The following is a 1,153,433-nucleotide window of genomic DNA, read 5'->3' on the forward strand; positions in this document are numbered from 1 at the left end:
GTTAAAACTCACAAGTGAACTGCAGCACACATTGTGCCATCACCTACAGTGACACTGTAATCATGGCTTCAAGACTACCATAGTAGCCCAACTGTGGCATTTTAAACAATGTAATTTAATCTAAAAAAAAGAAACTCTTTTTACCGGGCAAACCTCCTTTTTATGTATTAATAAGTCACCCCTATATATAAAAGTAGGACAAGTAGACATTTAGTGCCTCATTACGACCCTGGTGGTGGGTGATAAAGTGGCAGTAGTACCGCCAACAGGCTGGCGGTACTTACCGCCATAATATGACATAGGCTGAAGCCATACCGCCAATTTACCACACTGACCACCACAGCACTAACAGCCTCCTCGCTGGAGATATATATCTTCAGCCAGGCGGCTGTCACTGTACCGCCGGCGGTATCATGACCCCACATACCACCATGGTTTTCGTCGGTCTTTTACCGCCACAAAAACCATGGTGGTAGGCACAATCAGTGCAAGGGAATTCCTTCCCTGGCACTGATAGGAGTCTCCCCCCGCTCCCCAGAGTCCTCCCCAGTCCTCCCCCCTCCTGCCCCCCATATATACACACATACATACACACTCATACACGCAAGCATACCCACATTCACCCATGCATGCATACATTCATACACACACACAGCAACACTCACTAACATACATCCAGGCACACACGCAATCACACAACACAACATATACGCGCACAAACACCCATTCCTGCACACACACATTATACACACCTCACACCCGCGTGCACGCACATAAACACAGTCACACCCACCCACACACACACACACAACACCCGTCACCCCTTCCCCTGTCGGAGCACCCAGTTACCTGCTTACAGGGGGGCCTCCGGCAGGAGACAGGCTGCAGCGCTGCTGCCAGCAGCAGCGTCCGCCAGCGGAACTCTGCCAGGCAGCATTATGAATCATAATGCAGCCACCTTACCACCGTGCGCCACCATGACCGTCACCAGAATTCCGCCAGCCTTCTGGTGGAATTCCGGCTACGGTCATAATGGCATGGACGGTCATTAGCCACGGCGACGGTATGTTGGTGGCCGTCGCGGTAGGAGGGATTTACCGCCAGGGTCTTAATGACCCCCTTATTGTTCACATGTCCTTACAGTGACATGAACCCACAAGTTATTTTCACTGTGGCAGGCCTAGGTGTCCTATACCAGAGTACAGATTAAGGCCCTTATTACTACATTGGCGGTAACTGCATCCTACCGCCATGGCGACGGCCGCTGACAAACCATTGCCGTGGCTACCAGCCGCCCACCCGCATTATGACCCACAACGGAATTCCACCAGAAGGCTGGTGGAATTCTGGTGACGTCATGGTGGCGGACGGCGGTAAGGTGGCACTGCTGTCAGCAGCAGCGCCACTCCAGCAAAACACTGCTGACTGTATCATGAGCAATGATACAGCCTGGCGGTGTGTTGCTGGTGGACGCTGTTACTGGCAGCAGCACCACGTCCCGTCTCCAGCTGAAGGACCCCCTGCAAGCAGGTAAGTCGGTTTCTCCGACAAGAGAGGGGAGTGTTGTGTGTGTGGGGGGGGGGTGTCTGGTTATGACTGCCTAAAGACTTGAGAGGGACTACATATTCCAAGCTGCTTTGAGGCCCCAGGAGGTGGCCATTTTCACGAGCACCTGCACCCACTTGACACCAACGAGTGCTATAAAGCGTGTGGGGGCACTTTGCGGCGCGGGCCGCGCTAATGACTTGAGAGGGACTACATATCCCAAGCTGCCTTGAGGCCCCAGGAGGTGGCCATTTTCAAAAGTACCATCACCCACTTGACACCAATGAGCGCTATAAAGCGCGTGGGGGCACTTGGCGAAGCAGGACATGCTAAAGAATTGAGAGGGACTACATATCCCAAGCTGCTTTGAGGCCCCAGGAGGCGGCCATTTTCACGAGCACCTGCACCCACTCGACACCAACGAGCGCTATAAAGCGCGTGGGGGCACTTTGCGGCGTGGGATGCGCTAAAGACTTGAGAGGGACTACATATCCCAAGCTGCTTTAAGGCACCAGGAGGCGGCCATTGTTTATGAGCATCTGCGCCCACTTCACACCAATGAGCGCTATAAAGCGCATGGGGGCACTTTGTGGCAGGGGACGCGCGCACTCGAAGCCCGGGCCAAAGGCAGGCCCGTCCCCGCCCGTCGGAGCCTGGAAGAGGCTGGACTGGGCCAAACTCCTAACATTGACCTTTCAAGTAGGCATCACTGACCCTCCCTTTATATATTATTTTATTACTGTGCCACACTGTAGGTTGCATCGTTATATTAATACTTTACAGAATATTTTATCACCAACCACAGTCCCAGATGGGTAAAAGGAAAACAATAGAGGCTGGGGCAGGGGCAGCGCTAAAAACTAAGCAGAAAAGGCACAAGCATGCAGCTAGTAACTGCGTTAAGGACAGAATTGACACTCTTCTTGGTGAATGCGAAGGAATTGTAACCGCTTCTCAAGGAAATGACTCTAACGGAATTGGTGGAGAGTGCTCCCCAACCAAGAGGAGGGCAGGCCCAAAGAAAATTGCTGAAATATTTTTAAAACGTGGACAACAGGACACAGCCACTACAGGGCAGGGAAAGGGCAGGAATGTCATCACCCACGCTGTCCTATCTTCAGTGAATGAGCCACTATTGGGCTCTAACGACTCCATCCAGTGCAGCAAACGATTTAGTCCTTTAATTAATGCCCCAGACCCACATGATGACCCCGACCCAGGTACCAGGGTGGGTGGGCTAGTAGCCGCAAACACACACTTAACTCACATAAACACACAGTACATTCAATGCATACAAGAACTAAAAAGGGAAGTATCAGAACTCAAGCTCATGGTTAACTCCTTAACTGCAATAGTAAAGCAGCTAATTCCTCCAGATGCCATGGCCACTCATGAACTACACCCGGAGCCCAATTACAACCCTATCAGGCATTTCAATGAAGTTGCCTAAATTACAAGCACCCAGTTGTGATTGCCTCCTCTCAGCCGGCGCCAAGGCCAATAAGTTCTACCAGCCTCCTTCACACACCACCTTAGGTGCAGGAAATGCATTAGACGACTATCACAAAATCCCCAAACCCATGAGCGACGCTGAACCAAAATACCATGTTCAGCCTGCCATTGATCGGTTTCAATCAGGAAATTTAGTTCTAATGGTCAACGTTCCCATGTTAAACTCACCAACACAAAGGGAAGGGGCAGGCTCTATCAGAAACAAGGCAATACACTGGATCCGCCACATAAGAGGCCGTCGCTCTGTAATACGTGAGGATATAATTAATGTAGCAAGAAGGCCTGACCCGGGGACACATTTTGACATCTTAAAACTGACACTTAGGGATTGGACCATGGTGGACAATATCGTGGCCCTAGATGCAAGAACAAGTCCTCCAGGACACTTGCGCATCCAGTTCAAATACCCTAGGCTATCCGCATACTACGGGGTTTGCCCCAGGCACTGCCTAGCAAACAATTTATCTGCCCTCAGTGAGAACGATTGACATAAAGCTCCATCTGGAATCTATGCTGAAATACCGTGCAACTCACATATATCAACTGTCTCTGGGTCGGCTGCAGTCTCCAACACTGTCATTGCAAGTACTCATGTTCCCCCTCATGACATATCCCCCCAGACCTCTGACGACTTACTGTGCAAACACGACAACATTGCATCTCTCACCTTGCAGGAATACTATCCACCAAATCAAGAACCGATAGCTAAGTGTGAAAACACTTCCCCCATCAGGGCCAGGCCAGCTCTACCAGAGGCACATCGCCACTTACCCCAGGTCTCACTGGGCAGCAGCGGCATTGATCCCCCTCCTCCCACTCAACTTCACCTGCTAATCCAACCCCTCGTAGCCAATCCTGTAAATACTAGGCCATTGGACAGGACAGCTCCTCCACTCATTGGGGTACGACTTGTCTCATGGAATGTGGCATGTTTGAAATCTATCCTCCCTCTTCCATCCTTCTCCTCTTTTATCAAAGAACACAACATATGCCTTCTTCAGGAGACATGGTCAATTGATCCACTTTTCCGAACAGGCTATTCAAATTTCTATATCCCTGCCTTGCCCAGCGCCAGGGGCAGACCTTCTGGGGGCCTGACCAACTGGGTTAGAACATCACTTAATGGTCGTATATCACAGTTACCCACTGATTCCTCCGACCTGCTAGGTCTTTGCCTATCATCCGGGCCTGACACAGTTGTGAACATTTTTTACATCTATACTCAAGGGCTTGGGGGGGCCAAGTCTCTAAAACATTTTGTGTCCTGGCAGCCTTTCAGCAAAACTGTCCCTGCCATCATAAAACCATTGTGGCAGGTGACCTTACTGTCACATTCGAACCTCTAGACTGGATGATCTCAGGTCCACAGATGAGGAGGATCGAGCTTGGTCTATCCCTGCCCTGACTATCCCACCCAACAAGAGATGGACGCAGGCCTCTGTCCAAGTAAAATCGCTGACCATGGAATTTGGGCTCAGCGCATTAAATAGCAGAACCTAATCAGATGCCAAAGGCCGTCAGACATTCAACAAAACCAACCACACCAGTAGAATTTACTACTGTGTAGTCGACATAAGATTATGGCCCCTAGTCATCGACATGACGATCATTGAGAGAACTGAAAGTGACCACAATCCTATCTCTGTCCATGTCCTAGCTCTGGGTAGCTGCCCGCCCATGATTAACTCCTCAGCAACAACACCAGAGGGCATTAGTCTGGTTAACGACAAACGTCACCTAAAGTGGGACACGGTTGTGGCTCGGCCCAGACTCATTAATGCAGCTAATAACACTTTAAAGACTGCATTAATGGACCAAGAGGTGGGTCCTGCAATCCCCAACGAGGAAATAAGTTTAACTCACATCTCATGCTTCAGGGATATCGCGGCCCAATTCTCAGTATTCACAGCCCATGATGGCAAGAGACCTAAGGGTAGGCATCACTGGTTTAATAAAATGTGCTGGTTCTCAAACAAGCATTTAATCCAAGCCATCAAATCCAAGGATGCCAACGCTATCCGCTTAGCTAGGAAGTCCTACGAGCTAGCCATACGCAAAGCCACGCGTGACCAAGATGAAAAGTGGTGGAAAGCACTGAGCGACACTGCGCACAAGAGGAATTGTAGTCTGTTCTGGTCCCTGGCAGTGCGAGGCCCAGAAAGCAGTGGATTGAACATAACAACTAACATCGCCCCAAAAGACTGGGTAGACCATTTCAGTGAGCTGTACTCCTACGAACACACACCTCACTGGCAGAGACCTCCACAACATCCATGCACACGTCCCCTGTGTCCTCTCCCACCGTGTCTGTCCCCCCCCCAAAGTATACAAACGCAAGCACCCCAGACACCCAACAGCCATTCACCTCACAACAGGATACAACCCATGCACCTGCACCCAAATCCAACAGACAAACACCTCCAACAACCACTCCCTCATCCTCCACTCCAATTACTTCTCATTCTTCCCAGCCCAATGTCCCTAAAAAGCTTTTCTTTTCCCAGATTGACCTCTTCCCTAACCCTCCCCCATCCTGCACGTGTGGCCAGGGTATCAAGGATCCAGCCAGGCACCTCAGCCAAACAGTCCACGGGCCCAGTTTCAGCACCACCTACTTGTGGTGATAAGGATTCCAGGACACAAATACTGAAGGGGAAGGAGCCTGCACCAGCCACCAAGAAGGGGAAGGAGCCTGCACCAGCCACCAGGAAGGGGAAGGAGCCTGCACCAGCCACACGAAGGGGAAGGAGCCTGTACCAGCCACCAAGAAGAGGAATGAGTCTGCACTGGCCGCCAGAAAGGGGAAGGAGCCTGCACCAGCCACCAGGAAGGGGAAGGAGCCTGCACCAGCAGCTGTCACAGAGCCCCCACCGCCAGCCATGGTTGTGCAGCCATCAGAGAATGCAGCGGCTGAGCAGGAGCCTCTCACAACCACCACCACAGTGCAGCCATGTGAGGGTGCAGGGGCTGGGCAAGAGCCTCCCAAAACCACCACCACAGTGCAGCCATCAGAGGGTGCAGGGTCTGAGCAGGAGCCTCCCACAACCACCACCACAGTCCAGCTTCCATGGGCTGCTGTGTTCCCTGCCCCCACCAGAACCACTGGGCAATTCACCCACCTGAGAAACTGTGGCCTTGCACTCCCCAGGACAAAACAATGGGCATGTTGCCCCCACCAGAACCACTGGGCAAGTCACCCACCTGAGAAACTGTGGTCTTGCACTCCCCAGGACAAAGCAATGGGCATGTTGCCCCCTCCAGAACCAATAGGGTATTCACCCACTCAAGAGACTGTGGCCTTGCACTCCCCAGGACAAAGCAATGGGCATGTTGCCCCCTCCCGAACCAGTGGGCAAGTCACCCACTCCAGAGACTGTGGCCTTACACTCCCCAGGACAAAGCAATGGGCATGTTGCCTCCTCCAGAACCAGTGGTCTTGTTTCCACATCCAGCTGAAGGTACCCCTCCCACTGAGGTGCTTGCCTATTTGCCAACTGATGCCCCTGCAGTGTTCTCTCCGTATTGGTGCAGGAAACGAGTGGGGCCTTGAACTTTGCCCTGTGGCTATGTGGCCCCTGTAAACTATGAAATGGGTAGTGTCCCTTTTTTGTACATGTGTAGCATTGCCACATCGACTTATGATTTTTGATGTTGATCTTATAACAATCAATGTAGTGAATTCCTGTTGTCCTTGCATTAATTTGCCGATTATCGTGGCCAAATTGATTATCTTGTGCAGCTGGTTGTGTGTATGGTGTGTGTGTGTGGGGTGCGTGTTGTGTGTTTGTGTATCACTCTCATTTTCCTCCCCCCTCCCTTGTGTGCTAGGTGGCTGTACTCACCCTTGTCATTTTCACCGGCGTTGCTGTTCGTGGCGGAGCATGACGCAGAAGAACATCAGGAAAACATGCAGTTCGGGTTCCATGGCAGTATGGTTCTTCCCTGTGTCTCCAATCGTGAGACCTTTGTGCTCTGTTTCTGCCAGGCTTTTGATGGCATTGGTACCACCCCAGAAAAAATGGCAGTTTCCTGTGTCATAATATGGTGGGCGGTACTTTGTCTTCCTCCTGGCTATTGGCGACTACCGCCATGGTGACTGTTGCTTCAGCCCTGGCGGTCGGTGTGGTACATTGGCTGACTTTCGGAGATATCACAGCCATCGTCATAATTTGGCGGTAGTTACCGCCAACCTGTTGGAGGTATTACTGCCGCTTTTTCACCCACCGCCAGTGTCATAATGGGGTCTAAGGGCTTGACTTAATTCTTGGTAGTAGAGACACTCAATCGCAACAACTAATGGACTGTCTTTATCACCATGAATGAGGTCTACCCACCAAATTTCAATGCAGACAGACCTTAGTTTAATCACAGCAGAGACTACTCTGTCCCTCCATAAAAAAAGTGCTCAGATTGCCCAATGAAGTAAGGGCCATCAGAGGCAGACCTGTAATTCTGCCCACCTAATTTAGATGGGCAAAATTTTAGGCCAGTTTTCACTGTTTGTTACTGCCAGGAAGGGGCAGTGAAAACTGCTAAATCGTTCCCTTACCATGGGAGAGGACTCCCATGCAATAAAAAAAGCATTGACAGGAACTGCTGTCAAGACAGTTCCTGAAATGCTTTAGACAGGAGTCATCACCATCAGGGTGATGTACTAATTTACTCTGTCACCTTGGAAAAATAATGTGCCTCCCACCCATATAGAAATCGGTCACCTAAGTCAGAAGGTAAACTCTTTGAGCAGGTTGAACTTGGTTGCTGTACCCGAACATCGTTCTGTAAAAGTCAATGTCAAAATTAGGCTTACATCCAGCTGTAGATAGACCATTGACTTTCATTGGCAATTTCCACTTCATGGCATTATTTCTACTTACAACTTTAAAAATTAATACATCTGTCTCCCCTTATTGAACTTTTGCCATTTTGGCAACATGTTGTTTATTAAAAGCTACTCTATTTTTCTAATTCATTTTGGGATTTTCATTTTGAATTTAGTATTGTTTTGGTACAGCATAAATTCTTTACACTTTGCCCTAATGTAAGCCCATCTGCTCGCTCTGTGCCGTACCTACTAGGAGGTTGAGGTTAGGTTATTCAGTGACTTTGAGGGTTTACACAGCTAATAGTTGTGATTATGTTTTGAGTGGGGTCAATCCTATTTCCTACGTTGCAATTTCTCACAGTTGTACTCAAAATGTGGGACTCCTAGACCATGAGGTAACTTAATTAGTTTAAGAGAAACCAGTCATGCTTCAGCAGCCTGAACTAGGTCTGACAATAGTTCTCTGACTGTTTTGAAAAAATTCTAAAGTCAACACTAATAGAGGAGTAGCAAAGAAATAGAGCTTTCATAGACACATACCCCTCTTAGACACAGCCAACCAGCCAATCAGAAAGAGTGCAGGGTGTGACACAAAAAGACAGAGACCCCTGTAAAAGTTCCTAGGAGTTTAAATTTGAAAGTGCCTCCCTCGGAGTGATAGACTTTGGTCCCTAAATACCTAAACATGGTTGGGAACAGGTATGATTTGCTCCAGTTCATGCTAAGATCAGATATGTCACCAAATCTATTTGTTGGGATGGAAAAGTCCTCTGCATGGTGAGAAACGTGTACCCTTCCTCTGAGTGCCAAACTGTATTGTTGTCTGGATCCCTAGTGCTGATTTTTTGTCATAAGTGAAAACAGATCTTGTGTGTGCCATGACATAGGCCTGTCTCATGGACTGCAGTCTTGTTGGACCAGGAAGAGTTCCTAAAGCGCTATCTTCTTAGTGGTGGAAAGCCACTGCCTTCACCAGGAGCAAAATAGCATAAGTGCAGTGGTGACAGCATACTACACAATGATCAGTTATAGTGAACAGAACCATTGTCCCTGTGTTACTGGAGTGAGGCCTACAGTGTAAGACCTGGCATCCTTGATGTGGTTTCACCTAACCTTTTGGTTTCAGACCCCCTGTTTTTGCTTACTTTGTTTTTGCTAGTTTTACGATTCTGTAGGGCTTGGATTCTATCCCTGAAGCGTGGTAACATTGGCATATCTGCAATTGCTGAATTTAAATTCCTTAAATAGTAGCGTGCACTACATGTGCCCCGGGCCTGAAAATTAAATGCTACTAGTTGATACACAGCACTGACTGTGCCACCCACTTAAGTAACCCTATAAACCTGTCCACCACTGCAGAGTCTGTATGTGTAGTCTTAAACTGCCATGTAGACCTGGCAAGGTAAATCTTTTGCTAGGCTCAAACAATCCTTTTTAATGCATAAACATCACCCCTAAGGTAGGCCCTAGGCAGCCCCAAGGGCAGGGTGCAGTGTATTTAAAAAGTTGGACATTTGCATTTAAGTTTTACATGTCCTGATAGTGAAAATCACTTACGTTCTTTTTTCACTACAGCCAGGCCTATTTCTCTCATAGGTTAACAATGGGAATTACTTATTACATTTTATAAGTGTAATTCATAATCTGGAGGGGAAAAACTTTTTTGAGTTTGCTGTCTCTAGAATCATAATTTAAAATCACATCTTATGGTGAGGCCTGATTTTAAATTACAATTCTAAAAATGCCATTTTCTAACTTTAGCCATTTGGTGCCTACTGTCTGTCTCTGATCACATGTCATGGTTGGGGTGACTGCTGGGCTTTGTGTATTTCTCCTAGACAGCCACACACAATGGGAGCTTAGGTGTGACATCATGGGCCTTAATAGGCCACCCTGGGCAGGATGGGACGGAGGAGCTGGGCACAGACTCATTCCTGTCCACACATAGAGGGCTGTTAGGCCCTTATAGTGAGTCTGGAGCCCCAGTACAAGAAGGGCAGAGACTTTGTGTACTTCAAAGGCAAGTCTTTTAAATCTCCCACCCTTCATAGGCCCAACTGGGCATACGTACTAGACCTCTGACACCACCACTTCAGCACACTTCTGGATCTGTGGATCCTCTGCCAGGAAGAAGGACTGCTGTGCTGCTGAAGGCCTGTCACTCTGTTGGACTGCTGTTTGTTGAACTCCTGTTTTGCTGTGCTGACCTGTGCCTGCTGCCCTCTTGACTGAGAGGAAAAAGGACTGGACCTACATCTCTCCAACCCAGAACCCAGGGTGACTCCAAGGGCTAATCAGCTAGCCTCTTGATTTGAAGTCTCAGAGATATAATAGACTTCCAACCACCAGGCTCCTGCACCTGGACGCTCCCATCCATGAGACTGTCCTGCTGAGTGGTGCCACCCCAGTCCTGGAACCTTGGAAGTGGGCCTATGTTGCTTGCTCCAGACGGACCGGCACAAACAGGATAGCATTGCAGCTGTACTTCACATCTCATCACCATTGCATAGAACCAGCACTGCAGTGCTTTTCTCGGAGCAAGGTCCTTGCATCCCCATCTTTGGGAGCTTCATCAACAACACTGAAACTACACTTCACAGCTTTTGCTCTCATCGGAACCAACACATTGCTTCAACTGCAACTTGGCTCCTCGATTTCAACACAGTAGGAACTTGCACAGCAGCATCACTGCATCTCTGGACTGAAGCAATACTGCTGTTGCATGGGAAAAAGTGACTCAATCTCTCTACTGCATGGTTCAGAACTTGCTCATCGATCTGCAAACCAGATTCAAGGTACCTTTTGTTCAGCGGGCCCAACGGGGTCCCTGTAGATGGCCCACATTCCTTTGCGCTCAGCCTGAACTTTTGATTTTATCCCAGTCCTGTGCGACCAAATTACCATGTTTGGCACTTTTACCTTCTAAGCGCTAATTTTACAGTTTATTCTTTCAAAATTCATATCTCGAGCTCGACCTATTGGATTTTTGTCATTTCATTTATCAAATTAGGTTCCATTTTTCCAACCTGGTGTGGGATCCTTTTTGTGTAGTCTTTCACTGTTTTACTGTTTGAAGTGTTGCACAATACTTTACATATTACCTTCAAATTAAGCCTGACTTCTCTGTGCCCAGATACCAGAGGGTGAGCACAGGCTTACCCTTACAAGAAGTGTGGTTGCTTTTTCCCCTTGCTCACAGCCCAGTCAACCAATAATCCAATTTCCCATATACAGACTCACTCACTTTTATAAAAGTTCCACTGTTGCATGTTTAACTCACCTTTGGCCTACATCAGGTTCATCTGGAAGTGGATGTGTGATGAAAACATGTGCAAGTTTGCTCACAAGAGATATATTACACAGAAGGTGGAGTGTGGTACAGTGTGCACATGTTAAATGTGTGTGTGCTGGCAGGGGGGCTTTTAAAATGAAACACTGGTACAGTGCAGAGAGACTGCAGTACTGAACATTGTGCGCAGAGTTAGTGTGTGTGCTGCATGCTGGTGGTAGCATGGTACATGAGGATAACAGTATTAGACAAGGGTGTGTGCTGTGAATGCACTTTGAGTACAGAAGTACCTGTACTGGTACATAACATTGAGGATTCTGGGTTCCATTTTGAAAAGCCCAGACTTGCCCGGTGAAAGCATGAGGAGCAGAGGAGCACCCGTAGACAGATTGTTGTATTGCTGCATTCCTGTAAACTGGTTGGGACAAGCACTGGATGAGGGAAGACCCTGTCCTCCCTGTGCATTGAAAGGTCTCTTTGCTTCAGTGACAGATCACAAGGAAAGGGCCTGGACAAATCTCAGGAAGAGGAATATGGAGCTGATATGGGAATCATAAAGAGGAGGGTTGAAGGACCAGGATTAACCTTTTTCAGGCACATATCACTGTGGCTGACATCCAGGTGTGAACTTCGAACACTCCCATGAATCCTGTTGTGGGTTAATCAGCTTCAGAGTCCTGCTTCCTGTGACAGACATCCTTCAGGAGGAAGAAGAAAGGGAAGAGATGTCCATTTCAAACAAGCAGAACTCTAACATAAAACTTAAAAGACTCAGGCACTAAATTACATTTTGTGTCGGGAAAAGAACAATAAGTAGGGGATTTGGAGATCGCAAACTTTGTCATCTATTGAGCAGCCAGCCATGCTGCATGAGAAGGGGAAGCTCTGCAAGACTTCTGTCTGTGGCTAGACCTAGGGGCCCAGCCTACTACTCTCCTTGCTGGGTGACATCACCCAGGGGAACCTGGAGCAAAAGTGCCAACCTGCTCACCAAGACCGGTATGCCCTTCAGGGAGAGGAGAGCGTTGTAGGAAGTGAGATATACAGGGGAGTGCAAATATGAGGGCATCCTGAGCAATGTGTGAGGAATTGTGCTGCACCAATCAGACTGTTTCCTATGTGCAGCACACGGAATCAGGTGACCCCATATGCCACGAGGCAGATCTGTGAACTGTGACAAGGAGCGAAGGGAGAAACCCACTCTTGCACTGATTGGGCCATCACCCATGTGCAGAGGACTAAACTGGCAACCCCATATGCCAGGAGGGGCTGCTTTAAACTAAGTTATGGAGCAGTGGGAGAATCCTGCAGTTTTACAAATCGTCCCGTTGCCTGTGTGCTGTATGGTTCCAGCAACTCCAGATGTCAGGAGGGGCTGTGGAGGAAGCCAGCTTGAGGCCAGCATGACGTGACTGGTGGAGTCTGTTGGAAACCTATCATGACAGGAGGGGCTGCTGATGATGCTGAAGCTGGAGGTCGAGGTCACTGCCCATGACCCGGGGAAACTGCTGCTGCAAACGAGACACAATTGGTCCATATGTGGGGTATTGCACCTATGGAGGCCTAAGAACAAAGAAGATGCCTTACTGCTCGTTCTCGATAGCCAGAGCAACTCCAATCATCAGAACCTCCGGTAAGCGCAGCTCAGGAGAAAGATTGCCAACACCTTCCAAGAGCTGTGCGTGTGACAGCCTGCAGGTTGACTTTGCTGATCCAGTCCAAGAATAGGCTGCACTGCTGACAGGTTTTGAATGGCTGGAATAGGTAAGCTAAGAGCTGGGCCTTTGGGGCTCCAGGGGATATATCACCTTTGGTTCTGCAACTCCATTGACTCCAAGTGACTACAACTATGAGCAGAGTTCGAAAGGGGAGAACTCTTGAGTATGGCCTAATAGTTTACATTCCCTGGATGCTGTCATAAATGAATGGGGAATAACAGTGCACCAATTACACAAGAGTTAGTAATACAGGGAGTGGCTTCACAACTGCTAAAGTCCCTAACTCAACGCGGTGTTATTGCTTTTTGAATGTCGCTTTCCTATGCATATGCAGAGTTAGACTTCAAATACTTTGTTTTATGCAAAATTGAGTATTTGACTGGACATTGATTTATTGCATGTGCCGGTTGCATATTGATTCACGAGTCATGTTCACTGATCTGCGCCTGAACTTCCCCTAAAGGAGCCTTTACTCCTCTAGCTATGCTACTCAACTGAGAGGCAGATGCAGTAGTGGGTGCTTGGCCCAGTTGAGCAGGATCCATAGTAGGGCGGGCTAACCACTTCAGTTGGGCCCAGTAGCCCCCGTGTGGCCCGTGGCCCCCTGAACAGGGCTGTGACACTATTGAATAGCTGGATCGTTGCAGCCAAGCCATACATTGAATTGCATATATCAAGAGAACATCTTCAGTATACAACTAATTATTGTGAAACATGCCATGCAACTTCATGGCCCCAAGGCTCATTCTCCCATCACACACAGAGGCTTCATGGCCAATGTGAACAGCAAAGATGATAATGGACAGCCCTGCAAACTGCCTCACTGAAGCAGCCAGAGAGGAGACTCTCCCAGCGCAGTCTGAACCTATGGCATTAACCTGTATATAGCAGCTTGACCAATTTCATCATCTGTGGCCCACAGTGCACAGCTGACAGGTCTGGATATAGGTTGTCCTAGTCCAGAACATTAATAGCATTCTCTGTGTCTAGCAATGTCACTCAGTGCACTCATTCTCCACTGGGGCACCATCTTAGGTTCAGTGACATGCTATATTCAAGGATATGGATGCTCTGATCTGGATGAATCAGTGGCAACAAAATAAATCAGAATCCTAGTTCCCAGGATCTTTTCCAGCAGCTTGTAAGTTAAACTCAACATCGATTGAGGATGACAAGCAACCTGTCCAATGGCTCTCATTTATGCTTAGGAACCATGATATTCAGTGCTTCTCTAGTTGTCAGGGACAAAGCGCCTGAGATAGGCAAGTATATAATTCCAACAAGCAATGAGCAAGATGGGATTCAAACATTTTGTAAAATTCCATGATATAATTGTTAAAGATTGCCCTCCTTTGTATGGCATTCCCTCAAGATTTCTACCTACTTTTGCTGAAACCATTTTTTAGTGGCCATAAGACACTGCATACTTTATTCCTGTAAGCCAGTTTTCAAGTATTGTTCTCTCTTTTTAAAACATAGTAAAATTGGCATTTACCTAATTGACACGTCATTTACTTGTAAATCCCTAGCACATGATATGGACCAATGACACAATAATGTGGTAACAAATATAGTTGACAAAAATATTGTGTCTAATTATCATTTACCACAATACGGTGAGCCTATAGTATAATATCAGAAAAAATATGGTTGACATTAATGTTGGTAAAAAATACAGATATAATTTCCTACTATATTTATTTTGATATATAACATTAATATAAAGACAAATAAATGAATTCTATTTTTTAATACTATAATATATATATATATATATATATATATATATATATATATATATATATATATATATATATATATAAAACCTAGTGGCAGTCACCTCTAGGTAGTTATAGTAGGACATAGTTTCTATTGAAAAATAGTTTTTTGTTTTGCTAATAATTTTTATGAATCCTTTGCTAAGTTCAGCTTCAGTCTTGAAAGTTTCGGGGTGATCTATCAAGTGGGGGCCGAGAAAAAGGGGGGATCCCAAAACATGTTTTCCCCATTCATTTTTACATAGGAACTTTAGACATGTTTACAACCTGAACCACTGAACGGAATTACACCAAATTTGGAAGAAAGGTAGATTCTGTTGCGCAGATCACGCTTTTTGTGATTTAGTGTAAATCCAGTCAGTAGTTTCAGAGTAATTTGAGACCAAAAAATATAGATATATATCGGGATAGGGATCCTCCACAGATCCAGCTGTCCCAGAGCTGATACGTGATCGGCTGGCAACACTTCAACAAGGAAGTGTTGGCAGCCATCTTGGAACTTGGCTTCAGCCGAGTCCCAGAAAAAAAGACAAAAAAGGAAAGGGGCCAGAGTGGAGTCACCCTCACCCCTTAGCCCTGGTGCTGGGGTCCCTGAGGAATCCTGGCAGGACTGAAAAGCATTTTCTAACAAAAAATAAGAAAAATCCATGGATCGATCCACTGATTTTTCTGATATTTCTTTTTTTTTTAAATGCGATCGTCTGCACTTTTTAAAACATTTTCCCCAGTGGGTCAGGTCCCAGGGACATTTGGGGTTAATAAGGGAGGGGTGCCCTTTAATAAGCCCCGGGTACCACCACCTCCCTGGGGCAATTAGGAAATGTGAGCAGGGGGCCGCATTCCCCCTTCCCACAGGAACCAAGCAAAATGCTTTTTTAGGGTGGGGGAAGCCCTAAAGCCTCTTCCACAGCCCCAGGGACCATCACCTTCCCGGGGCAAATTTACAAATATGAGCTGGAGGACCACCACGCCCTCGGACAAATATTTAAAATAAAAGGGGGTTGCTTTGGGACCCCCACGCCTTGGGGACCACCACCGACAGGCTATTTTTGTTGGAGAGGAGCCACGTGCCTCCCCTAATGATGACACTGTTGGCCCTGGGAACCACCACCCCCAAGGGCCAGCTCCTGCTATGTCCCAGTGTGCCCACCCCCGGGACATAGCTGTTTGCTGTGGCTTGACTGCAGCTCTGCAATTACAGCAAAGCCACAGTAAACAAATCAGGTTTTGTCAGCAGGACCTGTAAAGCAGGTCCCACTGTCAAAATCTGAAACTTTCATCTCTGTCCCCTAAAACACATGCAGGGGACAGAGATGAAATACGTCAACAATCACGAAGCTGTTATCAAAGTATCTCCATGATTGCTGAAGCAATGGCACTGCAGTGCAGGTAGCCCGTAAGGACTTTGTATGAAGAAAAAGAATAACAAAAATAAAAAATAAATATACAAAACTGTAGGGACCGCGGGGGGCTCCCTCGTGGTCCCAGGAAGCCCATAAAGTGCTAAAAAGTATAAAGAAAAGTCCATAGCACAGTGTGGAGGTCGCAGCTTTGGGGTTTTGAGTCCAACTGGACTCATTACCATTAAAAAAAAAAAAAAAAAAATTAGTTTGTTTAACGTAATAAATACATTTTTTTTAAATTGTACGCAATATCTCATTCGAAGTATATGAGACATCAAAGCCTAAAAAAATCTATCTCACTCACTCTCACTTTCTTTCTCTATTTCAATCAATTTCTCCCAATCACACACCCACTCAGACGCTTATGCACCCACTCACATACCCACTCAGACACTCATGCATCCACTCACAGCCCCACGCATACAGTCATGCACACACTCACAGCCCCAGTCAGAATCCTGACACACCCACTCACAGACACATACACTCACAGACACACTTAGTTATTCACCCACTCACACACCCACTCAGACTGTCACACACCTACTCACAGACTTGCACACACACTGACACACTGAATAAAACACTAATGTATGCACCCTCACACCCAGAGAGACAATCTAATAGCCACTCTCACATCCAGATAGACTCTCACTTCTATTCACAAACCCAGAGAGACTGTGGATAACTCCTGCCGCATACGACCAAAGGACAATGCGCAAAATGGAGTTGGCTGGTTAAGGAGGTTGGCCACAGAGTCTGGCTGCAGGCCATGTCATGTAGGCAACCTCCGGTGCACATGAGTAAAGGCTGTGCACACCTGTGCTCGGTGGTGGTTGGATTAACATATGGTAATGAAAATTACTATACGTTAAAAAACATAGAAATTCACTGAAAAAAATACAATAGTTATAGGGACATTATAGTTAGGAAATTGAATTTAAAATAACATAGAAATTCACTGAAAAAAACTAAGGTTACAGGGACGTTATAGGTAGGTACGCATTTTAAACGTACAAAACCATAGAAATTCACCAGTTATAGTTAGCGTTATCTCAACTAACTTTAACTCATGTCCTAAGGTAACTATAACTCACACCATCACCATGCACTGGTAATTAGCCACAAATTATGGCACTGATAACGTCTTTGCTAACATCATTGATATCAATGCAATATTTGAGGTAACATTTTTGATGAAAAACTGGGCATGGCTAGGGCAGGAGTTACAGCTACCTTAGGTTTTTTTCAGTGACGATATATATGCATATTATATGCATATAAACACACATTATATGTGTGTGTTAGTAACTATATATATTCGCTCAATCCCACATGTGCTAAGTTAGCCAACCTAGAGGGAGTTGAATCTTATTTATCTGATAGGTAATTAGTAGCAGGAAGTAAATGCTGGTGAATGCATCCGACAGTTGAGTAATTGTAGGTTTGTAGTTTTAGGATCAGAGAACAGGTGCCAGTAGGCAGAATCAAAACGGGGAAGTGAGAGAAATACATGGATCAGGTCATTGTGTGTGACAGTGGGTGGGAGATGTTGAAATATTTTAGTTAAACTTTGATGTAATGCTGAGTGACGTTTGCAATTTTAGGAAGAGCCGTTATCTTCGGGACTAGAAGGACTGATGAGAGGGATGCAAGATTTAATGAGGCAGCCTCAGGCAAGTATAATTTGAAACAATGTGGAAGATTGGTAAGAGCCACTTGTCAGAGAAACAACGGATGTGATCAGAGGAGGCACAGAGCATGGTATTTAGACAGTGTGGGCTATATTTACAAGCAATTTGTGCCACCGGTGCATCACTTTTTTTGACAGACTGACAGTGTAGGCTGCAGGACCATATCTACAAGGCCACACAAAGCCACCTTGCGTGGCTTTACATGGCCTTGTCGATATGGAGTAAGGCAACACAGCGCACAATACTGTGTTGCCTTACTCTGCATCAAAGAGGCATTACATTGGTGTTGCGGTGGGTGTTCCACGCAACATTCATGGATTATGATGCATTCCCAGATTTACAAGGATTTGCAAACCTGGAAAGGCATCAAAAGCCTATGCCTCCCTAGTGGAGGCGTAAGGAAGGCAATGCAAAATTCCTTTATTTATACTAGTTTTTTTTTTTTTTTCTATGTGTGCTGCATCATAAACGTACAAAACCATAGAAATTCACCAACGGCCATTTTGGGTGTGGGAGCATTTTGCAGCACACATAGAAAGATAAAAACACCTCTTGTGATTGTTTTGTGTAGGAAGGTCATCCTTCCTGCACAGAAAAAATCATCCACGCAAGGCAGACACCCTTGCACCATGGTGCAAAGGTGCCTGTGTTAGTGCTTAGCAGCCCATTTTACGCTAGCGCATGGGACAAGGACAGGAGTGCTCAGTATGCTCCGTATGCCCTTTTCTTTTGATGCACGGCAGCTCATCAGTAAGGCTTGCGACGCTGCACTGCATCAAATGATTGCAAAGAAGAACCTAGGTTTGATTTGGATATTTATAGGATACAAAGTGAAAGCAGAACTTAGTGAGCTGACGGCAGACATGGAAATCGAGTGGTAAAGCATTTTTATTGTGCCTGATACGCAGACATATAAAGTAAAATGTCAATTCAGAAGTTTAATTCAGGAGATGGCAACAGAGTGGTGAGGGGAGAAGTGTGTGGTGGAGTCTAACTGTAGGGCTTCACTTCCGTAGAAATGACAAAGAACTGAATAGCAAAGGAGAATAGAATGAAGAGACGGTTCAGAAATACGTGACGTCCATAGAAATTTGGAGAGCTGGAATGGTCAGATGCACTCTGCACTCCTGCTTGCTGCTGTCTAGGAGGTGAAAAGGCTTGTCAGAGCCCTCCCCGTTTCCTGGCAGTGGCCATTTTGGGTGTGGGAGGGCATGGTGGGGTAGCAGTCTAGCTTTCTGCAGGCATTCTGACTCCATATGGAGCGACCATCGGTATTTAAACCGATCGGGCCACGGGCGCGCAACGGATCCAAGAGTGAGCACTAATTGTGGTGGGGCTTTATGTTACCTTTTATCATGCTTTTTATCTACATTTTTCACCTTTTTTTACTATATATTGCCTTGGTTAAAATAAAATAACCTAAAACAAAGAGAAATATTTAAAAAAATCTGTTGAAACTTCTAGCCTCTTTTTTACTCTTTTTTTACCTCATGGGATGTGTGCTGCACCTGCACTCTGCTCACCACTGGCTGAGGGGCGAAAGGGCCTGTCAGAGCCCTCCCAGTTTCTTGGCAGCTGCCATTTTGGATTTGGGAGACCAGGGTGAGGTAGTGGTCTGGCTTTTTGGAGTCCTGCTGACGCTGTATGGAGTGACCCGTCTAAAATGTGGTTTAATTAATGCTCACTCACTGGTTAAACACAGTGGCTAATTTTGATTGGGACCTTAAGGTTATGTCTGCTACCCATCGGGCGCGGCATACCTTGGACGGCATTTTCTCACGTCATGATAGTTGCACCTTAATGGAGAATGAATCCCTTTGTTGACGCGTCCCTTTATGTCAATTTTATACACATCAGGACTCGTTTTAGGCCGACAAATGTTTTGACCCAGTGGTGAGACACCGTAGAACGAGATAACTAATCAATATGTCAAGCAAAATATAAATAAGGTCGCTGATATTTATCACCACAATACACTTTACTTTGGATAAAGACATTAATCAAATTGTCGACGCAACCATGACCTTTCAGCCATGAATAACCACGCCTTGTGATAGCATTGATGAGTTTTATTCCCTATTGATTACTATCTACTAGCAAAGTGTCAGTCTCAAAACAAAGAAGCATATAAGCATAGTCACAATATGGCAACTGTAATAAGACTTCAATAATGCAAAGATCACAAATAGGAGAGCATAACATAAGGTAAACATAGATTGGAACACGTAGAATATCATGCAGGTATTAGTTCAGCACGGCATAATGTCAGTCATGTCAGTATGTGTCAGTCAGGGTGATTTACCTAACCTAGCCTCTAATTAGCATTGGCATGTTGGACTTCATGCAAAATAATTTAGAACACCAATTTGGAAAACATCTAAACTATGGTCTCTAATAAAAAATACAGCAGTTGGTACCTAGAAAGGAAAAGCAATAGACAAAATACAATAGCATTGTCATAATTACCCTCCAAGGATTTAGTCAGCACACAGGGTCAGTCCTCGTCTGCAGGACATCAGTCGTATCGCCATCAATCTAACTCTGTTCTAGTGGAGAGGGGACACTTCCCTCTTAAGGAGGAGAAGCATAAAGACAATAACGGGTGAGGATAATTTATTAAGTCTCAAAGTCACCAAACTGAGTGACAGAGTTTCTGGATAAAATCAATAGCATTCCCTACCTAATTCCCTCGACTCTTCTGTGTCATGAGTTTTTATCCCTTTTTCGCAATACCTTCCCCCAAAATTCTATTGGATATTCGCTATACCCCACTATCTTTAACCTATCAAATTATACATTAGGTAATCCAAATTGTCACCCCACGATAATTTATAACACTTTGATTGGTCTTCGTAATTGACGTCTTCGTAGGTGGCACATCCGGGTGTCGTGTCATCATCTTGGCACGTTTCGCGGGTCATGAGCTTCTTTATCCATGGTCAAATGGCCTTGCGCATTCCTTTGGTATATTTTTGTTTCAAATTCTGTATAAAACATACTAAGGCAGCTAGCAAGCGGATGGGAACAGGATGAATTTGCAACATAAAACAAAGAAAAGGAACAAACGCTGGGTCATGGCCTTTTACGAGTCAGCACACTAAAAAACAGAAAATATGCTTTCGTGGGAGAGCTACACAGCTAAATCAATTCAATTTACTCTTCAACTCACGCTAACTAAAGGTTTATGGGTTTTAATACAAATGCAATATTCGTAAGCGTTAATATATTAAATTAATCATAGTGCAAGCAATTATTTCTTGTATTCAACATTAGTTTATGTGCACAATAGTAACTTCACACTTATATTCATATTGAGAATACACACTAAGTAACTAATATTTTTGGTTGTTTTTCATATGCAACATTGTTAGGCATTTATATAAGCATTTCACATTTAATATATGTAATATTTAAGGTACGCTCTCTCAGTCCCTCCTCTGATGACGCTCGTCATCACACAGACCTTTCCCTTTGACCTTTGACTTTTAATTTTTCACCTTGCGCATAATACGCATTTCAACATCTTGCCCTTTATGTGAACTCTCCCAAATTTCATTGAACATTTTCTCTCTTTCACTTTCTTCGTTCCTCCTGGTTCTTTTATTCCAATTTCTCTTTATTTTGTCATTAATTTTGCATGCCCCCCATAATCCTAATAGACAGACCAAAACAATTAATAGACCCATCAAGATTTTGGCAAGTACCCCATTCCAAATGTTGGTAAACCAGCTCCCAACTCTGGCAATTCCCTTTCCAAATTTCTCCCATACACCTATTTCTTTCAAATTCTTCAAATCTGTACTATCTCTAGTAAGTTTAGTAAGCATACTTCTAATCTTTTTACTGTTATCTGGAATGAATTGAGCATCTTGCAGACTCCTCCACTCTTAGCTAAAAGAATTTCTAAGGCAAGCCGATTTTGAAGAGTCATAGCTCTTTCTGCAGCAAGTTCAGTATCCATCAGGAGTATAGCCCCTGTAAAATTTGTCAGCACGTTGTCCACTATAGTAGACAACTTTTGAATCTTCATAGAATTCAAGATAACCCCTACTGATGGGATTATAGCTCCAAATATATCACCAATGACAGCCGCCACTGATTCTCGTTTTTGTCTAGAATGTTGTAGTTCAGACGTCTTAGGTATCTGTTTTAAGTCATCAATTTGGTAAATATTTGGGAATACTATTCCCAAGTAACATGTCCCATACCATCCCCTAGGGAGACGGTAATAAGCATTTAGCCCACAGATATAATAGATCCCAGGAATCGCTGGATCTTGTCCATTTAGCATAAAGGTCCATTTACTCTGAAACAAAAACACATGTCTGCATTCACTCGTTCCCACAAACAAATGATCCTGTTCAGATTTTGGCCTATATATGCAAAGCCTACCTGCATGTAATGCATCTATAGCTAATTTGCCTTGTGTCTTGATTGCAGTGTAAGCATAATCATTTGCAAATGTGCGTTTCTCTAATCCTTTCTCTAATCTTTCTTTTAATGCTTTGCGTCTATCATCTGTGTGATCTAAAAAACTTTTCTCTACAGGCGATAGTAAGCAAGTTAAATTATTACGATGTGCATAAGCAGTCCCAAGTGTAAGCGTCGGCTCAAAGAATCCCCTAACTATTTTTATATGATGTTCCTTAGCTAACTTGTTTAAAAATTCAATCACAGGCACAAAAGAAAACACAACATCCAAGTTTGAATAGAAATATTGCACATGTTCTTGATTATAGAATCTTGTTAATAGCAAGCTACAACTAATTCCATAAGTAAGAGGGAGGCTATGATATGTAACTCCTTCCTGCACAGATGAAGGAATTTTTGTACATACATAACAATCTTTCGCATCCATAGTTTCTACATATTCATTTAGTAAGCGATAGAAGACATTAGTAGATAGTTCCCCATTTGCATTAGTTCCCTCATGCATATGTCTTGCATCCTGCTCAAATCTTTCCCATGGTGTTAGTGTGGTAGTTTCAGGTTTTGAAGTAGCGTTAATAGTTTCTTTCTCTATCCATGGCATTCCTATAATCACTCCCACAACTATCACTGCGCACACAACACCTATTACAAGTCCTAGCCAACCACACACTTTACTTCCCTTGCTACTACCTCTATTATAAGCCATGTTTGTATAGAATCAGACAGTAGAGCAACAATCAACTAGAGGATAGTTCAAACTCTCTGGCTTTCTGCGTTTATTTACAGCGTCTTCACTCACTCCAGGACCTTTTCTTGTCAAATCTGGTTAGCAGCTTGTCGTAATCAAGATTTTCAATAGTCAAATCCGGTTCTAGTGTCCCTTTAGGTAATTCTTAAAGTCTCCTTTTCTTTTCGATTTTCAGTTTCAGATTTCATTCAAGATTTTCTTCAGATTTGCTCAAGTTCCGTAGTATTGACCTGGTACTTCTCGGTCAAAGCAAAATGCTAGGAATTCGTGTTGCCATTCCGATGTTGTAGCATACGCCCATTCAGGACCTGTATATATTCTGTTTGCAACTCTTTTCCGTTTCAGCCTTCGTTCCCCCTGTTGTTCTCCTTCACTTAGGGCCAGATGTAGGTACAAAGCAAATTGCGACTTGCAATGGGGTCGCAAAGACCCACCTCATTAATATTAATGAGGTGGGTCGCAAATTGCGGCCCCATAGCGACTATGGGAACTCACTGACATGGAGGCCTGCTGTAGTCAGCAGACCTCCATGTCCGTGACTGCTTGCTAATAAAGCAGTTTTTTCTTTAAAGGAAAACGAGCTGCACTTAAAAAAAAATCCGAAACCTTTTGTTTCTGTATTTTTTCAGGGCAGGTAGTGGTCCCTTGGACCACTACCTGCCCTGAAAAAATATTTTGGGGTCCATTCACAAAGGGGAAGGGGTCCCATGGGGACCCCTTCCAATTTGCGAGTGGGTTACCATCCACTTCAAGTGGATGGTAACTGCGACTCCATTTGCGACCGCATACGCGGTTGCAAATGGAATTGCATACCACTGCGAGTCGCAAATAGGAAGGGAACACCCCTTCCTATTTGTGAGTCGGAAATGCATTTTGCGAGTCGGTCCCGACTAGCAAAATGCATTTCTGCATAGGAAACTCCGGTTTGCGACTCGCAAACGGCAATTTTTGCCGTTTGCGAGTCGCAAACTGGTTCCTACATCTGGCCCTATGTTCATCCACTCGAGAGGTATCCTTCTCTTCTATTACTGTGTCGCTTGATACGTCTCTTATTTTGAACAGTGGTTTATCTGGCCAATTGTCACCTTTATGTGTTTTCTCTTGATGTGTTCGTTCAGGACCCTGGACAGCACCCTCCTCTTGTGATATGGTGTTTTCTCTTGATGGACATGCAGCTGGTTCACGAGACTCTGATGCATTCTGTTCCTTCTCTACAATTTCTCCTCCTTCTCCTTCTTCTTCTTCTTCTGTGCCAGGTTTGAGTTCTAATCCATACTTATCTACTTCTGGGAGAACTTCTTCTTGATTTAATTCTCCTGCCGCCTCTTCTGAGATAGGCACTCTGTCATCTCTCTCGACCTCATTGACTGTTAGAGGGACAAGGCTGTTCTCAGTGGGCTCTCCGGTAGTCTCAGTTCCTTCTTGACTGTTTTCTAGCCCTGAGACTTCTCTTTCTGAAGTTGTTGTGCCGGAAACTTCAAGTTCCTCTTCAACAGGACACGTTACCCTTTTTGTGTGACTAGCATGTATCCAGTTGGGAACTCCAGCACACTTTACAGCAGCAGTAGTCGTCAAGATTACTTGATATGGCCCTTTCCAACGTGGTTCTAGACACGATTTTCTTACGTGCTTCTTGACAACCACCCAGTCACCAGCTTGTAGAGAATGGCCTGGATCACCAATCGGTGGCAATGTGTTAGCTTCCAGCTGGTGAGAGAAAGAGCGAATCACATCAGCCAAACCTTTGCAGTATTCCAACACCATATCATCTGTAATATTTACTAGCGCATTTGCAGGTACTGCTGGTAATCTCATAGCTCTACCCATGAGGATTTCATGGAGGGATAGTCCAGTTTTCTTGTCTGGGGTGTTTCTCATTGACATCAGCACTAGAGGCAAGGCGCCAGGCCACTTCATGTTAGTTGCTGCGCACATTTTTGCTATTCTCGATTTCAAAGTACCATTCATTTGTTCTACTAGTCCTGATGCTTGGGGGCGGTAGCTACAATGCAACTTTTGCTCGATGTCAAGTGCAGCACACAAGAGTTTGATCACCTCATTGTCGAAGTGTCTACCCCTATCCGATTCTATAGAAACAGGAAACCCAAATCTTGGTATCAGTTCCCTAAGTAGTAGTTTTGCGACTGTAAGACTGTCGTTTCTACGTGTGGGATATGCCTCGATCCAATGACTGAAAACACACACAATCACCAACACATATTTCAGTCCTCCACAAACAGGCATTTCAATTAAATCCATTTGCATCTTGTTAAATGGACCTCCATCTCTCCCAATGTGGCTCAAAGTTACCACGGTTCCTTTTCCTGCATTCATCTGTTGACAAATGAGGCATCTGTGACAAGTAATTTCTACGGCATGTCTGAATTTCGGGTTAAACCAATCAATTTTGAATGATCTAATCATGGCATCTCTTCCCAGGTGAGGCTGTCCATGATAGTGCCTGGCAAATTGGGATAAAAGGCTGTTTGGCAAAACTAGTTTCCCTTCTTCTGAGACCCATAGATCATCTGCTCTTTGTACACATTGCATTCTTTGCTAAGAGCGTTTTTCTTCCTTGCTTGCACGGCTCTGTAATGTCTTTAATTCATCTAATGTGTCAACCACCCGCAATGCAAAGTTCAAACATGTGTCATTTTCAGTTTGTGGTAACAATTCCCATTGTTCCTTGAACGATATACAGTTCACTGCGCAAAATCTTGCGACTTGATCTGCATAACCATTTCCCATGGACACAAAATCTTATGATCTAGTATGAGCACTGCATTTCACCACGGCAATTTCAAGAGGTAATTGAATCGCATGTAACAAATCCTTTATTTGTTCACCATTTTTCACAGGAGAACCAGATGAGGTCATAAAACCTCTCTGTGACCAAAGTTGGCCAAAATCGTGTACAATTCTAAATCCGTATCTGCTGTCAGTAAAGATAGTGACTTTCAAATTTACAGCTGCGTGGCATGCCTTAGTAAGGGCAATCAATTCTGCCACTTGTGCAGAAAACACCTTTTCGAGCCAGGATGCTCCAACGATACCAGTTATGGTACATACCGCATAACCAGCTCTCAGTGTTCCAGTAGAATCTCTTAGACAGGACCCATCAACAAACATGATACAATCATTTTCTTTTAACTGGGTGTCCTGTATGTCTGGACGGGGTTTGGTACACAGCTCTGTTACCTTAAGACAATCATGTTCAAATTCTTCCTCATTTTTGGTTTCAATATTTTCATTCGAAAGTAAAGTTGCCGGGTTCAATACACTGCACCTTTTAGGTGTTACGTTTGGTGACCCCAGTATGATCGTCTCATACCTAGTGAGATGTGCATTTGTCATGTGCTGAGTCTTAGTTCGAGTCAACAGAATTTCGACTGAATGTGGAACCATTACTGTTAGAGGGTATCCCATGACTATGCCTTCACATTGTGTAAGGCTCTGACCAACTGCTGTGACTGCACGCAAACAGCCCGGTAAGGCTGCTGCAACAGTATCCAAGGTAGCTGAAAAATATGCTACAGGGCGATTTGCATCTCCGTGGAACAAGTATCACGTTCATTACAAAACAACAGAAAAGGTTTCCTGTAATCTGGCATCCCTAGTGCTGGTACCCTGCACATGCATTCTCTCAATTCCATAAATGACTCAAGCTCTTCTTTTGACAAGGTTATAGTATATGGCTCATCCTTGATTTCTTTTCCTGTCAGCTTTGTTAATGGCTTTGAAATGATCGAGAAGTTGGATATCCACTGGCGACAGTAGCCCACCATTCCCAAAAACATCCTGACATCTCTTTTTGTTGTTGGGGGGTTCATTTGCAAGACAGCTGTTATTCTTTCTTTTGATATTCTCCTGGAACCCTTCTCTATCAAATGTCCTAAGTATTTTACCTCCTTCTCACAGTATTGTAGCTTTCTGGGTGACACCTTGTGTCCATTCTTTCCCAGATGATTCAGTAATGCAATGGTATCATATTTACAACTGTCCCTTGTTTTGGATGCAATTAGCAATTCATCAATGTACTGCACAAGAGTTGAATTAAAAGGCAGCACCAGTGGCTCCAAATCCTTCTTCAATATCTGATTGAAGATGGACGGTGACTCAGAAAATCCCTGAGGAATTCTGCACCAACTGTACACCTTATCCAGGAATTTGAAACTGAACAAAAATTGGCTATCCTCATGAAGAGGTACTGAAAAGAAAGCTTGTGATAGGTCTACTACGGTAAACCATTCAGCATCACAGGGGACCTGGAACATGATTACTGCTAGGTTGGGCACCACAGGGCAACATTTTATCACAATTTCATTTATTTTTCTCAAATCCTGTACAATTTGAACTTTTCCACAGGGCTTCTTTAATCCCATTATTGGAGAGTTACATGGACTGCTCAAGACCTCTTTCAGAACTCCCTGTCTGAGAAAGTCTGCAATTATTTGTGACACCTCGATAAGAACATCTTGGGTCATGTGGTATTGTGGCACTTGAGGGAACACTGCATTTGATTTTATCTGAACTCTAACCGGTTCCACTCCTTTTATTAATCCTACTTCTTTCCCGGTCAAGTCCCACACTTTCTCTGTTACTGTCCCTTGTAGTTCGACAGGTAAGTCGATCAAGGTATGTATTGGGAATAAAGTAATCAGAGGGTAGTCTTCATTTGTTCCCATTTATTCCTCTAAAAACTGACTTTCGTCTCCTTCATCGTCACTATTTGTCTGTACTTCAATTCCGTCATTGGAACAGGTAATCGAACATTTTGTTTTACACAACAAATCTCTTCCCAGTAGGGATACTGGACTCGAGTCACAGACTACGAACCTATGTAATCCCTGGAAGTTGCCGATCTCAACCTGCACTGGATCTGTAATCGGGTTAGTCAAATACTGATTTGCTACTCCAACCACTCTTATGGTACGCCCTGACAGAGGCAATCTTGGAACTTCTGCACTCCTGACTGTGGAGCGTGTGGCTCCTGTATCAACCAGAAATTAAACCTTATACCCCATCACCTTTCCCTTGACATATGGGCCTCTCTGATCCACCTCTAAGGATGCTGCTAGCCTACACTCTTCACTGTCTGAGCTATCATCTGACCAATCTTCATTCATGCCATTTTCGCCCCGTAATGGGAATTGTTGTACAGCAGTGGTTCCCAAACTGTGCGCCGCGGCACCCCGGTGCGCCATTAGAAGTTGCCAGGGGCGCCACGTGCATTTTGGAAGCATGATAGGAACAATTTAAAAGATTTATGTGCAGTTTATAAATTATCTCTTAGTACGAGGTAAACAGTCTTTTGCGGCGAGTAACTCATTTGGCATTTCATGTGGGGGAATTACACAAGCCCCACCTGATAACGTCTTGCATCTGGAGCATGGTTTCACTTAGCGTGATTACGTTATCAGAGCCTTCTCTTCTAAGGAGTGCAGCAATTGCGAAGACAGCAGTGTGATCAGGCCATGCTCATTGAAGTGCGCACATCCAACAGTGCGCACATCCGACGTGTTTCCCTGAAGTTCCTTGTCGAATTTAGGAAAATCAGGTAAGTATTATTATAATAATTAGGAGAATCTAGAGTGAGAGATAGGGCACGACAGGACCGGAGATTTCAGGAATGTTCAGAAAATTCTCCTAACCAGCACTGGTGTGGTAATTAAATGGGGCTCCTCTTATCCTGCACTGCATCTAGGCGGCTTTGATAACAGTGTTTACAGAGTCTTATAAACAACAGAATTATTTACAATGATCCAGTTTCTGCTTCACAAAACCATTCCCCTGGGAGCCCCCGTCCAAAAAACAGGAAAATAGTTTATTTGGAATGAACTGAGTTAATTTGCTAGGAGAAGTCAGGGTCAAGTTATGTGCACTCCACGGCCTTGCAGGGGAGATTTATGATGCACCATTGATGTTAAAGAAAATTCTTAATTTTTGTAGCATGTGCTAAATACAATCACATTTACATATTTACATTTTTATTACTGAACGGTTTGCGCCCAAAAAAGAGACAGTAGTATGAACTTTTATGTAACGGGGCTATTTTTACTGATTTTAAGTTAACTACTGGAGCACATGATCTGTTTCCATGCCTCTGCATTTATTTTGTTGAACTACAAAAAACAGAAATGAGTTATTTCAGTGTCGGACAATCTGGTTGGTCATGACGCCCTTTTCTCATTATAAAGCACACCTTTCCTTTTTTCCCCATTTGTGTTTAAAAAAATGCTATTTAAATTGTCCAAAATAAATTATAGGCCAACAGTCCTCCCTCACTTGCATACCCAAATCAGATTATTTACTGAGTCTTGCTGCCAAGGAAAGGCAATTTTTGTTGGGAGGCCAGAAAAACGGCTATGGGAGGTACAGACCGAGTGGAACTTGGAAAGCACAGTTTTCAAAAGCTGAAGGCTTTGAAATAATTTAGAAACTGCAGAGTGTGAGTGTGAACGACAGTGCTTAATTTGTAAATAAAAATGTGCTGGTGCCCAAAGCCCTCCTCTTAAACATGTGGCTGCTGCAATTAAATGTGGGAAAATGGAATACTGAGGCAGTGTAATCCTTAAACCATCTCAAGACTCTTCAATGATTTTAAAGCCACTCCCTGCCCCTTCAGCTCACTCTTGCAGCTTTCTGTTTTCTCCCATTGTGACATTATTTTGTTTCTCTCTTTTCCTCAGTCTTTCCCATATGTGTCTTATGTGTCGTTTGCTCGCAGTAAATGCTTGAGGCAGAAAAATAATTGCCGGCCCTCAAAAATAAGTGCTGGTGCTGTGCACCGGAAACAAGCACAAATTAAGCACTGATGAATGATCAAGTACTGTTGCTAATTCATGGAAACATTTTTGGCCCTTAATATTGTATTGTTTCTGACTTAACTGAATTGAAAAAAATTCTTAAAGTAAACAACTTATATTTTTCTTTTGTTACCAATACCTTCATCGCCCTCATCCCAGTTATTTGGAGGGAGAAAAATTGAAGTACTCCCGAGGCTGGGCTTACATCGCCTACCCGAATAAAAGTGACATAATGGGGAGCCGCGGGCAATGGCCAATATAGGTGAAGGGAGCCGCGGGTCGAAAAAGTTTGGGAACCACTGTTGTACAGTATTGTTTTGATTTGTTACCTGGCCTGTGACCTGCTGAGGAAGCATCACCTGTTGCTGTCCCATCGGAGCCATTGGTAATTGCATTTGCTGTCTAGGCACCAAGGAATTTGCTGCTGTACTGGCTGTAATTGTATTGACTGAAAACGCGGCATTTGCATCTGCTGCATGGGCTGTACCCCTTGCATTTGCACCAGATTGTTCTGAAAGTTCGGGTTCTGATGTCTTATTTTCGGACCTCATGAATTTTGTAATGCACCAACATTAGTACCTTGCTGAACAACACCATCCTTCACCATCTTCGGGCACTCCCGTTTCCAGTGCCCCACGCCCCCGCACGCGTGACATGGTGACATCTTTTTCGCCCCTTGCATATCATTTTGAATTACAACCGTATTCAAGTCTGAACTGTGATTCACAAACCCTCGACATCAACCCCTCGGTTGGGTCTGAAACACACCGTTCATTTGTGGTTGCTGCTGTATCATCGGTTGAACTCCATTTCCCTGTATTCCTGCCTGTGCAGCCCTTATCTGCATTACCATCACCTTTTCTTTCAGCTTTTTCTGCTTCAACTCAATCTCGTCACTGCAGTATTATGCATACTGCAGCACCTCATCAATCGGCCTAGCTTGCCAACCGATCAAATGATTCTTAATCATCTGGCTAACCTCTGGTCGCAACCCTTCAACAAATCTAAACACGAGATGGTTCATATACTTTGGTTCTATTGTCTCAGTACCACTGTAATGCTTAAACGCCTTTAGCAGTCTCTCGTAATAGGCATGTATTGACTCTTTAACCTCTTGAGAGGTCCGGTCGATTTTCTGCCAATCAGTCACTTTCGGCGGCACCTTTTGTTTCAAAAACGTAATCACTTTATGATAATACTTCATCACCTCTTCTGAAGGTGCCCCAGTCACTTTATCCCTTGCTGGTTCCTTTGTCGGCCAATCAACACTTCTCTTACACTCAAGCCATAAATCAGGCGGAACAATCATCTCAAACAAAGTATTCAAGTCTTCCCAGAGACATTTCACGAGATTCACAAACCTATCTGTCTGTTGATACCACTCGATCGGTTTCTCTCTCAGCCTGGGGTAGTCGTTAGTAAAGGATAGAATGTCCCCTCTGGTCCATGGCACATGAATTAGGACACCACCAGCTGTTTCTCTCATAGGCAATATTTTTACAGATTCCAAATCGGGTGAAGCCTTGGCTTGATTAGATCCTGGGCTATCTCCCTTTCCCGTATCTCTTTTCTTTGCCCATCTGCCTTCCCATTTTTTCAGTGCCCCCCAAATTTATGCGCTTTGCAGCAACTCTCTCAAATGTGCTTTCATTCCTGCAGACCTCATGTGTTCAAAGTCTTTTGAATCGAAATCTAATCTATAACTTCTTTTCAAATGTTTGGTGTTTCCGATATCGATATTGTATTTGTCTGCCAAGTTCGCTAATCTCTGATGTACTTTGCCTACTTCTTTGGTAATCTAAGGACATAAATATCTTAATTGTGCTTCCGTGTATGACTCCAATCTATTTATCCCATTGTACCTTCCACTAACTCAGCAGCTTCTGCCCCTAGTCTCACAAAGTTCAGGTATTCATCCTGCTTTTCCTTCTCTGGTTCCATGATCACCGCTGCAGTCTTTTGTAAGGTATAAGTTTTTTCTAACCATTCATTTAACTGTTGGACTGTAAAACCCTGCAACGAAATGTTCCCTGAATGTATCATTGGGGAGTGTGAGGTGTTCGTACTCATTGTTTGTGGAGTTAAAACTCCTAATCCTGCTTGACGCATGGCTTCGAGGGGTGCTCCTACCGGACTAAGGTCCATTAAAGGCCTTGTCTGTTCAAATGTTTGCTCTCCTGGGGCCATAATCTGGGGTGTTCCCGTCGACCATCCTCTTATCACATCTTGAATCATTACTCCCTGATCACGCATGCCTGTCTTGTCTTGTGCATACAATGGTACTGGTGGACCAACAGTAATTGCTAGTGATATGGCAGCAGGTGTCTGACCCGGACCCAAACTCCGTGGAGCAGTAACTCCATATGTCTGTTCTAAGGTACCCGGGACAGGTACTAATGGTGGTCCAGCCACTGGGTTATACCCTGGTATCAGCTGTGGCTGTGGTTGCGAAAGCAACTTCGGAGTTGGTTCAATCTGTATTAGCTTTGGCTTTGTATATATCGGGTCTGGCGGCACTATCAAATTTGTAGTCGTTTCAAGTACTGGGACATCTGGGTAGATTCTCTGTATCTGCAGTGGAGGCTGCAACTGTATCGGCACGTCTGGTGCAGTGGGTACTTTGACACCATTCTGTATCGAGACAGTATCATTAGTCTATACCGTACCAGTAACTCCCTTTTCCTGCGTCTGGTTCCCAGGGTCTGTGCTAGAACTTGGAGCATTGTCGCTCACTGCATAAGGTGGCGGACAATCATGTAATAATCTGTCCATGAATTCCTCATCATCTGAATCATCTTCCTCTTCCCAAGATCTTTTATTCTCTTTAGATTTGTTTGAGTCTTTATCTGTTTTGAAAGAAGCCTTCTTTCCTGGCGTCTCCTCTCCCTGTGCAATTGCTGGGAACAGTTTTAACCCATCAACAATTCCCCGTCTCCACATTTTGTTCTCATTGTCCCACCTAGCCTCTGCATAGGAATTTTCTGCCCTTCGCAATCTTCTCTGAAACCTTTCTTGTCTATGTTTAAGTGCCATCAGATCCCAGATTGCTAACGCCTCATACTGAGCTGGTCTTGGAGGTGGTTTCTGTGTACTTAGCATCCACCTCAAATTCTCGAGTACCTTTGGATTGAATGTTCCATGTTCTGGGAACGCTAGACACCCTTCTTTCTCTGTTAATTTACGCCACTGTTTCATCCATAAACAAGGTGCGACACCCTTCTCTTCCATAACTATATAAGCTGGAGTACCCTCGGGTGGTGTAGGTTCCCCATCGGTTACAACAATATACACATCTCCTTTCAGAGTGCTCTTAAACGCTTTAACAAAATACATTTTGCGATTCTCTGTTAGTTTTATATTTAATCAGAAACAACTTAATTCCCAGGACACTCTTCACCCACCTTTCTCAGCCTATTGCCTCTCACGGATGGCAGCCAATCCGTGCGTGACCCCTCTCGACAACCGACCTATCTCAGCGCGGCACCACTGACGTCACACTCACACACTGCAGCTGACAAAGTCTTGCGGCTCGTCCGCTCCTCACCGAACCCATACAAACCCACACAAACTAATGCAAATTATTGCAAGCAACTTAAATGACAACACAAATCTGGCGATTTACTACAGGAAGGGTAACACATTCGCTTCAGAATTTTACAGAGATTTCACTTAAAGCCTCGGCCGCTACTCTCTCCTTATCAATTCCCGCATACGCAAGCAGAATTCGACCCGCAAATTCTACTCTCGACTTGTCAATGACTCCTTCTAGTGCACTTTAGAATTTGTCAAATCTCCATCGAAGGTTTCATACACACATTATGACTCGTACTTGACTTGTCAACCACGCACGATTGACCTATTAAACCGCACAGATTACAACATAAACCACATTTGTCTTCATACTCTGGAGTCTTAGACCTCAACAGGTCCGTACATAAACAACCAACCACGTGGATAATTTTGAACACCAGGCGCCACACTCATATGAAGTACGCCGACTTCCCTACTCTCATACTGTGGAGTACGCCCACTCCTACTAACAACACATATTTTGGCCTAATTACACACAAACCTTCACAATCACCTGCAAAATGCATAAGCTAAGCAAGCGCAAAAAAACCCTAACCACATATACTATGGCGCCGAGAACATTCCCAACTCACTTAGGCAGGCTCCGAGATCCCGGGAAAGTCATGGTGAACTTAGAAACCCATCATACCTCCAATTTGCATTATCATAGAAAAACAAATTAAACAATGAATCTCCGTCCTAGGGCCCCCAAGGGCCAAACCGTCGTTCTGCTACCAGAACTGTTGACGCGTCCCTTTATGTCAATTTTATACACATCAGGACTCGTTTTAGGCAAACGAATCTTTTGACCCAGTGGTGAGACACCGTAGAACGAGATAACTTATCAATATGTCAAGCAAAATATCAATAAGGTCACTGATATTTATCACCACAATACACTTTGCTTTGGATAAAGACATTAATCAAATTGTCAACGCAACCATGACCTTTCAGCCATGAATAACCACACCTTGTGATCGCATTTATGAGTTTTATTCACTATTGATTACAATCTACTAGCAAAGTGTCAATCTCAAAACCAAGAAGCATATAAGCATAGTCACAATATGGGAACTGTAATAAGACTTCAATAATGCAAAGATCACAAATAGGAGAGCATAACATAAGGTAAACATAGATTGGAACACATAGAATATCATGCAGGTCTTAGTTCAGCATGGCATAATGTCAGTCATGTCAGTACGTGTCAGTCAGGGTGATTTACCTAACCTAGCCTCTAATTAGCATTGGCATGTTGGACTTCATGCAAAATAATTTAGAACACCAATTTGGAAAACATCTAAACTATGGTCTCTAATAAAAAATACAGCAGTTGGTACCTAGAAAGGAAAAACAATAGACAAATTACAATAGCATTGTCATAATTACCCTCCAAGGATTTAGTCAGCACACAGGGTCAGTCTTCATCTGCAGGACATCAGTCGTATTGCCATCAATCTAACTCGGTTCTAGTGGAGAGGGGACACTTCCCTCTTAACGAGGAGAAGCATAAAGACAATAACGGGTGAGGATAATTTATTAAGTCCCAAAGTCACCAAACTGAGTGACAGAGTTTCTGGATAAAATCGCTCCCTACCTAATTCCCTCGACTCTTCTGTGTCATGAGTTTTTATCCCTTTTTCGCAATACCTTCCCCCAAAATTCTATTGGATATTCGCTATACCCCACTATCTTTAACCTATCAAATTATACATTAGGTAATCCAAATTGTCACCCCACGATAATTTATAACGGTTTGATTGGTCTTCGTAATTGACGTCTTCGTAGGTGGCACATCCGGGTGTTGTGTCATCATCTTGGCACGTTTCGCGGGTCATGAGCTTCTTTATCCATGGCCAAATGGCCTTGCGCATTCCTTTGGTATATTTTTGTTTCAAATTCTGTATAAAACTTATACTAAGGCAGCTAGCAAGCGGATGGGAACAGGATGAATTTGCAACATAAAACAAGAAAAGGAACAAACGCTGGGTCATGGACTTTTACGAGTCAGCACACTAAAAAACAGGAAATATGCTTTCAAGCCCGTCTGCGCCTGGACCTCGCCCAGCGCCACACCCCCTGTCCCTCGCGCCCCCCGCATCCGCTACTCGATCAACGAACTCCGCGCCTTCAACCCCGGCCCCTCCACTGAATGCTGCCGGGTGTCCCCGAAGCACACTAAAGGACCTTTTTCCTGCCGTACCTGCAACTTCTCCTGCATCAGAACGACCAATCCAACTACCGAAACATTCAACCCCAACCACCTGAACTGCATCCTCATCAACACCCGCTCCGCACGAAAACACGCCATCGAGCTCTGGGATTTGCTCGACACCACTGCTCCTGACGTGGCTTTCCTGACCGAAACCTGGTGGAACGACTCCTCGTCTCCGGACATCGCCATCGCCATACCGGACGGCTACAAAATCACCAGAAGAGATCGAACCAACGGAATCGGCGGCGGAATAGCCATCGCTCACAAAGCTACCCTCAAAATCCACACCCACTCGGACGACACCCTCAGGACAGCCGAACACCTCCACTTCCAGATCCACACGGACCCCAACACGACCCTCAGAGGAACCCTCATATACCGCCCTCCAGGACCAAGAGCCCCCTTCAGCGACACCATCGCCGACCTCGCAAGCACCCACGCCCTCGCTTCCCCGGATTACATCCTCCTGGGAGATCTGAACTACCATCTGGAAAACGCCAACGACGTCAACACCGCATCACTGACCTCCAACCTCCTCAACCTCGGACTCCGCCAGCTAGTCAACACGCCCACCCACATCGCCGGACACACCCTCGACCCCCTCTTCACCTCAAGCAACCACATTTCCTTCAGCCACACCTCCGAACTCCACTGGACCGACCATCACTGCGTCCATTTCACCTATAAGAAAACCACAGAGCAACACCGCATCCAGCTACCTCCCCACCGCCGCTGGGGCAAAGTCACCCAAGACCAACTGACCAGCACCCTCATCAACAACCTTCCACCCGACGCAACCGACCCGAGCACAGCCGCCATCAACCTCCATCAATGGATCCTCGACTGCGCCAACACCCTTGCCCCACTCAAGAAACCCACCGCCATCCAAGGAAAGAAAAAAACCAGCCTGGTTCACAGACGATCTAACCACCTCCAAAAGCATCTGCCAGAAGCTCAAAAAGAAATGGATCCAAGAACGCACACCCGACAACCTCGCCGCCCTCAAAAACGCCAACCGCGAACACCACCAACGGATCCGCATCGCCAAGCGCGCCCACTTCACCGAACGCATCAACAACAACGCCCACGACTGCAAGGAACTCTTCGGCATCGTGAAGGAACTCTCCAACCCAAAAGCCAACTCCAACGACATCCCGCCCTCCCAGAAACTCTGCGACGACCTCTCCACCTTCTTCCACCAGAAAATCGCTACCATCCACGACAGCTTCAACACCGGTCCACCGCCAGACCCCACCCCCGACATCTCCTCCCGCGACTGCCGCCTCACCGCCTGGACCCACGTGGACGAGGCAGAAACCATAACAACCATGAACACCATCCACTCAGGCTCCCCCACGGACCCCTGCCCCCATCATGTTTTCAACTCAGCCAACGCCACCATCGCCCCCGAACTCCGCAAGATCATCAACCTCTCCTTCACTTCTGCCACCTTCCCGGACAGCTGGAAACACGCAGAAATCCAACCCCTCCTCAAAAAACCCAAGGCCGACCCCAACGATCTCAAAAACTTCCGCCCGATCTCTCTCCTCCCTTTTCCAGCGAAAGTCATCAAGAAGATCGTCAACACCCAGCTCACCCACTTCCTCGAAGACAATTCCATCCTGGACCCCTCACAATCCGGATTCAGACGAAACCACAGCACTGAGACTGCTCTCCTCGCCGCCACAGATGACATCAGACACCAAATGGACAACGGCGAAACCTCAGCCCTCATCCTCCTCGACCTATCAGCCGCCTTTGACACCGTCTGCCACCGCACCCTACTGACCCGCCTCCAGGAAGCCGGCATCCAAGATAAAGCCCTCCACTGGATCTCATCCTTCCTCTCCGATAGAACGCAGAGAGTCCGTCTCTCCCCTTTCTGCTCCAAAGCCACCAACCTCATCTGCGGCGTCCCCCAAGGATCCTCCCTCAGCCCTACGTTGTTCAACATCTACATGGCCCCCCTCGCTCAACTGGCCCGCCAACATCATCTCAGCATCATCTCCTACTCCGACGACACCCAGCTCGTCCTCTCCCTGACCAAAGACCCGCTCACCGCCAAAACAAACCTCCACGAGGGACTAAAATCCATCGCCGATTGGATGAACAACAGTCGCCTGAAACTCAACTCTGACAAGACGGAAGTCCTCATCCTCGGGCGCACTCCCTCGGCCTGGAACGACTCATGGTGGCCCTCCGTCCTCGGACCCCCGCCCACCCCTGCCAGCCACGCAAGAAACCTCGGCTTCATCCTGGACTCCGCCCTCACCATGTCCAAACAGGTCAGCGCCGTCTCCTCCTCCTGTTTCAACACCCTTCGAATGCTCCGCAGAATCTTCAAGTGGATTCCAACAGAAACCAGAAAGACGGTGACCCAGGCCCTCGTCAGCAGCAGACTTGACTACGGCAACGCACTCTACACAGGCATCCCAACCAAAGACATCAAACGACTCCAACGTATCCAAAATGCCTCCGCCCGACTGATCCTCGACATACCCCGCCGAAGTCACATCTCCCCTCACCTAAAGGAACTCCACTGGCTCCCAGTAGACAAGAGGATCACCTTTAAACTCCTGACCCACGCTCACAAGGCACTTCACAACACCGGACCCTCCTACCTCAACACCAGACTTAACTTCTACACTCCAACACGTCAACTCCGATCCGCCAACCTCGCCCTCGCCATCGTACCCCGAATCCAGCGCAAGACATCCGGCGGCAGATCCTTCTCCTTCCTCGCCGCCAAGACCTGGAACTCTCTCCCCACATCCCTTCGCCAGACCCAGGACCTCCTCGCATTCAGAAGGCTCCTCAAGACCTGGCTCTTCGACCGCTAAATCAGCAGCGCTCCCCCCCCATCCCCCCCCTCAGCGCCTCGAAACCCTGACGGGTACATAGCGCGCTTTATAAATACTATGATTGATTGATTGATTGATAGGAGAGCTACACAGCTAAAATCTTCAACTCACGCTAACTTAAGGCTTATGGGTTTTAATACAAATGCAATATTCGTAAGCGTTAATATATTCAATTAATCATAGTGCAAGCAATTATTTCTTATATTCGACATTAGTTTATGTGCACAATAGTAACTTCACACTTATAATCATATTGAGAATACACACTAAGCAACTAATATTTGTGGTCGTTTTTCATATGCAACATTGTTAGGCATTTATATAAGCATTTCACATTTAATATATGTAATATTTAAGGTACGCTCTCTCACCTCAATTGGTCCGGTCATCATATGTTATCTTTTAGTGTGGCTGGAAAGGGGGGACTCACTTATATCCATCCAGCCACCAAGTTGGATAGACATTGGTGTAGAATTGGGGAGCAGAAGTTTGCACATGCCTTAAAGGATGGCTGGGAACAGGATAGGGGGTTGTTTAGCTCCCTGGTGGAAAGGTACGATTGGGGGGTAAGGGCAGCAATTGACCTGCTGGCCCCCCTGAGAAAGACTAGACCCTTAGTCAGTAGGAAAGGCTCTTCCCCTTGGTATACCAAGGAACTAAAGGACCTTCAAAGATTATATAGACGGCAGGAGCACAGATGGAAACTAGATCAAAACTCAACTGAGAGAGACAAGCTTAGGATTCCTCTTGGGGACTATAAACAGGCGATTAGGAAAGCCAAATCTGATTATTTCACTCTTAAAATTCAGGAAGCAGCCAATACACCTAGGGAACTCTTTAGGGTGGTCCGCTCCCTTACTTCCCCGGCCACCTCCCCAGAAGTAGAGAATTCCCAAGCCTTCTGCGACAAGGTAGTATTTTTTTTCAAAACAAAGTTTTACAGATCCAAGCCAATTTTGCCCAGCATCCTTTGGATCCGAACCTTGAAGCCTCAAGGGCTGGTACTGAGTCTCACAACAGTGCCCTACTCACCAATTTCCACCTGCTGTTAGCAAACAGAATTAAAGTGCTGCTGTCAGGAGTTAGGTCAGGGTCCTCAAACAATCCCTGACCCCCTAGAGTTCTGAGGCTCACCCCGGTCCTGGTGTCTGAGGCACTGGAACTGACTTACCAGGAGGTTTTGAACATCAGGGTTTCCACCCCTCCTGGAAAGAAGCAATTGTAATCCCTCTCAAAAAGAAACCAGGAGGCGATCCTAATGGTCTTAAGAACCTTCGACCTATCTCATTACTACCTACCCCGTCTAAAATTCTAGCAAATCATCTCAATATCGAATGAGCCAGTTTCCTCCAGGAAAGTGGCTGCTTAGACCCCTCCCAGCATGGGTTTCGGAAAGCGCACAATCCTGAATCCACCCTTATTGGCACATCTGATTCGATCGATCATGGTGGGGGAGCCATTCTTGTATTATTAGGCCTTTTGGCTACGTTCGATACCATCTTTCCGCAACTGATGATGCCTCGCCTTTACCAGGCTGTGGTAAGAAATGTCACCCTGGCTATTCTGGAGAAATTTTTGTGTGAAAGATCCACTATTGTGAGCTCTGGGGATTTTAGAGCTGCCCCGTTCCAACTTCCTTGTGGGGTCCCCCATGGATCATCATTTAGCCCCACCTTGTTAAATCTGTATGTGGCACCACTGGTGAAGTTGGTCAGCTCATTTGGTTTTCAGGTCTCCTCATACACTGATGATACCCAGCTCATCATCTTGGTTAATAGGAACTGGTTGGAGGTAGCAGATAGGTTTCACAACTGTATGATTGAGGTCCAGTATTATATGGCTTTGAGGTGGGCCATATTGGTGTTTTTACTGTTACAGCCCTGATGAAGCGGCAGAGGCCGTGAATCATATGTTGACTGTGCTTAAGCAGATGTTTTAATTAGAAATGTATTAATGAATGTTTACGTATTTTGAATAATGGCTTATGTAAAAAAATGAATAACGTAGAAAATTAATGTGCACGTTTGAAAATGTGACCTGGAAGAATGGCCACAAGTGTTCACGAAATGTACTAATTTATAATTAATACTTACGAAATATTCAAAATGTATTAGATTAATGTAGTAATATGTCATATTAAGGGTTATGAATTTAGTTCCTGCTTATTAATTGTAGGCCTCAACTTAGCAAGTGTCTTGGAATAGTTTTGCCAGGCCTCATGCAGAAGCTGTATTTCTTAGCGGTTAATGAATAATGCTGACAGAGTGAACAAACTGCAAAATGTTCATTGTTTTATTAAAATGCTTAGCAGAAACTTTCTATGGAAACCGACGAACAAGAGATGAGTTCTCTCGTAAAGTAACAAAATGTGTGTAAAATGTGCAAAGGGTTCTTTCCCAGGACGCAAACAATGAAGACACTGACTTGAGAGGATGCAACAAATTCGATACCTGACGAGCTGGATGATGAGAACATTGTAAAGCAGACCAATCAACGACATGTGAAGTGTGAAATATCAGAATTCATAGATTTGGTATATGGACAGTATTGGACAGAGTAATTACGCACGATTAATTGACCAATTGGAAATTAGGGGATAGTTTGAGTGACTTTGTTATAACAATGTGACAGAGGGAAAATATCTCAGACGTTATTCTGATTTGTGAGGCGATATTTGGGTGAAGAAGAGACTCAATATTCTGTCATTGGGCTCATACTCTCTGACTGAGAGCCTGATGTTTGCTGATCGTTTGATGACCTGAGGACGAAGACTGATTCTGCCTGCTGACCCATACCGTGGATAGGTAGATATGACAACGACTGAATTGCATTTATGCGCCTTTTCTTTCTAGGTACAAATTGCAATGTCTTAATATTTTCCTTTAGTTAGATGTTTCCATATTTGTGTTCTAAATTGTTTTGCATGAAGCCCCACATGCTGATGCTAATCTGGGTTAGTTGAGGCTATTCACATGGCGACTGACAAATTGCAGAGACAAATGGTTGACAAACTATTTTGCTAAACTCTATGAATATTGTAGGCTTGCTGAAATTTGTTTTACTAATGATTTGTGTTGATGCTTTGGAATACCTTTTGATTCAAGCTTTGATTAGATCATGTTTCATGCGACTTGTTGGTTAACAAATATTATTAATTTTGTTTAATTTGACTTGGTGATTAAGCTACATGACTTTAGTATTGTTAATAATAGGGAAATAAACTTACTAAACGTTCAAACAAGGTGTGATTATTCATGACCTTCCAGTCATGGTGTGTAACTTTTACTGACTCCATTAATTATTGAATTGACTAATGATTATTGATTATTTGGCATTGATCAGTGTGTTTCCTGCTCTGGAACCATGGTAAGAACATCCTAAACGAGTCAAAAGGTTCATCGACCTATAAGCGTCCACTTGTAAGTTTACTTATTAAGGACCGACACGCTAACAGCTGTATATGTTTTAATCTTACAAATAAAGAAAAACGCTTGAATTTAAAGCCCACAGCAAATGTGTGATTTATAATTTGAGTTCATCATTGTGAGACGCTTAAGGAAATTATATGGTTACCAAAGTCTCAGATTTTACATATGTTATATGGCTCCGGTAGGTATCCAGAGAATGAGAGTGCACCTGGCCCTGGCGTGAAACCTTATTACCATTTTCTCTGTCTACCTCTCTCTCTCTCTCTCTTTCTCTCTCTCTCTCTCTATATATATATATATATATATATAGAGAGAGAGAGAGAGAGAGAATGAGAGAGAGAGAGAGAGAGAGACACTTAAAAAAAACAAAGGTTACTGGGATCTTATATTTATGCTCACATTTGAAACATACCAAATCATAGAAATGCACCTGGTATAGTTAGAGTTATCTCAAGTAACTAAAACTTGTGACATAAGGTAACTATAACTCGCACCCCCGCCATGCACAGTTTTTTCGTAAAAAATGTTACTGCAAATATTACAGTGATATTATCACTGATGTTATCAAAGACGTCATGAGGGCCATAATTTCTTCAGGTCATTAGCAGTGCATGGTGGGGAAGTGAGTTAGAGTTACCCTAGGGCACACAAGTTATAGTTACTTTAGATAACTCCAAACATAACAGGTGAATTTCTATGTTTTGGCACGTTTAAAATGTGAGCCTAACTATAACGTCCCTGTAACCTTTGGTTATTTAAGTGAATTTCTATGTTTTTTAATTCTATTTCCTAACTGTAACGTCCCTTTTCTATGTTTTTTTAATGTAAAGTAATTTTCATTACTAGACGTTAATCGAACCAACACCGTGATTAGATTGCGGTAGTGGCTTGCCGCAGGGCCTGGCCTATGGCCAGGCCCTGCGGCCAGCCCCCTACCCACCCAACCCCACGCTGTGCACAGCTTTTTTGTCAATGTGCGGTGCGAGTTGACTGCAGCTTGTCTCGCTGGGGGTGAGAGTGTCTGTCTTGGTGTGAGAGTGGATGCATCAGAATCTTAGTAGGTGTGTCATTTTCTGTGTGCGTCTGTGAGTGGGTGCATGAGGGTTTTAGTGGCTCTGTTAGTGGGTGTGTAAGTCTGAGTAGGTCTATGAGTATGTGTGTAAGTGTCTGAGTGGGTCTGTGAGTGGGTGCATGAGGATCTGAGTGGGGCTGTGAGTGGGTGCATGTAAGAAAACACAGCTGATTGCAGAGATCCCTATCTTTTTTGCCCCATTTTTTACTTTTTGCTGGTGTATTCCTAACTCTGATGGTGCCCTGGGTACTGCTAGCCAGTCCCAGGGCCTGTGCTCTGTAGAAAATGAGTATGCAAATTAGACTAATTATAATTGGCTATGTCAACCTACCTATAATTCCCTAGTATATGGTAGGGCACATAGGTTTAGGGACCCCAGCATAGGTAGTGCACGCATAGGTGCCCTACTGCGGCGAGCAGTGTCATTTTAAATGAAGGCCTGACTTGCTGCCTGCTTTTAAACTAAAGTTATACGCAAATTCGACTTTGGAATTAAAAGCACCTCCAAAGTCTTAAACTACCTTATTTTTTATATATGTCACCCCTAAGGTGTGCCCTATTGCCCCTATGTTTGGGTGCCATGTAACCTTAAGCAGGCCATTATAAAAATTGTTTTATAAGCCCTGGTGAGGTAATCTAGCAAAATTTGTTTTTCCCTCACTGTAGTGAATGGCCTCCATAAGCTAAAATGGGGAGGCTTTATTTTAATTAACAAGTCCCCTTCAGCTCCCGTAAGCGCCAGATACCCTGAGTTTGGTATCACATTCATTGTTATAAGAAGTCCCACAAGTTGCCATTGTTGGATTTAATATAACTAGTTCAGGTAAAGAGTTTTAAAACGTTTCTGGAAAGTTGCCAACTTCAGCTCTGTAGTGCCCTTCTCTGATTGGCCAACCTCTGGCAGCCTGCCCATGCTGCCTTGATGAGGTGTGAAGTGGCCTGGAAACGTCTTACTTTGAGACGGAGTACTCCCCTCCACCAAGGTTGTAATCAGGCCCAATGTCTCCTAAGTTAAGCTTTGTCTCTCATTGCCAAGCTACCAAGGCTTGAGCTGGGGTTAATTTATCGAGACCTAACTAAACCTAGTGAGGGTTAGTGGCCTATTGCTAAGCCTAAGTACTTACCTGCCCTTAACAATAATCCACTTTCCAACATTTTTGGTGGCAGCGGTGGGATCCAGTACTTCTGTTTAATATCACACTACAGTTTTAAGTGAAATAAGTTAAAAATCCTCTAAATTGACCTAGAGCAAAAGTATTTTAGATGTTTTCAAATCTGGACTAAGTTTTCAATTACTTCATTTTTGATTTTTCTAAATTGTTCTGATCAATTGGTGCCAATTGTTTTTTAAGTGACACAAAACTTAAGGGAGACCATGGAGCTTGATCTTTCTAGCCTACCCATACTCACTGCAGGAAAGTTTAGGGTGTTGTGCAGAAAGAGGGGATTACCTTCTGCTAATTACCTTAGGAAGGATGTGATGGTCAAGTTCCTTGAACCCTGGGTAGTGCAGATGGAGGCAGGGAAAGCTTCAGGGGTAGGAAGGGAGAGGGAAGATGTCCTCCCCAACCTCCAAGAGGAGGAGGATGATTCCCTAAGTGTGATTTCAGCATCTAGGGCCCCATCCAGAGCTAGTTTGAGGGGAGGGTCCTTGGCATCAGACCAAGAGGAAGCAGAACTGGACCTCAGGGAAAGGGAACTTGAGGCCCAGGTAGCCTTCATAGTTTTGGAGGCAGAGAAGTTGGCCCTAGAGAAGAAGTGGACAAAGATTGAACAGAGAGATGGTGGCAGCGACAGAGAAGTGGAGGTGAACATGGGTGGGGTTCTGCCCCAGGTTACCCAAATCAGTTGTTCCTGCTTATGTAGAGGGGGATGACATAGACAAGTGGTTGGGGGCCTTTGAGAGGCCACTCCAAATGAGCAGGGTTAAACTCCAGTATTGGGGTTCACTCCTATGGGAGTTGGTCCCAATATCTGCGAGGGATAGGCTCCTCACCCTAGGGGGAGAGGAAGCAGATTCCTATCCCAGCATGAAGAGGTACTTAACCAAGAAGTTGGTCTGACCCCAGAGCAGTAGAGGATAAAGTTCAGGGACACCCAGAAGGTCAATACCCAGCCTTGGGTTGACTTTGTAGACACCTCACTTAAGGCGCTAGAGGGCAGGATACATGGTAACAAAGTAAATACTTATGAGGGGTTATGCAATTTGATCATGAAAGAGCACATCTTGACTTATTGTATTCAAGAGAGGTTACACCAGCATCTAGTGGACTCTAAGCTGACCAACTCCAGAGAGCTGGGGAGGCAACTGATGAGAGGTTGAGATCCAGGGTGATAGTCAAGTCCCAGGGGGAAGAATCAAAGAAAGGTGGGGTCAGGTCCCCAAAAACCTGAGGAGGGAGGTGGTAAACTCATCACTGAGACTCCCTCTGTAACCCAGAACACTAAGAAGGAGGGGAGTAAATCCCACTCTCACTCTGACAAGCAGAGGAAGGGTTACAAAAGCTCTTGGACAGTAAGGCTTGCTTTGCCTGTCAGCAGACAGGTCATTTCAGAGGAGATGTAGGCTGTCCAAGGAAGGTGGTTAGCACTGTGCTGTCTATCGTTGCCATAGAGGAGGACTCCTCCGATGATGAAGTCCTCATCGCATTGGGCTGGGGGACAGGACTAGATGGTAAGCTGATGATCCCTGAGGGTGGGAGTAGGCACTTTCACCCCCTTCAGGTGAATGGGATCCCTACCACTGAGAGACACCTGTGCCAGTCATACCATTGTGAGTGACCGGTTGGTGACCCCCAGACATGTATGTCCCAGGGGAGATCAGGAAAGTCAGGATAGCTACAGGTGAGGTCATCTCCAAACCTGCAGCCATAGTGCTCCTAGAGAAGTAGGATATCCTGGACTGGTTTAGGATGGTGGTCAGTGCTGATCTCCTCCTAGATTTTATTCTGGGCAATAACCTCCCAGAGGTGAATCTGGTCCTAGATGTGGCAGTTGCCCAGGGCACCTCCCCAACCCAAAGTCCTGGGGAGCTAGTCCCTACAGTTAGGAGACATGGGTCCCCAAGAAAAGGAACGAAGAAAGGGTAGGCCACTTTTAAAGAGAGTTCCAGAGAGCCAAAAGCCTTCTGCCCCAGTAGGGAGGGAGCCCTGAGTTGGCACTGGTGAGGCCTCACCTGACCCCAAGGACGTCCTGAGTAGTTAGGCAGCTGTCCAGATGCAGGGTGTTGCCTCTGCACTGACAGAAGGGAGAGTGGAAGGAGGTTGTCTGCCACAGGAGGTGGTAGCCCCCCCACTCTAAACAGCCAGAGGGGTGCCAGGACCCCACAGTTGGCAGCTCACCCATCTGTCAGTGGAGAGCTTAGGGTGTGGTTCTGGGTGTTGACAGCTGTCAGTAGCCTCTGCTAGGTGCTGGTCTTCATGGCAGTTGTTAACTTGACCTGGGAGGCAGACCCAATGGCTAAAAGCAATGTAGTCTCCTGACCCCATTGGTCATGGTGGGGCAGCTCAAGTGTTGCGTGACCTCTTTAGGTAAGCTAGGTGTTGCCCTAGCAAAGTTAGGGATTGTGGAGGTGGGTGCCTACCTACCCAAGTTGGCAGGGAGAGAAGATGAAGACCCCCTTAGAGGAAAGTTTCAATTTAAGATGGGTCCTTCACTGTTGGGATGGGTTCACTACCCAGAGGGAGTGACCATGACAGGAGGATGTAAGGTGGAGTAGGCCACGCAAAGGGATAGCCAGTTTTCTTCATTGTCTTCCTCACCTGACATGCCAGGAAGACTCTCCTGGGATTGGGCTGAGTCTCCTGGGCGTGTGTGCTAAGAAGGGGCTTGTGTGAGAAAACTGGGCTAATTGCACAGGTCCCCTACATTTTTGACCCAATTTTTCACTTTTTGCTGGTAAATTCCTAACTCTGATGGTACCCTGGGTACTGCTAACCAGTCCCATGGCCTGTGCTCTGTATAAAATGAGTATGCAAATTAGGTTAATTATAATTGGCTATGTCAACCTACCTATAAGTCCCTAGTATATGTTAGGGCACGCACGTTTTGGGACTCCAGCATAGGTAGTGCACCCACAGGTGCAATACTGAGGTGCACTGTGTCATTTTAAACCCAGGCCTGCCCTGCTGGCTGCTTTTAAACTAAAGTTATATGCAAATTCGACTTTGGAATTAAAAGTACTTCCAAAGTCTTAAACTACCTTATTTTTAAATAGGTCACTCCTAAGGTGTGCCCCATGTGCCCCTAAGGTTGGGTGCCATGTACGTATAAGCAGGGCCCTTATAAACATTGTTTTCTAAGCGCTGGTGAAGTAAAATGGTGAAATGTGTTTTTCCCTCACTGTAGTGAATGGCCTCCATAGGCTAAAATGGGGAGACTTTATTTTAATTAACAAAGTCCCCTTAAGTGCCAAATATCTTGAGTTTGGTATCAAACTAATTGTTATATCCCACAACTTGCAATTGTTGGATTTAATGTAACTAGTTCAGGTAAAGAGTTTTAAACTCTACCTGAAAGTTGCCATCTTCAGCTCTGTAGTGCCATTCTCTGATTGGCCAACCTCTGGCAGCCTGGCCAGGCTGTCTTGATGAGGCGTGAAGTGGCCTGGGCTGAACACAAAGGATGTGTCTGGGGAGGAGATCTGCCTCAGCAGATGGTGAAGCAGGATGGGGAAGAGCAGCCAAACTGGTCTTGAAAGGCAGGGATGGACATTTGGAGCAGCTCAGGACCTCCCTCACATCCTGCAACGCCAGACAATTAGGTCCCCTCTTGATTAGATTAGGAGAGGACAAGAGAGGGGTGTGTTTAGAATTTTTAGCCACGCCAGTGAGTAGCCAGCTCTAACCTACAAAAATCACTTTCAGTCATGTTTGATTTTTGAAGATTTTGAAGGATTGATTTTTGCCACACTTCACAGGAAGTGGTCATCACAGTGGGAAGGAGCCTGCCCGTGATTGGATAACTAGAGCCCCCCTGCCTTCCATTCAGGAGCAAGGATAAATATGGCAGAGCAGCACCCACACGTCAGATCCCTACAAGGAACATGACAAAGAAGAAGAAGGACTGACCTGCTGGGCCCCTGACCTGCACCTGGACACTGCACTCTGAAGGACTGCGCCAACTGCACACTTGGGCTTCACCACTAAAAGAACTTTGCCTGTCTTATACTGTTTCAAGAAGTAACTCCCTGTTTACTACAGATACATAGGAGCTTCCCAGAGTCCCCTGCATCAAGTCCTGCAAGCAGAGCTCAGCTGACCAGCATCCAGTGGCCATTTGAGGATTATGACCAGGTGCATTCTGGGAATTGTAGTCCCAACTCCTAAGGAGCAACTCAGAGCTTCTGGAACCTTGGATCAAGTTGTGGACACTTCAAGGACCCACGAAAGACCTCTGGAAGAAGATCCAAAAATTTGGAGATGTTTGGAGCAACTCCATAAGTTGACGAGGAACATTTTGGGAGTTATAGTCCCAGGCCCTAAGAGGCAAACAAGAGCCTCTGAACTTTTGGCTGGTGCTCTGGACCACTTTCCTGAATCAAGAAACACTTCTGAAAGTAAGTGTAACAGTGTTACCTCGTGGGTGGCCTGAACACTGGACTTTGTCCCTTTCCAGTGTGATCTTTTTTAATCTCTTTTGGTGCTAGTTTCTTCTATGCGCTAGGAAACATACATTTTTTTAATGTCTCTGGTTCCCCTTTTCCGATATGATTCATTTTGGTGTCAAATTAAAGAAAAAATATTTCCTATTTTCAGAAATTGTTTTGAATTTTTAAACTGTTTCCTGTGTTTTATTTAATTACTAATTGAATGTTTTACACACTTTGTCGCTAAGATAAGCCTTGTCGCTCGTTGCCAAGCTACCAAGGGTTGAGCAGGGGTTAATTTATTGAGACCTAACTGAATCTACATGTAGTGGGGGTTAGTGCCTATTGCTAAGTGTAGGTACTTACCTGCCCTTATCAATAATACACTTTCCAACAGTGTACAAGGGTCTGCGTGGGTATGTGAGAGGGTGTATGAGTGTCTGAGTGGGTCTGTGAGTGGGTGCATAAGGGTCTTAGTGGGTGTGTGAGTGGATGAAAGAGATTGAAAAAGAGAAATTGAGAGAGAGAGAGAGATAGACAGATAGACAGAGTGAAAAGGAGAGAGATAGAGAGATTTAGGCTTTGGTGAATGACATACTTAGAATGAGATATTTCTGGACAAATTTAAAAGAAAAATGTATTTGTCAATTAAGATGAGTGAGATCACCTTTCATTATGAACGTTTAACTTCTGAAGTTGAAAACAAACTAAAGTAAGAAGATGACCTCAAAAGCACCTGGACTAGAACCCTCAACTTTGAGCATGAGAGTCTGTGACCTTAACCATTGCACCACAGGTGACTCATTACTTGGTGTTTTCCACACATTCTTATAACATTGATCCCACACATCTGAAAGGAAAGAAATGTGAATGTTCCATCACTAGGAAGGTTTAGGTGTCAAAACACTAGTAAAATAACAAACACACTGCTGAGCAATACTAGCGTTTGACCTTTCAGCCTCCGAAGTGACAGCACAAGACGTTGACCATTAGGTCAGTAGTGACTCTGTTCCGCTCTGCATCCGAAAGTAAGTAATACATTCATCCCAAATATCTTGCTAGTCTTATTCTTTAAAGTCATTGCATGGAAAGGTCATTGTAATGACTATGCCTCTCTCTCTTTTATCCAATTATGGGATAGAAGAGAGAAAGAGAGTGTGACAGGAATGTGGGGGGAGGGAGCCCGAAGGCTCTCACGGTCTTAGCTGTCTCCCGCAAGTAGGGAACTGCTTTAAATATCAGCTCCCTGCTTGTAGGAGCAAGGTTTTCATCTGTTTCCCTGCACGCATATTTGAATGAAGGGAAACAGATGAAAACTCTGCTTTCTGACTGCGGGAGCTGGTAGACAACTTTCGCTTTCAGAAACTGGACTTGGGTTGCTTTTGCTTGATGGTGCCTATAAGCTCCCACCAAGCAAAAGCAAACATCTGTGTCCTAGGGGTGAGCTCCCTGGGACATAGTAGTAGATGACCCTTGTCTCTCGTGGTCTCCAGTGCCATCATTGGGCCCTTGAGGAGATCCGCGTGGCCCTCCTCCAACAATTCAAATAGCCGCGCGGAGGTGGTGGTCCCTGAGGCTGCTGGGGGTCGCGTACCCCCTGCATTGAATTTGAATTAGGTCCCAGGGAGGTGGTGGTCCTCAGGGCTGTGGGGCAGCACCCCCCACATTGAATTTCAATTAAGCCTCAAGGAGGTGGCGGTCCCCGTGGCTGCAGGGGGGCTTGGCACCCCCATTACAGTTGTTTAAAGCTGTGGGAAGGTGGCAGTCCCCAGGACTGTGGGGGGCCAGGCACCTGCCCATTTGGTTTGACAAAAGCCACAGGGGGGTTGTCTCCGCCTTAAAATGGCAATGCCCCCTTGACTTGGCCCACCTGGGGGTCGAAGAATTATCCAGAACTGGAACATGTGTTTTAAAAAAAAAAAAATGCCACTGGATCCACCATGACTTGCAGTGAAAAAAAGAGCTTTTTAGCTCTTGGGGGGAGGGGGCTCTGGAACCCCAGCACCAGAGCTCAGAGGTCCCAACGCCGGCCGCTTTTATTTTTATTAACATTTTGTTCTGGGACTCGGCTGAAGCCGAGTCCCAGGATGGCTACCAACACTTCCTTCTTGAAGTATTGGCAGCCAATCAGATCTCAGCACAAGATCGGGAGGGTCTGCATCTCTATACATACACATTTAGATTTTCTTTCATTTCTCAAAAACTACTGAACAGATTTACATCAAATAACACATAATTTCTCTTTCTGGACCAAGGGCTACCTTTCTGTCAAATTTGGTGTAATTCCTTCCAGTGGTTTGGGTGCTATCGCTGTTCAAAATCCCTATTGTAAAATGAATAGGGTAAAAGCGTTTCAGAACCCCCCTTTTTCTTAGCCACTGTTTCACAGATTACCCTGAAACTTTCCAGACAGCAGTCTGGAGCCAAAGATATAGGCAAGTAAAAAAACGCTTTTTCTATAGAAGCTAGCCCCTAACTATAACTACCTATATTCTATCCATAAACACACAGATATATATATATATATATATCAAAGGAAAGAACAGACGTCGCACTCCCGGAGTCTGCAGATCATATCTTCATTTATTTCTCATAACAGCATCAGACACCACGACGCGTTTCGATATGAAATCTTCTTCAAGTGGTTTTGCCTGTATAACTGATTTCTTTCTGTCGTCCAGATTTATATACGATGTTTCAAAAGGGGTGTGAAGCAAAGTCTCCACACCTGCTGATAATGTAGATTTTCCTAGTAATTTATGATGGAAAGTCTTAATTATATTAAAGACACGAAGGTGAATATTATGCGTTCTTTTCTTACTTTATTTTAAATAGCAGCAGTCAAGAAACTACAGCTCCCAAAAGGCTTAGCAACAGACTAGCCAATGGGAGCAAAACAGAAGCTAAAGCTGGACCAATCAGCAGAAGCCATCAACCATAGAGTGTACCCTTGACTGCAAACAGCCCTCTTTTCTTGAAAGAGCAAGCCAGATAGAATCGTAAAACAATGGGTAAATAAGTCCAACAATTGCCAAAGCCAAGGAAACGGAACAAAATTCTTGAACCACAGCAATAAACCGGGAGTACGATGAAGTAGGGAGATGATCCTAATGAGGTTGTGATGGCAGGTCCGGAGGTTTCTTCTCGAAGGAGGAGAGGATGGAGCCAGTGGTGTTATCCGGAAGCTGGAGGCAATGCAGGAGTCGCTGGGAGGGAGAAAGAAAGTACATATTAATAGAAGTACTGAGGTGGGATTATATTCGCCTCCATGTCTTTAATAAAATTAAGACTTTCCGTCATAAATTACTAGGAAAATCTACATTTTATTGCAAGACCGTAGGCTCTATTATGCGAGCTTAAAGCTTGGCAATAACTACTGAAGAAGCAGTTCTAACAGGTTTACAATAGAAGGTTTTGAAAACATTGTCATTAGACCAATCTACTGACCTGAGAATGTCCTCCAAACTGGACCCCAGGGCGAAAGCCTTAGAGGCCATGGCCCCCTGGAAGAATGGGCTCCGAAAACGGAGATGTCAATCCCCGCTAGGGACATAATCCATTTAATCCAGCGAGCCAGAGTTGCAGAAGTCACCGGCTTGTGGGGTTTGCGAAAGGAAATCAACAGTTGGTTGGAAGAGGACGTTCTCGGGTTACCAGTTCTTTTTTCATATTCCTTTAAACAAAGACCCACACATAGTTTTGGTTTATCAGGGAAGAACGGATAAAATACCGAATGTAAATTAGTTTTGGTGCGTTTGGAAATGTGGAATAAAACACCTGAGGGTAAGAACTGACGAGCAGACACATCTGAAGACTTAACATCTGAAACCCTTTTGATGGAAATTAGGCATAGCAACATAGTAAGTTTGGCAGAAAGCATTTTCAAGGAAAGACCTGGATTATCTGGCCAAGAAAGGAGTAGGTTCAGGACTAGGGAAATGTCCCAGACATAGGAATATTTGGCGGTAGGGGGTCTCGAAAGTTTCACGCCTTTTAAAAGGCGACAAATTAAGGGATGGATCCCGATAGGATTACCATCAATATTCGAGTGGTTCATAGAAATAGCGGATCTGTAAAGATTTATTGTCCGATATGACTTACCCCAACCCGCCTGGGCAGCTAGAAAATTGATAATTAGATTTAAATCTTCTGAAAAGGGATTGGCACATTTTCCCACACACCAGCTTGACCAAAGAGTCCAGGCTGATCTGTAGGCTCACCTTGTGCCAGGTGCCCATGCATTATTGATGAACTCTGAAGCTTCTGACGAAATAGGGAAGGACTGTTGGGAAGACCGGAAATGAGCCAGGCTGAAAGGGTTAATGACTTGTTGAGAATCAGATTGTGGGGACCCCCGAAAGGGTCTAGAAGGAGAGACGGAAACGAGGGGAGTAAGATTGGAAAGTCTACCGTAAGTTCGAGGAGGGGTGGAAACCAAACCTGAGATTGCCTGAAGGGGACTAACAGGACAAGGGACGCCTTTTGATGTCCGACCTGATTTAATACTCTGTTGATTAGAAGAAATGGAGGGAAAGCATAATTGAGGGTTCTGGACCAATCTTAGAGAAAGGCGTCTGTAGCTATGGCCAGAGGATCTGGGCGCCAACTGAAGAAATGAGGAAGTTGAGAGTTGAGTCTGGACGCAAAGAGATCTACCTGGAAAGGGCCCCATTTTCTTTCTAATTGGTCAAATACTGAGTGGTGTAATTTCCAATCGCTGGAGTCCGAGATATGACGAGAATGCCAGTCTGCATTGGAATTCAAGGAGCCTGGGAGATACTCGGCTAGGAGGGAAAAATTGTGGGACAGACAAAATTCCCAAAGGCTCTTGGCCAGAAGAGCAAGTGGCCTGGACCTGGTGCCTCCGAGATGGTTGATGTAACGGACCGCGGATATATTGTCCATGCGGAGTAGAATGAAGCATCGTGCTCTGTTTTTCGTAAAGCTTCTGATCGTAAAGGAGCCTGCAAGAAGCTCTAAACAATTTATGTGCAATCTGGACTCCTCTGCGGACCATGTGCCGCCAGTCGATATCGAACCACAGCGGGCGCTCCAACCCGTGAGACTTGCATCTGATTCTAACACAAGATCGGGCACAGAGGGGAAGATGGATCTGCTGTTCCAAGCCTCTAAATGGGATATCCACCATTGAATTTCCATTTGGGATTCTTGGTCTAGTGACACAAGGTCGGAGAAGGCTAAACCTCGACGGAGATGCAGAATTTTGAGACGCTGAAGAGCACGGTAATGAAGGGGTCCTGGAAAGATGGCCTGGATGGAAGAAGAAAGAAGACCGACGACACTTGCTAGAGCTCTGAGGGAAATAGAGTCTTTTTGAAGAGTTAGAACCAACTCTTTTTTGATTGCAGAAAGCTTGGAACGGGGAAGGAGCAGGGAGGCCGAAACCGAATCTATATGGAAGCCCAGAAATTCTATTTGCTGCGAGGGAACCATCACAGATTTTTCGTGATTTATGAGGAAACCGAGTTCTGCAAGGAGTGTGGATGTTATCTGTAGATGAGCCAGTAGGGAAGATTTGCTCTGGTGCATAATTAGTATATCGTCGAGATAGATAATAAGTCTGATGCCCAGTGACCGAAGATAGGTTACGACCGGTTTCAATAGTTTTGTGAAGCACCACGGTGCCGATGATAGGCCGAACGGAAGTGAGGAAAAATGATAAGTTTTTGAATTCCAATGAAATTGTAAGATTTTTTTGTGAGAAGGATGAATAGGAATGGTCAGATATGTGTCCTGCAGATCCACTCTGACAAGCCAATCGCCTTGGAGTAAAATATCCCTGAGATGGATGAAAGTCTCCATCTTGAAGTGTCAATAGACGACGAATTGGTTGAAGGATTTTAGGTTGATTACTGGTCTTAGTTTTTTGTTCTTTTTGTGGAAGAGGAAGATAGAGCTGATGAAGCCGGAAGAATCTGGGGTGCAATTTTGAATGGCATCTTTTTCTAAAAGCGATTGAATTTCCAAAGAAATTAGACACGACATTTGGAGAGAGAACCTTGGAAGAGGAGGGAGATAGGATTGGTACGGAGGAGAGAGGAGTTCGATACGGTAACCCTGAATAGTGGAAAGATCCCATGGGTCTGCAGAAATTGATTTCCATTTTTGGAGGAAGAAGCGAAGACGACCTCCCACGGGAGGGCCAGAAAGTTGGTTTACCTTGGTTATTGGATGATCTGGAGAAGCGCTGACCACGATTGCGGAAGCCCCTTGCTCTTTGTGTGTAAAAGTGGTGTTTAAATTCTTGGTGGTAGGAACTGAGGGAGTTGGCATATCCTCTTGAGCCTTGATTCCTATATGAGCGGCCGGTAAAGCGGCTCCTACCTCTAATGGCCCGGGTAAAAACACGTTGGTTAAAGACCTTCTTCAGGGATTGTTGAGCCTTGTCTAAAGACGAAAATGTGGAGACGAAACGGCTACGATCTTTGATGAATGAATCGCCAAAGAGTTTTCCATCGGCCTGGATGCCGGGATCCCGAGTAGCCAGGTTAGCCAGCTTGGGGTCCATTCTGAGGAGGAGACCCTTGCGTCTCTCGTGGATGATAGCTGAATTTGCATTGCCCAAAAGGCAAAAGGCTCTTTGGGTCCAAAGGGAAAGATCTAAGGGATCGATTGGGGAGTCCTCTAGTCTGGCTGATTCGGCTAAATCAAATATTCTTGCTAGAGGGCCGACCACGTCCAGGAGTTTATCCTGGCACGTGGTCCAGGCTTTGTCTACCCCTTTACGGGGGTCTTTACCGAATTTGGTAAAGAACGTGATGAGAGACTCGTCTATAGTTGGAGTTACAGTAATGTTGGAATCCAACGATGGTCTAGGACATTCAGATTTTAGTTTGGAATGTGTCTGTTTGTCCAAAGTTAGGCATAGACGAGAAGAAATATATTCACCCACGTGGTCCAACGGAAGCCACTCAGTTGAGTTAAGATGGTGAATGAGGGACGGATCGAACATGGGAACACCCTCAGAATCAACCACGCTGGTCGAGGGGCTCCCTGGCCAAAATTTGATACGTTTGGGGGGAGGAGAGTCAGGGGAAAATGTATCATCAGGATTATCTGACTGAGATAAATCGTCCATGTCCTCATCATCTGTGTCCAATATTTCTGAAATAACAATCTTTTTAGGTGCGAGGATATGTTTCGTTTTTGATTTCCATTTCAGAAGAGACGCCGGTTTTTTGGCGGAATTCCCCTCCTTAGAAGGAGGCCTGGGAGGAATCAAGTCCTCGGTCTGGTGTGAGGCAAGCTCACTCTCAGTCAGTGCGCCTTTACTTGATTTAAAAGAAGTTCTTTTTCGTTTTCTGCTTTCCCCCGCAGAATGGGCCATAGAATTGGACACCATGGACATTACTGAGCTTTCAATGTTTTTTTACATTTTATCCATTGATGCTTTCAGAGCATTTTTTACAGAGGATTGAATAAATTTGTTTAAATCCTGTTTAAAGGAATCCTCATCCTCCTCAGAGTCAGGCCTTAAAGGTGAACTGCAAGGCTCCATAATAAAATTTGTTGAATACAGTAATAATAGAGTAAAAACCCCAAAGTATAGACAGGAGTACTTTAGCCCCAGCCAGTTCCTGGAAAGCTAGGGGTTAATGAGAGCAACACGCTCTCCTGTGTAGAAAATAGCTCCTCCCCGAGGGCGGGGACAAAAGGAAGAGCCGGAGCTGCTAAGAGGCACATCGGTATAGGGAGGCTGAGCCGGGAATCCAAAGTGTTGTCCGTGTCCCGAAAAACCGCTTCGGGACGAGCCACGAAGCACAAAACAGGTATGGGCGGCTCCGTCTGACAGACGCGCTGAAGTCTCAGAGCGCGCTGACAGAACGCGGCGAAAGGGGGCCAAATGGAACGCGGTGAAGCGCGCGAGCAAAACAAACGGCTGCACGAAGGGGGGGGAAGGGGTTACGAATATGCCGCGAAGCGGTAAAGTAATAGGCAGCTCAAAATGCAGAATATAAAAGCTTAGAGAAACATTACTACATAATAAAACGTTTAAATAAACATATAAATCGACGGAAGACCAAAAGAGTGTACTTATCTTGACTGCGAGCAGCAAGAAAAGAGGGCTGTTTGCAGTCAAGGGTACACTCTATGGTTGATGGCTTCTGCTGATTGGTCCAGCTTTAGTTTCTGTTTTGCTCCCATTGGCTAGTCTGTTGCTAAGCCTTTTTGGAGCTGTAGTTTCTTGACTGCTGCTATTTAAAATAAAGTAAGAAAAGAACGCATATTAGAGCCTCTGGTCTTGCCATAAAATACAGCATTCCTCCATGACTAGTACCGAACCATGCCAGATAATATCCTCCAAAATATCAGCATACATATGCAATGAACACTAAAAGGGGATTGATCCATATAACTTCGATTTAAACCCAAGTGCAGCATTCTGGGAATGGAAGTCAGTTGTCAGCTGCAACTCATTTCCCCTCATAAGTCTGTTCATTTCACCTCCGATATTGTGGTGTTATGCTTCTTCACGTAATCCTACTAACATATACATATTGGACAGTACTGCATCATTAAGGTTAAATGTTCCGATGTTTTTGGCCGAGTCATGGGTTTCAGGCACATTCATTCAAACCAAGTTACATAAACCGTGCCAAAACAGTTTCGATATTCATCAATCTGTAAGTGATTCATAGACTCCGCCCTTTTTTCCTTTTTTCTCCAGATGCTCATAATGAAACAAACGTAAATAAAACCAAACAGTCTCCGGACCCTATTCATTCAGGGCCGCATCGGCAAAATTAAATTTTCAAGGGCAACTACTTACAACTTTCAGATGAGACAGTGCCCAATGTTCTGGGGAGACGCCAGTCGTATTAGAAGTCAGAGCACATCTGACTACATATATATACATAAAGATATATATAATCAACATAAAAATATACAAACAAATCAATAGCAAAATATATTAATTCTTTTAACTATTATTCAAAATATTAAAATATTAAAACCCCAAAAAACACACATGTAGTAAAAATAGTATATGCATTAACAATAAATAAAAAACTAACAATATTAAATATGAAATGAACAAATAATAATATGCATTTTATTTAAAAAATATAACATATATCATTCCCACTCCCATTTAACTATCAGTAGGGAAAGTGAGGACTTCGGAGGGGTACATTTACTATTTCCACTCGAGGGTATGCAACAGTAAGGAAAATGTAGGACTTTGGAGGGTTGAAATGTATTATTCCTCTTCCAGCCTAAGCAACAGAAAGGAAAGTGTTGGATTTCATAGGGGGATAGATTTACTGTTCTCACCCTAGTCTAAGCAATAGTACGGAAAGTGTTGGCCTTTGAAGAGGTTATGTTTACTATTACCACTCCAATCTAAACAACAGTAGGGAAAGTGTTGGACTTTTGAAGGGGTTAGATTAACTATGCCAACTCTACTCTAAGCAGCAATAGGGAAAGTGTTGAACTTAGGAGAGGTCAGATTTACTAGTCCTGCTTCAGTCTAAACAACAGTAGAGAAAGTGTTGGACTTTGAAGAGTTTAGATTTACTATTCCCACTCCACTCCAGTCTAAGCAACATTAGGGAGAGTGTTGGACTTCAGAGGCATTAGTTTTTCTATCCCCACTCCTGTTTAATCAACATATGGGAAAATACTTCAAAAACATTACGTATATGATTAACCTTATTATTGTAGAAAAATATAAAAATCTTAGTATAAAATTATTAATTACATTAAATAAAAATAAATATATACAATTATTTAAAAATACAAATAATTTAATATACAGATTCAAATGAAAGACAGTAAAAAATCAAAATAGATATTTATTGAAATCAACGTCCTTAACTACCAAGAAAAGATAAAATCATTAGTAATGAATTTAATCTAAATTCAAACATAAAACATGAAATAACAAATATTATAGAACAAATAAACTTTCACAAATATATACCATTTAATAAATTAGAAAAGTTAGATCATAATGTTAACAAATGCATAATTATTTACCAATTAATAAAATTCATCTAAAAATTTTTTTTTTAAATAGTATGTAAATATTATAAACATATATGTTCATTTTCTTCCCAAACAAATCACAGAAAGAAATAAAATGCAACATTGAAAAATAGAAGTACAACACACATATAAATCCTAAAATACATATAAAAACACATTAACCTTATCCATGAGTGTCGGCCAATCACACGCATGACCATTGCCGACACCAGAGAGAGATTCTAAAAATCCTCTGGTGCTGGAGTATCACCCCTTTCAATTGAGGCCTTCCTGAAAGGGTTTCCTTGCCGTGGATTGCAGCCGTGCTGAGATCCACACCAGGAGACCCCACTAGCTGCCAGGGATTACATTGGGTGAAGGGGTTGGCCCTCGTGGACATGCCCCCAGGGGTGAAAAGTTAAAAAAAAAAAAAAAATTAAAAAGAAATTGACAGGCCCATGAGCAGAGCTGACACCCTGTGGGGGCAATTTATTTTTATAGATATGTGGTTTCCCTGGGGGCCACGATTGCACCTCAGGGAAATCACACATCTATAAAAATAAAAAAATAAAATATATATATATAGATATATATATATACAGAGAGAGAGAGAGGGAGACTCTATAGAGGGAGAGAAATCTTCCTCTCATATATATATATATATATATATATATATATATATATATATATATATATATATAGAGAGAGAGAGAGAGAGATATTTCACTATTTTCATTGTATGTGTGGCTTCCCTGGGAGCTGTGATCGGCCCCCAGGGAAACCACACACACATGTAAGAGTGATCTCTTTGCTTGCTCCCTACATATATGTAGAAGGAACAAGCAAAGGTAAGGTAAGGTGAATGACATTTACTTTTGCATGCACACACTCCCTAGCAATTGTGTGACCATATCTGCAACATACATAGGTTAGTGTTTTAGAGGGACAGTCTAGCCAGTAGCAGAGATAGTGTCTTGTTGAATGACTGCTGCTGAAGCCGTAGCTCAGGTTATGGCGGACAGCTCTAAGGCATGATTAGAGATTGAGACAGTAGATACTGAGACAGCATCTGAGGGAGAGGACAATGGAGCAGAATCTGGGACTGATTTTTCGGTTGGCGAAGTCCCATCTGATGACACCTCTTCTAGTGATTCTGAGGGCGACGATGAGGACAGTCATGCTGTCCCTCAGCAAGCACAGTCTGTGCAGCGGGAAAACAGTGGGTTAACCCAACCCAGAGAGCAGGTGTGTGCAGTGGGAAGCACAGAGTGCTCTCTTGGCAGCCCCCCAATTTAGTTCAGTCCCAAATTCCACCTTTTATTGGTGACAGTGGATATAAAGTCGATATGGGCAACTTTTTGCCAGTCAACTAAGTCCTTCTCTTTTTGGATGTTGACTTCCTTCAGCAAATTGTGCAGCAACATTTTTTGCATGGAGGCACTCTAGGGCCCATTTCAGGGCCCACACTGGACTGCCAATTTGTTGGCGAATTTGAAGTTATTTTTGGGCCGTACTCTCAAAATGGGTTAGTACAAAAACCCACCTTACAGTCCTACTGGATAACTCGCACGATTTGGGTAACCTGCATCTTCTCACCATCATGATCAAAGATCATTTTTTGCTATTGCAGCACATGCTGCATTTCAATGACAATTCGGCTACATTGCCCTGCCACCATCCAGACTATGACAGGTTGTTCTAAATTCGGCCTGTCATGGAACATGTGTGTGCCACATTTTCAGAGATCTATAATACTGGAAAGAATATAGCAGTTAATGAGTCCTTGATCCTGTACAAAGGGCAGGTGTTGTTCAGGCAGTACATTGCGAGCGAAAGAGCTCACTATGACATCAAGCTGTACACGCTGTGTGAGAGCTCTACTGGCTATGTGTATTGCTTGACAGTGTATACAGGGAAGGACTCCATGCCAAACCCTGCAGGTTGCCCTCCCACGTGAAGGGTCATAGGGAAGATTGTTTGGGAGCTTGTCTAGCCACTCCTTCACAAAGTTTATAACCTTTATGTAGACAATTTCTACACAAAAGGAGAGCTGTTCAGTGAGCTCTACAAAGCTGGCGCTGTGGCCTGCAATACAATTTGTTGTAAATGCAAAGGATTTCCACAGAAACTTGTTTGCAAGAAGCTCCAGAAATCCCATAGTACTGTGTTGCGTTCCAACGAACTGCTCACTGTCAAGTTCTCGGATATGTGTGATGTGTATGTGCTTACAACAATTCATTATGAGAGCACTTTCCCCCATCATGGTTTGGGGTCAGATGGGTGAAGTCCACAAGCCCACCTGTATACTTGATTACAATAGGTGCATGGGCAGAGTTGACAAGAACAACCAGGTTCTACAACCATACAATGTGTGTCATAAAACTAACACTTGGTACAAGAAACTGTTTACCCACCTGAGCCAGATGGCAACATACAACACTTATGTTGTTTATTGTCAGACAACAAGAGGAAGACTCATGTCTTTCCTTGACTTCCAGTTGTCTTTGATTGAAAGCCTCACTGCTGCTACAGAAGCAACAGCCTCCACTTCATATATTCAGGAGGATGTGGCAAGGCTGCAGAAGCGAAATTTTGCTGATCGCATTCCTGAAACAACCAAAAAGGATCATCCATGTCATCACTGTAAAGTGTGCTATAAGCATGGAAAGCAGCAGGAGAATCATTATTACTGTCCACGGTGCCCATCTCAGCCAGTCCGCTGTTTCCCTACTTACTTTATGTTGTATCATTCTAAATCAAAGTTCTGGGAAATCAACTGAGGTGGAACTGCTCTTGGGTAAATCTTTCAGTGTATGTGCATGGATACTGAAGTCCTCATTATGGGTTTGGTGGGCAGCAGAGGCCGTCCACCAATCTCTTTGGGTCTGAAGACTGCCACTTCGGTCTTCTGCTCGCTGGCCCTATTACGAGTTTCCCACTGGCCCAGCGGGAAACTCACAACAACATTGACGCTGGCTCGTAATAGAGCCAGCGGCAATGTTGCAGTGCATTGGGTACGACAGCACCTGTCGCACTATGGGGGCCCCTGTTCTGCCCATGCCAATGCATGCCATGCACCCTATCTCTGCCAGCCTTTGGATGGCAGTGGAACCAGCATACAAAAGCTGGCGGACACAGGAGTTGTAATCCCCAGGGCAGCGCTGCCCTGGTGGATTAAGACCACTGGCACCGCCAGGCCATCGGCTGGCCTAAAAGTAACAGTGCCTGCTGATCGACAGTGGCACGTTTACCACGGTCATAATGTGTAAGTCGGACCGCCACTTTGGCGGCGGTCCGACTGCCACAGCGAGTGTGGTGGTCCTAAGACTGCCACACTCATAATCAGGGCCTGAATGTCCAAGGGCCACTGCTTCATTAAGGAAGCAGCCAGAGAATTTTAGTTAATCTACTCTAGGAAATCATGGACTTCCTTATATACTGCTCAACACCTTTATCAGCCGTCAGAACATGGTAGGTGTTCTGTTCAATTAATGTGCATTATAGTCCCCACACTGCACATACTAATGGACAGAACATATGCCACATTGTCACAGAGAACTCTGTGTGGCAAAATGTTAAAGGCATGACTAAATTTGAAGTGCTTGTTAGGGAACTCATGTATGCTACATAAGGACCACCCTGATTGCCAACGAGAAGCAGAGTAAGTGTAATAAGTCAAACAAATGTCTTGTGGGACATATTCACCAACAATTCTACTTGTTTCAAGGTGTGCAAACTCAATTTGTAGCTTCACTTTCAAAACAAAAGTAGAAGTGTTGGTGCATGAGTTGGTGAATGAGCCCCACATGATATTTGTTTGGCTTTAACTTTAGAGACTTTAGGTAGTATTCAACATCATGTCTGTTTTAGTTCGAATAGTAGATATGCTCGCTCAGTTTAAGGGTTGGCAAGTGACCGCAACAGGGAAGGGCCCAAAACGTATTGTGGAGTCATCAACATTACCTATCACAAAACAGCCTGGCTTTGTAAGATGGTCACCTGTGTCTTTGGTCCTGGGCTTTGCAGCCATATAGGGAAACCTACAAACCCAGACATTTCTGAAAACTAGACACCCAGATTAGTCCACAGAGGTGTAGCATGTATGGATTGCACAAAGTGTTCTCATCCAGAATACCCTGCAAAGGTGAAATATTGATTAAAAATACTATTTTTCCTTGCTTTTCTGTCACGTAAACTACAGGACTGAGCAGGGATCAACAACATTTCTACAACCCAGTGTTTCCCCTCTTGTCCTTATAAAAACACAACCCCACTTGTGTGCCTGTGCCTAGTGCCCCCATCAGGAATAGATCATTCCATGGTCAACAGTAGCCCTGATGCAGGCGTACCAGTGAGGTAGCATTTTTATTGGGACAATTTGGGGAACACTAGGTGATGAGATGTTTGTGGATACATGCATATTCCTGTGTCTTACTTAAAGGAAATACAAGGGAAAATAGTGTTTTTATTCAATGTTTCACTTTTGCAAGGTATTCTGGGGAAAAAAACTTTAGGGGATGGAGACAAGCTACACCTCCGTGGACTCCCCTGGGTGTCTAGTTTTCAGAAATGTCTGTGTTTGATAGGTTTACTGTAATGGGTTCTTTATCCCTGAAGCAATAAAAGGGATATTGGAATAAGATAACAGGCGCAGAAGGTAGGGTTTAGTTAGTTTATTCGTGTTTTGGTTTTAAGGATGGCTTTTTATCCCTTGTTTTGTTCACACGGATAACGCACTTGCAATCCAGAAATAATTAACAAAAAGTTCCCCTTTTTTCTCTTTCAGGGTTTTGGTGGTAGTTCGTGAGTAACGCGGTCCAGCCTTGGGAAGGTCTCCGGTCTTCCTCTTCGTCAGGGGGCCAGGCTCTCCAAAGAAATAGAAAGGAGGATAACAAAATAGGTAAGTGGGATATATATATATATATATAAGGTAAGTATATAGGGTTAGTAGGGCGGTGAGGGGGGGGGTAGGTATAAGTGAAGGGAAGTGAGGGTTTAACTGTCCTTTGGTTTGTGGTTCCCCCCCCTATGGGTGTTCTCAGACCTTCTCCTCCTTGTAGAAATCCTCTGGTGGTTGGTTTTTGTGAGGTTAGGTTTTATTTTAGGGGTCTTTGTTATATGGCCTCCCCTTCCCGGCAGGACCTCCCTTCCTTTCCCTTGGCACCCCTTTTTCCTAACAACCACCCTCTAGCAAACCCCCAGCTGCGGTACGAACGTACCTGAGGTGGCCACGCCCCTCCTGGGACGTGGCCGGCACTTTGGCAGCCTCCCAGCTTCTCTCCGACGGGGGCGGGAGAGCCCCGGGGCTCTCCTCTCTCCCTCGGGGTCTCGGTTCCTTCGGCGGGTTCCTTCTTCTCTGTCGTCGGCGTCCCGGTCTCCTTCTCCTCCGGCCGCGCACGTCGAGATCCCACTTCCGTCTCCTCTCTCTCTTCGTCCTCTTTTGGTCCGTCTTTTCTTTCGGTTGTCGTCCAGACGCCGAAGGCGTCTGACGTCACAGGCTCGCGTCCGTCCCGCACAATGTCCTGGAAACCGGCATCCGGAGACGTCCGGTTACACATCCCCTCCCTTGAATGGGGCTGTTCGAGGCCCAAAGGTCCCGGGAACCGGGATAAATAGTCAGCCTGTCCCATAAGATCACCAGGGAGATGGCAAACCTGGAAGGAGAAAGGTTGAAGCTCCATAAACCATCTCAATATGCGACTGTTAGTATCTTTATACCTCGATAGCCAGGTGAGGGGAGCGTGGTCCGTATATAATAGAAAGGATCTTCCCAGGAGGTAATATTGGAGGCTCTCAAGTGCCCACTTGATGGCAAGACATTCCCGCTCAATAATGGGATAGTTTCGCTCCCTAGGAAACAGTTTACGGCTAATAAAGACCACGGGGTGACTAATACCTTTTCCATCTTTCTGAAAAAGCACGGCCCCCAGACCCACGTCTGAGGCATCCGTTTGGAGGTGAAAGGGGATAGTGAAGTCAGGACATTTTAAAATCGGTTGGGTAGTGAGGTATCTTTGTAGGGTACGGTAACTATGGGATTGTACGGGGTTTAAATTCGTGACATTTTTTTTCTGTCCTTTCCTCAGGAGATCGGTTAGGGGAGCGGCCACGGTGGAATAATGGGGTATAAATCTTCGGTAGTAGCCTACTAAGCCTAAGAATGAGCGGACCTCCTTTTTTGTTGTGGGTGCCTCTATCCGTAGGATGGCTTCAACTTTACTCATTTGTGGTCTAAGTATACCTTTCCCTATATGATATCCTAGATTAGAGATCTCATTGAACGCCAACCGGCTTTTGGAGGCATTGGCTGTTAACCCAGCCCCTCGTTACGCTGTAAAGATTTTGGTTAAATGTGTCAAGTGGTCCTTCCAAGTCTCGCTGTGGATAACGATATCATCCAGATACGCGGCAGCGTATCTGGTATGAGGTCGTAGAATGGTGTCGATGAGACGCTGGAAGGTGGCGGGTGCCCCATGTAACCCGAAAGGGAGAACCTTAAAATGGTATAACCCAGAGGGGGTAGAGAAGGCCGTTTTCTCTTTATCTTCTGGCGTCAAAGGAATCTGCCAATAGCCTTTGGTCAAGTCGAGTGTAGACATGTACCTAGCTTTTCCCAACTTCTCTAAGAGTTCGTCTACCCTTGGAAGGGGATAGGTGTCAAACTGGGATATAGAATTGACTTGTCTAAAGTCAATACAGAAACGTATGGACCCATCTGGCTTTGGCACTAATACCACCGGTGAACACCAGGGACTCTGGGAAGGCTCTATAACGCCTAGGTCTAACATCTTTTCTATTCCGTTTTCTACCAGGATCTTTCTAGCTTCTGGGATACGATATGGCCGTAAGCGTATGACCTTGCCAGGTGGGGTTATGATTTGATGATGCACCAGCTTGGTCTTGCCTGGTATCGAGGAGAACACATGGGCATGAACATGGAGGAGCTGATTTAATTGCTCACTCTGTTGGATCGAGATTTCGCTATTTATGGGAGGCACCTCGTTTCCGCTAGGATGCTCAGTGGGACACCACCCTATCTCCAACTCCTTAACGGTGTTAACTAGGCATCCCCTGGTTGGTTCTCCCTGTGGCTCTTCCCACTTTTTCAATAGATTGACATGAAAGATCTGTGACCGGTTGGAACTATCTGTGAGCTGGACCTTATAGGTCACAGGGGTTATTACCCCTATCACTTTATAAGGTCCCTGCCACTTTGCCAGCAACTTGTTGTCTGAGCTAGGGAGAAGCACTAACACCTTATCACCTATGGTAAAGGTCCTTAATTGGGTATTCCTGTCGTAATATCTTTTCTGCTTTTCTTGAGCCTTCTCCATATGTTCCCTTACATTTTCCCACACATTTTGGATGTTGGTTTTTAACTCCTGGGTATATTCTAAGAGGGATTTTTCTCCGTCCTCCTCCTTCCATAACTCGGCAGCCATATCTAACAAGGTCCTGGGCTGTCGTCCGAACAATAATTCAAATGGACTATGGCCCGTGGATGCTTGTTCATGGGTCCTGATAGCGTATAACACTAAGGGGAGTTTTCTATCCCAGTCCTTACCTGTCTCTGAAATAGATTTCTTTAGTAGAGTTTTCAGGGTGCGGTTATACCTTTCTACCAAACCATCCGTTTGAGGATGATAAACCGCTGTCCGTAACTGTTTGATCCCCAGAAGTTGACATATTTGTGACATCAAGTTGGACATGAACTGGGTACCTTGGTCTGTTAAAATTTCTCGGGGAAAACCTATTCGGGAGAAGAACCCTATCATGGCATGAGCTACGCTCTTGGAGTTAATACTGCTGAGTGGGATGGCTTCTGGGTATCTGGTGGCATAATCCACCAATACCAGTATATAGCTATGGGCTAGGTGTAGGACTTGTGGTCTATAAGGTTCGGGGACTAATAGCTGCTTCTTTTCTTCTCGGTTATTACCAGTGACACGGTACAACAGGTTTCTGATTATGGTAAAAGAGGGGTTTTTGTCTTGGGGTTCCCGGGGTCGGGCATTTTTCCAGGCATGGATCAAACTCGGATCTTCCCTTTGACAACTACGGAATGGGGGAAGGTCAGTAAGAGTAAGGACCTTTGTAATTACCCTATCTGGACTCATGTTTCCTTGGGCAAAGACTCTTCGGGTTTCTCTCTTTTCTTTTCGGGAGGGTCGGTATTTAACCACCGGTGGTGTTATTGGTGTACTAGAAAAAGGAGCTCTTTTCCACCATGTGCTCATGTTTTCAGAGTCTTTTGTACTGTCAAGAAGTTCCGAAAAGTCAGGGAAGTCGGTTCCTATGATAGCTTCTTCGACTAATCGTTCCACCACCCCCATCCTTATGGGGACTTCTTTTCCATCCCAGGACAAGGTTGTCCAGATTAGGGGGTATTCTCTTGTATCTCCATGAATACAACATATGGATACTGTAAGCCCTGAAGCAAAAAGGGGGTTTTCCAATAAATCAGCACGAATTACAGATTGGCTGCACCCTGAGTTGATGAGCGCTACGGTGGTTCTTCCATTGATAACAAGTCTCTTCTTGTATCGGGTTTCCTTTCCCCCTGTATAGAAGACTCTCCCCCTGGTGACTCCTATTTCCATCGGCTCTGACTTTTCTGATTTCAGTGGGCAAACCCGGGCGATATGTCCCCACTCTCCACAGCTAAAACACTGTGGTTGTTGCATATAGGGTCTTTCTGGACCTCGTAATTTTCCCGGATCCTCGGTTGGTTTTCGCCCTAGGGATGGGGAGGGTCCGAGGTTCTGTCGGAGGGGGTTAAGTGTTGGCCGTACGGGAGGGATTTTGAACTCGAGGGAGCGGTGAAAGGCACAGGCTAATTCAATAGTGGTGTTAGTATCTGGACTTGGGTGTTGCTTGATCCAATTACGGGTATTGGTAGGTAGGGCATCTAGATATTGTTCTAGGAGAACAACCTCAATGATATCCTCCCTATTGGTCCCAATGGGACCTAGCCATTTGAGTCCTAAGTCCTTAATTCGAAAATATAGGGCCCGGGGATTCTCGGAGGGTCCCCACTTGGCTTTCCTAAACCGGACCCTATAATGTTCTGTATCAAACCCCACCCGCTCCAGGATACTCTTCTTAATATCCTGATAGGGTGTCGTTCCGCCGGGGTTTACCGCTTGATAAGCCGCTTGGAGAGTTCCTGTCAATAACGGGGCGATGTATTGGCCCCACCTATCCGGGGGCCAGGTGGCGGAAGTAGCCACCCGCTCAAAATTCGTGAAAAAGGCATCCGGGTCTTCGCCTTCCTGATATCGCTGCAGGACCGAACTGGGTACGTTCGGATGTACCCGGGTAGCGGCAATAGTGTCCGTGAGGTTTTTGATTGCAGTCTCATGGACCAACTGATTGTTGGCCATGATAGTGGCCTGACTTTTCAGAGCGCTTTGTAGGGCCTCCCTTTCCACTTTAGCCTCCTTCTGTTGCTCTTCCCATACTACTTGCAGATGCCTCTGCCCTGCGGCTAGCTGCTGCATCATCTCCGATAGGCTGGGTGTGCCCTCCATCGTCTTTGTTTACCTGTAGTTATTCCAATATCCCACTTCTGACACCACTGTAATGGGTTCTTTATCCCTGAAGCAATAAAAGGGATATTGGAATAAGATAACAGGCGCAGAAGGTAGGGTTTAGTTAGTTTATTCGTGTTTTGGTTTTAAGGATGGCTTTTTATCCCTTGTTTTGTTCACACGGATAACGCACTTGCAATCCAGAAATAATTAACAAAAAGTTCCCCTTTTTTCTCTTTCAGGGTTTTGGTGGTAGTTCGTGAGTAACGCGGTCCAGCCTTGGGAAGGTCTCCGGTCTTCCTCTTCGTCAGGGGGCCAGGCTCTCCAAAGAAATAGAAAGGAGGATAACAAAATAGGTAAGTGGGATATATATATATATATAAGGTAAGTATATAGGGTTAGTAGGGCGGTGAGGGGGGGGGTAGGTATAAGTGAAGGGAAGTGAGGGTTTAACTGTCCTTTGGTTTGTGGTTCCCCCCCCTATGGGTGTTCTCAGACCTTCTCCTCCTTGTAGAAATCCTCTGGTGGTTGGTTTTTGTGAGGTTAGGTTTTATTTTAGGGGTCTTTGTTATATGGCCTCCCCTTCCCGGCAGGACCTCCCTTCCTTTCCCTTGGCACCCCTTTTTCCTAACAACCACCCTCTAGCAAACCCCCAGCTGCGGTACGAACGTACCTGAGGTGGCCACGCCCCTCCTGGGACGTGGCCGGCACTTTGGCAGCCTCCCGGCTTCTCTCCGACGGGGGCGGGAGAGCCCCGGGGCTCTCCTCTCTCCCTCGGGGTCTCGGTTCCTTCGGCGGGTTCCTTCTTCTCTGTCGTCGGCGTCCCGGTCTCCTTCTCCTCCGGCCGCGCACGTCGAGATCCCACTTCCGTCTCCTCTCTCTCTTCATCCTCTTTTGGTCCGTCTTTTCTTTCGGTTGTCGTCCAGACGCCGAAGGCGTCTGACGTCACAGGCTCGCGTCCGTCCCGCACAATGTCCTGGAAACCGGCGTCCGGAGACGTCCGGTTACATTTACCTAAATGGTTCCAGATCCCAGGACTAATTAGTACACTCAACTCAGTTATCATTATAGCCACAGTAGGTTTGGGCCCTTCCCTATTGCAGACACTTGCCCTATCCACACAAGCGAGGTATCATTTTTTTCAGGAGACTGGGGGTAATGCTGGGTGGAAGGAAGAGTCCAGAACTTTGTATTGATGAAATGTGAGGAATATGTACTTTTTTAGCCAAATTCAGAGGTTTGCAAAGGATTCTGGGTGACCGAACCTGGTGAGAGCCCACAAGTCACCCCATTGTGGATTTCCTTAGGTGTCTTGTTTTCAAAAATGGCTGGTTTGCTAGGTTTCCCTAGGTGTCCGCTGAACTGGGGGACACAATCCACAGCTGGGCACTTTGCAAGAAACACGCCCATTTTCATTAAAAAAATGTGATGTCTCCACGTTGTGTTTTGGGTCAATTCCTGTCACAGGCACTAGGTCTACCCACACAAGTGAGGTACCATTTTTATCTGGTGACTTGGGGAAATGCTAGGTGGAAGGAAGTTTGTGGCTCCCCTCAGATTCCAGAACTGTGCATCACTGAAATTTGGGGAGAGTGTTTTTTATTTATTTAGCCACATTTTGAGGTTTGCAAAGGATTCTAAGTGACAGAACTTGGTAAGAGCCCCAGAAGTCACCCCATTCTGGATTCCCCTTAGGTGTCTAGGTTTCAAACGTTTATAGGTTTGCTAGGTTTCCCTCTATGCCAGCTGAGCTAGAAGCCATAATCCACAGGTAGGCAATTTGCAAGAAACATGTTTGTTTTCATTGGAAAAATGTGATGTCTCCTTGTTGTGTTTTGAGGCATTTCCTACCACAGGCACTAGGTCTACCCACACAAGTGAGGTACCATTTTTATTGGGAGACTTGGGGGACTGCTGGGTGGAAGGACGTTTGTGGATCCCATCTGATTCCAAAACTTTGCATTGCTGAAATGTGAGGAAATTGTTTATTTATTTTTTTACACATTTTGAGGTTTCCAAAGAATTCTAGGTGACAGAGCCTGGTGAGCGCCCCACAAGTCACCGCATTCTGCATTTCCTTAGGTGTCTAGTTTTAAAAAATGTACAGGTTTGGTAGGTTTATCTATGTGCCAGCTGAGCTGAAGGACAAAATCCACAGCTAGGCACTTTGCAAAAAACACATCCGTTTTCTTTGGAAAAATGTGTGTCCATGTTGTATTTTGGGGCATTTTCTGTCGCTGGCACTAGGTATACCCACACAAGTGAGGTACCAGTTTTATCGGGAGGGTTAGGGGAATGCTGGGGGGAAGGACGTTTGTGACTCCCCTCAGATTCCAGAACTTTGCATCGGTGAAATGTGCGGAAAATGTGTTCTTTAGATACATTTTGAGATTGTGCAAAGGATTTTGGTTGACAGAACCTGGTGAGATCCCCACAAGTCACCCCATTCTGGATTCCCCCAGGCACCTAGTTTTAAAAAAGGAGTAGGGTTTCTAGGTTTCCCTGAGTGCCAGCTGAGCTAGAGTCCAAAATCCACAGCCAGTCACTTGGCAAAAAATGCATCTGTTTTCATTGGCAAAAATATGATGTGTACACATTGTGTTGTGGGGTGTTTCCTGTCACAGGCACTAGGCCTACTCACACAAGTGAGATCAGGAGACTTGGGGGAATGCTAGGTGGAAGGAAGTCTGTGGCTCCCCTCCGATTCCAGAACATTGCATTGCTGAAATGTGTGGAAAATGTGTTTTTTAGCCAAATGTTGAAGTTTGCAAAGGATTCTGGGTTACAGAACCTGGTGAGATCCCCACACATCACACCAATCTAGCATTCCCTAGGTGTCTAGGTACCCTAGGTGCTAGGGTTCCCTAGGTGCAGACTGAGCTAGAGGCCAAATTCCACAGCTAGGCACTTTGGAAAAACGCATCTGTTTTCATTGGAATAATGTGATGTGTCCATGTTGTGCTTTGGGCACTTCCTGTCTCAGGCATTAGGCTTCCCCACACAAGTGAGGTTCCATTTTTATCAAGAGACTTGGGGAAATGCTGAGTCAAAGGAAGTTTGTGGCTCCCCTCAGATTCCAAAACTTTGCATTGTTGAAATTTGAGTAAAATGTGTTTTTTTAGACAAATTTTGAAGTTTGCAAACAATTCTGGGTGACAGATTCTGGTGACAGCCCCACAAGTCACCCTATTCTGGATTCCCCTTGGTGGCTAGGTTTAATAAATATATAGATTTGCTAGGTTTCCCTAGGTGCCGGCTGAGCTAGAGGCCAAAATCCACAGCTAGACACTTCAAGTCAGTTTTCAGTGGAAAAATGTAATGTGTCCATGTTGAGGTTTGGGGCGTTTCCTGTCGCGGGCACTAGGCCTACCCACCCAAGTGAGGTACTATTTTTTCAGGAGACTCAGAGGAACACAGAATAGAAGAGCAAGTGTTATTGCCAATTGTCTTTCTCTACATTTGTGCCTTCCAAGTGTAAGACAGTATGTAAGAAATAAGTCATTTTGAGAAATGCCCTGTAATTCCTTTGCTAGTTCGGGTATCCCTGAATTCAGAGATGTACAAATAGCCACTGCTTCTAAACTTCATTTCTTGTGCCCATTTTGGAAATACATAGGTTTCCTTGCTACCTATTTTTCACTCTTTATAATTTACCAAATGAATTGCTGTATTCCCGATATACAATGAAAACACATTGCAAGACGCAGCTCATTTATTGGCTCTGGGTACCTTGGGTTCTTGATGAACATACAGGCCCTATATATCCCCACAGCCAGAAGGGTCCAGAAGACATAATAAGTAATAATAAGCTTTCAAAAATATGACATAGATGGAAAAGGTTACAGAAGAAAACTTAGACAGAAATGGCTGTTTTTTTAACTCAATTTCAATTTTTTTCATTTCAACTTTTACATTCTAAGGAAACCCTGAAGGAGCTACACAAATTATTCTTTGCTGAATTCAAAATTTTGTCTACCTTTCAGTAATGTTTAGCTGTTGGGGATCCACCATTGGTATCACATCCATTTCTGTCACTAACTGGAAGGAGGCTGAAAGCACACAAAATCGTAAATATGGGGTATGTCCCATTAAAATTCCAAAACTGTGTTGAAAAATGTGGTATTCTGATTCAAGCCAGTCTTTTCCTGAAAGTTGGGGAGATGGTAATTTTAGCACCACAAATCCTTTGTTGATCCCATTTGCAGGGATAAACCGATGTTTTCTTTTATAGCACTTTTTCTCATTTTTCCCAATAAACCCAAATTTTAGCTTTATTTTGGCTAATTTCTCAGTTTCCTCCAGGGGATCCCACAAACTCTAGGTACCTTAGAATCCCTAGGATGTTGGAAAAAAAGGTGCATATTTGGCATGGATAGCTTATGTGGACAAAAAGTTATGGGGGCCCAAGCCGAACTACCCTAAATAGCCAAAAAAGGGATCAACACTGGAGGAAAAGGCCCAGCAGCTAAGGGGTTTTACTAATCAAACAATAAATAATTTTCAAAAATCAGCATCAATATACACTACATTTCATATTTTTTACTTCCAACCTTATGCACCTAAAAACAAAACAATCCACACCTAAAATATAACATAAATGAATTAATAATAAAAATATTTAATAATAATCAATGAACTAATTATATAGCAATTAGGGATTCATTTTAATTAATTAATGATTTATTAACTTACCACCCCACAGCAATACAAAGTCAACAACCAACACCTAAAATATAAGTTAAATAAATCATTACTAAACAATTTACACAGCTAATAATCAATTAAATTATTACCAATTAAGAATGTATTTTGAATAATTACTTAACTAACTGCCACCATATACCCCAACACACCCCAAAACCCCCTACTAAAATATAACAGGCTATTACCAATAATTAACAATACAAAACACATTTCTAATAAAATATATGTATTTCTAATTTAAATAACTTCCCACCCTATCCCTCTACAAACTGCTACAACAAAATAATTAGTAATACAAATTAAATAAAAAATACTAAATCACTTAAAATTAAAAAAAATGTTTTAAAGATTAATAACAATGCCCCCCAATGCCTCTCTAGTCAGAATGGCACCAAGCCCAGCGAAGGTAGAAGACTGACCAGAATCGGTTTTTGGGGTGGACAAAGAATTGCCTTCTGTCAAGAAGCTGGCACTGGGTTTAAAAGTGAAATCCGGATGTCTCTCCTCTGAACACTCCTGGACTTGTGAAGATCAGAAGAAGGACATATGTGCTCTCCAGAACCTGCATCTCTGCCGAGCTTTTCATGGCGGGGTATCCACCATGAAAAGCTTGGCGGGAAGGTAGGGAAGGGGCCCCAAACAAGGCCACAGGCGATTTAGCCCATTGGGAAGTGTGGCTGGGGGTACATGTTGTGCCCCATGCCTTCACTGTAGGTGCATACTGTTTTCCATGCACAACATTGTGAATCGCAACAGTGCACCTGACATGCATCTGGCACTGCACTGTGGTGGCATGTGCTTCAGGACTACTTTATGAGCTGAAGCATGCCACTGCTGCAGGCACACCGCCAGCCCAGCGGTAGTGTCGTAATATGGCAGTCAGGATGGTGCCAGCTGGGTACCTTTCTTTCGACCACCACAAGAGTGGTCCAGAAGTCAGACCGCCAAACTCATAATCACATCCTTTGAAACTTTTTTTCCAACTTTCTGCCTGGAAAACCGACGGAGGCCAGGTTTGTCATTGAAGCTGTCACCATTGACATCAAATCGCTGGTTGGTCTCAGCTTGCTGGTTTGCCTCACTGAAGATGATCTGACTTCCAGAAAAGTTTCTAGGTCTGAATGTAGAAGGTTCCACTAAGACATATGGTGACCTAAACCAATTAATGTTGAGGCCTTCCTTGGCAGGCTGTGGATTCACCTGCTTGGAGATTTCCCACCTTTGCTGACAACTGCACCAGGTCCCCACTCTTCGGCAACCCACTTTTGTTGCACCCCGCTTCAGATCAAGTTTGCACCACCGATGACTCGTCGCCAATCACTTTTTCTACATACAAGCATCTAAGCCAGAAAGTAAGCTTTTCCCCTGGGACAAACCTGGTCCCTGTATCCGGCCCGCACTCCACCACAATTGGTTTTAATACTTGACTTTGACAGAGTATAGTGCGACCAGATAGCCAGTGCTTTGTGCTTTTTTCATGATATTTTTATTTTAAACTTTTACAATTCATATCTTTGATTATACTTATTGAACATTTGACATTTCAGTATAATTTTATTTACTAAAATATCCTCTATTTTTCTAAATTGTTTTGGGGTTTTTCTTGTGTATTTTTCACTTTATTACTGTTAAGTACTGCAATAGCACTTTATACACTACCTCTAAATTAAGCCTGACTGCTTTTTCCCAAGCTACCAGAGGGTTAAATACAGGATTACTTAGTGACTTTAGTGATTGACCCAGACAGGGATTGTGATTATTATTTGAGATGGGTTCACACACCCTTCAAAGTATACTCTCATTTCTTACATTGATGCTCATGCTCATCATCGGAATCCAAAACAGATGGGCAATGCTTTCTTTTTCCTAATTGTCACTCCTATCCTTATATTTTTCACCTGTGATTTTTTGTATAAACAGAGGTGCATGTCAGCAACATTATATGTGCCACTGTGGCAGAGCTGAAAAAGTTGTGTAAAGAAAGGTGGCTGAAACTAGCAAGTGCCTAAAGAAGAGCCCTCAGAGCCTGGGAAGAGGTCCACATGTTGCAGTCTTCTTCCCAGTAGGATGACAGTGTAGAAGAGGAGGATGAAATAGAAGATGATGAAGAGAATATCCAGAGAATGTCCCCAGAGCCATAGGAGGGACAATAGGAATAAGGTCCCTTGTCAGGTCCAGGGCTGTCAGCAGTGTGTCCTCCCACAACTTGACCAATGAGGAAATGGAGGTCAAGCAAGCTGCAAAACAGCTGAGGCTGCCACTAGCCACTGTAGCCATGGAAGAAAATACTGTCCATGGAGGAGAAACTACTGGCCATTGAGGAGAGGAAAGGTGAAGCAGCGCTGGATGAGAAAAGGGCAGAAGCTGAGAGAACCCTAGAGAAAAAAATATTAGCTCTGGAGAAGAAAATTTTGCTACACATAACATGAGCAATTAAGAACTGGACCAGAAATCCAGGATGGTCACTGAGCCCTGAAAAGCTGATGGCAGCGACACAGATGTGCCTAGAGAAGGCAAAAGTGTTCACACCCCAAACATCCACCACCTACCTTTGTGGTGGTGGTTGACACTGAGAAGTGGTTTGAGGCCTATGAGGTTGCTTTGTGCATGCACAGAGTCCCAGAAGAGGACTGGGGGCTTGGGGGGAGGTTAGTCTCTGAAAGCAAAGGCCAGTCACTGGGAGGGATACCCAACTGACCCTAGAGGAAGCTGACCCGATAAGGTATGCCACCACGAAAGAAGACCTTGCTGTCAAGTTTGTTCTAACCTCTGAAAGATACCTCTTGAAGTTTAAGGACAGCTAGAAACTGTCAGACCTGGTTGGATTTTGTGATTACTCTAGTAAGGCACTAGATGGTTGGGTGAAGGACAGCAAAGTGAGTGACTATGATGGGCTTTACAATCTATTCATGAAAGAACAAATGTTCAGTGATTGCTTTGCAAAGCTGTACTGATACACCTGATTGATTCAAAGCTCACTGTCCCCAGAGAGCTTGCAAAGGAGGATGACCTCTGGGGTATACCAGATTGTCAAAGAAGGAACCTGGAGGGGACCCCTATAAAGCTGGACAGGATTCCCACCAGGTTGAGGGGGTCACAGGGGAAACAAAAACAAGTTCTCTAAAGCCCCCAAAAGAGTTTTCAGGGGAAGGAAAACCAGTCTCGTGCTGAGCAGAAGAAGGGTGAGTTAAATGGGAAGAAGACCCTGGGATAGTTCTGGGTCAAGCACCACAAATGTTACCCATATGGGCATCCTAAGGTGGATGCCATCTGTCCCTGCAGGGAGCAGCTACCCCCTGGTTGGCCTGCCCCAGGAACAGCCAGTGTAGCACTGGGGAGGAAGTTGCCCCAGTTAGTTTTAGGGAAAGCGTAGCAGTTATCTTTGTGTCCCTGAGTTGAATACAGATGATTCCCAAGGCTCAGAAGCTTGACAATACTAAAACGTAGAGGAGATGGTTCACCATCAGTGGGAAGATAGTGGAGGCTTTGAGAGACACAGGAGCCAGAATGTCTATTGTTATGTGTCAACAGGTGTCCTCAGAGCAGGTAGTTCCTGATGTAGCCTCCAGGATGTGACAGCAGACAGTCAGGTGAGTCACTACCCATGGCTCCTGTCCCATTTGAATGGGGAGGGAGGTTTCAGGTTCCTTAAAGGTAGTTGTGAGTCCAACCATGTCTGTTAACTGTCTGTTAGAAAATTACATGGAGCACACCAAGTGGGAAAAGGTGGAGCTCAGGTCCCACTTGGAGATGTTGGTATTGCTTGAATGTATGTGCCTAACCATACAGCCAGATGGAAGCCCATCAGGGGTGTCAGAAGGACCTGGAGCCTGAAAAAGTGACCCAGGTGACTGTCAGAAAAAGGAGGGTCATGTGGCAAGGGAAACCTGCTACAGATATTTCCATATCCTGGGAGAAGGCTGATCCTGAGAGGGATTCCTGGGAACCTACGGAGGTAGACATTGCTACCCTGGGGAACCTGCTTGAGTGAACTGGGTAGCAAACTGAAGAAGGGCTATCAAAGCCAGAATTCTGAAAGGCACAGAGGGGGGGGGGGGTGGTGCCTCACTCTGGAGGGCCTACAGTAGTAGTCTGAGGCTTAGGCAGCTGGTGATTACTTCAGTTATTGAGAAAATGGTCTCTTGTATAGTGAGCCTAAGATACCTGAGCCTGGATCAATCCATGTGTTTGTAATCCCTCTGTGCCACTGAACCTTCCTACAGTAGTTAACTCATGACATCCTCCTTGCAGGACATCTGGGGCAGGCCCAATCCTTTGCTCAGCTGGTCTCTCACTGCTATTGGCCCTGGATAAGGGTGGAGTCAGATAGATTCTGCAAATCCTACATAACCTGCCCATCCAGTGGGAAGTCAAGGGTAAAGCAAAAGGCCCCTTGCTGCCATTCCATGTAGTGGGATCACTCTTTGAGAGGGTGGGTATTGAAATTGTTGGGCCTCTCTATCCCAAGTCTAGCTTAGGCAACAGGTGTAGCCTGGTCTTGGTGAACCATGCCACCTGGTACCCTGAGAACATTTCTCTGAGATTGGTTACTATGCCTGTGCTAGCCAGGGCACTGATTGATATATTTACCCAAGTGGCCTTCCTCAAGGAGGTTGTGTCTGGCAGAGGCATCAATTTCATGTCTACATCCACGAAGTTCATGTGGCATGAGTATGGATAACCTACAAATTCTCCATACCATACCATCCCCAGACCAATGGGCTTATTGAAAGATTCAACAAGGCCCTAAAGACATGATCATGTACCTATCAGAGCCATAGAGATTTAAGTTGGATGTCGTCTTGCCATGGCTACTGTTTCCCATGTCTGCTGTCTGCATACAAGGAAGTGCATCACAAGGCAGTGGGGTTCATTAACTTTGAACTTCTGTTTGGCCACCCTATGCATGGATGTTAGACTTGGCATCATTGGCATGGTCTCCCCTAACATTTTTCTTCTACTTCCCAGGTTGCTTCTGTGTGTTGGACTCTGTTTTTGCTGTTTTGTTTGCTCTGGACCCTTTATCACTGCTGACCAGTGCTAAAGTTTAAGTGTTCCCTGTATAAATTATATGTGTACATTGGCTATCCATGATTGGAATATTTGATTTACTAGTAAGTCCCTAGTAAAGTGTACAAGAGGTGCCCAGGGCATGTAAATAAAATGCTACAAGTGGGTCTGCAGCACTGGTTGTGCCACCCACAGTAGTAGCCCTGTAAGCATGGCTCAGACCTGCCACTGCAGTGTCTGTGAGTGAAGTTTAAAACTGCCAATTCGACTTGGCAAGTGTACCCACTTGCCAGGCCTAAACCTTCCCTTTTTATGCATGTAAGGACCCCAAAATTAGGCCCTAGGTAGCCCCATGAGCAGGGTGCAGTGTATGTTAAAGGTGGGACATGTATTTATGTGTTTTACATGTCCTGACATTGAAATACTGCCAAATTTGTTTTTCACTGTTGCAAGGCATATCTCTCTGATAGGTTAACATGGGGGCTGCCTTTAAATAGTATTAAAGCACAGATTTCCTTTGGAAGCAAAAAGACATGTGGAGTTTGGGGTCTCTAAACTCACAATTTAAAAATACATCTTTTAGTGAAGTTAGTTTTTAGATTGTGTGTTTGAAAATGCCACTTTAGGAAGTAGGCATTTTCTTACATAAACCATTCTGTGACTCTGCTTGTTTGTGGATTCCCTGTCTGGGCCAGTTTGACAGTTGGGCTGTTTGTACCTTTCCTTTAGACAGTGACTCAAAGGGAGCTGGGGTGTAGCCTGCATATCCTGATGGGCCATCTGGGCTGAGGGGAGGGGAGGAGTGGTCTCTTACACCTGAAAGGGCTGTGCCTGCCCTCACACAATGCAGTCTCCCACCCCATGGTGTGTGTTTGGGGCCTGGCCTTGGGCAAGGCATGATCTTGAAAACAACAGAGACTTCTCTTTGAAGTAGGCCTACTTCAAAGGCAGTACGGGGTATAAGAAGAGCACCCAAAACCCCTGAAAATCCGATTACTTCTGGAACCAGGAGGAACCTCTGCTAAGGAAAAGAGCTGGAGAAGCTGGATGAGGAGTACTGCCTCTTTGTCTGTAACTGTGCTTTGCTGGGTTGGCCTGCAGCAGCTGCTTATACTGAGAGAGGACAAGGCTGACTTTTGTGTGACTTCCCACTGGTGAAGAATCTCCAAGGGCTTGAACTGAGCTTGCCTCCTGTTGTTGAAGTCTCAGGGACAACAAAGACTTCTCTCTGTCAGCACTTGGGCTTTCTGCTGAAAGTCCTCCTGCCTGACAAGTGGTGCCCTAACCTGTCTCTGGGCCCTTGAAAGGTGCAGTTGGTGGAAAAGGACAGAAATCCATGCAAAGATCGCCGTGCGGGGAAACGTTTGATGCACCACCCACCTCGCAGCTGAAAAACGATGCTCTGCCAGCCTCACGGCTAAGAACGACGCTCCTCCTGCATCATGGCTGGGAGATCAATGCAACATTGCTGGAGAAACAATGTGTTAATGGCGCAAGTCCCCATGAAGCACGGTTTCCTGACACCATACGACCGGATTGCGACGGAACGTCGCTGGGCAAAGGAAAATCAACACAAAGCCTGCCCGGCCCCGAGGTGCCCATTCGGATCGATGCGCGCTCTCTTGCGGGAGGGAAGAAACAACACATGCCAACCTGTCAAGAGGAGGAACGACGCACGTTCTCGCTTGTGAGTGAGAAATTGATGCATCGCTGGCCCGTGCGCCTTTATTTTGATGCTGCCCAGGTACTTTCGAATGCTAACAGCGTTCTCACTGTTTCCTAAAGCATTAAGACGCTCATTTCAACCCTGGCGGTAAATCCCGCATTCCGCTGTGCAGTTGACCGCCAACATACTGCTGCGGCCGCGGAATTCCGCTACAGGTATTACGACCCACAGCTCGGAATCCACCACAATACAGACACCCACACAAGTCCGCCACACCAAACGTCAGTGATAAACTGGCGATACCAAAACCGACACCGTCATGCCAACAGGAATACGCCCACACTATCACGACCCATGAATCAACGCGGCGGTCTTTCAAGCGCAGTGATCCATTGGCGGTACACACTGCCGCGCTCAAAATACACACACACTTGCAAAACGCAACCACATTGGACAATTCAAAATACACACACTTGATACACATACACACACCCCACCCACACACCCAATCCAATATAAAGCACACACCCACAAACCCTTACAACCAAACATTTGAAAGAAGGCCAGAAAGAGAGACTACCTAAAACAACACCAGCATCCACAGACACACAACACAACCACTTACACAACATCCATGCACCTCAAACAACACACACCAACACATCCCCTCACACATCACAACAGACACCACCTCACACATCACCCATACCACATTATGGCACCTCAAAGACACCCTAGAGCCTCTGAGGAGGAGCTCAGGGTCATGGTGGAGGAAATCGTCCGGGTAGAGCCACAGCTATTCGGATCACAGGTGTAGCAGACGTCCTATGCAAGGAAGATGGAGCTATGGCGCAGAATTGTCGACAGAGTTAATGCAGTGGGACATTATCCAAGATCACAGGATGACATCAGGAAGAGGTGAACGACCTACGGGGGAAGGTACGTTCCGTGGTATCCAGACATCAGATTGCTGTACAGAGGACTGGCGGTGGACCCCCACCTCCTCCCCCACAACTAACAACATGGGAGGAGCAAGTCTTGGCAATACTGCATCCTGAGGGCCTCTCAAGAGTAGCAGGAGGACTGGACTCTGGTAAGACATATCTTTACTACTTTATTTCCCACACCCCACCTGCATGCCATCACATACCACCACCCTTACCCTCACACCCATCCCCCCAACAACCCACAGATACCCCACTAACACAACCCACACATCCCAAAACAAAGTCCTGCATGTAACACCAAAGCATGGACACCCATCACCAAAGCATGTCCAGTACAGAGACTCACTCATGCCCCAAAATCACCAATCACACAAGGACCAAGCCAATAATGCAAGCACAGGAGTAGAGGGTCACACACCCATTGCACAAGATGGCACACACAGATACAATAACTATGCATTTACACCCCAACAGGAACCCTACCCAACGTCACGAGACAGGAGGTGCCAGACATATCCAGTCCCCCCACAGAAGAGACCCACAGTGATGACAGCAGCTCTGCTCGCCTGGATCAAGATGACCAGCCCTGCCCATCAGGGACTTCGGCACAGTCGGTTTCCCTGACACAGTCACAAACCACCACTGAACCTCCCCCCTCAGGAAACACCAGCACAGCACCCACCCAGCGGGCCCATCCCTCTGTCCCCTAAGACACGTCAATCAGCAGTGTGTCCACCACTACAGGGAACCCAGGCCCCACTAACACAGGACGATCAGGGACCTGGGGGCAGTGGCAGTGGGCACATGGTTCATGGGACAGAGGCACAGGATAACAGGGAAGCTGGGAGGACTGCTGTGTGACAGGGGGAGGACAGGCGCATGGAACCCACTCTCCACGAGGCACTCTCCAACATCATGGGAGCTTACCGCCATTCCCAGGAGACCATGGGCACGGTACTGGCCAAGTTTCAGGAGACCCAGCGGCTGCAGGAGGAACACTACCTGGGGATCAGGGAGAACTTGAAGCCCATCAACACCACCCTGGTCACCATTGCAGGGGTGCTGGCAGACCTTCTCAACACCAGGAGGGACACAGTGGCACACCAATGGGCCCCTGACACTAGCCTGGACGATGAACAGCCCTCCACCTCCGCCGGCGCTAGTGGACAGGAGGCACCACCACAGGAACAACAGGCCACCAGCATCCTACCCCCTGCAGATGGAGAACCACCCCGCAAACGGTCCATGAGATCCAGGAACAATACAGAGAACATTGCCAAGTCCCCGCCAGGAAATAAGACCCCCCTGAATGTCACTCTTCTGTCCCACTTTGACACCCTGTTTACCTTAAACTGCCATTGCTCCACTTCCTATGCCCTATTGGACAATGCACCTGTGAAACAAATAGACTGGACTCTGCCATGGACATTCCTCCACCATCACCCCAATCCATTTTACAACCCCCTCAACTTATTTGCACAGAAATAAACTCACTTGAATCACAAAACAATATGGAGTCAGTCTTGTGCTTTCACAATGTGTAATTGCAATATCTATGGAATATAGCAATGTCAATTTACTTGTTCACATACCAATGTAACACAGCTGTAGGCCAGGAGTAAACATAGCAGAGAGCACAAAGTGGGACCCAGATCGGTGAAATGGAAAGTCAAAGTGACAAGTCAGTGTCCATACACTGAGTGAAAATGACAGACTCATGCTAGCTCCAACAATATTATGAGATGTGGGAAGCAGTGACATCTTCTTACCTGTGTCTCTCTGGAAGTATTGCATGATGATGTTGTTTCGGTTGTCGATATCCTCTTCTTCTGCCTCCTCTTCTTCACTGTCCACAGGCTCCACAGCTGCCACAAGACCACCATCTGGCCCATCCTCCTGCAGAAATGGCACCTGGCGACACAAAGCCAGGTTGTGCACCATACAGCAGGCCACGATCATCTGGCACCCCTTCTTCGGTGAGTAGTATAGGGAACCACCTGTCAGATGGAGGCACCGGAATCTGGCCTTCAGGAGGCCGAAGGTGCATTCTATTTCCTCCTTGTTCACCCATGTGCCTCATTGTAACGTTCCTCTGCCCTTGTCCTGGCATTCCTCACAGGGGTCAGTAGGCATGAGAGGTTTGGGTAACCAGAGTCACCTGCAAATGTCGAGGGACAACTGTTAGACACACACTAACCCTTAGAGACAACCCCATACCCAGACACCTATGTCAACTGTATTGGGACCTTGGCCTCACCTATTAGCCACACACAGTGCTTCAGGAGTTGGCCCATCACATAAGGGATGCTGCTATTCCTCAAAATGTAAGCGTCATGCACAGAGCCAGGATACTTGGCATTCACATGGGAGATGTACTGGTCTGCCAAACACACCATCTGCACATTCATCGAATGGTAGATTTTCCAGTTTCTGTACACCTGTTCATTCCTGCGGGCGGGGGGACAAATGCCACATGTGTACCATCAATGGCACCAATGATGTTGGGGATATGTCCCACGGCATAGAAGTCACCTTTCACTGTGGGCAAATCCTCCACCTGAGGGAAAACGATGTAGCTGCGCATGTGTTTCAGCAGGGCAGACAACACTCTGGACAACAGATTAGAGAACATTGGCTGGGACATCCCTGATGCCATAGCCACTGTTGTTTGAAAAGACCCACTGGCCAGGAAATGGAGTACAGACAGGACCTGCACTAGAGGGGGTATCCCTGTGGGATGGCGGATAGCTGACATCAGGTCTTGCTCCAACTGGGCACAAAGTTCCTGGATTGTTGCACGATCAAGTCTGTATGTGATTATGATGTGTCTCTCTCCAATTGTCGACAGGTCCACCAGGGGTCTGTACACCGATGGATGCCGCCATCTCATCACCTGCCCCAGCAGACGTGCCCTATGGAGGAGAACAGCGAGCAGAGAGTCATCCAATACTGAGGTATTTTTATTGCAGAAACGTTAAGAATGTGCTGGTATCTGTCTGTGTTCCTGGCCTAGATAAGTGTGACACAGTTTTCATCCATCCCATGTGGCCCCATGAAATGGCGGCTGCCTGACCTGTAAGGTGGAACAAGGGGATATGAGGTAACTGCGCTGGGGTTGGATAACGTTGCGGTGGGCGGTCGAAGACCGCAGTGCAATTCTGCATTGGTAACATTGGGCCCTATGGGTCCCAGGAGCCAATGATGATGTATGCCAGCGGTGACGGTACGCACCGCCACAGACATGACTGCCATTTTCTGTCTGTTCACTCACTTGATACCTGACCTTCAACAGGAGAGGATCTACACTGCAAGTGCTGCTGTGACCTGTGTCTGGAAGCGACAATAGCTACAGTGTCTGGGGAAAGGGCCCCTGCCTTCACTTGGGAGGAGTTGGAGAAACTAGTGGATGGGGTCCTCCCCCGGTACACGCAACTTTACGGTCTTCCAGACAAACAGGTGAGTACACTGTGAGCATGCTGCATGGGCAATGCCTGCTTTGAGTGGTGTGGATGGAAGATACATGGGGGGCTGAGGCCTGCATGTGCGGATGGTGAGTGTATGTGTGTCAGGGCATGGGTGGGAACTGGTGGGCAATGAGTATGACTGTCCAGACGGGTGAGTGATTACCTTTCCCCCTGTACCATTCCTCTAGGTCAGCGCCCACCAGAAGTAGGGTATTTGGCGTGCCATTGCCAAGGACGTCCGGACCCTCGGGTCTACCACAGACGGAGCACCCACTGCCATAAAAGATGGGAGGACCTGCGCTGCTGGAGCAAGAAGACGGCGAAGGCCCAGCTGGGGATGCCTCCCAATGTGGAAGGGGTGCCCGTCGCACCATGACCACCCTGATGTCCCGGATCCTGGCGGTGGCCTATCCGGAGTTGGATGGGCGCTTGAGGGCATCACAGCAGCCACAAGGGGGTGAGTACACTCTCATTCAGCTGACTCTGCGCGCATTATGAGGTGTCTGGGAGGGGGAGGTGGTCAGTGGGTTCCCTAGGCCAGGGCAAACTTGGTAGGCAAGGTCCCTTGTGAAGCAGGCTACGTGGCACCCCAACCCCACTAGTGGTAGGAGCCATCTACACCTAGTCAGCCTCCTGTGACTTCCAGGTGTGCAGCAGTTGGGCTTAGGCCTCGTACCCCATGGTCAGGTGAATTTTCTAGGAACTGTTAGTGCATGGCGTAGTGCTGAGGGCTGCTCCCTGTATGTTGTGTCCGCCAACGGTAGTGGTGTTGCATGCACTGAACATGTTTTTCTTCTGTCTCCCCCCCCTTTTTGTGGTCTCCCTGTTCTTGTGTGCAATAGCATCATCAGGCGGAGGAGCAGTGGCACCGGAGGAGGAGGGAGCCTCAACCCACTTGGTCCTGGAGGGAGAAGCAACAGAGTCTGAAGCCACCAGTGGGACAGAGGGCAAAGGGAGCTCCACGGCAGGGACAGGAGCATACACGAGTGACAGCAACTCCTCCTCTGATGGGAGCTCCGTTGAGGTGGCGGGCACCTCTGTGTCCACCGCATCAACAGGTATAGCCGCCACCCCCCTACCAGCACCACCCTCCCAACAGCCCCTCAGCGTTTCTCCCGTGCCCTCTCACCCAGGAGGGTGGGCATCTCCATCGCCCCAGGCACCTCAGGCCCTGCCCCAGTCAGCCCTGTTGCCCTCAGTGAGGAGGCTGTAGAGCTACTGAGATCCCTCTCTGTTGAGCAATATACCATTTTGAATGCCATCCAGGGTGTTGAGAGGCATTTGCGACAAACAAATGCATATCTGGAGAGCATTCATTCTGGGCAGGCGGCCCAACAGAGAGCATTTCAGGCTCTGGCCTCAGCCCTGATGGCAGCCATTGTTCCTGTGTCCAGCTTTGCCCCTCCAACTTCCTCCACCCAGACCCAATCCCCTGTACCTCATCTTATCCCAAGCACACCATCAGACCAGCATGCACACTCATCAACACACAAGAGTGTACATGGCAAACATAAGCACCACATATCCCACAGGCACTCACACAAGCACTCCACTTTGTCCCCCTCCTCCACATCCTCCTCCTCCCTCCCTGTCTCCACTCACACCTGCATCCACTACATCCTCAGCCACTACCTCCATCACCAGCACACCCATCACCACACACCGCTCACGTGCAATCACCACCCCCACAACCATTCACACATCCCCAGTGTCCTCTCCCAGTGTGTCTGTGAGCCCTCCTCCCAAAGTACAAAAATGCAGGCACATACCCACCCAAACAGCCATCCACCTCACAACAGCCTCCGGCCCATGCACCTTCACCCAAATTCAGCAGACGTACACCTCCTACAACCACTACCTCATCCTCCACTCCCAAACCCCCTCCATCTTCCCATCCCAGTGTGTCTAAAAAACTCTTCCTGGCTAACATTGACCTCTTCCCTACACCTCCTCCCCCGTCCTTCCCCTAGGGCCAGAGTTTCCAGGTCCCAGCCCAGCACCTCAGCCACCAAATCCCCAGACTCAGTGGTGCCAGAAACTGCGGGGTCATTGAGTGCGCCACCCATCAGGGCTGCCAGTGTGCCACGTAGCGAGGCTAAGGACATTCCGCCACCTGCCAAGGTAAAAAAGGTGCCCACATCCCGGAGGGAGAAGCCGCACCTACCAGCCACCAAGGTCTCAGCAAAAACAAAAGGGGATAGTGGCAAGACAACTGCGGCATCATCACAGGTCGGGAAGGGACAAAAGCACAAGAGCAGGTCAGGAGAAGGCACGGTGGCACCGACTGAGGGACCAGTGTCACACCTTCCGTCCACGACCACACCAAACTGTATGGCGACGAACACCGCAGGCTGCCCCGCCACCTGCACCGCCACACTGCCACACCGCCACCTGCACAGCCACCGGCATGTCTACAGCCTCAGCAACAGTCCCCAGCCTCTTCCCCAGTGGGCAGCCATCTGAGGCTGCAGGGGACGTCCTGCTGTGTCCCTCAGCAAGTGGTGACCCATGCACCACCTCCAGCACTGCCGCCACAGACACTGCCGCAATCACAGCCACCAGGCCAGCGATGTGCTCGGACAGTGGCACCACCGCTGACATGGCTAACATCCCCAGTGGTCAGTTGTCCGAAGCTGGAGGAGACTTCCTGGACCCTGTCCAGCTTCCATGAGGCATGACTTCCATCACTGTTTGCACCTGCAGGTGGAATGCGAAGCTGCAGCAGTGTGGGGTATGTCGCTGCCTCCATGGCGTATCATGCTACCTGTACCTCGGCAATCTCGTGGCACACACACCCAGGTGATGGAATTGTACCGGCCACACTGCACGTGGAGCACTCTGGGGACCATACCCCCTCCAGAACCAGTGGTTAACCTGGAGTGGCTTGAGAGACTGTGGTTTTGCACTCCCCAGGATAAAGCAGTGGGCAAACCACCCACTGGAGAGACTTGAGAGACTATGGCTTTGCACTCCCCAGGACACAGCAATGGGCATGGAGCCCCCTCGTGCAGCAGTGGTGTCGTGCGTTCATCTGGCTGAGGTGCCCTCCTCCCCCTGAGGTGCCTGTATATTTTTTATCTGATGCCCCAGCAGTGTTCTCTCTGTTTCCAGTCAGGGATCTTGTGTGGGCTTTGCCCATGCATTTTGGGTCCAGTGGTCCACCGACAATGATTGGTACACTATCCGGACTTGTGTATTTGGTGTACTTATTTGTATATAATGAATTTTGATTTTTGACTTTCAGATTTTTCATGATTACAATCGTTACAATCATTTCCTTTTATCCTTGCGTTCTTCCGGGGGTGAGGAGGTGTATATGTAATGTTGCTGCATGGAATTGTGTGTATGGTGTTGTGGGTGAGGGTGGGAATATTGCATGTTGCGTGTGTGTGTCACTCTCTTTTCCCTCCCCTGTGTTGTAGGTGCAGTACTCACTGTGGTTGTTGACGGCGTCTGTCCTGCTCCTGATAGAGCAGGAAGAATAGCAGCATTGATAACACATGTAGTTCGGGCTCCAAGGCGTCCTGGTTCCTCATTGGGTGTTGAGAGGTGAGTGGTTTCCCTTCTGTGTACTGTTTCTGCCGTGCTTTTGATAGCGTTGGTTCCACCCCGGAAAAGGTGGCGGATAGGCGTGTTGAAATACAGTGGGCAGTACTTTGTCCTTCCCCTGTCTGTTGGCGGTTACTGCTGCTGTGTTTGTTTCTACCGCTGTGGTGGTCGGAGTGTTAAAGTGGCTGTCTATGTTGGTGGTTTCCGCCATGGTCGTGATTCAATTTTATTTTCTGCCGGCCTGTTGGCGGTATTACCGCCGCTTTAACACCGACCACCAGGGTTGTAATGAGGGCCTAAGGAAAAGCTTCTTAGGGATGTTCGGGCGGGATGTGGGAGGAGGGATGGGAGTAGAGGCAGAGGTAATGGTTGTAGGGTGTGTACGTTTGCTGGATTTGGGTGAGGTGGATGGCTGTTGGGTGTCTGAGTGTGAGTGTTTGTGTTTCTTAGGAGGGGAGGGGGCAGACAGGGAGGGAGAGGACAAAGAGGATGTGTGGATGGATGTTGTGGAGGTGTCTGCAAGTGAGGTGGGTGTGCTGCATGATGTGGTGATGGTGGTGGTGGCTGTTGATTCAGTGCATGCAGGTGAGAGTTCGGATGTAACTGTGAGGGAGGAGGAGGAGTAGGAGGAGGAGACAGTAGAGGCAGTGGATGTTGTTGTGTGTGCAACTGTCTGTTGTTTGTGTGAGTGCTTGTGGCTTGAAGTTTGCTGCCTGTGTTTGTCTGTGCCACTCTTGGGTGATGTTTTGTGTGCATGCTTGTCTGTATGTGTGCATGGGATGGGCTGGAGTTGAGGAGACTGGGAATGGGAACTGGTATTTGGAGGGAGATGGTAGGACCAGAGACATTACCTGCCATCAGAGAGGAGGCCAGAGCCTGAAACGATTTTTGTAGGGCCACCAACCCACTGTGGATGCCCTCCAGGTAGGCATTGTATTGCTGCATCTGGGATGCCAGCCCCTTGATAGCATTCACTATGGTTGACTGCCCTACAGAGATGGATCTCAGAAGGACAATAGCCTACTCACTGAGGGCAGCAGGTCTTGCTGTGGCAGGGCCTGAGGTGCCTGGGGCGAAGTAGATGACCACCCTCCTGGATGAGTGGGCACGGGCAACTCGGTGGGGGGCTACTGGGAGGGGGGTGCTGGTACTGGGATGGCAGTTGCACCTGTAGCTGGGGTGGTTCAAGAGGTGTCCGCCACCACCAGGGAGCTCCCTTCAGAGGTGGATTCAGAGTCCGTGTTGTCACCTCCTGTCCCTGCCGTGGTGCTACCCTCGCTCTCCAGCCCACTGGTCCCGTTGGCGTCGATAAACTCTGCTTCCTGGGTCCCATGGGCTGCAGCTCCCTCACTCACCGGTGCCCCTGCTCCTCCACCAGATGATGCTAATGAACACATGGACAGGAAGACAGAAGAAAATAGGGGGAGAGAGAGAAAGGGAGTACTGGGTCAATTACAACACCAACACCACAGATGGCATTCACATCACCATTACACACAGGGTCCAAGATTGAGCAGTATGCACCCCACTGACATTCCATTGGCTATGTACCACAGCAGGATGAGAGCCAACCACCGCCATCTGAACCCCTCCTGGGACCTACTAAGCCCTGTCTGACATGAAATGCCACCTAGCAAGCTAACATGATTTTACTATTCACCCAGTTGGACCACGCAGCAATGTATGAGCTGGCATTAAGGGGCACCCACTGACTGAAACCCACCACCAGGATCCTATGCCAGCCAACAAAGATGGGTGTTATACACACTGTACTCACCCCCTTCTGAATGTAGTGATGCCCTCAAGCACCCATCCAGCTCTGGGTAGGCCACCACCAGTATGCGGGCCATCAGGGGGGTCAGGTTCCGATGGCACCACTCGCTCATTGGGAGGCCATCCCAGCTGGGCCTCCACGGTCTTCGGGCCCAGCATCTCAGGTCCTCACACAATTTCCTGCTGTGGGTGCTGTGCCTGCTATAGACCCCCAGGGTCCGCACGTCCTTGGTGATAGCATGCCACAATCCCTTCTTCCGATGGGCGCTGACCTGCAGAGGAAACACAGACAGGAGGACACCATTAACCCTACAATTCAGCCTGTCACACATATGACTCACAAAAAGCATTTCCCCTCATCAGGTACACACATCAACCGGAGACCTGCATGCACACTACCACCAGCCATATCCCCCACCCAAATAACACACTGCCAGCACACACATACATCTCCATGCAACCTTGTTGCAGGCATCGTCCTCATGGGATACTCACCTGTTGGTCTGGAGGCCCATACAGCTGTCCATACAGGGGTAGAAACCCAACCACCAGGCGCTCCAACTCCTCCAAAGTGAAGGCAGAGGCCCTTTCCCCTGACACACAGGCCATGGCAGCTTCCAGACAGAGGCCAATGCAGCACACGCAGTGGAGGTGTTGTCCTGTGGAAAGTCAGGAATCAAGTGAGGTTATAGTCAGAAAATGGCGGTCACGTCCACGGCAGTGTACACTGTCACCGCCACTGGTGAGCCTCATCAGACACTCTACTCCATAGATCCCCATTTTGGCCAATAAGCAATAGCACAGCGGTGCAAGACCGCCTTCTGCATGATGCCCAACGCCAGCGGAGTTACATCACATCCCCCTGTCCCTACATACAGGACAGGCGGTCGCCATTTTATGGTGCTGGTACACATTCTTAAAAAGTAAACTGCATCATTGTTGTCAATTATACATACATTGCCATTTACAAAGTCCTGTAACATACATGGTCAATGAACACTGAGGTGGTGGTTCCATTGTTTAGTTTGTACCTCCCTTCTCACTCTTGTGTCCCTTTGGTACCTACCACTGCGGAGGAATAGGAGGAGGAGGCAAGCCCCCGGGTACACACCCCTTGTGGACTTAGCTGCACCTGAGGACAGGCACATAATACTAGCCTATAGACTGGACAGGGCCATAATCACAGAGCTGTGTACACAGTTGGAGCCTGATCTGATATCTCCTATCCGTCAACCCACTGGGATTTCCCCTTTTGTGCAGGTCCTATCAGTGCTCCATTTTCTGGCACCTGTCTCTTTCCAAGTGACAGTGGACTTGGCAGCAGGAATGTCACAGCCAATGTTCTCAATAGTGACTGCAAGGGTTTTGTCTGCCTTGCTCAAACACATGCGCATCTACATTGTTTTCCCCCAAGTGGATGATTTGGCCAATGTGAAGGCTGGTGTCTATGCAATGGGACATATTCCAAATGTTATTGGGGCCATTGATGGAACACATATAGCAGTTGTCCCCCCAGGCCAATGAACAGGTGTTCAGGAATCTGAAGAGTTTCCACTCACTCAATGTGCAAATGGTGTGCCTGGCTGACCAGTACATCTTCCACGTCACTGCCAAGTATCCTGGGTCAGTGCATGACGCCTTCGTCTTGAGGAATAGCAACATCCCACATATGATGGCACAACTACAGAGGCACAGGATGTGGCTTTTAGGTGAGCCTGAGTCCCCACCCAATGCATGTCAGTGTGTGCCTTCAAGAGTCATCCCACATGCCATTGTGCAAGGCTAATGTTTGTCCCTCACTTCTTGCAGGTGACTCTGGCTACCCAAACCTGTCCTGGCTCCTGACCCCTGTAAGGAATCTAAGGACACAGGCTGAGAATAGGTATAATGATTCCCACGGGTGAACCAGTAGAATAATTGAGAGGACCTTCGGTCTCCTGAAGGCCAGGTTCAGATGCCTCCATCTGATAGGTGGATCCCTCCGCTACACCCCTGAGAAGGTCTGCCAGACAGTTGTTGTATGCTGCATGTTGCACAACCTGGCCATCAGACAACATGTGCCCTATCTGCAGGTGGAGGAGGGTGAAAATACTCCTGTGCCAGCAGTGGACCCTGAGGTCAGTGACGATGAGGAGGCAGAGGATGAGGATGTGGACAACAGGACATCAGTTAAACAAAAGGACTTTCAATGACACACAGGTAAGATTGTGGAACTGACCATTCCTCTAATTAATTATTTTTCTGTGTGGCTGTAGCATGATGGCAGTCACTTCCTTAGCATCCCAACTGACTGTCACCTATGCCTTCCCATTTTGCAGATGTTGGTGTGATTACAACTGTGTACTGAAGTGAGGACTACACACTGCTGCAGGCCATTTTGTGGATGGTATCACAAAGTTATGGACAATTGCACAAGATGAAACAGTTCAACACATTGCATATTTATGTCAGATAAAGCACTATCACTCAAGTTGTGTTAAAGGGTGTCTATTGAAGTGAACAATTTGAAGGAATAGTGCAATGGAATGGGATGATGGTAGAGGAAAGTCCAGGATATTGGTCAAGTCTGTTTGTAGCACAGGTCCAGTGTCCAAGGGGCCATAGGAAGGGGAGCAATAGCAGTTAAAAGTGGACAAGGTAACAGAGTGGAACATAAGGAGGCCATTCAGGATGGTTTCATTTCCTGGTGGTGGTCTTGGTCTTGGCAAGTGTCTCTGGTGTATGTCTGGTTCGCAGGGAATGTTTGTGGGGTGGTTCACCTTCTACAGAGGGAGAGGTGATGGTGGCCTCTGGGTCCTGTGGCAGGGCCTCCTGTCCACTGGCTGAAGCAGATGTGGAGGGCTGTTCAGTTGACTGGCTAGCAGTAGGGGCCCACTGGTGTGGTGTGTAGTCCCTCATGATGTTGGCCATATCACCCAGCACCCCTGCTATAGAGACCATGGTAGTGTTGAGGCCCTGCAATTCTTTTGTGATCTCCTGGTGGTGTTCCTCCTGCAGCCGCTGGTTCTACTGCATGATGTTCAACATCTGACCCCTCTTCTCCTGGGATTGTTGGTAAGCCCCCAGGACATTTGTGAGTGCCTCCTGGGCAGTCGGTTCCCTGGGCCTGTCCTCCCCCAGGTGCACCACAGCTGTCCTTCGTGTGTCCCTGTCCCCCTGTGCCTGTGTCCCCTGAACGGTGTGCCCACTGCAACAGACCCCAGGACCCTGATGGTCTTGGCTGTGAGGTGTGGCCTGGAGTCACTGTACGGGTGGGCACACTGCTGATTGACGTGTCCTGAGGACAGAGGTGTGGGGACGTTAGGTGGCTGCTGTGGTGTTGGATACTGATGGGGGAGGCTTTGTGGTAGACTGGGTGTGGGATGGGGTATTCAACTGACCAGTGGTCCCTAATGAGCCAGGCAGTTCATCCAGATCCAGTAGTCCAGAGTTGCTGTCATCACTGGAGGCATCTTCTGGTGGGGGACTGGGTATCCGTGGCACCTCCTCGCTGCTGAGATTGGCTGGAGCACCTGTGGGGATGTAAGTGGTGTACTATACTACATGCCTGTGACATAGTCTGCATCCCTAACTTCCCCTATATTGTTGCTGTTGCCCTGCCACCTTTGTTTGTGTATGGTGATGTATTGTTGAATTGTTAGCTCTCCATGCTGCGCATGTATTGGTGGTGGGTGTACATGCAGGGCTGGAAGGGATGTACATGCAGTGGGCATGGCATGCAGGGCTTGGCATTTAGGGGGTCATTCCAACCTCGGCGGTAAAAGGCGCTTACCGCCGTGCAGAAGACCACCATAACACCGCCGCGGCCGCGGTAAACCGCCACGGTCATTCTGACCCACAACAGGCAAACCGCCAAAATACAGACATCCACAAAAGTCCGCCACACCAAAGAGCAGCGAGAAACTGGCGATGACCAAACCTCCACCGTCACGCCAACAGAAATACACCCACACTATCACGACACACGAATCCACGCGGCGGTCTTCAAACCGCGGTATTCCATTGGCGGTACACACCGCCGCGCTCAAAATACACACACTGTTACAAAACACAGCCACATTGGATAATTCGAAATACACACACCTAATACACATACAAACAATACTCCCACACACCCAACACAATATAAAACACACACCCACATCACCCACAAACCCCTACTCCTAAAGATTCGTGAACACGCACAGAGATAAGAGACCCGAGCACCCAGACGCGCAATTCACTGTCACCCAGCAATATTACCACGCACTTCAAACTACACACCAATACACATCACCACACTTAGCACCACACAATCCACCCCACACATCACCCAAACCACCCCATGGCACCGCAAAGACACCCCAGGTTTTCTGACGCTGAACTCAGGGTCATGGTGGAGGAAATTGTACGGGTAGAGCCACAGCTCTTCGGGACACAGGTGCAGCACACCACCATTGCCAGGAAGATGGAGCTATGGAGCAGAATAGTGGACAGGGTCAACGCTGTGGGACAGCACCCAAGAAATCGGGACGACATCAGGAAGCGGTGGAACGACCTACGGGGGAAGGTGCGTTCCATGGTATCCAGGCACAACATCGCGGTGCAGGGGACTGGCGGCGGACCCCCACCTCCTCCCCCAGAATTTACAACATGGGAGGAGCAGGTCTTGGCGATCCTGCATTCTGAGGGCCTCGCAGGAGTAGGCGGAGGAATGGACTCTGGTAAGTCATATCTTAACTACTTCATCCCCCCAACCCCACCAGCATGCCAACTCATACCCCCACCCTCACCCCCACCCCATCACACCTACTCCTTGCAAATGTCTCACCCTCACAACCCACCCATCCCAACACCAAGCCCTGCATGCGACCACAAAGCATGGACACCCATCACCTAAGCATGCCCACTGCACATACCCATCCCCCCCCAAACCACTGTCACAAAAGCCCCCACACAGGAATGCAAGCACAGGGGTACACGGGCACCCACCCATTGCACGCTATGGCACACACAGAAGCAATAATCATACTTTTATACCCCTGCAGGACCCGAACGCCACGTCACCGCGCAGGAGGGTCCACAAATGTCCACTCCACCCCCAGAAGAGGCCCACAGTGATGACAGCACCTCTGTCTCCCTGGATCTAGATGGCCAGCCCGGCTCATCGGGGACCTCTGGACAGTTGGTTCCCCTCTGACAGCCACAGGCCACAGCAGACCTTCCCCCCTCTGGGAACACCAGCACAGCACCCACCCAGCGGGCCCATATCTCTGTCCCCAGAACACGTCAATCAGCGGTGTGTCCACCACTACAGGGCACCCAGGTTAACCCACCACCCCAACAACAACAGGGACCTGGGGGCAGTGGTAGTGGGCACACGGTCCAGGGGACAGAGGCACAGGGAAACAGGGGAACTGGGAGGGCTGCTGTGCGACGGGGGGGACAGGCCCAGGGACCCCACCCTCCACGAGGCCCTCTCCTCCATCACAGGAGCATACCACCACTCCCAGGAGACGATGGCGACGGTCCTGGACAGGTTTCAGGAGATCCAGCTTCTGCAGGAGCAACAGTATATGGGGTTCAGGGAAGAACTAAGAAACATCAGTACCGCCATGGGCACCATCGTAGTGGCTCTGAATCAGGTAGTCACCACATTGCGGGACACTGTTGCACCACAAAGGGCCCCTGACACTAGCATGGACCAAGAACTGCCTACCACCTCCGCCGGCGCTAGTGGACAGGAGGCCCTGACACAAGACCAACAGGCTACCAGAACCAAACTCCCTGCAGAAGGAGAACCACCCTGCAAGCGGGCCCTGAGATCCAGGAAGAAGACAGAGTAAGATGCCAAGACTCCCGCCAGCAAAGGATACCTCCCTGATTGTCATCCCACTGTCCCACATTGACACCCTGTCCAACCTTACACTGCCCCTGCTCCACTTTCCACAGGCATCTGGACAATGCACCTGTGATACTGATAGTCTGGACTCTGCCATGGACAATCCTACACCATCACACCTCAACGATTTGCAACCACCCACCAATTTAGAGCACTGTAATAAACACACTTATTGCATAAAACAATCTGGAGTCTGGCTGTGATTTTGTACAAATGTATTAGACATTACCTTGCCAAATGGCATATTCACATTGTGATGCCAACATACCAATGTCACACAGCTGTAGTCCATGGGGAAATAAAGCAGATGTCACGCAGTGGGGCCCACATCTCTGAAATCGGAAGGGAAAGTCACAACTCAGTTACCATACATTGGGGGAAAAGGACAGACAGTAGAGAGGTAGTAGGGGTTAAGTATATGTAATATGCCGGTGTGTATTCTTAACTGTGTGTCATTGAAAATACTGCTGTATTACAGTGTTCCTGTTCTCTATGTCGTACTCTTCGCCTTCCTCCTCTTCACTCTCCACAGGCTCCACAGCTGCTACAACACCACCATCTGGACCATCCTCCTGCAGAAAAGGCACCTGGCATCGCAAAGCCAGGTTGTGAAGCATACAGCAGGCCACGATGATCTGGCACACCTTCTTTGGTGAGTACATTAGGGATCCACCAGTCATATGGAGGCACCTAAACCTGGCCTTCAGGAGGCCGAAGGTCCGCTCGATCACCCTCCTAGTTCTCCCATGGGCCTCATTGTACCGTTCCTCTGCCCTTGTCCTCGGATTCCTCACTGGGGTCAGTAGCCATGACAGGTTGGGGTAACCAGAGTCTCCTAATAGCCACACACGGTGCCTCTGGAGTTGACCCATCACGTAAGGGATGCTGCTATTCCGCATGATGTACGCGTCATGCACTGACCCAGGGAACTTGGCATTAACATGGGAGATGTACTGGTCAGCCAAACAGAACATCTGGACATTCATGGAATGATAACTCTTCCTGTTCCTGTACACCTGTTCACTTCTGCTGTGGGGGACCAAAGCAAAATGTGTCCCATCAATGGCACCAATGATGTTGGGTATATGTCCAAGGGCATAGAAATCAGCCTTCACTGTAGCCAAATCCCCCACCTCAGGGAAGACGATGTAGCTCCGCATGTGTTTGAGCAGGGCAGACAACACTCTGGACAACACCTTGGAAAACATGGGCTGGGACATCCCTGATGATATGGCCACTGTTGTTTGAAATGACCCACTTGCTAGGAAATGGAGTACTGACAGCACCTGCACTAGAGGGGGGATCCCTGTGGGTTGGTGGATTGGTGACATCAGGTCTGGCTCCAACTGGGTACATAGTTCCTGTATAATGGCTCGGTCAAGCCTGTATGTCAGTATGACATGTCTTTCCTCCATTGTCGACAGGTCCACCAGCGGTCTGTACACGGGAAGATTTCTCCATCTCCTCGCATGTCCCAGCGGACGGTGCCTATGGAGGACAACAGCGAGCACAGAGTCAATCAACCCACAGGTACGTAACCACAGCTTGCACAGAACACGATTCCCAATGCATTGAATGGCTTGTATGAGTGTCGATGCAAGGCCTAGGTATGTGTGACGCAGTAGAAAATAAGGCATGTGGGCCCTTGAAATGGCGGCTGCCTGACCTGTGAAGTGCGACAATGGGATGTGAGGTCAATGCGCTGGCGTGGGACACCGTGGCTGTAGGCGGTCGAAGACCGCGGCGCAAAGCTGCATTGGTTAACATTGAACCCTATGGGTCTCAGAAGCCAATGACGATGTGCGCCGGCGGTCGCGGTACGCACCGCCGCGCTACGCACCGCCGAGGGCGTGACCGCCATTTTCTATCTGCTTAATCACTCGATACCTGATCTTCCACAGGAGAGGACCTACACTGCAAGTGCTGCTGTGACCACGGTCTGGAAGAGACAATGGCTCATGCGACTGGGGAAAGGGCCCCTGCCTTCACTGCTCAGGAGTTGGAGAAACGCGTGGATGGGGTCCTCCCCCAGTATGCGCTACTCTACGGTCCTCCAGACCAACAGGTAAGTACACTGGGACCATGCTTTGTGGCCAATGCCTGTGTTGAGTCGGGTGGATGAAAGATGGTGGTGAGGGGAGCGATTGAGGCATGCATCAAACGACAGATAAGAGCATGTGCCACATGGCAAGGGTGGGGATGGGGGGGCCACTAACATCGAGCATGCAGAAGGTGATGATTATTCTTCTCTCCCTGTACATGTCACATAGGTCAGCGCCCACCAGAAAATCGGTATTTGGCGTGCCATCGCCAAGGACGTCCGTACCCTGGGGGTCCACCAGAGACGGGGCACCCACTGCAGGAAGAGATGGGAGGACATCCGACGCTGGAGCAGGAAGACGGCGGAGGCTCAGCTGGGGATGGCCTCCCAACGTGGGAGGGGTGCCAGTCGTACTTTGACCCCCCTGATGTCCCGGATCCTGGCGGTGGCCTACCCCGATTTGGATGGGCGCGTGAGGACATCACAGCAGACACAATGGGGTGAGTACACTCAAATCCTGGTGACTTTGCGCGCAGTGGAGGTGTCTGGGTGGGGGAGGAGGGCTGTGGGTATCCCTAGGCCAGGGCGATATCTGTAGGCTAGGCCCCTCCGTAAGGCATGGCCCTGTGCCCCCGCCCCCCACCTCTGTAGTGTGCCAAGTACAGCTATTCATTGCCCTGTGTCATGTATGTGAGCAGAGGTCGCCCATAGGCTTGTAGGCCATGTCCCACGGATTGTGTAGTCGACCCCAAGTGCGCGGCGTAGTGCAGGGGGCTTCTGTGTCTGTCCTGTCCGCCAACGGTGTCGCCAATGCATGCACTCAACATTTCTTTATTTTTACCCACCCCCCTGTTTTGTTGTCTTCCTGTTCATTTGTGCATTAGCATCATCAGGTGGAGGAGAAGTGGCATCGGAGCACGAGGGAGCTGCATCTCACATGGCCATGGCGGGCCATGCAACTGACTCGGATTTCACCAGTGAGACAGAGGGCGAGGGGAGCTAAACAGCGGGGACTCGTTCGGATGTCAGTGACAGCGACTCGTCCTCTGAAGGGAGCTCCCTTGTGGTGGCGGCAACATCCGTGCCCCCCGCTACAACAGTAACAGCCACCACCCAGCGCACCAGCACCGCCCTCCCAGCAGCCCCTCAGCGTTTGCCCCGTGCCCGCTCACCCAGGAAGGTGGGCATCTCCTTCGCCCCAGGCACCTCAGGCCCCGCCCCTGTCACCCCTGCTGCCCTCAGTGAGGAGGTCATTGACCTCCTGAGGACACTCATTGTTGGGCAGTCTACCCTTTTGAAAGCCATCCAGGGTGTTGAAAGGGAGATGCACCAGAGTAATGCATACCTGGAGGGCATTCATTCGGGTCAGGCTGCCCATCAGCGATCGTTCAACACTCTGGCCTCAGCACTGATGGCAGCAATTGTCCCTGTCTCTAGCCTCCCCCCTCCAACTTCCTCCACCCATACCCAATCCCCTGTAGTTCTGCCTATCCCAGACACACCATCAGACCAGCCTGCACACACCTCAACACCCAAGGGAAGCTCATCCAGACATAAGCACCACACATCACACAGGCATTCACACAAGCAACATCCACATGCAGACATACCAACACCCACTGCCTCCACTGTGTCCCCCTCCTCCTTGTCTCCCTCCTCCCTCCCTGTCACATCTCCACTCACACCTGCATGCACAACATCTTCAGCCACTACGTCCATCACCAGCACACCCACCAGAACCCCCCGCACACGTGCAGTCACCACCCCCACTACCATTCATACGTCCCCTGTGTCCTCTCCCAGTGTGTCTGTCACCCAAGATACACAAACGCAGGCAGCCACCCACCCAACAGCCATCCACCTCACAACAGCCTCCAGCCCAAGCACCTGCACCCAAAGACACCAGACTTCAAACTCCAACAACCACAACCTCTTCCTCCACTCCCATACCTACTACACATACCCGTCCCTCTCTTCCTAAACTTATTTTCCTTTCCAAACTTGACCTCTTCCCAACAACTCCACCACCCCGTCCATCTAAAAAGACTCCAGTCAGCACCTCAGCCACCACAACAGCGGGCCCTGTGAAGACAGTCTGCCATGGACTGTGGAGTCCCCCACCCTCAAGGGCAGCCAGCTCAGTAGGGAGCCAAGGCACGGGCAGCCCACCGCCGCAAAAACATGCCAAGATTATCAGTGCCCGGCGCGAGAGGCCTAAAACACCTGGGACCAAAATCTCTACCATGGCTCCGGCAGGGAGTGTGGTGCCACCAGGCACACTGCCAAGGGTGGGGAAGGGCCACAGGCGACCAGGGAAGGCTGGGAAGGGCAGCACGCCCGACAAGACCGATAGCAGCCCAGCTGTGCAGGAGGGCCCCGCATGCCCCATCCCAGGTGGGCAGGAGGACACCAACAGGCCCGGTACTGCAGCCCAGGAGGGCCCCACCAGGCCCATCCCAGGTAGGCAGGAATGCGCAGCCAGCCACAGGTCAGGTGGCAAATGACCTCCACGCCATGGGCTGATCCGCTGAACTGGGCACTCATCCGAAGCACCGCTGAACTGGGCCCTTCATCTCAAGCACTGCTGAACTGGGCCCTTCATCTCAAGCACCACTCCGCTGGGCACCGCCGTCTCAAGCATAACTGAACTGGGCCCTTCATCTCAAGCACGGCTCCGCTGGGCACTGCCGTCTCAAGCACCGCTGCGCTGGGCCCTTCATCTCAAGCACTGCTCCGCTGGGCCCTTCATCTCAAGCACTGCTCCGCTGGGCCCTTCATCTCAAGCACCGCTCCGCTGGGCCCTTCATCTCAAGCACCGCTCTGCTGGGCACCCCCGTCTCAAGCACCGCTGAACTGAGCCCTTCATCTCAAGCACCGCTCCGCTGGGCTCCGCCGTCTCAAGCACCGCTGCGCTGGGCCCTTCATCTCAAGCACCGCTGAACTGGGCCCTTCATCTCAAGCACCGCTCCGTTGGGCACCGCCGTCTCAAGCACCACTGAACTGGGTCCTTCATCTCAAGCACCGCTCCACTGGGCACCACCGTCTCAAGCACCGCTGAACTGGGCCCTTTATCTCAAGCACCGCTCCGCTGGGCACCGCCGTCTCAAGCACCGCTGCGCTGGGCCCATCTCAAGCACTACTCCGCTGGGCCCTTCATCTCAAGCAGTGCTCCACTGGGCCCTTCATCTCAAGCACTGCTCCGCTGGGCCCTTCATCTCAAGCACCGCTCCGCTGGGCACCGCCGTCTCAAGCACCGCTGCACTGGGCCCTTCATCTCAAGCACCGCTCCGCTGGGCACCGCCGTCTCAAGCACCGATGAACTGGGCCCTTCATCTCAAGCACTGCTCCGCTGGGCCCTTCATCTCAAGCACTGCTTTGCTGGGCCCTTCATCTCAAGCACCGCTCCGCTGGGCACCGCCGTCTCAAGCACCGCTGCGCTGGGCCCTTCATCTCAAGCACTGCTCTGCTGGGCACCGCCATCTGAAGCACCGCTGAACTGGGCCCTTCATCTCAAGCACTGCTCCGCTGGGCCCTTCATCTCAAGCACTGCTCCGCTGGGCCCTTCATCTCAAGCACTGCTCCGCTGGGCCCTTCATCTCAAGCACCGCTCCGCTGGGCACCGCCATCTCAAGCACCGCTCCGCTGGGCCCTTCATCTCAAGCACCGCTGCGCTGGGCCCTTCATCTCAAGCACTGCTCCACTGGGCCCTTCATCACAAGCACTGCTCCGCTGGGCCCTTCATCTCAAGCACCGCTCCGCTGGGCACCGCCGTCTCAAGAACGGGTGGGCCCTTCATCTCAAGCACCGCTCCGCTGGGCACCGCCGTCTCAAGCACCGCTCCGCTGGGCCCTTCATCTCAAGCACCGCTGCGCTGGGCCCTTCATCTCAAGCACCGCTCCACTGGGCAACGCCGTCTCAAGCCCCGCTGAACTGGGCCCTTCATCTCAAGCACCGCTGGCCCATTGGCGGAAGGGGCAGGCCCGCATCTGTGTCGGGCAGGGCTGCACGAAGCACTCTGGGCACTAGTCCCCCTCCAGTACCAGTGGAGACTGATATTGACTTGAGAGACTGTGGCTTTACACTCCCCAGGATGGCACAGTGGGCAAGCCACCCACTGTAGAGACTTGAGAGACTGTGTCTTTGCACTCCCCAGGATGGCACAGTGGGCAACCCACCCACTGTAGAGACTTGAGAGACTGTGGCTTTGCACTCCCCAGGATGGCACAGTGGGCAAGCCACCCACTGTAGAGACTTGAGAGACTGTGGCTTTGCACTCCCCAGGATTGCACAGTGGGCAAGCCACCCACTGTAGAGACTTAAGAGACTGTGGCTTTGCACTCCCCAGGATGGAACAGTGGCCATGGAGGCCCCTCGTGGATCTGGCGTCGTGGACTCATCTGGCTGAGGTGCCCCCACTTCCCTTCCCCCTGAGGTGCCTGTAGTTTTCCTATCTGATGCCCCTGCAGTGTTCTCTCCATTGGAGTCAGGTATCCTGTGTGGGCTTTGCCCATGTGATTTGGGCCCAGTGGCCCAAAAACAATGCCTGATACACATATCGGACTGGACAATTTATGTATATAAAGCTGTAGATGTGTGATATATTTTATAATCAGTCATACAATATATTCCAAAGTTTATAATCATTTCCTTTTGTCTTTGCATTCTTCCGGGGGGGTTGAGGGGGTAACTGTGATGTGTTGCTATGCATTGATGTGTGTGTTGTAGTGAGTGAGGGTGAGGGTGGGTGTGTCGCATATGTGTGTCCCCGTAATTTTTTGCCTCCCCCCTCCCCTGTGTCGTAGGTGCAGTACTCACCGTTGTCTTCTGCGCTGGCGTTCGTGCTCCTGGTAGAGGAGCAGGAAGACAATCGCTGGGATGATGTGGAGTTCGGGTTCCATGCTGTCCAGATTCCTCGTGGGGTGTATGGAGGTGAGCGTTTTCCATTTGAAATGGCTGTTTCCGCCGTGTTTTTATCGGCGGAGCTACTGCCCCGGAAAAGGTGGCGGATTGGTGGGTTGTGATAGGGTGGGCGGTACATTGTCTCCCGCCTGTCTGTTGGCGGTGACCGCCGCACTGTTTGTTTGTCCCACCGTGGCGGGAGGTGTGTTGAAGTGGCGGTCTCTGTTGGCGGTTTCCGCCAGGGTCGGAATTGCATTTTGTTTACCGACAGCCTGTTCGTGGTTTTGCCGCAGCTTTAACACCGACCGCCAGGGTTGGAATGACCCCCTAAGTATTGTTGTTTGTGTTGATGCACTGTGTGGGATGGAGTGGAATGATGGATGTCAGGGTGAGGGGTGGTGGTGGCATGCAGGTATGGGGAGATAGGTAGTAAATATTGACTCACCAGTGTCCAGTCCTCCGGCAACTCTAATGAGTCCCTCAGGATGCAGTATTGCCATGAGTTGCTCCTCCCATGCCGTTAGCTGTGGGGGAGGATATTGGAGTCCACTGCCAGTCCTCTGGATAGAGAGCTGGTGGCTTGCTGTCATGGAGCATAACATCCCCGGTAGCTCGTTCCATCTCTTCCTGATGTCGTCCCTAGTTCGTGAATGCTGTTCCATGGCGTTCACCCGGTCCACGATTCTCCGTTATGGCTCCATCTTCCTTGCAATGGAGATTTGTTGTACCTGTGTTCCAAACAGCTGTGGCTCTACCCTGACTATTGCTTCCACCATGACCCGCAACTCCTCATCAGACAAACTGGGGTGCCTTTGTGGGGACATGGGTGTTGTGTGGTGTGTGTTGTAAAGTGGGTGTTGAGTAATGTGGTGGGGTGTGGGGTGCGTGATGGATAAATGGGTATTTGTGGTGTGTGTAGTTGTGTCTATGATTTACGTGGCTATCTATTGGTTATTTTTCGTGTTAGAAAAAGGGTTGTGGGTAATGTGGGTGTGTGTTTTATAGTGCTGTGGGGGGGTGGTGTGTGTATCAGTGTCAGGTGTGTGTTTTTAGTATTGACCATGGTTGTGTGGTTTTATATTTGGGTGGCCATTCTGACCACGCTAGTGTATACCGTCAATGGTTTACCGCCATTGAATGTCTGCAGTGGTGATTTGTGGGTCATAATGTGGAAGGCGTGGTTTTGTTGGCGTAACGGTATGGGTGTTGGTACTGACACTTTAACACTGGCCTTTGGTCTGGCAGATATGTGTTTGTGGCAGTATTCTGTTGGTTTAGTGAGTGTGTGTCATAATACGGCAAGCGGGTGTTCGCCTCCGCGACGGTATGTTGGCAGCCATCACTGTGGCGGTAAGCGGGATTTACTGCCAATGTCATAATGAGGGCCATATTCTTTTTAAAATTAATAACTTGACTTGTTTATGTTGGATTTTGTCATGTTGGTCTTGTTTTGTTTTGATAAATATTCCTTATTTTTCTTATCCTATGTTGCGTCATTTTGTAGTGTTTGCACTGAGTTACTGTGTGTGCTGGTACAAATAATTTGCACCTTGCTTCTGAAGTTAAGCATGTCTTCTCATGCCAAGCTACCAGTGGGGTGAGCAGGGGTTAACTGAGGGTGATTCTCCTTTACCCTGACTAGAGAGAGGGTCCTTGCTTGGACAGGGGGTAACCTGACTTCTAACCAAAGACCACACTTCTAACATTGGTTTTCAGTGGTTGGGATTGGACTTGTATTTGTATTTGACATACAGTGATTAAGTGTACACTACTGTTTTCAGGGCAGACCATTACGTGACCACATACTACTTGTCTTTGTGATTTTTGTTTTTGTCTCTTTTTTGGATTTTTTTCCCACTTCCTTTTGGTGGTAATCCTTTATTGACTTTTGAACTTCATTTGGGAACTCATTTTTCTGCCTTTGGAACTTTGCACTTTTAACACTTCATCATGTCTCAATCTGGAGATGCATCGGCTAGAGCGGCTTTTGATTTAGGGAAACTGGAGAGCTATGCAATTGCCCATTTGAGGCCATTCTGCAAAAACCTTGCTTGTCCCATTAAGAGCTCCGCCAGGAAGGAGGAGCTGCAGAAGGCACTGAGGGCCTGGGTAACAGCCAAGGAAGCTGAGGAGCACACAGAGGGAGAGGAGGATGATGAGAATAAGGAAGAGCAATCCATTTCAATGGTGTAGTGGGTGGGGGCCTGTTATGTCCAGGGAGTGGGTCTCTAGGGAAGGTAGCAGTGTGTCATCCAAGGGTCTGATTCCTGAAGAGTTGCAGGACAGACAGGCAGAGAGGGCTCAACAGTTGGAGCTGGAGGAAATGAGGAAGAGAAAATGTTATTGTTAGCTCATAAGCTCAGCTTGAGGGAGCTGGATCAGAAGAGCCAGTCTAGTAGGGATGGTGGCAGCAATAACACAGTGCAGCCTGAGAGGATGGTGCACAATCCTGAGGACCTTGTGAAGGATTACAAAAGGGAGGATGGACATACTGTTGTGGTTTAAGGGGTATGAGTCTGCTCCTCATATGAATCTGGTCCCTGAAGCCCATTGGGGGTGGGTCTGTGGAAGCACTTCTAGGTAGAGGGGAGGGACACCCTAAAATCATTAGGGGGATCACCTACCTTATCATGAAGGACGCCCTGATCACATGGTATGGTCTCAACCCTGATCAGTATATGGACAAGCTTAGGTCCTATATGAAGAAGGAATCCCAAACATGGTTTGAAAGTGTTGATTCTTTTTGCAGGTAACTGGATGGTTGGGTGAAGGGCAGTAAGGTAACAACACATGTGGGGCTTTACAATTTGATTGCTTGGGAGCGCTTGTACAGTTTATGTTTGCCATAGCTGTACCAGCACCTAATTGACAGTAAGCTGACTGACCCCAGGAAGTTTGTGCAGGAAGTGGACTGTTGGGAGAGTACCAGGGTCCAAAAGAGGTATGGGGTAGACCATGCCAGGAGTGGGCAGGGTCTCCATCAGAAGAAGTGGGGGGGGTAAGGATAAACAGGGGTAGTTCTCTAAAGGGCCTCAACCTAGGTCCCAGGGTAAAGAATCCCAGGCACCAGTAGAAAAGAAATCATGAGTCTCTACACTGAAACCTGCAGAGAACGGTCCCCTCAAGTGCTTTGCATGTGATCAGAATGGTCACATAAGGGGGGACCCCAAATGTCCCAAGTGGACACTGGCACCCACTGGTGCTCAGTCACAGGATTTGGCCAGTGTGGCACTTGGGGAGGAGTTGGTTCCTGGTGGGTGGGAGCCAGCTGAGATGACCCTTGTCTCACTAGGGGACAGTGAGATGGTCCAGAAGACCCTTGTGTCAGGTAACACTATGAAGTACATGGGGTGGGTGACCATCATTGGACAAAGGGTAGAGGCTCTGAGAGACACAGGAGCCAGTGTGACTATAGTGAAGAGTCACCTGGTGTCTGAAGGGCAGATAGATCCCATGAACTTCACCAAGTAGTTGCAGTGGACAGCTCAGAGCGCCTGTGCAGAGTAGAGCAGGTTCCCTTTGAATGGGGGGGTGTCTCAGGTTCCTTGAAGGTAGCTCTGAGCCCAACCATGCCTGTAGATTGTTTGCTTGGCAATGACCTGGAGGATTCCCCTTAAACGCATGTCACACTTGGAAATGTTGGGTCTGCATGCGTGGGCCTGTGTGTCTAACTGGTCTATGGCAGCCCGTCAGGGTGATCAGGGAACACTGTAGCCTGAAAGAGTGGCCAAGGTGTCTGCCAGAAGGATGAAGGGAAAGGGACATGGGAAACCGGCCCCAGAATTTCCCATGGTCCAGGAGGAGGCTGAACCTGAAGGGGAGGCCCTAGAGCCTCCAGGGGAACAGGTGGCTGAACTGGGTGAGGTCCCTGAGATGTCACAGTGGCAGCAAGAAGGGGGGACCACCAGGGAAGCATTCTGTGTGGCACAGAAAACATGCCCTACTCTGGAGGGTTTGCAGTGGCAGGCTGCAGACCAGCTGTCTCGCAAGGAGCCTGGATCACATTTGATTTACTGGGTAGATGGCCTCCTATATAACGAGCCTAAGGTTCCTGAGCCTTGGTCAGCCCATGTGCTGGTGGTACCCCAGTGCTTCAGAGCCTTCCTACTAGGTCTGGCTCATGATGTGCCTATAGCAGGACAAGAACTTTGAACGGCTTGTCACCCACTTTTACTGGCCCCTAATGCACAGGCAGTCGGATGCTCATTGTAAGTCTTGTCCAACTTGTCAGGTAAGTGGCAAGAGTGGGGGGAAATGCAAGGCCCACCTACAACCTTTCCCTGTGGGTAGTACCCCCTTTGAAAGGGTTGGCATTGACATTGTGGGGCCTCTGAATCCCAATACATCCATGGGCAACAGGTTTACCCTGGTCTTTGTAGACCATGCCACCCAATACCCTGAAGCCATTCTTCTGAGATTGATCACTGCCCCTGTAGAGGGCCATGCATTGATAGGGGTCTTTACCCACATGGGGTTCCCCAAGGAGGTGGTATCCGATAGGGGTACCACCTTCATATCAACCTATATGAAGTCTCTATGGGAAGTGTGTAGGGTAACATACAAGTTCACCACACCTTACCACCCCCAAGGGAATGGTCTGGTTGAGAAATTCAACCATATCTTAAAAGGCATGAACATGGGCCTGTCAGAGCCCTTGAGGCATAAGTGGAAAGTCCTCTTGTCATGCCTTCTGTTCGCTTACAGGGAGGTGCCTCAAAAAGGGCTTGGCTTTAGTCCTTTTGAACTGTTGTATAACCACCCTGTGATGGGACCTTTGAGTCTGGTAAAGAAGGCTTTGGAGAAATCCCCTAGTAAACCCCCCCAGGATGTATTCAGTTATATGCTGGCTTTTAGAAACCAGACTGCCCGCTTCAGAGCTCTCACACAAGAGAACCTGGATGTAAGCCAGGAAGACATGAAACACTGGTAAGACCAGAATACCACTCTGGTTAAGTTTCAGCCTGGTCAGAATGTGTGGGTGATGGCACCGGTGGAGCCTAAGGCTTTCCAGGACAAGTGAACTGGGCCATTTGAGGTGGGTCTGGGCACTGAAGAAGTTAAGACCATACGTGTTTGGGACTCACTTTTGGGTTCAGACAGACCACAGACCCCTCAGATGGTTAATGCAGATGAGGGGTAAGAATCCCAAATTGTTGAGGTGGTCCATCTCCCTACAGGGACTGGACTTTATGGTGGAACACCGCCCTGGCACGGACCACGCCAATGCTGATGATCTGTCCAGATTCTTCTGTCTTGGTGATGAGAACTCCCATGAGGTTGGGTAGTTGCTCCCCTGTTTCAGCTGGGGGGACATGTGGTAGACTTGGCATCATTGGTTTGGTCTCCACTAACTTTTTGCCTCTCCTTCCCAGGTTGCTTCTGTGTGCTGGACTTTTTTTCTGTTTTGTTTGCTCTGGACCCTTTACCACTGCTGACCAGTGTTAACGTGTAGGTGTTTCCTGTATGAATTATATGTGTACATTGGCTATCTATGATTGACATATTTGATTTACTATTAAGTCCCTAGTAAAGTGCACTAGAGGTGCCCAGGGCCTGTAAATCAAATGCTACTAGTGGGCCTGCAGCACTGGTTGTGCTGCCCATTATAGTAGCGCTGTAAACATGGCTCAGACCTGCTACTGCAGTATCTGTGAGTGCAGTTTTAAACTGCCAACAGGACTAAAAGATCCCATTTTATACATGTAAGGCACCCCTAAGGTAGGCCCTAGGTAGCCCGATGGGCAGGGTGCAGTGTATGTTAAAGGTGGGACATGTACTTATGTGTCTTAAATGTCCTGACAGTGAAATACTGCCAAACTTGGTTTTCATTGTTCCACGGCCTATCTCTCTCATAGGTTAACATTGGGGCTGCCTTTAAATAGTAATAAAGCGCAGATTTATTTTAGGAGCAGATAGACATGTAGCGTTTGGTGTCTCTGAACTCACAATTTAAAAATACATATTTTAGGGAAGTTGGTCTTCAGATGGTGTGTTTGGAAATTCCACTTTTAAAAAGTAGGCATTTTCTTGCACAAACCATTCTGTGACTCTGCTTGTTTGTGAATTCCCTGTCTGGGCCAGTTTGACAGTTGGGCTGTTTGTACCTCTCCTCTACACAGTGACACAAACGGAGCTGGGGTGCAGCCTGCATATTGTGATGGGCCATCTGGGCTGGGGGGAGTGGTCACTTACACCTGTGCCTGCCCTCAAACAATGCAGTCTCCAAACCCCTGGTGTGTGTCTGGCCTGGACAAGGCAGGATCTTGAAAACAACATAGACTTCTCTTTGAAGTAGGCCTACTTCAAAGGCAGAAAGGGGTGTAAGAAGAGCACCCAAAACCCCTGAAAATCAGACTAGTTCTGGAACCCAGAGGAACCTCTGCCAAGGAGAAGAGCTGGAGAAGCTGGAGGAGGAATATTGCCCCTTTGCCTGTGACTGTGCTTTGCTGGGTTGGCCTGCAGCAGCTGCTTTTACCTGAGAGAGGACAAAGACTGACTTTGTGTAACTTCCTACTGGTGATGAATCTCCAAAGGCTTGAACTGAACTTGCCTCCTGTTGTTGAAGTCTCAGGAACAACAAAGACTTCTCTCTGCCAGCACTGGGGCTTTCTGCTGAGAGTCCTGCCTGCCAAGTGGTGCCCTAACCTATCTCTGTGCCCTTGAAAGGTGCAAAAGTACAGAAATCCACCAAAAGACCATTGTGTGGGAAACTTTCGATGCACCACCCTCCTCGCAGCTGAAAAACGATGCACTGCCAACTTCACAGCTATGTTCGACGCCCCACTTGCATCGTGGCTGGGAGATTGATGCAACGCGGCTGGAGAAACGACGCACAATTCCAGCAGCAGCTGCTGTTAATGCCACAAGCCCAGACCTGAGGTGCCCATCCAGATCGACACATCCCTCTTTTGCGGAAGAGAAGAAATGACGCATGCTGACCCGCCTGGAGAAGGAACGACACATGGTCTCGCTTGCAAGTGAGAAATCGACACATCGTTGGCCTTTTCCGATGCACACTCACCCATGCAACTTTATTTTGACGATACCCAGGTACGTTTGAATGCTAACAGCGTTCTCAATTTTATCTAAAGGATTAAGGGCCACATGTAGGCAATTGCAACGCTGTTTGCGACTTTCAAAAAGCACATCGCGATGCACAAACCCAGTTTTGCGATTCGGTAACCTGGTTACCGAATCGCCAAAAGGGTTTGCAACTCATAATTAGGAAGGGGTGTAACCTTCCTAATTGCGACTCGCTGTGCAATCTAGGATTGTTTTGTGACCGCGAACACGGTCGCAAACCAATAGCAGTTTGCACCCATTTCAAATGGGTGCTACCACATTCGCAAAAGGGAAGGGGTCCCCATGGGATCCCTTCCCCGTTGTGAATGTCACTGTAAAAAAAAATTAAAGCAGGCAGTGGTCCTACGGACCACTGCCTGCTCTGAAAAAATGAAACGAAAACGTTTCATTTTTTGTTTTTGTAATGCATCTTGTTTTTCTTTAAGGAAAACGGGCTGCATTACAAAAAAAATATGCTTTATTGAAAAGCAATCACAGACATGGTGGTCTGCTGTCTGCAGCAGGCCACCATCCCTGTGAGGGCCGCCATTTGCAAGGGGGTCGCAAATTGCGACCCACCTAATGTTTTTTCATGAGGTGGGCATTTGCAACCCCCTTGCGAATCGCCGATGGTGTCAGGGACACCATCCTACATTCGGATTTGTGACTCGCAAATTGTAAGTTGCTCTGACTCGCAATTTGCGGGTCCAAATCTGAACCTACCTACATGTGGCCCTAAGACTTTTATTCTTTTTAAAATTCATAACTTGACTTGGGTATTTTGGATTTTTGTTGTTTTGGTCTTGTTTTGTTTAGATAAATATTACCTATTTTTCTAAACCTGTGTTGTGTCATTTTGTAGTGTTACTGTGTGTGTTGGTACAAATACTTTGCACCTTTCTTCTGAAGTAAAGCCTGCCTGCTCGTGCCAAGCTACCAAGGGGGTGAGCTGGAGTTAACTGAGGGTGATTCTTCTTTACTCTGACTAGATTGAGAGTCCTTGCTTAGACAGGGGGTAACCTGACTGCCAACCAAAGACCCACTTTCTAACAGTGGACCTCTCAGTCTTGTGAAGGAGGGGTGGGAGTAAGCTCCCAGAATTCCCCCCATGGTATAGTGAGCTATATGTTAGCCCTCTGGTCTCAGATGAAGTACTTTTGGAAAGATGCCACTTGGAACGTGGCGTTCAGCCAGGAAGGCATGAAAGCATTGGTATGACCAGAGGCCACTCTGGTGGAGTATCAGCCTGGCCAAACTGTGTAAGTGATAGAGACTTTGGAGCCCTGAGTCTTGAAGAACTGGTGGAACGGGCCCTATGAGATGAGGTGCTGAAAGAGGAGGTGGACCTCAAGACTTCCAAGAACTCCTTAGGCTTCTTTCATGTATACCACCAGTAGCTCCATTTTGAGAGGTGTGAAGTCACTAGGCTTTTGGTGACAGATAATGGTTAAGAAGAGGAGACCTCTTGCCTTCCAATGAGTAAGGTTGGTCAGTGGAAGGAGGTTTGCTCCCCAACACCTCAATAACCATCCTCAACACCTGCCGGCTGATTTAGTCTCTTCCAAGGTTGTAAAGTCTGTGGGGGCAAGGGTCAGTGGGTGCTCCTGAGTGGATGGCATTCATGAGAGAAGTTGTGTATGGTGTGCTGAGTTGTTCCATATGGTGAGCGGGTGATTGGTGGTGGTGTTTGATGGGATGCTGAGGAGGTTATAGGGTTGCAGATCAAAGTTTCTGAAGATGGTTGCAATCTTGTTGTGGTAGTGGTTGGTGAGGACGTTGCAATGTTCTTGTGAGGAGGGGATTGAGTTTTCTGTGGCCGGTGGGTTGGTGAATTCTCTGACAATGGTGAAGAGTTCCTTGGCCTGGTTGGTGCTGGTCTTGATCCAGTGGGTCCAGGCCTCTTTTTTTGTGGCTTTGACCTGGCAGTAGTAGTCGGTGAGGGCTGATTTGTAGGTAGCTCTCTTGGTGTAGTTCCAGCTGGTGTGCCATCTTTTGTCCAGTTACTTGCATCTGCGTTTTGATGTGCTAAGTTCCGGGGTGTAACAGCTGGGGTGTTTGGAGGGTCTGTGGGTTTTGGCTGGTTTGATTGGAGCGACTCGGTCAGTGGCACTGGTGATCCCGTCATTGAAGTTTTGTACCACCTTCTCCAAGTTGGTGGACCTATTAGGCTGTGTGATACTGAGAGGGTCGGCCCGTTGTTGCTAAGTGACAATGGTCTAGCCATGGAAGGGAGCAATGTGATGGTTCGAGGTGGTGTGGGAGCATCCATAGAGGGTGAAGTGTACGATGGAGTGGTCTGACCAGGTGAGTTCTGAGGTGTGGATGTATCAGATTCTGTTGCTGGACATGAAGATGGGGTCCAGCGTGTGTCCTGCTTTGTGCGTGGGATCTGTGACCAGCTGCTTGAGGCTGATGTTGTCCAATCTTTCTAGGAGGTTGGTGAAGTTGGTGTCAATAGAGTTGTCCAGATGGAAGTTCCGCTCTCCCAGGACGATGTTGTGTTTGGATTCAATGGCTAGCGGTGTGATGAATTCGGTAATGGCATCATTGAGGCTGAGTTGGTGGTCCAAATGGTCTGTATGCGAGGATTCCTTTCATGGTTGTGTTATTATAGGTATGGAGCTAGAAGTTTATGTGTTCAATGATCGGTGTGGTTTCATCATCAGTGATGGTGCATGTGATTGCTTCCTTGTGTATGATAATGACGCCGCCTCCATATCTGTTGGTGCAGTTATGGTATTTCATCTTGCAGCCGATGGATGTTGCTGTGGTGATATCTGGGGTTGATGCAGGAGTGAGCAAGGTCTCTGCAATTAAAATCATGTTGGGGCGAGGGTGGAGGTGGTGTCCTGGACTTATGTGGTGTGTTTGCACAGAGATCTGGCATTGATCAGGAGGCAGCTGAGCTGTTCCAGGGGTGTCTCGGCTTTTGGGGTAGGTGTGTCATTAGTTGCTGCTATGGTCGTCTGTGCTAGGGTGAAGGTGAAAAAGTAGGGCATGCTTAATTTATATGTTACATTCCTGGCAGTAAAAAACATACAAAGCCATTTTTAAATTTGACAAGACTGGATCTCCCATAGGTTGACACTGGTTTACGCTATTACCTTTAATAAATGTGAAATTCAGTTTGATAGTAGTTAGGAAAATGGGTCAAGGACTAATTTTAAGTGTGATTTACAATTCAACTTAATGGTCAACTTGAATATTATATTACTATTTTTGGAAATGCCTCCTTTTTAAGGTTCTCATTTTCCTGACAAAAATGAAAATGTCTTCCTGCCAGTGTACAGCTGTCAAATGACCCTTGATGTCTGACCTGTGATGAGGTTTACATTGCCCCCAGATAGTTGGCAAATGACCCTAGGAGTGGGGAGGGGGACTCTACTCTTGACAGGATAGCCAGGGTGGCAGTGTCCAGCCCCTTCTTGAGATTCAAAGGATGCCACCTTTGAAGGAAGCAAATGAAGCTCACACCTGGTCATGTCTCCTCATTGTCTCTCTGTTCAGGCTGGTACCAAACCTAGTTTGGGTATACAAATTGACCAGATCTGGTATAAGGGTGGACAAAGGCTTGCCCTCTCCCCACAGGCTGGTACTCATCAGAACACTTCTGGATCTGTGAAGATCAAGAGAAGTACTGCCCTGCTGTCTGGAACCTGAAGAAAGTCTGGGTCTGCTTGGCTCACACCCATGACCCCAGAAGTGACTCCAAGGGTCAATTTTCTGACCTCCTGCTTGAGCTACAGGAACACAATAGGCTTCCAGAGGCCTTTCCCTTTAACTGTTCCTCTGAGCAGTACCAACTAGATCTACTCTTGACCCTGCTGCTAGCCTCTGTTGAAGTGAGTACAAATCCACAAGTGGTGCCCCACTGGATCTGGACCCTTGGCTGGTGTTAAAGTGTACTCCTCCTGTCCCCACACTATGAGAGTTGTGACTTAGACACTTTTTTCCAACTTTCTACCTGAAGAACTGTTTGACTACTGCATAAAAACTTTACACATTGCCTCAAAGTTAAGCCTGACTGGATCATCAGAACCCATGTGCTACATGTGCCAAATAGCATTTGTGACATAATCTTGCCCGGTGTATAGTGTGTCTTCCAGATTAATAGTAGGAGCCAAGAGAGGTGCGCACTAGACAGAAGACACGGTCTGAGAGTTATGGCAGAGAGTGTGATGGATATAAGCAGAAGTAACATTCTTGAAAGATCACATTAACCTCATGCTATCCATTTATAAGAACCACATTTAGAGGGCCACAAGGCAGGCAGGACTTGCTGGGCCAAACCAAAGGGGGTGAATCCTTTTAATCGTGATGTCCTGGGGCCTAACCCACCATGGGCTCTGAGCAACTCAGCCAAAAAACCCTTCAGGCTTGACCCTCAGTGGTAGTGCAGTGAGCAGCCCATGACTTATCAAGGGGTAGGTAGATGTAGGGATTGAGCATAGGTTTACAACTCAAAAGGCATTCAATAGCAGAGGTAAATAATTGTCCAGTCAAATACTTTCTTTTAATGAAAAAATAAGCCATTATATATGAACACAAAGTGAAATACAGCGTAGATAAATATACAGATTTCTTGAGGTCAATACTATATTGTTAGAGAGGCAGGTGAATAAGTCCCATTTTCCTCTGCACTTTCTAGTAGTAGAGGTTATTCTCCATTCATGATAGGTGACTTTCAGGTTAGGCCCCCAATAGAAGTATAAGTCTTAGGGGTCCCACTTTGACTCCATCAAAGTCAATAGTGCTCCAGCACATACAGCACTTAGGCCCTACAATCAGTCTTTCCCACTTTTACCAGGCTTGAGGTACCGGAGCCTCAAGGAGAATTCCACACTTGGATGTTGCAGAGGTCTGTAGTGGCTGCTGGTGGTGAGTAGCACTCTCAGCTTTACAGGGGTGGCGGCTGGTTATTTGTGGTGCTCCCTCTGGTGTTGCGGTAGGTTTCTCTTATCCCTCTCGCAGGTAAGCGGCGTTTGTACCGATTACAATGCTTCAGTCACAGTTATGGATAATTGAAGATCACCAAGGTGGCCTTCCCTCTCCAAACCAACGGAACTAGGTCACAATCCTTGCTCTTCACATCACCTCTTGAGGCATACAAGGTCACCAACATTGCCCTGTACATGGGCTATGGTCCGATCTGCATGTCAGTAATTCATTTTTACAGATGGCCCCCTCTGGCATACCAAGTCACTGAGTTTACTCTGAACACGGACTACCACCCAATCGGCACAGCAGTAATGCATTCTTCACAGCAGCCCCCTTTGGTATAGGGGATTGCAGACTTTACTCCTCACATAGAGTTTGACCCAATTAGCAGAGCAGTAATGCTCTCTTCACAGTGGCCACCTCTGGCATATGGGGTCGTCAACTTGAATCTGCACAAGGGCAACGGCCCGAATGGTGCAGCAGCCATTTTTTCACACCTTGCTAAGAGGATCAACTCACCAGCATCCCCCACTGGACCTCGCTCCTTCTAAGGACTCTCATTTTCCTCAAGTACACATTGGTTTTGGACAGCAGACATGCACTGGTGCTCCAAGTTAGGAGGTGTTGGATTTCCTTGGATGATGTCCCCTCACCCAGCAGTGAGACTGGTAGACTTTAGCTCCCAATCCTGGTCACAGGTAGAAGTCTTGCAGAGTTTCTCCTCCTCAACATGCAGCCCAATTGCCTGCTTGATACTTCAGAAGTTTAGGGGCCTAAAGCTCCCCTTCTTACAGTCCCTTCTCAGTCACCAAATGTGATGTAGGGCCTGAGCCTTTGAAGTTTGATGTGCAGGGAATGCTTCCTTTTTAAGTGCTCACACTTCTGTCCTGTCTTCCTCTGAAAACAGTTTTCAAAGCAAGAGCGACTCCAAATCTGGTAGCCCTACAACACTGGGTCCCAGCCCTGCTCTTTATGATTCTCTTCTCAGCCCCATCTCTTTCATAGAATGTGCTAAGGCCCCTTTCTAGTGACTTCTCTCAGAATCAAAAAGCACCATTTGAAGTGACCTGAAGAGCCTGGCTATTCCTTCCTTCAGTGTGTGTCACAACCACCTCTCAGAAATGCAGTGATCCACAAATATGTCTGGGGAGGGACTTTCCTACCTCCTCATGCTCCTCCAGCCAGCCCCTGGTCCTCCTAAAATGGAACCTAGAGTCTTCCATATATTGTACCACTCACAGGAAAACACACAGAGGACACTCATGCAACTGCCAACTCTTTGCACAGTGCCACATACTTGATGTTTAGGTTAGTCAAGCACAGAGTAGCAGAACTTCACATGGGTGGGGCTGTATACCTCACACCAGTGACAATAGTAAAAATACCTGTACTCTCCTACTGATCATTACACAATATGCTGCCCCAGCGAGCTTGCGCTACTTAACGGCTGGGAAGTGCAGTAGCCTTTCATGACCATGAGGGTAGCGCTTTGGGTATCCCTCCAGGTCTAGCAAGACCACAGTTCATGAGATAGGCCTATGTATTGGCACAACACGCATGATCTCAGTTCGGCTATAACTAAAGAGCCAGCACCAGAGTTCTAGATATCATTGCAGAAGAGGCACTCAGGGTGGGGTGCACATCTGTCACCAAGCAAGGGATTTTTCATCCTAACAGAATAACACACCCTACCATTTGCATCACTTAGTGCCACCAATGTCTGACTATGTCCATTGGCTCTAATTAATTGGGTGAGCATGTGGTCATATCTGTCTCCAGCATTATGAATCTATGTACTATATTCTTTATGGTATAAATATAGTAAATTTAGCAGAAATACAGCATAGTGTTATGTACTGAACAACAGTACAGATGCTAAAGCTCAGTTGTGAACTCTCCCCTGCACAATTTCCTTCGCTGCTGTGGAAGCAAAACTGTACCCCAAATTTGAACCACCCCTAAAATTTGACCTCATACTGTTCTTCCACCTTTTGAATTGTGAGTCACGGTGCCTCCCCAAACATCAATTAGCACAGTAAAACAGTTCTATTAAGTAATGGTGCCCACTAAATAATAGAGTTCTTGATCAATAAAAGTGAGAGTTTTATTACAAAATGTAAAGATAAGCAGTACACAGTCAATTGATATCAAGGTTCTTATATGGAAAGTTATTCAGAGCAAATTACAAATTAAAAACAGAAAAACATTTTCAGTCCCAATTAGGAGCATTATCATAAGGAAAGTGGCTCCCATTCCTGGAGGCATAGGAAGGTCTTCTCAAAATCTTTCTCACCCCTATATTCAAGTAGTACTTATACAAATTTCTTACATAGCAAATTACAGAAATTGCAAAATCACATGATGTGAGCAAAAGTATAATTTCTTTAACAAATCAGAACACAAGATTAACACACCTCCTTTCCTTAACACATAGGCACCATCGTAGTTCTCAGAAATAAATATTCAACACCCGCTATGCTAATATCTGTGACGCCGTGCTTAACCGCAGCGTCTCTTCTTTCAGCCGCAGTAGAACGGTGACTCCGAGTATCGGAGCGCCGTCCTCCAAGTTTTTGCACCACATTAACGGCGCGTTTCAGGAAGTGCATTTCGTGCTCTTGGTTGTGTCGTAAATAACCAATTTCCATGACATTTCTTCTTGCTTGTCGGTGGTGGACTCCTCTTGTCTTTTTCCTTCTTTTCTTCTGGTTTCTGTGCACTTCGTCTTTTCTTTCTCCTGGTTTCCATGTTGTCTTCTTGCTGGTATCCAAGTTGTTTTCTTTCTGTTCCTTTTTCCCAGCATGCCTTTTTTTTTATAGTGTTACCTTTTTCCTATTCTTTTCTATGGCCTTTCCCAATCCAAGATGGTGTTGTTTTCTCTTTCCTATGTTGTCACTTCCTGTCTTCCAGTATATAAGTCACTCAGTCCTGATCTGCTTTGTGTTGCAAACACTTCCTTCTGGTGGTGATCCTCACTCCTGTTCGTCGTGTTTTCTCCAGTTCCTGTTGCTCTGATTGAGATTTTTTCCTTATTTTTGTCTTTTTTTTACTCTTGCTTTTTTCTCTTTCAGGAGTTCCTGTTTTGAGGTTTTTTCCCACGTTAATTGGGGTTTTTCTCTCTTGGACTCCTTCTGGAGGGTACGGTCTGCTTAGGTGTTTCCTGTCAAGCAGCACCGTGGCTACTAGAAAGGGTCGCCCTTATCTTGGTCAGTCCAGAACCAGCAGAAGACCAGCAGCTCTTTCAAATCCGTCAGGCAAAGGTGAGAAGCATCATGAAGATCGTGACAATGTCATCCGGGGATGTTCCAACTATTATAAAACATTGCACAATAAAAACTTTTAGTGAATCAATAGATTAGTGCTCAGAGCAGAAGGCAGTGGAAGAGACATTGACAAACATTATAAGTCATTGAGAACAGGGAAAAGTTCATTGAAAGCAATGTAATCATAACCGTGGAAGTAAACTTGTGCAATTCATCTTGACTGTGCAATGTGAATTTAATGTCTCATAGTTTTTACTATGCTCTTATTACATTCTTTAATATATGCATGCTATTCTTCACTCTAATCATGCACATAGACCCATTTATTAGTTTTAGTCTAATTCTTAATTTGAGCAATAATTTTCAGAAATGTACCATACGTAACACCATTATTAGAGACCACAACCTCCAGTGTAGGCAAATCTTCCAACATCACATTGAAGTCCAACGAATAAGGAGACAAATTCTTAGTGGTATTAAATATACTAACAAACACTGAACACAACAAACTGTATGAAATGGGAAGTTGCATGTATTTGAAATCCGTACATGCAGAAGAAAGAAGCAAATCATAAATAAAACAAATCCTGAACTTCATGATATCAGAATGCTAGTGTATCATTTTAGTATAAAAAATATCTTGAAATGCACCTAAGAAACTTTCATTGTGATTTAAAGCATTATATTTCACTTTATTATGTACTGAAGTTAATTCAACTGTTGTGGAAACATGTCCCATGGGCGACAGTAAGTACAAGAAGAGGCTAGCTAAGGGACATATTTAGAGTTTGGCAGCCAGGCAATTATGTCACAAATGTGACAGATAACCAGAAATCAAGTCCACATTTTTATGATTTCCATAGGATATAATGAAATCGTAATACAGTCGACGGGATATCCGTCATATTGGTGATGGAGTAACCCCATCCGCCAAACTCTAAATCAGGCCCTAGGTTTATTAATATTATTAATAAAACAATTAAACCACATTTTTACAGCATTTCCTGTACTCCATCTTCTATTAAGACAAAAATTTTATTCTGAGACTCAAAATTCAAAATTAACAAAAACTGTCTTAAAAATATCTATCTTTTCCTATTATTTTTCTTAAAACAGTAATCAAAAGCAAACATTTTCAAAACAATCAGTTTTTCAAGCATCATTCAGTTCATGCTCTCAGCAGGTTTCTTTCATTTTACTCACTAGAACAAAATCAATCTCATTAGACCTTCACACTTTAACACTTTTCAAGTTGGTTGTTCTCCAAATTCACTTTCAAAGCTGTACCAGCAATGATTTAATAGATTGTAGATCTATGTCTCCTGACACTATACCTAGATATACCCATTCAGGTGATACATACTTTCTATTTGAGTTTCCCCTTTCTTTTAGCAACCAGTGATTCACTTTCAATATATTTTTAATCTAGTTGAATTACTTCAGAACTTTCATTGATTGGCTTTAGTTTTTTCTTGTTTCTCTGGTTAACGGTGCTTTCATTTGAGAGTTATTTTCAACAATTTGTTTCCCTTCTGTTCCCACTGTTCTCCCTTTTCTATTTGTTTCTCTACTCATTGATGTATTTGAACCCTGTTCAATCCCATCTGTATGAATCACTGTGAACTGTTTTATTTCTCTGTGGGTTCTTGTAACTGAGATCTTCAACAGCAGCCTTACATTGTTTGGATCAAAGACTACTACTTCTTGTTGTCACTCATGCCTTTGACTTTGCCGTTGCATCAGCTCCTCTCTCTATTCCCTGCTTTGAAACTGGAAAGCAGCACTACTGGCAAAGGTACTAGGTTGTTCACCAGAATTTGTAAATTCCATGATTTGGATTTTTATAACTTCATTATCTTCACCTGTTTCAAATTTTGTACCACACACACACATACACACACACACACCATTTGGATCCACACTGTGAACATGAGGTTGACTTTGTAAACCAGTGGTTGTTTTCAAAACTTCTATAATTGCTGCCTTCACTTTTTTTGTGTGTGAGCAGTGTTGATTCACAGTTGGATTCTTGCACATTACACTGCAGTGTTTGTGTCAAAATCACCTGATGAAGCCCACACCAGCACTCCACCAGGCAACTGTCCTTGGTGTGTTTTTGGATCATTATCCAGGGTTTAATCCATGGAAAAGTATGTCTTTTGTTGCTTCAGTTGCCACAATCACCTGATGAAAAACATGTTTCACTATATCAGCCAGAACTTTGCAGTAATCTAGCACATTGTCATCAGTTACTGACACTAATGCAGCTGAAGAAATGTAAGTCAGTCTATTTGTTCTGCCCATGGGCACCTCATGAGGTGACAGACCAGTCTGTTTGTCAGGGATATAACTACTCCTGCTGGTCCACCACCACCACCAACACAGTCAGTGATAGCAGCCCGGCTGCAGGGGCAGAGGATGGAGACTGCCTGGGCAGAGTACCAATGGCTGGAGGAGGGTGAGGCACATGCCCCTGCCCAGGGCCTCAGTTCCTCCAGTCAGCTGCCTGCATCTCAATCCTCAAGGCCAAATCAATGGCAGCAATACCAGCAGTTGGCAACTGCCCTCACTTGTACCACCATTGCTGCCCCCCGACCCCCTGTTCTAACACTGGATTATGCATGAGCTTGTACAATTGGGCCTTCGGATGGCACGCCTTGAGGCACAGAAACAAAAACTGCAGACCCTCACAGAGAATGTCCTTTTCTAAGCCCTTTTTGTTTATTGTTTTGGTGGGAGGGACTTTTGTTGTCGGTGAATTTAGGGGACTTGCGAAGGGACTCAGGTATTTTTGTTGGACTTTTTAGACATTTGCTGGGGATGGGGTGATTTGTTTGAGTAGAGAAGTAGGCCCCTTCTATGTAGAGAGGGTGGGTTTTCTTAAAACTGAAATTTATAAGGGTTACTCTTATACCTTATGCCTGAAATAGTTTTTGTGTTTTACTTTTACTTTGCACTGCTGCTGCAGCATGTTTTCCAAATATCAAAGTGCATACCAATTAGTTATAGCTAGTTATACCCTTTTCCTACTACCCTGTGTAACTATATTGACCATTAGGGGATATGCTGCCATTTGCTTTTTTTAGACGCAGCATTCTTGACTTGGTTTCCCAAAACTTATTGGCTTCTGAACTCCAGTTTTTCTGACTCATTTTGCTGTCTTTTAGGTTTCTATGCACTATACCACAGCTGATCAGTGGTAAAGTGCAGGTGCTTTGTGCTCTTGGTAACATTGGCTTATCCCCAATTTGCCTTCTGAATTTACTCTTAAGTCCCTAGTAAAGTGCACTATATGCGCCCAGGACCTGTAAATTAAAAGCTATTAGTGGGCTTATAGCACAGATTGTACCACTCACTATGGTAGCCTTCAAACATGTCTTCCCCCGCCACTACAGAGCCTGCATGTGCAGTTTTTAACTGCCATTTTGAATTGGCAAGTGTCCACACTTACCAGGCCCTTACCTTCCCTTTTATTTCATATGTCACCCCTAAGGTAGGCCAGTGTATTTAAAAAAGTTGTACTGTTTAGTTCAACCTGTCCAGGTACTGAAAACATCTTAAATTCATTTTTCACTGCTGCACACCCTATTGCACCCATAGCTTTCCAATTGGGAAGAGACAGAAATATGGAGTTAGATGTCTCTGGACTGACAGAATTTAAAAGCACAACTTAAGGTGAAGTCGGATTTTAAATTCTAAGTCTGAAAATGCCACTTTTAAAAAGTAGCCATTTTTTTACTTTAACCATTTTGCCTTAGTCAATATCTGAATACACGTCTGGGGTAGATGACGTTGGGCTTCCTGCATTCCCTCTAGAAAGTCACACACAAAGGGGATTTGGGTGTGACTTTGGCATCCTGATAGCCCATCATCTGGCTGATGGGTCTTCCTGGACTAGTTGGGAGGGAGGAGCTGACATCTGCACCTGTAAGGGGCTGGGCCTCCCCTCATACAAAGAGCTACATATCCCCCTGTAGAGTGTCCCGAGCCAGGGAGGAAGGGAAAGGACCTTATGCTCTTCAAAGGCCTCTTTTTTAGTCTCCCCCACTTCATAGAAACATTTTGTTATAAGTACTGGCCAACAAGCCCCACCAAATCAGTTCACTTTTGGGGCACAAGGAGACTGCCAAGAAGAGGATCCTCTGCTGCCAGGTGGGACTGCCATTTTGGTAACTGCTCTATTCTGTTGGCCTGCTGCGTACTGGACACTATGCTGCTAGGTGGGACTGCTACTTTGTAACTTGCTCTGCTGTGTTGGCCCACTGCCTCTTGCAGCGAGGACTACTCCTACTCTACAAACTCAAGGGACATTTCAAGTGACTCCAAGGGCTTGTTGGCTGGCCCCCCCATTGAAAATCTCAGGGCCATCAAAATATTTAACTACCCACCACTGCTGCGGGATCCTGCCTATTGTGATTCTGGCAGCTGTGCGTTTCGACCAGGAACTGTGTGTCTGACTGCTCTGTGTGTGTGACACGTTACACCCACTCAGTGCATGTGAGCATATCCTCATTGTACGCCCAGCGTATGTTGAGCGATTTCCAGAATTTCACAAGTAAGCACAGGTGAGTGTTCTTCGCCTACCCGCCCAGTGTCTGCTGAGCACTTTCCTACATTTAACAAATCAGCATGGGTGAGTGCGCCTTCGCTTACCCACTCAGTGTCTGGCTCGGCCTCAGCCACTGAAACTGAGGGCACCTTCATGTAGCCGTCCAGACACCAACAAGATACACTGAGTGGGGGGGCAGTGCAGACTGCATACCCTCCGTGTGCATATTTACTCCACGCGACCCCACACTGCAGCTCTGGGCTGTGTTTTGTATTCTCTAGTTCCGCATCAACTTTCCAATCCCGGGAGGCCGTTACCCAGTTTTGAATCTGGGAAACTGAGGTCCCCTGTAAATCTAAATCATTTAATTCAGGAGACCTCATTAGAACTATAACTGCAAATGCTTTTCTAGCACTTCCCTGAAGGGACATTACTGTAACTCCCGTAAAGGGAGTGCCCGCATCTTTTTGAGCACTGTGATTTTCAATACTACGCTTGAAGCATGATAACTTATGCAAATGTAAATGGAGTTTTGCCATTTTGTTTTTATTTTAAACAGATAAATAATCTCTATTTTCAACACTAGTGTGGAGTCATTTTGTGGTATATTCACTGTGTTACTGTACTTTGTGCGCACAAATACTTTACACATTGCCTCATAAGTTACGCCTGACTACTCTGTGCTAAGAGGGTAAGCAAAGGTTAACTTAGGGTGTGCATCTGACTTACCCTGACTAGGATTGTGGTCCCTACTTGGACAGCGTGTACATCTCTGCCAATTAGAGACCCAGCTGCTAACAGCTATATATTGTCCACAACAACCTAGAAAAACAAGAATGTACTTATCTGCAGGAGACGTTAATTGATTACTAACTAAACAAGTTCACTTCGCTCCATGGTTCTCTTACCTGAATAGATGAAGTGATGGGTACTACCTCTATCTCTTCCGTGCTGCAGGGTTTCCCAAGGTGCCTACTTAATGGTAGTGGTAGTGCACTAACAGTCAAGGGACTACAAGAGAGGTCCCGCTCCCGCCTAGGTGAGCTCCAACTTTAGGATTAACCAAAAGGATTATCCATCACAGGCAACTAAATTGAAAGAAAAACACAGAGTTAGTGGGTTATACATTTACTTCATAGCTTTAGGAAGACTGAGACCAGACTTCTATCACCATGACACAACAAAAAATACCAGATATTGTACCAAAAAACTAACAATAGTAAATTACTCTGAGCAATGGGGAGCACAGAATTTAATAAGAACGAAAGGTACAAAATCCTCAAGTCAGGAAAAGTATACTCAAAGAGTGGAGTGGACAAGGTTAAGTGTTTACGCAACACCAGGCATGAATGATGATCCAAACTTTAACAAATGATGTTCTTCTACAGTATATCTAAAATATATGGATCCCTTTTATGCATGGCTGGGTAAGTGGGGTTATTGTGGGTCATTACTCAGGTAATAGAAGATCCCACAGTGAGTTGGTCTTGCATCACCACATCCCCTTCCAATTGTATAATTAATTTGATGTAAATTAAGTCACACCTCAATAAATCACAAATCCCGGGGCAAGAGCATTAGTGGTTTGATAAATGGATGGGAAAGAGGATTTGGGAAAAGGTGTGAGTTAGACAAACACTATACAACATAACAATATTCATCTAGGTGATGAGCAGCACATCATCATTAATCTGTCGTGGAAGGAACGGAAGAAATATGTATGACACAGTTCAGTTAAATGTATTGCAAATAGGCCTTCAGCCCCAGTAACCCAAGTTTGAAAAATACAAATTATGGAGGAGTGAAATGAACCCACCCAGTTCTAAAAATTATGATTGTTTAAAGTAAAATAATACTGTATTTTTAAATTGGGTGGTCCGTCTGCATTCTTCTTGGAAATGAATGTCTATCACCCTTCGGTGCCTGGCTGAACCAGTCCGGTAGGTAAACAGGAGCACTGAGCTTTCGCCGTATGTCGTGCAGGAGCGGAGAAGGCCTGTGGATTGTAAGACAGAAACTGTATTGTAGAGTCAAGGAGAAAGACAGAGGGAAGGTAAGCTTCATGAGGAGTGTCACAAGGAGACTCAGAGGCAGAGCAAGAACATAAAAGTAGTTTCACATGTGCGAGAAGTGCAGCACGCACACTCAGCAGCATTTCTCAAATCAATGAACCTCTCCAGTCCACAGAGCTGAGTATTAGGACTCAGAGTCATTATCCTCATGGTTTCCCTTTAAAGTTGATAACTTCCTTCTTCTGGCTAGTCCCACCCTGAGGCCTTCTATCCTTCTCCTGACTCCAAGAAACTCTGTCCCACTGGCACCCAAGAGAGGTAAACCTATAGTGCACTGCTGTTGAAGTTGAGAAACAGAATTGGAGCATTTTGTGTTAATATGTGTTTGTTAATCAAAGTGACTGGTCTGGTCTCTGAGGAACCAGAAAAAAAGGAATGGATACTGCAGGTAAATTTTGCTAAGTTTGAAAGGACCAATCACCTTCAGGTAAAATGATCACCTATCAAGTCCCAAACATAGCAAATCATCGAAATCAAGTTTCCAAATTATTTGAACAGCTTCCCTCACTGATTTCCACCATGTACATCATCAATCATCACTCACAATAACTCAATAACATATCATCACTCATTGGTGCAATAGTTTGTCAACTTCTCTAATCCAAGCGTGGTGGTAGGTACACAATTGTATGTTCTCTTTGCAGCAAGCAACACATTGGAATTTGACAGTCTTGTAAATCAATGATCTTTTGAGGCAGCCCTGCTAGGTGATGGAAAAAAGGATAGGCATGACAGGGAGGCAGGCATTGTCTCCAATGTCCTAAAGGGATTGGGAAGGCTTCTCTGCTGCACACTGTTCCATCTCCAATCCGGCCATACATGTGTCTAAAAATGGTGGGGCAGCATAAGTCAGACACAATCATAATGCTTCACTAACAATGTCCTTTAATTTGGCAAAGATATACGTTTGACAACAAACAATTACAAAGCATTATGGTGGCATACCTAGTCAGGAAAGTAGAGATGGTCTTCAAAATCAGGTGGTTCACCCAGAAGATGATCAGCTAACACACATGAGGCTGACCAATCATCCTCGTCATCCTCCTGTGCTGCTTCAGGAACAGTGTAATGATGTGGTATGAAGTGTTGGTACCTTGTGATCATGGTCAATCTCTTCACGTTTTGAGGAGGAAAACTGGTCCTTCTAACTTTGACAACTGCACCAGCTGCACCAAACATATGCTCAGCAGACATACTGGCTATAGGGCAAGCCAGATACTTTATTGTCAGCTTGCTAAGCACAAGACATTGACGCATCATCTCATACCAATACACCAATGGGTTTTGATCCACATAGAACTCTTTTGGGCCCTCCAGATACTCCTCTAATATCCTATCAAGTGTCACTGGTACTGACACGTTCTCTTTACCATCTCTTCTGCGCTGAATTTAAGACCTGCCACTTCAGACTAAGCCAATGGAGAGGTTGGGGCAAATCCCTCTGTTCCTGTAGTTGTTGCCAGTATTATTGTTTCTGGTTTTGGCTGCTGTGGGACAAGATTGCCCTCCCTGGAATTTGAAGGTGGTAGCCCAGAACTTCTGCCCGAGAGTGGGACTCTAGTAATTTCCAGCCATTATTCTTCCAGGTCTCTTGCTTGCTCACCAATCCCAATCCACCTCTTGTATTTTGAAACATCCCCTTCAGAAAAAGGAATGAAAGTGGCCAGATTGTTTTTGTACCATGGATCAAGTGGCATGGTACAGATGTACGCTCATGTGATATCCTTTTGCAGCCTGGTATTAACAGCCAAACGAATAATTAAAGTCTCAGCCAAGGCATGAGCTTCTTCATTTTCATTCAACAGCAGATGCACTAACAGGATAGCTTGGCCCATTGTACTGTCCTCCTTGCTGACATCCTGTGTGGGAACCCCAAAAGGAAGTCACATCTGTCAGGCATTTGACTAGGCCCCATTTGTCTATATCTATGGTCATAGTTTTTCCAATTGCATCCCCTCTTTTTTTAATGATATAGTCATTGATCTGTCTGTACTGCTCAAACAGACATTGCTACATGTAATAGGTCAAGTTCCAACATGTTGGCACCTCCTGCATGAGGGCTTTTACTGGTACTCTATTAGCACACTGAATAATCCTCAACTTCTTCTAGGCTTTAAAAGAATGGCTGAAATGAGTGCAGATTCCTCTGAAGGTGGTCATTTTGTTGCTGGCTACATCTTTTATTTTTAGAAAGTCCTGCACAACTAAGTTGATTCAAGGCACCAAACACAGGACCCTGAAATAGCCATCCTCTGACATGGCCTTGACTAGATTACTATCATTATCTGTGGCAAGGAATCCAATTCTGAGAACTATGGGTGACAGCTATTCACACACCTTGCTTCTAAAGTCTTCCAAGATGTTTACAGCTATATGGGATTTCTCCACGCTGAACATGGCTACTGTTGCATGCTGTTGAATGCCCTTAAAAGTATCTCCAGCACTGAGACCTGTAGATAACTGTTGCCTAATCCCTGCGAAAGATGTTCAGTGTGTAGTGATATACATGTAATCAGTTGCTTAAAAACTGGTCCATATGTCTTTCATCAGATGGATAGTGTGAATACCGCTTTGCTGCAAAGCTTGTCCAACAAATTGCAGCACATCATGATGGAGTCCTGGAACAGCAACTCTGGCAAAATAGGTCTGACTGGAAACCTTCAATTTTGGGCCCATGGCCACCACAAATTCTAAAAATCCCATTCCTTCCACAAAAGAAAAAGGAAGAAGGTCCTGCACTAACATTTTAGCCATCTTCCCATTGTACAAACGTGTTTTTGGGTGGTTGTGGCCGTAGGGCCCTCCTGCTTAAACAATCTCATAACAGTAGACTGAATTTTCTTCTTTTCTGGGCCCACTAATGCTGGTTACTTCTGAATAGTAGGAGGTGATAGCCTCAAAGTGCATCTTGGGACAGTCACTGTGTGCCATGGTGCCATATTTAGGTCACTGAGGAGGGTGATACTGATGGTGACAGGGCTGCTTTGCATACAGATGTCACCCTCTTCTTCCTCACCTCCCACAATGTTTGAAGCAGAGGATTCCCTGTTCTCCTCAATTTCTTCACCACCACTTGCAGCAATTTTTCAAGGTGATCCTCCTACTGGAATATGTAATGTTTTTCATATGGATAGTTTGGCCTCCAGTACCATAGTGTGAACCACACTTACCTCAACAAATGTTCATGTGGCAATTGGAACATATTGCAATCTCACCCTCCTGTTTGCTAATCATAAAAAACTCTCAAACTAGTGAGGAGAACGTTCTTAGTGTGCCACTGACAATGCCTGAAGACAAACTGGAGGTAGGTGGGTGTGTCGTTGATTGCCTCGCTGCACTGCATACTTCTGTGGTAGGAGATGATGCATGTCTCAGCAGGGGCCTTACAAATATGGGAGCGGGCGCTGATGGTGCTACCTGTGCCACATCCCTCGAGGCAGGTTGAAAAACTGGGGTATTTTCAGCCTCTTCTGGGCCATCTTCCATAACAATAACTGGCTCTTCCTCCTCCTCCTGAACCTCTTCCTCTCCTGAAATTCTAAGGCTTTCAGGAACGTTTCTTTTCCTTTGCTTCTCATGGCATGTATTGGACTCTGCCGGAGTCCAATCCTTGCCCAGATCATCATCAGAAGGGGTGCTTGGAGAGGATGGTGGAGTGTCCTTCCTTTTTCTTGCAGGAGATCTGGGAGCCAATGATTCTAAAAGTGGAGGCTCTTGCTCTGCAGGAAGCTCAACCTCCTGTTCTGCTCCACCATCAGGAAGATCTACTGTTGCTGGCTGTGGCTGCTGCAGACAAAGACAATATAATTTAGTATGGTTGGTTACTTAGGTTTTTATCATAACTAATTACCAAAAACATATCCAACCATTTTTAAGTTAAATCACACCACCATTACATACAATTTCATTTCCAGTAAGGATAACAACATTGCTTTAGGTTCATCTATTCTAAGGGAGACACCTGTGGCAGTCAGGGAGGTGCATGGGGAAATCAAATAATGAAATGGAATAATCCTTAACAAATGAAGGCTGGTGTGTGCCTATGGCAGGCAGGAGGCCATAGGGGGACTAATACCTAAAAAAATCAATGCTGTTGTGTGGCTGTGTTCCTATGGAAGTCAGGGGTAGATGGATGAAGGCAAAATGCACAACAAAAAAAAGAAATAAAATTAAAAAGAAAATAAAAAAATATGATTGCAAAATTCAAATTAAAAGTCAAAATAAAAAATAAAAAATAAAATAAATTAAAAAATAAAAATAATTGCTGATGTTTGTACTATGTCAGTATGAAAAATCCATTAGGAGGCATAGAGGTGCGGGTGAAAAATACAATAAAATACATGTAATATATAGCACTGTTCATCATAATCATATTCATAATATACATATACTACAGTGATCGTCAGGCATATCATTAAACTGATATCAGGGGAAAGTGTAAAAATAAACAAAAGCAAAAAGCCATAGCCCTCTCCTATAAATCTCCATAGAAAAGGGCTTTGAAAACTGGAATTAAGGGTGCTGCACAAAAAGGCCACTGACCACATGGTCAGCCAACAACAGCAAGCAAGGAGGCATGGAGAACAAAGAACACATGTAAGCCTATGGCAAAAGCACACTGACTGGCTGCACAAAATTGCCGCAGGCCATATGGTCCAACAACAACAGCGAGCAAGGAAGCATAGAGAACAAAGAACACATGCAAGCCTACGGCAAACACACTTGCTGGCTACACAAAGACCACCAGAAATGTGGTCAACCAACAAGCAAGGGGGCATGGAAAACAAAGTACACATTCAGGCCTATGGACACCGACTACACAAACTGGCCCCTGGTCACCTGGCATGGAGAACAATGACAAATGGTGGCCTGTCGAAAACGCACTCACACACCCAGGCTGGGCAAATGAGGCATGGTAACTTTGAAGGAAATACTACCATTAATTCAGCAATGCCAAACATGATAATTAACTGATTTTTTTTTTACAACAATACACATCCTCTTATGGCATCAAGTATTATCCCACATATACACTTTTTGCAGAAAAGCTTTTGAAATACAAACAATAACCCACATTTTTAATTAAATCCAATGCCCTAAATGATAATTTAATTAAAAAAACATATAAGACAAAAACACTTCTTTCATGCACTGATGACTAGTATTGGGCCAACTGGCTGGATGGCCCAATGGCAGACTAGACCACATAGTAAAATAAATGAATATTGCTATTGTAACAAAAATGGAGAAAAGGTACTAAACTGTCCAATATTTTTCCTTTGCGAAAGATGAAAAATGAAATGCAAAAAATAACTAGGCCTCAGCCGAAACTCCAGGACAGCCAGCATTAAGAAATTTAAAAATTAATTAAAAGTATAACGAAATACTAGTGCATGACCTATGAAACAAACAACATTCTTATACATTCGTTTTTTAACTTACTTGTGATAGTACAAAAACAAAGGGCCTAATTTGGACTTCAGTGGACTGGTTACTCCATCACAACGGTGATGGATATCCCATCCACCAAAATCTAAATCCCATTGTTTCCTGTAGGATTTAGATTTTGTCGGATGGGATATCCGTCACCATTGTGAAGGATATTCTCTCTGCCAAAATCTAAATAAGGCCCTATATCCTTAAATCCAATGGTAGATATGCAGCAGACAAAGAGAGTGACCCTTTCACCTCAAAATCCATGTTAAGGGTGACCAGGAGATGGCCAAAGCACTGGGAGGAGCCTGCCGGTCAGGATCAGGAATTCAGAGTCTCTGGGGCACTTCTATCCTGTTGAAAAAAAAGTTTAAAAAAGACAAAAACAACTTAAACGTTCCATTGGAGTAGAATATCCACTTGAGAGCATATTTTCGAGTAGATGTAGCTGCTTCTCATGTAGAGAATCTGCTCAAGGTGCAGCCGTGGTTGCTTGCAGTCATCAGCAGCACGATAAAGGCACCGGAAGCCGCACTAACGGGTGCAAAATCTCACACCCACTCCCAAGCAGCCTGAAAGTACTGTAGCGCCAAGTTTCTGAATTTCGCCAACTCCGCAACCAGAATAATTTTTTCCGTCCACCCCTTATTCCTTTATCTCCACCTCTGGAGAATTGTTTTTAATAACTGGTTTGATCCCTTCCAGTGCTTTTCTTGGACGTTTATATTACTTAATTCTAGGGAAAATGGCATCAGGTTTTATTTTAATTTTAAATGGTGCTGAACGTTCTATCGGTCCTAGCTTTTTATTAGAGAAATCCCACACTTCTTTGACAATGGCCCTCATTACAACCCTGATGGTCGGTGTTAAAGCGGCGGTAATACTGCCAACAGGCCGGCGGTAACAAAAATTTAATCACAACCACGGCGGAAACCGTCAACACATACAGCCACTTTAATACTCCAATCGCCACGGTGTTAGCAACAAACACCGCAGTGGTAACCGCCAACAGCCTGGCGGAAGACAATGTACCGCCAACCCCATTACAACCCGCCCATCATCCAGCTTTTCCGAGGTGGTACCAACTCCATCAAAAGCACAGTGGAAACAGTACTTTGAAGGGAAACCGCTCACCTCTCGACCCTCAAGGAAGAACCAGGACGCCATGGAGGAACCAGGACACCCGAACTACAGGTGTTACCCATGCTGGTGTATTTTCTCATCTACCAGCAGTACCAATGGCGGTGGGGACGACAACCGTGAGTACTGCACCTAGTACACAGGGTAGGGGGGAGGAAAAAGAGAGTGTCAAACACACGCAACATGCAACACGCAACACCCCCACCCTCATCCAAAACACCATACACACAAACACATACCACATTACATATACACCCCGTAACCCTCTGGAATAACGCAAGGACAAAAGGAATGGAGTCAAATGAGTGTAATATTTGAAATTTAGAGAAAAACTTTCATAAATAAATAAACAGTATGTACAATATATACACTATATACGAAATGAGGCACAATGTCCACACAAACATAGTCTGTGGCCCACTGGGCTATAACACATAGAACAAGCCCACGCTTGACTCCTTCCTCAAAACGGAGAGAACACTGCAGGGGCATCAGGTCGAAAAAACACAGGCACCTCAGGGGGAAGAGGAATGGGGGACACCTCATCCGGAAGATGGTACTACGCCAATGCTCCTGGATGGGGCTCCATGCCCATATTTTTGCCCTGGGGGTGCAAAGCCACAGTCTCTCAAGTCTCTCAAGTGGGTGGTTTGCCCACTGTTTGGTTCTTGGGAGTGCAAAGCCACAGTCTCTCAAGTCTCGCAAGTGGGTGGTTTGCCCACTGTTTGGTCCTGGGGAGTGCAAAGCCACAGTCTCTCAAGTCTCCCAAGTGGGTGGTTTGCCCACAGTTTGGTCCTGGGGAGTGCAAAGCCACAGTCTCTCAAGTGGGTGACATGTACCACTGGTTCTGGAGGGGGCTTTGTGCCCAGTGTGCTTCATCCTGCCAAGGATAGGGTGAGAGGATGCCTTTCTCCACTGGTTCTGGAGGGGGCTTGGTGCCCAGTGTGCTTCATCCTGCCAAGGATAGGATGAGTGGATGCCTTTCTCCACTGGTTCAAGAGGGGGCTTGGTGACCAGTGATGCTGCACATGGGGGGTGCCAGGTCACAGTCCCTCACCTGGGTGTCAGAGCCACGAGATTTGCAGAGGCCAGGATGCATGATAGTCCATGGAGGGAGGGTTACAGTCCATCCGCCGGTGGCTACAGCTGCACAGTGTTGGTAGTGCCAGTGCTGGTGCTGCCAGTATTGGGGGGAGGCTCCAGCCCTTCTCCTGCAGCCTCGTACGTCTGCCCACTGAGGCTGCTGCTGCTGACAGTAGTGGTGCAGGTGGCGGTGCTTGCGGCGGTGCAGATGGTGGGGCTGGCTGCGGTGCAGGTGCCGGTGCTGCCAGTGGTGGGGGGAGGCTCCAGCCCTTCTCCTGCAGCCTCGGATGGCTGCCCACTGGGCCTGCTGCTGCTGACAGTTGCAGTGCAGGTGGCGGTGACTGCAGCGGTGCAGGTGGCAGTGCTGGCTGTGGTGCAGGTGCCGGTGCTGGTGGTTGTGCGGGTAGCCACCAGGCCTTCTGCGGCAGACTTGGATGACTGACGTGGCTTGGCTGGTGTTTTGTGCCCCTTCCTGCCCTTGGCAGATGGTGGTGTCGCCTTAGGTCTGGCAGCTGGAGTCTTTGAGGTGGCCTTGATTGGTGGTTGTGGCTCCTTCCCCTTGCTGGATGCTGTCCCCTTCCTCACCTTACCAGGTGGCGGAATGTTCTTGCCCTTGGCAGTGGTTGGTGGCACACTGGCTGGGCTGACGGGTGCCCCCTTTGAGCCTTTGACAGCTACAGACACCACAGTGAACGTGGATTTGGTGGCTGAGGTGCTGGTCTGGGTTTTGGCCACACTGACCCGAGGTGAAGGACAGGGGGGAGGGGTAGGGAAGAGGTCAATGTTTGCTTGGAAGAGCTTCTTAGGGACAGTGGGACAGGAAGAGGGTGAAAGTTTGGGAGTGGAGGAAGAGGGAAAGGTTGTAGGAGGTGTCAGTCTGGAGTGTTTGGGTGCAGGTGCACGAGCTAGATGCTGTTGTGAGGTGGATGGCTGTTGGGTGGGTGTGTGCTTTTGTTAGTGTACTTTGGGAGGAGGGGACACAGACACAGTGGGAGAGGACACAGGGGACGTGTGCATGGATGTGGGGGTGGTGACTGCCAGTCAGGGGTGTACAGTGATGGGCGTGCTGGTGATGGAGGTAGTGGATGGGGATGTAGTGCATGCAGGTGTGAGTGGAGATGCTACTGGGAGGGAGGTGGACGAGGAGGAGGAGGGGGGGTACACAGTGGAGGCAATGGATGTTGGTGTGTGTGCATGGAGATGGTACTTGTATGAGTGCCTGTGAGATAAAGTGTGGTGCTTGTGTTTGCCTGAGTCACTTCTGTGTGTTGATTTGGGTGAATGCTCGTCTGAAGGTGTGCTTGGGATAGGCTGGGGTTGAAGGGATTGGGACTGGGTAGAGGAAGTTAGAGGGGGGAGGTTGGATACAGGGACAATGGCTGCCATGACTGTGGAGGCCATAGCCTGAAATGCTCTCTGTTGGGCCACCACGCCGGAGTGAATGCACTCCAAGTATGCATTTGTTTGTTGCAAATGCCTCTCAACACCCTGGATGGCATTCAGTATGGTTGACTGCCCAACAGTGAGGGATCACAGGAGGTCAATAGCCTCCTCACTGAAGGTAGCAGGGCTGACTGGCGCTGGGCCTGAGGTGCCTGGGGCGAAGGAGATGCCCACCCTCCTGGGTGAGCGGGCACGGGAAACACGCTGAGGGGCTGCTGAGAGGGCGGTGCTGGTAGGGTGGTGGAGGCTGTACCCATTGTTGGGGTGGGCAGAGGGGTGTCTGCCACCATCAGGGAGCTTCCATCGGAGGAGGATTTGCTGTCTCCTCCTGTCTCCGTTGTGGTGCTCCCTTTGTCCTCCGTCCCACAGGTGCCCTCACCTTCGGTGGATTCGGCCTCCAGGTCCTTGTAAGATGCAGCTCCCTCCGTCGCCAGCGCCTCTGCTCCTCCGCCAGATGATGCTAATGCACACAAGAACAGGGTGACAAAACAAAAAGGGGGGGAGAGACAGAGGATACACTTGGTCAATGCCAGCAACAACACTGCTGTACACAAAACACGGGGAGCAGCCCTATGCACTAGGCCATGCACTACCAGTTACAAAGATAGTCACCAGCCCATGCAGTACCTAGCATAAGACCATCAGCTGCACACCTGAAACAAACAGGGCCCTGACCAGTAGGAGATGCCCACTAACACCACTGGGGTTGGAGTGCTTCAGACCCTGCCCAAAAAGGGACCTATCCTGCCATGTTTTTCCTGGCCTAGGGGCACCTAAAGTCCACATCCCCACCCAGGTAATACCTTAACGCACGCAAAGTCATGATTCTGAATTTGTATTCACCCCTTGTGGCTGCTGTGATGCCCTCAAGCGCCCATCCAACTCTGGATAGGCCACCGCCAGGATGGGGACCATCAGGGGGGTCAGGGTACGATGGGCACCCCTTCCTTGTTGGGAGGTTAGCCCCAGCTGGGCCTCTGCCGTCTTCCTTGCCCAGCGGCGCAGGTCCTCCCACTGTTTGCAGCAGTGCGGCAGTGGGTGCTCCACCTGTCAAAGACCCCCAGGGTCCGCACCTCCATGGCGATGGCACGCCAAATACCCTTTTTCAGATGGGCGCTGACCTGCAGGAAAAAAACAGCAGAAAAGGGATTAGTCATACCGTCTGGACTGTCATACACGTGGACCACCATATCCCTCCCATCCCCTTCCGCACATACATTGACCACCATACATGCAGTACTCTGCCCAGGACACCTCAGCCCCCCCATACATGTAGCTTACACACACAGCACTCCATACATTCATGGCTCACTCATCATGCTCACAGTGTACTCACCTGTTTGTCTGGGGGACCATAGAGTAAAGTGTACTTTGGTAGGACCCCATCCACCAGTCTCTAACTCCTCTGAAGTGAAGGCAGGGGCTCTTTCCCCAGACACATGAGCCATTGTCACTTCCAGACACTTCCCGCCATTTCAGGGGGGCACAGGCCATGGCACATAACTGCTCCTGCTGTGTTTACTGCAGCCCACTACAGGTCATACCAATGTGTATATATAGCTGTACATATGAATTGCAATGCTTACAGATTGTTCAACTAATACATATTTCAATCAATTGACTCCAGACTTGTATTTGCTCCAAGGGTGTTTATTTAAGTGCTAATAGGTTGAGGAGATGTGCAATGTGCTTGGGTGATGGTGTAGGAATGTCCAGTTAAAGTCCAGTCTCTTTGTATCACAGGTGCATTGCCCAATGGGGCATAGGAAGGGGAGCAATGGCAGTTCAAGGTGGACAGGGTAACAGAGTGGGACACAAGGGTGACAATCAGGAGAGTCTTATTTCCTGGCGGGGGTCTTGGCAATGTTCTCTGGCTTCTGCCTGGATCGCAGGGAATGTTTGTGGGGTGGTTCTCCTTCTATAGGTGGTGGGGTGCTGGTGGCCTGTTGTTCCAGTGGTGGGGTCTCCTGTCCACTATCACTGGCGGAGGCGGAGGGCTGTTCTTCGGTGTGGCTAGTGTCAGGAGCCTCATGGTGTTGGCCATGTCATCCAGCACCCCTGCAATGGTGACCATGATGGTGTGGATCTACTTCAGGTCCTCCGTGATCCCCAGGTACCGTCCCTCCTGCAGCCGCTGGGTGTCCTGCAACTTGGTCAGTATCTGTCCCAAGGTCTCCTGGGAATGTTGGTATGCTCCCAAGATCCCTGCAAGTGCCTCGTGGAGAGTGGGTTTCCTGGGCATGTCCTCCCCCTGTCACATAGCAGTCCTCCCAGCTTCCCTGTTGTCCTGTGCCTCTGTCCCCTGAACTGTGTGCCCACTGCCACTGACCCCAGGTCCCTGATTGTCTTGGGTTTGTGGGGTGGCCTGGGGTCCCTGTAGTGGTGGACACACTGCTGATTGACGTGTCCTGGGGACAGTTGTATGGGCCCACTGGGTGTGTTTCCTGAAGGGGAAGGGTCTGTGTAGTATGGGACTGTGCCTGGGTACCAGCTGTCCAGAGGTCCCTGATGGGCCAGGTTTGTCATTGTGATCCAGACGTGCAGAGCTGATGTCATCACTGTGGGCCTCCTCTGGGGGGGACTGGATATTGGTGGCACCTCCTCCCCGGTGACATTGAGTGTGGGTCCTGTGGGAATGTAAATGCAGTATTATTGTATCTGTGTGTGCTACCTTGTGCATGGGTGTGTTTCCCTGAATGGTTGTGATAGCCCTGTCAGCTTTGGCTTGTGTGTGTGGTGATTTTGTAGGCTAGATGATTCTCTCTAATGGGCATGCTTTAGTGATGGGTGTCCCTGCAGGTCTGTGATGGGTGTCCATACATAGGTGTTGCATGCAGGGCTTGGTATTGGGGTGGGTGGGTTGTGATAGTCGGGTATTTGTGAGTTGGTGGAGTGATGGGGGTGAGGGTAGGGGTAGGAGTTTGTGATGGCATGCAGGTAGGGTGGGGGATATAGTAGTAAAAATTTGGCTTACCAGAGTACAGTCCTCCTGCTACTCCTGCGAGGCCCTCAGGATGCATTATTGCCAAGACTTGCTCTTCCCATGTTGTTAGTTGTGGGAGAGGAGGTGGGGGTCCACCGCCAGTCCTCTGTACAGCTACCTGGTGTCTTGCATCCACGGAATGCACCTTCCCCAGTAGGTCATTCCACCTCTTCCCGATGTCATCCCTTGTTCTGGGGTGCTGTCCCACGGCATTGCCCCTGTCCACGATTCTCCACGCTGGCTCCATCTTCCTAGCAATAGACGTCTGCTGCGCCTGTGATCCGAATAGCTGTGGCTCTACCCGGATGATTTCCTCCACCATGACCCTTAGCTCCTCCTCTGAAAACCTGGGGTGTCTTTGGGGTGGCATGGATGTGGAGTGAGTGGTATGTGTGGGGTGTGTGCTATGAGGTGCATGGATGGTGTATGGGTTATGGTGTTTTGTGGTTCAGATTGAGTGGGCACTCCTGGCTTGTCACTCTCTGTTAGCTATCTTTTTTTCGTTGAAAGGGTTATGGTTAATGTAGGGGTGTGTTTTATAGTGGTGTGGGTGTGTGGGTGTAGTGGGTGTATGCGTGTCAGGTGTGTGTAGTTTGAATTGTCCAATGTGGGGGAGTTTTGTAAGTGTGTGTGTGTATTATGAGCGCAGCGGTGTGTACCGCCAATGGTTTACTGCGGTTGAAAGACCGCTGCAGTGATTAGTGGGTCCTGATAGTGTGGGCGTATTCCTGTTGGCGTAACGGTGTGGGTTTTGGTACCGCCAGTTTATCACTGACTTTTGGTCTGGCGGACTTGTGTGGGTGTCTGTATAGTGGCGGATTTCTCTGTGTGGGTCATAATACCCGTAGCGGTATACCGTCGCTGTCACGGTATGTTGGCAGCCGTCAGCACGGTGGTAAGCAGCATTTACCGCCAATGTTGTAATGAGGGCCAATACGTCTTAAATCAACAGGTAATCTCTTAATAAAGCTGGAAACAATTGAAATGTTGAATCTTGTGATTTATTTTGAACATTGAATCCTCATCATGCATTACAGTCCAACAGCATCCGATGTCTAGTAAATCACACAATTCATTTTGTAAAGCACGTCTGTTCCCAGCAAACTCACAGGACTTGAACCAAACAAAATGAACTTATGTTTGTTCTCCATTTGTCCTATTTCAATGGGGGCATCTGCTGTAACCTGATTAAAATTCTGTTTATCACTGCTTCCTACAACTTGGACTTCTGTGGCCAAGAGGGGTGGATTTGGAACTTCGACAGAATGAATGGTAGAATGGGCAGCTAATGTATCAATTAAAAATTAAACAGAGTTGCCATTCACTTCACTAGCAATGTATAGGCCACTTTGGTCTACCTCTAGGACTATTCTAAGTTTGCAATCCTCCTCCCTTCTCAGGCACAGTCATTGTGAATTCACAAGGGCTAAAGGCACTGTCCCTCAAAACTGTTTCTCATCATGTATTTTCTGCATAGACCTCAATTGGGTTGGGATTGTGCACAATGTACTTTTATCCACCTGAAGAACAAATTCATTCTGGATTCCATCTCAATTTTGTCCACATTCTTGCTCCCAGGGCTCAACCTTAGCACAGATATGAAAAGCATTGTTCTTCTACATATATTACATTGATTACGGGATTGTTAATCATCCCCTTTCTATCTACTTGCATTTGCATTTGCCCATTCTCACACCTTGCATCTGAGTCATTCAATTCAGTCCAGCATATCCAGACTGAACATATTCCATGTCTGAACACATCAGCTAATTTCAGGCATTCCTCTCTAATTTCTTTGCTTGAACAACCATCAGCTTCTCGTTGATCATCTTATGTTTAACATTAAACCAATTACTACTGTATCTAGTCAGTTTCAAGATCTCATCAATAGTCATTTGTCTTCTAACATATTTCACTTTATTGTATATGACTTCTTCATTCTGGACACAAAATCATGATGAAAACAGAAACAAAAGCCACTGACACCATCTTTCTTGGGATCATCAACTCCATTTTGCCTTTTTAAAACTCTACTTGAGCCTCTTATAATAAGCATACATTGACTATTCCAGCTGCTTTGAAGTTCTCAAGATCTTTTCTCAATTAATATCCTTTTCTGGCATCTTCATTTTCAAATGTTCCATCAACTGCCTGTATTGAGTAACTACTGACTCGACTCAGTTAGGAGCAACTCTAGCTGGTTCTTTAGTTGGCCAAGCAAAAGCAACCTTACTTTTGGACTACAGAATCAGTAGGCACTTCAATCTCAAATTCTCAAATAATGAATTCAAGTCAGTCCACAGCATGTGTGAAATTGTTGCCAGCCTCTGAACCTTCTTGTACCGCCTCTCTGGCTCTTCTGTTTTGGGAAATTTATAATAAAGACCGAAACATCAGCCCTTGTCTAAGCCACATGTACTAAATTTCCCCATAGACTCCTCTCAATAGAACTTCCAAAAAAGTTTCTGATCTCATGTCTGACTCGCTAGCTGATCCCTTCACCTTGCTCTCTTTCCTTTAATTTCTTTGTACTTATTCATCCCCTTCCATCTTTCCCTGTAGCCTTCAAATAACTCCTGTCCCTTGTTTTTTCAATTAAATCTTTAATGTAAGTTCTTAAAATCATCAAACTCAATTCCTTCATTTCATTTTGAGTCAAGTCCATTTTCTAGTTCTTTCCAAAATTTTTCATTTTTGTAATGTCAGCTTCATATTCGTCTGCTAATTGCTTTAATTTAACATGTGCTTCATTTGCACATATAGCTGCTTATTTAATCAAATACCTTGTTTAATCAACAGTGTATGTCAATAGTCTATTTAAATCAATTGTAAGTTTTAATATTTCTCCAAATTCAAGTTTCAAAAGGCCAACATTAATAATCCTCTCTTTTCAAATCCCTTTAACCACAAGTGTAGTAAGAGGTGGATCAATTTGTGTTTAAGAAACAACTAGGGTCTCTCTACTAGTTCTCAGGAATGGAGTCACTGCAATTTCAGATAGGACACTCACAGTGTATTAACAATCAAAGCTGTAGGGGCACTCTTGATTGGTACAACCGCACTATCGCCAGAGGCAACTATGGGCCTGATTCCAACTTTGGAGGACGGTGTTAAACCGTCCCAAAAGTGGCGGATATACCACCTACCGTATTACGAGTTCCATAGGATATAATGGACTCGTAATACGGTAGGTGGTATATCCGCCACTTTTGGGACGGTTTAACACCATCCTCCAAAGTTGGAATCAGGCCCTATATCTGGTTTACCGCACAAGTTCCTTTTGTTCATTGGTAAATGGAGGAGGTCTGGAATTCAAAAGATCCTTAAGAAAAGTATCTTCCTCTTCTGTGTCATGGTTCTGTTCCTTTCCCTCCTTTTTTTCTTTTTGTCATCAGTTTATTTAATTATTGAAGGAAAAACTCTTAAATATTCCTTGATGTCCTCCTTCAAATATTTCTCTTATTTACCTTGCTTATTCTCTAACCACTGTCTAAACAAACCTTTTATTTGTTTTGCCATTTTCTTTCATTTCTTCTCTATAGCTACTCAATCCCATTTGCTTAATGTTTCAAATGGTGTAAGTATAGGCAACAGGTTTTTCTCACTCATTAATTGTCCAGGAATCTAGATTTTTAATGTTAAAGGTACCATCTAAAGTGAACTGTAAATCTCTATCAAAAGCAGCATTGTCATGTCATTCAGAAATCCAAACACACAAATAGAACCAATGCTCATCATCATTTCCTAAGTAGGAGTTCGTGGCAGGTAATTGCTGATCCTTATCAGAAGGTACAACAAAAACTGTAGTCTTTTTTCAAATACTGCACCCATTATATTTGCTCAAATCAATAGCAAAATCACACATAACAAACTATTGATCAATAACCAATCTCTGTCAGCAACCAAACAATGACACTGCAGCTTTGTTGTGATGTCTCATCAATCCCAATGCAACTCCCTGGCTAACTGACCAATCACAGCAAATAAAGAAAAAAAATAATAAATTTTTCACTTAATTTTACACAAAATAAGTCTTGTCTGCTCACCTTAACTAGGAAGAAAATTAGTAAATTAAGGTCAGGCAAATTTCACAATCTATAGACACAAACAAAAACAGCACCCTTAGTGCTATCGTTTTAACCACAATTCAAACTAGATAGACTCCCATTCGATGATAACTCACCCTGGCTAATGTGTCTACTCAAGTGCACTTAGGAGCAAACCTTCCTCAACCCAAGTTAAGCACACAACCTTGAAAGGGAAATCTTGTTAATTCATAAATCCCTATCTTTGTGCCATCGGCGCCTCACACTACACACTGCCTTATAGAAACAAGTTAACAAAAATATCCTAACCTCTTACCTGCTAGGCCTTTCCCCCACCCAGTGCTGAGCCCTTTATTGGCTATTTGGGGTGGTTTGCGCTTAGGCCTTCATAACTTTTTGTCCACATAAGCTATCCACGCCAAATTTGCATCCTTTTTTCCCAACATCCTAGGGATTCTAATGGTACCCAGAGTTTGTGGATTCCCCTGGAGGAGACCAAGAAATTTCCAAAACACAGTGAATTTTTTTCTTTTTTTCTTTTTTTAAATGGGAAAAAATTGCTGCCAAAGAAGGCTTGTGTTTTTTTTCCCTGAAAATGGCATCAACAAAGGGGTTCTGGTGCTAAAATCACCATCTTCCCACCTTTCAGGAACGGGCAGACTTGAATCCGAAAACCACATTTTTCAACACAAATTTGGCATTTTACTGGGACATACCCCATTTTTACTATTTTTGGTGCTTTCAGCCTCCTTCCAGTTAGTGACAGGAATGAGTGTGAAACCAATGCTGGATCCCGGACAGCTAAACATTTCTGAAAAGTAGACAAAATTCGGAATTCAGCAAGGGGTCATTTGTGTAGATCCTACAAGGTTTTCCTACAGAAAATAACAGCTGAAATAAAAAAATATTGAAATTGAGCTGAAAACAACAGCCATTTTTCTTTATGTTTTACTCTGTAACTTTTTCCTGCGATGTCAGAGTTTTGAAAGCAATATACCGTTACGTCTGCTGGAATCTTCTGGTTGTGGGGATATATAGGGCTTGTAGGTTCATCAAGAACCCTAGGTACCCAGAGCCAATAAATGAGCTGCACCCTGCATTTGGTTTTCATTCTATACTGGGTATACAGCAATTAATTTGCTGAAATATGAAGAGTGAAAAATAGGTATCAAGAAAACCTTTGCATTTTCAAAATGGGCACAAGATAAGGTTTTGAGGAACAGTGGTTATTTGCACATCTCTGAATTCCGGGGTGCCCATACTAGCATGTGAATTGCAGGGCATTTCTCAAATAGATGTCTTTTTTACACACTCTCTTATATTTGGAAGGAAAAAATGTAGAGAAAGATAAGGGGCAATAACACTTGTTTTGCTATTCTATGTTCCCCCAAGTCTCCCGATAAAAATGATACCTCACTTTTGTGGGTAGGCCTAGCGCCAGCGACAGGAAATGCCCCAAAACACAACGTGGACACATCCCATTTTTTGACAAAAAACAGAGCTGTTTTTTGCAAAGTGCCTACCTGTAGATTTTGGCCTATAGCTCAGCCGGCACCTAGGGAAACCTACCAAACCTGTGCAGTTTTGAAAACTAGAGGCCTGGTAGAATCCAGGATGGGGTGACTTGTGGGGCTCTGACCAGGTTCTGTTACCCAAAATCCTTTGCAAACCTCAAAATGTGGCTAAAAAAACACATTTTCCTCACATTTCAGTGACAGAAACTTCTGGAATCTGAGAGGAGCCACAAATTTCCTTCCACCCAGCGTTCCCCTAAGTCTCCCGATAAAAATGATACCTCACTTGTGTGGGTAGGCCTAGCGCCCGCGACAGGAAATGCCCCAAAACACAACGTGGACACATCCCATTTTTTGACAGAAAACAGAGGTGTTTTTTGCAAAGTGCCTACCTGTAGATTTTGGCCTCTAGCTCAGCCGGCACCTAGGGAAACCTACCAAACCTGTGCATTTTTGAAAACTAGAGACCTAGGGGAACCCAAGATGGGGTGACTTTTGGGGCTCTGACCAGGTTCTGTTACCCAGAATCCTTTGCAAACCTCAAAATGTGGCTAAAAAAACACATTTTCCTCACATTTCGGTGACAGAAAGTTCTGCAATCTGAGGGGAGCCACAAATTTCCTTCCACCCAGCGTTCCCCCAAGTCTCCCGATAAAAATGATACCTCACTTGTGTGGGTAGGCCTAGCGCCCGTGACAGGAAATGCCCCAAAACACAACGTGGACACATCACATTTTTTCATAGAAAACAGTGCCTACCTGTGGATTTTGGCCTCTAGCTCAGCCAGCACCTGGGGAAACCTAGCAAACCAGCGCATTTGTGAAAACTAGGAACCCGGGGGAATCCAAGATGGGGTGACTTGTGGGGCTCTGACCAGGTTCTGTTACCCAGAATCCTTTGCAAACATCAAGATTTGGCCAAAAAAACACTTTTTCCTCTCATTTCGGTGACAGAAAATTCTGGAATCTGAGAGGAGCCACAAATTTCCTTCCACCCAGCATTCCCCCAAGTCTCCCGATAAAAATGGTACCTCACTTGTGTGGGTAGGCCTGGTGCCCGCGACAGGAATAGATCACACAACGGTCAATATTGGTCCTTACATGAGGCAGCTGTTGACCCTGGGGTGATCCATTCCTGACGCAGGCACTAGGTGTAGGCACTCAGGTGGGGTAGTGTTTTTATCAGGACAGGTGAGGAATCACTGGGTGGTAGGAATATTGTGGATCCCAGCATATTCCTGTAGTTTGTGTGACAGAAATGCGAGAAAAATAGAGTTTTTATTCAACATTTCAGCTTTGCAGGGTATTCTGGGTAAGAAAACTTTGGGGAATCCACACAAGTCACACCTCAGTGGACTCCCCCGAATGTCTAGTTTCCAGAAATGTTTGGTTTTAGTGTGTTTCTCTATGTGGCCGCCGAACCCAGGACCAAATACACAGGTGCCTGCCTTACAAAACCAGTTTGTTTTACGATAGATAATTTTGATGTCTCCACAATACGATTTGGGCGGTGGAATTTGGGGCTGAACTAAATTGGGGAGCTCCCAAGAGAGCACTCTCTCTCGCTCTCTGATTGCCGCCGCATTCACCTGCTCTCTGGGGTGGGCTAACCCACTAATACTCAGTTGCACAGACTGCTTGCGAAGGGACAGCAGGACTGTCCTCATCACCTCTCACATAATGTACTGGAAGAGGAGTTATCGAATGGGACTCCTCCGACTGAAAAATCACTCCCAGAGTCTGCGCCATTGTCCTATCCCTCAGATGCTGTCTCAGTATCTGATGTCTCAGTCTCTGATCCTATGTCAGAGCTGTCCTCTATAACCCCAGTGACGGCAGCAGTCATCCATCAAGATGCCATCTCTGCTATTGGCTTAACTGTTGCTCTAAAACACTAGCCTACGTAGACTGTCACAAAATCGATGGTGTGTGTAAGATATGTGCAACAGTAGAGGCCACCTTACCTGCGCTTCTTCCCTCAATCAACACGTTCTTTCAAGACACTCAAAAAACACCTTGTCACATACCATTTGTCACAGTCTTTTAGCACCTCCTGCGCCCAGTCCAACAATCATTATTGGTGCTCCCACTCCCTCTTCCTCGGATTCCCTCATTACCACCCAGCAAAAGTGCCCTTCATCTCTCCATAGCCGCCCTCCACCCCGCACATACATTTCATTTGTATTATAGCGCAGGTAATGGCTGACTTTACTAATGTACTCAGCTATTTACATAAAATACAGATTTGCTCTTTGCAGAAGGCATATAAACCTTCTGCGCTTCTTTATGGCACTAAAACTGCCACTAGACAAGTCTGACCCTTTTGTAGCAGACACATAATCACAATACTTACTTGACTTTTTTATTGCTGCCTAAAAGCTACAGTTGAAAAGCGTCAGTTGAAGTATGTGCATTGCTTTGAAGACGCAAGCTGCAACTGCATGACAACTGGTGGCAAATCTATATATATATATATATATATATATATATATATATATATATATATATATATATATATATATATGAAAGAAAAGATGCCCTGATCTGCGTGTTACGGCGCACTTAATTCTCCGGTGGTGCTGGTTTGAGGCAGGACAACCATATTTTCAAAAAACAAGATTCTCTTTCTGTTTTAGCAAGAAAATACCTTAACTTTTAATACATTAGTGAGATCATAAACAAACAAACAGTGATCTCACTAATGTATTAAAAGTTAAGGTATTTTTGGCACAACGACAGAGTGCGGTTTTCTCTTGCTAAAACAGAAAGAGAATCTTGTTTTTTGAATATATATATATATATATATGTATATATATATATATATCACTTTTATATGTGGGTCTGGTTTTCCTGGGGGCCGATCGCAGCCCCCAGGGAAACCACACACGTATTGACAAAAGTGATATATATATATATATATATATATATATATATATATATATATATATATATATACACATGTATATATATATATATATATATAGATCTATCTCTATATATATCTATCTACATAGATATAGCTATAGATAGATCTATATATATATATATATACATATATCTATAGATCTATCTATAGATATACCTACATAGATATATCTATATAGATCTATATATCTATATAGATCTATATATTTTTTTTTAGTTGTTGTATGGTTTCTTTGGGGTCCAAAATGGACCCCAGGGAAACCGTATAACAACTAAAAATAAATATTGCCCCCACAGGGGGTCGCCCTGCCCACAGGCTACCCCCTGTCCATTTATTTTCTTTTTGTTTGCTGCGATCGGGGGCCAGGAAACACTTTCAGAAGGCCTCATAAGAAAGGGGAGACTCTCCCCTTTCTTACGAGGCCTTCTGAAACTGTTTCCTGGCCCCCGATCGCAGCACAGCTGCGATCGGGGGCCAGGAAACACTTTCAGAAGGCCTCATAAGAAAGGGGAGACTCTCCCCTTTGTTACGAGGCCTTCCCGAACGTGGGGAAGGACTTTTTCCCCATCGGAGCAGGAAGCGGCCGCAAGGGTGCTTCCTGCTCCGATGGAGAAATCAACATTGTTACGTCAGCGCACCTCGCGGCGCGCTGACGTCACAAAGGGGCGGGTGGGGGACAGGGGGAGACACGGAAGAGCTTCCGTGTCTCCCTGGAACCAAAAATAAATAAATAATAATCCTCAGTGCGAAATACATACACATACACAATACATACACATACACATATATATATACATCTCTTTATACATATATAAAAAATATGATAATATATATAAACATATATACATATATATTTGTATTCTTCACCAAATGGCAAGAAGTCACACATGGCACTCACAGGAATCCTTTAGTTTCTTCTTTATTCAACTCGATCTTTGCTTACGAATAAAGAAGAAACTAAAGGATTCCTGTGAGTGCCATGTGTGACTTCTTGTCATTTGGTGAAGAATTATTTACAGGGCTGGCCCGTCCCTGACCTGACATGGGCACCGACTTAATGGAGCACGCCGAGAAGGGGCCATTTGGAGAAAAATATATGTTTGTATGTATATGTATATGTAATAATGAATTGACATAATTGCAAGTTTGCAAGTGAAAGAAAATTCATATGGAGTGTAGAAGCATGTTTATTAATGTGTTTTATATATATATATATATATATATATATATATATATATATATATATATCCTCAATACTTTCGGCAGTCAGCTGTGTATATATATATATATATATTTATTTATATATACACACACACATATATTAACTGAAAAAAGCAAAGGTTACAGTGATGTGATCGTTAGGTTCTGAATTTCCTCGCACAAAACCATAAAAATTCAGCAGTTATAGTTATGGTCGCTAAGGGACTGCTCTATGTGTCCTATAGGGTCAGGATACCTGTATGTTGACCCCTTATGTTTTTTGCACTCTTTGTTTCCCACCCTCGAGCCAATGCAACAAACAAAATGGTGGCCACAACCTTTCTGTTAGGTTGTGGCCAGCTAATCAGGGCCCTGCTTTTCCCCTAGATCCCCTTGATCTGGACGGTGATCCGTTGGTCCGTATCCACGGAGGATCCGGGTCCCTATATATCTATGCTTTTTAAACTATAATATCTCAGAAACTACTGGACAGATTTACAACCAAAGTGTACTTTTTGGACCAAGAGCTAGCTGTCTGCCAAATTTGGTGAATCTCCATTCTGTGGTTCAGGCTGTAGTTTTGTTCAAAAATTTGAAAAATCCAATTGGTGTAGAATGGGGAAAAAGTGATTTGAGACTCCCCCTTTTTCTCTGCCCTCGCTTGATGGATCACCATAAAAGTTTCAAGACACCAGCTGAACTGACCAAAGTATACGTTTTGAAATTTCGTGAAGAGTCATCAAACGGATCCAACGTTATTGGCAAGACAAAATCATCTCTGTCTATGGGAAAAAGGTCCTAACTATTCACCAGTAGGTAGATATAGTTGGGAAAACATTTTTTGTTTTGCCATAACTTTGGCAATGTTTGATGAATCCTGTCAAAAGTTTCAAAACGAATTTGCCACTCACTTCACCTGATGTCTGGAAAAGTTTGGGGTGATTTGTCAAGGGGGGGCAAGAAAAAGGTGGGGTCCCGAAACGCTTTCCCCCATGCAGTTTTCATAGGAACTTTTAGACATGACTACAGCATGAACTGCTGGATGGAATTACACCAAATTTGGCAGAAACATAGCTTTTGGTCTAGAAAGCGTGCTTTTTGTTATTTGTTGTAAATCTGTTCTGCGGTTTTTGAGATATTAAAGAAAATAAATGTGTATATCTGTGGGAGCCTAAGCACAGATCTCATGGCGAGATGTGATTGGCTGCCAGCACTGCAACCAGGAAGTCCTGGCAGACATTTTTGGACCATTGTACATGAAAGCACCCTATTGAAATTCATTCCAGTTAACGTCATGTTTTGAGGGTCACGAAAAGGTTTTAGTTACAAGATAAATCATTTGTTGATGGTACCATACTAATTTTAGGAATTGTTGTGTGTTCTAAGCTGATTTTACACTGTGAAAAAGCCTCCCATTGGGAATTTATTGAATCCTGTTTGAGAGAAAACAGTTTTCTCACGCTTTTCCCATAGAGGTTATGAAAGGTGCTCCAGAAGCTAAAATGAGAACTTATTTCTGTAAGTTCACATTATCTTTCTTAGCCATATGAGAATGAAGTCTGACATTCTCAGCAGAACTAAGGCTGGACAGAGCTCACAGAGTTTCACTCCATGGAATTCTGTGGAGTAATTAAAAAACACGGAGTTCGGCAGGCAGAGTTGTTACCCACCCCTGCATTAAAAGCCATGCCACGGTCCCGTACCCTACAGAGCACCCTCCTTACCTGTCACCTGGACAGGCAGGGGCAACTGACTAGAACGGCTACTCAATGCTGGTCACCAGATGAGTCTCATATAGCCCTCCATGTAGGCCCTGACTAACCACATGCCGAGACTCCTTCCTGATCTCTTCAGATTACATTTATACAAGGATAACTGAAATCCAGTGGATCCCATCAGATCTATGATCCTCTCCCACTCATGCCTATGCAGGCTTGTAAGATCCCAGAGTGGACATCTACAGTGACCATCCTTGCATGCACAATAACAGAGTGTCCTGCACAGTCAGAAGAAGATGCTAACATATTACAAATTATAAGCTGCAGGTCTGTCTCTTATATTTCTTCATTCATCAAGCTTCTAAGCGCTGCCAGCAAAGCATGGAACTCAAGTGAAACTTACGGAATGGAAGGGAAGAAAATGAATATACAGAGAAGGTTTGCTTGGGAGAAAAGCATTTGGTATCAGTGAATGGGAAGGAGGTTTTGCCTAATTAAAATGAGTAATGTAAAGACAAGTGAAAGTTATGGTAAATGGAGACTGTAAAAGAAAAAGATGTACAAGCAATGACATTGAAGGTTTCCATCCAAACATTTAAATGCTTTGTGCATGTTCGCAAATAAAAGGAGCCAGGATGGGGAGAGGAAACATAAAAGAAAAGATAATGGACTGGAGTGCAGAGCTCAAGAAAGAAAGTAGCATTTAAGATGTGGCAGCTATAAACTGAGGTGAAAATGCAGGATAAAAAGTGAAAATGGGAGAGACGCCAAAAAGTTAGTTACAGAGTGAACAAAACATTGATACTTGCTCTCCTGCATCCTGTGATACCCATTCCTTGCAGAGTGTTACCACCTTCTCAGACTGTCCTGCAGCAGCATGGAGTGCCCGGGGTGGCTGCTTTTAAACTAAAGTAATATGCAAATTCGACTTTGGAATTAAAAGCACTTCCAAAGGCTTAAACTACCTTATTTTTACACATAAGTCACCCATAAGATGTGCCCTACGTGCCCTTAGGGTTGGGTGCTATGTAACTATAAGCAGGGACCTTATATAAATTGTTGTATAAGCCCTGTTCAGGTAAAATAGCCAATTCATTTTTCCCTTACTTTAGTGAATGGCCTCCATAGGTTAAAATGTGGAGACTTTATTTTAATTAATAAAGTCCCCTTAAGTTTCAGATACCTTGAGGTTGGTATCAAAGTAATTGCTATAATAAATCCCACAACTTACAATTGTTGGATTTAATATAACTAGTTCAGTTAAAGAGTTTTAAAACTCGACCTGAAAGCTGCCAACTTCAGCTCTGTAGTGCCCATCTCTGATTGGCCAGCCTCTGGCAGCCTGGCCAGGCTGCCTTGATGAGGTGTGAAGTGGCCTGGACTGAACACAAAGGATGTGCTTTGAGGAGGATATCTACCTCAGCAGATGGGGAAGCAGGAAGCGGGGAGGGCGGCCAAACTGGTCTTCAAAGGCAAGGAAGGACATTTGGAGTAGCCCAACACCTCCCTCACATCCTGCAACCCCAGGCAATTAGCTGCCATCTTGATTAGATTAGGAGAGGGCAGGAGAGGGGTGTGTTTCTGATTTTTAGCCACACCAGTGGGTGGGCTCAGCCAGATCTAACCTCCAAAAATCACTTCCAGCCATGTTGGATTTTTGAGGAATGTTGCTCTGTGGGATTGATTTTTGCTACACTTGCCAGGAAGTGGTCATCAAAGGGGTAAGGAGCCTGCCTATGATTGGATACCCAGGACCCCCCTGTTTTTCACCCAGGAGCGGGTATAAATATGGCAGAGTTGCACCCACACTTCAGATCCCTACAAGGAAGAAAATCAGAAGAAGAAAGACTGCCCCCCTGCACCCCCGACCTGTACCTGGACACTGCACTCTTTTAAGGACTGCACCAGCTGCACACTTGGGCTACATCACAAGAAGGACTTTGCCTGGCTTCAACCGGTTCAAGGAGGGACTCCCTGTTTGCTACAGGTGAAAAATAGCTAACCAGAGTTCCCTGCATCAAATCCTGAAGAAACTGTCTAGCTGACCACTAACCAGTGGCCACTTCGGTGTTTGAGACAGGTGCATTCTGGGAGTTTGGGTCCGCACCCTAAAGGAGCAACTCAGAGCTTCTGGAACCTTGGGGTAAGCTGTGGATTCCTAAAGGACCTTCAATGACCTTCTGGAAGAAGATCCAGAAGTTTGGTGAACTTTTTTGAAAAAAGTCCATTGAGGGACCGACCAGCCATTTGCTTGCCTCAACCGCGACCAAACCTGACTTGCAGGTTCGTCCCGCTGAAGAAAATCTCAAATAAGTCTCAGTGTAGAAAATAGACCGGGACCCCCCATGCAGTGTATCGGAAGAGGGCTCCAGGGATGTCAGATCAAGATTCAAGTGGTAGGTGTTTCGGTCCTGAAGAACCGCTTCAGATCATTTTTTGACTAATCAGCGGGAAACATGTTGACCAAAATGTATAAGTAGTACAGGGGACCCAGTGTTTACTTTCACTATACTCCAAATTGAGAGTTTTAGTGACTACTATGAACATTTTTTGTTTTTTTGGGGGAGTTTAGATATTGTTCTATTCTCTCCCCAACTCCTGTTTTTAATCATGTCAGAGATCAGACATCTAATTAAAATACGTTTTACCTCTAGTCATTTTTATCTGCCTTTTTTTCATACCAATCCTAGATCAGCACTCGTTTTGACCGCCTTGTTATCATTTGGAAAAGATCTCTGGCAAACAGCCCCCTCGTGGGCCTGTCAGTCATTGCAGTGCCGGCCTGACGAGCAGCATAGCCCTATGATGAAGCATGTCACTGAACGGTGAGTGAGGGCTCTTACTCCAAATATTTTGATTCCCAGAGACCTGCGACTTATAGGTACATATCTTATTGCAATGGAACTGTGTATATCTTTTTGATTAATATGTTTATCGGGAGCAGTATACACAGGATCAGGACGCTGTTTCCGAACCTCCTGCTATTTGTTTAGTCCCCCCTTCCTTTGCTATTGTTTGATGTATTAGGAGATACACCAACATGGGGAGGACCTGTAGTTCAGACTCCATGGCATCCTGGTTCTCTGTGGAGTGTCGGAAGGTGAGTGGTTCCCCTTCAGTGTACTGTTTCCTCCATCCTTTTGATGTTGTTGGTACCGCCCCAGAAAGGTTGGTGAATTGGCCTGTCATAATAGGGTGGGTAGTACATTGTCTTCCGCCTGTCTGTTGGCAGTGACCGCCACAGTGTTTGTTGCTACTGCAGTGGCGGTCAGAATGTTAAAGTGGCAGTCTATATTGGAGGTTTCCGCCATGATCGTAATCCCTTCTTTTTTTACTGCCGGCCTGTTGGCGGTGTTAGTGCCGCTTTAACACCGACCGCCAGGGCTGTAATGAGGGCCTAATTCTTTAAAAATTCAGATCACTAGTTACCCTTATCCGATTTTATTCGTTTTGCTGTCAAGTTAAAGATAAAATATTTCATATTTTTATAAATTGGTTTTGGATTTTTAAACAGTATCCTGTGTTTTATTTAATTACTGTTTTGTGACACGTTAATGCTTTACACACTTTGGCCGTAATTCTAACATTGGCAGTAAGTGTCGCATAGCGCCGTGGTGATGGCCGCCTTAAGACCGTCGCCACGGCTAACATCCGTCCGCCATAATATGACCACAGCTGGATTTCCGCCACAAGAATGCCGGAAATCCAACTGTGGCCATGCTGGCGGACGGTGTTAAGGTGGCACTGCTACCACCAGCAGCACCACGCCAGTAGAAAGCCGCCAGCTGTATTCTGAAAAAAATGCATCCTGGTTGTGTTCTGCTGGCGGGTGCTGCTGGCGGGAGCAGCGCCCCGTCCAGTCCCATGCCAGAAGACTCCCTGGATGCAGGTAAGTTGGGTTTCGGACAGGGGCGTGATGTGGGGGAGTTGTGTGTGTGTGTGCATGAATGTGTGAGTGTGTGCGGAAATACGAATGTGTATGTAGTGTTGTTTGGGTGTGTGTGTGCATGTGTGAGAATGTGTGTATGAATGGAAATGTGAATGAGTGTCTGCGTGTCATTATGAATGTGTGTACGGATGCGTGTGTGAATGAATGGATGTATGCATGTATGAATGTGTGTATGCCTGTGTGAGTGAGTGTGTGAATGCGTGGTGTGTGCCTGCGAGTGTGCATGTATGGGGGGGATTGGAAGGGCGGAGCGTGGATGGAGGAGGATGGGTGATATCTGGGGAGTGTAAGGGGAGGTGGGTGGGACTCCTACCACGAAAACCATGGCGGTATGCATGGTTGAAATGTCGCTGGTGGTACAGTAGCGGCCGCCGGGTTGGAGATTTTAATCTCCAGCCCGGCGCCTGCTACCGCCATGGCGGTCGGAGTGGTATATTGGCGGGTTGGCCACATTTACACCAACCGCTGGGGTCATAATGATCCCCTACGTCTCCTAAGTTAAGCCTTATCGCTCGTTGCCAAGCTACTAAGGGTTGAGCTGGGGTTCATTTATTGAGACCTAACTGAACCTAGTGGGGGTTAGTGGCCTATTAATAAGTCTAGTTACTTACCTACCCTTGCCAATAATCCACTTTCCAACAATGCTCTCTTTTTGTTTCCCCGATAGCCTCAGGCTGCAGCCAGGATTGGAAAAGCTCTCAGTGACTGGCCCACTCCCCAGCCCTTCTGTCTTCTCTCCTGCCGTGATCATAGATTCCCTCCCACACACTGGATTCAGCATTGGCAACAGCCCAGGGTCACACTGGGAAGCGGCGGTCTCACGCTGGCACACTCAGAGCCCTCCCCCAGTGGGAGCAAGCAGCAGCACCGCTTTCTCTGTCTGCCATCACTGCACTCAAAGAAAGTAGTGAGCAAGTGCTACAGTATTCCCCACCCCTTCCCCCATGTCAGGCGATGTAACAACTGTACTCTGCTCCTGCACAGCATACTCAGAAGTGTTGTCACCAGGTTGCCGCCCACTGCAGTTGGAAAACTAGGGGTGAGCTTGAGCGCACCAAACTCCATTGCGCTGACAGTTGGTGGAGTGTTTTTGAGAAACTTCATGCTCCAAGCAGAGCACGGAGAAACAAAAACTCTGAGAACTCCACCAGGGAGTGGAGTTTGCTGTCCACTAATAAGTAAAACATGTACTTCCAACAGGAGTAGCCTGTCAGTTGATTACCTTGTGTTCCACTGCAGCTCCCCAGAGTGTTCTAAAGAACAACTAGAGCACTAACAGTCTTACTTATGACAAAAGTGTGGCACACCTGAAGCCATTTTAATTAAAACAAACTGGTAAAGCTTAAAACATTTAGGGGCAGATTTAAGAGCCCCTAGCGCCTCCTTGCATCACATTAGCATAAATATTTTTCTTAAGCTAATGTGGCCCAACGAGGTCAAATTTCCATAGTGCAGCAACGCCATGCATAATGTATGCAAAGGGGGCGTTCCCCCATTAGGGGTACAACCATACATGCAACAAACTCAATTCATGCAGGAGACTCCCGATCTTTTTGTTTTATTTGTCTCCTCACTAAAATCTCCTCTTTTTCAATGGAAGTAAATGGGCAAAATTAATATCCAATTTTTTTTTTTCAAAATCTCCCTCTTACCTAATTGACATTTGTTGGCAAGTATTGTACATTGGATCATGGAGGGCAGGAGGAATGGGATAGGGACCTGGACTTGGATAACAGAGGGCAGGACGGAAATGGGCAGGGGCACCAAACTGACCTTACAGGGAAGGCATCAGGGATTGCAGCACCACAATACACCACAAGGGGCAAGTGTGGTGGCAATGCAGCACAACGGATACTGAAAACAACTCGGGGAGGGACAGGGCCATGCATGTGGACAACAGAGGACATAGGAGAAAGAGGCAAGAGCAGCAAGCTAACCATACGGGACAGACAGGAGGGGCAGTTGCAGCACAGCAGACCATGGAGGGCAGGAGGGACAGGAAAAGACAATGGACCAGACAAGGCAGGAGGGAGGGAGTAGGGGCCTGCACATGGGAAACAGAGGGCAGGAGGAAGGGGGCAGGGCAGAAGCAGCAAGCTGACCATGGAGGGTAGGAGGGATGGGCACTGGAAGCACAACACACCATGGAGGGCAACTGTAAGACTATAATGGCATACACTCAGACAATGAAGGGAAGGTGGGAGAGGGAGTGTCAGGAGCAGCAAGATGACCACACAGGGCAGGTGAGAGGGGTTGTGGCACTATAGAAGACCATGCAAGGAAAGTGGTAGGGTTAGTGTCAGCATAACAGCCATGGTGGGCAAGAAGGAGGGGGCAGGGACATGCACAAAGGACCATGGAGGGCAGACGGGAGGGGTAGGGGCAGGACACAGACAAGAGTGGGCAGGACAAGGTGGCTTCACAATAGAGCATGCAGGGCAGGTAGGAGGAACAGTTGCAGCACAACGCATGGACAGCGGAAGGGAGTAGAAGCAAAATGTACCATGGAGGACAGGAGAGAGGAGATATGGGTATAGAACCAAGACAAGCAGGGTGGAGGTGGTAGGGAGAGTACAATTATTGTTAAGAAAACTGTGTATGGCAAGGTCATGAGTTAAAGTTACATTAGGTCTGTAGGAAAGTACCATCTTGCCTGGCATGTTACCCCCATTTTTCACTGTATATATGTTGTTTTAGTTGTATGTGTCACTGGGACCCTGTTCACCAGGGCCCCAGTGCTCATAAGTGTGCCTGAATGTGTTACCTGTGTAGTGACTAACTGTCTCACTGAGGCTCTGCTAATCAGAACCTCAGTGGTTATGCTCTCTCATTTCTTTCAAATTGTCACTAACAGGCTAGTGACCAATTTTACCAATTTACATTGGCTTACTGGAACACCCTTATAATTACCTAGTATATGGTACTGAGGTACCCAGGGTATTGGGGTTCCAGGAGATCCCTATGGGCTGCAGCATTTCTTTTGCCACCCATAGGGAGCTCTGACAATTCTTACACAGGCCTGCCACTGCAGCCTGAGTGAAATAATGTCCACGTTATTTCACAGCCATTTTACACTGCACTTAAGTAACTTATAAGTCACCTATATGTCTAAGCTTTACCTGGTAAAGGTTAGGTGCAAAGTTACTTAGTGTGAGGGCACCCTGGCACTAGCCAAGGTGCCCCCACATTGTTCAGGGCCAATTCCCCGGACTTTGTGAGTGCGGGACACCATTACACGCGTGCACTACATATAGGTCACTACCTATATGTAGCTTCACAATGGTAACTCCGAATATGGCCATGTAACATGTCTATGATCATGGAATTGCCCCCTCTATACCATCCTGGCATAGTTGGCACAATCCCATGATCCCAGTGGTCTGTAGCACAGACCCTGGTACTGCCAAAATGCCCTTCCTGGGGTTTCACTGCAGCTGCTGCTGCTGTCAACCCCTCAGACAGGCATCTGCCCTCCTGGGGTCCAGCCAGGCCTGGCCCAGGATGGCAGAACAAAGGACTTCCTCTGAGAGAGGGTGTTACACCCTCTCCCTTTGGAAAATGGTGTGAAGGCAGGGGAGGAGTAGCCTCCCCCAGCCTCTGGAAATGCTTTCTTGGGCACAGATGTACCCAATTCTGCATAAGCCAGTCTACACAGGTTCAGGGGACCCCTTAGCTCTGCTCTGGCGTGAAACTGGACAAAGGAAAGGGGAGTGACCACTCCCCTAACCTGCACCTCCCCTGGGAGGTGTCCAGAGCTCCTCCAGTGTGCTCCAGACCTCTGCCATCTAGGAAACAGAGGTGCTGCTGGCACACTGGACTGCTCTGAGTGGCCAGTGCCACCAGGTGACGTCAGAGACTCCTTCTGATAGGCTCCTTCAGGTGTTAGTAGCCTATCCTCTCTCCTAAGTAGCCAAACCCTCTTTTCTGGCTATTTAGGGTCTCTGTCTCTGGGGAAACTTTAGATAACGAATGCAAGAGCTCATCCGAGTTCCTCTGCATCTCTCTCTTCACCTTCTGCCAAGGAATCGACTGCTGACCGCGCTGGAAGCCTGCAAACCTGCAACATAGTAGCAAAGACGACTACTGCAACTCTGTAACGCTGATCCTGCCGCCTTCTCGACTGTTTTCCTGGTGGTGCATGCTGTGGGGGTAGTCTGCCTCCTCTCTGCACTAGAAGCTCCGAAGAAATCTCCTGTGGGTCGACGGAATCTTCCCCCTGCAACCACAGGCACCAAAAAGCTGCATTACCGGTCCCTTGGGTCTCCTCTCAGCACGACGAGCGAGGTCCCTCGAATACAGCAACTCTGTCCAAGTGACCCCCACAGTCCAGTGACTCTTCAGTCCAAGTTTGGTGGAGGTAAGTCCTTGCCTCACCTCGCTAGACTGCATTGCTGGGAACCGCGACTTTTGGAGCTACTCTGGCCCCTGTGCACTTCCGGCGGAAATCCCTTTTGTACAGCCAAGCCTGGGTCCACGGCACTCTAACCTGCATTGCACGACTTTCTAAGTTGGTCTCTGGCGACGTGGGACTCCTTTGTGCGACTTCGGGTGAGCACCGTTTCACGCATCCTCGTAGTGCCTGTTTCTGGCACTTCTCCGGGTGCTACCTGCTGATAAGAGGGCTCCTTGTCTTGCTCGATGTCCCCTCTACCTCCTGGTCCAATTTGCGACCTCCTGGTCCCTCCTGGGCCACAGCAGCATCCAAAAACGCTAACCACATGATTTGCAGCTAGCAAGGCTTGTTGGCGTTTTGTCGGCGGGAAAACACCTTTGCACGACTCTACAAGGCAAGTTGGATCCGTCCTCCAAAGGGGAAGTCTCTATCCCTTTGCGTTCTTGCAGAAACCGCAGCTTCTTCTGTCCAGTAGAAGCTTCTTTGCACCCGCAGCTGGCATTTCCTGGGCATCTGCCCATCTCTGACTTGCTTGTGACTTTTGGACTTGGTCCCCTTGTTCCACAGGTACCCCAGATTGGAAATCCAGCATTGTTGCATTGTTGGTTTGTGTCTTTCCTGCATTATTCCTCTAACACAACTTCTTTGTCCTTAGGGGAACTTTAGTGCACTTTGCACTCACTTTTCAGGGTCCTGGGGAGGGTTATTTTTCTAACTCTCACTATTTTCTAATAGTCCCAGCGACCCTCTACAAGGTCACATAGGTTTGGGGTCCATTCGTGGTTCGCATTCCACTTTTGGAGTATATCGTTTGTGTTGCCCCTATCCCTATGTTTCCCCTTTGCATCCTATTGTAACTATACATTGTTTGCACTGTTTTCTAAGACTATACTGAATATTTTTGGTATTGTGTACATATATCTTGTGTATATTTCCTATCCTCTCACTGAGGGTACACTCTAAGATACTTTGGCATATTGTCATAAAAATAAAGTACCTTTATTTTTAGTATAACTGTGTATTGTGTTTTCTTATGATATTGTGCAAGTGACACTTGTGGTACTGTAGTAGCTTCACACGTCTCCTAGTTCAGCCTAAGCTGCTCTGCTAAGCTACCATTATCTATCAGCCTAAGCTGCTAGACACCCTATACACTAATAAGGGATAACTGGGCCTGGTGCAAGGTGCAAGTACCCCTTGGTGCTCACTACAAGCCAGTCCAGCCTCCTACTTTGGTTGTGCAGCGGTGGGATAAGTGCTTTGAGACTACTTACCACTCTTGTCATTGTACTTTTCATAAGAGAAAAATATACAAAACAAGGTCAGTGTGTGTACACAGTGCTAAAAAGTTTTGCATTTCCTCTTTTCACTCTTTTCTAAAGTGCTGAAAAGTACTTCTAAACTTTCAAAAAGTTCTAAAAAGTTTTAAAAGTTTTTTTTCTCTGTCTTTCTAAAAGCTCTGACAAACTTTTTATCTTTTACTATCACTTTAACTCTCTCTAAAAATGTCTGGCACAGGCCAAAATGTTGATCTGTCCAAACTAGCATATGACCACCTTAGCTGGAAAGGAGCAAGGAGTCTCTGTATAGAGAGAGGTTTGAGTGTAGGGAAGAATCCTTCCTTGGAACTGTTACTCAACATGCATTAGAGAACAGGATAAGGCTAAAAGTGCCCCATCTGTAGAAAAAGCAGCTAATGGTTCCCAATCTGATCCAGGGACTCCCCCAGGAAAAGATTCAGGAAAGAAACTCCCTAGCCTGCCCATTACTAGACAGTCTAGCATAGTTGGTAATGATGGAGAGCCACACCATACAAATAGTGTTGTCTCACATCATAGCAAAAGCATTTATTCTCACCACAGTGGTACTGATGTTTCTGTTAGCCAAGCTGTTAGGGTGCCCTCTGTAAGGGACAGGTCTCCTTCTGTCCATTCTCACCATACTTCTGTTTCAAGACATGTCCCTCCCACCCACCCTGATAACAGATTGTTAGAAAGGGAGCTCAATAGATTGAGAGTGGAACAAACCAGACTGAAGCTCAAGAAGCAACAGCTGGATTTGGATAGACAGACTTTAGAAGTAGAGAAGGAGAGACAGAAGCTGGGTTTAGAAACCCAGGGTGGCAGCAGCAGTATTCCCCATAGTCATCCTGCCAAAGAGCATGATTCCAGGAATCTGCACAAGATAGTTCCCCCTTATAAGGAGGGGGATGACATTAACAAGTGGTTTGCTGCACTTGAGAGGGCCTTTGTTGTACAGGATGTCCCTCAAAGGCAGTGGGCTGCTATCCTATGGCTATCATTTAGTGGAAAAGGTAGGGATAGGCTCCTTACTGTCAAAGAAAATGAAGCTAATGATTACAAAGTTCTTAAGAATGCACTCCTGGATGGTTATGGCTTAACCACTGAACAATACAGGATAAAGTTCAGAGAGACCAAAAAGGAGTCTTCACAAGACTGGGTTGATTTCATTGACCATTCAGTGAAGGCCTTGGAGGGGTGGTTACATGGCAGTAAAGTTACTGATTATGACAGCCTGTATAACTTGATCCTGAGAGAGCATATTCTTAATAATTGTGTGTCTGATTTGTTGCACCAGTACTTGGTGGACTCTGATCTGACCTCTCCCCAAGAATTGGGAAAGAAGGCAGACAAATGGGTCAGAACAAGGGTGAACAGAAAAGTTCATACAGGGGGTGACAAAGATGGCAACAAGAAGAAGGATGGTAAGTCTTCTGACAAGGGTGGGGACAAATCTAAAAATGAGTCTTCATCAGGCCCACAAATACACTCTGGTGGGGGTGGTGGGCCCAAATCCTCTTCTAATCAAAACAAGGAAAAGAAACCATGGTGCTATTTATGTAAAATAAAAGGCCATTGGACAACAGATCCCAGTTGTCCAAAGAAAAGCACCAAGCCTCCTACCACTACAACCCCTACTGCTACACCTAGTGTCCCTACTAAAAGCAGTGGTGGTGGGAGCAAACCTACTAATAGCCAATCCAAGGGAGTAGCTGGGCTCACTATTGGTAACTTAGTTGGGGTTGGCCTTATTAGGGAGGCCACAGAGGCTGTGTTAGTCTCTAAGGGGGCTATTGATTTAGCCACCTTAGTTGCTTGTCCCCTTAATATGGATAAGTACAAGCAGCTACCCCTAATAAATGGTGTTGAGGTTCAGGCCTACAGGGACACTGGTGCCAGTGTGACTATGGTCATAGAGAAACTGGTCCACCCTGAACAACACCTACTTGGTCACCAGTACCAAGTAACCGATGCTCACAACAACACACTTAGCCACCCTATGGCTGTTGTTAATCTCAACTGGGGGGGGGGGTACTGGTCCAAAGAAAGTTGTGGTAGCCACAGATTTACCTGTAGACTGTCTACTAGGAAATGATTTGGAGACATCAGCTTGGTCAGATGTGGAGTTGGAGGCCCATGCAGCAATGCTGGGCATCCCAGGGCATATTTTTGCTTTGACAAGGGCTCAGGCCAAAAAGCAAAAAGGACAGGGAAGCTTGGATCCTGGAACAATGGACCAAGTGCTCCCTAAAGCTAGGGCTAGTAGAAGCAAACCACTTCCTACTATCCCTCCCTCTACAGTGGATTCAACTTCTGAGGAAGAAGAATTCCCTCCCTGTGCAGAACCTACACCAGAGGAGCTGGAAGCAGACACTGCTGAGCTTTTGGGTGAAGGGGGGCCTGCCAGAGAGGAGCTGAGTGTGGCACAGGAAACCTGTCCCACATTAGAGGGTCTAAGACAGAAAGCTGTCAAACAGGCTAATGGGGATGTCAGTGACTCTCACAGAGTTTACTGGGAGGACAACCTCTTGTACACTGAGCATAGGGATCCTAAACCTGGAGCTGCCAGGAGATTAGTGATTCCTCAGGAATACAGAAAGTTCCTCCTAACTCTAGCCCACGACATTCCCCTAGCTGGGCATCTAGGACAAATGAAAACTTGGGACAGGCTTGTCCCCTTGTTTCATTGGCCTAGGATGTTTGAGGACACAAAATAATTTTGTAAGTCCTGTGAAACCTGTCAAGCCAGTGGCAAGACAGGTGGCACCCCAAAGGCACCCCTTATTCCACTGCCTGTGGTTGGGGTTCCCTTTGAAAGGGTAGGGGTTGACATAGTTGGCCCCCTTGACCCTCCTACTGCTTCAGGCAATAGATTCATCTTGGTGGTAGTGGACCATGCCACAAGATATCCTGAAGCTATTCCTTTAAGGACCACTACAGCACCTGCAGTAGCAAAGGCCCTCCTGGGAATATTTTCCAGGGTGGGCTTCCCAAATGAAGTAGTATCAGACAGGGGAAGCAATTTCATGTCTGCATACTTAAAGGCCATGTGGAAGGAGTGTGGTGTAACTTACAAGTTCACAACACCCTATCATCCACAAACAAATGGACTGGTGGAGAGATTTTATAAAACTCTCAAAGGCATGATTATGGGTCTCCCTGAAAAACTCCGCAGGAGATGGGATATCCTTCTACCATGCCTCATTCTTGCCTACAGGGAGGTACCCCAGAAAGGAGTGGGCTTCAGCCCCTTTGAACTTCTTTTTGGACACCCTGTTAGGGGTCCACTCACACTTGTAAAGGAGGGTTGGGAACAACCTTTAAAAGCTCCTAAACAGGATATTGTGGATTATGTACTTGGCCTCAGATCAAGGATGGCTGAGTACATGAAAAAGGCCAGCAAAAACCTTCAGGCCAGCCAAGAGCTCCAGAAGCAATGGCATGATCAGAAGGCTGTTTTGGTTCAGTACCAACCAGGGCAGAAAGTGTGGGTCTTAGAGCCTGTGGCCCCAAGAGCACTCCAAGATAAATGGAGTGGGCCCCACACAATTGTTGAGAAAAAGGGTGAAGTCACCTATTTAGTTGACTTAGGCACTGCAAGGAGTCCCCTTAGGGTACTCCATGTAAACCGCCTGAAACCCTACTATGACAGGGCTGATCTCACCCTGCTCATGGCAACTGATGAGGGACAGGAAGAAGACAGTGATCCTCTACCTGATCTCTTCTCTTCCACAGAACAAGATGCTCTTGTGGAAGGTGTAGTTTTGGCTGATTGTCTTATTGCTGAGCAGAAAGACCATTGCATAAATCTCCTGGGTCAGTTTTCTGAACTCTTCTCTACTGTGCCAGGCACCACTTCTTGGTGTGAGCACACTATAGATACTGGAAACAGTTTACCTGTCAAAAGTAAGATCTATAGGCAGCCTGACCATGTCAGGGACTGCATAAAGCAAGAAGTGCAGAAAATGTTAGAACTAGGAGTGGTTGAGCACTCTGAAAGTATATGGGCTTCTCCTGTGGTACTTGTACCAAAACCCCATTCCAAAGATGGAAAGAAGGAAATACGGTTTTGTGTAGACTATAGAGGTCTCAACCTGGTAACCAAAACTGATGCTCACCCTATACCCAGGGCAGATGAGCTCATAGATACACTGGCATCTGCCAAGTATCTAAGCACTTTTGATTTGACTGCAGGGTATTGGCAGATCAAATTGTCAGAAGATGCTAAACCTAAAACTGCATTTTCAACCATTGGAGGCCATTACCAGTTTACTGTAATGCCTTTTGGTTTGAAAAATGCACCTGCCACTTTTCAAAGGTTGGTGAACACAGTCCTGCAAGGGCTGGAGGCTTTCAGTGCAGCATATTTGGACGATATAGCTGTCTTTAGCTCCAGCTGGGATGATCACCTGGTCCACCTATGGAAAGTTTTGGAGGCCCTGCAAAAGGCAGGCCTCACTATCAATGCTTCAAAGTGCCAGATAGGGCAGGGGAAGGTGGTTTATCTGGGACACCTTGTTGGTGGGGAACAGATTGCACCACTTCAGGGGAAAATCCAAACAATTATTGATTTGGTTCCCCCTACTACTCAGACTCAGGTGAGAGCCTTCCTAGGCCTCACTGGGTATTACAGGAGGTTCATTAAGAACTATGGCTCCATTGCAGCCCCTCTTAATGACCTCACATCCAAGAAAATGCCTAAAAAGGTATTATGGACAGCAAACTGTCAGAAAGCTTTTGAGGAGCTGAAGCAGGCAATGTGCTCTGCACCTGTCCTGAAAAGCCCTTGTTACTCTAAAAAATTCTATGTCCAGACTGATGCATCTGAATTAGGAGTAGGGGCAGTCCTATCACAACTTAATTCTGAGGGCCAGGATCAACCTGTTGCTTTTATTAGTAGGAGGTTGACCCCTAGAGAAAAGCGTTGGTCTGCCATTGAGAGGGAGGCCTTTGCTGTGGTCTGGGCACTGAAGAAGTTGAGGCCATACCTGTTTGGCACTCACTTCATTGTTCAGACAGACCACAAACCTCTACTTTGGCTAAAACAAATGAAAGGTGAAAATCCTAAATTGTTGAGGTGGTCCATATCCCTACAGGGAATGGACTATACAGTGGAACATAGACCTGGGAGTAGCCACTCCAATGCAGATGGACTCTCCAGATATTTCCACTTAGACAAAGAAGACTCATCAGGTCATGGCTAGTCTTATTGTCCTTCGTTTGGGGGGGGGGTTGTGTAGGAAAGTACCATCTTGCCTGGCATGTTACCCCCATTTTTCACTGTATATATGTTGTTTTAGTTGTATGTGTCACTGGGACCCTGTTCACCAGGGCCCCAGTGCTCATAAGTGTGCCTGAATGTGTTACCTGTGTAGTGACTAACTGTCTCACTGAGGCTCTGCTAATCAGAACCTCAGTGGTTATGCTCTCTCATTTCTTTCAAATTGTCACTAACAGGCTAGTGACCAATTTTACCAATTTACATTGGCTTACTGGAACACCCTTATAATTACCTAGTATATGGTACTGAGGTACCCAGGGTATTGGGGTTCCAGGAGATCCCTATGGGCTGCAGCATTTCTTTTGCCACCCATAGGGAGCTCTGACAATTCTTACACAGGCCTGCCACTGCAGCCTGAGTGAAATAACGTCCACGTTATTTCACAGCCATTTTACACTGCACTTAAGTAACTTATAAGTCACCTATATGTCTAACCTTTACCTGGTAAAGGTTAGGTGCAAAGTTACTTAGTGTGAGGGCACCCTGGCACTAGCCAAGGTGCCCCCACATTGTTCAGGGCCAATTCCCCGGACTTTGTGAGTGCGGGGACACCATTACACGCGTGCACTACATATAGGTCACTACCTATATGTAGCTTCACAATGGTAACTCCGAATATGGCCATGTAACATGTCTATGATCATGGAATTGCCCCCTCTATACCATCCTGGCATAGTTGGCACAATCCCATGATCCCAGTGGTCTGTAGCACAGACCCTGGTACTGCCAAAATGCCCTTCCTGGGGTTTCACTGCAGCTGCTGCTGCTGTCAACCCCTCAGACAGGCATCTGCCCTCCTGGGGTCCAGCCAGGCCTGGCCCAGGATGGCAGAACAAAGGACTTCCTCTGAGAGAGGGTGTTACACCCTCTCCCTTTGGAAAATGGTGTGAAGGCAGGGGAGGAGTAGCCTCCCCCAGCCTCTGGAAATGCTTTCTTGGGCACAGATGTGCCCAATTCTGCATAAGCCAGTCTACACCGGTTCAGGGGACCCCTTAGCCCTGCTCTGGCGCGAAACTGGACAAAGGAAAGGGGAGTGACCACTCCCCTAACCTGCACCTCCCCTGGGAGGTGTCCAGAGCTCCTCCAGTGTGCTCCAGACCTCTGCCATCTAGGAAACAGAGGTGCTGCTGGCACACTGGACTGCTCTGAGTGGCCAGTGCCACCAGGTGACGTCAGAGACTCCTTCTGATAGGCTCCTTCAGGTGTTAGTAGCCTATCCTCTCTCCTAAGTAGCCAAACCCTCTTTTCTGGCTATTTAGGGTCTCTGTCTCTGGGGAAACTTTAGATAACGAATGCAAGAGCTCATCCGAGTTCCTCTGCATCTCTCTCTTCACCTTCTGCCAAGGAATCGACTGCTGACCGCGCTGGAAGCCTGCAAACCTGCAACATAGTAGCAAAGACGACTACTGCAACTCTGTAACGCTGATCCTGCCGCCTTCTCGACTGTTTTCCTGGTGGTGCATGCTGTGGGGGTAGTCTGCCTCCTCTCTGCACTAGAAGCTCCGAAGAAATCTCCTGTGGGTCGACGGAATCTTCCCCCTGCAACCGCAGGCACCAAAAAGCTGCATTACCGGTCCCTTGGGTCTCCTCTCAGCACGACGAGCGAGGTCCCTCGAATACAGCAACTCTGTCCAAGTGACCCCCACAGTCCAGTGACTCTTCAGTCCAAGTTTGGTGGAGGTAAGTCCTTGCCTCACCTCGCTAGACTGCATTGCTGGGAACCGTGACTTTTGCAGCTACTCCGGCCCCTGTGCACTTCCGGCGGAAATCCCTTGTGCACAGCCAAGCCTGGGTCCACGGCACTCTAACCTGCATTGCACGACTTTCTAAGTTGGTCTCCGGCGACGTGGGACTCCTTTGTGCAACTTCGGGTGAGCACTGTTTCACGCATCCTCGTAGTGCCTGTTTCTGGCACTTCTCCGGGTGCTACCTGCTGATAAGAGGGCTCCTTGTCTTGCTCAATGTCCCCTCTACCTCCTGGTCCAATTTGCGACCTCCTGGTCCCTCCTGGGCCACAGCAGCATCCAAAAACGCTAACCACATGATTTGCAGCTAGCAAGGCTTGTTGGCGTTCTTTCGGCGGGAAAACACCTTTGCACGACTCTACAAGGCGAGCTGGATCCGTCCTCTAAAGGGGAAGTCTCTAGCCCTTTGTGTTCTTGCAGAAACTGCAGCTTCTTCTGTCCAGTAGAAGCTTCTTTGCACCCGCAGCTGGCATTTCCTGGGCATCTGCCCATCTCCGACTTGCTTGTGACTTTTGGACTTGGTCCCCTTGTTCCACAGGTACCCCAGATTGGAAATCCAGCGTTGTTGCATTGTTGGTTTGTGTCTTTCCTGCATTATTCCTCTAACACAACTTCTTTGTCCTTAGGGGAACTTTAGTGCACTTTGCACTCACTTTTCAGGGTCCTGGGGAGGGTTATTTTTCTAACTCTCACTATTTTCTAATAGTCCCAGCGACCCTCTACAAGGTCACATAGGTTTGGGGTCCATTCGTGGTTCGCATTCCACTTTTGGAGTATATGGTTTGTGTTGCCCCTATCCCTATGTTTCCCCATTGCATCCTATTGTAACTATACATTGTTTGCACTGTTTTCTAAGACTATACTGCATATTTTTGGTATTGTGTACATATATCTTGTGTATATTTCCTATCCTCTCACTGAGGGTACACTCTAAGATACTTTGGCATATTGTCATAAAAATAAAGTACCTTTATTTTTAGTATAACTGTGTATTGTGTTTTCTTATGATATTGTGCAAGTGACACTTGTGGTACTGTAGTAGCTTCACACGTCTCCTAGTTCAGCCTAAGCTGCTCTGCTAAGCTACCATTATCTATCAGCCTAAGCTGCTAGACACCCTATACACTAATAAGGGATAACTGGGCCTGGTGCAAGGTGCAAGGTGCAAGTACCCCTTGGTACTCACTACAAGCCAGTCCAGCCTCCTACTTTGGTTGTGCAGCGGTGGGATAAGTGCTTTGAGACTACTTACCACTCTTGTCATTGTACTTTTCATAAGAGAAAAATATACAAAACAAGGTCAGTGTGTGTACACAGTGCTAAAAAGTTTTGCATTTCCTCTTTTCACTCTTTTCTAAAGTGCTGAAAAGTACTTCTAAACTTTCAAAAAGTTCTAAAAAGTTTTAAAAGTTTTTTTTCTCTGTCTTTCTAAAAGCTCTGACAAACTTTTTATCTTTTACTATCACTTTAACTCTCTCTAAAAATGTCTGGCACAGGCCAAAATGTTGATCTGTCCAAACTTGCATATGACCACCTTAGCTGGAAAGGAGCAAGGAGTCTCTGTATAGAGAGAGGTTTGAGTGTAGGGAAGAATCCTTCCTTGGAACTGTTACTCAACATGCTTAGAGAACAGGATAAGGCTAAAAGTGCCCCATCTGTAGAAAAAGCAGCTAATGGTTCCCAATCTGATCCAGGGACTCCCCCAGGAAAAGATTCAGGAAAGAAACTCCCTAGCCTGCCCATTACTAGACAGTCTAGCATAGTTGGTAATGATGGAGAGCCACACCATACAAATAGTGTTGTCTCACATCATAGCAAAAGCATTTATTCTCACCACAGTGGTACTGATGTTTCTGTTAGCCAAGCTGTTAGGGTGCCCTCTGTAAGGGACAGGTCTCCTTCTGTCCATTCTCACCATACTTCTGTTTCAAGACATGTCCCTCCCACCCACCCTGATAACAGATTGTTAGAAAGGGAGCTCAATAGATTGAGAGTGGAACAAACCAGACTGAAGCTCAAGAAGCAACAGCTGGATTTGGATAGACAGACTTTAGAAGTAGAGAAGGAGAGACAGAAGCTGGGTTTAGAAACCCAGGGTGGCAGCAGCAGTATTCCCCATAGTCATCCTGCCAAAGAGCATGATTCCAGGAATCTGCACAAGATAGTTCCCCCTTATAAGGAGGGGGATGACATTAACAAGTGGTTTGCTGCACTTGAGAGGGCCTTTGTTGTACAGGATGTCCCTCAAAGGCAGTGGGCTGGTATCCTATGGCTATCATTTAGTGGAAAAGGTAGGGATAGGCTCCTTACTGTCAAAGAAAATGAAGCTAATGATTACAAAGTTCTTAAGAATGCACTCCTGGATGGTTATGGCTTAACCACTGAACAATACAGGATAAAGTTCAGAGAGACCAAAAAGGAGTCTTCACAAGACTGGGTTGATTTCATTGACCATTCAGTGAAGGCCTTGGAGGGGTGGTTACATGGCAGTAAAGTTACTGATTATGACAGCCTGTATAACTTGATCCTGAGAGAGCATATTCTTAATAATTGTGTGTCTGATTTGTTGCACCAGTACTTGGTGGACTCTGATCTGACCTCTCCCCAAGAATTGGGAAAGAAGGCAGACAAATGGGTCAGAACAAGGGTGAACAGAAAAGTTCATACAGGGGGTGACAAAGATGGCAACAAGAAGAAGGATGGTAAGTCTTCTGACAAGGGTGGGGACAAATCTAAAAATGAGTCTTCATCAGGCCCACAAAAACACTCTGGTGGGGGTGGTGGGCCCAAATCCTCTTCTAATCAAAACAAGGAAAAGAAACCATGGTGCTATTTATGTAAAATAAAAGGCCATTGGACAACAGATCCCAGTTGTCCAAAGAAAAGCACCAAGCCTCCTACCACTACAACCCCTACTGCTACACCTAGTGTCCCTACTAAAAGCAGTGGTGGTGGGAGCAAACCTACTAATAGCCAATCCAAGGGAGTAGCTGGGCTCACTATTGGTAACTTAGTTGGGGTTGGCCTTATTAGGGAGGCCACAGAGGCTGTGTTAGTCTCTGAGGGGGCTCTTGATTTAGCCACCTTAGTTGCTTGTCCCCTTAATATGGATAAGTACAAGCAGCTACCCCTAATAAATGGTGTTGAGGTTCAGGCCTACAGGGACACTGGTGCCAGTGTGACTATGGTCATAGAGAAACTGGTCCACCCTGAACAACACCTACTTGGTCACCAGTACCAAGTAACCGATGCTCACAACAACACACTTAGCCACCCCATGGCTGTTGTTAATCTCAACTGGGGGGGGTTACTGGTCCAAAGAAAGTTGTGGTAGCCACAGATTTACCTGTAGACTGTCTACTAGGAAATGATTTGGAGACATCAGCTTGGTCAGAAGTGGAGTTGGAGGCCCATGCAGCAATGCTGGGCATCCCAGGGCATATTTTTGCTTTGACAAGGGCTCAGGCCAAAAAGCAAAAAGGACAGGGAAGCTTGGATCCTGGAACAATGGACCAAGTGCTCCCTAAAGCTAGGGCTAGTAGAAGCAAACCACTTCCTACTATCCCTCCCTCTACAGTGGATTCAACTTCTGAGGAAGAAGAATTCCCTCCCTGTGCAGAACCTACACCAGTGGAGCTGGAAGCAGACACTGCTGAGCTTTTGGGTGAAGGGGGGCCTGCCAGAGAGGAGCTGAGTGTGGCACAGGAAACCTGTCCCACATTAGAGGGTCTAAGACAGAAAGCTGTCAAACAGGCTAATGGGGATGTCAGTGACTCTCACAGAGTTTACTGGGAGGACAACCTCTTGTACACTGAGCATAGGGATCCTAAACCTGGAGCTGCCAGGAGATTAGTGATTCCTCAGGAATACAGAAAGATCCTCCTAACTCTAGCCCACGACATTCCCCTAGCTGGGCATCTAGGACAAATGAAAACTTGGGACAGGCTTGTCCCCTTGTTTCATTGGCCTAGGATGTCTGAGGACACAAAATAATTTTGTAAGTCCTGTGAAACCTGTCAAGCCAGTGGCAAGACAGGTGGCACCCCAAAGGCACCCCTTATTCCACTGCCTGTGGTTGGGGTTCCCTTTGAAAGGGTAGGGGTTGACATAGTTGGCCCCCTTGACCCTCCTACTGCTTCAGGCAATAGATTCATCTTGGTGGTAGTGGACCATGCCACAAGATATCCTGAAGCTATTCCTTTAAGGACCACTACAGCACCTGCAGTGGCAAAGGCCCTCCTGGGAATATTTTCCAGGGTGGGCTTCCCAAAGGAAGTAGTATCAGACAGGGGAAGCAATTTCATGTCTGCATACTTAAAGGCCATGTGGAAGGAGTGTGGTGTAACTTACAAGTTCACAACACCCTATCATCCACAAACAAATGGACTGGTGGAGAGATTTTATAAAACTCTCAAAGGCATGATTATGGGTCTCCCTGAAAAACTCCGCAGGAGATGGGATATCCTTCTACCATGCCTCATTCTTGCCTACAGGGAGGTACCCCAGAAAGGAGTGGGCTTCAGCCCCTTTGAACTTCTTTTTGGACACCCTGTTAGGGGTCCACTCACACTTGTAAAGGAGGGTTGGGAACAACCTTTAAAAGCTCCTAAGCAGGATATTGTGGATTATGTACTTGGCCTCAGATCAAGGATGGCTGAGTACATGAAAAAGGCCAGCAAAAACCTTCAGGCCAGCCAAGAGCTCCAGAAGCAATGGCATGATCAGAAGGCTGTTTTGGTTCAGTACCAACCAGGGCAGAAAGTGTGGGTCTTAGAGCCTGTGGCCCCAAGAGCACTCCAAGATAAATGGAGTGGGCCCCACACAATTGTTGAGAAAAAGGGTGAAGTAACCTATTTAGTTGACTTAGGCACTGCAAGGAGTCCCCTTAGGGTACTCCATGTAAACCGCCTGAAACCCTACTATGACAGGGCTGATCTCACCCTGCTCATGGCAACTGATGAGGGACAGGAAGAAGACAGTGATCCTCTACCTGATCTCTTCTCTTCCACAGAACAAGATGCTCTTGTGGAAGGTGTAGTTTTGGCTGATTGTCTTACTGCTGAGCAGAAAGACCATTGCATAAATCTCCTGGGTCAGTTTTCTGAACTCTTCTCTACTGTGCCAGGCACCACTTCTTGGTGTGAGCACACTATAGATACTGGAAACAGTTTACCTGTCAAAAGTAAGATCTATAGGCAGCCTGACCATGTCAGGGACTGCATAAAGCAAGAAGTGCAGAAAATGTTAGAACTAGGAGTGGTTGAGCACTCTGAAAGTATATGGGCTTCTCCTGTGGTACTTGTACCAAAACCCCATTCCAAAGATGGAAAGAAGGAAATACGGTTTTGTGTAGACTATAGAGGTCTCAACCTGGTAACCAAAACTGATGCTCACCCTATACCCAGGGCAGATGAGCTCATAGATACACTGGCATCTGCCAAGTATCTAAGCACTTTTGATTTGACTGCAGGGTATTGGCAGATCAAATTGTCAGAAGATGCTAAACCTAAAACTGCATTTTCAACCATTGGAGGCCATTACCAGTTTACTGTAATGCCTTTTGGTTTGAAAAATGCACCTGCCACTTTTCAAAGGTTGGTGAACACAGTCCTGCAAGGGCTGGAGGCTTTCAGTGCAGCATATTTGGACGATATAGCTGTCTTTAGCTCCAGCTGGGATGATCACCTGGTCCACCTATGGAAAGTTTTGGAGGCCCTGCAAAAGGCAGGCCTCACTATCAATGCTTCAAAGTGCCAGATAGGGCAGGGGAAGGTGGTTTATCTGGGACACCTTGTTGGTGGGGAACAGATTGCACCACTTCAGGGGAAAATCCAAACAATTATTGATTGGGTTCCCCCTACTACTCAGACTCAGGTGAGAGCCTTCCTAGGCCTCACTGGGTATTACAGGAGGTTCATTAAGAACTATGGCTCCATTGCAGCCCCTCTTAATGACCTCACATCCAAGAAAATGCCTAAAAAGGTATTATGGACAGCAAACTGTCAGAAAGCTTTTGAGGAGCTGAAGCAGGCAATGTGCTCTGCACCTGTCCTGAAAAGCCCTTGTTACTCTAAAAAATTCTATGTCCAGACTGATGCATCTGAATTAGGAGTAGGGGCAGTCCTATCACAACTTAATTCTGAGGGCCAGGATCAACCTGTTGCTTTTATTAGTAGGAGGTTGACCCCTAGAGAAAAGCGTTGGTCTGCCATTGAGAGGGAGGCCTTTGCTGTGGTCTGGGCACTGAAGAAGTTGAGGCCATACCTGTTTGGCACTCACTTCATTGTTCAGACAGACCACAAACCTCTACTTTGGCTAAAACAAATGAAAGGTGAAAATCCTAAATTGTTGAGGTGGTCCATATCCCTACAGGGAATGGACTATACAGTGGAACATAGACCTGGGAGTAGCCACTCCAATGCAGATGGACTCTCCAGATATTTCCACTTAGACAAAGAAGACTCATCAGGTCATGGCTAGTCTTATTGTCCTTCGTTTGGGGGGGGGGGGTTGTGTAGGAAAGTACCATCTTGCCTGGCATGTTACCCCCATTTTTCACTGTATATATGTTGTTTTAGTTGTATGTGTCACTGGGACCCTGTTCACCAGGGCCCCAGTGCTCATAAGTGTGCCTGAATGTGTTACCTGTGTAGTGACTAACTGTCTCACTGAGGCTCTGCTAATCAGAACCTCAGTGGTTATGCTCTCTCATTTCTTTCAAATTGTCACTAACAGGCTAGTGACCAATTTTACCAATTTACATTGGCTTACTGGAACACCCTTATAATTACCTAGTATATGGTACTGAGGTACCCAGGGTATTGGGGTTCCAGGAGATCCCTATGGGCTGCAGCATTTCTTTTGCCACCCATAGGGAGCTCTGACAATTCTTACACAGGCCTGCCACTGCAGCCTGAGTGAAATAACGTCCACGTTATTTCACAGCCATTTTACACTGCACTTAAGTAACTTATAAGTCACCTATATGTCTAACCTTTACCTGGTAAAGGTTAGGTGCAAAGTTACTTAGTGTGAGGGCACCCTGGCACTAGCCAAGGTGCCCCCACATTGTTCAGGGCCAATTCCCCGGACTTTGTGAGTGCGGGGACACCATTACACGCGTGCACTACATATAGGTCACTACCTATATGTAGCTTCACAATGGTAACTCCGAATATGGCCATGTAACATGTCTATGATCATGGAATTGCCCCCTCTATACCATCCTGGCATAGTTGGCACAATCCCATGATCCCAGTGGTCTGTAGCACAGACCCTGGTACTGCCAAAATGCCCTTCCTGGGGTTTCACTGCAGCTGCTGCTGCTGTCAACCCCTCAGACAGGCATCTGCCCTCCTGGGGTCCAGCCAGGCCTGGCCCAGGATGGCAGAACAAAGGACTTCCTCTGAGAGAGGGTGTTACACCCTCTCCCTTTGGAAAATGGTGTGAAGGCAGGGGAGGAGTAGCCTCCCCCAGCCTCTGGAAATGCTTTCTTGGGCACAGATGTGCCCAATTCTGCATAAGCCAGTCTACACCGGTTCAGGGGACCCCTTAGCCCTGCTCTGGCGCGAAACTGGACAAAGGAAAGGGGAGTGACCACTCCCCTAACCTGCACCTCCCCTGGGAGGTGTCCAGAGCTCCTCCAGTGTGCTCCAGACCTCTGCCATCTAGGAAACAGAGGTGCTGCTGGCACACTGGACTGCTCTGAGTGGCCAGTGCCACCAGGTGACGTCAGAGACTCCTTCTGATAGGCTCCTTCAGGTGTTAGTAGCCTATCCTCTCTCCTAAGTAGCCAAACCCTCTTTTCTGGCTATTTAGGGTCTCTGTCTCTGGGGAAACTTTAGATAACGAATGCAAGAGCTCATCCGAGTTCCTCTGCATCTCTCTCTTCACCTTCTGCCAAGGAATCGACTGCTGACCGCGCTGGAAGCCTGCAAACCTGCAACATAGTAGCAAAGACGACTACTGCAACTCTGTAACGCTGATCCTGCCGCCTTCTCGACTGTTTTCCTGGTGGTGCATGCTGTGGGGGTAGTCTGCCTCCTCTCTGCACTAGAAGCTCCGAAGAAATCTCCTGTGGGTCGACGGAATCTTCCCCCTGCAACCGCAGGCACCAAAAAGCTGCATTACCGGTCCCTTGGGTCTCCTCTCAGCACGACGAGCGAGGTCCCTTGAATACAGCAACTCTGTCCAAGTGACCCCCACAGTCCAGTGACTCTTCAGTCCAAGTTTGGTGGAGGTAAGTCCTTGCCTCACCTCGCTAGACTGCATTGCTGGGAACCGCGACTTTTGCAGCTACTCCGGCCCCTGTGCACTTCCGGCGGAAATCCCTTGTGCACAGCCAAGCCTGGGTCCACGGCACTCTAACCTGCATTGCACGACTTTCTAAGTTGGTCTCCGGCGACGTGGGACTCCTTTGTGCGACTTCGGGTGAGCACCGTTTCACGCATCCTCGTAGTGCCTGTTTCTGGCACTTCTCCGGGTGCTACCTGCTGATAAGAGGGCTCCTTGTCTTGCTCAATGTTCCCTCTACCTCCTGGTCCAATTTGCGACCTCCTGGTCCCTCCTGGGCCACAGCAGCATCCAAAAATGCTAACCACATGATTTGCAGCTAGCAAGGCTTGTTGGCGTTCTTTCGGCGGGAAAACACCTTTGCACGACTCTACAAGGCGAGCTGGATCCGTCCTCTAAAGGGGAAGTCTCTAGCCCTTTGTGTTCTTGCAGAAACTGCAGCTTCTTCTGTCCAGTAGAAGCTTCTTTGCACCCGCAGCTGGCATTTCCTGGGCATCTGCCCATCTCCGACTTGCTTGTGACTTTTGGACTTGGTCCCCTTGTTCCACAGGTACCCCAGATTGGAAATCCAGTGTTGTTGCATTGTTGGTTTGTGTCTTTCCTGCATTATTCCTCTAACACAACTTCTTTGTCCTTAGGGGAACTTTAGTGCACTTTGCACTCACTTTTCAGGGTCCTGGGAGGGTTATTTTTCTAACTCTCACTATTTTCTAATAGTCCCAGCGACCCTCTACAAGGTCACATAGGTTTGGGGTCCATTCGTGGTTCGCATTCCACTTTTGGAGTATATGGTTTGTGTTGCCCCTATCCCTATGTTTCCCCATTGCATCCTATTGTAACTATACATTGTTTGCACTGTTTTCTAAGACTATACTGCATATTTTTGGTATTGTGTACATATATCTTGTGTATATTTCCTATCCTCTCACTGAGGGTACACTCTAAGATACTTTGGCATATTGTCATAAAAATAAAGTACCTTTATTTTTAGTATAACTGTGTATTGTGTTTTCTTATGATATTGTGCAAGTGACACTTGTGGTACTGTAGTAGCTTCACACGTCTCCTAGTTCAGCCTAAGCTGCTCTGCTAAGCTACCATTATCTATCAGCCTAAGCTGCTAGACACCCTATACACTAATAAGGGATAACTGGGCCTGGTGCAAGGTGCAAGTACCCCTTGGTACTCACTACAAGCCAGTCCAGCCTCCTACTTTGGTTGTGCAGCGGTGGGATAAGTGCTTTGAGACTACTTACCACTCTTGTCATTGTACTTTTCATAAGAGAAAAATATACAAAACAAGGTCAGTGTGTGTACACAGTGCTAAAAAGTTTTGCATTTCCTCTTTTCACTCTTTTCTAAAGTGCTGAAAAGTACTTCTAAACTTTCAAAAAGTTCTAAAAAGTTTTAAAAGTTTTTTTTCTCTGTCTTTCTAAAAGCTCTGACAAACTTTTTATCTTTTACTATCACTTTAACTCTCTCTAAAAATGTCTGGCACAGGCCAAAATGTTGATCTGTCCAAACTTGCATATGACCACCTTAGCTGGAAAGGAGCAAGGAGTCTCTGTATAGAGAGAGGTTTGAGTGTAGGGAAGAATCCTTCCTTGGAACTGTTACTCAACATGCTTAGAGAACAGGATAAGGCTAAAAGTGCCCCATCTGTAGAAAAAGCAGCTAATGGTTCCCAATCTGATCCAGGGACTCCCCCAGGAAAAGATTCAGGAAAGAAACTCCCTAGCCTGCCCATTACTAGACAGTCTAGCATAGTTGGTAATGATGGAGAGCCACACCATACAAATAGTGTTGTCTCACATCATAGCAAAAGCATTTATTCTCACCACAGTGGTACTGATGTTTCTGTTAGCCAAGCTGTTAGGGTGCCCTCTGTAAGGGACAGGTCTCCTTCTGTCCATTCTCACCATACTTCTGTTTCAAGACATGTCCCTCCCACCCACCCTGATAACAGATTGTTAGAAAGGGAGCTCAATAGATTGAGAGTGGAACAAACCAGACTGAAGCTCAAGAAGCAACAGCTGGATTTGGATAGACAGACTTTAGAAGTAGAGAAGGAGAGACAGAAGCTGGGTTTAGAAACCCAGGGTGGCAGCAGCAGTATTCCCCATAGTCATCCTGCCAAAGAGCATGATTCCAGGAATCTGCACAAGATAGTTCCCCCTTATAAGGAGGGGGATGACATTAACAAGTGGTTTGCTGCACTTGAGAGGGCCTTTGTTGTACAGGATGTCCCTCAAAGGCAGTGGGCTGGTATCCTATGGCTATCATTTAGTGGAAAAGGTAGGGATAGGCTCCTTACTGTCAAAGAAAATGAAGCTAATGATTACAAAGTTCTTAAGAATGCACTCCTGGATGGTTATGGCTTAACCACTGAACAATACAGGATAAAGTTCAGAGAGACCAAAAAGGAGTCTTCACAAGACTGGGTTGATTTCATTGACCATTCAGTGAAGGCCTTGGAGGGGTGGTTACATGGCAGTAAAGTTACTGATTATGACAGCCTGTATAACTTGATCCTGAGAGAGCATATTCTTAATAATTGTGTGTCTGATTTGTTGCACCAGTACTTGGTGGACTCTGATCTGACCTCTCCCCAAGAATTGGGAAAGAAGGCAGACAAATGGGTCAGAACAAGGGTGAACAGAAAAGTTCATACAGGGGGTGACAAAGATGGCAACAAGAAGAAGGATGGTAAGTCTTCTGACAAGGGTGGGGACAAATCTAAAAATGAGTCTTCATCAGGCCCACAAAAACACTCTGGTGGGGGTGGTGGGCCCAAATCCTCTTCTAATCAAAACAAGGAAAAGAAACCATGGTGCTATTTATGTAAAATAAAAGGCCATTGGACAACAGATCCCAGTTGTCCAAAGAAAAGCACCAAGCCTCCTACCACTACAACCCCTACTGCTACACCTAGTGTCCCTACTAAAAGCAGTGGTGGTGGGAGCAAACCTACTAATAGCCAATCCAAGGGAGTAGCTGGGCTCACTATTGGTAACTTAGTTGGGGTTGGCCTTATTAGGGAGGCCACAGAGGCTGTGTTAGTCTCTGAGGGGGCTCTTGATTTAGCCACCTTAGTTGCTTGTCCCCTTAATATGGATAAGTACAAGCAGCTACCCCTAATAAATGGTGTTGAGGTTCAGGCCTACAGGGACACTGGTGCCAGTGTGACTATGGTCATAGAGAAACTGGTCCACCCTGAACAACACCTACTTGGTCACCAGTACCAAGTAACCGATGCTCACAACAACACACTTAGCCACCCCATGGCTGTTGTTAATCTCAACTGGGGGGGGTTACTGGTCCAAAGAAAGTTGTGGTAGCCACAGATTTACCTGTAGACTGTCTACTAGGAAATGATTTGGAGACATCAGCTTGGTCAGAAGTGGAGTTGGAGGCCCATGCAGCAATGCTGGGCATCCCAGGGCATATTTTTGCTTTGACAAGGGCTCAGGCCAAAAAGCAAAAAGGACAGGGAAGCTTGGATCCTGGAACAATGGACCAAGTGCTCCCTAAAGCTAGGGCTAGTAGAAGCAAACCACTTCCTACTATCCCTCCCTCTACAGTGGATTCAACTTCTGAGGAAGAAGAATTCCCTCCCTGTGCAGAACCTACACCAGTGGAGCTGGAAGCAGACACTGCTGAGCTTTTGGGTGAAGGGGGGCCTGCCAGAGAGGAGCTGAGTGTGGCACAGGAAACCTGTCCCACATTAGAGGGTCTAAGACAGAAAGCTGTCAAACAGGCTAATGGGGATGTCAGTGACTCTCACAGAGTTTACTGGGAGGACAACCTCTTGTACACTGAGCATAGGGATCCTAAACCTGGAGCTGCCAGGAGATTAGTGATTCCTCAGGAATACAGAAAGATCCTCCTAACTCTAGCCCACGACATTCCCCTAGCTGGGCATCTAGGACAAATGAAAACTTGGGACAGGCTTGTCCCCTTGTTTCATTGGCCTAGGATGTCTGAGGACACAAAATAATTTTGTAAGTCCTGTGAAACCTGTCAAGCCAGTGGCAAGACAGGTGGCACCCCAAAGGCACCCCTTATTCCACTGCCTGTGGTTGGGGTTCCCTTTGAAAGGGTAGGGGTTGACATAGTTGGCCCCCTTGACCCTCCTACTGCTTCAGGCAATAGATTCATCTTGGTGGTAGTGGACCATGCCACAAGATATCCTGAAGCTATTCCTTTAAGGACCACTACAGCACCTGCAGTGGCAAAGGCCCTCCTGGGAATATTTTCCAGGGTGGGCTTCCCAAAGGAAGTAGTATCAGACAGGGGAAGCAATTTCATGTCTGCATACTTAAAGGCCATGTGGAAGGAGTGTGGTGTAACTTACAAGTTCACAACACCCTATCATCCACAAACAAATGGACTGGTGGAGAGATTTTATAAAACTCTCAAAGGCATGATTATGGGTCTCCCTGAAAAACTCCGCAGGAGATGGGATATCCTTCTACCATGCCTCATTCTTGCCTACAGGGAGGTACCCCAGAAAGGAGTGGGCTTCAGCCCCTTTGAACTTCTTTTTGGACACCCTGTTAGGGGTCCACTCACACTTGTAAAGGAGGGTTGGGAACAACCTTTAAAAGCTCCTAAGCAGGATATTGTGGATTATGTACTTGGCCTCAGATCAAGGATGGCTGAGTACATGAAAAAGGCCAGCAAAAACCTTCAGGCCAGCCAAGAGCTCCAGAAGCAATGGCATGATCAGAAGGCTGTTTTGGTTCAGTACCAACCAGGGCAGAAAGTGTGGGTCTTAGAGCCTGTGGCCCCAAGAGCACTCCAAGATAAATGGAGTGGGCCCCACACAATTGTTGAGAAAAAGGGTGAAGTCACCTATTTAGTTGACTTAGGCACTGCAAGGAGTCCCCTTAGGGTACTCCATGTAAACCGCCTGAAACCCTACTATGACAGGGCTGATCTCACCCTGCTCATGGCAACTGATGAGGGACAGGAAGAAGACAGTGATCCTCTACCTGATCTCTTCTCTTCCACAGAACAAGATGCTCTTGTGGAAGGTGTAGTTTTGGCTGATTGTCTTACTGCTGAGCAGAAAGACCATTGCATAAATCTCCTGGGTCAGTTTTCTGAACTCTTCTCTACTGTGCCAGGCACCACTTCTTGGTGTGAGCACACTATAGATACTGGAAACAGTTTACCTGTCAAAAGTAAGATCTATAGGCAGCCTGACCATGTCAGGGACTGCATAAAGCAAGAAGTGCAGAAAATGTTAGAACTAGGAGTGGTTGAGCACTCTGAAAGTATATGGGCTTCTCCTGTGGTACTTGTACCAAAACCCCATTCCAAAGATGGAAAGAAGGAAATACGGTTTTGTGTAGACTATAGAGGTCTCAACCTGGTAACCAAAACTGATGCTCACCCTATACCCAGGGCAGATGAGCTCATAGATACACTGGCATCTGCCAAGTATCTAAGCACTTTTGATTTGACTGCAGGGTATTGGCAGATCAAATTGTCAGAAGATGCTAAACCTAAAACTGCATTTTCAACCATTGGAGGCCATTACCAGTTTACTGTAATGCCTTTTGGTTTGAAAAATGCACCTGCCACTTTTCAAAGGTTGGTGAACACAGTCCTGCAAGGGCTGGAGGCTTTCAGTGCAGCATATTTGGACGATATAGCTGTCTTTAGCTCCAGCTGGGATGATCACCTGGTCCACCTATGGAAAGTTTTGGAGGCCCTGCAAAAGGCAGGCCTCACTATCAAGGCTTCAAAGTGCCAGATAGGGCAGGGGAAGGTGGTTTATCTGGGACACCTTGTTGGTGGGGAACAGATTGCACCACTTCAGGGGAAAATCCAAACAATTATTGATTGGGTTCCCCCTTCTACTCAGACTCAGGTGAGAGCCTTCCTAGGCCTCACTGGGTATTACAGGAGGTTCATTAAGAACTATGGCTCCATTGCAGCCCCTCTTAATGACCTCACATCCAAGAAAATGCCTAAAAAGGTATTATGGACAGCAAACTGTCAGAAAGCTTTTGAGGAGCTGAAGCAGGCAATGTGCTCTGCACCTGTCCTGAAAAGCCCTTGTTACTCTAAAAAATTCTATGTCCAGACTGATGCATCTGAATTAGGAGTAGGGGCAGTCCTATCACAACTTAATTCTGAGGGCCAGGATCAACCTGTTGCTTTTATTAGTAGGAGGTTGACCCCTAGAGAAAAGTGTTGGTCTGCCATTGAGAGGGAGGCCTTTGCTGTGGTCTGGGCACTGAAGAAGTTGAGGCCATACCTGTTTGGCACTCACTTCATTGTTCAGACAGACCACAAACCTCTACTTTGGCTAAAACAAATGAAAGGTGAAAATCCTAAATTGTTGAGGTGGTCCATATCCCTACAGGGAATGGACTATACAGTGGAACATAGACCTGGGAGTAGCCACTCCAATGCAGATGGACTCTCCAGATATTTCCACTTAGACAAAGAAGACTCATCAGGTCATGGCTAGTCTTATTGTCCTACGTTTGGGGGGGGGGGGTTTGTGTAGGAAAATACCATCTTGCCTGGCATGTTACCCCCATTTTTCACTGTATATATGTTGTTTTAGTTGTATGTGTCACTGGGACCCTGTTCACCAGGGCCCCAGTGCTCATAAGTGTGCCTGAATGTGTTACCTGTGTAGTGACTAACTGTCTCACTGAGGCTCTGCTAATCAGAACCTCAGTGGTTATGCTCTCTCATTTCTTTCAAATTGTCACTAACAGGCTAGTGACCAATTTTACCAATTTACATTGGCTTACTGGAACACCCTTATAATTACCTAGTATATGGTACTGAGGTACCCAGGGTATTGGGGTTCCAGGAGATCCCTATGGGCTGCAGCATTTCTTTTGCCACCCATAGGGAGCTCTGACAATTCTTACACAGGCCTGCCACTGCAGCCTGAGTGAAATAACGTCCACGTTATTTCACAGCCATTTTACACTGCACTTAAGTAACTTATAAGTCACCTATATGTCTAACCTTTACCTGGTAAAGGTTAGGTGCAAAGTTACTTAGTGTGAGGGCACCCTGGCACTAGCCAAGGTGCCCCCACATTGTTCAGGGCCAATTCCCCGGACTTTGTGAGTGCGGGGACACCATTACACGCGTGCACTACATATAGGTCACTACCTATATGTAGCTTCACAATGGTAACTCCGAATATGGCCATGTAACATGTCTATGATCATGGAATTGCCCCCTCTATACCATCCTGGCATAGTTGGCACAATCCCATGATCCCAGTGGTCTGTAGCACAGACCCTGGTACTGCCAAAATGCCCTTCCTGGGGTTTCACTGCAGCTGCTGCTGCTGTCAACCCCTCAGACAGGCATCTGCCCTCCTGGGGTCCAGCCAGGCCTGGCCCAGGATGGCAGAACAAAGGACTTCCTCTGAGAGAGGGTGTTACACCCTCTCCCTTTGGAAAATGGTGTGAAGGCAGGGGAGGAGTAGCCTCCCCCAGCCTCTGGAAATGCTTTCTTGGGCACAGATGTGCCCAATTCTGCATAAGCCAGTCTACACCGGTTCAGGGGACCCCTTAGCCCTGCTCTGGCGCGAAACTGGACAAAGGAAAGGGGAGTGACCACTCCCCTAACCTGCACCTCCCCTGGGAGGTGTCCAGAGCTCCTCCAGTGTGCTCCAGACCTCTGCCATCTAGGAAACAGAGGTGCTGCTGGCACACTGGACTGCTCTGAGTGGCCAGTGCCACCAGGTGACGTCAGAGACTCCTTCTGATAGGCTCCTTCAGGTGTTAGTAGCCTATCCTCTCTCCTAAGTAGCCAAACCCTCTTTTCTGGCTATTTAGGGTCTCTGTCTCTGGGGAAACTTTAGATAACGAATGCAAGAGCTCATCCGAGTTCCTCTGCATCTCTCTCTTCACCTTCTGCCAAGGAATCGACTGCTGACCGCGCTGGAAGCCTGCAAACCTGCAACATAGTAGCAAAGACGACTACTGCAACTCTGTAACGCTGATCCTGCCGCCTTCTCGACTGTTTTCCTGGTGGTGCATGCTGTGGGGGTAGTCTGCCTCCTCTCTGCACTAGAAGCTCCGAAGAAATCTCCTGTGGGTCGACAGAATCTTCCCCCTGCAACCGCAGGCACCAAAAAGCTGCATTACCGGTCCCTTGGGTCTCCTCTCAGCACGACGAGCGAGGTCCCTCGAATACAGCAACTCTGTCCAAGTGACCCCCACAGTCCAGTGACTCTTCAGTCCAAGTTTGGTGGAGGTAAGTCCTTGCCTCACCTCGCTAGACTGCATTGCTGGGAACCGCGACTTTTGCAGCTACTCCGGCCCCTGTGCACTTCCGGCGGAAATCCCTTGTGCACAGCCAAGCCTGGGTCCACGCACTCTAACCTGCATTGCACGACTTTCTAAGTTGGTCTCCGGCGACGTGGGACTCCTTTGTGCGACTTCGGGTGAGCACCATTTCACGCATCCTTGTAGTGCCTGTTTCTGGCACTTCTCCGGGTGCTACCTGCTGCTAAGAGGGCTCCTTTTCTTGCTCGATGTCCCCTCTACCTCCTGGTCCAATTTGCGACCTCCTGGTCCCTCCTGGGCCACAGCAGCATCCAAAAACGCTAACCACATGATTTGCAGCTAGCAAGGCTTGTTGGCGTTCTTTCGGCGGGAAAACACCTTTGCACGACTCTACAAGGCGAGATGGATACGTCCTCTAAAGGGGACGTCTCTAGCCCTTTGTGTTCTTGCAGAAACCGCAGCTTCTTCTGTCCAGTAGAAGCTTCTTTGCACCCGCAGCTGGCATTTCCTGGGCATCTGCCCATCTCCGACTTGCTTGTGACTTTTGGACTTGGTCCCCTTGTTCCACAGGTACCCCAGATTGGAAATCCAGCGTTGTTGCATTGTTGGTTTGTGTCTTTCCTGCATTATTCCTCTAACACAACTTCTTTGTCCTTAGGGGAACTTTAGTGCACTTTGCACTCACTTTTCAGGGTCCTGGGGAGGGTTATTTTTCTAACTCTCACTATTTTCTAATAGTCCCAGCGACCCTCTACAAGGTCACATAGGTTTGGGGTCCATTCGTGGTTCGCATTCCACTTTTGGAGTATATGGTTTGTGTTGCCCCTATCCCTATGTTTCCCCATTGCATCCTATTGTAACTATACATTGTTTGCACTGTTTTCTAAGACTATACTGCATATTTTTGGTATTGTGTACATATATCTTGTGTATATTTCCTATCCTCTCACTGAGGGTACACTCTAAGATACTTTGGCATATTGTCATAAAAATAAAGTACCTTTATTTTTAGTATAACTGTGTATTGTGTTTTCTTATGATATTGTGCAAGTGACACTTGTGGTACTGTAGTAGCTTCACACGTCTCCTAGTTCAGCCTAAGCTGCTCTGCTAAGCTACCATTATCTATCAGCCTAAGCTGCTAGACACCCTATACACTAATAAGGGATAACTGGGCCTGGTGCAAGGTGCAAGTACCCCTTGGTACTCACTACAAGCCAGTCCAGCCTCCTACAAGGTCACAAGTTATAGTAACTTGAAATAACTATAACAGCTGAATTTCTATGGTTGTGTACAAGTAAATTCTGAACCTAACTATAACATCCCTGTAGTCTGTTTTTGTAAGTATATATATATATATATATATATATATATATATATATATATATATATATATATATATATTATTTCTTCAACAGATGGACTGATAGCCATCTGACGGCTGCACCGATCCCATCACGTATCTCCCAAGTGTCGAAGTCAAATGAGTCCAAGGCGCTCGTATTTAGTTCATAAATTTATTTAGCTTATACAGGTAATTCAGAGTCCCGAATGAGATGTCTGTCAACGCGTTTCGGCAAAACGCCTTCTACTGGACAGTTTGGCTAGTCAGCCGACATCATTTACATATAGCTATTACGTCCTACATTTATTTCTATAACACTGTGATGTACTACAAACGCGGCGGCCATTTTGAAGTGTGTAATTATTATTATTATAGATACAACAATTAATAGAGGAATAAACCTACATTGATGCCAATATTTACAGATAAGATCAAAGTTGAGATTCGACAGTCCTAAGGAATAAATATTGAATAATAAATATAATAGGAAAAAGGGACAATTGCTTCCAATAATTCATAATATTTGATCATATAAAAACATTAATTAAATAACAAGAACAGTAATAGTGTAAATATAAACGAAGAAACGGTAATATCAATTTTTCAATTTTACAATATTTAAATTGTCATTCGTTATATATACATATAATTATTAATAATTAGTTAGTATCTTGTATTAAAATCATGTTTAGGTAGTGTCAATAGTTATGTTTTAATACTATAGTTTTTATCTGATGCCCGTATAATCAAATCTAGTTCCTCACTGTCCTTATCTGTATACTAGGTAATTCCATAAACATACATATAAATATGTTGTATTAAAATGAGGCCTTGGCATAAAGTGCAATGTGCTGAAAAACTAAGCTAATAATAAGTGCAAAAGAGCATATAAAGTGCATAGAAGTGTTACAAAAACTCCAATTAAAACAGTCAGATCTATTGATCTTTTGGTCCATGTTATACTCTAGATGTACATATATACCTCTATATATGATATTTAATATTTTGCAGTCGCCAAGTTATAGAAGAATACAATGGAATCAAACATCATCATCAATGGTACAGTACAAATCTGTATACGAACTTATTCCATCTATATTTCATCAGTTTGTGATATGAATTCAAACTAGGGAAAGTTATTAAGTCATGTCCATTTTACAGATTACATCATGGCACGATCATTTAAGTTAATTAAGATCTTATCACCCATCTTCCTAAAAAGGAAATATAGATAACATACTACCAAATTAGCACTACTATTTTTAAGAATTGAAACACAGGGGGAGTCTCTATCTAAAAAGCAATGAACAGTGTATTTTCATCTAAGATGGACATAGAGCTCAGCATCAAGATTGTGCCCCAATGGGGACTCAGACCCCAATAATAAAATCATCTTGGATTCCATTTGTCTGAGCTCGAGTGTTCTATTGCCACCTCTGGAGTTGTTTTTAATGTGTTTGATGCCATAGAAAGCTAAAGTGCCACATTCTCCTTTGTGTACTTCCCAAAAATGTTTAGCCAGAGGATAGGTTTTGTCCTGATTTTTTATGGCTCTAAAATGCTGTAAGAACCTAACTTTTAATTTATGAATGGTACTTCCAATATATTTTTTCTGGCATCCACATTCGATGACATAAATCACAAATTCAGTGTCACATGTAATCCGATCTTTGATCTCGCACTGTTGACCATCAAAAGTTTGGTATTTATATGTGTTTTGGGCATACTTGCAGGCCTTGCAATGGCCACATTTCCAAAATCCCAAACTTTTTTGGCTCAACCAAGATGTATTGGTTTTTACTGAAAAATAACTTCTGGTTAGATAGTCTCCCAAAGAACGTGCTTTACGAAATGTTATGGACGGATGGGTTTCTATGTGATCATTAATAATGGGATCGTTCTGTAAAACATGCCAATTTTTTTGGAGTATAGTTCTGAGTGACTCATGTTGTTGATTGTACTGGAGAAATATTCTAGGTGCTGAATGTTGGAAATCATTACTAGTTACTGTGTTATTAAAAAGTAACTCATCTCTGCTTTTATTCCGTACTCTGTGTAATGCATCATTTAAGATTTTTGGAGGATAGCCTCTACTTAGAAACCTGTTCACCATAGCCTTAGATTCCAACTCATATTGGTTTTCATCAGAGCATATTCTGCGGGCCCGCAGTAGCTGGCTATATGATATGCTCCATTTCAGTGAGTGGGGATGTCCACTATTGGCATGTAATATAGAATTACAAGCCGTGGGCTTTCGATATATGGATGTCTTTAAATGATTGTTTTCTACTTGTAGTAGGACATCCAAAAAAGAGATGGTATCTCTATTGTAGATGGCATCTAGATAAATGTTGAATTGATTATTATTTAATACATTTATGTATTCCAACAGTAGTTGTTCTGTGCCATCCCAGATAATGAACAGATCGTCGATATATCGCACCCACAATATCACTCTATCCATATAGATGTTATTGCTTTCTGACCATGCCACCTCCTTCTCCCACCAGCCCATATATAGATTGGCATAGGTGGGAGCAAAGGATGCTCCCATAGCTGTCCCTTGTTTTTGTAAAAAACTTTCATTATCAAAGAGGAACAGGTTATGTGTCAGGCAGAATTGTAGCATCGATAGGAGCATGTTAGTATGTTCCAAAAATTCAATGGATCGTGTTTGTAAAAAATACCTACAGGCCTGTAATCCATATTGATGTTAAATGGATGTATATAGTGATGCTACATCCATGGTGACCAATAAATAGTCTTTATGCCATGGGATGTCATGTATCTTGGCCAAAAAATCATTGGTGTCACGCAAGTATGAAGGTAATTCTGTGACAAAGGTGCATAAAAACAGGTCCAAATATCGTGAGGTATTCTCAAGTAGTGATTGATTCATACTAACTATTGGTCTACCTGGAGGATGGGTTTTGTTCTTATGAATTTTAGGTAGGAAGTAAATACAAGGAATTTTAGGATGGTCAATTTTCAAATACATAAACTCATCATAATCCATCAATTGCTTTGTATACCATTCATTTAGCATATCATGATATGTTCCTTGGCATTGAGATAGGGGGCTGATCTTCAACTTCTCATAATGCTCTCTATTCGTCAATTGCCAATATGCTTCCTTAGTGTAATCAGTTGTGTCCATGACAACAATGTTGCCACCCTTATCTGAGGGCTTGATGATGATAGAAGAGTTCGACCTCAGTGTGTTTAGATCATGCCAATCTTGTTGTGTAAAATTAGGTCTCATCTTTCTCGATATCTTTAAAGAGCTCTTATTGCGAAATTTGTCAATATCGTTGATCACTAGCTCATGAAATATATCTATCATGTTACCACTGGGTAGTGGAGGATTAAATCTACTCAACAATTTTAGATTACTTTTTTCATAGAGGTTAGTTGTAAATCCCATCTGATTAAGCATATCAGTGCTCTTGTTTGTATCATCATGTATAGAACATCTAGCTTCATCGCTGTCATGATCCAACTCATGGATGGCTATCAATTCTGAGCTATCAGAAATGTTGAATCCCGAGAGTCCAGCCCTCTGGTTGATGTTGTCTGTCAGTCGATTTATATATTTATTTGAAAAGTGTTTGATGAGACGTAGTTTACGAACAAATTTGTACAGTTCAATACGGGTATTAACATAATCCCATTGTGTATTGGGGCAGAAGCTTAATCCTAAATCAAGCATGTAAAGCTGATTGTCTGTCAAGGTGCTGTGGGAAATATTCACCACTGTACTCAAGTCATTCAATTTATTGACTGATCCAGGATTAGGTTCTAATTTGATAGTTGATTGCTTCTTCTTCTTGCCCCTCCTCGTCTTCCGCTTCCTCGGCCACGCCTGCGATTTTGCCCAGGAGGTGGCGTGATCATTTGCATAAGGCGCATTTCCCCCTGAAAATCCAGCTTATTGCGCGGTATCTCATCAGCAGAAGACTCTACTTCTGAACTGTCATCTGCAGATATCTGCTGTACAGCACATTCAGCCCCAATCTTGGACATATCTTTGGTTCTTACAGTGTCATATTTTCGAGCAAATGTGTAGATTCTTCCATGTTCGTAATCTATCTTGTCTCTGTTGAATTTATGTGCTTTACGTGATTTGATTTCATCTTCCTTGTGTTTAATCCGTTCTTCCATTTTTGCTAATTGAATAGAAATTTCTTGTTGGTTAGGCATCTTTTCTAATTCTTTTGTAAGTTGTTCAATTTTAGTGATTTGATCCTCCATGCGTCTCTTGGCTTGAGTTATTAAGGTTCCCATAAGTTTAGTTGAGCAATCTGTTGTTTGCATTCGCTATTCCTCCAGTAAATCAGAGTCCATGTCTCCTAAGGTGGGTAGAATTAGAATACGTAGACCTCTAGGAATTCTACCACTCTCAATGTATTTAGTTAATGAGGTCATTTCCCACCATTTTTTGAGTTCCAAAATGCGTGCTTTTTCTAGTTGATGTATGATGTTTGAGGTAGTTTGTATTTGAACCCCCATGGGTCCACTGCTGGTTTTCGAGTTGTCAAACAACTCGGCTGCTGCTTGTTCCCACATTTTTCTCCGTTCAGCCATTTCACATAGAGTTTAACAATGTCTCGTAGTTTATTCAAATCTCCGATTTGTAACTCTTAACGAAGAAAGCAAAAAAAAAGTTAAAAGGTAACGGACCAAAGTTCTGTAAACCGGGACTCTGTGTGAGTATATACCTATCAGTGCTGGTTACCGTGTAACTTGTAAATAATTTCAGATTCTAAGTTAGTCTGCTTTTGTAGGACAGGAAAGCCGTATATCAGAAGGCAAAGTAAATTCTTCCCTGCCGTTGATTTTTCATTTGTTATCCGGGCCGTGTGCCAATTGGTGATATAAACGATAAGACGCTAATATCAGACTTACAAGACTGCTCAGAGGACCGCGTTCATTATCCCACGGGCGTTCTCCAACCCCCCCGGGGAACGATAGCAATACTACCGTGTCAGTCCGGCTGCGTTTTCGTTCGATTGTCAGAGGCACGGTGCTGCGTGAGCTGCAATATTCGGATTCCTCCAGTGGTACAAACACGCGCACTCAACCGGCGTGCCAGCCGTTTCGCGTACCGGAGACCACGTTTAAATTATTTCTTCAACAGATGGACTGATAGCCATCTGACGGCTGCACCGATCCCATCACGTCTCTCCCAAGTGTCGAAGTCAAATGGGTCCAAGGCGCTCGTATTTAGTTCATAAATTTATTTAGCTTATACAAGTAATTCAGAGTCCCGAATGAGATGTCTGTCAACGCGTTTCAGCAAAACGCCTTCTACTGGACAGTTTGGCTAGTCAGCCGACATCATTTACATATAGCTATTACGTCCTACATTTATTTCTATAACACTGTGATGTACTACAAACGCGGCGGCCATTTTGAAGTGTGTAATTATTATTATTATAGATACAACAATTAATAGAGGAATAAACCTACATTGATGCCAATATTTACAGATAAGATCAAAGTTGAGATTCGACAGTCCTAAGGAATAAATATTGAATAATAAATATAATAGGAAAAAGGGACAATTGCTTCCAATAATTCATAATATTTGATCATATAAAAACATTAATTAAATAACAAGAACAGTAATAGTGTAAATATAAACGAAGAAACGGTAATATAAATTTTTCAATTTTACAATATTTAAATTATCATTCGTTATATATACATATAATTATTAATAATTAGTTAGTATCTTGTATTAAAATCATGTTTAGGTAGTGACAATAGTTATGTTTTAATACTATAGTTTTTATCGGATGCCCGTATAATCAAATCTAGTTCCTCACTGTCCTTATCTGTATACTAGGTAATTCCATAAACATACATATAAATATGTTGTATTAAAATGAGGCCTTGGCATAAAGTGCAATGTGCTGAAAAACTAAGCTAATAATAAGTGCAAAAGAGCATATAAAGTGCATAGAAGTGTTACAAAAACTCCAATTAAAACAGTCAGATCTATTGATCTTTTGGTCCATGTTATACTCTAGATGTACATATATACCTCTATATATGATATTTAATATTTTGCAGTCACCAAGTTATAGAAGAATACAATGGAATCAAACATCATCATCAATGGTACAGTACAAATCTGTATACGAACTTATTCCATCTATATTTCATCACTTTGTGATATGAATTCAAACTAGGGAAAGTTATTAAGTCATGTCCATTTTACAGATTACATCATGGCACGATCATTTAAGTTAATTAAGATCTTATCACCCATCTTCCTAAAAAGGAAATATAGATAACATACTACCAAATTAGCACTACTATTTTTAAGAATTGAAACACAGGGGGAGTCTCTATCTAAAAAGCAATGAACAGTGTATTTTCATCTAAGATGGACATAGAGCTCAGCATCAAGATTGTGCCCCAATGGGGACTCAGACCCCAATAATAAAATCATCTTGGATTCCATTTGTCTGAGCTCGAGTGTTCTATTGCCACCTCTGGAGTTGTTTTTAATGTGTTTGATGCCATAGAAAGCTAAAGTGCCACATTCTCCTTTGTGTACTTCCCAAAAATGTTTAGCCAGAGGATAGGTTTTGTCCTGATTTTTTATGGCTCTAAAATGCTGTAAGAACCTAACTTTTAATTTATGAATGGTACTTCCAATATATTTTTTCTGGCATCCACATTCGATGACATAAATCACAAATTCAGTGTCACATGTAATCCGATCTTTGATCTCACACTGTCGACCATCAAAAGTTTGGTATTTATATGTGTTTTGAGCATACTTGCAGGCCTTGCAATGGCCACATTTCCAAAATCCCAAACTTTTTTGGCTCAACCAAGATGTATTGGTTTTTACTGAAAAATAACTTCTGGTTAGATAGTCTCCCAAAGAACGTGTACATATAAAACCCTGTGTTGCGTATCTAGACTTTTTTTTTTTAGGAATCTTTTTATTATCATTTCAATTATATCATAACAGTTTTATTCTATTGTAATATTGACACAGTGGACAAGTACAGCTGTTATACATTGCACAGACTTGTGAGTATTTCCAACAATGATTAGTATATATACAGCGATCACAAAGAGGACAATGAGTTATTTATCCGAATTCGTACATCGCAGCGTACAGTCAATGAAATCTATCTAAGCCTGCATATAAGCATTTCACATGTAAATTAGATGGACCTCTGGGTCGAAACACAGGGCATCAGTCGTCTTATCGCTCCTTTGCCTGTCCGTTTAACTGTACAGGCAATTATGCATTTGTATATAAATGCTGGTCCTGGAATAATAACGAATAAAGAACAGTAACAGTGTTAAACAATGGAGTACCTTATCTTTCAATATGCAATGGTAGTATTGCTGTGCCTACGCGTGTGTGGATCTCCCTCAATGTTGTGGGGGTGCATTTGTGTGCTTTGAGTCATGTTTGAAATCATGGTGCTTAGTGTCTTCCTTGTCCCAATTTAATTGTATGGCATTAGGGGGCAATAAATGATAAACGTGTCAGCAACCCTTTCATGGTGACCCCAGTGTTCAATAGTCGCTAGGCCACCTTAAATGCTAGGCTATCCCCGCCAAGTCGGGATCAGTTTCTGGGGTTTGTAAGAGTTACAACATCACTTCCCAGCTATTTGAAAGGGGATATTTGCGCAGACCAAGTGCATCCACTCGCCTCAGCACCACTCCCTCGGCTCCCGCCCAGGTCAAAAATGATTGTTTCCAGGCCGATACAATTGGTGCCTCTGCAGCCCTCCATCTGCAGATTATCAGCCTTTTGGCTATTATAAATCCCAGATCCAAGAATTGTGCGATAGCTCTGTGACGCGGTCCTCTAGGAAATAAACCCAGCACGCAGGTTTCCCATGTGGGTGATAGTGTGCGCGCTGTGCATGCTGATAAACAAGCGACTACAGCTAGTTATGCAAGGAAGGGCAGGACCATAGCATGTGTAAGATATCTGCGTCTAACTGCTTACAACAGGGACAGTCTGCATCACAGCGAAGGAAGTATCTGTTAATACAAGCTGGTGTACGGTATGCCCTATGAATAATGTAGAATTGTATGAGTCTAAATCTGGCATTGAGGGAATAGTGGTATGGCTGGAGAGGACAGACCTTCATTGCAGATCCGTGAAGGACGTGTCCGACTCTCTCTCCCAGGCAGAACGCAATGTACCATGCTCCTGCATCAGGTGAGTTCGGAGTGCTTCCGTGAACCACCTGATCAGATGCCTGCCCCGTCCCATAACCTGTATACATTGTATTAATAAATGAATTGGGGGGCAGTCGTTAGGTCACCCCACCTGCTCGATAAAGATCGCAATAGTGAATTATATAGCAGAAACTGTCCCACCGGGAGGCTAGGGTGGAAAACATAATCAACTTACCATCACTGTACAGATCGCCCAGTGTGTGCAAATCTGTAGCGTGCCACGCCCAGAGCCACGAGGTGTGCCCAATAGCGCCAAGGCTGGGGCAAACGGGACTGTCCCCTTAGTGAGCTGCAGGGACCTGCAGTAACAGCGGTGGGCCACATTGAGGAGGAGCTCCTCCGGGGGTGCCAAGAGCGTGAGTGGGTGGAACAGGTGCATTAATCGCATAAGAGAACAGGGCCCTGTGGTAGTTGCTGTGTCAGAGAGATATAGTCCCGTCAACCATCTGGACACCCACTGGAGCTGGGAGGCCAAGTAATAATGCTCAAGGTTAGGTGCTGAAAGACCGCCCTGCTCTAAAGGCAAATAAAGTTTCTTAAGCGCAACTCTGCAGCGCCCCTTATTCCAGATGAATTTGCATAGTTGAGGTTCCAGTTCCCTAAAGAAACTGACCGGTATGTAGCTTGGCAGGTTGGAGAAAAGATATAATAGTCGTGGTAACACAATCATCTTCAAGAGGGCAATTCTACCTGCTACAGAGAGCGGCAGAGTTCGCCAAAAGGACATCGGGGATCTAATAGATGTCACCGCCTTACCAAGATTTCCATCAAACAAATCCTCTTTTTGCTGATAGATGCAAATGCGTAAATATCGGAATGTATGTGGCTGCCAGGGAACATCCACACCAGAGAGGTGCAACCTTGGGTTGGGAGGTTGGGGTCAAAGGGAAAGAGGCATGACTTTGCCCAGTTAATCCATAATCCGGAGAGCGTGGAAAAATGTTGCAGTATTGTCCCGACTTCTGAGGGGACATGCGTGATATCCCTGAAATACAGTAAGAGGTCATCTACATACAATGATATAGTGTGCAGGCTGCCTCCCAGCGCAACGCTCCAGTGTGGACCTCAGCCACGTAGCACCGCCGCCAGGGGCTCTACGGCAAGGGAAAACAGCAAGGGAGAGAGGGGGCAGCCCTGTCTCGTGCCCCTGCGCACCTCACCCGGTTCCAAGATACTCCCACCTGTCCTGACCCGGACCTTGGGTTTAGTGTATAGCAGCCTAACCATACGGGGGAGAAGAGGTCCCAGGCCAAACCGCCGCAAGATTTAAAAAAGATGTGGCCATTACAAGGAATCAAAGGCCTTTTCCAGGTCAAGGACCAGGCATCCTGCCAACGGCCAGTCCTGTTTCGAATAGTGCATGACCCAGAACAGCTGCCTAATATTAAGGGAGGTATCGCATGCAGGCACAAATCCGGTCTGGTCGGCATGCACAAGACCCGGCAGCATGGGCGCCAACCGCATCGCCAATGTCTTGGCCAGTACTTTATAATCTGTGTTAAGCATTGCTAATGGTCGATAGGAGCCAAGCTCCAGTGGGTCTTTGCCCGCTTTGAGGAGTGACACCAATAGTGCCTCATTCTGCGATGCCAACAGAGACCCCCTCTGCACCGACTCCTCATATATGCGGAGGAGATGAGGCGCAAGAATAGAGGAAAAGGTCTTATAAAAATTGGCTGGAAGACCATCTGGGCCAGGAGTTTTACCTGCAGATAGATCATGTATACTCGCCTGGATTTCGGAAAGCTCTAAAGGTTCCTCCAGTGTGTCCAGCTGGGCCTCTATCAGGCGGGGCATTGTAATTGATGAGAGGAATTCTGCACAGGTGTGCTGACTCAGCGAGACAGCCGAGCCATAGAGGGCCCTATAGTCCTGTGTAAATGCAGAGTGTATCTCTGAGGGTGTATGGAGCACGGCGTAATTTAAACACTGCGTTCCCATACAGTGACCTCTAATAAAGACCTTGAAGGCATCCCATTCCACCAGACCGGAAGACGCAGTACCCCTGTTATGTGTGAAGTATTCAGGAATTGCCCCACCCAATGATGCTTTAAGTGCTGCGTCTTCCAGAAGCTCGGGTCGGAGCCTCCAGACAGGGATAGTAGGGGGAGAGGTATCCCAGCCTAGCTGTACAAGTTGTGGATCTGAGTGTGTGAGGCCTAAATAATCAGTATCCAGTACTGCAGAATATAATTTATGAGTGCACAGTATTCTGTTGAGGCGCACATGTAGGGAATGAGGGGGGAGTAATATGAGTAGATTCTGTCAGTGGGGTTGCGGTGACACCATGGGGGTCATTTTGACCTCAGTGGTCTTTTTTAAAGACCGCCGAGGGACGGCCGTGCGGAAGACCGCCACTGCAGGCGGTTTGCCGCTCAGCCTATTATGACCGTTGGCAGCTCTCCGTCCCTTTACTGATGGAGAACCGGCAACAGCCATACTGGTGGGCAGGGGGGAAGTGGAGGTTGCTCCACCTCCACCGCCACGCCAACAGAACATCGCCCAGCGAATCACATCCTGTGATTCGCTGTGGCAGTGTTCTGTTGGCGGTGTGGTGTCGGCGGAGCTGCCCCCATGGCTCCCGTCCCCTCCCGGAGGATCGACGGACCAGGTAAGTCGATCGTCCATTAGGGGAGGCGGGTAGGGGGATTTTGTGTGTTGTGTGCGTGCATGGGGGTGTGCGTCTGAGTATGTAGAGGGGGTGTGTGAGTGCGTGTATGCTTGTGGGGGTGATGCGTGTTTGGGAATGAGTGCATGTATGTCTGTGGGTATGTCTGTATGGATGTATGCGTGTATGTTTGAATGTGGGTGTGCGTGTCTGACTGTGTGTGTGGATGTTGGCATGTATGTCGGGGTGTGTGTGTGTGTGTGTTGGTGGTGCCTGCATGCGTGTCGGGTGTGTGTGTGAGTTATGTGACGTTGGGGGTCGGGTGGGGTAGGGGACCCTGCCACCTTTGGGGGGTGGCAGGGGTGGTGGGGGGTGTAAGGGAGGGAGTCGGGTGGGGGTGAGGGGTGGGGGAGACCCCAATCAGTGCAGGGAAGGAATTCCCTGGCACTGATAGTGCTTACCGCCATTGATTTCATGGCAGTTCAAACCACTGGAAATCCATGGCGGTAAGCTGGGTCCAAATACCGCCAGCGGTATAGTGACAGCCGCCGGGCTGGAGACCCAGGTCTCCAGCCCGGCGGTCGTCTCCACCCTGGCGGGCAGAACAGAGAACCGGCGAATGACCATGGCGGACCGCCATGGTCATAATTCCACAAGGTAAGACCGCCTTCTGCCAGGGTCGTAATGACCCCCCATATGTCTAGCAGCTGCCAGTCTTGAGTCCAACGTGTTTAACACACGTGCGGCAGTCATGGTGGGTGCCATGGGCAATGGGGGAAAGGATTGGTCCAAATCGAGGTCCTGTATACTGTTAAAGTCTCCCCCAGTAGCAAGGGGTAGTCGCTCCACCCCGATAATTGGTTGGATAAGGAGTCGAGAAAGGAGGCCTGATCTAGATTCTGTGCATAAATGGAACCTAATACCAAGGCCGGGGCCCGCAAGTCATCCCCACACCAATGCATAGCACCCTTGATCATCAATTATTTGATCTTCTGCTACAAAGGGAATGCCCGACCTAATCCAAACCAGAGCGCCCATAGCGTAAGTGGAGTGACCTGATCGCAAATAACTGACCTCTCCATCATCGCTGCAAACGAGATACCTCTGGGAGCGCCAAATGGGTCTCTTGTAAAAAGGCTATATGTACCGAGTGTCTTTTAAGGTAGGAGTATATAGAGTACCGTCGCTTTGGCGTATGTATGCTGGGCACATTCCATGTGAGAGCAGTATAGGTATTCATGGTGGTTTTTGGTAGTGAGAGGAACGAACTAACTGTGCGGCCCGTGTAGGAAGGGTCATGTGTGAAGTAGTGGGGTTCCAACACTGCAACAGGCTAATAAGATATGGCCTCCATATCAACACTAACAAACAAAATACCATCAGAGCAGAGAGACAACCGGTATCTGCCCAAACCAAATAACCCATAAGGTCAACAAAACAACAATGTATAATAAGTCTCCACTAGTAGGAGAGTGGGGTAGGCCGAGTGACTTGAAGGTGAGCGTGCAGCGAGTCATATACTCCGGTATGTGTGGGTAATGGAGTGAGGGTGGGGCCAATGGAAACTGGTACCTGTGGACAGCAAGGGTGGTTTATGCACCCCATTGGGAGAGTCCCCTGTATTTTCCCAGATGTGTCCCCAGCCTATCAATTCAGCAGTGCATGACATGTCTGTAAGCAAGGTACGCGGAGACCACCGAAGAAACATGGCATTATGAAGTACACACTTGTAAGGCTGCCAGAAGGTCAAAATTGGTGCGGGAAGGTGTTAGAAAAGTTTATCTGCTGTATGAGGGGTCACCACCATGCACGCCGGCGAGCTCGTCTCGTAAAGGTGGTCTGGCGTAGCGAGTCCTTCGCTAATGGGCTGTGAAATTTCAGTTTCTGGATCCGATGCCGCCGAGGAAGTGGTAATGGCCGCTGCCGACTGCAGTGCATCGCAACGTTCCTGGATGATTTGTTCCAAATCAGGAACATGTTTTGCCCTCTCCGGGGTAGTGACATGAGCTCTGCGGCTGCGTCTCATGGGGGTGCGTCCATCCCGCAGCGCCAGCGGATTCCCCTCTGTGCCTCGACCACTAATATGGCCTGTAGACTCCAATCATTCCCATGCCGCTTCTGGTGTAGTGAAAAAGTGGGATTTGTTCTCAATTATTATGCGAAGCTTGGCCGGAAATAAAAGGGAGTGCTCAAGGTTCAGGGCCCGAGCTTGCGTTTTAAGGGTAGGTAAGAGGCACGGTCTCTCTGCACAGCCAACGTGTAGTCAGGGAACAACATGACCTGGGCGTAATGCACTCAAGGCGGGGGAGACGACCTGACTGATCGAAGAACAATATGCCTGTCCGCGTAATGGAGCAAGCGAAGAATGAAGGGACAAGGGCCGCTTCCCGGTGGTCGTGGCCTAACAGGGATCCGATGTGCACGCTCCATGGAGAAGAAAGGTGTTAGGGTTCCCTCCGGTACCAGCCCCCGGAGCCAAGCCTCGGAATAGGCAACTGCGTCACGGCCCTCCGCACCCTCTGGAAGGCCAATGACCCATATGTTGTTCCTTCGGGTGCGGCCCTCTGCGTTCTCAACACGACGCTCCAATTCACCTATGCGGGCCAGTGCGTCTCCCATTGTAGTCTCCAGTCGGGATGCCGTGGGCGCCAGTTCGTCAATTTGTGCCTCAAGCGTACCTCACTTTTCCAATAATATGCGGTGATCCGCATATAACAAGACAAGGTCACTAGTCACCTTGTCAATTTTGTCCTTCAGGGAGGTGCAGGCCCGCTCCAGCGAGTCGCCTATATGTTCCACCGCCGCCAGTACAGCATCTAGTTTTTTACTATCTTGAGTTGCAGCCTCCTGCATGTTCTTAGCACCAGTTTCAGAGCGGAGGCGGCCAGCCCCCGCCATATCTACAGTCTGTAAGGATATTGCAATATTTTAGATCGTTGCTCTGCTTCATGGGATATGCCCCAAAAATTATAGTCCAGAGAGACCCACTAGCACACCACGCAGGCCCAGCGGATTTAACAGCACTGGTTGTCTCGGCCTGTCTCACATCCATGCAGCAGGGCAAGCCTATTTAGGCATACGTTTGTCCCACTCTGTCAAATTGGCTAATGTAACTTGTCCTCCCCTTGTATTGTCAAGTTGGGGTGTGCTGTCCACTCCCTAGACCATAAAACTATGACAGGCGGCCTAAAAAACAGGGATGAGGCCCACCTAGATTCCTCAACCAGCAGGGTACAGCATTGTTGTAGCAATGGAGATGTGGCCGGGCCCGCTTGCATGCGTGTCAGGAAAGTCGTTGCGCAGCAGCATGAGTGGCCCAACCACATAAATCCATGCTGTCTTTCCAGGTACTTGGTCCTCAGGGCTGTCAAAGGGGTCCCATGGACGTGCGTGCTGATAGCCTTGGGGCGCCCGCGGCGCGCAGGAGCAGGCCCACCTCACCTCCGCAGCTTCCTCAGTGCCGCGGTAGGGTCCCGCACTTTCCCCGGTCACTGGGCGCCCAGGCGCAGCAGCGGGTACAGCAACACACTCGGTGCGGGCTCCGTTCTGGCTCCAGCGTTGTTGCGAGCCCTGCTGCCACCACAGGTCAGACGTGATGGCGGCGCTCACAACCGGCGCGGCCCGTCCTCCATGCTTCCCTTGTACGGGTTGCTGCCTGCAGCCGTATATGCTCCGCCGTGATTTTCTGCCTCGTATGCGGTGTCGTAGTGCCGCAATCAGGACCCCTAGAGCCCAGGGAGGTTTAGCGCAGAGGAGCACCCGCTGTTTAGTGGTCACTGGCCCCACATGTATGTTTCGGTGCCTGATAAACCGGAGTCGGGACGCGGAGCTCGATCAGCTCGTGTCTGCCATCTTGACCGGATAGCCATGCCCCCGCGTATCTAGACTTTGATGATTGATATATTTTGAATGAGATATTTTAGGACAAAATTAAAAGAAAAATGTATTTGTCAAGTAAAAAGAGTGTGATTACATTTCGGTATATATCTTAAATATTTGAATGGTAATTAGAGAAGGAATGTGACTACTGATAAAACCTAGACTGGAAATCTCAACCTTCAAGGCAAGGGCCTGAGACCTTAACCTCTAGGCCACACTTTTTATTTTAAACTATGCAGTTTCCAGACATACATATGACGTTTAATCCAAAGATTTTTATGGAAAAAAGACGTAAATGTTCCATTACTATGATTCTTTTTAACAGTCAAAACACTAGTAAATAAAAAGACACACTGCATGAGATACCAGGTTTTGAACCTTCAACCTACTGAGCAGTAGCCCAATAGCTTTACCAGTAGGCCAGAAGTGATTCAGCCTTTTTTGTGAAAAACATAACTATGACGTTTGATCCAAACATCTTGCTAGCTTTACATTTTGAAGTTACTGTATGCAGAGACTATTGCAATAACAATCTCTCTCTCTCTCTCTTCCGTCCCAATAATGAATGGAAGAGAGAAAGAGGGAGAGAGAGTGACAGGACCACAGGGGAGATTAAAGGGCAGAAATAGATCAAAATGTTGCTCCAGCCCAGAGGGAGTAGCAATAGTAGCGGCACCCTCTGGGCGCGAGCAATTGCAATTTATGTTGCATGCGGGAAACCTGCGGGGCTATGGGGCCCCCAACAAGTATTTGGTGTGTGCCCTGGATGGGCACAGATTGATGGATGGCAGATGGGAATGCTTTAGGTATATCGGCAGGCACATCACTTTGGAGAAGTAAATGGGGCTGGGGGCCGGCTCACATCATACTGTATCTAACTAACAGAGAACATAGAGTGTTCACAAGACCCTGTTTAGGCACAGTATGATAACTCAAAGATTAGATTTATCACAATAGTATGAGTACAGCGTTGCCATGCAGTGCTGCCAGCCACACTGAAGGATGCCACCACTCCCAAAAAAACGGCAAGAGCCTCTTATTCAAAATAAATGAAAGTACAAATTGATTCCCTTGGATATTTTTATTTCTCATAATGAGGCTCTAAGTCTTTTATACAGAGTGTGGACAGGTGAGTAGAACACGCATTGCCTGCTGAAAGGGTGAGTATACTTCCAAAGTCTCTTAAGCTCAGTTGTTAATCTATTCATTAGGATCCAAACCCACCTTAGCAGTGGCTGCCTCCAGTAGTATTGGCAATGACCTCTTCAAGTTAGCATGAAGGACACAGTTAAAGTTGCCCCACCATTATGCAGGCATGTGTGTGTAGAGAGCGAGTCAGATAGAGCCAGTCACACAAAACCTCCAGAGGAGGCAGAAGCTCATCTGCATATCATACTTAAGGGAGTGAGTTGACCTTTGGAGTTAACTTTTATTAAGGTCTCTCCCATCGTCCATCCAGACCAGGAAAACCTGGAACCTGGATCACCGTCCTATATTCAGACCTTCGGGATCCTTCCAGGCACCACCAGGAACAACTGTCCAAGCACTGCTCAGGCCCAGTACTGCACTTCATTCCCATTAGCCGCTAGGCACCCTCGACGAGGACTTGAATACATAGCCTAGTGGTACAAGATGGCTACATACCATCTGCAGCGGAGAACAGTGTTAAGGAATGGACTCTGCTCTCCTCATCCCCAGACATAACAGGTGGAAGCTCTGCAGTATGGATCAGTGACACCAGCAAGGAAAGGTAAGGGGCTCGCTGAAGGTAGGGTAACAGACGGGATTCAGGCCAAGTGAGAAATGGTCACATAAACACAGCTTCATACCAGATGGCCAACTCCGCTCCCTGGTTCATAAAAAACACAGAACACCAGACTATGGCAGTGGGATCAGCTAGACAAATCACATATAAATAAATACAAGTAACCATGTAAAACAGCACTTCCTATGTTTTCACCAAATACATTTCACTAGCAAACACATGCAGAAGCGTACAAGTGGAAATTCAATTATTACAATGGCAATTGGGTGGCATTGATTTGCCCATGAAAAATCCACATTCCTCAAGAAAACTCTCATAGCACCTCAGTTTTATCAATCCCCTTAGCACTGGTAATGCTGGTAAAGGAATATCCCAGTGTGTTCCCCCTACTCTTAGAATGACAGCAGCATCTGGAAATAGTTCACTGGACAATGTAAATCTGGCTCTTTACTGAATTTAGGGCCAGATGTAGGAAGCACTTTGCGAGTCGCAAACGGCAAAATTTGCCGTTTGCGACTCGCAAATGCGTGTTTCCTATGCAGAAATGCATTTTGCGAGTCGGGACCGACTCGCAAAATGCATTTCCGAATCGCAAATAGGAAGGGGTGTTCCCTTCCTATTTGCGATTCGCAATGGTATGCAATTCCATTTGCGACCGCATATGCGGTCGCAAATGGAGTCGCAGTTACCATCCACTTGAAGTGGATGGTAACCCATTCGCAAACGGGAAGGGGTCCCCATGGGACCCCTTCCCCTTTGTGAATGGACCCCATATTATTTTTTCAGGGCAGCAAGGGACCACTCCCTACCCTGAAAATTCCGAAACTAAAAGTTTCGGATGTTTTTGAAATGCAGCTCGTTTTCCTGTGAGGAAAACGGGCTGCACTTAAAAAAAAAAAAAAAAACTTTATTTAAAAGGCAGGTCGCTAACATGGAGGCCTGCTGACGTCAGCAGGCCTCCATGTTAGCGAGTGCCTATACTCGCAATGGGGTCGCAAACTGCAACCCACCTCATAAATATTTATGAGGTGGGTCTTTGCGACCCCATTGCGAGTTGCAGAAGGTGTCTGAGACACCTTTCTGCATGTCAAATTGCGACTTGCAATTTGCGAGTCGCACAGACTCGCAAATTGCAAGTCGCAATTTGATTTTTTCCTACATCTGGCCCCTGATGTGTTGTAGATTTTTCCATATGTTACTGGTAGTTGCTCGTTTCCATCAGAAAGTTGGAATTTTCCAATGAAAGACATAAAGCTTATCCCTTGTGGAGGGTACAACTCTCTTTGGAACCCTCTGCAAATATGCCATCATTTTAAGCTTTTAATGTTGGAGATTTCGAAATAAACAATTGAGGGACTGTCGTATCCCCATTGACGCTTATTGAGGCAGAGGCAATTTTAGGTAGGAGATAGCTGAAATAAAGCCATTTTTGTGCTTTAAAAATCAGGAGTTCAAGTGGGCTATGCTTTGAGCCCAGACCCAAGAATCTTGATTTTGGGCCTTCGTCCTGTGGGATATGACGTTATGATGAAGGGTTATTGGCTGGTAATGTTTAATATGCTTCTGAGAGCTCAGAAATGGAAATCAACCATGATCCCCATGACACATGAATGGGCTGGAAAGTTATGGCCATTATTGGCACTAGAGAAATTCATGTGGTGGCTTCACTATATGGAGTACAAATTTGATGCTCAATGGCAACTCCTGGTTGATTATCTTGGAGCAGCTGAGACGGGTCTGAGGTCAAGGGTGGCAGGTGGGGAGAATTGGACTGTCGGCGAGGTACATTTTTATTTTAAACTTCCCTGCCTGCCGGCCCCCTCTATGATGCTCCTCTCTTACTGGCACTGGGGCTCAAAGCACAGGCTTTCAAGACAGATGCTGTTCTCATGCTATACCAAGAATAAGAGCAGCACTGGGATTGGCCTGAGTGGGCTGGTTTGATGCTCACTCGTGGCCAGAGAGCCTGTCCCTTTTTTCCAACCCAGCTGTGTAAAACAACTAGGTTGGAGAAATATAAGTGCACATGTCAGTTTGGCTGACCTAAGACTGTTGCGCCGCTGCGCGCGGCACGAGCCAAACATTCGGCTCGGGCCGCAGCACGCGGTCTTAAGACGCGATGCGCCCCCAGCCTGCTCTGTACCTTACGAGGCCCCAAATTGGGCATGGGGCCTCGTTCTTTTTTAGTGCACCGCATGTCTAGGCAGGTCTGTCCCCCCACTCACCTGTTCTTTTCTTTTCTTCTTTTTTCTGGACATCTGGTTGTGCCTTCCTTTATTTTTTTCCCCCTTCCCATATTACCCTTCTCTTCCCAGCATTCCTTGTTCCCCACTCTCTATGGTTGCTAGTCCATTCTGTTCTATGTGCTTTTCCCCATCTAAGATGGTGTCCTTTTACTTCCTGTTGGTCGTTTCCGGTTTGTTGATATTTAAGGGCTGTGATTCTTTCTCTCCTTGCGCTGCAACACTTTCTGTTTGGATGGTGTCTTCGCTCCTGCTTCCTTGTTTTACTGTGCTGGTTCTCGTCGGTTCCAGTGTATTTTCCTGTATTTGCTCTTGCTGTTACCTATTCTTTTTGTTCCTGTTGCAGGAACCTATCTTTTGGAGGTTTTTTCCCCTTTCAGGGATTTTTTCCCTCTGGCATTACTTCTGAGGGACACGGCCTACTCTTGGCGTACCCATTGTCTGCAACACCGTGGCTACCAGAAAGAGTCGCCCCTACTTAGGCCAAGGCCGAACATTCAAGAACAGGATCCACGCCACTCGCTCTGCGGCCTCCAGGGTAAAGCAGCACGTAAGTCGTGACAGATTGCAGCGCCAAATACTCCCGACGTCGTCTAACATCATAGATGATACAGTGGCGGCTGCTGCAGATCCTGATCAATTTCTTCTGGAAACCATTCAGTAACAGGCTCAGGAACTGCAACAATTACGCAATGAGAATGCTGCTTTACGACAAGCTTTGGCCTTTCGCAGTGCGGATGTTCCGGCTGTCTCCACCTCTACTCCTCATTTCTTTGGTGAACCAACTAAGCTGCGAGAGTTCCTCGATGCATTAACTGAGTATTTCGCCTTCCGACCTACCCAATTGTCCCACGACAAGACAAAGGTGGGATATCTTATCAGTGCATTATCCAGTCCTGCCTTGGCCTGGGCAACCCCGATGGTATCCTCCAATGACCCAGTATTATCGGACCATCCCACCTTCGTGAATCGGTTTAAACCGATGTTAAGTCGTCCAGGATTGGAGGCCTCTGCGGAAAAAGCCTTATGTGACATCCAACAAGGCTCACAAGATGTCCTCCAGTATATTACCCGCTTTCGACAGCTAGCGGCTGACACCACTTGGGTGGAACGAACTCTGGTGACTTTATTCCGTAGAGGACTGAAAGAGGAGATTAAAGATGCATTAGTACACCCCACCCGAGTTGAAGATCTTCGTGGTCTAATGGATCAGGCTCTTTCCATCGAATACCGTCTCCAAGAACGACGTATGGAGAAGAGAAAGAGTAGAGGATCTACTCAGCCAAGCACTTCACGTGTCTTTATGCATCGTCCCGAGGAATCTCGTCCTCCCGCCAGAGACACCGAAGGTGAACCTGTGCAGGTGGATACCACTCGAGGCCCACTCTCCATTAGTGAGTGGGAAGACAGACGTAGGAGAGGATTGTGCCTGTATTGTGGTGCTGCCGGCCACATGCTTCATACCTGTCCCGTTCGTCCTCAAAGACCATCGGGAAACGCCACATCCCGTCCTCTGTAAGAAGGGAGGGGACGGGATCATCAGCTATACCTTCCATCAGTTCCTTCAAGGACAATGCCACGAATTTGTTTATGTTACCTGTGACATTGCATTTACTGGACGGCCGTCAAGAGAGAACAATGGCTTTACTTGATTGTGGTGCTAGTGGCATATGTATGGATAAGACTTGGGCCACGACTCAACAAATACCAACACGACCCAAAGAAATCCCAGAACAAGTTCACACAGTGGATGGGTCCTTAATATCCTCTGGTCCAGTTGATACCACCACCATGACACTGAGTTTACAATTCGGAAACCACCAAGAACACATCTCATTTGATCTAATATCATCCCCCAATCATACTCTCATTTTGGGAATTCCGTGGTTCATAAGATATAAACCTTATGTAAATTGGGAAACCCGGACTATTTCTTGTCCTCACAGTTTTGTCATGAGAACTGCTTTGCTTCAGACACTTATTGGTCACTCAAGAGGTTGATGCCTACTGAAATTATTACCGGATGTTCCATCAATACAGTTCAAGGAGTCCCCGATCACTATCTAGAATTTCAAGATGTGTTCCAAAAACCAACCAGACCTGTGTTACCCCCACATCGAGATTACGATTGTGCTCTTCCCTTGGAACCCGGAGCTATCATTCCCTTTGGGAGGATGTATTCACTCACAGAACCTGAAAGAGAAGTTCTAAAGGAATATCTGCAAGAAAACTTACATAGCGGTCTTATTGTACCATTGTCCTCTCCGGCAGGGGCTCCTCTCTTTTTTGTACCCAAGAAGACGAAGGATCTTCGTCCCTGCCTGGATTTTCGAGGTCTAAATAAAATAACTATAAAAGACCGTTATCTTTTGCCCCTCATCAAGGATATACTAGAGGCAGTCAGAGGGGCTCAACGATTTATCAAACTGGATCTTCGTGGAGCCTACCACCTTTTGCGTATTAAAGAAGGAGACGAGTGGAAGACTGCTTTCCGGACCCCATTTGGTCATTATGAGTACAGAGTTATACCTTTTGGTCTCACTAATGCCCCCTCCATTTTCCAAAGATTTATGGACTCTGTGTTCTCTGATCTCTTGAACCATACGGTCGTCATCTATTTAGACGATATCCTTATTTATTCTAGACGTCCTGAACTTCATTCCTCTCACGTTAAACAAGTCCTCCAAAGACTCCGGGAACATCAACTGTCCTGTAAACCGGAAAAGTGTGAGTTTGACAAGACCAAAGTCAAATATTTGGGATATCACCTTAGTCCCACTGGAATAGCAATGGACCAGGAAAATGTACAAGCCATCCTAGACTGGCCTTCCCCTTCCTCTATTAAGGAAACGCAATGTTTTCTAGGATTGGCTAATTTTTATCGCCAGTTCATTTTAGACTTTGCAGAACAAACCAACCACATAACTCAAACATTAAAAAAGGAAAATTTAAAGAAAGGCTTTGTCTGGACTAGGGTGGCTGAAAAAGCTTTTCAGAGTCTAAAAAAGGCCTTCACTCAAGCACTGATATTGAGACACCCAGATACCAACAAACAATTTATTGTTGCTACTGATGCTTCCGAAAGAGCCATCGGAGCTGCCTCACTCCAACAACAAGAAGATGACAGTCTTGAACATCCTGTGTTCTATTTTTCCCATGTACTCTCTGCGTCAGAACAACATTACTCAGTACTTGAAAGGGAGTTGTTAGCCCTGAAAACAGCCTGCCTAGAGTGGAAACAGTTTCTTATGGGTTCCAAAGAGCCCTTCGAGGTGAGAACAGACCATCGTAATCTACAATGTTTACGTAATTGTTTATGCCAGAACAGTCGTCAGGCTCGTTGGGCCTTTTTCTTCAGTCAGTATGGCTTTTATGTCACCTATATTCCTGGATCCCAAAACATTCTGGCTGATGCTCTGTCTCGCCGTTATCCAGATTGTACTTCTACCCCATCACAGTATCTACTTGAGCCCAGTAAAATCATCGGAGTAGCTCAGTCTTTCCTGGATGAGGTACAACTGGAATATTCCAACCTGACTGATCAAGAAGTAAAGAAACTGAACATATGTAAAATGCAAGGGTATTATTATTATAAGAACTTGTTGTTTCTCCCTACTAATGGAGTCAGAGAAAAAGCACTACAAATGTGCCATGATTCTCCTGTCGCTGGTCATAGAGGCATTAAGGCCACACAAGAACTACTCATGCAATCTTTCTGTTGGCCTACCTGGATATCAGATGTCGAAAGATACGTTCAGGCTTGTCCCATATGTGCTCAAGTAAAGATCCCCAGTACCAGACCTGCAGGGTTACTACAAACATTACCTGTTCTACTGGCTCCCTGGCACACCATTTCTACTGATTTTATGTGTTCATTACCTCCATCAGCAGGAAACCGGGTTATCATGGTCACCATAGATTCCTTTACTAAGATGGCTCACTTCACTGCCCTGAAAAATCTACCTAATTCCCAAGAACTAAGTCAGATATTTATCCATCATATTTTCCGTCTCCATGGACTTCCACACAGCATTGTATCTGACAGGGGACCTCAGTACATCTCCCGGTTTTGGAAACAGTTTTTGTAGGACACTGAATATCAACATAGCACTATCATCGGGTTTCCATCCTCAAACCAATGGACAGACTGAGTGTCTCAACCAAGGATTGGAGCAGTACCTTTGCTGCTTTTGTAATTCTACAAAGAGCAACTGGAACACTTACCTCCCTATCACTGAATTCTCTTACAATAACATTGTCCATAGTGCCTCCAAGGTCACTCCTTTTTTCTGTTCTTATGGCTATCATTCTACCTCTTTTCCTACTACTCCTCAGTCTACCTCTTCTCTTCTTGCTTATACTTCATTCTCCAGACAACTTTACAGATCCATAGATTAATTCGAGCTAACTTGTTGAACACCAAGAGATACATGAAGAGAATAGCAGACAAGAAGTGGAGGGATGCTCCAGAATATCACCTTCAGGATAAAGTCTGGCTTTCGTCAATTTTTTTCCTTTACGCCTTTCTCAGAATAAGTTCACACCTCGTCACTATGGTCCTTTCCATATCCTTCAGCTGATTAATCCTGTCACTGTCCGTCTTCACTTGCCTCGTACCTGGAGGATTCACCCTGTCTTTAATGTTTCTCAGCTCAAACCCTATGTACCTGATCCTTACTCTCATCAGTTTCCCTGTCCTCCTCCTGTGTTAGTGGATGATATACCTGAATATGAGGTACAGGAGATTTGTGACTCTCGTATCTTTCACAAACATCTTCAGTATTTGATTCATTGGAAGGGTTACCCTCTCAGTGAATGCTCTTGGGAAGATGCATCTTCTGTTCACGCACCTCTTCTGATTCGCCATTTTCACCGCTTGTTTCTGCACAATCCTGGGCCTTTGGGGGGGGAACCTAGTGTCGCGCCACTGCGCGTGGCACGAGCCGAACATTCAGCTCGGGCCGCAGCATGGGGTCTTAAGATGCGCCGTGCCCCCAGCCTGCTCTGTACCTTACGAGGCCTCAAATTGGGCATGGGGCCTCGTTCTTTTTTAGCGCACCGCATGTCTAGGCAGGTCTGACCCCCCACTCACCTGTTCTTTTCTTCTTTTTTCTGGACATCTGGTTGTGCCTTCTTTTATGTTTTTTCCCCATCCCATATCACCCTTCTCTTCCCAGCATTCCTTGTTCCCTACTCTCTATTATTCCTAGTCCATTCTGTTCTATGTGCTTTTCCCTATCTAAGATGGTGTCCTTTTACTTCCTGTTGGTCGTTTCCTGTTTGTTGGTATTTAAGGGCTGTGATTCTTTCTCTCCTTGCGCTGCAACACTTTCTGTTTGGATGGTGTCTTCGCTCCTGCTTCCTTGTATTCCTGTGCTTGTTCTCGTCGGTTCCAGTGTATTTTCCTGTATTTGCTCCTTCTGTTACCTATTCTTTTTGTTCCTGTTGCAGGAACCTATCTTTTGGAGGTTTTTTCACCTTTCAGGGTTTTTTTCCCTCTGGCACTACTTCTGAGGGACACAGCCTGCTCTTGGCGTACCCATTGCCTGCAGCACCGTGGCTACCAGAAAGAGTCACCCCTACTTGGGCCAAGGCCGAACATTCAAGAACAGGATTGATGCCACTCGCTCTGCGGCCTGCAGGGTAAAGCAGCACGTAAGTCGTGACAAAGACGGGTGGCCAAACTGACATGTGCACTTACAAGTGGTCACCTCTCATACTTCCTTCCATGGCCCCACCCGACTCCGATGGCTCAGTCAGACAGTGACAAATAATTATTTTTCACTGCCTGAGCATGGGGGCAATGCTACTCCGCTATTATGGAGAAGCCTCCCCTGGGTCTGGGGTGTCCTAGGTCATTGCGCTCCCTTAGGCTCATGGTTTAAGGAGAGTCTCAGGGTACTGTGGAGGCCTGATGAGAGCAGTGTTTTGGCTTAGGGCAGTGGCATAACAAAGGCCCCCACAGCCCCAGCGGTGTGGGGTCCACTGAGCTCTAGGGTGTCCCATCAGCACAGTACACTGTGCATGGGTGGCAGGCCTCTCTCAGAGTCCGGGGGGGAGGGGCCCCTCCAGGGACTTCGCAGGAGGGCCCCCTCAAATTTCATTATGCCACTGGCTAGGGTATGGATTAGTGGGTGATGTAAGTTTATTCTGTGATTTCTGTGCGAGGAGAACCGGTGAGGCTACTGTGGATTCATTATGTGGGACTAAACAGAGAATGGAGGGTGCTGGGGGGAGGTTCTTTGTGTTTCATTATAAAATGTGAAATGCCTTGTTCTAAATGCCGGTTTGCTTAAATGTCAGGTTTATATGTTTATATGTGGACTGGGCCTTGTTTTGGTTGCAATGACTTGAGATATTTCTGCATTATAAAAAAAACTGCAGTATTTTTGGGAAGCCGTTCATATCAAAATTATAGGAAGCCGTTCATGTCAAAATCACAGCTCCCCATATAGGACACCTCCTGAAATGCATAGAGTGCATAGAGTGCTTTAAAATGAATATGACACACACCAGAATTAATGTACCATGTGTCAAAATAATTATGATACCTGGCAGAGTCAATCTGCATTGAACCAAAACAAATATGAAACGTGGCAGGGCGAATATGCCAATTAGTGATTAATACAAGTAACTCACACTCTAAATTGAATAAGAAATATACTAAAATATATTTCAATCATAATGAAATTAATATGGCCCTCACTGTAAACAATAAAGCAGTCACTGAAATGAATAAAATAGTCATCAAATAGAATGGGACATTTCTTGAAATGACTGACATGCCAGGAGGAAGGTATCATACATTGAACTGAACATGACAAATTGAAATTAATAAAATGTATTGAAATTAATATATTGTACACTGAAAAGAAAATAATGCACAGTGAAAATAATATAATATACACTGAAATTACCATTAAACATTTTGCAATGAATTTGAATTGCATTGAAATTAATATTACTCAGATGACAATGAATATGAGACATATAGAAATGAATAGGAGATTATTAAAAAATGAATATGGCCTGTGTTAAAATTAATGTAACCCCATTTAACTGAAGTTGACATGCCTTCAAATGAGGGTGATCGAAGCTTAAATTCTCATGACGTGTGTTAAAATGAATATGGCATACCTTGAAATGAATATGTCACATATTCAAATTAATATGATATATGTTAAAATGGATAAGTTGTATCTTAAAAATTAATATGACAAGCATTAATATGAATATGTCATCCATTGAAATAAATATAGCATTGACTCCAAGGAATGCAAGCCCATGTTAAAATGAATGTGACATGAGTTGAAATGAATGTGACATGAGTTGAAATGAATATGACCTTCACTAAAATAAATTTGACATGTTTTAAAATGAATAAGAGTAACGTTTAAATGAACATGACATCTATCACAATTAATTTGGCTTGCATTGAAAGTAATACGATAAACATTGACATGATAATGATATGTGTTGCAATGGATATGATTCATGTTAAAATTAAGATGTGTTAATGTAAATAGGCATCCATTGAAAGTAATATGACACATGTTAAGATGGATATGACAATCATTGAGACTAATGTTAGCTCAACTGAAATGAATTCAACATGTTTTAATCTGAACATGACTAATGCTAACATTAAAATGAAACTTGTCAAAATGAATATGTAATGCTTTGAAATTGATATGATACACAACAAAATTAATATTGCATATATTGACATGAATATGACATGTTGCAATAGATATGGCCCATGTTAAAATAATTATGACAGGTGTTGAGGTGAATATGACATCCATTGAAATTAATGACATTCACTGAAAGGAATATGACACATGCTAAAATAAATATGAGCCACTTTGAAATTAATATGACATATGGTGAAATTAATATGGTCCATATGAAATTTAATATGACATTCTGAAACATGAATATGACACTTTTTTAATTAATATGAACCTATGTGAGATTAATGTAGCATGCTTTGAAATGAATTGAACACATATCGAAATGAACACAAGCCATTTTTAAATTAATATGACCCCTGTTTAAATTAATATGACTTGCACCAAACTTACGTTGATTTGCTGTAAAACTAACATTACGTTTTGAAAGTAATATTACATATTCTGAAAGGGTTTGATATGGACTAAAATGAATTAGCTAAAATTAATATACCACACATTTAACAGAATAAAAAACAAGAACCAGCCTTTACTGAGCATCCATTACATGCATCCGTTTACAACTCAGGTAAGTATTTCTGCATTTGTCACACAGTACTTTATCATGCAGGCAAGTATTTTTGTAAATACCATGGCGGTCATTACAACATTGGCGGTAAAAGCCGCATACCGCCATGCAGAAGACCGCCAACACACCGCCACGGCCGCGGAATTCCGCCACAGCTATTATGACCCACATCTCGGAATCCGCCAAAATCTAGACACCCACACAAGTCCGCCACACCAAAGGTCAGTGATAAACTGGCGAAAAAAAATCCTCCACCGTCACGCCAACAGAAATATGCCCACACTATCACGACACACGAATCCACATGGCGGTCTTTCAACTGCGGTATTCCATTGGCGGTACACACCGCTGCGCTCAAAATACACACACCCTTACAAAACACAGCCGCATTGGACAATTCAAAATACACACACCTGATACACATACCAACACCACTCCCACACACCCAATACAATATAAAACACAAACCCACATCACCCACAAACCCCTACGACAAAAAATTCAGAAAGAAGCCCAGAGAGAGACACCACCAGCAAGAACAACAACATCCACAGGCACACAACACCATCACCCACACAACTTCCACACACCTCACACAACACACCACTACATATCACCAAACTTATCACCACACCCTCCACCCCACACATCACCTACACCACCCCCTGGCACGGCAAAGACACCCCAGGTTCTCGGAGGAGGAGCTCATGGTCATGGTGGAGGAAATCGTCCAGGTAGAACCACAGCTATTCGGATCACAGGTGCAGCACACCTCCATAGCTGGGAAGATGGAGCTATGGCGCAGAATAGTGGACAGGGTCAACGCTGTGGGACAACACCCAAGAAATAGGGAGGACATCAGGAAGAGGTGGAATGACCTACGGGGGAAGGTGCGTTCCGTGGTCTCAAGACACCACCTGGCGGTTCAGCAGACTGGCGGCGGACCCCCACCTCCTCCCCCACAACTAACAACATGGGAGGAGCAGGTCTTGGCGATTCTGCATCCTGAGGGCCTCGCAGGAGTAGGTGGAGGAATGGACTCTGGTAAGTCAAAGCTTTCACTACTTCATTCCCCACCCTACCAGCATGCTATCACATACCCCCACCCTCACCCTCACCCCCAGCACCCCAACTCCTCACATATGTCCCAACATCACTAACCACACATCCCAACACCAAGCCCTGCATGCAACGACAAAGCATGGACACCCATCACCAAAGCATGCCAACTGCACATACCCATACACCCCCCTAAACCATCATCACACAAGGCCCTACACAGGAATGCAAGCACTGGGGTACACAGTCACCCACCCATTGCACACCATGGCACACACAGATTTAATAAACATCCTTTTATACCCCTGTAGGACCCCTACCCAATGTCACCGGACAGGAGGGTCCACACATGTCCACATCACCAACAGAAGAGGCCCACAGTGATGACAGCACCTCTGTCCAACTGGATCGAGATGACCAGCCCGGACCATCGGGGACCTCGGGACAGTTGGTTCCCCTCACACAGGCACAGGCCACCACAGACCTTCCCCCCTCTGGAAACACCAGCACAGCACCCACCCAGCGGGCCCATACCTCGGTTCCCAGGACACGTCAATCAGCTGTGTGTCCACCACTACAGGGAACCCACGATAACCTACCACCCCAACAACAACAGGGACCTGGGGGCAGTGGTAGTGGGCACACGGTCCAGGGGACGGAGGCCCAGGAACACAGGGGAACTGGGAGGGCTGCTGTGCGACAGGGGGCGGACAGGCCAAGGGAATCCACTCTCCACGAGGCCCTCTCCTCCATCATGGGAGCCTACCACCACTCCCAGGAGACAATGGCAACGGTACTGGCCAAGTTTCAGGAGACCCAGCGCATGCAGGAGGAACAGTATATGGGCTTCAGGGAGGAACTCAGAACCATCAGCTCCACCCTGGGCACCATCTTAGGGGTGCTGAAGGAACTACTCAACACCAGGAGGGACACTGTGGCACTACAAGGGGCCCCTGACAATAGCATGGACGATGAGCTGCCCACCACCTCCGCCGGCGCTAGTGGACAGGAGGCAACGCAACAGGACCACCACACCAGCACCCCACCCCCTGCAGAGGGAGAACCACCCCGAAAACAGTCCCTGAGATCCAGGACAAAGAAGGAGCACAGTGCCAAGACCCCCGCCAAGAAATGAGACCACCCTGATTGTCATCCTACTGTCCCACTTTGTCACCCTGTCCATGAGTAAACTGCCCCAGCTCCACTTCCTATGCCCATATGGGCAATGCACCTGTGAGACTAATAGACTGGACTCTGCCATGGACACTCCTCCGCCATCACCCCTCACCATTTCACTACCCCCTCCAATATTGAGCATTTAAATAAACACACCTAAAGCGCAAAATGATCTGGAGTCTGTCTGTGATTTCGAAATAGTGTATTAGCAATTACAGTGACAACATTTTTTTAAAATAGTAAAGTCAACATACCTATGTCACACAGCTCTAGTCCATGAGGAATCTAAGCAGATGTCACACAGTGGGACCCACTTCTGTCAAATCGTAAGGGAAAGTGACAACTCAGTGACGATACACTGGGTGAAAACAACAGACAGGAGAGAGGTAGTAGTTTCAAAGTACATGTAGTAGGCAGGTTTGTATTCCTACCTGTGTCTCACTGGAAATATTGCAGGATCACTGAGTCCCTGTTGTGCATGTCTTCTTCCTCTGCTTCCTCCTCATCACTGTCCACAGGCTCCACAGCTGCAACAGCACCGCCATCTGGACCTTCCTCTTTCAGAAAAGGCACCTGTCGTCGCAAAGCCAAGTTGTGAAGCATACAACAGGCCACGATGATCTGGCACACCTTCTTTGGTGAGTAGAATAGGGATCCACCTGTCATATGGAGGCACCTGAACTTGGCCTTCAGGAGGCCGAAGGTCCGCTCGATCACCCTCCTTGTACGCCCATGGGCCTCATTGTAGCGTTCCTCTGCCCTTGTCCTGGGATCCCTCACTGGGGTCAGTAGCCATGACAGGTTGGGGTAACCAGAGTCACCTGCAAATGGCGAGGGACAACTGTTAGACACACACTAACCTGTAGGGATATCCCCAGACCCAGACAACCATTCCCACTGTCTTGCTTCCAGGTGCTCACTTAATAGCCACACACAGTGCCTCTGGAGTTGACCCATCACATAAGGGATGCTGCTATTCCGCAGGATGTAGGCGTCATGCACTGAGCCAGGGACCTTGGCATTCACATGGGAGATGTACTGGTCTGCCAAACATACCATCTGTACGTTCATAGAATGATAACTCTTCCAGTTTCGGAACACCTGTTCACTCCTGTGGGGGGGGGACCAAAGCCACATGGGTCCCATCAATGGCACCTATGATGTTGGGGATATGTCCCAGGGCATAGAAATCACCTTTCACTGTAGGCAAATCCTACACCTGAGGGAAAATGATGTAGCTCCGCATGTGTTTCAGAATGGCAGACAACACTCTGGACAATAAGTTGGAAAACATAGGCTGGGACATCCCTGATGCCATGGCCACAGTTGTTTGAAATGACCCACTTGCAAGGAAATGGAGCACTGACAGCACCTGCACTTGAGGGGGATTCCTGTGGGATGGCGGATTGCTGACATCAGGTCTAGGCTCCAACTGGGTACACAGTTCCTGGATCGTGGCACGGTCAAGCCTGTAGGTGATTATCAAATGTCGCTCCTCCATTGTCGACAGGTCCACCAACGATCGGTACACCGGAGGATGCCGCCATCTCCTCACATGTCCCAGCAGATGGTGCCTATGAAGGACAACAGCCAGCACAGAGTCAAACAACTCAGATGTACTTACCCACAGTTTACACAGAACACCAATCATACACAAAAGGTGGCCTGAATGTGTGTTGAATCTAGGCCTAGGTATGTGTGACGCAGTTGAAAATTAAGCCATGTGGGCCATTGACATGGCGGCTGCCTGACCTGTAAAGTGGGTCAATGGAATGTGAGGTAACTGCGCTGGCATTGTACACCGTCGTGGTAGGCGGTCGAAGACCGCGGCGCAATGCTGCATTGGTTAACATTGGACCCTATAGGTCCCTGGAGCCAATGACAATGTACGCCGGTGGTGACGGTATGCACCGCCGCGGACGTGACTGCCATTTTCTATCTCTTCAATCACTCGATACCTGATCTTTGACAGGAGAGGACCTACACTGCAAGTGCTGCTGTGACCTCGGTCTGGAAGAGACAATGGCTCGTGCGTCTGGGGAAAGGGCCCCTGCCTTCACATCGGAGGAGTTGGAGACGCTTGTGGATGGGGTCCTCCCCCAATACACGCTACTCTACGGTCCTCCAGACAAACAGGTAAGTACACAGGGAGCATGTTGTATGGGCTATGCCTGTGTGGAGAGGGCTGGATGTAAGAAGGAAGAGGGCAGAGTGCTGAGTGCATGAAAGATGGTGAATGCATGTGCCACATGGCAAGGGTAGGGATGGGGGCCAATCACCTAGACGGTGCAGTTGGTAATGACTTCTCTTCTTTCCCTGTACATTTCATGTAGGTCAGCGCCCACCAGAAGAAAGATATTTGGCATGCCATCGCCAAGGACGTCCGGACCCTGGGGGTCTACCACAGACGGAGCACCCACTGCCGTAAAAGATGGGAGGACATTCGCCGCTGGAGCAAGAAGACGGCGGAGGCTCAGCTGGGGATGGCCTCCCAACGTGGGAGGGGTGCCCGTCACACCATGACCCCCCTGATGTTCAGGATCCTGGCGGTGGCCTACCCGGAGTTGGATGGGCGCTTGAGGGCATCACAGCAGACACAAGGGGGTGAGTACACTCTCATTCTGCTGACTTTGCACGCAATGGAGGGGTCTGGGTGGGGGAGGAGGCCGGTGGGTTTCCCTAGGCCAGGGCGAGTTCCGTAGGCAAGGCCCCTCCGTAAGGCAGGCCATGTGGCACCCCACCCCACCTCTGTAGAGTGCCAAGTACACCTAGTCATGCCCCTGTGTCATCTATGTTTGCAGATGTTGTCCATAGCCTTGTAGGCCATTTCCCAGGAATTGAACAGTGGAGCCCAAGAGTGCGGCGTAGTGCAGGGGGCTTCTGTGTCTGTCTTGTCCGCCAACAGTAGCGGTAATCCATGCACTCATCATGTCTGTCTTCTGTCATCCCTCACCTTTTTGTGGTCTCCCTGTTCTTGTGTGCATGAGCATCATCAGGCAGAGGAGCAGTGGCACCGGAGCACGAGGGAGCTGCATCCCACATGGCCCTGAAGGGCGAGACTATGGACTCGGAATTCACCGGTGGGACGGAGGGCGAGGGGAGCGTCACGCCGGGGACAGGAGCTGACACCAGCGACACGGACTCGTCCTCTGATGGGAGCACCCTTGTGGTGGTGGCAAAATCTGTGCCCCCTGCATCTACAGGTACAGCCGCCACCCCTCCTACCAGCACCGCCCTCCCAGTAGCCCCTCAGCCTTCGCCCCGTGCCTGCTCACCCAGGAGGGTGGGCATCACCTTCTCCCCAGGCACCTCAGGCCTTGCCCCAGTCACCCCTGCTGCCCTCAGTGAGGGTGCCATTGACCTCCTCAGGTCCCTCACTGTTGGGCAGTCTACCATTTTGAATGCCATCCAGGGTGTAGAAAGGCAGTTGCAACAAACAAATGCATTCCTGGAGGGCATTCATTCTGGTCAGGCGGCCCTTCAGCGAGCTTTTCAGACTCTGGCCTCAGCACTGATGGCAGCCATTGTCCCCGTCTCTAGCCTCCCCCCTCCAACTTCCTCCACCCAGACCCAATCCCCTGTACCTCTGCCTATCCCAAGCACACCATCAGACCAGCCTGCACACACCTCAACACACAAGGGAAGCTCAGGCAAACATAAGCACCACATATCCCACAGGCACTCACACAAGCAACACACACATGCAGACACACCAACATCCACTGCCTCCACTGTGTCCCCCTCCTCCTCGCCTCCCTCCTCCCTCCTCCCTCCCAGTCTCGTCTACACTCACACCTGCATGCACTACCTCTACAGCCACTACGTCACTCTCCAGCACACCCACCACCACACCCCACTCACGTGCAGTCACCACCCCCACTACCATTCACACGTCCCCTGTGTCCTCTCCCAGTGTGTCTGTGACACCCCCTCCCACGATACACAAACGTAGACACACAACCACCCAACAGCCATCCACCTCACGACAGCTTCCAGCGAATGCACCTTCATTCAAAGTAAGCAAACAAACACCTCCTACAACCACCACCTCTTCCTCCACTCCCAAACCCCCTCCAGCTACCCATCCCAGTGTGTCCAAAAAACATTTCCTGTCCACCTTGACCTTTTTCCCACACCTTCCCCACCCCATCCATCTCATAGGCCCCAAAGTAGCACCTCAGCCAAAACATCTCCGGGACCAGTGGTGCCTGTAGTCACCGATATGTGGAGTGCACCGGCCACCAGGACAGCCAGTATGGCACGGAGCCACAGCACAGACAGTCCCCCACCTGTGAAGCATCAGAAGTTGGCCAGTGCCCGGCGGGAGAGGGGGAAGACTCCAGCCACCAAAGCCGCTCCCAGGGGTCCCATTGGGAGTGTGGAGTCAGCTGTGACATCTTCCAAGGTGGGGAAGGGCCACAAGAAACCCGGCAAGTCTGGGAAGAGCTGCACGGCGGAGAAGACTGCCATCATCCCTGCTGGCCAGGAGGCCACCGCCAGCCCAGCTTCCCAGGAGGCCACCGCCAGCCCCAGCCCAGCTGCCCAGGAGGCCACCGCCAGCCCCAGCCCAGCTGCCCAGAAGGCCACTGCCAGCACCAGCACAGTTGCCCAGGAGGCCCCCGCCAGCACCAGCACAGCTGCCCAGGAGGCCACCGCCAGCACCAGTCCCGCTGGGCCATGAAGGTCCGCCAGCAAAAGCCCCGCTGGGCCATGAAGGACCACCAGCAAAAGCCCCCCTGGGCCATGAAGGACTGCCAGCAAAAGCCCCACTGGGCCATGAAGGACCACCAGCCAAAGCCCCGCTGGGCCATGAAGGACCGCCGTCTCAAGCACCGCTGAACAGGGCACAACCAACTCAAGCACCGCTGAACAGGGCACCACCAACTCAAGCACCCATGACCCAGCAAAAGCCCCGCTGGACCATGAAGGACCGCCGTCTCAAGCACCGCTGAACAGGGCACCGCCAACTCAAGCACCGCTCAACAGGGCACCGCCAACTCAAGCACCGCTCAACAGGGCACCGCCAACTCAAGTACTGCTGAACAGGGCACCGCCAACTCAAGCACCGCTCAACAGGGCACTGCCAACTCAAGCACAGCTGAACAGGGCACCGCCAACTCAAACACTGCTCAACAGGGCACCGCCAAGTCAAGCACTGCTAGCCCATGAGCGGCAGGGGCACTGACGCAACTGGGTCCGTCACAAGGTGAGTGATGCACTCTGGGCACCAGTCCCCCTCCAGAACCAGTGGAGAGATCCATCCACTACCTCTGTCCTTCACAGGATGAAGCACTCCGGGCACCAGTCCCCCTCCAGAACCAGTGGAGACTGTTATCCACTTGAGAGACTGTGGCTTTGCACTCCCCAGGATGGAACAGTGGGCAACCCACCCACTGTAGAGATATGAGAGACTGTGGCTTTGCACTCCCCAGGATGGAACAGTGGGCAACCAACCCACTGTAGAGACTTGAGAGACTGTGGCTTTGCACTCCCCAGGATGGAACAGTGGGCAACCCACCCACTGTAGAGACTTAAGAGACTGTGGCTTTGCACTCCCCAGGATGGAACAGTGGGCAATCCACCCACTGTGGAGACCTGAGAGACTGTGGCTTTGCACTCCCCAGGATGTAACAGTGGGCATGTGGCCCCCTCGTGGATTTGGCGTCGTGCACTCAAGCGGCTGAGGTGCCCCTGCAGTGTTCTCTCCATCATGGTCGGGGATCTTGTGTGGGCCTCGCCCATACCGTGTGGTCCCAGTGTTCCACGGACTTTCTTTGTGCAGTACCTGGACTACTATGCCTGGTATATATTTTGTACATGGTGTATATATATATATATATATATATATATATATATATATATATATATATATATATATATATATATATATATATATATATTTCTGCCTACTTGTTTATAATATATTCCGATGGTTACACTCATTTTCTTTGGTCTTTGCATTCTTCCGGGAGGGGTTTGGGGGGTGTAACTGTGATGTATTGATATGCATTAGTGTGTTTGTTGTAGTGGGTGAGGGTGGGGGTGTTGCGTGTGTGTGTCCCTGTTTTGTCCCTCCCCCTCCCATGTGTCGTAGGTGCAGTACTCACCGTGGTCTTCGCCGCCGGCGCTCGTGCTCCTGGTAGAGGAGCAGGAAGACTATTGCAGGTAGGAGTTGGAGTTCCGGTTCCATGGTGTCCTCATTCCTCGTGGAGTGTGTAGAGGTGAGCGTTTTCCCTTCGAAATTCCTGTTTCCGCCGTATTTTTATCTGCGGTGAATCCGCCCCGGAAAAGGTGGCGGATTGGCCTGTCATAATAGTGTGGGCGGTACTTTGTCCTCCGCTTGTCTGTTGGTGGTGTCCGCCGCGCTGTTTGTTTGTACCGCCGTGGCAGTCTGAGTGTTAAAGTGGCTGTATTTGTTGGCGGTTTCCGCCACGGTCGTAATTGCAATTTTTTTACTGCTGGCCTGTTGGCGGTCTTACCGCCACTTTAACACCGTCCGCCAGGGTTGTAATGACCACCCATATTTTTTTATGCACGCGTAGGGATAAACAGAGGTGTTCGAAATTGGGTCTCTAGCTGGCAGTGGTTTGCGCCCTGTCCAAGTAGGGGCCCTCACTCTAGTCAGGGTGAGGGAGTCATCCAGCTATGATAATCCCTGATAATCCCTGCTCACCCCCTTGGTAGCTTGGTATGAGCGGTCAGGCTTATTTTAGAGGCAATGTGTAAAGCATTTGTATACAAGCACACAGTAACACAGTGAAAACACACAAAAGTACTCCATACCAGGGCAGAAAAATAGACAATATTTATCTGAGTAAAACAAGACCAAAATGACGAAAAATCCAACATACAAAAGCAAAGACATGAATTTTCAAAGATGTAGGGCCTTGTTACGAGTTTGGCAGTCCATGCACTGTCACGGCGGCCGTCCGATTGCCATTGGCTTGGCGGTCAGACCACCGTATTACGATGCTGGCACTCCCATAGAGGTGCCTGGGGCGAAGGAGATGCCCATCCACTTGGGTGTTTGGGCCTCGCTAGCTGGCTGGGGAACAAGAGGGAGGGCAGCAATAGAACTGGAGGTGGCGGACAAGGATGGCACAGGAGCAGGTCATGATGGGACCGCCACAACTTGGGTGTGTCCACTGGAGGTAGAATCTGAAGATGACGAGGTTGATCCTGTGTCCTCTGTGGCACTATCTCCACCCTCCTGGCCACTGTTCTCTCTGTGTCGGTAGTATCATGACTGGAGGTACCGTGGCCAGATGCTTCCCCATTTGGTGGCACCCTGTCTCCTTCGCTTGCCTGGGATGCAAATTCAAGGGGAAAAGGGTCACCACATGTTCCTGATCAAACTTGAACAACAGCTGTGATTAACAAACATTACCATGATGTCAAGTAGGACACTGCAACAAGCTACATCAAAGTGGCTCCTGCATGTACCATACCATATGCATGCATGCCACAAGAACTGTCAGGGTTTGCCCACAGGAAAATCAGAATCACACACAACTCCAAATGCATGGTTGAAGTTGTGCAATCACAGTAACCACTGAACAATTAGGAGACCATATCACCTTCAATGCTTTGCCTCATGGAACATACCTCAGTAACCTGTTGTCAAACAATAGTCGGGTGATGCTAAATTCATTCCCACAGATCTTACACAAAGTCATGCAGACATCTGTGTGTCACATACACAATCACACAACAATAAGAAATGATTCTCCAAAATCCTGCAATGTTGCTGACAGCAGTACAGTATCCTGACGAAGGTGACATGAAAATACTCATGTCACACTGGAAACATCAACAATGAACACTTCACCATGTATAAATTATCCTAATGGAGTCATGGAGGTAGTACTAATGCTGTTCAGATATACTGCACGTTTGGCATGAAAATGTACACTCTAGACAAAATATGCAAATTGTCAGGGAGATATGTCTCTAACATCCACACCACAATTAATCAGCCAGCCCCAGGGAAATCACCACTACTGGATAGCACCCCTTATAATGAAATACTCTGATTGCATCAGTACAAGCCATTAGTCCTTTGTATGTTGGAGAGGCAAATAGATTTGCAAGGACTTGTAGAATGCCCTCAACATGTTACCAAGTGGGAAGCTACATCGCTGTCTCCATTTTGGTTCTGCAAACCCAGATGTCGTGGGTGAATGGTTGTATGCAACCAGATGCGATTCCATCATAACTGCAAGTCACTCCATGGTGCATGCCAACAGTCAGGTAACAGATCTTCCCCATTTCACATGTGCAGTGCTCTTTGCCACGTGATGCCACATCAATGGCATTTTGTGTAAAAACTCTAGTCTTACCTCTCATGTCCCTCATTGCTACTGAAGTTGTACATGCCAAATGACATGCAATGACGGATGAGGGTATTTGTGAGCCAACAATCAATGGTGCCACCCTCCTGTCTGTGGCACCATATGAAATTTAGCCCCATTGCATATGTCCAAATCCAAAGACAGGTGGGCATGCAAATATATGTGAAGAAATTCAGAAATCATCCCATGAACACAGGTAGACAATGCATGAAACAGCAGTGTAGCTTGTCATAAGAGAATGGGGCGCATGCTAGCATGTCAGCACAAAGAATGGTGGCAACAGTGATGGGCCACAAATCATGTCAAGGGACATTCCCAACTTACCCAGGGGATGTTTTGATCTGTAGCTGTACCCAAAGAACAATGTATGCTTTGTCTCATGTATGATGACCACCTTCACATGACAGACAGTGGTGAGGCACCAGCACTCGTGACACATTGAAGACAAGTAGCATCTCGGGAGCAGATGACAATTTACTCATTTGACCAGACACATGGCTGTGGACAGCAATCCATCACTTCTTTTTCTTTGGGCTGTAACACTGAGGAATGGTGGTCTGTTGCTCAGAATTTAGTCCCACAACAACAAATATTACTTGATTGATCAATGTACGTAGCCATATGTTGTGCCTGGAGAGCAATTGTTTTGTGGATTGTACTCAATTATGTCCTAGGTGCCTAGGCTAATGGGCAAGACGCATCAGTATGTACAACATTACGTATCTACACAAACAGTTACTCATCTTGTGTATCACACATTGCCCATCACCAGTCGTCATGAGGAGATGCCAGAACTAACACATCAACCTGGCTTTGTGACAGGCAGAAAAATGCCCTGTACTTACCCCATTGTGGTTGTTGTGCTCCCCTCAAATGCCCATAGAGGTATGGGTTTGCCACTGCCGTAATGTGGGCCATTAGGGGGGGTCATGCTCCAATGTGCTCCCACGTTGTGAGGACAGCCCCAGCTGGACCTCTGCGTTCTGAACCTAGCATGTCAGGTTCTCCAACCTCTTGCGACAGTGGTCGCTCCACTGACTATGGACCCCCAGGGTCTGCGCCTTCCTGCCAATGGCTCTCCAAATCTGCTTCTTCTGATGGGTGTGTACCTGTATGGATGCAAGAGACAAATCAAGTGATTACAAACACAAGTATTTGCCCACATGGTTGTGGCACACACATGTCAGAAACACCAAGCACCAAATGGATAGTTTGTCAACATACACAAGTGTGAAGCACTCATGCCAATAAGTATAGGGACCAGTCCACACACTGTTGGATTCATCTGTAGACTAACCCACTACCCTGCTCGAGGCTTTCAATGACTAAGCAAACCTACTAACATTAGGTAGCCCATGCTCCAGCAACATGTACTGTGCAGTTTACGAAGGGTAAACTCCTTGGGCATGACTGAACAAACACATTTACACTCTACAACATTGACTCAATGCATACAGTCCTTACAGGCAACTACCATAGTACAGACTTCACCCTTACACTTGTGTGACAAAGAAAGGGTTGGCATGGTGGCTATGGAAAGTGTCTTCCCTGTACATGTGTGGACATGTAGCCTACCAACTGCAGACTCATGTCACTTTAGGGTGTGTTTCGGTCGTATGTACCTGTACCACAGAATACTCCTTTGAACATATGTTTCTAACCTATAGAGATGGCATCCAACATACAAAGGTACACACTGTACAGTTTCTGCTATGTAACCAAGCTACTGAGCCACATGTCATGGCCTCCCAGAAATCTACACACTGTCTGCACTGTCGGTCTGTCTTTTGTGCAAAAAGCCTGTACAGGACAAATATGACTTCTGTAAAGGTGACATAAGAGCTGTGGGGGTAAGGGGCCTGTCATGGGTCAAAAACACATATTGACAATGATGCAAAATGCACATATGGGATAGTGCAGGGGTTTACCTCAGTACCAATTCCTGATCTATTCAATTAACTGAGGCATTCATGGCACGTTTTGACTCTAGAGACTCATATTGGCCACCTGACAGGATCTGCAGGTCTACAGGGAGTGAGCATAGTGCCACAGTTGCATAGCCAGAGTGACCCTCCCACAGCCTCGATTATGTCCCATATTTGGAGATACATTCGACAGGCCCTGATCTCTGCAGGCTCAGCGTACAGAACCTGCATGACACTCACATTTCCAGCACTTCCGTGAATGACAGTACATCATGTGGCCAGCAGCAATGTGGCCTGTGGGGCAACCTGAAGGGCATAATGAGTACTGGTATGCCTTCCAGACAACAGTTTGTCAAGGCCAGATGTGCGGTGAAAGATCTGTGGCACAATACACATTGCTGACAAGATCCTCAGTGACTCAGACAAGATGCATAAACAGCTCATGCAGTCATGCACATACATATTGTCTAACAATTACAACCATCATCAACAAAGAAATATCATTGGATGGCAGTAAAGCTTCCTTGCCTAGTTATGTGCATCCAACACAAGGAGGATCTAGGGCCCCATAAAACCGAGGTGTCCACCGTGGTTAAACCACCTACTGCATGGACAACCTCCACCGGTGGCCATGGCCAGTTCCTTATGTCCAGTGGAGTAGGTCAGGCACCTGCCATTTTAAGGACTTGAAAGACTGAATATGGCCCTGTTATGTGCATCACAAAAACAATATCATCACAAACATCCTCAATCTGCCTTGTTGTGCAGGTCCAACTATGCAACCATCAGTGTAGTGGGTTGTAGGGCACAGAAGATATTAAATGACGGTGGTGCATTGGCCACCACCACTGATTGTACTTTTGGCAGTAGGAAAATACAGTCACAGTTTGAGAGGCAACTGTGTAGCAGATAGTTGGGTGTCACCCAAATCCATGTTGTGGACACTTGTTCACAACCATGAGGGTCACATTTGACCATTGTGTGGTTGCCAGTTGTGATGTGTACTGGGTGTCATGTATGTCCAGTCGGAGATGCATTGTCACACAATACTGTTGGCATGGACCATGTATGTTGAGGTGGTCATAGTGCCTAATATTTCAAACACATTGTTTCACAAATAGGTACCCTTGGAGAGGGGGGATGCAACAACCTCCTGTCTACCGTCCATTGCCAGACCTTCAGACCATGGAGGCATGCCACGTCGTCCATCTCTACCGACTAAATAGGCAAACAATAGTGGATTTATGCCATCAGTTGGAGCCAGATCTGATGCCAGCTAGCAGTAATCCACACTACATGCCTTCTTGTGTACAAGTCATGTCAATATTGTACTTCCTGGCCACAGGTTACTTCCAACAAACAGTGGCCCTATCTGGTGGTGTTGAAAAACATTGACAGCTAGGTCAGGTTCCCCCGATGTGAGGATTTAGCCAATGTGAAGGCTGACTTCTATGGTCTTGTCTGCATCGCACATGAGGTGGGGGCCATTGATGGCAGACATGTTGGCTTGATGCCACCACAGGCTTCTGAATAAGTCAGTCAGTCAGTCAGTCAAAATAACTTTATTCGTCGATAAGCCACAAATGTAAACATGCATACATAAAGATCATCATAAAATGCAGTACTTATAACGTTCATTAAAATGAGTCTATTAAATCTAAATTTGCCACCCAAACTTACTAAAACAGTAAAAATATAAGTGCTTATAAAAACATATATAACAATAAGACAATATAGTAAAAAGGACAATGCCTAATTTCTCTTAATAAATGATCACGTTACCAATTCATATCGATTTCTAATAGTAATAGCGGATTTGATAAAACTAAGAATAGAAATACAAAGAGGCTTTGGATGCCAATCAGTCCTTCTTTGTAGGAAGAAGTGTGCAAATTACGCAAAATGGGTAATAAAAAGGATTTCCTAGGAGCCGAGTAAAGTTTACAAAATAAAATAAAGTGGCAAGTACTTTGTTTTGAAAAGTTATCACAAGGGCATGGAGGTAGTGTTTTTTCCCACACACATTTTATCGGAAACGCCACTCTAAAATGGATCAGATTAAATCTAAAAGATACAAGTAAAGAATATAAAGAAGGGGTCGGGAACCAAACAAAATAAGGTTCTAACGAGTCTGATGATAAAATTTGTGTATATGAATTAAAAGAGCTCAATTTCTCTGCCATTTGGTATCTAAGATTCATGACATACTCTTTATGTCGAAGTTTAACAATTTATTTCGCATTAACTGGCATAAGCTCTGGTTTAAAATACATGAACTCCAAATCCAAGTTTCGGAAGCCTTTGTGAACAAAGTTTAGCCATGGAATTTTGTTACAGTTTGATAATGAAAGACAGTCTTTTACACAATCATGTGTTAAGGTAGCCACCGGATTTGACCATACTTTTATCCATAGCAAGAGTGGGGCAATATCTATCAGATCTGTAATATAGCGGATTCCTAATTCCTCATGGCATAAAATGTTCGCTATGTTCTTAGGTACCATAAGTAGCCGATGAAGGAATTTATTCTCTGCAATTTGCAAAATATTTGGACCAGTATATCCCCAAAGGTCACCCCCATAGATCGCCGCAGAAACACATTTAAAATTGTAGAGCGTGAGGATCTGGTGGACCGGTCTATGCCCTAATCTATGGGCAAAGCGAAAGATTGCCTCAACATTTCTTATCAATTGTTGAAGCTTAAAATTCAGATGGAATTTCCAAGACAGAGTGGAACTTAAATACAGACCTAGATAACAAAAGTCTTTTACCTTTGTCAGGGTATTCCCCCCCATTCTAAAACATCTGGTACGAGTATTTTTAGGGCCGCAAATCATGACATGTGATTTTTTAAAATTAACTTCCAAATCCAGCTCTCGTGTGTGTGTTAAAAAAAGATCCAAGAGAGTCTGTAGACCATTGGCTGTGCGGGCGATTAAAACAGCATCATCTGCATATAATAAAATTGGCAATTGTCTACAACTCATCCTTGGGAAATCCTTACCATTTTTAACCAAACAATTGTGCAAGCTATTTATGTACAATAAAAACAGGAAAGGTGCCAGTGTACATCCCTGTCTGACACCTCGAGTAGAAGCAAGAGGATGCGACCTTTCACCATGTTGACCAAACTGGATTAAAATATGGAGGTCGGAGTATAAACGTTTGATCAAAGTTAGCAAATCTTGCTCAATCCCCATTTTATCCATTATAACCCACAATTTTGCTCTGTTTACCATATCAAATGCACTAGACAGGTCTATGAATGCTAAATGGATAGATTCCCTTTTGGCAATTACATATTTACTGAGGATGAGATGCAAATTTAGGGCCTGGTCCACTGTACCTAATCCAGGCCTAAACCCATATTGAGTTGGCGATAAAATGTTTGACCTTACAACCCAATCCTCAAGCCGGGTCAGGATGACACTCCCCAGAATCTTTGCAGTAGAGTCTATTAAAGAAATGGGTCTATAACAAAAGGGGTCAAGCCTGTTACCCTTTTTGAAAATTGGAACAATAATTGCCGTTAACCATGAAGAGGGAATAGCGCTTTGAATAGCACTGTTCAGAACATTTGTGATTAGTGGAACCCACAGATCAGGTAGAGATTTAAATAGATCAACCGGTATCCCATCAGGGCCAGGGGCTTTCCTTAGTTTCATTTTAGTTATTGCTGCACTAATCTCGTGTGTCTCAAGTAGGATGGCGCTCTTAACTGGATTTGGAGTAGCCAATCGTGGGAGGCCACATCCCTCCTCTCCATCATTGGGATTATCTGCAGATTGAAATACGGATCAAAAGTGGTCTACCCAAACCCCCTCTGGTATCAAACAGTCATCTTCCCTGTTTTCCTTTCCTAAGAAATATGGGTGATTAACCACCTTCCAAAATTGAGAGGGATCCCGTAGTTCTGTCGCTGCCATAAGATCTTCCCAAGCACTAGTGCGTACTTCATTCTTTCTTTCTTCTAGGACTGATTTATATCGGCCCCTGGCCTGCTTAATTAAATCCTGATTACGTGGAATGGTTTTGATCGCTAACTTTAGGTCTCTATGGGCAGCCGTACAAGCAGAATTAAACCACCGTTGAGGTTTTGCGCCTTTAGGATGTTGGGCACACAACAATGCCTGGGAAATGGCACAACTTAAAGATTCAAAGGCATTCATAAGATGGAGTGGGGTGGGTTGCAGGGACAAGCAAGTGTTTATGTCTCTGTCTCTTTATGTTTCCGAATAAGTCTATTGCAACAGAAAAAATGTCCATTCCATCAACGTGCAAGTTGTGTGTTTGGCAGATCCCTACATTTCGAACATCTGTGCCCATTTTCCTGGATCAGCCCATGATTCCTTTGTAACGTAGAACAACAACATAAATACCTCAGCAACTGCAACCAGGGAGGGCCTGGTTGGTTGATAAGTCATATCTGTACTGATTGTGTATGAGCAATGTCAGGTGCTACAATCATGAAGTGAGTGACTAATTTTTGCACTTATGTCCCATTCCTTAACAGAAAACTCAGATGATCCAATCTTTCTTTGGTTATTGATGCTGCTGAGGAATCCAACTATGCCAGGGGAAGTCTGCTTCATTGAGGAGCATAGAAGAACAGTGAAGTGGGCTTTTGGGCTCCTGAAGGGCAGATTCTGCTGTCTGGAAAGGACTGGTGGACCCCTCCTCTACTGACCCAGGAAAGTGTGTCAGATAACTATGGCATGTACATGCTACACAACATCGCCCTGTGCAGAAATAACCTGTACATCCCAGAGGGAGGGGAGCCTGCAGTGCCACCAAGTGAGAAACCTGAAATGCCAAATGAAGATGACAGTGGTAAAGAGGAAGGAGCTGACTCGTGAGAGGATCTCATCCACGGATACTTCTGATGAGTGTAAGTATGTCATGTGATGTCTTGACTGTGACTGTGACTGTACAATGAACTGTAGTTGTGAAAATATATGGAATATAGTGTTTTTGAAATAGTTATGGAGCTGATACTCTGCACAACTAAGCCAAAGGCAGATTGATAAGATAGCTTTTGACACGTCCCCATCTTGAGGATGTTGCTTTATTTGTGTCAGTTTCTTCGTAATGTAACATGGTTTCCGGATGCTTGCTATATGACTTGTGTTATATGTATAATTTAAGCCTATACTCCTTGTTTTGTTCTTTGTACAGGTACCGTTCTATGACGTCTTCATGTGGGCATTTCAGAGTTGTGACATTGGCAGGTATATGAAGCTATTCTGACATGTAAAGTGGGCATGGATTGTTCCAGGTAATGCAGGTTGCAGAGTTTGGGGTTATGAGACCTGTAGCAAGTCAGTTTGGATAGTGTTTGGGTAGAGGTTCAGAAATGCCCATTGAATTTGTTTTGTGCTCTGCAGTGGGTATGGTGCACCATGTATGTCATTATTTGGTCATCTTATATGTAGTCCTAGCTTACAACAAAGTCATTGTTCCTTCACATTGACAAAGCACTATTTGTATAACCTGCATGTAGCTGTAGATGTGTTCATCATTGTAGGCCATATGCCTGTGCCAAAGCACTGACATATGTTTGTATCATATCACCTGATGCATGAGCATTGGATTATAGGGGCCCTGTGATCAGGAACTGTTGTACTTCCATCCGTCTGAATCTTAGATTGTGTGATGTTGGATCACTTTGGTGTGGAATGTGATAAGGCTCAAGCTGGTAACATCAACCGTGTATATGATTGCCTATCGTCAGGACAATGTCTGACAAATCCCTTACTTCTGTGGTCTGGAGGTCCGTAAATGTAAATATGTTCATTTACTCAGTATGAGTCAATCATTTATGATTTCCAATAGTTAAGACATATTAACAGCCTATGTGCTAAATACTGTAATATTATTTTTTAGTTTGACCAAACACTTGTATGTATGTGTTTGTGTGGGATGGTTGTAATCTTGAGCTTGAAACTGTGTACATGCAACATATCCAATCTTTAACAAGTACCTTGGATCATCATTGTATGGTTCACATGGTCTGACATATCTACATGGGTAAATGTGAAAGCAAAATCAGCAGACAATGAGTCAGTGATGGGTGGATTTATTGTGAAGTTACAACTAACAGAAAATATACGTGACATGAATCAAACAAAAACTAAGACACTTGAAGGGATCAGTCATGGTGAATGAAATCAGTGGAGTGGATGCCACACCACTGGAAGTCCAGAGTACTCCTCCCATTGGAAATGGAATGTGGTTCTAGATCAGTCCACAAAGTAAATGTGTAACACACAAATAAGGACCTTAAGGAAGAGGGTTATTGATGGCAGTGATGGGTGTCTTGCAATCTGCACCTCTTGGATTCTTTGTTGGACATCCCTGCTTGCAGGTGGTGGGGGGATAATCTGCTACAGAGGCAGGGGTGTCTGTGGCTGCCTGTTCCTCTGGCATGGCCTCCCTTCCTGTGGCTATCACAGATGTTGATGGTCCTGCTGTTGATGAACCAGAGGAAGGAGAAGATTGGTTTTGAAAAGCCCTGTTCAAGGTTGTGTGTATGCCCCTCAGCACCCTTGTTAGGGAGGCCATTTTGGAATTGTGGGCCCCGGTCTGTTCATGCATGCCCCTATGCATGTCCCTCTGCAGCTGCTTGATTGAGTTTGGGCAAAACCTGGCCCATCACAACCTGGGGCTCCTGTTAAACCGCCAAGATGTAGCTGAAAGTGCCCTGGCCAAGACCAGCCCCTGTGCCCTCATCCCATTGGCCCACAGCATCCTTCCCACGTACCCTACCCCCACAGCCCTGAGCTGTTGCCACAGGGTGCCCTCTCCAGCTTGTTCATGGACCCTCATTGTCTAAAGTTTTGCGCTGCAACTCAGGATCCAGGACTGAGGGGCAGAAGATGGTGACAACTATGCTGGGTACACAGGCTAGGGGGGGGCAAATGGTTTCCTGTGATGTTGAAGGAACAGGGCTAGGACGTGATGTTGTGGGCAGTCAGACTCACTGTTGCCGTCTGCCCAGGTTGCTCAGATGGGCCAGAACCATTCTACATCTCTACAAGTTCAGGAGTATTGTCATCACTGAGGGCTTCATCCAGGGGGGTAGTGGTAGTCTGTTCTGTGGCCTCTGTGTGCCCAGCAGCAGATCCACCTGTTGATGAAAAAACATACATTGTTACTTATTGAATTGTGTCATTTACCTCCAAAGGTTTTGTGTTACAGTAAGCAGAGAACTTGGACAAAGTTAAGTTGAAGGTAATCCATTTATGTCAATTAACCATGGTATTGGGTGGTCTGACATGACACGTGTGAAGCGTGCCAACGCAATTTGACTCAAGTAGCTGATGAGATGGGCAGATCAGTTACACTTTTGAAGATGGACTGAAAATTACATTTTACCACCAGTGCAGCCAAAACAGTGGAGAGGCAAGATATAGCTTTGACCATATGGAGGCCTAGTTGAGTGGGTTGCAAGCAAATACAGGACTTTGTGTATATGTGACTGAAGTCATCATGAACACAGTGCTGGGTCAATGTGTCTGCTTCCAGTACCAATCTGGTGATGCATCTTGAGGCCTAAGGAATACTTGTTGTACACACTGGGTAAAGTGTCATTCCTGTCCTCAATAGTTTCATCTTGGGTTAACAAGTCAAGATGGAACTAGGTAGACAGACACATCTCTGTTTTAAACATGAGCTGTATCTTGATCACTCCCAGGTGAGTAAACTTCAATTGAGAGTTCACAAACAAGGGTATTTGAACAAGTGACCACATGGGCTGGGGTTTGGAGTTACTGAAACAGGACCAATTGTGCTTTGCAGTCAGATCACTCTCTAGACTACACACACTTAAAAAATGGTATCCTCCCAGGTGAGTACACTTCAATTGAGAGTTCACAAACAGGCATATTTGGACAAGTGACCACTGGGCTGGTGTTTGGAGTTACTGAAACAGTGCCTCCTGCAAGTTGCAGTCAGGTCACTCCCTCTACTGCACACACTTGACAAATGGTATCCCTCCAGGAGAGTAAACTTCGATGTTGAGTTCACAAACAAGGGTATTTGGACAAGTGACCTATGGGCTGGTGTTTGCAGTTATTACAGTTAAAGTTAGACTTGTGGTCTAAGTTTAGACTTTTAGTCTAAAGATAGACCAAAAGTGTAAGCTTAGACCAAAAGCCTAACTTTAGTCCTAGTAAAGTTAGACTTTAGGTCTAAACATACACTTTTGGTCTAAAGTTTACCTTTGTGAATCAAGCCCGCTGTGTTTGTAATAGGCTTTCTGTTTGGCTGTTGTGGTGATGCAACTGGAGGTCGGACAGCCTAAATCCAAGCTGCTGCGCCTTTGGTGGTCTGCCGTTTTTGCTTGTTGGACATTGGTCATGCCTGTTTGAATTGTAATATGGTGGCCCGAGGACTGCAAGTGCAGTGGTCTCTTTGGGACCACCACATGGCGGTCTGGTGGTCGGACTGCCAAACTCGCAATCAGGCCCTAAATGTTAGTATAGCACTTAGAAACACAATAGCTCCAACTGGGGCTATCACAATGCCTTGACAGAGTCATTCCCAAAAATCTGACACCACTCAAGAGTGATTGTGGGCTGGTCATGGAGTCGCATGGACTCCAGGTACAGTACCTTGGAAAACAAGGAAACAAAAATAGTGCATTGAGTCAGGGAGGTGAGGCATCACTGGAGCCAGTGCGGTGTTGGTTCCTTACTGTTACTGGGGAAGGGAGGTGTTGGTTCCTTACTGCTAGGCAGGGGATGTGAGGTATTGTTTTCCTATGGTTGCCAAGGAGGTGATACGGCATCGGTGACGAGGCGTCAGTTCCGTTCGACAAGTTGGGGTCGATGAATCCAGCAGGTCAACACATGAAGTGTCGACCTTATGGTATCCTGATCACACCATTGGGCCACAGGTGCAGCGGTGGAATCAGAGTTGGTTGTCAGTGACACTGCACTCAGGACTCACGCTGCAGCGGGACTTTGCAGGTGCTGTGGAGGTGTTTGGCCTGTGGCTTCTATCACGGTCATTGTACTTAGTGGGGACCACGGATCGGGTCTAGGCAGCTGCGCGAAGTCGAACAGCGGCCCGGTCCAAAGTCACTCTGGAGTCATTGCTCATGGTTTCTTCTTGGTTGCAGCAGAACTCACTCTCAAGGGCCCAGGAACTGGATTTGGCACCACTTGGCAACTCAGGACTCTTAGCAAGAGAGCCCAGGTGCTGGCAGATGAGTCTTTTATGTCCCTGGGACTTCTTAACAGGAGGCAAAATCAGTCTAAGCCCTTAGAGAACCTTTGGAAGCAGGATGTAGAAAGCAAAGTCCAGCTCTTTCACTCCGATGACAGAAGCAGCAAGCAGCAGACCAGCACAGCAAAACAGCAGGCATAGTGGCAGTCCCACCTACAGCATCCAGCACTTCTTCTTGGCAGAATGTCCTCAGTCCAAAAGGATTCTAACTTTGTGAGGTCAGAGGTCCAGTATGTATACCCATTTCTGTCTTTGAAGTAAGGAAACTTCAAAGAGAAGTCTTTGTAGTGCACAAGAACCTGCCTTTTCTGCATGGGCCAGTCACACACAATGGGTTTGGAGGCTGCTTTGTCTGAGGACAGGCACAGCCCTATTCAGGTGTAAGTGTCAGCTCCTCCCAACACTCTAGCTGCGGAAGGCCCATCAGGACATGCCAGGGACACCAAAGATCCCTTTATGTGACTGTCTACAGTGAAATCACAAACAGCTCACTGTCATCCTGACCCAGACATGTATTCCACAGGCAGACAGAGGAACAAAATGGCTAAGCAATAAAATGCCCAATTTCTAAAAGTGGCATTTCCAAACTTACAACTTAAAAACCAACTTCACCAAAAGATGTATTTTTAAATTGTGAGTTCAGAGACCCCCAAACTCCATCTCTATCTGCCCCCAATGGGAAATTACACCTAAAAGAGATTTTAAGGCAATCCCTATGTTACTCAAAGGGAGAGAGGCCTTGCAATAGTGAAAACTGAATGTAGCAGTATTTAACTACCAGGACATGTAAAACACACCAGTACATGGCCTACCTTTTCATAATACTGTACCCTGTCCATGGGGCTGCCATGGGCCTACCTTAGGGGTGACTAACATGTAGTAAAAGAGAATGTTTGAGCCTGGCAAGTAGGTGCACTTGCCAGGTCAAAATGGCAGTGCAAAACTGCCCACACAGACACTGCAGTGGCAGGTCTGGGACATGTTACAGGGCTACTCATGTGAGTAGCGCAATCAATGCTGCAGGCCCACTAGTAGCATTTGATTTAGCACTCCTTGGGCACACATTGTGCACCATATGAGGGACTTACTGGTAAATTAAATATGCCAATCATGGATAATCCAAACATCAATACAATTTAGACAGAAAGCACTTGCACTTTAGCACTGGTGAGCAGTGGTAAAGTGCCCAGAGTCTTAAAGCCAGAAAAAATTAAATGCGGCACACAGTTAAAAACATATATTAATTTTAGTTGATTCATTTCTGTTCATACCACGTCCTTTCAGAATATGCAATATTAATGTTAATATGTAAAATTAATTTTAAAGCAAAGCAACATCAGTTCATTTAAACATGGCTTGTGTTAATTTCGATATGTGCTTTATTAATTTCAAAGCATGCTCCATTTATCTCACATAGTTTCCTTGTCATTTTAAAAAGTGTCATAGTCACATTAATGAATGTCACATTATTTTTGGTGTGGGTCATATTAACTTCACAGATGTCATACACATTTCAAAGTGGTTCATATTCATCTTAACATGTGTCATATTGCTTTCAATGAATGTCATATTCATTTCAATGGGTGTCATATTCACCTTAACATCTAACATAATAATTTTAACTTGGGTCATATCCATTTTAACATAGGTTATATTCTTTGCAATATATGCAATATTCATTTTGATGTGTAGCATATTAATTTCAAAGCAGAACATATTCATTTTGACAAGTTTCATTTTATTTTCAGCATTGGTCATATTCAATTTAAGGCCTTTTGAATTAACTTCAAAGGGGCTCATATTCATTTCAACGCCTGTCATATTCATCTTAGCATGTTTCATATTCCTTTCAATAGATGTCACATCCATATTAACACACCATAATGATATTAACATGAGTCATACCCATTGCAACATATATCATAATCATATCAATGTGTATCATATTACTTTCAATGCAAACCATAGTTATTTTGATAAATAAATGTGATGTTCATTGCACATTATATTCTTTTCAGAATAATAAATTTTCATTTCAGTACCTTATATACATTTCAATCCGTCATATTCATTTCAATGTATGTCATATTCCTCTTGGCATATGTCAGTCATTTCAACTAATGTCCCATTCTTTTAGATGAATATTTTGTTTCATTCAATGCTTTACTGTTTACAATGAGGCCCATATTTATTTCAGTATGATTGATATATACTTCAGTATAGCTCGTATTCAATTCAGAGTGTGAGTTATTCATATTTATCACTAAGCAGTATATTTACTCTGCCAGGTTTCATTTTTGTTTTGGTTCAAGTTAGAATCTTTTGACCCAGTTGAGAGACACCTTAGGACGAGATAGCTAATCAATATATCAATCATTACATCAATAATGTCATCAATATTAATCACGAAAATGCATTTCACTTGAGTCAAAGTCATTAATCAATTCAAAGACGCTACCATGGCCTTTCAGTCATGAATGACCACACCTTGTTTAGTAGAATTTTTATAAGTTTTATTCCCTATTAATTACAGTCTAATAGCAAATGCGTTAGTCTTAACACCAAGAAACATAATAACATAGTCACGAAATGGCAACTTTGATAAGCTTTCATTAAAGCGAAAATCATAAACATCAGAACATAACACGGCGTGAACATAGATCAATTTAGCAGAGTGTCAATAGCGCGTCAGTTCAACAAAGCAAAATCTAGGTCGTTTGTCTATTTGTGTCAGTTTGATGAACACCTGTCCTAACCACTGATTAGCATTCGCATGTTGGGCTTCATGCAAAACAATTTAGAACACCAATTTGGAAAACATCTAGCTAAGGCCTCTGTCAAAACCAGCAGTTGGTACCTAGAACGGAAAAGCAAACAGACAAATTACAATTGCATTGTCATGATTACCCTCCAAAGTTTAGGTCAGCGCAAAGGTTCAGTCTTCGTCCTCAGGACTTCAGTCAAATCGCCATCAGTCAGGACTCAGTTCCGGGGCAAAAGGGCACTTCCCTCATAAGGAGGAAAAGTGTAAATGGACAAAACTAAGGGAGAGGATGGTTTAATAAAATATCAAGTCACCAAACAGTGTGACAGAGTTTCCGGATAAAATCAATAGCATTCCCTACCTAATTCTAAATGACTCCCCGTGACATGAGTTTTTATCCCTTTTTCGTTGTACATTCCCCCAAAATTCTATTGGATATTTGCTATACCCCACTATGTTTAACCTATCATAGAACACATTAGGTAATCCTACTTTTCACCCCATATTATTTTACAAGTCTTTGATTGGTCTTCGTAATTGACATCTTCAGAGGTGGTACGTCCGGTATGATTTCATCCTTTTGTAATTCTTTGCACATCTTTTGGTCAGCAGTTCCATTGTCTTCACTGGTTTGAATGACCTTGTACATTACATTAATCTACATTGTTTCAATTCACTTTTAACATTTATTTTGCAAAAGCGGTGGGAAACGGATCTAACATGGTTACATTAATCTTCCAAGTTGAAGAAAAAGAATAAGCAGGGTCATGGCCCCTTGTGAGTCAGCACACTGGAAAATAGAAAAATGCATTTAATATGAGAGCTAGGGCAGCTAAGCTTCAGCTCATGCTAACTTAAGGCCTATGAGGATTTCAATACAGATTTAATAAGCGAATATTAGTATAAACTTATTTAAACATAATATAAAAACATTTTGGTCATTATTATTAGTCTGTGTATACATTGGTGGCCACTCATCGTGGTCACTATTCAAAAGTACGTCTAAGCAAAATTACTATTATTATAGTTTCTATGCGGCATCATCACACTGATTCATAAACATTTCATGTTAATATAAATTATATAAGCTACGCTCTCTCACTACCATGCATCATGTTTATTTCACACATAGTATATTCATTCTGGTGTGTGTTATATTCATGAACTGCTTCCCATAACAAATATGTGGAGCTGTAATTTTGACATCAACAGCTTCCCATTAGTATCCCGCCTGAATAGGGTCCGTTGGCATGTTTGCCAAGACCGAGAACGCTTGAGGGGATACTAGACCATTCATTCTCGTGCCCAAATGCCCACCAAGTCGAAGTCAATGCGTGGATAAACGCACTGAAAACCCTTCGAGAAAAAAAAAATGCAGAAAAACTCAGGGCATATGAAGTATCCGCGATTATAACTGCAGCAGGCATGCAAGTCGGCTTTCTTGCCCTCGCTTGCAAACATTTTCTAACCACAAGAAGATAAGACGATATTTAAGGAGATTTGGGAGATGTGCAAAAACTGTCAAAGCTCCTATGGCAGATTCCTTTTTTCTCCCACTGATTGAAACATTGCATGCTTTACCGCTTATCACAACTCACACCTGCAGTGTAGCCGAACCGCATGTTCACACCCCACTCCTCCTCCACCACTTCCTGTTTTTAAAGGGTCTGAGCGGGAAATCAACGAGGCAATGGAACATGCCACCACGTCTGTGCGGTTTAATTGCAGCTGAACGTGCGTTTGAAGCATTTGTTGGTCTCTTTTCTTCCTTTGCTTCAATCACGTTTGGCTTGCTTCGCTAGAGGAACACTTTGCTGGGGTTATGAGCCCTGCTTTTCATCATTTGTTTTTGCAGTATGATTGTCACTCGGTGCTTTGATCCGCAAGCATCCGTTTTGCAGGGTGCCGTCATATTGTCTAAATTGAAGCAAAACGTTTCAGTGAGTAAGCATAGGAGTTTTTATTTGCAGTTTGCTGCCTACTGAAGTGTTTCTTCTGTTAATCTTTCTTTTTCTAAAATGCACCAATAAATTCAATCTTCGCACCCTGTGATATATATGCATATCCGTATTTACTTTTCAATCCATTCAGCCTATTTACCAGAGAGGAGGAAGGAGCTAGCTGAATGAAGGCAGGGAGGCGTGTATTCCATTTAGACTGCGATTAGAATGGCGCAGCTATTATAAGTGAGATGAGCTAGGGATGGCTGCTGATTTGAATGCGATCCCAAGGAAATATGAATTATCGCACACTAAAACAAAACCCTGTGGTTTGGGGCTAGAGCCGGCGTTTGTGCTTTTACTAAAGCACTGTGGATTAAAATTTTAAACAATGTGTTTATTTATTCGTGAGCCTTTTACTACAATGGCATCATGCCAATTTGAGTGTAATGCATGCTGTGTATCTGAACTAACTTCGTGGCAAGGGTAGGTCTCACTACAGGCAGTGTCAGTTGCGTAGGAGAACTAATGTTACCAATACGTTAAAACAAGCATTGCCAAAACCAACACTTCTAGCTTGCGCTGTTTGAAGTGGTTCCCAGGACAGCTTCTTTCAGCTCAAGGCATCTGAGAAAATGCTGGTACGAGAACCTGGTGCAAGGTCTTGCCAGGTTAGGAGGATTAACCAGGAACAGCTTGTGGTGCTTAACAGGGTGGGGTGGCACACAGGGTTGGGATTAATTTAAAAGAAACCTCTATCATCGCCAACACCGCTGCCATCGCTATCGCGCCGCTCCTCTGCTGCAGGCAGGCTGCAGGCACAGGCTCCCAATCCTGACGCTTCTCAGAGCGCCCAGCCAGGGTGCTTCCAGGCAGACTGGGAGTCTGTGCCTGCTCTCTCCAGCCCGGCAACACAGTGACAGGCTGGAGAGAGCCTACTGCACATGTGTGTTGGGCTGGCCCAAGACGGCCGGCCAAACATACATGCTCAATGAGGGGGAGTGTTGTGCACTCCACCACAGTATTCGTCACAGCCTGTAGCCCCACCCCTTTTACTAAAAAACGATAATAGACGTAGTTTATTATTGGTTTTTAGTAAAAGGTTTGTAGCTGGCTTGCAGGGGGGCGACACTCCTTCGCCCTAACGCAGGACATGTGCCTGGGAACAACTTCTACTGCGATATCTGTGTTAGCTGCATGTGCAATAAGGAATTAGTTTGCCACATCGAGCAAAATGTCAAGCCAGTTGCACACTGAAACCATTAATGAAATACTGTATGGATCATGGGAAGGTTAATTTGTACCATTAATATTCCAATTACATGTTGGCGATGGAACCTCAAGGAGTAGTCCTACACATCTGCGCTCCCGATCCTCTCAGTCATTGTTCTGGAGTCTGCTTCCCATGCCTTCGGTTTTTCTAATGCCTTTCTCAAACCATGTACTCAAATTTTCCCTCGCCTGCTTTCCCCTGCTAACTGACTTTGTAATCCCCATAGCTCCCCGTGCTTTCCCTCTCTGTCACTGCCCCACCACAGCCCTATACTACTTCAGTGATCATTGCTGCGAGGAGTGCATACTCACTTGTTTTTACTTTTGCCTTTCTTCAGTTCACATGGTTCCATTTCCATCACTCGCTCCAAGTTGTTCCCTCTCCTTTCCCTCCTACTCGGTCATCCCTCATGATGTCCTCATTTCCTTTCATGTCCACCTTTCTTTTCACACCCTACTACCTTGTTGTTTCTTCTGCCACTCTCCCCCATATCTCTCATACCCAGTGCCTAATTCGAGGTGGTGGATGACAGTGAGGACCACCAGCACATAGTTCCGGGGACCAACACTTATTTTCCACATCAGAGTGAAAGAGAAGGAAAAACATACAGATCAGAAAGACAAAGGAAGAGAAATACGGTAAAACTGTCACTAAAGGAGAAAGCAGGAACCTGCAAGGGTGAGTAAAAGGGTCAGGGAGTGGCCCAGCCTTGGGATTTGTCATGCTGAAGCTTAATTGCACCAGTCACAGGCTTCTGAGCAAAGCTTCAGGCACTGGCACTCTTTTTTTCACAAATTAAGCACAGATTCTACGTGCCTATTCACCCAGTCATCCTTTTACTGTGACTTGCTCCAATCCCATCTACTGTCCACCCCACTGATCCCACTTATTTCTTGATTAATGTAATGGTGGAAGCTCTGCTGAGAGGTCCCTTATACAAATACAACACTTAAAAGCACCATTGCCAAAACAGCAAAGAGCTGCTATATGTAGATTCATAACACAGCTAGTTTCACCATGCAAATCCCTGGTAATACCTATACATTTTTTGGTGATTTCTTTCAGGACACACAAGAGTTGCACCCAGAGCCTTGACAATGGCTATGATCACCGTAATCCCGCAGTGTCATATTTATTTAGGACACAGAAACCAAGAAAAAAGTGATTGTTGGAAATGGCCCTTTCTGGAGGTTCATCCCCAGACATTTTGCCTTTTCTCTCCACTCTCTGCTGAATTTGTTTTTGTTGGCTCTAAGACGCTGAGCACCTCAACACTGCTATCCAGTCCTAAAGAGCATGTGCTCTCTGCTTGAAAAACAGTAACATTGGCTTTGCCACAATTGGCATACTTAACATACCTGTAAATACCTAGTAAAGAGGACTATATGTGCACAGGGCCTGCAAATTAAATGCTACTAGTGGGCCTGCAGCACTGAATGTGCCACCCAATACAGTAGCCTGTCAAACATGTCTCAGGCCTGCCACTGCCGGGCCTGTGTGTACAGTTCGAACTGTCATTTCGACATGGCAACTGCACTCACTTGCCAGGCCCAAACCTTCCCTTTTATTACCTGTGAGCCACCCCTAAGGGCAGGGTGAAATCTATTAAAAAAGTTAGACTTGCAGTTTTTAGTTTCACATGTCCTGATAGTGAAAAACTCTTAAATTCGTTTTTCACTATGGCAAGGTCTATCTCTCCCATAGGATAACATTGAGATTACCTTAAAACTTCTTGTGAGCGTAATTTCCAATTGGAAATATAAAGGCATATGGAGTTTGGTGTCTATGGACTCACAATTTAAATTCACAACTTATGGTGAAGATAGATTTTAAAATGTAAGTCTGAAAATGCTACTTTTAGAAAGCTAGCATGTTCTTACTTTAAGCCATTCTGTGCCTTAGCCTGTCTCTGAATATACATCTGGGTTGGGCTGGATGACATCTACACCTTGTAAATCTCCTCCAGACAACCACAAACAGAGGGCATTCAGCTTCATCTGCATAATGATGGGTCTTCCTAGGCAGAGGAAAAGGGAGGGCTTCACACTTATACATCAATAATAATGTGTCTTTGCTCCACACAAAGGACTGACTACACCCCACAGATAGCCTAGCAGACAGGGCTAGGATAAAAGGGACCCTTGTGCACTTCAGAGAAACCCTTTAAAGTCTCCCCTACATCAAAGGCCTTTTTGGTATAAGTACTGGACCTTAAACCCCTTCAAATCAGTTCATTTTGGGCTCCTGATGAGCCTGTGCAACTAAGAGGAGCTACGCTGCCTGGAGGGACTGCCACTTTGTCACTGGCTTTGTTCTGGTGGCCTGCTGCCTACTGATCCCTCTGCTGCGAGGTGGGGCTGTCACTTTGCCCTGTGCTCTGCTGTGTTAATCTAATGCCTGCTACCTCTGCAGTGGGGGAGGATTCAGCCTGACCCCTACATCCTTTACTGCACCCGCAAACTCCAAAGGATGGTTGGTTTGCCCCCGGTGTTTCTCTGAGGCCCCAGACCTTGTGTTTTACTGCTTTGTAATTGTGCGCTCCAAGCTACAGGAGTATAGCTGGACGCTGTCAAACGGACTCAAGTATGGTGCTTCATTGGAGTCCTGCACTGTACTCACTGTATCAGGACTGCCTCAGTTTTTTGGCTGTGGCTCTTCATGTCCCCGCTTTAACTTTCATCAGGGGGAAGTGTCGAGGACTGCTGGTTCCTGCCTCCAATCTGTGCACCGTACCTCAGCGGAACTCCCGGGACCTCTGCTCTCACCATGGGCCCTGTTTGTAAGGCTGCTGACTCTGTGGGAGCAAGCCATGCCTGCACTAGCAAGAGCCACACATCGGCACAACTTGCATCGTTCACACGCAGGCCCCATGTGCAAGGCCATGAGCGTTAAAGCAACTGGTTACCTGCCCCATCTGCAGCACAAAGGGCCGATTCCAGTGATACACCTGACACAGGCATCACCGATTCCCAGCCCACCTAACACTTGACGATCATGCCCGAGGCCGCCATCACAAGCTGCTTCTTGCCCCCAGAGGTACTGTGGTTGCTGCGACCAGTCGATCTACTCCTGTCTCTCCAGTCTCTTCGAGGACTGTTGGTGGGACAACTGCTCTTGCTACATTCTGGTTCCCGCAAGGCTCAACACAAACCACCCTGAATTCAAGTCAGGTAAAAGTACAGTATAAAGCTCTAAATGGATCCCTTTGTGGAAGCACTGATTATTGTTTTAAAGATTAACTTACAAAATGAATAACACAGGGTGTATAGTTTGGATTTTTGTTATTTTAGTCTTGTTGAATTCTGATAGAAGTATTTTTCTAAAATGGTGTTGAGTCTTTTAGTGGTGTCTTTCACTGTGCTACTGTAGTTAAGTAGTACACAAATACTTTTCACATTGCTTTCTAAGTTAAGGCTGCCTGCTCGGTGCCAAGCTACCAGAGGGTAAGCACAGGTTAACTTAGTTGGTGTAGCTGACTTACCCCGACAAGGACTGTGTGATTGTGGGATTGTGGGATTGTGGTCCTTACTTGCACAAGGTGCATATCCCTGCCAACTAGAGACCCCATTTCTAACAGTGATTATGCACATTCATGTTCAATCCACAAACCAAGAGCCTTGTCATTTTTGCCATTCCTTCTTTCCACTTTCATCAAAGGATACACTCAAGGGCATCTGTTCCGCTACCCTGAGATTGAGTGTGTTGTGGTAGATGATTGTGGGAACTACTGCAATGGTCTTAAGTACTTCAGCCTGGTTAAACAAGGTCTTGTGTCTTACTCAAGGGACTTCTAGGAGAAGCTTGTGGTACTGCAGCTTGCTACAGGGATTGTTTTTGATTCCAGCAATCTTAACTAATGACCAAATATAATGCAAGTGGCCACAGCAAGGACTTGCTTCTGAATCCAGGAGCCTATTGTACTAGGTTGTTGTACTCAATCCTGTATCAAAAAAGTACTGATTGTAGCTTTTAAAAACTGTGGAGGCATGTGAATGTCACATTTGGCTGAGGGTTCATCTTTTGTATTTTCTGTTTATTTAAATCTCATATCTTTGGCAGGTGCAGAGAACTAAAATAGTAGTTAGTGGGACAGAACATGGAAACATTGTTAAAGCTGATAGGTATGGCTTGTATTTCCAATTACAAACCAGACCTAATGATTTTTGTAGTTCTTGTTTAAAATGTCTGCTGTTTGCTAGCCCTGTTGACTGTTTGGTAAGCCCTGCATTTTCACCAATCCATTGTCTGAGCATTTAGTATCAAGTTTGCTTAGGTCTTGCTTTAGTAGTGATTTGTCTGACTTGCTTTTGGGCACAGTATTTAAACATGTTACAGCTGCTTGTTTCCAATGAATTACCATGACCCTTCATCAAAGCTGTAGTATTATCACTTCATGTTATTTCATGGAATGACAAAGTGAGGTAGTGAATTTTTCATTATGCCTGACTGGCATAGCAAATTCGAAATATGTTGTCCTTTGTAAATTCGACCAACATTTTCTGATTTCAACTGACTACACACTGCATGATGAAATTATATTGTGTTGAATACCATATGATAATTTCCGGCACCAGGATTTCCCATAGGTAATATGAGTGTCTAATGCACATGCTTCAATATGATAGATAAACCATAAAGCTTCCTTCGCAGGGTGCAAAATGGAAGCTCCAGCTCAACAAGTGAAAAGACAAATGGTGTCCTTAAGCCACGTAGGCACCCAGGCAGTGGGCTTTCACTACCCCTCCATTCCCATGTCCACACACATCAATCAATCAAGGAATTTGTAAAGTGCACTACTCACCCGTGGGGGTCTCAAGGCGCTGAGGGAGGAAGGGGGAATGAGGGGGCGCTGCTACTGCTCAAACAACCAAGTCTTGAGAAGTCTCCTGAAGGTAAGTAGGTCCTTGGTCTGACGCAGGTGGGTGGGAAGAGTGTTCCACGTCTTGGCGGCGAGGTGCGAGAATGATCTGCCACGGATGCAGTTCTGCGGATGCGTGGGATGGTTGTGAGAGCGAGATCGGTGGAGCGGAGCTGTTGGGTCGGGGTGTAGAAGGAGAGCAGTCTGTTGAGGTATTCTGGTCCGTTGTTGTGCAGTGCTTTGTGAGCGTGGGTGAGGCGTTTGAAGGGGATTCTCATGTTGATGGGGAGCCAGTGCAGATCTCTCAGGTGGCCTGTTCTGTGGCAGTGGCGGGGGATGTCCAGGATGAGGCGTGCAGGAATTCTGGATGTGTTGCAGCCTTTTTGGAGTTTGGTTGTTGTTCCTGTGTAGAGGGCATTGCCGTAGTTCAGTTTGCTGCTTACGGGGGCTTGGGTGACTGTTCTTCTGATTTCCATGGGGATCCATTTGTAGATCTTTCAGAGCATGCAGGGGATGTTGAATGAGGAGGAGGAGATGCCGTTGACTTGCTAGGTCATTGTTAGTGAGGAGTCCAGGATGAATCCTAGGTTGCGTGTGTGGTCGGTGGGAGTTGGGTGGATCTGAGAGTGGCAGGCCACCAGGAGTCATCTCATGCGGAGGAGGTGGAGCCGAAGATGAGGACCTAAAGCTTGTTGGAATTGAGTTTGAGGCAGCTGTTGTTCATCCATTCAGTGATGGCCTTCATTCGTTTGTGGAGGTCGGTCTTGGCGGAGTCCTTGGTGAGGGACAGGATCCGCAGGGTATCGTAGGCATATGATATGATGTTGAGGTTGTGAGATCAGGTGATGTTAGCGAGTGGAGCCATGTAGATGTTGAAGAGGGTCAGGATGAGGGATGAACCCTGGGGTACGCTGCAAATGATTTTGGTGGCTTCAGAGCGGAATGGAGGGAGGCGGACTCTCTGAGTTCTGCCGGTGAGAAAGGAGGTGACCCAGTCCAGGGTTGTGTCACAGATTCCTGCATTGCTGAGGCATATGCGTAGGGTGTGGTGGCTGACAGAGTTGAACGCAGCTGAGAGGTCCAGGAGGATGAGGGCCGCAGTTTTGCCATTGTCCAGTATGGTTCTGATGTCGTCGGCGGCGATGAGAGCAGTTTCAGTGCTGTCGTTGCTGCGGAATCCAGATTGGGAAGGGTCCAGAGTGCTGTCCTCTTCGATGAAGCAGGTCAGTTGTCTGTTGACAGCCTTCTCAATGACTTTTGCCAGGAAGGGGAGCAAGGAGATAGGCCGGACGTTCTTCAGGTCCCTTGGGTCTACCTTGGGTTTTTTGAGGAGGGCGTTGATATCAGCATGTTTCCAGCTCTCCAAAGAGCTGTTGATGATCTTCTGGAGTTGGGGTGCAATGACAGAGCTTGCTTTGTTGAGGATGTGGTGAGGGCAGGGGTCGGATAGTGAGCCGGAGTGGATGGTGTTCATGATTTTGATGGTGTTGTTGTCTTTGACAGGGGTCCAGGAGAGCAGGAGGCTGGTTGGTGGTGAGTCTGTGGTGTTGGTGGAAGCCCGGGGGGTCTGAGTGCTGAAACTGGCATGGCTGTCTGCGATCTTGTGGTGGAAGTAAGAGGCTAGGGAGTTGCAGAGGTCTTGGGATGGCAGGATGTCATTGGCGTTGGAGCTGGGGTTGGAGATTTCCTTCACGATGTTGAAGAGCTCATTGTGGCTGTGCGCGTTGTTGTTGATGCGTTCTTTGAAGGCAGTTCTCTTGGCAGTTCAGATGAGTTGGTAGGGATGAGTTGATGGTGTCTGCAGATGGCGTTTTTGAAGGCTGTGTGGTTGTCCAGTGTCTGATTATGGTGCCGCTTCTTTTTTAGTCTTCGTCATGTCTGCTTAGATTCATGGAGGTCGGCGGTAAACCAGAAGGCCTTTCTGCCAGTGCGTCTGTTGGAATGATTTTTGATCAGGGCGAAAGTGTTGGCACAGGTGTCGATCCATTGACTAAAGTTGGGGGCAGCCGTGTCAGTGTCTGTGGTGTCGATGAGTGGGATCCGGGAGAGGGTAGTCATAGGTTGATCTTCGGTGACCTTGTTCCATCTGTGGTGGGGAATCCGTTGTGGGTGATGGTGTGTTGCGGGTTTCTTGAAGAAGAAGTAGATGCAGCAGTGAACTCTCCAGTGAAGTTCGGTGGTGTGGCCAAAGGAGACGTGTTTGCTGGTGGAGAAAATAGGGTCAAGCGTGTGTCCTGTGGAGTGGGTCGGTGTTGTGGCGAGCTGTTTGAGGCCTAGGTTGGATTGGTTGTCGAGCAAGGTGGTGGTGTTGTAGTTGTTGGTGTTCTTGAGGTGGAAGTTTAAGTCCCCAGGGAATATGTAGTCAGTCACTGCAAGAGCGTGCGTGCTGATGACATCAGTGATGGAGTCACTGAATTGCTGTCGGGGCCGAGGGCCTGTAGATGAGGGTCCTTCAGAGGGTGGTGTTTGGGTCGGTGTGGATCTGGAAGTGCTGGTGTTCGGCAGTGGTAAGGGTGTTCCTGTGGACGATTGTGATGCCTCCTCCTGGTTTGTTGGAACAGTCTCTGCGGGTGATCTTGTAGACGTCCGGGATGGCTATGGTGATGTCAGGTGCTGAGGAGGGGTTCTTCCTGATATCAGTCAAGAAGGTGACGCCTGGGGAAGATGAGTCGATAAGATTCCATAGTTCTACTGCATGTTTGTGGATGGAGCGGGTGTTGAAAAGGATACATCTGAGAGGGTTGCGTCCTGCTTTGGTGGGTGGGTCGTTGGTGTGGAGGCTAGTGAAGGTGCAGTTCCGGCAGGAGAAGGGTCCGTGGGTGATCTGCAGGGATGCTTGAAGGCAGAGGGGAGAGCAGCCGGTGTTGAGGGTGAGGAGGGTGGCGGCAGCATAATGAAGACGTGCATGAAGGCGGTGGGGGGGACGAGAGCCAGGGGTTGCGACACTGGGCACGATCCAGGAGCAGATGGGCACAAATGGGCTTGCGTTTGGTGTGGCTTTGCACACCAGCACCATTAAGTAGGAAGGGGGAGCAGAGGATAGCTGGGAGGCGGGAGCAGGGGGGAAAACTGTACAAAAAAAGGGGGTGGTGTCATGGGGCAGCAGCCGCGGGAGAGCAGCATGAGGAAGCGGAGGGGGACAGGGCCGCAGGGGCAGCAGTGATGGGGGAGAGAGAGAGGTGGAAAGGTGAGAGTGAGCGAGAGAGAGTGGAGGGAAAGGTAGAAGTGAAGCAAAAGTGCAGAAAAACGCAAAAGTGAAAGCAAGTCAAAAAGGACACACAGGAGAGCGAACGGCAGGAGGGCACGGGGGGCAGACAGAGAGAGAGAGCACAAGGAGAGAGGAGTGGTGAAAAAGGAGGAGAGAGGCAGCCTAGCAGGAAAGCAGAGCTCTCCCACTAGACACCAGGGATGAGGCGCAGGCAGAAGCCTGCGGGTGGATGAGGGCCTTGTACTCCTGACAGGGGTCAGAAGCTCAGAGGAGCGAGGGATGAGGGCATACTAGGTGGAGCCACGGGAGGCAGAGCAGGTTACTGACCAGGACACATAGGTAAAAAGATATAAAAAATAGCAAAGAGGGACATGGTGCACTAGTGAGTGGGACTTGGTCTTCACATGTATGCAAATCTGTCTCCCACTCTCTATATGGGGAGGCAAGTTAGAAAAAATTGGTCATGGGGCAAATAGTAGGTCAAGGTCTATTGTGAGTTCTTAAGCCATTTTTACTGGTTTTATACATTTTGGTCCCATCCTTGCACCACATGTTGTGTAGACAGACAGGCACTGGTCTGCCACTATAAAGCAGCTTTCAGAATTGCCCCCACTCTCAGAAATGCTGAAATGCTGTCAGTCAGCCACCGTAGCTGCTGAAAGAAGGCCCAGAGAGACAAACAGAAGAAAACAGACTTCTCTGCGAGAGCAGCGTGGAGCCAGTTGTGATAGGGGAGTGCTGGACACAGATCACCAGGTAAGACTGATCCACCACTAGCAACCTGGAACACGCTGACTGTGTCCTTGCAACACATCCTCCCCTTCCTCAACCTTGATGTCCTTCCTGTTAGGCCAGCCCAAGATGACATGACTGTCCAATACATACTTTGATTCCAGTAGATTGGAAAGGGCTGTTTATACAATCGCATATTTACAAAGATATGTTTCCATACAAATATCTCCATGTATGGAGATATCACCCTTGATGGATTTCACAAAATGTGGGTGGAAGTCTCTTTTTAAAAGTCATTGTTTGAGTCCCCCACCTCCTCTATTGATGGGGTGGAAACTCTTACAACTGGATTTACATCTATAAAGGTACTATTAGTTATCAACAAATGTACGCTTGTATTTCTGCTATCCACCTATTTGGGGAGATCTCTGCTCTTGGGGCTGATATCTCCATCACTGGGATGGATGTCTGCAAACTGAAAAGAATAGGGAAGTAGACTATACCTGAACTAAATCACACGCACCAGACAAACATTTACACAACGAAGCACATAAATACAGCCCACACCTTAAGCTCTGCCTGCTTTCCCTAAAAATGCCTCACTACCAGAACCACACACTCAACAATGCAACCAGCTCCACTCAAGAGGAAGGGAAACTTTTGCTTATGAGGAAACAAGCCTTATAGTTAATTTTGTGGTAAATCCTTACAGGCAACTGAATGATCTACCTCATAAAAACTGAGTGGTATGAAGAAGGTAGCCATGTTGCAGTAAGTTACAGACTCAGTTATTGTATTGTATATGTATTGGGTGAGTGGCATACACTGTTGGAGATGTTAAAAAGAAATGGCAGGATGAGAGAGAAGGAGACGTCTCTAAGATTTAGGTGGTAAAAGCTATTTGTGCCGATGGATCTGTGCCAGGCATAATGTATGTAAGTGGGAAGTTCCCCCGTCAGTGGGGGGCAAAAATATGGCACAAATAATTTTATATATGGATCAACTATTACCTTAATATATTTAGAAATCTGTTGTGAAACAAATCTGAAGTATTTAGCACACCTTTATGATGTGACTTATTACATTTTTGCATCTTCCTCTTGCAATTTTTGGGGACACTGACTCTGCCAGTGATGCTGCACCATCCAATAGTGGAGGGTGGTGAGCAATCTCAAGAGAGTCCTATTCTCCTCATAGCAGCAATCTTGGCAACCACCAATGCAGGAGAAGAAGAGGAGGAGGAAAACACTGATCCCTGTATGCAGGACCCCCTCTGCATAGCCCTTAACCTAAGGGCATCTTAGTTGAATGCCTGACATGCTGTTTTATGCAGGTGGAACTGTGATCTTCTCTTGATTATTTGAGGGAGAGGACACCTAGGTGAGGTGGAGCTCCCTGCCAACCTCCCATATACTAAACGTTTATATGCTGGATAATCTATTAGCCACGCCAGAAGGCCATGCATGCATGAAGAAGGAAGAAGAGGGTTGGAATGGCCAGATATGTAATGTGGGACGCTCAGTTTTTCAGACAGCAGTCATCATTGTGGTGGATATTTGTGACACGGATGCAGCCCTGTGTAAGGTTGCAGAAAACCTTAAAGAAATCCTGCAGATGTTTAAGACATGGCAAATGTACACTGTGTTTAAAGAAGAAGAGAGCAAGAAACATGTCTTGCCCTTGAAGCTGTTAAGGGCAGTTGCAAAGAAGTGCTTTTGTCTATCTGCAGGGCCAGGTCATGCACAGCATTCACCTAAGGTACCACAACTAACTATCACACCAACACCACCCACAAACCTTGATATTATGCCACAGCTGTGACCCCAATCCTACCAGCTCCACCTTCACCACTTGTTCACAACCTCAAACACAACTACAAGCTCCTATACAACCAAATGTGCAGAGTCTGAAATGGATACAACCTCTCTCCCTGCCCCACGCACTTCTCTCGGGACGTAAACACTTCTCATAAAACGTCACTCTCTGGGACTCATATTGTCTAGTAATGTTGTGAGCATCATTCACGAGTCATTTTCCAACACTCTGTGAACATTGTGACTGCATTTGTAAGTAAAGTTCCAAAGCACCTAACTTACAGTTGTGTGCTGCTATTAAAAGTGCTAGAATAAAATATACATATGAAGCTGTTCTATACCAACAGCTGTATGCACACCCACCTACTCATAAAAGAAAATCTACACATCCAATGTACATATATACACATGAAAATTTGACTCTTGCGGACAGCCCTTGGTAATGGTTAAAAAAAATGTAAATAATATATTCCTTCACGTGGGAAAATTTAATTTGGAGGGTGAGAAAATCATTAAAATGCATTGAAAATGTTGGGAAAAAAGTCTATTTACAAGAGGAAAAGAGGGTAAACATTATTAAAAATATAAGCTCAACCCAAGGAGTCTTATTACAATATACAAAAATAGCCCAAAACAAAGTCAACTGTGTAAATCAGATGTGTAAAACAAAGACAATTGTCAAATTAATTATGAACTCCAGTCCCTCAACCCAGATAGAATGTCTGACTTTGTTTCCTCGGTTGGGGCAAAAGGCTCCTGACAATACCCTGATTCCAGTTTCACAACAACAATTAACTTCTCTGTAGACTCCATGTAGCTGGCCGAAACATGATGGACCACATCATGAGGAACATGTTTTAGTGGGGTAGTGAAGGCAACAAGTTGTATGGACAAACCCGGAGATGTGACAATAGTATGTGGAAGGGGTTGTGGAGGGCAGATGAAACATACCACCTACATTCAGGGCAGTCATGAGGAAACCTGGTCCCTTATTATTTTGTGAGAGCATCTGTAGATTTACCTAAAGGTCCTGAGTGGCTTCTTGAAGAGTTCACAAGAAGGTTTTCGTGCAGATATGTGGAGGGTTAATTCACAGGCACATTTTTTACCTTTAGCAATTGTAACAGATAACTAAGGGCCTGATGTACAAAGTAACGTTATGATTTCAAAGCTTGTGATTCACAAACTGCAAGGTTTATGACTGCAAATTGGCTTTTTTAATGTACGAAACCCATTTTGCTATTTGGTAACAGGTTTCCAAATTGTAAATGGGTTTAGAAAAGCATAACAATTTGTTATTTGAAAGGGAAATCTTTTGAGCACCCCTTCAAAAGAGCAATTCGTTCTGGCATGTATCAATATTTTGCAATCAAACTCTGGTTGCAAAACATTGAAATTTTACTGACTCTCAAGTGGGGATGGCAAACCATCTGCAAAAGGGAAAGGATCTGTTAGACCTGACAGCCTTAGGGTGGTCACCCCTAACTTTTTTCCTGCCTTCCTCCACTTTTTGACACTGTTCTTGCTGGTTTTAGGATTCTGCGCACTTTAAAACTGCTAACCAGTGCTAAAGTGCATATGCTCTCTCCCTTAAAACATGGTGACATTGGTTAATACCCAATTGGCTTATTTAATCTCCTTGTAAGTCCCCAGTAAAGTGCACTACATGTGCCCAGGGCCTGTTGATTAAATCCTACTAGTGGGCCTGCAACACTGATTGTGTCACCCACCTAAATAGCCCCTTAACCATGCATCAGGCCTGCCATTGCAAGGTCTTTGTGTGCAGTTTCACTGCCACTTCGACTTGGCATTTAAAAGTACTTGCCAAGCCTTAAGTTCCCCTTTTTCTACATATAGGCCACCCCTAAGGTAGGCCCTAGGTAACCCATAGGGCACAGTGCTATATACATAAAAGGCAGGACTTATACCTGTGTAGTTTATATGTTGTAGTAGTGTAAAACTCCTAAATTCGTTTTCCACTACTGTGAGGCCTACTCCTTTCATAGGCTAACATTGGGGCTACCCTCCTATACTGTTTGAGTAGTAGGTTCTGATCTGAAAGGAGTAACAAGGTCATATTTAGTATGGCCAGAATGGTAATATGAAATCCTGCTGACTGGTGAAGTTGGATTTAATATTACTGTTTAAGAAATGCCACTTTTAGAGAGTGAGCATTTCTCTGCACTTAAATCCTTCTGTGCCTTACAATCCGAATCTGGCTGGGTTACTTGACAGCTCCCTTGTGCATTTCAATCAAACAACCCCAAACACAGGATGCTCAGTCACACCTGCACACATCTGCATTCTGAATGGGTCTTCCTGGGCTGGGAGGGTGGAGGGCCTGACACTTACATGTCAAAGGACAGTGGCCTGCCCTCACACAATGAACTTCCAAAACCCTTACTGGGACGCTGGTAGACAGGATGGAACTGAAAGGGGACCTTGTGGACTTCTAAGCCACTCTTCGAAGTCTCCCCCACTTCAAAGGCACATTTGGGTATTTAAACAGGGCCTCTGACCCTACCAACTCAGACACTTCTGGACAAGATACCACTGGTGAAGAAACTATGAACCAGACCCTGCAACCTGCCAAAAGGAGCTGCCTTGCTGCCCAAAGGACTCACCTGACTACTTTTCTGCAAAGGACTGCTGCCCTGTTGTTGCCCTGCTGCCTTGCTGCCCTCTGGCTCTGCTGAGAAGTGCTCTCCAAGGGCTTGGATAGAGCTTGGCTCCTATTCCTTGAAGTCTCAGGACCAAAACGACTTCCTCCTGCAAAGAACTCCTTGTGCAGTGAAAATTCGACGCACAGCCTGCCAGAAATGACACACTGCCTGCATCGTGGTGAGAAAATCACTGCACGCTGAACCGGACCAAGGCAGTGCCAGTGTTGCAACTGGAACTTCGACACACAGCCCACTGGATCGACACATAACCGAGCCAGAATGACGCAGCCCGGCTTCCTGCAAGAAGAATCAACGCAGCACCTGCCATGAAACAGAAATTTCCTCGCATTGCCCAATGGATCGACGCACCTCCTGTGACTCAGTCCTGCGTGCCAAGGACTTCTCTGCATCGTCCCCGGGGCGTCCAAAAACCCCACAACCCGAAGAAGTTCCAAGTCCTCGCGCCAGAAATCGATGCAAAGCCTTACATGCGTTTGAAAATTATTGACGCATCGTCTGTGTGCACCTGGAGAAACTGAAGCACACCTCCCCATTTTCCACGCATCTCCTCCTCTGCGGTCCCTTGCGGAGAATTTGAACAGAAGCCATGTACTTTGTGCTTGCTAGAGACACTTGTTGCTTTTTAAGAACTAAAGACTCTTCTTATCATTTTCAAAGTGATATTTCAACATGTACTTTTTCAAATCTTGATGGTTTTGGCCTGCATTTAACCAAATAAATATTCTATATTTTTCTAAACACTGTGTGGTGTAATTTTGTGGTGTTGTACTGTGTTATTGCATGATTTATTGCACAAATATTTTACACATTGCATTCTAAGTTAAGCCTGACTGCTTAGTGCTAAGCTACCAGAGGGTGGACACAGAATAATTTGGATTGTGTGTGACTTACCCTAACTAGAGTGAGGGTCCTGGCTTGGACAGGGGGTAACCTGACTGGCAACCAAAGACCCCATTTCTAACAGGGTCCCACTGTAAAAAAAAAGTTTGTTTGGGAGTACACAGTAATTCAGAGGACCACCGCAAACTAAACTCTCAAACAAACTTAAAAATCACCAACTTTTTTTTAGAAGGCAGCACATTTCCTCTAAAGAAAATGGGCTGCATTTAAAACAAGCATTTGCAATGCAATGGGTCTCGCATTTGCTTACGTTAGAGCTATTGGCATCGTAAATTCATAGCTGGACTTTTCCTGCCACATAAATTGGTCAACCCTACCTCATAATTTTGTCTTTTCCTACTATATAATTCAAGTGGCCCAGAATAAAACTAAAGCACTTCCACTTACCTTCTTCTTCTATCTTAAAACATAGAAAACTATGAAGTACACCTTTATCGGAAATAAACTTTCGGCATTAGATTGTAATGCTCAAAACACCATAACAAAAACAGAATTTAGGAAGGACTGGAGGATGAAGTGTTGTCGTTACGGTGTCATGGGCCCTGGAGTAAGAAATGAAAAAGGTTGACTGGAATTTTCGAAGGAAAATAGAGCAGTAATTAGAGTTGAGTGACATTTGAGGCCTCTGGGGCCCTGGTGTCACTGCACCTGTTGCTCCATTGATAACTAGGCCTCAGGAGAGAAAGCAGATGGGGCAGAAAAAGAGAAGCGAAAGGAATACAACAGACAGAAGGAAGACAGAGAAGGGGTCGCAAAGGAATAAAAGAAAGAAGCAAAATAAAGTATGAACACACAGCTAAGAGAAGAAATAGAGCAAATGTGTGAGACAAAAGAAAAAAGGGAAGGAAGCTAGCAAACAAAAGAAAAAGAGGAAAAAATAATGAAAGAAGTGTGAAATAGAAAATGAACATTACAGAACAAAGAGAGATGGTGAGAGAAACAAGCATTGAAAGAGCCAGAACATTTCTGTACTGACACATTTCCCACAGATACACAATGGGAAAACCACTTTGACACTTCAGGTCCCGACAAGTACTTGTGGCTTCCACACACAGATGGGAAAAAGAGGGATTTAAAGTAAAGTATGAATTGACACATAAAGATACGAAAAACACCAGAGGAAGGAAGAAAGATTTTTTTTTAAAAGGTGTAAAGACGCATACCGAATCAAAGGAAAGAGCATATAAAAAAGACAAAGAAAGAATGAAGGGAAGAGAAAAAAATAGTGAAAGAATGAATGCCTGATGAATAAAAAAAGGCACAATTGACACAATGAAAGAAGTAACCACGTTTTTGCAAGTTTGAAAGAGGAGGTAGCAAGAGGAAGAGGGAAATAAAAAAAGGAGAGGAGTAGAAATAAACAGTTGAAAGAAAGAGCAAAGCTGTTAACCTGTATTTTAAGAGCTGTAAAGAGAAAATTGGGGGAGAAAGAAGACATTGAGAGTAAACAGAGTAAAGGAAAGAATGGAGTGAAACAGACCCTCCCAAATAAAGATGGCAGCTAAGAATAGATTTAATTGGCTCCCACACATCCTCAAACAGATGTCAGAGTAGAACAGTAGGGGGCACTGCAAAACAGCATGAGGTGCATTAGCAGAGTTGTATGTGAACTCCAATACAGCAATATTGGGGTGCTTCAGGATTGGGGATATAGACAGAGCTGTGTCCCGTTCCAGTGCCGGAATAACAGAAAGGCAGCAGGTGAGGAATGAGAAACAGAGCACCGTGTGATTCCTGTTATTGGAATAATTGGGCACTGCTGGTTAGGGTTGAGGTCCACTGACAGAGTTGTATGTGGGCTGCAGTACTAGAATAGTAACGTGCACTCAAATTCAGAAGTGAGGTATGTTATTCGAGCAATGTGTGGAACTTAGTATTGGTGTGCCAGTGTTGCCGAGTGTTAGCCTGGAGGTGCCCTTGTGAAGCTGCGAGTAGGGGCCAGCATGGGAGTGGCATTGCCTCTGAACCACAGAAGTGAGCAATCCTGAAAGCCATGTGTGTGAGCCTTAGTACTGAGAAGAAATGTGCACTGAATGTTAGAATTTATGGATTCTGGTGGAGCTGTGGTGGTTCCCATCTATAGTGGCATTGGATATAAGACTTAAGATGCACTGGCTGAGCTATGTTTTGCTCTTTTGGGTCCAGTATTGCCTTGGCAGTGGGACTGAATATTAGAAGTGAACAGCTGTAATGGAACTGTATGTGAGCGGGTCCCAGTATAGGAAAGGAGGTGACCTCACCGTGGTAGAACTGAGGTGCACTGATGGCGCTGCACCTGAGCTCCCAGTGCTGGAGCAGCAGAGTGTACCCACTGCAAGACCTGAGGTGCTCTGGCAGACAGCTTGCATGAGGTTCCAGCAGTGGCATGGCTGAGGACTTGGAGCATGTGAACCGAGGTGCACTGATGGCACTGTACCTGAGGTCCCAGTACTAGAGCAGCAGAATGTACTGACTGTAAGAACTGAGGGGCTCTGGCAGGCAGCGTTTGTGGGGTTCCTGGCACTGGCATGGCTGAAGGATTGGAGGATGCGAACGAAGGTACACTGATGGCGCTGCGCCCAAGGTCCCAGTACAGGAGCAGCAGACTGCGTGTGTTGGATTCCTGGCACTTGCATGGCTTAGGCCTTGGACCGTGTGAACGGAGGTGCACTGATGAAGCAGCGCCTGGGGTCCCAGTACTGGAGCAGCAGAGTATACTGACACTGGCACAGCTGAGGGCTTGGAGCATGTAAACAGAGGTGCACTGATGGAGCTTCACCGAGGTCCCAGTAGTGGAGCAGCAGAGTGTACTGACTGCAAGAATTGAGGTGCTCTGGCAGACAGTATACGTGGGGTTCCTGACACTGGCAGGGCTGAGAGCTTGGAGCGTGTGAACAGAGGTGCACTGATGAAGCAGCGCCTGGGGTCCCAGTACTGGAGCAGCAGAGTATACTGACACTGGCACGGCTGAGGGCTTGGAGCATGTAAACAGAGGTGCACTGATGGAGCTGTGCCTGAGGTCCCAGTAGTGGAGCAGCAGAGTGTACTGACTGGAAGAACTGAAGTGCTGTGGCAAACAGTGTGCGTGGTGTTCCTCTGGCACCTGGATGCCCTCTGCCAAGGGCTGCCATGCCACGCCATGCCCCAACCCTTGTGTTCCATTTCATGATCTCTTTGCTTTTCTGCCACCTGTCCCAAGCAACGATAAAGGTCTTCAGCCACACTCACAAACCAGTAAAGCCTACCCCCACATTTAATAATACAAAATAAAAGGGAGGGAGTCAGGGGGCAAAAAAGTGATGTAAACTAACATGCCAACAGGACCACAGCGTACATAGCTGGGTTCTAAAACTGGATTAAACCAGCCTAGCCGCTCACTAAGCTCCTCCTCAGGACCACCAGCCAATGCAAGGCCAACTAAGACCTGGACCGCATCACTCACCCGAGGCAGCCCAGGGGTGGATGTCCTTTAGAACGCCACACCATGAACCCACATTCCAGTGAAAATATGGATATTTGGCAGCTCTCCTCAAACTGAATTGATGCCTCTCCGGCCATTATTCCTTTGCATCTAAAATGATTCAAGTAGCTGTAGTCGTTGTAATTCCACGTGCCTCTAGGCCCACTTTCCTACACGCACGTTTAAATGTTCGCATACTTGAGTGTACACTTCATACACAACTGTGGGACAGCAGCAGGTGCTTTATTGAGGTGAGAAGAAGCTAGTCCACATTTTTTACGTTAGCGGAAGACTGTTTATCTTCCAGGTGGAAATTATGAAAAAAGCAGTGAAAATGCAACATATTCTCGACTGAGTGACAACTTGTTTTATCGGCTGACAGGTTAGGGACTGGTGCCTGTGTGTGTGGCATTTCTTGATGTCGGACTGGGATGCCTAAAGCTGGTCTCAGAGGACAGCAGTGCTGAACTGTGCTGCCGCCTAGCAGCCTTGCTTGCCACTGCAGCCCTCTTAAGCCTGGCTTGGGTGAGAGGGACCTAACAAGACCCCATACTGAAGGAACACGATCAGTCTGGGCCCACAGACAGAACTGGCATATTTGATTGAATATAAAGCAGAAACACCATTTTTTTTTCATAAGATCTGGAAATCAACACCGTAACTTTTTACAGCAGTAAATGTGTGTTCTTCAGACTATGGAGTGCACTCCCTTCACGAATGGGCACTTTGAAATTGGACAGGCTGCTTGAGGATCAGATGAATGACAGAGTAAGAGAAAGTAGAATGCCAAGTAATGGTGAGGTTGGAGAAACAGCCCTGTAGGGAGTTTGTGTTGTACCAATAACACTGTTGGCCAATCCAGGCGCTGTCTATGCAGGCCTCCAAGATTTCCAGGTAGGGCTAACTAGACTCTAGTCAGTTTTACTTGTCAGTTTCATGTTCTGGCATTAGGCTGTTACAGCTAGGTATGCAGGGTCTTGAAATGACCTCGCTGCAGACATGAAAATTAGCAAAGATCATGGACCATATCCCAGCTTCCATGAAAACTCTGGGCCCAGCCTCAGTCGCACTGCACCAAGAGGCCAGTAGTACTGGACCAGTACCTGGCTCACCCCTCAGATCAAAGATTGGACCAACCACGAAGGGAAGGTGCCATTGCTTTGTCCCAGGAAAAAGCACTGCCCTGTGCCTTGCAACATAGACATGCTAATACTCCTCCAGTAGTCCTGGTAAGCATTTTGGAAAAAAATCCTGTAGTGCAGAATCACACTTGCTGCGACCCTGAGGCTGTACTCTACCATTCTATTTCCAGGAAAGTGTTGTCTTACCTACAAGTCTCAATTAAAAACATCTCATGCAGTGTAGATGGCTGTGCTCTATCGATCTATCAAAAGCACCTTTTAAAAATTTTCTGCTCCTACTAAGGTTTTTTTTCATCCGGTCTTTTTGTTGTAAGTTGTAATGTAGGCTGCCAATCGGCAACTTTGACATAGGAATAAAGAAAAAAAGGCGAACATAAAGATACTAAATGCCCCCTAAATCACCCAACTCGCTACCCCCTCACACCTGCCCCCACCGTTCTTCTGCTTTGTTACTTGTGTCGTACCCAACCCCCACCCATCTCTGGTTGATTCTCCTTAGAGCCGTCCTCACTCTCTGCTGAAAGTTCACAAGAGCCGGCAAGAATTCTTGAACTTTTATGAGCTTGACAATTTTAGAAGATTTCAAATCTGTGAAATTTGCCCATTTTCTTTTAATACGTTTGCTAACACGAAGGGACCCGAACAAACAAAAACGGAATCTCTTTTCATATGATCATTAATCTCCAGAGAACCGACTTTTAAGGGGACAACATTGGTCTATTGAGTAAATTCTTCGCCAGACGTAGTTGAGAATTTGCTTGGGGGTAAAGAGGTTGGTGGAAAGTGCATTATTATTCTATTTAAACACATGCATCGATGAAAAGTGATTGGATCCCGCTTTGTTCTGTTTGTGGGCATACTTAAACCATCAGTGCTGCTTTCAGGGTAAGAGTAAGGGCACGTGGTCTAGGGTATTTGATCGTTTACCCCTCACTCCTAAAAATAAAATGCAATTGGTCTCGCTTTGCTCGAGTGAGAGCTATTAGCGTAATAAACTCCTAATCAGATATTTCTTGCTACATAAACTGAAAATGAAAAGTAATACAATTTCACATAAAGGAGCTGATTTAAAGCGCCATGCCATGGGGGTGAAGGTCACTAATAGGGCCAGTTTCACCTTTACATAGTAATAAAGAAAAACAAGCGCAATTGAGTTTTGTAATACCTTGAATTCGCGAAGGAGCACTAGAATAAACAATAGAATTAAACTGGTAGTCATGAAAAGTGCTCGATTACTGCTCAGCGAAATTGCGCTGCATGTGAAATAAAGAGCAAAAGTAGTCTGGAAACCATACGAAAAACAAGGCGCCTCATATATTTTCAATAGTTGATCGATGCGCTCAAGGAGGGCTGAACACTGGAAAAGGCATGACGTATCCATGACTTTCACTAATGAAATGAAGCTAATTTTAAAAGGCAAGCCCACAAACCAATAAAAGTGATGGGCATGGTTAAAAGCCCACAGAGAGATTACAACAGGGACAGAGCACTTGCGCGCTTGATCCTAAAAAGAGTTGACTTCATTTAAAGAATAATCACAGCATGATTGTCTGCTGTCCCCAGGACCCCATCATTCCTGTGCTGGTGTCCAGCAACCACCTTTTTCTGAATGAAATATTATACATCAGGCCTTTAGTCTCCTATCAAAATCTCCTAATAATGAACCAACAACAACTAATCCCGGGTGAGGAACAAACCCAATGATTAAGACTGTCACTATGGTGTGTGAGAGTCCAGCGTCTTTGATAAGGAATTCCTTCCACAGCCTAAATAGGTGGTTGTTACAACTCTGTCGTCCCATTTCTAGGGGGCACTGTAAAGGGACTGTCGGTAGCCTGGGAATCACCTTGAACACTTATCTAGAGTACCTTGCTGACTCACGTTTGTTTCTCTTTTCGCTATAGCGTGCTTTAGTAGAATTACATTTTCTTCCTGGGACTGCAAATCCCATAATACACAGCCTGGTAGTCAGGAAAGCCTGGATTCTGTTATACATTGTTTTCTATGGGAGAAGTCCAGTTGCTCCTTTTCACCGGATCCTCTCCTCCAGGACTTGCGAGTGTCTGAAACTACACACACCTCAGACCTCTCCTGTGCAGCACAGTCATGTGATCCCACCTGGGTTTTGCTGCAGATTGGAACTGCTTGTAAGCAGCCATTTTCTCAAGATCCTAGTCGTGGATTGGAGTTCGATTTATTTGTGTTACAGACCCCTTATCGGATGGTGTTCCAGTCTTGTGACTGTTCTGTTTCAGCTTGAACCTGTTACCTGTTTCTCTGCCCTGTTCCTGATTTTTCCAGCCAGAGTCTGCTCCCTATCTCTTAGCCTTGTACCTGTTTGTTTCTTCCAGAGCCTACTCCCTGTTTCTCAGTCCTGTTCCTGCCTTGTTTCAGCCTGAACCTGCTCTCTGTTTTCCAGTCCTGTTTACTGCTTATTCCTTCTCCCTGTATTGTAGCCCTGTCCTTGCTTGTTCCAGTAAGTGCCTGCTCCCTCTTTCCCATTCCTGTTTCTGTTTGATCCAGCCAGAAGCTTGGGCTCTGTTTTCCAGTCCTATCCCTGCCTTTGCTTCAGCCTGAGCCTGTTCCCCAGTTCCTGCCCCTGCCTCCTAGTTTGTTCCTTCCATTTCCTCTTGGGTATCTGCGTCTGGAAAGTGTTCTATCAGTCTTCACCAGTGTATAAGTGTTTTCCTTTGTACTGGGGGTTGGCTCCTGGTTTCCAGGAGGCAGTTCCAGCCCCCATCCTTTTTCTAGTGTTATACGTTGTCTTTAGTGCCTAAGAGTGACAGTGTGCTATTGCTGTTTTTCCAGGAATTGCCACTGTGTTTCCAGCTGGACCCACAAGAGCTTGTCTTGTATATGTAAGGGTCTAGAGACAGACTCACTTCTGCTGCCTCCTTTCTATGGGGCTTGCGTGGTGACTATCTGTAAGAGCAAACTGCACAGAGGTATTGACATTCCCTGTTGCCGTGGGAGGTTCTGAGCCCTACACTGTGTACAACCTTAGTGGTAACCCCAGTGTGTTTGTCCATTAGTAATCCGTTTCCCCTGTTTGTTCACACTAAAGTTGCTCTGCTTTTAATTTCCTGTTTCCTGTGCCTGTCCATAGCTGCCTTTCCTGTGTATGCCTTTAGCTGCTCTTCTGCCCCAGTACACTACCTCTTTAGGATATTCGGTGACCTCAAGAGGTGTCCCAACCAGAGTCCTGATCAGACCCACCTGAAACCGTGACCGTGGTATCCACATCAGCGCAGGAATAATTAATGAGGGATCTCTGGTATCTCTTAGTCTGATTGTTCTGATGGAGGACCGCCTCATACAGGACTTCAGCAGGATAGAGAGACTTGTGCCCTTGGTAACCAACAGCATCTAGAGAAAAAACTGTTGGGTGACAACCAAAAAGAGCACTTACCTAGAATGGAGAGAGAAGCATACCCAGCATCACTTGCAACAAAATAATGTATATTTGTTTTGATGTAATTCTGTTGTAATGTACTACATTATCTATACATACATATAGTAACTGTTAGAAGTATGTGGTTCTGTTGTGATGTAGTGAGATAATGAATGACTATGTGACTCCTAGACGCCATCCCCAAGATGCAGATTCAGCCCTAGTGTGAGTTATTACAACTAAGCTCTTAGCCACTTGTCATCAAAATCTAGAGCAACCATCTGAATTTCAAGAGGTGACTTTCGGAAGATACATCTGTTGTGTGTGCTTCCAGGAGAGTCACCCTATAAAGTTAAGCAGTCCTATTATCTGTTACAAAAAATGTGTCCACTGTAGTGGGGTAGTTGAGGTGCAGCATGGGTTCAATCGATGGGCCCTAATACTTGAGGAAAGTGGGCAATGATATAGAATTTCCTTGCCACGTGGCATGCCAATAAATTGCTACCATCTGATGGTGATGCATCTCAGTATCTGTTACTAACATCTAGATTGCCTGATCTATGATATCCCCACTGATCCTCTGGAAAGACAGTGAGACCATGAAATATAGGTCAGTCAGCCTTTTATATGCATGGGGGGTGGTGTATAGATGAATCAAGCTCCTGCTCCCAGACTTCAACCATGTCAAGGATAGCTTCAGGAGAGAATCAGGTTCTGACAATGTTTATCATATAAACGTACTCTCTCCTCCTCAATTATTGTACCTTAAAAAGGGTTGCAAAGCTGCAAAACATGTTCACTTACATAGTGAACCAAAATTTGTTTGCTGTATGACTTCATTTCTTATTTGATGAGCCTGCATCTGATTGGCTGCCATTGTAATGAGTTACACCTGTAGAGGAGAGATGGAGTCTGTTAGAAATGGGGTTTTTGGTTGCAGTCCGGTTGCCCCCTGTCCAAGCAAGGACCCTCACTCTAGTCAGGGTAAGTCACACACAATCCAAATTATCCTGTGCCCACCCTCTGATAGCTTGGCACTGAGCAGTCAGACTTAACTTAGAAGACAATGTGTAAAGTATTTGTGCAATAAATCATGTAATAAAACAGTATAGCACCACAAACATACACCACACAGTGTTTAGAAAAATATATAATATTTAACTGGTTAAATGTGGGTCAAAACTATCAAGATTCAAATATCACTTCAGAGAATGATAAAAAGAGTCTTTAGTCTTTAAAATGCAACAAGTGTCTCCTGTGAGCACAGAGTACCTGGTTTGCATTCAAAACCCCCACAAGGGGCTGCAGAGGAAGAGATGCGTGGAAAACGGGGAGGTGTACGTTAATTTCTCTGGCGCACATGGGCGATGCGTTGATAAGTTTTCACACAGGAAAGGCTTTGCATCGATTTCTGGCGCGCTGACTTGGATCCTCCTTGGGTTGTGGGGTTTTCAGACGCACCGGGGACGATGTGGAGAAATACTGGGCGTGCAGGGCGAAGTCACAGGAATTGCGTCGATCCGGTGGGTGATTGCAGGGAAATTTCTGTAGCACTGCAGGTGCTGCGCTGATTCTTCTTACAGAAAGTCGGGCTGTGTCATTCCAGCTCAGCTATGCGTCAAGCCAGTGGGACGTGCGTCAATGTTCCGGTCGCAACGATGGGCTACGTCGATCTCCTCTTAGGGAGCCGTGCTGCATCGTTCCGGTTCGGCGTGCGGTGATTTTCTCACCACGATGCAGGCTGTGCGTCATTTCTGGCAGGCTCTGCATCAAATTTTCACCGCACACGGAGTTCTTTGCAGGATGAGGTATTTTTGGTCCTCAGGCTTCAGGGAACAGGTGGCAAGCTCTATCCAAGCCCTTGGAGAGCACTTCTCAGCAGAGCCAGAGGGCAGCCAGGCAGCAGGGCAACAGCAGGGCAGCAATCCTTTGCAGAAAAGCAGTCAGGTGTGTCCTTTGGGCAGCCAGGCAGTTTCTCTTGGCAGGCTGCAGGGTCTGGTTCAGAGTTTCTTCACCAGTGGTATCTTGGCCACAAGTGTCTGAGTTAGTAGGGTCAGAGGCCCTGTTTAAATACCCAAATGTGCATTTGAAGTGGGGGAGACTTCAAAGAGTGGCTTAGAAGTGCACAAGGTTCTCTTTCAGTTCCATCCTGTCCGCCAGCGTCCCAGTAGGGGGGCTGGCAGTCCATTGTGTGAGGGCAGGCCACTGTCCTTTCAAATGTAAGAGTCAGGCCCACCACCCTCCCAGCACAGGAAGACCCATTCAGTATGCAGATGTTTGCAGGTGTGACTGAGCATCCTGTCTTTGGGGTTGTCTGAGTGAAATGTGCAAGGGAGCTGTCAAGTAACCTAGCCAGGCGTGGTTTGTAAGGCACAGAAGGATTTAAGTGCAGAGAAATGCTTACTTTCTAAAAGTGGCATTTCTAAAATATTAATATTAAATCCAATTTCACTATTAAGCAGGATCTATCAACATTCTGGCCATACTAAATATGACCTTGTTGCTCCTTTCGGATCAGAATCTACCACTAAAACAGTATATGAGTGTAGCCCTAATGCTATCCTATGAAAGGAGCAGGCATCACAGCAGTGTAAAACGAATTTAGGAGTTTTACACTACCAAGACATATAGAACACACATGTTCATGTCCTGCCTTTTACCTAAATAGCACCCTGTCCTATGGGCTACCTAGGGCCTTTCATAGGGGTGACATATATGTAGAAAAAGGGGAGTTTATGGCTTGGCAATTACTTTTAAATGTCATGTCGAAGTGGCAGTGAAACTGCACTCACAGGCCCTACCATGAGAGGCCAGAGACATGGTTAGGGGGCTACTTTTGTGGGTGGTACAACCAGTACTGCAGCCCAATAGTAGCATTTAATTCACAGGTCATGGGCACTTGACTAGGGACGTACAAGTAAATTAAATAAGCCAATTGGGTATGAGCCAATGTCACCATCTTTTAGGGAGAGAGCATATGCACGTTAGCACTGATTAGCAGTGGTAAAGTGCGCAGAGTCCTAAAGCCAGCATAAATGAGGTCAGAAAAAGAGGAGGAAGAAGGCAGAAAAGTTTTGGGGTGACCCTGCAGAAAGGCCATTTCCAACAGAGTCCCAGCTTTTCATTGCCCCCCTTGCATTAGGACGTATGGTGCATGTCAGGCGAGCCTGTTGCAATTTGTTTCTAAGAAAGCTCATTGAAAATTAAGGCCCTCATTTTGACCCTGCCGGTCTTTTGACCGTGAGGGTTAATGTGGCAGTATCACCGCCAACAAGCTGGTGGTGTATACCGCCACCTTATGAGTGTGACGGGTTGGCCGAAGCCACACCACATCTCCACTCATACCGCCATGGCATCTCCGACCTGGCCTACTGTCATGCTTTCCGCTGCACTGACACCACCACGAAAACCGTAGCAGTAGGGCTACCAGTGACAGTGAATTTCTTTCCTGTCACTGGTAGGAGGCTCCTCAACCCCCCCAGCAATCACCTAACCCTCCAACAACCCCAACCTCCTACAATCAAAGCACCCCCCAGCTCCCCACCCCCCCAGAATCACAGTGCCTCCCCAACCCCCTACCCTCCTAGATTCACAGCACCCCAACTCCCCAACCCGCCCCATCTCCGCAATCATGCACACACACCCACATGCACCACGCATACACCCATGCACCACCACTTCCATACAGGCATTCACTCACACTCATCCATACATGCATTCACTCACACTCATCCATACACCCATTCACTGACACTCATCCAGACACGCATTCACACACACGCATACGCACTGACGTGCAGACAGACACTCACTGTAACATTCATACATGCATTCACTTACATGCATACAACCACGCACACACTCACACACAACACCCCCACCCCGTTCCCTGTAGGATGTCTGACTTACCTTATCTGGCAAAGAGATTGTACGGCAGGGAAGCGGAAGGAGTACTGCTACCGCCAGGAGGACACGCCAGGCCGTCTGTATAGTCAAAATCTGTCTGGCGGCATCCTACTGGCAGGGTGGTGCAGGTGGTAGCACCGCCAAGGCACCTCGTCCACCAGCATGGCTACTGCAGGATTTCCATCCTAAATGTGTGGAAATCTGGCAGTATCCATATTATGGTTGGTGGTTTTCTGGCACCTGTGTCTTAGGTGGTCTCGCTTTGAGACCGATAAAGTCATAATGAGGGCCTAAATGTGTTATTAGTTATACCTAAAATTGAAAATTACAGATATATCACAAACATAAAGGGGTAATGCCATTTGAACATATTTTCCTTTTTTCCTATTTTGTTGTTAATATTATTCCTGCCTCCATTGATCGCCCATACGTGCTGTTAAGCATTCCTCAAGACTGTTTTTGACAGTAGGAGAGCTGTCTAGACATGAAAATATTTTCAGAATAGCCATTTTCTTGCTCTTTTATAGTGTGTTTTTGTATGTGTATGTGCTTTTCTAAACTTCTCTGTAGCTTTCCATAAACTCCTTGTGACAGGGAAAACAAAACACATGTGACTTCTGACCAATTTGAGATGGCTGCTGGAAATCCTGTAGTCAAAACTGAATACAGCAGGACAGAACAGGTGCAGTCGCTGGCACAAGCCATAAAGACTGAGAATGTAATTTCTGGGCCACGCTGAATAAAAAGAGCCAGTAACAAGGTCATGGCTGTTGGGGTGAGTAGGAGGAGAGGGGCACAATGATGCAATGACAGAACAGGAGTGGACAGAAGAATACTCAACAGGAAGTCCAGAAAAGGACTGCACAGGTGTAGACCGGTGGGAGGAGGCCCAGATGTACCGAGCCCAAGTGGGAGCAGAGCAATACAGAGAAAGTCAAATACAGAAGAGGAGAAAGATAGAGACAGCAGCTTCACACCGCAGCACTCAGGTTCCCTAGCAAAACAGGAGCTGTCTTCCTATATTCCACGATCCATTGAAGGGACCACTACATACAAGTGCTCCAGTCTCTTAAAATGGCATAATTGGTAGCACCCAGAGAGGAAATATTAGTAAGGCACTTGTAATTTGTGAGATTGCAGTAGTTCATTAGGCTAGGTGACAGCCTAAGACTCAGGTGTTTGGATCACTCTAAGGTGATTGGTGTGTGGCATTGTTGATTCAGCTGATTCAGTAATAGGCAGTTATATATCTGTATTTCTTATGAGGGAAATCCTAATGAAAGGCTCAGCAGCTGATGGCCTTCAGAGAGCCAGGAGAAAGGATGAACAATGGCATCAAGAACTTTGAAGCCCAATACCCAGAGACTTTACTGGAGGGACTGAAGGGACGATTATGAAGAAACTTGTGTGATTTTGACTAACTGTATAGCTGAGAAAATGACACAAAAATTATTTTCTTTAAACCCTAACTTGTTGGTGTTTCACATTACTCACCCTGGCACAACTCACACATTTTGTACTAATTATTCCTCTTTTCCCACCACTCCCTATTATCCCTCCCCAATTACAAATAAAACCCATATCTGCATCTGTAGATATCTTTGCCAAAGGGGCGGAGATCTCCATACATAAAAGATAGAAGGGGCAGAGCTGGAGGTCTGTTTGTGAACTGCATTTTGGAGTACATCAAGTTGTACTACTCTACATACTCAAAAATAGCATTTTTGAATAGGCCCCTTAGTATGTTGTTAATGTTCGATCCACTCCCTGGCCTGTTGACACTGGTGCTAGCTGATCTGCTCTGGAACCTCTAATTCCCCTTTGCTTCCATCTTCAGGCTAAGCAGTTGGCATCACAAACAAAAGAATACTGCATTATGTTAGTAACCCGGTTTTAGTGTGCCTGGGTCCTCACATTGCCCAACATGCTTTTTCTTTGAGTCTTATCATCTCTAACAATCTGTTGGGGAGATACCTTTATGTGTAACTTAAATTGTGCAGTGAATTGCACTACTGCTGGTGTTTTTAGCAACCCCATTTACAATGAAAAGATTTTTTTAATCCACTGAATGAATATTCTCCACTCGTGATAATATTTAAGTTGCCATCTCCTCTCAGAAGTTGTTAGATGTATGAGGATTTTGATTGAGGGTAGTGAAGACCCTTCTAAAGCACAATCCCTGCCAGGGTCAACGCAAAAGTTTCTAATTTCACCTGTGCTTAACGCTCCGGTAGCTTGGCACAAAAGCAGTTAGGCTTAACTTAGAGGCAATGTGCAAAGTATTTATGCAGCACTCAAACACAACAAAAGAAAAAGTCCCACAACAACTTAGAGGGAGAAAATTGTAATACATAAAACCCCAAAGGCAAAATAAATCCATTCAGTAGAACTAGCATTATGATTTTTTAAATGATTTAGTGAAAAATGTTACCTAAAAGATCAAAACGCCAGCTGCTGAAATCCAGTCGTTAAAGACAGTGGCCGACCTCAATGGAGCACGGTTCGGATAAACAAGGTGTTTTGGGCCCAGTCTCAGGTTACCTTCGTAAGAAATTTTGATGTAAAATGTCTGAGTACGTAAAGTTCATAGATGGAAGGCAGCAAGTGAACTTTGAAGAGGAGGTGTCCTCGTCAGGGAGCTGCTGGACTAAGTCACAGTGAAGATTTTTACATTCAGACTTAGGGCCTGATTACGAGTGTGGCAGTCTCTAGACCGTGACATGCATGGTGGTGGTCTGGTCTGCCACCAATGTGGTGGTCCGACCGCCACATTACAACCCTGACGCTGTGGCCGCCAGGGAAATGCCAGCTCTGCCAGGATCTCAGATTTCAGCAGTTTGGAGGTTGGTGGTGGTCCTAATTCGCCAGGGCAGTGCTGCAAGCAGCGCTGCCTTGAGGCTTACGACCCCGTTCTCTGCCAGCGGTTTCATGGTGGTAGCATCCCCATGAAAAGGCTGTCAGAGAATGGGTGCAGGGGGCCCCAGTGGCCAGCACCATTGCAATGTTCACTGTTGGCTTTGTAAACACTGACCATTGCAAGGGTTCTGGTGCACCCTGCAGTCTAAAGCATTTCCAACGGCTCGATTACAAGCCAAAGACAATGTTGTAGTCTGTTTCCTGCTAGGCCAGCGGGTGGAAACTCAGTATTCTGCCCACAGACCTAGCAGGAAACTCTCAATAACACCAGTGGGATGGTCACCATGTAGGTGGCAGCCACCCTGTTGGGAGAGTGGCGGGCAGGCTTTTCCGTCCGCCAGGCTCAAAATAGGGCCTTTAGTCCCTTTGTTGGAAGACGCAAATCTCCAGTGGGGCAAAGCTGCAGGCAGGAGCCAATAAGAACTCCAAAAAGTCAGATTCCCTTCCGAAGAGAAGTCACTGAACAGAGAGTTAGCTGTTGTGGAGATGAATGTAGTGGAGCTACCATGGAGTCAGGCTGACCGGCGATGCACCTTGGGTGGATCAGCAAGCAGGTAGATCCCCTTCTTCTGTCGATTCTCAGGCCACTTTTTGGTGGAAAATGGTTTATGTCCCAGGTTTTGATTTTTGGTTGTTTGTACATCTTCAGCACCACTTCCAAGGGTCCAGAACTGAGTGGACATCACCTGAAAGGTAGGACTCACTCCAGGCAGGTTCCAAGTACTGGGTTCTAGTTGTTCAGATGTTTTTGGGTCCCTGTAGTTCGGAGCAGGAGGCCAACCAACTAGCCATTGTAGTCACTCTGGTATTCATGGGATTAAGCAGCAAGGCAGGCCTCAAGCAGCAGGGCAGTCCTCTGAGGGTACAAGGCAGCCTTCAACCAGCAGGGTAGCACTCTGGTAACAAAAGGCAGTTCTCTGAGGTACAAATAAGGCCTCAAGCAGCAGCATAGTCCTCTGTAGTACAAGACATTTGTTTTGGGGCTCTCCGCAGGTCCAGGAGTGAAATGAAAAGTTGATCTGAAAGTCCAAAACGTATATCAGGTGCCAGCTTTTGAAGTCGGAAAAACTTCTAGACCTCCAGCCACATCGGGTTCTGGAATTTTCCTTCCTCCCCTGCCCAAGCTCCATGAGGTCTAGGGTGACAAAGGTCTGGTGTCAAGTTCTTAGTATGTGTGCTGAGGTACAGATGCACCCCTCCGATCCTGGTGGGACTGCCTATTCTGCCAGGACCTACTCTCTTTTTGTCTCTGTCAGAGAGGAACACACAAAGGCCTACTGTCAAATACCCACAGTCATGTGACCCAGGACACAAGCAGCAGGCACCAAATGGTTAGTAGAAGAGAATCCCAACTTTTCAAAAGTGCCATTTTCAGAATTGTGACTTAAATTCCAACTTTACCATTAGAGAGGGTTTTGAACTATTAAAAAAGAGAAACAAATGGATGGCGGAACTCGGAATGAGAACACCCCTCTTAGGTTCTCCATAAACAGCATGTGACGCAGGATGCAAAAAAACTTTAAATATGTGTGCTATTTTTGGACAATTTGATTGAGTTTTTGTATTATTTAATATATTGATAAGTATATCTTATACCTTTGTATTCTCATTTTATATGGATTCAATTTGTCATGCGATGTGTTGAGGAGTCATCAACTCAATACTATAAAGTACTCTATACACATTTACTCACCCCCTTGAATATGGATTCAAGTTATTTTATAATCTACGGCTAGTTGGGGCCTCCCTTTGGTGCACTCACTTTTATTAAAGAGACGCACCCTGCTACAAACATGTCTAATAAGAACTTCCAACTCTTGCTAGATTCAAGATGATGGTCACCATACCTGGCCACCCCTTGTATCCTATATCCCCTCATCCTGAATGTCAAGGAACCAAGCTATTCACACAACACCGAAGGATCCTCAGGCCACAAATGAATGTGTGTTTCCCCCCCCAGCAGCGCAAGTTGACAAAGTACAGGTTGGGGACTACACACCAACTAGTTTGTGCTGGATTACGGGAGGGTCCTTGGATGGCTCCCCAATTTAATCTTTTCCCCACCCCTTGGTTTGTGAGGGAAATTAAGGTGAAGTAACTTTTCAGCACCTAGCATCTGTATATGGGCTGCTGGTTTCATGATTGTCTTCTGGAGAACTTTATACTGTTTACCACTTTGAATAGAATTGAAAGATCCAAGCACTGAAAATGTTACCTTAGGATGTGCTTTCACATAGCAGATGGTAGCTGTGATCTAACGTCCTCTGGCCCAAGCATCTCACTTGCTGAGAATGGTCCATTGTAACAGGGTTTAACTATTTTAATCCTTTGAAGGTTAGCTAACATGTCAACTGCCATACTCAGTCCCCAGGCCTTTAATCAGAGGTATCCAGACTGTGTTTATCCACCTGTTTCTTGACGGCTATTTGCACCTTTTGCAAGTTATATTGTGTGCACCACCATTTGCAATGAATGGCATTGCAACATTCAGGTGTTTGTGAACAAGACTGGTTCGCAGGTAAAAGTGCAAGTAGACTTTGTGGGTGACACCTATATAGGTCAAAGAGCAGTGAAAACGCAAATGAGTGTGTTGGAAAATAGGTTATTGGTAAGGGCAGGTAAGTACCTACACTTAGGAATAGGCCACTAACCTCCACTTAGGTCCAGTTAGGTCTCAATAAATTAAACCCAGCTCAACCCATGGTAGCTTGGCAATGAGCGACAAAGCTTAACTTGGGAGACAAATATGTAAAGCATTTAAAAATCATGAAACAGTAAATTAGTAAAACACAATAAAAATACAACACCAATTTATAAGAGTAGATTATATTTGTATCTTCAAAATGACACCAAAACTATTAAAATCGGATAAGGGGAACCGGAGATATGAATTGAACCAGTTGAAGCCAGTCAAATACCTTCTTGTGATGAAGCTCAAGTGTGCAACTGGTGCAGTCCTCCACACTGCAATGTCTAGGTACAGGTCAGGGGTCCAGCCGGGCAGTCCTTCTTCTCCTGTAGTTCTTCCTTGTAGGGAACTGGTAGGGAGCTGAGATGTGGGTGCAGCTCTGCCATATTTATCCTTGCTCCTGGGTGAAAAACAGGGGGGGCAAGTTTCTCCAGTCAGGTGCAGGGTCCTTCCTCCTGTGATGACCACTTCCTGGGAAGTGTGGCAAAAATCAATCCCATTCCTCAAAACCCCATCATGGCTGAAACTGTTTTTTAGAGGTTACATCTGACTGAGCCCACCCACAGGTGTGGCTAAAAATCTTAAACACACCCTTCTCCTGCCCTATCCTAATCTAATCAGGGGGTACCTAATTGTCTGGGTTTGCAGGATGTAAGGGAGATGCTGGGTTGCTTCAAATGTCCATCCTTGCCTTTGAAGACCAGTTTAGCAGCCCTCCCCCTTCCTGCTTCTCCATCTGCTGAGGGAAGATCTCCTCCCACAGGCACATTCCTTTGTGTTGTTCAGCCCAGGCTACTTCACACCTCATCAAGGCAGCCTGGCCAGGCTGCCCGAGGCTGGCCAATCGGAGCAAAGCACTACAGGGCTGAAGTTGGCAACTTTTTAGGTAGAGTTTACAACTCTTCACCTAAACAAGTTATATTAAATCCAACACTTGTAAGTTGTGGGATTTATTATAACAATTAATTTTCCACCAAACGTGAGGTATCTGTCACTTAAGGGGACTTTATACATTAAAATAAAGTCTCCTATTCTAGCCTATGGAGGCCATTCCCTAAGATGAGGGAAAAATGATTTTGGCTGTTTTACCTCACCAGGGCCTATAAAACTATTTTATAAGGTTCCTGCTTATAGTTACATGGCACCAAACCCTAAGGGCACATAGGGCACACCTTAGGGTTGACTTATATGTAGAAATAAGGTAGTTTAAGACTTAGGAAGTACTTTTAATTCCAAAGTCGTATTTGCATGTAACTTTAATTTAAAAGCAGCCAGCAAGGCAGGCCTGCCTTTAAAATGACACTGTGCACCTCAGCAGTGCACCTATGGGTGCACTCTCTATGCTGGGGTCCCTAAACCTACATGCCCTACCATATACTAGGGACTTTTAGGTAGGTTGACAGAGCACAGGCCCTGGGACTGGTTAGCAGTACTCAGGGAACCATCAAAGTCAGGAAAACACCAGCATAAAGTGAAATATGGGGGCAAAAAGATAGGGGGCTCTGCAATCAGCCCTGCTTTTTCACGGAGTGTTTAGTATTACTATACCAAAGTTCCACTATGCTAATTCTTTCCATCCAGGAACCTCTGAATTGTAGTAAACTGCCATTTATTTATATTGCTGCAAGGAAATATTAATGTGTTTCGAGTGTCTGCGGGTCTGCATATGACAATTATTGGGTAGTTTGACATGGATTCCTAATAAGTCACAAAAGGCCCACCAGAATTTGAAAATGAATTGTGACTCCATAGCCAAGTCACACTATCTGGAAGACTGTGCGCGTGCACCACATTATTCAAGAACAAGGCTGCCAACTGAGAAGAAGATGGGACCCGATTACAAGAGATGAAATTAGAATTTTTGGTAAAATATTCGGCTACTAGTAGGAGGGTGTTAAAACACTGAACCTGGGGAAAATTGACCAAGAAATCCATTAAAACCTGTTCCAAGCTTTGTGTGGAATTGACATAAGCACTAAAGGGCCCGGAGACGTCTGATGCAAATATTTTCCTTGTGTACAAATATTGCATTTGGAAATAAATCTTGGCCACTAAAAATGTCTTGTCACGTATTCTTTGGTCGTGGCCACACCAGAGTGTCCTGCAATCAGGTTTTATGGCACTTATTTAGAGGAGTTTGCTGCGTAACCATAGTTGGAGGATAAATCTGAATTCCCTTAAAAGGAATTCCATTCTTGAGTTTCCAAGTTCACTTTGCTTGCACCAAAGATTGCACATCACTCTCAAAAGAAAGTTGTTTTATGGATCAATTCTGTTTATTGGCATTTAAACATGAAGAACAATACAAAGCACTGTAATGATCCCCCAATCATTTCAATAGTGACATGCCCCATAGCCCTGAACATGCATTTATCACCACACAGCCATCCCAATCTTCAATTAGGGGGACATCTCCCCAACCTCGTTTGGCTCATATTAGCCTCAGGACCGGAGGGCACACCAAACCGGACATCACAGTGCTCACACCCAAACGAACATGAAAAAGAAGGAAAAAGAACATTCATGCTTCTTCGCCTACATGCTCCGCCTCCCTCTCGTCTGAACCCTTCACCGCTCCAATCGTATGGTCATCTCTGCCACCCTCATAGCCCCAACCCTTGTCATCCTACTAAACCTCTCGGGTCAGCCCCAGAACTCTTAGGTATGTTGGGCACGTCAGTTCGGTAAATTCTGTAGACAAGATCTGAAGGAACGGTCTCCACAACTCACAAATGTCGCCTACTCTCTGCTTGGATGCCAAAGTCAGCTTTTCCATCACCAGAATAAACCATAACTTCTGGAGCCAGGACCCATACGTCGGCAACCTATCTGTGCCCCATAGGGCAAGAATTGTCTGCAGGGCAGCATTAAGAACCAGTGCCATCTGTCGTCCTTTCAACGAGCGAAGGGTAACCGTAATAGGATTGGGTAGGCCCAGCAAGACATATGAGGGGAATCTAGGGATCTCTGTTTGAAACACCATATCAATGTCATCTAATATACTCGTCCAATATCGCTATAGTTTGGGGCAATGCCAAAGAAAATGTACCAACGTGCCTGTGTTACCGCACCCCCTCCAGCAAAGGCCATACTTAGCCGGGTCCCATGCATTTATTCTTGCTGGAGTAAGGTACCAGTAGGAAGTTATCTTATAGGCCGTCTCTGTCCCCGCAGCACTATGGGCCGTTTGAGGAGTTCTGTAATATATATTGTCCCATTCCTCTTCCATGAATTCTCTCTCCAGCTCTTTCTCCCACCTCCATTGACCCCTCGTCTTAGGCGGTCACCCCCCACCCTGCAGGAACCGATAAAGCTCCGATATCACCCGTTTATCATCCTTCTTTGTGAATATCCACCTCTCAAACGGGGTTAGTGGTCTATCTATCAAGGCCCTATTCGCAGGCATAAGGGCCCAATGTCGTACTTGATAATACAATAGTCTATCCGCCTCAGTCAACTGATACGTCTCCTGCATCTGATCAAAAGGGATCACTCCATTCTCATCAAAAAGACTCCCCACCCTCTTACAGCCCCCATCATACCATCGGCGGAAGCTCTCTACCTGTAGGCCTGGTGGGAAGTCAGGGTTCTCACCGATTGGTGACATAGGGGATGGAAACGTTGTGAGCCCCTGCCGGCTCGCCACCGCATCCCACACACACATCGTCACACCCGTGATCGGGGAGGAATACAGTCCGCGTGCCCTGTGCCGACGTCAGAGCCAGGGCTCCTTCCAAATATGAGTCCCCGCCACCGCCTGGTCCATAAAACACCAATGTTTCTCAGAAAGCGGCCTGCTCCACTCTAAAAGAAAGCGCAGCTGGACTGCCTGAAAATACCGCAACAGACAGGGAACAGCCAATCCGCCCTCCCCCTAGGGCGGTATAGAACGTTCCACGGAATCCGCGCCGGCTGACCATCCCAGATGAATTTCAAAATCGCGGCCTGTAGGGTCGCTATCGTACGAGGCAGTGGAGTCAGAGGGAGTGCTTGAAAGACATAGAGTATGCGCGGAAGCACGTCATTTTCACCGCCACAACCCTGCCAAGCCAAGAGAGGTTATGCTTGCCCCAGCTCCCAAGGTCTCGCAGAACTTCCCGAGTTAAAGTAGCGCAGTTCACGCTCACCGTCTTTACCGCTGAGGTCGCCAGATCAATACCCAAATAGGGTACCTGCGATGTCGACCATATCAAGGGGTGTCGGGCCCTCAGACCTTCAGCATGGTCAGGAGATATGGACAAGCCAAGTACTTGCGACTTCTGCATATTCACACGGAATCCAGAGACCTGCCCAAACTCCTCCAGAGCAACCATCAGAGCCGGAAGCGATACCATGGACTCCGCGAGGGTGAGGATCACATCATCCGCATAGAGACTAATAAGGTGATGTTCGCCCCCAAATTTGAAGCCATTGACTAGGGGATTATCACAGAGGCACTGCGCAAAGGGTTCCATATACAGCGCAAATAGCAGCGGGGAGAGTGGACATCCCTGCCGTGTTCCACGTTCAACCGAGAATGGCAGGGTTCCATTGACTCGTACCGCAGCCTTGGGCGAGCGATAGATGCACTGAATCCAGGTCCTGAACCCCAGTCCCAACCCATAGCGCTCCAACACTTGAAAGAGATAGGGCCAATGGACTCTATCAAACGCCTTCTCTGCATCGATAGAAAGGAGGAGCGCCTCTCTGCGCGATCTGCCAGTTTTGTCTATTAAATTCAGAAGGCGCTTTGTATTATCTCCACACTGTCGGTGGGGTATAAATCCCACCTGAGCCGGATCGATAAGGCCCGGCATATAGGGATTGAGGCGGTGAGCTAGGATACCCGTAAACAACTAAGCGTCAATATTCAGAAGCGAAATAGGCCTACATGAGGCACAGTCTTCCAGATCTTTCCCAGGTTTATGAATGACCGTAATGGTAGCCTCCAGCATGCTGGGCGTGAGAGCCCCGGATAGCCGAAAGGAGTTGAAGAGCCTCGCCAAGACCGGAGCCAACTCTGGACAGAACGTTTTATAAAAGAGTGCCGTAAAGCCATCAGGCCAGGCGACTTCCCGTTCTTTAGACATGCTATCGCAGAAATAACCTCATCTATTCTTATAGGCTGATCCAACGAGGACACCTCGTGCTTTCCAAGCGGAGTGATTGTACTATCCGCCAGAAAGGCAGCCGGATCCGCATCACACCTCTCGTCCACGGAAAATAACCCCTTATAGTACTCAGCAAACACCTCTGCCATTTGGTCGTCAGTGTGCACTTCCCCCTTAGAGGGGGAGCGTATAGCTTTTATGGCCACTGCGGAGCGCTGCGCCCTAAGCCGGTGTGCTAGAAGCTTCCTACACCTATTACTTCCAATGTAATACTTATGTTTGAGCCTTGCTATCGCAAATTCGGCTCTATCCCAGTTCAGCTGTTTCAGCTGCTGACGCTCTCTCTCCAGCTCCCGCCATACTCTAGGTGCACCAGTACATTTATGTGAACGCTCCAGAGCCGCCACTTTTTGTTCGAGCACTGCTCTCTGTTCCTTCCGTGCTTTATTATCTTTAGCCACTAGGGCCATCACCTCCCCCCGCACCACCGCCTTCAGGGCCTCCCATACGGTCTCTATGCTAACTCCTCCATCATCATTAATGCTAAGGTAATCCACTATCACGTGTCTCAGCGTCTCCTCCGCTACTCTCCTCCGCAAAATGGTGTCTCTATAGCGCCAGCTGGGGCTTCCCACACGCCTCATATCCAGACTCGCCTCCAGGTTGATAGGTGCATGATCTGTCAAGGCCTGGGGCTCGATTGAGGTCTCCCGGATCCGAGAGATGAACGCCGCGGAGGCCAGGAAAAAATCAATACGTGTATGCGTTTTTGAGGCCACAGAATAGAAGGAATAGTCCCTAAGCTTGGGATGCTCCCTTCTCCAAACATCCTCCAGACCACACTCAGTCAGCCACTGCCTCCCGCCTGCCATCAGCGCACCAGTCTGCCCATAACGATGTCCAGACCTATCCATCTCATTGTCCATTACCAGGTTAAAGTCTCCCCCCCCGAGAATAGCACTGTCAGGGGTGGTGAGCACCGGTGAAATGGCCTGCCTCATAAAGGTTTCTTGTTGCGTGTTAGGTGCATATATTGTTGCAATAGTGAAGTGGAAGGTCCCCACCTGCACCCTGAGCGCCAGGAACCTGCCCTGCACCTCAGGAAGCCTACCAATCACCTCATCAGGGAAGGACTTCGACAGAAGTATTGCCACCCCCGCATGTTTCATAGGGGCTGAGGACCAGAATTGCCTAGGAAACCACTTTGAACGCATTCTATACGTTTCCTTGGCCACCAAGTGTGTTTCCTGTAGGAGACAGACATGACTCCCGGACTGCTCAAGACCAGACAATATCGCCAATCTCTTTGCTGGACTATTGAGTCCCCGGACATTCAGACTTAAACACTTAAAGGACATAGGATGTTAGACCAGTTACATTCTTCTGCAAGCACAACTACCATCGGACCCATACCAGGTTCACTATTGGAGCGGTCTTCCACACAGTGATAGCAAGCAAAGACGGAAGCTGTAGAAATTCCAGTAGAAGCACTCCTACACACAACCTTAACGCACAACAGGTGCTTAGAACAAATAAGTCCTCTAATACACAAGTCTAAAGAGGTAAAGTCTTGTTGGGCCAGTAGAACCATCCGTATTCGTCACCATGGATCCAGCGAATCCGCGATTCCCCCGCCAGGGCCCCTCCAGAATGGTCAAAGACCCCATTCAAAACTTACACGACCCCAAATCTCAGCAGCATTTCCCAGCGGCCCATCAGCTAGGCGTTAGTCCCGGCGGCCAAGCTACTCAGTACTGATTGTCTTTCCAGCACCTGCTCTGTCCTGGTAGGCCGTCGTTGCCTTCTCTTCCTCTCCTTCCGCCGCCAACGCGGGAGACCGTCGCCATCCTCCTCCACAGCCACCCTGGGCTCTCTGCCATTCTCCTCCAGCCGCAGGATCCTTCTCGCCTCCGGCACCGACTTCACCTGATACCACTGGTCCTCCCATCGGAACATAAGACGGAAGGGGTGACCCCAGGAATAGGACGTTGCATGAGCCCGCAAATGTTCTGTTATAGATCTAAAGTCTCTCCGCCTTTGCAATGTCCGCAGTGAGAGATCCTGAAATAGCTGCAGCTTATGCTCATGGATGTACATGTGACAGGTTGCGGGTTCTCTGTAGGATGGTTTCTTTTAGTCCATAGTTGTGGACACACGCCAAAATCTCAGGCGGCCGACCTCCAGGCTCCCCAGAGCGACCCACCTGATGAACGCGGTCCAGCATAATCTCTCTTGCTTCGTCAGAACCCAAGATTGAGCGGAACAACTCCGTGACGAACTCCCCAATATCCTCCTTCTCCGCTCCCATTGGGGCCTCTCTAATGTGTATGTTATGCCGCCTCGACCGGTTCTCCAAGTCTTCCACTGTGATCTGAAGAAGGTCCTGCTGCTCGCGAATACGCAGTATCTCCTGTTGCATGCGTTCAACCTCCTCCCCTCGAGAGATCTCACCATCCTCTACGTTCACCACTCTATCCCCTAGGGACGTGATCTCTGTGCGTAGTTCCTTCATCTCCTGGGAGATGTAGCTCCAAAGCTCCTGGAGATCGCTCCGAAGTGAATCAAACAGGGAAGAGAGAAAGCCATTGGTGACTGGGGCCTCACCGTCATTGTCCACCTCCTCTCGGTCATCACAGCCCCTTGTAGCCACTGCTCCTTCAGTAGGACCGCTTTTTGCCGGCTGTGATCTAGTCAGCATGTCCCTCATCGATTGCTCCCACCGGATTTTAGAGGACGCCATGATACTGCCTCTCCTGTACCGGCCGTCAGCCTCAGGCCCCAACCACTCCGTCACAAGCCCGTCCAGGCGCCCGGCACGTCTCTTGCGCCAGTGACCTCCTCAGACTATTCGCCCCCAATCAAGTCAGATAAGTGAAGCGTCTTATGTCACCTTCCACTTTAGGCTGCAGGCTCACATTGCTGCCTTCTTGCCCGTACACCGGGCCGACTGGGCCTCTTCCTTCTCTTCCATCCCCGAGGAGTTAATTGCAGGCCGATTATGCCACCGACCGGGGCCCACTTCAACCAAGCCAGGTCCCCCCACCGGGGCCAGGGACAGGTCGTCCTCTCTGCTCCACCTCCTCAATCCGGGCTCCACCACAGGCCCAGGCCCAGCTCGGACCATCTAGGCCCTAGAAGCGGAGCCCGCCAAGGCCTCCCGGCCCGCAGTCTCTGGGTCCCCGCGCCACTTCGCTCTCTTACCTGGTCCGCCTGATCTCTTCCGCTGCCTCTAGTGGCCCTGCCGGGCCGCCTCAGGCTCTACGGCCCTCTATGCCTCATTGCGAGGCCAGGCGCGCCTCGCTCTTCACCGCGCACGGCAGCGCTCGCTGGCCCATCCGGGGCCCGGTACTGCCGGCTCCACGCGCCCACAGGCGAGCTCCGGGTCTCCTCTCCTGCACGCCCGCCGGCTCCGCTCGCCCCTCAGCAAGCCGGGGCGCAAAGGAGGCAATGCGCAGGGGTCACAATGCCTTTAATGAGGCCCGGGCGGCGGAGCTCGCGGAAAACGCGTCCGCTCACGCCGCCATCTTGGCCACTCCAAGAAAGTTGTTTTAAGCCTTTCAAGAGTTAAACTGTTAAGACTCGAGTCACAAAGTGCTTGCATAGACTTTTTTGCTGTGGTGTTTAGGACAGGTAGTCCACCTTTCGATTACTGTCTCCTGGGCGAAACTTGATTGTAAACGAATACGAATAAGAGTCGAATGTTTGCATATTTCAAGTACTGTAAATTACCGCAATCTGTGTACACAGTTGTCACATGAGGGTTCCTATCAAATAATGCCTCCAAGTCATAAAAGCATCGCAAATATCCAGAAGCTTCTTATCAGCAGCAAGGTAATCGTTTTCACAAAAGTGATCCTAGTATCAAAGCCTTTAGGATGCAATTATGAAGTATTGTATACTTCAATTAGGAAGTATTTGAATCTCTTTGTGAAAGAATTGCCCCCACCGCTGAATCGGACACATCTGCTTCCACCAGAAATGACAATTCAGGCAAAGGATGGTATGACACGGGTGCTGTCGTGAAGACATATGTTCCCTGTAAAGTGTGCACCCAAACACACCCTACACTTTCACAGTACCCAGCGCCAGTGCTTAATTTGTTAAGAAAAAGGTGCCGGTGCACAAAGCCCTCCTCTTAAACATGCGGCTGCTGCTATTAAACGTGCGAATACGGAATACTGAGGCTACTTAATCCTGAAGCCATCTCGTGCCTCTTTAATCCATTTACAGCCAATCCCTGCCCCTTCAGCTCACTCTTGCAGCTTTCTGATTTCTCCCTTTGTGATGCTTTTTCTTTTTTTTTTTTCCATATGTGTCTTTTACTTGCAGTAAATGATTGAGGCGGAAAAATAAGTGCCGGACCTCAAAAATAAGTGCCAGTGCTCCGCACCGGAAACAACAAGCACAAATTAGGCACTGCCCAGCGCCTCTGCAGGAGCGCACGTCAGATTACATGCATTGAGAGATAGACTGCTCATTTAGAAAGAATGCAGCGGCATCCAAGGAAGCTTTTCTCCATGCCCACGTGCAGAAGGGAAAACATTTTGTAAAGAGATCCTGCTGTGGTCCCATAAGAATTTTGATGGGGCCCCTAAGGTTGGCAATGTGAGGAGACAGCTCTCATATTTATATGCTAATGCACTTAACATCTTTTCAAGCCCTTTTGCTCTATTCATTTGCTTGAAATGATTTGATAAGGTGTTAAGTGCATTAACGTGTCATCAGGCTGCAAGGGAGACACACAGGTTCACTGGGCTATAGGGCAACCAGGCTGGTCTTACAGGCCATTTTTTGGCTGTTTGTAGCCTGTTTTATGCAGTGGTTGACCGTTTTTAGGGTGGAGCATGGGAGTGCATGTGCTAGTGCATATGTCTCGTTTGCAAGACTTTGTTGTGTACAGTAAACGGCTTGGAGTCCACTGTCCCTTACCATTTGTTGGCCTGAATGGCACTCTGCTTTACAGTATCGTAATTAGTCACTGCAGGCCTTGCATAATTTTTGCTCCTCTGTGTGGAGCAGGGACCAAGCACTCATTGATTCACCTTAGTCAGTGCACGTACGCTGCTCTCTACATGATTGAGGTACTAATTTATCCTGCTAACAGAATATGTGTGACTGTCAAAAACGTGCCCAGCAGGACAAACAAACGTGCAAAGTTTTAACTTTTATAGCTAACTTTCTTTTATTTTGCCAAGTTGGTTCTCACTTTATGCTATTTTGCTTGTGGGTGCTGTTCTCAAAAGATTACCTTTATCTTGTTCTAAATATTGCAAAACAACATTGCTTTTTTATGTGTAATTTCTGCAATCCAGTCTGCCCACTCCACTTCAAAACAATCTGCCCCCCTCCAATCTGCATCACTCCAATCTGCCCTTCTTTAATGCAAAACAATCTTCCCCACTTAAATCCACCCCACTCCAATCTGCCCCACTCAAATCCAAAACAATCTGCCCCATCCCACTCTGCCCTACTCCAGTCTTCCCCACTCCAATCCAAAACAATATGTCACACTCCAAACCAATCCACCCATCCATTTCCAATCCACCCACCTCACTGCAATCCAATCCACCCTAGTACAACCTGCCCGCTCCAATCTACTCCAATCCAAATTAATCTGTCCACTCTAGTCTGCCTCACTCCAATCTATTTCAATCTGCCCACTCCAAGCTGCCCCACCCCACTTGAATCCCAAACTATCTGCCCCACTCCAACCTGCCCCACTCCACCCTGCCCCACTCCAATCCCAAGCAACCCACTCCAAACCAAAACAATCTGCCCCACTCTCATCCACCCCATTCCATCTAAATTCACCCCACTCCAATCTACCCCAATCCACCCCACACCATTGCAGTCCACCCTTTTCAGTCAAGACCATTCTACTCCACTCCAATCCAATACACCTCACCCTAATCCAACCCACCCCACCGCACCCCAATCCAGCCCACTCCACTTCAGTTCAACCCACTCCAATCTATCTCACCCACTCCACACCAACCCACCCTGCTCAAATCCAACCAATCCACCCACTCCATTCCACCCCACTCCATTCAAGTGCACTGCTGCTCAATCCACCTCACTCCAATCCAGTCCACCCACACCACCCCAATCCATCCCACTCAATACAATCCACTTTAATTCACCTCAATCCAGTCCACTCAAGTCCACAATGATCCATCCTACTTCAGTCCAATCCACCTACTTCAAACCACCTCAATCTACCCCACTCCAATCCAGCCCACCCTTCTTCAGTTAATCCATCCCACACCAATCCAATCCACCCCACTCTAATCCAATCCACCCCACTCAATCCAATCCACCCCACTCCAATCAAATCCACCCCACTTCAATCCACACTAATCCAGTCTAATCCACCCCACTCCACTCCAATTCACCCCAACCCACTCCCATCAACCCCACCAGACCCCATGCCAATGAACCCTACCCCACCCCAATCCAATCCAGGGCAAGTCCAGGGTGAACTAGTCAGCTAGACCATTTTCAGGTGCAAGTCTTCTTTAGCTTTTATGTCACAGAAGCTTAACAGGAGGCGAGCCAACTAGCCTGTGAAGTCTACTCACTGGTTCTTGGCACGAGTGAAAAGAGGTCAAGTCCTTGGGGTCTCTCTCCATGGGTTCAAAGCAAGAACAGCCCTCTCTTTCTAAAGTATTGTCTTGGCTCAGTAGGTGCAGCAGGTGGAGTCTTCTTTTTATTTATTTAGACTTATATATCATATGACTACTTAACAGAGTGCCCCGGCACACAAGCCAACAGGTCGGGGGGAACCCGGCAATTAACACTGATTAAAGAGCCTTGATTTCAATTGTTTCTTAAATGCCGAATGACAGGACGTGCAGCCATTCTTCTGGAGGTCCACATGTTCAGTAGGTGCAGTCCTTCTGTTTTTCTGAGGCTAGATGCCAAGGGTGGCACTTTCATGCCACTTACTAGTTTGTGGGAGGGAAGGACTCATTAGCCAATTGGGCTACAATTCTCATGGGGTAACCCTTACCACTTTCACATAATTTCCTGTGGGATTGGAACAAAACAAACCCACAGTGCATCTCTCTTCCCTGACTCAAAAGGTTGGGACCCTTCTTTCTCGAGGCAGAACCATGGGCAAGCCCTTGAGATGTGTAGAGCAAAATTAGTTATTCTCCTGGAAAACAGGTTCGACAATGGGTTTTCTTCCTGTGGAAAAGATGCCAGCCTGCCTGTCTACACAAAGGGAAGGGCACGTTGCAGTGTTGATTCACATTTGCCTATCAGAGGCTACCTCTTTGAAGCTGGGCCACCTGTGACCACAGCCCTCTGGCTATCCTGATGGAGGACCTCCTCCTACCAATAGTACTTTTGCTATCTCTTCTGGGGAGTGCTTCACACTTCTTCACAGGTTGGAAACAGACTGTCTTAGGTGACAGCTGCTTTAGTTAATCAGGAACTGCTACTAGAGCTTGGGACAAGAAAGTGGTGACTTTGAAAGTCACCTTTGCATTAAAAGTTACTTGAAATTTGACTTTAGCATTAGGTCTGGTTTAATGAAACAACTAATTTGGTACCTTGAAGTGTTTTGCTTGGTAGTACCAAACAGAAGTTAGCATGTAGTATGTGAGCCAGTGAAATTCCATGTTAGCCAATGGAACTACTGGCCTTACTGCAGTGAAAACAATTTTGAGGTTTCACTGTCCGGACATGTAAGGCACAAAAGAAACATGTTTTTCATTTTTAATATTCAGCCTCTTGTTTGGTGGGCTACCAATACCTAAATTAGGGGTGACTTATAAATATTTAAAAGAAAGGTTTGGACTTGGAAAAGGAATAGGAGTTATTTTGCCATGATTAGATGTAGTTTAAAAAAAATGTACAACTAGGCTGCAACAACAGACCTAGAACCATGTTTTTACATTGTCAATGCAGTGGTGGCAGAGCAAGTGCTGCAGTCCACTGGTGACATTTAACTTACTACCCTGGTGAACATTTTTACCATAAAATAGGAGCGTATAGGCAAGTTAACCATGCCAATCAGGTGTTAGCCAATTGCGCATATCCATTTAGGGGTCAGAGCACATGCACTGGGGCCTGGTCAGCAGGACCCAATGAACTTCAGAGTCAAAAAAAGCATAATTTCAAAAGTTTGGGACTAATCATGCAAAATGATCCATCTCCTTAAAGTCAATATAACTGATGACAAATAGATCAAGATACTGTTACAATGCCTTGCTTACAAAAAATGAAATGCTGCTGGGGCAAAGCGCAGGAAACATGGCATTGCCAAGTTCTCATAAAGACCATGTCAAGGTTTGAGAGATGTCTTCCACCAATTTACTCCCTGTAATAAGCCCAATGTTAGAGTATACACTCTCTGGCCTAATCTGATATGCGAGGAATGGAATGTGCGGAAGAGGGTAGCAGTTCTTTACAGTCACTTTATTCAAGACCCAATGCTGTATGCAAAGGTTCCACTCACTGTTGACCTTGCAAAGAAATGTGGTGATGCTAATGGAGAATAAGTAGATCATATTAACCTGTTAGCAATATTCTCATCTAGATATTTTCTTAGGTATTAATCCTCTGTCTCTGTTGGGGCGTAGAGCCAACTATCAGGAAATTGAACATTCTCCACAAAATCAGTACTACAATCAAATGGACCATGTGAGGGTAAGGTCCCAGTCCTTCATATATTAAATGTATCTGCAAATTCTGCATAGCGTTCTGGTAACCCTTGAATAATGCCTTCTATCCAGCACTGCAGCCAGTGGATTTAGATGGTGGCACCCGCAGCTGCTCTACTCTTTGCCCAATACAATGTTCTTGGAACTACTCAGACTGCAATGTCACTGTTCTCTACCCCCAACTAATATGTGGGCCCTAAAAGATCTTAATCTGTGGAGCATCAATAATATCAATATATATCAGTTCTTTATGATGTGACTCCACATGTGGACCCAAATTCAATCATTAATTCTACACTAACATGTTGATGATTGAAGCCAAGACTACGGACAGACTCAAATGAGGTACTGCCACTTGTAGTGTATTGGCTAGCTTCAGAGGGACTGAATGTAGTTCAACATCTAGGTCATGCCCTCCACTCTCTGTCTGGGCTTCGAGTTTCCCAGCCCAGCCAATTTTGATTTGGTTGGTCACTCTTTAACAAAGTGCATACAGTTCCCATAGCATAAGCACAGGTTACCCTTATGTTTACATTCTTTCTCTTCCTTCAATAAGGGAAGCTTAACATATTATACAGTCAACCTTCACAGTTGAAAATGTAAAGTCTGTGCTACAGATGTTACAGACACAGGGTAATGCAGATCACCACTCTGGTAAGGTGGAGAGTTCCAGAATATTCTAGATGAACCGGGCCATTTCAGAAAAGCCAAACTATTCAAGAAAGAGCTGGAAAGATCCAGAGACGGCAAGGCCAGTGAGAGCATGGAAGATTTAAGCACCAGTCACAGTGTTATACTTGCCCTGGTAACAACTGTTGATATATTCTCTGCTCCGGACACATAGTTCATACTGGGTGTGTCCCTACACCATTTTGTTTTTTCCTTTTTTGTTCCTTGGGTGGTTAGTGAAGCTAAGGTTCACCCTTCCTTCCACAGATGCTGATCTTTCCTTGCTGCCATTCTAGAATTCCATTTCCAGCTTCAATCACTTCTCATCACCCTGGCTTCTGGTGTGAGACTTTTGCATTCTGTTCCCTGGCTGTAGCCTGGTCACCAGGGAGCTAGTTACGGCCTCTCTGCTTCTATTCCCTGGTAAGCCATTCTGTTGATGTACAAAATACATTAGACTCTGCTTTCCATAAGTATATATGGTACCATGTCTTATAGGATTGCAAGTGTTACCATTCAGTCTAGTAAAGATCGACATCTGCTGCTGCACATTTTTCACCAGCCCATGCTCCCGAAGCCAGCGGACCAAGATGCATAGGGTGGTTTCTCTTCTGGCTGCCTCCCTTCCTTTCTTTCCTCCTATAATATCACTTCAGATTCTGGAAAGCATTACATATCTTATTTGTCTGAAAGTGAAAGGAATGAGGTTGGCCTCAGAGTCCCTGCCTGAGTTGCTGTGAAATCCTAGCATATTGACAGGCCCATATTCTCCATGGATTCCATGGATTCCAGTGTTAACCAATTACAGTCCATAGCTCAGGCCACTGGTAAAATACAGGAAGTGCAGAGACAGCCTGACAAGAGAGGGCTTTCCTCCTAAACAGGCTAAATTAGTTGCAGTCTTCCAATCCATCAGGAAGCCCTTACATTACCACAAATTGAATCAAAATACCTTTAGAAAATATATCCACTATCGATCATTTCAACATTGTTAGAGAGGCTAAAAAGTTCCAGGATCTATACAAAGTTTGATCCATGGCATTCATATATTCATATAATTTAGTGTGCTTCCAGGGAGGTGATGAACGGAATACAGCCTTCAACACCCTTTATGATCACTATGAATATCTCATAAATCGCAATGCCATTTGACCTCTGCATTGCCCCCGTTGCTTTCCACCACTTCATTAACAACATATCTAGAGATCTGCTAGACTCCTTTGTTCTAATATATGTGGATGATATTTTAATCTACTCGAGGACTAAAGAAAAACAACAACAGCATGTGAAAGGAGTCTTGCAGAGACTGGGAGACAGCCCCTGGATGCAAAAGTAGAGAAGCGTTTATTTGAGGCAACCATAGTCACTTGATGATTATGGAATACAAATGTATTTCAGTTTTGCTTACTGCCATTCCAGAATTACTCATTCAGCTTTAATCACCTTAAGTTATATTGGTTCTTGTTGTCTCTACTGCTGGAGGCTGACCTTTGTATTCAGGTCCCAGACTGTATTCAGGTCACCTAGGGACTAGCCAAGCCTTTTCACTTCTATGTCCTGGTAAACCATTCTACTGATACACACAAGACATTGTAGACTTTTGAAGACAAGTATATTTAGAGTAATGGTACCTTGTCATAGAGGATTACAATGGTAACCAGTCAGCCCATTGCAGACTGACGATTCTTGTCACACTCATTCCATCAGTCCATGTTCCAGAGGCCACTGGTTTGAGGATCTTGCAAAGTATTGCTTTTGACCCTAACTCCTTTTACCTCCTACCCCATCCCCTAACCCAATCACTTCAGATTCTGGAATTCATAACAAAATATTATTTGACTGAAAGGGGAAGGAGTGAGGTTAGCATAAGAGTCGCTGGACTGAATTCTGGTGATTTACTGACATTAACACAATATCTATCATGGCTGCATACATTTGTGGTTGGGGTGCAGTATGAGCTAATGCATCCTTATGGTTGTCCCAAAAGCATCTTTAGCCAACCAATGCTCTTTTTTTAGGGACGACTGGACTACACAACCAAATGCTTGAAGTGAGTCATATATGACAGAATGCTACAATTCTCCTGCTTTAGATGCATACGTTCCTTATCCACTGTTGGATAACTATTTGATGATCAAAAATCTGCTAAGTTCCTCAATGAAAGATCTCCAATTGTAAAACATAGGATAATTAAAGAATAGGATCATCAACTTGAATTAATGGAATGGCCCAAGAGGATACATCCCTTATCAGTTAGGAAATCGTAAATGCAAAGTGTTTGGGCATCAGAAAATGATAATGGCCAGCAAAGGCAATGAAAATAAATTTGCATAAGGAATTAAATAAATGTCTTTGTCACCATATAATGGTCTAGTGGGGCAAGGGGAACAAGACGAAGACCTACAACTACACGGCTGCCTGATTCAACTGAGCTAAAGCATCGAAATGATCCTTAGGAAATCATAGATCAAGACGACAAGGGTGTGGTACTTGTTTGCAAATCATCAAAGGGTTCTGTGATGTGGTATTCTCTGCATGAGATGCAGGCACTTCCTCCTGAACATTTCCTAGAGTCTTCCCAATAGAAGATAGGGATGCCAGAAATGCCTCTATTTTTCTCAGACATAAAAAGTGTAGTGGGCTTTTCAGTTTGTCAGACTCAACTTCTTATACAAGAGCAGAAAGTAACACCTTGCTACCCACAACTTGTTCTAAGAGCTGCTGGATGATCAGAGGCAAGTAGAGGAGGAGATGGTCAGGGTTGGGGACACTGGAGAAAACATCCTGCAGAGATGACTCAGTCACTGAAGCTTCTTTTCACAGAGAAGAATCAGGGCCTCATTACAAATTTGGATGTCCGTGCACTGCCATGGCGTGTAATTGGGTCGACAGTCAGGCTCATTCATACAGAAGGACACTTTCACAGCCATTAAACACCCCCTTTGGCCAGGTCACTTATACTACACTGTAAACTTCACAAAAACACACATCTGAACATCTAAGTTATAGGGATAGTGAAGTGTACACAACATTGTGTCACACAATACCACCAACACAGCAACATCACATCTACCAATACAACTGACACCCTCACATTGCACACATGCCATGGACTGTCATTAGATTCAAATCAATTATGTAGGGATGTGTCATAGAACACAAACACCACTCCCATGAAACAGCCCTGTAATGGACCCATACATCACCCACATTGCAACACAATGGAAGGACAATGGGATGACAATAGTCAGAGAGACAAATATCCGAAGTTCGCAATGCAAACAATACCTGCACAGTAGGCTCGGGCATCAGGTACACTCAGGGAATGATGCTGTGCTGGGAGACATATCACTTGGCACATGCCCCTAAAACAACATTTGCACAGGAACTGGCCCTACATATATCTCATCAAAAAATAATACTAGAGCCAAGTGACATGTCTATCTGTAGAACATGGAAGTGCAAGTCAAGAAAGCACATACAACTGCAACTGCATGGGACAAACATCTAGATGAAGTAGCTGCAAGGTACACACTGCAAAACGGACACATGCATAGGAAATGCGAAGGAAGCTAGCACAATTGAACACCCTCCATGCTTGCACAAAGAAAACTCAAGCTGCCACACATAAGGCCAATATTCAATCAATATCAGGGGGACAAGTCTAACACTATACATGCTGACACTGGAACACACTAGATGACATACTTACCATACCAAACATAACACACTGCAATAACACCCCAATTGCATTAACAAACACATATCCCTACAGTCAACATCTACCCTTGTCCTGGGATACACCAGCACTTCCCATAAAGTTATAACAACAGCAAAGGTATCAGCAATCAGGCCGAAACACACACAATTGGAGGCATACAACACAATTTACTCAGGAACAATATAAAGGTACAGAAGGAATTGCAGGGCAAATGTGTACCAAAAAAACAACAACTTGGTGTCTTAAAGGTAGAATAATGAGAATCCAAAGCCATTGGCCAGTCCATTGTAACGTCTCTGCACAGTACTATGCCTACACTTGACTCTTATTATTGCCATGGAATCTCCACAGGAAAGGACAGGAAAGGACATTAAGGGGGTCATTCTGACCCTGGCGGTAATTACCGCCATGGCGGAGGTTGGCGGTAGCACCGCCAACAGGCTGGCGGTGCTCCGCCGGGCATTCTGACCGCGGCGGTACAGCCGCGGCCAGAAGCGGAAAGCCGGCGGTGTACCGCCGACTTTCCGCTGCCCATGGGAATCCGCCATGGCGGCGCAGCTTGCTGCGCCGCCATGGGGATTCTGACAGCCCATACCGCCATCCTGTTCCTGGCGGTTCACCCGCCAGGAACAGGATGGCGGTATGGGGTGTCTTGGGGCCCCTGGGGGCCCCTGCAGTGCCCATGCCAATGGCATGGGCACTGCAGGGGCCCCCGTAAGAGGGCCCCACAAAGATTTTCAGTGTCTGCTTTGCAGACACTGAAATTCGCGACAGGTGCAACTGCACCCGTCGCACCTTCCCACTCCGCCGGCTCCATTCTGAGCCGGCTTCCTTGTGGGAAGGGTGTTTCCCGCTGGGCTGGCGGGCGGACTTTCGGCGGTCGCCCGCCAGCCCAGTGGGAAAGCCAGAATGACCGCCGTGGTCTTTTGACCGCGGAGCGGTCTTTCGGCGGGAACCGCTTGGCAGGCGGCGACCGCCGTCCGCCGTCCGCCACGCTCAGAATCACCCCCTAAGTGGGCAGACAGGCACCTCAGGGATCATCTTTCGGGGGGTTGGATTTGGAATGGCTGTGTTTGGGATGCGTGGACTGTTTCTTAGGAGGGGTTGGTTTCTTCTTGTTTGGGGGGAGGGGTATGGGTGCTTACAGGGGGGAAGGTTTGACTGGGAGGACTTGGATGTGGCAGGGATGGGTTGGGATGTAGGTGGAGGCCTCTTGGGTTTGGGAGGGGGTTTGGAGGTCACAGAGGAAAGAGCAAGGTCAAAAAGGAAACTCTCTTTCAGAACACGGGGACAGTCATCAGAAGGGGTTGGGGATTCAGAAGTTGAGGGAGTGGTAGTTTTGTGTGTCAGTGTAGATGTCTTGGGTGTGTGCATGTGTGAGGCATGGTTCTGCGAGGGTGGTGTCTTTTGAGTGTGGGTGTTTGCATGTCTTGGAAGGCTGGGAGGTAGAGGTGCTGGGTGATGGAGTGGTGGATGTGTTTGTGTCTGCTGCAGTGGTGTCTGCAGATATACTGGTAGTGGTGGATGTCTGTGTGTCTTTTGGGGTGGTGTCTACAGATATGATGGATATGTTGGATGTTTATGTGTCTGTTGGGGTGGTGTCTGCGGGTTTGGTGGGTGTAGTGGCTGTTGTGATGGTATCTGTGGGTATGCTGGATGTAGTTTGTGGGTCAGTAGAGGCGGGAGGGGTGTCTGCTGAAGTGGTGGCTGATGTCATGTTTGTGGGTGTATGGTAAGTGCATATTAGAGTACTTGTGGTGTTTGTGTTTATTTGTGCTGCTTGTGTGTGTTGAAGTGGGTGCGTGCAGATGTGTCTGTTTCCTTGGGATAGGCAGGGGAATGGAGAATTTGGATTGGGAAGAGGGAGGTGGTGGGGGAGCGAAATGTGGGTGTGACTGTCTGCTGTCATTGGGGAGGCCAGAGCCTGAAAAGATCTCTGTAGACAAGATGTGGCACTATGAAAGCCTTCCAGAAAAGCAATGTCCTGCTGAAGTTGGCTGGCCAACCCCTGGATGGCACTCATGATGGCAGTCTGATCCACAGAGATGCTGCTTGGGAGGTCAATAGCCTCCTCACTCAAGGCAGAAGGGGTAATAGGAGCTGGGGCAGAGGTACCTGCGGCAAAGTAGAGGCCCACCCTCTTGGATGAGTGGGCCTGGCCAACTGGGTGGGGAGTAACAGGGAGGAAGGCGATAGAACTGAGGTTGGTAGACAAAGAGGGTACAGGAATACATCCTGATGGGTCCGCCACCACTAGGGAGTGGTCACTGGAGGTTGAATCCAATAAAGCGGATGTAGAACCAGTCTCCTCTGTGGCACTCCCTTTATCCTCCGGGCGACATGGTCCCTCCTTGTCAGTGGTGTCTTGACTTGAGGAACCGTGGCCACATGCTTCCCCCCTTGGTTGTGCCCTGTCTCCTTCACATGCCTGTACTGATGCTAAAAATACAATGAGAAAAAGGGTCACCACATTTTCCTGATCACACTTGAACAGCTCTGATTAGCAAACAGTACCATGATGTCAAGTAGGTCCCAGCAATAAACTCCACCTAAGTGGTCCCTACATGTACCATGCCATTTGCATGCATGCCATAGGAACTTTCAACTGTTGCCCACAGGAAAATCTGGATCTCAGACAACTAGTATTGTATGGGTGAAGTTGTGCAATCACAGTAACAAGTGAACAAGTAGGAGACCACATCTCCTTCAATGCTTTGCCTCATGGAGCATATCTCAATTACCTGTTGTCATATAATAGTGGCCCAATGGCAACTTCATTTCTACAGATCCCGCACAAGATCTTGCAGATATTTATTTGTCACATGTACAATAACACAACAATGTGAAATGATGCTCCCAGAACATGTCATGTTGCTGACAACAGTAGAGTAGCCTGGAGAAGTTACACGGAATTACTCATGCCACACTGGAAACCTATCAACAATGCACACTTCAGCAAGTGAAATTTGTCCCAATGGAATAATTGAGGTAGTAGTAATGCTGCTCAGATATGCCACACTTTTGGCTCGGAAATGTACACTGTAGACGTAGGCCCTCATTACAACCCTGGCGGTAAATGCCGCCGACCGCCGTGCTGACGGCCGCCAACATACCGTGACCGCGGCGGTATACCGTTACGGGTATTGTGACCCTCACAGAGAAATCTGCCACTACACAGACACCCTCACAAGTCCGCCAGACCAAAGGTCAGTGATAATCTGGCAGTACCAAAACCCACACCGTTACGCCAACAGAAATACGCCCACAGCATCATGACCCAGGAATCACTGCGGCGGTCATTCAACCGTGGTAAACCATTGACGGTACACACTGCTGCGCTCAAAATACACACACACTAACAAAACTACACCACATTGGACAATTCAAATTATACACACCTGACACACATACACACACCACACCCACACACCCAATCCAATATAAAACACACACCCACATTACCCACAACCACTTACAACGAAAAAGAATATAGCCAACTGAGAGAGAGACAAGCCAGGAGCACCCACTGAATCTGAGCCACATAACACCATCACTCATACACCAACCACGCACCTCACAGCACACACCCCAACACATCACCCCACACACCCTTACACATACCAATCACACTGCACCCATGGCACCATAAATGCACCCCAGGTTCTCAGAGGAGGATCTAAGGGTCATGGTGGAGGAAATCATCCTGGTAGAGCCACAGATATTCGGATCACAGGTGCAGCAGATGTCCATTGCAAGGAAGATGGAGCTATGGCAGAGAGTCGTGGACAGGGTCAACGCTGTGGGACAGCACCCCAGAACAAGGGATAACATCAGGAACAGGTGGAACGACCTACAGGGGTTGGTGCATTCATTGGTTGCAAGACACCAGGTAGCCGTACAGAGGACTGGCGGTGGACCCCCACCTCCTCCCCCACAACTAACAACATGGGAGGAGTAAGTCTTGGCGATCATGCATCGTGAGGGCCTGACAGGAGTAGCAGGAGGACTGGACTCTGGTAAGTCAAATCTTTACTATTATATCCCCCACCCTACCTCCATGCCATCACAAATTCCTATCCCTACCTTCACCCCATCATTCCACCACCTCACATATACCCCACTACCACAACCCACCCATCCCAATACCAAGCCCTGCATGCAACACCAATGCATGGACATCCATCACAGACCTGCATGGACACCCATCATCACAGCAGTGACAATCACTTAGCCAAACCAATAACATCTCACACAACCCAAACATGCCTTGCTAATAACAACCATAGAGGGAAACATATCCATGCACAAGATGGCACACGTAGATACAATAACACTGCATTTACATCCCCACAGGACCCCCACTCAACCTCACCGGAGAGGAGGTGCCACCAACATCCAGTCCCCCCACAGAAGAGGCCCACAGTGATAAGAGCAGCTCTGCACGCCTGGATCACGATGACCAACCTGGCCTATCAGGGACTTCTGGACAGTCGGTTACCCTGCCACAATCCCAACCCACCACAGAGCCTCCACCCTCAGGAAACACCAGCACAGCACCCACCCAGCAGGCCCATCCCTCTGTCCCCAGGACACATCAATCAGCAGTGTGTCCACCACTACAGGGACCCCAGGCAACCCACAAACCCAAGACAATCAGAGACCTGGGGTCAGTCGCAGTGGGTGCACGGTTCAGGGGACAGAGGCACAGGACGACAGGGAACCTGGGAGGACTGCTGTGCAGCAGGGGGAGGACAGGCCCAGGGAACCCACTCTCCACGAGGCACTTGCAGGGATCCTGGGGGCATACCACCATCCCCAGGAGACCTTGGGCCAGATACTGTACAAGTTGCAGGAGACCCAGCAGCTGCAGGAGGGATAGTACCTGGGGACCAGGGAGGACCTCAAACACATCCACACCATCCTGGTCACCATTGAAGAGGTGCTGGCTGACATGGCCAACATCATGAGGGAGGCAGTGGCATACCAACGAACTGAAGAACAGCCCTCCATCTCCGCCAGCACTAGTGGACAGGAGGCCACTCCACAAGACCAACAGGCCACCAGCATCCCACTACTGCAGAAGAAAAAACCCGCAAACGGTCCCTGCGATCCAGGCAGAAGTCAGAGAACATTGCCAAGACCGCCCACCAGGAAATAAGACTCTCCTGAATGTCACCCTTGTGTCCCACTCTGTCACCCTGTCCACCTTGAACTGACATTGTTCCACTTCCTATGCCCCCTTGGACAATGCACATGTGATACAAATAGACTGGACTCTATCCTGGACATTCCTCCACAATCACCTCAGCCCATTGCCCCAGCCCATTGCACATCCCCCTCTACTTATTAGCACTTAAATAAACACCCTTGGAACAAATGCAAGTATGGAGTCTGTCAAATGATTGAAATATGTATTAGTTTAACAAGCTGTAAACATTGCACTTCATATGTACAGTTATATATACATAGGTATGACCTGTAGTGGGCAGCAGTAAACACACCAGGAGTCAGAGTGGAGCACAGAGATCTGAAAATAGAGATGCCAAAGGGTACAGTAAGTGGCCATAGACATAGGGAAAGCAGGCTGCCATGTACAATGTCTAACACAAAACTGCAATAGAAAGTGAAGTTACAGTGTCTTACCTGTGCGCACTGGAAGTACTGTTGAATGAGTGAACTTCTGTTGTCCACATCTTCTTCCTCTGCCTCCTCTTCCTCACTGTCCACAGGCTCCACCACTGCCACAAGACCATCTCCAGGCTCATTCTCCTGCAGAAAAGGCACCTGCGTCTCAAGGCCAGGTTGTGCAACATGCAACATGCAACGATGATCTGGCACACCTTCTTGGGTGAGTAGTACAGGGATCCACCTGTCAGATGGAGGCACCAGAATATGGCCTTCAGGAGGCCAAAGGTTCTTTCAATTATCCTTCTTGTTCGCCCATGTCCCTCATTGTAACGTTTCTCTGCCCTTGCCCTGGCATTCCTCACTGAAGTCAGTAGCCATGAGAGGTTGGGGTAACCAGAGTCACCTGCAAATATCAAGGGATACCTGTTAGACACACACTCACCCTTAGAGACAACTCCATACCCATATATCTGCATCAACTGGGTGGGGATCATGGGCTCACCTATTAGCCACACCCGGTGCCTCTGGAGTTGAGACATCACATATTGAATGCTGCTATTCCTCAAGATAAAGGCATCATGCATAGAGCCAGGATACTTGGCATTCACATGGGAGATGTGCTGGTCCGCCAAACACACCATCTGCACATTCAGAGAGTGAAAGCTTTTTCTATTCCTGAAAACTTGTTCATTTCTCCGGGGGGGGGGGCAAATGCTACATGTGTACAATCAATGGCACTAATGATGTTGGGGTTGTGTCCCAGGACATAAAAGTCAGCCTTCACTGTGGCCTAATCCTCCACCTGGGGAAATACGATGTAGTTGCGAATGTGTTTCAGCAGGGCAGACAGCACTCTGGTCAACACGTTGGAGAACATTGGCTGAGACATCCCTGATGCCATGGCCACTGTTGCTTGGAAGGAACCACTCTCCAGGAAATGGAGCACTGACAGGACCTGCACTAGAGGGGGGATACCTGTGGGCTGGCGGATAGCTGAAATCAGGTCTGGCTCCAATTGGGCACACAGTTTTTGGATTGTGTCCCTATCAAGTCTGTAGGTAAGGATAATGTGCCTGTCCTCCATTGTCGCCAAGTCCACCAGGGGTCTGTACACGGGGGGATGTCTCCATCTCCTATTCATTCTCAGTGGTTGAACTCTAGGGTGGAAAAAAGTGAGTAAAGGGTCATATTCACACATATGTGAAAATAAAAATGCATTTCTTCCTTTACAGAAACAGTATGTGAATACGAACATCAGTTGGTCTGCCAATGTCTGCTGTGACGCAGTTAGGTGCCTTGGCCTGTACCCCCCCTTGAAATGGCGGCTTCCTGACCAGTGAGCAGAGACAAGTGGAAATGAGGTAATTCTGCTGGCGTTGTGTGCCGTTGCGGTCGGTGGCCCGATGGGTTCCAGGAGCCAATAGCGATGTAAGCCGGTAGTGACGGTGCGCACCACCGCGGACGTGACTGCCATTTTCTATCTGTTCACTCACTTGCTACCTGACCTTCAACAGGAGAGGACATACTCTGCAAGTGCTGCTGTGACCTGTGGCTGGAAGTGAAAATGGATCGAGTGTCTGGAGAAAGGGCTCCCGCCTTCACTTCGGAGGAGTTGGAGAGACTGGATGGGGTCCTACCCCAGTATACTTTACTCTATGGTCCTCCAGACAAACAGGTGAGTACACTGTGAGCATGATGCGTGGGTCATGAATGTATGGATTGCTGTGTGTGTAAGCCTCGTGTGGGGGGGGGGCTGTGGGGTCCTGGGCAGAGTGCTGCATGTCTGGTGGTCAATGTCTGTGCGTAAGGGAATGGGAGGGATATTGTGGGCCATGAGTGTAACAGTATTAATAATACCTTTTCTGCTGTATTTTGTTTGCTGGTCAGCGCACATCAGAAAAAGGGTATTTGGAGTGCCATCGCCAAGGAGGTGCAGACCCTGGGGGTCTTTGACAGGCGGAGAACGCACTGCCGCAAACGGTGGGAGGACCTGCGCCGCAGGGCAAGGAAGACGGCGGAGGCCCAGCTGGGGCTGGCCTCCCAAAAAGGAAGTGGTGCCTGTCGTACCCTGACTCCCCTGATGTTCCGCATCCTGGCAGCGGCCTATCCGGAGTTGGATGGGCGCTTGAAGGCATCACAGCAGCCACAAGGTAGTGAGTAAAGATTCTGAATCATTACTTTGTGCGCGTTAAGGTTGTACCTGGGTGGGGGATGTGGCCTGTAGGTGCCCCAGGGCCAGGGCAAACTGGCAGGGTTAGGTCCCTTGTTGGCAAGGCTCTGAAGCACTCCAACCCCTATAGTGTTAGTGGGCATCTACTACTGGGTAGGGTCCTGTTGGTTTCAAGTGTGCAGCTAATGGCATTGGGCAATGTACCCCATGGGCTGGTGAATAGCTTTGTAACCAGTAGTGCATGGCCTAGTGCATAGGGCTGTTCCCTGTGAGTTGTGTACGCCAACGGTAGTGGTACTGCTGGCATTGCCCAGGTGTATCCTCTGTCTCTCCCCTCCTTTTTGTTTTGTCACCCTGTCCTTGTGTGCATTAGCATCATCTGGTGGAAGAGCAGAGGCACCGGCGATGGAGGGAGCTGCATCCCACATGGGCCTGGAGGCCAATCCACAGACGGTGAGGGCACCAGTGGGATGGAGGGCGAGGGGAGCACCACGACGGAGACAGGAGGGGACAGTACTGACAACGACACCTCCTCCGTTGGCAGCTCCCTGGTGGTGGCAAACACCTCTGTGCCCACCCTAACTACAGGTACAGCCGCCACCCCCGTACCAGCGCCGCCCTCCCAGCAGCCCCTCAGCGTGTTTCCCCTGCCTGCTCACCCAGGAGAGTGGGCATCTCCTTCGCCCCAGGCACCTTAGGCCCTGCCACAGTCAGCCCTGCCGCCCTCAGTGAGGAGGCTATTGGCCTCCTGAGATCCCTGGTGACTAGCATTGTAACTGGTAGTTCATGGCCTAGTGCATAAGGCTGATCCTTGTGTGTTGTGTACGCCAACGGTAGTAATGTTGCTGGCATTGACCAAGTGTATCCTCTGTCTCTCCCCCACTTCTTGTTTTGTCACCCTGTCCTTGTGTGCATTAGCATAATCTGGCAGAGGAGCAGAGGCACCGGCGACGGATGGAGCTGCATCCCATATGGGCCTGGAGGCAGAATCCACTGACGGCGAGGGCACCAGTGGGATGGAGGGCAAGGGGAGCACGACGACGGAGACAGGAGGGGACACTGCAGACAGCGACTCCTCCTCCGATGGAAGCTCCCTGGCGGTGGCGCACACCTCTGTGCCCACCCCAAACACAGGTACAGCCGCCACCCCCATACCAGCACCGCCCTCCCAGCAGCCCCTCAGCGTGTTTCCTGTGCCCGCTCATTCAGGAGGGTAGGCATCTCCTTCGCCCCAGGCCCTGCCCCAGTCAGCCCTGCTTTCCCTCAGTGAGGAGGCTATTGACCTCCTGAGATACCTCACTGTTGGGCAGTCAACCATACTGAATGCCATCAAGGGTGTCAAAAGGCATTTGCAACAAACAAATGCATACCTGGAGGGCATTCACTCTGGCTTGGCAGCCCAACAGAGAGTATTTCAGGCTCTGGCCTCCGTACTGATAGCAGCAATTGTCCCTGTATCCGGCCTCCCACCTCCAATTTCTGCTACCCATTCCCAATCCCCTCAACCCCAACCTATCCCAAGCACACCTTCAGACCAGCATTCACCCAAATCAACACACGGAAGTGGCTCAGGCAAACACAAGCACCACACGTAATGTCACAGGCACTCACACCAGCACCCTCCACATGCAGACACACCAACATCCACTGCCTCCACTGTGTCCCCCTCCTCATCTACCTCCCTCCCAGTAGCGTCTCCACTCACACCTGTATGCACTACATCCTCATCCACTACCTACATCACCAGCACGCCTAACACTACACGCCCTTCCCTGGCCGTCACCACCCCCACATACATGCACACGTCCCCTGTGTCCTCTCCCACTGTGTCTGTGACCCCTCCTCCCAAAGTACACAGACGCAAGCACACACCCACCCTGCAGCCATCCACCTCACAACAGCATCCAGCTCATGCACCTGCACCCAAACACAACAGACTGACACCTCCTACAACCACTCCCTCTTTCTCCACTCCCAAACCTTCACCCTCTTCCTGCCCCAATGTCCCTAAGAAGCTTTTCCTAGCCAACATTGACCTCTTCCCTACTCCTCCCTATCCTGTCCTTTACCTGGGGCTAGGGTGGCCAGAACCCAGACCAGCACCTCAGCCACCAAGTCCACGTCCGCTATGGTTTCTGCAGCTCTGAGAGGCTCTAAGGAGGCACCCGTCAGACCAGCAGGTGTGCCACCAACACCTGCCAAGGCCAAGAAGGTTCCGCCACCTAGCAAGGGCAAAAAGGGGACAGCATCCAGCAAGGAGAAGGAGGCACAACCAGCCAGCAAGGCCAAGGCAAAGACTCCAGCTGACAGAAGCAAGGAGGCACCACCATCTGCCAAGGGCAGGAAGGGGCACAGAACACAAGCCAGGGCATTTCAGCCATCGAAGCTGCAGGGGAAGGGCTGGAGCCTCCCCCCACCACTGGCAGCACTGCCCCCTGCACCACGGCCATCACCGCCACCTGCACCGCCGCAAGCACCGCCACCTGCACCGCCTCAAGCACCGCCACAAGCACCGCCACCTGCACCACCACAAGCAGCACCACTGCCAGCAGCATCAGCCCCAGTGGGCAGCTATCCGAGGCTGCAGGGGAAGGGCTGGAGCCTCCCCCCACCACTGGCAGCACTGACACATGCACGGTGGCCAGCACCGCCACCTGCACCGCCGCAAGCAGCACCACTGCCAGCAGCAGCAGCCCCAGTGGTCAGCCGTCCGAGGCTGCAGGGGAAGGACTAGAGCCTCCCCCCACAACTGGCAGCACTGACACCTCCACTGCGGCCAGCACCACCACATGCACCGCCGCAAGCAGCACCACTGCCAGCAGCAGCAGCCCCAGTGGGCAGCAGCCCGAGGCTGCAGGGGACGGGCTGGAACCTCCCCCCACCACTGGCAGTGCCGCCACCTGCACCACGGCCAGCACTGCCACCTGCACCGCTGCAAGCAGCACCACTGAGAAGCAGAAGCAGCCCCAGTGGGCAGCCGTCCAAGGCTGCAGGGGAAGGGCTGGAGCCTACCCCCACCAATGGCAGCACCGACACCTGCACCAGCACTGTAACCACTGTACAGCCGTCCCCGCCGGGCAGATGGACTGTAGCCCTGCCTCCATGGTGTGTCATGCATCCTGCCCACAGAAAAACGTGTGGGTCTGTCACCCAGGTGAGTGACTTTGACCTTGCACTCCCCATGTGCTGCATCACTGGGCACAAAGCCCCCTCCAGAACCAGTGGAAGAAGGCATTCACTCACCTTATCCTTGGCAGGATGAAGCACACTGGGCACAAAGCCCCCTCCAGAACCAGTGGAAAAAGGCATCCACTCAACCTATCTTTGGGAAGATGAAGCACACAGGGCACAAAGCCCCCTCCAGAACCAGTGGAAGAAGGCATCCATTTGAGAGACTGTGGCTTTGCACTCCCCAGGACCAAGCAGTGGGAAACCACCCACTTGAGAAACTGTGGCCTTGCACTCCCCAGGACCAAGCAGTGGGCATGGAGCCCCCACCAGGAGCAGTGGTGTTGTACCATCTTCCAGCTGAGGTGCCCCCCCATTCCCCGTCCCCCTGAGGTGCCTGTGTGTTTTCGACCTGATGCCCCTGCAGTGTTCTTTCCGTATTGAGGCAGGAGTCAAGTGTGGGCTTGGCCTATGTGTTTTGGCCCAGTGGGCCACGAAAATTTTGAGTGGGCATTGTCCCGCCTTTTGTATATATTGTATATACTGTAAATACTGTTTTTGATTTCTGAATGTATTTCTAAGTATTTCTAATATTACACCAATTTGACTTTTGTCCTTGCGTTATTCCAGAGGGTTACGGGGTGTATATGTAATGTTGTTGCATGTGTTTGTGTGTATGGTGTTGGGGGTGAGGGTGGGGGTGGGGGTGTTGCGTGTTGCATGTGTGTGTCACTCTCTTTTTCCTCGCCCTCTCCTGTGTGCTAGGTGCAGTACTCACCGTGGTCGTCGTCACCAGTGTTGGTGCTCCTGGTGTATGAGAAGATACACCAGCATGGGGTAGACTTGCAGCTTGGGCTCTATGGTGTCCTGGTTCTTCCTTTAGTGTCGAGAGGTGAGTTGTTTCCCTTCAGAACACTGTTTCTGCCGTACTTTTGATGGCGTTGGTACCGCCCCGAAAAAGGTGGTGGATAGGCCTCTTGTAATACAGTGGGCAGAGCCTTGTCTTCCGCATGGCTGTTGGCAGATACTGCTGCGGTGTTTGTTGCTACCGCTGTGGCGGTTAGAGTGTTAAAGTGGCTGTCTGTGTTGGCGGTTTCCGCCGCGGTCATGATTACCACCGGCCTGTTGGCGGTGTTACCGCCGCTTTAACACCAACTCCTAGGGTTGTAATGAGGGCCTCTGCCTGCTCTGTGGGACTGTCATGAGTGGGTCTCCTGGTGTAAAAGGAGTGGGCACAGTGTCACAGTTTCATAGCCATGTGACTCTCCCACTGCCTGGACTAGGTCCCATACTGGGAGTCACAACTGACAGGCCCTAGTCTCTGCACGTTGAGCATACAGAACCTACATGGCACTCACATATCCATCACTTCCATGCATGACAGTACATCATGTGGCCATCAGCAATTTGGCATGTAGTTTGTTTGGCAACCTGAAGGACAGAGTGAGCCAGGATGTGAATTCTAGACAACAGTTTGTCAATGCCAGATGTGGTTTGGAAGATCTGTGGTACTATACACACTGCTTCTAAGACCCTCAAATGATTCATACAAGATGCATACATGGCTCATGCTGTCATACACATACATGTTGTCCAATATTTACAACAATCATGCAGAAGGAGATGTCATTGGATGGCAGTAAAGTCTCCTCACCTAGTTATATGCATCCAACGCAAGGAGGATCTAGGACCTCAAAAACCTCACACAACACAATGTGACTGCACTTGCCATATAGTACTGATCACCAATACCTGCAAAATATACATCCCATTGGTGCCACACAGACTGCAACTACAGGCACTCAAGAAGTCTTACTGTCACACAGGGGCACTTTGGTGCCTGTGAGGAGGGAAAGGATGGTGTTGAACAGAATCAATTGTGCTTATGAGAATCTTATCTGCTCCTCTAGTGAGCCATAGAGTTGTTCATACATGGGTAGGACCTCATCAACAAGCCTCTTCAGCTCCTCTGGAGAGAAGGCAGGGGCCTTATCACCTGCTGGATGTGGTTTGATTGCTCCCAGAAATGGCACACAGTAGCTCAGGTAGTAGAGGTGTTGCTGGCAGCAGTGTCAGGTATCAAGTGAGTGAATGTGCAAAGCATGGTGGTGACATCCACCACGTTCCCAGTCATCACCGCCACAATCATTACAGACAACAACATTAGCCTATGGCTGTGTCTTCTGCAATTGGAACCACCTCGCACCCTTATGACTTCCTTCGGTGGTCACTTCTGGACTATGTCAGGCATCTGCTATTTTGGCAGCCTGAAATACTGTAGTTGGCTTTGTAAGCTGACTCACAATTACAATATATGTGTTGTGGCATTGCAAACATCTTTATTCTGTCTAGTAATGTAGCTCCTTCCACACAAACCCCAGTATAGTGTGCTGCAGGGCACAGATGGCATTTGACGGCGCATTGTCCATCACCGCTGACAGTCATTTTGGCAGAAAGAATATACGGTCACATTTCAAGGGCAATTGTAGAGCACATTCTTGAGTTTCATCCATATCCATGTTGTGGACACATGTTGACAACCATGAGGGTCATATGTGAGCCTTGTGCAGTTGCCAGCTGTGATCTGTACTGGGTGTCATTTCTATCCAGTAAGAAATGCTATGTCACATGATAATATTGGCATGGATTATGTATGCTACTGTGGACACACTGACTAATGTTACAAATCATGTTTTGTCACATATAGGTACCTTGGAAGAGGGAGGATGCAACAACCTCCTGTCCACTGTCCACTGCCAGACCTTCCGACCATGGAGCAATGGCATATAATTATGTTGTACCGCCTGGATAGGCAAACAATAGTGGACTTGTGCTGTCAGTTGGAGCCAGATCTGATGCCAGCTATTAGTTATCCAACCTGCATACCACCCATTTACAAGTCATCTCGGTTTCGCACTTCCTGGCCACAGGGTCCTTCTAATATGCAGTGGCCCTATCTGCTGGTATGTCCCAACGTATGTTCAGTTTAGTGTTAAAGGATTTCCTCTCAGAAATGTTGAAACACATTGACCGCTATATCAGGTTCCCCCGACGTGAGGATTTAGCTAATGTGGAGGCTGACTTTTATGGTTTTCACTGTCCCCCACATGTGGTGGGGGGCCATTGATGGCACACATGTTGGCGTGGTACCACGTCAGGCCAATTAACAAGTCTATTGCAACAGAAAGAACTTCCATTCCATCAACCTGCAAGTTGTCTGTTTGACGGATCTCGACATATCACATGTCTGTGGGCATTATCCCGGATCAGCCCATGGTTCCTTCATAATGTGAAATAGCACCTAGCTGGTTGGTATGTCACGTCTGTCCTGATTGTGTGTTTGTGGTGTCAGGTGCTACAATCATGAAGTGAGTGATTCATTGTTGCACGAATGTCCACTTCCTTAACAGGAGACTCTGCCTATCCAATCAGTCCTTGTTTGTTGACGTTGGTGAGGAATCCAACTATGCCAGAGGAAATCCACTTCAATGAGGCCCATGGAAGAACACGGTGGACAGTGAAGAGGGCCTTTGGCCTCCTGAAGGCCAGATTACACTGTCTGGACAGGACTGGGGGAGCCCTCCTCTACTCACCCAACCTGGGAAAGTGTGTAAAATCACTGTGGCATGCCGCATGCTCCACAACATCGCCCTGCGGTGGAATATCCTGCACATCCCAGAGGAGGGGGAGTCTGTAGTGCGACCGGGTGTGTCTCCTGAAATACCAAGTAAGGATGATAGTGGGGAAGAGGAAAGAGCTGACCTGAGTGAATATCTCATCAACAGCTACTTTTCATTAGTGTAAGTATGTCATGTGATGTAATCACTGTGATTATACAATGAACTGTAGTTGTGGGAATGTGTTGAGAGTTTTGGAAATAGGTAAGGAGCTGATACTCTGCAATATTCAGCCCAAAGGATGCTTGATGACATAGCTTCTGACACATCACCACTTTGATGATGTTGCTTTGTTTGTGTCAGTTTCCTTACAATGTACTTTGGTTTCCAGTTGCTTTCTATGTGACTTGTGTCTTAGGCATGGTTTCAAGCCTATCATCCTTGTTTTGTTCTTTGTACAGTACCTTCACCGTGACATCTTCATCTGGGCATTTCAGAGTTGTGAAACTGGCAGCTATCTGATGTTGTTCTGACATACAAAGTGGACATGGAGTGTTCCAGGTAATCTAGGTTGCAGAGTTTGGATGTATGAGACCTGTACCAAGGCAGTTTACATAGTGTTTGGGTGGAGGGACAGACGTGGCCATTGCACTTGTTTGGTGTGTTGTGGTGGGCCTAATGCATCCTGTGTGATGATGTGTGAGACAATATATAGTCCTAGCTTTTGACCAAGTAGTTTTTCTTTCACATTGGCTAAACACTGTTTTCGTATGACCTGTATGAAGTTGTAGAAGTTTTTATTCATTGCAGGCCACAGTGCCTTTGCCACAAATCTGACATATGTTTCTGTCATACCAACAGATTCATGGGAAATGGATTATGATGTCCCTGTGATGAGAGACTGTTGTACTGCCATCTTTCTGTATCTTGGATTGTGTGATGTTGAATTACTTTGGTGTGGTATGTGCTAAGACTCAAGCTGCTGACATCAACCACATTAATGGTTGCCTTTTCTATAGCACAATGTCTGGCAAAGTCCTTCCTTCCATGATCTGGGGGTATGTACCTGTAAATATGTTCATTTACTCAGTATGAGTCACTCATTCTTGATTTCCAATAGTCCAGACATATTGCCAGCCTATGTGCTGAACACTGTAATAAAATGTTTGGTTTGACCAGACACTTGTACTAATGTGTTGGTGTGTAATGGTTGTAATCCTAAGGTGGATACTGTGTACCTGTAACATTTCCCTGCTTCCACAAGTAGCTTGAATCTTCATCATATGGTTCACATGGTCTTACATCTCAACATACCTGAATGAGAAATTTAAGCAAGCAGACAACAAGTGTGTGATAGGTGAATTTATTATAATGCTAATACAGACAATACATTTTGGAGAGAAATAAACTACAATGTAAGGGGTCAGTCTTGGTAAATGAAATCATTGGAGTAGATGCCACACCACTGGGGACCAAAGTCCAGAGCACTCCTCCCATTGGAACTGGTAGGTGGTTCAGGTTCAATTCCCAGAGTGAATGTGTGGCGCACAAAGGATGTCCTTTAGGAAGACCTGACTTGCTGGCAGTGCAGGGTGTCTTGTCATCCGCACCTTCTGGATTCTTTGCTGGATGTCCCCACTTGCAGGGGTGAGGGATCTACTGCTACAGAGGTAAGGGTGTCTGGGGCTGTTTCTTCCTTTTGTAGGGCTTCCCTAATGTTGATGTCCCTGGTGTTGATGAGCCAAAGGAAGGGGAAGACTGTTGTTGTAAAGTCCTGCTCAGGGTAGTATGTATGTCCCTCAGCACCCCTGTCAGGGAAGCTATGTTGTTATTGTGGGCCTCCATCTGTTCCCATCTGTCTCTGTTCATGTCCCACTGTAGCTGCTTGATTTCCCGGAGTTCAGTCAACATCTGGCCCATCACGCCTTGGGACTCTTGATAGACCCTCACAATGTGGCTGATGGTATCCTGACCAAAAGAAGCCCCAGTGACCTCACCCTGCTGGCCAACAGCATTCCTCTCACACACCCTACCCCAACGGGCCTCTCCCCTTGACATAGGGTTCACCAGGGTTCACTCTCCAACTTGTTCCTAGACTCTCTTTGTCAGAAGCATTGCGCTGCAAATCAGGATCCAGGACTGGGGGGCACAAGATGGTAGTTGTTGTGCTAGGTACGTTTTAGGACATGTAGTTGCCTGTGATGTTGAGGTAACTGGGCTGGAACGTGAAGTTTCCCAGATGCATCCAGGAGTGTATTCTTCACTGACTGATTCATCCTGGATTGGGAGTGGCAGTCTGTTCTGTGGCCTCCGTGTGCCCAGCAACAGCTCCACCTGTTGATGTAAAATGAGCAATATTACTGGTTGTATTGTGACATCTACCACCAATGGTTTTGAGTTACAGTAAACAAAGACCTTGTACAAAGTTAGGTTGCAGTTAATTCTATTATGCCAAGTAACCATGGTAGTGGGTGTATTGACATGACATGTGTGAAGCTTACCAATTCATTCTGACTAACGCAGCTGCTGAAATGTACGGATCATTATCACTTTGGGGGATGGCCTGAAAATTACATTTTGCCACCAATGCAGGCAAAGCAGTGTCTAGGCAAGGTATGGCTTTTCCCATTTGGAGGCCTATATGAGTGTGATTCAGGAAAACCCAGGAAGTCGATGTATATGTGACTGGAGTCATCATGTGCACAGTGAAGTATGAATGTGTCTGCTGCCAATACCAATCTGGTGAGGCAACTTGAAGCCTTATGAATACCTGTTATCCTTACTGGATAAGGTGTCATTCCTGTCCTCAAATATTTCATCTTGGGTTAGCAAGTCACGATGGAGCTATGCTGACAGATACGCCTCTGATTTGGGTAATAACTGTGCTTAATCACTTCCAGATGAGTATACTTCATTTGAGAATTTACAAATAAGGGTATTTGGACAAGTGGCCACTATGCTGGTGATTGTAGTAAGAGTAACAGGGCCTCCTGGGAGTTGCAGTCTGGTCACTCCCTCTACCTCCCAACACTTAGCAAATGGTATCCTCTCTAGTGAATACACTTCAATTGAAAGTTAAGGAACAGGGGTCTTTGAGCAAGTGCACATTGGTCTGGTGTTTGTAGTAACAGATACAGGGCCTGCTGGGAATTGCAGTCAGGTCAGTCCCTCTACTTCACACACTTGACAAATAGTATCCTCCCAGGTGAGTACATTTCAATTGGGAGATGCTAAACAGGTGTATTTAGACAAGTGTACCCTGGTCTGATGTTTGGAATTACAGAACCAGAGCCTCCTGGCCTTAGCAGTCATGTCACTCCAAGTACTATGCACACTATAGAAATGTTATACTCCCAGATGAAAACATCTCAATTGAGAGTTGACAAAAAGGGTCTTTAGACAAGTGAACACTGGGCTGGTGTTTGGAGTTACGGAAGCAGTGCCTCCTGGGACTTGCAGTCACTTTACTGCACACACTATACTTGTGATATCCTCTCAGGTGAGTACACTTCAATTGAGAGTTGAGGAACAGGGGTATTTGAACAATTGAACACTGGGCTGGTGTTTGGAATTACAGCAACAGATCCTCCTGCCTTGGCTGTCATGTCACTCCCTGTACTAAACACCCTATACAAACGTTATCCTCCCAGGTGAGAATAGTTCAATTGAGAGTTGAAAGAAATGGTCAGAAACAGAGCCTCCTGACCTTAGCAGTCATATCACTCTTTCTACTACACACACTATACACATGGTATCCTTCCAGGTGAGTACACATAAATTGAGAGTTAAGACGCAGTGGTATTCGGACAAGTAAACACTGGGCAGGTGTTTTGAGTTACAGAAACAGTGCCACCTGGGAGTTGCAGTCAGGTAACTCTGTCTACTACAAACATTATACACATGCTGGGTATTACATACCTGTATGCAGACTGCATTTAGGTTTGGACATACATTTACCTGTTGAGACAAGAAATTAGACCTGTAATTATTATTGTATTTTGACTTACGGGCTCCATTTGGAGCAATAGCATGGGATGGGCCTTAGTAGCTGTTATGTTGGGTCCAACTATACAGATTGACAATGCCAACACACAGATACTATGGGTATTGAATGTTGGTGGGATACATGAACAAGACAGTGGCAAAAAGACATGAGCATGCATGACATTACTTCTTGGTGACATTTTTTGTGTTGTGACTTACCAGACTCAACTCCCACAGGTATTCCCCACACATTCCTGTCAAGCCCTTAGGATGCAGGATAGCCAAGACCTTCTCCTTCCAGGAAAAGGGAAGTAATGGAGCACTGTGAGTGCCACTGCCAATCTTCTTGTCCTGAAGCTGGTGCCTGGAGACCAGGAAACAGACCTTGCCCCTGAGGTCGTTCCCTCTCTTCCTGATGTCCTCCTTTGTGTGCAGTGTGGTACCTTCAGCATTCACTCTGTCAATGATCATGTCCCACATTTCAATTTTCCTACTGAGAGGAATATGCTGGACTTGTGCTTCACACAATTGTAGCTCTATTATTATGATTTCATCCACCACGACTCTTAACTCATCTTCTGAAAAATGAGAATTTTTAGAACGTGACGTGGTGGAAAAAAAGGGTGACAGTGACTTACTAAATGGAGAAGTGCAAAAGGGTGTGAGTGGACAAAAGTATGTGCAGGGTGTTCTATGGGATGGTGAAAAAATAGGGGCGTCTATAATATGGAAAAATGGTTTTCAGTGTTCTTCGTCGTGCAGTGGAAATGCAAAGAATTGTGGTCTGTAAACAGGGGTAACTCATAATAGGGTGCTCTGAAAGACTGCCAGCATGGCAGTCTGGCCGTCCGACAAACAAACTCATAATGACACCCAGTCCTTGCAGCTTTCTTCCACTTGTGCTGCTGTTACAGGTATTAGGACAAAATATTGATTTAAAAATATTGAGGCACACATATATTGACTTTTTAGTATTGTGATACAAAATATCATAATGCAGAAATGTAGTTGGCCAAAAATATCAATTTTCTAAGGTAAGTAATATCAATGTTAAACATATCTATGTTGGTAATATAGTTCACAAAAATATTGTTTACTAGAATATTGTTTTTTTAAATTATCTTTATCAATTTTAGTATACATTTTAATTGTGTATGTTATACATTGTATAATTATTAAAATCAACATCAGACCACAACACTCTATGAGGTGCACAAAGAGTATTGTTAAATGCTCCTAAGTCATAAGGATTTTAAACCAGTTGTTTCTTAAGAAAACAAATTCTTCTTTGTTGTAAACTTGCAGTTTATTCACACCAGGAATAGTCCTTCAAATCGTTTCATTCATTGACAGCCAACACATGTTTCGGCACTATTGTGACTTTTTCAAGGCTGTAAAATACAATAATGGACATATACTCATATTTGGAAATGAGTTTGTAAACACAAGAACACAACATAACCCGATAATCATAACCTTGTGAAAGTAAAGGGATGCCTATACCATGTGTGAAATGAAAATGTACAACAAACACAACTAATGAAGACAATTAACCTATAGGGAAGTACAGTGAATACGAGTTGAGAAAAGAAAATAGTACCTGAAGTGTGTTGAAAGGCCCTGTACCATGCAGAATCGTCATAACAATTCAGTCAGAATCATTAACTCAAGTCGTGTCAACCTACCAAAAACATATGACATGATGCGCCCATTCATAATGTAGGACACTTTTAGATGAGAAAACTGTAATATCATAATTACATCTTTAAGCTTGTAGTACTTCTACTATTTGTCCAGTTAAGAGATGAAAAAAGAGTAGGAAATATACAAAAGACAGACAAAAAGGATCTCACAATCCATAAAACCCAAAGGCTAGTGACCTAAGGAAAGTAACACATTCACTTTGAAATAGTCCAAAAACTGTCTTCTCTAAAGTATAACCAGGACGGATAAGTGTTTCAAAACTTCACAGTTTGAAACAGATGTGGAAGTTCAGGGGCCCATGGTAAGTCCTATGTCTATCAACAGAAGCAAGTCAAGAGAGTGGAACACGATTACAATAATAATAATTGTAAGTTAAATATGCAAAAATTGCAATTGTTCAGCGTTAACCAAATTACCATAGAGCCCAATTTTCCAGCAATGTCTATATGTAGCACTGGTGTGCTCTTTGAGTTAAAACATGCAGCCAGACCGTGTCACCCTTAGGGTCCATCCATAATGGAACGCGTCTCTGAACATGCCCAGACGTACCCTTAGTACGTTAAAAGAATCCAACCCTCCATATGCCGTTACTTTAAAGAAAAGTATTCTACCAAGTCTCAGCATCCTCAGGGTCTACACCAGGGATACATACATTGTGTGTGCATATATAAGCTACTATCTGATAGTAGAAAGAAGACTGGATAGAGTAGAACCGCTGTAACACTAAAAAAGTGTTGGCGGCCATGTTGAAATGATGGTTGAGACATAAACAGTGGATCCATACGGTATCCTTGTACCATCCGAACAGACCAATAAGTACCCTATTTTACCAATGTGCCATGCGGAAAATGTCTTTCCAAATTAAATATCAGGGGATAAAATATGGAACCAAACAAAACCATGTGCCAGTATTAATATTTCATTGTTCGTACTTCAGCTGTTATACTCTAAAATTTATGTTGAATCCATCATTTCACTCATTTTATTGAAGCCCGTTGTCCGCATTGTCACCTATATATATTAAGGCAAGTGCTCAAAAAAATGAAATTAGCAGAGAAGGGACAGAGAGAGTCAAGCCAGCCACCATAAGTTTGAGTATAGCTGCCCTATAACACTGAAAGGTAATGGCGGCCATGTTGGAATGATGGTTGAAAGTAAACTGTGGATCCAAACGGGTATCCTTGTACAATCCGAATGCACAAACATGTATCCTATTGTACCAATGTAGACATTATGGCCCTCATTATGAACACAGCGGTTTTCACCGCCGTGTTCATGCTGGCTGTCTTTCTAGTGACCGCCAGCCCCCCTGTTGCCCTGCTGGCCGTATTATAAACATTCTGCTGGGCCGGTGGGCAGAAACATTGTTTCTACCTGCCGGCCCAGCAGAATGCCTGGCCAGGACATTGCCGACGGCTCCACATGGAGCCGCAGTCAATGCCTCTGTGCGGCGGGTGAAGCTTCACCCGTCGCGCAGATCACTGCCCATAAATCAGGCAGTGACCTGCACAATGGGGCACTGCACAGGGGCCCCTGCACTGCCCATGCCAAGTGCATGGGCAGTGCAGGGGCCCCCAAGGGGGCCCAAGAGCACCACTTCCGCCAGCCTTTCCCTGGCGGGGAAACCCGCCAGGTAAAGGCTGGTGGAAATGGGATAATTATCCAAGAGGCAGCAGCGCTGCTCTGTCGGATAATGATGCCGTCCACTGCCAGGCTGCCTGTCGGAGGCAGCCTGGCGGTGGAGGAGGGCCACCTATGGCGGCCCTTCCTGTCATCATTATGTGGCGGTCTGGGCCACCATGCCGGATGGCGAGATTTCCTGCCACCACCGGCATGGTGGCCCACACCACCATGATCATAATGAGGAGCTATATTTCTGTTATAGATTACTGCACGAAAAATGTCTAGCAAAATTAAGTTTTGGATAATAAATTGTAGACCTAAACGAAACCATTTGCCAGTATTATTACTACATTATTTGTAATTCAGCCCAGTTACACTCAAATATTTATGTTAGATCCGTTGTTTCTTTTGTTTTATTCAAATCTGATGTCCACATTGTCACTGATATATGCTATGACTGCAAGTGCTCGGAGCAGTGAGATTAGCAGAGAAAGAACAGAGGGAGACAAGCCAACCACCGTAAGTTTGAGTATAGCTGCCCCATGTTGGTTCTCATAACATGTTGGACCTTTGTGAAGAATGTGTAATCCCAATAGAAATAGTTGTGAAGTATGCCACAAGACCCCTTGTATCAGTACATGTAGTACAGGTTTTCTTTTGTCCCATACTGGGGTGGCAAAGACATTAATATTTCAACATATCATTTAAAAGTGAATATCAAACCACAGGAAAGCTGATTACACAGAACAAATAGTAATTAAATCACATAAATCTCTCAAATAAACATTTGGCCCTACATAGATAATGGAACAATATGATTCTTGTGAAATAACAGATTGAGTCTAAACCGTATTCACTATAAATGTTATGAATATCTTGCAAGAAGCCAATTACCAGATAAGGACATCCTCATTCCGAAAACACATGTAGTTCTCTATCAGTGTTTAAACCCTTATCGACAGCCCATCATTTGATAATCCATCTGGCTTCACACTTCCTACGTTCCCTGATTCTATTGCCTAATCTTGGGTGGCTGGTGATCTGAGCGATTCCATGAAATCTAATCTTCAAAATTTCTGAATCCTTATGCACAGAGTTATAACGTGCTGCTATCGGATAGTTAATATTGTTCTTCCTGATCGCTCTTATATGCTTCTGAATCTGTTCCTTTAGTGGACGGATGGTACTGCCCACATATATTTGTCCACAAATACACACAATGCATTACACTGTGTACTTGGTGTTACAATTAATAAATTGTTTTACCTGGTACACCTCTTGTGTGTTGTATGAGAACGTCATGGTTTTATCAAGTGCAAAACCGACAGGTAATGCGACCCTCCCATTCGAAAAAACCCATAGGTTTAGTGGGCAGCCACATCTTGGATTTGTCCTGTGTCATTTGACCAACGTAACTGGGACTGAATCTATTTCTCAAGGTAAGTCCCCTACTATGTATAATAGAAGGTCCCTTTCCAAGTACCTTGCCAAGACAGGTGTCCAATAGTAACACATGCCAGTGCCGTTTCAATATGCAGTATACCACTGTGCTTGCTGGACTGAATCTAGTAATCATAGAAAATCGCACATCATTTTTACTAGTGTGTTTTCTACGAATTAGTAGAGTCTTGCGTTCTTTGGATGTAATGTGTTTCCTAGCTTGGGAGATCACCTGATCCGAATACCCCCTATTACGGAAACATTGTTCCAGTAGATTTAACTCTTGAAGAAATATCTCATTTTCACTGCAATCACGTCTAGTTCTAGTCATTTCCCCATAGGGCATTGCATTGATTTGTGCACTCAGATGTGCACTATGTGAATGCAAAATGGAATTACACGCAGTCGGTTTCCTATATATTCTGGAGAGTACCCTGTTATTTACCGTATATAGGATAACATCCAAAAATGTTATTTGATCTTAGCCCACATGGGGCCTGATTCTAACTTTGCAGGACGGTGTTAAACCGTCCCAAAAGTGGCGGATATACCACCTACCGTATTACGACCCCATTATATCCTATGGAACTCGTAATACGGTAGGTGGTATATCCGCCACTTTTGGGACGGTTTACCACCGTCCTCCAAAGTTAGAATCAGGCCCATGGTGTGTAAAGAGAATATTATAGTTCTTGTTATTCAGATGATTAATCAGGATATTCAAATCTGAACTTGTAACAGTCCAAATGACTAATATGTCGTCTATGTATCTTCCCCAATATAGGGTGTGTTGCAAGATAGTTGGTTGACAATCTGTCCAGAGGTATTGTTTTTCAAAGTGTCCCATATACGGATTCCATATGAAGGTGAAAATGTCACTCCCATAGCAATACCCTGGGCCTGGCTATACCAGTTACCATCATGTAAGTACACATTATTCTTTAAGACCAGTTGTATAAGATCTGTTAGCATACTGGTATGTTCATATAGGGTTGCATCTCTGTGGGAAAGTGTGGTAGTCAATGTCTTCAGACCTTTCTCTAGAAGAATGGATGTATACAGTGAACTGACATCTAGACTCACAAACCTGCAATCTTCTGTCCAATCCACATCTTCTAGCTGACAAAGCAAATCCCTTGGGTCTTGGATGTAGGATGGCAGGTTGCGTACCAAAGGTTGCAAGAAAGAGTCAATGTACTGAGAAATATGTTCCGTGGGTGACCCAATTCCAAATATGATGGGTCTGCCTGGAGGAAAAGTACCTGTCTTGTGTACCTTAGGGAGTATGTAAATAGACGGTGCTTGTGGTGCAGGAATATACATGTACTTATATTCGTAATCTGAGATGAGCCAAAGCTCTTTCCAGTATGAGAGTCTGCCCTGTATCATGTGTATGACCTCCACTAATGGATTCCCAGTAAGACGTATTTATGCTTTCTTGTCCCCCAGTTGTCTATTGATTTCTGTAATGCAGTCTAGTCTATTCATCACTACCAATTTTCCTCCTTTGTCCACTTCCCACAATATCTTTGTTTGCAGCTAGTATATTTACAGCTAAATGTTCTGCTGGCCTGAGATTGTTCTTATGAACCTTCCTACATGACCTCTGCATTTCCTCCAACCGGTATAGATATGTAGTAAGTGCTTTGTAAAAAAACATCAATGCGGTTATCCAGAGAAAGGTTTGACGTGAATGAAGATTTAGGTCTAAGTCCACTGTCTATCTCCAAATTGGATTGAATGTCCTGATGTTTTAGGATGTCTTGTATATTGAGTACAGATGAGTCTTTATTGCCAAGAGATAGCAGTACTTGGATATCTTGTATATCCTTACTAGTTCTGTTACATTTAGGAGTCAAAAGCCTGGTCCTATTACTTAGACCAGGTTTGTCCATGAAATATTTTTTCAACTTCAGACGACATACACATTTCAACAAGTCTATATGTATATCCGTATAGTATAGCCTAGAAACAGGAGAAAAATCTAGACCCTTGCTTAGTACATTTATTTTGTCACAAGAAAGTACAACGGTGGAGAGATTAATGACCTGTACAGTATCATTATTACTTTCTGAATTCTCATGGGCAATAGGTAATATCATAGAACTTGCACTCATGTTCTCTGGTTGTGTGAAACAGATCTTGTGGTCATACCTTCCCTTTTGTCTATGTCTGTTGTTCTTTCCCCATCCTGTTTTTTGTGTTTGTGTTTGGTTTGTTATAGTTTTGTCGTATCCCTTTCCTGTATCTTTCCAGTTCTTCTAAAAAAGAAGAACAGGTACCTCCTAGTGTTGGACCCATATTCGAAGTCCCTTCATCTGGTGGATCAATTCCTACACTCAAAATACTAGAGATGTCAGTTACACTATTGGAAGCAGATGTGTTGACATTATTACTTTTGGAAGTCTTGAACTGGACACTATTTTTAACATCATCAAATTTAAGAGAGAAATTAAAAATACGACCATTCCGATAATTATTATCATCCCTCCTAAGCTTTTTTATTTCTTGTCTTTAATGTAAAGTTGGTGTGCATTGAGTACCTCCTTCAAAATATTATAGTTTTTTTCCGTGGCTCCTGGCAAGTTTATATTTTTAATCTCTTGTTCCAGAGCAACAATCGCTAACAGTAACTTATCTCTTTTTATCTCAGCATGTCTGATGGGAATACTCATCATCCCACTCTCCTAGCAGATCTGGATCTAAATCATCAAACGAGGGAAAATGTATTACTCTGAGTCCACAAGGGACTTATTTCAATTCCAAATATCTTTTTAGAGTGGTGGCATTTAACCATCTTGAGAGCTCACATTACAGCGCGATCTGAAGAGAAATGTTTGCATTTCTCTTCCGATCAAGGTGTGGGGGAGGTCAGAGTGACATGAAAGGAAAGGAAAGGCTTTTCCTTTCCTTTCATGTCTTTCTAAGCATTCCTGCAGTCCAATTGCTTAGCGATCGGGCTGCAGGAATGCCTACTAGACACCAGGGACTTTGTTTACATTTAGTAAACAAATACGGGGAGCGGCCATTTGGGCAATGGCCTCTCCGCAATGGGGGCATTTTTTTATTAGGCCTTTTCTGCCCCCCCGGGGGCAGATCAGCCTATTTTAATATGCCATTCTGCCCTCGGGGGGCAGATGCCACTAGGCACCAGGGATCATTTTTTAAATTGTTTTACAGGTGAGAGGGACCCCTTAAGCAAGGGTCGCTCCCCTGGGGGGTGGGGGGGCACATTTATTTTAGGCTATGGGCTGATCACCTATTTTTATTAGGCCATTCTACCCCTTTGGGGGGGGGGGCAGAAACCACTAGACACCAGGGTTTTTTAAATGACCTTTTCACAAAAGGGGATTGAATCCTTAGGCAAGGGTCGCTCCCATGGGGGGCTTTAGGCCATTGTTGCCCCCACTGGGGCCAGACCGGCCTATTTTATTGAGGCTGATCCGTTCCCAAGGGAGCAGAAACCACCAGGCACCAGTTTTTTTTTTTTTTTTTACAGATGGGGTCAACCCCTTAGACAAGGGTCGTTCCACTGGGGTGCAATTTTATTTTAGGCCATTTCTGAGCACCTTGGGGGCAGATCGGCCTTTTTTTAATTAACCCGATCTGCAGAAACCACTAGGGACCAGGGATTTTTTTTTGTTTGTTTTACAGATGGGAAGCAACCCCTTAGGCAAGGGTCTCTCCCCTGGGGGCAAATGTATTTTAGGCCATTAATGTCCCCCTTGGGGGCAGATGGGCCTATTTCTAGTAGGCCGATATGCCCCCATGGGGGGGGCAGAAACCCCTTAGGCACCAGGGATTGGTGTGTGTGTGTTTTGTTTGGGGAGGCAGCCCTTTCGGCAAGGATCGCTCCCCATGGGGGCACATTACTGTTGGCCATTTCTGCCCCTCCTGGGGCAGATCGGCCTATTTTTGTAAGGCCAATCTGCCCCCAAGGGGGGCAGAAAGGCCACCAGACAAGATTATTTTTCACAAAAAGAGGGTGTGGGTAAGGCCGTATCCCCACGCCAAATATATGGGGACAAAGTTGTTCTGCCCACCGGTGGGCAGATGGGGAAATTACCCCGGATCCACTCCCCGAGGTGGAGGAGAAAGCCTACTAGATGCCAAGGAATTAAAAAAAACATAGTGGGGTGGTGGCTACCAACCAGTATGCACATGGTTATGTCCCCCACACCAAATTAGGGGGGTAACAGTCTTTCAGATCTCCCCCCGCACCCTATAAGATCTTATCCCAAGGGCAAACAAGAGGACATTTAGGGGCATATTTATACTCCGTTTGCGCCGGAATTGCGTCGTTTTTTTGACGCAATTCCGACGCAAAACTAACTCCATATTTATACTTTGGCGTTAGACGCGTCTAGCGCCAAAGTCCATGGAGTTAGCGTCATTTTTTAGCGTGGACACCTACTTTGCGTTAATTATATGCAAGGTAGGCGTTCCCGTCTAAAAAATCGACTCCGAGGCATGTGCGTCGGATTTATACTCCCGGGCAAAATTCATGCCCGGGAGTGGGCGGGTCAAAAAAAATGACGTACGGCCGCTTTTGTGCCGTTTTTTAGCGCCTGCAAAAGGCAGGCGTTAAGGGACCTGTGGGCTCTGAAGGAGCCCAGAGGTGCCCTCCCATGCCCCCAGGGACCCCCCCTGTCACCCTTGCCCACCCCAGGAGGACACCCAAGGCTGGAGGGACCCATCCCAGGGACATTAAGGTAAGTTTAAAAAAAAAAAAATTGTGGCATAGGGGGGCCTGATTTGTGCCCCCCTACATGCCACTATGCCCAATGACCATGCCCAGGGGACAGAAGTCCCCTGGGCATGGCCATTGGGCAAGGGGGCATGACTCCTGTCTTTGCTAAGACAGGAGTCATTTCAATGGGGGTTGGGAGTGAAAAACAAATGGCGCGAATCGGGTTGAGGCGAAAAAATTGCCTCAACCTGACTTGCCCCATTTCTTGACGCCCAAGCCCTATATCCCCCTACGCTGGCGCTGCCTGGTGTACGTTGTTTTTTTTAACTCACACCAGACGGCGCCGGCGGCTAACGCCGGCTAACCTCATTCAATAAATACGGCGCCCGCATGGTGCTTCAGCATGGCGTTAGCCGGCGCTAATTTTTTTTACGCAAAACTGCGTTAGCGCAGATTTGCGTCAAAAAGTATAAATATGGGCCTTGATTATTTTGGGTTTTGGTTTTACATTTGGACCATGAGAGCTTAACTCTCAAAATTGTCCCACTTGGAATGGTGAGGACTGCACTTTTTTTACTTTGGGAAGCTGCCATGTAGAAAGATCTATGAGACCTAGGCATATCTGAAAACGAAGGGGCATATTTATACTCCGTTTGCGCCGGAATTGCGTCGTTTTTTTTTACGCAATTCCAACGCAAAACTAACTCCATATTTATACTTTGGCGTTAGACGCGTCTAGCGCCAAAGTCCATGGAGTTAGCGTCATTTTTTAGCGTGGACACCTACTTTGCGTTAATTATATGCAAGGTAGGTGTTCCCGTCTAAAAAATCGACTCCGAGGCATGTGCGTCGGATTTATACTCCCGGGCAAAATTCACGCCCGGGAGTGGGCGGGTCAAAAAAAATGACGTACGGCCGCTTTTGCGCCGTTTTTTAGCGCCTGCAAAAGGCAGGCGTTAAGGGACCTGTGGGCTCTGAAGGAGCCCAGAGGTGCCCTCCCATGCCCCCAGGGACCCCCCCTGTCACCCTTGCCCACCCCAGGAGGACACCCAAGGCTGGAGGGACCATCCCAGGGACATTAAGGTAAGTTCAGGTAAGTTTAAAGAAAAATAAAAATTGTGGCATGGGGGGCCTGATTTGTGCCCCCCTACATGCCACTATGCCCAATGACCATGCCCAGGGGACAGAAGTCCCCTGGGCATGGCCATTGGGCAAGGGGGCATGACTCCTGTCTTTGCTAAGACAGGAGTCATTTCTATGGAGGTTGGGAGTGAAAAAAAAATGGCGCAAATCGGGTTGAGGCGAAAAAATTGCCTCAACCTGACTTGCCCCATTTCTTGACGCCCAAGCCGCATATCCCCCTACGCCGGCGCTGCCTGGTGTACGTCGTTTTTTTTAACGCACACCAGACGGCGCCGGCGGCTAACGCCGGCTAACGTCATTCAATAAATACGGCGCCCGCATGGTGCTTCAGAATGGCGTTAGCCGGCGCTAATTTTTTTGACGCAAAACTGCGTTAGCGCAGTTTTGCGTCAAAAAGTATAAATATGGGCCTAAACATCTGGGTGAGTCCATGGTGGTGTGCTTCACATACACCTGCACCATTTTCTTACCCGCAATGCCCTGCAAATCTCCAACTTTGTTGAAATCACATATTTTTCCCACATTTTTGTGATGGAACCTTCCGGAATCGGCAGGAATCCACAAGATTCCTACCACCCAGCACTGTTGCATCTATACCGATAAAAATTCTGCCCCACTTGCAGCCTAAAAATGTTTTTTTTCAAACTGTCCTTTTGGACCCGCTTTGGTTCCCCCCCTCAATTTAGACATGTTTTCGGCTCTTTCCTGTCACAGGCACTTGGCCCACCTACACAGTGAGGTATCTTTTTTATCGGGAGACTGAGCTGAATGTTGGGTGGTAGGAAATTTGTGCCGGTGTGGTGATTGATTTTTTTAGCCAAATTTGAGTTTTTGCTGATGATTCTGGGTAAGAAAACCCTGGGAGGTCCAAGCAAGTCACACCTCGGGAGGTTTCCCTAGATGGCTATTCTAACACAACACAAGTGCCCCCCCCAAAAAAAAACAGGTAGTGTTTTGGGGCATTTCCTGTTGTGGGCACCAGGCTTACCCACACAAGTGATGTACTATTTTTATCGGGAGGTGTGGGGGAATGCTGGCTAGCAGGAAGTTTGTGACTCTCCTCGGATTCCAGAACTTTACAGCATTGAAATGTGAGGAAAGAGTGTTTTTTTGCCAAATGTTGAGGATTGCTAAGGATTCTGGTGAGAGTGCCACAAGTTACCCCATCCTGGGTTCCTCTAGGTGTCTAGTGTTAAAAAATGTCCAGGTTTGCTAGGTTTTCTTAGGTGCCGGATGAGCTAGAGGCCAAAATCCAGAGTTAGGCACTTTGCAAAAAACAGGTCAGTTTTTTTTGGGAAAATGTGATGTGCCCATGTTGTGTTTTGGGGCATTTCAAGTCACGGGCACTGGGCCTACCCACAAAATTGAGGTACCATTTTTATCAAGAGACTTGGGGGAACGCTGAGTGGAAGGAAATTTGAGGCTCCTTTCAGATTCCAGAACTTTCTATCCCCGAAATGTGAGGAAAAAGTGTTTTTTGCCAAATTTTGACGTTTGCAAAGGATTCTGGGTAACAGAACCTGGTGGGAGCACTACAGGTTACCCCATCCTGGGTTCCCCTAGGTGTCTAGTTTTCAGAAATGCACAATTTTGGTAGGTTTTCCTGGGTGCTGGCTGAGATAGAGATCAAAATCCACAGCCAGGCACTTTCCAAAAAACACATCAGTTGTCAATGTAAAAAGTTGATGTGTCCATATTGTGTTTTGGGAAGTTTTCTGTTGCGGCACTAGGTCTACCAGCACAAGTGAGGTACTACTTTTATTGGGAGACTTGGGGGAATGCTGGGAGGAAGGAAATTTGTGGCTCCTCTCAGATTCCAGAACTTTCGATTACCGAAATGTGAGGAAAAAGTAGTTTTTTTGGGCCAAATTGTGAAGTTTGCAAAATAATTCTGGGTACCAGAAACAGCTGAGAGCCTCACACGTCACCGTATTATGAATTCCCCTAAGTGTCTATTTTTAAAAAAATGCACAGGTTTGCTTGGTTTTCCTAGGTGCCGGCTGAGCTAGAGACCAAAATTCACAGCTAGGCACTTTGCAAAAAACACGTCAAATTTAAATGTAAAAATCTGATGTGTTCATGTTGCTTTTCCTGTTGCGGACACTAGGCCTACCCACCCAAGTGAGGTACCACTTTTATCGGGAGACTTGGGGGAATACAGAATAGAAGAACAAGCGTTATTGCCCCTTGTTTTTCTCTACATTTTTTCACTGCAAATGTAAGTGTGTAAAAAAGACTTCTATTTGAGAAATGCTCTGTAATTCATATGCTAGTATGGGGACCCCGAAATTCAGAGATGTGCAAATAACGACTGCTTCTCAACACCGTATCTTGTGCCCATTTTGAAAATACAAAGGTTTCCTTGATACCTATTTTTCACTTTTTATATTTCACCAAATGAATTGCTGTATACCCGCTATACAATGAAAACCCATTGCAAGGTACAGCTCATTTATTGGCTCTGGGTTCCTAGGGTTCTTGATGAACCTACACGCCCTATATATCCCTGCAAATAGAAGAGTGTGTAGGAGGCTGGACTGGCTTGTAGTGAGTACCAAGGGGTACTTACACCTTGCACCAGGCCCAGGTATCCCTTATTAGTGTAGAGGGGTGTCTAGAAGCTTAGGCTGATAGAAAAGGTAGCTTAGCAGAGCAGCTTAGGCTGAACTAGGAGACGAGTGAAGCTCCTACAGTACCACTAGTGTCACTTGCACAATATCATAAGAAAACACAATACACAGATATACTAAAAATAAAGGTACTTTATTTTTATGACAATATGCCAAAGTATCTCAGTGAGTACCCTCAGTATGAGGATAGCAAATATACACAAGATATATGTACACAATACCAAAAATATGCAGTATAGTATTAGAAAACAGTGCAAACAATGTATAGTTACAATAGGATGCAATGGGGACACATAGGGATAGGGGCAACACAAACCATATACTCCAAAAGTGGAATGCGAACCACGAATGGACCCCAAACCTATGTGACCTTGTAGAGGGTCGCTGGGACTGTAAGAAAACAGTGAGGGTTAGAAAAATAGCCCGCCCCAAGACCCTGAAAAGTGAGTGCAAAGTGCACTAAAGTTCCCCAAAGAGCACAGAAGTCGTGATAGGGGAATTCTGCAGGAAAGACCAAAACCAGCAATGCAACAACGATGGATTTCCAGACGAGGGTACCTGTGGAACAAGGGGACCAAGTCCAAAAGTCACGATCAAGTCGAGACTGGGCAGATGCCCAGGAAATGCCAGCTGTGGGTGCAAAGAAGCTGCTACTGGACAGTAGAAGATGAGGATGCTGCGCACTCGACAAGGGCTAGAAACTTCCCCTTTGGAGAATGGATGTCCCACGTCGTGAAGAGTCGTGCAGAAGTGTTTTCCTGCAGAAAGACCGCAAACAAGCCTTGCTAGCTGCAAAGCTCGCGGTTGGGGTTTTTGGATGCTGCTGTGGCCCAGGAGGGACCAGGATGTCGCCAATTGCGTTAGGGGACAGAGGGGGCGCCCAGCAAGACAAGGAGCCCTCTCAGAAGCAGGCAGCACCCGCAGACGTGCCGGAACAGGCACTACGAAGTGTAGTGAAACGGTGCTCACCCGAAGTTGCACAAGAGAGTCCCACGCCGCCGGAGGACAACTCAGGAGGTCGTGCAATGCAGGTTAGAGTGCCGTGGACCCAGGCTTGGCTGTGCACAAAGGAAATCTTCTTGGAGTGCACAGGAGCCGGAGTAGCTGCAAAACACGCGGTTCCCAGCAATGCAGTCTGGCGTGGGGAGGCAAGGACTTACCTCCACCAAACTTGGACTGTGGGAGTCACTTGGACAGAGTTGCTGAGTTCAAGGGACCTCGCTCGTCGTGCTGAGAGGAGACCCAGAGGACCGGTGATGCAGTTCTTTGGTGCCTGCGGTTGCAGGGGGAAGATTCCGTCGACCCACGGGAGATTTCTTCAGAGCTTCTAGTGCAGAGAGGAGGCAGACTACCCCCACAGCATGCACCACCAGGAAAACAGTCGAGAAGGCGGCAGGATCAGCGTTACAGTGTCGCAGTAGTCGTCTTTGCTACTTTGTTGCAGTTTTGCAGGCTTCCAGCGCAGTCAGCAGTCGATTCCTTGGCAGAAGGTGAAGAGAGAGATGCAGAGGAACTCTGATGAGCTCTTGCATTCGTTATCTAAGGAATTCCCCAAAGCAGAGACCCTAAATAGCCAGATAAGAGGGTTTGGCTACTTAGGAGAGAAGATAGGCTAGCAACACCTGAAGGAGCCTATCAGAAGGAGTCTCTGACGTCACCTGCTGGCCCTGGCCACTCAGAGCAGTCCAGTGTGCCAGCAGCACCTCTGTTTCCAAGATGGCAGAGGTCTGGAGAACACTGGAGGAGCTCTGGGCACCTCCCAGCGGAGGTGCAGGTCAGGGGAGTGGTCACTCCCCTTTCCTTTGTCCAGTTTCGCGCCAGAGCAGGGCTGAGGGGTCCCTGAACCGGTGTAGACTGGCTTATGCAGAAATGGGCACCATCTGTGCCCATGAAAGCATTTCCAGAGGCTGGGGGAGGCTACTCCTCCCCTGCCTTAACACCTTATTCCAAAGGGAGAGGGTGTAACACACTCTCTCTGAGGAAGTCCTTTGTTCTGCCTTCCTGGGCCAAGCCTGGCTGGACCCCAGGAGGGCAGAAACCTGTCTGAGGGGTTGGCAGCAGCAGCAGCTGCAGTGAAACCCCTGAAAAGGCAGTTTGGCAGTGCCCGGGTCTGTGCTAGAGACCCGTGGGATCATGGGATTGTGCCAACAATGCCAGGATGGCATAGAGGGGGCAATTCCATGATCCTAGACATGTTACATGGCCATATTCGGAGTTACCATTGTGAAGCTACACATAGGTAGTGACCTATATGTAGTGCACACGTGTAATGGTGTCCCCGCACTCACAAAGTCAGGGGAATTGGCCCTTAACAATGTGGGGGCACCTTGGCTAGTGCCAGGGTGCCCACACACTAAGTAACTTAGCACCCAACCTTTACCAGGTAAAGGTTAGACATTTAGGTGACTTATAAGTTACTTAAGTGCAGTGTAAAATGGCTGTGAAATAACGTGGACGTTATTTCACTCAGGCTGCAGTGGCAGGCCTGTGTAAGAATTGTCAGAGCTCCCTATGGGTGGCAAAAGAAATGCTGCAGCCCATAGGGATCTCCTGGAACCCCAATACCCTGGGTACCTCAGTACCATATACTAGGAAATTATAAGGGTATTCCAGTATGCCAATGTAAATTGGTAAAATTGGTCACTAGCCTGTTAGTGACAATTTGAAAGAAATGAGAGAGCATAACCACTGAGGTTCTGATTAGCAGAGCCTCAGTGAGACAGTTAGTCATAACACAGGTAACACATATAGGGCACACTTATGAGCACTGGGGCCCTGGCTGGCAGGGTCCCAGTGACACATACAACTAAAACAACATATATACAGTGAAATATGGGGTAACATGCCAGGCAAGATGGTACTTTCCTACACAACCCCCCCCCCCAAACGAAGGACAATAAGACTAGCCATGACCTGATGAGTCTTCATTGTCTAAGTGGAAATATCTGGAGAGTCCATCTGCATTGGAGTGGGTACTCCCAGGTCTATGTTCCACTGTATAGTCCATTCCCTGTAGGGATATGGACCACCTCAACAATTTAGGAGTTTCCCCTTTCATTTGTTTTAGCCAAAGTAGAGGTTTGTGGTCTGTCTGAACAATGAAGTGAGTGCCAAACAGGTATGGCCTCAACTTCTTCAGTGCCCAGACCACAGCAAAGGCCTCCCTCTCTATGGCAGACCAACGCTTTTCTCTAGGGGTCAACCTCCTGCTGATAAAAGCAACAGGTTGATCCTGGCCCTCAGAATTAAGTTGTGAAAGGACTGCCCCTACCCCTAATTCAGATGCATCAGTTTGGACAATTAATTTTTGGGAGTAACAGGGGCTTTTCAGGACAGGTGCAGAGCACATGGCCTGCTTCAGCTCCTCAAAAGATTTCTGACAGTTAGCCGGCCACAATACCTTTTTAGGCATTTTCTTGGAGGTGAGGTCATTAAGAGGGGCTGCAATGGAGCCATAGTTCTTTATGAACCTCCTGTAATACCCAGTGAGGCCTAAGAAGGCTCTCACCTGGGTCTGAGTTGTAGGGGAAACCCAATCTATAATAGTTTGGATTTTCCCCTGAAGTGGTGCAATCTGTTCTCCACCTACCAGGTGTCCCAGATAAACCACCTTCCCCTGCCCTATCTGGCACTTTGAAGCCTTGATAGTGAGGCCTGCCTTTTGCAGGGCCTCCAAAACTTTCCATAGGTGGACCAGGTGATCATCCCAGCTGGAGCTAAAGACAGCTATATCATCTAGATATGCTGCACTAAAAGCTTCCAGCCCTTGCAGGACTGTATTCACCAACCTCTGACAAGTGGCAGGTGCATTTTTCAATCCAAAAGGCATTACTGTGAATTGGTAATGGCCTCCAATGGTTGAAAATGCAGTTTTTGCTTTTGCATCTTCTGATAACTTGATCTGCCAATACCCTGCAGTCAAATCAAAAGTGCTTAGATACTTGGCAGATGCCAGTGTATCTATTAGCTCATCTGCCCTGGGTATAGGGTGAGCATCAGTTTTGGTTACTTGGTTGAGACCTCTATAATCTACACAAAACCGCATTTCCTTCTTTCCATCTTTGGAATGAGGTTTTGGTACAAGTACCACAGGAGAGGCCCATGGACTTTCAGAGTGCTCAACCACTCCTAGTTCAAGCATTTTCTGCACCTCTTGTTTTATGCAGTCTCTGACATGGTCAGGCTGCCTATAGATCTTACTTTTGACAGGCAAGCTGTCTCCAATGTATATAGTGTGCTCACACCAAGAAGTGGTGCCTGGCACAGTAGAGAAGAGTTCAGAAAACTGACCCAGGAGATTTATGCAGTGGTCTTTCTGCTCAGCAGTAAGACAATCTGCCAGTACTACACCTTCCACCAGAGCATCTTGTTCTGTGGAAGAGAAGAGATCAGGGAGAGGGTCACTCTCTTCTTCCTGTCCCTCATCTGTTGCCATGAGCAGGGTGAAATCAGCCCTGTCATAGTAGGGTTTCAGGCGATTGACCTGGAGCACCCTAAGGGGACTCCTGGCAGTGCCTAAGTCAACTAAGTAGGTGACTTCACCCTTCATCTCAACAATTATGTGGGGTCCACTCCATTTATCTTGGAGTGCTCTTGGGGCCACAGGCTCCAAGACCCACACTTTCTGCCCTGGTTGGTACTGAACCAAAACAGCCTTCTGGTCATGCCATTGCTTTTGGAGCTCTTGGCTGGCCTGAAGGTTTTTACTGGCCTTTTTCATGTACTCAGCCATCCTAGATCTAAGGCCAAGTACATAGTCCACTATGTCTTGCTTTGGAGCTTTTAAAGGTTGTTCCCAACCCTCCTTAACAAGTGTTAGAGGACCTCTCACAGGGTGTCCAAATAGGAGTTCAAAGGGGCTGAAGCCCACTCTTTTTTGGGGTACCTCCCTGTAAGCAAAAAGGAGGCAAGGTAACAGGATATCCCATCTCCTGCGGAGTTTTTCAGGGAGTCCCATAATCATGCCTTTGAGAGTTTTGTTAAATCTCTCCACCAGTCCATTTGTTTGTGGATGATAGGGTGTTGTGAACTTGTATGTAACACCACACTCCTTCCACATGGCCTTTAAGTAAGCAGACATGAAATTGCTTCCCCTGTCTGATACCACCTCTTTTGGGAAGCCCACCCTGGAAAAGATTCCCAGGAGGGCCTTTGCCACTGCAGGAGCTGTAGTGGTCCTTATAGGAATTGCTTCAGGATATCTGGTGGCATGGTCCACTACCACCAAGATAAACCTATTGCCTGAAGCAGTAGGAGGGTCAAGGGGGCCAACTATGTCAACCCCTACCCTTTCAAAGGGAACCCCAACCACAGGCAGTGGAATAAGGGGTGCCTTTGGAGTGCCACCTGTCTTGCCACTGGCTTGACAGGTTTCACAGGACTTACAAAATTCCTTTGTGTCCTCTGACATTCTAGGCCAATAAAACAAGGGGACAAGCCTGTCCCAAGTTTTCATTTGCCCTAAATGTCCAGCTAAGGGAATGTCGTGGGCTAGAGTTAGGAGGAACTTTCTGTACTCCTGAGGAATCACCAATCTCCTGGCAGCTCCACGTTTTGGATCCCTTGCTTCAGTGTACAAGAGGTTGTCCTCCCAGTAAACTCTGTGAGAGTCACTGACATCCCCATTTGCTTGTTTGACAGCTTGCTGCCTTAGACCCTCTAGTGTGGGACAGGTCTGCTGTGCCACACTCAGCTCCTCCCTGGCAGGCCCCCCTTCACCCAAAAACTCAGCAGTGTCTGCTTCCAGCTCCTCTGGTGTAGGTTCTGCACAGGGTGGAAATTCTTCTTCCTCAGAAGAAGAATCCACTGTAGAGTGAGGGATAGTAGGTAGTGATTTACTTCTACTAGCCCTAGCTTTAGGGAACACTTGGTCCATTCTTCCAGGATCCAAGTCACCCTGTCCTTTTTGCTTTTTGGCCTGAGCCCTGGTGAAAGCAAAAATATGCCCTGGAATGCCCAGCATTGCTGGATGGGCCTCCAACTCCACATCTGACCAAGCTGATGTCTCTAAATCATTTCCAAGTAGACAGTCTACAGGTAAATCTGAGGCAATCACAACTTTCTTTGGACCAGTAACACCCCCCCCCCCCTGTTGAGATTCACAACAGCCATGGGGTGGCTAAGTGTGTTGTTATGAGCATCGGTTACTTGGTACTGGTGACCAAGTAGGTGTTGTTCAGGGTGGACCAGTTTCTCTATTACCATTGTAACACTGGCACCCGTGTCCCTGTAGGCCTGAACCTCAACACCATTTATTAGGGATAGTTGCTTGTACTTATCCATGTTAAGGGGACAAGCAACTAAGGTGGCTAAATCAATAGCTCCCTCAGAGACTAACACAGCCTCTGTGGTCTCCCTAACAAGACCAACCCCAACTACGTTACCAAAAGTGAGCCCAGCTACTCCCTTGGATTGACTATTAGTAGGTTTGCTCCCACCACCACTGTTATTACTAGGGGCACTAGGTGTAGCAGCAGGGGTTGTAGTGGTAGGAGGCTTGGTGCTTTTCTTTGAACAACTGGGATCTGTTGTCCAATGGCCTTTTATTTTACATAAATAGCACCATGGTTTCTTTTCTTTGTTTTGATTTGAAGAGGATTTGGGCCCACCACCCCCACCAGAGTGTTTTTGTGGGCCTGATGAAGACTCATTTTTAGATTTGTCCCCACCCTTGTCAGAAGACTTACCATCCTTCTTCTTGCCATCTTTGTCACCCCCTGTATGAACTTTTCTGTTCACCCTTGTTCTGACCCATTTGTCTGCCTTCTTTCCCAATTCTTGGGGAGAGAAGTCAGATCAGAGTCCATCAGGTACTGGTGCAACAAATCAGACACACAATTATTAAGAATATGCTCTCTCAGGATTAAGTTATACAGGCTTTGATAATCAGTAACTTTACTGCCATGTAACCACCCCTCCAAGGCCTTCACTGAATGGTCAACAAAGTCTACCCAGTCTTGTGAAGACTCCTTTTTGGTTTCTCTGAACTTCATCCTGTACTGTTCAGTGGTTAAGCCATAACCATCTAGGAGTGCATTAATAAGAACTTAAAAATCATTGGCATCACTTTATTTTACAGTAAGGAGCCTATCCCTTCCCTTTCCACTAAATGATAGCCATAGGATAGCAGCCCACTGCCTTTGAGGGACATCCTGTACAACACAGGCCCTCTCAAGTGCAGCAAACCACTTGTTAATGTCATCCCCCTCCTTATAAGGGGGAACTATCTTGTGCAGATTCCTAGAATCATGCTCTTTTGCAGGATGACTATTGGGAATACTGCTGCTGCCACCATGGGTTTCTAAACCCAATTTCTGTCTTTCTCTTTCTATCTCTAAGGACTGTCTATCTAAATCCAGCTGTTGCTTCTTGAGCTTCAGCCTGGATTGTTCCACTCTCAATCTATTGAGCTCCCTTTCTAACACTCTGTCTTCAGGGTGGGTGGGTGGGACATGCCTTGAAACAGAAGAATGGTGAGAATGAACAGAAGGAGACCTGCCCCTAACAGATGGCACTCTAACAGCCTGGCTAACAGAAACAGCACTTCTACTATGATGAGAAGGAATACTCTTACTGTGATGTGAGACAACACTATTACTGTGATGTGACTCTACATCAGTACCAGCTATGCTAGGTGGTCTGCTAATGGGCAGGCTAGGAAGTTTCCCTTTCTAAATCTTTTGCTAGGGGTGCCCCAGGGTCAGATTGGGAACCATCAGCTAATTTCTCAACAGAAGTGCCAACTCTGGTCTTATCTTGTTCAATGAGCATATTAACCAACAGTTCTCTACAGGGATTCTTCCCTACCCCTAAACCTCTTTCAATGCAGAGACTCCTTGCTCCTTTCTAGCTAAGGTGATCATAAGTAAGTTTGGACAGATCAACAGTTTGGCCTGTGCCAGACATTTTAGAAAGTGTTTAAGGGCTAGAAAAAGTGAGTAAAAGTTTTTCAGAACTTTTGGAAAGACAGAGAAAAAACTTTTTAAACTTTTTAAGAACTTTTTAGAAAGTTTAGAGGTACTTTTCAGCACTTAGAAAAGAAGTGAGAGAAGAAAAGCAAAACTTTTTGGTTAGGTGTACATACACTGAACTTGTTTTGTATATTTTTCTCTTATGAAAAGTACAATGACAAAAGTGGTAAGTAGTTGCAAAGTACTTATCCCACCGCTGCACAACCAATGTAGGAGGCTGGACTGGCTTGTAGTGAGTACCAAGGGGTACTTACACCTTGCACCAGGCCCAGGTATCCCTTATTAGTGTAGAGGGGTGTCTAGCAGCTTAGGCTGATAGAAAAGGTAGCTTAGCAGAGCAGCTTAGGCTGAACTAGGAGACGAGTGAAGCTCCTACAGCACCACTAGTGTCACTTGCACAATATCATAAGAAAATACAATACACAGATATACTAAAAATAAAGGTACTTTATTTGTATGACAATATGCCAAAGTATCTCAGTGAGTACCCTCAGTATGAGGATAGCAAATATACACAAGATATATGTACACAATACCAAAAATATGCAGTATAGTATTAGAAAACAGTGCAAACAATGTATAATTACAATAGGATGCAATGGGGACACAAAGGGATAGGGGCAACACAAACCATATACTCCAAAAGTGGAATGCGAACCACAAATGGACCCCAAACCTATGTGACCTTGTAGAGGGTCGCTGGGACTGTAAGAAAACAGTGAGGGTTAGAAAAATAGCCCACCCCAAGACCCTGAAAAGTGAGTGCAAAGTGCACTAAAGTTCCCCAAAGAGCACAGAAGTCATGATAGGGGACTTCTGCAGGAAAGACCAAAACCAGCAATGCAACAACGATGGATTTCCAGACGAGGGTACCTGTGGAACAAGGGGACCAAGTCCAAAAGTCACGATCAAGTCGAGAGTGGGCAGATGCCCAGGAAATGCCAGCTGTGGGTGCAAAGAAGCTGCTACTGGACAGTAGAAGATGAGGATTCTGTATGAACGACAAGGGCTAGAAACTTCCCCTTTGGAGGATGAATGTCCCAGGTCTTGAAGAGTCGTGCAGAAGTGTTTTCTTGCAGAAAGACCACAAACAAGCCTTGCTAGCTGCAAAGCTTGCGGTTAGGGTTTTTGGATGCTGCTGTGGCCCAGGAGGGACCAGGATGTCGCTAATTGCGTTAGGGGACAGAGGAGGTACCCAGCAAGACAAGGAGTCCTCTCAAAAGCCGGCAGCACCCGCAGAAGTGCTGTAACAGGCACTACGAAGTGGAGTGAAATGGTGCTCACCCGAAGTTGCACAAGAGAGTCCCACGCCGCCGGAGGACAACTCAGGAGGTCGTGCAATGCAGGTTAGAGTGCCGTGGACCCAGGCTTGGCTGTGCACAAAGGAAATCTTCGTGGAGTGCACAGGAGCCGGAGTAGCTGCAAAACACGCGGTTCCCAGCAATGCAGTCTGGCGTGGGGAGGCAAGGACTTACCTCCACCAAACTTGGACTGAAGAGTCACTGGACTGTGGGAGTCACTTGGACAGAGTTGCTGAGTTCAAGGGACCTCGCTCGTTGTGCTGAGAGGAGACCCAGAGGACCAGTGATGCAGTTCTTTGGTGCCTGCGGTTGCAGGGGGAAGATTCCGTCAACCCACGGGAGATTTCTTCGGAGCTTCTAGTGCAGAGAGGAGGCAGACTACCCCCACAGCATGCACCACCAGAAAAACAGTCGAGAAGGCGGCAGGATCAGCGTTACAGTGTCGCAGTAGTCGTCTTTGCTACTTTGTTGCAGTTTTGCAGGCTTCCAGCGCGGTCAGCAGTCAATTCCTTGGCAGAAGGTGAAGAGAGAGATGCAGAGGAACTCTGATGAGCTCTTGCATTCGTTATCTAAGGAATTCCCCAAAGCAGAGACCCTAAATAGCCAGAAAAGAGGGTTTGTCTACTTAGGAGAGAAGATAGGCTAGCAACACCTGAAGGAGCCTATCAGAAGGAGTCTCTGACGTCACCTGCTGGCCCTGGCCATTCAGAGCAGTCCAGTGTGCCAGCAGCACCTCTGTTTCCAAGATGGCAGAGGTCTGGAGCACACTGGAGGAGCTCTGGGCACCTCCCAGGGGAGGTGCAGGTCAGGGGAGTGGTCACTCCCCTTTCCTTTGTCCAGTTTCGCGCCAGAGCAGGGCTGAGGGGTCCCTGAACCGGTGTAGACTGGCTTATGCAGAAATGGGCACCATCTGTGCACATGAAAGCATTTCCAGAGGCTGGGGGAGGCTTCTCCTCCCTTGCCTTAACACCTTATTCCAAAGGGAGAGGGTGTAACACCCTCTCTCTGAGGAAGTCCTTTGTTCTGCCTTCCTGGGCCAAGCCTGGCTGGACCCCAGCAGGGCAGAAACCTGTCTGAGGGGTTGGCAGCAGCAGTAGCTGCAGTGAAACCCCTGAAAAGGCAGTTTGGCAGTACCCGGGTCTGTGCTAGAGACCCGTGGGATCATGGGATTGTGCTAACAATGCCAGGATGGCATAGAGGGGGCAATTCCATGATCCTGGACATGTTACATGGCCATATTCGGAGTTACCATTGTGAAGCTACACATAGGTAGTGACCTATATGTAGTGCACGCGTGTAATGGTGTCCCCGCACTCACAAAGTCAGGGGAATTGGCCCTGAACAATGTGGGGGCACCTTGGCTAGTGCCAGGGTGCCCACACACTAAGTAACTTAGCTTCCAACCTTTACCAGGTAAAGGTTAGACATATAGGTGACTTATAAGTTACTTAAGTGCAGTGTAAAATGGCTGTGAAATAACGTGGATGTTATTTCACTCAGGCTGCAGTGGCAGGCCTGTGTAAGAATTGTCAGAGCTCCCTATGGGTGGCAAAAGAAATGCTGCAGCCCATAGGGATCTCCTGGAACCTCAATACCCTGGGTACCTCTGTACCATATACTAGGGAATTATAAGGGTGTTCCAGTATGCCAAAGTAAATTGGTAAAATTGGTCACTAGCCTGTTAGTGACAATTTGAAAGAAATGAGAGAGCATAACCACTGAGGTTCTGATTAGCAGAGCCTTAGTGAGACAGTTAGTCATAACACAGGTAACACATATAGGGCACACTTATGAGCACTGGGGCCCTGGCTGGCAGGGTCCCAGTGACACATACAACTAAAACAACATATATACAGTGAAATATGGTGGTAACATGCCAGGCAAGATGGTACTTTCCTACAGAGTGCAGCAGAAATATCAGTATATTGCTTTCTGCCATAGCTGGAAAATGTTATAGAAGAAAACGTGGACAGAAATGGCTCTTTTTTCACCTCAATTTCAATATTTCTTCCTTTTAGCTGTTACTTTCCATTGGAAACCTTGAAGGATCAACACTAATGATCCCTTGCTGAATTTAAAAGTTGTTCTACTTTTCAGAAATGTTTAGCTGTCTTGGATCCAGCATTGGTTTCCCACCCAGTTCTGCCACTAACTGGAAGTAGACTGAAAGCACAAAAAGTAGCAAAAATGGAGTATGTCCCAGTAAAATGCCAAAATTGTGTTGAAAAATGTGGTTTCCTGATTCAAGTCTGCCTGATCCTGAAAGCTGGGAAGATAGTGATTTTAGCACCGGAAACCCTTTGTTGCCATTTTCAGGGAAAAAACACATGCCTTCTTCTGCAGCCATTTTTTCCCTTTTTTTAAATTAAATTATAGATGTATTTTTACTAATTTATTGGTCCCCTCCAGGGGAATCCACAAACTCTGGGTACCTCTAGAATCCCTAGGATGTTGGAGAAAAAGATGTAAGCTTGGCATGGGTAGCTTATGTGGACATAAAGTTATGAGGGCCTAAGTGCGAACTACCCCAAGTAGCCAAAAGAAGGCTTGGCACAGGTGGAGGAAAAGGCATGGCAGCGAAGGGGTTAAAGACGATCATGATTATTAGAATGGTCATATCTTTAGTTTCTCTCATAAATTTGATGATGTTGAAAACAGTGTCCTGTCCAAGTCTTCCAAAAGTAACAATGTCAACACATCTGCTTCCAATAGTGTAACTGATGTCGCCAGTATTTCCAGTGTGGGAACTGATCCACCACTTCGGACATGGGTCCAACAGTGGAAGGTACCTGTTCTTCTTTTTTAGAAGAACTGGAAAGATTCAGGAAAAGGATACAACAAAACTACAACAAACCAAACACAAACAGAAAAAAACAGGATGGGGGAAGAAAAACAGACATAGACAAAAGGGAACCTATGACCACAAGATCCGTTTCACGCAACCAGAAAACATGAGCTCAAGTTCTATGATATTACCTATTGCCCATGAGAATTCAGAAAGTACTGTCAATACAGTACAGGTCATTAATCTCTCTATTGTTGTACTTTCTTGTGACAGAATAAATATACTAAGCAAGGGTCTAGATTTTTCTCCTGTTTCTAGGCTATAGTATACGGATATACATATAGACTTGTTGAAATGTGTATGTCGTCTGAAGTTGAAAAAATATTTCATGGACAAACCTGGTCTAAGTAATAGGACCAGGCTTTTGACTCCTAAATTTAACAGAACTAGTAAGGATATACAAGACATTCAAGTACTGCTATCTCTTGACAATATGGACTCGTCTGTACTCAATATACAAGACATCCTAAAACATCAGGATATTCAGTCCAATTTGGAGACAGACAGTGGACTTAGACCTATATCTTCCTTTACTCCAATCGTTTCTCTGGATAACCACATTGATGTTTGTTTTCCAAAGCAGTTACTACAAATCTATACCACTTGGAGGACAAGCAGAGGTCATGTAGGAAGGTTCACAAGAACAATCTCAGGCCAGCAGAACAAGTAGCTGTAAATACACTAGCTGCAAACAAAGATATTGAGAAAGGAAAGTGGACAAAGCAGAAAACATGGTAGTGATGAATAGAGTAGACTGCATTACAGAAATCAGTAGACAACAGGGGGACAAGAAAGCATATGTACGTGTTACTGGTAATCCATTAGTGGAGGCCACACACATGATAGAGGGCAGAATCTCCTACTGGAAAGATATTTGCCTCATCTCAGATTACAGATAAAAGTACATGTATATTCCTGCGCCACGAGCACTGTGTATTTATATACTCCCTAAGGTAAACAAGACAGGTACTTTTCCTCCAGGCAGACCCATCATATCTGGATTTGGGTCACTCAAGTAATATGTTTCTGAGTACATTGACTCTTTCTTACAACCTTTGGTATGCAACCTGCCATCCTACATCCAAGGCATGAGGGATTTGCTGTGACAGCTAGAAGGTGTGGATTTGACAGAAGATTGCACTGAATGGCAATTCACTGTATACATACATTCCTCGAGGGAAAGGTCTAGAGACATTGACTACCACACTTTCCCACAGGTGCAACCCCATATGAACATTCCAATATGCTAATAGATCTTACACAACTGATCTTGGAGAATAATGTTTTCTTACATGATGGTAACTGGCATAGACAGGCCCAGAGTGTTGCTATGGGGCCAAACTTTTCACATTCATATGCAAACCTGTATATTGGACACTTTGAAAAACGACACCACTGAACGGATTGTCCACCAACTATCTTGTAACACATTGGTGGTCATTCCAACCCTGGCGGTCCATGACCGCCGGGTTGGAGGACCGCGGGAGCACCGCCGACAGGCCGGCGGTGCTCCAATGGGCATTCCGACCGCAGCGGTAAAGCCGCGGTCGGACCGGCAACACTGGCGGGCTCCCGCCAGTGTACCGCCGCCCATTGGAATCCTTTCGACCGCGGAACGGTAACCTGACGGCGGGACTTTGGCGGGCGGCCTCCGCCGCCCGCCAAGGTCCGAATGAGGGCCATTGTATATTGGGGAAGATACATAGATGACATATTAGTCATTTGGACTGTTACAAATTCAGATTTGGATATCCTGACCAATCATCTAAATGAGAATATCTATAATCTTTTTACACAACTTGTGGGTTTAGATCAAATTGAATTTTTGGATGTTATCCTATATACAGGAAACAACAGGGTACTCTCCATAATATATAGGAAACCGATTGCATGTAATTCCATTTTGCATGCACATAGTGCACATCCAAGTGCATAAATCAATGCAATCCCCTAAAGGGAAATGACCACAACTAGACATAATTTCAGTGAGAATGAAATATTTCTTCGGGAGTTTAATCTACTAGAACAAAGTTTCCGTAATAGGGGGTATTTGGATCAGGTGATCTCCCAAGCTAGAAAACGCATTACATCCAAAGAACGCAAGACTCTACTAATTTGTAGAAAACACACTAGGAAAAATGGTGTGCAATTTTCTATGATGAAAAGATTCAGTCCAGCAAGCACAGCGGTATACCGTATATTGAAACAACACTGGTACCTGTTACTATTGGACACCTGTCCTGGCAAGGTACTTGGAAAGGGACCTTCTATTACACATAGTAGGGGACTTATCTTGAGAAATAGACTCTGTCCTAGTTACATTGCTCCGATGAGACAGGACAAACCCAAGATGTGGCGGCCCACTAAATCTATGTTTTTTTTCAAATGCGGGGGTTGCATTACCTGTCGGATGGCACTTGATAAAACCATGACTTTCTCATACAACACACGAAAGGTCTATCAGACAAAACAATTTATTAATTGTAACACCAAGTACACAGTGTAATGTATTGTGTGTATTTGTGTACAAATAGGTGTGGGCAGTACATCTGTCCACTAAAGGAACGGATTCAGCAGCATATAAGAGCGATCAGAAATAACAATATTAACTGTCAGATAGCAGCACATTATAACTCTGTGCATAAGGATTCAGAAATTTCAGATCAGATTTCATGGAATCGCTCAGATCACCAACCACCCAAGATTAGGCAATAGAAAAGGGAATTTAGGAAGTCTGAAGCCAGATGGATTGTCAAATTACAGGCTGTTGATAAGTGATTGAACACTGATAGAGAACTACATGTATTTTTGGAATGAGGATGTCCTTATCTTTTAATTTGCATCTTGTAAGACATTCATAACATTACACTGAATATAGTTTAGATCCAATCTGTTATTTCACAAGAATCATATTGTTCCATTATCTATGTATGGCCAAATGTTCATTTGAGAAATTTCAGTGAATTAATTTCAATTTGTTCTGTGTAAGCATCTTTCCTATGGTTTGTTATGCGCTTTTAAATGATATGTTGAAATATCAATATGTCTTTGCCACCCCAGTAGGGGCGAAAAAGAAAAAATCTGTACAACATGTACTGATGCTAGGGGTCTTGTGGCATACTTATGAACTATTTCTATGGGGATTACACATTCTTCACAAAGGTCCAATATGTTATGTGAACCAGCAAGGGGCAGCTATACTCAAACTTACAGTGGTTGGCTTTTCTCCCTCTGTTCTTTCTCTGCTAATCTCATTGCTCTGAGCACATGCAGTCTTAGCATATATCAGTGACACAGTGGACATTGGATTTGAATAAAATGAAAGAAACAACGGATCTAACATAAATATTTGAGTGAAACTGGGTTGAATAACAGATAATGTAGTAATAATACTGGCACATGGTTTTGTTTGGGTCTACAATTTATTACCCGAAATTTAATGTGGCTAGACATTTTCTGTATGGGAATCTATGCTAGGCATATAGGTGGTCATTACAACCCTGGTGGTCGGTGTTAAAGCGGTGGTAAAACAGGCTGGCGGTAAAAAAAATGGAATCACGACCGTGGCGGAAACTGCCAACATAGACAGGCACTTTAACACTCCGACCACCACAGCGTACAAACAAACACTGCGGCGGTAACCGCCAACAGACAGGCGGAGAACAAAGTACCGCCCACTGTATTACAACAGTCCAATCCGCCACCTTTTCCGGGGCGGATTCACCACAAACAAAAACACGGCGGAAACAGGACTTGGAAGGGAAAACGCTCACCTCTACACACCCCACGAGGAACCAGGACGCCATGGAACCGGAACTCCAGATACTCCCTGCCTTTGTCTTCCTGCTCCTCTACCAGGAGCACGAACACCGGCGGCGAAGACCACGGTGAGTACTGCACCTTCGACACAGGGGAGGGGGGAGGTAAAGGAGAGTGACACACACACGCAACATGCAACACCCCCACCCCAACCCTCACCCACGACAACACACACACTAATACATCATGATACATTACAGTTACACCCCCTAACCCCCACTGGAAGAATGCAAAGACAAAAGGAAATGAGGTGAACAATTGTAATCTATTAAAATTCAGTATTCAAAAAATATATATACACTATTAACAAATATATACACCAATAATATAAGTCCAAGGTATTCCACCATTAAAGTCCGTGGACCACTGGGCCCAAAATGCATGGGCGAGGCCCACACAAGATACCCGATCAAAATGGAGAGAACACTGCTGGGGCATCAGTTCGAAATACGACAGGCACCTCAGGGGGAAGGGAAGGGGGGGCACCTCAGCCGGATGAGTGCACGACGCCAGATCCACGAGGGGGCTCCATGCCCATTGATGTATCCTGGGGAGTGCAAAGCCACAGTCTCACAAGTCTCTCAAGTTGGTGGTTTGCCCACTGCTTTATCCTGGGGAGTGCAAAGCCACAGTCTCACAAGTCTCTCAAGTGGGTGGTTTGCCCACTGCTTTATCCTGGGGAGTGCAAAGCCACAGTCTCACAAGTCTCTCAAGTGGGTGGTTTGCCCACTGCTTTATCCTGGAGAGTGCAAAGCCACAGTCTCTCAAGTGGATAACAGTCTCCACTGGTTCTGGAGGGGGCTTTGTGCCCAGAGTGCTTCATCCTGCCAAGGACCGAGGTAGTGGATGGGATACTCCACTGGTTCTGGAGGGGGCTTTGTGCCCAGAGTGCTTCATCCTGCCAAGGACTGAGGTAGTGGATGGAATACTCCACTGGTTCTGGAGGGGGCGATGTGCCCAGAGTGCTTCATCCTGCCAAGGACTGAGATAGTGGATGTATCTCTCCAGTGGTTCTGGAGCGGGCTTGGTGCCCAGAGTGCTTCATCCTGCTCGTGCCGGCCCCAGTAGCGTCGGAGCTTTTGGTGCTCATTGGCCTGCGGTGCTGGTGGCTGCGGTGTCTTATGAAGTGGTGCTTGTGGCGGCGGTGTCCTTGGCAGCGGTGCTTGTGGTGGCGGTGTCCTTGGCAGCGGTGCTTGCGGCGGTGGTGTCCTGTGAAGTGGTGCTTGTGGCGACGGTGTCCTTGGGAGTGGTGCTTGTGGCGGCGGTGTCCTTGGCACCGGTGTTTGTGGCGGCGGTGTCCTTGGCAGCGGTGCTTGTGGCGGCGGTGTCCTGTGAAGTGGTGCTTGTGGCGGTGGTGTCCTTGCTAGCGGTGCTTGTGGCGGCGGTGTCCTTGGAAGCGGTGCCTGTGGCGGCGGTGTCCTGTGAAGTGGTGCTTGTGGCGACGGTGTCCTTGGCAGCGGTGCTTGTGGCAGCGGTGTCCTTGGCAGCGGGGCTTGTGGCGGCGATGTCCTTGGCAGCGGTGATTGTGGCGGCGGTGTCCTGTGAAGTGGTGCTTGTGGCGGCGGTGTCCTTGGCAGCAGTGCTTGTGGCGGCGGTGTCCCTGGCAGCGGTGCTTGTGGCGGCGGTGTCCTTGGCAGCTGTGCTTGTGGCAGCGGTGTCCTTGGCAGCGGTGCTTGTGGCGGCGGTGTCCTTGGCAGCAATGCTGGTGGCGGTCCTGTCCACCGTGCAGGTTTTCGGCGACTTGCCTGTCTTTCTGTGCCCCTTCCCCACCTTGGATGGTGGCGCAGCTGTCTTCCGACTCCCAACTGTACTCCTGGGAGTGGCTTTGGTGGTAGATGCTTTGCCTTTCTCCCGTCAGGCACTGGCCAACCTTTTATGCTTTTGAGCTGGGGGACTGTCCGTGGTCTGTCTCCTTGGCTGCCCTGCTGCTTGGCACACTCCAGAAGCCGGTTACTGCTGGTACCACTGTGCCCGGTGATGTGATGGCTGAGGTGCTGGGTTGGGACCTGGAAAGGCGGGCCCTAGGGGACTGAAGGGGTGGGGGAGGTGAGGGGAAGAGGTCAAGGATGGACAGGAACAGTTTTTTGGACACACTGGGAGGGGTAGATGGAGGGGGTTTGGGAGTGGAGGAAGAGGTAGTGGTTGTAGGAGGTGTACGTTTGCTGACTTTGGGTGAAGGTACATGGGCTGGAGGCTGTCGTGTGGTGGATGGCTGGTGGGTGAGTGTGTGGCTGCGTTTGTGTAGGTGGGCTCACAGACACACTGGGAGAGGACACAGGGGATGTGTGAATGGTAGTGGGGGTGGTGAGTGCAAGTGAGCGGGGGGTGATTGGTGTGCTGGTGATGGACGTAGTGGATGAAGATGTAGTGCATGCAGGTGTGAGTGGAGACAAGCCTGGGAGGGAGGAGGGAGACGTGGAGGAGGGAGACACAGTGGAGGCAGTGGATGTTGGTATGTGTGCATGGGTATGATGCTTGTGTGAGTGCCTGTGGGATGTGTGGTGCTTATGTTTCCCAGAGTTTCCCTTGTCTGTTCAGGTGTGTGCATGCTGGTCTGATTGTGTGCTTGGGATAGGCTGAGGTACAGGGGTTTGGGTCTGGGTGGAGGAAGTTGGGAGGGGGAGGCTGGACACAGGGACAATGGTTGCCATCAGTGCTGAGGCCAGAGTCTGAAAAGGTCGCTGTTGGGCTGTCTGACCAGAATGAATGCCCTCCAGGTATGCATTTGTCTGTTGCAACTGCCTCTCTACACCCTGAATGGCTTTCAAAATGGTAGACTGCCCAACAGTGAGGGACCTGAGGAGGTCAATGGCCTCCTCACTTAGGGCAGCAGGGCTGACTGGGGCAGGGGCTGAGGTGCCTGGGGCGAAGGAGATGCCCACCCTCCTGGGTGAGTGGCCACGGGGCACACGTTGAGGGGCTACTGGGAGGGCGGTGCTGGTAGGGGCGGTGGTGACTGTACCTGTAGATGCGATGGGCACAGAGGGGCCCGCCACCGCAAGGGAGCTCCCATCAGAGGAGGAGTCTGTGTCGCTGGTCTCAGCTCCTGTCCCTGCGGTGGAGCTCCCATCACCCTCCATCCCACTGGTGGCTTCAGACTCCGTTGTCTCACCCTCCAGGGCCATGTGGGATGCAGCTCCCTCTTGCTCCAGTGGCACTGCTCCTCCGCCTGATGATGCTAATGCACACAAGAACAGGGAGACCACAAAAAGGGGGGGAGACAGAAGAAAGACATGTGGAATGCATGCAATACCGCTACCTTTGGCAGACACTACAGACACAGAAGCCCCCTGCACTACGCCGTGCACTTTGAGTTCCCTAATTAATCACAGGGACATGGGTTACAAGGCATATGCCCGATTGCTGCACACATGGAAGTCACAGGAGCCTGACTAGGTGTAGTTGGCTCTGAACACAGGTGGGGTGGGGTGCCACATGGCCTGCCTTACGACGGGACCTTGCCTACTAAACTCGCCCTGGCCTAGGGGAACTCACAGCCCACCTCCCCCACCCAGACACCTCCACTGCGTGCAGAATCAGCTGAATGTGACTGTACTCACCACCTTGTGGCTGCTGTGATGCCCTCAAGCGCCCATCCAACTCCGGATACGCCACCACCGGGATCCGGAACATCAGGGGGGTCATGGTGCGACGGGCACCCCTCCCATGTTGGGAGGCCATCCCCAGCTGGGCCTCGACCGTTTTCTTGCTCCAGCGGCAAATGTCCTTCTATCTTTTACGGCAGTGAGTGCTCCGTCTGTGGTGGACCCCCAGGGCTCAGACTTCCTTGGCGATGGCACGCCAAATATCCTTCTTCTGGTGGGCGCTGACCTAAAGGAATAGTACAGGGGAAAAGGAGAAGATATAACCGTCCGCACCATCACAGCCATTGGCACGCATCCCTACCCTTGCCATGACGCACATGCACTCACCGTTGTTTCATGCACGCCTCATTCCCCCCCCCATCTTCCATCCACACCACTCCACATAGGCATTGCCCATTCAGCATGATCACAGTGTACTTACCTGTTTGTCTGGAGGACCGTAGAGTAGCGTGTACTGGGGGAGGACCCCATCCACTAGTTTCTCTAACTCCTCCATGCTGAAGGCAGGGGCCCTTTCCCCAGACACGAGCCATTGTCTCTTCCAGACTGAGGTCAAAGCAGGACTTGCAGTGTAGGTCCTCTCCTGTCGAAGATCAGGTATCAAGTGATTCAACAGAGAGAAAATGGCGGTCACGTCCGCGGCGGTGCGTACCGTCACCGCCAGGGCGTACATCGTCATTGGCTCCTCAGACACATAGGGTCCAATGTTAACCAATGCAGGATTGCACTGAGGTCTACGACCGCCTACCGCGCCGGTGTATAACGCCAGCGCAGTTACCTCATATCCCCTTGTCCCACATTACAGGTCAGGCAACCGCCATTTCAGGGGGCCACATGGCATTAATTTTAAATGCGTCACACATATCTAGGCCTTGCATACACACTAATACAGGCACATAGCGGTTTAAAAAAAATTAGGAATAAAGTTGTGTTAACGTACATCAGTGTTGGTTGACTCTCTGCTAGCTGTTCTCCTCCATAGAGCACGTCCGCTGGGGCAGATGAGGAGGTGTCCTCCGGTGTACAGACCGCTGCTGGACCTGTCGACAATGGAGGAGCGACATGTAATTGTCACCTACAGACTTGATTGTGCCACAATCCTGGAACTGTGTGTCCAGTTGGAGCCAGACCTGATGTCAGCTATCCGCCATCCCACATGAATCCCCCCTCTAGTGCAGGTGCTGTCAGTATTCCATTTCCTGGCAAGTGGGTCTTTTCAAACGACAGTGGCCATAGCATCAGGGATGTCCCAGCCTATGTTTTCCAACGTGTTGTCCAGAGTGTTGTCTGCCCTGCTGAATCACATGCGCAGCTACATCTCAGGTGGAGGATTTGCCTACAGTGAAAGGTGACTTCTATGCCCTGGGACATATCCCCAACATCATAGGTGCCATTGATGGGACACATGTGGCCTTGGTCCCCCCCGCAGGAGTGAACAGGTGGAGAGAAACCGGAAGAGTACCATTCAATGAATGTGCATATGGTGTGTTTGGCCGACCAGTACATCTCTCATGTGAATGCCAAGTTTCCTGGATCAGTGCATGACGCTTACATTTTGAGGAATAGCAGCATCCCTTATGTGATGGGGCAACTCCAGAGGCACCGTGTGTGGCTATTAGGTGAGGACATGGAGCCTATACAGTGTGACTAGGTGTCTGGATCTGGGGATGTCCCTAAGAGTTAGTGTGTGTCTAACAGATTTCCCTCGACATTTGCAGGTGACTCTGGCTACCCCAACCTGTCATGGCTACTGACACCAGTGAGGAATCCCAGGACAAGGGCAGAGGAACGCTACAATGAGGCCCATGGGCGAACTAGGAGGGTTATAGAGAGGACCTTCGGCCTCCTGAAGGCCAGGTTCAGGTGCCTCCATCTGACAGGTGGTTCCCTATTCTACTCACCGAAGAAGGTGTGCCAGATCATCGTGGCCTACTTGGCTTTGCGACGACAGGTGCCTTTTCTGCAGGAGGATGGTCCAGATGGAGGTGTTGTGGCAGCTGTGGAGCCTGTGGACAGTGAAGGAGAGGAAGCAGAAGAAGAGGACATTGACAACAGAAACACAGTGATTCATCAATATTTCCAGTGAGACACAGGTAAGAAGACATCACTGCCTGCTACATCTGATATAATTGTTCGACCTCTCATCTGTCTGTCACCTTCACCCAGTGTATGGACCCTGAGTTGTCACTTTCCCTTTCAATTTCACAGATGTGGGTCCCACTGTGTGACATCTGCTTTGTTTCCTCATGGACTAGAGCTGTGTGACATAGGTATGTTGACAATATAATGGATCTATCATTTTTACAGTTATTGCAAATACACATTTTCAAAAGCACAGACTGACTCCAGATTGTTTTGTGCTTTAAGGGTGTTTATTTAAGTGCTAAATATTGGAGGGGGTTGTAAAATGGTCAGGGGTGATGGTGGAGGAATGTCCATGGCAGAGTCCAGTCTATTAGTCTCACAGGTGCATTGTCCAAAGGGGCATAGGAAGTGGAGCTAGGGCAGTTTAAGGATGGACAGGGTAACAAAGTGGGACAGAAGGATGACAATCAGGGTGGTCTCATTTCTTGGCGGGGGTCTTGGCATTGTTCTCTGTCTTTGTCCTGGATCTCAGGGACCGCTTGCGGGGTGGTTCTCCATCTGCAGGGGGTGGGGTGCTGGTGTTGTGGTCCTGTGGTGGTGTCTCCTGTCCACTAGCGCCGGCGGAGGTAGTGGGCAGTTCATCGTCCAGGCCAGTGTCAGGGGCCCCTTGTTGTGCCACAGTGTCCCTCCTGGTGTTGACGAGTTCCTTCAGCACCCCTAAAATGGTGCCCAGGGTGGTGTTGATGGATTTGAGTTCCTCCCTGAACCCCAAATACTGTTCCTCCTGCAGCTGCTGGGCATCCTGAAACTTGGCGAGTACCGTTGCCATCGTGTTCTGGGAATGGTGGTAGGCTCTCATGATGTTGGAGAGTGCCTCGTGGACAGTGGTTTCCCTGGGCCTGTCCTCCCCCTGTCGCACAGCAGCCCTCCCAGTTGATCCTGGGCCTCTGTCCCCTGAACCGTGTGCCCACTACCACTGCCCCCAGGTCCCTGGTGTTGTTGGGGTGGTAGGTTAGCCTGGGTTCCCTGTAGTGGTGGACACACTGCTGCTTGACGTGTCCTGGGGACAGAGGTATGGGCCCACTGGGTGGGTGCTGTGCTGGTGTTTCCAGAGGGGGGAGCCTCTGTGGTGGCCTGTGCCAGTTGGAGGGGAACCAACTGTCCCGAGGTCCCAGATGGGCCGGGCTGGTCATCCAGATCTAGTTGGACAGAGCTGCTGTCATCACTGTGGGCCTCTTCTGTGGGTAGAGTGGACATGTCTGGACCCTCCTGTCCGGTGACGTTGGATAGGGGTCCTGCAGGGGTGTAAAGGCATGATTATTGCATCTGTGTGTGGCATGGTGTGCAATGGGTGGGTGACCCTGTACCCCAGTGCTTGCATTCTTGTGTGGGACCTTGTGTGATAATTGTTTAGGGGGGTGTGTGGGTATGTGCAGTGGCCATGCATTGGTGATGGGTGTTAATGCTTTGGTGTTGCATGCAGGGCTTGGTGTTGGGATGGGTGGTTTGTGATAGTGGGACATATGTGATGGGGGTGAGGGCGAGGGTGGGGGTATGTGATGGCATGCAGGTAGGGTGGGGGATGTAATAGTTAGGATTTGACTTACCAGAATCCATTCCTCCAGCTACTCCTGCGTGGCCCTCAGGATGCAGTATAGCCAAGACCTGCTCCTCCCATGTTGTTAGTTGTGGGGGAGGAGGTGGGGGTCCGCCGCCAGTCCTCTGAACCGCAGTGTGGTGTCTGGATACCATGGAACATACCTTCCCCCGTTGGTCGTTCCACCTCTTCCAGATGTCATCCCGTGTTCTTGGGTGCAGTCCCACTGCGTTGACCCTGTCCACGATTCTGCGCCATAGGTCCATCTTCCTAGCTATGGTGGTGTGCTGCACCTGTGATCCGAATAGCTGTGGCTCTACCAGGATAATTTCCTCCACCATGACCCTGAGCTCCTCCTCAGAGAACGTGGGGTGTCTTTGTGGTGCCATGGGGTGGTGTGGGTGATGTGTGGGGTGGTGTGTGTTGTGATGTGTGGGGTGATGTTTAGGGGTGTGTGGTGTTTTGTGCGTGGATGTTGAGTGAGTAATGGTGTTGAGTGCCTGTGGATGCTAGTTTGTAGATGGTGGTGTCTCTCTCTGGCCTTCAGTCGCAATTGTGGTCGTAAGGGTTTGTGGGTGATGTGGGTGTGTGTTTTATATTGTATTGGATGTATGGGAGTGGTGTGTGTATGTGTATCAGGTGTGTGTATTTGGAATTGTCTAATGTGGTAGTGTTTTGTAAATGTGTGTGTATTTTGAGCGCGGCGGTGTGTACCGCCAATGGAATACCGCGGTTGAAAGACTGCCGTGTGGATTCGTGGGTCATGATAGTGTGGGCGTATTCCCGTTGGCGTGAAGGTGGAGGTTTTGTTCTTGCCAGTTTATCACTGACCTTTGGTGTGGCGGACTTGTGTCTAAATTTTGGCGGATTCCGAGCTATGGGTCATAATAGCTGTGGCGGAATTCCGCGGCTGAGGCGGTGTGTTGGCGGTCTTCTGCACGGCAGTAAGCGGCATTTACCGCCAATGTTGTAATGACCCCCATAATTTCTACATTGGTACAATAGGATACATGTTTGTGCATTCAGATTGTACAAGGATACCGTTTGGATCCACAGTTTACGTTTCAAGCATCATTCTAACATGGCCGCCATTACTTTTCAGTGTTATAGGGCAACTATATTCAAACTGATGGTGGCTGGCTTGTCTCCCTCTATCCCTTCTCTGCTAATTAAATTTTTCTGAGCACTTGCAGCCTTAATATACATTAGCGACAATATGAACAATGGGCTTTAATAAAACGAGAGAAATGGTGGATTCAAAATAAATTTCAGAGTATAATGGCTGAAGTACGAACAATGAAATATTAATACTGGCACATGGTTTCGTTTGGGTCCATATTTTATATCCTGATATTCAATTTGGGTAGACATTTTCCAAACGGGAACTCCTGACAGACATACAATGTCAACATTGGTAAAATAGGGTACTTATTGGTGTGTTCGGACAATACAAGGATACCATTTGGATCCACTGCTTACGTCTCAACCATCATTCCAACATGGCCGCTAACACTTTTTTAGTGTTATAGGGGTCCTACCCTATCCAGTCCTACTTCTACTATCAGAGAGGAGCTTATATATGCACACACAATGTACGTATCCCTGATGCAGAACCTGAGGAGACTCAGCAGAATACTTTTCTTTAAGGTAACAGCATATGGCGGGTTGGATTCTTTAAGGGTACGTATAGGCATGTTCGGAGACGCATTCCATTATAGATGGACCCTAAGGGTGACACGGTTGTGCCGCCTGTTTTAACTCAAAGACCACACCAGTACTACAAATAGACATTGCTGGCAAATTGGGCTCTATGGTAATTTGGTTAACGCTAGACAATTGCAATTTTTGCATATTTAACTTGCAGTCACTATTATTATAATTGTGTTCCCCTCTCTTGACTTGCTTCCGTTGATAGACATAGGACTTATCATGGTCCCATGAACTTCCACTTCTGTCTCAAATGTGAAGTTTTGGAATTTATTCCCCTGGTGATACTTTAGAGGAGACACTTTTTGGAATATTTTGAAGTGACTGGAGCCTACATTAAGCGCCGGGCACAGGTACTTACCTGGGAATGTGCTACTTTCCTTCGGTCAGTAGCCTTTGGTTCTTTATGAATTATAGGATCCTTTTGGTCTGTCTTTTGTATATTTCCTACTCTTTTTTTCCAGCTCTAAAGTGGAGAAATAGTAGAAGTACTACAACCTTAATGATGTAATTATTATATTACATCTTTCTCATATAAGATTGACCTACATTATAAATGGGCACACCATATCATATGTTTTTGGTAGGTTGACACGACTTGAGTTAATGATTCTGACTGAATTTTTATGATAATTCTGCATGGTACAGGGCCTTTCAACACACTACAGGCACTATTTTCTTTTCTCAACTCGTATTCACTGCTCTCTTAATAGGGTTATTGCAAATTAATGTATGTTTTCGGTTAACAGAATTGGATTTTAATTGTCTTCATTAGTTGTGTGTGTTGTACATTTTCTTTTCACACACGGTGTAGGCATCCCCTTACTTTCACAAGGTTATGATTATTGGGTTATGTCATGTTATTGTGTTTACAAACTCATTTCCAAATATGAGTATATGTCCATTGTTGTATTTTACAGCCTTGAAAAAGTCACAATAGCGATGAAACATATATTGGCTGTCAATGCATGAATAGATATGAAGGACTATTGCTGACATAAATAAACTGCAAGTTTACAACAAAGAAAAATTAGTTTTCTTAAGAAAAGACTGGCTTAAAATCCTTATGACTTAGGAGCATTTAACAATACTCTTTGTGCTCATAATAGAGTGTTGTGGTCTGACTTTGATATTTGTATGTTGTGTATTCTTGGAATACATGCTGTTGCATTGGGGTAGTAAGGCATTGACGACGTAGCACCATATGTATAATAAATACATGCATAAGTATTTTTCATTTTACTGTTGTACACACGTGAGAAGAGCATCTATTTTACCATTACTACCATGATTCTTGTTTATATTTACATTGTATAATTATTGTTAATGCACTTTAATATATTTTGTGAAATTTTAGTTGTTTTAAAATTAAATTTAATTATTAATTGTACTTTTTAGTGTTGTCATTGGTTGGGGTTTTTAAGTGCACAGGATGACTAGTAAATTAATCATAATTAGTTAATAATTAATTTTTAATTAAGATTGATTATGTAATTGATAATTAATTATGTAAATTATGTAATCAATTTATTTTTTAAGCTTTGTTTCAGGTGCGGGTTGTGGGGTTTGTAGGGGTAAAAGGTGGGAAGCTAATTATACTTGATAATTCATTTTTAATTACTATTAATTATGGAATTAGAAATGAATTATGTCAATTGTGTAATTAATTTATTTTTTAGTTATATTTAGGTGCAGCTTCTGGGGTTTGTAGGGGTAAAGGGTGGGAAGTAAATTAATTATACTCAATTAATAATTATTTTTTAATTATTATATTTGTTATTTAATTGATACATAATTAAGTAAATTGTAAAATTAATATATTTTAAATTATATTTCGGGTGTGGGTTGTTGGGTTTGTAGGAGTATAGGGTGGGAAGTTAATTAAGAAATATTTATCGATATTATGAACTTATTTTTAATACTTTAATTTATAATTATGTTAATTGTGAAATTATCTTACTTGTTAAGTTATATTTTAGGTGTGTTGTTTTGGTTATAGATGAATAGCGTAGGAAATTATTTAAGTAATCATCAAATACAAGTTACTTATTCATTTATTAAATATTGTTTTATATTACTAATATGTTAATTGTGTAATATTTACATAATACTAATACTATTTGTTTTAACTGATAATAATAATTTAGAATTGTAAGAATAATGTAATTTGTTGTATTTTTGTGAAAATGTAGACATAGAGGCCCTCATTACAACTCTGGCAGTCGGTGGCAGTCGGTGATAAAGCGGCGGTAATACCGCCAACAGGCCAGCGGTACAAAAAATTGAATTATGACCATAGCGGAAACCGTCCACACAGACAGCCACTTTAACACACTGACCGCCACGGCGGTAGCAACAAGCACAGCGGCGGTAACCGCCAACAGCCACGTGGAAGACAATGTTCCGCCAGCTTTTCTGGGATGGTACCAATGACATCGAAAGCACGGTGGAAACAGTACACAGAAGGCAAAGGACTCACCTCTGGAGACTCAAGGAAGAAAAATGACGCCATGGAGCCCGAGTTGCATATCTTCCCCATGCTTGTCTACCTCTTCCTGCTTTAAGAGCAGCAACGCCAGTGAAGACGGCCACGGTGAGTACTGCTGCCTAGCACAAAAGGGAGGGGAAGGAAAAAAAGAGGGACACACACACGCAACACGCAACACCCCCACCCCCATCACCATACACAAAAGCAGATGCAGTAACATTACATATTCACCCCCTACCCCTCAGGAATAATGCAAGGACAAAAGGAATTGATGAAAGTGAGTGTAATAAGATAAAATACCAGAAAATCGTGCTTCAAAATCAAAAACAGTATATACATATATACAAATGGAGGGACACTGCCCAGTCCTCAATGTCTGTGGGCCTTAGGGCCACATCACAAAGGCCAAGGCCCCACTTGACTCCTGCAACAACACGGAGACAACACTGCAGGGGCATCAGGTCGAAAATACACAGGTGCCTCAGGGGGATGGGGAACTGGGGGCACCTCAGCCGGAAGATGGTACAATACCAGTGGTCCTGGAGGGGGCTACATGCCATGTGCGATGTCCTGCGGAGTGCAAAGCCACAGTCTCTCTAGTCGGTGGTTTGCCCATTGCTTGGTCTTGGGGAGTGCAAAGTCACAGTCTCTCTAGTAGGTGGTTTGCCCACTGCTTGGTCCTGGGGAGTGCAAAGCTACAGTCTCTCTAGTGGATGGCTTCTCAACTGGTTCTGGAGGGGGCCTTGTGCCTAGTGTGCTTCATCCTGGCAAGGATGCGCTGAGTGGATGGCTTCTTCCAGTGGTTCTGGAGGGGGCCTTGTGCCCAGTGTGCTTCATCCTGGCAAGGATGGGGTGGGTGGATGGCTTCTTCCACTGGTTCTGGAGGGGGCCTTGTGCCCAGTGTGCTTCATCATTGCAAGGATGGGGTGAGTGGATGGCTTCTTCTACTGGTTCTGGCGAGGGCCTTGTGCCCAATGTGCTTCATCCTGGCAAGGATGCAGTGAGTGGATGGCTTCTCCACTGGTTCTGGAGGGGGCCTTGTGCTCAGTGTGCTTCATCCTGGCGGGGATGTGTTGGGTGGATGGCTTTTTCCGCTGGTTCTGGAGGGGGCCTTGTGCCCTGTGATGCAGCTCTTGGGGAGTGCAAGGTCAGAGTCTCTCACCTGGGTGTCACACCTACAGGATTTTCAGGGTCCAGGACGCACATCAGCCCATGGAGGTAGGACTACACACTGCCCACCGGCGGTGACGGCTGCTCAGTAGTGGTAGTGGCGGTGCTGGTGTCAGGGATGCCAGTGGTGGGGTGAGGCTCCGCCCTTTCCCTGCAGCCTCGGACAGCTGCCCACTGGGGCTGCTGCTGCTGGCAGTGGTGCTGGTGCAGGCAGTGGTAGGGAGAGGCTCCAGCCCTTCCCCTGCAGCTTCGGACAGCTGCCTACTGGGGCTGCCTCTGCTGGCAGTGGGGCTGGTAGCGGTGTTGATGTTAGGGATGCCAGTGGTGGGGGGAGGTTCCAGGCCTTCCCCTGCAGCCTCGGACGGCTGCTCCCTGGGGCTGCTGCTGCTGGCAGTGGTGCTGGTGGCGGTGCTGGTGTTGGTGATGCCAGTGGTGGAGGGAGGCTCCAGGCCTTGCCCTGCAGCCTCGGACGGCTGCCCACTGGGGCTGCTGCTGCTGGCAGTGGTGCTGGTGGTGGTACTGGTGGCAGTGCTGGTGGCAGTGATGAAGGTGTTGCTGGTGTCAGGGATGCCAGTGGTGGGGGGAGGCTCCAGCCCTTCCCCTGCAGCCTTGGATGGCTGAACCGCCATGGTTGGTGGTCGGGGCTCAGAATCAGTCCCAGCACCAGGCCTCCTGTCCTTCCAGCCTGCAGGTGCAGGCCCCTTGCCCTTCCCCCTGGCAGCTGGTGGTGCCTCCTTGCCCTTCCCCTTGGCAGCTAGTGGTGCCTCCTTGTCCATCCCCTTGGCAGCTGGTGCAGGCACACTGTCAGTGCTGATGGCTGGTTCCCTGGAGCCTCTCCCACCTGCAGTAGCTGCTGACACTACTGTGGCCATGGACTGGGTGGCTAAGGTGCTCGCCTGGGTTCTGACCACCCTGGCCCGACATGAAGGACGGGAGAGGGGTGAGAAAGAGGTCAACAGCAGAGAGGAAAACCTTCTTAGGGACACTGGGGTGGGAAGCGAGTGAAGGTTTGGGAGTGGAGAAAGAGGGAGTGGTTGGAGGTGTCTGTCTGATGTTTTGGGTGCAGGTGCATGGGCTGGATGCTGTTGTGAGGTGGATGGCTGTTGGGTGTCTGAGTGCTTGCGTTTGTGTACTTTTGGAGGATGGGGCACAGACACAGTGGGAGAGGACACAGGGGACGTGTGCATGGATGTGGGGGTGGTGACTGCCAGTGAGGGATGTGTACTTAAAGGCATGATGGTAATGGCAGTAGTGGATGAGGATGTAGTGCATACAGGTGTGAGTGGAGACGCTACTCAGAGGGTGGGGGACGACGAGGAGTAAGGGGACACAGTGGAGGCAGTGGATGTTGGTATGTCTGCATCTGGATAGTTTTGTGTGAGTGCCTGTGGGATGATGTGTGGTGCTTGTGTTTGCCCGAGCCACTCTTGTGTGTTGTCTTGGGTGCATGCTGGTCTGCCTGTGTGCTTGGGATAGGTTGGGGTGAAGGGGAATGGGACTGGGTAAAGGAAGTTGGAGGAAATATCTAGAGACTGGGACAATGGTTGTCATCAGGGAGGAGGATAGAGCCTGGATTTATCTCTGTTGGGCCCCCATGCCAGAGTGAATGCCCTCCAGGAATGCACTAGTTTGTTGCAAATGGGCTGTCAGCCCCTGGGTGGCATTCACGATGGTTGACTGCCCAACAGAGATGGATCGGCAAAGGTCAATAGCCTCCTCACTCAGGGCAGCAGGGCTAACAGGGGCAGGGCCTGAGGTGCCTGGGACAAAGGAGATGCCCACCCTCTGGGGTGAGCTGGCACAGGAAACTCGCTGAGGGGCTGCTGGGAGGGTGGTGCTGCTACGGGGGTGGGGGCTGTACCTGTAGTTGGGGTGGGCACAGAGGAGTCTGCCACCAGCAGGGAGCTTCCATCTGAGGAGGTATCGCTGTCCGAACTGTCCCCTCCTGTCTCAGCCGTGGTGCTCCCCTTCCCCTCCATCCCACTGGTGCCCTCACTGTCGGTGGATTCGGCCTCCTGGGCCCTGTGGGATGCAGCTCCCTCCGTCACCAGTGCCTCTGCTCCTCTGCCAGATGATGCTAATGCACATAAGTACAGGGTGACAAAACAAAAAAGGGGGGGAAGAGACAAAGGGTGCACTTGGTCAAAAACAGCAACAACACCACTGTTGGCGTACATGAAACACACACACACAGGGAACAGCCCTATGCACTAGGCAAAGCACTACCAGTCACAATGCTAGGGGGTTATTCTAACTTTGGAGGAGTGTTAATCCGTCCCAAAAGTGACGGTAAAGTGACGGATATACCACCAGCCGTATTACGAGTTCCATAGGATATAATGGACTCGTAATACGGCTGGTGGTAAATCCGTCACTTTTCTGTCACTTTTGGGACGGATTAACACCTCCTCCAAAGTTAGAATAACCCCCCTAGTCACCAGCCCATGGATAGGAATACCTAACGCCAATAGCAGCATACCTGACACTCACAGACCCCTGCCCAGTAGTGGATGCCTACTAACTTGGTAGGAGGTGGTGTTCATCAGCCCCTGCCCAACATGGGACCTACCCTGCAATGTCTGGCCTGGCCTAGGGGCACCCACAGGCTCACATCCCCCACCCGGAGACCACCCCACCACGCACAAGTAGTATATTGGGAAACTGTACTCACCCCCTTGTGGCTGCTGTGATGCCCTCAACCGCCTATCTAGCTCCGGATAGGGCACTGCCAGTATGTGGGCCATCAGGGAGGTCAGGGTTCGACGGGCACCCCTTCCTCGTTGGGAGGCCATCCCCAGCTGGGCCTCCGCCATCTTCCTTGCCCATCGCCTCAAGTCCTTCCACCGTTTCCGACAGTGGGTGCTCTGCCTGCTGTAGACGCCCAGGGTCCGCACGTCCTTGGGGATGGCACGCCATATACCCTTTTTCTGATGGGTGCTGACCTGCAGAAAAAGAAACATAGAAAAATGCATCAGTCATACCGTCCGGCCTGTTACACTCATGGCCCACCATAGCCCTCACATCCGCTTACACATAGACATTGCCAACCATAAATGCAGCACGCAGCCCAGAACCCTTCCACCAACCCCCCTACACGCAGTCCCCACACACAGCACTCCATGAATCCATGCCCCTTTCATCATGCTCACAGTGCATTCACCTGTTGGTCTGGAGGCCCATACAACATTCGGTACTGGGGTAGGACCCCATCCACCAGTCTCTCCAACTCTGCAGCGGTGAAGGCAGGGGCCCTTTCCCCAGTGACCCGAGCCATGGTAGGTTCCAGACACAGATCACAGCAGCACTTGCAGTGTAGGTCCTCTCCTTTATGATTTCAGGTAGCAAGTGAGTGAACAGATAGAAAATGGCGGTCACATCCGCGGCGATGAGTACCGTCACTGTTGGCGTACATCACCATTGGCGTACATCACCATTGGCCACTGTAACCCATAGGGCCCAATGACAACCAATGAGGAGTTGCACGGCGGTATTCGACCGCCTCCCGCAAAGGCGCACAACGTCAGCGGCATCACATCATTTCCACATGTCCATCCACACAGGACAGGTGGATGCCATTTCAGGAGGGGGCAGGCCATGGCACCTAACTGTGTCACAGTACACATAGGCATCGTTTGGGCCCATCCAGCAACATACTGTTACAGTCACAACATGCAATGCAGTGTAGTGTTTGGAAATGTGGTATACTGACCAGCTGCTCCCCGTTTTGCCCCCTAGATTACTACCGTTGCGGATGAATAGGAGATGGAGACATCCCCCAAGTACAGACCCCTGGTGGACTTGGCAACAATGGAAGGCAGGCACATCATCCTCACCTATAGAATGGACAGGGCCACAATCACAGAGCTGTGTGCCCAATTGAAGCCTGACCTGATATTTGCTATTTGTCAGCCCAGAGGGATCCCCCCTCTTGTGCAAGTCCTATCTGTGCTCCATTTCTTGGCAACTGGCTGGTTCCAAGTGACAGTGGGCTTGGCAGCAGGAATGTCTCAGCCAATGTTCTCAATAGTACTGACCCGAGTGTTGTCTGCCCTGATTAAACACATGCGCAGCTACATTGTTTTCCCCCAGGTGGAGGATTTGGCCACAGTGAAAGCTGACGTCTATGCAATGAGACATATCCCCAACATTATTGGGGCTATTGATGGTACACATATTGCATATGTCCCTCCCCTGGAGAAATTAACATGTCTTCAGAAATCGAAAGAGCTTTCACTCGATGAATGTGCAGATAGTGTGCCTGGCGGACCAGTACATCTCCCATGTCAATGCAAAGTATCCTGGCTCTGTGCATGATGCCTATATCCTGAGGAATAGCAGCATCCCATATGTGATGGCTCAACTCCAGAGGCACCCGGTGTGGCTAATTGGTGAGCCCTGGTTCCCACCCAGTGGTTGTTTGTGTATGTTGTGGGCCCTAAGGGTTAGTGTATGGCTAACAGTTGTCCCTCGATATTTGCAGGTGACTCTGGTTACCCCAACCTCTCATGGCTACTGACCCCTTTGAAGAATCCCAGGACAAGGGCAGAGGAATGTTACAATAAGGCACATGGGCAAACAAGGAGAATAATAGAGAGCACATTCAGCGTCCTGAAGGCTAGGTTTCGTTGCCTCCATCTAACAGGTGAAACCCCTACTACTCACCCAAGAAGGTGTGCCAGATAATCGTGGCATGCTGCATGTGCATAACCATGCCTTGGGACGCCAGGTGCCCTTTCTGCAGGAGGAGGAGGCTGGAGATGGGTGTGGGGCAGTAGTGGACCCTGTGGGCAGTGAAGATGATGAGGCAGAGGATGAGGATGAGGACAACAGAACAGCTATTATACGACAGTACTTCCAGTGACACACAGGTAAGACACTGTAACTTCACTTTGCATTGACAGTTTTGTATTTGACATTGTACATGGCAGGCAGATTCTCCCACTTTTATGGCCACTTACTGTACCCTTTGGCATCTCTATTTTCAGATATCTGTGCCCCACTCTGGCACATGGTGTGTTGACTGCAGCCAACTACAGTCATTCCTATGTATGCGTTACTGTACAGTTGTATTGCAGTGCTTAAAGCTTGTTAAACGAATACATAGTTAAATCATTTGACATACTCCATACTTGTATTTTTTCAAAGGGTGTTTATTTAAGTGCTAATAAGTAGAGGGGTATGTGCAATGGGCTGGGGTGATGGTGGACGAAAGTCCAGGATAGAGTCCAGTCTATTTGTATCACAGGTGCATTGTCCAAGGGGGCATAGGAAGGTGAGCAATGGCAGTTCAAGGTGCACAGGGTGACAGAGTGGGACACAAGGGTGACAATCAGGAGAGTCTTATTTCCTGGCAGGGGTCTTGGCAATGTTCTCAGGCTTCTGCCTGGATCGCAGGGACCGTTTGCGGGGTGGTTCTCCTTCTGCAGGAGGAGGGGTGCTGGTGGCCTGTTGTTCCTCTGGCAGGGCCTCCTGTCCACTAGTGGAGGTGGAGGGCTGTTCATTGGTGTGGCTAGTGTCAGGGGCTACGGTGGTGAGCCACTGCCTCCCTCATGGTGTTGGCCATGTCTGCCGGCACCCCTAGAATGGTGACCAGGGTGGTGTGGATGTCCTTCAGGTCCTCCCTGACCCCCAGGTACTCCTGCAGCCGCTGGGTCTCCTGCAACTTGTCCAGTATCTAGCCCATTGTCTCCTGGGAATGGTATGCTTCCAGGATGATAGTGAGTGCCTCATGGAGAGTCGGTTCCCTGGGCCTGTCCTCCCCCTGTCGCATAGCAGTCCTCCCAGCTTCCCTGTTGTCCTGTGCCTCTGTTCCTGAACCGTGTGCCCACTGCCACTGACCCCAGGTCCCTGATCGTCCTGTGTTTGTGGGGTCGCCTGGGGTCCCTGCAGTGGTAGACACACTGCTGATTGACGTGTCCTGGGGACAGAGGTATGGGCCTGCTGGGTGGGTGCTGTGGTGGTGTTTCCTGAGGGGGGAGGCTCTGTTGTTGTATGGGACTATGCCTGGGCAACCGACTGTCCTGAGATCCCTGATGGGCCAGGTTGGTCATCCAGATCCAGGTGACTAGAGGTGCTGTCATCACTGTGGACCTCTTCTGTAGGGGGCCTGGATGTTGCTGGCACCTCCTCTCCGGTGACGGTGTGACGGTGTGTGGGGGACCTGTGGGGATGTAAATACAGTGTTATTGTTTCTGCGTGTGATATCTTGTGCATGGTTGTGTTGCCATGTATGGTTGTGATTGCCCTGTCAGCTTTGCCTTGTGTGAGTAGTGATTTTGTGGGCTGGATGACTCTCTCTAATGTGCATGCTTTAGTGAGTGGTGTCCATCCAGGGCTGTGAGTGATGTCCATGCATTGGTGGTTCATGCAGGGCTTGGTATTGGGATGGGTGGGTTGTGATGGTGAGGTGTATGTGAGGTGCTGGAGTGATAGGGGTGAGGGTAGGGTTGGGGGTATGTAATGGCATGCAGGTAGGGGGGTGATAGTAATAGAGATTTGAGATTTGACTTACCAGTGTCCAGTCCTCCTGCTACTCCTGCCAGGCCCTCAGGATGCAGTATTGTGTAGACTTGCTCCTCTCATGTTGTTAGTTGTGGGGGAGTAGGTGGGGGTCCACCGCCAGTCCTCTGTACAACTATCTGGTGTCTTGCTACCACGAAACGCACCTTCCCCGTAGGTTGTTCCACCTCTTCCTGATGTCATCCCTTGTTCTGGGGTGCTGTCCCACAGCATTGACCCTGTCCACGATTCTCTGACATAGCTCCATCTTCCTAGCAATGGATGTCTGCTGCACCTGTGACCCGAATAGCAGTGGCTCTACCCAGATGATTTCTTCCACCATGACCCTTGGCTCCTCCTCTGAGAACCTGGGGTGTCTTCATGGTGCCATGGATATAGTGTGTGAGGGTGTGTGGGGTGATGTGTTGGGGTGTGTGCTGTAAGGTGCGTGGATGGTGTATGGTTGATGGTGTTCTGTGGTTCTGGTTCTGTGGGTGCTCTTGGTGTGTCTCTCTCTCAGTTGTCAATTTTTTTGAGCCGTAAAGGGTTGTGGGTAATGTGTGTGTGTGTTTTATAGTGGTGTGGGTGTGGTGTGTGTATGTGTGTCAGGTGTGTGTAGTTTGAATTGTCCAATGTAGTGTTGTTTTGTTAGTGTGTGTGTATTTTGAGCGCAGCGGTATGTTCCACCAATGGTTTACCGCGGTTGAACGTCCGCCTCAGTGATTTGCGGGTCATTATGAGGTGGGCGTAGTTCTGTTGGTGGAACGGTGTGGGTTTGGATACCGCCAGTTTATCACTGACCTTTGGGCTGGGGGACTTGTGTGTGTCTGTATAGTGATGGATTGATATGTGTGGGTCATAATATGGGTAGCGGTAAACCGCCAAGGTGGAGTTGTGTTGGCAGCAGTCGTCATGGCGGTAAGCGGGACTTACCGCCAATGTCATAATGAGGGCCATAATTTTTATATCTAGAATGTTATATTTTGGGGTATATAAGAGAGTTGCTAAAATACATTATTTGTTTGAAGTGAATTAGTCTCTTTCTACTGTTCCACTGAATGGAATGGGAATAGTACATTTTACCTCTCTTGGGTCCAATGCTTTCTCTACTGTTGTACACACTAGAGTGGGAATAGTATGTTTTACCCCTCCTGAGTCCAACGCTTTCCCTACTGTTGCCCCAACTGGAGTGGGAATAGAACATTTACACCCCCTAAGTACAATGCTTTCCCTACTGTTACACACATTGGAATTGGAAAAGTAAATTTTACCCCTCTGGTGTCCAACTCTTTCTCTACTGTTGCACTGACTCGTATGAATAGTAAACTTTACTCCTCCCAAGTCAAACTCTTTTCCTACTGGGACACACACTGGAGTAGAAATAGTAAGTTGTACCCCTCTGGTGTCCAATGCTTTCCCTACTGTTGCACAGACTGGAGTGGGAATAGCAAATGTGACTCCTTCTGAGCCCAATGCTTTCTGTACTGCTCCACACACTGGAGTGGGAACAGCAAGGGGCAGATTTAAGAACCCCTAGTGCCTCCTTGAGCCACATTAGTATCATTTGTTCATGCTAATTTGGCCCAACGAGGCCAAAATCACTGCCCTAAATTCATGAAGTGGCACAATACATGCATTGCACCACTTTGTAACACTTTGCGCTGCATCATGCATGTGCTAGGCATAATCTATGCCAATGGGGCATTCCCCCGTTCTAAAAGATTTCTTTGCATCATTTGTTTCGGCACTTTTGACGCCTGCTGAGAGCAGGCATTAAAAGGAGGCACACCATTGATTGCAATAGGCCTCAATGGGCTTTAAAGGATTAGCAGCAACATTTTTTACACTAATTCTGCAAAGCTCCGAACTATCGTCAAAAAAATTGACGCTAGTTCCCCTAACTACCGCCATAGTGCACCATATCTTAGATGCGGCGTACACGTACACATGGTGGTGTTAGGTGGGGCACTAATGGGCGCTGGAAAAGTGGCGCTGCACTGGGTGCAGTGCCACTTTTCTTAGTCAGGCCCTAAATTTGACCCATTCTGGGTCCAATGTTTTCCCCACTGTTGCATACCTTGGAGTGGGAATAATAAACTTTACCCCTCTGGTATCCAACGCTTTACCTACTGTTGCATAGAGTGGAGCGGAAATAGTCAATTTTACCCCTCCTGAAACCAATGCTTTCCCTGCACTTGCTCTGACTGAAGTGGGAATACTAAATTTGACCTCTTCTGTGTCCAACTCTTTCCCTCCTGTTGCAGTGGGGATAGCATATTTATTATTTCTACAGTTTATTAGTTTTGTTAATAATGTTTAAATATTTATAATTATTATGTGTTTGTGTATTTAATGTTATATTTTTAAGATATATAACGTTATGTAATTTTTTTACATATGTTTAGTAAAATGTATTTGTATCTATTTTTAACTTTTTATGGAAAATTAGATTGGAAATACTTAATTTTTTTTGCAGTTTATATATATATATGTGTGTGTGTATGTAGGTACTTGTCATATTGGTATATTTAAAAAAAATAGAAACATTTCATATAATATAAATCAAAATTATTGTATTTTTTAATAGTTTTAGATTATTATATATATGTATATAAATATACAAACATACATATATATATATGTGTGTGTGCGTTTGTTTAAATAACCATATATTAATATATATTTTAAAATATTATTTAAACATATGTAATTTATTTTATATTAGTGTTATATGTTAAAATATTTAGGATTTACTGTTATAACTATAGAGATATAAAAAACAAGATGCTTGTAGTTATTTTTCAATATTAGTGTAAGACGATATTTGTTTTTGATATTTTTGTGCTTACCTCTATATGTATAGGATAACATTATTTTTGTGATCAATATTTTTGGCACAGTATTTTTTTATCACAATATCCTTGGTATTGATGTTATGCCAGTGAACTGCATCTCTATTAAATGCAGAAACAGACAAGAGGCAGGGGACAATCCAACAGAATGCCAGAATGAACCAGGAGGTCAGAGAGGAAAAGGAAGAGGCAAACGAGGAGGTGGCAGAAAGAACCATTCTCAACAGAGGACCACTTGGTCATCAACTTGTCCTCAAAAAGACTTGAACAAGAGCATATTGAATTATTGAATACGGGCCTGTCTTTTTGCCCTATTGTTCCGATGGTCCACGCAAATGCCAGAGTAGATCTTTACAAATTCTCCAGGAAGCTTGAACTTAAAAAGTATTTTGCAATGAAAAGCAGGAAGGTTAAAATGGTGGAACAAGAGAGTATTTCCCCCTTACAATAGTGGATATATCATCTTAAAGCATTAACATCTTTGCAAATGGAATCAGAAAGTGTACTGACCTCAGGAGGAATGGAGGAGGTAACTAACTCTGAGTATTGTGAACTAATGGGGATTGCTACTGATGTATCCATCATCAGCAAATGCAAACTGAAATTAATATTCTGCCTTCAGCTACCAGCTGAAAACAAGATTGATATTTTTCAAGAGTTGATGGTTGAAGGATGAAATAGAATATTACATAGACAACTCAGGAAGAAATGGGGAGATAGCTATGGCTATACAAATATGAAAAGGAGGTATCGAATGGGTTTACAAGATTTGCAAGATGGCAATTTGAAAATTAAACCATCAGACAAAGGGGAAATATTGTCATAATGGACCTACCCAAGTATATTAAAGAAGCCAAAAGACAACTAAATGACAATGAGAATGATGAAAATTAAATGAAGATCCAGCTGAGGAGTATGCAGAAATGTTTCACCATAAACTAGATGAATGGCATGAGAGGGTGGCTACTGGACGATGATGAGTCTGGTTATCTAAAGAAGGAGCACCCGATTAAACCCACCATTTTTTTTTTTTTACCTAAGGTGCATAAAGACATCCAGAATCCACCCAGAAAACCCATAGTGAGCTCAATTTTTGTCACTTTTACAAAATACATCCATGTTCATAGACATAGTTCTGTTTCCATATGTGCCGTTTCTGCCGTCCAATCTAAGGGATTCCATGGACTTTTTAATAGGATCAATCACATTCGGTAGGAAGAAGGTTACCTGATGGCCACAGTGGATGCTGTTGCATTATATACATTAATTGAGCATGCAGCTGGCATACAGGCATGCCATTACTTGTTAGGATCCAGATCAATCAGTCTCATGGAACACATGGAAATGCTCTTAGAGATGCTTCACTTCTGCCTAACCCATAATGTATTTCTGTTTAATGACAATTAATATTTACAGAAAAAAAGAACAGCCATGGGTACATCGTTTTCTCTGACCTATGCCAACCTTACAATGGGATGGTGGGAGGCAAAGACCTTCTGGGCGGATTACAACTCAGACACCTTGGAACATATATTACTGTGGTTATGTTACATTGATTATTTACATTTAATTTGGGATGGAGCAGAGACAGATCTTGTGAAATTCATCAAATCTTTGAACAGTAATACTCTCAAATTGAAATTCACCCACTGTATCAGTACCACTGAAACACCTTATCTCGGTATTGCAATTTATGGACAAGATGCCAACAAGTAGCAACAGTTTGTTACACACAAATAGTGGACACACGCAGGCACTTAAGTGGAGCATCCCTTTTGGTGAGCGCTAAGGGCAAAGCATAGTTGCTCAAGGGATGATGAATTTGCAGTACAAGTGAGAGAAATGTGCAAAACATTCAGGTGTTGGGGATATCCACATTCTGTACTTGATGATGCCCTTCAGAGATCCTGGAATAGGAAGTTGGAAGGGTACTCAAAATTGATGAAAATCTGAGCCAAATATTACCAAAACATCTAAGAATTCCCTTCAAAAGAACACATTCACTGGGAGATCATTTGACAACGAGTTTTATGAAACATAGTGATCATGATGGTTCCAACTGATTCACATCCAAACAAAATGGCTTTTGGTGTTGATTTAAATGCAAGGCATTTGCCTTTAGCCAAAACAAGTATTTCAAATTACAGGATGGTACAACTTAAATTATGGTGGTATGAGAAGAATTTGGTAATGTTTTGACACGATCAAACAGGCGAATATGACAGTGGCCATGTCCATTGGTAAATGCAAGAGTTGATACTTTAACATCATGTTTGTGAAAAAAGCTGGTATGTGACCAAAATGTATTTGAAAATTATGTGTGACATCAAATGTCAAATGTGAGCGTAGAAGCCACTGAGATTCATGTTCAGTGGTCATCTGCAAAGAGAGAAACAGTGGTGGACCGTTTGAAGACATTAGGTAATACAATCGCATTCAGCCTAGTCCTTTTAAGGGTGGTGGGAGAGGGACATAGCTCCTTTAAATGCACTGTTTTCACATCATTGACTCTATGGCCAGTTGAGGCTCCAGACAAAATGTGTTGCCTTATTTATCCGTGCAGCACGTTTCTACGTAGTTACGAGTTTACTGATACAGTTACTGATACAGTTTCCTCATATTAAAGACTTACACAATGGATTGTGGCTCTTGGTAAATCTGCGTATTATTGGGTAATTCGGAGATGTGAAGAACCAAGGAGTGAGAGATTCTTGGCTTTTGCACTGTTTTGGGACTTCACAATAAATAGCCCCAATGAAGTCAATGGGATACATCCCAACAGATGAAACACGTGATGGCTAAACTGAGTTGAAGGACTGGAGTTTGAATTGGAATATTGCTGTTACAAGACAAAGGAGCTGGATATTTAACATGAAATAAACATCGTTCTGCATATGGACTACACATAAGAGAAATTAATGTTTCATATTTATGTCAGGGTGTGTGCCTTAAGACAATTTTATTTATATATGTATAGGTCTATATATATATATATATATATATATATATAACCTAGTGGCGGTCGCCTCTAGGTAGTTGTAGTTAGGACCTAGTTTCTATATATACAGGTCCTGCTGACGAACAGCGGAGTGTTTGCTGTGGCTTGGCTGCAGCCAAGTCAAGCCACAGCAAATAGCTATGTCCCAGGGGTTGGCACCCCGGGACTTAGCAGGAGCTGGACCCGGGATGGCGGTCCCCAGGGCTATCAGTGGCTCCACGAGGGGGGCTGGATGGCCCCCCTACAGCATTAAGATAGCTTAGATTGAGGTGGTGGTCCCCCGGGGTAATTGGGGTCTAAAACAGACCCCCTCACATTTTTTCTGCTTTGCCCCAGTGGAGGTGGTCCCCGGAATGCGAGGGGCTGTTGAGTCCTGCATATATTTAAATCAAAGCACTTGGTAGATGGGGTTCCCAGTGGCCATGAGGGCTACGGCCCCCGTATATATTTAAATCAATGCCCCTGGGAGGTGGTGATCAAAGGGGTGGCGGGCCCGCATATATTAGATAGAAAGAGTCAGGGACGTTGTGGTCCCTGGAGCTGTGGGGGGGCCAAGAGGCCCCCAGACACAAAATTAGCAAACAAGCGTTTTTTTTGTTTTTTTAGAAACATATTTAGCAGTAAATTTGTGGTAAAAAATAATTAAAAAACATTTTTTTGCTCTTAGGGGGTCCCTCTTGGACACCCCCACCAGAGCTAAGTGGTCAGGGTGAGTCTACCCTGGCCCCCCTTTTTTTAAAAACTTTTTTACTGGGACTCAGTCCCAAGATGGCTGTTAACACTTCCTGGTTTGAAGTTTTGGCAGCCAGTCAGAGATGTGAATTTCCCTGCACAAGTTCATCTTTGTTTGCAAATACTTCGCGGCCAGAGATATTAAAATTTGAATTTCTCTAAATTTCTCAAACACTACTGAATGGGTTTACACCAAATAAGCAAAAGTGTAACTTGCGTACCGAAAGCTAGCTTTCTGCCAAATTTTGTGTAATACCGTCCAGTTGCTTGGGCTGTAGTTGTGTCTGAAGGTCATAGGAGAATTACCATAGAAAGCTAAACGTTTTTTTACTCCCTTTTTTCTCAGCTCCCACTTGATGGATCACCCCGAAACTTTCTGTGTCCAACAAGAATTATGGTGACACTTTTTTGGGGAAAGTTTTGTGAAGATTTCTCAAACGGTGCCAAAGATATAGGCAAGTCAAAAAATGTTTTTTCTCTGGAAACATGGTCCTAACTAACTACCTAGTGGCGACTGCCACATGGTAACATATGTCTATCTATGTATATACTTCCTCCAACTTCCTTTAAAGTAGAGAGCACGCACTCAAAGACTGGAGGGTAAATTAAATGTAATGCATTGGGCCTCTTCTGACCCTGCATCTCAAAGAAGACACAGAAATTTTTGCTGAACAACAGCCTTTTTCAATCTAAGAAGCGTCATTTTCATGTTATCATTTATCCTTAAAATTATGATAGACATGAACAACATACTACAAAATTGTTTGGTAACAGCATAATCCCTCTGTGGTCTCAGCATATTCAATAGTATTTGCATACATTAGTAAATATTATAAAATGAGACAGCCACTGGAAAAAAAGGTATTTATATTTAAAAACATGCACAAGTGACAGTATTACAGAAGGTGATGTCACACAATATTAGTATCCCGTTCAAAGAGACCCACTCTAAATTAACCACACCTGCGAATAATTTCAACATCTGAACTTTAACACATAAGCTATATATTTCAAAACTGATATATTTTTAGAATGTGATTAGCTTATTAATTGTATTGTTCACCATGGCTGCCATGAACAGTCCCTCCTTAGACAGATGGAATGACCACATTATAATGTGGTTAAGATATATAGATGACATCTTTGTAATTTGGAAAGGAGATATGGCAAGTGCAAGAAATTTGATTGATGATATCAATGACAATGATTTAAAAATGAAATTCACTGGTAACACTCATTCACATGAAATCAAGTTCCTAGATTTTACTAGTAGGATAGAAATGAAAAAGTGGAGACCAGTGCGTACAGAAAGCCGACTGCAGGGAATAGTATTCTACATGCGGCTATTTTTCATCCCCAACCCCTAACAGAAAGTATCCCCTTAGGAGAGTTATTAAGAGCTAAGACAATCTGTAGTACAGAAACTAATTTCAAGTTAGTGCAAAATGATATGATGGCCAGATTAAAAATGAGAGGCTACTCTAATGTAACGTTGGAAGCAGCCAGTAGAAAAGTGAAATCCGGATCTAGAGATTCTCTCCTATTTTCAACACAGGATAATAAAAAGAGAAAGTGGACGAAGGGGGTAGGTAGCCTCAGATTCATAACAACCTATAACACGGCACATATGCAAGTGAGAAAGATATTGCAAAAACATTTGCATATGTTGAAAAGTGACCCAGTGATAGGTGCAGATATGATGAATAGACCACAGTTAACCTAAAGAAAGGCAAAATCTATGAGAGATACACTAGTGAAAAGTAATATCAGAAAAAAACAACTAGTAACACCTGCTTAAATCAAGAAGATGGATTCTATAAATGTTCCAGATGTAAGGCATACAAAAATGGAGAGAACATCAAAACAGTGGTGATGGGACATAAGGTAGTTCATAAGATCAAGGGAAGATATACGTGCAAAGGTGACTTTGTGATATACATTTTGAGGTGTAGTTGCCCTAAAATATATATAGGAAACACGAACTTACAAGTTCATAAACGGATCCTACAACATTTAAGAGCCATCCGAAATAAAGATGATACTTATCCAGTTGCTCGCCACATACATGAAGTACATAGTGGCTGGGTGGATGAGCTAAGGTACAGTGTGATAGATGGCATAGTCAAAGATATCAGAGGTGGAGGCAGAGAAAAGAAATTGCGAACGCTAGAGTCAAGATACGTAATAGCACTAGACACTAAGGCCCTCATTCCAACCCTGGCGGTCTCTGACCGCCAGGGCGGAGGGCAGCGGAAGCACCGCCAACAGGCTGGCAGTGCTTCCAGGGCTATTCTGACCGCGGCGGTAAAGCCGCAGTCAGAAAAGGGGAACCAGCGGTTTCCCGCCGGTTTTCCCCTGGCCCAGGGAATCTTACATGGCGGCGCTGCTTGCAGCGCCGCCATGGGGATTCCGACCCCCTTCCCGCCAGCCTGTTTCTGGCGGTTTTCACCGCCAGAACCAGGATGGCGGGAACGGGTGTCGTGGGGCCCCTGGGGGCCCCTGCTCTGCCCATGCCACTGGCATGGGCAGTGCAGGGGGCACCTAACAGGGCCCCATACAGATTTTCACTGTCTGCTTTGCAGACAGTGAAAATCGCGACGGGTGCCACTGCTCCCGTCGCACCCCTGCAACTCCACCGGCTCCATTCGGAGCCGGCTTCCTCGTTGCAGGGGCTTTCCCGCTGGGCCGGCGGGCGGCCTTTTGGCGGTCGCCCGCCGGCCCAGCGGGAAAGCCAGAATGGCCGCCGCGGTCTTTTGAGCGGCCAAATGGCGGTAACCGCATGGCGGGCGGCTACCGCCGCCCGCCGCGGTCAGAATGACCGCCTGAGTAACCTCATGGACTCAATAGCAGTGAAGAGATGTATATATATTTGGATTAAATTTAATTTTCTTAGAGGGATAATAGGAACATAAAGAATACATAAAGAGTAATTAGGTGAATCATATAAAGCCCGTTTCATGCTCTCAGGGTATTAATGATAATAATATAACAATAAGGTACATGAATAAGATCAGCATTAAAGATATTTATATAGAGGCCACATGATATGAAATGGAATATAATATCTGAATCATTTTTTAGCGTACTTGATACAAGGGTAGTTAGATAGGCAGCTCAATGTCATAAACACCATGCACTTGTGTGCGAATTAGAATATGCACTCAATAAATAGCAGACAGATATTTAGGCATGGGTATAATACATGCGTGGGGGATATGGTACGGTCAATTTTAAGACTATTAACATCGTTATGCTTTTCTTGGGTGTTTTGACAGAAGATATATTTAGGTGCAACAAATGTGAATTATTATTTATGACAAAAGATATGAAGTTGAGATAATTTGACTGAATTTTGAGGAATAATGCGTCAGGCTACTCATTGATTTGGCCTCAAGTATTTGTAACGGCTACTGGTGCTATCATGTAATATATTATGAAGGTCAAAATGGCAACCATTAGGTTGAGAAAGGCGGAAACGCCGAAACGCGTTCCTCTGTAGAATAAATCGTTTTACTTTTAAATGCTTGTGGAGTGCCATACTTCGGAATCAAAGGAGAAAGTGTGGATTTATAGACGCGGTGGGGCGCGTCATGTATTTGGCACCACCGGTGGTTTGGTGCAGGAAGGCCACACTGCATGGGAGTGTTTGTTATACATATATATATATATAAATATATAAATATATATGCACTTCCCATATTAGCGTATTTAAAAAATTGCTAGATATTCTGGAGTGGGGAGCAGCAAAGGAAAAACATATGTGGATAGCACGAAGGGATGAGGGTGTCATAGTTTGGACTCTTGCTCTAGGCAAGACTGCTGGTTTAAGGATGACAGTACTTATGTTTGTAGGCGACTATGCCTATCCTACAACAAGTCGCAGCTGTCGCCCCAACCCTTCCGGCTCACTAGCTGCACCTCACCAAAAACCCAAATAGTAAAAGTTGATTTGTGGCAGCCTTTACGCATGGACTCGAGAGTATGACATCTCAGGGAGTGTTGTGGTTAAACGGAGATTGCCCCTTTCTCACAGTTACATCATGTCTCATCCAAACACAGGCAATGACGAAGATGCAGTAAAGTTTCAATGGTTTTTATTTAACACAACTGCAATCTGTGATTAGTTGCATGGGCTGCAATGATTAGGATAATGAACAGTGCAAGAAACAGAATTGTAAAGACAAGAGTCATTATTAAAAAGACCCCCACCATTTTGCAATAACATGAAAAGACATAAAGGGCCTGATTCTAACTTTGGAGGACGGTGTTAAACCGTCCCAAAAGTGGCGGATTTACCACCTACCGTATTACGAGTTCCATAGGAAATAATGGACTCGTAATACGGTAGGTGGTATATCCGCCACTTTTGGGACGGTTTAACACCGTCCTCCAAAGTTAGAATCAGGCCCAAAGTGTGTAATATGTCCTAATACCCTATCATGATAGGCCTAACCTCCTACCTAAAGGAAAGCCGGGTATGTCAAACCTAATCTGCCAATGCCATGTCCATGAGAGGAGCCCCCAACCCTCGTTACCTTGGAATGTGGTCTCTATCTCAGACTCTGTAGGGACACAAAGACTGGGTCAGCGCCAAGACGACGTGCAGCATCGATATCAGCGATGGTGGCGATGCCTTCTTGTGAGAATCCCTCTGATTATCTGTCACTTGATCTTGACGCCTTAACGCAGTGGCACTGATAATGCAAATCATAACAAGTGTCCTAACTATAAACAAGGCAGCCATCTTAGAAGCATTAAATAATTAAATGGGCTAAGACAGAGCAAGCTAAGTAGGTTAAAAGTCACTAGGTGACGGGGGCACGATTCTGCAAGCCAAAGGCAAAGCTAACTCCTGTTACCCATTAAAACAAACTAGGATTCACTACAAAGGGGTGTAGAAAGATTTGAATGCATGGAGGAACCTATTGGAGCGTGTCACTGTCACAGATGAATAAAGCCATGAGGGGAGTTCAGACACTGATGATTAATTAGTGTGGTTTGCACATGAAATGACATGATAGTGACAATCAACTGTGGTATGTTGAAACCCTGGTACTCATAAATTGTGTATGAATTGGTTTCATAATGGCACTACCATGTGGGGGGGCGACGGAAATCTCTGTTGATTCAGCTAATGTCAACTTGCATTTCTGATTATATGTCATATGGCATCAGAAAAGATATCTGTGTATTTCATATTACTATGCAATGTATTATGTTTGAGGGTTCTGACAATATATACTCAATAAAAGCAGAGTTAAAAAAAATATTCAAGATTTTTCTGTTTTAACTATGTATATAAAAAAAGCGATATTTTTGTAGATATTTTTCAATATTAGTTTAAAATGATTTTTTTCAATATTTTTGTACTTACCTTTATATATATAAGATAACAATATTTTTGTGCTCGACATTTTTGACACAATATTTTTGCATCACCTTATTTTTGGCTTAGATATTCTGGGCCTCATTATGAACCTGGCGGACATCAGACCGACAGGTTCGCGTATGGCGGTCAGACCGCCGCCAATTCTGCAGTCTGAGCGCCATATTTCAACCTTAGCGGTCGGGCTGCAAGGGGACCGCCAGCTCTGCCAGGATCTGGGATCCTAGTGGTCTGGAGGTAGTTGGCAGTCCTAATCCGCCAGTCATTTCATGGTGGTAGCACCAGCATGAAAAGGCTGGCATAGAACGGGTGCCCTGTACTGCCCATGCACTTGGCATGGGCACTGCAGGGGTCCCCCTGACCAGCACCATTGCAATGTTCACTCTCTGCTTTGCAGACAGTGAACATTACAAGGGTGCTGATGTACCCTGCAGTCTACATAATTGCCGCCGGCTTGATTACGAGCTGCAGACAATACTTTAGGCTGTTACCCACTAGGCCAGTGGACAGAATCTCAGGTTTCTGCCTGCTGACCTAGCGGGAAACTCTTAATGGCCCGTCGGGGAGGTGGCCAGTATGGTTGGCAACCTCCCCTTCGGAAGTTCGGCAGACGGTGTAAACCATCCACCGACCTTATCAGGCCCCATGTCTGTGAACTGCTGTTACAACTTCTATATAACATTGGAAATGGTAGGCTTCCTGCCCTCAGTTGAATGTGTGTTGAGCAGCAGCAGAAACTTGATGAAATTAACTCACCTGTCTATTGGGTTTTGGCCATCACTACTGATGATGAGTTTTAAGAAAAAAACTAATTTAGGGGGTTATTATGAAGACGGCGGTTTTCACCGCTGTGTTCACGCTGGCGGTCTTTCCAGTGACCGCCAGCCCCCCTGGAGTCCCTCTGGCCGTATAATAAACATTCTGCTGGGCCGGCGGGCGGAAACATTGTTTCCGCCCACCGGCCCAGCAGAATGCCTGGCCGGGACTTTGCCGGCGGCACCATGCCTCTGTGAGGCGGGTGCAGCTGCAACCGTCATGCAGATCACTGCCCAACCTGCGCGATGGGGCACTACACAGGGGCCCCTGCACTGACCATGGCAAGTGCATGGGCAGTGCAGGGACCCCAGGGGGGCCCCGGAGCACCCCTTCCACCAGCCTTTTCCTGGTGGGGAAACCCGCCAGGGAAAGGCTTGTGGAAATGGGATCATTATCCGAGGGGCAGCAGTGATGCCCTGTCGGATAATGATGCCATCCACCGCCAGGCTGCCTGTAGGAGGCAGCCTGGCGGTGGAAGTGGGCCGTCTATGACGGCCCTCCCTGTCATCATTATGTGGCAGTCTCGGGCGCCATGCCGGATGGCGGGATTTCCCGCCACCGCCGGCATGGAGACCCCGACCGCCAAGTCCATAATGAGGGCCTTAGTCTTCAGCAATTCAGCTTACAAAGGTGATATCTAGAACACCAAATTTACTTGAATGTTGGGCCTGATTTACAAAAAACTGGCGTATCAGTACTGATGCGCCATTTTTCTTGCGTCACCCCTTCCCCACCTAACAACACCATATGTGCACCATATTTATAATACAGCACACAATGGCTCATGTTAGACCATTAGTGTCAGAATCTTTTATGTTATTGTGGTGTTTTGCTCCACCAGAGTCACAAATGTTGACGCTAGTGGAGCAAAGTGCAAGGAGGCCCATAGGTTAATATGGGTGTGTAATTTTAACACCTGCTGTGAGCAGGTGTTAAAAATGACACCAAAAATTGCGCAGTTAAATTTCACTGTGCCATTTTTGCAGGCTTCCTAAAGTCTAAATGCCCCCTCTTGCATACCTTGTGGGTGGCATGCATTGGGCCACTTTGTAAATATGGCATGGCGAATGACACTAGTGTGGTGCAAGGAGGCGCTAGGGCCTTGCAAATCTGGCCTCTTGTATTCACATAAAACTACCTTACTTCAGTCCTGGCTTTTTACCAGTCTCATCCGATGACTAGTTTCATAATAGCTGTTCTCTTTATTGTGTTAATTCTTCTCCACACAAAAAATGACGCTATGATTATGGAAGTTTCTAAATCCCAGTTAGAAAAACTCTCCTTCTAGCGTGATTGGAAATAATCTGCACAACCTTTTTTTTTAACCATTTTCTCGAATTACCTGATTTGAGTACTTGCCCAGTTGAGGGGAAAAGTTGTAACAGACAAGGGGCCAGATGAAGCAACTTAAAAATTTGCGAGGTGCAAAGTGCGAGTCTATGCGACTCGCAATTTGCACCTCGCAAATTGGTATGCAGTACGGTGTCTCAGACACCGACTGCAACTCGCTATGGGGTCGCAATGACCCACCTCATGAATATTCATGAGGTGGGTCGCAAATTGCGGCCCCATAGCGAGTATAGGCACTCGCAAACATGGAGGCCTGCTGTCGTCAGCAGACCTCCATGTTCGTGACTGCTTTCAATAAAGCAGTTTTTTTTCTTTTTTAAGTGTAGCCCGTTTTCCTTAACCCCTTCGCTGCCAGGCCTTTTCCCCCTCCTGTGCCGAGCCTTTTTTTGGCTATTTGGAGCAGTTTGCGCTTAGGCCCTCATAACTTTTTGTTCACATAAGCTACCCATGCCAAATTTGCGTCCTTTTTTTCCAACATCCTAGGGATTCTAGAGGTACCCAGACTTTGTGGGTTACCCAGAAGGAGGCCAATAAATTAGCCAAAAAACAGTGAAAATTTCGTTTTTTTCAAAAAAATGGGAAAAATGGGCTGCAGAAGAAGGCTTGTGGTATTTCCCCCGAAAAGGGCATCAACAAAGGGTTTGTGGTGCTAAAATCACCAGCTTCCCAGCTTTCAGGAACAGGCAGACTTGAATCAGAAAACCCAATTTTTCAACACAATTTTGGCATTTTACTGGGACATACCCCATTTTTATGATTCTTTGTGCTTTCAGCCTCCTTCCAGTCAGTGACAGAAATGGGCATCAAACCAACGCTGGATCCCAGAAACCCCAACATTTCTGAAAAGTAGACAAAATTCTGAATTCAGCAAGGGGTAATTTGTGTAGATCCTACAAGGGTTTCCTACAGAAAATAACAACTGAAAAAGAAAAATATTGAAATTGAGGTGAAAAAAACATCACTTTTTCTCTACGTTTTACTCTGTAACTTTTACCTGCAATGTCAGATGTTTGAAAGCAATATACCGTTACGTCTGCTGGACTCTTCTGGTTGCGGGGATATATAGGGCTTGTAGGTTCATCAAGAACTCTAGGTACCCAGAGCCAATAAATGACCTGCACCCTGCAGTGGGTTTTCATTCTATGCCGGGTATACAGCAATTAATTTGCTGAAATATAAAGAGTAAAAAATAGCTATCAAGAAAACCTTTGTATTTCCAAAATGGGCACAAGATAAGCTGTTGAGAAGCAGTGGTTATTTGCACATCTCTGAATTCCGGGGTGCCCATACTAGCATGTGAATTACAGGTCATTTCTCAAATAGACGTCTTTTTTACACACTGTCTTACATTTGGAAGGGAAAAATGTAGAGAAAGACAAGGGGCAATAACACTTGTTTTGCTATTCTATGTTCCCCCAAGTCTCCCGATAAAAATGATACCTCACTTGTGTGGGTAGGCCTAGCGCCCGCGACAGGATATGCCCCAAAACACAACGTGGACACATCACAGAAAACAGAGCTGTTTTTAGCAAAGTGACTACCTGTAGATTTTGGCCTCTAGCTCAGCCGCCACCTAGGGAAACCTACCAAACCTGTGCATTTCTGAAAACTAGAGACCTAGGGGAATCCAAGATGGGGTGACTTGTGTGGCTCGGACCAGGTTCTGTTACCCAGAATCCTTTGCAAACCTCAAAATGTGGCTAAAAAAACACATGTTCCTCACATTTCTGTGGCAGAAAGTTCTGGAATCTGAGAGGAGCCACAAATTTCCTTCCACCCAGCGTTCCCCCACGTCTCCCGATAAAAATGATACCTCACTTGTGTCGGTAGGCCTAGCGCCCGCAACAGGAAACGCCCCAAAGCGCAACGTGCACACAGCCAAATTTTTGAAGGAAAACAGAGATGTTTTTTGCAAAGTGCCTACCTGTAGATTTTGGCCTGTAGCTCAGCCGCCACCTAGGGAAACCTACCAAACCTGTGCATTTCTGAAAACTAGAGACCTAGGGGAATCCAAGATGGGGTGACTTGTGTTTCTTTCTCGGACCAGGCTCTGTTACCCAGAATCCTTTGCAAAATTTGGCTAAAAAAACACATGTTCCTCACATTTCTGTGGCAGAAAGTTCTGGAATCTGAGAGGAGCCACAAATTTCCTTCCACCCAGCGTTCCCCCACGTCTCCCGATGAAAATGATACCTCACTTGTGTGGGTAGGCCTAGCGCCCGCGACAGGAAACGCCCCAAAGCGCAACGTGGACACAGCCACATTTTTGAAGGAAAACAGAGGTGTTATCTGCAAAGTGCCTACCTGTAGATTTTGGACTGTAGCTCAGCCGCCACCTAGGGAAACCTACCAAACCTGTGCATTTCTGAAAACTAGAGACCTAGGGGAATCCAAGATGGGGTGACTTGTGTGGCTCGGACCAGGTTCTGTTACCCAGAATCCTTTGCAAACCTCAAAATTTGGCTAAAAAAACACATGTTCCTCACATTTCTGTGGCAGAAAGTTCTGGAATCTGAGGGGAGCCACAAATTTCCTTCCACCCAGCGTTCCCCCACGTCTCCCGATAAAAATGATACCTCACTTGTGTGGGTAGGCCTAGCGCCCGCGACAGGAAACGCCCCAAAGCGCAACGTGGACACAGCCAAATTTTTGAAGGAAAACAGAGGTGTTTTTTGCAAAGTGCCTACCTGTTGATTTTGGCCTGTAGCTCAGCCGCCACCTAGGGAAACCTACCAAACCTGTGCATTTCTGAAAACTAGAGACCTAGGGGAATCCAAGATGGGGTGACTTGTGTGGCTCGGACCAGGTTCTGTTACCCAGAATCCTTTGCAAACCTCAAAATTTGGCTAAAAAAACACATGTTCCTCACATTTCTGTGGCAGAAAGTTCTGGAATCTGAGGGGAGCCACAAATTTCCTTCCACCCAGCGTTCCCCCACGTCTCCCGATAAAAATGATACCTCACTTGTGTGGGTAGGCCTAGCGCCCGCGACAGGAAACGCCCCAAAGCGCAACGTGGACACAGCCAAATTTTTTAAGGAAAACAGAGGTGTTTTTTGCAAAGTGCCTACCTGTAGATTTTGGCCTGTAGCTCAGCCGCCACCTAGGGAAACCTACCAAACCTGTGCATTTCTGAAAACTAGAGACCTAGGGGAATCCAAGATGGGGTGACTTGAGTGGCTCGGACCAGGTTCTGTTACCCAGAATCCTTTGCAAACCTCAAAATTTGGCTAAAAAAACACATGTTCCTCACATTTCTGTGGCAGAAAGTTCTGGAATCTGAGGGGAGCCACAAATTTCCTTCCCCCCAGCGTTCCCCCACGTCTCCCGATAAAAATGATACCTCACTTGTGTGGGTAGGCCTAGCGCCCGCGACAGGAAACGCCCCAAAGCGCAACATGGACACAGCCAAATTTTTGAAGGAAAACAGAGGTGTTTTTTGCAAAGTGCCTACCTGTAGATTTTGGCCTGTAGCTCAACCGCCACCTAGGGAAACCTACCAAACCTGTGCATTTCTGAAAACTAGAGACCTAGGGGAATCCAAGATGGGGTGACTTGTGTGGCTCGGACCAGGTTCTGTTATCCAGAATCCTTTGCAAACCTCAAAATTTGGCTAAAAAAACACATGTTCCTCACATTTCTGTGACAGAAAGTTCTGGAATCTGAGAGGAGCCACAAATTTCCTTCCACCCAGCGTTCCCCCACGTCTCCCGATGAAAATGATACCTCACTTGTGTGGGTAGGCCTAGCGCCCGCGACAGGAAACGCCCCAAAGCGCAACGTGGACTCAGCCAAATTTTTGAAGGAAAACAGAGGTGTTTTCTGCAAAGTGCCTACCTGTAGATTTTGGACTGTAGCTCAGCCGCCACCTAGGGAAACCTACCAAACCTGTGCATTTCTGAAAACTAGAGACCTAGGGGTATCCAAGATGGGGTGACTTGTGTGGCTCGGACCAGGTTCTGTTACCCAGAATCCTTTGCAAACCTCAAAATTTAGGCTAAAAAAACACATGTTCCTCACATTTCTGTGGCAGAAAGTTCTGGAATCTGAGGGGAGCCACAAATTTCCTTCCACCCAGCGTTCCCCCATGTCTCCCGATGAAAATGATACCTCACTTGTGTGGGTAGGCCTAGCGCCCGCGACAGGAAACGCCCCAAAGCGCAACGTGGACACAGCCAAATTTTTGAAGGAAAACAGAGGTGTTTTCTGCAAAGTGCCTACCTGTTGATTTTGGCCTGTAGCTCAGCCGCCACCTAGGGAAACCTACCAAACCTGTGCATTTCTGAAAACTAGAGACCTAGGGGAATCCAAGATGGGGTGACTTGTGTGGCTCGGACCAGGTTCTGTTACCCAGAATCCTTTGCAAACCTCACAATTTGGCTAAAAAAACACATGTTCCTCACATTTCTGTGGCAGAAAGTTCTGGAATCTGAGGGGAGCCACAAATTTCCTTCCACCCAGCGTTCCCCCACGTCTCCCGATAAAAATGATACCTCACTTGTGTGGGTAGGCCTAGCGCCCGCGACAGGAAACGCCCCAAAGCACAACGTGGACACAGCCAAATTTTTGAAGGAAAACAGAGGTGTTTTTTGCAAAGTGCCTACCTGTAGATTTTGGCCTGTAGCTCAGCCGCCACCTAGGGAAACCTACCAAACCTGTGCATTTCTGAAAACTAGAGACCTAGGGGAATCCAAGATGGGGTGACTTGTGTGGCTCGGACCAGGTTCTGTTACCCAGAATCCTTTGCAAACCTCAAAATTTGGCTAACAAAACACATGTTCCTCACATTTCTGTGGCAGAAAGTTCTGGAATCTGAGAGGAGCCACAAATTTCCTTCCACCCAGCGTTCCCCCATGTCTCCCGATAAAAATGATACCTCACTTATGTGGGTAGGCCTAGCGCCCGCGACAGGAAACGGCCCAAAACACAACGTGGACACATCAAATTTTTTCATAGAAAACAGTGCCTGTGGATTTTGGCCTCTAGCTCAGCCGGCACCTGGGGAAACCTAGAAACCAGCGCATTTTTGAAAACTAGAGACCTAGGGGAATCCAAGATGGGGTGATTTGCGGGGCTCTGACCAGGTTCTGTTACCCAGAATCCTTTGCAAACATAAAAATTTGGCCCAAAAACACTTTTTCCTCTCATTTCGGTGACAGAAAGTTCTGGAATCTGAGAGGAGCCACAAATTTCCTTCCACCCAGCGTTCCCCTAAGTCTCTCCATAAAAATGGTACCTCACTTGTGTGGGTAGGCCTAGCGCCCACAAAAGGAAATGGCCCAAAACACAACGTGGACACAACATATTTTTTCACAGAAAACAGAGGTGTTTTTTGCAAAGTGCCTACCTGTGGATTTTGACCTCTAGCTCAGCCGGCCCGGGGGGGAAATGCCCTAAAATAAATTTGACCCCCACCCCCCCCAAACCCCCACTGCCTAGAAGCGACCCTTGCCTACGGGGTCGCTCCCCCTGCGTGACATTGGCGCCAAACAACAAATCCCAGGTGCCTAGTGGTTTCTGCCCCCTTGGGGGCAGATTGTCCTAAAATTGACCAATCTGCCCCCAAGGGGGGCAGAAATGGTCTAAACACAGTTTGCCCCCCAGGGGAGCGACCCTTGTCTGATGGGTCGCTCCCCATCTCTAAAAAAACAAACAAACAAACAAAAAAACACAAAAAACAAATTTGCCCTGGCGCCTACAGGTTTCTGCCCCCCCTGGGGGCAGATCGGCCTAATAATAGGCCGATGGGGCAGAAATGGCCTAAAATAAATTTCCCCCCCGAACCTCCACCCCCCCCGGGAGCAACCCTTGCCTATGGGGTCGCTCCCCCTGCGTGACGTTGGCGCCAAAAAACAAATCCCCGGTGCCTAGTGGTTTCTGCCCCCTTGGGGGCAGATTGACCTAAAATCGACCAATCTGCCCCCAAGGGGGGCAGAAATGCTCTAAATACAGTTTGCCCCCCAGGGGAGCGACCCTTGTCTGATGGGTCGCTCCCCATCTCTAAAAAAGCCACACACAAAAAATTTGCCCTGGCGCCTACAGGTTTCTGCCCCCCCTGGGGGCAGATCGGCCTAATAATAGGCCGATCTTCCCCCAGGGAGGGCAGAAATGGCCTAAAATAAATTTGCATCCCTAACCCCCACCCCCTCACCAGGAGCGACCCTTGCCTACGGGGTCGCTCCCCCTGCGTGACATTGGCGCCAAAAAACAAATCCCCGGTGCCTAGTGGTTTCTGCCCCCTTGGGGGCAGATTGACCTAAAATCGACCCATCTGCCCCCAAGGGGGGCAGAAATGCTCTAAATACAGTTTGTCCCCCAGGGGAGCGACCCTTGTCTGATGGGTCGCTCCCCATCTCTAAAAAAACAAACAAACAAAAAACAACAAAAAAATTGCCCTGGCGCCTAGAGGTTTCTGCCACCCCTGAGGGCAGATCGGCCTAATAATAGGCCGATCTTCCCCCAGGGGGGGCAGAAATGGCCTAAAATAAATTTGCATCCCCAACCCCCACCCCCCCACCAGGAGCGACCCTTGCCTATGGGGTCGCTCCCCCTGCGTGACATTGGCGCCAAAAAACAAATCCCCGGTGCCTAGTGGTTTCTGCCCCCTTGGGGGCAGATTGACCTAAAATCGACCCATCTGCCCCCAAAGGGGGCAGCAATGCTCTAAATACAGTTTGCCCCCCAGGGGAGCGACCCTTGTCTGATGGGTCGCTCCCCATCTCTAAAAAAACAAACAAACAAAAAACAAAAAACAAAATTGCCCTGGCGCCTAGAGGTTTGTGCCACACCTGGGGGCAGATCAGTCTAATAATAGGTCGATCTGCCCCTAGGGGGGGCAGAAACGGCCTAAAATAAATTTGCCCCCCCCAACCCCACCCGCCCCCTCGGAGCAACCCTTGCCTACAGGTTCGCTCCCCCTGCGTGACATTGGCGCCAAAAAACAAATCCCCGGTGCCTAGTGGTTTCTGCCCCCTTCGGGCAGATTGACATAAAATCGACCAATCTGCCCCCAAGGGGGGCAGAAATGGTCTAAACACAGTTTGCCCCCCAGGGGAGCGACCCTTGTCTGATGGGTCGCTCCCCATCTCTAAAAAAACAAACAAACAAAAAAAAAAACACACAAAAAAAAAAATTGCCCTGGCAACAAGAGGTTTCTGCCCCCCCTGGGGGCAGATCGGCCTAATAATAGGCCGATCTGCCCCTGGGGGGGCAGAAATGGCCTAAAATAAATTTGCCCCCCCAACCCCCACCCCGCCCCCCCCTCGGAGCGACCCTTGCCTACAGGGTCGCTCCCCCTGCGTGACATTGACACCAAAAAACAAATCCCCGGTGCCTAGTGGTTTCTGCCCCCTTCGGGGCAGATTGACATAAAATCGACCAATCTGCCCCCAAGGGGGGCAGAAATGGTCTAAACACAGTTTGCCCCCCAGGGGAGCGACCCTTGTCTGATGGGTCGCTCCCCATCTCTAAAAAAACAAACAAACAAAAAAAAAACACAAAAAAAAAAATTGCCCTGGCGCCTACAGGTTTCTGCCCCCCCTGGGGGCAGATCGGCCTAATAATAGGCCGATGGGGCAGAAATGTCCTAAAATAAATTTGCCCCCCGAACCCCCACCCCCCCCGAGAGCGACTCTTGCCTACGCGGTCGCTCCCCCTGCGTGACATTGGCGACAAAAAAAAAATCCCTGGTGCCTAGTGGTTTCTGCCCCCTTGGGGCAGATTGACCTAAAATCGACCAATCTGTCCCCAAGGGGGGCAGAAATGGTCTAAATACAATTTGCCCCCCAGGGGAGCGACCCTTGCCTGATGGGTCGCTCCCCATCTCTAAAAAAAAAAAAACAAACAAAAAAAAAAACACAAAAAAAAAAATTGCCCTGGCGCCTAGAGGTTTCTGCCCCCCCTGGGGGTAGATCGGCCTAATACCAATAGGCCGAGATGGACTAAAATAATTTTGCCCCCCCCCTACCCCCCCCCGGGGAGCGACCCTTGCCTACAAGGTCGCTCCCATTGCGTGACGGCGCAAAAAAACGATCCCTGGTGCCTAGTGGTTTCTGCCCCCCTTGGGGGCAGATTGACCTAAAATCGGCTGATCTGCCCCCAAAGCGGGCAGAAATGGCCTAAATACATTTTGCCCCTCCAGGGGAGCGACCCTTGCCTAAGGGGTCGCTCCCCACCTAAAAAAAAAAGAAAACATAACAAAAAGAAAAAATTAAAGAAATGATCCCTGGTGCCTAGAGGTTTCTGCCCCCCCTGGGGGCAGATCGGCCTAATAATAGGCTGATCTGCCCCCAGGGGGGGCAGAAAAGGCCTTCCCAAAAAAATGCCCCCCCTGGGAGCGACCCTTGCCCAAGGGGTCGCTCCCGTTGCGTGACATTTGCGCAAAAAAAAAAACTCCCTGGTGTCTAATGGTTTCTGCCCCCCTTGGGGGCAGATTGGCCTCATCAAAATAGGCCAATCTGCCCCCAAGGGGGGCAGAAATGGCCTAAATATATATTGCCCCGTAGGGGAGCGACCCTTGCCTAAGGGATCGCTCCCCACCTAAAAAAAAAAGAGATCACAAAAAAAAAAAAAGCTCCCTGGTGCCTAGAGGTTTCTGCCCCCCCTGGGGGCAGATCGGCGTAATAATAGGCCAATCTGCTCCCGGGGGGGCAGAAAAGGCCTTCCTAAAAAAATGCCCCCCCTGGGAGCGACCCTTGCCCAAGGGGTCGCACCCTTTTGCCAATTTAATTGAAAAAAAAAAAATCCCTGGTGTCTAGTGGGGTTTCAAAAGCCGGATTGCAACCTGTGAGAGACTTCAAAGGGAAGGAAATACATTTCCTTCCCTTTGAAGCCTCTCTGGGCCTCCCCCATGGCATTGAAAGAGAAATGCAAAAACATTTCTCTTTCAATCGCGCTGGAAGCTCTGCTTCCAGCGCGATGGGGGAGACCCTGTGACTAATCAGCGCACGCTCGCGCGCTGATGTCACAGGGGGGGTTGGGGGGGCCGGGGGTGGGAGGGGAAGGGCTTCCCCTTCCATCCCTGACTTGGGGGGGTGGGGGAGAACCACACAGAGGGAGCGCTAGCGCTCCCTCTGGGCTCTGTGCACAGGACGTAATGGTTACGTCCTGGGCACAGCAGCACTGTGCCTCAGGACGTAATCATTACGTCCTGGGCACAGAAGGGGTTAAAGGAAAACGAGCTGCACTTAAAAAAAAAAAACGAAACCTTTAATTTCGGTATTTTTTCAGAGCAGGGAGTGGTCCCTGGGACCACTCCCTGCCCTGAAAAAATATTTTTGGGTCCATTCACAAAGTGGAAGGGGTCCCATGGGGACCCCTTCCAATTTGCGAGTGGGTTACCATCCACTTGAAGTGGATGGTAACTGCGATACCATTTGCGACAGCGTACGCGGTCGCAAATGGTATTGCATACCATTCAGACTCGCAAATAGGAAGGGAACTCCCCTTCCTATTTGCGATTCTGAAATGCATATTGCGAGTCGGTACCGACTCGCAATATGCATTTCTGCATTGGGAAACGCGTTTAGCGAGTCGCAAACGGCAATTTTTGCCGTTTGCGACTCGCTAAACGTTTCCTACATCTGGCCCAAGGTTCTCAACACATCAAAGAATTCTTGCAATTAACCTTCTTCTAGGCAATTCTGAATCCTCTCCAAGGAAATTTTGAGTTTCTCTCATACGTTTGTTTCCATTCCAGGTTTATCCACAAAAAGATAATTTTGCTTGATTCATTACAATAGAGTTCTTAAAGATGCTTCTTCCAGAAATGTTGGATTTGTGTTACATTGCCGCCTTCCCCAGATAACTATGCTTACCTTGCAACGTCTTCCTTGGCGGGGTCAGAAAGTCAATCACTCCTCTCTGGTCCAGAAACTAGTGGGTGACTTTGCAAGTAATTCGCTTTTACAGAAAAACCACGCCCTGCTACAGTCAAGTCTTGCAAGGACTTCCAACACTTGCGAGATTCGAAAGGGCAGCTGCCACGCCTGGCCACCACATCATCTCCCATGTGGCCTCACTGTAGACAGTGATGAACTGAACTATTCACACAAAGCCTAAAGTTCCTTAGGCCACAAATGGATTTGTTTTTGCCCAACATGCAGCACGAGCTGACAAAGTCCAGACTGGAGCCAACATCCTCAGCCTACCAAGAGGATCCTGATATTTGCCTTTGGGCTGTTAGCACACATCCTGGTGACAAAGAGAAAGCAATTGCTTATAACCACATTACTCCTCTGTTCTGGATTCTGTGGGTGCTTCATTGCCTCATGTTACTTGTTGCCAACATAGTTGAAGTCTCTGAAAACAGTGATTTGGATCACCCCTTTTGGCTGATGTTCCACATTATGTTGTTGCTCTTTTGTTAACTAAAAAAATCAAAGCACCTTTAAATATCAAGATTGTCAGAATATAAAATCCCATTGTTGTTTGCTTCACACAATACACATATAAGATGTCCTGCGTTGAGCCTAGCACCATTTTCCCTACCTTGCAAGATTCTTGCCATGATTCTTTAATATCCACTGCCCAAACCGAATTTGACCATATGATATGCTGTATTTGCTTCATGGATCTTTTGTTAGGAATAATGATGGAAAATTAGAGGCAGGATACACATTATTTGCATATCATGCGGCAGTGGAATGTCGATGTTTACCCCAGGTGTATTCTAATGAGGTTGCTGAACAGCGGAGCGAGTGCCCTAGCAATGGACAAGGATGCCACCATCTTTACCAACTCAAAATATCTATTTGCAGTGACCCAGAATTTTGGGCTCCTTTGGATGCAAAGCGGCTTCTTTACTTTGGCACCTACACCAATAAATAGAAATAAAGATTGGCGCACATGTAGCAGGTTTGCTTGATGCTCTCCAGCTTTCAGGCATGATACTGTGGTGACGTTTGCCATGTGCCAAAGTATCCCGTGAGAATGCTTTTGCTGATTTTGCTGCTAAAAGTGCTACTTTCACGTGATTCTAGCATAGCATTGTACTTGTACCGTTCTCTAATTCACTTATGCTTACCTTACATGAGTTCACTGTACTACAAGAACAAGCACTAGAAAGCAAACAGTTTGGCGAAAGTTTGGGTGCCTCTGGTAAATTGGTTACCGACTAACCTAGCTCTCTGGGACCATTTTAGTGGAGATGAAATGATAAATCCTGCTAATACATATTTGTATGTATTCGCCACTGATGTGTAGTCTGTCACACATATATTGTTAGAAAGAGCTCCAAAACTACCAAAGCAGATAACCCCGTCCCATGGCGTTCATTCATGCACCTTCAAATTTACATCATGCAGATGCATCGCTGTTGTTCTTCCCGTTTAAACGGGTATTGATCTGAATATTGTCAGAGACGATGAAGATTTTCCTGTACATTAAGTCTAATTCCATTGCAGTGACCAAGATACCAATCAGGTAGTTCACAATGACAAATTAAGCCACTTTGTGTCATTAATAGATAAGAATTGTGTAAAGCTCCAGGTATTCACTAACATTAACATTTATTTACCGCCCAAAATCCTCAAGGTAAGTTGAATGGTTCAGCACTGAAACAGGCCTCAAGTGGGCCGATGAGCAGCACAGCCAACAGTCGGGAAGCAGTTTGACTTCGTGTTTGTTTTGTCATGGGCTTTGAAAAAGTTTATTGTTGGGGAAGCTCCTGGACCTTCTCAAATGTGAAAAAAATATATTAGTTAAAAGTAAAAATCACTGTGTATGTCTCAGAAAGCGCCTATTGCCACAGCAGTCCCTGGCACTGAAGCCATTGAAGGGAACTAATTGTCTGTGGACGTGCTCTTTGTGAAAAACAGAATGTCATCACTCACAGTCCTGATAGCTTTTGACTGAAGTGGGCTGACCCACTGCCCCTTTCTAGTCTGCACTGAGTGGAAGAAAAATGTGAATGACATAGTACTAGCAGCCGCCGTCGCAAATCTCAAAGGTAGGCATGGGGGGAGCAGAATGGGGAAGGGGATGGACACGGAGGGGGGAAACTAAGTACATAAAAAGTATCTTACTGCTGGTCTTCGTCTCCTGCCGCCTCGCGCTCCATTTCCTTCCATGTGCTGTCCCAGCATTCACTGGGACACCAGCACAGGCTCCCCAGCAATCCTAGTGCTGCTTACATGCTAAACATAGCATATAAGCAGCGTCAGGATTGGTCTGAGCAGCAATTACTGCCGTTCAGACAGAAGCCTGGGGTTTGTGCAGTTTCTACAGCCTGGCAGTGTATGCAGCTGGGTTGGAGAAACTAAGGTGGTCATTCCAACCTCGGCGATAAAAGGTGCTTACCGCCGTTCAGAAGACCGCCATAACACCGCCGTGGCCGCGGTAAACCGCCATGGCCATTCTGACCCACAACAGGCAAACCGCCAAAATACAGACATCCACAAAAGTCCGCCACACCAAAGGGCAGCGAGAAACTGGCGATGACCAAACCTCTACCGTCACGCCAACAGAAATACGCCCACACTATCACGACACACGAATCCACGCGGCGGTCTTTCAACCGTGGTATTCCATTGGCGGTACACACCGCCGCGCTCAAAATACACACACACTTACAAAATACAACCACATTGGACAATTCAAAATACACACACCTGAGACACATACACACACCACTCCCACACACCCAATTAAATATAAAAAACACACCCACATCACCCACAAACCTCCACTCCTAGAGATTCGTGAACACGCACCGAGAAAAGACATCCGAGCACCCAGACGCCCAATTCACTGTCACCCAGCAATATTTGCACGCACTTCACACAACACAACAACACAACAATACACATCACCACACTTAGCACCACACAATCCACCCTACACATCACCCACACCACCCCATGGCTCCGCAAAGACACCCCAGGTTCTCTGATGATGAACTCAGGGTCATGGTGGAGGAAATTGTACGAGTAGAGCCACAGCTGTTCGGGGCACAGGTGCAGCACACCACCATTGCCAGGAAGATGGAGCTATGGAGCAGAATAGTGGACAGGGTCAACGCTGTGGGACAGCACCCAAGAAATCGGGACGACATCAGGAAGAGGTGGAACGACCTACGGGGGAAGGTGCGTTCCATGGTATCCAGGCACAACATCGCGGTGCAGCGGACTGGCGGCGGACCCCCCACCTCCTCCCCCAGAATTTACAACATGGGAGGAGCAAGTCTTGAACATCCTGCATCCTGAGGGCCTCGCTGGAGTAGGCGGAGGAATGGGCTCTGGTAAGGCAAATCTTAACTACTTCTTCCCCCCACCCCACCTGCATGCCAACTCATACCCCCACCCTCACCCTCACCCCCATCACATCCTACTCCTTGCAACTGTCTCACCATCACAACCCACCCATCTCAACACCTAGCCCTGCATGATTCCACAAAGCATGGACACCCATCACCTAAGCATGCCCACTGCACATACACATACAACCCCCCCCAACACCGTCACAACAGCCCCCACAAAGGAATGCCAGCACTGGGGTACACGGGCACCCACCCATTGCACGCTATGACACACACAGAAGCAATAACCATACTTTTATACCCCTGCAGGACCCGAACGCCACGTCACCGCGCAGGAGGGTCCACAAATGTCCACTCCACCCCCAGAAGAGGCCCACAGTGAGGACAGCAGCTCTGTCTCCCTGGATCTAGATGACCAGCCCGGTCCATCGGGGACCTCGGGACAGTCGGTTCCCCTCACACAGCCACAGGCCACAGTAGACCTTCCCCCCTCTGGGAACACCAGAACAGCACCCACCCAGCGGGCCCATACCTCTGTCCCCAGGACAGATCAATCAGCGGTGTGTCCACCACTACAGGGAACCCAGGCTAACCCACCACCCCAACAACAACAGGGACCTGGGGGCAGTGGTAGTGGGCACACGGTCCAGGGGACAGAGGCCCAGGGAAACAGGGGAACTGGGAGGGCTGCTGTGCGACAGGGGGGGGACAGGCCCAGGGAACCCACTCTCCACGAGGCCCTCTCCTCCATCATGGGAGCATACCACCGCTCCCAGGAGACGATGGTGACGGTCCTGGCCAGGTTTCAGGAGATCCAGCTTGTGCAGGAGCAACAGTATATGGGGTTCAGGGAGGAACTAAGAAACATCAGTTCCGCCATGGGTACCATCGTAGTGGCCCTGAATGAGGTAGTCACGACATTGCGGGACACTGTGGCACCTCAAAGGGCCCCTGACACTAGCATTCACCAAGAACTGCCTACCACCTCCGCCGGCGCTAGTGGACAGGAGGCCCCGACACAAGACCAACAGGCCACCAGAACCCCACCCCCTGCAGAAGGAGAACCACCCCGCAAGCGGGCCCTGAGATCCAGGAAGAAGACAGAGTAAGATGTCAAGACCCCCGCCAGCAAAGGATACCGCCCTGATTGTCATCCCACTGTCCCACATTGTCACCCTGTCCAACCTTAAACTGCCCCTGCTCCACTTCCCACAGGCATTTGGACAATGCACCTGTGAAACTGATAGTCTGGACTCTGCCATGGACAATCCTCCACCATCACCCCTCACCGATTTGCAACCACCCATCCAATTTAGAGCACTTGAATAAAAACACTTATTGCACAAAACAATCTGGAGTCTGGCTGTGATTTAGAACAAATGTATTAGACATGACCGTGCCAAAATGTTCCTTCACATTGTGATGCTAACAAACCACTGTCACACAGCTGTAGTCCATGGGGAAACAAAGCAGATGTCACGCAGTGGGGCCCACATCTCTGAAAACGGAAGGGAAAGTCACAACACAGTTACCATACACTGGGGGAAAAAGTCAGACAGTAGAGAGGTAGGAGTCATTAAGTAAATGTAATATGCCGGTGTCTACTCTTACCTGTGTGTCACTGAAAATACTGCTGTATTACTGTGTTCCTGTTCTCTATGTCGTCCTCTTCGGCTTCCTCCTCTTCACTCTCCACAGCCTCCACAGCTGCTACAACACCACCATCTGGACCATCCTCCTGCAGAAAAGGCACCTGGAGGCGCAAAGCCAGGTTGTGAAGCATACAGCAGGCCACGATGATATGGCACACCTTCTTTGGTGAGTACATTAGGGATCCACCTGTCATATGGAGGCACCTGAACCTGGCCTTCAGGAGGCCAAAGGTTCGCTCGATCACCCTCCTAGTCCGCTCATGTGCCTCATTGTACTGTTCCTCTGCCCTTGTCCTGGGATTCCTCAATGGGGTCAGTAGCCAGGACAGGTTGGGGTAACCAGAGTCCCCTAATAGCCACACCCGGTGCCTCTGGAGTTGACCCATCACATACGGGATGCTGCTATTCCGCAGGATGTAGGTGTCATGCACTGACCCAGGGAACTTGGCATTAACATGGGAGATGTACTGGTCAGCCAAACACACCATCTGTACATTCATGGAATGATAACTCCTCCGGTTCCTGTACACCTGTTCACTCCTGCTGGGGGGGACCAAAGCAACATGTGTCCCATCAATGGCACCTATGATGTTGGGGATATGTCCAAGGGCATAGAAATCACCCTTCACTGTAGGCAAATCCCCCACCTCAGGGAAAACGATGTAGCTCCGCATGTGTTTCAGCAGGGCAGACAACACTCTGGACAACACCTTGGAAAACATAGGCTGGGACATCCCTGATGATATGGCCACTGTTGTTTGAAATGACCCACTTGCTAAGAAATGGAGTACTGACAGCACCTGCACTAGAGGGGGAATCCCTGTGGGTTGGCGGATGGGTGACATCAGGTCTGGCTCCAGCTGGGCACACTGTTCCTGTATAGTGGCTCAGTCAAGCCTTTATGTCAGTATGACATGTTGTTCCTCCATTGTCGACAGGTCCACCAGCGGTCTGTACACGGGAAGATTCCTCCATCTCCTCGCATGTCCCAGCGGACGGTGCCTATGAAGGACAACAGCGAGCACAGAGTCAAGCAACCCACAGGTACGTAACCACAGCTTGCACATAACACGATTCCCAATGCATTGAATGGCTTGTATGAGTGTTGGTGCATGGCCTAGGTATGTGTGACGCAGTTGGTAATTAGGCCATGTGGGCCCTTGAAATGGCGGCTGCCTGACCTGTGAAGTGCGACAGTGGGATGTGAGGTCAATGCGCTGGCGTGGCACACAGCGGCGGTAGGCGGTCGAAGACTGCGGCGCTAAGCCGCATTGGTTAACATTGAACCCTATGGGTTTCAGGAGCCAATGACGATGTGCGCCGGCGGTCGCGGTACGCACCGCCGCGGTACGCACCGCCGCGGGCGTGACCGCCATTTTCTATCTGCTTAATCACTCGATACCTGATCTTCGACAGGAGAGGACCTACACTGCAAGTGCTGCTGTGACCTCGGTCTGGAAGAAACAATGGCTCATGCGACTGGGGAAAGGGCCCCTGCCTTCACTGCGGAGGAGTTGGAGAAACTTGTGGATGGGGTCCTCCCCCAGTATGCGCTACTCTACGGTCCTCCAAACCAACAGGTAAGTACACGGGGACCATGCTTAGTGGGCAATGCCTGGGTTGAGTGGGGTGGATGAAAGATGGTGGGGAGGGGAGCGATTGAGGCATGCATCAAACGACAGATGAGAGCATGTGCCACATGGCAAGGGTGGGGATGGGGGGCCACTCACATCGAGCATGCAGAAGGTGATGACAATTTTTCTCTCCCTGTACATGTCACATAGGTCAGCGCCCACCAGAAAGTCGCGATTTGGCGCGCCATCGCCAAGGACGTCCGGACCCTGGGGGTCCACAACAGACGGGGCACCCACTGCCGGAATAGGTGGGAGGACATCCGACGCTGGAGCAGGAAGACGGCGGAGGCTCAGTTGGGGATGGCCTCCCAACGTAGGAGGGGTGCCAGTCGTCATTTGACCCCCCTGATGTCCCGGATCCTGGTGGTGGCCTACCCCGATTTGGATGGGCGCGTGAGGACATCACAGCAGAAACAAGGGGGTGAGTACAAATACATTCTGCTGACTTTGCGTGCAGTGGAGGTGTCTGGGTGGGGGAGGAGGGCTGTGGGTATCCCTAGGCCAGGGCGATTTCTGTAGGCTAGGCCCCTCCGTAAGGCATGGCCCTGTGCCCCCGCCCCCCACCTCTGCAGGGTGCCAAGTACAGGTATCCATGGCCCTGTGTCATCTATGTGTGCAGTTATCGTCCATAGGCTTGTAGGCCATGTCCCACGGATTGCGTAGTGGACCCCAAGTGCGCGGCGTAGTGCAGGGGGCTTCTGTGTCTGTCTTGTCCGCCAACGGTAGCGGTAATCCATGCACTCAACATGTCTTTATTTCTCCTCCCCCCCTTTTTTGTGGTCTTCCTGTTCATGTGTGCATTAGCATCATCAGGCAGAGGAGAAGTGGCATCGGAGCACGAGGGAGCTGCATCTCACATGGCCATGGCGGGCCATGCAACTGACTCGGATTTCACCAGTGAGACGGAGGGCGAGGGGAGCTCCACAGCGGGGACTCGTACTGGTGACAGCGACTCGTCCTCTGAAGGGAGCTCCCTTGTGGTGGCGACAACATCCGTGCCCCCCGCAACAACAGGTACAGCCGCCACCCAGCGCACCAGCACCGCCCTCCCAGCAGCCCCTCAGTGTTTGCCCTGTGCCCGCTCGCCCAGGAAGGTGGGCATCTCATTCGCCCCAGACACCTGAGGCCCTGCCCCTGTCACCCCTGCTGCCCTCAGTGAGGAGGTCATTGACCTCCTAAGGACCATCATTGTTGGGCAGTCTACCCTTTTGAATGCCATCCAGGGTGTACAAAGAGAGGTGCACCAGAGTAATGCATACCTGGGGGGCATTCATTCGGGTCAGGCTGCCCATCAGCGATCGTTCAACGCTCTGGCCTCAGCACTGATGGCAGCAATTGTCCCTGTCTCTAGCCTCCCCCCTCCAACTTCCTCCACCCAGACCCAATCCCCTGTACCTCTGCCTATCCCAGACACACCTACAGACCAGCCTGCACACACCTCAACACCCAAGGGAAGCTCATCCAGACATAAGCACCACACATCACACAAGCATTCACACAAGCAAGATCCACATGCAGACATACCAACAGCCACTGCCTCCACTGTGTCCCCCTCCTCCTCGTCTCCCTCCCTGTGACGTCTCCACTCACACTTGCATGCACAACATCTTCAGCCACTACGTCCATCACCAGCACACCCACCAGAACACTCCGCACACGTGCAGTCACCACCCCCACTACCATTTACACGTCCCCTGTGTCCTCTCCAAGTGTGTCTGTCAACCCCTCCTCCAAACTACACAAACGCAGGCAGCCACCCACCCAACAGCCATCCACCTCACGACAGCCTCCAGCCCAAGCACCTGCACCCAAAGACACCAGACTTCACACTCCTACAACCACATCCTCTTCCTCCACTCCCATACCCACTACACCTACCCGTCCCTCTCTTTCCAAATTGCTTTTCTTTTCCAAACTTGACCTCTTTCCTACAACTCCCCCACCCCGTCCATCTCATAAGACTCCAATCAGCACCTCAGCCACCACAAAACCGGGACCTGTGAAGACTGTTGTCCATGGACTGTGGAGTCCCCCACCCTCAAGGGCATCCAGTTCAGCTAGGAGCCAAGGCACGGCCAGCCCACCACCGGAAAAGCATCCTAAGATTGCCAGTGCCCGGCGCAAGCGACCAAAGACCCCAGGGACAAAAATCCCTACATTGGCTCCGGCAGGAAGTCGGGTGCCACCTGGCACACCGCCAAAGGTGGGAAAGGGCCACAAGCGTGCAGGGAAGGGTGGGAAGGGCAGCACGCCCGACAAGTCCGGCAGCAGCCCAGCAGGCCAGGAGTGCCCCACCAGCCCCATCCCAGGTGTGCAGGAGGACACACACAGGCCCGGTACTGCAGCCCAGGAGGGCCCCGCAAGCCACGTCCCAGGTGGGCAGGAGGACACCCACAGGCCGAGAACTGCAGCCCAGGAGGGCCCCGCAAGCCACCAGACAGATGGGCAGGAAGGCCCGCCAGCCACATGTCAGGTGGCGAGTGACATCCATGCCTGGGCCGGATCCGCTGACCAGGACACTCATCTCAAGCACCGCTCCGCTGGGCACCGCCGTCTCAAGCACCGCTCCGCTGGGCACCGCCGTCTCAAGAACCGCTGAACTGGGCCCTTCATCTCAAGCACTGCTGAACAGGGCACCGCCGTCTCAGGAACCGCTGAACTGGGCACCGCCGTCTCAAGCACCGCTGAACAGGGCACCGCCATCTCAAGCACCGCTGAACAGGGCACCACCGTCTCAAGCACCGCTGAACAGGGCCCTTCATCTCAAGCACCGCTCCGCTGGGCACCGCCGTCTCAAGAACCGCTGAACTGGGCCCTTCATCTCAAGCACCGCTGAACTGGGCCCTTCATCTCAAGCACCGCTGAACAGGGCACCGCCGTCTCAGGAACCGCTGAACTGGGCATCGCCGTCTCAAGCACCGCTGAACAGGGCACCGCCGTCTCAAGCACCGCTGAACTGGGCACCGCCGTCTCAAGCACCGCTGAACTGGGCCCTTCATCTCAAGCACCGCTGAACAGGGCACCGCCGTCTCAAGCACCGCTGAACAGGGCCCTTCATCTCAAGCACCGCTGAACAGGGCACCGCCGTCTCAAGCACCGCTGAACTGGGCCCTTCATCTCAAGCACCGCTGAACAGGGCACCGCCGTCTCAACCACTGCTGAACTGGGCCCTTCATCTCAAGCACCACTGAACTGGGCCCTTCATCTCAAGCACTGCTCCGCTGGGCACCGCCGTCTCAAGCACAGCTGAACTGGGCCCTTCATCTCAAGCACCGCTGAACAGGGCACCGCCGTCTCAAGCACCGCTGAACAGGGCCCTTCATCTCAAGCACCGCTCCATTGGGCCCTTCATCTCAAGCACTGCTCCGCTGGGCACCGCCGTCTCAAGCACCGCTGAACTGGGCCCTTCATCTCAAGCACCGCTGAACTGGGCCCTTCATCTCAAGCACTGCTCCGCTGGGCACCGCCGTCTCAAGCACCGCTGAACTGGGCCCTTCATCTCAAGCACCGCTGAACAGGGCACCGCCGTCTCAAGCACCGCTGAACAGGGCCCTTCATCTCAAGCACCGCTCCGCTGGGCCCTTCATCTCAAGCACTGCTCCGCTAGGCACCGCCGTCTCAAGCACCGCTGAACTGGGCCCTTCATCTCAAGCACCGCTGGCCCATTGGCGGAAGGGGCAGGCCCGCATCTGTGTCGGGCAGGGCTGCACGAAGCACTCTGGGCACTAGTCCCCCTCCAGTACCAGTGGAGACTGTTATCCACTTGAGAGACTGTGGCTTTGCACTCCCCAGGATGGCACAGTGGGCAACCCACCCACTGTAGAGACTTGAGAGACTGTGGCTTTGCACTCCCCAGGATATGGCAGTGGGCAAGCCACCCACTGTAGAGACTTGAGAGACTGTGGCTTTGCACTCCCCAGGATGGCACAGTGGGCACCCCACCCACTGTAGAGACTTGAGAGACTGTGGCTTTGCACTCCCCAGGATGGCACAGTGGGCAACCCACCCACTGTAGAGACTTGTGAGACTGTGGCTTTGCACTCCCCAGGATGGCACAGTGGCCATGGAGGCCCCTCGTGGATCTGCCGTCGTGGACTCATCTGGCTGAGGTGCCCCCCCTTCCCTTCCCCCTGAGGTGCCTGTAGTTTTCCTATCTGATGCCCCTGCAGTGTTCTCTCCGTTGGAGGCAGGTATCCTGTGTGGGCTTTGCCCATGTGTTTTGGCCCAGTGGCCCACGAACAATGGCTGATAGACATATCGGACTGGACAATTTATGTATATAAAGTTATAGATGTGTGATATATTTTATACTCAGTCTTACAATATAATTCTATATTTATAATCATTTCCTTTTGCCTTTGCATTCTTCCGGGGTGCTTGGGGGTGTAACTGTGATGTGTTGCTATGCATTGATGTGTGTGTTGTAGTGGTTGAGGGTGAGGGAGGGTGTGTCGCATATGTGTGTCCCCGTAATTTTTTGCCTCCCCCTCCCCTGTGTCGTAGGTGCAGTACTCACCGTTGTCTTCTGCGCCGGCGTTCGTGCTCCTGGTAGAGGAGCAGGAAGACAATGGCTGGTAGGATGTGTAGTTCGGGTTCCATGCCGTCCAGATTCCTCGTGGGGTGTATGGAGGTGAACGTTTTCCGTTTGAAATGGCTGTTTCTGCCGTGTTTTTATCGGCGGGGCTACCGCCCCGGAAAAGGTGGCAGATTGGTGGGTTGTGATAGGGTGGGCGGTACATTGTCTCCCGCCTGTCTGTTGGCGATGACCGCCGCGCTGTTTGTTTGTCCCGCCGTGGGGGGCGGTGTGTTAAAGTGGCGGCCTCTGTTGGCGGTTTCCGCCAGGGTCGGAATTGCATTTTTTTTACCGCCAGCCTGTTGGCGGTTTGGCCGCCGCTTTAACACCGACAGCCAGGGTTGGAATGACCCCCTAAGTGTACATGTATGTTTGGCCGGCCTCAGACGGCCTACAAAAAACACACATGTGCACTTATTGCAGTGTCCCCTGATCCCCCCTCCTGTGGCCCAGCCCCACCCCTCCTCTGTATTGCTGGCTGAGCCAGCAGATGAAAAGTGAAACAATAGAAAACTATTTTTCATTTTTCATCTCCTGGCTTTTGGCCAGGGGTCGAAGCTCCTTTGCAATAGCGAAGGAACCACCCCTGCATAGTAGCAGACCAATGAATGAAGACAGCCGGCTAAAAGCCTCTACAAGTAAGTATATCATTTATATAATTTTAGTAAAATCAAAGGTTCATGTTTAACGCCAGAACTGAAATAGTACGTTGAACCAAAATCAACTAATAGAAAGATTCATGATTCTTCCTTGCACTCCAGTGTCTCTAGGTTTGCTAGACATACACCTCTCTGATGATATGACTTTAAATTATTGTGAACAAATGGCCGCCATCCCAAACAAAGCCGGTTATGATCTACAACCCAGTGATTAGCTATATGTAATACATAATCATAGGTCTCAGGTGGAAAGATTCCTATCAAGTTCTTTTCATCACCAACACAGTCGTAAAGTGCAGAGGACTGCCTGCCTCGATCCAAAAATTACAGAGCAAGCAGAACCTAAAGAAAAGTGTCAGCTGACCTCATAGCCCCCATCCTCACAGTCGTACAGAAGAGAGGCAACAATGATGCAGTGCCTCCTCCTGCCAAAGCTATGTGCTGCAACTCTGGAAGTGAGAAGTGTCTAAGCTACCTCATCCCTCAGTGCATCTGCCCTGATATATTTGCTACAAGCCTGTTTGGTCGGTGCAGAGTATTTTTCAGAGTCTCATGGCAGGGGTTGATAGGCTCAGACTGTGACAATCAAAGCCTTTCACCACTGGTACCAGTGCCCTAAGCTTACTATTGAGCCCAACCATGAGCACCAGCTGCACTCCTTTACCACATTACATTTAAGATAGCAAATTTGAGATGTCCAGGGCTTATTCAGGGAGGTGGTTTAGAGTTAAAGACTCAGGCCCATATTTATACTTGGCCTGTAAGCGGTGCAAACGTACAAAATATAACTGTATTTTTTACGTTTGCACAGCTTTTGCGTCAAAAATGACACAAATGCCGTGCAAACAAAGTATAAATACGGGCCTCAGATCTAAATATACCATCTGACATTGATCGAAAAAATCAATGACATCAATGGCCAGATAATGCTTTCCGTTATAAAAGGCAAGAGTACTTTGCTTTCACACATAATCGTATAGGAATACTGTATATAAAACTACAAATACTTTAGAGGTTACACTTGGACCATGACTATGAATCATACTGTAGATGGGGGAAAATCACCTGCTGTCCACTCAGACAGAATTCAGTCAGTAGCTAAGCAAAATGACCGTTGCCCTATTAAAGGAAGGAATCAAGTGAGGAAACTATGGCCCTCATTCTGACCTTGGCGGGCGGCGGAGGCCGCCCGCAAAAGTCCCGCCGTCAGATTACCGTTCCGCGGTCGAAAGACCGCGGCGGTAATTCTGACTTTCCCGCTGGGCTGGCGGGCGGTCGCCTTCAGACCGCCCGCCAGCCCAGCGGGAAAGAGGCTTCCACGATGAAGCCGGCTCGGAATCGAGCCGGCGGAGTGGAAGCTGTGCGTGCACCCGTCGCGTATTTCACTGTCTGCACAGCAGACAGTGAAATACATGTAGGGGCCCTCTTACGGGGGCCCCTGCAATGCCCATGCCAGTGGCATGGGCACTGCAGGGGCCCCCAGGGGCCCCGCGACCCCCCCTACCGCCATCCGGATCCCGGCGGTCGGACCGCCGGGATCTGGATGGCGGTAGGGGGGGTCGGAATCCCCGCGGCGGTGCAGCAAGCTGCGCCGCCGCGGAGGATTCAATGGGGCGGCGGTACACTGGCGGGACCCCGCCAGTGGTGCCGGTCCGACCGCGGCTTTACCGCCGCGGTCGGAATCCCCATTGGAGCACCGCCGGCCTGTCGGCGGTGCTCCCGCGGTCCTCCGCCCTGGCGGTCAAAGACCGCCAGGGTCAGAATGACCACCTATGTCTGATGCGCCCCCCCCCATGACTGTATTGACCCATCTGCCCTAGAGCTGGGCAGATTCAAATTTGATGGAATAAGTACTCTCCCCTTCATCTGAGGACACTGTTTACCATAATGGCTTTTCTGATTCTTGCTAGAGTTTTGCAGTCCAAACCTGCAAGTGTCGGCAGTCAGCAGATCTCACCATTCAAGTGGTGTGCTTGATACATATCCAACTGAGCAGGGATGGTCTGCTCTCCACCATGGCCCAACCAACATTATTTTAGTCTTGAATACGTGTGCTATGTACGCCTAGTCAGATGAGCATAAGCATTGTCAGTAACAGCAGGAGACCAGCTACGTACAGGTCACAATGCTCATAGTCTAATGGGTCTTGTTTCTACGGTTCTTATTCAGGCCCAAACTTAAGCCCTCACACCCAACTAAAGCTAGGAGCCCAGGCCAGTCTCACAGGTGATATTTTGGCATCAATTGATGTCTTTCTAATTACAGGGGCATACCTTCCTCCTGGGCAAAGTTCGGTAAGATTTGACTGACAAATCAGTTAATTCATGGCTCTCACTTGTTAAAGGTGCTAGCTTCTTTCAAAGAGAATACTCCCATGGAATGTTGTCAATCTTCAGAAAGGCTCCTCAGTCATGGGAGAGCTAACAAGGGGCAACTATGGTCATGTATCTACCCACAAAGTTCATGTGCTATCTGGTGAGGCTTAGAAAAGGGCTAAACTGAATCTGAGCAATGTGACCCTCCCAATCCAGTGCCTTCATCTCTTCAAGGTAAACTCTTTCTATTCCCCATTCAGTGTCCATGATAAACCATGGAGGAATGACAAAACTGGCACTTCATACCCAGAATGGTTAGCTTGTATCCTTCTCAACACTTCCTCCAGGTGGTTCAGGTGATCATCCTATGAACTGTTATAGATATCAATATCATCCAGGTAGGCTATGCAGATTTGTTAACGGGCTAGGCAAAACATAGTTTGCCAAGGACAGTATTCTTTAACCTAATGAGCAAAACTTTAAACTGATAAAAGCTCTCTGGGGTACAGAAATCAGGCATATCCTTGTCACAAGGTGCCTGTGCAATCTACCATTAGCTGGACAGATCACAGGTTATGATGTACTTGGCTCTATCTAATCTAATACCACTCACACTACACCCATGGCACCACAAAGACACCCCAGGTTTTCAGAGGAGGAGCTAAGGGTCATAGTGGAGGAAATCATCCAGGTAGAGCCACAGCTATTCAGATCACAGGTGCAGCAGACGTTCATTGCAAGGAAGATGGAGCTCTGGTGGAGAGTGGTGGACAGGGTCAACGGCGTGGGACAGCACCCAAGAACAGGGGATGACATCAGGAAGAGGTGGAACGACCTATGGGGGAAGGTGCATTCCGTGGTTGCAAGACACCAGATAGCTATAAAGAGGACTGGCGGTGGACCCCCACCTCCTCACCCACAACTAACAACATGGGAGGAGCAAGTCTTGGCGGTCATGCATCCTGAGGGCCTGGAAGGAGTGTCAGGAGGACTGGACTCTGGTAAGTCAACTCTTTACTACTTTCACCCCCCACCTGCATGCTATCACAAACCCCCAACCCTACCCTCACCCCCATCACTCCACCACCTCACAAATACCCCCACCATCACAACCCACCCATCCCAATACCAAGCCCTGCATGCAACAACAATGCATGGACACCACTCACAGACCTGCATGGACACCCATCACCACAGCATGCACACTAGTGACAATCACTTAGCCAAACCAATCACAACTCACACAAGCCAAAGCTGCCTTGCTAATAACAACCATGGAGGGAAACAGACCAAGGCACGGTATGGCACACGCAGAAACAATACCACTGCATTTACATCCCCACAGGACCCCCACTCAACGTCATCAGAGAGGTGGTGCCAGCCACATCCAGTCCCCCCCAGAAGAGGCCCACAGTGATGACAGCAGCTCCGCACGCCTGGATCACGATCACCAACCTGGCCCACCAGGGACATCTGGACAATCGGTTACCCAGTCACAGTCCCAACCCACCACAGAGCCTCCCCTCTCAGGAAATACCACTGCAGCACCCACCCAGAGGGCCCATCCTTCTGTCCCCAGGACATGTCAATCAGCAGTGTGTCCACCACTAGATGGACCCCAGGCAACTCCACAAACACAGGACGATCAGGGACCTGGGGTCAGTGGGCACACAGTTCAGGGGACAAAGGCACAGGACAACAGGGAAGCTGGGAGGACTGCTGTGTGACAGGGGGAGGACAGGCCAAAGGAACCGAGGCCAATAGCCATGCCCAGGGGACATCTCAGCCCCACCTTGCCAGGATGAAGCACACTGGGCACAAGGCCCCCTCCAGAACTAGTAGAAGAAGGCATCCCCTAGAGAGACTGTGACTTTTCACTCCCCAAAACCAAGCAGTTTGCAAACCACCCACTTGAAAGACTGTGGCTTTGCACTCCCCAGGACCAAGCAGTGGGCAAACCACCCACTTGAGAGACTGTGGTTTTGCACTCCCCAGGACCACGCAGTGGGCAAACCACCCACTTGAGAGACTGTGACTTTGCACTCCCCAGGACCAAGCAGTGGGCATGGAGCCCCCTCCAGGCCAGTGGCGTTGTACCATCTTCCGGCTGAGGTGCCCCCCCCATTCCCCGTCCCCCTGAGGTGCCAGTGTGTTTTCAACCTGATGCCCCTGCCAGTGTTTTCTCCATATTGAGGCAGGAGTCAAGTGTGGCCTTGGCCTATGTAATATGGCTCAGTGGGCCACAGACATTTTGGAGTGGGCATTGTCCCTCCTTTTGTATATATTGCATGTATTATACACACTGTTTATTGTTTAAAGACGTATTTATCTAAAATGGTACTATTACACTCATTTCAATCCATTCCTTTTGTCCTTGCGTTATTCCTGAGGGTTACTGGGTGTATATGTAATGTTGTTGCATCTGTTTGTGTGTATGGTGTTGGGGTGAGGGTGTTGCGTGTTGTATGTGTGTGTCACTCTCTTTTTCCTCCCCCCTCCCTTGTGTGCTTGGTGCAGTACTCACTGTGGTCGTCTTCACCAGCGTTCTTGTTCCTGGTGTATGAGAAGGTACACCAGCATTGGGAAAAAGTGCAGCTCGAGCTCCTTCAGTGTTCTGTTTCTGGTGTGCTTTTGTTGGTGTTGGTACCGCCCCGGAAAATCTGGTGGATAGGCGTGTTGTATTGCTGTGGGCAGTACATTATCTTCCGCCTGGATGTTGGCGGTTACGGCCGTGGTTTTTGTTGCTACCGCCGTGACGGTCAGTGTATTTGTGGCTGTTTGTGTTCGCGGTTTCCGCCATGGTCATGATTCCATTTTTTTTTACCGCCGGCCTGTTGACAATGTTACAGCCGCTTTATCACCAACCACCAGGGTTGTAATGAGGGCCTAAATCACTCACAGGACCAAAACTCTGGCCTCCTCAGCCTTGAGGCGTTACATGACCCCCCACATCTGACATCTTGTATAGTTTGCTGTTCAGCAGCAGACTATACCCATTATCAATCTCAGGTGCACAGATTGGAATTAATCCAGGAGTGAGTGATAAGAGACCAATAAACAGTCCCAATATCTCTCTGCATTCCATCTGTAGGTTGTCAGGGGAAGGTTTACCTAATCTACTCAACCACCCTTTTCATCACTGTCAGAGGTCTCACCTTCTCAACCTCTGCTGTCACTCCTGAGATGCTATTTCCTGAATTATGGCTTATACCGGTTCTAGTTCACCTTGTTTATCAGCTTGTTCATCAGCATCATGAGGCTCAGAGCATATTTCCCAACATCAGGCATTTGGGATTCAAGGATACCTTCCCATCTCTCTAAACTCCAACACAGGGTTCACTTCTAGGCGCTCACCCTCCTTCCTCTCTGGAGGAGGGATGAGAAGCACCACTGCTGGTATATTCTCTCAGACTCCTAGTGAACACTATAATTTCTACTACAGATCCCCAACAGCAGAAGGGCTTAAAACCCCCTCTAGAATCTGATGTTCTCTCGCCCATTGCTATGTAGGGCTCTGGCATTAGCTCAAATACAATCGGGTTACTGCCAAGCAGGAAACGAGCACTGTGTTTCTCTTGCACCCATAAGTTAATCATGGCCATCATACTATTGAATTCCTTTGTACTGACAGGTGTGTCATCTATGATGTCCCCACTGACTACCAGTCCATTGCTACCAGGGAAAATCTCTTTGTCTGATGGCCATCTTCACATTACAGCCAGAAGTGAGGCACAAGCACCCTTCACATGCTGAAGACAAGTAGCCTCTGGATTGCAGAAGCCAATATACTCATTTGACCAGACACATGACTTCACTTCCTTACCTTTGGCCTGTTAGACTAAGGAGCAGTCTTCTTTTGCATAGAATGTATACCCACTACAACAACACACATCACTTGATTTACCAATTTACACAGCCATGTGTTGTTCTTTGGAGAGCAAATTTTTGGTGCATTGTACCCAGCTGTGTCCTAGGTCCCTAGGCCAATGGACAAGGCACATCAGTATGTAGCACGTGGCACATCTACACAACAGTTGCTCATCTACTGTGTCACACATGGCTCATCCCTAATCATCAGGGTAGATGTCAGAACACCTTAACTTGGCAATGTGACAGGCAAGAATATGCCCTGTACTCACCCCATTATGGCTGTGGTGCTCTCCTCAAATACCCATCAAGGGCTGGGTACACCACTGCCAAGTTGCGTGACATTAGGGGGATCATGGTCCAATGTCTGTCCCACTCATGTTGGTAGGACAGCCCCAGCTGGACTTCCGTAATCTTCCGGGCCAAGCGTCTCTGGTCCTCCCACTTCTGGGTCTTCACATCTGCTTCTTCTGATGGGTGTTGACATGCACGGTTGCAAGAAACAAATCAAGAGATTACAATCACAAGTTTTCATAAAAATCGTCACACACATGTCAGAAATACCAAGCTAGAAATTGACAATTTGGTAGCACACCATAAGTGTAAAGCGCACAAGCCAATAAGTACTGGGACATGACTACAAACATTCATATCCATCTGCAGACTAACACACTACCCGGCGCAGGGTCTGCAATAGCTAAGCAAGCCAACTGACATCAGGTAGTCCATGCCCCAGCAACATTTACTGTGATGTAAGCCACAATGAAACACTACACACATATAGGGTTTCTGAAGGGCAAACTCCTTAGGCCTCAATGGACCAACACATTCACACTCTGCGAGATTGACTCACTGCATTCAGTCCCTACAGGTCACTTCCATAGTACATTATACTTGAGTGACAATGAAGGGGCTTGAATGGTGGGTACAGAACGTATATTCCTTGTGCATGTGTTGACATGTGGCCTACTGTTGGAAGGCACCCAAAAGGGGCCCCAAGGTGGGAATTTAACCAACCTGACAAAATTCAGCGCGGGGAGGGTACAGGCTCCAGAGGGACCTGTCCTCTTATGCTTGTCTTGGAAGGCACCCAAAAAACTCGTGTCCAGCCCAAGGGTACCGTCACCAGCTTGGAGAACCAGGTCATGGGCAACCCCCTAGATCTGGGAGTAGAGACTGCTGTACCCAGCATCCATACTGTTTTGTTCCCTTGGAATTCAACTTCTGAGGGGAAGGGTTTGAGGGAGAGGGAGGACTCTCCCCTAACTCATGTCCAGCCCAAGGGTACCGTCCCTAGGTCAGAGAACCAGGTCCTGGGCAACCCCCTTGACTTGGAGATAGAGACAGCTGTCCCCAGTCTCTCTACCAATACTTCTAGAGGTATCACTCCTGATGGGAGGGTGTGCAGCTCTAGAAGGAGGGGCAGGAGGAGGAAAGGCTCTTTCCTGACCCCGGCTCAGCCAGAGGGGAAGGACCCTGGGTTTGGAGACCAGTTATAGGGGGGCTCCTCTGAACTGGTGGGTGAGCTGACCAGGATGACTGACATCAGCTCCCTGGCAGTTCTGATTCTGGGAGCACCACTCCTCCACGGAGGAGGCGGAACCCTAGAAGGAGGGGCAGGGGGAAGAGATACTGTCCCCTAACCCCCTATTCAGGCTATGGGACCAGTCCCTAGGCTAGAAGGCCAGTGGCAGGGGATAACTTCTGAATTGGTGGGAAGGAGAGTGGAGGGAGGATGCTATGAGCCTGGGGCTCCCGCCCTCCACTCAGAGAGGTTTCAGAGACCAGAGGCCCCGGGATGGCCTGGGACCTGGCTCTGGCCACAGACAACTAGGATGCCTCCATGGGTTAGCTTAGATTGTCTGGGGTGCATAGACAGAGGGATTTAATTGGGTTCAGACTGGCATAGAACTGGATCATGCCCCTGCAGTTGCGGGCCGGGGTCCTGGTTCTATCGCCTCAAGCAGGGAAGTCCATCAAGGTATTGATTGGTCCCCCCTGGCTTTAGGCTGGTAGGGGGTCATGTTGGACCTGGTCTTTTTACAGGGTCATTCCCTAGACGTTTTGCCTTTTTCCTCCTTGTTTTTCTGAACCTTGTTGGCTGACGTTATGCCTCTGGGCACTTTTTCACTCCTAATCAGTGCTAAAGCGCATGTGCACTCCCTTGTTAATTGGTATGATTGGTTTATACCTAACTGTCATATTTAATTTACCTATAAGTCTCTTGTAAAGTGGTATCCCTATACCGAGGGCCTGTAAATTAAATGCTACTAGTGGGCCTGTAGTGCTGCTTGCGCCACCCACTGAAGTAGCCTTTCAAACCTGTCTCAGGCCTACTAGCGCAGGGCCTGTGTGCACAGTTTTCTGCCACCGGGGCCTGGCATTTAAGTTTAGTTGCCAGGCCCAGAACACCCCTTTTACTACATGTAAGTCACCCCTAAGGTACACCCTAGCTAGCTCTATGAGCAGGGTGCCATGTATGTAAAAGGCGGGACATGTGCCAGGTTGCGTGGTCTGTCCTGGTAGTTAGAAACAGGTTTACTTGGTGTCTCCCTGATGTGAGTGCTGCCTCCTCATAGGATTGCATTAGAAATGCCCTGCCTTATGTGTAAGGGGTATTGTCTGATTTATGAGGGGTAGGGGAGTCATGTTTGGTATGGCTGTAATGATGCTAGGAAATGCTGCTTACTGGTGTAGGTGTATTTATTGTTACTATTACAGAAATGCCACTTCTAGGAAGTGAGAATTTCTCTGTGTTTATGACTCTGGTGTTTTGCAGCTTGACTCCAATGCACGTCTAGGCAGACTGACAGTTGGGCTTTGTGCATACGTTTCAGATAGCCTGTTCACAGGGAGGGTGGAGGTGTCACAGAGGTGCACCTACATATTGTATGGTGTTCCTGGGCTGAGAGAAGGGAGAGGCGGGCATACTGGCATTTGTAAAGGCTGTGCCCTGGCCTCGCACAATAGGGTCGTTTACCCCCCACTGATGTTTGGAGCCTGTGCTGGAGGAGAGAAGGGGCACTCCAGGGAACCAGTTGTAACTGGTTGAAACTCCCTCTCCTCCTCATTGTGAAACATACAGAAAACTGAGTATAAGTACAGGGGATTTTTCCCACAATTTAGACATTCTTGGGATTCCAGAAAATGTACTTGGAACTGGACACAGGAAGCTGTTAAATGGACTCACCAGGACCCACCTTGGACTGCTGCTGCTGTGCTCACCTGTGACCTTCCTGGTCACTAGGAGGAACTGCCATCTCCTGCACCCCTTGTGCTGACCTGTTGTTGGGCCCTGATAGACCTGTGTTCTCCCTCTTTCTATCTCTAGGGGCTGGGCGCTCCTTTGCTGCCAATTTCCTTGCCGCAGCCCGGGCTTGAGAAAGGCCCCCCTGCGCTTCTAAAAGCGCACCACTGCTCTGAAGGACTCACTGCTGCAGCCCTGCTTCATCTGCGAGGCACGCCAGAACTGCGCTGTCCCCGGTGCCCCGGGGCACCACAAATCAAAGGAACAGAAGCGAACGCACTCCTACCATGTCCCGGGGCGAGCTCGCTCCCAGGAGTGCATTGGGGGCACAAGCAAGCACCTGCTTTGTTGCCTGCACGCTACAGTCTGCCGGACCGGCTCACTGATGGGATCCAGAGCCGGGCGGGGGTACGGGAAGCCTCATCAGAGGCTTCCCCGCCCCACCGGGCTCTATGTGTCATTTGGAGCCCTGTTGCCCCCCCACTTTTGTGGGTTGAGGCCCAGGGGGGGCCCCAGAGGACACGTGCCCCCAGAAGGGCAATGCCTGATCTGAAGGAGCGGGTGGGGTGAAAGACTCATCGGAGGCTCCCTGCACCATCGGGCTAGTTTTTAGGCATTGTGGTGCCCCCCCCCCCTTGTGGAAGGGCCAGTGAAGGCCTAGGGGGGCCCCCTGGAGATCACGGGCCCCAGGAGGGGCCCATTAGATACAGCGGGAGGGTGCAGACTGCCCCTCTCCCCCAAGAGCCAAATGTGGCCCCTGTTTAGCGCACAGGAGTGCCGGGGGCCCCACCTTCCTCTTCCAGGCACTAGGAGTGCCTTTTTCCCTGCAAACAGGTACTTTTGGGGAAATGTTAGGGCCTTAGGAGCCTAGTATGGACACTGGGAGGGTGATATGCTCCAGGCCTATTTTGCTAATGCTATATATATTTGCTACATTTTCCTCTTATGGGCATGACATGCCGATATATTTTTTTTATGACTTGCTAAAGGTTTTGCAATGTTCCTGATATGGGCAGTCATGCTATTTTTACGACAAGTACCTTTATGTATTTACTGTGATTACTGAATACTGCTTATGTTGCAGAATCATGAGTAATTACGTTTTCTAATGTGACAACTGCTTATTGTTGCAGAGTATTAGTAACCTGTGTAACATTCTGACAACTGTTAAGGTAGCAGGGCATTACTGACATGTAATGTTTGGTCTAATTATGTTTTGTGCAATACAACCAAGACACTAGCAACCAGGAAGAAAGGACATAGTACTTGGGCGCTCACAGTGAATCCACATAGTAACAGATAAACATAGCAGGTAAGGCACGGTGCTCCTGGCAAGAGGATCTTCCCTTGTCCTCTAGAGTTTCTGAAGAAACTTAACACAGATAAGTCGAAAGCCAGGGCACTCATGAGTCAAAATAAAATACGTTAGAGGTGTTAAGAGTCCATATTGTACTAGTAAAGAATTTCGTTGTAAGACCGGGAATCATGAAAACAGGAACCTTCAATTTATTCTTGAAAGATAAGTTACATCACAGTTATAGGAAACACTCCTTAAGGTCAGCACATCTGTGACCATAACAGCCGATAAGTAGTCATGTAGCAACAAACGCCAACACGTGTTTCGTCTTATGAGAGATAAATCTCAAAGACTTCATCAGGGCTGAGCTACAGTCAAGACATCTATCAATATTGTACTCCTGAGCAATCCCAGGGATCTGAAACTTGTGGTATCTGTGATAGAGAGAAATAGTAGGTAGTTGAACAACCTATAATACTGAGTATCCTATTCTATGTGAAGTAGAAAAGAACGGGAAACCGCGTTCAAGTAATTGCGCGGCGTTCCGTAGTGTCCGGACACTATGGGGGTTATTCTAACTTTGGAGGAGGTGTTAATCCGTCCCAAAAGTGACGGAAAAGTGACGGATTTACCACCAGCCGTATTACGAGTCCATTATATCCTATGGAACTCGTAATACGGCTGGTGGTATATCCGTCACTTTACCGTCACTTTTGGGACGGATTAACACTCCTCCAAAGTTAGAATAACCCCCTATGTGTGCTGACCTTAAGGAGTGTTTCCTATAACTGTGATGTAACTTATCTTTCAAGAATAAATTGAAGGTTCCTGTTTTCATGATTCCCGGTCTTACAACGAAATTCTTTACTAGTACAATATGGACTCTAAACACCTCTAACGTATTTTATTTTGACTCATGAGTGCCCTGGCTTTCGACTTATCTATGTTTTGTGCAATACAGTTTATTTTTACACAGCTCAGTGTTGTGTTTACTTTGTGGTGTATATCTTGCGTCACGTGTGTTGCGTGTGTTGTGCAAACGCTTTATACATTGCCTCCGGGTTAGGCCTGACTGCTCATGCCAAGCTACCCAGGGGGTGAGCAGGGGTTCCCTTGGACGTGTAACTCCCTTGCACTGACTAGAGTGGTAAGGTTCTGCCTGGCTTATGTGCATACCCTAGCCAACCAGAAACACCATTTCTAGCACCTACCAAATGCAGACGCATGCCACTTCAGGGGGTGGGTTCTGTGGTATGTACCTGTACCACAGTACACTCCTTTGGACATGCATGTCTATCCTACATAGATGGCATCCAAAATACGAGGGTATTAAATTGTACAATTTCTGTTTGGCGACTAAGGTATTGACTCATATGTCATGGCCTTCCAGGAATCAACACACTGTCTGCACTGTGGGACTGTCTTTAGTGCAATATGCCTGTACTTGACAAATATGTTTTCTGTGAAGGCGACAGTGGAGCTGTGGGAGTAAGGGACCTGTCATGAGTGAAAGCCATACATTGACAATGGGGCCGAATGCACATATGGACTACTTCTGGGATGTACCTCAGTACCCATTCCTAATTTAGTCAATGGACTGAGGCATTGAGGGCACGTTTTGCCACTAGAGCATCATATTGTCCACATGGCAGGACCCAACATGACACTCACATTATCATCACTTCCATGAATGACTGTACATCATGTGGCCATCCGCATTTTGGCATGTGATTTATGTGGCAGCTTAAATGGCACAGTGAATCATGATACGCCCTCCAGACAACAGTTTGGCAAGGCCAGATGTGGTTTGGAAGATTTGTGGTACAGTACACATTGCTTGCAAGACTCTTAAATGACTCGTACAAGATGCACACATGGCTCATGCTGTCATGCATGTAAATGTTGTTCAAAATTTACAACAATCATGAAGAAGGAGATTTCAGTGAATGGCAGCAGTCTCCTTACCTTGTTATATGCATCCAACACAAGGGCGATCTAGGACCTCGAAAACCTCATAACACACAATGTAATTGAACTTAACATATAGTACTGGCCACTAATACCTGCACAATGTACATCCCATTGATGCCACACTGGATAGGCAAACAATACGGGACTTATGCTGTCAATTGGAGCCAGAACTGAAGCCAGCTAGTAGATTTCCGATATCCATACCAACTGTTAGACCTGACAGCCGTGGAGTGGTCACCCATAACTTTTTGCCTGCCTCCCTCCACTTTTTGGACACTGTTTTTGCTGGTTTTAGGACTCTTCACACTTTACCACTGCTAACCAGTGCTAAAGTGCATATGCTCTCTCCCTTTAGACATGGTGACATTGGCTCATACCCAATTGGCTTATTTAATTTACTTTAAAGTCCCTAGTAAAGTGCACTACATGTGCCCAGGGCCTGTGGATTAAATGCTAGCAGTGGGCCTGCAGCAGTGGTTGTGCCAGCCACATAAGTAGCTGTTTAACCGTGTCTCAGGCCTGCCATTGCAAGGCCTTTGTGTGCTTTTTCACTGCCAATTCGACTTTGCATTTAAAATTACTTGCCACGCCTTAAACTCCCCTTTTTCTACATATGTCACCCCTAAGGTAGGCCCTAGGTAACCCATAGGGCAGGGTGCTGTATAAGTAAAAGGCAGGACATGTACCTTTGTAGTTTATATGTCCTGGTAGTGTAAAACTCCTAAATTCCTTTTACACTGCTGTGAGCCTGCCCTTTCATAGGCTAACAATAAGGTTACCCTCATACTGTTTGAGTGTAGATTCTGGTCTGAAAGTAGTAACAAGGTCATAATTAGTATGGTCAGAATGGTGGTACAAAATCCTGCTGACTGGTGAAGTTTGTTTTTATATTACTATTTTAGAAACGTCACTTTTAGAAAGTGAGCATTTCTCTGCACTTAAATCCTTCTGAGCCTTACAATGCACGTCTGCCTGGGTCAGTTGACAGCTCCCTTGTGCATTTCACTCAGACAACCCCAAACACAGGATACTCATGTCCCACCTGCATACATCTGCATACTGAATAGGCCTTCCTGGGCTGGGAGGGTGGAGGTCCTGACACTTACATGTCAAAGGACAGTGGCCTGCCCTCACACAATGAACTACCAAACCCCCTATTGGGACCCTGGCAGAGAGGATCGAACTGAAAGGGGACCTTGTGCACTTCTAAGCCACCCCATGAAATCTCCCCCACTTCAAAGGCACATTTATTTATTTCTACCGGGCTGCCTGGCGGCCCAAAGGACTCACCTGAATGCTTTTCTGCAAAGGACTGTTGCCTTGCTGTTGTCCTGCTGCCTTGCTGCCCTCTGGCTATGCTGCGAAGTGCTCTTCAAGGGCTTGGATTGAAGTTTCCCCCTGTTTTCTGAAGTCTCAAGGCCAAAAAGACTTCATCTCTGCAAAGAGCTACCTGTGCGGTGAAATTTTGACGCACAGCCTGCCAGAGACAACGCACAGCCTGCACTGCGGTGAGAAAATCACTGCACGCCAAACCAGAACAACGCGGCCCGGCTCCCTGAGTGGAGATTGACCCAGTGCCAGCGTAGCGACTGGAACTACGACGCATGGCCCCCTGGATCGACGCATAGCCGAGCCGAAACGACGCAGCCTGACTTCCTGCAAGAGGAATCAAAGCAGTGCCTGCCGTGCAACAGAAATTTCCCTGCATCGCCCACTGGATCGACCTAGCTCATGTGACTTCATCTCACACACCCAGGATTTCTCTGCATCGGCCCCGGGCCCCCAAATACCTTGCACCCCATAGAGGATTCAAGTCCGCACGTCACATGCACCTCCTCGTTTTCCACACATCTCCTCCTCTGTGGTCCATTGCGGGTAATTTAGAGGCAAACCAGGTACTTTGTGCTTGCAAGAGACACATTGCTTTTTAAGAACTAAAGACCCTTTTTATCATTTTCGAAAGTGATATTTCAATGTGTACTTATCAAATCTTGATTGTTTTTACCTACATTTAATCAGATAAATATTCCATATTATTCTAAACCTGTGTGATGTATTTTTGTGGTGTTATACTGTGTTATTGCATGATTTATTGCACAAATACTTTACACATTGCCTTCTAAGTTGAGCCTGACTGCTCAGCACCAAGCTACCAGAGGGTGGGCATAGAAAAATTTGGATTATGTGTGAGTTACCCTGACTAGAGAGAAGGTCCTTGCTTAGACATGGGGTAACCTGACTGCCAACCAAAGACCCCATTTCTTTCATCACCCATTGTACAAGCCATGTCAGTTGTGCACTTCCTGGCCACAGGATCCTTCCAACATACAGTGGCCCTATCTGATGGTATGTCCCAACCATTGTTCAATCTGGTGTTGAAGGATTTCCTCTCAGCAATGTTGAAACACATTGACAGCTATATAAGGGTCCCCGATGTGAGGATTGAGCCAATGTGCAGGCTGACTTTTATGGTTTTGGCTGCCTCCTACATTTGCTGGGACCATTGAAGGCACACTTGTTGACTTGGTGCCACCGCAGCCCAATGAACAAGTTTATTGCAACAGAAAGAACTTCCATTCCATCAACGTACAAGTTGTCTGTTTGTCGGATCTCTACATATCACAAGTCTATGCCCGTTCTTCCGGATCAGCCTATGATTCCTTCATACCCCGGCTGATGTCACCACTGTGCCCAGAGAGGGCTTGACTGTTTGGTAAGTCACATCTGTCCTGATTGTGTGTGTGCAATGTCAGGTGCTACAACCGTGAAGTGTGTGACTCATTGTTGCACTTTTGTCCCATTCCTTATCAGGAGACTCCACCTATCCAAACCTAGGTTGTTGATGCTGGTAAGCATTCCAACTACGCCAGGCAAAGTCTGCCTCATTGACGCCCATGGAAGAACACAGCAGCCTTTGAAGTGGGCTTTTGAGCTCCTGAAGGCCAGATTCTACTGTCTGACAAGGCCGGTGGAGCTCTCCTCTACTCACCCTGGAAAGTGTGTCAGATCACGCAGCGTGCTGCATGCTCCACAACATCGACATGCTGGGGAATATTTCATACATCCCAGAGGACGAGGAGCCTGTAGTGCCACTGGGTGTGACTCCTAAAATGCCAAGTGAGGATGACTGTGGTAAGGAGGAAGAAGCCGACCTGCTGGAAGATCTCATCAACAGCTACTTTTCATGAGTGTATATCATGTGATATAATGAATGTGACCTGTACAGTGAACTGTAGTTTTGAGAATGTGTGGAGTTGAGCATTTTGGAAACAGCCAGGTAGCTGATACTCTGCAATATTCACCCAAAGGCTGCTTCTTGAGATAGCTTTTGACATCCCCAACTTGATGATGTGCTTTGTTTGTGCCAGTTTTCTTGCAATGTACTTTGTTTTCCAGTTACTTGCTATGTGACTTGTGTCATAGGTATCATAGGCATGGTTTCAAGCCTATACTCCTTGTTTTGTTCTTTTTACAGGTACCTTCACCATGATATCTTCATGTTGGCATTTCAGAGTTGTGATATTGGCATGTAACTGATGCTATACGAAGTGGACATGGATTGTTCCAGGTTATGTAGCTCGCAGAGTTTGAATGTACGAGACCTGTACCAGGACAGTATGCACAGTTTTTGGGTGCCTGTACAGAAGTACAGGCACTTGTTTAGTATGCTGTGATGGGCCTGATGCATCATGTGTGTCATCATGTGGCCAGAAAATATGTAGCCATAGCTTTTGACTAAGTCATTTTTACTTCATATTGGCTAAATTCCCTTTTTATATGACCTGTACATAGATGTAGATGTTTTCCATTGTTGCAGGCCACAGTGCCTGTGCCACAAAAATGACTTATGTTTCTGTCATACCACCTGATGCGTGGTCACTGGATGATGTTGTTCCTGTGATCAGAGACTTTTGTACTGCCATCTCTCTGTATCTTGGTTTATGTGATGTTGGATTACTTTGTAGAATGTGATAAGGCTCGGGCTGCTGACATCAACCACTTTAATGTTTGCCTATTCTATAGGACAATGTCTGGCAAATCACTTCTTTCTGTGGTCAGGTGGTCTGTACCCGTAAGTATGCTCATTTACTCAGTATGAGTAACTCATTCATGATTTCCAATAGTCCAGCCAAATTGACAGCCTATGTGATGAACACTGTAATCATTTTGTTAGTTTGACCAGACACTTGCACTGATGTGCTGTTATGTAATGGTTATAATCTTGAGACGGACCCTGTGTACATGTAACATATGCCTACTTGCACAAGTAGCTTGTCTCTTCACCGTAAGGTTCACATGGTTTCACATCTCTACATAGTTAAAGAGAAATTTAAACAAGAAGACAATGAGTTTGTGATGGGTGAATTGATTACAATGCTGATGTAGAAAACAAAGTGTGGACAGATAGAAACAAAAATATAAAGGGAAGGGTTCAGTCATGGTGAATGAACTCATTGGAGTAGATACCACACCATTGGGAGACCAAGGTCCAGAGTACTCCTCCCATTGGAACTGGTAGATGTAACAGGATCAGTCCACAGAGTGAATGAGTGGCACACAAAGGAGTTTCTTTTGGAAGTGGGCACTTGCTGGCAGTGGTGGATCTCGTGTCATCCGCACCTCCTAGATTTTTAGCTGGATTTGCCTGCTTGTTGGGGGGAACTGATGCTACAGAGACAGGGGTGTCTGCAGCTCCTTCTTCTTCTGGCAGGGCCCCTCTACCGTGGTCGGCACCGATGTTGATGTGCCTGGTGTTAATGAGCCCAAGGAAGGGGTAGACTGTTGTTGAAAAGCCCTGCTCAGGGTGGTACGTATGTCCCTCAGCACCCCTGTTGGGGAGGCCATGTTGTTATTGTGGGCCTCTATCTGTTCCTGCAAGTCTCTGTGCATGTCCCTCTGTAGTTGCTTGATTTCCCGTAGTAAAGTCAACACCTGGCCCATCACGCCTTGGGACTACTGACAAACCCCCCTAGACCTGGCTGATTGTGTCCTGGCCAAAAGCAGCACCAGTGGCCTCACCCCACTGGCCCATAGCATCCCTCCCAAGCTCCCAACCCCCACAAGCCTGTGCCCTTGCCACAGGGTTCCCTCTCCAACTTGTTCCTGGACCCTGTTGAGGTGTTGAGCTGCAACTCAGGTTCCAGGACTGGTGGGGGGGGGGGCACAAGATGGTACACACTGTGCTAGGTACAAAGGTTAGGGGGCAAATGGTTGCCTGTGATGTTGAGGCAACCGGGCTGGGAGGTAAAGTTGTGGGCACAGTGACATTCACTGCTGCCATCTGACCAAGTTGCCCAGATGGGCTAGAACCCTCCTCCACGTCCAAACGCTCCAAAGTGTCATTTTCACTGAGGGCTTCATCCAGGGGGGTGGTGGCAGTCTGTTCTGTGGCCTCTGTGTGCCCCGTGGTAGCTCCACTTGTTGATGTAAGATGAACAATGTTACAGGTTTTATGGTGACATCTACAGTCAATGGTTTAGAGTTACAGTAAGCAAAGTCCTTGTACAAAGTTAAGTTACAGTTAATCTTATTATGCCAAGTGCCATGGTATTGGGTGTATCGACATGACATGTGTGAAGCTTGCATTTCATTTTGTCTAAAGCAGCTGCTGAAATGTACAGATCATTATCACTTTGGAGGATGGCCTGAAAATGACATTTTGCCACCGGTGCAAACAAAACAGTGGCTAGGCAAAATATGGCTTTTCCCATTTGGAGACCTATTTGAGTGTGATGCAGGCAAACCGAGGACTTTGTTGTGTATGTGATTGGAGTCATCATGTGTAAAATACATTGTGAATGTGTCTGCTTCCAATACCAATCTGGTAAGGCATCTTGAGGCCTTATGAATATGTTTTTTTCACACTGGTTAAGGTGTCATTCCTGTCCTCAAATATTTCAACTTGGGTTAACAAGTCAAGATGGAGCTAAGATAGCAGATACATCTCTGATTTGGGCATGATCTGTGCTTGATCACTCCTAGGTGAGTATACTTCATTTGAGAGCTGACAAACAAAGGTATTTAGACAAGTGGCCTCTATGCTGGTGGTTGGAGAAAGAGTAACATGGCCTGCTGGGAGTTACAGTCAGGTCACTCCCTCTACTTCCCAACACAGCTAATGTTATCCTCCCAGGTAAATACACTTCAATTGAAAGTTAAGGAACAGACTTCTTTGGGAAAGTATACACTGGTCCGGTGTTTGAAGTAACAGACACAGGGCCTGCTGGAGTTGTAGTCTGGTCAGTCCCTGTACATCATAGACTTGTCAAATAGTATCATCCAAGGTGAGTAAACATCAGTAGGGAGTTGCCAAAAAGGGGTAGTTGGACAAGTGTCCCCTGGTCTGGTGTTTTGAATTACAGAAACAGAGCCTCCTGGTCTTACCAGTCATGTTGCTCCATGTACTACACATACTATACACATGGTATCCTCCCAGGGGAGTACACTTCAATTTAGATTTAAGAAACAGGGGTATCTGGACAATTGAACACTGGGCTGATGGTTGGAATTTCAGAAACTATGCCTCCTCGCAGTTGCAGTTATGTCACTCCCTGTGCTACACACACTACACACATGATATCATCCCAGGTGAGTGCACTTCAATTGAGAGTTAAGACACAGGGGTATTTGGCTAAATAAACACTGGTTTGGTGGTTGGAGTTATTCAATTAGTTCCTCCTGGGAGTTGCAGTCATTTTACTCTCCCTACTACTCACACTATTCGCATGGTATCCTTCCAGGTGAGCACACTTCCATTGAGAGTTGAGGAACAGGGGTATTTGAACAATTGAACACTGGGCTGGTGGTTGGAGGTACAAAAATAGTGACTTCTGGGAGTTGCAGTCATGTTACTCTCTCTACTATGCACACTAAACACATGGTATACTCCCAGGTGAGTGCACTTCAATTGAGAGTTACAACACAGGGGTATTTGGCTAAGTGAACACTGGGGTGGTGGTTGGAGTTAGACAATTAGTGCCTCCTGGGAGTTACAGTCAGGTAACTCTCTCTAATACATACACTATACAACTGTTGGATATTACATATCTGTATGCAGGCTGCATTTAAGGATTGGGCATACATTTTCCTTTTGAGACATACTATGAGTCGTGGGATTATTATTGTATATTGAAAAACTTACATGCCCCACCTGGACATAAGGCATGTGATGGACCTTAGTAGCTGTGATGTTGGGTCCAACAATACAGAATGACAATCTCATCACCCAGGTACTCTGGGTATTGAAAGTTGGTGGGGTCCACGAACAAGACAGTGGCAAAAGGTGAGCTATGAGCATGCGTGGCATTGCATTTTGATGACATTTATTGTGTTGTGAGTTACCACACTCCACTCCCCCAGTTATTCCGGTCAACCCCTCAGAATACAGGATGGCCAATACCTTCTCTTTCTAGGGAAAGAGATGTAATGGGGCACGGGGAGGGCCAGCACCAGTCTTCTAGGCCTGAAGCTTCTACCAGCTCTTCCTGATGTCCTATTTTGTGCACAGAGTGGTGCCTACAGCATTCACTCTGCCACTGATCCTGTCCCACTTTTCAATTTTCCTGCTGAAAGAAGTATGCTGGACTTGTGCTCCAAACAATTGTGGCTCTACTCTTATGATTTCATCCACCATGACTCTTAATTCATTTCTAAAGAACATGGAGAATGTGACAGTGACTTACTAAACAGAGGAAGTGCAAAATAGTGTGAATGGTCAAAAGTGTGTGCAGGGTGTTCTATGGGATGGTGAAAAAAATAGGGGTGTTTATAATATGAAAAAATGGGAAGATGATGGTCCACGTTCTTCGTCCTGCTGTGGAAAAGGAAAGGATTGTGGTCTGTGAAGGGGTGTGTTATATAGTGTCCTTTGCAGGTGTGTCCACTGTGGCAATGTGTGTCAGCTATGTTGTTTTCAAATTCATCCAATGTGCAGTTGTCTGTTACTTATCTCACCGCAAACTACCGTGGTTCGGATCACCACTGGATGACCACCATGAAGAGAACACCACAGCAACTGTGTGCTTGTAATATGCTCGGTGGTTGGTCATGGTGCTGACGGCCCTGGTGGTCAGACCACCTATTTCCAGGCCACCGCACAGCTGGTGGTGTGCCATTTATGCTTGGTGACCAGCAGTCCTGCCTATGTAACTTTTAATAGGGCGGTCTGAAAGACCACCATTATGGTGGTCTTTCCAGGACCACCAACATGGGGGTCTGGCGGTCCAATTTTCAAACTTGTAATGAGGCCCTAAAGCTTTGAGACATTGCCTAAACAGTCAGTAAATACAAACAAATAAATCACACTTACCTTGGCAAGAAATGCAGAGGGTTAGACTCCAAACAGGCAAACTCCCAGGGGAAACTACACAGTGCCAACCATTTGCTTGGACATATGCTCAACTGCAAGCCTAGAAGGCTCTTGCCACGTAATTCTGCATTCTAGCCAGCAGCATTCCATGCCCTCTAAGAGTTATCCAAACAAAAACAGATGCATGCATAGGCATTGTGCACTTATGCAGTCTCTTTATTGGGCCTGTCTCAGTTAGACATTGTGAACTGCATCTTGAAGCCAGCCACCACCAAGCACTGTGTAACGGGAAATGAAGTCCCAGCTGTGCACAAAGATAGGAGGGTTCATTTTAGGACTCTGGGCCCATTTCTTCCAGATTGACCCCTGACTCTTCCTGACTGTAAGCAACTGGCAAAGTCCATTGTAAACCAAGTTCTAAAGCATAAGGTTTGCAGTCCTGTTTCTAAGTCTTAGGATCGGTCACTCAATAAAGGAGACCAGAAAAGTGGTTAGGGTATCGGAAAAAACAGGGAACTCTAGTGCTGATGCTTTTAAAAGAATAAACACTGATTGGAGGTCATGCAGCCAGGAGCTGGAAATGCACTAAATGAGCAGATTCCTAATGGCCTGAGCCGAACTTTGCTGGGCTGAAGAAGTCACATCTCCTGTGGGTGTAACCTCTTCAGCCAGGTAAACGTGCCTGGTGGCCCTCCCCCTCATTATGAGGGGGAGCATCAGTGTTTGCTTCTGACCTTGTCACTTCAGTTGTAAGCCATAAAGTGTCCAGGACCAAGTATAAGTCAGTGACACCTCGTCACAGAATGGGGTGGGACCAGCAGTCTCGATGACCCCATCCAACTCTGTGATGACATTGGGACTGCTGCTGCTTTCAGGTCAGCCACTATGGGGAGGTAGCAGTCGCAACCCTCCTTGGACCTCGAGGCTTCCCTGTCGGAGCTGCTGCTCTTGAGGTAAGCTTTATTTTTTTAATGTTTGGTGCGTGCGTGAGTGCGTGTATGTATTTGTTAGTGAGTGTTGTGAATGGGTGTGTGAGTGCATGTGTGAATGAATGGGTGTGAGTGAGGTGTATATGTAACCTCCCCCCTTCACCCATCTCATGCAAAATTACCAGCCACCACTGGTCTGATGTACTTACACCAGCTGCCCTAAGTTTCTCAGTGTAAGGTTTCCACCAGCAGAACCAGCAGCATTGTCAGCAGATACATGACAGTTTGCCTGATTCTAAATAGAGCAGTGGACAGTTGGTTTGGTGGACAGTGTACTCTGCCACATTTGTGACAGAGTACGGTGTCTGCAAAAGTCTGAATAACTACATCAGTGTTACCCTCATAATCTAGACATCTCCTTAGAAATAGATCAACAAATTGGTTATCCTAGCTGTGTGGCTCCCTTACCTCGAATAGAGTGAGGGTCCCTATTTGGACAGGATGCAAACCACTGCCAACTAGAGAACCCATTTCTAACATCCATTGTAAAAATAAAATAAAAGATTTGCATACTATTGATGATGCTGTGGAACCATGGTAACTCTGGTCTGGAGTGAAAAATGTGTTTGGGTGTTATGCAATTAAACTACTTAAAGTCTTTGTTAAGGTTCTTAATAGTATTCCTTTCATTTTTTATGTTCTTAAAGCCTCAAAAAATGGGTTTATATGGGTCACTTGTATTTGCCCACTATCCCTTTTTGATGATGATAATAAAGATAATTTACAGGGCAGAGTAAAAGATGAAGAGCAGGTATTTTTTGATTTAATGAATTCTGAATTTATTCAGATATGTCGGGTTGTACTGTGTATAGCACCAAACAAGGAGAATGTGGGATAAACACAAATTGCAAAGCATAACCCTTAACGAATGTAACCTGTAAACAATGTTGTCTTGTCATTACTAAACATAACCAGAAGCTCTGATCTCACAGTTGGGTCGAGGATCACTTTTTTACCAGAAGAATGATTTTTGAGTAATTGTTTAACTTGTAGAATATCAGTGTAAGCATTGATAGTTTTGGAGGCTGTCTTCACCCAGTTTTTTCTGTCTCAATTACCTCACCCCTCCACCTGCTCATTACAATAGCAAAACGTTGAGTTACATAGGGCCATATGTATCAAAATCGGATTTTGCGATAACAAAATAGCAAATTTTACCAATTCGCTATTTGGTAATTGCAATTTGCTATGTGTCAGAGGAATTGGTAAAGATATAGGCCCTCATTATGAACACGGCGGTCCGTACCGCACCGCCGGTGGTGGCAGTAGAAACCGCCAACAGAGGAGCGCTCCGGACCGCCAAATAATGAACCAAACGAAACACAGGCATCCAGAAAACCACCCACCGCCAGTAGAGGAGTGCCGCTGACGACGGCAGAGTCGCCCACAGGCCGACGGAAAGGCCCAGCCCGCCCATCAAATTATGAACCACCAGTCCGCTGCCAGTTCCAGGGCAGGAACCACTGCCACGCAAAGCCAGGCGGAAATGAACCAAATCCAATGAAACACTCACCGGAGGCACTCACAACGCGCCGAAGCAGACATGGATAGAGAGCTGCACATCATGCCAGCCCTGCTCCTTGCCATATACCTCCACGACCAAGACCGCCGACGAAGACGACAATGGTAAGTACCGCAACCTACGAAACAAGGGAGGAAAGGGCAAAGTTACAACTCCCACCCACTCCACCCACCCAGCAATGCCCCCCAACCCTTCACAAGAGCAGAAATCATACACCCCACAGCAAGAGGTACTTACCCGACACAAGGCAAATCCAACGTGACCATAGTACATACAAATGCCCCACACCTATAAACAATGAAACGAAAGACCAGGGTTCAACAGTGTGTCGCCAAAACACAGGACACACAGAAATATTTTATTCAAGCTCACAGAGCCAAATCCTCAAACAGGGCCAATGGCCAGTCCGTACGGCTACAAGTGCCATGGGCCACAACGGACCCAACCTGACTCCCAAAAGTGCACAGTAGTCCACCTAATTGGGCAACAAAGGGGCATCCAGGCACCTTCATTGAACGGGGCAGGGGGTGGTGGGGTGGGGATTTGTGTTGGGGGTGGGCCTTGGACTTTCGTTTAAAAGGTGGAGGGGGTGGGCTTGTCCTCTGAAGGTGTGGGGGGGTGTTTTGAGCGGGTGGAGCCAGATCGACTAGGCTCTGCACGGGCCTTTATTTCCTCTGGGGAAGGGGCACAGGAATGTGAAGGGCGGACAGGGGTGGGCTGTGAAGTGGAAGGAGTGGAAAGGGCAAGGAGGTGTGCACGCTTAGGGACAAGATGGGGTGGGCCAGTGGTTTGGAAGAGGTCAGCACAAGAGAGGAAAAGTTTTTTCAGAGCAATTGGGGTGGTCCTGGTTGAGGGTGTGGGAGAAGAGGCAGAGGGAGTGCATGTATGTGGTGTAGGGGTGGGTGTGGTGGGTGCAGGTGACTGGTCAGTATGTTGTGGTGTGGTGGATGTGTGATGGGTGGGTGTCTTGGTGCGTTTGTGTGTTTTTGGAGGAGGGGTGGACACAGTGGGAGAAGACAGGCAGCTAGTGTGGATGTATGTTGTGTGGATGTCTGCAAGTCTTGTGAGTGTGCTGCATGTGCCAACTACAGTAATTGTGGTGAGTGCAGGTGTGGTGTATGGGGTGCATGTATAGCTGTCTGCTATTGTGGTGAGTGCAGTAAGAGCAGCAGCAACAGTGACTGAAGGTTCAGTGCATGAGGGTGTGGATGTAGAGGGGACACATAGAGAGGCGGAAGAGGTAGGCACACTGGGGGAAGTGGATGTTGTTGTGTGTGCATGTGTCTGTTGGCTGTGTGAATGTCTAGTTTTTTTTATGGGCTTATGGATGTGTGTCAGGTGTGTGGGTTGCACGCTTATCCAATGTGTGCACTTCTTGCTGTTGAGTCCACTTGCCCCTCGTGGCGGTCAGAACCGGCAATGGTCGCCCGGCCTCCACTGTCCGCCAAGGTGATTTGTGTATCATTATTTGGAGAGCGGGATGTGGGTGTGCTCGGCGGTAGTGGGGTGGGGAGGTCCAGGATTCCTGCCGACAGGGTCATGGCGGGGAGTGGTGGTCTGGTGATTTTTGGCGGGGTTGGGATTTTCATTCATTATATGGCGGGTTTCCATTCACCGCCAACGGCGGTCTTCTTTTCACCGCCACCACGGTGGTCGGAAGTGTTTCCCGCCGTGTTCATAATGACCGCCATAGTGATTCTCTAAAATTTGCAGTCCCAATTTTCAATTACCAAATAGCGATTACCTAAATAGGAAATATCAATTAGGGAATCGCAAAATTGCAAATGTTGTATTTTAACCCCTTAGCTGCTGGGCCTCCCCCCCACACCCCAGTGCTAAGCCCTTTTTTGGCTATTTGGGCTAGTTTGTACTTAGGCCCCCATAACTTTTTGTGCACATAAGCTATCCACACCAAATTTGCATCCTTTTTTTCCAACAGTCTCAGGATTGTAAAGGTACCCAGAGTTTGTGGGTTCCCCTTGAGGAGACCAATAAATTAGCCAAAATACAGCTAGAATGTATGTTTTTTTTTTAAATGGGAAGAAAATGCTGCAGAAGAAAGCATCTGTTTTTTTCCCTGCAAATGGCATCAACAAAGGGCAGCTTTCAGGAACAGGCAGACTTCAATTAAAAAAACTCATTTTTTCAACACAGTTTTGGCCATTTCCTGGGGCATAGGCCATTTTCACTATTGTTTTGTACTTTCAGCCTCCTTCCAGGTAGTGACAGAAATGGGTGTGAAACCAATGCTGGATCCCAGACAGCTAAACATTTCTTAAAAGTAGACAAAATCTGAATTCAGCAAGGGGTCACTTGTGTAGATCCTTGCAGGTTTTCCTTCAGAAAATAACAGCTGAAATAAAAAAAAAAACAATATGACAAAAAAAGCCATTCCAGTCCGCGTTTTCTTCTGTAACTTTTTCCAGTTATTGCAGAAAGCATTTTATTGTTGCATCTGCTGGACTCTTCAGATTGCGGGAATATATAGGGCTTGTAGGTTCATCAAGAACCCTAGGTACCCAGAGACAATACATGAGCTGTCCCTTGCAACGGGTTTTCATTGTATCCCAGGCATACAGCAATTCATTTGGTAAAATATAAAGAGTGAAAAATAGGTATCAAGGAAGCCTTTGTATTTCCAAAATGTGCACAGGATAAGGTGTTTAGAAACAGTGGTTATTTGCAAATCTCTGAATTTGGGGGTCCCCATATTAGCATGTGAATTACAGGGCATTTCTCAAAATGACTTCTTTCTTATACACTGCCTTACATTTGAAAGGCAAACATTGAGAGAAAAACAATTGGCAATAACACTTGTTCTTCTATTATGTGTTACCCCATGTCTCCCAATAAAAATGGTACCTCACTTGTGTAGATAGGGCTAGTGCCCGTGACAGGAAATGCCCCAAAACGCAACATGGACACATCACATTTTTCCATTGAAAAAAGATGTGTTTTTTGCAAAGTGCCTAGCTGTGGATTTTAGGCTGTAGTTCAGCCGGCACCAAGGGAAACCTATCAAAGCTATACATTTTTGGAAAGTAGATACCTAGAGGAATCCAGTATGGGGTGACTTGTGGGGCTTTCACTGGGTCCTGTCACCCATAATCCTTTATATATATATATATATAGATATAGATGTCTATATGTAGATGTCCATATATACTGTATCTATACATAGATATTTATCTATATATCTACATATACATATATCTATATATAGATATGTATATATCTATGTATAGATCTATATATATAGATCTATATATTTTTTTAATAGCTGTATGGTTTCCCGGGGGGCGATCGCAAATTAATTTTTAACCCCTGGGGGGTGGGGGTGCGATCGCCCCCCACCAACGGGTAAACTAAAATTAAAAAAAAATGCCCCAAGGGTGGGGGACGGCCAACCCCCAGAAGGGTAATCCCTGGTGTTTAGTGGGGTTTCCTGGTAGCGTGGCTGCGACCCACAGGCAGTAAACCATTTCAGGAAGGCCTCATTTGAAAGGGGAGAATCTCCTGTTTCAAACAAGGCCTTCCTGATCAGTGGGGAAGCCCTTATGGGCCTGTTTTCCCCACTGGAGCAAAAAGTGTCCTGAACTGTTGCTTCCTGCTCTGGTGGGGAAAACAAAGTGTGACGTCAGCGTGCATCTCAGCGCGCTGACATCACAGACGGGTGGGTGAGGCGTTGGGGGGAGACACAGAAGCTCTTCCATGTCTCCCGAGGGGGTTTTGAATAATAAAAATCCTAAGGTGCTATGCACCGGAATATTTTCAAACCCCTCCCTAGCGTCGTGACCCGCACCTATGGGGTTAAAGCTGCTTGATGACCTTAGTATTAATGCAGCGCTGTGTCGCCCCATGCAAGTTGATGTAGCAAACGACAAGTAGAAACACCATGTCTGAGAATTTTTTCAATTAATTCTAGCATTGTAAACTGAGACACACAAATAATTTCTTGACCCAAACGATGTCCCATTCATGTCACAGACTGCCACTGTCAGAGTGTGAAAATATCATGCCCCCACCATCCACATCACCTGCACCCACCAGACGCAGGGCAACAGTGGCTCCCCTCTGTGATTTTGATGTAGAGGCAGATGATATTCCAATATACATGCCTACACCACCATCTGAGGATAGACCGTCCCATAGAAGTCAGTCCCTTGTCCAGCACCAATATAATCCCCTCATGAGATGTAGAGTGGCTGTAAAACAGCCATCAGAGAAAGGTAATGGCTCAGCTGTATTCTGAGGTCAATATTGAAGTACCAGCATCTACAATGTAAGCACATGAGGTCAATGCACAAACAGTTGATATCACTCAATACCAACATGTGTGACATCAAAGATGTTATCAGGCAGTTGAATACAACAGTGAAGGAATGGCCACAGACGACAATTTAAAGGAAATTACCAAAAACATCAAGTAACTTTGCACAGTAATGCAGCAGGCCCATGTCACACACTGTAGGAGTCATCACCAACTAATGTGCATATTTGATGGGTTTACCAGATGTGTCCACTGCCTGACAAATGCAACTGCATTGCTTTTGTGTTGCGCTGGGACCATGCAAGTGGAGATGGCACATTGTAGTAGAGACGTTGTGTGCGGTTTGGTGCAAGTCACAAATGCAACGGAGAACATGCAGACCACTAGGATTGCAGGAAACACTGATTTAGGTGTAGGGGCAGGTGAGGAGCTCTCCAGCCTTAGTAATGTCACTGTCCCTATGTTGGGCACTAAACATTACAGTTCGAAACATAGTGCACCTTCAGAGGCCTCATCAAGAAAGATTACAGAGCCCACTGAACATCCCAGCGGAGTGTATGGAAGGAAACAAATGATACAGACATCTATCCATGTGTGTTGTTTGTGGACATAACCTTACAGTTGTATTGTCTGTCATGACACATTTCATTTTGCACAAATTGTGCAGTGTGGCAAAACTTTTATTTTAGTGATGGCATACTTAACTTGAAGTTAAGGTAATAAATATGACAAATAGCAGCAAAATCTGAACCGACTATTGAGCAGACCAAAGATCCTCTCTATGACAGTATGTGTGATTTTATGCACTGCACTGCAATGTAACAGTGCTCGCTTGGAGTTGATGGATTTAAATATGGGGTGAGGATGAATGAGTGCACAGCATATGCACTGTCTCCTACAATGACAAGCGCAAATAATGCATCACTGTCACGAGTTATTGCTTATGTTCTATATGCTACACAATGTAAAAGAGTTTTAGAAAGTAGATATCCTTCTCCAAATTCGCCACCAATTAGCCATGTGTAGATTCCACTATGGTGAAAAATAACAACATCATGTGTGCTACTGGGAAATCTAGCCACTGTATCAATTATGATGTTTGAGGCATTACTTATCACTTGTATTTTTAATGAATGGCTACATTTCCTATTTCTGAACATATACTCATTTATAGTGGGAGGACATATTGCAACATGTGTCCCATCAATGCAGAAAATGATGTGTGGAAAGTGTGCTACCTGATAAAATTTCAATTTAGTGAGCTGCAAGTCCTGTGGTGTGTTAGGGAATCTGATGTATCGAATGATTTTCAGGAGCATTGCATCCAGAAATGCATTAAGAATCAGCTCAGTTTGCAAAACCCCTCCTACTGCAGCTATTACCCCCCCATAGCTTCCTGAGGCTAAGAGATGCAGGGAACATAACACCTGCACATGGCTGGAAATAACATTGGCCCTGCGAGTGTGACACTGAAGTTCAGCTATTAAGTCTAATACCATTGCAGAATTTAATCTGTACTTTTCATAGATTCCCTACTCAGTCTGGTTAAACAATGTTATGCGCATTCTGAAAATGCACTCTTGTCTCCTACTCCTTGGCTGCAAACCTGACAGAATCCTCATTTTCCTCGCCATGATGTAGAGAGCAGCCATTGTGGAAAATACTGATGCACTCTGGGCCTGTTTTTATACATTGCAACTGGTTATCACCTTCTATGAGTTGGTGGTAAATTGGACATGTAAAATCCCCATTTGCGACCATTCACAGTTTGCGAATTGTTCATACATAATTTTGTGATTTCCTAATTGCAACTTGCAATTTGCAAGTCACAAATTGGAATCACAATTTTAGTGAATCACAAATTTTGTGATTCCCTAAAATTAGGCTACAAAAGCCTTTCATACATACGGAAAGACTGTTTTACAATCGCAAACGGTCAAATTGACTGATTTCCACTGTTTGCAAATGCAAAATCGTTTGGTACATATGCCACAAAGCTACTTCTACAGCTTTCTAAAATTGGGTATAAGTGTATGTGCTATATCTACTGAGGGTGCCTGAATCCCTGGCCAATGCTAAAAGACCCCTGCTCCATTTTTCTATTGCCACAATGTTTTAAACAAGCATTGGCAAAGTTGATAGAACTTGCCTTTGGGACCTATTCTAGTTGTTATTTCCTCCTTGTGATGTGTTCGGTGGCCATGCCATTTTGTAGGCATGTGCTTGAATGATGATGTATGTGCTTGCTTGCGTGATGATGCCTGCTTGCATCTTTACATGTGCATGCCTACAAATTTTACTTATCCACCTGAGACCACTAATAAAAAATATCAATTATTGGAGCAAAAACGCTTTTTTTTTAGGCAGATGGCTTGAAGCAATTTGCTGCCTGGTCCCCCTGCTCCTCCCCAAAAATAAAAATAAAAAAAAGACAGTGGGTGTGGGGCAGCTTGGGGGGTCAACTGGGAATGGGCGGAGATAGAGGAAAAGCAGCACATGAGAAAGAGCAACCGGGTGGGGAATAAGGAATAAACACACAAACGAGGTGGCAACAAGGGACACAGGGAGCCAGGCAGATGGAGAAAGCCTCAAGAGAGAGCTTGCAGCATGAGGGTGACATGGCAACATGGAGTGTGGCGGGTAGGGTTTTGATTAGTGGGGAGAAAGCTGGAAAATACATGCACTTTCATGATGTGCATAAACAAAATGGAAAGCAGTAGGTCCATTAAAGTGTGAAAAATTAGCAGTGAAACGATAGAGGCAGCCAATCAGAACAGAGATAAAGAACATATGCTCCACAGGAGGGACAAACACAAAATGAACAAGCTGGGACAAGGAATGCCATTGATTAAGAAGCAATTGAATGAGAGTGACAATAAACCCAACCAATAGTAAGCAATGGGTGGGCTCTAAGCCCATCTAGGTTCTTTGTAAGCCCAAGATATATCCTTTTTAACCAGACAGCTTGCACTGCTTGGTATGTTCAGCCTTATATAGCATCACAGATCCAACTGAAATTCAGATTCTAAAGTTTTCATCAACATATCCACATCCTAAATACACATTAACCTCAAATGCCCCCACCCTTCTTGAACATTGAGTAGAGTCCGGTGGGTAGCCAACTTAAAATGTTTTTTTAAGTATTCGTAAAGGGATACAATGAGCATATTTTAATGTATTTTATTGTTATACTGTACAAAATCCTATTTAAAGATAGACACCACAGTCATGTGCATATCCGTGTCAGCCATTTTTACATGTAGTTGTATTGAAATATATAAAAAAATATTCAAATGTGGATGCCGTAGATGCATGTGCATTCACAGAAGATGTCTAGGAGAAAAAAGCAAGCATTGGCAAAGATAGTAAGCTCACCGGCACTGCCTGTTGGCTTACCCAATGCATGTTCTTTTAAGTAAAAAGTCACTACAGTGGTGGCCATCCTGTCGGTGAGTCTGACAGACAGGTGCTCCCATCCACCAAACTCTTAATAAGGGCCCAAGTGTCATGAAATCATGAAGGTAACCCTCACTTGCAGTGCAGAAGGTGCAGATCTTCTGTCACAGGTGATCCATTTGTCACATTCCTTCGTTGGATGTCCTGCTTCCTTCAAGTTTCTTTTTTTCTGTGCTCTTACCAGCTTGCACTTGTTGAATTGTGCATGGCAGGATTTATGCCAACTAGTTTGATGCTTGATTAAATCTTCAACAGCTATGGTTTCTAGGAAACTAGAGAGTTACAGATAATCTGTTCAATTTCTGAAATTCACTGACTGTGTTTCGAAAATTCTTAAATGGCTGAGATTTATCTGTAGGTCCTATTGCATTCAAGGGACACTTCAGCCCTTCACTAGCTCTTTGCTGGCACAGGCTTCACAGTCTATGGGGGTCCGAGACCGCCAGGGCTAAAATGACGGAAGCACCGGCAACAGTCTGACGGTGCTTCCTGGCCTATCGCAGTCGCACCGCCGGGGCCGGTGGTATTCCGCCACTTTAGCCCCAGCAGTGATATCCGCCTGGGCAGCGCTGCCCAGGGGATTACGAGTCCCCGACCGCCAGGAAAAGGCTGGCGGTATGGGGAGTCATGGGGCCCCTGGGGGCCCCTGCACTGCCCATGCCACTGGCATGGGCAGTTCAGGGGCACCCTGACAGGGCCCCATGCGGCTTTTCACTGTCTGCTATGCAGACAGTGAAAAGCACGACGGGTGCAGCTGCACCCGTCGCACGGCCGCTTGGAGCCGGCCCCCATGTTGCGGCCCACATCCCTGGGGTAGCCACCCGCCAAAGTTGTAATGACCCCCCATGTCTTCATCTATAGAAGGTCAAACCTGAAACATACAGAATATAAAGGTAACTTCAGTTTTCTAGAAAACAACTGAAATTAAATATGAAGCAGAAGTAACAGGGACACACACACACAGGCGAGGACTCGCATGGGGAGTCTGGAGACTCTCTAAGTGGGGCTTTGATCTTACACGTTAAGCCTCCCCTCACTCAGGATGCAACTGGAGGACTGGAGCTGGGCACTGCATAAGCATCTGCTTACTGGTGAGGACTGGAGACTTTACTTTTTGATGAGAGGGTTTTCTCCTGATCTTGCAACTTACTTTGTATGTGCTGCCTTCTTTGGAGTAACAATCTTTTTTATTGAATACATGGAAGAGGGATTCCTGGTGGGTTTGTGATTTTCAGATGTGTAGCTGCAAATACACTGACTAAACACCTCAATGAGGATTTGATAACTGCCAGTGAATCAATATATTTATAGTTGTGTGAAAGGGGCCATGCTGCTCATAATTGGCAGGCGACACATTCTGTAAGATCAGCCAGTTTCTTTAATTGACAAATTCAAATGACAAACATTAGTCATGAACCATGTTAGTGATTCAGGAATGCCACTCCCTTGATAAAGTTGCAATTATGAGTTTCTAAGACTCTCGGAAGCTGGGCTACATTCTGGTACACAGCGTTTAATTGCAACATTAAACCCAACTCCACTGACCTCCTGTCTCCTCCTGCTACAGCTGCTGACTCTGCCTCAGGGAGCAAACTGAGAGTCTGCCTGACTCTCAGTTCAAGGCCCTCCTCCACCCACATGGTTCCTGTCTGCGCCTCATCCCTGGTGGCCTAGTGGCCACCTGCAAGTAAGTATCCTCTGTCTCTCGTTACTCCTGCCTTTTACTCCTGCTTTTCTTTTTTTACTTCATTTTCACTTTTTCTGGCTCTTTTTATTGTTCTGTCTTCCCCCTTCCACCTCCTGAGTTCCCCCTGTGCCACTGCTGCCCCTGTGGCCCTGCCCCCTGCCTCCCCTGCAAAGTGCTTTTCCTGCCCTCCTGCCTCTCAGCTGACCGGACACCTCTGAATGGTGGCCGCTGGCACGCCGGAGGCAAGCCCCTCTGTGCCCGTCTGTGCCTGGACTGCACCTAGTGCCAGAAACCCTGGAACCCTGATGATCCACTCCCTGGCCACCCTCCATTACGACGCCAAGACCCTCCATTGCTTCAACACCAGATGTCTCAGCGCCTGCTGCACCGCATCTCCTAAGGACACCAAACTGACCTTTTTCCTGCCGGAACTGCAACCTCAGTTTCAGCCACAACAGACAACTGGAACACCCCAAACGTAAAACCACTGATGCCTGCCACAACCTCATCAACTGCCTCCTTCTGAAAATACACTCCCTCAACAAGCACACCACCGAACTTTGGGGCCTGACTCCACCCGTTCAGACATCGCCTTCCTAACTGAGACCTACACCAACCCTACCTGACTGATCACCGAGCCCACACATGCTGCAGGACACACACCAGACCCCATTTTTACCTCAAACAATTGGATCACCTTCAAGAATACCTTCACTCCTGAATCACCACACCCAACAGCCGCCTCCGCGTCCCCAGGGCCCCCCACAGGAAATAGAACGGAATCACCAATGAGCAACTCACCACGACCGTCGCCAAATTACCCCAGTCCCCCACCGACGACACCAACGCCGCAGCACGCAACCTCAACTCCTGGATCACCGAATACGCCAACTCCTTAGCCCCCTCCGATCAACTTTGGTCAAGCTCCTCCATAAAAGCCAGCTCGTTCACTGCTGCCAACAGGCAGCAAACCCAGAGAAGGCCTCACCTCTTTCAGAGCCGCCATTGCCACCCATCACCAACGCATCAAGAAAGCAAAAAAAGCCACACTCCCTGAATACATCAACACCTCCCCACACAACACAAGAGAACTCTTCATGGTAATCAGTGAATTCACCAATCCCCTCTCCACAGCCACCAACATCCCCCATCGCAAGACCTTTGTGACAAACTGCCCACTTTCTTCCACCGCAAGATTAAGGACATTTATGACAGCTTCCTCCTGCAGAACCCACCCAGCGTCAGAACCTACGACCAACAAAGCCCCCCAGAACACACCCAAACCATCCACAGCTGGTCCACGCTCACCAGAGAAGAGACTGAAATCATCATGAACAGCATTCACTCCAGAGCTCCAACAGACCCCTGTCCTCCCCACATCTACAACAGAGCCAGTGCATCTATTGCCCCCAAACTCCGCAAGACGCTGAACTGCTCCATCACAACAGCCACCTTCCCTGAGGATTGGAAACACATCAAAGTCCGCCCCCTCCTAAAAAACCCACAGCCGGCCCATCAGAGTTCAAGAACTTCCGACCCATTTTGGTGCTACCCTACCCAGCCAAAATCCGGGATACCTCCCAGTCTGGATTCCCCAGCAACCACAGCACGGAGACAGCTCTTCTTATAGCCACTGATGACATCTGTACACTCCTCGACCATGGACACACCTCAGCAATCATACTCCTTGACCTCTCAGCAGCCTTCGACATGGTCCCCCACAGCACCTTATGCACCAGACTCCATGATGCAGGAATCCGCGGAAAAGCCTTGCAATGGATCCACTCTTTCATCACCGGAAGAACACAGAGAGTCAGGCTCCTACCCTTCATATCCAAACCAACAGAAGTCAGCTGAGGAGCCCCTCAGGGATCCTCCCTGAGCCCAACGCTCTTCAACAAATACAAGGCCCTACTGGCAGCCATCATCAGAGACCACGAAATGAACATCGTGTCATATGTCGATAACACAACTCATCATATCCCTCTCTGAAGACCTGGACAAAGCTAAGAGGAACTCTGAGACCGGAATGAAAGGCGTCGCTGCCTGGATGAGGGAAAGCTACCTCAAGCCCAACTCAGACAAGACCGAGCTCATCATCTTCGGAAAGTCCACCCCAGCCTGGGACGACTCCTGGTGGCCCACATCCCTCAGCACACCACCTACTCCGACTGACCACTTCTGCAACCTAGCAATGATCCTCGACTCCTATCAATGACCCGACAGGTAAACACAGTCACCTCTTCCTGCTGGCACACCCTGCGCCAACTCCACAAAATCTTCAAATGGATCCTGGTTGACTGCCGCAAAATAATCACCCACGCCCTAGTCACTAGCAACCCCGACTATGGCGACGCACTCTACGCCGGCACTACAACAAAATCATCCAAAAATTACAAATCATCCAAAACGCCATTGCAAGACTCATCCTGAACCTCCCCTGCCAAGAACACATCTCCCAAAACCTGAGGACCCTCCATTGGCACACAGTAGAGAAGCGAATCAACTTCAAACTACTCACTCTCACCTACAAGGCCCTGCACAACATCGGACCAGCCTACTTGAGCCATCGCATCTCCTTCCATAACCCTGCCAGACCGCTCTGCTCCACTCAGCAGGCGCTAGCTACTGTGCCATGCATCCGGAAAAGCACCTCCGGAGGAAGGTCTTTCGCATTCCTCGCAGCTAAGAGCTGGAACAACCGGCCCTCCTGCCTCAGACAAAGCCCATCTCTCACTATCTTAAGGAAGAACCTCAAAACATTGCTCTTTGAATGAGTCCTAGACCCACCACCAGTGCCTTGAGACCCTCACAGGTGAGTAGTTGCGCTTTACAAAAACTGATTGATTGATTGAACATTGCATTTTAGTTAAACATATCGCTGATGTATTTGCTGCTGGTGAAGTGAGTTAATATCATCATTGCCGAAAGTGTTTCCTAGCTTGGCATGAATCAGTGGCATGAGGCGAACAATACAATTAATCAGCTAATCACCTCAGCAAAAAATATCAGATGTTGACATGATTCGCAAGTACAGTTATTTTAGAGTGGTTCACTATGAACGGGGTACTAATATTGTGTGACTTCACCTTCTGTAATACCGTCACTTGTGAAATGTTTTTAAATATAAACACCTTTTTTCCACTGGCTGTCATTTTACAACATTTAATAATGTATGCAAATACTATTTTTTATGCTGGGGCCATAGAGGGGATATGCTGTTACCAAACAATTTTGTAGTATGTTGTTCATGTTTATCATAATTTTAAGTATAAATGATGACGTGAAAATGTGAAAATGGCGCTTCTTAGATAGAAAAAGGCAATTTTTCAGCCGAAATGTGTCTGTCTTCATTGAGGTGCAGGGTTGGAAGAGGCCCAATGCATTAAATTGAATGTACTCTCCAATCTTTGAATACGTGCTTTCGACTTTAAACGGAGTTGGAGGAAGCATATATATATAATTATATATACATATATATATATATATATATATATATATATATATATATATATATATATATATATATATATATATGTTACCTAGTGGCAATCGCCACTAGGTAGTTATAGTTACAACCATGTTTCTATAGAAAAAGCATTTTTTTACTTGCCTATATCTTTGGCACCATTTGACAATTCTTCACAAAATCCTCCCAAAAAAGTGTGCCACTGATTCTAGTTGTGCACTGAATGTTTTGGGGTGATCCGTCTAGCGGGGGCAGAGAAAAAGGGGAGGTCGTGTTTCCCATGGTAATTCTGCGAGTTATAGTTACCTTAAGGCACGAGTTATAGTCACTAGAGATAACTCTAACTGTAACAGGTGAATTTCTATGGTTTTGTACCTTTAAAATGTGAGCCTAACTATAATGTCCCTGTAACATTTGTATTTTCAGTGAATTTCTATGTTTTTTAAAATTCTATTTACTAACTAGAATTCCCTGTAGCCTTTGCTTATTTCAGTGATTCTATCTATCTATCTATCTATCTATCTATCTATCTATCTATCTATCTATCTATCTATCTATCTATCTATCGATATCTCGCGCTCTCTCTCTCTCTCTACAGTATATATACATATATACATATATATATCTATATATATATATATATATATTTTTTTATACATTTATATATATATAAATATGTTTGTGTATATACTGTATATATATTACTAGATAAGTATAGTTAAGACCATGTTTCCATACAAAACATTTTTTTTGACTTGCCAATATCTTCTGTGCTGTTGAACACACATTCACAAAATTTTTCCCAAAAAGTGTTGCAGAGATTCTTGTTGCACACTGAAAGTTTCGGGGTGATCTGTGAAGCGGGCACCAAAGAAAAAGGGGGGGTCCAAAAAGTTGTGTTTCCCATGTTAATTCCCACAGGACCTTTAGACACAACTACAGCCCGAACAGATGGACGGAATTACACCAAATTTGCCAGAAAGCCAGCTTTCAGTACGGAGATTGTGGTTTTGCTTATTTGGTGTAAATCTGTTCAGTAGGTTTTGGGAAATGTAGGGAAATCTAAATTTGTATATCTCAGGCCGTGATGATTTTGTGATTATTTTACAAATATTTAGCAGAAATTCACAAATTTTTGTGAATGCATGTACGAAAGGAAGCACTTTAATTAGCTGACTGAAACCTGATTAGAAAGTTGCGGCTGCCATTTTATTACACAGGACACAGTACTTAGGTGTGAAAATCCTAATTGAAAGTGGCGTAAGGAGTTAGGGTGAAGGTACCCCAACTTCAGGGGTTTGAAATAGGTGTGTTCTGGGGGCACATTATGGGGTTAAAATAATTTTGCATCACCATGTGCAATATTGACGAGAATTTGTTAATTTCAGGAAACTATTCACAAAATATTCACAAATGTAAAAAAATTGGAAAGAAAAACTACAAATTCCTTCATACACTAATTCATTCATTGATACATGCACTCAGAGACTCATGCGCCCACTCAGACCCACTCGTAGATTGACACACTCACTTTAAGACCCACTCAGACACTCACGCACCCACTCACAGATCCACTGAAAGAGACATGCCCTGTGGCCAAGTGTGTGGCACGGGGTTGGTGGTTATAAATGCTTGGCTGCAAGGGCTGGCTGCAAGGGCTGGCTGCAGGCCAGGCCATGCGACCAATCCCTGCTGTGCAAGTTTAAAGTATAACTCGTACCCTAAGGTAACTATAACTCGTGTCTTTGCTATACACAGTTAATTACTTCACATATTATATCATTGGTGAGATCTTGTATGGCATCTTTGATATTATCACTGAAACATTTGCAATAAAAATATTGATAAGGATACTGTTCACGGCAAGGGCATGAGTTTTAGTTACTTGAAATAACTCTAACTATAACTGCTGAATTTCTATGGTTTTGTACAAGTAAATTCAGAATCTAACTATAACATCCCTGTGACTTTTGTATTTTTCAGTTTATATATATATATATTTATATATATATATATATATATAAATAAATGTGTGTGTGTGTGTGTATATATATATATATATTCCGTGATCAAGACCTGGAAGGTCGAAACACGTTGGTGTCAGTTTGTTGGGGTTCTTTTCATGGAATAAAAGGAGATTGATGAAATCCTGTGAGTGCCGCATCCTTGACGGAATTGTCAAACTGGTGTGAAGAAAAAAAAAAAAAATATATATATATATATATATATATCCTCTATGATGTACTTTACTTAAATAACACATAAATAACATAAAAGTAGTCTATGGTAATCCAGGTATTATTATTTGTAATACAACTGTACACTCTGTCGCCCAACACTTGCATGTGGAATATTACTCATAACTTTTGATCCATTTTCTTGATCATGTGGATCCTATCAAAGATCTAAAGTGTTAAAAATACAGATCACATGAAAACAATATTACGCTTTTGTCTAACCTGTCCCCTACCTAATAAATTATCAGTCTAACAGACTGTACTAGGTGTGCACAGTCACTGCAAAGTTGTTTTGGTCTTCAAATACAAACTCCCTCTTAAGAGCTTGTTTTTGAAAATCAAATAATAAATGACCATGACACCCTGGGAGTTTTCTCCCAGAGTGTGAGGGGATAATCATTTGTTTTCCTTGTTCAAACTGCCAGGCTTTCCCTAGTGGTCTCAAAAAGGAAAAATGTACCCACTTCATTGCGGACATTCTGAGGTACTTAATACGATGGCCTGATGTCCATTGGGCGGTTGGTCTGAGGTTCCCACCGGCAGAGTCAGTGGAGGCTCTACAAGTCCAAACATGACAGTTCACTTGATTCTGAAAAAAAGTATCTGAACTAACAGTATGGCGGACAATATGCTCCACCATGTTTGTGACGTGATGGAATACCCTGTCCAGCAAGCTCTAAATGAGCACCTAACTCATATTGCTCGATCATGTCTCTATTTTGTGTATTGTATTTTTTAAGTTTTTAAGAGAACACAGAAAATAAACAGAAAAATACAATGAACATAAATAAGTAGAACACATTTTTAGGACATTCTGTGTTCATGACTCTTGCAAATTATTGCTTTTAAAGGATGTCAGACTCATCTTTCCACCAGTTTATTGATTACATTACAGATTTATAATTCATCTGTACAGTTGCGCATGAACCCTAATTTTAGACCGTGATCTTCAGTGAATGAATGTTCTGATTGACTGCCTATTGGTGAGAATCGTGAAGTGTGCCAATAGCAAGAGAATCCCACCTCATGTAGGTTGTTGATTCATCAGCATCTGCCATTGCACCGGTACAGGATGCTCCTACACGTTCACGCATAATCTAAGTGACTATGAGTCAACCACAGAACATCTAAGAATGATGGCAAGTACAGAACAACAGGACCAGAAGGGATAATTGTAGAGTAAAAGTAATAAAGAAAGTCTTCGTACAACACACAACAACATATTCAGTTATTTTAATTTTATTTAATAAAAATTGCAAATAATCTGCAATGTTCTCTGTCATGTCTCATGACCTTTTCAGTACAGCTGTTTATTATTTTCATTATTGGTTAAAAATGTTAAATATTTGTTTCAATGAGGTAATACACTGGATTGAAAAACAAGTTAAAAGTGCCAGACTTGTATTCTCACCAAATGGCTGAAAGGAGCTGGAATAGGCAGGTCCTCTTAATTAACACCAGAATGACCACCATTCGAAACGATTGCTGCAAACAAAACACCTTGGTGAAAACATCAGTCATAACATAACAGTCAATCAAAGTAATCTCATTCAAAATGTAACCTTGTGAGCAGTGCTCACAGTAACAAATACCTTCACGCAACTGCCATCACGTGTACTTGCAAAAAAACAAGCAAATACAAGAATGTTCGAAATTTGTCCTTTGTGCAGAGTCACACAGATTTCATTTTGGCCTTTTTGCTGAACCCTATTTTTGTTGGCTAGAGAACTCTGTGAACTTTAACCCTGCAAGCCATGGGAATACTCCCGAATAGCATATTTAAGGTACCTATAAGTCCATAATATATGATACCCACACTGTTCCTGGGCCTGTAAGTTAAATGCCACCAGTGTGCCATCACTGTGTCAACCACCATAGTAAGAGTGTAAAGCATGTCTCCAGGTGTCCACTGTGCAGTTTTAAACTGCCAATTTGGCATATCAAAATAAACCCTTTTGACAGGCCTAAACCTTCCTTTTAAAACCCATAAAGTTTGGGTTCATGGTATTTACATGTAGGGCATATAAAGATGAATGTTAAATATGTCTTCACAGTGAAAAGGAAGGCTATCTTACTGTAACAGGGTTCGCTGTTCCATTGAAAAGTATTGGGACAATATTATGTTTAATAAATGCTATCTCCACCTAGAAAACAGCTAGAAAAATATTTCAATGACTCTTCAATAGTTAAACATAATCAAATTTAATAGCAAAGGCAAATTTTGTCTATTGAAGGTTCTTTAAAAAGTTACCTTTTACCTGCTTAAAGCTTGTGTGTCCTTTCAGTGTCTTCCAACTGTCATCTGGCAGCTAATGGCTCACCATGGTGAGGTGTGAATTTCTCCCAGAAATAAACAATGGCCTGATCTTAATGGGCAGAGGTGACCCATCTGAACCTGATAGACTATGCATGGGAGGCTGGAAGGATCCTCTTTGACATTAAAGTGCCAAATCCTTCTTGAATGTCACATCCTGCTGCACAGGGCTGCTGGGTTTTTCAAATGACACGTGGGGCACACTTCAAAGAGGCCTCCCTTGTCACAGGCAAATGTTAGGCACTTTTGTTGTCTTCCAGGCCAGTTAGCCCCCAAGCTCAGCGGGCCTAGTGTCACAACCTGTTTGATAGGTCTGCTAGGTTTACATATAACATTTGGGTAACATTTTAGAGAAGGGAAACAGAATGCCCAAAACAATTTGTGTATCTACTATCTGGTTACTGAAAGCTCACCTTTTTTGCATACCATATTTCCGTCTCTGAGGTTGTTTGGGGTACAGAGACGTCATTACATGATATACATCCTGATGAAAGCCTGGGACCTTGTAGGCCATTTGTAGGGGCTGAAACATGTCACCCGCTTAAGTGAGCATGTCGGTAGAGCCCACGCTGGCTTTTAAGGGCTAGGGTAGACCCGATGATGAAACATGCATCAACAAGATTAGGTGAGGGTAATACATAAAGAAAATAATTATCTTCTTCATTAATAATTCTCTGTTCTGGTCTCTGAGAGAAGGACCAGGAGTTCGCTCTTTGGCATAGGAATACTTTGGTTTTGATGTTAGTGTTTCTAGGAAGAGTGTATTCCTTTGACCACTCCCCTGTGTTTATTGGGGCAATTTCTTCCTTACCTTCTGTGTGAGGAGTCCAGTTTTCCGTCCTCAGTTCACTCTTTTTGTGATAAAAATTTGAAAATGCATCTACAAGTTTAATTTGAAATTTATGACCGTAGACACACCCTCTAACCATATACACTCAATAGTCAAAAGACATGACCAGCCTGTTCAAAAAATGTAAATGGAGATGCTGCACCCAATTCACAAAAGTAAACTTAGAAACAAAATCTAAGTGTAGGCTAAAAGTCTAAGTTTAGACCTAAAATCTAACTTTACTCATAGTAAAGTTAGACTTTTGGTCTAAGTCTTCACCAAAAGTCTAAATTTACACTTTTGGTCTAAACTTAGATCAAAAGTCTAAATTTACTCATAGTAAAATTATACTTTTGGTCTAAGTTTAGACTTTTGGTCCAAGTTAACCTTGTGAATCGGGCCCTCTGTGTTTGGACAAAACATGGAGTTCCAAACATTGTGACACCAGAATAACATTGTAAGAGTATTGTGATGTAGAAACTATTGTCTTTGGGTGTATTGCAGGTAAGAATTTTGTTTTTTAGTATTGTTTTTAGTATCATTGTTAAAAAACATTGATAATGACATTGTTATAAGTAATTTTACTTTTTCTACATTTTTGTTGTAGTACAAGTATTACATATTAAAAATGCGTTATGATGGTTAGATGTTTTATAGCTGTTTTTAATTGAGGTTTTAGGTTGCATTTTGTTTATTGAAAATAGGATTCAAGAATATTTCTAGTAATTTGTTGTTGTTTTAGTAATGTATTTTTTACATTTATTTTCTTTTTGTTTTGTGGAGGTCATAGGTCAAAAGGGCAGGGAGATTTTTAAACATATGTAATAGAAATATATATATATTTATATTTTTTAAATTATAATTTTAAAACCTAATCTATTTACATGTCAATATTTCATATTTTTTGTTAATGGAAAATGTAAATGTTTAAATGCTATTAGTTACTTTTTTATAAGATATTGTTATTCATATTTTGTAAATAATTTATCTAAAAGTGCAATGATTATAAATGATTATTTAATATTTTCAAGTTTTGTTAAGTTTTATTTATACTTGTTAATCTAGAAGTTTTTCACATTCATATAATTTAGAAAATAAATCTTGAAAATTATTCATTTATTTTTACATTTTCAAATATTAATTTGATAAATTAAATACAGTGTTATGGTCTTATTATAAGTAACGGAAATTAATATATTTGTATGTAAAATTAGTAAAATAATGATTTTAAATAATAAAATTTAAATGAACATTATATGCCAAAAAACTGTACTTTAAAAAAAAAAAAAGTTTAGTAAATGTTTAAAGTAAATCATGTTCAATGTTTAGTAATTTAAACACCTTCCATAATGTAGTATAGTTTGGCTTGGTAGTAGTAAATGTTGCCCCTTTTTTGTCCAACGCATTCCCTAGTGTAGTTAATTTTGGAGTGGGAATAGTAAATCTTATCCCTTTAATGTTTATGGCCTTCCCCAAACTGGCTTAGGTCAGAGGGAGAGTAGGAAATCTGACACCTTCAACATCCCACACCTTCCCCAAAGATGTTTAGTTCTTGGAGTGGGAATACTAAACCGTACCCTTTATTGTCCAATAACTTCCCTGAAATAGTTTACATTGGAGTGTGACTAGTTGATATTATAATTTCAATGTGTAATCCAATGCAAAAAAAATTGTAGTGTTAATAGGAATAGTGTTTTATATTTATATTATTACAGTTTATTGAATTTTGTGTCATTTATGGTTTGCATTTGTTGACAAATAATGCACACATTTTTACTTATTACAAGAGTTAAGAGAGAATATTTAATTAATACATATGTAAAGCACTTGCAACACAGTTTTATGTAATTTAATTTTTAAACTTAGGGTTGTTTACAAAAAAGGTTAGTACATTGTTTAGCATATTTCTGCACTAAAATACTTTTACATATTTGTTTGCATGTTTTCAAACATGTTTTAATGTAACTTTTGCGGAAAATGCATTGAAATATTCCACATTCTCACACACATTTTCAACATATTTTAAATATATTTTGGAAGATTTTGTGACAATTTTTTTCATAATATACATTTTCTAATCTTATTTTCTATTTTTTTATTTGTTAGTACTCATTGACTTCTATAGGAATATAGGGCCAAATGTATGAAATTCCTATTTTACATTTCCTAAATAGTGAATCCTAAGAAATCTCTATTTAGGAATTACAAAATGTAATAAACAAAAATAGAGTTTTCCTAATGGTGGTTCCTACAGACTAGGAATCGCTATTAGGAAATCGCTGTTTAAGAAATGACACACCATTCGTTCCTAGGGGCCTAAAGGTCCATAGGTACAAATGTTTTTGTATTTCCATGTTTGCGATTTTGTAATAGGAAATAGCAAATAAGGAAATGCAAACCCAAGGGTGCCTAGGGGGTTAAGGCCTGACTTGAGGTGCCCCAAAAATAGTGGTGCACTTGTAAAGCACACAAATGCCCTTGGGGCATTTGCACGCTACACTGCACTTTAAAAATGAATCTTGCACATGGGTACCATTGACTTGGAATCAATAGTAATAGCATTTCCTAAATGCCCATTTTGCATTTAGGAAATGCTTTGTGCATATGCTTAGGAACTTGCAAATAGGAAATCCCTATGTGCGATTTCCTATTTGGGATTTGCAAAATATGGCTTCTAATGGGTATAAATCGCATTTTGTGATTCCCTATTGCCATTTGTACATTTGAAAAGGCAATTTACCAATTCTCAACAGACCTAAATTTTGATTTGGTCTGTTAAGAAATGCTAAATCCTTTCAAACATCTGCCCCATAGTCCTTTTTTTGTTTAAATAAATCGGCCATAGTTTTTCACTGTTGCCTGCATTTGTTACTCTTAGCATCATTGTTAGTCAGTTTTAGTATCTGCTGCTTGCCTATGTTTAAGGTAAGACTACTTTTATTTTATTATTTAGGGTTTGGGGGCATGTGGGGATGGGTAGTAGGTTTAGTGTAGTCTTAGGACCAGCTTCATAATGATCCAGTCGCAGGGCGCAGGCATGTGGAGGTAGGGTGCATGGGAGGGATGGTGTGGGCCAGCAGCGTGAGGCTGCTGGGGATGGGTCTGGCCAGCAGGCCATCACCCAAGTCTTGGAAGCCTACCAACAATCACAAGATGTGATGGGCCAGGAACTTACCGAACTCAGAGAGATCAAGCAGCCGCAGAGGGATAGCCACCATGAAATATTGCTACAGTGGAAGGCACACAATGCAACTTGGCCTCTCTAAAAGTGGTGCTGAGAGACATCAACACAGACCCCTTCCTTAGGTCCTGTAACATCAGCCTCTTCAACCTCTGTGGCAGCCAGTGGAAGGGAGGCCCTGCCAGGGGAAGTTCCTGCCACAGACACCCCTGCCTCTGTAGCTGAAGAATCTCCCACCAGGCAAGTGGGGACGTTCACCCAAACATCCAGGAGGTGTCGATGCCAAGACCTCAACCATTGCCAAGAAGGGACCTCTTCCTGATGGAGCCCCTTTGTGTGCCACAGATTCACTCTTGTGACTGTTCTTCAAACACTAACTATTTCCAGGATAGTAGGACACTGGACTTTGTACTTCAAATGTTGTGGCAGCTACTGTAATGATTATATCCACCATGACTAATTCCTTCATTGTTTGACTTCTCTTTTTGACTAAGCATCCACCTTTATGTTCTGAGCACATGTGAATAAGCACAACTAGCGCACAATCAATGCCTAAATTTGATTACTCTGCACTGTGGGCTGTACGATTTGAAAATCATGTGATGCAAATGAGGTACTACTAAGGTGTAAAGTAAGGACGGATATGTCACAGGCAGTGTCAGGCTGAGGATCACTAGCAACACAACTACACATGTGGTGACTCACCAAAATGTTTATTTACACTGTACTACCCATAGGCAGCAACAGTGTCTGGACTGTTATTGCCAAGATCGAGAAAACATTGTTGCTTATGGCTAGATTTCTCCAAGTACCATTCCCCTTGCCACAGGAGAAAGGGCTAAGGCAGACCATGTCCTGTTGGTGGATGTTGTCACTAGCTTGACCCTTATCACATACCAAATCCAGGCCCATCCAAGTTTACATACCCCCTGACACAGATAGAGGACAACACAACAGTCTCTAGTAAGAAGTCCATCCTATCACAATGGTTAGGCATCTAGTGGCATGTTACACACCTATGTCAGAGTTGTGGGACATGCACTATGGCCTGCAATGAGGAGACACATGGACAGCTACATACAGGGCATACAATGCATGCAGGATCATTATCAACATAATGTGAAGGGAGAATTGGGGGACTGCACAGGACTACATGTTACAAAGCCACATGATCACACACATGAAACCATTGGACCATGTTACAAAGCCACATGATCACACACATGAAACCATTGGACCAGCATACCAGGGCAAACAACTCTAATCTGTAGCTCAGATTACTGTCTTCCCACTGTCCAGACAGCCTGGGGATGGAACCCACACAGCCCAGATTTGCAATAAGCAGTACCTGGATCAATTCCATGTCCCCTTCACATGGCAGACCAGCTACAGCCACCTGCCAATGACACAACTCTGAAATGCCCACATGATGATGGCAGGATGTAAAGATGTGGAAGGAAAAAGTGACATACATGGAGGTTAGGCAGGAATAGGCACACATGAGACACTACACTAATTTTATGCTTCTGTTGTTTCTCTGACAATGCAATGTGAGTGCCCCAAACAAAGGAGATCCTCAAGAGAGTCACACCTTCAAGTCTGATGTAACCAGCAAACCTTGGATGCATGATGCATAGCATGGTATGCCCTGTTTCATGGTGATAGAGATACCCTTCTAAACAAATCCTAACCCCTACAATACCCCATGCAGTCACAGTAATCACAGAACATCACATACTAACACTCCAGGGAAGTACTGATTAATGAGATCTGCCCACACGTCTCTACCTTCATCCTCTTCACTGTCATCCTCACTTGGCATTTCAGGATTCTTACCCGGTGGCACTGCCTGCACCCCTTCATCAGGGATGTATGGATGTTTCTCCTCGGGGCAAGGATGTGGAGCATGCAGCAGTTCACAATGATCTTACAAACTTTTGTGGGTGAATAAAGAAGGGCTCCACCTGATTTGTCTATGCTGCGGTATCTTGCCTTCAGGAGCCTAAACGCCTGCTCCACAACACGGCGTATACTTCCATTGGCCTCGATGAAGCGGACATCCCCCGGCGTAGTTGGGTTCCTCACTGGTGTCAACAACTAGGGACAATTTGGGTAGACAGAATATTGTGTAAGGAAAAGCGACATGTATGCAAACATCAGTCCAGAGCAAAGGCCTCACTAGCAGCAGACATAGTAAACACACACACATCACACATGTGACTTACTAACCAGCCAGGCCCTCTCTGGGTACAATTGTGTCATCAACTGGGGAATGGCACTGTTCTGCATGATGAAGGCATCATGGACTGAACCTGGGTATTAGGCACCTACTTGGGAAATGTAGAGGTCCGCCAAACACACTACTTAGATGTTGATGGAATGTAAGTTCTTCCTGTTCTAACTGACCAGTTCATTGCCATGGGGTGGAAACTGGGCTACATGGGTACCATCAATGGCTCTCATGACATGTGGGATGTGTGCCAAACCATAGAACTCTGTTTTCACATGGGCAAAATCCTCCTGTTGAGGACAACTAATGTAGCTGTCCAAGTGTTTCCAAAGTGCTGAGAGAACATCCTTCATCACCAAACTGAACATAGGCTGGGATATTCCAGCAGCCAGGGCCTCTGTGTTTTGACCCTGGGACCAGGAAGTGCAATACTGACATGACTTGTACCATGGGTGGTATGCTATTTGGAGGACGTATGGCTGGCATCAGATCAGGCTTCAACTGATGACATAGATCCATGATTGTCTGCCTATCCAGGTGATAAATCTGAATGACATGTGCGTTAACCATGCTCTGCAAGTCTGCTAGTGGACGGTCCACAGAAGGGGGTCTGATCCTTCTCCTCCCAGGATGACTATGTGGGCCAAAATAAACAAAGGCAGTCACTCAATGTGACACTGGCAATTTACATTCTACATGCCAATTTTGATATGTGGCGTGTCATGTGAGCCACTGTTAACATGATACACAACACACACCTGGGCGAACACATGCACAATTGTGAAAGGTTAACGCGTTGCTTATCAACACATGTGTACAAAACATCTATCTGGAGAGCAAGCTCATGTCCAATTAACTCCATATACTGCCTGTGAATCAATGAATTTCACATGGGGGAGAGGGTGGTGGTTGTACCCCTAATAATGTTTTCACCTCTGATGGACCACATACCTTCATGAAGGCAAATATAATTGACCTACATGATAAAACAAGGCCAGCCCTCAATAATCGCCAGGACATCATTTGTATTATTGTGGCACATCCAAATATTTAAATTAATAGCATTGTATGCCTCTAAAATGGCTGCTGACACTGGCATAGGATAACATTTCTGCCTGTGGCGGTCTTGGCCCAATGGCAGTGTCCATCGGTGGTAGTGGCCACTTACGTGGAGGACGTGAGCGCCATTTTCTACAAAACTCTCACTTGACTCCTGACATTGCTGCCAGCAAGATATCCAGGACCTGAGCTGTTGTGTACTGCCTCTGGGAGCTGTCATGCTGCATCCTACAGGTGATAGGGCCCCTGCCTTCTCACCTGAAGGGCAGGAGAAGCTGGTAGAGGAGGCCCTAACCCCTTATGGACAGCAATATGGTACATCAGAGGAGTAGGTAAGTGCACCATGTGCACAATCTATTCTGTGCCAGTACTTAGCTTTAGTCATCCTAGGCTTAAACCCAGTTTTTATGGTTCTGTCTGCAAAACCCTGTAGGTGCTGTCAGTGTGCATTAATGGTTGAGTCAATTGGCATTTATCAACATCAAGTGACAGGTCTGTAGCCCTGAGACACTGTGGTGAGGGTACATTACATGTTCCCAGAACCACTTGCGTTTGATGCACATGGATAGGTGAGGTGTTGAATCAGCCACCCCCAGGCTAATCTTGACACTAGATGTTTGTAATGTGTAGTCACACGAGGTCACGTGTGGTTCCATGACAGCAGGAGGTTGAATGCATGTTGTATGTGTTGGTTCGCCACCATTTGAGCGCTTCCTGTGTTTGCACAGTGATCTCTGGCCACTTCTGGCCTTGTTAAACTCTGGTTGTGAAGCCAGGTAATGACTCAATATGCCTCTCAGCTCTGCACATAGGCGGCCACTGTTAATTGGCTGGATGCTACATGATGTACTGTGATGCAATAGATTTTATGGGCATGGTGTATTGTGTAGATATGTCTGCTCAGCCTGCATAGAACGGGGACTGTGTATTGTCACTCACTCCATTACTGGACAACTAGGCTTGTATTGATTCCCTTTTCCATTACATGTATGAAACTGTGCCCACTTCCTGTATCCCTGGACAGCTTGTGATGGTGTCTCATCGTGCCTCACTGTTATTATGCCGCTTCTTGGGACCATGTCCAATGATTACTATGGGAATTGGGACAGGCTTATATTCTGTGACTGATATATTCATATAATCTCTGGCAATATGTATCACAGAGCCTTGACAGATCCCTTGATCCCACAGCCCTGTTGTCTCTTTCATCCAGCTCTGATGTGTCAAATGGAGGAACTTTTTAATTTAGACTATGCACATCTGCAGACAGTGTGCTGTTGAGTGATGTTTCATGAGTTTGGGCTTAGTGTCTATGGTTATGAAGCTGAGCTGAACATGTGCAATGCATGGCCAGGTTTCTCTTTCAGTACTATAGGTTTTGTGAACACACTTGTGTGGATGTGTGTACCCTAATGTTGATGTGACACACAGACCACCTCCACCAGAAGTAGCAGGTACCGCATCTGTATGTGCACCTGTCCACACATGGAAGCTTGCCTCTTTGTGTGATCAACATGTCATTCCCTTCAATGTGGCCGAAGCACAGTGGGTCTGTATGTAGGCTTGCTGTGACATGTCAGGACTGTAGTGAGTGAGTGACATTTAGAGGTGGTGGATGTTTCTGTCCATTGTATGCATTGGGCTGTACCTGTCACCTGCCACTTTGTGAGATGTGTGCCATCATGTTATTGGTTAATGTCATGTGATTAGGTCATTCTCCAACAAAGTCACAGCATTATTTCCTATTGGTTTTTAATGTATGTCCCTACTTCCTTTATTGTGAATGGGACAGTGTTGCAGTACCAGTGGTTGGCCACCTGTAGTGCTTCATTTAGTACACATTTTACATGATGAAAGCATATATTTTAATGTGCATTAAAAGTGAAGTAAATAATTGATAAAATTAACATAATGATTTCAGTCAAATGTATTTTTGCATTATTTGTTAAATTTAAAATAGATTAGTCACATTATTTGTTAAAATTAAACTAGGTTTTTGTTGCTAAAAAATCATGATTGGATCTTGAGCAGGTGATTGAGAGGGGGACAGAATGTTGCCTCTGACAATGTGGCATGTGTCATCTGTCACATATCTTCTGGGATCAAATTGGACAGGCCATGTGTTTCCAAATGTTGAACTTATCCATTTGGAGGTGAGACCTAGGACTAAACTAAGGTGAACCAAATTGGCCAACATGGAGCATAAATGACTGTGTTTAGCATTCACTTTAACTGTTTTAACTGCCCGGGTGGTTGTTGAGTTCTACCAACAGATCACTCTTAGCAAATATTACAGTCCAAAGGTAAGAAGGATGTGGGTTTCTGTCCTCTGTCATGTGTCTGGGGATATGTGTAGGTAGATGTCAGCAAACCACGTGCAAGTTTTCTCCATTGCGTTCTGGGTGCTGGTGCCTCACAGCAGTCTGTGGTGCATGAGTGTCCATCATACATGTGACTTGACTTACATGGCTAAATCTTGGCAGCTGTAGCATTCTACTTTCCTTTGTTAATTTGGAAATGTGCATTGTCATGGGTGACATGTCATCAGTGTAGCGAACATACCTTGTGCTAACTTGTCTGCATGTGGTCCATTATGACTAGGATACATATATGCAGTAGATGTAGACTTGTGCTAGCATACAGATAGGTTGATGGTGAATAACTCTTAGGTATATGTTCATGGGGTCCTGTTGTGGTTATGATACATCTGCAATGGTTGTACAGTTACTGTGATGCCCCAGGTAGGACTGTGTGGCCATCATATGTAGAGAGAAACATTCATGCTTCATAGTATGTCATTAGTTATGTGTAACTGCAGTAGCTATGATGGGTATGATAGGTAGGGACAGGGTGTTGATCCACTTGATGATGATTTGTACCCTTAATGTGGTATGATGGTTGTAGGTTCACAGCACCTGTGTGTTGCTTGGGAATGGTGCCCGACTGCATGAATGCATTGTGGATTGCCTTGCAGTGATGTTTGCATAAAATGCGTTTGGGGTCAGGTATTCATCCACAGACAGATGCCATCCTTGTCATGTCTGAGATGTGTGTGGTGATGTTTTTCTCTGTGTGCCAATTTGGTAACTTTCTCATAGTGATAGCAAGGTGTGTGTCCCTCCTTCCTGCATGGTACAGTTGTCTACTACATCCACACTCTTAAGTAAACATGGAAATGGACATGAGACATTGGTTGGGGATATCCTGTGCCTAACAGGACCTTTCATGTGTGTGATCTGGATACATCTCTCCATGAGGTTTGGGATGTGGCTTCATTGTTGTTCCATGCATAACCACATGTGGTGCACATGTGGGTGACCTTGCTACTACCTCTTTGACTCATTTGGGAAAGGTGTGAGTTGTGGAGCAGTACATTGTTGTGAGGTGTCCATAGTGACATGGATATTCCCATGTCACCTATTCCAGGTATGGCAAGTTTGAACCTGTGTTGTCTGAATTTCCTTACCAACATCACTTGTTTTTGAGACATCATATTGGTGCATGTTAGACATGTGGCTGGGCTTGTATCAGTGTAATTGGTAGGGTGTCTTACTAAGGGATCCGATTGTTTGGTATTAGTTCACTGGGATGTGCTGTATGTGGCATAGTTTTGGGGTAGAGAGGTCACCTAGTTGTGGTAGCCTGAATTCATCCATGCTATTGTGGTTATTTGAAGACATGATTTGCTCATGTGTTACCTTTGTGATTCCAGATGGCATGCATGTTTTTGTATTGGTGCATGATGGTGCCACTTTGCTGTCAGCTCATGTGGTGGGCCACTTGACATGTTGGTATGTTGGGATTCTCAGAGTTGAGATTGAGGTGTCATCATGTACATATTATGACCTTACTCCACTTTATTTTCACAGCATCAGCACCGGCAGGCAAAGGAGATGGGGCCGAGCCAAGTGGGGAAGCATCTGGCTACGGGACCTCAGGTCACAAGACCACCAACAGTGAGGGACCCAGTGGCCATGAGGGCGAGGGGAGTGTCACAGGGGAGACCAGATCTGGCAGCACATCACTGGACTCCTCCTCCAGTGGCCACTTCCTAGTGGTGGTGGACCCTTCGGGGACCCCACAGTACCATCTTGGTCTGCCGTTCCCCATTCTATCACCACCCTCCCTGTTGCTCCCAACCCAGTTAACTTTACCTGCTCATCCAGGAGGGTGGGCATTTCCTTTGCCACAGATACCTCTGCCCCAGCCCCTGTTAGCCCTGCTGCCGTCAGTGAGGAGGCTATTGACCTCCTGAGATCAATCTCTGTGAGTTAGATGGCCATTGTCAATGCCATTCTGGGACTGACTACCCAAGTCCAGCAAAGCAATGCATTCTGAAGGGCGTTCACGGTGCAATCTCTGGCCTACAGAGATCTTTTCAGGCTCTGGCCTCCACACTGACGGCAGCTAGTCATCCCTTGTCTTCCTTCCACCCTCCACCTTTCTCTTCCCAGTCCAAATCCCAACCTTCCCCGACCCACTCAAAGCACACAGACAGACTCACATACATCCACCTCAGCAGACAAAGCTAGAGCACTCAAACATAAGCACCACAAGGCTCCCCACCAGCACGTACACAAACAACATCCACCTGCAGACACAGCAATAGCATGACTTCCCTGACCTCCACTGTGAGTCTGGCAGTCTTCAGACCTCCAGACTCATAATTAAGCCCTAAATATTGTATAATGTATGTATTTGTTGGAAAGTCTGTGTTAATTCCCAATTATTTGGTTTTGTTATGTTGTGGTTTATGATATGTGTCTATGTATGGAGAAAGTTTAAATGAAAATATTTTTATTTATCAGTCATCCTGGATATTGTTCAAACTTGAGGGCCTGATTCACAGATGTCTTACACTATTGCGTACGTTTCCAATTGTGAGTATGCTTACTACCTTTTCATATTCACAAACTCCAAGAGTATTTTACTACAAAAAAATACAGTGAGTCCAGCACTACAAATGATCAACCACTGGTACAGCAACATCATCCAACAGGAAATAATAGAGGTAGGGACTTAAAATTAAACCCAATTAGAAATAATGTTAGATCAACTTTAGATTAAATAAATAGTATCAAATAGTTAAATGAACAAAGTATACATAAATATGAATTAGTGCAAAAAATATAAATATAGAACAAACATTTTTTTTTATAAATATTTCAAAACTTCATTTTGACTTGATGTACTAATACATGTTATTGAATTCTAATCAATAAAGTATGCCACTGTTAAATATGTTTTAATGTACTTTACAAATGTGGAGCAAACATTTAGGAGCCCTAGCTCAGGGCTCTTGCATCCTTAATTACCTTCTGTAGTTAACATCCCTTGCCACAGCAGCATACAGAAGGCTGTTGAGAGACTAATAATATGGCATGGAGTGCAGATTCCAACACTTGCTTCTCCTCTTACCTCACCAATCTCCTAGAGATGCTCAAAGGATGGAGGGAGTTGAAAGGAATAAAAATATCCTCTATGGTCTAGGAAGGCCATCAGAGGATGATGCCAAACGTAGCATGTGCTGCTGTCCTCCTGCCCCCCCCCCTCCAGAGTGAGTAGTATAATACATAGGATGTGTGGTACATGCTTGCCATAACTGGTAACAATCAACACAGCTGATCCATTCCCTATTCCCTTGATGTCCTGGCCCAGGGTTGAGTCCAGAATCAGAGCCTAAAGGTAGGAGGGGCTTAGAGCATGGGTTCACGACGGGGTGGTGTGATAGCATGAGAAAGCAGTAACTACAATGGACATGGGTTATTCATTACAATTTTTGTGTGTACATGCCCTTGTTGATAAGACTGAAAACCGCATAGATATTTTCTTTATCTATCTGTCGTATTAACAAAGAGGCCAGATTTGTAACTGTGTGAAGGGGCCCTCCTGTGGCCCCATGCACTGTGTTTCTTCCAGCCTTTCCATGGCGTGTAAAAGGCTGTCAGAAAAAGGAGTCGTGATCAGCACGGCGGAGATGAGTTCAGATCCGCAGTGGCTGACCACGAGCCCAACCGCTATCAGCCCATCTGGAACCTTGTTCCCAATGGAGACGGCAGTCCTCTGGCAGTCCCACCACCAGGGACATAATGTGGTGGTCAGACTGCCTTGGGCGCGGTGGTCCGACCATCACTGCAGACTCATAATGAGGCCTAGTCTTTGTTTTATATGGTGTTTAGCTTCTGGCTTCAGGGGATAGTGAACTTGTGCTTGGAGCTCACTGCATAAGGGAATAACATGTGGAATAAAATGTTTATCCCACTAAGCTTGGTTTCTGTGCAGAGCTAGGGCTTGTTTTGCAGCCCACTCTTTTGCATAAACGTTTCTGATGTCCTCAGGTACTGTGGAGTAAATGACTACCAGTATCACCTCCTCTCCTTTGGGTGCTTCCCTAAAGAAGACTGAGGGCCAGTCATCATCTGCAAGAACTATGTCTTAATTTCTAGATAAATGCGACCAAAAGGCTGCTTTAATTTTGAGATGTACACCCTCCCCCCAATTTGTATATTCAAATTATAAACCCTGTCAGGATAATTTACATGTTTATCTAGGTCTCAATCTGTTTGAAATTGTCACTTGGACTCACCACTAGAAACTCCTGGAGAGTCTGGTGCACTATTGTTATTTATGTTGTGCTGTCTAGAGTGTTCTCACCAAAGTCCCATTCATTAGAAGCAGCAGTAGCTGGCATGACATGTTTCTTAGAAAGCCCTGCCACATTTTTGTTTTAAATTGAGGGTTAGTGTCAGGGTCTGAACTCTTCTCTTCTTTCTTTACAATAACCTCTGTTTCTTACTGCTTCCTGTATTTCTCTTCTACATTACTCAGTTTGACACCCTTCCTCTTCGTTTACTGTCAAAGATCTGAAAAGAATGGATATCAGAATACTGACTTTTTAATTTTATCGAGGTACACTCCGAATGTATTCCTGCATTAGTGGAAATCCAGTTCACCTTTTCTCTCTCCACCTCTGTTTCTTTTTAACCTCAGTTGCTGCCTTTTTCTTAGTGAAGCTTTCAATCTCGTTTTAAATGAGGTTTAATGGCTTGCATACCCAAAATATCACACAGAGGAATAAACTTCAAATATTATTTTGGGTATTTCCCATTAGCACCCTGACCAGGAACTGCTGCAAGTCTCTGACATATAGCCAGAACTGACAAATCTCCAAGAATGTTGTTTAGGATGACTTTCATGCCTAATTCCAGAGATGGTGCATCCCTATGCTCATTTTGTTCTTGTTTTAAAACTTATGGGAAAACTACTTGTGAAGGTGTGGCACTCATAGGGTGTAATCAGCATACAAACCCCATCACTAGTCATATGAAACTTTTTTCTTCGTCACGGAGAGACCTGCGAGGAGGCATTTACATACATTTCCATGTACAGTGAAGATCAATAGGGCTCCACAGGAAGCGACAAAGAGAATTGAAGTAAGTTAAAAAAGATTTATTAACAATATTAGTTAAATTAAGGTCATTAATGCATTACGTATTAAGATTTAAACATCATTATTACAAGTTTAAATGGTCCAGCAGCTGATATCTCAGAATAAGGAAAAATAGAACATTAACAAGAATTACGCAAATAACACACCTCCAAAAAGTGTGTTCCATAAAGGAATTCCTTATCGAAATTAAACAGGTCTAGATCAGGAAAGGACATTTGGTTAGGCAAAAATGGTAAGGGGTCAGCTTCAGAAAACCAATAAAAGTCTCTGATGAGAGGATGTTTGGGTATAAAGTGTTTGCACTTCGGCAGTTGAGATCAGCAAAGATGAGAAGGATCTTCTCAGTTCAAAGTCAGCAAACATCTCCTCTGAAGTCAAAAGTACACCCACTAATAATATTCAACAAAGCACTAATTTGCAACATGCATCTTTTTCTCACTATATGGAGAAAATGACATTAATCCAGACCCTATAAGCATATAAACTCCCCTCTTAGGGAAACACAGTGGTCAATGCATGGCTATGACTTTTAAATTGTGGACAGACTGTCGGACACATTCAGCTATTCCCACTAATCGCTCTCCCATCCTGGCACTGTCTTCTTTTTTTTTAAAGACAATCTCACTTTTCAGTTGTCTAATACATAACAATAAACTGCTCACTATCTAGGAAAAAGGCATCAGGAAAAACACATGTGCCGTGGAAAAACACATCTGCCGTGGAAAAACACATAAAGTGCAAAAAAAAACGAAAGTGAAATACACAGCCCTCTTAGACTTAAATGTGTGAAATACAGCATTTAATATAGCAACAGAAACGTAGCTAATTTGTTAGCTTGGGTGGTGCTCATAATTGCTAAATATGATTACCTACTAAAAATTATATGATTAATGTACACACATTATTTAACACTGTAAATCACACTTTGCTAATAAATGTGTTTTTTATGCAAACATAGAATTGCACTGCTCCACATTTTAAAGTAGATGCATGCAAATTTACTTCCCTATGTGTTACACTCATCTTCAGGTGCCACTATTTCAAGGGGAGGACACATTTCCAGTATTCTCCGTTTGTTCTGAGGTGTTGTGTGAAAGTAACCTGCTTCTAAATGGTTGTTCTTTTGAGCAATCCACAAGAAAATGTAATCACGCTTTGTGAGCATCTTTCCCATGATAGCGTTTATTGCCTGTGCAATGATTGCCTGAACAGCAACCTGTCCCTGCATTACTGGTCCTGCTAGAGTTTGGATAGTATTGATTGTTCAAAGCACATTTTTTAGGTGTTTTCTGTTTAAAGAGACTGTATAATTTAGGACTTCTACCATGTCAGCAGCTGGTAGGGTCACAGGACATTGAAATGGTTTATATCAAGCTAACATTGCCCATATAGCCCCTTTGCTCTAGTGCTCTTTGTAAGTCACAGAGATGTCCAGGTAGTAGTCTGCCCTATAACATGAAGGTGGTACGGCTGGTTTGTATCACAGCTATTGCAAATGCCACTGCTCCCTGTCCCCTGCTTCGGGGACCCCTCTATTCCTGAGATGTTGTGTAACTGCCTCTTGGCAATTAACACTTCTATAACAGGAGGAGCCACTATTATAATTGAACAGATTCAATAAAACATGGAAGTAAAAAGCACAGAAAACCACAGACAAGGAATAACCTTTTAAGAGTCAAGCTTGACTAACCTGCACTAAGTAAGTGCTCCCTTATTTTGTCTGTAGGAACTAACCATGATTGCTAGTGTGCATTTGTATTGACTGTTCTTGTGAGTGGGCATGCTCAAACACTGCTCAAATTTCCCAAAAATCTAAATGACAACATTTAGGTGCTATGTTGTGTACCCTGGGATTCTGTCCCAGGAATACACGGTTTGGCTTCCCGACCCCTGGGCCGGTGGACTGAGTTCAGTGTACCATTGCTTGAACAGTGGAGCTCAGATTATTGTAGCACCACACAACCCATTGAGCAGACCTGCTGCTGTGGTCTGCACAATTTCTGGGTTACTAACAGCCCTGTAGATGGCTCAAAAACGCAGTGGAAATTCAAACCCAATTTTGTTCTTTAGAATAGGACACTCAAGCACTGCACTAAGAAAATACACTATGTTTAAAAGTGTTGTATTTTAACAGTTTAATCCTGTTGCTTAGCACTTGAGTAATAACAACACAGAATATAATTAAAACAGCACCTATGCCAGTTGTTAGCAGCAAAAATAAAAATAAAAGTTCTAACATAATTAGAATGTTTATAAGCGCCTATCACCCCAAAAGCTACTTCTATTCACTGCAATATGACAGCATGGAGTAGTTAACTTGCCTCTGGAGTTTCTTGGGGCCAGCACACTGCATACCTGCTCACAGCAGATCATCTGTGGCTATCAGATTTCAGCTGGGAGAGAGTGTTCCCACTGAAGGAAAACATGAGATCAGCTGGACTAAGATCCTCTCATCTCTGTATCAACTCTTGGCATACATTGGGCGCTCAGCAGTCTGGCAGGACCTCTCATGATAACCCGGTGTGAAGGCCTCTCAAATACTGAAGTCAGTTCATGGCGTTCATAGCTTGTTGACAACTGACTTTTAGCCTACACTGGGGGCCTTTCCATTACTTCGAGACATAACTGGTGTAAACCAGCATGTTATAAACACATCAACCTGAAATACATGTTTATTCTACATGTCTACTGTCAAGCCTTGAAAAAAAGATAATGTGAAGCTTGTAGCAAACCTGTTTAGCCTTATGTGACAGTAAAGTCATTATTTAGATGAAGTGACACTTTCTTAAGCCCTGTGAAATAGGGTCTTGACATAGAGTGACCTAACACGTTATCCGGAAGAATATACGACCCGTACGGAGATTGAACTAAATGAACGATACAGGCGTCGCATACGGGATATATTTGGAATAATTAACCCTTGAATAAACAAATAGATTCAGTTGGTTGGCAAGTTTAAATTCTGGGAAGAAGGAGGTGTCCATAAGATTTTACAAGATAGGAGACTCCCATCAGTCAGTCCTGAAGAAGACCCGTTGTGGAGCGGTGAATTGGCCCAGGACAGAAAGGGGTCGAAACGTCGACGTGAATATTTCAGCCTGGATTGGTTTTTGCTTAGGATATCAAGGAAGGACACAATAAGTAGATTTATATCTCCAAAAATTTGAGATTGATTCAATGCAGTGAAAGAGTAACCAACCGGGTGCCTTTTTATCTTTATGCAGTTTGTGGGTCATTGGTATATTGATTATTCTTTTTCTTTATTGTTACACACAAGTACTTTTTATTTATTTTTTGCACTGGTTTGTCCTTCCGTTTTTGGTTTTATGATGGGTTGTTCCTACTGAACAATTATATAAATAGGATTTTAATATTAATATGTGAACAAATAAAAGATTACTCTTAGTGCATCTTGAACCTATGCTGCTTATAATATTTGTAAATAATTGTTGTTCTCCTTTGGGGGCATTGTAGTCTTTGATATTCAGATTCCACCAAGCCCCTTTGGGTTTATGGGTAACCCTCTGTGGTTTACAAGTACTGTGAAATAGAATGGCATTCTAAATCAAGGCCAAAAGCAGACAGATTAATTTAACATGTTTCAAATGGAGGCTGGCTTTGAGGCTTTACAACAGTTTACATATTATCTGAAAGCAGGAATGATATCATTCGGTCTACAAATTAAAAAATGCCCCTGTTAACTTTACAGACGACCCTAAGTTGAGAGCAGGTTTCAGTCACTTAGCGAAGACCTGCTCATGCTGGTAGATAGTCCTCGACATGTACATTGCCTTCTAACATAGCAAGAAGTTAGTAGAGGTGATAACTGAATTCGAGAAACAAATTCTTGAGAACCACTCAATTACTGTTGCCAAACTTTTACTTGACAAACTGACAACACTATTGCTACCTTTAACACAACTGAACAGAGCAAGAAAGAAAAATAAAATTCTGAAATGCATAAAAAACTATAGCAAATAAAAAATGTATACAATGCTAAGTGATAGATTTTATATTACACCGGCTTCACAATACCAATCTTGGGGTCGATACAGAAACCAGAATAGAGTAATTTTCCAAATCATCCAATTGCTCCAACGACGACTCAGATTTTGGAGAAGGCATTAATGCATCTGCCCTCTCAGAGCTACAACACAGACAACCAGGTCAGTGAACAAGGATGAAGCAGAGGTTGGTGTAGACAGAATATCTTTTGTTCCAACTGAACAAAATGATTTATTTTCTTTACATGAGGACCTTTTCAAATTCTTTAGGAGATTAAGATTACAATCTTTCTTCTCTGATAAACTAGAAGCCCATAATAATATCAGTATCAAATTCCAACTGGCATCTACTTTTAATTCACCTTCGAATGGCATGCCACTTGAAATTTTGGTGTTTGAAAAAATACTGGTAGAAGAAGTTATGGAACTATGACACTCATTTGAATATGTCCCTTTTAATCACTCACTGGAGGAGAGAAGCTCTCCTAACGCTCTCAAAAATGACCATGAGATCATTATCAAACCAGTTGAAAAGGGGGGTGACATTGTGATCATGAATAAATCAGATTATCATGCTGAAATTATTCACCAATTGTCGAACAGTACCCATTGCTGCCCATTGTTGGTTAACCCCATACAGCAAATCTAATCTGACATCCAATAAAATACCAATTCAGCTAGGGATGCTGACAAAATCAATAAAAAAGAGTTCTTGTTTCTCATCGATAATAATCCCCGCATACCGGTGATTTATAAATTACCTAATATTCATAAAAACATTAACAATCCACCAGGTCAACCAATTGTTTAAGGTTCTGGTTCAATTTTGGAATCACTAGGCAAATACATAGGGGGTCATTACGACCCTAGCGGACGGCAGAGAAGCAGCGGTAAAACCGCCAACAGGCTGGTGGTAAAATATTTGGAATAATGACCATGGCGGTTACCGCCATGGTCATCCGACACTTCTCCGTTCCGCCCGCCAGGGCGGAGACGACCGCTGGGCTGGAGTCCGGCAGTAGTCACTATACCGCTGGCGGTATTTTGACCCAGCTGACCGCCATGGTTTTCATGCGGTTTGGAACCGCCATGAAAACCATGGCGGTGAGCACTATCAGTGCCAGGGAATTCCTTGCCTGGCACTGATAGGGGTGTCCTCCACCCCCCACCCCCACCCCAACTCCTACCCCTACACCCCCCACCACCCCTGCCACCCCCCAAAGGTGGCAGGACCCCCCTCCCCACCCCTACCCCTACCCCCAACATCACACCACACATACACACCAGACACGCACGCAGGCACCCCAACACACATACACGCACACACACCGACATACATGCCAACAGCCACACACACAGTCAGACACGAACAACCACTTTCAAACATACACGCAAACATTAATACAGACATACCCATAGACATACACGCACTCATTCCCAAACACACTACACCCCCGCAAGCATACACGCACTCACACACCCCCTTTACATACACACACACGCACACCCCCATGCACCCACACAACACCCCCCCACCCCTCTCCCCTAACGGACGATCACCTTACCTGTTCTGGTGATCCTCCGGGAGGGGACGGGATCCATGGGGGCTGCTCCGCCACACCACACACAGGACGTGATTCGGTGGGCGGTGTTCTGTTGACGTGGCGGTGGAGGTGGAGCAACCTCCACTTCCCCGCCGACCGCCAGTATGGCTGTTGGCGGCCCTCTGTCCGAAAAAGGACGGAGGGCTGCCAAGAGTCATGATTCCCCGAGCAGAAAACCGCCACCACTGGCGGTCTTCAGTACGGCGGTCCCTCAGCGGTCTTGAGAAAACACCGCCGAGGTCAAAATGACCCCCGTAGACTCTTTACCAAAGACTATGTAGTCAACACCCAGGTTTGACTCAATATCGCATCATTATACACAAACATAACATAAGAAGAAGGTCTATTGTCTTATCTGAGAGGACTGAGGTATGCACTACCATACATACAATTTCATCACATGCATAGAAACTGTAAATGGCACAGAGATTACTTCAGGGGGGTAGCTATGGTCCACAAACAATTATTAGATAAACAACACTGTAAATGCCTAGTTTCCTGTTTCCTGTTTACTCAAGCATGCCTGGTAGTGCCCCAAAAGTGTATTACTAACCCCAATGAGAAAAAAAATCAAAACTACGTATCCCCTTTATCACCATATTCATCTCCTCAGGTAACCAAGTGAGCAAGATCATCAAATGCAACTGGAAACTGCTAAAATGTAATTAACTATTTTGTGAACCACTGATGTTCTCATATAAAAGAGGTCAGAATCTCGAAGACCAGTTGGTTCATACTATGACATAGAATCCTAAGGTCAATGTGACCAATCCCACTATCATTGCTGTCTGGGGCTTACCACCTGTAATTGGACACTTTCAGTACCAGATCAACTCTGTTTGTGGCCAAGCTACTAATATGAAGGAGAGACAGTCTAACACATACAATTTAACAGTCCACCAATTGCAATTACACCAACTTTATGTATGCCATCTCATGCCCTTTCGGTCTCCTGTACATCTGACAGATGTCCCCAAATTGTTAAAACACAGATCATCCAACACAAAACCAGAATACGATGCAAAGCTGAAAATACCCCTCTTGTGCCACACTTTTGTTTTGCATAATCACAGTGAAACATACTTCCCGTGGCAAGTCATAGTACAACTACACCTACCTTCAAAAGTGGTAATATAGATGAACTAGTCTTTATGGGTTCTAACTGATGCTTTTTTCTCATTCTCCATAGCTTAGAATAGGGATTTTCCTTTATGAAACACACTTTATGCCCTTGCTCTGATATTAATGATTTATATTGATTGTGAATTCATTGATTATTTTGCTGCTGAACAATAAAGATTTACTTACTAAAAGATTTTAAATGAAGATTTGAAACTTACACCAACTCATCATTGACTCCCAATGATTGAAATTGAAACTGTGATGTTTAGTTAATTGTAATGTACAGCTTCTGGTCCCTCTCATCTAAAACCAAGGTTGGTCACCCGGGCCCAGATAAGAAAGGATGACTGCTGACTGATGAGTTGGTAAGATTTACACCCCAAACCAAATGTTTAACTAAAGTCCCTGCTCCACCTAAGTTTATCACCAGATTTGTGCATTCCTGTGTAGCAATTTACATTTAGTATGTTTCATTAATAGAAGCACTCAATCATGCCTTAACGTGAAGTGAAAAGTCACTGAAGGGTTCCACATATGCACATTTGTAAAACTGTCTTATTGCGCCAAAACGGCACTACAGTCTTAGGGGCATATTTATACTTGTTTTACGCCGAATTTGTGTCATTTTTTAAACACAAATTTGGTGCAAAACTTACTCCATATTTATACTTTGGCGCTAGTCCCATTTGCGCCAAAGTTATGGAGTTAAAGTCATTTTTGTGGACGTGGAAACCTGCCTTGCGTCAATGAGTCAATGCGTTCCCGTGCAAAAATGACTCCATGGCCTTAACGCCATATTTATCCCCCATGCTAAAATCACTCACAGGGAAGAGGGATCAAATAATTATTTAACGCCTGGGTCAAGGCAGGCGTTAGGAGACCTGTATGTCTATTTCCATGGTAGAACATCATGGAATAAGCCCACAGGTGCCCTCCCCAGGCCCCAGGGACACCCCCACCCACTCCAGAGGGACAGCAGAGAATGGGGGACCCCATCCCAGGTAAGTATAGGTAAATACAGGTAAGTATTTTTTTTAAAGTTCCATTAGGGGCCCTGAAATGGGACCCCCTACATGGCACTGGATGCAAGGCCATGCCCTTTTCTAAGACAGAAGTCATGTGGTATAGATGGTTTTGCATCAGAAAATGACACTAGGCTGGTTGGAGTAATTTTTTTTTACTCTAACTTGCCTAATGTCATTTTTTGGTGTAAAACCCCCTTCTCCCATACCGCCACTCCCACCCACCTAAAGTCATTTTTTTAAAACTCTAGCTTACCTTTTGCGCCGGCTTGCACCATTCCATAAATCTGGTGCACCGCTGGCGCTCAAGAATGGTGCAAGCCGGAGCAAAACGTTTTGATGCAAAACTGCGTTAGTGCAGTTTTGCACCAAAAAGTATAAATATGCCCCATACACTCTTAAATAGGATTATTCATTTCAATTGCTTAAGTGTTGGGGCAGTCACAATGTGGTAACTTTTAGCTTCGCGTGGTCATTGTCAGTTAGGATGCTACAAGGTAAGAAATCAGCTGGTAAGAAATGCCTGCATACTCTCATCGCGATTTCCAAATATACTGGTGTCAGACAATCATTATGACCTGGAGCAACGACTAGTGGCTTTTGCAAAGGGATGCAAGTTTCTCCGTTTATAACATGTACCGAACAGATAAGAAACGATGGTTTGGTTGCTAGTAGTCTAACTTGCGTTATCTTTGTTTAACCAAACCTGCTATAAATAGCTGCGTTGGTGGCATTTGTATTGTTCAGCTGGTGGGCGGTTATTTCCAAGTGGAAATGCTGTTGATGCTGAACCTGTGGCTGGCGTTTTCATCTGGAGATGTCGACGTTTGGTTTTGAAAAACAATCCTGAATTCAGTGCATGTGGCTTCGAAGATAAGATTTTTAAAATGTGAAGTTTGAAAGCAAAGGCAGCAATTACTTAAAATAAATCGACGACTTTCAATTCACCGAAAATAGTAATGCAATCCAGTTTGATACAGACCTTTATGCCACTGGAAGTCAACCATTTAAAAGGGAAAATGTAAAATTATTAACATGCCACCTTTTTCTACTTCTGCTAGTCTGCCTCCAACACATTTGCAAACATGAAAATGTTCACAGTCGAAGGAATAAATCAAAAGAGGCTCTGTTTCCCATAAAAATAAACTAAATGTAATGTGTTGCGTTTTGTTGTTTTCGTTGGAGGGAATGGCTGCCTACCTATAAAACCATCCCAATGTTCACTAACCTATTAGTGTAAGATTTAAAAAAAAAAACCTGCATCACATACAAAATTGCAAAATGGACAGATTTACCATATTTATACTTTTTTAGCGCCGCATTTGCGCCGCTTTTTGACGCAAAAACGGCGCAAACTTACAAAATACAGGGCCGTATTTATACTCCGTTTGCGCCGAATTTGCGTCGTTTTTTTCGACGCAAATTCGACGCTAAACTAACGCCAACTAACGCCATATTTATACTATGGCGTTAGAGGCGTATAGCGCCAAAGTTCCCGGAATGTGCGTCATTTTTTAGCGTGAACCCCTTCCTTGCGTTAATGATATGCAAGGGAGGCGTTCCCGTCTAAAAAATGACTCCCAGGCCTTTACGTGGTATTTATACTCCCGGGCAAAAGAGACGCCCGGGAGTGGGCGTGGCTAAAAACGGCGCATTTGCGCCGCTTTTTAACGCCTGGGTCAGGCATGGCGTTAAGGGACAAGTGGGCTCAAAATGAGCCCAGAGTGCCCTCCCCTGCCCCCAGGGACCCCCCCTGCCACCCTTGCCCACCCCAGGAGGACACCCAAGGACGGAGGGACCCATCCCATGGACATTAAGGTAAGTTCAGGTAAGTATTTTTTTTTTTTTTTGTGGCATAGGGGGGCCTGATTTGTGCCCCCCTACATGCCACTATGCCCAATGACCATGCCCAGGGGACAGAAGTCCCCAGGGCATGGCCATTGGGCAAGGGGGCATGACTCCTATCTTTACAATGATAGGAGTCATGTTGATGGGGGATGGGCGTCGAAAATAAATGGCGCAAGTCGGGTTACGATGATTTTTTCGACGTAACCTGACTTGCCCCATTTTAAGACGCCCATGCGCCATTTTCCCCCTACGCCGGCGCTGCCTGGTGTACGTGGTTTTTCTCGCGCACACCAGGCAGCGCCGGTCTGCTTGCGCCGGCTAACGCCATTCAATAAATACGGCGCCCGCATGGCGCTTCAGAATGGCGTTAGCCGGCGCAAAACTTTTTGACGCTAAACTGCGTTAGCGCAGTTTAGCGTCAAAAAGTATAAATATGGGCCACAATTGTATTTTGCTAGTTTGCGCCGTTTCTGCGTCAAAAAATTACGCAAATGCGGCACTAAAAAAGTATAAATATGGTTAGCCCTTTCTCCTCTCATCTGTCATGTTGGTCAAGGAGACATTTAAACACAACATGGGGTTCGTCTCAAATTTCTTCCTCCCTAGCCTGTCTAATACTAGCAGGGTTGGAACTGAACCCCAATCTGACGCAAGCACCGAGGGCGCAATACTTGAAACCCTTCAGGGCCGAAGAGGAATGTGAAGTTTCCCCTTCCCTACGATGGAGAAAGGCTAAGCAGTGTTATGCGCCCCTCTCCCAAGAAAGGGAAACCACGATGCCCTTACCCAAGAACATTGACCGTTAGGTGCTCTCAACCCCACTTCTGCCAACTGGCCATGCAGCGTCAAACTATCCATTTCCCACTAGTGTTACACAAGTCTGAGGAAAAGGTAAAAGAAAACATCCAGACCTCTTCAATGACCAAGGAAATAATTTGTGGCCCCTCCAACATATCCCTCTCATAAGCCATGTCCAAGGGTTCGGGAGGGCCCTTTTTCCCCCATGGTCCACCAGCTTTTCATGAAGCTGGGAAGCTAACCTCAGAACGCTTTCCTAAGAACCTACTCACAATAAAGTCAGCTGTTTGCTGACCTTGTCATCAATCTTTTGCATATAGATTCTGTAAAAGGAGTACCTCGCAGCTATCAGAGAGTCCATTAATATGAACAAGGCACTTGCACAGCTGTCAGCTGCCTCAGTCCTCTTTCTATATGTTATTTTGGGTGTAAAATCTGAACCTAAATATAATGTCCCTGTAACCGTTGGTTTTTTAGTGTTTTCATGTTTAAAAAAAATTATATTTCCTGACTATAATGTCCATGTAACCTTCGTTTTTTATCCGTGAATTTCTAGGGTTTTTTAAAGTTAAGTAAAATGCACATCTCGATGCACGGTGAGGGGTAGGGGAGTAGGACGCAGGGCCTGACCTGGCATTGTCCTGCCCCCACCCAAGCTTGCTGCTCCTGCCTTCCTCCTCCACCTTGCCATCCATTGTCCAAGTCCATGCCCCTGCTCCCTCATTACAGCCTTGTGTGATCGTTATTCTGCCACTGCCCTTCCCGCCAGCCTTGAACAGTTAGCTTGCTGCCCCATTCACCTCCTCCCTACCCTCTGTTGTCCAAGTACATGCACCAGACCCCTCCCTCCTGCCCTGCATGGTCCGATATGCTGCTACTTCCCTCCATTTAGTTTGATCTCCCTGCCTTCCGTTGCCCAATTCTATGCACCAACATTGCCCTCCTGCTATGCTTCTGTGCTTCCCCCTGCCCTCTGATGTCTGTGTGTTTGCCCCTGCTCCCTTCTTTTTGCCCACCATGTTCCATGGACCTGCCACTGCCCCTCCTAACTACTCTGAGTGTTCTGTTGAGATACCACTGCCCCTCCCATCTGCCCCTCGCATGGTGAGATAACTGCTGACTGTCCCTGCCACCTCCATCCTGCCTGTCTGAGTTCCATGCCCCTATTCCCTCCCTCCTGTCCTCAGTGGTCCATTTTGCTGCCATCCCTTCTGCTCTACATGCTCTGTTATGCTTCAACTGCTCCTCCTGCCTATCTCAAATGCTCTGTTGTGAAGGCCCTTCACCTGCCCTCTCTTGTCTGTGTCCAGCTGTAGGAAGTTGTCTCTGTATGCACTATTTCAAAGTAAGGAATAGTATGCACAAAGTCCAAGGGTTCTCCTTAGAGGTAAGATAGTGGCAAAAAGAGATAATTCTAATGCTCTATTTTGTGGTAGTGTGGTCAAGCAGTAGGCTTATCAAAGGAGTAGCGTTAAGCATTTGTTGTACACACACAGGCAATAAATGAGGAACACACACTCAGAGACAATTCCAGGCCAATAGGTTTTTGTATAGAAAAATATACTTTCTTAGTTTATTTTAAGAACCACAGGTTCAAGATTTACAAGTAATACTTCAAATGAAAGGTATTTCAGGTAGGTACTTTAGGAACTTTGAATTAGCAAAATAGCATATACAGTTTTCACATAAATGACATATAGCTATTTTAAAACTAGACAGTGCAATTTTCAACAGTTCCTGGGGGAGGTAAGTGTTTGTTAGTTTTTGCAGGTAAGTAAACCACCTACGGGGTTCAAGTTTGGGTCCAAGGTAGCCCACCGTTGGGGGTTCAGAGCAACCCCAAAGTTACCACACCAGCAGCTCAGGGCCGGTCAGGTGCAGAGGTCAAAGTGGTGCCCAAAACGCATAGGCTTCAATGGAGAAGGGGGTGCCCCGGTTCCAGTCTGCCAGCAGGTAAGTACCCCCGTCTTCGGAGGGCAGACCAGGGGGGTGTTGTAGGGCACCGGGGGGGACACAAGTCCACACAGAAAGTACACCCTCACCGGCATGGGGTCGGCTGGGTGCAGTGTGCAAACAAGCGTTGGGTTTTCAATAGAAAGCAATGGGAGACCAAGGGGTCTCTTCAGGGATGCAGGCAGGCAAGGGGGGGGGCTCCTCGGGGTAGCCACCACCTGGGCAAGGGAGAGGGCCACCTGGGGGTCGCTCCTGCACTGGAGGTCGGATCCTTCAGGTCCTGATGGCTGCGGATGCAGTGCCTGTACCAGGTGTTGGGTCTTTGAAGCAGGCAGTCGCAGTCAGGGGGAGCCTCGGGATTCCCTCTGCAGGCCTCGCTGTGGGGGCTCAGGGGGGTCAGCTCTGGCTACTCACAGTCTCGCAGTCGCCGGGGAGTCCTCCCTGAAGTGATTGTTCTCCACAAGTCGAGCCGGGGGCATCCGGTGCAGAGTGCCAAGTCTCACGCTTTCCGGCGGGAAACGCGTGTTGTTTCAAAGTTGCTTCTTTGTTGCAAAGTTGCATTCTTTGGTGAACAGAGCCGCTGTCCTCGGGAGTTCTTGGTCCTTCTAGATGCAGGGCAGTCCTCTGAGGCTTCAGAGGTCGCTGGTCCCTGTGGAAAGCGTCGCTGGAGCAGTGTGTTTAGAAGGGGGGAGACAGGCCAGTAGAGCCGGGGCCAAAGCAGTTGGTGTCTCCGTCTTCTCTGCAGGGTTTTTCAGCTCAGCAGTCCTCTTCTTCTTAGGTTGCAGGAATCTGAGTTCCAAGTTTCTGGGGAGCCCCTAAATACTGAATTTAGGGGTGGGTTTAGGTCTGGGGGGGTTAGTAGCCAATGGCTACTAGCTCTGAGGGTGGCTACACCCTCTTGGTGCCTCCTCCCTGAAGGGAGGGGGGCACATCCCTAATCCTATTGGGGGAATCCTCCATCCGCAAGATGGAGGATTTCTAAAAGTTAGAGTCACCTCAGCTCAGGACACCTTAGGGGCTGTCCTGACTGGCCAGTGACTCCTCCTTGTTTTTCTCATTATCTCCTCCGGCCTTGCCGCCAAAAGTGGGGCCGTGGCCGGAGGGGGCGGGCAACTCCACTAGCTGGAGTGCCCTGGGGTGCTGTAACAAAGGGGGTGAGCCTTTGAGGCTCACTGCCAGGTGTTACAGTTCCTGCAGGGGGAGGTGATAAGCATCTCCACCCAGTACAAGATTTGTTACTAGCCACAGAGTGACAAAGGCACTCTCCCCATGTGGCCAGCAACATGTCTGGTGTGTGGCAGGCTGCTAAAACCAGTCAGCCTACATGGGTAGTAGGTTAAGGTTTCAGGGGGCACCTCTAAGGTGCCCTCTGGGGTGTATGTTACAATAAAATGTACACTGGCATCAGTGTGCATTTATTGTGCTGAGAAGTTTGATACCAAACTTCACAGTTTTCTGTGTAGCCATTATGGTGCTGTGGAGTTCGTGCATGACAGACTCCCAGACCATATACTCTTATGGCTACCCTGCACTTACAATGTCTAATGTTTTGCTTAGACACTGTAGGGGTATAGTGCTCATGCACTTATGCCCTCACCTATGGTATAGTGCACCCTGCCTTAGGGCTGTAAGGCCTGCTAGAGGGGTGACTTATCTATACTACATAGGCAGTTTGTGGTTGGCATGGCACCCTGAGGGGAGTGCCATGTCGACTTAGTCGTTTTATCCCCACTAGCACACACAAGCTGGCAAGCAGTGTGTCTGGGCTGAGTGAGGGGTCCCCAGGGTGACATAAGACATGCTGCAGCCCCTAGAGACCTTCCCTGGCATCAGGGCCCTTGGTACCAGGGGTACCAGTTACAAGGGACTTACCTGGATGCCAGGGTGTGCCAATTGTGGAAACAAAAGTAAAGGTTAGGGAAAGAATACTGGTGCTGGGGCCTGATTAGCAGGCCTCAGCACACTTTCAAATCAAAACTTAGCATCAGCAAAGGCAAAAACGCAGGGGGTAACCATGCCAAGGAGGCATTTCCTTACACAACCGCCCCCAAATGAAAGAGGATGAGACTAACCTTTCCCAAGAGAGTCTTCATTTTCTAAGTGGAAGAACCTGGAAAGGCCATCTGCATTGGCATGGGCAGTCCCAGGTCTGTGTTCCACTATATGGACCACCTCAACAGTTTTGGATTTTCACCTTTCATTTGCATCAGCCATCTGAGAGGTCTGTGGTCAGTTTGAACTACAAAGTGAGTACCAAAGAGGTATGGTCTCAGCTTCTTCAGGGACCAAACCACAGCAAAGGCCTCCCTCTCAATGGCACTCCAACGCTGCTCCCTGGGGAGTAACCTCCTGCTAATGAAAGCAACAGGCTGGTCAAGGCCATCATCATTTGTTTGGGACAAAACTGCCCCTATCCCATGTTCAGACGCATCAGTCTGCGCAATGAACTGCTTGGAGTAATCTGGAGCTTTGAGAACTGGTGCTGTGCACATTGCTTTCTTCAGGGTGTCAAAGGCCTGTTGGCATTCTACAGTCCAGTTTACTTTCTTGGGCATTCTCTTGGAGGTAAGTTCTGTGAGGGCTGTCACTATGGATCCATATTCCTTAACAAACCTCCTGTAATACCCAGTCAAGCCAAGGAATGCCCTGACTTGAGTCTGGGTTTTTGGAGCTGCCCAGTCCAGATTAGTCTGGATCTTAGGCTGGAGTGGCTGAACTTGGCCTCCACCTACAAGGTGACCCAAGTAAACCACAGATCCCTGCCCTATCTGGCATTTGGATGCCTTGATAGAGAGGCCTGCTGCTTGCAGAGCCTTCAAAACCTTCTTCAGGTGGACCAGGTGAGCCTGCCAGCTGGAGCTAAAGACAGCAATATCGTCAAGATAAGCTGCACTAAAGGACTCCAAGCCAGCAAGTACTTGATTCACCAACCTTTGGAAGGTGGCAGGGGCATTCTTTAAACCAAAGGGCATAACAGTAAACTGATAATGCCCATCAGGTGTGGAGAATGCTGTCTTTTCTTTTGCTCCTGGTGCCATTTTGATTTGCCAGTACCCTGCTGTTAAGTCAAAGGTACTTAAGAATTTGGCAGCACCTAATTTGTCAATCAGTTCATCTGCCCTTGGAATGGGATGGGCATCTGTCTTGGTGACAGAATTAAGGCGGTCATTCTGACCGCGGCGGGCGGCGGTCGCCGCCCGCTATGCGGTTACCGCCGAATGACCGCCCAGCGGTCAAAAGACCGCAGCGGCCATTCCAACTTTCCTGCTGGGCCGGCGGGCGACCGCCAAAAGGCCGCCCGCCGGCCCAGCGGGAAAGCCCCTGCAACGAGGAAGCCGGCTCCGAATGGAGCCGGCGGAGTTGCAGGGGTGCGACGGGTGCAGTGGCACCCGTCGCAATTTTCACTGTCTGCAAAGCAGACAGTGAAAATCTGTATGGGGCCCTGTTAGGGGGCCCCACGACACCCGTTCCCGCCATCCTGGTTCTGGCGGTGAAAACCGCCAGAAACAGGCTGGCGGGAAGGGGGTCGGAATCCCCATGGCGGCGCTGCAAGCAGCGCCGCCATGGAGGATTCCCTGGGCCAGGGGAAAACTGGCGGGAAACCGCCAGTTCCCCTTTTCTGACCGCGGCTTTACCGCCGCGGTCAGAATAGCCCAGGAAGCACCGCCAGCCTGTTGGCGGTGCTTCCGCTGCCCTCCGCCCTGGCGGTCACAGACCGCCAGGGTTGGAATGAGGGCCTAAGTCCTCTGTAGTCCACACAAAACCTCATCTCTCTCTTTCCATCTTTGGTGTGAGGTTTGGGGACTAAGACCACTGGGCTAGCCCAGGGGCTGTCAGAGTGCTCAATGACTCCCAATTCCAGCATCTTGTGGACTTCCACTTTGATGCTTTCCTTAACTTGGTCAGACTGTCTGAACATTTTGTTTTTGACAGGCATGCTATCTCCTGTGTCCACATCATGGGTACACAGGTGTGTCTGACCAGGGGTTAGGGAAAAGAGCTCAGCAAACTGTTGCAGGACCTTACTACAGTCAGATTGCTGTTGGCCAGAGAGGGTGTCTGAATAGATCACTCCATCTACCGAGCCATCTTTAGGGTCTGTGGAGAGGAGATCAGGGAGAGGTTCACTCTCAGCTTCCTGGTCCTCATCTGTTACCATCAACAGATTCACATCTGCCCTATCATGGAAGAGCTTGAGACGGTTCACATGGATCACCCTCTTGGGGGTCCTGCTAGTGCCTAGGTCTACCAGGTTTTTGACCTGACTCTTCTTTTCTAGCACTGGGTAAGGGCCACTCCATTTGTCCTGAAGTGCCCTGGGAGCCACAGGCTCCAAGACCCAGACTTTCTGCCCTGGCTGAAATTCAACCATAGCATCCTTTTGGTCATACCAAAACTTCTGGAGCTGTTGGCTGGCCTCAAGGTTTTTGCTTGCATTTTCCATGTACTCTGCCATCCTTGAAAGTAGGCCTAGTACATAGTCCACTATATCTTGCTTAGGCTCATGAAGAGGTCTCTTCCAGCCTTCTTTCACAAGAGCTGGTGGTCCCCTTACAGGGTGGCCAAACAGAAGTTCAAAAGGGGAAAACCCTACTCCCTTCTGAGGCACCTCTCTGTAGGCGAAAAGCAGACATGGCAAGAGGACATCCCATCTCCTTTTGAGTTTTTCAGGGAGCCCCATGATCATACCTTTCAATGTCTTGTTAAATCTTTCAACAAAACCATTGGTTTGTGGATGGTATGGTGTGGTGAATTTGTAAGTTACCCCACACTCATTCCACATGTGCTTCAGGTATGCTGACATAAAGTCGGTACCTCTGTCAGACACCAACTCCTTAGGAAAGCCCCTTCTGGTAAAGATACCAATGAGTGCCTTGGCTACTGCAGGGGCAGTAGTCGACCTAAGGGGAATTGCTTCAGGGTATCTAGTAGCATGATCCACTACTACTAGTATGTATTGGTTCCCTGAGGCTGTGAGAGGTTCAAGTGGACCCACTATGTCCACACCCACTCTTTCAAAGGGGACCCCCACCACTGGAAGTGGAATGAGGGGGGCCTTTGGGTGCCCACCTGTCTTACCACTGGCTTGACAGGTGGCACAGGAGACACAAAACCCCTTGACCTTCTGGGACATGTTGGGCCAATAGAAGTGGTTGACTAGTCTCTCCCACGTCTTGGTCTGTCCCAAATGCCCAGCAAGAGGAATATCATGGGCTAAGGTCAGGATGAACTCCCTAAACTCCTGAGGCACTACCACTCTCCTAGTGGCACCAGGTTTGGGATCTCTTGCCTCAGTGTAAAGGAGTCCATCTTCCCAATAGACCCTATGTGTTCCTGTTATCTTTCCATTGGACTCTTCAGCAGCTTGCTGCCTAAGGCCTTCAAGAGAGGGACAGGTTTCTTGCCACTTACACAACTGCTCCCTTGAGGGTCCCCCTGGGTCTAGGAGCTCAACCTGATAAGGTTCTAACTCCAGAGGCTCAGTTCCCTCAGAGGGCAGAACTTCTTCCTGAGAAGAGAGGTTCTCTTTTTCGTGTTGTGTTGGAGCTGGTTCCCCAGCCTTCTTTCCTTTTCTCTTGGTGGTTTGGGCCCTTTTTCCAGGCTCCAACACCACTTGTTCACCCTGAGCCTTGCACTGTGCCCTTGTCTTGACACACACCAGTTCAGGGATACCCAGCATGGCTGCATGGGTTTTCAGTTCTACCTCAGCCCATGCTGAGGACTCCAGGTCATTTCCAAGCAAACAGTCTACAGGGATATTTGAGGAGACCACCACCTGTTTCAGGCCATTGACCCCTTCCCACTCTAAAGTTACCATAGCCATGGGATGTACTTTAGTCTGATTGTCAGCGTTGGTGACTGGATAAGTTTGTCCAGCCAGGTATTGACCAGGGGAAACCAGTTTCTGTCACCATGGTGACACTGGCACCTGTATCCCTCAGGCCTTCTACACGTGTCCCATTAATTAAGAGCTGCTGCCTGTATTTTTGCATGTTAAAGGGCCAGACAGCCAGTGTTGCTAAATCCATCCCACCCTCAGAGACTAATGTAGCTTCAGTGTGACACCTGATTTGCGCTGGGCACACTGTTGATCCCACTTGGAGACTAGCCATTCCAGTGTTAGCTGGAGTAGAGTTAGAAGTGGAACCTTTCTTGGGACAGGCCTTGTCTCCAGTTTGGTGTCCAGGCTGATTACAGCTACGACACCAGGCCTTTTTGGGATCAAAGTTTTTACCCTTGTACCCAAAATTGGATTGTGAAGAGGCTCTGGGCCCACCCTCCTGTGCAGGTTTTTGGGGGCCTGTAGAAGACTCTTTACTATTTTTCCCTTTGGATGTCTCAACACTCTTCCCCTGGGGAGGCTTTGTGACCCTTTTCTTTTTGTCACCCCCTGTGGAAGTCTTGGTCACCCTAGTCTTGACCCAATGGTCGGCCTTCTTTCCCAATTCTTGGGGAGAAATTGGTCCTAGGTCTACCAGATGCTGATGCAGTTTATCATTTGAACAATTACTTAACAGGTGTTCTTTCACAAATAAATTGTACAGCCCATCATAATCATTTACACCACTGCCTTGAATCCAACCATCCAGTGTTTTCACTGAGTAATCAACAAAATCAACCTAGGTCTGGCCTGGAGCATTTTTGAGCCCCCCTGAATTCTATACTCCTCAATGGAGAATCCAAAGCCCTCAATCAGGGTAGCCTTCATGAGGTCATAGGATTCTGCATCTTTTCCAGAGAGTGTGAGGAGTCTATTCCTACACTTTCCAGTGAACATTTCCCAAAGGAGAGCACCCCAGTGAGATCTGTTTACTTTTCTGGTTGCACAAGCCCTCTCAAAAGCTGAGAACCATTTGGTGATGTCATCACCATCTTCATATTTAGTTACAATCCCTTTAGGGATTTTCAACATGTCAGGAGAATCTCTGACCCTATTTATGTTGCTGCCACCATGGATGGGACCAAAACCCATCTCTTGTCTTTCCCTTTCTATGGCTAGGAGCTGTCTCTCTAAAGCCAATCTTTTGACCATCCTGGCTAACAGTAGGTCATCTTCACTGAGGCTATCCTCAGTGATTCCAGAGGTGCTGGACCCTCCTGTGAGAGAAACAGCATCTCTGACTATCACAGTTGGAGTCAGGGCTTGAGAAGCCCTGTTCTCCCTAACTAGGACTGGAGCAGGGGAATTCTCCTCCACATCACTAGCTTCCCCCTCTGGGAGGTTATCCTCAGAGGGGTTGTTTTTGGAAAACTCTGCCAACAGCTCCTGGAGCTGTAATTTGGTAGGGTTTAAACCAGCTTTAATATTTTTTAATTTGCAGAGAGACCTTAACTCTCTCATCCTAAGATGGAGGTAAGGGGTGATGTCGAGTTCCATCACATTCTCTTCTGCATTAGACATTATGTGGGTTATTACAACTTTGGAGGAGGTGTTAATCCGTCCCAAAAGTGACGGTAAATTGACGGATATACCACCAGCCGTATTACGAGTTCCATAGGATATAATGGACTCGTAATACGGCTGGTGGTATATCCGTCACCTTACCGTCACTTTTGGGACGGATTAACACCTCCTCCAAAGTTGTAATAACCCCCTATGTTTCTAAAAGTTGGAATACTTTTTAAGAATTTAAAACTATCTCTAGAACTTAATTCAAACTTTTACAAAACTTTTAAACTCTAAAAGAAATGCTAACAGGGACTAACACAAGGCCCTAGCAGGACTTTTACAAATTTAGAAAAATAGCTCAAATTTCAAAAATCAGTTTCTAATGACAATTTTTGGAATTTAGTCGTGTGATCAGGTATTGGCTGAGTAGTCCAGCAAATTGAAAGTCTTGTACCCCACCGCTGATCCACCAATGTAGGAAGTTGTCTCTGTATGCACTATTTCAAAGTAAGGAATAGTATGCACAGAGTCCAAGGGTTCCCCTTAGAGGTAAGATAGTGGCAAAAAGAGATAATTCTAATGCTCTATTTTGTGGTAGTGTGGTCAAGCAGTAGGTTTTTCAAAGGAGTAGTGTTACGCATTTGTTGTACACACACAGGCAATAAATGAGGAACACACACTCAGAGACAATTCCAGGCCAATAGGTTTTTGTATAGAAAAATATATTTTCTTAGTTTATTTTAAGAACCACAGGTTCAAGATTTACAAGTAATACTTCAAATGAAAGGTATTTCAGGTAGGTACTTTAGGAACTTTGAATTAGCAAAATAGCATATACGGTTTTTACATAAATGACATATAGCTATTTTAAAACTAGACAGTGCAATTTTCAACAGTTCCTAGGGGAGGTAAGTGTTTGTTAGTTTTTACAGGTAAGTAAACCACCTACGGGGTTCAAGTTTGGGTCCAAGGTAGCCCACCGTTAGGGGTTCAGAGCAACCCCAAAGTTAGCACACCAGCAGCTCAGGGCCGGTCAGGTGCAGAGGTCAAAGTGGTGCCCAAAACGCATAGGCTTCAATGGAGAAGGGGGTGCCCCGGTTCCAGTCTGCCAGCAGGTAAGTACCCGCGTCTTTGGAGGGCAGACCAGGGGGGGTTTGTAGGGCACCGGGGGGGACACAAGTCCACACAGAAAGTATACCCTCAGCGGCACGGGGGCGGCTGGGTGCAGTGTGCAAACAAGCGTCGGGTGTTCAATAGAAAGCAATGGGAGACCAAGGGGTCTCTTCAGCGATGCAGGCAGGCAAGGGGGGGGGGCTCCTTGGGATAGCCACCACCTGGGCAAGGGAGAGGGCCACCTGGGGGTCGCTCCTGCACTGGAGGTCGGATCCTTCAGGTCCTGGGGGCTGCGGATGCAGTGCCTGTACCAGGTGTCGGGTCTTTGAAGCAGGCAGTCGCAGTCAGGGGGAGCCTCGGGATTCCCTCTGCAGGCGTCGCTGTGGGGGCTCAGGTGGGTCAGCTCTGGCTACTCACGGTCTCGCAGTCGCCGGGGTGTCCTCCCTGAAGTGGTTGTTCTCCACAAGTCGAGCCGGGGGCGTCGGGTGCAGAGTGCCAAGTCTCACGCTTCCGGCGGGAAACACGTGTTGTTTCAAAGTTGCTTCTTTGTTGCAAAGTTGCAGTCTTTGGTAAACAGAGCCACTGTCCTCGGGAGTTCTTGGTCCTTCTAGATGCAGGGCAGTCCTCTGAGGCTTCAGAGGTCACTGGTCCCTGTGGAAAGCGTCGCTGGAGCAGTGTCTTTAGAAGGGGGGAGACAGGCCGGTAGAGCTGGGGCCAAAGCAGTTGGTGTCTCCGTCTTCTCTGCAGGGTTTTTCAGCTCAGCAGTCCTCTTCTTCTTAGGTTGCAGGAATCTGAGTTCCTAGGTTCTGGGGAGCCCCTAAATACTGAATTTAGGGGTGTGTTTAGATCTGGGGGGTTAGTAGCCAATGGCTACGAGCCATGAGGGTGGCTACACCCTCTTGGTGCCTCCTCCCTGAAGGGAGGGGGGCACATCCCTAATCCTATTGGGGGAATCCTCCATCCGCAAGATGGAGGATTTCTAAAAGTTAGAGTCACCTCAGCTCAGGACACCTTAGGGGCTGTCCTGACTGGCCAGTGACTCCTCCTTGTTTTTCTCATTATCTCCTCCGCCTTGCCGCCAAAAGTGGGGCCGTGGCTGGAGGGGGCGGGCAACTCCACTAGCTGGAGTGCCCTGGGGTGCTGTAACAAAGGGGGTGAGCCTTTGAGGCTCACCGCCAGGTGTTACAGTTCCTGCAGGGGGAGGTGATAAGCATCTCCACCCAGTACAAGCTTTGTTACTAGCCACAGAGTGACAAAGGCACTCTCCCCATGTGGCCAGCAACATGTCTGGTGTGTGGCAGGCTGCTAAAACCAGTCAGCCTACACGGGTAGTCGGTTAAGGTTTCAGGGGGCACCTCTAAGGTGCCCTCTGGGGTGTATGTTACAATAAAATGTACACTGGCATCAGTGTGCATTTATTGTGCTGAGAAGTTTGATACCAAACTTCACAGTTTTCAGTGTAGCCATTATGGTGCTGTGGAGTTCGTGCAGCACAGACTCCCAGACCATATACTCTTATGGCTACCCTGCACTTACAATGTCTAAGGTTTTGCTTAGACACTGTAGGGGTATAGTGCTCATGCACTTATGCCCTCACCTATGGTATAGTGCACCCTGCCTTAGGGCTGTAAGGCCTGATAGAGGGGTGACTTATCTATACTACATAGGCATTGTGAGGTTGGCATGGCACCCTGAGGGGAGTGCCATGTCGACTTAGTCGTTTTATCCCCACTAGCACACACAAGCTGGCAAGCAGTGTGTCTGGGCTAAGTGAGGGGTCCACAGGGTGGCATAAGACATGCTGCAGCCCTTATAGACCTTCCCTGGCATCAGGGCCCTTGGTACCAGGGGTACCAGTTACAAGGGACTTACCTGGATGCCAGGGTGCGCCAATTGTGGAAACAAAAGTACAGGTTAGGAAAAGAACACTGGTGCTGGGGTCTGATTAGCAGGCCTCAGCACACTTTCAAATCAAAACTTAGCATCAGCAAAGGCAAAAACTCAGGGGGTAACCATGCCAAGGAGGCATTTTCTTACACCAGCCCATACCCATCCCTTCTGACCTCCATGGTCCTTTGTGCATGCCCCTGCCCCCTCCCTCTTGCCCGTCATGGCTGTTGTGCAGCCACTAACCTTCCCACTTGCCATGCATGGCCTTCTGTGCTGCCACAGCGCCTCCCCACCTGCCCTGTGTGGCCAGCTTGGCACCCCTGATCCCCTCCCACCTTCCCTCCGTTGTCTGTGTGTATGCCATTATAATCTCTTTGTTGCCCTCCATGGTGTGTTGTGCTTCCAGTGCCCACCCCGCCTGCCTTCGATGGTCAGCTTGCTGCTACAGCCCTGTACACTTGCCCCATGCCCTCTGTTCTCCATGTGCAGGCCTCTGTTCAACACGCTCCTTCCTTGTCTGGTCTCTTGTCATGCACCCGTCCCCACGCTCCTGCCCTAGATGGTCCGTTATGCTGCAAATGTCCCTCCTGTCTGTCCGGTAGGACCTGCTTGCTGCACTTGCCTCTTTCCCCTCTGCTCTCTGTTGTCCATGTGCTTGGCTCGGTCCCCTCCCTATTGCTTTCCATAGCCTTTTATGCTGCACTGCTGTCCAGCATGCCCTCTGTGGTGCATTGTGCTGTCGTAATCCCTGACGCCTGCCATGTAAGGTCAGTTTGGTACCCCTGCCCATCTCCCTCCTGCCCTTTGGTGTCCTAGACCATGTCCCTACCCAATTCCTCCTGCCCTCAGTGATCCAATGTAGAAAACTTACTAAAATGTTTAACTTGGCAAGAGGGATATTTTGAAAAAAAACCTGGGAAATTGATCTTCCCCATTGACTTACATTGAAAAGGAGGAGATTTTAGTCAGGAAACATTAAATAAAGCACTTTTGGGTTCAAAAACATCAGGGATCTCATGTCTGAATCTAGTCTTTTGGCATGTATGGTTGTGCTGCCACTGCCTCTTCCTTCTCCCCTCAGTTGTCTTTTATATTGCAACAGCCTCTCTTGCCTGTTCTGTATAGTTGGTTTGTTGGCCCTGCCCCACTTTCCCCTGCCCTCGATGATCCGTTGTGCTGCAACTGACCTTCCCGCCTGCCCAGCGTTGTCAACTTGTTGCCTCTGCACTGTCCTCCCTGACCTCAATTATTCATCTGTGCCGCTGACATCTGCCTCTCCACAGTATTCTAATGAACAACTAGATTGCTGGCATTCTGTATTTATTACAAAAATTTGACATGCCTGACATTATGTTGATGTAATCAAACCTGTAATACCTAAGGCATTTCCTTTAGAAAATATAAAAATGAGAGGGTCTTGTTTCCATGGAAATTATAGTTAGTGCTCTAAAAAACTAAAATGGGAACATATTTTCTGAGTTCTCAAATAGCCGCAAAGCACTTTAAAATTATTTGATATTTTGATGTTTCTTTATCCACTTGATCACTTGCTTATATGTTACACTTAGGGGAGAGAATGTACGTTACGGCCAGAGCTGCAGACTTTGTTACTGGGGAACCAGGTTTGAGTTTCAGCACCACCTTGACATACTGTAATTTTGGGCAAATCACTAAGGGCCTCATTACGAGTTTTTCGGTCGGGCCGCCAGACCACTATGTTGGCAGTTCCGAAAAGACCACCATGTTGCTGGTCTCCCATACCACCCTATTACAAGTTACACAGGCAGGACCTCCACCCACCAACCAAAAAAGGCAGACAAGCAGCGGTGCATAGGCCTGGAAATAGGGGGTCCTACATCCAGCGCCAACAGCCCCGTGACCAACCACTGACCGTATTAGTCCAAAGTCGCAGTGGCGGACATCCATGGTGGTAAACCGATGGCGGTCCGAGCCACAGCGGTCCGTCGTCACCAAAGTAGTACACAACACCACAGTGGATGGGTTTGAAAACAACACAGCTGACACACACTGCCAAACTCAACACACCTGCATAGCACACTATAAAACACATCCCTTCACACAACACAATCCTTTGCATTTACACAGCAAGACCGAGAGACTCTTTCCCACACTGCACAGATGCTAGGCACCATTTTCTTCACCATCCCATCCAACACTCTGCACACACTTTTGTCCAGTCACACCCTTTTGCACTACCCCACTTAGTAAGTCACTGTCACTACTCTACACCTTTTTTTGCCCACTATGTCACGTTAAAAAAATCCCTGTTTCACAGATTAGGAGTTAAGAATCATGGTGGATGAAATCATAAGGTAGAGCCACAACAGTTTGGAGAACAAGTCCAGCACAGTAGTCTCAGTAGGAAAATAGAAATGTGGAACATGGTAGTCAACAGAGTTAATACTGTAGGCACCACCCTGTGCACAAGGGAGGATATCAGGAAGAGGTGAAACCACCTCAGGGGCATGATCCGTTCCCTGGTCTCCAGACACGATCTGCAGGCCAAGAAGACTGGTGGTGGCCCTCCCAGTACTCTATTACAACTCTTTCCCTGGGAGGAGAAGGTCTTAGCCATCCTGGATCCTGTGGGCCTTACAGGAATACCTCGGGGAGTCGAGTCTGGTAAGTCACAACAAGAAAAATGTCACAGAAATGCTATGTCATGCATGTACACTGCCCACCTTGTGCCACCTTCACTGTCCCTCCACTCAGCCAGCCCTGTGTCCCCTGTCACAAAGACCCCTATTTGTCAACTCCCAATTGAAGTGTACCCCCCTAGGGGAATAACATTTGTACAGTGGGTGTAGTATAGGGACTGACAGGACTGCAACACCCAGCAGACACTGTTCATAGAAAACCAAACACCAACACAGTGTCTCCAATGAGATCTGTGTCTCAACTCTCTGTGGAAGGGTACTCACCTTGGAGGATAATATTTGTACAGTGGGTGTAGTACAGGAACTGACAGGGCTACAACTCACAGCAGGCACTGTTTGTATAACTCTAATAACCAGGCCAGTGGTCACTTGTACAAACATATGTTAGTGAACTCCAAATTAAAGTGTGCTCACTAGGGGAAGAACATTGGTCAAGTTTGTGTACTAGAGTAGGAGACATGATTGCAACTCACAGCAGGCCCTGTTTCTACTGTACACCTACATACACAAGCACAGTATTCTCTTCTCCAAAGACCACTGTTTGTCAATTCCCAAATGAAGGTAACTCACCTGGGGGATAACATTTGTCAAGCAATGGGGAGTAGTGAGAGTGACAGGACTGCAACTCCCAGCAGGCACTGTTCCTCCAACTCCAATCATCAGACCAGTGTTCTCTTTTTAAAAAGCCCCTGTCTTAACTCTTAATTGAACTGTACTCATCTGGGAGGAAAGCATTTGTAAAGTGTGTGAAATACAGGGAGAGACCTGACTGCTAATGCTAGGGGACCCTCTTTCTGGAAAACAAAACAACAACACAGTGTCCTCTTGTCTAAGGACCCCTGTGTCTCAACCCTCAATTGAAATCTACTGACCTGTGAGGATACCATTTGTATAGTGTGTGTAGTACATGGAGTTACATGGCTGTAACCCACAGTTGGGTCTCTTACTGTCACTCGAACCACCAGTCCAGTGTCCTCTTGTCCACAGACTCTTGTTTGGGAAATCCCACATGAAGTGTACTCACCTGGGGGAATTACATTTTTTAAGTGTGTGAAGTAGAGAGAGCGACATGACTGCTAAGGCCAGGAGGCTCTGCACACTTGTCCAACTACCCCTGTCCGTTAACTGACCAAGGACATTTACTCCCCTGGGTGGACAATATATAGCTGGTGTCGGGAACTAGAGGAGTGAACTGAATGTAAAACGCAATGGACCTTGTTTTGCTAACTCCAATCACTAAGCGAGTGTACACTTGCTCAAATGCATCTGTCAGTGAACTGCCAAAAGAAGTTTACTCACCTGGGGGAATGCCAAATGTCAAGTGTTGGAAAGGTAGAGGGAGTGACCTGACTGCAACTACCAGGAGGCACTGTTAAAGTGAATCCAAATAGCAGAACAGTGGTCACACATCCAAACCCTTGCCTGCTAACTCTCAATTGAGGTTTACTCACGTCGTAGGGACCCACATAGAGATCATGCTCAACTTAGAGATGTGGTTGGCCACCTAGCGACCTCTTGAACTGCTAATCCAAGATTAAGGGCAAGATGTATGGCCCATCTAGCCATTTGCGACCGGAGTAATGCTTTTGTCTACGTATCAAAACAAAATGCTACTCGGTAACTTGTTTACCTTTCACATTTTGCGTTTGTGATTTGGTATTAGGAAGGGGTGTGTTTAGAGCATCCCTTCCTAATACCGAATTGCACTGGCATGTAAGAATGTTTTGCCACTGTGAATGCAGTCGCAAAACATTCTCAGTTACCACCAGCTTCAAGTTCTCCAGGGACCCCTTCCCCTTTGTGAATGGGAGCATAAATATTTTTTTAGAGCAGGTAGTGGTTCATTTTCTGTTTGAAATGCATCCTGTTTTCCTGCAAGGAAAACGGGCTGCATTTTTACAAAAAAAACTGCTTCCTTTAAAAGCAGTCACAGACATGGTGGTCTACTGTCCCCAGCAGGCCACCATCCCTGTGAGTGCCGCCATTCCCAATGGGGTTGCAAATTGCTACCTACCTCATGAATACCTTTGAGGAAGGTCTTTGCGACCACATTGGAAATCGTCAAATGTGTCTGAGTCACATTTGTACCTTTCATTTTGTGAGTCTCTAATTGCAACTTGCAAAAGGTTGCAAATAGAGTCTCGCAAAATGAAATGGACATACCTCTGGCCCTACACTATTGAGGACAGAAAGGACACCTTACCCAGTGTGCAAGATAAATGATCAATTATGCCTCAAGATGTATTAGCGAAATGGTATTGGCTGCAGACACGTTCAAAATGCACTGACGACATGATGACTCCAGACAAATATACAGCAAACTCCTGCTTCAGCCTGACTAACATCTAACTAGGCCTCAAAATGGTCAAAGCCACAGCCTGACCAGCCACTGTATTGCTAGCACTGCTGGCAAGATGTAAATATCTGCCTATCCTCCCAACTACTAATGTACATCTAAATTCTGCAGCTGCAGGACTTTTAGTGAATTGGCACGCTTCACAAATGTCAGCTCAATACAACCAATAACATGGGTATTTTTCACAGTAGGATCACCTGCAAATCAACTATGTACACCAGCTGTGCAAAATGTCACTGTTAACTTTTGGAGATAGGTGTCACAATACCACGAGTAACATTGCAACTGTCACATCAACCGGTGGAGATGCTACTGGCCACACAGAGCCGAAAGACAAGACAGCCACCATCTCCCAGGATGAAACCCTCAGTGAACATGACACTCCAGAACGTCTGGACGTGGAGGACGGATCTGCCCATCTGGTCAACCTGGACAGACCCCTGCAGTGAATCTCACTGTGCCAACATCAAGACCTCCCAGCTCGGTTCCCTTGACATCACAGTCAACCATTTGCACCCCCAACCAGTGCCTACAATCTCGTGCCCCCATCCCAGGAGCCAGAGTCGCAGCTCAACATCTCAGACAATGATGGTCCTGGAACCAGTAGGAGGGGTCACTGTAGGAGGCTGGCCTGGTTTGTAGTGGGTACCTAAGGCACTTACACTTTATATCAGGTCCAGTTATCCATTATTAGTGAAATGTAGTCAGTGTCTAGAACCCAGGCTGTCTAGGGTTGGTGTGGATGAGCAGCCAAGGCCTAACTAGGAGACATGCAAAGCTCATGCAATACCACTGTAGTCACACAGTACTCACACACATGAAAGAAAATACTTTGGCCCTCATTACAACCCTGGCGGTCGTTGTTAAAGCAGCGGTAACACCGCCAACAGGCCAGCGGTAAAAAAAATGCAATCATGTCCACGATGGTAACCGCCAACACAGACAGCCACTTTAACACTCCGACCGTCACGGCGGTAGCAACAAACACCGCGGCAGTAACCGCCAACAGCCAGGTGGAAGACAAGGTACTGCCCACTGTATTACAAGAGGCCTATCCGCCACCTTTTCCGGGGTTGTACCAATGCCATCAAAAGTACTGCAGAAACGGTGTTCTGAAGGGAAACGACTCACCTCTCGACACTCAAGGAAGAACCAGGACGCCATGGAGCCCGAGCTGCAGGTCTTCCCCATGCTGGTGTATCTGCTCAGACACCAGGAGCACCAATGCCGGCGACGACGACCACGGTGAGTACTGCACCTAGCACACAGGGGAGGGGGGGAGGAAAAAGAGAGTGACCCACACACGCAACACGCAACACCCCCACCCTCACCCCCAACACCATACACACAAACACATGCAACAACATTACATATACACCCAGTAACCCTCACGAATAATGCAAGGACAAAAGGAATGGATTAAATTGAGTGCAATGTTAGAAATAGTTAGAAAAACGTTCAGAAATTAAAAACAGTATTTACAATATATACAATATATACAAAAGGCAGGGCAATGCCCACTCAAAATGTCAGTGGCCCACTGGGCCAAAACACATAGGCCAAGCCCACACTTTACTCCTGCCTCAATACAGAGAGAACACTGCAGAGGCATCATGTCAAAAACACACAGGCACCTCAGGGGGATAGGGAAGGGTGGGCATTTCAGCTGGAAGATGGTGCAAAACCACTGCTCCTGGAGGGGGCTCCATCGCCACTGCTTGGTCCTGGGGAGTGCAAAGCCACAGTCTCTCAAGTGGGTGATTTGCCGACTGCTTGGTCCTGGGAAGTGCAAAGCCACAGTCTCTCTAGTGGGTGGTTTGCCCACTGCTTGGTCCTGGAGAGTGCAAAGACAGTCTCTCTAGTGGGTGGTTTGCCCACTGCTTGGTCCTGGGGAGTGCAAAGCCACAGTCTCTCAAGTGGATGGCTTCTCCACTGGTTCTGGAGGGGGCTTTGTGCCCAGTGATGCAGCACATAGGGAGTGCAAGGTCACAGTCACTTACCTGGGTGTCAAACCCACACTATTTTCTGTGGGCAGGATGCAGTGGTTGCTGTGCCGGTGCAGTATCGGTGCTGCCAGTGGTTGGGTGACGGCTGCCCACTGGGGCTGCTGCTGCTGGCAGTGGTGTTGCTTACGGCGGTGCAGGTGTTGGTGCTGCCAGTGGTGGGGGCAGGCTCAAGCCCTTCCCCTGCAGCCTCGGACGGCTGCCCCCCCTGGGACTGCTGCTGCTGGCAGTGGTGCTGCTTGCGGCGGTGCAGGTAGCGGTGCTTGCAGCGGTGCAGGTGGTGGTGCTGGCCGCGGTGCAGGTGGTGGTGCTACTAGTGGTGGGGCTGGCTCCAGCCCTTCCCCTGCAGCCTCGGATGGCTAAAGTGCCCTGTCTTGTTTTCTGTGCCCCTTCCTGCCCTTGGCAGATGGTGGTGCCTCCTTTCTTCTGTCAGCTGGAGTCTTTGCCTTGGCCTTGCTGGCTGGTTGTGCATCCTTCTCCTTGCTGGATGCTGTCCCCTTTTTGCCCTTGCCAGGTGGTGGAACCTTCTTGGCCTTGGCAGGTGTTGGTGGCATACTGGCTGGGCTGACGTGGGCCTCCTTACAGCCTCTCAGAGCTGCAGAAACCACAGCGGACGTGGACTTGGTGGCTGAGGTGCTGGGCTGGGTCCTTGCCACCCTAGCCTGAGGTGAAGGACGGGGGGGGGGTAGGGAAGAGGTCAATGTTGGTGAGGAAAAGCTTCTTAGGGACATTGGGGCGGGAAGAGGGTGAAGGTTTGGGAGTGGAGGAAGAGGGAGTGGTTGGAGGTGTCAGTCTGCTGTGTTTGGGTGCAGGTGCCTGAGTTCGATGCTGTTGTGAGGTGGATGGCTCTTGGGTGGGTGTGTGCTTGCGTTTGTGTACTTTGGGAGGAGGGGTCACAGACACAGTGGGAGAAGACACAGGGGACGTGTGCATGGATGTGGGGATGGTGATTGCCAGTGAGGGGCGTGTAGTGATAGGCGTGCTGGTGATGGAGGTAGTGGATGAGGATGTAGTGCATGGAAATGTGAGTGTAGACGCTACTGGGAAGGAGGTGGATGAAGAGGAGGAGGGGGACACAGTGGAGGCAGTGGATGTTGGTGTATCTGCATGGGGATGGTGCTTGTGTTAATGCCTGCGAGATGAAGTGTGGTGCTTGTGTTTGCCTGAGCCACTTCTGTGTTTTGATTTGGTTGAATGCTGGTTTGAAGGTGTGCTTGGGATAGGTTGGGGTTGAGGGGATTGGGACTGGGTAGAGGAAGTTGGAAGGGGAGGCTGGATACAGGGACAATGGCTGCCATCAGTGCGGAGGCCAGAGCCTGAAATGCTCTCTGTTGGGCCGCCACGCCAGAGTGAATGCCCTCCAAGTATGCATCTGTTTGTTGCAAATGCCTTTCAACACCCTGGATGGCATTCAGTATGGTTGACTGCCCAACAGTGAGGGATCTCAGGAGGTCAATAGTCTCCTCACTGAGGTCAGCAGGGCTGACTGGGGCAGGGCCTGAGGTGCCTGGGGCGAAGGAGACAGCGACCCTCCTGGTTGAGCTGGCATGGGAAACACGCTGAGGGGCTGCTGGGCGGGCGATGCTGTTAGGGGGTGGCCGCTGTACCTGTTGTTGGGGTGGGCACAGAGGTGTCCTCTACCGCTAGGGAGCTTCCATCTGAGGAGGAGTCGCTGTCCGTAGTGTCCCCTTCTGTCTCGGTCGTGGTGCTCTCCTCACCCTCCATCCCACTAGTGGCTTCACCCTTGGTGGATTCGGCCTCCAGGCCCATGTGGGATGCAGCTCCCTCCATCGCTGGTGCCTCTGCTCCTCCGCCAGATGATGCTAATGCACACAAGGGCAGGGTGACAAAACAAGAAGGGGGGGAGAGACAGAGGATACACTTGGTCAATGCCAGCAACAACACTACCGTTGGCGTACACAACACACAGGGATCAGCCCTATGCACTAGGCCATGCACTACCAGTTACAAAGCTACACCAGCCCATGGGGTACATTGCCCAACACCATTGGCTGCACACCTGAAACCAAACGGACCCTGCCCAGTAGTAGATGTCCACTAACACTATTGGGGTTGGAGTGCTTCAGAGTCTGCCCAACAAAGGACCTACCCTGCCACCCACAGCCCACTTCCCCCACCCAAGTACAACCTTAACCCGCACAAAGTCATGATTCACAATCTGTACTCACCCCCTAGTGGCTGGGGTGATGCCTTCAAGCACCCATCCAACTCCGGATAGGCCACCGCCAGGATGCAGAACATCAGGGGGGTCAAGATGTGATGGGTGCCCCTTCCTTGTTGGGAGGCCAGCCGCAGCTGGGCCTCCACTGTCTTCCTTGCTCAGCAGCACAGGTCCTCCCACTGTTTGCGGCAGTGGGTGCTTCGCCTGTCAAAGACCCCCAGGGTCCGCACCTCCTTGGCGATGGCACAGCAAATACCCTCTTTCTGATGGGCGCTGACCTGCAGGAACATATGCATAGAAAAAAGGGATTAGCAATACCGTACGGACTGTTACACTCTTGGCCCACAATATCCCTTCCATCCCCTTACAAACAGACATTGACCACCAGACATGCAGCACTCTGCCCAGGACCCCTCAGTCCCCCTACACGAGGCTTACACACACAGCAATCCATACATTCATGGCCCACGCATCATGCTCACAGTGACCTCACCCGTTTGTCTGGAGGACCATAGAGTAAAGTATACTGGGGTAGGACCCCATCCACCAGTCTCTCCAACTCCTCCGAAGTGAAGGCGGGGGCCCTTTCCCCAGACACTCGATCCATTGTCACTTCCAGACACAGGTCACAGCAGAACTTGCATGTAGGTCCTCTCCTGTTAAAGGTCAGGTAGCAAGTGAGTGAACAGATAGAAAATGGCGGTCACGTCCACGGCGGTGCATACCGTCACCTCCGGCGTACATCACCATTGGCTCCTGGAACCCATAGGGCCCAATGACAACCAATGCGAAGTTGCGCGGTAGTCGTCGACCGCCGTCCGCAACGGCGCACAATGCCAGCGGAATTACCTCATTTCCACTTGTCTCTCCTCACAGATCAGGCTGCCGCCATTTCAGGGGGGCACAGGCCATGGCACCTAACTGCGTCACAGCAGACATTGGCACATCAACTGACTTTCGTATTCACATACTGTTTCTGTAAAGGGAAAAATGCATTTTTATTTTCACATATGTGTGAATATGACCCTCTGCTCACCGTTTTCCATCCTAGAATTCAACCTCTGAGGATGAATATGAGATGGAGACATCCCCCCTTGCACAGACCCCTGATGGACTTGGCGACAATGGAGGACAGGCACATTATCCTGACCTACAGACTTGATAGGGCCACAATCCAAGAACTGTGTGCTCAATTGGAGCCAGACCTGATTTCAGCTATCCGCCAGCCCACAGTTATCCCCCCTCTAGTGCAGGTCCTGTCAGTGCAACATTTCCTGGCAAGTTGTTTCTTCCAAGAAACAGTGGCCATGGCATCAGGGATGTCTCAGCCAATGTTCTCCAATGTGTTGACCAGAGTGTTGGCTGCCCTGCTGAAACACATGCGCAGCTACATCGTATTCCCCCAGGTGGAGGATTTGGCCACAGTGAAGGCTGACTTTTATGCCCTAGGACGTATCCCCAACATCATTGGTGCCATTGATGGTACACATATAGCATTTGTTCACCCCCAGAGAAATGAACAAGTGTTCAGGAATAGAAAAAGCTTTCACTCTCTGAATGTGCAGATGGTGTGCTTGGCAGACCAGTACATCTCCCATGTGAATGCCAAGTATCCTGGCTCTGTGCATAATGCCTTTATCTTGAGGAATAGCAGCATTCCATATTTGATGTCTCAACTCCAGAGGCACTGGGTGTGGCTAATAGGTGAGCCCATGGCCCCCAACCAGTTGATGTAGGTATATGGGTGTGGGATTTGTCCCTAAGGGTGTTTAACAGGTAACCCTCAATTTTTGCAGGTGACTCTGGTTACCCCAACCTCTCATGGCTACTGCCCCAGTGAGGAATGCCAGGACAAGGGCAGAGGAAGAAGATGTGGCCAACAGAAGTTCACTCATTCAACAGTACTTCCAGTGACACACAGGTAAGACACTGTAACATCACTTTCCAGTGCAGTTTTGTGTTACACATGGCCATTTACTGTACCCTTTGGCATCTCTATTTTCAGATCTCTGTTCCCCACTCTGGCTCCTGGTGTGTTTACTGCTGCCCACTACAGGTCATATCTATGTATATGTAACTGTACATATGAATTGCAATGTTTACAGCTTGTTAAACTAATACATATTTCAATCATTTGACAGACTCCATGATTGTATTTGTTCCAAGGGTGTTTATTTAAGTGCTAATAAGTAGAGGGGGATGTGCAATGGTCTGGGGTGATGGTGGAGGAATGGCCAGGGTAGAGTCCAGTCTATTTGTATCACGGGTGTATTGTCCAAGGGGGCATAGGAAGTGGAGCAATGGCAGTTCAAGGTGGACAGGGTGACAGAGTGGGGCACAAGGGTAACAATCAGGAGTCTTATTTCCTGGCGGGGGTCTTGGCAATGTTCTCTGGCTTCTGCCTGGATCGCAGGGACCATTTGCGGGGTTGTTCTCCTTCTGCAGAGGGTGGGGAGCTGGTGGTCTGTTGTTCCTGTGGCAGGTCCTCCTGTCCACTTGCGCCGGCAGAGGTGGAGGGCTGTTCTTCGTTGTGGCTAGTTTGATGGGGCCGTTGGTGTGCCACTGCCTCCTTCATTGTGTTGGCCATGTCAGCTAGCACCCCTGCAATGGTGACCAGAATGGTGTGGATGTGTTTGAGGTCCTCCCTGATCCCCAGGTACTGTCCCTCCTGCAGCCGTCTGGGTCTCCTGCAACTTGGCCAGTACTTGGCCCAAGGTCTCCTGGGAATGGTGGTATGCTCCCAGGATCCCTGCGAGTGCCTCGTGGTGAGTGGGTTCCCTGGGCCTGTCCTCCCCCTGTCGCATAGCAGTCCTCCCAGCTTCCCTGTTATCCTGTGCCTCTGTCCCCTGAACCGTGTGCCCACTGCCACTGACCCCAGGTATCTGATTGTCTTGGGTTTGTGGGGTTGCCTTGGACCCCTGTAGTGGTGGACACACTGATGATTGACATGTCCTGGGGACAGAGGTATGGGCCAGCTGGGTGGGTGCTGTGGTGGTGTTTCCTGAGGGGGGAGGTTCTGTGGTGGTTTGGGACTGTGGCAGGGAGACCAACTGTCCAGAGGTCCCTGATGGGCCAGGTTCGTCATCGTGATCCAGGCATGCAGAGCTACTGTCATCACTGTGGGCCTCTTCTGTGGGGGATTGGATGTTGGTGGTACCTCCTCTCCGGTGATGTTGAGAGGTGGTCCGTGGGGATGTATATGCAGTGTTATTGTATCTGCGTGTGCCACCTTGTGCATGGATATGTTTCCCTCTGTGGTTGTTATTAGCAAGGCATGTTTGGGTTGTGTGAGATGTTATTGGTTTGGCTAAGTGATTGTTACTAGTGTGCATACTGTGGTGATGGGTGTCCATGCAGGGCTGTGATGGGTGTCCATGCATTGGTGTTGCATGCAGGGCTTGGTATTGGGATGGGTGGGTTGTGATAGTGGGGTATGTGTGAGGTGATGGAGTGAAGGGGGTGAGGGTAGGGGTAGGAGTTTGTGATGGCATGCAGGTAGAGTTGGGGATATAGTAGAAAAGATTTGACTTACCAGAGTCCAGTCCTCCTGCTACTTCTGCGAGGCCCTCAGGATGCATGATCACCAGGACTTGCTCCTCCCATGTTGTTAGTTGTGGGGGAGGAGGTGGGGGTCCACCGCCAGTCCTCTGTATGGCTACCTGGTGTCTTGCATCCACGGAACGCACCTTCCCCCGTAGGTCGTTCCACCTCTTCCTGATGTCATCTCTTGTTCTGGGGTGCTGTCCCACGGCGTTGACCCTGTCCACGACTCTCCGCCATAGATCCATCTTCCTTGCAATGAACGTCTGCTGCAACTGTGATCCGAATAGCTGTGGCTCTACCTGGATGATTTCCTCCACCATGACCCTTAGCTCTTCCTCTGAGATCCTGGGGTGTCTTTGTGATGTCATGGGTGTAGTGTGAGTTGTATGTGTCAGGGTGTGTGGGGTGATGTGTTGGGGTGTGTGGTGTGAGGTGCGTGGATGGTTTATGGGTGATGGTGTTATGTGGCTCTGATTCAGTGGGTGCTCCTGGCTTGTCTCTCTCTCAGTTGGCAATATTTTCTTTTCGTTGTAAGGGGTTGTGGGTATTCTGGGTGTGTGTTTTATATTGATGTAGGCATGTGGGAGTGGTGTGTGTATGTGTGTCAGGTGTGTATAGTTTGAATTATCCAATGTGGTGTCATTTTGTTAGTGTGTGTGTATTTTGAGCGCGGCGGTGTGTACCGCTAATGGTTTACCGCAGTTGAATGACCGCCACAGTGATTCGGGGATAAGATGCTGTGGATGTTTTTCCATTGGAGTAACGGTGTGGGTTTTGGTACCGCCAGTTTATCACTGACCTTTGGTCTGGCGGAGTTGTGAGGGTGTCTGTATGGTGGCGGATTTCTCTGTGTGGGTCATAATATCCGTAACAGTATACCGCTGTGGTTACGGTATGTTGGCGGCCGTCAGCACGGCGGTTGGCGACATTTACCACCAGGGTTGTAATGAGGGCCTTAGTGTTACAAAAATAAAGGTACTTTATTTTGGTGACACAAATGTCAAAAATATCATAGAGACTATACTCCATTAGGAGGTAAGTACTACACAAATTATATACACTAGAATGCAGAAATAGCTGTTGGAACAGTTAGAAAACAGTGCAAATAGTGAAAATCACAATATTTAGATATGGGCTTAGGGGGAACATAAACCATATACTAAGAAAGAAGAATGTGAATGTATGTTTCCCACCTAGGCAAGGGTAGTGTGTACAGGGACGCTGTGAATATTATAACACACCAAAAGTAAGTAATAAAACCCATTCCAGAGCCCAGGAAAGCAGGAGTAAATCACAGTAACTTTACTAGAACACACAAGAAAGAAGATTATGCAAGAACCAGAAGGGACTGCAAGACACCAACAATGTATTCCTGGACTTGGAGACCTGTGGAAGAAGGGGACCAAGTCCAAGAAGCACTGAAGAGTCCAGGGAGAACAGGAGCCCCTGCTAACCCGGATGAAGTTGCAAAATTAAAACCACTGGTGAAGAACAACAATCCGTACTGCACCCAAGAAGACGGATGCGGGTTCCTGGTTGGTGCAGATGATGTCCCACACCGGATGGATGATTGTAGTCTGGTTTGCATCGCTAGATTCTGCCAGCATGCCTTGGCACATGCAAAGCTAGCGGTTAGTGGAACATGGTGCTGCCCTGGCCCAGGAGGGACCTGGTGGACTCTACCCAGGAGGAGGAGTCAGAGGGGCTCTCAGCAACTCAGAGAGCCCTCAGAAGACCAGGCAGCATGCACAGGAGTCCCATAGCATGGGGACAAAGGAGGTACAAAAGTAGGCCTCACAGCACTACTACAGGGAATCCCACACCGCTGGGGAACCACTCAGGAAGCTGTGCATTGCAGGATAGAGTGATTGGGGCTGGAGCTGTACGGTGCATGAAGAACTTTGTGGAAGGATGCCAAAAAGCCTGGGCAACTGCAAAACACGCAGTGCATGGGGGTTCTGTCTTGCGTGGGGAGCAAGCTCTTACCTCCACCAAAGTTGGACAGTAACACGTCAGGACCATTGGGACCACGTCAGTTCACCACCCGTGATGCTGGATCCATACACTTCGTCAGGAGGGGGGACCCACGCCACCGGCCATTGCTGCAGAGAGGTGCCCGCTGAAGCAAGGGAGTGACTCCTTCAGTCCAAGGGAGATTCCTTCTTCTTCTGGTGCAGGCTGAAGACACAACCTGGAAACAGTTGCAGTTGCTGGCAGGAGCTGAAGATACAATGTTGCAGAAGTCCTCTTTGCTTCTTTATTGCAGTTTGTAGAGTTCCTGGAGGTTTCAGATGCAGTTTCTTTGCTAAGAAGGTGAAGTAAAGAATGCAAAGGATTCCTGCTGGAGTCTTGCTATCTCGATCTAAAGAACCACCCAAGACAGAGACCCTAAATAGCCCTGACAGGGGGATTGGTCAGCAAAACAGGTAAGCACCTATCAGGGGAGGGCTCTGACATCATCTGCTGCACTGGCCACTCAGATGCTCCCAGAGTTCCCTGCCAACTTGGAATCCAAGATGGCAAAATCCAGGGACCCTCTGGAGGACCTCTGAGCACCAGCCCTGGGGTAGTGATAGACTTGGGAGTGGTCACTCCCCTTTCCTTTGTCCAGTTTTGTGCCAGAGTAGGGACTGGGGGTCCCTGAACCAGTGTAGACTGGATTATGCAAGGAGGGCACCAAATGTGCTCTTCAAAGCAGTTCCACTGGGCTGGGGAGGCTACCCCTTCTGAGACTGTAACACCTATTTCCAAAGGGAGAAGGTGTAACACTCCTCTCCCAAAGGCAATGCTTTGTTCTGCCTTCCTGGGCTTGAGCTGCTTGAGCAACAGGAGGGCAGAAACCTGTCTGAAAGGTGACAGCAGCTGGGGCTGCCTGGAAAACCTCAGAAGGCTGTAATGGCAGTACTTGGGGTCCTCTGAGGAGCCCCCAGAGAGCATAGAATCATACAACCAATGCTTGCAAAAGCCTTGGGGTATGATTGCAACATGTTTGATACCAACCATGCCTATGTTCAGAGTTACCGTTATGTAGCTGGACACGTGTCCAGTACACGCGTGAAATGGCGTCCCCGCACTCATGAGATCTAGGAAAATGGTCCTGGAGTTCGTGGGGGGCACCTCTGCTAGTGCAGGGGTGCCCTCACAGACAGGTACTCTGCACCCTGCCCTCGGGGCTGGAGGGCCTGCTATAGGGGTGACGTATAAGTGACCTGGTGCAGAGTAAATGGCAGTGAAAGGCTGCCTGCACCTTTTCACGCAGGCTGCAGTGGCAGTCCTGCAGAACCCTTTGCATGGGCTTCCTATGGGTGGCAAAAGAAATGCTGCAGCCCATAGAGATCCCCTGGAACCCCAATGCCCTGGGTACAGAGGTACCCTAAACAAGGGACTTATAAGGGGGCACCAGTTGGGTAACCAGTATGCAGTGACAAAATTTTGAGGCGAGAGAGCATAATCACTGGGGTCCTGGTTAGCAGGATCCCAGTGAACACAGTTAAACACACTGACATCAGGCAGAAAATGGGGGTAACCATGGCAAAAAGAGGGCTCTTTCCTACAGGCATCCTGTGGCATGGGCACAGGCCTGGGGGTAGGGCACTTGGGAGGAAAGTTGTTGGCCAGGGGTTGCGGGGGCACTGGGGATGCTCCAGGCCAGGACACCATCAGCCAAGTCTCAGGGGTCTATCAAGAGTCTCCAGGTGTGATGGGCCAGGTTCTTACTGAACTCCATGAGATCAGCAGCTACAGAGAGTCACTCATAGGGATATGCTCCAACAGTGGGGGTGACCAGTACCAACTTCCCCTCCCTAGCAGTGGTGTTGAAGGTCATTAACAGTACCCTGATCATGGATTGTCAAAAACACTCTACCCTTCTTTGGCACAGCAACACCAGGCCAGTCATCATCAGTGACACACATTTGAAGAGAGGCCCTGTCAGGGGAAGAACCCACCACAGACACCCCTGCCTCGGTGGCTACAACTCAACCCCCACGTAAGCAGGGATGTCCAGCACAGAATTAAGGAGCTGCAGATGGCCAGATGCCAATCACTGCCAACAAGTGACCTCTTCCTGAAGGAACTCCTTTGTGTAGCACACTTCTTCACTCTGTTGACTGTTATTTAACCACCTCCCATTTCCTATGGGAGGAGTGAACTGAACTTTGGATTTACAATGCTGTGACATTTATTCCAATGCTTTCATCATCTATGATTGAACCCTTCACTTTCCTTTTCCATCATGCCCCAATGTCAGTTTATGCATACATTTTCAATACATTCACCTGCCACAAAGAAGGTGTCTGTCTGCTACAATAGCAATTGTTGCTATGTAGAGATGTGAGAGCATGTGAAGCAAATGATGAGGACACAAGATACTAGTGCAAGGAGGGATGTGTCACAGGTAGAGTGCCCCACTAAGGATTACTACCAACACACACAAACACATTGCTACAAGTGTCTAGTCACACCAAACATTTTATTGCATTATACAGCACATAGGCTGTCCATATGTCTGGACTGTTATATCCAAGACGGGCTGTCTCATATTGATCAGGGTAGATATACGGAGGTACAGTCACCCAGGCCACAGAAAGGAATGGCCTTGTAAGACATTGTCCTATTGAATAGGCACACAGAGAAGTGAATGGTGTCATCAGCTTGAGCCTTCTGACATATAAAAACCAAGTAATCCAACATCACGTAATCCAAGATACAGATAGAGGGCATTACAACAGTCCCCTGATCACAGGTCCCTCATCATCCAATGACCATGCATCTGGTGGTATAATGCAGACATATGTCAGTGTTGTGGCACAGGCAATGTGGCCTGCAATGATGAAACACATCTACGACTACATACAGGTCATGCAAGAATAGTGTTTAGCCTGTGTAAATGGGGAATTCCTGGATTGCACTTGCAGACAACATATTTCATGGCCACAAGTTCACACACATGTAGCAATGGGCTAACTCTTTAAGCACCCATTGCCTCAATATTTCTGAACATCAGCTCCCCAGTGAAATGACAAGACACTCAACTCCACATATTCAGACAGCTACAGTCCTGCATGCAGTCAAAGTCATCACATCACATGACATACTTACACTCATGAAAAGTAATTATTGGTGAGATCCTGCCGCAAGTCTCTCCTTCCTCTCCACCACTGTCATTCTCACTTGGCATTTCAGGAGGCTCATCCGGTGGCACTGCAGGCTCCCCCTCCTCTGGGATGTATGGGATGTTCCTCCTCAGGGCAATGTTGGAGAGCATGCAGCAGGCCACCATGTTCTCACAATATTCCCCGGGTGAGTAGGGGAGGGCTCCACCAGTCCGGTCCTGACACCTAAATCTGGCCTTTACGGGCCCAAAAGCCCACTCAACTACGCGCCTTGTTCTTACATGGGCCTCATTGAAGCAGACGTCCCCTGGTATAGTTGGGTTCCTCAGTGACATCAACAACCAAGGACGGTTTAGTTATACTGAGTCTCCTATTAAGGAATGAGATATATGTGCAACTTTGAGTCCCTCATATCAGTAAATCCTCAGCAGACATTGCACACACACGAACAGTACAGATGTTACTTACCAACCAGCCAGGCCCTCCCTGAATACAGTTGTGACATCAGCTGGTGGATTGTGCTGTTTCGCATACTGAAGGCATCATGGACTGAACCCAGGAACCGGGCAGACATGTGAGATGTAGAGGTCCGCCAAACATACAATCTGGACGTTGATGGAATGGAAATTCTTTTGGTCGTGGTATACTTGCTTATTTGCATGCAACCCAACCAAGCCAACATATGTGCCATCAATAGCCCCCACCACAAGTGGAATGCGTGCAAAACCATAAATGTCAGCCTTCACATAGGCTAAATCCTGACATGGGTGAAACTGGATGTAGCTTTTCAGGTGTTTCAACATTGCTGAGAGGACATCCCTCAAAACTTGACTGAACATAGGTTGGGAGATACCACTAGTTTGGGCCACTGTATGTTAGGCTCTGTGGCTAGGAAGTGCAACACTGATATGACTTGCACAAGGAGTGGTATGCTGTTTGGATGACTAATAGCAGGCATCAGACTGGCTTCAACTGACGACATAGATCACCTACTGTTTGCCGATTCAGATGAACAGGAGTATGACATGTCTTTCTTCCATGGCCTGTAGTTCTGGCAGGGGACGGCAGACCGGTGTTTGTTGCATCCTCCCTCTCCCTTAGTACCTAAATGTGACAGGAAATGAGGTCCGACATTAGTCAATGTGTCCACAGCAACATACATGATGCATGTCCAAGTTAACATGTGACAAGACATATCATTAGGGATGGACATGGCAAACATTACACATCACAGATGTCAATGACCCAAGGTTCACATGTTAGCTCCTCGCTTTGCCACACATGTGTAGACCACATGTAAGTGTACCTAAATCCAAAATATGCATCACATATGTCCCTTGGTATGTGACTGGATGTACTGAGGACTAAAATGACTATTAACGGGGGTAGACGGTGCCCCCAGTGAATTACCATCTGTGCCCTGCAACATGCAACAATGGTGTCTGATTAGTAGGACCTACATGACAAGACAATATGGGCATGTAGTTGTGCCAAACAAATGATTTCCAGGTGTGTGACGCAGTGCTGATATCCTAATCCCGCATTTCAGGCCTCTGAAAGGGCGGCTGCCTGACCCACTCCACTAGACATTAGGAACCTCCCACAACCGCCGGCGGAAGTCTTCATGGCGGTAGGCGGTTGCAACCACAGTGGACACATCCATAGGCTAATGTTGTTGCCGTTGGAGGTCACGGGCCAATGGCTGTGTCTGCCGGCGGTGACGACCGCGTATGTGGTGGACGTGACTGCCATTTTCTGCAAAATCCCTCACTTGACTCCTGACACTGCTGCCAGCAAGACCTCCACTACGGAGCTGCTGTTTACCACCTCTGGAAGCAATCATGCCACCCTCAGCAGGTGATAGGGCACCTGCCTTCTCACCAGTGCAGTTGGAGAAGCTGGTGACTGAAGACCTACCCCTGTATGATCAGCTCTATGGTGCTCCAGAGGAGCAGGTAAGTACACCTGTGAACAGTTTTCAATGTACCTTTCCATCCTTTCCCTCTTCACAGGCTAGAATGTGCCCATGTGTGGTAAGTTGTGTTTACATGTGCATATGGGTGCTGTCTGTGTGCCATTAATGGCAGAGTCAATATGCATGTATTGATGGCCAGTACCTCGTACTGAGTTCATTCACACTGTCGTGTGTGTGTGCATTGTGTTCCACAATCCACCTTGTGTTGGGCGCATATAACTAGTTGAGGTGACATCAGCCATCCACTGACATCTTTCCTCATGAATGTTGCATATGTTAGACTACATGTATGTGCACGACAGCACAAGCTCCGTATGCATCTTATATGTGTCAGTTGTGCGTAATATGATCTATGGGTATGTTGCACAGGGATTTCTTGGCACATCTGTCCTTGCTAGACTGTCATGTCATCACTGTATGTACCCTCCAGGTAGCCACAGACACCAATTGCCAGTTTGCTGGTGCCTACATGATGTACTGTTATGCATGGGGGTGAATGAAATAGGATTTCATGTATGTTCTGGCGGCCAAGCCTGCAGAGACCATGGTCTGTTGTATGGATCTCCCAACATGGGTCATAGACTAAGCTGGGGTGGGGTCTCTGTGGCTATTCAACTGTGGCACTGTGCACACTTACTGTAAACCAGCAGATCCTAAGATATGCAAATACGAGGCTCTGTTGTTAAATGCTTTCCAGAATGCCTCCTTTCTTTGCTCAGAATGGGTCCAGAGGTAGCTTACTGATCTAGTCCACATGTGCACTTGGTATCATTATTAATGTGTATCCGTGACTTCTGACAGATCCCTTACTCCCACAGCCCTGCTGTCACCTTTATATAGGTTACATATGTCCTGTGCAGGCTCATAGAACATATGACAGTCCCACAGTGCAGACAGTGTGTTGAGTCCAGGGAAACCATGATTTGTAATGAAGTAGCTTGGCCGCATAGCAGAAACTAGTCAATGCATGCCTTAGTTCTTTGGATGCCATCTCTGTAGGATGGAGACAGATGTACAAAAGCGTGTTCTTTGGTACAGGTAGATACCACAGAACCTCACCCCCTGAATTATTGCAAATGCCTACACATGGACAAGGTAAACACACTCTGTGCCCACCTTGAGAGCCCTTTCATTGTTTCCCATTTGTGATTCTGGAGTTTGTACTCTGACAGTAGCCTGTAGGGACTGTAAGCAGAGAGTCATCATCACAGGGTGTTAATGTGTTGGTCCATTCATGCCTAAGGAGTCTACCTTGCAGTAGCCACAGAGGTGCAATGTGTCTCATAGTGGCTCACATCTCAGTCACGTTGCTAGGGCACGTCCAACATGATTTCATTAAGCCTGCCTATTCATTGTAGGGCATGAGCAGGTGGTGGGTTGATCTGCAGATTGGGAAATGTATGCCTTGAGTCATGTCCATGTACTTATTGGCTTTTGTGTGTCACAATTGGGGAGTGTTGAAAATGTGGGAAATGAAAATCTTGAGATAACTGACGTGTGTACTGAACCATTTGTGAGGAGACTTGTGATCATGACTTCTTGATTTGTCTTTTACATCTATGCAGGTCAATGCCCAACAAAAGAAAGGGATATGGAGAGCCATCGGCAAAAAGGTGTGGACCCTGGTGGTCCAAAGCCAGTGGAGCACCCACTATAGAAAGAGGTGGGAAGTCCAGAGATGCTGGGCCCGGAAGATCACGGAGGCCCAGATGGGGCTGTCCTCCCAACGTTGGCAGGTTTCCTATTGGACAATTACCCTCCTAATGGCCTGCATTCTGGTGGTGGTCTATCCAGAGCTTGATGGACATTTGAGGGTAGGGCAGCAGTCACAAGGGGGTGAGTACAGGGCATATGTTTGTCTCTACCCTTGCCAAGTGATAAAGTGGGGTTCTGAGTACTCCCCCTGACTGATATGGGTGAACCATGTGTCACAAAGTGGAGGAGAGATTGCTTGTGTTGACATGTCATGCATTTTACACTGCTGTGCCTTGTCTATTGGAGCATGGGCCTAGGAATAATTGTAGGTGGAATCCTCACACCAGTTGCTATGTAAAGACTGCACATGGTTGTGAACACTGATCAATCAAGTACTGATTGTTGTTGTAGTGTATGTAATTTCTAAGCAACAGAATACTACTCCTCAGTGTTCCAGTCCATAGTTAAGTAGGTGATGGATCACTATCCTCGGTCATGTGTTTGTATAAATGTGTAGGTTGGCATCTGCCCCCCCAGAATCTTGTTTTCTCAGTGTATAATGGTTGTTGGTGCCTCACTGCAGTCTGTAATGTGGAGATGTCAAACATACATGTGACATTGTACATTGTTCTTTGGATGCAGCTATGGATCACTACTTTCTGTTGGTAAGTGAGGAATATCCATTGACATGATTTATGTGCAATCACTGTTGCCAACATTCCTTGTTCCTACATGTCAGCATGTGTCCCTTTCTCTTTAGAAAACATTTGTTAGCTGAAGTTTCATAAATTGTCTACCTATGTTGTCGGGGTGATGTCTGTATTTCCTCACCTATCTGTGCATGTCAAACTGTTTCTGTAATAGTACATTTCAATGGGTTGACATTTCATGTTGTTCCACATACAGGAGTGTGTCACTACTTTCATTGGCAGACACATTCCCTCATGCGCCATAGCATGTTATTTGACATGTGCTACTACAGAAGCAATGAGGGACATGACAGGTAGGCCTAGAGTTCAAAACCACAATGTGAATATCTTTGAGCTTGATGTGGCATCATGTTTAATATTGCACTGCAATTGTGGCAGAAATCCGTCAGTGTCCATATTATGGTGGACAGAAGATCGCCAACAATGGCGGTCTTCTGGCACCCATGGTATCGGAGGTTTTGGGAAAAGACAGCCAATGTCATAATGAGGGCCTTTCTATGGAAAATGACATGAAGATTCATCAAATAGCGCCAATGATATAGCCAAGTCAAAAAACAATTTTTCTATGGAAAGTAGGCCCTAACTATAGCTACCTACTGGTGACCGCCAGTAGATTGGTTAAATTTATATATTTGGGATGGGTCCAAACCAGATTTGGATTGATTTCTTGAGTGGATTTCAAACAATTACCTGAATTTATGTTTCACATACAGATCACATCAACTGAAATGGATTTATTTAGATGTGGGGGTAAGGATTAACAACAACACCATTCAGACCAGCTTACGCAGGAAAGAAACATCGGGTAATAGTATTTTACATGCACAGAGTCACCATCCCAAGAAACTGTAAGGGAGCATTCTATTTGGTCAGTTGATCGGAGCAAAACAGATCTGCAGTACACCACAGGCGTTTGGGGAGGAGAAACAGAGGATGATGGAAAGATTTAAGATCAGGGGATATTCCCCCAAAATACTTAGAACAGCTTGTGTGAAAGTGTGTAACTCCCTAAAGAGCACTTACTTGTTTGGAATTAGAAAGGAAAAGTCAGGACAGCAGTGTGAGAATAATCACAACATATAACATTGAGGCCCTCATTTCGACTTCGCCGGTCTTTTCAAAAGACTGCCGAAGCCACGGGCACCAGAAGACCACCAGTGTTGGCTGTCCAAAGACCGCCTTGTCATGAGTCAAGACGGATTTCTGCCCGTTTATGGGCGGAAATCTGACACCGTCGGCCTAGCCAACGGCAGTAGAGAGGCATTTCCACCGCCAACACCATCCTGCGATCAGGACTCTGCCCGCGGTATTACGATGCGTAATATCGTACAGCGGTTTCCCTAATGGCTCGAGTGCTAGCGGTATTCTCAAATGATTACTGCTATTTCATAGGCATCTGCACAACTCACAGACCAACGCATTTTGACTCTCAAAGTCTTGTTCATGGTACATAAGTCTCTTTTCACTTTCTCTTTATATACTCAAGTCCAATGTGCCCATTATGAGGCATTACGGGAGTAATAGTTTGCAACAATCCTAAAAAGGATATTATTAACATATTTAGAAATCCAGAGGCCCATTTGTCAGTGATCTAAATTTGTTGGATATTCGCCCTTTATAAATCTATTGTATCCACATATATGCTGATCATTTGAACATGACTGATTGATTATTATGCTTACTGTAGCACATAGTGAATTGTCGCCATGTGGCATGTTGTCTAAGGGAATAGTGTTAAATGAAATGGTGTACAGTTGAGTAGCACGCATTGGAGTGCCTTACAGTGACATAGGGTAGAGTGGAGTGTTATAGAGTGGAGTAGCGTAGAGTGGAGTGGCGCAGAGTGGCATAGTGTATAGTGGAGTTGCATACAGTGGAGTTGCATGCAATGGAGTGGTGTACACTGTGGTGGCGTACAGTAGAGTAGCGTAGAGGTTATTGGTGTATAGTGTAGAGTATAGTGTAGTACCGTACAGTGTAATGGAGTGTGTATGTACTAGAAATTTTGAAGGACTATATATTATGGTGTGCAGAGTAATACAAATCAGAGACGTGCACTGCATTATGTTTCAGTACATGTACGAAGCAAAGCAGGGTGACTCATGGTGGGTTTGCATTATTTGGTAAATATTACGCAAGTATTGCGTTGCCCTTGCAACACTGTCTGTAACATAGGAGTAACACAGTAGAACCCCAAATTTACAAATGTATCCCTTTATATTGTGCCTCTATATACCACGGTAAGTCCATGGTAAGTTAACGGCATACCATCATACAGAGATGTAACAAGGCTGTGTATAATTGTCTACTTTCTGCCATTACAAATTAATAAGGCAGCCATAATCCTTTTAATGGACGTTTGGATTATTGTGGCCTATTATCACAACAGTGGCTTAAACATAGGTAAGTAGTAGTTTTTTTTGCTTTCCCAACCTATTAAAAATGTTTTTAAGTGGAAATAAGTATGGATTTTTTTGATAATAGTCTATGGCCCTCATTACAACCCTGGCGGTCGGTGATTAAGCGGTGGTAATACCGCCAACAGGCTGGCAGTAAATGCTGCCAGATTATGACCATGGCGGAAAGAGCTCAGACATACAGCCACTTTACCACACTGACCGCCAGTGCGGAATCAACAGCCACCACGGCAGTAGCCGCCAACAGCCAGACGGAAGCCAATGTTCCACCCACTGTATTATGACAGGCCAATCCGCCACCTTTTCTGGGGCGGTACCAATGACATCAAAAGCCTGGCGGAAACACTGCACAGAAGGGAAACGACTCAACGTTGGAGACTCAAGGAAGAACCACGCAGCCATGGAGACAGAACTGCAGATCTTCCTCATTATTTTCTACGTCATGCTCCACCACGAACACCCACGACGGCAAAGACGATCACGGTGAGTACAGCCGTCTAGCAGACAGATGCGGGGGGGAGGACAAAGAGTGTAACACACACATGCAGCACGCACACCCCCAACACCATACACACAAGCAGAAGCAGTAACATAACATATTGGCCCCGTACCCCTCAGGAATAATGCAAGGACAACACCAATAGATGAAAGTGAGTGTAAATATAGTAGAAATATGAAAAATCAATCTAAAAGTATATACATATGTACAAACAAGGGAAACTGCCCAGTCCTCAATCTGCTTGGGCCACAGGGCCATATTACAAAGTCCAAGGCCCCACTTGTCTCCTGCAACAACATGGAGAGAACACTGCAGGTGCATCAATTCTAAAATAGGCAGGCACCTCAGGGGGACGGGAACGGGGTACACCTCAGCTGAAAGATGGAACAAATCCACTGGTCCTGGAGGGGGCAACATGCCCTGTGCTTGGCCCTGGAGAGTGCAAGGCCACAGTCTCTCAAGTGGGTGACTTGCCCACTGGCTCTGGAGGGGGTAACATGCCCTGTGCTTGGTCCTGAGGAGTGCAAAGCCACAGTCTCACAAGTAGGTGACTTGCCCACTGGTTCTGGAGGGGGCAACATGCCCTGTGCTTGGTCCTGGGGAGTACAAGGCCACAGTCTCTCAAGTGGGTGTCTTGCCCACTGGTCCTGGAGTGGACAAGCCGCACAGCAGCCCATGGAGGCAGGATCACTTGCATCTACCGGCGGTGACGGCTGCATTGTGGTGGTGGTGGTGGTGGGAGGCTCTTGCACAGGCCCTGCACCCTCCGGTGACTGCACTGTGGTGGTGGTGGTGGTGGGAGGCTCGTACACAGCCCCTGCACCTTGAAATAGCCGCACAACCAAGGTTGGTGGTGGGGGCTCCGTGACAGCTGCTGGTGCAGGCTCCTTCCCCTTCTTGCCTGCTGGTGCAGGCTCCTTGCCCTTCTTGCCTGCTGGTGCAGGCTCCTTCTGCTTTCAGGTGGCAGGTGCAGTCTCCTTGCCTTTCTTGCCTGCTGGTGCAAGCTCCTTCCACTTTCGGATGGCAGGTGCAGGCTCCTTTCCCTTTTGGCTGGCTGGTGCAGGCTCCTTTCCCTTCAGTATATGTGGCCTCAAATCCTTTCCACAAAGAGTAGGTGTGGATCAAACTGTACCCATGGACTGTGTGGCTGAGGTGCTTGGCTGGGTTCTTGATACCCTGGCCATATGTGCAGGACAGGGGGGTGAGGGGAAGAGGTCAATGGAGGAAAGGAAAAGCTTTTTAGTGACAGTGGAGTGGGAAGAGTGAGAAGTAATGGGAGTGGAGAATGAGGGAGTGGTTGTTGGTGGTATCTGTCTTCTGGATTTGGGGGCAGGTGCATGGGCTGTATGCTGTTGTGAGGTGGCTGGTTGTTGGGTGTCTGAGTGCTTGCGTTTGTGTACTTCAGGAGGGGGGGGACAGGCACAGTGGGAGAGGACACAGGGGATGTGTGCATGGCTGTTGTGGAGGTGTCTGCCAGAGAGGTGTGTCTTCTGCTTGGTGTGGTGATGATGCAGGTAGTGGATGATGATGTTGTGCATTCAGGTGTGAGTTTGGACGTAACTGGGTGGGAGGTGGAGGAGGAGAAAGAGGGGGAGACAGTGGAAATAGTCTATGTTGTTGTGTCTGCAACTGTATGGTATTTGTGTGAGTGCCTGTTGGATGAAGTGTGGTGCTTGTGTTTGCCTGTGACAGTCTTGGATGTTGTCCTGTGTGCATGCTCGTGTGCCTGTGTGCTTGGGATGGGTTGGGGTTGAGGGGAATGGGACTGGGAAGTGGTAGTTAGAGGGGGGACGGTAGAAACAGGGGCAATGGCTGCCATCAGAGATGAGACCAGAGACTGAATCAATCTCTGATGGGGCGCCAATTCACCGTGAATGTCCTCCAGGAATGCATTAGATTGTTGCATCTGGGCTGCCAGCCCCTTGATGGCATTCACAATGGTTGACTGCCCTACAGAGATGGATCTCAGAAGGTCAATAGCCTCTTCACTTAGGGCAGCAGGGCTCACTGGGGCAGGGCCTGAGGTGCTGGGGCGAAGGAGATGCCCACCCTCCCGGGTGAGCGGGTATGGGAAACTCACTGAGGGGCTGCTGGGAGGGCGATGCTGGTACGGTTGGTGGCAGCTGTACCTGTAGCTATCCACTCCATGAATGTTCAGATGGTGTGCTTGGTAGACCAGTACATCTCCAACGTCAATGCTAAGTATCCTGGGTCGGTGCATTATGCCTTTGACCTAATCGTTGCTGTGGTATTGTTTCCTGATGGGGGAGGCTCTGTGGTGGTCTGTGACTGGGCTTGGGTAACCGGCTGTCCAGTGGTCCCTGATGGGCCAGGTAGATCATCCAGATCCTGAAGACCAGAGTTACTGTCATCACTGTGGGCCTCTTCTGTTGGGGGACTGGATAGTGCTGGCACCTCCTCTCTGGTGACATTGGCTGGGATACCAGTGGGGATGTAAATGATGTGTTATGGTTGATGTGTATGACATATTGTACATCCCTGGCTTCCCCTCTATGGTTTGAGTTGCCCTGCGAGCTTTCACTTGTGTATGTTAGTGTATGATGGGATTGTTAGTTCTCTATGCTGTGCATGCTTTAGTGATGAGTGTCCATGCAGGGCTGTGAGGGGTGTCCATGCATTGGTACAGCATGCAGGGCTCGGCATTAGGATAAGTGAGATGTGATGGTGGAGTGTGTGGGATGTAGTGGAGTGATGAGAGTGAGGGTGAGGGTATGTGATGAAATGCAGGTAGTAATAGTAGATAATAGTAGAGAATTGACTTACCAGAGTCCAGTCCTCCTCCGACTCCAGCCAGTCCCTCAGGATGCAGTATTGCCAAGACTTGCTCCTCCCATGTTGTTAGTTGTCAGGTAGGAGGTGGGGGTCCACCACCAGTCCTCTGTACAGCTAGTTGGTGTCTTACTTCAATGCGACACATCTTCCCCAGTAGGTCGTTCCACCTCTTCCTGATGTCATCTCTAGTTCTGGATTGCTGTACCACGGCGTTGACCCTGTCCACAATTCTCCACCATAGCTCCATCTTCCTGGCTATTGATATCTGCTGCACCTGTGCTCGAAATATCTGTGGCTCTACCCTGACAATTTCCTCCATCATGACCCTTAGCTCCTCCTCTGTGAAACGGGGGTGTCTTTGTGGTGCCATGGGTGTTCTGTGAGGTGTGTTGGTGAGGGAGTGTTGGGTAATGTGTTAGGGTGTGTTATGTGGAGTGCATGAGTGGTGTATAGGTGTGAGTGGTGTGTTGCTCTAGTTAGGAAAAACTTTTCCAACACAAGGAGCGTTTTTTTGTTTTGCAAATACCTTTGATGCCGTTTGACAAATCATCCCAAATTTTCAAAACTAGGATGCCAACTAGTTCAGCTGCTGTCTTGAAAGTTTTGGGGTAATTTGTCATGTGGGGGACTGAGAAAAAGGAGGGGTCCCAAAACACTTTTTCTCCATTCTATGTCTACAGAGATTTTGCATTATTTAGACACGTCTACAGCCCAAACCGCTGAATGCAATTACACCAAATTTTGCAGAAAGCTAGATCTTGGTAAATAGATTGTGCTTTTTGTAATTTGGTGTAATTCTGTTCAGTAGTTTTAAAGTTATTGAAGGGAAGAGAAATTTGTATAACTAGAGGCGTGGGACCTCGCAGAAGATTTGCATATTGGGGAGAAGAGCAAGGCCCTGATTGGCTGGCCGCAACCTGACAGAAAAGTTCTGACCGTCATTTTGCTTCTTGCATGGTTAGGGGGTTGAAAAAGCTTTGTAAAAACATATAAGGGGTCAGGATGTAACGCCCATATGTATATTTTTTGCAATTGTATTTTGCAAGTTTGCACCGCTTTTGCGTCACAAAATGACACAAACGCAGCACTAAAAAAGTATAAATATGGGCCTAAGTATCTTCACCCCAAAGGACACATGGAGGTGTCCCTTAGGGACCTCACATGGGGAAAAAATTAACCAATTTTATTTTTCAACAGATTCACAGAACCACCTCAGAGCTCAGCGCTGTCCCCTAGCGTAAATTTATGAAGGATTCTCAGATCCAAAAAATGGAAAAAAATACACCCACTGCATTCAACCCCATGCTGTGCATGGCCAAAGGCCTTGCACAGCATAGGGTGGGATGCATGTGGATTGGTTAGCCGCAGTGCCTGGCCATTGCCAGACCCCACTGCCAACCCCAGCCACACCCAGGCAAAAGCTGCGCATAACGGTGGGTGTATTAACGTGCTGGAATTTGATGTTACTGTAAATTGAAAACAGAAATTCACTGAAAAAAGCAAAGATCACTGGGACATCATAGTTATATCTGAAGAAACTATAACTTGTACTGAAAAGTGACTTTAGGCAATAAGTTATAGATTCTTAACATAGGCATAACTATAATTAAATCTATAACTGCTGAATTTCCATGGTTTTGCATGGGTAAAACATCAACCTAACTATAACGTCCCAGTAATTTTCATTTTTTTCAGTGAAATTCAAATTCAGATATATATTATATATATATATATATATGTATATATATATCTATGTCTATATATATATATATATATATATATATATATATATATATATATATATATATATATATATACATATATGTATATATATATATATATATATATATATATATATATATATATATATATATATATATACACAGATATATATATATAAACATATATATATATATATATATATATATGCAAAAAAGAATAGAGAACTCTGGGTAGTTCCCAAGTTTAGGTGGAGAGCAGCTCTAGTAAGGAGCACCCTGCAACACCAGCAACACTCTAGATTTGCTCACCTCTAATGTCTGTTTTTCTAGCAATGTTTTTAAGCATTGGATCAGCACAGTACCATCCAGGCCGAGCTAGATAGTGACAAAGTCTTTTGCCATTTGTACCGCAAAGTCTTTAAGCAGAGGTTTGACACAGTGTCAACCTTGCTGAGCTGTAAAATGACAAAAGCCATTTACCACTCCAGGCACAGTATTACAGCTTTGGACTGGTAAAGTACCGTCCAAGCCAACCTGGAATAAGTAAAAGCAACCCCTGACACATGTTTTGCTCTCATTAGAGCTCATCAGAGAGGTTTAGCTTTGGCCAGACACAAGGGAGCACCCAGTTTAATTCAAAACAATCTCCAGCCCAGTGGCCGCTATTGTTCCACCAGCAGCATTTTGACCCTCCCCACCACCATGGTTTTAGTGGCGTTCACTGGTAGGAGGCTCACCCACCCCCCCCAACACTCCCCAGATGCCCCCTCTCCATCCACACTCCCCCGTTCCGGTCCCCCTCCCCCCATTTACGCACATCACATTCACGCACCACACATGCACACACTCACTCACATAGACATTCACGCATTCATTCACGCATGCATCCATTCATTCTCACCCACATCCGTACACACATTCCCACTGACATGCAGACATGCATTCACATTGCCATTTGTACACACATTCTCACACATGCACACACCCATGCAAACAACACTACACACACAGTTAGTCACATTCACAGACACACACACATTCATGCACACAACCCCCCACACACACACAACCTCCCACTCCCTCCCCTGTCAGAAGCCCAACTTAACTGCATCCGGGGGTTTTCCTGCAGGAAACGGGATGGGGCTCTGCTACCGCCAGCAGCACCCACCAGCAGAATACCACCAGGCCTTATTATTTGTTATAATATGGCTGGCGGCAGTCTACTGGAATGGCGCTGCTGGTGGCGGAAATCCAGCTGTGGTCATAATTTGGCAGACGGATGTTACCGTGGCGTCTATCTTTTAGCGGCCATCGCCGCTGCAGTAGGCGGCATTTTCCGCTAATGTTGTAATTAGGGCCTACATGATTACAAACCAATTTTTCAAAACAAAAAAAATAGAAATTCAATGAAAAATGAAAAGATTGAATATAAGTTACAGTTAGGAAAACATAATTTATTGTTTTTATATAAAACCAACTTATGCAAAACAAACCTTAGAAACTAAAAAGGTATAATTATAGCTTCAAGTTATAAGTTTTGCACCAACAAAACCTTTCTAAAACTCATTCAACTTTGTGTGCCTTCATATAGACCGTTTGATGAATCTTCACAAATCTTTCAAAAACTCAGCTGCTGTCTGGAAAGTTTTGGGGTGATTTGTAAAGTGGTGGCTAAGAAAAAGGGGGGGTCTCAAAATGCATTTCCCCCCATGCAATTCACCTGCTTCCAAGTCCCTGCAATGCATGGCTGAAGGCGGTGGAGGTTGGCTTAATGTATGGTATTCAATTGACCTATCTCACTGCTTGATAGTGTTGGAAAGATTTTTGCCAAATTGATTCAGTCGCGTCTAGACCAATGGCTAGAGGACGGAGATTTAATATCAACACACCAAGCTGGTTTTAGGAGAGGCCAAAGTACAACAGACCAACTTTTTAAGCTAAACATGATCTGTGCTAAATACGCCACCCTTAAAAACAGTCCATTATACCTGGTCTTTGTGGATCTCCAAACAGCCTTCGACAGCGTAAATCGCCAAACATTATGGCAGCTATTGTCGGACATGGGCATACAGGGAAAAATCTTAAGGCTGCTAATTCTATTGCATACAGGAAACACTGCCAGGGTCAGATATTCTACGAGAAATGATTATACGGCCAAAATTCCAATTGAGCGAGGTGTAAAACAAGGCTGCGTTTTGGCCCCAACCTTATTCAATTGTTATATAAATAAAGTAAGTCAAGTTTTGAAGGAATTAAATCTGGACGTGCCAAAACTAGCCAATGAAAGTATACCTATCTTGCTCTTTGCAGATGACGCCGTATTACTGGCAAGAACAGAGATAGCAATGCATGGTCTACTTAGGGGCTTCGAATCTTTCTGTACCTCAAGGAGCATGGTAATCAATGAGGGGAAAACAAAGTTTATGATTCTCAACCAAAAACAGACGTTGCAATCGACTTTTAGGGTAAATAATAAGCCTTTGGCCCGAGTGGCCTCCTATGATTACCTGGGCTGCAGATTAGATGAAAAACAGACATGGAAACCACAAATCTACAAAAGCAGAATTTCCTTGGCCCAACAAGCTGGAGCAGTACTCAGATTTGCAAAGGCTACAGGCAACCACTCCGTGAGCTCCACGCTGCTTGCATACAAAACAAATGCAAGAGCCGCAGCACTTTACAGCGCAGAGATCTGGGGATTCAGAAAGATTCCATCAATACAAGTAACCGAGAACAAATTCTTACGCCAATTACTTTGTCTAGGTAATGCTACACCAATGAACGCAATAAGAATTGATCTACAGATGAGAAAGGTTGAGGACTACATCGCTCTGGCTACAGTAAGATACTGGATCCGTATTTGGACAAAAGAGGCTCTCAAACCATTCAGAGACGTACTTAAGGATATCATGAAGCTGCAAAACCATCGGAAACTGCCCTGGTTCAAACATATTTCAACTATCCTGGCTGCTATTGGCCAGGATGACTTTTGGCTCCATCCTGAAAAAATCGGAAGGCCTAGTCTTGCTGTCATAAAAAAGGCATATTGGGAGCGAAAGACAGAGATTATGTGCGAGTCATTTAGCCCTTTATTCAAGCGGTATATTTTGTTTAACCAAGAGCTTAAACCAGCAATATTCATAGACAGTATTTATCCAGAGGAAAAAAGGGCTCTCTACTTTAAATTCCGTATGGGCACACTACCAGTGACAGCGGTGGTCAACAGATGGCAATCCGCTCCTCCGGGTAGTTTAGAATGTTGTCCATGTCTTCATGGTGGTCCGGAAACACTTTCCCATTTCCTTTTACTATGTCACTTTACGCTCAGACTCCGTAAATTGTACCTTCGTCCACTTTTCAGAACTTTCGGAGTTAGGAAGTGCAAGGAGGCGGAAGCGCTATGTATGCGTTCAGATGAGAAATACATTGTGACAAAGGTCTCAACTTATATCTTGGAAGCATGGAAATTACGTCTATCAATGCACCTACAGTTGGCACAGGCACAATAGCCTATGTTATCCCGTACCTACTTAGCTTGGGAAATCGGTGCAGGGCAATGTAAACTGGGTTAGGCCTCGGTCTTTTATTAAATGGCTGGAAGGCAATGCAAGGCCCCAAATGACTCGTCCCATAATAAGACATTTTAAATATTAGATTCATAATGTTTTTCTAGAATAAGTTAAGTTTTTATGTAAATTATGGTCAAATCAGGTTTTACGATAATGCATGGTAAATTGGATACATTTTGGCACATGTTAAATCAAAAATTCAAGCATAGTTCCTTTTATTGAGATGTTTTTATCTTAATGTGATTTTTATTGAGTTTGAGGGATTGATATCTATTGTGTGATTATTGTTAAGGCCGGATAGGCTAATAACAATTAAATAAATGGTAAATGGTATTCAATTGTTACTTTAGGTTTGAAAAAACAAATAAATTATCTGAAAAAACCAAAGGTTACAGGGACATTATAGTTAGGAGATAGAATTTAAAAAACCTTAGAAATTCACGGAAAAATAAAGGTTGCAGGGATGTTAGAGTTAGCTTTACATTTTACACACACAAAACCATAGTAATTCAGCAGTTATAGCTATACTTATCTCAAGGAAGTATAAGTTGTGCCCTAATATAATGATAACTCGCTCCCTCGCCATGCACTGCTAATTAGTCTACATATTACATCATTCATGACATCTTGTAGGACATCATTGATAATATCACTGCAACATTTGCAATAAAATTATTGATTACAAAACTGTGAAATCTGTGCATGGCAGGGGCTCTAGTTATACTTTTGTTATTGCACGGGTACTCTATATATATATATATATATATATATATATATATATATCCAAAAACAAACAGCTGCAAGCAACTTCACCACCGCACTACAGGAGGAAATTATTTCTTTTTATTGCAGTCAGGATGAAATCACCATCCTTCACCACTGACGTGTTTCGACCTACTGGTCTTGATCACAGTAACTGTGAGTGCGGTGGTGAAGTTGCTTGCAACTGTTTGTTTTTGGATTTATGAGAGGAAATGGTCCATTCCTCACACCTGCACCAACATGAAAGAGCGCGCCAGAAGCAGGACCAGCTTGTTTTCTCATATATATATATAGTATATATATATATATATATATATATATATATATATATATATATATATATACGAACTATATCAACTTCCTTGCTCACCTATATATACAAATATATCTGTATGTATGTATATGTACATATATATATATAAACAGAGAAAATCAGCTGCTATTGTTAGAGTTATTCAAGTAACTATATCTTGTGCCACACCATGCCCAGTTTTCTCATCAATAATTTTATTGCAAATGCTACAGTAGCAATATCAATGATGCCAGATCCTGTAGCCAACTCCCCCCCTTAGGCATCCAACCCCACACCATAAACAGCTTTGGCCATGCGTGGTAGGGGTTGACTGCAGGGCCTGGCCATAGCATCCAACCCCATGCTACGCATGGCCTTTGGCCATGTGCGGTGGTGGTTGGCCGCAGGGCCTTACCTGCAGCCATTCTTTGTAGCCAACCCAACGTATGCATCCAACCCGGCACCAAGCATGGCCTTTGGCCTTGTGTGGCGAGGTTTGGCCACAGGGCCTGGATGCAGAGCTTCAACTGGGGCACCTGCTTTGTTTATATTTGTTATTGCTTCCCGTTCAGGTTTAATTTTTGTGAAATAAGCATCAGTGCCAGAATACATCCTGACCTTCTTATTTATCCAAGAAGAGGCCACAGTAACAAATTGTTACCCAACTGGAGTACATTCTACTGGCTAATTAGTAAGTGCTACCTTATTGGGTAAATGTATGTTGCCTATTTCACACTACAGTTGCGTAAAGGATCCTGAGACACTGTACACCTTGTGTGTCTGTAATTTTGGCATTGTGAATGTTCATTAACCATCTTCATACAGAAACTGCAATAACATGAATCCTCGTATAGATGAAACTTCCTCTAAATGATATGTAGTAAGTGCTTCTTTGTTTGGTAGAGACCTGCTCATTTTCTTTTGTATTAAGTACATATTCCCCAAATCATTAGGAAACGCACTCTGGAGGGCCTTTTGGTAAGCTGTCCATCATCCTGGAAAAAGGCAGGAAGATAGTGCATAGCACTGACCTATATGTGACAGGACCAAATGGGCGGCGCTTCTAGGACATTTTACATACTCAGAGTAGTTAAAAGGGAGAACAGCAAGCTCTGTTCTCAACAGGAGATGACAGAATGAGGTCCACAGGAGAAGCCTCAAGGTGCGTACAGTCCCTGTGGCCTTCCTGCCCCCAGGGGGAGCCAACATTGCTCCTTTACACAGGGAGCTGCAAAAAATGCTGCTTTCTCATGCGGTAGAAATCCTTTCATCTGTTTTCCTGCCTGCTTGACAGCGGGTAGGAAAATAGATGAAAAGTCAGCCCCCAATGAGCGAGAGCAGTTTGTCTGCTCCCGCCCTCTGGGAGCAGACTTACAGTTTGCTTGGCGGGCACTGTTAAAGCTCCCGTTGAGCAAAAGCAAACTGCTATCTCCTGATGGTGGGCACCTCAGGAGATAGGGAGTCAGCACTGGGGTGCATTTTGGGACCCACCCCTTTTTTTGCAGCCCCTTCTTGACAGATCACTCCAAAACTTTCAAGAGAATACATGAAGTGGGTGGCATACTAGTTTTGAAAATTGTGTGATGATTCATCAAACGGTGCCAAAGTTACTGGCAAATCAAAATACTCTTTTCGTATGAAAACTAGGGTACTAACTATAACTACCTACTGGCAACCGTCAATACATTTTATTTCTCAGTAAGAGCCTTTCTCAGTCTAACATTTGCATTCAATTTTGCTGTACCTTCGATATCACTATCTTATTCAAAACTACTCTTCCTCTAATTAAAAAGAGCTCATATGTGTTCCTATTGAACCAACAGTAATAATTACAATCTCAAAAGAAAAAGAAGACAAGGGCCCTCATTATGAGTTTGGTGGTCATGAGACCACAAAACTTGCGGTGGCAGTCTAACCACCGCAGACCCAGCGCTAAACACTGGCGCATTACGAGTTGTGCGGTTTGGCCGAAGCCAAACCGCCACAACACCGCCAGTCCTGCCGGTCCGGTCGGACCACCTCGCTCGACGGTGAGCTCCTCCAGGTCGGTGGCAGGATTAAGGCCGCTGGTGCTATTAGGAGGCAGCAAACCGACAGGCTTTTTGTGTCGGCCACCCCCCACAAAAACCCTGGCGGTAACGTACTCAGTGACAGTAATCCCCATTCCTGTCACTGGAACATGCACTCCCACGCATCCACACATATGCACACACATACCCAACCGTCCACACGCATGCAAACACCCCCTCACCCACCTGCACATATCCATACAAACACCCCCACCCGCTCTCACACTCACAGACACACCCCCCCACTTGCACTCACACATACGTACCACCCCTTTGCAATCATTCCCACCCCCTCCGCATTCATGCACCCCGCATGCATGCATGTATTCACACATTCCCCTCCACATACTCAGATATGCACACACTCCCCCCTCATCAGCACACTTATACACATCCCCCCTCATCTACGCACTTGCACATACCCCCCTCATCTGCTCACTTGCACACACCCCCCTCATCCGCACTGTCAGAAATAGGGTCTTTGGTTGGCAGTCAATGTTACCCCCTGTCCAAGCAAGGACCCTCACTCCAGTCAGGGTAAAGGAGAATCACCCTCAGTTAACCCCCGCTTAACCCCTTGGTAGCTTGGCACAAGCAGGCAGGCTTAACTTCAGAGTCTAGGTGTAAATTATTTGTACCAACACACACAGTAACCCAGTGAAAACACTACAAAATGACACAGCTTTAGAAAAATAGGAAATATTTATCTAAACAAAAGAAGACCAAAACGACAAAAATCCAACATACACAAGTCAAATTATTAATTTTAAAACTAAAAGAGTCTTAAATCCTTTAGTAAACAGTAAAAACACTGTTAGCTTTGAAAAGTACCTGGGAAGAGTCAAAATAACACGCACGGGCGAGTGTGCATCAAAAAAGGTAAGCGGTGCATCGATTTCTCACCCACAAGCGAGACTGCGCGTCGTTTCTCCGGTGTGGGTTTTCCTCTCCTCAGGGGAGCGATGCGTCGATCCGGGTAGAACTCGGGTCCGGGCAGGCGTTGCATTGTTTTTCCACGCCAGTAAGGTTTGCGTTGAAACTCATGCCTCACGGTATCAGCAAAACCGTGCAGTGTGGGTTGCGACGTTAGCCGCCTCCGTCAGCGGGTGTGCCAGTCGTTCCTCCAGCTCCGTGCGTCAATTTTGCAGCCGCGATGCCGGTGGAGTGTCGATTTCTACCGCGAAGCTAGTGGCGCTTCATTTTTTAGTCACATCTCGGAATGTGCGTCAAATTGTTCCCTGCACGGCAGTCTATGCGCGGATTTTCAGTCTTGGTCTGCCAGCTTCACCTTTCAAGACCCCAGAAACTGGATAGGGCACCACTTGGCAGTGCATGAGTCTCAGCAGAGAGTCCAGGTACTGGCAGGAGAAGTCTTTGATGGCCCTGAGACTTCAACAATAGGAGGCAAGCTCAGGACAAGCCCTTGGAGATTTCTTCACAAGCAGGATGGCACACAAAGTCCAGTCTTTGTCCTCTTGCACAGGCAGAAGCAGCAACTTCAGGATAGCTCCACAAAGCACATTCTCAGGCAGGGCAGCACTTCTGCTCAGCTCTTCGGCTCTTCTCCAGGCAGAGGTTCCTCTTGACGTCCAGAAGTGATCTGATTTTTCAGGGGTTTGGGTGCTCTTCCTATACCCAGTTCTGCCTTTGAAGTAAGCCTACTTCAAAGGAAAGTCTCTCTTGTTTGTGAAATGCTGCCTTGCCCAGGCCAGGCTCCAGACTCACACCAGGGGGTTGGAGACTGCAGTGTGTGAGGGAAGGCACAGACCTTTCAGGTGTAAGTGACCTCTCCTCCCCTCCCTCCTAGCACTGATGGCTCATTAGGAAATGCAGGCTATACCTCCATTTGTGCCACTCTCAAGAGAGAGGTGCAGCAGCCCAACTGTCAAACTAACCCAGACAGGGAATCCACGAACAGAGTCACAGAATGGTTTAAGCAAGAAAGTGCCTACTTTCTAAAAGTGGCATTTTCAGACACAAAATCTCAAAACCAACTTCACTAAAAGATGTATTTTTAAATTGTGAGCTCAGAGACCTCAAACTCCACATGTCTATCTGCTCCTAAAGGGAATCTATGCTTTAATCATTTTTAAAGGCAGCCCCCATGTTAACCTATGAGAGGGATAGGTCTAGCAATAGTGAAAACCGAATTTGGCAGTATTTCACTGTCAGGACATAGAAAACACATTAGTATATGTCCTACCTTAAACATACACTGCACACTGCCCATGGGGCTACCTAGGGCCTACCTTAGGGGTGTCTTACATGTAAGAAAAGGGAAGATTTAGGCCTGGCAAGTGGGTACACTTGCCAAGTCGAAATTGGCAGTTTAAAACTGAACACACAGACACTGCAGTGGCAGGTCTGAGACATGATAATAGGGCTACTCATGTGGGTGGCACAACCAGTGCTGCAAGCCCACTAGTATCATTTGATTTACAGGCCCTGGGCACCTCTAATGCACTGTACTAGGCACTTATCAGTAAATCACATCTGCCAATCATGGATAAACCAATCAACAATACAATTTACACCAAGAGCATATGCACTTTAGCACTGGTTAGCAATGGTAAAGTGCTCAGAGTTCAAAAGCCAACAAATACAGGTCAGAAAAATAGGAGGCAGGAGGCAAAAATATTGGAGATGACACTGCAAAGGAAAAAAGTCCAACACGAACACTTCCACACATCCACACATCCACCCCCACTCACTCGCACACTTGCACACATACACCCCCGCTCCAATGCATCCCAATACACATACCAACTCTGCACACAAAAACACAAGCACTTGCACGCGAAACACCCACTCCCCTCCACATACATGCAGACACTCCCCCAACCACATGCATACATCCAGACACCCCCACTTGCTCGCTCACAAACATACACTTAGACACCCCCATTCGCATACACACACGCACTCGGACACCCCCATTCGCATACATGCACACACTCAGACACCCCCACCACTCTGTATACAAACACACACGCATTCGCAACCCGACACCCCCTTCCGCATACATACAGACACACACACGCTCCACGCACAAATACATAAACACATGCACTCACGCACACCCATATTGCTGCACATACACACATACACCACACACATGCACACAACACCTCACCCCTCTCCCCTCCTTTCGGATGGTCCACCTACCTATCTCAGTAAGGCGGTCGTCCAGGAGGGGATGGGTCTGTGTGTTTTCCACCGCCAGAACCGGACCGTCATTCAGGAAACCGCCATGCCGTATTATGTATCGTAATACAGTGGGCAGAGTCCTGTTGGCATGGCGATGCTGGCAGTTAAAACACCTCTCTTCTGCCGTTGGCTAGGACGACAGTGTCGGATTTCCACCTGTAAACAGGCATAAATCTGTCTTGACTTGTGATATGGCGGTCTTCTGGTGCCCTTAGGCTTCAGCAGTCTTTTGAAAAGACCGCCGAAGTCGGAATGAGGGCCAAGATGTCATAATGAATAGATTTTCCTCCACCATGTGTTTCGCTGAGAGATAGGCCCTCATTACAACCCTGCGGTCGGTGTTAAAGCGGCGGTAACACTGCCAACAGGCCGGTGGTTAAAACAATGGAATCACAACCACGGCGGAAACCACCAACATAGACAGCCATTTTAACACTCCGACCGCCACGGCGGTAGCAACAAACACCTCAGCAGTCACCGCCAACAGATAGGCGGAAGACAATGTACCACCCACACTGCTATGAGAGGCCAATCCACCAGTTTTTCCGGGGGGTACCAATGCCATCAAAAGCACGGCAGAAACAGTACATCGAAGGGGAACCACTCACCTTTCGACACTCAACGAAGAACCAGGACGCCATGGAGCCCGAACTGTAGATCCTACCCAAGTTGATGTATCTTCTCATACACCACGAAGTAGAAAGAGGGCGGCAGCGGCGACAACGGTGAGTACTGCACCTAGCACACAGGGGAGGAGAGGAGGGAAAAGAGGGTGACACACACACATGGCACGCAACACCCCCACCCCCACCCTCACCCACAACAACATACACACAAACACATCCAACAACATTACTGATACACCCGTCACCCCCTGGAAGAAATAAAGGACAAAAGGAAATGAGTCTAACCAGTGTTATATTGGAACATTCAGATATAGCAGTAGAATTTAGATAAACAGTATATACAATATTTACATGATATACACAAGACCGTACACTGTCCCTTGTAAATGTCCAGTGGTCCAAAAAAGCATGGGCGAAGCCCACACATGACACCTGCCTCAAAACGGAGAGAACACTGCAGGGGCATCAGGTCGAAAAAAACACAGGCACCTCAGGGGGAAGGGGAGGGGGGCACGTCAGCCGGAAGATGGTACAATGCCACTGCTCCTGGAGGGGCCTCTATGCCCACTGCTTGGTCCTGGGGAGTGGAAAAACCACAGTCTCTCAAGTCTCTCAAGTGGGTGGTTTGCCCACTGCTTAGTCCTGGGGGGTGCAAGGCCACAGTCTCTCAAGTGGGTGGTTTGCCCACTGCTTGATCCTGGGGAGTGCAAAGCCTCAGTCTCTCAAGTGGGTGGTTTGCCCACTGCTTGGTCCTGGGGGGTACAAGGCCACAGTCTCTAAAGTCGGTGACATGTTCCACAGGTTCTTGAGGGGGCATTGTGCCCAGAGTGCTTGATCCTACCAAGGATTGTGGGAGTGGATGCATCTAACCACTGGTTCTGGAGGGGGCATTGTGCCCAGAGTGCTTGATCCTGCCAAGGATTGTGGGAGTGGATGCATTTATCCACTGGTTCTGGAGGGGGCATTGTGCCCAGAGTGCTTGATCCTGCCAAGGATTGTGGGAGTGGATGCATCTATCCACTGGTACTGGAGGGGACAATGTGCCAAGTGATGCTGCACCTGGGGTGTGGCAATTACCCTCCTGTCACCTGGGTGTCTGAGCCACGAGATGTACATGGAACAGGTAGCATGATACTTCATGGAGGCAGAGCCACACTCCATCCTGCAGCCACTTAGGCTGCCAACTGCTGCTCGTGCCAGTGCTGGTGGTGGTGCCTCAAGTGGCGTGTCCTCAGACGGCTGCCCACTGGTGGTGCTGCTGATCCTTGGGGAGGATGCTGCAAATTGACAATGTGGCAGCGGCAGTGCAGGTGGCGGTGCAGGTGGCGATCGTTGCAGTGGTGGTGACTGTGGTACAGGTCGCTGGCATTCCTGAGGAAATGGTGGTCACCAGCCCCTCACCAGGAGGCATCATGCCCTGAGGTGACTTGCCCTTTGTCTTGTGTCACTTCCCCACCTTGGGAGTTGCTGCTGGGACCTTGGCACTGTCCTCTCTGTGTTTGGCTGTGGCCTTGCTGGGTGGTGGTGCGACTTTCCCCTGCTGGAAGCCGGCCCCTTTTTGACCTTGGCAGGTGGCGGAATCGGGTGGTCCTTCTCATCTGTAGGTGGCACACTGGCAGATCTGACAGGTGCCCCCTTCGATCCACCCGGACTTGCAAGGATCACAGCAGATGCAGATGTGGTGACTGAGGTGCTGGGCTGGGATCTAGACATCCTGGCCCAATGAGACAGGCAGGGGTGGGGGAGGTGTAGGGAAGAGGTTAAAGTTAGCTAGGAAATGGCTTTTAGACACACTGGGATGGGAAGATGGAGGGGGTGTGGGAGTGGAGGGAGAGGTAGTGGTTGTAGGAGGTGTACGTCTGCTGACTTTGGATGCAGGTGCATGGGCTGGAGGCTGTTGTGAGGTGGATGGCTGTTGAGTGGGTATGTGCCCGCGTTTGTGTACTTTGGGAAGAGGGCTCACAGACACACTGGGAGAGGACACAGGGGACGTGTGAATGGTAGTGGGGGTGGTGACTGCAAGTGAGCGGTGTGTTGTGATGGGCGTGCTGGTGATGGAGGCAGTGGCTGATGATGTAGTGCATGCAGGTGTGAGTGGAGATGAGACTGGGAGGGAGGTGGAGGATGTGGAGGAGGGGGACACAGTGGAGGAAGTGGATGTTGGTATGTGTGCATGGGTATGGTGCTTGTGTGAGTGTCTGTGTGATGTGTAGTGCTTATGTTTTCCTGAGCCAATTTTGTGTGTTGATGTGTGTGCATGCTGGTCTGAAGGTGTGCTTGGGATAGGCTGAGGTAGAGGGGATTGGGTCTGGGTAGTGGAAGTTGGAGGGGGGAGGCTGGAAACAGGGACAATGGCTGCCATCAGTGCTGAGGACAGAGCCTGAAATGCTCTCTGTTGGGCCGCCACACCAGAATGAATGCCCTCCAGGTATGCATTTGTTTGCTGCAAATGCCTCTCGACACCCTGGATGGCATTCACAATGGTTGACTGCCCAACAGTGAGGGATCTCAGGAGGTCAATAGCCTCCTCACTGAGGGCAGCAGGGCTGACTGGGGCAGGGCCTGAGGTGCCTGGGGCAAAGTAGATGCCCACACTCCTGGGTGACCAGGCACGGGAAAAACGCTGAGGGGCTGCTGGGAGGGCGGTGCTGGTAGGGTGGGTGGCAGCTGTACCTGTTGTTGGGGTGGGCACAGAGGTGTCCTCTACCGCCAGGGAGCTTCCAACAGAGGAGGAGTCACTGTCGCTGTTATCCCCTCCTGTCCCCGTCGTGGAGCTCCCCTCACCCTCCGTCCCACTGGTTCCTTCACCCTCTGTGGATTCACCCTCACGGGCCATGTGGGATGCAGCTCCCTCCGTCGCCGGTGCCTCTGCTCCTCCGCCAGATGATGCTAATGTACACAAGGACCGGGTGACAAAACAAGAAGTGGGGGAAAGACAGAGGACACACATGGTCAATGCCAGCAACACCACTACCGTTGGCCGACACAACACACACTGAGCTGCCCTATGCACTAGGCCTTGCCCAACCACTCACTATGGTAGTCACCCTTGGGGTACAATGCCTAACGCCAGCACCTGCACACCTGACACCCACAGGACCCTGCACACTAGTAGCTGCCCAATTGTACCATTGGGGTAGGAGTGCTTCTGAGCCTGCAAACAAGGGACATACCCTTGCATGACCACCCTGGCCTAGGGGCACCCACAACCCCCACCCAGATACTTCCTAAACTGTGCAGAGTCAGCTTTATTACACTGTACTCACCCCCTTGTGGCAGCTGTGATGCCCTCAAGCGCCCATCCAACTCCAGATAGGCCACCGCCAGGATGCGGAACATCAGGGGGGTCATGGTGAGACAGGCACCCCTTCCACGTTGGGAGGCCAGCCCCAGCTGGGCCTCCACCGTCTTCTGCTCCAGCGGCGCAGGTCCTCCCATCTCTTGCGGCAGTGGGTGCTCCGTCTGTGATAGACCCCAAGGGTCCGCACTTTCTTGGCGATGGCACGCCAAATATCCTTCTTCTGGTGGGCGCTGACCTAGAGGGAAGGTACAGGAGGAAAGGAAATTACTCAACCGTCCGGACCATCATACTCATTGCCCACCAGTTCCCACCCATGCCCTGACGCATATACACTGACAATCCTCACATGCAGCACTCAGCCCACCCCCTAACATGTGCCTTACATCCACACCACTCCAAACAGGCATTGCCCACGCATCATGCTCACAATGTACTCACCTGTTTGTCTGGAGGACTGTAGAGTAGCGTGTACTGGGGAGGACCCCATCCACCAGTTTATCCAACTCTTTGCAGTGAAGACAGGGGCCCTTTCCACAGACACTGTAGCCATTGTCGCTTCCAGACTCAGGTCACAGCAGCACTTGCAGTGTAGGTCCTCTCCTGTTGATGGTCAGGTATCAAGTGAGTGAACAGATACAAAATGGCAGTCACGTCCACGGCGGTGCTTACCGTCACCCCCGGCATACATTGCCATTGGCTCCTGGAACCCATAGGGCCCAATGATAACCAATGCGGAGTTACGCGGCGGTCTTCGAGCGCCTACCACGATGCTGCACAACGCCAGCGCAGTTACCTAATTTTCCCTTGTCCCTCCTCACAAGTCAGGCAGCCGCCATTTCAGGGGTGCACATGGCATGGCACCTAACTGCATCACAGCACATATTGGCACTTATATGGACTCACAATTTCACACACGAATTCTCTAACATGACTTCTGACACAGTTGTGCTACCTATGTGGTAAATGATCCTCTGCTCACCGTTCTCCTTCATAGGCTACAACGGCTGGGCCAGATGATGAGATGGTGTCATCCTCCGGTGTATAGATCCCTGGTGGACCTGTCGACAATGGAGGACAGACACAATATATTCACATACAGGCTTGATCGTGCCACAATCCAAGAACTCTGTACCCAATTGGAGCCAGACCTGATGTCAGCTATCCGCCAACCCACAGGTATCCCCCCTCTAGTGCAGGTCCTGTCAGTGCTCCATTTCCTGGCAAGTGGCTCCTTCCAAACTACAGTGGCTATGGCATCTGGGATGTCGCAGCCAATGTTTTCTAATGTATTGAGCAGGGTGTTGTCTGCCCTGCTGAAACACATGCGCAGCCACATTGTGTTCTCCAAGGTGGATGATTTGGCCACAGTGAAAGCTCACTTTTATGCCCTGGGACATATCCCCAACATCATTGGTGCCATTGATGGTACACATGTGGCATTTGTTCCCCCCCGCAGAATTGAACAAGTGTACAGAAATAGAAAAAGCTACCATTCGATGAATGTGCAAATGATGTGTTTGGCGGACCAGTGCCTCTCCCATGTGAATGCTAAGTATCCTGACTCTGTGCATGACGCCTATATCTTGAGGAATAGTAATATCCCTTATGTGATGGGCCAACTCCAGAGGCACCGGGTGTGGCTAATAAGTGAGCCCAAGGTCCCCACACAGTATGAGTTGGTGTCTGGGTATGGGGTAGTCCCTAAGGGTTAGTGTGTGTCTAACAGTTATCCCTCGAAATTTGCAGTTGACTCTGGTTACTGCAACCTCTCATGGCTACTGACCCCAGTGAGGAATGCCAGGACAAGGTCAGAGGAACGCTACAATGAGGCACATGGGTGAACTAGGTGTATTATTGAGAGGACATTCGGCCTCCTGAAGGCCAGATTCTGGTGCCTCCATCTAACAAATGGCTCCCTGTACTACTCACCGAAGAAAGTGTGCCAGATCATCGTAGCATGCTGTATGTTGCACAACCTGGCATTGAGACGCCAGGTGCCTTTTCTGCTGGAGGATGAGCCTGGTGATGGTCTTGTGTCAGCGGTGGAGCCTGTGGACAGTGAAGAAAAGGAGGCAGAGGAAGAAGATGTTGACAACAGAACGAACATCATCATGCAGTACTTCCAGTGACACACAGGTAAGAGAGTGTAACTCCACTTCACATTTCAGTATACTTCAGGACATTGTACATGGCAGCCTCGTAACATCTGTCCATGGACTGTTCCCTTTGTATTTCATTTTTTCAGATCTGTGTACCCCATTCTGCCTTCTGCTATGTGTACTGCTGCCCAACACTGTCATACATTGGTATGAGTAAATTAACATTTACATTACAATTTGCTGCTAATGTTGTGATAATTCATTTGTGAAAGACCAGACTGACTCCAGATTGTTTTTTTTATTAAAGGGTGTTTATTTAGGCGCTAATGGGTATAGGGGTATGTGCAAGGGGCTGGGGTGATGATAGAGGAAGGTCCATGGTAGAGTCCAGTCTCTTGGTATTACAGGTGCATTGTCCAAGGGGGCATAAAAAGGGGAGCAATAGCAGTTCAAGGTGGACAGGGTAACAGAGTGGGACAGAAGTGTGACAATCAGGAGAGTCCTATTTCCTGGCGGGGGTCTTGGCAATGTTTTCTGTCTTCTGTCTGGATCGCAGGGACCGTTTGCGGGGTGGTTCTCCTTCTGCAGGGGTGGGGTGCTGGTGGCCTGTTGGTCCTGTGGCGGGGCCTCCTGTCCAGTAGCGCCGGCAGAGGTGGAAGTCTGTTCCTCGGTTTGGCTAGTGTCAGGGGCCCTTTGTTGAGCCACTCCCTTCATCATGGTCTTGCCCATATCAGCCAGCCCCCCTGCTATGGTGACCAGGATTATGTATATTTTGGTGAGGTCATCCCATGTAGTGTCCCTCCTGCAGCCACTGGGCCTCCTGAAACTTGGCCAGTACCGTGGCCATGGTCTCCTGGGAATGGTGGTATGCTCCCATGATGTTGGAGAGTGCCTCGTGGAGAGTGGGTTCCTTGGGCCTGTCCTCCCCCTGTCACACAGCAGTCCTCCCAGCTTCCCTGTTGTCCTGTGCCTCTGTCCCCTGAACCGTGTGCCCACTGCCACTGACCCCAGGTCCCTGATCATCCTGGGTTTGTGGGGTTGCCTGGGGTCCCTGTAGTGGTAGACACACTGCTGATTCACGTGTCCTGGGGATAGTGGCATGGGCCCTCTGGGTGCGTGCTGTGCTGGTGTTTCCTGAGGGGGGAGGGTCTGTAGTGGGTTGGGACTGTGGCAGGGGAACTGACAGTCCAGAGGTCCCTAATAGGCAAGGCTGGTCATCCTGATCCAGGTGTGCAGAGCTGCTGTCACCATTGTGAGCCTCTTCTGTGGGGGGGCTGGATATAGCTGGCACCTCCTGTTCGGTGACGTTGGGTAGGGGTCCTGTTAGGATGAAAATGCATTGTTATTGTATCTGTGTGTGCCATCTTGTGCAATGGGTGTGTTTCCCTGTATAAATGTGCTTGCACTGTCGCCTTGGCCTTGTGTGATTGCTGATTAGGTGGCTGAATGAGTCTATCTAGTGTGCATGTTGTGGTAATGGGTGTCCATGCAGGTCGGTGATGGGTTTCCATGCATTGTTGTTGCCTGCAGGGCTTGGTATTGGGATGGGTGGGTTGTGATAGTGGGGTATATGTGAGGTGATAGGTGTGAGTGTAGGGGTAGGAGTTTGTGATGGCATTCAGGTAGGGTGGGGGGGATTTAGTAGTAAAGATTTGACTTACCAGAGTCCAGTCCTACTGCTACTCCTGCGAGGCCCTCAGGAAGCATGATCGCCAAGACTTGCTCCTCCCATGTTGTTAGTTGTGGGGGAGGAGGTGGGGGGCAACCACCAGTCCTCTGTACAGCAATCTGGTGTCTTGATACCATGGAACGCACCTTCCCCGTAGGTCGTTCCATCTCTTCCTGATGTCATGCCTGGTTCTTGGATGCTGTCCCACTGCGTTGACCCTGTCGACGATTCTCCGCCATAGCTCCATCTTCCTTGCAATGGATGTCTGCTGCACTTGTGACCCGAATAGCTGTGGCTCTACCCGGATGATTTCCTCCACCATGGCCCTTAGCTCTTCCTCAGAAAACCTGGGGTGTCTTTGAGGTGCCATGATGTGGTGTGGGTGATGTGTGAGTGTGATGTATTATGTGATGTGCGTGGATGGTGCATGTGTGATGGTGTTCTGTGCCTCTGGGTGATGGTGTGGACTTTGCTTTTCTCTCTCTGCTTTTTCTAATTTGTTCATTGAAGGGTTTGTGGGTAATGTGGGTGTGCGTTTTATAGTGGTGAGGGTGTGGTGTATGTATGTGTGTCAGGTGTGTGTATTTTGAATTATCCAATGTGGTTGTGTTTTGTAAGTTTGTGTGTATTTTGAGCGCAGCGTGTGTACCGCCAATGGTTTACCATGGTTGAATGGCTGCCGTGGTGATTCGTGGGTTGTGATACTGTGGGTGTATTCCTGTTGGCATGACGGTGTGGGTTTTGCTATCGCCAGTTTATCACTGACATTTGGTATGGCGGACTTGTGTGGGTGTCTGTATTGTGGCGGATTTCTCAGTGTGGGTCATAATACCGTAATGGAATACCGCAGCGGTCACGGCACGTTGGCAGCTGTCGGCAAGGCGGTAAGGGGAATTTACCGCCAGGGTTGTAATGAGGGCCATAGTCTACTTCTTGAGGGCATTTTTCTAACTGCAACATATTGTTGATTATTGCAGTCTTTTCATTAATATTGTTTGTGGGGATGTTAATGATCCGTCTCAATAACTTGACTCTCCTTTTCATGTTTCACTATTAGTATTCCTGGTTAACAGCTTGTATCTCAAAATCGCTTTGTGGAAGCGGAAAAGTGTTGAGGGACTGAATCACCTGTACTATATTCTTGTTGAGTGACCTGAAAGGAAACTACATATGTAGATCTAATTGAGGGAAACTACTCTAGAAGGAGCTGGAGATACAAGGTGTTAACCAGGAACAATGTGTTGCTATTAGAAGAAGAAGCGGCCTATGTTGCAGCAAAACACATGTTGGCTGAAAATCTCTTCAGTGTGGCAAACAACACAACTGCTAATCATGACTTCTTGACTTGTTTGTTTGTACACTTTTGTGGCTGTTTGAGCTTTGCTCTCAGCAAAATCAAAGAAATAAACCTGGAAAACTGTATGTGAAGCAAAGGCATTTATGAAAACCTGACTTTAAAGTAAGAGGTAGCTCCTCTTGGCACAGTGGTCCCAGGGCCCAGAGCACGCCAGAGGGACATCGAAAGCTAGCAGCACAGATTGCATCCATTGTTAGCCTGTAACTAATAGCTATTGCCTCCAACAAGAGCATTCCATCCATGTAGCTAATGTAGGTTACACTTTGATTATGTTTTTGTTGTTATCTGGGTGTTGTTAGACTGTAAGAAAGATTTAAATTTTAACTTTAAATCCCTCCAGGTTTGCCTTCACTTTTTGCAGAAGCCACTATTTCTCTCACTCTCACATAGTGCTCACAGAAGTGTTAATTTCAACAGCAGATTCTCCTTAATCACAAATCTGCTTCAAATGAAAGCTTCAACTTTGCCTTACTCTTATCCATGCATTTTTAAGTTCTCAAGCATAATTCTCATTCATATAGAATCACCCTCTTCTTTCTGATATTCACATGTTAATAGCTCAGTGGAAGCACTTCACTGGATCTACAGTTTTCCTTTCATCTTGTCTCTGCATTAGAGACTACCCCCTCCTTCATGTGATGTGAATTACAACGTGCTTCCCTTGAACAATGGTGTCCCATCAAGCTGCAATGTTCTTCATACAAAAGCTTCCATTTGACATAAATATGAAATGCCCTGTTATAGAAGAAGCTCTTCTCCGAAAATGCAGTTGTCCATTCAAGGTTGACTCCGATATGAGGGTACTACACATGAAGCACTCGCCTGGACATCCAGGCCATCTAAGTTGGACTTTGCTTATTGCAAATACCCCACTTTCCTCTAACACTCACATGGTCGTTTTACAGGAAAAGCACACCCTAGAAAATAAGGTTTCTACTGAACTTAAACAATTTTTAATGCAAAAATCAATTTCTTTTCTGACTCTTTCTGACTCTTTCTTTTCTGACTCTTACAGAATCTCCTCAAACTGGGCAATGTTTGCTGCATTCATAATTCTTAACTTTCACCTCTTTATCAACAGGTGCTTTTACACAGGAAGTGCTTCCCTGGAACTAGTTTCTCATAATGAAACTCAGTTTCATGAAAAAGCCAACTTTCCTCACCTGGTGGTACTGCAGTAGAAATATTTCTCTAGAACTGCTGTTTATCCACAGGTTGGATGCTACTCCAGATGAAAATCACAGTTTCTCTACAAAACAATGTTTCATATTAGGTATCTAAAAAATAGACATGCATGAAAATAAAGGCAAAGAAACTAACCCAGACATTGAAATGACACTGGCAAAAAAAAGATGCTTCTAGATCGAAATCATAATAGTAGAACCTAGTCTATATCAACAAGGCCAAGATTTAAGTATCCTCATCTACTTTTAACACCAGCAACATTTTAAGGCGTTCACTGTATCAGAGCTGTAGTTTTGTCTCTATCTGTGCTTTGTACTTCCAAGAATGCCACAAATGATGGGGTGTCTCTAGAAAGATGTATCGAATTAGCAGACTTTTTAAAATATTGTCTGCGCAGTATGAGAGAATATTTTTAGAGAACATGGTGGTACACCAGGCCGCTTTTCCTCTTCTTTATGACAAATGACATCTAATTTTCTTGATCCATGTGTAGGAGGTGGGTTATCTTAATCTTCATGTGGCATTCTACTGGACAAAGTATTTAAGAGCTAATAGTTATTAATCACCATTGATGTAGGACAATTACCAAAATCTATGAAGGATCAGGCATTGTTCCTCCTCTCTTGAAGCACCAATTTTGGCTCATCTTATAAGGAAATGTTATAACCGAGTCAACAGCATTGGCAGCCGTATTTCTCACCTTCCATACTTCTCAAAGTTTTTTGAAAGGGGAGCTAGCAATAGTCCAGACACATTTGTTGAAGCCAATAAACTGTTCCATTATACACACGTTGTTTTTGACCCATGACTAAACACAGAGACAGTGCTCACCAACAAAGAGCTCCATAGGCAGTCTGACAAAAGTGATCTATAGCTTTGGCCTTATAAGATCCTTGGGCAGCATTTAGCACCCATGACTTTTTACTTCTTTAAAACATATTGGCTTTGTGACAGAGGTCAAGCATGGCTTCAGAACTTTTTTGAGGATCTGACTCATTAGATCTCACTGCATCCATATTTCTGTTTTGCAGTATATATTTCTCAACATAGACCACAACATTATTGCGCTGCATAAATATCGAGTCAAAATATCAACTTTCCATAACTATATTGTAAATGACAACATTATACACTACAAAAACATTTGAAAGTAAAAAATGTAATATGCTGCAAAGTATCTGCCATAGAACTATCCACTACAAAATTATAGTGCAAAAAAATAGCAAACTTAACTTGAACATGTACTATGAAAATACATTGTTGAAAAAAATTGAATAAATGAAGAGGAGAAAATGATAGACGAGTTGAAGTGTGAGTATTTACACATGTTTCTACTATTTTGTAAAGAAATCTACAAATGGAAAACTTGAGAAGTGTGTTTTATACGTTGAAATCTAAATTACATCAGTTATTTCCTAATAAGTATACATAATTATGCAATGTTTACAAAGCACTACATTAACCTGAGTTAATTCATTTAAAATAAAATTATCAACAGTATATAAATATAAAAACCAAAACACATCTTTACTATTTATTTAATCAATGTAAATCATTTAAATAAGAATTTATTAAATATCAAAACTTTTTTTAAGGGGTGAGATAAAGTTTGCCAAATCCAGCCAAAAATTGGGAATGGGCATAAAGAGAGAGGGTGGTATGTAGTATTTTAACTTCAATCAAAATAACATAGGCAAAATGGCTTATATACAGCTGGTGGGATTTACTATTTTAACTTCAGTCAAACAACAAATAGAAGAAGTGCATAAATTAAAGGAGATGTTATTTAGTATTCCAAATGCAGTCTCACAAATACTGGCAAAAGTGCATACATTGTGGGATGATATTAAGTATTCTAAATATAATCCAAATAAACTGGGTAAAGTGCAAAAATAAAAATGGTGAGATTTATTATTCTGCCTCCAGTCCATTGAACATTTGTAAAATGCATAAATGAAAGGGGATGATATTTACCATTGTAACGTGTGCCCCACAAATCTGGTGAAAGTGCACAGCTAGGGAAATAAATAGTATACATGTGAGGAGATTTACTATTTCAACTTAAATCTCACAGAAATTGGAGAAAGTGTACACATTTGAAGAAAGGTGAAAGTAAATATTTCTATTTTAGTGTAACAAACATAATTTACTTTTTAAAAATGAGTTGGTACATTTATTTTTAAAAACATTCAAAGAAAGTACATAAAAAAAAAATCAATGCCCTAATTACATTGTATAGAAAATTAAATGTACTACAAACCGAACTATATAGAATATGAGCATTATAAAAAAGGAAACATTTGAATCTTACACATTATATAAATGACCCCATTTACTATAACTTTATTGAATATAATCAGAAAGACAATATTTTAAAAACAAAAAACAACCCATAAAACTTTACAATTATTGAAAGAAAAAATATCATTAAAACTAGCCTATGGCTCACAAAAACACCATCCATACTTTAAACATAAAAATGAAATGATGAAGCCCACGATACACAAACATCATAATGCATCGTTAAAATATAAAAAGAATTAAAAAATATATATTAATTTATAAATGTAACACTAGTCACACAAAAGTGACCTTAAAAATTGTACCCCAGTTTCTAAAATTCAAAAATAATAAATACCATAATTACCTTTCAACCTTTCTAAAACCACTGTTAACCAGTTAACCCCACAGCCCATGATATAAAAAAAATCTTATTTGCACATTTCAAATAAATAACCCTAAATTTTTAACACATTTAAATATAAAATGACTTTCTCCGAACCCCAGAAACACACATCCCATAAAAGATAGATGAAAAAATGAGAGGTAAAAAACAACATATTAAAAAAAGTAATACATATCAAAACATTGACTAATTAATAGTACATTGCAAAACATTTCAATTACAACATTAAAATGAACTATATTAAGTATCTCTATATTTTAGTATCCAATATTTTAAATATTGTGGGGAGTTGCCTTGAAAGAAGACAGACAGGGTGCTCTAACACTATGACATAAAGCTTCCCAAGCCCCTAATATATTCTGTGTCATTATGTATTTCCCAGTAATAAAAACTGCAAGTAGACAAAGCAAAGAAACAATACTAAACAGATTTAATAATGTGTGAAGTGCACATCCTGTCCAGATGGACATGTGATCTTTAGAGCAGGAGAGTCACATTGATATCTGTGATGGCGCTGTTGATAAACTGACACCAAGTGCCGACACCCTGGAGTCTGCTGAGAGGATATGGACATCCAGGATTAGGTGGCGCACCTGGAGCCTCTCAGAGAGTCTTTGATAAACTGTAGGGCCTAAGCCTCAAGGAAGAAGTGACTTAGCAGGATACTCCGTCTGTGAGCAAAATGGCTGCTGGGATCCTGGGGGCCTTTTCTAGAACTTCAGGTTAGGTGGGGGAGGCTGAGGTTCAGGAACAGTGAGAGAGCACAAGAACAGGAGTGAGATAGAAGCACAGGGCAAGCAATAGTTCTGGGCTTCTTTGTTTTGCAGAAGCAAGAAGGTGGCCTGAAATTGATGCTTGTGGCTGTCAGCCTATGGCAGCACTGGGGAGGAAAGTGGACAATTAAAGAATATTCTGCAATTTTGTGAACCCCTGGAGAGTGGAGGGACTTTGAAGGATAAAGCCACTAAGGTGGTGCATCAGATTAAAATGAATCAGTACATGGCAGCTGTGGCTACTAGACAGTTAGAAACAGAATAATTTCAAAGGAACCATCAACACTGCAGATTCTCTGCCAGTCAAAATTCAAGAAAGGCCCTGGAGAATAAAATTGACTCCATCTCGCTGGCGGTGTATCTTCTAAAGGTGAATTTGCACTGGTTGAATGACATATCTATGGAGACAGAGAAAATGATGGATGATCTACAGCGAGAGATGGCTGATCTGAGGACCGCATTCTAATCCCTTTCTGAGCACAAACATCTCTTGGAGCATAGAGTGGAAGAAGTGGATGGAAGTTTGAGATGGGACAACCTCAGTTGTGAGGACAAATCCACAAAATGAACACACGGAAATTGGATCCCTGATGTGTTAAAGCCACTGCTTGCATTCTACCTGCTTCTCTGTGGAGCGGACTCATAGAATCTTAGTGCTGTCTGCACCACATAGGGCACTGCCTACAGCCATCATCACAAGAATGTTTAATTACTGAGACCACAAAGTCATCCTACAAACAGGAAAAAGGGTGATCCTTATTGTGAAGCACACACTATCAATGTGTTCTCTGATTACAGAAACACCCAGCAACTCTGGAAGTCCTTGAATATGGTCAAACACAAATTAAGAACTACAGATCTGAAATATTTGATGGTGTTTCCAGCAACTCTACATACCTCTCAAAATGGGCAAACTCATGTCCTTACTGTCCCAGGGGAGATGTAGGAATGACCCACCCCTGTGGTGGCCTGGAAATCACAGACAGGATCCCAACAGGAATCAGGAATCACACAAAGCAGTCAAAAGATTGCAGCTGCCTCCGAAAAGTTCATGAAGGATGACGTCAAGATAGGGAACAGTAGAAATGAATGCTATAGAAAATAGAGAGATGATGATGGGTGCTGTGTTGTATGAAGATCCGAGAGTGGGCACTGAACCAGATACCTGAACACAGCAGCAACCTTTGAGACTGAACACCTACACATTTACAGACTCTACATCCTGGGACACTCTTAATGTACTATAATGATAGATTAGCAACCATAAATATAACCCATGGATGAAGAGGTGGATCATGGGATGGGTAACAACACACTGGTCTAGAAAAGGGGAATAATAGGAAGCTACATGGCAATTAAGTCTTGATGGTCTGAGAAAATGACATTGTAGCATGTGGTTACTATGGTGCCTGTTTGTGGGCTATGCATTGTTGGTCAACTCATATTTGGGCTTGCTGCTATGGGACTGAGAAGACTTCCCTCTCTTGATTGCTAAAGATTCCTTGGGAACAACAATTAGTGTTTGAAATGTGGTATGATGGTGTGGCTGAATTCATAGTATCAAAGAAGAGAGGAGTGGAGAGTTGAGTATGGCCAGGGATGTCTTGGCGTGACAGGCAGATAATGATGTTTGTGATTCTACCCCTGAGTTGGATAAAGGAAGTTTAACTTCATGCTATAGTTAATGCTTGTGGTAAAAGGCATGGGGCAGGGATAACACTACTACAGGAGACACACCTAACTGATGTGGAAGCGGGGAAAAAAAAAAAAATGGTAAGCTCTAATATATTCAGCTAAATACTTTCCTTATTCAAGGGGAGTGATTTGTATGGCACTTAGAGTACCTGTATTTATTCTCAGGTACATTATATCAGATGCGGAGTGACACTATGCACTGGTTTATGGCTTTCTTAATGGGAGAGAGGTATGAATTGTTACTATATACAGAGCTAACATGGATGAGTTTGCAGGCCTTGACATTGAAGGACATTTAACACTTTGTGGGTCATTACGATCCCCGGCTTTTCAGACCGCCATGCCGGCGGCGGGGGCAATGACCACCACCGGCACATCGGTCTGAACCGCCATATTATGGAGACAGTTAGGGCCGCCTCCACTGCCAGGCTGCCACCGACAGGCAGCCTGACGGTGGAGGGAATCATTTTCCGACACCCTCGGATAATGATCCCTTTTTCCACTAGCCCTTCCCTGGTGGGTTCCCTCGCCAGGGGAAGGCTGGCGGAAGGGGTGCTCGGGTCCCCCTGGGGGCCCCTGCACTGCCCATGCACCCAGCATGGGCAGTGCAGGGGCCGTTATGCAGTGCCCCGTCACGCAAGTCACTGCCCGATTTACGGGCAGTGACATGCGCAACGGGTGCTGCTGCACCCGCGCACACCAACATTGGCGGCGGCTCCATTTGGAGTCGCTGTCAATGTTACGGCCCTTTTCCCTGCTGGGCCGGTGAGCGGAAACACTGTTTCCACCCGCTGGCCCTTGCGGGGAAAACATCATATGGCCGGTGGGGGGGGGGGGTAGTCGCGATGGCAGTCTTCTTTTGACCACCAGTGCGGATCTCAGCGGTTTTTACCGCCAAGATCATAATGAAGGCATTTAAATGGAATATAGTTTTATGGTGTTGATGGAAATAGAATTTGGTCCCATAAGTAAGAGCTAGATTAAATTGTTATATTGCAAGACAACCACGACGGTGGGATTGGGACTGTTAAAACATCAGACAGGCCGGCAAGTGCCCATTCCTAAAATGTGTTTTGGAAGGGCAAGCACATCCCACTACTGGCCCATTCTTGTTCTATTAATGAAGGGCCTATATCGAGCTTAGGATATTCATTTATTGTCCAAGAGCCCAACTAAGATAAGCAGGTTTGCTGTCCTTTCTACCCTCCATTTGACTTCTTCGGTGGAAGGGGACTTTGTTGCAATTCAAGGTTCCCCTTCCCCCACACCCTGAGAAGGTTTCAAGTAACCCCGACTATCTGGGTCAAAATGTCAATGATAATTGTCTGTACTAAAGCAAAACATTCCCCTGCACTTCTAAGAAATATCTAGATGCCCTTCTGGGTGAGAATTTGTTCATTAAGTTTTGGACAGACAGCTTTCAGGCTGCTTCAGCACTGCTTAGGTTAAACTTTTTTTGTACTTTACATGTACAATCACTTTAGCCTTCATTTGTACACTCTGCCTGAGCACTGATGTCACACTGTTTCCACCTTATGGAGCAAACTTAAGTTTACTGTACATAGATTTTTCGTGTACTTGCCCTAAAACACATACATTGTGCAATAATCATTTTCACTGGTTGTGTTTTTTGTTTCCCCATGTTGCTGTCGGTTAATGCTTCTGTTTGACCTTTAATTCATTTTGGTCTTATGTGTAATTAGCAACTGACAGGATTTTTGTTGTTAATACTTACCACAACGTACACAAAAACAGACACACATTTCAAATACTAGTATGGAACTGCAGGATAAAAGTAAAGTATCGGGGCACTTGCGACAAATTGCATTCGTTCACAGGCACTTTGACGACACTCTTGGTTAAAATAATGCTTATAAAATGAGACATAAATTCATCAATGGGGACCATAATAAAGAAAAACATTCTAAACATAAAAATAAATATTATTTACAAATATAGCAAATGTTATGTAGCTTTTTATTTTTGTGATAACAATATTTTGACCACATTATTGTGGTTAAAGGGCACTTTGGAGTTCATGTTCAGGCTCCAAATCTTTCTGCATGGCTGCTTAGTAGCGGGGTCCTGCAAAGTTAAGTATTGTCACTGATTCTGCTACATTTGACCCATGCATATCGTATCTAGTCATTCAGTCTGCTGATGCCGCTGATTGTTTGAAATATACTAAAAGATGTGTTATCATAAATTTAAAAAATAACTTTAAACAGATACATTGCTTCCATTAAACAAAACACTTCTTTAGGGTCATCAACTAGGGCACAGTGCAATGGACCCCTTGCTGGAACCTTTTAAGGGAGTAAAACAATGTAGGGTAAAAATGGATACTGTTCTAGCCATGACTGCTTTAAATGTATTTGTCATGACATTGAGAGCCTCATTATGAGTTTGGAGGACTTTTGACAAGAACTATATATGAAATATATAGTACTACACTGCTGCCAAGACAGACACGGTATGTATAATATATATTCATCAATAATGTGTATATATGAAGGGATGTGTGTGGCATCTCACTGCACCATGGAAGGTGAGAGACGCATCACTTAAAAGGGACTGACAGACGAAAGAGGAGGTTGGAGGGATGAATGTATCAGGCGTGTTACATGGAATAACATTTTAATTTGACCTCACGTTCTTGCTGCTTTTCGGGCAGATTATTTATCTCTTTTACTATCTATTCTTCCCTAATTTCCAGGGAATATGCTCCTGGCTATGTCAGGGTTTCCAGTGCGTGCTAGCCCAGAAATACCATGCCTGCAATTACTGGACCTCAGTATTCCTGGACCCAAGTCACCGGACTGGTTTGGGGTGTTACACTCCCCTAATAAAATGTATTCTGTAGTAAATAGTTGGATACAAGTGCTTTCAGTTGAGTATGGTGAGGTGTCTGTTGGAATTTAACCTGGGTTTTTACATGCACACACAGACAAAAACACAAGCACCTTCTTGTCTATGTTCTGAAGGAAGTTTGGAAAAAAATATTGCGTTTTAAGTGCCCCTAACAATCCAGGCTCCTCTTTCATTCCACTGCCCCTTAAACCTCTCTCCTCCTCTCATATAATGTGTTTTAACAAGATGTCCCTGTGTGATTGTTTGGAAATATGAAGCTCACACCCTCCAATCATACTGACCAAGTTACGGTCCTGCTGACAGAGGCTGTGAAGTGCTGCTGCTTTCGGCCCCTGAAACATCCTCCTTCTGCAGAATGGCGGCAGCAGTAAATATTCTGACCAGATTTCCTCTCCCCCCGAGTTCTCTACTTCCCCGACACCTGCACCAGGGCAAAAAATAAAAAAGAGCAGGTATATTCTGGAATGGCGAAAAACACACAGAAATCGGCATGGTATTCAAAAGTATTTGTTATTCCCCATCCGTGGGAAATAACTCATACTCGCCATATTTTGGTATGGGATCTGCCTCTCATTCACAATCAATGATTCTGTAGCCCCAGTATCTCCGCACGAAGAAATACGAGGAACTCGTAATAAAAGTCATAGCATTTTAATGACCATTACTATTAGTAGATGTGACTGTATCGTAAAATGTAAATAACGCAGTATGGCATCTAAGTGGCCGCTCTTCACTTTTGACAGGTGCAGCACATAAACAGATCATTGTGGTAATCACTACACGAATGCTCTCCTGTAATGAGGATAGAGAACTTGATTAGCCCTAGAAATACTTGATTAGCAGTTACTTCCCATGTTTAATAATCTTTTCAGATGTAGGGGTAATGGAATGAATCTGTTAAATAACATCTTTAATTGCGACATATTTTCAATATTTGCCCCTCTCCTTAAATCGTTCCAATTGTAATGTCGTACATAAGTGTTTTTCATCAGTCCAGGCACAAGAAGGGATTTTCTATAGCCTGGTGAAATTAATAGAATGCAGTAACACCACATTAGTGGGACTGAACATGATTTAGGCGGCACTCAGGTTTTTTTTTTTTTTTTTCTGGCGAGGTTCAAAGCTCACCGCTCTTATGATAATTATTTGAAATTAAGATAATACTGATAATTATATTACAGATATATAGACTTGTACATGAGGGAGTCTAGCTCTAATTAGGGTTTAGTGGGTGACGGAATATATTGCAGAAAATTTTAAATACAGAGCAGAGCCCACTAGCTGAATAGTCGCTATCATATTGATGTTATGTGGAGGAAATGTAGTCTGTTGCTTCTACTCCCTACATAAAGTTCCAACCAGAAAGTGTAGAATATTTCCTCAATTTAGACAACCCACCAACAGCTCATGCGGCTCCTCTCCCTCTCAACTTCTATCTAAATCCTTTCTTCTTTTAGCGATATTGGTTGGGTTTTTCTGTTTCAATCATGGCCTTGGATAGAGAGCACAGCCATTGTTATACTGCTTGCTTTTAGCATTATGTCAATCTCACCTGTTACTCACAGCATATAGGGGCTGATTACGAGTTTGGCGGTCAGATTGCCAGACCACCATAATGGCTGCTGCCAAAATACCGCCATGTAGGTGGTCATACAGGCCGCTGTTTTAAGAGTTGCACAGGCAGGACTGACGAAAGTCAGCCAAAAACGCAAGACTGCCAGTCCTTTTTGAGGGCGTGAAATAGGCAGTCCAATCACCAGCACCGACCGCCCATCGACCAACCACCAAACCTATTACAAGTCAATAGTCGCAGTATTGGTTCAGCCATGGCGGTCAACCAATGGCGGTCAAACCCCAGCGGTTTGCGGTTAGCACACTAATACAGAACACCACATTGGATGTATTTGAAAAACACACAGCTGACAAACATTGGCACACTTGACAAACCTGCAAAGCACACTATAAAACACAGTCCCTCACACACCACAATCCTTTGCATCTACAATGCCAAACACTGTAGTGAAAGTGCACAACAGAAACATTATAGAATTAGAATAGGGACCCCTGCAATTTTTCTCACATCATATACCTTAACCTTCCCAATTATTTTCAAGGCACATCCATTTGCACTTCCTAAATTCACAAACTCACCATCACCTGTTGATTTCAATCTTTTCCCTTAGCACCTCCAAGTCACCCCAGAAAAATCCCTGTTTTACTAAAGATGAGTTGAGAGTCATGGTGGATGAAATTATAAGACTAGAGCCCCATTTATTTGGAGCACTAGTCCAGCTCACTACTATCACCAGGAGGCTCTGACCCACGCACAAGGTACCTCAAGGGGAATGTCCATTCCATGGCATCCAGGCACCAGCTGCATGTCCAGAAGACTGGCAGGGGGCCCCCCTTCCTCCCTTACAACGCATATCCTGAGAGGAGAAGTTCTTGACCATTCTGCATCCTGAGGGCTTGACAGGAATACCTGGGAGGATGGAGTCAGGTAAGTCACAGCACTAAAATATCACACAAAAATGTATTGTCAAGCATGCTCACTGCTCACCTTTGTCCACCTTCACTGTCACTCCAATCACCAGCCTAGTGTCCATTTGTCCAAAGACCACTGTCTGGCATCTCACATTTGAACTAGAATATCATGGGGGAACAATAGCTGTGTACATTGTGCGTAGTGCAGGGATTAACAGCACTACACTTCCCAGCAGGCACTGTTCTACAATTTAAAAAAAACAAAACAGTGTATCATACTAAAATGTACCTTGTTTGGCAAATCCGAAGTGAAGTGTACCCACCTGAGAGGTTGGCATTTGTATATTGTGTGGATAATACAAGCACTGACAGGACTGCTAAGACAGGAGGCACTGCTACAATCACTCCACTCTACTAACACAGTGTCCTCTGCTCCAATGACCTTGTCCGCACCCAGCACCAGAACCCCTGGAACCCGCACCCCCCGCAACGCCAGACTGCACTACGATGCAAGCACCCTCCACGCACTCAACACCAGACAAAACCACCCCTGCTACCGGGCCACCCCGAAACGCACCCAGGGGCCTTTCACCTGCCGGAACTGCAGATTCACCAGCATCCAACCCTCCACACCACCAGCCAGAGAACCCAACCACCTCCGCTGCATCCTCCTCAACACCCGCTCCGCTCGCAAGCACGCCATCGAACTTTGGGACCTCCTAGACTCCACCGCCCCGACGTCGCCTTCCTGACGGAGACCTGGCTGAACCCCACCTCAGCACCAGACATCGCCACAGCCATCCCACAGGGCTACAAGATCTCCTGCAGAGACCGCACCAACGGAGTGGGAGGAAGAATCGCCATCATCCACAAAGACTCCATCAAAATCTCAACGAACACCGATGACACCCTCACCACCGCCGAGCACATGCACTTCCAGATCCACACCGACCCCAACACCACCCTCAGAGGAACTCTCATCTACAGACCTCCCGGACCCCGCCCACAGTTCAGTGACACCATCGCCGACCTCATTAGCACCCACGCCTTCGCTTCCACGGACTACATCCTCCTCGGGGACCTGAACTTCCACCTCGAGAACAACAACGACGCCAACTCCACCGCCCTGATTGACAACCTTGCCAACCTCGGACTCAAACAGCTCGTAACGACACCCACTCATGCCGCTGGACACACGCTCGACCCCATCTTCTCCGCAAGCCCCCACGTCTCCTTCAACTACACCACCGAACCACACTGGACCGACCACAGATGCGTCCACTTCACCTTCAGAAAACCCACCACACACCACCGCACCCAACAGCTACCACGCCGCTGCTGGGGCAAGGTCACAGAGGACCAACTGACTACCGCCCTCGCCCTGAGACCACCCACCGACCCCACCGACCCCACGACCCAGACACCGCCGCGACCAACCTCACACAGTGGATCAACGACTGCGCCAACACCCTCACCCCTCTCAAGAACTTTACAACCAACCACACCAACAAGAAAGCTGCCTGGTTCACCGAGGACCTCCGGATCTCCAAGCACACCTGTCGGAAGCTGGAGAAGAAATGGCTCCACGACCGAACACCAGACAACCACACAGCCCTCAAGAGCACCACCCGCAGACATCACCAACTCATCAGGACCGCCAAGAAGACCGCCTTCAAGGACCGCCTAGACAATAACGCACACAACACCAAAGAGCTCTTCAGCATCGTGAAAGAACTCTCCAACCCCAGCTCCATCACCAACGACATCCCGCCATTTCAAGACCTGTGCGACTCCCTGGCCACCTTCTTCCACCGCAAGATCGCCGACATCCACGACAGCTTCAACCCCGACCCCCCCGCACCCACCACCGAGTCCGCCACCCCTGCGACTACCACTCGCACCAGTCGCCTGACCTTCTGGTCCAGCGTCAGCGACGAAGACACCATCAAAACCATGAACTCCATCCAATCCGGATCCCCATTGGACCCCTGCCCTCACCACGTCTTCAACAAAGCCAGCGCAGCCATCGCGCCCCACCTCCGGAAAACAATCAACTGTTCCTTCGAGACAGCAACCTTCCCAGAAAGCTGGAAGCACACCGAGATCAACGCCCTTCTGAAGAAGCCCAAGGCGGACCCCAAGGACCTCAAGAACTTCCGGCCCATCTCCCTGCTCCCTTTCCCGGCAAAAGTGACCAAGAAGATTGTCAACAAACAGCTGACCCGCTACCTCGAAGTCAACAACATCCTGAACCCTTCCCAATCCGGTTTTCGCAGCAACCACAGCACCAAGACCGCCCTCATCGCCGCCACTGACGACATCCGGACCCTGATGGACAAAGGAGAAACAGCCGCCCTCATCCTCCTGGACCTATCAGCAGCCTTTGACACGGTCTGCCACCGCACCCTATCAGCACGCCTCCATGACGCCGGTATCCAAGAGAAGGCCCTGGCCTGGACCACATCCTTCCTCTCCGGCAGAACCCAGAGCGTCCGCCTCCCACCCTTCCGCTCCAAAACCACCGAGATCATCTGCGGCGTCCCACAGGGATCCTCCCTCAGCCCGACACTGTTCAATATCTACATGGCCCACCTCGCCCACGTCGCACGACAACACAACCTCAACATCATCTCCTACGCCGACGACACCCAGCTGATCATATCCCTCACCGAAGATCCCCACACCGGCAAAGCTAACCTCCACCGAGGAATGAAGGCCGTAGCCGAATGGATGAAGGACAGCAGACTGAAGCTGAACTCAGACAAGACGGAGGTCCTCATTCTCGGACCCACCCCATCAGCCTGGGACGACTCTTGGTGGCCCACGTCACGAGGCACAGCCCCGGAACCCGGGGGCGGGATGTCCCCTGCCGCAGCCACATCACACTCCACCTGAGAGGCCTGCACTGGCTCCCCGTCAACAAAAGGATCACCTTCAAGCTCCTGATCCACGCACACAAAGCACTGCACAACACCGGACCCACCAACCTCAACAACCGACTCAGCTTCCACACCCCCACCCGAAGCCTCCGCTCAGCCAACCTCGCCCTCGCCACAGTCCCCTGCATCCGAAAAACCACAGCCGGCGGCAGATCCTTCTCCTACCTAGCCGCCAAGACCTGGAACACTCTCCCCACCATCCTACGACAGACCCAGGACCTGCTGGCCTTCAGAAGACTCCTCAAGACCTGGCTCTTCGACCAGTAGCACCCCCCCTCCCCAGCGCCTTGAGACCCTTGGGGTATGTAGCGCGCTTTACAAATGCAGTGATTGATTGATTGATTGACCTTTCGAAGTTGGGGGGCGATGGTAGAGTCGGCTTTGTTGTAGACGTGGTGGGGGCATGGGTCTGAAGGGGATCCTGAGTGGATGGAGTTCATGATCTTGCAAGTTTCAGCGTCGTCTATGTGGGTCCAGGCGGTAAGGCGGTTGGTGCAGGTGGAGTTGTCGGGGGTGGGGTCTGACGGAGGCGTGGTGTTGAGGCTGTTGTGGATGTCGGCGATCTTCTGATAGAAGAAGGTGGACAGGGCGTCGCAGAGTTCTTGGGATGGTGGGATGTCGTTGACGTTGGCGCTGGGGTTGGAGAGCTCTTTCACGATGCAGAAGAGTTCTTTGTTGTCGTATGCGTTGTTGTTCAGGCGTTCTGTGAAGTGGGAAAGTTTGGCGAGTCTGATTAGCTGGTGGTGCTTGCGGGTGGCCTCCTTGTGGGCTGCAAGGCTGTCGGTGTGTGTTCGAGGAGCCATTTCTTCTTTAGTTTCTGGCAGGTGCGTTTGGAGGTGAGGAGTTCGTCAGTGAACCAGGCGGCTTTTTTCTTTCCTTGGTTGTCGGTGGACCTCTTGAATGGTGCAAGGGTGTTGGTGCAGTCGTTGATCCACTGTCGTAGGTTGAGTGCGGCGGTGTCTGGGTCGGTGGAGTCGGTGGGCAGGTTCTGGGCGAGGGTGCTGGTCAGCTGGTCTTCGGTGACTTTGATCCAGCGGCGGTGTGGTGGTAGTTGGGTGCAGTGGTGTTCAATGTGCTTCTTGAATGTGAAGTGGATGCAGTGGTGGTCGGTCCAGTGGAGTTCGGTGGTGTGGTTAAAGGTGACGTGGTTGCTTGCGGAGAAGACCGTGTCAAGTGTGTGGCCGGCGATGTGGGTGGGTGTGTTGATCAGTTGTCTGAGGCCGAGGTTGGAGAGGTTGTCGATCAGAGATGTGGTGTTGGCGTCGTTGTTGTTCTCCAGGTGGAAATTGAGGTCTCCAAGGAGGATGTAGTCCGTAGAGGTGAGTGCGTGGGTGCTCGTGAGGTCGGCGATGGAGTCGCAGAAGGGTGCTCGTGGTCCTGGGGGTCGGTAGATGAGCGTTCCTCTGAGAGTGGTGTTGGGGTCAGTGTGGATCCGGAAGTGTAGGTATTCGGCGGTCTTGAGGGTGTCGTCCATGTGGGTGTGGATTTTGAGGGTGGATTTGTGGGCGATGGCTATTCCTCCTCCGATTCCGTTGGGGCGATCCCTCCTGGTGATCTTGTAGCCGTCCGGGATGGCTATGGCGATGTCCGGTGCTGAGGAGTCGTTCCACCAGGTTTCGGTCAGGAAGGCTACGTCTGGGGCGGTGGTGTCGAGCAGGTCCCAGAGCTCGATGGCGTGCGGAGCGTGTGTTGAGTATGCAGTGGAGGTGGTTTGTTGTGGTTGTTGCAGGTTTCCTTGTTCTGTTGCAGGTGAAGTTGCAGGCGTGGCAGGAGAATGGTCCCTTGGTGTTCTTTGGGGATGACTGGAAACAAGTTGTGGAGCGGCCGAGGTTGAGGGCGATGAGCTGGTTGGCCGAGTAGCGGCTTCTGGTGATGCAAGGGTCGTGCAGACCAGGGGGGGTGGCGCTGGGCGCGGTCCAGGCGCGGACAGGCGCAGAAGGGCTTGCCTCTGGTGCGCCTCAGGCGCGCCAGCGGCGTGGACGCGCAGCGCCAGCCATTAAGAAGGGAGGGGGGAGGGAGGAGCAGCTGGGAGGCGGGAGGGAGCGGCGGATGGGGACGCAGGGAGGCGGGGCCGCAGGGAGGCAGCGGCAGGGGAAAGCGGCAAGGGGGAGCGCACAAGGGGCGAAAAAGCAGAAAAACAATCTAAAAAGGCACACATGGAAGCAAAAGCACAAATGGAAGCAAAATGGAGCAAAAGGCACAATAAAGCAAGGCACAGAATACAGTCACAAATACGGCGAAAACGGCACAATGCACACAAGTCTAGCGACGCTTACCAGAAGCCCACTAGACACCAGGGATGAGGCGCAGGTGGATGCCTGCGGGTGGAGGAGGGCCTCGAACACGCTAGCAGCAGCGTGGGCGAGGGACAGGGACACGGACACAGCAAGGTGGTGCTGCGGACGTGGGGGGGCGAGCTCTTGACCGAAAACAGGTCAGAGGTCGCTCACCCTTGACGCAGCACCAGCCATTAAGAAGGGAGGGGGGAGGGAGGAGCAGCTGGGAGGCGGGAGGGAGCGGCGAATGGGGGCGCGAGGGGGGCGGGCCGCAGGGAGGCAGCGGCAGGGGAAAGCAACAAGGGGCGAAAAAGCGGAAAAACAATCTAAAAAGGCACAAATGGAAGCAAAAGCACAAATGGAAGAAAAATGGAGCAAAAGGCACAATAAAGCAAGGCATAGAATACAGTCACAAATACGGCGAAAACTGCACAATGCACACAAGTCTAGCTACGCTTACCAGAAGCCCACTAGACACCAGGGATGAGGCGCAGGTGGATGCCTGCGGGTGGAGGAGGGCCTCGAACACGCTAGCAGCAGCGTGGGCGGGGGACAGGGACACGGACACAGCAAGGTGGTGCTGCGGACGTGGGGGGGCGAGCTCTTGACCGAAAACAGGCATGTATCTGTCTGTGAACTCACAAATAAACTTTACTCACCTGGGAGGGACCAACAGACAGATCATCGTACACTCTATGATGTGGCTAAACACCTAGTCCATCTTGTGCAGCTAAGACAAGATTGAATTATTCTGGACAGGACGGACAACTCATCCTATGTGCAACAAAAAAACATGAAACAAAGGCCTCAAGATGCATCACTTGAGTGGTATTGGCAGCAGACACATTCACAATGCACTGGACACATGATGCCTACAATCAAATATACAACAATGACCAAGGTCTGCCGGCCAAACAGTCAACTAGGACTTAAAAGGATCAAAGCCACATCCTGCCCAGCCACTGTTTTGCTTGCACTGCTGGCAAGATGTAAGTCTATGACCATCCTCCCAAGTGCTAACAAACTCATATATTCTGCAGCTGGTTGACTGAAATGGAATTGGCATATCTCAGAAATGGCAGGTCTATACAATTTTTTAACAAAATACAACACAGAGGCACCCGTTACTATCAAGTACTTATAAAGAATGCCCAATGCTAGTTGCAATCATTGATAAGTCAATCAACAACATTTCTCTCGAACAGTGTCACATTATACAAATAAATTGAAAGATAATCCAATCATAGAACAGGCGTCAATGGTCTTGTGATCGATGCAACATTTCATGGAATTTTTAATGTCTTTGTCTTTTGCTGCATCCTCTCTTCACAAAGATGCAGTCAAATTTAGATCCAACAAATTAATCCATAATTTTGTTTCCAAATAAATGCTTCATCATTCTGAATCAGCCATCACATTTCTGCTCTACAGTTCCGTATTGACCTTCCAGTCAACAATTATGCGCTCATCAATCCCATATTGACCTCACAGCCAACACGTGTTTCTTCCTTCGACTTCATCAGGGCTGGAAATCACTTGTATTGTGGGACAAACCCCAATAATTACATCCATAAATGGTATTGCCTGCGGGAACCAATCGTCCTCTTCTCTCAAATTATATTCTGAAATACTGTCTGGGCATAACGAGTAACACCCTGTCGAGCCCACGTTTCCTGCTTCCAAAAACGGTCGCGAGTACGCTAATGGTACCGTGACCAGAAGTAACCTATTTACATACTAATTCAAAAATAGAAGAAGGACTATCGAAGCTTCATAGACCTCTATCTACACAGAAGAAGGACTAACACTTACAGGTCCATCTCCAGCAAAGAATAATGCCCAATAAAAAAAACTCCTGATTTTTTTACGATTACTGAAACCTATTATTCTGAATGAATCAAACTTAATCAGCCCACACATGTGTCCAATAATAGTGCCGAATTTAAATCTGTGAATTAGTAAACACAACCAGAGAGGAAACAGGAAAGCGGTAGGAGACAAGAAAAAATAAATAAGATATAACACAATAAATAAAAAATATAAAGATGTGTAGTATAAATAGAAACAATTGTGATTACATATCCGTGCGTGATAATCTTTTGTTATTTGATGATTATATGACCTCATGTTAACTAAAAAGGAATATTCCCCACATTTAACTGTGGCACCAAGATATTTCATAACGTTCTCATAAACCTTAAGGATCCATTGTCGCTTTGAATCAATGTCACAAAAATTAAACACACAATATTATAGAGCAGTAACCCATCAGTGGGTTTGCAGAGATGCATAGAGGTGGGCACATTAAATTTCAACAACATAGTAATAACTATCCATTGTAATTAACAATTTCATTGGATAAACAGTAATGGGAGGTTGAGTATACAGTGGCACACACCCCAGAATAGTCACATTATGGGACTAAGATCTGTGTCCCGTTGAATATTGTATTGCAGCAAGTTAAAACTTCAAAAGACTGAGAAATGTCATCACAACCTGCTAGGTAATTCCATCATTAAACATATTCCCCCTAAAAATTTTCTAATTCACGATCTGTGTTTAGGCCTTCTTCCACCTACGATGACCTTGACACTGGTCTATTAAGTTTGTGGGATAGGGAGCTAACATCTAGCTCCCTGAGATTGATGGAAATTTTGATCACCAACTCGGAAAGGAAGGTTGCCACACTTCAGACAGAAATTGCTACTCTGGAGGGTGAAAATAAAGAGCTGAATCTTCCAGAAGCCACTGAAAAAAACTACAGAATCTTGGATGAAGTTTTACTAAAGTATCAGGAGGAGGTTGCACAGAAAGACCAGGAAATGAAAGTGAGATGAGAGAGATGATCTAACTGGCAGAGTATTCACTTTCGCTAGAAAATATGATAATTTGGTTAAAACCAACCCTACAAGACAGGGGTCACTTGCCCCGATATCTTCCGGTTCCACTTCACTAAGTGTACCGGTTTCTAGTGAAAGTGATAATGAGGGCGGAGTATGTACATCATTACAACCACAATCTGACAGTAGAAGCGTTTTTTACAGGAGCTTTTATGGATGAAACAGAGCAATCTGGATCAAAGCAGAAGAAAGTTAAACACAGGAAGACCAGAAGGGGAAGGAGAGGGGGAAAACTCAATAGAGAAGGTGGGCATGAGAACCAGGTCCAGGGACAAACGAGTGTGAGGTCGGCGAATGAGCAAACTATTAACATTTTTAATTTATCAGACATGGAACTGTTATTCGAAGCAAAGTCACTCCTAGAGAGGGGGTTGAGTTTTTGTCCCACCAGCCGAGGTGATATATGTAGATCAAAGATTGCTTTATTTAAATTTGTCTGGAGGTTGAAACTGAAGAAATATTTCAAATTAAATCCCACAGGAACTCAGGTGACGGGTGGTCCTGTACAGAGTTTGGAATCAAGCACACTATCAATTAAAGACGTATTTGACAGTGCCACATTGTTATCTATTTCAGAACATGAGGAGGTTCCCATTATCTTTTCACAGATCTTGGAGGACTTGGATATCACACACGATACCCATGTAAGCAGTGGTCTAAAAAGAAAATCAAAGTGGGTCCCCAAGTCTATTGACAACAGGAACTTGGATACTTTCTTTGATTTGGTCTGCAGGGACATTGATCTACATGTATCTCGAAATAGATTCAATAAGGACACTACTAATTTAAGTGAGGGGGAACAATGAGCACTTAGAGAGCTTCAGCAGAATGATCATATTATGATCAGGCAGGCTGACAAGGGTGGCAACGTTGTTATTATGAATAGAATAGATTATGAGAATGAAATACAATCGCAGTTGGATGATATTCAATGTTATGAGGAGATTTGGTTTAACCCAGTATTCAAACTATGCAGCACTATACAGAAGATGCTGGAAACCGTGAACCAATCAAGTTAACTAAGTAAGGAAGAGTATTTATATCTCATGGTGGATAGACCTAGGTTTCCATGTTTTTATACCTCACCCAAAATCCACAAGAAATTGCCATTTCCACCGGGCAGACCCATTGTTTCATGCATTGCGGGACCCACGGAGAAATTATCAGAGTTTGTAGACCTATTTTTGCAACCTATTGTTCATAATTTGCCTTCATATATCAAGGACACAACGCATATTCTCAGCATTTTGAGTGATGTCGAGTGGGATACCAATATGTTGTTGGTCACTTTAGATGTGGTGTCCTTGTACACATGCATAGAACATGATGTGGGTCTGGAAGCGATTGGGTGGTTTCTCAACAGAAAATCTGTAAGTTTGTGGGAACATACTAGAATGCTATTGGACATGATTACTCTAATTCTTAACAAGAACTTTTTTCTTTTTAAGCAGGATTGGTACAGACAGAAGCAGGGGGTGGCTATGGGCTCCAGGATTTCCCCTTCTTACGCAGGTCTATTTATGGGCCTGTTTGAGGAGAGGTGGGTCTGGGGTCCTGGTGCCGTCCCCTGGCAGACATACATATTGTATTGGGGACGTTATATTGACAACTGCATTATGATTTGGACAGGCAGTGTCAATCAATTGTTAGGATTCTTTGGATTTTTGAATTCCAATAGTATGAATGTAAAATTCACATATCATTACAGTGAAAAACAGATCGAGGTTTTGGATGTTGAACTATTTATTGAAGACAGCGGAATACAGAGTAGATTGTTTCGCAAATCTACAGCATGTAACTCTGTCTCACATGCAGACAGCGCACATCCCAAATACCAGGTCACGTCAATACCCTACGGCGAGATGATAAGAGCACGACATAACTGCAGTAGGGATGATGAATTCGAGAAATGTATTGAGGAGATCGTCAAACGATTTGAGAGAAGAGGTTATCAGAAGCAAATTATTAATAAAGCACAAGACAGGGCAAGACGTATCCCTAGGTCAAATACACTCAATCGCAGGGAGAATTCTATTCAAAAACAGGATAAGGAAAAGGGGAAGGTGAGACTGGTCACCGACTATACTGATACCTCTCAGACGTTGAGAAAATATGCTTCTAAACATTGGCACGTTCTACAGCAGGATGAGATACTGAGAGATTTTGTCCCTCATAAACCAGATTTTACATATTGTAAGGGTAGATCATTGAAAAGTATTATCAGTCCAAGTTTTCCAACAGTGAATAAGAACATTGATTGTTTGTCAGCCCAGAGGACAGGTTTTTTCAGATGTGGCCACTGTGGACTTTGCAGATGGGCTTGCCACAGTAAAAAAGAATTTTCTAATCAGATGGGTCAAACCTTTACAATCAGATCTATCATTAATTGTAACACGTCTTTTGTGGTCTATATAGTTCTTTGCAAGTGTAAACGTCTTTATATAAGGAGCACAATTCACCCACTTAGGGTGAGGATTGGGGAGCATGCAAGAGCATTGGCACATCGGTATGTCAGATATCCCTTGGTGGCACACATGATGACGTGTGAGCTTCAGGACACACGAAAGAGCTTTGAGTTCTTCGGTTGTGAACATATACGGAGAGACCCGAGAGGGGGCAATAAGGAATTAGCACTGCGTAGGAAGGAGGCAATGTGGATAATGCGCCTCAGAGCGGGGGAAGAAGGCCTAAACACAGATTGTGAATTTGAATATTTTTGGGGGGAATTTGTTTAATGATGGAAATACCTAGGAGGTTGTGATTACATTTTTCAGTCTTTTGAAGTTTAAACTTGCTGCAATATAATATTCAACGGGACACGGATCTTACTCCCATAATGTGACTATTCTGGGGTGTGTGCCACTGTATGCTCAACCTCCCCTTACTGTTTACCCAATGAAATTGTTAATTACAATGGATAGTTATTACTATGTTGTGGAATTTGAATGTGCCCACCTCTATGCATCTCTGAGAACCCACTGATGGGTTACTGCTCTATAGTATTGTGTGTTTCATTTTGTGATATTGATTCAAAGCAAGAATGGATCCTTAAGGTTTATGAGAACGTTATGAAATATCTTGGTGCCATAGTTAAATGTGGGGAGTATTCCTTTTTAGTTAACATGAGGTCATATAATCATCAAATAACAACAGATTATCACGCACGGATATGTAATCACAATTGTTTCTATTTATACTACACATCTTTATATTTTTTATTTATTGTGTTATATCTTATTTATTTTTATTTGTCTCCTACCTCTTTCCTGTTTTCCTCTCTGGTTGTGTTTACTAATTCACAGATTTAAATTCGGCACTATTATTGGACACGTGTGGGCTGATTAAGTTTGATTCATTCAGAATAATCGGTTTCAGTAATCGTAAAAAAATTAGGAGGTTTTTTTATTGGGCATTATTCTTTGTCGGAGATGGACCTGTAACTGTTATTCCTTCTTCTGTGTAGATGGCGGTATATGAAGCTTCGATAGTCCTTCTATTTTTGAATTGGTATTTAAATAGGATACTTCTGGTCACGGTACCGTTAGCGTACTCGCGACTGTTTTTTGAAGCAGGAAACGTGGGCTTGACAGGGTGTTACTCGTTATGCCCAGACAGTATTTCAGCATATAATTTGAGAGGAGAGGACCATTGGTTCCCGCAGGCAATACCATTTACGGATATAATTATTGGGATTTGTCCCACGATGCAAATGATTTCCAGCCCTGATGAAGTCGATGGACGAAACACGTGTTGGCTGTGAGGTCAATATGGGATTGATGAGCACATAATTGTTGACTGGGAGGTCAATACAGACCTGTTGAGTGGATATGTGATGGCTGATTCAGAATGATGAAGCATTTATTTGGAAACAAAATTATGGATTAATTTGTTGGATCTAATTTGACTGCATCTTTATCTTTGTGAAGAGAGTATGCAGCAAAAGACAAAGACATAAAAAATTCCATGAAATGTTGTATAGATCACAAGACCATTGACACCTCTTCTATGATTGGATTATCTTTCAATTTATTTGTATAATGTGACACTGTTCGAGAGAAATGTTGTTGATTGACTTATCATTGATTGCAACTATCATTGGGCATTCTTTATAAGTACTTGATAGTAACGGGTGCCTCTGTGTTGTATTTTGTTCAATTGATTGACCAGTCAATCAGTTTTAGTGGGTTGGAGGGTGTAATCCCCATTGAGTGCACCGTTAAAGATCAATGTGAATATTCAAAATATAACTCAGAACTTGGAGCGCCAATTCTTCCTTAACCAAACACCCACTCTGGAAGCAATCATAATCTATACAATTTTTTAGCATGTGCACCAGTCACATAAGGAAAAGCTTCCTATCCAACATGTACACGGCCTTGGCTTAATGTCGCTGTCAACTATTAGAGGCAGATGTCACAATGCAACCTGTAACATTGTATCTCTCAAATCAACAGGTGGAGCTGCCAAGGGGAACACAACCACTGCTGAAGAGACTGCCAGTACCCCCATGGATGAAGCCCTCAGTGACAACAACACTCCTGGATGTCTGGACATTCAGGATGGTTCTGGCCCATCAGGTCAACCTGGTCAGACAACACCTGTGAGCCTCACCATGACCACATCAGCTCCTCTCAGCCTGGTTGCATCTACATCTCAGACTATTCACCCCCAACCTGTGTCCCAAGGACAGTCACTACCATCTTGTGCCCCCAGTCCAGGATCCTGAGTCACATCCACCCATGACTTCAGAAGGTGCAGATGGCAAAACACTAACCGTTGCTAGCAAGTGACCTCTTCCTGATTTCACAACTTAGTGTGTCAATTATTCACTCTGGTGACTGTTCTCCAACCAAGTTCCATCTTCCATGGTAGTAGGACACTAGAATTTGTATTCCAAATGTTGTGGCATCTACTAATATGATTAAATCCACCATGACTGATCCCTTCACTTTCATCTTCTGAAGCATCAGTTTTTTATGTCCTGCACCTATATAAAGAAACTCACCAATCAGAAAAAACATTGCCTGCTTGCTTCTGTTCCACATGCTGAAATGTTGAGATATAAGCCCTTGTGATGCACATGAGGAAGACACTAGATGGTAATGGAAGGAGGGATGTGTCACAGGTAGTGCCCTGCTGATGATTAATAGCAACATAATGATACAAGTGTCTGGTCACACCAAACATTTTATTGCACTGTACAGCACATAGGCTAAACCAATGCATAGACTGTCAAGGTCAAAAATGTCTGAACCATATTGAATCAGGCTAGATATGCAAAAGTACAATCCCCTGGACCAAAGAAGAAAGGGCTTTGTAAGACCCTGTCCCATAGAATAGGCTAATAGATTAGTGGATGTTGTCACCAGCTTGAGACTTATCAAACCAAACCCAGGTCTGCCAACATGACCTAAGCCCTGTAACAGACACAGGGCAGTACAACAGTTCCTGATCATGGGTCCATAACATTACAATGACAAAGCATTTGTGGGTATGATACCGCCTATTTCAGCATCGTGGCACAGACACTGTGGCCTGCAATGTGGAAACACATCTACAACTAAAAACAGGTGATACAGGATCATTGTCAACACAATGTGAAGGGAGAATGCATGGATTGCACTTGATTAGAGCATATCTCAAGGCCATATGATCGCACACATTTGACAACTGGACCAACAAACCACATCAGATCAGTGTATCCTGCACTTCAGATTTACTCCACACACAATCGAAGCTGCCTTAGCACAGGACTCATACACCGTAAATCTGTCACCAACATTACCTGGATTAATCCATGCCCTCTTCCTATGTCCAAACAACATCATATACCAGCCAATGTCACAACTTTGAAATGCCCGCATGAGAATGGCATGGTGAAGGTACCTGGATTATGAAAAATACAAGGAGTTTAGGTTGGACATTTATATTTATGACCATAAGCTCATATCAAACATCAGTGGATACACTTATATTACATTGAGACTGACACAAACCCTGCAGATAATCAAGGTAGTGGAGTCTTTCTTAGCAAGCCAAGTTTGGATGTATACAGCAAAGTATTACATCTGTAACCTGTAGGAAAAACACCCCAGTCCACACATCCTAACAATTACAGTTCCTCATCCAGTCACAGTGATATCATACCAATACTTACACTCAGGTAAAGTAGTGATTGATGAGATCTGCCTGCATGTCATCACTTTCTTCCTCATCACTGTCATTCACACTTGTATTTTCCTGTTCTCACCCAGTTGCACCGCTGGCTCCCCCTCATCTGGGATGTTTGGAATATTCCTCAGCAGGGCAATATTGTGGAGCATGCAGCAGGCCACAATGATCTTCCACACTTTTTGGGTGAGTAGAGGAGGGCTTCACCTGCCTTGTTCAGACACCTACATCTGGCCTTCAGGAGCCCAAAAACCCGTTTCATGACACGCCATGTCGGGTTCCTCACCAACATCAACAAACATGGATGGTTTGGGTATGCAGAGTCCCCTGTTATGGAATGGGACATATGTGCAACTGAGTCCCTCTCACTAGATTTGTTGCAGCAGACATTGCACACACACAAACAGGACAGAATTGACTTACCAACCAGTCAGGCCCTCTCGGGTACAGTTGTGACATCAGTTGGGGGATTCTGCTGTTCTGCATAAGGAAGGCATCATAGACAGAACTCGGATAACGGGCACAGACTTGTGAAATGTAGAGATCCCCCAAGCAAACCACTTGACCATTGATTGAATGCCACCTCTTTCTGTTGTGATACACTTGTTCATTGCCATGCGGTGGGACCAAGGTAACATGTGTACCATCAATGGCTCCCACCACATGTGGGATGTGTGCCAAACCATAAAAGTCAAACTTTACATGGCTCACAGCCTCCCATTGAGGAAAGCGGATATAGCTGTCCAGGTGTTTCAACTCTGCTGAGAGTACATCCTTCAAAATCAGACTGAACATAGGCTGGGGCATCCCAGCAGATAGGGCCTCTGTATTTTGGAAAAACCCTGTTGCCAGGAAGTGCAAAACTGCCATGATTTGTGCAATGGGTGGTATGCTATTTGGATGATGAATGGCAGGCATCAGATCTGGCTCAAACTGACGACATAGGTCCACAATTGCTAGCAGATTCAGACAGTAGATCTGGATGATGTGCCATTCTTCATGATCTGCAGGTCTGGCAGTGGACAATAGACAGAAGGTTGTCTGATACTTCCTCTCCATGTGTATCTAGGTATAATAAGACATGAGTATTGCCATCATTCAATGTGTTCCCTGTAACATACAGGATGCATGTCAATGTTAACATGTGACAAGGCATGTATTGAGGTTCGGACATGATACACAGTACCCTTCACAACTGATAATCACACAGCAGTCACCCCCTTGCTTTGACAGACATGTGTACACATCATGTAAACGGTCAACAATTGTGCCACAAAAACATGCCTCTTGGTCTGTGACTTGATGTCCCAACCATTAACATGACCTTTGTTGGGGAGGAGGGTGGTGCCCCAATGCAAATCACCATATATGCCTAGTGTTAGAAATGAGTCTCTGGTTGGCAGTCAGTTTGCACTCTGTCCAAGCAGGGACCCTCACTCTAGTCAGGGCAATGGAGATACACACTTAGATAACCCCTGCTCACCCACTTGGTAGCTTAGCACAAGCAGTCAGGCTTATCTCAGAGCCAATGTGGAAAGTATTTGTACCAACACACACAATAATATAGTGAAAACACTACCAACTGTGCACCACACCAGTTTAAAAATATAAGTAAATCAAACAAAACCAAAATGATCAAAATCCAACACACACAAATCAAGATATGAATTTTCAAAGTAGAAAGAGTCATACCCCATAGAAAACAATGGAAAGGTTGATTTTACACAGAGTACCTGGTTTGCGTCAGAAAAGTCTGCGATGCATCAATTCCTTACTTACAAGTGTGGCAGCGTGTTGTTTCTTCTACAGTCGGCGATGCATAATTTTTCTCCCCTTGGATCCAAGCAGGTTCACAATGACTTTGACGCCCAGTGACGATGTGTGAGAAATCTGGTCGCACAGTGTTGGAAAACCACGCTATGTGGGGCTTGCATCGTTATCAGCAGCCACAAGCGGGTGTTGCGTTGTTTCTCCAGCCGTGATGCATCGATCTCCCAGCCATGATGCAGGTGGAGCATCGATTATAGCAGAGAAGCGGGTGACGCGTCGTTTTTCAGCCACGCAGTGGTCTGTGCATGGATTTCAGTCCTTGTTCTGCCAACTTAACCTCTCAAGGGCCCAGGGACTTGATGGGGTGCCACTTGGCAGGGCAGGAGTCTCAGCAGAGAGTCTAGGTGCTGGCAGAGTAAGTCTTTGATGGCCCTGATACTTGAAAACAAGAGGTAAGCTCAATCCAAGCCCTTGGAGATTCTTCGCAAGCAGGAATATAAAACAAAGTCCAGTCTTTGTCCTCTCTCAGGCAGAAGCAACAACTGCAGGCCAACCCAGCAAGTCACAGTCACAGGCAAAGGGGCAGCACTCCTTCTCCAGCTTTTCTCCTTGGCAAAGGTTCCTCCTGATTCTCTTCACCCAGCCATCCAGTGACCTGCGAAAAGAGTCAACGCATTCCAACCAGGTTTGGAAATCCTTCTTTTTGTAGGACCTAAACATATCCCTGTACTGCTCAGGGATGAAACCATATCTTGTGAGTAGGGCATCCTTCATGATGGAGTAGGTGAGTCCCTGAGGATCCCCTAAGGATTTCAGAGTGTCCCTCCACTCTACCTCAAAGTGCTTCCACAGACCTGCCCCCCAATGTACTTCAGGGACCATGTTCATGTGGTGAGCTGACTCATACTCCTTAAACCACAGATAGATGTAATCCTTGCAACAATGAAAAACGAATGTGGTAGTATTTCCCTGTTAGGACATGTAAAACACATCAGTACATGTCCCACCTTTAACATACACTGCGCCCTGCCCATGGGACCACCTAGTGCCTACCTAAGGGGTGCCTTACAAGTATAGTAGCAGTCAGTGTGCATCAATGCGGGAGTCAATTTGCATGTATTTGTGTTCAGTGTCAGATATTGAGTTCTGTGTATTGAGTGTACCCTTATCCACCTTGTGTTGGAGGTGCATAACTAGGTGAGGTGATATAACAGCCATCCCCAGATATCTCTTACCTCATGGATGTTATCAATGTGAGGGCACATGTATTTGAATGACAGCATTGTATGCATGTTCTATGTGTCAGTTGTGTATAATGTGTGCTATGTGCATGCTGTCACTGACATTTCAAACTACATCTGCCCTTGCTAATCTGTTGATTGGAAGGCATATCCTGACTTACTCTGCCCCCAGGTTGGTACGAAAACACCACATGCTAATTGGCTGTTAGCTACAACGTGTACTGTCATGCGTGGAAGTGTTGGGAATGGAGATTTATGTAGGTCTAGCTGCTCAGCTTACAGAGACAGGGGAATGTCAAATGTATCTCACTGTATTTGTCCAAGCGTGGGTTCACGTCAAATTACTTTTGTTATGCAACTGTGGCACTGTGCCCACTCCCTGCATCCCAGTGCAACATGTGATGAGGCCAATTTTTGCCTCAGTGCTAATATGCAGCATATTGAGGTTCTGCTCTGATAAGAATGTACATGGTATTGGGGGAGAGCCGATGATCTGTGACTGATGTGCACTTGGCATCTCTGTCAATGGGTGTATCAGAGCCTTGACATGTCCCTTGATCTCACAGCTCTGTTGTCTCCTTCATACAGATCACATGTGCCCTGTGTAGGCTCACTGCATTTCTGGCATTGTATAAGTGCAAACTGTGTATTGTTTGCTGATAACCCATGATTTGTGACTCAGTTCTCTGGACACATTGTGGAAAATGTACAATGCATGCCTATGTTGTTCTGAAGTTAATCTGTAATATGGACACACATGTCAAAAAGTGTGTTTTGTGTTGATGATGAGATACACAGATCACCTCCCCTGAAGTGACATGAGTCTGCATCTGTATTTGCACATGTCCACAGATGCACAGGCTTGACTCTCTCGGTGCCCACCATGCCAATCCCTTCGTTGTCACCCATGCGTGATGTTGGAGTTTGTACCCTTGCAGTAGCCTATAGGAACTATACACAGAGGATCATTCTCACAGATTTGTGAGTGTTTGGATGCATTCATGGCTGAGGAATTTACTTTCCAGAAGCCACATAGGTGTGATATGTCTAATAGTGTTTATGATCTCTTTCACATTGCTAGATTATGTCCCACAGGATGTCAGTTGACCTACCTAGTCAGTACTTGGTCTGAGCTGGGTGGTGGGCAGGGTTGCATATTGTAGTCCTCTCTCTGTATTCAATGACTGCTATGTGCTACATTTGGGCAGCATGCTAAGACAGGATGTGTTCTCATCTTGGTATACTGATATGTATGAGATTCAGCCATTTTGGATGGGACATGTTGACATAATTTCTTGTCTTGTCATTTGCATCCATGCAGGTCAATGCCCATCAGAAGAAAGGCATTTTGAGAGCCATCACCAAGTAGTTGTGGACGCTGCTGCAAGAGGACCTGAGACGCGGGGCCTAGAAGATCGTGGAGGTCCAGCTGGGGCTGTCCTCCCAACGTGTGCGGGTGCCCACCAGACCATGACCCCACCGAATGGCCCTCATTCTGGCAGTGGCCTACCAGTGGCTGGATGGGCATTTGAGGGCAGCACATCAGCCACAAGGGAGTGAGTACAAAGCAAATTTCTGCCTGCCCCATTTCCAGGTGGTTGCATGAGATACTGACTGCCCCCCTGACAATGAGGGATGAGCCATGTGTCACATAGTAGATGGGAGATTCTTTGTGTTAACACGTCATGTGTACCAAACTGGTGTGCCTTGCCTTTTGGACCTGGGATCTAGGACAAAACTGGGGGAATTCACCAGACCATTTACTCAGCAGAAACCACAAATGGCTGTGTACAGTGATCATTAATTTCCTGATTGTTGTTCTAGTAGGTCTAATTTCTATCCAACAGATCACTCTTCCCATATGTTACAGGCCAAAGGTAAGTAGGTTGTGGATAACTGTATTCTGCCATTTGTCTAGGGTATATGTGTGTGTAGACATCTGCCACCCAGGAGCTAGTTATCTTCAGTGTATGATGGGTGTTAGTGCCTCACTGCAGTCTGTGATGAGTAGGTCTCCATCATACATATGACATGGCTGACGTATATATTTGTTTGCAGCTGTAGCAAACTACTTTCCCTTGGTAAGTTGGGATTGTCTATTGACATGTCTAATGTGTCATCATTGTTGCCAACATTCCTTGTGCCTACATGTCAGGATGTGTCCCTTTCTTTTTAGGAAACATTTATACGCTGAAGTTTCATGTATGTTGATGGGATGATATCTGTATTCCCTCACATATATGTACATGGGAAACTGTTAGTGGTATAGTAAATCTACAATGGGCGTTCATTTCATGTGGTGCCTCAGATAGGAGTGTGTCACCATGGTTCATGGTCTGACATATACCTAATGCGTCATAGTATGTCATTTGACATGTAGAACTGCAGTAGCTTTGAGGTAGATGAAAGGTAGGCCCAGCGTGTGGAACCAATGTGTGTTTATCTAGGACTGTGATGTTGAATCATGTGGAAAAGTGAAATGCATGCACATGTGTAATGATTGAGGATTGACCGCTAACTATACGAATGCATCATGGAGAGTGTTTGGGTACAGGCATTCCTCCACAAACAGACACCAGGTTTGGACTTTCCAAAATGTGGTTAGTGATATTGGTGCTCATTGGTTAACAGGTAGAGGGCCTCCTAATATTCTTTTAACCCCCTTCGCTGCCAGGCCTTTTCCCCCTCAGATGGCAGGCCTTTTTTTTGGCTATTTGGTGCAGGGCGCGCTCAGGCCCTCATAACGTTTTGTCCACATAAGCTACCAATGCCAAATTTGTGTCCTTTTCTTTCCAACATCCTATGGATTCTAGAGGTACCCAGACTTTGTGGGTTTCCCTGAAGGAGGCCAAGAAATTAGGCAAAATACAGTGAAAATTTCAGTTTTAAAAGAAAATGGGAAAAAGGGGCTGCAGAAGAAGGTTAGTGTTTTTCCCTGAAATTGGCATCAACAAAGGGTTTGCAGTTCTAAAATCACCAGCCTCCCAGCTTGCAGGAACAGGCAGACTTGAATCAGAAAAACAAATTTTTCAACAAAATTTTGGCATTTTACTGGGACATACCCCATTTTTACGATTTTTTGTGCTTTCAGCCTCATTCCAGTCAGTGACAGAAATGGGAGTGAAACCAATGCTTGATCCCAGAAACCTAAACATTTCAGAAAAGTAGACAACATTCTGAATTCAGCAATGGGTAATTTGTGTAGATCCTACAAGTTTTTCCCACAGAAAATAACAACTGAAATAAAAAAATATTGAAATTGAGGTGAAAAAAACAACAATTTTTCTCTACGTTTTACTCTGGAACTTTTTCCTGCGCTGTCAGATTTTTGAAAGCAATATACTGTTAAGTCAGCTGGACTCATCTGCTTGCAGAGATATATAGGACTTGTAGGTTCATCAAGAACCCTAGGTACCCAGTGCCAATAAATGAGCTGCACCTTGCATTGGGTTTTCATTCTATTCCGGGTATACAGTAATTCATTTGCTGAAATATAAAGAGTGAAAAATAGGTATCAAGAAAACCTTTGTATTTCCAAAATGGGCACAAGATAAGGTGTTGAGGAGCAGTGGTTGGTTGCACATCTCTGAATTCTGGGGTGCCCATACTAGCATGTGAATTACAGGGCATTTCTCAAATAGACGTCTTTTTTACACACTGTCTTATATTTGGAAGGAAAAAATTTAGAGAAAGCCAATTTGCTATTCTATGTTCCCACAAGTCTCCCGATAAAAATGGTACCTCACTTGTGTGGGTAGGCCTAGGGCCTGTGACAGGAAATGCCCCGAAACACAACGTGGACACATCACATTTTCCCAGAGAAAAAAGAGGTGGTTTTAGCAAAGTGCTTACCTGTGGATTTTGGCCTCTAGCTCAGCCAGCACCTAGGGAAACCTACCAAACCTGTGCATTTTTGAAAACTAGAGACCTAGGGGAATCCAAGACGTGGTGACTTCTGGGGCTCTCACCAGGTTCTGTTACCCAGAATCCTTTGCAAAGCTCAAAAGTTGGCTAAAAAAACACCTTTTCCTCAAATTTCGGTGACAGAAAGTTCTGGAATCTGAGAGGAGCCACAAATTTCTTTCTAATCAGCGTTCCCCCAAGTCTCCTTATAAAAATGATACCTCACTTGTGTGGTTAGGCCTAGTGCCCGCAATAGGAAATGCCCCAAAACACAAAGTGGACACATCACATTTTCACAAAGAAAACAGAGCTGTTTTTTGCAAAGTGCATAGCTGTGGATTTTGGTCTCTAGCTCAGCTGGCACCTAGGGAAACCTACCAAACCTGTGTATTTTTGAAAACTAGAGACCTAGGGGAATCCAAGACAGGGTGACTTGTGGTGCTCTCACCAGGTTCTGTTACCCAGAATCCTTTGAAACCTCAAAGTTGGCTAAAAAACACTTTTTCCTTACATTTCGGTGACAGAAAGTTCTGTAATCTGAGAGGAGCCACAAATTTCCTCCCACCCAGCGTTCCCCCACGTCTCCCAATATAAATGGTACCTCACTTGTGTGGGTAGGCCTAGTGCCCGCAACAGGAAATGCCCCAAAACACAAAGTGGACACATCACATTTTCTCAAAGAAAGCAGAGGTGCTTTTTGCAAAGTGCCTACCTGTGAATTTAGGCCTCTAGCTCATCCGGCACCTTGGGAAACCTACCCAACCTGTGCATTTTTGAAAACTAGAGACCTAGGGGAATACAAGACGGGGTGATTTGTGGGGCTCTCACCAGTTTCTGTTACCCAGAATCCTTTGCAAACCTCAAAATGTGGCTAAAAAACACTTTTTCCTCACATTTCGGTGACAGAGAGTTCTGGAATCTGAGAGGAGCCACAAATTTCCTTCCACCCAGGGTTCCCCCAAGTCTCCCGATAAAAATTATACCTCACTTGTGTAGGTGGGCCAAATGTTTGTGACAGGGAAGAGCCAAAAACACGTCGAAATTGAGGGGGAACCAAAGTGGGTCCAAAAGGGCAGTTTGAAAAAAATCATTTTTAGGTTGATAAGTGCAGCAGAAATCTTATCAGTATAGGTGAGATAATGCTGGGTGGTAGGAATTTTGTGGATTCCTTCAGATTCCGGAAGATTCCATCACAAAAATGTGGGAAAAATGTGTGCTTTCCAGCAAAGTTGCAGGTTTGCAGGGCATTGTGGGTAAGGAAATGGTGCGGGGTGCATGTGAAGCACACCACCCTGGAATCAACTAGATGTTTAGTTTTCAGATGTGTCTAGGTCTTGTGAGATTTTCTACATGGCAGCGTCCCAAAGTAAAAAAAAAGTGCAGCCCTCACCATTCCAAGTGGGACAATTTTGAGAGTTACCAAGCTCTCATGGCCCAAATGTTAAACAAAAACCAAAAATAATCAAATGTCCTCTTGTTTGCCATGGGATAAGATGTTTTAGTGTGCGGGGGAGAGCTGAAAGACTGTTAGCCCCTTCTGATCGGGTGCGGGCACAACCAGGCCCATACTGGTTGGTAGCCACCACCCCACTATTTTCTTTTATTTTTTTTATTCCCTGGCATCTAGTAGACTTTCTGTCCCTCCGGGGTGTGGATCGGGGGTAATTGCTCAATCTGCCCACTGGTGGGCAGAACAACTTTGGCCCCATTTATTTGGGGTGAGGGTATGGCCTCTTTTAAAAAAAAAAAAATCTCCCCTGGTCTCTGGTGTGCTTTCTGCCCCCCTTGGGAGCAGATGGGCCTTCCAAAAATAGGCCGTTATGGGCAACAGTAATGTGCCCTCATAGGGAGTGACCCTTGCACAAGGGGCTGCCCCCCTCAAACAAAACACACACATACAGACACACCAATCCATGGTGTATAGAGGTTTCTGCCCCCTTTGGGGGCAGATTGGCCTAACAAAAATAGGCCGATCTGCCTAAAAATAATTTGCCCCCCTTGCCTAAGGAGTCGCTCCCCAGACACAAAAAATAAAAGTAAATAAACAAAAAATATCCCTGGTGTCTAGTGGTTTTCTGCCCCCCCTGGGAGCAGATCGGCCTAATCATTTTAGGCCGATCTGCCCCCGGGGTGGCAGAAATGGCCTAAAAATCATTTGGCCCGCTGGGGAGCGGCCCTTGCCCAAGGGTCCGCTCCCCTTATGCACAAGTATGAAAAAAAAGAAAAATCCCTGGTGTCTAGTGGTTTCTGCCCCTGGGGGGGGGGCAGAAATGGCCGAATAATAATGTGGCCTTCAGTAGCGACCCTTGCCTAAGGGGTCGCTCCCCAAACACAAAAAAATAAAAGTAAACAAAAAAAATGTATCCCTGGTGTCTAGTGGATTTCTGTCCCTCCTGGGGGCAGAAATGGCCTAGAAATAACGTGCCCCCCCCGAGGAGCGGCACTTGCCCAAGGGGCCGCTCCCCTTATTTGAAATAGCCCCCCCCCCAAAAAAAATCCCTGGTGTCTAGTGGTTTCTGCCCCCCCTGGGGGAAGATCGGTTTAATAATATTAGGCCGATCTGCCCCCAGGGGGGCAGAAATGGTCTCGAAATAAATTCCCCCCCGGGGAGCGGCCCTTGCCCAAGGGGCCGCTCCCCAAACATTAAAAAATAAAAACAAAAAAGAAATAAAATTATCCCTGGTGTTTAGTGGATTTCTGCCCCCCCCGGGGGCAGATCGGTTTAATAATATTAGGCTGATCTGCCCCCAGGGGGGCAGAAATGGCCTAGACATAAATTCCCCCCCTGGGGAGTGGCTCTTGCCCAAGGGGCCGCTCCCCTTATTTCATAAATCCCAAACAAAAAATTCCCTGGTGTATAGTGGGCATTTCTGCTGCCCGATCGCATCGTGATCGGACAGCAGAAAGGCTCACAAAAACATGAAAGGAGAGGAAAGACCTTTCCTCTCCTTTCATGTCTCTCTGCTCCTCCACGTGATCTTTCTCCTTCGATCAGACGCTGGAAGCTGAGCTTCCAGCGCCGGAGGGAAGGCCTCTGATGAGGTCAGCGCGCAAAAGTGCACTGACGTCACCAGACGCCACATGGGGTCAGGGGGTGCGGGGTGGAAGGCGAAGGGATTCCCCTTCCATCTGCGACTTGGGGGTGCGGGGGAAAGCGCTCCCCTCCGTGGGCTGGGTGCAGGACGAGCTGGTCTCGTCCAGGGCACACGAGCACCGTGTGCCTGGACAAGACCAGCTCGTCCAAGGCACCGAGGGGGTGAAAGTTCTGTGTCTCTCCAACATGCAAAGGAGAGATGTTTACTACAGAAACACTCAGAGGATGTCATTGTAATGGTGTCAGACATTAGTGGTGACAATCCAGGGTTTTACAAAATCGTTGTTTTGTTTATTCTGGTGACATCTCTCCCTGACATATTGAACCTGATGTCAACTGTATTCCTTTCTATGCCACATGTGAGACCTATCTGAGTTACATTGATGCTACCTCCTTGAATCTATTGTGACAGATGTCACTTGTTGAAGTGTACACTGTTGAAATATTTCCTGTGTGAAATGGTTATTTCCATGTCACATACTCCAGGATATATAACTTTTGTGATCCACATGGGAGGATTTCAGGGCCACATTTCTAATTGTAGGTTCATTGTGTATGTGCCAAATAGATTTGTGCATGACCTTGTGTGGGATATGTGGGATTAGAATGTACATTGTGATACTGTTGTTTGCCATTAGTTGACTGAGGACTGATGCATGTGGGACAGCTTTGAGGATGAAGAGGACTCCTAGTTGTTGTATGGTTAGTGTGGTTCCAAGACTTCACCCATGCAATTACAGTTGTATGAGGTCCTGGTTTTACTGTAGACCACTGTAGTAAATCCAGATGGCATGCATGCATATGTCATGGCACATGTATGCCCCCCTTAAATGAGTAGTTTTGCTGAGGCCTACTAGAATTTATGGTATTGATAGTCAATCTGAGTTGTGGTTCAGGTGTTATCATGGATATGTGATGAACATGTTGCTCTTTTACTTTGCACCATGAGCACAGACGAGCGGAGGAGATGGGCCGAGCCAGGTAGGGCTGCATCTGGCCACGGGACCTCAGGTCAAGAGACAACTGACACAGAGGGACCAGTGGCCAGGAGGGTGAGGGGAGTGCGACAGAAAAAAAGGATCTGCAACATCATCATCCTCAGATTCTTCCTTTAGTGGTGGTGGACCAATCAGGGCATCCCCAGCACCATCTTTGTCCTCCAAATCCCCTTCTATCACTACTATCCCTGTTGGTCACCACCCAGTTGGCCATTCCCGCTCACCCAAGAGGGTGGGCATCTCCTTCAACACGGGCATCTCCACCCCAGCCCCTGTTACCCGTGCTGCCCTCAGTGTGGAGGCTATTGATCTCCTGAGAAGTATCTGTGTGCGTCATTCAGACATTATGAATGCCATCCAGGGACTGATGACCCAACTGCAGCAAACAAATGCGTTCCTGGAAGGCATTCATGGTGCAATGACTGGCCCTCAGAGATCTTTTCAGCCCTGGCCTCCACTGGCAGCAGTCAGACCCCCCCACTTTCTGTCTCCCCTCCACCTCCCTCTTCCCAATCCAAATCCCCACTTCTCCTTCTTACCTAAGGAACACAAACAGATCTGCAGACATCCACCTCAACAGACAACAGACTGCACACAAACACAATCACCACAAGACACAGTGGCATGGACACAAACAACATCCACCTACAGACACAACAACAGTCACAATTTCTCCTGACACCCCCGCCAACCCCAGCATCACACTCACAACATATTGCATACCTACAGACACCACCATACAGTCACTGACACAGGCACCACAACCATCCTACCTGCAGACACCACCCCAGCAGACCCCTGACATCCACCACAAGTATCACACCCGCAAACACCACAACTGCAGACATACATACATCCACCACATCCACCATACCTGCAGTCACCACTCCAACAGACACTCACCCACCATGGCATCCCCCAGCACCTCCACAGAGCCCAAGACACATAAACGCCCTCACTCACCCACCCAACAGACACCCACCACACACAAGTATACCTCCAATAAGCAGGCATTCAAGACAACTGCACCTACACATTAGACAACAACTACCACAATCTCCAAATCCCAATCCCCTTCTGATGACTGTCCCTGTGTTTCCAAAAAACTGCTGCTCTGTGAGCTTAACCTTACCCCTGTTCTCCCCCTGCTAAACACCCAGAAGGACCCCACCCAGCTCCAAGTCCTTCCCTTCCACCTCCAAGGCACCCTTTCCAAGCATGCATACCCCTCCCCCCGCCATGAAGAAGTCCACCCCTCCCAAGAAAAATCCCACCCCTTCCAAGAAGACCACCCCTCTCAAACAGAACCCCCTTCCTAAATGCGACCCCAACCCCCGAATGATCCGTGAGGTACCTGCCTGCCTTCCCCCTTGATGTCCCTTCCTGTGGAGGTTACATGGCAGTTGAGAGTCAAGTTTATGTACTACACTGTGCTGTATTAGAACTTTTATCGCCTGGCCAATGGCCTTTGGACATGAAGAACTTTATAGGTTAATAAATCCAAACAGTTTTTCTTGGGTACACATTTGTCCTGCAATTCCTTTAACACAATTATGTTGTTCCTGATTAATTTGTGTTGCGTACCTGCAACTGTGTGTTTATGCCTGCTTACTGATCCATGTGCTGTTGTTTGCAGTATGTGAGTTTGTGGGCAGTGCTGTTGTCCCCCAAGAGAAGGGTAAATGTTGTGTGTATAGGTATGTTGTGTAAATGCAATGTTGGTGTCATGGCATTGTTTAGTATTTGGTATGGTAAGTATTTCTTTTTGTGCTGTGCACTGTGGGCATGTATGGTGTTTGACTTGTCCCCCTGATATAGCATCTGTATGTATGTGATGTGTGTCATCATGAGTTTTGTTTGTGCAGACATGGAGTGTGTTCAGTTATGCTTGCTGTTTTTGAATTTGCCTGTGCATGTGTCCATTTAGGAGTGTGTCTCTTGCAGTTAGTTCTTGCATGGGTATGTCCCATGCAGTAGGAGTTGTATGTGCTTTACTGGCTTGCCCTTACCCATTGTGCATATGTGCATGACAGTTGGGTTTAGTATTGTTTGTCCCTGGGCCTCATATAGGGTAATTTCCTGTGCACATGTTGTCTGAGGGGCCTGTTTGAGGTGATATATGTCCCATTGCAGTCCCCTTCCCTGGGTGTCCAAGATCCTCCCCCAATTTGTGCAGGTATAGTTATCATGTGTTCTTTGTCTATTTGTCTCTCTGTGTTTAGTGCATGCCATTGTGCTTCCACTATGCTGTAATGTGTGGGATGTATGTAGCCATTGCAGGGTTGTTTCATGGTGGTTGCCTGTGTTCCATGCCACTTTGACACATATGTGTGTTGTATATGTGAACAGTCCAGTGGTGTGACAATATTGTGTAACCTTCACTGTCCCTGTGCCTGAGCTGTGTGGTCATGTGTATTTGTATAGTGTTGAGGTGCAGTGTGTGTGTGCTACCGAAAGGGTGCATATAGTGATGGTGTGCGTGACCTTGTTGATGTACGTTTATGGGTGTGTGCGGTTTGAGACGTGTACCTACTGCTCGTGACATGCCCCCGACATGTAAGCATGCACAACACGCTGTGTTTAAGGTTAATGATAGAAGTAGGTGTGTGTACTTATGGTTGTTAGCATCCACGGCACCTTGGATTTCGCTTTCTTGGATGAGCAGCAGCATGACGTTTGGGAAGGGCTCCATAGTGACACCGGACATGAATATCTGCCTGCAGGTGAGTTTCTGCCTTCTGATGTGTGGTGGTTAGACTGCCACGGGCACAATGGTGATGTGCAACCTCGTAATGAGTCTGGCAGCAACACAAACTCTGCAGGCCTGTTTGTGCTTCCTCGTGACCATGGTGGTCTGTCCAACCTGGCGGTGCCGGCAAACTGCTGGAGGTCTTTTGTTAATGCTACAACCCTACTCATCATATGGTGGTCCCACTGTAGTCGGACCACCGTCAAGTTGGTCTGCAACCTTCTTATGCAACGGCTTCAATAAGTGGAACTTTGATGCCACCTCCATGATCATTCTTACTAGATTCCTATGGCTGTGCTCCTTGAGCACCACACACCTCCATGTATCAACTATTTGTATTGATATGATTTTATGCTTCACCAAAAATCAATAAAATACTAAGAAAATGTATGCTATTTAGTTAACAGAAATCCCAAGTGAGACCCTAAGCAACAATATGTTCAATCCAGTGCCTCAAAGGGACATCCTATTTACTGAGAGCCAGCTTGAATTCTTTGTCACCTGTTAGAAATAGGGTCCTTGGTTGGCAGTTAGATTACCCCCGGTCCAAGCAAGGACCCTCACTCTAGTTAGGGTAAAGGAGAATCACCTTCAGTTAACCCCCGCTCACCCCCTTGGTAGCTTGGCACGAGGAGGCAGGCTTAACTTCAGAAGCAATGTGTAAAGTATTTGTACCAACACACACAGTAACCCAGTGAAACCACTACAAAATGACACAACACAGGTTTAGAAAAAAAGGTAATATTTATCTAACTACAACAAGACCAAAACAACAAAAATCCACCATATACAAGTCAAGATAAGATTTTAAAAAGAATAAGGTGGTCATTACAACCATGGCGGCCGGTGTTAAAGCAGCGGTAAGACCGCCAACAGGCCGGCAGAAAAAGAAATGGAATCACGACCGTGGCGGAAACCGCCAACATAGACAGCCACTTTAACACTCCGACTGCCACAGCAGTAAAAACAAACAGCATGGCGGTCACCGCCAACAGACAGGCAGAGGATAATGTACCGCCCACAGTATTACAACCTACCAATCCGCCACCTTTTCCGGGGCGGATTCACCGTGAACAAAAACACGGCGGAAACAGGACTTCGAAGGGAAAACGCTCACCTCTACACACCCCACAAGGAATCCGGACGCCATGGAACCCGAGCTCCAGATCCTGCCAGCCCTTATCTTTGTGCTCCTCTACCAGGAGCACGAACGCCGGCAGCGAAGACCATGGTGAGTACTGCACCTACGACACAGGGGAGGGGGGAGGGAAAAACAGGGATACACACACGCAACACCCCCACCCCCACTGTCACCCACTACAACACACACACTAATACAGCATGAGAAATCACAGTTACACCCCCCAAACCCTTCAGAAGAATGCAAAGACAAAAGGTAATGAGTGTAACCATTGTAATATATTAAAATCCAGTACGCAAATATATATATACACTATAAACAAATATATACACCAAGAATAGTAGTCCAGGTAGTGCTCCATTGAAGTCTGTGGAACACTGGGCCCACAAGGCATGGGCGAGGCCCACACTCAATCCCCGAACATGATGGAGAGAACACTGCAGGGGCATCAGATAGCAATAAAACAGGCACCTCAGCGGGAGGGAAAGGGGTGGCACCTCAGCTGGTTAAGTGCACGATGCCAAATCAACGAGGGGGCCACATGCCCACTGCTCAATCCTGGAGAGTGCAAAGCAACAGTCTCTCAAGTCTCTACAGTGGGTGGGTTGCCCACTGTTCCATCCTGGGGAGTGCAAAGCCACAGTCTCTCAAGTCTCTACAGTGGGTGGGTTGCCCACTGTTCAATCCTGGGGAGTGCAAAGCCACAGTCTCTCAAGTCTCTACAGTGGGTGGGTTGCCCACTGTTCAATCCTGGGGAGTGCAAAGCCACAGTCTGTCAAGTGGATAACAGTCTCCACTGGTTCTGGAGGGGGCCTTGTGCCCAGAGTGCTTCATCATGCCAAGGACTGAGGTAGTGGTTGTATCTCTCCACTGGTTCTGGAGGGGGCCTTGTGCCCAGAGTGCTTCATCCTGCCAAGGACAGAGGTAGTGGATGTATCTCTCCACTGGTTCTGGAGTGGGCCTTGTGCCCAGAGTGCGTCATCCTGCCAAGGACAGAGGTAGTGGATGTATCTCTCCACTGGTTCTGGAGGGGGCCTTGTGCCCAGAGTGCTTCATCCTGCCAAGGACTGAGGTAGTGGATGTATCTCTCCACTGGTTCTGGAGTGGGCCTTGTGCCCAGAGTGCGTCATCCTGCCAAGGACAGAGGTAGTGGATGTATCTCTCCACTGGTTCTGGAGGGGGCCTTGTGCCCAGAGTGCTTCATCCTGCTTGTGACGGACTCAGTAGCGTCAGTGCCCTTGGCGCTCATGGGCCAGCGGTGCTTGTTGTGGCGGTGTTCTGTTCAGCGGTGCTTGTGGCTGCGGTGTCCTTGGCAGCGGTACTTGTGGCGCCAGTGTCCTGTTCAGCGGTGCTTGTGGCTGCGGTGTCCTGTTCAGCGGTGCTTGTGGCGGCAGTGTCCTGTTCAGCAGTGCTTGTGGCGGCGGGGTCCTTGGCAGTGACTTAGCTGCTGGCGGTCCTGTCTGGCCCAGCGGGGCTGGTGCTGGCGGTCCTTTATGGCCCAGCGGGGCTGGTGCTGACGATCCTTTGTGGCCCGGCGGGGCTGGTGCTGGCGGTCCTTTATGGCCCAGGGGGGCTGCTTCTGGCGGTCCTTTATGGCCCAGTGGGGCTGGTGCTGGCGGTCCCTTATGGCCCAGTGGGGCTGGTGCTGGCAGTCCTGTCCTGGGCAGCTGGGCTGGTGCTGGCGGTCCTGTCCTGGGCAGCTGGGCTGGTGCTGGCGGTCCTGTCCTGTGCAGCTGGGCTGGTGCTGGCGGTCCTGTCCTGGGCAGCTGGGCTGGTGCTGGCGGTCCTGTCCTGGGAAGCTGGGCTGGTGCTGGCCTCCTGGGCAGCAGGGCTGGTGCTGGCGGTGTCCTCCTGGGCAGCGGGGATGATAGAGGTGGCCTCCTGGGCAGCAGGGCTGGTGCTGGCGGTGGCCTCCTGGGCAGCAGGGATGATGGAGGTGGTCTACTGGGCAGCAGGGATGATGGCGGTGGCCTCCTGGACAGCGGGGATGATGACGGTGGCCTCCTGGGCAGCGGGGATGATGGCGGTCTTCACCGCCGTGCTGCTCTTCCCAGACTTGCTGAGTTTCTTGTGCACCTTCCCCACATAGGAAGGTGTCGCAGCTGACTCCACACTGTACCCCCAGGAGCGGCTTTGGTGGCTGGAGTCTTCCCCCTCTCCCGCCGGGCACTGGCCAACTTTTGATGCTTGTCCGTGCTGTGGCTCCGTGTCACACTGGATGCCCTGCTGCCCGGTGCACTCCAGATTCCGGTGACTACAGGCACCACTGTTCCCGGAGATGTTTTGGCTGAGGTGCTAGGTTGGGACCTGGAGAGTCGGGCTCTAGGAGACTGACGGGGTGGGGGAGTTGAGGGAAAGAGGTCAAGGGTGGACAGGAAAAGTTTCTTGGGAACACTGGGACGGGTAGCTGGAGGGGGTTTGGGAGTAGAGGAAGAGGTTGTAGTTGTAGGAGGTGTTCGTTTGGTGACTTTGGGTGAAGGTGCATGCGCTGTAGGCTGTCGTGAGGTGGATGGCTGTTGGGTGGGTGTGTGGCTGCGTTTGTGTATCTTGGGAGGTGGTGTCACAGACACACTGGTAGAGGACACAGGGGACGTGTGAATGGTAGTGGGGGTGGTGACTGCACGTGAGCGGGGTGTGGTGGTGTGTGTGCTGGTGATGGAAGTAGTGGCTGTAGACGTAGTGCATGCAGGTGTGAGTGGAGACGAGACTGGGAGGGAGGAGGGAGACGAGGAGGAGGGGGACACAGTGGAGGCAGTGGATGTTGGTGTGTCTGCATGTGTGTGATGCTTGCATGAGTGCCTGTGGGATGTGTGGTGCTTATGTTTGCCTGAGCTTCCCTTGTGTGTTGAGGTGTCTGCATGCTGGTCTGAAGGTGTGCTTGAGATAGGCTGAGGTAGAGGGGATTGGGTCTGGGTGGAGGAAGCTCGTAGGGCGGGAAGGCCAGAGACACGGACAATAGCTGCCATCAGTGCTGAGGCCAGGGTCTGAAAAGCTCGGTGAAGGGCCGCCTGACCAGAATGAATGCCCTCCAGGAATGCATTTGTTTGTTGCAACTGCCTTTCTACACCCTGGATGGCATTCAAAATGGTAGACTGGCCAACAGTGAGGGACCTGAGGAGGTCAATGGCCTCCTCACTGAGGGCAGCAGGGGTGATTGTGGCAGGGCCTGAGGTGCCTGGGGCGAAGGTGATGCCCACCCTCCTGGGTGAGCGGCCACGGGCAAAGGCTGAGGGGCTGCTTGGAGGGCGGTGCTGGTAGGGGGCAGTTGCGGCTGTACCTGTAGATGCGGGAGGCACAGATGTGGCCACCACCACAAGGGAGCTCCCATCAGAGGACGAGTCTGTATCACTGGTGTCAGCTCCTGTCCCCGCCGTGGAGCTCCCCTCGCCCTCCGTCCCACTGGTGAATTCAGACTCCGTAGTATTGCCCTCCAGGGCCATGTGGGATGCAACTCCCTCCTGCTCCGGTGCCTCTGCTCCTCCGCCTGATGATGCTAATGCACACAAGAACAGGGAGACCACAAAAAGGGGAGGAACGACAGAAGAAAGACATGTTGAGTGCATGTATTACCGCTACCGTTGGCGGACACGACAGACACAGAAGCCCCCTGCACTACGCCGTGCACTTGGGGTCCACTGTTCAATCCCTGGGACATGGCCTACAAGGCTATGGCCTACATCTGCACACATGGATGTCACAGGAGCCTGACTAGGTGTACTTGGCACTGTACATAGGTGCGGTGGGGTGCCACAGGGTCTGCCAGAACAAGGGGACCTAACTAGCACAGGAGCCCTGGCCTAGGGAAACCCACAGCCCACCTCCCCCAACAAGACACCTCCACTGAGCACAAAATCAGCAGAATGAGAGTGTACTCACCCCCTTGTGGCTGCTGTGGTGCCCTCAAGCGCCCATCCAACTCCGGGTACGCCACTGCCAGGATCCTGAACATCAGGGGGGTCATGATGCGACGGGCACCCCTCCCACGTTGGGCGGCCATCCCCAGCTGGGCCTCCGCCATCTTCTTGCTCCAGCGGCGAATGTTCTCCCATCTCTTACGGCAGTGGGTGCTCCGTCTGTGGTAGACCCCCAGGGTGCGGACGTCCTTAGCGATGGCACGCCAAATATCTTTCTTCTGGTGACCTACATGAATTGTACAGGGGAAAAAGAAAAGTTATTACCAACTGCACCGTCACAGTCATTGTCCCCCATCCCTACCCTTGCCATGTGGCACATGCACTCACCGTTGTTTCATGCACGCCTCAATCTCCCTCCCTATCTTTCATTCACCCCACTCCACACAGGCATAGCCCATACATCATGCTCCCAGTGTACTTACCTGTTTGTCTGGAGGACCGTAGAGTAGCGTGTACTGGGGGAGGACCCCATCCACAAGTTTCTCCAACTCCTCCGATGTGAAGGCAGGGGCCCTTTCCCCAGACACACGAGCCATTGTCTCTTCCAGACCAAGGTCACAGCAGCACTTGCAGTGTAGGTCCTCTCCTGTCGAAGATCAGGTATCGAGTGATTGAACAGATAGAAAATGGCGGTCACGTCCGTGGCGGTGTGTACCGTCCCCGCTGGCGTATTTCGTCATTGGCTCCTGGGACCCATAGGGTCCAATGTTAACCAATGCAGAATTGCGCAGCGGTCTTCGACCGCCTACCGCGACGGTGTACAACGCCAGCACAGTTACCTCACATCCCATTGTCCCACATTACAGGTCAGACAGCCGCTATTTCAGGGGCCCACATGGCTTAATTTTTAACTGTGTCACACATACCTAGGCCTTGCCTCAACACTCATACAGGCCAAATTTCGGATTATGATTCGTGTTCTGTGTAAGCTGTGGGTACGTACCTCTGAGTTGGTTGACTCTGTGCTCGTTGTTGTCCTTCATAGGCACCATCTGCTGGGACATGTGAGGAGATGGCGGCATCCTCCGGTGTACAGACCGCTGGTGGACCTGTCGACAATGGAGGAAAGACATGTGATCATCACCAATAGGCTTGATTGTGCCACAATCCTGGAACTGTGTGCCCAGCTGGAGCCAGACCTGATGTCAGCTATCCGCCATCCCACAGGAATCCCCCCTCTAGTGCAGGTGCTGTCAGTACTCCATTTTCTTGCAAGTGGGTCATTTCAAACAACAGTGGCCATAGCATCAGGGATGTCCCAGCCTATGTTTTCCAACGTGTTGTCCAGAGTATTGTCTGCTTTGCTGAAACACATGCGGAGCTACATCATTTTCCCTCAGGTTGAGGATTTACCTACAGTGAAAGGTGATTTCTATGCCCTAGGACATATCCCCAACATCATAGGTGCCATTGATGGGACACATGTGGCTTTGGTATCCCCCCGCAGGAGTGAACAGGTGTACAGAAACCGTAAGAGTTAACATTCCATGAATGTGCAGATGGTGTGTTTGGCAGACTAGTACATCTCCCATGTGAATGCCAAATTCCCTGGCTCAGTGCATGACGCTTACCTCCTGCGGAATAGCAGCATCCCTTATGTGATGGGTCAACTCCAGAGGCACCATGTGTGGCTATTAGGTGAGCACATGGAAGCAAGTCAGCGGGAATGGTTGTCTGGGGATATCCCTACAGGTTAATGTGTGTCTAACAGTTGCCCTCGCCATTTGCAGGTGACTCTGGTTACCCCAACCTGTCATGGCTACTGACCCCAGTGAGGAATCCCAGGACAAGGGCAGAGGAACGCTACAATGAGACCCATGGGCGAACTAGGAGGATTATAGAGTGGACCTTCAGCCTCCTGAAGGCCAGGTTCCGGTGCCTCCATATGACAGGTGGATCCCTATTCTACTCACCAAAGAAGGTGTGCCAGATCATCGTGGTCTGCTGTATGCTTCACAACTTAGCTTTGCAACAACAGGTGCCTTTTCTGCAGGAGGATGGTCCAGATAGCGGTGTTGTGGCAGCTGTGGAGCCTGTGGACAGTGAAGACGAGGAAGCAGAAGAAGAGGACATCGACAACAGGAACTCGGTGATCCTGCAATACTTCCAGTGAGACACAGGTAAGAATACAAACCTGCCTACTACATGTACTTTAACACTACTACCTCTCTACTGTCTGTCGTTTTCACTCAGTGTATGGTCACTGAGTTGTCACTTTCCCTTACGATTTCACAGATGTGGGTCCAACTGTGTGACATCTGCTTTGTTTCCTCATGGACTAGAGCTGTGTGACATAGGTATGTTGACATTACAATTGAAAGAGCATTTTGTCACTGTAATTGGTAATACACTATTTCAAAATCACAGACAGACTCCAGATTGTTTTGTGCTTTAAGGGTGTTTATTTCAGTGCTCAATATTGGAGGGGGTTGTAAAATGGTGAGGGGTGATGGTGGAGGAATGTCCATGGCAGAGTCCAGTCTATTAGTCTCACAGGTGCATTGCCCAAATGGGCATAGGAAGTGGAGCTGGGGCAGTTTGAGGATGGACAGGGTGACAAGGTGGGACAGAAGGATGACATTTAGGGTGGTCTCATTTCTTGGCGCGGGTCTTGGCATCGTTCTCTGTCTTTGTCATGGATCTCAGGGACCATTTACGGGGTGGTTCTCCCTCTACAGGGGGTGGGGTGCTGGTTTGGTGGTTCTGTGGTGGTGCCTCCTGTCCACTAGCACCGGAAGAGGTGGTGGCCAGTTCATCATCCAGGCTAGTGTCAGGGGCCCCTTGTTGTGCCACAGTGTCCCTCCTGGTGTTGAGGACTTCCTTCAGCAACCCTACGATGGTGCCCAGGGTGGAATTGATGGATCTGAGTTCCTCCCTGTAGCCCAAATACTGTTCCTCCTGCAGGCATTGGGTCTCCTGAAACTTGGCCAGTACCGTTGCCATCGTCTCCTGGGAATGGTGGTAGGCTCCCTTGATGTTGGAGAGGGCCTCGTGGAGAGTGGGTTCCCTTGGCCTGTCCTCCCCCTGTCGCACAGCAGCCCTCCCAGTTCCCCTGTGTTCCCTGGCCTCCATCCCCTGGACCGTGTGCCCACTGCCACTGCCCCAGTTCCCTGTTGTTGTTGGGGTGGTGGGTTAGCCTGGGTTCCCTGTAGTGGTGGACACTCTGCTGCTTGACGTGTCCTGGGGACAGAGGTATGGGCCCGATGGGTGGGTGCAGTGCTGGTGTTTCCAGAGTGGGGAAGCTCTGTGGTGGCCTGTGACTGTGTCAGGGGAACAGACTGTCCAGACGTCCCAGATGGGCCAGGCTGGTCATCTAGATCCAGTTGGACAGAGCTGCTGTCATCAATAAGGGCCTCTTCTGTTGGTGGTGTGGACATGTGTGGACCCTCCTGTCTGGTGACGTTGGGTAGGGGTCCTGCAGGGGTATAAAAGGATGTTTATTACATCTGTGTGTGCCATGGTGTGCAGTGGGTGGGTGACCCTGTACCCCAGTGCTTGCATTCCTGTGTGGGTCCTTCTGTGATGGTGGTTTAGGGGGTTGTATGGTTATGTGCAGTGGCCATGCTTTGGTGATCGGTGTCCATGCTTTGTTGTTGCATGCAGGGTTTGGTGTTAGGATGTGTGGTTTGTGATGTTGGGACATTTGTGAGGAGTTGGAGTGATGGGGTGAGGGTGAGGGTAGGGGTATGTGATAGCATGCAAGTAGGGTGGGGGATGTAATAGTTAAGATTTGACTTACCAGAGTCCATTCCTCCATCTACTCCTGCGAGGCCCTCAGGATGCAGAATCGCCTAGACTTGCTCCTCCCATGTTGTTAGTTGTGGGGGAGGAGGTGGGGGTCCGCCGCCAGTCCTCTGTACCGTGATGTGGTGTCTTGAGACCACAGAACGCACCTTCCCCCGTAGGTCGTTCCACCTCTTCCTGATGTCATTCCTATTTCTTGGGTGCTGTCCCATTGCGTTGACCCTGTCCACTATTCTGCGCCATAGCTCCATCTTCCTAGCTATGGAGGTGTGCTGCACCTGTGATCCGAATAGCTGTGGCTCTACCCGGACGATTTCCTCCACCATGACCCTGAGCTCCTCCTCAGAGAACCTGGGGTGTCTTTGCCGTGCTATGGGGTGGTGTGGGGGATGTGTGGGGTGGTGTGTGTAGTGATAAGTGGGGTGATATTTAGTGGTGTGTTGTGTGAGGTGCGTAGAAGTTCTGTGAGTGATGTAATTGTGTGTCTGTGGATGCTTGGTAGTTGTTTGTAGTGTCTCTTTCTAGCCTTCTCACAGTAATTTTGTCGTAGGGGCTTGTGGGTGATGTGAGTGTGTGTTTTATATTGTAATGGGTGTGTGGGATTGGTGTGTGTATGTGTATCAGGTGTGTGTATTTGGAATTGTCCAATGTGGATGTGTTTTGTAACTGTGTGTGTATTTTGAGCGCGTCGGTGTGTACCGCTAATGGAATACTGCGGTTGAAAGACCGCCGCGTGGGTTCGTGGGTCATGATAGTGTGCGCGTATTTCTGTTGGCGCGACGGTTGAGGTTTTGTTATCGCCAGTTTAGCACTGACCTTTGGTGTGGCGGACTTGCGTGGGTGTCTCAATATTGGAGGATTCCGAGCTGTGAGTCATAATGACCGTGGCGGAATTCTGCTGCCACGGCAGTGTGTTGGCGGTCTTCTGCACGGCGGTAAGCGGCTTTTACCGCCAATGTTGTAATGAGGGCCAAAGAGTCTTAAATCCTTTAGAAAACAGTGAGAACGCTGTTAGTGCACAAAAGTACCTGGGTAGCGTCAAAATAAAGCCGCACAGGCGAGTGTGCCATGAAAAATACCAGCGATGCGTCGACTTCTCACTCGCAAGCGAGAACATGCGTGGTGCCTCCTCCGGTCTGGTCTGCATGCGTTGTTTCATCTCTCTCGCAAGAAAGCGATGCATCAATCCAGACGGGCCCATTGGGTCCGGGCAGGCTTTGTGTTGATTTTCTGCGCCCAGTGATGTTGTGTTGAACTTCGGTCACACTGTGTCAAGAAACCGCCCTGTATGGGGACTTGCATCATTAACAGCAGCCGCTGCGAGTGTTGCGCATCGTTACTCCAGCCGCGTCGCATCGATCTTCCAGCCGCAATGCAGGAGGAGCATTGATGTTGGCCACGAGGCCAACGGCATGTCATTTTTCAGGCACGAGGTGGGTGGTATGTCAAAAGTTTTCCCGCAGGCCGATCTTTGCATGGATTTCTGTCCTTTTCCACCAGCTGCACTTTTCAAGGGACCAGAGTCAGGTTAGGGCACCACTTGGCAGGATGGATTCTCAGCAGAAAGCCCAAGTGCTGGCAGAGAGAAGTCTTTGTTGTCCCTGAGACTTCAACAACAGAAGGCAAGCTCAGTTCAAGCCCTTGGAGATTCTTCACCAGTGGGAAGCCTCTCTTAGGCAGAAGCAGCTACTGCAGGATAACCCAGCAAAGCACAGTCACAGACAAAGTGGCAGTACTCCTCCTTTAGCTTCCTTCAGCTCTTCTCCTTGGCAGAGGTATCCTCTTGGTTTCAGAAGTAATCTGATGTTCAGGGGTTTTGGGTGCTCTTCTTATACCCTTTCTGCCTTTGGAGTAGGCCTACTTCAAAGAGAAGTTTCTGTTTTTTTCAAGATCCTGCCTTGCCCAGGCCAGGATCCCAAACACACTCCAGGGGGTTGGAGACTGCATTGTGTGAGGGCAGGCACAGACCTTTCAGGTGTTACAGGTGTAAGTGACGACTCCTCCCATCCCTCCCAGCACAGATGGCTCATCAGGATATGCAGGCTACACCCCAGCTCACTTTGAGCTACTGTTTAGAGTAGAGGTGCAAACAGCCCACCTGTCAAACTGACACAGACAGGGAATCCACAAACAAGCAGAGTCACAGAATGGTTTAAGCAAGAAAATGCCTGCTTTCTAAAAGGGGCAATTTGAAACACTCAATCTAAAACCCAACTTCACTAAAAGCTGTATTTTCAAATTGTGAGTTCGTAGACCCCACACTCCAAATGTCTATCTGCTCCCAAAGGGAATCTGCACTTTAATCATATTTAAAGGTAGCCCCCATGTTGACCTATGAGAGAGATAGGCCTTGCAACAGTGAAAAACAAATTTAGCAGTATTTCACTGTCAGAACATGTAAAACCCATAAGTACATATCCCACCTTTAACATACACTGCATCCTGCCCACGGGGCTCCCTAGGAACTACCTTAGAAGTGCCTTACATGTATAAAAAAGGAATTTTTAGGCCTGGCAAGTGGGTACACTAGCCAAATCGAATTGGCAGTTTAAAACTGCACTCACAGACACTGCAGTGGCAGGTCTGAGCCATGTTTACACAGCTATTACTGTGGGTGGCACAACCAGTGCTGCAGGCCCACTATCAGTGTTTGATTTACAGGCCCTGGGCACCTTTAGTGCACTTTACTAGGGACTTACTAGTAAATCTAATATGGCAATCATGGATAAGCCAATGTACACATATAACTTATACAGGGAACACTTACATTTAACACCGGTCAACAGTGGTAAAGTATCCAGAGCAAACAAAACAGCAAAAACGGAGTCCAGCACAGACAAACAACCTGGGAATTAGAGGCAAAAAGTTAGAGAGAGCATGCCAATGATGCCAAGTCTAACATCAACCAAAACTCACGGTGGCAGTCACAGCCTGTCCTCCTGTGCACCACTCCATTTTGTAGATTCCCCTCCATCCCCTCTTCAATTATCTAAGGCATCCTTGAGGGCAAGCCAGTTAAAGGGAGAGGGGAGCTGTCACGGAGAAGCCAAAAGTAACATGAAAATATCCTGTGGTTTCCTGTTAGCCTCCAGCACCCGTCCAACGTACTTCCTCTCATGAAAATCTAACCTCCCTCCCTGACTGCACCCTTAGCCTCTTTATTCCTCCTTCACCTATGAGATAAAATTCAGTGTGATTTTTTCCTTGCGGGCTGGCTACCTTCTGAGGCGCCTGATGATCCTGTGGTGGTAGTCAACCAGAAATAGAACTTGTTAGAAATGGGGTCTTTGGTTGGCAGTCAGGTTACCCCCTGTCCAAGCAAGGACCCTCACTCTAGTCAGGGTAAGTCACACACAATCCAAATTATCTTGTGCCCACCCTCTGGTAGCTTTGGCACTGAGCAGACAGGTTTAACTTAGAAGGCAATATGTAAAGTATTTTTGCAATAAATCATGCAATAACACAATAGAACACCACAAAAATACACCACACAGTGTTTAGCAAAATTTATAATATATATCTGATAAGATGCAGTCCAAAACGAATAAGATGCAATAATTATATGTTGAACTATCAATGTAAAAATGATATAAAGTGTCTTTATTCTCTTAAAAGCAGCAAATGTCTCTTGCAAGCACAAAGTACCTGGTTTGCGTTCAAATTCTCCACAAGGGACTGCAGAGGAGGAGAAGGGTGGAAAACAGGAAGGTGTGCGTTGATTTCTCGGGCCGCACATGGTGATAAATTGTTCATTTTTCACGCAGAGAAGGTGTTGCATTGATTTCTGGCACGCGGACTTGGACCCTCTTTGGGTTGCAGGGTTTTCGGATGCCCCGGGGATTATACGTTGAAATTCAGCACATGTAGGATGAAGTCACAGGGGCAACGTCGATCCGATGGGTGTTGCGTGGAAATTTCTACTGCATGGCAGGCGTCTGCATCAATTCCTCCCAGGAAGTCAGGCTTTGTCGTTCTGGCTCTTCATCGATCCAGTGGGCCGTGGATCGAACTTCCGGTCGCTACGCTGGCGATGCATTCAACTTCTTGCAAAGTCAGGCTGTGTTGTTCTGGTTCGACGTGCAGTGATTTTCTCACCGCAATGCAGGCTGTACGTCGTTTCTTGCAGGCTGTACAGTGATTTCCGTCGCACAGGGAGTTCTTGCAGGAATTAAGTCTTTTTGGTCCTGAGACATCAGGGAACAGAGGCAAGCTCTATCCAAGCCCTTAGAGAGCACCTCTTCAGCACAGCCAGAGAGCAGCAAGGCAGCAGGGCAAAAGCAAGGCAGCAGTCCTTCTCAGAAAAGCAGTCAGGTGAGTCTTTGGGCAGTCAGGCAGTTCTTCTTGGCAGGTTGCAGGTTCTGGTTCAGGTTCATCGCCAGGAGTGTCTTGATGGACTAGAGTGTCTACCTCAGAAGTGTATGAGTTGGTAGGGGCAGAGGCCCTGTTTAAATACCAAAATGTGCCTTTGAAGAGGGGGAGAAGTGCACAAGGTCCTGTTTTGGTTCCATCCTGTCTGCCAGGGTCCCAGTAGAGGGGGTGGCAGTCCTTTGTGTGAGGGCAGGCTACTGTCCTTTGACATGTAAGTGTCAGGCCCTCCACCCTCCCAACCTAGGAAGAACCATTCAATATGAAGATGTATGCAAGTGTGACTGAGCATTCTGTGTTTGGGGTTGTCTGAGTGAATGCACAAGGGAGCTGTCAACTAAACCTAGCCAGACACAGATTGGAAAGCACAGAAGCATTTAAGTGTAGAGAAATGCTAACTTTCTAAAAGTAGCATTTCTAAAATAGTAATATAAGATCCAACTTCACCATTAAGCAGGATTTTGTATCACAGTTCTGGCCATATTAAATATGACAGGATCTACCACTCAAACAGTATATGAGAGTAGCCCTAATGCTATCTCATGAAAGGAGCAGGCCTCGCAGCAGTGTAAAAGGAATTTAGGAGTTTTACACTACCAGGACATATAGTACACACATGTTTATGTCCTGCCTTTTACTTATAGCACCCTGCCCTATGGGCTACCTAGGGCCTACCTTAGGGTCGACTTATATGTAGGAAAAGGGGAGTTTAAGGCTTGGCAAGTACTTTTAAATGCCAAGTCAAAGTGGCAGTGAAACTGTAAACACAGGCACTGCAGAAGCAGACTCAAGACATGGTTAGGGGGCTACTTATGTGGGTGGCACAACCAGTGCTGCAGCCCACTAGTAGCATTGAATTTACAGGCCCTCGGCATATGTAGTGCACTTGACTCGGGACCTGCAAGTAAATTAAATAAGCCAATTGGGTATGAGCCAATGTCACCATGTTTTAAGGAGAGGCATATGCACCTCAGCCCTGATTAACAGCGGTAAAGTGTGCAGAGTCCTAAAGCCAGCAAAAATGAGGTCAGAAAAAGAGAAGGAGGAAAGCAAAAAGTTATGAGGTGACCCTGCAGAAAGGCCATTTCCAACATATCCCTCTTCCAGCCTAAAGCCACAGTAGGCTAATCAACACTCTGATGGACTTCCCTGCTTAAGGCGATAGAACATGGACAATGGCCCACTACTGCAGGGGCCTTGCCAGTTTTATGCTGTTCTAAACTCAGTGAGCCTCCTCTGTCTATACTCTCTGGGGCCACTGAACTGACCCATGGGGAACCCTTCTCCTCATCTGAGGACCCCATCTGTGAAGCTCCTAAATTTAATTTGCTAACAGATGCATCCCAGTTTGCAGACAGTACCACCATGGCCAACAAAGTGATGTGGCCCGTTCCACCCCTTGAGTCTGACTTCTGTCCCCAACCCAGGGAAAACTCTGTCCACAAGGACAGTAACCAACAGATGCCACTGACAGCTGTCAGTGTCGGGGCCAGGCCCCAGACCATCACGGCTCAGTGAAGGCCCTGAGTGGGGCCTTTGGTTGAGCCTCTCCTCCAGCCGGGGGGCAATGGCCCACTACTGCAGTGGCCTTGCCAGTTTTATGCTGTTCTAAACTCAGTGAGCCTCCTCTGTCTATACTCTCTGGGGCCACTGAACTGACCCATGGGGAACCCTTCTCCTCATCTGAGGACCCCATCTGTGAAGCTCCTAAATTTAATTTGCTAACAGATGCATCCCAGTATGCAGACAGTACCACCATGGCCAACAAAGTGATGTGGCCCGTTCCACCCCTTGAGTCTGACTTCTGTCTCCAACCCAGGGAAAACTCTGTCCACAAGGACAGTAACCAACAGATGCCACTGACAGCTGTCAGTGTCGGGGGCCAGGCCCCAGACCATCACGGCTCAGTGAAGGCCCTGAGTGGGGCCTTTGGTTGAGCCTCTCCTCCAGCCGGGGGGCTGGCAGAGAGCTCCCTAGGGGCTCCTGAGGCATCTCAGAATGGGGGGCAGTAGCCCCAGGGGTCTTACACCCCTTCTCCAGTCTCACCAGTTCAGGGGTGGGTCCCTGACACTGGTCACTCAGCCCAGGGTTTGTACCCTAAGGTTGAACAAGGGTGAGTCCTCCATCACCTTGCCTCCACATCTGGGCTGACGTACCTTCCTCTGGGTAGTGGTACTGCCAGACAGCTGAACTGTCAGGGCGCCCTTAGGGGTCAACCCTCTCAGTTCTCCTGACAATAGGGGTAACTCATTCCCCAGAATGCAGTCAATGGGCAGCTGGGGACTAACTATGACCCGCCTCTGGGTCACCTCCCCACCCCACTCCAGGGACACAAGGGTCATGGGGCCGAAGAAATTCTCCCCAATGGCTGGAGTCACCCTAAACACCTGGCCAGTGTACTGCTGTGGTAAAACTAGTCTCTTCATCATCAAGGTAAGACTATCCCCTGTGTAACTGAGAGCGGTGACTGGGACCCCATTCACTCTCACCTGGTGGAAGTGGCGACTCCCACCCTCAGGGATCACCAGCTTACCCTCTGAGTCCACCTCCCAACTGAAGGAGATGAAGGCATGGTCTATGAACTGCCCCTGGGGACTTCTTTCCCCTAAGGCCATATTGGCCACCCCTGTAGAACTCCCACCAGTGGGTGATTTCTTTAGACGGACAGAGTCCCGTTTCCTGTGTCCTAGCTGGGAACACTCAAAGCAGTGGGGTTGGGAATGGGATGCTTTGGGCCACTGCCCACCAGAACCACCACCCTGTTTCTCAGATGGGGTATGGGAATCCTTTCCTCCCCCATTACTTTGGGAGTTGTCTAGGTCATCTCTAACCTCCCCCTCACGCTGTTGGAGGGAACTGGAACCACCCTTCTTGGGGTCACTCCCAGGTACCTTTTTGGACTCTCTGGTGCTGGTCCAGAGGTCCGCCTCTTCAGCAAGCTTTCTAGAATCAGTCAGCTTACTGCCAACCAGGTGCTGGTGCAACTCTGTAGGACAAAGACTGAGCAGACGCTCTCTCAGAATTAAATTAAATAAACCTGTGTAGTAATATACTTTGCTGCCCTGCAACCATCCATTCAATGCCTTACTGGAGAAATCAAACCAGTCTACCCAAGTTTGTGTGGAGAGTTTGGTGCTGTCCCTGAACCTCTGATGGTATTTCTCAGGAGTCAGCCCAATCTTGGCAAGTAAAGCGGCTTTCATGGGTGCATATATGTTTTGATCCCTGGGATCCAGTGAAAGAAGTGTGTCCCTCCCCACAGCTGGTACATACCACCACAAGGCTGCCTCTATTGCTCTTCAGGAACCCCGTGAGCCCTTAGTGCTATTTCATAAGCAGCCAGCCACTTATCAATGTCATCTCCCACCGCATTACTGGGCACAACACTTTTGGGTATACAAACCTTCCTTTCTCCAGCAGGATCTGCATGTATGCTGACACCATTACTGCTGGACTCAGACTGCTTTCCCTTCAGCTCCTTGAGACTCAGTTCATAAGCCAACAAAAGTATATTTTCAGCCATGGCTTTCTCAGCTGCTTTGGCTTCTCTCTCTGCACTCCTCTCCTCCTGTTTTGCTTCAATTTTTAACTTTGCCATTTGTAATTGAAATTTTCTCTCCTCCCTCCTTTACTCTGCGGTCAGGCTACGGTCAGAGACACTGCTCCCTGGCTTGGCAGGGGGCACAATCACAGTGGTAACATCCTCCACTAATGGCAAAAAATCCTCTGAGGAGCCATCTTCTGGACCCTTCTCTTCAGCATTCTCATCAGAATGGGCTTCTGCCGAGGCCCTCAGCGTCATTTGGAATTCCTCCTTTCTGGAGGCCTTCGGGTAGGTGCAGAACACTTTCATCTGGTTAACAGTGTATTTCTCCAGCTTGGCTAGGTCAGAATTTTCATCTGGTTAACAGTGTATTTCTCCAGCTTGGCTAGGTCAGAATTTTCAGATCCTGCTTGAGACCCAACCAGAGACATGTTGAGTGAGGATGTAGTTAAAAATGTCAGGTAGAAAATGAAATTGCAGAAAAAAAAACAAAATCAAGTTGACCTTAAACTGTGGGTAGGTAGTGAACACTTAACTATTGTATGTCACTGTACAAATACAAGTCCTATCCTCATTGCTGATCACCAATGTTAGAAATTGGGTCTTTCGTTGTCAGTCAGGTTACCCACTGTCCAAGCAAGGACCCTCACTCTAGTCAGGGTAAGTCACATACAATCCAAATTATCCTGTGCCCACCCTCTGGTAGCTTGGCACTGAGAAGTCAGGCTTAACTTAGAAGGCAATATGTAAAGTATTTGTGCAATAAATCATGCAATAACACAGTAGAACACCACAAAAATACACCACACAGTGTTTAGAAAAATATATAATATTTATCTGATAAGATGAAGGTCAAAACAATTAAGATACAATAAGTATATGTTGAAATATCACTGTAAAAATGATATAAGGTGTCTTTAGTCTCTTAAAAGCAGCAAATGACTCTTGCAAGCACAAAGTACCTGGTTTGCGTTCAAATTCTCCACAAGGAACCGCAGAGGAGGAGATAGGTGGAACACAGGGAGGTGTGCGTCGATTTCTCGGGCCGCAAACGATGATGCATTGTTTATTTTTCACGCAGGGAAGGCATTGCATTGATTTCTGGTGTGCGAAGTTGGACCCTCTTCGAGTTGTGGAGTTTTCGTGCGCCCCGGGGACTATACATTGAAATCCTGTGCTTTCAGGACAAAGTCACAGGGGCTACGTCGATCCAATGGGCATTGCGTGGAAATTTCTAATGCACGGCAGGCGTCTGCATCAATTCCTCCCAGGAAGTCGGCTGTGTCATTCTGGCTCGGCTTTTCGACGATCGAGTGGGCCGTGCGTCGAACTTCTGGTCGCTACGCTGGCGCTGCATTGAACTTCTCCTTGCGAAGTCAGGCTGTGTCGTTCCGTTTCGGCGTGCGGTGATTTTCTCACCGCAATGCAGGCTGTGCTTCGTTTCTTACAGACTGTGCGTCGATTTCCACCGCACAGGGAGTTCTTCTTGCAGGAATGAAGTCTTTTTGGTCCTGAGACTTCAGGGAACAGAGGCAAGCTCTATCCAAGCCCTTGGAGAGCACTTCTTCAGCGCAGTCAGAGAGCAGCAAGGCAGCAGGGCAACAGCAAGGTAGCAGTCCTTCTCAGAAAAGCAGTTAGGTGAGTCTTTGGGCAGCCAGGCAGGTCTTCTTGGCAGGTTGCAGGTTCTGATTCAGGTTCTTCACCAGGAGAGTCTTGATGAGGTAGAGTGTCTACCTCAGACGTGTCTGAGTTGGTAGGGGCAGAGGCCCTGTTTAAATACCAAAATGTGCCTTTGAAGTGGGGGAGACTTCAAAGAGTGGCTTAGAAGTGCACAAGGTCCCCTTTCAGTTCCATCCTGTATGCCAGGGTCCCAGTAGGGGGTGTGGCAGTCCTTTGTGTGAGGGCAGGCTACTGTCCTTTGACATGTAAGTGTCAGGCCCTCCACCCTCCCAGCCCAGGAAGACCCATTCAATATGAAGATGTATGCAAGTGTGACTGAGCATCCTGTGTTTTGGGTTGTCTGGGTGAATGCACAAGGGAGCTGTCAACTAAACCTAGTCAGACACGGATTGGAAAGCACAGAAGTATTTACGTGTAGAGAAATGCTCACTTTTTGTAAAAGTACCATTTCTAAAATATTAATATAAAATCCAACTTCACCATTAAGCAGGATTTTGTATCACCATTCTGGCTATACTAAATAAGACTTGGCTTCTCCATTCAGATCAAGATCTACCACTCAAACAGTATATGAGAGTAGGCCTAATGCTATCTCATGAAAGAAGCAGGCCTCACAGCACTGTAAAACGAATTTAGGAGTTTTACAGTACCAGGACATATAGAACACACATGTTTATGTCCTGCCTTTTACCTATAGCACCCTGCCCTATGGGCTACCTAGGGCCTACCTTAGTGGTGACTTATATGTAGAAAAAGGGGAGTTTAAGGCTTGGAAAGTAATTTTAAATACCAAGTCGAAGTGGCAGTGAAACTGTAAACACAGGCACTGCAGAGGCAGGAGTGAGACATGGTTAGGGGGCTACATATGTGGGTGGCACAACCAGTGCTGCAGCCCACTAGTAGCATTTAATTTACAGGCCCTGGGCATATGTAGTGCACTTGACTAGGGACTTACAAGTAAATTAATAAGCCAATTGGGTATGAGGCAATGTCACCATGTTTTAAGGAGAGGCATATGCACTTTAGCACTGATTAGCCGTGGTAAAGTGCTCAGAGTCCTAAAGCCAGCAAAAATGAGGTCAGAAAAAGAGAAGGAGGAAGGCAAAAAGTTTAGGGGTGACCCTGCAGAAAGGCCATTTCCAACAGAGCTCTTTACCGTTTTAGGACGGAACTGTAAGAGGAAATTCTTCCACCGCCATGTCTACATCACTTTTTTTTTTAAATGTGAATGCTCACAAATCCATCATGATATGGCGACATGACAGGCTTGTCAGCAATCCACTTTTTGTTTTCTGAAACACAGCTGCAAAGTGGGAGTTTGTTTCAGAACATCAAAAAAGCAATGCCCCTGATGCACAAGGAGTTTTCTGCCTGCACACTGGGGACATTTTGCAAAACATTTCCGACGGAATGTCTTATGTAACAGCGATTTAAAGTCGAACGCCCTACATTAGGTGTAACACTGGCTCGTTTGCTCAGACGGTGGACGTGGCTAAAGTGCCATTGCCAGAAACCAAGCAGGTCTCGCGCCTCTAAATGTGGTTATAGGAATGCAAGAGTAGCAAAAGGAATCCGCTGTTTTTGCTAGATTCCGCCACACTTTGGGCCGTATTTATACTTTTTGGTGCACAACTATGTTGTGCGTCAAAAAATTTAACGCCGGCTAACGCCTTATTTATGGAATGACGTTAGCCGGCGGAGCTGCCTGGTGTGCGTAAAAAAAAATGACTTACACCAGGCAGCGCCGGCGTAGGGGAAAATGGAGCTTGGGCGCCAAAAAATGGGGCAAGTCAGGCTGAGGCAAAATTTTCGCCTCAACCCGATTAGCGCAATTTTTTTAGACTCCCAAACCCCCATTGAAATGACTCCTGTCTTAGCAAAGACAGGAGTCATGCCCCCTTGCCCAATGGCCATGCCCAGGGGACTTATGTCCCCTGGGCATGGTCATTGGGCATAGTGGCATGTAGGGGGGCACAAATCAGGCCCCCCTATGCCACCCCAAAAAAATAATAATAATACTTACCTGAACTTACCTTAAGTTCTCGGGGATGGGTCCCTCCATCCTTGGGCGTCCTCCTGGGGTGGGCAAGGGTGGCAGGGGGTGTCCCTGGGGGCATGGGAGGGCACCTCTGGGCTCCTTCCGAGCCCACAGGTCCCTTAACGCCTGCCCTGACCAGGCGTTAAAAAATGACGCTAAAGCGCCTGGACGTCATTTTTTTTGACCCGCCCACTCCCGGGCGTCATTTTTGCCCGGGAGTGTAAATACGGCGCACATGCCTCGGAGTCATTTTTTAGACGGGAACGCCTACCTTGCATATCATTAACGCAAGGAAGGTGTCCACGCAAAAAAATGATGCAAACTCCAAGATCTTTGGCGCTTGACGGGTCTAACGCCAAAGTATAAATATGGAGTAAGTTTTGCGTCAGATTTGTGTAAAAAAAAATCGCGCAAATCCGGCGCAAACAGAGTATAAATATGCCCCTTTGTGACCTACGCTCACCACTCTCAGATTACCCTTTAACTTACTCTTTGATTATTATTTTTTGCGGTTTTATATAACGCAAACTGGACCCTAAGGTATAGGGGTGCTTTACGTTACACAAGGACAGTTTATTTTTGGTAGGCACGGGGAGATTACGTGATTTATAAATAAAACAACCATATACCTAGTTTACTCTCACTCCCCATCATCTCCCCTTCACTAAATAAACAAATAATTTCCTCGCCCGTGCCCCCTCCACACCTTCCTTAACTCGCTCGATCTATCCCTCCCTTCCAAAAAGCTGTACAATTAATTGTAGTGTTTTCTGCTAAGCTTCTCCTGTTGCTTTTCTTGGGCAGAAAAGGAGCAAGGCGCCGCCCTCTTTTTCCCAGTCCATAGAGTAGAAAGTAAGCTTTGCCTACAAAGAGTGGTGCCGCACAAAATTAACGGAACCCCCTGAAAGATGTGCTTTGGGGGTACTGAGATTCCATCAATTCATGGACATGCTAAAGGCTTAGACTGAACTGGGCCTCCCGAAGTCCCCCTTTGCCCCACGAGGTGCAGGTGAATTTAATATTTAGTTGTGTTAAAGTTAGACTTTTTTTTATCAAAAACATGTGCCACATATATGATTTGTTTTTTTTCGCTCTTTCTGTGCATTGCAAATTTAGGATTTTTCACAGTTCTGTTCCACACATCACTGACATGGTACTTCAAGGGATTTATGTTAGAAGTGGCATTTATTAAACAGAGGATTCAGACCTACACAACTACACATTCTACACAGATCACACACAGATCGTATTACGCTACAGGTGTACTGCAGAAAGTGGGGAAAATGACAGAGACATATTTACTAGAGTATACATTTAAAGAGACACCTTCCTCTAGTTACTTCGGTCGTGTCCACACATAAAACACTTCTGGCGAGAGGTGAGGAACTGCTTAAAGCAACAATCTGGAGGGCAAACAGACAAAGTTTCACAATTGATCCTAGCTAATGTCCGGGGATATAGAGGCACACCAAAAGTGCCAAATTGTGGGCCATATTTATACTTTTTGACGCAAAACTGCGCTAATGCAGTTTTGCGCCAAAAAAATTAGCGCCGGCTAACGCCATTCTGAAGCGCCATGCGGGCGCCGTATTTATCGAATGGCGTTAGCCGGCGCTGTCTGGTGTGCGTTAAAAAAAACTACGTACACCAGGCAGCGCCGGCGTCGGGGGAAAATGGCGTATGGGCGTCCACAAATGGTGCAAGTCAGGCTGAGGCAAAAAAATCGCCTCAACCCGATTTGCGGCATTTTTTTTACGACGCCAAACCCCCATTGAAATCATGCCCCCTTGCCCAATGGCCATGCCCAGGGGACTTTTGTCCCCTGGGCATGGTCATTGGGCATAGTGGCATGTAGGGGGGCACAAATCAGGCCCCCCTATGCCACAATTTTTTTTTTTTTTAAACTTACCTGAACTTACCTTAATGTCCCTGGGGTGGGTCCCTCCATCCTTGGGTGTCCTCCTGGGGTGGGCAAGGGTGGCAGGGGGTGTCCCTGGGGGCAGAGGAGGGCACCTCTGGGCTCATTCTGAGCCCACAGGTCCCTTAACGCCTGCCCTGACCCAGGCACTAAAATCCGGCGCTAATGCGGGTTTTTTACTCCCGCCCACTCACGGGCGTCATTTTTGCCCGGGAGTATAAATACGACGCATATGCATCGGAGTCATTTTTTAAGACGGGAACGCCTACCTTGCATATCATTAACGCAAGGAAGGTGTTCACGCAAAAAAATGACGCTAACTCCATGAACTTTGGCGCTAGACGCGTCTAATGCCAAAGTATAAATATGGAGTTAGTTTTGCGTCGACTTTGCGTCGAAAAAAACGACGCAAATTCGGCGCAAACGGAGTATAAATATGCCCCTGTATGTCTAATAGTAGCAAAGAGGAATACCGCCTGAAAATGGGTGGCAAGTGCCCCACCAGACTTCTATGGCTGGAATGACAACACGGACAGGTGCATGGTTGCTGAAGGCCAGTATATAACTTTATGCACCAGCCTGTATACCTCTAGGTTGATTCATAAAATTCCAAATCGGAGTGGGTCATAATCTGACCGACCACATGAACATTAATGATGTAGGTTGCAACTCACTCCAATTTGGGGTGATGACAGTGGCCTGCAATGAGCAGCAGACCGCCACGTATGATGGTCTTTTAATAAAGTAAACTGTTTTATTTTAAATGCAGCTCACTTACTTAAAGGAAACAGTCCTGCGTTAAGTTTTACTAAGAGTTCATAGTGATCCCTGGTAACATTGCCTAAACTCCAACAAAGTTTTTAGGTTCACAAAGGGGAAGCTCCGTTTGAGAATGGGTTACCACCCTAACTAAGGAGTCTGTAACTTTATGAAGTTTTGGGATCGCACAACATTGATACATCACATACTGATTTCAACATATAGAAAGGACGCCCACATCACACTCCTTCCAAATACTGAATTGATCTGGAGTGGCAATCACATTTCGGGAGTCAGTAAAAGCTTACAGACTCCTAAAATAGGATTGGTACATTAGTAAAAGCATTTTTGCAGTCACAAGCTCCGAACTGGAGTGTTTGCATTAGAAAAAATGCTTTTTACATCTCGTTCTAAGCAGCATCTAACAATTCCAGTTTGTTACATTCACAATACACAAGAAATTGCTTTTGAGCATTAGTGTGCACATCTGCTCTTCTGAAATAATGGTACTACTAGATTAAGATATATATATATACATATATATATATATATATATATATATATATATATATATATATCACACACACATATATATATATTCATAAAAAAACAAAGGTTTCAGGGACGTTATAGTTAGGTTCAGAATTAACCCACACACACAAAACCACAGAAATTCAGCTTTTATAGTTAAGGTTATTTCAAGTAATTATAACTCATGACCTAAGGTAACTATAATTCACACCCTGACTATGCACAGTTTTCTAATCAGTATTTTTATCGCAAATGTTGCATTGATAATATTAATGATGCCAAAGGAGATGGCATGAATGATGTAATATGTGGGGTAATTAGCCGTGCATGGCGAGGGCACGAGTTATAGTTACCTTAAGGCATGAGTAAATTGTGAACCTAACTATAACGTCCCTGTAAGCTTTCTTTTTTTGGTGCAAATTTCTAAAAAAATTTAAATGCTGATTCCTAACTATAACATTCCTGTAACCTATTTCCTTTTTAGTGGATTTCTATATTTTTTTAACTCAGCATGGGGTTGGCTTGGGCCTGGCCTCTGACTAGGCCCTAGGCACAACCCTCCATGTTCAGCCAAACCTCCAACAGCAACCAACCCCATGCCATGTATGACCTCTGGCCAGGCCCTAGAGCCAACCCTTAATGTACGGCCAACACCCGTGCATGGACCCCGTGTAACCATGCAGTGTTTATGAGTGAGTGTGTCAGTGGATGTATTTTGTTTTTCATCCAGCTCCAGATCCACCGCAAATTTACACTGGGGGCCATGCTGAGACCTACGGAGGACCTGTGGAGCCACAGATCAGATAAAAAAACAAACGTTTGGATAACATTTTGCCCCTCCATCCACCTTATAGGGTCAAGATTCCTCTATCCTGACCCCATATGTCACTTCTTAATTTTATATTCCCACCCTAGCACCAAGCCGATAAACAGAATGGCGATGGCAAGTATTCCCTCAGGTAGTGGCCAGCCAATCAGGGCCTTGCTATGGCGCTTGAATCTGTGGATGCACCACAGTAGTTTTGCGGTGATCCACTGCAGTGGATTTGTGGTGGATCTGCATCCCTAGATATACAAATTACTTTTCCTTGAATAACTCTGAAACCACTGAAGTGATTTGCACCAATGAACAAGAAGTTTTTTTCTGGACCAAGAACAAGGTTTCTGCCAAATTTGGTGCAATTCCGTCCAGCAGTTGGAGCTGTAGTTGTGTCTAAAATTCTGAAAGCAAATTATATGGGAAAAACGTGTTTTGGGACCCTCCCTTTTTATGGCCCCTCCTTGATGAATCACCCGGAAGCTTTTAATACAGCAGCTGAAGTGAGTTGCATATTAGTTTTTAAAATATTGTGAAGATTCATCAAATGTCGGCAAAGTTATTGGCAAAACAAAAATGCTTCTCCAAGGAAACTAGGTCCTAACTATAACTACCGACTGGCACCCGCCAACAGTATTAAGGGTGTGTGTGTGTGTGTATATATACACACACACACACACCCTTAATACTGTTGGCGGGTGCCAGTCGGTAGTTATAGTTAGGACCTAGTTTCCTTGGAGAAGCATTTTTGTTTTGCAATATATATGTATATAAATAGATACACACAAAGACCACATATATGTATATATATATCTATATATACACAAACACACATATATATATTATATATATTATTATATAATCTATGTATGTATTACCAAACTATATATATATATTTATATATATATATATATATATATATATATTCAAAAACAAACAAAGCGGCTCAGTTAATGGCGCTGCGCTCCAAAAGCCGGTGCTCAAACCAAGGGCAAGTCGATCCCTCAATGAAATATTCCAAAACAACGTTCGGTTGAGCACTCCACCAAGAATGGTAATTCAATTATTTATTGACTGTGAAAAAAGAAAAGAACAACGCGTTTCGACCGTTACGGTCTTTGTCAAGTTCAAACAGTTCATGATTCCATTCCCATCTTATTTATAGCCAATTACATTTGTACTCAAGCAATGCAAGCTGGGACTCGTAGTATTAACTAAGCAAAGGAGGAAAGGAAAACCAAAAGTGCCAAATTACAAACATTTACTAGCTGAAATCAGCAAAGGAACATATATCTATTTCCTGTATACTCTTTGACATAAATCAAATTATAATAAAAACTAGAAATTAAAATTTAGAAATTAAAAATTAAAAATTAAAAGTTTAGTACTTCTGCTATCACATGCAATGTTGACTCATTATCCACATCAATTAATCAATACTCAAAACCTTTTCATATAAATCTAAGTCTCCCAAAATTATATTAAATTAGGTGTTATTTCATACTATTCCTTATGTGTTAGAACATCTTACAATATATAAATAAAGAAATGCTTACTAACCACAGTAGCTAATTCATCATCAACATTTCTCAAAATTCCAATATTACATTGATATATTTTATAAATGTACATGAAGTTCCTCATCGTAATTCATTCCATACGGAATTCTCGTTCGCATTTGAATTATGTACCTAGACTCCAGCTGTCGTAACTTTTTAGTACGGTCACCTCCTCTTTCCTGGTCTGGAATGTGATCTATTCCATAATATCTCAAACTTCTCCAATCATTCAATGTATGTGTCTGCATATGTTTTGCTGTTGCATAAGTCATGTCTTTATTAGTTATTGCTCTCATGTGTTCTAATATTCTTTTCTTAAGTTTGCAAATGGTACTCCCAATGTATTTATGACCACAATGGCATTCAATAATATAAATTACAAATTTGGTATTGCAAGTGATTCTGTATTTAATTTTCCTCACCTGCCCATTTGCAAATAGAATATTTTTCATAGATTGACCTATTTTACACGCTTTACAGTTATTACACTTGAAAAAACCTTTTTGTTCCACTTCCAACCAATTTGAGTCTTTATTAAGAGTGAAGTGACTTCTCACCACTAAGTCTCTGATACTGGGTGCCTTTCTAAATGAAAACTGAGGTTTGGAACCCACTAATGGCCCCAAATCCCGATCCTTTTCAATTATTTTCCAATGTTTCTCAATTATATTCTTTATACAGCCGCTTTCTTTTGTGTATTTCATAATCATTCTCACTGGTTCCTTCAGATTAGATTCTTTTTTCTTAAATAAAATTTCCTCTCATTTTTTTGATTTGATTAAGGTCATATTTTTCTTTAATGTGTTTTCATTGTATTCTCGATTCTTAAACCTTTCATAAGTTTCTAGACATTTTATGGATAACTCTTTATCATCAGAACAGATTCGCCTCATTCTAAGAAATTCTCCCATGGGTATACTCCTCATCAAGGGTTTAGGATGGAAGCTTTGACCGTGTAATACACTATTGCAAGCTGTTTCTTTGCGATATACTGTTGTTTCTATTTTGTTGTTCTCAATATAAATAGTAATATCTAAAAAATTTATCAATGTTGTGCTTGTTTCACATGTAAATTTTAAGCCTACCTGATTATTATTAAGGATAGTGAAGTACTCCATAAATTCAGCTTTGGACCCATTCCAAATAATAAAAAGGTCATCAATAATACAATAGTACTCTCTCAACATATTGATCATTCATTCTAGTCCATGCTATTTCTCTTTCCCACCACCCCATTACTAGGTTTGCATAATTTGGGGAAAGAGAAATGCCCATAGCTGTGCCGCACAATTGGTGAAAAATGTTGTGATTAAAAATGAAAATATTATTCTTTAAACACATATCAATCATAGATAGTAACATGTTAGAATGTTCTAATTCAGAAATATTCAGTTGTTTCAAAAAATATTCTATTGCTTTCAGTCCAACTGCATGATTGATAGATGTGTAAAGGGAGACTGCATCAATTGTAACCAGTAGATATTCTTCCTGCCAATCGGTATCTAACAAAATTTTTAGTAAATCTCCTGAATCCTGAATATATGAACTGAAAGTCCTAACCATAGGAGCTAAATAAATATCAACGTAATCCGACAATCTTTCAAATAATGAGTCACATGCCGAGACAATTGGTCTTCCTGGTGGTAATATTAATGATTTGTGAATTTTTGGTAGAAAGTAAATTGTCGGTAAGGTTGGATTTTCTTTTCTCAAATAGATATGTTCTTCACGATTCAATAATCCCTGTTGAAACCATTCATCCAATTTAAAATGTAAATGTGCAGTCATCTCTTTTAAAGGATTTTTCGTCAATTTTTTGTAATCATGTGGGTTGTTCAATTGTCTATAGGCTTCTTTCATATAGTCAGATGTGTTGAGAATCACTATGTTTCCTCCCTTATCCGCAGATTTTATTACTATCTGATTATTTAGCATGAGGTTTTTCAAAGCTAAACGTTCCTTTTTTGTCAAATTTTCCAAGTGCCTGGTTTGTTTTTTATTGCACAACCGTTCTATATCTTCCAGTACCAATTCAGAAAATAATTCCACTTTGTTTCCAGGCGAAAGTATTGGACAAAACTTAGATTTTTCTTTCAATCCAGAAGGTTTGTGAACTTTTGTGTCAATATCTAGTTGTTGTAAAATTTCCTTTTCTGTGTACATCTCGTCCTGTAGATTATGTGATAAATCAAACAAGGTTTTTAAATCAGATACTTGGTCAATCCTTAATTGAATTGCTTCCGGTTCTTCAATAATTTGATTCATCATACTAGATGTTACCTTTTTGGTTTGCTGTGCATGAAATTTCAGTAATTTTAATTTCCTTACAAATTTTTAAATGTCAATTCGAGTATCAGCGTAATCAAAATGAATCTCAGGACAAAATGACAATCCTTTATTCAAAATATTCATTTCCGTGTCAGTTAGTTGATAGTTTGAAAGGTTCACTACTAGATTTGGTCTGATAACTATTTCTTTTGGCTTCGCAGGGGATATTGTCTTGTTTCTGCCTCTTTTGGCTCTCCAGGTTTTCCTCTTATTTATCCTTTTGGTTTCGCCTGAAACCCACACCCCGACCTCTGCTCCTGCCTCTTCCTCTTGATAACTGTTGGTCCAGATAAAGGACCTGCATTTCCTCTAAAAAAGTAGTGTTGCCATTACCCGATCCTTCTCCTTCACTTGATTCTACTTCTGATTCAATTGAAGTTTCTTCATCATTGCGGGTCAATAATGACTTATTATACCTCGACTCTTGTTTCAAATGTTCAAATCTTTTTGCAAATGTGTACACTCTGCCACATTTATAATCCCGTTCGTCCCTTAAATATTTATTTATTTTTCTCTCTTGAATTTCATCCTCATAAACATTGAGACGTTTCTCCATCGTTTGACGTAGAGGACTCTGTTCACTCTTGTCCTCATGACTAGTTAATTTATCTTCTAATTCTTTTATTTTAATTTGAATATCCTCTACATCCAATTTGGCATGTTTAATAAGAATCCTCATCATATTTAAGGAGCATTGCGTGGTATTTTCTGCCCATTCTGTGTATAATTCGGGTTTCATGCCAGAATATGTTGGAATTATAAAGATACGTAACCCTCTTAGAATTCTTTTTACTTCAATGTATTTTTCTAAAGAAATAATCTCCCAACTTTTATTAATCTCCTTTTTATAGAGTTTTTCCAATTCCAAGTATGATTGTTTTAAAGATAAGTTCATCTGTGAGTTAACTGCTGTTCCTGCCGGTTTCCCTCCATTAGATAAATTGCTTGTATCAAAAAGTTTTGTGGCCACTTCTGCTCTTTTGGCTTTTCTATCCTCCATTGTTATATGTAATAATATCAGAAAAACGAAAACGAAAAAGAAAATGGTTTCACGATTCCACAGTCATTTACTTTCCTTCCTTAATTGTTATATCTTGGTGACCCCGTTTTAGTTAAAAAGTCATAGTAGAACAAAAGGGGGCTGCAACGGCATCAATTGATGTGTAGATTCAAAACTGAAACACTACGGGCTTACCTGACGAACGGTTACCTCCTAGCCGGAGTCCTCCGACTCCGAGTCGGAGGTTCCGATCACAGTGCCGGTGTGTGTTTCGTATACGCCGGGCGCGTCTCACCGAAAGCTTTTATAAAAACAAACAAAGCGGCTCAGTTAATGGCACTCTTAATAAAGACTCAAATTGGTTGGAAGTGGAACAAAAAGGTTTTTTCAAGTGTAATAACTGTAAAGCGTGTAAAATAGGTCAATCTATGAAAAATATTCTATTTGCAAATGGGCAGGTGAGGAAAATTAAATACAGAGTCACTTGCAATACCAAATTTGTAATTTATATTATTGAATGCCATTGTGGTCATAAATACATTGGGAGTACCATTTGCAAACTTAAGAAAAGAATATTAGAACACATGAGAGCAATAACTAATAAAGACATGACTTATGCAACAGCAAAACATATGCAGACACATACATTGAATGATTGGAGAAGTTTGAGATATTATGGAATAGATCACATTCCAGACCAGGAAAGAGGAGGTGACCGTACTAAAAAGTTACGACAGCTGGAGTCTAGGTACATAATTCAAATGCGAACGAGAATTCCGTATGGAATGAATTACGATGAGGAACTTCATGTACATTTATAAAATATATCAATGTAATATTGGAATTTTGAGAAATTTTGATGATGAATTAGCTACTGTGGTTAGTAAGCATTTCTTTATTTATATATTGTACGATGTTCTAACACATAAGGAATAGTATGAAATAACACCTAATTTAATATAATTTTGGGAGACTTAGATTTATATGAAAAGGTTTTGAGTATTGATAAATTGATGTGGATAATGAGTCAACATTGCATGTGATAGCAGAAGTACTAAACTTTTAATTTTTAATTTCTAAATTTTAATTTATAGTTTTTATTATAATTTGATTTATGTCAAAGAGTATACAGGAAATAGATATATGTTCCTTTGCTGATTTCAGCTAGTAAATGTTTTGTAATTTGGCACTTTTCGTTTTTCCTTTCCTCCTTTGCTTAGTTAATACTACGAGTCCCAGCTTGCATTGCTTGAGTACAAATGTAATTGGCTATAAATAAGATGGGAATGGAATCATGAACTGTTTGAACTTGACAAAGACCGTAACGGTCGAAACGCGTTGTTCTTTTCTTTTTTCACAGTCAATAAATAATTGAATTACCATTCTTGGTGGAGTGCTCAACCGAACGTTGTTTTGGAATATATATATATATATATATATACACATATTTCTTATGTTTCACTGGAAAAACCAAAGTTTACGGGGTTGTTATAGTTAGGTTCACAGTTTACTCACGCAAAATCATAGAAATTCAGCAAATATTGATAAACTTATAGTAAGAAACTATAACTATTGGCCTAAAGCTACGTTAGAGCCTGAGTTATAGTTTCTTCAGATAACTATAGCTATAACTGCTGAATTTCTGTAGTTTTGTGTGAGTAAACTGTGCACCTAACTAAAACAATTTCTATGTTTTTTTTAATTTAAAGTAATATTTAATTACTATACAATAATCCAACACACATGGCCTTCAGGAAGTTGACTGCAGGGGTGGTGTGTGTCCCCCTTTATTTACTTGCCAGGGGCCAGGGAATGAGGTCCCAGGGACTAATATTGGCCCTGGGATGGGGGCAGCATGGCCCCTTCCCCTGTATTGTCTGTCCAGGCCCTAGGGGATAAGGTCCCGGGGGGCAAAATTGGCCATGGGAGGGGGTTGTGTGGCACTGTCCCCCTTTAGTGCTGGGCTAAGGCCCCTGGAAGATGAGGTCCCCGGGGTCAATATTGGCCTGGGGGGGGCTACATGCCCCATCCCCCTTAAGAAGAAGGATGGAACCCAGGAGATGGAGTCCCTGGGGACAAAGTCAGCAAGGGAAGGGGGCAGAGCACCAGCCTCACTCTTTTGAATATAAAGTGGGTGTCCTGAGTGGGCTACAGGGCACCCAGTATTTTAAGGGATGGGCCCCAGCAGAAGGTCCAGGGTGGGGGTTGCATCATGCCCCCCCCCCAGGTGAGAGCCTTGCCTTGCGTGGCAGGGGATTGCTCACAGGGCCAGGCTTCAGGCCAACAAGCATGGTTGAAGGCTACTGTTCACTGATTAGCAGGGGAAGTCTGAATCTTCGGCACAGGTTTTTATTTTTTTAAGAAAAATTCCGATTTTTTACCTACCTGTTGATGTATTCATTCCACACAGATTTTGGACATTTTGCAAATTGTCAATTTTTTTTTAACATAATTCCTAACATTTTGATCACTGCCTAAATTTCCAGGCAGAGTGAAAGCATATAGAAACATCAAGAGAGGAGGAATGATTGGAGCTAATAACGCAGAGCCATAGTGAGAGTTAGTGACTTAGGGCCAGATGTACTAACATTAGGAATACAGGTTTCCTAATTGGGATTCTCTCTGAGTCTCAATTAGGACATCAGTATTTCTAATGTATGAAACTCTTCTGAGTTTCATTACCAATTCCTAGAGTGTTGTAAATAGACCTACCTCATGCATATAAATGAGGTAGATCGCACTTTGCAACCCATTAGGAATCACAGCCACCAGAGGAATGGTGGCCTGCTAAAGTCATCAGACCATCATGTCTGTGATTGCTTTTTAATAAAGCTTTTTTTTCTAAAAGCAGCCAGTTCTCCTCAAAGGAAAATGTGATGCATTTAAAAAGAAAACATGAAACTTAGCAGTTTCATTTTTCAAGAGTAGACAGTGGTCTGTGGAACCACTCTTTGCTCTTAAAAATATTTGTTTTCCTTTGTCAAAGAGGCTGAGGTCCCTTCCATTTGTGAATGGGCTACCTCCTCATTCAAGGAATCAGTAAAATATTAATGTTTTGCGACTAAACATGGTCACAAAACATTTATACATCCCATTCAGATTCAGTATTTGGAAGGGATGCTCTAAACATACCATCCAAAAAATGAAGTGCAAACACAAATTGCAATTCAACAATGTGTTGCTGAATCACAATTTGTGTTTTGCACATGCCTAAAGGCATTTTTGTGGTCAGAAACGGCCTGATCGGCTGTTTCTGACTGCAAAAATGCTTCATACATGTGGCCCTATGACTAGCAACTCTCCAGTCTCTACTAAGGTACTCATTCATTTTAACTGAGGAGCAACAGAGTTAGAGGGTGGGCTGAACATAGTTAGTGCTGCAAGGAAGCCTAAATAATGCAAATCTCTCAAAAACAGTTGAGACTTTCATTTATCAACAATAACTGAATTTAGCAAGAATCTGTGCACTGTTTGTTGTACAAACACGCAAAGAGGGAATGGGGAAAGTCTTGTCAGTGTACATGGACAGGGGTATCAGGCAGAGCGCTGAGAGATGTGTGTGGGGAGCATAGCCAGGGGAGACTTTGACATCAAGACTTCAACTGTATCTTAAGAGAGATTTGAGGACAGCTACCTTACATAATAAATGTTCTTCTTTTCTAAACAATAAGGAATACTGAAAATAGAAACATCAGTTGCAGTTTTATCCAATGTACTCATTATTCTTGGTGTTAGTGTAAAAAACATAAATACAATTTTCAGAGCATTTCTTCAGATTTTCCCTTTTGTTCTTAAGAAAAGTGAAAACAATTCTAAAGATTTTCACATATTTCTCCACAGTTTTGAACTGCCTCAACTAATCAGGTATTTCATGTTCTTTGCATCTCTAATTCCCTCATTTTGTTTCCTCCTTTTGCATCTCTACTTTTAAAAATTCATAAACTACAAAATTGTCTTTCATTATGAGTAATAAATATTGGTGTTGGTGGAATTTGGAACTGAGTTGTTGTAAGTAGTGCGCTTAATATAACGTTTAAAGTGAGTAAAATGCTAATGAGCAGATGGAAATACCACATAATAAAGCATACTGTGGAAGTACAACAAATTATTCCTTATTTTAAACAGCCAAATGCCTTGTTTCATAAAAAAGGAAGCATGCAGTAATGGCCCACATAATCTATACTTAAGTTTAGCTATGCACAATGCAATATATGAAGTGGCCACTGATATTTTAATGGCACAATGGCTGAAAACACATATCCTAGATCATGTTCTACAATGATGTTCTTTCCTGCAGCACTGGGCTCTAACTTTGGGCCCGATTTAGAGTTTGGCGGACAGAGTACCCTGTATTGTGGGGAGACATAAGATAAAAAACACAAGACTCCTCTCAGCAAAGAAGATACAGCTTTTTACTGTTACAGCAGGAAGAGTAGATATCTCCATACAAGTGAACAGCTGGTCTCAATTTGCTCCTTCACAGGCAGCCACTTATATACCAACATAAACGATGCTTATTACAAAAAGTGAATCAGTAGGTTACCTACTTGTTTTTAAATCACATCCCAGTGGCCCTAAACATTTAACCCATTTCTTATACATTCTTTATTACATTTCTAACAATGCTTAACAAACTAACCATTCACTACTCTTGAATGCATGTGTCTTTGCATGCTTTATCGCTCTGCTCCCAAGATCTCTTATCAGTTTTTGCGTACCTTAGGCTAATTCAATCTCCTTCCCCATTTTTCACTCATGTTTAATTTTACTAAGACAACATAAAACCTGCCTTTATGCTTAAGACCATAAAATCATTCAGGCTTACGAGCACAGGTTTTTCTTTAACTACGACTTTGCTGGTCATGCATTCTATTTTTAAGTGAACTCTTCACCTCTCTGGTATAAGCCCGAACTTTAGACCTACACTGCTCTTTCACCACCTATGATTTTATATAGGTTTCTGCCAAGGTCTGATGTAGCTTAATTTCTTTACATTTCATTTCCTCTCCAACATTCCCCCCCCCCTACTTGATATTTCAATTACTCGGTGTAAACCTTGGTCTGCACTTGGTGTTATATATTGCCCTTATCATCTACTATTCGTGTTGGTGTCCTAACTGAAAACATCTCTCCCACCTTTGTACTAATCCTTCTACAACATGCTAAAATGAATTGAATAGCAAAACATATCAATAACAGGGTCACGAGTACTGGCAACAAGGCTCCCAACAGTCCCAACATCCAGGAGGGTAGTAAAGAAAGCTAAGTTAATTCTCTGGGGCACCTCCTTAATCTACTAGTTTCTTTTGGAAGTTATGCAGTTTGTATGGCCTCTGACAAACTTCTATTGTCTAGATCATTTGCTGGGACATAAGTACAAGAAGCAGTTCCAATTTTTCCACATAGCATCCTTCCATGGCCATCATAAGGTCAAGTACATAACGGTGCTGCATTATCATCATTCTCATAGCGCATAACTGTTCTTTTATGTCACTGAATCCTTCTTTCATAGTGTTTATAGACTTCGTAAGTTCCCATTGAGTTATCTGTAGCCATTGTGCAGTTGAATTCGCCTGAACAAATGGCAAAATACTTCCAAAGAACAACTGTGCATCATTAAACAACTGGAACTATTGGGAAACATCATGCCAAGTGGTAGTGCCATAATACTCTGGATTTCTTCTAATTCTATGATGATGTAACAAAGTAATTGGACGGCTCATGGAGTGTTCGTGAAGCATTGAGAAATTGACTCCAGAAATGACCAAAACAGGCGCGTGCAAGGTGACCATGGTACAAAGGCCCTTCCTGTTCAGTGGTAACTGAGTGTACAGTAGTTCTCCACACTGTCAATAGTAGTTCATGGGGCTAGAGGTGCCCCCTGCATGTTGGCATTATCTATTGTGACACTGCAGTTGATTTTCCTGCCTACATTAATGGTGCAGTTTCCTCTAAGACATAAAAAAATAAAACGTTAATCTCATGCCTGTCTGAGGACTCACTGTACTGACTATTCAAGTGTAACGCACAACATTATTGTTCCAAATATTCACACACTCTCTTACTGCAGTCTGACTTCTATCAGTTCCATTCCATAAAGACATAACCATAATGGAAAATTCAATATCAGGATGCCATTGATCATGGACATAGACTGATCCAGTAAGTCCAAACCCTGGCCTACAAACCTAATCTGGTGGTAAGGGATTTACTAAATAACTACTATATTCAGTGGACGGGCATGATACTTGCAAAAACCCTAAACCTAAGACCTAAGATCATTTGCGTCCACTCTGCAGTGTTAGAATGACCCACTTTCTTCATTTGTGCTATTTCATCCTTAATGCCCTGTCTATCTGTAAGGATTTATAAAACGCGTGCTGAAGAGTCCTATTTTATGGAATTAGCTAGCAACTGCACTACCCTATTATACCGTGGCTGCATTTGTGCCCTAATCCTACACAGGTGGGGTACTTCCCTAGTTGAATGTAACCTATCTGATCCTATGGCATGAGGAATTGGAGCGCAAACGAAACATGATTCATTATTATTTTCTGAATCAATATCTGACATGTGCTGGTACCATAAGTTATCTAATAATTTGGTGTGAATTCTAGGGGACACATTATCATATGTAGAGGGTTCTCTTTGCTGGTGTATTATGTAACTAGCAGAGCTAGAGCTCTATGAAAGAGCAATAGTAGAATGATAGTAATAAGAGACAAAACAGGAAAAAGAAAACAAAAAGGCATAACTTTAGATTTGCTGGTTCAAACGATTGTCCAAAAGCAGAGAACTGTCCAAGGGCAGAGATGGAGGGGGATATCTTATAGTCACAATTTCCTTATCCCCTCTTGTTCCATTTATATCACTTGGTTTTTTTGGCATGATGCAGGGTTCCACTGAATGTGCGATAAATGAATCCAAGGCTTCCTGCCATCCACCTTGAGGGTGGTGGGAGTAACCTTCATCACAGTGAAAGGTCCATTGAAACTTGTTTCTCTCCATTTTTTAACAAAATTCCTGACAAAAACTGTATTCACCAGGTCCATTGAAACTTGTCTCTCTCCGTTTTTGGCCAAAAATCCTGATAAAAACTGTATTCACCTATGTGCACAACTGGGAGGTCGACCTCAGCAGTGTCGCACGTCTATTTTGTCTTGGTTACCTGTTTGAAAATGAACTTTACTGCTTTGTTTAGTTCAAGGAGATAAACATGCATTCCCTGTACCTTACTTCTGGTGGCAGATATTTGTGTATTCATAGATCTCCATGTCACTGACTGATGGGGTGTCAGGTGATGATCAAAGCTAGGTGTATTCCTAAGGGAGAAGATTGCCAGTGGTAAGCAATACAACCACTTCTTATGCAACATGGTACATAGCTTGCTGATATTATTCTTCAACAGACCATTAAGGTGCGCAATGATGCCATTGCTCTGGTGATGATAAACAGAAGAGAATGATGTTTTATTCCTAGCACTGTTGTGAGATGTATAAAGATTGCATTAATAAAATGTGTGCCGTTATCAGATCTTATCCCTTCTAAAATTCCCCAGCGGGGAATCCCCTCATGAATCAGAAAAGTAGCAGCCGACTTAGCATTAGAATGGACTCACGGTCAGGCTTCAATCTATCGAGAAAAATGACAAACTACAGCTATGAGATATTGATAGTTGTTGCACCTTTTTAACATGTCTTCAAAGTCATGATGGAGAGCTTTAAAAGGACCTTGTGGTCATGGAATGATAGAAGTTATCGGCTTCAATGTGAGATTTGGACTGAATTATCAACAAACAGCACAATTATGAAGGTACATATTGAGCATATCATGTATGTTGAGAACAAACCAATCTCGTTGTATTTACATAGACATATGATCTCTGAAGATGTGGGCTCATAAATGCAATTGATCAAGAGCTATAGCTGGCCCACCTGTCGATATTTGCCTATAAACTACATCATCTCCTGACTGGGAACATCCTCTAGTCTACCATAACTGTTTTTCATGTGGTGGATCAGCTTCCTGCAATTCCCTAAGATGTAATTTTGCTGTTTCAGCATAATGAGGCGTGACATTATCAGTGGTAGTATCAGATTCAGACTCAGACAGTGAGGCACTCTGGACCACCAAAACAGGAACATGTTGTGAACCTGATGGTACAGGTGGGGGTATGTGCATAGCTGCATCTTTAGCTGCCCAATCAGCTAGTGCATTTCCTCTAAACACAAAATCCTGTCCATTTGTTTGTGCTACCCACTTCACAACTGCTACTGATTGTGGTAATGCAAGTGCCTCTATTAAAGCCTCTCAAAGTTTCCTATTCATAACAGGACTTTTATCTGACCCGAGGAAATCGCTCCTGCTCCATCTCATAATCCAAGGCTGCAGTGGTGGTTACATAAGCCGAATCTGAATATACTGTAATCACTTGTCCTGCTCCTTGCTACACCTGTCTCTCTCACTTCTGTATCCTGGTCAATTGTAGAGGAATCATCAACAAAGTAGACAAAAGCCTGCAATATAATATTATTTTGCTTGACTAGATTCATTATGGATGTTAGTACTGTCAGCCTTAGGTTGGTCTTCCCCACAAACTTTTTCCTCCTTGCCTCCATGTTGTCTGGATTTTCGCTCTGTGCACTTTAGCACTGCTTACCAGTGCTAAAGTGCATGTGCTCACTCCGGTAAAGATGGTTTGATTGACATATGCCTGATTGACATATTTATTTTTCATGTAAGTCCCTTGTTGCGTGGTATACGATAGACCCAGGCCTTGTAAATTAAATGCTGCCAGGGAGCCTGCAGCTCTTATTGTGCCTCCCACTTAAGTGGCACCTTAAGACTTGTCCGAGGCCTGCCATTGCAGCCTGAAAGCAGTGTCCCACTGCCATGTCGACTTGGCATTTAAAACCCCTTGCCAAATCTCAAACTCCCCTTTTACTACATATGTCACCCCTAAGGTAGGCCATAAGTAGCCCAAAGGGCAGGGTGCTGTGAAATTAAATGGTAGGACATGTACTTATTAGTTTTACTTGTCTAAGTAGCTAAAAATTCATACATTTGTTTTCTCACTTCTGAGAGGCATACCCCTCCCATAGGATAAGATTGGGGATTCCTTATTAAAATTTATAAATTGTAATTCACAAACCAAAGGTGGTAGATATGTCATGCCTGGTACCTATGAACTTGTAATGATAAACCCGCTTCAATGGTGAAGTCAGATGTATCATCACTTTAAACAAGTTGGCATTTTCCTGTCTTTACCCCTCTGTGTCTATAACCTGCCTTAAGTCACATGACTGGGTGTAACTGACAATTGGGACTTTGTGATTTCACCCCAGACACTCACACAATTGGGGGATTAGCAGAGCCTAAATGTGACATTAACTGACGGGGGAAGGAGCTAAGCACAGCCCCACTTCCAACTGAATAGGTTGGGCTTTGCCACCAGACAATAGGCTTAACGACCCTGTATTATCAAGGCAGCCAGCTTAGAGCCAGGGCAGGGGAGGCAGGAAATTCCTGGAACTTCAGAGAACCCTTCTGGAAAATTCTTCCAGCTTCTACGAGCAGGGCACCAGGGTACAAAAAGAGCACTCTCAGGCCAGCTCCCCAGTTCAACATTGGACCTGTGGAAGGACTTACCCTGACCAGGATTGTGGTCCCTACTTGGACAGGGTGTATACTTCTGCCAACTAGAGACCCAATTTCTAACATATGCCAAGACAGAGTTATGTACAGCATGTTTTAAAATGTTATTTGAGTTTTTATCCATGTAGATTGTTTAGTGTGCAAGTATGTATAATATATATTCATCAATAATGTGTATATATGAAGGGATGTGTGTGGCATCTCACTGCATCATGGAAGGTGAGAGAAGCATCACCTAAAAGGGACTGCCTGACGAAAGAGGAGGTTGGAGGGATGACTGTATCAGGCGTGTTACATGAAATAAAACTTTTATTTGACCTTGCGTTCCTGCTGCTTTTCTGGTGGATTATTTACCTCTTTCACTACCTATTCTTCCCTAATTTCCAGGGAATATTGCTCCTGGCAGTATCAGGGTTTCCAGTGCCTGATGATCCAAAAATACCAAGCCTGAAATTACTGGACCCAGTATTCCTGGACTTCGAGACACCAGACAGAGGCTGTGAAAAGCTGCTGCTTCTGACTCCTGAAACATCCTCCTTTTGCAGAATGGGGGCAGCAGTAAATTTTCTGACCAGCTTTTCTCTCCACTCTAGCTCTCTACTGCCCCCACCACTTGCACCGGGGGAAAAAAAACTAAAAAGAGTAGGTAAATTCTGAAATAGCGAAACACACACAGAAATGGACATGGTATTCAAAGGTATTTCTTATTCCCCATTCAGAGGTGAATAACTCATAATCACCATATTTTGGTATGGTACTCTCACAGTCACAATCAGTGTTTCCATAGTCCCAGTATCTCCGCATGAATAAATACGAGGAACTCGTAGTAAGAACCATAGGGGGTCATTCCGACCCTGGCGGTCCATGACCGCCAGGGCCGGGGACCACGGAAGCACCGCCAACAGGCTGGCGGTGCTTCCTGGGCTATTCTGACGGCGGCGGTAAAGCCGCGGTCAGAAAAGGGGAACCAGCGGTTTCCCGCCGTTTTCCCCTGGCCCAGGGAATCCTCCAGCGCCGCCATGGGGATTCCAACCCCCTTCCCGCCAGCCTGTTTCTGTCGGTTTTCACCGCCAGCACCAGGATGGCGGGAACGGGTGTTGTGGGGCCCCTGGGGGCCCCAGCACTGCCCATGCCACTGGCATGGGCAGTGCAGGGGCCCCCTCACAGGGCCCCATACAGATTTTCACTGTCTGCTTTGCAGACAGTGAAAATCGCGACTGGTGCCACTGCACCCGTCGCACCCCTGCAACTCCGCCGGCTCCATTCGGAGCCGGCCACCTCGTTGCAGGGGCTTTCCCGCTGGGCCGGCGGGCGGCCTTTTGGCGGTCGCCCGCCGGCCCAGCGGGAAAGTTGGAATGGCCGCCGCGGTCTTTTGACCGCGGGGCGGTCATTCGGCGGTAACCGCATGGCGGGCGGCGCCCGCCGCCCGCCACGGTCAGAATGACCGCCATAGTATTTTAATGACCTATGCTGAAATTATTAATAAATACATTTTCTGCATAAATTGCATGTTTAAAAACAACCCTAATGGTCTTAAATATTAAAAGGAATGTTTTTAACCACTAATATTAGTTGGTGTTACTGTATCGTAAAATGTAAATAAAGCAGTATTGCAGCTAAGTGGCTGCTCTTTACTTTTGACAGGTGCAGCACATAAACAGATCATTGTGGTAATCACTAAACAAATGGTTTCCTCTAATGAGAAGAGAGAACTTGATTAGCCATATAAATACTTGATTAGCAGTTACTTACCATGTTGAATAATCTTTTCAGATGTAGGGGTAATGGAATTAATCTGTTAAATAAGTTCTTTAATTGCAACATATTTTGAATATTTGCCCGTCTCCTTAAGTCGTTTCAATTGTAATTGTGTACATGAGTGTTTTTCCTCAGTCGAGGGCACAAGTAGGGAATTTCTATAGCCTGGTGAAATTAATAGAATGCAGTAACACCACATTAGTGGGACTGAACATGATTTAGGCGGCACTCGGGTTTTATTTTGGGCTTTTTTCTGATGTGGTTAAAAACTCACCTCTCCTATGATAATTATTTGAAATTAAACTAATACTGATAATTATACCATAGACATATAGACTTGTACAAGAAAGATTCAAGCTCCTATTAGGGTTTAGTGGGTGACTGAAAATATTGTTGGCAATTCTAAATAGGGGGTAGAGCCCACTAGCTGAATTGCCTCCATCATATTGATAGCATATGGAGGAAATGTAGTTGGTTGATTATACCCCTTACAGAAAGATCCGATATGAAAATGTAGGATATTTCCTCAATTTAGACAACCCGCCAACAGCTCACGAGGCTCACCTCCCTCCCACCCTTTATCTACCTCCTATCTTCCTTTAGCGATATTGGTTGAGTTTTTCTATGCCAACCATGCCCCCCGGATAGAGAGCACAGCAATTGTTATGCTGTTTGCTTTTAGCATGATGTCAATCTCACCTGTTGCTCACAGCATTTCATCTTGTACCAAAACTTTATCTCAATCTTCTTATGCAATGATTCCAATGAGCGGTATTTTGATGTCAACTCCATGATCAATGTTTCTAGATTCCTATGGCTGTGCTCCATGAGCACCACACACCTCCATGTATCAACTATTTGTATCGCTATGATTTTATGCTTCACCAAAAGTCGATAAAATACTAAGAACATGTAGGCTATTCAGTTACCAGAAACTCTAGATCAGAACCTAAGTAGCAATATGCTCTATCCAGTGACTCAGAGGGACATCATATTTTCTGAGGGAAAGCTCGAATTCTTTCTTATCCAAAACTCACGGTGGCAGTCACAGCCTGCCCTCCTGTGCACAACTTCATATTGTAGATTCCCCTCCATCCTCTCTTCAATGATCTAAGGTGCCCTGGTGGGCAAGCCAGTTAAAGGGAGAGGGGAGTTGTCATGGAGAAGCCAAAAGTAACATAAAAATAACCTGTGGTTTCCTGTCAGCTGCATACACCCTGCCAACACACTTCCTCTCATGAAAATCTAACCTTCCTCCCTGACTGCACCCTCAGCATCGTTATTCCTCCCTCACCTATGAGATACAATTCAGTGGGATTATTTACTTGCTGGCTGGCTACCTTCTGGGTCTCCTGATGACCGTGTGGTGGTAGTCGGTTACCACTCCGGTTCGGAAGAAGGCCGCCATGTCCACAATTCTTTTCAAAAAGTGTGAATGCTTACAAATCCATCATGACATGGTGGCATGACAGGCTTGTCAGTAATGCTTTTTTGTTTTCCTGAAACACACCTGCAAAGTGGGAATTTGTTTGAGAGAAGCGAAAAAGCAATGCCCCTGACGCACACGCAGGTTTCTGCATGCACATTGGGGACATTTTGCAAAAAACAATATCATATCTTGTGTTACAATGCTTTAAAGTCGAAGGCCCTATATTAGGTGTACCACTGGTTCGTTTGTTTTGACGGTGGACGTGGCTAGGGTACTATTGCCAGAAACCAAGCAGTTCTTGCGCTTCTAAATGAGCTTAGAGAAATGCAAGTGTAGCAAATGAAGGAATCAACTGTTTTTGATAGATTCCACCACACTTCGTGACCTACGCTCACCTCTCTCAGGTTACCCTTTAACTTCCCCGCAGATTTTTTTTTTTGCAGTTTTAAATAGCGCGAACTCGACGCAAAAGTTTTGGAGCGCTTTACATGGTCACCAGATACATTACAAAAGGACACATTCATTTTTCGGTAGGTACAGAGAGATTATGCGATTTATAAATAAAACAATCATATACCTAGTTTTCTCTCACACCCTGTCATCTCCCCTTCACGAAGTAAACAAATAATTATCTCACCCTTGTCCCCTTCACATCTTCCTTAACTGTCTCTATCCCTCCCTTTCAAAAAGCTGTAAAATTAATTGTAATTCATATTGCTCTGATTACTTACCAGTAATCTTGATTACCTTCCCTGTCCCATTCCTAACGAATGGAGTGGATGAGACCATTCACTCCTAACGTCATCTCTAGAACACTACTTCTTCCTTTTCTATGAAAGGTAAGAAGGACAAGAAGCATATAGCACCTCCTCTCCCCCAGAACTACCTGTGTATCACCAAGCACCACAACACTGGTTGATGAAAGAATAGGGATGGAGGGATGTATGGAAGGGGACAAGGAAGGAAGAATTGGAGTAATGAAGATTACTGGTAAGTAATCTGAGCATTACCTCCTCATAGTCCGTCCTCATCCCATTCCTAACTTGGGCATTCCACTTCCAGCAGCTACACGAGAAAACCACAAGGAACACAGTCAGGGCAGTGCATATTTTAATGAGGCACAAAAAAAAGCAATGAGACACAACAGACCACAACCCTATGACATGAACAGTCTCTACCCAAGGAGCCACCTCAGGAGGAGGAAGCAGAGGTGTTAACAGTGAATTTTACTAATGAATATTCATGTATTCTGAGTGTTGAATATGCATGGAAAATGAATTAACATGGAGAAAAATAATGCATACATTTGAAGTTGCGCCTACCTGAGTGGCCGACAATGTTCACGAAGTGTTCTTATTGATAGCCTATTTAGCTATGTTTTGATTTATGTAGTAATATGTCATACTAAGGGTTATGTATTATGTATTAGCTTTATTAATCATAGGCCTTAACTAAGCGAGGTCTTGGGCCTACTTGCACGGCCTCATGTGAAGCTGCATTTCTTATGCGACTTATAAAATGGCAGTTTAGAGAACTAAATTGTGATTTTCCACTGTGCTGACCAAGTGCTCGTAGCTGAAATCCTTCCTCATGAGAACTGCTTGCTAGAATATGTTGTAATAGTTAGGGATACAATGTATATTATAGTATGTGTAAGAATGACCTTCCCAGGAGAAGACAATGGATGCACAGACTGGAGTATAAGCTGCAACAATATTGATACCTGACAAGCCAAATGATGGGAAAAGAGAAGAGTAGCCAATCATCGATATGTGAACCTTATACTAGTAAAATTGTAGATTTGGGGTTTTGTTTTCATTGGACTAAATGCAAACATGCAATTTTTTGACCAATAAGGACATGGGAAGTAGTTTTAGGAAATCTAACTTAGCCGGACTGCAATGAGAGGAGATGCGCCATTCTCCCCACTCTTCTTGAGAGTTTAGCTATTCCTTTCTGAAATGCCTGAACTTTAATGCTGAATCCTGATGCCTTGCTGACCGAACTGATGTCCAATTTACAAAGACTGTCACAGCTTGCTGAACCATACTGAGGCTAGGTATAAAGACAATGATACTAATTGTTACATCTACTTGCTTTTGTCCCTAGGTACCAACCTCTACTTTTGATAGAGCCATAGTTAGATGTTTTTCCAAATTTGTGTTGACTAAATTGTTTTGCATGAAGTCCAAACATGCTATTCTAATCTGAAGTTAGTTAGGGTATTCACTGATGATGTTCACTATATGTAATAATAGTTGATGTCTTTTCTGCTCAGAATCTAAATGTATATCATTTCGTTTGCGTAGTTATTTGTGTTATTAATTTGTACTGTAACCTTAGAATGTGTAGTGGCTCAAGCTTTGATTAGATTGCGGTTCTTTAGGCACTTTGATCAGCCAGTATTCTTTCTGTATGCTCATCATTTGATTTTGAGACTAAGTCATGTTACTTTAGCTTTGTTAATATAGGAAAATAAACATTCTAACTTTTACATAAAGGTGTGGTTGATTATTTATGGCCGCAAGGTCATGGTGTGAGGACATTACTGACTCCCATTGATCATTGATGTCATTGATTGTTATTGATTTGCATTGATACGGGGTTACATGGTGGGAACTACTCAAAGCGCAGTCAATAGGTCCATTGGCCTATACGTGTCCCCTTGTAAGTTCACTTAACCCCTTCTGTGCCCGGGACGTAATGGTTATGTCCACCGGCACAGTGCTCATGTGCCGAGGACGTAACCATTACGTCTTCGGCACTGAGCTAAGAAGGAGCGTTGACGCTCCCTCTGTGGGCTTCCCTCTCACCCCCCCCAAGGCAGGGATGGAAGGGGAAGCCCTTCCCCTTCCACCCGACCCCCCCAACACCCCCAGTGACGTTTGATGACATCAGCGCTGACCTCATCAGAGGCCACTTCCCCATGCGATCGGAAGAGAAATGCAGAGCATTTCTCTTCCGATCATGTGATGGGGGCCCTGAGAGGCTTCAAAGGGAAGGAAAGGAATTTCCTTCCCTTTGAAGTCTCTCAGAGCATTTTAAAAGCCGGATCGTAAAGCGATCGGGCTTTTGAAATGCCCACTAGACACCAGGGATATTTCATAAAAATGAAACTGGCACAAGGGGAGCGACCCTGTTGTTGTCAGGCCGATCTGCCCCAAGGCGGCAGGAGTCAACTGTTTTTTTTTTTGTTTGTTTTGTTTTGTTTTTGTTTGTTTTTCTAGTTGGGGAGTGACCCCTTAGGCAAGGGTCGTTCCCCTGGGGGACAAATTGTATTTAGACCATTTCTACTCCCCTTGGGGGCAGATCAGCCGATTTTTGTTAGGTCAATCTGCCCCCAATGGGGGCAGAAACCTCTAGGCACCGGGGATCTTTTATTTTGCGCCAATTTCATGCAAGGGGAGCGGCCTCTTAGGCAAGGGTCGCTCCCCGGGGGGGCACATTTATTTTAGGCCATTTCTGCCCAACCTCTAGGGGCCAGGGATACATTTTTTTAGTTTTTTTGTTTTGTTTTTTAGAGGTGGGGTGCGACCCCTCAGGCAAGGGTCGCTCCCCTGGGGGGCACTTTGTATTTAGACCATTTCTGCCCCCCTTGGGGGCAGATCGGCCGATTTTTGTTAGGCCAATTTGCCTCCAAGGCACCAGGGCTCTTTTTTTTGCACCAATTTCACGCAAGGGGAGCCACCCCTTAGGCAAGGGTCGAGCCGAGGGGGGCAAATGTATTTTGGCCCATTTCTGCCCCCCCGGGGGCAGATCGGTCTGTTGTTATTCGGACGATCTGCCCCTGGGGGGCAGAAACCTCTGGGCGCCAGGGATGCATTTTTTTTTGTTTTGTTTTGTTTTTTAGATGTGGGGAGCGACCCCTTAGGCATGGGTGGCTCCCCTGGGGGTCAAATTGTATTTAGACCATTTCTGCCCCCGGTCGATTTTTGTTAGGCCAATCTGCCCCCAAGGGGGGCAGAAACCACTAGGCACCGGGGATCTTTTTTTTTGCGCCAATTTAACGCAAGGGGAGCAACCCCTTAGGCAAGGGTCTCTCCCCGGGGGAGGGGGGACAAATTTGTTTTGGGCCGTTTCTGCCCCCCTGGGTGCAGATCGGCCTATTGTCATTAGGCTGATCTGCCCCCAGGGGCGGCAGAAACCCTTAGGCGCCAGGGATAAAAAAATAATTTGTTTTTTTGTTTTGTTTTTTAGAGGTGGGAAGCGACCCCTCAGGCAAGGGTTGCTCCCCTTGGGGGGGGGGGGGGTGTTGTATTTAGACCCTTTCTACCCCCCTTGGAAGCAGATCGGCCAATTTTTGTTTGCCCAATCTGCCCACAAGGGGGGCAGACACCACTTAGGCACCAGGGATTGTTGTGTGTGTATGCATGAGTTTTCTTTAGGGGGGCAGCCCCTTAGGTAAGGATCACTCCCCATGGAGGCACATTACTGTTTTTTTTTTGTTTTTTTTTAAATATTTTTATTAATTTTCCAAACAACCATTAACACTTCCACTTGTACTATGTGAAATATACCCCAACTTCCCTCTCAACCCATCCCCACATCCAGCAACCAGTTACATCCTTTCTGATTTATAAAATGAATACTGTACAGTAAACCAATCTCTCTTAAGGCCATTAACTCCTTTACAGTATATATTAAGAGGCTTTGTCTGAGCTTAGATCAGATATTTTTTGTAAGTCTTCTGATTCTGGTTCATCCGGGTATTTGAGTTCATCTATCATTGTGTCCCATTGGCTTGCAGTGTCTCTGGATCCCCTTCCTTGGGCAGCCTCTCTATGTAAAATACATCCCTCCACTTCTGCCCACTTTAACAATGCACTCAACCAATTTTGAATTTGAGGTCCTTCAGCTGCTTTCCAGTGGCTTGTGATTTCTCTTTTAGCTAGAAGTAGTGCTAAATCAATACATTTATTAGTAGTTTTTGTGGTAGCAGGGCGGGGGAAGTCCCCTAGTAAGGCGGACATCGGGGAAGGCCGAAGTTTACGATCCGTGATCGTTTCCAAAAGTTTAAATACTTCCACCCAGTATGGTATTACCTGCTGGCAGTTCCAAAGCATATGTTCTAGGCCTGCTTCTGCCTCTGTGCATCTGGCGCAACCACTTCCACTAGAGGTGTACATCTTTGCAAGTCTACTGGGGTGAAGTAAGCTCTATGTTAAATATAAATACTTATTAGTTTAACCCCTTTGCTGCCAGGCCTTTTCCCCCTCCTGTGCCGAGCCTTTTTTTGGCTATTTGGGGCAGTTCACGCTTAGGCCCTCATAACTTTTTGTTCACATAAGCTACCCACGCCAAATTTGCGTCCTTTTTTTCCAACATCCTAGGGATTCTAGAGGTACCCAGACTTTGTGGGTTCCCCAGAAGGAGGCCAAGAAATTAGCCAAAATACAGTGAAAATTTCGGTCTTGTGGTTTTTTCCCTGAAAATGGCATCAACAAAGGGTTTGCGGTGTTAAAATCACCAGCTTCCCAGCTTTCAGGAACAGGCAGACTTGAATCAGAAAACCCAATTTTTCAACACAATTGTGGCATTTTACTGGGACATACCCCATTTTTACGATTTTTTGTGCTTTCAGCCTCCTTCCAGTCAGTGACAGAAATGGGCAAGAAACCAATGCTGGATCCCAGACACCACAACATTTCTGAAAAGTAGACAAAATTCTGAATTCAGCAAGGGGTAATTTGTGTAGATCCTACAAGGGTTTCCTACAGAAAATAACAACTGAAAAAAAAAATATTGAAATTGAGGTGAAAAAATCTGCAATTTGTCTCTACGTTTTACTCTGTAACTTTTTCCTGCAATGTCAGATTTTTGAAAGCAATATACCGTTCCGTCTGCTGGACTCTTCTGGTTGTGGGGATATATAGGGCTTGTAGGTTCATCAAGAACCCTAGGTACCCAGAGCCAATAAATGACCTGCACCCTGCAGTGGGTTTTCATTCTATACCGGGTGTACAGCAATTAATTTGCTGAAATATGAAGAGTAAAAAATAGCTATCAAGAAAACCTTTGTATTTCCAAAATGGTCGCAAGATAAGGTGTTGAGGAGCAGTGGTTATTTGCACATCTCTGAATTCTGGGGTGCCCATACTAGCATGTGAATTACAGGGCATTTCTCAAATAGACGTCTTTTTTACACACTCTCTTATATTTGGAAGGAATAAAATGTAGAGAAAGACAAGGGGCAATAACACTTGTTTTGCTATTCTATGTTCCCACAAGTCTCCCGATAAAAATGAAAACTAGAGACCTAGGGGAATCCAAGATGGGGTGACTTGTGAGGCTCTGACCAGGTTCTGTTACCCAGAATCCTTTGCAAACCTCAAAATTTTCCTCACATTTTGGTGACAAAAAGTTCTGGGATCAGAGAGGAGCCACAAATTTCCTTCCACCCAGCGTTCCCCCAAGTCTCCAGATAAAAATTATACCTCACTTGTGTGGGTAGGCCTAGCGCCCGCGACAGGAAATGCCCCAAAACGCAATGTGGACACATCACATTTTTTTAAAGTAAACAGAGGTGTTTTTTACAAAGTGCCTACCTGTAGATTTTGGCCTCTAGCTCAGCCGGCACCTAGGGAAACCTACCAAACCTGTGCATTTTTTAAAACTAGAGACCTAGGGGAATCCAAGATGGGGTGACTTGTGGGGCTCTGACCAGGTTCTGTTACCCAGAATCCTTTCCAAACCTCAAAATTTGCCCAAAAAAAACACTTTTTCCTCTCATTTCGGTGACAGAAAGTTCTGGAATCTGAGAGGAACCACAAATGTCCTTCCACCCAGCCTTCCCCCAAGTCTCGCGATAAAAATGGTACCACACTTGTGTGGGTGGGCCTAGCGCCCACGAAAGGAAAGGGCCCAAAACACAACGGGGACACATCACATTTTTTCACAGAAAACAGAGGTGTTTTTTGCAAAGTGCCTACCTGTGGATTTTGGCCTCTAGCTCAGCCGGCCCCAGGGGGGACAGAAATGGCCTAAAATAAATTTGCCCCCCAACACCCTCCGGAGAGCGACCCTTGCCTACAAGGTCGCTCCCCTTGCGTGATGGCGCAAAAAAAAGATCTCTGGTGCCTAGTGGTTTCTGCCCCCCTTGGGGGCAGATTGACCTAAAATCGGCCGATCTGCCCCCAAAGTGGGCAGAAATGGCCTAAATACAATTTGCCCCTCCAGGGGAGCGACCCTTGCCTAAGGGGTCGCTCCCCATCTCTAAAAAAAAAACAAAAAAATAATAATAATGCCCTGGCGCCTAGAGGTTTCTGCCCCCCCTTGGGGCAGATCGGACTAATAACAATAGGCCGATCTGCCCCAAGGGGGGGCAGAAATGGCCTAAAATAAATTTGCTCCCCCACCCCCCCCCCCCGGGGAGCGACCCTTGCCTACAAGGTCGCTCCCCTTGCGTGATGGCGCAAAAAAAAGATCCCTGGTGCCTAGTGGTTTCTAAAATCGGACGATCTGCCCCCAAAGCAGACAGAAATGGCCTAAATACAATTTGACCCTCCAGGGGAGCGACCCTTGCCTAATGGGACGCTCCCCCGTCTGTAAAACAACAACAACAAAAAAATCCCCGGTGCCTAGTGGTTTCTGCCCCGCTTGGGGGCAGAAATGGCTTAAAATAAATTTGCCGCCCAGGGGAACGACCCTTGCCTAAGGGGTCACTCCCCTTACGTGAAAAACAAACAACAACAAAAAACTCCCTGGTGTCTAGTGGTTTCTGCCCCCCTTGGGGGCAGATTGGCCTCATAAAAATAGGCCAATCTGCCCCCAAGGGGGGCAGAAATGGCCTAAATATAATTTGCCCCCTATGGGAGTGACCCTTGCCTAAGGGGTCGCTCCCCACACCTAAAACAAAAACCAATTATCCCTGGTGCCAAGAGGTTTCTGCCCCCAGGGGGGGCAGAAAAGGCCATCCTAAAAAATGCCTCCCCTGGGAGCGACCCTTGCCCAAGGGGTCGCTCCCTTATGTCCATTTCCCCCCCAAAAAAACATCCCTGGTGTCTAGTGGGCGTTTCAAAAGCCGGATTGCTTTTTGAAACGCTTGGAGAGACTTCAAAGGGAAGGAAATGCATTTCCTTCCCTTTGAAGCCTCTCCGGGCCTCCCCCACGTGAGCGAAAGAGAAATGCAAAGCATTTCTCTTTCGATCACGCTGGAAGCTGAGCTTCTAGCGCGATGGGGGAGGCTCTGTGATTGTCAGCGCGCGCTCGCGCGCTGATGTCACAGGGGGGGTGGGGGGGGTCGGGGGTGGAAGGGGAAGGGCTTCCCCTTCCATCCCTGACTTGGGGGGTGGGGGGGAACGCCACAGAGGGAGCGCTAGCGTTCCCTCTGGGCTCTGTGACCAGGACGTAATGGTTACGTCCTAGGCACTGCAGCACTGTGCCTCAAGACGTAACCATTATGTCCTGGGCACAGAACCGGTTAAAGCGAGCATTCCTTGATACTGGGTATACAGTATATGTGATGTGATTCTATCCCATTGTTGCACTTCTATCGTGGTCCCCAGTTCTGATTGCCATGTCAGTCTAAGGTTATCTAGAGGAGTGAGGGTGTCTTTGTGTAGTGCTTTGTAGAGTATAGAAACCAACCCTTTATCTCCCCCTCGGGTACAAATAACTCTGCAGCCCTCGTGTATAGGTGGTTCTTGTAATCCCATTTTCCAAGTTCTCTGGATAATCATAGTTATTGCGGAATGTATTATGAATGTCCCCGGTCGAATCTCAAAGCGCACTTGTAATTCTGCAAAGGTCCTGAGTTGCCCATTATGTTATAAGTCTCTCAGTGTGGTAATATTATATCTGACTAGTTTATTTAGACCGGTTAAAGCCTGTCTTCCTATCAGATTCAATAGGCCCATTACTGGTATGTCTGGAGCATATGGGACGCTTGAGTGCGAATGTCTAAGAGTTCTCTCCCAAGTGAATTTAACCGCTTGCCAATCCGGAGGTAGTGATAGTTTGTTCCCTCCTGGGGTTAGCAGTACTCCCAACAAAGTATGAGAAAGTGACTTAGAACTGTTCTGTAGTTCCAGGATTGTTGAATCTTCATTTATAAATCTTGCCAACCCTTGTAGTTGGCCCACCCAGTAGTAGGTTTCCATATCAGGGGTTGCGAGCCCTCCTTCCAGAGTAGGCCTCTTAAGCGTGTTCAGAACTAGTCTGTATCTACCTGCTCCCCATATGAAGATAGACATGATAGAGTTCAGGTCATTGAATACTGATTTAGGTATGATCAGGGGTATGGTGGAGAAAAAAATACAGAAATCTTGGGAGCACTATCATTTTTAGTATTGCTACTCTTCCCATAACCGCCAGGGGGAGTGTCCTCCAAAATTGTATATCGGTTTTTAGTTTCCTGATTGCAGTGTGTATATTTCCTTCTAATAGATCTGTGGGTTTATGATAAATGTTAACGCCTAAATAGCGAAATGTGGTAGGTGTCCAGGGGAGTCCTCTAGTATTGGCCATCGTTTGGACTCCCTCTGTTAATGGGAAGATTGGTGATTTCCTCCAGTTTATCTTGAGGCCTGAGGCTTCACCGAAGCTTTCCAACGTGGACATAGCCCCGGGTAGTTCCCTGTCTCTGTCTCCAAGGAAAATTAACTTATCATCCACGTATAGTGCGATATGGTGTCTCTGTGTTCCTACTTGAAGCCCTTCAAAATATAACCCTGATCTAGCCATTCTGGCCAGCGGTTCCACTGCGATAGCAAAGAGTAGTGGTGACAGTGGGCATCCTTGTCTGGTGCCTCTGCCAATTATATAAGGGTCTGAGATTGTTCCTTCCGTTCAAACACGTGCTGTAGGTTTCATGTGAAGTAACACCGTCCATTTCACAAATTCAGGTCCGAGACCCAATTTCAGCAATACTTTTTCAAGGTAGTCCCATCGGAGACTATCAAAAGCCTTCTCTATGTCTACTGAGATGATCGCGGCTCTTTGTAGGGATGGTGATCCCGATTGGATAATGGATACTAGTCTCCGTTCATTCTGTGCAGTATTAAGATGTGGAATAAATCCAGCTTGATCTTTATGGATTAGTTTTGTCATAAAGGGTAAAAGACGGGAGGCTAGTATTTTACTGAGTATTTTATAATCTAGATTTAACATGGAGAGAGGGCGATATGAGTGCACATCTCTCATTGGTTTATTGGGCTTTAGTAGGTGGTTAGAGGGAGGGCTTTCTTTTCTTTGGGTTCTATATACAGGTTACATAAGTGTGGGGCTAGTTGTTCCAGGAATGCACTGTAAAACTCCACCGGGAGTCCATCCGCCCCGGGTACTTTCCCTCTGGCCATGTGTTGTATTGCAGCTCTAATCTCAGGTATCAAAACAGGCTCAGCTAGGGTTAATGTTTCTCTCTCTTCTAGGTGGGGGAGGCCAAGATCTTCTAGGAACTTCACTTGAGTGGGGGTCAACAACTCTGGGGGAGAGGCATAAAGCTGAGCATAATAATTTGCAAATCTTTGATTAATTGATTTTTGTTCAAATAAATGTCTCCCGTCTATGTCCTCTAACTCCATTATCACAGATTGCTGTCTCGGTGGAGCAGCCATCTATGCCAAGAGTGAGCTCGCCCTGTCCCCCTCTGTGTGTTGTCTGTCTAGAAATTTCTTATAGTCAAATTTGAATAATGTTTCTGTGGATTCCGCCACTTTCCCCTTAATGGTTGTGATGTCAGAGGCTACTTCAGGGGGATCAGGTTTCTGGCACTCTAATTCTCTAAGGGTTTCCTCAAATTTTAGGATATCTTGTTCCAACGATCTCTGTACCCCAAAATTGTCTACTATACACTTCCCTCGAATTACAGATTTAAAAGTCTCCCATTCTATCGCCCTAGAAGATGCTGTTCCTGTATTGAGAGTGAAAAAATCCTTAATAGATTCAGACAAAGAGCTTTTGAATGCTTCATCTTCCAGCATCTCCGCTCTAAGTCACCAGGTTGGAATGCAGGCACTTTCCCTCCCCCAGGACAATGAGATCAAGAACAGGTTATGGTTTAAGAGGGTACGACATAGATATTCTGCGGAGCTCACCATACTTTGTATCTCGGGGGAAGCTAGGATTGTGTCTAGGTGGACATGTAGGTCATGGATTGTAGAATGGAATGAGTAGTCCTTAGTAGTAGAGTGGACATGTCTCCAGCAGTTGCTAAATCCCCATTGGCGTTGCCATTCAGAGAATTGTTGAGCCGTTTTAATGGTTGGTGATCCAGGAAAGGGTGGGTGAGATCTATCGAAAGTGGGGTCCGCAATGCAATTAAAATCTCCTCCTATTAGGGAAGCTTGGGTGAGATTAGAGCCCAGTTCCCTTGAAAGCCTAGTTAGGAATGTTCCCTGTTCTTGGTTTGGGGCATATACTCCTCCTATTGTAATATCTCTGCCTGCCAGTCTCCCAGTGATCAGGACATATCGACCTTCTTTATCTAGTATCTCTTGGGTTTTTTGGAAAGGGACCCCAGAGCGTATCCAAATTAGTACCCCATAGCGAAGGCTGAGTAGGTTGTCACAAACACCTGGCCACGTCATCGTTTTGCTAGAGCTCTGACTTCTTGTTCCAGTAAGTGGGTTTTCTGTAATATTGCTATATGGACGCCTCTCCTTTTGAGCTGGTTGTAAATTTTATATCTTTTACCCATATTATTCAAGCCTCTAACATTCCAAGTGACAATTTTGTATTTCAGGGAGGAATCCATATTATGTAGTCATAGATATTCACATTCTGCACTTCCTCCCAATCCACCCATAGGTTTCTCCTTCCTCGTGTTTCTATACAGTAAAATTTGGTTAACATATAGGTGCTGGTGTGACTCTCTTATTACTCAACAAACTACTTCCCCAACTCCCCCCTCCCCTCCCCAGGACCGGTATTTAAAACTATCCCCGTCCAAACTATTAGGTCTAGGACTAGCAACTATTGGGTAAGGCAGTGTACCAGGGACTCAGAGCCTGTATCCAGGCTGGTCCGCCAGGCCCATTCACATTATAGTATAGCCCATCATCAATTTAAATCATTATTCTTTATCACATTTAGTCTAGTGAATCTTAGCTCTTGGCGTACGATTCTTGCATGGTTCAATACGTTGCAGAGAGGAGTCATCCGGTATTAGTTGCACCTAATTGGGATTCTCATATGCCTTATGCACTTCTTACAGTGTGTTAATTTCTTTTATAACACATGGGTTATCCTTCTTTCAGCGGTCTTGATTTTTTAGTCCGAATGTTCAAAAAAGATCTTCCGACGTCTTCTGAGTTACTTTCGGCATGCTAACAGATGTGCCTTGGGAAGAAATGGATGTGTGACCCGAGTTGGACTCATGATCTGAGAGTGATTCCAATGACCTAGTAATGGTCAAGTCTCCTCCACTCATTAAAGCTACATTGGACACCGCTTCTTGCTTCTCTTTAGATGACTGATGTTCTAGCGGGATCTCTCTACGGCCGCGGCTGCGTGCTCCAGTCCATTGTTTTTTGGTCGTCGTCTGCCTCTTTTTTTGTGGAGTGGAAGTAGACTGCTCCAGCCATTCCAACCAGTCCCACACCAGTTGAGGTGATGTGAAAAAGTGAGTTCTATCTCCGTGTGCCACTCTCAACTTAGCTGGGTAAAGCATGGCGTATTGGATTCCCATGTCTCGGAGCCGTTTTTTGGCATCTCTAAAGGATGCTCTTTGCTTCTGTGTTTCCCTGGTGAAGTCTGGAAAGAGCATTATTCGTGGATTGTCGAGCATAATTTCCCCTTTGTGTCTCGCTTGTGAAAGGATGTAGTCTCTATCTTTAAAATGTAGTAGTTTTGTGACTGCTGGTCTTGGTCCTGTTCCTGGTGGGGGGAGTCTAGCTGGTACTCTGTGTGGTCTTTCGACCGCAAAAAAGGGGGACAACCCCTCTGGCGAGATTGTTTGTTTTACCCAGTTCTCAAGAAACAACTCCATGCAGTTTGCTCTGAGCTCTGATTTTTCAGGGAGACCCACTATACGAATATTACTTCTCCGGGCGCGGTTTTCCGCGTCTTCAGCTCTGTTATCTAGGTGTCTCACTCCGGCGCCAATTTCTTTCAAGTCAGCAGTGATGGTTTTATGATCTGGAGTCAGCTGTTCCAGTGCTCTCTCATTTGCACACACTCTATCTGTCAATCTCCTATGGTCGTCTCTTAGAAGGGAGAGATCCACTGTCAGAGAGTCTATTTTTTGTTCTAGAGCCTCACGGGATTCTTGGATTGCAAGCAGTATCCTGTCCAGCGTGGTTTCTGTGGAAGGTGAGTCGGTGTTTGCTACTCCCACGTGTGTTCGAGTAGGGGGCTTAACCAAGTTTGTGTCCTCTTGTTACGGCCCTTCTCTCCTCTTGGATTTACCCATTGTGCAGAGTTTGGTGAGCTAATTGTTCTTATTAGGGCTTCTGTATATCCTAAATCTGGAGCCACCGGAAGTGCAGCTTCAGATCGTTTAGCGTTAGGGCTTCTGGTTAGAGGTAGCTAGGAGTCGCGTTATTTATCAGTTTACTGAGCACTCTCTCTATGTGTTGAATTGTTCTGTTGTTTTTGCTCAGTCATATTCCACCTCCCTGGATGTTGGGTAACGGGCTGTTGTGTGGTGACTCTGCTTCTCAATCTGGGGCTGAAGTTATCGGGATTCTGGTATTTCCCGCTTCGCCAGCTCCATAGGAGATAGCGGCGTCCCAGGGTCTCCGTTCCCTTCCGGACTCACTCAGTCTCAACAGACCGCTCCACACTTCTGAATGCGTCCCGCTAACCCCCCACCTCTCGGTAAGTCAGTTTTCCTTTCTTTTTTGTTTTTTCCCTTTTTCTTATAAAGAGGGGGGAGGGGTGTAGAGGCATGTATCTACTGCTGATTCTAGGATCTGTTTGGTGCTGCTCCGATCGATCAGGGTCCCTCGTCTCGATTCATCGCGGACTCGCGGACGCCATCTTGTTTCCGCCGACCAGGTTTTGCTTTTCGGTTTTTATCTGTGTTCCAGGATTTATTTGGACGGGCTGTCCGCCCGATCAGTGCTCTGGATATTCCAGTTCGCTAAATGCTGTTTAGGCGAGTGATTGAAGGCTGTTTGGTTTCAGGATACTATTGGGCCTGGTGGACGCTGCCCGGAGCTCTGAGTAAGGTGCGCAGCTCCATCAGTTGCTGGCCACGCCCCCTGGGGCTCAATACTGTTGGCCATATCTGCACCCCTTGGGGGCAGATAGGCCTATTTTTGGAAGGCCCATCTGCCCCCAAAGGGGGGTTGGGGGGGTGAAGCCCACCAGAGACCAGGGAAGTTTTTTTTTCTCCAAAATTAGAGGGTGGGGGTATGGCCATACCCCCACCCCAACTAAATGGGGCCAAAGTTGTTCTGCCCCCAGTGAGCAGATGGGGCAATTACCCCTGATCCACACCCCAGAGGGGCAGAAATTCTACTAGGTGCCAGGGAATTTAAAAAAAAACACAAATATTGAGCTCTCCCCGCACTCTAAAACATCCTATCCCACAGCAAGCAAGAAGACGTTTTATTATTTTGAGTTTTGGTTTTACATTTGGGCCATGAGAGCTTGGCTAACTCTCAAAATCCTCCCACTTGGAATGGTGAGGGCTGCAATTTATGGACTTTGGGATGCTGCCATGTAGAAAAATCCACAAGACCTAGACACATCTGAAAACGAAACATCTGGGTGATTCCAGGGTGGTGTGTTTCACACGCACCCGCACCATTTTTGTACCCACAATGCCCTGCAAACCTCCAACTTTGCTGTAAATCACACATTTCCCCGACATTTTTGTGATGGAACCTTTCGGAATCTGCAGGAATCCACAAAATTCCTACCACCCAGCATTATCTCATCTATACCAATAAAAATTCTGCTGCACTTGTCAGCCTAAAAATGTGTTTTTGCAAACTGCCCTTTTGGACCCCTTTTGGTTCCCCCTCAATATCGACATGATTTTGGCTCTTCCCTTTTACAAGCAATTGGCCCACCTACACAAATGAGGTATCATTTTTACCGGGGGACTGAGGGGAACATTGGGTGGTATGAAATTTGTCCCAGTGCGGTGATCCCACACAGAAATGTCAGAAAATTTTGATTTTTTAGCTAAATTTGAGGTTTGCTGAGGATTCTGAGTAAGAAAGCATTGGGGGATCCACGCAAGTCACACCTCACTGGACTCCCTCGGGTGTCTAGTTTTCAGAAAGGTCTGGGTTTGGTAGGTTTCCCTAGAAGGCTGCTGAGCCCAGGACCAAAAATGCAGGTGCCCCCCCCAGCAAAAACAGGTAGTTTTGTATTTGATAATTTTGATGTGTCCAGATAGTGTTTTGGGGCATTTCCTTTCGCGGGCAGTAGGCCCACCCACAAAAGTGAGGTACTATTTTTATCGGGTGACTTAGGGGAACGCTAGGTGGAAGGAAATTTGTGGCTCCTCTCTGATTCCAGAACTTTCTGTCACCGAAGTGAGAGGAAAAATAGTATTTTGGCCAAATTTTGAGGTTTGCAAAGGATTCTGGGTAACAGAATCTGGTCAGAGCCCCACAAGTCATCCCATCTTGGATTCCCATAGGTGCCTAGTTTTTAAAACTACACAGGTTTGCTAGATTACCCTAGGTGCCGGATGAGCTAGGGGCCAAAATCCACAGGTAGGCACTTTGCAAAACACAGCTCTGTTTTCTTGGTGGAAATGTGATGTGTCCACGTTGTGTTTTGGGGCTTTTCCTGTTGCGGGCGCTAGCCCTACCCCAACAAGTGAGGTACCATTTTTATTGGGAGACTTGGGGGAGCGCTGGGTGGAAGGAAATTTGTGTCTTCTCTTTGATTCCAGAACTTTCTGTCACCTAAATGAGAGGTAAAAGTGTTTTTTTGGCCAAATTGTGAGGTTTGCAAAGGATTCTGGGTAACAGAACCTGGTCAGAGCCCCACAAGTCACCCCATCTTGGATTCCCCTAGGTGTCTAGTTTTCACAACTGTGCAGGTTTGCTAGGTTTCACTAGGTGCCGGCTGAGCTACAGGCCAAAATCCACAGCTAGGCACTTTGCAAAAACCAGCTCTGTTTTCTTTGTGAAAACGTGATGTGTCCATGTTGTGTTTTGTGGCTTTTCCTGTCATGGGCGCTAGGCCTACCCCCACAAAGTGAGGTACCATTTTTATCGGGAGACTTGGGGGAATGCGGGGTGGAAGGAAATTTGTGGCTCCTCTCTGATTCCAGAACTTTCTGTCATCGAAATGAGAGGAAAAAGTGTTTTTTTGGACAAATTTTGAGGTTTGCAACAGATTCTGGGTAACAGAACCTGGTCAGAGCCCCACAAGTCACCCGATCTTGGATTCCCCTAGGTGTCTAGTTTTCGAAACTGCGCAGGTTTGCTAGGTTTCCCTAGGTTCCGGCTGAGCTAGAGGCCAAAATCCAAAGCTAGGCACTTTGCAAAAAACAGCTCTGTTTTCTTTGTGAAAATGTGATGTGTCCACGTTGTGTTTTGTGGCTTTTCCTCTCGCGGGCGCTAGGCCTACCCCCACAAGTGAGGTACCATTTTTATCGGGAAACTTGGGGGAACGCTGGGTGGAAGGACATTTGTGGCTCCTCTCTGGTTCCAGAACTTTCTGTCACCGAAATGAGAGGCAAAAGTGTTTTTTGGCCACATTTCCAGGTTTGCAAAGGATTCTGGGTAACAGAACCTGGTCAGAGCCCCACAAGTCACCCCATCTTGGATTCCCCTAGGTGTCTAGTTTTCAAAACTGTGCACGTTTGCTAGGTTTCCCTAGGTGCCGGCTGAGCTACAGGCCAGAACCCACAGCTAGGCACTTTGCAAAAATCTGCTCTGTTTTCTTTGTGAAAATGTGATGTGTCCACGTTGTGTTTTGTGGTTTTTCCTGTCGCAGGCGCTAGGCCTACCCCCACAAGTGAGGTACCATTTTTATCGGGAGAATTGGGGGAATGCTGGGTGGAAGGAAATTTGTGGCTCCTCTCTCATTCCAGAACTTTCTATCACCGAAATGAGAGGAAAAAGTATTTGTTTGGCCAAATTTTGAGGTTTGCAAAGGATTCTGAGTAACAGAACCTGGTCAGAGCCCCACAAGTCACCCCATCTTGGATTCCCCTAGGTGTCTAGTTTTCGAAACTGTGCAGGTTTGCTAGGTTTCCCTAGGTGCCGGCTGAGATAGAGGCCAAAATCCAAAGCTAGGCACTTTGCAAAAAACAGCTCTGTTTTCTTTGTGAAAATGTGATGTGTCCACGTTGTGATTTGTGGCTTTTCCTGTCGCGGTCGCTAGGCCTATCCCCACAAGTGAGGTACCATTTTTATCGGGAGATTTGGGGGAATGCTGGGTGGAAGGAAATTTGTGGCTCCTCTCTGGTTCCAGAACTTTCTGTCACCGAAATGAGAGGCAAAAGTGTTTTTTGGCCAAATATTGAGGTTTGCAGAGGATTCTGGGTAACAGAACCTGGTCAGAGCCCCACAAGTCACCCCATCTTGGATTCCCCTAGGTGTCTAGTTTTCAAAACTGTGCAGGTTTGCTAGGTTTCCCTAGGTGCCGGCTGAGCTACAGGCCAAAACCCACAGCTAGGCACTTTGCAAAAAACTGCTCTGTTTTCTTTGTGAAAATGTGATGTGTCCACGTTGTGTTTTGTGGCTTTTCCTGTCGCGGGCGCTAGGCCTACCCCCACAAGTGAGGTACCATTTTTATCAGGAGACTTGGGGGAATGCTGGGTGGAAGGACATTTGTGGCTCCTCTCTCATTCCAGAACTTTCTATCACCGAAATGAGAGGAAAAAGTATTTGTTTGGCCAAATTTTGAGGTTTGCAAAGGATTCTGAGTAACAGAACCTGATTAGAGCCACACAAATCACCCCATCTTTGATTCCCCTAGGTGTCTAGTTTTCAAAACTGCGCAGGTTTGCTAGGTTTCCCTAGGTGCCTGCTGAGCTAGAGGCCAAAATCCACAGCTAGGCACTTTGCAAAAAACAGCTCTGTTTTCTTTGAGAAAATGTGATGTGTCAACGTTGTGTTTTGGGGCTTTTGCTGTCACGGGCGCTAGACCTGCCCCCACAAGTGAGGTACCATTTTTATCAGGAGACTTGGGGGAACGCTGGGTTGAATGACATTTGTGGCTCCTCTCTGATTCCAGTACTTTCTGTCACCGAAATGAGAGGAAAAATTGTTTTTTGGGCCAAATTTTGAGGTTTACAAAGGATTCTGGGTAACAGAACCTGGTCAGAGCCCCACAAGGCACCCCACCTTGGATTCCCCTAGGTGTCTAGTTTTCAAAACTGCAAAGGTTTGCTAGGTTTCCCTAGGTGCCGGCTGAACTAGAGTCCAAAATCCACAGCTTGGCACTTTGCAAAAAACAGCTCTGTTTTCTTTGTGAAAATGTGATGTGTCCACATGGGGTTTTGTGGCTTTTCCTGGTGCGGGCGCTAGGCCTACCCCCACAAGTGAGGTACCATTTGTATCGAGAGACTTGGGGTAATGCTGGGTGGAAGGAAATTTGTGGCTCCTCTCTGATTCCAGAACTTTCTATCACCGAAATGAGAGGAAAAAGTATTTGTTTGGCTACATTTTGAGGTTTGCAGAGGATTCTGGGAAACAGAACCTGGTCAGAGTCCCACAGGTCACCCCATCTTGGATTCCCCTATGTGTCGAGTTTTCAAAACTATGCAGGTTTGCTTGGTTTCCCTAGGTGCCGGCTGAGCTAGAGGCCAAAATCCCCAGCTAGGCACTTTGCAAAAAACAGCTCTGTTTTCTTTGAGAAAATGTGATGTGTCCACGTTGTGTTTTGTGGCTTTTCCTGTCGCGGGCGCTAGGCCTATCCCCACAAGTGAGGTGCCATTTTTATCAGGCGACTTGGGGGAATGCTGGGTGGAAGGAAATTTGTGGCTCCTCTCTCATTCCAGAATTTTCTGTCATCGAAATGAGAGGAAAAAGTGTTTTTTTGGACAAATTTTGAGGTTTGCAACGGATTCTGGGTAACAGAACCTGGTCAGAGCCCCACAAGTCACCCCATCCTGGATTCCCCTAGGTGTCTAGTTTTCAAAACTGTGCAGGTTTGCTAGGTTTCCCTAGGTGCCGGCTGAGCTACAGGCCAAAACCCACACCTAGGCACTTTGCAAAAAACTGCTCTGTTTTCTTTGTGAAAATGTGATGTGTCCACCTTGTGTTTTGTGGCTTTTCCTGTCGCGGGCGCTAGGCCTACCCCCACAAGTGAGGTACCATTTTTATCAGGAGACTTGGGGGAATGCTGGGTGGAAGGAAATTTGTGGCTCCTCTCTCATTCCAGAACTTTCTATCACCGAAATGAGAGGAAAAAGTATTTGTTTGGCCAAATTTTGAGGTTTGCAAAGGATTCTGAGTAACAGAACCTGGTCAGAGCCCCACAAGTCACCCCATCTTGGATTCCCCTAGGTGTCTAGTTTTCGAAACTGTGCAGGTTTGCTAGGTTTCCCTAGGTGCCGGCTGAGATAGAGGCCAAAATCCAAAGCTAGGCACTTTGCAAAAAACAGCTCTGTTTTCTTTGTGAAAATGTGATGTGTCCACGTTGTGATTTGTGGCTTTTCCTGTCGCGGTCGCTAGGCCTATCCCCACAAGTGAGGTACCATTTTTATCGGGAGACTTGGGGGAATGCTGGGTGGAAGGAAATTTGTGGCTCCTCTCTGGTTCCAGAACTTTCTGTCACCGAAATGAGAGGCAAAAGTGTTTTTTGGCCAAATATTGAGGTTTGCAGAGGATTCTGGGTAACAGAACCTGGTCAGAGCCCCACAAGTCACCCCATCTTGGATTCCCCTAGGTGTCTAGTTTTCAAAACTGTGCAGGTTTGCTAGGTTTCCCTAGGTGCCGGCTGAGCTACAGGCCAAAACCCACAGCTAGGCACTTTGCAAAAAACTGCTCTGTTTTCTTTGTGAAAATGTGATGTGTCCACGTTGTGTTTTGTGGCTTTTCCTGTCGCGGGCGCTAGGTCTACCCCCACAAGTGAGGTACCATTTTTATCAGGAGACTTGGGGGAATGCTGGGTGGAAGGACATTTGTGGCTCCTCTCTCATTCCAGAACTTTCTATCACCGAAATGAGAGGAAAAAGTATTTGTTTGGCCAAATTTTGAGGTTTGCAAAGGATTCTGAGTAACAGAACCTGATTAGAGCCACACAAATCACCCCATCTTTGATTCCCCTAGGTGTCTAGTTTTCAAAACTGCGCAGGTTTGCTAGGTTTCCCTAGGTGCCTGCTGAGCTAGAGGCCAAAATCCACAGCTAGGCACTTTGCAAAAAACAGCTCTGTTTTCTTTGAGAAAATGTGATGTGTCAACGTTGTGTTTTGGGGCTTTTGCTGTCACGGGCGCTAGACCTGCCCCCACAAGTGAGGTACCATTTTTATCAGGAGACTTGGGGGAACGCTGGGTTGAATGACATTTGTGGCTCCTCTCTGATTCCAGTACTTTCTGTCACCGAAATGAGAGGAAAAATTGTTTTTTGGGCCAAATTTTGAGGTTTACAAAGGATTCTGGGTAACAGAACCTGGTCAGAGCCCCACAAGGCACCCCACCTTGGATTCCCCTAGGTGTCTAGTTTTCAAAACTGCAAAGGTTTGCTAGGTTTCCCTAGGTGCCGGCTGAACTAGAGTCCAAAATCCACAGCTTGGCACTTTGCAAAAAACAGCTCTGTTTTCTTTGTGAAAATGTGATGTGTCCACATGGGGTTTTGTGGCTTTTCCTGGTGCGGGCGCTAGGCCTACCCCCACAAGTGAGGTACCATTTGTATCGAGAGACTTGGGGTAATGCTGGGTGGAAGGAAATTTGTGGCTCCTCTCTGATTCCAGAACTTTCTATCACCGAAATGAGAGGAAAAAGTATTTGTTTGGCTACATTTTGAGGTTTGCAGAGGATTCTGGGAAACAGAACCTGGTCAGAGTCCCACAGGTCACCCCATCTTGGATTCCCCTATGTGTCGAGTTTTCAAAACTATGCAGGTTTGCTTGGTTTCCCTAGGTGCCGGCTGAGCTAGAGGCCAAAATCCCCAGCTAGGCACTTTGCAAAAAACAGCTCTGTTTTCTTTGAGAAAATGTGATGTGTCCAAGTTGTGTTTTGTGGCTTTTCCTGTCGCGGGCGCTAGGCCTATCCCCACAAGTGAGGTGCCATTTTTATCAGGCGACTTGGGGGAATGCTGGGTGGAAGGAAATTTGTGGCTCCTCTCTCATTCCAGAATTTTCTGTCATCGAAATGAGAGGAAAAAGTGTTTTTTTGGACAAATTTTGAGGTTTGCAACGGATTCTGGGTAACAGAACCTGGTCAGAGCCCCACAAGTCACCCCATCCTGGATTCCCCTAGGTGTCTAGTTTTCAAAACTGTGCAGGTTTGCTAGGTTTCCCTAGGTGCCGGCTGAGCTACAGGCCAAAACCCACACCTAGGCACTTTGCAAAAAACTGCTCTGTTTTCTTTGTGAAAATGTGATGTGTCCACCTTGTGTTTTGTGGCTTTTCCTGTCGCGGGCGCTAGGCCTACCCCCACAAGTGAGGTACCATTTTTATCAGGAGACTTGGGGGAATGCTGGGTGGAAGGAAATTTGTGGCTCCTCTCTCATTCCAGAACTTTCTATCACCGAAATGAGAGGAAAAAGTATTTGTTTGGCCAAATTTTGAGGTTTGCAAAGGATTCTGAGTAACAGAACCTGATTAGAGCCACACAAATCACCCCATCTTGGATTCCCCTAGGTGTCTAGTTTTCAAAACTGCGCAGGTTTGCTAGGTTTCCCTAGGTGCCTGCTGAGCTAGAGGCCAAAATCCACAGCTAGGCACTTTGCAAAAAACAGCTCTGTTTTCTTTGAGAAAATGTGATGTGTCAACGTTGTGTTTTGGGGCTTTTGCTGTCACGGGCGCTAGACCTGCCCCCCCAAGTGAGGTACTATTTTTATCAGGAGACTTGGGGGAACGCTGGGTTGAAGGACATTTGTGGCTCCTCTCTGATTCCAGTACTTTCTGTCACCGAAATGAGAGGAAAAATTGTTTTTTGGGCCAAATTTTGAGGTTTACAAAGGATTCTGGGTAACAGAACCTGGTCAGAGCCCCACAAGGCACCCCACCTTGGATTCCCCTAGGTGTCTAGTTTTCAAAACTGCAAAGGTTTGCTAGGTTTCCCTAGGTGCCGGCTGAACTAGAGTCCAAAATCCACAGCTAGGCACTTTGCAAAAAACAGCTCTGTTTTCTTTGTGAAAATGTGATGTGTCCACATGGGGTTTTGTGGCTTTTCCTGGTGCGGGCGCTAGGCCTACCCCCACAAGTGAGGTACCATTTGTATCGAGAGACTTGGGGTAATGCTGGGTGGAAGGAAATTTGTGGCTCCTCTCTGATTCCAGAACTTTCTATCACCGAAATGAGAGGAAAAAGTATTTGTTTGGCTACATTTTGAGGTTTGCAGAGGATTCTGGGAAACAGAACCTGGTCAGAGTCCCACAGGTCACCCCATCTTGGATTCCCCTATGTGTCGAGTTTTCAAAACTATGCAGGTTTGCTTGGTTTCCCTAGGTGCCGGCTGAGCTAGAGGCCAAAATCCCCAGCTAGGCACTTTGCAAAAAACAGCTCTGTTTTCTTTGAGAAAATGTGATGTGTCCATGTTGTGTTTTGTGGCTTTTCCTGTCGCGGGCGCTAGGCCTATCCCCACAAGTGAGGTGCCATTTTTATCAGGCGACTTGGGGGAATGCTGGGTGGAAGGAAATTTGTGGCTCCTCTCTCATTCCAGAATTTTCTGTCATCGAAATGAGAGGAAAAAGTGTTTTTTTGGACAAATTTAGAGGTTTGCAACGGATTCTGGGTAACAGAACCTGGTCAGAGCCCCACAAGTCACCCGATCTTGGATTCCCCTAGGTGTCTAGTTTTCGAAACTGCGCAGGTTTGCTAGGTTTCCCTAGGTTCCGGCTGAGCTAGAGGCCAAAATCCAAAGCTAGGCACTTTGCAAAAAACAGCTGTTTTCTTTGTGAAAATGTGATGTGTCCACTTTGTGTTTTGTGGCTTTTCCTCTCGCGGGCGCTAGGCCTACCCCCACAAGTGAGGTACCATTGTTATCGGGAGACTTGGGGGAACGCTGGGTGGAAGGACATTTGTGGCTCCTCTCTGGTTCCAGAACTTTCTGTCACCGAAATGAGAGGCAAAAGTGTTTTTTGGCCACATTTTTAGGTTTGCAAAGGATTCTGGGTAACAGAACCTGGTCAGAGCCCCACAAGTCACCCCATCTTGGATTCCCCTAGGTGTCTAGTTTTCAAAACTGTGCACATTTGCTAGGTTTCCCTAGGTGCCGGCTGAGCTACAGGCCAGAACCCACAGCTAGGCACTTTGCAAAAATCTGCTCTGTTTTCTTTGTGAAAATGTGATGTGTCCACGTTGTGTTTTGTGGTTTTTCCTGTCGCAGGCGCTAGGCCTACCCCCACAAGTGAGGTACCATTTTTATCGGGAGAATTGGGGAAATGCTGGGTGGAAGGAAATTTGTGGCTCCTCTCTCATTCCAGAACTTTCTATCACCGAAATGAGAGGAAAAAGTATTTGTTTGGCCAAATTTTGAGGTTTGCAAAGGATTCTGAGTAACAGAACCTGGTCAGAGCCCCACAAGTCACCCGATCTTGGATTCCCCTAGGTGTCTAGTTTTTGAAACTGCGCAGGTTTGCTAGGTTTCCCTAGGTGCCGGCTGAGCTAGAGGCCAAAATCCAAAGCTAGGCACTTTGCAAAAAACAGCTCTGTTTTCTTTGTGAAAATGTGATGTGTCCACGTTGTGATTTGTGGCTTTTCCTGTCGCGGGCGCTAGACCTATCCCCACAAGTGAGGTACCATTTTTATCGGGAGACTTGGGGGAATGCTGGGTGGAAGGAAATTTGTGGCTCCTCTCTGGTTCCAGAACTTTCTGTCACCGAAATGAGAGGCAAAAGTGTTTTTTGGCCACATTTTCAGGTTTGCAAAGGATTCTGGGTAACAGAACCTGGTCAGAGCCCCACAAGTCACCCCATCTTGGATTCCCCTAGGTGTCTAGTTTTCAAAACTGTACAGGTTTGCTAGGTTTCCCTAGGTGCCGGCTGAGCTACAGGCCAAAACCCACAGCTAGGCACTTTGCAAAAAACTGTTCTGTTTTCTTTGTGAAAATGTGATGTGTCCACGTTGTGTTTTGTGGTTTTTCCTGTCACGGGTGCTAGGCCTACCCGCACAAGTGAGGTACCATTTTTATCGGGAGAATTGGGGGAATGCTGGGTGGAAGGAAATTTGTGGCTCCTCTCTCATTTCAGAACTTTCTATCACCGAAATGAGAGGAAAAAGTATTTGTTTGGCCAAATGTTGAGGTTTGCAGAGGATTCTAGGAAACAGAACCTGGTCAGAGCCCCACAAGACACCCCATCTTGGATTCCCCTAGGTGTCTAGTTTTCAAAACTGTGCAGGTTTGCTAGGTTTCCCTAGGTGCCGGCTGAGCTACAGGCCAAAACCCACAGCTGGGCACTTTGCAAAAAACTGCTCTGTTTTCTTTGTGAAAATGTGATGTGTCCACGTTGTGTTTTGTGGCTTTTCCTGTCGCGGGCGCTAGGCCTACCCCCACAAGTGAGGTACCATTTTTATCAGGAGACTTGGGAGAATGCTGGGTGGAAGGAAATTTGTGGCTCCTCTCTCATTCCAGAACTTTCTATCACCGAAATGAGAGGAAAAAGTATTTGTTTGGCCAAATTTTGAGGTTTGCAAAGGATTCTGAGTAACAGAACTTGATTAGAGCCACACAAATCACCCCATCTTGGATTCCCCTAGGTGTCTAGTTTTCAAAACTGCGCAGGTTTGCTAGGTTTCCCTAGGTGCCTGCTGAGCTAGAGGCCAAAATCCACAGCTAGGCACTTTGCAAAAAACAGCTCTGTTTTCTTTGAGAAAATGTGATGTGTCAACAGTGTGTTTTGGGGCTTTTGCTGTCACGGGCGCTAGACCTGCCCCCACAAGTGAGGTACCATTTTTATCGGGAGACTTGGGGGAACGCTGGGTTGAAGGACATTTGTGGCTCCTCTCTGATTCCAGTACTTTCTGTCACCGAAATGAGAGGAAAAATTGTTTTTTGGGCCAAATTTTGAGGTTTACAAAGGATTCTGGGTAACAGAACCTGGTCAGAGCCCCACAAGGCACCCCACCTTGGATTCCCCTAGGTGTCTAGTTTTCAAAACTGCAAAGGTTTGCTAGGTTTCCCTAGGTGCCGGCTGAACTAGAGTCCAAAATCCACAGCTAGGCACTTTGCAAAAAACAGCTCTGTTTTCTTTGTGAAAATGTGATGTGTCCACATGGGGTTTTGTGGCTTTTCCTGTTGCGGGCGCTAGGCCTACCCCCACAAGTGAGGTACCATTTGTATCGAGAGACTTGGGGTAATGCTGGGTGGAAGGAAATTTGTGGCTCCTCTCTGATTCCAGAACTTTCTATCACCGAAATGAGAGGAAAAAGTATTTGTTTGGCTAAATTTTGAGGTTTGCAGAGGATTCTGGGAAACAGAACCTGGTCAGAGTCCCACAGGGTCACCCAATCTTGGATTCCCGAATGTGTCGAGTTTTCAAAACTATGCAGGTTTGCTTGGTTTCCCTAGGTGCCGGCTGAGCTAGAGGCCAAAATCCCCAGCTAGGCACTTTGCACAAAACAGCTCTGTTTTCTTTGTGAAAATGTCTTGTGTCCATGTTCTGTTTTGGGGCATTTCCTGTCACGGGCGCTAGGCCTACCCCTACAAGTGAGGTACCATTTTTATCGGGAGACTTGGGGGAATGCTGGGTGGAAGGCATTTTGTGGCTCCTCTCTAATTCCACAACTTTCTGTCACCGAAATGAGAGGAAAAAGTGTTTTGTTGGCCAAATTTGAGGTTTGCAAAGGATTCTGAGTAACAGAACCTGGTTAGAGCCCCACAAATCACCCCATCTTGGATTCCCCTAGGTGTCTAGTTTTCAAAACTGCGCAGGTTTGCTAGGTTTCCCTAGGTGCCTGCTGAGCTAGAGGCCAAAATCCACAGCTAGGCACTTTGCAAAAAACAGCTCTGTTTTCTTTGAGAAAATGTGATGTGTCCACGTTGTGTTTTGTGGCTTTTCCTGTCGCGGGCGCTAGGCCTACCCCCACAAGTGAGGTGCCATTTTTATCAGGCGACTTGGGGGAATGCTGGGTGGAAGGAAATTTGTGGCTCCTCTCTGATTCCAGAACTTTCTATCAATGAAATGAGAGGAAAAAGTATTTGTTTGGCCAAATGTTGAGGTTTGCAGAAGATTCTGGAAAACAGAACCTGGTCAGAGTCCCACAGGTCACCCCATCTTGGATTCCCCTATGTGTCGAGTTTTCAAAACTATGCAGGTTTGCTTGGTTTCCCTAGGTGCCTGCTGAGCTAGAGGCCAAAATCCACAGCTAGGCACTTTGCAAAAAACAGCTCTGTTTTCTTTGAGAAAATGTGATGTGTCCATGTTGTGTTTTGGGGCTTTTGCTGTCGCGGGCGCTAGACCTGCCACCACAAGTGAGGTACCATTTTTATCGGGAGACTTGGGGCAACGCTGGGTGGAAGGACATTTGGGGCTCCTCTCTGATTCCAGAACTTTCTGTCACCGAAATGAGAGGAAAAATTGTTTTTTGGGCCAAATTTTGAGGTTTACAAAGGATTCCGGGTAACAGAACTTGGTCATAGCCCCACAAGGCACCCCATCTTGGATTCCCCTAGGTGTCTAGTTTTCAAAACTGCAAAGGTTTGCTAGGTTTCCCTAGGTGCCGGCTGAACTAGAGTCCAAAATCCACAGCTAGGCACTTTGCGAAAAACAGCTCTGTTTTCTTTGTGAAAATGTGATGTGTCCACATGGGGTTTTGTGGCTTTTCCTGTTGCGGGCGCTAGGCCTACCCCCACAAGTGAGGTACCATTTGTATCGAGAGACTTGGGGTAATGCTGGGTGGAAGGAAATTTGTGGCTCCTCTCTGATTCCAGAACTTTCTATCACCGAAATGAGAGGAAAAAGTATTTGTTTGGCTAAATTTTGAGGTTTGCAGAGGATTCTGGGAAACAGAACCTGGTCAGAGTCCCACAGGTCACCCCATCTTGGATTCCCCTATGTGTTGAGTTTTCAAAACTATGCAGGTTTGCATGGTTTCCCTGGGTGCCGGCTGGGCTAGAGGCCAAAATCCCCAGCTAGGCACTTTGCAAAAAACAGCTCTGTTTTCTTTGTGAAAATGTGATGTGTCCACATGGGGTTTTGTGGCTTTTCCTGTTGCGGGCGCTAGGCCTACCCCCACAAGTGAGGTACCATTTGTGTCGAGAGACTTGGGGTAATGCTGGGTGGAAGGAAATTTGTGGCTCCTCTCTGATTCCAGAACTTTCTATCACCGAAATGAGAGGAAAAAGTATTTGTTTGGCTAAATTTTGAGGTTTGCAGAGGATTCTGGGAAACAGAACCTGGTCAGAGTCCCACAGGTCACCCCATCTTGGATTCCCCTATGTGTCTAGTTTTCAAAATTGTGCAGGTTTGCTAGGTTTCCCTAGGTGCCCGCTGAGCTAGAGGCCAAATCCACAGCTAGCCACTTTGCAAAAAACAGCTCTCTTTTCTTTGTGAAAATGTGATTTGTCCACGTTGTGTTTTGGGGCAGTTCCTGTCGCGAGCGCTAGGCCTACCCACTCAAGTGAGGTACCATTTTTATCGGGAGACATGGGGGAACACAGAATAGCAAAATAAGTGTTATTGCCTCTTGTCTTTCTCCACATAAAACCACTGCTTCTCAACACCTTATCTTGTGGCCATTTTGGAAATACAATGGTTTTCTTGATACCTATTTTTAACTTTTTTATTTCAGCAAATGAATTGCTGTACACACGGTATAGAATGAAATCCCATTGCAAGGTGCAGCTCATTTATTGGCTCTGGGTTCCTAGGGTTCTTGATGAACCTACAAGCCTTATATATCCTCGCAACCAGAATAGTCCAGCTGACGTAAAGGTATATTGCTTTCAAAAACCTGACATCGCAGATAAAAGTTACAGAGTAAAATGTGGAATAAAATGGCTGTTTGTTTACCTCAATTTCAATATTCTTTTATTTCAGCTGTTATTTTCTGTAGGAAACACTTGTAGGATCTACACAAATGACACCTTGCTGAATTCTGAATGTTGTCTACTTTTCAGAAATGTTTAGCTTTCTGGGATCCAGCATTGGTTTCTCACCCATTTCGGTCACTAACTGGAAGGAGGCTGAAAGCACAAAAAATATAAAAAATGGGGTATGTCCCAGTAAAATGTCAAAATTGTGTTGAAAAATTGGGTTTTCTAATTCACGTTTCACTGTTCCTGAAAGCTGGGAAGATGGTGATTTTACCACCGCAAACCCTTTGTTGATGCCATTTTCAGGGAAAAAACCACAAGCCTTCTTCTGCAGCCCTTTTTCCCTTTTTTCAAAAAAATCAAATTTTTTGCTGTATTCTGGAAAATTTCTTGGTCTCCTTCAGGGTAACCCACAAAATCTGGGTACCTCTAGAATCCCTAGGAGGTTGGAAAAAGAGGACACAAATTTGGTGTTGGTAGTTTATGTGAACAAAAAGTTATGAGGGCCTAAGCGCGAACTGCCCCAAATAGCCCAAAAAAGGCTCGGCACAAGAGGGGAAAAGGCCTGGCAGCAAAGGGGTTAATAAAGTCCGACGCGCTAACCGTGGTGAACAGGAGTTCAGAACCAAATGACAATTCGGAACCCTGAGCAACGTGTAACCTCAATGGGTAATGAAAGTGGCAGGAGAGGACCAGGTGGCAAACTTGCAAATATCCCGTTGGGGAACCCCGGACTATTCAGCCCACAAAACACCCATACCTCGCGTGGAATGAGCCGTAAACCCAACCGGAACCTCCCGGCCCAGGGCCTGGTAAGCTCAAAAGATGACAGACTTAGGCCTTCATCATGACATTGGCAGTGAGTGATAGAGTGGCGCAAATACCATCAACAGCCCGGCGGTAATTACCACCAAATTATGACCATGGCGGTGAGAACTCCCATAGACAGCCAATATACCACACCATCCGCCAGGGCATTAACACCACTGACCACGGCGGTAGCCATCAACAGCCAGGCAGAAGACAAAGTACTGCCCACCATATTATGACACAGCACACAACCACGATTTCAGGAGCGGTGCCAACGCCATCAAAAGCACGGTGGAAACCGAACACAGAAAATGAAAGACTCACCAACAAGAACACAGAGGACTCCGCCACCACCATATAACCAGAAGTCTTCTTTATGCTCTTCTACGCCATGCTCCACTTAGAACACTAACATGGCCAACGATGACTGGCAGTACAGCCGCCTAGCACACAAGGGAGGGAAGGAGGAAAACAAGAGTGACACACACGCGCACAACACACACCAGACACACACCATACAAACAACCAGCTGCAGACGTAATCCAATCGCACACGACACACGGCACAGTAAAACATGGACCAGATTTCGTAAGTACTGAAAATATATTAGCAAGTGAGAAGCCATCACATGAACATGATATGTACAATCGTTCACAAAGGGTCAGTGCCCAGTCCAAAGTACAAAGGGCCCACATAGCCACAGGGCACAGTCCAAGGCCCAACTTGTCTCCTGACATCAACTGCATTGAACTCTGCAGGGGCATCATGTTGTAAGTGGGCAGGTACCTCAGGGGGAAGGGGGTTGGGGGACACCTCAGCTGAGTTGGGACACTTGCCCACTTGTTCTAGAGGGGGCTCCATGCCCATTTCTCTGTGCTGGGGATTGCAAGGCCACAGTCTCTGGAGTGGGTGACTTTCCCACTGGTTCTGGAGGGGCTCCATGCCCATTTCTCTGTGCTGGTGAGTGCAAGGCCACAGTCTCTGGAGTGGGTGACTCTCCCACTGGTTCTGGAGGGGGCTTGTTGAACAGCAGTCGCAGGAGGGTAGCCTACATGCCCTCTGCTGGAGGTGAGGGCTGCACTGTCTCATCTGGAGGAGAGGGCTCCATGACCACTGGTGGTGGTGGTGATTGTAGTGGTGTCATCCTGCCAGCCTCTGCTGAAGGTGAGGGCTGCACTATGTCAGCAGACGAAGGTGCCTCCTGGTCAGCCCCTTCTGGAGGTGAGGGCTGCACTGCCTCAGCTGAAGGTGAGGGCTCTGTGACCACTGGTGGTGGTGTGACCCTGCCAGCCTCTGCTGGAGTTTAGGGGCTTCTTCCCCTTCATGGCAGACATTGAGGGCTTCTTCACCTTCATGGCAGGTGGTGCGGGCTCCTTCCCCTTCATGGCAGGAGTTGAGGGCTTCTTCCCCTTTATGGCAGGAGTCGAGGGCTTCTTCCCCTTCATGGCAGGAGGTGCGGCCTCCTTCCCCTTCATGGCAGGAGGTGTGGCCTCCTTCCCCATAATGGCAGGAGTTGAGGGCTTTTTCCCCTTCATGGCAGCGGCTGTGGGATCCTTACCCTTCCTGGCTGGTGGAGTGGGAACCATCACTGTCTTGCCTCCACAACTAGGAGGCACCTCCACTGTTCACGTGGACTGTTTGGCTAAGGTGCTGGGCTGGGTCGTTGGGAACGTGCTCTTATGGACAGGACTGGGGGGAGGAGGAGGGAAGAGGTCAAGTTGGGCCAGGAAAAGCTTTTTAGGGAAGGTGGGCCAGAAAGAGGGAGGAGGTATGGGAGTGGAGGTTGAGAGAGTGGTTGTTGGAGGAGTACATCTGCTGGTCTTGGGTGCAGGTGTATTGGGAGTGTGCTGATGTGAGGTGGATGGCTGTTGGGTGTCTGAGTGCTTGCGTTTGTGTGCTTTAGGAGAGGGGACAGACAGGTTTGGAGAGGACACAGGGGACACGTGCATGGATGTTGTGGAGGTGTCTGCTAGTGAGGTGTGTGTGCTGCTTGGTGTGGTGATGCTGGTTGTGGTTGTTGAAGCAGTGAATGCAGGTGTAAGTGTGGATGTGACAGTGAGGGAGGTGGAGGAGGAGGGGGAGACAGTGGAGGCAGTGGATGTGGTTGTGTCTACAAATGTCTGGTGTTTTAGTGAGTGCTTGTGTGTTGAAGTGTAGTGCCTGTGTTTGACTGTGCTACTCTTGTGTGTTGTCTTGTGTGCATGCTCGTCTATATGTGTGCATGGGATGGGTTGGGTTGAGGAGACTGGGACTGAGAAGTGGTAGTTGGAGGGGGGACAGTAGGGATAGGGACAGTGGCTGCCATCATAGAGGAGGCCAGTGCCTGAATCGATCTCTGTTGGGCCGCCAATCCACTGTGGATGCCCTCCTGGAATGCATTGCATTGCTGCATTTGGGATGCCAGCCCCTGGATGACATTCACAATGATTGACTGCCCCACAGAAATGGATCTCAGGAAGTCAATAGCCTCCTCACTCAGGGCAACAGGGCTCACTGGGGCAGGGCCTGAGGTGCCTGGAGCGAAGGTGATGCCCACCCTCCTGGGTGAGCGTGCACGGGCAACTCGCTGAGGGGCTACCGGGAGGGCGGTGCTGGTACAGGGGTGGCAGCTGTACCTGCAGCTGGGGTGGTCAAAGAAGTGCCCACCACCACCAGGGAGCTTCCATCGGAGGAGGTATCTGAGTCTGTGTTGTAACCTCCTGTCTCCCCCGTGGTGCTCCCCTCACTCTCCGTCCAACTCGTTCCCTCGGCGTCGGTGGACTCTGCATCCTGGGACCTATGGGATGCAGCTCCCTCTGTCGCCGGTTCCCCTGCTGCTCCACCAGATGATGCTAATGCACACATGGACAGGATGACAGAAGATAAAGGGGAGGAGAGAGAAAGAGAACACAGGGTCAATTACTGCACCACTGTTGGCATACACAGCACCGTCACACACAGGGATCAGGATTGAGCACTATGCATTGCACTGCCTTAATTTAGCTAGATGCCACAGCAAGATGAGGGCCAAACACTGCCAACTGCACACCTCCTGGGACCCACTAAGCCCTATCTCACATGGAATGCAACCTAGCTAGGTTACCTTATTTTCCCTTTCAACCATTACCCTTGAGCTGGATCCCGCTGCAATGTATGACCGGGCATTAAGGAGTACCCACTAACTGACACCCACCACCCGGATCCCATGCCACCTATTCATTATTGTAGTAATGCCCACTGTACTAACCCCCTTGTGGCTGCTGTGATGCCCTCAAGCGCCCATCCAGCTCTGGGTAGGCCACCGCCAGTATGCGGGCCATCAGGGGGTTCAGGTTCCAACGGGCACCCCTTCCTCGTTGGAAGGCCATCCCCATCTGGGCCTCCGCGGTCTTCCATGCCCAGCATCTAAGGTCCTCCCACCATTTTCGACAGTGGGTGCTTCGCCTGCCATACACCCCCAGGGTCCGCACATCCTTGGCGACGGCACGCCATAATCCCTTCTTTTGATGGGTGCTGACCTGCAGAGGTGATACAGATGGAAGGACACCATTACACATACAATCAAACCTGTCACACATATGGCCCACCAATCCTGGTTTCCGTCACCATTGGCACACACATTGGCCAGCGCACACCATGTACACTACCACATGACATCCCCCCATGGCACGATGTTTGCACACACATCTCATGGCATCCTTCCCACATGCATAGTGCCCAAGGTGTACTCACCTGTTAGTCTAGAGGCCCATACAGCAGTCCGTACTGGGCTAGGACCCCATACACCAATCACTCCAACTCCTCCGAAGTGAAGGCAGGGGCCCTTTCCCCGGTCACACGGGCCATGGTAGGTTCCAGACACAGGTCACGCAGTGCAGGTGTTCTCCTGTTGAAGGTCAGGAAAAAACTGAGGAATCAGATAGAAAATGGCAGTCACGTCCACGGTGGTGTACACCGACACCGCTGATCCCTATTGGCCACTGTACTCCATAGAGCCCCATATTATCCAATGAGGAATTGTACGATGGTGCAAGACCGCCTTCCGTCATGACACCCATTGTCGACGGAGTTACCTCACTTCCACTTGTCCCTACTTATAGGACAGGCGGACACCATGTCAATGAGATGGACAACCATCAGATCAACCTTTACTGCATCACTCCCTCGATTTGCACATACTTGTCATTACCACTGTCCCATCACATAAATGCAACATGTACACTTTGTGGTTCCATTGTTAAAATGGTGACAGCCTACTAACTCTTGTGTCCTTTAGATACCTACCGCTGCGGATGAATAGGAAAAGAAGACGAACCCCCGTGTACAGACCCCTTGTGATCTTGACTGCACTGGAGGACATGCACATTATACTCACCTATAGACTGGACAGGGCCACAATAACAGAGCTGTGTGCCCAATTGCAGCCTGACCTGATATCAGCTATCCGTCATCCCAATGGGATCCACCCTCTTGTGCAAGTGCTATCAGTGCTCCATTTTCTGGCAACAGGTTCTTTCTAAGTGACAGTGGGCTTGGCAGCTGGAATGTCACAACCAATGTTTTCTATTGTGCTGGCAAGAGTCTTGTCTGCCCTGGTGAAACACATATGTGCAGGTACATTTGCTTTCCCCCAGGTGGAAGATTTGGCCACTATAAAGGTATGATTCTATGCAATGGGCCATATCCCCAATATAATTGGTGCGACTGACGGTACACATATTGCGTTAGTCCCCCCTCCGCCACAATGAACAGGTGTTCAGGAATCAGAAGAGTTTCCACTCACTGAATGTGCAAATGGATTGCCTGGCAGACCATCATATCTCCCACGTCAGAACCAAGTATCTTGAGTCAGTGCATGACGCTTTTGTCCTGAGGAATAGCAGCATCCCAAATGTGATGGCCCAACTACAGGGGCACAGGGTGTGGCTAATAGGTGAGCCAGATCCCCCACCAAGTATGTCAGTGTATGCCTTCAGGGGTTCTCCCCTTAGGATTGTGTAATGCTAAATGTTGTCCCTCAATACTTGTAGGTGACTCTGGCTACCCAATCCCTATCGTGGCTGCTGACCCCTGTGAGGAGGCACATGGGCAAACCAGGAGAATTATTGAAAGGACCTTCAGCCTCCTGAAGGCCAGGTTCAAGTGCCTCAATCTGACAGGTGGATCCCTGTGCCACTCACCCGGAAAGGTCTGCCAGACAGTGGTGGCATGCTGCATGTTGCACAACCTGGCCCTCAGATAACATGTGCCTTTTCTGCAGGAGAAGGGGGCTGGAGATGACCCTGTGGCAGCAGTGGACCTGGAGGACAGTGAGGATGAGGAGGGAGAGGGTGAGGATGAGGACAACAGAACATCAGTTATACGACAATACTTCCAATGACAAACAGGTGAGACAGTGGAACTGACCATTACTCTAGATTTTGATTTACCTGTTTGCCTGTGGCATAATGGCATTCACTTCCTATGCACCTCAACTTACTGTCACCTATGGCTTCCCATTTTACAAATATTGGTGATATGACAACATTGTCCAGACTGTTCCAGGTCATTATTTGTTAGCTATCACAGTGTTCAGATCATTTGCACTCGATGTGACTGTCCCCACAAATGCATATTAAAGACACATAAAACAGTGTTATTCAAATTGTGTTCAAGGGTGTTTATTGTAGTGCTATATAATTTAGGGTATAGTGCAACAGAATGGGGTGATGGTGGAGGAAAGTCCAGGGTATTGTTCCAGTCTGTTTGTAGCACAGGTCCAGTGTCCAAGGGACCATGGGAAGGGGAGCAAAGGCAGTTCATAGTGGACAAGGTGACACTAGGGGGAAAATCAGGAGAGTCTCATTTCCTGGTGGTGGTCTTGGTCTAGGCAAGTGTCTCTGGCTTCTGTCTGGTTTGCAGGGAATGTTTGCGGGGTGGTTCACCTTCTGCAGGGGGAGGGGTGCTGGTGGCCTCTGAGTCCTGTAGCGGGCCTCCTGTCCACTAGCTGCAGTGAAAGTGGAGGGCTGGTCAATAGACTGGCTAGTGGTAGGGGCCCACTGGTGTACTGGCCAGTCCCTCATGATGTTGGCCATGTCTGCCAGCACCCCTGCTATGGACATCATGGAGTGTTGAGTGCCTGTAAGTCCTCCCTGATCTCCTGATGGTGTTCCTCCTACAGCCGCTTGTTCTCCTGCATGTTGTTCAGGATCTGGCCAATCGTGTCCTGGGATTGTTGGTAGGCACCCAGGATTTTGGTGAGTTCCTCATGGAGAGTCGGTTCCCTGGGCCTGTCCTCAGACTGGTGCACAGCAGTCCTCCCAGTGTCCCTGTTGCCCTGTGCCTCTGTCCCCTGAGCGGTGTGCCCACTGCCACTGACCCCAGGTCACTTATTGTCTTGGGTATGAGGTGTGGACTGGGGTCCCTGTATAGGTGGGCACACTGCTGATTGACGTGCCCTAGGGACAGAGGTATGGGTACACTGGATGGGTGCTGCAGTGTTGGTAACTGATGGGGGAGGCTCTGTGGTGGACTGTGAGTGGGCTCTGGGGATCGACTGTCCAGTGGTCCCTGATGGGCCAGGTTGTTGATCTAGATCCTGGAGTCAGAGCTACTGTCATCACTGAGGGCATCTTCAGATGGAGGACTGGATAGCCGTAGCACTGAGATTGGCTGGGGCAGCAGTGGGTACGTAAGAGATGTATTGTGCTTCATGCCTGTGACATGTTGTACAGCTCTATCTTCCCCTCTATGGTTGCTTTTGCCCTGTCACCTTTGATTGTGTATGGTGATGTATTGTGGGATTGTTAGTTCCCCTATACTGTGCATGCTTTGGTGATGGGTGTCCTTGCAGGGCTGGGGGGGCTGTCCATGCATTGGTATGATATGAAGGCCTTGGCATTGGGGGTCAGTCATCTGCGTTGGTGCAGTGTATGGGATAGAGTGGAGTGATGGGAGTGAGGGTGAGGATGAGGGTGTGAGATGGCATGCAGGTATGGGGGGGTCATAAGTGTTAAATGTTAACTTACCAGTTTCCAGTACTCCAGCTACTACAGTGAGTCGATCAGGATGCAGTAATGCCAAGACTTGTTCCTCCCATGCTGTGAGCTGTGGGGGAGGAGGTGCGGGTCCACGGCCAGTCCTCTGTATGGCGAGCTGGTGCCTTGCTGCCACTGAACATACCTTCCCCCATAGGTCGTTCCACCTCTTCCTGATGTCGTCCCTTGTTCTTGGATGCTGTCCCACGGCGTTCACCCTGTCCACGATTCTCCATCATAGCTCCATCTTCCTTGCAATGGATACCTGCTGTACCTTTGCTCCAAACAGCTGTGGCTCTACCCTGACTATTACCTCCACCATGACCCTCAACTCCTCATTTGTGAAACCAGGGCCATGGGTGTTGTGTGATGTGTGTGTGGGTGGGTGTTGGGTGGTGCGATTGGGTGTGCATAGTGGAGTGTGTGAGGGATGTATGGATGTATGGATGTGTGTGTGTGTGTAGGAGGCTGGACTGGCTTATAGTGGGTACCGTGTGGTACTTACACCTTGTGCCAGTTCCAGTTATCCCTTATTAGTAGATTAGAGGTGTTCTAGCAGCTTAGGCTGATAGAGGTAGCTATAGCAGAGCAGCTTAGGTTGAACTAGGAGACATGCAAAGCTCCTACTATACCACTTATATCACTTAGCATATTGAAAACACAATACTCAGAGTTACTAAAAATAAAAGTACTTTATTTTAGTGACAATATGCCAAAAGTATCTCAGAGGATATACTCCCTTAGGAGGTAAGTAATATACACATAATATACACACACACCAAAATCAGGTAAGTAAACAGTTAGAAAAGAAGTGCAAATACTGTAGAACACAACAGAATGTAATAGGAGAAAATAGGCCTAGGGGCAACACAAACCATATACTCCACAAGTGGAATGCGAACCACGACTGGACACCAGGCCTAGTGTAGTGTGTAGAGGGTTGCTGGGAGTGTAAGAAAACACTAAGGGTGTCCAAGATACCCCACCCCAAAACTCTGAAAAGTAGGAGTAAAGTTACCCTACTACCCCAGAAAGACAGTAAAGTTGAGATAGGGGATTCTGCAAGAACAACAACTGACTGCAAAGCACTGAAGACGGATTCCTGGACCTGAGGACCTGTAAAGGAAGGGGACCAAGTCCAAGAGTCACGCAAGTGTCCGGGGGGGCAGGAGCCCACTAAACCCCGGATGAAGGTGCAAAAGGGCTGCCTCCGGGTGGAGGAAGCCGAAGATTCTGCAACAACGGAAGGTGCCTGGAACTTCTCCTTTGGTCAGAAGATGTCCCACGGCGTGCTGGAGGATGCAGAGTTGTTTCCACGCAGAAAGACTGCAAACAAGCCTCGCAGTTGAAGGTTTTGGGTGCTGCCAGGGCCCAGGAAGGACCAGGAGGTCGCCCCTTGGAGGAGGAGACAGAGGGGGCACTCAGCAACACGGAGAGCCCACGCAGAAGCAGGCAGCACCCGCAGAAGCACCTGAACAGGCGTTCAGAAGATCTGAGCACAATGGTCGACTCAGCACAATAAAAGGGAATCCCACGAAGTCGGAGTCCAACTCAGCGAGTTGGGCAATGCAGGATGGAGTGCTGGGGACCTGGGCTAGGCTGTGCACGAAGGAAGTCTTGCAAAAGTGCACAGAATCCCTAGCAGCTGCAGTTCACAGGATTACTGTCTGGCGTGGGGAAGCAAGGACTTACCTCCACCAAATTTGGACAGAAAGGCCACTGGACTGTATGGGACACTTGGACCCAGCTCCTGTGTTCCAGGGACCATGCTCGTCAGGATGAGAGGGGACCCAGAGGACCGATGATGCAGAAGTTTGGTGCCTGCGTTGGCAGGGGGAAGATTCCGTCGACCCACTGGATATTTCTTCTTGGCTTCCAGTGCAGGGTGAAGGCAGATATCCCTCAGAGCATGCACCACCAGGATACAGTCGAGAAAGCTGGCAGGATGAGGCTCTACAATGTTGCTGATAGTCTTCTTGCTACTTTGTTGCGGTTTTGCAGGCGTCCTGGAGCAGTCAATGGTCGAATCTTGGCAGAAGTCGAAGAGGGAAGTGCAGAGGAACTCTGGTGAGCTCTTGCATTCGTTATCTGATGAGATACCCACAGGAGAGACCCTAAATAGTCCACAGAGGAGGATTGGCTACAGAGAAAGGTAAGCACCTATCAGGAGGGGTCTCTGACATCCCCTGCTGGCACTGGCCACTCAGAGGTGTCCATTGTGCCCTCACACCTCTGCATCCAGGATGGCAGAGGTCTGGGACACACTGGAGGGGCTCTGGCACCTCCCCTGGGAGGTGCTGGTCAGGGGAGTGGTCACTCCCCTTTCCTTTGTCCAGTTTCGTGCCAGAGCAGGGCTGGGGGGATCCCTGAACCGGTGTAGACTAGCTTATGCAAGGAGGGCACCATCTTTGCCCTTCAAAGCATTTCTAGAGGCCAGGAGAGGCTACTCCTCTCAGGCCCTTCACACCTATTTCCAAAGGAAGAGGGTGTGACACCCTCTCTCAGAGGAAATCCTTTGTTCTGCCTTCCTGGGACTGGACTGCCCAGGCCCCAGGGGGGCAGAAACCTGTCTGAGGGTTGGCAGCAGTGGTAGCGGCAGAGAAAACCCCGGAAAGTTAGTTTGGCAGTACCCGGGCTCTATGCTGGAGACCCGGGGATGCATGGAATTGTCACCCCAATACCAGAATGGTATTGGGGTGACAATTCCATGATCCTAGACATGTTACATGGCCATGTTCAGAGTTACCATGGTGACGCTACATATAGGTATTGACCTATATGTAGTGCATGCGTGTAATGGTGTCCCCGCACTCACAAAGTCCGGGGAAATTGCCCTGAACGATGTGGGGGCACCTTGGCTAATGCCAGGGTGCCCTCACACTAAGTAACTTTGCACCTAACCTTCACTAAGTGAGGGTTAGACATATAGGTGACTTATAAGTTACTTAAGTGCAGTGTAAAATGGCTGTGAAATAACGTGGACGTTATTTCACTCAGGCTGCAGTGGCAGTCCTGTGTAAGAATTGTCTGAGCTCCCTATAGGTGGCAAAAGAAATGCTGCAGCCTATAGGGATCTCCTGGAACCCCAGGTACCATATACTAGGGAATTATAAGGGTGTTCCAGTGTGCCAATCAGAATTGGTAAAATTAGTCACTAGCCTGCAGTGACAATTTCAAAAGCAGAGAGAGCATAAACACTCACGTTCTGATTAGCAGAGCCTCAGTGATACAGTTAGCCACCACACAGGGAACCCATATAGGCCACAAACCTTTGAGTACTGGGGTCCTGGCTAGCAGGATCCCAGTGACAAATATCAAACACACTGACAACATAGGATTTTCACTATGAGCACTGGGCCCTGGCTAGCAGGATCCCAGTGAGACAGTAAAAACACCCTGACATACACTCATAAACAGGCCAAAAGTGGGGTAATAAGGCTAGAAAGAGTCTACCTTCCTACAGTGTGTATTTGTCGCAGTAGCCTTGATGTCTGTCTGATGGCAAGGATTTGCATACGTAAACGGTTGCGGGTAATGTGGGTGTGTGTTTTATAGTGGTGTGAGTGGGTGGGTGTGGTGTGTGTATGGGGGTCAGGTGTGTATTGTTTGAATTGGCCAATGTTGTGTAGTTTCGTTTTTGGGTGTCCTTTCTGAGCGCGGCGGTGTGTACTGCCAATGGTTTACTGACATTGAATGTCCGCCGTGGTGATTCGTGGGTCATGATGTGGTGGGTGTTGCTCTGTTGATGTAACGGTATGGGTGTTGGGACCACCACTTTAGCACTGACCTTTGGGCTGGCGGATTTGTGTATGTGGCTGTATTCTGTCGGTTTGGTGTGTGTGTGTCGTAATATGCAGAATGGTTATCCACCACCGCGGTGGTATGTTGGCGGTCATCAGCGTGGCGGCAAGTGGAATTCACTGCCAATGTCATGATGAGGGCCTTAATCCAATGGAACAAGACGGAAGAAGAAGGCCCTCCGCCCTTCCACACAGGTCCCACGCTGACAAAAGGGTGGTCAGAGAGATGAAACTTGGAAGACCATGGCAACTAGCTATTCAAAGCATCGACTAAGTCCAAAAGAGACAAGGAGGGGTCAAAGACCAAGGCCTCCGGAGGCAGTACAGGGAGAATAATTTCCTGCTCATGATGAAAGGAAGAATTCACATGAGGTGGGAACTTAGTATCCAAGGAAAGGATACCCCAGTCCTCAAAAATGCACAGGTAAGAAGGGCGACAAGCCAAGTTATTAAGTTCCCCCAAACACCTCCCAGAGGTAATGGCTACCATAAAAAACATTTCTAAGTCAGGAATTTGAGGGACACTGACTCCAGGGGCTCATACAGTGGGGACTTCAAATGGGAAAGCGCCATAGGAAGGTCCGGGGGGAAAGTGTTCCGAAGGGGAGAACAAGGAAGGCAGAAACCCTGGAACAACACCAGGAGGCAGAGAAGAGGGAATCAAGGTCTCTGAGGCCAAAAAGGAAGGACCATCACCATCTCCGCCACTTCCCGGAGCATGCGAGACAGGAACCGCTGGATTAGGGAAATTGGAAAAAATGCTTAAAGAAGACCCATAGGCCAAGGACTGGTCAGGGCATCGGTCCCTAGTACACCCTGATTGAGGAACCAGGTGATGAAGAGGAGATGTTGGCATTCAAGGGGGTAGCAAAGAGATCCACTGTCAGAACACCACAGCAACTGCATATATGGGAAAACACCGAAAAGCCCAGAACAAACTCCAGGGAGGATGGGAAACCCTGACTCAGAAGATCTACTTGACGATTCAGCACCCCCGAATGTGAATGGCCCACAACCAGAAGAGATTGAACTCTGCCAAGACACAATGAGGCGGGTAAGGAGACTGAGTGAGGAGGACCCAATGCCGAACTGGCGATTGATGTATGACATTGCCACTCAGTTGTCCACCCAGATCACCACCAAGTGATCCCAAAGAGGGGAGGCAAAGACCTGGAGGGCATTCCAGACCACCTGCAGCTCCCTCCAATTGGAAGACATCAAAGCCTTTTCCTCTGACCAGAGGCGCTGAGCAGTGAAGTCCCCCGAGTCTGCCCCTCAACCCAGGCTGCTGGCATCAGTAGTGAGGACCAAAGGAGTGAGAGTCTGAAGATGAAAGCCACGGTCCAGGGAAGGAGGATGCAATCACCAGAGGAGATCCTGGTGAATGGAAGCGGAAAGAGGAATAAGAGCCTCGTAGTTGCCGCTGGCCTGTGTCCAGTGGAGGAGGATATGGTGCACCACCGGGCCCAAGTGGAGGTGTGCCCAGGGCATGACATTCAAAGCTGGCACTTGAAAGAAAGAAGAGAAACAAAGTAGCACCATAAAACCCAACCACAGGAACAAGCAACATAGTGGCAAGAAATGGGGAGAATCCCCGTAGAACAAAGTCTATCTTACCATCAGAGCCTGAAGATGCAGCCATTCCTTCGCAGAAGCTTCTCGTACATGCAGGAAATGCAGAAGCTTCCCGTACATGCAGGGGCACACTGGGAGGCAAGAAGGGACACCGTCCCTTACTCCGTATTGAAAATGGCACCAATATACTCCAGTTTCTGAGAGGGAGTCAGGTGGGACTTGGAGGGATGGATCTGGAATCCTAAGTTCTCTAAGAGGGACACTGCAGCGGCTGTGTCCACCCGAGACTTGTGTAGAGAGGGTGCATTGGTCAGAAGGTCGTTGAGATACGGGTGGACCAAGAAAACCCTGGAATGAAGGAGACCCAGGACCGGGGCTACAACCTTGGTGAAAAAATTGGGGGAGGACTTGAGCCCAAAGTGAAGTACCCTGAACTGGTAATGTTGGGAGCTCACTGCAAACCTCAGGAACTTCTGAGAAGCAGGAGCCACTGGAACATGGAGATAGGTATCCTGAAGATCGATCTTTGTCAGGAAATCCCCCTGAGAGACCAGCTGAATCACGTGATGCAAAGTGGACATCCGGAAGTGCAGGGTTGGGACAAAACAGTTCAGAAACTGCAGGCCGATGATCAGCCGAAAATCCCCCCTGATCTTCCTGATCATGAAGACACAGGAATAGCAACCGCACCGCCTCCCCTGAGGAGGAACCGCAAGGAGGGCACATTTCAGGACCAGGGAGGCAACTCCATTGGCTAGGGCCAACCTCTTTACCGGATCCCAAGGCCATGCCATCTGTAGGAAGTGGGGATCCGGAAACTCAGGAAAACGATCAGACAAACACCCTGAGAAACCACCTGAAGAACCCAGGCATCCACGATGGAAGCAGCCCAAGCAGGAAAAATTTGACTCAGGTACCCCCAACAGGAGAAACGGAGGGGACCACCCAGTCAGGAATAATTTTTTGGACCCCCTTACCACCATACTGACAAGAGGCACCCTCAAGGAGGGCCCTTAAGCTGGAACTGCAAGTGAGCAGGCTGGGAATCGGGTGACTTTTCCAAAAGTGATCCACCCATCTCCTACCACCATCCCAGATGTTGGGCTTCTGATGGAAAAGTATAACATGTTTCTGACTTTTGAAGGATTTCCTGAGAACCTCCCCCAGTTCATCCCCAAAGAGCTTTGAACCTCCAAAGGGCATGCACATCAAACAATTCTTCTGAGATGAATCAATTCTCCAGTCTCTGAAATGAAGATGATGCCTAGCAGAAACCAGAAGATGCAGGAGAAACAGGTGAAGACTTCCCTTGCTGCAAATTATAAGCGTCTGACAGCTGACAAACCATGTCCTGGATTTGGGCTTCAGGGTCCAGTGACGGAGAACCCCACCATCACGCACCCCTTTAGGGGGCAAGTCAGGAGAAAGATGGTGACTCTTCTGAGCGTGTTTCCCCATGTATCCAAAATTTGTAACAGAAGCAAAATCACACAGAACTACATGGAATATAAGGCAACTGAGGACCACCAAAAAGCCCGGGGAAAAAATAAAAGTACCCCCAGTCATTCGAAAAAGACACCCAGGGGACGGAGAAAAAGGGCAAGGTGCAGGAAGGCTGTAACCAGCCCCAACTCCCGGAACACACCCAAGCCACCAGGTAAGGCAGGTCAAGAACTAGAGCCACAGGGCCAAACCACAACTGAATGGACCCAGTCAGCCTAACCATGGCAGCCTGCATAAACTGCAAGCCGCCAAAAATGAATGCCAAGGGCAAAACAGGAAAAAGATGGCAGACACACCCAGATGAGAACTAACAGTTCCCTGGGCAAAGGGTGGCCCCACTGCCATGCCCAGGGGCCCTTACAATGATGCACAGCCCTCCGTGCAACAACTTGCAACCAAAACTGGGAGTACTTGCCGGACGGGAGTTGCATGAGCTCCACGGTCCGACTGGTGCAACGCAGCCGTGTTAGAAAGAAGCCCCTGTCCTTCCATGCCGGAGGACAGGGCAAGCATACAGACACCTGCAATGGTGACCCAGAAGACGTCTGTGCAAACGCACAGGACACCCCCCACAACAGGTCAGGGTAAGCAAGGCGCCACCGCAGCCCAAAAGGAGAGGAGGTGCCCATGCAGCCAACAAAAAAGGTGCCCGGGCTAAAAGCAAGCAGGGAAGCACCACAGCACGCTGGACCTACAGCAACCAGTAAAGCAGGTAATAAACAACAACCCACGGCACCAAAGCAGCCGCAAACATAACACTTATTGAAAAGATGAAAGCAGTGCCCACGCAGCCGCCCTTACAATAAATAGACAGAAGAACTCTAAGGGCTCCCAGGCAGCCCTCACAGCCTGATGAAAGACCCGGGCAGAAAAAAAAGAATGGGTAATTCTGGGAGAGAAGAGGGGCTATATGCTCCTTGTATTTCTTCTCTTGCCTAGAAAGGAAAGAAGTAACTTCCTAGAGGTGGCATGGGGAGTGAATGGGCACATCCACTCTATTTGTTAGGGATGGGACGAGGAAGGACGATGAGGAGGTAATGCTGAGCGTTCTCCATAGAAATGTTGCTTTTCTTGGGAGAAAAAGGAACCAGCTGCTGCCCTCTTTTCCCGACTCCATAGAGTAGAAAGTAGGCCTTGCCTACAAAGAGAGGTGCAGCACAAAATGAAATTAATGGAACTCCCTGAAAGATGCGCTTTGGGGCCACTGAGATTCCATCAATTCATGGACATGCTAAGAGCTTCAGCCGAACTGGGCCTTCCAAAGTCACCCCTTGTCCCATATAGATGTCGGTGAATATAAATAATTAGCTGTGCTGAAGTTAGACTTTTTTTTTAAATCAAATGCATGTGCCACATATGTGATTTTTCTTTTCTGTGCACTGCAAATTTAGGATTTTTCACACTTCTGTTCTACACATCACTGACAAACGATTTGAAGGGATTTTATGTTAGAAGCACTTATTAGAGGGAGGATTCAGACCTGTACAATTACACATTATACACAGATCATACACAGATTGTATTATGCTAAAGATGTACAGCAGAAAGTGGGGGAATTGACACAGCTGTATGTACAAGAATCTACATTTAAGGAGACACCTTGCTGCATATATGTTGGTCGTGTCCACACATAAAACACTTCTGGCGAGAGTTGAGGAACTGCTTGCAACACTAGCTGGAGGGCAAACAGACAAAGTTGGTTGCACAATTGATCCTAGTTAATGTCTGGTGAGATGGAGGCACACCAAAAATGTCAAATTGCATGTGATGCTTGATCTAATGGTAGCAAAGAGGAATACTGCCATAAAATGGCCAGCAAGTGCCCCACCAGACTTGCTAGGCTGGAAGGACGACATGGACAGATGCATGCATGCTGACAAACAGGTATATGCGGGTAGAGGGTGTCTGAAGAAGAGAATGAAAATATACCAGTCACAGCTATTATATAGAGGGATGCCATTAAGTATGTAAAAGCTGGAAGTAATGTAAAAAACAGGGGTTTGAAGGTGAAGTTGGACTGATTCATGTTGTAGGAGTGTGGCTAGTCTTTGTTGACTACGAATGCTATCAATTGTCTCTACCATGATTCTAATCTTTATTAGATCATTGGAATGTTGGGAGCTCTATTGAAGACAATGGAGTGCTCTAGGCTTCTAATGGCTGGTAAAAGCCCAGAGCTCTAACATTCCAATGTTTGTCTCACAGCAAGAGTTGTGAACAAAGGCCTCATGGAGCCTGAGGGGATTTGAATACCTTTGGACTCTGCGAGACCTTCATTTTATTTCTTAGAACATTCTGCCCTCCAGTTACGGAATTTTCTAATAGCATTATCGCCCTTCGCAGCAGGGCTATACCGGCCATTAAAGTTCTGCTCCAGTGTTAAAGATGGAGCGGGCCTTTAATGGCCGGTATAACCTGCTACGAAGGGCTATAACGCTATATTCAGTGATGGTGATTGTATTGAACTTTCCTTTACAAAATGCCAAAAAAATTGAAAGGAGAAAAATAGGATTGGTCGTCGGGAATGCGGAATAGCAATTATATTATAAATGAAACTGGTCAAGTGTTAATGATATTCTGTCTGACCAGTCCATTTATTCTAAAGTATGATTTATAGAAATTATTTAGTGATTATGAGGTATAGGAATTTGTGAAATTGAGAGATGTTTTCTATAGGGATGTTTGAATCAAGATCTGTTCAAAATATTGTTTGGAAATGCATATTCAAACTTATAATATAGTGATGTTTAAAGATGGCCGCCGCTTTTGGAAAAATAAATGTAGTCCGTTTTTTATGTTATTGGCACTAGGGTAGTAATATATAGAAATTGAAGTAGGTTAAGGATTACTCGTGAACAAGGGAGCTGGGACTCCCGAAACGCGTAGAGTGATTTTTCTGTTTGCATAAATAAAGTAACCTGCAAGTAGACATCGTGTGGCAGAGGCTTCTTTCCGACAGTAGGAAACTGTAAGTGAAATATATATATATATATATATATATATATATATATATATATCTTAATCTAGCAGTACCATTATTTTGGGAGAGCAGATGTGCACAATAATGCTCAAAACCAATTTCTTGTGCATTGTGAATATAAAGAATTGTTATATGTTGCTTAGAACAAGATGTAAAAAGCATTTTCACGGATGCAAACACTTGGAGCTTGTGACTGCAAAAATGCTTTTCCTAATGTACCAATCCTATTTTAGAAGTCTGTAAACTTTTACTGACTCCAGAAACATGATGGCCACTTCAGATCAATTCAGTATTTGGAAGAGTGTGAGGTGGGTGTCCATTCTATATGTTGAATCGGTGTATGATGTATCAATATTAAAATACTAGTTAATTTAGTTTTTTTAACACATAATTTCAAATCCAAAAATTCAATTTCTGAACGATGTATGTGTGATGTAAATTTCAAATTCATCTCATTTATATTAAGTTGTTTGACAAATTCTACAGCCTGTTCTTCACTGCCTTTCCAAATGCAAAAAATGTCATCAATATACCGTACCCATAATACTACATGCTCATCAAACATATGCATATTGTACACCTCTAGCTCCTCCCACCAGCCTAAAAAAAGCCTGCATAGCTCGGAGCAAAGCAAGTACCCATTGCAGTCCCTTGCAATTGTCGATACTCTTGATGATTGAATATAAAAAATTATTGGTTAGACAAATTTGCATCATATATAATAACATTTCAGTATGCTGTAAATGGGAAAGTGATCTCGCTCTGAAAAAAATGTCTACATGCAGAGATGCCTAAGTCATGAGGGATACAGGTGTACAAACTTTCAACATCTAATGTTAATAGTAAGAATCGCTCCTCCCAAGGTACCTCATGAATCCTTTTTTAGAAAGTCCCTCGTATCCTTAATATATGATGGCAGTGCTTCCACAAATGGTCTAAGGAAAAAGTCAATATATTTAGATGTATTTTCCAATGCACTGCCTCTTGAAGAGACAATCGGTCTACCAGGTGGATTGTTATAGTCCTTATGTAATTTAGGTAACAGTTACAATATCGGTAATTTAGGATGAGGACATCTCAAAAATAAAAATTCCTCCTTCACTATGATCTTATTATTTACCCATTCAGTTAGTTTTTCAACATATTTGTTATTAGCTTCTTGATATTGCTTTTTGCTGTTTTTTTCATATTGGCTACTGTCTTTGAGTTGCTTTCGACCTTCCTCTAAATATTTGGATATAGGCCAAATGACAACATTACCACCTTTATCAGAGGGTCTAATGACTATATTTGCATTATTATTTAACTCAAGGATAGCTTGAAGCTGTTCATAATTCAGATTTTGATAATCACATTTTTTTTTTACTCCTACTCCCATTTAGCATCTTAAACTCACTGATAACACATTTCTCAAATACATCAATAGCTGCACATTTTACTTGGGGATAGAAAGTAGATCTAGATTTAAATCTATTATTATCTGCACAATCTAACTTCGTTTGAAATCCTTCCCTTTCCAAACTGGTTACGGGGTCATTTTCCCATTCACTGTCAACCATTAACTGCCCCATTGTTTGGAATGTCTCAATGTCCGCAATTTGTAGCAAGGATGGTACCATCTTCTCCCCTCTCATTTGTTGTGCCCCATTAGCCTTGGTGGCAAACCAATATTTGAGCTTTAATTTCCTAATAAAGTGAAACAGATCTATTCTGCTCCGAGTATAATCAAAAGAAGCTGACGGACAGAATGATAGACCCAAGGATAGTACCTTTTCTTGTATCTTAGATAAGCTTACGTTTGATAAATTTACAACAGTTCATTCTATGGGTTGGTAGCAGTTTGAACCCAGGTGCGTATTCCCCATGTGCTTTCTATGTCTCTTTGTCGTAGTCCACTTGATTTTGGTTCTCCTCTTCCTCCTCTTCCGCGAGCTCTGAAACCTGTTGCGCCTTGGCCTCATTGGGCCTTTACTCTTCCTTGGGCCAATAGGTTGAATTCCTTTAAAATTTGAGATTTTGCTCCTTCAGACTCAGAATGACTCGATGCATCACTTTCACTCGTTTCACTTTCCACAATTTCCCTTACACTCTTCTCCTGTGCACCATTTGGTGCCAAAGATGAAACCTCTATATTCCGTGCCGATTGTTGAAATCCTTTATTCTCCTGATTTTCCCTCAAGTGTTCATATTTACGTGCAAAGGTTAAAATCTGTCCCTTTTCATAATCACATTCATCACAGTGGAATTTACATTGTTTTTTAACCATGATTTCACCTTCCACTTTGTCCAATCTCGCTTGTATTTTCTCCATTTCAGATTTAAATTCATCCACACTGCATATCTCTTGTAATGTTAAAGTGTGTTTCTCTATTTCTATTTCTGCTTTCTCCACATACTTTTTGGCATATTTAATTAATATTTTTAGCATTCCCATTGAACACTGGTGATTATTATTAGCCCATTCCTCAACCATTTCCGGATCAGGGTTAAATATTGTTGGTAAGATAAAGATTCTCAATCCACGTGGCACTCGATCCACATCAACATATTTTTGGAGGGTGGTGGCTTCCCACTACTTAGCCTGTTATCCCACAATTTCTTCTTACTTACTACCTCATTTTGTTCACTTAATTCCTCAGAAAAATTATAATGTCCCCCAGTGGGCATAAATAATTTAGCCGCTGCCTCTTGTCGTTTTTGTTCTCGTATGGAAGTCATGATTACAACACAATGAGCACAAACCACAATTCCACAAATCTCAAAACAAATGTTTTTGGCACATATACCAATAATATCATGTTTCCTTGCCAACACAGACTCGATACTGTGTTTGAGTCCGTTACCATATGCCTTGAATTTTAGAAGCAATCCTGAAGCCGTGTTACAGCAAATTTCCTCAATACAAACATCCTATAATAGCGTTCCACTATGAGCGCTGCTACTCCCTACGAGCGTTCAGTCAAATTTCAACGCAACGCTGTGCAGACTGTTATACTGCTTGTAGATCAAACACTGCACTCACGTCCTGCTGTCAACATGAAAATAGCAGACTTCAATAATAACGATTCCCGTGGGCATTTAAGCATTCAAAGAAGCACTCAGCGCTCAACGCTCGGCGTGTATATCAGGGATGTTTCCCATTACGGGCGGGCTGAAGTTACTTTAATAATCTACATAGAAATATCGCCTTCACTTCAGCCACTTACTCATGGTTTGTCACAGCAGGGTGGCGGTCCCTTAAGATTCATGAAACGTTGTTCCAGCCTCATAGGCATAAAATCCCTTGACGAAAGCAACAACCCGTGACTGCAAGAACGTGTTTATTGATAATAAATTCCTGATGCGTTTTGGAGCACCAGCTCCTTGATCACAGGTCAGGGGACATACTCTTTCGTGCATACATATAAACTAACAACAACAACGAAGGACTACCATCATTAGTTACAATGGTGTCAGACATTTTGGAATGGAGTATATACAATACATTGTCTAATTGTATACATAAATATTAAGGGGGTCATTCTGACCCTGGCGGTCGGTGACCGCCAGGGTCACCGACCACGGGAGCACCGCCAACAGGCTGGCGGTGCTCCGTCGAGCATTCTGACCGTGGCGGTTCAGCCGCGGTCAGAAACGGAAAGTCGGCGGTCTCCCGCCGACTTCCCGCTGCTCGGGAGAATCCTCCATGGCGGCGGAGCGCGCTCCGCTGCCATGGGGATTCTGACACCCCCTACCGCCATCCTGTTCCTGGCGGGTCTCCCGCCAGGAACAGGATGGCGGTAGGGGGTGCCGCGGGGCCCCTGGGGGCCCCTGCAGTGCCCATGCCAATGGCATGGGCACTGCAGGGGCCCCCGTAAGAGGGCCCCACAAAGTATTTCAGTGTCTGCAATGCAGACACTGAAATACGCGACGGGTGCCACTGCACCCGTCGCACCCCTGCAACTCCGCCGGCTCCATTCGGAGCGGGCATCCTCGTTGCAGGGGCATTTCCGCTGGGCCGGCGGGCGCTCTTTTGGAGAGCGCCCGCCGGCCCAGCGGAAATGTAAGAATGGCCGCCGCAGTCTTTTGACCGCGGTGCGGTCATTTGTCGGCGGGACTTTGGCGGGCGGCCTCCGCCGCCTGCCAATGTCGGAATCAGGCCCTAAATCTTTATAGATATACAATTATATTACAATTACAATCATTATATTGTTATTGTCATTAGTTTTGAACATTTCTTAAGTGTTTATTATATGATTTAGAAATTCAGATTTATAGTTTAAATTATTTCAATTAACTATAATTCATGCCCAGGGGTAACTATAAGTCGCGCCCTTGCTATGCACAGTTTTCTCATCAATATTTTTGTTGCAAATGTTGCAGTTATAATATCAATGATACCATAGAAGATGTCATGAATAATGTAATATGTGAGGTAATCAGCTGTGCATGTCAAGGGCACAAGTTATAGTTACTTTAAGGCATGAGTAAATTGTGAACCTAACTAAAACGTCCCTGTAAACTTTGCTTGTTTTTTGTGTGAATTTCTAAGGTTTTTAAAATGCTAATTTCTAACTATAATGTCCCTGTAACCTTTGGCTTTTCCAGTGAATTTCTATTTTTTTTTAACACAGCATGGGGTTGGCTGCTGGGCCTGGCCTCTGGCTAGGCCCTGCACACAATCCTCCATCTGCAGCCGACCCCCAAGTGCAGGCAACCCCATGCCATGAATGGCCTCTTGCCATGCCCTGGAGCCAACCCCCCCATGAACAGCCAACCCCGTGCACAGACCCCCACGTAACCACGCAGGATTGATGAGTGAGTGTTTGGGTTTTGGTTTCCTTTGAGCTTCGGATCCACAGATCCACCACAAATTTACACTGGGGCCATGCAGAGACCTACAGTGGACCTGCAGACCTACAGTTCGGTCCAAAATAATGTTTAGGCAAAATTTGCCCCTTCATCTGTCTTATGAGGCCATGATACCACTATTCTGACCTGTTATGTCACCTTTCAATCTTATTTCCCTCCCGCACTAAGTCGATAAACAGAATGGCGATGACAACTTTTCTCTAAGGTTGTGGCCAACCAATCAGGGCCTTGCTTTGGGGTTCGGATCCGTGGATCTACCGCACTGGATCCATGTTGGATCCAAAGCAGTGGATCTGCGGTGGATCTGCATCCCTAGATATACAAATTAATTCCTTTACTAACTCTGAAACTGCTGAACAGATTTGCACCAATTAACAAAAAGGGTTCTTTCTGGACCAAGAGCTAGCTTTCTGCCAAATTTGGTGTATTTTTGTCCAGGCGTTCGGTCTGTAGTCGTGTCTAAAATCTCTATAGGGAAGTGCGTGGGAAAAATGTATTTTAGGACCATCCCTTTTTCTTGGCCCCCGCTTGATGAATCAGTCTGAAGCTTTCAAGACAGCAGTTGAAGTGAGTGGCATACTAGTTTAAAATAAATTGTGAAGATTCATCAAATGACGGCAAAGTTATTGACAAAAATTATTTTCCCATAGAAACTAGCCCCTAAGTATCACTACCTACTGGCGACTGCAATGATCCGTTAAGCAGGGGCCAAGAAAAAGGGCGCTAAAAAACATTGCGTTTCCCTTGTTAATTCCCATAGGGACGTGTCAACAAGTCTACAGTCAGAACCACTGGACGGAATTACACCAAATTTGGTAGAAAGCTAGCTGCTGGTACACAGATTGTGCTTTTTGTTGGTTGATGTAAGTCTGTTCAGTAGTCTAGACGATATTTAAGGAGAAGTCATTTTGTTTATTTCTGGCCTCTATTAAATGTGAAATTCGCTGATTTGAACGAATACGAGTGCGAAAAGAAGCATTGCAATTGACTGACCACAATCTGACTAGAAAGTTGTGACCACCATTTTATTTCACAGGAAAGAGTCCCTGGGGGTGAAAATTGAAATTGAAAGTGGCATAAGTGATCAGGGTAAAGGTACCCTGACCCCAGGGGTGTGGTATAGGTGTATTTTGGGGGCAAATTATAGGTTCAATATAAGTTTGCTTCACGGTGTGTGATATTTATGAAAATTTGCACATTTTCGCAAATTTTAATGATTAATTTGCAAAATATACGCGAATATGGAAAAATGTGGCAGAAAAAAACACAGACTCATTCATACACCAATTAATTCACTCATACATGCACCCAGATGCTCATGCACCCACTTACACACCAACTCATGCACCCATTCAGACCCACTCATAGACTTACACAGCCACTTTCAGACCCACTCAGAAACTCTGGCACACAGCCACTGACAGAGACAGGCCCTGTGGCCAACCTGCTCTGCGCACGGTCAAAGGCCATGCATGGCGTGGGGTTGGCGTGGCTATAAGGGCTTGGTTGCAAGGCCTGCCTGCAAACCAGACTTCGCGACCAACCCCCACTGCGTATGTATGCGCGGCGGGGGTTGGAATAACATATAGTAATTAAAATTACTTTATGTTAAAAAACCATAGAAATTCACTTAAAAAAGCAAATATTACAGGGACGTTAATGTTAGGTTCTGAATTTGATTGTACAAAACAATAGAAATTAAACAGTTAGAGTTATTTCAAATATATATAACTCGCTCCCTAAGGTAACTATAACTCATGCCTTGGTCATGCACAGCTAATTACTCCACATATTATGAAACTGATGTGATCTTTTATGGCATCTTTGATGTCACTGCAACGTTTGCAATAACATCATTGATAAGAAAACTGTGCATGGCAAGGGCGAGAGTTATAATTACCTTAGGGTATGAGTTATAGTTACTTGAAAGAACTCTAACTATAAATGCTGAATTTTTATGGTTTTGCACGAGTAAATTCAGAAGCTAACTATAACGTCCCTGTAACTTTTGTTTTTTTTCAGTTAAAAAATAAATAAATATATATATATATATATATATATATATATATATATATATATATATATATATATATATATATATAATATCAATCATTATTTTCACTGGAAAAACCAAGGGTTACAGGGATGTTATAGTATGGTTCATATTTTACTCACACGAAATCGTAGAAATTCAGCAATTATAATGAAACTTATGTTAAGAGAATATAACTTGAGGCCTAAAGCTACTTTATCAATCAGGGAATTTGTAGAGTACACTACTCACCCGTGAGGGTCTCAAGGCGCTGAGGGGGGAGGGGGCTGAGTTATAGTTACTTCAGATAAGTATTTCTATAACTGCTGAATTCTATGGTTTTGTGTGAGTAAAATGTGAACCTAACTATAACGCCCCTGTAACCTTTGTTTTTTCAGTGAAGTTTTATGTTTTTTTTTATAAAAAGAAAGATTTAGGCCCTCATTACAACATTTGCGGTAAATGCCGCTTACTGCCATGCTGACGGCCGCCAACATACCATGACCGCGGTGGTATACCGCTACGGGTATTATGACCCACACAGAGAAATCAGCCACTATACAGACGCCCACACAAGTTCACCAGACCAAAGGTCATTGATAAACTTGCGGTACCAAAACCCACACCGTTATGCCAACAGAAATACACCCACAGCATCATGACCCATGAATCACCGCAGCGGTCACTCAACCGCAGTAAACCATTGGAGGTACACACCATTGCGCTCAAAATACACACACACTGACAGAACGACACCACATTGGACAATTCAAACTACACACACCTGACACACATACACACAACACACCCATACATCCAATCCAATATAAAACACACACCCACAATACCCACAACCCCTTATAATGATTTTTTTTTTGCCAACTGAGAAAGAGACAAGCCAGGAACACCCACTGAATCTGAGCCACATAACACCATCACCCATACACCATCCACGCACCTCACAGCACACACCCCAACACATCACCCCACACACCCTCACACATACCACTCACACTACACCCATGGCACCACAAAGACACCCCAGGTTCTCAGAGGAGGAGCTAAGGGTCATGGTGTAGGAAATCGTCCGGATAGAGCCACAGCTATTCGGATCACAAGTGCAGCAGACGTCCATTGCTAGGAAGATGGAGAGATGGCGGAGAGTCGTGGACAGGGTCAACGCCGTGGAACAGCACCCAAGAACAAGGGATGACATCAGGAAGAGGTGGAACGACCTACGGGGGAAGGTGCGTTCCGTGGTTGCAAGACAGTAGGTAGCTGTTCATAGGGCTGGCAGTGGACCCCTACTTCCTCCCCCACAACTAACAACTTGGGAGGAGCAAGTCTTGGTGATCATGCATCTTGAGGGCCTCGCAGGAGTAGCAGGAGGACTGGACTCTGGTAAGTCAAATTGTTACTACTCCCTCCCACCTGCATGCCATCACAAACTCCTACCCCTACCCTCAGCCCCATCACTCCACCATCTCACATACACCCCACCATCACAACCCACCCATCCGAATACCAATCCCTGCATGCAACACCAATGCATGAACCCCCATCATAGACCTGCATGGACACCCATCACCACAGCATGCACACTAGTGACAATCACTTAGCCAAACCAAGCACAACTCACACAAGCAAAAGCTGCCTTGCTAATAACAACCATAGAGGGAAACATATCCATGCACAAGATGGCACAAACAGATGCAATAACACTGCATTTACATCCCCACAGGATCCCCACTCAACGTCACCGGTGAGGAGGTGCCAGCAACATCCAGTCCCCCACCCCCCAGAAGAGGCCCACAGTGCTGACAGCAGCAATGCACGCCTGGATCATGATGACCAACCTGGCACATTAGGGACCTCTGGACAGTGGGTTACCCAGCCACAGTCCCAACCCACTCCAGAGCCTCCCCCCCTCAGGAAACACCACCACAGCACCCACCCTGCGGGCCCATACCTCTGTCCCCAGGACACATCAATCAGCAGTGTGTCCACCACTACAGGGACCCCAGGCAACCCCAAAAACACAGTACGCTAAGGGACCTGGGGTCAGTGGAAGTGGGCACACGGTTCAGGGGAGAGAGGCACAGAGCAACAGGGAAGCTGGGAGGACTGCTGTGCGACAGGGGGAGGACAGGCCCAGGGAACCCACTCTCCACGAGACACTTGCAGGGATCCTGGGAGCATACCACCATGACTAGGAGACCATGGGCCAAATACTGTACAAGTTGCAGAAGACCCAGCAGCTGCAGGAAGGACAGTACCCGGGGATCAGGGAGGACCTGAAAGACATCCATACCACCGTTGTCACCATTGCAGGGGTGCTGGAAGACATGGCCAACACCATGAGGGAGACAGTGGCACACCAACGGGCCCCTGACACTAGCCACACTGATGGACAGCCCTCCACCTCCACCAACGATAGTGGACAGGAGGCCCCACCACAGGACCAACAGGCCACCAGCACCCCACCCCCTGCAGAAGGAGAACTACCCCGCAAACGGTCACTGCGATCAGGGCAGAAGCCAGAGAACATTGTCAAGAGCCCCGCCAGGAAATAAGACTCTCCTGAATGTCACCCTTGTGTCCCACTCTGTCACCCTGTCCACCTTGAACTGCCATTTCTCCCCTTCCTATGCCCCCTTCGACAACGCATCTGTGATACAAATAGACTGGACTCTAACCTGGACTTTTCTCCATCAGCAACCTAGCCCTAGCCCAACTCCCTACACTTATTAGCACCTAAATAAACACCCTTTGAGCAAATTCAAGTATGGAGTCTGTGGATTATATGGCAAATGTATTAGTTTCACAAAATGTAAACATTGCAATTCTAATCAACTGTAATATTAACATAGGTATGACCTGAAATGGGCAGCAGTAAACACAACAGGAGCCAAAGTGGAGCACAGAGATCTGAAAATAGAGATGCCAAAGGGTAAAGTAAGTGGCCATAGAAATAGGGAAATCAGGCTGCCACGTTCAATGTCAAACACAATACTGTAATGGAAGATGAAGTTACAGTGTCTTACCTGTGTGTCACTGAAAGTACTGTTGAATGAGTACTTCTGTTGTCCACATCTTCTTCCTCTGCCTCCTCTTCATCACTGTCCACACGCGGCAACACAACCATCTCCAGGCTCCTCCTCCTGCAGAAAAGGCACCTGGCATCTCAAGGCCAGGTTGTGCAAAATGCAACATGCAACGGTGATCTGGCACACCTTCTTGGGTGTGTAGTACAGGGATCCACCTGTCAGATTGAGGCACCGGAATCTGGCCTTCAGGAGGCCAAACGTTCTCTTAATGACCCTCCTTGTTCATCCATGTGTCTCACTGTAACGTTCCTCTGCCCTTGTCCTGGCATTCCTCACTAGGTTCATTAGCCATGAGAGGTTGGCCAGTCACCTGTAAATATCGAGGGATACCTGTTAGCCACACACTCACCCTTAGGGCCAACCCCACACCCATATACCTACATCATCTGGCTGGGTACCATGGGCTCACCTATTAGCCACACCCGGTGCCTCCGGGGTTGAGACATCACTTATGGGATGCTGCTATTCCTCAAGGTAAAGGCATCATGCACAGAGCCAGGGTGCTTGGCATTGACATGGGAGATGTACTGGTCCTCCAAATACACCATATGCACATTCAGAGAGTGAAAGATTTTTCTATTCCTGAACACTTGTTAATTTCTCCAGGGGGGAGACAAATGCAATATGTGTACCATCAATGGCACCAATGATGTTGGGGATATGTCCCAGGGCAAAAAAGTCAGCCTTCACTGTGGCCAAATCCTCCACCTGGGGGAATACGATGTAGCTGTGCATGTGTTTCAGCAGGGAAGACAACACTCTGGTCAGCACATTTGAGAACATTGGCTGAGACATCCCTGATGCCATGGCCACTGTCGCTTGGAAGGAACCACTGGCCAGGAAATGGAGCACTGACAGGACCTGTACTAGAGGGGGGATACCTGTGGGCTGGCGGATAGCTGAAATCAGTTCTGGCTCCAATTGAGCACACAGCTCTTGGACTGTGGCCCTATCAAGTCTGTAGGTCAGGATAATATGCCTGTCCTTCATTGTCGGCAGGTTCACCAGGGATCTGTACACGGGGGATATCTCCATCTCCTATTCATCCTCAGCGGTTGAACTGTAGGGTGAAAAATGGTGAGCAGGGGGTCATATTCACACATATTTTAAAATATATATGTATTTCTTCCTTTACAGAAACAGTACGTGAACTCTATAGTCAGTTGATGTGCCAATGTCTGCTGTGACGCAGTTAGGTGCCATGGCATGTGCTCCCTGAAATGGCGGCAGCCTGACCTTGAGGACAGACAAGTGGAAATGAGGTAATTCTGCTGGTGTTGTGTGCCGTTGCGGTCGGCGGTCGATGACCGCCACACAACATCGCATTGGTTATCATTGGGCACTATGGGTTCCAGGAGCCAGTGGCGATGTATGCCGGTGGTGACGGTACGCACTGCCGGGTACGTCACCGCCATTTTCTATCTGTTCACTCACTTGCTACCTGAACTCAACAGAAGAGGACCTACACTGCAAGTGCTGCTGTGACCTGTGTCTGGAAGCGACAATGGCTCAAGTGTCTGGGGAAAGGACCCTCGCCTTCACTTCGGAGGAGTTGGAGAGACTGGTGGATGGGGTCCTTCCCCAGTACACTTTACTCTATGGTCCTCTAGAAAAACAGGTGAGTACACTGTGAGCATGATGCGTGGGCCATGAATGTAGGGATTGCTGTGTGTGTAAGCCTCATGTGGGGGGGGCTGAGGGGTCCTGGGCAGAGTGCTGCATGTCTGGTGATCAATGTCTGTGCGTAAGGGGATGGGAGGTATATGGTGGGCCATGAGTGTAACAGGCCGGTCGGTATGATTCATACCTTTTTCTATGCATATTTTCCTGCAGGTCAGCGCCCATCAGAAAAAGGGTATTTGGTGTGCCATCACCAACGAGGTGCGGATCCTGAGGGTCTTTGACAGGCCGAGGACCCACTGGCGCAAACGGTGGGAGGACCTGCGCCACTGGGCAAGCAAGATGGTGGAGGCCCAGCTGGGGCTGGCCTCCCAAAGAGGAAGGGATGCCTGTCGTATCCTGACCCCCCTGATGTTTCGCAATCTGGCGGTGGCCTATCCACAGTTGGATGGGCGCTTGAAGGCATCACAGAAGCAACAAGGGGGAGAGTACAGATTCAGAATCATGACTTAGTGCACATTAAGGTTTTACCTGGGTGGGGGATGTGGATGCCCCTAGGCCAGGGCCAAAATGGCAGGGTAGGTCCCATTTTGGGCAGGCTCTGAAGCACTCCAACACCAATAGTGTTAGTGGGCATCTACTACTCGGCAGGGTCCTGTGGGTTTCAGGTGTGCAGCTAATGGCTTTAGGCATTGTACCCCATGGGCTGGTGACTAGTATTGTAACTGGTAGTGCATGGCCTAGTGCATAGGGCTGTTCCTTGTATGTTGTGTTCGCCAACGGTAGTGTTGTTGCTGGCATTGGCCAAGTGTATCCTCTGTCTCTACCCCCCTTTTTGTTTTGTCACCCTGTCCTTGTGTGCATTAGCATCATCTGGCGGAGGAGCAGAGGCAACGGCGATGGAGAGAGCTACATCCCACATGGGCCTGGAGGCCGAATCCACCAATGGTGAGGGCACCAGTGGGATGGAGGGCGAAGGGAGCACCAAGACAGAGACAGGAGGGGACACTACCGATAGCGACTCCTCCTCCGATGGAAGCTCCCTGGCAGTGGCAGACACCTCTGTGGCCACCCCAACAACAGGTACAGCCGCCACCCCCATACCAGCACTGCCCTCCCAGCAGCCCCTCAGCGTATTTCCCGTGCCCGCTCACCCAAGAGGGTGGGCATCTCCTTCACCTGAGGCACCTCAGGCCCTGCCCCAGTGATCCCTGCTGCCATCAGTTAGGAGACTATTGACCTCCTGAGATCCATCTTTGTAGGGCAGTCAACCATAGTGAATGCCATCCAGGGGCTGCCATCCATGATGCAGCAAAGAAATGCATTCCTGAAGAACATTGACTGTGGCTTGGCGGCCCTACAGAGATCGTTTCATGCCCTGGCCTCCCCTCTGATGGCCTCTAGTGTCCCTGGTCCTACCGTCCACCCTCCAACTACCACTTTCCAGTCACGGTCTCCTCAACACAAATCCATCACATGCACACTTACAGACAAGCATGCACACAAAACATCACACAAGAGTGGAACAGAAAAACACAGGCAACACACTTCAAGCCACAAGCACTCACACAAATAATAGACAGATGCACACACAACTACATTCACTGCCTCCACTGTCTCCCCCTCCTCCTCCTCACAGTCACATCTGCACTCACACCTGCATGCACTGCATCAACAGTCCCAGACCCTGCCACCTGTACACCCTTGCCTACAGACACCACAAGAGCAGACCTGCAGACATGCACCCCACACACCACATGCCCAGTCACCACCACCATCACTACCTCATGCAGCACACCCACCTCACTTGCAGACACCACCACAACATCCATCCACCCGTCCTGTTTGCCCTCTCCCACCCTGTCTGCCCCCTCCAAAGAAACACAAACTCTTGCACTCAGACCCCCAACAACCATCCACCTTAGACACGCACACTGTCCACGCACCTGTACCCAAGTCCAAGCCCAGGCACCTCAGGCCCTGCCCCCAGTCAGCCCTGCTGCCCTCAGTGAGTAGGCTACTGACCTCCTGAGATCCCTCACTGTTGGGCAGTAAACCATACTGAATGCCATCCAGGGTGTAGCAGGGCATTTGCAACAAACAAATGCATACCTGGAGGGCATTCACTCTGGCATGGCGGCCCAACAGAGAGCATTCCAGGCTCTGGCATCCGCACTATTGGCAACCATTGTCCCTGTCTCCAGCCTCCCCCTTACAACTTCTTCTACCCAGTCCCAATCCCCTCAACCTCAGCCTATACAAAGCACATCTTCAGACCAGCAATCACCCAAATCAACACACAGAAGGGGCTCAGGCAAACACAAGCACCACACTTCCTCTCACAGGCACTCACACAAGCACCATCCCCATGCAGACACACTACCATGCACTGCCTCTACTGTGTCCCCCTCCTCCTCCTCGTCCACCTCCCTCCCAGTAGCGTCTCCACTCACACATGCATGCACTAAATCCTCATCTACTACCTCCATCACCAGCATGCCTATCACTACACGCCCCTCACTGGCAGTCACCACCCCCACATCCATGCACACGTCCCCTGTGTCCTCTCCCACTGTGTCTGTGGCCCCTCCTCCCAAAGTACACAAACGCAAGTACACACCCACCCAACAGGCATCCACCTCACAAAAGCATCCAACCCATGCACCTGCACCCAAACACAACAGACTGACACCTCCTACAACCACTCCCTCTTCCTCCACTCCCAAACATTTACCCTCCTGCCACCCCAGTGTCCCTAAGAAGTTTTTCCTCGCCACCATTGACCTATTCCCTACCCCTCCTCCCCGTCCTTCTCCTTGGGCGAGGGTGGCCAGAACCCAACCCAGTACCTCAGCCACCCAGTCCAAAGCCACTGCGGTTTCTGAAGATGTGAGAGGCTCCATGGAGGCACCCATCAGCCCAGCCAGTGTTCCAGCAACAACTGCCAAGGCCAAGAAGGGTCCGCCACCTGCAAGGGCAAGAAGGGGACAGCAGCCAGCAAGGGGAAGGAGGCACAACCAGTCAGCAAGCCCAAGTCAAAGACTCCAGCTGTCAGAAGCAAGGAGGCACCACCATCTGCCAAGGGCAGGAAGGGGCATAGAACACTAGCCATGGCACTTCAGCCTTCTGAGGCTGCAGGTGAAGGCCTGAAGGCTACCACCACAACTGCCAGCACCGCCATCTCCACCACAGTCAGCACCGGTATCGCAGCCAGCACCCCACCTGCCCTGCTGCAAGCAGCACCACTTCCAGCAGTAGCAGCCCCAGTGGGAAGCCGTCCGAGGATGTAGGTGAAGGCCTGGAGGCTACCACCACAACTGCCAGCTCCGTCACCTGCAGCATAACTGGCATACACTGAGCAGCCGTCACCGCTGGAGAGCAGTGTGTAGTAGTGACTACATGGCTGCAGTGCGTCTTGGCCCCTGCAGAAGCTGTTGTTGTGACACCCAGGTGAGAGACTGTGACCTTGCACTCCAAAACATCTGCATCACTTGGCGCAATGCCCCCTTCAGAACCAGTGGAAGAAGTCATCCACTCAGCCCTTCCTTGCCAGGAAGAAGCACACTGGGGACAAGGCCCCCTCCAGAAGCAGTGGAAGAAGGCATCCACTCAGCCCCTCCTTGCCAGGATGAAGCACACTAGGCACAAGGCCCCCTCCAGAACCAGTGGAAGGAGGCATCCACTCAGCCCCTCCTTGCCAGGATGAAGCACACTGGGGACAAAGCCCCCTCCAGAACCAGTGGAAGAAGGCATCCACTCAGCCCCTCCTTGCCCGGATGAAGCACATTGGGCACAAGGCCCCATCCAGAACCAGTGGAAGAAGGCATCCACTCAGCCCCTCCTTGCCAGGATGAAACACACTGGGACAAGGCCCCCACCAGAACCAGTGGAGAAGCCATCCACTTGAGAGACTGTGGCCTTGCACTCCCCAGGACCAAGCAGCGGGCAAAGCACCCACTCGAGAGACTGTGGCTGTGCACTCCCCAGGACCAAGCTGTGGGCAAAGCACCCGCTTGAGAGACTTGAGAGACTGTGGCTTTGCACTCCCTAGGACCAAGCAATGGGCAAACCACCCACTTGAGAGACTTGAGAGACTGTGGCTTTGCACTCCCCAGGACCAAGCAGTAGGCAAACCACCACACTTGAGAGACTGTGGCTTTGAACTTCCCAGGACCAAGCAATGGGCATGGAGCCCCCTCCAGGAGCAGTGGCATTGTCCCATCTTCTGGCTGAGGTGCCCCCCATTCCTCGTCCCCCTGAGGTGCCTGTGTGTTTTCGACCTGATGCCCCTGCAGTGTTCTTTCCGTATTGAGGCAGGAGTCAAGTGTGGCCTTGGACTATGTGGTTTGGCCCAGTGGGCCATGGACATTTTTTGAGTGGGCATTGTCCCGCCTTTTGTATATATTGTATATATTGTACATACTGTTTTATCTTTATGAACGTATTTCTATGTATTACTAATATTACACTCATTTGACTCCATTCCTTTTGTCCTTGCATTATTCCAGAGGATTACGGGGTGTATATGTAATGTTTATTGCATGTGTTTGTGTGTATGATGTTGGGGGTGGGGGTGTTGCGGGTTGCGTGTGTGTGTCACTCTCTTTTTCCTCCCCCCTTCCTTGTGTGCTAGGTGCAGTACTCACCGTGGTTGCCGTCGCCGACGTTCATGTTCCTGGTACATGAGAAGATACAGTAGCATGGTGAACACCTGCAGCTCGGGCTCCATGGCGTCCTGGTTCTTCCTTGAGTGTCGAGAGGTGAGTGGTTTCTCTTCTGTGTTCTGTTTCCGCTGTGCTTTTGATGGCGTTGGTACCGCCCTGGAAAATCTGGCGGATGGGCGGGTTGTAATGCAGTGGGCAGTACATTAACTTCCGCCTGGCTGTTGGGGGTTACCGCCGCAGTGTTTGTTGCTACCGCCATGGCAGTCGGAGTGTTAAAGTGGCTGTCTATGCTGGCGGTATCCGCCGTGGTCATAATTCCATTTTTTTTTACCGACGGCCTGTTGGCGGTGTAACTGCCGCTTTATCACCGACCGCCAGGGTTGTAATGAGGGCCTTAATTACAATACATTAATTCAACCGCAGCGGTGGGGAGTTGGTCGCAGGGCCTGCTCCCAACCCCCCACATGCAGCGAATGCCACGCATGGCCTTCAGGGGGTTGGATGCAGGGGTGTTGTGTTCCCCCCCCCAATTAGGTACTGGCCAGGTATGGGAGGACGAGGTCCCTGGTACAAATATTAGCCCAGGGATGGGGGCAGCATGCCCCCGATTCCCCTTTAGTGTCCTGCCAGGCCATGGGGAATGAGGTCCCTGGGGCCAATATTGGCCTCAGCACGAGGCTGGGTGCCCCCTTCCCCTTTAGTGTCTGGCCAGACCCTGGTGGATGGGGTCCCCAGGACCAATATTGTCCTGGGGGGCTACATGTCCTCCTCACCTTAAGAAGAAGTGCGGACACAAAAGATGGGGTCCCTGGGGCCAAAATCAGCAAGGGAAGGGAGCAGCGCACCCACCTCACCCTTTTGAATATGAAGTGGGTGTTGTGAGTGGGCTTCAGGTCACCCAGTATTTACTGGATGGACCGCAGGGGATGTGGTCCTCAGGGCCATTATTAGTCCGGAGAGAGGGATGGTGTGCCCTTCTGTATAATAAGATCAGGCCCCAGGAGATGGGGTCCCCGGGGCTGAAAGTGGCCTTGAGAGGGGGGCTACTTGCCCACCTTCCACATAATTTAAAGGATGGGCTCCAGGGGATGGCCACGGGGGTTGCATTGTGCCCCCAACCCAGGGTGAGTGCCTTTAGGGAGTGGTGGGTTGGCCACAAGGCCTGGCCACAGGCCGGGCCCTGAGGCCAACCAAATGCCCCTCACATCCTTCACCTTACATGAAAGGTGGTTGGTGGCATGTGAGGGTTTGTTCACAGGGTCTGGCTGCAGGCCAACCCCCAGCAACACATGGTTGAAGGTTACTGTTCGCTGATTAGTAGGGGAAGTCTGAACATTTGGCACAGATTTGTATTTTTTGAAGAAAAATTCAGATTTGTTAGCTTCCTGTAGAACTATTCATTCCACGCGGATTTTGGACATTTTGAAAATTGTCAGAATTTTTTTTAAATGACTTCTAGCTTTTTGGTCTCGGCATAAATTTCCAGGCAGAGGGAAAGCATAGAGAAACATTAACAAGGGAGGAGGAATGACTGGTGCACAGAGCAATAGTGAGAGTAAGTATCTTAGGGCTGTTGTGCAGCCATTTTAGATATAGTTTTATACACATTATTTTAGCAAATTAGGCCTACCGCTGTGCACTTTATCCTAGATATGTTTTTTTTTAGCTTTGTTATATTATTTTAACATGAGCCACATTTGCGGTCTTATTTTATTTTCTCTATCTAGCTGTTCCTCACCTAAGTCAGCAACTGCGTTCTTAAACAAGACATTTCTTTCACTCTGTGCTTTTCTCAAGGCTACAGTAAGATAGGTTACCGGCAAACGTGGTATGCTTCATCTCCAATGTTCACAGAAACACACACACTTACGTGGGGATCCTTTCTTGGAACATCCGCTGTTTTATTATAAAAATACTACTTTGACCCATGTACGTTAGAGGAAGATTCCAGCCAGATGATCACGACTGTATGCTGATTTCTGATTGCTTCACTACAGCTGCTTACAGGCCTCTTGCTCAGGTATGAGGGATGATGTCTTCTCAGGGGGAACCTGAAGGGCATAACTAGAGCTTAACATGCTGTGCTCTAACATAGCATGTGAGCTATCTCTACAAACTCTATTGACAATATGGTAGCGTTATTCTTGTGTTTTACTCTCCTTGTCACACATAATCTTTTTGTGCTTCTTCGTCCTAGTTATTGCAATACATGCCTTATTATCTAAGATGCAGTTACTTCAATAAAACCTTATTGAACCTTACTCTGGCTCTGATTTTCCTTGCATACGTGAGACTAATGTAACTGAGAGAAACGGATGAGATCTGAGTAATCACGATTTTCCTGAGGAGTAATTTATTTCATGCGCCCGATTGCCCCAATCATCCCTACTCTTGGGTGGAGATGAGGCACTGTTAGTTAGCAGGAACAAACCCGGCTTAGGCCGACAGTTGTCACATGGTGCGGGTTCAGACTCAGTCTCCCTCAGTCCAGGTGATTCTGCACTAATTTTCGGGTCCTCCTGAGTATCTCTGTCTCACTACATGCAAAGATGCCTCAGTACTATTTACAGAGACGTCTTTGGTATTGAAGAATTTTCCTCCTCAGCTAAGTAGAGAGTACCTAACTAATGCTGTAAGTTGTTCAAGCTTGAACTCTAAAAGGTTAATCCCCATTTGGTGTGCCTATCTCCGGAAAATTTTTCCTATTCACCATGGCGAACCCGCAGCGGCTAGCAATTGCATGTGCGACCACCCCTTACTGCACATTTATTGGCACATAGCCTCACAGCCCAGGGGGTCCAGTTACATTTGTTGTTGAAGCTCATGCAGCATACAGAACAGAAATCTTCTATTCTTGGGTCACACTTCCAGCAGTTGATGAAAATACAAATACATTTCACCACTATACACCTGCAAACATACCTGCACAATATAGAGCTTATGCATAATTAGAAATACCTCTATCTCATCAAGACCATATTTTGCTTGATGGCTCCCTACCTCATGCAGTCCTACACATTAGGTTAGGTCCTCTAAGTAATGATGGTCTTAACTGGCCTTTATTGACCACATTTGCACCGCACCCTGATGCAGCAACCTTGACTGTAGCGGAGGTTTGCAGCTTCTATGCTGAACTTAAAGCAATATACAGACTATTAGTACAGTTTGTAATGCAACCATTAAATACAAACCCAGCACGTGCTGCCCCGGCGCAACCACATGCAACAATGGCAGGTATTAATCCTGTGCCTGTACATTCGATTATGGGTAAGGTACCCGCCAAACGGGAAGAGATTCTGTTTTGGTTAGCTCAAAAATGAAATGCACCGGAAGCAGCATTTCCCCATACGGGACCTCAGGATAAGCATAGAATATGAACTATGTGCTTGCCATTTGGGCTGGTTCCCACAATAGGTAGTTGCAGTACTTGGGGCACGGTATTTGCCATGCTCTATACTACCGCACATGGTACACCAACACTTGCCAATCTACCAGAAGTGTTAAAACAAATTCAAGATGAATACGGGGCTGCACTGGCCCTAGACTTGGAGATGCAACTTATGGGCAATACTGAAAAGATTGTATTAAGAATTACTCTTTTCCTATTATATTTTGTTGGGGGATCTCACTCTTAATCAGTTCTAGCATACAAATCACTTCTGTACTCAACAGCAGAACAACGTTTCGCTCCCACTGAGAAAATTCTCACTGCTGCTCAGATGGCTGTCATTAAACATTAAAGAAAGACCACTAGCCCAGGGGAAACGCATTATTGTCGTATCTCCAATCCCAGCCCTTGAGGCTGTTACCAAAGCCAGCGTTCCTAACGCTAAAGCATTACATCCACGTTGGATCCAAAGGGCAACGTCTTTGACAGCCACTGATGTTGACTATATTTTTGACCCAAAGTTACAAACTCAAGAGTTTTTGCAAAATGAACTAGAACACCCAGTTCCAGCAAATACATTGCCTATAGATCAATATCAAAGAGTTATTGTCACCAGTGGCTCAGCACAACCTGCAATACGCACAAAGCATCAATAATCCACTATTTGCGCAGTTGTAAGCAGCTATATGGAGGGTAGTAAATTCTATCCATAACATACCTTTACGCAACCCTACGGGATTGCACTGCACAACTATCAGAGCTAAAGGCTCTAGTGATGGCACTGGAACATACGGATCCTGACCAGCTAACGCTGATTGTCTGTGATTAGTACTATTGTATTCAGTCCTTTAATGAATATATGCATTACTGGCACCAGAATGGGTTAAGAGATTCTAAAAGTAACACCATCAAACACAGACTTCTGTGGAGGAAAGTAGAGGATCTGAAGGAAACACTACCAAATGTCCATGTTGTACATACACTTGAACACCAGCGCATTGGAATACACATTACTGGAAATACACTGCCTGATGAGGCGGCCAATTCCGCAGTAGCTATGGCTTCTGTTGCTGCAGTAACTCGTTCTAGAACAAAACCAGACAATGAAGTACTGGCTGCCGTGAAAGCCTCGGCTGACAGCACACCTTCACCTAAAGGATATCCCATTATATATTCCTACCGGATGGGAGGCTTCCTTGTCGCAGAAGTAAAAATACCAGGCATGGGAGTTTGAATAATTCCCAATAAAGACCTAAGACAAGAGTTGATCAAAGCAGTGCATGAGGGAGTTGCCTCTACCCATTCTGGTGTGGCGGCTACAATATCATTATTGCAGGCTCGTTATTGGTGGCCAGGTCTATACAAACAGACCAAGCAGTAGGTCCTTTGTTGTGATATCTGCCAACAAATTAAGGGGTCCACCGTCAAACGCCCACCGCAGAAACCCCTACTAATTTCTAATTAAACAATTACAATGTGTGTACTTGGACCATTGTGGTCCCCTGTCACCTGACAGTGCATATATATACATCTTAGTCGCTGTTGACTCCTGCTCAAGATTTCTATGAGTGTGGCCACATTGCTCGGCTGACGCTCGGACTGTTATTAAAGATTTGTCTGCACATATGCAGTTGCGGCTTTCCACTCAGACCTGGGCCCTGCTTTTGCCTCAAGGACATTCAGGGACACCATGGCTTTGTTAGAGGTCCAACTCCATTACTCGTCTCCATTTCATCCTGAGGGAAATAGTGTCATGGAGCGACGAAACCAAGATTTAAAGCAATTCTTAACAGCCAAAGTATTAGGTATGGGTCGTAGTTGGCTTAATTACCTGTATGGAGTCCAGAGACCACTTAATAATCTGTCTAAAAGGTCCCTGGGGAATCATACTTCATACGAGTGCCTGTTTAGAACTTGAATGTTTGTTCCAGATCTTAATGGTCCGGGAGTGGAGGCGACAGACACCATTTGACATAAATGAACGTGTCACTGTCTTGCAGGAATTACAACAGTTCCGTGACAAAAACGCTTCTGCCAGTGCTGCATCCTTAGGAATTAAGAATGTACCAATAACATCTACAGGATGTGAAAAAGTTGCTGTGAAAAAGGAATTCAGTCCTTCCTATTGTGCACCAGTTCCAGTCTTCGGAATACAGGGTAACAGAACTGCCTTGCGCTAAAGAAAACTGCTTTGTCTCCATCAACAATGTCAAGTTACACCATGTGGCCAATCCTGCACAGCAGATAAAGAGGAAGAACCAGTAGTACCCGAATCCCTTTCACTACTGGTCAAGATGTCACTCTACATGTTTTAAGCAGCAACACTGACACCTCTCCGAGCTTGAAGAGGGTGGAAAATGATCATTCATTAGTTCCACTAGCATCTCTTATAACAAGCAACACAGACAATGTTGACTGATCACTCTCAAATCTTACACAGACTGATGGCATTGTTTATTACGAACCACCACGGGAGACCACTGATGGTTCTCCTCTTGAAAATACAACTCCAGTTTTTGCACAAACTGCTTCTGGATACTTTGCTGACATCACTGACACCTTTTCGGACTCATCTGCCTCTTCTGCAGCTGAACAGTCAAAAACACGTAAGCTGATAATTTGGATCAAAACAAATTACTTTGTTCTCCCATGGAACTATCTGTGGCTTTTATTGACTATATTAGCTTTCGTCCTTTGGATTGGCTTTGTTATTGTTTTCTGTTTACTAATACATGGTCATTACCTTCCTGAATGATCAACAGTTGAACTGGTGGATGAGGTCCTAAAAATCAATTTTTCTTCTCACAAGGTCCGCAGAAACTTGTCTTTCGTGAACATTTCTGCTATGCCAATTCCAGATGGGATTGTTTGGGATAGGGTCACATTTGATATATACGGCCCGATGGAGGTCATTCAAATACTATATGTGTTTCAACTTTCTATGAATTATATAATAATACCCGGAGTTGTTTCTGATGATTGGGATGTGAAAATAGTTGATTCTATGATGACTGAGTTGCAGTATTTTACGGTATTCGAAAGTGAGGATGTTTATCAATCCAAACAAAAATATGGTGACATGTTCTGCTATAATTATTATGGACACCATTTCATTCACAGAGAAAGCACCCTAAAGACTATTTTTAATTACACACAATGGGAACATTGTTCAACTCCACCACAAGGGAGTTCTAAAACATATTCTGAAAAATTTGCATATTTTTCTGGGCACAATGTTAAAAATGCTCAGTCATATCATTTCAATTTGCCATCTACGGAAAATGTACATATATGATTGACAGATACAAAATTCATTTATTCAGATTCCTTTGTTTCTCGGTTGGCTATAGAAGGCTATGAATATTGATTGAAGTCGATTGACTTAAAAAGTGTGTGGGGAACAAAAAAATTTACATATAAGGGGAAAGGAATCTTTATTTAGATTATTCCTGATACCTGTTCAAATTATATTTTTTAATGAAACTGTACAATAGACAAGTTGTTTAGGCGTAGCAAAAATTAATAATTTGAATGCACCCCGTATTCCTGTCCTTGCAAAATTTGCTTCACTTTCACGTCCTGGTGGGTGGTTATTGTGGCCAATAGATACCAATGGATGTCATAAATGTTTTGTAAACTCCATTGGGGTTTTAGAACAAGTAGGCCTGACCCTCGCTATGTGTCATCTGAACACACGGGTATAGTAACAACATACAGTGTAGGGAAACTATGCCAACAATGGTTGAAGAGTTCCTCACTAGATGCTGTTAGAGAACACATCAGTCTCCTGTCTAATAATATCAACTTACAGGATTTCCTGTTAGGCCCCAGAAAACAACGCAGAAAGTGCTTCTTATATGCAGTTTATAATGAAATTTGGAAGTTTCTCAAAAGAATCTGCTGTCTGGTTAAGGCAAATATACCAGGAAAATTTACAGAAGGCATTAGCTGTTGTAGATAATAGGATAATAGGATAGATAATACCCTGTCAGACCGAATATGCACCTTAGACAACATTGTTTCGTCTGCAATAGACATAATAAAGAGCGACATGTCCTTTTCACACCATGGACAGAGTCAACTAAGATCCATTATGCAGTTAGGTTGGACATTACAAACACTGAAGGCAGGTTGCGTTCCCTGGCAACACGTTAGTGTGAGGGACATATTGGCCACATTTAATTTAACGCGACAGCAACTAATGGCTAAGAAAGAAGTGACTTATGTCATGTTAAATATTGAAAAATTAGAAAAGTTGCCTTTTACTGTGGCTGAAATACCATCTGCTGAATGGTTAATACATGGGGTCATCAATCTGCCTATTTCAACACTTCAATTCACATCCTGCTTAAAACACATTCCAGTGGGCAGATATGAGAAGTGAGGAGATAGTTACATACACAAGGTGTGGGAGCCACATTACTCGTACAGATGTCTCAGTGACATGAAAGAGGTCTTTCTTAGTGGTAGTGAATGAGATACTTCTGTCAGACATTCGATGGTTTGTAAACAGCTGTCCTTGCACGGGGCATGTAATGCTTTGGCAGCAAACTTGACTTGTTATCTGAAGGCAGTCCCAGTCCCTTTGATTAGACCTGCGTTCCAGGTGCTCTCGAATGGCAGCTATGTGCTCCTTCATAGTAAGAGCTGTTGTAGGATGCGAGCTGGAATAATTTATGTTGTTTGGGTCTCCAAAGTTGTTACATGCTGCAGAAATTCACTTTTTCCCCCTACACGACAGATGGAAGTAGCTGAGATTTGGCCCTATATCGCTACTTCAAATGTGAATTTTGACAAGTTGAGCAGACTCAAGGCTTTATTGTTATCAAAAACATGTGGCGCCTACATCTGCACGCAAGACCTCTGCGCCTCAGGTTGCGTGGTCATCTGCACAGATACAGTCCCTTTTAAGTACTAACTTTCCGAGATACTTTGGTGAGCTGGTGGGATGGATATTTAACACACCCAGTACTACTGTAATCTCAAATTTCTTTAAGGCTGTTGGTTCTGGTTTCATTCACACCTTCTCCTCTATATTTGGCTTAATACCTTCAGTCATTCACTCAATATTTTCCAGTATTTTCGGAGGGTTCCCAATAACTTTGGCTATGATAGGTTGCATCTTGCTATTGCTACTTTTTATGTACAATGGCTGTCCCGTTGCAAAAAGGAAGACTGGAAACACTTCCACCAGCGCAGCATGATGCAGTACTTTGGAGCACCACTCCTGGAGCAATTGTAGTTCCTAGAGGGTTGTAAATAGACCTACCACATGCATATTAATGAGGTAGGTCGCAATTTGCTACCCATTAAGCATCGCAGCCATCACAGGGATCATGGCCTGCTCAGGTCAGCAGACCACAATATCTCTGATTGCTTTTCAATAAAGCAATCTTTATTTTTCCATATTCAGCCTGTTTTTAATAAAGTAAAAAATGATGCATTTAAAAAGAAAAAAGAAAACTTTCATTTTTTGAGAGTAGGCAGTGGTCCACTGGGGACCCCTTCCATTTGTGAATGGACTACCACTTCATTCAAGGAGTTGGTAAAATATGAAAGTTTTGCTACCAAAATTTGGTTGCTAAACATTCATACATCCGGTGTTTAGAAGAGTTGCCCTAAACATGCCTTTCCGAATACTAAATTGCATACACATATTGCTCAAATTCGGTAATGTGTTACTGAATAAAAATTTGTGTTTAGTACATACATAAAGGCATTTTTGGGGTCGGAAACGGCCTGATCGGCTGTTTGCGACTGCAGAAATGCTTTGTACATGTGGCCCTAAGTCTAGCAACTCTCTTGTTTCTACTGAGGTACTCATTTATTTTAACTGAGGAGCAGCAGAGATAGAGGCCGGGGTAAGCATAGTTAGTGCTGCAAGGAATACTACATAATGCAAATCTCTCAGTAAACCAGTTGAGGCTTCCATTTATCAAATATAACTGAATTTAGCAAGTACCTGTGCACTGATTGTTGGACAACCACGCAAAGGGGGGGATGGGGAAAGGCTTGTGAGTGTGCATGGACAGGGGTATCAGGCAGAGTGCTGAGAGATGTGTGTGGGAAGCATACCAGGGGAAATTTTGACATCAAGACTTCAATTGTATCTTAAGAGCGATTTGAATGAGAAGGACATCTACCTCACATATTTCAATTTTCTTCTTTTCTAAAGAATAATAAATGCTGAAAATAAATACAGCAGTTGCCATTTTATCTATTGTTTTTATCATATTTGGTGTTAGTGTAAGAAACATAAATCATATTTTCAGAGCATTTTCAGAGCATTTCGTCAGAGATTTCCTTTTCAGAAATGTGAAACAAAATCTAAAGATTTTCTCCACAGTTTTGAACTGACTCAACTAATCTATTTTTTATGTTCTTTGCATCTCTAATTCCCTCATTTTGTTTCGTTCTTTTGCACCTCTACTTTTAAAACTTCATAAACCGCAAAATCGTCTTTCATTATGAGTAATAAATAATGGTGTTGGTGGTATTTGGAACAGAGTTCTTGAAAGTAGTGCACTCACTAAAGATTTTAAAATGAGTGTAAAATGCTTAATGAACAGATGGAAATACCCCCTAATAAAGCACCATGAAAGTACAATAAAATTATTATTTATCTGAAACAGCCAAATGCCTTATTTCGTAAAAAAGAAAAAGAAGCTCGCAGTAATAGCCCACTTAAACTACACTTAAGTTTAGCTATGTTGGATGCAATATATGATGTGTTAAACAGACCACTGATATTCTAATGGCACAGTGGCTGAAAACACACATCCTAGATCATATTCATATATGATGTTCTTTCCTACAGCACTACGCTATGACTTTAGCCCTGATTTAGAGTTTGGCAAACAGAGTACCCCATTTTGTGGGAAATGTAATAGAAAAAAGACAACACTCCTCTCTGCAAAAATTGCTTTTTATTGTCACAGCAGGGAGAGTAGCTATCTGCATACAGGTAAACAGCTGGTCTCAACTTGCTGCTTCATAGGCAGCCACTTATATAGCAACCTAAGCAATGCCTAAAACAAAACATTAATCAGTAAATGACATACTAGTTGTAAAATCACCTCAGCGGTGTCCCCAAACATTTAACCTATTTTTTACACATTCTTTATTGCAGTTCTAACAATGCTTAACAAACTAACCATTCACTACTCTTGAATACATGTGTGTTTGTGTGCTTGATTTATCGCTCTGCTCGCAAGACCTTTTATCAGTTTTTGTCCACCTTAGACTAATTCAATCTCCTTCTCCCATTCTTCCATCATGTTTTAATTTACTAAGACAACAGACAATGTGCCTGTGTGCTTAAGACCAAAACATATCAATCACAGGGCCACCGGTTCTGGCAGCAAAGCTCCCAACAGTCCCGACATCCAGGAGGGTAGTAAAGAAAACCACCCACTAAGTCTATTATCTGGGGCACTTTTTTCATCTACTTTTTTTCGTCTTTAGATTCTGCAGTTTTTGTGGCCAATGACAAAATCCCATTGTCTGCATCATTTGCTGGGACATAAGTACAGCAAGCAGTCCCAATTTTGTCACATATGCCTCCTTCCACGGCCATCATAAAGTCAAGTACATAATGGTGCTGATTTATCATCATTCTCCTAGCGCATCACTCTTCTTTTATGGCATTTAATCCCTCTTTCGTAGTGTTTATAGACTTCATAAGTTCCCATCGAGTTATCTGTAGCCATCATGCAGTTTCCTTTGCCTGAACAAATGGCAAAATACTTACAAAGAACAACTGTGCATCATTAAACAACTGGTACTCTTTGGGAACATCATGCCAAGTGGTTGTGCCATAATTCTCTACAATTCTTCTGATTCTATGAGGATGTAACAAAGTCATTGGACGGCTCATGGAACGTTCATGCAGCATTGATAATTGACCCCAAAAATTACCAAAACAGGGGAGTGCAAGGTGACCATGGCACATAAGCCATTCCTGTTCAGTGGTAACTGAGCGCACAGTAGTTTTCTACACTGCCAATAACAGTTCATGAGGCTGGAGGTGCCCCCCAGCATGTCAGCATTATCTATTTTGGCACTGCAGGTGAGATTTCTGCCTACATTAACGGTGCAGTTTACTTTGAAACATAAATAACTAAACCATTAATTTCATGCCTGTCTGAGGGCTCACTGTACTGTATATCCAAGTGTAATGTGCAACATTTTTGTCCCAAGTATTCTCACACTATCTTACTGCATCCTGACTAGTATTAGTTCCGTTCTATAGAGACAAAACAGTAATGGAAAATTCAATATCACGATGCAAATGATCATGGACAAAATTGATCCAGTAATTCTAAATCTGGCCTATGAACACAATCTGAGGGTAAGGGATTTACTAAATAACTACTATATTCAGTGGACGGTTAAGTTACTCTCAAAAACCCTTAACTTAAGACCATTTATATCCATTCTGCAGTGTTAGGATGACATAATACTTCTTCTTAAGAGTCATATGCAGTCATGCGCAGGTATTTGCATATTCATAGGTCTCCCTGTCACTGACTGATGGGGTATCAGGTGATGATCAGAGCTAGGTGTATTCCTAAGGGAGAAGAGTGCCAAAGGTAAGCAATATAACCACTTCTTATGTAATGTGGCACATAGCCTGATGATCTTATTCTTCAGCAGACCATTAAGGCGCTCAACAATACCATTGCTCTGGGGATGATAAACAGAAGATAGTTTATGTTTAATTCCTAGCATTGTTGTGACAAGTTTGAAGATTGCATTAATAAAGTGTGTGCCGTTATCAGATCCTATCGCTACTGTAATTTCCCAGCAGGGAATCCCCTCACGAATCAGAAAAGTAGGAGCTGACTTAGCATCACAATGGTTGCACAGTACTGCTTCAATCTATCAAGAAAAATGTCAAACTACAACAATGAGATACTGATAGTTGTTGCACCTTTCTAACATATCCACAAAGCCAAGATGGAGAGCTTTAAAAGGATATTGTGGTTGTATAGTAATAGAAGTTATTGCCTTCAATGTTGGGTTTGGAGAGATTTGATGACAAACAGTACAATTATGAAGGTACATAGTGAGCATATTGTGTATGTTGGGAACAAACCAATCTTGTTGTACTTACATAGACAAATGATTTCTCGAGATGTGGGCTGGTACATGCAATTGATCAAGAGCTATCACTGGTTTACCTATGAATAATTGCCTATAAACTAAGTCATTCCCTGACTGGCAGCATCCTCTAGTCTCCCCCCAAAACTGTTTTTCATATGGTAGAAACAGTAAGAGCAGTGTCCTGAAATTCTCAAAGATGTACACTTGCTGTTTCAGCATAATGAGGCATGACATTATCAGTGGTGGTGTCAGATTCAGATTCAGACCACGAGGCAGTCTGGGCCACAAAAACAGGGACATGTTTTGAACCTGATGATACAGGTGTGAGTGGGTGCCTAGATGCATCTTTAATTGCCCAATCTGCTTGTATAGATCCTTGTGACAAAAAATTCTATCCATTTGTATGTGCTGTCCACTTAAAAACTGCTACTGCCTGTGATAACGCAAATGCCTCTATTAAAGCCTCTAAAAGATTCATATGTAATACAGGACTTCCATCTGACGCAAGGAAACTTCTCCTACTCCATCTCATAATGCTAAAATGTATGGTGGTCGTTACACAAGCTGCATCTGTATATATTGTGATCACTTGTTCTGCTCCTTGCTTAAGAGCCACCCTCAAGGATATCAACTCTGCTGCTTGTGCAGAATAGTGTTACCTGCTCTACTATGTGGAGTGTGTCTTAAGAATCCTGTTGTTGTGCTCTGACTACTGCTGCACTTGTCTGTCTCACTCCTGTATCCTGGTCAATTGTAAAGGAACCATCAACAAAATAGACAATACCACCTGTAATATGATCCTCTGTTGTTTGACTAAATTCATTAGGGATGTTAGAAATGCCCGTCTTAGGTAGTCTTCCCCCAAACCTTTAGCCTGCTTGCCTCCATTTTGTCTGGATTTTTGCTCTATTGGCCTTAGGACTCTGTGCACTTTAGCACTGATAACCAGTGCTAAAGTGCATGTGCTCATTCTACTAACCATGGTTTGATTGGCATATACCTCATTTCCATATTTAATTTACATGTAAGTCCTTGTAGAGTGGTATACCATATACCCAGGGCTTGTACATTAAATGCTACTAGTGGGCACTTATTGTGCCACCCACTTAAGTGGCAACATAAAATGTGTCCCAGGCCTGCCAATGATGCCTAAAAGCAGTGTTCCACTGCCATGTCGACTTGGCATTTAAAACCCCTTGCCAAGTCTTAAACTTTCCTTTTATCAATTATAAGTTACCCGTAAGGTAGGCCCTAAGTAGCTCATAGGGAGGGGTGCTGTGTAATTAAAAAGTAGGACATGTACTTTTTAGTTTTATGTGTCCTAGTAGCGAAAAAAACTCAAATTTGTTTTCTCACTAATGAGATGCCTACACATCCCATAGGGTAACACTGAGGATTCCTCATTAAAATTAATACATTGTAAGTCCCAACCCAGAGGTGGCAGATTTGTCATGCCTGGTACCTATGAACTTGCAATGATAACATCTCTTTAATGGTAAAATCAGATTTCTCATCACAAGTTTGAAAATGACAGTTTTAAAAACTTTAGCATTTTCCTGTCCTTAGCCCTTTGTGCCTGTAACCTGCCTTAACTCACATGACTGGGTGTAACTGACAGTTGGGACTTTGTGAATTCGCCCCAGGCAGTCACAGAATAGGGGGATTAGCAGAAACTGAATGGGCCATTAACTGACTTGATGAGGGAATAGAGCTAAGCACAGCCCAAATTGCAACTGAAAAGGCTGGGCTATTAACAGACATTTTGCTTAACAACCAGTATTGTCAATGCAGCCAGCTAGGAGCCAGGGCAGGGGAGGCAGGAATTTCCTAGAACTTCAGACATCCCTTCTGAAAACGTATCCCAACTTCTAAGAACAGGGCACCAGGGTATAAAAAGAGCGCTCTCAGACCTGCTCCTCAGTTCACCATTGGACCTGTTGAAGGACTCTCAGGTCAGAAGAATGCCAAGGATTATGGTCCCTACTTGGACAGGATGCCAACTAGACACCCAATTTCTAACATATGTCAAGCCTGAGTTGTGTACAATTCTGTTTTGGAATGTGTGTGGCATCTCACTGCACCACAGAAGGTGAGAAAGTCATCACTTAAAAGGAATTGACAGATGAAAGAGGAGGTTGGAGGAATGAATGTATAAGACGTGTTACATGAAATAAAATATTAAATTTGACCTTACGCTCCTGCTGCTTTTATGCTGGATTATTTACCTCGTTCACTACCCATTCTTCCCTAATTTCCAGGGAATATTGCTCTTGGCAGCATCAGGGTTTCCAGTGCCTGCTGGCTCAGAAATACCAAGCCCGCAATTACTAGATCCAGTATTCCTGGACCCCGAGACGCCAGGCCGGTCCTGACAGAGGTTGTGAAGAGCTGCTCCTTCCAGCCCCTGAAACTCCCTCCTTCTGCAGAATGGGGGCAGTAGTACATTTTCTGACCAGCTTTCCTCTCCACTCCAGCTCTCTACTGCCCCCACCACATGCACCAAGGCCAAAAAACAAAGAGAGTAGGTATATTCTGGAATAGCGAAAAACACACGGAAATGGACCTGATATTTAAAAGTATTTGTTATTCCCCGTTTAGGGGGAAATATACTCATAATCGTCATATTTTAGTATTGGACTCTTCCAACCACAATCAGTGATTCCGTTGCAATAGTATCTCCGCAGATCTCGTCTCGTAATAAGAGCCATAGGCCCTCATTCTGACCCTGGCGGTCGGCGGAGAGGCGGCGGTCGGACCGCGAACAGACCGGCGGTATTAAAAATGGCATTCTGACCCTGGCGGGAACCGCCAACACAGCCCGCCAACTTAACACTCCGACCGCCACAGCGGTACAAACAAACAGCGCGGCGGTTCCCGCCAACAGCCCGGCGGCAGACAAAGTACCGCCCACCCTATTACGACCCACCAATCTGCCACCTTTTCCGGGGCGGGAGCACCGCCGATAAGAACACGGCGGAAACAGACTACGAACGGGAAAACGCTCACCTCTACGCACTCCACGGGAGATTCCGGCAGTATGGAGCCAGAGTTGCAGGTCATCCCCGCACTCCTATTCCTCCTCATATACCAGGAGCACGCCCGGCGGCGCGGAAGACATCGGTGAGTACTGCACCTACGACACAGGGGAGGGAAAAGATTACCGGCACACACCCACCCACCCACACCCACTACAACACACACATCAATGCATTCCCACAGATCACTGTCACAACCCACAAACCACCCCCCTCCGAAATAATGCAAAGACCAAAAGAAGAGATCATAAACGGCCAGATATATTGAAATAAACTATGTACAAAATATATACAGCTACTAAATGTAGTCCAACCACTGTCCGTGGATCACAGGGGTCCTGTGCAAAGGGGCAAGGCCCAGTCCCACGACAAGAACTCCACGGAGAGAACACTGCAGGGGCATCAGAAAGAAAATAGGACAGGCACCTCAGGGGGAAGGGAAGGGGGGGCACCTCAGCCACTTGAGTACACGACGCCAGATCCACGAGGGGACTCCATGACCACTGGGCCATCCTGGGGAGAGCAAAGCCACAGTCCATACAGTCCATACAGTGGGTGGCCTGCCCACTGGGCCATCCTGTGGAGAGCAAAGCCACAGTCCAAACAGTCCATACAGTGGGTGGCCTGCCCACTGGGCCATCCTGGGGAGAGCAAAGCCACAGTCCAAACAGTCCATACAGTGGGTGGCCTGCCCACTGGGCCATCCTGGGGAGAGCAAAGCCACAGTCCATACAGTCCATACAGTGGGTGGCCTGCCCACTGGGCCATCCTGGGGAGAGCAAAGCCACAGTCCATACAGTCCATACAGTGGGTGGCCTGCCCACTGGGCCATCCTGGGGAGAGCAAAGCCACAGTCCAAACAGTCCATACAGTGGGTGGCCTGCCCACTGGGCCATCCTGGGGAGAGCAAAGCCACAGTCCATACAGTCCATACAGTGGGTGGCCTGCCCACTGGGCCATCCTGGGGAGAGCAAAGCCACAGTCCATACAGTCCATACAGTGGGTGGCCTGCCCACTGGGCCATCCTGGGGAGAGCAAAGCCACAGTCCATACAGTCCATACAGTGGGTGGCCTGCCCACTGGGCCATCCTGGGGAGAGCAAAGCCACAGTCCATACAGTGGGTGGCCTGCCCACTGGGCCATCCTGGGGAGAGCAAAGCCACAGTCCAAACAGTCCATAACAGACCCCACTGCCACTGGAGGAGGCAAGTTGGCCAGAGGACATCCTGCAGCCCTGCGCAAGATAGATCCTGCCCTGCCACGTCTGCCAAAGGGCCAGCGGTTCTTGCCTTGAAGGGCCCAGTCCAGCGGTTCTTGAGACGGCGGGGCCCAGTTCAGCGGTTCTTGCCTTGAAGGGCCCAGTTCAGCGGTTCTTGAGACGGCGGGGCCAAGTTCAGCGGTTCTTGCCTTGAAGGGCCCAGTTCAGCGGTTCTTGCCTTGAAGGGCCCAGATCAGCGGTTCTTGAGACGGCGGGGCCCAGTTCAGCGGTTCTTGCCTTGAAGGGCCCAGTTCAGCGGTTCTTGAGACGGCGGGGCCCAGTTCAGCGGTTCTTGCCTTGAAGGGCCCAGTTCAGCGGTTCTTGCCTTGAAGGGCCCAGTTCAGCGGTTCTTGAGACGGCGGGGCCCAGTTCAGCGGTTCTTGCCTTGAAGGGCCCAGTTCAGCGGTTCTTGCCTTGAAGGGCCCAGTTCAGCGGTTCTTGAGACGGCGGGGCCCAGTTCAGCGGTTCTTGAGACGGCGGGGCCCAGTTCAGCGGTTCTTGAGACGGCGGGGCCCAGTTCAGCGGTTCTTGAGACGGCGGACGGTCTATGGCCAACTGCTAATTGCATGGTGGTGCCCTCCTGGGCAGCGGGGATGGTGCTCCTTCACTGCCCACCTGGGCTGTGGGTGGTGGGGCCCTCCTGGCCAGCTGGGCTGGGTCCTCCCTGGGCAGCGGATATGGGGGTGGTGGGCTCTCCCGGGGCAGCGGCTATGGGGGTTGTGGGCTCCTCCTGGGCAGCAGGCCTGCTGCCTGACCTCTCCAACTTGCTGCCCTTGCCCTCCTTAGTCGTCGGCCTGTGGCCCTTGCCTCCCTTTGGAGCTGTGGCTGGTGACTGTCTCTGGGTGGTGTCCGGGGGGGATGTAGAAGGCGGGCTCCTGCGGCGCCCCTTCCGCCTTCTGCTCCTCTTCCCAGGGGGTGGGCTGGCTGTCCCCTTGCTGCTGGGTGAAGATCCAGACATGCGGGCTGGCGGGCTCCAATACCCCTGCACCCTTGTCAAGGGGGCTGCAGGGCTGGTGGTGGCTGAGGTGCTCTTCTTACCCCGACGAGAAGGAGGGGGGGGGCTCAGGGTCAGGAAAGAAGTTAGTAGTGGCGAGGAAGAGCTTCTTGGGACAATGGAGAGTGGTAGGTACAGTGGGAATGGGAGTGGAGGGAGAGGATGTGGTTGTAGGTGAGTCACGTTTGCTGTCTTTGGGTGCAGGTGCAGGAGGGATAGGCTGTCGTGAGGTGGATGGCTGTTGGGTGGGTGGGTGGCTGCGTTTGTGTGGTGTGGAAGAGGGGGTGACAGACACAGTGGGAGAGGACACAGGGGACGTGTAAATGGCAGTGGGGGTGGTGACTGCACGTGTGCGGACTGGAGTGGAGGGTGTGCTGGTGATGGAAACACTGGCTGATGGTGAGGTGAATGGAGGTGTGAGTGTAGACGTCACAGGGAGGGAGGAGGGAGACGAGGAGGTGGGGGTCACAGAGGTGGTAGTGACTGTTGGCATGTCTGCATCGGAATGTTGCGTGTGTGAATGTCTGCGTGATCTGTGGTGCTTATGTTTGGATGAGCTTCTCTTGGGTGTTGAGGTGTGTGCAGGCTGGTCTGATGGTGTGGGTGGGACAGGCAGAGGAACAGGAGACTGGGAGGAGGGAGTTAGTAGAGGCAGGCAGGAGACAGGGACAATGGCTGCCGTCAGTGCTGAGGCCAGAGCCTGGAACGATCGCTGATGGGCAGCCTGACCCGAATGAATGCCCTCCAGGTACGCATTGCTGCGATGAACCTCCCTCTCCACCCCCTGGATGGCATTCAAAAGGGTAGTCTGCCCAACAATGAGCGTTCGGAGGAGGTCAATGACCTCCTCACTGAGGGCAGCGGGGGTAACAGGGGCAGGGCCTGAGGTGCCTGGGGCGAAGGAGATGCCCGGCTTCCTGGCAGAGCGGGCACGGGGCGAACGCGGAGGGGCTGCTGGGAGGGCGGAGATGGTGCGCTGGGTGGCGGCTGTACCTGTAATGGCGGGGGGCACGGATGGTGCCACCCCCGCAAGGGAGCCCCCTTCCGAGGACGTGTCCGTGTCGCTGCAGGGTCCAGTCGTCCCCGTCGTGGAGCTCCCCTCGCCCTCCGTCTCACTGGTCCAGTCTGACTCTGTGGCATGGCCCTCCTGGGCCATGTGAGATGCAGCTCCCTCCTGCCCCGATGCCACTTCTCCTCCGCCTGATGATGCTGATGCACACAAGCACAGAAAGACAAACAAAAAGGGGGGGGGAGAGAGAAATAAAGGGATATTGAGTACATGGATCTCCGGTACAGTTAGCGGACATGACAGACACAGATGCCCCCTGCACTAAGTTGCGCACTTGTGGTCCGCTACGCATTCCGTGGAACATGCCCTACACGCCTAGAGTTGTCAACTGCACCCATGGATGACACGGCCCAGGGATGGCTGTACTGACACACTACTGAGGGTGGTGGCTGGGGACACAGGGGCTTACGGGGGTGCCCAGCCTACAGATATCGCCCTGGCCTAGGGGGACCCACAGCCCTCCTCCCCCACCCAGACACCTCCACTGCACGACAACAGAGTAGATGATGCTTCTACTCACCCCCTTGTGTCTGCTGTGCTGCCCTCACGCGCCCATCCAAATCAGGGTAGGCCACCGCCAGGATCCGGAACATCAGGGGGCTCAGTTGACGGCAGGCACCCCGCCTACGTTGGGAGGCCATCCCCAGCAGAGACTCGGCGGTCTTCTTTGTCCCGCGGCGGATGTCCTCCCACCTCTTGCGGCAGTGGGTGCCCCGTCGATGGTGGACCCCCAGGCCCCGGACTTCCTTGGCGATGGCACGCCAAATCCCAATCTTCTCATGGGCGCGGACCTATGTGACACGTACAGGGAGGGAGAAATACCACGTTCAAGTTACTCAGCATTTTCCTTTCCAGTGGCCCAACGTCCCCCATCCCCGCCAGGCCCCCCGCCAGGCCCCCCGCCATGCCCAACGCCCCCCATCCCCGCCAGGCCCCCCGCCAGGCCCCCCGCCATGCCCAACATGCCCCCCATCCCCGCCAGGCCCCCGCCAGGCCCCCCGCCATGCCCAACATGCACCCCATCCCCGCCAGGCCCCCCGCCAGGCCCCCCGCCATGCCCAACATGCCCCCCATCCCCGCCAGGCCCCCCGCCAGGCCCCCCGCCATGCCCAACATGCCCCCCATCCCCGCCAGGCCCCCCGCCAGGCCCCCCGCCATGCCCAACATGCCCCCCATCCCCGCCAGGCCCCCCGCCAGCCCCAACATGCCCCCCATCCCCGCCAGGCCCCCGCCAGGCCCCCCGCCATGCCCAACATGCACCCCATCCCCGCCAGGCCCCCCGCCAGGCCCCCCGCCATGCCCAACATGCCCCCCATCCCCGCCAGGCCCCCCGCCAGCCCCAACATGCCCCCCATCCCCGCCAGGCCCCCGCCAGGCCCCCCGCCATGCCCAACATGCACCCCATCCCCGCCAGGCCCCCCGCCAGCCCCAACATGCACCCCATCCCCGCCAGGCCCCCCGCCAGCCCCAACATGCCCCCCATCCCCGCCAGGCCCCCCTCCAGCCCCAACATGCACCCCATCCCCGCCAGGCCCCCCGCCAGCCCCAACATGCCCCCCATCCCCGCCAGGCCCCCCTCCAACCCACAACATGCACCCCATCCCCGCCAGGCCCCCCGCCAGCCCCAACATGCACCCCATCCCCGCCAGGCCCCCAAGCCAGCCCGTGGCCCCAAATCCAGATAGAATTAAACTCACTTGTTGGTCTGGAGGACCGTAGAGTTGCGCATACTGGGGGAGGACCCCATCCACAAGTTTCTCCAACTCCTCTCCAGTGAAGGCAGGGGCCCTTTCCCCAGTCGCAGCAGCCATTGTCCCTTCCAGACCGAGGTCACAGCAACACTTGCAGTATAGGTCCTCTCCTGTGAAAGTTCAAGTCGCAAGTGGATAAGTAGATAGAAAATGGCGGTCACGTCCGCGGCGGTGCGTACCGCGGCGGTGCGTCCCGCCACCGCCGGCGCCCTTCGCCATTGGCTCCTGAAACCCATAGGCTTCAATGTTAACCAATGCGGCTTCGCGCCGCGGTCTTGGCCCGCCGCCCGCCGCGGTGTGCCACGCCAGCGCATTGACCTCACATCCCATTGTCACACTTCACAGGTCAGGCAGCCGCCATTTCCAGGGCCCACATGGCTCAATTTCAACTGCGTCACACAGGCCTAGGCCTTGCATAGCCACTCATACACGCCATTCACTGCATAGAGAATCGTATACTGTGCTAGCTGTGAGTACGTACCTGTGGGTTGCCTGACTGTGTGCTCCATGTTGTCCTTCCTAGGCACCGTCCGCTGGGTTGGGCGAGGAGACGGATGAATCCTCCCGTGTACCGACCGCTGGTGGACCTGTCGACAATGGAAGAACGCCACATTATCCTGACCTACCGTCTTAACCGTGCCACTATCCATGAACTGTGTGCCCGGCTGGAGCCCGACCTGATGTCCCCCATCCGCCAACCCACAGGGATTCCCCCTCTGGTGCAGGTCATGTCAGTACTCCATTTCTTGGCAAGTGGGTCATTTCAGACAACAGTGGGAATTGCTTCTGGGATGTCTCAGCCCATGTTTTCAAAGGTGTTATCCAGAGTGTTGTCTGCCCTGATGAAATCCGTGAGGAACTACATCATTTTCCCTGAGGTGGGCGAACTGGCTACAGTGAAGGGTGATTTCTACGCCCTTGGACATATTCCCAACGTAATTGGTGCCATTGATGGGACCCATGTGGCTTTGGTTCCCCCAAGAGACAGGGAGCAGGTGTACAGGAACAGAAAAAGTTACCATTCAATGAACATCCAGGTGGTGTGTTTGGCTGACCAGTACATCTCGCATGTAAATGCCAAATTCCCAGGGTCAGTGCATGACGCCTACATCATGCGGAATAGCAGCATCCCTTACGTGATGGAACAGCTACAGAGACACCGTGTATGGCTAGTGGGGGACTCTGGGTACCCCAACCTGTCGTGGCTACTGACCCCAGTAAGGAATCCCCGGACCAGGGCAGAGGAACGGTACAATGAGGCCCATGGGCGTACTAGGAGGGTGATCGAACGCACCTTTGGCCTCCTAAAGGCCAGGTTTCGCTGCCTGCATATGACCGGGGGATCCCTAATGTACTCACCTAAGAAGGTGTGTCACATCATCGTGGCCTGCTGCATGCTTCACAACCTGGCTTTGCGCCGCCAGGTGCCTTTCCTGCAGGAGGATGGTCGAGACGGTGGTGTTGTGGCAGCGGTGGAACCTGAGGAGAGTGACGAGGAGGAAGACGACGGGGCTGAAACAGACAACAGGGACAGAATCATTGAACAGTACTTCCAATAGGACACAGGTAACATTTCAAAGATAATTTAGTAAAAGTTAACTACTCTGCAGCATCTCTGCTGCCTGTCTATTTGCCCCAGTGTATGATGACTGAGTTTTGGCTTTTCCCTCCCTATTTCAGATCTGGGGTCCCCACTACGAGTCCTGTGCTTCGTTTCCCCATGGACTACAGCTTTGTGGCAGCTGTTTGTTGACTTCACCATGTACAAGGACATATTTGCACTGTCATGTCAATTACAATCTATTGAAATCACAGCCAGACTCCTGATATTTTGGTGCAAAATAGGTGTTTATTGAAGTGCTCAAAATGGGATGGGTGGTTTCAAGTGGGTGGGGGCTATGGTGAAGGAATGTCCATGGCCGAGTCCAGAGTAACAGTCACACAGGTGCATTGTCCAGAGGCCTGTGGAGAGATGGAGCATGGGCAGTTCGAGGATGGACAGGGTGACAATGTGGGACAGTGGGATGACATCAGGTGGTATCCATTGCTGGCGGGGGTCTTGACATCCTACTCTGTCTTGCGAGATCTCAGGGCCCTCTTGCGGGGTGGTTCTTCTCCTGCAGGAGGTGGGGGTCTGGTGGGCTGCTGCTGTGCGGGGGCCTCCTGTCCACTAGCGCCGGCGGAGGTGGATGGCTGTTCTTGGTCCCGGCTAGTGGCAGGGGCCCTTGGGTGTTGTTCAGTGTCCGCCCTGCTGTTTACGAGGTCCTGCAGCAGCCCTACCATGGTAACCAGGGTGGTGTTGATGGCTCGGATGTCCTCCCTGTACCCCCGATAGTGTTCCTCCTGCAGCACCTGGATCTCCTGGAACCGGGCCAGTACCGTCGCCATCGTCTCCTGGGAGCGGTTGTATGCTCCCATGATGGTGGTGAGGACCTCGTGGAGAGTGGGTTCCCTGGGCCTCTCCTCCCCCCCCTGTCGCACAGCTGCCCGCCGAGTTGGCCTGTTTCCCTGGGCCTCTGCCCCCTGGCCGGTGTGCCCACTACCACTGCCCCCAGGTCCCTGTTGTTGTTGGGGTGGTGGGTTATCCTGGGTGCCCTGTAGTGGTAGACACACCGCAGATTGACGCGCCCTGGAGACAGAGGCATGGGCCCGCTGGGTGGGAGCTGTGCTGGTGTTCCCAGAGGGGTTAGGGTCTATAGTGGCCTGTGCCTGTGTGAGGGGAACCGACTGTCCAGAGGTCCCCGATGGTCCGGGCTGGTCATCGGTGTCCAGATCGACAGAGCTGCTGTCATCGCTGACGGCCTCTTGGGTGGGGGGTGTGGATAATTCTGGCCCCTCCGCCGCGGTGTGTTGACGGTCGGGTCCTGCAGGGGTATAGAGGTATGGTTATAGTTTCAATGTGTGGCATATGGGTGTATCTGTGGGTTCCCGTGTCCCCAAGTGCTGGCATTCGTGTGTGGGGGCTTTGGTGAGGGTGGCTTGTGGGGGGGATGTGTATATGCATTGGGCATGCTTTGGTGATGGGTGTCCATGCTTAGTGGACGCATGCAGGCCTAGGTTTTGGGATGTGTGGGTTGTGATGGTGAGACATTGGCGGGGAATAGGTGTGCTGGGGGTGGGGGTGAGGATGGTGGTGGGGGTGAGGATGGTGGTGGGGGTGAGGATGGTGGTGGGGGTGAGGATGGTGGTGGGGGTGAGGGTGGGGGTGAGGATGGGGGTGGGGGTGAGGGTGGGGTTCGAGGATGGGGGTGAGGGTTGGGGTCTGATTTGGCATGCAGGTGGGGGGAAGCAGTATTGAAGCTTCAACTTACCAGTATCCATTCCTCCGCCGACTCCTGCGAGGCCGTCAGGATGCAGGATGTTCAAGACTTCCTCCTCCCATGATGTGAATTGTGGGGGTTGAGGTGGGGGTCCTCCGCCAGTCTTCTGCACGGCGATGTTGTGCCTGGATACCATGGAACGCACCTTCCCCGTAGGTCGTTCCATCGCTTCCTGATGTCTTCCCGATTTCTGGGGTGCTGTCCCACTGCGTTCACCCTGTCGACAATCCTCTGCCATAGCTCCGTCCTCCGGACAATGCTGGTGTATTGGACCTGTGTGCCGAACAGCTGGGGCTCTACACGAACGATTTCCTCCACCATAACCCTGAGTTCTTCGTCTGTGAAGCGGGGTTGTCTTTGGGGTGCCATGGGGTGGTGTGTATGATGTGTGGGGTGGAGTATGTGTATTTAAGTGAGTTGAGTGTGGTGGTGTGTGTTGTTTTGTGTGTGGATAGTGTGTGGGTGATGGTGTTGAGTGGCTGTGGCTGTTATGTTTTGGATCCTGGTGTCTCTCTCTTGCCTTCTTTACGATTTTGTAAGCGTAGGGGTTTGTGGGTGATGTGGGTGGGTGTTTTATATTGTATTGTGTGTGTGGGAGTGGTGTGTGTATGTGTATCAGGTGTGTGGGATTCAAATCGTCCAATGTGGGTGAGTTTTGTTCGTTGGTGGGTATTCTGACCGCGCCGGTGTGTCCCGCCAATGGAATACCGCGTTTGAATGACCGCCGCGTGGATTCGTGGGTCGTAATGGGATGGGCGTATTTCTGTTGGCGTGGCGGTGGAGGTTTTGTCACCTCCACCTTTCCGCCGACCGCTGGTCTGGCGGTCTGTTGTGGCGGTCGGATTTTCGGAGGTTTGCCTTCTGCGGGTCAGAATGACCGTGGCGGGTTTCCGCGACCGCGGCGGGATTATGGAGGATTTCTGACCGGCGGTAGGCGCCTTTTACCGCCGAGGTCAGAATGACCCCCATAGTATTTTAATGACTTATGATGAAATTATTAATAGATACATTTTCTGCATGAATTGCGTGTTTCAAAATATCCCTCATGGTCTTAAATATTAAGAGGGATGATTTGAACTATTACTATTGGTAGATGTGACTGTATCGTAAAATAGAAATAAAGCAGTATTGCAGCTAAGTGGCTGCTCTTTACTTTTGACAGGTGCAGAACATAAACAGATCATAGTGGTAACCACTACACGAATGGTCTCCTCTAATGAGAAGAGAGAACTTGATTAGTCATATAATTACTTGTTTAGCAGTTACTTACCATGCTTAATAATCTTTTCAGATGTAGAGGTAATAGAATGAATCTGTTAAATCACATCTTTAATTGCAACATATTTTCAATATTTGCATATTTGCCCGTCGTTCCAATTGTAATTGCGTACATGCGTGTTTTTCCTCAGTCGAGGGCACAAGTAGGGAATTTCTATAGCCTGATGAAATTAATAGAATGTAGTAACACCACATTAGTGGGACTTTCAAATAATTTAGGCGGCACTCAGGTTTTGTTTCGGGGTTTTTTCTGATGAGGTTCAAATATCACCTCTCCTATGATAATTATTTGAATATTAAACTAATACTGATGATTACATCACAGATATGTAGACTTGCACAAGAGGGAGTCGAACTCTTTTTAGGGTTTGGTGGGTGGCTAAAAATATTGTACAAAATTCTAAATAGGGGGTAGAGCCCACTAGCTGAATTGTCTCCGTCATATTGATAGCATGTAGAGGAAATGTAGTTGGTGGATTCTACTCCGTACTAAGAGTTCCGACAAGAAAATGTAGGATATTTCCTCAATTTAGACAACCCACCAACAGCTCACTCGGCTGGTCTCCCTCTCACCCTCTATCTACCTCCTTTCTTGCTTTAGCGCTATTGGTTGAGTTTTTCTATGTCAATCATGCCCTCGGATAGAGAGCACAGCAATTGTTATGCTGTTTGCTTTTAGCATGATGTCAATATCACCTGTTGCTCACAGCATTTAATCTTGAACAAACACGTTATCTCATCCTTCTTATGCTTCGATTGCAGTAAGCGGTATTTTGACACCACCACCATGATCCAGTGCTTAATTTGTGCTTGTTGTTTCCGGTGCTGAGCACTGGCACTTATTTCTGAGGGCCGGGGCTTATTTTCATGCCTCAAGCATTTGCTGCGAGCAAAAGACACATATGTGAAAGACGGAAGAAGGAAAAACTAAAAAGCGTCATAAAGGGAGAAAGTAGAAAGTTGCAGGATGAGCTGAAGGGGGAGGGGTGGCCGTAAATGTATTGAAGAGGCCTGAGATGGCTTCAGGATTACGCTGCCTCAGTATTCAGGGCTGGCAGATTTAATTACAGCAGCCTCGTGTTTAAGAGACACGGCACCTCCTAATTTACAAATTAAGCACTGCCATGATCATTGGTACTAGATCCATATGGCTGTGCTCCATGAGCACCACACACCTCCGTGTATCAACTATGTGTATTGCTATGATTTAAAGCTTCACCACAAGTCAATAAAATACTAAGAACATGTAGGCTATTCAGTTACCAGAAACTCTAGGTCAGAACCTAAGTAGCAATATGCTCTATCCAGTGACTCAGAGGGACATCCTATTTACTGAGGTCCAGCTCGAATTCTTTCTTATCCAAAACTCACAGGTGACAGTCACAGCCTGCCCTCCTGTGCACAACTTCATTTTGTAGATTCCACTCTATCCCCTCTTCAATGACCTAAGGTGCCCTCGTGGGCAAGCCAGTTAAAGGGAGGGGAGAGTTGTCATGGAGAAGTCAAAAGTAACATAAAAATAACCTGTGGTCTCCTGTCAGCCTCCTGCACCCTTCCAACACACTTCCCCTCATGAAAATCTAACTATCCTCCCTGCCTGCGCCGTCAGCCTTTTTATTTCTCCCTCACCTATGAGATAAAATTCAGTGCGAATATTTACTTACGGGCTGACTGCCTTCTGGTGCTTCTGATGACCCTGTGCTGATAGTCAACCACAGAGTTATTTACCACTTTGGTACGAAATGTAGGAGGAAACTCTTCCACCCCCATGTCCAAACGACTTTAAAAAAATGTTAATTTCAACAAATCCATTATGATATGGCGGCATGACAGGCTTGACAGCAATCTTTTTTTGTTTTTCTGAAACACACTTGCAAATTGGGAATGTGTTTTAGAGACGCAAAAAAACAAAGCTCCTGATACACATGGGCCATATTTATGAAAACTTTGCGCCGCCATTGCGTAATTTTTTTAATCGAAAAGCGGCACTAACTTAATGCTATATTTATATTTTGATGCTAGACCAATCTAGAGTCAAAATAACTGAGTTAGCATCATTTTTGGGCGTGCCAACCCACCTTGCGTCATATTGCGACAATGATATGCAAGGTTCCCTTCCAAAAAATGATGCTAGCCTCTTTTGCCATATTTGCCTCCCGACGCAAAAACGACACACACTGAGGAAATGGATGCAAAAATTGACATAAAGTCCAAATTGCTTCCAATTTTAACCCCTGGTCAGACCAGGTATTAAAAAGAGGCCCACACATCACCACTTAATGAAAACACACAGAAGGAGCATTTGTAACCTCCAGGACAACATGTAAGTGTTAGTGCTCAAGCTTGGCACAGGCTGCAGACATCAGCGATGACCACAGGTCCCCCCACCACCACTGCAGCAACCCCAAACACCACCACAGCAGCCACAGAGGCTGTGCAGAAGGAGCAAAGGATCTTTCAACAGCGTACAACCATTCTTGGGCTCAGAGAACAAGATGTCATTAGGTCTTACTTTCTGAACTGGGAGTCAATTGTATGCCTGCTGCGCTACATTGCGCCAGACATCTTGCAAGACATCACTGCAAGAGTGGCAACTCCAACAAACATACCACCATGACCAAACTTCTTGCTATCCTCCATATGCTGGCGTCTGGATCCTTTCAGACAACGGGTGCACAAGTGTCTGGTATCTCCCACCCATCCTTCTCCGTCTTCCTTCCAAAAGTTCTGGACGCAATCATATGCCTCACACGCCACCACATTTGCTTGCCTAACACCCAGCAAATGCATCAGAAGACCAAGCAAGGTTTCTTTCTAATTGCTAGGTTCCCGCTTGTGCTGAGTGCAATGGACTGCACCCATGTACAACTGGTGCCACCTGCAGCAACCGAACACCTATACAGGAGCTGCAAGCACACCCATTCCCTAAATGTGCAGGGCAATGGGGACCAACATGGGCTCTTCTAAAACATCCTTGCAAAATACCCCAGCAGCATACATGATGCCTACATATTCTGGCATTCTGCCATCAACAAGAGGTTCCATGATGGCCAATATGGCAATGGCCTACTCGTAGGCAAACCACCATTCCAAACAGTACACAGACAACACACCTGTCATGTAGGACAAACAACATAAACCACACTAAACACACATAGGCAGGGGAACACAGATGTACAGGCAATAACACATATGCCACATTTCACACTACACCACAATTATTTCACATCACACACACACATATATATCCTCATGTACATAATACAGCCACAACCTGATTGGCACACCACATGAGGACAGGTGGAGCTATGTTCCCTTTACATACAGAAGCTGGGCACAAACCACTACAAGTATCCACTGGTTGACAACGAAATACAGATCCCACGCACATTACAACTAACAATGTTTAGCTCAGCAATGTGAATGGCATAGGCCAAGTCAATCTTAATAAAGTCACGCATAGGCACATCCCCACATCAGTCATGGGGTATAAGCATCTGGCCAAATGCCACCCAAGAGTTGCCATGACCAACTAAATATCACCTACATATACCTGACATACCTGCATAGTGTGCATGTTCACCTGTCTGCTGCATTGTGATGCACACATAGGAATACAACATTAACTCCCATGAATGACCATGGGGCAGTATGAGGAGAAGTCGTGCAGCACGTAGTCCAGTGCCACCTCACAGGCACCCCTTAACGCCCCCTAACGCCAACATGTGTGTGCTGTATACAAGAAACTGTCCACCATGGCACAGAGTTTGTGCAATACTGTAAAGATCATGGATCTATTGTAGGACTCTGTAGGAGTACAATGGACATAACTGACCTTTCATGCACCGTGCATAGGGACCCATGTAAAAGAATGGTGTGCCCCCTGCCAACACTTGCACTGTGCATGTGTTGAAAGTATATTTGATAAATCATGTATAGGTATTTTGGAGATTCCCCTGTACCAACGTTTGATCATCCTACAAATGTGTGATTCACACACTAGTACACTTGATGGCTGGCACACCCATCAACTGCCACAAATGGTCAATATGGCCCTCTTTACAACCCTGTCAGTTGGTGATAAAGCAGCGGTAATACTGCCAACAGGCCGGCAGTAATAAATATGAAACTATGACCACTGCGGAAACCGCTCAGACAGACAGCCACTTTAACACACCGACCGCCAGGGCGAAATCAACAGGCACCACGGCGGTAACCACATACAGCCAGACAGAAGAAAATGTTCCACCCACTGTATTATGAGACACCAATCCACCACATTTTCGGGGGGGGTACCAACAACATCAAAAGCTTCATCCTGGCTTCTTCCACTGAATCTGGAGGGGGCATCATGCCCAGTAAGCTTCATCCTGTGGAGGATGGGGTGAGTGGATGGTTTCTTCCACTGGTTCTGGAGTGGGCATTGTTCCAAGTGAGCTTCATCCTGGGGAGGATGGGGTGAGTGGATGGCTTCTCCACTGGTTCTGGAGGGGGCATCGTTTCCAGTGAGCTTCATTCTGTGGAGGATGAAGTGAGTGGATGGCTTCTTCCACTGGTTCTGGAGGGGGCATCGTGCCCAGTGAGCTTCATTCTGTGGAGGATGGGGTGAGTGGATGGCTTCTTCCACTGGTTCTGGAGGGGGCATCGTGCCCAGTGAGCTTCATCCTGTGGAGGATGGGGTGAGTGGATGGCTTCTCCACCGGTTCTGGAGGGGGCATCGTGCCCAGTGAGCTTCATCCTGGGGAGGATGGGGGGAGTGGATGGCTTCTCCACTGGTACTGGAGGGGGCATTGTGCCCAGTGATGCAGATCTTGGGGAGTGCAAGGCCACAGTCTCTCAAGTGGGTGACTTGCCCACCCACTGCTTGGTCCTGGGGAGTGCAAGGCCACAGTCACTCAAGTGGATGGCTTCTCCACTGGTTCTGGAGGGAGCATTGTGCCCAGTGAGCTTCATCCTGGGGAGGATGGGGTGAGTGGTTGGCTTCTTCCACTGAATCTGGAGGGGGCATCATGCCCAGTAAGCTTCATCCTGTGGAGGATGGGGTGAGTGGATGGTTTCTTCCACTGGTTCTGGAGGGGGCATTGTTCCAAGTGAGCTTCATCCTGGGGAGGATGGGGTGAGTGGATGGCTTCTCCACTGGTTCTGGAGGGGGCATCATTTCCAGTGAGCTTCATTCTGTGGAGGATGAAGTGAGTGGATGGCTTCTTCCACTGGTTCTGGAGGGGGCATCGTGCCCAGTGAGCTTCATTCTGTGGAGGATGGGGTGAGTGGATGGCTTCTTCCACTGGTTCTGGAGGGGGCATCGTGCCCAGTGAGCTTCATCCTGTGGAGGATGGGGTGAGTGGATGGCTTCTCCACTGGTTCTGGAGGGGGCATCGTGCCCAGTGAGCTTCATCCTGGGGAGGATGGGGGGAGTGGATGGCTTCTCCACTGGTACTGGAGGGGGCATTGTGCCCAGTGATGCAGATCTTGGGGAGTGCAAGGCCACAGTCTCTCAAGTGGGTGACTTGCCCACCCACTGCTTGGTCCTGGGGAGTGCAAGGCCACAGTCACTCAAGTGGATGGCTTCTCCACTGGTTCTGGAGGGAGCATTGTGCCCAGTGAGCTTCATCCTGGGGAGGATGGGGTGAGTGGTTGGCTTCTTCCACTGGTTCTGGAGGGGGCATCATGCCCAGTAAGCTTCATCCTGTGGAGGATGGGGTGAGTGGATGGTTTCTTCCACTGGTTCTGGAGGGGGCATCGTTCCCAGTGAGCTTCATCCTGGGGAGGATGGGGGGAGTGGATGGCTTCTCCACTGGTACTGGAGGGGGCATTGTGCCCAGTGATGCAGATCTTGGGGAGTGCAAGGCCACAGTCTCTCAAGTGGGTGACTTGCCCACCCACTGCTTGGTCCTGGGGAGTGCAAGGCCACAGTCACTCAAGTGGATGGCTTCTCCACTGGTTCTGGAGGGAGCATCGTTCCCAGTGAGCTTCATCCTGGGGAGGATGGGGTGAGTGGATGGCTTCCCCACTGGTTCTGGAGGGGGCATTGTTTCCAGTGAGCTTCATCCTGTGGAGGATGAGGTGAGTGGATGGCCTCTTCCACTGGTTCTGGAGGGGGCATCGTGCCCAGTGAGCTTCATCCTGTGGAGGATGGGGTGAGTGGATGGCTTCTTCCACTGGTTCTGGAGGGGGCATCGTGCCCAGTGAGCTTCATCCTGTGGAGGATGGGGTGAGTGGATGGCTTCTCCACTGGTTCTGGAGGGGGCATCGTGCCCAGTGAGCTTCATCCTGGGGAGGATGGGGGGAGTGGATGGCTTCTCCACTGGTACTGGAGGGGGCATTGTGCCCAGTGATGCAGATCTTGGGGAGTGCAAGGTCACAGTCTCTCAGGTGGGTTTCAGATCCACAGGATTTGCTGGGGCCAGGCCGCACAACAGTCCATGGATGCAGGACTACAAACTGTCCGCCGGTGGTGACAGCTGCCCAGTGGTGGTAGTGGTGGTGCTGCTGGTGGAGCTGGTAGTGGTAGGGGGAGGCTCCAGCCCTTCCCCTGCAGCCTCGGATGGCTGCCCACTGGGGCAGCTGCTGCTGGCAGTTGCGCTGGTGGCGGTGCAGGTGGCGGTGCTGGCAGTGGTGGGTGGAGGCTCCAGCCATTCCCCTGCAGCCTCGGACGGCTGCCCACTGGGGCTGCTGCTGCTGGCAGTGGTGCTGGTGGCAGTGCTGGCAGTGGTGGGGGGAGGCTCCAGCCCTTCCCCTGCAGCCTCGGACGGCTGCCCACTAGGGCTGCTGCTGCTGGCAGTGGTGCTGGTGGTGGTGCTGGCAGTGGTGAGGGGAGGCTCCAGCCCTCCCCCTGTAGCCTCGGATGGCTGCTCCACCATGGTTGGTGGTGGGGGCTCCAACTGAGTCCCTGCACCAGGCCCCTCGTCCTTCCTGCCTGCTGTTGCAGGCCCCTTGCCTCTCCTTCCTGCAGCTGGGGCTGCCTCCTTGCCCTTCCTTCCTGCAGCTGGGGCTGCCTCCTTGCCCTTCTGTCCTGCAGCTGGTGCTGCCTCCTTTCCCTTCTGTCCTGCTTCTGTGGCGGACTTCTTGCCCTTCCTCTACGCACTTGGGGCTGGCACTGTGTCCATCTGGCTGGTGCCCGGGATCCTTTCTCACCTGGAGTAGTTGAGGACACTACAGTGCCCGTGGACTGGGTGTCTGGGTTTTGACTGCCCTGGTCTGACGTGAGGGATGGGGGGAGGGGTAGGGAAGAGGTCAATGGTGGAGAGGAAAAGCTTCTTAGGGACATTGGAGCAGGATGAGGGAGATGGTTTGGGAGTGGAGGAAGAGGGAGTGGTGGTAGGAGGTGTCTGTCTGCTGTGTTTGGGTGCAGGTGCATGGGCTGAATGCTGTTGTGAGTTTGATGGCAGTTGGGTGTCTGAGTGCTTGCATTTGTGTACTTTGGTAGGAGGGGCACAGACACAGTGGGAGAGGACACAGGGGATGTGTGCATGGATGTAGGGGTGGTGACTGCCAGGGAGGGGCGTGTGCTGTTAGGTGTGCTGGTGATGGGGGTAGTGGATGAGGATGTAGTGCATGCAGGTGTGAGTGGAGATGAAACTAGGAGGGAGGTGGACGACAACGAGGAGGGGGCCACAGTGGTAGCAGTGGATGTTGGTATGTCTGATTCTGTATGGTGTTTGTGTGAGTGCCTGTGGGATGAAGTGTGGTGCTTGTGTTTGCCTTGTCCACTCTTGTGTGTTGACCTGGGTGCATGCTGATCTGACTGTGTGCTTGGGATAGGTTGGGGTTGAGGGGAATGGGATTGGGTAGAGGAAGTTGGAGGGGGGGCTGGAAACAAGGACAATGGCTGCCATCAGAGAGGAGCCCAGTGCCTGGATTGATCTATGTTGGGCCACCATGCCAGTGTGAATGCCCTCCAGGAATGCATTTGTCTGTTGCATTTGGGCTGCCAGCCCCTGGATGGCATTCACAATGGTCGACTGCCCAACAGAGATGGATCAATAGCCTCCTCACTCAGGGCAGCAGGGCTAATTGGGCAGGGCCCGAGGTCCCTGGGGCGAAGGAGATGCCCACCCTCCTGGGTGAGCAGGCACTGGAAACTCGCTGAGGGGCTGCTGGGAGGGTGGTGCTGGTATGGGGGTGGCGGCTGTACCTGTAGCTGGGGTGGTCACAGAATTGTCCACCACCACCAGGGAGCTCCCATCGAAGGAGGTATCCGTGTCCGAACTGTCACCTCCTGTCTCCGCCGTTGTGCTCCCCCACCCTCCGTCCCACTGATGCCCTCACCGTTGGTGGATTCGGCCTCCTAGGTCCTGTAGGATGCAGCTCCCTCCGTCGCCGGTGCCTCTGCTTCTCCGCCAGATGATGCTAATGCACATAAGGACAGGGTGACAAAACAAAAAGGGGGGGAGACACAAAGGATACACTTGGTCAATGGCACCAACAACACCACTGTTTGCGTACACGACACACTCACACACAGGGAACAGCCCTACGCACTAGGCAATGCACTACAAGTCACAATGCTAGTCACCAGGCCATGGACAGGGATACCTAACACCAATTGTAGCATACCTGAGACCCACAGACCCCTGCCCAGTAGTGGATGCCTACTAGCTTTGTGGGAGTACTTTCACATCAGAACCCTGCCCAACATGGGACCAACCCTGCAATACCAGGCCTGGCCTAGGGGCACCCACAGGGCCCACACCCACCACCCATATCCCACCACACCAGTCGCAAGTTATATATTGCAGCACTGTATTCAACCCCTTGTGGCTGCTGTGATGCTCCCCAGTGCCCATCGAGCTCTGGATAGGCCACCTCTAGTATGCGGGTCATCAGCGGGGTCAGGGTTTGATGGGCACCCCTTCCTCGTTGGGAGGCCATCCTCAGCTGGGCCTCTGCGGTCTTCCGTGCCCAGTGTCTCAGGTTCTCCTGCCATTTCCGACAGTGGGTGCTCCACCTGCCGTAGACAGAGTCTGCACGTCCTTGGCAATGGTACTCCATATACCCTTTTTTTGATGGGCGCTGACCTGCAGGGAAATGGACACGGGGAAAGGTATTAGTCCGACCGTCCTGTCCCCATTAGCACAGACATGGCCCACCATACATGCTACACGCTGCCCAAGGCCCATCCACCACCCACCCTCTACATGAGGCCTTCACACACAGTCCTCCATGCATTCACGCACCATGCATCGTACTCATGGTGTACTCACCTGTTGGTCTGGAGGTCCATACAGCATTCGGTACTGGGGTAGGACCCCATCCACCAGTCTCTCCAACTCCGCTGAGGGGAAGGCAGGGGCCCTTTCCCCAGTCACACGAGCCATAGTCAGTTCCAGACACAGGTCACAGCAGCACATGCAGTGTACGTCCTCTCCTGTTGAAGGTCAGGTAGCAAGTGAGTGAACAGAAAGAAAATGTCGGTCACGTCCGCGGAGGTGCATACTGTCACCGCCGACGTACATCACCATTGGCCACTGTACCCCAAAGGGCCCAATGTTAACCAATGAGGAATTGCACAGCGGTTTTCAACCGCCTACCGCAACGGTGCACAACGTCAGCGGAATTACCTCATTTCCAACTGTCCCTCCATACAGGGCAGGTGGACGCCAATTCGGGGGGGGGCGGCCATGAATCCTAACTGTGTCACAGTACACAAATGCACCATTTGGACATCTCCAACCAAATACTGTTACAATCACAACATGCATTGAACTGTAGTGGTTGGAATGTTGAGATAATGACCAGCTGCTCACTATTTTACCCCATAGTTTGCAATCGCTGCGGATGAATAGGAGATGGAGACATCCCCCCATGTACAGACTCCTGGTGGACTTGGCAACAATGGAGGACAGGCACATTTTCCTCACCTATAGACTTGAGAGGGCCACAATCACGGAGCTGTGTGCCCAATTGGAGCCTGACCTAATATCTGCTATCTGTCACCCCACTGGGATCCCCCCTCTTGTGCAAGTGCTATCAGTGCTCCATTTCCTGACAACTGGCTCCTTCCAAGTGACAGCGGGCTTGGCAACAGGAATGTCTCAGCCAATGTTTTCAATAGTGCTGACAAGAGTGTTGTCTGCCCTGATTAAACATTTGTGAAGCTACATCGTTTTCCCCCAGGTGGAGGATTTGGCCACAGTGAAAGCTGATTTGTATGCAACGGGACATTGAGTGGGACACAAGGGTGAGAAACAGGAGAGTGTTATTTCCTAGTGGGGGTTTTGGTAATAGTCTATAGCTTCTGCCTGGATCGTAGGGAACGTTTGCGAGGTGGTTCTCCGCCTGCAGGGGGAGGGGTGCTGGTGGCATGTTGGTCCTGTGGCGGGGTCTCCTGTCCACTAGCGGCAGCGGAGGTGGAAGGCTGTTCATCAGTTGGCTAGTATCAGGGGCCCGTTGGTGTGCCACTGCCTCCCTCATAGTGTTGGCAATGTCCGCCAGCACCCCTGCAATGGAGACCAGGGTGGTGTTGATGCCCTTCAAGCCCTCCCTGATCCCCAGGTACTGTCCCTCTTGCAGCCGCATGTTCTACTGCAACTTGTCCAGTATCTGGCCCAGCGAATCCTGGGAATGTTGGTATGCTCCCAGCATCGCGGTGAGTGCCTCCTGCAGAGTCGGTTCCATGGGCCTGCCCTCCCCCTTTCGCACAGCAGTCCTCCCAGCCTTCCTGTTGTCCTGTGCCTCTGTCGCCTGAACCGTGTGCCCACTGCCACTGACCCCAGGTCCCTGATTGACCTGTGTTTGTGGGGTGGCCTGGGGTCCCTGTAGTGGTGGGCACACTGCTGATTGGCGTGTCCTGGGGACCGAGGTATGGGCCCACTGGGTGGGTGCTATGGTGGTGTTTCCCGAGGGGGAGGCTCTGTGGTGGTGTGCGACTGTGCCTGGATAACTAACGGTCCGGAGATCACTGATGGGCCAGGTTGATCATCCAGATCCAGGCGAGGAGAGCTGCTGTCATCACTGTGGGCCTCTTCTGTGGGAGGGACTGGATGTTGCTGGCGCCAGTGACATTGGCTGGGGTACCTGTGGGGATGTGAATGCAGTGTTATTGTTGCCCTCTATGGTTGTTGTTGCCCTGGCAGATTTGCCTTTGTGTGAATTGCTATTTGGTGTGCCAGGTGATTCTCTCCAGTGTGCATGCAGTGGTGATATGTGTCCATGCAGGTCTGTGAGGGGTGTCCATGCATTGATGTTGCATGCAGGGCTTGGTATTGGGATGAGTGGGTTGTGATGGTGGGGTATGTGGGAGGAGGTGAAGTGATAGGAGTGAGGGTAATAGTGGGGGTTTGTGATGACATGCAGGTAGGAGGGGTAATAGTAATAGAGATTTGACTTACCAGAGTCCAGTCCTTCTCCAACTCCTGCCAGGCCCTCAGGATGCATGATTTCCAAGACTTGCTCCTCCCATGTTGTTAGTTGTTGGGGAGGAGGTGGGGGTCCACCGCCAGTCCTCTGTACAGCTAGCTGCCACGAAATGCACCTCCCCCGTAGGTCATTCTACCTCTTTCTGATGTCATCCCTTGTTCTGGGGTGCTGTCCCATGGCGTTGACCCTGTTCACAATTCTCCTCCATAGCTCCATCTTCCTAGCAATGGATGTCAGTTGCACCTGTGATCCAAATAGCTGTGGCTCTACCCGGATGATATCCTCCACCATGACCATTAGCTCCTCCTCAGAGAACCTGGAGTGTTGTTGTGGTGCCATGAGTGTGGTGTGGGTGGTACGGGTGAGGGTGTGTGGGTTGATGTATTGGAGTATGTGACCTAAGGTGCGTGGGTGGTGTATAAGTGATGGTGGTATGTGGCTCTGGTTGTGTGGGTGCTCTTGCTGTCTCTCTGCTGGCAATTATTTCTAGTTGTAAAGGGTTGTGGGTAATGTGGGTGTGTGTTTTATAGTGGTGTGGGTGTGTGGGTGTGGTGTATGTTTGTGTGTCAGGTGTGTGTAGTTTTAATTGTCCAATGTGGTGTAGTTTTGTTTGAATGCGTGTATTTTGAGAGTGTCGGTATGTACCACCAATGGTTTACCGCCATTGAATGTTCGCTGCGGTGATTCATGGGTCATAATGTGATGGGCGTAGTTCTGTTGGTGTAACGCTGTGGGTTTGGATACCGCCTGCTTATCACTGACCTTTGGGCTGGCGGACTTGTGTGTGTGGCTTTATAGTGATGGATTGGTATGTGTGTGTCATAATATGCCTGGTGGTTACCCACCGCGGGCGTTATGTTGGCGGCAGTCGGCATGTTGGTAAGTTGGATTTACTGCCAATTTCATAATGAGGGCCTATTTGTTACACTGAATGCGTAGTGCCACATGTTAACATGGAGGCCAGAGTTTGCTTTGTAGGGCTACCATATTCCCTCTACATATGACACCACTGTTGTGCAAGGAGGTGGAAGGCCCCACCAAAAATAGGACACGGGCACAATTATGGACAACACAACACATGTTTGCAAGGGCAGAGCCATCTGTTTGGATAGAATATTACAATACCCAGGTCCCTGAGCCACAACCCAAGAATGTCATGTCCATCAACACAGACCTATGAAACCATTTCACAAAACAGGAACATGCACTATACCAGAACAAGTCTGAGTCACCACCCTACCTAAAACTGATAACTGCCATGGTATATGCCAAACCACTATCAAGCTTTACAAAAACATCTTCCTTTGCAGCCGACCAAGGTTACGGCATACAGCCATGGGTCATGACTCCATTTGGCAATCCCACAGCAGTGAAAGAGCAGGCATATAATTAAGGGCACAGAAGAACGTGCAATGTGGTGAGAGGACATTTAGGCTTCTGAAGTGAAGGTTCAGGTGCCTGGCCCTAACAGGAGGAAGCCTGTTGTATGCTCCTTCACTGGTATTTAAAATCATACTGGTATGTTCAATCCTGCATAATATATCCATATAGACCAATGTTTCCTGAGATGAACAGGTAGATGTCCTCAACGAGGAGGAGGATGACGGTGGTGTAGCACATTTGGAGGGGAAACTATAAAACACTGCTGCAGGAGTTCACAGGAGACTACAAATTGTGCAGAACATTTACACATAGTCACTGTACAATTATTATCACTTTGTAAATATCACCAATAAAACACTTTGCACCTGAATCTCCATGGCCCACTTATTCTACACTATAAATGACATTGGAATGTAACTCAAACCTCAGATAGCAGGAAAGAAACATAAAAGTTACAAGTATGGTAGCAACATAGTTTGTGATGTAAGAGGGTCTAGTGCCTTCATGTCACACATCAGTGTCACGTAACTCACGGGCATGGGACCCTTGAAGGCCTCGATCCATACACCACAACAAATAACGCGCCGTCAAGTGGGCAATGTGCTAATTCCTAGCCCTTTCCAACATCATCACCACATTTGGCAGGTTGTGTGCAAGGGGGCATACATAGGGTAGGGACTGTTATCAAATGGTGTTTAAGTAATGTAGGAACAGAAGAGTGTCACATCTCATGCGATTGCTGCTTTGCCAGCACTGTGCATGTGTGACAAGGGGGGAACATCATTGGTAACTATGGACATTCAGTAACTGTACAGGGTTTGTAATCAATGTTAGAGGCAGAGCCCGCACTGTGTATCCATGGGCTTATGTCTTGGCACTACCATTGGGCACAACCCTGACACACAGTGTGCTGAACCTCACTTATGGTACACACATGTTGGCTGTGGAGTGTGCTATAGGTTGCCAGACATATGAAGCAGCAATGGGTGCTGAATAACAATCCAAACATATGACCCATTGTCAGGATCTAAGAATGAAATGGGACAACACCCCACCACATTATTGTCTGGGTGGAATGTAGGCAGAGTGTGTTCCACTCCGTTTGTATATTATAGACCCACTTGTCACACAAATCTGCTGTCCTAACAAATGCCTACAGCAAAACCAGATATACATGTGAAGACTGATTTACAGGTGTATGGCCTAGGTAGCAAAGGGTTTGCAAGTACCAACAATGGTTGACATCTATCAGCATGGTAACCTAGTATGCTCTGTACAACACCATCACACAGCACATAGCAATACACACCACTCATTTTCACTCACATGCCAGACGAAGAGCAAGGTACCAACAGTGACAAATTTCCCTAAAATGTTTTGGTCTCCAACATGCCAATCAAGTGTAGAATATGCAAGTATGTGCAGCAATGTCCAAACATGTCAAAGACCCTTTAAAAAATGAATGGGAGTAGAAGTAGACAGATATGTTGCATGTGACTAATGAGAAAAGCAGCACTGAGATGATTTCACACATCAACATCATAAAGTCATGGTAAGAGTGACATAGGTTGTGGAATGAAGGAATAAATGGATACCCATGTTCAACGGAGGATATGGATGGACAGCTAAGAGATACTCACAGATACTTGAAATTCAACATGGGGGGTCACTTAGAGACGACACAAGTGCTGTGGCAGGTGTAATGTCATGTGTGTGTGGCATTCATTAGATTTCGCAAAGCCCAGCAATGGGATGGTAACTATCATGTAGCCAGTAGTAGATGTGTACATCTACAATTTACACAAGTCACACATTGCATCCTGTCCATGTATGGCCAGACAATTTTGCTGTAGAAGATGTGTACAAAGTGTAAGCAGCCTAAAGAATGGCAGCACTGTAAGACACAAATCATTCCTAACAGGTAATGATGTAAAACATGGAGAAAGAACACACATAGACCAACACTGACTGTGCAACATATCAATGTCTACATGTGATCACCCAACCTATGTACAGAAAGAGTGGCTAGGTCAGTACATAACCCAATCATGTTTGCCACTACTATAACTTGGAAGTTGCCCATCACATGCCAACATGACAGGAGGCGGTGACAGATAACATCATCTGTCTTCTGGCACATTCCCAAAATAGAAGTCACAGCAGGGATACAACCCCTAACCAAGCTGCCCATGGAAATTACTGAGGACATCAAATGATGAAACATGCCCTACACATGCGAGTAACCAGTCCTCAATTTATGATAGGGGAAGGCTGACATCAAATACCCCAGAGCAAAAATTGATATCTTGGTCCATTTGATCATAATTGTGCATGTGTCTGTTTGCAGGGGACTGTGCATTGCTCTGCTGAAAAGCAATCATGAAGAGGCTAGATCCCCCCCAAAACACCCTAACACCGCTGCTCTGGCTACATAGACTTTAGACATTGTCAGTGACCTGATGCATGTGCACAGTGAACTGATTAATCTGGAGCTCCGTAAACCTGCGCCTTCACAAGCAACCATGGTTCTGTGTTGGCATCAACACTACCATAGTAGTGAGGAAGAGTAGGCTGCCATCTTTGCCAGACTGCAACACTGCTACACAGTGGTATACCATTGTATGTGACAGTCATAACAAATATTGGCCCCTATTTATACTTTTTGGTGCAAAACTTCACTAAAGCAGTTTTGCACCAAAATGTTTAGCACCGGCTTGCACCATTTCTGTGACCAGCCGGGCACCATATTTATGGAATGGTGCAAGCCGGTACAAATGGTAGGCTGAAGTAAAAAAATGACTTTAGTCAGGTGGGGCTGGCGGTATAGAAGAAGGGGGTTTAGCACCAAAAAATAACTTTTGGCAGGTTAGAGTAAAAAAAAAAGACTCTAACCATATCACCGTCATTTTATGGTGCTAAACCTACCATGCCACATGACTCCTGTCTTAAAAAAGGTAGGAGTCATGCCCACCACCCCAATGGCCAGCACAGGGGACGAGGGTCCCCTGGGCATGGCCATTGCACCCTGTGCCATCTATGGGGGCCCATTACAGGGTCCCCTATGGCACTTTAAAAAATAAAATGCAATACTTACCTGTACTTATCTGTACTTACCTGGGATGGGGTCCCCCATCCACTGCAGTTCCTCTGGTGTGGGTGGGGGTGCCCATGGAGCATGGGGAGGACACCTGTGGGCTTATTCCATGGTGTTCTACCATGGAAATAGACCCACAGGTCCCCTTATGCCTGCCCTGACCTGGGAGTTAAAAAATGGGGCAAAGCATGCTTTGCACCCTTTTTTGACCCCTCCTCCCTCCTTTGTACCATTTTTGCAGGGGAGTATAAATATGGCGTTAAGGGCATAGAGTATTTTTTGGCACGGGAACGCCTACCTTGCATCTCATTAAGGCAAGGTAGGTTTCCACTTCCAAAAAATGATTTTAACTCCATAAATGTGGTGCTACACTGGTCTAGCACCAAAGTATAAATATGGAGTCAGTTTTGCACGGAATTAGAGTAAAATAAATGACACCAATTTGGTGCAAACAGAGTATAAATATGCCTCATAATGTGGGCGATTGTGAGTGTCTAGTTGGTGGCATGCACACATATACTAGATATCTCAGCACACATGTCCACTTAAATGGCACAGGCCTGGAAGTGTGTAATGGAGTCTGAACAAAAGGCAAGTCTGAACAAATGTAAGTGCCTATGTATCACAACATCATTGACAGACATAAACGACCTTCACATGTGTTCCGACATATGGCAACAGAGATGGCACTGATATGACTACACAGGCATTTGTCAAAGTCCAACATGTGTCCATGCTGGAAGATAGATATGTGAGGTTTCATATCCCATGAACACACCACTGTGGTCATATGCTACTGAAATGACACTACACATATCTTTACGCGCATACAGCACATAGCAACCTTCATTGTCATGTGTGTACACCATCTCCTGCAACTAAGATGTATGGGGAATATATGTTAGAAGTGTAGCAGAGCATCATGAAGCAAAACCAACAACACAACACAGAGTGGACACACACGCACAGGCAAATTGCCTGGGGTAACATGATTTCAATCCAACCATATGCACTGCATCCTCTGAGCACAAATTGTCATAGCTGTCACATGCCTTACCATGTATTGGAAATAGCCCATCATATCTATTGTGTTGTTGGTATGTGAACATTTGTATATCAGACATAACAATGTGGTACACCCACAAATATGTGTTGGAACACATATGTACACATGTGCTAATATGTATGTGAACACAGTGTAGCTGCACATGCACATATGCACAAGATGTCAGTCATCGCATGCATCACACACATAAACAACCATATAGGTTGAACATACCAATGTCATCTTCAAGATATGAATGTACAGGCAATACCATACTAACAACATTATTGCGTAGCCCCTGTGACACGGTATGGGAATCTGGGTGCACTCTAAGCCTACATAGTGAATTTTCACACCTTGCCATCATGCGTTAATTTGTTTAATGGAAACGGCTCAATTCCATACTCTGCAATGCCAGGAAAATGACACCTGGCCCCTGAGCGGCTATCACAGGTCCACAGGCCTTTTCATGCACAATTGAACAAAATGGGCGGGTGACATTCACGCATCAAAAATTTAGACGCAAACGCCTAAACTTCATACTTCCCTATGCAGCAAAAAGACACCTAGCCCTTGAGCATCTATTGCAAGTCCACAGGCCTTGTCACACACAATGGGACAAAATCGCCAGATGACCGTCATGCGTAAAAGAAAATGGTGCAAAACTGAAAATGTGACGCACAGGCCCAAGAAGTGATGAAACAGGACATCCTGCCTGAATACATGGTGCATTGAGTTCACTTTCACTTCACAGTCTTATTGTCTGTGACTGTGTGAGGTTGTGTGGAGCTAGTGTTTTTGGTGGATTGGAGGTTTTGGAGTGTTTTTGTGCTGTGTCCTGTAGCTGTTTTGTCTTTTAATCAGTCTTTTGTAGTGTATTTGTACTGTATCTGTCACTGTATTGTGGGGTGTTTGTCTAGGGGTAGGATAGTTTGTTGAGTAGTTGGCATAGTTTAAAATATGTTTCCCCTGCAATTGCTTTTGCAGTATATATACACAGCATGATGTCAGGGAAAGGGAAGTTGTCCAAGATATTGGCAGATTTGCTGGGGAGGGGGCTTTATTTGGCTTGTGCAGCATTACTTACCAATGATGCTTGCATTGGGTGGCCGTGTTACCCAGGGCTACCCCACAGAGGCCAGGAAGCTGCAGTGGGGCAAGGTGCTCCGTCACCTGACACAAATACTCGGACCGGATGCAATGATCACCAACTTAGACTCTGTTGGGCTGACCTGATCTCAAGGGAGCAAGAGCTACTGGATCACCTGGGGATTGAGATTGGTGTTGCAGTTGGCAAGTATCCCATTTACATAGCAACACCAAGGATCTGGACATGTTGTATTGTGCCTGGATTAGCCCCAGCGCCACCTTAGAGCTGCCATTGTAATAAACATTTATGAAGCAGAGCCAGGGCAGAAGTGCCATATTCCCTGCATAATCATCACAAAGTGGTGCGATGCAGCATAACATCAGGCCTGTACCAGGCATCAAGTATGGGAGGGGGCCCTACACCTGTTTGGGAGACTAAAGTACATGCTTCTGGGAAATATGAGAAATTACCTAATGTCATATTTCCTGCACTTTGAACGGCTGCTCAGAGCAGGTGTTGTAAAGAGCATATAATTGTATATGATGGGCTCAGAAGAAGTCGTGATAATCTGTTTTATTGCTACTCCTGCTGAGTACACCATGTAAATAGATGCAATTGGACCCTACTTGCACCATGGTGCGCCATATTTCTCATAAGGCGCACACATGGCGGGAGAAAGGGGTGCACTAAGGACCACAAGGACTTTAGTAATGCACTTGGTACAGTACCACTTTCCTTCAATCTGCCCCTTTGTGTCATTGGCCAACGCCATTTAAGGGAGCTTGACTATGCACTGGGTCCACACTACTAGCACTTTCCTATTCCTGTACATTTTGTATCAAATACACCCCAAACTTTGTCTATTACCCGACACATGTACTGATTTTGTACCACAGGCCTGCCGCATCCTATTGACAGTATGGGGTAGCCCTGCATCTGCACCACCACTGGCATATTACTCAGAAACCTGCACCAACAAATGCATCCTTGGACCACAGAGCAAGTGTGTCTGTGTTGAAGCATATGTCTATGCACATGTTTGTATCCTTTTGTGGACAAATTATGGAATACCATGCCAACAATGGCTGGCCACACAGACAAGGCATCTCTAATCTAAATCTATTAATATGAAGGTAGGAACAACTAAATAATCATAACTACACTGCCATGCCATTATATCTCAAGTGTGTGTGTCTTGTAATGGCACACACATATTAGTAACTACAATCAAGGATGTATCCACGCATTCCCCATCACTTTGGAATACCCACACAACCTCTGGGCAGTTTCCCATCAGTTTGTAGTGACAATGAGTTAGATGTCTTTAACATTTGGGGCAGGCTCAAAAGTAATGGTGGACACAATGGGATGTCCACTGCAACAACCATTGCATGCCCCTCAGATGCAGAATACAGTGTCATGCAGTCCCATATGGTCATTGAGGTGTAAAGTTACAAAACACCTGCATGACAATTCCATGTACATGTGGTGCAGTGAAATGCACCACAAGATTATCAGGGAAAGTCATGGTTTGTAGGTGCCAGGGTCTCATTTATCTGAGCCTGTGGCCCTCATTACAACTTTGGCAGTCTTCACAGAAGACCGCCAAAGGCGTTGATGCCAGAAGACCGCAAGTGCTGGCAGTCTTCCACCCACCATTACATGGGTACTGCTGGATTTCTGCCACACTCTAGGCGGTTGAAGCCCACAACACCATCATTCACCTTTTTCATGTTAGGATCCTAGTGTGTGGCTTTGTTTCTGACAGTAATGCACTCATGTAATGATGTTCTGTACTCATTGAAATGGATTCACACGATTAAATCATTTAGCTGAGTTGATGGATCACAGTAAATGTATAAATGTTACATGTAAACAAGGTGATTTATTTACAGGTGCAAGTGTAATTTGAAAGGCTATACAATGTCCAGTTCACAGACCCCATGAGAGAATCTTAGTCATTTGTAGCACAATCAGAGTCCACGGGTGAGGGACATGTCATAAAACATGGTTATGAGAAGTGTGCATTAGTGAGGAGGTTTTATTTGCCAATAGTTAAGAATGGAGACAATGACAGTACATAGCCGACAAGTCAACAGTGGTTGAGTGAAGAGAGCACATTTCTTGCTGTCATAACACCGGCATGATCTTAAGGCCAGAACTAAGGAGATACTGTCCATGTGGCACAGACCGGTGCTACCAGGTGGTTTTCCTTGTGAATATTCTTTCCACATCCTCACCCTCTGATGTGTGTGGTGCCTCCTATGCTATGGGTGGTGCTGTTGTTGAGGTTGAGGGGGCTCACATACATCATGGGATAGAGATGTGGAGTCAAAGGTCCTGACAGCTGCCATTTGTGGGAACACTTAAGATTTCACTTCAGCAAGGAGGAACTGCTGATTTTTCAACACCGCAGCAACATCTCAGTGGTAGGCAGCCATGTTTTCCCTGAGGGAGGCCACTTCCCGCTGTATGGACTCCAGGGTATTCTGTATATCCCCCAGCCTGTTGTCTATCATGCTGCTGCCACTGTAGGAGGGCAATCGTTGAAGCCTCTGCCTCATGACAGCAGCTATGTCTGCCAGGGACTGCTGGAGTCCATGTAGAGGAGAGTGGGTGCCTCTGATGGCAGCTGAGTTGTTCTTAATTGGACACTAGGCACCTCTGCACTCCCTCTAGACTGCCTGCCATGGTCTCAATCCCCACCCATGCCTGTTTGGCCAGCTCCCGCTGGACTCCCACCACTATCTTCTTGAATGTGATGTCTGGGTCCTCGGAGTCCAGGGCTGTGTCAGTACTGGCTGGTGGTGTGTGTTGGTAGCTGGGTGGTTCATGTGGAGACCCCACATCACTGTGTGTCCTCCCTGCATCTGGAGTTGGTTTCTGGAGGGATCCTAGGACATCCTAGAGAGTCTCTTCATTGATGGTCGGCAGCTGGCCATCCATGTCATCTGTAAAATCCAGGACAGGCTGGTCGGCAGGAGGTAAGCCATCATCCTCTGCAATGAGATAGTGAAAAGTCAATCTTGGATTGTAGTGGCTGTTGACAGGGCACATCATTTCCTTGCTACTGGAGGCTCAGTGACATGTTACAGACCCAAGGTTGTAGTTGTATATTATGTGTAGCATTGTGCATCACACATGGCTCAAGCTCACATGGAATTTGTGCCACCTGAGCGTTTCTTTTCATAACGCTCGGGTGGCACAATGCCCTGTGACGGTTTTACAATGTGGCGCTAAGTGACTTTTTGTGGCTTAGGGCCATCTTGTAAGAAGGGTCCCTTCACACACAGCCATTGCCTGGAAGGGGTGTGCAATGGGTGTTGTTGTGGGCATGCAACAGCAACACCCATTGCTTTTTGACAGTGCCACAGATTGACGAGTTTTTGTAAACCAGAGTCCTTGCCAAAATATCACACCACCCGGGGTAGAATTGTCATGGTTCAATGATGTTAAATGCCATATGTTCTCCTCATTTTGAACTTGTTCCATGTGTACTGCATTTATCAACACATGGCCTTTTAAGAATGTTTTTGTGCAGAAAGGTGTTCCTTCCTGCACAAAAAAACAATCTCCCCCTCAACACAGCCATCCTTGCACTATGGTGCAAGGCTTGTTGCATTGGCCCACGGCAGCAAATTTAGCCCCAGCACAGGGAGTGACACAGGGATGCCCCGTATTCCAGTGAATATTGTCCATCACTGAGTTTTGGAAATGACAGTGTGCAACGCAGCCAAATTTGGGATAGGGTGGTACACCATCATTTCCTATTACATCTGGGCCTTTGTGATTTTATCTCACACCACTTACTTCCTTGCAGGATCCTTGTCCCTGCCACTGACTCAATGGTGGCATGTAATTAGCCTTCCTAGTCACCATGGTGCTCATTGACATCGTAGTGTAATGTGTGCTGTCACTCTTTTAGTGCAATGATGCATTGACACCATGAATGATGGGACTAGTGCAGCATAGCACAGGTAGGTGCATTGCATTTGTTACATGCTTTTACAATGCTTTTATTACATTCTCATCTGCCTCTAGCAGGTCCCACACGTGGTAATTGGAAAGAACAATGCAACCATTATGGAGTTTCTGCCCCATTAGATTGACCCACCCTAAATTTGGAATGTTTCCTTGCACACAAGATATCAGCAACAGGCGTGTGTTGGTGTAAGGATGTTGAATGTGAATCAATGCATGCATTTTGTGACTTTGTAGCTGTGGTACAAGGGGAACTGTGTTTGTGGTAGTTCTTGGTAGCCTTCGCTGTCCTGTTCTGCGATTCCAGTGACCAGCTCCTCCGGGATGACTGCTGCGACCATGTCCTCCAACTCATCCAGGTCCTCCTTTGGTGCAGGACTTCCACCTCCAGGCTGCAGTGCTGCCTTTCAGTTCCTGGCCAGTTTCTCCTTAGTTCTACACTTGCAATCGTGCCGGCACTTTTTGCAATTGGTGACAGTCTTTTTTAACTCTGCTGTGCTGTTGACTTTGTCTAATATTGTCTGCCATATTGCGTCTCTCCTACCGACTGACAATTTGGAGGTGACAAAGAGCTGGTGTTGGTGCTCCGTCACATATCTGAGCAGGATGTCACACTCCTCCTTACTAAAGCAACCCTAATGCTTCCTCTTTTCCTTTTCCTGGGACTTTGCTGGACCATGCTAGCTGGTACTAGGGTGAATGGGGTCTCCCTGGTGTCTCTCCTGCCCTGCAATCACTATCTTGGCTTTCAATTTGTATTTTTCCTGCTTGTGTGTTTTTTTCATGCTAATTTGGTAAAAAATGGCGCTAACCCGTTTTGCGTAAAAATACGACCCGCAAAACGGTCTAGCGTCACTTATGCAGCATTAGCGTAATTTTTCCTTACAGCATGTCTCAATGGTTAGCTTCATTTTATTTTACGCTAACTATTCTTTAGCGCCATCGTGCATCAATTTTTAAATATGGTGCACGGATGGCACTAGGGAATGATGGTGGCTCGCTGTAAAAATTTTGATGTACAACTGCGCTAGCGCAGTTGTGCAGCATTATTCGTAAATATGGGCCATTGAGTTTAGGGGACAATTTGCAAAAAAATCCGACGGCCTGTCTTGTGTTATTCTTTCGAAATCGAAGGCCCAAGATGTACCACTGGCTCGTTTGTTCTGACAGTGGACGCGGCTAAGGTACTATTGCCAGAAACCAAACAGTTCTTGCACCTCTAAATGAGGTTAGAGGGATGCAAGTGTAGCAAAACAAGGAATCAACTGTTTCTTTATAGATTCCGCCACACTTCGTGACCTACTCTCACCACTCTCAGGTTACCCTTTGATTATTTTTTTCAGTTTTATATAGCATGAACTCGACCCAAAGGTATTAGAGCACTTTACATGAGCACCAGTTACACACATTCATTTTTTGTCCGGAGACTAAGGCCCTCATTATGACATTGGCGGTAAATCCCACTAATTGCCATGCCGACTACCGCCAACATAACGCCGCCTCAGCGGATAACCGCCAGCCATGTTATGACACACACATAGCAATCCATCATTATACAGCCACACACACAAGTCTGCCAGCCCAAAGGTCATTGATAAACTGGCGGTAGCAAAACCCACACAGTTACGCCAACAGAACTACGCCCACAACATTATGACCCACGAATCACCGCGGCGGACATTCAATGCAGTAAACCATTGGCAGTACATACCGCTGTGCTCAAAATAAACACACTCAAACAAAACAACACCACATTGGACAATTCAAACTACACACACCTGACACACATACACACACCACACCCATACCACTATAAAACACACACCCACATTACCCACAACGCTTTCCAACTAGAAATAATTGCCAGCAGAGAGACAGCAAGAGCACCCACACAACCAGAGCCACATACCACCATCACTTATATACCACCCAAGTACCTCAACACGTCACCCCGCACACCCTCACCTATACCACCCACACTACACTCATGGCACCACAACGACACCCCTGGTTGTCTGAGGAGGAGCTATGGGTCATAGTGGAGGAAATCATCTGGGTAGAGCCACAGCTATTTGGATCACAGGTGCAGTCGATATTCATTGCTGGGGAGATGGAGCTAAGGCAGAGGATCGTGGACATGGTCAACGCCGTGGGACAGCACCTCAGAACAAGGGATGACATCAGGAAGAGGTAGAACGACCTATGGGGGAAGGTACGTTCCATTGAAGCTAGACACCAGCTCGCAGTACAGATGACTGGCGGTGGACCCCGACCTCCTCCCACACAACTTACAACATGGGAGGAGAAAGTCTTGGAAATCATGCATCCTGAGGGCCTGGCAGGAGTAGGAGGGGGACTAGACTCTGGTAAGTCAACACTCTATTACTATCCCCCTCTACCTGCATGCCATCACAAGTCCCCACCCTCACCCTCACTCCCATCACTCCACCACCTCTCACATACCCCACCATCACAACCCACTCATCCCAATACCAAGCCTTGCATGCAACACCCATGCATGGACACCCCTCACAGACCTGCATGAACACCTGTCACCCCAGCATACACACTAGGAACAATCACCTAGCCCACCAAATAACAACTCACACAAGGAAAAGTTGTCAGGGCAGCAACAACCATAGAGGGCAACACACCCATGCACAATGTGTCATACACAGAAACAATAACACTACATTTATATCCCCACAGGTAACCCAACAAATGTCACTGGCGAAGAGGTGCCAACAACATCCACTCCCCCGACAGTGATGACAGCAACTCTGGTCACCTGGATCTGGATGACCAACCTGGCCCATCAGGAATCTCCGGACAGACGGTTACCCAGGCACAGTCTCACACCACCACAGAGCCTCCCCCTCAGGAAACACCACCACAGCACCCACCCAGCAGGCCCATACCTCTGTCCCCAGGACATGTCAATCAGCAGTGTGTCCACCACTACAGGGACCCTAGGCTACCCCACAAACACAGGACGATCAGGGACCTGGAGTCAGTGGCAGTGGGCACACGGTTCAGGGGGACAGAGACACAGGACAACCGGGAAGCTGGGACGACTGCTGTGCGAAAGGGGGAGGACAGGCCCAGGGAACCGACTCTCTAGGAGGCACTCACCACGATCCTGGGTGCATACCAACATTCCCAGGATACGCTGGGGCAGATACTGGACAAGTTGCAGGAGAACATACGGCTGCAGGATGGACAGTACTTGGGGATCAGGGAGGACTTGAAGGACATCAACACCACCCTGGTCTCCATTGCAGGGGTGCTGGCAGACATAGCCAACACTATAAGGGAGGCAGTGGCACACCACCGGGCCCCTGACACTAGCCAAACCACCGAGCAGCCCTCCACCTTCGCTACCGCTGGTGGACAGGAGGCCCCGCCACAGGACCAACAGGCCACCAGCATCCCTCTGCAAAAAGAGATGCCAAAGGGTACGGTGAGTGGGCATAGAACTAGGAATACACAGCCTGCCAGTGACAATGTCACACATCAAACTGTCAATTATATGTGTATCAACACTGTCTTACCTGTGTCTCATTAAAAGTATTGACAAATAATTGCACTTCTGTTGTCCTCATCCTCTGCCTCCTCATCTTCACTGTCCAGAGGGTCCACTGCTACCACATGGCCATCTCCAGCCTCCTCCTCCTTCAGAAAAGGCACATGGTTGTGCAACATACAGCATGCCACGATGATCTGGCAGACCTTCTTGGGTGAGTAGCACAGGGATCCACCTGTTAAATGGAGGCAACGAAACCTGGCCTTCAGGAGGCCAATGGTCCTCTCTATAATCTTTCTGGTTCACCCATGTGCCTCAGAGTAACGTTGCCCTGCCCTTGTCCTGGCATTCCTCACAGGGGCCAGTAGCCATGACAGGTTGGAGTAACCAGTGTCACCTGCAAATACTGAGGGACAACTGTTAGCCGCACACTAACCCTTAGGGCCCACACCATACACCAACATCCACTGGGTGGGAACCAGGGCTCACCTATTAGCCACACCCTGTGCCTCTGGAGTTGAGCCATCAAATTTGGGATGCTGCTGTTCCTCAGGATAAAGGCATCATGCACAGACCCAGGATACTTAGCATTGACATGGGAGATGTACTGGTCCGCCAGGCACACCATCTGCACATTCATGGAGTGAAAGCTCTTTCGATTTCCGAACACCTGTTCATTTCGCTGGGGGGGAACAAATGCAATATGTGTTCCATCAATAGCTACAATAATGTTGGGGATATGTCCCATTGCATAGAAATCAGCTTTCACTGTGGCCAAATCATCCACCTGGGGTAGAACGATGTAGCTCCACATGTGGTTAATCAGGGCAGACAACACTCTGGTCAGCACAATTGAGAACATTGGCTGTGACATTCCTGTTGTCAAGCCCACTGTTACTTGGTAGGGGCCAGTTGCCAGGAAATGGAGCACTGATAGCACTTGCACAAGAGGGGGGATCCTGGTGTGGTGACGGATAGCAGAGATTAGGCCATGCTCCAATTGGGCACACAGCTCAGTGATTGTGGCCCTGTCAAGTCTATAGGTGAGGATAATGTGCCTGTCCTCCATTGTTGCCAAGTCCACCAGGGGTCTGTATGGGGGGGATGCCTCCATCTCCTATTCATCCGCAGCAGTTGCAATCTATGTGCCAAAAGAGTAAGCAGCTGGTCATTATCATTATCATTCCAACCACTGTTTGTGATTGTAACATTGTAACAGTATTTTGTTGAAGATGTCCAAATGGTGCATTTGTGTACTGTGAGGCAGTTAGGAGCCATGGCCTGCCCCTCCCCTGAAATGGTGTCTGCCTGCCCTGTATGGAGGGACAGGTGGAAATGAGGTAATTCCGCTGATGTTGTGCGCCGTTGCAGGAGGCAGTCGAGAACTGCCATGCAACTCCTCATTGGTTAACATTGGGCCCTATGGGGTACAGTGGCCAATGGTGATGTATGCCTGTGGTGATGGTACGCACCGCCGCGGATGTGACCGCCATTTTCTATCTGTGCACTCACTTGCTAACTGACCTTCAACAGGAGAGGACCTACACTGCATGTGCTGCTGTGACCTGTGTCTGGAACCGACCATGGCTCATGTTACTGGGGAAAGGGCCTCTGCCTTCACCTCAACGGAGTTGGAGCAACTGGTGGATAGGGTCCTATCCCAGTACCGACTGCTGTATGGGCCTCCCGACCAACAGGTGAGTACACCATGAGTACTATGTATGGGGCGTGAATGCATGGAGTGCTGTGTGTCATGGCGGGCCATGTCTGTGCTAATGGGAATGGGAAGGGGCATGGTGGGCCATGAGTGTAACAGGCAGGACGGTCAGACTACTACCTTTCCCTATGTCTATTTCCCTGCAGGTCAGCGCCCATCAAAAGAAGGGAATATGGCGTGCCATTGCCAAGGACGTGCGGACCCTGGGAGTCTATGGCAGGCCGAGTGTCAGGAATCCCCTATGTGCCTCCTGCATTATCTGTCAGCATCCCCAGGGATTAGGGTTAAATCATATCTCTGTTCTTGGTTAATCCTTCATGTTTCTGAATAAACATAATGTGCTGTGTTACACAATTGGTTTTATCAATGCTTGTTTGCTAATGTGGGCAGGTGTAAACATGTGCTTCTAATTGGGTGTGGTGTAGACATGTGCTTCTAAACTGGGTGCTGTGACTCATCCACATGTGGAAACTTAACTGCTTTCCTGATTGGCTATAAATAGCAGAGTGAAGCATGCCTCCCTGCTTGGCTTTGTTTTGTTTCCTGATCTCAGCATTTGATCTGGCAGTCCAGCCCCTGCTGTCATCCTCGTATTCAGGACTTTTGAGGCAATTATTTTCTTTGTTCCTGTACCAGCTGACACCAGGCATTCCTCCAGCACTCCGGAAAAGACTGCAGCTAAGTGACTAGGGTTCTCCAGGGAGTTTGTTCTTTGAGCGCCGCGCTTTCCTAGAACAGCTGGTGTATTTCAGACCTCGTATTTTGGTAGAGTGCTTATCTTGAAGAGACAAATGCATTTCTGAACATTCCACATTATTATTGTAGTTACTTGCCTAAATGTGCTTCAGGAAATCTGCTTGAGCTTAAGTACTACAAAAAGTGACAGTGCATTTTTAAAAGAGCATTTACGTGACTTTTCTTTCTCTAATAGCATAACTCTTGGATTTAAATTGTGTCATTCATGTCTGTGTTTCAGGTTTGAGGAATTTGCTTTTGAAGGGTTTTTCACACACACAGTGAAACCAAATCAAACTGTGCCACCCTAATTGTTTAGACCCAGAGTGGACATTTGTATTTCTTGGATTGTTTTTGTTCCTTTTAGTTTAGCATGCAGGAAAGTTATATGTGATCTAATTAATGCCCTTGTTTCTCTTTCTCGTGCATCATAAGTGCAACCACAGTTCTAATTGTAGTGTGCAACAGTGAATCTCTGTGAAGCCAGCCCTAGTGTCTCAGTACTTATTGTTATGGTACTCAGTTAGGGTTTTTGGTAATGCAGTGTTAGTAATTGTGCCAACAGTTATTATTATCCAAGAAAAGTGTTGGAGCATCCCGGTGTTCTTCTACTGCTCCCATGCCCATATCAGAAAGAGAGATTCAGTTTCAAGGAAGTTGAGTGCACTAACTCTACTATCAATCTGTCAACAACGGCCTGCCCTCCTGAAGACACAGAGGGGGTCATTCTGACCTCGGCGGTAAAAGTCGCTTACCGCCAGCCAGAAGGCCGCCATAACACCGCCGCGGCCGTGGTAAACCGCCACGGTCATTCTGACCCGCAACTGGCAAACCGCCAAAAACCCGACATCCACAAAAGTCCGCCACACCAAAGGTCAGCGGGAAACTGGCGATGACCAAACCTCCACCGTCACGCCAACAGAAATAAGCCCATGCCATTCCGACCCACAAATCCCCGCAGCGGTCTTTCAACCGCGGTATTCCATTGGCGGTACACACCGCCGCGCTCAAAATACACACACCTTTACAAAACACTACCACAATGGATAATTCAAAATACACACACCTGAGACACCTACACACACCACTCCCACACACCCAATTAACTATAAAACACACACCCACATCACCCACAAACCCCTACAACCACAATTGCGAGTGAAGGACAGAGAGAGAGAGCACAGCATAGAGTACACCATCACACAGAGGCAAATCACAACATCACCCACACAATTTTCACGCACAAAACACCATACACCACCACACTCACCACACTCTACAACACATACACCACCCCTCACCTCATCCACACCACCCCATGGCACCCCAAAGACACCCCAGGTTCTCTGACGCAGAACTCAGGGTCATGGTGGAGGAAATAGTTTGTGTAGAGCCCCAGCTCTTCGGGGCACAGGTGCAGCACACCACGATTGCCAGGAAGATGGAGCTATGGAGCAGAATAGTGGACAGTGTCAACGCTGTGGGACAGCATCCACGCAATCGGGACGACATCAGGAAGCGGTGGAACGACCTACGGGGGAAGGTGCGTTCCATGGTATCAAGGCACAACATCGCGGTACAGCGGACTGGCGGCGGACCCCCACCTACTCCCCCAGAATTCACAGCATGGGAGGAGGAAGTCTTGCACATCCTGCATCCTGAGGGCCTCGCAGGAGTAGGCGGAGGAATGGACTCTGGTAAGTCAAATCTTCACTACTCCATTCCCCCATCCCACCTGCATGCCAAATCATAACCCCACCCTCACCCCCACCCCCATCACACCAACTCCTTGCAAATGGCTCACCATCACATCCCACCCATCCCAAAACCTAGCCCTGCTTGCGTCCCCAAAGCATGGACACCCATCCCCAAAGCATGCCCACTGCACACACCCATCACCCCCACAAGCCACCGTCACAACAGCCCCCACAAGGGAATGCCAGCACTGGGGGACACAGCCACCCACCCATTACACGAAATGCCACACACAGAAGCAATAACCATACTCTTATACCCCTGCAGGACCCGAACGCCACCACACCGCCACGGAGGGTCCAGAGATGTCCATCCCACCCCTAGAAGAGGCCCCCAGTGATGACAGCAGCTCTGTCTCCCTGGACCCTGATGACCAGCCCGGCCCATCGGGGACCTCGGGACAGTCGGTTCCCCACAGACAGCCACAGGCTACACCAGACTTAACCCCCTCTGGGTACACCAGCACAGCTCCCACCCAGCGGGCCCATGCCTCTGTCTCCAGGACACGTCAATCAGCGGTGTGTCCACCACTACAGGGCACCCAGGTTGACCCACCACCCCAACAACAACAGGGACCTGGGGGCAGTGGTAGTGGGCACACCGTCCAGGGGACGGAGGCCCAGGGAAACAGGGGAACTGGGAGGGCTGCTGTGCGACAGGGGGGGGACAGGCCCAGGGAACCGACTCTCCAAGAGGCCCTCTCCTCCATTATGGGAGCATACCACCACTCCCAGGAGACGATGGCTACGGTACTGGCCAGGTTCCAGGAGATCCAGGTCATGCAGGAGCAACAGTACATGGGGTTCAGAGAGGAACTGAGGAACATTAGTTCTGCAATGGGGACCATCGTCGTGGCCCTAACCCAAATAGTCACCACATTGCGGGACCATGTGGCACCACAAAGGGCCCCTGTCACTAGCCTGGACCAGGAACAGCCTACCACCTCCGCCGGCGCTAGTGGACAGGAGGCCCCCACACAACGACAGGCCACCAGAACCCCACCTCCTGCAGAAGAAGAACCATCCCGCAAGCGGAACCTGAGATCTCACAAGAAGACAGAGTAGGATTGCAAGACCCCCGCCAGCAAACAATACCCCCTGATGTCATCCCACTGTCCCACATTGTCACCCTGTCCAACCTTGAACTGCCCCTGCTCCATCCTTCCACAGGCATATGGACAATGCACCTGTGCGACTGAGAACTGGACTCTGCCATGGACATTACTCCACCATCACCCATCACCGTTTTACAATCATGTTCCTTAAATTTAGCACTTCAATTAAATCACTTCTTGCACTAAAAAAATCTGGAGTCTGCTTGTATTTTGAACAAATGTATTAGACATAACGGTGCCAAAATGTTCAGTTACATTGTGATGACAACATACCACTGTCACACAGCTGTAGTCCATGGGCAAACAAAGCAGAGGTCACGCAGTGGGGCCCACAGCTCTGAAAACGGAAGGGAAAGTCACAACTCAGTTAACAGGAACTGGGGGGGAACTCAGACAGTAGAGAGGCAGGAGACTTTAAGTAAATGTAAAATGGCGTGGTTGATTCGTACCTGTGTGCTACTGAAAATACTGTTGTATCACTGTGTCCCTGTTGTCTGTGTCGTCCCCATCGTCCTCCTCCTCTTCACTCTCCACAGGCTCCACAGCTGCTACAACACCACCATCTGGACCATCCTCCTGCAGGAAAGGCACCTGGCGTCGCAAAGCCAGGTTGTGAAGCATACAGCAGGCCACGATGATATGGCACACCTTCTTTGGTGAGTACATTAGGGATCCCCCTGTCATATGCAGGCACCTAAACCTGGCCTTCAGGAGGCTGAAGGTTCTTTCTATAATCCTCCTAGTTCGCCCATGGGCCTCATTGTAACGTTCCTCTGCCCTTGTCCTGGGATTCCTCACTGGGGTCAATAGCCACGACAGGTTGGGGTAACCAGAGTCACCTATTAGCCACACACGGTGTCTCTGTAGCTGTTCCATCACATAAGGGATGCTGCTATTTCGCATGATGTACGCGTCATGCACTGACCCAGGGAACTTGGCATTTACATGGGAGATGTACTGGTCAGCCAAACAGACCACCTGGACATTCATAGAATGATAACTTTTTCTGTTCCTGTACACCTGCTCACTTCCACTGGGGGGAACCAAGGCCACATGGGTCCCATCAATGGCACCAATGATGTTGGGGATATGTCCAAGGGCATAGAAATCACCCTTCACTGTAGCCAAATCTCTCACCTCAGGGAAAACAATGTAGCTCCGCATGTATTTCATCAGGGCAGACAACACTCTGGACAAAACCTTAGAAAACATAGGCTGAGATATCCCTGATGATATGGCCACTGTTGTTTGGAACGATCCACTTGCCAAAAAATTTAGTACTGACAGAACCTGCACCAGAGGGGGAATCCCTGTGGGTTGGCGAATGGGGGACATCAGGTCTGGCTCCAGCTGGGCACACAGTTCCTGTATAGTGGCTCGGTCAAGTCTGTATGTAAGTATGACATGTCTTTCTTCCATTGTCGACAGGTCCACCAGCGGTCTGTACACGGGAGGATTCCTCCATCTCCTCGCAAGTCCCAGCAGACGGTGCCTAGGAAGGACAACATGGAGCACAGAGTCAATCAACCCACAGGTACGTAACCACAGCTTGCACATTACACGATTCGCTATGCATTGAATGGCTTCTATGAGTGGCAATGCAAGGCCTAGGCCTGTGTGACGCCGTAGAAATTCAACCATGTGGGCCCTTGAAATGGCAGCTGCCTGACCTGTGAAGTGTGACAATGGGATGTGAGGTCAATGTGCTGGCGTGGCGCTACTCTACGGTCCTCCAGACCAACAGGTAAGTACACTGGGAGCACATAGTATGGGCTATGCCTGTGTTGAGTGGGGTAGATGTAAGATGGTGGGGAGGGGAGCGAATGAGGAGTGCAACGCACGACAGATGAGAGCATGTGCCACATGGCAAGGTTGGGGAGGGGGGGCCGCGCACATCGACCATGCAGAAAAGTGATGATATTTATTTTTCAACCCTGTACATGTCACATAGGTCACCGCCCATCAGAAGATCGACATTTGGCGTGCCATCGCCAAGGACGTCCGGGCCCTGGGGGTCCACAACAGACGGGGCACCCACTGCCGCAAGAGGTGGGAGGACATCTGCCGCGGGAGCAGAAAGACCGCAGAGGCTCTGCTGGGGATGGCCTCCCAACGTAGGAGGGGTGCCAGTCGTCAATTGACCCCCCCCTGATGTCCCGGATCCTGGCGGTGGCCTACTCCGATTTGGATGGGCACGTGAGGACATCACAGCAGACACAAGGGGGTGAGTATCAGCACATTCCGCTATATTAGCGCACAGTGGAGGCGTCTGGGTGGGGGAGGAGGGCTGTGGCTATCTCTAGGCCAGGGCGGTTTCTGTAGGCTAGGCCCCTCCGTTAGACATGGCCCTGTGCCCCCGCCCCCCACCTCTGTAGGGTGCTAAGTACAGCTATCCATGGCCCGGGCTCACCTATGTGTGCATTTGTCGTCCATAGCCAAGTCACTATCATTGAGTAGTGTACCCCGAGTGCGCGGCGTAGTGCAGGGGGCTTCTGTGTCTGTCCTCTCCGCCAACAGTGCTGCCAATGCATGCACTCAAGATGTCTTCCTTTCTTCTCCCCCCCCTTTTTTTTGGTTTTCCTGTTCATGTGTGCATTAGCATCATCAGGCGGAGGAGAAGTGGCATCGGCACACGAGGGAGCTGCATCTCACATCGCCCCGGAGGGCCCTGCAACCGACTCCGAGCTAACCAGTGAGACGGAGGGCTCCACAACAGGGACCCGTGGAGACGTCAGCGACACCGACACGTCCACGGAAGGGAGCTCCCTTGTGGTGGTGGCAACATCCGTGCCCAGCGCAACAACAGGTACAGCCGCCACCCAGCGCACCAGCTCCGCCCTCCCAGCAGCCCCTCAGCTTTCGCCCCGTGCCCGCTCGGCCAGGAAGCCGGCCATCTCCTTCGCCCCTGGCACCTCAGGTCCTGCCCCAGTTACCCCTGCTGCCCTCAGTGCGGAGATCATTGACCTCCTCCAGACGCTCATTGTTGGGCAGTCTACCCTTTTGAATGCCATCCAGGGGGTAGAAAGGGAGGTGCATCGGAGCAATGCATACCTGGAGGGCATTCATTCGGGTCAGGCTGCCCATCAGCGATCGTTCAACGCTCTGGCCTCAGCACTGACGGCAGCAATTGTCCCTGTGTCTAGCCTTCCCCCTCCCCCCTCCAACTTCCTCAACCCAGTCCCACTCCCCTGTTCCTCTGCCTATCCCAGACACACCTACAGACCAGCCTGCACACACATCAACACCCAAGGGCAGCTCATCCAGACATAAGCACCACAGATCACACAAGCATTCACCCAAGCAACATCCACATGCAGACACAGCAACACCCACTGCCTCCACTGTGTCCCCCTCCTCTTCGTCTCCCTCCTCCCTCCCTGTGACATCTCCACTCACACCTGCATGCACACCACCATCAGCCAGTACGTTCATCACCACCACAACCACCAGAACAGTCCGCACACGTGCAGTCACCACCCCCACTACCATTTACACGTCCCCTGTGTCCTCTCCCAGTGTGTCTGTCACCCCCTCTTCCAAACCACACAAACGCAGGCAGCCACCCACCCAACCGCCATCCACCTCACGACAGCCTCCGTCACAAGCACCTGCACCCAAAGACAGCACACTTGACTCTCCTACAACCACATCCTCTTCCTCCACTCCCATACCCACTACAACTACCCGTCCCTGTCTTTCTAAATTGATTTTCCTTTCCAACCTTGACATCTTTCCAACAACTGACCCACCCCCTCCATCTCGTAAGACTCCAACCAGCACCTCAGCCACCACAAGCCCTGCACCTACTAGGACCACCGTTCAGAGCTATTGGAGTCCACCAGCTCCTAGGGCAGGAACATCGGCCAGCAGCAAGGGGACAGCCAGCCCACCCCCTGGGAATAGAAGCAAAAAAGGGAAGGGCCGGCGCCACAGGCCTGAGACGGCTGCCCCCAAGGACACCAGCCTTGCACCGTCACCTGGCCCATCCACCAAGGGAGGCAAGGGCCCCAGAGATTCTTCCAAGGAGGGCAAGGGCCCCAGAGATTCTCCCAAGGGAGGCAAGGGCCCCAGAGATTCTTCCAAGGAGGGCAAGGGCCCCAGAGATTCCTCCAAGGGAGACAAGGGCCCCAGAGATTCTTCCAAGGAGGGCAAGGGCAGCAAGGCGAAGAAGTCCGGCAGCAGGCGAGCTGCCCAGGAGGGCCCCACCAGCCCCATTTGGGGTCTGACGGAGGACACCCAGGGGCCCAGGAGTCCAGCACAGGAGGGCCCCGCAAGCGATAGGTCGGATGGCGACTGAGCAGGAATGATTGCCCAGATCTGGTTCCCTAGGAACACAAGACAAGCACCGCTGAACAGGGCCCGCCGTGAGAAGCACCGCTGAACAGGGCCCCGCCGTGAGAAGCACCGCTGAACAGGGCCCTGCCAAGAGAAGCACCGCTGAACAGGGCCCTGCCGTGAGAAGCACCGCTGAACAGGGCCCCGGCGTGAGAAGCACAGCTGAACAGGGCCCCGCCAAGAGAAGCACCGCTGAACAGGGCCCGCCGTCTCTGCACCGCTCCGCTGGACCCTTCCTGTCAAGCACCGCTCCGCTGGGCCCTTCCTGTCAAGCACCGCTCCGCTGGGCCCTTCATCTCAAGCACCGCTCCGCTGGGCCCTTCCTGTCAAGCACCGCTCCGCTGGGTCCTTCCTGTCAAGCACCGCTCTGCTGGGCCCTTCATCTTAAGCACCGCTCCGCTGGGCCCTTCCTGTCAAGCACCACTCCGCTGGGCCCTTCATCTCAAGCACCGCTCCGCTGGGCCCCGCCGTCTCTGCACCGCTCTGCTGGGCCCTTCCTGTCAAGCACCGCTCCGCTGGGCCCTTCCTGTCAAGCACCGCTCCGGTGGGCCCCGCCGTCTCTGCACCCCTCCGCTGGGCCCTTTCTGTCAAGCACCGCTCCGTTGGGCCCCGCCGTCTCTGCACCGCTCAGCTGGGCCATTCCTGTCAAGCACCACTCCGCTGGGCCCTTCATCTCAAGCACCGCTCCGCTGGGCCCTTCATCTCAAGCACCGCTCCGCTGGACCCTTCCTGTCAAGCACTGCTCCGCTGGGCCCCGCCGTCTCTGCACCGCTCTGCTTGGCCCTTCCTGTCAAGCACCGCTCCGCTGGGCCCCGCCGTGTCTGCACCGCTCCGCTGGGCCCTTTCTGTCAAGCACAGCTCCGCTGGGCCCTTCCTGTCAAGCACCGCTCCGCTGGGCCCCGCCGTCTCTGCACCGCTCCGCTGGGCCCTTCCTGTCAAGCACCGCTCCGCTGGGCCCCGCCGTCTCTGCACCGCTCCGCTGGGCCCTTCCTGTCAGGCACTGCTCCGCTGGGCCCTTCCTGTCAAGCACCGCTCCGCTGGTCCCCGCCGTCTCTGCACCGCTCCGCTGGGCCCTTCCTGTCAAGCACCGCTCCGCTGGTCCCCGCCGGCTCTGCACCGCTCCGCTGGGCCCTTCCTGTCAAGCACCACTCCGCTTGGGCCCCGCCGTCTCTGCACTGCTCCGCTGGGCCCTTCCTGTCAAGCACCGCTCTGCTGAGCCCCGCCGTCTCTGCACCGCTCCGCTGGGCCCTTCCTGTCAGGCACCGCTCCGCTGGGCCCTTCCTGTCAAGCACCGCTCCGCTGGGCCCTTCATCTCAAGCACCGCTACGCTGGGCCCTTCATCTCAAGCACCGCTCCGCTGGGCCCTTCATCTCAAGCACCTCTGGCCCATTGGCAGGGCCGGATCTGTGTCGGGCAGGGCTTCACGAAGCACTGTGGGCACCATGCCTCCTCCATAACCAGTGGAGTCTGTAATCCACCAGATGGACTGTGGCTTTACACTCCCCAGGATGGTACAGTGGGCAATCCACCCACTGTAGAGACTTGTGAGACTGTGGCTTTGCACTCCCCAGGATGGTACAGTGGGCAATCCACCCACTGAAAAGACTTGTGGGACTGTGGCTTTGCACTCCCCAGGATGGTACAGTGGGAAATCCACCCACTGTAGAGACTTGAGAGACTGTGGCTTTGCACTCCCCAGGATGGTACAGTGGGCAATCCACCCACTGAAAAGACTTGTGAGACTGTGGCTTTGCACTCCCCAGGATGGTACAGTGGGCATGGAGGCCCCTCGTGGATCTGGCATCGTGGACTCATGTGGCTGAGGTGCCCCCCCTTCCCTTCCCCCTGGGGTGCCTGTGGTTTTATTATCTGATGCCCCAGCAGTGTTCTCTCCAATGAAATCGGGTCTCGTGTGTGGGCTTTGCCTATGTGTTTATGCACATTGGCCCACGAATAATGGCATGTAGCCAATATGTGCCGGACCTTTGGACTATGTATACATTGTTCATGTTGTGATTTATATGTTTTAAAAATCTCATATTTCACTTAAGTTCAAATATGCTTTAATATACTTCTATTTTAATGATAATGTTATTTTGTCTTTGAATTATTCCGGTGGGTTTGGGGGGTGTAAATCTGACTTGTTGCTCTGCATTGGTGTGTGGGGATTTGGGGGGGGGGGTGTCACGTATGTGTGTGCCCGTAATCTTTTCTCCTCCCCCCTCCTCTGTGTCGTAGGTGCAGTACTCATCGTTGTCTCCTGCGGCGGCGTTCGTGCTCCTGGTAGAGGAGCAGGTAGACAATCGCTGGTAGGATGTTTAATTCGGGTTCCATGCTGTCCAGATTCCTCGTGGAGTGTATAGAGGTGAGCGTTTTCCCGTTTGTGGTCTGTTTCCGCCGTGTTTTTATTGGCGGGACTCCCGCCCCGGAAAAGGTGGCGGAGTGGTGGGTCGTGATAGGGTGGGCGGTACATTGTCTGCCGCCTGTCTGTTGGCGGTGACCGCCGCGCTGTTTGTTTGCCCCGCCGTGGGGGTCGGAGTGTTAAAGTGGCGGGCTGTGTTGGCGGTTCCCGCCAGGGTCAGAATTCCATTTTTTTTACCGCCTGCCTGTTGGCGGGTTGGCCGCCGCTTTAACACCGACCGCCAGGGTCGGAATGACCCCCAGAGTGCCTGGCTGGACCGGCAAAACATGGCAGTGTTTTGTCTCTTTCTCTTCCACTCCCCCTTTCCTTTTGGGACACCTGCCGGGGTTTCTGTGTGCACCAGGAAGTGCCAAGAGGTGTTCCCGGAGGTTTGGGGGGGCATACCATCGCCCCTGCAGACATCCTGCTTTTTAGGTGAGTGGCCCCGTCTCGACATAAAGCCAAGCCACAACATACAGAGCTGCCTGGAAGAAGGATTCCTCAATGGGTACTTTCAACGGTTTAGCACAGGCTTTACCAGCTGATCAGGATGCTCCATCTTTATTAGATTTAACTAGGGCCCTAGCGGGATTACAGAAGGAAGTTCTTTCCTTAAAGCAAGAGAACCTGGAGTTGCACACTGAACTACAGCGGTATAAACCACAAGACACCCCCTGGGGAGGAGTCAAACTAAAACAAAGATCTCCAGCACTACAGGTCCCTCGGTTTGATCCATCTAATCATGTTCCTAGACCAGATTCAGGCCCAACGACTTCCACCACAAAACCCATGCAGGTAATGGTCACAACACCAACCCCTGTGCCCTTAGCTCATCCAGAAAGGTTTTTTTGAGACAGTGCCAAGTTCAACATTTTTCTTAACCAGTGCCAGCTACAGTTTTTGTGTCGGGCAGCTGCATTCCCCAATGATGCTGCAAAGGTAGATTTTATTATCTTATTTGGGAGGCAATGCAGCTAATTGGTCTATTCCGCTGGTGGAGAGCAATGACCCTATACTGTATGATTTTAACCGGTTCAAGGAAGCCTTGTGGAAACTGTTCGCCAAACACCTCTTTGTGCAAGCCAGTGAAAATGAGTTGCTGAATTTGCACCAGGGAAACAAGGATCTTCTGTCCTATATCACCTCTTTCAATCGGTTGGTGGCAGAGACTGAGTGGCCAGAGGAGAAGAGGATCTCAAGGATGTTCTAGCCCAAACTGTGGAACTACCTACGCAGTGTTCCGAGTTCAATGACCTGGTGGTACGATTGAATCATCGCTTGAGTGAAGGTAAGGGAGAAACATTCCGGGGTGACACACGCTTAGTGGTGCTCAAAACTCAGAAAAAGGAGTCCACCATTCCCACTCATGATACCCCTGAGCCCATGCAAATTGGCAGTGTGCGGGGCCCACTATCTAAGGAAGAGAAAGAACATAGGAAAACATTGAAACTGTGTTTATACTGCGGTAAGGCAGGGCATTTTGCTCAGGAATGTCCTAACAAGCCTACTGCTTCAAAGAAAGCCATCAGAGCAGTAACAGGGCCTGAATTCTCTCTTCCTGACCAGGCAGAAAACTAACTGGCTCAATAACTTCTGAGAACATTTTATTGAGCGCTTCTTTCAATATGGTCTCACATCTTCTGGCTAATACCACCAGTCCAGTACCTCAACATCTAACTCTTATTGTGAAGTTAGTGTTGTCCCCTCAGGTTCGTAAGGTCATTCCCATATTGCTTGACTCTGGGGCTACTGGGTTTGGCTAAAACCCTAAATATGACAACTGTCAGAAAAGACATCCTTGAACCAGTCAGAGCCGTGGATGGCTCAGAATTGTCATCCAGGCTTATTGTTTATCAAACAACACCCTTGTCCATGCTTTGTGCAAAAAACCATACAGAACAAATTCAGTTTGACCTCATAGATACCCCAGTATTTGGAGCCATTTTGGGGATACCCTGGCTTCAGTTACACAATCCCAAAATTGCCTGGGCAGCAAGGACAGTGACATTAGACTCTAAACATTGCTGGCACTCCTGTTACCAAGACAAACCCTTACTAGTGACACCCTTGCATTGTGGGTCCACACATAGTATGGCTATCAAGCTGGACGACATACTGGCCATTACTGCACCTTATAAATACTTCCATGATGTCTTTAGTGAACAGAAGGCCACCAAGCTGCTGCCACATAGGTCATACGATTGTCGTATAGACTTGATTCCAGGGGCAATGTTACCATGTAATAGGGTGTATGCTCTTTCTGAGTCTGAGAGTCGATACCTGCGAGACTACCTGGATGATAGTATTGGCTAAGGGTTTCATTCGTCATTCAACGTCACCAGTATCGTCGTCTTTGTTCTTCGTGCCCAAGACGAATCCCGAGCTGCGCGTCTGTATAGATTATCGCGCAGTGAACAAAGTGACCATAAAAAATCGGTATCCACTTCTGTTGATCCCGGTACTTTTAGATCAGGTACGTCAGTCAACCATATATACTAAACTCGACCTCCAGGGCGCCTACCACTTCATCCGAGTGATGTAAGGGGATGAGTGGAAGACGGCGTACCGAACTAAATTCGGACTCTTGGAGTACACAGTGATGCCCTTCGGGTTGTGTGACGCTCCAGCAGCATTTACATGTTTCATCAATGAAGTGCTGCAGGAGTTTCTGGATATCTGTATAGTGTTATATATAGACGACATTTTGATGTATTTGTCTTCCACTGAGGAACATATAGGGCATGTAAGAGCAGTTTTACAATGGCTTCGTGAGCATTATCTCTTCGCCAAGCTGGAAAAATGTTTTTTCACGCTACAACTGTAGAATTCCTGTGATATGTGATCACTCCCGATAGAATTTCCATGGATAGGTCCAAGGTACAGGCCATCCTGGATTGGGTAGCCCCAAGATCCATCAAGGAATTGCAACAGTTTTTTGGCTTGGCAAATTTTTATCAGAGATTTATACCCCACTTTTCTACTGTGGTATCTCCCATAACTTGTCTCCTTCGAAAGGGGGTTAAGTTCTTCTGGGATGCAGAAGCTGAGAAAGCCTTCCAACATCTTAAAAACACATTCACTGAATCATCCATTCTCCATCATCCTGACCCGGCTCAGCCATTTTTCGTGGAAGCAGGCGCTTCCCAAATGGCAGTGGGTGGTGTCTTGTCCCAACAACCTCCTGAGTCTGGGCATTTCCATCCAGCAGCTTACTTCTCAAAGAAATTGCTACCCGCAGAGCAAAATTACACGGTGGAGGAGCGGAACCTTCTGGCCATCAAGCTTGCCTTCCAGGAATGGCATCACCACCTACTAGGAGCTAGACACACCATAACTATTTACACAGATCACCGTAATTTACAGTTTTTTCAAGCGACCAAGGCCCTGACACCTCGTCAATTACGCTGGCTTCTATTCTTTAATGAGTTTGACTTCGTAATCACCTATAGGCCCAGTACTACACAACAAAAGGCAGACACGTTGTCTAGGATGGGCTTCTCCTCTGATGTTGTGCTAGAACAGGTCAGAAGCATTATACCCCCAGAAAAAATTGTGGCTGTGTGCACTTCCCAAGAGTTCCTTGAGAAAATACGGGTAGCCCAACACAAGGGTGGTCATTCCAACCCTGGCGGTCCATGACCGCCGGGTTGGAGTACCGCGGGAGCACCGCCGACAGGCCGGCGGTGCTCCAATGGGCATTCCGACCGCGGCGGTAAAGCCGCGGTCGGACCGGCAACACTGGCGGGCTCCCGCCAGTGTACCGCCGCCCATTGGAATCCTTCAAGGAGGCGCAGCTAGCTGCGCCGCCGAGGGGATTCCGACCCCCCCTACCGCCATCCAGTTCCCGGCGGTCCGCCCGCCGGGAACAGGATGGCGGTAGGGGGGTCGCGGGACCCCTGGGGGCCCCTGCAGTGCCCATGCCACTGGCATGGGCACTGCAGGGGCCCCCGTAAGAGGGCCCCTAAATGTATTTCACTGTCTGCTGCGCAGACAGTGAAATACGCGACGGGTGCAACTGCACCCGTCGCACAGCTTCCACTCCGCCGGCTCGATTCCGAGCCGGCTTCATCGTGGAAGCCTCTTTCCCGCTGGGCTGGCGGGCGGCCTGAAGGCGGCCGCCCGCCAGCCCAGCGGGAATGTCAGAATTACCGCCGCGGTCTTTCGACCGCGGAACGGTAACCTGACGGCGGGACTTTGGCGGGCGGCCTCCGCCGCCCGCCAAGGTCAGAATGAGGGCCAAGGTTCCCTGTTCAACTGATGTGTATGAAAAAGAGGGTACTATACCATGCTGATCAGCTGTACGTCCCTACCAAAGAATTACGGGATACAGTGTTACATTGCGGAAATTATTCTCGCAGGTCACCTGGGTGTGAAAAAGATGTTTGATCTCTGTCATAGATGGTTTTGCTGGCCCAGACTTGTGCAGGATGTCAGAAGCTATGTCCAGACTTGTTTTACCTGTATTCGGGCTAAAACCCCACATACTTCCACAGGATTGTTACTTCCCATGCCAATTCCGGTGGCCCAATGTCATACCATGAGTATGGATTTTATTTCTGGGATCCCAGCTTCCAATGGATACACTGTCATATGGGTGGTTGTAGATTACATAACTAAAATGGTTCATTTTGTTCCATTAAAATGCCTCCCTATGGCTTCCAAGCTCTCTGATTTGTTTGTCCAACACATTGTACGGCCTCATGGGTTGCCCACCACAATTGTTTCCGATCGTGACCCCAAATTTATATCACAGTTTTGGCGTAGCTCCTGTTCCTTTGTCGGTATGGACGTCCGCTTGTCCTCTGCATATCATCCACAAACGGATGGGCAGACGGAACGTGCTAACTAATCGCTGGAGCAAATCCTGAGATGTTATATTGACACATGGTCTACTGAGTGAGATAAGGGTTTACCTCTTGTTGAATGTGTATATAACAACAGTGTCCACATGGCTACAGGAGTATCCCCATTTTACTGTTTGTTTGGTCTGCACCCAAGAATGCTACCTATAACCAAACACCCACAAGAGTCCCATCAGTACAGAAACACCATAAAGAGTTACAGGAGATTCAAAAACAAGTACAACACCATTTAAAACTCTACCAAGCTCAAGTTAAAAAACAAGCACGCAAAAGAAGGAGACCTGCTCCCTCTTATCAGATAGGAGATCAGGTGTGGCTCTCATCAAAAAATCTCCATCTTGCAGGATCCAGAAAATTAAACCCTCGATTTCTAGGCCCCTTTCCTGTTGCCAAAATCATCAGTTCTGTGGTAGTAGAACTGACATTGCCAGATGATTTCAAGGTACACCTCGTGTTTCATGTATCGTTACTCCGTCCCTATTCCCCTGATACCCGCGATGCCCCACCAACTCCCCCGGTAAAAGTACACAGGCAATGGGAATTTGAAGTGGCCACAATTCTTGACTCCAGGTGCGTCTGTGGTGTTCTACACTATTTATTGGCTTGGAAAGGCTATGGGCCTGAAGGCAATTCCTGGGAACCCAAGTCCACAGTTCATGCTCCACGTCTTACTAAAAAATTCCATGTCCTGCACCCTTCCAAGCACCGCTCTTTGAGAGGTTCCTTGGTGGGGAGAACTGTCAGGAATCCCCAAGGTGCCTCCTGCTTTATCTGTCAGCATCCCCAGGGATTAGGGTTAAATCATATCTCTATTCTTGGTTAAACCTTCATGTTTCTAAGTAAACATACTGTGCTGTGTTACACAATTGGTTTTATCAATGCTTGTTTTACCAATGCTTGTTTGCTAATGTGAGCATGTGTAGACATGTGCTTCTAATTGGTTGTGGTGTGGACATGTGCTTCTAATTGGGTGTGGTGACTCATCCACATGTGGAAACTTAACTGCTTTCCTGATTGGCTATAAATAGCAGAGTGAAGCATGCCTCCCTGCTTGGCTTTGTTTTGCTTCCTGATCTCAGCATTTGATTTGGCAGTCCAGCCCCTGCTGTCATCGTCGTATTCAGGACTTTTGAAACAATTATTTTCTTTGTTCCTGTACAAGCTGACACCAGGCATTCTTTCAGCACTCCGGAAAAGACTGCAGCTAAGTGACTAGTATTCTCCAGTGAGTTTGTTCTTTGAGTGCTGCGCTTTCCTAGAACAGCTGGTGTATTTCAGACCTCATACTTTGGCAGAGTGCTTATCTTGAAGAGACAAATGCATTTCTGAACATTCTACATTATTATTGTAGTTACTTGCCTAAATGTGCTTTAGGAAATCTGCTTGAGCTCAAGTACTACAAAAAGTGACAGTGCATTTTTAAAAGAGCATTTACGTGACTTTTCTTTCTCTAATAGCATAACTCTTGGATTTAAATTGTGTCATTCATGCCTGTGTTTCAGGTTTGAGGAATTTGCTTTTGAAGGGTTTTTCACACACACTGTGAAACCAAATCAAACTGTGCCACCCTAACTGTTTAAACTCAGAATGGAAATTTGTATTTCTTGGATTGTTTGGAGCATCCCGGTGTTCGTCTACCGTTCCCGTGCCCATATCAGAAAGAGAGATTTAGTTTCAAGGAAGTTGAGTGTACTAACTCTACTATCACTCTGTCAACAACAACCTGTCCCCCGAAGATGCAGGGTGCCTGGCTGGACCGGCAAGACGTGGCAGTGTTTTGTCTCTTTCTCTTCCACTCCCTCTTTCCTTTTTGGATACCTGCCGGGGTTTCTGTGTCTACCAGGAAGTGCTGAGAGGAGTTCCAGTAGGTCGGGGTGTATACCATTGCCCCTGCAGACATCCTGCTTTTCAGGTGAGTGGCCCCATCTCGACACAGAGCACCCACTGTCGGAAATGGTGGGAGGACCTGAGCTGGGCACGGAACACAGCGGAGGCCGAGTTGAGGATGGCCTCCCAACGAGGAAGGGGTGCCCGTCAAAGCCTGACCCCCCTGATGGCCTGCATACTCGCGGTGGCCTATCTGGAGCTAGATGGGCGCTTGGGGGCATGACAACAGCCACAAGGGGGTGAGTACAGTGCCCTAATACACAACTTACTCCTGGTGGGGTGGTAGCCGGGTGGGGGGTGTGGGCCCTGTGGCTGCCCTTAGCCCAGGCCTTGCATTGCAGAGTAGTTCCCATGTTGGTCAAGGTTTTGATGTGAAAGTACTCCAACCAAGCTAGTAGGCATCCACTACTGGGCAGGGGTCTGTCGGTCTCAGGTATGGTGCAATTGGCGTTAGGTGTCCCTATCCATGGGCTGGTGACTAGCAATGTGACTGGTAGTGCATTGACTAGTGTGTAGGGCTGTTCCCTGTGTGTGAGTGTGTTGTGTACGCGAACAGTGGTGTTGTTGCCACCATTGACCAAGTGTATCCTTTGTCTCTTCCCCCTCCCTTTTTGTTTTGTCACCCTGTCCTTATGTGCATTAGCATCATCTGGCGGAGGAGCAGAGGCACCGGCAATGGAGGGAGCTGCATCCCACAAGACCCAGGAGGCCGAATCCACTGATGGTGAGGGCACCAGTGGGACAGAGGGTGAGGGGAGTACCACGGCCGAGACTGGAGGGGACAGTTAGGACACGGATACCTCCACCGATTGGAGCTCTGTGGTGGTGGCGGACACCTCTGTGACCACCGCAGCTGCAGGTACAGCCACCACCCCTGTAGCAGCACCGCCCTCCCAGCAGCCCCTCAGCTAGTTTCCCGTGTCCGCTTACCCAGGAGGGGTGCATTCCTGGAGGGCATTCCCACTGGCTTGGCAGCCCAACAGAGATCAATCCAGGCTCTGGCCTCCTCTCTTATGGCAGCCATTGTCCCTGTTTCCACCCTCCCCCCTCCAACTTCCTATTCCCAACCCTATTCCCCTCAGCCCCAACCTATCCCAAGCACACAGTCAGACGAGCAGGCACCCAGGACAACACACAAGTGGACAAGGCAAACACAAGCACCACTCTTCATCCCACAGGCACTCACACAAACACCATACACAATCAGACATACCAACATCCACTGCCTCCACTGTGGCCCCCTCCTCCTCGTCGTCCACCTTCCTCCTAGTTGCATCTACACTCACACCTGCATGCACTACATCCTCATCCATTACCACCATCACCAACACACCTATCAGTACACACCCCTCACTGGCAGTCACCACTCCCACATCCATACACACGTTCCCTGTGTCCTCTCCCACTGTGTCTGTGCCCCCTCCTCCCAAAGTACACAAATGCAAGCACTTAGACACCCAACAGCCATCCACCTCACAACAGCATCCTGCCTGTGCACCTGCACCCAAACACAGCAGACTGACACCTCCTACCACCACTCCCTCTTCCTTCACTCCCAAACCATCTCCCTCTTCCTGCCACAATGTCCCTAAGAAGCTTTTCCTCGCACACATTGATCTCTTCTGTAACCCACCCCCGTCCTTCATGTCAGGCCAAGGTGGTCAAAACCCAGCCAAGCACCTCAGCCACCCAGTCCATGGGCACAGTAGTGTCCCCAACTACTCCAGGTGGGAAAGGATCCCAGCCACCAGCCAGGCAGACGGACATGGTGCCAGCCCCAAGTGCGTCAAGGAAGGGCAAGGAGGCAGCCCCAGCTGCAGGAAGGAAGGGCAACGGGCCTGCAACAGTAGGCAGTGGAGACAGGGGGCCTGGTGCAGGGACTCAGTCGGAGACCCCACCACCAACCATTGTGGTGCAGCCGTACGAGGCTGCAGGTGAAGGGCTGGAGCCTCCCCCCACCACTGCCAGCACTGCCACCAGCAGCAGCAGCCCCAGTGAGCAGCCATCCAAGGGTGCAGGGGAAGGGCTGGAGCCTCCCCCCACCACTGCCAGCTCCACCATTAGCAGCACCACTACCACCACTGAGCAGCCGTCACCGCCAATAGACAGTGTATAGTCCTGCGTCGATGGACTGTTGTGCGGCCTGGCCCCTGCAAATCCTGTGGCTCTAACACCCAGGTGAGAGACTGTGACCATGCACTCCCCAAGATCTACATTACTGGGCACAATGCCCCCTCCAGAACCAGTGGAGAAGCCATCCACTCACCCCATCCTCCACAGGATGAAGATCACTGGGCACAATGCCCCCTCCAGAACCAGTGGAGAAGAAATCCACTCACCCCATCCTCCACAGGATGAAGATCACTGGGCACAATGCCCCTCCAGAACCAGTGGAAGAAGCCATCCACTTGAGAGACTGTGGCCTTGCACTCCCAAGGACAAAGAGCAATGGGTATATTGCCCCCTCCGGAGCCAGTGGCCAAGTCACCCACTTGAGAGACTGTGGCCTTGCACTCCCCAGGACCAGGCACAGGGCATGTTGCCCCCTCCAGAGCCAGTGGGCAATTTACCCACTTGAGAGACTGTGGCCTACCCCCAGTCAGGACCAAGCATGGGCATGTTGCCCCCTCCAGAGCATGTGGGCAAGTCGCCCACCGAGAGACTGTGGCCTTGCACCCCCCAGGACCAAGCACAGGACATGTTGCCCCCTCCAGAGCATGTGGGCAAGTCACCCATCGAGAGACTGTGGCCTTGCACTCCCCAGGACAGAGTAATGGGCATGTTGCCCCCTCCAGGATCAGTGGCGTTGTACCATCTTTCGGTTTAGGTGCCTCCCGTTCCCCATCCCCCTGAGGTGCCTGGCTATTTTCGACCTGATGCCCCTACAGTGTTCTCTCAGAGTTGTTACAGGAGTGAGGTGGGGCACATTTGCAAATATGTATATACTTTTTTATTTGGATGCACATATTTTTACTATTTTATCTTATTACACTCACTTTAATCAATTCTTTTTGTCCTTGCATTATTCCTGAGGGGTACGGGGTGAATATGTAATGTTAGTGCATCTGCTTGTGTGTATGGTCCTATGTGCTAGGCGGCAGTACTCACAGTGGTCGTCTTCGCCGGCGTTGGTGGTCGTAGTGGAGCAGAACGTAGAAGAGCATGGGGAACACATGCAACCCGGGCTCCATGGCGGCGTGGTTCTTCCTTGAGTCTCCAGAGGTGAGTCGTTTCCCTTCTGTGCGCTGTTTCCGCCAGGCTTTTGATGTCGTTGGTACCACCCCAGAATCGGTTGTGGATTGGTGTGTCATAATACAGTGGGTGGAACATTGTCTTCCACCTGGCTGCTGGCAGTTACCGCTGTGGTGCCTGTTGATTTGTCCTGGCAGTCGGTTTGTTAAAGTGGCTGTCTGTCTGGGCAGTTTCTGCCATGGTCATAGTTTCATATTTATTACCGCCAGCCTGTTGGCGGTATTACCCCACTATATCACCGACCGCCAAGGTTGTAATGACCCCCTAAGGCCCTCATTATTACACTGGCAGTCAGGTGACTGCTACAACGGCGATGGTGGTAGTAAAGTCACCAGGCTGGCCAAATTATGACCATAGCAGTGATCCCTCCCATAGACAGCCAATGTACCACCCCAAACTACAGTGCGGTACGGCCACTGACCACAGCGGTAGCCACCTACAGGCTGGCGGAAGCCAAGGATCTGCCCAACATATTATGACATAACTGACCACCAGGATTTCCGGGGCATTAGCATTGCCACCAAAAGCCTGGCGGTAACACATCGTATAAAATGAGACACTCACCTCCAGGGACACAGAGGAGTCTGCAGCCACCATGGAACCCGAACTGGAAGTCTTCTTGATGCTGTGCCACGCAATGGCTGCCCAGGAGCACCAACGAAGACGACGGGCAGTACATTTGCCTAGCACAAAAGGGAGGGATGGAAGAGTGACACACGCACACACACACACAACACACACCAAACACACATGCCACACACTCAGAACAAATCACTGCAACATAACCCAAGAGCAAAGAAAGCCAGGACACATAGCTGTTGTCCAACCACTGTAATTAGGTGGGAACAGCGACCTCAATTGTAAAAAGAGATAAATATATATATGTACAGAAAGGGCCATTGGCCAGTCCAAAGTTATTAATGGCCACAGGGCAGCGACCAAGCCCCAACTTGACTCCTGACAGAATAGGCACTCCACTGGGCAGGGGCATCATGGAGATGGCAGGCAGGCACCTCAGGGGGTAGGGGGTAGGGGTTGTGGTGGTTTTGGTGGGGGCAGGTCCTTGCCTTTTTGGGTAGTGGGTGGAGGAGTGGCCTTGGGACGGGGGGACGGGGTGTCACTTTTGTTCCCCTTAGTGGTGGGGGAACTCTTAGGTGGAAGAACAGGAGTCGAATGGGAGCTGGAGGTACTGGGCTGGGTAGGGGGGACTTTCCTCTGACAGTCTTCTCGTGTTTGCAAAGGATTGTGAGTGATGTGGGGGGGTGTTTTATAGTATTGTTGGTGGATGTGTGGGGTGTGTGTATATGTGTCAGGTGTGGGTTTTTTTGGACTGGCCAATGTTGGCTTGTTTTGGTTGGCCATTTCTGCTGCGGCGGTGTGCACCGCCAATGGTTTACCGCCGTTGAATGTCCGCTGTGGTGATTCGTGGGCCATTATTTGGAGGGCGTTGTTTTGCTGGCTTAAAGGTATGGGTGCTAGGTCCAACAGTTTTTCGCATTCGTTTGTTCTGGTGGATTTGTGGTTGTGGCTGGGTTTTGTGTACGTGTGTCATAATCTGGCAGGTGGATGTTCGCCTCTGCAGCGGTATGTTGGCGGCCGTCACCACAGCAGTAATCTGGAAATACCGCCAATGTCATAATGAGGGCCTTAGTGATTTATAAATATAACAACCATCTACCTAGTTCACTCTCACACCCCTTTCATCTCCCCTTCCCAGGTAAACAAAGAATTACCTCACCCGTGTCCCCTCCACATAGTGAGACCAGAATTTTACAGCCCAAAACTGGGGTATTTCACAAAAGCAGAAGAAGGACTACAATTTTACTCTAATTGACTGCACAGAATGGCAGCACTCAACAGCATAAAATTACAGAAGAGGCACTAAGAACATAAATAAAATGCAATTTTTAAAGCCAGTATAATACCTTTTAATTAAATTGCTTTCTGATAACACCGGGTAACTATCTCTTCTTTGGAAAATAAACAAATTCACCTCCCACCATTTTCAGTTAACCTTCTCTAAAACTGGGACAGGAGCTAAATTTCCAGGAAATCTGCCCAGACGGACAGTTGGTGAAAAACCAGGACTGACTCGGCAAATCTGGGACTCCTCGTCACCCTACCTTGATATCACCCTTAACTCTCTCTATCCCTTCCTTCTAAAAACCTGTAAAATGAATTTCAGTTATATTGCTAAACGTTCTCCACTGCGATGGGGAGAAAAGGAGCAAAGCACCACCCTACATTGCCTACAAAGAGTGGTGCAGCACAAAATGAATGGAACCCCCTGCAAGATGTGCTTCAGGCAAAAACAGCACACAACACACAACGCTCCATCAGTGCTAAGGGGTAAAAGGCTGCTTAATAGAACACGTCTGGCAACTGAAAACAATCTTGGCATTAAGCCTTACAAAACTAAATCATGTCCTCACTAATACATTAAACTCCTCCTAACACCAACACCACCTTCTAATAAAATTTGCTGTCCTTTTCGCAAACCACCCTTTCACCAAAGAAACAGTACCCCTTCTCCCTGGTCTCCACTCTATGTTGTTAGCCTTGTCCCTCGATCCCTTTTGTCCTTCTCAATGTCCCTGCCCTCTCCTTGTTCTGGTTCCGTATCCCCTTCCCAACCAAGAAATTTCTTTAAAATCTGCCTAAACCAAACCCGCCTACCAGCAGCAAAGAACATAACAGCAAAAAACAGTAGAGAGGCAACCAAATAAAACAGAGCACAGAGACAACCAGGAGCAACTCATAAAGATATAACTATGAAATAATAAATAAAGAAGACACACGAGACAACCTAAAAGAAAATGGCTCATGAATGGGAGGGAGGGATGACACCAAAACCACGCCCAGATTACCTGGGTGTGACAGCAGCCAAAGATGCCACCCACAACCCACCTATCATTTAAAAACCCTCTAACTAACCCCACCCCAAGGACCACCCACCAATCCTGTGCCTCTGCATCGTGGTTTGCACCACTGACATCCGATAAGCGAGGGGGAGACCTGGGCGCCCTTACTCCCACCAAACCCCTATTGTGTGAAAGCGGCATGCAAAACACAACACTACATCAATGTTACGGGGAAAAAGGTTGCTTTAATAGAACAGGTCAGGCAATTATAAACAACTTTGGCATTAGGCCTTACAAAACTAAATAATTTCCTCAAAAATACATTAAACTCCTCCTAACCTCAACCCCACACTCTAAAACTGTTCACTGCCCTTTCACAACCCACCATGTCACAAAAAATCCAGAACCCCTCTGCCCTGGTCTCCACTTTATGTTGTTACCCTTGCCCCTCCGTCCCTTTGGTTCTTCTCAATATCCCTGCCCTCTCCTTGTTATTGTTTCATACCCTCTTCCCAACCAATTAAATGTCTTTAAAATCCACCACCCAGGAAAACCCAGAGGTGCTTTCCTGCCCCACCCAATCCTACTATTTCCTGAAAACAAAAGGTAAATGTACGTATCCCAGAGCCTCTCACCCAATAAATCAGCAATGCTCAGATGTAATTCAAGAAGATAAAACTGATTGCCCAAAAATATAGATGTACCCCATCCTGTCTATAAAGAAAAAAAACAACTTCCGAAACAATTTCTGAATGTTGCAAAACTGAAATCCATTGCTGCCTACATAAACCACTCATTTCCCTGTTCACTGTTTTGCGCAGTTTCACAATGCCAGAAAAATATCCTTGCACCTCATCAAAATTTCCAGAGCACCAGTTGCGACCACAGAACATGTTTTCCAGACTACCTGGCTTGTAGCCTGAGTAGATCTAACTTCAAAGCTTTTAATAGGCCAGTACCAGACAGTGAAACAAAATAATTCTCACCAAAATGCAACGCTAACAAATGTGGACAGAAACCCTGTGCCGATTTTCTTGAAGGTACTCTCAATAGCTCACCCCATCTCATCCCACTTCCCCCCCCATCAAGCACCATCTGGCACCATCAAGCCCCAACTTATGACCGAAACACTGCGACTCAGTCTACTTGGCTGTCCAACGAACAAATGAGTGCCCCAAAATCCAAACTGATGAACCTGGAACTGTCAGGACCCACCACATAAACTGAAAATAAAAATAAAACTAACCAAAGGAAACAACATACCAAACAAGATCATATAAGCATATTATCTAGCTAACTTACTCAGTCTAGTATATTGCTTAAAGCAATATGTCCTCCAAGGCCCAAGATCCATAAACATTTTATCACTTTTACTTGCCCTTTTGGCATCCGTAACAGCTCCAATGCGGAATGAATGCATCCCATATATGTTAAAAAAATATGCCTAACTTACTAAGTGCAGCCCTCAAAACAACAAGGAGCTGAAAAGAAGTTAAGCAGGAACCATCCTCATGTGCAAACACATATTCACCTACCTGAGATAAAAGGAAAGTAGAAAACGAAACCCAACAATTTAAGGGGCAGTAAAAATGAAAAATTTGCCTTAAAACAACTTCTTGACCCCTGTCCAACTTGTCAGTTTTTTAAGTGACCAACCATAATTTGACTCCATCTTCCAGGATACTTATGTGACAACAGTGCCACCTTCCAAGGAGAAAATCAATTGTGTCTAAAGTTCCCAAAATGTCTCTCAAAAACTGAACAGTAACATGACACCTTCTGTCAACCCTTGCTCCCAACTCTCTAGCCCAACCGGAAACAGTTTTTCTGCAGATTTCACCTTCCATTGGGTCGTAACCCTCGTAATACTTACCATAAAATGAAATACCTGACATCTTCCCAGATATTGTAACCACAGCCAATCGCAGATCAGTCTGATCCATAATCAATCAAACAGCGTCATCATGCCTGTGCCATAGCACATAAGGACCTTCCCATCTCCTAACTGCACCTGAGTTAAGGAATTCAAACCAGACCTTTTTATATGCCTTCCGAGTGGACGGATCTATGGATTGACAAATCTGCAGTAACATCCACAGATTCCCAGCTCCCAAAGATCCTGCGGCAAAGCCGTCATCTGAACGTCCATTCCCGGTGCCAGTCCACGGAATCTCCACCACTGTGAATGAGATAGCGCATCAGCTATATTATTAGTCACACCCGGAAGATATCTTGCATTACATAAAATGTTGAACTCAAGCAATTTAGTAAAAAGAGCCTCAACAACTTCAAAACGTTTTTGTCACACGCTTTTTGTAAATTGACCAACCTGACCACTATGTGATTATCAACATTAACAGCACATGCCTATTGGCCAAAATGTCACCCCATAGTACCAGAGCAACCAACAGAGTAAAAAACTCCAGAAATGCAACTGTGTTGTGCTGTTCGCCAAGACTCAGGCCAACTTTCAGCAGCCCAATGACCATCCCAAAACACACCAAAAGCATGTTCTCCAGAAAATCAGAAAATATCTGCTTTTGCCACAACCAATACTCATTGACTGTAAACATTGTCGCTCCATTGAATCCTTTAAGGAAGGAAATCCACATCCGCAAGTCTGCTTTGATGCTGGCCTTAAGCTTAATATTGTGGGATGGCAAAACTGCATCTTTAACTTCAAAGCCAAGTCACCTGCAAAATGCTGTTCACACTCTCAACAGGCAAAATTAAAGTGTCCCAAAAAGGCCTGTACCTGCCGTAACTCAAGCTTGGGTTTGCTCACTGCCTTTTCCAGCAAGGAAATCAACTTTATCACTTTATCAACTGGCAATCTTACTTCCATGTTGACAGAATCCAATTCTATACCTAAAAATGTAATGCAGGTAGATGGACCTTCTGTCTTATCCAGTGCCAGTGGAACCCCTAACTCTTCCATGGTCATCTGAAAACTCTCCAAGCCTCACTGGCATTCGGTGGACCCAGCCCACCCGACCAAAAAAAGTCATCCAAATAGTGTGTCACATGACGCAAGCCACTCCTGTGCTGGAAAACCAATGCAAAAAAACACTGAGGCCCTCATTATAATGTTGGCGGTAAAAACCGCCTACCGCCGCGGCGACAGCCGCCAAAAGACCGTTGGCGTGGCTTCCAGCCGTCCGCTGTATTATGACCACAGCCGGATTTCCGTCAGAAGAGTGGCGGAAATCCAGCTGTGGCCATGCCAGCAGATGGCGGTAAGGTGGCGCTGCTGCCACCAGCAGTGCCACGCCAGTAGACTGCCGCCAGCCGTATTATGACCCATAATATGGCCTGGCAGACACTGCTGCTGGCAGCAGCGCCCCATCTCGTCTCCTGCCTGAGGACCCCTTGAACACAGGTAAGTGGGTGCTCCAACAAGGGAGGGGGGTGTGGGGTGGGAGGCGTTGTGTGTGTGTGTGTGAATGTTTGTGCGTGCATGTATGCAGGTGTGCATTTCGTGATGAATGTGTGTGCATGTATGGAGGTGTGAGTGCGTGTATGTTGTGATCTGTGAATGCATGTCTACATGCATGTATGTAAGTGTGTGCCAATGTGTTTGTGAATGGATGTGTGCATGCGTGGATGCATGTGGGAATGCATGTGTGTATGCGTGTGTGTGTGTGAAAGGGCGTGAACGTAGGGGGGTTTGGAGAAGAAGGGGTTGAGGGTATCTGGAGAGGGGGGTGGTGGGGAAGACCTTTATCAGTGACAGGGAAGGGATTCCCTGTCACTGATAGTGCCTACTGCCATGGTTTTCATGGTGGTAAGGAAGCCACAGAAACCATGGCGGTAGGCAGGGTCATTAACCCGCAGGCAGTACAGTGACAGCCGCCAGGCTGGAGATTGATATCTCTAGCCCAGCATCTGTTATCGCCGTGGCAGTCGGTGTGGTAAATTGGTGGTTTGGCTTCAGCCAAACCGGCAATGTCATGATATGTTGGAAAGTACAGCCAGCCTGTTGGTAGTACTTTCCACCATTTTATCGCTGACCGCCAGGGTCATAATGAGGGCCTAAACGTTTAAGAAAAAAAAAGAAACTGAACATCCCATTGGCAACATCCTATCTACAAATATCATAACATCAAACTGTAAACCGAAAAGAGAAAAATCATTAGGGTGCACTGGCAATAATCTAAATATAGACTAACTATCAGGCTTCGCCATCTCGGCCCCTATTCCACAGGTCCTCACCAAAGTAATAGCCTCATCAACTGATGCCTAATGAACTAGGAAATCTCCCTGTGCAATAAAATCATGTATAGATTCCTCAAAAGGCCAAGATAAATGGTGAATAAGCCTAAACTCTCCTTGTTGCTTCTTTGGGAAAAGTCCCAGAGGTGAGATGATTAAGTCGGAAAAAGGCCAAAATTCAGATGGGCCATCAATATTGCCACATTCCAGCTTCTTATTAAGCTTACCTCTCACTACATCTGGTTTTTCAACAGCAGATTTCAAACGATTTGCCCATCTGCAAACCCTGGGACCTTGATAACGCAACCGAAAACCTACTTAAAAACTCCAACACAATACCTTAGCCCCCTCTTGTAGTGGATAAGACTGTAACCAATTAGACAAAATATCAAACTTAATAGGAGCAGGGCACTTTACCCACCACCGGCTGCATCTGACCCCTTCCTTTATCGCCACCTCTACCCGCATTGGCCTGCCATTCCCATTATACACCCCCTGAAGCACTGGACCAATGGGTGTCCACTCCCACAGTTTAAGCAGTCATGCCTGAATTTACACTGGGTGCGGCTACACGATCCTCTGTTAAAGGAGCAACAAGATACATTTTGGGGGTACTGATCTCTGGGAAAGCTACCCACCCCAAATTGTGTGGGACATTCCTGAAGGGTTTGTATTGTAAGGGAAGACCACTAGCTGTGTGTACAACTGAAGCATTCTTGGAATGACGCAGCCACTGCATCCATAATTCATTATCATTTTCCCCCCATTCTTTCTCTGGAAATAAAGCCATCCTAGCTCTAAATTCTTTATCATACTTAAATCAACCAAACCCTCCAGAATCCATTTGTGCCCTACGGACCACATCCATGTATTTGAACAAAGCAGCACATTGCTCAGGATACCGCTCACAATACACACTTGCAAAGATAAGGAATGAAGGGTAATTCTCACTCTTCTGCTTTAGATCCTTCCTTGGCCTGAACCTCTCTATGTAACAACTTAAACACAGCAATGAAGTCCCTGTTACAAATTTTATCCTTCATGGATTGAGTGAGATGCGCCCTCAAAGGCATCAACACCCCCAAATAAGGTAATTTTTTTTTCTTGACACTGCCACCAGATGAAACCCCTTCTTTCTTACCTGCCACCTCTGCACCTCCATTGCTTTCTGAAACTGACTAACCATTTGAAAATCCTGTTTTTACATTCTCCGAGCCCAAGTTGTCATTCGCCACTTCAGTGACCCCCTCAGCATTTTTCTAAATGGATATATCCTTGCCACCCAAACTCACCAAACCTTTTTCAGATGGCGTACCCGGGCAATTTTCCACTTCAACAGAAACTAGACGGAGTTCCTTTTTTGAATCCCCATCCCCACTCACTCCCAACCAAGCCTTTTCCTGACCTCTGGGAATGTATTGCCTGCTGGTACAAGACTTTCACTTGCTCCCTTTTGATTGCTCTGGACCACCTTGGGAACCACTTTCTGCAAGACCCCAATACTCCTTTCCTTGTTTGGTACCAACCCTCTCTTCAGTTGCTTTATGTCCCACCTTCTTGCCCACAAAATCATCCACAATTTCACCCTCCTTAATATCTTGCTCATCCTCATAATTCAGCATGTCTTCCTGCATGTTAATGAAGCCGTCAAAAATATCAGCGCCCTGGCTGGTGGATGGTTGTTAAAAAATCTCTCTGTCTACTGATTCTAGTGCTGCTCCAGCCAACTCCCTTGAAGTCAGGATATTCACTTCAGAAACAGCCCTCACTTCTGACTGTCATTTTAAGGGTGCCCCAACCCTCACCGGTAAATCCACCATCCACCTTCCACCGTCACGAGTTGCTGAGACCTGTTACCTTGAGCAGCTTATCCCAAAGGAGCTGTAACACCCTACAATTTCTTCAGCTGCTGTGTGCTGTACCTGACCACCAAAGTGCCAACCTGATTGTAACTGATAAACTTCATCATGAAAAGAATCCTCCATAAAGTCCTGTCCTACATAAGCCTCCACATTCCCAAACAACTCTGTTCATAATATGATATAACCTGTAGTGGCAACCTAGCATTGTTATCTCCCTCCCATCTTTGGGCCTTATAGATCATAGGGCTGAATAATCTGTGCACCATCTTTGAAATACACTTTGTTCCTCACTGTATCCTCTCTGCCATATAGCTGATTCCACCGCTGAGTCCATTACAATGACCAGGATTGAACATTGCATGCATGCAGGAATTTTGTTAATCGTGTCGCACGTCCTTTCATCTGGTGACTCAGGCCGCACTCGAGCATGCTCTGATATCTGTTCACTAATTTCCTTCAGTTCTTCTTCAATGTTATCTATATTGGCCTCTCATGCGTGCACAATCACAATCTCAGCACCCAAGCGGTGCACCTGCTTCACTGCACTCTGCTCGTGCACCCCTCTGCCTCTACTACCCACCCGCTGCCTGCCAGACATCCCCTGCGGTGAGCTAAACAAAACCCTTCATGCAGCACCATTATGCCTGATTGTACAACTGGGACAACTAGTCCTGACACCACACTGCCTCCTGAAACTACTGGTTGAGGTACCTGATGAGCTTTTCTGCTTATGCTTTTTACATTTCTGCACCTGCAACGCGCGAGCAAAAATGGTCACGGCAACCTCTTCAGCTGATGTTCTTTAAGGGCGTTTAAGGCCAACCCAAGTCTGCGCCAACACACCAGCCTGCAACAAATCCTCTCTACCCTCCTCTTGCAACATTTTCAAAGCTTGCACTACCCTAATAGGTTCAGCAATTTTGCCTGACTGAAACGTAAACAAATTTCCATTAAACTGAAAGCGAACCCCACTTCGGCTTACCTTCACAAAATGACACCAAAACCAGGCCCAGACTGCCTGGGTGTGACTGAGGCCAAAGAGACCGCCCACAAACCACCTACCACTTATAAACCCTCTAACTTACATCACACCCAAGGATCACCCACCTGTCCTGTGTCTCTGCGTCATGGATTGCACCACCGATGCCTGATAAACCCAGGGGGAGACAGGATAAGTCCTTACTCTCCCCAAGCCTTTAATGGGGCCACTGAGATTCCATCAGTTCATGGACGTGCTAAGGGCTTTGGCAATGGCAAGGCCCTGTGGCCAACCCCACGCCCCCATGCGTGACAGAGGGTTGGTTGATTGAGAGGGTTTGCTTGCTAGGCCTGGCTGCAGGCCAACCCACCGCCATGCAGAGCTGAAGGCTATTGTTCGCTGATTAGTAGGGGAAGCCTGAACCTTCAGCACAGGTTTTTATTTTTTGAAGAAAAATTAAGATCTGTTAGCACCCTGTAGATCTATTCATTCCACACAGATTTTGGACATTTTGCAAATTGTCAGAATTTTTTTAAAATTTCTTCTAGCTTTTTGATCTCTGCATAAATTTCCAGGCAGAGGGAAAGCATATGGAAACATCAACAAGGGAGGAGGAATGACTGGTGCTATTAACGCAGAGCCATAGTGAGAGTTAGTAACTTCGGTCCAGATGTACTATGTAGGAGGCTGGCCTGGTTTGTAGTGGGTACCTTGGGTACTTACACCTCACACCACGTCCAGTTATCCCTTATCAGTGAAATGTAGTAGTGTTCTAGCAGCATAGGCTGAACTAGGGGACATGCAAAGCTCCTGCAATACCACTTATAGTTAGACAGTACTTATACGCAAGTAAAGACAGTACTCAGTGTTACCAAAAATAAAGGTAGTGTATTTGGGTGACACAGTACCAAAAAATAACTTAGAGGCAATACTCCTTCTGGAGGTAAGGGTTATACACAATATATACATTAGACACCAAAATAAGGTAAGTAATTGGACATAGGATAGAGCAAACAATAGGAAATGCTATAGAATGCAAAGAGAGAGAAAAGGTCTAGGGGCGACACAAACCATATACTTAGAAAGTGGAATGCGACTCACGAATTCACCACTAGACAAGTGTAGTGTGTGCAGAATGGCTGGGAGAGTAAGAATACAGTAAAAGTCAGTAAATTACCCCACCCTAGAGCCCAGAAAAGCAGTAGTAAAGTACTGCAAGTTTCCTTAGGACACACTGCAAGTCGTGATTAGAGTTATTGCAAGAACCAACCAAGTCTGCAAACAACAAATGGTGGATTCCTGGACTTGAAGACCTGCAAAGGAAGGAGACTTAGGGGGTCATTCTGACCTCGGCGGTAAAAGGCTCTTACCGCCGGTCAGAAGACCGCCATTCTACCGCCGCGGCCGCGGTATCCCGCCACGGTCATTCTGACCCACAACTGCCAAGCCGCCAAAAACCCGACATCCACGGAAGGCCGCCTCATCAGCGGGCAGCGATAAACTGGAGATGACCAAACCTCCACCGCCACGCCAACACAAACACACCCATGCCATTACGACCCACGAATCCACGCGGCGGTCATTCAACCGCGGTATTCCATTGGCGGTACACACCGCTGCGGTCAAAATACACACCCAGCTCCAAAACACAGCCACATTGGACAATTTGAAATACACACACCTGATACACATACAAACACCACCCCCACACATCCAAGCAACTATAAAACACACACCCACATCACCCACAAACCCCCACTAGTTGGAAATCGGAGAGAAGGCGATAGAGAGAGAGCCAGCGAGCACAGCAATCGAAAACCCCAACACACACAGGAACCCAACATCATCAACCACACCACATCTACGCACAAAACACCACACACCACCACTCACATCACCACAAACACCACCCCACACCTCATCCACACCACCCCATGGCACCCCAAAGACACCCCAGGTTTTCGGACCAAGAACTCCGGGTCATGGTGGAGGAAATCATAAGGGTAGAGCCCCAGCTCTTCGGCACACAGGTGCAACACACCACAATAGCCAGGAAGGCGGAGCTATGGCAGAGGATCGTCGACAGGGTCAACGCTGTGGGACAGCATCCCAGAAACCGGGAAGACATCAGAAAGCGCTGGAACGACCTACGGGGGAAGGTACGGTCGATGGTCTCCAGACACAACATCGCTGTGCAGAGGACTGGCGGCGGACCACCACCCACCCCTCCCGAATTCACAGCATGGGAGCAAGAGGTCCTTAACATCCTGCATCCTGCGGGCCTCGCTGGAGTAGGCGGAGGAATGGACTCTGGTAAGTCTAGTCTCAACTACTCCACCCCCCCCCAACCACCAGCATGCCAACCCACACCCCCACCCTCACCCCCAACCCCCCAGCACACATCCTCCCTGCCAATGTCTCACCAGCACAACCCACCCAACCCAAAACCAAACCCTGAATGCCAACACAAACCATGGACACCCATCACCTATGCATGACCACTGCACATACCCATCCCCCCCACAAACCACCCTCACAACTCCTGCCACAAGGGAATGCCAGCACTGGGGGACAAGGACACCCACAAATCGCACACCATGGAACACACAGAAGCAATAACCATACTCTTTCACCCCTGCAGGGCCCGAACGCCAACACACCGGCCAGGAGGGTCCAGATATGTCCATCCCACCCCCAGAACAGGCCCGCAGTGAGGACAGCAGCTCTGTCGACCTGGAACCTGATGACCAGCCCGGACCATCGGGGACCTCTGGACAGTCGGTTCCCCACACACAGACACAGGCCACAGCAGACCTAACCCCCTCTGGGAATATCAGCACAGCTCCCACCCAGCGGGCCCATGCCTCTGTCTCCAGGACAGGTCAATCAGCGGTGTGTCCGCCGCTACAGGGCACCCAGGCTGACCCAACGCCCCAACAACAACAGGGACCTGGGGGCAGTGGTAGTGGGCACACCATCCAGGGGACAGAGGCCCGGGGAAACAGGGCAACTGGGAGGGCTGCAGTGCGACAGGGGGGGGAGGACAGGCCCAGGGAACCGACTCTCCAAGAGGCCCTCACCACCATCATGGGAGCATACCACCGCTCCCAGGAGACGATGGTGACGGTACTGGCCAGGTTCCAGGAGACCCAGGCACAGCAGGAGGAACGGTACATGGGGTACAGAGAGGAGCTCAGGAACATCGTCCAGGCCCTGAACCTAATAGTCACCACATTGCGGGACCATGTGGCACCCCAAAGGGCCCCTGTCACCAGCCCGGACCAGGAACAGCCTACCACCTCCGCCGGCGCTAGTGGACAGGAGGCCCCCACACAACGACGGGCCACCAGAACCCCACCTCCTGCTGAAGATCAACCACCCCGCAAGAGGAGCCTGAGATCACAAAGGAAGACAGAGTAGGATACCAAGACCCCCGCCAGCCTAAGATCCCCCCGGATGTCATTCCACTGTCCAACATCGTCACCCTGTCCAACCTTGAACTGCCCCTGCTCCATCCTTCCACAGGCATATGGACAATGCACCTGTGCGACCGAGAACTGGACTCTGCCAGGGACATCACTCCACCCCCACCCATCACCGTTTTACTATCATCGACCTATATGTAGCACCTCAAATAAATCACTAATTGCACTTAAAACACTCAGGAGTCTGCTTGTATTCTTAACAAATGTATCACACATAACGGTTCAAAATTGTTCAGTTACATTGTGATGACAACATACCAATGTCAATGTGCTTTACTCCATGGCCGAACAAACCAGAAGTCACGCAGTGGGTCATACAGCTCTGAAAAGCCAAGGGAAAGTCACAATTCAGTTGAAAGGAACTGGGGGGAAACACAGAAAATAGAGATGCAGGAGGCCAGAAGTAAATGTAAAATGCCGTGGGGGATTCTTACCTGGGTGCTACTGAAAATACTGTTGTATGACCGTGTCCCTGTTGTCCGTGTCGTCCCCGTCGTCTTCCTCCTCTTCACTCTCCACAGGCTCCACAGCTGCTACAACACCACCATCTGGACCATCCTCCTGCAGAAAAGGCACCTGGCGTCGCAATGCAAGATTGTGAAGCATACAGCAGGCCACGATGATCTGGCACACCTTCTTGGGTGAGTACATTAGGGATCCCCCTGTCATATGCAGGCACCTAAACCTGGCCTTCTGGAGGCCGAAGGTCCTTTCTATGATCCTCCTAGATCGCCCATGGGCCTCATTGTACCGTTCCTCTGCCCTGGTCTGGGGATTCCTCACTGGGGTCAGTAGCCAAGGCAGGTTGGGGTAACCAGAGTCACCTATTAGCCACACACGGTGTCTCTGTAGCTGTTCCATAACATAAGGGATGCTGCTATTTCACATAACATACGCGTCATGCACTGACCCAGGGAACATGGCATTTACAGGGGAGATGTACTGGTCTGCCAAACAGACCACCTGGACATTCATCGAATGGTAACTTTTCCTGTTTCTGTACACCTGCTCATCGTCTTTTGGGGGTACTAAGGCCACATGGGTCCCATCAATGGCACCAATGATGTTGGGGATATGTCCAAGGGCATAGAAGTCAGCCTTCACAGTGGCCAAATCACCCTCCTCAGGGAAAATAATGTAGCTCCGCATGTATTTTGTCAGGGCAGACAACACTCTGGACAAAATCTTACAAAACATAGGCTGAGACATCCCTGATGACATGGCCACTGTTGTCTGAAAAGACCCACTTGCCAAAAAATGGAGCACTGACAGAACCTGCACCAGAGGGGGAATTCCTGTGGGTTGGCGGATGGGGGACATCAGTGCTGGCTCCAGCTGGGCACACAGTTCATGTATAGTGGCTCGGTCAAGTCGGTAGCGAAGTATTATATGACGTTCCTCCATTGTCGACAGGTCCACCAGCGGTCGGTACACGGGAGGATTCATCCTTCTCCTCGCAAGTCCCAGCGGACGGTGCCTAGGAAGGACAACATGGAGCACAGAGTCAAGCAACCCACAGGTACGTAACTACAGCTTGCACAGTACATGATTCTCAATGCATTGAATGGCTTGTATGAGTGGCAATGCAAGGCCTAGGCCTGTGTGACGCAGTAGTTTTTAAGCCCTGTGGTCCCTTGTAATGGCGGCTGCCTGACCTGAGAAGTGTGACAGTGGGATGTGAGGTCAATGCGCTGGCGTGACACACCGTGGCGGTCGAAGACTGCGGCGCAAAGCCGCATTGGTTAACATCGAACCCTATGGGTTTCACGATCCAATGACTAGTTGCGCCGGCGGTCGCGGAACGCACCGCGGCGGTAAGCGCCGCCGCGGGCGTGACCGCCATTTTCTATCTAGTTAATCACTCGAGACCTGATCATCCACAGGAGAGGACCTATACTGCAAGTGCTGCTGTGACCTCGGTCTGGGAGATACAATGGCTGCCGCGACTGGGGAAAGGGCCCCTGCCTTCACTACAGAAGAGTTGGAGAAACTTGTGGATGGGGTCCTGCCCCAGTATGCGCTACTCTACGGTCCTCCAGACCAACAGGTAAGTACACTGTGTGCACGTTGAATGGGCTATGCCTGGGTTGTGTATGGTGGATGTAAGATGGTGGGGTGGGGGGACAATGACGAGTGCAAGGCACGACAGATGAGAGCATGTGCCACATGGCAAGGTTGGGGAGGGGGGCCAATCGCATCTATCATGCTGAAAATTGATGATATTCCAATTTCCACCCTGTACATGTCAAATAGGTCAGCGCCCATCAGAAGATCGACATTTGGCGTGCCATCACCAAGGAAGTCCGGACCCTGGGGGTCCACAACAGACGGGGCACCCACTGCCGCAAGAGGTGGGAGGACATCCGCCGCGGGACCAGGAAGACCGCCGAGTCACTGCTGGGGATGGCCTCCCAACCTAGGAGGGGTGCCAGTCGTACCCTGACCCCCTTGATGTCCCGGATCCTGGCGGTGGCCTACCCCGATTTGGATGGGCGCGTGACGACATCACAGCAGACACAAGGGGGTGAGTACCAGCACATTCAGCTATCTTTACGTGCAGTGGAGGTGCCTGGGTGGGGGAGGAGGGCTGTGGGTGACATTAGGCCAGGGCGCTTTCTGTATTGTATTCCTCTCCTTTAGCCATGTCCCTGTGCCCCCGCCCCCCACCTCTGTACGGTGACAGGTACAGCTATCCATGGTCCTGCATCACCCATGTGCGCGTTTGTTGCCCCTAGACCTGTTGGCCCAGTCACAAGTACTCAGTAGTGTACCCCGATTGCGCGGCTTAGTGCATGAGGCTCCTGTGTCTGTCCTCTCCGCCAACGGTGTTGACAATGCATGTACTCAACCTTTTTTTATGTCTCCCCCCACCCTTTTTCTTTATCTTCTTGTGAATGTGTGCATCAGCATCATCAGGCGGAGGAGAATTGGCACCGGAGCACGAGGGAGCTGCGACTCACAAGGCCCCGGTGGGCCATGGCACAGACACCGAGGCCACCAGTTATACGGAGGGCGAGGGGAGCTTCACAACAGGGACCCGTGGTGAAACCAGCGACACCGACACGTCCTCGGATGGGAGCTCCCTAGCGGTGGCAGCAACATCCGTGCCCCCGCCTCTACAGGTACAGCCGCCACCCAGCGCACCAGCTCCGCCCTCCCACCAGCCCCTCAGCCTACGCTCCGTGCCCGCTCACCCAAGAAGGCGGGCATCTCCTTCGCCCCAGGCACCTCAGCCCCTGCCCCTGTTACCCCTGCTGCCCTCAGTGAGGAGGTCATTGACCTCCTGAGGACCATCATTGTTGGGCAGACTACCCTTTTGAATGCCATCCAGGGGGTAGAGAGGGAGGTGCATCGTAGCAATGCATACCTGGAGGGCATTCATTCGGGTCAGTCTGCCCATCAACGATCGTTCAATTCTCTGGCCTCAGCACTGACGGCAGCCATTGTCCCTGTTTCCAGCCTCCCTCTTCTAACTGCCTCTACCCTGTCTCTGTCTCCTGTTCCTCTGCCTATCCCATCCACACCATCAGACCAGCCTGCACACACCTCAACACCCAAGGGCAGCTCATCCAGACATAAGCACCACAGATCACACAAACATTCACCCAAGCAACACCCAGATGCAGACATGCCAACAGCCACTACCACCTCTGTGTCCCCCACCTCCTCGTCTCCCTCCTCCCTCCCTGTGATGTCTACACTCACACCTGCATGCACACCACCAACAGCCACTACTTCCATCACCAGCACACCCTCCAGTACAGTCCGCACACGTGCAGTCACCACCCCCACTGCCATTTACACGTCCCCTGTGTCCTCTCCCACTGTGTCTGTCACCCCCTCTTCCAAGACACACAAACGCAGGCAGCCACCCACCCAACAGCCAACCACCTCACGACAGCCTGCAGCCCATGCACCTTCACCCACAGACAGCACACCTGACTCTCCTACAACCACCTCCTCTTCCTCCACTCCCATCACCACTGCACCTACCGTTTACCTTGGTCCTAAAAAGCTTTACCTCTCCAATCTTGACCTCTTTCCCTCACCTGACCCACCCCCTCCATCTGCTAAGAGTCCCAAGAGCACCTCAGCCACCACCAGCCCGGGTTCACGTGTCAGCGTCGTCCATGGATTTTGGAGTCCCCCCTTTGCCAGCAGTGAGACATCGGTCAGCAGCAAGGGGACAGACAGCCCCCCCCTGGAAAGAGGACCCGGAAAGTGAGGGCCCGCCGCGAGAGGAGTGCCACGGCTGCCCCCAAGGACCAAAGTTCGGCCACTTCACCTGCCACAACATCCAGGGGAGGCAAGGGCCAGAGAGCCAGATCGAAGGAGGGCAAGGGCAGCAGGGCGGAGAAGTCAGGCAGCAGGAGCGCGGACCAGGAGGGCCCCACAAGCCCCATCCCGGGTGTGAGGGAGGACAGCCAAGGGCCCAGGACACCGTCACCGAAGGGTCCAGCAACTGCACGGTCGGAGGGCGACTGAGCAGGGAGTCCTGCCCAGGTCTGACTCCCTGGAATTACAGGACAAGCACCGCTGAAAAGGGCCCCGCCGTCCAGGAAGGCACCGCTGAAGAGGGCCCCACTGTCCAGAAAGGCACCGCTGAAGAGGGCCCCGCCGTGCAGGAAGGCACCGCTGAAGAGGGCCCCGCCGTGCAGGAAGGCACCGCTGAAGAGGGCCCCGCCGTCCAGAAAGGCACCGCTGAAGAGGGCCCCGCCGTCCAGGAAGGCACCGCTGAAGAGGGCCCCGCCGTCCAGAAAGGCACAGCTGAAGAGGGCCCCGCCATCCAGAAAGGCACCGCTGAAGAGGGCCCGCCGTCCAGAAAGGCACTGCTGAAGATGGCCCCGCCGTGCAGGAAGGCACCGCTGAAGAGGGCCCCGCCGTGCAGGAAGGCACCGCTGAAGAGGGCCCCGCCATCCAGAAAGGCACCGCTGAAGAGGGCCCCGGCGTCCAGGAAGGCACCGCTGAAGAGGGCCCCGCCGTCCAGAAAGGCACCGCTGAAGAGGGCCCCGCCGTCCAGAAAGGCACCGCTGAAGAGGGCCCCGCCGTGCAGGAAGGCACAGCTGAAGAGGGCCCCGCCAAGACAGGCCCCGCTCCGCTGGGCCCTTCCTGTCAAGCACCGCTGCGCTGGGCCCCGCCAAGACAGGCCCTGCTCCGCTGGGCCCTTCCTGTCAAGCACCGCTCCGCTGGGCCCCGCCGTCTCAAGCACCGCTCCGCTGGGCCCTTCCTGTCAAACACCGCTCCGCTGGGCCCTTCCTGTCAAGCACCGCTCCGCTGGGCCCCACCGTCTCAAGCACCGCTCCGCTGGGCCCTTCCTGTCAAGCACCGCTCCGCTGGGCCCCGCCGTCTCAAGCACCGCTCCGCTGGGCCCTTCCTGTCAAACACCGCTCCGCTGGGCCCCGCCGTCTCAAGCACCGCGCCGCTGGGCCCTTCCTGTCAAGCACCGCTCCGTTGGGCCCCGCCGTCTCAAGCACCGCTGGCCCAATGACAGTGCTGGTTCTGTGTCGTGCTAATGTTCACGCTGCACTCGGGCCACCCTGCCTCCTCCATTGCCTGTGGAGACTGTTATCCACTTGATGGACTGTGACTTTGCACTCCCCTGGATATGACAGTGGGCAAGCCACCCACTGTAGAGACTTGAGAGACTGTGGCTTTGCACTCCCCAGGATATGACAGTGGGCAAGCCACCCACTGTAGAGACTTGAGAGACTGTGGCTTTGCACTCCCCAGGATTGAACAGTGGGCATGGTGGCCCCTTCTTGGATCTGGCGTCGTGGACTCATGTGGCTGTGGTGCCCCCCCCTTCTCTTCCCCCTGAGGTGTCTGTAGTTTTGTCATCTGATGCCCCTGCAGTGTTCTCTCCAACGGACTCAGGTCTCCTGTGTGGGCTTTGCCCATGTGTTGCTACACTTTGGCCCACGGACATTTGCAATTTCTGTGACTGTGCGGGACTTTCTGCCTCTATTTCTCGGTTACGCAATGTTTACATTTGGAATTTTTTGCATAATTTTCCTATTTTACCATGTCTTCAATGAACCTATTTTTTACATAAATGTTGTTTCTAACTTTTATCATATCTTTTTGTTATTCCGGGGGGTTTGGGTGGGGTCACTTTGACTTGGTGCTCTGCATTGGTGTGTAGATAGTTGGGGGGTGGGTGTAATGCGTATGTGTGTGCCCGTAACCCTTCCTCCTCCCCCCCTCCCCTGTGTCGTAGGTGCGGTACTCACCGTTGTCGTCTGCGCCGGAGTTCGTACTCGTGGTAGATGAGCAGGTAGACGAGAGCAGGTAGGATGTTCAATTCGGGCTCCATGCTGTCCTCCGTCCTCGTGGAGTGTATAGAGGTGAGCGTTTTCCCGTTCGTAGTCTGTTTCCGCCGTGTTTTTATCGGCGGGGCTCCCGCCCCGGAAAAGGTGGCGGATTGGTGAGTTGTGATAGGGTGGGCGGTACATTGTCTGCCGCCTGCCTGTTGGCGGTGACCGCCGCGCTGTTTGTGTGTCCCGCCGTGGCGGTCGGAGTGTTAAGGTGGCGGGCTGTGTTGGCGGTTCCCGCCAGGGTCAGAATTCCATTTTTTGGACCGCCAGCCTGTTGGCGGGTTGGCCGCCGCTTTATGACCGACCGCCAGGGTCAGAATGACCCCCTAAGTCCAGAAGTCGAAAGAAGTTCCAGGGAGGACAGGAGCCCCCGTCAACCCAGAAGAGGGTGCAAAAGAAAGGTTCCTGGTTGGACGAAGACTGCAGAAATTAACACAAGGAAAATGTCAGCGGGTTCCTGCGTGATGCACTGGATGTCCCACGTCGGGAAGTTGGATGCAGGCGAGTTTTGGCGCTGGATTCATCCCACAAGCCTTGGTTCCAGAAAAGTTGCGATTGCATCAAGTAGGCGCTATCTGGACCCAGGAGGAACCTGGGGGCCTCAACTCTGTGTAAGGAGGAAGAGGGGGCTCTCAGCACTTCAGAGAGCCCTCAGAGCACCAGATAGCTCCCACGGGAGTCCCAAGACATGGGGACAAAGGAGGTGCAAAATGCAGTTGGTGCAGCACTACAAAGGGAGTCCCATGCCGCGGAAGAACAACTCAGCGAGTTGAGCGTCACAGGATAGAGGGCTGGGGGCCTGGGCCAGGCTGTGCACAAATGAATTTTGCAAGCAGTGCACAGAGGCCTCAGGAGATGAAGAGGATGTGGTGCACAGGGGTACTGTCATTCTAGGGGAATGCAAGGTCTTACCTCCTCCAAATTGGGACAGCAAGACCTCAGGACAGTCTGTGTTGATGGGGTCAACCCTCTCCCTCTGTGTTCCAAAGAGCACGCTCGTCGCCAAGAGAGGAGTCCAAGAGAACCAGTCATCGACTTAGAAGGTGCCTGCTTCAGCAGGGGAGTGACTCCGTCACCCCGCAGGAGATTTCTTCGGTCCTTCTGGTGCAGGGTGAAGACAGGGAGTCCTCAGAGCATGCACACCTTGGAAACTGTTGCAGTTGCTGGCTGGAGCTGAAGTTGCAGAGGAAAAGTATCCCTCTTGGATACTTTGTTGCTGTTACAGCAGTTCCTGGAACAAGCTGCGATTGATCTGAGGTAAGAGGATGAAGTAGTAGTTGCAGAGGATTCCTGCTGGAAACATGCAAGTAGAATCTGAAGAGAACCCACAGGAGAGACCCTAAATAACCCTGAGGGGGGATTGGCTACATTATCAGGTAGGGACCTATCAGGAGGGGTCTCTGACGTCACCTGCTGGCACTGGCCACTCAGAGCCCTCCAAAGTGCCCCCACACCTTGCAAAGCAAGATGGCTGAAGCCTGGGACACACTGGAGGAGCTCTGGGCACCACCCCTAGGGTGGTAATGGACAGGGGAGTGGTCACACCCCTTTCCTTTGTCCTTTTTCATGCTAGAGCAGGGACAAGGGGTCCCTGAACCGGTGTAGACTAGCTTATGCAAGGAGGGACCCATCTGTGCCCTTCAAAGCATTTCCAGAGGCTGGGGGAGGGTACCCCTCCCCAGCCTGTTACACTTATTTCCAAAGGGAGAGGGTGTAACACCCTCCTCCCAAAGGAAATGCTTTTTTCTGCCTTCCTGGGACTGAGCTGCTCAGACCCCAGGAGGGCAGAACCCTGTCTGTGAGGTGGCAGCAGCTGTACCTGCATTGCAAGCCTCAGAGTGCTTGTTTTGGCAGTACTGGGGGGTCCATGGTGGAGCCCTCAGGATGCCTGGAATTGCCTCCCAATGCCAGACTTGGAATGGGGGGCAATTCCATGATCTTAGACACCTGCAAGGTGACCATGGTACATGGGCCATTGCTGTTTGATGGTAACTAAGCACACAGTAGTTCTCCACACTGCCAATAATAGTTCATGAGGCTGGAGGTGTCCCCCTGCATGTCGGCGCTATCTATTGTGGCACAAACATAAAGAACAAATGTTAATCTCATGACTGTCTGAGGACTCACTGTGCTATCTATACAAGTGTAATGCACAAGATTGTTGTCCCAAATATTCACACATTCTCTTACTGCATCCGACTAGTGTCAACTCCATTCCATAAAGATAACCATAATGGAACATTCTATATCAGGATGCCATTGATCATGGACATAGGCTGATCCAGTAATTCTAAATCCTGGCCTATAAACACAATCTGGGGTAAGGAATTTACTAAATAACTACTACATTCAGTGGACGTGAATGTTACGCCCTAAACTTAAGACCATTGTATCCATTCTGCAGTGTTAGGATGACCTTTTTTCTTCATTTGTGCTATTTCATCCTTAATGTCCTGTCTATCTGTAATGATGCACAAAACGTCTGCTGAAAAGTCATATTTTGTGGCATTAACTAGAAACTGTTCTACCCTATTGTATGTTGGCTGCATTCGGGCCTTAATCCTACACAGGTAGGGATGTAAAAGACATAGAGCTGTGCTTGGGGGGGGTTTCCTAGTTGAATGTAACCTATCTGATCCTATGGAATGAGGAATTAGAGAGCATGATTCATTAGTATTTTCTGAACCTATATCCAACAGGTGCTTGTACCACATGTTATCTGATAATTTGGTGTCAATACTAAGGGACACATTATCATATGTAGAGAGTTCTCTTTGCTGGTATATTATGTAATGAGTAGAGCTAGAATATACATTTCTATGAAAGAGCAATAGTAGAAGTAATATGAAAAAAGAAACAAAAAATGAAAAAAAAAACAACCAAAAATACGTCTTCCATTTTGCTGGTTCAAACGATTATCCAAAAGCAGAGAATGGTCCAAAGGCAGAGATGGAGGGGGTCACAATCTTCTTCCCCCCTCTTGTTCCATTTATATCGCTGGCATTTTTTGGCATGATGCTTGGTTCAATTGAATGTCCAATAAATTAATCCAAGGCTTCCTGTCATCTACCTTGCGGGCAGTAGGAGGAACCATTGTCACTATAAAAGGTCCGTTGAAACTTGTCTCTCTCCCTTTCTGAACAAAATTCCTGACAAAAGCTGTATCCATCTATATGCACAACTGGGAGGTTGACCTCAGAGGTGGCGTGCTTCTACTTTGTCTTGGTAACCTGTTTGGAAATTAACTTTACCGCTTTGGTTAGTTCAAAGAGATAAACATGCATTTTCATTCATTCATTTAACTTTATTTCGGTGAGTAAAAACAAACCATTAAAGTACAATACACAACAAAGAAAGAAAGGACTTCTAAAAACACGAAGGTAATAAAAACATAGGTAAAAGTACAGTTAAAAAAGGGGCAAGACAGGTTGTTAAAAAACAAACAAAAAATAAGCAGTCAGATAAACATCACTTAATATAGTAAAAGGCAATACTCAAAAATGAAAATAGTTCCATGGATCAGAACTAGTTAAAAATATAATACACCAATATCTGTATACTGTGGAGCAATCACACATCCAATTTGATAAATATAAATAGATAAGTCTAAAAATTTAAAAATTAGTTCCCCACTCTTGCTCCTTGAAATTGCTGAACTCGGATATCATAATAATATAAGAATTTTCCCCTTTCCCTGATTTTCATTGAAAAATTCTCATAAAATAAGGGAACAGTTCCATAGGTCTATAAATAATCCATAAGGAATCAAGCCAAAATCCATGTCCTGTACAGAGAAAAGCTACAATCATACATCCAAATTGGAAAAATATACATAAATAGGACTAAACAGTAACTACACCATTTTATCCCTTAAACTTGCTAATCTCAACCTCCAGATAGACTCGAGGAAACTTGCCACTGGTAGAGCTATCTTGACGGACGAGTCGCTTTTTAAAATTCTCTCAGCATGGAGACAGGATCTAGCTCCTAATTGTTTAAGAAGCGGGATAAGCCAAAGTGCTCTTTGTTTGTGATATGCTTGACAGTGGAAAAAAACGTGTGAAACAGTTTCTGCATCTTTACAACCCATCGGGCAACCTTTAGATCTATTAGTTGAACTGGACCATTTGTATGTAAGGCAGCACAGGGGGAGGGACCCAATCCTAAACCTAATAAAGAGGGCACGAGCAAATGGAGATAACTTTGCATCCAAAAAGGGCTCAAATTTGTAATGGCATTTGACAAGTAAAAAATTGTCGGACATGGACAATGGGATCGAACCAGCAAATTGCCCAACCTGAACATTATGCCAATAAGCATCCTTTAACAGCTGTGCAGCATTTTTAGGAATAGAAATAGGATCATGCCAATAGGAACCTAACCCCAGACGGGAAAAAGATTGTTCAACGAATACACACCATTTAGGTTTGATACTAAAATCACGGCCCACCACATTTAGGAGGCCACACCGAAAAGGGGTTAGGGCATCAGTTGTCCACAGCCGAATCCAAAACAGCAGGGGCCTTAGGGCAGCAATCTGTGAGATTGAGAAAAGATTTAGGTCCAAGTGAATGGGCAAGGATGGGGTACTCGATGGAACTTTTAGCATCATTTTTAAAAACTGGTTTTCCGCGCTAGCCAGATTCGCCAAATTACAATGGCCCCAAAGTTCGGCTCCATATAGGGCGGCCCCCCTAGCTTGAGCTTTGTATATTTCCAGTGCAGGAGATATTGCAAATTTCGGGGAACTAGAGGCAAATCTGACAATTCCATCTGCCCTCTGCTTCAGGCATAATAAAGATTTATGGCGCTGGGCATGCCAAAGATGTGAATCTTCCACTTTGATACCAAGATAATCAAAGGTGCCCACCCTTTCCAAAGGGACATCATCTAAATATACAGGCCTCTTTATTTTTTTTCTACTATCTCCAAAAACCATGTATTTTGTTTTTGCTGAATTAATTGATAACCCATGATCAGTGCAAAACTCCAGAAATCTGGAAAGCATCCTAGAAAGGCCCATGGCAGTACGTGATAGCAAGAGGGTATCATCTGCAAACAGAAGACAGGGGATCTTCTGTCCGCCCAGGCTAGGGGCGTCACTTTGACAGTCTAAGAGATATGACAAACAGGCATTAATAAACAAGAGAAATAAGGTGGGCGCCAAAACACAGCCTTGCCTCACGCCCCATGTAGTTGGGAAAGCAGGGCTTAAATCGCCAATGGTACCCCAGCGGACTTTAGCACAATTATCAGAATAAAGATCCTTAATAATATTAATCATGGAACCCGGAACACCGGTAGTACTAAGGACCTCCCAAAGCTTGGCACGCGGGACCAGGTCAAACGCAGACTTCAAGTCAACAAAGGCCAAAAATAAGTGGCCTTTGTCTGCATCTACCGTCTTCCACCTGATGGTGGTAAATCGGAAGATCTGATCGATAGTGCTGATCTTGTCCCTAAATCCTGCCTGGAGATGGCTTAAGACCTGGTTTTTCATTATCCATTGTTTTAATCTAGTTAGCAACTGGTACAAGAAGATTTTCTGCAAGTTGTCTAATAGACTAATAGGCCTATAATTCCCAGGGGAGCTCTTGTCTCCTTTTTTATGAACGGGGACAATAATCGCCATCTTCCACGAGAGTGGATAGGATCGAGATGTCATGGCAATGTTTGATACCCTGTTTATATAAGGGGTCCACACAGATAGGTCTGATTTGTACAGATCAGAGGGAATACCATCTTGGCCAGGGGCCCTACCAGATCTTTGAGCGCAAATTGCCATCTCTGTTTCTTTTAGGGTGAAGGGCGGCATTTCGGGCTGGCACAGTGCATAATCTATGGGAGTATCATAGGGCTCTGTCCCAGAGCCATACAGTTCACGAAAGTAAGAAAGCCAGATTCCTGGGTCGATATGACATTCAGTAGTGGGTGACAGGCCTGGATCGCTACGCGCAACCAAAGTCCAAAAGAGCTTGGCGTCGCGAGAGCTAGCAGCCTCCGCCAAACACTCCCATAAATGCTCCTCATATTTGAGTTTTGATAGAGTGAGAGTAGACCCATAGTTCTTTCTCGCATGTGTAATGTCGTCCCGATTCTTTGCCTTTAAGGCTTCAGATAAAAGATGCTTGACCACCCGACACTCTTTGTCAAACCATTTGCACCTAGGAGCAGAAGATTTTGTTTGGGATTTGGCAGGTTTAGTGAAAAGCTCCTTAAGTTCCGCAAAAAAACCCACATGGGCGGACAACATTTCTGAAGGAGATAATGCAATGGAGACCTCAAAAAGTTGGTGACGGGACATCATAATGTCAAGCTTATGGTTCAGTAAGTCGGATTTCAAAAAAGAGGGCCACTTTACCGCAAGCTTATTAGTGGAAAGTTTTGACAGAACACTTCGGCCAGGCAAACCAGTGGGTAGGTCAAACAGGGCTACGTTATATACAATTTGCAGGGGGGCGTGGTCACTTGTACGAGGAAGACCCACCTCTACATTAGTTATAAAGTGCCAAACTCGTAAGTCCAAGATGACATAATCCAAGCAGCTACTATAATTACCTCTAAAAAAAGTGGGCCTAGCAGGGTTATCATTTGGAAATCGGCCATTTCCAAAACGGAGGCCGTAAGTAAGTGCAAGGTCTATTATCTGAGACACCCTAGGGGAAGGAGAAAGTGGCGTAGGATGAAGTTGGAGTGGGGGAATGTTCCACACTACGTCCTCATCCTGAGTGGACTCAGCAAAAGCTGAGCCAAACTCAATTTGGGCGTTAAGATCACCAGCAATGATGACTCGGTATTTAGAATGGAATTCTGACAAAACATTATGCAAGCGATAAATGGTATCAGACTGTTGGTTAATGGCGCCTAGACGGTTGTAGATGTTAATACACAGCACAGGGGTACTAGACCTAGGCTGTATTACTATGGCTAAAATATCACAAGAATCAACAGGAATTTCCTTGACCCTGACCCTCTCAGACATCTTGACCCAGATACATAGACCCCCAACCGCCCTTCCCCTGGGGGATTGAATTGCCTTTTTTATAAAAGAACGATAACCTTGCCTATACATACCACCCATTGCCCAAGTTTCCTGGAACATACAGATAGAGTAAGATTCCACAAAAGCCACCCACTCCGGATCAGGCAGTTTGCTCTTAATACCCGCCACATTCCAGGACAGCAAATACCCTTCAGAAGTTGGAGTATTACAAGTGAGCGTACCAAAATCAGAATCCATAATTAGTTTAGAATTAACTATAGGAGTACAGAAAGAAGCACTTGGGTTAGGACCACCTGGGCTGATTAAAGGTCTTTGAGACAGTACAAGTGGAACACAAGTTATGCAGTGATTAGGGAAGAGTAGTCAATCAATATCGGATGTATCCCCTATATTGGCGGGGTCTTGAGTACCACTATGTTTAGGATTATGAGCCAAAGCAGCCCCATCAACCGGGAAAGGCAACAAGCCAGACTTAGGGGCAGGAACTGGAACACTGCAGGGGCTTCCCTTGGGCCTAAGAGGATGTGCAGGCAAGATCTCGTGGCCAATAGCAGGCAGGCGTTCGCGGAAATGTATATCAAAATCAGTTTTTAGCGTATTGCGAGCTTCCATCTGCAAAAGTCCCCTAACTAATTCGGGGTTAGTGAGGTTAATTTTGATTGTATCACGGCCACCGGGACAACCACGTACTTTAGAAGCAAAAACAATATCAGAATGAATGATAGAAGCACAGCCCCTGGTATGACGAATCCAATATACCACCTTGTTGACAAGGGAGGAGGTATCTTCTCTGATATGGGATGTAAGAGGAGGAACATTGCACAAATAAATACAATTAGAGTTAGCCACGTGAATAGAAGGGGCCACAACTTGACCAAAGTCAAAAGAGGAGGGAACTGAACGTACTGCCAAGGTGGCTCGGTGGATCCTATGGCCTGGCTTATTAGTGGGGGCCTTGTTGTGGTCCTCACTTGTTGAAGAAATAACAGGCAGTGCAACCGGGCCCAAAGGACAAGAAGATTGTACCGGCACAGGAATCGAAGTACGTTGAGGAGGTGAATAAATTTTTTTAAAGAGATTGAGGACCTCAAACAATATACCCTTTAGCTCCCCGACTTCACGTTTTAAGGTAGAGACTATTTCATCATTCAAGATTTCAACTGTACTTTCTCCCTGTACCTTATTTCTGGTGGCAGGTATTTGCATATTTATAGGTCTCTCTGTCACTGACTGATGGGGTGTCAGGTGATGATCGGAGATAGGTGCATTCCTAAGGGAGAAGAGTGCCAATGGCAAGTAATATAACCACTTCTTAGGCAACGTGGCACATAGCTTGCTGATCTCATTCTTCAGCAAACCATTAAGGTGTTCAACAATGCCTTTGCTCTGGGGATGATAAACAGAAGATAGTTTATGTTTTATTCCTAGCATTGTTGTGAGATGTGTGAAGATTGCATTAATGAGGAGTCTGCCGTTATCAGATCTTATCTCTTTTATAATTCCCCAGAGGGGAATCCCCACATGAATCAGAAAAGTAGCAGCTGACTTAGCATCACAATGGATGCACGGTCAAGCTTCAATCTATCAAGAAAAAGGACAAACTACAACTATGAGATACTGATAGCTGTTGCATCTTTCTAACATGTCCACAAAGTCAAGATGCAGAGCTTTAAAAGGACTTTGTGGGTGTGGAATGAAATACGTTATCACCTTCAATGTGGGATTTGGAGAGAACTGTTGCCATGCAGTTGAATTATGAAGGTCCATAGTGAGCATATCATGTATGTTGGGAACAAATCAATCTTGTTGTATTTACCAGTGGCGGCCCATCCTTTAGGGTGGAGGGGCCACACCCCCCCACCTTTTGCCCCCCATGAAGAGTGTCTGTCAGGCTGAACAAAGGTCAGCCTGACAGACACTCTTCATGTTCAGGTCAGGCAGCCAGGAGCAGATATGCGCAATCCGCGCAGACTCCTGGCTGCCTGAGCTGAACTTTGCTGGGCTGAGGAGATCACAGCTCCTATGGGCGTGACCTCCTCAACCCAGCAAAGGTGCCTCGAGGCCCTCCCCTGGGTGACAAGGAAAGCGTCACCAATTGACACTCTCCCTGGGCGCTTCAGTTTAAGCCCTGAAGTGCCCAGGGCGAGTGTCAATCAGTGACACTTCGTCACAGAGTGGGGTGGGGTCAGCAGTCTCACTGACCCCATCCCACTCTGTGACGAGGCTGGGACTGCTGCCTTCCCTCATTGGCTGACCTAAGGTCAGCCAATGAGGGAAGGCAGCAGTCCCAACCCTTCTAGGACCTGGAGGCCGAAGGTAAGTGTGTGTGTGTGTGTGTGTGTATGTGTGTGTGTGATGTTTCAAATTGAATGTTTGGTGCATGCGTGCATGTTTGAATGGTATGAATGTTGTTAATGGATGTGGGTGCGTGCGTTTGTGAAAGAATGAGTGTGTGTGATGTTTTAAAATGAATGTTTGGTGTGTGCATGCATGTTTGAATGGTATGAGTGTTGTTAAAAGATGTGCGTGCGTGAGTGCGTGTCTGTGTGTGAAAGAATGAGTGTGTGTGTGTGTGTGTCCTGTCCGCCTCTCCCTCCTAAAGCTCCCAGCTGCCACTGTTATTTACATAGACAAATGATCTCTCAAGATGTAGGCTGGTAAATGCAATTGATCAACAGCTATCACTGGTTTATCTGTAGAGATTTGCCTGCAAACTAACTCATCCCCTGACTGGGAGCATCCTCTAGTCTCCCAAAACTGTTTTTCATGTGATGGAGTAGCTTCCTGCAATTCTCGAAGATGTAAACTTGCTGTTTCAGCATGATGAGGCATGACTTTATCAGTGGTAGTGTGATATTCAGACTCAGACGGCGAGGCAGTCTGGGCCCCAAAAACAGAGACATGTTGTGAACCTGATGGTACAGGTGGGGTGTGCCTTGCTGCACCCTTAGCTGCCTAATATTCTAGTGCATTTCCTTGTAACGTAAACTCCTGCCCATTTGAATGTGCTGCCCACGTCACAACTTCTACTGCCTGTAGTAACACAAGTGCTTTTATTAAAGCCTCTAAAATATTAATATGTATTAGAAGACTTCCATCTGACTTAAGGAAACCTCTCATGCTCCATCTCATAATGCTAGAATGTACAGTGGTAGTTACATAAGCTGGAGCTGAATATATCGTGATCACTTGTCCTGCTACTTTCTTAGGAGCCGCTATCAAGGCTATCAACTCTCCTGCTTGTGTTAACTGCTGTACTATGTGGAGTGTGTCCGAAGACTCATGCTACTGTGCTCTGAAAACTGCTGCACCTCTGTGTCTCACTCCTGTATCTTGGTCAATTGCAGAGGAACCATCAACAAAATAGAAATGACTATCTGTAATGCGATCCTCTGTTGCTTAGGGTGGTCTTCCCCAACCCTTTTCCTTGCTTCCTGCATTTTGTCTGATTTTTACTCTGTTGGCCTTAGGCCTCTGTGCACTTCACCACTGCTAACCAGTGCTAAAGCTAATGTGCTCACTTCCCTAAATATGGTTTCATTGGCATATACCTGATAGGCATATTAAATTTACTTGTAAGTCCCTTGCAGTTTGGTATACCATATACCCAGGTCCTGCTAATTAAATGTAACCAGTGGGCCTGCAGCACTTATTGTGCCACCCACTTACGTGGCACCTTAAAACGTGTCCCAGGACTGCCATTACAGCATGAAAGCAGTGCCCCAGTTCAATGTCACTTTGGTATTTAAAACCCCTTCCCAAGCCTTAAACTCCCCTTTTATTACATATGTCAGCCCTAAGGTAGGCCCCAAGTAGCCCGTAGGGCAGGATGCTATGTAATTAAAAGGTAGGATATGTATTTTTTAGTTTTACATGTCCTTGTAGCGAAAAACGTCCAAATTTGTTTTCTCACTACTGAGAGGCCTACCCCTCCCGTAGGGTAACATTGGGGATTCCTTATTAAAATTAATAAATTGTAATTCCTAAACCATAGGTGGCAGATTTCTCATGTTTGGTACCTATGAAATTGTAATGATAAACCCTCTTTAATGGTAAAGTCAGAATTATCATCACAAGTTTCAAAATGCCACTTTTAAAGAGTTTGCATTTTCCTTCCCTTAGCCCTCTGTGGCTGTACCCTGCCTGAAGTCACATGACAGGGTGTAACTGAAAGTTGTGACTTTGTGAATTCACCCAGACAGTCACACAATAAGGGGTTTAGCAGAGCCTGAATGGGCCATTAACTGACTTGATGGGGGGGTGGAGCTAAGCACAGCCCCAGTTGCAACTGAATAGGCTGGGCTCTGCCACCCCACAATAGCCTGGTGACCCTGTATTGTCATTGTAGCCAGGGTGGGGGAGGCAGGAAATTACTAGAACTTCAAAGAACCCTTTTAAAAAAAAAAAAATGTAAATTAGCACTTGTATAGCGCACTACTTACCCGTTAGGGTCTCAAGGCGCTGTACTCATACCGCTATGGAACCCCTCCTGGCTTTTCCCTGTGAGGTGCCCACTCCTGAGCACCCCCAGGGTGAAGCCAGGCATCCAAGCGCTGTTGGGGCCGTTGTGGAGATTAAGCAAGCTATTGCCCAGAGTTGCAGAGTGGGACCCATGAATTAGATTAGGCACTGAGGCGAGAATTATCTGGTCAAGGGGAATTGAGCCCAAGACCTGCCGAAGCGGGACTTGAACCCTGGTCTTGAGCCAGATCTCTGCTTCAGGGTCTAGGAGCAGAACACCAGGGTGTTAAAAGAATACTTTCAGACCTGCTCCTCAGTTCACTACTGGACCTGTAGAAGGACTCTCAGAGGACTGCCTACTGCTGTGACCTGCTGTGGACTCTGCCAGATTGCTGCTGTACCTGGAAGGACTGCTTTGCTGCCTGGGTTCCCGCTTGGGAGTTTTAAAGGCCAGCCCTACTGCGGAGACCTGCATCACCACCTACACCCAGGACTCCAGAAGTGACTCCAAGGACTAGTTCAGCTGTTCTCCTGTTTTGAGCCACAGGGACATAACAGACTCCCACCATCCTAAACCTGTACCTGGACCCAGCCTGAGCAAGTTGTGCACCGGTAAGAGGTCTCCCTCCACTCCTAAATCCTTGGTTGTGGTGCTAAAGGTGCCCACGTTGCCATTTTCTAAAACTGAGGATGGATATTTTGAATCTTAAATTTTAAAAATTCAGAACTCTAGTCGTACTAATCGGATTTTCATCTTCTTGGCGTCAAATAGTTTATTAAAGTTGTCTCTATTTTTCTAAATTTGTTTGGGATTTTTATTGTGTCGTGTTTTCACTGTATTGCTGTTTGTGTACTACATAAATACTTAGCACATTGCCTCTAAGCTTAGCCTGACTGCTTTTTGTGCTTAGCTACCCAGGGTTAAGCAGGTCAATTTAGTGACTTTTTGTGGTTCACCCTGCAAGCGGTTGCGGTTGTTGCTTGACCAGGGTTCATACCCCAGTCAACCAATAACCCACAAGGAATATATGTTGCATAGCCATGTGCATCATCCTCAGAGTCTAATATAGGATGAGCAAAGAATGTTGCAGGGTTCACTATATGACACTTCACAACCTTCAAAGATGGTAGTGACAGTATCACCTCATATCCTGACACACTGTGGCCCGTATTTATACTCCGTTTGCGCCGAATTAGCGTAGTTTTTTTCGACGCAAATTCGGCGCAAAACTAACGCCATATTTATACTTTGGCGTTAGACGCGTCTAGCGCCAAAGTATGGGCAAAGAGCGTAATTTTTTAGCGTGAACGCCTTCCTTGCGTTAATGAGATGCAAGGAAGGCGTTCCCGTCTAAAAAAATTACGGCGACGCAAATGCGTCGTATTTATACTCCCGGGCAAAAATCACGCCCGGGAGGTGGCGGGTCAAAAAACCCCGCATTTGCGCCACTTTTTAACGCCTGGGTCAGGGTAGGCGTTAAGGGGCCTGTGGGCTCAAAATGAGCCCACAGGTGCCCTCCCCTGCCCCCAGGGACCCCCCCTGCCACCCCTGCCCACCCCAGGAGGACACCCAAGGATGGAGGGACCCACCCCAGGGACATTCAGGTAAGTTCACGTAAGTATAATTTTTTATATTTTTCAATTTTTTTTGGGTGGCATAGGGGGGCCTTATTTGTGCCCCCCTACATGCCACTATGCCCAATGACCATGCCCAGGGGACATAAGTCCCCTGGGCATGGCCATTGGGCAAGGGGGCATGACTCCTGTCTTTACTAAGACAGGAGTCATTTAAATGGCGTCTGGGCGTCGAAAAAATGGCGCAAATCGGGTTAAGACGATTTTTTAGCGTCAACCCGACTTGCGCCATTTTAAGACGCCCTAGCGCCATTTTCCCCCTACGCCGGCGCTGCCTGGTCTACGTGGTTTTTTTCCACGCACACCAGGCAGCGCCGGTCTGCTTGCGCCGGCTAACGCCATTCCATAAATACGGCGCCCGCATGGCGCTTCGGAATGGCGTTAGACGGCGCCAAGTATTACACTTAGATTTCTTAAACAGATAAATAGGAGTATGACAAGCAGACACTCCAGGTTAAATTACTCCTTGCTCTAGCAACACCAGTATAGTAGGGTTGACGTCAGTATCAGCTTTGCTAGAAAGAGGATAATGTCTCACTCTAGGTAGTATAGCACCTTCCTTCAGTGTAATTCTAAATGGAGTAGCAGTATGAATAAGACTTACATCACGGGGCCCGCAATCCACAAAGTGTCTGGTGCTTGGGAAATATCTGCATCCCTGACAAAATCAAAAGTTCTACCTGGTGTGGGCGTCCTTACTTCTAATACTATTCTCGACTATATGTCATCCTGAAAGGCTACAACTGTTTTCTTTGAATCATCATCAAACAGTTGATCAGGCAATATTTATCTATCCATTTTACCTGCCTCAATAAAATTAACACAAGTCCGCCAGACATGGTTATGACCATCAGCTATCAGGGTGCCATAGGTTGGTGTTATCTCAAAGGCCTCTACTTGTAATATGAATTCATTGTCAGGTATCCAAGAATCGTGCCCTTGTTGATGGAAAATGAACTTTGTAGGTAACTGGACCTCTCTTCCCAATAACTCTGATGTTTCTGCTCTTATTGTATGCACTGCTGTAATAAATGCTTGTATATTAAAGAGTCTACCTCTGATTAAATCTCCAGTCAAAGAATCTACTATTATAGCCATGATCCTGGAGAGTGGAACTCCAGGGATGGAACAAATCATAGTTCCATTATACTCAAAATGAATAGTTATATTTAATTTGGCCATACGATTTCTCCCCAATAAATTAGCTGAGGAACCTGGAAATAACAGTAAACAACCATCAATGTACCTCCCTCTTATTTCCATCTCCATTGGTTTAATAAATGGAACCCTCATTACTGCCCCGGAGAATCCTTGTGTGTCCATTGATTTATTAGAAATTGGAAGATCTCCCTCTATAATACAAGATCGGGTTGCTCAAAGTGTCTATGAGGAATGCATACATCTTGTCATTGACTTCCAATGCTACTTTATCATAAAGGCTGTCTTGTACATCAGATGGCAAACACTTTTTCACTACATTGTAGAACAAAAAGGTATTTCCCACTGTTTCCTCCCTATCCCTAACCTTCTACTTGAGTCCACTTTTCTTTTCATCCTGGTGAGGAACTGAGTGGGATCCTCATTTGGCTCCAGTGATTGAACCATGAGGGACCCAATGTCTTGTCTGTCAGGATACATTTTCCTCAAGTGATCTCAATCTACAGTCTGAACTAAATTGAATGGTGAATCATCATATCTAGTCTCAATGAGGGAAACATTTCTCACTCCAGTTTTCTGAAAAACAGTATCTGTCTCATCACCTATTAGAGAGCTAAGTAAACGTCACCTACTGCCAGGGTCATATCTGCAGTTTGCTTTTCAAAGGCTCTAATCCATTTCCCTGTTCCCTCTGTAAGTGGCAGCAACAAGTTTTTAAGATTCTCCATGTCCATTTGTGGCCAAGGAACATAGGCCCTCATTATGACATTGGTGGTGTACTGACCGCCACTGTTAAAGTGGCGGTAATACCGCCAACAGGCTTGCAGTAATTACCGCCAAATTAGGACCATGTGGGTGAAACCTCTCATAGACAGCCAATGTACCACACCTACCGCCAGGGTGTGAACATCACCGACCACGGCGGTAGCCACCTACAGCCAGACAGAAGTCAAGGTACCGCCCACCATATGATGACATAGCAAACCGCCACAATTTCCAGGGTGTTAGCAACGCCATCAAAAGCCTGGCAGAAACATTTGACAGAAAAGGAAAGACTCACCTTCAGGGACACAGAGGACTTTGCGGTCATCATGCAACCTGCACTCCAAGTCTTCCCAAGGCTCTACCACGCCATGGCCGTCCTGGAGCACCAACTGCAACGAAGACGATGACGGTCGCCTAGCACAAAAGGGAAGGGAGGGAGGAAAAGGAGAGTGACACACACACACGACACACACCATACACACACACACACACACAACCAGCTGCACAGTACATCGACAGTTACAGGACCCAGGAGCAAATACACATACCTGTAGTACAACCACTGTAATTTGCTGCCAACTGCTATCATAATGAATAAATAACTATATACACGTCAATTTACAGATTGGGCCAAAGGCCAATCCAAAGTACTAAAGGGCCAAATGGCCACAGGGCATTGTCCAAGCCCCAACTTGACTCCTGACATGATCCAGACTCCAATGTTCAGGGGCCTCATGTTGGAAATGGGCAGGCACCTTAGGGTGAAGGAGGGGTGGGTGGTCACCTCAGCTGGAGTGGGTATCATGCCCACTGGTTCTGGAGGGGGCTCCTTGCCCACTGGTTTTGGAGGGTGCTCTTTACCCACTGGTTCTGAGGGGGGTCCTTACCCACTGTCCCTGGAGGGGAGTCTTAGGCCACAGTCTCTGGAGGGGGGGGGGACTACATGATCTCTGGTCGTGGAGGGGGCTCCTTGCCCACTGTCCCTGGAGAGGAATCTTAGGCCACAGTCTCTGGAGGGGAGGCTACATGGCCTCAGGTGGTAGAGGGGGCTCCTTGCCCACTGTCCCTGGATGGGAGACTTAGGCCACAGTCTCTGGAGTGAGTATCATGCCCACTGATTCTGGAGGCTCCTTGCCCACTGGTTCTGGAGGGGGCTCCATACCCACTGTCCCTGGAGGGGAGTCTTAGGCAACAGTCTCTGAAGGGGGGGCTACACGGCCTCTTTTGGTGGATGGGAATCCTTGCCCTCAGGCAGTGGATAGGGATCCTTGCCCTCAGGTGGTAGATGGGGATCCTTGAGTCCATTCCTGTGAGGGCCCCCTTGGCCTTTGTCATGTAACTTGTGTCCTTGCCTCTAGGTTTAGGAGGTGCCTCCACTGGCCCTGTCCTCTGTCTCTTAGGTTCCACCACCCTAGACCTCTGTGTTTGAGGCAGAGGTGTGTCCTTGCTGGTAGTGGCTGCCATCCCACTCAGGGGCCCTTTAGTGCCAGCAGCAGATTTTGGGTGGGAGCAGTGGCAGACTGGTTGACTGAGGTGCTGCACTGGGTGGTTGGGACCTTGGACTTACGGGCAGGATGGGGGGAAGGGGAAGGGAAGAGGTCAAAATGGGCAAGGAAAACCTTCATAGGAACTTTGGAGCAGGATGTCAGAGGAGGGATGGGAGTGGAGGTAAAGGAGGTGGTAGTAGGAGGAGTAGGTGTGCTGGACTTGGGTGCAGGTGCATGGACAGTGTGCGTGTGTGAGGTGGATGGTTGGTGGGGGTCTGAGTGCAAGCGTTTGTGTTTCTTTGGAGGGGACAGACAGGGTTGGAGAGGACAAACAGGACGTGTGGATGGATGTGGTGTCTGCAAGTGAGGTGGGTGTGCTGCATGAGGTGGTGATGGTGGTGGTGACTGCACATGTGGTGTGTGGGGTACATGTCTGCAGGTCTGCTGTTGTGGTGTCTGTAGGCAAGGGTGTACAGGTGGCACGGTCTGGGATTGTTGATGCAGTGCATGCAGGTGTGAGTGCGGATGTGACTGTGTGGAAGGAGGAGGGAGAGGGGGAGACAGTGGAGGCAGTGGATGTTGTTGTGTGTGCATCTGTATTATTTCTGCTTGTGGCTTCAAGTGGGTTTTCTGTGTTTCTCTGTTCCACTCTTGTGTGATGTTTTGTGTGCATGCTTGTCTGCATGTGTGCATGGGATGGATTGGGATTGAGTAGACTGGGACTGGAAAGTGGCAGTTGGAGGGTGGATGGTAGGACCAGGGAAACTAGCTGCTATCAGAGGGGAGGCCAGAGCCTGAAACGATCTCTGTAGGGCCGCAAAGCAACAGTGAATGCCCTCCAGGAACGCACTGCATTGCTGCATCTGGGATGCCAGCCCCTGGATGGCATTCAGTACGGTTGACTGCCCTACAAAGATGGATCTCAGGAGGTCAATAGCCTCCTAACCGAGGGCAGCAAGGCTCACTGGGGTAAGGCCTGAGGTGCCTCAGGCGAAGGAGATGTCCACACTCTTGGGTGAGCGGGCACGGGAAACTTGGTGGGGGGGCTACTGGCAGGGCAGTGCTGGTACAGGGGTGGCAGCTGTACCTGTAGCTGGGGTAGTTTCAGAGATGTCTGCCACCACCAGGGAGCTCCCATCAGAGGAGGTTTCAGAGTCAGTGCTGTCACCTCCTGTCCCCGCTGTGGTGCTCCCCTCACCCTCCGTCCCACTGGCGTGGTGGACTCTGCCTCCTGGGTCCCAATGGCTGCAGCTCCCTCACTCGCCGGTGCCCCTGCTCCTTTGCCAGATGATGCTAATGCACACATGGACAGGATGACAGAAGAAAATAGGGTGGGAGAAAGAAAGGGAGCACTGGGTCAATTAAAGCACAAATACCACAGATTGCATACACATCACCATCACACACAGGGACCAGGATTGAGAAGTATGCACCACACTGGCATACCATTGGCTAGGTACCACAGCAGGTAAGAGCCAAACATTGCCATCTACACCTCTCCTGGGACCTACTAAGCCCTGTCTGAAATGGAAAGCCAATTAGCCAACTATCCAGATTTTGCTATTCACACTATAACCCTGAGCTGGACCACGCAGCAATGTATGAGCTGGCATAAAGGGGCATACACTGACTAAAACCCACCATCAGAATCCCATGCCAGGCAACAAAGATGGTTGTCACACACACTATACTTACCCCCTTGTGGCTGCTGTGATGCCCTCAAGTGCCCATCTAGCTCTGGATAGGTCACCGACAGTATGCGGGCCATCTGCGGGGTCAGGTTCCGACAGGCACCCCTTCCTCATTGGGAGGCTGACCCCAGCTGAGCCTCCAGGCTTCCAGGCCCAGCGTCTCAGGTCCTCCCACCGTTTCCTGCAGTCGGTGCTCCACCGGCTATAAACCCCCAGGGTCCACACCTCCTTGGCAATGGCACACCACAAACCCTTCTGATGAGCACTGACCTGCAGGGAAAACACAGAGGGTCACCATGAATCCGACTATCCAGCCTGTCACACATATGGCGTTCAGACATCATTTGCCCCTCAAATGGCACACACATCACCCGGAGCCCTGCATGTACACTACCACCAACCATACACCCCCACCCAAATGACACACTGCCAGCACACACACACATCTCCATGAAGCCTTGTTGCATGCAACGTCCCCATGGTGTACTCACCTGTTCGTCTGGAGGCCCATACAGCTGTCCATACAGAGGTAGGACGCCATCCACCAGGCGCTCTAACTCCTCTGAAGTGAAGGAAGGGCCCTTTCCCCTGTCTCACGGGCCATGGCAGGTTCCAGACACAGGTCACAGCAGCACACACAGTAGAGGTGTTGTTCTGTGGAAAGTCAGGAATCAATTGAGGTTATAATCAGAAAATATCAGTCACGTCCGCGGCGGTGTACACCGTCACCTGCGGTGGTGTGCACTGTCACCTCCGGCGGTGATCCTCCATAGAGCCCCATGTTAGCCAATGAGGAATTACATGGCGGTGCAGACCGCCTTCCGCCATGATGCCCAATGCCTGCAGAGTGAGATCACTTCCACCTGTGCCTACATACAGGACAGGCAGTTGCCAAGTTATAATGCTGGTACACAATTTTAGAATAAAAACTGCGTCATTGGTGTCAATTGTACATACATAGCCATTTACAGTGTCCAGATACATACATGCTCTATGTACACTGAAGTGGTGGATCCATTTTTCATGTTGTCACTCCCTTCTCACTCTTCTGACCTTTAGGTACCTACCACTGCAAAGTAATAGGAGGAGGAGGCAAGCCCCTGTCTACAGACCTCTTGTGGACTTGGCCACACTGGAGGACAGGCACATAATACTCACCTATAGACTGGACAGGGCTGCAATCACAGAGCTGTGTGTTCAATTGGAGCCTGATCTGCTATCTGTCATCCCACTGGGATCCCCCCTCTTGTGCAGGTCCTATCAGTGCTCCATTTTCTGGAAACAGGCTCTTTCCAAGTGACAGTGGGCTTGGCTGCAGGGCTGTCACAGCCAATGTTCTCAATAGTGCTGGCAAGATTTTTGACTACCTTCCTCAAACACATGGGCAGCTACATCACTTTCCCCCAAGTAGAAGATTTGTCTACTGTGAAGGCTGGATTTTATACAATAGGACATATTCCAAATGTTATTGGGGCCATTGATGGAACACATATAGGATTCCCCCCCCCAGGCCAATGAACAGGTGTTCCACTCACGCAATGTCCAGATGGTGTTTCTTGCTGACCAGTACATCTCCTAGCTCACTGCCAAGTATCCTGGTCGGTGCATGATGCCTTCGCCCTGAGGAATAGCAGTGTCCCACAACTGATAGCATAACTACAGAGGCACAGAGTGGGGCTCATAGGTGAGCCTGAGTCTCTACCCAATGTATGTCAGTGCATGCCTTCAGGAGTCATCCCTCATGCCATTGTGCAAGGCTAATGCTAAATAGACCTATCTCATTTGCAACCCATTAGGAATCAATGCCATCACAGGGATGGTGGCCTGCTGAGGTCCGCAGACCACCATGTCTGTGAGTTCTTTTAATAAAGCAATCTTTTTTTCCTACATGTAGGCCATGTTCCTGAAAGGAAAACATGATGCATTTAAAAAGAAAAAAAATAATTTTGCAGTTTCATTTTTTTAAGCGGAGACAGTGGTCTGTGGTACCACTGCCTGTTCTCAAGAAATTTTTGTTTTACATTCTCGAAGGGGAAGGGGTCCCCTGGGAACTGGGGACCATTTCCATTTGTGCATGGGCTACCACCTCATTCAAGGAGTGAATACAATTTTAATGTTTCATGATCAAAATTTGGTTGCAAAACATTGATACATCCCATTCAGATTCGGTATATGGAAGAAATGCTCTCAGCATGCCCTTCCAAATACCGAATCGCAAACACAAATTGCAATTCGGTAACATGTTACTGAATCAGATTTGTGTTTTGTACATTACAAAAGGCTTTTTTTTGGTCGGAAAGGGCCTCAACGCCAGTTTCTGACTGCAAAAATGCTTCATACATGTGTCCCTAAGACTAGCAACTCTTCAGTAATTCTAAATCCTCACCTATGAACACAATCTGGGGGTAAGGAATTTACTAAATAACTACTACATTCAGTGGATGTGAATGTTACTCCCAAAAGCCCTAAACTTAAGACCATTGAATCCATTCTGCAGTGTTAAGATGACCTGTTTTCTTCATTTGTGCTATTTCATCATTATTGTCCTGTCTATTCATAATGATGTATAAAATATCTACTGAAAAGTCATATTTAGTGGCATTAACTAGAAACTGTTCTACCCTATTATATGTTGGCTGCGTTCGGGCCTTAATCCTACACAGGTAGGGATGTAAAAGACATAGAGATGTTCTTGGGGGGTACTTTCCTAGTTGAATATAACCTATCTGATCCTATGGAATGAGGAATTAGAGAGCTTGATTCATTAGTATTTTCTGAACCTATATCCAACAGGTGCTTGTACCACATGTTATCTGATAATTTGGTGTCATTACTAAGGGATACATTATCATATGTAGAGTGTTCTCTTTGCTGGTATATAATGGAATGAGTAGAGCTAGAATATACACTTCTATGAAAGAGCAATAGTAGAAGTAATCTGAAAAAAGAAACACAAAATGAAAAAAAAAGATACGTCTTCCATTTTGCTGGTTCAAACGATTATCCAAAAGCAGAGAATGGTCCAAAGACAGAAATGGAGGGGGTCACAATCTTCTTCGCCCCTCTTGTTCCATTGATATCGCTGGTGGTTTTTGGCATGATGCTTGGTTCAATTGAATATCCAATAAATAAATCTAAGGCTTCCTGTCATCTACCTTGAAGGCAATAGGAGGAACCATCGTCACTGTAAAAGGTCCATTGAAACTTGTCTCTCTTCCTTTCTGAACAAAATTCCTGACAAAAGCTGTATCCATCTATGTGTACACCTGGGAGGTCAAGCTCAGCAGTGGCGTGCTTCTACTTTGCCTTGGTTACCTGTTTGGAAATTAACTTTACCGCTTTGGTTAGTTCAAAGAGATAAACATGCATTTCATCATTCAAGATTTCAACTGACCTTTCTCCCTGTACCTTAGTTCTTTGTGGCAGGTATTTGCATATTTATAGGTCTCCCTGTCCCCTGTCATTGACTGATGGGGTGTCAGGTGATGATCGGAGCTAGGTGCATTCCTAAGGGAGAAGAGTGCCAATGGCAAGCAATATAACCACTTCTTAGGCAACATGGCAGATAGCTTGCTGATCTCATTCTTCAGCAAACCATTAAGGTGCTCAATAATGCCATTGCTCTTGAGATGATAAACAGAAGATAGTTTATGTTTCATTCCTAGCATTGTTGTGAGATGTGTGAAGATTGCATTAATGAGGAGTCTACTGTTATCAGATCTTATCTCCTCTATAATTCCCCAGCGGGGAATCCCCTCATGAATCAGAAAACTAGCAGCTGACTTAGCATCACAATGGATGCACGGTCCTTCTTCAATCTATCAAGAAAAAGGACAAACTACAACTATGAGATACTGATAGTTGTTGCGCTTTTCTAACATGTCCACAAAGTCAAGATGGAAAGCTTTAAAAGGACTTTGTGGACGTGGAATGAAATAAGTTATCACCTTCAATGTGGGATTTGGAGAGAACTATTGACATACAGTTGAATTATAAATGACCATAGTGAGCATATCATGTATGTTGGGAACAAACCAATCTTGTTGTATTTACATAGACAAATGATCTCTTGAGATGTGGGCTGGTAAATGCAATTAATCAAGAGCTTTTGCTGGTTTACCTGGAGATATTTGCCTATAAACTAAGTCATCCCCTGACTGGGAGCACCCTCTAATCTCCGATAACTGTTTTTCATGTGGTGGAGTAGCTTCCTGCAATTCTCGAAGATGTGAACTTGCTGTTTCAGCATAATGATGCATGACAGTATCAGTGGTAGTGTAAAATTCAGACTCAGACGGCCAGGCAGTCTGGGCCACCAAATCAGAGACATGTTGTGAGCCTGACGGTACAGGTGGGGTGCGCCTAGCTCCATCCTTAGCTGGCTAATCTGTGAGTGCATTTCCTTTTAACACAAACTCCAGCCCATTTGTATGTGCTGACCACGTCACAACTTCTACTGCCTGTAGTAATACAAGTGCCTTTATTAAGGCCTCGAAATTTTTCCTATGCATAAGAAGACTTCGTCTGACTTCAGGAAACCTCTCATGCTCCATCTGATAATGCTAGAATGCACAGTGGTAGTTACATAAGCTGGAGCTGAATATATTGTGATCACTTGTCCTGCTACTTGCTTAGGAGCCGCTATCAAGGCTATCAACTCTCCTGCTTGTGCAGAATAATGTGCTGATAGTGTTAACTGCTGTACTATGTGGAGTGTGTCTGGAGACTCATGCTATTGTGCTCTGACAACTGCTGCACCTGTGTGTCTCACTCCTGTATCTTGGTCAATTGCAGAGAAACCATCATCAAAATAGAAATTACTATTTGTAATGTGATCCTCTGTTGCTTAGGGTGGTCTTCCCCAAAACCTTTTACTTGCTTGCCTGCATTTTGTCTGATTTTTACTCTGTTGGCCTTAGGCCTCTGTGCACTTCACCACTGCTAACCAGTGCTAAAGTGGATGTGCTCACATCCCTAAATATGGCTTCATTGACATATACCTGATTGGCATATTTAATTTACTTGTAAGTCCATTGCAGTGTGGTATACCATATACCCAGGTCCTGTTAATTAAATGTGACCAGTGGGCATGCAGCACTTATTGTGCCACCCACTTATGTGGCACCTTAAAACGTGTCCCAGGACTGCCATTGCAGCATGAAAGCAGTGTCCAGTTCCATGTCACCTTGGCATTTAAAACCCCTTCCCAAGCCTTAAACTCTGCTTTTATTACATATGTCACCCCTAAGGTAGGCCCCAAGTAGCCCGTAGGGCAGGATGCAATGTAATTAAAAGGTACGATATGTATTTATTAGTTTTACATGTCCTTGTAGCGAAAAACTCCCAAATTTGTTTTCTCAGTACTAAGAGGCCTACCCCTCCCATAGGGTAACATTGGGGATTCCTTATTAAAATTAATAAATTGTAATTCTTAAACCAGAGGTGGCAGATATGTCATGTTTGGTACCTATGAAAATGTAATGATAAACCCTCTTTAATGGTAAAGTCAGATTTATCATCACAAGTTTCAAAATGCCACTTTTAAAGAGTTTGCATTTTCCTTCCCTCAGCCTTCGGTGCCTGTACCCTGCCTGAAGTCACATGACAGGGTGTAACTGAAAGTTGCGACTTTGTGAATTCACCCCAGACAGTCACACAATAGGAGGATTAGCAGAGCGGGAATGTGCCATTAAGTGACTTGATGGGGGGATGGTGCTAAGCACAGTCCCACTTGCAACTGACTAGGCTGGGCTCTTCCACCACACAATAGCCTGGCGACCCTGTATTGTCAGTGAAGCTAGGGGGGGGGGAGGCAGGAAATTACTAGAACTTCAGAGAACCTTTTTGGAAACTTCTCCAAACTTCTAGGAGCAGGGCACCAGGATGTTGAAAGAACACTTTCAGACCTGCTCCTCAGTTCACTACTGGACCTGTAGAAGGACTTTCAGAGGACTGCTGCGACCTGGTGTGCACTCTACCAGATTGCTGCTGTACTGGAAGGACTGCTTTGTTACCTGGAGCCCGTTTGGGACTTCCAAAGGCCAGCCCTACTGCAGAGCCCTGCATCACCACCTACCCCCAGGACTCTAGAAGGGACGCCAAGGACTAGTTCAGCTGTTCTCCTGTTTAGAGCCACAGGGACATAACAGACTCCCACCATCCTAAACCTGTACCTGGACCCAGCCTGAGCAAGTTGTGCACCCGCAAGATGGTTCCCTCCACTCCTCTATCCTTGGTTGTGGTGCTAAAGGTGCCCACGTGGCCATTTTCCAAAACTGAGGACTTGATATTTTGAATCTCAAATGTTAAAAAATTCAGAACTCTGGTTCTACTAATCGGATTTTCACCTTCTTGGCATCAAGTAGTTTATTAAAGTTTTCTCTATTTTTCTAAATTTGTTTGGGATTTTTATTGTGTTGTGTTTTCACTGTATTGCTGTTTGTGTACTACATAAATACTTAACACATTGCCTCTAAGCGTAGCCTGACTGCTTATTGTGCCTAGATACCCAGGGTTAAGCAGGTCAATTTAGTGACTTTTTGTGGTTCACCCTGCAAGGAGTTGTGGTTGTTGCTTGACCAGGGTTCATACCCCAGTCAACCAATAGCCCACAGGAATATATGTTGCATAGCCATGTGCATCATCCTCAGAGTCTAATATAGGATGAGCAAAGAATGTTGCAGGGTTCACTGTATAACACTTCACAACCTTCAAAGATGGTATTGACAGTATCACCTCATATCCTGACACACTGTAGAGTATTCTTAGCCTTCTGAATGATGTCAAAAACTGCGTGTTCTGCATAGAGCTGCAAAAGAGCCCAAGAACAATGAGGGTGCTCTTCTGCTCTGCGAAGGCTGCAGTGGCGAGAGGTTGGATGCAAGGATAGTGTCCTCTCATCACTGAATTCAACTATCCACTAAAATATGCAATGGGTTTGTCTCCACAGGATATTTCTGCATAAGAACATCTGTCATGACTTGACCATTGCAATAAGAAAAGAGATAAAACTCCTTGGTGTATTCAGGAGTCCACAAAACTGGGCCACTTGCTATCTTAGTCTTTAATTTCTGGAAAGTCTCCCTCCTTTCTGGTGTCCATGTTATCTTATCACTTTTGTCTTTTAGCTGTTTAATAGAAGCCACAAAAGGTGCTGTAATCAAAACCCCAGTGTTTTACATAGTTACAGAGACCAAGAAACATCTGCATTCCCTTAACAGTTTCTGGCTAAGTCATTTAACGTACAGATGCAGCTCTTTCAGGAGTTACTCATTGACCAGAAGCTGACAGAAAGTGTCCTAAGTAATAGATCTCTTCCTGATCATACTGAACTTGTCTTTTTCTACCTTGTACTCTCTCTCTGTGAGACTAACTAAAAGAGATATGGTATCTTTACTACAATGTTGTTTTGTAGGACTGCAAACTAATATGTCATCAACATACTGCAAGAAGGCACTGTCACACTGGAAGTTTAACAGATCATATTTCACCATTCTGTTGAAAATGGTATGGGGACTCATAATACCCTTGAGGTAAAAGAAAATACAAATACTGAGTCCCATTATAGGAAAAACACTGTCAAATAATGGCTGTCTGGATGCAAAGGGATGCTAAAAAAAAAGCATTCTTGAGATCTAGAAAAGAGGCATTTTAGCAACCAGAGGAATGTTCACCAAAATAATGACAGGGCCAGGAACAATTGGAAATTCTCATCCTACTATATCATTTAAGGGGCGAAGGTCTTAAACCATATGCCAAGTATTAGCCTTAGATTACAGATAAATAGGAGTACTACAAGCAGACACTCCAGGTTAAATTACTCCTTGCTCTAGCAACACCAGTATAGTAGGGTTGAAGTCCGTATCAGCTTCGCTAGAAAGTGGATAATATATCACCCTAGGTAGTATAGCACCTTCCTTTAGTGTAATTCTAAATGGAGTAGTAGTATGAATAAGACTTACATCACGGGGCCCGTAATCCACAAAGTGTCTGGTGCTTGGGAAAGATCTACATCCCTGACAAAATCAAAAGTTCTACCTGGTGTGGGCGTCCTTACTTCTAATACTATTCTCAACTATATGTCAACCTGAAAGGCTACAACTGCTTTCTTTGAATCATCATCAAACAGTTGATCAGACAATATTTCTCTATCCAGTTTACCGGCCTCAATAAAATTAACACATGTTCACCAGACATGGTTATGACCATTGGCTATCAGAGGGCCATAGGTTTATGTTATCTCTAAGACCTCTATTTGGAATATCAATGCATTGTCAGGTATCCAAGAATCTTGCCCTTGTTGATGGAAAAGAAACTTTGTAGGTAACTGCACCTCTCTTCCCAATAACTCTGATGTTTCTGCTATTATTGTATGCACTGCTGTAATAAATGCTTCTATATTAAAGAGTCTACCTCTGAATAAATCTTTAGTCAAAGAATCTACTATTACAGCCATGATCCTGGAGAGTGGAACTCCAGGGATGTAACAAATCATAGTTCCATTAGACTCAAAATGAATAGTTATATTTAATTTGGCAATAAGATTTCTCCCCAATAAATTAGCAGAGGAACCTTGAAATAACAGTAAACAACCATCAATGTACCTCCCTCTTATTTCCATCTCCATTGGTTTAATAAATGAAACCCTCTTTATGCCCCAGAGAATCCTTGTATGTCCATTGATCTATTAGAAATTGGAAGATCTCCCTCTATAATAGAAGACCGGGTTGCTCCAGTGTCTATGAGGAACGCATACATCTTGTCATTGACTCCCAGTGCTACTTTATCATCAAGGCTGTCTTGTACATCAGATGGCAAACCCTTTTTCACTACATTGTAGAACAAAAAGGCATTTCCCACTGTTTCCTCCCAATCCTGACCTTCTTCTTGAGTCCACTTTTCTTTTCATCCGGTGAGGAACTGAGTGGGATCCTCATTTGGCTCCAGTGATTGAACCATGAGGCACAGGATACATTTTCCTCAAGTGATCCCAATCTACTGTCTGAACTAAACTGAATGGTGAACCATCATATCTAGTCTCAATGAGGGAAACATTTCTCACTCCAGCTTTCTGAAAAACAGTATCTGTCTCTCGCCTATAAGAGATCTAAGTAAACTCTTTACGTCACCTACTGCCAGGGTTGTATCTGCAGTTTGCTTTTCAAAGGATCTAATCCATTTCCCTGTTACCTCTGTAAGTGGCAGCAACAAGTTTTTAATATTCTCCTTGTCCATTTGTGGCCAAGGAACATAGGTCCTCATTATGACATTGGTGGTGTACTGACCGCCACTGTTAAAGTGGCGGTAATATCGCCAACAGGCTGGCGGTATTTACCACCAAATGCTGACTATGTGGGTGAGACCTCCCATAGACAGCGAATGTACCACACCAACCGCCAGGGTGTGAACACCACCGACCACGGTGGTAGCCACCTACAGCCAGGCGGAAGTCAAGGTACCGCCCACCATATGAAGACATAGCAAACCGCCATGATTTCCAGGGTGTTAGCAAAAGCCTGGCAAAAACAATTTACAGAAAAGAAAAGACTCACCTTCAGGGACACAGAGGACTTTGCGGCTGCCATGGAACCTGAACTCCAAGTCTTCCTGATGCTCTTCCAAGCCATGGCCATCCTGGAGCACCAACGCCAATGAAGACAACGACAGTCGCCTAGCACAAAAGGGAGGGAGGGAGGAAAAGGAGAGTGACACACACACTCACAACACACACCATACACACACAACAAGCTGCACAATACATCTACAGTTACAGGACCCAGGAGCAAGAATGAAAAGACACATACCTGTAGTACAACCACTGTCATTTGCTGTCAACAGCTACCATAATGAATAAATAAATAACTATATACATGTCAATTTACAGGTTGGGCCAATGGCCAGTCCAAAGTACTGAAGGGCCACAGGGCATCGTCCGAGCCCCAACTTGACTTCTGACATGATCCAGACTCCACTGTTCAGGGGCATTATGTTGGAAATGGGCAGGCACCTCAGGGTTAAGGGGGTGGGTGGTCACCTCAGCTGGAGTGGGTATCATGCCCACTGGTTCTGGAGGGGGCTCCTTGCCCACTGTCGCTGGAGGGGAGTCTTAGGCAACAGTCTCTGAAGGGGGGGCTACACGGCCTCTAGTGGTGGATGGGGATCCTTGCCCTCAGGTGGTAGATAGGGGTCCTTGCCCTCAGGTGGTGGATGGGGACCCTTGGGTTAATTCCCATAAGGGGCCCCCTTGGCCTTTGTCATGTGACTTGTTTCCTTGCCTCCAGGTTTAAGAGGTGCCTCCATTGACCCTGTCCTCTGTCTCCTAGGTTCCGCCACCCTAGACCTCTGTTTTTAAGGTGGAGTTGTGTCCTTCCTGGTAGTGGCTGCCGTCCCACTCAGGGGCCCCTTAGTGCCAGCAGCAGATTTTGGGTGGGAGCAGTGGCAGACTGGTTGCTGAGGTGCTGCACTGGGTGGTTGGGACCTTGCACTTACGGGCAGGACAGGGGGTAGGGGTAGGGAAGAGGTCAAAAAGGGCAAGGAAAACCTTCTTAGGGACTTTGGGTCAGGATGTCGGAGGAGGGATGGGAGTGGAGGTAAAGGGAGTGGTAATAGGAGGAGTAGGAGTGCTGGACTTGGGTGCAGGTGCATGGACAGTGTGCGTGTGTGAGGTGGATGGCTTTTGGGGGTCTAAGTGCAAGCGTTTGTGGTTCTTTGGAGGGGGCAGACAGGGTGAGAGCGGACAAACAGGATGGGTGGATGGATGTTGTGGTGGTGTCTGCAAATGAGGTGGATGCGCTGCATGAGGTAGTGATGGTGGTGGTGACTGGGCACGTGGTGTGTGGGGTGCATGTCTGCTCTTGTGGTTTCTGTAGGCAAGGGTGTACAGGTGGCAGGGTCTGGGTCTGTTGAATCAGTGCATGCAGGTGTGAGTGTATATGTGACTGTGAGGGAGGAGGAGGAGGGGAGACAGTGGAGGCAGTGGATGTAGTTGTGTGTGCATCTGTCTATTATTTGTGTGAGTACTTGTGGCTTGAAGTGGGTTGCCTCTGTTTTTCAGTTTCACCCTTGTGTGATGTTTTGTGTGCATGCTTGTCTGCATGTGTGCATGGGATGGATTGGGGTTGAGGAGACTGGGACTGGAAAGTGGTAGTTGGAGGGTGGACAGTAGGACCAGGAACACTAGAGGCCATCAGAGGGGAAGCCAGGGCCTGATATGATCTCTGTAGGGCCGCCAAGCCACAGTAAATGTCCTCCAGGAACGCATTGCATTGCTGCATCTGGGATGGCAGCCCCTGGATGGCATTCACTATGGTTGACTGCCCTACAAAGATGGATCTCAGGAGGTCAATAGTCTCCTAACTGAGGATATATTTCTTCCACCATGACCTGCAACTCCTCATCTGTGAAACGGGGGTACCTTAATGAGGGCATGGATGTTGTGTGGTGTGTATTGTGTAGAGGGTGTTGAGTAATGTGGTGGTGTGTGGGATGTGGAGTGCGTGACGGATGCATGGGTGGTTGTGGTGTGTGTGTGTTGTTATCTCTGTGTTTTGCGTGGCTAGCCATTACAGTCCTTTCGTGTTGGCAAAGGGTTGTGTGTAATGTGGGTGGGTGTTTTATAGTGCTGTGGGTGGGTGGGTGTGGTGTGTATATGAGTGTCAGGTGTGTGATTTCAGTTTTGGTCAATGTTGTGTTACTTTGTATTTTGGTGGCCATTCTGACCGCGCTGTTGTGTACCGCCAATGGTTTACCGCCATTGAATGTCCGCCGTGCTGATTCGTGGGTCATAATGTGGTGGGCGTTGTTTTGTTGGCGTAACGGTATGGGTGTTTGTACCAATACTTTAAGACTTATCTTTGGTCGGGCGGATCTGTGTTTGTGGCAGTACTCTGTCAGTTAAGTGTGTGTGTGTCATAATATGGCGAACGGATGTTCACCTCCGCAACGGTATGTTGGCGGCCGTCACCGCGGCGGTAACCTGCATTTACCACCAATGTCATAATGACCACCATAATGTTTAACATTTGACTAAGAAGACAAGCTGACGGATTTCTTGTTTGGAAGGACTAATGTAAAAATTGAAAAGGAGACATATTTAGTAGACAGAGAAAATTTGAATTACAAAAGTTGTTAAAAATACAAGGGTATTCCGGAGACTCCTTTAGAGGATATGCAAAAGACCTTTCTAGGTGACCAGAAAAAAATTACAGAAACATTGTCAGGATTGGTTTAAGGCTACTCAGTTGTGGGACACTGCTATTCCTCAGGGCGAAGGTGTCATGCACCGACCAGGATACTTGGCAGTGACCTAGGAGATGTGCTGGTCAGCAAAGTACACCATCTGGACATTTCGTGAGTGGAAACTCTTCCTATTCCTGAACACCTATTCATTGGCCTGGGAGGGGGCAAATACTATGTGTGTTCCATCAATGGCCCCAATAACATTTGGAATATGTCCCATTACATAGAATCCAGCCTTCTCAGTGGCCAAATCTTCTACTTGGGGGAGGAAGGTAATCAAAATCTTGCCAGCACTATGGAGAACATTGGCTGTGACAGCCCTGCAGACAAGCCCACTGTCACTTGGAAAGAGCCTGTTGCCAGGAAATAGAGCACTGATAGGACCTGCACAAGAGGGGGGATCCCAGTGGGATGACAGATATCAGATATCAGATCAGGCTCCAATTGAGCACACAGCTCTGTGATTGTGGCCCTGTTTAGTCTATAGGTGAGTATTATGTGCCTGTCCTCCAGTGTAGCCAAGTCCACAAGAGGTCTGTAGACGGGGGCTTGGCTCCTCCTCCTATTCCTCTGCAGTGGTAGGTACCTAAAGGACAGAAGAGTGAGAAGGGAGTGACAACATGAAAAATGGATCCACCACTTTAGTATATATAGAGCATGTATATATCTGGACACTGTAAATGGCTATGTATGCACAATTGACACCAATGACACAGTTTTTATTCTAAAATTGTATACCAGCACTATAATATGGCAATTGCCTGTCCTGTATGTAGGGACAGGTGGAAGTGATCTCACCCTGCCAGCGTTGGGCATCATGGCGGAAGGCGGTCTGCACCGCCGTGCAATTCTTCATTGGCTAACATGGGGCTCTATGGAGTACAGTATTCAATGAGGATCATCGCCCGAGGTGACGGTGTATACCGCTGTGGACGTGACTGATATTTTCTGACTATAACCTCACTTGATTCCTGACTTTCCACAGGACAGCACCTCTACTTTGTGTACTGCTGTGACCTGTGTCTGGAACCTGCCATGGCCCCTATGCGACAGGGAAAAGGGCCCCTGCTTTCACTTCGGAAGAGTTAGAGTGCCTGCTGGATGGGGTCCTACCCCTGTATGGACAGCTGTATGGGCCTCCAGACCGACAGGTGAGTACACCATGGGAACGATGCATGCGACAAGGTGTGGGGTATGTCTGGTGGTAGTGTACATGCAGGGCTCCGGGTGATGTGTGTGCCAATGGAGATGAAAATGTAACTTGTGGGCCATTTGTGTCACAGGCAGATTTTATGGTTAATGGTGTTCTCCTGTCTGTATTACCTCTGCAAGTCAGCGCCCATCAGAAGAAGGGATTGTGGCATGCCATCGCCAAGGATGTGCCGACCCTGAGGATCTATAGCAGACTTTGCACCCACTGCAGGAAAAGATAGGAGGACTTGAGACGCTGGGCCCAGAAGACCGTGGAGGCCCAGCTTAGGATGGCCTCCCAATGAGGGTGGAGTGCCTGTCAGAACCTGACCCTCCTGATGGCCCACATACTGGTGGTGGCCTACCCAGAGCTGGATGGGCGCTTGAGGGAAACACAGCAGATACAAGGGAGTAAGTACAGTGAGTGTGACAACCATTTTTGTTGGCTGGCATGGGATCCTGGTGTTGGGTTTCAGTTAGTGGGTGCCCCTTAATGCCAGCTCAGACAGTGCTGCATGGTCCAGCACAAGGTAAATGGGTGTATAGCCAAATCTTGTATTCCAGCTAGGTGGCATTCCAGGTCAGACAGGGTTTAGTGGGTCCCAGGAGGGGTGCAGTTGGCAGTGGTTGGCTCTCATCTTGCTGTGGTACCTAGACAATGGAATGCCAGTGTGATGCATAGTGCCCAATCATGATCCCTGTGTGTGATGGTGATGTGTATGCTATCTGTGGTGCTGGGGCTGTAATTGACCCAGTGCTCCCTTTCTCTCTCCCACCCCCATTTTCTTCTGTCATCCAGTCCATGTGTGCATTAGCATCATCTGACAGAGGAGCAGGGGCTGCATCCCACAGGACCCTGGAGGCAGAGTCCTCCGACACCAAGGGGACCAGTGGGACAGAGGGCGAGGGGAGCATCACAGCGGAGACAGGAGGTGACAACACTGACTCTCATTCCTCCTCTGATGGGAGCTCCCTGGTGGTGGCAGACACCTCTGGAACCACCCCAGCTACTGTTACATCCACCACCCCCATACCAGCACCGCCCTCCCAGTAGCCCCCCACTGAGTTGCCTGTGCCCGCTCACCCAGGAGGGTGGGCATCTCCTTCGTCCCAGGCACTCAGGCCCTGCCCAATGAGCCCTGCTGCCCTCAGTGAGGATGCTATTGACCTCGTCAGCGCCATCTCTGTAGGACAGTCAACCATAGTGAATGCCATCCAGGGGCTGGCATCACAGATGCAGCAATGCAATGCGTTCCGGGAGGGCATCCACGGTGGCTTGGCGGCCCTGCAGAGATCATTTCAGACTCTGGCCTCCTCTCGGCTGACAGCCAGTGTCCCTGTTCCTACCGTCCACCCTCCAACTACCACTTCCCAGTCCCAATCTTCTCAACCCCAACCCATCCCATGCACACATACAGACAAGCATGCACACAAAAGATCAGACAGGAGTAGCACAGTCAAACACAGGCAGCACACTTCAGGTCACAAGCACTCACTCAAACAAAAGACAGTTGCACACACAACCACATCCACTACCTCCACTGTCTCCCCCTCCTCCTCCCTCACAGTCACATCCACACTCACACCTGCATGCACTGCATCAACAGCCACCACCACCACATCATGCAGCACACACACCTCACTTGCAGACACCACCACAACATCCATCCACCGTCCCCTTTGTCCTCTCCCACCCTGTCTGCCCCGTCCTAAGAGACACAACCTCACACACTCAGACTCCATGCAGCCATCCACCTCACACACGCACACTGTCCATGCACCTGCACCCAAGTCCAGCAGAAGTACACCTCCAACAACCACTCCCTCAACCTCCACTTCAATCCCTTCTCCCATATCCCGCCCCAACATCCCTAAGAAGCTTTTCCTTGCCCATCTTGGCCTCTTCCCTCCCCCTCCATCCTGTCCGTAAGAGCAGGTTCCCAACAACCCAGCACAGCACCTCAGCCAAACAGTCTGCCACTGCTCCCATCAAATCCTCAGCTGTTGGCACAAAGGGGCCCCAGAGTATGACGGCTGCCACTCCTACTGTGAGCACACCTCTGCCTCAGAAAGGGAGGACTAGGGTGGTGAAAACTAAGGGACAGGAGACGGGGACAGTGGAGGCACTTCCTAGTCCTGGAGGCAAGAAAGGGGAGGTTCCCAGTCCTCCATCCAAGAAAGAGAAGGTACCCACTTCACTACCCAAGAAAGGGAAGGTTCCCACTCCACTAACAAAGAGAGGCAAGAGGCCCCTCCACCTGCAGAGGGCAAGAAACCCTCACCTCTAGCAGAGGCAGCCAGGGTAACACCTCTACCAGCAGTGGGCAAGGAGTCTTCACCTCCAGCAGAGGCAGCCAGGGTAACACCTCCACCAGCATTGGGCAAGGAGCCCTCACCTCCAGCAGAGGGTATGTAGACCATCCACCGGAGAAAATTGGGCAAGGAGCCCACTCCAGAACCAGTGGGCATGTTCCCCACTTCAGAGACTGTGGCCTTACACTACCCACCATGGACAATCGGGCATGGAGCCCCCTCCAGAACCAGTGGGCATGTTCCCCACTTCAGAGACTGTGGCCTTACACACCCCACCAGGGACAATTGGGCAAGGAGCCTGGGCATGTTTCCCACTTCACAGACTGTGGCCTTACACTCCCTACCAGGGGCAACTGGGCAAGGATCCCCTCCAGAACCAGTGGGCTTGTTCGCTGCTTCAGCTGAGGTGCACCCACCACCTCCCCACTTCCCCCTGAGGTGCCTGCCCATTTCCAACATGATGTCCCTGCACAGTGGAGTCCGGATACTGTCAGGAGTCAACTTGGGCCTTGGGATGTGCCCTGTGGCCATGTGGGCCTTTTAAACTTTGGACTGCCCACTGGCCCTTTCTGAACATTGACAGATGCTTTTGTTTTTGCATTGACAATATGGTGGCTGTTGGCATCAAATAACAGTGTCACTTAAACCTCAGTGTGGTCCTTGTTTTAATTAGACCTGTGTCCTGTAACACTGGTTTGACTCTGCAGCTGCTTGTGTGTATGGTGTGTGTGTGAATGGTGTGTGTTGTGCGTCTGTGTGTCACTCTCTATTTCCTCCCTCCCTCCCTTGTGTGTTAGGTGGCTGTACTCACCGTCGTCGCCTTCGTCGGCGTTGGTGTTCCAGAAGGACTATGATGTAGAAGAGCATCCGTAAGACTTGAAGCTCCGGTTTCATGGCGGCGGCGGTCTCCTCTGTGTCTCTGATGGTGAGTCTTTTGTTTTCTATGCAGTGTGTTTCCGCCAGACTTTAGATGGCATTGGTACCACCCCTGAAATCTTGGCGGTTTGTTATGTCATAATATGGTGGGCGGTACCTTGGCTTCCGCCTGGCAGTTGATAGCTACTGCGGTGGTCAGTGGTGTTAACGCCCTGGTGGTTGGTGTGGTACATTGGCTGTCTACAGGAGGTATCACCGCCATGGTCATAATTTGGTGGTAATTACTGCCAGTCTGTTGGCGGTATTACCTCCACTTTAACACTCACCGCGAACGTCATAATGAGGGCCTATCTGTCATAATAACACAATACAATATTAACAACATCACTGTATCGACATTTCTATTTACACGCATACACATGCACTCATTATCAACATTTTAAAAATATGAATACTTCAACTACTTCTAAATATGAATCTCAGTTGTTTTGTCTCTAAACTGTAAATAATTCTTGCAGCAACTTTTCACTTCCCTTCGTGCTCCAAGAGAGGATAACCCTCAAACCTTGAGTTTTATAGAACTGGAGTGGCTTCTGGACATAAGGTCCAAGTGGGTAATTTGAGTTTTCAGATTGTATTTAGAGGTAAAGTTTAACTACATGGCCTTTTCATCCATCCCTCTATGTCATAATATTGGAACACATATTGGAAACCCAACTTCAAATCACCCACATTAATGTTCTACAGACTATGCAGCACCTTAACTTATTATTGTGCAACACATACTCAGTCTTTCATGCAATACCCTTATATCCTTATATTTATATTACATCTGTGTTTACTATTGTCATTGAGAGAAGTTATACAATATATACAATACATGGATCAAAGTCCACAATGTCCTCACCTTAAAAAGACAGCAATCCCCGGGTCCTGTCTGCCCCCATGAACAAGAAGAACTTCAGATAACATGGCTTCTGCCTACCTTACAGAGATGCGTAGAGATGCGTAGAGATGCGTAACAATCTGGCGGTAGAGGACTGGAAAAAACAATACTTAGTCCTCATCCTCAAACACCAGCTTTGGGGATTTGTTTCTGAAAAAAAGCGTTTTTGAAATGTCTGAAAGCTGGTCGTCATGGCTGACAGTAATGTCCATCAAATCTTTACAACATTGACAGGGTCTGCCATGATGGCAGTTACTGTCACAGAGAGAGTTGTCTTTAGGACTGATGAACAACTCTAAGGAGCATATTTACAAGGAACTGGCACATCAGCTCCGATGCACCAGTTTCCTTGCATCACCCTGTGCTCCCTAACAACACCAAGGTAGCGCTGTATTTATAATACAGCGCACCACGGCTCACGTTAGCACAATAGCGTCAACATTTTTCTCACTATTGTGGCACTTTGCTGGATTCGCACCAAAAATGTTGACTCTAGTGCAGCAAAGCTCAGAGAGGCCCAAAGGAAATAGCCTAGCATCAACTTAACGCCTGCAATGGGCAAGTGCTAGAAAATGATGCTAGAATGGCACAGTGAAATCTTGTTAAGTTCACTGCCCCATTTGTTTGGGCCTCCCTGCAGGGGAACACCCCCTTGCATACATTATACCTGGCGCAGGTATAATATGGCGCAAAGGTTTACAAAGTGGTGTAATGCCAGTTTGAGCCACTTTGTAAATATGTTACAGGGTTAGGGCCTGTTTTGCACCATCGTAACATAAAACAATTACTCAACAGCGACATTAAGAGGCACAAAAGGTTTGTAAATATACCCCTGCAGTGAAATGTGTGTTTTGACCACTGACTTTGTGTTGCACCACTTTGCACCTGGCTTAGCTATCCAGTGTTCACCAGTTACAGACTCCATTTTGTATTCAGCTTACCCTTAGCTTTGTTCTGCCTATTGACTTTATCGTAGCATTAGACACTGCCATGTTAAAGGCTTGCCGTACTTTCTACATTGTAAACTGTGCATTCTGCCTTGTGCTCATATTAATTCCCACCAACGGCTTTGGCTGATAAGAATGTACTCAGACGGCAGGGAACGGCCTTGCTTTTACTTCTCATCTTGGGATTGTGGCCAAATCCCAATGTGTTATTTTCAAAGCATACCTAAACTAGCCAGCATGTTTGAATACTTCTTGCACAACAGGAGGAGTTTTTCCATAAAGCTCCTTCTTTGGGTTTTTTAAGATATAAAACAGACCCAGATTGACAGTAGGAGATTCATAGACCTCAAACATGATTCAGACGTCAGATGCCTGATATAGATTTCCCTGAGGGTAGAGATCTCTCTTTCTCTTTCGCAGTCTAATGGGATCATCGGCTTGCTGGCAGGAGAAAGATGAAGCACCTGACAGGTCCTACAGTGATGCATTTTTATTAATTATTTGTTTGCATTATAATATAGATACATATATTTGCTGCATATATTGCAGTGGAGAATCTATTGTGTATGTTTTCATTTCATTTTTAAACATGTGCTTTCAACATGCTAATCTCCTTTTAGGAACCTTGCGTAGTGAAATAATAAATCTCTTCTTTGGACTAAGAAGTAGATTCCAGGGATTTTTTGTCAGTGTAGGAGTATTTCAGCTCGGTCATTAGTGAAAAGCAAAACAACCTCTATATTTGCCAGGCGGAGGTTCCTTTGGATGGTGGAGGTATTTTCCTATGCCATCCTGGTGGAGTAAATGTCATCCACCAAATTCTAAATCAGGGCCTATGTCTGCAACATATGTTTTGTTTTAAGTCTGGTTCACAATCGCTTTAGCTGTTAGTCACAGTTGAAGTCAAAGACTTAAAAAAGCGAAACCACAGTATAGAGGGACTTTTTAATTTTCATTAGTCTCTTTACCCCATCTCATAGTAACAATGCTTTGAGACCACGCAGGCTCCAGTGCTTGATGTGCCATAAAATACTGCTTTCACTTGTTGTCAAATCCACATATACTCATCTAAACAATATTTTGGTAGACACTCAAAAATGTTAATTTGGAATATTCAGATAATTCCTATGTATATTTAAATCTATTTTCTTGTTTATAACTAAATAAAAAAGTTTCATGAGCTTTCACTTCGAACACTTGGTGCTGCCTATATTTGAGATTCTGCTTCTACTTACATTTTAATAGTTTACTAATATCAAAGTGTACTTTTATTACTCTAGTTTCGACTCACCTTTAAATGCTGGCCCTGAGGAATCAAGCAATAACCGGAAAAAAAATCTACAAGGCACACAAGAGAAGATGAAGCAAATAACAAAATGAGTAACATTGGAGTTAGAATCAGGAAGAGGTTCTCCAAACCCTCACGTTACATGACACTCACTAAATGAACACTTACTGTCATTCAGTTCTTCAGTGTGGCTCATGAAAGTGCCTGCAAATTTTAAAGCGATGTGCCATGTACATCAAAAAGGTTTACCTCCTCTATGTCTGCATAAGCCTATGATGTCCTTCTCTCTTAAGATAACAAGGTTAAAGCCCTTTGGAGGAAGACCCTGCATTCAAAAGACTGCAACTGCAACTGCACATGGGCATGGAACCGAGCACCTGGAGCCTGTGTTATAGTGAACTGGAATGGTGTGAGGGTTCTCTAATTTGTCGCCTGAAGGTAATACTGCCAAGGGGATGGGATAAGCAGCAACGAGAGCAGGAGTCTATTACCGTTACACTTATTTGTTTTATAACGCCTATAATCCTGGTTTCTTTCTTTCAGTATTCCACAGGCTGTGTGTAGGAGGCTGGACTGGCTTGTAGTGAGTACCAAGGGGTACTTACACCTTGCACCAGGCCCAGGTATCCCTTATTAGTGTATAGGGTGTCTAGCAGCTTAGGCTGATAGATAATGGTAGCTTAGCAGAGCAGCTTAGGCTGAACTAGGAGACGAGTGAAGCGCCTACAGTACCACTAGTGTCATATGCACAATATCATAAGAAAACACAATACACAGATATACTAAAAATAAAGGTACTTTATTTTTATGACAATATGCCAAAGTATCTCAGTGAGTACCCTCAGTATGAGGATAGCAAATATACACAAGATATATGTACACAATACCAAAAATATGCAGTATAATATTAGAAAACAGTGCAAACAATGTATAGTTACAATAGGATGCAATGGGGACACATAGGGATAGGGGCAACACAAACCATATACTCCAAAAGTGGAATGCGAACCACGAATGGACCCCAAACCTATGTGACCTTGTAGAGGGTCACTGGCACTGTAAGAAAACAGTGAGGGTTAGAAAAATAGCCCACCCCAAGACCCTGAAAAGTGAGTGCAAAGTGCACTAAAGTTCCCCAAAGACCACAGAAGTCGTGATAGGGGAATTCTGCAGGAAAGACCAAAACCAGCAATGCAACAATGATGGATTTCCAGACGGGGGTACCTGTGGAACAAGGGGACCAAGTCCAAAAGTCACGATCAAGTCGAGAGTGGGCAGATGCCCAGGAAATGCCAGTTGTGGGTGCAAAGAAGCTGCTACTGGACAGTAGAAGCTGAGGATCCTGCAAGAACGACAAGGGCTAGAAACTTTCCCTTTGGAGGATAGATGTCCCACGCTGTGGAAAGTCGTCCAGAAGTGTTTTCCTGCGGAAAGACCATAAACAAGCCTTGATAGCTTGCGGTTGGGGTTTTTGGGTGCTGCTGTGGCCCAGGAGGGACCAGGATGTCGACAATTGTGTCAGGGGACAGAGGGGGCGCCCAGCAAGACAAGGAGCCCTCTCACAAGCAGGCAGCACCCGCAGAAGTGCCTGAACAGGCACTACGAAGTGGAGTGAAATGGTGCTCACCCAAAGTTGCACAAAGGAGTCCCACGCCGCCGGAGGACAACTCAGGAGGTCGTGCAATGCAGGTTAGATTGCCATGGACCCAGGCTTGGCTGTGCACAAAGGATTCCCTCGGAAAGTGCACAGGAGCCGGAGTAGCTGCAAAACATGCGGTTCCAAGCAATGCAGTCTGGTGTGGGGAGGCAAGGACTTACCTCCACCAAACTTGGACTGAAGAGTCACTGGACTGTGGGAGTCACTTGGACAGAGTTGCTGGATTCAAGGGACCTCGCTCGTCATGCTGAGAGGAGAGCTAGAGGACTGGTGATGCAGTTCTTCGGTGGCTGCGGTTGCAGGGGGACGATGCCGTCGACCCACGGGAGATTTCTTCGGAGCTTCTAGTGCAGAGAGGAGGCAGACTACCCCCACAGAATGCAACACCAGGAAAACAGTCGAGAAGGCGGCAGGATCAGCGTTACAGAGTTGCAGTAGTCATCTTCGCGACTTTGTTGCAGTTTTGCAGTCTTCCAGCGCGGTCAGCAGTCGATTCCTTGGCAGAAGGTGAAGAGAGAGATGCAGAGGAACTTGGATGAGCTCTTTCATTCATTATCTAAAGAATTCCCCAAAGCAGAGACCCTAAATAGCCAGAAAAGAGGGTTTGGCTACTTAGGAGAGAGGATAGGCTAGCAACACCTGAAGGAGCCTATCAGAAGGAGTCTCTGACGTCACCTGCTGGCCCTGGCCACTCAGAGCAGTCCAGTGTGCCAGCAGCACCTCTGTTTCCAAGATGGCAGAGGTCTGGAGCACACTGGAGGAGCTCTGGGCACCTCCCAGGGGAGGTGCAGGTCAGGGGAGTGGTCACTCCCCTTTCCTTTGTCCAGTTTCGCGCCAGAGCAGGGCTGAGGGGTCCCTGAACCAGTGTAGACTGGCTTATGCAGAAATGGGCACCATCTGTGCCCATGAAAGCAGTTCCAGAGGCTGGGGGAGGCTACTCCTCCCCTGCCTTAACACCTTATTCAAAAGGGAGAGGGTGTAACACCCTCTCTCTGAGGAAGTCCTTTGTTCTGCCTTCCTGGGCCAAGCCTGGCTGGACACCAGGAGGGCAGAAACCTGTCTGAGGGGTTGGCAGCAGCAGCAGCTGCAGTGAAACCCCTGAAAAGGCAGTTTGGCAGTACCCGGGTCTGTGCTAGAGACCCGTGGGATCATGGGATTGTGCCAACAATGCCAGGATGGCATGGAGGGGGCAATTCCATGATCTTAGACATGTTACATGGCCATATTCGGATTTACCATTGTGAAGCTACACATAGGTAGTGACCTATATGTAGTGCACGCGTGTAATGGTGTCCCCGCACTCACAAAGTCCGGGGAATTGGCCCTGAACCATGTGGGGGCACCTTGGCTAGTGCCAGGGTGTCCACACACTAAGTAACTTAGCACCCAACCTTTACCAGGTAAAGGTTAGACATATAGGTGACTTATAAGTTACTTAAGTGCAGTGTAAAATGGCTGTGAAATAACGTGGACGTTATTTCACTCAGGCTGCAGTGGCAGGCCTGTGTAAGAATTGTCAGAGCTCCCTATGGGTGGCAAAAGAAATGCTGCAGCCCATAGGGATCTCCTAGAACCCTAATACCCTGGGTACCTCAGTACCATATACTAGGGAATTATAAGGGTGTTCAGTATGCCAATGTAAATTGGTAAAATTGGTCACTAGCCTGTTAGTGACAATTTGAAAGAAATAAGAGAGCATAACCACTGAGGTTCTGATTAGCAGAGCCTCAGTGAGACAGTTAGTCATAACACAGGTAACACATACAGGGCACACTTATGAGCACTGGGGCCCTGGCTGGCAGGGTCCCAGTGACACATACAACTAAAACAACATATATACAGTGAAATATGGGGGTAACATGCCAGGCAAGATGGTACTTTCCTACACAACCCCCCCCAAACGAAGGACAATAAGACTAGCCATGACCTGATGAGTCTTCATTGTCTAAGTGGAAATATCTGGAGAGTCCATCTGCATTGGAGTGGGTACTCCCAGGTCTATGTTCCACTGTATAGTCCATTTCCTGTAGGGATATAGACCACCTCAACAATTTAGGATTTTCACCTTTCATTTGTTTTAGCCTAAGTAGAGGTTTGTGGTTTGTCTGAACAATGAAGTGAGTGCCAAACAGGTATGGCCTCAACTTCTTCAGTGCCCAGATCACAGCAAAGGCCTCCCTCTCTATGGCAGACCAACGCTTTTCTCTAGGGGTCAACCTCCTGCTGATAAAAGCAACAGGTTGATCCTGGCCCTCAGAATTAAGTTGTGAAAGGACTGCCCCTACCCCTAATTCAGATGCATCAGTTTGGATGATGAATTTTTTGGAGTAACAGGGGCTTTTTAGGACAGGTGCAGAGCACATGGCCTGCTTCAGCTCCTCAAAAGCTTTCTGACAGCTAGCTGTCCACAATACCTTTTTAGGCATTTTCTTGGAGGTGAGGTCATTAAGAGGGGCTGCAAAGGAGCCATAGTTCTTTATGAACCTCCTGTAATACCCAGTGAGGCCTAAGAAGGCTCTCACCTGGGTCTGAGTTGTAGGGGGAACCCAATCTATAATAGTTTGGATTTTCCCCTGAAGTGGTGCAATATGTTCTCCACATACCAGGTGTCCCAGATAAACCACCTTCCCCTGCCCTATCTGGCACTTTGAAGCCTTGATAGTGAGGCCTGCCTTTTGCAGGGCCTCCAAAACTTTCCATAGGTGGACCAGGTGATCATCCCATCTGGAGCTAAAGACAGCTATATCATCTAGATATCCTGCACTAAAAGCTTCCAGCCCTTGCAGGACTGTGTTCACCAACCTTTGAAGAGTGGCAGGTGCATTTTTCAATCCAAAAGGCATTACTGTGAATTGGTAATGGCCTCCAATGGTTGAAAATGCAGTTTTTGCTTTTGCATCTTCTGATAATTTGATCTGCCAATACCCTGCAGTCTATTCAAAAGTGCTTAGATACTTGGCAGATGCCAGTGTATCTATCAGCTCATCTGCCCTGGGTATAGGATGAGCATCAGTTTTGGTTACTTGGTTGAGACCTCTATAGTCTACACAAAACAGCATTTCCTTCTTTCCATCCTTGGAATGAGGTTTTGGTATAAGTACCACAGGAGAGGCCCATGGACTTTCAGAGTGCTCAACCACTCCCAGTTCAAGCATTTTCTGTACTTCTTGCTTTATGCAGTCTCTGACATGCTCAGGCTGCCTATAGATCTTACTTTTGACAGGCAAGCTGTCTCCAGTATCTATAGTGTGCTCACACCAAGAAGTGGTGCCTGGCACAGTAGAGAAGAGTTCAGAAAACGGACCCAGGAGATTTATGCAGTGGTCTTTCTGCTCAGCAGTAAGACAATCTGCCAAAACTACACCTTCCACTAGAGCATCTTGTTCTGTGGAAGAGAAGAGATCAGGGAGAGGGTCACTCTCTTCTTCCTGTCCCTCATCAGTTGCCATGAGCAGGGTGAGATCAGCCCTGTCATAGTAGGGTTTCAGGCGATTGACATGGAGCACCCTAAGGGGACTCCTGGCAGTGCCTAAGTCAACTAAGTAGGTGACTTCACCCTTCTTTTCAACAATTATGTGGGGTCCACTCCATTTATCTTGGAGTGCTCTTGGGGCCACAGGCTCCAAGACCCACACTTTCTGGTTGGTACTGAACCAAAACAGCCTTCTGGTCATGCCATTGCTTTTGGAGCTCTTGGCTGGCCTGAAGGTTTTTACTGGCCTTTGTCATGTACTCAGCCATCCTAGATCTGAGGCCAAGTACATAGTCCACTATGTCTTGCTTTGGAGCTTTTAAAGGTTGTTCCCAACCCTCCGTAACAAGTGTTAGGGGACCTCTCACAGGGTGTCCAAATAGGAGTTCAAAGGGGCTGAAGCCCACTCCTTTTTGGGTTACCTCCCTGTAAGCAAAAAGGAGGCAAGGTAACAGGATATCCCATCTCCTGCGGAGTTTTTCAGGGAGTCCCATAATCATGCCTTTGAGAGTTTTGTTAAATCTCTCCACCAGTCCATTTGTTTGTGGGTGATAGGGTGTAGTGAACTTGTATGTAACACCACTCTCCTTCCACATGGCCTTTAAGTAAGCAGACATGAAATTGCTTCCCCTGTCTGATACCACCTCTTTTGGGAAGCCCACCCTGGAAAAGATTCCCAGGAGGGCCTTTGCCACTGCAGGAGCTGTAGTGGTCCTTAGAGGAATTGCTTCAGGATATCTGGTGGCATGGTCCACTACCACCAAGATAAACCTATTGCCTGAAGCAGAAGGAGGGTCAAGGGGGCCAACTATGTCAACCCCTAACCTTTCAAAGGGAACCCCAACCACAGGCAGTGGGATAAGGGGTGCCTTTGGAGTGCCACCTGTCTTGCCACTGGCTTGACAGGTTTCACAGGACTTACAAAATTCCTTTGTGTCCTCTGACATTCTAGGCCAATGAAACAAGGGAACAAGCCTGTCCCAAGTTTTTATTTGCCCCAAATGTCCAGCTAAGGGACTGTCGTGGGCTAGAGTTAGGAGGAACTTTCTGTACTCCTGAGGAATCACCAATCTCCTAGCAGTTCCAGGTTTTGGATCCCTTGCTTCAGTGTACAAGAGGTTGTCCTCCTAGTAAACTCTGTGAGAGTCACTGACATCCCCATTTGCTTGTTTGACAGCTTGCTGTCTTAGACCCTCTAGTGTGGGACAGGTATGCTGTGCCACACTCAGCTCCTCCCTGGCAGGCCCCCCTTCACCCAAAAGCTCAGCAGTGTCTGCTTCCAGCTCCTCTGGTGTAGGTTCTGCACAGGGTGGAAATTATTCTTCCTCTGAAGTAGAATCCACTGTAGAGGGAGGGATAGTAGGTAGTGCTTTACTTCTACTAGCCCTAGCTTTAGGGTCCATTCTTCCAGGATCCAAGTCACCCTGTCCTTTTTGCTTTTTGGCCTGAGCCTTGGTTAAAGCAAAAATATGCCCTGGAATGCCCAGCATTGCTGCATGGGCCTCCAACTCCACATCTGACCAAGCTGATGTCTCTAAATCATTTCCTAGTAGACAGTCTACAGGTAAATCTGAGGCAACCACAACTTTCTTTGGACCAGTAACCCCCCCCCAGTTGAGATTTACAACAGCCATGGGGTGGCTAAGTGTGTTGTTATGAGCATCGGTTACTTGGTACTGGTGACCAAGTAAGTGTTGTTCAGGGTGGACCAGTTTCTCAATTACCATTGTAACACTGGCACCTGTGTCCCTGTAAGCCTGAACCTCAACACCATTTATTAGGGGTAGTTGCTTGTACTTATCCATGTTAAGGGGACAAGCAACCAAGGTGGCTAAATCAATAGCCCCCTCAGAGACTAACACAGCCTCAGTGGTCTCCCTAACAAGACCAACACCAACTAAGTTACCAAAAGTGAGCCCAGCTACTCCCTTGGAATGGCTATTAGTAGGTTTGCTCCCACCACCACTGCTATTACTAGGGGCACTAGGTGTAGCAGCAGGGGTTGTAGTGGTAGGAGGCTTGGTGCTTTTCTTTGGACAACTGGGATCTGTTGGCCAATGGCCTTTTATTTTACATAAATAGCACCATGGTTTCTTTTCTTTGTTTTGATTTGAAGAGGATTTGGGCCCACCACCCCCACCAGAGTGTTTTTGTGGGCCTGATGAAGACTCATTTTTAGATTTGTCCCCACACTTGTCAGAAGACTTACCATCCTTCTTCTTGCCATCTTTGTCACCCCCTGTATGAACTTTTCTGTTCACCCGTGTTCTGACCCATTTGTCTGCCTTCTTTCCCAATTCTTGGGGAGAGGTCAGATCAGAGTCCACCAGGTACTGGTGCAACAAATCAGACACACAATTATTAAGAATATGCTCTCTCAGGATTAAGTTATACAGGCTTTCATAATCAGTAACTTTACTGCCATGTAACCACCCCTCCAAGGCCTTCACTGAATGGTCAACAAAGTCTACCCAGTCTTGTGAAGACTCCTTTTTGGTTTCTCTGAACTTCATCCTGTACTGTTCAGTGGTTAAGCCATAACCATCTAGGAGTGCATTCTTAAGAACTTTGAAATCATTGTCTTCACTTTCTTTCATAGTAAGGAGCCTATCCCTACCTTTTCCACTAAATGATAGCCATAGGATAGCAGCCCACTGCCTTTGAGGGACATCCTGTACAACACAGGCCCTCTCAAGTTCAGCAAACCACTTGTTAATGTCATCCCCCTCCTTATAAGGGGGAACTATCTTGTGCAGATTCCTAGAATCATGCTCTTTTGCAAGATGATTATTGGGAATACTGTTGCTGCCACCATGGGTTTCTAAACCCAATTTCTGTCTTTCTCTTTCTATCTCTAAGGACTGCCTATCTTAATCCAGCTGTTGCTTCTTGAGCTTCAGCCTGGATTGTTCCACTCTCAATCTATTGAGCTACCTTTCTAACACTCTGTCATCAGGGTGGGTGGGTAGGGCATGTCTTGAAACAGAGGAATGGTGAGAATGAACAGAAGGAGACCTGGCTTTAACAGATGTCACACTAACATTCTGGCCTACAGAGGTGATACTTCTACTGTGATGAGAAACAACACTATTACTGTGATGTGAATTCACATCAGAACCAGCTATGCTAGGTGGCTTGCTAGAGGGCAGGCTGGAAGGCTTCCCTCCCACATCTTTTGCTAGGGGTGCCCCAGAATCAGAGTGGCAACCATCAGCTAATTTCTCACCAGAAGTGCCCCCTAAGGTCTTATCTTGTTCAATGAGCATATTAACCAACAGTTGTCTTGAGGGATTCTTCCCTACCCCTAAACCTCTATCTATACAGAGACACCTTGCTTCCTTCCAGCTAAGGTTGTCATAAGTTATGTTGGACAGATCAAGAGTTTGGCCTGTACCAGACATTTTAGACAGTGTTTAAGGGATAGAAAATGTGAGAAAAAAAGTTTTTCAGAACTTTTGGAAAGACAGAGAAAAAACTTTTTAAACTTTTTAAGAACTTTTTAGAAAGTTTAGAGGTACTTTTCAGCACTTAGAAAAGAAGTGAGAGAAGAAAAGCAAAACTTTTTGGTTAGGTGTACATACACTGAACTTGTTTTGTATATTTTTCTCTTATGAAAAGTACAATGACAAAAAGTGGTAAGTAGTTGCAAAGTACTTATCCCACCGCTGCACAACCAATGTAGGAGGCTGGACTGGCTTGTAGTGAGTACCAAGGGGTACTTACACCTTGCACCAGGCCCAGGTATCCCTTATTAGTGTATAGGGTGTCTAGCAGCTTAGGCTGATAGATAATGGTAGCTTAGCAGAGCAGCTTAGGCTGAACTAGGAGACGAGTGAAGCTCCTACAGTACCACTAGTCTCATATGCACAATATCATAAGAAAACACAATACACAGATATACATAAAAATAAAGGTACTTTATTTTTATGACAATATGCCAAAGTATCTCAGTGAGTACCCTCAGTATGAGGATAGCAAATATACACAAGATATATGTACACAATACCAAAAATATGCAATATAGTATTAGAAAACAGTGCAAACAATGTATAGTTACAATAGGATGCAATGGGGACACATAGGGATAGGGGCAACACAAACCATATACTCCAAAAGTAGAATGCGAACCACGAATGGACCCCAAACCTATGTGACCTTGTAGAGGGTCGCTGGGACTGTAAGAAAACAGTGAGGGTTAGAAAAATAGCCCACCCCAAGACCATGAAAAGTGAGTGCAAAGTGCACTAAAGTTCACCAAAGAGCACAGAAGTCGTGATAGGGGAATTCTGCAGGAAAGACCAAAACCAACAATGCAACAATGATGGATTTCCAGTCGAGGGTACCTGTGGAACAAGGGGACCAAGTCCAAAAGTCACGATCAAGTCGAGAGTGGGCAGATGCCCAGGAAATGCCAGCTGTGGGTGCAAAGAAGCTGCTACTGGACAGTAGAAGCTGAGGATCCTGCAAGAACGACAAGGGCTAGAAACTTTGCCTTTGGAGGATAGATGTCCCACACTGTGGAAAGTCGTACAGAGGTGTTTTCCTGCAGAAAGACGGTAAACAAGCCTTGCTAGCTGCAAAGCTTGCATTTGGGGTTTTTGGGTGCTGCTCTAGCTCAGGAGGGACCAGGATGTTGACAATTGTGTCAGGGGACAGAGGGGGCGCCCAGCAAGACAAGGAGCCCTCTTAGAAGCAGGCAGCACCCACAGAAGTGCCTGAACAGGCACTACAAAGTGGAGTGAAACGGTGCTCACCCGAAGTTGCACAAAGGAGTCCCACGCCGCCGGAGGACAACTCAGGAGGTCGTGTAATGCAGGTTAGAGTGCTTTGGACCCAGGCTTGGCTGTGCACAAAGGATTCCCTCTGAAAGTGCACAGGAGTCGGAGTAGCTGCAAAACACGCGGTTCCCAGCAATGCAGTCTGGTGTGGGGAGGCAAGGACTTACCTCCACCAAACTTGGACTGAAGAGTCACTGGACTGTGGGAGTCACTTGGACAGAGTTGCTGGATTCAAGGGACCTCGCTCGTCATGCTGAGAGGAGAGCCAGAGGACTGGTGATGCAGTTCTTTGGTGGCTGCGGTTGCAGGGGGACGATGCCGTCGACCCACGGGAGATTTCTTCAGAGCTTCTAGTGCAGAGTGGAGGCAGACTACCCCCACAGCATGCACCACCAGGAAAACAGTTGAGAAGGCGGCAGGATCAGCGTTACAGAGTTGCAGTAGTCATCTTCGCTACTTTGTTGCAGTTTTGCAGGCTTCCAGCGCGGTCAGCAGTCGATTCCTTGGCAGAAGGTGAAGAGAGAGATGCAGAGGAACTCGGATGAGCTCTTGCATTCGTTATCTAAAGAATTCCCCAAAGCAGAGACCCTAAATAGCCAGAAAAGAGGGCTTGGCTACTTAGGAGAGAGGATAGGCTAGCAACACCTGAAGGAGCCTATCAGAAGGAGTCTCTGACGTCACCTGCTGGCCCTGGCCACTCAGAGCAGTCCAGTGTGCCAGCAGCACCTCTGTTTCCAAGATGGCAGAGGTCTGGAGCACACTGGAGGAGCTCTGGGTACCTCCCAGGGGAGGTGCAGGTCAGGGGAGTGGTCACTCCCCTTTCCTTTGTCCAGTTTCGCGCCAGAGCAGGGCTGAGGGGTCCCTGAACCGGTGTAGACTGGCTTATGCAGAAATGGGCACCATCTGTGCCCATGAAAGCATTTCCAGAGGCTGGGGGAGGCTACTCCTCCCCTGCCTTAACACCTTATTCCAAAGGGAGAGGGTGTAACACCCTCTCTCTGAGGAAGTCCTTTGTTATGCCTTCCTGGGCCAAGCCTGGCTGGACCCCAGGAGGGCAGAAACCTGTCTGAGGGGTTGGCAGCAGCAGCAGCTGCAGTGAAACCCCTGAAAAGGCAGTTTGGCAGTACCCGGGTCTGTGCTAGAGACCCGTGGGATCATGGGATTGTGCCAACAATGCCAGGATGGCATAGAGGGGGCAATATCATGATCTTAGACATGTTACATGCCCATATTCGGAGTTACCATTGTGAAGCTACACATAGGTAGTGACCTATATGTAGTGCACGCGTGTAATGGTGTCCCCGCACTCACAAAGTCCGGGGAATTGGCCCTGAACCATGTGGGGGCACCTTGGCTAGTGCCAGGGTGTCCACACACTAAGTAACTTAGCACCCAACCTTTACCAGGTAAAGGTTAGACATATAGGTGACTTATAAGTTACTTAAGTGCAGTGTAAAATGGCTGTGAAATAACATGGACGTTATTTCACTCAGGCTGCAGTGGCAGGCCTGTGTAAGAATTGTCAGAGCTCCCTATGGGTGGCAAAAGAAATGCTGCAGCCCATAGGGATCTCCTGGAACCCTAATACCCTGGGTACCTCAGTACCATATACTAGGGAATTATAAGGGTGTTCCAGTATGCCAATGTAAACTGGTAAAATTGGTCACTAGCCAGTTAGTGACAATTTGAAAGAAATGAGAGAGCATAACCACTGAGGTTCTGATTAGCAGAGCCTCAGTGAGACAGTTAGTCATAACACAGTTAACACATACAGGGCACACTTATGAGCACTGGGGCCCTGGCTGGCACGGTCCCAGTGACACATACAACTAAAACAACATATATACAGTGAAATATGGGGGTAACATGCCAGGCAAGATGGTACTTTCCTACACTGTGTAGCTCCATGTGGTTGAGTGGTGTCTGCCTCCGCTTGCAGGAGTCATTTTCTAGGAGGATGGGAGAACTTTTACTCACTTCTGGGCAGAATGTTTTATCAGTAAACCAGTACACATGAGAGGAAGTGCCAGCCAAGGCAATGGGAGATTTGTGGCAGCTGTTGTAGGAGTTCAATGGGGTACCATGAAGAACCGTATCCGGTTATTGCATCATGCAGCGGAGCGAGTGCTGTCTGTGTCAATGTAAAATGAGCCAATGTGTTCCATGTGTCCCACTTTGACTGAAGCGCACGTTTCTAACTTTTGACTTACACACTGCATGCTCCAGACCTGTTGCTACATAGTTTCAAGCTTCTCCAATTTTCGGTTCATGCAACGTACTGACATTGTGTCGTAGTTTTGTCCAATCCTCAACTGCAGAACTGAATATTTGATGAAAGTGTTTTCGTTGGTCATACTGAAAATGTATCTTCTTACACAGTGCGTTTAAAAAAGGGATACGATTCTTGTGCTCTCGCCTAGTGCTCGTTTATGTAAGGTGATGCTGAAAGGCACTTGGACTTGATTTCTGCGCACAAGCTTTCATGGGGCGCCCAACCTCATTGGGCTACATTGCACGAATATGATCCTGCCTAAGGAATTGAATGTCTGATGAAATACTTAAGATGCATAGTAATCTTCCAACGGTAGTGTCTGAATTAAAAAAACGTTTTTGGGTGACACATCTCCAAGCCGTTTAGCCTTCAGCAGGGCGGTGGCCTGAACAAGGAAAATCCCTCAAATGAAAGTATATATTAAGAACATTTATGGTAGATGTGAATAGTTCTCTGCAAGAGCTACTGAAATAGCTGGGTTTCAGATGAGATGCTAGGGCAGTGTAAAGCAAATGGGAACTATATACACAAACGATTTTATTAGAGAAGTGTACCTTTCCCTGTCTCAGTTGTGCTCATTGCTGTGTGCCCATAAAATGGCCGGAAATTCCAAACCCTTATTCGAGCCGAATATTCAACATTAGACAACTCTGACTGTGTTTACCTAAAAAACAAAACCTTGTTGAAAGCTATATGTAGCGAAAGTTGAACGTAAAAATAAAACCGGTTTGTATGAACATAAAAACAACACAAAGAGCAAGTCAAAAAAGTGATCAGTGGCTATTCACTTAGTTGTGGTGGGACATAACATCAGTCACTTTAGGTGTCTAAGTGGTGGAAGAAAACCAAAAAAAAAAATATTTGTTTCATTTACTTTTGCCTCCATGTTTCATTATATTTTTCGTTATTTGTAACATCAAGAGGCTGGCACCATTTGCCAGGGGGCAGGGCACCAACTTTGTGATAAGGAAAACGGTACAGTATACAAACTGAACACAATGTTTTACTTTAAATGTAAATTGTTTAATCTCACAGTTTTCTATTGTTCGTGGGAGGAAAGACTAATGCTCAGAGCAGCCACAGGATTGGCTGGAAGCACCCAGCCAGGCAGACTGGGAGCCTGTGCATGCTCTGTCCAGCCCGGCAACTATGTTGCTGGGCTGGAGAAAGCCCACTGCGCATGTGTGTTTGGCCAGCCAAAAACACATGCACTCCCCCTCATTGCTCGTCACCCCCATGGCCCCGGGCCTTTTCCTAAAAAATTATAATACACACAGTTTATTATTGTTTTGGGGGAAAAGGTAAACAGCTGCCGCTGCTGGCGGGGGCAACACTCTTCCACCCTTATGGAGGAGCCACCCCTGGCTAAATCTTAGTTTGATCTATGAAGGCCAACCTCCAGCTAAACCCTGTCACTGACGTCTTTCTCCACAAACATGTCTGTTTAAAGGTTCTACTGAAAGTACAGGTGGTGTCTCCTTAGGGGGATCTTTACAGAAGAATGCTCTAAAGCAGTGTTTCCCAAATGTTTTAGAAACACGACCCAGCTTTTATAATGACAAACTTTTGTGATCCGCCTTGCTTTGAAGGACCTGAGATGGGCAATTTTTGTATGTAACAAAAGCATTGTGTAGTAGCACACTGTCATTTACAGAAAGCATATTATTACTCAAAATGTCCACTAAATTTGCAAAAACATGCGGTTTTACTGATAAAACTATACTGCACACAAATTATAACGTGTGTATATCGTGTTTCAGGGAATATTTATCATTTGTGCATCACCAAGAAAAATGTCTTTATTTGTTTTGTTCCTATTAAAATCTTTGGGCCTCATTCACAAGAATAAGCTTACACTTTTGTGTAAGTTTACTCTTTTTTGCTATTCACAAACAAATGATTTAATAGTAAGGTAACTACTGGGGAAACTCCACAGTCGGGACAGAGAACTTTGCACATTAAAAGATAGGCCTGTCCTACCTTTTTACGCATGGAGTTTCCTGCCCCACTTGTGGAGTCTCCACAGTCATAAGCATACTATTAAACCATTTGTTTGTGAATAGCAACAAAAAAAAAGTAAACACACAAAAGAGTAATTCTACCTTTGCGAATTTGGACCTTTGTTTTTATCACACTTCAGAATCACAAAAAATGTGTGTCATTTTGGCTTTCCTAACTGCTGTGTGTACAGTTAATTTACGGGTTTTTTCAAAATTTGTTTGTTGCAAAAAATTACACCCTACAGGCTTTCCTTTCAACTCACTGTGCCCTTGCACGATTGTCACAAAAGTCACTTTACTTTTCTTTCTCTGACTTCAAAGTGAAAGGAGTTTCTAAACACCAATCCCTATGTTAAACAAATAAGCATCAATTTGTCAGAAGACATAGCTTGACATTTGACCTTTGTCTTTGAAACCCAACAAACACCACCAGATAAATACAGAATTTAAAGTCATCTTCATTTGTTACTTAGAGCTTTGTGACCCACTGTGACCCAAAGTTTGGAAAACACTGCTCTACATGTCAGGCACTACATGTCTGAAAGAGCAGTTTCCTGAAAAGTTAGTACATAGTATTGAATTATGTGACTCTCAGGCCCAGGAATTTGTCTCCATGAATAATAAAATATTTATGAATTGATCACACTTAACACATGGTCTGCCATATGTTGCATAATTTGCAAATTAAAAAATCTAGCTCAAGCAGATGAAGTTTTACCATCAAATGTGCCATATGTGGTGCGGTGCAGTAACAGAAGCTCTGCAAAATGTAACCAGCAACAGTTCATTTACTGATTGCTGTGTTCAGATTTTGAACCTATTAGTTGAAGGTTTTACCTAGACAGTCTTAATATGTGTTAGAAAGAAAAAATAGCTAAATTATACTGTTGTTTATTGAGCCTCACTATTTGCCTTTCCTTGCTGCTTCATTTAGTAACAGTGGGCCTTAAATATATAGGGATTAACAGGATGCTGTATGAAGACAGCTATTAGAGGTACATTTGCCCTAGCATTGGGTTTTTCTATTCGGTCAGAAACTGGTTTGTCTGGTTTCTGGGTGAGACAAATATTCGAATATTATTCTTAACTATTTTAGAAAATGTTAAAAGGTGGAGTGCATAGATATTTAGAAGAAGATACACAAATACAGAGGAAAGCTCACATATGTAAGGTCTAATTGTTACAAAAATGTCTTGTTCTGAACGTAGGTGAATCCCATCTATCATTGGTGTATGAAGGAACGATGTGGGTCCCAATTCTCCTCTTACTTGGTGTCAACACATGATGAGAACACAAGGGTTCATGCATCAGGCTAACATGCCGAAAGGCAACACAGGGGCATTGCTATCAGTGATGTATTTGGTGTAGTGGCTCTGGTGGGAGAGGGTCCCAGTCTCCTATGTAGCAGACAAATTACTGCTCATCTGCCCTGAGTGATTGAAACAGAGAGCTCGGAGCCTGGCAGGGAGGATGGTGGATTGGAGGTATTAGGGGTAGAGAATATGGGAGAAATGGAGAAGAGAGAGGAAAGTATATAAAAGTAAGGCAGAAGATTGAAAGGATAGGAAAATTTGATAGAAAGGGAGACCGTTATATAAAGGGAACAAAAAGAGACCAGAAAATGGGTGTCAGCGAAAGAACAGGTGGTAGGAGATGAAAGATAGGGAAGCAAAGACAAGGTAAAAGCTTGAGAGATTGGAAGGACGAGAGAAAATGTAGATTACAGGGATGTTGAGAAAAGAAGATTAGAGTACCATTAAAAGAGAAGATCCGGAGAATTGATGGAGTTAGGAAAGAAGAAGAGAAGAGGGTTTGGCTTTGAGGAGAATGAGGAGAGAAAAGGGAGGAAAATGGAGGAAAGATATAAAGATGAGTGAGAGACAAAAGAGGAAGAGTGAGGAAGAGATGGGTAGGAGACAGAAGAAAAGGTGGCCTGGGAGGAGAGAGGGGATAGATAGGCAGGAGTGATGGAAAGAGGTAGAATGAATGAACTGGGGACTAGAAATTACCATTTGTGCTGCAGGCTCACTGGCATTCATGCCAGGGATGGAGAGGCCCACTGCACCCTTTCTTGTATTAGGGCCATTGGCACTCGTTTCGAAAAATATTTTTGGGTGTATTTTTAAACAAGACGAAATCTCAAACATGGACAAAAAATGTTAAAACAAATGCCAAAGTTATGTATAACACCATCCCCCCCAGCTCTCGCTTCTTAAAGCATACAATATGATGTACATCATGTTGCCGCTGGGTCCCCTTCAAAGTTTGAATGTCAACGTATTGGGTTTCACATTGTATCTCCTTTTTAGTTCCTACCTTCTGACTCCATCTTTTGCTGCCCTGCCTACCCAATAACTGATATTCTGCCCCTGTTCTCTATATCCCTTTAGATTCCTGTGTCCCCTTCACCAAATATTTTCTCATATTTGCGGGAGCATCCTCTGCCTTCATCCACCATCCTTTCCCTTATCTCGACTCCCAGTACCTAATCACGCAGTTTTGGGCCTATTTTTCTGCCCCATGTCTGAGAGCTCTCCCTCTTTGCCACTATTCACCCCAAGTTAATTAAAAGTCTGTTGTAAGATGATGCTTTGGAATTATTTTATATGCCCAGTAATATCAGGGTGGTGATCACCTCTATAGTCAGTCATGTGGTCTTTTCTAATCTTTGGGTTACACTCCTCCATAACGGTTGTAGTTTGGGACATTCCCATAATATGATAGAAGGTGCCCTTTGTACCACATTGTTTGAGACATTGGTCATCTATGGCACTAGCCAGTTTATATATTTCTATTCATGTGTAATACATTCTATATAAGACTTAAAAATGGATGAGGCAGCAACTTGCGTTTATTGCTACCACCCTTGGGAACTGGAAAGTGTCTCTCCAGTACTTCTATATTCCTCTGCTAGTGGGCCTTCAACCGTTCAATGTCCCCCTGTGTGCTCCTCATCAGTGTGGCATATGTGAGGGAGATAGCTTTTTTATTCAGGTGTCTGTCCAACAGTCTCCTTTTCAGAGGGGATACCTCCATTGTCTTCTACACATGAGGGATCCTTGTTTGGAGTTTGTGATGCAGTTGTAAGTATTTGAACAACTGTATCGTGGCCATGTTGCATTTTGTCAGGAGGTGTGTAAATGGTACCATGCCATTCACATCCCAGACGTCTTCTAATGATGACCCATTGTTTAAAGCCTAACAGTTGTATTATCGGGCTAAGTTTTGCCAGAGAGGGGTTTTTGTGTCAGTCTTTTGTCCCAAATAATTTCTCTATTCAGTTTATGCCAGGTGCTTACGACTGTTACAGTTTCCATTGGGGTGTTTTTTGCTATTTTCCCTCCATACAATGTAGGTACCCCCCTTTTCCTTAGTTCTTATGGTCCACCCTAAAAGTGGGGTCATCTAGTGGAGCATATGCCCATTCATTGACTATGGCATCCTTGACCACTTAATTATGTTACATGTGTCTAACAATGCTATGCTCCTTCGAACACCGATCTTTGGAGGTGGCTAGCACGATTTGTGGTGGGTCGGTCTGCCATATTAGGGATCGCATCAACCTATTTACCTTCTGAATAATGGACCAGGGATGGCATAAGGGTTGTTCAGCAGTATATAAGTAAACCTCTACTATGCATTAATTTTGAATATCGCCTTACTTCCCATGATGGAAGTCGGTAGGTACCCCAGTGTTGAATATCTTTATCTAGCCCAGTCAGTAGGGGGCCTAGGTTATCATCGTAGTGTGTACAGTCATCTCTGGAAACCGGTATTCCCAGGTACTTTAAATGTTCTGCTGCCACTTTTAGTAGTAAGTGTGGTACATCCTTAGGTTCCCAGTTGCCCATTGGAGAGGTCAGGGATTTCTCCCAATTTATATCTAGGCCAGATTATTCTCCATATATTGTGAAGATCTCTTTAAGCTATATAAAGGAGGTCATTGGTTCCACCAGATATAGCAGGATGTCATAATCATATAATGATTTCCATTCTTTCCTCATTGCCAGCCCCACACCTCATCATCTATCTGGATCCATTCATCGAGGGCTTCTTTTGTCAAGGTGAACAGTATCAGTGATAGGTGGCACACTTGTTTGTGCCCCTGCGAATGGGGATATGATTCCATTTACTTTGAGTCTAGCACTAGGGTTTGTGTAGAGGAACTCGATCCATTTTAAGAATTTGAGTCCAGCTATAATAGGTAACATGACACAACACTCTATTGAATCAAATGTTTTGTCTGCATCTAGTGACGCCACAGTCTTTGAGTATGAAGCCATTCTGTTTGGGATCGATTACGTCCAGGATCACTCCCCTAAGTCTGTTTGCTAATGCTTTGGCCAATAGTTTGATTTCAGCATTTAGAAGTGATACTTGCTGGTATAAGTCCCATCTATGTTTGGGATTACCTGCCTTTGGGATAACAACAATTGTCACTTTGTGCAGGTCCCTTGGGAGTTATCATGCCCAGTATGCCTCTAGATACATCTCATAAAGTGGGGGTGCTACATTGCTTGCTATTCCTTTTAATAATTTGGCTGGTAGCCCATTTGGGCCCAAAGTACTCCCAGAATGAACCTCTGTATGGGCTAGGAGTATTTCCTCCTTTATCAGGTCTCCGCTAATTGCTGTGTAAGGAAATGCCTCCTTGGCATGGTGTCAAAGCCCAGCTCACCTGAGTTCTTGTTCAGTTCTGATGGAGGTTGAAGACAATCCGACCCCACCCTGAAACTGCTTGTTCCAGCACACTAGTTTTTAAAACAGTGCACTAAGAACAGAAGCTCAAGGGAAGGGGGGAAGTGGATAAAATAAAAAAGAGAGACAACACCGTTCTTGCGTTTCCACTGTTGAAGTGCTGCACAAATCTGCGGCCTTTTCTGACTTCTGTAGAAACTGGTACCTAATGAAACATAAACAAAGAACAGATAAGTGCAACCTATTCCTAAATCGGTTCCTGACTATCCCTTTATTTATTAGAAATTCTCTTCTAAAAGTACCTCTTGGATCCTGGTCTCTAGTTTCCAGGTTTGGAATGTGTTACTGTTCTGGGATGTGTTTTCTATTACTGTAAAGCTTCTAAAACATTAAACAAATACCGTTATCAGAATTACCAATATCAAACATTCATCATAATATAACTAAAGCCTAAATTCCCAATAGCAGACTCACTTTTCCCATATTTCCAGAATCTTTTATAAAACAAATACTGTACTTTTACATCAAAATACAGCATGTAATTTGTGCAAGTCCTTGATTTACTGTTTGCCTTGCTGTTAATGGTTTCCACTGTTCGATTCTTAAAAGTTCCATGAGAAAAAACAATGTTTGCTTCACAAAGTTCTGCAAAATATTCTTGTAACAAAGAGTTTGAATCACAATGTTCGTGGAAGGTATTTCTTTTCAAATTGTCTATACACGAATCCAGAAATTGTTGTCAAAGTTCTTTCAGGTAATAAAAAGTTTTGCACTTACTTGTTGCTGGCAAGAGATACTGATCAGTCTAACCTTGTCTTCTTTCTCTTTTGCAGGTTACTCATAGGAGAGAGGCTGAAGCAAGGAGGAACCGGAAACCGGAAGAAGGAAGAGCCAGAAGCTGCGCCCATTGAAGTCAATGAAAGTCTGTAAAGAGCAGGAGTGCCAGCGCCGAGGGATCTGTTCTCAGGTAAGCGGGAGGCAGACGAGCACAAGCACTGGGTGAGGCTCGGGGGTTGCCTTTTATAGACAGGGCTGGGTGTGGTTTGAAGGGCTGGGTGTGGTCCTCACATGCTGCACATGTTCTTGGAAGGTGTGTAGAGCTGGGTGTGGTTTGAAGAGCTGGGTGTGGTCCTCACATGCTGCACATGTTCTTGAAAGGTGTGCAGAGTTTCAGTTATTATGCAAATGAGTTGGATTAACACATGGCCTAGGGAGGAGTGTTTTAAAGAAGCCTTGGTAAAAGCAAGGCCCAATGTGTAAACAAAACAGCACACTAAACAACATACACAGAAGCCTGGGGGGGGGGGAGGTGAGATAACAAGAAAGGCTTTCAATAGTAAGTTTAAAAGGGAGTTATTACAGAACCCACTAGTGCAGTGAGAGGGGACATGCTCTTTGCTGTGTACAAACCCTAACAGTTGCCCCCCTCAAAGGCCCTCCTACAGGACGGGGTTTTCCTGGATTTTTTAAATAAAACCGTCTAATCAGCTGTGGGGCATGTACATATGATGCTGGTTCCCATGAATTCTCAGATTCATCATATCCTTTCCATTCTACTAAATAATACAGACGTCCACTAATTCTTTTTGAGTCTTTTATGCTTTTCACTTCATATTCCAGATTTCCCTTAATTGGTATGGGTGGAGGTGGTGGTTCAGGTCGGATTTTTGAGTTGTACGGCTTAAGCAAGGACACATGGAATGTAGTATGTACTGGATATTCTTTTGGTAAATCTAATTTTACTGTTACCGGGTTTACTATGGCAGTTATACTAAAGGGTCCAATGAAACGGGGTTGCAGCTTTCGGGATCCCTCTATGTTTAGGTTCTTTGTGGAGAGCCATACCTTGTCACCAATTTTATACATTGGGGCCTCAGACCTGTGTTTGTCTGCTTGTCTTTACATGCTTTCCTTGTACTTTAATAAATGTTTCCTGGCTTTGTCTTGGATGTCACCTAACCTCGTTAGTCTGTCCGTTACTGTAGGCAACAGGGAATCTTCTAACAAAATGGGTATAGCTCTTGGATGATACCCCTGCAAGAAATAGAATGGTGAACAAAGTAGAGCTGAATGCTCAGTATTATTATAAACAAACTCTGCTACAGGGAGAGCTTCCAACCATTCACTAGAATAATCAGCCAATAAACAACGTAGCGTTTGAAGTAAGGTTTGGTTCAGTCTGTCCATCTGTCTCTGGGTGGAAAGCAGTGGATAAGGCCACATCTATTTTCAGTTTTTCACATAATTTTTTCCAAAATCTGGAGTTGAACTGGCTCCCTCGGTCTGACACCACTTTGCTTGGCAAACCATGTAAACGCACAATTTCCCTTATAAAAATATCGGCAAATTCTGCCGCCGTGGGTAATTTCCGTAATGGTACAAAATGTGCCATTTTAGATAAAAAATCCACTATAACCAACACTGTTGTGAAGGATTTTACAGGTGGTAAACCTACAATAAAGTCTACGCTCACAGTGTGCCAAGGTTGTTTGGGTGTTGGCATTGGTATTAACAAGCCGTCAGGAGCCTTATGAGAAGATTTATGTCTTGCACAAATTGGACAGGTAGTGACAAATTGCTTAATGTCCTTTCTTATAGTGTCCCACCAAAAGTGTTTTTGCACATTTTCCAGGGTTTTTACCCAACCAGGATGACCTGCCAACGGTGAGGCGTGATGCCAAATTATCACCTGTGTTTGTAATTCAGAGGTGGGCACTAACAGCATGTTGTCGTGATACAATAAACCTCGTTGTATTGTGTTATGGGAATCCTTTAACCAATCCTGAGGTGCTATTTGCATGTGTGCATTATATAGATCTGTGATGAAATCCTTCTGTTGTACTGGTGCCAACAACTTTTGGGGAGGAATAATGGGTTCTCCTATTTTATCTTGTTTCATGTCTGAGGTATGTCCGTATCTAGATAACACATCAGATTGAATTTGTTGTGCACCTGGTCTATAGGTTATAACAAAGTCAAATGTGCTAAAAAAAATTAACCAGCGCATCTGACGTGGTGTTAGTGCTTTAAGTGATCCAAAAAACTGTAGGTTCTTATGGTCAGAAAAGATTGTAACTGGGTACTTGGCTCCCATTAAATGGTGCCTCCATTCTGAAAAGGCTACTTTGATAGCTAGTAGTTCCCTTTCAGCCACAGTGTAATTTTGTTCAGCTGGCAATAACTTTTTGGAATAGAAGGCTATAGGATGTAACTGGCCATCTACTGCATCTCGTTGAGAGAGAACTCCTCCTAAAGCTACTTGTGAAGCATCCGCTTCAACAAAAAAGGGCAAGTCAGGATCAGGATGTTTCAGAATTGGGGCTGAAGTGAACTTTTGTTTTAGGAGTTGAAAGGCGTGTGCCGCCTCATCAGTCCAAAGAAATCGTTGCCCTTTCCGCAACAAGGTAGTTATTGGGGCCGCAATGTCTGCAAAATGTGCAATAAACCTCCTATAAAAATTGGCGAAACCCAGAAATTTCTGAATATCTTTTACAGAGGATCAGCAATAGCACTGATTTTCTTTACATCCATAGTTATTCCTTGAGGTGACAGGCAGTATCCTAAAAAGTCCACCTTGTTGATATTAAAAGTACACTTTTCTAACTTAGCAAAAAGATGATTTTCTTTTAACTTTGATAATACTGCACGAACATGTTGGGTATGTTCTTCTGAGTTCTTAGAGTAAATGAGGATGTCGTCTATGTATACTATGACACAAACGTCCAGGAATTCGTGTAGGACCTCATTTATAAAGAACTGAAAGGCCGCATGGGCATTACATAACCCAAAGGGCATTACTGTGTACTCAAATAAACCAAACTTTGTCTTGAAAGCTGTCTTCCACTCATCCCCCTCTTTTACTCGGACCAGGTGGTAAGCTCCCCGCAGATCTAGTTTAGTGTATACAGTAGAATGTCTTAATTGATCCAACAACACAGGTATTAGAGGAAGAGGATATTTATTCTTTATTGTAGCCTTATTTATTCCTCTATAATCGATACACGCGTGCAGGGATTTATCCGGCTTCGGGATAAAAAAGAGTGGAGATGACACCGGAGATGTGGAATGACGGATGAACCCAGACTGTAGTAGGTCATCTAGGTAGGTTCTTAAGTATTTGGTTTCTTCGTCAGTCAAAGCATATACTCTGTTATTAGGTAAAGGGGCCCCTGGGATAAGATCTATACGGCAGTCATAAGACCGATGTGGGGGCAGCACACTAGCCTTTACTGGATCAAAGACGTCTTTAAAGTCAGAATATTCAGGAGGGAGACTTGGTTCATCTTGTGTAACACTAGCACAGTGTAATACTGTGCTCTGTTCTGTACCTGCTTCTTGATAGCAATTGGTTCTACAGAAAGAGGAATCCAAAGTAACAGTTCTATTCACCCAATCAATTTTTGGGTTATGAGTTGTTAACCAGGGTACCCCGAGAATCAAACCAAAATTAGGAGTATCTATCAGATCAAAGCTAATCACCTCTGTGTGCCCGTTCTGACAGACCATAACAAGTGGACTTGTTTGTTTTGTGATTAATCCAGAGGTCAATTCTGACCCATCCACTGCACATACTGCTTCTGGACAAGGCTTTAGGCACATAGGAAGTCCTAAGATTTCAGCTAACTTATTATCCACAAAATTTCCTGTCGCGCCTGAGTCCAGTAGGACAGGGAGAGAATGCCTCACTTGGGTAGTAACAATTAAAACGACCTGAATTATGAAATGTCTAGGTATGTGCGGTACCCTGAAGGCTGCAGCTTTAGAGGTTTGATTAAGATGTTTTCTCGAACAAGTAACCTCTCCCCTTGTCGAGCTTAATCGTTTCCCGATTCAGTTGAGGAGGTGGAGGAAACAGCACCCTTTCGTGGAGTTTTAGGCTTTACTGGACATTCTCTGGCAAAGTGACCTGCCCTGCCACAATATAAACATAATTGAAATTTTCTCCTTCTTTCTTTTTCCTCTGATGTGAGTGGACCTCTGAGTGTCCCTATTTGCATAGGCTCTGGTTCAGGGAGTTTATTATCTGTGTCTTTCTTCTCGTGTCTAATAAAAGTTAACCGTGATTCCAGTTTGTATTTATCTCCCTTTCTTTCTCCTAGTCTATGTTCTAATTTCACAACTAAATCTACAAAGTCCGAATAGTCTTTTGGCAAATCAACGATATGAGCCAGCGCGTCTTTTAACTCGTCTCTCAAACCTTTATAAAAAAGGGAGACACGCTTTTCTTCTGGCCACTGTGTCTCGGTGAGTAAACGATTAAAACTAGTGAGATAGGTCAATAAATCCTTGTTACCTTGTTTAAGATTTAAAAGCTCATTATCACTTGCCTGCATGAAAGTGTGTTTTGCAAAAAGGCTGGTCATGGTACGTTTAAATTGATTCCAGTTATGGAGGATGGGATCATCTCTATCCACGAAAGGAATTGACCAATTGGCTGCTGTGCCACCCAAATAAGACAAGACGAATGCCACTTTCGTATCATCAGTAGGGAACTGTTGTGGCTTACAAATGAAGTGTAATTGACATTGATTGATAAAAACATGGAATTTGTTACTATCTCGATGAAAACATTCAGGTGCTGCTAAGGGCACAACATTAGGAACATTAACAGTAACCTCAACTGGGGAAGGCAAAGTTGTATGTTTTGATGGCGCCCCTGTCTCTGAGAAGGTTTTAAACAAAGGCATAGAAGCTGTGTTCCACTGAGATCCCCTAAATTTATACCTGCTTAAATCCTGTTTTAAAGAGGTATTCTCCATCTTTAATCTCTCTATTTCCTCTTGCATATGTTGCAAGATGCCAGACACTGATTCATTATGAGCCAAGTCCTCATTTAGGGCCTGCGCCATATCCGTGACGTCAATGCCCTCTATTTCTTCCCCGGTATTCATCGTCCACCAGAACTGAAAGTTTTTAAGGCTTGTGCTTCTGTCAAAGCCCAGCTCACCTGAGTTCTTGTTCAGTTCTGATGGAGGTTGAAGACAATCCGACCCCACCCTGAAACTGCTTGTTCCAGCACACTAGTTTTTAAAACAGTGCACTAAGAACAGAAGCTCAAGGGAAGGGGGGAAGTGGATAAAATAAAAAAGAGAGACAACACCGTTCTTGCGTTTCCACTGTTGAAGTGCTGCACAAATCTGCGGCCCTTTCTGACTTCTGTAGAAACTGGTGCCTAATGAAACATAAACAAAGAACAGATAAGTGCAACCTATTCCTAAATGGGTTCCTGACTATCCCTTTATTTATTAGAAATTCTCTTCTAAAAGTACCTCTTGGATCCTGGTCTCTAGTTTCCAGGTTTGGAATGTGTTACTGTTCTGGGATGTGTTTTCTATTACTGTAAAGCTTCTAAAACATTAAACAAATACCCTTATCAGAATTACCAATATCAAACATTCATCATAATATAACTAAAGCCTAAATTCCCAATAGCAGACTCACTTTTCCCATATTTCCAGAATCTTTTATAAAACAAATACTGTACTTTTACATCAAAATACAGCATGTAATTTGTGCAAGTCCTTGATTTACTGTTTGCCTTGCTGTTAATGGTTTCCACTGTTCGATTCTTAAAAGTTCCATGAGAAAAAACAATGTTTGCTTCACAAAGTTCTGCTAAATATTCTTGTAACAAAGAGTTTGAATCACAATGTTCGTGGAAGGTATTTCGTTTCAAATTGTCTATACACGAATCCAGAAATTGTTGTAAAGTTCTTTCAGGTAATAAAAAGTTTTGCACTTACTTGTTGCTGGCAAGAGATACTGATCAGTCTAACCTTGTCTTCTTTCTCTTTTGCAGGTTACTCATAGGAGAGAGGCTGAAGCAAGGAGGAACCGGAAACCGGAAGAAGGAAGAGCCAGAAGCTGCGCCCATTGAAGTCAATGAAAGTCTGTAAAGAGCAGGAGTGCCAGCGCCGAGGGATCTGTTCTCAGGTAAGCGGGAGGTAGACGAGCACAAGCACTGGGTGAGGCTCGGGGGATGCCTTTTATAGACAGGGCTGGGTGTGGTTTGAAGGGCTGGGTGTGGTCCTCACATGCTGCACATGTTCTTGGAAGGTGTGCAGAGCTGGGTGTGGTTTGAAGAGCTGGGTGTGGTCCTCACATGCTGCACATGTTCTTGAAAGGTGTGCAGAGTTTCAGTTATTATGCAAATGAGTTGGATTAACACATGGCCTAGGGAGGAGTGTTTTAAAGAAGCCTTGGTAAAAGCAAGGCCCAATGTGTAAACAAAACAGCACACTAAACAACATACACAGAAGCCTAGGGGGGGGGGAGGTGAGATAACAAGAAAGGCTTTCAATAGTAAGTTTAAAAGGGAGTTATTACAGAACCCACTAGTGCAGTGAGAGGGGACATGCTCTTTGCTGTGTACAAACCCTAACACATGGTTACCCCCTGACTTTTTGCCTTTGCTGATGCTAAGTTATGATTTGAAAGTGTGCTGGGACCCTGCTAACCAGGCCCCAGCACCAGTGTTCTTTCCCTAAACTGTACCCTTGTCTCCACAATTGGCACAACCCTGGCACTCAGGTAAGTCCCTTGTAACTGGTACCTCTGGTACCAAGGGCCCTGATGCCAGGGAAGGTCTCTAAGGGCTGCAGCATGTCTTATGCCACCCTAGGGACCCCTCACTCAGCACATGCACACTGCCTCACAGCTTGTGTGTGCTGGTAGGGAGAAAATGACTAAGTCGACATGGCACTCCCCTCAGAGTGCCATGCCAACCTCACACTGCCTGTGGCATAGGTAAGTCATCCCTCTAGGAGGCCTTACAGCCCTAAGGCAGGGTGCACTATACCACAGGTGAGGGCAGAGGTGCATGAGCACTATACCCTTACAGCGTCTAAGCAAAACCTTAGACATTGTAAGTGCAGGGTAGCCATAAGAGTATATGGTCTGGGAGTTTGTCAAACACGAACTCCACAGTACCATTATGGCCACTGAAAACTAGGAAGTTTGGTATCAGACTTCTCAGCACAATAAATGCACACTGATGCCAGTGTGCAATTTATTGTAAAATACACCCAGAGGGCATCTTTGAGATGCCACCTGAAAACATACCCGACGTCCAGTGTAGGCTGACCAGTTCCTGCCAGCCTGCCACACGCCAGACATGTTGCTGGCCACATGGGGAGAGTGCCTTTGTCACTCTGTGGCCAGGAACAAAGTCTGTACTGGGTGGAGGTGCTTCTCACCTCCCCCTGCAGGAACTGTAACACCTGGCGGTGAGCCTCAAAGGCTCACCCCTTTTGTTACAGCGCCCCAGGGCATCCCAGCTAGTGGAGATGCCCGCCCCTCCGGCCACTGCCTCCACCTTTGGCGGCTAGCCTGGAGGAGATAATGAGAAAAACAAGGAGGAGTCACCCACCAGTCAGGACACTAAGGTGTCCTGAGCTGAGGTAACCCCTGCCTTGAGAAATCCTCCATCTTGAGTTTGTAGGAGTCCCCCAATAGGATTAGGGATGTGCCCCCCTCCCCACAGGGAGGAGGCCCAAAGAGGGTGTAGCCACCCTCAAGGACAGTAGCCATTGGCTACTGCCCTCCCAGACCTAAACACACCCCTAAATTCAGTATTTAGAGGCACCCCAGAACCTAGGAAACTAGATTCCTGCAACCTTAACAAGAAGAAAGACTGCTGACCTGAAGCCCTGCAGTGAAGACAGAGATGACAACTGCTTTGGCCCCAGCCCTACCGGCCTGTCTCCCAACTTCGAAGAAAACTGCTACAGTGACGCATCCAACAGGGACCAGCGACCTCTGAAGCCTCAGAGGACTGTCCTACAACCAACGACCAAGAAACTCCTGTGAACAGCGGCCCTGTTCAACAACCTGCAACTTTCTTGCAACAAAGAAACAACTTTAAAGACTTCACGTTTCCCGCCGGAAGAGTGAGACTTTCCACTCTGCACCCGACGCCCCCGGCTCGACCTGCGTAAAACCAACACTTCAGGGAGGACTCCCTGGTGACTGCGAGCCCGTGAGTAGCCAGAGACGACCCCCCTGAGCCCCACAGGGACGGCTGCAGAGGAAATCCAGAGGCTCCCCCTGACCGCGACTGCCGGTAACAAGGGACCCGACGCCTGGAACCAACACTGCACCCGCAGCCCCCAGGACCTGAAGGAACCAAACTCCAGTGCAGGAGCGACCCCCAGGCGACCCTTTGCCTAGCCCAGGTGGTGGCTACCCCGAGGAGCCCCCCCTGTGCCTGCCTGCATCATTGAAGAGACCCCCGGGTCTCCCCATTACTTCCTATCTAAAACCGACGCCTGTTTGCACTCTGCACCCGGCCGCCCCTGTGCTGCTAAGGGTGTACCCTCTGTGCCTGCTTGTGTCCCCCCCGGTACCCTACAAAATCCCCCTGGTCAGCCCCCCCGCGGAGGCGGGTACTTACCTGCTGGCAGACTGGAACCAGGGCACGCCTATTCTCTATTGAAGCCTATGTGTTTTGGGCACCTCTTTGACCTCTGCACCTGGCCGGCCCTGAGCTGCTGGTGTGGTAACTTTGGGGTTGCCTTGAACCTCCAACACTGGGCTACCTTGGACCCAACTTTGAGACTTGTAAGTGTTTTACTTACCAGCAAACTTAACCTTTACTTACCTCCCCCAGGAACTGTTGATTTTTGCACTGTGTCCACTTTTAAAATAGCTTATTGCCATTTTTACAAAGACTGTACATGTTATTGTGATTATTCAAAGTTCCTAGAGTACCTAAGTGAAATACCTTTCATTTGAAGTATTACTTGTAAATCTTGAACCTGTGGTTCTTAAAATAAACTAAGAAAATATATTTTTCAATACAAAAACCTATTGGCTTGGAGTAAGTCTTTGAGTGTGTGTTCCTCATTTATTGCCTGTGTGTGTACAACAAATGCTTAACAATACCCTCTGATAAGCCTACTGCTCGACCACACTACCACAAAGTAAAGCATTAGAATTATCTCTTTTTGCCACTATCTTACATCTAAAAGGAACCCTTGGACTCTGTGCACACTATTTCTTACTTTGAAATAGTATATACAGAGCCAACTTCCCACATTGGTGGATCAGCGGTGGGGTCTAAGACTTTGCATTTACTGGACTACTCAGCCAATACCTGATCACACAGCTAAATTCCTTCCCAAAATTGTCATTAGAAACTGATTTACAAACTTTTAGCTATTTTTCTAAATTTTTAAAAGTCCTGCTAGGGCCTTGTGTAAGTCCCTGTTAGCATTTCTTTTAGAGTTTAAAAGTTTTGTAAAAGTTTGGATTAAGTTCTAGAGATAATTTTAGATTCTTAAAAAGTATCCCAACTTTTAGAGAAATAATGTCTAGTACAGATAAGATGGTGGTGGAACTCAACCTCACCCCTTACCTGCATCTTAGGATGTCAGAGTTAAAGACTCTCTGTAAAATAAAAAAGGTAAAATCTGGATCAAACCCTGCCAAAGTAGAGCTCCAGGAACTTTTGGCAGAGTTTGCTAGAGATCACCCCTCTGAAGACAACCTTACAGAGGGGGAAACTAGTGACCAGGAGGATAATTTCCCCTCTCCTGTCCTAGTTAGGGAGCCCAAGGTTCCTCAAACCCTGACTCCACAAGTGATAGTCAGAGATGCTGCTTCTCCCACAGGGGAGTCCAGCAACTCTAGAAGCATTGAGGGCAGCCTCAATGAAGATGACCTCCTGTTAGCCAGGATGCCCAAAATATTGGCTTTGGAGAGACAGCTCCTAACCATAGAAAGGGAAAGACAAGAGATGGGTTCAGCTCCCATCAATGGTGGCAGCAACTTAAATAGGGTCAGAGAGAATACTGACATGCTAAAAATCCCCAAAGGGATTGTAACAAAATATGAAGATGGTGGTGACATCACCAAATGGTTCACAGCTTTTGAGAGGTCTTGTGCAACCAGAAAAGTAAACAAATCTCACTGGGGTGCTCTCCTTTGGGAAATGTTCACTGGAAAGTGTAGGGATAGACTCCTCACACTCTCTGGAAAAAATGCAGAATCCTATGACCTCATGAAGGCTAGCCTGATTGAGGGCTTTGGATTCTCAACTGAGGAGTACAGGATTAGGTTCAAGGGGGCTAAAAAATCCTCGAGCCACACCTGGGTTGATTTTGTTGACTTCTCAGTCAAAACACTGGATGGCTGGATTAATGGCAGTGGTGTAAATGATTATGAAGGGCTGTATAATTTGTTTATGAAGGAACACCTTTTAAGTAATTGTTTCAATGATAAACTGCATCAGCATCTGGTAGACCTAGGTCCAATTTCTCCCCAAGAATTGGGAAAGAAGGCAGACCACTGGGTCAAGACAAGGGTGACCAAGACTTCCACAGGGGGAGACAAAAAGAAAGGGGTCACAAAGCCTCCCCAGGGGAAGAGTGTTGAGACATCCACGGGAAAAAGTAAAGAGTCTTCTACAGGGCCCCAAAAACCTGCTCAGGAGGGTGGGTCCAAAGCCTCTTCACAATCCTCATTTGGGTACAAGGGTAAAAACTTTGATCCCCAAAAGGCCTGGTGTCGTAGCTGTAGTCAGCATGGACACCAAACTGGAGACAAGGCCTGTCCCAAGAAAGGTTTCACTTCAACTACTACTCCAGTTAGCACTGGAATAGCCAGTCTCCAGGTGGGATCAACAGTGTGCCCAGAGCAAATCAGGGTTCACACTGAAGCTACATTAGTCTCTGAGGGTGGGGTGGATTTAGCCACACTAGCTGCCTGGCCACCTAACATGCAAAAATACAGGCAGCAGCTCTTTATTAATGGGACTAGAGTAGATGCCCGGAGGGATACAGGTGCCAGTGTCACTATGGTGACAGACAAACTGGTTTCCTCAGGGTAATACCTGACTGGACAAACTTATCCAGTCACCAATGCTGACAATCAGACTAAAGTACATCCCATGGCTATGGTAACTTTAGAATGGAGAGGGGTCACTGGCCTGAAACAGGTGGTAGTCTCTTCTGCTATACCAGTTGAATGTCTGCTTGGAAATGATCTGGAGTCCTCAGCATGGGCTGAGGTAGAACTCAAAAACCCATGCAGCCGTGCTGGGTATCCCTGAACTGGTGTGTGTCAATACTAGGGCACAGTGCAGAGCTCAGGGTGAAAAAGAGGTGTTGAAGTCTGGAATAATGGCCCAACCCTCCAAGAGAAAAGGAAAGAAGCCTGGGGAACCAGCTTCAGCACAGAAAAATAAAAAGAACCCCTCTTCTCAGGAGAAGTTCTATCCCCTGAGGGAACTGGGCCTATAGAGTTGGAACCTTATCAGGTTGAGCTCTTGGGCCCACAAGGGAACAACTGTGCAAGGGGCAAGAAACATGTCCCTCTCTTGAAGGCCTTAGGCAGCAAGCTGCTGAAGAAACCAAAGGAAATGTCAGTGGAACCCAAAGAGCCTATTGGGAAGATGGACTCCTTTACACTGAGGCAAGAGATCCAAAACCTGGTGCCACTAGGAGAGTGGTAGTGCCTCAGGAGTTTAGGGAGTTCATTCTGACCTTAGCCCACGACATTCCACTTGCTGGGCATTTGGGACAAACCAAGACATGGGAGAGGTTAATCAACCATTTCTATTGGCCCAACATGTCCCAGAAAGTAAAGGAGTTTTGTGCCTCCTGTGCCACCTGTCAAGCCAATGGTAAGACAGGTGGCCACCCAAAGGTCCCCCTCATTCCACTACCAGTGGTGGGTGTCCTCTTTGAAAGAGTAGGAGTGGATATAGTGGGTCTACTTGAACCTCCAACAGCATCAGGGAATCAGAATATCCTAGTAGTAGTGGATCATGCTACTAGGTACCCTGAAGCAATTCCCCTTAGGTCCACTACTGCCCCTGTAGTAGCCAAAGCACTCATTGGTATTTTTACCACAGTGGGATTTCCTAAGGAGGTGGTTTCTGATAGAGGTACCAACTTCATGTCTGCTTACCTGAAACACATGTGGAATGAGTGTGGGGTGACTTACAAGTTCACCACACCATACCATCCACAAACCAATGGTCTTGTTGAGAGATTTAACAAGACATTGAAGGGCATGCTCATGGGGCTCCCTAAAAAACTCAAAAGGAGATGGGATGTCCTCTTGCCATGCCTGCTTTTCGCCTACAGAGAGGTGCCTCAGAAGAGAGTAGGGTTTTCCCCTTTTGAACTTCTGTTTGGCCATCCTGATAGGGGACCACTAACTCTTATGAAAGAAGGCTGGGAGAGACCTCTTCATGAGCCTAAGCAAGATATAGTGGTCTATGTACTAGGCCTACATTCCAGGATGGCAGAGTACATGGAAAAGGCAAGTAAACACATTGAGGCCAGCCAACAACTTCAGAAGATGTGGTATGACCAAAAGGCTGCTATGATTGAGTTTCAGCCAGGGCAGAAAGTCTGGGTTCTGGAGCCTGTGGCTCCCAGGGCACTTCAGGACAAATGGAGTGGCCCTTCCCCAGTGCTAGAGAATAAGAGTGAGGTCACTTACCTTTTGGACCTAGGAAATAGCAGGACCCCCAAGAGGGTGATCCATGTTAACCCCCTAAAACTCTTCTATGACAGGGAAGATGTAAACATGTTAATGGTTACAGATGAGGACCAGGAAGCAGAGAGTGAACCTCTCCCTGATCTCCTCTCCATTGACCATAAAGATGGCAAGAGAGAGACGAGGTTCTGTGTGGACTACAGAGGGCTTAATTCTGTCACCAAGACAGATGCTCACCCCATTCCAAGAGCAGATGAGTTAATTGACAAATTGGGTGCTGCCAAATACTTAAGTACCTTTGACTTGACAACAGGGTACTGGCAAATAAGAATGGCACCAGGGACAAAAGAGAAAACAGCATTCTCTACACCTGATGGGCCCTACCCGTTTACTGTGATGCCCTTTGGCTTAAAGAATGCCCCTGCCACCTTCCAAAAGTTGGTGAATCAAGTCCTTGCTGGCTTGGAGTCCTTTAGTGCAGCTTATCTTGATGATATTGCTGTCTTTAGCTCCAGCTGGCAGGATCACCTGGTCCACCTGAAGAAGGTTTTGCAGGCCCTGCAAGCAGCAGGCCTCTCTATCAAGGTATCTAAATGTCAGATAGGGCAGGGTATTGTGGTTTACTTGGGACACCTTGTAGGTGGAGGCCAAGTTCAGCCACTCCAAACCAAGATCCAGGCTATTCTGGACTGGGTAGCTCCAAAAACCCAGACTCAAGTCAGGGCATTCCTTGGCTTGACGGTTACTATAGAAGGTTTGTGAAGGGATATGGATCAATAGTGACACCCCTCACAGAACTTACCTCCAAGAAAATGCCCAAGAAGGTTAACTGGACAGTGGATTGTCAACAGGCCTTTGACACCCTGAAACAAGCTATGTGCACAGCACCAATTCTAAAAGCTCCAGATTACTCTAAGCAGTTCATTGTGCAGACAGATGCCTCTGAACATGGGACAGGAGCAGTCCTGTCCCAAACAAATGATGATGGCCATGACCAGCCTGTTGCTTTCATTAGCAGGTTACTCCCCAGGGAGCAGCGTTGGAGTGCCATTGAGAGGGAGGCCTTTGCTGTGGTCTGGTCCCTGAAGAAGTTCAGACCATACCTTTTTGGTACTCACTTCTTAGTTCAAACTGACCACAGACCTCTCAGATGGCTCATGCAAATGAAAGGATAAAACCCTAAACTGTTGAGGTGGTCCATATCCCTACAGGAAATGGACTTTATAGTGGAACACAGACCTAGGACTGCCCATGCCAATGCAGATGGCATTTCCATGTTCTTCCACTTAGAAAATGAAGACTCTCTTGGGAAAGGTTAGTCTCATCCTCTTTCGTTTGGTGGGGTTGTACAGTATAAGGAAATGCCTCCTTGGCATGGTTACACCCTGACTTTTTGCCTTTGCTGATGCTAAGTTATGATTTGAAAGTGTGCTGGGACCCTGCTAACCAGGCCCAAGCACCAGTGTTCTTTCCCTAAACTGTACCTTTGTCTCCTCAATTGGCACAACCCTGGCACTCAGGTAAGTTCCTTGTAACTGGTACCCCTGGCACCAAGGGCCCTGATGCAAGGGAAGGTCTCTAAGGGCTGCAGCATGTCTTGTGCCACCCTAGGGACCCCTCCTCGGCACATGCACACTGCTTCACAGCTTGTGTGTGCTGGTAGGGAGAAAATGACTAAGTCAACCTGGCACTCCCCTCAGAGTGCCATGCCAACCTAACACTGCCTGTGGCATAGGTAAGTCAATCCTCTGGCAGGCCTTACAGCCCTAAGGCAGGGTGCACTATCCCACAGGTGAGGGCATAGGTGCATGAGCACTATACCCCTACAGTGTCTAAGCAAAACCTTAGACATTGTAAGTGCAGGGTAGCCATAAGAGTATATGGTCTGGGAGTTTGTCAAACATGAACTCCACAGCACCATAATGGCTACACTGAAAACTGGGAAGTTTGGTATCAAACTTCTCAGCACAATAAATGCACACTGATGCCAGTGTGCAATTTATGGTAAAATACACCCAGAGGGCATCTTATAAATGCCCCCTGAAAACATATATGACGTCCAGTGTAGCCTGACCAGTTCCTGCCAGCCTGCCACACACTACACATGTTGCTGGCCACATGGGGAGAGTGCCTTTGTCACTCTGTGGCCAGGAACAAAGCCTGTACTGGGTGGAGGTGCTTCTCACCTCCCCCTGCAGAAACTGTAATACCTGGCGGTGAGCTTCGAAGGCTTACCCCTTTTGTTACAGCACCCCAGGGCATCCCAGCTAGTGGAGATGCCCGCCCTTCCGGCCACTGCCCCCACTTTTGGCGGCTAGGCTGGAGGAGATAATGAGAAAAACAAGGAGGAGTCACCCACCAGTCAGGACAGCTCCTAAGGTGTCCTGAGCTGAGGTGACCCCTGCCTTGAGAAATCCTCCATCTTGAGTTTGGAGGATTCCCCCAATAGGATTAGGGATGTGCCCCCCTCCCCACAGGGAGGAGGCACAAAGAGGGTGTAGCCACCCTCCAGGACAGTAGCCATTGGCTACTGCCCTCCCAGACCTAAACACACCCCTAAATTCAGTATTTAGGGGCACCCCAGGACCTGGGAAACTATATTCCTGCAACCTTAACAAGCTGAAGGACTGCTGACCTGAAGCCCTGCAGTGAAGACGGAGATGACAACTGCTTTGGCCCCAGCCCTACCGGCCTGTCTCCCAACTTTGAAGAAAACTGCAACAGCGACGCATCCAACAGGGACCAGTGACCTCTGAAGCCTCAGAGGACTGCCCTGCAACCAAGGACCAAGAAACTCCCGTGAACAGAGGCCCTGTGCAACAACCTGCAACTTTCATGCAACAAAGAAACAATTTTAAAGACTTCACGTTTCCCGCCGGAAGCGTGAGACTTTCTGCTCTGCACCCAACGCCCCCAGCTCGACCTGCGGAAAACCAACACTTCAGGGAGGCCAGAGACGACCCCCCCGGGGCCCCCGCAGTGACGCCTGCCGAGGAAATCGAGAGGCTCCCACTGACCGCGACTGCCTGTAACAAGGGACCCGACGCCTGGAACCAACACTGCACCCGCAGCCCCCAGGACCTGAAAGAACTGAACTCCAGTGCAGGAGCGACCCCCAGGTGACCCTCTGCCTAGCCCAGGTGGTGGCTACCCCGAGGAGCCCCCCGTGCCTGCCTGCATCGTTGAAGAGACCCCTGGGTCTCCCCATCACTTCCTATCTAAAACCCGATGCCTGTTTGCACTCTGCACCCGGCCGCCCCTGTGCCACTGAGGGTGTACCTTCTGTGCCTGGTTGTGTCCCCCCCAGTGCCCTACACAACACCCCTGGTCTGCCCCCCGAGGACACGGGTACTTACCTGCTGGCAGACTGGAACCAGGGCACCCCTGTTCTCCATTGAAGCCTATGTGTTTTTGGCACCTCTTTGACCTCTGCACCTGGCCGGCCCTGAGCTGCTGGTGTGGTAACTTTGGGGTTGCCTTGAACTTCCAACGCTGGGCTACCTTGGACCCAACTTTGAGACTTGTAAGTGTTTTACTTACCTGCAAACTTAACCTTTACTTACCTCCCCCAGGAACTGTTGATTTTTGCAGTGTCCACTTTTAAAATAGCTTATTGCCATTTTTACAAAGACTGTACATGCTATTGTGATTATTCAAAGTTCCTAGAGTACCTAAGTGAAATACCTTTCATTTGAAGTATTACTTGTAAATCTTGAACCTGTGGTTCTTAAAATAAACTAAGAAAATATATTTTTCAATATAAAAACCTATTGGCCTGGAGTAAGTCTTTGAGTGTGTGTTCCTCATTTATTGCCTGTGTGTGTACAACAAATGCTTAACCCTACCCTCTGATAAGCCTACTGCTCGACCACACTAGCACAAAATAGAGCATTAGAATTATCTCTTTTTGCCACTATCTTACCTTTAAGGGGAACCCTGGACTCTCTGCACACTATTTCTTACTTTGAAATAGTATATTCAGAGCCAACTTCCTACACCTGGGTTTTGTCCTCATCTAATTATCTGCATGTGCAGTCCCATACGAAGACATACAGAGCCTGCCTGGGAGGTATCAAGTGTTGTAAATAGAAACCCTGCATATATTTGGCCACAACAGTTGGTATCTCTTCGCTACCAGCTGTTCTTGAGCCATCTGGAGCTATAATGACCCTGAAGAGGGTTCTATCCAATTTTCTTAGGTGAAGCCGTGCCAGGAATTTCCCGGACTTGTCTACTGCCTAATATAGTCATTTTTGTTTGGCCAAGTATGTGGGATTTCCTTCATCTGTGGCCACTGTGCAACACTCTTCTGTTTTGAGGAGGACACAGGCCCACATTTCATCTGGGGCTGCCGGCATATGCGCTCTCAAGGTTTGTTACAAATGGCCCTCTCAGGAGGGTCAACCCCAAACTTTTTTCCTTTTTCCCTCCACATTTTGCTAGATTTGTTTTTGTTGGCTTTAGGACTTTGGGCACTTTACCACTGCTACCAGTGTTAAAGAGCTTGTGCTCACTCCACTAAAACATGGCAACATTGGTGCATCCACAATTGGCATATTTAATTTACTCAAAAATCCCTAGTAAAATGCACTATATGTGTCCAGGGTATGTAATTTAAATGCTAATAGTGAGCCTTTAGCACTGATTGTACCACCCAATTATGTAGGTGTCTCAGACCTGCCACTGCAGATCCTATATGTGCAGTATCCCTGCTAGGTCGACTTGATATTTAAAACCCCTTGCCAAGCCTTATACCGCCCTTTTATTACACATAAAACACCTTTAAGGTAGGCCCTAGCTAGGCCATAGAGCAGGTTGTGGTGCAAGGAAAAGGCTGGACATATACCTTTTTTAGTTTTACAAGCCTTGGTAGTGAAAAACGTTCACATTTGGTTTTCACTACTGTGAGGCAATGTCTACCCTTCTCATAGGATTACATTGAGTGAGGATTCCTTAATACATTTATTAAGTGTAATTCCTAATTTAGAAGGAGTAGGACTGTTGTGAATGGTGCCTCTGGACTTGTAAAGTTGGATTTATGATTACAACTTTAAAAATGCCACTTTTAGAAAATTGGCATTTTTCTGCTCTTAGGCCATGTGTGTCCACTGCCTGCCTCCAATACATGTCTGGGTTAGGTAACAGCTGGGTTTTGTCCATTCCCTCTAAACAACCACACACAAAGGGAACTGAAATCTGCGTGATGGGACTTTCACATCCTGAAGGGTCATCACCTGGCTGATAGTCCATCCTGGGCAGGATGTGAGGGAGGAGCTGACTCTTGCACTTGAATAGGGCTGTGCCTGTCCCCACACAAAGAGCTGCCAACCACCTTGTAGTGTGTCTAGAGCTACGCCAGGAGAGGGAGGGCCTGTGTGCACTTCAAAGACCCTCTTTGAAGTCACCCCCACTTCAAAGGCATCACTGGGTGTAAGAACTGAACTTCTGACACTACCAACACCATACACTTCTGGATCTGAGGACATTCTTCCAGGAAGAATGCTGTGCTGCCAGAAGGGGCAGCCATTCTGCTGAACTGCTTTGTTATGTTGGACTGTTGCCTGCTACCTCTTGCCTGGAAGTGAGAAGGTATGAACTCTCCCCTGTACATCCTTCAACAATCCAAGTGACTCCAAGAGCTTGCTGGCTTGTATCCTGTTTTGAAGTCTCTAGGGCCATCAAAGAATTCCTTCAATCCTGCCTCAGCTGCTTCACACTGCCCAATGTGAGTCCTTCCCAGCCAAGAGGTGTTAATCCAATCCTATGCCATGAAAGTGGACTTTGTAGCTGTTCTACAAAAAAGGACACATTGACACCATTGCCCAGATTAGAACCACTGCGTCTTCCCTCGATGCTGACGCAGCGCAGCTGCCGCCGAGGATAAGGTCTCTGCATCGACAACTGCGTGGCTCAGGATCGATGCAGCACCAGCTGCCTTGCTCAAAAATGTTGCATCGCCTTCAGCGCAAAGGGTTCGATGCTGCACCTCAAGGACATCAATTTGATGACTGCGTGGCTTGATGATGATGCATCCCTCGGACTGCGTGGATCGGAACAGGCGCATTGCCTGCGCATTGCCTCCTCACCGCTGATGCAACCCTCCATCCCAGGTACTTTTCAGCAGCCCAGGCATGGGTGCTGTAGCCAGCCTGCTCTCCATTGCAGTCAGACTGAACTTTGGGTTAAGCCCGGTGTGGGTCGACCCCATATAACCTTTAAGAGCTATTGACTTTTAAGCACTACATTGCATTTTAATCATTAAAAATTCATATCTCAAGTTCTACTTATTGGATTTTTGTTGATTTGGTCCTGTTTTACTCATAACAATATTCTTTATGTTTTTAAACTGGTGTGAAGTCTTTTGTGGTGTTCTTACTGTGTTACTATAAAGTAGGTGTTGCACAAATACTTTACACATTGCCTCTTAAGTTGAACCTGACTGCTCTATGCCAAGCTACCAGCGGGTGAGCACAGGTTAATTAATGGAGTGTCTTGTTATCTCCTTTTCCAGTATTAACCACCTTTGGGCTCTCTGCCTTTTTTCCTGTTTTTCATCTGATATAATCACTTCCCTTAATATGGCTTTATAGGCTTCCGACTGTGTTATAGCATCTGTGGTAGCGTTCTATTGTAAATAGTGCTCTGTGGTGTTTTCAAGGTGTTCCACCACAGATCTGTGAGTCTCCAACCTGCCATTCTCCAGGCCGTTTTCTCCTTTTTTGTGTCATTATTAAGGTAATGCCTAGTGGAGAGTGGTCAGAGATACCCCTTGCTTTATAGTCAGCCTCTGGGAACCTGTGTAGTGTTGCTTGTGGTGCAATCTATCCTGGAGGAGGTGTTTGGGCTCCCAGGAAATACGAGTACTACTTTCAAGTCTTGTGCAGGTGTCTCCAAATGTCACTCAGTCCCAAGGCTCGTGCAAAGCACCTATTTTCCTGGTCAGTAGGTTACATGCCTGTTACGTGTGGGATCTGTCTGTGTGTGGGTGTATTGTCATGTTGAAGTCTCCACCCAGTATAGTTGTGGCTTGTGGCAGGTCTAACAGCAAGTGTCTCAACTGCTGCAGGATATCTTCTTGTAGCCTTGGGGGGGGCGGGGGCATAGACATCTACTAGCACTAGAGTTTCCCACTCCGAGCTTCCTAGGATTGCTGTATATTGTCCCAGGTCATCTGTCCTGAGCTGTATTCCTTTGAATGCTACTGGAACCTGAGGTATAGCCAGAGTGACTGGCCACAACATATTTCCTTCTGCCCAGCAATACACAGTTGGAGCCCTTGAGGTGTGTTTCTTGCAGAAACACTACGGCCCTCCTTATGACATTGGTGGTAAATCCCACTTACCACCACGTTGACTGCTGACAACTTACTGCCGCCGCAGCGGATATCCATTCATCATATTATGACACACACACACACACCAATCCAGCAGTATTCAGTCACACACACAAATCCGCCACACCAAAAGTCAGTGATAAAGTGACGGTATCCAAACCCACACTGTTACACGAACAGAACTACGCCCATCACATAATGACCCACGAATCACCACAGTGGACATTCAACGGTGGTAAACCATTGGCGGTACATACCGCCGCACTCAAACTGGACACACACAAACAAAACAACACCACATTGGACAATTCAAACAACACACACCTGACACCCATACACACACCACACCCACAGCACTATAAAACACCACCCACATTACCCACAACCCTTTATGACTACAATTCATTGGCACGAGACAGACACCAAGACCACTGACACAACTAGAGCCACACACTATACACACCTAAACACCACTCACACACGCCACATCACACACCCTAACACTTTACCCAACACACCCTCATCTACACCCATGGCACTACAAAGACTCCCCCACTTCACAGAGGAGAAGCTAAGGGTCATGGTGAAGGAAATAATCAGGGTAGAGCCACAGCTATTTGGAGCACAGGTGCAGCAGATATCGATAGCTAGGAAGATGGCGCTATGGCGGAGAATCGTGGACAGGGTGAACACCATGGGACAGCACCCCAGAACTAGGGATGACAGCAGGAAGAGGTGGAACAACCTACAGGGTAAGTTACATTCCATTGCAGCAAGACACCAGCTCGCTGTACAGAGGACTAGTGGTTGACCCACCACCTCCTCCCCCACAACTAACAGCATGGGAGGAGCAAGTCTTGTCAATCCTGCATCCTGAGGACCTGGCTGAAATGGGAGAAGGACTGGACTCTGGTAAGTCAACTATCTACTACTAATACCCCCCTAGCTGCATGTCATCACATACCACCACCCTCACCCTCACCCTCGCTCCCATCACTCCACCACTTCCCACACACCCCACCATCACATCTAACTTATCCCACTTCCAAGTCCTGCATGCTATACCAATGCATGGACACCCCTCACAGCCCTGCATGGACACACATCACTAAAGCATGCACCCCATAGACAACTAACAATCCCACCATACAGCAACATACACAAGTGAAAGCTGGTAGGGCAAATACAACCAAAGAGGGCAAGACACAGATGCACAATATGTCAGACACAGAAACCATAACAGATCCTTTACATCCCCACAGGTATCCCAGCCAATGTCAGCGGAGAGGAGGTGCCAGCAATATCCAGTCCCCCAACTGAAGAGACCCACAGTGATGACAGCAACTCTGGTCTTCAGGATCTGGATGACCAACCTGGCCCTTCAGGAACCTCTGGACAGCCGATTACCCAGGCTCAGTCACACACCACCACAGAGCCTCCCCCATCAGGAAACACCACCACAGCACCCTCCCAGCATACCCACACCTCTGTCCTCAGGACACGCCAACCAGCAGCGTGTCCACCTCTACAAGGATCCAAGGGCACACCTCGCACCCAAGACAATCAGGGACCTGCGGTCAGTGGCAGTGGGCACACTGTTCAGGGGACAGAAGAACAGGCCAACAGGGAAACTGGGACTACTGCTGTGTGCCAGGGGAGGACAGGCCCAGGGAACCAACTCTCCAGGAGCACTTCTAGAGATCCTGGGAGCCTATCAACATTTCCAGGACACGATGGGCCAGATCCTGGACAATGTGCAGGAGTTCAGGTGGCTGCAGGAAGGACAGTACCAGGGGATCAGGGAGGACTTGCAGTCCATCAACAACACCCTGATCTCCATAGTAGGGGTGCTGGCAGACATGGCCAACATTATGAGGCAGGTAGTCACACAACAGTGGGCCCCTGCCACTAGCCAGACATCTGAACAGCCTTCAACCTCTGCTGCTGCTAGTGGCCAGTAGGCCCAGCCACAGGACTCACAGGTCACCAACACCCTTCCCCCTGCAGAAGGAGAATCACCCTGCAAACGTTCCCTGCGATCCAGAGAGAAGCAAGACACACTTGCCAAGACCCCTGTCAGGAAATGAGACTCTCCTGATTGTCACCCTTGAGTCCCACTCAGTCACCCTGTCCACTTGAACTGCCATTGCTCCCCTTCCTATGTCCCCTTGGACAATGCACCTGTGCTACAAATAGACTAGAACAATATCCTGGACTTTCCTCCATCATCACTCCATCCCATTGCACTGTCACTTGGAAAGAACCAGTTGCCAGGAACTGGAGCACTGATAGAATTTGCACAGAGGGGGGATCCCAGTGGGATGACAGATAGCAGATATCAGGTCAGGCTCCAATTGGGCACACAGCTCTGTGATTGTGGCCCTGTCCAGTCTATAGGTGAGGATGTTGTGCCTGTCCTCTAGTGTTGCCAAGTCCACCAGGTGTCAGTACACAGTGGTATGTCTCCATCTCCTATTCATCCACAGCGGTAGCAATCTATGGGGCAAAAGAGTGAGGAGCCTGTGACAAACTGAACAATGGAGCTACAACAGAACTTTACATGCTGTTAACTTTTAATGGGTAAGTGTGATTTGTCAAGTATGTCCTAATTTCACCAGTGATGCAGCAATTTTCCAGGGCCTACACCCCCCCCGAAATGGCCTCTGCCTGTCCTGTGTGGAGGGACAGGTGGAAGTGAGGTAATTCCGCTGACGTTGTGTGCCGTTGCGGGAGGCGGTTGGGAACCACTGTGCAATTCCTCATTGGTTAACATTGGGCCCTATGGGGTACAGTGGCCAATGGTGATCTAGGCCGGCGGTGACGGTATGCACTGCGGCGGACATTACCACCATTTTCTATCTGATCCCTCACTTGCTATCTGATCTTCAACAGGAGAGGACCTACACTGCATGTGCTGCTGTGACCTGTGTCTGGAACCTAACATGGCCCGTGTGACTGGGGAAAGAGCACCAGCCTTCACTTCGGAGGAGTTGGAGCGACTGGTGGATGGGGTCCTACCCCAGTACGGATGGCTGTATGGGCCTCCAGACCAACAGGTGAGTGCGCTGTGGGCACGATGCATGTGGCAGAAATGCATGGAATGGTGTTTGTGAATGCCTCATGTAAGGAAGTGGGTGGATGTCCTCTGGGCAGCGTATAGGTTGTATGCTGAGCCATGTGTGTGTAAATGGTGATGTGAAGGGGTATGGTGGGCCATAAGTGTAACAGGTAGGACTGTTTCACTAAATCTATTTTCCTGTGTGTATTGCCTTTGCAGGTCAGCGCCCATCAAAAGAAGGGTATATGGCATGTCATTGCCAAGGAGGTGCGGACCCTGGGGGTCTATGGCAGGCAAGGCATCCACTACAAACGATGGGCATCCAGGTGGGGGATGTGTGTCAGTGGGTGCCCCTGGGCCAGGCCTGACATTGCAGTGTAGGTCTCCTGGTGGCTTGGGCTCAGAAGGGAAAATCTTGCAACCTAGCTCGTAGGCATCCACTACTATTCAGGGCTGCGTGGGTCCCAGGTGTGCTGCAATTGGTGGTGTGTTCCCCTCCCCATGCCTTGGCTGTTAACAATTTCTCTGGTAGTGCTATGGCATATTGTGTCGGGCTGTTCCCTGTGTGTGAGGGTGCTGTGTACGCCAACACTGGTGTTGGAGCAGCCATTGAGCAAGTGTATCCTTTGTCTCTTCCCCCCTTTTTGTTTTGTCATCCTGTCCTTATGCGTATTAGCATCATCTGGCGGAGGAGCAGAGGCACCAGCGACGGAGGGAGCTGCATCCCACAGGACCCCTGGCAGTGAGGGCACCAGTGGGATGGAGGGCGAGGGGAGCATCACGGCAGAGACTGGAGGGGACAGTTCTAACACAGATACCTCCTCCGATTGAAGCTCCCTGGTGGTGGCGGACACTTCTGTGACCACCCCAGCTACAGGTTACACTGCCACCCCCTGTACCAGGACCTTCTTCCCAGCAGCCCCTCATCGAGTTGCCCGTGCCCGCTCACCCAGGAGGGTGGGCACCTCCTTCACCCCAGGCACCTCAGGCCCTGCCCCAGTGAGCCCTGTTGCCCTGACTTAGGAGGCTATTGACCTCCTGAGATCCATCCCTGTAGAGCCGTCAACCATTGTGAATGCCATCCAGGGGATGGCAGCCCAGATGGAACAGACTAATGCATTCCTGGAGGCCATTCACACTGGCTTGGTGGCCCAACAGAGATCAATCAAGGCTCTGTCCTCCTCTCTGATGGCAGCCATTGTCCCTGTTTCTTCCCTTCCCCCTCCAACTTCCACTGCCCAGTCCCATTCTCCTCAACCCCAACCTAGCAGCCAGACGAGCATGCACACAAGACAACACACAAGAGTGGTACAGGCAAACACAAGCACCACACTTCATCCCACAGGCACTCACACAAACACCATCCAGATGCAAACACACCAACAACCACTATTTCAACTATCTCCCCCTCCTCCTCCTCCACCTCCCTCCCAGTTCCGTCTACACTCACAGCTGCATGCACTACATCATCATCCACTACCAGCATCATCACAACACCAAGCAGAACACACACCTCACTGGGAGACACCTCTACAACAGCCATGCACACGTCCCCTGTGTCCTCTCCCACTGTGTCTGTCCCCCCCCAAGGTACACAAACGCAAGCACTCAGACACCCAACAGTCATCCACCCTCACAACAGCATACAGGCCATGCACCTGCACCCTAAAGCAGCAGATAGACACCTCCAACAACCACTCCCTCTTCCTCCACTCCCATTCCTTCTCCCTCTTCCCGCCCCATGCCCCTAAAAAACTGCTCCTATCCACCATTGAACTCTTCCCTACCCCATGCCCCCACCCTGCACTTATGGGCACGGTATCACAAACCCAGCCAAGCACCTCAGCCACCCAGTCCGCAGGCCCAGTCGGCGCCACACCCATTTCTGGTGGAAAAGGATCCAGGCCACATGTCCTGAAGGTGAAGGAGCCTGCACCAGGCAGCCTCAAAGGAAAGGAGCCTGCCCCAGCTGCCAGAAAGAGCAAGGAGCCTGCCCCAGCAGGCAAGAAGGAAAAGGAGCCTGCCCCAGCTGCCAGGAAGATAAAAGGTACATGCACCGGCAGACAACAAGGGAAAGGAGCCTGCCCGCTGCCAGGAAGAGCAAGGAGCCTGCACCAGCACGCAGGAAGACCAAGGGGCCTGGGGCAGGAACTGTGACGGAGCCCCCACCACCAACCATGGTTGTGCAGCCATCCGAGTTTGCAGGAGATGGGCAGGAGCCTTCCCCCCCCAACAGCACCACCACCTCCACTGAGCAGCCGTCCGAGGTTGCAGGGGATGAGCAGGAGCCTCCCCACCCCAGCAGCACCACCACCTCCACTGAGAAGCCGTCCGAGGTTGCAGAGGATGGGCAGGAGCCTCACCTCCCCCCAGCAACACCACTATCTGCACTGAGCAGCCATCACCGCTGGCAGACAGTATGTATTCCTGCCTCCATGGGCTGCTGTGTGGCCTGCCCCCTGCAAATCCAGTGGGTATGACACCCACCTGAGAGACTGTGACCTTGCACTCCCCAGGATCAAGAGCACAGGGCACGAGGCCCCCTCCAGGACCAGTGGGTAAGACACCCACATGCCCAACACTCCCCAGGATCAAGAGCACAGGGCACGAGGCCCCCTCCAGAACCAGTGGGGAAGATACCTATCCGAGAGACTGTGGCCTTGCACTCCCCAGGGCCAAGCACAGGAGACATGTTACCTCCTTCAGAGCAAATGGGCAAGTCACCCACTCGAGAGACTGTGGCCTTGCACTCCGCAGGACCAAGCACAGGGCATGTTGCCCCCCAGAGCAAGTGGGCAAGTCACCCACTCGACAGACTGTGGCCTTGCACTCCCCAGGACCAGGCACGGGGCATCTTGCCCCCTCCGGAACCAGTGGTCTTGACCCATCTCCCGGCTGAGGTGCCCTCCCATCCCCCGTCCCGCTGAGGTGCCTGCCTATTTACCAACTGATGTCCCAGCAATGTTCTCTCCATGTTAATGCAGGTGACATGTGTGGCCTTGGATTTTGGCCTGTGTCCATGTGGCCTACGAAGTTTGTGGACAGGGCTGTGTCCCTTTTTTTGTACATATATATATATATATATTACCTGGCCTAACTTATTTCTCATGCTGTGTTGATCTCATTACATTCACTTTTCCAAATCGTTTTGTCCTTGCATTATTCATCCGAGTTACGGGGAACAATTGTTTTTATGATGCATCTGGTTATGTGTATGGTGGGGGAAGGCGTGTGTTGTGCGTGTCGTTTTCCTACCCCTCTCCCTTGTGTGCTAGGAGGCTGTACTCACCGTCATTGTCTTCGCCGGCGTAGGTGTTCGTGGTGGAGCAGAACGTAGAAAATCATGGGGAAGACATGCAGTTCTGGTTCCATGGCGGCGTGGTTGTTCCCTGTGTCTTCAATGATGAGTCCTGTCACTCCTAAGGTCTGTTTCCGCCAGGCTTTTGATGTTGTTGGTACCGCCTGGGAAAAGGTTGCAGTTTGCAGTGTCTTCATATAGTGGGTGGAACATTGACTTCCGCCTGGCTGTAGGCGGCTGCTGCCGTGGTGGCTGTTGTTTCCTCCCTGGCAGTCGGTGTGGTACATTGGCTGTCTATCGAAGATCTTTCCGCAATGGTCATAATTTGGCGGTCGCTACCGCCAGCCTGTTGGCGGTATTACCACCACTTTAACACCAACCGCCAGTGTTGTAATGAGGGCCTACATCTGCTGCATATAGCGTAAGGGCTTTAGTCACCAGGATTTGCTTAATTTGGTTCCCTATTGACATTCGATGTTAATAGCTTCGGAGCCTTCGTCTTTGCATCTGCCTTTTCTGGTCCTCACACTGTGTGTATATCCTTCCTTCCCTGGTGGTGTGTTCCCTTCATGAGCTCCCTCTGTTCCAGTGTTGCTGCTTCCTGTTTAACTCTGTCCCAACTTCCTCCCCACCCCACCTTACCATGCTGTGGTCTTCAAACTGACGGCCATCTCAATGCATGGTACGTCTGCCGCCCCAGCTGTTCAACTTTATGGAATAAGAACATTGTTGAGAATATCATGAACTCTGTGTTTTTATCAATATTGCATGGAAGAGAAGCATTGCCAGCAAGTAATGATTAGCATTTATCAGCTACCCCCTCAGTGGTACACGTTGAGGTCCTCCCTGCCTTTATTCTTTATGTGGCTCTCAAGGCCACTCTCAAATAATCTCCTCAGCTGTCACTGGAGTGAGGACCGGGGGAGTCGTGTCATCCTCCTCTTCCTCTTGGTCCGTATTGTCTTCAAAAGATCCTTCGCCAGTGCTCTCCATATGTTAGTGATTTCACCACCTGGTCCTTTCTTGGGGCCAATCATGGCAATTGTCTTGCCTTGTGGCACCTCCTGCACTTTTGCCAGCTGTTTGTTTGTATCGATTCCTTAATCTCAGAGATCAGATAGCCATGACTCTCCAGCCAGTCCAAGGCTTTCTCCATTGTTAGGAAGAAATGTGCCTCCCCCGGACTATCATCTGGAATAAAAAGGTATTACGGCGGTTCTGTGTCCTCAGGTGTCTTTGAACTCCAATGAAGACTTCTATTTCGTGCTCTACTATATTAGTATAGTCCAGGTAGATGTTTACAGTTGCCCCGACCACTTCCCCTGGCCCTTGTGTTTGAGCCCTTTGCAGGATAGCATCCCTGTCTTGGAAATTCAGTAGTCTGGCGACTGTAGCCCTGAGGGCGCTACGGATTGGCAATCTCCTGGGTACTCTGAGTACCAGTGGCAGTTCACTCCTAGGGGTGCGTCAGGGCTTCGACCCACAAACAAATGGCCCAAGCCTGTCTCGTCTGCAACTACCTGCAGATATAATGTGACACCTTTACAGGAAAGCGATGCTTGTTTCCAAAAGTAAAGTGCAACATCAAATGGAAGGGCGCATGTTTCAGGCAGTAGCTTCTTCAGCTCACGTCACACATTCATTATACATAACCGACCTGAAGCACTTGCCTCGGGCAGTGCAGCATGTCTGCTAATGGGGCTTCAGTGGGGTTTGTCACTCTTCATCTCTATGTCCTACCAGAAGTCAGGATAGAGGACGGGGGCCTACCTCAAGCACTGTATGGCATCTGATGGGGCAGGAACTCTGTTCCAGACGCAAAATGCAAAGCAAAAGTCTCGACCGGGTGAACGACTTGCATTTTGTGTTGTAGTTTTGAGAGCTCTCCTTTGCTAAAAACGTGAGAAGGTAAGTGCACCAGAGGTCTGGAGACAGACTGCAGCTTTGTGCCACAGAGGGTACTGTATGTTCTGCGTTGTTCCTGTCTCCGCAGATTGCGAGGGGCTGGTTTGCATAACACACGATGAAAGAGTTGGACTCCTTGAGCTGCACTGAACCGCAGCAGGGCGATAGGTTTGTGGTAATGAGGCGTTAAAGAGCATGTTTCAGTAATTTCCAATTATTAGTCAGCAGCAAAAGGCAGGTGACGAAACAGTTCCTTACTCCCCTCCGAGATGGGAGCCATCCACATCTTTTGAAAGTTTAACGAATGAAGTTACAACGACAACGATTTATTGTACAAGTTTTGACTTGCCATGAACACCCACAACCCCCCCCCCAAAGTTAGCTTTTGTTCAGACTGGGATGAGTTTAAACGATGCAAGAAAGAAAGTCATAAACATTTTACCATAACCTTTGGACGATTCAGCACCTTGAATTTGTATGTGCAATTTCGTTTTTTTCTATGTCACCAAGCCTGTGAGTACCAGCGCGGGATATGATATTGCTGAATAACAGGGATTGTTTGTAAGTAAGGGTCTTTCGATGATACTAGTCGCTGGTTCATACTAAACAAGTATAATACTGGTCTGCAGTGAAGCACATTGCAGACAGTCTTCCTTATCTGTAGCTCATGCAAAAAACACCCATATAGTGCACCTTCATTCTGCAGTTTTCCAGCCACAGTGCAGAATCCCCGCTCTTGAATGTGCCTTGATTCTGGGGTAAAACAAGCTGCAGCGAGCTTCATAAGTGCAATGCCTCAAGGGCTTGTGTTCTGGGACTTGGAGCTTCTCTTTAAATACTGAAAGTAGAGCCTCAAAAATGCTGTTGAGTGAAAGGGTAGAACTGGCTGAAGGTAAGACCACGAGGCGGGTAGAGAGAAGCTCTTGAGAGGCAGGCAAGCAATCATAGGACCCAGGTTCACAATTTATTGTTGGGGCATGGGTCACATGACTCAAACCTGAATATAAATTGGGAAGAATTCCAGGCATTGCAGACGTGTCAGGCTCACTTGTGAACTGTAAGGAATTCTAGCACTTCTAAGGCTGTGCAATGCTGGTCATTTTAATGACTAATCTCAGCTTCTGCTCCCTCTGCACACACATTGCCCTCATACACTGCCCTGTGCGCTCCCCACTACTTCTTTTGATCAGTGGTGGAGGAAATACTGATACTGTTCATTTGATCTGCCAAGACACTGTCCAGGCCTGTAAAGTGGTGGAAGACAAAGATAGATGGTCTTGCTAAGCTTAAAGCTCTTACCGAAGCATTACGAATACCAAGAGCGTGTACTGGGCCACTCAAACTATTTAACAGTGTTGTTCAATCCCACCCCAAGGTGATATACCGACAGTACAGGCCTGGAATGTCCAAGATCCCTGACATTTACCCTCTGAACTGGACCGTGTGGCCCAAGTAGTCATCTCAATGTTGCTCCTCAACTGAATGCTATTTCTGCTTTAGACAATTTTATAGGGGTTCCCCCTTTTCTGGGGCTCCAGTGTGTTGCCCTACCTCCTTTGAGCCCAAGGAGCACAGCTGAATAAAGTTATTACAGTTATAATAATTTAATTTAGGAGTGTTCATGCAAACACAGCTTTTGGGTTTACATGAACTTTGTAGTGTGTATCTCAGCCCTCTCTGTTCCACCTGATCCTGATGACAGGAGGTTGAGGTGGAAGGGACTGAGTGATGATCCAGCTACAGGGTGTTTGATTAAAAACACAGCAGTCTGTAGATGTATGTCTGGAGTGGGCATGGCTGAGGGATGCCCTGAACACAGGGACAATCCTTTTAATTTAGAAGACATGCTGCCCATGCCTCAGGAAGCTTAGTATATCTGCTGACATCGGGCTGTCAGGGAGCTGTGCTTCCAGTCCTATCACAAAGCTGGAACAGGGATTGAGGTGGGTCTTCCTCTGAAACCTGTCCCCCGCTGCTCTGTCTGGCTCCTTGTTGGAAATCATGACTTGCAGGTTCCAGTGTTCAGCACCCGATTCTTGCTCTGCTGCTGCCATGGAGCATCTGATATGCCAGGCAGGGGAAGAAAGGAAGTAAAAACAATCAGTGTTGGTTCTGTGTGTGTGTGTGGGTGTGTGTGAGTGTGTGGAAGTGTATGTGTGACAGAGAGAAGTAGATTGAGGGTGTGTGCATGTTAGTTTAATGTGTTTGTGAGTGACAATGAGAATGAAAGAGTGACAATCAATGAGTGACAGCAAATATGAATACATGGCAGCGAGGGAGTGAGTAAAGCAGCATGAGTGAGTTAGAATGAGTAATGGGGAGATTGTGAGAGGAATTGAGGTGTATCTATCAATCGTGGAACAGGTGCAGTTGCACCAGGGCAAAGAGGTCCTGGTGCAACTGCAACTGCTGCACTATTAAGCAGAACATTGATACCGCCAGAGTTCAAATCAGAGTACACCAGTCATTGTGAGTGAGGGTCAGTTATTGTGAAAGTGTGAGTGTGTGCAAGTGTGTTAGGGAAAGAGAAGCAGTGAGTGTGAGGGTAGGGGTCCATTTGTCAATTTATCTGTGAGGGCACCAAAGGGACATTTTCAAAACAATGAGGTAAACCCGGTGCAAGCATTGTGCCCCACCACTTTTAGAGATCACCAGCCACCACTGTTATGTACCTGTTCAACTGTGAACCATTTTAAGATTTTGCCCTCTGTCTGTTAATAATAGCCAGTCTCTAGGAACAGCTCAATGCTGGGAGCTTATACTCTCTCTGGGAATCCCTACTATTCGGATGCTATTGCTGTGGGAGTGACCCTCTGTGTCATGCATTTTTTCCGTGAGGCTGGCCAGCATCTTCTTCAATTCTATTATTCAGGTTCCACTATCAGACACCATGGCTCTGACCTGTGCAAGGATGGATTCTGCTTCCACCATTCTGTCCAACAGCTTCCTATCGTCAGTTTTCAGTAGGTTCACCTCCTGCACCACCACATCAATTTTAGATTCCACAGCCACTTTTGTTTCTTTATTGTGTTTGTCGTGTGCTCTTCCAGCCCTTGTTCCATTAATTTCTATCGCTCTCCTTTTAGAGTTACCCACTGATAGGGAGGGTTTGACAATCTTTGGACAGACCATTATTTCCCATCTGTAGTCTGTATCCTGTATCTTTACCCTGCCCCCCACTAGTCAAGGGTTCTCAGTGGTGTACAGCCCTTCATGGCCTGCTTCTCTAATGGAACAAACATGGGACGCCCTGATTGTTTGGGGCCATTCATGAGGATGTTTCCATTTCCTGGTCCTTCTTCTATCCTCTGTTAGAAAGGGCTGGCAGCCAGTGGGCCCTCCAGGGAACTACACCCCCCCAGTAGTGGCACCCCAGGCACAAGCACCCCCATTATCTCTTTGTACCCCTGTAGATCGGTCTAGGCATGATTCCTCTTGGCGCAGTCCTGGTAATGCTGTCTACAGGTTCCTCCATGATTCTTAGGTCCAGGAGCTCTATGTCTTCTCCTTCCCCCAGTGGGGCTCAGTGTATGAAAATATGTTAAAAAGAAGGGGTGAGCCAGGTGACCACAGCGCACAAATGACTGTGTCTCTGGTCAGCTGGTGCAAGTCTCCTCCACTAGTTAGCTAGTTAGGGCAGTTGATATCTTCCCCGATCAATATTGCTCACTCTCCAGGTTGTAGGTCTTACTTAAAATCTAGAGGTTACAGGGTGCCAACCTGTCAGGTCTGTTAGGCTGTATTCTTTCCTACCTTTTGCCATTTCATTTTTGTCTTTTCATCCTTCTCTGTCCCCAAGGAGCTTCCTTCACCCGACTTGGCCGGTGCCCAGAATGTCTTGGCCACAGCAGGCAATTCGGGTCTCAACACGCTGATTAGTTTATGGAAGGTTGATGGGGCCATGCCCTGTTTGAGCCGCCTCTCCTGTCCCCAGTCACTCCTGCCACTTTATACAGTGCCTCCCCCTTAGGCAAATCAATACCATCCCTGCTCCTTATAGGAACAGTCCATCACACACTGCCAAGTGAGGCCCCCTCAAGAAAAGACAAGCATACTAATCTGGACCAATTTAGGTTTCATCAGTGAGGTAGAGATTGAGTTGCGTGACCCACCTTGTGGCATATACATTGCACTTAGGGTATCAACTGCAACAACAACAAGGTAATAGATGGAATGCTTAAATGAATCTCAGCCACTGGCAGTCACTCGGTTTCCATGACATCGTTTTTTGCCCAACATGCTACTCTAACATGCAAATAAGTGCTAAATTAGTTCCTCGTAAGAACTGCGAGTCAATGCTACCTTCAGAAGGGACCACAAGCTACTCTAGACTAGTTTCGACCTACTTAGGTCTCATCAGGGAGGTATAGTTTCAGTCATATGGCACAGCGAGCACCGAACCCACTTCTGGGCCTACCCATTTCAATTAGGGTTTCAATTACAACAACAACGTGATCACCCAAGCTTAACTTAGAGACAAAGTATAACGTATTTATGCAATACTCAAGCAGTAATAATGTGAAAACAGGCCAGGTGGAAAGTTTACTTTCTGACTTTTATGAAGAAAATTTTTTCTTCCATGAGTTGTCGGTGTCGCAAGCTAGTTCTGTCGAAGATCAAGGTGGAGACTAAGGTAGAGATCAAGCTAGAATATAGCTCATGGAATAAAAGTTTAAGTTTCTTTGAAATAGAGGAGAGACAAAGGAAACAGAACAGAATCTTCCAGGAAAGTGAGGGGCAGGCATAATCAGTGAGTCAATGTAATCAAAAAATAAGGTTCAGCAGACGAGTACAATATGGCAGGGAATGATGACTATCTACAAACTGAAGTCAGGCTTCAGTGTGATCGCCCGCCTCAGCTATTTAAACTAACAGTTTCCGATCAGATAATATTTCCACCTCTGATAATGTGACGAAGTGCCGCTGGACTAAACTGACAAGTGAGAAATTAAAATCATATTTTTATTATGTGCCATCATTTGCTGATAGTTTAGTCAACATAAGTACTAACACTGACCTGATTTTTCTAATCCAGTTGATCTGCCAGCATGCAACTGAACCTATTTTTATCTCCTGCTCAGCCATCTGGGAAGGAGGGTGGTAAGTTCAAACAAGAGTGGTTTATGCATCTCTAAGCGACTTCATTTGCTCAAATTTAAGCAAAGGTCTCCGAATCACCACAACTTGCCTGGCACAGCAATCAATCAACAGCTAGCATTTAAAAAGCAAAAGTAAAAACATTTAATCATGTCGTAAAAACATGCCTTATAAAAACATCCTGGAGCGAAATGCTGAGTACTGTAGCAGCCCACAGGAGCAGTTTTGATAATTAGTTAAAACAACTAATGCAAAGCGAATGCGTCTGACTTTAATGTGCCAAAGCCTTTGAACACAGACATTCACAGATGTTGATTTCATGAGTGGCACACACAAATGTTAGTTATCACATGAAAGCGTGTTTTTTCAATGCTGGGGGAAAAAGTGCAAGGAGCCCTTCAACATTAAAATGCTTTTTGCCCAGGGTGGTTAAAAATGCTTGCACTATTGCTGAGTGCATCCCTTGTGCAGCAATATCCTTCTCAGAGAGTTTGTCCTAATGAAGAATTATGTTTAGAACTCAGTTTTGCATACTTAAAAGTAGATGTTCCTGTCCCCTCCGCAAATGTTTAGGACTGAGCTTTGTTTAATGACATTTCTAGTTGTCTTGGCACGGGGGCTGTTGGGGATGGGCTGGTCCAAAGATATAGACGCGGAGTCTCCAGTTCTGTGTGCTGACAGCTACCCATATGTGTGGACTAGGGATGTTCTACGGGGTTACTCAGTGTTAAGCTCTCTCCTTAATTGATAACACGGACATCAGACTTGATAACACTGACATCAGAGACAGCAGCAAACTCCTGCACTAACATGCTGCTCTCTCTCCATCTTCACAAGTATAGAGAAAGGAGAATTTGGGAAAGACTGCTTATTTTTTAAAAGAGTATTTATAAGTTTGGGGATCCTCACAAAAAATGGAAAGTGAGATTGTATTTCTTACATTCTTGTTTTGGGAAGAGCCATGGAAGGTGGGGAGGCTTTTGTGGCAGAAGAAGGGTTCTGTAAATGCCACGATTCACATCTTTTTGTTGTATTCAGGACTCAAGTTCGAGATCTGCAAATTAAGGCACACGGAAACTAAACTGTAAGGCACTCTCCATTTTGACAAGCAGGCTGTGCATTTTAGGTAAATGGAGAGACGGCAATAGGCCTGGCGTGCTGAAGCATCCACAAGCTTCGTACCTGAACTGCTTCTTGTGTAGAGATAGAGGCGGTCATTACAACAATGGCGGTAAAAGGCGCTTACCGCCGTGCAGAAGACCGCCAACACACCGCCGCGGCTGCGGAATTTGGCCACAGCTATTATGACCCACATCTCGGAATCCGCCAAAAGTCAGACACCCACACAAGTCCGCCACACCAAAGGTCAGTGATAAACTGGCGAAAACAAAACCTCCACCATCACGCCAACAGAAATACGCCCACACTATCAAGACACACGAATCCAAGCGGCGGTCTTTTAACCGCGGTATTCCATTGGCGGTACACACCGCCGCACACAAAATACACATACTCTTACAAAACACAGCCACATTGGACAATTCAAAATACACACACCTGAGACACATACACACACCACTCCCACACACCCATTACAATATAAAACACACACCAACATCACCGACAAACCCCATGACAAAAAATTCCGAAAGAAGGCCAGAGAGAGACACCACCAGCAAGAACAACAGCATCCACAGGCACACAACACCATCACCCACACAACTTCAACGCACCTCACACAACACACCACTACATATCACCACACTTATCACCACACACTCCACCCCACACATCACCTACACCACCCCATGGCATGGCAAAGACACCCCAAGTTCTCGGAGGAGGAGCTTAGGGTCATGGTGGAGGAAATCGTCCGGGTAGAGCCACAGCTATTCGGATCCCAGGTGCAGCACACCTCCATAGCTAGGAAGATGGAGCTATGGCGAAGAATAGTGGACAGGGTCAACGCAGAGGGACAACACCCAAGAAATCAGGAGGATATCAGGAAGAGGTGGAACGACCTACGGGGGAAGGTGCGTTCCGTGGTCTCAAGACACCACCTGGCGGTTCAGCGGACTGGCGGCGGACCCCCCACCTCCTCCCCCCACAACTAACAACATGGGAGGAGCAGGTCTTGGCGATTCTGCATCCTGAGGGCCTCGCAGGAGTAGGTGGAGGAATGCACTCTGGTAAGTCAAAGCTTTACTATTACATCCCCCACCCTACCTGCATGGTATCACATACCCCCACCCTCACCCTCACCCCCAGCACCCCAACTCCTCACAAATGTCCCAGCATCACAAACCACACATCCCAACACCAAGCCCTGCATGCAACAACAAAGCATGGACACCCATCACCAAAGCATGACCACTGCACATACCCATACACCCCCCTAAACCATCATCACACAAGCTCCCACACAGGAATGCTAGCACTGGGGTACACAGTCACCCACCCATTGCACACCATTACACACACAGATTTAATAAACATCTTTTTATACCCCTGCAGGACCCCTACCCAACGTCACCAGACAGGAGGGTCCACACATGTCCACACCACCAACAGAAGAGGCCCACAGTGATGACAGCACCTCTGTCCAACTGGATCTAGATGACCAGCCAGGACCATCGGGGACCTCTGGACAGTCGATTCCCCTCACACAGGCCACCACATACCTTCCCCCTCTGGAAACACCAGCACAGCACCCACCCAGCGGGCCCATACCTCCATCCCCAGGACACGTCAATCAGCTGTGTGTCCACCACTACAGGGAACCCAGGCTAACCCACCACCCCAACAACAACAGGCACCTGGGGGCAGTGATAGTGGGCACACGGTCCAGGGGACGGAGGCACTGGAACACAGGGGAACTGGGAGGGCTGCCGTGCGACAGGGGGCGGACAGGCCAAGGGAACCCACTCTCCACGAGGCCCTCTCCTCCATCATGGGAGCCTACCACCACTCCCAGGAGACGATGGCAACGGTACTGGCCAAGTTTCAGGAGACCCAGCGCATGCAGGAGGAACAGTATATGGGCTTCAGGGAGAAACTCCGAACCATCAGCTGCACCATCGTAGGGGTGCTGAAGGAACTACTCTACACCAGGAGGGACACTGTGGCACTACAAGGGGACCCTGACACTAGCATGGACGATGAACTGCCCACCACCTCCGCCGGCACTAGTGGACAGGACGCCCCGCCACAGGACCACCACACCAGCACCCCACCCCCTGCAGAGGGAGAACCACCCTGCAAACGGTCCCTGAGATCCAGGAACAAGACAGAGAACCATGCCAAGACCCCGCCAAGAAATGAGACCCCCCTGATTGTCATCCTACTGTCCCACTTTGCCACCTGTCCATGATTAAACTGCCCCAGCTCCACTTCCTATGCCCATATGGGCAATGCACCTGTGAGACTAATAGACTGGACTCTGCCATGGACACTCCTCCGCCATCACCCCTCACCATTTCACTACCCCCTCCAATTTTGAGCATTTAAATAAACACACCTAAAGCACAAAATGATCTGGAGTCTGTCTGTGATTTCGAAATAGTGTATTAGCAATTACAGTGACAAAATGTTTTTAAATAGTAATGTCAACATACCTATGTCACACAGCTCTAGTCCATGAGGAATCTAAGCAGATGTCACACAGTGGGACCCACATCTGTGAAACCATAAGGGAAAGTGACAACTCAGTGACCATACACTGGGTGAAAACGACAGACAGGAGAGAGGTAGTAGTGTTAAAGTACATGTAGTAGGCAGGATTGTATTCTTACCTGTGTCTCACTGGAAATATTGCTGGATCACTGAGTCCCTGTTGTGCGTGTCTTCTTCCTCTGCTTCCTCCTCATCACTGTCCACAGGCTCCACAGCTGCAACAACACCGCCATCTGGACCATCCTCCTGCAAAAAAGGCACCTGTCGTCGCAAAGCCAAGTTGTGAAGCATACAGCAGGCCACGATGATCTGGCACACCTTCTTTGGTGAGTAGAATAGGGATCCACCTGTCATATGGAGGCACCTGAACCTGGCCTTCAAGGAGGCCGAAGGTCCGCTCGATCACCCTCCTAGTTCGCCCATGGGCCTCATTGTAGCGTTCCTCTGCCCTGGTCCTGGGATTCCTCACTGGGGTCAGTAGCCATGACAGGCTGGGGTAACCAGAGTCACCTGCAAATGGTGAGGGGCAACTGTTAGACACACACTAACCTGTAGGGATAACCCCATAACCTGTAGGGATAACCCCAGACCAAGACAACCATTCCCACTGACTTGCTTCCAGGTGCTCACCTAATAGCCACACACGGTGCCTCTGGAGTTGACCCATCACATAAGGGATGCTGCTAATCCGCAGGATGTAGGCGTCATGCACTGAGCCAGGGAACATGGCATTCACATGGGAGATGTACTGGTCTGCCAAACATACCATCTGTACATTCATAGAATGATAACTCTTCCGGTTTCTGTACACCTGTTCACTCCTGTGGGGGGGGACCAAAGCCACATGGGTACCATCAATGGCACCTATGATGTTGGGGATATGTCCCTGGGCATAGAAATCACCTTTCACTGTAGGCAAATCCTCCACCTGAGGGAAAACGATGTAGCTCCGCATGTGTTTCAGAAGGGCAGACAACACTCTTGACAATACGTTGGAAAACATAGGATGGGACATCCCTGATGCCATGGCCACAGTTGTTTGAAAAGAGCCACTTGCAAGGAAATGGAGCACTGACAGCACCTGCACTTGAGGGGGGATTCATGTGGGATGGCGGATTGCTGACATCAGGTCTGGCTCCAACTGGGTACACAGTTCCTGGATTGTGGCACGGTCAAGCCGGTAGGTGATTATCAAATGTCGCTCCTCCATTGTCGACAGGTCCACCAACGGTCGGTACACCGTAGGATGCCGCCATCTCCTCACATGTCCCAGCGGACGGTGCCTATGAAGGACAACAGCAAGCACAGAGTCAACCAACTCAGAGGTACTTACCCACAGTTTACCCAGAACACCAATCATACACAAAAGGTGGCCTGTATGTGTGTTGAGACTAGGCCTAGGTATGTGTGACGCAGTTGAAAATGAAGCCATGTGGGCCCCTGAAATGGTGACTGCCTGACTTGTAAAGTGGGACAATGGGATGTGAGGTAACTGCGCTGGCGTTGTACACCGTCGCGGTAGGCGGTCGAAGACCGCGGTGCAATGCTGCATTAGTTAACATTGGACCCTATGGGCCCCAGGAGCCAATGACGGTGTACGCCGGCAGTGACGGTACGCACCGCCACGGACGTGACCGCCATTTTCTATCTGTTCAATCACTCGATACCTGATCTTCGACAGGAGAGGACCTACACTGCAAGTGCTGCTGTGACCTCAGTCTGGAAGAGACAATGGCTTGTGCGTCTGGGGAAAGGGCCCCTGCCTTCACATCGGAGGAGTTGGAGAAGCTCGTGGATGGGGCCCTCCCCCAGTACACGCTACTCTACGGTCCTCCAGAAAAACAGGTAAGTACACAGGGAGCATGTTGCATGGGCTATGTCTGTGTGGAGAGGGCTGGATGTAAGAAGGAAGGGGGCAGTGTGCTGCGTGCATGAAAGACGGTGAATGCATGTGCCACATGGCAAGGGTAGGGATGGGGGCCAATCACTTTGACGGTGCAGTTGGTAATTACTTCTCTTCTTCCCCTGTACATTTCATGTAGGTCAGCGCCCACCAGAAGAAAGATATTTGGCGTGCCATCGCCAAGACGTCCGGACCCTGGGGGTCTACCACAGACGGAGCACCCACTGCCGTAAAAGATGGGAGGACATTCGCCGCTGGAGCAAGAAGACGGCGGAGGCTCAGCTGGGAATGGCCTCTCAATGTGGGAGGCTTGCCCGTTGCACCATGACCCCCCTGATGTTCAGGATCCTGGCGGTGGCCTATCTGGAGTTGGATGGGCGCTTGAGGGCATCACAGCAGACACAAGGGGGTGAGTACACTCTCATTCTGCTGACTTTGCGCGCAGTGGAGTTGTCTGGGTGGGGGAGGAGGGATGTGGGTTTCCCTAGGCCAGGGCGAGTTCCGTAGGCAAGGCCCCTCTGTAAGGCAGGCCATGTGGCACCCCAGCCCACCTCTGTAGAGTGCCAAGTACAGCTATTCATGCCCCTGTGTCATCTATGTGTGCAGATGTCGTCCATAGCCTTGTAGGCCATTTCCCAGGAATTGAACAGTGGAGCCCAAAAGCGCAGCGTAGTGCAGGGGACTTCTGTGTCTGTCTTGTCCGCCAATGGTATCGGTAATCCATGCACTCAACATGTCTTTCTTCTGTCTTCCCCCCCTTTTTGTGGTCTCCCTATTCTTGTATACATTAGCATCATCAGGCGGAGGAGCATTGGCACCGGAGCATGAGGGAGCTGCATCCCACATGGCCCTGGAGGGCGAGACTACGGACTCGGAATTCAACAGTGGGACGGAGGGCGAGGGGAGCTTCACTCCGGGGACAGGAGCTGACACCAGCGACATGGACTCGTCCTCTGATGGGAGCTCCCTTGTGGTGGCGGCAACATCTGTGCCCCCCGCATCTACAGGTACAGCCGCCACCCCCCCTACCAGCACCGCCCTCCCAGCAGCCCCTCAGCCTTTGCCCTGTGCCCGCTCACCCAGGAGGGTGGGCATCACCTTCACCCCAGGCACCTTAGGCCCTGCCCCAGTCACCCCTGCTGCCCTCAGTGAGGAGGCCATTGACCTCCTCAGGTCCCTCACTGTTGGGCAGTCTACCATTTTGAATGCCATCTAGGGTGTAGAAAGGCAGTTGCAACAAACTAATGCATTTCTGGAGGGCATTCATTCTGGTCAGACGGCCCTTCACCGAGCTTTTCAAACTCTGGCCTCAGCACTGATGGCAGCCATTGTCCCCGTCTCTAGCCTCCCCCCTCCAACTTCATCCACCCAGACCAAATCCCTATCCCAAGCACACCATCAGACCAGCCTGCACACACGTCAACACACAAGGGAAGCTCAGGCAAACATAAGCACCACACATCCCACAGGCACTCTCGCAAGCTACACACACATGCAGACACACCAACATCCACTGCCTCCACTGTGTCCTCCTCCTCATCATCTCCATCCTCCCTCCCAGTCTCGTCTACACTCACACCTGCATGCACTACCTCTACAGCCACTACGTCCCTCACCAGCACACCCACCAGCACACCCTGCTCACGTGCAGTAACCACCCCCACTACCATTCACACGTCCCCTGTGTCCTCTCCCAGTGTGTCTTTGATGCCCCCTCCCAAGATACACAAACGCAGACACACACCCACCCAACAGCCATCCACCTTAGGACAGCCTCCAGGCATGCACCTGCACCCAAAGTCACCAAACGTACACCTCCTACTCCCACCACCTCTTCCTCCACTCCCAAACCCCCTCCAGCTACCCATCCCAGTGTGTCCCAAAAACTTTTCCTGTCCAGCCTTGACCTTTTTCCCACACCTCCCCCACCCCGTCCATCTCATAGGTCCAGAAGTAGCACCTCAGCCACAACATCTTCGGGACCAGTGGTGCCTGTAGTCACCGGTATGTGGAGTGCACCGGCCACCAGGACAGCCAGTGTGGCACGGAGCCACAGCACAGACAGTCCCCCACCTATGAAGCATCAGAAGTTGGCCAGTGCCCGGCAGGAGAGGGGGAAGACTCCAGCCACCAAAGCCCCTCCCAGGGGTCCCGTTGGGAGTGTGGAGCCAGCTGTGACACCTTCCAAGGTGGGGAAGGGCCACAAGAAACTCGGCAAATCTGGGAAGAGCTGCACGGCGGAGAAGACCACCATCATCCCGGCTGCCCAAGAGGCCACCGCCAGCCCCAGCCCAGCTGCCCAGGAGGCCACCGCCAGCCCCAGCACAGCTGCCCAGGAGGCCACCGCCAGCACCAGCCCAGCTGCCCAGGAGGCCACCACCAGCCCCAGCACAGCTGCCCAGGAGGCCACCGCCAGCCCCAGCCCAGCTACCCAGGAGGCCACTGCCAGCCCCAGCCCAGCTGCCCAGGAGGCCACCGCCATCCCCAGCACAGCTGCCCAGGAGGCCACTGCCAGCACCAGCCCCGCTGATCCATGAAGGACCGCCAGCCCCGCTGGGCCATGAAGCACCGCCAGCACAAGCCCCGCTGGGCCATGAAGGACCGCCAGCACAAGCCCCGCTGAGCCATGAAGGACTGCCAGCACAAGCCCCGCTGGGCCATGAAGGACCGCCAGCACAAGCAATCAATCAATCAATCAATCACTGCATTTGTAAAGCATGCTACATACCCGCGAGGGTCTCAAGGCACTGGGGAGGGGGGGTGCTACTGGTCGAAGAGCCAGATCTTGAGGAGTCTTCTGAAGGCCCGCAGGTCCTGGGTTTGTTGTAGGATGGTGGGGAGAGTGTTCCAGGTCTTGGCGGCGAGGTAGGAGAAGGAGCTGCCGCTTGAGGTGGTTTTTCGGATGCGGGGGACTGTGGCGAGGGCGAGGTTGGCTGAGCGGAGGCTTCGGGTGGGAGTGTGGAAGCTGAGTCGGTTGTTGAGGTAGGTGGGTCCGGTGTTGTGCAGTGCTTTGTGTGCGTGGATCAGGAGCTTGAAGGTGATCCTTTTGTTGACGGGGAGCCAGTGCAGGCCTCTCAGGTGGAGTGTGATGTGGCTGCGGCGGGGGACATCGAGGTTGAGTCGGGCCAAGGCGTTCTGGATGCGTTGGAGTCGTCTCAGGAGCTTGTTTGTAGTTCCTGAGTAGAGGGTGTTCCAGTAGTCGAGTCTGTTGGTGATGAGTGCCTGGGTAACGTTTTTTCTCGTGTCAAGGGGGATCCATTTGAAGATCCTGCGGAGCATACGGAGGGTGTTGAAGCAGGATGCGGAGACAGCGTTGACTTGCCTGGTCATTGAGAGAGTAGAGTCGAGGATGACCCCCAGGTTGCGTGCGTGGTCCGTGGGTTCCGGGGCTGTGACGTGGGCCACCAAGAGTCGTCCCAGGCTGATGGGGTGGGTCCGAGAATGAGGACCTCCGTCTTGTCTGAGTTCAGCTTCAGTCTGCTGTGCTTCATCCAGTCGGCTACGGCCTTCATTCCTCGGTGGAGGTTAGTTTTGGCGGTGTGAGGATCCCCAGTGAGGGATATGATCAGCTGGGTGTCGTCGGCGTAGGAGATGATGTTGAGGTTGTGTTGTCGTGCGACGTGGGCGAGGGGGGCCATGTAGATATTGAACAGTGTCGGGCTGAGGGAGGATCCCTGTGGGACGCCGCAGATGATCTCAGTGGTTTTGGAGCGGAAGGGTGGGAGGCGGACGCTCTGGGTTCTGCCGGAGAGGAAGGATGTGGTCCAGGCCAGGGCCTTCTATCGGATACCGGCGTCATGGAGGCGTGCTGATAGGGTGCGGTGGCAGACCGTGTCAAAGGCTTCTGATAGGTCCAGGAGGATGAGGGCGGCTGTTTCTCCTTTGTCCATCAGGGTCCGGATGTCGTCAGTGGCGGCAATGAGGGCGGTCTCGGTGCTGTGGTTACTGCAAAAACCGGACTGGGAAGGGTCCAGGATGTTGTTGACTTCGAGGTAGCGGGTCAGCTGTTTGTTGACAATATTCTCAGTCACTTTTGCCGGGAAAGGGAGCAGGGAGATGGGCCGGAAGTTCTTGAGGTCCTTGGGGTCCGCCTTGGGCTTCTTCAAAAGGGCGTTGATCTCGGCGTGCTTCCAGCTTTCTGGGAAGGTTGCTATCTCGAAGGAACAGTTGATTGTTTTCCGGAGGTGGGGCGCGATGGCTGCACTGGCTTTGTTGAAGACGTGGTGAGGGCAGGGGTCCGATGAGGTCCGGAGTGGATGGAGCTCATGGTTTTGATGGTGTCTTCGTCGCTGATGCTGGACCAGACGGTCAGGCGACTGGTGCGAGTGGTAGTCGCAGGGGTGGTGGACTCGGTGGTGGGTGTGGGGGGGTCGGGGTTGAAGCTGTCGTGGATGTCGGTGATCTTGCGGTGGAAGAAGAGGGCCAAGGAGTCGCACAGGTCTTGAGATGGCGGGATGTCGTTGGTGATGGAGCTGGGGTTGGAGAGTTCTTTCACGATGCTGAAGAGCTCTTTGGTGTTGTGTGCGTTGTTGTCTAGGCGGTCCTTGAAGGCGGTCTACTTGGCGGTCCTGATGAGTTGGTGGGGTCTGCGGGTGGCGCTCTTGAGGGCTGTGTGGTTGTCTGGTGTTCGGTCGTGGAGCCATTTCTTCTCCAGCTTCTGACAGGTGTGCTTGGAGATCCGGAGGTCCTCTGTGAACCAGGCGGCATTCTTGTTGGTGTGGTTGGTTGTAGAGGTCTTGAGAGGGGTGAGGGTGTTGGCGCAGTTGTTGATCCACTGTGTGAGGTTGGTCACGGCGGTGTCTGGGTCGGTGGGGTCGATGGGTGGTCTCAGGGCGAGGGCGGTAGTCAGTTGGTCCTCGGTGACCTTGCCCCAGCAGCGGCGTGGTAGCTGTTGGGTGCAGTGGTGTGTGGTGGGTTTTCTGAAGGTGAAGTGGACGCATCTGTGGTCGGTCCAGTGTGGTTCGGTGGTGTGGTTGAAGGAGACGTGGGGGCTTGCGGAGAAGATGGGGTCGAGCGTGTGTCCAGCGGCGTGAGTGGGTGTCGTTATGAGCTGTTTGAGTCTGAGGTTGGCGAGGTTGGCGATCAGGGCGGTGGAGTTAGCGTAGTTGTTGTTCTCGAGGTGGAAGATCAGGTCCCCGAGGAGGATGTAGTCCGTGGAAGCGAGGGCGTGGGTGCTGATGAGGTCGGCGATGGTGTCACTGAACTGTGGGCGGGGTCTGGGAGGTCTGTAGACGAGAGTTCCTCTGAGGGTGGTGTTGGGGTCAGTGTGGATCTGGAAGTGCATGTGCTCGGCGGTGGTGAGGGTGTCATCGGTGTTCGTTGAGATTTTGAAGGAGTCTTTGTGGATGATGGCGATTCCTCCTCCCACTCCGTTGGTGCGGTCTCTGCGGGAGATCTTGTAGCCTTGTGGGATGGCTATGGCGATGTCTGGTGCTGAGGTGGCATTCAGCCAGGTCTCCATCAGGAAGGCAACGTCGGGGGCGGTGGAGTCTAGGAGGTCCCAAAGTTCGATGGCGTGCTTGCGAGCGGAGCGGGTGTTGATGAGGATGCACCAGAGGTGGTCACCAGCACCGCTGAACAGGGCACCGCCAACTCAAGCACCGCTGAACATGGCACTGCCAACTCAAGCACCGCTGAACAGGGCACCGCCAACTCAAGCACCGCTAGCCCATAAGCAGCAGGGGCAATGACGCAACTGGGTCCGTCAAGGGGTGAGTGATGCACTCTGGGCACCAGTCCCCCGCCAGAACCAGTGGAGACATCCATCCACTACCTCTGTCCTACACAGGATGTAGCACTCTGGGCACCATGCCCCCTCCAGAACCAGTGGAGACTGTTATCCACTACCTCTGTCCTACACAGGATGAAGCACTCTGGGCACCAGTCCCCCTCCAGAACCAGTGGAGACTGTTATCCACTTGAGAGACTGTGGCTTTGCACTCCCCAGGATATGGCAGTGGGCAACCCACCTACTGTAGAGACTTGAGTGACTGTGGCTTTGCACTCCCCAGGATTGAACAGTGGGCAACCCACCCACTGTAGAGACTTGAGAGACTGTGGCTTTGCACTCCCCAGAATTGAACCGTGGGCAAACCACCCACTGTAGAGACTTGAGAGACTGTGGCATTGCACTCCCCAGAATTGAACAGCGGGCAAACCACCCACTGTAGAGACTTGAGAGACTGTGGCTTTGCACTCCCCAGAATTGAACAGTGGGCAAACCACCCACTTGTGAGACTTGAGAGACTGTGGCTTTGCACTCCCCAGGATTGAACAGTGGGAAACCCACCCACTGTAGAGACTTGAGAGACTGTGGCTTTGCACTCCCCAGGATTGAACAGTGGGCAACCCACCCACTGTATAGACTTGAGAGACTGTGGCTTTGCACTCCCCAGGACTGAACAGTGGGCATGTGGCCCCCTCGTGGATTTGGCGTTGTGCACTCAAGCGGCTGAGGTGCCCCCACTTTCCCTCCCCCTGAGGTGCCTGTTTTCTTGCTGTCTGATGCCCCTGCAGTGTTCTCTCCATCATGGTCGGGGATCCTGTGTGGGCCTCGCCCATACTGTGTGGTCCCAGTGTTCCACTGACTTTCTTTGTGCAGTACCTGGACTACTATGCCTGGTATATATTTTGTACATGGTGTATATGTATATATTTCTGCCTACTTGTTTGTAATATATTCCGATGGTTACACTCATTTTCGTTGGTCTTTGCATTCTTCCGGGGAGGCTTGGGGGGTGTAACTGTGATGTATTGATATGCATAAGTGTGTGTGTTGTAGTGGGTGAGGGTGGGGGTGTTGCGTGTGTGTGTCCTTGTTTTTTGCCTCCCACCTCCCCTGTGTCGTAGGTGCAGTACTCACCGTGTTCTTCGCCGCAGGCGTTCGTGCTCCTGGTAGAGGAGCAGGAAGACTATCGCAGGTAGGAATTGGAGTTCCCCTTCCATGGTGTCCTTGTTCCTCACGGAGTGTTTAGAGGTGAGCGTTTTCCCTTTGAAATTCCTGTTTCCGCCATGTTTTTACCCGCGGTGTATCCGCCCCGGAAAAGGTGGCGGATTGGCCTGTCATAATAGTGTGGGCGGTACATTGTCTTCCGCCTGTCTGTTGGCGGTGACCGCCACGCTGTTTGTTTGTACCACCGTGGCGGTCGGAGTGTTAAAGTGGCTGTCTTTGTTGGCGGTGTCCGCCACGGTCGTAATTGCTATTTTTTTACCGCCGGCCTGTTGCCGGTCTTAGCGCCGCTTTAACACCGTCTGCCAGGGTTGTAATGACCACCAGAGTCTTCTATTTTCGTATGATGTCACCCTGTGCTGTCACTTTATTCACTATCACCTTTAAAATGGATATCTTGAGAAGAAAGGGAGTTAGCAGCTCTCACCAGCATTGGGTCGTAAAGAATGGGCTACGTGAAAAGACCTACACACTGTTTCCAAAGTGCTCTGTATCTAGCTTGGCTGTCCCTGCATTGTATACTGCACCATGGTTGTGAGCATAGTTGGTGGTGTGTTGTATCGCCTCAAGATCCCTCAAAGTAGTCAAGATTATTTAATATGGCCTCTTTGCCAGGGATAAACCTAGATCACAGTGACTGCCAAGAACAGATTTAACCAGAAACCAACAAGCGAGCAACAACATAGTGGTTTGCAGCATCCAATGTAATGATGCACAGTGGACTAAGGTAATTGTCTTGGAATACACAATTTGTTTCACCCTAGGTTTAGGTTTCCTAGTTGCACAGTTCAATGGCTGAGGAGCTACGTAAATAAACTATATTTTATTTTAATTGCATTTTTATAGAGATTACTACCCATAAAGAGGTGTTGAAGAGCTTTGTAAAACATTACTGCCAGCTATACAGTGAGGCCAGACCCAATTATTATATCCAACCCACAAAGATTTCAATGTCTATACCACAGAGACCTCAAGTCCCCTTTAATGCCTCAACCCTGGTCCCTAAACACCTGCCTACTTTACAACCTCCAACTGTCATATCCAGGCACCAGTGCCTGCTATGTGCCCCTCCTTCATCTGTTGAAGTTGCAGTGGTGTAAAGTACCCTTCCTTCATAGCCAGGCACATCTTAAGGATTTTGGGAGCCCTGGGCCAAACTTATTTTGTGGGCCCTTGTTAGTAACAGCTTTGAATTTATGGACCAATTTCAGCCCTTTCATGCCCTCTCAGCCAGGTCACTGACAGTGCACACGCACACTGGTCCAAATTCTAAATGCATTTGCATCTAGTGTCCAGGGATATTGACGTGTCTTTGCGATATTATATTACAGCAGCAGGTCACTAATATCACTGCTAATATTCTTTATGACCCCCTGCCATGTTGCATTTGTGAGGTCCTGTCTCAATCTAAAAGAAACTGCTTGTATGAGTGTTGCATTTTGTTGAAAAGCGAATATGTATCTGCCAAATGTCTGTAATAGACTCCAATACATACCCAGGAGGGTGGGCATCACCTTCACCCCAGGCACCTTAGGCCCTTCCCCAGTCACCCCTGCTGCCCTCAGTGAGGAGGCCATTGACCTCCTCAGGTCCCTCACTGTTGGGCAGTCTACCATTTTGAATGCCATCTAGGGTGTAGAAAGGCAGTTGCAACAAACTAATGCATTTCTGGAGGGCATTCATTCTGGTCAGGCGGCCCTTCACCGAGCTTTTCAAACTCTGGCCTCAGCACTGATGGCAGCCATTGTCCCCGTCTCTAGCCTCCCCCCTCCAACTTCATCCACCCAGACCCAATCCCTATCCCAAGCACACCATCAGACCAGCCTGCACACACGTCAACACACAAGGGAAGCTCAGGCAAACATAAGCACCACACATCCCACAGGCACTCTCGCAAGCTACACACACATGCAGACACACCAACATCCACTGCCTCCACTGTGTCCTCCTCCTCATCATCTCCATCCTCCCTCCCAGTCTCGTCTACACTCACACCTGCATGCACTACCTCTACAGCCACTACGTCCCTCACCAGCACACCCACCAGCACACCCTGCTCACGTGCAGTAACCACCCCCACTACCATTCACACGTCCCCTGTGTCCTCTCCCAGTGTGTCTTTGATGCCCCCTCCCAAGATACACAAACGCAGACACACAGCCACCCAACAGCCATCCACCTTATGACAGCCTCCAGGCATGCACCTGCACCCAAAGTCACCAAACGTACACCTCCTACTCCCACCACCTCTTCCTCCACTCCCAAACCCCCTCCAGCTACCCATCCCAGTGTGTCCCAAAAACTTTTCCTGTCCAGCCTTGACCTTTTTCCCACACCTCCCCCACCCCGTCCATCTCATAGGTCCAGAAGTAGCACCTCAGCCACAACATCTTCGGGACCAGTGGTGCCTGGAGTCACCGGTATGTGGAGTGCACCGGCCACCAGGACAGCCAGTGTGGCACGGAGCCACAGCACAGACAGTCCCCCACCTGTGAAGCATCAGAAGTTGGCCAGTGCCCGGCAGGAGAGGGGGAAGACTCCAGCCACCAAAGCCCCTCCCAGGGGTCCCGTTGGGAGTGTGGAGCCAGCTGTGACACCTTCCAAGGTGGGGAAGGGCCACAAGAAACTCGGCAAATCTGGGAAGAGCTGCACGGCGGAGAAGACCACCATCATCCCGGCTGCCCAAGAGGCCACCGCCAGCCCCAGCCCAGCTGCCCAGGAGGCCACCGCCAGCCCCAGCACAGCTGCCCAGGAGGCCACCGCCAGCACCAGCCCAGCTGCCCAGGAGGCCACCACCAGCCCCAGCACAGCTGCCCAGGAGGCCACCGCCAGCCCCAGCCCAGCTACCCAGGAGGCCACTGCCAGCCCCAGCCCAGCTGCCCAGGAGGCCACCGCCATCCCCAGCACAGCTGCCCAGGAGGCCACTGCCAGCACCAGCCCCGCTGATCCATGAAGGACCGCCAGCCCCGCTGGGCCATGAAGCACCGCCAGCACAAGCCCCGCTGGGCCATGAAGGACCGCCAGCACAAGCCCCGCTGAGCCATGAAGGACTGCCAGCACAAGCCCCGCTGGGCCATGAAGGACCGCCAGCACAAGCAATCAATCAATCAATCAATCACTGCATTTGTAAAGCGTGCTACATACCCGCGAGGGTCTCAAGGCACTGGGGAGGGGGGGTGCTACTGGTCGAAGAGCCAGATCTTGAGGAGTCTTCTGAAGGCCCGCAGGTCCTGGGTTTGTTGTAGGATGGTGGGGAGAGTGTTCCAGGTCTTGGCGGCGAGGTAGGAGAAGGAGCTGCCGCTTGAGGTGGTTTTTCGGATGCGGGGGACTGTGGCGAGGGCGAGGTTGGCTGAGCGGAGGCTTCGGGTGGGAGTGTGGAAGCTGAGTCGGTTGTTGAGGTAGGTGGGTCCGGTGTTGTGCAGTGCTTTGTGTGCGTGGATCAGGAGCTTGAAGGTGATCCTTTTGTTGACGGGGAGCCAGTGCAGGCCTCTCAGGTGGAGTGTGATGTGGCTGCGGCGGGGGACATCGAGGTTGAGTCGGGCCAAGGCGTTCTGGATGCGTTGGAGTCGTCTCAGGAGCTTGTTTGTAGTTCCTGAGTAGAGGGTGTTCCAGTAGTCGAGTCTGTTGGTGATGAGTGCCTGGATAAAGTTTTTTCTCGTGTCAAGGGGGATCCATTTGAAGATCCTGCGGAGCATACGGAGGGTGTTGAAGCAGGATGCGGAGACAGCGTTGACTTGCCTGGTCATTGAGAGAGTAGAGTCGAGGATGACCCCCAGGTTGCGTGCGTGGTCCGTGGGTTCCGGGGCTGTGACGTGGGCCACCAAGAGTCGTCCCAGGCTGATGGGGTGGGTCCGAGAATGAGGACCTCCGTCTTGTCTGAGTTCAGCTTCAGACTGCTGTGCTTCATCCAGTCGGCTACGGCCTTCATTCCTCGGTGGAGGTTAGTTTTGGCGGTGTGAGGATCCCCAGTGAGGGATATGATCAGCTGGGTGTCGTCGGCGTAGGAGATGATGTTGAGGTTGTGTAGTCGTGCGACGTGGGCGAGGGGGGCCATGTAGATATTGAACAGTGTCGGGCTGAGGGAGGATCCCTGTGGGACGCCGCAGATGATCTCAGTGGTTTTGGAGCGGAAGGGTGGGCTGCGGACGCTCTGGGTTCTGCCGGAGAGGAAGGATGTGGTCCAGGCCAGGGCCTTCTATTGGATACCGGCGTCATGGAGGCGTGCTGATAGGGTGCGGTGGCAGACCGTGTCAAAGGCTGCTGATAGGTCCAGGAGGATGAGGGCGGCTGTTTCTCCTTTGTCCATCAGGGTCCGGATGTCGTCAGTGGCGGCGATGAGGGCGGTCTCGGTGCTGTGGTTACTGCAAAAACCGGACTGGGAAGGGTCCAGGATGTTGTTGACTTCGAGGTAGCGGGTCAGCTGTTTGTTGACAATATTCTCAGTCACTTTTGCCGGGAAAGGGAGCAGGGAGATGGGCCGGAAGTTCTTGAGGTCCTTGGGGTCCGCCTTGGGCTTCTTCAGAAGGGCGTTGATCTCGGCGTGCTTCCAGCTTTCTGGGAAGGTTGCTATCTCGAAGGAACAGTTGATTGTTTTCCGGAGGTGGGGCGCGATGGCTGCACTGGCTTTGTTGAAGACGTGGTGAGGGCAGGGGTCCGATGAGGTCCGGAGTGGATGGAGCTCATGGTTTTGATGGTGTCTTCGTCGCTGATGCTGGACCAGACGGTCAGGCGACTGGTGCGAGTGGTAGTCGCAGGGGTGGTGGACTCGGTGGTGGGTGTGGGGGGGTCGGGGTTGAAGCTGTCGTGGATGTCGGTGATCTTGCGGTGGAAGAAGAGGGCCAAGGAGTCGCACAGGTCTTGAGATGGCGGGATGTCGTTGGTGATGGAGCTGGGGTTGGAGAGTTCTTTCACGATGCTGAAGAGCTCTTTGGTGTTGTGTGCGTTGTTGTCTAGGCGGTCCTTGAAGGCGGTCTACTTGGCGGTCCTGATGAGTTGGTGGGGTCTGCGGGTGGCGCTCTTGAGGGCTGTGTGGTTGTCTGGTGTTCGGTCGTGGAGACATTTCTTCTCCAGCTTCTGACAGGTGTGCTTGGAGATCCGGAGGTCCTCTGTGAACCAGGCGGCATTCTTGTTGGTGTGGTTGGTTGTAGAGGTCTTGAGAGGGGTGAGGGTGTTGGCGCAGTTGTTGATCCACTGTGTGAGGTTGGTCACGGCGGATTCTGGGTCGGTGGGGTCGATGGGTGGTCTCAGGGCGAGGGCGGTAGTCAGTTGGTCCTCGGTGACCTTGCCCCAGCAGCGGCGTGGTAGCTGTTGGGTGCAGTGGTGTGTGGTGGGTTTTCTGAAGGTGAAGTGGACGCATCTGTGGTCGGTCCAGTGTGGTTCGGTGGTGTGGTTGAAGGAGACGTGGGGGCTTGCGGAGAAGATGGGGTCGAGCGTGTGTCCAGCGGCGTGAGTGGGTGTCGTTATGAGCTGTTTGAGTCTGAGGTTGGCGAGGTTGGCAATCAGGGCGGTGGAGTTAGCGTAGTTGTTGTTCTCGAGGTGGAAGTTCAGGTCCCCGAGGAGGATGTAGTCCGTGGAAGCGAGGGCGTGGGTGCTGATGAGGTCGGCGATGGTGTCACTGAACTGTGGGCGGGGTCTGGGAGGTCTGTAGACGAGAGTTCCTCTGAGGGTGGTGTTGGGGTCAGTGTGGATCTGGAAGTGCATGTGCTCGGCGGTGGTGAGGGTGTCATCGGTGTTCGTTGAGATTTTGATGGAGTCTTTGTGGATGATGGCGATTCCTCCTCCCACTCCGTTGGTGCGGTCTCTGCGGGAGATCTTGTAGCCTTGTGGGATGGCTATGGCGATGTCTGGTGCTGAGGTGGCATTCAGCCAGGTCTCCATCAGGAAGGCAACGTCGGGGGCGGTGGAGTCTAGGAGGTCCCAAAGTTCGATGGCGTGCTGGCGAGCGGAGCGGGTGTTGATGAGGATGCACCAGAGGTGGTCACCAGCACCGCTGAACAGGGCACCGCCAACTCAAGCACCGCTGAACATGGCACCGCCAACTCAAGCACCGCTGAACAGGGCACCGCCAACTCAAGCACCGCTAGCCCATAAGCAGCAGGGGCAATGACGCAACTGGGTCCGTCAAGGGGTGAGTGATGCACTCTGGGCACCAGTCCCCCACCAGAACCAGTGGAGACATCCATCCACTACCTCTGTCCTACACAGGATGTAGCACTCTGGGCACCATGCCCCCTCCAGAACCAGTGGAGACTGTTATCCACTACCTCTGTCCTACACAGGATGAAGCACTCTGGGCACCAGTCCCCCTCCAGAACCAGTGGAGACTGTTATCCACTTGAGAGACTGTGGCTTTGCACTCCCCAGGATATGGCAGTGGGCAACCCACCTACTGTAGAGACTTGAGTGACTGTGGCTTTGCACTCCCCAGGATTGAACAGTGGGCAACCCACCCACTGTAGAGACTTGAGAGACTGTGGCTTTGCACTCCCCAGAATTGAACCGTGGGCAAACCACCCACTGTAGAGACTTGAGAGACTGTGGCATTGCACTCCCCAGAATTGAACAGCGGGCAAACCACCCACTGTAGAGACTTGAGAGACTGTGGCTTTGCACTCCCCAGAATTGAACAGTGGGCAAACCACCCACTTGTGAGACTTGAGAGACTGTGGCTTTGCACTCCCCAGGATTGAACAGTGGGAAACCCACCCACTGTAGAGACTTGAGAGACTGTGGCTTTGCACTCCCCAGGATTGAACAGTGGGCAACCCACCCACTGTATAGACTTGAGAGACTGTGGCTTTGCACTCCCCAGGACTGAACAGTGGCCATGTGGCCCCCTCGTGGATTTGGCGTTGTGCACTCAAGCGGCTGAGGTGCCCCCACTTTCCCTCCCCCTGAGGTGCCTGTTTTCTTGCTGTCTGATGCCCCTGCAGTGTTCTCTCCATCATGGTCGGGGATCCTGTGTGGGCCTCGCCCATACTGTGTGGTCCCAGTGTTCCACTGACTTTCTTTGTGCAGTACCTGGACTACTATGCCTGGTATATATTTTGTACATGGTGTATATGTATATATTTCTGCCTACTTGTTTGTAATATATTCCGATGGTTACACTCATTTTCGTTGGTCTTTGCATTCTTCCGGGGAGGCTTGGGGGGTGTAACTGTGATGTATTGATATGCATAAGTGTGTGTGTTGTAGTGGGTGAGGGTGGGGGTGTTGCGTGTGTGTGTCCTTGTTTTTTGCCTCCCACCTCCCCTGTGTCGTAGGTGCAGTACTCACCGTGTTCTTCGCCGCAGGCGTTCGTGCTCCTGGTAGAGGAGCAGGAAGACTATCGCAGGTAGGAATTGGAGTTCCCCTTCCATGGTGTCCTTGTTCCTCACGGAGTGTTTAGAGGTGAGCGTTTTCCCTTTGAAATTCCTGTTTCCGCCATGTTTTTACCCGCGGTGTATCCGCCCCGGAAAAGGTGGCGGATTGGCCTGTCATAATAGTGTGGGCGGTACATTGTCTTCCGCCTGTCTGTTGGCGGTGACCGCCACGCTGTTTGTTTGTACCACCGTGGCGGTCGGAGTGTTAAAGTGGCTGTCTTTGTTGGCGGTGTCCGCCACGGTCGTAATTGCTATTTTTTTACCGCCGGCCTGTTGCCGGTCTTAGCGCCGCTTTAACACCGTCTGCCAGGGTTGTAATGACCACCAGAGTCTTCTATTTTCGTATGATGTCACCCTGTGCTGTCACTTTATTCACTATCACCTTTAAAATGGATATCTTGAGAAGAAAGGGAGTTAGCAGCTCTCACCAGCATTGGGTCGTAAAGAATGGGCTACGTGAAAAGACCTACACACTGTTTCCAAAGTGCTCTGTATCTAGCTTGGCTGTCCCTGCATTGTATACTGCACCATGGTTGTGAGCATAGTTGGTGGTGTGTTGTATCGCCTCAAGATCCCTCAAAGTAGTCAAGATTATTTAATATGGCCTCTTTGCCAGGGATAAACCTAGATCACAGTGACTGCCAAGAACAGATTTAACCAGAAACCAACAAGCGAGCAACAACATAGTGGTTTGCAGCATCCAATGTAATGATGCACAGTGGACTAAGGTAATTATCTTGGAATACACAATTTGTTTCACCCTAGGTTTAGGTTTCCTAGTTGCACAGTTCAATGGCTGAGGAGCTACGTAAATAAACTATATTTTATTTTAATTGCATTTTTATAGAGATTACTACCCATAAAGAGGTGTTGAAGAGCTTTGTAAAACATTACTGCCAGCTATACAGTGAGGCCAGACCCAATTATTATATCCAACCCACAAAGATTTCAATGTCTATACCACAGAGACCTCAAGTCCCCTTTAATGCCTCAACCCTGGTCCCTAAACACCTGCCTACTTTACAACCTCCAACTGTCATATCCAGGCACCAGTGCCTGCTATGTGCCCCTCCTTCATCTGTTGAAGTTGCAGTGGTGTAAAGTACCCTTCCTTCATAACCAGGCACATCTTAAGGATTTTGGGAGCCCTGGGCCAAACTTATTTTGTGTGGCCCTTGTTAGTAACAGCTTTGAATTTATGGACCAATTTCAGCCCTTTCATGCCCTCTCAGCCAGGTCACTGACAGTGCACACGCACACTGGTCCAAATTCTAAATGCATTTGCATCTAGTGTCCAGGGATATTGACGTGTCTTTGCGATATTATATTACAGCAGCAGGTCACTAATATCACTGCTAATATTCTTTATGACCCCCTGCCATGTTGCATTTGTGAGGTCCTGTCTCAATCTAAAAGAAACTGCTTGTATGAGTGTTGCATTTTGTTGAAAAGCGAATATGTATCTGCCAAATGTCTGTAATAGACTCCAATACATCACCCACATTCAAAATAATTTAAAGACATACCAGGGCCATCGGGGCAAGAGCAGAGCTGGATATATCATAGGGGCTCTGAAACGCACGGGCCCTGGGCCACGGCCCACTTTGCCCATGCCTTAAAACATCTCTGTTCACAGCCCATGTTTTCTTAAATCTGCATTTGTAAAGAGATGCTCTTCTGCTCGCACAGACTTCTAAAGAAGGGAAGTTCTGCAACAGTTTTCAAATCTGTTGGAATCTATCCATATCCCTTTTCCTTTAAACATGAAATAATTATTACAGTTAGAAATGTGAACAGTTAATGGCCAAACAGGGTCATTGCTTAAAGCAGACCATTTTTTAAGTGTGCCGGAAACTTAATGTTTCAAAAATAACTTTGTGGTTGTAGGAGTGTGTTTTTGTGTTGACCTCTGAAAATAAATAGTGTACATTAGTCTACTTGGTAATGTACTATAAGCAGAAATTTGTTGACTTTTAAAGACGTACATCAATTGCATCCTACCTGCATAAGTTGATGCTGAACATTATTCTGGGTAAATGACTATACTGTATACATCTCAGTTGGATACATCTCACTTAGCCGCATATAGGGGGTCATTACAACATTGGCGGTAAAAGCCGCTTACCGCAATGCAGAAGACCGCCAACACATCGCCGCAGCTGTGGAATTCCACCACAGTCATTATGACCCACAGCTCGGAATCCACCAAAATCCAGACACCCACACAAGTCCGCCACACCAAAGGTCAGTGATAAACTGGCGATAACAAAACCTCCACCGTCACGCCAACAGGAATACGCCCACACTATCACGACCCACGAATCCACGCGGCGGTCTTTCAACCATGGTATTCCATTGGTGCTCAAAATGCACACACATTTACAAAACACTACCACATTGGACAATTACAAATGCACGCACCTGATACACATACACACACCACTCCCACACATCCAATACAATATAAAACACACACCCACATCACCCACAAACCCTTACGTCAACAATTGCGACTGAAGGTCAGAGAGAGACACCACCATCTACAAACTAGCATCCACAGGCACTCAACACCATCACTCACACAACATCCAAGCACCTCACACAACACACCTCTAAATATCACCCCACACATCACAACACACACCACCCGACACATCACCCACACCACCCCATGGCACGCAAAGACACCCCAGGTTCTCTGAGGAGGTGCTCAGGGTCATGGTGGAGGAAATCATCTGGGTAGAACCACAGCTATTCGGATCACAGGTGCAGCACACCACCATAGCTAGGAAGATGGAGCTATGGCGAAGAATCGTGGACAGGGTCTACGCAGTGGGACAGCACCCAAGAACACGGGATGACATCAGGAAGCAGTGGAAAGACCTACGGGGGAAGGTGCGTTCCATGGTCTCAAGACACCACCTTGCGGTTCAGAGGACTGGCAGCGGACGCCCACCTCCTCCCCCACAACTAACAACATGGGAGGAGCAGGTCTTGGCTATACTGCATCCCGAGGGCTTCGCAGGAGGAGCAGGAGGAATGGACTCTGGTAAGTCAAACCTTTAACTACTTCATCCCCCACCCACCTGCATGCTATCACATAGCCCCACCCTCGCCCTCACCCCCATCACTCCAACTCCTCACGTATGTCCCAATATCACAAACCACACATCCCAAACCCAAGCCCTGCATGTAACAGCAAAGCATGGACACCTATCACCAAAGCATGGCCACTGCACATACCCATACACCCCCCTAAACCATTATCATACAAGGTCCTACACAGGAATGCAAGCACTGGGGTACAGGGTCACCCACCCATTGCACACCATGGCACACACAGATGCAATAATCATGCCTTTACACCCCTACAGGACCACTACCCAACGTCACCGGACAGGAGGGTCCAGATATGTCCACTCCACCCACAGAAGAGGCCCACAGTGATGACAGCAGCTCTGTCCAACTGAATCTAGATGACCAACCCGGCCCATCTGGTACCTCGGGACAGTCGGTTCCCCTCACACTGGCACAGGCCACTACAGACCTTCCCCCCTCTGGAAACACCAGCACAGCATCCACAGAGCGGGCCCATACCTCTGTCCCCAGGACACGCCAATCAGCAGTGTTTCTACCACTACAGGGAACCCAGGCTAACCCACCACCTCAACAACACCAGGGACCTGGGGGCAGTGGTAGTGGGCACATGGTTCAAAGGGCAGAGGCCCAGGGAAACAGGGGAACTGGGAGGGCTGCTGTGCGACAGGGGGAGGACAGGCCCAGGGAACCCACTATCCACAAGGCCCTCTCCAACATCATGGCAGCCTACCACCATTCCCAGGAGACTATGGCAACGGTACTGGCCAAGTTTCAGGAGACCCAGCGGCTGCAGGAGGAACAGTATTTGGGGTTCAGGGAGGAACTCAAATCCATCAATTCCACCCTGGGCACCATTGTAGGGGTGCTGAAGGAACTTGTCAACACCAGGAGGGACACTGTGGCACAACAAGGGGCCCCTGACACTAGCCTGGATGATGAACTGCCCACCACCTCCGCAGGCGCTAGTGGACAGGAGGCACCGCCACATGACTACTGATCCAGGACAAAGACAGAGAACAATGCCAAGACCCCCGCCAAGAAATGAGACCACCCTGATTGTCATCCTTCTGTACCACTTTGTCACCCTGTCCATACTTAAACTGCCCCAGCTCCACTTCCTATGCCCCTTTGGACAATGCACCTGTGAGACTAATAGACTGGACTCTGCCATGAACATTCCTCCACCATCACCCCTGACCATTTTACAACCCTCCCCCCCCACTATTTAGCACTTAAATAAACACCCTTAAATCACAAAACAATCTGGAGTCAGTCTGTGCTTTCACAATTGTGTATTTGCAATAACTGAGGGAAACCGCAATGTCCATTCTATTGTCAACATACCTATGTCACACAGCTGTAGTCCATGCAGGAAACAAAGCAGATGTCACACAGTGGGACCCACATCTGTAAAATCGAATTGGAAAGTGACAACTCAGTGACCATACACTGGGTGAAAATGACAGACAGGTGAGCGGTAGTAGAATTAAATCAGATGTAGCAGCCAGTGTTGTCTTCTTACCTGTGTCTCACTACAAGTATTGCAGGATCACTGTGTTTCTGTTGTCTATGTCCTCTTCGTCTGCTTCCTCGTCTTCACTGTCCACAGGCTCCACAGCTGCCACAACACCTCCATCTGGACCATCCTCCTGCAGAAAAGGCACCTGTCATCGCAAAGCCAAGTTCTGAAGCATACAGCAGGCCACGATGATCTGGCACACCTTCTTTGGTGAGTAGAATAGGGAACCACCTGTCATATGGAGGCACCTGAGCCTGGCCTTCAGGAGGCCGAAGGTCTGCTCTATAATCTTCCTAGTTCGCCCATGGGCCTCATTGTAGCGTTCCTCTGCCCTGGTCCTGGGATTCCTCACTGGGGTCAGCAGCCATGACAGGTTGGGGTAACAAGAGTCACCTGCAAATTTTGAGGGACAACAGTTAGACACACACTAACTCATAGGGACATCCCCAGACCCAGACACCTAGTCACACTGTATTGGGCCACACACGGTGACTCTGGAGTTGTCCCATCACATAAGGGATGCTGCTATTCCGTAGAATATAAGCGTCATGCACTGAGCCAGGAAATTTGGTATTCACATGGGAGATGTACTGGTCTGCCAAACACAGCATCTGCACATTAATCGAATGGTAACTCTTCCAGTTTCTGTACACCTGTTCACTCCTGCGTGGGGGGACCAAGGCCACATGTGTCCCATCAATTGCACCTATGATGTTGGGGATATGTCCCAGGGCACAGAAATCACCTTTCACTGTAGGCAAATCCTCCACCTGAGGGAAAACGATGTAGCTCCGCATGTGTTTCAGCAGGGCAGACAACACTCTGGACAACACGTTGGAAAACATAGGCTGGGACATCCCTGATGCTATGCCCAGTGTAGTTTGAAAAGACCCCCTTGCTAGGAAATGGAGTACTGACAGCACCTGCACTTGAAGGGGGATTCCTGTGGGATGGCGGATAGCTGACATCAGGTCTGGCTCCAACTGGGCACACAGTTCCAGGATTGTGGTACGATCAAGTCTATAGGTGATGATCACATGTCCTTCCTCCATTGTCGACAGGTCCACCAGCGGTCTGTACACCAGAGGATGCTGCCATCTCCTCACATGCCCCAGCGGACGGTGCCTATGGAGGAGAACAGCGAGCAGAGAGTCAACCAACTCTGAGGTACATAAACACAGCTTAATTGGAAAATATTAGCAAATCGACATATGCCTGTATTCGTGTTTAATCAAGGCCTAGATATGTGTGACGCAGTCCAAAATAATGCCATGTGGCCCCCTGAAATGGCGGCTGCCTGACCTGTAAAGTGGGACAAGGGGAAATGAGGTGACTGCGCTGGCGTTGTACACCGTCGTGGTAGGCGGTCGAAGACCGCGGTGCAATCCTGCATTGGTTAACATTGGACCCTATGGGTCCCAGGAGCCAATGATGATGCACGCCGGCGGTTACGGTACGCACAGCCGTGGACGTTACCGCCATTTTCTCTCCGTTCAATCACTTGATACCTGATCTTCGACAGGAGAGGACCTACACTGCAAGTGCTGCTGTGACCTCATTCTGGAATAGACAATGGCTTGTGTGTCTGGGGAAAGGGCCCCTGCCTTCAGCACAGAGGAGTTGGAGAAACTAGTGGATGGGGTCCTCCCCCAGTACACGCTACTCTACGGTCCTCCAGACAAACAGGTAAGTACACTGTGAGCATGCTGTATGGGCAATGCCTGTGTGGAGTTGTGTGGATGAAAGATAGGGGGGGGTGAAAATGAGGGGTGCATGAAACAATGGTGAGTGCATGTGTGTCATGGCAAGGGTAGGGATGCGGGCCAATAACTGTGACGGTGCGGACGGTTATATCTTCTCCTTTTCCCCTTTACCATTCCTGTAGGTCAGCGCCCACCAGAAGAAGGACATTTGGCCTGCCACCGCCAACGAAGTCCGGACCCCGGGGGTCTACCACAGACGGAGCACCCACTGCTGGAAAAGATGGGACGACATTCGCCGCTGGAGCAAGAAGACGGCAGAGGCTCAGCTGGGGATGGCCTCCCAACGTGGGAGGGGTGCCTGTCGCACCATGACCCCCTTGATGTTCAGGATCCTGGCGGTGGCGTACCCGGAGTTGGATGGGCGCTTGATGGCATCACAGCAGCCACAAGGGGGTGAGTACACTCTCATTCTGCTGATTCAGCATGCATTGGAGGTGTCTGGGTGGGGGAGGTGGGCTGTGGGTTCCCCTAGGCCAGGGTGAGTTTAGTAGGCAAGGTCCCTTCTTATGGTAGATCCTGTGGCACCCCACCCCACCTGTGTACAGTGCTAACTACACCTAGTCAGGCTCCTGTGACATCCATGTGTGCAGCAATCGGGCATAGCCTTGTAACCCATGTCCCTGGGATTGATTAGGGAACTCCAAGTGCGCGGCGTAGTGCAGGGGGCTTCTGCATCTGTAGTGTCCGCCAACGGTAGCGGTATTGCATGCACTCAACATGTCTTTCTTCTGACTTCCCCCCCTTTTTGTGGTCTCCCTGTTCTTTTGTGCATTAGCATCATCAGGCGGAGGAGCAGTGGCGCTGGAGCAGGAAGGAGCTGCATTCCACATGGCCCTGGAGGGCGACACAAAGGAGTCTGAATTCACCAGTGGGACGGAGGGCAAGGGGAGCTCCACGGCGGGGACAGGAGCTGAGACCAGCGATACGGACTCCTCCTCTGATGGGAGCTCCCTTGCGGTGGCGGGCACATCTGTGCCCCCGCATCTACAGGTACAGCCGCCACCCCCTCTACCAGCACCGCCCTCCCAGCAGCCCCTCAGCGTGTGTCCCATGCCTGCTCACCCAGCAGGGTGGGCATCTCCTTCGCCCCAGGCACTTCAGCCCGTGCCCCTGTCACCCCTGCTGCTCTCAGTGAGGAGGTCATTGACCTCCCCAGGTCCTTCACTGTTGGGCAGTCTACCATTTTGAATGCCATCCAGGGTGTAGAGAGGCAGTTGCAACAAACCAATGCATGCCTGGAGGGCATTCATTCTGGTCAGGCAGCCCATCAGCGAGCTTTTCAGACTCTGGCCTCAGCACTGATGGCCTCAGCACTGATGTCAGCCATCTGTCTCTAGCCTCCCCCCTCCAACTTCCTCCACCCAGACCCAAACCCCTGTACCTCAGCCTATCCCAAGCACACCATCAGACCAGCATGCACACACCTCAACACACAAGGGAAGCTCTGGCAAACATAAGCACCACGCATCCCACAGGCACTCACGCAAGCATCATGCACATGCAGACACATCAACATCCACTGCCTCCACTGTGTCCCCTCCTCCACATCTCCCTCCTCCCTCCCTGTCTTGTCTCCACTCACACCTGCATGCACTACATTCTCAGCCACTATGTCCATCACCAGCACACCCACCACCACACCCCGCTCACGTGCAGTCAGCACCCCCACTACCATTCACACATCACCTGTGTCCTCTACCAGTGTGTCTGTGAGCCCTCCTCCCAAACTACACAAACGCAGCCACACACCCACCCAACAGCCATCCACCTCACGACAGCCTCCAGCCCATGCACCTTCACCCAAAGCCAGCAAACGTACACCTCCTACAACCACTACCTCTTCCTCCACTCCCAAACCCCCTCCATCTACCCATCCCAATGTGTCCAAAAAACGTTTCCTGTCCAACCTTGACCTCTTCCCCTCACCTCCCCCACCCCTTCAGTCTCCTAGGGCCCGTCTCTCCAGGTCCCAACCCAGCACCTCAGCCACAACATCTGCGGAACCAGTGGTGCCAGTAGTAACCGGCTTCTGGAGTAAACCAGGCAGCAGTACAGCCAGTGTGACAAGGAGCCAGAGCACGGACAGTCCCCCACCTGTAAAGCACAAAACGTTGGCCAGTGCCCGGCGGGAGAGAGGAAAGAAATCAGCCACCAAAGCCGCTCCCAGGGGTACAGTTGGGATTGTGGAGACAGCTGCGCCACCATCCAAGGTGGGGAAGGGGCACAGTAAAACCGGCAAGTCTGGGAAAATCTGCGCAGCGGACTAGACCGCCACAAGCACCGCTGCCCAGGACACTGCTGCCACCAGCACCGCTGCCCAGGACACCACCGCCACCAGCACTGCTGCCCAGGACAATGCCGCCACCAGCACCACTGCCCAGGACACCGCTGTCACCAGCACCGCTGCCCAGGACACTGCCGCCACCAGCACCGCTGCCCAGGACACACCGCCGCCACCAGCACCGCTGCCCAGGACACTACCGCCACCAGCACCACTGCCCAAGACACCGCCGCCACTAGAACTGGTGCCCAGGACACCGCCGCCACCAGCACTTCAGGCCAGTGAGCGCCAAAGATTCTGACGCAACTGAGGCCGCCACGAGCTGGATGAAGCACTCTGGACACAATGCCCCCTCCAGAACCAGTGGAGAAAGACATCCACTACCTCAGTCCTTGGCAGGATGAAGCACTCTGGGCACAATGCCCCCTCCAGAACCCGTGGAGAAAGACATCCACTACCTCAGTCCTTGGCAGGATGAAGCACTCTGGGCACAATGCCCCCTCCAGAACCAGTGGAGAAAGACATCCACTACCTCAGTCCTTGTCAGGATGAAGCACTCTGGGCACAAAGCCCCCTCCAGAACCAGTGGAGAAAGACATCCACTCCCTCAGTCCTTGGCAGGATGAAGAACTCTGGGCGCAATGCCCCCTCCAGAAACCAGTGGAGAATGTTATCCACTTGAGAGACTGTGGCTTTGCACTCCCCAGGATTGAACAGTGGGCAAACCACCCACTGTAGAGACTTGAGAGACTGTGGCTTTGCACTCCCCAGGATTGAACAGTGGGCAAACCACCCACTGTAGAGACTTGAGAGACTGTGGCTTTGCACTCCCCAGTATTGAACCCCCTCGTGGATCTGGCATCATGCACTCATCCGGCTGAGGTGCCCCCCCTTCCCTTCCCCCTGAGGTGCCTGTTTTATTTCTATCTGATGCCCCAGCAGTGTTCTCTCCGTTTTGTTCGGGTATTGAGTGTGGGCATCGCCCATGCCTTTTGGGCCCAGTGGTCCACCGACTATGATAGTGGAATACCTTGGACTTGTATTCTTGGTGTATATATTTGTTTATAGTTTGAATATATTTATATATGTATATATTTTTGATTACTGTCTTTGGATATATTACAATCATTTGACTCATTTCCTTTTGTCCTTTCATTCTTCCAGGGGGGTTGGGTGGGTGTAACTGTAACGTATCATGATGTATTAGTGCGTGTGTTGTCGTGGGTGAGGGTGGGGTGGGGGTGGGAGTGTTGCGTGTGTGTGTCACAGTTTTTTCCCTCCCCCCTCCTCTGTGTCGTAGGTGCAGAACTCACCGCGGTCTTCGCCACCGGCGTTCGTGATCCTGAAGTTCCGGTTCCATGGCGTCCTGGTTCCTCGTGGGATGTGTAGAGGTGAGCGTTTCCCCTTCCAAGTCCTGTTTCACCGTGTTTTTGTTCACGGTGAATCCACCCCGGAAAAGGTGGCGGATTGGCCTGTTGTAATTCTGTGGGCGGTACATTGCCCTCTGCCTGTTTGTTGGCGATTACCGCTGCGGTGTTTGTTTGTACCACCTTGGCTGTCGGAGTGTTAAAGTGGCTGTCTATGTTGGCGGTTTCCGCCACAGTCGTAATTCCATTTTTTTTCCGCCAGCCTGTTGGCGGTTTTACCGCTGCTTTAACACAGACTGCCAGGGTTGTAATGACCACCATAGTGTATCTCTTTTTTATGTGAAACTCACGGAAACCATAGTATGGTTTGAGGTTTTCTATCTAAAAATGAAACAAATCAATAAAAAAGGTTGTCTGCTGGATGAGGCATGTTGTATTTGAGTACTGACACGGCATTTAAGCCCCCTTTTCCCAAACTCCCTTCATTGAACACAACAGGCTAGACAATAATTAAAGGAAAACCTAAATATTGGATTTTGTTAAACACAGTGTCCATCAGCACTGAAACTACAGTGCTTAGACTCATGCCATAAAGCACTTATGAAAATGGATTTCTTTCATATTGTAGAACAAGGACCTGTGTGTTACTCCGTCTGTGAACCGTTGTCCTACACATCTTGCTCACAGGAACAGGTCAGCTGATATACTCACGTCTGCAGCAACACTTAGGGGGTTATTCTAACTTTGGAGGAGGTGTTAATCCGTCCCAAAAGTGACGGAAAAGTGACGGATTTACCACCAGCTGTATTACGAGTCCATTATATCCTATGGAACTCGTAATACGGCTGGTGGTATATCCGTCACTTTACCGTCACTTTTGGGACGGATTAACACTCCTCCAAAGTTAGAATAATCCCCTTGATCTTTGAATGCAAAAGCCATTGGGGGAAACAAAGAGGGAATACACAAACAGCAGATATACAATCAAACTGAGTGACAATCGTCCCTGTTTTTAAAGGTTTTGGTGGAGAGGCCTACAACGAGTTCATCAACGCTCTTCTGTGCATCAATGGATGTTTTGTAAGAAATACCTTTTCGTCTAAGGGGATTTTTCTAGGTGTAGATATAGCATGTAGCAGATTAATAATAACCATAGGGAGCGAGTGAAAAGCGTCTGAATAGCCAATCCTGGCAGAGGAGCTGGGACTGATATTGCCCTTAATGAAGATAATGATGGATTGTAAAAGCAGCAGAAGAGTAAGAGTCATCAGCAGCATGTACGAAGTAGGCATTTAATCGACTTCCAGGAGGTGACAGGGAGCCCTAAACCTGCAGTCATCTAGCTTCAATCTATTTTTATCCGCTTTTGTGAATGGAGAGGCAATCGATGAAGGTAGACGTCAGATGACAAGCTGGTTGAAAGGGACAGAAGATCTTGGAAGCATTGGGATCCTTGAATAGACACCAGATGGTGAAGCAAGTTCAGTACAGGAGTAATGTGATAATGGCGAAACAGATTGAATATGCAACATGCATCTTCCAAAGTGATTGTGGAAAGTCTGAATACGTCACATTCATTTGGTATCCCTCCCTTAATCGAGCCTCTGAAGTAAGGTGTTTCAAATGAAATGGGCTCCCTGGATCTGCAGTCTCAGCCATGCACTTTAGGACATTAAGGCCCTCATTCTGACCCCGGCGGTCACGGACCGCCGGGGCCAGGGTCGGCGGGAGCACCGCCAACAGGCTGGCGGTGCCCCTCAGGACATTCTGACAGCGGCGGTTCAGCCGCGGTCAGAACAGGAAAACCGGCGGTCTCCCGCCGGTTTTCCGCTGTCCTGCAGAATCCTCCATGGCGGCGCAGCTTGCTGCGCCGCCATGGGGATTCTGACACCCCATACCGCCATCCTGTTGGGGTGTTGAGGGGCCCCCGTAAGAGGGCCCCACTATGTATTTCAGTGTCTGCTTTGCAGACACTGAAATACGCGACGGGTGCCACTGCACCCGTCGCACATACCCACTCCGCCGGCTCCATTCGGAGCCGGCTTCCTCGTGGGGAGGGGTTTCCCGCTGGGCTGGCGGGCAGCCTTCTGGCGGTCGCCTGCCAGCCCAGCGGGAAAGCCAGAATGGCCTCCGCGGTCTTTCGACCGCGGAGCGGCCATATGGCGGCTCCCTCCAGGCAGGCGGCTCCCGCCGCCCGCGGGGGTCAGAATGACCCCCAAAGTTTTCTAAGTAAATACATATGTGTGTGTGTACCGAATATGCACATCACTAATCCATAATAATTCATAACAAATGTGAAATACAAGTTCAATAGTACATTATCCAAATTATGCAGCACATTTTGTTAGGCTCTTCAGGCTCTGTTGATTAAGGTTACCCCTTTAAATGTATCCTACAATATGGCCCCATTCCTCCCCACTATTCAGATCTAGCCTATAGGACCTACATTTAAACATATGGCATTGTTCTCTCAATTGTCTTCTCCTATTCAGATCTCCCTCACTATATGTCATAGCAATGTTTCCAAAGACAAACCACCTGATGTCACTTTCTTTGTGTTTCTTCTCAATAAAATGTTCCAATAATGGATCTCTTTGTTTCTTACTCTCAAAAGCTGGATTATGTTCATTGACTTCAATTTCTTATTTCATAGCTACCTTCCCCTACAAATACCTTCTTACAAGTGTTGCCCTACAAATATCTTCTTACAAGGGCCACATATGGTGTTACACTGTCTTTTTTCTTCTGTGATTGGTCATATGTTGTGTGCTATGTTGCACCCCATGGCACAGCAGAATTTGGGCCTGATTTAGTGTTTGAAGGATGGTTTTCTAAGTCACAAATGTAACAGATATTGTGTCCACTGTATTACAAGTTCCATAGGCTATAATGAAATTGTAATAGGGTGGATGGGCTATCCGTCACGTTTATGATGGAGTAACCCCTCCTCCAAAGTCTAAATCAGGCCCTAAGACCAACAATGCAATACGAGCAGATACTACATCCACCGCACTTACATTTCTTCATGTTGTCTGCAACCAGTATGTTCTCTTCATAAATATGAACTAATTTGTTCCTGATGTGAGTATTTCTGCAAAACGCAAATAGGGGTTTCACCAATTTGGACTGATCTTCACTATTTTTGATATTCTAATTGTTATTTATAAATTTCTTGATCTTATTACTTCTGCTGGAGAACCTTTCGCAAAGGCAATCTTGTTGTTAGTTTTTATTATTTGAAAACATACATTCCATATCATAACACCGTGACCTCTTCTACGACAGTCTTATCAAAAGGTTGAGATAACCCCTTTTAAGTAATTTTATCTTCAGAATTTCAGCATGTCCCTCATAGTCCCATATATATGTGCAATTCCTCGGAAGATGGAGGAATTAGCCAAAGAAAATATTTTCTGTTTAGTTCTTCAAATGGTAACTTTTGTAATGTAATAATGTATTCTTTTATGTTGGTTTTCTGAGTAACTCGACCTCAAGATCACTCAACATATGTTTGAAGGTAATATCTAAATGTTCACATGCTGTATTGCTTTCAGTCTAATTTGCAACCCCTAAGTTTATCCATGTGATATACTCATCAAGGAGATATTCGGGCAGATACCTGATAACAAATATTTTGTCAAAGAAACGTGTCATTTTCATAGAAAGAAGCTACCTCATTTTAGTTGTGTTCTTTCTTGAATCACCATCATAAAGACACAATTGGCTCAGTGCACATGTGACTCCCATATGTCTCCCTTTAAGTTAGAGAAAGTGGTTTTTCTTCAGAAAAATATTATTTCTTTAAAATCATGGTTACACATTGTACTATGAACTCAATATTGGGGCTTTGCATATGTGAAGCCACTAACAGTGTGTGACCACCCTTATTATTTTATCTTGAGAAAACTTTGTATACAATATTTAAATATCAACAATTACTAAAAGCTCAAAATCATATGTGCTGTGTCTGTGTGGTTGTAACTAAGGGCTTCAGGAAGCCATCCACATATTTACTAAGAGGCTCCATTAAAGATTGAAGACATGATAAAGTGGGCCTCATAGGTGGATCTTCTATATATTTATGAACTTAAGGCAGCTGCTAAATGGTTGGGGTAATTGGATAGCAATTCTCGAGAAATCTGTACTCCTCCTCACAAATCTTAGATTTTGCAGCTTCTAGAAATTTATAAATGTCTCCTTTTAACTTATCAAGCCTTCTCCTCCTTACTTTCTGATAATGTGCTGTCCTGTTGTATCCAATACATTTGACATCCATACATTGTAATCAGAGGTGTTAAATATGTTAATTCCTCTGCCGTTATGTTCGGGATTAAGTACTCTAAAAGAATCCTAGCTCAATGTCTTCAGGGCTACCCTATGTTATAGGGATAAAATACTATTTTTTGGTGGTGAATTATCAAACATCTTGAGCACATCTATTTCTATCACTTTTTCAAATATTTCTATCTCTTTTCCTTGTGCAAGTGGTGGATTGAAGGTAGATTTTGGTTGAGGTCCCGATGTGTTTTCAGTGAGAGCTTTTCTTTTCCCTCATAAATATTATTAATTCTATCTGTCCTAAAATGCTTACTGAATTCTGTCCATTTCAAATCTATTTATTTGGTAAAAACAAAAACATAGGCCATTTTGTTAGCATTTCCATTTCTGTAATATCCATATGTACCAAAGTAATTATGGGGACCTTCTAGTTTGTCAATGTTTTTAACTCCTGTTCTCATATAGTCCAGAAATGGTTACCATCTCTGAAATTGGCCTGTTCCTTTCCCTTGGGTGTTCCTCTGATTTCTCTTTGGAAGTTGCTCTGAAAAAGAGTGGTATTCCTTATCACCCCTTGGACCTACTCCATCTTCTCTCAAATAGTCCCTATTTCTTCCATGTACCTGAGAAAGTGACAATCTTCTTAGATCTACATGATTGCCCTCTTTCTCTAGATTGTGGAGAGTGCTGTTTTTCATGCTTTTGTTTTTCATGATACTCTTTTTTTAGATATGGACAAACTATTTCAAATTTAAATGTATTCACATGTTTCTTCACTTGTAAAGTTTTCTTATTTACTAAGTAATCATTACATCTCCAAACTTCTGATTTGTCTTCCCTAATGTTCTCTTCACTTCATCTAATGCTGCACTTTCGTTCAAGTTTGTTATAATCGCTATATTTCTTTTTTCTGTATCAGGATCACATCCTTTTCTGTTTCAATAATATCCAGTTTCTGCTACAATGATTGACCACTAAAATCCTTGTTTCTTCAAATATCTGGTTCGCCATAAAAAGCCCAGGCCCATTTTTTATCTGTAAGCCTATAGGAATAACTCCTGTTTTTCAATCTTCGATAAGAAAATCTGCTTGCAATTCAGTTCTTTTCAATTTCTTTTTTTAATTCAATAATTTATCCCAATTTGTCACTGTATTTGGGAATTAATGTTACTTTATTCCCTAATATAGAGTTACAATTAATTATTTTGTTAAAATAGTCCTCAGTGAATTCAAACTTTTTTTTTGTATCAATATTCAAAAAAGGTTATGAAAAGGGAAAAGCCAACTGTCCAGCCAAATGGCTTTGCCAAAACTTTGAAAATAATTGAGAGGTATCCTTCTAACCATCAAGACTGAAATTTCAGGCTGACCATTATAGAGCTTCGGTTGGATACAGACGGTTCATCCTAGTCGGAGATTTTACCCTGGGACTCTGAAATGGAAGTTGACATTCTGCAGTGGGGAAAGGTTGTAGGCTGCATCTGAGAAAGTCCTCCTAACTTTGAAAATTGGATAGTCATTGTATGAGGCACCATTGAAGCCATTTTTTGGCAGGAAAAGCACTGAGCAGAGGAAGGCAAATTATCCCCCCATGGAAGTCCTCTACTTGGCCAGATACATTTCACGCTTTCATCTGATCAAGATTTCTACATTCAGACTGAGGGCCTGATTTAGAGTTTGATGGAAGGGGTTACTCCATTACAAACATGATGGATATCCCGTTCTCTGTATTACAATCCCATAATACCCTCTGGAGATTGTAATGTGGCAGATGGGTTATCTGTCACGTTTGTGATGAAGTAACCCATCTACCAAACTCTAAATCAGGACCTGAGTCTTTTTTTTTGGATCTCAGAATCCTCCAGTGGAACCATGCTGCTGGCTGTATTCAGTGATGGGTTTCATGAGGTCAGATATTTTCTCACCAAGGGCCTACTAAATTGTATTTGCTGCTGCGGAGGAGCTCCAAGCAGGAGAAAACTGTTTCTTAAGCCCAGCAAAGATATGCCTTTGTCGTATCAGCTTGGTGGTTGGTCATGGTCCCTCAGCAGTTAGATGTCAGAATTGTTCGAAGTCCCACAGGTTCCCAGAGATTGTTTGAGAAGACCAGTTGGACACAGCCAAGGGTCCCAGGACCTCGAGGACAGCACTTATTGGTCAGGACTCATCCTAGCAGAGGCTACCAGCAGGGTCCAGTCTGTATCTAGTTGCAGTTGTGAAGAACTCTCAAACCTGCCATGCAGTAACAATAAAAAGTAAAAGAAAAGAAATAAGAGTGCGGGCAAAGAAGTATCCACAGTGGGCACAGCGACGTCCTTCTTGGAAGAAGGTTTACCGAGTCATGCTGCACACGTTGCAAAGAAAATGTCAAAGTAAGGAATCCAAGATGGCCGTCGAAAAGTCCAAAGGTTAAGCTGTAGTTCTAGTGATGCACTCAGTTTTGCTGCTATGATACGCGCGCGCCGCTTGAGAGCTTAGCACTTCAACTGTGACCTGACAGGAATCCAAATGCACAGAGATGCAGGTAAACGTCTTTTTTGAGGAAAACTTGACTTCGCATGTATTTTACAGACAAACAAGTTACCCGTAGATAATAATATTTCATGGTGTAAAAGCACTTACGGATCAGAAGGTTTTTTTCGAGTACATTAAAGAGTCTCTGGCTAGAATGGACAATTAAGAAAATTCAGAGAATATTAAGCTATACTAACAACACATTTGATAATCTAGTCATCAATATACAAACAACAGGAGTTCAAGAAATTTACAGAAGGAAGTTTAATACAATGTTTTTTCGAAGAGGCATATATTTATTTTTGACAAAAAAAATGTAATTCCAGGACAGTCAAGAGGAAATTCTTCCTTTGCTTCATACAACCATGACTGACTCTTAACTATGTATATATAAATATATATAGCAACCATTCAAAATGATTGAGAATGAGTAGACAAACTCAAAATGTATATATCATCACAAAGGTTGAGAAGCAGACTAATCTTCTTGTTAAACTGGTTACACTGAGAACAATTTCTAAGAAACTCATTACCTATTATTTAATATAAAAAATGTACAGAGAAAGAGAGAGGCAATTCCTCAAGGAACTCAGGGTAAGTGAGTGTGATATTTTTGTCAGTGAAATTAATTGTTAGTTAATGAGAAAGAATAATATAACTCAATAGTATGTCCCTAGTAATTGTAATTGTGATCTTTCAGGTGCTGTTATCCAGTCAAACAAGAAGTGAGTTGACAGACTGAATATTTGACAAAACACCTTCTCTGAGGCAGTCTCTCTAAATCCCATTCCCCTTTCCCCTTTTAGGGTGCTCAATACAGAGAATCTATTTAGTTGCAAGTAGTTTGGATTGGGACTGAGGATGAATCTTCTGCTTCTGAGGAAATCAAATTAAGGTACTCTGACATCAGATGGGCACTTCAGAGAAAAGGCTTCATGCAGCTTGTTGCTTGCCTGAACCCAAATGCCTGGCTGATGAAGGGTGAAACCCTGAAACCGGTCCCAGGATGCTTGTTTCCGGTCCATTGTGGACATGGCTCTGCAGTTCAGGTTGGACTGTTCCCATGAGGGACAGGGTCAAGACTGATTTGCATATGGCTGGGTCCAAGCTGGGGTGGCATGATGAGCAAAAGAACAATGGATTAAACCCAGATCTGTGACTGGGGGTGAGTGTTTGCATTGTTCAGCACTCCGTCCATCATCCTTTTGTGTTGCTAAAGTTGCCCCAAGTGGGAAGGGTATGCCCAGACATGGGTCCCTTGCTCACTGTGCCACTGGATTCAAGCTAGCCTGGCTGATGAAGGATGAAACCCTGAAACCGGTCCCAGGATCCTTGTTTCCGGTCCAGTGAGGACCTGGCTTGGTAGTTCAGACTGGACTGTTCCCATGAGGGACAGGGTCAATACTGATTTGCATATGGCTGGGTCCCAACTGGGGTGGCAGGGTGAGCAAAAGAACGATGGATTAAACCCAGATCTGTGACTGGGGGTGAGTGTTTGCATTGTTCAGCACTCCGTCCATCATCCTTTTGTGTTGCTAAAGCTTCCCTGAACTAATACAGGAGGTCAGCCAACAGACCCTTGGAGTCCCCTTCTTTACCCTGGGTACAGGGTCGAAGCCCCTCAGGTCTCAAACAAGAGATGCAGCCCTTCCTCTGTTGTTCCACAGGTCCAGAAAGTAGAGGGTGGTTTGGGGTGCAAGATTTCTGTTTGGCACTCACTGATGCCCCTAATTAATAGGGTAGAGGTTTCCAGGGACAACCCTATTCACTGTTTTAGCAGTTCCTCTTTGCCCTACTACAAACAATCCCCCAGTGCATCTTATTCCTAAAGTTCAAGTTCTGGAAACCCTTTCTCTCTCATGCTAAGTCTGTGAGCCCACCCATGGGTGTGGGCAGGGAAATTAGCAATCCCATCCTCTGTAGTCATTAGAAATCACTTCTGGGGTTAGCCCCCCCTCCCACTGGGTTTGAAGTCAGCCTGATTGGAGGAAGAAATGATTGCCTTCTCCAGGTTTCTACACACATTTACTACTAAAAGGGGAGAACCATTTACAAGTTAATACATTCCTGTGTCCATCGTAACGGGTCTTCTTGCAAAGGGAAGAAAAACACTTCTTCACACCCAGGTCACTATTGTATGTGTGCTCCAGCAGCAATTTTCACTCTTCATTATGGTCAAGCACTAGTTGTCAGTTTCTATCGGACTTATGCAAATTAGCCTCCAAGAGCTCCAGGCAGAAAAAATGTAACTTTCTAAACATTACATTTTCTAAATATTTATTTAAAATACAAGTTCATTGTTGAACTGGATTTGTAATAAATATTAAAAACAGTGGCTGAATCATTTTTCTAGCTGATCCCAAACCAGAGATACCAACATCAATATTTTAATCTGTATTCTTGTTTCCCCATAAGACAGCTAGAGCCCTACACATTGAAAATAGCTGTTCTGGGTTCATCACTGCAGGGACATGATAACAAAACGTTTCTGAATTCCCTGCACTCTACCTTGTGAGCTGCACAGAGTACACAGGAATTACTTATTAATAATTAAAACAAGATAGGTCTTGCTATATGTTTACACTGTGGCAGTGTGCTACAATGGTAGGCCTGAAGCCATGCTTTCCTTGTCACACTGGTTGATGGCACAAAAAGTGCTGTAGTGCGCATGTAATGATTAACTTTCCATGCCATGGGTTTAGTCTCTACATCATATAAAATCACCTTATAGGAGAGTTGAATATACCAATCATAGATTATCTAATTTCCACATGTTTTAGGGGTCAGAGCACACACAATTTCTATGCCATCCTAGTGTGGGCACAATGTCTGGAGCATGATGATCTGAGTTGAACCAGAAGATTCCAATCGCACATGCTAAGTGAACAATGCAGTGCCTCCCTGGAATGAGGCACAATGTCTGGTGCATGATGACTTGAGTTGCACCAGACAATTCCACTTGCACATGAAAAGTTACCAAACCAGTGCCTCCCTGGTATGAGCCACAATGTCTGGTGCACAATGACTTGAGTCACACCAGACAATTCTTCTCACACATGAAAAGTTATCAATGCAGTGCATCCCTGGAATGAGGCACAATGTCTGGTGCACAATGACTTGAGTCGCACCAGACAATTCCGAACACATGATTAGTTTCAAACTTGTACCTCCCTGGAATAAGGCACAATGTCTGGTGCACAATGACTTGAGCTGCAAGGTTCAGAGGTACAGAATGAGGTAGAATTCAACACTGCTCCAGATATGCCCCCACCTCAAAAGGTCGCAACCAGTGACACAGACACCACACACAATGAGCATGCAGTCAGGTGTCACACTAGAGAAATGCTGCATGCTCAACAAAAGCAGGCCACGCGGGCTCCCGCAACCAGTGAATCCTCACACTACCAACCAGATGCTTATGCCTGTGGAGACCCCGCAATAAAGGGCCACAGTCCTTACATGCAGGCAGTATTTTAAAGGCTCTGCACTAGGCAAATCCAGTCTCCAGACACAATAATTAGTTCTATGCTCACACCTCTGCAACCCGGTGGAATCCAGTAGACGAAGTAGACGCATGAAAGGTCACTGTTCTCCAGATGACACACGTAGAAGGTGTAGGTCCCTTGCAAAAAGTCTTTGAAGTCAGTGAGACTTCCACAAAGAACAGGGCTAACAAGCCCTTGGAGAGTACACTTCAGAGTGCCACACTGCAACAAGCAGTTTGCCAGGGCCAGCCACGATGCAGGAAGGGTGCATGGTCCCTTCTCAGAGCAGTAAATACTCCTGTGCACAACAGATTCCTCTGGCTGCATGCACCAAGCATTTTCAGAGTCTCCATCTGGCGGTGGCGTTCCTGCAAGTATTTAAGTTGATGCAAATCTGGTACCACTTGTTTTTCTAAAGTGTGCCTTTGAAGTCGGCAGTGGTTCAAAGAGCTACCCTTTGAACCCCAACGTCTTCCCTTAATTTCAGTCCTGTCTTCCATGGGGCCATGGAATGCAGATCTTATTCTTTAGTGGGGCCATAATTTGGATGCAAGAGGCCAAGTGTCAAAGCCTCTCCCTCCAGTCTATCAAGCCAGACCTTCAAATGTCTTGGGTCTGTTGTTCCAGTTGCCCAAGTTTTAGAGCTGTTGTTGGAGAATGCACAGATGTGTTTCCCCCAGCCTACAGAGGAATGAAGCTGAATTACAAAAGGCATACTAAAGGAGTTTTAGAACATAGAAATGCCCACTTTCTAGAAGTGCCAATTCCAAGGCATTACTGACAAAGCCATCTTTACCATTGGAAGCGGTTTGTCATTGTGAATCCAATGATAGTAAACGTGAGGCTGCTCCACTACTATCCACTATTTCATCTAGGATTAATTGTAAACTTTTTCCCATATTAACCTATGGGCAAAGCATCTCTCAATGATAGTGAAAACACATTAGTGTATTCTTCACTCCCTGGGCACACGTGCTGCAGGGGCATGCTGGACACAGGTTTTAAGAACACCACAAAGGTGCAAGTGCGCCCATACAGGCCTGCAGTGAGAAGCTCAGTATATATATTAAAACATCAATGTGCAAGTGCGCATATACTGGCAAGCTGTTCCAGCCTCACTATATAAATGAGAACACCAATGTGCAAATGTGCACATCTTGGCAAGTGTCACTTCTTAGCAGATGTAGGAAGGGCTTGCGCACTTTCTCACTGTACTTACAGTGGGAAAGGGCCTGAGGGCCATTCAAAGAGAATCAGCAAATCCTCCTAGAAAAAGCAAAAAAGTTTGGGGAATCACTACCTCAGCGTGTCAGGACCAAAAAAAGCCATGTGCCAGCATTTCTAAATCATTATAAACCAAGATCAGTGTTCATGCAGGGTTTTGTAGGTATATTGTGTGGGTAAGATATTGAGATAGGATGCAAAGAAAAGAGGAAAGTGGATTACTTGAGGGTAGATGATATACTGTATGTTGTTGCATCTTTGTTTTTTCTATTTGGCTCTTGATGGCGTTGATACAGTCTGTTCATTGTTTTTGTTTTTTTTAAACTCTTTTTATTCAATGTTCAATGCATAAATCGGACTCTGCAGGATTTACTTAGCCATAATAAGTATTTAAAATCACATAGCACCATATGACCTACAGAATTGCATAAGACAGTTCAGACAACTTCCCAACAGCTTGCTGCCCCCACCTCCCTGTCTCCCACCCCCATGGGCCCTTCCACCTCTTTCTTATTCTTCAGATTCTATAAATGACGACCATTGCAACCATACTTTCTCATACTTCCTTGGACGGCTGTGATATACCACCTTCTCGGTCCTTTAGCACCAGTCCAGATCTCTTTTCCACTCAAGAACCCTAGGTGCCTTGACACAATCGTGCTATGTTCCGTTTTGCCACTCCCGTTGCCACATTCAACCAAATTGTCATGAGTTTAGGCCATATTTCTTCTCCCGAGATATGCAGCAGGACCCATTAGTCTGTTGATTGTTTACATAAATATTGAACGTTATTGAGATTTGTTTGATTTTTGTATTTGGTTTTTTTAAATGAGGTACTGTGTCATGTTGAATGTCTGGTTAGCAAGTCTTAGGATTCTCTCGTAAGATTTCAAGTAGTAGGTAATCTTTGGGATTTGCATTCATCATTGTTTGATCCAGACAGATGGCTGGGTTGCATGTTAATATGGAGATGTGATTCTTGCTAACGTTAGGATAGGTTGTTTGTAAAAGGATTCTGCTGATTAAGCTCTTTCCTAATTTGAGAGGGAGCTGGTGAGTATTTATCTGTAGCTAGAAGTTGAGCTAATGTGGATTCTTTATTGGCTCAAACTGGGAACAATCAGCTCTCAGTCATTCTTTAGACCTCTAAATGATTCTCAGTGGCACTGATCTTTACAAGTATGTATTCCATAGTTGTGCAGCTTGAATGGAGAAAGCAGTGGTACCAGTACAATTTTATTTCCTGTAAGTAGAAATTATTAAGGTCTGTGGCAGCACTGAGAGTAACTTTCTTGGTTGGGAGTATTTGTAATTTTTACATGAATGAATGTTGGTTCTTTGTCTTTATACTTCTAGGTGTGATGAACACTAGTTTGAAGAGGATCTTCTTGCAATTGGGAGTTAGTGTAGAGTCTTCAAAACCAGAGAGATGTGGTTGTGTATATTTACATAAAGAAGTAGTTTGCTACTGCGTTTTGGATTATTTGTAGCCTTCTGATATTTGAGAGTGGAATAGTATTCCATAGTCAGTTAGCATATTCATGTTTGGTGAGGATAAGTTATGTTGTTTGATGTTGTTTCTACTTTTTGAGGAAATCCATGATGTAGAAAGTTGTTTCTAAGTATTTTAATTGTGCAGAAAGTGTATTGACACAGCTTGTCTGTTTAAGTATTCATGCTTTCTGCAACGCCCTCACTGAGATCATCGCCCCCCTTGCTATTGAGTTAAATCAATACTTCTTCCTAGGAGACCTCCATTTCCACCTTGACAACCCCACTGCCACTAACTCTGTCAACCTCCTGGAGAACATGGACAACTTTGGCCTGACACAAATCTTTACCAGCCCCACACACACAGCGCCAGACACACTCTAGAGCCCATATTCACCATAAGTGACAGAATCCAATTCAGTCACACCTCCGTTGTCACTTGGACAGACCACAGCATCATCCATTACACCATTGCAGATGTACCCCAGCACACCAGCACAACTTTGTGCAACATAGCTGGAACATAGTCACTGAATCCCAATGGATGACCACCCTCAGCTCCACAACCCTTCACATCACAGATGATGTGAACCAGGCCGCTCAGAATTTCTCAGACTGTATCATCGCCAGCGTAGACAGCATGGCCCCCATCTAGTCATCCAACAGCAGCAGACCCCACAGACCACACCACACTAAAGTCCACCCTCAGAAAATATCACCACTCCCTCAATCAAGCCAAAAAAGACACCCTGGCCATTCCCATTGGAACCAGCAGCAACCGCTCAAAGGAACTATTCAACATCATCAGAGAAGTCTCTGCCCCAGCAGACGTCCAAAATGCAATCGCACCCACCCAAGACCTCTGTGACGCCCTATCAAACCATTTCCACAACAAGATAGCAGACATCTATGGCAAGCTCGACCCTCAACCTATGGAGCTCATTCCACCCCTGACCCCCACCAACATCCTGCACAACCACCTCACCGACTGGACCCCCGTCAACACCGAGACCACTGCGACCATCATGACTGCCATACACCCATACACTCCAGAAGACCCCTGCCTACACCATGCCTTTAACCTAAGACGGAAGGAAATCTGCCCTCTGTTCACACACATCTTTAACGCGGCCATCAATTCCGCGATTTTTTCAGAAACATGTAAAAACGCAGAAGTAAGACCCCTCCTTAAGACACCCAACGCAGACCCCAGCAACCTCAAGAATTACAGCCTCATCTCACTCCTCCATTCCCTGCAAAGTCCTTGAGAAGCCAATCAACCATCAGCTCACAGACTACGTGAAGAGTAACACCCCAATCTGGCTTCCGATCCACCCACAGCACTGAAACAGCCCTCATAGCCACAACAACGACATCACAACCATCCTCGACCTCGGAAAATCCACTCCTTATCCTTCTCGACCTCTCCACAGCCTTAAACACCATGTCCCACTCAATCCTTGTCAGTAGACTTCACCACATTGGCATCAGCAGAAACACATTCAAGCTGATCGCCTAGTTTCTCTGAGGACGCACTCAGAGAATCCACCTATCACCTCCAAACCCAAGGACACCATCAGCAGTATCCCCCAGGGCTCCTCGCTCAGCCCCATCCTCTTCAACAGCTACATACCTCCGCTGGCCAACATCGTCTGCAGTCAAAGACTCTGCATCATCTCATATGCATATGTCACCCACCTCATCCTCTCCCTCACTGAAGACAACTCCACCACCAAAGCCAACTTCTGGATCACTATGACCAACGTCACCGAATGGATGAAGACCAACTGCCTGAAACTAAACGTGAACAAGACGGAAGTGCTCATCCTTGGAAGAAGCCCCTCCCCTTGAGGCAACTCTTGGTGGCCCCCCACTCTCGGGCCTGCACAGACCCCTACCACCCACGCCAGAAACCTGGGCATCATCCTGGACAGTGAGCTCTTCATGAAGCACCAGGTTAATGCAGTAACCTCTACAAGCTTCAACAACCTCCAAATGGTCCGCAAGATCTTCAGGTGGATCCTGCCCAGCACCAAGACTAGAGTAACACAGGCCCTCATCACCAGCTGACTCCACTACGGAATCACTACCCAGCTCCTAAAACGACTCCAGACCATCCAAAAGGCAGCAGCCAGACTCATCCTTGATCTCCCAAGATGGTCAAGCATCACCCCACAGCACAAAGACCTCCACTGGCTCCCAATCACAAAGAGATGCCACTTAAAACTACTCACCCACGCTCACAGGGCATGATGCTCATGAGTTAATGTGTGTGTTGAATACTAACTTTATTTACTTGCATACTGTGAAGTCTTTTTTGTGACTTTCAGTGTAATTATTGTGTGGTAGTGTTGTGCCAGTGCTTTACATATTGCCCCTGTGATAAGCCTGAATGCTCTGTACTAGCTACCCAAGGGTGAGCACAGGTTATACAGTGATTGTAAATCACCCACCCCTGACAGGAGTGGTAGGTTTGGCCCGGCTAGGGCCTCGCCTCAGCCAACCAGAACGTGTCACCTAAAACAGCTTTCCATCCACTTCAGTATTGTATGTGGTCATCTACTAATGAGGCTTCTTCTGTGACTTCCTCCAGAGAAGGCTTTCAAAGTGGTGAGTCAACACACCATTTTGCCCTGAAGAAGTTCCAGAAAAATGGAATTACATTTGTTGACTATTTGTTGAAATTGTGAAATAGTAATAAAGAAAGACAGCAATATTGAGATTGGACTGTTTAATGTATTGCTAATTGAAAACAGTAAAGAGGGTGCCCTTCCCCATTATAAATTTGAAGTATTTTGCTAAAATCGTATGCAGTGGTACTTTTGTCAGCTTGGTACCGGGCAAGTGAGCACCTTAACGGAGGACTAGCCACAAGGATTAATCTTGGAGAGTGCTGGTTTCTTTATTTTTCTTCCTTCTTTTGTTCTGTGTTCTTCTTTGGCCACAGCTGCCCACAGTGTGCAACTGGATAATCTTGATTTATAGCTAGAGAGCATTCTGTCTCCCACCTTTCTATTTGATACTCTCCTTGTTCTCCATCCTCTGCCTGCTTTAGTTAAGTTTATGACTGTGGAGACCCTACAGCCGGACCAGAGAACTCCACACATAAAAATATAAGCCTGTGCTATGTTTCTGTATTCGGATTTCTCTGCCTCGACTGCAGAGTCTCTTTAGTCATAAAGTTACTATTAAATAATTTGATTGTACATAACAAAAAATAGTAAACTTACACAAAAGTACGTAAACCTTTTTGAATTTGGGCCCTAGATGTTGAAGTCTAATTGTGAACAAACTACATGGTTTTCCCCATCTTATTATAAATATTGATTGGGTTTGAAAAATGTCCTTCTCAACCTTCTCATAGTGGAAAACATTAATTGTGCATTTTCTATATATGACCACCTTTTTTGCTTCATGGTAAGCAGTTTACTTCTAATTTTTCTACAGATTATACTTTAAATACTAATAAACCCAGATTTACAAACCTGCATTCTTAACAAGACACTCAAAATAGACTACAATTGACATACTGGTTTGATTTTTGTTCTGTCCTCACAGCCAAGCAGTATTTTAGCTACCCTTACACAATCTGTCATTAGGTCTGATTCACGAAAAACGAGGTAAAATGTGTGTGGACCTCATCCCTTTCTTGGATGTACAAACATTACTTGGAGTATGTTTGGAAAGCTGTACCACTGCAGGATTACAGGGGTATGCTTGGAATGGTCATGTGACTTTCGAGGGTGGTCTATTCCCGCTGTATAGAGGGCCCCACTTCAGAGAAGACCTGACAGGGGGAATCGAATCCCATGTGCACATGTACATAAAAAAAACAGAAATCTCTGTGGAGAAAATATTTTTACCTGTAGAGAAAGCATTTTTTGTACATACCAAGTAAGTCTAGGAGTAAGATATCTCCTTTCTCACCGTGTGCTGGAATAAATGTTTGACCTATTCGGGAATGGGAAGGAATGGATCAACGATTGGGGTAGCCCACAAATGTACGAGTTTGTATGTATTCTCAAACTTTCAAGACAAACCAAGACTTGGAACACCGACTTTTTCACCCCTTAAGTGGGTTTCATGGCTGTGAAGATCTCCACACTCGAGAGAGAGATTTCCGCATAGACAGGATTATGCATTGCCAGAAATCCTTTTGTGAATTTCTGGCAGGTGTTAAACAGGTAAATGCAGTAATAAACTGGGGCTAACATTACCTTTGTGAATAGGACCCATACTGGCTTCACCCTCTGCTACCATCTACTGATAGAGCGGTCCGTACTAATAATTTACCTGTATTCGGACGCTCTTTAGGCCGATTAATCTTTTGACTAAGTGGGACTCTCCGTACTCTTAATCGGTCACCTTAATCAAATCAATAATCAATATCGAACATAAGCAATACCCTGATCAACATAACACTTGACAATTAATCCAGAATACATTTCGGCGAAACCCTGACCTTTCAGTCAGGAATAACCACACCAGTTTATTCAAAGTTAGTGAATTTATTTCCCTATATTAACAAAGCTAGCACAATATAAATGTGTCTCAACACCAAATGATAAACGTAAATGAACATTAATAGCTGTCCATAGCGGCGAAACAAGTGCAATCTATTCAGCATTTGGATCACAAGGCATTCGATAATAGCAATGCAAATCACTAATACTATAATCTGTAATGAACTAATTGCATACATTTAGTCAGCATAACAAGGTCTCAAATTGCATCGTGCAACAAAAGGAATCCTCGTCTAACCTCAAATTAGCATCGGCATGTGGGACTTCATGCAAAAACAATTTAGCAACATTAATTTGGAAAAACTCCTAACTGGGGATCTTGTCAAAAAATCAACAGTTGGTTACCTAAAAGAAACACAATGCAATTTTACAATTTCCTTTCATATTTACCAATTACGATCAGCATACAATGAAGTCTTCGTCTCACAGGTACCGTTTCTCGATCAGCATGGGACGGGGCAAAGGGGCAAGGTGGACGGGGCAATTGCCTCACGGCGGCAAAATAAAACTACTACTTCATGTAAAGTGATCAAAGTTAAAGTCTCTAGGGTAAGAATCATTTAAGTTCTCTTTCTCTCGATTAGAGAAAGCATCAAAGTCTCTTTCAAAATGGCGTCGCAGCAAAATGGGCCATAATAGCTACGAAGTCTGCAAAATGGCGGGATGTCCAATAATGGCCGTAATGGCTATGATGTCCGGGTAATGGCCGTAATGATCTAATTTCTTCTCGTGCACCTGGTTTTTATAGACAACAGTTCAAATCCAGTAGGGTCTTCCATTGGAGGGTTCATAGGTTAGCTTCAAATTGTCCAATCAAAAACAACAGTTTTCAAGCTTTTACTTAAGCATACATTATCCTTGGAGATGGGTACGCAAGTTGCAACATTTTATACCAATTAGCTCACTTTCAGAGCCTCCATTGTCCGCACCTGCAGATCGACCTTGGAGTAAAGAGAAAAATGCCAAGCTGGCACGAAACTTTAAGATAAGCATGTGAACGATCTCAGTGGAAAAGTACAGCTTCAAGCAAAAATACACGTTTAATAGCACATTGGAAAAATACGAGCATCTAAACCGTGAGACCAGGCAACTAGGCCAAAGCCTCCGCTAAAGTAATGCTAAGCTAAAACATTTCAAGCAAGCAAATCGTAGCACACGTTTATAATTATGTCGGATTAGTGCAATTCTAGTACATCACGTTATATAAAGCACGCTTATAAATGTTGGCAAACTACTCTAAGGGCACATTTTGTCCCCGTACAATCTTTATTAGTTCGATTAGAGTCACACATGATTATTGCAGTACTACGTTTATGCGTTAATAAATCAAAACCTTCATTTTCTGCTTCATCAATCCCTCCTCTGATGACTACTTGTCATCACACCAAACCATGCCCACAAATTTTATTCCATTAAAATTCTGTCAGTTCTCTTTTCCTTTTAATTCCCCTGGTTTTCGCTTTGTATTCTTCTGCCATTCTTTTCATTATTTTCTCCTCCTTCCTTTTTTTAATTCTTTCCATAATCATTATTATTCCCCTTTTTATTCCCCAAATTCCAAATACGCAAATTATAACTATCATAATTCCCTCTATTATTTTTAGCAGTATCCCATTCCAAATTCCACCAATCCAATTTCCCACTGAAGCAAGTCCTTTTCCAACCTTCTCCCACACTCCTGGTTCTTTCAATTCCTTCAAGTACGCACTCTCTTTTGTTAGATTAGCAAGCATTGTTTTAATTTTCACACTATTGTCGGGAATATAAGTACAACAGTGTCGTGCACCAAGCATTTTGCAAACGCCACCATCCTTTGCTAAAAGAATGTCTAAAGCAAGCCTATTTTGAAGAGTCATAGCTCTTTCCGCTGCAAGTTCAGCATCTATCAGGATTATAGCACCTGAAAACTTTGTCAACATGTTATCCACTATAGTAGACAACTTTCTTATTTTGATGGAATTCAACACAACTCCCAATGAAGGAATCATGGCTCCAAATATATCTCCTACCACAGCAGCTGCGGTCTCTCTTTTCTGGATACGATGGGATCCAGATGTCTTTGGAATCATCGATAGGTCATCCAGTTGATAAACCTTTGGGAACACTATACCCAAATAACATCTCCCCCACCATCCCTTTGGAAGACGATAATAGGCATTATACCCACAAATGTAATATACACCTGGAATGACAGGGTCAAGTCCGTTCATCATGAATGTCCATTTGGCCTTAAAGATAAACGTGTGTTTACACTCACTTGCTCCTACAAAAATATTGTCATAATAAGATTCACCTCTATATATACAAAATTTCCCTACATGCCAAGCATCTAAAGCTATTCTCCCTTGTGTCTTTATTGCAGCAAAATCATAATTATCTACTGAAGTCCTCTTATGTAGTTCCTTTTCTAATTTCGCATTCATTTGTGCCCTTCTATGATCTGTGCGATCTAAAAAGCTTATTTCTACTGCAGAGAGCGAGCAGGTAAGATTTTCCCTATGAGCGTGAGCCGTTTCAAAAGGTAGCATTGGCTCGAAAAATTCCCTCATTATTTTAGCATCCCAATCTTTAGCAATCTGGCTTAGCTGCGCTATTATAGGAACATATGCAAAGGTAACATCATAATTCGAGTAAAAATACTGTATGTTAGTCTGACCATAAAACCTAGACATTACTATACTACATGTAATCCCGTATGTAAGAGGCATGTGGTGATAAGTCACCCCTTCCTTTACTGATGTCGGTATCTGTGTACATACATAACAATCTTTCGCATCCATAGTCTCAACATATTCTGTTAGCAAGCGATAGAAAACATTATACGAAAGCTCTTTCTTATCATGCAAGAGCCTCTCATCTAATTCTAGTCTTTTCAATGCGGTTAGTTCAGTGACAGTAACAGGAGCAAAAGTAGAAGCATCAATCCTCTCATTCTCACCCTTACCATGCATTCCGAGTACAATTGCCATTATTATTAGTACACATGCAATTATTAAGCCTATACACACATATTTACAATATTTCTTTCTACTGTTTTGCGTCATGATCTGTATAGAATCAGAGAGCTAGAAGCACTTATAAAATTATTTAGCAATTCAGTTACAAAGCTGAACGAGCGCAATGTTCACACAGTCTTCTTCAGGAGGCCAGTCACTTATCGGTTAGCAGCATTTGTCTCACTTCGGCAATAACTCAGTCTTTATCGGTTTAGCAAATGTCTCATCCGGTTTAGCAATATCTCAGCTTGTTTTATCACTTTAGATTGTAGCAGGCAATGTCATTTATCACCCTTTCAATCAACACTGTCCATAAAACTTTTCTTTTCTATTGGTATCTCTTCTTCTTCGTTCTCGATGCTTAGAGATACAAACTCGTCAGTCCAATCGTCATTGACTACATATGCCCATTCAGGACCGGAATATCTTCTGTTCGGTATCCTTTTCCTTTTCAATTTTGCTTCTCTTTTCGATTCTGCCTCGCTGGTACTTTCCTCTTTTGTCAAGTCTTTTTCGTCACTTGAGGTTGGTACCACGACAGACACTTCCTTTCTTTTCTCTTTCACTTTTGGCCTTTCTCCGTCGTTCAAACCTTCTCCAGTCCTTTGTTTTACTGGTGATATACTTAGTCTCCTCTTTGCACCATGTCCATTTGACGGACCTGCGACCTTTTCCGTAGAAGTTTGAACTGCTTCATTCTGTTCTGCCTTGTCCCCTCCTTCTGGGGAATCGATCACGTTCTCTTTTTCTTTTTCTGTATCGTCTGCTTCTGGGAAAGCCCTCCTCTGATCAGGCTCTCCTGCTTTTTCACCTTTTTCAAGCCCTTCGTCACCGTTACTTTCGTCAGGCTCTGTATCACTTTCAGCTGCTTCAGGTTCCTTGTCACCCTCAGCTGCTTCAGGCTCTTTGCTACCCTCAGCTGCTTCAGGCTCTTTGTCACCTTCAGCTGCTTCGTCGCTGTCTGAACTTTCTCCTTGGTCTCCCCCAAGTGAGTTGGTCTCTTCGTCCTCAGAGAATATCTCTTTCTCTTCCGTTTCTGCCTGTTCGCTTTCAGTTCGGTTTTGCTCTGTCTCAGCACTCAGCACTGTTTTATCAGGCACTGGCAGTTTTAGCGCTTCAACTTCCTCATCTGTGGGACACAACACCTTCTTTGTGTGACTGGCGTGGATCCAGTTGGGAACCCCCGCACACTTCACAGCGGTAGTTGTCGTCAGGATCACTTGGAAAGGGCCTTTCCAACGGGGTTCCAGACACGACTTCCTCACGTGCTTCTTTACCACGACCCAGTCACCTGCTTTCAGTGCGTGTCCTGGACCTTGGATCGGTGGCAAGGTGGTTGCTTCCACCTGGTGAGAGAAAGAGCGAACCACGTCAGCCAGACCTTTGCAGTAGTCTAACACCATATCATCTGTAATATTTAAAAGCGCGTTTGCGGGAACTACAGGAAGTCTCATAGCCCTGCCCATGAGAATTTAGTGCGGAGACAATCCAGTCTTTCTATCAGGGGTGTTTCTCATTGACATTAGCACCAAGGGCAATGCGTCAGGCCATTTCAAATTTGTCGATGCACATATTTTCGCCATTCTTGATTTCAGTGTACCATTCATCTGCTCCACCAATCCTGATGCTTCAGGGCGATAGCTACAATGCAGTTTTTGCTCAATGTTCAGCGCTTCGCAAAGTAACTTTATCACCTCGTTATTGAAGTGACTTCCCCTATCTGATTCTAAAGAGATCGGGAATCCGAAACGTGGTATCAACTCTCTCAACAATAGCTTTGCAACTGTAAGGCTGTCATTTCTACGTGTGGGGTATGCCTCAATCCAGTGACTAAAAATGCACACAATCACCAACACATACTTCAGACCTCCATGCATAGGCATCTCAATGAAATCTATCTGCATACGACTAAACGGGCCACTTGCTCTACCAATGTGGCTCGCGTTCACAACCGTTCCCTTTCCTGGGTTCATCTGCTGGCAAGTGACACATCGATGGCAAACTGCTTCTGCAGCTTGACGAAATCTGGGGTTAAACCAATCAGTTTTGAACAATCTTATCATGGCATCTCTCCCTAGGTGAGCTTGTCCATGATAGAACCGCGCAAGCTGTGATAAGAGACTGTTTGGCAAAACAAATTTTCCCTCATTTGAAACCCATAACTCATCTGGTCTCTTTATACATTGTGATTTAATCCAGGAATCTCTCTCATCCTCCCTGACGTTATTCTGCAATGCTTTTAGTTCATCTATTGTATCTACGACCTTTAAGGCAAATGCTTCAGCTGGTTCGAGTTCTGGCTCGCTTATCGAATTCCATTCATCTCTGAGTAATATACAGTTCAAGGCACAAAATCTTGCAACTTGATCCGCATATGCGTTTCCCAGAGAAACATAGTCCTGTCCTTTTGTATGAGCACTGCACTTTACCACTGCAACTTCGGCTGGCATTTGAATGGCGTGTAACAATTCCCTTATTCTCTCCCCGTTTTTCACTGGGGATCCTGAAGAAGTCAGGAAACCTCTCTGTGACCATAGTTGGCCAAAGTCATGCACAATTCCGAACCCGTACTGACTATCAGTGTAAATGGTGACTTTCATCAATGCAGACAGTTGACATGCTCTTGTAAGGGCTACAAGTTCTGCTACTTGTGCAGAATAGACTCCTTGAAGCCACCCCCTTCCAAGACACCTGTTACAGTACATACAGCATATCCTGCTTTCAAAATTCCCATCCCATCTCTTAGACATGAACCATCAACGAAAACAATTTGGTCATTTTCATCAAGCTTAGTATCCTTAATGTCAGGTCGAGGTTTTGTGCAAAATTCAGTCACCTGAAGGCAGTCATGCTCGACGTCTTCAGCGTTCTCAACTTCAGCATTTTCTCCAGGGAGCAAGGTTGCTGGATTCAACGTAGTGCACCTTTTCAGCTGCACGTTCGGTGAGCCCAGAATTATCGTTTCATACCTTGTGAGTCTTGCTCCGGTCATGTGTTGCGTTCGGGAGCGGGTCAAAAGTATCTCAACTGAGTGAGGGACCATGACTGTTACTGGGTGTCCCATCACTATTCCTTCACTCTGAGTGAGGCTGATACCAACTGCTGCTACGGCGCGCAAACACCCTGGGAGTGCTGCTGCGACCGGATCCAAAGTAGCTGAAAAATACGCTACTGGTCTGTTTACGCCACCATGGGCTTGAGTCAAGACAGACAAAGAACATGCGTCACGTTCATGACAAAACAATGTGAAAGGCTTTGTGTAATCAGGCATACCTAAAGCTGGAGCCCTGCACATGCACTCTTTCAATTCAACAAAAGCATCCATCTCATCTCCTTTCAGTTCAATTTGATCCAAGGCATCCTTCTGGGTCAGTTTCAGTAAAGGCTTTGCTAGAGTCGAGAAGTTGGGAATCCACTGGCGACAGTAGCCCACCATTCCCAAAAACTTCCTCACCTCCCTCCTTGTCTTGGGTGGACTCATTTGAAGTACACTTGTTATTCTTTCCTTCATTATTCTCCGTGACCCTTTCTCTATCTGGTGACCCAAGTATTTCACTTTCTTCTGACAGAACTGCAATTTGGAAGGAGACACCTTGTGTCCATTCCTTCCCAAATGGTTCAACAGAGCAATGGTATCGGCTGTGCAGCCACTTTCTGTCTTTGATGCTACCAGTAAGTCATCAATGTACTGTACTAGGGTTGACTCGAATGGCAATTCTAATGCTTCCAAATCTTTCTTTAGAATTTGATTGAAGATTGACGGTGACTCAGAGAACCCTTGAGGAATTCGACACCAACTGTACACTCTGTCTAGGAATTTGAAACAAAAGAGGAATTGGCTGTCCTCATGAAGAGGCACGGAAAAGAATGCCTGTGACAAGTCAATGACTGAGAACCACTCGGCATCGCAAGGGACTTGAAACATTATCACAGCTGGATTTGGTACGACAGGGCAACATTTGACTATGATGTCATTTATTTTCCTCAAGTCCTGCACAAGTCGGACCTTTCCACTTGGCTTTATTAGTCCCATTATTGGTGAATTACATGGGCTGCTTAACACTTCTTTCAGTACTCCCTGTTTTACAAATTCGTCAATAAGTTGGGCAACTTTCATGAGGGTGTCTTGTGCCATGTGGTATTGTGGGGTCTGGGGAAAGATTGCATTGGGCTTTACAGTCACTTTCACTGGTTCCACTCCTTTCATCAATCCCACCTCTTTCCCTGTCATATCCCACACTTCCTTTCCGACTGTTTCCCGTAATTCGGCTGGAATATCTTCTTCAGTTATCATCGGGAAAAGGCAAATCAGAGGATATTCTTCATCGACAGTTTCCATCTCATCCCCCTCTACACTGTCCTCTTCTTCCCCATCACTGCTCGTCTGGATTGTTATTCCTTCGTTCGAACACATGATCGAACAACCCAATTTGCACAATAGGTCTCTCCCTAATAGTGCTATCGGGCTTGAGTCACATACCACAAACTGATGCACCCCTTGATAGTTACCGATGCTGACTGGTACCGGATCTGTTATTGGGTTCGTCAGGTGCCTGTTTGCTACTCCCACCACTTGAACTGTCCTCCCTGAGAGTGGCAAATTTGGTACTTCACTGCTCTTAACAGTTGAACGTGTGGCTCCTGTGTCAACCAAGAATGAGACACGATGACCCATTACTCTTCCCTCTACGTACGGACCCTTTTGATCAACTTCCAATGATGCTGCAAGCACACAATCTCCTTCTTCTTCTGAACTTTCACTCTCCCATACATTGTTTATTCCACTCTCACTGTGTAATGGGAACTGTTGTACGGTGCCATTTGTACTCATTACCTGACCCGAGACCTGTGGAGGAACCATCACTTGCTGCTGACTCATTGGTGCCAAAGGTATTTGCATTTGCTGATTAGGTACCATGGGTAACTGCTGTTTCATCGGCTGCATTTGCGTCATCTGCATACGAGGCATCTGCATCTGCTGCGGCTGCATGGGCTGTAACCCCTGCAACTGATTTACGGTCTGAAAATTTGGGTTTGGACTTCTCATTTTCGGTCCCCTCATTGTCTGAAATGCATTGACATCATTGTTTTGCTGACCAACACCTGCACCTGCACCTGCACCTTCCTGCACCACCATCGGGCACTCGCGTTTCCAATGACCGACAATTCCGCACACGTGACACGGCATCACCTTCTTCATTGCCTGCACACCAGTCACAACAGTGTTCAAATCCGGACCATTATTCGCAAAACCTCCTCTGCCTCTGCCTCTGGCTGAAACATCATATTTCCCTGCAACTGCGGCTGCGGTTGCGGTACCTGCTGTTGGAACCCTTGCATCCCTTGCAAACCTTGCAGACCTGTCTGAGCTGCCTTAAGCTGCATCATCATCACCTTCTCTTTCAACCTTTTCTGTTTCACTTCAATTTCGTCGCTACAGTATTTCGCATAATTCAACACCTCGTCAATCGGTTTCGACTGCCAACAAATCAAATGCGACTTTATCATCTGACTTATCTCTGGTCTCAGCCCTTCCACAAATCTAAACACAAAATGAAGCATGTCCTTCGCCTCTATTGTTTCCGTGCCACTGTAGTTCTTGAACGCCTTCAACAACCTCTCATAGTAACTATGAATCGACTCTTTAGCCTCTTGGGCCGTTCGATCGATCTTCTGCCAATCCACATTTTTCGCGGCAACCTTCGTCTTCAAATGCTCAATCACCTTGTAGTACAAGCTCATCACCATAGGCGATGGTGCACCCGTCTCCCTGTCTCTTTCTGGTTCACTTGTCGGCCAACCTACAGCTCTTTTGCAATCCTCCCACAAATCTGCTGGAACTACAATCTCAAAGAGAGTGTTCAGGTCTTCCCAGAGACATTTTGCAAGCTTCACAAACCTATCAGTCTGTTGATACCATTCAATCGGTTTCTCTCTCAGTTTGGGAAAATCATCCGTAAATGACTGAATGTCGCTTCTGTGCCATGGTACATGTATTAATTTTCCCCCTGCTGTCTCCCTCATTGGTAACATAGTTACTGCCTCGCTACTCTGTGGTCTTTTCTCGTTGAGCTCTGTAGCACTGTCCCTCCTCTTTTCCTTCCTCTTTACCCATCTGCTTTCCCACTTATCTAAGCACCTCCACACTTGTGCACTCTGCAGCAGTTCTCTAAGGTGCGCCTTCATGCCTGCTGACCTCATGTGTTCAAAATCTGTGGTCCCGAAATCCAACCTATAGCTCCTGCTCAAGTGTTTCGTCTTGTTTATATCAACCCCGTTTTTGTCAGCTACTTCCTGCAAGCTTTTGTGTACCTTGTTCACTTCTTTTGTTATCCTGGGACATAGATACCTCAGCTCTTCTTCCGAGTAGGACTCTAACCTATTCACCCCCATAGTCCCTTCCACCAATTCTTGTGCTTCCATGTTCAACCTCATCCTATTCATATAATCTTCTCCCTTCCCACTGTCTGAGCTTTGTGTGGAATTCAAGCTGTTGAACCACTGTGTCAGCTGTTGCGCGTTCAACCCCATCAGTGTAGCATTCACATCGACTGCCATTGATGGTTGCGGCAACTTTTCAGTGTTCGATGACAGAGGTATTATCAGTGGGGGACTCGACCTCACCAGTGTTGACTGAGCACATATGGGACTAAACTCCATCAAGGTCCCAGATCCATTTGGCTGAGCCGCTATCGGAGTTATCCCTGGAGTGTTTTCTATGCACCTCCTTTCTGTCCCATTCTGCAGCATTGATCCTTGACTGCTCATACCTAAATTAGGCTGACTGTACAAAGGTACCGGTGGACCTACAGTAATGGGTAGCGATATCGCATCTGGGTTTTGTCCATTCCCCATGTTCTGAGGCATGTTCATTCCCACACTATGGGTCATCATTGCCGGCATGCCCATCTGACTCCCCGTCATCTGAGCATGTGCTGTTCCCCCCTGCATCTGCTTCTGAGGCATCAAAAACTGAGTTGATTCAGCTTGTGCCAATGTCGGGTTGTGACCATTCTGTCCTCCCATTGCGGCTGGATCTAGAATCATTCCTGCACTGTTGTCACTGCTATAGTACCCTGGCATCTGCGGCTGATAATTTTCTGCTGGTTTCAGCATGGGCACATCTGGATATATTCTCCTTACCTGCGGTATCTGCGGGGTGAACAGTAGACTCGGGTCCTTAGATCCCGATGATGCTCCTGAACTCTGAGTTTCATTATTCTGTACCGATGCCGGAGGGGCAGAACTGGTATTTGGACCTTGTCCACTCTCTGCATAAGGTGGTGGACGGTCGTTCAGCAATTGCATGATTAACTCCTCATCCTCTAACTCCTCTTCTCTTCTCAACTTTTCCTCATCCTCTCTATCCTTGGAACACCTCCTGTTTGTCTTACAGGTAGCTTTCTTACCTGTCTCCTTTTCTTCCTTAGTAATTGCCGGGAACAATTTTATCCCCTGCAATACATCTGACCTCCACACCTTCTGTGCATTATCCCATCTAGCGTCCGCTAGTGTCTTTTCTACCTTCCTTATCCTGTTCTCGAACTTATTTTGCTGTTGCTGTCTAGCCATCAGTTCCCAAATCGCTAGAGCCTCAAACTGTGCTGGCCTTGGAGGTACCTTCATGTCGTACATCGTGAATCTCAAATTCTCTAGTATCCTTATATTGAATGTCCCATGGATCGGGAACGCTACGCTCCCATGTTTCTCTGTCAGCTTGTGCCATTGCTTTAGCCAAAGGCACGGAGCTACCCCTTTTTCCTCCATTACAATGTAAGCTGGTGTACCTTCGGGTGGCGTCTCCTCTCCTACGCTTGCTTTAATGTAAGACTCCCCCTTCATCGCACTCCTTAATGCTTTAAAAAATTTCATTTTCTCGTCTTTTATTTCACAAAATTTGTAATCAATAGGTGACTTTAATTCCCGGAATACTCTTCGCTTGCCTTTCCCCTTCCAATCGAGCCCCACGGACTGCGTCCAATCCGTGCGCGACCCTTCTCACCAACCAACCTATCCCAGCGCGGCTCCTAGTGACGTCACACTCACACACACTGCGGCTAACAAAGCCTCGCGGCTAGTCCTCCTTCACTCAGCTCCTTTCGTGACAACTTCTTGCATGTATCGCGAGCTACCAAAAAATAAAACAGATCTGTCGGTTTACTACAGGAAGGGTAACACAGTCGCTTCAGGACCTTAGGGACTTTTCACTAGCCTCGGCAGTTATTCCATCTTTCTCGGTCCCCACATTCGCAAGCAAATCTGACCCGCAGACTTACTCTCAACTTGTCAATGATCTATTCTAGTGCACTTAGAATCTTGTCAAAGCCCGAAGTCGAAGTTTCTTTCACTCCCTAACACACGTACCGACTTGTTGACCACGCCCGATCAACCTACTAAACCGCCCAGACCACAACATGGATCAACATACTCCGGAGTCTCTTGACCTCGCAGGGCCCGTCTCAACAACAACAACCACGTGGACCTTTTTATGCACAAAGCGCCACACGCACATGAAGTTCGACGACTTCCCTACTCTCACACTCGGAGTCGCACCTCCGCTATTTATATGAAGTTCGACGACTTCTCTACTTCTACACTCGGAGTCGCACCTCCGCTATCCTCTTAAAAAGAAAAAACTTCCTCGCAACCTTTTCACACAATCTGCGGCAATAAGCTGTGCAAGCGCAAAACCCTAACTTCACTCATACCATCACTAGTACCGCCAACGCTGATCTCACACCTCCGTTCTCCCCATTCGCAAGCTCCGAGATCCCGGGAAAGTCGCGGTGGACCTAGCCCATCATCATTCTGTCAATCAGTTTTATCCAAGAAAAATCTAATTCAACTTCTCGAGTGGAGTGTCAAAAGTCGAAACCGTTAATTCAACACCATGTACTCTAGGAGTACAGGATCCCAAAAGACGAAACCGTCCTCTGCTACCATCTACTGATAGAGCGGTCCGTACTAATAATTTACCTGTATTCAGACGCTCTTTAGGCCGATGAATCTTTTGACTAAGTGGGACTCTCCGTACTCTTAATCGGTCACCTTAATCAAATCAATAATCAATATCGAACATAAGCAATACCCTGATCAACATAACACTTGACAATTAATCCAGAATACATTTCGGCGAAACCCTGACCTTTCAGTCAGGAATAACCACACCAGTTTATTCAAAGTTAGTGAATTTATTTCCCTATATTAACAAAGCTAGCACAATATAAATGTGTCTCAACACCAAATGATAAACGTAAATGAACATTAATAGCTGTCCATAGCGGCGAAACAAGTGCAATCTATTCAGCATTTGGATCACAAGGCATTCGATAATAGCAATGCAAATCACTAATACTATAATCTGTAATGAACTAATTGCATACATTTAGTCAGCATAACAAGGTCTCAAATTGCATTGTGCAACAAAAGGAATCCTCGTCTAACCTCAAATTAGCATCGGCATGTGGGACTTCATGCAAAAACAATTTAGCAACATTAATTTGGAAAAACTCCTAACTAGGGATCTTGTCAAAAAATCAGCAGTTGGTTACCTAAAAGAAACACAATGCAATTTTACAATTTCCTTTCATATTTACCAATTACGATCAGTATACAAGGAAGTCTTCGTCTCACAGGTACCGTTTCTCGATCAGCATGGGACGGGGCAAAGGGGCAAGGTGGACGGGGCAATTGCCTCACGGCGGCAAAATAAAACTACTACTTCATGTAAAGGGATCAAAGTTAAAGTCTCTAGGGTAAGAATCATTTAAGTTCTCTTTCTCTCGATTAGAGAAAGCATCAAAGTCTCTTTCAAAATGACGTCGCAGCAAAATGGGCCATAATAGCTACGAAGTCTGCAAAATGGCGGGATGTCCAATAATGGCCGTAATGGCTATGATGTCCGGGTAATGGCCGTAATGATCTAATTTCTTCTCGTGCACCTGGTTTTTATAGACAACAGTTCAAATCCAGTAGGGTCTTCCATTGGAGGGTTCATAGGTTAGCTTCAAATTGTCCAATCAAAAACAACAGTTTTCAAGCTTTTACTTAAGCATACATTATCCTTGGAGATGGGTACGCAAGTTGCAACATTTTATACCAATTAGCTCACTTTCAGAGCCTCCATTGTCCGCACCTGCAGATCGACCTTGGAGTAAAGAGAAAAATGCCAAGCCTGCACGAAACTTTAAGATAAGCATGTGAACGATCTCAGTGGAAAAGTACAGCTTCAAGCAAAAATACACGTTTAATAGCACATTGGAAAAATACGAGCATCTAAACCGTGAGACCAGGCAACTAGGCCAAAGCCTCCGCTAAAGTAATGCTAAGCTAAAACATTTCAAGCAAGCAAATCGTAGCACACGTTTATAATTATGTCGGATTAGTGCAATTCTAGTACATCACGTTATATAAAGCACGCTTATAAATGTTGGCAAACTACTCTAAGGGCACATTTTGTCCCCGTACAATCTTTATTAGTTCGATTAGAGTCACACATGATTATTGCAGTACTACGTTTATGCGTTAATAAATCAAAACCTTCATTTTCTGCTTCATCACTTACTAGTGATCCAAATGCCTGTTCACAGTACGGTTCTAAAGAAGGCCAAATCGACAAAATACGTGATTGAGTTTTGATACTGCTACTACTATAAACCCTGTAGGCTCTGCCATCAAAGGGGGCATTAGACTAGATGCCAATGGGCACCTATATCTTCAGGTGGCCCTGTCAAATTCGGAAAGTGAGTGAGCCCAATTAAAGGTTTAGAGGTCGCACTTGTGGCCCAGAACATTACACTCTTAATATTGCAGTTAGAGCATTGGGTTGATTTGGAGCAAAGGTTTTTCTTTGCCTTATTGGTAAGTTAACTGATTTTTAAGATTACCCATACATCACACAATAGTTGTGCTGGCTCGTTGAAGAGAGTGACATTCTTGAGTATTGCTGTCCTATCAGACAAAAGAATAATAAACCTGAAGTGAGCATGATGCACCAAACTGGATAGAGGTAAAACTCAATTATAAAACCTACCACGGCGATGCTCAATGTGTCTGCTTATAACTTACCAGTCAAAAACTCACGGTGTGGAGGCCAAATCGCAGCACCTTATGTAATAGTGGGCGCAAGTCTAATCGTGTAGGCCTTCAATGGCAGCCTCCGGTACTAACCTTGTGTCTAACCTTGTGTCACTTAACATAGGGACAAAGAGAATTTGTAGTAATTACTGCACTTTTTCTGTTTGTTTTCATCATTGGGCTCCCACCACAGTTTATTATTATTAGTAAAGCTCAACTACTTTTATCATTAGCATGTAGGAATTTTGTGTCCCTAAGGAAGAAAGGGCCAGATTTACTAAAAAAATAGTGCAGCACAGTGAATGCAGCACACATAAAAGTAGCAAATCGTCATTTTTTAATAATTGTTTATGTGAAGGAAGGGACATCTTCCTGCTCATAAACATTCATTCATGGCCTTTTGCTCTTTCTATGTGTGCTGCAGAATAAAAGTATTCCTCCTCGTTGTGCCACACTAACACCACCCATGGCACTGCCACAGATTTACGTCTTCTTGTAAATCTGGGGCAGTGTCAAAAGCAGTGGGTGTTGCTGTGGAATGCCCACAGCAAACACGCATTGCACGCCTCTCTGATGCAGAAAACTGGTTTGGAGGGGCCCACATTTACAAGGTGGCGTTGAGACACAAAAAGTGGGTCAGTGCCGCCGTGTAAATGTGGCGCACTGCAAAGTGCCACCGGAGAGTCACAGAAAGTGACGCTCCGGTGGCACTAGGGCATTGTAAATCTTGCCCAAAATTTCTATTGTGACTGCTCAACGCATGCAACATGCGTCGTAGGTAGATTATTACCAGAGAATTTATTTCAGTATATACCAGTACAGTGTCTAGGGCTTGCTTGAGGTGAGTGCGATACAGCAACAAGATGTCTTCTGGATATGTTATACTGCATATTAGCTCCATGCTGTGAATCAGTAAACATAGCTGGAGTTTATTGTCTCAAAAATCAAATAGCAAATGAATAGCTTGAACAAGATGGGTACAAGTACATAAACTTGCCTTCAGCCCACGCTGTCCAGAACTCGAGTTCACACTTCGTTATTCTGCACTCCGAAATCTGGTTTTGACCCCAGGGGTTATAATTTATCTCAGCCTGGATACCAATCAAATCTCTTGATATCGCATTTGTGTGTAGCATGGCTTGGTCCAACATATCAAAAGACATGCGGTAGACCGCATGTGCACAGTACAAATGCACCACCACGCCACCAAGACATTTTCGATTAATTTTTCTTGGCACTGCTGCACTGTGCATCGTTAACATCCACACCAGGAATCAAACATAGTTGAATAGCAACGCTCTTGATTTAAAGTTTCAGTCTTTGGCGAGTTCAACATATCCAGGACTCAGTAATTAGTGTACAGTTGTCAAATGTTTTCTTACATAAATAGGCAATAGAGAGAAGGCTCACTCCTGGTCTCAGCATTTTTGCTTGTTGTAGATGAAAACTGAAACAGTAGATGAACACCAACCATCAAGAATAACTGCCAAAGAGACCCTACCTAATGGTTTGCATTAATGGTTTGAATTATATCCACCATTCTAAGGCTGATGCTGTTCTCTGGCTTTGGAATATGGACAGAAGAGTGCTTTTACCTTCATAAAGGTGAGTCTGTTATGCTTGTTTGGTAGTCACAGAAAGGCTATCTCTATTCTACTCAATAGCATAGCTTTTTAGGTTTGGCTTGACAGGACAATTGTTGGCAAACGTTATGTGATCAGCCCAAAAAAATGCTTTCAGCAGTACTACGGATGGGGGTTTTGCTCTGCCCACATATTGGTGGACAAGACATGTTTTCATTGGGCAGAAGTGTTATGCTTCCACAGAAATAGTGCTTTTCCTCCATATAGCTGTGATTATTTTGTTTGTTTATCCAGCTGCCTGAACCAACAACAGAATATCTGCCTAGAGATGGCTCACTTAAAGGAATAAACTGTCAAGCTCACAATAGGATTGAGCTTGACATTTCGGGGGCATACATTGCACTGCCATGGTGTTAAAACCGTAGATAAGTAGCTAGATTTGTTAATTATTTTCTGGCAGAAGCACAGATGGGAGGTGGCAAGGGTAAAGGACTGTATTGTTGTTTTCCAGTCAGAGCATCCTCCCCATCTCTTTCTATCAGTACCTTTAGGCTTCGGAGTGTAGTTGTGTGTTTGAGATCAGTATGGAATGCACAGAGTTAAACCAATCTATATGCATTTTTACATACTTTAACATGACACTCCTTGAAGGAATGGCGTTTTAATCCCTACAATGTCTTCATTTGATTTGGAAGACTGGAATACAGAAATATGCCCGGGCCCAGTGTTTAGAAATACAGATCACGAGGGGTGCTTATAGATTATAAAATCCTTTTGAAACTGTTTAAAACATATGAATGAGTGAAAGTTTTGTTTCTGTTAACGACACAGGGGGTGATTCTGACCCCGGCGGTACAAGACCGCCGGGGCCAGGGTCGGCGGGAGCACCGCCGACAGGCCGGCGGTGCCCCGCAGGGCATTCTGACCGCGGCGGTTCGGCCGCGGTCAGAAGAGGCAAACCGGCGGTCTCCCGCCGGTTTACCGCCGGTTTACCGCCGGTTTACCGCTGCCCTTAGAATCCCCCATGGCGGCGCAGCTTGCTGCGCCGCCATGGGGGATTCTGACACCCCCTACCGCCATCCTGTTCCTGGCGGTTCGCCCGCCAGGAACAGGATGGCGGTAGGGGGTGCCGCGGGGCCCCTGGGGGCCCCTGCCGTGCCCATGCCAATGGCATGGGCACGGCAGGGGCCCCCGTAAGAGGGCCCGCAAAGTATTTCAGTGTCTGCTAAGCAGACACTGAAATACGCGACGGGTGCAACTGCACCCGTCGCACCCCTGCAACTCCGCCGGCTCAATTCTGAGCCGGCGTCCTCGTTGCAGGGGCATTTCCTCTGGGCCGGCGGGCGCTCTTTTGGAGAGCGCCCGCCGGCCCAGAGGAAATGTCTAAATGGCCGCCGCGGTCTTTTGACCGCGGTGCGGTCGTTCAGCGGCGGTACCTTGGCGGACGGACTCCGCCGTCCGCCAGGGTCATAATCAGGCCCACAGTCTCTCTAAAAACACTTTTTCAAAGTTGCACATTACAACCGAAGAGTATGTTCACAGTGTCTCTGGTACTTGCGGTAAACAGTTTTAGCTTGATTCTAAAGGAGGTGCCACACAAGAAAATGTATAGGAACTGCCTAAAAAGCTTAATTCAGCATCATCCTAAATATATATTGTGGAACTAGCAGAATTGTGTTAACTTCTGTTTCTAGATGCCAGATACACAGAGAACAAAATTAGCTGATATGAAGGCAGTGAGATGAACGTGTTTTGTTACTGTCCACAGCATGACAAGAAGCAGAATTTAGATGTTATTTAGATTGCCACTTTACTGGATAGGTGAAAAGATTGTATTTGTCAGGAAAGCAGGTAAATTTCTCAGAATGTTATTTATTTGGCTGCTGTCTGTTTAGTAGAAGTTTGTGTAACAAGCTGCCGGCTAGCTAGCAGTGAGTGGGTGCTAGAACTGAAAAAGAGGTGCTGCTACAGGAATGTGGGACAGCGGCAAAGGTATGCATGAGTCTAAGCATTGTGATGGCAGGCAGCATTGCAGGACAGAGATTCATTAGGTACATTGGGGGTTATTCTAACTTTGGAGGAGTGTTAATCCGTCCCAAAAGTGACGGTAAAGTGACGGATATACCACCAGCCGTATTACGAGTTCCATAGGATATAATGGACTCGTAATACGGCTGGTGGTAAATCCGTCACTTTTCCGTCACTTTTGGGACGGATTAACACCTCCTCCAAAGTTAGAATAACCCCCAAAGTCCATACATGACGTTACAAAAATAAATTAATGTATCATGCTTGCCGTAGTCTCCATCTCCCTCTACCTTGGTCTTCCTATTATCTGTCCCCTCAGAACCTCTTTCTCTCTCTCTCTCTCGTCTTTTTTGTTTTGTTTGCTTTCAATTTTTGTCTCTCTCCCTCTTTTTAGTTTTTTTTCCTTCTCTTGCTCTCACACTTTCTTTCTCAGTAGCTTTCTTTCATGCATTGCCTTTCTTGTTCTGAGGATCTAAGATTAAGAGGGGGGATAATTCTCACTTGGAATCCATGCAGTTCTGCCTCCCACATTCCTGGATGGGCATCCAACTCCATAGTAATTTAAAGGGACAGTGGATGGATTTGTATTTATTTATTCATTAATAACGCGCTGAGTGTCACTGATGCAGTATCTTGGTACTATGAATAGGAAGGCTGTGGAATGGATGGATAATAGAATAACAGAAAGGAGGAGCCTTCAAGACTTCGCTGAACTTACAATAGTCAAGTATCTGAAAAAGCAGCATCTTCAAAGCATTCTAAAGTGGAGAGCTAAGAGTCTGTAACACCTCCACAGCACAGGCCAGATGTATCAAAGGGTTTCACCCATTCTATGTCTATGGGAAAATGCGTTGGTACGTATGGCCCCACGATCTTTTGAAATGTGGCAACTTTAGCAAACGGACAAACGGAGATCTGAGCTAAAAGAGCAGCTTTGTATGACTCAAGAAGGTCAGAAAAAAAACAGTGGAGGAGAGCTGTATTATGCAAGCTGAAAAAAAGAACAGAACTCTCAACCACTCTTTTCTGGCAACCAGTAAAGAACAGCAATCACTTAATTAAACTTTTAACTGCAGACTTCAGCATTTCCACCAGTGCTGTATATCATGGATGATGGAAGAACAACTTTCCTTGGGGATTATAAGGAACACTTTTATTCGAAATAGGAAGACGTGTATCCTCGATAGCATAACACAGATTAACATAACACTTGCATCAGTGTTGGGAACAGTACAAAATCTGTATGTCTAATGAGGCCACAGTGGTAAAAATAAAGCTCAACATGTCGGGAAGCTTAAAGTCCAACTAACACTTAATGCAAAAAGCAAAACAATCAAAAAGACAATTATCTCAGCTGACCTGGTCTCTCCAGAGAAAACGGTCATTTGGAACTAAGAGCTGAAATTGTGTGACATTGACATACTACTTATACAATTTCTGTCAATACAAGTGAATATAATATGACCAGTCACAGAACTTGTTGCGCGCAGCAAAAAACAAATATGCAGGTGTCCGGAACTCAGCCTCAAAGAAGCACAGGAGGGCTTTGAAGGGAAGGGAGCATTCATACACACACTACAGGCTCCATTTCGCTCACAGAATCTCTCTCCCTTACGTTGTAGCAGTTACTCCACCGGAAATGTGCAATATACAGCACGCTCACGGAACATTATGGCTTCTGGGCTTGCTAAGGCAATGCAGTGTCTGTGAATAGCACAGCGCCATGATAAGCTTCAAGCAAGTAGAGAACAGCATTCATACTTGATAAACAATGGATACGTTTGTGATTAAATGTATGGTTATTAGCCTTTCTCTTAATGGGTTTATCTGAACATAAAAGTCAAATGTGAGGTATTATTTCACAACAGTTCCCCAGCAGAGTTCTGAACACCGGTGCTCCCAAACCAGTTCCAGGCCCTGCAACATACTGACACGGTAATTAGCAGCAAATAGTCGAGTCAGACCCAAAGGGGTTTATGTGTGCAAGTGTGTGAATCGTTAGCAAATCTGTGTGTGTGTTCATGTGCATGTGTGAGAGCATGTATGAGAGCATGTGTGAGTGCCTGTTAACGTGTGAGAATGAAGGAGAGAGAGGGAAAGAAGGAAGGAGATAAAAAGGTATGCATACTTGTATAAGTATTTATGTTTCGTGTCCACCTATGTATAATGTTGGCATATAATGGACAACCTTGAGGCAATGCAGACCGCTTAGTAAAATGCTTTGTACTGGCGTAACATTCATAATTCATTATGTTTTGAGAGCAACCATGACATGGTGGTATCCACGCTTATCACTGCTGTCCCCATAGTAATGCTGGTAAATATAGGTATACTGAGTGTCCATAGTGCATAATGAACCACACTGTGCGCCCTTGACATAATGCTTCCCTTTGACATAACTGTGGAACCTAGCACATTGTGATCATCCATGGCATGATAATACCTTCTTCTGATACTTGTAACATTGCTGTCTCCAGTCTATTTGTGTCAGTTCTTGGCATAATGCTGGCATCAATGGCATACTCATACACGCAATTGGTATACTGCTGTCCCTAGTATCATAATGGCAATCTCTTGTATGCTGTAGGCACACAGGCTTGATGGTGTTAACTTTAGCATATTGGTGTCCTTAACATAATGATGATAAGTCCAGGATAGCCATGGTATGGTATATTGACACTTTTAATTCTTGTCATACTGTGGGCGTCCATGGCATGGCGTAGCTTGGTTTATAACCTCTAAAAGCAGAGTCTATGTTTTGCAGAAGTAGATGTTATCACATGATGACAATGACAAATATATTGTTATTGTAATTGTAAATTGTATTTATGTAGCTCATACTAACGAGTTTTGAAGCCTATATGTTTTATGTGTTTTGACATTTTTAGTTTTTTTAACCCCTTCGCTGTCAGGCCTTTTCCCCCTCAGGTGCCAGGCCTTTTTTTTGCTGTTTGGGGCAGTTTGCGCATAGGCCCTCATAACTTTTTGTCCACATAAGCTACCCACGCCAAATTTGCGTCCTTGTTTCCCAACATCCTAGGGATTCTAGAGGTACCCGGACTTTGTGGGTTCCCCTGAAGGAGACCAAGAAATTAGACAAAATACAGTGAAATTTTCGTTTTTTTGAAGAAAATGGAAAAATGGGCTGTAGAAGAAGGCTTGTGGGTTTTCTCCTGAAAATGGCATCAACAAAGGGTTTGCGGTGCTAAAATCACCATCTTCCCAGCTTTCAGGAACAAGCAGACTTGAATCAGAAAACCACATTTTTCAACAAAATTTTGGCATTTTACTGGGACATACCCCATGTTTACTATTTTTTGCGCTTTCAGCCTCCTTCCAGTTAGTGACAGAAATGGTTGTGAAACCAATGCTGGATCCCAGAAAGCTAAACATTTCTGAAAAGTAGACAAAATTCTGAATTCAGCAAGGGGTAATTTGTGTAGATCCTACAAGTGTTTCCTACAGAAAACAACAACTGAAAAAGAAAAATATTGAAATTGAGGTGAATAAAACATAGATTTTTCTCTACGTTTTACTCTGTAACTTTTTCCTGCAATGTCAAATTTTCGAAAGCAATATACCGTTACGTCTGCTGAACTCCTCGGGTTGCAGGGATATATAGGGCTTGTAGGTTCATCAAGAACCCTAGGTACCCAGAGCCAATAAATGAGCTGCACCCTGCAGTGCGTTTTCATTCTATACCGGGTATACAGCAATTCATTTGCTGAAATATAAAGAGTGAAAAAGAGCTATCAAGAAAACCTTTGTATTTCCAAAATGGGCACAAGATAAGGTATTGAGGAGCAGTGGTTATTTGCACATCTCTAAATTCCCAGGTGACCATACTAGCATGTGAATTACAGGGCATTTCTCAAATAGATTTTTTTTTAGCACACTCTCTTATATTTGGAAGGAAAAAATGTAGAGAAAGACATGGGGCAATAACACTTGTTTTCCTAAACTAGGTTCCCCCAAGTCTCCCGATAAAAATGATACCTCACTTGTGGGGGTAGGCCTAGCGCCCGCGACAGGAAACGCCCCAAAACGCAACATGGACACATCACATTTTTTTAAAGAAAACAGAGGTGTATTTTGCAAAGTGCCTACCTGTAGATTTTGGCCTCTAGCTCAGCCGGCACCTAGAGAAACCTACCGAACCTGTGCACTTTTGAAAACTAGAGACCTAGGGGAATCCAAGATGGGGTGACTTGTGGGGCTCTGACCAGGTTCTGTTACCCAGAATCCTTTGCAAACCTCAAACTTTGGCTAAAAAAAACACATTTTCCTCACATTTTGGTGACAGAAAGTCCTGGAATCAGAGAGGAGCCACAAATTTCCTTCCACCCAGCGTTCCCCCTAGTCTCCATATAAAAATGACACCTCACTTGTGTGGGTAGGCCTAGCGCCCGTGACAGGAAACGCCCCAAAACACAACGTGAACACATCACATTTTTTTAAAGAAAACAGAGGTGTTTTTTGCAAAGTGCCTACCTGTAGATTTTGGCCTCTAGCTCAGCCGGCACCTAGGGAAACCTACCAAACCTGTGCATTTTTTAAAACTAGAGACCTAGGGGAATCCAAGATGGGGTGACTTGTGGGGCTCTGACCAGGTTCTGTTACCCAGAATCCTTTGCAAACCTCAAAATTTGGCTAAAAAAACACATTTTCCTCACATTTCGGTGACAGAAAGTTCTGCAATCTGAGAGGAGCCACAAATGTCCTTCCACCCAGCGTTCCCCCAAGCCTCCCGATAAAAATGATACCTCACTTGTGTGGGTAGGACTAGCGCCCGCGACAGGAAACGCCCCAAAACACAACATGGACACATCACATTTTTTGAAAGAAAACAGAGGTATTTTTTGCAAAGTGCCTACCTGTAGATTTTGGCCTCTAGCTCAGCCAGCACCTAGGGAAACCTACCAAACCTGTGCATTTTTGAAAACTAGAGACCTAGGGGAATCCAAGATGGGGTGACTTGTGGGGTTCTGACCAGGTTCTGTTACCCAGAATCCTTTGCAAACCTCAAAATTTGGCTAAAAAAACACATTTTCCTCACATTTCGCTGACAGAAAGTTCTGCAATCTGAGAGGAGCCACAAATTTCCTTCCACCCAGCGTTCCCCCAAGCCTCACGGTAAAAATGATATCTTACTTGTGTGGGTGGGCCAGGTGTCTGCAACAGAATAAGGCCCAAAACTTGTAGAGATAGAGGGGATAGCACAGCGAGTTTATAAGGACATATTCTTTTATACATCTTTAGAGTGACTCTGCTTTGGGGACCCACATAAGTGAGGTGTCATTTTACTTGGGAGACTGAGGGGAACACTGGGGAGTAGGAATTTCTGTGCTGGACACATCCCATTTTTTGACAAAAAACAGAGCTGTTTTTTGCAAAGTGCCTACCTGTAGATTTTGGCCTCTAGCTCAGCCGGCACCTAGGGAAACCTACCAAACCTGTGAATTTTGGAAACTAGAGACCTAGGGGAATCCAAGATGGGGTGACTTGTGGGGCTCTGACGAGGTTCTGTTACCCAGAATCCTTTGCAAACCTCAAAATGTGGCTAAAAAACACATTTTCCTCACATTATGGTGACATTATGGTGACAGAAAGTTCTGGAATCTGAGAGGAGCCACAAATTTCCTTCCACCCAGCGTTTCCCCAAGTCTCCCGATAAAAATGGTACCTCACTTGTGTGGGTAGGCCCAGCGCCCGCAACAGGAAATGGCCCAAAACACAACGTGGACACATCACATTTATTCATAGAAAACAGTGCCTACCTGTGGATTTTGGCCTCTAGCTCAGCCGGCACCTAGGGAAACCTACCAAACCTGTGCATTTTTTAAAACTAGAGACCTAGGGGAATCCAAGATGGGGTGACTTGTGGGGCTCTGACCAGGTTCTGTTACCCAGAATCCTTTGCAAACCTAAAAATGTGGCTAAAGAAACACGTTTTCCTCACATTTCGGTGACAGAAAGTTCTGGAATCTGAGAGGAGCCACAAATTTCCTTCCACCCAGCGTTCCCCCAAGTCTCACGGTAAAAATGATATCTTACTTGTGTGGGTGGGCCAGGTGTCTGCAACAGAATAAGGCCCAAAACTTGTAGAGATAGAGGGGATAGCACAGCGAGTTTATAAGGACATATTCTTTTATACATCTTTAGAGTGACTCTGCTTTGGGGACCCACATAAGTGAGGTGTCATTTTACTTGGGAGACTGAGGGGAACACTGGGGAGTAGGAATTTTGTGCTGGAGCGGTGATCGTACAAACAAAAGTCAGGAAAATATGCTTTTTTAAGCAAATTTTGCGGTTTGCAGAGGCGTCTGGGTAAGAAAATGTTGGGAGATCCACGCAAGCCACATCTCCCTGCACTCCTTGAGGTATCTAGTTTAAAAAAATGTCTGGGTTTGGTAGGTTTTCCTAGATGAAGGCCGCACCCAGGACCAAAAACACAGGTGGCCCCTCCCCTCCAAACACAGGTAGTTTTGTAATATATCATTTTGATGTGTCCACATACGTCTGTGATGTGCCAAACACTAAAATTGTGAAAAGAAATGCACTTAGGTTATGTGAAAAAGACCCCTCACCCACCAACCAAGTTGGTGGCATGCTTCATCATCGGGGTCCCACCTGAGACACCTAGCGTGTCTCAAGTGTGCTGCGAAACCCTGATTACAGCAGAGCAGGTTTTGTCATTTGTACCACACATACTGGTTGAATTTGGCACGAGGGTGAGTGATGGTTCAGTAGATCAAATTTTATTAACAAGAGATTTCACAAAAGTGAAATGCACTGGTAATAACTGAAAGGCCAAAAAACTGAACCAATGACTCACAGCTTGTGAGCTGTAAAGCCACAACAAGGCACCAACCGCTTTACAGTCCATTCACACACCTTTCATACATGACATGCACAAGACCATTCACGCCGCCAGCCACAGGCCCAGCACATTACAAGACTCGCATCCACAGACAGCGCCAGTCAAGGGCCCATCACTTTCATATGCCCACATGCCTGATACAGCAATCACACCAGCTGATGAGTGTGTGGACTGGCGTTTGGCTGGCACCGCCAGCCAAGCGCCACCCCACCCACACCACCAGCCAAGCCCCACGCACACCGCCAGCCAAGCCCCACCCCACCCACACCGCCAGCCAAGCGCCACCCCACCCACCCACACCGCCAGCCAAGAGCCACCCCACCCACACCGCCAGCTAAGCACCACCCCCCACAGCGCCAGTCAGCGCCACCCCACCCACCCACACCGCCAGCCAAGCGCCACCCCACCCACACTGCCAGCCAAGCGCCACCCCACCCACACCACAAGCCAAGCGCCACCCCACCCACCCACACCGGCAGCCAAGCGCCACCCCACGCACACCGCCAGCCAAGCGCCACCCCACGCACACCGCCAGCCAAGCGCCACCCCACACATACCATCTCTTTTTTTTTTTTTTTAAACAACAAAGAAACCACTAATCATAAATAAGTACAAAACTACAAACACAAAAGCTCTAACTGAATACATGACTAATGCCAACCGTGAAACCGAACATATAAAAATATAAAACAGCAGTTTACGCTCACGGAATTTCCCAATAATTCTTCTGTGTGTGGTAGCTCCTAAAACAGCCACCCACACACAGCCCAGGCTTTGAAGAACAATCAGGGCAGTACATCCTAGTCTCCTTCCTGATACCTCTTTGAGCACAGACTCTACATCTCTTAGCAGCAAAGTTTTTTTGGGCTGTGGGAGGAATGTGCTCAGCAAAGTGACAATCTTTCAATCTAGCCACATCCTCCACCACTGCTTCTCTAGGAACTCTTGCCTGTTCCAGCACAACAAGGTTAGCTATTATAGACTCCTGAAATTTCACAAATGTCATCCTTGACTCTGGAGAACTATCCTTGAACACAACAAAAGCATTAAAAGTTGCCAAGTGGAACAAGTGAACCGCTAATTTCTTATACCACACATAAGACTTACGAGCAGCAGTGTAAGGTTCTAACCTCTGATCTACTCTATCAACACCACCCATGTGCTTATTATAGTCTAAGATGCACACAGGTTTGCGCACTTCGGCAACCTGACCCTAAACAGCCACATGTGAAGTACTCTCATCATGGATGGTGCTTAGCATGTACACATCCCCCTTGTCTACAAATTTCAGAGCTAGCAGCTCATCATTCCGCAAGGCACTGCACTGTCCCTTCTCAAGTTTTTTACAGACAAGCTCTCTTGGATAGCCTTTCCGATTAGAGCAGATTGTGCCAGAAGCAACAGTGTCCACTCTGAACAACTCCTTGAACAACCGAACTCCAGTGTAGAAGTTATCTACATATAAATGGTGACCTTTGTTAAACAGTTGTCTACCAAGTTCCCACACAATTTTCTCATTAACTCCAAAAGTGGGTGGACAACCAGGGGGGTCAATATTGGAATCCCTACCAGTGTAGACCCGGAAATTATAAACATATCCTGCACTACTTTCTGACAGCATATACAATTTAATTCCATACCGTGCCCTCTTGCTAGGAATGTACTGCGTAAAAACCAAACGACCCTTGAACAGGACCAAAGACTCATCTACAGATATTTCTTTCCCTGGAACATAGATCTCTGAAAACCCATCTACCAAATGATCAAGGACAGGTCTAATCTTAAAAAGACGGTTAGAATCAGGATGATCTTGTGGCAAGGCTAAAGCATTATCTACAAAATGCAACATCTGAAGAAGAAGCTCATACCGGTTACGACTCATGATGGCAGGAAATATAGCAGTTGCCATCAAGGGACTAGTAGACCAATATGAAGACAGCGATGGCTTCCTTATCAGCCCCATCAGAAAAGTTAAACCCAAGAACCTTTTCAACTCTTCCAGATTTGTGGGAATCCACCGGCTAGCTCTAGAGTGTGGCCTAAGTCTGGCAGCGTTGTCCCTCAAAAACTGCTCTGCATACAAATTAGTCTGCTCAACAATCTCTTCCAAAAATATATCGTCCATAAACAACTCAAAAAAGTTGACGGGCAAAAAGTTTTCCGTATTAACTCGACACCCTGGAAAACCAGTAAACGCAGGCAACTGTGGCTGCTCCATGTTTGGTGCAACCCACGTGTCAGGGCTTCCATTGGGAAGCCTTTCAGCCGCTGGCTCCTGCACCATTGGCACATCACTGTCCTCCACTAAAACAGGCCCTTCATCAGCACTGAGAGTGGCTTCATCATCAAATGATTCATCTCTGACAGAAAATTCACTTCCAGAATCCTGCACTTCCTCCTCTGCCTCAGATGCAGAGTCAGTCTCATAGTCATGGTCAGAAGATGACTCAAAAAGCACACTAACAACCTGCTGAGCGGTCATCCTATAGCTAGCCATGATCCTTCCTACAAAAATTAACTGGACAAATACACCACCAACAACCAGCACTGTGTAAGATAAGTAACAAAGTATACCTTTATCACTAAGAGTTATAAACTCAAAAACTATACTGCTCACTTGCCTGAAAAAGCTTGACTCACCAGCAACTACTCTGCACAGCCACAGCAATCACCAACGATATCCCACTAAAAAGAGAAAAAAAAAAAGCAAATTAGACATAAGACAACACAATAATCATTGTGCATAAATCTAAGGACAATTTCACACACAATCCTGCATTCAGTACACCACTAACAAACATGTCATTCAAGCATGGCAACAATACTCACTTGGAGTAAATTTATTTACTTACCTAAAACATGCAACTACGCAAACCGCAGGACAACTACTGCCAAAACTACAACAAGCCACAGCAAAGTCAGCAAAAGCTTTGAACTAGAACAAAAAGGAGAAAAACTGTTATTATCATAAAAGCAAATACTTTGTCAGTTGACAAACACTCTGCCACCAACCATTTTTTAATTTTCCCTTCTGTCTAGTGTTCTCTGCTTGGGGGAAGATGGGCCTAAAAAAAAATAGGCCAATCTACCCCCAAGGGGGGGGGGGGGGGGGGGCAGAAATGGCGATAAATACATTGGCCCCCCAAGGGGAGCGACCCTTGCCCAAGGGGCCACACCCCCACACAAAGCACACATACACACTTATAGTATCCCTGGCGCTATGCGGATTCTGCCCCCCTTGGGGGCAGAAAGGCCAAAAAAAAAATAGGCCTATCTGCCCCCAAGGGGGGCAGAACTACCCAATAATACATACGGGCCCCTGGGGGCGACCCTTGCCCATGGGGCCGCCCCCCCAACACAAAAAAAAAAACAACAATAAAATCCCTGGTGTCTAGTGGCTTTCTGCCCCCCTTGGGGGCAGATAGGCCTAAAAATAGAGCCAATCTGCACCCAAGGGGGGCAGAAACTACGAAAAATACATTTGCCCCCAAAGGGGAGCGACCCTTGCCCAAGGGGCCACCCCCCAACACAAAGCACACATACAAACATAATATTTCTGGCGCTATTGGGATTCTGCCCCCAAGGGGGGCAGAAAGGCCTAAAAAAATAGGCCTATCGGGCAGAACTGCCCAATAATACATATGGGCCCCTGGGGGCGACCCTTGCCCAAGGGGCCGCCCCCCAACACAAATAAAAAAAACAACAATAAAATCCCTGGTGTCTAGTGGCTTTCTCCTTGGGGGCAGATAGGCCTAAAAATAGGGCCAATCTGCCCCCAAGGGGGGCAGAAACTACGAAAAATACATTTGCCCCCAAAGGGGAGCGACCCTTTCCCAAGGGGCCACCCCCCAACACAAAGCACACATACAAACATAATATTTCTGGCGCTATTGGGTTTCTGCCCCCTTTGGGGGCAGAAAGGCCTAAAACAAATAGGCCTATCTGTCCCAAGGGGGGCAGAACTGCCCAAAAATACATGTGGGCCCCTGGGGGCGAGCCATTCTGCCATGGACGTAACCATTACGTCCGTGGCGGGGAAGGGGTTAATGAACATTAGAAGGTTTGATTTGGACGAATTCGGTTGCTATTTTTTAAATCGGTACTTGTATGAAGCAAAATGTACATATTTTGATACACGGACAAGCTGGCATATTGGCAGAAAATGAATGCGTTTTCAAATATATATATTTGAAACTGATTTAGAAGTTATAATGAGCATTGCATTCTTAAATCATGATATTTAAGACTGCTGTAACCCATCTTTGATTCATATATGCAAAGCTGTGTATGTACCCTGGGTGACAGCACTTCTGTACAAATCTGTAAAAAAATTCTAACCCGTTTCTGCAAAATTTAAGTCATTTGTTTCATTTTTGTCTCTGTTTCTAACAGGAAGATTCTCTGTTATAAATTGGAATAGGCAGGATGGAAAAATGAAATAAAGTGAAATTTAGAAGCATTGCTAGATTCTATAAAAGAGATTGGTAACATGACAGTTTATTTTCTGAACTTCCTGCCTTTTATATTGCTTTTTAGGTCTAACTTTAAGGAAACGGTGCTGAAAGTACACTATATTTTCTCAACGTTTCTTTAGGGCGGGTGAACCTGCAGAACTCTTGGGAGGGTTAAGCGTGCTTATTACTTCATGAAAGTGGAGTACTTTGTGGGTGCTCTTTCAGACACTATTGCTAGTTAACTAATTTATATGAACTTTTGCTGTGAAATTCATTGTCTTGTAGAATTAGGCGTGCATGGGGAGCTCCACTCTGCTGGCAGACCTAATGGAGTTTTTGGAACTCCGCTAGCCCCACCAGCTGACCGGAGCTTATCCGGTGCACATTGCAGCACAGTCTGCGCTTGTGCTATGCATCCCATAACTGGGTTGCAGCGCGCACTGGTGCAGAGCCAGTGGGAGGCAGCTCCTGAAGACTCGTCGCCATGAGACGACGAGGAGAGGAGGACCCCTCCTGGAAGACCCAGGAAAGTCCTCCTCTCTTTCCTTTGTTGTCGTCATTTGTGCACACTGGTGCATAAACAAGGATTGAACCAGCAGCTTTTGCTGCCTATGACCCTGGCCTGAATTCAGGCCAGGGCCATAGACAGTGAAAGGTGCTGTTTCAAGCCTCTTGTGCACCAGCATGTCCAGTGTGCACTGCACACGGGGCAGGCCGGTGCACAACAAGCATCGCAACTTTTGCTGCCTACGGCCCTGGCCTGAATTCAGGGCCATAGGCAGAGACAGAAAGCTGCTGTTTCAGGCTTCTTGTGCACTTCCAAAATCAGGCTCATTCAAGACTCTGCAGGTCACAGAACTCCACCTCTGTGGAATTCCACAGCGTTTTTTTAAAACTCTGCGGAATTCCGTTGAGTCAGACTCCATCAACTCTGCCTATGCCTGGTATTAATTTGCTCAACTTTTCTCAGCCCCACAAATAACACTGGGGTCAATTCACAAAAGCATTTTTGAGTACAGGACGTAATACTCGTATTTTGAATTGTAGTGAATCTTTTCTTGTTTTAATGGGAAGCAGGAGTTAGCTTAGCCTTCTCGCTTGCAGACTTGTGCCTTCGTCACCCAGTGACTTTTACCCTACTTAGCTTGCTCTGTTTTAGCGCAATTACTTAATTATATCTTCCCAAGATGGCTGCATTATTTCTAGTTATGAAGATGTTTTAGTTTCATGTTATCAGTGACACTGTGCTAAGGCATCACTATCAGTGCCACAGATAAACAAACTGTAGGTATTCATATTAGGTACTTTCCCACTTTGTGCTTTCGAGGGAAGTGTTTATGTAATTGCCGCCCCAAGCATGTCTTGTTATCTGTTGTTTGGGAATAGACCTACATCAGAGGTCCTTTCAAATCTGTATAAATGCACCTTACACAGAAAGAAAGTTAGTGGGATTCCCACCAGAGGACATCAACACTATCTATGCAACATGTCGCCTTGATGCTGACCCAGTCTTTGTGTCCCCACAGAGTCTGATATGGAGACCTCATTCCAAAGTAACAAGGGCTGGGGGGCTCTTCTCATGGACATGGCATTTGCAGATTAGGTTTAACACACTTATCTCTCTTTAGGTTAGGGGTTAGATTCATCATGTTAGGGTATTAGGACATATTTCATATCTCATGTCATTTTATGTTATTGCAAGATGGTGGGGATCTTTGTATTAATGACTCTCATCTTCACAATTCTGTTTCTTGCACTGTTCATTATCCTTATCATTGCAGCCCATGCAATTTATTGTAGATTGCAGTATTGTTAATAAAAATCTATTAAGCCTTTAGTGCATCTCTTTCATTGCCTGTGTGCTTGACTGAGACATGTTGTCCATGTGAGAAAGGGGTAATCTCCATTTAACCACAACACTCCCTGAGAGGTCGCACTCTTGAGTCCATTCGTAAAGGCTGCCACAAGTCGTGTTTTACTGTTTGGGTTTTTGGTGAGGTGATACTTGTGAGGTGGGAGGGTTGGGACAACAGTGGAGACTTGTTATAGGATTGGTTTAGTCGCCTGCAAGCATAAATGCTTTCATCCATAAACCAGGAGTCTTGCCTAGAACAAGAGTCAAACTACGACATGGTGTCATCAAGGTTGGTGTTTAGGCACTAATTTACGGATATCCTGACTATCACTGTGTAACATACAACAGGAACCCTATGTACCATTATACGGAGACGTCTGTGGTCTTGTGGAAGATCCTCCTGAACTGATCATGGAGCACCTAACTAGGTTGTAGGTTGTTCGAGCTCGAACTATTAAAAGGACTTTTCTCCCCACTTGGTGTTCCATCTCTTTTACCCATTACACAATATGGCTAACACCATAGACATTCCTGAGAATGCTAGATTAACATTAACATTACACCTAGTAGCGTATGGCTTAAGAGAAGAGGGTGGCAATGTCACATTCATAGTAGAAGCTAGGAAAGCTTACCAAATAGAAACATTCTACTCTTGAGTCACCTTTCCCGAGGAAGACCAAACATCATCATCATTCCACACATACAGAATAGCTAACGTACCACTATGGTACCAAGCATACCAGTATCTTGAAACACTGATTACTTATCAAGAACATCAAAACTGGTTTAATGGCGCCCTATCACATGTAATACAACCTGTGAGATTAGGTCCCTTAGGTAATGAAGGACCGACGTGCCCTATGTTTGCCACATATACACCTCACTCCATTGTACAAAACATGCAGGCAGCAGGTCTGCACAATTTATACCTAGAGCTAGTAACACTATATAAACAACTTGTTCAGTTCATAATGAGAACTCTGAACACTAGACTAGCACATCCACCACCACCTGCTGGTTACCAATTGGCTACTACTGGCCTTAATCCACAAACAGTACATTCTATCATGAGTAAAGTACCTATAAAATGAGAGAAAATTCAGTTCTGGCTAGCCCAGAAAACAAATCAGCTGGGTTTCCCCATAAGAGACCACAGGAAAAATATAGAATTCTCACAATGTGCTTGCCCTTTGGGATGGTTCCCTCAGTGGATGACTGCCCCACATGGGGTACAGTTTTCACTGCAATATACACTACCACACATGGTACTCCGACACGTGCCAATTTACCAGAAGTGTTAAAACTAAACTAGCCCTAGATTTGGGGATGAAATGAATGCATAACTTTTACGGAGTCTCCTCAATAATACTCAATAACATTAAAGGGGAAGCGGTAGCACTGGCTATATGCCAACGGCTCCAAGAGTTTCCACGTTTGGACGAGGAGAAACAGCTACCGAAAATTATTTCCAACACCTATACTAGTATAGGATGGCATAGTTTTGGGCCAAGCCAAAAAAACCTGAAATACAAAGTACCACTCCTAAGGAAGGTACTAAACAGGCATAGGAGGTTTCTAAAAAGCACTGGGATAAACAATAGCAATTTAAAGACAGACGAAGTCAGAGAGCAGATTTTCCACATCCAGAGAACTCTGACAGGAGATATAATCTAAGAAATAGAGACAAGCTCCTGACAGATATACTGATTCACGTCCCTCTCATTCCTTTCAGGACGCACCTGATAGACGTAGTGAGAGTGTGGGCCGGTCAGAGCGACGTCCTGACTATGTGAAACAGAAGAAAGACAACACCACAGTCTTCAGAAAAAAAAGAAGAAAAGTCCCCACAACTAAAGTCACAGTTTAAAAAGAAAAAGGTGCCAGTACTGTCAATTAAAAATACCAGTACACTTGAGAACATTGCTGAAGAACAAGACGTGGACAGTGACACGCGTGGCAGAGGTCACAATATGTCACCAGAGTCTGAAAGATCATCTGGATGCAACACCAACTAGCGATTTCATTGCAGTTGAGACTGCGGACAGATGTGTTCTCCCACCCGACAGGATTTATGATTTAAATATCTAAATTGAGGAAGACATAGAGCGCACCATTGGTGTGATATTCTGGGATTAACTTAGTTGTGATATCCTCCTTGTCTGTAAACTACCACATGGGGAAGATGTAATTTTGCCTTCTTTCTCTGATCTTGTTCCAGAGGTGGTAAAACAAGCCTATGCTGTCAACTGGGCTTTAGCGCAGGCACCTGCGTTGTACTGCAATCATGTAGGTTGGGACATGGATTCACATTGCCATGTAATACCTATCAGGTCTACAACTCAGCCTCAGCCACAATATCCTGTTAACCACGAAGCCAAAGCTCTGGTGAGGGAGATCCTCAGTTTGAGTACCAGGGAGTAATTGAGGCCTGTGTCTCTGAAATGAATAACCCATTATTTTAGTTGCAAAACCGACCATTCATACAGAATAGCCTTAGATTACAGACACTTAAATAGTCATACTTGCACATATGCAATACAAAATTCACACAGTGCAGAACTTATTAACAACATAGTGCGTAAAAAATACAAAACAACTTTGGATATCTCCAACATTTTTTTTCTGCCAAAACTTAGCACACAAAAGTTGAGACCTGAGTGCATTCTCAATTGGCTCACAAAAACGCTTCTGCCGTTCGCTCCAAGGCTACAAGAACAGCCCAGGGCTGTTCTCAGCCCATGTAACATCAATATTGCGTGATATCGATTCTGAGGCGTTGTCCTATGTGGATGACATCTCTCTCACAGATGAAGACCTCAACATTCATCTTGCCAGGGCACATCGGATAGTTCTAGGATTCACAGCCCTTGGCTACAAATGTAATTTTAGGAAGACTAAAATAGCCTTTCTCAGCGTATTGTTCCTGGGATTCAAGCTATCAAACGAGGGCAACAGCATTTTCTAGAAAACTGTGCTCAACTCCAGCCACCAAATGCAATCAAGGAACTACAGTCTTAACTTGGTTTCTTTAACTTTGGCAGAACTTACATTTCTGACTATGCACAACGTATCAAGCCATTTTATCACTTAATACACCCTGATTTTTCTAGCAGACGCTGGGCAATAGAACACACACGCATCCTTAGAGGATTACAACAGGACATGCTGGAAGCAAAACACTTGAACATCTGTGACAACAAAACAAATTTGGTTATGAGAATAATTGCTAGTGCCATTGGGTTCACTTATGTCACCTTTAACGAAGGCGAGACAGTGCCCATTGCATATAAATCACACTAATACTCTAATGCAGAACAACATTTTGCACCCACAGAAAAAATACTAACTGTAGTTCACATGCCTTTCATTAAGGAGAGGCCACTTTCCCAAGTGAAATGCATTGTTGTCGTTACCCGGGTGCCAGCCTTAGAGACCGTCACCAAAGCTAGCATTCCTAACGCTAAAGCATTACATCCAAGTTGGACTCAGTGGGCAACTTCCCTGACTGCCACCGATGTTAATTACATCTTTGATCCAAAACTTCAGACACAAGAATTTCTCCAATACGAACAGGAATGCCCCACACCTCTAGACATTTCGCCACTTGACACATACCATGCTGTCATTTACACTGATGGCTCAGCACAACCAACTGCAGGTACTAAACATCAATACTTAGCCTATTGCACAGCAGTGAGCGGAGTGATGAAGTATGGTATATTTCACCCTCACAATACCTACACTCAGACCCTAGACCCTCAGACCCTAGGGGACTGAACAGCCCAGCTCAAAGCCCTTATTTTAGTGCTAGAACACACAGAGCCAGGACAACTTACATTGATTGTCTGTGATTCATACCACTGTGTGCAATCATACAATGATTATGTTAATCATTGGAAGTTGAATGGGTTCAGAGATTTCAAAGAGAACACCATAAGGCACAGAACTCTGTGGGGGAGGGTGGCTGATCTCAAGGACAAGCTACCTTGTGTCCATGTAGTGCATACATTGGGCCACCAATGTGTAGGAGTACACGTTATTGGCAACACTTTGGCTGATGAAGCAGCAAAATCTGCAGTAGCTACGGCTTTTGTGGCTGCAGTGACTCGTTCTCAGACAAGATTGGATAGTGAAATTTTGGCTGCAGTGAAAGCTTCGGCTGAAAGCAAGCATCTCCCAAAAGCATACCCTACAAAATACTCACACCACATCAGTGCACAGAACGTTGCTTATGTAACAATTTCTGGAGTTGGAGACCGAGCAATCCCCAACCAAGACCAGAGATTAGATCTCATCAAAGCAGCGCATGAGGGTGTCACCTCTGCTTATGCTGGTGTCTCGGCCACATTTTTACTCTTACAGAAAAGCTTCTGGTGGCCAGTTCTATACAAACAGACAAAGCAATATATCCTTTGTTGTGACAATTGCCAGCAAATTAAGGGCTCAAACATCAAACGCCCACCAAAGACATCCCTCCTTGTCTCCACAGGCCACTACAATGTGTGTACCTGGACCATTGCGGTCCCCTCCAACCTGATCGTACATTTAAATACATCTTAGTCGCTGTAGATTCTTGTTCTAGATTTCTGTGGGGATGGCCTCAGTGCTGCTATAAAAGACTTGCTGATCTTTATCAGTACATATGCAGTTGCAGCATTCCACTTGAGCCAGGGCCCTAACTTTGCCTCTAAGGAATTCAGGGACACCATAGGGACGATGGGTGTTGAACTCCATTACTCCTCACCATACCGTCCTGGGGAAAATTTGGTTGTGGAGAGGAGGATCTAAAGGAGTCCTTAACAGCTAGAGTATTAGGTTCTGGCCACAGCTTGGCTTCATCACCTATATGGGGTCCAGAGACCACTGAATAATCTGCCAAGAAGGTCCTTGGGGAGATGCACTCCTTATGAGGTTCTCTTTGGGATACCTATGTATGTCCCAGATCTAGGTGGCCCTGGTATGGTGGTAGCAGATACACCATTTGACATAAACGAACGTCTCACTGTCTTACAGGAGCTTCAGCAATTTTGAGATGATAACTTACCGCCAGTGCTGCCACCTTAGGAATAAGGGATATGTCAACAACTTCTACTGGCTGGATTCCTAAGGGTGGGGATCTGGTTCATGAGAAGATCGCTGTGAAGAAGGAATTTGGCCCGTCCTACAGAGCACCGGCCCCAGTCCTGGGAATACAAGGTACCAGAACTGTCATCCTACCACTGCTGCCAGGCTCCAAAGCTGACAGGTTTATTTCCATTGACTACATTAAACTTCACCATGTGGCCGATCCTGCACAGTAAACTCAGAGGTCCATTGGGTAGTTTCCGTTGCCCTCTCACTACCCATCAGGACAGACCTCTTCAAAGAAAAAAACAACAACACTTCTGGCCACAAAGCATATCCAACTATGCTACAAATACCTCCTCGACCCTGGGCAGGGCGGAAAATGAGGTCTTACTGATTCCTGTTACCACCTCAATGACATCACTTGACCAAGATGTGGCTGTTTTCTATTCCAAAACAACACAAACTGACGACATTGTCTACTATGAGCCTCCACATGGGTGGATCCACCCACTAGTGATACGCCAGCCCCTGTGTTTGCAGGGACTGCTTCTGGTTACTTCATCAACATTAATGACTTTTCTTCAACTTCATCCACTCCTGCGATTGAAACTGTTTCAAGGACACGTAAGCTGTATATATGGCTTAAAAATAATGAATTAATTCACCCATGGAACTAGCTATGGTTATTCTTGACATTGGGGGTCATTCACCGCCAGGGCCAACGACCGCGGGAGCACCGCCAACAGGCTGGCGGTGCTCCCATGAGCATTCTGACCGCGGCGGTACAGCCGCGGTCAGAAACGGAAAAACGGCGGTGTCCTGCCGGTTTCCCGCTGCCCTGGGGAATCCTCCATGGCAGCGCTGCAGGCAGCGCCGCCATGGGGATTCCGACCCCCTTACCGCCAGCCTGGTTCTGGCGGTTTTGACCGCCAGAACCTGGCTGGCGGTAACGGGTGTCGTGGGGCCCCTGGGGGCCCCTGCAGTGCCCATTCCAGTGGCATGGGCACTGCAGGGGCCCCCTAACAGGGCCCCACTAAGATTTTCAGTGTCTGCATAGTAGACACTGAAAATCGCGACGGGTGCAACTGCACCTGTCGCACCCTTCCCACTCCGCCGGCTCCATTCGGAGCCGGCTTCCTCGTGGGAAGGGGTTTCCCGCTGGGCGGGCGGGCGGCCTTCTGGCGGTCGCCCGCCCGCCCAGCGGGAAACTCAGAATAACCGCGGCGGTCTTTTGACCGCGCAGCGGTATTCTGGCGGTTCCCGTTTGGCTGGCGGCGCCCGCCGCCAGCCAAACTCAGAATGACCCCCATTGTTTGCTATGGATTGGTTTTGTGACTGTTTTCTTCCTGCTTATAAATGGTAATTTCCTTCCTGTATTCTCCTCTGTTGAGCCTGTGGATGAAGTCTTAACTCCATATCATTCCTCACATAAGATCTGAAGAGACTTGTCCCTTGTGAACATTTCAGCAGAACCTATTCCTGATGGGATAGTGTGGTATAAAGTTCCATTTGACATATACGGGCCTACTGAGGTCATTCAAATTCCATATGTCTTCAAAATTTCCATGAATCATATAATTACACCTGGTGTTGTATGTGATGATTGGGATTTCCTGACAGTTGATTCCATGTTAACTGAAATGAAGGACTATGCTGTATTTGAAAGTGATGATGTGTATACTAACACAAAGAATTATTGGGAATGTTCTACTATAAGAACTGAGGACACTACTACTTTCACCGTGAAGCTAGACAAAGATCAGTATTCAATTACACACAGTTGGAACACTGTTCCACTCCACCCGTGGGGAGCCCAAAATATTATTTAGACAAATTCACTTATTTTTCTGGGCATGACACTAGAAATGCAGAGTCATATTATTTCAAGCTACCACCTTCTAAAATTTAGAAAATTTTGCTAACTAATACAAAGTTAATTTACTCAGATTCCTTTGTTTCCTGTCTTGCAGTTGAAGGTTACCGATACTGGAAGAACACTATTGATGTAAAGAGTGTATGGCGAACACAAGATTGGCAAATTCAGAGTATGGAAGCTTTATTTAGAATATGCCTTATTCCTGTGCAAATGATCTCTTTAAATGACACCATTCAACAGACATCCTGTCTGGAGTTAGCAAAAATGAAGGAAATGAATGGGCCCAGTATCCCCACACCAGCAAAATTTAATAACTGGCAATCCTTCCTGGGACCGTGGAAGAACTAGATGCAAAGGTTCAGGCTAGTATCTATAACTCTCCACTTTCCAGTCCCGGTGGGTGTTTAGTATGGTCAATAGACACAAATGGGTGTCAGGCACATTTTGTGAATTCCTCAGGGGGTTTCAAGATTAGCCGGTCGGACCCTCGCTTTGTCTCGGGTCAACACACAGGTATAGTTACAACATACAGTGTGGGTAAACTATGCAAACAATGGTTACAGACTAACACGTTAGCTGCAGTTAAGGAACATCTTCACACTCTTTCTGAAGATATAGACGTACAGGACTTCTTTTTAGGTCTGAGAAAGCAACACTCTAAAAGATTCATCTATGTCATATACAATGAGATCTGGAATCTTTCTCAGATAGAAGCTGGTGTGCGTTTAAGGCAGACAGACAAAGAAAATTTTGAAAAGGCTTTAGCTGTTGTCGACAACTGCATGAACACTCTGTCCAACAGGATTTATTTCCTTAACAACATAGTGTTGTCTGCGATTGGCATTATTCCAACAGACATGTCCCTTTTATACCATGGACAATGTCAGCTGCATTCCATCATGCAGTTAGGTTGGACACTGCAGATTCTGAAAAACGTCCGGTAGTGACTTGTTTGCTGCTTTTAATTTGTCCAGGGAACAGCAGACAATGGCTAAAATGGAAGCGAGATTCACCATGCTTCACATAGAAAAGTTAGAAAAGTTGCCTTTCACAGTTGCAGAGAGTCCATTGACTGTATGGCTCTTACATGGCATTATAAATCTGCCCATTTCCACATTGCATTTTTAGCAATGCTTGAAACATCTTGCCATGGGCAGATATGAGTGGCTAGGAGATAGCTATATTAAGAAAGAATGGGAGTTGCCCGTTGAATACAAGTGTTTGAATGGCGAAACAGAGGTCTTTCTTAGCAGAAGAAAATGTGAGACTACTGTTAGTCATTCAATGATGTGCAAACAGGTGTCCCTTCAAGGCTTTTGCAATGCAGGAGTCATGAACTTGGCCTGTTTTCTGAAGGTTACTCCCGTCCCTTTGATTCGGCCAGCATTTCATGTACTTTCAAATGTAAGTTGCTGAGTGACCAAAGCTGTTACCATATGCGACCAGGAATTGGCTATGCAATTTCAGTGACTAAGGTACTTACATGTTGCGGACATGTTTTATTCCTCCTGACACAAGAGATGAGAGTAGCAGAAATGTTGCCTCACATTGATACTACTAATGTAAATTATGACAAGCTGAGCAGACTAAATGGGCTACTGTTCCAAAAACAGGTTGCGTTGACATTGGCTAGAGAGACTTATGCTCTCCAGATAGCAAGATCATAAGCCGAGATACAATCCCTATTAAATACTAACTTCCCCAAGCATTTTGGGGAGCTGGCATCCAGAATTGTTAATTACAGACTGTCTATGGAGTCATTCCTTCAGCCATCCACTCACTCTTTTCAAGTGTGTTTGGTGGCTTTCTTATAACTTTGGTGTTAATAGGCAGAATACTACTGCTATTGATTCTAATTCGCACTGGTTGTGCCTTTCCAGCTTAGTGGAGTGATGGAGCTACTGCCACCAGCCAAGCTGTGCCATGAACACATGGTTCAGTTTTGTAATGCCCCGTTGCTGGAACAGTTGGACCGTGACTGGTCATTGTCATTCAGACCAGTCCTATGGCGTGTGCAGCCAGTCTTTCACTGATTGTGGTGCCTCTTTGAACATTTTTGCCAGTGCCTCCTGCGGACCAAGAACTGCAAATGTCCCCGAGGAGGGTTCATTCATGGTCGTGCCCCTTGAGAGTAAGGCTGATTTGCGAGGCCACTTATGAGCTGCCCTTGGTGAATGAACTGTCTCTTTTCAGCACTGTGGAAAGTGCTGCTCCTGCCATGTGGAGAAGTGTGGCTCAATGGTTAGAGTGGCAGACCCTGAAGCAGAGATCTGGCTCAAGACCAGGGTTCAAGTCCCGCTTCGGCAGGTCTTGGGCTCAATTCCCCTTGACCAGATAATTCTTGCCTCGGTGCCTAATCTAATTCATGGGTCCCACTCTGCAACTCTGGGCAATAGCTTGCTTAATTGCCCCAACGGCGTTTGGATGCCTGGCTTCACCCTGGGGGTGCTCAGGAGTGGGTGCCTCACAGGGAAAAGCCAGGAGGGGTTCCATAGCGGTATGAGTACAGCGCCTTGAGACCCTAACGGGTGAGTAGTGCGCTATACAAGTGCTAATTTACATTTACATTTACATGTGGACCTGCACAAGAGACTGCCACGCACTACTGCTCCTTGTATCCGTCTGCCTGTCCTGTCATTGATCTGACATCTGACGATGTGCCTCTATTCTGAGGGCCTTTTCAGTTAATGGCTTCGAAGACGCTCTTCAAGAAATGACTACTGTTAAACTGATTTGATGACTGGCTTTTCTCAACAAATTTGAAGTTTGCATTATTACCTTTTACTTTAGCCTGCTGTGCTTGTCATGGTCGACATTATGGTGGTCATTATGACATTGGCGGTGACAGTTGAGGTGGTGGTAATACCGCCAACAGGCTGGTGGTAATTACTGCCAAATTATGACCATGGCAGTGATAACTCCCATAGACAGCCAATGTACCACACCAACCGCCAGGGTGTTAACACTACTGACCACGGCGGTAGCTATCAACAGCCAGGCGGAAGACAAAGTACCGCCCACCATATTAAGATATTGCCAACCGCCACGATTTCCGGGGCGGTACCAATGCCATCAAAACCCTGGTGGAAACAAAACACAGAAGACAAAAGACTCACCATCAGAGACACAGAGAAGATCAACATTGCGATGGAACCGGAACTTCAATTCTTCCCGAAGCTCTTCTACGCCATCCTCCACCTGGAACACCAATGCCGACGAAGAAGACAATGGTGATTACAGCCGCCTAGCTTACAAGAGAGGGAGGGAGGAAAAAGAGAGTGACACACACACACACACACCATTCACACACACACCATAAAAATAACCAGCTGCAGAGGAAAACCAATGTCACAGAACACACGTCATAATAATGCAAGGACTACATCATTCCAGAACTGATAGCGTAATTGGATGCACACAGCCACTATATTGTCCATATGACAAAAAAAAACTTGATTCACTGTTCCGAATGGGCCAATGGCCAGTCCAAAGTCCAAAAGGCCCACATGGCCACAGGGCACAGTCCAAGGCCCAACTCGTTCCCTGACGTAATCCGCACTACACTGTGCAGGGACATCATGTTGTGAATGGCCAGGCACCTCAGGGGGAAGGGGGTGGAGAGGGCACCTCAGCTGAAGTGGGGGACTTTACCACTGGTTCTGGATGGGGCTCCATGCCCATTACAATTAGCTGGGGAGTGCAACGCCACAGTCTCTGAGTTGGGGGACTTGCCCACTGGTTCTGGAGGGTGCTCATTGCCAATTACAATTAGCTGGGGAGTGCAAGGTCACAGTCTCTGAGTTGGGGGACTTGCTGACTGGTTCTGGAGCGGGCTCCATGACCATTACAATTAGCTGGGGAGTGCAAGGTCACAGTCTCTGAGTTGGTGGACTTGCCCACTGGTTCTGGAGGGGGCTCCGTGTACAACAGTCCCTGGAGGGTGGCCTACATGCCGTCTGCTGATGGTGAAGGCTGCTGTGTCCTAACTGGATGGAAAGGCTGCTGTGTCCCAACTGGAGGTGAGGGCTGCTGTGTCCCAGGTGGAGGTGAGGGCTGCTGTTTTGCAGCTGGAGGTGAGGGCTGCTGGTTCTCAACTGGAGGTGAGGGCTGCTTTGTCCCAGCTGGACAACCTATCAATCATAGTTGTAATGCACACTGTTCTCACCCCCTTGTGGCTGCTGTGATGCCCTCAAGCGCCCATCCAGCTCTGGGTAGGCCACCGCCAGTTTGCGGGCCATCAGGGGGTTCAGGTTCCGATGGGCACCCCACCCTCGTTGGGAGGCCATCCCCAGCTCGGCCTCAGCGGTCTTCAGGGCCCAGCGTCTCAGGTCCTCCTATCTCTTCCTACAGTGGGTGCTCCGCCTGCTGTAGACCCCCAGGGTCTGCACGTCCTTGGAGATGGCACGCCATAATCCCTTCTTCTGATGGGTGCTGACCTGCAGATGAAACACAGACAGGAGGACACCATTAACCAGACAATCCAGCCTGTTACACATATGGCTCACAAATTCCCTTCCATCCCCATTGGCACACACATTACCCAGCACCCACCATGTACACCACCACAAAGCACACAACACCCCCAAATGACACGATGCTTGCAAACACATCTCCACGCAACCTTGTCACATGCCTCATGCCCAAGGTGTACTCACCTGTTGGTCTGGATGCCCATACAGCAACCCATCCACCAAGCGCTCCAACTCTTCTGAATTGAAGGCAGGGGCCCTTTCCCCGGTCACACGGGCCATGGCAGGATCCAGACACAGGTCATAGCAGCACACGCAGTGTAGGTGTGGTCCTGTGGAAAGTCAGGAAATAAGTGAGGTTTTAGGCAGAAAATGACGGTCACGTACGCGGCGGTGTACATCATCACCACCACTGGTGATCCCCATTGGCCACTGTACTCCATAGAGACACATGCTATCCAATGATAAACAGCACAGCGGTGCAAGACCGCCTTCCGCCATGACGTGCAACGCCGCTGGAATTAGCTCACTTCCATCTGTCCCTACATACGGGGCAGGTGGTTGCCATTTTATGGTGGTGGACAATATTCAGATAATCAAGAATTGTGTCATATCTATAATTTGCACATACATTGCCATTACCAATGTAACATCACGTTACTGCTCTATGTACACTTAGGTAGTGGTTTCATTGTCCAAATTATGACAGCCTACTCACACTTGTGTCCCTTAGATACCTACCACTGGGGAGGAATCAGAGGAGGAGGCAACACCCCGTGTTCAGACCCCTTGTGGACTTGGCTACACTGGAAGACAGGCACATAATACTCACCTATAGACTGGTCAGGTCCACAACCACAGAGCTGTGTGCTCAATTGGAGCCTGATCTGATATCTGCTATCTGTCATCCCACTGGGATCCCCCCTCTTGTTCAGGTTCTATCAGTGCTCCATTTCCTGGCAACTGGCTCTTTTCAAGTGACAGTGGGCTTGGCAGCAGGAATGTCACACCCAATGTTCTCAATCATGCTGGCAAGGATTTTGTCTGCCCTGATGAAACACATGTGCAGCTACATTGCTTTCCCCCAGGTGGAAGATTTGGCCACTGTGAAGGCTGGATTCTATGCAATGGGACATATACCCAACATTATTGGGCGATTGATGGTACACATGTTATGTTTGTCCCCCCCGCCAGAATGAAGAAGTGCTCAGGAATCGGAAGAGTTTCCACTCACTCAATGTGCAAATGGTGTGCCTGGCTGACCAGTACATCTCCCACGTCACTGCCAAGTATCCTGGGTTCGTGCATGACGCCTTCGTCCTGAGGAATAGTAGCATCCCAAATGTGATGGCACAACTTCAGAGGCACAGGGTGTGGCTAATTGGTGATCCTGTCTCCCCAACCAATGTCAGTATATGCCTTCTGGTGTTGACCCTACACCACTGTGTAAGTCTAATGTTTGTCCCTCAATACTTGCAGATGACTCTGGCTACCCAAACCTATCGTAGCTCCTGACCCCTGTGAGGAATGCCAGGATAGGGTCTCAGAAGCGTTATAATGATGCACATGGGTGAACCAGGAGGATTATTGAAAGAACCTTCAGCCTCCTGAAGGCCAGGTTCAAATGCCTCCATCTGACAGACGGATCCCGGTGCTACTCACCTGAGAAGGTCTGCCAGATAGTAGTGGCATGCTGCATGTTGCACAACCTGGCCCTCAGATGATATGTGCCTTATCTGCCGGAGGAGGAGACTGGAAATGCCCCTGAGGACAGTGAGGATGAGGAGGCAGGGGATGAGGATGTGGACAACAGAACATCAGTTATACGTCAATACTTCCAATGACACACAGGTGAGACAGTGGAACTGGCCATTCCTCTGATTATTGATGTTTTCTATGTGGCTGTAGCAGGATGGCATTCACTTCCTTTGCATCTCTACTTACTGTCACCTATGGCTTCTCATTTTGCAGATGATGGTGATATGACAACAGTGTACTGATGTGATGACTAGAGACAAATACAGGTAATAAGATGTATTCTATCATAGTGTTCAGATTATTTGCACATGATGTGACTGTTTCCATATATGCAAATTTTCATCACATAAAACACTTTCACTTAGGTTGTGTTCAAGGGTGTTTATTGTAGTGCAAATTATCGACCGAAAAGTGCAATGGAATGGGGTGATGGTTGAGGAAAGTCCAGGGTATTGTTCCAGTCTGTTTGTAGCATAGGGCCAGTGTCCAAGGGGCCATTGGGGGGGAGCAAAGGCAGTTCAAAGTGGACAAGGTGGGACACAAGGGGGACATTCAGGAGGGTCTCATTTCCTGGCGGTGGTCTTGCTCTTGGCAGGTGTCTCTGGCTTCTGTCTGGGTCGCACGGAATGTTTGCGGGGTGGTTCACCTTTTGCAAGCGGAGGGGTGCTGGTGGCCTGTGGGTCCTGTGGCAGGGCCTCCTGTCCACTAGCTGCAGCAGAAGTGGTGGGCTGGTCAGTAGACTGGCTAGTGGTAGGGGTCCACTGGTGTGCTGTCCATTCCCTCATGATGTTGGCCATATCTGCCAGCACCCCTGCTACAGAGACTAGGTGGTGCTGAGGGCCTGCAAGTCCTCCCTGATCTCCTGATGGTGTACCTTTCCTGCATGTTGGTAAGGATCTGGCCCACCTTGTCCTGGGATTGTTGGTAAGCCCCCAGGACATTAGTGAGTGCCTCCTGGAGAGTTAGTTCCTTGGACCTGTCCTCCCCCTGGCACACAGCGGTCCACCCAGTGTCCCTGTTCCCCTGTTGCTCTGTCCCCTGAACTGTGTGACCACTGCCACTGACCCCAGGTCCCTGCTTCTCTTGGGTGTGAGGTGTGGACTGGGGTCCCTGCACAGGTGGGCACTCTACTGATTGATGTGTCCTGGGGACAGAAGTGTGGGGACGTTGGGGGGTACTGTGGTGTTGGATACTGATGGGGGAGGCTCTGTGGTGGACTGTCAGTGGGCTGGGGTGGCCAACTTACCAGTGGTCCCTGATGGACCAGGTGGTTAATCCAGGTCCTGAAGTCCAGAGTTACTGTCATCACTGGGGGCATCTTCTGTTGGGGGACTGGTTAGTCATGGCACTTCCTCGCTGCTGAGATTGGCTGGGGCACCAGTGGGGATGTAAGTGATGTATTATACTTCATGTCAATGACATATTGTACATCCATTGCTTCCCCTCCATTGTTGCTGTTGCCATGCCACCTTTGTTTGTGTATGGTAATGGATTGTGGGCTTGTTAGTTGTCCAAGATGTGCATGCTTTGGTGATGGGTGTCCATGTAGGGCTGGGAGGGCTGTCCATGCATTGGTATAGCATGCAGGGCTTGGCATTGGGGTTACTCAGATGTGTAAGCGCAGTGTGTGAGATGGAGTGGAGTGATGGGAGTGAGGGTGAGGGAGTGTGATGGTATGCAGGTATGGGGCTTATAAGTAGTAAATATTGACTCACCAGTGTCCAGTCCTCTGGCAACTTCAGTGAGTCCCTCAGGATGCAGTATTGCCAAGATTTGCTCCTCCCATGCTGTGAGCTGTGGGGGTCAACCACCAGTCCTCTGGATGGCGAGCTGGTGCCTTGCTGCCACGGAACGTACATTCCCCAGTAGGTCAATCCACCTCTTCCTGATGTCGTCCCTTGTTCTTGGATGCTGTCCCACGGCGTTCACCCTGTCCACGATTCTGCGCCATAGCTCCATCTTCCTGGCAATGGATGTTTGCTGGACCTGTGCTCCAAACAGCAGTGGCTCTACCCTGACTATTTCCTCGACCATGACCCGGAACTCTTCATCAGTGAAACGGGGGTGCCTTAGTGGGGAGATGGGTGTTGTGGTAGGGTTTTGTGGTGGGGTGTGGGGTGCGTGACGGATGGATGGGTGTTTGTGGTGTGTGTGTGTAGTTGTCTCGGTGGTCTTCATGTTAGTCTTGTGGCACTTTTTGGTTTTCATAAAGGGTGGTGTGTAATCTGGGTATGTGTTTTATAGTGCTGTTGGTGTGTGGGTGTGGTGTGTGTATGAGTGTCAGGTGTGTGTTCCTGGTTTTAGCCAATGTTGTGTTGTTTTGTATTTGGGTGGCCATTCTGAGCGCTCTGGTGTGTGCTGCCAATGGTTTACCGCCATTGAATGTCCGCCGTGGTGATTCGTGGGTCATAATGTGGTGGCCGTTGTTTTGTTGGCGTAATGATATGGGTGTTTGTACCAACATTTACCTCTGACCTTTGGGCTGGCAGATTTGTGTATGTGGCAGTATTCTGTCAGTTTGTTGTGTGTGTGTCATAATATGGCGAACGGATATTTGCCACCGCGGCGGTATGTTGGCAGCCATCACTGCCGTGGTAAGCGGCATTTACCGCCAATGTCCTAATGAGGGCCTATGTCTCTTTGTCTGTTTTAGCTTTTGTTTTTAAATGCGATTTTCAGCTATTTTTTAACTCCTTCCCCGGTAAGGACGTAGTGGTTACTTCCGGTGGCACGGCCCTGAGGCGCCATGGACGTAACCACTACGTCCGGGTACAGGCCCTCGGGGGAAGCGCTGGTGCTCTCCCCAAGGGCCTACCCCCACCCTCACCAGGGCAGTGCACCCCCTGAACCTCTCCATCCCCCCAGTGACGTCTGATGATGTCTGCCCACCAACGTGCGCTGACCTCATCGGAGGTCAACTCCCGTCCCGAAGAAACACTAATTAATTTCTCCTTGGTATGGGGGACAGAGGAGGCAGAGAGGCATGAAAAAGGATGGAAATGCTTTTCCTTCCCTTTTCATGTCTCTCTGTGCATTCCTGCAGCACGATCGCATAGTGATCGTGCCGCAGGTATGCCCACTAGACACCAGGGATTTTGTTTACTTTGTGTAAACAAAGAAGGGGAGCGACCCCTTGGGCAAGGGTTGCTCCCCAAGGGGGGGCATTTAATCTAAGGACATTTCTGCCCCCCCCAGGGGCAGATCAGCCTATATTAATTGGGCTGATCTGGGCAGGGGGCGACCTCATAGGGAAGGGTCGCTTCTCGAAGGGCAATATTTTTATTAGGCATTTTCTGCCCCCCCGGAGGCAGATTGGCCTATATTAATTAGGCCGATCTGCCCCCAGGAGAGGCAGAAGCCACTAGACACCAGGGATTAAAAAAATATTATATTGATAGGGGGGGTGACCCCTTAGGCAAAGGTCGCTCCCTGGGGGAACAGGGGCAAATTGTTTTTAGGCAGATCGCTCTATTTCTATTAGGCCGATCTGCCCCCAGGGGGGCTGAAACCACTTAGGCATCAGGGACTGGTGTGTGTGTTTTGTTTGGGAGCAGCCCCTTGGGCAAGGGTCGCTCCCCATTGGGGCACATTACTGTTGGCCATATCTGCCCCACTTGTGGGCAGATCGACCTATTTTTGGAAGGCCCATATGCCCCGAAGGGGAGCAAAAAGCCCACCAGAGACCAGGGAAGATTTTGTTTTAAAAATAGGAGGGTGGGGGTATGGCCATTCCATACCCCAAATAAATGGGCCCAAAGTTGTTTTGCCTACCAGTGGGCAGATGGGGCAATTACCCCCGATCCACACCCGGGGGGTAGGAAAGTCTACTAGATGCCAGGGAATTAAAAAACAAATAGTGTGGTGGTGGCTACCAACCACTATGGGCATGGTTATGCCCTCACCCCAACTGAAGGGGGTAACAGTCTTTCAGCTCTCCCCCTGCACATTAAAACATCTTATTACATGGCAAGCAACAGGACATTTGATTATTTTGGATTTTGGTTTTACATTTGGGCCAAGAGAGCTTGGCTAACTCTCACAATCGGGCCACTTGGAATTGTGAGGGCTGCACTTTTTGGACTTTGGGAAGCTGCCATGTAGAAAAATCCACAAGATCTAGACACATCTGAAAACTAAACATCTGGGTGAGTCCAGGGTGGTGTGCTTCACATGCACCCCACACCATTTTCTCACCCACAATGCCCTGCAGACCTCCAACTTTGCTGGAAATCACACTTTTTTCCACATTTTTGTGATGGAACCTTCCGGAATCTGCAGGAATCCACAAAATTCCTACCACCCAGCATTGTCTCAACTATACCAATAAAAATTCTGCTCCACTTGTCAGCCTAAAAATGTTTTTTTTCAGACTGCCCTTTTGGACCCGCTTTGGTTCCCCCTCAATTTCGACATGCTTTTGGCTCTTCTCTGTCACAGGCACTTGGCCCACCTACACAAGTGAGGTATCATTTTTACTGGGAGACTGAGGGGAACGCTGGGTGGTATGACATTTGTTTTGTATGGTGATCCCACAGAGAAATGTGGGACAATGTTATTTTTTAGCTAACTTTGAGATTTGCTGAAGATTCTGGGTAAGAAAACATTGGGGGGATCCATGCAAGTCACACCTTACTGGATTCCCTCGGTTGTCTAGTTTTCAGAAATGTTTGGGTTTGGTAGGTTTCCCTATATAGCTTCTGAGCCCAGGACCAAAAATGCATGTCACCCCCCACCCAAAAACAGGTAGTTTAGTATTTGATAATTTTGATGTGTCCACATAGGGGGTCATTACGACCCTGGCGGACGGTGTAAAAGGTGCGGTAATACCGCAAACAGGCCGACGGACAAAAAAAGGGAATCATGACCCTGGCGGAAACCGCCAACAAAGACAGCCACTTTAACACACCGCCCGCCACGGCGGTACAGACAAGCAGCGCGGCGGTCACCGCCAACAGACAGGCGGGAGACAATGTATCGCCCACACTGTTACAACCCGCCAATCCGCCACCTTTTCCGGGGCGGATTCACCGTGGATAAAAACACGGCGGAAACAGCTTTTGCAATGGGAAAACGCTCACCTGAACATATCCCACGAGGAACGACGACTCCATGGACCCAGAACTCCAAATACTACCTGCCCTTGTCTTTCTGCTCTTTTATGACCAACAGCGAAGTAGGCGCAAAAGATACCAGTGAGTACTGCACATACGACATGGGAGAGAGGGGAGGCAAAAGTTAGGGGGACACCTACCAAACACCCCCACCCCCACCCTCGCATATTACAACATACACACCAAAGCAGTCACAAAAATCACAGTAACAGCCCACAATCCCCCCGGAAGAATGAATACACAAAGCGAAAATCGGTCAAACAATGTAATGTGCCAATATACATCATACAAAAATATACAGATATATATTTGAAAATCAGTCATAATTATATACAAGACGAGAAGTAGTGCAGATATGTACACAACAATGTCCGTGCACCAACAGTCCAAAAATGCATGGGCGAGGCCCACAATAGATACCTGACCAAAATCGGAGAAAACACTGCTGGGGCATCAAATAGAAATAAAACAGGCACCTCAGGGGGAAGGGAAGAGGGGGCACCTCAGCCACATGAATGCGAAGCCAGATCCACGACGGGGCTCCATGCCTATTGATGTATCCTGGGGAGTGCAAAGCCACAGTCTCACAAGTCTCTACAGTGGGTGGTTTGCCCACTGTCCAATCCTGGGGAGTGCAAAGCCACAGTCTCACAAGTCTCTACAGTGGGTGGTTTGCCCACTGTCCAATCCTGGGGAGTGCAAAGCCACAGTCTCACAAGTCTCTACAGTGGGTGGGTTGCCCACTGTTCAATCCTGGGGAGTGCAAAGCCACAGTCTCTCAAGTCTCTACAGTGGGTGGGTTGCCCACTGTTCAATCCTGGGGAGTGCAAAGCCACAGTCTCTCAAATCTCTACAGTGGGTGGCTTGCCCACTGTGCCATCCTGGGGAGTGCAAAGCCACAGTCTCTCAAGTAGATGCAGGTCTCCACTTGTTCTGGAGGGGGACTGGTGCCCAGACTGGATGCGTCTCACCGTGAAAGTTCCTGTCCTGTCACTGTCCCAGCTGCACATGGGATAAGGATGCCTGATGTGGCGGTCCATTCATTCCTACACGGTCCATGCCCTGTTCAGCGGTGCTTTGACATGGCGGTCTCTGCCCTGTTCAGCGGTGCTTTCCCATTGAGGTTCATGACTGTTCAGCGGTGCTTTGACATGGCGGTCGTTGCCCTATTCAGCAGTGCTTTGCCATTGAGGTTCATGACTGTTCAGCGGTGCTTTGACATGGCGGTCTTTGCCCTGTTCAGCGGTGCTTTGACATGGCGGTCTTTGCCCTGTTCAGCGGTCTTCACCATGGCGGTCTTTGCCCTGTTCAGCAGTGCTTAGACATGGCGGTCTTTGCCCTGTTCAGCGGTCTTCACCATGGCGGTCTTTGCCCTGTTCAGCGGTGCTTTGACATGGCGGTCTTTGCCCTGTTCAGCGGTGCTTTGCCATTGAGGTTCATGACTGTTCAGCGGTGTTTTGCCATGGCGGTCCTGATACTGACATTGCTGTGTGGCATGACGATCTCTACACTGGGCATTGGTGTGTGGCATGACGATCTCTACACTGGACATTGGTGTGTGGCATGACGATCTACACACTGGACATTGGTGTGTGGCATGACGATCTACACACTGGACATTGGTGTGTGGCATGACGATCTACACACTGGACATCGGTGTGTGGCATGGCGTTCCATCATTGGCCAGTGGGGCTGTGGCATCCTGTCCCGTCCTGGGCTGTGACTCTGGCGGTGGTCTCGGGACCAGTGACGATACTTGGGCCCTCCTGGGCTGTGACCCTGGCGGTGGTCTCTGGACCAGTGACGATACTTGGGCCCTCCTGGGCTGTGACTCTGGCGGTGGTCTCTGGACCAGTGATGATACTTGGGCCCTCCTGGGCTGTGACTCTGGCGGTGGTCTCTGGACCAGTGACGACGGTGCTGGCGGTTGTGTCTGGACTGCCGGAAAAGATGGCGCACTTCTCCGCCGTGACACTCACAACAGGCTGGTCATACTTCCTCTGGACCTTCTCCACCTTTTTTGGAGTTACAGCTGACTCACCAATCGCCTTCGATCCCATTTCACTTGTTGTCCCACCAGGAGTCTTGACACGGTCCCGTCGTCCACTCTCCAATTTTGGATCCTTTACAGGGGGTGGGCTGCCAGTGCCTTCGCTCCGGGTCCTACTGCCTGCCCTGGTGGACGGTGCACTCCAAAAACCTGGAACACACACCACTGGTACTGGAGGCTTTTTGGCTGAGGCGCTACGCCGGGACTGATGAATTGGAGGGGGGGGGGGCAAAAAAGGTCAATTTGACAGAGGGACAGTTTCTGACGGACACTGGGATGGGTAGCTGGAGGAGGTCTGGGAGTGGAGGAAGAGGAGGTGGTTGTAGGAGGTGTCACTTTAGGTGTTTTGGGTGCAGGTGCAGGTACTGGAGGCTGTCGTGAGGTGGATGGATGTTGGGTGAGTGATTGCCGGCGTTTGGGTACTTTGGGAGGGGGCGTCACAGACACACTGGGAGAGGACACAGGGGACGTTTAAATGGCAGTGGAGGTGGTGAGTGCAGGTGAGCGGCTTGTGGTGCTGGGTGTCCTGGTGCGAGTCCTAGTGCCTGTAGATGTTGTGCATGCAGGTGTGTGTGTAGACGGGACTGGGAGGGAGGAGGGAGAAGAAGAGGAGGGGGACACAGTGGGGACAGTGGATGTTGCTGTATCCGTATGTGTGTGATGCTTATGTGAGTGCCTGTGGTGTGTGTGGTGCCTATGTTTGCTTGAGCTAATTGTGTGTGTTGACTTGTGTGTGCCACCTGCTCTGTAGGTGTGCTTGGGATGGGCTGGGGTACAGGGGATTGGGTCTGGGTGGAGGAAGTTGGAGGGGGGAGGCTAGACACAGGGACAATGGCTGCCATCAGTGCTGAGGCCAGAGATTGCAGGGTTCGCTGAAGGACAGCCTGACCAGAAAAAATGCCCTCCAGGAATGCATTACCGTGTTGCAAATCTCATTCTACACCCTGGATGGCATTCACAATGGTAGACTGCCCAACAGTGAGTGACCTGAGGTCAATGGCCTCCTCACTGAGGGCAGCAGGGGTAACTGGGGCAGGGCCTGAGGTGCCTGGGGCGAAGGTGATGCCCACCCTCCTGGGTGAGCGGGCACGGGGCGAACGCTGAGGGGCTGCTGGGAGGGCGGTGCTGGTAGGGGAGGTGGCGGCTGTACCTGTAGAAGTGGGGGGCACAGATGGTGCTGCCACCACAAGGGAGCTCCCATTGTCGGACGAGTCCGTGTCGCTGGTTGCTGATCCGGTGGCCGACGTGAAGCTCCCCTCGCCCTCCGTCCCACTGGTGCATTCAGAGTCTGTGGTGTGGCCCTCCATGGCCATGTGGGATGCAGCCCCCTCGTGCTCCGGTGCCACTGTACCTCCGCCTGTTGATGCTGATGTACAAAAGGACAGGGAGAGCAGGAAAAGGGGGGGAGACAGAAGTTAGAGAGTTTTAGTGCATGGCATACCGCTACCGTTGGCGGACAAAACAGACGCAGCAGCCCCATGCATTACACCGTGCTCCTGGCCTCTGCACATGCAATTTCTGGGATATGGCCTACATGGCAATGGTGGACATCTGCGCACATGGATGCCACAGGGGCAACTATACCTCAACTTGGCACTCTTCTGAGGTGGGTTAGAGTGCCACATGGCCTACATTACGGAGGGGCCTTGCCTACTGAATTCGCCCTGGCCTAGGCACACCCACAGCCCACCTCCCCCACCCAGACCCCTCCACTGCACGCAAAGTCCGCAGAATGAGGTTGTACTCACCCCCTTGTGTCTGCTGTGATGTCCTCAAGCGCCCATCCAACTCCGGGTAGGCCACCGCCAGGATCCGGAACATCAGGGGGGTCATGGTACGACGGGCACCCCTCCCACGTTGGGAGGCCATCCCCAGCTGAGCCTCCGCCGTCTTCTTGCTGCAGCGGCAAATGTCCTCCCATCTCTTCCGGCAGTGGGTGCCCCATCTCTAGTGGGCCCCCAGGGTCCGGACCTACTTGGGGATGGCACGCCAAATGTCCCTCTTCTGGTGGGCGCTGACCTACATGACATGGACAAGGGAAGAGGAACAGTCATTACCAACTGCACCATCAATGTGAGTGGCCACCTCCCTACTCTGACCATGTGGCCCATTTATTCCCATTCTTTACTGTAGTATGAACTCTGCCCCCTTCACTCTTCCCCCCAGCCCTGTCCACCCAGGCCTAGCCCATACAACGTGCTCCCTGTGTACTAACCTGTTGGTCTGGAGGACCGTAGAGTAGCATGTACTGGGGGAGGACCCCATCCACAAGTTTCTCCAACTCCTTTGCAGTGAAGGCAGGGGCCCTTTCCCGAGATGCAGCAGCCATCGTCGCTTCCAGACCGAGGTCACAGTAGCACTAGCAGTGTAGGTCCTCTCCTGTCGAAGGTCAGGTATCTAGTGATTGAACAGATAGAAAATGGCGGTGACGTCCGCAGCGGTGACGTCCGCGGCGGTGCGCATCATCACCGCCAGCGCACCTGTTCATTGGCTCCTGGGACCCATAGGGTCCTATGTTAACCAATGCAGCATTGCGCCGCGGTCTACGACCGCCTACCGCGACGGTGTGTGACGCCAGAGCTGTTACCCCACAATCCCATTGTCCCACTTTAGAGGTCAGGCAGCCGCCATTTCAGGGGCCCACATGGCTCCATTTACTTCTGCGTCACACATAGCTAGGCCTCCACTCAACACACATACAGGAAGTGTTTTGTGAGTGGTGTAGTCTTGTGTGTGACTGTGGGTACATACCTGGAGGAATATTGACTGGTTCTTCGCTGTTGTCCTTCGTAGGCACCGTCAGCTGGGACATGTGAGAAGATGGCGGAATCCTCCGGTGTACCGACCGCTGGTGGACCTGTTGACAATGGAAGAGAGACATTTAATTGTCACCTACAGGTTTGACCATGCCACAATCCAGGAACTGTGTACCCAGTTGGAGCCAGACCTGATATCACCAATCCGCCATCCGACTGGAATCCCCCCTGACATGCAGGTGCTGTCAGTGCTCCATTTCCTTGCAAGTGGGTCTTTTCAGACAACAGTGGCCATGGCATCAGGGATGTCCCAGCCTATGTTTTCAAACGTGTTGTCCAGAGTGTTGGCTGCCCTGCTGAAACACGTAAGGAGTTACATCATTTTTCCTGAGGTGGAGGATTTGCCTACAGTGAAAGGTGACTTCTATGCCCTTGGACATATCCCGAACATCATAGGTGCCATTGATGGGACCCATGTAGCTCTGGTCCCCCCCACAGGAGTGAACAGGTGTACAGGAACAGGAAGAGTTATCATTCAATGAATGTCAAGATGGTCTGTTTGGCAGACCAGTACATCTCGCAGGTAAATGCTATGTTCCCTGGCTCTGTGCATGACGCCTATATCCTGCGCAATAGCAGCGTCCCTGATCTGATGGGTCAACTCCAGAGGCACCGTGTTTGGCTATTGGGGGACTCTGGTTACCCCAACCTTTCCTGGCTATTGACCCCAGTGAGGAATCCCAGGACCAGGGCAGAGGAACGCTACAATGATGCCCATGGGCGGACTAGGAGGGTTATCGAACGCACCTTCGGCCTTCTTAAGGCCAGGTTCAGGTGCCTCCATATGACAGGTGGGTCCCTATTCTACTCATCGAAGAAGGTGTGCGACATCATCATCGCCTGCTCCATAATTTAGCATTGGAACTCCAGGTGCCTTTTCTGCAGGAGGATGATCCAGATGACGGTGTTGTGGCAGCTGTGGAGCCTGTGGAGCCAGTGGACAGTGATGAGGATGAAGCTGAGGAAGAAGAAAACGACAACAGGGAGTCAGTCATACAGCAATATTTCCAGTGAAACTCAGGTGAGTAAATTTTCCGGTGTTACATTACATTAACTTTCTCACGTCTACCTCTATCCTGTACAGACATTTCACTCACTATTTGTTAACTGAGTTGTCCCCTTCCATTTCAGTTTCACAAATGTGGTAACCTACGTGTCAACTGCTTGCATCCTTGAAGGGCTTGTGATTTGTGACATTGGTATGTTAGCCTTCCAATGGGTAACCCATTATGACACTGTCATTGATAATAGAAAAATACAAATCATAGACTGACTCCAGTTTTTTTAGTGTTTCAAGTGTATTTATTTAAGTGCTAAAAATGAAGGGGGGTTGTAAAATGGTGACGGGTGATGGTGGAGGAATGTCCATGGCAGAGTCCAGTCTATTAGTCTCACAGGTACATTGTACATCTGCCCATTGGAAGTGGAGCTGGGGCAGTTCCGATTGGGACAGGGTAACAAAGTGGGACAGTGGGGGGACAATCAGGGTGGTCTTATTTCCTGGCGGGGGTCTTGCCATCTTACTCTGTCCTGTTCCTGGATCTCAGGGCCCGCTTGCTTGGTGGTTGTCCGTCTGCAGGGTATGGGGTGCTGGTGTGTTGGTCCTGTGGCGGGGCGTCCTGTCCACTAGCGCCAGCAGAGGTGGTAGGCAGTTCATCGTGGTGGCTAGTGTCAGGGGCCCCTTGGAGTGCCACGGTGTCCCTCAAGGTCTTTTGAATGTCCGTCAGCACCCCTACGATGGTGGCCAGGGCAGAGCCGATGGTCCTGAGCTCCTCCCTGAACCCCAAATACTGCTCCTCCTGCAGACGCAGGGTCTCCTGCAACTTGTCCAGGACCGTGGCCATCGTCTCCTGGGAGTGGTAGTATGCTCCCATGATGGAGGAGAGGGCCTCGTGGAGAGTTGGTTCCCTTGGCCTGTCCTCCATCTGTCGCACAGCAGCCCTCCCAGTTCCCCTGTGTTCCTGTGCCTCCGTCCCCTGGACCGTGTGCCCACTACCACTGCCCCCAGGTCCCTGTTGTTGTTGGGGTGGTGGGTTAGCCTGGGTGCCCTGTAGTGGTGGACACACCGCTGATTGACCTGTCCTGGGTTGGGAGGTTCGGGCCCGCTGGGTGGGTGCTGTACTGGTGTTACCAGAGGGTGGAAGGTCAGTGTTGGGCTGTGCCTGTGCGAGGGGAACCAACCGTCCTGAGGCCCACAATGGTCCAGGCTGGTCATCAAGATCCAGTAGGGCAGAGCTGCTGTCGTCACTGTGGGCCTCTTCTGGGGGTGGAGTGGTGTTGTCTGGACCCTCTGGTGTGGTGACGTTCCTTCGGGTTCCTGCGGGGGTATAAGTACATGATTATTGCATGTGTGTGTGCAATGGTGTGCAATGGTTGGGTGTGCGTGAACCCCAGTGCAGGCATTCCTGTGTGTGGGGTTGTGTGCTGATGGTTGGGAATTTCTGGTTGTAGGGGCTTGTGGGTGATGTGGGTGTGTGTTTTATATTGTGTTGGGTGTGTGGGAGTGGTGTGTGTATGTGTATCAGGTGTGTGTATTTCGAAATGTCCAATGGGGTGGTGTTTTGGAGATGTGTGTGTATTTTGAGCGCAGTGGTGTGTACCGCCAATGGAATACCGCGGTTGAAAGACCCCCGCGTGGATTCGTGGGTCGTAATGGCATGGGCGTGTTTCTGTTGGCGTGGAGGTGGGGGATGTGTTTCCGCCAGTTTATTGCTGACCTTTGGTACGGTGGTATTGTGTGGGTGTCTGAATTTCGGCGGATTCCGTGATGTGTGTCATAATAGCTGTGGCGGTCTACCGCTGCCGCGGCGGTGTATTGGCGGTCTTCTGCACGGCGGTAAGCGCCTTATACCGCCAGGGTCGTAATAGGGCATTTCCTTTCGTGGGCACTAGGCCTACCCACACAATTGAGGTACCATTTTCATCGGGAGACTTGGGGGAATGATGGGTGGAAGGAAATTTGTGGCTCCTCTCAGATTCCAGAACTTTCTGTCACTGAAATGTGAGGAAAAAGTGTTTTTGGCCAAAGTTTGAGGTTTACAAAGGATACTGGTTACAGAACCTGGTGAAAGCCCCACAAGTCACCCCATCTTGGATTCCCCTAGGTTCTGGCTGAGCTAGAGGCCAAAATTCACAGCTTGGCACTTTGCAAAAAACAGCTCTGTTTTCTTTGGGAAAATGTGATGTGTCCACGTTGTGTTTTAGGGCATTTCCTGTCACGGGCCCTAGGCCTACCCACACAAGTGAGGTGCCATTTTTATTGGGAGACTTGGGGGAACGCTGGAGGAAAGGAAATTTGTGGCTCCCCTCAGATTCCAGAACTTTCTGTCACTGAAATGGGAGGAAAAAGTGTTTTTTTAGCCAGATTTTGAGATTTGCAAAGGATTCTGGGCAACAGAACCTGGTGAGAGCCCTACAAGTCACCCCATCCTGGATTTCCCTTGGTGTCTAGGTTTCAGAAATGCACAGGTTTTGTTGGTTTCCCCTAGGTGCCAGCTGAGCTAGATGCCAAATTTTACAGCTAGGCACTTTGCAAAAAACACATCAGATTTCAATGTAAAAATGTGATATGTCCATGTTGCGTTTCCTGTCACGAGCATTAGGCCTACCCAACCAAGTGATGTACCATTTTTATCGGGAGACTTGGGGGAACATAGGATAGCAAAACAAGTGTTATTGTCCCTTGTCTTTCTCTACATTTGTTTCCTTCCAAATGTGAGGCAGCGTGTAAAAAAGACATCTATTTGAGAAATGCCCTGTAATTCACATGCTGATATGGGCACCCCGGAATTCAGAGATGTGCAAATAACCACTGTTTCTCAACACCTTATCCTGTGCCCATTTTGGAAATAGAAAGGTTTTCTTGATACCTATTTTTTACTCTTTATATTTCAGCAAATGAATAGCTTTATACACCCGGTATAGAATGAAAACGCATTGCAAGGTGCAGCTCATTTATTGCCTCTGGTACCGAGTGTTCTTGTTGAACCTATGAGCCCTATATATCCCTGCAACCAGAAGAGTCCAGCAGACATAACGGTATATTGCTTTAGAAAATCTGACAGTGCAGGAAAGCGTTACAGAGTAAAAAGCTGAGGAAAATGGCAGTTTTTTTTTACCTCAATTTCAATATTGTTTTTATTTCAACTGTTATTTTCTGTAGAAAAACCTTGTAGTATCTACACAAATTATGCCTTGCTGAATTCAGAATTTCTTCTACTTTTTAGAAATGTTTAGCTTTCTAGGATCCAGCATTGATTTCATACCCATTTCTGTCAGTAACTGGAAGGAGGCTGAAAGCACAAAAAATAGTGAAAATGGGGTATGTCCCAGTAAAATGCCAAAATTGTGTTGAAAAATGTGGTTTTCTGATTCAGGTCTGCCTGTTCCTGAAAGCTGGGAAGCTGGTGATTTTAGCACTGCAAACCCTTTGTTAATGCTATTACAGGGAAAAAAACACAAGCCTTCTTCTGCAGCCCTTTTTTCCAATTTGTTTGAAAAAAACGAAATGTTCACGGTATTTTGGCTAATTTCTTGTCTCCTTCAGGGGAACCGTAGGAAAATGCCTCTGATGGCATGGTAACCCTCTAACTTTTTGCCTTTTGATGATGTAGTTATGATTGAAAGTGTACTGGGACCCTGCTAACCAGGACCCAGCACCAGTGTTCTTTCCCTAAACTGTACCTTTGTCTTCACAATTGGCACAGCCCTGGCACACAGATAAGTCCCTTGTAAGTGGTACCCCTGGTACCAACGGCCCTGTGGCCAGGGGAGGTCTCTAAGGGCTGCAGCATGTATTATGCCACTCTGGGGACCCTTCGCTTAGCATATGAACACTGCCTCCCAGCTCGTGTGTGCTGGTGGGGAGAAAATGACTAAGTCGACATGGCGCTCCCCTCAGAGTGCCAAGCCCACAACCCACTGCCTGTGGCATAGGTAAGTCACCCCTCTAGCAGGCCTTACAGCCCTAAGGCAGGGTGCATTATACCACAGGTGAGGGCACAGTTGCATGAGCTCTATGCCCCTACAGTGTCTAAGCCAAATCTTTGTAAGTGCAGGGTACCCATAAAGAGTATATGGTCTGGGAGTTTGTCAAACACAAACTCCACAGTTCCGTAATGGCTACACTGAATACTGGGAAGTTTGGTATCAAACTTCTCAGCACAATAAATCCACACTGATGCCGGTGTGAGATTTATTGAAAAATGCACACAGAGGGCATCCTAGAGATGCCCCCTGTATACCAGTCCAACTAATAGTGTTAGGCTGACCAGTTTCTGCCAGCCTGCCACATCCAGACGGGTTTCTGGCCACATGGGGTGAGTGCCTTTGTAACTCTGTGGCCAGAAAAAAAGCCTGCACTGGGTGGAGGTGCTTTACATCTCCCCCTGCAGGAACTGTAACACCTGGCGGTGAGCCTCAAAGGCTCAAGCCTGGCGTTACAGCGCCACAAGGCACTCCAGCTAGTGGCGATGCCCACCCCTACGGACACAGCCCCCACTTTTGGTGGCAAGTCCGGAGAAGATAATGAGAAAAGCAAGGAGGAGTCACCCACCAGTCAGAGATATCCTGAGCTGAGGTGACTCCTGCCTTAAGAAATCCTCCATCTTGTTTTGGAGGATTCCCCCAATAGGATTAGGGATGCCCCCCTCCCCACAGGGAGGAGGCACAAAGAGGGTATAGCCACCCTGCAGGACAGCAGCCATTGGCTACTGCCCCCCAGACCTGAACACACCCCTAAATTGAGTATTTGGGGGCAACCCTGAACATAGGAAACCAGATTCCTGCAACCTGAAACAAGAAGGACTGCTGACCTGAAACAGCAACTGACTTGGTCCCAGCCCTACCGGCCTGTCTCAAGACTCAGAGAACCTGCACAGCAATGCATCCAGCAGGACCAGCCACCTCTGAGGACTCAGAGGACTGACCTGCACCTAAAGGACCAAGAAACTCTGAGGACAGCGGCTCTGTCCAAAACTGCAACAAAGAAACCATCTTTAAAGAGGCTCCAGCCTCACTCCGGAAGCGTGAATCTTCACACTCTGCACCCAACGCCCCTGGCTCGTGTCCAGAAGAACCAACACTGCAGAGAGGACCCCCAGATGATTCCAACGACGTGGACACCCTGAGTTGAACACAGTGCACCCCCACAGCGACGCCTGCATAGAGGATCCAAAGGCTTCCCCTGATTGCGACTGCCTGGTAACAAAAGAACCCGACGCCTGGAAGAAGCACTGCACCGCAGCCCCCAGGACCGAGAGGAACCAACCGCCGGTGCAGAAGTGACCAGCAGGTGGCCCTCATCCTAGCCCAGTCAGTGGCTGACCCCCCCAGTGCTCTACAAAACGTCCCTTGTCTTCTCCCCGAGGACTCAGGTACTTACCTGCAAGCAGACTGGAACCGGAGCACCCCTTTTCTCCATAGGCGCCTATGTTATTTGGGCCCTACTTTGACCTCTGCACCTGACCAGCCCAGTGTTGCTGGTGCTGGGTGTTTGGGGGTGACTTGAACCCCTAATAGTGGGATGCCTATGCCCAGGAGAATGAACTTATAAGTGCTTTACTTACCTGAGAAACTAACCAATACTTAGCTCCCCCAGAAACTGCTGATTTTTGCAGTGTCCACTTTTAAAATAGCTTATTGCCATTTTTGTCAAAACTGTGTACATTACTGTTTTAATTCAAAGTTCCATGCTTACCTGTGTGAAGTACCTTACAATTGATGTACTTACCTAAAATCTGAATCTTGTGGTTCTAAAATAAATAAAGAAAATAATATTTTCTATATAAATACCTATTGGCCTGGAGTTAAGTCTTTGAGTGAGTGTTCTCATTTATTGCCTGTGTGTGTACAACAAATGCTTAACACTGCCCTCTGATAAGACTACTGTTCGACCACACTACCGCAAAAAAGAGCATTGGTATTATCTAATTTTGCCACTATCAACCTCTAGGGAGAACCCTTGGACTCTGTGCACACTATCTCTCACTTTGAGATAGTATATACAGAGCCAACTTCCTACAGGAACCCACAAAGTCTGGGTACTTCTAGAATCCCTAGGATGTTGGGAAAAAAGGACGCAAATTTGGCATAGGTAGCTTACGTGGACAAAAAGGTATGAGGGCCTAAGCGCAAACTGCCCCAACTAGCCAAAAAAAGGCTTGGCACCTGAGGGGGAAAAGGCCTGGCAGCGAAGGGGTTAATTCATATTTCTTTATGATTTTCGCTTGTTTTAGTCTGGAGCATTTAACTTGGATTCATTTGCCTTATGTGGCATCGTCCTATGGTGTTGTTCCAGCAATGGGGAGGGTGTAGTGAATCCTATCTTGTTTTAACGTGAAGCCTTCTGGCTTGCAGACTTTTGCCCCCATCATCCAGTGATTTTTACCCTACTTAGCTTGCTCTGTTTTAACACAATTGTTTAATCATTTCTTCCCAAGATGGCTGCATTGTTTCTGGTTGGGAAGATGTTTTAGTTTCATGTTATCAGTGCTACTGCGCTAAGGCATCACTATCAACGTCAAAGATAAACAAACTGTAGGTATTCATATTAGGTACTATCCCATTTTGTGCTTTTGAGGGAATTGTTTATGTAAATGCTGCCCCAAGCATGTCTTGTTATCTATTGTTTGGGAACAGACTTACGTCAGGGGTACGATAAGATCTGTATAAATGTACCTTACACAGCAGATAGAGGGATTCCTACCAGAGGACATCAATGCTATCTATGCTACACGTCTCCTTGATGCTGACCCAGTCTTCGTGTTCCCATGGAGTCTGATATAGAGACCTCATTCCCAGGTTACAAGGGTTTGGGGGCTCTTCTCATGGATATGGTATTGGCAGATTAGGTTTAACACACTTATCTCTCTTTAGGTTAGGGGTTAGATTCATCATGTTAGTGTATTAGGACATATTTAATATCTCATGTCATTTTATGTTATTGCAAGATGGTGAGGGTCTTTGTATTAATGACTCTCATTTTTACAATTGTTTCTTGCACTGCTCATTATCCTTATCATTGCAGCCCATGCAATTTATTGTAGATTGCAGTATTGTTAATAAAAACCCATTAAGACTTTACTGCATCTATTTCTTTGCCTGTGTGTTTGACTGAGACATGTTGTTCATGTGAGGAAGGAGTAATCTCCATTTAACCACGACACTCCTTGAGATGCCGCACTCTTGAGTCCATGCGTAAAGGCTTCCACAAATCACCCTTTACTGTTTGGGTTTTTGGTAAGGTGCTGCTTGTGACACAGGAGGGTTGGTGCAACAGTTGTGACTTGTGGCAGGATTGCCTTAGTCGCCTACAAACATAAGTGCTGTCATCCTTAAACCAGCAGTCGTGCCCAGAACAAGAGTCAAACTATGACCGTATTCTTCTACCTGACTTTGTGAATTTGCCCCAAAACATGTAAAATGGGAAAAAATTTGAATATTTTTAAATTTCGATGCACATTATTACCAATACAAAGGACTGCACCCCCTACCCATATTTAATAATCAGGTGTTGGAAGTTTCAGGTCCAAGTCACAAAGGCATATAAGAGTACTTAGACGTTTTGGGGCCCATTCACAAAGGCATATAAGAGTACATGCAACATCAATCCCATGGTAGTGAATAAGTGACATAATAAGCAATATAATATAGGTTTTTTGTAAATCAGCCTCATACATTCCAAAACATAAACTACCAAGACATCAGCCGAAGCACGTCTCTACTAAACTTTTGACGTGGGTCTAACCCCGGTATCAACCACTGCACCCCAAATGTGCTTAAACATTAGTTAAACTAGTAAATTACACCATTCCCAAAATATCTGAGCTTGGTTGGACATGGAAATACAATACAGGTCACATTTTTGTGATTTGAGATTTTGGCAGTTTCTATTTTGGACTTCATGTTTACACAAAAGAGGATCGTACACTCTGAGGGTCATTCTGACCCTGGCGGCCAGTGGCCGCCAGGGCCACCGACCACGGGAGCACCGCCAACAGGCTGGCGGTGCTCCAACGAGCATTCTGACCGCGGCGGTTCAGCCGCGGTCAGAAGCAGAAAGTCAGCGGTCTCCCGCTGACTTTCCGCTGCTCGTGTGAATCCTCCATGGCTGCGGAGCGCGCTCCGCAGCCATGAGGATTCCGACCCCCCCTACCGCCATCCTGTTCATGGCGGGAAAGCCGCCATGAACAGGATGGCGGTAGGGGGGGTCGCGGGGCCCCCGTAAGAGGGCCCCGCAAAGTATTTCAGTGTCTGCCTTGCAGACACTGAAATACGCGACGGGTGCCACTGCACCCGTCGCACCTTCCCACTCCGCCGGCTCGATTACGAGCCGGCATCCTCGTGGGAAGGTCGTTTTCCCCTGGGCTGGCGGGCGGTTTTTCAGCAACCGCCCGCCAGCCCAGGGGAAAACTTGTAATACCCGCCGCGGTCTTTTGACCGCGGCGCGGTATTTCGGAGGGGGGAATTCTGGCGGGCGGCCTCCGCCGCCCGCCAACATTGGAATGACCCCCACTGTGTCTTCACATGGGGCCAAGGCGAGGTAATAGGAGCGAAAGAAGGAGCGGAGAGAGATTGAGAGGGAAAAGGAGCCCTGATGAGGCAGGCAGAGAAAAGGAAAACTGAGAAAGGTTGCCCAGTGTGAGATGGGACTGGGCGGGGGAGAGGGGTAAAGAAAAGGAGCGAGGGAAAGAGAGGGGGGTGGAGCTCCAGCACACACACATAGTTGTGCGTGTAAGAGAAGAGACAGAGATGGACTTTGTACATCCAATGCTATTAATGCGCAGCGAAAGATGGTCCACAGAGTAGGGATCAAGACTTATTCTATTTTATTATTATTATGAAGTGGGGTACTTGGCCACGTTACATGAAAGGTGAGAAAAAAAGATCTGTTTAGCAATAGCAAGGGGTTGACAAATCTAGCATGGTCGAAACAGAAAATAGGGCAGGAAGCATGAGTGCAGATTGAGTCAGAGCTACCTTATTAGATTTTTTTTTTTTTTAAATAGATGTGTTTTGATGTGCTTTATGAAGGTGATGAGAGACGTTTGTGTCTGCAGGTACTGAATTCCAGTTTGTGATGGCGGTCCCATTGAAGGGCTTTTCTAGTGTGAGGAAAGTCTTAATTTAGGGACCTTGAGAAGTAGTGTGTCCTAAATTCAGAGGGGCCAGAAGTCTCCAAGGTCCCCCAGGTATGAAAGTTAATTATCATGTTTATGTTCATGTGTCAGACAATGGAGCTTAGAATCCATTCTTCCAGTGATTGAGATCCCATGAAGATGACGGAGGGTGAGATTTAATCAAATTTGACTGCAGATGACAAGCCAGGCTGCCCAGTGGAGCACTATTCTAACTGGGCAGTATAAGACTGAGACATTTGCCAGAATGGTGTTGCTGAAATCTGCTGTATCCAGGTGGTCGGGGGTAATGAGATTTCAAATGTTTTTCAGGGCATGGAGATGCAGGTTTTCTTCTTCAGCCACCTAATTTAAGTATGGGATACACGTGAGGCCAGAATCTAGTGTGAAACCAAGAGATTGTGCAGAGACGCTATCCTATTTTAGAATGTCCAGGCTAGAGGGTCAAGTTTGTTTCAAAACCTGGAAAAGAGGAGATTATTTTTTCCAGGGTTAAATATTTGAAAATGATGTGTCATTCAGGTTTGGGGCTATTGGAGGCAGTTTCCCAGGTTGCTGTTGTACTCAGAGGCTTATATTTTTCAGCTAAGAGTCATCAGCACTATTGAGGACCAGGCCTATGGGTTTAATAATTGCAGTGAGTAAGAGGGGCAACAGGATTGCTCCTGTTCCGACACTCCAAGTCATTTTGGTTTTGGCAGAGGCGGGCACCCAAGTCTTCGCCATTTGTCACCTAATGGAGCCAAATGGGTCAGATGATGGATGATCGGTCACATAATATGATAACTAGAAATGGTACACTGTTCCAAGAGATAGAGGAGTAATGCAGGGTCAGACCGAGTTAGTAATATTAGGAGAGCCCTCAAACTCTGTCTAGCACTTGCTTTTGCATACTATCTTCGGTACTGTACCATCCCTAGAATAAGGGGTGGGCCGCCAGACATTGCAGCACCAGTCTGACAAGGAGATTGCCCTGTGATGAAGCTTGGCATCCTTTTGGGTGTTTGAGGGCGCCCCTGATATTACTGACTCGGCCTGACCCTGCATGACTCCTCTATCTTTTGGAACAGTGTACCATTTCTAGTTTTCAGTGAGCTTTGGGAGACTGTACACTGGATCATTATTCTCCCAGTCCCTTTTCTTTTTGACATAATATGATAAGACAATGCATGCAATGCTTAGCAAAGAGGAAAAGGGAAGAGGGAAGGGGAACATCCAGAACTACTAGAGCAAAGTGTGCTTTTTTTAGATCAAAAAATATTTTTGCTTTTAGCATTTTTGTTTTATATTGGAGAGTGCTTGGTGGCCCCCTCAAAGCTAAATTCTACCATAACCATGACAAAAAAAACATGTCCAAAGACAAAAGGCTAGCAGCCAAAGCCAGATCTTTCAACTTTACTAAAGCTAGTTTTAATTTATTGAAAGATTGCCACAAATGGTGTATCTATCGCACTGAGGCACCAGGATCTGTTTTTACTAGTGTTTTTCTACTATATAAGAAATCTGAGCAAAAAAGGCTAGATTTGCTGGCTGCAGCCATGTGGCCAAATGAGGCCTGTCAGCTAACTGCTGTTTTTAACTGACATGGGCTTTGTTTATGTCAGTGCCTGCCCCTCATACCCTTTTGCCTAGGCTTGTCCTATTTAAAAATTATAATGGAAGAAATTGCATTTAAAGCGAGTAATCCCATTACATGCCGCCTTTGTATGTAAAAGAACTCCGCTTGTATATTTTTTTTACCATCAGTAACCTGTCCTATACAAGATCTCTGACACGTGCATTTCAGGATAGATTAGGAATTGCCGACTGCATTTGCATAACATTAAATTCACTGTCGAGATGCACAAAATAAAATGAATGCTTTCCTGATTCTCCTGCCTTGACTGAAGTTAAAAAAAGAATCAGAAAACATACTCATCCCTTTTCCGTGTTTCGAAGCACAGAATAGTTCTTTAACTGATTTCCCTTGGGACTGATGCATATATAACCTGATTTATAACCTTGATTTTCAGTAGCATAAAGACTATTGTGAGATAATCAAAAGATATCTGTGAACTACACAAACTTCACCAGGCGGTCATGATCATTTTTAGCAGCACCCGGAAGCCTCCATCTCCAACTCATCCTTCCAAACCACAGCACCTTGAGGGTACTATTTCTTCTGTTTTCAGTCTGACAAATAGATGACTTGCAAACACTTCCAAGTAAATCCACGCAGGCCTGGGCTAGGGTTGATTACAAACACATCCACAATTCTTTCTTCAGTGAGCTTAGCGCTTTGGTTGGTGCTATCACGTCACTGGTGGTAAGTAATGCAGTGCTTGTTGCGAACATCTTTCATTACGGTGTGTAGAAAGCAGATTCGCGGAGGTGGTAATGAGTGGCTAGCATGTTGGTGTTCACTTAAGCGGACATACTGAGGTGGGGTACAACAGGGCAGCATAACACAACACCATATTACCACAGCACACCACAGGGGCAACAATACAGCACAACAGAACACAGCTCTGCAAAAATAAGGCAGTAACGAATATACAGTAAAATAGAAGTACAGTCAAAAACAAAATGATAGTGCACTATGACAAGACAATGTAAACACAAAAACATACCGCAAAAACTCTACACAACACACCATAACACAATAGTATACCAAGCAAATCAACACAGCACCACAAACTGCCCCTATTGTGTGTGAGGTTATATTGTATTTTTCTGTTGTAGTGTAATGTGATTGTGTTGTGTAGTTGAGTTTTTGTCCTGCATTGCACTGCTTTGTTGTATATTTGTTGCATTATGATATTTCTGGGTGTTATGGTATTGTGTCGTTTTGTGCTTCATATTTACTTCAGAGACGTCGACAAATGTTGCTTTCCTTCCAGCCAAAGTTGCACATTCCTTCAAATTTCCAGGACAAACAATCTGCCAATTCCGTTCTTCAACTACTTAAGACTCTAGTCACCCGAAAGTTGTGACAGAAGGATCACAAAAAAATGTGACTAGTACCATTTTATTTCCTTGGTGGAAAATTAAGGAACGGCTTTTACCACTGTATTATGAACACAGTATTCTGGAGGTGGCAATGTGTGACAAAAACTGTTGTGAATGTTTATTGTGTGGCACTCTTTTGTAGTAGTGATGTGCTTTGTTGTTTTTGGTGCAACATTATTGCAATATGATTTTGTTGTTTTGTAGTGTGGTCATGCTGCACTGTGTTTTGATCGTTGTTGTGTGCAGTTTTGCTTAGATAGTGTTCTTATGTTACGTTGCCTTCATTATTGTGTTATGTTTTGCTGTTTACTTTAGATGTCAACAAGTTCTGCTACATTTCCATCCAAAAGCAGCACATATTTTGAAAGTTCCTGTTATAGGAAACAATTAACCACCTCCTAAGGTGGTAAAATGGCGCCTCTCCAGCTACGTAAGATGCCAGTCTGACAAAACTGTAACATAGACTGGGTCTTACGGTAGCACTCACCTGCTCAGTTTGTTTGATAGAGCTCTGGGCCTCATTCATAATGCCCTACCGGCACACTGTGCCACTAGGGCATAATTTTTTAGACGCTTCGGTAGGGCAGTGTGCTGTCCCATATTTACAAGGCTAAGTAAAACCACCTTGCATGGCTTTTCATTGCCTTGTAAATATGGCTCTATTTTACGCAAAACTCTTCATGAGTGTTACTGTGGGTGTTCCGATGACACACCCATGGAACCTGACAGAATCTGACTCATTTCCAGATTTAGAAGACTGGGAATGCGTCAGATTCCTACTCCACCTCAGGGGTGGCGTGGTGCAACAGGGAGAAGTAACATGGTTTCTTCCTGTTTTTTCCTCATTCTGCAGCACACATAGAAATAGGAATCACCATTAATGATTGCTTATGTGCAAGAAGGTGTCCCTTCCTGCACATTAGCAATCATCCCTGCAAAGCAGGTACCTGTGCACCATGGTGCAAGGGTGCCTGGATTGGCGCTAGGCAACAGTTTGGGCGAAAGCATAGAGGAAGGTACAGGGATACACTGTAATTCTGTAAATACGTTGCATCCCTGCGCTTTTGAAATGACGCAGTGCGGCACAGCAAGTTGGCTTGCAGTGCCACACTGCTTCATTTCTTGTCAATGAGGCCATCTGTGTCTTAAATATTTTCTTCCTGTGCTCACCTTGTTTGATCTGGCCCAGACTTTATTAAAGGGTTTGGTGTATTTTACCACCAAACCAGTGTTGTGCTCTAGTCGCTGTAGTTGTTTTTTACCTTTTTACTTCAGGGTACTCTCAAGAGCTTCACTCCTACATCTGTATCAAGAACAACAACACTTATTCCTGGGGAAAGCACTGCTCCTGACCTTGTTTTTAGCAAGTTGCGACCTTATTGGTGATTATGCCCACTTTGAGAAAGAGCACACCCTTCTTGATGATGGGCGAGAGTGCCAAGCTGGACTACAAACTGGTTCACTTTTAATCATGTTTCTATTGGTTTATTTTTCAAAAGCTTTAGAATTTAAATTCCTAACTGGTAGAAATGGGGTCTTTGGTTGGCAGTCGGGTTACCCCCTGTCCAAGCAAGGGCCCTCACTCTAGTCAGGGTAAGTCACACACAATCCAAATTATCCTGTGCCCACCCTCTGGTAGCTTGGCACTGAGCAGTCAGGCTTAACTTAGAAGGCAATGTGTAAAGTATTTGTGCAATAAATCATACAATAACACAATATAGCACCACAAAAATACACCACACAGTGTTTAGAAAAATATATGATATTTATCTGGGTATTTGCAGGTCAAAACGATAAAAGATGCAATATGAAAATGTAAAGATATCACTGGAAAGTGATATAAAGGGCCTTATTACAACTTTGGAGGACGGAGTTAATCCATCCCAAATGTGACGGATATACCACCTACCGTATTACGAGTCCCAATGGACTCGTAATACGGTAGGTGGTATATCTGTCACATTTGGGATGGATTAACACCGTCCTCCAAAGTTGTAATAAGGCCCAAAGTGTCTTAAGTCCTTAAAAAGCAAACAAAGGGGGTCATTACAACATTGCCAGTAAAAGCCGCTTACCGCCGCGCAGAAGACCGCCAATACACCGCCGCGGCCGGGGAATACCGCCACAGCTATTAGGACCCACATCTCGGAATCCGCCGAAATTCAGACACCCACACAAGTCCGCCACACCAAAGGTCAGTGATAAACTGGCAAAAAACAAAACCTCCACCGTCACGCCAACAGAAACACGCCCATGCTATCACGACACACGAAACCACGCGTCGGTCTTTCAACCGCGGTATTCCATTGGCGGTACACATCGCCGCGCTCAAAATACACACACATGTCCAAAACACCGTCACATTGGACAATTCAAAATACACACACCTGACACACATACAAACAACACTGCCACACACCCAACACAATATAAAACACACACCCACATCACCCACAAACCCCTACAACCAAAAAATCTGAAAGAAGGCCAGAGAGAGACTACAGCAATAGACAACCCCACCACACAGAGGCACACAACACCATCACCCGTACAACATCCACGCTCAAAACACCCCACACCACCACACATCCCCACACTCATCAACACATACACCACCTCACACATCACCTACACCACCCCATGTCACGCCAAAGACACCCCAGGTTTTCAGAGGAGGAGCTCAGGGTCATGGTGGAGGAAATCCTATGGGTAGAGCCACAGCTATTTGGAGCACAGGTGCAGCACACCTCCATAGCCAGGAAGATGGAGCTATGGCGAAGAATCGTCAACAGGGTCAACGCTGTGGGACAACATCCAAGAAATCGGGAGGACATCCAGAAGAGGTGGAATGACCTATGGAGGAAGGTGCGTTCAGTGGTCTCTAGGCAGAACATCGCGATTCAGCAGACTGGCGGCAGACACCCAACTCCTCCCCCACAACTAACAACATGGGAGGAGCAGATCTTGACCATCATGCATCCAGAGGGCCTCGGAGGAGTCGGTGGAGGAATGGACACTAGTAAGTCGAATCTTAGCTATCATATCCCCCACCCTACCTGCATGCTATCACACACCCCCACCCTCACTCCCTCCCCTATCACTCCAACTCCTCACTAATGTACTAATAACACAAACCACACATCCCAACACTAAGCCCTACATGACACAACTAAGCATGGACACCCAGCACTAAAGCATGCTCACTGCACATACCCATAACAACCCCCAACCATCATCACACAAGCCCCCACACAGGAATGCTTGCATTGGGGTACACGCACACCCACCCATTGCACACCATGACACACACACATGCAATAATCATGCTCTTATACCCCTGCAGGACCACTACGTAACGTCACCACACAGGAGGGTCCAGACATCTCCACTCCACCCACAGAAGAGGCCCACAGTGATGACAGCAGCTCTGGCCAACTAGATCCAGATGACCAGCCCGGACCATCGTGGGCCTCGGGACAGTCGGTTCCCCTTGCACAGGCACAGCCCAACACTGACCTTCCACCCTCTGGTAACACCAGCAGAGCACCCACCCAGCAGGACCATACCTCCGTACCCAGGACACGTCAATCAGCGGTGTGTCCACCACTACAGGGAACCCAGGGTAACCCACCACCCCAACAACAACAGGGACCTGGGGGCAGTGGTAGTGGGCACACGGTCCAGGGGACGGAGGCACAGGAACACAGGGGAACTTGGAGGGCTGCTGTGCGACAGGGGGCGGACAGGCCAAGGGAAAACACCCTCCAAAAGGCCCTCTCCTCCATCATGGGAGCATACCACCACTCCCAGGAGACGATGGCGACGGTTCTGGCCAAGTTTCAGGAGACCCAGCGTCTGCAGAACAAACAGTATTTGGGGTTCAGGGAGGAGCTCAGAACCATCAGCTCCGCCCTGGGCACCATCGTAGGGGTGCAGAAGGACATACAAAAGACCATGAGGGACACCGTGGCAGTCCAAGGGGCCCCTGACACTAGCATGGACGATGAACTGCCCGCCACCTCTGCCGGCGCTACTGGACAGGAAGCCCCACATCAGGACCACCACACCAGCACCCCACCCCCTGCAGATGGACAACCACCCCGCAAGCGGGCCTTGAGATCCAGGAACAGGACAGAGCAAGATGGCAAGACCCCGCCAGGAAATGAGACCACCCTGATTGTCCTCCCACTGTCTCACTTTGTTACCATGTCCAGATTGGAACTGCCCCAGCTCCACTTCCTATGCCCATATGGGCAGTGCACCTGTGAGACTTATAGACTGGACTCTGCCATGGACATTCCTCCACCATCACCCATCACCATTTTGCCACCCCCTCCAATAATTAGCACTTCAATAAACACCCTTGAACCACAAAACAATCTGGAGTCAGTCTGTGATTTGGAAAATGTGTATTAGCAATGCCAGTGACAAAATGCGTTTTCAAATGTAATGCCAACATACCTATGTCACACATCAGAAGTCCATGAAGGATGCAAGCAGATGACACACGTTGGTAACCACACCTGTGAAACCGTAAGGGAAATGTACAACTCAGTTACCAAATACTGCTACTAATTGACAGACAGGATAGAGGTAGAAGTGTGAAAGTGAATGTAATAGTAAAACAATTGTCCTCACCTGTGTGTCACTGGAAATATTGCTGTATGACTGACTCCCTGTTGTCTATGTCTTCTTCCTCAGCTTCCTCCTCATCACTGTCCACAGGCTCCACAGGCTCCACAGCTGCCACAACACCGTCATCTGGACCATCCTCCTGCAGAAAAGGCACCTGGCGTCGCAAAGCAAGATTGTGAAGCATCGAGCAGGCAATGATGATCTTGCACACCTTCCTTGGTGAGTAGAATAGGGAACCACCTGTCATATGGAGGCACCTGAACCTGGCCTTCAGGAGGCCGAAGGTGCGTTCGATCACCCTCCTAGTCCGCCCATGGGCCTCATCGTAGCGTTGCTCTGCCCTGGCCCTGGGATTCCTCACTGGGATAGCCATGACAGGTTGGGGTAACCAGAGTCCCCTAATAGCCACACCCGGTGCCTCTGGAGTTAACCCATCACATACGGGATGCTGCTATTCCGCAGGATGTAGGCGTCATGCTCTGAGCCAGGGAACATAGCATTTACCTGCGAGATGTACTGGTCTGCCAGACATACCATCTGTACATTCATGGAATGATAACTCTTCCGGTTCTTGTACACCTGTTCACTCCTGCGTGGGGGAACCAGAGCTACATGGGTGCCATCAATAGCACCTATGATGTTGGGGATATGTCCCAGGGCATAGAAGTCACCTTTCACTGTAGCCAAATCCTCCACCTGAGGGAAAACGATGTAGCTCCTTACGTGTTTCAGCAGGGCAGACAACACTCTGGACAACACGTTGGAAAACATAGGCTGGGACATCCCTGATGCCATGGCCACTGTTGTTTGAAATGATCCACTTGCAAGGAAATGGAGCACTGATAGCACCTGCACTTCAGGGGGTATTCCTGTGGGATGGCGTATTGGTGAGATCAGGTCTGGCTCCAACTGGGTACACAGTTCCTGGATTGTGGCACGGTCAAACCTGTAGGTGATGATCAAATGTCACTCCTCCATTGTTAAGAGGTTCACCAGCGGTCGGTACACCAGAGGATTCTGCCATCTCCTCAAATGTCCCAGCTGACGGTGCCTAAGAAGGACAACAGCGACCAAAGAGTGAACAAATCCCAGGTATGTACCCACAGCTACACAGAACACAAAACCAAATACAAAACTCTTCCTGTATGTGTGTTGAGTGTAGGCCTAGGTATGTGTGATGCAGTAGTAAATGAAGCCATGTGGGCACCTGAAATTGCGGCGGCCTGACCTCTAAAGTGGGACAATGGGATGTGCGGTATTTGCGCTGGCGTTGTACGCCGTCGCGGTAGGCGGTCGTAGACAGCGGCGCAATGCTGCATTTGTTAACATTGGACCCTATGGGTCCCAGGAGCCAATGACGAAGTGCGCAGGCGGGGATGATACGCACCGCCGCGGACGTGACCGCCATTTTCTATCTGTTCAATCACTCGATACCTGATCTTCGACAGGAGAGGACCTACACTGCAAGTGTTGCTGTGACCTCGGTCTGGAAGAGACAATGGCTGCTGCGTCTGGGGAAAGGGCCCTTGCCTTCACTGCTCAGGAGTTGGAGACGCTAGTCGACGGGGTCCTCCACCAGTACACACTACTCTACGGTCCTCCAGACCAACAGGTAAGTACACAGGGAGCACGTTGTATGGGCTATGCCTGTGTGGAGAGGGCTGGTTATGAGAAGGAAGGGGGCAGAGTTCAGCGAGCATGAAGGAGTGTGAATGCATGTGCCACATGGCAAGGGTAGGGATGGGGGGCCACTCACTTCAACGGTGCAGTTGGTAATGACTTCTCTTCTTCCCCTGTCCATGTCATGTAGGTCAGCGCCCACCAGAAGAAGGACATATGGCGTGCCATCGCCAAGGACGTCCGGACCCTGGGGGCCCACCAGAGACGGGGCACCCACTGCCATAAAAGATGGTCGGACATTCGCCGCTGGAGCAAGAAGACGGCGGAGGCTCAGCTGGGGATGGCCTCTCAACGTGGGAGGGGTGCCCGTCGCACCATGACCCCCCTGATGTTCCGGATCCTGGCAGTGGCCTATCCTGAGTTGGATGGGAGCTTGAGGGCATCACAGCAGACACAAGGGGGTGAGTACAACATCATTCAGAGGACTTTGCGCGCAGTTGAGGGGTCTGGGTGGGGGAGGAGGGCTGTGGGTTTCCCTAGGCCAGGGCGAGTTACGTAGGCTAAGCCCCTCCGGAATGCAGGCCATGTGGCACTCCACCCCACCTCTGTAGAGTGCCAAGTACAGGTATACATGCCCCTGTGTCATCTATGTGTGCAGATGTCCACCATAGCCATGTAGGCCAGATCCCAGGAATTGCATCTGTAGAGGCCAAGAGCACGGCGTAGTGCAGGGGGCTGCTGTGTCTGTATTGTTCGCCAACGGTAGCGGTAAGCCATGCACTCAACCTGTCTTTCTTCTGTCGTTCCCCCCCCCCTTTTTGTGCTCTCCCTGTTCTTTTGTGCATCAGCATTATCAGGCAGAGGTACAGTGGCACCGGAGCACGAGGGAGCTGCATCCCACATGGCCGTGGAGGGCCACACCACGGACTCTGAATACACCAGTGGGACGGAGGGCGAGGGGAACTTCACGTCGGTCACCGGATCACCAAACAGCGACACGGACTCGTCCGCCGATGGGAGCTCCCTTGTGGTGGCGGCACCATCTGTGCCCCCCACTTCTACAGGTACAGCCGCCACCCCCCCTAGCAGCCCCTCAGCCTTCGCTCAGTGCCCGCTCACCCAGGAGGGTAGGCATCACCTTTGCCCCAGGCACCCCTGCTGCCCTCAAGTGAGGAGGCCATTGACCTCCTCAGGTCACTCATTGTTGGGCAGTCTACCATTGTGAATGCCATCCAGGGTGTAGAAAGGGATTTGCAACACTGTAATGCATTCCTGGAGGGCATTCATTCTGGTCAGGCTGCCCTTCATCGAACACTGCAATCTCTGGCCTCAGCACTGATGGCAGCCATTGTCCCTGTGTCTAGCCTCCCCCCTCCAACTTCCTCCACCCAGACCCAGTCCCCTGTACCCCAGCCTATCCCAAGCACACCATCAGACAAGCATGCACACACCTCAAAACACAAAGGTAGCTCAGGCAAACATAAGCACCACACAACCCACAGGCACTCACACAAGCATCACCCACATACAGACACACCAACATCCACTGCCTCCACTGTGTCCCCCTTCTCGTCGTCTCCCTCCTCCCTCCTCCCAGTGTCGTCTACACTCTCACCTGCATGCACTACATCTACAGGCACTAGGATTCGCACCAGAACACCCAGCACCACACGCCGCTCACCTGCACTCACCACCCCCACTACCATTTACACGTCCCCTGTGTCCACTCCCATGGGTCTGTGATGCCCTCTCCCAAAGTACACAAACGCGGGCATCCACACACCCAACATCCATCCACCTCACGACAGCCTCCAGTACCTGCACCTGCACCCAAATCACCTAAAGTTACACCTCCTACAACCACCTCCTCTTCCTCCATTCCCAGACCCCCTCCAGCTACCCATCCCAGTGTTCGTCAGAAACTCTTCCTCAGCAACGTTGACCTCTTTCCCACCACACCCACCCCTCCAAATTCATAGGTCCCGTAGTAGCACCTCAGCCAAAAAAAGTCCGGTACCAGTGGTGCGTGTTAAAGGTGTGTGGAGTGCACCGGCCACCAGCCAGTGTGACACGGAGCCAAAGCACTGCCAGTCCACCCCCTGTAAAGCACCTTAAGTTGGAAAGTGGCCAACGGCAGAGGGTGAAGACTCCTGCCGGCAAAACAGCTTACAAGGGTCCCGGGGGGAGTGCCGAGTCAGCTGTGACTCCTCCCAAGGTGGTGAAGGGGCAGAAGAAGTCTCCAAAGTCTGGGAAGAGCAGCACGGTGGAGAAGACCGCCATCCTCCCCGCCGGCCGGGACGCCACCGCCAGCACTGTCGTTACTGGTCCAGAGACCACCGCCAGAGTCAGTGCCCTGGAGGGCAGCAGTATCGTCACTGGTCCGGAGACCTCCGCCAGAGTCAGTGCCCTGGAGGGAAGCAGTATTGTCACTGGTCCGGAGACCACCGCCAGCGTCAGTGACCTGGAGGGCCCCGGCAGCCACAGCCCCGCTGGGCACTGAGGGACCGTAATGCCACACACTGCTGAACAGGGCATAGATCGCCATGGTGAAGACCGCTGAACAGGGCAAAGCACCGCTGAACAGGTCAGAGACAGCAAAGGCAAGCACCGCTGAACAGGGCAATGCACCGCCAAATCAAGCATCGTTAGCCCATGTGCAGCTGGGACAGTGACGGAACTGGGACCGTCACGGGGAGCGTGATGCACTCTGGGCACCATTCCCCCTCCAGAACCAGTGGAGACCTGCATCCACTCTGTCTGTCCTTCACAGGATGAAGCACTCTGGCCACCAGTCCCCCTCCAGAACCAATGGAGACCTGCATCCACTTGAGAGACTGTGGCTTTGCACTCCCCAGGATGGTACAGTGGGCAGCCCACCCACTGTAGAGACTTGAGAGACTGTGGCTTTGCACTCCCCAGGATGGTACAGTGGGCAACCCACCCACTGTAGAGACTTGAGAGACTGTGGCTTTGCACTCCCCAGGATACATCAATGGGCATGGAGCCCCGTCGTGGATCTGGCGTGGTGCTGTCATCTGGCTGAGGTGCCCCCCTTTCCCTTCCCCCTGAGGTGCCTGTTGTATTTCTATCTGATGCCCCTGCAGTGGTCTCTCTGTTCCAGGAGAGGTATTGTGTGTGGGCCTCGCCCATGCATTTTGGGCCCAGTGGTCCACGGGCATTGAAATGTGCATACCTGTACTACTAATCGTGATGTATATATTTGGAATGTGTATATATTGATGTATACATGTGCTTACTGATTTTTGATACATTACAATGGTTGAACTCATTTCCTTTTGTCTTAGCATTTATCCGGGGGATTTGGGGGTTGTTACTGTGATGTTCAGAAATGCAGTGGTGTGTGTGATGTAGTGGGTGAGGGTCGGGTTGGAGGTGGGGGTGTTGCGTCTGTGTCCCCCTTGCGTGTGTGTGTCCCTGACTTTTGCCTCCCCTATGTCGTAGGTGCAGTACTCACCATTGTCTTCGGCGCCTACGTTGCTGGTGATCGTACAGGAGCAGGAAGACAAGCGCAGGTAGTATTTGTAGTTCGGGCTCCATGGTGGGCTCCTTCCTCATGGAGTGTGTTAAGGTGAGCGTTTTCCCATTGCAAAAGCTGTTTCCGCCGTGTTTTATCCACGGTGAATCCGCCCCGGAAAAGGTGGCGGGTTGGCGGGTTGTGATACTGTGGGCGGTACATTGTCTCCCGCCTGTCTGTTGGCGGTGACCGCCGCGCTGCTTGTCTGTACCGCCGTGGCGGTCGGAGTGTTAAAGTGGTTGTCTATGTTGGCGGTTTCCGCCACGGTCATAATTCCCTTTTTTTGTCCTCCGGCCTGTTTGCGGTATTACCGCAGCTTTAACACCGTCCACCAGGGTTGTAATGACCACCAAAGTCTCTTTCAAGCACAAAGTACCTGGTTTGGAGTGAAAAATCTCCGCAAAGGGCCGCAGAGGAGGAGATGCGTGGAAAATCATGTGTGCGTTGGTTTTGCCCCTTCACAAACGGACTTGCGTCTTTATTTTTCATGTGGAGAAGACGTTGCGTTGATTTCCGGCGCGCAGACAGGTCTCCTCTGTGGGTCGCGGGGTTTTCAGACGCCCTGGGGTCTGCGCGCGGAATCCTGGGCTTGTAGTCCGGCTGCACGTCGTTCCGGTGGGCTGTGCATGGAATTTTCTCCCTCATGGCAGGCGCTGCGTTGATTTCCTCTCTGGAAGTCGGACGACGTTGTCCAGGCGGGCCGCGCGTCGAAGTTCCGGTCGCATCGCAGGCGCCGCGTCGATCTTTTCCTCGCAAAGTCGAGCGCGTCTTTCCGGTCCGGCGTGCGTGGAATTTTTCACAGCGGAGCAAGCTGTGCGTCAAATTTTTTGCAGCACAAGGTGTCCAGTTGCAAGAGAGAAGTCTTTTTGGTCCTGAGACTTCAGGGAACAGGAGGCAAGCTCTCTCCAAGGCCTTGGGGAGCACTTCTGCAGCAAAGCAAGAGAGCAGCAAGACAGCAGGGCAACAGCAAGGTAGCAGTCATTTGTAGAAAGCAGTCAGGTGAGTCCTTTAGGCAGCCAGGCAGTTCTTCTTGTCAGGGTGCAGGTTCTGGTTCAGGTTTCTTCTCCAGCAAGTGTCTGAGGTGGTAGGGCAGAGGCCCTGTTTTATACCCAAATGTGCCTTTGAAGTGGGGGAGACTTCAAAAAGTGGCCTAGAAGTGCACCAGGTCCCCTTTCAGTTCAATCCTGTCTGCCAGGATCCCAGTAGGGGGTGTGACAGTCCTTTGTGTGCGAGCAGGCCCTCCACCCTCCCAGCCCAGAAAGACCCATTCAAAATGCAGATGCATGCAAGTGAGTCTGAATACCCTGTGTTTGGCGTGTGTCTGAGTGAATGCACAAGGAGCTGTCAACTAAACCCAGCCAGACGTGGATCATAAGGCACAGAAAGATATAAGTGCAGAGAAATGCTCACTTTCTAAAAGTGGCATTTCTAAAATAGTAATATTAAATCCAACTTCACCAGTCAGCAGGATTTTGTATTACCATTCTGTCCATACAAAATATGACCTTCCTACTCTTTTCAGATCAGCAGCTACCACTTCAACAATGTATGAGGGCAGCCCCAATGTTAGCCTATGAAGGGAGCAGGCCTCACAGTAGTGTAAAAACAAATTTAGGAGTTTTACACTACCAGGACATGTAAACTACACAGGTACATGTCCTGGCTTTTACCCACACAGCACCCTGCTCTAGGGGTTACCTAGGGCACATCTTAGGGGTGACTTACATGTAGAAAAAGGGGAGTTTTAGGCTTGGCAAGTATTTTTAAATGCCAAGTCGAAGTGACAGTGAAACTGCACACACAGGCCTTGCAATGGCAGGCCTGAGACAAGGTAAAGGGGCTACTAAAATGGGTTTCACAACCAGTGCTGCAGGCCCACTAGTAGCATTTAATCTACAGGCCCTGGGCACATATAGTGCACTCTAGTAGGGACTTACAAGTAAATCAAATAGTCCAATTTGGTGTGATCCAAGGTTACCATGTTTAAAGGGAGAGAGCATATGCACTTTAGCACTGGTTAGCAGTGGTAAAGTGTGCAGAGCCTAAAAGCTAGCAAAAACAGGGTCCAAAAAGTGGAGGGATGCAGGCAAAAAGTTAGGGGTGACCACCCTAAGGCTGTCAGGTCTAACACTAACACTCTTTTGTGAAGGGCAAAGTGGCCCCTTTCAGAAGTAACTTTACTCGAATACATTTGAGAAAGCATCCACTTAATTTCTGTAAATATTCCATAAAATGTTCTTTCGTCAGCCTGCCATTGCCTCACAAATAATCTGTGGTTCCTATTGGGAAAAACAATAAAAAAGTAACGTGATTATTTTTTTAGGATGAATAACCAGGTAAATTTCCTTTTGGCTATGAGGGGTCATTGGTGCCCAATTCAATAGACTTCATTGTATCTGCTTTGAAAGCATAGCAGAATCAATCAGCCCTGAAGGAAACAAAAAACTGTACCTTGCAAGTTAAATGCAGATCTTCACAACAGTTGTCTGTTTGTCTGCATAATAATCGTAGGGATTGTGATAGGGTTCATGTTCTTCAGATCTTGCTCCCAGTTTTTTTCATTGACTATCCACCGTTGATCTTAGTCATGCATGCTGAGGACAGAACAGTTCCATCCTCAGCTGCAGTGGGTATGTGCTGGGGATGGAACTGTTTCGTCCTCACACCGACCCACAGCGGAAGCACTGACGCTCCCCTGTGGCCCCCCCCATTTCAGCCCCCCTACAAGAGATGGCAGCGGAAGTGATTCCTTTCCCACCCTCAACTTACTGGTCAGCGATCTGAGAAAAACAGCACATGCACGGGACATCAACATCATGAAATGCAGCCTTGACACACTGGAAGTCGTTTGCTTCCAGAGCATCTTTGGGAGAGGACATCTTTTTGGTAGTCCTTCTCTGAGGGGATTTTGTTGAGTAGGAACAGACATAGGGGACAGAAAGGAGCTGTTCCTTTCCCTCGTGCCTGCTTGGAGCAGGAATCTATCCACTGGACCACCAGTGATATTTGTTGCATGGGGGGATCGACCCCCTTGGACAAGGATTGCTCTCCAAGAGGGAAATAATTCTATCAGCGTTTCGACCCACGTGCAAGATTGATCGGCCATTTTTTTTGTGGATTTGCCCCCAGGGTTATGAAACCCATTAGAACACCAGGGATATTTTTACATGCATAATTTACAGGGAGTGACCCCTTGAGCAAGAGTCGCTCCCTTGGGTGAAAATGTATTTAGTTGTTCCACCCTAGAGGGCAGATCAGCTGTTTTTAAGCTGATCTGCTCTGCCCTCAGGGGGTGGAAACCCACTAAACCACCAGGAATTTTATTTGTTTTTTGGGGATGACCCCTTGGGCAAGTGTTGCTCTCCTTGAGGGACTTTTTTGTATTCTTACCCCATCCCCCAGAGGGCAGATTGGCTGTTTTTAGGCTGATCTGCCCTCTGGGGGGTGAGGGAGAGCAGAAGCCACTAGACACCAGCGATTTTTGCATCATTGGTGCATTTCAAGGAGCTGCCACTTGGATCTTTGGGCACATATTTTGGCTTTCTGCCCTTGGGGGAAGATTGATGGTCTTTTTTAGGCCTACTAGGCACCAGGAAAAGTTTGTGTGTGTGTGAACTGGAGTTTGGCTGACTGCGTGTTCTGGTGTTTGGCTGGCTATGTGTGTACTGGCATTTGGTTGGTGGTGTGTGTGGACCTGCACTTGATTGGCAGTGTATGAGAACCAGCGCTTGGCTGGCAGTATGTATAGACTGGCCCTTGCCTACCGGTGTGTGTGAACTGGCACTTGGCTAGCTGTGTGTAGACTGGCAGTGTGTGTGTACTGGCGCTTGACTGGCAGTGTGTGGACTGTTGGTGTGTGTCAACTGGCTTCTGGTTGATGATATGTGTTGACAGGCTTTTTGGTGGTGATGTGTGTGGCTGTCATTTGGATGGTGATGAGTTGTATTGTATAATGTTAGCTCTTTTTTTCTTATCACTATTTGCATTTGTGATTGCAATGTTTCATTTCTCCTTCTTATTCTAGTGCATAGCTTTTGATTACCTTTACTGTGACTGCTTGTAGTATTGGCACTGGTAGATCTGCAGGTTGTGTAGTTGCATGTGCTGGGTAAGAAATGTTTTTTCTACTGTTTACTCCAAATGAGTATCATCTACCTGCATTCATGTTTTTTGTCAATGGTGTAATAATAGCAGCATATTTAGCCTCTGTTTTATTGTGTCTGAAATTCTCCCTGGATTTGTGCACGATGTGTATTGTGTTGTCTTGTGTGTAATTTTCTTTTGTTTTTACATTCTAATGGGATATCGTTGGTGCTTGCTGTGTATGTGCAGATTAGGTGCTGGTGAGTCTTTCTGTCTCTGGTAAGTGAGTAATATTGTTTTTTAGTATATATGCCTTTGTGCTAAAGCCACACTTTATTTCTAATTTTACACAATGTTGGTTATTGTCGACTTATTTGTCAAATTTCTTTTATTAGTGAGGATTATTGCTAGCCATAGGATTACTGTTCAGCAGGGTATGGGTATGCTTTTTTATTCTTCCTCGAACCATGATTATGAGACTGACTCTGCATCCAAGGCAGTGGAGGTAGTACAAGATTCTGGCAGTGAATGTTTCTCCAATAGGAATCATCTGGTGATGAAGCCATTCTCAATGCAGACAAAGTGCCTCTTTTATAGGAGGACACTGATGTGCCAATAGTACAACAAGGTACCTGGATTGCAGCCTGGGGCTGAAAGGCTTCCATTTGGAAGTGCTGAACTCTGAGGCGCCTCAAACTTAGTGCAGCTAGCGTTGCCTGCCTTTAGTGGTGTCCCAGGGTGTAGAATGAATACTGAAAACTTTTTGACTATCATTTTTTTTTTCATTTGTTTATGGACAATGAATTTGTGGATGAGATTGTTGGCCAGAGTTATTTGTATGCTGAACAATATTTGAGGGACAACAGTGCCAGACTTAAGCTCCACTCTATAGCTAGCCGGTGCACTCCCACAAATCTGGATAAGTTCAAGAAGCTCTGGGGTTTAACTTTTCTGATGGGCTTGGTAAGGAAGCCGTTGCTGTCCTCATATTGGTCTACTAGTCCCTTGATGGCAACAACTATATTTCCTGCAACCATGAGTTGTGATCGGTATTTGCTTCTTCTTCGGATGTTGCATTTTGTTGTTAATGATTCAGCATTGCCACAAGATCACCCTGATTGTGACTGTCTTTTTAAGATTCGGCCTGTCCTTGATTACTTTGTAGCTCGATTTTCAGAGATCTATGTTCTAGGTAAAGAAAAAGCTGTGGATGAGTTGTTGGTCCTTGTTAGAAATGGGGTCTTTGATTGGCAGTCAGGTTACCCCCTGTCCAAAGCAAGGACCTTCACTATAGTCAGGGAAAAAGAGAATCACCCTCAGCTAACCCCCTCCCATCCCTTTGGTAGCTTGGCACAAGCAGGCAGGCTTAACTCCAGAGTGCTAGGTGTAAAGTATTTGTACCAACACACACAGTAATTCAGTGAAAACACTACAAAATGACAATATACAGGATTAGAAAAATTGAAAATATTTATCTAAACAAAACAAGACCAAATCAAAAACAATACACAATACACAAGTCAAGTTATCAATTAAAAACCAAAAACAGTCTTCATGTAATTTTAAACACAACGCTAACACTGTTAGTGTGGAAATGTACCTGGGCGCAAAATAACCCAGCGAGGGTGAGTGTGCGTCAAAAGGGGCTTGCAATGCGTCGACATCACTCACGAGCGAAATCATGCGCTGTTGCTCCTTCAGCTGAGTCAGCATGTGTCGTTTCTTCTCTCTGCAGGAGAGCGATGCGTCGATTCGAACAGCACTCTCCAGTCCGGCTAGGCCTTGCATCGTTTTTACACACCCAGCGATGTTTGCATCGGAAATCCTGTCCCACGATGATCCGAAACCACGCAGCACGGGTTGAGATCTCACCAGCCTCCATCAGCGATGCTGCATGTCGTTTCTCCAGCCGCATACGTCGATCTTCCAGCCACGCTGCAGGCGAGGGTCGTTTATCAGCCGCGAAGCCAGCGGCGCGTCGATATTCCAGCCGCACCTCAGAGTTGCATCACTCTTTCCCCGCACAGCAGTCTGTGCGTGGATTTCTCACTATTGTTCTGCCAGCTTCTCCTTTCAGGGTCCCAGGAACTGGATGGGCACCACTTGGCAGGGTGGGAGTCTCAGTGGAGGCTCCAGGTGTTGGCAGAGAGAAGTCTTTGTTGTCCCTGAGACTTCAACAACAGGAGGCAATCTCTAATTCAAGCCCTTGGAGAGTTCTTCACAAGAACTCTTCTTCCTCAGCTCTTCAGCTTCTCCAAGGAGAGGTATCTTTTGGTTTCCAGAAGTGTTCTAAAGTCTGTGGTTTTGGGTTCTCTTCTTATACCCATTTTGCCCTTTGAAGTAGGCTTACTTCAAAGAAAAGTCTTCCTTGTCTGTGAAATCCTGCGTTGCCCAGGCCAGGCCCCAGACACACACCAAGGGGTTGGTGACTGCATTTTGTGAGGGCAGGCACAGCCCTTTCAGGTGTGAGTGGCCACTCCTCCCATCCCTCCTAGCACAGATGGCTTCTTAGGAAATGCAGACTACACCCCAGCTCCCGTTGTGTCACTGTCTAGTGTGAGGTGCATCTAGCCCAACTGTCAAAATGACCCTGACAGGGAATCCACAAACAGGCAAAGTCACAGAGATGGTTTAAGCAAGAAAATGCACAATCTTGAAATCAACTTTACTAAAAGATGTATTTTTAAATTGTGAGCTCAGAGACCCCAAACTACAGATGTCTATCCGCTTCCAAAGGGAATCTACGCTTTAATCATATTGAAAGGTAGCCCCCTGGTTAACCTATGAGAGGGACAGACCTTGCAACAGTGAAAAACAAATTTAGCAGTATTTCACTGTCAGGACATATAAAACACATTACTATGGGGGTCATTACAACATTGGCGGTAAAAGCCGCTTACCGCCGTGCAGAAGACCGCCAACACACTGCCGCGGAATACCGCCACTGCCATTATGACCCACAGCTCGGAATCCGCCAAAATCCAAACACCCACACAAGTCCGCCACACCAAAGGTCAGTGATAAACTGGCGATAACAAAACTTCCACCGTCACTCCAACAGGAATGCGCCCACACTATCACGACCCACAGTATTCCATTGGCGGTACACACCGCCGCGCTCAAAATACACACACTCTTACAAAACAAATCCACATTGGACAATTCCAAACACACACCTGATACACATACACACACTACTCCCACACATCTAATGCAATATAAAACACACACCCACATCACCCACAAACCCTTACGACAACAATTGTGACTGAAGGCCAGAGAGAGACACCACCAGAAAGAACAATAGCATCCACAGGCACTCAACACCATCACTCACACAACATCCACGCACCTCACACAACACACCTCTAAATATCACCCCACACATCACAACGCACACCACCCCCACACATCACCCACACCACCCCATGGCACCGCAAAGACACCCCAGGTTTTCTGAGGAGGAGTTCAGGGTCATGGTGGAGGAAATCATCCGGGTAGAGCCACAGCTATTCGGATCACAGGTGCAGCACACCACCATAGCTAGGAAGATGGAGCTATGGCACAGAATCGTGGACATGGTCAACGCAGTGGGACAGCACCCAAGAACTAGGGATGACATCAGGAAGAGGTGGAATGACCTACAGGGGAAGGTGCGTTCCGTGGTCTCAAGACACCAGATTGCGGTTCAGAGGACTGGCAGCAGACCCCCACCTCCTCCCCCAGAACTCACAACATGGGAGGAGCAGGTCTTGGCAATACTGCATCCTGAGGGCCTCGCAGGAGTAGCTGGAGGATTGGACTCTGGTAAGTCAACTCTTAACTATTACATCCCCCACCCTACCTGCATGCTATCACATACCCCCACCCTCGCCCTCACCCCCATCACTCCAACTCCTCACAAATGTACCAATATCACAAACCACACATCCCAAACCCAAGCCCTACATGTAACACCAAAGCATGGACACCCATCACCAAAGCATGTCCACTGCACATACCCATACACCCCCCTAAACCATTCTCACACAAGGTCCCACTCAAGAATGCAAGCACTGGGCTACAGGGTCACCCACCCATTGCACACCATGGCACACACAGATGCAATAATCATGCTTTTACACCCCTGCAGGACCCCTACCCAATGTCACCGGACAGGAGGGTCCAGACATGTCCACTCCACCCACAGAAGAGGCCCACAGTGATGACAGCAGCTCTGTCCAACTGGATCTAGATGACCAGCGCGGCCCACCTGGGACCTCGGGACAGTCGGTTCGCCTCACACTGGCACAGGCCACTACAGAGCTTCCCTCCTCTGGAAACACCAGCACAGCACCCACCCAGCGGGCCCATACCTCTGTCCCCAGGTCACGTCAAGCAGCAGTGTGTCCACCACTACAGGGAACCTAGGCTAAGCCACCACCCCAACAACACCAGGGACCTGGGGCCTGTGGTAGTGGGCATACGGTTCAGGGGACAGAGGCCCAGGGAAACAGGGGAACTGGGAGGGCTGCTGTGCGATAGGGGGAGGACAGGCCCAGGGACCCCACTCTCCACGAGGCCCTCTCCAACATCATGGGAGCATACCACCATTCCCAGGAGACAATGGCAACGGTACTTGCCAAGTTTCAGGAGACCCAGCGGCTGCGGGAGGAACAGTATTTGGGGTTCAGGGAGGAACTCAAATCGATCAATTCCACCCTGGGCACCATTGTAGGGATGCTGAAGGAACTCGACAACACCAGGAGGGACACTGTGGCACCACAAGGGCCCCTGACACTAGCCTGGACGATGAACTGCCCACCACCTCCGCTGGCACTAGTGGACAGGAGGCACCGCCACAGGACCACAACACCAGCACCCCACCCCCTGCAGATGGAGAACCACCCCGCAAACGGTCCCTGAGATCCAGGACAAAGACAGAGAACAATGCCAAGACCCCACCAAGAAATGAGACCACCCTGATTGTCATCCTTTTGTCCCACTTTGTCACCCTGTCCATACTTAAACTGCCCCAGCTCCACTTCCTATGCCCCTTTGGACAATGCACCTGTGAGACTAACAGACTTGACTCTGCCATGGACATTCCTCCACCATCACCCCTGACCATTTTACAACCCCCTCCAATATTTAGCACTTAAATAAACACCCTTGAATCACAAAACAATCTGGAGTCAGTCTGTGCTTTCACAAATGTGTATTTGCAATAAATGAGGAAACTAGCAATGTCCATTCTATTGTCAACATACCAATGTCACACAGCTCTAGTCCATGAGGTAACATAGCAGAGGTCACACAGTGGGACCCACATCTGTGAAATTGAAAGGAAAAGTGACAACTCAGGGTCCATACACTGGGTGAAAGTGACAGACAGATGAGAGTAAGAACAATTAGATCAGATGTAGCAGGCAGTGTTGTCTTCTTATCTGTGTCTCACTGGAAGTATTGCTGGATCACTGTGCTCCTGTTGTCTATGTCCTCTTCTTCTACTTCCTCGTCCACAAGCTCCACAGCTGCCACAACACCTCCATCTGGATCATGCCCCTGCAGAAAAGGCACCTGTCGTCGCAAAGCCAAGTTGTGAAGCATACAGCAGGCCATGATGATTTGGCACACCTTCTTTGGTGAGTAGAATAGGGAACCACCTGTCATATGGAGGCACCTGAAGCTGGCCTTCAGGAGGCCGAAGGTCCTCTCTATAACTCTCCTAGTTCGCCCATGGGCCTCATTGTAGCATTCCTCTGCCCATGTCCTGGGATTCCTCACTGGGGTCAGTAGCCATGACAGGTTAGGGTAACCAGAGTCACCTGCAAATGGCGAGGGACAACTGTTAGACACACACTAACTCTTAGTGACATACCCAGACACCTAGTCACACTGTATTGGGTCCATGTCCTCACCTAATAGCCACACACGGTGCCTCTGGAGTTGCCCCATCACATAAGGGATGCTGCTATTCCTCAGAATGTAAGTGTCATGTACTGAGCCAGGAAATTTTGCATGCACATGGGAGATGTACTGGTCTGCTAAACACACCATCTGCACATTCATAGAATGTAACTCTTCCGGTTTCTGTACACCTGTTCACTCCTGTGGGAGGGACCAAGGCCACATGTGTCCCATCAATGGCATCTATGATGTTGGGGATATGTCCCAGGGCTTAGAAGTCACCTTTCACTGTAGGCAAATCCTCCACCTGAGGGAAAACGATGTAGCTCTGCATGTGTTTCAGCAGGGCAGACAACACTCTGGACAACACGTTGGAAAACATAGGCTGGGACACCCCTGATGCTATGGCCACTGTTGTTTGAAAAGAACCACTTGCTAGGAAATGGAGTACTGACAGCACCTGTACTTGAGGGGGGATTCCTGTGGGATGGCGGATAGCTGACATCAGGTCTGGCTCTAACTAGGCACACAGTTCCAGGATTGTGGTACGATCAAGTCTGTAGGTGATGATTACATGTCGCGGACGTGCTCTATGGAGGAGAAACAGCGAGCAGAGAGTCAACCAACTATGAGGTACGGAAACACAACTTAATCGTAAAATGTTTTCGAATCGACATATGGCTGGATTAGTGTTTAAGCAAGGCCTAGACATGTGTGACACAGTCAAAATTAATGCCATGTGGCCCCCTGAAATGGCGTCTGCCTGACCTGTAATGTGGGACAAGGGGATATGAGGTAACTGCGCTGGAGTTGTACACCGTCGCGGTAGGCGGTCGAAGACCGCGGCGCAATCCTGCATTGGTTAACATTGGACCCTATGGGTCCTAGTAGCCAGTGACGATGTATGCCAGCGGTGACGGTACGCACCGCCACGGACGTCACCGCCATTTTCTCTCTGTTCACTCACTTGATACCTGATCTTCGACAGGAGAGGACCTACACTGCAAGTGCTGCTGTAACGTCAGTCTGGAAGAGAAAATGGCTCGTGCGTCTGGGGAAAGGGCCCCTGCCTTCAGCACGGAGGAGTTGGAGAAACTAGTGGATGGGGTCCTCCCCCAGTACACGCTACTCTACGGTCCTCCAGACAAACAGGTGAGTGCACTGTGAGCATGCTGTATGGGCAATGGCTGCTTGGAGTGGTGTGGATGAGAGATGGGGGGAGAATGAGGCGTGCATGAAACAACGGTGAGTGCATGTGTGTCATGGCAGGGGTAGGGATGCGGGCCAATGACTGTGACGGTGCGGACGGTTATATCTTCTCCTTTTCCCCTGTACTATTCCTGTAGGTCAGAGCCCACCAGAAAAGGATATTTGGCATGCCATATCCAAGGAAGTCGGGACCCTGGGAGTCTACCACAGACGGAGCACCCACTGCCGTAAAAGATGAGAGAACATTCACCGCTGGAGCAAGAAGACGGCGGAGGCCCAGCTGGGGATGGCTTCCCAACGTGGGAGGGGTGCCCATCGCACCATGACCCCCCTGATGTTCTGGGTCCTGGCGGTGGCGTACCTGGAGTTGGATGGGTGCTTGAGGGCATCACAGCAGCCACAAGGGGGTTCACTCTCATTCAGCTGATTCAGCGTGCATTGTAGGTGTTTGGGTGGGGGAGGTGGGCTGTGGGTTCCCCTAGGCCAGGGCGAGTTTAGTAGGCAAGGTCCATTCTTAAGCCAGGCCCTGTGGCACCCCACCCCACCCATGTACAGAGCCAACTACACCTAGTCAGGCTTCTGTGACTTCCATGTGTACAGCAATCGGGCATAGCCTTGTAACCCATGTCCCTGTGATTGATTAGAGAACTCCAAGTGTACGGCGTAGTGCAGGGGTCTTCTGTGTCTGTAGTGTCCGCCAACGGTAGCAGTATTGCATGCACTCAACATGTCTTTCTTCTCTCTCCCCCGCTGTCAACACCAGAGCAGTACGCGCTCTATTGGCGACAAAAATGCAAAAACCCAGCACTCTCAAAACAAAGTAATTTATGCATTGTGCTGATATGTTGTGGTTTAACCTTTTGCATTGCAGAGTTCAATCCTGAAACTTATTTTTAATATGCTTACAAATACTGTTCCTTTGCAATGTATTGCTGCAGGTTTTCAGAGTGTGTTAGGGTGTGGCCCCTTTCCAGGGCCTTCCAGAGACTTTCCCTGCAACATGCCTGGGCGTGGTTCTGGGCTGGGCCAAGACTCTATAAAAGAGAGCCAGCCCAACTCCCAGTGCTCACTATTCAGAGGTCCCGGTGCAGAGCAGCAGCTTCTTCCTGAGCTCCTGTTCCGGCGGCCTATTTGGATTTTCCAGTCTTCTGCCCTTCATCCTTCATTGGAGATCATTGTTCCAAGACGGTGGTTGGACTGTCCCGACACCGTTATTGAGAATTTTAATATTCTTGGTGTAATTCTTAAATGAGTAACAGATTACTTGCGCGCTACCATTTCTTGTCATTTATATGGTAGTTTACAAATAGGCAAGACGCGCGATTGGTTTCATAAAGGATTTGACTTTGTTATTCATTGCGTGCTACCATTTCTTGACATTGGCATGGTGGCTTAAGAATCAGCAAGACGCGCAATTCGTTTTATGGTGTTTAAACATTGTTGTCCATTGCACGCTACTATTTCTTCACATTTACATGATGTTTTACGAATTGACAAGACACGCAACTCGTTTCATGAGGATTTAACTTTGTTGTTCATTGCACGCTACCATTTCTTGACATTTACATGGTGGCTTAAGAATCGGCAAGACGCGCGATTCTCTCCTCGAGTTTATTTCATGTTGTTTATTGTATGCCACTATTCTAAGATATTTTTTATGTAATATTCGATTTGACAAGTTATGTGATTTGTTTCCTGAATCCATATTGTGTTATTCATGGTGCACAATCCCTTTATGGTGTTTACTATATATGTATATATATATCTGCAATATGCTCAATTTGTGTTGAAACATTTTAAGAGTACACAGAAGGCCAGAGTTTCTAGATGCAATATTGTATGATCCTAGTATACATTCTCAAAACAGGATTTATATGACTGGTTTACAATTTAGTCAGAATGTTTTTCTGATTCTCATGTAAAGGAAAGTACTTGAATAAGAAAGTTTTTATTTCATTCATCTTGATTCCCCTAGAGGTATCCGGCCATCTTGAAACTTAATCATTTTAAACTTAACTCTTAGATTGTTCATGTTTTCAGAGGGACCAGGCTTAGAAGCATAGTCTAGTATTGATTTCAGGAGATATAATTTTCATATTGTGTGTTCTAACCTTTTTCTTACTACAGGTCTCCTTCCCAGCTGTTCCCTTCCTAATCCCCTCTTCCCCTCTTGAACTCTCTCAGTCTCTATGATTTATCTATCAGAGTCTTGGAGCTGTTCAGTGGTGGACGTGTCGGGAACGTGCACAGACCCCGAGGATCTGGTGACTGTGACAGAATAGTGAGCCCACAAATTATTATCCTCCTGGCCTGTGTATGTTCTCAGCATGGCCATGCTAGACGAGTTAGTCAAGGCTATCACCCAACTCCAAGCAGAGGTGGTATCATCTAAAGAATTGACAACTAGCTTAGCAGAGAGAGTGAGTCAGTTGCAAGATAAGGTAGAGAAGAAGGAACAAAGTCCCACAGGAGTGTCTTGGCCAGGTACTTCTAAAAGGAATATTATTTTGAGAAAACATGATAAAAAGTTTAATATGTATCAACATTTACAACCTTAGATAAGCCCCAATATAACATGAGACATATGTTTCGCTGTAGTGTTTTTGGAAGGCCTAGCAGAAAGGGACTTTCTGTTGGCCCAGGCTTCCAAATGTCTCATTACACCCTGAGAGGAGGAAGAGGATATCAGGCAGGAACCAACATATGCCCTCAGAGAAGGAGATTCCAAAGAGGACACTGAAATAAGACCGCAGGACAAGGAGCAACAGATGAGTAGAGTGACTGCTTTTGGTTCTTTTCAAGAAAATGTAGGAAGTATTTTATAAAGGAATGAGAATTAATTACACAGGATGCTTGGGTTTTAGAGACAATACGAAGTTATGAGATAGAATACACAGAAAGTCCTTGTTAATACAGACATCCAAGAGACCTGGCGGTCGGTGGTAAAGCGGCGGTAAGACCGCAAACAGGCTGTCAGAAAAAAAAATTGAATTATGAACGCAGCGGTAAATCCCCCACTTCACCATTCCAACCGCCATGGCGGTGAAGACCGCTGGGCTGGAGATTGCAGTCTCCAGCCCGGCGGTCGTCACTAGACCGCCTACGGTATCAGGACCCTGCATACCGCCATGGATCTCGGGTGGTTGGCAACCGCCATGAGATCCATGGCGGTAGGCACTATCAGTGCCATGGAATTCCTTCCCTGGCACTGATATGGGTGTCCCCCACCCCCCGCTACCCCCCACAAATCCTCCCCCCACATCCCCCACCTCCCAAAGGTGGCACAACCCCCCTCCCGACCCCAACCACGGACATGCACATATACACACCCCTACACGCACACACCCCCAACACGCACATATACACACCCCTAAACGCACACATACACCCGACAACACATACCCGCATACATACAAACTGACATGCACATCGTCTGACCCGCACACATTTCCCATACACACAGCACCCCCCCTGCACGCATACACTCACTCACTCACCCCCTCTACACTCTCACACACCCAGGCACGCACACAACACCCCCTCACCCCCTTCCCTAACGGACGATCAACTTACCTTGTCCATTGATCCTCCGGGAGGTGACGGGATCCATGGGGGCAGCTCCGCCACCAGAACACCGTCACCAGAACACCGCCACACCGACTCATGGGACGTGATTCAGTGGGCGGTGTTCTGTTGACGTGGCGGTGGAGGTTGGGCAACCTCCACTTTCCCACCGTCCGCCAGTATAGCTGCTGGCGGCTTTCCATACGAAAAAGTACGGTGGCCTGCCAGCGGTCATAATACGCGGTGCAGAACACCGCCACCACTGGCGGTCTTTAGCACGGCGGTACCTCGGCGGTCTTGCGAAAAGACCGCCGAGGTCGTAATGACCACCAAAGTGTTGCAGTAGAGAAGGAAATTGCTATAAAAGAATGTAATTGTGAAGGTGAATGTGGAAGATATAGGTTATATAACCTCCACTAGGTTCTTAGTGGAGAAGAAAAAAAAAGGATAGAGGCCAGTCATAAATTTGAAAGAGCTCAAAAGGTTTCTGGTCTACAGACACTTCAAGATGAAGGGTAACGATCTCTTGAGAAATATGCTGTTGAGGAGCGATAGGTTAGTAAAGTTGGATCTGAAGGATGCGTACTTTACGATTCCGATGTCGAAGAGCAGTCAGCCATATCTCCAGTTTTCTTGGCAGGGTCAGATTTATCAATTCTGTTGTCTTCTTTTTGGTCTGTCTTCAGCTCATTGGTGTTTCACGAAGGTGTTGAGGGTAGTGTTATAGTTTCCAAGGGAGACAGTAGAAAAACTGATCATCTGGTAGTAGTAAGGGGCATATTTATACTCTGTTTGCGCCGGAATTGCGTTGTTTTTTTTTACGCAATTCCGACGCAAAACTAAATCCATATTTATACTTTGGCGTTAGACGCGTCTAGCGCCAAAGTCCATGGAGTTTGCGTCATTTTTTAGCGTGGACACCTACTTTGTGTTAATGAGATGCAAGGTAGGCGTTCCCGTCTAAAAAATTTACTCAGAGGAATGTGCGCCGTATTTACACTCCCGGGCAAAATTCACGCCCGGGAGTGGGCGGGTCAAAAAAAATGACGTACGGCTGCTTTTGCGCCGTTTTTTAGCGCCTGGATAAGGCAGGCGTTAAGGGACCTGTGGGCTCGGAAGGAGCCCAGAGGTGCCCTCCCATGCCCCCAGGGACACCCCCTGTCACCCTTGCCCACCCCAGGAGGACACCCAAGGCTGGAGGGACCCATCCCAGGGACATTAAGGTAAGTTCAGGTAAGTTTTTTTTTTTTTTTTTTTAGTGGCATAGGGGGGCCTGATTTGTGCCCCCCTACATGCCACTATGCCCAATGACCATGCCCAGGGGACAGAAGTCCCCTGGGCATGGCCATTGGGCAAGGGGGCATGACTCCTGTCTTTGCTAAGACAGGAGTCATTTCTATGGGGGTTGGGAGTCGAAAAAAATGGCGCAAATCGGGTTGAGGCGAAAAATTTGCCTCAACCTGACGCCCCATTTTTTGGCGCCCAAGCTCCATATCCCCCTACGCCGGCGCTGCCTGGTGTACGTCGTTTTTTTTCACACACACCAGGCAGCGCCGGCAGCTAACGCCGGCTAACGTCATTGATTAAATACGGCGCCCGCATGGCGCTTCAGAATGGCGTTAGCCGGCGCTAATTTTTGGGACGCAAAACTGCGTCAAAAAGTATAAATATGGCCCTAAATGCTTTATTTTGGTAAGAAGCCATAAAAGCACATATCATAATAAATAAGTAAAATACATTAAAATCTCGTTCATACTAAGATCAATTAAAATTTGTAAAATTCGCAATGTTGAATATTTGCAACAGTCAACCCACAATAAATTTCACAATCACTTGGGATACTATACCAAAGTTGTATATAGATTGTGTCTATTTGGGCCTGTATAATTACTGGGTCTTTTGAGCAGTAGTTCACAGTCTCAATTTCAAATACCAGTGCAAATAATGAGAAACTGCAAATCATGTACATGCTAAAAATCATTTAAAATTCATACACTTTACCATGTCGAATATTTACATCAGGCAACCCACAATAAGTTCAACAATCACATTAAATGCTATCCCAGAGTCATAGATTGTATCAGTTTGGGTCCACATGGTTACTGGGTCTTTTAAGTAGTAATTCCCAGTCTCAGTCTCCAAACCCAATGCAAATAGTGAGAAACTGCAAACACGATTGTTTGTTTGTTTTCACTTTTTAGGATTCATAACATTAGCTTGTATTGTCTCAAAGCCATTAATTTCCAAAGCGGAATTATCAATTTTTTCAACGCCTGGGTGTAATGTGGACAAAAAAAGTAAAAATTGGGCCTCGCATTCATTGAGCACAAGGCAGGGTGGGCAGGAAGACTGGTCGCTGATTTTTTTTCTAACTTGCAGTGAAAGGCTTTAGGGGAAAAAGCCCACATCTGAACAAAATATATAGGCACTCATTGTGACATTGGCCGTAAATCCCAGTTACTGCCATGCTGACTGCCACCAACATACCACCGCCGCAGTGGATATCCGTTCACCATATTATGACACATACACACCAATCCGTCGCCATTCAGCTACAGACACAAGTCTGCCACAGCAAAGGTCAGTGATAAACTGGCGGTATCCAAATCCACACCGTTAGGCCAACAGAACAACGGCCACAACATTATGACCCACGAATCATTATTATGTTTATGTTTCCTTGATTTTATGTATGATTTATAGCTTTGTAAGTATTGTGCACAGTTTTGGTATTCATGTAAGCAAGTATTGTATGTAGATTGTTCTAAATTATTCAGCATGAGGAGATTAAGGGGGTCATTATGACCCTGGCGATCCTGCCCCCCCACGCCGGCGGTGGCGGCCAGACCACCGACAGCGTAGCAGTGCAGGACCGGAAAATTATGACATTGCATCCAGTTCACCACCTGTAGTGCCAGGGGGGTAGGACCGCCTGGTCGAAGGTTGACCACCTTTTGCTCAGCAGTCCACCTAACACCACCCCCGGTATTTTGAGCATCCTTACCGGCAGGGATTCTGTGGCGGCAGCCCCTCTACGGAATCCATGGTGGAAACGATCCCGGTGACAGGAATACTCATTCCTGTCACCATTGCAGGACTACCCCACCCCTGACCCCATCAGTAGCCTCCCAAGCAGTGATCCCCCCTCCCCGATACCCCTTCCAAATGACCCACCCCTGATCCCCCTTCCAAGCCCCCCACCCTGATCCCCATTTTGAACCACCTCCCCGATTCCCATTCCGAACCCCGCTCACCCCGATCCCATTCTGAAACCCCCACCCCGTGCATCTACCCAGGCACACATACTTACACGCACACATACAGGCACACTCATTCACACACACATGCACACACAGCCACGACACCACCCACCCCATGCATACACTCATTTACACAAGCACACATACACTTGCACACACATGCACACAAACACACACAACACCCCTCAAACCCCCCCATTCACACGAACACATACACTCATTCACACACAACACTCAACACCCCGCCTGTCGGTCGATCACCTTACCTGGTGGTCGTGGTGGTCGTCCGAGAGGAAACCGGGTCCATGGCGCTTGGAGCCTTGCTCCACGGCCCTGTCACCACAACACTGCCACGCCATTTACAGTGATGTAATATGGCGGGCGGTGTTGTGGTGGCGTGGCAGTGATGGTGGGACAACCTCCACTAGAATGCCAACCACCAGTATGGCTGTTGGCTGCTTCCCCGCCTAACAGTGGTGGAGAGCAGTCAGCAGCCACAATATGGCCATCTGAAGACTGCCAAATCTGGTGGTCATTTGGCGGGCGCAACATTGACGGTCTGTGTAAATGACCACCGATGTCAAAATGACCACCTAAGTGATTTTACCCAGAATCACAGAATGTCGTGCTGACACCAAAATGAACCCGGTTCCCCAATTGCAAAGTCTGCAGCTCTGGCCACAACGCCACATTCTCTACCCTATGGGTAACATATAATCAAGTGATCAACTGGATAAAAAAAAATCAAGCTGGAAAATGATTTGAAAGTGCTTTGTTGCTCTTTGTTCTTGTTTTAATTTGTTAGAGCACTAACCTTAATTTCTATGGGATTAAGACCCTCCCATCATTATAATTTCCAAAAGAAATGCTTTAGGTATTGCAGTTTTGATTACATCAAGATGATGTCAGGTGTTTTGTAATAAATAGAGAATGTTAGCAAACTAGTTCATTAGAATGCTGTGGGGAGGTAGATGTCAGCGGCACGGGCACAGATAATTGAGGGCAGGATGCAGGTTGCAGAGGCAACAAGTTGACCATGCTGGGCAGGCAGGATGGACAGTAGTAGCATAAAGGACCATGGAGAACAGGGAAAAGGATGTCAGAGGCAACAAACCAACCATGCAGGACAGGCAAGAGAGGCTATGCCAATATAACAGACCATTGAGGGCAAAAGGAAGAAGCAGTGGCAGTACAACCATACATGCCAACAAACCTGATTCAAGCAAGAGAATCCAGATGATTTTAAGCCTAATAGGGCTTTATTTTATCTGTCTCCTGTCTAAAGTCTCCTCTTTTTCAATGTAAATCTATGGGGCAAATCAAATAATCCATTTTTTTTTCAAAATCTCCTTCTTACCAAGGTCAAAATTTTGGCATGTATGGCATATTGGATCACTGAGGGCAGGAAGAATGGAATAGAGACATGGACTGGGATAACAGAGGGAAATATGGAGATGGGCAGGGGCACCAAACTAATCATACAGGTCAGGCGACAGGGGTTGCAGTAGCACAGTACATCACACAGGGCAAGCGGGATGGCAGTGCAGCACAACTGTCCATGAAAAGCAATAGGGAGGGGACTGTGCCATGCACATGGACAATGGAGAGCAGAGGGGAAAGAGGCAACAGCAGCAGCAAGCTGACTATAATGGACAGACAGGAGGTACAGTTGCAGCATAAGGGACCATGAAGGGCAGAAGGGAGGGGGCAGGGGCACAACAACGGACCAGACAAGGCAGGAAAGAGGGGATAGGAGCCTGCACATGGAAACTGAGTGTAGGGGGAAAAGGGGCAGGGCTGGAGCAGCAAGCTGCTCAGGGAAGGCAGGTGGGATGGACACTGGAAGCCCAAAATACCATGGTGGGCAACAGTGAGACTATAATGGCATACACACAGACATTTGAGGGGATGTGGGAGGGGTCAGGGGCTACAAGTTGACCACACAGGCGAGAGGGGCTGTGGCAGCACAGAAGGCCATGCATGGCAAGCAGGAGGGTTACTGGCATGGTGAACAAAAGGGAGGGGGAAGCGGCATGCACAAAGGCCTGTGGATGACAGAAGGGTTGTTAGGGGCTTGACACAGACAAGACAGGACAGAAAAAAAAGGCTTCACAACAGACCTTGCAATGTAGGCATTGTAGGCAAGAGGAGAAATCACAGCACAGCAGAGCATGGAGGGCAGAAGGGAGTGCCAGCTAAACCATGGAGGACAGGAGAAAAGGGATAGGGGCATGGAACTCTTGCAGGCAGGGTGCAGGTGGTAGGAAGAGGTGGCTGTCATCAGACCATGCTAGACAGGTGGAAGGGGCAGTGGCAGCTCAACAGAACACTCAGAGTAGATAGGAAGGGCAGTGGCAGTTCCATGGAACATGGTAGGCAAGAAAGAGGAAGCAAGGGCAAGCATACAGACATCGGAGGGCAGGGGGTAGGAGGATAGGGGCAGCGAGCTAAGCACAGAGGCTGAGCAGGAGGGCAATGATGGGGCATATAATAAGGCAACAGAGGGTAGGAGGAGTGTACAGGGACATCAAGCTAGATGGAGGGCAGTGGTAACACATCAGACCATGCAGGGCAGAAGGGAGGGGGCTGGTGCATGTACTCAGATAACAGAGGGTAGGAAGGAAGTGGATGAGGCAGCAAGCTAACTGTTTGGGGCATGTGGGAAGGGCAGTGGCAAAACAATGGCCACACAGGGCTGTAATGAGGGATCAGAAGCATACACTTAGACAATGGATTAGAATGTGGAGGGGGAGGCAGGAGCAACATGGTTTGGCGGGGGCAGCACAATGCCAGACCAATAGGGATTTTACTTAACGTTAAAAAAAACTTCGAATTTCACTAAAAAACCAAGGGTTCAGAGACATTATAGTTAGGCAATATAAATAAGAAAAACCTTAGAAATTCACTAAAAAATAAAGGTTACAGGGATGTTTTATTTAGGTTCCAATTTTACACACACAAAACCATAGAAATTCAGCTGTCATAGGTAAAGATAACTTGCACCCTCGCCATGCACTGCTATTTATCCCAAATATTACAGCACTTATCATATCTTTTATAGCATAATTGATACTATCACTGTAACATTTATTGTAAACTTATTCATAAAAAACGGACTATGGCAGGGGCCCGATTTATTGTTACTTTAGGGCACAAGTTATAGTTACTAGAAATAACTCCAACTATAACAGGTGAATTTCTATGGTTTTGCTTGTTTAAATTGTGAGCCTAACTATGGCTTCCCTGTTACGTTTGTCTTTTTAAGTGAATTTCTATGTGTTTTTAAATTCTATTTCCTAACCATAACGTCCCTGTAACCTTTGCTTTTTTCAGTGATTTTCTATGTTTTGACATAAAGCAATTTTAATTATATTTGTATGTTAATCAGACCACCGCCGTACACCGCCTTTGGCCATGCGCAGCAGGGCAGCCGCAGGTCCTGACCTCCCACAATGCAGGATGGATGAGGATGATGTAGAGCAAATCGCTGGAGGTCTTGGTCTCCAAATACTTATGAGCGGTGCACTAGAGCACCAAGAGGACTTTTTCTGTGGGTGGTTGAGAATTCTGGCTCAGGAGCTCTCCCTTTTTGAACTTTATTTTTGATTTTTCTGGATGTGAAGGCCTTCCTGCATGCCAAGTTGATGGGATTACCAACCCCAAACCCCTCATTTTAAATGTGGTAACCAGTTGTAAGCGGGCCCTGATAAACGATCCCTAGCTCAGTCACTATATCCCGTAGAGTTATTTTGTGTGATTCCACTATGCCCCAGCATATTAACTAGTATTAAGGATTATAATTGATTGGATTCACAATACTAATTTATGATGTTATAACACAGTATGTAGCAAGGCAAGGATGAAAGATAACTGACCGTACTTCTTATTTATTGCATATGACTAGATTGGTTGAAGATCTCCTTCTCACCCAATCACCTATAAAGGCAAAGTCCCAGATGGTACGAGGTATACAAAAAAACATGTCCAATAGTTTGTGGAATTAGGGATACTGTACAGCATCTAGGAGTTGAGAAGATTATTATTTTTTAATACTTGTTTACTTATTTTTAATAAGACAGGGAACTATTTTTAGGTGGTATCATGTCAGTACCTATGATAGTGATGAACATATTATAATGACTCATAGTTAGACTGCACTCTATGTGTGCGCAAAATAGCAATCAATTATCGTATAACACAAGGGAAAGTTATAGAAATGTATGCAGCTTTATGAGTCTAATCTTGGGAGGAGAGATTAGGAGATAGAGCTGTGTACACATTTGAGTGAGTTTGGTACACTAGTTCTTATTATATGCTTTCTGTATATCATCTTATTTTCTCCTCACATATCTAATCCCTCCACAACAATTTGCCTTAATTGGGCCCCTAAAGGTCTGTTAATAAGTGAAGAACTGTAAGTACAGTTGACTTGCAGAACATAGGAGAGATCTGCACTACATGCATCTGGTAATAATCTACGAGGTCCTGATGATGGCCGATTACCCTTTTGGGCAATAAGGGCTGAAACATGCCGACTATTCAATCAGAAATAATGGATAGTTAACACGTCTGTTCTATATCATTCCTCTTTTCATGTTTTTAACCTTATCCCTGCCCCTATTCGTATTCAAATTAAACTTGAGAATCTAGGAACAGGAGGTAATTTTAGCTTCACTTTCTTCACTGCACAGATCCCACCACTATCTTCCTAGATAGAGTCGGCACTCACCTGGTGAAGCAAGAATCCAGGTGCAAAACCCCATGATGATACTAGCCAATAATAAACCACAGTGGTGAATCTTTACACCACAAGTGGCCATTCCTAGTTGAGGCTCCACAGGGACTCCATTTTTAGTTACCAATAGGGTTCACTCCCTGTTGATTGGATATCGAAGAAAGTATGCAGACACACTTTTCATCACTTTAGAATGTTATCTGTGCATCACTCAAAAATGCAAAGTTTAGTTATGAGTCTTTAGTATGTGAAAATCCCTGCTTTATGTTTAGGAGAGATGAATAGGGCTCTATTGCATGGTGCTCTTGCAGAGGTGGAAAACGTTTGTGAATATGGTCAGTTTAGTTAATTTGGTCCAGAAGAGGAGTGTAGAGATAGCAATGTTTAACACAGTTTCTTTAAAGAAACCAAACTGTGTTTGTATTTGTTGTCGGTGCACTCACTACAAAACCCAAACTCGCAAAGTAGGTGTATTTTTCTAAAAGTGAGCAAGAAAATAGAGATATGTGGAAGGAAGTTGGTGCATATTTATTTGTAGAAGAACACTTTGATTTGGCAACAAAGGAAACTATATGTAAGTAGTGTTATGATAAGTTGGAGGATGATAAAATGCCAGCTAGAGTAATACATAAGATTAGAATTGGTATTGATCCCAGAAGAACTTCAACAATTAAATGTTTATGAATCAATTCTCATATAAACCATACATTCTTTTTAAGTAATAGTTTGAATGGAACCAAAGACTGGGAAACTACCACCAATGGAGCTACGGAAAGGACTTAAAGGAAGAACCGTCAACTTAACTTTAGGTTTTAAACAAAATGTTGAGATTGTGGTTGCACAGAGTGATATTGATAAACCACTCATCATTCTAGTAAATGGTGTGCCTATCAAAAACAAAAAAATCTGCCAAGAGTTAGTGGAAGTCAGTAAAGTAAAAAAAGCCACATTATACTTGAAAGTAAATGGTTTTTTAACAAAAATGTTGATATTATTGGAGATGTAAGTTGTATCATTGATGGAACATTACGATCAAGTGGACAGATTGAAAAAGTGGATTAACAGAAATCAGAAGAAATATATGAGCACTACAGTACCCATCCACTCCATTCCAAAGAAGCTAATAGTGATGCTATTGATCTCTTTCAAATGAAATAAGCAAAATGAGCTCCATTGAGTGTGTGGGAAAACGTTTAGAGGCTCGCTGTTTTCCACACCTATTTCCCACTAGAGCAGGTGGTCAGTATGATGACCGACCTGTACAAATACCAGCAGCTGAGTACAAGTCTACTAGACTATATTCAGAGGGCCCTAGATTTCGCCAATGTATTCCCTGTATATTCCATCTATTATTTGAGATGACTTGAGAGGACTATCTTATGCAGTAAATTACATTCTAAAGACAGGAGTTAATCTTCAAGATCTCTCTGCCAGGGAATTTGTCGACAAAGATCAAGGTAAAGACGAAAAGCTGGAATACAACCTGATTATTTGATAGCATGTCAACGTGGTACCAACCAGTATTGCTAATGTCGTCATGAAGAACTTCAAAGTATGTTGCGAAACGTAAGTGCACCTACTTGGTTTGTGACATATAGTTGTGCAGTGTGCATGGGATGCTTTACTTGAGTTTCTAAGAGAAGCAAACTCTAACAGTAAGAAAATCAATTTGAAAACAGCAGAAGTTTCTTTTTTGGATCCTGCTAATGTTTATATTTTAATCACAAGTCTCAAGCCATGCTGGGTTTCATATGCAATAAAACAAATCTTCCTCTTGATGAAGTTACAGATTTCTTTTGACGTAAAGAGTTCTAGGCAAGAGGTATTCCTCATATTCACATGTTGCTATGGATAAAAGAGGCACCAAAATTTGCAACCAACAGTGATGACTGTGTACTGTTTTTCATAGATCATTATCTGACGTGCCATTCCAAAAGACAATGATGATAAAGGCCTAAAATAACATTTTACTCTTTCAAACACATAGATGTGGCAAGTATTGTCATAGAAAATAAAGATCTGAAGGAAAATTGTATACAAGGTGTTGTTTTGTATTTCGAAGACCTATCATTTCCAAAGGAAGAGTGAACCACTTTTTATCTGCAGTCAAAAATAAACTAACACGAAAGTCACCAAAAAATACATATAATCTCTGAAAAAAGAAGCCGCCAAGTATAATAATGACCATAATCCTGTTATTCTGAAAATGTGGAATGCAAATATGGATATACAATTTGTTGCAGACAACTCCATTGCTGTACATTACAAAATCAGAGAAGACAGAGATGAAGGAAATGTGGGAGAAAAGTCGCTAACCAAGAAATTGTACAGCTTCAGCTTGAAAATACTTGCACATGGAGAGATAAGTTCCTATGAATGCTGTGACAGGTTGAGCTCAGATAGTTTGTCCACAAGTCTGTTTGGTTCAGTTTAGGCCTTGCTCACATGCAAAACAGAGGGCCTGATTAAGAGTTTGGTGGTCTGTGGTCCACCATTGCAGCAGCGGCGATCTGACCACCATCAGTTTGGCAGTCGGACCACCGTATTACCAGTCCCATTGAGTAAAGACCGCTGCGGTCCCACAGTCACCACCGGGCAGCGCAGACCACTGAGGTGGTGAGACGCAGCCAATCAGGCCAACGGAGCCAGTGTTTCTTCTGCATACAATATGATGTTGCTTACCAGCAATATGACCATGGCGGTCCAACCACCATGTCCCAGCAGGTAGAAACGGAGAGTATAAAGGAACCAACTCACCTGCAGGCAGCATCACACACCCTGTGCTGTTATGGAACCATCACACATGTCCTGCCGCAGCTGTTGCTTATCAATTGAGCCCAAAATCTACACCACCGTAGACGCATCTGACAGTAAGAACACACACCTTCCTGTGTCATGAAGATCAGCAACAGTTCACCGCGCTATCATTCACATGATATGGGGCTCATGCCATGGGCACCAAGTATGCTTGTCATTGTGTCCTGGGTCAGAGTCATTCACAGAGAATGACACATTCACAGCTATTAAACTCCCCCTTTGGGTAGGTCCCTGAGACTGCACTGCCACACTCCACAATAATATACATCTGCTCATCTTAGGCACAGGGACAGTGAAGTGTACAGAACATTGTGTGAGACAACAGCAACACCACATCAACATCACATCTACCACTTCAACTGACACCCTCACATTGCTCACATGCCATGGACTGTCATCACATTGAAGACACATATATATGGATGTGTCATGGAACACAAACCCCCCCATGAAACAACCCTGCAATGGATTAACACATCACCCACCATTCAACACAATGGAAGGTCAGTGGGATGTACAATATTTTGTGAGACAAATATCCAAAGATCACAATGCAAATAATACCTACACAATACGGATGGAGGTCCTAAAACACCATTTGCACAGGAACAGGTCCTTCATGTATATCAGGGACAAACAATATTTGAGCCAAGTGACATGCCTATCTGCATAATGTGTAAGTGCAAGTCAAGGAAGCAAATACAGCAGCAACAGCCTGGGCCATATATCTAGATGAAGTAGCTGCAAGGTACACACATCAAAATGGACACATGGTCAGTCAAATGCAAAGGAAGGTAGCACAATTGAACAATCCCCCATGTGTGGACAAACAAAACTCTAGCAATCCATATAAGGGGGATAATTGTAATGTCATACATGATGACATTGGCCAAAACAAGATGAAATACTTATTATAGCAAAACTAATGCAATGCAGTGACACCCCAACTGGATCAACAAGCACATATCAATACAGTGAACATCCACCCTTGTTCTGCTTGACCCCAGCATTGCCCACAAAGTCAGATTTTGCCAACAACAGCAAATGGATCAGCAATCAGGGTGAAACACACACAACTGTAGGCATATAACAAAAGCTACTCAGGAACAACACAAAGGTAGAAATATAATGGCTAAACAAATATGTACCCAACAAAACAACAACTTGGGTTTATTAAAATTAAATGATGTAGGTCAAAGGCCAATGGCCAGTCCGTATGAGTCCGTGCACAGTACTGTGCCTAAACCTGACTCCAATCACAGCCAGGGAACCTCCCTAGGAAGGGGCCTCAAGTGGGCAGGCAGGCACCTCAGGAATCATGCTTGGATGGGGCGGGGCAAATTTGGGGTGGGTTTGAGTTTGGGAGGTGAGCTCTTTCTTCAGAGGGATGGGTTTCTTCTTTGGGGGAGGGGTATGGGTAATGGCTGGGGGGCAGGTGTGAAGGGGGAGGACTTTGATGTGGACGGGATGGTTGGGATGTCGGGGGCCTCTTCGGTTTGAGAGGGGGTGGAGGGAAAATGGGAAACGGCAAGCTCAAAAAGGAAACTCTGCTTGGGAAAACGGGTATGGTCACCAGAAGGGATTAGGGATTTAGAGGTTGATGGGTGGTGGTCTTGTCTGTAGTTTTGAGTGTTGGGTGTGTGATTGTGTGAGATATGCTTGTGTTTGAGTGGTGTCGGCTGTGTGTGTAAGTGAGGGCATTTGTGTGTTTTGGGGGCTGTGAGGTGGAGGTGCTGGATGAAGTGCTGGATGTGTGTGTGTCTGTTGGGGTAGTGTCTGTGGGTATGGTAGATGTGGATGCGTCTGTGGGTAAGTCGGATGTGTCTGTGTGTGTTGGAGTAGTGTCTGGCGGCATGGTTGATGGGTGGATATGTTTGTGGGTTCTGTGGTGGTGTCTGGGGTATGGTGTCTGAGATGTGTGGTTCTGTGGGTTGTGAGATGTTGCCCGGTGTATTGTAGGTATGTTGGATGTGTCACTGGCTGTCGTGTTGATCTCTCTATGGGTGGTGGTTGTGGTGTGTCTGTCGGTGTTTGTCGGTGGGGGTGGTGGTGGTGTCTGTGCCTGCATGCTGGTGTGCCTTGTGTCTCTGTGTGCTTGGGACAGGTAGAAGAATAGGGAATTTAGACTGGGAAGAGGGAGGCGGTGGGATAGGAATGTTGGAGGTGGATGGCTGCCATCGGTGAGGAGGCCAGATACTGAAAAGTTCTTTGTTGGCCAGACATGTCACTATGAATACCTTCCAGGTATACATTTGTCTGCTGGGGTTGGCTTGCCAACTCCTGTATGGCATCCACAATGGCAGTCTGCCTGTAGTGTAGCCATTTTTAATGTAGCTTTCTGCGCGTTTGTTTAACGTATTAGGCCTCTGTGCACTTTGCCCTAGATGCATTTTATTTAGCCTCGCACTGTTATTTTACAATAACCAGTTTCACAGTCTTGTTTTTATTCTACTTTATCATACTGTTTAGCTTACTTTAGCACTGTTCTCAAACAATACATTCTTGCTCACTCTGTGCTTCAGTCAAGGATACAGTCTGGGACATTGCCAACAGATGTGGTAGAAGTTTAGTCTTTATGGTTCGTAGAAAGTACACATCCTTACGTAGGGATGTTTCTTAGAACATTGGTGTGCTAGTTATAAAAACACTTTCTAGTCCTGGTACACGTAAGAGGGAGATTCCGACCAGGAACCCACAACTAGATGCTGACTGCCCTGTTGCAGATGCTGATCCAGATCAAAGGCTATTGCTCAGGTATGAGGGTTGATGAAAGGCAGGCTTGGAGCTTCAAATGCTGTGCTCGAAATATAACTTAGAGAGAACGTAATTCCGTTGCAATATGATAGCCTTATTCTTATGTTTCACTCTACTCGTTACTATTTCAATCCTACTGTGTTGTATAGTTCTGGTGATTGCAGCTCACGCTTTGTTATCTAAAATGCAGTCGTTTTATTAAACCAATCTTTAAAACTCAAACTGCCTTTGTCATTTATATGAGACCGCACTGTGTACGAGAGAACTGGTTGTGACCTGAGTGACCACGACTTCCCTGGGAAGCACTAGGATGTCATGCGCTCGGCTGCCCAATTGTCTCTTCCCTTGTGAAGAGATGAGGCACTGCTAGTTAGCAGGAGAAAAAATGGATTTGGGGCAACAAGGGTCCTTCACCATGGTTTAGACTTAGTCCCCCACACCGTGAACGATCTTGCTGCCCAAAAATCCAGTAGTCTCATTAGGATAATGAGAGCCTACGTGACATGGCGCCGCCAACGTCTGGCTCTAATTTTCGGGTCCACCAGTTATAATATAATGATCCCTCAGTTCCTTTAGCGGAGACGTCCGTGGCACTGAGGATTTCCACCACCGCGGTATAGCTAACCCTAAATACAGTGGATGGTTGTTCAAGCTTGAACCATAAAAGGATAGACCCCGTCTTGGTGTGCCTTCTCTGAATTCACGCTGTTTTTCTAATGGCGAATCCCCAACAAATAGCTCTTAACACGAGACAACCGCTCACAGCACATTTGGTAGCAAATGGCCTTACGGCCCAGGGTGGTTCAGTCACGTTTGTGGTGGCCGCCCACGCAGCCTATAGAACAGAACTTTTTTACTCTTGGGCCACATTTCCAGCAGTTGATGGGAACACAAACACATTTCACACATATACAGTTGCAAACGCTCCTGGACAGTACAGGGCGTACGCATACCTAGAGATACCTCTATCTTATCAAGACCATAATAATTGGCTTGATGGCGCCCTACCCCATACAATATTACCAGTATGGTTAGGTCCACTGAGTAATGATGGACCTACCTGGCCTTTATTGGCCACATATACACCACATCCTGCGGTTGCAAATATGGCGGTGGCTGAAGTTCGACATTTATATACAGACTTAACGGCTACATATAAACGCTTAGTACAATTTGTGATGCAGACACTAAATACAAACCCAGCGCGTGCTGCTCTAGCACAACCACATGCAGTAACATCAGGTATAAACCCGATGACTGTACACTCTATTATCGGTAAAGTCCCAGCAAAACAGGAGGAGACTCCATTTTGGCTGGCGCAGAAAATCAATGCGCTGGAGGCGGTATTTCCCCATACGGGACCTCAGGACAAACATAGAATACTAACTATGTGTTTACCCTTTGGGATGGTTCCCACCGTGGAACATTGTAATACATGGGGCACGGTGTTTGCTGCGCTCTATACAACAGCACATGGTACACCGACATTGGCCAACCTACCGGAAGTGCTTAAACAAATTCAGGATGAATACGGGGCTGCCCCGGCCTTCGATTTAGGAATGCAGCTGATGGGCAACTTTGCCACGGTTTCTTCAATAATCCTAAGCAATCTTAAAGGGGAAGCAGTAGCACTTGCAGTGCGCATGCGTCTTCGTGACATCCCGCAACAAGATCAGGAGCGGGAACTGCCTAAAATAATAGCCTGGGAGCTAGACCACAAAAACTTCAATTTCAGGGGAAGATTAATAAAGAAAATGCTAAACAACAGCCTGAGGAAAATAAGAAGCGTTGGGAGAAAAAACAATGCACACCCAAAAAAGAAAGGGGAGAATCTCCACGTACGGAGACCCCGCAGAATAGGTATAATCTCAGAAATAAAGATAATATAAAAACGCTTGATAGATATCAATATACTGATACACGCCAATCTCGTTCCTTTCAGGGCTCAACGGAGAAGAGAAATGAGAGAGGTGGGCGGTCAGAGCGGAGAACAGAGTACGTGAAACCGAGACAGGAATCACAACGCTCTTCGGTGGTTTCTGTCAAGAAGGAAGAGAAACGATACAACAAAAACAACAGTTTAAAAAGAAAAAGGTGGCAGCAGTCTCAGTTAGACATGCTACTCGGGAAGAGAGTTCTCTTGAAGAACAAGATATGGGCACTAGCACTGCTAGACAGCGCGGCAGAGGTCACAATAGTTCGCCGGAATCTTCTAGAGTATCTGGAGGTGAAAGCAACTGATGACTTTATACAAGTAGAAACAGCAGATATGCGTGTCTCCGAACCCGATAGGGTGTATACAGTGACTTTACAATTGGAAGGAGACATTGAGTGCACTATACACGCAATCTTTTGGGATTGTGTAGTTAAGATATATGACATCTTGTTGGCCGAACAAGCAGTGTGACCTGTAAATTGTGTGGTAGTTTGAAGAGCAGAGTAAGTCATAATATGCCTTCCAGACAACAGTTTGGCATGGCCAGAAGTGGCACAATACAACCTGTGGCAAAGATCTGTGGCACAATACACATTGCTTACAAGATCCTCAAATGACTCAGACAAGATGCATACACAGCTCATGCTGTCTTGCACATACATGTTGTCTAACATTTACAACCATCATAAACAAAGACATTTCATTGTATAGCAGTAAAGTTTCCTTGCCTAGTGATATGCATCCAACACAAGGAGGAGCTTCAGCCTCAGAACAAATCACAAAGCACAATGTGAATGACCACAGCTTATAGTACTGGTCTCGAATACCTCCACCATGTACATCCCATTGATGTCATACAAGCAGCAACAGCAAACAATCAAGAAGTATAACTGGCACACAGGGGCACATTGTAGCTTGTGAGGGGGGTAAGGATGGTGTTGACCAGGGTCAGTCGTGCCTATGAGGTACGTACCTGCTCTTCTGGTGAGCCATAGAGCTAACCATACAGGGGAAGGAACTTGCTCACAAGCCTCTTCACCTCCTCTGGAGAGAAGACAGGGGCTCTTTCACCTGCTGGACATGACATGATTGCTCCCAAAGGCAGCACACAGCAGCTGAAGTGATGGAGGTGTTGCTGGCAGCAGTGTCATGAGTCAAGTGACTGATTTTGCACAATGTGGGGGTACATGTACGGCACGTTCGCAGTCATCACCACTGACAGACACAGCCATTGGGCCACGACTGCCACAGGCAACAACGTTAGCCTATGGCGGTGTCTGCCGTGGTTGGGGCCGCATGGATGACTTCCGCCGGTGGACGCAAGCCTTTCCTGATGTCCAGTGGAGTAGGTCAGGACTCTGCCATTTTGGCAGCTTGAAATACTGTATATGGGCCTGTTAAATGCGTTACTACAACAATATATGTTTAGGATCCTCACAAACATCCTACATCTTTCTTGTTGTATAGGTCCGACAACACAGCCACCTGTGTAGTGTTTGCAGACACGGATGGCATATGACCGTGGTGCATGGTCCACCACTGCTGACGGTATTTTGGTGGTCGGGAAAGACTGTCACTTTTCGAAGGGCCTTTGAGTAGCAGAAAGTTGGGGTTGCCCAAATCCATGTTGTGGATACATGTGTTCACAACCATGGGAGTCACAACTGACCCTTGTGTAGTTGGCAGCTATGATGTGTACTGAGTGTAATGTATTTCCACTAAGAAATGCTTTGTCACATCATTTTATTGGTATCCATCATGTATGTTGCTGTGGATACAGTGACTAATGTTTCAAATCATGTTTATTCACACTTCGGTACCCTCTCAGCACTGTTGAAATGCATTGACAGTTATATCAGGTTCCCCCAACGTGAGGATTTAACCAAATGGGAAGGCTGACTTCAGTGGTTTTGCCCACCTCCCACATGTGGTGGGAGATATTGATGGCACACATGTTTGTTTGGTGCCACCGTAAGCCAATGAACAAGTCAATTGCAACAGAAAAAACTTTAATTCCATCAACGTGTAAGTTGTCTGTTTGGCAGATCTCTACATCCCAAATGTCTGTGCCCATTTTCCTGGATTAGCCCATGTTTCATTTATGCGGAAAAGCACCATACCCCAGCTGGCGTCTCAACCGCAACCAGAGAGGGCCTGGCTGGTTGGTAAGTCACATCTGTCCTGATTGCGTGTGAGCAATGTCAAGTGCTAAAATCATGAATTCAGCGACTCATTGTTGCACTTAACAGGAGACTCAGCATATTTTCAAATGTATTGATGCAGCTGAGGAATCCAACTACGCCAAGGGAAGTCTACTTTAATGAGGCCCATGGAAGAACACGGTGGGCAGTGGAGTGGACTTTTGGGCTACTGAAGGTCAGATTTCACTGTTTGGACAGGACTGGGCAAGCCCTCCTCTACTTACCCAGGAAAGTGTGTCAGATCACTGTGGCAATCTGCACACTCCACAACATCCCCATGTGGAGGAATATCCAGTACATCCCAGACGAAGGGGAAGCTACAGTGACACCAGGTGAGAATCCTGAAATCCCAACTGAAGATGACAGTGGTAGGGAGGAAGGAGCTGACTTGTGAGAAGATCTCACCCACAGCTACTTTTCCTGAGTTTAAGTGTGTCATGTGGTATCATGACTGTGACTGTACAATGAACTGTAGTTGTGAGAATGTGTGGCGTTTAGTTTTGTGAAACAGGGAGCTGATACTCTGAAAAAATCAGCCAAATGTTGATTGATGAAATAGCTTTTGACACATTCCCACCTCGAAGATGTTTCTTTGTTTGTATTTTAATACAACAGGGCAACCCAATCTTCCCCCAAGGAACTAGGTACTGTAATTTACATATGCAAATGTTCCCGGGTTATTTTTTTGCACATCATTTCAATAGATTAAGCAGGTCATAACATTGATCCTATCATATCCCATCAGTCAGTCATTAATGTATTAAAAAACACAGGCATATTGTTTATAACAAAAATATATTATTCTATAACTGTATCAATTTGTTATATTGCTTGAGAATACATATAGTACAAAAACATTAGATACAGCAATTCATACACATCACTAGATTAATATATCAACACTGCCACAAAATCCCTCAAAAGTTAATGATATACACTTGCTGCAGAGATATTAGAAAGTGCAAAATCAGCTTAAAAAAAATCAATAAATCTACAGACCCAGAAGTTAAATACTGATCCTTCAACTTGCTCACACAAGGACTGGAGCACCACAAGGTGTGGTCAATGACGTTAGAGAGGATAATCTGTTGACGTATCAGTCTCAGGTGGCTGGAAAGGTCCGCAAGACCATCACCAGGACTTAGGGGGTCATTCTGACCTCGGCGGTAAAAGGCCCTTACCGCCGGTCAGAACTCCGCCATACTACCGCAGCGGCCGCGGTAAACCGCCACGGTCATTCTGACCACCAACTGTGAATCCGCCAAAAACCCGACATCCAAGGAAGGCCGCCTCATCAGCGGGCCACGGAAAACTGGAGATGACCAAACCTCCACCGCCACGCCAACACAAACACGCCCATGCCATTCTGACCCACCAATCCACGCGGCGGTCTTTCAACCGCGGTATTCCATTGGCGGTACACACCGCTGCGGTCAAAATACACACACAGCTCCAAAACACAGCCACATTGGACAATTCGAAATACACACACCTGACACACATATAAACAACACTCCCACACATCCAATCAACTATAAAACACACACCCACATCACCCACAAACCCCTACGACCGAAGATCAGAGACGAAGGAGAGAGAGACACATCACAGAATAGAGTGCGACATTACACAGAGGCACACTACACCATCACACACACCACATAGAAGCACAAAGCACCACACACCAACACACTCTTCACCATATACACCACCCCACACCTCATCCACACCACCCCATGGCACCCCAAAGGCACCCACGCTTTTCGGACCAAGAACTCCGGTTCATGGTGGAGGAAATCATAAGAGTTGAACCCCAGCTCTTCAGCTCACAGGTGCAGCACACCACTATAGCCAGGAAGGCGGAGCTATGGCAGCGGATCGTGGACAGGGTAAACGCGGTGGGACAGCATCCCAGAAATCGAGACGACATCCGCAAACGCTGGAACGACTTACGGGGAAAGGTGCGCTCGATGGTCTCGCGACACAACATCGCAGTGCAGAAGACTGGCGGGGGACCCCCACCCACTCCACCCGAATTCACAGCATGGGAGCAAGAGGTACTAAACATCATGCATCCTGATGGCCTCGCTGGAGTACACGGAGGAATGGACTCTGGTAAGTACAATCTCAACTACTTCCCCCCCCCCAGCATGCTAACCCCCACCACCACCCTCACCCCCAACCCCCCATCACACATCCTCCCTGAGAATGTCTCTCCAGCACAACCCACCCAACACCAACCCCTGCATGCCACCACAAACTATGGACACCCATCACCTAAGCATGACCACTGCACATACCCCCCCCCCAAACACCCCCACAACACCTCCCCCAAGGGAATGACAGCACTGGGGGACAAGGGCACCCATAAATCGCACACAATAGCACACACAGAAACAATAACCATACTCTCTTACCCCATGCAGGACCCGAACGCCAACACACCGGCCAGGAGGGTCCAGAAATGTCCATCCCCCCCCCCGGAAGAGGCCCCCAGTGATGACAGCAACTCTGTCGACCTGGAACCTGATGACCAGCCCGGACCATCGGGGACCTCTGGACAGTCGGTTCCCCACACACAGGCCACAGCAGACCCAACCCCCTCTGGGAACAACAGCACAGCTCCCACCCAGCGGGCCCATGCCTCTGTCTATAGGACAGGTCAATCAGCGGTGTGTCTGCCACTACAGGGCACCCAGGCTAACCCACCACCCCAACAACAACAGGCACCTGGGGGCAGTGGTAGTGGGCACACCGTCCAGGGGACAGAGGCCGGGGGAAACAGGGCAACTCGGAGGGCTGCTGTGTGACAGGGGGGGGAGGAGAGGCCCAGGGAACCGACTCTCCAAGAGGCCCTCACCACCATCATGGCAGCCTACCACCACTCCCAAGAGACGATGGCGACGGTACTGGCCAGGTTCCAGGAGATCCAGGCACAGCAGGAGGAACGCTACATGGGGTTCACCAATCATCTCACCAACATCTCTACCGCTATGGGGAGCATAGTCCAGGCCCTCAACCGGATAGAAGACACGTTGCGGGACCATGTGGCACCACACAGGGCCCCTGTCACTAGCCCGGACCAGGAACAGCCTACCACCTCCGCCGGCGCTAGTGGACAGGAGGCCCCACCACAACGACAGGCCACCAGAACCCCACCTCCTGCTGAAGAACAACCACCCCGCAAGAGGAGCCTGAGATCCAAAAAAAAGACAGAGTAGGATGTCAAGACCCCCGCCAGCATGAGATACCCCCTGAAGTCATACCACTGTCCCACATTGCCACCCTGTCCAACCTTGAACTGCCCCTGCTCCATCCTTCCACAGGCATATGGACAATGCACCTGTGAGACTGAGAACTGGACTCTGCCATGGACATTACTCCACCCCCACCCATCACCGTGTTAATATCATGTACCATTATCTAGCACCAAAAATAAATCACTCAATGCACTGAAATCATGCTGGAGTCAGGCTGTATTATTTACAAATGTATAACACATTACCGATCAATTATGTTCTGTTAACTTTGTGCTGAACACATACCGAGATCAATAAGCATTAGTCCATGGGCTAACCAAGCAGAAGTCACGCAGTGGGTCATACAGCACTGAAAAGGGAAGGGAAAATCAAACATCAGTTTTAAAGAACTGGGGGGTCATAGACAAAGTTGAGAAGCTGGAGGCTTTCAGGAAAATTAAAATGGCGTGTGTGATTCTTACCTGTGTGCTACTGAAAATACTGTTGGATAACTCTGTCCCTGTTGTCTGTGTCGTCCTCTGAGTCTTCCTCCTCTTCACTCTCCACAGGCTCCACAGCTGCTTCAACACCACCATCTGGACCATCCTCCTGCAGGAAAGGCACCTGACGTCGCAATGCCAGATTGTGAAGCATACAGCCGGCCACAATGATCTGGCACACCTTCTTTGGTGAGTACATCAGGGATCCCCCTGTCATATGCAGGCACCTAAACCTGGCCTTGAGGAGGCCAAAGGTCCTTTCTATGATCCTCCCAGTTCGCCCATGGGCCTCATTGTACCGTTCCTCAGCCCTGGTCCGGGGATTCCTCACTGGGGTCAATAGCCAAGGCAGGTTGGGGTAACCAGAGTCACCTATTAGCCACACACGTTGTCTCTGTAGCTGTTCCATCACATAAGGGATGCTGCTATTACGCATCACATACGCGTCATGCACTGAACCAGGGAACATGGCATTCACATGGGAGATGTACTGGTCAGCCAAACAGACCACCTGGACGTTCATAGAATGGTAACTTTTCCTGTTTCTGTACACCTGCTCATCGTCTTTTGGGGGGACTAAGGCTACATGGGTCCCATCAATGGCACCAATTATGTTGGGAATATGTCCAAGGGCATAAAAATCACCCTTCACAGTGGGCAAATCAACCTCCTCAGGGAATATAATGTAACTCCGCATGTGTTTCGTCAGGGCAGACAACACTCTAGACAAAACTTTAGAAAACATTGGCTGAGACATTCCAGATGACATGGCCACTGTTGTCTGGAATGAGCCACTTGCAAGAAAATGGAGGACTGACAGCACCTGCACCAGAGGGGGAATTCCTGTGGGTTGGCGGATGGGGGACATCAGGGCTGGCTCCAGCTGGGCACACAGTTCATGGATAGTGGCACGGTCAAGTCGGTATCGTAGTATGATGTGGCGTTCTTCCATTGTCGACAGGTCCACCAGCGGTCGGTACACGCGAGGATTCATCCTTCTCCTCGCAAGTCCCAGCGGACGGTGCCTAGGAATGACAACATGGAGCACAGAGTCAAGCTAATCACTGGTACGTTCACCACAGCTTGCATAGCACACGGTTATCTATGTATTGAAAGGCGTGTATGTGTGGCAATGCAAGGCCTAGGCCTGTGTGTCGCAGTAGAAATTATGCCATGTGGGCCCTTGAAATGGCGGCTGCCTGACCTGTGAAGTGGGACAATGGGATGTGAGGTCACTGCGCTGGCGGAGCACACCGTGGCGGAGCACACCGTGGCGGTAGGCGGTCGAAGACCGCTATACGGAGCCGCATTGGATAACATTGAAGCCTATGGGTTTCAGGAGCCAATGACGATGTGCGCCGGCGGTCGCGGTACGCACCGCCGCGGTACGCACCGCCGCGGGCGTGACCGCCATTTTATATCTGCTTAATCACTCGAGACCTGATCATCCACAGGAGAGGACCTATACTGCAAGTGCTGCTGTGAACTCGGTCTGGAAGAGACAATGGCTGCTGCGACTGGGGAAAGGGCCCCTGCCTTCACGTCTGAAGAGTTGGAGAAGCTCGTGGATAGGGTCCTCCCCCAGTATGCGTTACTCTACGGTCCTCCAGACCAACAGGTGAGTACACCGGGTGCACATGGAATGGGCGATGCCTGTATGGAGTGGGGTGGATGTAAGTTGGTGGGGTGGGGGCCGAATGAGGAGTGCAACGCACGACAGATGAGAGCATGTGCTATATTGCAAGGTTGGGGAGGGGGGGCCAATCACATCTAACATGCAGTAAGTTGATTAATGTTTCCTTCCCACCCTGTACATGTCACATAGGTCAGCGCCCATCAGAAAGTCGAGATTTGGCGTGCCATCGCCAAGGAAGTCCGGGCCCTGGGGGTCCACGTCAGACAGGGCACCCACTGCCGCAAGAGGTGGGAGGACATCCGCCGCGGAACCAGGAAGACCGCCGAGTCACTGCTGGGGATGGCCTCCCAACCTAGGAGGGGTGCCAGTCGTACCCTGACCCCCCTGATGTCCCGGATCCTGGCGGTGGCCTACCCTGATTTGGATGGGCGCTTGAGGACATCACAGCAGACACAAGGGGGTGAGTATCCGCACATTCCGCTATCTTTCTGCGCAGTGGAGGCATCTGGGTGGGGGAGGAGGGTTGTGGGTGACATTAGGCCAGGGCGCTTTCTGTAGTGTAGTCCTCTCCCTTAGGCATGGCCCTGTGCTCCTGGCCCCCACCTCTGTAGGGTGACAAGTACAGCTATTGATGGTCCAGCCTCACACATGTGCGCGTTTGTCGTCTCTTGACCTGTTGTCCGAGTCAGAAGTACTGAGTAGTGTACCCCGAATGCGCGGCTTAGTGCATGCGGCTCCTGTGTCTGTCCTCTCCGCCAACGGTGTTGACATTGCATGCACTCAACCAGGTCTTCTTTTTCTCCCCCCACCCTTCTTCTTCATCTTCTTGTGCATGTGTGCGTTAGCATCATCAGGCGGAGGAGATTTGGCATCGGAGCACGAGGGAGCTGCAAGCCACAAGGCCCCGGTGGGCCCAGGAACAGACACCGAGGGCACCAGTGAGCCGGAGGGCGAGGGGAGCACCACAACGGGGACCGGTGGTGAGAGCAGCGACACAGACACGTCCTCGGATGGGTGCTCCCTAGCGGTGGCGGCAACATCCGTGCCCCCCGCCTCTACAGGTACAGCCGCCACCCAGCGCACCAGCCCCGCCCTCCCTGCAGCCCCTCAGCCTACGCTCCGTGCCCGCTCGCCCAGGAAGGCTGAACAGGGCCTGCCGTGAAGATAGGCACCGCTGAACAGGGCCCCGCCGTGCAGAAGAGCACCGCTGAACAGGGCCCGCCGTGAAGATAGGCACCGCTGAACAGGGCCCCGCCGGGAAGATAGGCACCGCTGAACAGGGCCCGCCGTGCAGAAGAGCACCTCTGAACAGGGCCCCGCCGTGAAGATAGGCACCGCTGAACAGGGCCCCGCCGGGAAGATAGGCACCGCTGAACAGGGCCCGCCGTGCAGAAGAGCACCGCTGAACAGGGCCCCGCCGTGAAGATAGGCACCGCTGAACAGGGCCCCGCCGTGTAGAAGAGCACCGCTGAACAGGGCCCGCCGTGCAGAAGAGCACCGCTGAACAGGGCCCGCCGTGCAGAAGAGCACCGCTGAACAGGGCCCGCCGCGCAGAAGAGCACCGCTGAACAGGGCCCGCCGTGAAGATAGGCACTGCTGAACAGGGCCCGCCGTGCAGAAGAGCACCGCTCCGCTGGGCCCTTCCTGTCAAGCACCGCTCCGCTGGGCCCCGCCGTCTCAAGCACCGCTCCGCTGGGCCCCGCCGTCTCAAGCACCGCTCCGCTGGGCCCTTCCTGTCAAGCACCGCTCCGCTGGGCCCTTCCTGACATGCACCGCTCCGCTGGGCCCCGCCGTCTCAAGCACCGCTCCGCTGGGCCCTTCCTGTCAAGCACCGCTCCGCTGGGCCCTTCCTGTCATGCACCGCTCCGCTGGGCCCTTCCTGTCATGCACCGCTCCGCTGGGCCCTGCCGTCTCAAGCACCGCTCCGCTGGGCCCTTCCTGTCAAGCACCGCTCCGCTGGGCCCTTCCTGTCATGCACCGCTCCACTGGGCCCCGCCGTCTCAAGCACCGCTCCGCTGGGCCCTTCCTGTCAAGCACCGCTCCGCTGGGCCCTTCCTGTCAAGCACCGCTCCGCTGGGCCCCGCCGTCTCAAGCACCGCTCCGCTGGGCCCTTCCTGTCAAGCACCGCTCCGCTGGGCCCCGCCGTCTCAAGCACCGCTCCGCTGGGCCCCGCCGTCTCATGCACCGCTCCGCTGGGCCCCGTCACCTCAAGCATCGCTCCGCTGGGCCCGCCGTCTCAAGCACCACTCCGCTGGGCCCCGCCGTCTCATGCACCGCTCCGCTGGGCCCCGCCGTCTCAAGCACCGCTCTGCTGGGCCCCGCCGTCTCAAGCACCGCTCCGCTGGGCCCTTCCTGTCAGGCACCGCTCCGCTGGGCTCCGCCGTCTCAAGCACCGCTCCGCTGGGCCCTTCCTGTCATGCACCGCTCCGCTGGGCACCGCCGTCTCAAGCACCGCTCCGCTGGGCCCTTCCTGTCAAGCACTGTTTATGGTTCACTGTGCCCACCATGCCTCCTCCTTGACCAGTGGAGACTGTCATCCACCTGATGGACTGTGGCTTTGCACTCCCCAGGATGGCAGAGTGGGCAACCCACCCACTGTAGAGACTTGAGAGACTGTGGCTTTGCACTCCCCAGGATGGCAGAGTGGGCAACCCACCCACTGTAGAGACTTGAGAGACTGTGGCTTTGCACTCCCCAGGATGGCAGAGTGGGCAACCCACCCACTGTAGAGACTTGAGAGACTGTGGCTTTGCACTCCCCAGGATGGCACAGTGGGCATGGTGGCCCCTTTGTGGATCTGGCGTCGTGGACTCATGTGGCTGTGGTGCCCCCCCCTTCCCTTCCCCCTGAGGTGCCTGTAGTTTTTTCATCAGATGCCCCTGCAGTGTTCTCTCCAAAGGACTCAGGTCTCCTGTGTGGGCTTTGCCCTTGTGTCGCTACACTGTAGCCCACGGACTGTTCTATTTAACTTTGATGTAGAGGACTAATTGCCTCGGTTCTCCATGGCAGTGTGTATAGTATTATTTTGTTATGGATATTTTGCATAGTTGACCGATACATATCAGAGTCTATTTTTTATATAAATTTTTCTTCACAATTTAATTATGTCTTTGCATTTTTCAGGGGGGTTTGGGTGGTGTCACTGTGCATTGTTGCTCTGCATTGGTGTGTATATAGTTTGGGGGGGTGGGGGTCGCATATGCGTGTGCCCGTAACCTTTCCTCCTCCCCCCTCCCGTGTGTCGTAGGTGCAGTACTCACCGTTGTCGTCTGCGCCGGCGTTCGTACTCGTGGTAGATGAGAAGGTAGACGAGAGCAGGTAGGATGTTTAATTCGGGTTCCATGCTGTCCTCCGTACTCGTGGAGTGTGTTTTGGTGAGCGTTTTCCCGTCCGTAGTCTGTTTCCGCCGTGTTTATATCAGCGGGGCTCCCGCCCCGGAAAAGGTGGCGGATTGGTGAGTTGTAATACTGTGGGCGGTATATTGTCTGCCGCCTGCCTGTTGGCGGTGACCGCCGCGCTGTTTGTCTGTACCGCCGTGGCGGTCGGAGTGTTAATGTGGCGGGCTGTTGGCGGGTTGGCCGCCGCTTTATCAGCGACCGCCAGGGTTAGAATCACCCCCTTAGTGTTGCCAAAGAATCAATCCTGCAGACACTTTTCTCCAAAGAACATCTTGCTCACATAAAGGCCCCTATCCTTGGTACAGAGTTAAAAGCATTTTATTTAAATCACAGAGAAATCCATGGCTGGATCCACAGAATTTTTCTTGCTTAAAAAAAGAAATGCGGTCTCCTGCGTTTGTTTATGCTTTGGCCCCCGGATCAGCCAGGTCCCCGGGGACATTATGGGCCACAAAATAGGAGGGGTCCAGTACTAGGGCTTCTAGATGCCCCAGGGACCACCACCTCCCCGGGGCTATGAATAATAAATGCACCCCATGTGTCTTAAGGACCACCACTTCCCGAGGGCAAGATATCAGAAAATTAATAGGGGTGTCCTGCTTAGGGACCACCACTTCCCTGGAGCAAGATATTAGAAATTTAACAGGTGGATCCTGTAGATCCCCTGGGGACCACCACTGCCCCAAAACAGAACGTGGACACATAACATTTTCCCAAAGAAAACAGAGGTTTTTTTTACAAAGTGCCTACCTGTGGATTTTGGCCTCTAACTCAGCCAGCACCTAGGGACACCTACTAAACCTGTGCATTTTTTTAAACTAGCCACCTATGGGAATCCAAGATGGTGTGACTTGTGGGGCTCTCACCAGGTTCTGTTACCCAGAATCTTTTGCAAACCTCAAAATGTGGCTAAAAAAACACTTTCTCCTCACATTTCGGTGACAGAAAGTTCTGGAATCTGAGAGGAGCCACAAATTTCCTTCCACCCAGCATTCCCCCAAGTCTCCCTATAAAAATGATACCTCACTTGTGTGGGTAGGCCTAGTGCTCGCGACAGGAAATGCCCCAAAAGACTATCTGGACACATCAAAATTATCACATACAAAACTACCTGTTTTTGGGCAGGGGGGCACCTGCGTTTTTGGCCTTGGGCTAAGCAGCCATCTAGGGAAACCTACCAAACCCAGACATTTCTAAAAACTAGACACCCTAGGGAGTCCAGTGAGGTGTGACTTGCGTGGATCCCCCAATAATTTCTTAGCCAGAATCCTCAGCAAACCTCAAATTAGCTAAAAAAACACTTTTTCCCACATTTCTGTGTGGTATCACCACACCGGGACAAATGTCCTACCACCCAACGTTCCCCTCAGTCTCCCAGTAAAAATGGTACCTCACTTCTGTAGGTGGGCCAAGTACCTGTGATAGGGAAGAGCCAAACATGTCAAAATTGAGGGGGAACCAAAGCGGGTCCAAAAGGGAAGTTTGAAAAAAAACATGTTTAGGCTGACAAGTGCAGCAGAATTTTTATCAGTATAAATGGGACAATGTTGTGTGGTAGGAATTTTGTGGATTCCTGCAGATTCCAGAAGGTTCCATCACAAAAATGTGGGAAAAATGTGTGATTTCCAGCAAAGTTAGAGGTTTGCAGGGCATTGTGGGTCGGAAAATGGTGACGGGTGCATGTGAAGCACACCACCCTGGAATCAACCAGATTTTTAGTTTTCAGATGTGTCTGAGTCTTGTGGATTTTTCTTTATCCAATGTCAAAAAAGTGCAGCCCTAACCATTCCAAGTGGGACGATTTTGAGAGTTACTAAGCTCTCATGGCCCAAATGTAAAACCAAAACCCAAAATAATCAAATGTCTTCTTGATTGCTGTGGGATAAGATGTTTTAGTGTGCGGGGGAGAGCTGAAAGACCGTTACCCCCTTCAGTTGGGGTGGGGGCATAGCCAGGCCCATACTGGTTGGTAGCCACCACCCCACTATTTTTTTTTTTTTTTTAATTCCATGCCATCTAGTAGACTTTCTGCCTCCCCCGGTGAGTAGATTGGGGGTAATTGCCCTATCTGCCCACTGGTGGGCAGGTAAACTTTGGCCCCATTTATTTGGGGTGGGGGTATGGCCATACCCCCACCCTCTTATTTTGAAAAATAAATCTTCCCTGGTCTCTGGTGGGCTTTCTGCCTCCCATGGGGGCATATAGGCCTTTCAAAAATAGGCCGATCTGCCCTCAAGGGGGGCAGATACGGCCAACAGTAATGTGCCCCCATGGGGAGTGACCCTTGCCCAAGGGGCAGCCCCCCAAACAAAACACACACATACACATATACAAATCCCTGGTGTCTAGTGATTTCTGCACCCATTCGGGCAGATTGGCCTAACAAAAATAGGCCAAGGGGGGCAGAAATGGCCTAAATACACTTTGCCCCCCTAGGGGTTCGCTCCCCATACATAAAAACATAAAGTAAAAAAAAATATATATATATCCCTGGTGTCTAGAGGTTTCTGCCCCCCCGGAGGCAGATCGGCCTAATTATATTAGGCCTTATTAATACAACAAACAAAGGGTGGTGAATGCCATAAGCTCGCACATCCAATCAAATGTGTATATTGTGTTCTGGGATAGAGTCCTGTATTACTGGGTGCCAACCTGGTGCAACACCCAACCACTAAGAGTGTTGGAAATACTGACCGAAGTAGTCAGTAGTAGCATTTGTCAGCATAGACCAGGGTACACCAAAAAGTAGTCCGGCATAGTTCATCCAAGTGGAAAACAACTGGTATTTCAAAGCCACATAGTTGGTGAAGAAGAAGTTTTATTCTTGTCAAGAAGAAATAGGTCCAAAATACAGCTTACAGCCGACATGTGTTTTGTCACATTGACTTTATCAAGGCTAATGTATAATAGGTCATCTGAAAATGTGTCCAGTAGTGCAGGACAAAGTGCGTATTCACAATTGCTGTGTAAAACAGTGATTAGGCCGTCTAGGGCAAAGAGAATCCATGAGCAATCAATGAGGTCGAAGATGCTTTCAAATGTAAATCATTGGATTAATGGCCATGGTAAGCCTAGGTAACTAGAAAATTTAAAGAAAAAAGGAAATACTGACATCGTCGGTCTAAGGTACTCTTAACCTAAATTGACACACAATATACCAAAGAAGAAGATAGTTTAATAGTGAAAAAAGGGGGAAGATCTATTCAGAAGAAGGGCGACTTCTTGTGACATGTGTTAACTATGTTTGGAATAAATTGTTCAAAAAAAGAAAATGTAAACCTTCGACCTCATAGATTGCTCACAGATTCTCTTTGCCCTATACAGCCTAATCTCTGTTTTACACAGCAATTGCGAATACGCACTTTGTCCTGCAGTACTGGACGCTTTTTCAGATGGCCTGTTATACATTAGGTATGTTTTCTCTACAATTCTTCCACCATTTCTCATTGGAATTTTCTCTTACACTGTACATAAGGATTGGATATGTCAGGGTTTCTTCTTAAACACTCTTAACACTTTCATTCTACCATATTTTAACTTTGCACTTAGCATACCCTATAACAGATTCTGGTATTATCGGCTCTACTATTAACTTACACTATCAATTCTCTCTTTTGGTTGGTGTGACAGTGGTTTTTTTTTTGGTACTCTCACCCATATCATTGATTTAATGATCCCTGATGCGTAAGGATAATTAAAAAAAATCTCCCTGGTGTCTAGTGGTTTCTGCCCCCCCCCGGGGGCAGATCGGCCTAGTTATATTAGGCCGATCTTTCTTGGGTGGGGGGCAGAATAAGCCTAAAAACTATTTGGCCCCCCAGGGAGCGACCCTTGCCGAAAGGGTCACTCCCTACACATAAAATAATTGAAAAAAGATGATCCCTGGTGTCTAGGGGTTTCCCTGCCCCCCCTGGGGGCAGATCAGCCTAATTTTATTAGGCCGATGGGTTAATTATTTGCCCCCCTGGGGAGCGGCCCCTGATATTCTTTTAAAAAAAGAAAGGCCTTTTCTTTCCTTTCATGTCTCTGCTGGCCCCCTCCTCCCGAGCGAAAGCATGCTTCCAGCGCGATGGGAGGTGATCTCTGATGAGGTCAGGACGCTTTTGCGTGCTGATGTCATCAGACGTCACTGGGGGGGGTCGGGGTGGAAGGGGAAGCGATTCCCCTTCCAGCCCTGACCTAGAGGGGTGAGGGGGTGGCCCTCGGGGAAATCGCTAGCACTTCCCCCGAGGGCGATAAATGGACGTAATGGTTACGTCCATGGCGTGCAAAGGGTTAAAAATGCACTAGAGCACTCCGTACATCATGTGATCAACATCTGTGTTGGGTCGAAATACATTAAGTGGATTACACTAAAATAAAATATTTGCTGAAGATTTTCAACTGGAGTGGCTCGTTTCCCTCCCTTGAATACGGTGGGGGCTGTCTTTTGGAAATATTTGATGCAGGTTGTTATAAATGGAGATTCTGGTTAGCTAAAATATGTACCACAGCCAGGCAGAATCAACTACTCCTGTCAGGGTGAGTCAGTTACACGCCAAGAAAACCTGTTCTTACCCCCTGGTTGCTTGGCACAGAGCAGTCAGGCTCATAGCCAGAGGTCATGTGTAAAGAGTTTGCGCAACAAAGTCACACCAATGACACAATAAATAGACCAGAACAGAGACTCCACACAGACTTATGAAAAAATATAGGCTGTATATTGTAAAGATATAATTGGGTCAAAAATATGATGTGGTTTGTGTAGTTACTGAACTGTTCCTAATGTCCTTCTAATGCAGGCCCAAATGACACATGTTGTATCATGAACTACAGTGAGGTATAGAAGAAGACACATAGGGGGTCATTCTGACTCCCGACGGCCGCGGTAACCGCAGTGCCGGTGGGAGCTGCCAGAATACCGCTGTGCGGTCAGAAGACCGCCGCGGTTATTCTGTGTTTCCCGCTGGGCTGGCGGGCGACCGCCAGAAGGCCGCCCGCCAGCCCAGCGGGAAACCCCTTCCCACGAGGAAGCCGGCTCCGAATGGAGCCGGCGGAGTGGGAAGGGTGCGACGGGTGCAGTAGCACCCGTCGCGATTTTCAGTGTCTGCATGGCAGACACTGAAAATCTTTTAGGGGCCCTCTTACGGGGGCCCCTGCAGTGCCCATGCCATTGGCATGGGCACTGCAGGGGCCCCCAGGGGCCCCACGACACCCCTCACCGCCATCCTGTTCCTGGCGGTCAAAACCGCCAGGAACAGGATGGTGGTGAGGGGGTCGGAATCCCCATGGCGGCGCAGCTTGGGCAGCGGAAAACCGGCGGGAGACCGCCGGTTTTCCGTTTCTGACCGCGGCCATACCGCTGCGGTCAGAATGCCCTTGGGAGCACCGCCAGCCTGTTGGCGGTGCTCCCGCGGTCGTTGACCCTGGCGGTCAATGACCACCAGGGTCAGAATGACCCCCATAATATCATCACCACATTAGGGACCACCAATAAATCCCTGGTTTATGATAAACAAGTAAACATACTATAAAAATTGAGGTAAGTACGGTTTCCTAAAACAACACTTCTCAAGATGCTCCGAACCACCGTTACAAATGAATTTCTAAAGAGAATGCACCCAGACACAATGTATGCACTAACCGGTGCATGGACCATGCACACTGTAGGTTAATGCGGCGAGACCCTTTGGGTTCCTGTAGGTGCACTTGCGGCAAGCTGTAAAGATAGAAACATCAGCCTAATGTTTAGTAACCAAGGGAGTCAGGAGTGGCTGCCCTCCTACTCGACCCTGCCTCATCTGCGCCCATTGTTCACAGCACTCTGAGGTGTTTGTGCCTATATCAGGAGAAATGTAGGCCTCAGTACCTCCAGAGAGGTGGAGGGGGTGCAACTCCAGAATCATGCCAGGAGAACAAGTTCAGTTCCCCACAGCCTGCATAAAAACACACCGTTGCACACGAGCTCAAAGCGCATTGGTCCTAGCACACCGTCCAGGGAGCAAACAGAAGACTCATCTCACTCCCGTCTGATAACTTCCACACAGCGCCCCCATCTTTACTTCAGGTCAGCCACAGCAGCGCCGCCTTATTAGTCTTGTTGGTGAAGGGAAAATTCTGGTTGCTGTGGCACGCGTGTGCCACGCTGGGAGGGCTTACCTCAGCAGGAACAGTCTCAGTGGTCCTGGAGTAAATGCCACTTGGACCGTTCAGCAGGACAGTCTACATGCCCTGGTAGCACCAAAGCTTCCTGCCCCCTGAGACAAGGAGCTCATCCCAGGGCATGTACACGGGGATCCTTTTCAAGGAGCACTTATCATGCTCTGATCTGCAGGAGGGTTTCCAGCACTACGCACACACTGATGAACAGCAAAAATGCTCTCTTGTGCTGGCTGATAATGAAACACTGGGCAGGCCCGACTCAGGGTCCCACAAGCACTTCTGAGTACCCAACAGTACCAGGAGGACACTAGGGGTGGACATCACTCTGGTAACAGCTAACATGCAGACCAGCACAATACAACAGGTAGTCCACTGGCAATCATAATCTGGCAGCCCACAGTGTCTCAATAGAACAAAGTCATCTGATCTGCTAGCCAACAAACACAGAGCCATCCTGTGAGTCCTTTAGGCCAGCCAACCAGTGGCAGACAGCAGGGCAACAGTGGCACAGCAGTCCAGGTGAGTCATTTGTGCAGTCCACCAGTCCTTCTGATGCAGTCCCAATTTCAAAATTGCTCTAAAGGTCATGGGGCAAGAGCCCTTGTACTTATACTGCAGGTGCCCAGCTTCTGGAAGGGAGAAGACGTTTAAGCCAGCTCTGACCAGTTCCAAGAAGTTCCCTTCTCACCTACTCTGGCTCCAAAAATCATTAGGGGGTACATGAGCCCTTTGTGTGTGGGCAGGGCACAGCCTATTCAGGTGTAAAGTGTGAGCACTCTCTGCCTCTTCCAGCCCAGGAAGACCGCTAGTATGTAGATAAATGCAGATGTAACCCTGTCACACCTAACCCTCCCTAATGGATGGCTGTCTGAAGAGTATGCATAAAATTAAGCTGTCACTCTGCCCTAGTTGTGGACTGGAGTCTGGCTGCAAAGCACTTGAGTTGTAAGTACAGGAAATACCCAGTTTCTAAAAGTGGAATTTCTAAAATAGTAATGTAAAATCTACCTATACCAGTAAGCAGGATTTCTCACTACCATTCCGAACAAACCAAACGTGCCCACGCTACTCCTCACAGATCAGAAATTACCACTGAAACATATTTAAGGGGATTCCAAATGCAAACCTCTGAGAAGAGCAGCACTCACAGCAGTGAAAAACGAAATAGGCTGTCTGTCACTAGTAGGACATGTAGCACATAAAAAATATATGCCCTACCTTCTACATTCACAGCACCCTGCCCATAGGGCTAACTAGGGCCTACCTTAGTGGTGACTTAGGTGTAGTAAAAAGGGAGTCTAGGCCTTTGCAAGTAGTGTGACTTGCCAAGTCAGTGTGGCAGTAAACTCTGCATGCAGGCGCTGCAGTGGCATGCCTGAGACAAGTTTGAAAGGCGACGTCTGTGGGTGGCACAATCTGCACAGCAGGCTCACTAGTAGCGTTTAATTTACAGGCCCTGGATATATGGAATACCACTTTAAAAGGGACGTACAGGTAAATTAAATAAGCCAATTAGGTGGAAGCCAATTTTCCAAAGTTTTAGGGGAGAGAGCACATGTTTTAGCACTGATTAGCACTGATTAGCAGTGGTCAAGTGCCCAGAGTCCTAAAGCCAATAAAAAGACGGTCAGACAAATACGAGGAGAAAGGCAAAAAGTTTGGGGATAACGCTGCAGAAAGGGCCATTTACAACATGGGTGACAGCCATATGCGAGCCCCAACATGCAAGTCTGGGCGTTCTCCGTTCTCAATGTCAATTTATTCTGAAGCCATATATAAATATGTATATATATATATTAGATAGATAGATAGATAGATAGATAGATAGATAGATAGATAGATAGATAGATAGATAGATAGATAGATAGATAGATAGATAGATAGATAGATGTGTATATGGCATCTACTCTCAACACAAAGCTGATCACATATACCCAAATTGTGCCACCAATGGGCTCTGTGTATTTTCCAAAAGAAATCCATCAAGGCCCTCCTCTGCAGTGCATCGTCCATGTTTATTACAATGTCAGTAACAATGTCCTTTGGCTTTACAGCCTTTCTCAAGTGTGGGTTCATCCACCATGAAAAATAAGTAGGGCAAACCAATCACCAAGTACCAGACATAAAAATCCTACTAAGTAGTGTAAAGAAATGGCTCCCTGTTGCAGTTACCCCCCACTTTTTGCCTGATACTGATGCTGACTTGACTGAGAAGTGTGCTGGGACCCTGTTAACCAGGCCCCAGCACCAGTGTTCTTTCACCTAAAATGTACCGTTGTCTCCACAATTGGCACAACCCTGGCACCCAGGTAAGTCCCTTGTAACTGGTACCCCTGGTACCAAGGGCCCTGATGCCAGGGAAGGTCTCTAAGGGCTGCAGCATGTCTTATGCCACCCTAGGGACCCCTCACTCAGCACAGACACACTGCTTGCCAGCTTGTGTGTGCTGGTGGGGAGAAAATGACTAAGTCGACATGGCACTCCCCTCAGGGTGCCATGCCAACCTCAGACTGCCTGTGGCATAGGTAAGTCGTCCCTCTAGCAGGCCTTACAGCCCTAAGGCAGGGTGCACTATACCACAGGTGAGGGCATAGGTGCATGAGCACTATGCTCCTACAGTGTCTAAGCAAAACCTTAGACATTGTAAGTGCAGGGTAGCCATAAGAGTATATGGTCTGGGAGTCTGTCAAAAACGAACTCCACAGCTGCATAATGGCTACACTGAATACTGGGAAGTTTAGTATCAAACTTCTCAGAAAAATAAACCCACACTGATGCCAGTGTTGGATTTATTAAAAAATGCACACAGAGGGCATCTTAGAAATGCCCCCGGTATTTTACCCAATTGTTCAGTGCAGGACTGACTGGTCTGTGCCAGCCTGCTGCTGAGAGACGAGTTTCTGACCCCATGTGGTGAGGGCCTTTGTGCTCTCTGAGGACAGAAACAAAAGCCTGCTCTGGGTGGAGGTGCTTCACACCTCCCCCCTGCAGGAACTGTAACACCTAGCAGTGAGCCTCAAAGGCTCAGGCTTCGTGTTACAATGCCCCAGGGCACTCCAGCTAGTGGAGATGCCCGCCCCCTGGACACAGCCCCCACTTTTGGCGGCAAGTCCAGGAGAGATAATGAGAAAAACAAGGAGGAGTCACTGGCCAGTCAGGACAGCCCCTAAGGTGTCCTGAGCTGAGGTGACTCTGACTTTTAGAAATCCTCCATCTTGATTTTGGAGGATTCCCCCAATAGGAATAGGGATGTGCCCCCCTCCCCTCAGGGAGGAGGCACAAAGAGGGTGTAGCCAGACCTAAACAGACCCCAGAACCTAGGAACTCAGATTCCTGCAACCTAAGAAGAAGACGACTGCTAAGCTGAAAAACCCTGCAGAGAAGACGGAGACACCAACTGCCTTGGCCCCAGCCCTACCGGCCTGTCTCCCCACTTCTAAAGACACTGCTCCAGCGACGCTTTCCCCAGGGACCAGTGACCTCTGACTCCTCAGAGGACTGCCCTGCTCTAGAAGGACCAAGAAACTCCAGAGGACAGCGGCTCTGTTCACCCAAGACTGCAACTTTGTTTCAAAGGAGCAACTTTAAAACAACTTGCGTTTCCCGCCGGAAGCGTGAGACTTGCTACTCTGCACCCGACGCCCCCGGCTCGACATGTGGAGAAACAACACTTCAGAGAGGACTCCCCGGCGACTGCGAGACCGTGAGTAGCCAGAGTTGCCCCCCCTGAGCCCCCACAGCGACGCCTGCAGAGGGAATCCCGAGGCTCCCCCTGACCGCGACTGCCTGACTCCCAGATCCCGACGCCTGGTAAAGACTCTGCACCCGCAGCCCCCAGGATCTCAAAGATCCGAACTCCAGTGCAGGAGTGACCCCCAGGAGGCCCTCTCCCTTGCACAGGTGGTGGCTACCCCGAGGAGCCCCCCCCTTGCCTGCCTGCATCATTGAAGAGAGCCCTTGGTCTCCCATTGATTTCCATTGGAAACCCGACGCGTGTTTGCACACTGCACCCGGCCGCCCCCGTGCTGCTGAGGGTGTACTTTCTGTGCTAACTTGTGTCCCCCCCGGTGCCCTACAAAACCCCCCTGGTCTGCCCTCCGAAGACGCGGGTACTTACCTGCTGGCAGACTGGAACCAGGGCACCCCCTTCTCCATTGAAGCCTGTGCGTTTTGGGCACCACTTTGACCTCTGCACCTGACCGGCCCTGAGCTGCTGGTGTGGTAACTTTGGGGTTGCTCTGAACCCCCAACGGTAGGCTACCTTGGACCCAAACTTGAACTCCGTTGGTGGTTTACTTACCTGCAAAAACTAACTAACTCTTACTCCCCCCAGGAACTGTTGAAAATTGCACTGTCTAGTTTTAAAATAGCTATATGTGATTTATTTGAAAACTGTGTATGCTATTTTGATTATTCAAAGTTCCTAAAGTACCTACCTGCAATACCTTTCATTTGAAGTATTACATGTAAAGTTTTAACCTGTGGTTCTTAAAATAAACTAAGAAAATATATTTTTCTATACAAATACCTATTGGCCTGGAATTGTCTTTGAGTGTGTGTTCCTCATTTATTGCTTGTGTATGTACAACAAATGCTTAACACTACTCCTTTGATAAGCCTACTGCTCGACCACACTACCACAAAATAGAGCATTAGTATTATCTCTTTTTGCCACTATCTTACCTCTAAGGGGAACCCTTGGACTCTGTGCATACTATTCCTTACTTTGAAATAGTACATACAGAGCCAACTTCCTACAAGTAGTCAAACAAACCAAACAATGACATTGATTGTTCCTCATCATATCACTCAAACGGTTCAGTTATATTATCGTATCTAATTACAGTTTTTTCTCAAGCAGTAATATTTCTCTAATTCAGTGATATAAATTGGAGGTGCATCATATATATTTAAAAGTTATACAATTTTACACATTTTCATAATTATTGCCACGCATTTCCCTGTACCAAATAGTGTTATAAATGTTATTTTAATGATGTGCATGCACCAGCTTTCTTGCATTTGATAATACTAATCATAATTATCGATGAAGTGGGCCCTATGTGTAAAGTACTCGTTGAAAAGTTCTCCCAGAGATATTATGCCTAAATGGGCAGCAGCCTAACAGTACAAATTTTCTTTATCTAAACAATGATCTGAAGATGGTTTCTGTGTCCAAGTAGGGTGGTAAGGGTGTTCTAATGGTGTAGGGGTGGGTAAGGGAATTAGGGGTTAAAGTGTATTTAGGGCATGTCAGAGGGTAAGGGAAAAAGGGTGTATTTAGGATCTGCAGGTGGGTAAGGGAATCGGGAGATTAAGATGTTTTGAAGGTTTAGGGGTGGTTAAGTGAATTGGGTAGTGGGGATGTTTTTAGATTTTAGGGGTGAGAAAGGGAATTGGGTGCTAAGGGTGTTTTAGGGTTTGCAGGTGGTTAAGTAAATTAAGTGTAAGGTGTTTTGGGGTTAGAAGTGGATTAGAGAATTCGGTGGTATGGATGTTTTTAAGGTTTTGGGGTCGGTATGGGAATTAGGGGGTAGGTTGTTTACAGGGTTTAGGGTGGTTACTAATATTCGGGGAAACTGTGTTTTTAGAATTTAGGGGTGGGTAAGGGAATTGGATGGTAGCAGTGTTTTAGAGTTTAGGGGTGGGTAAGGAAAGTGGGGGTAATTTTTTTAGGGTTTAGGGGTGGGTAAAGTAAAGGGGAGGTAAGGGTGTGTTTAGTGTTTCGATGTGTGTAAGAGATTTTATTCATTAGGGTGTTTTTGGTCTTTATGGGTGGTTAAGAATATAGGGGTGTGAGTGCAGGTATTCTGATGTAAATAATTGTCTTTACGTAATCATACTCATGTACTTACGTGTGAATTAATTCATCTATAAAATAATGTTAACACGGAAATTGTGCTCTATTTAGTGGCTGCCATCAAGTGAAAGGCCTACACATTTAGCTAACATTGTAATGGAAAAATATTCTGGGGGTTATTACAACTTTGGAGGAGGTGTTAATCCGTCCCAAAAGTGACGGATATGCCACCAGCCGTATTACAAGTCCATTATATCCTATGGAACTCGTAATACGGCTGGTGGTATATCCATCACTTTTGGGACGGATTAACACCTCCTCCAAAGTTGTTATAACCCCCTCTGTCTCTTTAGGAACCTTTTCTCTGCTAAAATAAATGCTGAAATAATATGAAGATTTCTTGTTCTCTGCTGGGCCTGAAGTTGAGCAACGCCACTGTGCAATGTTATCTGTATAAAATGTTTCTGGTGTACCCCATTCTTGTGACTTCATGTTGGTTGCCTAACAGACTCCATTTGTTGTATTCGCATATTTGTCTGTAGTTATGTTTCTAACTCATGTGTTTCTCTTGAGGTAATTGGTGCAACGAGAAATGTTTCCATAGTTTGTAATCACTGTCCTGCAACAGCGTATTCGGAAGGTGCCAAACAAAGGGTCTACAGATGCAACCGGAGAAGGAAGTGTGCAAGATACATGCAGTACAAACCTGAAATACACAAGAAGAGCAGCAGCAAATGAAAATCGTCGTAGTTAACATTTTATATAATTTTGATATCTGTTTCTTTCTCATTCGATATATTATTCTCCTCTTATTTTTGAGCCAATCACAAGTGTTTAGCAAGTTTAATTTAATGTTCGTCGCCATTAGTTTGGGTCATTCTGTCATTCATTCGCATTTTCTTACCTTCCTGGGTTCCACAGACTTCACTCTGTGCACTTGGTGTGATCTCTCACTTTGACATTTCATACTTTGCAAGTTAGTCTATTGGCATTCTGGTGTTTATTATTTTCTGAGTTTATTATATTTGTTTATTACTCAACTAATCCTTTGATGGTTTAGTAATCTTATAGTTCAAACTCTAAACCGTCCCCCTGCCTGTTCCTGTCCTTATGCTGATGCTGTCGTCCTCCTGATGAAGTAGACGCTGTTGCTGAATACATTAGAGACTGGGTAAATGTATGAGCAGTGTATTGTTATTTGTCTTTTGTTTTCCAGTACCAACTGCTACTGTTTTAAAACTGCTGCTGTTTTGATAGCACGATAGCTAGATGTTTTCAAAATTTATGTTACAAAATCTTTTACATGAAGCCCAACATGGTAATACTAATTAGTGGTTAGTGAGGGGTTAGTCTCATACTCATGAATGGCTATTGATTTTTCTGTTTGATGATTCAATGTATTCAATTTCTCTTGCTCAGATTCTTTTGCTATGGTTTTGTGAATTCTCTATTGAAATTATATTTTTCACTGCTTTGATTCATTCGCCGGCTCAATCAGCTTGTAATGTTCCTTTACATGTATCAATTGACTTTGAGAATAATATTTGTGACCTTAGCATTGTTAATATTAGGAAATAAACATTTTAACTTCTTAATAACTGGTGTAGTTATTAATGGTTGCATTGATCATGGTGTGTTCATAACGATGTATAGTGCATTGTTTGGTATTTGATTTGATGCCTATGATGTTTTCTTTAAAGCAGATTTTGTTCGGTTCATCGACCTATAGTATGAAATCCACTATCTAGTCTGTTAAGACCTAAATATAGCTGAGATTTCTGCTTTTACAGTTTTGGTAGAAGAACAGGTATGGTTAGTATCTCTGTAAATGATGTCATAAATTACGTCATAAATTGAGTACATTGATTTCATTGTTTTGATTATTGTTTGAAGTTGTTGTATAATGCAGACACATCTTCTCCAATGTGTCTCTAAATGCCCAAAGTGACTGTCCCCGGTCCTTGTAATCTGCCTATGTTGAAGGTCAGTGTGCTATTGCCAGGTTGAATTAAGTAGATTGTGGGCTTGCACAGCTTTAGCTAATTCACAGGTGATTGAGTTGTTTGTGAGATTTTACGGGAGTTGTTGTACTCCAAATGTGGTTAAAGAGTTAAAGAAATAGTCGACATACTCTGAAGTGTGAGAGTAGGGAAGTCGGTGAACTTCATATGTGTGTGGCGCTTGGTGTCCAAAAATTGGCCACTTGGTTGTAGGTATACGGACCTCGCAGGGTAGGTCTAAGACTCCAGAGTATACTAAAAGTGTAATGAGACAATTGTTTTTTGTTGTAATTTGTAAGTTTCGTAGGCCAATTGGGCATGATTGGTAAGTTGACTTTGACAGTCAAGTTGAGTGCTAGGTTTTTCTCGACTGAGATTTGGCTAGTCCTATGTGCACAAGGACAGTATCCGTTGATCGGTTGAGAGTGAAAGTAGCAGGTCGAATTTTGCTTGCGAATCTGGGGAACTGAGAAAGAAAGAACAGCTTCTAGATCAAAAGCCGTCAGTGAAAAATTCATAAGGTTCCTGAAGCGGTTGCGATTTCCCCTACCTGTAGTAAACAGACAGATTTGTTTTATTATTGAGTTTTGATGAAGTGCTCGCAATTAATTTTGCATTCGTTTTGCATGTTTCTGAGTTAAGGAGGACAAGCTGCAAAACTTTGTCAGCCGCTGAGTGTGATGTCATTTTTGTGCCGCGCTGAGATAGGTTGGTTAGTGAGAAGGATCGCGCATGGATTGGTGGACAACCGTGAAGCGCAATTGGTCGAGAAAGGAGACAAAGAGGATTGTGGGATTACTGTCACTTCCCGATTAGTGATTTTTGAAATACATTTGTGAAAATGAAGTTCTTCAAAGCTTTACAAAAAGCTCTTACAGGATATGAGTATATTCCAGTTAGGTGAGGAGAAATGTGTCCACCTAAAGTTACGCTGGTATACATTGAAATTGAAGAGCATGTCTTTGGTTAAAACATTGGAGTAAAACCACAGAGAAGGAAGGGTGTTTAGCTTTTCCTGAAAATGGGACATTTATTTTGAGAATTTTGGAGAGTTTGAGACAGGTGATGTATGGTCTAAGATCTCCACCAAGACAAGACCAGCTCAGTTTGAAGCTTTAGCGATCTGGGAGCAAGTAGCTAGACAACAAAAGGCATTGAAATTTGAGTAGAAAATGATAAGAGCAGAGAAGTCACTAGCTGAAGGTAGGTGGGATAGTGAGCAGAGACAGTGGAGACTCAGGGGGTCATTCCGACCGGGGTTGGCGGGAGCACCGCCAACAGGCTGGCGGTGCCCCGCAGGGCATTCTGACCGCCGCGGTTTGGCCGCGGTCAGAACAGGAAAACCGGCGGTGTCCCGCCGGTTTTCCGATGCCCTGAGGAATCCCCCATGGCGGCGCAGCTTGCTGCGCCGCCATGGGGGATTCCGACCCCCTCACCGCCATCCTGTTCCTGGCGGTTCCGACCGCCAGGAACAGGATGCCGGTGAGGGGTGTCGTGGGGCCCCTGGGGGACCCTGCAGTGCCCATGCCAATGGCATGGGCACTGCAGGGGCCCCCGTAAGCGGGCCCCACATAGAATTTCAGTGTCTGCATTGCAGACACTGAAATTCGCGACGGGTGCAACTGCACCCGTCGCACCCTTCCCACTACGCCGGCTCCATTCGGAACCGGCGTCCTCGTGGGAAGGGGTTTCCCGTTGGGATGGCGGGCGGCCTTCTGGCGGTCACCCGCCAGCCCAGCGGGAAACACAGAATGGCCGCCGCGGTCTTTCGACCGCGGTGCGGTCATTCGGCGGTTCCCGCCAGGCGGGCGGCTCCTGCCGCCCGCCGGGGTCTGAATGACCCCCTCAATACCTTACAAGGTGTTAGGTTGTTTCCTGCAATGTCTAAAGATAGCGGGAAGGATGAAATAAAGCTTCAAAGAAATCTAAAAAGAGTTTTTCTTCAACGGTTGAAGAGCAGACATCAAAAGAACCTGAAAGGTCTTTGATTATTGATGAGGAATTGTACTAACCCTTCTGCACCAATAACAACTACAGTGACACAGAGTCCAATACAGAAGTTAGTGCAGAGTCCAGTACAGAGCAACCACAGCATGACTGAGAGTTCCGTACAGGTTAATCCTGACATGAACCAGAGTTCAGTACAGACTAGTCCTTCTGTGCAAATATCGATGCAGAGCAGTTTCAATCTGCCAACTAACAAAAGACAGATGCCACAACTTAGTGTTCCTAGGATCTACCCAGATGCACTGATTGTGAATAAAACTACTAATCTATCAGTATCTTCAGGACAGACTTTACTGGAACCAATGTTGGTTCAGGCAGAGCCAACTCCGATGTTATTGCCACAAATGCAGAATGCAAGAGTAGTGCAATCTCAGAACGTAGGGACCAGATTAAGTCCAGATGCAGTGTGGATACCTATTGCATTTGGTTCAATTGTGTCTTTATATTCTCAAGGAAAAAAGAGTGCAGATAACCAAAGAGTTCAAAACCAGAATGAAAACACTAGGTCAATGTCACCTATAAGACAGACTCTAAATAGATCAAGGTCGTTATTAGATTTAACCCCTATTAGAAATTCAGAAGTGGCTGGATCATGCAATGGCCTGAGTTAAAAATATTGACTTCTTAACGTGTGAGCCCAATTCAGCAACAGCTACCGAGTGTGCAACCTGGTAATATTTCATTACAGGGTTTGACTGCGCAGCAATTAACAAGGTGGTTGGAAGAATTAAGTGGTTCAAATGTTCCAGAGAGTCAGTTCAAAGAAAGGGAGTTTATAAACAAGACAAGGTTGTCAATAGAAGCAGGTGAGCTTCTTGAAGGGACAATGGGAGTAAACCGACTTGAGTCTTATACCAAAGTTGAGTTGAGATATTTGTGTCCATTAATTACAGAGGGAGCAGCTGAAGTGCATCAGCAATTACAAGAATTAGCAGATAAATATGAAATAGATCTTACGAAAACGAAAATCCTGAAAAGGAGTTATAGATTACATTTTGAAGCTGAAGATTTTGAGGTCTGCAGGGATGAAAACACATTTTAGAGAGCTACTTGAGAAAGTCCAAGTTTGGAGAGCTTTAGAAAAATTATAAGACAGATCGTGTCAGGAAAAAAGAAAGGCCGAGGAAAGGCTCAGATAATCCTCCTGTAGATGTAACCCAAATTAAAGTGACAGTAAAAGTTTTACCAATGATAGAGATTGCAGAAGGTAATTTTGTACTTGTCCCTTGAAGCAGGAATGACATTTTGTCATTTACAAATGATTACCCCAGGTTAAGAGAGAAACCAGTGGAATGGTACCAGCAAACAGATAGGTTTGTGAAACTAGCGAAATGCCTTTGGGAGGATTTGAACACTCTTTTAGAGATAGTTGTTCCAGCAGACTGGTGGATCAAGTGCAAAAGGAGTGTAGATTGGCCAACAAGTGAGCCGCCAAGAGATCCATCAACAGGTCCACCATCTCCTGAAGTAATGAAGTATTACTATAAGGTCATTCAGTTCCTGAAAACGAGAATTTCACAGAAAAACAGTGATTGGCAACGCATAGATAGAACAGCTCAGGAAGTGAAAGAATCGATTTATGCATACTATGAGAGGTTGTTAAAAGCATTTAAACATTACAGTGATACAGAAACAATTGAGCCGAAGGACTTGATTCATTTTGTGTTCAGGTTTGTTGAAGGACTTAGACCAGAAATTAGCCAGATGATTAAGAGTCATTTGATTTGTTGTCAAGCAAAGTTGATTGATGAGGTGTTGTAGCATGCGAAATACTGTAGTGATGAGATTGAATTGAAACAGAAAAAGTTGAAGGAGAAAGCAATGGTGATACAGATCAAGGCTACACAGATAGGAATTCAGGGAGGTTTTCAGCCTCAGCAACACTGGGGAAATGTTATGTTTCAGAGTCAATGTATGTTTCAGAATCAAGGTAGAGGCAGAGGACGTGGAGGAATGTCGATGGGAAGTGTCAACCGAGGTGTGGATTTGAATTCTGTCACGATGCAAGGAGAGCCACAAGGAAAGAGAATGTTTCCTTGTTACATTTGCAGAGGCGTCGGACATTGGAAATGGCAGTATCCAATGTTAAATCAGGGAGGTGTTATTCAACAGATGAATGGTGTGAATGCTTTTCAGAATATGAGTGGACCAAGAATGAGAAGTCAAATTCAAAATTTCCAGAATAATATAAGTCAGATGAAGGGTTTCCAGCCCTTCCAAGCCATGCAGTCAATGCAAAATGTGCAACCGCAGGTACCACAAGTACAATTATCCCAATTGCAACAGATGCAGCCACAAGTACAGATGGTGCCTGCACAACAAATTCAAATGCCTAGACAATTGCAAGTACCACAGTCTCCTATGTATCAGCAACAGGTGATGCTTTCTCAGGTGGTCACGAGTCAGAGAATGAATCAAGCTAATAATGCAGTACACCAATTTCCTTTACACAGTGAGAATGGAATAAATTATTTTTGGTTGTCGCATAGTTCAGATGAGGAAGAATGTGTGTTGGCTTCTTTAGAAGTGGATCAGAAAGATCCTTAAGTTGAGGGAAAAGTGCATGGTCATAAGGTATCTTTCCTGATTGATACTGGAGCTACATGCTTGACAGTGAGATCTGCAGAGGTTCCAGATCTGCCCATGTCAGGGAAGATAGTTCAGATTGTGAGAGTTGAAAATCAATATTTGTTGAATCCCAGGCTTAAATCAACCTTTTTCAGTCCCTAGATCTGTAATTGGGAATCAATGCCCTGATGACCAATATACAAGGCACAAAGTATCCTACGTTTACCCTTTACAGGATCTACATTTAGGGTGGCTATCGGCAGCACTCCACAAAGAAAATAGTCAGTGACTTCCGATTAGCCCGACACGATCTGTCTTGGTAACTCCCTACGACAAAACTCTCCAAGTATGCTCCTGGAATATAAACGGGGTTAGATCAAATATCCAACAAAAAGACCTTACTAGTCTACTAAATAAATTTCTAATTATCTTCTTACAGGAGACCTGGGCTACCAATCCATTTACAATTGACAGATTTATGGGCTATTTTTCCCCAGCAAAGAAAGAAACAAAGTTTGTTCACCTGAGGGGAGTGGGGGGGCTTAGCAATCTTTATTTCAGCTGTATTAAATATAGCATGCACACGTGTATATGAGGAAAATGAAAACCTTTTGATAGTAAAAATAGATGGATGGAACAAGGAGCTTATGAGCCCACTTTTGCTAATGAATGTCTATATCCATCTTGATGTATGCGCCAGAAAACACATATCCTCTAAATTGATAGACATAATTTTAACCGGCTATCAGGATCTAAGATCCCCGGAGTTTTTAGTGGCTGGGGACTTCAATATGAAACTATTAAATCCCTTTGAAAGGGATGCTCACATTATGCTGCAAGATCAGCAGTGGGCAGTGCCGCAACAGTCCCTGGGGGCTTTAGAGCTAACTAAACCGGATACCAAGGCACTCTGCTTAGTAAAAGACCTTGAACCCTCGGACTCAGACTCCTAAATGGGAGGTTTCCACAAGACACTCCGTCATATGTTATCCACTGGAAACCAAGCAACACTTGATTATACCATGGCCTCCTTCTCCCTATTTCCTTTAATCACTAAGTATCACGTTATAAGAACAGAAAAGAGTGACCATGTTCAATAATGTATTGAGATTGGCTGTGGCTTTCCTATATTTAATCCTGCTCCTACTGCACCAAGTGATGTTACTACCTTGAGCTATAAGAAACTTTGATGGAATGAAAAATCAATGGAGTCCATTGGTAACCTTTCAACTGCGATATTTGAACAATGCCATAATAATATATTTTGTGACCCAATAATCGTATGGTCAACTTTTCTGGAAATATTCACAGTTGGTCTTCTTACAGATAGATGACAAAAAACCCACCGAAATCAGGGGCGAGGAAAAAAAAAGCAGATAAAAATTTCAGCAAATAAGATCAAATTAAGAAGGCAACGGAACAGACTTCTAAGGCTATATAAGAAAAACCCAACAGACTGTCACATTAAGGATGATCTAAAAAACATCAACAATTCATATTGAAAACAAATATGGAACCATAAAATGCAGAACACTCATGATTTTTGGGCTAAGGCACTATTCCTGAGTAAAAAATCAGATGCACAGGATTTCTGGAGAATGGTCAATGAATTGAATAAGGCCAGAATGACCTTAACCAGTTCAAATAGTTTGGAGTCTTTATGGACTGAATACCTAGCTAACCATTTCGGTAGACATGATGGAAAAAATGAAGACGCAAGTACAAGCAAACAATGCTCAGAAAGAACAACACTAATTCCTCCAACTGCCAAAAATGAAACCGCATATTTAGCCTTCTCAACATCGGAGGATGTGAACTTAATAAAGAGCAGTAGAAGTGCGGGGTCTCCTGGCCCAAATGGGAACCCAAATGCACTATTTAAAATAAACATGGCCTTCTTGGGGAGAAAAGTTGTTTTTGATATATAACCATTGTATAGAAGTAGGAAGTATTCCAAACTCTTGGAGGGGTGCCATAATTCATCCAATCTTTAAAGGAGGTAGCAAATTTCATCCTGAAAATTATCAACCGATTACATAGAGGCAAACTACTATGCTGGTCTATTATTGGAGCATTTTCGCACCTGGGCTACTGAAAACAATATCATTCCCCCTAATTAAACTGTTTTGCAAAGGGCCCAGCAATGGCTACAAACATCTTAACTCTTTCCATTGTCAAAATGCAAACAAAAAAATCAACCTCTGTATTTGTGTATTGTAGACTTTAAATCAGTGTTTGATTTGGTACAGCAAAGTCTTCTATGGGAAAAGCTAGCTGCCTGGTGCATACCAGAGAAATTGCAAATGTAATTCAATATGCTGAGTAGAACGGAATGGAAATCAATCGGGAAAAAAAACGAAGTAATGGAAGTCAGTAAAAAAACCTTTAGAGCTGATAAATGGTACAAAAAAAGGGGAGTATTAGAACAAGTAAACCGTTATAGATATCTGGGTGTACTATTTTATAAACGGGGTGCCTTTCTCCCTCAGATGCAGGATTTATATAGGAAAGGAAATGCTCTGCTGCTTGCTTTTGACACTCTGAAAAAGTCGCTAAATGGCCCTACCTATCGCCACCTATTACAAGTTATTGCAGCAAAATTAAGTTAATCTATAGGGTAAGGTAGTGAAGCCCTGCAAGGACAAGATGCCACCATTCTAAATGGAATAGTTGTGAAAGTACTTAGGTCTCTATTCCAACTACTAGGATGCGCTTTGCAAGCTCAAATTAGGCTGGAGTTTGGGTACTTGAACTAAAATATAGCTAGGAAATGCAGCTACATTAAAACATGGAAACACCTACAGCTAAAAAAGGAAAATCATCTCTGCCAGGCACTCTGGAAGGAGATCAGCTCGAATCCAACAACCAAATCTAGGCAGTATTTAGATCAGGGTCTAGAAGACTTGGAGGTATGGGAACAATTGGATTCAAATCTTTCCTATTGCACCTTTAAAAAGATCCTAAACCAAATACCAAAGAAAAGATCAGCACTTATGGATAAGAGCTTGTTAGCAACTATGTCACCCTCATGGATGGTTATCAATGAGTAAAACATGTTGAAATGCCAGCCATATCTGGAGGCTGGGTGGTCAAAGCTAATAAGGATATTTTTATCAAACACCGCTTTGGACTTACTCCTGGAGGCACTCACTTACCCCCATGGGAACGTACGGCAGCAAACTTCCAGTGTAGACTCTGCCGGTGTGGAGTGGAAGACATTACCCATCTGATCTGTATATGTAATGGTCTGCTGAATAAGAGTAAGACTCTACTAAAAACAGCTTTTAATCAGAAGGGAATACAATTCTGTAGAGAAGCGGTGATAGGTTGTTTTAAACCTTCTGACTATACACTGAACGCCATTTTTATAAAGTTTATGCGTTTGATAGATAAAAAAATTATCATATATCTATCAATCATTATAAACATAATATATGATTGCTGGGCTATAAGATGAAGATCGTGTCGTCCTTCAGTTTCCCCTGTTCAGAATCCATGGATGCATTTTTGTTTTTTGAGTACCAACTTATTTATATATAATTTTACAATTTAATATGTAAAAAGGTTTAAGGAAGAATGATATTAGAAACGTTTAGTATTTTTTAAGTTACCTAACAACACATGTAGATTTGTAATACAAGATGAGAGGAGTGGGAACGTGATGTACCCAACTGAAATACTTATGCGGATATGATCACATTTTTTACTCATATCCAAGAGGTCTTTGATAGTAATGACTAATAATATATATTAAGAAATGAAAATTTAAGAACTCTCTATAGTTTTATGGAATTTATATGTTTACATTTAAAAATGGTGTGAGCATGCATGATGTATTGGTTTTAATTAACTATGCATTTAAATAAACGTGAACTTGAACTTGAACCTGAATATTTGATTAATCCATTACAGAACCAGCCTTTGTTAAAATTGGCAATTTTAAAGGTTTGCACAAGTTTGTGGTTTGCGATTCAAGTCCAGTGTCCTTACAGGGAAGGAATTTATCTTGCAAAACAAGATGCTTAATTACCTGTTCTGATGCAGGTATTGAAATTCAAACAAATAGTGATGATGAGGAAGATTCAACACTTACTGTTACTAATGAGTCAGTGTCCAAGGAATTTCCTTTGATCAGTTTTGATGAGCCAGTGAACGAGGTAGCTCCTTTGATTAGTTTCATTCTAGTTTTTGAAGTTCAAGATCTTCCTTTTGATTTGCAGAAGACTGTTAAGTCTAAAGTTTGGGATCTTTTAGGAAAAAATATTGGATTGATTAAATTAATAGAAACAGTAAGAGTTGCAGTGAAGCCCAATGTAGTTTTTCCTCAGGCTCCACAATATCCAATGACAATTGAAGCAATTGAGGGTGTGAAACCCTTAATAAAACAGTTTGTGGAGAAAGGAATTTTGAAAGAAGTGTTGAGTAGCCCATGTAATTCATCAATAATGGGTCTGCGAAAACCATGTGGGAAAATTAGCTTTGTGCAGGATCTGAGAAAAATAAATGACAAAGTGATTAAGGGGGTCATTACAACATTGGTGGTAAAAGCCGCTTACCGCCGTGCAGAAGACTGCCAATACACTGCTGCGGCAGCGGAATTCCGCCACAGCTAATATGACCCACAGCACGGAATCCGCCGAAATTCAGACACCCACACAAGTCCGCCACATCAAAAGTCAGTGATAAACTGGCGAAAACAATTCCTCCACTGTCACGGCAACAGAAACACGCCCATGCTATCACAACACACGAATCCACGTGGCGGTCTTTCAACCGCGGTATTCCATTGGCGGTACACACCGCCGTGCTCAAAATACACACACATCTCCAAAACACCGCCACATTGGACAATTCAAAATACACACACCTGATACACATACAAACACCACTCCCACACACCCAACACAATATAAAACACACACCCACATCACCCACAAACCCCTACGACCAAAAATCAGAGACGAAGGCGACAGACAGAGACCACAGCAATAGACAACCCCACCACACAGAGACACACAACACCATTACCCATACAACATCCGCTCTTAAAACACCCCACACCACCACACATCACCACACTCATCAACACATACACCACCCCACACATCACCTACACCACCCCATGTCACGCCAAAGACACCCCAGGTTTTCTGAGGAGGAGCTCAGGGTCATGGTGGAGGAAATCGTACGGGTAGAGCCACAGCTATTTGGATCACAGGTGCAGCACACCTCCATAGCCAGGAAGATGGAGCTATGGCGAAGAATCGTCGACAGGGTCAACGCTGTGGGACAGCATCCAAGAAATCGGGAGGACATCAGGAAGAGGTGGAACGACCTACGGGGGAAGGTGTGTTCAGTGGTCTCCAGGCACAACATCGCGATTCAGCGGACTGGCGGCGGACCCCCACCTCCTCCCCCACAACTAACAACATGGGAGGAGCAGGTCTTGACCATCATGAATCCAGAGGGCCTCGGAGGAGCCGGTGGAGGAATGGACACTGGTAAGTCGAATCTTAACTATCATATCCCCCACCCTACCTGCATGCTATCACACACCCCCACCCCCACCCTCACCCCCTCCCCTATCACTCCAACTCCTCACTAATGTACTAATAACACAAACCACACATCCCAACACCAAGCCCTGCATGACACAACTAAGCATGGACACCCATCACTAAAGCATGCTCACTGCACATACCCATAACACCCCCCAACCATCATCACACAAGCCCCCACACAGGACTGCTTGCACTGGGGTACACGCTCACACACCCATTGCACACCATGACACACACACATGCAATAATCATGCTCTTATACCCCTGCAGGACCACTACGCAACGTCACCACACAGGAGGGTCCAGACATCTCCACTCCACCCATAGAAGAGGCCCACAGTGATGACAGCAGCTCTGGCCAACTGGATCCAGATGACCAGCCCGGACCATCGTGGGCCTCGGGACAGTCGGTTCCCCTTGCACAGGCACAGCCCAACACTGACCTTCCACCCTCTGGTAACACCAGCACAGCACCCACCCAGTGGGCCCATACCTCCGTCCCCAGGACACGTCAATCAGATGTGTGTCCACCACTACAGGGAACCCAGGATAACCCACCACCCCAACAACAACAGGGGCCTGGGGGCAGTGGTAGTGGGCACACGGTCCAGGGGACGGAGGCACAGGAACACAGGGGAACTGGGAGGGCTGCTGTGCGACAGGGGGCGGACAGGCCAAGGGAACCCACTCTCCACGAGGTCCTCTCCTCCATCATGGGAGCATACCACCACTCCCAGGAGATGATGGCTACGGTCTTGGCCAAGTTTCAGGAGACCCAGCGCCTGCAGGACAAACTGTATTTGGGGTTCAGGGAGGAGCTCAGAACCATCAGCTCCGCCCTGGGCACCATCGTAGGGGTGCTGAAGGACATACAAAAGACCATGAGGGACACCGTGGCACTCCAAGGGGCCTCTGACACTAGCCTGGACGATGAACTGCCCACCACCTCCGCCGGCGCTAGTGGACAGGACGCCGTGCCACAGGACCACCACACCAGCACCCCACCCCCTGCAGACGGAGAACCACCCCGCAAGCGGTCCCTGAGATCCAGGAACAGGACAGAGCATGATGGCAAGACCCCCACCAGGAAATGAGACCACCCTGATTGTCATCCCACTGTCCCACTTTGTTACCATGTCCAGATTGGAACTGCCCCAGCTCCATTTCCTATGCCCATATGGGCAGTGCACCTGAGAGACTAATAGACTGGACTCTGCCATGGACATTCCTCCACCATCACTCATCACCATTTTACCACCCCCTCCAATAATTAGCACTTCAATAAACACCCTTGAACCAAAAAACAATCTGGAGTCAGTCTGTGATTTTTAAATTGTGTATTAGCAATGACAGTGACAAAATCAGTTTTCAAATGTAATGACAACATACCTATGTCACACATCACAAGTCCATGAAGGATTCAAGCAGATGACACACGTTGGTAACCACACCTGTGAAACCATAATGGAAATGTACAACTCAATTACCAAGTACTGCTTCTAATTGACAGACAGGATAGAGGTAGAAGTGTGAAAGTAGATGTAATAGTAAAAAAAAATGTTCTGACCTGTGTGTCACTGGAAATATTGCTGTATGACTGACTCCCTGTTGTTTATGTCTTCTTCCTCAGCTTCCTCCTCATCACTGTCCACAGGCTCCACAGCTGCCACAACACCATCATCTGGACCATCCTCCTGCAGAAAAGGCACCTGGCGTCGCAAAGCAAGATTGTGAAGCATCGAGCAGGCGATGATGATCTGGCACACCTTCCTGGGTGAGTAGAATAGGGAACCACCTGTCATATGGAGGCACCTGAACCTGGCATTCAGGAGGCCGAAGGTGCGTTCGATCACCCTCCTAGTCCGCCCATGGGCCTCATTGTAGCGTTCCTCTGCCCTGGTCCTGGGATTCCTCACTGGGGTCAGTAGCCATGACAGGTTGGGGTAACCAGAGTCCCCTAATAGCCACGGTGCCTCTGGAGTTGACCCATCACATACAGGATGCTGCTATTCCGCAGGATGTAGGCGTCATGCACAGAGCCAGGGAACATGGCATTTACCTGGGAGATGTACTGGTCTGCCAAACATACCATCTGTACATTCATCGAATTATAACTCTTCCGGTTCCTGTACACCTGTTCACTCCTGCGGGGGGGACCAGAGCTACATGGGTGCCATCAATGGCACCTATGATGTTGGGGATATGTCCCAGGGCGTAGAAGTCACCTTTTTCTGTAGCCAAATCCTCCACCTGAGGGAAAACGATGTAGCTCCTCACGTGTTTCAGCAGGGCAGACAACACTCTGGACAACACGTTGGAAAACATAGGCTGAGACATCCCTGATGCTATGGCCACTGTTGTTTGAAATGACCCACTTGCAAGGAAATGGAGCACTGATAGCACCTGCACTTCAGGGGGGATTCCTGTGGGATGGCGGATTGGTGAGATCAGGTCTGGCTCCAACTGGGTACAAATGTTCCTGGATTGTGGCACGGTCAAACCTGTAGGTGATGATCAAATGTCGCTCCTCCATTGTCAACAGGTCCACCAGCGGTCGGTACACCAGAGGATTCCGCCATCTCCTCAAATGTCCCAGCTGATGGTGCCTAAGAAGGACAACAGCGACCACAGAGTAATCAACACAGCTACACAGAACACGACACCAAATACAAAACTCTTCCTGTATGTGTGTTGAGTGTAGGCCTAGGTATGTGTGACGCAGTAGTAAATGAAGCCATGTGGGCCCCTGAAATGGCGACTGCCTGACCTCTAAACTGTGACAATGGTATGTGAGGTATCTGCGCTGGCGTTGTACACCATCGCGGTAGGCGGGCGTAGACCGCGGCGCAATGCTGCATTGGTTAATATTGGACCCTATGGGTCCCAGGAGCCAATGATGAAGTGCACCGGAGGTGATGATACGCACTGCTGCGGATGTCACCGCCGCGGATGTGACCGCCAATTTCGATCTGTCCAATCACTCGATACCTGATCTTCGACAGGAGAGGACCTACACTGCAAGTGCTGCTGTGACCTCGGTCTGGAAGAGACAATGGCTGCTGCGTCTGGGGAAAGGGCCCCTGCCTTCACTGCTCAGGAGCTGGAGAAGCTCGAGGAGGGGGTCCTCCCCAGTACACGCTACTCTACGGTCCTCCAGACCAACAGGTAAGTACACAGGGAGCACGTTGTTTGGGCTATGCTGGGTGGAGAGGGCTGGATGTCAGTATGAAGGAGCACAGGTCTGCCACCATGAAGGAGTGTGAATGCATGTGCCACATGGCAAGGGTAGGGATGGGGGCCACTCACTTCGACGGTGCAGTTGGTAATGACTTCTCTTCTTCCCCTGTACATGTCATGTAGGTCAGCGCCCACCAGAAGAAGGACATTTGGCGTGCCATCGCCAAGGACGTCCGGACCCTGGGGGTCCACCAGAGACGGGGCACCCACTGCCGTAAAAGATGGGAGGACATTCGCCGCTGCAGCAAGAAGACGGCGGAGGCTCAGCTGGGGATGGCCTCTCAACTGGGAGGGGTGCCCGTCGCACCATGACCCCCCCTGATGTTCCGGATCCTGGCGGTGGCCTACCCTGAGTTGGATGGGCGCTTGAGGGCATAACAGCAGACACAAGGAGGTGAGTACACTCTCATTCTGCGGACTTTGCGTGCAGTGGAGGTGTCTGGGTGGGGGAGGGGGGCTGTGGGTTTCCCTAGGCCAGTGCGAGTTACGTAGGCTAGGCCCCTTCGTAAGGCATGACCCTGTGGCCCTCACCCCACCTCTGTAGAGTGCCAAGTACAGGTATACATGCCCCTGTGTCATCTATGTGGACAGATGACACTCATAGCCATGTAGGCCATATCCCAGGAATTGCATCTGTGGAGGCCAAGAGAACGGTGTAGTGCAGGGGGCTGCTGTGTCTGTATTGTCCGCCAACGGAAGCGATAAGCCATGCACTCAACCTGTCTTTCTTCTGTTGTCCCCCACCTTTTTTGTGCTCTCCCTGTTCTTTTATGCATCAGCATCATCAGGCGGAGGTACAGTGGCACCGGAGCACGAGGGAGCTGCATCCCACATGGCCATGGAGGGCCACACCACAGACTCTGAATACACCAGTGGGACGGAGGGCGAGGGGAGCTTCACGTCGGTCACCGGATCAGTAAACAGCAACACGGACTCGTCCGCTGATGGGAGCTCCCTTGTGGTGGTGGCACCATCTGTGCCCCCCACTTCTACAGGTACAGCCGCCACCCCCCCCTACCAGCACCGCCCTCAGCCTTCGCTCCGTGCCCGCTCACCCAGGAGGGTGGGCATCACCTTCGCCCCAGGCACCTCAGCCCCTGCCCCTGTCACCCCTGCTGCCCTCAGTGAGGAGGCCATTGACCTCCTCAGGTCACTCACTGTTGGGCAGTCTACCATTGTGAATGCCATCCAGGGTGTAGAAAGGGAGTTGCAACACACTAATGCATTCCTGGAGGGCATTCATTCTGGTCAGGCTGACCATCATCGAACCCTGCAATCTCTGGCCTCAGCACTGATGGCAGCCATTGTCCCTGTGTCTAGCCTCCCCCCCTCCAACTTCCTCCACCCAGACACAATCCCCTGTACCCCAACCTATCCCAAGCACACCATCAGACAAGCATGCACACACCTCAACACACAAAAGTAGCTCAGGCAAACATAGGCACCACACATTCCACAGGCACTCACACAAGCATCACCCACATACAGACACAGCAACATCCACTGCCTCCACTGTGTCCCCCTCCTCGTCGTCTCCCTCCTCCCTCCCAGTGTCGTCTACACTCTCACCTGCATGCACTACATCTACAGGCACTATGACTCGCACCAGAACACCCAGCACCACACCCCGCTCACCTGCACTCACCACCCCCACTACCATTTACACCTCCCCTGTGTCCACTCCCAGTGTGTCTGTGACGCCCCTTCCCAAAGTACACAAACGTGGGCACGCACACACCCAACATCCATCCACCTCACAACAGCCTCCTGTACCTGCACCTGCACCCAAATCACCTAAAGTTACACCTCCTACAACCACCTCCTCTTCCTCCACTCCCAGACCCCCTCCAGCTACCCATCCCAGTGTTCGTCAGAAACTCCTCCTCAGCAACATTGACCTCTTTCCCACCACCCACACCCCTCCAATTCATAGGTCCCGTAGTAGCACCTCAGCCAAAAAAAGTCCGGTACCAGTGGTGCGTGTTAAAGGTCTGTGGAGTGCACCAGCCACTAGGGTAGCCAGTGTAACACGGAGCCAAAGCACTGCCAGTCCACCCCCTGTAAAGCACCTTAAGTTGGAAAGTGCCCGACGGGAGAGGGTGAAGACTCCTGCCGGCAAAACAGCTCAAAAGGGTCCCGGGGGAGTGCTGAGTCAGCTGTGACTCCTCCCAAGGTGGTGAAGGGGCAGAAGAAGTCTCCAAAGTCTGGTAAGAGCAGCACGGTGGAGAAGGGCGCCATCCTCCCCGCCGGCCGGGACGCCACCGCCAGCAGTATCGTCACTGGTTCGGAGACCACCGCCAGCGTCAGTGCCCTGGAGGGCAGCAGTATTGTCACTGGTCCGGAGACCACCGCCAGAGTCAGTGCCCTGGAGGGCACCAGTATCGTCACTGGTCCGGAGACCACCGCCAGCGTGAGTGCCCTGGAGGGCCCCGACAGCCACAGCCCCGCTGGGCACTGAGGGACCGTCATGCCACACACCGCTGCACAGGTCAGAGACAGCAAAGGCAAGCACCGCTGAACAGGGCAAGCACCGCCATGGTGAAGACCGCTGAACAGGGCAAAGCACCGCTAAACAGGGCAAAGACTGCCATGGCAAGCACCGCTGCACAGGTCAGAGACAGCAAAGGCAAGCACCGCTGAACAGGGCAAGCACTGCCATGGTGAAGACCGCTGAACAGGGCAAAGCACCGCTGAACAGGGCAAAGACCGCCAAATCAAGCATCGTTAGCCCATGTGCAGCTGGGACAGTGACGGAACTGGGACCATCACGGGGAGCGTGATGCACTCTGGGCACCATTCCCCCTCCAGAACCAGTGGAGACTGTTATTCACTTGAGAGACTGTGGCTTTGCACTCCCCAGGATGGTACTGTGGGCAACCCACCCACTGGAGTGACTTGAGAGACTGTGGCTTTGCACTCCCCAGGATACAGCAGTGGGCAACCCACCCACTGGAGTGACTTGAGAGACTGTGGCTTTGCACTCCCCAGGGTACAGCAGTGGGCAACCACCCACTGGAGTGACTTGAGAGACTGTGGCTTTGCACTCCCCGGGATGGTACTGTGGGCAACCCACCCACTGGAGTGACTTGAGAGACTGTGGCTTTGCACTCCCCAGGATACAGCAGTGGGCAACCCACCCACTGGAGTGACTTGAGAGACTGTGGCTTTGCACTCCCCAGGATACAGCAGTGGGCAACCCACCCACTGGAGTGACTTGAGAGACTGTGGCTTTGCACTCCCCGGGATGGTACTGTGGGCAACCCACCCACTGGAGTGACTTGAGAGACTGTGGCTTTGCACTCCCCAGGATACATCAATGGGCATGGAGCCCCGTTGTGGATCTGGCGTGGTGCTGTAATCCGGCTGAGGTGCCCCCCCTTCACTTCCCCCTGAGGTGCCTGCTGTATTTCTATCTGATGCCCCTGCAGTGTTCTCTCCGTTTGTGGACAGGTATCTAGTGTGGGCCTCGCCCATCCATTGTGGGCCCAGTGGTCCACGGACATTGATATGTGCATACCTGCAGTACTAATCGTGATGTATTATTTTTCGATTGTTTATATATATATATATATGTATATATTTGGTTACTGTATTTTGATACATTACAATGGTTGCACTCATTTCCTTTTGTCTTTGCATTCTTCCTGGGGGTTTGGGGGTTGTTACTGTGCTGTTTGGAAATGCATTGGTGTGTGTGTTGTAGTGGGTGAGGGTCGGGTTGGGGGTGGGGGTGTTGCGTGTGTGTCCCCCTGACTTTTGCCTCCCCCTCCCCTATGTCGTAGGTGCAGTACTCACTGTTGTCTTCGGCGCCTACGTTGCTGGTGTTCGTAGAGGAGCAGGAAGACAAGCGCAGGGAGTATTTGTAGTTCCGGCTCCATGGTGGCCTCCTTCCTCGTGGAGTGTGTTGAGGTGAGCGTTTTCCCATTATAAGAGCTGTTTCCGCTGTGTTTTTATTCATGTTGAATCCGCCCCGGAAAAGGTGGCGGATTGGCGTGTTGTGATACTGTGGGCGGTACATTGTCTTCTGCCTGTCTGTTGGCGGTGACCGCAGCGCTGCTTGCCTGTACCGCCGTGGCGGTCGGAGTGTTAAAGTGGCTGTCTATGTTGGCGGTTTCCACCACGGTCATAATTCCCTTTTTTTGACCGTCGGCCTGTTTGCGGTATTACCGCAGCTTTAACACCGTCCGCCAGGGTTGTAATGACCCCCTAAGTGTTGCCCAGTTGTGCCAAATCCAGCTGTGATTATGTTTCAGATCCCATGTGATTCTGAATGGTTTATAGTCTTAGACCTATGTAAAGCATTCTTTTCCTTGCCTCTTCATGAGGACAGCAGATATCTCTTTTGTTTTAAATTCCTGATTAAGGTCTACTGTTGGTGTAGAATTCGACAAGGGTTTCCAGAGTCATCCATTTTCAACCAGATCTTGAAGAAACATTTTGAGTCATTAGTGATGCCTTACAAGTCACCATTAGTGCAATACATTGATGACTTGTTAATTGCGTCCAAAACAAAGAGGGGTGTAAATATGATTTGATTGCTTTGTTGAATTTCCTGGGAGACAATAGACATATTGGGGGTCATTACCGCCAGGGCCAACGACCGCGGATGCACCGCCAACAGGCTGGCGGTGCATCCATGGGCATTCTGACCGCGGCGGTACAGCCGCGGTCAGAAACGGAAAACCGGCGGTGTCCCGCCAGTTTCCCGCTGCCCTGGGGAATCCTCCATGGCGGCGCTGCAGGCAGCGCCGCCATGGGGATTCCGACCCCCTTACCGCCAGCCTGGCTCTGGTGATTTTGACCGCCAGAACCTGGCTGGCGGTAACGGGTGTCGCAGGGCCCCTGCAGTGCCCATGCCACCGGCATGGGCACTGCAGGGGCCCCCTAACAGGGCCCCACCAAGATTTTCAGTGTCTGCCAAGCAGACACTGAAAATCGCGACGGGTGCAACTGCACCCGTCGCACCCCTTCCACTCCGCCGGCTCCATTCAGAGCCGGCATCCTCATGGAAGGGGGTTTCCCGTTGGGCTGGCTGGCGGCCTTCTGGCGGTCGCCCGCCAGCCCAGCGGGAAACTCAGAATAACCGTGGCGGTCTTTTGACCGCGCAGCGGTATTCTGGCGGTTCCCGCTTGGCGGGCGGCTCCCACCGCCCGCCAAGCTCAGAATGACCCCCATTGTGTCCCCTGCTAAATTACAGTACTGACAGAAAGATGTGAAATATTTGAGTCACCTGATTGAAAAAGGAACTAGGAAAATTTCCAGAGAGAGAGTTGCAACTATTTTGCAGATGAAAGTACCAAGTAGACAAAAAGATGTTCTTGGGAATGGTGGGTTTCTGCTGCCAGTGGATCCCCAGTTTTTCGATTCTTTCAAAGCCTTTACAGAAGCTGACTCATAGGGATGTTTGTGATCCTGTGTCGATGGACGCAGCTTGTATGAAAGCATTTAATGATCTGAAAGAAAGTGTATGTCAAGCTCCAGCTTTAGATATGCCTGAGTATACCAAACATTTATTATTGTTTTGTTTTGAATGTGATGCATGCTCTTTGTTGGTTTTAACTCGGACTCATGGTGGAATAGCATATATCCAGTAGCATATTTTTTAGCTACTTTGGATTCAGTCGTAGCAGCCTTACCAGGATGTTTGCAGTCCATTGCAGCAGTTGAGCAGAGCCTCGCTCAGAGCGAGGGCATAGTGATGGGTTATCCCCTTACTATTATGGTACCACATTCAATTGAGATTTTGCTTACCAGGTCCAAAACACAGTATCTGACCAGCTCAAGGCTAACCATATATGAAATCACAATCTTGGGTTCTCCAAATGTAAGCATTAAGATATGCACAGTGCTTAACCCAGCATCCTTACTCCCGATCGAGAATAATTTCTCTGATTAATTGGATGATATAGAACATGATTGTCTGAAAATTACAGAGTTATGCACAAAACCCCAAGCAGATAGTAGAGGTACGTGTTTGGAAGAGAATGATAAAATTATCTTTGTTGATGGTTCCTGCCTAAGAGATAATTTGGGCACATTAAGAGCAGGATATGCAGTATGTACTGTCACTGGCATACTGGAAGCTTCATGGATTTGGGGAGTGTTTTCTGCATAAGTGGAGGAATTAGTAGCTCTTACTAGAGCCTACCACATTTCAAATCAAATAAAAGTGACAATTTACACAGACAGTTGATATGGATTTGGCATTGTACATGACTTTTGCCAAATATGGTCACAGAGAGGCTTGTTTACCTCTTCTCGTTCACCACTAAGGAATGGTGAGAGAATTAATGAGTTGTTGCGAGCTATTCAAATGCCCGAAAAGATTGTTGTGGTAAAATGCATTGCCCATCAGAAATCACAAGATTACGTGTCATTAGGGAATGCATATGCGGATCAAGTCGCAAAGTTTTACACCTTGAATGGCATATCCTTCAAAGGAAACTGGGAATTGTTGCCTGAAAATGATGAGGTATATGCAAGTTTTACTACAAAAACTATTGACACTTTAAAAGAGTTGAAGGCTCTATAAGATAACATTCCTAAAGAGGAACGCAGAGACTGGATGAAGCGCAAATGTGTACAAAGGGATGATGATGTCTGGATTACAGGAGAAGGGAAGGTAGTTCTGCCAAATAGTCTACTGGCTCAAATGGCCAGATACTATCATAGACAAGCCCATGTAGGTAGAGATACTTTGGTCCGCTGTTTCAAGCAGCATTGGTTCAATCCAAAATTTAGACAGAATGCCAAAGCAATGCCATAGGTGAATTGTTTGTCAACAGATTAATGTTGGCAAAGGAAAGGTGGTCAATATGCGACATACTGGCATGGCTGGAGGACCATTTAGCAGAATGCTGATGGATTTTATTGAGATGTCTGCGTGTGCTGGTTTAAAATACATGTTGGTGATTGTGTGCATTTTCAGTCATCGGATCGAGGCTTATCCTACAAGGAGAAATGACAGTCTCACAATAGGAAAGTTACTAATTAGAGAGTTAATTCCATGTTTCAGTTTCCCGGTCTCTTTGGAATCAGATAGAGGGAACCATTTCAACAATGAAGTGATTGAGGGGCCAGATGTAGAAAAATCCGTTTTTGCGACTTGAAAATTGCAAGTCTGAGCGACTCGCAATTTGCAAGTCGCAAAAACGGATGCAGAATGGTGTCTCAGACACCTTCTGCGACTCGCTATGGGGTCGCAAAGACCCACCTCATAAATATTCATGAGGTGGGTTGCATTTTGCGACCCCACTGCGAGTCCCTGCACTCACAGGGATGGTGGCCTGCTGTAGTCAGCAGACCTCCATGTCTGTGACTGCTTTATCAATAAAGCATTTTTTTTTTCATTTTGCAGCCCGTTTTCCTTAAAGGAAAACGAGTTGCAAAATGAAAAATAAACCGAAACCATTTGGTTTCGTTTTTTTCAGAGTAGGCAGTGGTCCATAGGACCACTGCCTGCTCTGCAAAAATATTTTTAGCGACATTCACAAAGGGAAAGGGGTCCCATGGGGACCCCTTCCCTTTTGCGAATGTGTTACCACCAGTGTGACACTGGTGGTAACTGCGAGTTGGTTTGCGACCGCATTCGCGGTCACAAAGCAACTCTGAATTGCGATGCGAGTCACAAATAGGAAGGGAACACCCCTTCCTATTTGCGAGTCGCATTCCCCGACTCGCAATTTGGGAATGTGCATCACGTTAGGCAGTTTGCATGGCGCAAACTGCGTTTTCCGCAGTTTGTGCCATGCAAACGGCGTGCTACATCTGGCCCTAAGTTGCTATATTCTGCCTTAAACATTGAACAGAAACTCCATTTTAGTTACCGTTCAGAAGCTCCAGGACTCTTAAAGCAGATGAATGACACTCTGAAATCGAGATTGACAAAAATGTGTGCATCCACGAATTTGAAATGGCCAGTTGCTTTGCCTTTGGTTCTAATGTTAATGAGAAGCACCCCTGATAAGAAAACAGGACTGTCACCCCATGAAATCCTCGTGGGAAGAGCTATGAGATTGCCAGCTGTACCTGCAAGTGCTCTTGTGAACATTACAGATGATATGGTGTTACACTACTGAAAGGGTCTAGCTGATGTGGTGTGATCTTTCTCTCATCAGGTGGAAGCTACAACACTTCAAGCACCTCAAGGCCAAGGACACAAACCTCAAGGCTGTCGATTGGATTTTGATCCGTAAGCATGTGAGAAAATCATGTTTGGAGCCTCGGTGGAAGGGACCCTACCAGGTGATATTAATAACGACTACAGCTGTAAAGTGTGCAGGGCTCCCGGACTGGATCCACACAAGTCACACTTGGAAAGTAAATAATCCAACAGAGCAAGAAGAAGAGCTGTTGAGATTACCTGCACCTAAGTTTATTCCAGGTCAAGAGAGAGAGAGACAGAATAGCTGGAGGTTGCATCTAGAATCACTTCAGTAGACTTACCCACTCCTGTGTAAGAAGAAGTGGAGGGTATCCTGGAAGATGAGGGTGAATCATCCTCAAATGAAACAATAGAAGAACCAGTCCAAAGAGAACAAGAGAGAGAATCAGTCCAGACAAAACCTGCTCAGAGGAGGATGTCCTCAGAAGCCGATGGTCTGACAAACCAGAGTGAACAAGTGACTGACCGCCAATGGAAAAGGAGTTGAGACAGATCCACCCCCAGAGGGTTAGACTCCTCCCGACCAGTTGCGGGAAAGTCAAATGGAGAAGAATTTGAGTTCAATTCTGAAAAAAGCATTAACAGGAAAATCTCTGAAAGTTGACAACTAGCCAGAGACAAGTTCAAAGTCAAAGAAGACAAACATGGTGCCACCAATTCAGGAAGAAAATTAATTAAACAGAGAAGAAGATTTCAGTGAAGGAGAAGCCTGCAGTGGTTGAAGATTGAAAAGGAAATGAGTTGCCAGTAAAAGATTCTCTAGTCCTGAATGGACATATGCAACTACTAATGAATGGCAAGAAGAATTTTTGAATTTTTGTTTTGAAACAGACATTCTAGTTCTATATTTTGGCACATGAAGAAAGTTGATGAAGATTTGTTGGGAAAATAATTGAAAGTTTGAAAAATAAATGAAAGACTTTCTTGAATTTTATCTGAAAAGACTGATAACCTAATTTGACAAGCTGCTAAACTGATATTTGACAACTTCCGCCAAACTTTGACAAAGGGTCCTGATAGTGTGAATTAATGTTTTGAAAAAAAAGAAAAAAAATTAGGAGGGATTGAAGATTGAAAGTTGAAGAATTGAACATTTTTGTCTTTTTGTTTTTGTTTTGATTTTTGCTGCATTGCCATACTTTTGTTTTTGCTTTTACTTTTGCTTCTTTTCAGATCATGGGAAACTTTTGCAGTCCTCACACTAGGAATAATCATTGCAAATTTATAGGTATTGGTTTGGCAATTGTTGGTGCAATAGTATATTTGTTACTGATTGTGAGTGTGATTGTCTTTGATTCGAATGGAGCCAACCATACCATAACTGTACATCCAACTATTATTCCTTTAAAATCAATTCCTACTTTTTCAGCAATAGATAGGTTTGAAATAGATGAGAGATACTTACACAAAGAGAAAGAACTTTCCTCTAATGTCTTTTGTTGCTTATTTCAAGATTATGTAGATGTAAAGGTTACAAAGGATTGTTATGTCTGTACGCAGATTCCAGCCTCTGTTGAGGAGGAAATTGCCTATCATAGTCTGCCTCTAACATATGGCATAAGTTGTAGTCTTTTATTAACACAATTCTATAACCAAGAGTATATCCAATATTTCTACTCAAACGTAGACATTGTGTTTTCTTTTGTGCCTATCATTAAGGATTTCAATAAGATAGCTAGGGATTACAACATAGATATAGTAAAGGGTTTCTTTGAACCTACATTAACGTTTGGGGCTGCTTTTGCCCATAGAAATGACCTACCTGTTTACTTTCACCTGTAGAAAAGAGCTTTCTAGATAACACAGAGGACAGGAGAAGAGCGATTAAAGTTAAGATAGATAAGGGATTTGTTTCACGAAGCCCTGAGATTGATCACACATGCACAGACATTACTAAACAAGGAAAACTAACTTTAGATGTACTTTGTATATACAGGCCACAGTCTAGTATAGATAGAATATTTGTGGTAACAAGTTAATGTAGGCATGTGTTTTGTTTAGGAATAAATTGACTTTTATGTTAAATGGTCAACACCCACCAGTGACTGGAGTCTATTACATCTGTGGGAAAAATGCATATTACCATCTTCCTAGAGGATGGTATGGTACATGTTATTTGGGAATAGTTTTCCGGAAAATGTATCAACTTGATGACTTGAGTAAGTTTCCTAAATTTACTGAAATACAACCGAGACACAAGAAAGAATCAGTTTCTAGCATTGTGGGAGACATATTTGGAGCACTAATTCCTTCAGTGGGATTTGTTCTGAATTCAATGAAATTACAAAAGTTGTCCACAGTTGTGGATTACATGTTAATGGATTATTCAGGAGCTATTCTCCTCTTAGATACTGAAATGGCTGCAACAAAAGCTTTGACTCTTCAGAACTGCCTTGCGTTAGACATTCTTTTAGCAAAAGAGGGAGCAGTTTATAAATTGTTAGGTCCGCGTCATTGTTGCTATTTCAGATCGGACAATAGTAAAGCAGTTAGAGGTTTGATTAACAATATAACAAAAGATAAAACTGAATTAAAATAATTAACAGAAACTACTATTTGGGAAAAAGGTGGCTAGGGAATTGTTTCAGTGGGAAATTGGCTTGGCAACCTTGGAGAAGGTATTGTATTAAAATTAGTAAAAATGGATCTCAATTATTGTGTTTTGTCTAATTGGAATTTGGGGAATGTACAAATAATTTCAAATGATCAAAAGAAGAAGATTTGAAAATAATCAGAGGAGGGTAGATATTCAAATGGAAAAACATTTGGGGAAAAAGTAAAGAAGAAAGAACATTTATAGAAATGTGGCTGAAACTAAGGCCCTCATTAGGACATTGGTGGTAAATCCCGCTTACAGCCATGCTGACTGCCGCCAACATACCGACACCGCAGCGGATTAATGCCACCCATATTATGACCCACACATAGCAATCCGGCACTATACAGCCACACACACAAGTCCGCCAGCCCAAAGGTCAGTGATAAACTGGTGGTACCAAAACCCACACTTTTATGCCAACAGAACTACGTGCACAACATTATGACCCACGAATCCCCTAAACCATTGGCTGTACATACCGCTGCGCTCAAAATACACACACTCAAACAAAATAACACCACATTTGACAATTTGAACAACACACATCTGACACACATACACACCCACACCACTATAAAAGACACACCCACATTACCTACAACCCTTTACCATTACAAACACGTGTCACAAGAGAGATAGCAAGAACACAGATAAGACCACAGACACACACCACCATCACCTATACACCATCCATGCACCCCACATCACACTTCCTAACACAGCAACCCACACACCCTCACCCACATCACTCACAATACACCCATGGCACTGCAATGACAGCTCAGGTTCTCAGAGGAGGAGCTAAGGGTCATGGTGGAGGAAATCATCCAGGTAGAGCCACAGCTATTCGGATCACAGGTGCAGCAGAAGTTCATTGCAAGGAAGATGGAGCTATGTCAGAGAATCGTGGACAGGGGTCCACGCCGTGGGACAGCACCCCAGAACAAAGGACGACATCAGGAAAAGGTTGAATGACCTACGGGGGAAGGTACATTCCACAGCAGCAAGACACCGGCTAGCTGTACAGAGGACTGGCGGTTGACCCCCACCTCCTCCCGCACAACTAACAACCTGGAAGGAGCAAGTCTTGGTGATCATGCATCCTGAGGGCCTGGCAGGAGTAGGATGAGGACTGGACTATGGTAAGTCAATTCTCTATTACTATCACCCCCCTACCTGCATGCCATCAGAAACCCTCACCCTCACTCCCCTCCCACATACCACACCATCACAACCCACTCATCCCAATACCAAGCACTGCATGTAACACCAATGCATGTACACTCCCCACAGACCTGCATGGACACCTATCAATACTGCATGCACACTGGAGAGAATCAACTAGCTCACCAAATAGCTACTCACTCAAACGCAAACCTGCCAGAGGCAATAACAACCATACAGGGCAATACACCCATGCACAAGCTGACACACATAGAAACACCAACATTGCATTTACATCCCCACAGGTCCCCCACTCAACGTCACCGGAGAGGAGGTGCCAGCGACTTCCAGTCCTCCCCCAGAAGAGGCCCACAGTGATGACAGCCGCTCTGGACGCGTGGATATGGATGACCAAACTGGCCCATCAGGGATCTCCGGACAGTGGGTTACCCAGGCACTGTCCAATACCACCACAGAGCCTCCCCCTCAGGAAACACAGCACAGACCCCACCCAGTGGGCCTAAACATCTGTCCCCAGGACAAGTCAATCAACAGTGTGTCCACCAATACAGGGACCTGAGGCAACACCACAAACACAGGATGATCAGGGACCTGGGGTCAGTGGCAGTGGGCACACAGTTCAGGGGACAGGGGCACAGGACAACAGGGAAGCTGGGAGGACTGCTGTGCATCAGGGGGAGGACAGGCCCAGGGATCGACTCTCCAGGAGGCACTCACCAACATCCTGGGAGCATACCACCATTCACAGGAGACAATGGGCCAGATACTGGACAAGTTGCAGGAGACCCAACGGCTGCAGGAGGGACAGTACCTGGGGATCAAGGAGGACTTGAAGGACATAAACACCTCCCTGGTCACCACTGCAGTGGTGCTGGCTGACATGGCCAATACCATGAGGGAGACAGTGGCACACCCACGGGCCCATGACGCCAGCCAAACCGATGAACAGCCTTCCACCTCCGCTGCCACTAGTGGACACGAGCCCCCCCCCACAGGACCAACATGACTCCAGCACCCCACCCCCTGCAGAAGGAGAACCTCCCCACAAACAGTCCCTGCGATCAGGGCAGAAGCCAAAGACCATTGCCAAGACCCCCGCCAGGAAATCAGAGTGTCCTACATTTCACCCTTGTGTCCCACTCTGTCACCCTGTCCACCTTGAACTGCCATTGCTCCACTTCCTAAGCCCCCTTGGACAATGCACCTGTGATACAAATAGAATGGACTACAACCTGGACTTTCCTGCATCATCACCCCAGCCCATTGCACATCCCCCTCTAATCATTAGCACTGAAATAAACACCATTTGAAAAAAATACATGTATGGAGTCTGTCAAATCATTTAACCATGTATTTGTTTAACAAGCTTTAACCACTGCAATATAACTGTACAGTATTGTATACATAGGAATGACCTGTAGTTGGCTGCAGTCAACACATCAGGAGCATTAGTGGGACACAAATATCTGAAAATAGAAATGCCAAAGGGTACAGTAAGTGGCCATAGAAGTGGGAAAATCAGCCTCCCAGTGACAATGTCAAATACAAAACTATCATTGTAAAGTGTAATTACAGTGTCCTACCTGTGTGTCATTGGAAGTACTGTCTTATAATAGCACTTCAGTTGTCCTCATCCTCATCCTCTGCCTCCTCATCTTTACTGTCCACAGGGTCCACTGCTGCCATTCGCCCATCTCCAGCCTCATCCTCCTGCAGAAAAGGCACCTAGCGACGTAAGGCAAGGTCGTGCAACATACAGCATGCCACGATGATCTGGCACACCTTTTTGGGTGAGTAGTACAGGGATCCACCTGTTAGATGGAGGCAATGAAACCTGGCCTTCAGGAGGCTGAATGTTCTTTCCATTATTTTTCTTGTTCGCCCATGTGCCTCATTGTAACGTTCCCATGCCCTTGTCCTGGGATTCCTCACGGGGGTCAGTAGCCATGAGAGGTTGGTATACCAGAGTCACCTGCAAATATCAAGGGACAACTGTTAGACACACACTAACCTTTAGGGCCCACACCATACACCAACATTCACTGGGTGGGAACCAGGGCTCACCTATTAGCCACACCCGGTGCCTCTGGAGTTGAGCCATCACATATGAGATGCTGCTATTCCTCAGGATAAAGGCATCATGCACAGACCCAGGATACTTTGCATTGACATGGGAGATGTATTGGTCCGCCAGGCACACTATCTATACATTGATGGAGTGAAAGCTCTTTCGATTTCTGAACACCTGTTCATTTCTCTGGGTGGGGTTGGCAAATGCAATATGTGTACCATCTGTTGCCCCAATAATGTTGGTGATATTTCCCATTGCATAGAAATCTGCTTTCACTGTGGCCAAATCCTCCACCTGGGGGAAAACGATGTAGGTGTACATGTGTTTAATCAGGGCAGAAAACACTCTAGTCAGCAAAATTGAGAACATTGGCTGAGAAATTCCTGCTGCCAAGCCCACTGTCACTTGGAAGGAGCCACTTGCCAGGAAATGGAGCACTGATAGAACTTGCACAAGAGGGAGGATCCCAGTGGGGTGACGGATAGCAGATATCAGGTCAGGTTCAAATTGGGCACACAGCTGTGATTGTGGCCCTGTCAAGTCTGTAGGTGAGGATAATGTGCCTATCCTTCATTGTTGCCAAGTCCACCAGGGGCCTGTACACGGGGGGGTGTCTCCATCTCTGATTCATCTGCAGCAGTTGCAATCTAGGGGGCAAACGGTGAGTAGCTGGTCAGTATCCCATATTTCAAAACACTACACTGCATTGCATGTTGGGACTGTTACACAAGATTGTTGCATAGGCCCAAATGGTGCATATGTGTACTGTGACGCAGTTAGGTGTCATGGCCTGCCCTCCTCCGTGAAATGGCGTCCGCCTGTCCAATATGGAGGGACATGTGGAAATAATGTAATTCCGCTGATGTTGTGCTGTTGCGGGAGGCGGTCGAAAACCTATGGGTTACAGTGGCCAATGGTGATGTACGCCGGCAGTGACGGTACGTACCGCCGTGGACGTGACCGCCATTTTCCGTCTGTTCACTCACTTGCTATCTGACCTTCAAGAGGAGAGAACCTACACTGCAAGTGCTGCTGTGACCTGTGTCTGGAATCGACCATGGCTCGTGTCACTGGGAAAAGGGCCCCTCCCTTCACCACTGCGGAGTTGGAGAGACTGGTGGATGGGGTCCTACCCCAGTACCGAATGCTGTTTGGGCCTCCAGACCAACAGGTGAGTACACTGTGACCACTATGCATGTGGCATGAATGCATGGTGTGCTGAGTGTGAGGGCCACATGTATTGAGGGGGGTTGGTGGAAGGGTCCTGGGCAGCATGCTGCATGTATGGTGGACAATGTCTGTGCGTAAGGGGATAGGAGGGACTTGAGTATAACAGGCCCGACAGTCTGACTGATACCTATTTTCTATGTGTATTTTTCTGTATATGGTGTGCCATCGCCAAGGACGTGCGGACTCTGGGGGTCTGTGGCAGACGAAGCACCCACTGTTGCAGATGGTGGGAGGACCTGAGACGCTGGGCAAGTAAGACGGCGGAGGCCCAGCTGGGGATAGCCTTCCAATGAGGAAGGGGTGCCTGTCGAACCCTGACCCCCCGATGTCCCGCACACTGCCGGTGGCACTATCCGGAACTAGATGGGCGCTTGAGGGCATCACAGCAGCTACAAGGGGGTGAGTACAGTTTCCAAATATACTACTTGTATGTGGTGGGGTGGTCTCTGGGTGGGGGATGTGGGCCTGTGGGTGCTCCTAGGCCAGGCCAGATATTGCTGGGTAGGTCCCACATTGTGCAGGGTATGATGTGAACCACCTCCAAACAAGCTAGTAGGCATCCTCTACTGGGCAGGGGTCTGTGGGTCTCTGGTATGCTGTTAGTGGTGTTAGGTATTACTTTCCATGGCCTGGTGACTAGCACTGTGACTGGTAGTGCATTGCCTAATGTGGTGAGCTGTTCCCTGTGTGTGTGTGTGTGTGTCGTGTACGCCAACGGTGGTGTTGAAGCAGCCATCGACTCAGTGTATCCTTTGTCTCTTCCCCCATTTTTGTTTTGCCACCCTGTCCTTCTGTGCATTAGCATCATCTGGCGGAGGAACAGAGGCACTGGCGACGGAGGGAGCTGCATCCCACAGGGCCCAGGAGGCCGAATCTACTGACGGTGAGGGCACCAGTGGGCCGGAGGGCGAGGGGACCACCACGGCGGACACAGAAGGGGACAGTTTGGACAGTGATACCTTCTCCGATGGAAGCTCCCTGGTAGTGGTGGACACCTCTGTGGCCACCCCAACTACAAGTACCGCCACCACCCCCGTACCAGCACTGCTCTCCCAGCAGCCCCTCAGTGAGTTTCCTGTGGCCGCTCACCCAGAAGGGTGGGCATCTCCTTCGCTCCAGGCACCTCAGGCCCACCCCAGTTAGCCCTGCTCCTGTTGGGCAGTCAACCATTGTGAATGCCATACAGGGGTGGCAGCCCATTTGCAGCAAACAAATGCATTCCTGGAGGGCATTCACTCTGACATGCGGCACAACAGGGATCAATCCAGGCTCTGGCCTCCTCTCTGATGGCAGCCATTGTCCCTGTTTCTAGCCTCCCCCCTCCAACTTCCTCTACCCAGTCCCATTCCCCTGAAACCCAACCTATCCCAAGCACACAGGCAGACCAGCATGCACCCAGGACAACACACAGGAGGGGTTCAGGCAAACACAAGCACCACACATCATCCCACAGGCACTCACACACACCATCCAGATGCAGACATACTAACATCCACTGCCTCCACTGTGTCCCCCTCATCCTCCTCCTCCACATCTCTCCCAGTAGCGTCTACACACACACCTACATGCACTACATCCTCATCCACTACCTCCATCACGCCTATCACTACACCCCCCTCACTGGCAGTCAACACCCCCACATCCATGCACACGTCCCCTGTGTCCTCTCCCACTGTATCTGTGCCCTCTCCTCCCTAAGTACACAAACGCATGCACTCAGACACCCAACAGCTATCCACCTCACAACAGCTTCCAGCCCATGCACCTGCACCCAAACACAGCAGACAGACACCTCCTACAACCACTTCCTCTTCCTCCACTCCGAAACCTTCACCTTCTTCGCACCCCAATGTTCCTCAGAAGCTTTTTCTCTCCACTGTTGACATCTTCCCTACCCCTCCTTCCCCCGTCCTTCACATCGGGCCAGGGTGGTCAGAACCCAGGCGAGTGCCTCAGCCACCCAGTCCACGGCCACAGTAGTGTCGACAGCTACTGCAGCTGGGAGAGCATCCCAGGAACCAGCCAGCGGTACTGGAAGTGTGCATGCACCAGGTGAATCAAGGAAGGGCAAGGAGGTACCACCAGCTGCCAAAGGGAAGGGCAAGGAGGCACCACCAGCTGCCAAAGGGAAGGGCAAGGAGGCGCCACCAGCTGGCAAAGTAAAGGGCAAGGGGTCAGCACCAGCAGGCAGGAAGGACAGGAGGCCTGGTGCTGGGACTCATTCGGAGCCCCCACTACCAATCATGGCGGTTCAGCAGGCGACGGTCCTGGACAAGTTGCAGGAGACCCTGCGTCTGCAGGACAAACTGTATTTGGGGTTCAGGGAGGAGCTCAGGACCATCAGCTCCGCCCTGGGCACCATCGTAGGGGTGCTGACGGACATTCAAAAGACCTTGAGGGACACCGTGGCACTCCAAGGGGCCCCTGACACTAGCCAGGACGACGAACTGCTCACCACCTCTGCCGGCGCTAGTGGACAGGACGCCCCGCCACAGGACCACCACACCAGCACCCCATCCCCTGCAGATGGACAACCACCATGCAAGCGGTCCCTGAGATCCAGGAACAGGACAGAGCAAGATGGCAAGACCCCCGCCAGGAAATAAGACCACCCTGATTGTCCCCCCACTGTCCCACTTTGTCACCCTGTCCAGATTGGAACTGCCCCAGCTCCACTTCCAATGCCCAGATGGGCAGTGCACCTGTGAGACAAATAGACTGGACTCTGCCATGGACATTCCTCCACCATCACCCATCCCCATTTTACAACCTTCCTTGATTTTTTTAGCACTTAAATAAACACCCTTGAAAGCCAAAAAAATCTTGAGTCAGTCTATGATTTGGAACTTTGTATTATCAATTACAGTGTCATAATGGGTTACCCATTGTAAGGCTAACATACCGATGTCACACATCACAAGCCCTTGAAGGATGCAAGCAGTTGACCTGTAGGTTACCACACTTGTGAAACTGAAATGGAAGGGTACAACTCAATTAACAAATAGTCAGTGAAATGTAGGTACAGGATAGAGGTAGACGTGTGAAAGTTAATGTAATGTTAAATCAGAAAATGTTCTCACCTGTGTGTCACTGGAAATATTGCTGTATGACTGACTCCCTGTTGTCGTTTTCTTCATCCTCAGCTTCATCCTCATCACTGTCCACTCACTCCACAGCTGCCACAACACTGTCATCTGGATCATCCTCCTGCAGAAAAGGCACCTGGCGTCGCAATGCTAAATTATGGAGCAGGCGATGATGATGTCGCACACCTTCTTCGGTGAGTAGAATAGGGATCCACCTGTCATATGGAGGCACCTGAACCTGGCCTTAAGAAGGCCGAAGGTGCGTTCGATTACCCTCCTAGTCCGCCCATGGGCATCATTGTACCGTTCCTCTGCCCTGGTCCTGGGATTCCTCATTGGGGTCAATAGCCAGGAAAGGTTGGGGTAACCAGAGTCCCCCAATAGCCATACACGGTGCCTCTGGAGTTGACCCATCATATCAGGGATGCTGCTATTCCGCAGGATGTAGGCGTCATGCACAGAGCCAGGGAACATTGCATTTACCTGCGAGATGTACTGGTCTGCCAAACAGACCATCTGTACATTCATGGAATGATAACCCTTCCTGTTCCTGTACACCTGTTCACTCCTGCAGGGGGGGACAAGAGCTACATGGGTCCCATCAATGGCACCTATGACGGGGATATGTCCAAGGGCATAGAAGTCACCTTTCACTGTAGGCAAATCCGCCACCTCAGGGAAAATGATGTATCTCCTTACATGTTTCAGCAGGGCAGACAACACTCTGGACAGCACGTTGGAAAACATAGGCTTGGACATCCCTGATGCCATGGCCACTGTTGTCTGAAATGACCCACTTGCAAGGAAATGGAGCCCTGACAGCACCTGCACGTCAGGGGGGATTCCAGTCGGATGGCGGATTGGTGACATCAGGTCTGGCTCCAACTGGGTACATAGTTCCTGGATTGTGGCACGGTCAAACCAGTAGGTGACGATGATATGTCTTTGTTCCATTGTCATACAAAATATACAAAAAAAAAAAAAAAAAATTGTCAACAGGTCCACCAGCAGTCGGTACACCGGAGGATTCCGCCATCTTCTCATATGTCCCAGCTGACGGTTCCTAAGAAGGACAACAGCGAAGAACCAGTCACTATTCCTCCAGGTATGTACCCACAGTTACACACAAGACTACACCAGACAAAAAACCCTTCCTGTATGTGTGTTGAGTATAGGCATAGCTATGCGTGACGCAGTAGTAAATGAAGCCATGTGGGCCCCTGAAATGGTGGCTGCCTGACCTCTAAACTGGGACAATGGGATTGTGGGGTAACTGCGCTGGCGTTGCACACCGTCGCGGTAGGCGGTCGTAGACCGCGGCGCAATGCTGCATTGGTTAACATTGGACCCTATGGGTCCCAGGAGCCAATGAACAGGTGCGCCGGCGGTGATGATGCGCACCGCTGCGGACGCCACCACCATTTTCTATCTGTTCACTCACTAGATACCTGACCTTCGACAGGAGAGGACCTACACTGCTAGTGCTGCTGTGACCTCGGTCTGGAAGCGACGATGGCTGCTGCGTCTGGGGAAAGGGCCCCTGCCTTCACTGCACAGGAGTTGGAGAAACTTGTGGATGGGGTCCTCCCCCAGTACACTCTACTCTATGGTCCTCCAGACCAACAGGTTAGTACACAGGGAGCACATTGTATGGGCTAGGCCTGGGTGGAGAGGGCTGGGTGGAAGAGGGAAGGGGGCATAGTACATAGAACAGTTATGCATGGGAATGAATGGGCCACATGGCCAGAGTTGGAAGGGGGCCACTCACATTGACAATGCAGTTGGTAATGACTGTTCCTCTTTCGTTGTGCATGTCATGTAGGTCAGCACCCACCAGAAGAGGGACATTTGGCATGCCATCGCCAAGGAGGTTCAGACCCTGGGGGCCCACCAGAGACGGGGCACCCACTGCCGGAAGAGATGGGAGGACATTCGCCGCTGCAGCAAGAAGACGGCGGAGGCTCAGCTGGGGATGGCCTCCCAACGTGGGAGGGGTGCCCGTCGCACCATGACCCCCCTGATGTTCCGGATCCTGCCGGTGGCCTACCCGGAGTTGGATGGGCGCTTGAGGATATCACAGCAGACACAAGGGGGTGAGTACAACCTAATTCAGCAGACTTTGCGTGCAGTGGAGGGGTCTGGGTGGGGGAGGTGGGCTGTGGGTGTCCCTAGGCCAGGGCGAGTTAGGTAGGCAAGGCCCCTCCGTAATGTAGGCCATGTGGCACTCAACCCCAACCTCAGCAGAGTGCCAAGTTGAGGTATAGTTGCCCCTGTGGCATCCATGTGCGCAGATTCCCACCATTGCCATGTAGGCCATGTCCCAGAAATTGCATGTGCAGAGGTCAGGAGGACAGCGTAATGCAGGGGGCTGCTGCGTCTGTCTTGTCCGCCAACGGTAGCGGTAATCCATGCACTAAAACTCTCTTTCTTCTGTCTCCCCCCCCTTTTTCTGCTCTCCCTGTCCTTTTGTACATCAGCATCAACAGGAGGAGGTACAGTGGCACCGGAGCACGAGGGAGCTGCATCCCACATGGCCATGGAGGGCCACACCACGGACTCTGAATGCACCAGTGGGACGAAGGGCGAGGGGAGCTTCACGTCAGCCACCTGATCACCAAGCAGCGACACAGACTTGTTCTCCGATCGGGGCTCCCTTGTGATGGCGGCACCATCTGTGACCCACACCTCTACAGGTACAGCCGCCACCTCCCTACCAGCACCGCCCTCCCAGCAGCCCCTCAGCGTTCGCCCTGTGCCCACTCACCCAGGAGGGTGGGCATCACCTTCGCCCCAGGCACCTCAGGCCCTGCCCCAGTCACCCCTGCTGCCCTCAGTGAGGAGGCCATTGACCTCCTCAGGTCACTCACTGTTGGGCAGTCTACCATTGTGAATGCCATCCAGGGTGTAGAACGAGAGTTGCAACACAGTAATGCATTCCTGGAGGGCATTCATTCTGGTCAGGCTGTCCTTCAGCGAACCCTGCAATCTCTGGCCTCAGCACTGATGGCAGCCATTGTCCCTGTGTCTAGCCTCCCCCCTCCAACTTCCTCCACCCAGATCCAATCTCCTTTACCCCTGCCCATCCCAAGCACACCTACAGACCAGCATGCACACAAGTCAACACACACAAGTAGCTCAAGCAAACATAGGCACCACACACACCACAGGCACTCACGCAAGCCTCACCCACATACAGACACAGCAACATCCACTGTCTCCACTGTGTCCCCCTCATCCTCTTCTCCCTCCTCCCTCCCAGTCTCGTCTACACACACACCTGCATGCACCACATCTGCAGGCACTAGGACTCGCACCAGGACACCCAGCACCACAAGCCGGTCATCTGCACTCACCACCTCCACTGCCATTTACACGTCCCCTGTGTCCTCTCCCAATGTGTCTGTGACGCCCCCTCCAAAAGTACACAAACACCGGCAATCACTCACCCAACATCCATCCACCTCACGACAGCCTCCAGTACCTGCACCCAAAACAGCTAAAGTGACACCTCCTACAACCACCTCCTCTTCCTCCACTCCCAGACCCCTCCAGCTACCCATCCCAGTGTCCGTCAGAAACTGTCCCTCTGTCAAATTGACCTTTTTGCCCCCACCCCGCCCTCCAATTCATCAGCCCTGTCATGGCGCCTCAGCCAAAAAGCCTCCAGTACCTGTGGTGCGTGTTCCAGGTTTTTGGAGTGCACCGGCCACCAGGGAAGGCAGTAGGACCCAGAGCCAAGGCACTGGCAGCCCACCCCCTGTAAAGGCTCTGAAAATGGAGAGTGGCCGACGGGACCGTCTTAAGACTCCTGGTGGGACAACAAGTGACATGGGATCGAAGGCGATTGGTGAGTCAGCTGTAACTCCAACAAAGGTGGGGAAGGTCCAGAGGAAGTCTGCCCAGCCTGTTGTGAGTGTCACGGTGGAGAAGTGCGCCATCATATCCGGCGCTCCAGACACAACCGCCAGCACCGTCGTCACTGGTCCAGAGACCACCGCCAGAGTCACAGCCCAGGAGGGCCCAAGTATCGTTCATGGTCCAGAAACCACCGCCGGAGTCACAGCCCAGGAGGGCCCAAGTATCGTCACTGGTCCAGAGACCACCGCCGGAGTCACAGCCCAGGAGGGCCCAAGTATCGTCACTGGTCCAGAGACCACCGCCGGAGTCACAGCCCAGGAGGGCCCAAGTATCGTCACTGGTCCAGAGACCACCGCCGGAGTCACAGCCCAGGAGGGCACAAGTATCGTCACTGGTCCAGAGACCACCGCCGGAGTCACAGCCCATGAGGACACAAGTATCGTCACTGGTCCAGAGACCACCGCCGGAGTCACAGCCCAGGAGGGCACAAGTATCGTCACTGGTCCAGAGACCACCGCCGGAGTCACAGCCCATGAGGGGCCAGGATGCCACAGCCCCGCTGGGCAATGATGGAACGTCATGCCACACACCAATGCCCATTGTAGAGATCGTCATGCCACACACCAATGCCCAGTGTAGAGATCGTCATGCCACACACCAATGTCCATATCAGAACCGCCATGTCAAAGCACCGCTGAACAGGGCAAAGACCGCCATGGAAAAGCACTGCTGAACAGGGCAAAGACCGCCATGGAAAAGCACCGCTGAACAGGACAAAGACCGCCATGGAAAAGCACCGCTGAACAGGGCAAAGACCGCCATGGCAAAGCACTGCTAAACAGTCCTGAAACGCCATGTGAAGGCACCGCTGAACAGGGCAAAGACCGCCATGGAAAAGCACCACTGAACAAGGCAAAGACCGCCATGGCACAGCACCGCTGAACAGGGCAAAGACCGCCATGGAAAAGCACCACTGAACAGGGCAAAGACCGCCATGGAAAAGCACCGCTGAACAGGGCAAAGACCGCCATGGCAAAGCACCGCTGAACAGTCCTGAAACGCCATGTGAAGGCACCGCTGAACAGGGCAAAGACCGCCATGGAAAGGCACCGCTGAACAGGGCAAAGACCGCCATGGCAAAGCACTGCTGAACAGGGCAAAGACCGCCATGGAAAAGCACCGCTGAACAGGGCAAAGACCTCCATGGAAAAGCACCGCTGAACAGGGCAAAGACCACCATGGCAAAGCACCGCTGAACAGTCCTGAAACGCCATGTGAAGGCACCGCTGAACAGGGCAAAGACCGCCATGGAAAAGCACCGCTGAACAGGGCAAAGACCGCCATGGCAAAGCACCGCTGAACAGGGCATGCACTGTGTAGGAATGAATGGACCGCCACATCAGGCATCCTTATCCCATGTGCAGCTGGGACAGTGACAGGACAGGTACTTTCATGTGGAGACTCATCCATTCTGGGCAGCAGTCCCCCTCCACAACCAGTGGAGACCTGCAACGACTTGAGAGCATGTGGCTTTGCACTCCCCAGGATGGCACAGTGGGCAAACCACCCACTGTAGTGACTTGAGAGACTGTGGCTTTGCACTCCCCAGGATGGCACAGTGGGAAAACCACCCACTGTAGTGACTTGAGAGACTGTGGCTTTGCACTCCCCAGGATGGCACAGTGGGCAAACCACCCACTGTGGAGACTTGAGAGACTGGCTTTGCACTCCCCAGGATACATCAATGGGCATGGAGCCCCGTCGTGGATCTGGCTTCGCATTCATCTGGCTGAGGTGCCCCCCTTCCCTTCCCCCTGAGGTGCCTGTAGTGTTTCTATCTGATGCCCCGGCAGTGTTCTCTCCGATTTTGGTCAGGTATCTATTGTGGGCCTCGCCCATGCATTTTTGGACTGTTGGTGCACGGACATTGTTGTGTACATATCTGCACTACTTCTCGGATTGTATGTGTAAATAAGAGTGATTTTGAGATATGTATATCTGTATATTTTTGTGTGACATGTATATTGGCACATTACAATGTTTGCCCGAATTTCGCATTGTCTTTGCATTCTTCTGGGGGTTTGTGGGTTGTTACTGTGATTTTTGTGACTGCATTGTGGTGTGTATGTTGTGATATGCGAGGGTGGGGGTGTTTGGTGGGTGTCCCCCTAACTTTTGCATCCCCACTTCCGCGTGTCGTAGGTGCAGTACTCACCGGTATCTTCTGCGCCTACGTAGCTGTTGGTCGTAAAGGAGCAGAAAAACAAGGGCAGGTAGGATTTGTAATTCGGGCTCCATGGTGTCCTCCTTCCTCGTGGGATGTGTTCAGGTGAGTGTTTTCCCATAGCAAAGTCTGTTTCCGCCGTGTTTTTATCCACGGTGCATCCGCCTCGGAAAAGGTGGCGGATTGGCGGGTTGTAATAGTGTGGGCGGTACATTGTCTCCCGCCTGTCTGTTGGCGGTAACCGCCGCGCTGCTTGTCTGTACCGTCGTGGCGGGCGGTGTGTTAAAGTGGCTGTCTTTGTTGGCGGTTTCCGCCAGGGTCATGATTCCCTTTTTTTGTCCGCCAGCCTGTTTGCGGTATTACCGCACCTTTAACACCGTCCGCCAGGGTTGTAATGACCCCCATAGTCATCAGAGGAGGGATTGTGAGCAGGTATTCTGATGTAAATAATTGTCTTCACATAATCATACTTATATACTAATGTGTGAAATACTTCATCTAAAAAATAATGTTAACACAAAAATTGAGCTCTACTTAGATGCCGCCATCAAGTGAAAGGCCTACATTTAGCTAACACTGTAATGGAATAATATTCAGTCTCTTTAAGAACGTGTTCTCTGCTAAAATAACTGCTGAAATAATATGAGTATTTCTTGTTCCCTGCTGGGCCTGAAGTTAAGCAAGGCCACTGTGCAATGTTATCTACATGAAATGTTTCTATTGTACTCCATTCTTATGACTTCATGTCCATTGCCTAACAGACTCCATTCATTGTATTCGCAATTTTCTCTGTAGTTATGTTTCTAACTCAAGTGTTTCTCTCAAGATAAATGGTGCAACGAGGAATGTTTACATATTTTGTAATCACTGTCCTGCAACAGCGTATTCGGAAGGTGCCAAACAAACAGCCCACAGATGCAACCGGAGAAGGAAGTGTGCAAGATACATTTAGTATAAACCTGAGCTACACAAGAAGAGCAGCAGCAAATGAAAATCGTCTGAGCTAACATTTTATATAATTTTGATATCTGTTAACTTTCTCATTGGATATATTTTTCTCACCTTATGTTTGAGCCAATCACAAGCATTTAGCAAGTTTAATTTAATGTTCGGTCGCCATTACTTTGGGTCATTCAGTCATTCATTCGCATTCTCTTACCTTCCTCGGTTCCAGAAACTTCACTTCATTCACTTTGTGTGATCTGTCACTTGGACATTTCATGCATTGCCAGTTAGTCTACTGACATACTGGTGTTTATTATTTTCTGAGCTTATTATGTCTGTTCAACACTGAACTAATGCTTTGATGGTTTAGTAATCTTATAGTCCAAACTCTAAACCGTCCCCCCACCTGTTCCTGTCCTGATGCTGTTGTCCTCCTGATGAAGTAGACGTTGTTGCTGAATACCTTAGAGACTGGGTAAATGTATGAGCTGTGTATTGTTATTTGTCTTTTGTTTCCCATGTACCAACTGCTACTGTTTTAATACTGCTACTGTTTTGACAGCGCCATAGATAGATGTTTTCTAAATTTGTGTTACATACGGCCACATGTACAAATATTTGGATTTGAAATTTGCTAATTGTGATTTCATATGATTCTCAATTAGGGAATCGCAATTCCAAATGTAAGAAACTCCACTGAGTTTCTTTTGTGATTTCCAGTGGGTCGCAAAGTGACCTGCCTCATTAATATTAATGAGGTAGATCGCAATTTGCGACCCACCAGGAATCACAAAAATCACAGGGATGTTGGCCTGCTGGTATCAGCAGACTGTTAGACTTTTCATCCTTGGCATGGTCTCCCTTAACATTTTGCCTCTGTTTCCCAGGTTGTTGATGTGTGGTGGACTCTGATTTTGCTGTCTTTGTTATTCTGGGCACTTTACCACTGCCAACTAGTGCTAAAGTGCAAGTGCTTCTTTACAAAATGTGTATATAATTGGCTTATCCATGATTGGCATATTTTATTTATTAGTTAAGTCCCTAGTACAGTGCACTAGAGGTTCCCAGGGCCTGTAAATCAAATGCTACTAGTGGGCCTGCAGCACTGGTTGTGCCACCCACATAAGTAGTTCTGTAATCATGTCTCAGACCTGCCACTGCAGTGTCTGTGTGTGCAGTTTTAACTGTAAATTTGACTCTTTTAAGTGTACCCACTTGCTAGGCCTAAACCTTCCCTTTTCTCACATGTAAGACACCCCTAAGGTAGGCCATAGGTAGCCCCAAGGGCAGGGTGCAGTGTATGGTTAAGGTAGGACACATAAGGGGGTTATTACAACTTTGGAGGAGGTGTTAATCCGTCCCAAAAGTGACGGTAAAGTGACGGATATACCACCAGCCATATTACGAGTCCATTATATCCTATGGAACTCGTAATACGGCTGGTCGTATATCCGTCACTTTACCGTCACTTTTGGGACGGATTAACACCTCCTCCAAAGTTGTAATGACCCCCATAGTAATGTGTTTTATATGTCCCAACAGTGAAATATTGCTAAATTCGTATTTCACTGTTGCAAGGCTTGTCCCTCTCATAGGTTAACATGGGGGATACTTTTAAATATGATTAAAGTGTAGATTCCCTTTGGGAGCGGATGGACATGATGAGTTTGGGGTCTCTGAGCTCACAATTTAAAAATACATCTTTTAGTAAAGTTGATTTTAAGATTGTGTGCTTGAAAATGCAACCTTTAGAAAGTGAGCATTCTCTTGCTTAAACCATTTCGGTGACTCTGCCTGTTTGTGGATTAACTGTCTGGGTCAATTTGACAGTTGAGCTGTTTGCACCTCTCCCTAGACAGTGACACAAAGGGAGCTGGGGTGTAGCCTGCATATCCTGATGAGCCATCTGTGCTAGGAGGGAGGAGAGGAGTGGTCACTCACCTGAAAGGGCTGTGCCTGCCCTCACACAATGTAGTCTCCAACCCCTGGTGAGTGTCTGGGGCCTGGCCTGGGCAAGGTAGGATTTCACATTCAGGAGAGACTTTGCTTTGAAGTAGGCCTACTTCAAAGGATAAATTGGTTAGAAGAAGGGCACCCAAAACCACAGACTTTAGAACACTTCTGGAAACCAAGAGGAACCTCTGCCTGAAGTAGAGCTGAGGAGCTGAGGAAGAAGAGCTGCCTTGCCCGTGACTGTGCTTTGTAGAGCTATCCTGCAGTTGCTGCTTCTGCCTGTGCTAGAGGAAAAAGACTGGACTTTGTGTTGCCTTCCTTCTTGTGAAGATCTCCAAGGGCTTGATTTAGATCTTACCTCCTGTTGTATGAAGTCTCAGGGACAGCAAAGACTTTTCTCTGCCAGCACCCGGAGTCTCTGGAGAGACTCCTACTCTGCAAGTGGTGCCCATCAGTTCCTTGGACCCTGAAAGGAGAAGCTGGCAGCCTAAGAGGAAGAAATCCACGCACAGAATGGCGTGCAGGGAAAAGATTGCTGCAACTCCGATCTGCGGTTGAAAAATCGCTGCGCCTCCAGCTTCGCGCCTGAAAATCGACACTCGCTGCAAATGCGACCGAAGAATCACTGCACGGAGCTGGAGAAACAACGCACAGCATCGCTGACGGAGGCTGGTAAAATCGAAACCTGCACTGCGTGGTTTTCAGATCATCGTGCGGCTGGATTTCCGACGCAAGCACCGTTGGGCGTGTAAAAACAATGCAAGGCCTGCCCGGATGCGAGAATGCTGACCGGATCTACCCATCGCTCTCCTGAGGAGAGAAGTAACGACGCGTTCCGAGGAGAAACGACGCAAGGTCTCACTCGTGAGGAAAATTGACACATCACAAGCCCTTTTTGATGCACACTCACCCGTGCAGGGTTATTTTTGACACACCCAAACTACATTTTCACGCTAAGAGCGTTAGTGTGTGTTTAAAATCACATGAAAACTCTTTTTACATTTTTATTCATAACTTGACTTGTGTATTGTGTTTTTTTTTATTGTGTTGGTCTTGTTTTGTTTAGATAAATATTTTCTATTTTTCTAAACCTGTGTTGTGTCATTTTGTGGCGTTTTCATTAAGTTACTGCATGTGTTGGTACAAATACTTTACACCTAGCACTCTGAAGTTAAGCCTACTGCTCGTGCCAAGCTACCAAGGTGGTAAGCAGGGGTTAGCTGAGGGTGATTCTCTTTTACCCTGACTAGAGTGAGGGTCCTTGCTTGGACAGGGGGTAACCTGACTGCCAACCAAAGACCCCACTTCTAACACAGACCATCATGTCTGTGATTGCTCTTAAATAAAGCAACCTTTTTTTTTTAACTCAGCCTGATTTCCTTAAAGGAAAACAGGCTGCATTTAAAAAGAAAGAAAATTAAACGTTCCAGTGGGACCACTGCCTGCTCTTAAAAAACTTTTTCGCATGCATTCACAAACGGGAAGGGGTTCCATGAGGACCGCTTCCCCTTTGCAAATGGGTTAGCATCATTTTGAAATTGGTGCTAACTGCGATTGTTTTGCAACCGCAATCAGGGTCACAAAACAATCATACAGACAATTTAGATTCGTTATTAGGAAGGGAAGCCCTGAACACGCTCCTTTCTAATACCGAATGCAAATTGCGATTCGGTAACAAGTTACTGAATCACAATTTGGGCTTTGTACATCCCCCCAAAAAAAATTCTAGTCGCAAACGCGCGGATTCTGCTAATCCGCCCGTTTGCGACCAGAAAAATGCTTTGTACATGTGGCCCTAAATCTTTACATGAAGCCCAATATGTTAATGCTAATTAGTGGTTAGTGAGGTCTTACTCTCATACTCATTAATCGTTATTGACTTTTCTGTTTGATGATTCAATGTATTCCTCTTGCTCAGATTCTATTGCTATGTTTTTTTGTATTCTCTATTGAAATGATAAATTACACTGCTCTGATTAAGCTTAGATTCATTTGCCAACACAATCAGCCTTTATTGTTCCTTTATATGTATCAATTGAGTTTGAGAATAATATTTGTGATCTTAGCATTGTTAATATGAGCAAATAAACATTTTAACTTTTTAATAACTGGTGTGGTTATTAATGGTCGCATTGATCATGGTGTGTTTATAATGATTTATAGTGCATTGCTTGGTATTTGATTTGATGCCTATGAGGTTTTCTTTAAAGCAGATGCAGTTCGTTTCATTAACCTATAGTATGAAATCCATTATCTAGTCTGTTGAGACCAAAATAGAGCTGAGATTTCTGCTTAAACAGGGGCTAAGAGTGTTTTCAGGTTTGAGGGGTTGGTAAGGGCATTGGGTGATAAGGGTGTTTTTAGGGTTTAGGTACAGATAAGAAATAGGGTGGGTAGGGTCTTTTTAGGGATTAGGAGGGGTTCAGTAAAATAGGTGGTAAAGGTGTTTTTAGGGCTTAGGGGTAGGAAAGAGAATTGGATGCTAATGGTGTTTTTAGAGTTTAAGGTAGGGTGTTTTTAGGATTTAAGGGTGGGTAAGGAAATTGGGTGGCAAGTGTGTTTTTAGGGTTCAGTGTTGGGTAATGGAATTGAGTGGTAAGGGTAATTTTAGGGTTTAGGGGTTAATAGGGGAATAGGATGTCAAGGATGCTTTTAGGGTTTGGGGCATGTAAGGAAATTAGGTGGTAAGAGAGTTTTAGAGTTTAGGGGTGGGGAATGGAATTGGGCAAAAAGGGTGCTTTCAGGGCTTGTGGGTGAGAAAGTGAATTGGGTAGTAAGGGTTTTTTAGGGTTAAGGGGTTAATAAGGGAATAACGTGGTAAGGGTGTTTTAGGATTTAGGGGGCAGCCAAGAGAATTGGGTGATAAAGGAGATTTTAGGGTTTAGGGGTGGATTAAGTAATTTGGTAGGGAAGGTGTTTTTAGGGGTTAGGGTGAATAAGGGAATTTGGTGGTAAGGGTGAGTTTAGGGATGGGTAAAGGAATAGGTTGGTAAGGGTATTTTTAGGGCTTAGGGGTGGGAAAGGGAATATGATGGTATTGGTATTTTTAGGGTTTAGTGGTGGGTAAAGGAATAGGGTAACAAGGGTATTTTATGAGCTTGGGGTAGGAAAGGGGAATGGGTACTAAGGGTGTTTTCATGGTTTACGAGTGGTTAAGTAAATTGAGTGCTAAGGATATTTTAGGAGTTTAGGGAAGGGTAAGGGAATTTGGTGGTAGGGGTGTTTTAAGTGATTAGTGGTATCTAAGGGAATTGAGTTGTGGGGGTATTTTTTAAGGTTTAGGGGTTGGCCAGGGAATAGCGTGGTAAAGGTGCTTTTTAGGGTTTAAAGGTGGGTAAGAGAATTGGTTAGTAAGGGTAATTTTAGGGATGAGTAAAGGAATTGGGTGGTAAGGATGTTTTTAGGATTTAGGGGTAGGAAAGGGAATTGGGTGCCAAAGGTGATTTTAGGATTTACAGGCAATTGAGTAAATTGGGTGCTACAGTTTAGGGTTTAGGGGTGGATAAGTGAATTGGGTGTTAGCGGTGTTTTTAAGGTTTAGGTCTGGGTAAGGGAATTGGGCAAATGTGTTTTTAGGGTTTAGGGGTGGGTTAGGAAATAGGGTGACAAGAGCATTTTTAGGTTTAAGAGATGGATAAAGGAATTGGGTAGTTAGGGTGTTTTTAGGCTTATGGGGTGGTTAAGAATAGATGGAGCAAGGGTGTTTTCAGTAGTAGGGGTTTAGGGTTTGGGGCCTGTAAGGGAATTGTGTGCTAAAGTGTTTTTAGGGTTCATGTTTTTTTTTTAGGGGGTGGGTAAGGAAATAGGGTGGTAAAGTTGTGTCAGAGTCACCAGATCCTCGGGGTCTGCGCACGTTCCCAACACGTCCACCACTGAACAGCTCCAAGACTCTGATAGATAAATCACAGAGGCTAAGAGAGTTTAAGAGGGGAAGAGGGGATTAGGAAGGGAAACAGCTGGTAAGGAGACCTGTAGTAAGAAAAAGGTTAGAACACACAATATGAAAATTATGGGGGTCATTACAAGTTAAAGTTAAAGTTAAAGTGGCGGTGAAACCGCAAACAGTCCGGCAAAAAAAAAAAGGGAATTATGACCGTGGCGGAAACCGCCAACAAAGACAGCCACTTTAACACCCCCCCGCCACGGCGGTACAGACAAACAGCGCGGCGGTTACCGCCAACAGACAGGCGGGAGACAATGTACCGCCAACACTATTACAACCCGCCAATCCGCCACCTTTTCCGGGGCGGATTCACCGTGGATAAAAACACGGCGGAAACAGCTTTTGCTATGGGAAAACGCTCACCTGAACACATCCCACGAGGAACGAGGACACCATGGAGCCCGAACTCCAAATACTCCCTGCGCTTGTTTTTCTGCTCCTTTACGACCAACAGCTACGTAGGCGCAGACGATACCGGTGAGTACTGCACCTACGACACAGGTGAGGGGGGAGGCAAAAGTTAGGGGGGCACCCACCAAACACCCCCACCCCCACCCTCGCATATCTCAACATACACACCAATGCAGTCACAAAAATCACAGTAACAACCCATAATCACCCCGGAAGAATGAAAAGAATGTGCCAATATACATGTCATAAAAAAATATACAGATATATAAATTTCAAAATCACTCTTATTTACACATACAATCCGAGAAGTAGTGCAGATATGTACACAACAATGTCCGTGCACCAACAGTCCAAAAATGCATGGGCGAGGCCCACAATAGATACTTGACCAAAATCGGAGAGAACACTGCCGGGGCATCAGATAGAAAGAAAACAGGCACCTCAGGGGGAAGGGAAGGGGGGGCACCTCAGCCAGATGAATGCGAAGCCAGATCCACGACGGGGCTCCATGCCCATTGATGTATCCTGGGGAGTGCAAAGCCACAGTCTCCCAAGTCTCTACAGTGGGTGGGTTGCCCACTGTGCCATCCTGGGGAGTGCAAAGCCACAGTCTCTCAAGTCTATACAGTGGGTGGGTTGCCCACTGCTGTATCCTGGGGAGTACAAAGCCACAGTCTCTCAAGTTCTACAGTGGGTGGGTTGCCCACTGTGCCATCCTGGGGAGTGCAAAGCCATAGTCTCTCAAGTCTATACAGTGGGTGGGTTGCCCACTGCTGTATCCTGGGGAGTGCAAAGCCACAGTCTCTCAAGTCCATACAGTGGGTGGTTTGCCCACTGCTGTATCCTGAGGAGTGCAAAGCCACAGTCTCTCAAGTGGATAACAGTCTCCACTGGTTCTCGAGGGGGACTGGTGCCCAGACTGGATGAGTCTCCACGTGAAAGTACCTGTCATGTCACTGTCCCAGCTGCACATGGGATAAGGATGCCTGATGTGGCGGTCCATTCTTTCCTACACAGTGCATGCCCTGTTCAGCGGTGCTTTGCCATGGCGGTCTTTGCCCTGTTCAGCGGTGCTTTGCCATGGCGGCCTTTGCCCTGTTCAGCGGTGCTTTGCCATGGCGGTCTTTGCTCTGTTCAGCGGTGCTTTGACATGGTGGTCTTTGCCCTGTTCAGCGGTGCTTTGACATGGTGGTTCAGGACAGTTCAGCGGTGCTTTGACATGGCGGTTCAGGACAGTTCAGCGGTGCTTTGACATGGCGGTCTTTGCCCTGTTCAGCGGTGCTTTGACATGGCGGTCTTTGCCCTGTTCAGCGGTGCTTTGACATGCCGGTCTTTGCCCTGTTCAGCGGTGCTTTGCCATGGCGGTCTTTGCCCTGTTCAGCGGTGCTTTGACATGGTGGTTCAGGACAGTTCAGCGGTGCTTTGCCATGGCAGTCTTTGCCCTGTTCAGCGGTGCTTTGACATGGCGGTTCAGGACAGTTCAGCGGTGCTTTGCCATGGCGGTCTTTGCCCTGTTCAGCGGTGCTTTGACATGGCGGTGTTTGCCCTGTTCAGCGGTGCTTTGCCATGGCGGTCTTTGCCCTGTTCAGCGGTGCTTTGACATGGTGGTCTTTGCCCTGTTCAGCGGTGCTTTGCCATGGCGGTCTTTGCCCTGTTCAGCGGTGCTTTGACATGGCGGTTCAGGACAGTTCAGCGGTGCTTTGACATGGCGGTTCTGATACAGACATTGGTGTGTGGCATGACAATCTCCACACTGGACATTGGTGTGTGGCATGACGATCTCCACACTGGACATTGGTGTGTGGCATGACGATCTCCACACTGGACATTGGTGTGTGGCATGACGATCTCTACACTGGGCATTGGTGTGTGGCATGACGTTCCATCATTGCCCAGCGGGGCTGTGGCATCCTGGCCCCTCCTGGGTTGTGACTCCGGCAGTGGTCTCTGGACCAGTGACGATACTTGTGCCCTCCTGGGCTGTGACTCCGGCGGTGGTTTCTGGACCAGTGACGATACTTGGGCCCTCCTGGGCTGTGACTCCGGCAGTGGTTTCTGGACCAGTGACGATACTTGTGCCCTCCTGGGCTGTGACTCTGGCAGTGGTCTCTGGACCAGTGACGACGGTGCTGGCGGTTGTGTCTGGAGCGCCGGAAATGATGGCGCACTTCTCCGCCGTGACACTCACAACAGGCTGGGCAGACTTCCTCTGGACCTTCCCCACCTTTGTTGGAGTTACAGCTGACTCATCAATCGCCTTCGATCCCATGTCACTTGTCCCACCAGGGGTCTTAAGACGGTCCCGTAGTCCACTCTCCATTTTCAGAGCCTTTACAGGGGGTGGGCTGCCAGTGCCTTGGCTCCGGGTCCTACTGCCTGCCCTGGTGGACGGTGCACTCCAAAAACCTGGAACACGCACCACTGGTACTGGAGGCTTTTTGGCTGAGGCACTACGACGGGACTGATGAATTGGAGGGGGGTGTGGGGGCAAAAAGGTCAATTTGACAGAGGGACAGTTTCTGACGAACACTGGGATGGGTAGCTGGAGGGGGTCTGGGAGTGGAGGAAGAGGAGGTGGTTGTAGGAGGTGTCACTTTAGGTGATTTGGGTGCAGGTGCAGGTACTAGAGGCTGTTGTGAGGTGGATGGATGTTGGGTGAGTGATTGCCGGCATTTGTGTACTTTGGGAGGGGGCGTCACAGACACATTGGGAGAGGACACAGGGGACGTGTAAATGGCAGTGGAGGTGGTGAGTGCAGGTGACCGGCTTGTGGTGCTGGGTGTCCTGGTGCGAGTCCTAGTGCCTGTAGATGTGGTGCATGCAGGTGTGTGTGTAGACGAGACTGGGAGGGAGGAGGGAGAAGAGGAGGAGGGGGACACAGTGGAGAAAGTGGATGTTGCTGTGTCTGTATGTGGGTGAGGCTTGCGTGAGTGCCTGTGGTGTGTGTGGTGCCTATGTTTGCTTGAGCTACTTGTGTGTGTTGACTTGTGTGCATGCTGGTCTGTAGGTGTGCTTGGGATGGGCTGGGGGACAGGGGATTGGGTCTGGGTGGAGGAAGTTGGAGGGGGAGGCTGGACACAGGGACAATGGCTGCCATCTGTGGTGAGGCCAGAGATTGCAGGGTTCGCTGAAGGGCAGCCTGACCAGAATGAATGCCCTCCAGGAATGCATTACCGTGTTGCAACTCTCGTTCTACACACTGGATGGCATTCACAATGGTAGACTGCCCAACAGTGAGTGACCTGAGGAGGTCAATGGCCTCTTCACTGAGGGCAGCAGGGGTGACTGGGGCAGGGCCTGAGGTGCCTGGGGCGAAGGTGATGCCCACCCTCCTGGGTGAGCGGGCACGGGGCGAATGCTGAGGGGCTGCTGGGAGGGCGGTGCTGGAAGGGGGGGTGGCGGCTGTACCTGTAGAGGTGGGGCGCACAGGTGGTGTCGCCACCACAGGGGAGCTCCCATCGGCAGACGAGTCTGTGTCGCTGGTTGGTGATCCGGTGGCCGACGTGAAGCTCCCCTCACCCTCCATCCCACTGGTGCATTCAGAGTCTGTGGTGTGGCCCTCCATGGCCATGTGGGATGCAGCTCCCTCGTACTCCGGTGCCACTGTACCTCCGCCTGATGATGCTGATGTCGAAAGGACAGAGAGAGCAGAAAAAGGTGGGGAGACACAAGAAAGAGGGTTTTAGTGCATGGCGTGCCGCTACCGTTGGCGGACAACACAGACACAGCAGCCCCCTGCATTACGCCGTGCTCCTGACCTCTGCACATGCAATTTCTGGGACATGGCCTACATGGCATTGGTGGAAATCTGCGCATATGGCTGCCACAGGGGCAACTATACCTCAACTTGGCACTCTGCTGAGGTGGGGTTGATTGCCACATGGCCTACATTACGGAGGGGCCTTGCCTACCTAACTCGCCCTGGCCTAGGGACACCCACAGCCCACCTCCCCCACCCAGACCCCTCCACTGCACGCAAAGTCCGCTGAATGACGTTGTACTTACCCCCTTGTGTCTGCTGTGATGTCCTCAAGCGCCCATCCAACTCCGGGTAGGCCACCGCCAGGATCCGGAACATCAGGGGGGTCATGGTGCGACGGGCACCCCTCCCACATTGGGAGGCCATCCCCAGCTGAGCCTCCGCCGTCTTCTTGCTGCAGCGGCGAATGTCCTCCCATCTCTTCCGGCAGTGGGTGCCCCGTCTCTGGTGGGCCCCCAGGGTCCCGACCTCCTTGGCGATGGCACGCCAAATGTCCCTCTTCTGGTGGGCGCTGACCTACATGACATGAATAAAGGAAAGAGGAACAGTCATTACCAACTGCACCGTCAATGTGAGTGGCCCCCTCCCTACTCTGGCCATGTGGCCCATTCATAACTGATCTATGAACTGTGCCCCCTTCCCTCTTCCACCCAGCCCTCTCCACCCAGGCCTAGCCCATACAACGTGCTCCCTGTGTACTAACCTGTTGGTCTGGAGGACCGTAGAGTAGTGTGTACTGGGGGAGGACCTCATCCACAAGTTTCTCCAACTCCTGTGCAGTGAAGGCAGGGGCCCTTTCCCCAGACGCAGCAGCCATTGTCGCTTCCAGACTGAGGTCACAGCAGCACTAGCAGTGTAGGTCCTCTCCTGTCGAAGGTCAGGTATCTAGTGAGTGAACAGATAGAAAATGGCGGTGACGTCCACGGCGGTGACATCCGTGGCGGTGCGCATCATCACCGCCGGCGCACCTGTTCATTGGCTCCTGGGACCCATAGGGTCCAATGTTAACCAATGCAGCATTGCGACGCGGACTACGACCGCCTACCGCGACGGTGTGCAACGCCAGCACAGTTACCCCACAATCCCATTGTCCCAGTTTAGAGGTCAGGCAGCCGCCATTTCGGGGGCCCACATGGCTTCATTTCCTACTGCGTCACGCATAGCTAGGCCTATACTCAACACACATACAGGAAGGCTTTTTTGTCTGGTGTAGTCTTGTGTGTAACAGTGGGTACATATCTGGGGGGATAGTGACTGGTTCTTCGCAGTTGTCCTTCTTAGGCACCGTCAGCTGGGACATGTGAGAAGATGGCGGAATCCTCCGGTGTACCGACCGCTGGTGGACCTGTTGACAATGGAAGAAAGACATATCATCGTCACCTACCGGTTTGACCGTGCCACAATCCAGGAACTATGTACCCAGTTGGAGCCTGACCTGATGTCACCAATCCGCCATCCGACTGAAATCCCGCTTGACGTGCAGGTGCTGTCAGTGCTCCATTTCCTTGCAAGTGGGTCATTTCAGACAACAGTGGCCATGGCATCAGGGATGTCCCAGCCTATGTTTTCGAACGTCTTGTCCAGAGTGTTGTCTGCCCTGCTGCAACACGTAAGGAGATACATCATTTTCCCTGAGGTGGCGGATTTGCCTACAGTGAAAGGTGACTTCTATGCCCTTGGACATATCCCCAACGTCATAGGTGCCATTGATGGGACCCATGTAGCTCTGGTCCCCCCCCGCAGGAGTGAACAGGTGTACAGGAACAGGAAGAATTATCATTCTATGAATGTCCAGATGGTCTGTTTGGCAGACCAGTACATCTCGCAGGTAAATGCAATGTTCCCTGGCTCTGTGCATGACGCCTACATCCTGCGGAATAGCAGCATCCCTGATATGATGGGTCAACTCCAGAGGCACCGTGTATGGCTATTGGGGGAGTCTGGTTACCCCAACCTTTCCTGGCTATTGACCCCAGTGAGGAATCCCAGGACCAGGGCAGAGGAACAGTACAATGATGCTCATGGGCAGACTAGGAGGGTTATCGAACGCACCTTCGGCCTTCTTAAGGCCAGGTTCAGGTGCCTCCATATGACAGGTGGATCCCTATTCTACTCACCGAAGAAGGTGTGCGACATCATCATCGCCTGCTCCATAATTTAGCATTGCGACGCCAGGTGCCTTTTCGGCAGGAGGATGATCCAGATGACAGTGTTGTGGCAGCTGTGGAGCCTGTGGAGTGAGTGGACAGTGATGAGGATGAAGCTGAGGATGAAGAAAACGACAAAAGGGATTCAGTCATACAGCAATATTTCCAGTGACACACAGGTGAGAACATTTTCTGGTTTAACATTACATTAACTTTCACACGTCTACCTCTATCCTGTACCAACATTTCATTCACTATTTGTTAATTGAGTTGTACCCTTCCATTTCAGTTTCACAGGTGTGGTCACCTACGTGTCAACTGCTTGCATCCTTGAAGGGCTTGTGATGTGTGATATTGGTATGTTAGCCTTACAATGGGTAACCCATTATGACACTGTAATTGATAATACAAAGTTCCAAATCATAGACTGACTCCAGATTTTTTGGACTTTCAAGGGTGTTTATTTAAGTGCAAAATAAATCAAGGAAGGTTGTAAAATGGGTATGGGTGATGGTGGAGGAATGTCCATGGCAGAGTCCAGTCTATTAGTCTCACAGGTGCGCTGCCCATCTGGGCATTGGAAGTGGAGCTGGGGCAGTTTAAGTATGGACAGGGTGACAAAGTGGGACAGTGGGGGGACAATCAGGGTGGTCTCATTTCCTGGCGGTGGTCTTGCCATCTTGCTCAGTCCTGTTCCTGGATCTCAGGGCCCGCTTGCGTGGTGGTTGTCCGTCTGCAGGGGGTGGGGTGCTGGTGTGTAGGTCCTGTGGCGGGGCGTCCTGTTCACTAGCACCGGCGGAGGTTGTGGGCAGTTCGTCATCCTGGCTAGTGTCAGGGGCACCTTGGAGTGCCACGGTGTCCCTCAGGGTCTTTTGTATGTCCGTCAGCACCCCTACGATGGTGCCCAGGGCGGAGCTGATGGTCCTGAGCTCCACCCTGAACCCCAAATACAGTTCGTCCTGCAGACGCAGGGTCTCCTGCATCTTGTCCAGGACCGTGGCCATCGTCTCCTGGGAGTGGTGGTATGCTCCCATGAGGGAGGATAGGGCCTCGTGGAGAGTTGGTTCCCTTGGCCTGTCCTCCCTCTGTCGCACAGCAGCCCTGCCAGTTCCCCTGTGTTCCTGTGCCTCCGTCCCCTGGACCGTGTGCGCACTACCACTGCCCCCAGGTCCCTGTTGTTGATGGTGTGGTGGGTTAGCCTGGGTGCCCTGTAGTGGTGGACACACTGCTGATTGACCTGTCCTGGGTAGGGAGGTTTGGGCCCGCTGGGTGGGTGCTGTGCTGGTGTTACCAGAGGGTGGCAGCTCGGTGTTGGGCTGTGGCTGGGTAAGGGGAACCGACTGTCCTGAGGCCCACGATGGTCCGGGCTGGTCATCAGGATCCAGTGGGGAAGAGCTGCTGTCGACGGTCCTTCGTGTTCCTGCAGAGGTATAGGAACAGGAATATTGCATCTGTGTGTGCCATGGTGTGCAATGGGTGGGTGTTTGTGTACCCCAGTGCAAGCATTCCTGTGTGGGGGTTGGGTGATGATGGTTGGGGGGGGTGTTCTGGGTATGTGCAGTGGGCATGCTTTAGTGAGGGGTGCCCATGCTTAGTTGTGTCATGCAGGGCTTGGGGTTGGGATGGGTGGTTGGTGTCATGGGTAGATTAGTGAGGATTTGGGGTGATAGGGGAGGGTGTGAGGGTGGGGGTGTGTGATAGCATGCAGGTAGGGTGGGGGCTGTGATAGTTAAGATATGACTTACCAGTGTCCCATCCTCCACCGACTCCTCCGAGGCCCTCAGGATGTAAGATGGTCAAGACTTGCTCCTCCCATGTTGTTAGTTGTGGGGGAGGAGGTGGGGGTCCGCCGCCAGTCCGCTGCACCGCAATGTTGTGCCTGGAGACCGTGGAACGCATCTTCCCCCGTAGGTCGTTCCACCTCTTCCTGATGTCCTCCCTATTTCTTGGGTGCTGTCCCACGGCGTTCACCCTGTCGACTATTCTGCGCCATAGCTCCATCTTCCTGGCTATTGATGTGTGCTGTACCTGTGAGCCAAATAGCTGTGGCTCTACCCGTATGATTTCCTCCACCATGACCCTGAGCTCCTCCTCGGAGAAGCTGGGGTGTCTTTGGCATGCCATGGGGTGGTGTGTGTGATGTGTGGGGTGGTGTATGTGTTGATGAGTGTGGTGAATGTAGTGGTATGTGGTGTTTTGTGCGTGGATGTAGTGTTGGTGATGGTGTTGTGTGCCTCTGTGTGATGGGGTTGTCAATAGCTGTGCTGTCTCTCTGGCCTTCTCTCAGAAATTATGGTTGTAGGGGTTTGTGTGTGATGCAGGTGTGTGTTTTATATTGTGTTGGGTGTGTGGGAGTGGTGTGTGTATGTGTATCAGGTGTGTGTATTTGGAATTTTCCAATGTGGCGGTGTTTTTTAGATGTGTGTGTATTTTGAGCGCGGCGGTGTGTACCGCCAATGGAATACCGCGGTTGAAAGACCGCCGCATGGATTCGTGGGTCGTAATAGCATGGGCGTGTTTCTGTTGGCGTGGAGGTGGAGGATGTGTTTCCGCCAGTTTATCGCTGACCTTTGGTGTGGCGGTGTTGTGTGGGTGTCTGAATTTTGGCGGATTCCGTGATGTGTGTCATAATAGCTGTGGCGGTCTACCGCAGCCGCGGCGGTGTATTGGCGGTCTTCTGCACGGCGGTAAGCGCCTTATACCGCCAATGTTGTAATGACCCCCTATATCTCCTGAAATCAATACTACACTATGGGGGTCATTATGACCTTGGCGGGCGGCATCAGCCATGCTTCATGCCACGCCATGCGACCGCCAATGCGGCTGCACCCCCGCTGCGGCCATTTGGAGATCCCCGCTGGGCCGGCGGGGGGGCGAAACCTTGTTTCCGCCCGCCAGCCCAGCGGGGATCACGGCCGCAACATAGGAGCCGGCTCCAAATGGAGCCGGCGGTGTTGCGGCCGTGCGATGGGTGCAGTTGCACCTGTTGCGCTTTTCACTGTTTGCATAGCAGACAGTGAAAAGCTGTATGGGGCCCTGTCAGGGGGCCCCTGCACTGCCCATGCCACTGGCATGGGCAGTGCAGGGGCCCCCAGGGGCCCCACAACTCCCCATTCCGCCAACCTTTTCCTGGCGGTGCAAACCGCCAGAAAAATGCTGGCGGTCAGGGACTCGTAATCCTCTGGGCAGCGGATTATCACCGCCGGGGCAAAAGTGGCGGAATACCGCCGGCCCCGGCGGTGCGACCGCGCCGCTTCCGCCGCGGTCGTAATACACCTGGAAGCACCGCCAGCCTGTTGGCGGTGCTTCCGTCGTTTTAGCCCTGGCGGTCCCGTACCGCCAGGGTCAAAATGACCCCCTATGATTCTAAGCATAGTCATTCTGAAAACATGAACAATTGAAGAATTAAGTTTAAAATGACTAAATTTCAAGATGGCCGGATACCTGTAAGGGAATCAAGATGGATTAAATGAAAACTTTCTTATTCAAGTACTTTCCTTTACATGAGAATCAGAAAAACATTCTGACTAAATTTTAAACCAGTCATATAAATCCTTTTTTGAGAATGCATACTAGAACCATACAATATTGCATCTAGATACTCTGATCTTCTGTGTACTCTTAAAATGTTTCAACACAAATTGTGCATATTGTAGATTTATATATATATATATATATATATATATAGTAAAAGGAATGTGCACCATGAATAACACAATATGGATTCAGGAAAACAAATCACATAACTTGTCAACTCGAATATTACATGATAACTATCTTAGAATAGTGGCATACAATAAACAACATGAATTAAACTCGAGGAGAGAATTGTGCGTCTTGCAGATTCGAGTGTCACCATGTAAAATGGTAAGAAATGATACTACACAATGAATATCAAAGTCAAATCATCATTAAACGAATCGCGCGTCTTGCCGATTCGTAAACCACGATGTAAATGGCAAGAAATAACAGCTCGTAATGAACAAGATCAAAGTACAATTAAACGAATCGTGCGTCTTTTGCCGATTCTTAAGCCACCAGGTAAATGTAAAATAATGGTAGCGCGCAATGAACAACAAAGTTAAAACACCATAAAACAAATTGCGCCTCTTGCCGATTCTTAAACCACCATGCAAATGTCAAGAAATGGTAGCGTGCAATGAACAACAAGATTAAATTATCATGAAATGAATTGCGCGTCTTGCCGATTCGCAAGTCACCCTGCAAATGTCACAAACACTCAAGTGCATATTTCACACACACAAAGTACTCTATCAAATCATAAAAGAATTAAGCCCAAGAACATGAGAGTTCTCGATAACGGCATCGGGAGGCCAGCCCAACCACCGTCTTACCGCCCAGAACAAGGATCTCCAAATGAAGAATGAAAGTCATATGTCTGGAAGATCAAATAGGCCACCGGGACAGGAGCTCAGGAAGTAGCTGCTTCTCTGCACCAGGACCTCTGAATAGTGAGCACTTGGAGCTGGGCTGGCTCCTTTTTATAGAGTCTTGGCCCAGCCCACAACCACACCCAGGCATTTTGCAAGGAAAGTCTCTAGAAGGCCCTGGAAAGGGACCACACCCTAACACACTCTGAAAATTGCAAATGAACAGCATTTGTAAGCACATTAAAAATAAGTCTTCAGGATTGAACTCTGCAATGCAAAAGGTTAAACAACAACATATCAGCACAATGCATAAATTACGTTGTTTTGCGAGTGCTGAGTTTTTGCATTCTAGTCACCAATAGAGCGCGCACTGCCCTGGTGTTGACAGGTTGCAAAAAATAGGGGTGGTATCTATTTATTTTTTCATATTTAAAAAATGTGGGATGTTAGTATAGATAGATAGATAGATAGATAGATAGATAGATAGATAGATAGCTAGATAGATAGATAGATAGATAGATAGATAGATAGATAGATAGATAGATAGATAGATAGATAGAAAGAATCATAAATGGGTTTATGTAGAGAATTTGCTCATCTTAAATATACTTACCTTGCGCTGTAAAAGCATGAATGGTAAACGTTTACGCTTCATAAAGGTTTGTGTGGTGAAGGCAATGCATGGTAAAAGCATTGCGTTGTAAAGGATGCGTAGTAAAAGTAGTAAAAGCATATGCTGTAAATGCATGCACGCTAATGTCATACAACCAAACTGAACTACCGGCTCAAATGAAGCACTGTAATTAAATAAATAAATGTCTCTTCTTTAGGCCTAGTTGGGAAGTATTACCAATTTGTCTACAAGCCAGATTGACATATATTTTTAAATCTGGGATTGTGCCAAAATCTATAGGTGGGTGCATGGAAATGCTCTTTGCCCACCCGTGGAAGGGCTGCACTTGTCAAGGTAAGGCAGTGCTATGCGCTGTGTTTGTTTATTTGGTTTTCACATAGGCATACATAGCGGTGTAAACTGCCCCTTGAGTGGCATTGTAACTAGCAGTTAAGGCTTTGTGCTGCCAAAACAAGCACAACACAAAGAACTAGCAAATGTGGGTATAAATTGGAGCACAGAGCAATTTGTTTACACGCACAGCACAAAAGTCCTGACGCACATCAGCAATATAAAAAATATTCCTTTTGCCAAATTACAAGTGTTAAATCTAATGGCTTGTGTAATATGGAGACAGGGATATCTGTCATGTTTGTGACGGATTATTGCATCTGCAAAATTCTGAATCAGGCACATTTTTTTAAACAAAACCAGATTTAATTGTTGTTGTTTATTTGGGGTAATAAACGCAATAAATCATTCTACCTGAGGTCAATACAAATGTAATATCATTTTTATTATTTTGGGAAAAGAAAATGAATCACATCTGTCCTTGAACAATATTTCCCTCCTGCATGCGGAGATCCACTCTTAAGCACAGGGTCTCCACTTTGTGTACAGTGACTCCACTCCGTACACAGAGTGGAGACTCCACAGTCAAGGTGAAGATCTCCGCATACCGAAAATACACAGGAAATAGCATATGGGAAATGACACACAGGAAGAAGAATTTGGCTATTTTACAATAATTCTGTGCTATCCTCAGGGAAGCACCCTCCTCTATCCTGTTGCTCTGTTCATCAGTCTTGCCCCAAACACGGCTGAGGGACTTGAGGGGATTGATGGGAAGGCACTCCCCTTCACTGAGAGAGAAATTTACATCATATGTGAGGGGGTGCTTGCTTAGTACCCTCAGCAATATGGTTGGTCCAGAATGACAGCTGAGCGATACAATGCACGTCCAAAATTGGTGGGATATTGCCACATGCTACAGTGCAGTTGAAGTGTAAAACTGTACTAGAGAGTCCTAAAGGCTGCCTGGCCGACCGTCCATGCTCAGCCAGAGGAGTTTGAGCATGTGTGTGGTGAAAGAGATGTCCTTTCATGTGTTGGTTGTGACCTTTAACATAACCTGAGTTATAGGTATGGGTCGGCGATATGTTCTGCGCTGCAGGGGGACTTGGTACAGTTTTGGCCTCTCCTCTGTACACTTGCAACACAGAGTTCTGGCCACATTTTGACAACAGCTGCGTGGCAAATATTCTTTTACTGCAAATAGCTTGCTAACAGTAAGTTGGTAAGTGCAAGTGAGATTTGGCATCCCCTAGCCACAACTTACGGTCGCTAAGAGGGCACCAAGTGAGATTTTTCCAATGCGGGTAATCACACAATGTTGTGACCGTTTGTAGTCAGAAAGCTGCTGCTTGAGTAGAAACTCTACTTGAGTGGCAGCAATCAAAATCATTTCACAAATGGATAGAATTGCTTTACATTTCTAAAAAGCTTGGAGCGACATACCTAGTGAACCACGGACCTTATAAAACTTGAATACTATTCTGATTTCTTTGTCTTGACACTGGTCAATGTTAGGATGACAATGTGTGATGTTTCCATGTTGTAGAAAGCTTGCTTTTTGTTTGTGTTGTTTCTCTTTACCACTATTTGTTCATTGCTGACATAGTGTAACTTCATCTTACTTTATATAATACATTCATAGCCAAAGTGTAGTAAATGCACACTTTTTTGAAAAATGGTATGCAAGTTATTGTTCTGGAGACATATATACATATAGCAGTACCACATAAGCACATTGAGTTGCAGTGTGCAGTGCAAACAAAGCATTGTAATGAAAACAATGGATTTACCCATGAAAGAATTTGAATTTAGCTTCAAAGTACTTAACACATGGGACAAATTATGTATTTTGTGAATAATGGATTTATATTTCAGCTAATTCACAGCTGAACCTTTTTTACTGCACAGAATATCTATTAGTTGGTTCAAGGTTCTACAATGTTAGCAATTGGTATTTTGTTGTTTCTCTTTGTGCCTAATATATACTGGTTTATTTACACATTTCACAACAGGACCATGGGCAGAACAAAAGATCCTTGCCTCTCAGACATGCACATTCACTTGACACCATCAACGAGGAGGAACAAGCCACCAGCAGGGATAGTGCTCCAGCCAAGAGATTCACTAGATTAGTTGTGAAAAGACTCCGGGCGGAGGCTGGAGAGGTTTGAGTGGGGGAAATGGAAAGGGGCACCACCAGCTGGGGGAGGAAGAAGCTGTGTCTCCTTCTGACCCACAAAAAGAACAAACAGAAATGGTGCCTCTATAGCAGGCCCCATTGCCATTTAGGCCTTCCTCCTGCCCCTCCCTAATGTCTGTGGGCCCCATTTCATCAGCCTCAAGCTTCACCACCTGCCATTACCTGCCACTACTCCTCCTCTCACTGCCCACCTTGATGACCACAAGTCAAAGGAGACATCTGCCCCCAATACCCAATCCCCACCATCTGTATCTGTTCCTATGGCTGCACTCCAAGGGAGATGATGGCAATTGAGGTTACTAAGACCGTGGTCTCTCAGGAAATCCTAGACTTGAAGGAAGAGATCCAGCTGCATAGAGAGTCTTGTATGCCCAGCTTGTATCCCTGACTGCCGCCATCATTAACTTGGCTGCAGCTATCTTGGCTCCATTGCCTCCCAACCCCACCCAATCTAATGTTGTCCATTCTCCCACTTCGCCTGCCCTCACTGTTTCCCCTGCTACCTCTCGTGTTGTCTCTTCCTGTGGGGTATTTGGTCCTGCACCAGTCAGCCACAGTATGACTACATTGGAGGAGGATTTTCACATTATGGTGAAAGATGAGAGTGAGGATGGCCAGTGACTCTAGCTCTCAAGCACAGCCACTAGTCACTAACCTACATGTGGCTCGGGGTGGAGAATGACTGTGGACTCCTATGTTTGGACGGCCTTATGATTTTGGACTGTTTAGTTTGACCCTTTGTATATAAACTGGTTTCCTAGATGCTTCCTGACATGTTATTTTTATGCTGCCAAACGACTGCCAAGTTCGCTTAACCATTCTGCCTGAAGATGTCATTTGTGTTTATTTCTCCCATTCCATCTGACGATGTTTTTTTGTACTTATGTTGATATTGAATGTATTTTTGCAAAATTATAAAACCTATGTATAGTTTATTTTCACAAAACGTCTAGGTGATATATTCTGCTTTTGATTAGATTTGTATTTATATACAATTGTGAGGATTTTGACACATTTACAATAGTTACAGGATATAGGCCTATATTATGACATTGGCGGTAAGTACCGACTACAGCCGTGGCGATGGCCGCCAAAAGACCGTCGCCGCAGCTAACAGCTGTCCGCCAAATTATGACCATAGCTGGATTTCCACCACAATAAAGGCAGAAATCCGGCTGTGGCCATGCTGGCGGATGGTGTTAAGGTGGCACTGCTACCACCAGCAGCACCACGCCAGTAGACCGCCACCAGCCGCATTGTGAAAAATAATACGGCCTGGCGGTGTTCGGCTGGAGGGTGCTGCTGGCGGTAGCAGTGCCTCGTGCCGTCCCTTACCGGAAGACCTCCTGGATTCAGGTAAGTCAGGTTTCCAACAGGGGAAAGGAGTGAAGGGTGTTGTGTGTGTTTTGGGGGTGTGTGCATGAGTGTGTGAGTGTGTGCGTGAATGTATGTGTAGTGTTGTTTGCATGCGTGTATGCATGTGTGAGAATGCATGCAAGTATGGATATGTGAATGCATGTCTGCATGTCAGTATGAATGTGGTGAATGAATGGATGCATATGTGCATGAATGCGTGTATGCCTGTGTGACTGGATGTGTGTATGCGTGGTGAGTGTCTGCGTGTGTAGGGGGTGGGGGATTGAAAGAGGGGAGCATGGATGGAGAGGGGTGGGGGGCATCTGGGGAGTTGTTGGTGGGAAAAGGGCTCCTACCAGTAACAGAAAAGGAATTGATAGGGCCTACTGCCATGGTTTTCATGGCGTTACGAACGCCATGAAAACCATGGCGGTAGGCAGGGTCAAAATGACTGAGGCGGTACAATAGCGGCCGCCGGGCTGGAGATTCTTATCCATGGTGGTCGCAGTGGTACATTGGCGGGTTGGCTCCAGCCAACCCATCAATGTCATAATGTGGCAGTATGTACCACCAGCCTGTTAGCGGTACTACCACCACATTACCACTGACCTCCAGGGTCATAATGACCCCAATAGCTCTTACTGCTTCGCAATTGTGGGGTGAAGATCTTTGGGGGTGTGCGCATTCTGGGTGGTTGATGATGTGTATGTGTTGCAGCTGAGAGTACAAGGTTGATCAGGTAGCTGTGCTGGTGGAGCCAGTGGCTGTACAAGTGGGAGTGCCAGGTTTGGATGGTGAAGGTTCTACAGGTTCTGGTGATGGTGGCTGTACAGGTTTAGATGCCGGTGGCTGTACAGGTTTGGATGGTGGTGTCTGTATATGTTGGTTTGCTGATTGCTATACAGAATGGGGTGTTAGTGGCTGTCCTGGTAGCTGTGCCAGTGGCTGTACTGATTGGGGTGCCGGTGGCTGTCCAGATGGAGGTGCAGGTGGTTGTATAGATTCTTCTCCATGTATTGACAATAATGGTAGAATGGAACATTTTCATTTTTTCTTCCATCATCTTCATGGCCAATGCATGGAGTCTAGCACTCTGTTTTCTATAACTTTTATTTGATCATGGTCATCCTTATCATGTCTTGACAACATTTTACAACATTATCCAAGACATGGGTCTGCCTGTCAAACATCTTCATTGTCCTTGAAGTAAGTCTGAAAAGTTGAAAAGAGTAGTCCCTAGTGAAAGAATATTCAGCAGCATATCAATCTGCTTTTGGCAAAATTCTTTCTCTCAGTGGCCAACAAGAGCATCTTTCATCCCACTCCACATGGGTTGCCCTCTGATATGATCAGCAGGTTGACCAGCACAAAGAGCAGTAGCACATGGAGGTTGTGGGGAGGAGATTCACAAATAGGGGATACCTGCAACTTGTCAGGGGTGTTCTCTCCTTCAGATGTTTGAGAGTAGGCCTGAGATGCATCTACATGGGAGGCGTGTGTAGAAGAATCTATACATCAACCTGGAATGTGAGGGCTGTAAGGACATGATGGTTGTGTAAGGGTCAATACACTCTTTGGCTGGTTGGCTGATTGCTAGGGAATGCCAATCTCAGAATTGAAGTAAGAGGTACCATGCTGGCTGGATGTTTAGTGGCCTTCAGTCGTTTAGGCATTGGGCCAGCAAAGAACACCAATTCTTCCATGTCCTCCTCATTGACCAGCTTCTCCTCATCTTCCTTCTCTTTATCCTCTTCTTGTTGAAAAGTGCTGGCCACAGACATTGCTGTTTGGAGAAGGAGCAGATACTCTCCTTGGATTGTCTGCAGCGCTCCGCTTGCAGGTGGTTTGGCTTCTTCAAATGACTTGTTGCTCCCAGAACCTGAAAGAAGAAGACTGCAAGAGACAAAATACATCACCTACTAGTTTAGGTACTACAACATCACAGATTAATGAAATACATCTTCCCCAGTATTTTAAGTTACATGTAATATATTAGTTTTGTGAAAACCAACATATGGTAGCTCAGAGATTAGCAGTGATGTGATAAACAAACATGTGAAATGCAAACTCAAGCTCACCAACAACAGCCATAGATCGCTGTGGTTTGGATATACACCATGAGGTCAGCTGTTTAACCTGCTTCCTCAAGTTTGGAATTCACGAAAAGTTCCTTTATCCTGCAGCTTCAAAAACAAGTTTAACCTTCATTAATGTTCGGATTTCTTAATAGGTCAATATGAAAACCAAAGCAGAGACATTACAAAAGGTACTTGTTTAAATTACCTCCTATTACATGGTTAGAAAAAGTTGTATTGACTGTCAAACTAATTTCTGCAAGAGTTAGTTATTGTGAAAAGTATGCAATATTTTATTAGCCTTCAAAATTTGGTACATTTACCTGATGGACGGATGGTAGAGCACCTAATTGCTGCTGCCGTATGTCTCCTGATATCAGAGATGTGATATTTTCAGTGCTCATGATGACCAACTTGGTCCTGGCTGCAGCTGTAATGAAGCCGACAAATACTTATTTGAGCAAATACGTTTAAGTGTTAAAGTAAGTGTTAATAGAAGACACTCTGAAAAAGTTGGAGCTGCTCTTGAGAAAACACAATATGAACCATTTTCATTTAAAAAATTCAAACTTAAATAGAAAAGTTGGGTCATAGACTCACATTGAATAACATAAGCCCTTCAATTATGTTTAAACCATTATTGTGCATATTGTGATCGGTGACAACATGGATGTTTGACAAAACACATACTGCTAGCATGTCACATAAATCAGAAGGTTAGCAATATGAGAAGTAATATGTAAGTGAAATTAACAGTGTCTACCATCTGCAGCTGTGTGCTGCTTGACCAGTTGTGATTGCAAGGAGCAGAAGTCACTATTCCTTGAGATGTTGGTTGGGGCAACATCACAGGGCCTGGAAAAATATGACAGCATTTCCAATTAAATAAAACATTTACCATGTACAATACACATGCACAAGTAACTGTTATGTTGAAACTAAGGGCCAGATGTAGGTAGCCTTTTGACGCAAAAGGCCTCACCCGATGCAGAAACACATTTTGCGAGTCGGTACCGACTCGCAAAATATGTTTCTGACTCGCAAATAGTAAGGGGTGTTCCCTTCCTATTTGCGACCGCATCGCGATGTAGAGTTGATTTGTGACCGCGAAAGCGGTCGCAAATCAACTCACAGTTACCATCCACTTGAAGTGGATGGTAACTCATTCGCAAACAGGAAGGGGTCCCCATGGGACCCCTTCCCCTTTGTGAATGCAAAAAAAAAAAAATTTCAGAGCAGGCAGTGGTCCTATTGACCACTGCCTACTCTGAAAAAAACCGAAACAAAAAGGTTTCGGTATTTTTTCTATTTGCAGCTCGTTTTCCTTTAAGGAAAATGGGCTGCAGAGAGAAAAAAAAAACTGCTTTATTTAAAAGCAGTCACGGACATGGTGGTCTGCTGTCTCCAGCAGGCCACCATCCTCGTGAGTGCCTAGACTCGCTATGGGGTCGCAAACTGCGACCCACCTCATAAATATTTATGAGGTGGGTCTTTGCGACCCCATAGCGAGTCGCAGAAGGTGTCAGAGACACCTTTCTGCATTTCCTTTTGCGAGTTGCAAATTGCAAGTCGCTGGGACTCGCAATTTGCAACTCGCAAAAGGAAACCTACCTACATCTGGCCCTAAGTAATTGACATGCCAAAATATATCTAACAAATAAATAAACTTTTGGGACAACATGGAACAAAAAACTCTTATTAGCATGTTTACTTAAATTCTTGCTGGTGTTTGTGGGTGAACTGGCCTTTGACATCAAACTCCTGCAGGTGCATGGACTTCTGCCCCAGTGGAAGGATTCACTATGGCTGTATGTTGAAAATTAAGACAGAATATTAATAACAGTCACAACGATTTGTTTAACGTATGTTTAATTTCATAAATGAACACATTTTTGTAGTTCACTAAACAATGCAGACATGAGGGAAACACAAACAAGATAAATTCAAGGAGCCATTAATTACTGATATATCAAACAACAAGTAGAAGATTGACGCACTTCACAAGATGTGCATGTAACTTTGTGTTTGCTTTACAAGTAACTCAGTGACTTGTATTGTGATTGAGAAATGGAAAACATAAGAGTTGAATTCACTGTAGGGTACATAACAAACGTTTCTTCTATAATCACAAATGCTACAAAGAAAACTCTTATTTACAAATAAAATGGAGCTTGGTTCTTAATATATTACCTGATACCACGTTATGGTGTTATGTAGCAGGTAGCCCATGTAGCAGGTGGGCGTGCATACAGGAGGGCGGTGGGAGGGGACAGGACGAGTTTGACCATCAGGAAAAGCTCTAGCCACCCCTATCCTAGTGAACTTCTTCTTCACCTGTATTCTCTCATCCTATCATTTTTTGTTATATCCCACACAATCTGGATGTCCCCTCAATACAGTGACTTCAGATGCCTACTGCTGCCATAAGGCTGCCTTCTGTGATGCACTAGTAATATATGGGGGTAGTCCATGTAGTTTTTTTGTAGTTTGTCACTACAAATCCGACATTTTTTTTCTTTTCTCTTCCCCGTAAAACTCCTCTTCATCCTTAGCGTAGGCAACATCTTGGGAGAAAAATGGCAAGGGAGCAGCCACGTAGTGAAGGGAGCAGTCAGATAGTGAAATGAGATTGGAAGAAACAGAGGCTTGATTGTAGGCTGATTTTCTGTGGTTTTAATGTAATGATTTTTAGGTGTAAATCATTGATTGTACTTACTAGTTAGTTTGCCATGTGGAGTTCTCACCTTCTCTGCCATGCAGCGCATCCACACTGAGTGCGGAATCTCTGCTCAAGTGCAGAACCTCCGCCCTGACTGCAGAGCCTCCGCCTCAAGTGCAGAAACTCCACAGTGGTGCAGTGGAGTTTTGGCTGCTACATTTGGCGTCGCAATGTTGATCTATATGTGCTCATATTGACATTATATTGTGTGAGTTGATAAAAAACTAATTAGAAAGTGATGCACTTAAAGTCTACATTAAGTTGCCTTCACTGTACACTAGTATTCTAATGTATGTGGTATAGACATATTAACTAAGAAATAATCATTTATTTCATGTTTCCTTATGACATTAAAGAATAGTTATAATTAAAACTATAATGAATTTCTTGATGCATATGCTTTAAATGTTATATGCAAATGTTGAAGAAATGTAGTTCCCCATCATTTATTAACAGGTTATTTCACTTTAGCAATTTGCTGTAACATGAAATTAGACAACATTTATTAATGACGATTTTAGTATTGAAAGATTTATGTATGTTTGTATAGTATGAATAAAGTGTTCCATTTTAATTTTGCTTTAATTTAGTCGTGTTAAGGCCTGCTAAGCCTAGACTCACAGAATGTGAGGAAGTTGTCTACTTTTTGCTAACACGTCGTTTCTTTCAGATTTTGTTCACATGAAATGTTAGTTTGGAAATAGATGTGCTAATATCTTATTCACAGAGAGCATGAGAAAGTACCCTTGAGGACTGTACACGGAGAAACAGAGAACGTGAAGTTTGGATTGAATCAGAAATTGTTGCAAAGTCGTACAGGAGAGCAAAGATGGATGACAGTCCTAGGAACTTGTCTGGATGTTGGAGATGCTGCCATGATTGGACAAATGAAATATTTCGATCCATATGGCGTTACTATTGGACAAATCATCATTCACTTTGGACTTTTATTTATTGTTTCCAGTTAGCTGTAGTATGAGAGACACCCTTGGACTTTGAGCAGCACATATCCCTTTGCCCTTGTCCTACACTTCCCAATGCTTTCTGAAAAGAACCTGATATGAGACTCGGCGGTGACAGATATCCCATCCACCGAAATCTAAATTCCATTCTATTCTATGGGATTTAGATTTCGGTGGATGGGCTATCCGTCACCGCAGTGACAGAGTAACCCATCAATCAAGTTCTAAATCAGGCCCCAAGATTTTATTTAACCCATGAGAAGACTCTTGACAGAGCTTCTGAGATGCTGACACCCTCCATTTTTACTTACTTTTTGCCTACATTAGTAAGCTTCACTTTGCCCCAGATGTCATTTTTCCAACTTCTTTTTGTCCTTTATTTCCTTTTTAGGGTTTCACTTGCGTCGCATGCGCTTGCGCATGCGTTTCACTTGCAAGACGCTTTAGGAGTCAGAAAAGGGCTCGGAGCTCTGTTCACATCACGTCAGTTGTCTTTCATTGGTTCATGGGCTTGCCCGTTAAAATCTGCTTGCTTTCATTAGTGAAAGGAACGCATACTTCATGCCTTTTCCGGTGGTCAGCCCTCCTCGAGCGCATTGACCAAGTACCAAAAACATGCGAGGCTCGCTGTTTCTCATCCGGTTTGTGGACTACGTTTTATCTTTTGTTCGCAGCGTGATCTCGCTTGGCAGAAGTTGAGCGCTTTGCATAACATCGACGATGTTACATAGTTAATTGCACTTTTGCCCGTTACGTAGATAATTGCACTTTTGCCGATATGTTTCATTACGAGTGAACTGTAGCAGCGCGAGCGTGCTGTTTTGTTATTTCAATGAGGAAAGAAAAATCTGGTTGGGAGTTTACAACTGTTAATAGCAGCACGATTGTTATGTTTTTTTCTTTCAATGTGGAAAGAAAAATCCGGTTGGGAGTTTACAACTGCTAATAGCTGTAACTCGGAGAAATGTGGGACCCTAGTGCATTGCAAATGCTTGTTACTTTTTGTCCCCATTTTTTTGTAGCCCAGCACATGTCACTTAGTGATTTTTTGACTTGGAAGGTTTCCCTATTGCTTAACTAGTTTAACTAGATGATGCCTAAATTTCTCAAATGGTTAGAATCAGCAAGCATTTATTTTTGGAGCTTCAGACTTTGCTTCTATTGGTGTGCATCGCATTAACTGAGTGTTTAATTTGTCTGATGTTAATCAACTTAGATTTTTCCAATGTTTTGGTCACCCGATGATGATACTGTGGGGGTCATTACAACATTGGCGGTAAAAGCCACTTACCGCCGTGCAGAAGACCACCAACACACCGCTGCGGCAGCGGAATTCTGCCACAGCTATTATGACCCACAGCTCGGAATCCGCCAAAATTCAGACACCCACACAAGTCCGCCACACCAAAGGTCAGTGCTAAACTGGCGAAAACAAAACCTCCACCGTCACGCCAACAGAAATACGCCCACACTATTACGACCCACAAATCCACGCAGCGGTCTTTCAACCGCAGTATTCTATTGGCGGTACACACCGCCGCGCTCAAAATACACACACATCTCCAAAACACAGCCACATTGGACAATTCAAAATACACACACCTGATACACATACACACACTACTCCCACACACTCAATACACTATAAAACACACACCCAAATCACCCACAAACCCTTACGACAACAAATCACAAACGAAAGCCAGAGAGAGACACCACCATCAACAACACTAGCATGCACAGGCACCCAACACCATCACCCACATAACTTCCACGCACCTCACACAACACCCCACTACATATCAGCACACTTATCACCACGAACACCACCCCACACATCACCTACACCACCCCATGGCATGGCAAAGACACCCCAGGTTCTCGGAGGAGGAGCTCAGGATCATGGTGGAGGAAATCGTCCGGGTAGAGCCACAGCTATTCAGATCACAGGTGCAGCACACCTCAATTGCAAGGAAGATGGAGCTATGGTGAAGAATAGTGGACAGGGTCAATGCAGTGGGACAACACCCAAGAAATCGGGAGGACATCAGGAAGAGGTGGAACGACCTACGGTGGAAGGTGCGTTCCGTGGTCTCCAGACGCCACCTGGTGGTTCAGCGGAATGGCGGCGGACCCCCACCTCCTCCCCTCCTCCACCACAACTAACAACATGAGAGGAGCAGGTCTTGCCGATTCTGCATCCTGAGGGCCTCGCAGGAGTAGGTGGAGGAATGGACTCTGGTAAGTCAAACCTTTAACTACTTCATCCCCCACCCACCTGCATGCTATCACCTACCCCCACCCTCGTCCTCACCTCCATCACTTCTACTCCTCAAAAATGTCCCACTATCACAAACCACACATCCCAACACCAGGCCCTGCATGCAAATACAAAGCATGGACACCCATCACTAAAGCATGCCCACTGCACATACCCAAACACCCCCCTAAACCACCATCACACAAGGTCCCACACAGGAATGCAAGCACTGGGGTACACGGTCACCCACCCATTGCACACCTTAACACACACAGATGCAATAATCATGCCTTTATACCCCTGCAGGACCCCTACCCAACGTCACCGGACAGGAGGGTCCACACATGTCCACACCACCAACGGAAGAGGCCCACAGTGATGACAGCACCTCTGTCCAACTGGATCTAGATGACCAGCCCGGCCCATCAGGGACCTCGGGACAGTTGGTTCCCATCACACAGTCACAGGCCACTAGAGAGCTTCCCCCCTCTGGAAATACCAGCACAGCACCCACCCAGCAGGCCCATACCTCCGTCCCCAGGACACGTCAATCAGCAGTGTGTCAACCACTACAGGGAACCCAGGCTAACCCACCACCCCAACAGCAACAGGGACCTGGGGTCAGTGGTAGTGGGCACACGGTCCAGGGGACGGAGGCCCAGGAACACAGGGGAACTGGTAGGGCTGCTGTGCGACAGGGGGCGGACAGGCCCAGGGAACCCACTCTCCACAAGGCCCTCTCCTCCATCATGGGAGCCTACCACCACTCCCAGGAGACGATGGCAACGGTATTGGCCAAGATTCAGGAGACCCAGCGCCTGCAGGAGGAACAGTACATGGGATTCAGGGAGGAACTCAGAACCATCAATTCCACCCTAGGCACCATCGTAGGGGTGCTGAAGGAAGTACTCAACACCAGGAGGGACACTGTGGCACTACAAGGGGCTCCTGACACTAACCTGGATGATGAACTGCCCACCACTTGCACCGGCCCTAGTGGACAGGAGGCACCGCCACAGGACCACCACACCAGCACCCCACCCCCTGCAGAGGGAGAACCACCTCGCAAACGGTCCCTGTGATCCAGGAACAAGACAGAGAACAATGCCAAGACCCCCGCCAAGAAATGAGACCACCCTGATTGTCATCCTACTGTCCCACTTTGTCACCCTCTCCATCCTTAAACTGCCCCAGCTCCACTTCCTATGCCCATTTGGGCAATGCACCTGTGAGACTAATAGACTGGACTCTGCCATGGACATTCCTCCACCATCAACCCACACCATTTTCCTACCCCCTCCAATTTTGAGCACTAAAATAAACACCCTTAAAGCACAAAACAATCTGGAGTCTGTCTGTGATTTCGGAATACTTTATTAGCAATAACTGTGGCAAAAAGCTCTTTCATTTGTAATGTCAACATACCTATGTCACACAGCTCTTGTCCATGAGGAAACAAAGCAGATGCCACACAGTGGGACCCACATCTGTGAAATCATAAGGGAAAGTGACAACTCAGTGACCATACACCGGGTGAAAATCACAGACAGTAGAGGTAGAAGTGTTTAAGTACATGTAGTAGGCAGGTTTGTATTCTTACCTGTGTCTCATTGGAAATATTGCTGGATCACTGAGTCCCTGTTGTCCATGTCTTCTTCCTCTGCTTCCTTGTCTTCGCTGTCCACAGGCTCCACAGCTGCAACAACACCGCCATCTGGACCATCCTCCTGCAGAAAGGGCACCTGTCGTCGCAAAGCGAAGTTGTGAAGCATACAGCAGGCCACAATGATCTGGCACACCTTCTTTGGTGAGTAGAATAGGGATCCACCTGTCATATGGAGGCACCTGAACCTCGCCTTCAGGAGGCCGAAGGTGCGTTCTAACACCCTCCTAGTTCGCCCATGGGCCTCATTGTAGCATTCCTCTGCCCTTGTCCTGGGATTCCTCACTGGTGTCAGTAGCCATGACAGGTTGGGGTAACCAGAGTCACCTGCAAATGGCGAGGGACAACTGTTAGACACACACTAACCTGGAGGGATATCCCCAGACAACCATTCCCACTGACTTGCTTCCAGGTCCTCACCTAATAGCCACACACGGTGCCTCTGGAGTTGATCCATCACATAAGGGATGCTGCTATTCTGCAGGATGTAAGCGTCATGCACTGAGCCAGGGAACATGGCATTCACATGGGAGATGTACTGGTCTGCCAAACATACCATCTGTAGATTCATCGAATTATAACTCTTCCGGTTTCTGTACACCTGTTCACTCGTGTGGGGGGGACCAAAGCCACATGGGTCCCATCAATGGCACCTATGATGTTGGGGATATGTCCCAGGGCATAGAAATCACCTTTCACTGTAGGTAAATCCTCAACATGAGGGAAAACGATGTAGCTCCGCATGTGTTTCAGCAAGGCAGACAACACTCTGGACAACACGTTGAAAAACATAGGCTGGGACATCCCTGATGCTATGGCCACTGTTGTTTGAAATGACCCACTTGCAAGGAAAAGGAGCACTGACAGCACCTGCACTTGAGGGGGGATTCCTGTGGGATGGCGGATAGCTGACATAAGGTCTGGCTCCAGCTGGGTACACGGTTCCTGGATTGTGGCACGGTCAAGCCTGTATGTGATTATCACGTGTCTTTCCTCCATTGTCGACAGGTCCACCAACGGTCGGTACACCGGAGGATGCCGCCATCTCCTCACATGTCCCAGCGGACGGTGCCTATGAAGGACAACAGCGAGCACAGAGTCAACCAACTCAGAGGTACGTACCCACAGCTTACACAGAACACCATTCATAATCTAAAAAGTAGCCTGTATGTGTGTTGAGTCTAGGCCTAGGTATGTGTGACGCAGTTGAAAATGAAGCCATGTGGGCACCTGAAATGGCGGCTGCCTGACCTCTAAAGTGGGACAATGGGATGTGAGGTAACTGCGCTGGCGTTGTACACCGTCGAGGTAGGCGGTCGAAGACTGCGGTGCAATGCTGCATTGGTTAACATTGGACCCTATGGGTCCCAGGAGCCAATGACGATGTACGCCGGCGGTGACGGTACACACCGCCGCAGACGTGACCACCATTTTCTATCTGTTCAATCACTCGATACCTGATCCTCGACAGGAGAGGACCTACACTGCAAGTGCTGCTGTGACCTTGGTCTGGAAGAGACAATGGCTCGAGTGTCTGGGGAAAGGGCCCCTGCCTTCACATCGGAGGAGTTGGAGAAACTCGTGGATGGGGTCATCCCCCAGTACATGCTACTCTACGGTCCTCCAGACAAACAGGTAAGTGCACTGGGAGCATGCTGTATGGGCGATGCCTGTGTGGAGTGGGATGGATGAAAGATGGGGGGGGGTAGATTTAGGCGTGCATGAAACAACGGTGAGTGTATGTGCCACATGGCAAGGGTAGGGATGGGGGCCAATCACTTTGACTGTGCAGTTGGTAATAACTTTATCTTCCCCCTGTACAAATCATGTAGGTCAGCGCCCACCAGAAAAAATATATTTGGCGGGCCATCGCCAAGGACGTCCGGACCCTGGGGGTCTACCACAAACGGAGCACCCACTGCCGGAAAAGATGGGAGGACATTCGCCGCTGGAGCAAGAAGACGGCGGAGGATCAGCTGGGGATGGCCTCCCAATGTGGGAGGAGTTCCCGTCGCACCATGACCCCCCTGGTGTTCAGGATCCTGGTGATGGCATACCCAGAGTTGGATGGGCGCTTGAGGGCATCACAGCAGCCACAAGGGGGTGAGTACACTCGCATTCTGCTGACTTTGCGCGCAATTGAGGGGTCTGGGTGGGGGAGGTGGGCTGTGGGTATCCCTAGGCCAGGGCGAATTCCGTAGGCAAGGTCCCTCCGTAAGGCAGGCCATGTGGCACCCCACCCCACCTTTGTAGAGTGCCAAGTACACCTAGTCATGCCCCTGTGTCATCTATGTGTGCAGATGTCATCCATAGCCTTGTAGGCCATTTCCCAGGAATTGAATAGTGGACCCAAGAGCGCGGCGTAGTGTAGGGGGCTTCTGCATCTGTCGTGTCCGCCAACGGTAGCGGTAATGCATGCACTCAACATGTCTTTCTTCTGTCTTCCCCCCCCTTTTTGTGGTCTCCCTGTTCTTGTGTGCATTAGCATCACCAGGTGGAGGAGCAGTGGCCCCGGAGCACGAGGGAGCTGCATCACACATGGCCATGGAGGGCCACACTACGGACTCGGAGTTCAAGTTCACCAGTGGGACGGAAGGCGAGGGGAGCTCCATGGCGGGGACAGGAGCTGAGACCAGTGACATTGACTCATCCTCTGATGGGAGCTCCCTTGTGGTGGCGGCAACATCTGTGCCCCCCCCATCTATAGGTACAGCCGCCACCCCCCCTTCCAGCACCGCCCTCCCAGCAGCCCCTCAGCCTTCGTCCCGTGCCCGCTCACCCGGGAGGGTGGGCATCACCTTCGCCCCAGGCACCTCAGGACCTGCCCCAGTCACCCCTGCTGCCCTCGGTGAGGAGGCCATTGACCTCCTCAGGTCCCTCACTGTTGGGCAGTCTACCATTTTGAATGCCATCCAGGGTGTAGAAAGGCAGTTGCAACAAACAAATGCATTCCTGGAGGGCATTCATTCTGGTCTGGTGGCCCTTCAGCAAGCTTTTCAGACTCTGGCCTCAGCACTGATGGCAGCCATTGTCCCTGTGTCTAGCCTCCCCCCTTCAACTTCCTCCACCCCGACCCAATCCCCTGTACCTCAGCCTATCCCAAGCACACCTGCAGACCAGCATGCACACACGTCAACACACAAGGGAAGCTCAGACAAACATAAGCACCACACATCCCACAGGCACTCACGCAAGCATCACACACATGCAGACACACCAACATCCACTGCCTCTACTGTGTCCCCCTCCTCCTCGTCTCCCTCCTCCCTCCCAGTCTCGTCTACACTCACACCTGCATGCACTATCTCTACAGCCACTACGTCCCTCTCCAGTACACCCACCACCACACCCCGCTCATGTGCAGTCACCACCCCCACTACCATTCACACGTCCCCTGTGTCCTCTCCCAGTGTGTCTGTAACGCCCCCTCCAAAGATACACATACGCAGGCACACACCCACCCAACAGCCATCCACCGCACGACAGCCTCCAGCACATGCACCTTCACCCAAAGTCAGCAAACGAACACCTCCAACAACCACAACCTCTTTCTCCTCTCCCAAACCCCCTCCAGCTACCCGTCCCAGTGTGTCAAAAAAACTTTTCCTGTCCAACCTTGACCTCTTTCCCACACCTCCCCCACCCCGTCCGTCTCCTAGGTCTCGAAATAGCACTTCAGCCACAACATTTCCGGGACCAGTGGTTCCTGTAGTCACCGGAATCTGGAGTGCACCGGCCACCAGGGCAGCCAGTGTGGCACGGAGCCACAGCACAGACAGTCCCCCACCTGTGAAGCATCAGAAGTTGGCCAGTGCCTGGCAGGAGAGGGGAAAGACTCCAGCCACCAAAGCCGCTCCCAGGGGTCCCGTTGGGAGTGTGGATTCAGCTGTGACACCTTCCAAGGTGGGGAAGGGCCACAAGAAACCCGGCAAGTCTGGGAAGAGCAGCACTGCGGAGAAGACCGCCATCATCCCCGCTGCCCAGGAGGCCCCCGCCGCACAAGCCCAGCTGCCCAGGAGGGCACTGCCACCGACAGCACAAGCCCAGCTGCCCAGGAGGCCCCCGCCAGCACAAGCCCAGCTGCCCAGGAGGCCACCGCCAGCACAAGCCCAGCTGCCCAGGAGGCCACTGCCAGCACAAGCCCAGATGCCCAGGAGGCCACCGCCAGCAAAAGCCCCGCTGGGCCATGAAGGACCACCAGCAAAAGCCCCGTTGGGCCATGAAGGACCGCCGGCAAAAGCCCCGCTGGGCCACGAAGGACCGCCAGCACAAGCCCCGCTGGGCCATGAAGGACCGCCAGCACAAGCCCCGCTGGGCCATGAAGGACCTCCAGCAGTTGAGTCCCTGCAATGGAGACCGCTGAACAGGGCACCGCCGCCTCAAGCACTGCTGAACAGGGCACCGCCGCCTCAAGCACCGCTGAACAGGGCACCGCCACCTCAAGCACCGCTGAACAGGGCACCGCCGTCTCAGGCACCGCTGAACAGGGCACCGCCGTCTCAAGCACCGCTGAGCAGGGCACCGCCGTCTCAAGCACCGCTGAACAGGGCACTGCCGACTCAAGCACCGCTGAACAGGGCACCGCCGCCTCAGGCACCGCTGAACAGGGCACCGCCGCCTCAAGCACCGCTGGCCCATGAGCGCCAAGGGCACTGACGCTACTGAGTCCGTCACGGGCAGAATGAAGCACTCTGGGCACCATGCCCCCTCCAGAACCAGTGGAGAGATCCATCCACTACCTCTGTCCTTAGCAGGATGAAGCACTCTGGGCACAAGGTCCCCTCCAGAACCAGTGGACACTGTTATCCACTTGAGAGACTGTGGCTTTGTACTCCCAGGATTGAACAGTGGGCAGACCACCCACTTGTGAGACTTGAGAGACTGTGGCTTTGCACTCCCCAGGATTGAACAGTGGGCAGACCACCCACTTGTGAGACTTGAGAGACTGTGGCTTTGCACTCCCCAGGATTGAACAGTGGGCAGACCACCCACTGTAGAGACTTGAGAGACTGTGGCTTTGCACTCCCCAGGATTGAACAGTGGGCAGACCACCCACTGTTGAGACTTGAGAGACTGTGGCTTTGCACTCCCCAGGATTGAACAGTGGGCAGACCACCTACTGTTGAGACTTGAGAGACTGTGGCTTTGCACTCCCCAGGATTGAACAGTGGGCATGTGGCCCCCTCGTGGATTTGGCGTTGTGTACTCAAGCGGCTGAAGTGCCCCCCCTTTCCCTCCCCCTGAGGTGCCTGTTTAGTTGCTCTCTGATGCCCCTGCAGTGTTCTCTCTGTCATGGTCGGGGATCTTGTGTGGGCCTCGCCCATACCGTGTGGGCCAGTGTTCCATGGACTTAATTGGAGCACTACCTGGACTACTATGCTTGGTATATATTTTGTAAATGGTGTATATTTATATTTTTGCCTACTTGTTTTTAATATATTACAATGGTTACACTCATTTTCTATTGTCTTTGCATTCTTCCGGGGGGTTGGGGGTGTAACTGTGATGTATTAATATGCATTAGTGTGTGTGTTGTAGTGGGTGAGGGTGGGGGTGGGGGTGTTGCGTGTGTATGTCCCTGTTTTTTCCCTCCCCTGTGTTGTAGGTGCAGTACTCACTGTGGTCTTCGCCGCCGGTGTTCATGCTCCTGGTAGAGAAGCAGGAAGACTATCGCAGGTAGAATTTGGAGTTCTGGGTCCATGGTGTCTTCGTTCCTCGTGGGGTGTGTAGAGGTGAGCGTTTTCCCTTCGAATTTCCTGTTTTCGCCGTGTTTTTATCCACGGTGAATCTTCCCCGGAAAAGGTGGCGGATTGGCCTGTCATAATAGTGTGGGCGGTACATTGTCTCCCGCCTGTCTGTTGGAGGTGACCGCCGCGCTGTTTGTTTGTGCCGCCGTGGCGGTCGGAGTGTTAAAGTGGCTGTCTTTGTTGGCGATTTCCGCCATGGTCGTAATTGCAAATTTTTTACCGCCGGCCTTTTGGCGGTCTTACCGCCACTTTAACACCATCCGCCAGGGTTGTAATGACCACCTGTGTCTTCATGTTCTTCTTGTTCACTACCTTTATGACTCACTCACTCACTCAATCATTCTTTCTGTCTTCCTGTCTCTTGTTTCGCCCTCAGCACTAAAGTTTCTTTCTTGCCAGTATCTATCGCTATTTCTCCCTGATCTCACTTTTTACTGCCTTCTCTTACCCTTTCCACCATCATATTTTCTCTGATATCTACCTTTCTCTCACCCTCTTCTCCTACCATACTTTCTCAGACCGCACATTTCCCTCCTTCTTTTCACTATCCTCGGTTTCTTACATTGCTTGCACCTTACTTCCTTTTGCCTATTTCTAACTCCTGTCTTTCTGTTTGTCTCCAGTAGTGTGTGGAAAGTTGTTTTACCAATGTAAGTAAACAGGTATTTTACTGTACCACTAAAACCAATACTGGCATCTCTTCTGATGCCTGCAGGGACAATAGGACACTTCCTGATTAAACCAGTGTTCCTCACTCAAGAACTGGACCTTACTCTGCTAGCTCTCTCACCATCCTCACTTTTTCAGGTATCCACTATTTTTACCTCTTGTGTGTCATTCATCATCATATCTCCTTTCACACCGGAATTCCCCACAAACCCTTTTTTTGGTCTTGCTCCAAACAGCTGAAGACGTCAAGCTAACAATTCTTCAAAAAAGTACAATCAGAAGTATAGTCTAAGGGTAGGCTTTGGATCAGCCTGGATTGAATTTCCTGTGTTTGCATGGTTTGCCCCGTTTGATGGTTACCCATCAAGGCCAACTAATTTTGTGATGGTTACACTGTGCCATTTGTGTTTTCATTATCAAAGATGAGGAATGCAGTAGCCTTTTTGTTAGACAGCTGAGCTGACATAACATCGAGCATGTAACTGAGAGTCAGTTTATGTTCTTTGATATTTGTACATTCGTAATTTGCCGATGTAGTATTTTAAATGCTTAGCTACATATTTTTATTTAGGACGTGTGTGCTGTTTGGATGTCATAATATTTCCTAAATACAAAGTTCTATTCGCTAATTGTCTTTGTACGCCCATTAGTTTACCTTTGCAGTTATGATGACTTTAGGTTTAATTATTTTTGTACCCAGAGTTACGATATCTGACCAGACAGGATTTCTTAAGGATGTAAGAAAAATACTGTGGCTTGAAAAAAAGAGAAAGAAAGATAGAGGGAGAAGCAAAAGGGAGAGAGGTAGAAAAGGAGAAAGCGGTAATGATAGGGACAGAGAAAATGAGAAAGGATAAGAACAGAGATGGAGGACTGAGAGAGATATGGTGAGATGCAATACAATAGATGGATGAAGAGATAGATATGGTGTACCAAGAAAGAAGAATAAGAAAGTATTTGATACAAAGGGGAAGAAGAAGGTATAAAATAGATAAAGACGTGCAAAGAGAGGGAGAGTGATAGGGACAGGTGGGTGTTGGAGGCTGGTTAGTAGTAGAGGTACGTACGTACCTATCACTAGCAATACCACCCCCCAGACAGTGTTAGGCTCAGTAAAGGTCTCAAAACATTAGCACCTGGCTCAATCCCTGGTACCTTGGCAAAGAGCAAGCAGACTTCACTTGAGGCAGGTATGTAAAACATTTAAATGCACCAATACAGTAAATAAGTAAGGCACAACACACACTAAAAGTCCCATACCAATTTATAACAATAGGGAATAGTTTTTTCTTTAAAATGACACCAAAATGACACAAATCCAACATAGAGAACCATAGATATGCACTTTTAAAGATTAAAAATAAGATTAACATTTATAAGCAAATAGTGCTCAAAGGTAATGTTGCACTGGGCTGGGCCATAGTCAAGAGTTCCAGCCGTCCGCAATGTAACACTTTTACTCTTACTTCCAGAAGTGGTTCTTGATGCAGCAAAGAGGTCCACAGCCCCAATCCAAGCTTCCAGAATCTCTAAGTTGCTCCTTTGGATGTTAGGACTTCAATTCCCACAATGCATCCGGCCAAATCCTTGCAATTCCACTGGACTCACTCCAAGCTGGGGACTTTTATGGAAGCTGGTGCAGGGAAGCTCTTTGAACCTATTGCGTTCAGAGAGTCCACTCATGAGTCCTTTTAAAAGCAAGGCAAAGTCCTTGGGGCTGTTGTTCCACTGCATTACTTCATTATTCAGTCCTCTAGGTTGCAGAACAGGGGCCTAGCAGAGCAGTTCTTCTTCTTGTGGTTTCACACAGCAGATCTCAATTCCAATGCATATCAGTCAATTTTTCCAGTCATCTTGGGGGACAGTCAGTGTACACCCTCGTCCAATGAGCTTCAGGGTGCTACCCAGAAGCATGACAACTTCCTCCAAAGTGTGGCATCTTCTTGTCCCATAAAGCACTGCACTTTAATATCCCAAGATGGATGATTTCCCTCCAAAGGAGCAAGACCTGGCCAAACCAACCCACTAGTGGAGCTCATTTCCATTAACTTCCCCTCTGGACATATCCAATTCTTTTTCCTAAGCCCATTATCTATTTGTGGGGTACAGGGTGAGAGGGCAGGGCTGGCTGCATTCCTTTCTGACTGGCTTCCTTTTGAAGCCTCAGCTTGATTTACCCACCCCCCTTCCTGGCCTGGCCTCAGCATCTGCCAGCCTTCCCCATCAGATAGTGTCTGCTCAGGGCAGACCTCTTATTACCTCATCAAATCAGCATGGCTGATCCTGTGAGGGTCGACCAATCAGGACAGACTAGCGGGCTGGAATTTTCCTTAAAGAAAAGAAAGCCTTAGAGCTTCTTTTCTGTACTAATTATAGTAACTTCAACAAGGGCAAGTTGTTGGATTGATCATCACCATACACTTGAGTCCTTTCATGACAAATTTAGCTCCCTCTTAGCCATACTTATGCTTAGAGAAAATATTCCCACTTTATCGTATGGAGCGAAGTATCTTTAATGAGGAAAAATGAAAGGTACAGTTTTTCCCTAACCAGGGCATATATAAAATATTTTATAATGTCTCTGCTTGTAGTTACATTGTACCCCACATCTGGGGCATCTAGGGGAGATCTTGAGGGTCACTTGTGTGTACAAATAAGGTAGTTCATCACTTGGGAAGTACCTTAAATGTGCACACATTTTATTTTTTAAAGAAAGTCTGCAAGGCAGGGCTGCCTTTAAAAGTAAGCAGGCACCACAGTAATGCATACTCCAGAGCAGGAAATCTGCTGGGCATCTAAACTTCCCTACCCTATAATATACTAGGGACTAATAGGTAGTTTAAATCCCCCTTGCCCTATAATCTACTCAGGACTTAAAGGGTCTATCACTGCCAATTGCAATTATAACATTGTACCATTTGACCATATACCTTGTATTCATTGCACTGGCCATGGCCTGTTTAAAAGAGCCCAGGGCACAGGCAGGCTCAGTTACCACCAGTATCAGTCAGAAACATTGGGGTGAACATGCTAAAAGGGTGACTTTCTCACAGTTTGAAAAAGAGAGAAAGATATATAGGGAAACAGAGTTACCACTTGCTGTTTCGTTCTCGCATTCACACCTTTCAAGTCTGGGAAGGGTTAATGGGAAGCAGTTAAGACAGCCAAAGATAGCTTCCTGCTGGGTAATTAGAACAGACAAAGAGGAAGCTGCCAGTGGAAAAAGTCAGCATTAGGTCACAATACAAGTGATGCCTTCCACTGTTTAAAAAGGAAATATGAGCAGACACGTAGTGGGGCACAAGGTGACATTACAAACACCTCTTAGTCTTTCTCTTGGCCTCAGGTTAGGAGGGCTGGAGTCTCGACCCTCTAAAAAATAGTGGGAGGACTCCATACATACACGTGCACACTCGATTTGTGCCCTGATATTAGGTTTGTTTATGCAAGTAGAGGAGTAATCAATCAATCATTTCGCACATGATCAAACGAGAATGATTTTGTCAGGTACAAATACTGTATAGAATTCCATTACCGCACTTATTAGGGAATTCTCTATGGCTTTATGCCTGGTAAATCTCAGTTCACAGGGTTCACTTGCTAATTACACCATACTGGTGTGTGGTGCTATTGGATAAAAACATACATTTTCACCTTGGATTTACCATTACACCAATATATTGTGCAACTCAGAATCAGGCATTAAATAGTAAGTAGGTATCAGTACTCAACTGTTCCCTTCCTATTAACCAAAAATATGGAAAGATTGTGTTCAAACATACATAGATTAAAAGTTTATGCCTAGCAGGTTACATGCAGACTTTTCAGTGAGCAGATCTCTCAGATAATTATATTTTTTAACTTGTGACATTAATGTAAAATAAGAAATTTAGCAAGATGTATGAAAGTGCTTCACATAGAGATACAGGAGTTTTGTGCCTTTCTCTAAAAATTAGCAAGGCAGGGTCTCATTTGAATGAATCTGAAGGAACCACTTTTCTGTGCTGAATCTAAATCAATCTATGTCAGAATTAGGGTGGAAATTTCAAAATATTTGAAATAAATATATCCCGACCTTATTCTTTTCTGAGTGTGGTAAATACCACACTTTGGACCAGGAAATGAGTTATAACATATGGTTGCTATTTATTGCACCAAAAATCACATATTTTGCTTTTGCTAACCAGGTATTTTCCCTGATAGAGTTCACCATGTTTTAACTGGCAAAATATGTGAGGGGAAAACAGTAGGGGGTTTTATTGTACATCTCAGATTTTTGATCTCTTCAAAAACTCCTGTTTGTACAGAGATCTGAACTTTACCTTCTAGTCATAATCAGCGATTTAGGCCCTCATTACAAGGTGGTCAGGACCACCGCTACTGTGGCAGTCCAACAGCCACATTAAGACTGACCGCCAGGGTTCCACTGTTTCCACCAGGATTGGTGATCCCAACAGGTCAACGGAAGGTGGAGGTCGTAATCTGCCAGGGCACCACTGGATGCAGTGCTGCCCTGTGGATTACAACCTTTTTATGGTGGAGAACAGGTGCAGGTTGCCACAGGGGTGCCCCTGCACTGCCCATGCACTTGCCATAGGCAGTGCAGGGGTCCCCCTGCCCAGCACCTTTGCAACCTTCACTGTGTGCAGCCAGTGAAGATTGTGAGGGTTATGGTGCACCTTGCAGGTGCCAACAAAATGAGGCCCTTAGTGTTTGTGTGTATTGTTGCTGTGGTACTGTTATTCTTGCAGTACACACACTACCAAATGTGTTGTTATTCTGTAAATGGATCACAAAAGGTTAGTCCAATGTTTATAGGCATTTGCTTCCTTGCAGCTGTGGTTGTCTGCTTAAAATCAAAACAATGACACGTAACCACAGGCCCAGAAAATATATTTGCTGTCATGCTACTGAGCTGATCACAGTTTCTTAAAGTCTAAAAGGAAAAGTAATATTATCTGCCCCACGGTGGCTAAATACTCAAACATGTTGTAGATGACTAAGGTCTGTTATAGTGTTTGAGGAAGTACTCCATAAAGCCGCAGAAGAAATTAAAAGTTAACTGTCTTCACACATTGTTTGACAGAAGTGAAGGCAGATAACTATAATCTGCACCCTCACCATGCACTGCTAATTACCACACATATCATAGCATTCGTGACGTGATATGTAACATCACTTATAACATCACTGCAACATATGCCTCCTTTTCACTTGTCCATACTCCCTGCCTCTACTTAAGCAGAAGTGTAGGGCGCTCCTTCTCTCACATCACAGCAAAAACATGGAACAGCCTCCGCATGCACCTCTGTACCATCTACTCACTCCTGGAATTCCGATTGGGCCTCAGGACCTGGCTATTCGAATAAGCCTCCGGGATCTGTAATTGCCTTACTACCCTATTGGCTGATTAGCCGTGCTTCATAAATCCTGATTGATTGATTGATTGATGAATGACATAATTCATGACAAGACTGTGCAGGGCAGGGGTGTAGGTTATAGTTACCTTATGGCACAAGTTATAATTGGTGATTTGCACTGTTTTTTATTAGTTTAAACACCACATCGTCACTGACATTTTCACTTAATTATAATGTCTCTTTAACCTTTGTTTTTTCAATGAATATACACTCACACACATACACATATGTATGTAGCTAGTTGGGTTACTGGTTGAGGGGGGTGAAACCCTACTCAGGTAGCAACCACAATTTCTGTCTGGGTAAAACCACAAGCAAACCACAAATGAACCTGTGCTCAACCCTCTGGTATCTTGGCACAAAGCAGTCAAGCTTAACTTAGAGGTAATGGGTAAAGTAATTATGTAGTAATAAAGTGAAAACACAACACAAGAGAAATCTCACACCAATGTAGAAAAAACATATTATTGTAAGAAATTATTTGAGACCAAAATCCAATCTTTAGAACTGGAGATATGGAATTTTAAATGTTTAGGTGTGAAAACCATGCTTAGAAGCACAAAGCTCTAACTGTGGGTATCTCATTGGGCCAGAGCAGGACAAAGCACATGTTCACGCCAACTGTGATGGAGTCTGGGCCGGATGCAGGAAGTTACAAGTTAGTCCTCCTGCACAAAATACCTTAAATGCTGGTTTGAGGGCAGTGGTGCGATATCCCGCACCGAGGATGTGTCACACAGTAGCAGTTCTAGGGCGGAGGGGGGTGTGATGTGATGTGGAGTCCGGCTTTGAGGATGCATCATGCAGCAGCAGTTCCAAGGACCTGCAGGGCTGCAATGTGAAGTCCTGCATCTAGGATGCATTGCACAGGGGCAATTCAAAGGAGATGTGGGACTGTGAAGCATTAACGAAATGTCAAACAGCAGCAGTTTCAATGCAGTGCTGCAGGGCGATATGTCACCATGGGTCAATTCTGCCCACAGGACCACAGCTGGACTGGCAGAGCACCTTCAGGCCCACTTCCAAGGATCTAAGACTATGGTGGCTCCACTTGTGGGGCAAGACTCAAAGCAGACAGTGATCAAGTGCTGGGATCAAGGTGGTTGGAGTCTTTTCTGTCCCTGAGGCTCTGATCAGGAGGCCAGCAAATTAGCCCTTGTAGTCACTCCGGAGGTCTTAGGATCAAGATGGAGGTCCAGTCCTTTTCAACCAGGCAGCAGGACAGCAGGCAGAAGGGCAGCAGAGTAAGAGTCCTTAGAGCAGAGCAGCACATCAGTGCTTCTGAGTCTTCAACAGACCCAAAGGTGTACTGAAGAGCTGGATCTGAGAGTCAAATATTTAGACCTGGTGACAGCTTTAAATTAGGAGAAGCTCTGGAGGTTTCCACCCCCAGAAGTGTTTGGAATTTCCTGCCTCCCTGCCTTGGCTCCAGCTTGTCTAGGGACACAAAAAACTAATGTCAAACCTTTTGTGAGTATGATCAGGCTGAGCCCTTGTGATATGAAAGTGTGGTAGGTGACAGCTCCTCACCTCAAGTCAAAGACAGCCTATCCTGCCAACACCTATTCCCCCTTTGTCTCAATGCCTGGAAGCAAAATGCAAAAGACCAATTGCCAACTACACCTAGTCATTTGACCCAGGACACAGGCTGGGGACACCAAATAGTTGGGTTAATAAAAAATGGCAACTTTCTAAAAGTTGCATTATCAGAAATGTGACTTACAATCCATCTTTACCACTAAAGAGACGTTTAAATTAAGATTCTTTAGAGACCAATTTCAACATTACTAATTGTTTCCAATTGAAAGTTATCACTAATTAAATGTAATAAGGTACGCAATGTTATCCTATGGGAAAGGTAGGCCTTGCATTAGTGAACAATTAACTTAAAAAAGAGTTTTATTCTACCAGGACATATAAACGTTAGAAGTACATGTCCAATTTTTTAAATACACTGCACCATCCCACAAGGGCTGTATAGGGCCTACCCTAGAGGTGACATATGTATTAAAAAGAAAGTTTAAGCATGGCAAAAGGCTAATTTAACCGTGTATAATGGAAGTTTAAAACCATAATGGCAGGCCTGAGACATGTAAAAAGGGTTAAGGGATGAGTGCTACAGGCCCACTAGTAGCATTTACTTTCCAGGTTGTGGGTACATGTAATACCACTTTACTAGGGACTTACAAGTAAACTAAATGTGCCAATTGGGTGTAGGTCAATGTTACCATGTTTAAGGGAATGAGCACACTCACTTTAGCAATGGGCAGCAGAGGGAAAGTGCAAGTACTAAGGCCAACAAAATGGAGAACAGCCAAAAAATTGAGGAGTCAGGCAAAACTGTGGTTTTCCTTACCTTAAATATATTTAACACGCATAGTGAAGGCATATGTGGCAAAAGGCATGCATTGTAATGTCATACAACCTACTCAGTCCTGATTGGGAATAGGAAATGTAAATCTAATCCCTCTGAAGTCCAGCCGTTCCATGTTTTTGCTTACATTGGAGTTAGAATACTAAATTAGACCCCTCCTATGTCCAACACATTCCCTACTGTTGTTAAAAGTCCAACACATTGCCTACTTTTGCTTATGTTGCAGGGGCAATAGTAAATCAAACCCTTTCAAAGTACACCACTTTCCCTACTGTTGCTCATATTAGAGTGAGAATAGTAAATCTAATCCCTTTAAAGTTCAACACTTTCCCGCTTTTCTTATGTTGGGGTCAGAATAATAAATTTGACCACTATAAAGTGCAACACATTCCCTACTATTTCTTCAACTGAAGTGGAAATAGTGAAAATAACCCTTCGGAAGTCCAACACTTATCCTGCTTTTGTATACATTGGAGCGGGAATAGGAAATGTGACCCTGCCAAAGTCCTAAACTTACCCTACTGTTTATTAGATTGGAGTGGGGTTACTGAAGCTAACTCTGTAAAGTCCAACTTTTTCCCTACTGTTCCTCTGACTGGAGTGGAACTATTCCATCAAACCCCTCCAAAGTTCAGTACTTTTCCTAATTTTGCTTACATTGGAGTGGAAATAGTAAATTTGACCCCATCAAAGTCCTATATTTTCCCCACTGATGATCAGATTTGAGTGGGAATATTGACCTGACCCCTTCAAAATGCAACACTTTCCCTACTGTTGCTCAGATTGGAGTGGGAATGGTAAATTTAACCCCCCCTCAAATCCCAACAGATTCCGTTTTTTCCGACACTAGAGTCAAATATTACATTTGACCCCTTCAAAGTCCAATACTTTCCCTACTGCTGCTAAGATGGGAGTGTAAATAGTATATCAAACTACTCCAAAGGCCAACACTTTCCCTACTGTTGCTCATATTGGAGTGGAATAGTAAATATAACCTCTGTACAGTCCAATACTTTCCCTGATTTTGCTTAGATTGGAGTGGGAACTGTAAACTTGAACACTACAAAGTACAACCCTTTCTCTACTGTTGCTTTGATTGGAGTGGAAATAGTGAAACTAATCTCTCGACAGTGCATTGTTAATATTTTTTTATTTATTAAATATTTATGAAAAATACATATTTGTATATTTAATTTGTTTTTTTGTTTTGTATTCATTTTATTTTTTATTTAGTTTGGTATATGTTTTATTTATTTAAATACATGTATTTACATGTATGTGTTACTTTTAACATCTGTATCATTAATAATACATCTAATGTGATTTAATAAATAGTTTATGTATTGTTTATACAAATATATATTTACATGTTTTTTTTTACATTAATGATTACAATATTTAATATTTATTTTTAATTAGAATATTTTTTAAACTTGAATATTTTTTATTAATTACATATAATGCTATATATATATATATATGCATATATATGTGTATATTTCAGCATAATTATTTGTTTTACAATATTGTAGGTTATATACAAAGTATGCAAACATGATATATTTTGTTGACAATATTTTTATACAATCTTACTGTAATATTACTGTCTTACAACATTTTTGCCCCAGATTTTTTGTCATACAACCCACTGTAGGTGACAGCACTATAGTGTGAAAATGGGGAAAGGAGCCTTCTATCTGGTGTCTGGTAAGCAGATTAAAGAAACCGATACAGCAATACTCAGGTTATACATGTATTTAAATATGTGGGACAGGAAAAAGTGACTGAAAGAGATGAGTGAGCATATGAAAGGCTATGTTGCGAAAGCTCCGAATAACCCCTCTCCCGCTTCAAAGTTGAACCTCGGAAGCTGTTTTTCCACTGTTGAACTTTAGAAGGGAACGTGACTTTATTCACTGTGTTACCTTGACTCTGCAGGACTTTCAGAGACCTGAACGAAGTGGTGGAATGGCTGGTGGTGGTCCTTGTCACATCAGCCTTGCTGAAGCAGATGTCGTAATTAGAAATTATTAATGAGCGTTTATGTGCTTTGAATAATGAATTATGTAGAAAATGAATAACGTAGAAAAATAATGCACACGTTTAAAAATGTGACCTCGAAAATGTATTAGAATAATGTAGTAATGTGTCATATTTAGGGTTATGAAGTATGCTCTAGCTTATTAATTGTAGGCCTTAACTTAGCAAGTGTCTTGGCCCAGTTGCCAAACCTCATGCAGAAGCTGAATTTCTTAGCGGTTAAAAGAAAAAATGCTGACAGAGTGAACTAAACTGTGAAATGTTCAATGTTTTAATAAATGCTTAGCAGAAACTTTCCATGAGAACCAACTAACAGAAGACAGTGTCCTTAAAAGTGTAACAATTGTGTGTAATGTGTGCGAGAAAGTACTTTCCCAGGACGCAAACAATGACGACACTGACTGGTGAAGAAGATGCAACAAATTCAATACCTGACGAGTCGGATGATGAGAACATCGTGAAGCAGACCAATCAACGTCGTGTGAAGGAAGAAATATTAGAATTCATAGATTCGGTGTAGAAAAAGTATTGGGTAGAGAAATAATGCACGATTATTTGACCAATAAAGAATTAGCAGGTAGTTTAGGTGACTTTGATATAACAACGCAACAGTGGGAAATGATTTCAGACGAGAGACCAGATGAAGAGAGGAGATTTTTAGGCAGACCACTGTCCAGAAGAAGAGACTTAGAAGAGATTTAAGATTCTGCCATTGGTCTCATACTCTCTGACTGAGAGCCTGATGTTTGCTGATCGATTGATGACCTGAGGACGAAGACTGATTCTGTTTGCTGACCCATACCGTAGATAGGTAGATATGACAATGTGACTGAATTGCATTTTTATGCCTTTCCTTTCTAGGTACCAACTGAGCTGTTTTGATAGTTTTCCTTAGCTAGATGTTTTCTAAATTGGTGTTCTAAATTGTTTTTCATGAATCCCCATATGCTGATGCTAATCTGGGTTAGTTGAGGCTATTCACATCACAACTGACAACTTGCAGGGACAAATGTTTGACAAGCTATCTTGCTGAATTCGATGTACGTGATTACTTTATCACAACTAACTTTGTTATTAATCTGCACTGTTGCCTTAGAATATATTGTGATTAAAGCCTTGATTAGATTGCGTTTCTTTTGTCACTTTGGTCAACCCGTGTTGTTTTTATCTGTGTTTCATTTGATTTTGTGATTAACCTACATGACTTTAGCATTGTTAATATAAGGGAAATAAACTTACTAAACTTTTATCAAAGGTGTGATTATTCATAACCTTCCATTCATGGTGTGTGACAATTACTGACTCCATTAATTATTGATTATTGATTTGACTAATGAGTATTGATTATGGTGTATTGATTATTGTTTCTATGCTGGAACTATGGTAAGAGCATCTTAAACGAGTCAAAAGGTTCCTCAACTTATAGGGGGTCCCTTTGTAAGTTTACTCATTAAGGACCGACACACTAACATTTATGGTAGCAGACTGATGGTTTGTCTCTTTAGGAGCTTGCCATAGGTGTGTGCTACAGAGTGACAGGTGTTAAAAGTTATGGTGGGAGACGGATGGTTAGTCTCTTTAAGAGATTGCCATAGGTGTCCAGAACAGAGTGACAGGTGTTAACAGTTGTGATAAGAGAGTGGACAGGTGTTCCTAGTATAGTAATAGTTTAAGATTGATCCATTAGGAGTTCATTATTATTGAGAATTGGATTTTGACTTTCACAATGACACTTTTAGAGAATGATATTCCCTTAAGCTCAGAAATGCCTTTCCCAGATCCTGGATCCTGCTAGTGGTGTTGGGTATGTTCCTGGCATTCTAGTGATAGAGTGAGAGGGATAGGTTGCACTTGCACAGCTTATGCAAATCGCAGGTGAATTGTGATGTATGGGGGAATTTTGGGAGTTTGCGTACTTCAAATAATATTTTAGTAGGTGTGTGCGTACTCCGCAGTGTGAGAGAAGGGAAGTCATCAAACTTCACCTGTGTGTCGCACTTTGTGCTAAAAAATTGTCCACGTGGTTGTTGATGTACGGACCCTGCGTGGTCTAAGACTCCGGAGTATATTGGAAAGTGTAGGAGACACTTGGTTATATGTTGTAATCTGTCTGGTTTAGTAGGTTGTTCGGGCGTGGTCAACAAGTCAGTGTGTGAGTTAAGTGGACAAGAGAAAATTTAGACTGAGATTTGACATGTCCTATGTGCACCAGGACAGACCCATTGATCAGTTGAGAGTAAAATTTGCGGGTCGAATATTGCTTGTGAATCTGTGAAACTGAGAAAGAGGAATAGCTGCATGAGCGAAAGGGCCATCAGTGAAAATCCGTAAGGTTTCTAAAGTGACTGTGTTACCTTCCTGTAGTAAACCAGCAGATTTGTTTTTTGTTTTTTTTAGTTCTCGCAATATTTTGCATTAGTTTGTATGAACTGGAGTTTAGGAGGATGAGCCACAAGACTTTGTCAGCCGCAGTACGTGTGAGTGTGATGTCATTGGAGCCACGCTGGGATAGGTTGGTTAGTGAGAAGTGTTGCACACGGATTGGCAGCCGTCCATGAAGAGGCAATTGGTTGAGAACATGGGTGAAAGAAATCTTGGGAGTAAAAGTCATTTCTTGATTTGATTTTGGAATAAATAAAAGTAGAAAAGATGATGTTTTTCAGGGCTTTGAAAAGTGCCGTAAGGGGAGATACATAAATTAGAGCGAGTGTAGGGGAGCCTACCCTGCCAGAAAATACCCTGGCTTACATTGTAATGGAGGAGAGAGGTGTCGCGCCGTGTCTTTGGTTAAAACAATGGTGCAAGTTGACAGAGAAGAATGGGAGTTTAGCGTTTCCTGAGAATGGGGCGTTCAGTTCGAGAATTTTGGAGCAATTGCGGATTGCGCTATATGAATCGAAGCCTCTTCCAAGACCAGGACAATTTGAGGCATTAGCAGTTTGGGAGCTGGTAGCGAGGCAGCAACAGCAAATGAAATTCAAGAGGAGAGTAAGAAAGGTAGAAAAGACTTTAGCAGAGGCTAAATGGGATTCGGAGCAAAAAAGATGGAGATCAGAGACTTTGCAGGGAGTTAAATTGTTTCCACCTATGACACAGGAGGGTGAGATGTAAGGAAAGAAAGCGACTAGAAAAACAAATAAAAGTTTGGCTGAGAGTAAGGAAGCAAGAAAGTCTTCCATAGTAGAGGAAGAATCAGATGCTGAGGACCTTGTTAAGCAGATACTGAGAGAACGACCACCACCGTATGCGGTGCGTAAGAATGGTTCGAGTGCAGATCCAACATTCCCAGCACAGGCCACAGGGACAGTGAATCCGGTACAGGTTAATGCTAGCCAGACACAGGTGTGGTGCAAGATAGTCCTAATGTGCTGACTACTCCAGTATTTCAGGCACAGATGCATCCGCCACCCATTCAGAGAATTTATCCTGATGTGCCTATTCTAGAGACAACTTCGAACTTAGTGGTACCTACGGAGCAAGTGGTCCTGAGACCACTGTTGGTTCAGACTGATTTTGTTGCCCCAGGTACAGCCACAGCGGATGCCGAGATTTACACCAATAACAGGGACACAGTCGGTAATTAATCAGAATATGGGAGTTATTCTCCCACAGAGTACAGGCGCCAGAGCTGCCCCAGATGCAATATCGCTGCAGGTTACTGTTTGGGTGCAGTGGCCGCAGTTGGTCAAAGTCTTTCACAGTGTGAAGGCATAGTGATGGGATATCCCCTGACTGTAATGGTCCCTCACTCGATTTAAATTTTACTGACAAGGACGAAAATCCAATACTTGACTGGTGCTAGGTTGACTAGGTATGAGACGAGTATTTTGGGTGCACCAAATGTGACACTGAAAAGATGCTGATCCCGGCAACTTTACTTCCAAGTGATACTACTTAAATTGAAAAAGAAGAATATGTGGAACATGATTGTCTCGAAGTAACTGAGTTGTGCACAAAACCGAGACCTGACATTAGAGCTACTCAATTGGAAGAAAATGACCAAATTGTTTTTGTTGATGGTTCTTGTCTGAGAGACAACACAGGGACACTAAGAGCAGGATATGCTGTGTGAACAATTACAGGTACCTTAGAAGCTTCTTGGCTTTGAAGAGTGTTTTCTGCCTAAGTAGCGGAATTGGTCGTTCTTACTAGAGCATGCCATATTTCTGCTTGGTTAAGAGTCACTATCTACACAGATAGTCAATACGGATTTGGAATAGTTCATGATTATGGTCACTTGTGGTCGCCGAGGGGTTTTCTGACCTCAACTGGATCACCAGTGAGGAATGGTGAGAGAGTAAAGGAATTGTTATATGCGATTCAACTGCCTGAAGAAATTGCCGTGGTAAAATGCAGTGAACATCTTAAGTCGCAGGACAACGTGTCATTGGGGAATGGATATGCAGATCAAGTCACAAGGTTTTGTGCATTGAACTGTATATCATTCAAAGACAAGTGGAAATTGTTACCTGAAGAGGACACAACATGTACGAGTTTTGCATTAAAAGTAATTGACACTTTGAAAGAGTTAAAATCTTTACAGAGTAATGTTGACAAAGAGGTGAAACGTTCATGGAGCAAAATGAAATGTGTTCAAAGACAGGATCAATTGTGGGTTTCAGAAGAGGGTCAGTTGGTTTTGCCAAACAGCCTGTTGTCCCAAATGGTAAGGTATTATCATGGTATGGCACACATTGGGAGGGATGCCATGGTTCGCCTGTTCAAAACTGATTGGTTCAATCCGAAGTTTAGACAAGCATCTGAAGCATTATGTCATCGCTGTGTCATTTGTCAGCAATTAAATGCGGGGAAAGACACAGTCGTTAATTTGAGCCACATTGGAAGAGCAGGAGGTCCATTCAGCAGAATGCAATTGGATTTTATTGAGATGCCTGTGTGTGGAGGTTTGAGATATGTGTTGGTGATTGTGTGCATCTTTAGTCACTGGATTGAAGCGTACCCTACACGGAGAAAAGATAGCCTCACAGTAGTGAAACTGCTGCTTAGGGAACTGATACCGCGTTTCAGATTTCCGATCTCTCTAGAATCAGATAGGGGAACGCACATCAATAATGAGGTGATTAAACTATTGTGTTCAGCATTGAACATTGAGCAGAAGTTGTATTGTAGTTACCGCCCTGAAGCATCAGGACTAGTGGAGCAGATGAATGGTACTTTGAAGTCAACAATTGCAAAAATGTGTGCAGCCATGAATTTGAAATGGCCTGATGCATTGCCTTTGGTGTTCATGTCAATGAGAAATACACCCAACAGGAAGAGAGGATTGTCGCCCCATGAGATCCTCATGGGCAGAGCAATGAGGTTACCAGCAGTTCCAACCAATGCACTTGTCAACATTACAGATGACATGGTGTTGATTACTGCTAAGGTCTGGCTGATCTAGTCCGCTCTTTCTCTCAGCAGGTGGTGGGCACCAAACTGCCACCGATCCACGATCCAGGGCACAACCTGAGAGCTGGTGACTGGGTTGTTGTCTGGAACCATGTGCGCAAGGGGTGTTTGGAGACTCGTTGGAGGGAACTGTACCAGGTGGTCCTAACGACTACGACAGCTGTGAAGTGTGCTGGGATCCCGAACTGGATTCACACGAGTTACACGAAGAAAGTGACATGTCCACTGGATCATGAGGAAGCGTTGTTGAGAGTACCAACAACTGTGAGACAAATTGCAGCACCGGAAAAGGAGCAAGGAGGAACTGAAGCTAAACCTGAACTTGTTAAAGACGGTTCCATCACTCCTGTAAGAGACGAGGGTGGAGACCTTCAGGAAAGTGTTGGAGAACCTATCTCACATGAACCAGCAGGACGGCTTAATGTAGAGGGGGTTCTCCTAGAAGCAGACGATTCCGAGAGGCAAACAGAGCGATTGCCAGACCCAGAAGGGGAAGGAGTTGAGCTGAATCAAAGTCAAAGAGGTCCGACTCCTCTTGAACCGGTTGCAGCTCCGTCAAGAGAAAACCCAACAGAGAAAGAAAAAAATTCAAGTTCAGTTCTGAAGAGAATACTAACAGAAGGTTCACGAAAAGGAGATAAGTGGCCGAATTCACAAGTGGAGAAAAGGAAAGAATTGATTGTTGAACCAACCATAGAGGAAGAAGTAGATATTATGAGAAAAGAAGAACTAAGTTAAGGAGAGCTGAATGGTGATCGAAAGTTGAAACGAAAGAGAATAGCAAGTTGAGGATACGCAGGTTCTGAATGGGCGTATGCAACTATAAATGAATGGCAGCAAGAGTTTATGGCCCTTATTACAACCCTGGCGGTCGGTGTTAAAGCGGCGGTAAAACCGCCAACAGGCCGGCAGTAAAATAAATTGAATCACGACTGTGGTGGAAACCGCCAACATAGACAGCCACTTTAACACTCCGACCGCCACGGCGGTACAAACAAACAGCATGGCGGTCACCACCAACAGACAGGCGGAAGACAATGTACTGCCCACAGTATCATGAGAGGCCAATCCGCCACCTTTTCCGAAGCGGATTCACATGGCGGAAACAGGACTTGGAAGGGAAAACGCTCACCTCTCCACACCCCACGAGGAACCAGGACGCCATGGAGCCGGAACTCCATATTCTACCTGCCATTATCTTCCTGCTCCTCTACCAGGAGCACGAACGCCCGCGGCGAAGACCACGGTGAGTACTGCACTTACGACACAGGGGAGGGGGGATGGAAAAGAGAGTGACACACACACACGCAACATGCAAAACCCACACCCTCATCCACTGCAACACACACACAAGTACATGTTGATACATTACATTTACACACCCTAACCCCCCTTGGAAGAATGCAAGGACAAATGGAAATTAGTTGAACGATTGTCATCAATAAAAATCCATTACTCAAAAATATATATACACTATTAACAAATATATACACCAAGAATTCAAGTCCATGTACTGCACATACATAGTCTGTAGGCCACCGGGCCCAAAATGCATGGGCGAGGCCCACACAAGATACCCGATCAAAACAGAGAGAACAGGGGCATCAGATCAAAATAAAACAGGCACCTCAGGGGGAAGGGAAGGGGTGGCACCTCAGCTGGATGAGTGCACGACGCCAGATCCATGAGGGGGCTCCATGCTCATTGATGTATCCTGGGGAGTGCAAAGCCACAGTCTCACAAGTCTTTCCAGTGGGTGGTTTGCCCACTGCTGCATCCTGGGGAGTGCAAAGCCACAGTCTCACAAGTCTTTACAGTGGGTGGTTTGCCCACTGCTGCATCCTGGGGAGTGCAAAGCCACAGTCTCACAAGTCTTTACAGTGGGTGGTTTGCCCACTGCTGCATCCTGGGGACTGCAAAGCCACAGTCTCACAAGTGGATAACAGTCTCCACTGATTCTGGGGGGTGCTTTGTGCCCAGAGTGCTTCATCCTGCCAAGGACTGAGGTAGTGGATGTCTTTCTCCACTGACGGTGGGCCTACATGGAAGCTGTCCAGGCCCCTGACACTGACCACCAGCTTCGTACGACTGACCACTGGGGATGGCAGCCATGTCTGCGGTGGTGCCACTGGCACATGATGTGGCGTGGCCGCTGGCGGTGCTTGCGGCGGCCTCAGTAGCGGCGGTGCTTGCGGCGCTCATTAGCCTGAGGTGCTGGTGGGTGGCTCAGTGAGCGTGCTGGTGGCGGCGGTGTCCTTGGCAGAGGTGCTGGTGGCGGCGGTGTCATTGGCAGAGGTGCTGGTGGCGGCGGTGTCCTGGGAAGCGGTGCTGGTGGCGGCGGTGTCCTGGGAAGCGGTGCTGCTGGCGGCGGTGTCCTTGGCAGCGGTGCTAGTGGCGGCGGTGTCCTGGGAAGCGGTGCTGGTGGTGGCGGTGTCCTTGGCAGCAGTGCTGGTGGCGGTCTTGTCAGCTGTGCAGGTTGGCGGAGACTTCCCTTTCTTTCTCTGCCCCTTCCCCACCTTGGATGGTGGTGCAGCTGTCTTGCCACTTCCAACTGTAGTCCTGGGAAAGCCCTTGGTGGCAGGTGTTTTGTCCTTCTCCCTCTGGGCTGTGGCCAACTTCTTATGTTTTTGAGGTGGGGACTGTCCGTGGTCTGGCTCCTTGGCACACTGGCTGCCCTGCTGCTTGGTGCACTCCAGAAGCCAGTTACTGCTGGCACCACTGTTCCCGGTGATGTGGTGGTTGAGGTGCTGGGTTGGGACCTGGAAAGGTGGGCCCTAGGGGACGGAAGGGGTGGGGGAGGTGTAGGGAAGAGGCCAACATTTGAGAGGAAATGTTTCTTAGACACACTGGGACGGGTGGATGGAGGGGGTTTGGGAGTGGAGGAAGAGGTAGTGGCTGTAGGAGGTGTACGTTTGCTGACTTTGGGTGAAGGTGCATGGGCTGGAGGCTGTCGTGAGGTGGATGGCTGTTGGGTGGGTGTGTGACTGCCTTTGTGTACTTTGGGAGGTGGGCTCACAGACACACTGGGAGAGGACACATGGGATGTGTGAATGGTAGTGGGGGTGGGGAGTGCACGTGAGCGGTGTGTGGTGATGGGCGTGCTGGTGATGGACATGGTGGCTGAAGATGTAGTGCATGCAGGTGTGAGTGGAGACGTGACAGGGAGGGAGGAGGGAGACGAGGAGGAGGGGGGCACAGTGGAGGCAGTGGATGTTGGTATGTGTGCATGGGTATGATGCTTGTGTGAGTACCTGTGGGATGTGTGGTGCTTATGTTTGCCAGAGCTACCCTTGTGTGTTGAGGTGTGTACATGCTGGTCTGATGGTGTGCTTGGGATAGGTTGAGGTACAGGGGATTGGGGCTGGGTCGTGGAATTTGGCGGGGGGAGGCTGGACACAGGGACAATGGCTGCCATCAGTGCTGAGGCCAGAGTCTGAAAAGCTCGCTGTTGGGCTGACTGACCAAAATGAATGCCCTCCAGGTATGCATTCGTCTGTTGCAACTGCCTCTCTACACTCTGGATGGCATTCAGACTGGTAGACTGCCCAACAGTGAGGGATCTGAGGAGGTCAATGGCCTCCTCACTGAGGGCAGCAGGGCTGACAGGGGCAGGGGCTGAGGTGCCTGGGGCGAAGGAGATGCCCACCCTCCTGGGTGAGCGGGCACGGGACACACGCTGTGGGGCTGCTGGTAGGACGGTGATGGTAGGGGGGGTGGCAGCTGTACCTGTAGATGCGGGGGGCACAGAGGTGCCCACCACCGCAAGGGAGCTCCCATCAGAGAAGGAGTCTGTGTCGCTGGTCTCAGCTCCTGGCCCTACCGTGGAGCTCCCCTCGCCCTCTGTCCCACTGGTGAATTCGGAGTCAGTAGTCTCGCCCTCCAGGGCCATGTGGGATGCAGCTCCCTCCTGCTCCGGTGCCACTGCTCCTCCGCCTGATGATGCATTTGTACACAAAAACAGGGAGACCACATAAAGGGCGGGGGAGACAGAAGAAAGACATGTTCCGTGCATGCAATACTGCTACCGTTGGCAGACACTACAGACACAGCAGCCCTCTGCGCCACGCCATGCACTTAGAGTTCCCTAATTAATCACAGGGCCATGGGGTACAAGCCTATGCCCGATTGCTGCACACATGAAAGTCACAGGAGCGTGAATAGGTGCAGTTGGCTCTTCACACTGGTGGGGTGGGGTGTCGCATGGCCTGCCTTACGAAGGGACCTTGCCTACAAAACTCGCCCTGGCTTAGGGGTACCCACTGCCCACCTCCCCTACCCAGACACCTCCAATGCACGCTGATTCAGCTGAATGAGAGCGTACTCACCCCCTTGTGGCTGCTGTGATGCTCTCAAGCGCCCATCCAACTCTGGGTACGCCACCGCCAGGATCCGGAACATCAGGGGGGTTCATGGTACGACGAGCACCCCTCCCACATTTGGAGGTCATCCCCAGCTGGGCCTCCGCCGTCTTCTTGCTCCAGCGGTGAATGTCCTCCCATCTTTTCCGGCAGTGGATGCTCCGTCTGTGGTGGACCCCCAGGGTCCGGACTTCCTTGGCGATGGCATGCCAAATACCCTTCTTCTAGTGGGCGCTGACCTACAGGAATAGAACAGGGGAAAAGGAGAAGATTTAACCGTCCGGACCGTCACAGTCATTGGCCCGCGTTCCTACTATTGCCATGACTCACATACACTCACTGTCGTTTCATTCATGCCTCATTCTCCCCCCTCGTATCTTACATCCACACCACTCCACACAGGCATTTCCCATACAGCATGCTCACAGTGTACTTACCTGTTTGTCAGGAGGATCGTAGAGTAGCGCGTACTGGGGGAGGACCCCATCCACTAGTTTCTCCAACTCCTCCATGGTGAAGGCAGGGGCCCTTTCCCCAGACACATGAACCATTGTCGCTTCCAGACTGAGCTCACAGCAGCACTTGCAGTGTAGGTCCTCTCCTGTCGAAGATCAGGTATCAAGTGAGTGAACAGATAGAAAATGGCGGTCACGTCCGCGGCGGAGCGTACCCTCACCCCCGGCGTACATCGTCATTGGCTCCTGGGACCCATAGGGCCGAATGTTAACCAATGCAGGATTGCACCGCAGTCTTCAACCGCCTACCGCAACGGTCTACAACACCAGCGCAGTTACCTCATATCCAATTGTCCCACATTACAGGTCAGGCAGCCGCCCTTTCAGGGGGCCACATGGCATTATTTTTAAATGTGTCACACATATCTAGGCCTTGCATACACACTAAGACAGGCCAATAGCGGATTGAAAAATGTGTGCAATAAAGTTGTGTTTTCGTACCTCAGTGTTGGCTGATCCTCTGCTCGCTGTTCTCCTCCATAGCGCATGTCCGCTGGGGCAGGTGAGGAGATGGCGGCATCCTCCGGTGTACAGTCGCTGGTGGACCTGTCGACAATGGAAGAGCGACATGTAATTGTCACCTACAGACTGGACCGTGCCACAATCCATGAACTGTGTGCCCAGTTGGAGCCGGACCTGATGTCAGCTATCCGCCATCCCACAGGGATACCCCCTCTAGTGAAGGTGCTGTCAGTACTCCATTTCCTGGCAAGTGGGTCTTTTCAGACGACAGTGGCCATAGCATCAGGGATGTCCCAGCCTATGTTCTCCAATGTGTTGTCCAGAGTGTTGTGTGCCCTGCTGAAACACCTGCGCAGCTACTTCGTGTTCCCTCAGGTGGAGGATTTGCCTACAGTGAAAGGTGAATTCTATGCTTTGGGACATATCCCCAACATCATAGGTGCCATTGATGGGACACATGTGAACTTGGTTCCCCCTCCCCCCGCAGGAGTGAACAGGTGTACAGAAACCGGAAAAGTTACCATTCTATGAATGTGCAGATGGTGTGTTTGGCTGACCAGTACATCTCCAATGTGAATGCCAAATTTCCTGGCTCAGTGCATGACGCTTACATTCTGAGGAATAGCAGCATCCCTTATGTGATGGGGCAACTCAAGAGGCACCGTGTGTGGCTATTAGGTGAGGACATGGACCCTATACAGTGTGAATAGTTGTCTGGGTCTGGGGTTATCCCTAAGGGTTAGTGTGTGTCTAACAGTTGTCCCTCGACATTTGCAAGTGACTCTGGGTACCCCAACCTGTCATGGCTACTGACCCCAGTGAGGAATCCTAGGACAAGGGCAGAGGAACGCTACAATGAGGCACATGGGTGAACTAGGAGGGTTATAGAGAGGACCTTCGGCCTCCTGAAGGCCAGGGTCAGGTGCCTCCATATGACGAGTGGATCCCTATTCTACTCACCAAAGAAGGTGTGTCAGATCATCGTGGCCTGCTGTATGCTGCACAACTTGGCTTTGCGACAACAGGTGCCTTTTCTGCAGGAGGATGGTCCTGAAGGAGGTGTTGTGGCAGCTGTGGAGCCTGTGGACAGTGAAGAAGAGGAGGCAGAAGAAGAGGACATAGACAACAGAAACACCGTGATCCATCAATATTTCCAGTGAGACACAGGCAAGAAGACATCACTGCCTGCTACATCTGATACACTTGTTCTACCTCTCGTCTGTCTGCCACTTTCACCCAGTGTATGGACCCTGATTTGTCACTTTCCCTTTTGATTTCACAGATGTGGGCCCCACTGTGTGACCTCTGCTATGTTTCCTCATGGATTAGAGCTGTGTGACATAGGTATGTTGACAATACAATGGATATTGCTATCTTCCTCAGTTATTGCAAATACACATTTGTGAAAGCACAGACTGACTACAGATAGTTTTGTGATTTAAGGGTGTTTATTTAAGTGCTAAATAGTGGAGGGGTTGTAAAATGGTCAGGGGTGATGGTGGAGGAATGTCCATGGCAGAGTCCAGTCTATTTCTTTCACAGGTGCATTGTCCAAAGGGGCATAGGAAGTGGAGCTGGGACAGTTGATGGATGGACAGGGTGACAAAGTGGGACAGAAGGATGACAATCAGGGTGGTCTCATTTCTTGGCAGGGGTCTTGGCATTGTTCTCTGTCTTTGTCCTGGATCTCAGGGACCGCTTGCGGGGTGGTTCTCCATCCGCAGGGGGTGGGGTACTGGTGGTGTGGTCCTGTGGCAGTGCCTCCTGTCCACTAGCGCCGGCGGAGGTTCATCGTCCAGGCTAGTGTCAGGGGCCCCTTATTGTGCCACAGTGTCACTCCTGGTGATCACGAGTTCCTTCAGCACCCCTACAATGGTGCCCAGGGTGGTATTGATGGATTTGAGTTCCTCCCTGAACCCCAAGTACTGTTCCTCCTGCAGCCGCTCGGTCTCCTGAAACTTGGCCAGTACCATTGCCATTGTCTCCTGGGAATGGTGGTAGGCTCCCATGATGTTGGAGAGGGTCTCGTGGAGAGTGGGTTCCCTGGGCCTCTCCTCCCCCTGTCGCACAGCAGCCCTCCCAGTTCCTCTGTGTTCCTGGGCCTCTGTCCCCTGAACCGTGTGCCCACTGCCACTGCCCCCAGGTCCCTGCTGTTCTTGGGGTGGTGAGTTAGCCTGGGTTCCAAGTAGTGGTGGACACACTGCTGCTTGACGTGTCCTGGGGACAGAGGTATGGGCCCCCTGGGTGGGTGCTGTGCTAGTGTTTTGAGAGGGGGGAGGCACTGTTGTGGCTTGTGCCAGTGTGAGGGGAACCGACTGTCCTGCAGTCCCAGATGGGCCAGGCTGGTCATCTAGATCCAGTTGGACAGAGATGCTGTCATCACTGTGGGCCTCTTCTGTGGGTGGAGTGGACATGTCTGGAACCTCCTGTCCGATGACGTTGGGTAGGGGCCCTGCAGGGGTTTAAAGGCATAGTTTTAGTATATGTGTGTGCCATGGTGTGCAATGGGTAGGTGACCCCGTACCCAGTGGTTGCATTCCTGTGTAGGACCTTGTGTGCTAATTGTTTAGGGCTCTGTGTGGGTATGTGCAGTGGACATGCATTGGTGATGGTTGTCCATGCATTGGTGTTGCATGCAGGGCTTGGTGTTGGGATGTGTGGTTTGTGATAGTGGGACATATGTGAGGAGTTGGAGTGATGGGGGTGAGGGTAAGGGTGGGGGTATGTGTTAGCATGCAGGTAGGGTGGGGGATGTAATAGTTAAGATTTGACTTACCAGAGTCCATTCCTCCTGCTATTCCTGCAAGGCCCTCAGGATGCAGTATAGCCAAGACCTGCTCCTCCCATGTTGTTAGTTGTGGGGGAGGAGGTAGGGGTCTGCCGCCAGTCCTCTGAACCGCGATGTGGTGTCTGGATACCACGGAACGCACCTTCCCCCGTAGGTCGTTCCACCTCTTCCTGATGTCATCCCTAGTTCTTGGGTGCTGTCCCACTGCGTTAACCCTGTCAACAATTCTGCGCCATAGCTCCATCTTCCTAGCTATGGTGGTGTGCTGCACCTGTGATCCGAATAACTGTGGCTCTACCCGGATGATTTCCTCCAACATGACCCTGAGCTCCTCCTCAGAAAACCTGGGGTGTCTTTGCAGTGCCATGGGGTGGTGTGGGTGATGTGTGAGGTGGTGTGTGTTGTTATGTGTGGGGTGATGTTTAGGGGTGTGTGGTGTTTTGTGCGTGGATGTGTATGTGTGATGGTGTTGTGTGCCTCTGTATGGTGGTGTTGTCTTTGCTGTGCTGTCTCTCTGGCCTTTGTCAATATTTTAGGTAGTAAGGGTTTGTGGGTGATGTGGGCGGGTGTTTTATAGTGGTGTGGGTGTGTGGGAGTGGTGTGTGTATGTGTATCAGGTGTGTGTATTTGGAATTGTCCAATGTGGTAGTGTTTTGTAAGAGTGTGTATTTTGAGCGCGGCGGTGTGTACCGCCAATGGTTTACCGCGGTTGAAAGACCGCTGCGTGGATTCATGGGTCATGATAGTGTGGGCGTATTCCTGTTGGCGTGACGGTGGAGGTTTCGTTCTTGCCAGTTTATCACTGACCTTTGGTGTGGCGGACTTGTGTGGGTGTCTACATTTTGGCGGATTCCGAGCAGTGGGTCGCGGCCGCGGCGGTGTGTTGGCAGTCTTCTGCACGGCGGTAAGCGGGATTTACCGCCAATGTTGTAATGACCCCCTATGTCTTTTTGTTTTGATAGGGAAGTTCCAAGTCAATATTTTGAGGTGACCTGAAGAAGATCAAGGAGCTGAACTGTTGAAACAATCTGAGAAATATTATTGAGACTGTTGAAAGTAACCGGAAAATACATTTATAATCTGATTTGACTTTTGACACCAGATTTGACAAGCTGCTAACTGATTTTTGACAAGGAAGAAGGGTTCCTGGAAGTGAAACTGAATTGTTGTAAGAAAAGTTGTCTACTTTTGATTTTTACTGCAAGTTTTCTAAGTTACCTCTGCTTTCTGATTCTTTACTGATCATGGCTGATTTAGATAAACAGGTTAGAGACGCTAGGCACTGTAAATATATGAGCAATGGTTTGGCAACTATGGGGGTGATTCTGACCGCGGCGGACGGCGGTCGCCGCTCGCCAAGCGGTTCCCGCCGAAAGACCGCGGCGGTCATTCTGGCTTTCCCACTGGGCTGGCGGGCGACCACCGAAAGTCCGCCCGCCAGCCCAGCGGGAAACACCCTTCCCACGAGGACGCCGGCTCAGAATGGAGCCGGCGGAGTGGGAAGGTGCGACGGGTGCAGTTGCACCCGTCGCGAATTTCAGTGTCTGCAAAGCAGACACTGAAATTCTTCGTGGGGCCCTCTTACGGGGGCCCCTGCAGTGCCCATGCCATTGGCATGGGCACTGCAGGGGCCCCCAGGGGCCCCGCGGCACCCCCTACCGTCATCCTGTTCCTGGCAGGAGACCTGCCAGGAACAGGATGGCGGTAGGGGGGTGTCAGAATCCCCATGGCGGCCGAGCGCTCTCCGCCGCCATGGAGGATTCCTAAGGGCAGCGGGAAGTCGGCGGTACACCGCCGACTTTCCGTTTCTGGCCGCGGCTGAACCGCCGCGGTCAGAATGCCCAGCGGTGCACCGCCAGCCTGTTGGCGGTGCTACCGCCGACCTCCGCCATGGCGGTAATTACCGCCAGGGTCAGAATGACCCCCTATGTGTGGGATTTAGTTTATAGGGGGTCATTACAACCCTGGCGGAAGGCGGAGAACCGGCGGTAAGACCACCAACAGGCTGGCGGTCTTACTCTGTGGAATTATGACCATGGTGGTTACCGCCATGGTCATCCTCCGGTTCTCCTTTCCGCCCACCAGGGTGGAGACGACCGCCGTGCTGGTGGTATTTGAACCCGGCTTACCGCAGTGGATTTCCAGCGGTTTGAACCGCCATGAAATCCATGGCGGTAAGCACTATCAGTGCCAGGGAATTCCTTCCCTGGCACTGATAGGGGTCTCCACCACCCCCACCTGACTCCCTCCCCTACCCCCCCACCACCACTGCCACCCCCCAAAGGTGGCAGGGCCCCCCTCCCCACCCCGACCCCCAACATCACTTCACCCATACCCACACAACACACATGCAGGCACCACCTACATACTTATACGCACACACGCCAACATACATGCCTACATCCACACACACAGTCATACACGCACACCCACATTCCAACATACACGCATACATCCATACAGACATACCCACAGACATACACGCACTCATTCCCATACACACAACACCCCGCAGGCATACACGCACTCACACACCCCCTTTACATACACACACGCACACTCCCATGCACCCACACAACACCCTCCAACCCCCTCCCCTCACGGACGATTGACTTACCTGGTCCGACGATCCTCCGGGAGGGGACAGGAGCCATGGGGGCAGCTCCGTCGACACTACACCGCCAACAGAACACTGCCACGGCGAATCACAGGACGTGATTCGCTGGGCGGTGTTCTGTTGGCGTGGTGGTGGAGGTGGAGCAACCTCCACTTCCCCGCCTCCCGCCAGTATGGCTGTTGGCGGCACTCCGTCCGTAAAAGGACGGAGAGCTGACAACTGTCATAATAGGCCGAGCGGCAAACCGCCAGCAATGGCGGTCTTCTGCACGGCGGTCCCTCAGCGGTCTTCAAAAAAGACAGCTGAGGTCAAAATGACCCCCATAGTGTTAATTGTAGGAATGTCTGTTCTTGATGCGAGAGGAGCCAACCATACTTCTGCTTTTGAGACTACAACAGTAACGGCTTTGGAGAGGTTTAAGTTAGATGAGAAATATTTGCATGATTATACTAATGCGCAAGCAGAACTTTCTTCTAATGTTTTCTATCGCTTTTTGAGTGAGTATGTTGAGACGATGGATGCAAGGGATTGTCTTGTGTGTACGCAGATTCCTTTGTCAGTTGAGGAAGGAGTCACTTACTATAGTCTTCCACTAACATATGGGATAAGTTGTAGTCTGCTACTAACAAGGTTCTATAACCAGGAGTATATTCAGTATTTCTATTCTAATCATGATGTTGTGTTTTAGTTTGTTCCTATTTTTAGGTATTTGAGTAGGGTAGCTAAGGATAATGACATAGTATTAGTTAGGGGATTCTTTGAACCTACACTAATGTTTGGCACAGCATATGCGCATAAAAACAATGCATGCTTGCTTACACCTTTAGAGAAGAGCTTATTAGGGCATACTGATGACAGAAGAAAGGTGCTGAAACACAAATTAGAAAAAGGCTTAGAGAAAAGGACTTATAAGAATGATTATGCTTACAGTGCAAATAATCCGCAAGGGAAATTAGCTTTAGATGCATCACATGTAGGGAAGCTTTGTGTATATATAGGCCAAAGTCACGCACTGACACTTTATTTGTGGTTACAAGTGAATGTAGGCATGTGTTTCTGTTTCAGAGTAAATGGACATTTATGTTGAATGGGCAGGACCCTGCGATTCCAGGGATACATTATATTTGTGGACTTAATGCTTATTACCATCTTCCAAGAGGATGGTATGGGGCATGTTATTTGGGGATAGTTTTCCCAAAGATTTACCAGATGGAGGATTTGAAAAAGTTTCAGAAAATGACAGAATAACATCATAAGAGACAGAGGAGGGAGTCCTCTTCTGTGATAGTGGGAGATATATTTGATGTGGTGATTCCTTCAGTGGGAGTCATCCTGAATTCAATCAAGATTCAAAAGTTGTCTACTATTGTGGATAACATGCTGACAATTTTTTCGGGGGCAATACTTCTGATAGATAGTGAATTGGCTGAGGATAGAGCTATGACTCTTCAAAATTGTCTTGCTTTAGATATTCTTTTAGCGAAGGATGGCGAGTCTGTAAAATGATTAACTCTAGGCACTGTTGTTCGTACATTAGTAAAGAGATAAGAGACTTAGGCCAGATGTATCAAAGGGTTTTACTCATTCTGTGACTATAGGAAAATGCTTTAGTACATATGGCCCTTACTTACTAATCTGACTAACGCAAGTAGTGATTTGAAGGAGCTGAAAGAACCAGGTGTTTGGGAAAAGGTTGGCAAGGGGTTTGCTTCAGTGGGAAATTGGCTTAGTAGTATTTGGAATGGGGTACTGTTGAAAATTATACAGGGAACATTGATTGTTGTGGGTTGTCTATTAGGAATATGGGGAGTATGCAAATTATGCAAAATAATTAAATTGAAGAGGTCTAAGAAGAATCAGAGGAAGAAAGAAAAGAAGAGGGAAATCATTTATAGGAAAAAACTCAAGGAGAAGACAAAATATTGAAGAAATAGAGTTATAAAATTGTGGGTGGTAAATTTGGTGTGATTTAGTCATCAGAGGAGGGATTGCTGAAGCAGATGTCGTAATTAGAAATTACTAATGAGTGTTTCTGTGCTTTGAACAATGAATTATGTAGAAAATGAATAATGTCGAAAAATAATGAACACATTTGAAAATGTGACCTCGAAGAATGGGCACCAGTGTTCACGAAATGTACTATTAAATTATTAATACTTATGAAATATTGAAAATGTATTAGAACAATGTAGTAATATGTCATATTTAAGGTTATGAAGTATGCTCTAGCTTATTAATTTTAGGCCTTAACTTAGTGAGTGTCTTGGCCTAGTTGCCAAGCCTCATGCAGACGCTGAATTTCTTAGTGGTTAAGAGAAAAAAATGCTGACAGAGTGAACTAAACAGTGAAATGTTCTTTGTTTTAATAAATGCCTAGCAGAAGCTTTCCATGAGAGCCAACTAACAGGAGACCGTGTCCTTAAAAATGTAACAATTGTGTGTAATGTGTGCGAGAAGTACTTTCCCAGGACGCAAACAATTAAGACACTGACTGGTGAAGAAGATGCAACAAATATCTGACGAGCCGGATGATGAGAACATCGTAAAGCAGACCAATCAATGTTGTGTGAAGGAAGAAATATTAGAATTCATAGATTTGGTATAGAAAAATTAATGGGTAGAGTAACAACGTACGATTAATTGACCAATAGGGAATTAGGGGATAGTTTAGGTGACTTTGATATAACAACTCGACAAGAGGGAAAAGATTTCAGACAAGAGACCAGATGAAGAGACTAGAGGAGATTTTTAGGCAGACCACTGTCGAGAAGAAGAGACTTAGGGGGTCATTCTGACCCTGGCGGCCGCCACCGACCACGGGAGCACCGCCAACAGGCTGGCGGTGCTCCCACGAGCATTCTGACCGCGGCGGTTCAGCCGCGGTCAGAAGCGGAAAGTCGGCGGTCTCCCGCCGACTTTCTGCTGCTCGGGGGAATCCTCCATGGCTGCGGAGCGCGCTCCGCAGCCATGGGGATTCTGACACCCCCTACCGCCATCCTGTTCCTGGCGGGTCTCCCGCCAGGAACAGGATTGCGGTTGGGGGTGTCGCTGGGCCCCTGGGGGCCCCTGCAGTGCCCATGCCCATGGCCCGCAAAGTATTTCAGTGTCTGCCATGCAAACTGCACCCGTCGCACCCCTGCAACTACGCCGGCTCAATTCTGAGCCGGCGTCCTCGTTGCAGGGGCATTTCCTCTGGGCCGGCGGGCGCTCTTTTGGAGAGCGCCCGCCGGCCCAGAGGAAATGTTAGAATGGCCGCCGCGGTCTTGTGACCGCGGTGCGGTCATTTGGCGGCGGAACCTTGGCGGACAGCCTCCGCCGTCCGCCAAGGTTAAAATCAGGCCCTTAGAAGAGATTTGAGATTCTGTCATGGGCTCATACTCTCTGGCTGAGAGCCTGATGCTTGCTGATCGATTGATGATCTGAGGACGAAGACTGATTCTGTTTGCTGACCCATATCATGGATAGGTAGATATGGCAATGTGACTGAATTGCATTTTTATGCCTTTCCTTTCTAGGTACCAACTGCGCTGTTTTGATTTGTTTTTCTTAGCTAGATGTTTTCTAAATTGGTGTTCTAAATTGTTTTGCATGAATCCCCACATGCTGATGCTAATCTGGGTTAGTTGAGGCTATTCACATGACAACTGACAACTTGCAGGGACAAATGTTTGACGAGCTATCTTGCTGAATTCGATGTATGTGATTACTTCATCACAACTGACTTTGTTATTAATCTGCACCATTACCTTAGAATGTATTGTGATTCAAGCCTAGATTAGATTGCGTTTCTTTCGTCGCTTTTGGTCAACCAGTGTTGTTTTTATATGTGTTTCATTTGATTTTGAGATTAATCTACATGTCTTTAGCATTGTCATTATAAGGGAAATAAACTTACTAAACTTTTACTAAAGGTGTGGTTATTCATGACCTTCCAGTCATGGTGTGTGACAATTACTGACTCCATTGATTATTGATTATTGATTTGACTAATGATTATTGATTGTGGTGTATTGATTATTGTTTCTATTCTGGAGCTATGGTAAGAACATGTTAAACGAGTCAAAAGTTTCATCAACCTATACGTGTCCCCTTGTAAGTTTACTTATTAAGGACTAATGCGCTAACAGCCTTTTCCTGTCTTTCTGGTGTCACTGCAAACCCCAGAGTTCGATCTGCCTTTGTCAAAAGATTATATCCCATTGACACTTCTTCTTGCCCTTACCCAGGGAAAGGCGATATCTTAAACTCAGAGATGCTATGGGATTGAAGATGTGTCCATCTTGATGCCACAGCTATTTGTAACTATTACATTTTATTCATCAGCTATTGTTCATCTATTGTTTGTATTAGTGCTGTTATGACATTCAGATGATGAAAAAAGTAACAGCCCAGTCCACAATGGCAATGGATAGCAATGCGACTATGGGGCAAGTACAAATATCCAAAGTGTACTATAGCCAATCGCCACTCTTCATGGAGATATCACCTAACTCTCGCCTACTTTGCATAAACAGTGTTTACTTTTTCTTTATAGAAATGGCAATCAATAAGTTTAAGTACAAAACACATATAAGACAAGAGATATGCTTTACAAAAAGAAGGAAACATGATGTTTGCATCACATTTTAATTTGAAGCAAAACGTGTTATGTAAGTATACTTTGTTATCCTTTCATCAAAACATCTTGTTTCATAAAGGAGTCTGCCTTATGGTGTCCACCTAGTTTTTTGTTTCTCAGCTCAGGCGCCTATTTTAGCACAAGTAACAGTAACAACAATTCATCAGATTATTTGTTTATGTACAGCTCTGGGTGGTTTCTCCTCAGCTGCTAGAGTTGAGTATTTTTTTCTAGCTTTCAATTTACAGCAGCTTTACGGATTGCTGTTAGGGCGAGCAATTTTTAAGTATGCATGTATGTGGTACATGCAAACCTAGCCTGAGAGGTAGCACAGCTCTATGTTAAGGCAAGGATTTAGTCAGTGTGTGATAGCGGTGGTAGATGCTTTCTCATAGGAAACGTGTATTGTTAGTGTATCAAATTGCAGTATTCTTTATAGAGGTACGGTCACCGATCTTTCCTAAATTGGGGTAGAATGGAGACTGTTCTGATGGGTATTGGGATGTTCCATGTCCTGGGTGGACAGACAGTGACGACCTGTTGCCTTGTTTTCACCTTTTTACTCTTTTTTATCTCCTGTTTGATGCTGTCCTGCCTGTGAGTGTGTTGAAAACCATCAGAGATGGTGTCATGTCATCCAGATAAATAGGAGTGCTAGTTGTGATGGCTTTGTGGATGATGCTGCTGGATTTAAAGATTGTTTGCTATGGCAGTGGCAGCCAGTGAAGTTTCATCAGGGTGAGGGCGATTTGGTTGTATTTCGTCAGGCATCTGGTATGCTGCTTCATGTACTATGCTCATAAGGGGGAAGGGTGTGAAGTGGGTCATTAGCACCATCCAGATGCAAGTGTACAAGTGACCAAATGGTAGTTCTGAGCTTGCATTCCAGGAGGAATGGTTTCACTTTCGTTGGTAGAATGAGCTGGTACCATACCATCTTTGTTCTCTTGGGATGTGTTCCTTGAGGAAGAGATCTGTGTCCACGGTCAAATCAATAGATTTGGCACTGCATGAAAGCGGGGGTTCAAATCCAACCAGGTTCATGTGGTTCAGGCAGGTTTGGGCTATCTATTGCTTATTGTTCTGGGCAAACACCAAGAATTCTGTTTTGGTGGAGTGAACTTTCAAGTAGATGTTAGACAACCAGGTATGTAAGAGGTGAGAGCATTGTCTGAGACATTAGGGGGGTCATTCTGACCCCCCCGGGCGGCGGAAGCCGCCCGCCTGGCGGGAACCGCCAGAAGACCGTACCGCGGTCAAAAGACCGCGGCGTTCATTCTGACTTTCCCACTGGGCTGGCGGGCGACCGCCAAAAGGCCGCCCACCCGCCCAGCGGGAAAGCCCCAGCAATGAGGATGCCGGCTCCGAATGGAGCCGGCGGAGTTGCTGGTGTGCGACGGGTGCAGTTGCACCCGTCGCGATTTTCAGTGTCTGCCAAGCAGACACTGAAAATCTCAATGGGGCCCTGTTAGGGGGCCCCTGCAGTGCCCATGCCAGTGGCATGGGCACTGCAGGGGCCCCCAGGGGCCCCACAACACCCGTTCCCGCCATCCTGTTTCTGGCGGTGAAAAGGGGGTCGGAATCCCCATGGCCGTGGAGGATTCCCTGGGGCAGCGGGAAACCGGCGGGAAACCGCCGGTTTCCCTTTTCTGACCGCGGCTGTACCGACGCGGTCAGAATGGCCCCAGAAGCACCGCCAGCCTGTTGGCGGTGCTTCCGCGGTCGTTGGCCCTGGCGGTCCATGACCGCCAGGGTCAGAATGACCCCCTAGATGCTTTGGAGAAGAGTTAACCTTCAAGCACAGTGTTTTGTTTTCAGCCTTTTTGGTGAATTTTGATTTTATCTGTAAGTAGAGTTTGAAGACGACAGAGGTGAAGATGAAACCCTGGAGAATTTCATAGATGATGATGATGATCCTCTGTGACATGGAGGTGTGAATGTGATTGAACTCGCATTGGTTGGATAGGTAGGAGGAGAACGAGTGAAGGACGGTTCCAGGGAATGTCTGAGGCTTCAGAGTGTAGGTGAGGGTGGAATGGTCAATATCGTCACATGCAACTGGGACATCTCGTAATTTCAGGAGGCAGACGTCATCTTTATGGTCACAAGGTCATCATCTATCTTATACATGGTTAATATTTGTATTATTTTAAGCTCCATGCAGCTTCCCAACATTGCTGCCGTGTCCTGCTATTTTTTTAAATGGCACGGAAAACTTTAATAAATAATTTGCTTTTATTTCTATGCCATAGAAAAAATGCAGGGCAACAATGAAGGCTTCCTTGCCATTCAGTACTTATTTCACATATACACAAAAAAGGACTAGAGGAGGTCGTCAATATAGTCATCTTTTCAGCTGAATGCAAAACGAACATTCAAAGCGCACTTCACCAGGTCTGGCTTTAATATGCTAATGCATACAAGCGCAGGCATTCACAAATGTGCATTTGTGCATTTCTCTGTTGGTGAGTTTTATCATATTAATGTCAAACATATTGACTTTGCCAATGCTTATTTCCCAACAGTTGCCACTTCAGGATAGATTCGTTCATTCTACATGAACTGCAATGGCCAAATTCAGATTGAAAACGCCACTGAAACTGTTGCTGAGACCAGATGTTTTTTTCTCAAGAGCCTCAAACCGTGGCTCAGAGAAAGCAACAGAGAGAAGGAGCATTGCCTTTATTTGAAATGGCAAGAATCTTTAACCCTCATTATTTAGAGAGAACTTTGGTTTTCAGGTCCAGTACCCACAGCGTAATTATAGCAACAGCAAAAGAAAAGCTAGGTAATGATGTCCAACATAAGTAATCATGTTAAATAGTAGAATTTAATTTCTTAAAAACTTAAATCCTCATATCGTTTGAAATGCATTGTACTGTTGGATGTCTGAGTAAATTAAATTCTCCCCGGCACACTAAAGCATCAATTTCCTTATGGTAATTATCTGCTAGATTGGATCTGTCAGTAGCTGGGAAGCATGCCTGACATTATACCCTCTTTACAAAAATGATTACAAAAAATTAAGACGAATGAGTAAAATTAAGGATGCGGATGGTGAGCTTACATAAAGCTCTCATAGATCACTTTACATAGATATCATTTCACCGGGCCCTCAGCTTTTAATGCCTGGTTGCATAATGAGGTGAAGTCCATTAAAGAGCCACAAAACTTACCGATCACGCTGATAAGTGTTTAGAAATGATTTCCAGCCAACTAGAAGTCATTTATTAAACACAAAACTATAACCCTAAGTGAACTATCCGCAGGGATGAGGAAGGTATGAAAGGTGACAAGATTAATTCCTGGAAATTTTGACAAATATGATGTGAGACATGCTGGTGGTACTTAATTTAATTTCTTTCTTCTCCTTTTCTTTTGCTATGCTGATTTGGCTGCGTGGGTAGATGTAAAAGGAAGGTTAGGTTAAAGAAATGCGCCATTTGCTATATGTTCCTGGCATTTCTTGTGGAAGATCTAAGAGGACGTCTTTACTGTTGTTCCCTGAATATATTGAGAAGAAATAAATTTGCTTCGCTGTATTTACCGATGTGTCTGCTTAGGAGGTGCAAGCGCGCCTGGTCCTTAGTAAACTTACAAGGGGACGCATATAGTCCGATGAACCTTTTGGATTGCATGAGGTATCCTAGCTATGTAGTAATCGATGAACATCAATTATCAATGTAATCAACCAACAACCACTAAGAGAATCATTAAGCATGAAACAATATATCAACATTACACGAATAACCACAACTCAGTTATAAGTTTTATCAATTTTTATTTCCCTATTAGTTACAATGCTAGGTCATCAGGTTTGATCAAACTTTATTCAATCAACTCAAAATTAATTCATTAATGACCACCAATAACACATTCTAATCAGAACTTGAAAAAAACATATGCTCGAATGCTTCAGCATAAACCAACAAAGATGAATTTAACAGCATTAATAGCAGAGCTCAGGAATCAGTTCGTCAACCATTTGTCACTGTCAGAGCCACCCAAAGAACCCTTACCTAACCCAGATTAGCATTTAGCATGTGGGACTTCATGCGAAAACAAATTAAAAAACATGAATTTGGAAAACATCTAGCTAAGAGAAAACTATAAAACAGTGCAGTTGGTACCTAGAAAGAAAGGCATAAAAGTTAATCAGTAACATTGTCGTAGCTATCTATCCATGAAATGGATCAGCAACAAAGTCGTCCTCAGGTCATCAATCGATCAGTAACGCACCAGGCTCTCAAGAGCATGAGCCCAGTGACAGAATCTCGAACCGCGTCGCTTGACATCATCTGCATTCACCCCTCGCATCTTCTACATCTGCCTAAATTTGGAATTCTTAGCCCCTTGTCATGACTTTTTATTAGAGTTTTTCAGTCCATCCTCCTAATTCCTAATTGGTCAATCAGTCCTCCATAGGTGACGTTATCCAATACTTTTTATTCTACATATCTATGAGTTCTAGTATTTCGTCTTTCTCAGTTCATGGATTGGTCCACTGTATGATGTCCTCATCATCCGGCTCTCCAGGTATCGAAAACTTTGCATGTTCCTCTTCAGTCAGTGTCTCTATTGTTCAAGTCCTGGGAAAGTACATTCAGCCTACTCCACACATACTTGTATCAAATTGACTTCATCTTCTCCTGTCTGTCGGTACATTGCAGAAAATTCTAGCTAAGCACACAGTTCATGGTCGGTTCATAGGCACTAGCAACTTCTACAGCGTGCGTTTATTAATTCTGCTTCTGCATGAAGTCTGGCAAGTAGGCCACGACTTCGGCTAAATTAGCTTCTATGATATAATGCAAAACATAGGTTATACATCTCATTATGGCACATTACTACATCATTATTACACATTTTCATTATTTCACGCATTTTTTGTTATTTTAATACAAGTTTGTATATGTGGCTGATATCCCCCGTGCGCACGTTTTCAAAAACATGCACATTAGTTTTCTCAGCATCTCCCAACTTAATCAGGGCTGGTATTCATTACCCGGAACAGAGAGATTTTGGTTCGCTTAAATGTTCTGGGTTCCTCATAAGAAGATCTGAAACAAAGCATCTAACGCATTTTCCTTTGATTCCAAGAGATCACCTCAAAATAGTGAATTTATGTTGAATTGTGTAACAGTGACAACTAATACATTTCTTATTGTGCGGCATGTTTCCCTTATACCCAGTTCAGGGGTCTCTTCCTTTCTCTCCTCAGAAAATCACAGTGATGTGTGGCTAAATACTACAGCTTGGTTCTTAAGCGGGAGTCCAAACTATGTGCAGGTGGTTCAAATCTCTCAATATTATAGCCTGCCAGTCTATTGCTAAGCAATACAGATTTATAAACATGCTTATCGTATCAAAATATTAGTCGATAATATGTGTTTTTATTTGACATGCATGAGAAAGCTCTTCAAGTCAACTGAAACCCCACCAGCATCACAGCAATCTCAAATCAAGCAAAGAGAGGAACCCAGCCACAACTTAACTCCATTGTGAAAGCAGTAGAAATAAACTTACCTACACATACTGCTGCACATTAGAAACAGACAATCACACCGCACTGAATCATTCTTGATGCTACATGTAAAACCTAACTCCATTAAACTTGACGAGTCTAAAGCCCCAGTGAGAACTAATCACAGAAAACTAGCCTGCTTCAATTTTTAACACTGCTGCACTCTTCATTCAGGCCGGTTTTCATTTCCATTTTACGTTTGGATCATCACTGTTGGGGACCAAGTGGAGTGAGGGCTGAATCTTGTAACTCTCCTCAGCCAGCCCAGTTGCTAGGTCAGATTCGTTCTATCCCATCTTTCACAAGACGGCCTTAAAGGGTGGAAACAGCAGCATTTTTTGATAGTGCTCACAGCACCACAAGTGTGTGTGTGCATTTGGTCGACAGGCAAAACGTACAAATGCAAAGGGCCAGCAACTCTATCTTTTTTGTCCTCGAGACCTAGATGTAAGTAGTTGAATTCTGTTTCCTTGTTTTTTAACGCCTACATGGTTTGGGGGCAGCAAATAAAAACCTTACTTGTCACCTGTTAGACCTAAGACAAAGTCAGAGTGATTTAAAAAACGAACTGAGTGCTGATTAATGTCTGAAATAGATGTTAATTTTGGGGAAACTGGTTGGAACTTTTTGTTGTCCCCGAGTGATAAATAATGCAGAGGAAGTTTGGCAATTGTATTTAAGCAAAATAAACTTTCAGAGGCTCATGACCTCATTCAGAGATTGGAGGGAACTGACAAACACGATTTCTCCAGAAAACTCCAATCAGTTAGAAGAATTTCCCAGCAGAATTTCCTCCACAATAATATACATGGTATAGGAAATTCAACTATTGCATTGAACATTCTATTTAGACCGTCCTCTTGAAATTAAACGATATTCAGTTCCCTTCAATCTCTAAATGAAACCCTTAATCACTGTTAACATAACTGACTCATTGTTATTAGTTTAATAAGACGTTGCTTTACTTGATGTGTTTCTCAAAGGAGGTCAAATGTGAAGGGCTTTCAGCCAACAGGAACTGATAGGTGTAGCTTCCACCGAGGACTGCCTACTTAGTTAACTATTCAATATCTAATCTTAAAACAATATTTTGTACCCAGAAAATAAATCAATAAAAGGTTTTGGAAGAATCTAACAAGACAAAAGATAATATCCGTTAGACATTTCTAGAGCTACGCGAAGGCCTCAGTATAGCAGTGCACATTCAACCTGAAAAATAAATAAAAATACTTAACTACATGATTTATTGAGGAACCTGACGGCTACTCACAAAGCAGTTAGTCACTCAATACCATTGTTCCGATGATTTGATGAGTATCCTACGATCTGTATTTAGAAACCCAAATGCCCCCAAAAAGATTTCATTTATCACTCAAAAACCAGGGCAGCATAGAAGGTTTTGATATGTTAAATGTACATACCGTACATTACAGGATGAGACTGGAAATGTGAGACTCAGTAATGTGGTTGTTCTGGAGAAACATAATTAATCAAGGCACCTGTATGGAAAGCGAGAAAAGAACTTAAGTGGGAAAAAGTAATCCAAAGCTAGTGATTGCCTCAGGTACACATGAACTATCTGAACTCGATTATAGCAGCTGAAGTAGGTAATCTCCACCTAGGCCCAAAACAGGTCATAGTTGAAAGGGTTCAAACTTAATAAGATCACCTTGGCTTCAAGAACACAACAAGGGCTAAAATAAACACGAACCAAGAGCTAAAAATCACACAACTTGGTTTATTCAAATCTAGAAAATATCTAGTTACTATACATCCCACAATACCTACAATCAAAATCTTACACTGACCGTTTTAATGCCAGCCAAAATATAGCATCACATGACCTTTGTACCAGATGATAGGATATTGTTTGCCTTTTAAACAATCTTTATTGAAATCTGAAGGATGAAGCTTGTTAACAGCAGTGACTGATCAAGGTTCCAGATATTCGGGTACTAAAACTAACAAAAGTAAAAGTCACACTTTCAAAATGTCAGTCTTTAAACTGGTTAAATAAATTAGGCTGAAGAGCAGGTCGCCTGAGATATTAGAGAGTACTTCTACCCCTCTCTCAAAAGTCAACTACGCTGAGGTTGGCAATCCCCAGCATCTCTTCCAGACAATTTTAAAGGGTAGTTTTATGAAAGTTGCCTTGTACTTCAAACCCATCCCACATCAAGGCTGTTCGCCACAACAGGTTTATTAGTCCAAGGCATTTTCTCATCACTGAGATCAGACCACTAAATTCTTCATTACATGTTTCCCAGAATTTGGTGTTAGAATACCAGGGAATCAGAAGCTCAGCATTTGATTAGGTTTAGTCACTGGAATTAGGAATACCTAGCCAGATGTGGGAACACCCGGGCTTTCTTCACTGGTTCTTCTCAATTCTGAGGTTAAATACACTGAAAGTTTCCATCCACTCAGAACAGGTGGAAATTGCCAGTCAAAAGGTCAGTTGGAACGTGGACATTGTGGTTAGCGGGTGGGTGTCACAGCAGGGATGGAATATGGTGGAGGAGCTTTCTTCTGGTCAGATGGAGGGGTGGAGGTTGCATATAGCCCAAGCACTGCTTCCTGCCTAAGGCTGTTCTTAGTCCATGCAGGAAAAGAGTGGGAAGCAGAAGGCAGGGTGTCTGGACAGTGGTGGTTAGCATAGTCTGCTCCTTTTTGATATTCTTTGGGTGGAGGAAGGGTGGGTGGGGTGTTGCCTACAGCCCCAGGTTATACCAATGCCTGGAACTTACCTAGTTTTGGTCAGGTGTCGGTAGGAGGAAGTCGTGGGCCTTACAGAGTTGTTGTATGCCCTTCCCGTGGTGCTGCTTCAGCAAATCAAGTGGCAGCCTCTTCTTGATGGACGTTGCTGCCACTCCCCGTGCACCAGTTTCACCAGATGCACATCAGCACCACTGAAACCAGGCCTGCTAACTTTGGGCCTTGAATTATAGGGTCTGAAATTTGCAGACTCAAAATGACTGAGTGTGGAATCCGCAGACCTGTTAATTACGAAACTGTTCAAACCTCACCACTGAGAATAGTGTGAGTGACAGAATTCCACCCAAAGTTACCACACTGGGTGGAATACCATCACTCATAATAAGGGCCTGAGTCCTCAGCTCACTGATACACGGAGCCCCAAACAATTCCATGCTCACTCACAAGAACAGGGGTGGAGGCTTAGTCATGATTCACATAAATCAGTTCAACATCCCTCATATCTTCCTCCATCAGTGAAGGATCTGAGATCATAGAGCTCTTCAAAAATACTTCCTCAAAACAACTTACAAAATTCATTATTTGCCATGAAACCCAGTTGAGAACTTCATGGAATACTTCTTATCCCTACTACTGCAACTCTTTCTAGCATGCAGTGACATTCTCAATGATAGTGGTTTCAATTTCTGGCTAGATAAGAAATATATCCCTCATCAAAAAAATACTTTGACCTCTTAGGCATGAATGTCATGTCTAGGACTGCGGAATGATGGGAGACTTTCCCGACAGGAGTACTGCCTCAACCCTTCATGGTGGCCCGGGACTTGGAGCTGTTTTCTCGTATACCTGAGTGAGGCTAGAGAAGGGCACGATGGGCACAGAGCCCAGCAGCTGGGATGTAACTGCTTCATCATCGCCACACTGAGTAGACTTTGCCACAACTCGTCAGGGGGAGGGATACCTAACATTAGGTGGCTGAATCATGGAAGCGCATTGTGTAAATCTCAATTAGATGTTAATAATCTGCAATTTCTGCCTCCTTCTAACTCTATTCAGGGGATGGATGAGACTGCCTCTAGTGCCATGAGAAGCAAATTGTTAGATAGTAAAAAGAAGATGTTTCAATCGAGCTCAATACTTAAGGCCTCTTCTCAAAACCTCAAACTAAAGAACCAAGCTCTTCTTTCCACTCCTGAAATTATTAATTTGAGTCAGACTAAAATGCAACCAATATCAGATGCTCGAGGTGAGATCTCCTCTCCTTTTGAGGCTGAAAGCGACATAAAACTCGGAAAAAGCTGATTATTTCAATGCAGCAGCTAAAGTGCAAACAGTGGCCAAATCAAAGATGGAAGTAAGTAAGAATAATTATATAATAACATTACTGCAACCATTGGTCCAGTTGGCAGCTAAGAAGTAAGCAAATGAATGTCCCCTTTAATTGACAACAATTAATTGTGCCACAATACCCATTTTTAATAAAGAGGGGCAAACTGAGGCTCAAGGGGCACAAGAGACATGAGGCAAATGTCTATAAAAGGAGTTGGATTACCCTGCTCATGCATATAGTCAGATTAAAGCAGACCACTATCTATCAAAGCATGTAATATTGTACTTGCTGGCAGGGAGAATGCAAGCTTCCTTATTGCAAAACCCATCTTGCTATTAAGCAAGTATACTAACATGGAAAGTATGGAAAACATGGAAACTGATCCAGGTGCCAAGCGAGCTCAGGAAATTGTGAATGACCCGCAAGAATAGAGTGAGCAGACAGAGTGCCCAAACGTGTCAAATAAAATTTGGTTTTCACTATTCATGCAACTTCTAGCTGAAATAAAGTAAAAAAAGAATGTGCATATAGAGTTGGCCAGTAAAACCTAATACAAACTGGGGATAATAGACAAAAGAGTGCAGGATTTAAATTCTAGGTGTGCAGAAGTTGAACAGAGGCGATCTGACATAGAAGGTGTGCAAGAAGCCCATTTTAGATATGATGGCATAACTTCAGAAAGATATGCTTAATGTAACATTAAAGCTTGAAGATCTCGAGGAAAGATCCCAGCAGGCAAATTTAAGATAGATCAGAGCAACTGGGAGTTTTAGCCAAATTCGGGATACAATAGAGGAAACCTTTACATTGATTTCCAAGTATGTATGTTAGTAGTGTTAGAGTCTTTGAATAACTGGAGCTCACTGAGTACCTTCCAGCTGACCTAAAGAGGGCTCAAATCATGTACCATTGTGGTCTATTTTCAAGATTTCAAAATCTGGGAAAGAGTCCTCAGGGAGGCAATTCAGTTAAGAACCATTAAAGTGGAATCAGATTTTCTTTTTCAATCATTTTAGATCTTTTATATGTTAGTTTATTAATTGTGATATAGTTACGGAAAACCTTATATGATATAGTTAAAAGAAATAGAAAAGAAAAAAACATAATACTAAACAAGTTTATATAAAAAGTTCTAAAAAGTGCAATATCCTCAAGTTTTAGCAAAGCCAGGACTTAAGATCTCCTACTTTGCAAATAGGACTAACAAATGGTCGGAAGGAAGCAAAATGAAAGAAAATAATGTAAACAAATAAAATGTGTTTAAAACATTCCACAAAGAGCAGTGTCCTCAGGCTTTAATGTGTCTGGTGTTTAATATCTAATACTTTTCAGATAGGTCTAACATAAAAAAGTGGGCTTCCCCTGAATAAGAACCTAATTGATGGGTGTCTCGGCCGTTCCGCTGTATACTTGCTGATTAAGCTGGTGCACATGCTTGGAGCAGTTGATCTTACTGCTACCTGAATGTTAGCACACTGCAGGATCGCCATGAGAGACACACACAGTTTACCAGAGATTAAAACACCTCTTCGAAAATTCTTGCTGCCACCTGTATTGGCATAACTAGAGCTTCTGGGAAGTGATCTAAGTCATGCCTGTGGACATACACTAAAGTGCTGGTGCAAAAGCAGGTCGCACTGTGTGCAGATGCTCCTCAAAAGCTATTACTCATCAAGCGGGAACTGCTGGTGAGACCAACGCTATTTATCATTTTCATAAACATCTCCTCATGGTACAGTAATGCCACCTGTTGTGGGAAAAGTAAATCTACAGCGGAATGTCTTGAGTCAGGCCTGTAAACATAAACTGAAGTTCTGGTGCAAATGTAGATTTTCCTAGTATGTTACGAAGGAAAGTCTTAATTTTATTAAAGACTCGGAGGCTCCTATTATGCAGTAGTCTTTTCTTTATTTTCATTAGCAGCTCCAGTCAAGATCAACTACAAATCCCATAAGGCAAACGACAAGTAGCCAATGGGAAAACAACTGTAGTTCAAAACAATGCACCAATCACCATCATATCTACGGAATAATACCGATCCTGACTGAAAGCAGCCCTCTTTTCTTGCTGCTCTTCAGTCAAGATAAGTATTATTCGTTTTTGTCTGCCTTTAAGTGTGCGGCCGCATTATCGGTGCGTGTGTGTTTAAGGCAATTCTTTATTTGTTTTGTACTCTAGATCGGCTTGTCAGCCGCATTCTGTCAGCGTTTGGGTTTTCCCTTGTTGTGCAGTATTTAACGGTCTTTGAGACCGTTAGGAGCGCTTCAGCGCGCGCTGGCATATTTCAGCCTGCGCGCGTTGAAGGAGCTGATTCCTTACCTCGGTGGGAGGCTGCGCGTCGTGTCGGCTTTGTTTCTTGGATCGTTTTCTTCTGGCTGACTCGGTCAGCTCCCGGATCGATTTTCTTCATTATAACCCCGCCTGTGGGCGGAGCTGAGTATTTTAATTCTCCTCTCGTGGAGAGGATTTAACCCTTGCCTGACACTCAGTTAGGGGCTGATTCTTGATCATTATTATGGATAGTGCTCAGGCACAGATTCCTCAGGAGGAGGAGGAGGAAGTTTTAAAAGAACATTTGAATGACTTTATTCAAACTTCGGTGGACCAGGCTATGATTAGCTCTTGGCAAAAGCTTTCAAAAAATTTAGAAAATTCCGTGGTTAATATTGTGTCCAAGACCATGCTGGCCCATTCTGCGGGGGAAGGCAGAAAGCGTCAAATTTCATCTAAAATTGTAAAAGTGACGCAAACTGGAAGTGACGATGTTTCACACAAGGCGGAGGACGTGGTTCCTCATGGGCCTCCTAATAAGGAGGGGTTAATAACTAAATCTGTGAAAAAGTGCATGGCAAAATCAAAACACTTATCAGAACCTATTAAGATAACAAAAATTTTGGACACGGATGATGAAGGGAACAGTCCTGGTTCGGCTATGGATAGTTCCGAGGAGGACATTGAGGAGTTGTTTTTTCCTCCTCCGCCCAAAAAAGCAAAACATTCTTCAGGGTCCACTGTTATTCTGGATGCAGAAGGGGTACCCATGTTTGATCCGGGAGATATTCAACACCCAAATTCCACGGAGTGGCTTCCTGCGGAGCATGTGGCAGACTACGTCTCTGCCAGACTTCGTACTCCTCCGGTCTTGCCATAAAATTCGAGTTGCACTGTGATACAGGAGCTACTTAAAAAGTTGTCTCTCTTCAATCTGAAGCTAAAGTACGGCCACCCTGTAAAGAGTAGACTTGTCCATTCGTGCCTAGAGAGCTGCAAGTGTGTTTGTATAGTGCCACTGCGTGTTCTCCTCCAGATGGTCCTTTAATTGTCGATTTAAGCCGATGCGGCTGTGAAGAGACGAGAACCATAGCCAAATGACAAATAGCTACAGTGTATGTTCAGATTTTTTTACATTCCAGAAGGGCTCTTAGTATGTCCCCCTTAATACTGCAAAATGCCCGTGCATTAAAAGTGCAAATGAGTGGAGGTTAAATGATTTGAGATGTAATTCCTCCATTTGATTGTGCAACTGCTTTGTATTGCTGTTCTGCGATACTGATAAATTTTACCTGGTGGGGGCTCTGGCCCTGCAGGCGGAATAACAGGGCTTGACTGCATGTTTTAACTCTGTTGGCATTAACCAGATTCCGTAAGAGCTTCCTGCGTGCTGTTAACAAAGTCGGGCAAATGCATATTATGTGCAAGAAGGATTTGTTCAGCCATTGGCACAACCTGCAAGACAATGAGGCGGGCCCATGATTGTATTACATCCCTTAATGGTAGCAGGCCGAATCTTAATGCTAAAAATGTGGTATTATAATAGCTGTTGATGTCTTCAAAAAGATAGTTCTGTGACTTTGGAGAATTGTTCAAGTGTTGATACATAACCATAAATGTCTAAGTTTGTGAAAATGTTTCTTATCCTGCAAATAGGATAGAAGCCTTACTTTTTTGTTTATTACCAGCTTGAAGGTATGATGTGATAGGTGCAATTCCTACAGGTGTTGCAAGGTTAGTGCTTTTATAGCTTCCTCTCTTACCTTGTCCCAAGAATTTGATTGACTGTATACCTTAATCTCCGTTCAAATGAGGGATTTGAAAGTATTTCGCAGGCCCACTTGGGCAGCTGACAGGTATTTTAGGAGGGCACACTATTGTGCTAGACCTTTCTCGACGAGTGTTAGACCTGACAGCCTTAGGGTGGTCACAATCAACTTTTTGCCTGTCTCCCTCCACGTTTTGACACTGTTTTTGCTGGTGTTAGAAAAATCTTCGCCAAATTGATCCAGCTGCGTTTAGATCAATGGCTGGAGGATGGAGATTTAATATCGACACACCAAGCTGGTTTTAGGAGAGGCCAAAGTACAATAGACCAACTTTTTAAGCTAAATATGATCTGCGCGAAATACGCCACCCTAAAAGATTGTGCATTATATCTGGTCTTTGTGGATCTCCAAACAGCTTTTGATAGCGTCAATCGCCAAACATTATGGCAGTTATTGTCGGAAATGGGCATACAGGGAAAAATTCTAAGGCTGTTAATTCTACTGCATACAGGGAATACTGCCAGGGTTAGATATTCTATGAGAAATGATTATACAGCAGAAATTCCAATCCAGCGTGGTGTAAAACAAGGATGTGTTTTGGCCCCAACCTTGTTTAACTGTTATATAAATAAGGTAAGCCAAGATCTGAGGAAATTAAATCTGGATGTGCCAAAACTAGCCAACGAAAGTATACCTATCCTGCTTTTTGCTGACGACGCTGTACTACTGGCAAGAACAGAGATAGCAATGCATCGTCTACTTAGGGGTTTCGAATCATTTTGCACTTCAAGGAGCATGGTAATTAATGAGGGGAAAACAAAGTTTATGATTCTTAACCCAAAACAAACGATGCATTCGACTTTTAGGGTAAACAACAAGCCCTTGGCCCGAGTGACTACCTATGACTACCTGGGTTGCAGACTGGATGAAAAACAGACATGGAAATCACAAATCTACAAAAGTAACATCTCCTTGGCCCAGCACGCTGGAGCGGTACTTAGATTTGCTAAAGCCACAGGCAATCATTCTGTGAGCTCTGCACTGCTTGCTTATAAAACCAAAGCAAGGACTACAGCACTTTACAGCGCAGAGATCTGGGGATTTAGGAAGACCCCATTAATACAAGTAACCGAGAATAATTTTCTACGCCGATTACTTTGCTTAGGCACTGCCGTACCAATGATTGCGTTGAGAACTGATCTACAAATGAGAAAGGTCGAGGATTACATTGCATTGGCCCCAATAAGATATTGGATCCGTATCTGGGCAAAAGAGGAACTCAAACCATACAGAGATACACTCATGGACATCATGAAGCTACAAAATCATCGAAAATTGCCTTGGTTTAAACACATCTCAACTACCCTGGCTGCTATTGGCCAAGAAGACCTCTGGCTTCATCCAGGGAAAATCAGAAGGCCAAGTTTATCTGTCATTAAAAAGGCATACTGGGACCAAAAGACCCAGAGTATGTGTGAGATACTTAGCCCTCTACTCAAGCGGTACATTTTGTTCAATCAAGAGCTTAAACCAGCATTTTTCATTGACTGCATTTATCCGGAAGAAAAAAGGGCTCTCTATTTTAAATTTCGTATGGGTACATTACCAGTGACGGCGGTGACTAACAGATGGCAAGCCGTCTCACAGCGCGGTTCAGACTGCTGTCCTTGCCTTCATGGTGGTCAAGAAACATTATCCCACTTCCTTTTATTATGTAATTTTACGCTTAAACTCCGCAAACTGTACTTACGTCCGCTTTTTAGATCATACGGAATCAGGAAATGTAATGAGGCGGAAGTGCTTTGTATGCGATCAGATGAGAAACATATTGTGGCGAAGGTTTCAACTTATATATTGGAAGCATGGAAGCTACGTTCATTAATGTACTCACAGTTGGCCTAAGTATAATTACCTGTGTTATCCTAGCTATCATTTATATGGGAAACCGTTGAAGGTTGCTGATCAAACCGGGCTAGGTCCTGGGTTATTATTATATTGCTGGCAGGTATCGCAAGAACCCAAATGATTAGTGCAAGAATAGGATATTTAAATTTTAGATCTATAATGCTTTTAGAATAAGTAAAGAGTCTTATGCCAATTATGGCTAATTATCAAGTTTTATGATATTGCAGGGTATATTGGATTCACCTAGGGCCATGTAAAATCAAAAACGCAAGTATAGTCTTTCTTTTATTACAATGTTTTATTTAATGTAATTTTATTGCGTGTGATGGATTGATACTTATTGTGTACTATTGTTAAGGCCGGATAGGCTGACAACAATTAAATAAATGGTAAATGGTAAATGGACACTGTTTTTGCTGGTGTTAGTACTCTGCACACTTTACCACTGCTAACCAGTGCTAACGTGCATATGCTCTCTCCCTTAAAACATGGTGACATTGGCTCATACCTAACTGGCTTATTTAATTTAGTTATAAGTCCCTAGCAAAAGTGCACTACATGTGCTGAGGGCCTGTAGATTAAATGCTACTAGTGGGCCTGCTGCACTGATTGTGCCACCCACATAAGTAGCCCCCTAACCATGTCTCAGGCCTGCCTTTGTAAGGCGTGTGTTTGCAGTTTCACTGCCAATTCGACTTGGCATTTAAAAGTACTTGCCAAGCTTAAAACTCCCCTTTTTCGACATATAAGTCACCCCTAAGGTAGGCCCAAGGTAACCCATAGGGCAGGGTGCTTAGTAGGGAAAAGGCAGGACATGTACCAATGTAGCTTATATGTCCTGGTAGTGTAAAACACCTTTGTTTTACACTGCTGTGAGGCCTGCTCCTTTCATAGGCTAACATTAGGGCTACCTTCATATACTGTTTGAGTGGTAGATTCTGATCTGAAAGGAGTAACACGGTCATATTTAGTATGGACAGAATGGTAATACAAAATCCTGCTGACTGGTGACGTTGGATTTAATAATACTATTTTAGAAATGCCACTTTTAGAAAGTGAGCATTTATTTGCACTTAAATCCTTCTGTGCCTTACAATCCATGTCTGACTGGGTCATTTGACAGCTCCCTTCTGCATTTCACTCAGACAACCCCAAACACAGGATGCTCAGTCACACCTGCAGCCATCTGCATACTGAATGGCTCTTCCTGGGCTGGGAGGGTGGAGGGCCTGACACTTACATGTCAAAGGATAGTGGTCTGCCCTCACACAATGGACTGCCAAACCCCCTACTGGGACCCTGAAAGACAGTACAGAACTGAGAGGGGACCTTGGGCACTTCTAAGCCACTCTTTGAAGTCTCCCCCACTTCAAAGGCGCATTTGGGTATATAAACTGAGTCCCTGGCCCTACCAACTCAGACACTTCTGCAGGCATTTCTTGACAAGATACCTACTGGGAAAGGAACTCTGAACCAGAACCTGCAACCTGCTAAGAGAAGCTGCCAGGATGCCCATAGGACTCACCTAACTGCTTTGCTGAAAAAGACATCTGCCTTGCTGTTGCCCTGCTGCCTTGCTGCCTTCTGACTCTGCTGAGAAGTGTTCTCCAAGGGCCTGGCTTGAGCTTGCCTCCTGGTTCCGGAAGTCTCAGGGCCAAAAAGACTCCATCTCTGTGAAAGAACTCTTTGTGCGGCGCAGTGAGAAAATCACCGCGTGCCAAACCGGACCGACGCAGCCCGGGTCCCCGAGTGGAGATCGATGCAACGCCAGCATTGCAACCGGAACTTCGAAGCACGGCCCACTAGATCAACGGCTAGCCTAGCTGGAATGACACAGCCTGACTTCCCTCAAGAAGAATCGACGCAGCGCCTGCTGTGCGACTGAAATTTCCCCACATCGCCCACCAGATCGACGCAGCCCCTGTGACTTCATCCTGCACGGCCAGGATTTCTCCGCCTCGTCCCCGGGGCGTCCAAATAACCCGCAACCCAAAGAGAATCCAAGTCAGCGCACTGGAAATCGACGCAGGGACCTTGATTCATGAAAAATATTGACGCATCGTCTGTGTTCACCTGGAGAAACCGTCTCACACATCCCAGTTTTCCACGCATCTCATCCTCTGCGGTCCCTTGTGGATAATTATGAGGCAAACCAGGTACTTTGTTCTTGCAAGAGCCACTTATTGCTTTTTAAGAACTAAAGACTCATCTTATAATTTTCTAAAGTGATATTTCAACGTGTACTTATCAAATCTTGATTGTTTGGACCTTATTTTATCCAGATAAATATTCTATATTTTTCTAAACCTGTGTTGTGTATTTTTGTGGTGTTTATACAGTGTGATTGCATGATTTATTGCACAAACACTTTACAGGTTGTATGTCGGAACGCTGACTGCCGGAACAACGAGTGTCTGAACAACGAGGTCGGAACAACGACCTCGTTGTTACCACTAATGCCTTTACCACGAATGCCTTAACAATGATATTTTGTTGTAAAGGCATTCCTGGTAAAGGCATTAGTAATAGGCATCCATTGATCCTGCATGCGTCACCCCGACCCCCCACCCCGCCCCAAAACCTAAAACCCCTCACCCCGCCCCAAAACCTAAAACCCCCGACCTCCCATCCCGCCCCAAAACCTAAAACCCCCCACCCCCCCGCCCTGCCCCAAAACCTAAAACCCTCCAACCCACCACCCCGCCCCAAAACCTAAAAACCCCTGCACCCCCACCCGTCCCAAAACCTAAAACCCCCTGTCCCCCACCCTGCCCCAAAACCTAAAACCCTCCGACTCCCCACCCCCGCCCTAAAACCTAATACCCCCCACCCACCCAACCCCACCCCAAAACCTAAAACCCCCTGACCCCCCACCCTCACCCCAAAACCTAAAACCCCCCACAGCCCCAAAACCTAAAACCCCCGCACCCTCACCCCACCTTCCAAAAAACCTAAAAAACCCCGATTCCCCACCCCGCCCCAAAACCTAAAACCCTCTGACCCCTCACCCTGCCCCAAAACCTAAAACCCCCGCCCCCCCCACCCCGAGCCCAAGCTACCAGAGGGTGGGCCCAGGATAATTTGGATTATGTTGGACTTACCCTGACTAGAGTGCGGGTCCTTGCTGGGACAGGGGGTAACCTGACTGCCAACTAAAGACCACATTTATAACAAGGAGCTCAAATTCTAATTGGAATTGTTCTGGTGGCGTGTTTTGTGGGAGCTGAAATATTAGGCGATAAACTTTGCTGTGGACGCTATTAAGGAATGAGCTAATTTGTTCCGGTAAAGCCACTGATCCATGCAACAGCATTGGAATTAGTTTTGATTTGATTGCTGTTAGAGTTGGTTTCCAGGTTGGCATGAGGAATTTGCTGTGTAATTTTTTGCTATCAGTGAAGCAAATCATGGTTTCATAATGTTTAGGTGGAGCTTGGGCGAGTTCCGCTCTTGTAGCCAAAATCCCAAATATTTGTAAATGGGGCACCTTTCTACTGATCAGGTGCTGACCCACCTTTGGGGGATGTGAGTGCACCTTAATCAGAGCTGGGCTCAGGTCTGAAATGAACAGGTTGAATAGTCTGGGGGCAATTATGCTACCTTGTTTTAAGCCTCGTCCTGTGGGAATGGCTGTGGAAAGACCCTTGTTTGTGTCTAGGCTAACCTTTGTTCAGGTTTCAGAGTATAGTAACTGTATTGCCGGCAGGAGGTTGGGTGGAATGTTCCATGCGGCTAGTTTGCGCCACAGCAAATTCCAGTCAACGTAATCAAAAGCTTTCGAGAAATGTATAAAACATGTCTAAAGGGGTTGCTTTTTCTGAGTTTGTTTCAATATGAACATGCTGAGCGCACACAAGATTGTCTGTCCGTACTCGAGCTAGGCCAAAAGCCAGTTTGATTACATGCAAAACTTCCCGTCTCCTCCGACCATTTTACCAGTTACTGTAGGAGGATTCTAGCGAAGACTTTTGCCTCAACATCTAGTAGAGCGATTAAGCAATAGCTGTCTGGAGACATTTAAGGACCTTTTTTGTAGATTGGATGTAAAATTGATCTTCGTCAGGACTCTGGTATAAGGTTCTCGCAAAGACAGAAGTTGAATAGTTGAAAGAGTATATTGCCCCATAACTCTGGGTGTAGCTTGTATATTGAAGCAGGAACGCTATTTGGTCCGGGTGCCACAGAGCCTTTTTTTTTACTTCATTTGTACCTCAATGGTGGCTTGGAAGATGAAGAAAGCTGGCGTGGCCCCCTTCAGGTTTGAATGCTGCGGAGTGAGTTCGTTGTTGCGGAATAGTGACCCAATTTGCATCAGCCACATTTATTGAGAGACAACATTGCCTGCAGCCAGAGCCGGGCAGTGCACTGGCTGATTGAACAGGGCCCACAATGATTTGCTGTTTTTTGCTTTCCTGGCGTGTAAAATTTCAACCCATTGTTGCTCCTTTCTTGCTATTTTTGCTTTCCAGAGAGATTTTTTGTTTCTAATCTTTCCTAATCTCTGACAATGTCGGAACAGAGGAGCCAGGTGTGCCATGTTGTTGTGCTGACTTTGTGGCTTTTATGGCACGCTCCTGCAGTTTGAGAGTACTGTTGAACCATTTTTTGTTAGTCAGGTGTTGTTGAAGCAAGCATTGCCAATTGTTTGCTCCCAAGAGGTTCTTTAGGTCTGGCAGAACTTTTTCCCAATCAGCCACCGGATTCCGCAATACCCAGCTTCCTAAAGGAGTAAGACTTTTCCACATCTCATATTTTGCTTGCATGACTTCTGTCGATCTTATTCGATGCCATGCTGGTCCTAGGTCTTGCAATCATATGTTGCACCGTTCAAGGATGACATCATTGTCAGTGATGATCTCCACCGTTAAAGGGAAGTTGTCCCTTTCTCAATGGCTGTTTACTGTAAAAGCTTTAACACTGTGAAATAGCTGGAAGGAGAGACATACATAGGCCCTCATTCTGACCTTGGCGGGCGGCGGAGGCCGCCCGCCAAAGTCCCGCCGTCAGGTTACCGTTCCGCGGTCGAAAGACCGCGGCGGTAATTCTGACTTTCCCGCTGGGCTGGCGGGCGGTCGCCTTCAGACCGCCAGCCAGCCCAGCGGGAAAGAGGCTTCCACGATGAAGCCGGCTCGGAATCGAGCCGGCGGAGTGGAAGCTGTGCGACGGGTGCAGTTGCACCCGTCGCGTATTTCACTGTCTGCGCAGCAGACAGTGAAATACATGTAGGGGCCCTCTTACGGGGGCCCCTGCAATGCCCATGCCAGTGGCATGGGCACTGCAGGGGCCCCCAGGGGCCCCGCGACCCCCCCTACCGCCATCCGGATCTCGGCGGTCCGACCGCCGGGATCTGGATGGCGGTAGGGGGGGTCGGAATCCCCGCGGCGGTGCAGCAAGCTGCGCCGCCGCGGAGGATTCAATGGGGCCGCGGTACACTGGCGGGACCCCGCCAGTGGTGCCGGTCCGACCGCGGCTTTACCGCCACGGTCGGAATCCCCATTGGAGCACCGCCGGCCTGTCGGCGGTGCTCCCGCGGTCCTCCGCCCTGGCGGTCAAAGACCGCCAGGGTCAGAATGACCACCATAGTCTATTACGGGCTCTGTTGTTTTGGTTCTTCAAGTTGCTGCCATGGGGTGGTCTGAGGCAAACGTTCCGTTCAGTGCCCTGAGTCCCATTGCTTCAAGAGTTACCAATAGGGGATGATCAGCTCTGTCAATTTTTGCATATTTTGACAATTGCTTTGGTATATTCCAGCTGATGTCCAGAGTGAGTGCCTCCGTATCATTCAGCAAATTGCGATGTGTGCTGATAGGGGATGTATTGGCGCTACTCTGAGTTTCGAGACTCATGGGGATTGTTATTTTAAAGTTTTACATATAATTTGTTGAATTACTGGGTGGGCCTTTAGCGCCTGTCACTATAGAATAGCAAGCTCTTGCAGTGGAGGAATTGTCACAGGAGAAATGAGCTAAGAAGTAAGGATATTTCTTTGGCACTGGCATACTCACTTGGATTCACCACTTCTCCAGCAGACCTCTATGTCAGAAAATGATGTCCTTAGTTTTGATGTCACAGAATTGTAGTTCAGAGTGCTCTCTGCACTCCCCTGGGCGGGGTAAAAAAAAAGGATACAGGGTCCATGTCCATACTATTTATTTTATCAAGTCCTGGGAGAGGCGAGCAGATTTTAAGGATATTTGGGCTATTTAAAATATCCCACGGCCCCCTTGAATTATAGGTTGGATGAAATATTAACATGGCTGGTGGGACTGATGGTGCTTCTGACTCAATTTTCCAATTATTGTGACTGAGAGAACGGTCCTGTGTGATTATGATGGTTTTTGGACTAAGGTAAAACTCCTGTCTGTGCTAACTCATGAGGGGTTAACAATTGTTGGCTGAGGGTGAAACACCTGCAAAAGGGACAGGGTAAGGCTGGGTAGGACTGGCCTATGGTCAGAAATTGGGTATCTAGTTGACAGAGGTATGCACTCTGTCCAAGTAGGGACCACAATCCTAGTCAGGGTAAGGCACAGCACAAACTAAATTATCCTGTGCTCACCCTTTGGCAACTTGGCAGAGAGCAGGCAGGCTTAACTTAGAAGACAATGTGTAAAGTATTAGTGCAATAACTCATTCAGTAACACAGTGAAAACAACACAAAATACACTACCCCAGGTTAGAAAAAATAGATAATCTTAATCTGAAACAAATAAGATCTAATTAATCAAGATCTAATGTACACAAGTAGAGGTAATACTTTTAGGGACATTCAAATAGTTTTAATCCACACATATCTGTGCCTGCATTGGCTTTAGCACAAAGTACCTGGTGTGTTTCAAAAATAATGACACAGAGGGCCACAGACAAAAAGGAGAGTTGAAAAACAAGGCAAAGTGTCGATTTTTCTGAAGCAGCAAAAGCGATTCTTTACACGCAGCCAGGTGATTCGTCAATTCTGTCCATGCGGCAAGGTGATGCATCAACTTTCTGTTGCACAGCCTTAGCCCTCACTGTGATGAGGGGATTATTTTGATGCCCATATTGACTGCCTCAGAAATCCAGATGCGCTGTGTAGACAAGATAGGTAGTGCAGTGATTTTCCAACCTCCAGACAGGGGCTGCATCGAATTTGGCAGGCGTTGCGTTGATTTCCCGATGCTCTGGATTTCCTTGAAGATGTGAAGTCTTTGCTGGCTCTGAGACTTCAGAAACAAGAGGCAAGATCAATCCAAGCCCTTGGAGAGCATTCTAGGAGGAAGGCAGAGTCCTTCCAGCAGAGTCAGGAGCAGCTGAGAGCAGGGCAAACAGCAAAGCTGTCCTTCAGAAAAGCAGTCCAGATGATTGCTTTGGGTAGCACAGCAAAGCTTCCTGAGAAAGTTCAGCTGCAGGTCCAGAAGTGTCTGATTTTGGAGGGTCACTGACCTAGTATATGTGTGAATATATATATATGTAGATATATATATATATATATAGATAGATAGATAGATAGATAGATAGATAGATAGATAGATAGATAGATAGATAGATAGTTAGATAGATAGATATACATATATTTATGGATATAGATATAGATATATATATAGATATATCTATATCTATATATATTTATCTATAGATAGATGCTTTTGAAATGGGGAAACTTCAAAGAGTGTTTTTCGAAGTAAACAAGGTCCCCTTTCAACCCTGCCCTGAGGGGGGTATCAGTCCTTTGCGTGGGGTAAGGCTGCTGGCCTTTGAAGTGTAAGGGAGAACTCCTTCACTCTTCCTGACCCGGAAGGCCCATTCAGCATGCAGATGAATGCAGTTGTGGCTGTGTGTCCTGTGTTTATGCTACCTGGGTGGAAGGCATAAGAGGTCAACCAGTCCAGTCCAGACGTAGATTGGAGACATGCTGTGAGGCACAAAAGGAAGTAAGTGCAGAGAAATGCCCACTTTCTAAAAGTGGCATTTCTAGAATATCAGTGGTTAAGCCAGCTTTACCAGTAAGCAGGATTTTTCATTCCCATTCTGGCCATACCAAACATGACAAACCTACTCCTTTCAGATCAGAATCTACCACCTAAAAGCACATATGGGCATTTCCAATCCTGGCCTATGAGAGGAGTAGACCTCACAGTAGTGAAAAATGACTTTGTGATTTTTTCACTACCAGGACATGTAAAACACATAAGTACATGTCCTGCCTTTTACTTACATGGCACCCTCCTCAATGGGCTACCTAGGGCCTATCTTGCGGGTGACTTAATTGTAGAAA

This window comes from Pleurodeles waltl, chromosome 2_1 (genome assembly GCF_031143425.1).
Source record: "Pleurodeles waltl isolate 20211129_DDA chromosome 2_1, aPleWal1.hap1.20221129, whole genome shotgun sequence".
Classification (NCBI taxonomy): domain Eukaryota; kingdom Metazoa; phylum Chordata; class Amphibia; order Caudata; family Salamandridae; genus Pleurodeles; species Pleurodeles waltl.